This window comes from Triturus cristatus, chromosome 8 (genome assembly GCF_964204655.1).
Source record: "Triturus cristatus chromosome 8, aTriCri1.1, whole genome shotgun sequence".
Classification (NCBI taxonomy): domain Eukaryota; kingdom Metazoa; phylum Chordata; class Amphibia; order Caudata; family Salamandridae; genus Triturus; species Triturus cristatus.
The window spans coordinates 242838626-243992058 of record NC_140591.1 but is presented as its reverse complement, the minus strand read 5'-3'; the positions used below and the strand labels follow the sequence as shown (position 1 = coordinate 243992058).

General features: G+C 43.9%; 1 protein-coding gene across 1 annotated transcript; it reads left to right on the top strand.

Annotated features, from left to right (window-relative positions):
* Nucleotides 1–222801: 222801 nt before the first annotated feature.
* TRPC6 (transient receptor potential cation channel subfamily C member 6) lies at nt 222802–1056175 on the top strand. The gene is made up of 12 exons (XM_085624063.1): nt 222802–222969; nt 688551–689325; nt 752199–752387; nt 772098–772262; nt 824051–824267; nt 863838–864065; nt 877863–878127; nt 887776–887971; nt 899891–900094; nt 1014472–1014555; nt 1052735–1052810; nt 1054554–1056175. The coding sequence occupies exons 1-12, from the start codon at nt 222839–222841 to the stop codon at nt 1054703–1054705; spliced, it is 2682 nt and encodes an 893-aa protein (XP_085480189.1). The 5' UTR covers nt 222802–222838; the 3' UTR covers nt 1054706–1056175.
* Nucleotides 1056176–1153433: the final 97258 nt, after the last annotated feature.

Sequence of the window (1153433 nt, the reverse complement as noted above, 5' to 3'; positions counted from 1 at the left end):
TCAAAGAGTGGTTTTAAAGTGCTCCAGTATATCTTTTAATGCAGTTCTGTCTGCAAGGCTATCTGCAGGTGGGAGGGGGCAGTTGGTCTTTTGATTGTGGTTAGACCACTACCCTTTGAAGTGTAAGTCTGAGCCCTTTCCTACCTTCTGCCCAGGAAGGGCCATCAGAATGCTGATGTAATTAGATGGCCACTCAGCCACATCTAGCCTTCCTGTGTTTGTTTCTGTCTGGGGGAATGCATAAAGGGGACCTGTCACCCAGCCCAGATGTTATTGGAGACAGGCTGCAAGACACACACAGCTGTAAGAGCAGAGACATGTCCACGTTCTAAAAGTGGCATTTATATAATAGTAATGTAAAACTGACTTTACCAGTAAAGAGAATGTATCATTACCATTATAAAGATTTGAAACAGGAAATAGCTTTTCCTTTCTGATCGGGAATTACAGCTTAGAGGTATTTTAAGGAATTCGCAATGTTAACCTATGAGAGAAATAGGCCTTGCAGCAGTGAAAAACAAATTTGGCTGTTTGTCACTACCAGGAAATGTTAAACATAAAAGTACATCTCTTACATTTTACTTACACTAGCACCCTGCCCTCTGGGTTACCAAGGGCCTTCCTTAGGCGTGACTTATATGTAATAAAAGGGAAATTTAAGGCTTTGCAAGTAGTTTTAATGCCAAGTCGAAGCCTACTTTTGTAGGTGGCACAGTTAGTGATGCAAGCACACTAGTAGCATTTAATTTTCAGGCCCTGGGCACATGTAGTGCAATTTACTAGGGACATTCTGGCACATGCATCAAAGCTTTTTGAGGTCGCAAACGGTGCGATTCGCAAAAATCGGTCATTTGCGATCGTAAAATTAGCTTTTGCGATGCATCAAGGTTCAAGGCCCTCGCAATTTGAGAATTCACAATTAATTGCGAGCTCTCAAATTGCAATTGCATTTAAGGAATCGTATTTTGCGATTCCTTAAATGCAATGCACAAACCACTTTGAAGTAGCTATTTCGCTACTAGGGTGCGCAAGTAAAGTGCATTTTTCAAAGTTGTAGGTTACACACACACATGTCCTTGGAACATGTGTGTGCGCAACATTTTTGCACAGATCAATTTCAGGGGTGCAACAGGGTGTCCTTTTGACACCCTTGCACCCTTGAAATTGCATGAGCAATTTGCGAGTACCACTTGGTACTCCAAATTGCTCATGCATTTCCCATTCATTCCTATGGGCCTGTAGGCCCATAGGAATCAATTGGAAGCCATTCCTTAGTTGCGAATCACAATCTGCAACTCGCAAATAAGAAATGTGTAGGAATCGCTATTTTTATAGCGATTCCTACATAGTCATTAAGTGCGATTCCTTAATAATCGCAATTAAGAACTCACAAAATATTACCTTGATGCATGTGCCTGTAGAAGTTAATTAAATATGCCACTTGGGTATGAGCCAACGTTATCATGTTTAGGGGAGAGAGCACAGGCACTTTAGCACTGGTTAGCAGTGGTAAAGTGTGCAAAGTCCTAAAGCCAGCAAAAACAAGTGCAGAAAAATGGAGGAAGGCAGGAAAAAAGTTTGAGGAAGACCACCCTAAGGCTGTCAGTTCTAACAGATGGCATACCTAATCAGTTGGAGTTCTGTGCTGAAGCTATTATTTCTGAAAGAAAGTTACCAACCAGAAAACCAATTTAAATGTCGTACCCCGCAAGCAAATCTTCAATTACAGCATTCATTTGTGCCCTCATCACCTGAGTTCTTCTGAATGTGTTTTCAAATAAATCTATAAATGTTGCTAGTTGATTAAAAAGCTGCTTTAGACACTCTTTTCCTTGTCCATCCCCAGAGAAGTCTTTGTATACATTGATCAACCATAAATGCTTGCCAAAGTTGACCACATGCTTTCAATCAGCAGCTATAAAGGGTAGGATTGGTAATGGTGACTGAAGACATATTTACCTGACCACCAACACAGCCAGTGTTACTGCCACCCCTCACGGGAACTTCAATCTGTAACCACATTTTATATTGTGGCTAGTCTCCTGTTAGACAAGGAGCCTTGATACTTGAGCGTGCTTCTGGCATATATGGAGTTAAAGAACCAAGACTAATGAGGATCTGGACAATGTATTCCACCATAGAGAACCACTTGCAACAAGCCCACCTAACCCTACAGTAAGTCCAGTCACTCATGTGTGAGTCAAAGCAGTGTGCTGATGAGGCCAGTGACAGTGACCCTTATTATAATGTCGAGCAGACCGCCACTGACAGGCCTACATACAGGGCATCAGTCTGACCACCGCTTTACGATGCAGGTGGTCGTACCATTCACGGATTGGGGACAGAGCGCCACCTCCGATAGGATCTACTGATCCTGATGGAGCAGTGGTCGGCATAGTGATCCTGAATGGAGGCGGTGCCTGTGCAGGCACAGCCATCAGGATTACGATGCCCCTTTCTGACTGCCTTTTCAGGGCAATCTGACCTCCACGAAAAGGCAGCCGGAAAGGGACTTTGGGGGCCCCAAGAAGGGGCCTCATCCCCCATAGGTCACTGTAACGTAGCCCTGGGTGCACATTTAGTGCCTCCCCACACATTCATGCACCGTGTGACAGGCACAACATGCCACACCTAAGTGCTTTTTCTAATGCAGCCTGTACTGCGGCCCTTTTCCTGAGATGTAGCACAAGCCGCTGTGGAAAAAAACACTTTTCTGCCCACCAGCCCAGTGGGCACATCGTAATAGGATGGTCGGACCGCCGCCTGCCTGTTGGTCAGTCTCCTGACCGAACTGATAGCGGGCGGTGGTCCGAACACCAGACATCATAATGAGGCCAGTGGGGATCTGAAAGGGGATTCCTTGTGATGACTAGTCATACAGTGAACATGTCAAGCATCATTATTATAATTATAATTATGATGCTGATGATAATAATATTAATAAAAATGTGTATCTTATGTGGAACATAATACCACAAGTACATCCTAGTAAGGACTAAAATAGCAGGTGTTACTATTATCCAAATCAACTGTACATAATTTACCATTGACAGAAAGATGGAAGACTAACCTGCAGATCAACACATTTCTCAGGAGAGAACAATTGCATCCCAAAACTACTCTGCTAGCATGAAATATAGGGCCTCATTCTAAGTGGCATTTCAATTTAATAAGATTGTTAAGAAGAGTTACCAGCCTCAATGTAATTATGAGACCCACAGTAACTCTGCAGATCTCCTGTTTTCAGCTAAAAAATCCATCAGTTAAAGCGCGTGGAGTCTCCAGCTCAAATACAGGGAGACAATAAGGAATCACTAGTAAAATAGAGTTCAGGGAGATATGGATGGAAATTAGTGATTTCTCTCTAATTTCTCATCACTTTGGGGCCCTCAGGTTTCCACTAGTAATTTACTGATAAACTCCCATCCAGAGTTACTGGTACCCCTGATACTAGCTGCTCTGGAGGGTGGAGCTCCAGCTACATCACTGGAGCAATCGTATGAAGACCCCCATTCGAACCAGCTATCATCAGAGTGGCTGAACAGCTATTTCGTGTAGGCAATCAAATGATCTGGTAGGTATTTGTAGAAGTCATTGCTTGAGCCATAAAAAACTGAACATTGAACCTAAATCTGCACTGCAAAAAACATGAAGTCAAGTTTTTATAAATTCATTGTTGTTTGGATTCCAGGAATAATATCTACAAGAGACCAACTTTCATACGTCGTGTGTGGCAACTAAAAAAGGGACTAAGGTGGGCGATGCTAGGGAGTTGGAGGGCTGCTGGAATCAATAAAAAAAAGTGATGCAATGTTTGTTTAAATGTTTTTAAGTTGGCTAGCATGCAATAATTCTTTACATTTTAGTGGGATATATTAGCTGGGAAAAATTCTGGAACTATACAGTTGAAAAGAGTGGATGATCAAAAATTGTTGCCCAGGCTAACTTCTACAATATTAAGAACACAGCTGTGAAACACGACTTTTAGTTTGGTTACGATTGTTTAAAGATGAATGCTACAGGAAGATGTCTCTATCATTTGTCAAAGTGACATGAGGACCAGGAAACCTTTCAGATGGTGGTGAATTTAGATTTTTAGGGCCCCTTGCATCAAACTAAAAACCGGTCGCATATGGGCAGATTCTCAGAATCCGCCCCTTTGCATCCGGTGTTTTTGCATTTGGGATGCATCATCCCAAATGCAAAAATCGGAAATTGCAATTGCATTTAGGGAATCGCAAATTGCGATTCCTTAAATGCAATGCTAGAAGCAATTTAAAATAGCGATTTTGCTATTAGGGGTCACAAATTACCGAAAAATAAAACAGGTTGGTAATTTGCAAAAACTTTGAAAAATGCACTAAAGTGCATTTTTCAAAGTTACATGTTACACACACACATGCCCTTGGGGCATGTGTGTGCGCAACATGGGTGCACATTCAAATTTCAGGGGTGCAACAGGGTGTCCCTTTAACACCCTTGCACCCTTAAAATTGCATGTACAATTTGCGAGTATCTAATGGGTACTTGAAAATTGCGCATGCAATTCCCATTCATCCCTATAGGCCTGTAGGCCCATAGGCATGAATGGAAAGCTATTCCTTAATTGCAACTCGCAATTTGTGAGTCACAATTAAGGAATGTTTAGGAATCGCTATTTTTTCTATAGCGATTCCTACAGGCATAAGCTTTTGCGATTCCTTAATTGCGATTCCATCATAATCGCAATTAAGGAATCAGAAAAGCCTATCTTTATGCATGTGCCAGTATGTTCCTTAGATCTTTTTATATCAATTGATAAAATACCGATTTTAAGATTAATAAAGTTCGTATCATATTGTTCCAAAGAATATCTAGAAAATCTCTCCATGATTTCCCCAGGATTTTCAGAGGGAACATACAGCCCTGTGATATGAAATTTCCATATGCCACAGTTTTATCATGTCCAATTTTAATATTTTTAAGAATAACAGCTGTTAGACCTAGCATTCGTATGGTGGTCTTCCCCTGGACTTCTAGCCTTTTGCTTGCATATTTTGCTGATTGATTTTGTGGGGCTTAGGACCCTGAACACCTTACCACTGCTAACCAGTGCTAAAGTGCATGTGCTTCTCCCCTAAACATGATGGCATTGGTTTATACCTGATTAGTATATTTGTTGTACTGGTAAGTCCCTCTTAAAGTTATATATGATATACCCAGGCTCTGTACTTTAAATGCCACTAGTGGGCTGCAGCACTGATAATGCCACCCACAGAAGTAGCCTTTCACACCTGTGTCAGTCCTGTCACTGCAGTTCCTTTGTGTGCAGTTTGCTGCCACTATGACTTGGCATTTGAAACTACTTGCCAAAGGCCGAGTGCCATGTAATTAAAAGGTAGGACATGTACTTGTATGTTTTATATGTCCTGATAGTGATAAACAGTCCATTTTGTTGTTCACTACTGTGAGGCCTATCCCTCTCATAGGCCAGCATTGGGAGTTCCTTAATGCGCTTTTAAGCTGTAATTCCTGATCAGAAAGGAGTAGCTTTTTCATATTTCATATGTTTGGAATGGTAATGATAACTCCTCCTTAATGGTGAACGTGGATTTAACATTACTATTTTAGAAATTCCACTTTTAGAAAGTGGACATATCACTGCTCTTATCTCTTTTGTGCCTTTCATTCTGTCTCTAATACATGTTTGGGTTGGGTGACAGCTAAACTTTGTGCATTCCCTCTAGACAGCAACAGAAACAGGAAGGTGAGGCTCATCTGCATTTTGAAGTCTCATCTGCATTCTGATGGGTCTTCCTGGTCGGGGAGAAATTGAAGGGGCTGACACTTATACTTCAATAGGTAGTGCCCTGTCCATACACTAAGCACTGATTTCCCCCCAACATGTAGCCTAGCAAACAGGAATGGGTTGAAAGGGATCCTTGTGCACTTCAGAATATTGCTTTGAAGTCACCCCCTACATCAAAGGCACGTTTGACCCCCTGAAAGCAGACACTTCTGGATCTATAATTGAACTCCAGTCAGAAGGACCGCTGTGCTGCTTAAATGATTCAACTAGACTGCTTTTCTGGAAGGACTAATTTTCTGCTGGTTGCCCTGCTTCCTACTGCTCCCTGACTTTGCTGACTGATAGCTGGACTCTGCCTTCCCTCCAAGTGATCTACAATGACTTGCTGACTTGCTTCTTGTTCTCTGAAGTCTCAGGGGCGCAAAGGACTTCCTACAATTCTGCTGGTGCTGCTGGCCTCTGCCGTCTGTGAGTCCTACCCATGCCTGAGGTGCCCTGTTCAAGTTCTTGGCCTCAGAAGGGGGATCAGCAGCTGTTTTCTTCAAAACTAACACATTGTCACCACTGCGCCTATTGGAACCGACGCATTGATCTTTGACACTGATTCAAAGGCAGTGGTTCTACAACCTGTGCAGCCCGCAAATGACGCTCTGCGTGGCTCAACGACAATGCAATGCCTTCACTTCAGCAAAGCTTGATGACGACGCTGCGACCCGACTGCACAGAAAATATCAACACATCGGGCCCTCAGCATCAATCCTTTGCTCCATCCAAGTTACTTTTCAGCGGGCCCTCCATGGGTCCTGTAGCCAGCCTGCCCTCTATTGTGTTTGGTCTGAACTTTGGATTTGCACCGGTCCCTTGTGACCTCAAGTAACTTTTTGACCACAAGTGACTTTTGTTGTTTTGCTCTTGTTTTACTCAGATAAATATTATTTATTTGTCTAAAGGTATGTGGAGTCTTTTTGTGGTGTATTCATTGTGTTACTGTGTGTTGCACAAATACTTTACACATTGCCTCTTTAGATAAGCCTAATTGCTCTGTGCCAAGCTACCAACGGGTGGGCACAGGTTATCCTTTAGTGTGTATCTAACTTACCCTGACTAGAGTGGTGGTGCCTGCCTGGCCTAAGTCCATACCTCAGCCAGCCAGGAACTCCATTTCTAACAACAATTAAAACCAGTAGCCACATATTCATTGAGATTTAAAAATGTTGTGGTTCTTTGATGTCAGTAGGTGTTAAATTATTAGAATAGATCAGTGGTTCTTAACCTTTTTAGTTCTGTTGACCCCCATTAATCATTACTAGAACTCGAAGACCCCCACTGAATCATTAATGAAACACGGGGACCCCCACTGAGCCATTACTGGAAGACAGGGAGACCATCCTCCACATTTTTCGATGATTTGAATCACAAAACAATACACAAAAAATACAGAAACAAACATTCATCAATCAATTACACAAACAATGACATTTTTTATTTAGTTCACAAACAATTGTGAAAGAATTGTAATTTTAATGGGAAGTTTAGAGCTTTTTTAAATTCAATTGAGGTCACTTATCGTCCATATAATATTCTGTTTGATGCACTTGCACTGTTCCCACAAATCAGTCTGAGGATACTCAGTTAATTTGTTTTTCAAAGTCCTTCATGTTTCCATAATGCTTTGAAATATTCAATTATGCATTTTGCTTCTTTATTTATAAACATTCTATTATTCTATTAATGTTATTTTAATTGTCTAAGCTGTCCTAGACCCTGAGTAGGACCACAGGTTAAGAACCACTGGAATATACAATAGAACTGAGGACAAGATTGGTAGGCGCCACATGCATATTGTGTAAAGTGTAAGGGAATGTGGTCCCAGTAGTAGAGTCACAGAAATAAAAAAAAGCTTAAATGACCTGCACTGTTATATCTGTCATTGCTGGATATAGTGCCTGATTTGTTTGGACTGAGCATTTGGTTTGCATTATTTTCAAATGAGTCATCATTATAAATAATTTGAAGATTTCAAGGAACATGGAAGGAACAGCCAGTACACCATGACAAAATTAGCTGAGACTGTTTATCACATCAATTATATCCAAACGTGGGTATATGTTTCACCTTAATGCGTTCACACAGAATATTGTTTTTATCATGAGAGAGGAAGAATGTTAATGTGTTTTCTTTATGTTATTAAAATGTATGTTCTCATTTTAGCTGTTTTCTGTTTCAATAATCTTTTATGAGAAAAAAATTGTCAATTGGGCCAGCTATTATGTAGTAAGATTTTGTTTAAGAAATCTGAGCTTTTTTTCGATGATGCGCTTTAATCTACAGAATTCATATGGTAAGATCCTTGGCCCTGTTTTACCAGTATTTCATACAATGCTCAACAGCACACACATTTGATGCACTGCATTAGGCAAGGGTGAAAATGAGGGGTGACTGTATGACAGAATATCACTGATAAAAGTATTACAATACAAAATATTGGCAAAAAAATGTGTGTAATAAAAATAAATATGTAATATCTGTAAAAATATATTCAATTAAAATGAAGTTAAACTTGGAGAGGTCACGTTCACTATTCCCACTCCAACCTGAGCAGAAGTAGGCAAAGTTTTGAACTTTGGAGGATTTCTATTTACTATTCCCACTCCAACACCAGCAACAGTAGTGAATATGTTTAAGTTTGGGAGGCTTACTATTCCCACTCCTAAATTAAAATGAAAAAAACTAAATAGAGATGTAAAATAAACATAAAATATATAAATTAATAATCAAAATAATACATTCAAAGTTATAAATTATAAACTATTCATGAACAATTAAAACATACATTAAAATGATTGCACCCTATTACCCTACAAACCCAACAACCTGCTTAAATTTGTTTAACCCCTTCAGTGCCCATGACGAGCTGGACTCGTCATGGGCTGCGGTGGCGCTATGCCCATGACGAGTCCAGCTCGTCATGAACTCCGCCCGCTAATAAAAAGCGCGGCACTGGGCGGGGAAAGGGGCGGGCATGCAAGGGGTTAAAATATAAATAAAATAACAAGTCTTTATATATAGCACCATAAAAATACAAGAAACTATACTAAAAATAATTACACGTGCTAAAAATTAAAGTTAAAATAACGTTTAGCATAAAATGTAATCAAACAAAACGAAATAATAGTGTTAAACAATCTACACTAAACACTGTAAAAAATAATATTCTTACCGACAATATTTTGTTTCTTGATATTCTTAATAATACAATATTTTTGACATTCAGGCCTTCATTACGATGTCAGTTTGTCGGAGCCGCCATCCTATCGGGCAGGTGACCGCCCAAAAATGAGTTGGTGGTCCCACCTGGCCTATTACAATCAGACTGCTGTGCAGCTTGTGGTGCGGCACAGGAAAAGGGCCGCAGTGAAAGCTGCAGTAGAAAAAGGCACTTTGTGATCATCCATGAACTGTATGCCAGGCACCCAATGGTGCATGGATGTGTAGGGAGGGGGGTACAACATGTATCCCCAGGGCCACTTAGCAATGGCCGCACAGAATGGGCCCTGCTTGGGGCCCCCAAAGTCAGTTTCTGTTGACTTTTCGTGGCGGTGGGACTGCCATGAAAAGGCAGTTGGAAAGAGACATCCTAATCCCTATAGTGGTCTTTGCACAGGCACCGCGTCAATTGTAGGAATAGGATTCTGACCACCGCCCCACTGGTATCTTGGATCCTGTTGGAGGTGGCGTTCTTCCCCCAACCTCTGCGGTCAGACTGGCTGCATCAAAATGCGGCAGTCGGACCGATGCTCTGGATGACGGGTGGAACACCACTGATGGCGGTCTGCCCAACATCCTAATGAGGGCCTAACTTAGTTTCAAACCATATTTTTGCAATGATAATAAGGTCAAATGCCTGTTGCATAGCACCATATGTATAAAGAATGACATACTGCTGGTATCATCCACTGTGCTGGCTAACAAACAAAAAAGCATATCTTTTCTGTGCAATTTCCTAAGCCTAGACAAATTCAGTTTCCTAAGCATTGGATGTGTGCTGCATCTTGCAGCACACATGCAATATGTCAGTTTCTTGGAGAAACACAATCCCTTGTATTTTGATTGACCTATTTGCTCTACAACATGATATTTTTAAAAGACAGGCAATAACATGTCTGTTTCTTCTGGCTACCTGCAGATAATTATTTTAATATAATTTACTTATTCCAGTGACTGGAAGATGGAGTTGTTTTGTAACTTTAGCCCAAGTACACTTGTACTGGGGTAGAGGAGAGTGTGAAAGGTGAAGAAGGCAGCAGTATGCAATATTTTATAGCACCTATGTAATTAAAAAATATCTGCTTGGTTTGCAAACTAAGCTTCTCCAGGATTTAAAAAAATAACCATCCAGTTTCTCACCTTGAAATGAGTAAGGAATAATGTTATGTTATTTGGTTCTTGGTATAGAGTAACGACTCAGCCCCAAAGGGACATCTCAGCGCTGTGACCAGGAGATAGGTGAAGAGGCAGCAGATTAGAACACCCGGGTTTTGAGATGTTATTTAAAGCCAGAGAAACTGGATTATCCATGTATGAACAGAGAGAGCCTGCTCCAGTGGTTCGGGGAAAGATAAGAGAAAGCCTGGCCACCAAATACTAATGTTCAAACACACTGAGGCCTAAAAGAAGTTGATTTTTAGATTTTAGATTTCTATCAGGATGGGATAGAATGTGTCTGTCCTGTAAGTATTTTGGTCTTATACCTGACAAAGATTAGTAGGTCAGGCAGAGCAATTTGAACAATGCTCTTTTTCTAAGGGGGAGCCAATGAAGGACTCTAAGTGCGGAGCTGACGGTGACAGTGGAGGCAAATTGTTTACCAGGCGAGCAGTGGTGTGTAGAACCACCTGTATTTTGGATAAGAGTGATTCATTATGAGAGAAGTAGGGCATTGCCATAATCCAGGTGACTAATGATTAATGCCTAGGTGAGTGTCTTCCTAAAGCTCATAGGAAGGCACCGATAGATTCTCCTAAGAAGGTGACGTTTGCCAAATCAAGGGGGAGCCAATGAAGGACTCTAAGTGCGGAGCTGACGGTGTCAGTGGAGGCAAATTGTTTACCAGGCGAGCAGTGGTGTGTAGAACCACCTGTATTTTGGATAAGAGTGATTCATTATGAGAGAAGTAGGGCATTGCCATAATCCAGGTGACTAATGATTAATGCCTAGGTGAGTGTCTTCCTAAAGCTCATAGGAAGGCACCGATAGATTCTCCTAAGAAGGCGAGGTTTGCCAAATCAAGTGCCGCTGGTGGAAGTAACGTGGTCTTTCATTTATAGCTGGTCATCTAAAAGTATACCCAGATTCCTGGCTTTTCTGCTGGGCAAAGGGGTACAGCCACACTCAGCCGGCCACCAGTCATCCTTCCAGTAGAGCTGGGCTCTGCCAAACAGAAGGATCTCTGTTTTGTCTCCATTTCCTTGGAGACAGTTGAGGGACATTCACATGGCAAATTTCCTCATGCAGGCAACGATTTGTTATTTGACGTTCTCAATGCTCTGCCCAAATGAGATGACTAGTTGGGTGTCGTCTGCATAAGAAAGTATTTCAAACCTGCAGGACTTGACTAACTGGACTAGGGGGGGGGGGCTACATAAATGTTGAAAAGTTTAGGGCTCAAGAAGGAACCCTGAGGGAGCCCTTGTCCAGGGAAAGAGTTTTGGACTGCTAAGTGCCCATGGAAACAGTTTGGATCCTATCTTTGAGGAAATCTTTGAACCAGTCGCAGGCAGTGGCCTGGACATCTATCTGGTAGAGACGCTGTATTAGAATTAAATGAGAGATGGTATTAAATGTCGCAGACAGGTCAAGCAGGACCAGCATGGTGGTATTTCCGGCATCCAGGGATAACCTTGTTGTATCTGCTACCACTAGTAGGAGAGTTTTGGTGCTGTGGAAAGGTCTGAAGCCCGATTGAGAGGTGTTCAGCAAACTAGGATTCTCCAAACAGGAACAGAGCTATTCGTTGATATAGGACTCTAGAACTCTGCCCAACAGAGGGAGGAAATATATATGGGGTGATAGCTGGTTCCGAGGAGTCTACATTGGGTTTTGTCAGGGTTGGTGCAACGTGCTGCTTTCCATAACCATGAAATGGTGGCTAGGGTCAGAGACTGGTCATACAGTGATGTAATAACAGGTACAAGAAGAAAGGATAGGGTAGCGATGATATGTGGAGGACAGAGATTGGAAGGGGATTCATATTTGACTTTAGCTTGCAAGTCAAGAATTTGATATTGAGAGATAGGCTTGAACCTTTCAAATACTACGAAAGCAATGTTTCGGGGAAGATCGATATGGGTTGAAGGACTAGTCGGGGAGGGAAAGCTACTGTAGATGTTGTGGATTTTAGTTTGTGAGTGGCTAGCTAAGGTTTTGCAAAGAGCCTGGGAGGCGGGAATAATAGAGGAGCAAGCTTGGGGTTTGGTAAAGTCATTTAAGAATTTAAATAGTTCCTTCATGGAGTTGCCTGTTGATATATCCTTTTGACAATGTAATGCCTTAGTGCTGTCCATATTTTGTGGTGATACGTACTTAGTGCTGGTTTGTGTAATTTTCAGTGCTAGTTTAATATGTAATAAGATGTAATAACTCCTTGTTCAAGCTACAAAATTCAGAATCTTATAGTATGGTATATCACCATACATATTCTGCTAGATTTTACGTGAGGAAATATGTGCTGGAAAAAAGTGCAATATTTTCACACAAATTGGAATCCCAATCAAGCGCACATTTCAGAACAATAACCAAAGCTCCACGTTTTTTTCCTAACTTGTTAACATGTACTCTACAGTACAATTGAACTTCACACTCCCTCCTCCTTCCACAAAAGTAATCCGTCATGAATTGCACTCTTTCTTCTAGTAATGTTAAGATTTTTCACAACTCTAGGGGGGATATTTACAAAGAAGTGGCGGAGTGGAGAATTAGCTGTCATGGCTTAACGCCTCACTCCGTCATTTTAGAAACAAAAGGCTGCACCATCTTTACAAGGATATGATGCAGCCTTGCATTTCCCTCTGCTCTGGCGCTACACTTAGCAATGTAGCACCAACGCAGGCACCCATACAGCATAGTGCAAGGGTGTCTGCGTGCAGGGAAAGATTGTCCCTTCCTGCACATAAACAATCTTTAAATGCAGTTTTGTCACTTCTATGTGTGCTGCTTAATCCAGCACACATGGAAGTTACAAAATGTCTTTTCTTTTAAGGATTGTTTATGTGCAGGAAGAGATATCTGCCTACAATAAACAATCTAAGGCATTTTACTTCTTTCATATGCGCTGCACAAGGCAACACACATGCAAAAAGGAAAAACGAGGAGAAATAAAGCATTTCTCCTCGTTTCGTCAAGTTAAGACTAGGTTTTCACTGGTCTTAATTATGGCGCTGCCTCCTATTTACGCTGCACTTGGAAATAGGGGGCAACATCAAAATCAATGGGTTTTGTAGTGGAAGGCCGCCTCAACACCCACTGCCCACCCCTTTCGTGCTAAGCATAGCGTGAAAGAGGGCCTTATTTACAAGGCAGCATGAAGCCACATTAAGTGGCTTAACGCTGCCTTGTAAATAAGGTAAAGGCCCTATCGCCATGGACACGTCACAAAAATTGACGTTCCCGTGTCGATAGGGGCTTGTACATATGCCCCTCTGTCTTTAGTGAATTGATGACACTGACAATTAGTCTCACTCTCAAAACCGTTCCGGCACCATTGACGATGTGAGACACCATTCTGCAGCCTTATAAATGAGGCTTGAAACATTTGCTGAATTGTCCAACATCTAAACAGTGACATGTTATGACTATATTTAATATGACTAAGGCACTGAAACAACTATGTGCCTGCCGCTATGCAGTTAAAACGTTTTATCATTCCGAAGTACTGTTTACACGGTCTCCTGGGCTTGCAGAACTACAAATCTCAGTTAAAGCAATCCATTTTGTAGCTTCGATTGACAAAGTGCTTCTACTGCACAAAACTTGCCTCCTTATCTCATTTGTGTGCCTGCCAACTTCTGGGAAGCAGCAGTAGGAATCATTTCGGCTGTGCAGCCTTGTTCTTCTTCGTTCTTAGCTGCAGCAGCATGTCTCTCTTCATAAGCGGCCCCCTCCTTTTTGACTTTCCTAGACATGAAAAAGGTACAACCCCTCTATATTGCCTTTAATTCACGTTGCGAGTAGCTTCAATAAACATTCGATGATGAGAAATAGAGCACTTGGTGCAAAAAGCCAATCACAGCAAATAGTTGACAATACAAGCAGAACTTTGATTACCCTTGGTCGATGCGCAAGTAACATATGTCATATGTAATACTATTTGATCAGATCGTTGCCATATTATGCTTCATTATGTGATTAGAACTACTTATGGGTGGAAAACATGTGCCTTATAGTGGACAGCAGAGAAAGGCAATTGCAATGATTCCAAGATGCTTCGATGGCAAGGTTCACAACACAATGAAGAGATGTGAGAACATTTACTTGGGCTTGCAGCACGTTCAGCTTTATTACAAATTATCTACCACAGCTCATGAAACATGAGCCCCTTTGACTTCAGCTCAGTTGACCTGATTCATTCTTTGGTTGGGTAAGCTGTTGTAATCCTTACACACATGGAAGCTTTATAACATCTGAGAGCAATGATGAAATTGCACCACATCGCTGGAGCTTTGGAAAGAGGTTCATTGTAGCAAATGAGCAAACACATAATAATGAATGGTAAATTGATCATAGCATGTGTAAGAAGTTAAGAATATGTCAAGCATTTCCAAATATCACGCTTTGATTTTCTCCTGTGCTGCAGGAGAGGATGTGGTTCTTTTTCAGTTTCTGTTTGGGGGGGTGGGGGTTTATGTAGGGCAAATTAGACCGGTGGTTATCAGAGCACTTTACATGAGCACCGTTGTGTTACAGATGGGCAGATTCATTTTTGTTAGGCACAGGGAGATTAAGTGATTTGCCCAGAATCTCAGGATGTTGAGTGTCCCTGCCGCAGCCCGAACCCGGTTCCCCACCTCCACGGTCGACCACGTTAGCCGTTAGACCACATCCTCTCCCCAATTTGAGTACATTGGCCAACGAAGGAATATAAGTAGGTCTCAATAATACATTGGTGGAGATACAATGGCAAAGACACAGTGGTCATCTGCAGAAATCCCCCTCCAGAGATGCCCTGTCAGTCACCTATGCATACATCAGGGACAGCGAGTTATCCCATGACGTTATTGTTGATGGATCTCTTTCCAATGTTCTGAAAACAGAGCCTTGCTTATTAGGGGAGTGTCTCTTCTTGTTTGAGAGTTTGCGTATTGCTGGTAGTGAACTCTGAAGCACTCAAAGGTCAAAATCATGTTCTATATGTTACTTGCTTGGTTATTTATTGTGCAGGGACAGTACATGTCATTTAATAAAGACAGCATTGTGCCAAGTAACCCTGCAACTACTCATGCAGATTTGGTAATACGTCCTGGTAGAAATATGATGAGCTCTGCAGAGAGGTAGCTCGTCCACCATTATCTGTAGGAAACCATTGTGCTCTACAAGAGGAACCATTGAATGCCCAATTGAAGCACAATAGGGATTCTTGATTTTACCTTTAGTACAGGCTATGAAATTGGGAGTTAAGAGCGGTGGAATGCTGACTCAAATAAGAAACACATTCCTTGTAAGGGTGTACCACAAAAGTCACTAAATAAACCGGTGCTTAAACCTGTAGTAGCTTGGCACAAAAAAGCAGGCTTAACTTAGAGGCAATGTGTAAAGTATTTATGAGGCACTCAGATAGTAATAACGTGAAAAAAGAAACAAAGAAAAATACAAATCAATTTAGAAAAATATTTCAATCTATAAAATGACACAAAGGCAACCAAAATCAAATCATTAGATCCAGAGATCTGAGTTTTTACATTTTTAGTTAAAAGTAGAATCCCACTAGCAATTATCTGGTTTAGCTAGACCGGGGTAAAGTAACATGGCCACTATGCGGTCGCAAGAAGCCCAGACTATCTGCATCTTCACGTTGAGTTCAGGAGGATTACACTCTGATGCCACTCACGGGTCCAGGATCTGAGAGGGCACCTCTTGAGAATCAGGGCTTCCTCCAACAGAGGCAAGCAGCAGGGCTTAGGCAGATCTAGGCAGGTCCAGTTGGTGCTGGTTAGCTGGGAAGTTGCTAGGAGGCCTCGGGAAGTTTATTCTGACCCTGATTGTTCAAACTGGAAGTCAGCCAACTGACCCTTGGAGTCTCTTCGGGGGGCATAGTTCAATCTTCCTTCTTCAGACAGAATCTGCTGCAGGTCCAAAGTGTTCTGAAGAGAGGTCTGCACCTATGTGGCACTTTTATCCCCTTTGTCTAACTTTTGACCATTTTTCACAAAACAATACACGAAAAATACAGAAACAAACATTCATTAATCAATTACACAAACAATGAAATATTTTATTTAGTTCACAAGCAATTGTGAAAAAATAAAAATTTTAATTTTAATGGGAAGGTTAGAGCTTTTTTAAATTCATTTGAGGTCACTTACCGTCCATACAATATTCTGTCTGATGCACTTGCACTGTTCCCACAAGTCCGCGCCGACACCCACGGACCATGCACGCAACCTGGGATTCATCCTGGACTCCTCCCTCACGATGACCAAGCAAGTCAACGCCGTCTCGTCATCTTGCTTCAACAACCTGCACATGCTCCGAAAAAGCTTCCGATGGATCCCCACCGAAACCAGAAAAACCGTCACCCAGGCCCTCGTCAACAGCCGACTGGACTATGGAAACGCCCTATACGCAGGAACCACAGCCAAACTTCAGACACGACTTCAACGCATACAGAACGCCTCCGCACGACTCCTCCTCGACATCCCTCGCCACAGCCACATATCCGCCCACCTGAGAAACCTGCACTGGCTCCCCGTCTGCAAGAGGATCACGTTCAGGCTCCTCACCCACACACACCAAGCGCTACACGACAAGGGCCCCAAATACCTCAACAACCGCCTCTCTTTCTACATCCCCACCCGCCAGCTCCGCTCCGCCAGCCTCGCCCTCGCCACCATCCCACGAATTCGCAGAACCACCACCAGAGGAAGATCGTTCTCCTACCTGGCAGCCAAAACATGGAACTCCCTCCCTGCGCACCTATGACTGACCCAGGACCATCTCACCTTCAGAAAACACCTCAAGACCTGGCTATTCGAGCAGTAGCAACACCCCCCCCGCCCTTCAGCGCCTTGAGACCCTCACGGGTGAGTAGCGCGCTCTATAAATGTGTTGATTGATTGAATCAGTCTGAGGATACTAACTTATTTTGTTTTTCAAAGTCCTTCATGTTTACATGATGCTTTAAAATGTTCAATTGTACATTTTGCTTCTTTATGTATAAACATTCTATTACTCTTGTAATGTTATTTAATTGTCTAAGCTGTCCCAGACCCCCTGAGTAGGACCATAGGTTAGGAATCACTGGAGTATATAATAGAACTGAGGACAAGTCTGGTACACGCCACATGCTTATTGTGTAAGGGAATGTGGTCCCAGTAGTAGAGTCACAAAAATAAAAAAAAAGCTTAAATGGGCTGCACTGTTATGTCAGTCATTGCTGGATATAGTGCCTGATTTGTTTGGACTGAACATTTGGTTTGCATTATTTGCAAATGACTCATCGTTATAAATAATCTGAAGATTTCAAGGAACAGGGTAGTGAGAACAGCCAGTACACTATGACAAAATTAGCTGACACTGTTTATCACATCAATTATTTCCAAATGTCGGTATATGTTTCACCTTAATGTGTTCACACAAAATATTGTTTTTATCATGATAGAGGAAGAATGTTAATGTGTTTTGTTTATGCTAATAAAATGTATGATCTCCTTTTAGCTGTTTTCAGTTTCAATTATCTTTTATGAGAAAAAATTGTCAATTGGGCTAGCTATCATGTAGTAAGATTTTGTTTAGGAAATCTGAGCTTTCTTTCCATGATGCGCGTTACTCTACAGAATTCATATGGTAAGATCCTTGGCCCTGTTTTACCAGTATTTCATACAATGCTCAACAGCACACACATTTGATGCACTGCATTAGGCAAGGGTGAAAATACGGGGTGACTGTGTGACAGAATATCACTGATAAATGTATTACAATACAAAATATTGGCAACAAAATGTGTGTAATAAAAATAAATATGTAATATCTGTAAAATTATATTCAACTAAAATGAAGTTAAACTTGGAGAGGTCACGTTCACTATTCCCACTCTAACCTGAGCAGAAGTAGGCAAAGTTTTGAACTTTGGAGGATTTCTATTTACTATACTGACTCCAACACAAGCAACAGTAGTGAATATGTTTAAGTTTGGGAGGCTTACTATTCCCACTCCTAGATTAAAATGAAAAAACTGAATAGAGATGAAAAATAAACATAAAATATATTTCAACAAATATATACCAAATATGTATTTTTTTTAACAATGTTTAATTTAGGTAGATAAACAATTTGAATTACTACATTACCAAATAAGATTCTGAAAAAATGTATCTTCGTAATTAGGTACCAGTTAAAAACATTAAAAATATATATATTTAAAACATTTGTCATCCTTCTACCATGATAATCCAACACTCAAAAAGGAAATAATGCTAAAAATAAATTAATTCGCATTAATATTACCCCAAAATTAACTATCAAATAAAAACAATAAAACATTCATGGATATACCAATTATTACAACTAATTAATAATTCACAATATCGATAATCTAATTAACCCATTCCATTTAAAACTAATTAATTTTTTATAAAATTCTATAATAAATAATTCTACAATAAAATAATTTACATAATTAATAATCAAAATAATACATTCAAAGTTATAAATTATGAACTATTCATGAACAATCAAAACATACATTAAAATAATCGCACCTTATTACCCTACAAAGCCAACAACCTGCTTAAATTTGTTTTAAAATATAAATAAAATAACAAGTCTTTATACATAGCACCATAAAAATACAAGAAACTATACTAAAAATATTTACAGATGCTAAAAATTAAAGTTAAAATAATGTTTAGCATAAAATGTAATCAAACAAAACAAAATAATAGTGTTAAACAATCTACACTAAACACAGTAAAAAATAATATTCTTACCAACAATATTTTGTTTCTTGATATTCTTAATAATACAATATTTTTGACATTAAGGTCTTCATTACGTTGGCAGTTTGTCGGAGCCGCCATCCTATCGGGCAGGTGACCGCCCAAAAATGAGTTGGTGGTCCCACCTGGCCTATTACAATCAGACTGCTGTGAAGCTTGTGGTGCGGCACAGGAAAAGGGCCGCAGTGAAAGCTGCAGTAGAAAAAGGCACTTTGTGCACATCCATGAACCGTGTGCCAGACATCCAATGGTGCATGGATGTGTGGGGGGATACAACATGTGTCCCCAGGGCCACTAAGCAATGGCCGCACAGAATGGGGCCCTGCTTGGGGCCCCCAAAGTCCGTTTCCATTGATGTTTTGTGGTGGTGGGACTGCCATGAAAAGGCAGTTGGAAAGAGACATCCTAATCCCTATAGTGGTGTCTGCACAGGCACCGCGTCAATTGTAGGAATAGGATTCTGACCACCGCCCCGCTGGTATCTTGGATCCTGTTTGAGGTGGCGTTCTTCCCCCAACCTCTGCGGTCAGACTGGCTGCATCAAAATGCGGCAGTCGGACCGATGCTCTGGATGTCGGGTGGACCACCACTGATGGCGGTCTGCCCAACATCCTAATGAGGGCCTAAATTAGTTTCAAACCATATTTTTGCAATGATAATAAGGTCAAATGCTTGTTGCATAGCACCATATGTATAAAGAATGACATGCTGCTGGTATCATCCACTGTGCTGGCTCACAAACAAAAAGGCATATCCTTTCTGTACAATTTCCTAAGCCTAGAAAAATTCAGTTTCCTAAGCATTGGATGTGTGCTGCATCTTGCAGCACACATGCAATATGTCAGTTTCTTGGAGAAATTAACACAATCCCTTGTATTTGATTGACCTATTTGTTCTACAACATGATATGTTTAAAAGACAGGCAATAACATGTCTGTTTCTTCTGACTACCTGCAGATAATTCTTTTAATATAATGTACTTATTCCAGTGACTGGAAGATGGAGTTGTTTTGTAACTTTAGCCCAAGTACACTTGTACTGGGGTGGAGGAGAGTGTGAAAGGTGAAGGAGGCAGCAGTATGCAATATTTTATAGCACCTATGTAATTAAAAGATATCTGCTTGGTTTGCAAACTAAGCTTCTCCAGGATTTACAAAAATAACCATCCAGTTCCTCATCTTGAAATGAGGAAGGAATAATGTTCTTGGTATAGAGTAACGACTCAGCCCCAAAGGGACATCTCAGCGCTGTGACCAGGAGATAGGTGAAGAGGCAGCAGATTAGAACACCCAGGTTTTGAGATGTTTTTTAAAGCTAGAGAAACTGGATCATCCATGTATAAACAGAGAGAGCCTGCTCCAGTGGTTCGGGGAAAGGTAAGAGAAAGCATGGCCACCAAATACTAATGTTCGAATACACTGAGGGCGTAAAAGAAGTTGATTTTTAGATCTTAGATTTCTATCAGGATGGTATAGAATGTGTCTGTCCTGTAAGTATTTTGGTCCTATACCTGACAGAGATTAGTAGGTCAGGCAGAGCAATTTGAGCAATGCTCTTTTTCCAAGGGGGAGCCAATGAAGGACTCTAAGTGCGGAGCTGACGGTGTCAGTGGAGGCAAGTTGTTAACCAGGCGAGCAGTGGTGTGTAGAACCACCTGCATTTTGGATAAGAGTGATTCATTATGAGAGAAGTAGAGCATTGCCATAATCCAGGTGACTAAAGATTAATGCCTAGGTGAGTGTCTTCCTAAAGCTGATAGGAAGGCACCGATAGATTCTCCTATGTAGGCGAGGTTTGCCAAATCAAGTGCCGTAGGTGGAAGTAACGTGGTCTTTCATTTATAGCTGGTCATCTAAAAGTATACCCAGATTACTGGCTTTTCTGCTGGGCAAAGGGGTACAGCCACACTCAGCCGGCCACCAGTCATCCTTCCAGTAGAGCTGGGCTCTGCCAAACAGAAGGATCTCTGTTTTGTCTCCATTTCCTGGAGATAATTGAGGGACATTCACATGGCAATTTTCCTCATGTAGGCAATGATTCGTTATTTGACGTTCTCAATGCTCTGCCCAAATGAGATGACTAGTTGGGTGTCGTCTGCATAAGAAAGTATTTCAAACCTGCAGTACTTGACTAACTGGACTAGGGGGGGCTACATAAATGTTGAAAAGCTTAGGGCTCAAGAAGGAACCCTGAGGGACCCCTTGTCCAGGGAAAGAGTTTTGGACTGCTAAGTGCCCATGGAAACAGTTTGGATCCTATCTTTGAGGAAATCTTTGAACCAGTCGCAGGCAGTGCCCTGGACATCTATCTGGTAGAGACGCTATATTAGGATTAAATGAGAGATGGTATTAAATGTCGCAGACAGGTCAAGCAGGACCAGCATGGTGGTATTTCCAGCATGCAGGGATAACCTTGTTGTATCTGCTACCACTAGTAGGAGAGTTTTGGTGCTGTGGAAAGGTCTGAAGCCCAATTGAGAGTTGTTCAGCAAACTAGTATTCTCCAAACAGGAACAGAGCTATTCGTTGATGTAGGACTCTAGAACGTTGCCCAACAGAGGGAGGAGATATATGGGGTGATAGCTGGTTCCTCGGGGTCTACATTGGGTTTTGTCAGGGTTGGTGCGACATGCTGCTTTCCATAACCATGAAATGGTGGCTAGGGTCAGAGACTGGTTAAACAGTGATGTAATAACAGGTACAAGAAGAAAGGATAGGGTAGCGATGATATGTGGAGGACAGAGATTGGAAGGGGAATCAGATTTGACTTTAGCTTGCAAGTCGAGAATTTGATATTGAGAGATAGGCTTGAACCTTTCAAATACTACGAAAGCAATGTTTCGGGGAAGATCGATATGGGTTGAAGGTCTAGTCGGGAAAGCTACTGTAGATGTTGTGGATTTTAGTTTGTGAGTGGCTAGCCAAGGTTTTGCAAAGAGCCTGGGAGGCGGGAATAATAGAGGAGCAAGCTTGGGGTTTGGTAAAGTCATTTAAGACTTTAAATAGTTCCTTCATGGAGTTGCCTGTTGATATATCCTTTTGACAATGTAATGCCTTCGTGCTGTCCATATTTTGTGGTGAGACGTACTTAGTGCTGGTTTGTGTAATTTTCAGTGCTAGTTTAAGATGTCATAAGATGTAATATACCCTTGTTCAAGCTACAAAACTCAGAATCTTATGGTATATCACCATACATATTCTGCTAGATTTTACATGAGGAAATATGTGCTGGAAAAAAGTGCAATATTTTCACACAAATTGGAACCCAATCAAGCGCACATTTCAGAAAATTAACCAAAGCTCCACGTTTTTTTCCTAACTTGTTACCATGTACTCTACAGTACAATTGCACTTCACACTCCCTCCTCCTTCCACAAAAGGAATCCGTCATGAAGTGCACTCTTTCTTCTAGTAATATTAAGATTTTTCACAACTCTAGGGGGATATTTACAAAGAAGTGGCGGGCTGGAGCATTAGCTGTCATGGCTTAACGCCTCGGTGCGTCATTTTAGAAACAAAAGGCTGCACCATCTTTACAAGGATATGATGCAGCCTTGCATTTCCCTCTGCTCTGGCGCTACACTTAGCAATGTAGCACCAACGCAGGCACCCATACAGCATAGTGCAAGGGTGTCTGCGTGCAGGGGAAGATTGTCCCTTCCTGCACATAAATAATCTTTAAATGCAGTTTTGTCACTTCTATGTGTGCTGCTTAATCCAGCACACATGGAAGTTACAAAATGTCTTTTCTTTTAAGGATTGTTTATGTGCAGGAAGAGATATCTTCCTACAATAAACAATCTAAGGTATTTTGCTTCTTTCATATGTGCTGCACAAGGCAACACACATGGAAAAAGGAAAAACGAGGAGAAATAAAGCATTTCTCCTCGTTTCGCCAAGTTAAGATTAGGTTTTCACTGGTTTTAATTATGGCGCTGCCTCCTATTTACGCTGCACTTGGAAATAGTGGGTAACATCAAAATCAATGGCTGTTGTAGTGGAAAGCCCACCGCAACACCCACTGCCCACCCCTTTCGTGCTAAGCATAGCGTGAAAGAGGGCCTTATTTACAAGGCAGCATTAAGCCACATTAAGTGGCTTAACGCTGCCTTGTAAATAAGGTAAAGGCCCTATCGCCATGGACACGTCAGAAAAATTGACGTTCCGTGGCGATAGGGGCTTGTACATATGCCCCTCTGTCTTTAGTGACTTTATGACACTGGCAAGCAGTCTCACTCTCAAAACCGATCCGGCACCATTGACGATGTGAGACACCATTCTGCAGCCTTATAAATGAGGCTTGAAACATTTGCTGAATTGTCCAACATCTAAACAGTAACATGTTATGACTATATTTAATATGACTAAGGCACTGAAACAACTATGTGCCTGCCGCTATGCAGTTAAAACGTTTTATCATTCCAAAGTACTGTTTACACGGTCTCCTGGGCTTGCACAACTACAAATCTCAGTTAAAGCAATCCATTTTGTAGCTTCGATTGACAAAGTGCTTCTACTGCACAAAACTTGCCTCCTTATCTCATTTGTGTGCCTGCCAACTTCTGGGAAGCAGCAGCAGGAATCATTTCGGCTGTGCAGCCTTGTTCTTCTTCTTTCTTAGCTGCAGCAGCATGTCTCTCTTCATAAGCGGCCCCCTCCTTTTTGACTTTCCTAGACATGAAAAAGGTACAACCCCTCTATATTGCCTTTAATGCACGTTGCGAGTAGCTTCAATAAACATTCGATGATGAGAAATAGAGCACTTGGTGCAAAAAGCCAATCACAGCCAATAGTTAACAATACAAGCAGAACTTTGATTACCCTTGGTCGATGTGCAAGTAACATATGTCATATGTAATACTATTTGATCAGATCGTTTCCTATGTTGCCATATTATGCTTCATTATGTGATTAGAACTACTTATGGGTGGAAAACATGTGCCTTATAGTGGACAGCAGAGAAAGGCAATTGCAATGATTCCAAGATGCTTCGATGGCAAGGTTCACAACACAATGAAGAGATGTGAGAACATTTACTTGGGCTTGCAGCACGTTCAGCTTTATTACAAATTATCTACCACAGCTCATGAAACATGAGCCCCTTTGACTTCAGCTCAGTTGACCTGATTCATTCTTTGGTTGGGTAAGCTCTTGTAATCCTTACACACATGGAAGCTTCATAACATCTGAGAGCAATGATGAAATTGCACCACGTCGCTGGAGCTTTGGAAAGAGGTTCATTGTAGCAAATGAGCAAACACATAATAATGAATGGTAAATTGATCATAGCATTTGTAAGAAGTTAAGAATATGTCAAGCATTTCCAAATATTGCTCTTTGATTTTCTCCTGTGCTGCAGGAGAGGATGTGGTTCTTTTTCACTTTCTGTTTGGGGGGTGGGGGTTTATGTAGGGCAAATTAGACCAGTGGTTATCAGAGCACTTTACATGAGCACCGTTGCGTTACAGATGGCCACATTCATTTTTGTTAGGCACAGGGAGATTAAGTGATTTGCCCAGAATCTCAGGATGTTGAGCGTCCCTGCCGCAGCCCGAACCCGGTTTCCCACCTCCACGGTTGACCACGTTAGCCGTTAGACCACATCCTCTCCCCAATTTGAGTACATTGGCCAACGAAGGAATATAAGTAGGTCGCAATAATGCATTGGTGGAGATACAATGGCAAGACACAGTGGTCATCTGCAGAAATCCACCTCCAGAGATGCCCTGTCAGTCACCTATGCATACATCAGGGACAGCAAGTTATCCCATGACGTTATTGTCGATGGATCTCTTTCCGATGTTCTGAAAACAGAGCCTTGCTTATTAGGGGAGTATCTCTTATTGTTTGAAATTTGCATATTGCTGGTAGTAAACTCTGAAGCACTCAAATGTCAAAATCAATTCAATTCAATTAAGCTTTATTCGGTTCAAATTAATGACCATAAAAGCACAAAAGGATACACATTATAGAAGTACAAAAGGGGGAGTTATAGTAAACATTGGCAACATTTTTAAAAAACACAATAAATTGGTTAAAACACAAAAACACAGTTTGTTAAAACACATACTTTTCCTGGAATTGATGCATTTGTTTAAAAAAGTTGCAGTAAAAAAACAGATGTCCGCAGACTGCAAATTAAATATTAATTTCATTGCATGCTCGACTGTACGTATTCCATTTTTAACAAACATTGGTTTAAGAAAAGCAATACGAAAATTAGTGTACAGTTTACAGAACAAGATAAAGTGCAGTGTGCTTTGTGTGGAGGTCCCATCACATCTACAGGGCCCAAATGAATGTTTCCTCGCAGTCGGATGGGCCACCAAATGGTGTGCCATTCCAAATCTGAGTCTTGTTAACACAAATTTATGCGAGGGCCTTGTAACCAAGGTTAGATAGACAGGAAATCCTTCCATAGATAGGTACCTGTTGTAAAACACAACAGTGGACAAAGTTCCGTCTGCAACTGCCCTCTTTCTCCCTGCAAAATCCAGAAAAGCCCTTTTTAGTTCAGCTTTAGGGATCGATACAACTGCTTTAGGATCTTTTACAATATTCAGGTTAAAAATATCTGAAAAACATACAATAATGTATTTGATCCAGGGTATTGCTACAAATTTGTCTAATCGCAGACAGTCCTGAATAATAGATCTAGTAAAAGACTTCTCATCCTTCAGCCAGATAGACCGCCAGGTCATCAAAGGCCTAAGGGATAAAAAGTCAAGTAGGTAGTTAACAGATAATTCACGGTGACTCAGAGCATTAGAGGCCGAGGTAGGCAAGCATAGAAGTTTTTTGAGAAAAAGATTTTCTTCCAGCTGTAAATTGTGGGCACAACAGTAGCCGCAAACTCCTGCCCCGTACAATGCAATAGTTACACATCTGGCCTGATAAATCTTAAGCATGTCCCCGGTCCTACGGTCCCCGATTTTAGCGGCAAATCTGAAGATGCCGTGGGCATTTCTAGCCATTTTATTACGTATATTATTAAATTCATTGATCCACTTCTTATCACAAGAAAAGGTAATACCTAGGTAGCAGACCTTATCCACTTGTTGCACCTTTTCCTTATCAATAAAATAACCTTTAATAGTATGTTTTAAATTCTTTGAACCACAGGTCATGGTGTATGTTTTTCCTTTGTTAATAACTAGTTTCCTATCTTTAATAAAGGAGGAAAAACTATCCATCAGCCGCTGCAGTCCCACAGAGGTTCTAGATAACAAACAGCGTCATCGGCGTATAATAACACCGGCACTGGAACACCATTGATCATGGGAGCATCTGCGTTAACTTCCTTTAAAATAGCATCAATTCCAATAATAAATAAAATAAATAAAAGAGGAGCTAAAACACAACCCTGCCTTATACCACGTTTGACGCTAAAGTTTGGGGTACATTCTCCCTTATTACCAAAGCGCACACAAGTTTTTAATTTCTCGTACATTCTGGCAAGAAAGAATATTATACCCTCTGGTGCTCCCATTTTCAGCAAGGTTGGCCACAGAATCGAGTGGTCTACCATGTCGAAAGCGCTGCTCAGGTCTGCGAAGCACTGGTACACAAGGCCTGGTTTTGCATCAGTGTACTTCCCGATCAGCAGTTCTAAATTGACACACTGATCAAGCGTACCTCTTCCTTTCCTAAATCCGTACTGGCTGTCTGCCAGAATACAATCCTGTTCCACCCATTCCTCCAATCTTACAAGCATGACTCTACTCATGACCTTTATAGAGGAGTCCAATAGAGAAACAGGGCGGTAATTCTTTGCATCAGACCTGCTTCCCTTTTTACAAATTGGGACAATAATAGACTCCCCCCAGGTTGGAGGGGGCTCAGTACAAACAGCAGCATTAAAAACGACGGCCAACAAGGGTCCCCAGACGTCAGGTGCAGCTGTATAAACATCAATCGGCACCCCATCCGGACCTTGGGCTTTCCCTCCCTTACTCGCCCGAATGCCACTTTCGACCTCCCTAACAGAGATATCAAGTGGCAAAATAGGCCAACTGGAGGAACAAGCATCAATAATTTTACCAGAGTCAAAAATAATCGAAAAGTGGGTAATCCACCCTTCGCTGGAGACATTTGCAGTTATCTCGGGTACATTGGCCTCTCTAAGAAATGGTGAGTTAACCGTCGCCCAGAACAATGTGCAATTAGATAATTCTGCAGCTTGGTTAGTGGAAGCACTCAAAGGTCAAAATCATGTTCTATATGTTACTTGCTTGGTTATTTATTGTGCAGGGACAGTACATGCCATTTAATAAAGACAGCATTGTGCCAAGTAACCCTGCAACTACTCATGCAGATTTGGTAATACGTCCAGGCAGAAATATGATGAGCTCTGCAGAGAGGTAGCTCATCCACCATTATATGTAGGAAACCATTGTGCTCTACAAGAGAAACCATCGAATTCCCAATTGAAGCAGTGATTCTTGATTTTACCTTTAGTACAGGCTATGAAATTGGGAGTTGAGAGGGGTGGAAGGCCGACACAAATAATAAACACAATCCTTGTAAGGGTGTACCACAAAAGTCACAAAATAAACCGGTGCTTAAACCTGTAGTAACTTGGCACAAAAAAGCAGGCTTAACTTAGAGGCAATGTGTAAAGTATTTATGAGTCACTCAGATAGTAATAACGTAAAAATAGAAACCCTCATTGACCTTTTGACTTTGTTTTCTACACTCCCTTACAAGATCATTGGGGGTGATTTTAATTGCCATTTCAAACCCCTGGTTGGCATACCCTCCATTACCTCTGAGGTAGATTTATCCTGAAACATACAGGATTGTCTTATGTACCCTGCTTTGCGTCTTACACCTCTGGCTATTGAGATTAACAAGCTCGTAGTATCTCATTGTATGCGAGCCTGTAATGGCAGACTTGCTCCAGATGCCCCTGGGAAGCATAATTATAACAGACTGGGTAAAAGCTCAACCATTGATTACATCTTGGTAACCATGGAGTTCTGGTCCCATCTTAAATCTCTTACCATAATGGTCAGGGCCGATAGTGATCATAATCTCCTCAGTCTGGAATTTTTACATCATTTGGACCCAGCACGAGTCCCAGGGACTTCGGTCCAATCTGCAGTACCCAACCTAATAGCAGTGGCTGGCGGACGTCGTATTAGGTGGGCTAAGTTTTTGTCTACCCCAAACAAAATTGCGGCTTTATATTCACATGTGGTCACCCATCTGGCCGAAGTATCGGTTCTCATGGAGGCCAGACAGGGTTTATCATATTTTGAAGCTCTAGAGATTATCCACACCAAACTTTTTTCAATGGGCTCTAGTTTTTTCTATATCAGGGTAAAACCTAAGCTAAATGGGGTGAGGAAACAAGCCAATAGGTACAATTCTAGCTGTAGGGATGCTAAACGGGCACTCTTATGGGAGGTGATAAATGGTACTCCTCACAGTATCAGAGGAGTAAGATCCTTGTATAAATCTGTTATATCTGAATCTAAAAAAGATTGGGAGGTTGCTAGGTGGGCTAATATAAAGGATGCCCTGGATAGCCATGATTCCAGGACTTTCTGGAATTTAGTCAGGTGTAGTAGAAGTGAGGGATCCCCAGCTATAACACCTGGCTTCAGTGAGGTGGTCTGGTTGAAGCATTTTAAGCCTCTTTTTAGTGTTCCGACAAGTGACACTGTGGTTGAATCATTACCATCGTTAACTAATATATCTCCCCAAGTCCCTATTGAAGTAGGGGTCTCCGATCCATTATTCTGTACCTCTTCTGAAATTCAGGCTGCCCTATTGAGTCTCTCCTCTGGTAAAGCCCCTGGTCTAGATAGGATCCCGGGGATCTATTCAAAAGCGAATCATCGGTTTGGGTACCATACCTATTGATATATTATAATGCAATATTTTCTGGTATGGCTATCCCTTATACTTGGAAGGGTGCAGTAATCATCCCCATCCATAAAAAGGCCTCCCCAATAGATCCAGCAAATTATCGGCCTATCAGCCTCATTGACGTTCTCCAGAAGGTGTTTGCCCGAATTCTATTAACTAGGCTTGAAAGTTGGATGGAAGAATTTCATATTCTATCGCCCTTTCAAGCAGGCTTTCGCCCTAGAGTCTCAACAATTGACCAACTGTTTAGGTTGCAGCTGGTACACTGGAAAACCGTGTTTCTGGGGAAGGGTTCTCTCTACCTGATCTTTGTGGATCTTAGATCCGCCTTTGATCTGGTACAGAGGGATAAACTCTGGTTAATCCTACTTGAGATGGGCGCTCCCTCATACCTCTGTGACCTCTTCAAGCATCACCACTCTGGAAAATTTGCAAGGGTTCGCTATGGTATGAATGGTGAGCTCTCTGCGCCCTTCCCGGTAGACATGGGTGTTAGGCAGGGGTGTGTGTTGGCCCCTACCTTATTTACCCTATTTATCAATGGTTTGATCTCACATCTTTTGGGGGTCAAGGAACTTGATTCTCCGACTCTAGCAGCATGCAGAATACAGGCCCTAATGTTCGCTGATGACACCCTTCTACTTTCAAAATCCCCAATGGTTGCCCAGCGAACCTTGGAGGCCTTTTGTTCTTTCTGCTCCTCTAGAAATTTGGAGATAAATCTTTCTAAAACCAAATATATGGTTTTTAATTCCAAACCATCAACTTACCCCCATCCACACCTGGAGGGATGTTCCCTTGAGAAAGTTTCTACATTTGATTATCTGGGAGTCACCCTGAATGATAGGATGGAGTGGGACTCCCATATGGTCAAGGCTAATCTCAAGTTGATTCAATCATCAGGTGGAATCCTAAAGGTTTTTAATGAATGTTCTTATAAACCTTTGGGTCCCCCAGGGGAAATTTACAGGGCACAGGCTAGGGGAGCGGCATTATACGGCGTAGAGCTTTGGGGCCATGTGAACGCCAGCTCTATGTCCATTATTGAAAACAATTTCATTAGACGTCTTCTAAACCTCCCTAAGAGTACTCCTTTGATCCCCTTAACCCCTTCGCTGCCAGGCCTTATCCCCCTCCTGTGCCAAGCCTTTTTTTTGGCTATTTGGGGTAGCCCCCTGTAACTTTTTGACCACATAAGGTATCCACGCCAAATTTGCGTCCTTTTCTTCCAACAACATGGGGATTCTAAAGGTACTCAGGGTTTGTGGATTCTCCTAGAGTGGTCACAGAAATGAGCCAAAATACAGCAAAATTTTGTTTTTTTTAGGAAAAATGGGAAAAACGGGCTGCAAATGAAAGCATCTGGGTTTTTCCCTGCAAATGTTATCAAAAAAAGGTTTGTGGGGTTGAAATCACCATTTTCCCAGCTTTTCAGGGATACCAGACTTTTGTCAGAAACCCAACATTTTTTACACAGTTTTGGCATTTTTCTGGGACATAGCCGATTTTTGCTATTTTTTGTGCTTTTGACCTCCTTCCAGTTAATGGCAAAAATGGGTACAAAAGCAATAATGGATCCTGGAAAGCTATACATTTTCGAGAAGAAGACAATATTCTGAATTCAGCAAGGGGTCATTTGTGTAGATCCATCAAGGTTTTTTTATAGAGACAAACAGTTAAATATAGGATGAATTGAAAATTAGTTGAAAAAAACAGCCTTTTGTGTCAACGTTTTCACCTGTAACTTCTTCTAATTATGACAGCTCTTTGAAAGCAATATACCGTTGCATCCACTGGACATTACTGGTTGTGGGGATATATAGGACTTGTAGGTTCACCAAGAACACAACGAACCCAGAGCCAAAAACTGAGCGGCAACTTGCAATGGTTTTTTATTATGTACCGGGTATATAGTAATTATTCTGTAAAAATGTGTACATGGAAAAATCGGTATGAAAGACACCTATGTATTTCTGAAATGGGAACAAAATATAGAGTTTAGAAACAGTAGATATTTGCACATTTCTGAAATTGGGAATACTCATACTAGCATGAGAATTATCAGTCATTTTTTAGAATGACTTCTTTTTTACACAATATCTTTCATTTGGAAGGCAGAAATGCATTGAAAGTCAATAGATAATAACAGTTCCTTTACAAATCTGAATTACCCTAAGTCTCCCGATAAAAATGGTACCTCACTTGTGTGGGTAGGCATAGTGCCCATGACAGGAACCGGCGCAAAACGCAACGTGCTCACAACTCAATATCGCAGTGAAAATGTACCCTTTTTTTGCAAAGTGCCTAGTTCTAGTTTTTCAACCCTAGCTCTGCGGGCACCTTGGGAAACCTAGCAAACCTATACATTTTTGAAAACTAGACAACCAGGGGAATCCAGGATGGGGTGACTTGACTGCTTCCCACCAGGGTCTGTTACCCAGAATCCCTTGCAAACCTAAAAAATTGTCAAAAAAAACACATTTTCCCCACATTTCCGTCGTGGAAAGTTCTGGAATCTGCATGGATCCACAAATTTCCACCCACCCCGCGTTCCCCAAAGCCTTACGAGAAAAACGGTACCTCACTTGTCTGGGTCGGCCTAGAGCCCGCGACAGGAAACGGCGCAAAACACAACGTGGTCACACCTCAATTTCGCAGTGAAAAATTACCCTTTTTTGGCAAAATAACTAGCTGTAGTTTTGTAACCCTAGCTCTGCGGGCACCTTGGGAAACCTAGCAAACCTATACATTTTTGAAAACTAGACACGCAGGGGAATCCAGGATGGGGTGACTTGACTGCCTCCCACCAGGGTCTGTTACCCAGAATCCCTTGCAAACCTAAAAAATTGTCCAAAAAAACACATTTTCCCCACATTTCTGTCGTAGAAAGTTCCGGAATCTACGTGGATCCACAAATTTCCACCCACCCCGCGTTCCCCATAGTCTTACGAGAAAAACGGTACCTCACTTGTGTGGGTCGGCCTAGTGCCTGCGACAGGAAACGGCGCAAAACGCAACATGGTCACACCTCAATTTCTCAGTGAAAAATGACCATTTTTTGGCAAAATGACTAGCTGTAGTTTTTGAACCCTAGCTCTGCGGGCACCTTGGGAAACCTAGCAAACCTATACATTTTTGAAAACTAGACACCCAGGGGAATCCAGGATGGGGTGACTTGACTGCGTCCCACCAGGGTCTGTTACCCAGAATCCCTTGCAAACCTAAAAAATTGTAAAAAAACCCACATTTCCCCACATTTATGTCGTGGAAAGTTCCGGAATCTGCGTGGATCCACAAATACGTAGTGATGCGACATCAACATTGCCTATCCCAAATGTCGCATCACTACGTTTTGGTCCCTTGCCTGTCGCGGGTACTTAGGCCTCCCACACAAGTGAGGCACCATTTTTACCGGGAGACCCAGTGGAACGCTGGGCGGTGGGGAATTTGAGTGAGCCCGGTGATGCCACAACTTTCCCACACAAAAATGTGTGAAAAAGTGATTTTTTTCAGCTAAAATTGAGGTTTGCAGGGGATTCTGGGTAAGGAAACGTTGGGGGATCCACGCAAGCCATACCTCCCTGGAAGCCCCCGGGTGTCTAGTTTTCAGAAATGTATGGGTTTGGTAGGTTTCCCTAGATGGCCGCCGAGCACCGGGCCAAAAACCCAGGTGACCCCCTTTGCAAAACCAGGTGGTTTTGAGATAGGCAATTTTGATGTCACCACACTACGTTTTGGGCCCTTGCCTGTCGCGGGTACTTGGGCCTCCCACACATGTGAGGCACCATTTTTACCAGGAGACCCAGGGGAACGCTGGGAGGTGGGAAATTTGAGTGAGCACGGTGATGCCACAACTATCCCACACAAAAAAGTGTGAAAAACGTGATTTTTCAGCTAAAATTGAGGTTTGGAGGGGATTCTGGGTAAGGAAACGTTGGGGGATTCACGCAAGCCATACCTCCCTGGAAGCCCCCGGGTGTCTAGTTTTCAGAAATGTATGGGTTTGGTAGGTTTCCCTAGATGGCCGCCGAGCACCGGGCCAAAGACCCAGGTGACCACCCTTGCAAAACCAGGTGGTTTTGAGATAGGCAATTTTGATGTCACCACACTACGTTTTGGGCCCTTGCCTGTCGCGGGTACTTGGGCCTCCCACACAAGTGAGGCACCATTTTTACCGGGAGACCCAGGGGAATGCTGGGAGGAGGTAAATTTGAGTGAGCCCGGTGATGCCACAACTTTCCCACACAAAAAAGTGTGAAAAAAGTGATTTATCAGCTAAAATTGAGGTTTGCAGGGGATTCTGGGTAAGGAAACGTTGGGGGATCCACGCAAGCCATACCTCCCTGGAAGCCCCCGGGTGTCTAGTTTTCTGAAATGTATGGGTTTGGTAGGTTTCCCTAGATGGCCGCCGAGCACCGTGCCAAAAAGACAGTTGACCCCCTTGCAAAACCAGATCGTTTTGACATTGTTTCTACAGCGTGAGAATTTCGGCACAATATTGCATGGAAAATGTGACAGACATTTTGAGGTTTGCAGGACATTGTGGATAAAATAACTTTTGGGAATTCACAAGAGAGACATCACTATGAACTCCCGTGGGTTTACAAAATTCACAAAAGGGACAAGGTACACCCTGCTTCAGAAAGGCAAATATTACGGCACAGCCATCTAATCCTCATGCACACACACATACTGGTTGGATTTGGCACGAGGATGAGTGATGGTTCAGTATATACAATTGTATTAGCAAGTGATTTCACAAAAATGAAATGCACTGTTAATAATTGAAAGGGCGAGAAACTGAACCATTGACTCACAGCTCATGAGCTGTAAAGCCACGACAAGGCACCAACCTCTTTACAGGCCATTCATACACCTTTCATACATGTGAGACATACAAAACCATTCACACTGCCAGCCGCAGGCCCATCACATAACAAAACTCACACCAGCACACAGCGCCATTCAAGGGTCCATCACTTTCACACGCCCACATTCCTGACACAGCAACTACACAAGCTGATGGATTGCGTGGAGTGGCACTCAGCTAGCAGTGTGTGTAGTGACCAGCAGCAAGTCACTACTCACACACAGCCAGCCGAGCGCCAGCCCACGCACACCGCTAGCCGAGCGCCAGTCCACGCACACCGCTAGCTAAACACCAGTCCACGCACACCGCTAGCCAAGCGCCAGTCCAGGCACACCGCCAGCCAATCGCCAGTCCAGGCACACCGGCAGCCAAGTACCAGTCCACGCACACCGCCAACCAAGTGCCAGTCCACACACACCGCCAACACATTTAGGATTTTTTTTAGACAAAAATAAAAACACAAACAAATCGCAAATAGATACAAATCTACAAACACAAAATCAGAAACTAAACACATTGCACTAACGCCAACCTTGAAACAGAATCAAATTTTTCAAAGTATACAGACCAGGCAGTTCACTTTACCACTCATGAATGCTCCCAAAAATTATTTTGCGTGTGGTACGCTCTAAAACAAGCAGGGACACACAGCCCAGGTTTAGATGGACAGTCGGGGCAGTACATACGAATCTCCTTCCGCGTACCTCTTCGCCAACAGACTCTGCATCTCCTAGTGGGAAAATCTTTTGCCGGTGTGGGAGGGATGAAATCAGGAAAGTGGCGATCTTTCAATCGAACCACATCCTCCACCACTCCAAATCTAGGAACACTTGCCTGTTCCACAACAACAAGGCTAGCTATCACAGAGTGCTGAAACTGAAGAAATGTCAACTTTGACGCAGGAGAACACTCCTTGAACACAATAAAAGCATTGAAAATTGTTAATTCGAAGAAATGGATGGCCAACTTCTTATACCAAACATAAGCCTTCCGAATAGCAGAGTAAGGTTCCAACCTCTGATCTACTCTGTCAACACCACCCATGTGCTTATTGTAGTCTAGAATGCACACAGGTTTGCGCACTTCAGCAACCTGACCCCAAACAGCCACAGGTGAAGTACTCTCATCATGGATGGTAGTCAGCATGTACACATCCCTCCTGTCCACAAATTTTACAGCTAGTAGTTCATCACTACGCAAGGAACTGCACTGCCCCCTCTGAAGTTTTTTGCAAACAAGCTCTTTCAGATAACCTTTACGGTTAGAGCGGATTGTGCCACATGCAAAAGTGTCCACTTTATACAATTCCTTAAATAATTGCACAGCAGTATAGAAGTTATCAAGGTACAAATGGTGGCCTCTGTTAAACAGTCTTCTAGCAAGATCCCACACAATTTTCTCTGAAACTCCAAAAGTGGACGGGTCAACCTGGGGGGTCAATAGTAGAATCTCTACCAGTGTACACACGAAAATTTAAAACATATCCTGTCCTACTCTCAGACAACATATACAGCTTAATTCCATAGCGTGCCCTCTTGCTAGGGATGTACTGCCTAAAAACCAAACGGCCCTTGAACAAGACCAAAGACTCATCAATAGATATTTCTTTCCCTGGAATATAGATCTCAGAAAATCGATCTACAAAGTGATCAAGAACGGGCCGAATCTTAAAAAGACGGTCACAGTCAGGGTGATCTTGTGGCAACGCCATAGAATTATCAACAAAATGCAGCATACGTAGCAAAAGTAAATACCGATTACGAGTCATAACTGCAGGAAATATGGCAGTTGCCAACAAGGGGCTAGTAGACCAATATGAAGCCAAGGTTGGCTTCCTTACCACACCCATCAATAAAGTCAAACCCAAAAACTTCTTAATCTCTTCCAGGTATGTGTGAGTCCACCGGGTAGCTCTAGACTGTGGCCTAAGTTTGTCGCTGTTGTCCCTCAAAGACTGTTCAGCATACAAATTTGTCTGCTCAACAATCTCACCCAAAAATACATCATCCATAGACAACTGAAAAAACTGTATAGGCAAAAAGTTTTCACAAACCACTGTACACCCTGCATCACCGCTAAAGGCAGGCAACACCGGCTGCACCATGTTTGGATCAACCCAAAGTCCAGCACTTCCAGTAGGAAGCCTAGCAGCCTCAGACTGCAATCCAGATGCCTCTTGCACCATCGGCACAGCAGTTTCCTCCTCTAAGACAGGCACTTCATCCGCACTGAGAGTTGCTTCATCCACACCAAGAGTACCTTCATCTGCACTGAGAGTACCTTCATCATCCGATGATTCCATGTTGAGTGAAAACTCACTGCCAGAATCTTCCCCTCCCTCCTCTCCCTCAGACGCACTGTCAGTCTCATAATCATGCTCGGAGGAAGATTCAAGAAGCATACCGACCACCTGTTGAGCAGTCATTCTACGGCTAGCCATATTGCTTACTAATAAAGGTAACTTGTCAAACAAGTCAACAACAACAAACACTTTGTAAAATAAGTAATAAACAAAAAGCACCTTTATCAAAAACTCATATATACTCCAAAACAATACCACTCACTTGCCAGAGGCAGCTAAACTACTCACCACCACCTACTCTGTACAGACACAGTATGGATCAACAATATCCCACTAAAAAAGAAAGAGAAAAGCAATTACACATAAGACTGTGCAAAACACATCGCAAAGAATGTCATGCTCAAACCACTAACTAAATATGCCACCATTATGACATCACTTACAAAAAAATTCATTCAGACATTATAATATTACTCATTTGGAGTAAATACAACAAAAAAAAATGCAACTACACAAAACTGCAGAACAACCACTGTCGAAAAGCTTTAGACTAGAATAAAAAGGAGAAAAAAACTTTATTGTCACATATGCATATAATGCTCTAGACCAACACGTACTGCGCCAAATGTATTACTAGAACCTCCCACTTTCAAGAAGGAAAGATCGATGGCCCAATCCTTTACAAGCAACGCGGCAAGAATCTGGAACTGAGCCTCAGCTCCGGACCACCCCCTCCCTCTTCCCAGTCCTTCAAAACTGACCTCAAAGTTCTCCTCCTGCAAAGACACTTCCAAACTTAATTCACACCCTCTCTATTGTCTGAAGGAAGTCTTTACATTATAGGAAATTCTGTTCTCCATGCCCGTAGAAGTGCCTTCCCAGTGTGTTCCTGTGTTTTGCGTGTCTGCCATTTATTGCACTTTTATACCTCTACTTGTACTTTGTACTCTTTTGTAACTTGCACACATGTCACTTTTCCTCTTGTATCGTATTGTTTGCTACCTCTTGTATTTTGTTTGCTTTTGATACATGCACAATTACCACCATTGCCTCATGTAACATAACGTTTGCTCTTGTTTTCAGAGTGTCTGCCATTTATTGCAGAATTTTACCTCACGTGACATCCATCAGAGAGCTGCGTGAATAATTACCTGGTAATCCCCTCATCACAATGCAAACACCCACCCGAAATAGGTACCCAGTGAGGTCACACCAATCGCATCGCCCTAACCTGCTCAAGGTTCATGTGACCTCAGTGACAGTCACAGCGACTGGATCACTGTTGCTCTAGGGAGTGCTGCTTCGTAGGACTGCCCGCAACACTGGAGATAAACTTCAGTATGGATTGTGGTGGACAGGCCTTCAAGGATAACCCTCAATTGACACCACTACAGTACACCTGCTTGTGCTAAGACATCAAGCCTTCTAAGGTCTAGTGGGGCCTTCTACGGTCTAGCATGGGAATGTGCTCCCTCAGTGCAGTGGTGTGGTGGACTGGTCATGAATGCTGAACCCGGTTCCAAAGTTCAAAATTCGACAGCTCTGGCCATAGTGCCACATCCCCACTGAACGCCATACTTGCCCACTGAGAGAAACTCGCACTGACTTCAGCTATAACCTAATTGTGCCCGCTATAAACACTTGGATATGGCTCAATTCAAATTATGCACTTGATAAGAGTAATACGCTGCCTAAAAAAAAAAAAAAAGCAACCACTCATAGGGAATGCAAAGCATGTGAAATGTAAGCAGAAACAACATGGTTACCTAAACCATCTCTCACTAACTATTCAGAAATCAGCGAGTGGTTTCACCTGAAAAGTTATGGACATGACTAGAGGGCCCTGAAGGGAACCGTTTCACTGTCCATTGCTTACATCCTTACAAAACATAAGCAGTATGGTAGACCACATCCATAAAAACAGAGCCATGGTGCACATTGTGTTTTCCAATTCACCCATCAACCAGGTATTGCAGTACCTCCAGGAATGGTACACTCTCCCACCCTGGAAACAACAATGCTGTTCAAAGGAAGACGAGAAAACGAAAGTAGCACTTCACTGGCAAACTCTGTGATGCTGGTGTATTTGGATGCAAATAAAAGCAATCTGGCCACTTTGCAACCCCTCTGTCTTACTTTATTTCGCCCCCACACCCCCCATCCCACGCTAGCAGCACCCCTCGGAGAGAAAACGAGAGAAAAAGGGCATCTCTCGAAAGCGTGTGTTTCTTTTTTGGATCCATTTCACATGCAAGTAACTGCAATTAGGACTAACCAAGCGCACGAACAAAGCGGAGCCTAAAATAAAACATTTCTACTCCCCCCAAAATTGTGCCCCCACCCTACCTAACCCACCGATCGCAAAAATCCCCCCTGCTCAGCCCCAAAACTCACCTTTACTCTCCGTGCTGACATCATTGATGACGCGGGGGAGGGGGGCAGGGGGAGGCAGGGGAAGGTCTTTCCCTGCCTTCCCAGTAAAGATCTACCACTCCGGGGGGAGCGCCAGCGCTTCCCCCGTGGGTGGGTGCCATGACGAGCTGGACTCGTCATGGGCACAGCGCGACTGTGCTCCATGACGAGCCCAGCTCGTCATGGGCACAGAACGGGTTAAGACTGGATTTGGGATATTTCCCTATCCAGATGACTATTTTTCATCGACCTTTGTTTTACTGGAGGAGACTTTGGTCTACTCCGGAGTTGTTTAGTTATAAGGAGGAGCTAGTCGACCTGTTGTCTATTAGGGGATCGGGTAAAATTCTGTGGCTCAAACATGTCAAACAACTTTGCTACGATATATATAGGGAGGATTTGTGGACCTCGCCAGAGACATCTTGCCCTCTGATTAGCAAGAGGACGCTGGGGGGTATTCGCAAACAGCATCACCTGAATCTCTGTGATCTGGATTCTAACTTGGGCAGGCTGTCTCTTAAATTTTTGGAGGTGAAGGATCATTATGTCTTTGAAAAGTTTTTGGATGACATCCAGCCCTCGCTAGCAAAAAAACTCTATCTTCAATTCAGACACGGATCTTTACCATTGCGGGCTTTGACAAATAAATGGATGCCCTCCTCTTCTAGGTGGTGCCCTTGCCCTGGTTGCGAGCATGTAGAGGAGACCGATTCGCATGTTTTGCTTTTTTGTCCCTCTTATACCAGGGCACGATTTAAATGGATAATTTCCCTTTGTAAATCAAGAGGTTTTAGGGATTATAGGTACGTTTTTGGACTATTAAAACATGATACGACCCCTGTATTTGTCTTTGCCACTTCGAGATTTCTCCTCTCCATGTGGTATGCAAGAAATGTAATAATTAAGGCAAATCATGTGTAGTATTATGATATTTTACTTATTGCTTTATTGTTCCTTTTCTTGGTCATTAATTGTTCCATTGCTTGATTTATTTTTAGTATTTTTTAACTATTTTATTCAATGTACTATGGTTTAGTATGTTCTATGAATTTTTATCAATATGTTTCTGTATTATATATTTGTGCTTTTATGGATTTTTAACCGAAATAAAGCTATATGAAAATAGAAACAAGGAAAAATCCAAATCAATTCAGAAAAATATTTCAATCTATAAAATGACACAAAGGCAACCAAAATCAAATCATTAGATCCAGAGATCTGAGTTTTTAAATTTTTAGTTAAAAATAGAATAACACTAGCAGTTATCTGGTTTTGCTGGGCCGGGGTAAAGTAACATGGCCACTATGCGGTCGCAAGAAGCCCAGACTATCTGCATCTTCACGTTGAGTTCAGGAGGATTACACTCTGATGCCACTCACAGTTCCAGGATCTGGGAGGGCACCTCTTGAGAAGCGGGGCTCCCTCCAACAGAGACAAGCAGCAGGGATTAGGCAGATCCAGGCAGGTCCAGTTGGTGCTGGTTAGCTGGGAAGTTGCCAGGAGGCCTCGGGAAGTTTGTTCTGACCCTGTATGTTCAAACTGGAAGCCAGCCAACTGACCCTCGGAGTCTCTTCGGGGGGCATAGGTTCATTCTTCCTTCTTCAGACAGAATCTGCTGCAGGTCCAAAGTGTTCTGAAGAGAGGTCTGCACCTATGTGCCACTTTTATCCCCTTTGTCTAACCTTTCCCCATTTTTCACAAAAAAATACACGAAAAATTCAGAAACAAACATTCATTAATCAATTACACAAACAATGAAATATTTTATTTAGTTCACAAGCAATTGTGAAAAAATCAAAATTTTAATTTTAATGGGAAGGTTAGAGCTTTTTAAAATTCATTTGAGGTCACTTACCGTCCATACAATATTCTGTCTGATGCACTTGCACTGTTCCCACAAATCAGTCTGAGGATACTAACCTAATTTGTTTTTCAAAGTCCTTCATGTTTACATGATGCTTTAAAATGTTCAATTGTACATTTTGCTTCTTTATGTATAAACATTCGATTACTCTTGTAATGTTATTTAATTGTCTAAGCTGTCCTAGACCCCCTGAGTAGGACCACAGGTTAGGAACCACTGGAGTATATAATAGAACTGAGGACAAGTCTGGTAGACGCCATATGCTTATTGTGTAAGGGAATGTGGTCCCAGTAGTAGAGTCACAGAAATAAAAGAAAAGCTTAAATGGGCTGCACTGTTATGTCAGTCATTGCTGGATATAGTGCCTGATTTGTTTGGACTGAGCATTTGGTTTGCATTATTTGCAAATGACTCCTCGTTATAAATAATCTGAAGATTTCAAGGAACAGGGTAGTGACACTGTTTATCACATCAATTATTTCCAAACGTCGGTATATGTTTCACCTTAATGTGTTCACACAAAATATTGTTTTTATCATGATAGAGGAAGAATGTTAATGTGTTTTGTTTATGCTAATAAAATGTATGATCTCCTTTTAGCCATTTTCAGTTTCAATTATCTTTTATGAGAAAAAATTGTCAATTGGGCTAGCTATCATGTAGTAAGATTTTGTTTAAGAAATCTGAGCTTTCTTTCCATGATGCGCGTTACTCTACAGAATTCATATGGTAAGATCCTTGGCCCTGTTTTACCAGTATTTCATACAATGCTCAATAGCACACACATTTGATGCACTGCATTAGGCAAGGGTGAAAATGCGGGGTGACTTTGTGACAGAATATCACTGATAAATGTATTACAATACAAAATATTGGCAAAACAATGTGTGTAATAAAAGTAAATATGTAATATCTGTAAAAATATATTCAACTAAAATGAGGTTAATCTTGGAGAGGTCACCTTCACTATTCCCACTCCAACCTGAGCAGAAGTAGGCAAAGTTTTGAACTTTGGAGGTATTTCAATTTACTATTCCCACTCCAAAACAAGCAACAGTAGTGAATATGTTTAAGTTTGGGAAGCTTACTATTCCCACTCCTAAATTAAAATGAAAAACCTAAATAGAGATGAAAAATAAACATAAAATATATTTCAACAAAAATATATACAAAATATGTATTTTTTTTAACAATGTTTAATTTAGGTAGATAAACAATTTGAATTACTACATTACCAATTAAGATTCTGAAAAAATGTATATTCGTAATTAGGTACCAGTGAAAAACATGAAAAATATATATATTTAAAACATTTGTCATCCTTACCATGATAATCCAACACTCAAAAAGGAAATAATGCTAAACATAAATTAATTTGCATTAATATTACCCCAAAATTACCTATCAAATAAAAACAATAAAACATTCATGGATATACCAATTATTACAAATTATTAATAATTCACAATATCGATAATCTAATTAACCCATTCCATTTAAAACGAATTCATTTTTTTAAAATTCTATAATAAATAATTCTACAATAAAATAATTTACATAATTAATAATCAAAATAATACATTCAAAGTTACAAATTATGAACTATTCATGAACAATCAAAACATACATTAAAATAATCGCACCCTATTACCCTACAAACCCAACAACCTGCTTAAATTTGTTTTAAAATATAAATAAAATAACAAGTCTTTATATATAGCACCATAAAAATACAAGAAACTATACTAAAAATAATTACACATGCTAAAAATTCAAGTTAAAGTAACGTTTAGCATCAAATGTAATCAAACAAAACGAAATAATAGTGTTAAACAATCTACACTAAACACTGTAAAAAATAATATTCTGACCGACAATATTTTGTTTCTTGAAATTCTTAATAATACAATATTTTTTACATTAAGGCCTTCATTACGATGGCAGTTTGTCGGAGCCGCCATCCTATCGGGCAGGTGACCGCCCAAAAATGAGTTGGTGGTCCCACCCGGCCTATTACAATCAGACTGCTGTGCAGCTTGTGGTGCGGCCCAGGAAAAGGGCCGCAGTGAAAGCTGCAGTAGAAAAAGGCACTTTATGATCATCCATGAACCGTGTGCCAGGCACCCAATGGTGCATGGATGTGTAGGGGGGGGTACAACGTGTGTCCCCAGGGTCACTTAGCAATGGCTGCACAGATTGGGGCCCTGCTTGGGGACCTCAAAGTCCATTTCCGTTGACATTTCGTGGCGGTGGGACTGCCATGAAAAGGCAGTTGGAAAGAGACATCCTAATCCCTATAGTGGTGTCTGCACAGGCACCGCGTCAATTGTAGGAATAGGATTCTGACCACCGCTCCGCTGGTATCTTGGATCCTGTTGGAGGTGGCGTTCTTCCCCCAACCTCTGCGGTCAGACTGGCTGCATCAAAATGCGGCAGTCGGACCGATGCTCTGGATGTCGGGTGGACCACCAAGTATGGCGGTCTGCCCAACATCCTAATGAGGGCCTAAATTAGTTTCAAACCATATTTTTGCAATGATAATAAGGTGAAATGCCTGTTGCATAGCACCATATGTATAAGGAATGACATGCTGCTGGTATCAGCCACTGTGCTGGCTCACAAACAAAAAGGCATATTCTTTCTGTACAATTTACTAAGCCTAGACAAATTCAGTTTCCTAAGCATTGGATGTGTGCTGCATCTTGCAGCACACATGCAATATGTCAGTTTCCTGGAGAAATTAACACAATCCCTTGTATTTGATTGACCTATTTGTTCTACAACATGATATTTTTAAAAGACAGGCAATAACATGTCTGTTTCTTCTGACTACCTGCAGATCATTCTTTTAATATAATGTACTTATTCCAGTGACTGGATGATGGAGTTGCTTTGTAACTTTAGCCCAAGTACACTTGTACTGGGGTAGAGGAGAGTGTGAAAGGTGAAGAAGGCAGCAGTATGCAATATTCTATAGCACTTATGTAATTAAAAAACATCTGCTTGGTTTGCAAACTAACAGGCACATGCATCAAAGTAAAAACCGGTCGCAAACTGGCAGATTCTCAGAATCTGCCTCTTTGCGAACTGTATTTTTGCATTTGGGATGCATCATCCCAAATGCAAAAATCTCAATTTAAGGAATCTCTAAATTGCGATTCCTTAAATTGCGATTGCATTTAAGGAATCCCAAATTGAGATTCCTTAAATGTAGTGCATTAAAGTTAAAAAAAATAGCGATTTCGCTAATAGGGGGAGCAAATTACCATGAAGTTGAACTTCATGGTAATTTGCAAAAACTTTGAAAAATGTACTTTTGTGCATTTTTCAAAGTTACCATGTTGCGCACACACATGCCCTTAGAGCATGTGTGTGTGCAACATATGTGCACGGATCAATTTCAGGGGTGCAATAGGGTGTCATTTTGACACCCTTGCACCCGTGAAATTGCATGAGCAATTTGCGAGTACCTACTGGTACTCGCAAATTGCTCATGCAATCTCCAATTCTTTCCTATGGGGCTGGAGGCCCATAGGAATGAATGGGACGGCATTCCTTAATTGCGACTCGCAATTTGCGAGTCGCAATTAAGGAATTTGTAGGAATCGCTATATTTATAGCGATTCCTACATGCATAGGCTTTTGCAATTCCTTAATTGCGATTCCTTAAAAATCGCAATTAAGGAATCGCAAAAGTATTTGTTGATGCATGTGCCAGTAAGCTTCTCCAGGATTTAAAAAAATAACCATCCAGCTCCTCACCTTGAAATGAGGAAGGAATAATGTTATGTTATTTGGTTCTTGGTATAGAGTAACGACTCAGCCCCAAAGGGACATCGCAGCGCTGTGACCAGGAGATAGGTGAAGAGGCAGCAGATTAGAACACCCGGGTTTTGAGATGTTTTTTAAAGCCAGAGAAACTGGAGCATCCATGTATGAACAGAGAGAGCCTGCTCCAGTGGTTCGGGGAAAGATAAGAGAAAGCCTGGCCAGCAAATACTAATGTTCAAATACACTGAGGGCGTAAAAGAAGTTGATTTTTAGATCTTAGATTTCTATCAGTCCTGTAAGTATTTTGGTCCTATACCTGACAAAGATTAGTAGGTCAGGCCGAGCAATTTGAACAATGCTCTTTTTCTAAGGGGGAGCCAATGAAGGACTCTAAGTGCGGAGCTGACGGTGTCAGTGGAGGCAAGTTGTTAACCAGGCGAGCAGTGGTGTGTAGAACCACCTGCATTTTGGATAAGAGTGATTCATTATGAGAGAAGTAGAGCATTGCCATAATCCAGGTGACTAATGATTAATTCCTAGGTGAGTGTCTTCCTAAAGCTCATAGGAAGGCACCGATAGATTCTCCTAAGAAGGCGAGGTTTGCCAAATCAAGTGCCGGAGGTGGAAGTAACGTGTCTTTCATTTATAGCTGGTCATCTAAAAGTATACCCAGATTCCTGGCTTTTCTGCTGGGCAAATGGGTATAGCCACACTCAGCCGGCCACCAGTTATCCTTCCAGTAGAGCTGGGTTCTGCCAAACAGAAGGATCTCTGTTTTGTCTCCATTTCCTTGGAGACAGTTGAGGGACATTCACATGGCAATTTTCCTCATGCAGGCAACGAGTCGTTATTTGACGTTCTCAATGCTCTGCCCAAATGAGATGACTAGTTGTGTGTCGTCTGCATAAGAAAGTATTTCAAACCTGCAGGACTTGACTAACTGGACTAGGGGGGGCTACATAAATGTTGAAAAGCTTAGGGCTCAAGAAGGAACCCTGAGGGACCCCATGTCCAGGGAAAGAGTTTTGGACTGCTAAGTGCCCTTGGAAACAGTTTGGAACCTATCTTTGAGGAAATCTTTGAACCAGTTGCAGGCAGTGCCCTGGACATCTATCTGGTAGAGACGCTGTATTAGGATTAAATGAGAGATGGTATTAATTGTCGCAGACCGGTAAAGCAGGACCTGCATAGTGGTATTTCCGGTATCCAGGGATAACCTTGTTGTATCTGCTACCACTAGTAGGAGAGTTTTGGTGCTGTGGAAAGGTCTGAAGCCCGATTGAGAGGTGTTCAGTAAACTAGGATTCTCCAAACAGGAACAGAGCTATTCGTTGATGTAGGACTCTAGAACTTTGCCCAACAGAGGGAGGAGATATATGGGGTGATAGCTGGTTCCTAGGGGTCTACATTGGGTTTTTTCAGGGTTGGTACGACATGCTGCTTTCCATAACCATGAAATGGTGGCTAGGGTCAGAGACTGGTTATACAGTGATGTAATGACAGGTACAAGAAGAAAGGATAGGGTAGCGATGATATGTGGAGGACAGAGATTGGAAGGGGAATCAGATTTGACTTTAGCTTGCAAGTCGAGAATTTGATATTGAGAGATAGGCTTGAACTTTTCAAATCAATCAATCAATCAATAATAATACTTGTATAGCGCACTACTCACCCAGAAGGGTCTTAAGGAGCTTGGGGGAAGGGGGATGCTACTGCTCGAACAGCCAGGTCTTGAGTTGTCTCCTGAAGGCGAGGTGGTCCTGGGTCAGCCGAAGGTGGATGGGGAGGGAGTTCCATGTCTTGGCCGCCAGGTAGGAGAAGGATCTGCCTCCGGCGGTGGCTCTTCGGATGCGGGGTACGGTGGCGAGGGCGAGGCTAGCGGACCGTAGCTGGCGGGTGGGCGTGTGGAAGGTCAGGCGGTCATTGAGGTACTTGGGGCCCAGGTTGTGGAGAGACTTGTGTGCGTGGGTGAGGAGCCTGAACGTGATCCTCTTGTTGACGGGGAGGCAGTGCAGGTTCCTCAGGTGGCTGGAGATGTGGCTGCGTCGAGGGATGTCCAGGATGAGTCGGGCGGAGGCGTTCTGGATGCGTTGTAGTCTTTTCTGTAGCTTGGCTGTGGTTCCGGCGTAGAGGGTGTTTCCGTATTCCAGCCGGCTGGTGACGAGGGCCTGGGTGACCGTCTTCCTGGTTTCGATCGGGATCCATCGGAAGATCTTGCGGAGCATGCGGAGGGTGTGAAAGCATGAAGAGGAGACGGCGTTGACTTGTCTGGTGATCAATAGGGAGGAGTCCAGGATGAAGCCCAGGTTGCGTGCGTGGTCTGTCGGCTTGGGGGCGGTGCCCAGGGCTGGGGGCCACCAGGAGTCGTCCCAGGCGGAGGGTGATGGTCCAAGGATGAGGACTTCCGTCTTGTCTGAGTTTAGTTTCAAGCGGCTGTTCTTCATCCACTCGGCGACGTCTTTCATCCCTTCGTGGAGGCTGGTTCTGGCGGTGTCGGGGTCTCTGGTGAGGGAGAGGATCAGCTGGGTGTCATCGGCGTAGGAGATGATGTTGAGGTTGTGTTGGCGTGCGATGGCTGCGAGAGGTCTCATGTAGACGTTGAAGAGGGTGGGGCTGAGCGATGATCCTTGCGGGACGCCGCAGATGACTTCGGTGGCCTCGGAACGACACAGGGGGAGGCGGACTCTCTGTGTTCTTCCAGCGAGGAACGAGATGATCCACTTCAGTGCCTTCTCTTGGATGCCGGTGTTGCTGAGGCGTTGGACTAGGGTGCGGTGGCAGACAGTGTCGAACGCGGCGGAGAGGTCCAGGAGGATGAGTGCCGCTGTTTCCCCGTTGTCGAGAAGGGCTCGGATGTCGTCGGTGGCTGCGATGAGGGCGGTCTCGGTGCTGTGGTTGGCTCTGAAGCCGGACTGCGAGGGGTCGAGGGATCCATTCGTCTCAAGGAAGGCGGCAAGTTGTCTGTTGGCGATCTTCTCGATGACTTTGGCAGGAAAAGGGAGGAGCGAGATGGGGCGGAAGTTTTTGAGGTCGGAGGGGTCCGCTGTAGGTTTCTTCAGTAGGGCGCTGAGCTCGGCATGCTTCCAGCTCTCCGGGAAGGTGGCGGTGTCGAAGGAGGTGTTGATGACGTCTCTGAGTTGGGGTGCAATGGTGGAGTCGGCCTTGTTGAAGACGTGGTGGGGGCAGGGGTCAGTCGGAGATCCGGAGTGGATGGTGTTCATCGTGCGGGCTGTGTCTTCGGTGGTCACTGCGGTCCATGTGCGGAGGGTGGCGGTGGGGTGCGTTGGTTCGACGGTTGGGTGTGAGGATGGTGCGCCGAAGCTGTTGTGGATGTCGGTAATCTTGCGGTGGAAGAACGAGGCGAGGGAGTCGCAGAGATCTTGTGTGGGGGTGATGTCGTTGTTGCCGGTGCTGGGGTTGGAGAACTCCTTGATGATGCTGAAGAGTTCCTTGCTGTCGTGGGCGTTGTTGTCCAGTCGATCCTTCAGTGATTTCTTCTTGGTGGTGCGGATGAGCTGGTGGTGCTTGCGGGTCACGTGTTTGAGGGCGGTCATGTTGTCATTGGTCCGGTCGAGGAGCCAGGCTTTCTCGAGGGTGCGGCAGGTTTTCTTGGAGTCCTTGAGTTCGTTGGTGAACCAGGGAGCCTTCTTGCTTCTGGGTTTGCTGGGGGGATTCTTCAGTGGTGCGAGGTCGTCGGTGCAGGCGGTCAGCCACTGTGTGAAGTTGCGGGCTGCTTCGTTGGGGTCCGGTGTGCTGGCAGGTGGGTTCTGGCTTAGGGAGGTGGTGAGCTGGTCAGCGGTCAAATACTATGAAAGCAATGTTTCGGGGAAGATCGATATGCGTTGAAGGTCTAGTCGGGGAGGGAAAGCTACTGTAGATGTTGTGGATTTTAGTTTGTGAGTGGCTAGCTAAGGTTTTGCAAATAGCCTGGGAGGTGGGAATAATAGAGGAGCAAGCTTGGGGTTTGGTAAAGTCATTTAAGACTTTAAATAGTTCCTTCATGGAGTTGCCTGATGATATATCCTTTTGACAATGTAATGCCTACGTGCTGTCCATATTTTGTGGTGATACGTACTGAGTGCTGGTTTGTGTAATTTTCAGTGCTAGTTTGAGATGTAATAAGATGTAATAACCCCTTGTTCAAGCTACAATACTCAGAATCATATGGTATATCACCATACATATTCTGCTAGATTTTACGTGACGAAATATGTGCTGGAAAAAAGTGAAATATTTTCACACAAATTGGAATGCCAATCAAGCGCACATTTCAGAACAATAACCTAAGCTCCACGTTTTATTCCTAACTTGTTAACATGTACTCTACAGTACAATTGCACTTTACACTCCCTCTCCTTCCACATAAGGAATCCGTCATGAAGTGCACTCTTTCTTCTAGTAATATTAGGATTTTTCACAACTCTGGGGGGGAAATTTACAAAGAAGTGGCGGAGTGGACCATTATCTGTCATGGCTTAACGCCTCACTCCGTCATTTCAGAAAAAAAAGGCTGCACCATCTTTACAAAGATATGATGCAGCCTTGCATTTCCCTCTGCACTGGCGCTACACTTAGCAATGCAGCACCAACGCAAGCACCCATATACAACAGTGCAAGGTTGTCTGCGTGCAGGGGAAGATTGTCCCTTCCTGCACATACACAATCTTTAAATGCAGTTTTGTCACTTCTATGTGTGCTGCTTAATCCAGCACACATGGAAGTTACAAAATGTCTTTTCTTTTAAGGATTGTTTATGTGCAGGAAGAGATATCTTCCTACAATAAACAATCTAAGGCATTTTACTTCTTTCATATGTGCTGCACAAGGCAACACACATGGAAAAAGGAAAAACAAGGAGAAATAAAGCATTTCTCCTCGTTTCGCCAAGTTAAAACTAGGTTTTCACTGGTCTTAATTATGGCGCTGCCTCCTATTTACGCTGCACTTGGAAATAGGGGGCAACATCAAAATCAATGGGTGTTGTAGTGGAAAGCCCACCGCACCACCCACTGCCCACCCCTTTCGCGCTAAGCATAGCGTGAAAGAGGGCCTTATTTACAAGGCAGCATTAAGCCACATTAAGTGGCTTAACGCTGCCTTGTAAATAAGGTAAAGGCCCTATCGCCATGGACACGTCACAAAAATGGACGTTCCCGTGGCGATAGGGGCTTGTACATATGCCCCTCTGTCTTTAGTGACTTGATGACACTGGCAAGCAGTCTCACTCTCAAAACCGGTCCGGCACCATTGACGATATGAGACACCATTCTTCAGCCTTATAAATGAGGCTTGAAACTTTGCTGCAAAACTTACTGAATTGTCCAACATCTAAACAGTAACATGTTATGACTATATTTAATATGACTAAGGCACTGAAACAACTATGTGCCTGCCGCTATGCAGTTAAAACGTTTTATCATTCCAAAGTACTGTTTACACGGTCTCCTGGGCTTGCACAACTACAAATCTCAGATAAAGCAATTCATTTTGTAGCTTCGATTGACAAAGTGCTTCTACTGCACAAAACTTGCCTCCTTATCTCATTTGTGTGCCTGCCAACTTCTGGGAAGCAGCAGTAGGAATCATTTCGGCTGTGCAGCCTTGTTCTGGTATGTTAGTAAGGTTGGTCAAGTTAGTGGAGATGGAGTGCGCAGACCATGTCTGCTGCATGGTCACTAGTGCTTGTTCTGAGGTTTGACTATATGAGGATTGAAGGTTGTATAAGAAGTTATGTATGAAGGTAATGTAAGGCGCTTGCCAAAGAAGGCCATAATCACACTTTTGTTGGCCTTAGTCTGAAACCGTATTGTCAGTTGCAGGAGTTCATCTGTGAAGTTAGAATGATGGCCCGGAATATTGTAAAGTGCTACCAGAAAAAGAGAGCAGTTAGGACTAATGGATCGACTGGCATCTGTGCATTCAGAAGAGGAAGTGACAGTCCCAGGACGGAGGAGGTCAAGGCAGTGGTGTGGGATATGGATACTCCTCCCCTTCTCTTTCCTTCTCCCTTCAAAAATATGTACCTCAAGTGGAGGAGATTGTTTAAAGTGGTGGTCGAGCTTGCTTTGGCCCACCATGTTCCAGTTAAGCTGCCTAGGTGATCTTTTGAATTTAAAAACAGGTTATGGGTATCCAGTGTTCGTTTCAGAGCTGTGTGATGCCATCCTGTACAAATAAGGTATGAAAATAAATCAGGCTTATCTAAATCAATCATGGTGCTCAGAGGGGGGGCTTTTTCTGATGTGTCAGTCTGGGATTTGTCACAAGGTTGGAGGTTGATTTGGAGTTTTTGAGACACTCAAATATTGTTTGAATGAAAGGAGGTTGAGATCATTGGTATGAATTATGATGGGTCTGTTGTTCTTCGGGTTGATGGTGAGATTTTTGAGCATACATTGAGTGATGGCCAAGGCCGGCGCTAAGCATGGGCAGTGTTGACAGCTGCCCAGGGCCTCGCACTCAGTCCACCAGCATGGGGCCCGCACTGGTGCAACACACCACCAGTCCTCTTGTATCCCTGCCGATCCAACTGAAGGAAAGGTGTCTCCTTACAATTAGTGTCCATGGGGGGGCCCTCCCTACATGGGCCTCTCACGGATGGTGTGGGGAGACCTAGGGGAGGGAGACACTTCATCTTGTCCCAATTGCAAGGAGACACATTTTGCAGGTTTGTTTTGCAATTAGGCCTCCTGTCCGGCTGCTCATTCAGAGACTGCGGGACGCCCATTGTCCAGCATTTTAGCACCCCCACAATTTGAACTTTCAGCCCACAAGCAATTCTCACAACTTCAGACCGATAGATGTAAACGAGGTGCTTGTGGTAGGAGCTGCAGCTCAGGAGGAGTCTGCACAAAGCAGCTTCCGGAGCACTGAATGTCTGACTTATATAAATTAGAGGGGCCTCGCACATTTCCTTTTGGCCCGGGGCCCCAAAAATCCTAGAACTGGCCCTGGTGATGGCAGTATCAATTCTGTACCCTTGTAAATGTGTGAAGTCTTACTCCTGGTGAGATTGTCTGCAATGTACATTCCCAGGCATCACAGCGGTGTGAGACGAAGACAAGGCCTGTCTAAGTAATCATTTTGAAGCTTGTGGAGATGCAATGGTTTCAGATTATGCTCTCCTGATAGCATGTATAGTCCATTGTACTCTTCAACACTAACGTAGAAGCATATATATTGGTGAAGCTCCTAGAGCTGGCTATGGGTGCTACTTATATGGCATTTTTTTAGCTATCCATACTGTGTGAGCAATGCATTTCATTTCCTTTCTTTTCAGAACATGATGCTAATCCTTCAACAAATTATGGTGACTGCAACAAGATGAAATGTATGCTTGCTTACATTGCTGTGACTGTATTTACATCCGAAGGCAACATTGCATGATAACCTGGAGATATTTGGAAGATGATTCACAGGAATGGGTCCTGAGATTTGGAAGACAAAAACAATGAATCCTGAGCAAATTTCCATTCTTTGTTGTTTTATAAAAGGAAGAGGTTAATACTGCCAAATGGAAAGCCAAAGGGTATCATAAAGAGCTCTTGGCTCACCTCTGTCACTGAATATCTACGCTTGGATATTTTGAAAGTGTGTGTAGAGCATGTTATGCGTCTAATTTTTCTACTCTCTTTATCCTTCTAGAAACTTCTTCACTCTTAGTCTTTTTCTGTCATATTATTGTATCTCGTAAGTCTACAGGAAAGCATGTTGCTGCATTCTGAATTATTTAGAACTTTTGAGACATCTTTCTTGGAAGTCTTCCTTAAGAGGATGTTAAATGTTAGACAGTGATTTAAAGCAATCATATACACTGCCAACTTTCATAGTAATTAAACCATGATTTTTTTTCCACTTTCCTCATTGGGGATCGCTCACACGTACCTAGGAGTACATGACACTCCTAGAATTGAAAATCACTCACACACTGATGCTGACTGACAAATTTGCCAGTTATAAACAGGAGAGTTTCCCTTACTAGAAGATGTTGTTTCTAACCCAAGCATAATTGTGACAGTTTTAGTATTTTTGTCTGTAACTAAAGCTTCTAGATACATCCCTGCATGTTGTCCAAGCAGATCTTAAACTTTTTAAAATTCGCTCCATCAACATTACTGACTTTAGGTCTAGGGCAATAGCCTAGCAACCATCTATATTTCAAGATCTGGTCCAAAGTTTTTATGAAGTGGACTAGTGTAGTCAAATATATACTAAAAGTGACATTCACATATAAAAGTGATTAGTCTGACTCTGAAAGCTGGGTATCTTCTTCCTGCAATCTACATCAATACGTGTTACTACCGGTTCAACATGTGATTTCCACTTATCTGCAGCTTTTTGCATGGTTCTAAGAAGTGCCCTTGATTATGCATCACTCTCAGGAGTGCTATTTGTAGAAAGCTAACCTAGTTACCCATAAAAGAAATCCCTACCAACTTGATCAGCCATTGCGATCAAGTCCAAATTGGGCCTGTAGTTTAAATTGCACCTGCGGAATTCACAGAATTTTGAGAATTTCACCTTATGGTTGTTACACAAAATTCCCAAAATGATCCGTATTCACAGTAAAAAAAATTATACTGGATACATGGAAACAAAAGAATGTGAGTGACTGATGTTTGCACAGCTTTTCTGGCACTTTTTTTGTGCGAAATGTAGCATCATGTCGAGATTTGATGCGAAGACACATTTCGAGTTAATATAGAGCATGAAACGACAGATTTGCATTTTGCATCATTAGACACAATTTCACTTCATTGCCTGATTAATTAAAAGCAAATTTTGCAGAGTTACACACCAGTTGTTCAAATGACTACTGATATGTCACAGTGCAACTCTTTCATAATCTGTATATATTCTTTGATGCACAATATTGTGCTGAGTACTCATGCGAACTAGGAAACTACAATTGGGGTCTGACCTTTCTGGAACACATTCACCAAGGCCATGCAAAACAAGAGAAGGTCCTCTCCGCTCTTGACCATGCACAGTTAATGAAGTTTGGTTTTGATAGAGAGTGAGTGTTTGTTAATGCTGACAAAAGAAGGTGATGTTTCATTGGTAGAGGGGAACAATTCAGGTAACATTTCTTACCTTGTGGCAAATGTGGAGCATCTGTTTAGTTCCTGGTCATCACAGATATTCTTTTCCAATGAGGAACAGGAATGGCAATAAAACGAAGTCCTTCTTTGGAGCCCAGTCTGGAAACTCTCCTCCTTGTCTCCAATTTCCAAATATAGCTCAGTAGATGAATATATCTCTTCAGTGGCAATAAAATCAGGCCCACAAGACTCGGTTAACTTTAACAAAGAAACAGAGCCACGCATCACGCTTTCACAAATACACAAAAATACTCAGGTGGTGATTGTAAAGAATGGGTGGTCATTTCTGCTTTCATGTTCGGGGGGTTGTAAATCTTGTCTGAGTTACTCAGACTAAAACAGGATATAGTAGTTCTGCCTAGACTGCTGATTTGCATTTGGCTGGGTCAAAACTGGAATGGTGGATTAAACCCAGATCTGTGAATGTTTGACAATGTTCACCATTCCGTTCATCGTCTTTTTGTTTTGCGACTTTTAGAAGGCTGATATTATTCTGCCTAAACCAAGTCTGCCTTTCTGCCAGTGTCCGGGGTCACATGACTGTTAATGGTTCTCCCGTGGTGTAATGTCTATTCCTTCCTGCCAGGGGCCAAAAGGACCGTGGGTGTGGGCAGGGTGTTCCTCTCCTGAGCAGGTTGGACAGGGTGGTTGTACTCAGCCCTTCCTGAGTTTCAAAGGGTAACCTGAGGGCGGTGCCCACCCCCTTCCTGATTTCTGACGCTGCCTGCCCTATCACTGACAAATGCAGCCCACCCCTGGAACAGCCTGCCTGTGTCACTCCAGGCAGAATGGAGCCAAAACCAGGCAAAATGGAATGCACTGTCCAGAACTAGTTTTGGAGAAGGCCAGGGATTGACCCCACACACAGATTGACACTGGGTATAAAAGTGGCATCCTCAGAACCTAGAATAAATACCCTCCAGGATCAGTGGAAGATTCAGAAGAAGGACTTCTTGGCTGGCTATAGAAGGATGACTGAACCTGTTTGCCATGAACCCAGGATCCCTATATTGACTTCAAGAGTCAGTTGGCTGACCTCGTATTTGAGCTACTTAGACACAACAAGCTTCCAGCTGACCTCTCTGTACCTACCCAACTGTCCAGCAACAACTAGACCTGCCTGGATCCTGCTGCTGCCCTCTGATGGAGTGACTCCTGACCCTTAAGACGTGCCTCTTCAGGACCTGGGCCCTTGGCTGGTGTCACATTGTACTCCTCCAATCTGCAAACTGCAAGAACTGGAATCTAGGTGAAAATATGGAGTTTCTGCACTCTTCGCGATGCTCTGACTGTGACCTGCTTGATGCGTCAGCAATGCGTGCTCGCGTCTCCCGCCAGTACAGAGCTCCGACAGCAACCTGCTCTTCATGCTTATAACGATCTCCTGGCATCCCCAGCCAATGTGAAACTCTGGATGAAGCTCCTCATGTGGAACTGGACTGAGTCAGAAGGTAACTCTCCCCCAGGACAAGCCTAGTCGCGGAACCCTGCCCAAACTCTAGCACTGTTGGCCTAACTTTTTGGCAATGACCCTCCCCAGCATGACCAGATAACCACATTAGCGATTTGTGCTTCGTGGTGCTATTTTCACCTGAAACTTTGAAAAGTTAACTGGGCTTCTACTTATTGGATTTTTTAAATTTTGTTGTCATTTTATGTATTCAAATATTCTAAATTTTTCTAAATTGGTTTGGGAGTTTTCTTCTGTTGTCACTTTATTACTGTTTGAGTGCTGCATACATTCTTTACACATTACCTTTAAGTTAAACCTGACTGTGTTTGTGCCATGCTACCAGAGAGTTTAGCACAGGCTTATTTATTGTCTTTTGAGGTTCACCCTAACATGGATTTTGTTTATAAATTGAGTGAGGCTCTCACCCTTCTCACCCCGATCAACTAATAACCCAAGTTCTTACAATCACATGACAGCAGAAAATCGTGTTGTATTGACAGAAGATTTCTCCCAGTCACCCTCCCAACTATCAAGGTTGGTTGGTTGGTAAGGCTATTGGTCCATTTTTAGGTTGTGGGGGGCATTATGAAAGCACAGTTTAGGAGACAAGAGTGAGAGCAGAGCTGGGACTGGGACTGGTATCCTTGCATTGCGAGGAATTTGGATTTTGGCAGGGGCGGCTCCTCTGCTTTTCAGCAGTGAGAAACATGAAATGACAATAACTTGTCATTTTATGCTTCGTGTCCTGCTGCTTTGTGGCGGGCAGGGCTGCTCTGCTTTCTGAGCAGGGGAGGAGTGGTGTGCCCACTCCAAAGTGTGCAATGACTGTTTGGTCGGCATTACAGCCTGCATGGAGAACATGCCCACCCCTTCAGTCCCTTACAAAGCACTGTGTCACAGTGCTCTGAACAGTCACAACGCTGCACTGCGGCATTGTGATTGGCTTAGGGGAGGGAGCCTGGCTGCCTGCTTCCTGTTCCTGTCAGAGAGCAGGAGCAGAGAGGACGCGAGAACCGGCCTCGAGGTAAGTTTAAAAAAATGATTTCTGATCCCCCTGACACCCGCTCCCCCACCCCCCCTCCACCCTCAACCCAGTACCCAACACCCTCCCCGCCACCCGCGAGCTTTGCTGTCCGCGACTAGGTTTTGGGCATCTTGGGCAGCTAGGGATGTTTAGAGGAAAGGCTGGGCACGCAATAAAGGAATTCCATACTCCAATTGGTGCAGCTTGCGCACCATGTGACAATGTGTATGTATGACCTGCCGCCCCACAGTCTGAAACTTCTGTTGCACTTGAAATGGATTTCTGTGAATCTAACTTGCAGTCCCCTTTGTCAGTTATGAACAAATCTCTATCCTTTATTAGAAAAAGATCAGTACCCTCATACATTTTCTGTAGGTAGATTGCACCAAAACATTCAATGCTGTTTTTTCATACTAAAGATTGCTTGTGGGGAAGTTGATTTAAGATGTGACAAGTGAAAATATCTGTGATAACTATCATTGTGTAAGGAAAATGTCAGTTTGGCAAATTTATGTCGCTAATGTAAATACAGTTTGATAGGGGAGTAGGTGTCAGCTGACCCCAGATCCTTCTGGCGTTGCAGAGAATGAGTAGCCTTCTTAAAAGTAAATCAGGTTAGTGACATTCCATTTCAAGGTTTTTGAAGCGATATCAAGACCCTTTTAGCACGTCTCCTACCAATATTAAAATACTCTTTTAGTTCAGTAGTACCATAAATACTCAGGTATGCTGTTATCTTGTTTAATGTGGGAAACGTCAGAGTGTCAGAGTAGGAAGGGCTGGGTTGTGTGTAACCATGATATAGAAATACACACCATGGTATATCTACCAACAATAAACATATATTTGATTTGTTGTATCATACGCCAAAGCATGCACAAAGCTAACTATCCACAGGGACTACCGACGGTGATGCAGGTTCAGTGGCACCGGGGCCCAGGAGTCTGAGGGCCTTCTGTATCCTGATTATTGAGGTATTGTATACCCAAACAGCAGTCAGAATGCCCCCTTTTCATTGCATGCACTAGGGCCCATGGTACCCTTCCTACTCTACTGGATATCTATGTAAACCATGACAGTTCCTTCCTTCCTATAAATATGTACAAAATATAATATGGCGTTTTATTCATTGGCAGTCCAGGACTGTACACTTATCTCTGGAAATATTGTATTTCTTTGGAGATCTGTCAGCCAGCTTGTTTTCTATTGCAATGACATGATGTGACATAGGTGTCAAGGTGGCAAGGACCCCTGTCTCATTTGTGCATTCACAGGAAAGGATTTTCTGTTTTCAAGTGTCTTCCTACGTGAGTTGCTCCCCATAAGGTCAAGTCAAGTCAAGTCAATAAACTTTATTCGGTTGTGCGAATTGACAACCATAAAAGCATTTACACTACATTTAAAAAGAACACATTAATACATAAAGATAAAATACAGTTGTAAGATAAGCAGGTGAAGACAAATATACAACAAGCATTCAGAGTATTTTGTGGAGTCCATTATAAAAAAGAGGTAATAGCAATTCATATATTATTTTTATCCTTCCAAACTATTTCTAAATTTTACTGCCAATTTTAAAAAACTACATAGATACAAGGTATATTCACAACTTAATAGCTGTAGAAAGTGCAGTGCAGGACGATATTGTATAAAATTTAGTTTTTTCAGACAGGGTTTTAAATATAGATTCCTCGGTACAGTATAAAAGGGACAAAAGAAAAGAAAGTGTGCCAGGTCTTGCGGAGACATATCGTCGCAGCCGCAAGCCGGCAACACTTGTCCACGATGAGATCCCCTAGGTACAGCCAGCAGAAAATGAAACAGATTAAACCTGAACCTGATCAGTAAGAAACGGTCATAACTGGACAATTGCCAGGATAAATAGGGTTCCATGAGCAAGGTGCTTTTTACTAATACATGATTACGAACACTTTCTTTTTTTAGCTCACGTGATTCCCTATCTTGGATTCTAAGATCAATAAAAGCTTTCTTGACCGTTATAACATCCTGTTTAGTGATCGATTCAGGGGATAAAAAGAGTTCAGGGCGACCTAGATCAGCAAAGCACTTAAAAAGATACTTTAACCAGGGAACCTTCATCCTGTTGTCCCATGTGAGTGACTCTCTTAAAATAAGCTGGGTTAGTGGAATGTTATCATTTAACCAACAATTCATCCAGCATAACATGGGATTAACAGCAATCTTGTCACTTACGAAGGAAACCCCCAGTTCCTCGTGCACGGAGAAGTTGGCCGTGCCCCTGGGAACCCTTAATACTAATTTCAAGAAGTTATTTTCAACAGTCTGTAAGGGATCCGGAGGAACATAACCCCAAATTTCACTTCCATAGCACGCTGTGGAGACACTTTTTGCTTGGTAAAGTTGGAGCAAGGCGGCAACTGGACTATTGCCCACTTTCTTAGAAAAGTCCATTATTGCCGCGTTTACCCTAGTGACTTCTCCCTTCTTTTTTTCAATCACGGGTCCCCAATTTAATTGACTGTCAAAGAGGACCCCGAGATAGGAAAATGTATGTGTAGTAGGAATACGTACACCATTTACATTTAGGCAGTTTACTTTTTTATTTCCCTGTCCGACCTTCATTATGTATGATTTAGAGTTATTAATGCTTAACTCTCTTGAGGTCATGAAAGAATGGAAGGAGTCTAGTAAGATTTGTAGTCCGTTTGCTGTTCTTGATAGGAGAACTGCGTCATCCGCATATAAAAGGACTGGCAGCCCCCTACGGCCTATGTACGGATAATCCGTATTGGTGCTTAAAAGATGCTCTTCCAGATCATTTATGTATAAGTTAAAAAGGAATGGGGCCAGGATGCAGCCTTGTCGGACACCACGATGCACCCCAAAGTCTTTGGTCACATTCAGGTCTTGGGTGAATCTGACATTTGCATTGGTGTCCGAGTGCATATCATCTAACAAATCAACTAAGTTTGGATCCACACCCATTTTTAGCATGGCGTCCCAGAGCTTCCCCCGGCTCACACAATCGAAAGCCGAGGAAAGATCCATGAACGCCATATGGATCGTTCCTCTTCGAGCCTTAGTATACTTCGCGATGATGAGGTATAAGTTTAAACATTGTGAAATCGTAGAATGACCAGGCCTGAATCCATACTGGATTGAAGATATTATATTATTTTCTTCTGACCATCTGACCAATCTGTTCAAAATTACTCCTCCCACAACTTTAACCACGGAGTTTATTAAAGATATTGGTCGATAGCAGGCAGGGCTACTGCGGTCTCCTTTTTTAAAAATAGGCACAATAGTGGATACCCCCCATGATTTTGGGCATCCACAAAGCACAGCAGCATTAAGTACAGCTGTAAGGACCGGTGCCCAGAGTGTTATACAAGATTTAAAAAGATCAGGAGGGAGACCGTCAGGTCCTGGGGCCTTGTTGTTTGATAGGCCTTCTATGCCCTTTATTACCTCATCAGTTGTGAAGAACAGGGATTTTTCACTAATTTCTTTTAGACTGCATTGTACCTGGGAACCATTACCTTTAAAAATGGAACTGAAGTGGTTAATCCAAACTTCTTCTGGGATTTTGGTGCCTGTACTTGAAATACTGGGATGATCAAATAAGGGCTTGTTAATGATCTCCCAGAACTTAGAGCTATTTTTTAGTATCTCTGGATCTAACAAGGACTCCCAAACGCTTTTCTTAATAGCACGTTTGCGAATGGCAAGAGACTTTTTGTACTCAGCCCGCAACACCCTGATGGTTGAAGGATCTCTCTGGTTTGTTTTTAATGCTTTCTTGAGCTCGCGACTGGCCTTCGAACAGTTGCTGTCAAACCATTTTGGATTATTGGATGAGTTAGCTATCCTCTTAGCAGGTAACGTTAAAAGTGACTCCACCTTTTTAGCAATCTCATTAAAAGACGTCAGAATTTGTAATGGTGCTGAAGCAGTAGATGTACATGTTATCAGATCATGATGGCATACATTGTTGATAGAAAAATAAAATTGCTTACAGTCCACCATTGACCACTTTAAGCGTCGCTTACCATTAATACATTTAGTGGTACCACAGTCCTCTCGAGGGTTATGTTTTTCGAGTAAGTTCACACCCATAGTAATACATAAAGGATTGTGATCGCTAAAAATGCTTGAAATAATCGAAAAATCCCCAACAAAATTAACAAATTCTGCCGATAATAGAATATGGTCTATATATGACCCTGTTGCGTGACCTTTAAAAGTAGGGGTTGAAAATACAGTTTGTTCCTCAACTATTGACATAGCAGTGAAAAGGTTATATTCATTCATTAAGTCATTTAAACATGAACCCCTTCGCGAGTGATCAAAGTGTATTCCTTCCAGATTGTTACAACCCAAATGACCAACAGGACTCAGGCTAGGATTCCCACATAAATGAGTGTTGAAATCACCCGCTATTATCTTAAGGCGGGGAAGGGAATCATCTTTGGCCCTTAGGAATTCACGCAATGACTCCATATTGCAATCGCCAGACTGACTCACTGCGTTATAAAAGTTGATCAGAGCAAAACTTGTACTGCCCCTCTTAAATTCGACAACCTGAATATTATTATTGCCAGAGTGATGTACAGTTTTAAGGCATATTAGTGATAAGTTAACAAAGATTGCCAAACCCCCTTTAGCTCTACCACTAGGTGAAGGAACTGCCGAAGTTATAAAACTCTCATAACCGTCAATGTGTATATTTTTCCCCACTGCCCAGGTTTCTTGGAGGCATATAACGGGGTAATTTTTAACAAAGGATAACCAATCTATATTAAACAATTTATCCTGCAGTCCAGCTATATTCCAGGATAATAGCCCCTCCTTATATTTAATTGGTTCATGTTGTATTATAGCCACATTTCCACATACAATTTGAGTGATAGGTGTTAAGCCTGTACAGCAGCGTACCCCATCTGTCCCGGGATTAGCCGAAGAACAAGCTTGAGGACAGGCTGGGTTTATATCAGTGGGTAAACCTGGTATATCTATTTGATTCCAGCCAACCAAACCCCCATCCATACTGCCTTGCGGTTCTAACCCTTGTAGAATATCTCCAAAGTCTGTAACTTCTGGCAATCGGTCGGTGGGGAGGAGGTTAGAAGATGTGTCAGGTAGTCATTCCACCCCATCCAGTCCCCCCTCATCTGAGAAGATGCCATACCTATTGGAGATGGGGATGTTAAAGTGATTATTAAAATGAGTAGAGTAATATTGATCTGGAGGGGGTGGTCGTATTGGACGTTCCCTTCTATCCTGACTATACCCCCAGTTATTAGTTGGTACCTCAAAACCCCAGCCATTAGATGTCGCTGGCCATATAGGCCTGGTGAAATTATGGGTAGGCTTAGGATAGGACATGCTCCGCTGTTTTTTGCCGAAAAATTCTAGGGTGAGAGGAATGATGGTACCTCTTCTGCGCTGCGGCGGCAAAATATTTGGCAGGATGTTTGGTAAAACTGTAGAATTGGCAAAATTTATAATAATGCAGTCACCCTTGAATTTTTTAGGGTTTTGACCTATCCATGGGACCCTTCTGGCTGACTTAATGTCACCAGCTAGCTGTTGTTTCCCCCACGGGGCCAGCTGCATATTGCCTGATAACCAGTGCAGGGCCTTACTTGTTACTGCCGGGGGGGATTCTGATTGGTCTGGGGCTAGTGGGGGGACGTTAGCCAATACCAGTACTAATGGAGCCGCATCTTCCAGAAACTGTACCATAACTTCTTCTGTAGTAGGTGCAGGTATTACAGGTGGAATTGGGGGTAATGTATCTCCTGGCAGTAAATGATGTGTCGCTGTAGTTGAGGACTGTTCCTGTAGATTTGCGTGTATAGTGTTTGAGGTAGTGCCTCCCTCAGATGAAGGAAAAAGAGCCTCTTTTACGGGTAGAGCTAGGCTGGTAACTGTGTCTGATATATTAGACACAGCTTCTACTAACTTTTTTTGATCTGCACCTAGTTTCTTTATATCAGCAGTTAGCGTGTCCAATTTGGTCACTACTGGTTTAATTAAGATTTTAAGTTTAGTGTCAATTAAATCAGCTAATCTTGATAATAACTCCTCATCCACATTATACTTCTCGGGTTCTTCTACTTTCCCCCTGCTTTTGTCCCTACTTCTCACGGGTGACGCAACCCTCTTCTTCCCTAAAAGAACTCCACCACGGTATAATTGAGTTTTTCTACATTTTCTGATGGCACGTGGCGCATGATCTAGAACTGGGGGATCAGCTTCATTATTTGGCTGCTCACTCTCCTGCACAATTTGATCTTGGTCTTGATCAGTGTCAACTACCTGACATTCCGAGTCATTAGCCCGAGCTATGTCTTGACCCTGTGTTGTACGAGTACTCAGGTTTGAAATGCCATGTTCTAAGGTATCAGAGTCTAAAACTGCACTTCCCTCGACCTGAGAAGGTTTATCAATCCAGGGTGAATCAGGTGAAGGGCTTAGGGGAGATAAGTTAGGGGACAGGCTAAGACCTAAGGATTCGCGCCTCTCGTTGTTAATCTTAGAGACTACTTGTATCATATAGTTTTCTATTGAGTTACCTCCCGCCGCTAAATTCTTTTTAGGCATTCTTCTTGAACTAGTAATAATAACCAAATAACAACAGTGTTATAATGGATGACGGTATATCCAAGAAGTAGAAACAAGTATGAATAGTCTTACTGCAAACCACGCAAAACGAAGACAGTAAGGGCTGAGTAGCGTGTCCAGTCCAGTCTCAGCCTGTCTCGGACTGTCTAAGACTGTCCGCCCTTTGTCCGGGCTTCGTCCGGCGTCCCGCACACGCGTCCCGCTATGCGTCAGGGGCACGATTTTATAGGAGGAGCAGGGGGCGGGAAGAGACTCCAGGTGCGCTGCGTTGATCCTGCGCGGAACCCTGGGTCTCGCAGTCCCGGCCCCTGTTGAAAGCGCCTCACACTCTCCTCGGCCACGGTAAAATGACCAAAGCTCCACTCCACCACTTCTGTAGGCAAACGAACAGGGTGTTAAGGTCAAAGTCACGAACTCTGCACACAGCTGCGAGCGGCTCCCGCGAAGCGGGGGCCGCGAGCTGTTATGAAGGGGCAAGCCAGGCAAGGCAAACGGGGAGGAGCAGGGGGCGGGAAGAGACTCCAGGTGCGCTGCGTTGATCCTGCGCGGAACCCTGGGTCTCGCAGTCCCGGCCCCTGTTGAAAGCGCCTCACACTCTCCTCGGCCACGGTAAAATGACCAAAGCTCCACTCCACCACTTCTGTAGGCAAACGAACAGGGTGTTAAGGTCAAAGTCACGAACTCTGCACACAGCTGCGAGCGGATGAAGCAGTAGCAAGGCACACTTTCTCATCTTCCTCATGAGTAACCGCTTCTTTCTCAGCTTTTATGATGGCACAAGCTCCTTGGGCAAATGGTGTTCTAGTTACAGGGGCTGCTGCAACAACAGCTCCAGCAGGAGGTGGGCGGGTCCTCAGGAGTCTTCCAGTCGGTGAACTACAACAGTCCACGGTGGCGCTTTCACGAGGCCCAGCTGCTGCGCCTCATAAAATATCTTCTCAGGCCCTCTCTGCTGGCGCTGGAAATAATGCTCAAAACAGAATACACACGAGGCGCAGGAGCATGCGCCGTGTAACTGTTGAGAGCATGTGAAAGGCGAGCCAACCAGGTAATGATGGAAGAGTAGGAAGGGCTGGGTTGTGTGTAACCATGATATAGAAATACACACCATGGTATATCTACCAACAATAAACATATATTTGATTTGTTGTATCATACGCCAAAGCATGCACAAAGCTAACTATCCACAGGGACTACCGACGGTGATGCAGGTTCAGTGGCACCGGGGCCCAGGAGTCTGAGGGCCTTCTGTATCCTGATTATTGAGGTATTGTATACCCAAACAGCAGTCAGAATGCCCCCTTTTCATTGCATGCACTAGGGCCCATGGTACCCTTCCTACTCTACTGGATATCTATGTAAACCATGACAGTTCCTTCCTTCCTATAAATATGTACAAAATATAATATGGCGTTTTATTCATTGGCAGTCCAGGACTGTACACTTATCTCTGGAAATATTGTATTTCTTTGGAGATCTGTCAGCCAGCTTGTTTTCTATTGCAATGACATGATGTGACATAGGTGTCAAGGTGGCAAGGACCCCTGTCTCATTTGTGCATTCACAGGAAAGGATTTTCTGTTTTCAAGTGTCTTCCTACGTGAGTTGCTCCCCATAAGGGCAATGGCGTCATATTTATAGACTGTTATTATAAAGTAGTTTTCTTTACTGATTTATGGAGTTTTCATTTTTTCCTATTCCTTTTCCATTTTTAAACGTCATAAAGAAATATGTCTGGCAAGTATCAACTGAAGCATCGTAGTTTTTTCTTTTTTCAAACAGATGCAGGACACACTTTTTTCCCAATGTAGATACACAACACGCACTGCATACGTCTTACACGTTATTTTACTAATGTAAGCCATGATAACATCAGGGATAAGATTAAACATACCGTGTAGGACTGGTAGCTTATCTCGATGTTTGCAGGAAGGTGATTTCAACTGAGACCCAGGAGAAGAGCTTCATTGATTAAAAAAAGAAATGAGCAAGTGTAAGTTGTTTTTAGGTGCCCATGGCAGCATGTTGTCAAATACCAAATTCACACTATACTTCCTATCGCTTTACCTCACTCCTTTCGGTTCCTTTGCATCCCTTTTATCCCTTTGTGACTGATTTATTTTCCCTTCTCCTCCTCTTTCTTTCCCTCTTTTCTGCCTTTCTGTCTGTTGCTCTAGGACAAAGTCTGCCAAAAAACGAATGCAGGTGTCCAACACCTGCAAACCCTCTGCCCTATTGAGCATTGCCAGGTGGCTAAAAACACCAGAAAATGTACTGAGGGTCTCACCACAAATACCTACTAGGTATGGCAGGTGTGGAAACTGTACCTGAAGAATGGTAACAGCCATGGCTGTGTCTAAATTCTATCAGGGAATAATCTAATCAAATTGCATCAGTTGTTGATGAGTTCATGAGTAGATTGATTGCAATCTACCATTACTGGCTTGTATTCAATGTGTGGTTCATTCTCACTATTGCATACCACAGGATAAAGTCTGATCCCATCATGTTGACCACTACTAGAATTTAGGTAAGATTAGCTTTTGAATATAAAGGTTATTATAATTGTAAACTGCTAATACAATTCATGCTGAGAACTGTGAGCAGTTCAATACAAGGCACGGGCACCCTACGTACATTTAGGTAGGCCCTGGTGAAGAACTTAGAAAACTTTGTGAGTTTTGTTTTGTAGGCCGCAAAATTATGGAACTCTTGCCCCACAAATTTAAGGAAGTGGCCAGATCTCTTGTCTTTTCGAAAAATCCTGAGGACTTGGGGGCATAATATCAAGAAACGGCGTTAAGATTATCGCCACTTTAGCGGCAGAAAACCACCGCTAAAGCGGTGATATTGGGCTTGATAATGAGCTCCTTGAGAATTCCCATAGAAGCCCATGTTCTGGTGTCAACATGGGCTTCTATGGGAATTCTCTGCGGCATATTATCAAGCCCATTATCGCCGCTTTAGCAGCAGTTTTCTGCTGCTAATGAGGCGATAATTTTAACGCCGTGCTTGATAATATGCCCCATGGCTTTTTAATCAGTAGAGCAGCTTTTTCTGGTTTCATCTTCCTTCTAATTGGTTATGAGAGCAGCAGCGCCAAGACGCCTCAGGGCATTCTAGTGCTATATACAATTATAAATCAAATCAAACCGAGATCCCAGCCATCACACTCACCAGATTCACATGCATGTCTTTTGCAGTTCATTACAGTTGAGGTCCTACTCAAGGCTTGGTACATCAATAGAAATGGTCAACATCTACAACAATGCTTTCAAAACTACTTAAGAAAGGAGGCATGATTGTGAGTTCTTCTAGAGGAATGAAACACCATACAGCAAAATACCACGCTTGGCAGCCGGCTGGAGCTAGCAAGAGTCTTGCTTTCTCCCCCGATTCAAAGCCTGTTCTCCTGACTTTTTCCAACAGCACCGAGTGCCTTCCTGTCTGACTCGCTCCTCTTAGATCCTATTGATTACCCGTTAAGAATCCTGCCAGGTGCCAAGACCCTTACCAAATATATTACCATTCATATCAAATACCATTTCCACACTAGCTTCACCACTTACCTTAGGTCAGTCAACAGTCATTAGCACTGAGATCAAATGGATAAAAACCTGTTTCTAACAATAATAATCATAAAAATAATTATGAGAAGAAGAATTTAACCCATGGACTTATATCCACGTCTGGTGTTTTACAGTCACGTTAGAGTGACTATATATTTGCAGGTGCACTGCTGTAAAGACCCAAGGGGGTTACAACAAACAAATGATGGACGGAATGCTGACAATGCAGACATTCTCCCCCAGTCAAGAGATCTGGGTTAAATCCATCATTCTTTAGCCCACTACGCCACCCCAGTTCAGACATGGCCATATGCAAATCAGTCTTGACCCTGTGCCTCATGGGAACAGTCCAGCCCGAACTTCCAAGCCATGTCTTCCCTGGACCGGAATCAAGCATCCTAGGACCGGTTTCTGGCTATCAGCCGTCATCAGCCAGGATAGCTTGACTTCAGTGGCGTAGTGAGCACGGGTCCCACGTCTGGGAATACCCATCCCACTTAGGGCGAAAAGCGTTACAACAAACAAATGATGGACGGAATGCTGACAATGCAGACATTCTCCCCCAGTCAAGAGATCTGGGTTAAATCCATCGTTCTTTTGCCCACTACGCCACCCCAGTTCAGACATGGCCATATGCAAATCAGTCTTGACCCTGTGCCTCATGGGAACAGTCCAGCCCGAACTGCCAAGCCATGTCTTCCCTGGACCGGAATCAAGCATCCTAGGACCGGTTTCTGGCTATCAGCCGTCATCAGCCAGGATAGCTTGACTCCAGTGGCATAGTGAGCAAGGGGCACATGTATGAAATAGCCGTTTTGCGAGTCCATAATAGCGATTTTTTGCTAATCGCTTCTATGGACTCCCAAAATGCTATGTATGTAGGAATCACAATAATAATTGCGATTCCTACATATTCCTTATTGCGAAACGCAAATTGCGATTTGCAATTAAGGAATACCTTCCTATTCATTCCAATGGGCCTAGAGACCCATAGGAATGAATGGGAAGACATCAGCAATTTGCGAGTACCCATTAGGTACTCGCATATTGCGCATGCAATTTCAAGGGTGCAAGGGTGTCAAAAGGACACCCTGTTGCACCCCTGAAATATGTATGTGTGCACATGTGGCGCACATACATGCCCTAAGGGTATGTATGTGCATCACATGGCACTTTGAAAAATGCAAGAATTTGCATTTTTCAAAGAAATCGCTAATTGCCACCAACCTGAAGTTGGTGGTAATTTGCGATTTCTTAAACCAAAATTGCTTAACTTGGGTGCTCCCTACATTGCAGTTAAGGAATCGCAATTTGCGATTTCTTAAATGCATTCGCAAAATAGGGAATCGCAAATTTTGTGATTCTCTATTTTGCGAGGGCATTTTGGGATGATACATCCCAAAAGGCTTTTTCCACTTCGCAAACGGCCCAATTCTGAGAATCGGCCCGTGAGCAAACGGGAAAAGGGCTTGATACATATTCCCCCAAAAGTCATAGCTACCCAGGCGTATCTCTGTAACTCTTTTGTAATCTAAGATTCTCACATGCAAACGTTTGCATTATCCAAACATGTAAAAAGTGAACATTTGGAACGTGTAAATAACTCTGGATCCTGATTTACTCCTGCCTTTGACAGGAATGAATGTAAGACTGTATCCAGGGTATGCAGAGCATTAGCTTGTAAATACTCACTGATGCACCGTCTTTCCAATGTACACCTTTAAATGCATGCAGATGTAGTTTAGAATTTGAATTCACGTTTGTAGAAGGAAAACTTGGATTAACATTCATAAAAACAAGTATGTTAAATTAATCAGAAAATTAAGCCTTAAGCGTTATTATTCCTTCGAAAACTGCCTCTGATGTCTAGTTTGTAGTTTTAGTCACATCATCCTACCACTAATTTGAAATCTCCAATGTATCTCCCCGAAGGATTGCTTATAATTATAGAAATTAACATGAGATCAGTCTGCTTCTTGCTGCAAAGCCACCGACTCTTCAATCCCAAAGTGTTTCAGAATACAGATGCCACACTAGTTGTCATAAAAACTCTCATGGATAATAGCTTTTCATCCCTTAAACCGAAATTGCGACTTCAGCCAATGCATGAGTCACTTTCAAGATGATGCGCCTCATCACAGATGCAAAATGCATTAATGATGGAAATGAACAGTCGGGAGCATGACCTGGCGGCTGGAAGTGGAAATGAACATTGTAGGTTGTGGCGACACATCCGGACGGAATACTACCAGCTTTTTTGCTTAACTTTAGCAAATCGGTGCAAATGTTTGGGCTGCGTTGGCTCGCATTAGTAATTTCATTAACTCCTTTGCTCCCTGTTGTTCCTGTGCCCCTCTGCTGTTTCCTTATTGCTTGAATGAGCCATCACTTTATTACTCTCTAGCATTATTGCACATAAAATGACAGTGAGTGATTGGGCGGAAGCTGCTCCCTGCTGGGGGAGGCGGGGTCAAGATATTTTATTTCCAGTGTAAGTTGTCTCCTAAATACTCAAGATAGCCCTACTTTCTAAATTTTACATCAGTGCTGGAAGAACCCTTCTGGCATCCAGAAATATAAATTTTAAAAACAATAGAGCAAGAAATAGAACTATAGACGCTAATAATTTAACTGCATAAATGAAATGTAGGTGGGTGAAGTAAAGTGCCAAATCACTATACTGAATAAAAGGGGACTGCCAACATGTCACAGAAAAAAAACACTTTAAAATTCAACTCTGAAAATAACAAAGAACACAAATAATGGATATCTGTTAGTAGTTGCTAAAAATAAAAACATCTTTGAATAACAAACATAAAATAAGAAAAATGTTTCGGAACTTACACATAAACAGAGATGGTCACTGGAACACAAAGCCTTATGTAAATATGGATGCTTTAAAAAGGAAAGTAATACTCAAAGGAAAAGAGAGATGATGCAAAATTCAAGGGAAATTGGAACTGAACAATGTCATTCCCACAAAGACATAGACGGAAAATGTATTAAATTAGAAGCAAGTTTGTAGGTGTCATAGAAAATGTAACTGTACTCAGCACAATGTGTAAGCAGATGATGATCACCATGTTAACCCAAGCATAGTATTTGAAATTATCAATAAAGACCACGACTGGGTAAGAGGCCAATAGCTACGTATGCCCAAGAAGACATGGGTGAGAAATGGGGCAACAAAGGAAGCAACGAGCTGAGTTGAACAACCAAATATATGTGCCCAGTTGGCATCAGAGACGCTGTACATGAGCATACTGCAGGTGACAATGGCTGTGTTTTAAGTATGCCTAGGCAGAATTTTGATTACGACAGAGTAATCGGAGTAATTTAGGTAATTCTGTGTTACTCTTTGACATGGAATTACTGATAATTATGATTTTACTCATGCTCAAATAATTAAGAGTAATTTAGGGGAAATAATTCTAACGCGAGAATACATTTGGCGAGTGCGATCACCAGCTTGCACTCACTATTCATGTTCTGCTACATTTAGCACTGTTTCCTTAGCTCTAAATGCATCCTTGCATCTATTTTAGGCGCGCAGGTGCATTTTGTGCTAAATAAATAGAGTTAATGCTGGTTGTAATTTGGGTGAAAATCTTACCCAAGGAGAAAATTTAGCGAGCACCCATCAAAAGGTGTTATTCATGGGAGAGAAGCACCTTACAGTAGCGAATAACGAATGTAGACAATTTTTCACTTTTTTGTGCTCTCCTGTGGAGCTGTACTGTTTACTCGTCTGTATATATACTCTCCTTTAGGACCCGCAGATTCTATGTTGTTATAGATGCATGGTTAGGGGATTGATCCGCACAGGTCTGTAAACTTCCCTCAGACCCTTCTTCTCACCTGGTATTATATTATTATTCTTATTGACAATTTTTCACCACCAGGACAAGTTCAACTTAAAAACACTTGTACTACACAGGTCCTACACATGTCCTATGGGGTGTTTATGGCCAGCCTTATGAATGACCTATATGTTTGAAAAAGGAAGGTTTAGGCTTGGCAAAAAGTTTATTTTGCTAGGTCGAATTTGCAGTTTAAGACTGCACTACAGGCTGCAATAGCAGAACTGAGAAGTGTTAAGGAGCCACTTAATTGGGCGCCACACTGAATGCTGCAGGTCCACTGGTAACCTTTAATTTACAGGCCCTGGATACATGTAGTACCATATATTAGTGACTTAAAAGTAAATTAAGTATGCCCATTAACTGTAGGCCAATTGTACCATTCATTAGGGAAATAGCACAAGCACTTTAGCAGTGGTAGGCCTCGCTTCCGGACTTGGGGCTAGCAAGGAGTTTTCTAACTGCACTCGAAGGTTATCTGACCACTGAGCTTTCTCAGATTTGGGAGGAGAAGGCAGAAAACAGTCCCAGGTATTAGGCACCCTTCTCCACTCTAATTCCCACCAGTCAAGGGATGGTAGGCTGAGACTGGTTCTCCAGCCCAGGATCTGTACCATGAGGCTGAACAGGGAACAAGGATAAGCCATTCCACCCCTTACCCTTCCATATGGGCACCAAACCTTCCATTTGGGAGTGGTACCCCAAGCAACATGAGCTTTCAGGGTGCCCTGTGTGGCTGTCCCTTCCAGATCTTTCAGCACTGATGACAACTAATTTCCCAGAATGCAGTCAATGGGCATCTGGGGACTGACTATGGCCCTCCTCTTGGTCACTTCACCACCCCATTCCATTCCAGAGCCATGGAGCGGAATAAGTTCTGCCCATGAGCCTGAGTTATCCTACTCACCTGTGCGTTATACTGATCTGGGGAAACCAGCCTTTCCGCTACCATGGACCGGCTGGCACCAGTATCTCTCAGAGTGATGACAGGAATCCCTATTCCAATGACCTGGTGAAAGTGATTACTCCCGTCTTCAGGGATCAAAAGCTCACCCCCTGAGTCTAACTCCCAACTAAGGGAGACTAGGGAATGCTCTACCACCTGCTCCTAGGGACTACTTCCCCATAAGTTTACATTGGCCATTCCCGTAGAGTTCCCACCAGTAGGTGGTTTGTTAGGACAGACAGAGTTCCCCTGCTTGTGACCGAACTGGCAACGCTCAAGCAGCGGATTTGGAAATGGGGCCCCTTGGGCCAACACTACCAGAATCTCCCCCTGTTTCTAAGAAGGGGCATGGAAACCCTTTCCCCCAACTTACTCTGGGACTTGTCTGTGTGAACTGGGACCGCCCCCTCACTCTCCTGGGGGGACCTGAACCACCCTTCTTGGGGTCACTTGTAAATACGTTTATGTGGAACGTAGTGCTGAGCAAGCAGTCCGCCTTCTATAGCAAGGAATAATGAGCTTGCTATGTATTAGGTGTTGGTAAAGCTTGGTAAACAATTGCTGACCACGTGCTCTCAAATTGTACAGCCCCTCATAAGTACTCACATCACTGTCCTTCACCCAAACATCCATTGCCTTACAAAAGTGATCTGCAAAATCTACCCAGGGCAGTTGGGGCAGCTTCAGACTGTTGCAAATATTTGCCTATACTGCTCAGGGGTGAGACCATACATCCTGCCAAGGTTGTACTTCATGAAGGTGCACCTCATTATGTCTTTCTTTCCAAGGGCCAACAGTGCATCTCTCCCTTCACTGGGAATGTGCCTCAGGAGACTAGCTCCCTAGTCCTCCTCAAGGACCTTGTGTATCTCCCAGGCAACCTCATAGGCCTTAAAACACTTTTCAATATCATTCCCCCAACACAAAGTTAGGCACCAGGTCTTTGGAGATGCGAACCCCCCTGTTTCCGCTGGGCACTAGAGTATCACTGCCACCATTGTTGCTGGACTCTGATGCTTATTTTGCTTTAAGGTCCAGCTCCTTCAGAGTCACTTTATGAGGCAATATCAATTTTCTTTCAGCCAAGGTCCTCCCAGCCTCAGCTTTCTCCTTGGCTAGGACTATCACTGCCTCAGCTCTCCTTGCCTTTCTGGCACTCCTGACTGCAGCCTTTTATTCAGCCCTCCTTGCAGCAGGCTCCTCCTTATTGCCTGCCTCTATTTTTAGTTTGGCTAGCTGCAGCCTGGACTCCATTTCAGCCTACCTGTCCTCCAGTTCATCAGGGGTCAGGTTGCGGGAAGTTATGCTGCTGCCTGTTCTGTGACCTTGCTCCTGTGGGTCCTCCTCTTTCCTTTGGGGTCATGATCACAAGACTTTCTCTCTTCTCCTCTTCACACCCCTCGCTCACCATCTCCTTATACTCCTGAGCTGTGGCTTGTAATTGATGGACCTCTTCCCTGACCTAGAGTGCCTTCTGGAACTCCTGCTTCTTGGAGCTCTTGGTTGCTGGATGCCCCCTCTCCTTGCACAATCTCTTGAGCTCAGCAACAGTATAGCTGTCCAGGTTGTTGAGCTCAAATTCCATGCTTGCATACAGAGTCACAGATTAACAAAGTCAGTTATATGGAAGACGTATCTATTTGGAAACAGAAAAAGTGGCTGGTCAAGAAGAATTTGAAAATAGATGGCATCTGATGTCAGATCATTGTTTTAGGATTTTAGTGTTGCTCAAAATCACTGAGGGCACTGCACAAACACATGTACTGGGTCTCAAGACCAAGCACCAGGAAGTTGGGTTATTGATTATGCAGGGGAGGCAGGGTGAAAACCATACTTAAGGAACAACAGTCCCTTTTAAGGTGAACCACAAAAGGCACTAAATTAATCTGTGTTTAACCCTGTGATATCTTGGCATAAAAGCAGTCAGGCTACACTAGATATACTGTGTAAAGTATTAATGCAGCACACAAACAATAACAAAACAATAATAAAGTGAAAACACAACACAAGAAAAATCCCAACCCGACTTAGAAAACTAGAGATAATTTTAATAAATAAAATAAGACCAAAATGATAAAAAAAATACAAATATTTGAACTGGAGACAGGCAATTTCAAAGTTTAGGTAAGCATAGTGCCTAAAAACACAAAGCGCCACTCATTGTCATCTGGTCGTGCTAGACCGGGCGAATGTCACAAGTCCAGGCTGACCACAAAGGAGTGTGTGGCGGATACAGAGACTAGGTTAGAACTGCTGAAAAAGTTACCTTCTCAAAGTCTGGCACGAAGAGCCCAGAACGTCAGGATTTCTCCTTTTCTTGTAGAGGAGTGCACTCTGATCCAATTGTAGCAGGTCAGCTGGGCAGTTGCAGGGAGGCTTCTGGAGCTTGTTATGTCCCTGCTGCTCAGAACAGGAGGTCAGCCAACTGACCCTTGGAGTCACTCAAGAAGGCTGGGATGAAGGGAGTCTTCCTTCACATAGAGCAGGGCAGACCTCAAGCAGCAGGGCAGTCCTCTGGGGAACAACGCAAGCCTCAAGCAGCAGGGCAGTCCTTCCTCTGTAATGTTCGCAGGTCCAGGAGCATAATTATTATTTGGTTCAGTAGTTTGGATACTTATACTTAGTGTCCGTTTTTGAAGTAGGGAGGGGTGACATCCTGGCTACCTTACACACAAAAACAAAGTTAGAACGGATCCTCCTTCTATTTTTGTTTTGGTTACTCAAGTCTAGTCCCTCAGTTTCTTTTTGGCGTTTTATACAAACTTGGAAAGCACAGGGTGTTTAAAAAGAACCCTCACTCATCTACCTAGTAGGTGACATGCTTCATCATTGGATTCCCATCCTGGTTGCCGAATGCCCCCAGGGTGTGCTGCAACGTCTGATTACAGCGGAGTTGGTTCTTTTTGGGTAAACCAGTGATTGTGATGTGATGTATTAAAATTTTCTCAGGAATCCCTCTGATCCGAAGTATTTGAATTTATTTGTTTATTTGGGGTTCCCGGTCAATGTTAAAAAAAAGTGGTGGATATATATGGGATAGATATTTGGTCCCATGTATCCTCAATATAATCATCCTGGGAATGGTGTACATGTTTCAGCCGCCATTAATAGCCGAAATGGGTCAACATGGTATTCTTCAGGACCAGGTTTATTTTGTCCTTGCACACTTACTAAGGCATGCAAGGCGAGGGTGTTTGTAGTGGGTACTCACAGGGTCCCCGTGTTTTCCGATCACAATACGTCTTGTATTGTATAATTATTGTATATGGAGTCATTCTTCCTAGGACACTGCTCAGCAGCTACCAAGACCACAATAGGTGATATGGACAGTGAGGCTGTACAACGAACATTTTGATGAAAAAGCCCAAATCTGAGCAGTGTCCCAGGAAGAATTACTCCATATACAATAACGATACAATACAAGACATATTAGGTAGGTGAGTGAGGATTCTTTATAAACACCCTGTGGGTTCCAAGTCTCTAGAAAACGTCAAAAAGAGACTGAAGGAGTAGACTTGAGTACCCAAAACAAAAAAAGGTGGAGAATCCGTTCTAACTTTGTTTTTTGTATGTTTGGACTGTGAAGACTAACTGGCCACAACTTCTCCCTCTATTGATGTTTATGATATCCTGGCTACTCCCACATTTGGTTCTGGAAAGTTCTTCCCTTTGCCGGCCAAGGCTTCAAGTTATCTGGGATAACAAAATACTGGTGTTAGGTCCATTTGTGTATGTATTGGAGGCAGCCCTTCAAAATGTAAGTGGGGTGAGGAACAGTTCCACTCTACACATCCTTGCAGGATGGCCCATCCTGACAACTTCTAGCTCACCTTGCCTCACAAAGGCCAACAGTTAAGCTATTCACAGTTGTGTGACACAGACAGCATGCACCCAATTGTTAGGACAAGAAAATGGCAATTTCAACAAGTAGCATTTTCAGAATTGCGACCTGAAATCCGACTTCGTCATTAAGGAGGGTTTTAAATCACAATTCATTTGAGTCCAAACTTGACATTCCTATCTTTTCTCAATAAAGAAGTAGCACATATTAAATGGAATACGATTACCCAATGTTATTCAAAGGGAGGATAGGCCTTCCAGTAGTGAAAAATGAACTGAGGAGTTTTTCACTACTAGATCATTTAAAACGTACAAACACATGTCCCCACGTCCTACTTTTTAAATACAATACACATTGTCCTATGAGTTGTTTAGGGGTTGCCTTAGGGATGACTTATATGTTTTAAAAATGAAGACTGAGGCCAGGCAAAAGCTTTATTTTGCCAGGTTGAATTGGCAGATTAAAACCACACTACTTGGTGCAATGGCAGGACTGAGACATGCTTTAAAGGGCTACTTAAATGGGTTGCACAATGAACGGTGCAGTAGCAAATAATTTACTGGCCCTAAGTATATGTATTACAATATACTAGGACTTACAAGTAAATTAATTATGCCAAGCAGGTGTACTTTAATTGCACCTTATCTTAGGGAGAGATCACAAGCACTTTAACAATGATTAGCAGTGGTAAAGTGCACAGAGTCCTAATGCCAACAAAAACAAATTCAGAAAACAGGACGGGTGGAAGCAAAATGTTTGGGGGTGATCCTACAGTGAGGGCCAAGTCCAATAGTGTGTATTAAAGTGTGTATGCATACTTACAGTGTAATTGTTAGTGAATACAAGCATAATGTGTATTGTGTCATAGTGGTGCAGAAAATGGGTACGTGAATTTTTAAGATAATCTTCTGAATATTGCATGAATAGCAGTTTAGTATTAGTAGACAACAAAGCTGAAAATGATTCTCAAGCCCTATTGACTTAGATGGATACTGTATCGCTGCTATCTGATGGTCTCATATAGCATTACTTGAGTGTTTGACCTGCTTTACAGCGGTATTAATGCAATATATGTATTTAGCTCTATATGTGGTAGATAGCTGTCCTCATTGCTTGGTGCTTGTCACTTGTAAGGGAATTTGTTAATGGTGTCTACATCAAGGCAAACTGTTCCCATGAGACAGCCAACAACAGACACCTAGTGCACATAGAGCAAAGCTCAGTTAATAAACTTGAAACCCCACATTTAATCGTGTTACTCACTTGATGCATCACTTCCTTTCCTTGGAAAGCTGAGGATGTACATTCAATGATGCACGTCATTAGGTTTGTAAAATGGCAAATATGTTTTGTATCCCTCTCAAGCGACTCCTCCAAAACCAGATAGGGATGCTATCACACACTCAATTAGTTGAGGTGAATGATAGAGTCATACCCAAAGACATGCACACACAGAAGGTGAGCTTTAATGACTGACAAACGGACAGGATGTACTCAAATGCACAATTTATTAACACATTGTGTTGTGCATCAACCAGTGTCATACAATCTGAAAGAAGACGTTGTATGTTGCTAGTGAGGAATAGTGGTTGAGCACATTAGTGAGATTATTAAAATATTGCGATTGCTTAAATATTTAGGGGAGTGGTCAAGACAACTTGCCAGTCCGCCCAATGTGAAAAGACTAGTGTCACACTATGCAAAATGTAATCTGTGTCATCATTCACTAAAAGCTGGCTGAAATCTGTTAAGGATACCAAGATCAATGTTTGTGGCATTGTTTTTAAGACACGCCAATATGGCCACACCACTGGAGTAGGACACCCTTGTCTCATTGCACAAGGAGGAATTTGAGTGAGCAATGGTGTTAATGGAAGGTAAAGTTGGTGTTGAAGGTGGCTGTAACACAGTTCCATCTCCACATAAGCTTTTAGTGTGAGTGGCTTCAAGCACACTCACAGCAAATGGTCCACTACAAGGGAGTGGAGGGGCGTATGAGCAGTTGATGGGTCAGAAAATGGCACTGTGGCCCAAGATGAAACCCTGCTGCAGAAAGTGCCTTGCAGCTTCAATATGTCGGCCTGCCACTCCATGTCAAAAGTCTGCTGCATGGCCAAGCTGATGTTTATTCAACTGTGTGTTGGGAGTGTGGCCAGGTCTACTCCTGCCTTAGCAGTTTCTGCCATGGAGAATTTGGCCAAGAGAGACTAATACTGTGGGACACTCTGCTGTGTGTACATTGCGTCCTTGTTTTGAGCCACCCAGAAAGTCCCCATAATGCTGACCTGCCCTTCCTGGAATAGCATCCTGAAATACTTGAACTCTTCTTTGCAATAGGACTCTGTGGCCTTCCAGACACTTATCCTGCTCCGCTGCTGCCTTGTTCTGTGGGGGGCCAGGAACACCAGGTACATCAAGCCCCAGGCTGCACCGCGGCACGGATGCCGCCAACGAGATTTTCTCATGCCAGAAGGCGCTTATAACATCGCCAGCGCTCCTGCAGCGTGGGAGACAGAACCACTGCTTCCTTTTTCTGTGGGTTGCCAGGCACACCAGGGACATCAAGCCCCAGCCTGCACCGTGCCGCGGACGCCGCCGACGAGCTTTCCTCGCGCCAGAAGGCGCTTATAACTTCGCCAGCGCTCCCGCAGTGTGTCTGCGCCCGTTAGAGACAGACAGAGGCAGGACAGGGCCCCCCTTTGGTAGCTGCAGAGAATTGCACCCATCACAACCCACATTGAATTAGGGTAAGAACTATCTTCATTCATTCACTTATATGGAACTTTGTGAACTGCATGTGATTGTACCCTTTAACTGACCCACCGGCTTAATTGTGATATTACTTTTCGAACTATAACTTCTGACTTAAGTTGCATCCACATCAAATGTTTTGGAAGACCTCCTTTGCCTGGCAGAACATTGTTTTTATTTTCATAAAGATTTAAGAACTTGACTCATTAAGATAGGCACAAACAACTGACTTTTTTTTTCTTCTAGCGAATATTCTAGTGTACTTCCTCCCTTTTACAATTTTCTTGTGGATATTGCTAAAGCTTGATAGTTTCCCCGCTATTGGAGTTAAAAACCCTGCCACCAAGTTTGAGCCACTTGCTGGTAGAAAAATGGGGAAAAGGAAGGCATTAGAGTCAGTAACAAGAAGGAAGAAGATGGCTAAGTTTAGCAAATCAGCGACCTCAGCAGCAGACAACCGCACCTTAGCAGCTATTGACGAGTTGATTGAGGAGGTTGAAACTATGCTAGCAAATGGGGATGAAGCGGCACCTAAAGGCCCTAAGAAAATCTCTACATACTTTAGTAAGCAAGGTAAAGCAATTTCCAGTAAACAAACCCCAAAGCAATTAAGTCCTCTAGTAACTGTGCATTGTGCCCAAGAGTCCCCCTGAGCGACACAAGTTATACCCTCTCAAGAAGACTCACCCAGACGAGTCACCACAGATCAAGAAGAGGCTAGTGCCCCAACTAGGGACTTTATAAACTTAGAATGCTCTAATAGATATTTAATTTTAGCAGATGGTAATGAAGAAAATATTGAGAGCCAAGTGGAGATGACTTGGAGTATAACACAGCTTGCAGCCGGCTCAAGAGAAGTAGGGACCCAAACAGAACTAGAGGACACCAATGAGGCACTGAGGGATCTATGCCTAAAGCGGAATTCTATACAAGAGGAGATTGTAGGACTTAAGAGAATGCTATCGGACTTGTTAAAAAGTCTTCCTATAGCTCCCCAAAAAAAAAGTTACTTGATAAATTGCTCTTTGACTCTGGTGAAAAGCCATATTTGACCAACAGGGCAAGCAAGAGACCAATAAACCCGTCTGGGGCACTCAGTAAAAATTCAACAGACCAGAACATGCAGCCAACTAGTACAGCTCTTCATTCATTAAGACCAAATGTGCATAGGACTTACTCGAATAAAACAACTGAGCCAAGTAATCCCTTGAGTAGCGAGGGACGCACTATAGCCCCCCAGGTGCCCTAAAATGTACACAGGTTGATCATGAGTCAGGCCCAAACTCAAAAAGCGTCCGGGAGGGGGAGGGCTATCATTATCTGCAGAACACCCACCCATCAACACAGCACTCAACTAAGTATAAGCCCAACATGTACAACATCTTTTGACAAATGCACCAAGATTTAACCGGGGTGCCAGAGAAGATGAGGACTCCCTGATTAATAAAGCGATCCACTGGATCAGATATAAATGCCAGTGTCTCTCTCTAGTAAGATCTGATATCGTAAGAGTTGAAAGGATCCAGCAGAAAGGGGGGAGTTTGGACGATATAAAGCTATCGTTCCAGTCAAGGTTTATAGCAGATAGCTTGATTGAAATGAACCTCCGGTCAAATACTCTTTTTGATTAATTGATTAGCATCAAACTAAACATTTCTGAGCCAACCATCTGCATTAACCCATTCCAAGACACGCAGGAGATAAAGAACTTAGACTCTGTAGATTGACTGGCAACACAAGATAGGTTGAACAATTTGGCAAAGAGAGCCCCCCTGAGCAAGACACGAACCCCACCAGCCCCAGTCCTTGTTCTAGTCCTCAACTAAGTCTTGATACCAATTTCTATGCTTCACAGCTTGAAGCCAAGAAAGATAACATCTGTTCAATAGGGGTAGGTAATACCTGCCTTGTACTTAGTGACATGTCGACTACCCATATACTCCTGTCCCCCAAATTGATAAAGATAATTTCTTGGAACATAGCTGGGCTCAAGCAAAAAATTAAGTAACTGTATTGGCAGAGCTATGTAGAGGACTTCGATCTCTGTCTATTTCAGGAGATATGGGCCAGGGAACCACAGCACAAACTAGGATATAGAACCTTTAGTATAGAGGCTTTGCAATCAAAAAAAGGGAGGGCATCGGGAGGACTGATAATATGGCTAAAATTAGTCTAAATATTACCATAGAAACTGTAGTTACAGGTTCATTGGACATCCTGGGCCTGAAAGTGAAGTTTTCTAATGCTATACTGCTGTATCTTTTTAATATATATGTAATTTCAAGGGAATGGTCAAAAGAAGCACTCTTGCTAGAACACTTCAAGCAGGTCTTGGGATCCATCGACTCAAAAGACACCATCATTATAGGGGGCGACTTCCATTGCTGCTATGTACCTATGGTGGGACTTGACATAGTGTTTGAAGAGGAAAACCAACTTAGAGGGATCCCCCTCCTTCAAACCAAAAGCACAGCGAGGTGTACCACCTCTGCTATTCAAATGTTCCGTTGCTTGAGAAAACACCTTCTGAAGAGGAACCTCTAGGTCGAGAATAGATTACACACTTATCTCAACATCACATTGGGCATATGCATAGGATTTTAAAGTCGATAAGAGATCAGAGAGCGACCACTTCCTGCGATGTTTAACTTTAGATGGGAAATACTTCCCAACCCATGCATTACCAGAATCCGACCCAAGAGTTGAACTAAGGCAGCCTCTGGTAATTCATAATCGAAGGTCAGTCAGATGGCCTGCTGTACTAGACCAATCCCTTACCAGCATTTACAACACCTTTAGTGACATTGTAGGACCTTATCTGGATCAAGACCCCGAAACCAGCAAGATAACAGACATCCACCAAAAATTGGTAGAGTAAATACAAGTTCACTTTACTAAACCACGGACAAAAATGGGTATTCCAAAGGCTGGGGCCCAGTCATCTCACCCTTGGTATGATAAGGAATGTAGGATGGCAAAATCCCGACTTATTAATGCCCTCAAAAATAAAAATCCACTCGAACAAGATACAAGAGAACTCAATGGTTAGCCCAAAGAAATCGGGAAGATAGTATTTGGGAAGAGCTCATATTATTGCAAATAATGCGGATCAAGTCATGTTTTGGAAATTAATGACCCATGGAACGAAACATGACGTGACGGTCTCTGACCATTACTTAGATCCCACCACCTGGGAGAGGCACTTCACAAACCTATATGATATCGCTGTTAATTCAGACCCAGTTAACCATTCTGAAATCAATTCTTGGGTCCCTTTGACTACAAGCCAAATACCACCTTTAAAGCTCAGCATGGAGGATACAGCGCTTGCTTTAGCAGCTATTAAGCCATTAAAGACACCAGGCCCTGATAAAATACCGGGGGGTTTATTCAAACAATGCCAGGAAGTGTGGGTACCATACATAAATGAACTAACAAACGCAATAGCTAAGGGGCAGCCGGTGCCAGCATCCTGGAAGGGAGCGGAGATAGTCCCCATTTATATAAAGGGCAGCAGGGAAGAGCCTGCAAACTATAGGCCTATAAGCCTGATAGATGTCCTACACAAGGTCTATGCCAAACAAATTGTAACTAGGCTTACTGATTGGATCGCAGCAGAGAATATACTATCATCATGCCAGGTAGGCTTTAGGCAGAAAACAAGCACAATAGACCAAGTGTTTAGACTCCTGATTTTAGGCTGGAAATATACTAGATTAAGATCTAGCCATTTATATGTCACCTTTATTGATTTAAAGGCTGCATTTTATTCCATCCCAAGGGCCCAGCTGTGGGAAACTTTACACCAGCAGGGTGTGCCTGACGAGATCCTAATTCAAATTATTAGGCTACATCAAGACAACTACGCTAAGGTACGATGGGGTAAAAGTGGAGAGCTTACTGATGAAATCCCAATTAAGAGGGGAGTGCGCCAGGGCTGCGTCCTGGAGCAGACTCTGTTGCTCCTGTATGTAAATGATCTGGTTGAACACCTCCAAAATTGTGTCCATGATTTGCCAAAACTAGGGGTAATTACATCTGTGCCATAACATTTGCGGATGATACTATTCTGCTGTCCCAAACACCTAGTGGCCTGCAGAATTTGCTCCACAGCCTTAATAAATACTGCAACGCAAAAGTCCTAGAGGTGAATTCAACAAAAACAAAATACATGACGACAAGACCACGCAGAAGTTTTAAGAACAAAATATACCTGAATGGCACAGAACTGGAACGTGTATCAAATTTTGTATATTTAGGAGTCACCTTAGACTTGAAACTTTCCTGGGCTACACAGACAGAGAAGTCGAAGGCCATTTTAATGCAAAATTCTATTCCCATTGTAAAAGAAACAAGCTGCAACATCCTCAAAAGCCATCACCCCCACTTTGGAAGTGTACAAGTCCAGAGCCCAATCAGCTGCTCTGTACAGTGCAGAGATTTTGGAAAGTGGCAACCTCAAATCTCTAAGCATCACTGAAAATAAAATCCTGAGAAGGCTTGTTGCCCTTCCTCAACATACTCCATTGATCCCCCTGACCTATTAAACGTTTGGAGTGCTTAGCAATTTGGAGAACCCTGTCATTTTGGATTAGAACTTGGACAACACTGGAATTAGCGGCATATAGAGAATCAATCACTGAATTGTTGGCACTTGACACCCAAGTTTCCTTTCCTTGGTCAATCCATATTAGAAGATGGCTCTTTGATCTAGGTCTGAGCAGATGCTGGTTGAATCCAGATCTGCTGACTCCTAAATCAAAATGTGAGATCAAGCTGTTATTTTGGGACTTTATCAGAGATAGGGTAAACTCAAGCAGCACACAGGGCAGGCTCACAGTACAATTCCTCCAGCACAAAATGACCCATTGTTTCGAGTTATTCCTTAATGAGATAGAACCACAACTGGCAAAGTGTTTATACCTGAAATTCAGATACGGTAGATTGCAAATAAACAGTTTTGTTGCCAAATGCTCAATCCTGCAACTTAAGGAGGGGGAGTCCCTCTGTACTGTATGCTAGATGGGGGTTGATGAAGACTTTCCGCATGTTCTGTTCTGCCCAGCATATAAATCCGTGAGAAGGAAGTGGATAAAACCGATAGGTAGGTGCCTTAGTGTCAGGAGAATGAAGTGAGTTTGAGAAACAAAGATCATTATTATTTAGTAACATGTCCTTTAGTAATATGTTTAGTCCTTATGAAGCATTGACTCAGGGAAAATGAACTGAATGAAATATGATTTTTAGTAGAAGCTAATTCTTAGAAACTGAGAGCATTGCTAAGTCCACTTCTTAACACTCAATGCTAGGGCTATATTCTGCAATTGGACATTCCAAACAGAAGTAATAAGTGAGGCATATTTGTCATGTAATTTCTGCTTTGCACAGGCAATCGGTGAACATATCAAATCACTTATTGCATTGATGAATGAATGCACAACCTCACATAAAATGACTTGGATTGCGTTGGATAGCAGAAGTGGTAGGGCAACTCTTGCGAATACAAGTCCCGTTGGAACCCTTCTTATCCCCACAAGGATAATTATACTTTTCCACGTGTGATTCAAAGTGAATATGGGATAATCTGATAAATCTTATCCACAGTGCACAAAGTTTTAGCTGTGAGCTTTCAATTCACATAACAATGCCTTTTTTTGACCCTGCAGAGTGTGCAAGAACTTTCTTTCTTCTGCAACATTAACATTATCTTACCTTTGTCAAAACCACCTTCATGCTGTCTAGAAGAACAATGCCATGGTCCAGGGACAGCAGACCATCCCACCTTGTAAGAATATCGTCCTGTCTGGTAAATGAGAGAGACAGAGATCAGTCTGTGCATGATGACACAGTGCACCTCAGACTCCTCTTTCTGGGGTTCTACTTTGATTATCATGTCATCCGTTACCTGCAGCTGGGAGTCTGCATCTTTCAATGTTCTTGCTCTCATGAACATTTTGGATTTCTTGCACTTCTCGCAGATTTCTATGTTTGGTGAGCCCGGTGCGAACAATTATAGATTTCTTTTTTCTCCCCTTCTCTTTTTTCTTTATCCATCAATTCTTTGTTTTCCGTTCTTACTTTGTTCACGGTTGATGTACTTTAAACCAGCCTGTTTGCCGCATTCATTTGGATACCTATTGACTGTACTCATATAAGTATGCATGTATGTCTTATTTGTATAGTGCAAATCTAGCCAAAACGCAGTCAAGAGCTGCACAGGGTCAAAGAGAAGGATACAGTCAACAAGTGATTGGAGAGGTAGCTTATTTCTGGGAGCAGAAGCGCACAGTTACTGCATCGTGATATGATGTTCTTTAAAGAGGTGGTGCTGGAGCGGGTAATGCAAAATTTTGTATACCCTCCCCAAATTTGCATGTCCATACTAATTAGAATAATCAATTAATTATAACCGTATAAAGTGTTTGAAGTGAATTATTAATCAATCTTACTAATATATGAATTACACGTGGGATTTGCATTTGCATGGCCTAATTAATACGTAAACTAAAAATATGTACGCATACTAATATTAGAGAAATTAGAATATTGCATGTTATATGTTGCTTTTGTGATGTAATTGTAAGTTGCATTAAATTGTGAGTATAAATGCTTTGAATGTTGCTATCATGCTAGATAATTACATACACATAGGGGAATTAGTGAGGGTTTAACAATGTATTAGCTATTTCCATGTATTAATTACGTTTTGTTTTAGTTTTGTTTAAGTTGACCATTCGGGCCTGCACAAAGATGGCCACCCCCTTGACACGACGCATAGGACGATACTCCACGAGGCTCTGAATGAAGTGCGCCTGCGCCAAAATGAGCAACAGTGGCCTCGTCCTGACCCCAGGCAAGCTGTACCCACCAAGGACGTACCGGGAAAGATGCCAACCCGGCAGACAAAAGACTTTCTTTAAAACCGGAACCAGCAAATGTGATGACTTAATAAACTGAAATATGTGAGAACTTTACCGGATGACCCTAAACCCTCCAATCAGGATGGTCGAAAACCAATATTTGTTACTTTTTGACAGTGATTCTATTATAAAAAGCTGTTAGAATAGTGAGGTGCGCGCTCTTTTTGTTTTTCTGACGTTATGCTGACGGAGAGGACGTGACGCTGCAGGACAGCTGTTTCCCTGAATCTTTGACAGACTGAATTGCTGCCCAATTTCCTGATGAACTTTTCCTGATGAACTGAGATCAAATTAAATGGGCATAGATTGACTGGCACGCGCTTATGGTCTCAACCCAATCTATGGGACTGTAGCGTGCTGCAGGACAACCTGATTGACTTAGAGGACGACAATTAGCCAGAATAGGTAAATATGGTGATCTGCGGTTTGAATAACAAATGGTTTAATTTGCATTAATTAAAGATAGAGCCTGATATTGATCATTGACAAATGAGTTGGGTTGTTTCTTCATAGGGAATGCTTAAATTCAAATGTAAATTAGAGAATTAGAAGATCATCTTACCAGCAACTAACACAGATCCATCGAGTCACATGGAAGGGATATCTAAAAGTAAGATTTAGGATATGTTGGACTATGAATATGTTGAATAGGGTTATGTAAATTTATTGTTCTTTGGATTAAAGGTATTTCCTTTCATGTCAGCGTTCGGAACCATCATCTCTCAGAAAGACAGATCAATGAAGTATGAATGTTGGTGTTATGGGCCCCACCAGTGAATGTATTGATTGAATGTGTTTGTGAGATATTTGGGGAGGATTTTGGATTCCACGCTGGAACAATGGCCCTTAGCTCTTTTCTTGATACTTATCACTGGATGCTGTTTCTTTTTTGTTGAATTACACCTGCTTCCATGGCTGTTACTTTCCTGTATTTTTTAAAACATCTCATACAAATAAAGTTTTTTATGACATAACTATTGGCGATGCTTAATTTGAGCAGGTGGTTGCCGGGGGGCCACCAGCACGCATTTTTGGAGACCGGCACTTATTTTCACTCACCAGACATTTTCCATGAACAAGAGAGGGAAAAACAAACAAAGGGGAAAATAGAAGGAGGGGAAGGTGGAAAAACATTCACAAAGAGAGAAAGTGGGAACTTGCAGGAACTGTCAGGGAGTTAAAGAGGTCTGAGGTGGAATCAAGACGAAGCAACCTTGATATTTAGCCTCGAGCTTCTCATCAGAGCTCTAAGCATCCCATTCCCCCTTTTACACATTAAGCCCTGATTGGTAACTCTTCTGATACTGTTTGTGCGACTGTTATCGGTAATTCGGCAGGGGATGTTACTAGTCTAATCTTGTCCAAATGAAAGTAGATCAGGATGTTCATTCATCATAACAACTCTATACCAAATCCGTGCCGAAGGGTCACTCTTTCGATAACTATATAAGAACAGTCATACTTTGATCAAAAGAGCCTTTTTTCCAAAATGCCCCAAAAATGTATCACTACTGCATGATTTTTCATGAAAAGCAACCAAAGCCACCACAAACTGAAATGAAATAAAAGGCAATAGACAATTAATATCCTTACTAGATCCACGATGTAGTTTCAAATCTACAGGCAGCGTAGGTAATCCTGCCCTAGTCAAGGGCAGATGAAAATACTATAAGTACCGAACACAAAAAGACCTTGACAATCTGGCATCAGTGGTTTGGCTGAAATAACATTTCAGGAATAGAAGCTTTTGTGAGCTGTGATTGTACAAAAAACAGTACATTTTTATAACTATAACTCGTAGGCTGCCAACATAATATCCAACCACATTCTAAAAATTAGTTTTCAATACACAGGCTTTTTTTTATTGTTATGATGCTGAATTCAAGTTTAGTTTGTGAAGCTTTAAAATTAGCTGTATGAAGCTCTCAGCTTCAAGAGCATCCTTTTTTAATGTATTTTGTAGTTAAACTATTACCAATTATTGTGAAAGAAACATGACTGCATTTCTCTCCTTTCCAGAGCTTGTTTACTAAAAATAATCCAGTAATGTCACCATATATTTCTAGCTAAACACATACACGCCGGCAGGAAACACTGAGTGGTTTTCTTTCGACCGCACTCAAAGCAGTAACACGTACATTATTGAACAGCTATGTATGTTTTCTGCATTGCATGCGACACATTTTGTCTAGGTGTGAGTCAAGACCACATTTGCAGGCAGTAGTCCACATAGAGGACGCTTTATGGTGAAGAAATTCATAGATGTTGCAGTTTGAGACAGAATTAATGCATGGCAGCACAGAAGTGTAAGAAATAAAGTACAATAAATGAGGTGCAAAAACTTGACCTTTTGACATGAACCATGGATGAGTGAGTACGCTGCAGAGTGTGTTTACTGTGAACTCTCTACGAATGCTGTGAGATAAATGCACAGTATAGAATTAAAAGGTGTGAAAAAGTGAGAACATCAGAAGAAAAGGACCTGGAAGTGGAGTATGACTTTCCTGGGTACCAAAATGAGTGCATGAATTTCACACATAAAACATACTTAAATTGATATTCAATAATGTCATTCTATTTTCTGGTACAATTATGTTTACAAGAACGTACACCTTTCACTTTGGCACTGTTAGCCTAGATCACCACCTGAGTAGACACCCAGGCCCTCTCAAAGGCATCGAATCCATGAGAACCAGAGTACAAACAAGCTGGTATATGGAAGAGTTCAGACTCACCAAATGCCACAGCAAGCAACTTGAACGCAGATGGTGACAAATTCATGAGACAACCCCAACACACGTACCTACAATCCTCCCTCTGACAGTACCATCACCAAATTAGAGTTACCAAAGGCCTCCTGCTTACCAACCTCATTGAAAGCAGCCCCAACAGTGACAAACAAATCTTCACTATAGTAAAACAACTCACCACTCCAGCGCCAGTTCCACCAGTAAAACCCCTCTCATGATCTCTGCACCCAGCTGCCCCGATTCTTCAGCAACAAGATCACCTATATTTACAACAACTTCAAACCCCGATCGGACCCTTCCACACTTGCAGCCCTTCCTCTTATTTCAACCAACACCCAGAGAACCAACCTGACCAGCCGGCCCACCTTCAACACTGGAATTGCAACAACCATGTAGTATATACACTCTGCAGCACCCTCACATCTCTGCCTTAACTGCATCATCACCAAAGGACTGGACCCCATCTGTGCAGTCCTCACCCTTAGCCTGAACGACGCAACTATCACATCCAACTGCCTGGATGCATGGAAACATGCCACAGTACCCCCCTTCTCAAGGAACCCTCAGCAGAGCCAAAGACGCTAGCCATCTACCGGCCTATCTCTCAGCCACTCAATTCGGATTCTGGCCCAACCACAGTACAGAGACCACTCTCAGCGCTGCCGCAGATGAAATTCGAGTGTTCATGGAAAGGGGTGACACAATGGCCCTCATCCAAATTGTCCCTTTGCAGCCATCAAAACTGTTTCCCGTCCCATCCTTATTCAACAACTGCACTGCACTGGTTTTGATCCCTCCTGCCACACCCAGTTGGTCAACATAGCCTCCTTCATCTCGGACGCCACCAACCTCATATTCAAAATTACTCACTCAGCCACACTCGCTTCAAAGCCTACATGACCCCACTCAAAATCATATCCTACTCTGAGGACACCCAGTTCATACTCTTCCTCTCCCTGAAGACGCCAAACACCTAGACCAATTCCTCCTCTTGAATGCATGTTGTAGTTACACTACTGCCAATTATTGTGAAAGAAATGTGAATACATTTTTTTCCTTTGTAGACCTTGTTTATTAAAAATAACATGGCAGTAATGTCACCATATATTTCTATTGAAATACATTGTCACACCTGGACTACTAGAGCCGCCATTTTGGGTTAGCACTCTAGTTGTCAAGTGCGGCCTAGATATGTAATGGTCTCCAAGTCATGGATGCGCTAATAACACCGCTACTCAGTTCTCTTCTTGCACTTCAATAACCCAGTGGACAACTTACACACGGTCCTACAGGAGATTCTAAAATACAGAGGGCTGTTGGGTATTCAGATAAACTGGGCAAAATCAATCTTGTTCCCACTGACCGATGACACAAAATACTTCTTGTTGGAATCTCCCCTCAAATGGACGGAAGGCCCGGTATGTTATTTGGGGACCTGGCTAAGCCGGAATGTACAAGAACCTTGGAGCTTGAATTCCGGAAGGGCTATAGCTTGGCTCGAGGGTAAGGTCAGCACCTGCTCTAAATTACCATTGTCCCTGGCGGGACGAATTGCGGTAGCAAAAATTATCATATCACCCAAATTCCAATACATGCTCATAAATCTTCTTCTCTCACTTACCCAAGCCTTTTTTAAAACAGTGCACTACCATATGCGCTTGTTGGTGTGGGCAGGGAAACAGGCCAGCGTATCGTGGGAACTCCTGACTCTCCCACTGGCGCTGGGTGGGCTGGGAGCTCAGGATATCCTGATCTATGCATATTGCACGCAATTGGAAGCAGACAAGGCACACCGATTCCCCTTCAAGTAGCACTGTATCAGCTGTATAGACGCCCCCGTAATGAAATAAACATGACTGAGGCATTGCGCCAGGCTTGGGAGGGTCTGAAGAGCAGAGCTCACCTGGAGATACTGTATCCCCACTCTGTGCCGCTGGCATATAATCCGCATGCCCTCCACTAGCAGATGGAGGGAACGTAGCCCTGGCATAACAGTTAGGTATGAATACCTTTGCAGACCTCTATCCAGTGCAGTGCAGGAGGGGGCCGCACCAAACATTTCCGAGACGTTCCTGTATCATCGTATACAAGTGTCTTGCCGCCAGCTACATAGCACTTTTCCCAGTCTCCTGTCGACGCTGCAGGCCCTTGAACATATAATAGGGGACCCTCACCACATAGGCTAATAACACGACTGTACAGGGCTATGCAGAACACGCTCCCCATTCAAAAGCCGAAAGCACTGATCAACTGGAATGTAGAAATGAACCAGCGAATCACAGATGTACAGGGGAGGTTCTGTTGTGGCAAATTGCAGAGGTTGTCCCCAAATTGCAAGCTAATGCTGATCTATTTTAAAATTTTGCACCGATTTCATAGAACCCCTACCCATCTACATCGTATGGGACTACGAACAGATACGAGATGCTGGAGATGCAACACTACACCCGCAACATTCCTGCATTTGTCTAAGAGCGGCCCTCCCATTGCGACATACTGGATAGCCATTAGCAACCGGATTCACGATGTTTTGAGGGTGCAAGCTGAACCCCCACCACTATTTGGGATACGTGAAAGATACCCCGGCGGGTGTTCGGAAACTTCATACTATGCTAATATTATTGGCAAAGAGCAGGGTAGCCATGCATTGGGGTAAATCACATGCCCCATCAGTTAAAACCTGGTTACAAGATGTCACCTTCCGTCAGACCCAGCTTTCTATATTATGGGAAATAATGCCAATCACCTCCAGACCCAAGGACATCTGGGTCCAGTCCTGGCATGGTTACGCACTCTCCAGCATGACGCGGCTAGCATACCCAGGCCTACAGCCTGCAGATGCAAGTCCCTAGCTCATTATTATATCCTTAGCCAGCCATGTAACACGTAGTAGATCACAGAGAATTGCTGTAAAGAAGGCCCATGAGTAAGTCTGATTTGTACTAGGCTAGTTCATGACTATACTGTAGCTGGGAAAATGTCTTGGTATTATTGAGTAATTATGTGCTGGATAATCTGACCTCTGTTTACTCTGTTATGGTTGTTAAGTTACAATTGTAATATGCGACACTTGCAGATGTCGGCCATGATTAAGCAATATGACAATGTTTGTATGGTGTTTAAAATGCCAATAAACACATATATTTAAAAAATAGCCATTGTAGCATGCTGTACGGTCTTTTTAAGTGTGCTCATAAAGCGTTTGACAATGCCACTTGCTTGTGGCCGTAGAGGTGGGCTTTTCTGATGTTTCACATTGAGATGATTATCAAAGTCTCTGAAGTCATGACTGGTGAATGGTGGGCTATTGTCAGACTTTAGAATTGTTGAAAAAATGTCATCTTTCCTGTGATGACTCTTTCTTGAGTGGTCAATGAAAGATCTTCTACCGGTGGAAAAATGGAAGTATTTATCGAAGATCACCATCAGTTAATGTCCTTAATAAAGAGGACCAAAGAAATCAACAGCGATTCTCTCCCATACATGTTTTGGGAAATAAGACATTTTGAGGCATGTTGTGTGGTTAGGGGTTGCACAAATGACAAATCCTAAACTCTCTTTCGACTCTCTTGTCAAGATAAGAAAACCAAAGTTGATCTGAGAGAGCTCATTTTGTGGCAACAATTTCATGATGTCCTTCATGAGCCACTTCAATTATTTGTTGTTGCAAACTCTCTGGTATGACAATTCTTTAACCTTGTAAAACAATACCTTCTTGAGTAATGGATAGCTCCTTCACTGTCCTTTTTGACCTCTACCACTATGGGCAAAACCCATGGAGTTGGACCAGTAGGATGCTCAATAATATTACATTTAGCAATGCCTCAAGCTCTTTCTCAACAGCTTCTTGTAGTAAATGAAATCCATATATATCTTTGAGCAACAGAACGAATGTCCTCATTGATATGCAGTTGCACTTTCCTGGTCTTAAATTTTCCTAATCCATGAAACAACGTAGGGAACTGACTTACTATTTCGGGATGAGCATTCATGTTGTAGTTCACAGATATCAGTCCCATAACAGCAGCAGTATTCAAACAGGCACTTGACGTAGTACCTTGAAGTGCATTAATGGGTGCTTGCACTTTTGCCTTTTTGTGTTTCATGGCGTCCACAAATTAACTTTGACTTTTTAAGGGTGTGGATGCAGCCCAGGTGTACACTTTAGTCTTTGACAGTGTGAGAAAGGGCAGTGGAGATATTTCATTGTATTTCTCCTCAGGCATAAAGTTTATAGACGGACCACTGTTGATAATAAAAGGTATGGAGCCACCGTTTTATTGTGGTTGACATTTTTGAATTACTTTTGTTATTTTACTCGTCCACTTTTTTTTTACACTTATCTTTCTCTACATGCAGCTGGTCCGACATGCGCTCATTTTTCTCAGGTAAACATTGACATCACACATCCATCTTCCTCACTGTCGCTTGACATTAAAACTGGAGAACTCTTGGCTGAAGATTAAGCTGATGATTGACTTTCTTTAGAGTTGATTTGCCTCAGCAGATGTTGCCGCTTGGCCTTGTGGGTGTGCATAGAATGACACTTCTGGATAGCTCAGGTGTCCATTTTGTTTTCTCATCATGACACACTTAGCTTTTCCTTTGCTTTGCAAAACATTACAAATTTGCTCTCTTTCCCACGGCATTTGCATACTTGTACAATGATGGGCATTTACCTTTGTATCGAACTGAAAATCCACATCTAAAGCACAGTTTCTTTTCTTTAGAGACACCACTTTGTGTCCTTCAGCTTTGTGTTTCTGCTTACTTTTCACATTCATGACTGTCTCATTCATGGAACACACTGCACCTGCTTCCTCCTTGACAGTCAATGCTGGTTTTGTTTCTTGTACCTGTTCTTCACCCTTCTACATGGTAACTGGTTTTCAGTGCCTTCAGCGCATTTGTGTATGTGGGTATTTGTGCTGCAAGCAATTTCTCACCCTTTTCTGTTGCTGCTTCTAGCGCTTTTCTGTACCTGGTTGTTTCCACCTTGTAACGTGTAATGATTACATAAGATTTATAGCGCAGTGTTGCGTTGTGGGGCATTACCTCTTTTACGACCTTAGGAGCAGATTTCTGGCCAATAATGAGTAAACTTCTCAGTGAGACTTTCATTATCATCAAATGCTTCACAGTGGCTGGATTTGCGCTTTGACTCCATACACTGTAAATGTCAACCTTCACTTCAACTGAGACACATGGGGAATGCATGAGCAGTTTGCAAACTCTCTGGGACAGGACTGTCCATCTTTGGGTTACGTATCCCCTATTTCATTGCCAATTGTAGCATCCTCCCCTGCCCAGATACTCATAAATGAACACTCCACACACGGAGCTTAGTACTGCACACCTTTATTCCTGTGCGTATAACTGAGAACTCAACGTTCTAACATGAACTCTATTCCTCACACCGAACACTTACGTCATAGTCCTAAGGAGTCAATCAGGAACCAGAAGTGTCCCATCATCCCTATCTCATCAAACTCATCTAAAGAGTTATTTAAGCTGGTGAATAGCCTCATCAAGATGGCTAGAAGTCAACCAGGTCCCCCTCCCTCCCTCAGATACATGTTGTCATATGTTTGCCAAATCATTTATTGGAAAATTAAATAATAACCTTTATTCCCTGCCAGGGAACTCTGTTCCTAGTAAGACACCTTGTGCAGTAAGTCTGGGTAAGGATAAGTAGCTGGCATTTCCTGCGATCAGCATAGAGACCACTGAAGAGATTAAATCAGGGTCCCCATTGGACCCAACCCCACCAGACATATTCAGGAAAGGGGGAAATATAATTCTATCCAGTTGGAAAGACATTTTTAAATACCTCCTGGAAGCTGGGAGCATCCCCTCCGCATGGAAACACACTGTTGTGAGACCCGTGCTGAAAACAATACCTCTGCTGATCCTTTACATGCTGAAAATTACAGACCAATTTCCATCCTTCCAGGGGCCAGGAAAGCCTTGGAGAAGTATGTGAACAAGCACTTGTGCTCATTTCTAGATACACATGCTATTCTACATCTAACTCAATCAGGATTTAGACTGGGAAGCGAAACCAAAACTGCCCTACTTACAGCCACAGAAGAATTGAGAGCACTTTTGAATCATGGCGGATCAACTGTGTGCAGCCTTCGACACCATGTCCTATTTTGATCTAATATGAAGGATGGAAGAAGCAGAAATCTCTGCAGCCACACTCAAATGGCTTGCCACTAGAGGATGGCCCCAGGACGCAGAGCGATGGTTCCGGTGATCCTAGAGCCATCCCAAATCACAGAGTACATTTCAACACCTCAGAAGGAGGAGACTTGCCGGAGCCAGTGCCCACAGGGAGACGTCGCCGGTGGAGGGAAGCGTTCGCGTCTGTGGCAGCGGGGGAAGCCGATTCAGTGCTTTGGGGTCCGAGAAGTGGTGTGTGAGAGGCCCTGACTGGACCACGTGTGCATGAGAGCGAGTGGTCCAGGAGCACCAGACTGGCTCCATCGTCCTCCAAGGTAGAGAGACAGAGCGGAATGCGGCGGGTAGGGTTGCCAGACCTCAACATGGCAGCCCCATGAGGCAGCAGTGGCGGATGGTGGGGACGCCAGGTAGTGACCCCTTGCTGAAGTCTGAGAAGGAAGTAGGGCCACATGGGGCAATTTAGTAAGAGAGAGAGGGGCTGATCCAGCACGGTAGCCCAACACAAGTAGCTTCACCCTACCTGACCTTAGTATTGTGATCACCACCTGAGGTATTTATGAAGACACAGTGAAAGAAAGGCCTTCCTCCTCAAACAGGTGACAACTTCTCCTTTAAGGACATCTGACTCTATACTTTCCTCAGAGATCTCAAGGATTCAGAACTAAGGGAAAGGCAGCCTCCTGAGGAAAAAGGGCATACCTGACCTCTCGATTGTGGGGGGACGGCAGACCACATCTATGCCACCAATAAAAACCTCAAAAAGAGTAACCAGTTATTTTACTCTCACTGAGAAAAGGGATTCACAGGAACCAGGAGATTCAAAGACAGACATGGTGCTCACTGATGAGGACCTGTTGGGCTCTCTGAGGGAGTTCAAGACTGAACTGCACATAGAGCTCAAGATGGATATGACTGCCTCATTAGAACAACTTAAAGCAGGCCTCACAGAGTGCATGACCTCCATCCAACAAGAGGTAGATTCCATGGGCACTTGGTTACTAGAGGTAGAGGCCCAATCACAAGATCTCGTCAAACTCGTAATGGATACTCACGACAAGGTGCAGGATCTCCATAGGGGTGGGCGGAATTTGCGTAGTCGCGCTACACAAAGCTCTGCGAAACAGTAAAAAATCTCAGCGAGCACGCAGAAAGTCCGCGAACATGCAGAATTGCTAGTTCGCAATGCTTTTTTCCTGTTCACGAATGCTGTTTGTCGGAGGTAAATATCTCACAAACACACATTTTGAGAACGCAAACAAGCAAAAAAATTCCGTGAAGCCGCAGAATGCAGAATTTTGGGCAATTCTGCGTTCTCCGCAGAACACGGCATTACCCAAATTCCGCGAGCGGAACCGAATTTACAGCCCAGGCCTAATCTCCTTGCACAATTATACCAGGCTCTGCTGAAGAGTGAGGATTTGGAATATGGATCCAGAAGAGATAACATTAGAATTCCAGATCTAGAGGAAGGGACAGAGGGGACTGATCTAGAGGCCTTCATCGAGGGCCTATTTGTGGAGGTGTTAGGGACACATCAGCCAAAAACTTTATTTGAAAGGCCCCACCGGGTTGGTCACCAGGCACCTGGACAACAACAACGCACCTACGATACCCTTGTCAAGGTCCATTCATCCAAGGTAAAGGAGGCCATGCCTCAGAAGGCCAGGAAGAGGGACACTGTAGCCGGTCAGAACTTTACATCCAAGATCTGGCGCAGTCAACCCTTCAACGATGCTTACAATTTAGGCCAGTGACTGAAAAACTGCGACAGGACAACATCAGATATCACTGGACCTACCCGTTTGGGCTGACTTTCGAACTCAACATGTTACAGACCTGGGGGAGGCCCTGGATTTCTTGGGGCTACCACGCCCTGAATCAGCAGGCATCCAGACCCCCTCAAAAGGGAATGAGACAAAGCTGAACAAGAACTTCCAATGGTGGACCCAGCGTAGAGGATGGCACTCAAAGAAATAAAGTAAAAAAGAGGGGACATCTTACACTTTGTCTTGGCTCTGCCAGAATGGACATTTGGGAGAATAGTCTCTTGAAAAACTGAATGCTTTGAAAGGGATAAGAGGGGCCCGGGCTCTGACCGGTAGGGTCGTATTGGACTATCTAACGCTCCATGACGGTTGGTTGAACCATTTGAACTCGTACTTGGTGGAGGAGAGGGGAAGCGCTTCAAATTATTACTGCTAAAAGATGGCCGTGGTGGCGGGCCTTTATCAAGACCCCTGCTAACATTCCTTTTTTTCTTGTCCAAATAGTTACTGGGGGTCAGGAGACTCCAAAGTTGTCGAGTAGCTATGTTTTTGGTTTCAAAGTTTTAAGGGTGTTTCTAAGGTCCTAAACCCACTACCTGCTCTTCTTTTTCTCTGAGGAGACTCAAAGGATGAAACTTGTAAGGAAAATATTAGTGGGAGGACAAGGAGGAGCATCATAAACACCGAATGGGGACTGAAATTTAAAACAAGAATAAAGTTTGAAAAACGGAAAGGGTGAGATAGAACCTGACATGAATAGCTACATTAATTTACAGGTGATTAATCTATCAGATAGGGAGCTTGGTCAGGATGAATTGAAAGTTCTTAAACAGGGTCTCTCCCTTCGTCCAGACACATCATGTAATTTCACTGATCTCCACATTGATTTGTTTAAGTTTGCGAGACAACTGGAATTGAAAAGTCTTTTTGAAACCATGAATAAATGTGATGTAACACAGAAAAGCACAATAAAAAGATCTGAGCTAACAATTGCTCACATGCAAGACGTACAGTTGCTTTTTTCGTTATCAGAAAATGAGAATTTGGAGGTGGAGGATTTATCAGAATTGTTGGATGTTCAAACAGATTATGGCTGTACCAGTGGCCTTACCCTTACTTCCAAGTTTGTACTGTAGGGGTATCAATTTGTAGCCATAAATCTTTTTGTAAAAAGATCCATAGAGGAATTACACAGAAAAGAGGATCAAATGTCTGGGACAGGAATGCGACGTCACTGGGGGAGCTAATATCTCAAGAGAAGAAAAGAAGGCACTCAGAGTTTGGGGAGTGATCAAACCATACTGAGAAGAGAAGCAGACAAAGGGGGCAATATTGTTGTAAAGCGGAGAGTGGATTATGTCAAGGAGATCAGAACACAACTCAGTGATAACACATGTTACATAAAACTAACTAGCAACCCATAAGAGAAGCAGGTAGATTGAAAGACTTTTCAATTGGAAGGAATTGGGATTGTTAGATGAGAAGGAATTTGAGTACTTACATAATACATGCCCTAGGTTACCAGATCATTTACACACTGCCCAGAATTCATAAATCAATAGAGAACCCCCAGGCAGGCCGATTGTTCCCAGTATAGGAAGTTTAACTGAACATCTCTCAGAATTTGTGAATTAATTTTTTAAACCTCATGTGGTTAATTTACTGTCTTATATTTGTGATACCATAGACATGCTGAATAAACTGCAGGACAGGGTTTGGTATCAGACCATGAGCTTTATCACACTCGATGTGGTAGGATTGTACACTTGCATTGAAAATGATCAAGGACAATGGGCATTGAAACAATTTTTAAGTAGTAGGAGTGCTAGCTTACAGGAGCACTCAACAATGTTGGAGATGAGTGACTTGATATTGAATTTAAAAAAAAAATCCTTTTTGAGGGAGAGTGCTATAATAAATTTAGAGGAACAGCTATGGGGTCCAGGTTTGCTCCCTCTTACGCAAACCTCTTTATGGGGCTGTTTGAGAGGGACCATGCCTGGTCCAGGAATGCTGGTAGATGAATGGATCTTATCCTTTTTTGGGGACGTTTTATTGATGATATTCTCGTTATTTGGAGAAGAACTAAGATGGAGTTGTTGGAATATGTTGATTATCTTAACAACAATAGCCACAATGTGCCATGACTAAAACAAGATAGATTTCTTGAATGTGCCGTTATATATGGGATATAATGAAAAACAAAGTAGACTATTTCGAAAAGAAACAGCAACAAATAATATTCTTAGAGCAGACAGTGCCCACCCGGCTGCAGTTATTAGAGACATCCCATATGGGGAGACAATACGAACCCGCAGAAACTGCAGCAGTGAGGAAGATTTTGAAACCAGCCTTACAGACTTGAAAATGAGATTGTTAGCATGTGGCTATTCAGAATGTAGTTTGGAGAATGCAGAGACCAGTGTGCACAGAGGTAACAGAGACAAAACATTGGTTCAGAAACCAAAAAGGCAATCACAGGGGAGATTAGCCTTCATCTCCAACTACAGTCCAGATCATAGCAAGATTTTTAAGGTGCTGAACAAGAATTGTAATCTCCTAAAGGGGGTATCAGGTTTAACCGACAGCATCACCGACAAACCATTGGTAACACACAAAATGTCCCACGATAGGTAACATGATTACAAGGAACTATTTGGAACCCAAGAAAAATATTGGACCGAGCTGGTTGCCTGGCCAACTGAAGGGCTTCTACACATATTCCTCTTGCACTATGTGCAGATTTGGACTGAACTACTAGAAAGATTTCAAACATAGCACGGATAGATCTTGCTGTGTGCAAGAATGTATCAATTGTAACAGCTGTGGTGTTATATATGTCATCAAATGCGAGTGTGGGAAGTTTTATATCGGGAGTACCAAGAGGACATTGAGAATTAGAATCCAGGAACATCAGCGATCTATAGTTAATACTGGTAGCAAGTCCTCAATTTCACAACATATGAAGGAAAATCACCCGGACATGACCAGTATAAAATTTCATGGGATACAAAGAATAGTCCGAGAAAATAGAAGGAGAAACTGGGAATTGAGACTCAGGCAGGAGGAGGCTAAATGGATAAGTAGATCGAGGACAGTGCAACGGGGCCTCAACATAGATAATGAGTTTCATTACTTTCTGTGAAAAGCCACAGCAGTTATGACATATGGATGGATGGCAGAGGCTTTCTTGAGACTCTTGCACCTGCACGAGAGAAGATTCTATTAGATTAATCGGGTGGTACATGGAGGGATACGTGAGAAGGTGCAGTAATTATGCAACAGGGAAATAAAGGTGGCACTGGATTTTCTGAGGGCACACTGGTACAGGAAAATGTGGCAAATTGTATTGCTTTTGAATCAATGAAGAGTCAAAATATTATAATTAATATTAATTGGATGGTGATGATATTACACTTTTTTTAGGATTAACCCGAAATAGACCGACATTGACATACCGCTCAAGTGGGGTGCAAAGCGCATGAAAGGGCATCCACCGGGGTTGGCAGAATTGGTCAGATGGGTCCGCACCTAACTCCTTTCAAAGAATGCTAGCTACACACTGCAAAGCCCTACTTGTATCATTCATAGATATACTATAAAAGGAATATAGCTACCAGAACCTCAGGCAAAAATAAACAACCAACCCTAAATAACAGGGCAATTCACCTTAAAATGTAGGTATTGCCTAGTATATATTTTTATTTACATGCTTTCTTTTTTAAATCAATAAGAATTTATCCTCATATGCAACAAAAAAAATCATACTCAATAAAATGTAACCCGAAAAATATTAATTGAACTTATACTGATCTGATGACACCACACACACCAAAACATAACATAACATAGCATAATTAGTATCCACATATAGGATGAAATATATTAGATAGTTCAACATTACAAGAAATATTTCAACATTTAACAAACATTTAAATGATTACATACAACGTTATACCAGTGTAGCATTAAACAAACAACATCAAATACTCTAAAAAATAACCCCTTTTTAGTTAACTCCACCAACAGCAATTCCACATAAAATAATTAAAGAAATGCATACAGTTCTGTATTTGTTGATAATCTTTATGAAGGAGTCATCTGCATTGCAGATATGCCAAAATATAACCCCCTCTAAATAAATCAAAATTCTAACTATCCCGAAAAAGTTACCCAAACAGAAGTTTCCACAGTTAATGTAAATCCCAAAACATCAAAATACCAACTGTTAAAAAAATTACTCCAACTAGAAGCTTCCATAATTGATCGGTCAAACCCCTAAAAAAATCACAGAAGAAAAAAAGTAATGAAAAAAGTGCTGAATAAACAGTTGGAAATTTGAAAAATTAAGCCTATTTTCCTTTCAACAAAACAATTAAATGCAATGAAAAATAAAGTATATCCTTACCCCTCACCCCATAACACTCAGAACTCAAAAAATTGCCACCTCCAATAATTAAGCTTACTGAATAATTTCAAAACGTTTACATTTGAATGAATAGATACTGACTACAAATCTCCATGTTATACATACACGTAAAAACCAAGCACTATGAAATATTACTCGTACCTGGAAGTCTCCGGTCCCCCTATCATTGAGGGAGTGGAAGGAGGGTGTGGACTGGTGTGCTTGCCAGGAATTACCTAGTTCTGAAGCATGAGGCTGCCCGCAGAAGAATGACAAGCTTTGGGGCAGATGGTGGGAACATCATGGGCTGGATGTATGATCCAGGTGTGTGACATCCTATGCTGTATTTACCTCATAGACATGCAGAACTGTTTACTGTATCTTTTTTATGTTTTCTCTGAAACCAAATAATAACATTGGGTTATTAAAATAAAAAGAACAAGCACACACTTAACAGACATGTCAAAGGCCAACCGAACACACTTAAAGTGCATTACCTACACCCACCAAGCCAATACGTATTAAAACTGCAGACACTTTAAGTTTCCTTCCTTGACCTAAAGTATCGAGAACCTGCCTCCCAATGGGCATGTGTGCACTACATGGCATTTTGAAAAAGTAATTTTTTAGTGCGTTTTCAAAAATTACACATGGTTACCATCTTCTTGGAGTCCATGGCAATAGCATTTTCTAAATGCTCATTTTGCTCGGAACATGTGCTTAGGGAATCGCAAATAGCTATTTCTTATTACCAGTCACAATTTTAGATAATCTCAAACAATTGTGTTTATCTGAAAGCACTGTAAAAGCCTTTCATACTTCTTGAAAGGCTATTTTGCATTCGCAAATGGTCACATTTAGCGATTCACACCATTTGTGAATGCAAATTAGGTTGATACATGTGGCCCTTGTTCTTCTTCTAACATTTTAGTAGTGGCCTCTAGGAAACTAGTGCTTGCCTCTTTTAAATATAGTATAAGTACATGCCATGCATATATCTCTGTTCAATTTGGTGGTAGTTGTGCTCTCTAACATACATTTTTCATGGTAACCCTCCCATAACAAACATTTGCTTTGCATAATATTTAGTACATTTTTAATTCACGTTTTATGTGATTTTGCTTTCCAGGTTGTATGAGTTCCCTGTATGTGAAAGCAACTGTTTTCCTTTCTGTGACATGATATGTTTGGCTCATTCTACCATTCCATCTAAAACATACTTATTAATACTTTTGTAAAATTAAATGTATTATGCTTGCTGATGTTATTCAAAGCAAAACCAAAGGGGTTGATGGACGGATCGTTGAACAATGCAAGCACTCACCCCCAGGCAACTGATCTGGGTTTAATCCATGATCATTCTTTAGCTCACTCCGCCACCCCAGTTCAGACATGGCCATATGCAAATCAGTCTGACTCTGTGCCTCATGGGAACAGTCCACCCCGAACTGCCAAGCCATGTCTGCCCTGGACCGGAAACAAGCATCCTGGGACCGGTTTCTGGCTAATCAGCCGTCATCAGCCAGGCTAGCTTGAATCCAGTGGCAAAGTGTGCAAGGGACCCACGTCTGGGCATACCCTGCCAATTTAGGGAGAACAAAGCAAAACCAAAGGGGATGATGGACGGAGCGTTGAACAATGTAAGCACTCACCCCCAGTCAACTGATCTGGGTTTAATTGATCATCATTCTTTAGCTCACTCCGCCGCCCCAGTTCAGACATGGCCATATGCAAATCAGTCTGACCCTGTGCCTCATGGGGACAGTCCAGCCCGAACTACCAAGCCATGTCTTTGCTGGACCGGAAACAAGCATCCTGGGACCGATTTCTGGCTAATCAGCTCCCATGAACTGTCAATGAAGCTGATTAGCCGATAATTAGATAGAAGGCCCTTTTTCTAGATTGGGATGATCTCAGTCCCTGCCCACGTATTGGGCATTGATAGGCCATCCATTAGACTGTTGAAATACAAGCCAAAATAGGTGCTGCATATCTATTTCTCAGCTTTGAACAAATCCCGCTGAATCCTGTTCACTCTGGCGCCTTCTCTTGGGTGATCCAATCAATTGCATCAGCAACTTCACTCACACTGATAGGGTAACGAACACTAGATGAGCCACCATCCACTATTGTTTCAACTATTTCAGCCATGGCGCCTACATGGCATGACATAACTGCAACCTTATGCCACTGGTGTCAAGCTGGTCTGGCTGATGAGGGGTGACACAACGAAACAGGTCCCAAGATGCTTGTTTCTGGTCGAGGAAGGACCTGACCTTCCAGTTTGGGCTGGACTGTTCCCATGGGAAACAGGGTCAAAAATGATTTGCATATGGCTGGGAACAAACTGGAATGGCATGGTGAGCAAATAAAACAATGGGTTTAGGCTCAGATCTCTGTACTGGGGTGAATGTTTGACATTGTTCAGCATTCTGTCCATCAATTGTTCTTTTTGCATTGGTTACCCCAAGTGGGACGGGTATGCCCAGATGTGGGCCCCGTGCCTCACATGCCACTGGAGTCAAGTTAGCCTGAGTGATGAAGGGTAACACCCCAAAGCCGACACAGGATGCTTGTTTCCGGTCCAGGGATGACCTATCCTGGCAGTTCGGGCTAGACTGTTCCTATGGGGAGCTGGGTCAAGACTGATTTGCATATGGCTGAAAACAAACTGAAATGAGATGGTGAGCAAAGAAAACGATGGATTTAGGCCCATATCTCTGTACTGGGAGTGAACGTTTGACACTGTTTAACATTCCTACCATCAATTGTTCTTTTTGCATTAGTCACCAAGTGGGACAGGTATACCCAGACGTGGGTCCCTTACTCTCTATGCCACTGGAGTCCAGCTAGCCTAGCTGATGAGGATTGATACCTTGAAACTGGTCCCAGGATGCTTGTTTCTAGTCCAGAGAGGGCCTGGTCTGGTAGTTCGGGTTGGACTGTGCCTATGGAGAGCAAGGTCAAGACAGATTCGCATATGGCTGGGAACAAACTGAAATGGCATGGTGAGCAAACAAAATAATGGATTTAGGCCCATATTTCTTTACTGGGGGTGAATGTTTGACATTGTTCAGCATTCTGTCCAACAGTTGTTCTTTTTGCATTAGTCACCCCAAGTGGGACGGGTGTACCCAGACATGGGTCCTGTCACTCCATGCCACTGAAGTCAAACTAGACTGGCTGATGATACCCCGAAACCGGTCCCAGTAGGCTTGTTTTCGGTCCAGGAAGGACCTGGCCTGGCAGTTCAGGCTGGACTGTTCCTATGGGAAACAAGGTCAAGGCTGATTTCTATATGGCTGTGAAAAAACTGAATGGCATGGTGAGCAAACAAAAAGATGGACATAGGCCCAGATCTCTGTACTGGGTTGATTGTTTGACACTGTTCAGCATTCCATCCATTCATTGTTCTTTTTGCACAACTGCAACTTTCGGCACCCCACAAAATGTACTTGCAGCTATTCCTGTGACTACCAATTTATCCAACTCATTTCACCACATGCCACAGGTTTAAACACCTGTGAAATGGACCCAAGCAGCAGCAGTTATATCACAAGTTAGAGACACATCAGGATCTGGGCCCGATCATCTAAAATCTGCCAATAAGAGCAGTGACCTTTACCTTTTACTGCCTAGAGCAGTAAATCCCATTTAGCCAGTTCAAACTCCTGTTTTGCCTTGACTGTTGCGGCCTTATAGGAGGCCTTAGCTTAATGAATTAGAAATCTGTCCCCATTTTTAATAGCAGCCGTCAAGGTAAGCCTTGCTAACCTGCAATCCATAGCATACCATTGGGCCACTTTGGCCTATTTAGGGAGAGACCTAAACTCCATCCTTAATAGCTCCTTCAAGGAGAAAAACAAGGCATTAATGGATAGGATTATAAACCTCACAAGAGGCAGCTGTAAGAGAATTCCCTGCTCAGGCCAGCACTGCTTCCAGGATAATGGCGAGTACCTCGTTCATGTGTTGCTGGATGGTTGTAGAGGCAGGAATAGCACCCCATTTGAGCCTACAGCAACTGCTACCAGGACAAAGCCTCATATCAGATGGTTCATAATCAATGGGCTCAAGGAAAGATCCAGGGCACTTTGGTCACTATCCTGCCATGACCCCACCTCCATATATACCATTTGCGGCCATAACCTAATGTCTATCAGTATGCAATCAATAGTCCCTCCTTTTTGATTAAAGCTATCCTTCCCTTTCCTATCTGATAGTGTTCTCCCATTGCAGGTCCTCAGGCCATTACAAAGGGCAAAATCATTTACTTGCTAGGCAGCAGCAGACCATGTTTTAACAGGTGCAAGAGAAGGCCCAGGGACAGCCCACTCTTCATCCTCATCTCGACTAAATATGCCGATGCTGGTAAGGTTCAAAATTGCAATTAAGATCACCCGCTGCAATTCTGTAAAAGCCAACCAAAAGAGATGAAAGATAATCATTAATTATATTAATGGCAGATAGATTGGACTTATTACCTTCATATTTGCAGTAGACATTAAACAAACATAATGAGACCCCAGCAGCAAATTGAAAAATTACACACAATACATCTGGAGTGCCTAAAGCGATTACTTTGTTAGTACAGACCAAGGTTTTAATCCATATTGCAAAGCCCCACAATGGCCAGCCTTTGCCAGAGTAAAATGCAGGTCAGTCAAAGCTAGCTAACCCAGGCTGAAAATGTGGCTTGACAACCCAAGTTTCGCGGAACATGCTTATATCAAAACGGTCCACAAAGTTATACCAGTCTGTGTACTCCAGTTTATTCTTAATGTCAGCAAGGTTCCAGGAGACAACCTTAAAAAGAGATTCAACATTAAACAAGGACACAATGCTAGAGGGCATGCAAGGGGCAACAACAACAGGAGAATGCTGACCATCAGCTGCAGGCGACTGAAACATATTATCTGGGGGAGCTTCAGCCATCAAGGACTGGATATCAGAGAGAATCAATTTCAATATGCCTAGATGCTTTGGAGCTACTTTCTCCTATCATATCTCTCATTATACCAGACACCCTCTCTTGGTACGGGGTTTGAGAGAGTCAACTTATTAGCATCCAATTCTGATAGCGGCAAGAATAAGTTGCAGTTAGGGATGGTAAAAGCACCAAATGTGTCTGCTTGTAGGCGTCTCGCTCCTGGCTGTAGAAAAAGCCAGGGGCACTAGGTCTATAGAAATAACCCAATGGAACAATACTTGGAGATATATGCACATTGCCAAATCTGCAACCAGTTCTGACCAGGCGATGCGCCATAGACGGATTGACAATGATTTGGCTGAGTAGCCAATCCACCCAACTATTTTAACCATTAGAATGTCATCATTCTCGGAAATGGCAAAGTCAGTGTTCAGTGAAAGCCAATAAAATACTTTATTTTCAAGTTTCAAATATGATTCCTCCCCACTGGAAGGATAAGACGGGCAGCATTCAGGGGCAAAATTCAAATGTGAATGGATGTGCGAATGATGCAGCCGGCCAGGTGATCTATTTGCATTGGTCGCCCCAACAGCCCTTTTTTCCCTATGGTAAATTGTGCTACAACTTGGTGCAGACCTGGGCCCTGCCCCCGGTGCATTAGCAGGCATATTTTTAATTGGAACAGCAATTTCCAGGGGGGACGAGAGACTCTGAACATTGCAATTTGAGATGTTGATACTGTCCCCCTCTTTGGAAGGTACTTGACCATGTGGTTGAGTGGGGTCCCTGAGTTGCAGTAAATGGCTCAGTTTGGAGGACAATTTCTAGATATCCCCTTCCAAAGTATAACATCTATCCACAACGGGAGCAATCAAGGAGGCCGCAATAGATTTAACTTGGTCCAAAATGTTTACCCAAAACATTCTAGGCCCCCCATCACTTACATCAATTTTAATAACAAGAGGCAAGTCACCCTGAGAAAGGCGTGGAGCTGCAAATTTCCATGAACTACTAAAGCTGTCAATAGGCCTCTGCTTCTTAGGTTGGACAAGAGCTGCAATAAAAGATGCCCTAACCCACCGGATCAAGACCAGCGCCAACCAAGCCAAGGAACTCTTCGCCATTGTCAGAGAGTTCACCTGCCCGTCAGCCACCGGAAACTCAATCCACTCCGCACAGGAACACTGTGATGCCCTCGCCAACCAGTTCCACAAGGTAGCAGCCATCTATAAAAACTTCGATCCCGACCCCACTGACCTCCTCAGCATCCCATAGACTACCCCAGCCGACCACCTGCTTACTGCATGGGAAAAACTCAGCACATCGTACACAACTACTCTTATGAACTCCATCCACCTGGGAGCACCCACGACCCTGCCCCCACCAGTTTTTGAACCTCAGATAAGATGGGATCACCTGCCATCTCACCACTATCCTCAACATTTCGATAACCACAGCCACCTTTCCCAGCACCTGGAAACACGTGGAGGTCAGACTCCTCCTCAAGAAATCCTCTGCAGACCCCAGCAAGCTCCAGACCTACCATCCCATCTTACTGCTTCTGTTCTCTTCCAAAGGCCTGGAGAAGGACATCAACATCCAACTCACAGAACACCCAGAGAGAAATAGCCTACTGGACCATTCCCAATCAGGCTTTAGAGCCAACCACAGCAGTGGGACAGCTCTTATCGCTGCAACGGATGGCATCCGCACCCTACTCAACAGAGGTGAATCAGCCACCCTGATCCTGCTTGACCTCTCCCCAGTCTTTGACACCTTCTCCCACTACAAACTCATCGGTCGACTAGTACAGATTGAAATCACAGACGATACACTTAGATAGATAGCATCCTTTCTCATGGGTGCACCCAGAGAGTCAGCCTCTCTCCCTTCAACTCGCAAGCCAAACACACCATCTGCGGTGTCCCCCAAGGCTTATCCCTCACCCCAACCCTTTCTACATCTACATGACACCACTTGCAGACATCGTCAGATCGCATAATATCAACATCATCTCCTATGCCGATGACAAAGTTTGTCCTCTCGCTCTCGCTCTCAGTGGACACCACCTTAATGAAGGACAACTGCCTGAAGCTCAACACTGACAAAACTGAAGTTCTGATATTCATCAGACACACTGTCCTCTGTAATAACTCCTGGGGGGTGAATGAAACTTGGGCCCACCCCCATGCCGAAAGACCACGTCTGCAACCTCTGCATCATCCTTGACAGCGAACTCTTCATGAAAATCAGGTCAATGCCGTCTCCTCAGTCTGCTTGCACGTGCTCTGCAAAGTTTTCAAGTGGCTTCCCATGAGCACCAGGAAATGGTGACGTAGGCCCTCGTCACCATCGCACTGGACTACAGCAACACACTCTATGCAGGCACCACCACCGAACTCAGGCAAAGGCTCCAGATGATCCAGAACGCAGCTAACAGACTGATCCTCAACCTGATGGACCTCCACTGGCTCCTGGTCTAGAAGAGATGCCAATACAAGCTCCTGACTAACGCCTACAAAGCCCTCTGTGACCAAGGACCTGCCTACATGAACCATGCCTGCATTTCTACTGACTTCCCAGTAACCTCCGCTTCTCACACCTCACCCACGGACAGATACCTTGCGTATGCCACTGCCGCTCCAAGGACTCTCCTTCTCCTATCTCACAGCCAAAGCCTGGAACGCCCTCCACCTCCACACCGCACCATCACTGACCCACTTCAGGAAGGGGCTCAAGACCTGGCTCCCTCTTGGATGACTTTCCACGCTTTACAATTACAACTAGATCATTGATTGTAGCTAAAGTAATTGTTATTTTTAATTTTAACATTTAAATAAAAAAATAATACTATTAAAATAAAAAAATATATATCCCAGGCAGTCAAAAAAGCATGTATTCTTCTATTCTTCCTTCAGCGTTAGTCCTTGCCTATGAGAGTGTGTTGCAGTATTAGTCCTTTGCCATGGGCGGTGCATGACGTACTCCCAGGTTTGGCTGTAACTTGATTCTTTTTTTACTAGTACAACTGAAGTGGATGTAGATGTAACATTTGTGAATAGTAATTGTCCTATTTTTTGGGTGTAATTTTGTATTTGTGCTTGTGACTCCTTGAACCCCTACTTAAATTTCCCTTACCCCCACCTATTTAGTTTTAGATATTCCTTTTCTTCCAACAACCTCTCTTGTCACTCCCATATTTATTTACTATAAAAACATATACGCCTGTGTGCAGAGATCTCAGCACATGTGATGGAGAACACTGACTGAATATAAGTGAAAGGGCAGGCATTGGTGGCGATCTCCTCCTTAGAACAGAATTTTGTGAGTAAGTATAGTAGTAGTAGTGGAATATTCAAAAATGCTTTTCTGAACAGGCGCCATTTTCTAAACAGTAAACTGCACTAATTGATTTGTTGTGTATTGCGTTCCGAATCTGGTTATTCAGTATAAAGATGCAGTGTTATATTGGTGGTTCTTACTGCTGATTTTAGTGCTTTCCAAGGAGGCCTATTTACGGTATCCTGGTACTACTCTTGGTGGAGGGATAGGGTGACTTGATGGGCTTATCAATCTTTTTCTCAATTAACCTAAACTTCAATGAGCATTATGTGAATCAGTAAAAGACTTTAAACAATAAATAGAGGTTCCAATGAGGTCACCAATCATGCTCTGAGATGCAAGGTCCTGCTTCGAGTAGCATTGTGCTATGTCAGTGCTGGGGAAAACCACAGTTGAGGCACGAGGAGCACACTCTTATGCCAGCCAAAGGTCTAGAACCTAGAGTGGGCACCACTTATGAATCAGGACTCATGTCAGCGCAGCAGGGCACAGGCAAGTCTAGTTGAGTCTGGGAAGCTGGGAAGATGCAGGGCAGGTCTCTGGAGCTTGTTATGTCCTTGTAGCTCAGAACATGAGGCCAGTCAGCTAGCCCTTGAAGTAACTCTGTTGGCAGGTCCAGTCTTTCTTCCTCAGGCAGTAGGCCGGCAGGGCACTCCTTCTTGCAACAGGGCAGCAGTGCAGTCCTTCCATCAGCAAAGCAGTAAAGCAGTCTTTATTTGAATAGTCCACAGGTCCAGAAGTGATCTAAAGAATTCTAAAGTCCAGTGTTTTTACCTGGTGCCAGCCTTGAAGAAGGAGAACGAAACACCTGTTGCAAAATAGTTTTTCAGAGATACTAAAAGAGAAGGACTACATGAGCTGGGAATGCAAGCTTCAGGAACATACCTTTTTAAAACAAGTAATATGTTATATATTGTACTTGTACAAGAACCTTTAGCATTCTGATCTTCACTCTAAAACCCTGTCTAAAGAAGTGAAAGTCTGGAAATGTGTCAAAATGCTAATTCTTAAATATGAGGCAAATAAAGATTCACATAAAAGGCTTCTTTGCATTTTGAGATGGTATAAGATGACATATTTATGGCAACATGGAAAGAAAATATCTTGCTATGCTAAAAAGCATTAAGTGGCTATCTAAAGTTCAAACACATAGCCTTTATGAAAAGAGGACATAAAACACTCATATTTAAAACAGATAACGGGTGTACCAGACAATACCAAGATTAATGTTATATTTAATTTAACTTCTACAGGTGTTGCACCACATGGCAACATTTTATTCCTGTGCAAAAACAGGGACGTTTCACTTTCAGCTTGAGATGGTTACACATGTGAAGGCCATGAGTAAGGTAGTAGAGATTCTTAGAAGTAGAAATGTGTGTATTATCAATTGTCAATTACTATCTGAGACTAAATCAGACAAATCGCTTCCTGTTAGGTGAGACATGTTGGTAGCAACTGACTGGCATATGGAAATGCAGCAATCATTCAATCAACGTAAATAAATGAATCCATGGGAACATTTCTGTCCAGTATCCCTGCTCCTAAATGTGATCATTATTAGTTATTCTCTATGGAAAAGGGGATAAATATGTGGACCAGTTTTTTGTGGATCAAATTCTACATGGAATTTCTAATTCCATCTGTTGATCAAGCCTTCCATTTACCACCTGTAGGGGTGGGGCGAATGGGTAGGAATGGTGGAACGGGGCAGGGCATCCTAGATGCTGGCAGGGAAGAGTTCCATGCTCCCCATGTTGTAGGAAGGGTATGGTAGGGTCTAAGGACCAGGGCAAGCCTAGGCTGCTAAGGCAGCCCAAATTTAATGTGATTTTACTTGCCAAATGTTCCGGCCAGTCTAATTTGGCTTAACGTTCCTACACCCACAAATTCCAGGGGCTCTATTTGTATTCAGGCAAAGCTGTATCCAACTGAGGGATACTGCTCCACCTAACAAATAATCAGGGCCTGAGATAAAGGTGAGTCACTGCCTAAGCAAGCACAGAAATGATTGCCTTGAATGCGTCCTCCCTTGGTGCTTAGTCGGTTGTGCAGTATTGCCACCAAGGGAAGGTGCAGGGGAAAAAGGTGAGTACATTATTACTGTACAGAACCAAGAGAGGAACCATACTTTACTGCGTTCTAGATATTATTAAGTGTACATTTATTATGTCTGGTGTACATAGTTTTTTGTAGCCAGTTATTCTGAAAATGTAAGGCACTGTGACTGCAAAACCTCAGTCCCAATGTACTAAAGGTAAATTTTGAGTAATTCACACTGGAACTCATTTTTAAATGTTAGGATCAGGGGGGCATGAAATTACAGTCCCCATTTCCTAGTGATTTGCAGTGCAGTGTATCAATTGTTTGCAATAACAGTTGTGACCACACATCCTTGAATGAATACCAACATCTCAAAGAGGGTGGTACTGCATTATAGATAGCTCCAGCTTTGTCAACATGAGCTGTGGGCATCCTGCTTAAGAGGTCCAAGTGGCCACTACATACTCCCATGGAAGCCAATACGCATAATTACTTTTTATAACATTGCAGGCAATTCAATGCACAAGTCTCTGCAATCTTGACACTTTGCAAATGCCAGTACATGAGTGGAGATCTGTTGTTCCTCAGGCCATTTGGTAGGATTATCAGAGGGAATTTGTCTTCTAAATGACTATGAGGAAGGATTTTTCAAAATCCTACTATAAGCGAGTTTTTACTAATTACATATATTGCTTAATTTAAAGATGGTTCAGCTAGCACGACTGCTGCCTAGTCAGCTTGCATTGACAGCTATTCTTATTTGCATAATAATAGTGCATGTTTATTTTATGAGAGCAGGCCTTGTTCTCTCTGTGTGCTTGTAAGTTTTTCCATTTCAGGAAAGCCATTAAAAAGAAGCTTCATTCTGAAGTGCTGTAATTTAATATTTGTGTTCTGTTAAAGAAGCAATGCACAGGATGTTTCTTTATATTGTAGCTTTCCAAGGTTTCCTGTCGACGTTCTGTGTATGTCATTCATTAGCTGAACAAACCATTGAATTGCTGTTACATAAAATGTCTATTTGTTTCCTTAATTAGTTATGCATAGCCTAACCAACAGAATGCATTAGGAAGTAGGTGTTCCTAGAAGTATCTTGTTTTCCAGAATATTCATTATTAAGTTTACGAGTTTGAAACACTGCTAGCATGCCATAATGTATGCTGAAATCACATAAAACCTGTTTTATTTTGGAGATGAGGCAGCATTTTGGCCTATTTCGTGTGGTGTCAGTCTCTGTGCTCATCTGTTTATTCACTTATATGTACACTTTCTTTTGCTTTTTAAATGAAAGACTCTATGTCAGTCTGTATACTTGATTTAAATTTAGGGCCTGATTTAGATATTGATGGACGGATTACTCCACAGCAACATGAACAGATATCCCGTCCGCCGAAATCTAAATATCCTATGGGGCTTAGATTACAGCAGATGGGATTTCCGTCACTGTTGTGACGAAGTAAACTGTCCGCCGATATCTAAATCAGGCCCTTAGTTTTTCCTTGGGCTTTCTTCAGAGACTGACCTTATGTTAATCCTCTTACAGAATTATTATTTGGTTAGTTTGTTTAATGCTAATTCCTAAATGACAATCTAATTACTTTGTGGTTCCTGTAATTATTCCATTTTTTATTATGAGGCTTAAACCTGGAATATTTGCCTTGTGCAGGTTCGTTCATTAGCCTTGGACTACATCTAACAAAGACTTACAGGGACTTACATAGACTCAGGCAGTCCCAATCTTGTGCATCAACCATTTTATTTAGTTAATTGCAACGTCAACACCACCGAATGACAGGATTCACTCCATGGAAAACTGATCTTTCTTTCTGTTTTTCTTGTCTGAGCATATTCTTATATTCTCAGCATACTCTTATATTTTGTCTCAGTATACTCTTATATTGCACTAAACAACAACTCAGGAAGGGGCAATTGGAACACAAGATTAATTGTAATTGTAATAGGCAGAGGTATGTCCTGTTAAAATGACCACATTCACTCCAGAAGAGATAGCAGCAGTATATCATTCAGAAATATACACAAAGAGAAAGGATAAATGCAATAACAAACTCGACCTATACAGATATTAAGATGTATCTTAGGTGTATCACAGAGATATCTAGAGCTGTCTTGCAAGCCTTATGTAATCAGACTCATTTGAAATGGGATCAGAAAGCTTTCTCACTGTCAAATTACAAAGTGCTACCTGACGTACCGGTGTCGGACTGAGAACAAAAAGCAGATTAGACTCAAATCTAACCCATGTGCCAGAAGCAGCCTATGAGAAATTAGAGTATTGGTTGTGGGTGGTGAAACTCTTCTCAAGCAACAAACACAATCTCTTTCACGGTGAACCACAAAAAGTCACTAAATTAACCTCTGCTTAATCCTCTGGCTGCTGGGTAGAGAAGTAGTCAGGCTTTACTTAGAGGCAATATGTAAAGTATTTATAGAGTACTCAAATAGTAACAAAGTGAAAACACAACAAAAGGAAAATCCCACACCAATCTAGAAAACTAGAGTAACTGATACCAGAACAACAAAAATGCAATCAGTAGAAATGTTGATATGCAATTTCAAATTCCTAGGGAAAAGTAGCACCAAAAATCACACAGCACCAACTGTGGTTATCTGGTTGCACCGGACCAGGACATAGTCACAAACTTAGGCTGACCTCGATGGACTGTGAGCCATACACAGTTGGCCCTGGAGGAGTAAATTCTGATGCCAGCCAAGGGTTTAGGACCAAGGTGGCACCTCTTGAGGATTAGTACTCACTCTAGCAGAGGCCAGCAGCAGTGCACAGGCATGTCTAGTTGAGTCTGGGCAGCTGGCTATATGCAGGGCAGGCCTCTGGAGCTGGTTATGTCCTTGTAGCTCAGAATAGGAGTCCAGTCAGCTCGCACTTGAAGTCACTCTTGGGGTTCTGTGTTCAAAGAACAGGTCCAGTCTTTCTTCTACAGGCAGCAGGCCAGCAGGTTTTATTTCCTAGCAGCAGGGCAGCCACTCCAACAGCAGTGCAGCAGACCAGTCCTTTTTCTGAAGGGTCCACTAGTCCAGAAGTAATGTGAACAATGGGTCTGAAGATCCAATATGTATACCTGGTCACAGCTTTGAAATGGATGCTTCCCCACAGAAATGTCTGTAACTTCTTGCCTCCCTGTCCTAGTACCATGATGTCCAGAGTTAAAAAAAGCTCTAGTTTGAATTTCTTTGGGTCTGTCCTGAGGTAGCTCCTTTGAACTGCAAGTGTAATAAGTGACAGCCCCACCCATCTCAAGTCAGGATGGCCCCTACTCCCAACACACAGTCCCCCTTTTGTGATATTGTGAGAGGAATACACAAAGGCCAACTACCCCTAATTATTTGACCCTGGAACAGGCTGCAGGAGGCACCCAATGGTTAAGACAAGTAAATGTAGACTTTCTAAAAGTGGCATTTCATTTTCAGGACTGTAACTTATAATCTGACTTTACCATGAAAAAGGTTTTTAAATTCCAATTCTTTAGGCACAAAACATGGCTTTACTACCTACCTCCAAACGTAAGTTACCATTTATTAAATGTAATAAATTAACCCAGTGTTATCCTATGGGAGAGGTAGGCATCACTGTAGTGTAAAAGGAATTTGAGAGTGTTTCACTACCAGCACATGTGAAACTTAAACAACATTTCCAACTTTCAAATACACTACACCCTGCCCTAAGAGCCGTTTATGGCCTACCATGGGTAACCTATATGTATTATTAAAAAAGGAGTTTTAGTCCTGACAATGTGTTTAGTTTGCCAGGTGGAGTTGGCAGTTTAAAACAGCACACAGGCTGCAATAACAAGCCTAAGGCATGTTTTAAGGGGGTACGTAAGTGGGTGATACAACCAGTGCTGCAGGCGCATTAGTTGCACTTAATCTACCATCCCTGAGTATATGGTAACCACTTCACTAAGGACCAAGAAGTATATTAAATATGCCAATCAGATGTAAGCCAATTTTACCATTTTGGGGGGGGAGGGGGACTGAGCACAAGCACTTTAGCACTGGTTAGCTGTGGAAAAGTGCACAGAGTCCTAAGGCAACAAAAACAAATTCATTAAAACAGGAGGGGTGAAGGTAATAGATTTGGGGGACTACCACCCAAGGGTGTCAGGTCCGACATGCCCTTTGTGCCAGGTGCACGCTAGTAACTATATCTGCATTAGCACTACATGACGGATGTAATCAGAGCACTCTTGTCTCCCCATATGTTAATGCTATAGGCTTCCTGCTAGAAGCAGTACCTATTTTGAGTTCAGCAAATTTGGTGAATAAATTAAGATAAAAGAATCTCCACCTGTTGACAACCCAAAAAACCTCCTTATATAAGTACTGAGTTCAAAACAACACTGGCCTCAAGAGAAAACAAATACTACTATCAACCATGGACGGCATTTGGAGTCACCAGTGGTACAGCCCTTTCCAGACCTTTGCCTATCAGGCCTGGCTAGATCATAAATCCTTTCTCTGGCTAAAAAATTATGCAGACAGATTAAAATGGCGCGAGGTCTATTATCAGTCTGACCCAAACGATGCTTTGGTTTGAAGGGGAAACGGTGGGCACGCTGGATCTCCAGCTGCCAGTCCCATTCCTTCACCTCTGGAAATGCTTCCGTAAATAAGTCGATGACAAACTGGCGGATGTCTGAACCTTCCATGCCCTCGGGAACCCCCAAAATTCTTAGATTGTTTCTTTGTGCCCGATTTTCCATGTCGACCAGTTTCCCTTGAATGTCAACCCTCTGCGACGGAATTGCATCAATGGTGGATTTGTGAGTCACTAAGTCATCTTCAAGCGTAGAGATCCGAGTTTCTGCTTCAGTGACCCTAGATGCAATATCCGTACAGGTCTTGATTACTCTGCGCAGAGAGGTTTGGACCCTGCAACACGCCCCTTGCGCGCAGGCTCTCTCCTGTCGCGTCTCCTCGCGGTGGGCCATTATTGTTTGATAAATTATAGCCAAAGACATTTCACTGGGAGGGGAGCCGGATTTGGATTCCAGAGGGTGGGGCGCTGGATCTTGAGAAGTGCCTTGGGGAACTGACTGTACAGAAAAAGAATAGTCCCATGCCAATGAACCAATATTTGAGCCAGGATCTATAGAAGCCTTGCGAACTGTGGGGGGACTCTAAAGGTGCCAATGGAATTCAAGGCATCGTTGGTTCGCCAGTCGCCCATATCGCTGCCCTCATCCTCTGTCCAGTGTTTGTCCAATCCAATGTCCTCACCCGATGAGCCCATATGTTCAGATAGTGAGAAAAAATTATCACCATCTATATCAACATCAGCAGCTGCAGAGGGAACAGGAATCTGCGACAAAGCAGTGTGAGGAACATGGGAACCAGCCATTTGTGAGCTGGGTACAAGGGCTGATGGAACTACATCTGCCAGCATCCCCTGTGATGGTACGTCCAAACCCGGACCCAGGGCGGCCTCTGAGCAAGGAGCCAACGACACCAGAGTGCCAACCGGTTGCTCTGCTTCACTATGGAGAACCGTGGCCGAAGATGTACCCCCTTCAACGCAGCCACATGTCACAATGGGAGAGGAAGAAGCAGCGGCTGAAGAACTGGTTGCAGGAGGAGCAGGAGGAAAACCAGAGGATCCCGCCGCAGCAGCAGGGCTCGGATTGCCCCCGCCGGCCAAACTCACCCGCAACTTGAAGATTGCAGGAACCGGGGCCAAAGGCTTGGAGATTCTGCTGGCTGTAATGGAAGCCGCCTGAGTTTTTCTGGGGACATCTGCAGCCGGCGCTGACACTGGAGGTGAAGGGTGAGCCGCAACTGGCACCTGTGCCCTTGCTGCGGACCTCGCAGTGGCCCGCGCAGGGACCCGCGAGTGACTTTTTGGGGGCATCCCAGGAGACGAACCAGGCTGATGAGGCTGGGGGCGCCGCACAAGGCAGTACGTAAACAAACTAACACCGGGAGAGCGGTGCAACGAGATCCAAGACTGAAGATCGCGGTGTAAACTCCAAAGCCGCCAAAGCAACATCCGTCAGGTAAGGACTTCGCGGTATAGAAACATCAAGATTGGCAGCTCCTGATGGGGGGAGGGAACGCTAGCACCGGCTCACTCGGCCAAAGGAGTGGCCGCCATCTTGCCCCCGCTTCCAAAGAGAAATACGATCATAAATATTTCCAGTACAATTATGCTAGAAAAACTAAATTGACAAGCAATATTACATAAGCACTTCAGGAGAATCCAAGGTGTTTTAAGGCCATTTCTAGACCATTACATTGTAGGAACAGCTGCAATATGATATTAATATGATTACCTATGGAAAGCTGCTGTGTTCTACTCACCAGAGAGTCTCAAAGTGTCACACAAAGGGGATTGAAAAGTCACACACAAGCGAACTGAACACATGGAAATGTCACACATAGACAACCTGGAAAATTGGCAGGTGCAGGTGTGGGATAGGGACTACACATCTCCCTTTGGTCCTACAACTGGGAGAACAGTGTTGATTGCTGCATGTTAAGACTCAGGAGTATAATAGAACTGCCTTAGGGTCCCAGCAATAGCAGATCAATGGGCAGGAAGTGGGGTACATTCTAGAGCTAGTGGGGCATCCCCATCTGGGTAGAAAAGTTCATTATTGTTACATGCAAGCAATGAGTTATATGGATGTGCTTCCCATTTCTGGAAGAGCAGAGTTGTACAATAATTGCTTGGAGGTATGGTTGCATGTGGGTTCCTGTCCTCAAAGACAAGTGGTGTATGCTTGTAAGTCATGACTTAAGTGTATGACATCATGCCCCAGTACCGAAGTACAGAAGTATTCGAGTTCAGTGCTGCAGGTCAGATTTCAGGTGCCAGTACCTCATATGAGGCTTAAGCTATAACAGCTGACCTGTATGTTGGTGCATGTATTGGTATGGAATGAGGTGAATGTAAAGCTGCCTCTGGTTGTTGCTTCGGGTCGGAAGGCACATGGAAGACCTGTACATAGGTGCCAAACCTGGAACAGTAGTAGGTGGGGCTAGAGGCCAGGAGGTGAATGTCAAAGCTGCATGTAGATTCCACTACTCCAGCAGTGCCTGTGTGAAAAAGGCAACTACAGATGCATTTCATTGCAAGAAATTCTTATTGATTAACATCTGTACCCAGCTTGTTTCCATTTTATTATTCTAAGTATATCTGTCAGGAGAGTCTGAATGGGTATTAAATAAATATGTTTGCATTCTGTATTACTAGCTCTGAGAGACAGAAAGATATTGTCCATTCTGCTTCTACCTCTGTTTCATCGGAGTACACAGTCTGTACATTATATAGAATTAGATTGCTGCATGCATACTGCACAGCGTCCCTGCCCCCTCTTTATTTGATCACCGGCAGCAGTGGCAAAGAGTCTCTGATTCGACTACTGTGGTGAATCCCTTCAGGCTAGCAATGCACATGTTGCTGGCATGCACATCTTACAAATTAGAGCAGTATTTATCGACATCTTTGAATATTAATTTTGAGTTTAGCGTTATTTGTTAGCATTTTGATGTGATTTGGGTTAATTATAGTTAACAGTGTTTTTACGGGGCGTTTGCAGGATCTCCAAATCAAAACTCAAGGGGGCATAGTTATCAAAAAAACGTTTTGCCAGTCCTTAATAGCGAAATTTACCAAATCGCTATTAACAACTCACAAAATGCAGTGTATGTACGTTTCGCCTTAATAATTGCAATTCCTACTTATTCCTTAATTGTGAATCGCAAATTGCAATTCTGCAATTAAGGAATACCATCCCATTCATTCCTATGGGCCTAGAGGCCCATAGAAATGAATGAGAAGACATTCGCAATTTGCGTATATCCATTAGGTACTCGCAAATTGCAATTGCAATTTGAAGGGTGCAAGGGTGTCAAAAGGACACCCTGTTGCACCTCTGAAATATGCATGTGTGCACATGTGGCGCACGTACATGCCCTCAGGGCATATATGTGCGCCACATGGCACTTTGAAAAATGCAAAAAAGTTAATTTTTCTAGGAAATAGCAAATTACCACCAACTTGAAGTTGGTGGTAATTTGCGATTCCTTAAGGGCAAATCGCTAATTTCTGGTGCTTCCAGAATAACATTTTAGGAATCGCAATTTGCAATTCCTTAAATGCATTCGCAAAATAGAGAATTGCAAATTTTGAGATTCCCTATTTTGCTATGGCCTTTTGGGATGATACATCCCAATAGGCTTTTTCCCATTCGCAAACGGGCTGATTCTGAGAATCGGCCCGTTTGCGAACGGGAATAAGGCTTGATACATATGCCCCAAACTGTTTTAATTAATTTAGCAAAATACTTAACTACCATGTCACCTTCTGCAATGTCCCGTGTGGAGTCAAAGGGCACATGATGTCACTTACTGAGCTGTCATTAGGGTAAGTGATAACACTTCCTACATGTCACAGAGCATCAAAGGACACATGATGTCACTTCCTCTACTCCTGGCATTAAGATGAATCGACGCCCATGTCATAAACTACAAATTATGAACGTGGCGTTACATTTTCTTCATCGAGGTGGCAGAATACTTCTAAACAATGCCCATCAAAGTAAATTAATTCCAGTTATCACATGATATCGGTTATATTACTTGAAGCCCGTTAAAGGGTATATAAACCTAGTTATCAAAAATGTTAGTGTTTTTCGTGACCACAACAGTATGTAATACTTGGATTAAAATGTTGTTTTGATATACCTATTTTGTTTGCAGTACATTACTTTATTGCTACAGTTGCTTCATATAAAAAATGCTATATGAATAAAACATAGACAGATTGGGTACTGTTCTTTTTGGCATGAGGTGCATTTAACCTTGTTCAAAATGTGGAGGGATCAGAAAAGCCGCCCACCCCTGGAGACACGGAGCCCAGCACTCTGGCAACATAGTGTTGTTGAACAGAGGCAGTAACTGGAGAGCAGGAAAATATATGTTTTAATGAGTAATATGGGAAATGAGGAAAATTGAGCATGAATTCAATACTGCAGAATTAAGTGAATGCGGAAAACACAGAAATGCGTAGGAGCAACCAGTAGCTACCCGCATACAGAAATACAAACAGCGCTAATCATTATTGTAAACATATATGACCGTCTTTCAAACTCCATATCCAGATAGAGCACGCTGTTTCTCATTTCGCTTCTATCCACTCCAAAGTTAAGTGCTGCTAAATGTGTCACGATAATTGCATCCATGTTCTCAGCACGAAGAAGGCCAAAGCATTTCCTGGGTTATCTATAAAATAAACCCACACTCTCCCACTAAGCTGAACAGATGGAGTAGCATGCGGCGCACCCACCCAAAGTGCTTTAGTTGTGCTTGAGGCCTATAATGCGCTCTATAAATGCAACTAAAGTACGATAAGTCAGCTTTCTCTGATTCAGTTCATTGAGAAGGTTTCTTTTTTCCAATAACAGATTCCTGCTCTTTGTTGAGTGAGTTGACATTTCTCAGTGAATTTCTGTCTTCTGTGTTTGGTGAAGTTAATCGATATATTCGGGTTCAATTTATAACCATTTGTGGCAAATGAAAAAACCACTGTCCGTTATATTTCGAAACAAAAATACCTATGAACCCCGAGTCCTCACCTCCAGTCGTGGCCTGTGCAGGTAAGAGCGGTGGGGCCGGGTTGGCGGTTTGGGGGTGATTTCAACATTTACAGAATAAAAAAACTTGAATCCAGCCCAACAGTCTAGCTTTAGAAAAGGCAAAGGGACAGAGGCAGCCATCATATTCATTTGGGATGATGTATGGCTCACAGTACACAAGAACGGAGTTGCATTTGGATTAAGCAGCTACATTTGACATTGTCCACAACGACGCACTACTACAAAAACCTCCATACTCTCAGAATAAGTGAAAATGTTCTTAAATGGATGGCTTATTACCTCTGAGGCAGAAATATTTTGGTTTACCTACCACCTTTCATAGCTCCTTACACCCAACAAGGTGGCGTCCTTCAGGGGTCCATCATATTCCTTTTAATATTCAACATCTACCTAACCCCTTAGCAAACCTGACTAAATCATGCAACCTCACCTGTTACAACTGGGTAGAGGACATGTAAATAATTCAAAAAATGAATGGCCTCGAAGAGCTCTACAACTCAAAACTTGACAACTGCCCTCAAGCCATAAATACGCATGTCAACCTTAAGCTCAACACCTCAAAGACAGAGAACATAACCAGTGGACAATGGCAAAAATGTAATCCTACTGGCGTATGGCACAAAGAACTTGAGGCAGGCCCCTACCATTACATTAAGGGAAGTTAGGGTCAGATGTACTTAGATTTTTCCAGGTTGCAAACAGCCAGATTCACAGAATTGGGCTGTTTGAGACCGGAAAAATGCCTTTTTCTATGTACCAAATCCTTTTTGCGATTTGGTAAGCTATTACCGAATCCCAAATTGGGTCAGCGGTTCGGCATTAGAAAGGGGTGTGTTAAGGGCTTCCCTTCCTAATAGTGACTCGCAGTGGTATGTGTGAATGTTTTGCGACTGAAATACAGTTGCAAAACATTTGCATTTGACCTCCTACTTAAAGTAGGTGGTAACCTATTCGCAAAATGGAAGGGGTCCCCAAGGGACCCCTTCCCCCTTGTGAATGGTTGTGAAAAATATTTTTAAGAGCAGCTCTTAAAAAGGAAAAGAAAACTTTTTTTTAATCACATCGCTTTTTCCTTTACGGAAAACGAGTTGCATTAAAAAAAAACATTGCTTTATTTAAAAGCAAACACAGACATGGCAGTCTGCTGTTCTGTGTTTTAAGTGATTCCCAATGGGTCCAAATTGTGACCTACTTCATAAATATTATTGAGGTATGTCAATTGCGATCCACTGCGAATTACAGACTGTGTAAAACACACAGTTGTACATAGCTGTTTGTGGTTTCCTAGTGACGAATTGCAAAAAGTTGCTATTAGGAAATCGCAAATGGAAGTCTAAGCTCATCTGGCCCTTGGAAATCTAGGGATAACCATGGATTCAGACCTATCCTTGGTATCACATGGCAACATCGTCATAGAGCATCTTCGATACAAAAAAAATCATTGTACCACTTCTACCCATATGTTGGATACCAACAAAAACTGAAAGCAATCCTCACACTCGTCATTTCAAAATGTGACTATTACCCAGCCTGTACCTTTGTGCACGAAGATTCATCATAAGCAAAATACAACTAATACAAAATGCTGCCACAAGACTCCTTCTCCACTTTCACTCAAGAGAACGCATGAATCTAGCCCTACACTCACTCAACTGGCTACCTAAAACTAGAATGGCAATGATCTAGTCCCTCTGCATTGTCCATAGAGTCTCTCAAGGAAAAGGACAACTATACGTACAAGGTAAATTCGAGCATTGCAACCTCTCCAGGCTCGCACCACAATCATCATCCACCTTACCATAAGAAATCCAAAGGAAGCAAAGCTTTCTCAGTGCACACTGCCAAACTCTGGAGCTTGATACTAGCCAAGATAAGAAGCATTGAAGGGAACATATGTGTCAGTAGACAGCTAAAAACATGGCTATTTCCAAGAATGGAACATCATTCCACAACCATGGAAGAGAAGCCAGAAATGTAATTGCACGTTCAAGTACATTCTACAGTTTAAAGCCCACAGATATGAAACATCCCAACCAACACACTACTCCCTATATCCAGATAAGCTAAGGGCTGATGTATATTAGCGTAAGTATTATATAGTAGCATTATATATAACCCTTTTGGCCCACACTAATACCACTACACTCAGTGGGCAGCACCAACTATAGCTTAATCCTCTTACACTGAAATAATACACATTGGCTATGGGTCTTGTACATCACCCAGTACTAACCCAGGCAATAAATCATCCATCAACAACTGAACAGGCATGGAATAATTGAAGAAATCAGTCACATACTGCTCCCCAAATGGAGAACTTTAATCTAGTCCACTACTGCAGGTCCCAACTATCTACACTCTATGGGCCTGATTCACAAAGGTAAACTTAGACCAAAAGTCTAAGTTTAGACCTAAAGTCTAAGTTTAGACTGAAAGTCTAACTTTAGTAGTGGTAAAGTTCGACTTTTTGTTCAAAGTTCGACTTTTGGTCTAAACTTAGTCCAAAAGTCTAACTTCAGAAGTAGTACAGTTACGGCCCGATTCACAGAACTAACTTAAGACAAAATCCTAAACGTACTACTTTTGGTATTCACAGAAGGCATTTAGTAGTAGTAAAGTTAGGATTTTGTCTTAAGTTTGACTTAAGACAGACTTAAGACAGAATTAAGACAGTCTTAAGGCAAACTTAAGACAAACTTAGGACAGACTTAAGACAGACTTAAGACAGACTTAAGACAGACTTAAGACAGTCTTAAGACAAACTTAAGGCAAACTTAGGACAGACTTAAGACAGACTTAAGACAGACTTAAGGCAAAATCCTAACTTTACTACGACTAAATGCCTTCTGTGAATAACACAAGTAGTAAGTTTAGGATTGTGTCTTAGTTAGTTCTGTGAATCGGGCCCTTAGACTTTTGGTCTAAGTTAGACTTTTGGTCTAAACTTAGACCAAAAGTCTAACTTTACTACTACTAAAGTTAGACTTTAGGTCTAACCTTAGCCTTCAGGTCTAAACTTAGACTTTTGGTCTAAGTTTACCTTTGTGAATCAGGACCTATGACTTCATCTTAAGACCTCAAAATGGCATTCATATATGGGATGATAGTAGCAAACCCGTTCCCAGCTTTTCTCCCGGTACTTCTCTCTCCCACTATGCCTGCTCAAGACTAAAACATTTTAAGCAAAATATCAGGTTGGAAAACCCAGTGCGGTAACAAGCTTAGGAGACTATGATCATATGAAATACTGTAAAGGGGCCTCCAGAGCTGCCAGCATATTGAAAACCATAAACTGTACATCTATCTCTCGCACCTCTTCATCCACCATACAGGGCCTTTCAAGCCATATAATATGCTGCATAGCCGTACAGCAGGTGAGCTTCTTTTACTCCAACGGCAAGCCCTTCTGCACCTGGTACAAACTGACCTTTCACCTGCAAAGCACAGCACCTGGCATGCTGGCCATTCTTCCCCACAAACCATCTCAAGGCACTATGGGAGATATACATAGGAGGACCTTTCTAAATCATGCGTGTAATGGCTTGGCCTGATACATTTTTAGGGAGTCTTAAAACTCCTTATGTTTCAAACATAGACAGAACACTCATAGTCAGAAGAATAGACAATTCATGTGACAAAGCTAAACTAGCACTAGAATTTATTGCGGATTCCTTGTTACCTGCCCATTAAGTAAACACATGACTAGTAGGGACAGTGCAGCTCCAAACTCTAAATCTGATATTTGGGCTGAGTAGCAGGGTCAGTAACTTCCCACAGAAGGCCTTCAATGTGGCTTAATTAATGTTCGGTCTGCTGCTAAACATGCAAATGAACTCTAAGAACTGTGAGAGCATGGATCATTGGATGTCATGTTTATTATGGCAACATGGCTCACCAACGCTGGTGGTCCTACTATAGTAGCAATGTGTCCCACAGGCTTTATCATGCTTCACTGCCCTCGCCTTCTATGATGGGAAGGCAGGTGGTGGTATTTGTTAATTCTAAGTATTTGATTAGGGAACTTGCAATACCAGACTTTTCTCAGGCCAAGGCTCTAGGATCCTCAGCCTTGGTGTTATGTAGGATTGTTTGTTTTTTCCTCCTGTGCCCAGCTGATTCCCTTATTGACCCATTTGTAGATCTAGTATTTCTACTATCCCTATTGCATGTCAACTTCATACTAGTTGGTGACTTCAACATTTGGACGGATCCCTCGTTAAGTCCCTTGGCCAATAACGTTATTAGTAGCGTTGCTGTTCTGGAGCTCAATAGGAAAGTTCAGTGTCCTTTGCACTCTAAAGCTCATGTGTTGGATTTAATTTTAGGGGTACTAGAATAAACACACTGTTTAGAAATCTTCTATTTGCTGTGGTTTGGATCACTATTTAGTTCTATTCTACTTCAATCATACCTTTGAACCTTCATAGAAGGGTAGATTACCACAGAGCACTTAAAAGAAACACCACTGGTCTAAACTAGCGCTTAGAATGAGGGTAACCAATACTTTGAGTAATTCTGTTTCAACAGCAGATGGTTATGAGACATACACCTAGTGACTTGAGTCAGCAATAGCTGGAGCGCTACCCCTAAAGGAATCTAATACTAAACACTCTACACCCACTGCCTTGTGGTGCAGGCTATAACAAATTGGAAAGAATTTGTTGGTGGAACTAATCTATCTCCACCCTGCTGGCATTAAAAAAAGTCTTAAATGAATATAAAAAGCATATTTTCTTGACAAAGGGCATATTTTAAGGCTACAAAATCCTGATAGCTGACAATAAATCCAAAGATATTTTTCAAATAATAAAATCATTCTCCTATCCTAGGTGTGCTGTGGCATCAATTGAGAATGCACAAGACTTGGGAGACAAATGATCCAATTTTTTTATAAGACAAAATCTCTGCCATCTGTAACTCTGTTCCCTTTTCCACAGAGAATGTTGGTCTTGGCCCTTTCTGCAGAGTTATCCTAAAACCTTTTGCCTTCACCCTCCTGTTTTTGGAACCCCTTTTTGTTGGCTTTTAGGACTCTGCATACTTTTACCGCTGCTTATCAGTGCAAAAGTGTTTAAACATGGTACGATTGGCGTATACCATATTGGCATATTTAATTTACTTATATGTCCTAGTAAAAGTGACATTAACTGTGCCCATGGCCTGATAAATAAATGCTACTGGTGGGCCTGCAGCACTGATTGTGCTACTCACTTAAGTAGCACTTTAAACATGCCTCAGGTCTGCCATTGCAGCCTGTGTGTGCAGTTTAAACTACCATCCTGACTTGGCAAAATAAACTTTTTGCCAGCCCCAAACCTTCCTTTTTAATACATGTAATTCAACCGTAGGGTGGACCCTGGACATCCCATAGGAAAAGGTGCAATGTATGTAAAAAGTAGGGCTTGTATGCTTAAGTTTTACATGTCCTACTGCAAGGTCTATCTCTCCCATAAGATGACTTTAGAGTTACCTTTTTACAGTTTGTAGGTGTAATTTACAAAAGGGAACAGGAACGCCGTTCATGTTTGATGTCTCTGGAGTTGTAATGAAAAATCCTAATTTATGGTAAAGTTGGATTTTTAATTTCAAATTTGAAAATGCCCCTTATAGAAAGTTTCTCTCCAAAATTTGGGCAACCCAATCTACCCTTGTGGGCTTGGGTATTGAAGATTATCAGGCAAAGGTGCCAACAAGGGAATTTTTACTTCATACACAAATATAAATTTACAAATTCTTGGGATGCTCTACTGTGGCATCATAAATTAATTTTCATAAACATATTTTATTATTCAAAAAAGAAATCAATCTCAGCACAGCCGGGTGTATTTCTTAGTTTTATATTTATAACCTTTTGCATAAGATTTTAGGGTACAGATGTTTCTTCAAGCACATTGGTAACAGATGTCTCACCTTCGTATATGATACATATTTCTAGTCAGCAATGTGCAAAACCCATTTCTCTAACAAATCAGAAAACTGGCCCATACATAGTGCCCAGATTTCTTCCATCAACAATTCTTGGACATTAATTAAATATAAAATGATTTTATGCATTGACGTTTCGGTCTTTTATGCGGTGAATCTATAGGACTGTCTTCAGGACAGAACAATCGTTTGAAGATTAACGACCCTTCTCTAAAGAAAATATTTGCAATTAATTTGTCAGCTAATAGCTCATCAAATAAAGCCAAGAAGAATACATACCTGGGAAAACTGAAGAAATCCTTAAAAAGTTTTCTGGACAAACCTTTAAGTACAAGTTCCACCATAGTAAAAGTAAGACGATGCCTGGACTGATGCTTAAAGAGAATAAAATGCACCTTCACCAATTTAAAAAAAAGCATTAAATATCAAAACTTGAAAATCTTACTTGCAAGTAATAATAATTTCTTTTTTCATTCTGATGGAAAAACATTCATAAAAGATACAATAATACATTCATACAATGTAAAAGTCATTACAAACAGATAAAACAACACAACTGTTTAAAACAAAACAGGTTATTAAAACCCCACAGATCTGAGGCTATGTACCTCATCACACCGACAATGACCTCATGAATACGAAACAATGGGATATCAATGAATTCTTGATAGCCTAGATCTGTGAGCTGCCCGTAAAAAACATATCACTGGGTGAAGGGTATAGAGGTTTGGTAACAGCTGCAGGTGCAACAGTCCAACTTTAGCCTGCCTACACTTCAAACTCTGTAGTAAAGGCTGGAGGAATCGTTTTCTTGGCACAGAGAACAATTTACACAATAAAACAAAATGAAGTGTGTCCTTTGGAGATCTGAGATCGCAACGACATCGGCCTCTTTGAGTTAAAGGAATAAATCCAGCCAGAGATGCTAAAAGATGGTGACATTGATTAAATCTAAAGTGCGTAATTAAAACTCTATCGTGGGCGCTGGAGAGTGCAAAAAGATATGGTTTCAGGCCCGACACGGACTTCAACATTACATAAGCCCTCGCTGTGGGTTTACCGAGCTCGATATTTTCACGCTGGACATTGGCAAGTTTATGATGTAACTCTTTTGTAATATTAAAATCCCCGGAGCTTAAAGTGTCACATGCAAAAAAGAGCTCTGGATAACGTGTCCACGGGATTTTATTACCATGTTCCAGGGACAGAAAATCTGCTAATATCAAGCGGTTTAAACCCTTATTTTCACATGTCCATATCTTCATCCAGCAAAGTAAGGGTTTAATTGCCACTTGATCCCCCAGATATTCACCCCCTAACTCTTGGTGCACAGACCAAGCTGGCGTGCCTTGGGGGACTCGCAGGATTCGACGCACACACCTATTTTCCACCACCTGTAATCTATGAGAAGGGATGTACCCCTAGACCTCACTGCCATATAAAACTTTTGCATTGGCCTTGGATTTGTACAGTTTTAAAATGACCTCCAGTGCCCACGAGCCCAGTCTGCTTGCAATGACCCTCGCAGATTTATTCAACTTGCTAAGCCTCCCATCTAAGAGGGTTCTCCACTGTAATCGGTCGTTGAATAACACACCAAGACAGGGAAAGACCAGAACCTTGGTGAGAATGTGATGACCAGCTTTAAAACTTTTTGTTCAAGGCCCCCGATGACCACCAACTAATACATATCACTAAGTAAAATTAACAGACAGGTCCAGCCTGTCCATAAAAGAGACAAAGCCTTCTATTAAAATCTGCAAGCCCCAGGTCGTACAAACCATAAGCAACGTGTTATCGACGTAGAGTAAAACTGGCAAGGCTCTCCTCCCCACTCTAGGGGAATCCGACTGAAATGCCATTAAGGCTGCATCGAGACCATTAAGGTAAACAGAAAATGAAAAAAGGAGCTAAAATACAGCCTTGGCGCACCCCCTTGTACAGTTAAAAGTATTTGTAAGTACCCCCTCATGTGTGTATCTCACTGCCGCTGTCGTCTGGGCATGGAGTGATGTAAGTAGATGGACAATAGAAGGGACCACTCCCAAGGAAATTAAAATGTCCCACAGCTTAGTCAGATTAACTCGATCAAATGCGGACATAAGGTCCATGAAGGCTTAATTCCAGACACCCGGTTGTATCAGTGTGTATTTGGCAGTCAAAAGATGAAGATTGAGGCATTGATCTGTAGTTGACATGCCTTCACGGAAACCAAATTGAACGTCCGATAAGATTTGATTGTCTATGGCCCACACAGACGATCTAGATAAGAGGATCTGACCCAGAACCTTTACTACAGCATCAATAAGGGAGATCGGGTGATAAGATTGCGGATTGTCCTTGTCCCCTTTTTTGTAAATTACTCGCAAACAGATCAGTATGATAAAAATCTAAGATCTTGTCAAGAATAAATGAGTAAATCTTTAGATACCTACACTTAAAGATAGTTATTGCCTTAATTAATGTTCATCTAATTGCACTAATCAGTCTAGTTAATGATCAACATGTCTTACATATGGTGTTTTCTTTACAACTAGAAATTGATATAGTGGAATACAGGGAACCTTAATTCCCTCAATGTTATATAAAGTTTAAAAAGAACATTTTAGGACTTTCGGAAACTTTGTGGCAATTGAATTATTGTTCCATGTGGAAGAACACAAAAAGAAAGAAAGCAGCAAATATATTCCCAATCCCACAAAGGTAAAATCTCTTGTCAGTGAAACATAAAACCAATCTATATGTTTGCTACTTCCTGGAGTTTACAACCATTACTGAAATCTAGATTTCTTCCATTTACAAGGATGTTAGAAGAACTGCCACAAACGCTGTGCCGATAGTATTTTTGGCAGATTGTTAACAGGCTATATTAAGAAGCCTATGAGAGAATATATGTTTGTTACTGCATTATAGGTTATGAAGACATTATGTTACTGCCTTATCACTGTAAGTACTGTGGCCATATCTCAAGGGTATTGAAACTGTCTAAGTCCAGATAGCCCAGCTACACAAACCTATGTATTTTTATCATCAACTTATGTAAATGCTATATGTTTCGGAGCGTGATCCTTCACACGGTACGCAATAGTGAATAAATCTGTGCAGTAAAATGTAAACAATGGGTATTAGATAGTAATTTTTTGAGCCTGTACACATTTTGAACATCAAGTATGGAAACAAACTTACTTAAAAGCTTGTCCAAATGCTGTCATTATCGGCAACCCTGCATAGCGTTTTCTATCAACGGTGAAGATCGTACGCTTCGCAGGAAGTGATACTGTTATATATCAGATTATTGATAAGGTAAAACTGTGGCAGCCATCTTGTGAAGGGTTATATTTACTTGTTTAGTACATTAAACGTGAAAAACTGAAGGCTATTAAAAAAAATAATTCACTGTTATTTATGGTTCACGACGAGTCCACAACTTTTACTAGTTACAGATCGCACACCTACTCTCCAATATATCTAGTGCAGTACAATCCATTACAACATCATGGACAGGATGTATTTTGAAACACTGCTAAATGCATTAAATTCATTACAGTGATCAGAATATTAGTAACATATAATGTTGCAATGCATATTGTGTTGCTGTTAAATAACATCATTGTATATATCACAGTGTAATCAATCAAAATAAGCTTTATTCGAAATCACAGAGTGAATCATAAAAGCTACAAAAATACATCCTTGACAAAATTTAAAAACCAGAATACAAGTTTAAAAAGATACAAAAAGTTATTCTATATAAAAACATATAAAACAATCATCAATTGCGTGATCGCTCGGTTTTTATTTACAGCTGCTTGCTGTAACTAATAACGGCTAGCAGAAATCGTGACATTACTACACATTTGTATAAATTCAGTAACCTTTGCAAATAAATAAAAGCTAGGCGACATTGTGTAAAACCCAGCTGTAATAACAATGGTTGGATGAATTTCTTTCTCAACGCTGAAATGCGTTTGCAAAAACACAGTGTGCATGGTGTTCTGTAGTGAGATCTCATCACACGAGCAATTCCCCAGGTCAGGTGACCAGTTGTTAACAATAGGAAAACTAGTTAAACGGTGGAAGATATCCAACCGAAAGTGGGTCAACACAAACCTGTGGCATGGATTATACACATTGGCTGAATATGGTTGCATATAGTAGCTAGTCAGAATCATTTGATTCCTCAACACAGAGGGTTTCCAAATTTCAGAAGATAATCTTGTTTCCTCCCATAAAGAAATGCATTACAATTTCAGGGCTTTTCTTTGGACACTGACCATACTCTTGGGAAGATTGAAGTATTCAGGATGGCCGAGGTCTGTCAGGAATTTATGAACACATTTAAGCCAAGGGATGTTAAAGACATGTGAGCATTTTAAACAGTCAGCAATTAAAGCTCTATTAAGAGTAGTATGTTCAGATGACCAAATTTTTTGCCAGAGTAGAACTGGCTGGATCCTGATTAAATCTGCTATGTAAGGGGCTCCTAGCTCAGAGTGACATACAAAGGTTGGACTACTTTTTGGAAGAGCTAGGAGAGTCCTTAAAAAAACATTTTCTTCAAGCTGAATTGTATCAATCTTTCCATGCCCCCAGAGCTCAGCCCCGTACATAGCAGTGGATCTGCATTTGGCCTTATAAATTGTCATCAGTTCCTTCGGGTGTTTAATGTCAAGCTGTCTAGCAAATTTAAGTGGAGCCATTATCGTTTTGACAAAATGGAGACACCTTGATTTAATTTCCCCTTGCCAGTTCCCAGATTGACTAAATATAATACCCAGATATGACAATGATGCTGTGAACTCAATTTTGGAACCCTCAATAAAACTGTCACGACAGCGGGTGGCCTTCTTCCCAATCTTCATGGCAAAGGTTTTGCTAATATACATTTTTAGCCGAAGATTTTGCATGAACTGGGCAAATTCGTCGACTAAACACTGGAGGCCGATAGGAGTACGGGCCATTAATACCGCGTCATCAGCGTACAAAAGAGCTGGTATAGGCCGATGTCCCACCTGAGGTAGATCCGCACATTTGTTTGCCAGTGTATCCCCTACGCTATTAAGATAGATATTGAATAGGAAGGGGGCCAGTACGCATCCCTAGCAAACCCCTCTTCCTATTTTAAAAGGCCCAGTACAATTACCATTGATGCTATATTGAACTCTACCCCTGCCTTGGGCGTACAGATCTCTGAGAAAGTTCACGATAGTGCAGTCCACGCCCATATTGGCCATGATTGACCATAACACAGAGATCAGGGATTGCCATTCTACCGCCAGATTTAAACCCTTGGTCACATTGTCAGTTTTACAAATCCAACGATTTTCTTTGATTGTCCAAACATGAAGCCACCAAATCATGTTTTTTTAATGAGGGTTTCTGCTCCATATAGTGGTCCACCAGAGGGGCATGTTCCACCTTACACTTTCAGTACTTCTTGTTGGGTAATGTGGTATAGAGACTTTCAATATCCATACTGTAGTTAGCCTGGAGCCAGGGCCAGGAAGGCTCTGTACTTCAAAGGCATGGCTCTAGAAGCTTCTCCCCACTTCAAAGGTACAAATGAGTATCAATACTGGACCTCGGTTACCAACTCTTCAGTTCACTTCCGGGCCTGTGGATACCCTGCCAGGAAGAAGGAGTGCTGTGCTGCTACAAGGACTGCCACAGTGCTGGATTGCTGCTCTGAAGGACTGCTGCCATGCCATGCTGCTGCGCTCTTGCCTGGTGACTACGACTCGACCAGCACCTCTTGAAAGCAGAACACAGACTGACTACAAGGGCTAGTTGGCTGGCCTCCTGATCTGAATCCTCTGCGACATAACAGGCTTCCAACAACCTTGTATCTGCACCTGGATGCTGCCATCTGTGAGTCTACCCTTCCAAGTGGTGCCCTAAACCTTTGGAAGTAGGCCTAAGGGGTTCTGTCAGCCTGTGGACCAGCATAACCAACTCATCTCCTTTGCTGCGCCACACAAACTTTGCCAAAACCAACGCATCTCTGTTGCGGCATTGATTGGACCCGTGGCAAAGACCTGCATCACCTCTGCAGCCTCATTGGAACCACCACAGCGCAATGCCTCCTTGGTACAGGTGCTCACATTCCTCATCAAAGGCATCTTTGATGACGATACCAGGTGCTGCATTGCTGCCTTGCAGCTCTTGGGAACCAATGCACCACCTCAAATGTGCACCGCATCCTTGACTCTTGACTCTGCATCGCAAGCCATGACGATGGGATGCTCAAGGACGATGCAGACCCTTGCATTGCAGCCTCACCTTATCTCAGAACCCACACATCACTTCTGCTGTGCAACGCATCTTCGATGCGGATCCTCGCAATTCTCGACACACCAGGATTGAATGTACTCTGTGCAGTGGGCCTAAGTGGGTCCCAGTGGCTGGCCCACGATCTATTGCGTCGGCATGTACTTATGAATTTGTCCTGGTCCAGCATGACCAGATACCCCCAGTTGGCGCTTTGTGCTTTTTCGTGCTATTTTCCCTAACATCTTTAAAAGTAAATGCCTCCAGTTCTACTGATTGGATTGTTGTCATTTTGGTTGTGTTTTATTTATAGAAAAAAGCTCTATTTTTCTAACTCAGTGTGGGATCCTTTTTGTGTGGTGTTTTACTTTATTACTTTTTGAAGTTTTGCACAAATACTTTACACATTGCCTAGAATTTAAGCCTGACTACTTTTTGCCACGCTACCAGAGGGTTGAGAATAAGTTAATTTAGGTTTGGCTTGTGCCTCACCCTCACAAGGATTGTTGTTGCTGCATGACTAGGGCTTACACCCCAGTCAACCAATAACCCACTTTTTTACAGATAACACCAAACTTCATGAAACCCCATATAATTTTCAACCAATATCTCGCTTGCCCTTTGTGGTCAAGATTTTGGAGACACATGAAAAGAAACTCCTATCTGAATTCTTAGATCAAATCAGATCTTAGATTCTATTCAGTCAGAGCTGAACATAATGGAGACGGCTCCACTGTCTGTGGTTGATGGTTTGTGTTTGCTAGCATGTAGGTCAAAGTGGACAGCACTTATACCGTTGGACCTGCCTCCAGCATTCAGCATGGTATCTCATATGATTCTACTAGCCACACTGAAAGAGATGAATAGGACACGTTACAATGCAAACTTTTACAATGCATGGCTTTACAACTCAGTTTTTACATCGTGACATCCATTACAACGCATGATTTTACAACCCATGCCTTCACAACGAATTTTTACAACGCATTCCATTACAATGTATACCATTACAATGCATAATACTTTAAGGGCAACAGTAGTGTAAGTGTTGGATAGTGTAGGGGTCAAAATTACTATTCCCACTCCAGTGAGTGCAACAGTAGGGTAAGTGTTGGATAGCGTAGGGGTAAAAATTACTATTCCCACTTCGGTGAGTGCAACAGTAGGGTAAGTGTTGGATAGTGTAGGGGTAAAAATACTATTTCCCTTTACTTACCTTAAAATGTGTTGTAATGGCATGTGTTGTAGTGGCATGCATTGTAATGGCATGCCTTGTAGTGACATGTGTTGTAATGGCTGCTTTGTCATGGCATACAATGTAAAGGATATTGCGTTGTAATGACTGCGTTGTAAAGGTATTGCATTGTAATGACTGCGTTGTAATGGTTGTTTCCTCTGGAGATTGGTATCGTGAGAAGGCTCTCCAGCGGTGCAAGTCCTTTTTGGAGTATAGGCTGTCTATTTACCCCATTTGTGTCAGAGTATAAGTCACTGAATCAAGACATACTTCAGGGGTTGGCTCTAAGCCCTGCTCTTTTTAATATCTATATCTGTCCACTGACATAACTGATAAAATCATTTGGTCTCAAATGTAAGAACTATGTAGATGACACCCAATTAATTATTGCCATATACCAGTCTGGTGCTAACCCGTTAAACTTTCCCATCAGTGTATGTCTGCTGTATCATCTTGGTCTAACAAAACATAAGTGCTCTGCAGGGGTGGCTCCTTTGGAGCGGAGCGTCACCCCACTTAAATGCCCCCTAAAACTCCAAAGGTGAAAAATAAAATGGTAATTTATGAACATTAACATTCAAAACATCAATTTCCTTCTGGCGATGAGACATTCCATGCGATGAGGTGAGGTCCAATTTTGCTCTCGTCTTCCTTGGGGGCGGGGGTTGAGTGTTATCTCTGGGCCTTGCGCCCCTTCTTAACCCCCCAGCCGCTTGCAGCTTGCTGCCTAGCTCCCTGATTGGGGAACCAGTGGCTACCTTAGGGCGACTAATCCTGATCACCCCCTCTTTCGCGGGCTTCCGCGACGGGGAGATGGCTTCCCACCTCCGGGCGGCATTTGCCCCGGGCCCCCATCGGGTCCAGCTGCACCTCCCCAGCCACCTATACGGATAGAACTTTGACAATGCAGGTTCTCTGAACTTTGAAGTGCAAAGTGTAGATTGGTAATTTTTGTGTTGTACCTGCGATGACTTGTATTTCTAATCTAACTCTAAAGTGTATAAGAGCAGCGATATACAACTCTATAAATCGGTGAAATCCTATCCTCAAATGAGGGGATCCTCACTTCTTTGTTTTTATAAGCTCTGTCCGCTATTACTGAAGGTAAAATAGAATGATTCCACAAACTAACAGTTGGCATTTTCTCACTACCTATCTCAGTGCACTGTGATTTGCCTCCTTGGCCTTTTGAATCTTGTCTGATGTATCCTTTGAGCTGAGAGACACAGGACAAAGAGGCAAATGGGTAATCTAGCACTGTTAGTGTATCCCCTGGACTCGGGTCATGCTTCACTATGCACTTACTTGAAGGCGGCCAAGAGGGAGCTGAACATGGAGGCTAGAATGGGGTTCCGTCAGTGTGCTGGTGGAGAGGCACTGTTGCAACAGATACAGATGCAGGGCAGCTTGTCAACATATGCATAGAATCGCGAGGCACCATTTTTGGGGTGGGACATCCTGTTTACAGGGCCTGGTCCATTTTGATGCTCTCCCATATTATTCTATGGAATCTGCCCAATCCAATATGGATTCTTCCACTTTCAGAACACATAGTCTAATTTCCAGTGCATGGGTAGACAATACATGGGTAAAGCAATACTTCTGGGTACTTTTTTGTGCAGTGCACAGTGTGTTATTAACCTCTTACTATATTTTTTGCCCCTTTTTAGTTGCCCTGGCGGATTCTTCAACTAATGCTAGTTATCCTCCGCACACTCTTGGCAGCTTTCCCTCAGATATCTCGGTGCATCCAAGTTTTAATGAGTAAATATCTTTTTTTAGTTTTTCCATCAAACGTATTAAACCTTATTTGGAATGTTCTGCTAAGTAAGCCTTCTGTGAAATTTAGCAGGGTTTGGGGGATGTATTGACTTAAGCCATTTGGTTTAAGAATTTTGCTGCATGAACGACATGGGTGTACAAACTCTCTTAACATTATTTTGTTGAGGTCTAAAAAAGGCGATTAAGTGTAAATTATTAATGCATATAGGGCCATATGTACGACTGGTAATTGCGCTCAATTGCGACTCGCAATTTGCGAATCACTAAATGCCATTTACAACAGTGTCAGAGACACTGTTGTTTGCGATTCCCAATGGGGCCGCAAATTGCATGCCTCCTCAATATTCATGAGGCACTCGCAATTTACAACCCCATTGGGAATGGCTGGCCCTCCAAGGTATGATGGCATGCTGGGATCAGCAGACCTTCATGTCTGGGACGGCTTTTAAATGAAGCATTTTTTTAAAAAATGCAGCTTGTTTTCCTTAAAGGAAAACGGGATACCTTTAAAAAAAGATTTTTTTTTTTAAAGGCAGGTAGTGGTCCCTGGGACCACTGCCTACCCCTACAAAATATTTTCCCTGAGGACCCCTTCCCATTTGCGAGTGTTTTACCACCCTCTTGAAGAGGGTGGTAATTTGAGAGTGTTTTGTGACCGCAATTGCGGTGGCAAAACATTCATACATAGGGTTGCGAGTCGCTATTAGGAAGCAACGCCCTTGGAACACCTCTTCCTAATAGCGAGCCGCAATTCCTATTTAGCGAGTCGCAAATAAATTGCGACTCACTAAACAGTTTTTGTACATGGCCCAGGTATTTTGCATGTGCAAACGGGTCGCAAACCTGCTTGTGCATGCAATTTAGGGTTGTACATCTGGCCCATTCTGCGTCCTACATCTACCCCTCAAGAACTTGATTCAGGTCTAGGCATAGAGCTATGAAAGAAGGAAGGAGAAGCAAGGTGGTCAGATCTCTCATTCTTCCTTTATCCCTAGGTCTAGTCCTTCACATAGAGTGGAGACACCAGTCTCGATTTCCAGTTCAGAAGAAACTGTGCATATAGGATTTACTCGTTGTCCTTTAACTGAAGAAAAGGGACTATGGCCTGTGCAGGTATTGAGGAGAGAGCGGTCATGTGATATGGCAATGCTGGTCTGACCTACCAAACCGGAACCAAACAGATCCAGCCTTTTGAGGAAGGAAGAGTTGGTTAGGTTGTCACATCTTCAGGTGATTCCATTGTTACCTGTCAGTTGCACTGAAAGTGGTTATTTGCTCTTATTATTTGTAACCGCACACTTGCATATGTCTGATGGACCTATTGGACTGTGGAGTCGTTAAAGTTTTTATAGGTAAAGACTGGCTTTAAAAATAATGTACCCAAACAAATATAAATAAAGATTAACATTGTGCAGAAAGTCGATGGAACTTCATTTGTGTCTGGAATAGTTAGCAATGTACTCCTCCTCCTATGGTAATTTGATTCAATCACCATTAAATGCTGTCACTTGACATAATTTCCTCTCACAATCATATTGTGATATTTGGTACCCTTGCTTGTGCTGCATAATCCACATTTAAACTAGACCTCAAGAACAAAATCCTTAAATTTCAAATTCTATAATAAACATTGGGCCACATGTGCGATCGTCAGTTTTTTTTGCAAATTGCAATTTTTAGCGACTCGCAATTTGCGATATGCAAAACCCGATGTACAACAGTGTCTGAAACACTGCTTGCGATTCCCAAATGGGTTGCCTCGTTATTATTCATGAAGCAGGTCGCAATTTGCAACCCATTGGGAATGGCTGGCACTCATAGGGATGGTGGCTTGCTGGGGTCAGCAGACCACCATGTCTCTGACTGCTTTTAAAATAAAGCTGTTTCTTAAAAAAAAATATGCAGCCCATTTTCCTTAACGGAACACGGGCTGTATTTGAAAATGAAAAATTATACTTTTCATTTCAGGTTTTAAGAGCAGGTAGTGGTCCGTGAGCACCTGCACTCTAGCACTGGTCAGCCGTGGTAAAGTGCGCACAGTCCTAAGGCCAAGACAAATTAGATCAACAAAAAAGGGAGGAGGAAGGCAAAAGATTTGGGGGAAGGCCACCCTAAATCTGACAGGTCTAACATTCACATAAACCCACTAAATTAGAACTAGCCCACTACGTGAATATAGATTGGCCCCTTCTGGACTAATATCATCAGAAGTAACTCAGTGATATTAAACTAATACAAGTAGTATGAAGGTAATTACATTGCCTGGCTCTTGACAGTGCTAGATTGCAAAGGTGCTGGCTGTTCTTCGCAGTGGGATATACACCGATGCTTTACATTGCGTGCTGCAAGGAGTCAGGAATAGAGGGTATTTCCTATTTTTTAATCTGTGGCTGGGGGCTCTTAAACAAGAGAAATGGGCAAAATTATCAGTGGTTTCACCCAAGCCTATATATAATACTTTCAGCACACTTAGAGCCACATTATGAATACCCTTGCATCAAGCCCTGGAGTTACTGATACCAGTGGCATAGACAGTAAGTACTCCAGGGGGCAAGGACTTTTGCAATCCCAGCAAAATCAGAAGTACCTGAACATTTAGAATGAAGCTATGAGTGTAGCAGTACTACCTCTTGGTGCACTTTCACTGCTTCATGGACAAGGTTAAACTGCATAACAGCACTCAATCTTATGCAATCTCTAACTATCACTTTGCTATGTGGGAGTACCACTGTGTTTTGTTAAACTATGTGATCTTGGACATTTTATTGTGTCAGATATGTTATTACTCATGAACCTTTGATACTGTGTTTTTCCGTTTCTTTGAGATTTTGTGAAGTCTGCCAAGCACATTTTGTAATCCTCTGAATTCCTATAATACAAATTGTTCTACAACTTCTACCTAAGAGTGTGTTTCTGTTCCTTCAATAGTGTGTGTTATTTCTTTTAAAAGTGGTATCAGAAATATTATGCTGCTTGAACTCCACGAACTATTGGACGTTAGGAATACCTAAGAAATATATATCTCTATTTTCTAATAATTCGTTTTAAAAAATTTAAGAAGTTTTCTTGGAGGGCGTGGCTGGCCGAGCAGCAAGATGGCCACTCACTGAGAGGGCTCCGACAGACGCAATCATAATCCTACATAATCCTCTATAACCAAGAGCACAACGCGACTAAAAAAATCGGAGGCGTGGATCGACTGCCACGTCAAGTGAAGTTAACAACCGGTGAAACTAGCTGTGGCCCGGCTGAGAACCTGTGCAAGGGCCGGCGCCTAACAGTGAAGTTGTAAACTGGGTGCTTACTGGAAGATCGGCCCGGCGAGACAGGGCTCCGAGGCATGCCCGTAGCTGCTGTGAACACAGCCAGTGTTTGAGTGCCCTGCAGCTTTTAATAAAAAGAACACTGGTGGAAAGGCAGAGTGAAGCAGTGTGAGGTTGCTTACCGTGGGACTGGTGGGCGGTCGAGCGTTGGCACAGGTGAGAAGCGGCCTGGACTACATCCCGTGGCTGCCACTGCTGCGGGCAAAGGCGTTAAGGACTGCGGTGGTGGCACAGTGCAGACCGAGTACTGAGCATGCCGTGACCCACAAACAACGAGCCACCGGCGGTCCGCGGGAATGTGGCGGATGGGCCTGCAGCAAACACACAGCCGCCGTCTTGGATCGGGCGCATTGATGAAGAAGGTGAGGCCTGCGCTGGGCATCGGACGCAGCCGAGACACGTAGGGCGCATGTGGAGTGGTCCTGCCTGACACGGGAGGGCCTCTGGGCTGTGATGCCGAATCCCTGTGCTGGGGTTGCCCCTCCTGACCGCCTACTGTGGGGACTCCTCTGGCTGCCTGACCACCCTTGGAGGTTGCTGCGACAGTCGAGTCCAGTTGTGGAACTGGGCCCGAGGGTGCAGAGTGGCCCTCTGAGTACCGTGTGGTGGCAGGGAGTTGGCTGCGGTGAATACAGCTTTGTGCCCAGGTGAAAGCAACTGTAAGTGTGGAGCAACTGGACCTGCCAAGGGGAAAAGCTGTGTTGGAGGTGAGTCGAACTTCCTGCACCTCTGGTGATTCAAACTAATGGCTGCCTAGGGGACCCAGTCGGGTAGGCCCGTAAAAAACGTATAACCGCCATTTCAAGTACCGCGAGCTGTCCAGCCGGTGTGCTCTGCAGGCGGGCGAGACAGTACAGAGGAGAGGCAACCGCATGAAGTGGGTTGATGTCTGCTGACTGGATGTGGCTCTAAGCTGGGAGTGTAGTAGCTAACTTTGGTGGGGTGCTGTGGTGAAACAAGAACCAGTGGGCACGCTGTGCATTGTGGTGAGCACCCCTCATCGGCTCCAGGCCTGTGGCATATAAATAGGGCCCTGTTTGCACCGTGGTGTCAGTGAGAGCCAATTGCCCGCACCCTGGAAAATGGCGCGTGTGCTCTGAGAGCCCCAAGAGTGTACCTGGAGCCCAGTGAAGTGCAGTGGCTACCTGGTTTGTGGGTAAGAGGAGTACATGGACTCACAGATTACGTGTGGCATGTCTGTGTGTTATCAGTCCACTTCCTTGCACCAGAGCCTGCCCTGAGACAGGCGACTCGCCCCCTGGTGCAGTCCAGGCGGTGAGCTGTAAGGTCGCTGTAAAACACTAATGCAGGACTAGTGTGGGTATCTGCTCGTAATATATATCAGGTGACCACTGGTACCCAGCTGTGCCTTTCGCTGTCTACAGGGTCGAGATGGGCAAACACGACACTAAGCAATTGAAACTCCATTTTGAAAGCAAGCGGCAAACCAGACACACTGAAAATGAGGCAGACACAGATTCAGAATCTGGTGCACGAGATGGAGCTGTGGGAGGTGGTGATGACCTCCGTGCAGTGCTCCTAGACATGCAGTGTAGCCTAAAAACTATAGCCACTGAACTAGACATTCTAACCTCCCAACTTGATCAAGTGAAAAAGCAAGTGGATACACATGACAACCGTTACACTGAAATGCATGAATTCCAAGTAGAGACTAAAGAGCAGTTGCTCCAAATGAATAAGGTGCTAAACATTATAATGGCCAAGAATGACGACTTAGAAGCCCAGTCACGAAGGAATAACCTCTGAATCACAGGTATTTCCGAAACCACTGCCATTGACAAAATGGAAACTTTCATTGAGGAGTTGGTTCCAACCTGTCAACAATGTTTATTGTTGAAAGAGCGCATCGCATGCTGGGCCCTAGGCCTTCTGTGGGAACAACGCCGAGACCCATTCTCGCACCCATACTAAACTACAGAGACCGGGACACTATCCTGCGGCCCGCCAGAGAGAGGGAAAGCATTAACTTCAAGGGAAACAACATCTCCATGTTCCCGGATTTTACCCCCATGGTCCAGGCAGCCAGGTGTGACTGCGTGCTGGTCAAGCAATTTCTCAGACAATCGGAAACTCCATATGCTTTATTATATCCAGCCAAGCTGAATGTGTAGTTTGAGGGCTATGAAATTCACAAAAGATATTGGGGGTGAGAGGAAAAAAACGGCCCTGGGGTCTGCAGAAACCCTCTCGGACACCAAACTGAGTGATGTAGAATAATGTAACCAGCCAAGCACTAAATATCACTGTTGTGTGATCATACATTGTTAATGGAAGCAACCTGTGCACTCTAGGCCCTAAATGAAAATGCGGTTGTAAACTGTCTTGAGTAGCGACACCGACGTCTCACTTAATGTCCTGCAGGTGAACAATAAGTCTCGTGGCTCACTCACTCAGAAGCGACCACTATGTCACCGGGCAGGGTTGTACGCCGGTAAAGTCATGCCCCAGGGAGAGCTCCCTATTCATGTCTCCACGCAAAAGTCATGGGTCTACTTTTGTGGTTTTTAAGGGGGGGAGGGACTTATGCACAACCTGATTGGGGGGTTGGTGAGGAAGGGAGAGGGAAGGGATTTTCAATTAATTGAACACGTCAGTGTTGAGACATGTAAGTCAGTACCAGCAGTTAGCATTTTTCACATAGTCTGTACTTTGACTTGGAGCATTAGGTTACGAAGACCTCAGTAGTACGTGTGCATTAGTAAGACACTGTCCCCAGGTGCCCTATTGACTCTCATCCAGCCATTCCCAGACGCGAACAACACAATGGTACAATATGACCTCCTATATTATACTAACATGGAACATAAGGGGGCTGAGTAATTATCGCAAGACTAGACTTTTACATTCTTATTTAGCCAGACACAGCACCGATATCTGTTTCCTTCAAGAGACTCAATTAAATACCACTTCACATGTTAAATTGCACAACAAAAGATGGGAACTAATTAACTCCTTTATATATTCAAATTATTCCAGAGGGGTGTCAATACTGATTAGAAAAGAGTTGGGGTGGACTACTAGTGAGTCGCATGTGGACCCAGAGGGCAGGTATATCAGTTCATGAAGCTTTATTCGGTTCATAACATGTGATGACCATAAAAGCACACGGCAAAATGCAGAAATACAAAAAATACAGACGAAATAAAAACACATTTAAAAAGTCATACTTCTCCTGTAATCAATAGATTTACAGATAAAACTGGCAGTATGAAAACGTATATCTGGAGAGTTCATATTAAAAAGCAACCTCATTGCATCTTCCATATTAGAAACACCATATTTTAAACACATGGGTTTTAAAAATGTAATCCTTACATTCAAGAAGAGAGTGCAGATAAGCATAAAGTGCATGCTGCTTTGTTTTGAATGACCATCGCACGGGCAAGGGCCGACAGGGTACCTTTTTTGTTGGGGGAAGGCCACCAAGACATGTACCATTCCTAACCTTAATCTGGTTAAGACAAATCTGTGAACTGGTCGGGTTACCATGTTCAGAGAGTGCTGGAAAACCCTCACTTACAGTGTATTTGTTATAAAGTTGAACAGTAGTGAGGGGACCAGTCCCAGCTAAACGTTTTTGGGTTCTAAACAACATAAAAGATTTTTTCATATCATGTTTGACAAGAACTCAGGGGGGACAAGAATCTAGCAACAAGTTCAACCCGAAAATAGCCTGGTAGCTCTCAACAACATACTTGAGCCATGGGATTTTCATACAATTATCTAATTTGAGGCAATCCTTAATAACAAGTTGGTTGAACTCGGTCTCTTCCTTGTGCCAAATTGCTTGGTAAAGCGACAAAGGCCTAAGTGAAGCAAGGTCACTCAAATAGGCGACCCCAACCTCTTTATGAATCAACTCTGTTGGGGCAGAAGCAGCTAGACACATTAGTTTCTTGAGGAAGATGTTTTCTTCCCTCTGTAAGCAACCAACATTAGAGTAACCCCACAACCCTGCCCCATATAGGGCAATGGAGACACTTTTAGCCTTGTATATCTCCATCATGTCTCTGATTCGCCTATCCCCTATCTTTGCGGCGAATTTAAATATGCCATAGGAACTTTTGACCATTTTGGTCCTAACACTTATTAAGTCCTGGGCCCAACTACCATCACTCGAAAAAGTGACACCCAAATAGCAAAAATTATTTACTTGCTGCACTTTCACACCTTCTATAAAAAAAGCATGATTCTTGCTAGTCTTGGCCCCGCAAATCATGGTGTGGGTTTTGCTTTTGTTTATCAGCAACTTCCTCTCCCCTATACATTCAGAAAACTGGTCCATCAGGCGCTGCAAACCAAAAGGTGTCCGAGATAGGAGCACAGCATCATCCGCGTAAAGCAGAACTGGCACACTAATCCCGGCAACCTGAGGTGCATCAGCCTTAACTGTTTTCAGGACGGTTTCCACCCCATTAATAAATAAAGTAAACAACAAGGGGGCGAGGACACAGCCCTGTCTTATTCCGCGTTTCACACTGAAATTCGGGGTACACTCCCCGTTGACCCCATATCAAACACACGCTTGCATCTTATTGTTTAATCTAGCAAGGAAGAAAATGATTTCCTTGGGGGCGCCTACTTCTAACAAAACTGACCAAAGGAGCGAATGGTTAACTAGATCAAAAGCGCTACTTAGATCGGCAAAGCAAAGATACAAATTACCATGCATAGCCTTAGTAAACTTGCCGATTAATAATTCTAAATTCAAGCACTGATCTAGGGTCCCACAGCCCTTTCTAAAGCCATATTGGGAGTTGGCAAGAATCCCATTCTCCTCAGCCCACGTTTCCAATCTAGACAACAGCACCCTGCTCATAATTTTCACCGATGAGTCCAGCAGACTAATCGGCCGATAGTCACAGGCTGATGCCTTGTCCCCCTTTTTGTAAATAGGGACAATAATTGAATCTCCCCATGTGGGTGGAATCAAAGTGGTTACCGCTGCATTGAGGACCAAAGTAAGTATCGGTCCCCAAATCAGTGGTTGGGCCTTATAAACATCGATAGGGACTCCGTCGGGCCCCTGTGCCTTTTCCCCCTTGCTAGCTTTAATACTACATTCCACCTCACCTAAGGAGATGTCTAGTGAAACCATGGGCCATTGCCTTTGCTCGTTGTCAGTCGGGGCACTATCTTGGAAAATGGCTGAGAAATGGGACACCCAAGCCTCACTCCCCACATTGGAAGAAAGTTGGGGGATTTAATCATCTTGTAGGAAGGGGGAATGGATGTATGACGTTACAACGCATACTTTTACAACGCATGCACTTACAACGCAATTTTTACAACGCAACATCCACTACAACGCATTCCATTACATCGCATGACACTACAACGCATTTTTAAAAACTACCTTTACAACGCATTCCATTACGTCGCATACTACCTTTACAACGCATACCATTACAACGCATAATGTTAAATTGCATTTAAGGTAAGTGTTGGATAGTATAGGAGTAAAAATTACTATTCTAACTCCAGGGGGTGCAACAGTAGGGTAAGTGTTGGATGGTATGCATTGTAATGGTATGCGTTGTAATGGTATGCGTTGTAAAGCCTGCGTTGTAGTGACATGCGATGTAGTGTCTGCGTTGTAATGGTATGCGTTGTAATGGTATGCGTTGTAGTGTCATGCGTTGTAAAGGATGTTGCGTTGTAATGCCTGCGTTGTAAGTGTAGTGCGATGTAATACTTGCGTTGTAAAGGTTGTTTCCCAGGGGGAATAAATGGTAGACCAGAATAAGCGGCTGTCCAAGGTTTCTGCCGCCTGTGTTAAATTATCCCAAGCTTCCTGCTGTAGTTCCTTCTTCCTTCTAATAAGTGCCATTTTATAATCGTATCGCAGAAGTGTGACTTGATTCTTATCCCTTGGTATAAGGGCTAAAGCTTGTTTAAGTTGGGAAAGAAGGGCTGTGCAAGCATGGTCAAACCAACCCTTGCCCTTGCCTCTCGTACCCGGCTTGTTTCCCGTAAATATGTTATTAATGGTCATATTAATATTAATAAAATTAGTCACAACAAAGGTAGACGAACACCCTAGTGTTAAAATAGCGATAATGTCTACCAAGTTTTTAGATATGATTATGGGCACTACTACTGCATATTTTTCCCCTTTCCACCTTAGCCTAGTCCCGTTTACTCTATGCGGCTCGATGTTAGCTAAAATTCTTGGCGCCGGCTGGTCTCTATACTTCCATGATTCGATTCGCATAGTAATACAGTTATGATCGCTCAAATTAGAGGCATCCCTTATCTTGATCAGACAAATGGGCACTAAACTAGATGAGACCAAAATGTGGTCGATGCTAGAGCTAGCGTTCCTCCCAGTGAATGTGGGAATAGAATAACCCCTGGCCTCTACATCAGGCCTCACCAGCTCTAAATCATAAATTGCCATTACACTATTAATAGCCTCCCCATAGGCGTTATGTGGGAAATGGGGCGTGTTCTCACCACTGTTATTTTGTACCCCGCAAGCCCTAGAGGAGGACAAACCACAGGTTGTGGAATTAAAATCACCTAACCAAATGAAAGTAAAAATAAATTTTGCTTCTGCTACAAGCTTCATGAGGGCACTATCAAGCTCATCAATCACTTTGTGCCGAGAATTATTAAAAATATTATTATAAAGGTTTATTAAAAGCACCTCTATGCCTTCTGGTAGTCGCACCCAGAGAATTTGGGAATGGGTTCCGACTGACAGATGTTTTACAACCGTCAGCTTTAGGTCTACTGATATAAGAAAAAGCAGTCCCCCCTTGGCTCTTCCATGTCTGGACTCTGAAGCTTCTAGGCTATAACATACATAACCATCGAAACTTGGTTTAACAGTACACCAAGTTTCTTGGAGACATAGAATGTCGTATGATCTAATCAAAGCCTCCCATCCCAGTTTGTTTCCCTTAGAGGCCCAACCGGCTATATTCCAGCTGGCGACGGAGATACCCCCAAAGGAACAGCTATTGGGCTCATCTTGGGCAGTGTTGGAGTTATCTCCATCACCACGTAGTTCAATCACAGTCACACCCAAACTCCCGTCTACATCATTAATCAATTCCTGGTTACTCTCAGTGACATTTGCTACTGTTGACCCGCTGTTAATAGTTTCCAGGTTGTCATTAACCTGAAGACCCGCAATGGCTAACCTTGTCACACTAGATTGATTAGACAGGGCACTCAGGGTAGTGGCCAACTGGGGTCCAGATGCCTTCTGATGTCAATCATTCTGATCTAGGGAACTCAGGGATTGATATCTGTTCTGGACAGGGATTTCGAAAACTGATCCGTAATTGGGGAGAAATGATCTATCTCTAGTGGTGGCATGATTAGGAGGGAAGGCTCTATCTCTGTTAATAGCATGAGGCGTCTTGCTAAGATGATTGTAAAAGTATCCCAAAGGTCGTACAATTACATCAGTCTCATTCTGTGTTATGGAGGCTGCTCTTAACAAGATCGTCGCAACATGCTGGGTGTGTTGGAAATTAACGATGACACAGTCACCCCTACAGGACTTTCTTGTATTACCGATCCAACTAACCCTTCTGGTTGATATAATTTGGTCAGAGAACTTAACCGGGAACCCACAGTGCCTGTTTAGCCAGAAAATCGTTTTGTTTTTTAATGAGTCCTGCGACTCTAGAATAGTTCTGGTCTGGCTAAGATCTAGAGAGGGGACATTGGATAGAACAACAACATAGGGTACACACTCAGGTGGAAGGTCTACGGATCGATTGTTGTTGGGTGCAGCTTCCCTTACTGGTCTTGCAGTCACTACAGACACCTGCACGGTTCTACTTGTCTTACAAGTCGACACTCCACTCAAACTTGCTGGTGCTGCTTGGGCCTGCATCGCCCGACTACCTGCTTGTGAGCCTAATGTAGCTGCTTTCACAAAGCAGGCACTTCCATTAACTAGCTTAGGGGCAGATTCAACTCCTGGACCATCCCTCACTGGGGGCCTAGGATTAACCATCTTAATCGTATGCTCATCTAGAACACTCCCTAGTCTAGATACTTCAGCTGTTAATTGATCTATTTTAGTAATTAATGGTTTGACAATCAGCTCAAGTTTACTCTCTATAATACCAACTAGCAGGTCAAATTGCTTGGTGTTAATAGTAACTGTATTGTCCTTAGTCAAGGTCCCCTTGTCACAAACGGAATTCTTAGGTGCAGGTTCTGCTTTTCTTCGGGTAATATTTCCTCCCCGTTTAGTAGTCACTTTTCTGCATGCCCTCACTAAACGCGGAACCGGCGGGCATTGCTGTGGAATATCCTCCGGGGCTACTAGTAGATCTTCAATCGGGGCGCAGACATCTAAAACTACTGTGGATAAAACTTCGGAATTACAACCGGTGACCACAGACTCAGCAGTGTCAATAGTATCCTCTTTGGAAAGTCCCAGGGGCAGGTCAGATAGATTATCTCGTCCTAAGGATTTTCTCCTGTCGCTGTTAATCTTGCTTACGACTTTAACTAGGTAATTGTCCATGATTGACTTTTGTTTAGTCATTATGGGATTAACAGTTGCCACAGCTACTTAAGGGTGTACTTAAGGGTGTACGGGCTGTAGGTCTCAGGGGGTACTGATCGAAAGTACTCAATGTCCCAAATGCATGGGAAACACACTAGCTCCCACAGACTTACACACAGTCACGGAACACTTACTGAAATCTGGGTGCAGCAACCAAGGGGAATGGCCCAGCCCGGCCTCGTTCGGCCCTCGAAGGGCCACAGAGGGCCCGCCTTTTGCCCGGGCTTCGCCCGGCTCATCCCACGCGCGTCCCGCATGGCGGGAGGTCCAGGTCAAATATATCCGTCAGGTGATTGGTTGAAGCTTCCAGGTGGTGGTGGGAGGGGCGGATTCACACTCACAGCCCCCGCGGCAGCCTGGTCGCTGTAGGCGCCGCTTGTCCTTCTCCCCTCAGTGCTGCGTCTGCACCGCAGACTCCACTGTTTTCTGGGCGCTCTGAAGGCATCCAAAGCACGGGTCCACTGGAAGACGCAGGAACGACGTTCAAAGGCTTCACGCTGGAATCCGGCGGGGAGCACCATCCGCCATGTTGGTTAATGTCCAAAACGATTGGCAGGTATATCATTTTGGCGGGCATGCTGGGCATGGTGAACATCACTCTAGAGTCAGTATATGGGCCGAATGTAGACACCCTTGATTTCTTTTGCACCGTATGGGCCAAGATCAAAACTGTGGGCAATGAAACCTTGATATGTGGTGGGGACTTCAATGCACTAATGGATGATCTTGAAAACCTTGCTGTTTATATCTGCATAGGCCTCCATCAACCATAATGCACCATTCCTGTCCACACACCCAGCGCCAAGATGCTGTGGCATTCGAGCACTATATAAGCATATAAACATAAACATGATGACTGAGATAATAACGGGGGCACCCGTAGATGACACCCCAGAGCTGGTGCAGCGCTTAACGCCATTGCCCTGGAGGGCATCTCATAGATATCTGGAGGAAATGACACCCAGACAGAAGAGAGGGCACCTGCATAACAGCTCAACATAATGCCTGGTCGCGTTTGGATTTTTGGTTTGTATCTCGGGACATTGCGGCCTGGACTAGATCAGATCACGCACCGGTCCAACTCTGGATATGCCTGCCGGACGGTCCTAGATGTATGTTCAGCTGGCGGCTTCCAACACACACCCTCACTGACACAGTGTTCCACGAAGAAATTAGGGGGGACATAGTTGACTATTTTGACACTGCACGGGATCAGTCACAACTCAAGCCATGCTGTGGGAGGACTTTAAGGCTGTGATTTGCAGGAAGTGAATAGCCTGGCAAGCCGGGGTGTTAAAGTCTATAAGAGGATCTCTGGGGAAACTCGAGACAGACATCAGAACGCTCGAGCTGCAGTACTTTGGATCAGAGGAACACAACCGGTTGGGCGACATTAGAGCCAAGATCTCAGAGTACGAAGAAGAGGTGCAGAGAGAAGTCTAATTCTTAGGGAAATATAGACGGGCCAGGAAGTATGGGGAAGGTGATAGACCGGGTAAGACATTAGCCAACTTGCTGCGCACACCTAGAAAGGACACTTACATCACAGAAATATAACAATTGGCAGCCTGAGCAAAAACACTAGAGTAAGAGCACATATAAACATTCGACTCTTAGTCCGTAATTGTTTTATTCCATGGTTATATATCTATTTGTCAATCTTCTTAACATCTGTTGTCCAAGCCACAAACCATGCCAACACGTGTTTCGTCTATACGGCATTCAGCCATAGACTTAGTGAACCAGACAATCTAAAAATCTTGTCAATGATTAATGATACATGTTGCAACAAGAAAATTAGAGAGGTAACAACAAGGACGAAATTTTCGATTTTTTTTTATTATATAAAAATAATCCTGATGGAGAAAATTAAAACAACAAGAATGTCGTGTTTAGATTAAGAGCGCGTAAGACAACAAACTGTATGGGATAAGCAAACTATAATACCGCTTACAACTAGATGACACTATAAGATGGCCGCCAAGACGATAGCGAGATCAGGGAGGTCCATTCGGTGCATAATTAACATGCGGTTCTAATTAGGTAATTAGTAACCAATTAGACCGGGGATAAAAGGGAACAGGAAGGAAGCTAACATCCAGATCCAGTCTGGAATGCTAGCAAGACGGACGTTTGCTCGAATTATCTCACCGCGGTGGCCATCTTTGAATGGGTCTGATTTTGTTATTCCCAAAGACTCAGAGGCTTAAGGCGCATGTCTGAACCTCTCTGTATTACCATTTTACAGCGCTTCCGTATCCCTCACATCGACGGCCATCTTTTAGTAGGTATGTCAGGATCTTGCCCTCTCCATATCGCGATCGCGTTTTTATCTCACCGCGGCAGCCATCTTTGAATGGGTCTAATTTTATTGTTCCAAAAGACTCAGGGGCTTAAGGCGCATGTCTAAACCGCTCTATATTGCCATTGTACTGCGCTTACATATCCCTCACATCGGCAGCCATCTTTTAGTAAGTTTGCCTGGTATGCATATTCTGAAAATTCTATCGCAATCATTAGTTATTTATCAAGTAGCATCTAATTTATTTGCACCCTTTGCGCTGCTGTGACTCTTATAATATATTATGCGGTTACGAAATTGCAGACCATATATAAGTGCGGTGATCCAAAATAACGTCACTATTTTTTAATATACTAGGTTAATGAACATGGGGGTTGACGTTTATTATTCACAGCGATGTCTCTTTTCTAATTGCCTGATCCTACTATTTTTTATTTTTCAATTTTAGATAATATTTTTAAAAAACTTTCGAAACTGCACAATTATTATCCAAAACAAATATTTTCCTATTGTGACTGATGAAAGAGAAATCAATCGGATGCTTAAATGATTCTCTCCCATTCTTCCCTACTGTTCAATCCGCATTTATATGTGTTAAATTTCGACATATAATACTGCTCTCTCTTTTTACGTTTCGCTGTTAAGTCACCTCCTCTGGTGTTTATTGTTACTGCCTCCATAATGCACCATTTTAGTTTGTCTATATGGTGTTTCTTATCTTCCCAGTGTTCTACTAGCGGTGCATTTTGCCGCTTGGTTCGAATAGCAGATTTATGTTCATTAAGCTTCACTCGTATTTCTCTTGAGGTTTCTCCAATATATCCTTTCTCGCAAGGGCATATTATTAAGTAAATGACGTTTTTGGTTCTACAGTTTACCAAATTCTTCTGGTGATGGAATATTCCATTATATGTGATTAGGGTTCCCTTTATGATGGAAGTACAGTTTTTACAGGAACCACATAGGAAATTCCCTGCGGATGATATACCATCAATGGTACTGATTTGATTCCTATTTTTTGTCTGTGGATATGTATGTAATAAATGATTTCTTTTTGTTTTATTTCTTCTAAATGCAAAAATAGGTTTAGGTAATTGAATTGAGCTCGCATTGTTAAGTAAATTCCAATTTCTATTTATAAGGTTTTTAATTTTGCTGCTTATGTTTGTAAAGTTCGTAGCACAGACAAGTTGTTGCTTAGCTCTATTATTTTGCGATTTGGGCTCAAAGAGACTGTCCCTATTGTAATATTTCGCACGTTTATATGCTTTTTTTACCATTTGTTTAGGGTAACCTCTGTCCATGAATTTCCTAGTTAGAACTTTGGCATGCTGTTCAAAATCTCGCATATTGGTGCAATTTCTTCTTACCCTGAGGAACTGTCCAAAGGGAATGTTATTTTTCTGGCTTGCAGGATGATAGCTCTCGAAATACAACACAGTGTTGCGGTCTGTTGACTTTGTAAAGAGTTCTACAGATAAAGTGCCATCTGTGCTTTTGATTTTTATATCTAAAAATTCACACGTTTCATTACTATAAGATGATGTAAATCTTACATTTTCATCCCCTAAGTTGAGACATTGTATAAATGATAATACATTTTCTTCACTGCCCTGCCAAATGAAAAATACATAATTTATAAATCGTGACCAGTTACTCACGTTTTCATAGTATGGAGCCAATTCATTAAAAATATGTTTCTCTTCAAAGGCAGATACATACAGACAGGCCAGACTGGGAGCACACGTGGCTCCCATGCTGTTCCCCTTAATTTGCCTGTAAAAGTTCTCTTTGAATAAGAAAATATTATTTTTTAGAATTATTTCGACACAATCTACTATAAAGGTAGAATGACGTGAAAGATTGTCTTCTCCATTTTTTAAGAGCCCCTGAATCATAAGGATTGTGTCATCTTCTGGAATATTGGTATAAAGTGCCTCTATATCTATGGTCACTAACCACTCATTCTGTGTGTTGAATGGTATGTGTTCTATTTTACGAATCATATCGGTTGTATCCTTGATATAGGCACATTGTTGGATTACTAACAGTTGCATGAATTTATACTGGAGACTATTGGTCGCATGGGAGGATCTTCCATGCTTTTATGTACTTTAGGGAGCCCGTATATGGCTGGTATTGTTGGGTTCTCATTATTCATATAGTTATATTCTTCCTGGCTGATGACTTCATCTTCTGTAGCTAATATAAGAAGATCTCGTAATTGTTTTCCTAAGTTTGACCATTCTTGTCTGTTAGAAGGTGAATAATGTAATGGATTAGTAAGAAGATTGTTAATTCTATTTTCATAATCGATGCTATCCATGATGACAATACTGCCACCCTTGTCACCTGGTTTAATGGTCATTTCCTTGCATTGTTCTAAGGCTTGAAGCGCATCTCTTTGTGTCTTTGTTAAGTTATTTTGTGTCCAGATCTTTTGGCTTAAGATGTTCTCTAACCCTTTTTCTATAACCTTTTCAAAGGTTTCTATATCTTTGCTAATCATTGGACCCGTTGGGGTCCACAATGATTTTGGTCTAAGATCAGATTTATTTTCACTGGATACTCTCTCTTTTCCCTCAAAGAATTTAGTTAATCTAACTTTTCTGAGGAAACTATGGAGGTCTCTTTCAAGGTTAAATTTGTCTGGAGGACCCGAGATAGCATGTCCTAATCCTTTTTCTAGTACAGATATTTCCTCACTGGTTAACTTTCTGATTGATAGATTGATCATAGGAGCTTTTAAGTTTAGTCCCAGAGTTTTTGGCTCCTTGTTCTCATATATGGACGTTGTTGGCCTTGGTTCTGGGAGTGAAATCCTCTTCCCCTCCCTCTGCTCCATGTATTTGGGTTGTGATTCGACTTGCGTCATTCTAAAAAAGAGAAACTTTCTCTGCTAGAATTGGAGGGAGTTTCCCTTTCCATTCCTATATGGTTTTCTTGGATTGTCTCATTTTCCGAGTCTGTACTTGTGTAAGAAGAGTCTGAGAATGTCACTACCTTTTTTGGTCCATTTCTTTTGTTTGATCGCCAATTATTGCTATATGAAAATTCTTCCTTTTGTTTTTCATAATAATCTTTTTGAAGATACGAGTATACTAATTCAGGTTTATATCTACCTTTATCTTTTGTAAATGTGTTGCTTTTTTATTGACAATATATTCTTTATAACCATTAAGGTCTCCCTGAATTTCTTCCAATTTTCTTTTTGCATCTTCAAGTGATGTGTTTTCTCTCAGTTTTAACTCCATTTCATCAATCTCACGCTTTTATATTATTAGAGTTTCATGTGCTGTTTCAATTATTAAAAGTAGCCAATCTCTACTACATCTATTTGCAATGATTGTCCATGTCTCAATAAATTTCTTGTTTTTTATAAACAGGCCAGGTTAATTTTTAACATGTAACCTTTCGGTATAATTCCTTTTTTGCAATATTCGACTAAAAAGTCGGCATGAAATTCCGTTCTGATAACTTTTTTCTTTAGATTCCATAGTTCATTCCATTGCTCTTCATTACCATCTGTCATTGTTATTGTATTGATAGTCTTGGCTGAACCATTTATAATTTTATTAAAATGATCTTCTGAAAAACCGAAGATCTTAAATGTATCCATAATGAATTAGGATTCTAATGATACCCTCACTGATCTAGTGAGATAGAGAAAGACTCCCCAGTTTACAAACTGTGCTCAAACAATCCAAAAGGTAATATAGGAGGTACCCTTATTTTGGAAAGGGAATGGGTATTGACATTGAAACAAAAAACAAACTTCCTTTTTCCTTTTATTCTAGAGGGGAAAAGATCGGTATCTTCAACCCCAATTACCTGTCCAGCTAGATCTGGATCACCATAAATTGTTTAAAAACAAGCTTTAACAAGATCTAATCTTGCCAGGTTGCCAAATTTACATATTAGTTTGGACACAATACCCCAAGGTTAAAGACAATACAAGTTCAACGGAATGTTCTATTTATCTATTTTATTAGTCAGCAAATTATTTCATCCAAATATTTTAACACAAGCTATTAAAAACACTGATCGTCAACTTTTATTTAAAACATACATTATACAAAATAAAATTAAGAAACAACTGTCAACGCGGCGTGTCGGTGTTGGAAAGGATCGTCACCTTCTTCAGAACAATGATTTTCTTCTATTTCACAACCTAGGCCGTATTCTCAGAGCAGTATACTATATATAATTACTCCCATTTCTCTTTTCAAAATCTCTTTATATACAATGATACATTTACAGGATCATCTCAATTGTTTTATAAATACATTCTTATTGTACTTATAGCATCATGGGCTGTGTAATTCAATAAGAGGCATTCTGTCATATTACTAGTCTTGGGTTCATGTCATAAACTGGTCGCTTTTTTAATTATACATTTATCCATAAAACTGTAATATTTTTATCCATTATTATTGTTTCTTTTAAACTTAAAACCTCTGCATGATTGGACCCGATTAACATTGGTAATACGTTGTTTATATTACATTTATCCTTATTGTATTTGATAACTTGCAGATAAGTCCTTAAACAATATTCCTATAATAATTGTATAACAATCTATTCCCTTCCCTTGCTCTAACTGCAACATAAAAACATGTCAAATGTCAGTGGATATCATGACATACCTGAATAAATTCTATATAGGCCTTTCTTAATTGGCTTCAATAGTTGAATAAATCCTTCAAAAATGCTCGATAAAAAGGTACAGGTCGATACTGCAATGAAGAAGAAGAATTTCTTTTATTTTTCTTAAATATTCCTATTAATTTTTTGTGCCTTTGGAAAACATTATTCTATTTAAAGATAATTTGCTGCACCCATACTTGATACCTGATTTTATATTCTAGCTCATCAACTGATAAATAACCTTTTTTAGAGGAACATTTTTAATCTATTTCAAAGAGTATTTTTGGTTTATTTACTCATTCTCAACACTGATTTGTTACTTTTAATCAAATATACCTTAATGATAAGTTCGTCTTTATGATGCAATTTCATTTAATTCTCAGTTTCTTGCTTGCGTCATCAATCCATTCAAATATACTGTGAGGAGATTTAATAAATAAATCTAATGTAGAAAGAGACTCTTGTACTTTAAAAAAAAAAATTATTTTACATATTTTAAAAAAAATATTGGGGGGGATATCTTGACTCAGGGTTACTTCTGATCACTGTTATTTTTTCTCATGCATCAGTATTCAATTTTATGATGATCCAGATCTAGCTGGACAGATAATTGGGGTTGAAGATTTACCAACCTACCATATGGGCAGCTACTTCGAGTCAGGCGCAATTGCACACGATCAGAAGATTATTTCATCCATGCAGAAGCTTTCAAGTCCAATTGAGAAATCGTGTGTACCTAAAAAAATATTGAAACATGCAATTAAACAAGCCTATCACACTCCACGAGAATCCCTTCTAACAAAAAAAGAACACAGACCAAATGAAAAACTTGTTTGTGTCTCCACTTTTGGCCCACATACAAATAAATTCCGACAGATCATCCTTAGAAATTGGCATCTGCTAAAAAATATGGAATATCCTCTTCAACCACCTCTATTTGTTATGCTTAAAAACACCAGCATCGGCCAGCAAATTGTCTTTGCGGAAATCCCTGCTTTAAAGAAAAAAAGAGACCTACTGTCCCAATGGAATATGAAACCAATCACAGGACATCATAAATGCAGACATTGTACCGCATACAACACTACAATGGAAGGCACAGAATTTTCACATACAAACATCAAATGGATTCAAAAAGAATTCTCGAATTGCAAAACCAAACACGTGATCTACGCAATTGTTTGCCCCCGTCCAAACTTATATATTGGCAAAACCAGCCAGGAGGTTAGACAAAGACTTGCGCAACACAAATCCTGAATCAGGACAAAAGTCATTACCGCCCCTATGGAAATAAACCATACTGAACGTGATTTCAAATGGACAGTGTTAAGGGTAATTAAGAACAATGCAAGAGGAGGTGACATTGAAATGGCAATTTTAAGGAAGGAGGCTTACTTAATCTCCAAATTCAATTGCATTCTTTATGGACTCAATGAATTTTCTGAAATTTGGCAAAATTGAAATATTCACGACTGCTACATTGAATGGAACTTCCAGCTACCACCTATCTATGAATTGCCTTCAAATGGTAAAGTCACTTCAAATCCCAGAATGCACTTAAAATCACAGCTTGGCTCTCTATACAACCGAATATCCTGTTCACAGCTCAAAACTTTCATCACTACTCGTATGGGACGAGGGCTCTCGCTAGTGAAGTTGAAACCGGCTACTAATCAGGTAAAGAAACCTCCCTGATATTTCTGGTAATTTTCGTTCTTAACAAAGCTTTCCCTTCTGTTTAAGCACGTCTGATAATTGCCTAGGAGCTACAAAATTGGCAACTTAATTTTTTTCGGATTTAATTCCGCATTTTTTTGTCCACACTTCAGACGGAGAATCACTTTATCTGAAATGACGTAAGTGCGTGTAATTCAGTACGCACGCCTTTGAACTATTCCCTAAATAAGATACCAGACTATTATAAACTGTGTCTTTCTTTGCAGAATCCGGCTTAACTAAACACATTATGAGGCGTTCTGAAAATAAGCTAACATCGCCGCCATTCTTCCGTTGTGCCGGAAAGTAAGTTTAAATGCTTTATGTTCATGAACTGATAAAAATGACGCTTCTAGCATCCAGCAGTCCTTCTCAATAAATTCCTTTTTCATTCGTAGAAATCCCTTCCGGTCTCAAACAAGACTTAAACTCAGGTATTCTTTTACTCTTTATGAGCTATGCATAGTATCATTTGCTCTCACAGCGTTGTTGCAGGCATCTAATGAAATAATCTGGAATGTCTTTATTTTTGTAGATCTTCCAGTCACAAGCCCTGGAGCCAGCCCTCAAAATGTGACAGGGACTCGAAACGTGGCGGCGTTTAACTCCTACTGGGTTCTTTAAGTGATTAATGTCTATGCGGAGCATTGTGCCCTTAATGTTTTATGTCCGCTACATCCGCAAATGTGTGCCCAGTAGGTTTACAGCCTTTGTAGTCTGTTTTGAAAAAAGTATGTATTCATGTTGACACAATCGGTTGTTATGTTATGAATTGTTTTGACTGGTTTACAAGTTTGCCTTCAGAATGTTCATTGCGTCATTTGTTTGTCTTGTGTCTATAATGAATGTTTTATGTTCAAAAAAATTATTGCATTTATAACACAGTGTATCTTTTTGAGGTGGCATGGTCTCACACTGTTTCATGGATTAGAATGGTTTCCCTGTATAAAAAGTAAATAAATTGCATAGACCATTCGAATGAGATAAAGGTCTTAGACTGTTTTATTTCTTAAAACAGCACTATCGAATAACAGGTCAGGTTCTTCTTTTTGTCTAATATTTTAACAACGCAGCATAACCTGGGAGCACCTAGAGCAAACCTTAAGGTTGACATATATATAACTATAGTAGCTTAAGACTTTGGAAGTACTTTTAATTCCAAAGGTGAATTTTAAAAGCAACCTACAAATCACGAATGGCTTTAAAATTACAGCGGCGCCACAGCAGTGCACTCTTAAGTGCACTAAATCCACTGGGCCTCTAAACCTACATGGCCTACCATATAATAGGGACTTCCGGGTAGGTTGTCAGTACCAATTGTAATTGCACCTAATTACCATATACCTTTTAAACAGTGCACTGGCCCTGGGCCTGTTAGCAGACAGAGTCAGGAAACCAGCATCTAAGTAGTCCAAATGGGGCAAAAAGTGGTGGGACATCTGCAAAAAGCTCTATTTTCTCACACATATGCCCCCCACCCTCTCCCCAACACATCCAACACACCTAGGAGTCTCAGCCCAACTCTGGAACAGCTTTCTTGGCATATTAGGCAATGAAGAAACTAAAGATAGCAGGCTATTCTTTTACAGAGCCTACTCTGCCTCGCATCCTCCTGCTAAGCCCACTCCCTCTGGGAAGTTGACCCATCTCCATAATAACAGGACCCATCTTAAACTGAACCTACACTCCAGCTGTTTCATTTTCCTCTTTTCCTTTAGGTAGTGAGGTTCTATCCATAACGTTGCTTAGGCAACACCTAGCTTACACACAGAGGTTACCCAACATTTGAGCAATCCCATCATGACCAACAGGGTCAGGAGGCTAACTTGATTTTCGCTTTGGGGTCTGCCTCCCATGCCAAGCAGAGTGCTGCCAGGAAGGCCTGCACCCAGCAGAGGCTACCAACATCTGTCAGAATCCAAAACCACACCCAAATCTCTCCACTGACATGTGGATGAGCTGCTTTAGGGGCAACTGTGGGTTCTTGGAACCTCTTAAGGCTATTTACAGTGGGGGGGCTTCCACATCCTGTGACAGTCACCCTTCTACCACTCTCCCTTCTGTCATGGGGGATATCCTGCTTCTTGGCAGCTGCCTGTCTGCTCAGGACTTCCTTGTGGTCCGGTAAAGCCTTACCAGTGCCAACTCTGGCTTCCCCCTTACTGGGTCAAAAGGCCCTTGGCTCTCTGTGTCTCTATTTAAGAGTTGTCTCCCTTTCCTTTTCTTTTTTCCCATTGTTTTGGAACCCCAGTCTCCTAACTGTTAGGACTGGCTCCCCAGAATCTTTGGGGTTGCGACTGCACCATCTGGGATCAGACCAACCTATGGGAGGTCATTGCCTAGGATACAATCTAAGGGGAGGTCAGCACTGACTACCAGCTTATACCAGCAAAGGGTACCTTTCCTGGGGCACTATGGCTACAGGTGTGGTTGTAACCTCACCTGGGGCTACCCGTACTCTCCTTGGTTCTTCTGGCACATTCAGGTCTGAGGACACCAACCAGTCACTCACTATGGTGTGACTGGTGTGTGTGTGTCTCTCATGCCAGTGGCAGGTATCTCATTCACCTGAATGGGGTGGGAGTGCCATCAGGGTTCACCAGCTTACCATCTGGACCAGTCTCCCAGCAAAATGCTAAGAGGGCCTCCTCATCGATGAGTCTTCCCCTAGGGATACACTGGTTAGCCCAGTGCTAGCCACCTTCTTGGAACAAGCCGTATCACCCCTGAAGTGACCTGACTGCTGACAGTCAAAACAAACCGTATAACCAAGTATCTTTTTAGCCCTGAGTCCCCCTGCCTCTGCTTGTCAGAGATGGGGTGGGATTTGTCTCCTTCTTTTTAGGGTTTTGGGGTACTGAGGGAATCTCCTTTTTGGGCTTACCATCCCCCTTTTTTGGTTTTTGTGGACTTAACCCCCCTCTCTTAGAGTCAACCTCCTGGGACTTCTATCACTGTGTCCCCCAGTTCCCTGGGACCAGACAGCTTAGAGTCAACTACATGTTGTTATAACTTGTCTGAGGTACAATTACACAAAATGTGCTCCTTCATGAACAGGTATAGAGCCCCTCATAGGTTCTTACCTTGTTACTCTGTATCCAGCCCTCTAGTGCCTTTACAGGGATTGTCAGCAAAGTCCAATCAAGATTGGATGCTGACTTTCTGGCTGACCCTGAACTTCTTTCTGTACTGCTCTGAGGCGAGACCAAACTTTCTGATCTGACACTGTTCCATGTGGGAGTAAGATTCTGTTGCTTCCCCCTCGAGGATCAGGAGCCTATCACTCCCAGCTACTGGGATCAACACCCCAGTATTGAAACCTAACCCTCTTCATTCTGAGAGCCCACTCAAATACTGTCAAACAGTTGTCAATGTCAACACCCTCTTGTCACTTAGGGACAACCCCTTTTGGGCAGCCTTGGGTCAAGCTCACCACCCCTTGACAACTCGAGCTCTGTCGTGTTGCCACCATCTCTCTTTTCTTCACCTGCCCACTTCTATTTACTCAGGGCCAACATATATGCCTCTAAAGCTAAATAGGTTTACTGGACCTCAAGCCTCATTCCCTGAGGGACAGACCTACTCCTCCTGTGGTGGATCCTCTCCCCCAAAAACCTCTAGGCAGGGCTCTTGTTATTGTGTGAGTGGACAGGGATTCTGCTTCATCTTCGCTGAGATCTAAGGGGTCTTCCTCTCCCTGGAGGTTGGAGGGATCATCCTCCTCTTAGAGGCTGGACAGGCCATCTTCCCCCTAACCTTCTATCTCAGGAGCTTCCTCTGTTTCCACTAGCACTGCCCAGGCCTCAATGGATGCTCTGCATCAGAAGAGGACTGCACTCATATGGACTGCACCTGCTGCACACCTTGGGGTTCATAAAAAAGGACTTTGCCTTTCTTCAAAAGGACTAAGAGTGGACCCCCTGAAAGCAAAAGGTACACAAGAGCTTCAAGAAGTCACCTGCATCAACTCCATCAAGATAATCCCTACTGGCCAGCTTCACCTGGGCTTTACAGGATTTGACCAGGTGTACTGTGGGAATTGTAGTCCCAAACCTCCAAGAGGCATTTCAGAGCTTCTAGACCTTTGGCTGGTGTTATGTACCCTCAAAGACCCAAAGAAACATCTGTAGAAGACATACTGCCCTGTTGGACCCTAGGACTGCACAAGTGAGGTCTGCACTAATAAGGACTGCACCTGATGCACTCACAAGGCTTCACAACAAAAGGAATTTGCCTGATAATGATAAGGATTGGAGTCCCTGATCAGCAGCAGGTATACAAGTGCTGGAAGGACTAACTGCAACACGGACAACTGCAGCTGACAAGCTTCACATAGATTTTACTTGGAATGGCCATGTGCATTGTGGGAGTTGTAGTCTTAGATCCCAAGATGTAAACCAGACCTTCTAAACACCTGGCTAGTGTTTCTGAATACGAGTTTAGGTGTTGGATCGTAGGTGCCAGAAATACATTCAAATGTTGTGAGGTTTTTTTTCAAATAGAGAATCGATGTTGGACACAATATACCTTCCCAGTGAATGTTTTGCATCTTTGTGTACCTTAGGGAGGAAATATATGTTAGGCCTATTTATATACACACATTACCTTGTGGCTACCTATAGTTAGGTCAGCATTTCAATAGAAAATGCCCTTTTTATTTTGCTTCTAACTTTGGCACCATTTTATGACTCTTTATGAAGCATTCCCAAAAAAGTGTTCTTTGTTGCCGAGTTTGTGCACAGAAAGTTTTGGGGTGCTCCATCAAGCGGGGGCCAATAACAGAAATGCAAAATCACCACACATTTTCCACATACTTTTGTCAGAAATGTTTTTGCAAAAAATACAGATTGTGCTTTTTGCAATTTGGTGTAAACACGTTCAGTGGTTTTTAAGAAATTAAGGTTAAAAAATAATTGTATATCTAGATGGTTGGGTACAAGGGACTTTCACGAGAGTCCCTCAAACCTAATTTAAAAAAATATAGTGTTCTGATTGGCTCAGGGAGTTTCTTTTCCCTTGGGCCAATTCTCTCCTGCAGGAGACAGTTCCCTGTCCTGAAGTGATTTATGAAAATAAATATAAGGGGACAGAGCAGGGATAACCTATTCCCCTACACCATTTAGGGTGGACCCAGAGAAACCCCCTGGGGTCAAAATTGAAAAACAATTATCTATTTTTGATCCTGCCCGGTTTCCGTGATTGGATTACTTACTCTGTGAGCCCACTTCCGGAACACAATAGTTTCCCTGCCTGCCCACCACAGGCAGGGAAATTTGTTTGCTCTCGTCTGGTGCAAGCAATTTTAAATCTTCAGCAAAACAGAAGCAAACACTACGGGCCTAATCACAAGTCCTCTGACCACAAAACTCGTGGGTACACGGCGTTGGCAGTCCAGCCACTGCCGCACCCGTGGTCCGACCTCCCAATTACAACTTTGGCGGTTGGACCACCTTTGCACCGCCACAGCTGCCAGAGAACCACTGTTCCCTGGTGGTGGTGCAGCAATCAGGTGCTCAGCAATATGCTGGTGGTGCCACTATTACGAGTTTCAGGACTGCCAGAGGTGTCATGGTGGTGGTCCTGAAACAAAGGGGGCCCTACAGGGCCCCCTGTTCCCCATGTACATGGGTTGCATGCAGGGGGGCACAACATGTGCCCCTGTGTGCATGCACCACAGTTCTTGCACTGCAGGGACTTACAATCCCTGCCATGCAGGAACTGTTTTTGGAATTCCCATTACAGTGCCCATTTACAGAGGCACAGCTGTGGGACTGGCAAAAAAAGCCCATAAGACACGAGGAAACTTGTAATCTGGTAGGCGGTGCGCACACAGTTTAGCGGTGCGGGAGCTGGATTTTAAAATGCTCCAGATGGCTGGGAGCAGACTTGTGTTCTGTTGTCATGCCTGCACAGATGAAGCAGGGAAACAAAAAACATGAATAAATGACTGCTCCTTCTTGGCAGGAGCAATTCTGTACCATACCATGCAGGGAGCTGGTTGGGGCACAGGGGCCCTGGGGCTCCCCCTGCAGCCTGGAACATGTGCATCGTGGGTGCCTGGGTGGGCAAAAGGGCATCTACCTATTTATTATGCAAGCCTCAGGGAATGTGGTCTTTGGGGCCAAAATAGGCTCAGGGAGGCGGACTTCCCCTTTTAAAAAATGAAGGGAGGCTGCTGGCCCCTAATCCCTTGAAATATATGTTTTGGCCCTGGGGAATGGGGTCCCCGGGGCCCGAAGGCCATACTATCCTGTCTACGCCAAAGGTTGTGGCCTCTGGGCTTGGTGACAAGCCAAGCCCTGTGGCTAACCTCCTGCTGCGAATGGACAAAGGGGAGAGGATGTGGCGTAATGGCCACAGCTGCAGAGCTTACAACTAGGGAAACGGGTTTGAGTCTCCCCATTGGCTCAATATCCCTTGATTCTGGGCAAATAACTTAATCTCCTTGTGCCTACAAAAAAATGAATGTGTCTCTGTCTAATGTAACTGGTATAAAGCACTCCAATAACTTTAGGTCGAAGTTGTGCTATATAAAATTGCAAAATAAAAAAAAGGGCGTGCACAGTGTGGGGTTGGCTGACCACGGCCAGTCCCTGTGGCCAACCTCCTGCTGTGCACTACCTTTGGCTGTACCCAATGTGGTATTGGCTGACTGTGGGGAGGGGGTGGCCACAAGGCCTGGCAAGGCAAGCCTGTGGTCAATCTCACAGAGTGAAGTTGGCTGCCTGCAGAGCGTTTGCCATGCCCTAAGTTAACCCAAATATTACAACACTCATGACATCTTCTATGACATCATTGATTAAATCACTACAACATTTGCTTTTAAATTATTTATGCAGAAACTGTCCATGGCGGGGGCGCAAGTTATTCTTACCTTAAGGCATGAGTGATTACTTGAGATAACTATACCTTGTGAATTTCTGTGTTTTGTTAAGAATAAAACATAACGTTGTTACTGAACATTTCAATTAACTATAACGTTACTTAAGCCTTTGTTTTTTTCAGTGAATGTATGTATATATTTATGAGATCAAAGTAACGGCTGTTACCGAAATGCGTTATGACTACTTGAACGTGAAATAAACAACAACAATTGCGTACCTAAAAGTGGAGTTCGTGCCCTTCTATTGAGACCGCACTGAGGAGGAGATGAAGGAGGGGCGCTGTTTGGTGTTATTGATATACATATATATATATTACCTACTGGCGGTCACCAGCAGGTAGTTATAGTTAGAACCTAGTTTCCATAGGAAAAGCATTTTTTGATTTGCTGATAACTTTGGCATCGTTTGACGAATCTTTGTGAAATTCTCAAAAAAACAAGTCTATCCAGGTCAGCTCCTATCCCGAAAGTTTGTGGGTGATTCATGAAGCGGGGGCTGAGAAAAAAGGGGCGTCCCAAAACGTGTTTTCCCGATGTTAATTTCAATATGAAATTTTGCAATGAGCTACAGCCCGAACTGCTGAACAGAATTACCCCAAATTTGGCAGAAAGGTAGAGCTTGGTTCAGAAAGCAACCTTTTTTTTTTTAAATGGTGTAAATCCGTTCAGTAGTTTTTGAGAAATTAAAAAAATAAGAGTCAAAAAATCAATTTCCCATAGAAAACTTTGTACAAGGTTACAGCTGAAATTACTGAACAGAATTACCCCAAATGTGGCATAAAGGTAGTGCATGGGTTAGAAAGCGACCTTTTTTTTAAATGGTGTAAATCCGTTTGGTAGTTGCTGAGAAATTAGAAAAATAAAAGTTTTGCTATCTGGGCGGAGCCTAAGTGCCGTGCACGAGCTTCACTGTGATTGGCTGCAAACACTCCAAACCAGGAAGTGTTGGCAGCCGTCTTGTCGGTAGAAGCGAGTCACCACAAAACAGAGAAACAAAGGTAGAAAACAAGAGAAGGCGGCAGGGTAGAACCACCCTGATCCCCTAAGCCTGCTCAGGAGGTCCCAGAAGGGCTCCCAGGGACAAAAAAAAGAAAGAAAAAAAAGATCGGCGCAATTCGTTCGTACTGGGGTCGCGGGTTCCTGCGTTTTATTTTAATGAGACAACGGGGTGGGCTAGGTTCCGGGGGAATTTTTTAGTAAAAAATAGCGGGGGCTCGCTGGGGCTGCGGGGGCCCGCTGGAGTCTGCGCTGTCCCAGGGCTCGCTGGGGTCCCCGCTGTCCCGGGGCTTTACCCATGTTGGGAGGGGTGTTGCGCGGCTCCTCTCCTGGAACCCTCCATGTTTGTATAACTTTTCGCAGGTTCCTGTGTTTTATTTTCATGAGATCCCGGGGTGGGCTAGGTCTTGGGGGAATTTTTTTGAAAAAAATTGCAGGGGCTCGCTGGGGCTGTGTGGCCCCGCTGGAGTCCCTGCAGACTTGGGGCTTTACTCATGTTGGGAGGGGTGTTGCACTGGCCCTCTCCTGGAGCTCTCCATGTGCATATAACTTTGGCGTCGTTTGACGAATGTTTATGAAATTTTGCAAAATGTTTCTCTTTTTTGATCAGCTCCTATCTTGAAAGTTTAGGCGTGATTGGTCAAGGGGGAGTTGAGAAAAAAAGGGGGGTCCCAAAACGTGTTTTCTCAATGCATTTTCCATACGAAAGTTTAGACAAGGCTACAGGTGAAACTGCTGAACGGAATTACGCCAAATTTGGCAGGGGGAAATGTCTTGGTCCAGAAAGTGCGCTTTTGTAGAAATGGTGTAAATCTGTTCAGAAGGGTTTTGAGATATTAAAGGAAAAAAATATATATATCTGGTCGGTGCCTAACTGCTGAGCACGAGCTTGCGTCTGATTAGATGCTGACACTTCAAACCAGGAAGTGTTAGCATCAATCCTTTGCCTCGCATCGAGTGAAAATATAAAAGAAAGTTTCCGGGGGCAATTTAAGATAGCAGAGCTCTGTGTAATGATGATTTGGACGCAGTTAAGGGTTAAGATTTATTAACAATAAAGGAGATACAGGTGAGCGCCAGGCAATACAACTTCCACTCCAGGACAGCAGTAGGAAGATAACCGTTTGACGCTTCTTGTGCCCCACATCACCACTTCGCAGCTATGCCGTTAGAAGCCAGTCTGTCAGCTCACAGCTCTCTACCTTTGCGAGCTAGTACGCTGCCGTGCCTGTACCTCTGCGAGCTTCTACGCTGCTGTTCCTTTGGGAGCGAATGGCTCGTAGTTCTGCATCTGTGAGTCGAGCTGACGGGCCGCAGTTGTCCCTCTGCGAGCCTGGGTGCGAACTGTTCATAAGTCACACTACATAAGCATTGAAAAGCCATTTTGTGATTCAGTCCATCAGCTGGCATCTGTCCGAGGCATTTCTGAAGACATACCGGAGTTCTTTCTGTGAGAGATACCCCTTTCACACTGCCTCTCCCCACATCGGCAGATAACACACCCTCTTCCCACATTACCAATATACCCCCAACAACCTTCTTGGGCCTGGAAGTGTCCCTGTGCGGTTGTACAAACAAGAATGTTAGTCATGTATAGATTTACATATAAAACATTTTTTTAAAACAAAACAACAACAAATAAAACTATGTACAGCCTTGGCGTGTCATCGCTGGTCCATTTGTGATTCACAGCCTGCAAGACAAAAAGAAAGATAAGATGGTGTGTCATGTGTCCAGCAAAGGAGATAGAGAGAGAGAGAGAGAGAGAGAGAGAGAAAGAGTAAGAGAGAGAGGGAGAGGAAGAGAAAGAGAGAAAGAGTGAGAGAGGAAGTTAGAGAAAGAGAGAAAGAGTGAGAGAGAGAAAGAGTAAGATACAAGGAAGAGAGTAAGAGAAACAGTGTGAGAGAGAGGAACACAGAGAGAGAAAGAGTGAAATAGAAGAAGAGAGAAAGAGTGAGCTACAAGGAAGAGAGAAACAGTGTGAGAGAGGGGAAGATAGAGAAATAGAGAGAAAGAGAGAAAGAATGAGATAAGAGGAAGAGAGAAAGAGAGAATCAGTGTGAGAGAGAGGAAGAGAGAGAGAAAGAGTGAAAGAGAAGAAGAGAGAAAGCGTGAGCTACAAGGAAGAGAGAAACCATGTGAGACTGAGGAAGATAGAGAAAGAGAGAGAAACAGAAAAAGAATGAGATACAAGGAAGAGAGAAAGAGAATCAGTGTGAGAGAGAGGAAGAGAGAGAGAGAGGAAGAGAGAGAAGAGTGAGACAGGAAGACAGAGAGAGAAAGAGTGAGAGAGAAGAAGAGAGAGCTACAAGGAAGAGAGAAACAGTGTGAGAGAGAGGAAGACAGGGAAAGAGAGAGCAAGAGTGAGATATGAGGAAGAGAGAAAGAGAGAATCAGTGAGAGAGAGGAAGAGAGAGAGAAAGAGTGAGAGAGGAAGAGAGAGAGAAAGAGTGAGAGAGAGGAAGAGAGAGAGAGAGAGTGAGAGAGAGGAAGAGAGAGAGAGGAAGAGTGAGAGAGGAAGAGAGAAAGAGTAAGAGTAAGAGAGAAAGCGTAAGAGAGAGGAAGAGAGAAAGCGTGAGAGAGAGAAAGAGAGAGAGTGAGAGAGGAAGAGAGAAAGAGTGAGAGAGAGGAAGACAGGAAAAGAGAGAAAGAGTGAGACAGAGAGGAAGACGAGAGAAACAGTGTGAGAGAGAGAGGAGGAGAGATAGAAAGAATGAGACAGAGAAAAAGGGAAAGTATGAGAGAGTTAGAAAGGAACAGATGGAGAGGGAGTGTTGAGACTGGAAAAATCTTTGCAGCTCACCTTTGTGCCACCGGTGTGTCTCCAACCACGTGACGGGAGATAGTGCAGACCTCAAGTTTAGTGATCTGAAAGATAAAGATAGAAAGAGTGAGAGAGAGAAAGAGGAAGAAACGGGGAAGAGAGAGAGAAACAGTGTGAGAGAGAGGAAGACAGAGAGAGAAAGAGAGAGGAAGAGAGAAAGAGAGAGCTACAAGGAAGAGAGAAACAGTGTGAGAGAGGAAGACAGGTAAAGAGAGAGAAAGAGTGAGATACGAGGAAGAGAGAATCAGTGTGAGAGAGGAAGAGAGAGAAAGAGTGAGAGAGAGGAAGAGAGAGAGAAAGAGTAAGAGAGGGAGAGAGAGAGAAAGAGTGAGAGAGGAAGAGCGAACGAGTGAGAGAGGGAGAGAGAAAGAGAGAGAGAGGAAACCAGCCAAAGAGAGAAAGAGTGAAAGAGAGAGGAAGAAAATGAGAGAAACAGTGTGAGAGATAGGAAGAGAGAGATAAAGAGAGAAACAGTGTGAGGGAGAGATAAAGAGTGAGAGAGAGGAGGAGAGAAAGAAGGAATGAGACAGAGAAAAAGAGAAAGTGTGATAGAGAGAAAGGGACAGATGGAGAGGGAGTGTTGAGACGGGAAAAATCTTTGCAGCTCACCTTTGTGCCACTGGTGTGTCTCCAACCACGTGATGGGAGATAGTGCAGCCCTCAAGTTTAGTGATCTGAAAGATAGTATAGAATTAGAAATTGCAGAGTGCATACAACTGCACATGCGTAATTCTATTTTTCGGTAATACGCAATAAGGGTGGTGCACCTCATCCACTCCCACTGCTTGGAGGTGTCTGTGCGCTCTTGTGCGCACAGAATCCGCACACTATCCACTCCCACCACCCAGAGGTGACTGCTGCTGCTGCGGAAAGAAGTCTCTCTGCTCACCTTCTGCCACCGGCATGTGTGTAAGAGGGTCCACCACGTGCCGAAGTAACCTCCTCAGCCGTTGCGTACACACAGTCCAGCTGAACTCACAATTCAGATTGGGTGTTGATTGTCAGGATGGCGACGCATCATCACAGATTTTTCATGCGTTCAGCTCTGGTGGTGTTGGGGGGTGAACATTGATTTGTGATTCACAGCCTGTTAGATAAAAAGCAAGATAAGATTGTGTGTCATTCGTCCATGAAAGGAGAGAGGAAGAGAGAGAGAAATAGTGAGAGGAAGAGAGAGAGAAAATAAAGAAAGTGAGAGGAACACAGAGAGAAAGAGTGAGAAAGACGAAGAGAGAGAGAAACAGTGAGAGAGAGAGAGAGAGAAAAATAGTGAGAGAGAGAGGAAGAGAGAGAGAAAGAGGGAAACAGTGTGAGACAGAGGAACAGAGAAAGAGAGGAAGAGTGAGAGAGAAACAGAGCGAGAGGAAGAGAGAGAGAAAGAGACAAACAGTGAAAGAGGGAGATAGAATGTGAGGGAGAGAAATGAAGAGATGAGGATGGATACAGAGTACGCACACTGTGTACAAAATCGGCACAGCTCACTTTTTACGCCACTCCTGTGTCTTCAACCATGTGCCGCGACCTAGTGGTATTCTCAAGCTCCCAGGATGGTACAGAATTAATAATGGGAGGATCGGTTTAGGATTAAAAAAATGGCCCACATTTGCATATTACCTTTCCTCAAAACACTGCTTTGGAGAAATTTTATTTAAAAAATGGGGGGGTTGGGGGGGGGGGTACAAAAAAATGCACACATTCCGTTCAGTAGTTTCGGCTGTAGCCTTGCACAAAGTTTCCTACAGGAAATTGATTTTCTTACTCTTATTTTTTGATTTTCTCAAAAACTGCTTAATAGATTTACACCATTTAAAAAAAAGGTCGCTTTCTGAACCAAGCTCTACCTTTCTGCCAAATTTGGGGTAATTCTGTTCAACAGTTGGGGCTGTGGCTCGTCGCAAAATTTCCTATGCAAATTACCATGGGGAAAACCTGTTTTGGGACCCACCTTTTTTCTCAGCCCCCGCTTGACGAATCACCCCCAAACTTTTGGGATAGGAGCTGACCTGGATAGACTTTTTTTGGGAGAATTTTGCAAAGATTTGTCAAACGACGCTAAAGTTATTAGCAAATCTAAGAATGCTTTTCCTATGGAAACTAGGTTGTAACTATAACTATAGTCTCTTACACAATTTGCATCGGTACGAGTCTTGAATTGTGAGCCCTGCTGACCACAGTGTAGGCCAGAGGCAGCGGTCAGGATGGGCCCATAGCCACGTGGCGTTGAGTTGAGGTGCACAGTTAGTGGCAACAGAAGCATTGAGGGTGTATGAGCCTGTGATGATGCGTGGTCCCTGAGCCATGTCTCTTGTCTACTGGACTGTGTCATCTGTAATCATGACTCTATCTGAATTGTGAGCCCTGCTGATTGCAGTGTAGGCCAGAGGTAGCGGTGAGCAAGGGCCCACAGCCAAGTGCATAGGTTGGTGGCCCCCACCGGCTCGTGTAGTTCATGTTCAATGGCACCACATGTCGCCTTCCATATGCAAATAAGCATTACTAATTGAAGGAAGTCTGGTGCTGTGGTCGCTGCCACGAAGTTGGGGTCACTGCCATTCAGGACTCTGGACACAGTTCCACATGTGGGATTGGCTTGTGTTGAACAGGGTTAGTGGCACCACGTGTTGCGCCTTGTGTTGTACAGGGTTAGTGGCACCACATGTCGCCGTTCTTGCATATGGAAATATGCCTCACTGATCAAAGGGAATCTGGTGCTGTGGTCGCTGCCACGAAGTTGGGGTCACTGTCATTCAGGACTCTGGACACAGTTCCACATGTGGGATTGGCTTGTGTTGAACAGGGTTAGTGGCACCACATGTCACCGGCTTGTGTTGAACAGGGTTAGTGGCACCACGTGTCGCGGCTTGTGTTGAACAGGGTTAGTGGCACCATGTGTCCAAAATTCAAATTGCGAGCTCTGCTGCCCGCAGTGTAGACTGCTATTGAGTGTTCGCTTGCACTTGAAGATGAATTTGGTGATTGTACTAAAGCTATAACTGATATAAAAAAAGTTCTTGAAGCAAGAATACTAAAAGGATATGATGTAGGTTTTAGTCCTGTGATAGTTACTTGCCTAGTGGACTCTGTAATTGATGAATCAAGATTTCATTTTAATTGTGAGCCCTACTGACCCCAGTGTAGGCGTATCATGGAAAGATGAAATATGTATAGAATACAGTGTCGAAGTGTTGTATTTTCTGAGTACAATCTTGTTGTTAAAAATTAGCATTTAAAATTCGAATTGCAAGCTCTGCTGACCGCAATGTAGACTGCTATTGAGTGTTCGTTTGCACTTGAAGATGAATTTGGTCATTGTACTAAAGCTATAACTGATATAAAAAAGTTATTGAAGCAAGGATACTAAAAGGATATTATGTAGGGTTTAGGACTGTGATAATTACTTGCCTACTGGACTCTGTAATTAATGAATCAAGACTTAATTTTAATTGTGAGCCCTGATGACCGCAGTGTAGGCCAGAGGGAGCGGTCAGCAAGGGCCCATAGCCACGTGGTGTTGAGTTGAGGTGCACACTTAGTAGCACCAGAAGCATTGAGAGTGTATGAGCCAGTGATGATGCTTGGTGGTACGGGGCACACAGGAGCAATGTGTCCTGTCTACTGGACTGCGTCATCTGCAATCGCGACTCTTTCTGAATTGTGAGCCCTGCTGACCACGGTGTAGGCCAGAGGTAGCGGTGAGCAAGGGCCCACAGCCACGTGCATAGGTTGGTGGCCCCACCGTCTTGCGTAGTTCAGGTTCAGTGGCACCACATGTCGCCGGCCTTCCGTATGCAAATACGCTTCACTAATCGAAGAGAGTCTGGTGCTGTGGTCGCTGCCACGAAGTTGGAGTCACTGCCATTCAGGACTCAGGACACAGTTCCACATGTGGGATCGGCTTGTGTTGAACAGGGTTCGTGGCACCACGTGTTGCTGGCTTCTGTTGAACAGGGTTAGTGGCACCACGTGTCACTGGCTTGTGTTGAACAGGGTTAGTGGCACCACGTGTCACAGCTTGTGTTGAACAGGGTTAGTGGCACCACGTGTCACTGGCTTGTGTTGAACAGGGTTAGTGGCACCATGTGTTGCGGCTTGCATCGAATACTGCCTCAATAAGGCCACATGGCGATGACTTGTGGTGCAGTGAGTTAGTAGTACCTTTGGCATTGAGGGTGTACGTACCCTGCAATGATGCGTTGTCTCGGGGAGCCGCACTCAGACCAATGTCTTTTGTCTATTGAATTCTGTCTCAATAAGGGCAAGTGGCGATGACTTGTGGTGCACTGAGTTAGTGGCACCTGAAGCACTCAGTGTGTGTGCACCCTGCGATGATGCGTGTTCCGAGAGGGACGCACTGGGAGCAATGTATCTTGCATACTGGACTGCGTCATCTGCAGTCGCTACTCCATGTGAATTGTGATGCCTGCTGTCCACAGTGTAGATTGAAGGCAGTAGTCTGTACAGACCTAAGTCTGTGGTGCTGTGCCGCTGGGTTCGCAGGGGGCCTGTGTTGAGGAGATCTGCAGTCATGGCATCAGCCTCCTGGAAGGGTGAGGCCCGCCACTCTGGCATAGTCGTTGGTTTTCACAGTTCACAAGCGAACCACGCCCAGAGCTCCGGCCTATTTATTCACACTCCTACGCTGAAGTGGCATACATCGGACCAGCCCACTCCGGTTACGCTTATGCTTACAGGGGGGGACGACACAGCTACTTGACTGAGATCTTCCCTAGTGTTTAACGTAACTTGGTTGGGTCAACTGTCCAAAGCACCAGTAGTATTTGTGCACATGGAGAGGTGTGTGTTCTGCATACTGAGATGTGTCCAGCACATCACCCCTACACTTTGCATTGTGTGCATTGTTATTCATGGGTGAATTGCTTCCTTCACATATAGTTTGTTCACACCTGTCCCAATATTCAGCTATTGTGTGGCTGAGGGACCATGCCGTTTTCTCAAAGTTCGCTGTCTTCTTCTGCGCTGCCTCGGTGGTAGAGGGGGGTCCTGGGGGTGGTGGTGGGTGTTGTGGCGTTCTTGGGAGTCGGAGCTGCTTGATCAGTAGGTCTATGACATGTGTTGGTCTTCAGATTTGGCTCTGGGCTGGGCTCCCTTTCATACTGTATGTAGTTGTTTAATATTTAAAAAACAAGAAGACATTATATAGTTTAAATCACAAATAAAAAAATTACAAAAACTATTTTTAGGATATTAAAGTTACAAAATATCATTTTATTTTCAAAATGACTGAGAAAAACATAGGTTTTATGAACATTATAATTAGAATTAGTATTTAAATAACCTTTGAAATTCACAAAAAAGCATAGGTCTCAGGAACATTAAACTTAGAAATTAGTATTTAAAAAAAACATTCAAATTTACAGAAAAAACGATTGCCACATTTTCCAACATTGAGCTATTATATGGCTGAGGGACCATACAGTTTTTGGAGGGTTTGCTGTCCTGTTCTGCATTGTCTTGGTGGTAGTAGGGAGAGGAGGGGTGGTACGGGGGGAGGTCCTGAGGGTTGTGGCAGTGGGTGTTGTCCTTCTTGGGTGTCAGAAAAAACTGTAGGTTAAATGAACATTAAAATTAGAAGTTAGTATTAAAATTTTTTTTTTTTAATTCACTGAAAAAAACATAGGTTTTAAGCACGTTATAGATAGAAATTTGCATTTAAAAAACCTTTGAAATTCACTGAAAAAACTATAGGTTTCAGGCATGATATAGTTAGAAATTAGCATTTAAAAAGTCTTAAAAATTCACTGAAAAAACCATAGGTTTCAGGCATGTTATAGTTAGAAATTAGCATTTAAAAAGTCTTAAAAATTCACTGAAAAAAACATAGGTTTCAGGCATGTTATAGTTAGAAATTAGCATTTAAAAAACCTTAGAAATTCACTGAAAAAACCATAGGTTTGGCATCATGTAAGCCACCCCTATGGTAGGGTGCATTTTATGTGTAAGGTAGGAGATGCTCTGATGTGTGTAGCATGTCCTGGTAGTGAATTACACCCAATTTCGTTTTTCACTACTGTAAGGCTACCTGTTCTCCATAGGCCAGTATAGGAGGTTTTGGCTATTACATTCTATAGTCCTAACTGACCCATAGAACATGGTAGAAAAACGAATTTAGTATGCCTGAGCTCAGAATATTAAAATACATCTTTTAGTGAAGGTTATTTTTATATTCTGTGTTTGAAAATACCACTTTTAGAATGTAGGTACTTTCTTGCCTAAGCCTTCCAGTGTGCTCTGCTGTTATGTGTATTGGCCGTCTGGTTTTGGAGGGACAGGGCAGGCTGAGTCAGACCTAGGTTGAATAGAGAGAGGGGTAGCTCCTGCACTTGAATAGGGCTGTGCCTGGCAAGGTGAATGCTGGCTCCACCTCCCACTGTGCGTCGGAGGTAGACCCCCTCTTTCTGAAAGGAAGGATGCAGCCTGGTAAACAAAGTGCTCCAGGGCTGGGCAGAACTGGTTCTGGCTGGGTTCAGTGACTTGTGACTCTTTAGAGCAAAGACTTTTGGGGTATAAATATCTGTGCTGAACCCCCTACAATTTGTATTGCCCCAAGATTTCAAGACCAACCTCTGTCCGTGGAACTGAAGAAAGCTGCAGGAGAGGACTGTCCTGGTGTTGTGTGCTGTTTCCTGGATTGGCCTGCAGTAGTTTTCATTGGACTGGAAAAAGGAGGGAAAAGGAGCTGTAAGAGAACTTTTAATCTTGACCCTGCAATCACCCAAGGGCTAGAGAGAGAACTAGCCTCCTGACTGAAGTCTCAGGACCAGTAGACTTCATTTTCGTCGCTATGGCCTGTTAGCGAGCCGCCACAGCCGAGGAGCGTGAAGAAAATTGTCGCTACACCTACAGAGCATAAAGAAAATCATCGCATCGCTGCCGCTGAAGGTTCGCTGGCCTGATCTTCGCCCCGCACGTTTGCGGCCAGAAAATCATCGCTACAGCTGCTGAGCGTAAAGAAAATTTTCGCATCGCTGCCGCTGAGGGCCCGCTGGCCTGATCATCGCCCCGCACGTTTGCGGCCCAAAAATCAGCGCTACAGCTGCTGAGCGTCCGTAAAATCGTCGCATCGCTGGGGGCCCGCTGTCCTGATCATCGCCCGCATGCTTGCGGCCCGAAAATCATCGCTACAGCTGCTGAGCGTCCAGAAAATCGTGCTGACCCCCGTTAGCGAGCGGCCGTGACCAGAGCGTGAGGAAAAACATCGCTAACCCACCAGAGCGACGTTTCTTGTGGATTATTTGCCAACATCTCAGAACTGTGAGTAGAGGGGTCGCAGAGACCACTGTCCTGAACTGAACTTTACCTTACCCATTGCAACAATTTTTGCAGCATCCAGAGAGAGCTATTTTTGTACAATATTGTGGTTTCCTCGTTATTTGGTCTTGTGATAAGTCTCTATATATATAACTATTTTCTTTGATAACTACCTGTGTTGTGTCCCTTTGTAGTGTTCCTCCCTGTATTTACTGTGTATGATCATCAACGCTTTACACACTGCCTCTGAGATTAGCCTAACTGCTCGTGCTACATTACCACAGGGTGGAGCAGGGGTTGTCAAGGGGGTGCAGCCCTTCACTCTGACTTAGAAAGAAGGGTCCCTGCTTGGACAGTGGCTATCCACTGCCAACCAGGGACCCCCATTTCTAACACCATGTGCTCCAACAATTATGCCCATAAGTTTCATGCGCTACAACCATGATTATGCCCATATGTCTTAAACAAAACTGTTGATTTTATTTTGCCTTTTTATTTAAAGACATTTAAATGAGCATTTGGTGGATAATTTTTTACAATAACATTTGCATAATAGTTTATGATCTTTGAATTCTGAACTCTTTGGCAATCTCTACAGAAACCATGAACCCTTGAGTGGTTTATAGGTAATTTTTGGAACTATTGACCAACTATAATTTTTGGAACTATTGACAAACTATTGACTAACTAGGGAATTAAAGACCTTGTTATTAGCAGTTCATCTCTTGTATAAAGTTGCGTGGCAGGTCCCACATGAAAACCGCATGTCATTGTTTATGGAACCAGATGACAAAGTCTTAAAGGAATAAGACTGTTGGTGGGTATAGTTTTTTTCATCAAATTAACTTGCTAAGACATAATTGAGTATTCCAGACACATGTGTGACCATTAACATTTCTCATATGTTCTATTTATAGTGCTCTCATTCCCAATCTCTCCAGGCTAAGCAATAGGGAAGATGCAGGTGAATACACTAAACCAATAGTAAGATTTTATTAGGGTTTAGTAGAAGGTCAGTCTGTTTAACACATACTACATTTCTATTCATAGATCTCCTTCCCTGCTGTTCCTACCCCAACACCCTTTCCCCCGCCTGGCCACGCTAATGCTCTGTGTCATAACGACAATCAGACTTGGAGCTGCCTGGAGGTGCACCCTTCTTGCATCGTGCAAGCCCTGAGGAAAGTCGCCCTTGTCAGAATAACAAGCCCACGGATTACTTTCCTCCCCGCTTACTCGATTTCAGAATGGCCACCCTAGATGACATCCTTAAAGCTTTAGGGCACGTGCAATAAGAGTTGACAGACTCTAAAGCACGTACTACAGCATTAGCAAATAGCCTCTCACATTTGCAACTCAGAATAGAAAGTAGGGGAAAAGCTGAACGTAATCCTTTTGATGTTCCTTTGGGTAAATTTCCGAGTGTTCATTCCGTAGGTCACGGAACTGCTGGTGGAGGTGTAAATCCTACGTCTATATCTGTGACGGTTCCTCCCCAAATACCATTAGCGGAACCAGAACGTTTTTCTGGGGATCCTGCTAAAATCCAGATCTTCCTCACCCAAATAGAATTACATTTTACTTGTAGGACCACATCCTTCCCAGATGCACAGTCCAAAGTAGCATTCCTCATCTCTTACTTAATCGGTGACGCAGCTTCTTGGGCTGTCCCATTAGTCCTTGAGGATAATGCCATTTTGTATAACTTGAAAGCCTTTGTCCGAGAGTTTGAGAAAGTGTTTCACAGGAGGGCAGCACCACTATCGGCAGATAGAGAACTGTTGGAATTGCGTCAAGGTAATCGAGATCTGGTCACGTATTTGACACATTTCAATCATTTGGTATCAGAAACAAAATGGCCTGAGGAAAAAAGAGCTGCAATCTATTACCATGGGTTACGTGACAAATTGAAAGACGTCCTCGCGCAAATAGACCCGCAACCTCATGGATGCACTGAAGTTATTAATCTAACCTTGCGTTTAGACCATAGATTAACTGAACGAAAAGGACATCGTCCTGAGCGTAGAGGTTATTGCTTTGAACGTAGTTAACCAATGCTTCGTACCCCATCACAGGACACTCACAGTAAACCCATGAAAATAGGATCAGTCCGCCCGGCTCTAACTTAAGATGAGAAAGAGTCATGTAGGAAGAATGGATTGTGTCTGTACTGTGGCAAAAAGGGCCACTTCAATAAAGAATGTCCTACCAAACCACGAAACGAAAGCTTTCAACCAGCCGTTAAGACAAAAAGTACAGCTGTAATCCCGACAGAAAATTAATCTACTCAAAAGATGAACAGGGGGATCTTTTGAGTGCTTGGCAAATCCCCTCCATAAATTCTTCAACAGTAAAAGAGTTGTACATCTGACACTAGAAATGATTTTAGAAATCACATCAACAATCAGACATTCAATCACTGTGCTCCTTGATTCTGGAGCAACAGGTAATTTCGTGGATTCAGCATTGGCACAACAATTACTGTTACCATGTGAACCTAAGACAAAAAAGGAAATAGTGCAGACCGTAGATTGGCGTGTTTTAACCTCTGGGTCCATTACTAAACAAACCAAGGCTTTACAACTGGAATTTACAGTAGCAACTATGCGACATACTGAAACCATTTTCCTTTAATCTCATTAGCGCTCCTCAATATGGATTTATCCTTGGACTGCCATGGTTACAAACCCATAATCCCCAGACTGGGCCCAACGAAAAATAACTCACCTTTCAGACTTTTGTAAACAACATTGTGTTGTGTGTTCATGTAACCCAAGGAGACTTGACCAAGTGCAAGATCATACTGTAGCTACGGCTGAAGAGAAAGAAACCACATTACCCCCATAATGTGATAAATAGTGTGAATTATTTTTTTTTTTTTTAAATCTTTTTATTAGATATTTTGACATTTTATATACAGGGCACAGTGCGTTATTACAAAAGAAAAAAAGAAAAAAGAGAAGAAACGGCAGTAAGACATCCGGTCAACAATAAATACAAGTAGGGCAAAAGAAAGATACATTCATTAATTGCCATACATAATATCCCCCGCTCTAACGAAATACAAACTGTACAGCTTCTAGGCATCGAGGAAAAAGTGTATAGATTGGCAGGCCTATTTAATTCATTAAACTGAATTAGAAGTTCCCTTCTTTCCATCTAGTAATAGGATCCCAAATTTTCCTGCCCAATTTCCTCCCACTTTTACCTTTCCTAGCATATATCTCTTTCTCAAGATGATACACAAAGAGCAGTTTAGCAAGCCATTGATGATATGTAGGCGGTAGAGGATTGAGCCATGCAGTGGCTAAGCACAATCTGAGAACTGCAACCGCTACAAACAAAAACTCTCCCCCTGACTGCATCCCTCCTTACTCCTCATTTATGCCTAATAGAATAATTGGGGGAGTTAACGAGAAGGTATTTATTCCTAGTACAGTCTTTATGAAATTCCCAATGTCTTTCTTCAGCATATCTAGGTGAGGGCACGTAGCAAACACATGTTCTAAATCTGCTACATCGCTTCCACATCTGAAACATTTTGTTCCTAAAGTTCCTCCCCATTGAGCTATTTTAAATGGGGTATAGTACAAGCGGTATAGCGTTTTATAGTGCTGTGCCTGCAATGATGCAGAACACAGGAGTCTATGCCCCTCTTCCAGGGATAATTCAAAACAACCCTGACTAACACTCAGACTATCCTTCCACTTATCACTCCACTTTACTAAATCATCCTGCTTTCCCTTCATTAATTCGTAATAAAATCGTTTAATCGTACACTCTTTCCCTATCCGTATCAATTCCATTACCGAATCCTTATCAAACCCCAGAGATCCACCTGCTTTATTCATCAAGAAGCTCCTAATTTGCAAAAACTTAAAAAAATGATTATTTTGCAGATTGTACCTATTCTGGATTTCAAAGAATTGGCAAATACATGAGTCCCCCATAACGTCCCATATGCTCCTCACCCCCTTAGCTACCCACTCTGTAAACACCGAATCCGCGAAGATCTCTTCAGGGATATTAGGATTATCTTTAAGTCTAGTATAGCGGTTGAACCTCCCCAAGCCTGCCCTTTTCCGAAATGCTTTCCAGACTGCAAATGCTGCCATGAGAGTCTTAAATTTTGTGCGCTTATAGTAGCTGGCCTCCGTGAATTTTAATAACACATTTTCTACCTCCATGCCCAGAACCAAACCGTATATTGCAACCGTACCTAGATCGCTACCCCCTTCAGCCTCAGCACCCCCCACCAGCCCTAACATGTTTTGGAACGTTGCAGCCCAGTAATACAATTTCAAGTCGGGCACTGCCCACCCTCCCCTTTCCTTTGGCAATGTCATAAATCTAAGTGCCCTTCTTGTCTTCCCTTTCCCCCAGATGAATCTATTAAGCATGTGTTCTATTTTTTTGAACCACCTAGCATCGAACAGTAGGGGGATTGCCCTAAATAAATATAAGAATTTAGGGAGAATTAGCATTTTGATTATATTTGTCCTCCCCACTAAGCTCAGATGCAAGTTCTCCAGTCTGTCCAGGTCTTTTTCTATTTCACCCATTAATGGAGCAATATTCATTTCCACTAAGGAATCCAAATCAGCCGATATTGAAATTCCTAAATATGTTCCTGAGCGAGTGACACGATTATCAGTACAGATAGCAAATCTATTTTTAATTATTTGTGTTTTTCCCACGTTCAACTTATACCCCGATATATAGCCAAATTTTGTGGCCTCAAATTCAATTTGGTTAATAGACTCCGTTGGTGTTGGTGTAACCACTGCCACATCATCAGCATAAGCTAACACTTTACACTGTCCAGTTAAAGTAGGGAGAGCGCTGACCAACCCACATGCCTCAATTCGCCGAATAAATGGATCCATGTAAATGGCAAACAACAATGGCGAGCAGGGACACCCATGCCTTGTTCCGCGACTTATTTGAAATTGACTAGTACACCCTGCATTAACCCGAATGAAAGCAACAGGATTCAGATACAAGGCCTTAATTGATTTGATGAATCCCTGTTTTACACCGGACCTTTCCAAAGCCCCCCATAAATAGCCCCAGGAGACCCGATCAAATGCCTTTTCCGCATCCAAAAGCATAACAGCCATCGGGTCTCCTGCAACTTCCATCGCGTCAAATAGCGTGATCACTTTACGAATATGGTGAGTTGTCCCCCTTTCTGGAATAAAACCATGCTGCATTCTACTCACAATATCCGTAATCACTCCTGCTAGTCTTGTAGCCAATACCTTAGAGAACACTTTTGCGTCGGAGTTCATTAAAGTGATTGGTCTGTAAGACCCAGGCTCCTCCGGAGGTTTCCCTTTTTTAAGTATTAACACGATTGCCGCACCCCCCCATGATGCAGGGATTGAGGATCCTGTTTGCGCCTGTTGCATTATGTCTATTATAACCTCCTTTAGTGCCCCCCAAAAGACCCGATAAAATTCTACAGGGATTTGATCCGGTCCTGCTGCCTTGCCCGCCGGCAATTTCCAGACTGCCTCTTTTATGTCTTCTAATTGCAACGTCCCCTCTAAGCGCTCCGAAGCCTCCTCCTCCAGTGCTGCCCCAGGCATCCCTTCAAAATACTCATTAAAAGCCCGATTATCAAATTCCCCGAGATTCTCGGTATATAGCTTTTCATAAAAACTCCTGAATACGTCCCGAATTTCCTCTGGATCCGTATGTAACCTACCCGCAGTGTCCCTTATCTCCCTTATTGTACCCTCAGACTCTTGTTGTCTTGCCCGCACAGCAAGGTGCCTGCCTACGGCTTCACTACACTCATAACACTTCTCCCTTTTTGATGTGAGCAACTCTGCTGCTTTAATAGCCACATCCCTTTCAGCCTCCCCTTTCACTTTCAGTAGCTCATTCCATGCATTATCAATTTGGATACCATTCAGGAGACAACCTTCTAGTTCTGCCTCAGCCAGAATCACCTTTCCCCTTACCTCCTCGCCCCTCAAGCGTTCTTGCTTCTGTTTATAAGAACTAAAACTCATTGTCTCGCCTCGGACTCCTGCCTTAAAGGCATCCCAGACCACTCCCCCTGCCGCACTACCTCTGGTAATCAGAAAGAAATCTTTAATCCACCTAGTCATATGCTCTACATAGCCCTCATTTTTTAACAATCTCCTCTCGAACGTCCAATTAGTGCGCTGTCTCTCATTTGTTTTATTTAAAAAAGTAAGTATTAATGGGTTGTGGTCGCTGAATAGCCTTGGTAATTTATCTATCTGTACATTCGACACGTCTGAGCTAGGGATCAAAAAATAATCCAGCCTAACACACACTTGATGCGGGGCCGAATAGTACGTGTACCCCTTGTCAGCCACCCGATCGGCGAGAGGCAGAGGCAGAAAGATAGCTCCTTTCGACAGTCAACACTGTATGAGTCTTTTACCTTGGTTCATCCGGAGTTAACCTCAGCAACTGCTCCTGTCAATGTCAACGTCAACGCACTTTCAGAGGGGGATGTTTCAGGAGAAATGCCGGCAGTAGCAGCGGTAACGGCAGTTCATCTGGAGACGCCAAAAGCAACTGTAGCGGTGGTGGAAGGTATGCTGGTGTCAGCAGCTGCTCCACTACTGACAGAAGTTACAGAGCTGGTCAGTAACACCCCTCTCATAGGAGTAGGCGGAGGTGACGTGAGCGACGCGCGAGCTGTCAGCGCGCTGTCAGATTGGATGGAGATACCGGCGCTGAGACCAACAGATGCAGCGGTTGTCAGGGCTGCAGGAGAATCGCCTGGCGAGGTCAACCTTCTAGATGCAACTAAGACTTCGGAGCTGGAATTGAGCTTGTCGGAGGGTGGCCTCAGGCAAGTAAACTCAAGTGAAGGAAGGAACGAGGAGGCGGAGACGGAGACGGAGACAGAGGGCTGGAAGGAGGGTGCACCCGTCATAAATATCAACCAGCCTGGATATGTAGAGAAGGGGGCAGCACCTAAAAGTCAAGACACATTGCTTACTTCTTACGAGAAGCGAAGGGGAGAGGATGATGATAAAAACGGTAAAAATGGCAAAGACGGTGGGAAAAATTGCGCTATGGTGACAGTACAAGGAGAGGTTCTAGCGGTACAAGCTGTGAGTAGTTCTGCATTTCATGATAATTTGAATAATGGAGATTGCGTGGTTAATCTAACACAGCCAGCTACAAGGGGCAAGACTATGACCATGAGAGATACATATACAGGAAAGAAAGGCAGCAGAGATACTCAGCTGAGATCCACGGGCTCACCTAGCGACGAGTGCTTCTATACAGGGGTTGATGAAAAGGATGGGGGGGCTAGAGGACACAAGCTCTAGTTCTGATTCATCCACAGATTTTTCAGTGGAGAGCTGTTCAGAGGAGCTGGAATCTGAGGCCTCGGAGTTGTCAGAGATGTCAGAGGCAATGGCGGGAAAGGTCTCTGCTTCAGGGAAAGTTCAAGCAGCAAAATCGAAGTTAAAGGCAATTCCCAACAGATCAAGGGGTGGGCCACGAAGGAGAGCAAAAAAGTCAGGATACCTGCCACAAGGAGGTACCGCAAAGAGGCTAGTGTGGGAGGCACCAACCACCTCGCATCCAATGTGTGAGGGTGCCTCAGGAGGGAACCAACTGCACCCAACCCAGGAAAAAGCCGGAGGGCAATCTGCTGGACAAATGGAGGGGCATACAGATACAGATAAGTTTGAGCTGTTATTTACAACTTTGAAACAGATTCAGGGCGAGGCTCGTCTGGAGAGCAAAAGGGCAAAGCACGCGAATAAAAAAATCCAGTCTTCACTTTGTAAAGTTGACAAGTTATATGAAGAAGTAGCTAAAAGACTTGATGAGGTTGAAGAGAGAACGTGCAAGGTGGAGGAGGAGGTGGTGATGCTGCAAGAGTTTAGACAAAAGCAGGAGAAAACAGCATTGGATGTCCTCTGGAAGCTAGAAGATATCGAGAATAGGCAGAGGCGAAATAATATAAGAATCCTTGGTGTGGAAGAAGGAAGAGAAGAAGGAGATATGCGGGCGTTCGTGGTGGAGTTGTTGAAAGGTGCATTCCCGGAGATGGGTAATTGGGATTGGGACAAGGAGGTACAGCGTGCGCACAGATTCCCGCTGGTTCAGAGGAAGAACAATCTAGGAGCCAAATCAAGAGCCATATTAGTTTACGTGGGGAGCTACCTGCTGAGGGAAGAGATAATCATGAAAGCTAAACCAATGAAGAAGCGAACATATAAAGATATTTCTTTCTTTGCTCACCCAGATTTTTGCCCCAAAACAGTGGAGAGAAGATGGCAAATGAGGCAACTTATTACACCGTTTCAGAACATTGGGTGTGAAGCGTATTTGATGTTCCCATCACGTCTCAAGGTTATCATCAATGGACAGACTAGAGGGTTCTACTCGGAAATTGTGGCACAGGAATATTTAACTTTTCTGAAGGAAGAGAAGGGGCGAAGAGGGGAAAGGGAAAAAAGCAGGCAAAACGATCGAGGTGTAGCTATTAGAAACACAGAACGCCTAACATAGTGTCATTATCTACAGTATTGTAATTACTCCCTAAAGGGGGGTGTGAAGAGTAAAAAGAAATGAAACAAAATGGAAAGAGGGAAGATTAGATTTGGCCAAAAAAAGGTGGGTTCACCGCATCAGCAAAATGAAGATTTAAGAGGCATGGGCACGGGCAGGCTGGGGGTGCTTCCATGGAGGGCCAGTTGTCACATTTAGGTCGGGATCGACCTAATTGCCGGTAAGGGGGGGGGAGGAGGGGGAGGGGAGAGTGGGCTGGGGCACTCAGGGGGGGACAAGGCACGGTGCGTATTGGACAGGTAGAGCTAGAGAAAGTGAGGCAAAACGGGCAAGGAGGATTTAATGAGAGGGTAAGAAAGGTGGTACTAGGTTTAGTAGGCTCAAGTAACTGGGAAAAGGCGGGTGTTTGTGTACAGAGGGAAGCTGATCTAAGGGAGGCAAGTCAGGAAGCAAAAAAAGATAATTCAAGGAAAAAGAAAGAAATGGGAGAAGCTGTGAGCAACGATATTTATGGGTTCTTATGGGTTTTAGGTGCGTAACGTGGAATGTGTGTGGATTAAATGACGCACAAAAAAGAATGAGAATCTCTATTGCTTTAAGGCAAATGAATGTTGATTTGGTTTTTATACAGGAGACACATATAATGGATACGCAGGTATATTTGTTGAACCAGCTGGGTTTCCACTTATTGGTGAGTTCCAAACAGGGGGTGAAGAAGAGAGGTGTAGCTATTCTTGCTAGAAATAGGACTATTGTGGTAAGGAAGAAAGCGCAGGATCAGTGGGGAAGGTGGGCTATGGTAGAGTGTCTTTTGGATGGGGTTTGGACCACTCTCATATCGGTGTACGGTTCAACGGAAGATGATCCGGAAATCTTTCAATTTTTAGATGTGGAGATGGCTACTTGGGCCCCTAGAGTTATTATAGCAGGAGATTTCAATATTAATGGGGCAGATGGGCTAGGGCAAGGTTCTTTTGGTAAATATAAAGGAAGAAAGAAAAGAGTGAGTCGGGCATTGGAAAATCTAATCGTTAATAATGCCTTAATAGACGTTTGGGGGATTAAACGGGTGAAATTTTTAACGAGAGACAAACAGAAAGTTTTCCTCCTCACCGGGCATATGATTGCCAAATAGACTTAATACCTGATTTACTGGTTAAAATTGTCGTATTTATGCTCTAGCTGAAAAAGAAAACAAGCACTTAAGAGAATACCTAGATAAATATCTAGCCAATGGTTTCATTCGACCATCCAAGTCCCCTGCCACCTCTCCACTATTTTTCGAACCAAAAGCAAGCTCCATCGCTGTATTGACTATAGAGCACTGAACAAAATCACAGTAAAAAATAAATATCCACTCTCGCTCATCCCTGTTCTCTTAGACCAAGTAAAAGCAGCTGTGGTGTACACAAAATTAGATCTAAAAGGTGCATATCATTTGGTATGCATGAGAACAGGAGATGAGTGGAAAATGGCATTTAAAACCAGGTACGGACTTTTTGAATATACCTTGATGCCGTTTGGGCTTTGTAATGCCCCAGCAGCATTTCAATTGTTCCTGAATGATATCTTGCAAGACTTCCTAGATAGATACGTCATTGAGTACATAGACGATATTTTAATCTGCTCTACTTCCAACGACCTGCACGAACACCATGTTTTGACCATTCTGGAACAATTACAGAAACATGGCCTATACTGCAAATTGAGCAAATGTGACTTCAATGTCACCGAAGTCGAATTCCTAAGCCTCATATTAACTCCTGGAGGCTTTCAAATGGCACAAAGAAAAATTCAAGCAGTACTCAATTGGCCAGGGCCAAGTCCAACATCAGTAAGTGATGTCCATCGTTTTCTGGGCTTTGCACATTTTTATAGACTCTGAGGCTCAAAAGGCATATGATCAGCTTAAACTAGCTTTTACTTCTGCTCCTGTTCTAGTTCATCCCAACCCTGAACAACCTTTCATCGTGGAAGCTGACGCCTCTGATATAGCAATTGGTGCTATCCTATCACAAGGAAGTCCACTCACAGGTCAGCTGCATCCTGTAGCTTTTATGTCTAAAAAACTCTCTTCAACAGAAAGGAACTGTACAATTGCCGAGAAAGAACTATTAGCAATAAAAGAGGCATTCAAGGAATGGAGACACCATTTACTAGGAGTGCAACATCCCATCATTGTGTTCACCGACCATCGCAATTTACAGTTTATGAAAACAGCTTGAGTATTGACTCCACGTCAATTGCGGTGGATGCTCTTTTTCTCTGAATATAATTTTCTGGTCACATTCTGCCCAGGTTTAGAAAATAAAAAAGCTGATGCACAACTCGCCAAGATTCAACGCAAATCCCTTAAACTGAGAAACCACAAGCCATAATTGATCCGGATAAGATTATTTGCATTGTTTCCACTGAGGACTTTCTGGATTCAGTACGAGATCATTTCCTTGTTCAAATGTGGAAAAGCTAATAGAAAGATCATTCAGGACTTACCGTTTCATGAAACAGCCTTGCTTCTACCCACAGAACAGTTGCAAAAACAGTATTCGATTTGCACCACAACCATCCCTGTTCCAGCCATCCCGGTAGACTGAAAACAATAACAGCAATTCAACAAAATGTCTGATGGCCCACATTGACTCAAGATATCATATCACAAAATGGGTAGCTAATTGTGAAATGTGTGCTCGAAACAAAAGAGGTTTGCTATTATCCTTACAAGCCCCACAGAGACCATGGGAACATTGCTCTATAGACTTCATTACAGATCTTCCAAATGACCAAGGTCACACATGTATCCTTGTAGTAGTGGACAGTTTCTCCAAATTGGGGCACTTCATAGCATGCAAGAAAGTACCAACATCTAGTGAATTAGCTAATCTGCTCCTCTTTCATGTTGTCTGTTTGCATGGAATTCCGAAGAAGATTATTTCTGATCGTGAAACCCAATTTACTGCCACATTCTGTTCCCAATGGTGTGAAGCCTTACAAATCTCTCCTGCTCTTTCGACAAGTTACCATCCTCAGACCGATGGTCAGACTGAGAGACTCAACCAGACCCTAAGCAATACTTACGTTGTTATGTTACCTCCACAAATAACTCATGGGTTCAATTGCTTTGGTTAGCGGAAATCGCTTACAATGCAGCTCATAGCAAGGCAGGGGCCGGCATCAGACATGCTGCATCTATGGCGGCCTTGCCGTCCCCTGATGACGTCACAGGGAGGCGTGCCCGTCGCGCGCAACAGTGACGCGGTGGGCGCGCCTTACTCTAGATTGGTCTGCCGGCTCACGCCCCGGAAGTGATAGTAATCACTTCCGGAGCGCTCGTCGGCCAAATGCTGGGGGCCGGTTAGAACCAGCTCCCGGCTGAGTTAATGCCAATAAAAGGCTGGGGAGCATCGTAAACGGCCTCTTTGTTTGCCGCCCCCACAGCCTGCACAAAGAGAACTTTAGCAGCCTCGCTAGGAGGCTGCACTTCATTTCTCTGTTTTATTTTCACAGGTTGAAACCATCGGGAATCGGGAGCTTTGGCGGGACCGGGGGCACTCTTTGAATTTTACTCGGCGGAGAGCACGTGAGCTGTGGCGCCGATCGGGGGGTAATTTAGCAGTAATTGGCAGCCAGGAGCATCGTGGGCAGGTGCCCCCACATTTTCGCAAGCTTACCAGCCTCGATCGGAGGCTTAATTCAATTGCTGTGTTTGTTTTTTCAGATTGGCACGTGGCAAGCAGCAGAGGGAGCTGCAGCTCTGATTTGAGGGGCATTTACATTATTCTGTGGTGATTTTCACAAGGCTACCAGCCTCGATAGAAGGCTTAATTCAATTTCTGAATTTTGTTTTTCAGATCGGCGCGTGGCGAACAGCAGTGGGAGCTGCAGCGCCGATTTGAGGGGCATTTCTAGTATTCGGCGGCCAAGGGCAGCGTTTGCAGCTGCTCCCCTTTCAGTGAACATAGGAAGCGGTCTCAGCCTCGCTAGGAGGCTTAACATAATTTCTGTTTCATCTTTCAGGTCGGCGCTTGGTCATCTTTAAACAGGAGGGGCAGTGCTGATTTGGGGGCATTGTTTCCTCTTGGTCACCAGCTGGAGGTCCCAGAAGAGGGTGATCTTCCGTGTTTTTTACTACTCAGGTTGTCGGACAGAGGATTACCAGACACCAGGCAACTGGAATCAGTGTACTGTAGCTGGTCTTGAAAAGCAGAGAGCAGCATTGTGGGTGATGTTTGCTTGAAGGTCCTTCAGGGAGGTCCAGCACTCGTTTGGATTTCAAGGGGACACGGACAGGCCTGCATTCCAGCGCTTCCGGGAGCCACGCGGGTTGGAGAATACTCACCTGACCCACTGGATTAGCTGGTGGGCGTGGCTCTGGTTGCGTGGGTGCTTGTGGCCAGTCGTGTACCCCTTATGATTGCGAGGTAAGGGTCGGGGAAGAGTCCCAGGCCGTGTGCTACTGTGCGGAGTGTGCTTTGTGACTAGTATTGGGCTGTGCAATCTGCTCTAAGGCATTTTTAGCCTTTTGGGGGGCAGTATTAAGCAGGGGTAGTTGTTGTCACATATCATCTCTGTGTATTAGACAAGTTGGTTTTTAGTTACAATGGCCCCTAAGGCAAAGCGGAGCGAGCAGCGCACTCGCATGGAGAATTTGATGGAAGCAATGACGAGAAAAATGGTGGATATGGAGGGCAGACTGAAAAAAGTTGATGAAATGGGGCAAGCCATTGCGGACCTTAGAGATAAAATGGATGGGCACGAAGATGTAGAAGACAGGCCCAGACGGACAGGTGGCTCCCAAGGCAGTATTCACTCCCTTGCCCAAAAGGAGTAGATCTAAGAAAGGGGGGGCACCGAGGAGTGAGGGATCGAGTGGTCCCATTGAGCCAGTGGCCCCTGTGCCAGTCCCGCAGACAATTGGAGGGGAGCCAGGGCCATCTGGTGGGAGTGATCCATGAAGCAGTGGTGGGGATGACACTCCAGCAGGTACAGGAGGGCAACCGGGAACAGCAAGTATGGGTGGGGCCCCAGCGGGGGTCCCTAGTTCCTCAGGATTTGGTATCCAGTTTAGCAGTGGTCCTCCCTTGGTTAGGAAAGGTTGGGGAGGACTTACTTGATATGGCCAGGCAGATAGTGGCTCAGTTGGATGGGTCATCGGGGGGTAAGCCAGGGGAAGGGCAGGGTGCTTCAACCCCTGTCACTCCAGTGGGTGGGGCAACCCCTCCTGGGGCCAGCAATGAATTGCCGGCAAGCAGCTCAGGTGTGGTCCCAGCAAAGGAGAAGCCAGCAGAACCAGTTGGGGCAGCCGCATCAGGTAAGCGGCAGACTTTGCCTGTGTTAGGGGTGGGGGAAGCGCGCACCCCTAGGGAACAGCTGGCAAGACATGTCACGCAGGAAGTGAAAGAGAAAATTTGGAAAGGGAGTTATATCAGTATGTTCTCTTTGCTGCTTGATGAAACTGTACGGGAGGAGGCTAAGAGAAAAAAGGATTGGATGCCCCCGAGGGAGTGAGCAAGTGAATTGCAGAAATATAGGATTGAGGACTCTTTGATTAACTGGGCTAGGGGTTTCTCAGTTTACATGGCGGTTATGGCAGAACGTTTCCCAAATCTAGCGGCAGAAATGGCATGCTATCAGGGCAGGATCACTGGGGCACATGACAAGTATGGTGGGGTAGGATGGAAGGAATATGATAGAAACTTCAGAAGAGCTAAGGCTTCAGATCCATCCTCACACGGGACCAAATTGATATGATTTCATGGTTAGATCAATTTGGTTGTGTGTCGCAAGACAGTGCCAAGAGCCAGTCCTTTCAGTCTTTTCAGTCATTTCCCCCCGCTAGTTCCAGCAGTTGGGGAGGTAAAAAAGGGGCGTGTTGGGATTTCAACAGGCGCACATGCACTAGGGCTGCAGGCACATGTAAGTTCAAGCATTCATGCTCTTTTTGTGGCAATACATCACATCCCGAATCCAAGTGTTTTAAGAAATCAAAGGATAGAGGAAGAAAGAAGCAGGATTGATGGTATTTCACTGACTAAAGCATGCTCTCCCATAATAACAAATGCATTGATTCCTTGGTTAAATAGATATAATGTCCCTTCATCTGCCACTTTGTTACTAGACAGTTTCAGATATGGTTTTAAGATTCCCGCTCCAGATTATGTGGGGACACCCGAGTGCAAGAACCAGCTCTTGGTGAGGGCCAACCCAGAGGTGGCTGCAGCAAAAATAGAGCGAGAACTGCACCTGGGAAGAGTTGCAGGCCCATTTGACAGCGGCACAGTAAAACATTTTGTCTATTCTCCTCTGGGGGTGGTCCCTAAAAAAGAATCTGGGGAGTTTACGTTAATTCATAACCTGTCTGCACCTAGGGGGCAATCCTTGAATGATGCTATTAATGATGAGCTGTGCACCGTCAAATACTCATCCTTTGATCAGGCTGTTGAGATGCTCAGGGGTTTGGGCCCTGGCGCATTGCTGGCAAAGTCAGACATGGAGTCAGCGTTCCGCTTGTTGCCAGTCCATCCTTTAGATTTTCATCTTCTGGGTTTCCAATTCCAGGGGAAGTTCTACATGAATAAGTGCATGCCTATAGGTTGCTCGGTCTCATGTGCTTATTCACTTCATATTTAGAATGGGTTTTTAGGCAGGTGACGGGGCACCAGTATGTCTTGCACTGCCTTGATGACTTCGTTTTCCTTGGGGCACCAGGCTCCCAGGAGTGTGGGAGGGCACTGCAGGAATTTTGCATGCTCATGCCGACTTTTGAGGTCTCATTGGCACAAGTGAAGATGGTCGGACCATCCACAATGATTGAGTTCTTGGGCGTAGAGTTGGATTTGGCCCAGGGTTGCTCTCGGCTACCCAAAAAGAAGATCGCTAAGTTCAGGTCGGCATTGCAGCAGTTCTTGGCAAAGGAGAAGGATACGCTGCATCAGCTGCAGCAGACAGTGGGTCAGTTGAACTTTGCATTACGGGTCATCCCTATGTCACGACCTTCCCCAGATCCATTTCGCAAGCCATGTCAGGTCTCAAAGAGAAACACCATCACACCAGGCTGTCTGACGAGGTTAAGCAGGATATGCTGATTTGGATGGCATTCCTGCGTGACTTCAACGGCACGGTAGTATGGCCCGGTCCGCCCACATCTTCTGCAGAGTTAGGTCTAATGACTGACTCTGCGGGAAGTGAACGATTTGGAGCTATACTAGGCACTGAGTGGGTGGAACAGCGGTGGCCGGCATGGTGGGTGCAAAATGGTTTAACAGGCAACATTGGGTTTTTGGAGCTGTTCCCCATCTTTGTGGCACTGACGGTGTGGCCTGAGCAATTAAGGAATCAATCAGTGGTTTTCTGGTCGGATAACATGACTGTAGTTGAATGCATCAATCAGCAAGCGGCAAGGTCTAAGATGATTCTTCGTCTGTTGAAAGAAATAATTTTGTTATGCATGAATCTAAATATGCAGTTCAGGACTAAGCATGTCCCAGGGGTGTTGAATCATGCGGCTGATGCACTCTCTCACTTCAAGACGCAGGTATTCAGGGCACATCTCCCAGCAGTGGCAGAGAACCCGACACCCTTCCCAGAACGACTTTGGCAGATTGGTGCCCCCAACTTCCGGACCTCGTGGCAGGTAGCCTAGCACCCAGGACCAGGAGGGCATATGAAGGTGCGTTTTAGGCATACTGTACTTTTTGGGAAGCAGTGGGGGGAGAGGTGGCAGAACATGACGGCTGTTCTCTCTTACCTGGGAGCTTTGAAAGAGGAGGGGTGCTCAGTGGCAGCAGCAAAATGGCATATATCTCTTTCTTCGCGCAAGCAGAGGGCAGGGGGGACCCCACTAATATTTTCACAGTCAAGAAAGCTCTGAAAGGGTGGCAGCGCCTTCAAGGGTTGCTACGGGACCCAAGGCGGCCTATAGGGGTTAATATCCTGGCATCAATACTTGGGGCCCTTAACCAGGTTTGCAACACCGAGGCAGAAGGGCTTTTGTTCAGTGCTGCTTTTTCACTGGCTTTCTACAGCGCCTTTAGGATTGGGGAACTGGTGTCAAAAAACAAACAAGATGAGCAGGGTGGACTGCAGTTTAGCCATGTCGGGATCCAAGGCGACTCCTTGTTCATATCAATCCTGAGATCTAAGACAGATCAGGAGGCCAGCGGCGAATGGGTGGTGCTGCGCTGGGCACAGGGGAACCTTTGCTGCCCTATCCCCAACCTAGAAACCTTTTTGAGGCACAGGCCCAGAAGGACAGGGGGGGCATTCTTAATTCATGCTGATGGTACCCCACTCACGAGGTTTCAATTTAAAAGGGTCATGGATATGGCAGTACAGAAGGCAGGTCTGGACCCCAGCAGTTGTGTAACACATTCATTCAGGATAGGGGCTGCCACCTAAGCAGCAGCAAAAGGTTCCACCAAGAATGAAGTGCAGAGGATTGGCAGGTGGTCCTCTAATTGTTAGAAGCGCTATGTGCGGCTGCATATGCTATAAGAATTGCAGTCGGTTTTTCTGATGCTGGGTTCTTCTTCTGTTCATTTTACAGTTTCTCAAGGCTGTCACGCAGGGGGGAAACTGGTGGCTGCGCAGCAGCAATCTGGATCAACACAAGAGCGTGTGCACGCCCGGGACCAGAGAACACACGTCGTGTGGGTTATTGGTCATTCATATGTGAGACGCTTAAGTACATTTTGTCTTTCAGGCAATTATGAGACGAGAGCAAGGCAGGCCGGTTTTAGGTTATCATTCGATGGGCAGGGTGGACTGCGCTTTAACCATTTCAGGGGACTAGCGTTAGATCTGCTAGACAGGGAAAGGGCTCGCCCTATGGTTATTATCCTTCATTGGGGAGGGAACGATCTGGTACATCTGGGTAGACGGGGGCTGGTGGAAACACTGATCACTGAAGTGGCTATGTACGGGGTCCATCCTAGTTTGGTCACAGATGGTCCCGAGATTCCAATGGCGGGGGGGAGAGTCTGTGAGGGCTTTGAACCACTCAGTAAAAAGGATTAACAACAAAATGGAGAGGTTATTTAGGGCTCCACATTTACAGACGATCGCCCATGGGTGCATCAGGGGAGAGAAATGCTTCCTAAGCAAACTGGATAATGAAATCTTTATGGAGAACATTCTGGCTTGGTTGATTGGGTTTAGAAATAGAAAATGACCTTTCATTAAGGTCCTTAGAGGGCGGCGCCATTCTTCAATGGGGTCTCCCAAGGGGGAGGGACAAGTGGTCTCCCATAGAACTCTAGGGGCAGTTACAGCCGGTTGGCTGGAAGGGTGCGGGGGAGGGGAGCTACGCTTTTCAGTAGGCTGATTGGCCACCCCGCACGCGCACAAGGGCGCATGTAAACTGCGCATAACTGCAAAAGCCTCTTAAGGAGATAATCTGCAGGGTGTATGGGGTGCTCAGGGGGGAAGTACCCTCCCTGTGAACGGGTCCCTCCTGCGCATGTGCACTCCGGTTGGAGTGCGGGCCTAGTTTGATCAGGATTTGGCGCTAGTCATTGACCTTGCCGTAGGCTCAAAATAGGAATACGCAGAAAGATAAACGTTATTTGATTATGGAATGTTTAGATTCGGATAGGAATGTCTATGTATTAGAGATATGTTAAGGTTAGCATCATGACATGTGCACCTATCAATGTATTCACTGTAATACAATGGACTTTCTGTGTATTGTGTATATAATGTACATAAAAAATGTTTTGATTATTAATTTGTAATAAATGCGGCCGGGGTTTAACGACCCCTAATCCAAAAATCCCTTGTGATAAAAGATTTGCCGCATTGTGGGGTCAATGGGAGGCGGGCAATTTCTGGCACAAGTAAAAGGGGCCATGCGGTAGGGGCTATATTCATAGGAAGAAGGGGTCTAGGCCGTACCTGGCCATATCATACATCCTTACAGACCTCCCCGCTCTATTCCACATATTTATTTGCCAGTGGTTCTTCCCAAAAGCCAAAGTCTGGTTCCATCAATCACCATTTCAATTAAACAGATCCAGAAAGTACATTCTCAAATCATGCAATGACTAAACCTGGCAAAAGACACCTACAAAAAACAGCAGAGAAACATCGCTGGCCTGGTCCTCAATACGCAGTGGGTGACAAGGTCTGGCTTTCCACCAAAAACATCACATTCAAAAACAAAAAGGCATTTCACTCCAAGTTCATTGGTCAAACAGGTTAACTCTGTCACCTACAAGCTTCAGCTTCCACCTCAGCTGAAGATCCACCCTGTTTTCACACCCTGCTACTAAAGCCCGCACCCCAGATGTGCTCATCTCCACCTGGTCCTCTGCTACTGGAGGATCACGCCAAATTTAAGGACTGTCGTATTTTGGATTCTCGTAGGCGTGGTTCGTGCTTGTGGTATCTAATCTCTTCGAACAGCTTTGGTCCAGAACATGACTCTTGGGAACCTGCAGAGAACTTGCATGCACCTCGGCTGGTGCAACGCTTCCATGACTCCTGCTCTTGTAAACCTGCCCCTAGAGACTCTGATACTAAGTACAGTTATGGGTGTCAGTATTGTGAGACTTTAATGTACTTGCAGTTATGGGCGCAAGTTGTGTGTTTGTATGCATACCATGTGCTCCAACAATTATGCCCATAAGTTTCATGTGCTACAACCATGAATATGCCCATATGTTTGAAACAAAACTGTTTTCCTTTTATTTTGCCTTTTTATTTAAAGACATTGTTCCTTTAACGATGCTGTGTCCAATTCAGTATTGCCGAGCTCTCTGTGCAGGTAAATATGTTGCCACACCCCCTCCCGGGACGTACTGCAGCATGGAATCCATCTTGGGCGGGTCACTTCAATAAAAAGGGACCAGGCCCTTCTACTCACGCTCGTCATTCTCTCCCCCTTCCCGCTTTCCATTACAACGTAGCGGCTGACCTGGAACATCTTCGGCTCTGCAGCGCGAGGGATTTCTAAACTGTGAGGCACAGAGAATACCCAGCAGATTGGAAGGGCAGATGCTCGGCTGAGTCGGGGTAAGAGCATTCCTTTCATTTCTTTTGGAACCTCGATTGGATTACTACCATATGAGCGTTTCGTTGATAATTTTTGAACAACAACATTTGCATAATAGTTTATGATCTTTGAATCCTGAACTCTTCGGCAATCTCTACAGAAACCATTAACTCTTGAGTGGTTTATAGGTAATTTTTTGAACTATTGACAAACTATTGACTAACCATGGAATTAAAGACCTTGTTATTAGCAGTTCATCTCTTGTTTAAAGTTGCGTGGCAGGTCCCGCATAAAAGCCGCATATCATCGTTTATGGAACCAGATGACAAAGTCTTAAAGGAATAAGACTGTTGGTGGGTATCGTTTCTTTCATCCAATTAACTTGCTAAGACATAATTGAGTATTCCAGACACATGTGTGACCATTAACATTTCTCATATGTTCTATTTGTAGTGTTCTCATTCCCAATCTCTCTAAGCTAAGCAGTAGGGAAGATACAGGTGAATACCCTAAACCAATAGTAAGATTTTATTGGTGTTTAGTAGAAAGTCAGTCTGTTTAACACATGCTTCATTTCTATTCATAGATCTCCTTCCCTGCTGTTCCTACCCCAACACCCTTTCCCCCACCTGGCCACTCTAATGCTCTGTGTCATAACGACAATCAGACTTGGAGCTGCATGGAGGTGGATACTTCTAGCGTTGTGCAAGCCCTGAGGAACTTCACCCTTGACAGATGGCAGCCAATCAGATCTCAGCTTGACATTTGTTGTGATCCACGAAGGCTTCGCATCCCTAGAAATACAACTTTTTTGAGCATTAGGTGCTCAAAAACTACTGAATGAATATACACCAAAATACAAAATGCACTCTTTCCAAACCAAGATCTAGCTTTCTGCCAAATTTGGTATGAATCCTTTCAGCGGTTTAAGCTGTAGTTGTGTTTAAAGTTCCTGTGGGAAAATGAATTTGGAAACGCACTTTGGGAGCCCACTTTTTTCTCGACCCCAGCTTCATGGATCACCCCGAACACTTTCAAGGCGCAAACTAGTCAAAAAGTGGCACTTTTTTGGAATGTTGTGTAGAGATTCATCAAACGGCGCCATAGTTATTAGCAACATCAGAAATGCATTTCCTATGGAAACACAATCCTAACTATAACTGCCATTGATATATATATATTACCTACTGGCGAATCTTCGCAACATTTTCAAAACTAATGGGGCAGTTATGTCAGCTGCTGTCTTGAAATTTTGGAGTGATACATCAAGCGGGAGCCAAGAAAAAGGGGGGGATCCCAAATGCTTTTTTTCCATGTTGATTTCCATAGGAAACTTTAGACATAGCTACAGCCCTGAACTGCTGAACGGAATTACACCAAATTTGACAGAAAGGTAGCTCTTGGTTGAGAAAGCAGTCTTTTTGTTAAATTGTGGAAATCAGTCCAGTAGTTCCTGAGAAATGTAAAGATTTCTCAGAGATACCACTGTGGCCACGGTGGATCCGCAAACCCTCTCGATCTTGTTCCTGAGATCTGATTGACTGCCAACACTTCAAACCAGCCATCTTGTGACTCGGTTGAACCGAGTCAGAAGCAAACATGTTAAAAAAAGAAAAGGGGGCAGGGTAGAAACACCCTGATCCCCTAAGCCTGTTCAGGGGGTCACACATGGCCAAAAATAAACATTTAAAAGAAGAAAAAAAAATGAAGTGCGGGCTCCTGCGCTTTGTTTAATTTAGGCCCCTGGGTGGGCCAGGTCCTGGGGGCAATTAAAAACAAAGATGTGGGTTCGCACAAGGGCCCCGGCACCCCACGTACCGCCACCTCCCTGGGGCTATTTGAATAAAATGCATGGCGGGATCCAGCCCCCATCACATAGCCCAGGGGACCGCCACCTTCCCAGGGCTAATTTTGTGAAATGTGGGGGGGGGGGGCACATGACCCCCTGCATCCCTGGGGACCACCACATCCCTGGGGCTATATTCATATAAGATGCGTGGGAGGCTCCAGCCCCCATACAGCCCAGGGGACTGCCACCTCCCCATGGCTAGTGTTCTAATATGAGGGGTGCCATGATCTCTCCGCTACCACAGGAACCACCACCTCCCCGGGCTATTTTCAAAAAGCGAGTAGGCGGCACGGCCCCCCACCTGGAACCATAAATGGCCCTGGTGACCACCACCCCCCAGGGCTGGCTCCAGCAATGCCCAGGTGTGCCCACGCCCAGGACATTGCAGTTTGGTTTGGGATGGCCGGAGCAGTGCTCCCACCATCCCATAGCAAACAGTATGCTCTGCTTTAAACAAGTGAGAGCATTATGCTCTCACTTGTTCAAAGCGGAACACACTTTGCTTTGTACACCCAGGGATCTGCATGTTAGCAGGTCACTGGGTATAAAAAGCAATGCTGGCTCCCGCAAAAGTCAAGAGCCGGCCGGGACCGCAGGGGCCTCAGGAACCCCCGCAGTCCCCAAGGAGATGGCCATGCCCTGGGGGATGGGGTCCCCGGGGCTGAAAATGGCCCGGGAGGGGACCGCGCCCCCCTCCCTTTTAAAAAGAAACAAAGAAATGGCCCTGCACTGGGGGATGGGGTCCCCAGGACCGAATTCAGCCTGGGGAGGGGGCCGCGCATCCCCACTCCCTTTTAAACAAAAAATGAAATGGTGTCTACGACAATCCTTTTCCAGATATGCATATTTTCATACATATTGTAATGCAACTTGTCTGAAACTCGTAATGCAACTGAGTTCTATCTTGCACACCTTGAGGTTATATTAAACATTCAGTTCCACCACAATTAACATGATTATTTAATAAATTAAGACAGAAATTGACATCTATGATTGTGGTCTGTAGAGAGCTGAATTGGTACTGATTGTGCTTTAGACTTGATGATATCTTAAGCCAGCAAGTTACTCTCCCTTAATATTTATATGATATGCAAGATCTTTTGAAATGATCTTATAATTGTGGGAATCATTTATTTTAGGCATGTGAAGACTCTATATGAATTTCTGCCTTCATTTTTTTAATAATCATGTTAATATTGGTAGAATTTAATGTATGATATACCCTTCAGATGTGCAAGATAGAACTCAGTTGCATTACGAGTCTCAGACGAGTTGCATTACAATATGTATGAAAATCTACATACCTGGATAAGGATTGTAGAAGACAGCATCAATAGAGAACATATGGTGGGGCAATGAGTTGTCTATGCAGCAATATATGTAAGACAATATTTTGGCTACTTTGCCCATACAGGGCAATATTTAATTATGAGCTGTGACTGTATTAGCTTGTGAATACCAGAACGCATAAGGGTAATTTATGAAGTAATCAAGTATAAACTTTATACAATTAATGTAATCCCATACAGGGCGTGATACTGCACTTAGCACTTTCAACTTTATGGAATTGATGTTGAATATATGAAAATCATGAATTGTTGCCAAATATTATATATGATTACACTTGTGAATACAAAGGTAATACATTCCAAGATGACGCTTGTCGTTACACAGGGAATCGAATATTGTAATACATGCCGTTGTTGATTTCTAAGGAAATAACGTATGTGATGACATATATAATGATGTTGCTATCGGCGCGCCTGTTAGGATTGAGAAAGGCGGCAGCTGAAACGCATTTGCTGCACATTTCCCATTAAAAGATTTAGATTAATTCATCCCCAATTATTTGTGAATACAGGAGCGGTGATATTACCTACTGGCGGTCGCCAGTAGGTAGTTATAGTTAGGACCTATTTTCCATAGGAAATCCGCAACATTTCCCAATAAGTCTCGTGCCGGTTGACGAATATTTGTGAAATTTTTGAAACTTTTGGCCAGCTCCGGTCCACTCCTTTCCTGAAAGTTTTGTGGTGATTCGTCAAGCGTGGGCCGAGAAAAAAGGGGGGTCCCAAAACGCGTTTTCCCCATGCATTTTCCCATAGGACCTGTTGACGCAGCTACAGTCCGAACTGCTGAACGGAATTACACCAAATTTGGCAAAGAGGTAGTCCTCAGTTCAGACTCGTGCCTTTTGCTCAAATGGTGTAAATCCGTTCAGAAGTTCCTGAGAAAATTAGAGTTAAAAGTACATATATATCTATGGCCTCGGAGGATCCGCGCACCGTATCCGCACCGTAAGCACACCCTCCTCGAACCAAGCGCGAACCCTCCCGATCACACGCTGAATGCTAATTGGCTGTCGAGTGTCTGTCTACATTCGAAACCAGGAACTGTTGGCAGCCATTTTGTGAATCGGTAGAAGCGAGGCTGAAGAAGTAAGGGGAATAAGTGTTTAAAACATATAAAGGGGGCAGGGTAGAAATACTCTGACCCTCTAGTGTTGCTCAGAGGGTCCCAGAAGGACCCACTGGGGCCACCTTTTTTTAAAAAAAAAAAAAATCAGCGAAATGCGTGCAGGATGAGCGGATCCGGACGAAAAAATAAAAAAAACCCGAAGCGCAGGCTTCTGCGCTTTGTTAATAATTAGCCCCCGGGTGGGCCAATTGTTTATATATTAATAGGGGAGGGGGGCTGCATGGCCCCCCTCCTGGAACCCTCGAGGACCCTGGGGAACACCACCCCCCAGGGCCGGCTCCTACAGTGTCCTGGGGTGCCCACCCCCAGAACACTGTTTTTTGCTATGAGAGGGCGGGAGTCTCCCGCCCTCCCATAGCAAACTTCGTTAGGATTTTGAAAGAGAGAGCAGGTCCTGCTTTTTCTTTCAAAATCCAAACGATATTGCTTTTCCACAGAGGGAGCTGCATGTCAGCAGCTCCCCATGTGGAAAAGCAATGCCGGCTCCCGAAGGACGCGGGGAGCCGGCTGGGAGCGTGGGGGCGTTGGGGTACCCCCCACGGTCTCCAATGTTTTTTTATAAGCCCCGGGGGATGGGGTCCCCAGGGATTATAAAAATTAGTGATAGGGGCTATTTTTTTTTACGGTAAAATTAGGAGTCGCGCATTCGAGGGAAAAAAACTGAAATTTTTGGGAGATAAACATCTAGCTTAAGTGTTTTGTTCTTTAGTGGCTCTAAAAAGAGCCATTGTGTTCATTGAGAGTTTTTGGTACTTATAAGTAATTACCTATACAGAGTCTAAAGTTGTTGAGGAATACTCTGTTTCCTTCATCAGTAAAGTGTACTCCATATCTCCTATACATCTCTTGCATATTAAAGCGCAGATTGTTATTGTAAATGGACCCCATTCTATAGTCTCGGAGAAATGCAGAAACAGATTTATTCAAATGTTTCCTAGCTTTCTCAATCTGTGGACAAACATGATTGGACCAGTTCCACTTCTGCCTTTGGCATATGTTAGAATACACAAAGGCAGTTTTGGTAAAAAGTGAAAACAATTCTGCAAAGGTGTCCTTCATAAGCATTTCCAGACCTACCCCAGTCAAAGTGCCTAGGTCATTGCCACCACAGTGCACTATTATGAGGTCAGCATGTTGGATATGCATTAAGGTTTTTACCAATGGCATCAATTGGTTCCACTTTAACCCTCTCTGTCCAATCCATTTAATGTCTACATTTGGCAAACCTAGGTCTTTGTGAATGTCTTTGTTTTCTGCATACCTTTGGCTCCAGAAAATATAGCTGTGTCCCACAATCCACACTCTAAGCATCTTGAAGGGAGGTCTGGATGCACTCAGATGGTCTCTGTAAATGAAATGGCAGTTTGAAAAGTAAGATTTTTCTAAAATGGTGACTAAGATGCAGTTTTGAAAAAAAACAAGAAATCATTGGTTGTTTGACAACCTTCTACCCTGAAAGGTAGGGTGCATGTTTCTGTTTTTTAAATGCATGATTCTTATTGGTTAACAAAAAGTGTGTGAAAGGAACATTATATATGCTAAGCTGATATGTTGGAAAGTCAAGCACACTTACTGTTTTGATTAGCAACATTGTGTGCTGAACTTGTGACCTGTGTGCTCAGTTCAGTGTTCCATGACCTGTTTCTATGGTAACAGGCAGAAGGCAGAATGGGGGTAGGGTTCAAATTTCTGTCTTTTGGAAAGGGTTGAAATGTTTACCAATAGAAATGTGTGTTTGCTTTTCAATTTATGTGGGAAGGAATGTGATTTGATGTTTACATGTATATGTGTGGAAAATGAGAAGGAAACTTTGCCATACTTTGGTTTTGCTGACAGGTGCACAGTGCAGAGATTCTGTATAAGAAAATCTGGTGTGTGACTGATATCTGGTGTGTGACTGATATACTTCTTAATCTACAAAACAACTTGAAAGGTGAGTTATTTAATTGTGAGTGGATGTATGTAGACTATTTTGATTTTAATCAGACTAATGTATTTCTCCTGCTAAAGTGTAGGGAGTACTTTTTTTGTCTACAATCTTATTGACAGTGTGTGTGCATGTAGAAACCATTCTGTGATACGCATTTGTGTTTTTCATGTGTTTGCAGACAGATAACTGTGCTGTTTTTATATTTTGGTACAATTAGAAACCAGTCATTGTTTATAAATTTGCAAAATGAGTCATGTTTGAACACTAAAATGAAGTACTCGTAGATTAAGAAATGTGTTTTGGTAAACTTCTAGGGATAGTGTTGCTTGTATAGAATCACACTATGAGTCTGTGTGCATTTGGAAACCGCTGTGAGAGAAGCATTTGGGAACATCATGTATTTGTGAACAGATAACTGTTTTAAAACCTGCCATGTTGTCAAGTTTTAGTATAGAAGCTAGTCTTTGCTTATGCTTTGATAAAATGAGTTAGGCTTTGACACTAAAGTGCAGTACTTAAATATGTAGATTGTGTGTAGTCCCCTTACCCCTTGCACAGTAGTGAATGAGTTTTGGTACACTCCTAGGAATAGTGTTGCTTGTCTAGAATCACACTGTGAGTCTGTGTGCATTTGGGAACCACTGTGAGAGAAGCATTTGGTAACATCATGTATTTGCTGACAGATAACTGTTTTAAAACCTGTCATGTTGTTCAAGTTTTAGTAGCATTAGAAGCCAGTCATGGCTTCTGCTTTGATTAAATGAGTCAGGCATTGACACTAAAGTGGAGTCCTGAAATATGTAGATTGTGTGCAGTCCCCTTACCCTTTCCATAGTAGTGAATGAGTTTTGGTAAACTCCTAGGGATAGTGTTGCTTGTATAGAATCACACTATGAGTCTGTGTGCATTTGGAAACCGCTGTGAGAGAAGCATTTGGGAACATTGTGTATTTGCAAACAGATAACTGTTTTAAAACCTGCCATGTAGTCAAGTTTTAGTAGCATTAAAAGCTAGTCTTTGCTTATGGTTTGATAAAATGAGTTAGGCTTTGACACTAAAGTGCAGTACTTAAATATGTAGATTGTGTGTAGTCCCCTTACCCCTTGCACATGTGGTGAATGAGTTTTGGTACACTCCTAGGAATAGTGTTGCTTGTCTAGAATCACACTGTGAGTCTGTGTGCATTTGGGAACCCCTGTGAGAGAAGCATTTGGTAACATCATGTATTTGCTGACAGATAACTGTTTTAAAACCTGTCATGTTGTCAAGTTTTAGTAGCATTAGAAGCCAGTGTTTGCTAATGGATTGATAAAATGAGTCAGGCTTTGACACTAAAGTGCAGTACTTAAATATGTAGATTGTGTACAGTACTCTTACGCCTTCTACACTACTGAATGAGTTTTGGTAAACTCCTATGACAGTGTTGCTTGCCTAAAATCACACTGTGAGTCTGTGTGCATTTGGGTAAGGATTGTGAGACAAGGATTTTGTAATATCATGTATTTGCTGACAGATAACTGTTTTAAAACCTGTCATGTTGCCAAGTTTTAGTAGCATTAGAAGCCAGTCTTTGCTTATGCTTTGATTAAATGAGTCAGGCATTGACACTAAAGTGGAGTCCTGAAATATGTAGATTGTGTGCAGTCCCCTTACCCCTTCCATAGTAGTGAATGAGTTTTGGTAAACTCCTAGGGATAGTGTTGCTTGTATAGAATAACACTGTGAGTCTGTGTGCATTTGGGAACTACTGTGAGAGAAGCATTTGGGAACATCATGTATTTGCTGACAGATAACTGTTTTAAAACCTGCCATGTTGTCAAGTTTTAGTAGCATTAGAAGCCAGTCTTTGCTTATGCTTTGATAAAATGAGTTAGGCTTTGACACTAAACTGGAGTCGTGAAATATGTAGATTGTGTGCAGTCCCTTTACTCTTTGCACAGTAGTGAAAGAGTTTTGGTAAATTCCTAGGGATAGTGTTGCTTGTCTAGAATCACACTGTGAGTCTGTGTGCATTTGGGAACCACTGTGAGAGAAGCATTTGGGAACATCATGTATTTGCTGACAGATAACTGTTTTAAAACCTGTCATGTTGTCAAGTTTTAGTAGCATTAGAAGCCAGTCATTGCTTATGCATTGATAAAATGAGACAGGCATTGACAGTAAAGTGTAGTCCTGAAATATGTAGGTTGGGTACAGTACCCTTACCCCTTACACAGTAGTGAATGAGTTTTGGTAAACTCCTAGAGATAGTGTTGCTCGTCTAGAATCACACTGTGAGTCTGTGTGCATTTGGGAACCACTGTGAAAGAAGCATTTGGGTAATTCATATGTTTGAATATGCATAACTGCTTAAATACTTTCCTGTTCTCAAGTTTTGTTAGAATTAGAAGGCAGTTATTGCTTATGTAATCACCCAGGAAGTGTCCTTGCAATACTGTAAACATTCAGTTAATATTCAAGTAGTAACTAAGTGAGGCAGGCCTTAGCACATGCATTGATTCAAATGCTTATCCACTATGCATGCAGTCCTCTAACCATCTACACAGTTCTCTTTCACACCTTTAATTCCACAGTCAGTATTCATACACTTCAAGCAAACACTCTGCTACTCCCCGTGTACTCCTCTAGTGATCCATTCAGTAGCATAAACTAAACCATTCACTTTGCCAAAACCCAAACACTTATAAATTCACTCAGGCACTCTCTTTTTAGTACTCTTATCATTCAGTCAGTATCCAAGTGCTCCTGCGGTGAGCCAGACCTTACAACATGGACTGTTTGAAACCCCCTATGCAGTATGCATACAAGCCTCTAGTCACCTACACATTTGTCTTTCACTTCTTTAATTAACTAGTCAGTTTCTATATACTTCAATAAACATCTTGTCACTCATCTTGCACTCATCCAGTGACTGATCCAGTACCATGTACTAATCTTTTTACTGTGCCAAAACTGAAAAACTTAACAGTTTTACCCAGGCACTCTTCTAGCAGTTGTCTAATGATTCAGTCAGTTTCCAGGTACTCGTGTAGTGAACCATGCATTACCACAGAGGGCTACAAATGTCTATGCAGTATGCATGCAGTCTTCTAACATACTATACACTTGTCCTTAACAGCTTCAATTCCCCAGTCAGTATCCATGTACTTTCAGCAAACATCCTGTCACTCCCCTTGCAGTGTTCCAGTGACTTATTCAGCACCATGTAGTAATGCATTCATTGCACCTAAACTGAAACACTTCTAAATTCACCCAGGTGCGCTTCTTGCAATAGTCTAATCATTCAGTCAGTACCTAAGTACTAATGGAGTGAGGCAGGCCTTAGCACATGGATTGATTCAAATGTGTTTCCGGTATGCATGGAGGCCTGAAAGTACCAACACAATTGCCTTTGAGACGTTCAATTTCTCTGTCAGTATCTATAAACTGCAATAAACACTCTATCACTTTAATTGCACACCTCCACTGACTCATTTGGCAGTAAGTACTAACCTATTCACTGCACTAGAATCCAAAATCTTAAAAAGATTCACTGAGTCACTTTTTTTGTAGTATTCTAATGATTCAGTCAGTAGTCAAGTAGTTTTGCAGTGATCCAAGTGTTACTCTATGGACTGTTTCAAACGTCTATCCATTATGGATGTAGGTCTCTAGCCACCTACATATTTGTCTTTCACACCTCAATATCCCAGACAGTATTCATACAGTTCTTGCAAATACTCTCTCACTCTCCTTATACTACTCCTGTGACCCATTCAGCACAGTGTACTAATCTATTCAGTGCGCCAAAACCCAAACACTTATAAATTCACCCAGGCACTCTCTTTGCAGTACTCTAATCATTCAGTCAGTACCCTAGTACTCATGCAGTGAGCCAGGCCTTAGTTCATGAATTGCTTCAAATGCCTATCCACTATGCATGCAGTCCTCTAACCACCTACATACTTGTGTTTTACACCTTCAATTCCCCAGTCAGTATTCATACACTTCTAGCAAATACTCTGTCACTCCTCTTGGAGTCCTCTAGTGACCCATTCAGCACCATGGAGTAATCCATTCAGTGTGCCAAAACCCGAACACTTATAAACTCGCCCAGGCATTCTTCTTGCAGTACTCTAATCATATAATCAGTATCCAAATAGTATTGGAGTGAGACAGGCCTTAACATATGAATGGATTGAAACATGTGTCCAGTATGCATTTAGGTCTCTAATCACCTTCACACTTGTCTTTCACACCATTAATAATCAAGTAAATATTCATACACTTCTAGGAAATGCCCTGTCACACACCCAGTTTGTTTCCAAATAGTATTGTAATCATTCAGTCAGTTAGCATGTACTCTTTTAGGGCCATATGTAGGTAGCCTCACATTTACCGATTCATAAATACCGAATTTTACCGATTCGGTATTTATGAATCGGTAAATGTGATGTAGGTAATGATTCGGTAAAGTTTACCGAATCGGAAAAATTCCGTAATTATGAATCGGTATTTACCGATTCGGTAATGAGGCATACCTTCCCATTGATTCCTATGGGCCTGGAGGCCCATAGGAATCAATGGGAAGGTATGCCTCATTACCGATTCGGTAAATAACGATTCGGTAATGGGGGGAGCATATTCAAGGGTGGCAGGGTGTCACATTGACACCCTGTTGCACCCCTGAATCTTGCATGTGTGCACATGTGGCGCACATACATGCCCTAAGGGCATGTATGTCTGCCACATGGCACTCTTAAATCTGCAAAATATTGCTTTTTGCAAGGTATTCGTTATTTATCACCAACCTGTATTTGGTGGTAAATAACGAATTTCTAATACTCATTTTCACTCTTTAGAGTGCTCCCTACATCTGATTTCTGGATTCGGTATTTTACCGATTTCTTAATTTCCCATTCGGTAAATACCGAATCCAGAAATCAGCCCCCTACATAGCAAATGCCTAAATACCGGTCGGTAATGGGATATGTACCGAATTTCGGCCGTTACCGACCGGTATTTGGCTTCCTACATGAAGCCCTTAGTGAGGTAGGCTTTAGGGCATAAACTGTTTCAAAGTAGTATGCGCTATGCTTGTAGTGTTTTAACCATCGTCACACTTGTGCTTCATGGCTATAGTGTCTTAGTCAGTTTTTATATAAAATGTGTTTTTACAGTAATAGAATAGTATGAATTTGAAAGTTATTAATATACTTTTATTTGTGATTCTTTTTTACAGATACTGTTTTTCGACGTTAAAATAGAGAAATCATGCCTGAAAAAAAAAGAAAAACAAAAGAACAGAGACGGGAGAATTACTTGAAGAAAAGTCAACCACAAGTATTGAATGTACAAGATAATGTGGCTAAAAAGAAAAAAAAAATCTTCTGGTAAGATCACAAAGCAATTTATTAAAAATGTTTGTAGGAGGAAACAGAATGTACAGAACGCTGAATCCACTGTGAATGTTTCAACTAGAAAAAAAAATTCATAATAAAAGGAAAAGCAAAAAAACAAATATTTAGTCAAAGGAGACAAACTGTGCTAAAAGAAGGCAAAATCAGTATAAGGAATTACGAAAAAAAATATTTTACAAGAGAGTAGTACATAATTTGCTGAAAGATGTGAAGAAATATAAAAAGAGAGCTCTGTTTTATAAAAAGAAGAAGCATATTGAAAACATTGTTGAAAAGGCTTTAGAAGTAAAAAGGAAACTATTCATTTTAGTATTGATCAGATTTCGATCACTAGATAAACCAATCAATTTAATGAAGGCCAAAAGTAGGAGGAAAAGAGTAATTAATAGAAAAAAAAATTGTGATTTTTTTTGGGAGAATGGAAACACAGTTCCAGTTCAGAGCCTTTCTTTAATGAAGAGAGAGTTATTTACAGAGCAAAAAATTGCTGTTTGCAGTTGACACCAGTGGTAGAGGTTACGAAGTTAGAGATGGTTGTTCAATTGAGAAAGAGAAAAATGGTTGAAAGAAATGCAGAAGAAGTGATAGCTGATGAAGTTCTAGGGAGACGTCCTAAACACCCTGTGTATAAATGGGATTGCAGTAGTATTTGTAGTGTACGACAGGAATCTATTGATCAATTAGGTAGTTTTTTACGAGCATATACTAAAAAAAGTGTTAAACCAAAGATTAAGGTGTTGCAAGGACTAGACCCTTGCAGAGTGAGAAAAAATACTGGTTTGCAAGGTCATTCTCTGGCTTGTCTTTCTAGGAAAGTTTGTGAAAGTGTTTTTCACCATTTCAGGATGCTGGCAGTACATCATACTCAAATGCGGAAGTTAGTGAGAAGATTGTATTATGCGAAAAGTCCAGCACTAAAGTTAAATGAGTTGAGCAGTGCTCTTTTACGTGGCTCAGTATCAGATGTGAAGAAGGTTTATGAGGATATTGAGTTTTGTTACTTTGGTCCTCAGCAAGAGAGTGGAGAAACTGTGACATTAGTAGAAGAAAATGTTGAAGACAATGTAGAACCTGTGATTACAAAAACTTTTGAGTATGAAATCACAAAGTTTAAGGTAATTTCAGGTGAAAGACCAAATGTTTCTTGCATTTGTTGTCGGCGAACTCACTATAAAAATCAGACTAGGGGTGTCAATCTGTATTTAAAAAGTGAAATAGAAGATAATGATAAGTGGATGGAATTTGCAACTTATTTGCTGGTAGAGGATTGTTTTGATTTGGGATCTGAGCAGCGTATTTGCAAATATTGTTATAACAAATTAGATGAGAATAAAATGCCTGCTAGAGCAGTTCACAATAATCTAGAGTTGGTTGCTATTCCTCCAGAGCTGATAGATTTAAATACGTATGAGTCTATTCTCATTCAATGTGTTCACCCGTTTCAGGCTATTGTTCGTATGGAGCCTAAAACAGGTAAATTACCTCCATCAGAGTTGCAAAGAGGATTGAAAGGAAGAGTTGTGTATTTACCGGTAGACTTAAGGAAAAATATTGAAACTATTGGTGTAGACCATGCAGAAAATGAGCCACTAGTCATTCTAGTTAATGGTGTTCCTACTAAGAATAAGAAAATCTGGCAAGAGTTAGTGGATGTTAGAAAAGTGCAAAAGGCATCATTGTATCTGTTAAAAAATAATGAGTACTATAGAAATGTGCTTGTAGGAGAAGAAGAAATAGATTTAGCAGAAGATACTGAAACATTAAGTGGACAAATTGAAAAAGTAGACATGTCCAGATGTGAAGAAATCTATGAACATTACAGTGTACATCCACTTCATTCTAAAGAGGTGATGGGGAATACGATTGAGTTGTTCCAAATGAAAAAAGCAACAGGAAGTCCCATGAGTGCATGGGAAGAGAGTTTGGAAGCTCGTTGTTTCCCGCAGTTGTTTCCAACAGGAAAAGGTGGACGATATGATGAACGTCCTGTGCAGATTCCTGCATCTGAATATCGGACAACAAGATTATATGCAGAAGATCCAAGATTTCGACAATGTATCCCTTATATGTTTCATCTTCTGTTTGAAAGTGACTTGTCTGGACTTTCATATGCAGTAAATCACATTTTAAAAACTGGTATGCATCTGCAAAATGTAACTGCTAAGGATTTTATGGATAAAGTGCATCAGAGAGATGATCATTTGGAATCTCAGTTGATTAATCTGATGGCATGTCAGCGAGGGACTAATGAATATTGGTACCGTCGTCATGGAGAACTGAAATGTATGCTACGTAACTTGGGAACTCCTACATGGTTTGTTACACTAAGCTGTGCTGAGTATGCTTGGGATGATTTACTTGAATTTCTTCGAGAGGCAAATTGCAATATAAAAAATATTGAAAACAAGACACCTGGAGAATTGTGCTCATTGGATCCTGTTAATGTATGCAGATATTTCAATCATAGATTTGAAGCTATGATGTCTTTCATCTGCAATAAAAAGAATCCTCCTTATTTAGTTATTTATTTATTTAAGCAATTTATAGAGCGCGCAAATACCCGTGGGTGTCTCAGCGCTGGAAAAGTTGTGGATTTCTTTTGGAGAAAGGAGTATCAAGCAAGAGGTGCTCCTCATATACATATGTTGTTATGGATCAAGGACGCCCCCAAATTTGGAACAAATTCAGATGAAACTGTTTTGTCTTTCATTGAAGATTATGCCACATGTGATGTACCCAATAGCAAAGAACATAAAAACTTAAAACAACAAGTCTTACGACTCCAAAGCCATCGATGTGGAAAATACTGTCGACGAAAGTACAAGTCAAAGGATAAGTTCTATACCAAATGTCGTTTTGGATTTCCACGTCCTGTATTATCCAAAGGAAGAGTGAACAGTTTTATGTCAGCTGTGCAACATACTATCACAAGAAAGTCTCCGAAAAATACCTACAACTTAAAAAGAAGTGAAGAATCAAAATACATAAATGACTACAATCCAGTTATTTTATCCATATGGAATGCTAACATGGATATTCAGTATTTTGCGGACAATTTCATTGCTGTCGCTCTGTATGCAGCGTCCTACATTACTAAATCGGAAAAGACAGAATTGAAAGAAATGTGGGAAGAGATTTCTCACGAGAAGACTCTAAGTAAGAAATTATACAGTTTCAGTTTGAAGATGTTATCGCATTGTGAAATTGGATCATATGAATGTTCAGATCGGTTATCATCTGCAAGTCTATATTCAAAAAGTAGAAGAATCATTTGGGTGAGTCTAGGTCTTGCAGGAATGCGAAATCGGGTACTGAAATATGTTCAAGAAATTGAATATTTAGCAGAAAAAGAATCAGAAAGTATGGATATTTTGAAAATGAATATGTTGGACACATATTACCCGAACAGAAGTCATCATCTTGAGAGCATGTGTCTCTTTGAAGTGCTGCAAAACTACACTTTGAAACGGAATACTACAGAGAAAATCAATGATGGAAAATATGCAGTTATTGGTTCTGAAGGATGTCTGATGAAACAAAGGAAAGGAAATTTAATTAATCACAGGAAACTGAGTTGCGAGACTGCTGATAAAAGGGAATTTTACTATTTAGCCCTTTTGCAAATGTTCAAACCATGGCGTTCAGAACTGGAATTACTTGGAGATTTTCAGATCTATGAAAATTCATTTAATGCTTGTAAAGATAGCATACAATGCAGTGCTTTTGCAAATTATGTGAAAATGTTGAATGCTGAAATTGATCAAGAAGCTACAATTGCAGCTGAGATTGCTAGAGACAGTTCTCAAGACAGTCACAGTTCTGCTGCACTGAGTCAAGATCCACTAGGACAACCAATTGTTGAAAATGAAGCAGCAACTGCCATGAAGGAGGTGGAAACAGCAATGTATCAAGCTCAAGAAGATGTAGTACAGTTAGGAAACTTGGAAGAACAACTAAATGTTGAACAGAAACAAATATATCAACAAGTGAAAGAGCAGATTGACCATGGATTACTTCACGAAAAGAAAGGGTGCTCATGTACATCATTTCAACCTATCCGAATGTATGTGAGTGGTCAAGCTGGAACAGGAAAAAGTTTCTTAATTAAAGTAATTACAAGTTATCTGCAAAAAACAACTGAGGCGCCTTTGTCTTGTGTTGTCACTGCTCCAACTGGGTTGGCAGCACATAACATTAAAGGAATTACTTTACATCGTTTACTAATGCTACCAGTAGAGCATGAGAACAAATTGGAATACCACAAGCTATCTGGAGAAGCTTGTTGTGAAGTTTCAAGAGTCTTGAAGAAAATTAAACTTCTCATTCTTGATGAGGTGAGCATGGTCTCTAACTTGATGCTTGCCTTTGTGCATTTAAGAATGCAACAAATTCTTAAAACAGAGTATGACGTGTTATTTGGAGGAAAACACGTCATAGTTTTTGGATATCTATTGCAACTTACTCCGGTAAAAGGACAACCGGTTTTTAAAACACTTGCACATGAAGATACCAGAAAGTCTCTTGGTAGTGTTGGTAATGTGAACATTTGGACTAATTTTGAATACAAAGAACTGACAACAAATATGCGACAGGCAAATGATGCTGAATATGGAAGTATTCTTCAAGATATAAGAATTGGAATTCTTACAAAACATGGCAAACAAGCTTTGGAAAGTCGATTACTTTGCAATGTCTTTCCAAATGAAAATGTACTTCCTGCAAAAGTGTTCATGAAATTTGCAGAAAATAAATCAGTGATCTGTTTAATGCCAACACTGCGAGAGTGTTCCATATTCAACGAAGAACTATTGAAACTGGAAAATGAAGAAATTATAAAAATGGAAGCAACCGATAAAATAGAGCATGAAGGAATTACTATTATTTTGACAGGAAAGTTGAAAACAAAACTGGATTCTTTGGAAAAAAAAATATCGAAAACTGCTGGTTTAGAAAAGACACTGTATGCGTGTGTAAACTGTCGGGTAATTTTAAGGCGAAATTTGGATGTAGAAAAAGGGTTAGTTAATGGCGCAATGGGTAAAGTGGTAGATTTTGTTAATTATCAGAAAAAAGAAGGAATTGAATTTTTAAAAATTAAATTTGATCAGATTGAAGAAGTTAAAGAAATTGGTCGTTGTTCAGTTCATTTTTTGCTTGTTAAAGATTTAAATGTCCGTAGGAAACAATTTCCATTTTCTCTGGCATATGCAGTGACTATTCATAAATCTCAAGGATTAAGTGTAGACAGTGCATTGGTGAACATTGGATCTACTGTATTTAAAGAGGGTATGGCATATGTTGCTTTGTCGCGAGTCAGAACATTAATTGGTTTGTTTTTGATTGATTTTGATTAAACAAAGGTTACTGCAGATGCAAACTGTGTAAAAGAGTATAATAGGTTAAGAAGGGTGTATGCTCCAAATTTAGGTCAATATCCTGTATTTGAAAAGCGTGTGGTTGGTCGAAAAAGAAGGTTTGACAGTATCTGTTCTGATGGTGTTGAGAAGGGAATAGCACAAGATAATGTTGTGATTGCAAGTAAAATGAAATTGGACACTGTCGAAGAGGTTGTTGGTTATCAGTTTGAAAAAGGTTCAGGTGTCAACTGCTATGCTAATGTAGTGGTCAATGTTGTTTTTTATCTTGAAGGTTTGCAAGAACAAATTATGCAGAATCGGCAACAAAGATTTTGTTCTCTGTTGCATTCTGTTTTTGAAAAATTGACAACAGACACAAGTAAAATACAATCTGTTTCAGATGTTCGTAATCTTTTGGATGTGTGTTTTGGTTTTACACAATTTTCACAAAATATCCAACAAGATGCTCAGGAATTTTTAATGTATATGCTTACCATTTTTGAAAATGAAGGTGTAGAAATAGAAAATATTTTTGGCCTTTCTTACAAATGGGAACATTATTGTGAAAATTGCATGTATACATGTAGCTCCAATGTAGACACTGAGAGATTTCTGTATTTAACATTACCAGACTGTAAATCAGTGTCTTTCAATAAATTAGTTTAAGGTGAAAATCAAAACATGGAGTGTAGCCAATGTAAATCAGAAATGTTATCCACATTATTTTTAACAAAATATGGCAAATACATAATTTTAATGATGCAACGTTTTACAGCTGACGGAAGAAAATTGGATACTTTAATAAAGCAATTTGTAGCAGCACAACTATCAATATCAGGAAGGACTTTTGTAGCAATTGCTATAATTTTCCATGATGGTCCTTCCACTACATCTGGACATTACACTACCTATCTAAAATGTGACAAAGGCTGGACACTTTGTAATGATGCCCAGTTGGTTTTCAAACAACGTTTGCCTAGTGAATTACCAAATTCCTACCTAATATTTTTAAAGCCAAAGTTTTCAGAAGATAATTCACTCTCTGAGAAATTTATTATTATAATTTAATAGGATTACCATTGGACAATTTAGATAGAAAAGGAGTGCAAAAATACCATTTGGCCTCAAGGAAAGGTATATGTTTGAATTATGGACTTTTTGGTGGTCATTGATTTGGTGAATATTTTAAAGCAGCAACATTTACAGTTTTTATAAGTTAAACTTATATAATTTTGTTAGCCGTAAGCATTTCATATATGTGTGATTTGTATTTTCTGGTATTTTACTGAGAATAGCATGTTGTTTTTTTTTAACAATCTTTCTGATTGTTTTTTTTTTGCCCGCTGTTAAGTGATGAGTACGATTGAAATCACTATTTCTAGTGAAATTCAATATATTCTGAGAACAGCAAAAAATGCAAACAAATTACTTTGTGGAAATTATGCTGTGTTGTAAAAAATGTATTATTACATGTTATACCTATTTTTTTTTCTTTCACAGATCCTAATTTTAAAATAAGTAATTTACATCAATTTAGATTGCAAAGAAAATCTGAAAAAATGTATACCATTTTTTATTTCTATTACTGTGAAGGTAAGTTTAACTAAGTATCAATATGCAGACTAGAGAGATCTGCAAGAAGCTACAAAGTTTAAACACGTTTTTAAAAACACTCTGGTTATACCTATGTAGTTTTGAAATCTGAACGTAATCAGATATCATGTGACCTGCAAAAAAAGAGATTTGAGGGGTTCATAATATTTCCCATTGTACCTATTGAAGGACCGCAATCATTTGAATCATTCTTCTTTGAACATCTTTGCAGACAAAACTCTGTGCTTACCTTCTATCATTCGCAAGCAATTTTAAAAACAGAAATATGTCACTTTTTGTAACATGGTTATTGCGCAAGACACTCTTTCATATTTACAAAGAGAGTAAAAGGCACTCTGTGCACTTTTTCTACTCCATGTAAATACAACCTCATCATACACACCACTTTGCGTTGAAAGGGTGTTCTATAAGTGTTGTTGTGCATGATTGCACTGAATACTCATAGAACAAGACACATCTCTAGATTTATCAGAAATCATAAATCTCGATATGTGTGTGAATGCTGCACCATTCTAAAATTGGTGTAGGAAAGCACAACAAGGAGAATTGTTTTCATTTCTCCACATTTTTATATCTTCAAAGCATACTACAATGCTCAGCATACATTGAAGGAGAAAAATGCCTTTACTGATTGTTTTTGTGCCGGAACGTGTGTCTTCCTGCACAAAAAGAAACAGCACATGACACAGATATCCTTGCACTATGGTGCAAGGGTGCCTGTGTCACCACATGGCTGCAGTTTAAGCAGCCGTGCAGAGAGAAGCATAGATTTGCAACATGTTTATGTACATATGTTGCATCCCTGTGCTTCGGAAGTACTACAGCATGCTGCAGTTAAAGAGGTTACTGTGTGATGCTGCAGCACTTCCTCATAGTTCTGCACTTATACATTCACCATACGCTACTAAAGCATTCATTCAGTAAATTACGTACTACACATACATTCATCTGAACTTTCACACACAAACAAACAAATATAGCTCTTTTTTTAAACCAGGAAAGTTAGTTCTTACAAGAACTTTTTTTTTTTCTTCTTTCTTCTTTTATATTTTTTGGGGGGTTTTCTTAACAATTTTTACATTTTTTTGGTTTTTCTGCAAAAAAAGGAAAAAACAGAACAGGAGGAAAAAAACAATGAACTTCAGGGGAAACAAAACCCAAACAAACTAGCAATGGTGACTTTCTTGCCTACGGCAGATCAGCTCGATAGACTGCTCTCCGTAGCATAAAGTCGCATTGCATTTAGTGCAGAGCACTTTCAAAAATTGGAATTGTGGACGGATATCCAAATTTTGTGCTGAAGGATGCACTCTTGAAGTGCTCGGCTGCAATGAGTCGGAAGGAGCAGGAGCGACTCTCATCCTTCGGCATTCCTCCCGAGCAAGATTTACCAGATGAAGGGTCCTCAGGTGCTTCATCATACTCGCCGTTCCGCAAAAATACTTCTTATTTAGATCCCCACGAGACAGCACTCTCTGGCAGATCTTGCAAAGTGACCAAGGTGGCATTTGTCTTTGTTTGCCCCTCTGGATAAGTAAAAAATTTCCACAACACAGATGAAAAACGTGGTGTGCGTGGCTGCTCTTCCACAAAATCATCCTCAGATGTATGAGGAGATGCAGGAGATGCCTGCTGCCCTGAAGCCATTGTACGTTCTGAAAAAAAGTTTGAGCTAAGTAAAAACTTAGTCAAAAAAAGCTTCTTCTCTGTAGAGATGCTCTTCCAAAGAAGGTCAAAGAAGAATGATTGAAATGGGTGGGGTCTTTCAATAGTTAGAACAGGAAGTGTAATCAACCAATCAAATCTCTTTTTTTTGCAGGTCACATGGGATCCGCGCACCCTGCGCTTACGCAGCACGCACCCAGCGCGCATCCGCGAAATTTAATTTAAAAGGAATATAGGATTAGATGTATAAATATATTACTTTTAACAGTAGTTTAGAGTTTCTCTTCAATTAATATTCACATGAAATATATATATATATATATGTTTTTTAAAATGTTCAATATTTCGCGGGATCCGCGCACCCACCGCGTCATACACGAATGTGACGCATCGCGTAAGCACATAAGCGTTGCGTTACGTAATTGTACGTGTCGCGTATAGGCTTGGAGTCGCGTACCGGTCGCATTGGAATCGCGCATTAAACACGTACCCAACACATACCGTGCGCGGATGCTATCGCGTAGGGATCGAGAACGGTGCGCATAGGGTGCGCGGATCCCAAAAAAATAGAAAAATAAATAAATAAAAATAACGTTTTGAAAATATAGTTTAAAAAATATTTTTAAAAATATAAAAAAATATTTTTAAAAACCCAATAAAAACAAATAATATTTTTTACTTTTTAAAAGAATTAATTAAAAAAATACGTTAAAAAAATGGGGATAAAAAATGTATTTTAAAAAAAGATAATTCATGAAATTCACATACTGAAATTGAAAAATATAGAAATCCAATGAAAATCATTAAACATGATATCTTTAGAGATAAGTTATAGATAGGAATTAGCATTTACAAACCTTTGAAATTCACTGAAAAAACTATAGGTTTCATGCACGTTATAGTTAGGAATTGGCATTTAAAAAACCTTTGAAATTCACTAAAAAAAACATAGGTTTCAGGGGCATTATAGTTAGGAATTGGCATTTTAAAAACCTTAGAAATTCACTGAAAAAAACATAGGTTTCAGGGGCGTTATAGTTAGCTGGACATTTCCCTCATACAAAACCCTAGAAATTCCCCCGTTATAGTTAGTTCAGCTAACTATAACTTGCGCCCCCGCAATGCACTGCTGATGACATCACATATTACATCACTCATGACATGGTCAGTGACATCACTGATGACATCACTGATGACATCACTGATGACGTTATCCAGTTACTGTGTGTTTTTGTAAAGTTTAAATATGTTTAATATATATAGGGAAAGGCCTATGGAAGAATGAGTGGGTGTATAAGTGTGTGAATGGATGATTTAGTAGGTGTGTGACTGACTCTATAAGTGAGTCATTAAACGTATGTTACTGCAGACTAGTGACTAAACTGTGTGAATGTCTGTATCTGTCTGTCTGTTGCTGTGTAAGCGGCTGTATGGTTCTGAATAGTTACATGAGTGTCTATATGGGTTATTGATTGGTTGTCTGAGTATCTGTATGGGTGTCTGAGTGTTTGTGTGCGTGGTCTGTTTGTGACTCTGTGCATTTATGTGTGAGTGGGTGATTCTATGGGTGCATGGTTTTAAGAGTGCATCTGTGATAGACTGTATGGTTAGGTGAGTGTATGTATGGGTGTGTTAGTGATTGAATGTATATCTCAGTGGTACATGTGTGAGTAACTACATCTGTGACAGCCAGTATATATGTGTGTAAGAGTATATAAGTGCGTATATGTGAGAGTGTGTGATTGTGAGAGTGGCTGTATGGATGAGTGTGTGCTTGTATCAGTGATTGTATAAGAGCATAAGAATGTGGTAGTATTTTTATGAGTAAGTGAACTTGTGTGAGTATAACTGGATAGATGAGTAAATGGGAGTGTGATTAATTATTTGCATGACTGACTAGGTGTGTGAGTACCTCTATGGATGATTGGTGGTGTGTGAGTGTCTATATAGGTGTATAAATTCATATGATAGTCCTGTACTGAGTGACTGTAAGTATGAGTGACTGTACAGGTGAGTGACTGGATGTGTGTGTAGACCTAAGAGTCAATCAGTGGGTATGTAGTGATTGGTATTGGAGTATCTATGGTTTTGAGAATGTACGTCTGAAATTTTCATTGGGTATATCAAAGGGTGTGAGAAGATGCACTAATTTATCACATGGATGACGTCATCAGTGAGGTCATCAGTGATGTCATTTGAGATGTCATCAGTGATGTCATCAGTAATGTCACTGACCATGTCATGAGTGATGGAATATGTGACGCCATCAGCAGTGCATTGCGGGGGCGTGAGTTATAGTTAGCTGAACTAATTTTAACCAGGGGAATTTCTAGGGTTTTGTATGAGGGAAATGTCCAGCTAACTATAACGCCCCTGAAACCTATGGTTTTTTCCGTGAATTTCTAAGGTTTATAAAATGCCAATTCCTAACACTAACGCCCCTGAAACCTATGTTTTTTTCAGTGAATATATATATATATATATATATATATATATATATATATATATATATATATATATATATATATATATATATATATATATTCCAACAACAATGAGGTCAATGGCGCCAGATCGCTCAGCAGCGGGTGCAGACTGCGGGCCGGACCCAAGGCCAGAAATCAATTTTATCACAAAGTTCGGTCGCACACACCAATCCTTGTTTCTCCGCTTTTGATTACACGAACAGAGCCAGTCTGTCAACCGACGCGTTTCGGCTTTGCAGCCTTTCTCACGGTAGGGAGACACTACTATCGTCATCTATTTATAACACTCTATGGTTAAAAACAACCCCATTGCCTTCTGGGAGTTGTAGTGTTTTACACCTGATATCCCAATGACAGAAATAACATTTAGTCTAATGCATTAACCATTTGAATTAATCATTGCATTTCTGGTATATTATTTGCATGTTGACACGGCCAATTATAATGGTATAGTACACCAATACAACGATAGATATATAAGTATATACGTATATAAGTATATAAGTAATTTGCACATATCTAAAGTATCTCAAGTGAAAACTTTAGCATTTTAGTACCACGGTGTTTCTAATTATTCTATCTGCTGCTAGTATTAGATTAGTATCTATTCGCTCTTTGTTTTTCACGGCTCTAATATGTTCAAGTATACGCTTTTTAAGCATGCATGTGGTACTCCCAATGTATTTTTTGCTTAAAAAGCGTATACTTGAACATATTAGAGCCGTGAAAAACAAAGATATGAATTATGCGATAGCGAAACATCTCGCAAAGTGCCAAGACAACGATTGGAGGAAGATGGAATACTTTGGATTGGACACAATACCATTAAATGAAAGAGCAGGAGACAGGAAAAGGAAATTGCGGCAGTTGGAGTCAAAGTACATAATACGATTACGAACGAAGACTCCAAAAGGCTTGAACAACGATGAAGAAATGTACACTCATCTCTGAAGCAGTAATTGAAACAATTATACCAATTGAACAATCATATGAAATGTCAACTAAACCAGCAGTAATTGTATCTGTATATTATCTGGATATGAGCGAATAGATACTAATCTAATACTAGCAGCAGATAGAATAATTAGAAACACTGTGGTACTAAAATGCTAAAGTTTTCACTTGAAATACTTTAGATATGTGCAAACTACTTATATACTTATATACATATATACTTATATATCTATCGTTGTATTGGTGTACTATACCATTATAATTGGCCGTGTCAACATGCAAATAATATACCAGAAATGCAATGATTAATTCAAATGGTTAATGCATTAGACTAAATGTTATTTCTGTCATTGGGATATCAGGTGTAAAACACTACAACTCCCAGAAGGCAATGGGGTTGTTTTTAACCATAGAGTGTTATAAACAGATGACGATAGTAGTGTCTCCCTACCGTGAGAAAGGCTGCAAAGCCGAAACGCGTCGGTTGACAGACTGGCTCTGTTCGTGTAATAAAAAGCGGAGAAACAAGGATTGGTGTGTGCGACTGAACTTTGTGATAAAAAAAAATAAAAAAATAAAAAGAAATATATATATATATATATATATATATATATATATATATATACACACACTTAATGGCGCAAGCCTTCTCAGGTGATGCGACTATAATTTGGAACACGCTACCTCCAAACCTTCGCACCACCGCCTCATTACGGATTTTCAAAACAGATCTTAAAACTCTTCTCTTCCAAAGACACTTTGATCAATAACTCTCCTCACGAAGTTCCCCACCATGCACACACCCCCTCATCCCAGGTCCTGTCCCTGTTTGTTCATGACACTCACGAGAGCTACTACAACCCTCTGTCTTAATTTTGTAAATATGTAGTATATATTTGTGTAACCCTAATCGGTCCACCTTTCCTTAGTATGTAACCTTGAGTGAATCACAAGAGCTACTACGACCTTCTGTCTCAAATTTGTAAATGTGTATTATATATTTGTGTAACCTTCATCACTCCACCTTTTCTTATTATGTAACCTTGAGCGAATTTGTAACCTATTAATCTTAAACTCTCACCATGAGCAACTGTTGGACATATTAGTAGTGTTACCTACTACCATATCCCTCTCGTTCCTTAAGTAATTCTCTTTGCTATATTGAAAGGAGCTCTGTCACCTCTGGGTAAAGTACGCACTATATAAAATCACATAAATAAATAAATATTAATTACAGAGTGGTGGTAGCCACTCTGTAGTCATAGTTAGGGTAACCAGAGAGGAATTCCGCAGATTTTTCACAATTAATAACTTGGTGCCCGTTTGACAAATTTCCATAAACTTTCCAGACATATTGCTTTTTCTATATTGGCAGGAGAATGAAAGTTTTGCGGTGATTGGCCAAGGCGAAGCAAAGATGACAGGGAAGTCCTAAAACGCATTTAGGCACCAATTAATTTTTCCATAGACTTAGTGTACTCATGTGTAGTGGCCAAATGCCTAGTCAGATTTCCATTATATTTGTCACAATTATGCATTATAGATATGCAGGTATATTTTATGTTAAAAGAATTTTTAACTTAGTGATATCTGTTGTAGCAGTACTTTCATGAATGTTCACAGTATTTCATGAATGTACCACAGTACATAGTGATGAAAAGGCCTTATGTGATTGGCTAATGACTGCCTTTACAAAAGTTTTAAATCTAATACTTTATGCAACATTTGGGTTCAAAGTAACCCTTTAAGCGTTGGAAAAACTAATATACACAACAAGAGCAGAGGCCCACAAGTGATAGATTATAAGTCCTGAGTAATCAACAACAGTTTCTTAATTACTATTGGAATCCAAACAAAACTTTGCCTGTGACTTCAAAATGTTATGTTAAAAACTACTCAAGAAAATAAAATAGTGTCTACCTCTAACACATTCACAAAAATTCAATTATTACATGATTCATCACATTCAGATACACAGAAAATGTTTAGCTATTACAGGAATTTATACAGTCTTTCCTCATATATTTTTTGAATAGCACTAATAGCCTATGTCTTTTTTGTAAGCGCTGTGTTCATTTTACAGGTAGTCCACATATGTAGACAATTTTCATGCAAAAATAAAAATGTCAAGATAACTCGGTGATTAATGTTCTTCCTCACGAGAGAAGGAGTTCTGTCAAGTGAAAGTTTTAACTCATGTTATGGTAGCACAGAGGGTTAATGTGCCTGCTGCAAAGAATGTGTACCGTGAAGATCACAAACTGCATATAGTTTCAATCCGTCAATGCTTTTGTTGGAGAGATCCTTTTGTTACTAGCAGTGTAAAATCCTAACATGGAGCAGTGAGCTAATAACTTTCATCAAACAGCTGCAGGCAACCTGCAAGGTATAGATTAGAGCATTATGATGTTTTCCTCCATCTTTCATTATTCTAATGTTTCAAAAAGGGTTCATTTTGGTAAAAAAATAAATAATCCTTATTATTAAATTTAACCCCCAACCATGGGGTTTTGTTTTAAATTCTGAGTCTGTGCTTCTCCAGACCAAGCACTCTTACACTATACTGTCTACCGGTATGGATAACATGCAACTCCTACGCCTTGTAGTCCTCTGTATTATGTAACATTTCCTATACACTGATTTACACACCTATGATTGATTGTCTCTGTGTAGTGTTTGTGATGTACAGTGCTCTGACACCACACACTGTTATAGGTGGCGCTATTAAATACATCTGAGAGAGAGTGGTTATGGAGACTTGAGGGGGAGCTGTTAAAGGGTAGTAGTGAGGGAGTCTGCGGGGAGCGCCCGCCGGGGGGCACCAACAAACATTGTCGCACAGGGCGCCACCAGCGCTAAAGCCGGCCCTGACAGACAATATCCTCCCCCGCACATTTCCAGGTACCAACTATGATTGAATGGCAGTCGGGGCAATTAGGCAGTTGTACTTCAGAGCCTCTGGGCAGCTACTACTTGTGCACGTATTTGGAAATGTTAGGGGTTGCTTATATAGACAGACAACTATAGGTTGAGTCGTTGGCTTTCATCTAAAAATAACTGCATTCTGTTTTCTTCACTAATAAAAAAAAAATGGTACAAATTCTTTGCAAAATGAAAGTACTGAAAACTTGAACCCATGTGTATCAATGTGATCTACAGTTGTAATGTTTTCAGTGTGACATTGAAAACTTTAAATCGCACTGTAGGACATGAAGCAGGCGGCAAACCCAGGGGCTGCTGGTTGCCTCCTCTCAATATCCTTTTCACAAGATGACACTATATTTGCCAATCCCCATCCCGCCATGTCACCATGAAGTGTTAAATCCCTCCCACTAGAGAGCATGCATGACTTTAGGTCATTGGACTCTGCTGCCTTGAAAGTGGCCTCTGGCATAACGGTTTGATGTTCTTCCTTGGACCAGTATTCTGAGAAGCACAGCTTGAAGATACATTATGGACTGGTATGCTTTCATTTCAGAGCAGCCCTGTGTGTAATTACTTTTAGATCCATAGTAGCATGTATGATGCTAGCATGTATGTGGGAAATAGGCCTTGCACTTTTTTTTGCACAGGGACTCTTCTTCATGGCCGCCGCTTTTCCTGGCATCATAGTTGGTTTAAACATTATTTCTGCTCTTTCTGATTGTTTCAGAATGAAACAACTTCTGAAATTATACAAAGTGGATACAAAACGTTTTTAATTAGAATTCAAAAGTTTCGGAGCTGCAGAGAACGTAAAATTACCTTAGTTGCTGTTGGAAAATGTGCAGCATTAACTTATTTAGCGAGGGCAATACTAGAAGTGTTCTCATTTCAGAACTTGGAACTATTACACCTCCCTCGAAGGATTGTGCAAATGTTTCCCCACAATCATTGGAACAATACCAAGTGCCCCCCCCCCCCCCTCCTCTCATTTCTGCTACTTTTGGTATGCTTTGTAGTCAGAGGAAAGGAACATTTCACATATGATGGCGAGAGGGCGTATGTATATGAAAGTCTACGTTTTATGCAGGAGCAACAAAATGTAGGGGGGGTCAGGAGGCATTTGGGAATTGGCCTTTGGATAGAAGAGTTATCACTTCCCTCCTGAACATTTCGACAAATATGATTTCACTTATAGGGGGGAAATTATAGTAGGCTCACACCGTTACAATCCTTAATGAGAAACCAGAGTCTCGCGATGGCCTTTGAATCAGACCATTGCACGTTGTGGAAATCAATTAAGGCCTTGGTTTCCTCAAATAAAACTGTGGTTCAGTGTTTTTTCCTTTTGATTTATTTCAGCAAATAGTTGATTTATGTGGTGACTTAGATCTGTATAGGTGGCAATACCCTCGGACACCACCGTTGGTGTTATGTTGTAAAAATATACTAATTAAGCCCCCTCCCGGATGGTTCCGTCCAATCCCTCTTCTGAATGGGTCCGCCTCATTCAAGCAGCCCCTGGATTTTCCGCAGTCCCCATGAGTTTAACGTGGTGCTAGTCATCGCCAGCCTCCTCATTCGGATAGCTTTTCTAGCACAGCTATTTGTGATGAAATTCTGCCAACCTCTGTTTTCCCAGGTAGCGAAATTTTCTCCTGCTACCATGCAATATCTCTCAGTACGAGAAATGTGCAGCGTAGATGAAGTTCACCATTACTATATCTGTGTGTTTGGGCCTGATCGGGTTTCTGATACGTGTTTGGGTATTGAGTATATTCAATGGAATGCTGCGTCACTTTCTGTAATGGAATGCTGCGTCACTTTCTGTGACATATTGCTGTCTCACTGTTTGTAACGGGAGGCTACGTCACTTTCTGTGTTGGAATGCTACGTCATGCCCCTGCTTCTTATTCATAGATCTGAAGGCGGAAGTCCGAATACATGGCATGTGCTATGTTTAAAGAAAGCCCCTTTCCGAAAGTAACCGGGGGAATGCACGGAGCATGGAAAAGAGTTGGCTGCGCTGTGAAGTTTCCGTTTATCCAGTGTCGATCTAGAGGTCATGCACCATTTTTATTGGAAAGTTAACAGATACCATAGACATGCTGCACGAGTCTGCTACAGTATTTGGGGGCATATTCGCAAGGGCTGGCGATATAATTATCGCCGCTTTAGCGTCCGTTTTTGGGTGAAAAGCGGCGATAATTATATCGCAATATCATCAAGGACACGCTAGCGCGTGTTTCCTAGATGTAGAGCCCGTTTTTTCACAGCCTCGTATCGCTAATGAGATGCAAAAGAGGCGTGGCTGTGAAAACAACACATGTTAATATCGTGAAGGCAGCTTCGCGATATTAACAAGGAGGTGCAGCGATAAAAAAAATTGCGCTACTTCAGCCTTATCTCAGGAATTTAACGTCTGTTAAATTCCTGACTAAGGCATACTTTTAATGGGAGATGGATTATGCTGATAGGACCACAGGGTCCTATCAGCAATGTTATCGCTGTTTTCAATGGAACATCGCTGGAAAACCAGCGATGTTCCATTGAAAACACCGCTATCGCTGAAATATTATCGCCATAGCGCTATGCGTTGTAAATATAGCATTATCATGGCGATAATATTCAGCGATAGCTGGCGATAATTTTTCTATCGCTATGAACGGCCAGCGATAATTATCGCTGGCCGTTGATAATATGCCCCTTAATTATTTAGAGCAAAAATTTCCGAGGTATATGTAGAAATATTTTATTAAACTATGGGGCATATTATCAAGACAGGCGATAAAATTATCGCCGCTTTAGCGGCAGAAAACTGCAGCTAAAACGGCGATAATGGGCTTGATAATATGCTCTATGGAAATCCAATTGAAGCCCATGTTAAATGTGAAGGACGTCCATCATGGGCTTCAATTGGAATTCCAAAGAGCAGCCGCGGCCCGTGGAGGGAGTTCCGTGGGGCGGTAAGGCGGGGCGGGGTTCTAAAAACCAGAATATGGATAATTACAGGTAAGTAAACAATTAATTAAATAAAACGAATTTCGTAGCGTGCGCTGCATCGCATTTTGCGATGCGCTACGAAATTTGTTTTATTTATTTAATTGTTTACTTACCTGCAATTATCCATATTCCGGTTTTTAGAACCACCCCACCCTGCCCCTCCCCCGCCCCGCCTTACCGCCCCACGGAACTCCCTCCACGGGCTGCGGCTGCCATAGAGCATATTATCAAGCCCAAGCTAAAGCGGCGATAATTTTATCGCCTGGCTTGATAATTTGCCCCTAAATTCGCTATTGAGTTATTGTACTTTCTCGCAGGTAGGGGCTTATTTGTAAGCCCCTTGCGCCACCCGTACGTCACTTTTCCCATGTTAAAAAATGATGCAAAAGTGGCGCAAGAGGCTTGCAAATAAGCCCCTTAGTATTTTCTAGCGTGATTCTTGATGTTTTGCATGCGCCGATTCCAGATGTGATCTGTATTCCTTCAGCAGCCCGCGCGCTCGCTGTCAGTGAGAGAAAAACAACGTGGGTAGGGGAATTAAAGTTGGCCAATCAGAGCGCATCCTCCCGTGACCAATAGGCAGCCGCCTGGGTGAAAGTGGTTTACAGCTTGAGTTGTTCTGCAAGGAAATATTCCCGGTGCCTTTCCGCGAGCTGCCTGCTGACAGACTCCCAGCCTTGGACTCTTCCCTGGGAGCCGCAGCCGCGCCGAGGAGCCGCGCCAGCATGAATCAAACGCAGCCCTATGGAGCTCGGAATAATAGCTGCCCTCTGAGTGTTGTTAGACATGAGAGCCAGGACTTCCTGCTGGAGGCTGCGGTGGACAACTCTCTCCATCCATACGGATACTACCCGTCGTGAGTACCATTCCAGGTTCAATTTTTAATGATGCTCTGGGAGAAAATGCACAGATGAATGTTGCGTTTTAATTTCACAGTTTTATCAAAAAGGATTAATATGATTTTAGCAACAGGTACACTTTAATTGCTAAAACAGCTGCAAGCAAATTGCATGTGTTTTTGGTGGCACAATTGTAGGTGACTGGTGGTGGCGAGTGCTGCCTCTAAATTCATGCAGTGCTATTTCACTGTTTAAGCTGATGCTGAACACATGATGACACCATGCTTCAATGGACAGAGTTTTGCGTTTCAGGGTAATGTAATATGTTAGTAGTGATAGAAAAGCAGATTGCAACAGTTAAGGGACGAACTATATCAAAACAAGGCCTGTCATGCACACGCTTTTCAGAGATGTACATTACACTGCTGGGTAAAAAGCTGCAAAGTCAGTTATGACAGTTCCACCCACTGAGCTCCCCCGCAAGTACAACACTACATCACCATTAGAGTACAGTGTTCGATGAAGTACTTTTATATTGCAAACTACTTTCACTTATATCACGCTTGAAATGTGTGCATTCTCAGGCTATGGATATACGTGTGAAAATCGATCACACGAATTGCAACGGGAGGACAATTAGTCTATTTAGTAACAAACATAAGAACAGATGCTTTAGAAAGGACTTGAACATCTGTTTGCTCTTTACCTGGTCACAATGTAACCTTTGGATCAAGCATGTTCTAGGTGTTGCTCTGTCCTTAATGGCCTGCTCGTTTCTCTGCCCCTGTACTCATGGAAACTGGCACTTTTGAGCCACGGCAATTATGTGACAGAGGAGGGCCAAATTATGCGGCATGGTTGACAAATAATGTGGCATGAAAAGGCAGGCTATGCAGTGTAATACAGCACATTTTGTGATGGTATAACTTCATTATTTTAATTTTGACTGTTATCACTGTCTGGGCAAAGCATTAGTATCAGTTTGAAACCCAAATTTGACAATAAGCAACTGAAAGGTCACCAGTCAACCTTTGCACAGGGCTTCCCACCCCGCCGCACGATGTATAGTCACGTTTTTAGAAAGTTTGATCAGCTATCCTAGAAACAATTTGAAAACTATGCAGCAAATGATAGATTATGTGGTACATTCGGCAAATCCGTTATTTTGCGGAAAACGCACATGCCGCAGTGCCACATACTTCCAGTGACGCTGCTGCTTTCGAGCTATATTATATTATATTGACGAGGCGAGTTGTGCAGCTGTATAAAGGTGTCGGACTCGGGGACTTTACTTTGGGATTGTAAACTGAATATGAGGCATGCACTGTGTTGGACGCACCAAGCCCCCCAGAACCGAGACAACTGTTTCTAATACAAAACACGCTCTTTGTTTAGATGTATAGCCGGTTTGCAGTTGCTGCTTGGTGTCAAACAGAGGATCTTGATATATGATATATATATATATATAGATAGATTGGTATATATACATATGTATGTATGTATGTATATATATATATATATATATATATATATATATAACATGTCAAAAATATCAAAAATATCGAAAGTTATGTACGTATAGATGTTCTACACCTAAATCTACATATATGTGTCTTTACTACATATATGTCTTAAAGGCATGTAGATGCAGAGGTAGGAATAGTAAATCTTCACTTCCTCTACGTGCATTTACCTATTCGATATGTTGATCTTCTGTATGTTTTCCACGATAATCCTGAACCGCGATATTCATGGCCTCCATATCTGCGGTCTAATCTTATATCACCCATCTCAACCACTCATTACTGCTCGTTGGTTAAGCCACACCTGTTGCTTTCTGGCGAGATTTCTCTGTAAGTATTTGAAAACATGCCTCTTCTAGTGAGATCAAGCAACGCATTTGTTTTCAAGCGGTAGGTGGATGTAAAATCGGACTCTTGTATTTCCAAGATTTGCTGCCAGGAAGATTTCCTAAATGTTAATTGATTTATTGTGGCAGTAAAAGGCCATTAGTAGAAAACAGCTGGCCATTTAATGAAATCAGAGGCGCGACGTGCATTGTAAATATGATGCACTGCAGAGCGCATCTCACCGGAGAGTATTTGTCCACACAAGCTCGTGCTGTGTTATGAATTTCCCGTGGGTATGATAACATCCCCAGCAGATGTCACTCTCCCAGCCGCAGGAGCAATGTTTTCCGGACTCCCCCGAGCTTCAAAGAGAGATGCACCATATAAGGCTAAAATAATGCTGTGCGTCAGATGCTTGTGAATTCCGCGCGCATTGAAGTCATCTCGTGAGATTATGACAGCTTTAAAGTTGAGCTGAGAACTTAACTGTTCGTGTGTGAGAGTGCACGCGCTGGGCAGGGGTGCAGAGCTGTAATGTGGATTAGGCAGGCAGGGATGAGTGGAGGCGTGATTTCACGGATGTACATCCTCCAGAAATGATCACTACGTTAAATGTACACATTTATATCAGGCTCTTCCTTGATATAACTAGTACCACGGCGTCGGGGGCTGTGCGCATAGAGCACATACATTATCTGAACATTGATTGTGATAGAGAGAAGAAACTGTCAGTGCATGGGAAACTGAAGCGATATTGTGAGGCTCTTATGTAAAAACAATAAGCTGCTTTTATCTAGCGCTTTACACCATCCTTCTAGTGTTTCTATGCGATGTAAAAGATGTTCATTTTAAACGCAGCAAAAAAAATGTTCGGATTACCCTATTTAATGGTACTCGATATACCAACCTTGGAAACATTATTGTTGCGATTCAAGTCTTTGACGTGCAGATCAAACGAGATGTCATTAGCAAATGTTTCACTAACCGAGCCGGCTTGCTGGCGTAAAGAATTACAGGTTGTTTGTAATTTCTTTGCCTGCATCGAGCATTAGGAGGAAGGCAGATTTCATTTCAAAGGCTCCGAGGTGACTTGCAATATCGTTTTTTAATACACAGGATAGGAGATATTTTATTCCTTATAATATATGTATCACACCATCAGTTTCCCTCCACCTTTTCCTGCATGTGTCAATATAACGATTAAAGCTGGGTCTGATGGCCCAGTGGGTAATGCATCCATCATAGGGCCTGTAATTGATTCCTGGTTACAGGTCCGAATCCCCGCAGGTCTACTTAGCCTTTTCTCGTCCGGAGATCAACACCATGAGCAGGAATGCCCCGGTTAATTACTGGTAATCTTCATTACTCCGAGTCCTGGTCTTCCATAAGTATCTCATGCGTAAGGACTGCATCCAGGAAGACGGACAGGGAGGTGATGAGTTAGGGGTGGCTCCTGCCCTAGGGTGGAGGAGCATCGCCCCACTGCTTTCTTGCAGTGCAAGAAACAGAAACATAAAATGGTAAAACTACCATTTTATGTTTCTGTTTCTTGCACTGCCAGAAAGCAGAAGTGCTTGGTTGCAGGCGGGTGGGCAGGGCTGCTCTACGAGCAGGGCTGGGCAGGGGAGGAGTGGTGTGCCCACTCCTGAGTGAGTATGACTGGTTTGGTCGGCTCTCTGGGGCCACCCAAACCAGTCATGCACACTCTGCCCTTTCTCCATGCAGGCTGCAATGCAGCCTGCATGAAGAAAAAAAGGCCTCCCCATAGGCGCCCGGCTAGGAGGCGTCCCCACCAATCACAAAGCTGCCATTGCAGCATTGTGATTGGCTTAGGGGAGGCTAAGGAGGCTGCCTGCTTCCTGCCGGAGGCAGGAGAGCAGGTGCAGGAGCCCAGAAAATGCAGGACGCAGCCTGCCTGCAGACAGGTAATTTTATTATTAATGATTAATTTTACCCCCACCACTCTCCCAGCGCGACCCCCGCCCGCGATTAATGCCAGCCGCAACTGTAATGAGTGGGGTAACAATAAACATCTGTTATATAAAGACTGAAAAACCTTTGATGTGAAGGTGTGCTTAGAATTACTTAATGTAAGGAGCTTTAAAACAGGTATGTCCTATAAGTAATATGCAGAGAGAATGGTGCTTTCTCTCGTGCCATTTCCTGCACAAAAACAATCATTGATGGCATTATCCTCTTTCTATGCAGCATGCATAGAAAGTGGGAAAAAAGAAGAGAAATAGAAATATTTCTCCTCTCTGCACCACTCCTACGCCTCCCTTGCAGAGGCGTGGGATTCTGACGCATTCCCAGCTTCACAAAACATTGTAAATCTTGAAATGTGTGAGGTTCCATGGATGTTGCGTGGTAACAACCACATGAACATCCATGAAACGCCACTTTCATGCAGAGTGATGCGTGAAAGAGGCCTATATTTACAGGGCCATATAAAGTCACTCAAGGTGTGTTTGCGTGGACTTGCAAATGTGGGCAAGCCCATTGCGCCGTAGGTGCAATACAAAATGTGACGCACCAGAAACGCAATGGGCTTGTAAATTGGGCCCTCAGGCTGCAGGAGCAGGCCAGATGACAAGCTTTGTATTGTTACTTTAGTGGTGGCCCAACAGGTGCTTCACTTCACTAGTGACATTTAACTTACAGGCCCTGTATACACTGAGCACCATATACTAGTGACTTATAGGTAAGTTAAATGTGCCAAACAGCGTTTTAAGCAATCCATCCAGGTTTCAAGGGTCAAAGGACATATACTGAGCACTGGACGGCAGCACTCCAGTGATCAGAGTCCATGCATCTGCAATAAGGTCAATCAAAAAGTGTGGGAGAACCGCACAAAAGGGCATTATCTTACTCTGTACATGCAGATGTCCTTGTGAAGGGAGTCCCTGGTTTTCTGATAATGCCTATTAAAAACGTCACTCGCCATTAATGGCAATCTCTGCGTTGCAGCCGAACTGGAATGTGCACTCATCTTCTACCATGGTCGACTGATAGTTAATCCAGAACATACAAAGGTAGTGTGGCTGCTGTTCGCAGTGTAGCAGAGAAGTGACTCACGGTTGCCATGGAGAAATAAAAGTTTTAACAAGTTGCTTGTCAAAAGAGGAACACTTTTCTTTGATAAAGATTTGACACTGTTTTTTTTCAGAGTAACACTGCGCGGTGTTAAAAAAAGGCCTTGTGAAAATCTCAACTCAAGATGCCTGCCCTTGGGCTCAGCAGACACCGGTGGCTGCCCCAGGATGGGTCCTGGAAATAAATTGTGCTTTTATACTTACAAACCACCATTAAAATGAATGGTACACACCACTGGTTGAGTATTTAACCAATTTATGGGAATAAACAGACCGAACTGTGACAGAAAGTGATTCACAACGGAGAGAATGAGTTCAGTCTCTATTGTCAGTGCCCTAGAGAATTACAACGCATGCCTTTAGTTCAAGAGCTCTCTCTCTTGCCCCCCCCCAACCAGGATCCATTCCCACTTACAATGGCACGTTATGTTGTTACTGTCAGATAGGTTTATGTTCTGACACATCTGTACCTGTCATGCAGGCGGTAGGGTGAGGCATGTTCAAGAGGAAATGCATATACCAGTTATAAGCCAAAGAAGGTAGATTCTGGGTGTCATATGATATGCTTTGGGCATTTAAACCTCAGACATTTGAACGGTAAGAAAGGACATATACAAATGTAAACATATCGAAAAGTGTGTCATAATATTTATGTTAGCAGTGTATAAGGACCAGCTTGATGCACAACATTTTGCATTACTGTTAGACCTGGCACCATTGGGTGGTAGTCCCCAAATTGTTTTGCCTTTACCTTCCTGTTTTGCTGAATTTGGTTTTGTTGGCTTTAGGGTTCTGGGTACTTTACCAGTACTAAAGTGCTTGTGTCTCTCCCTAAAACATGGTAAAATTGGCCAACACCTAATTGGAATATTTAATTTACTTATAAGTCCCTGGTAAATGGTAATCCATGTGCCCAGGGTCCAGTAAATCAAATGCTACTAGTAGGCCTGCAACACTCATTGTGCCTCCCACCAAAGAAGCTTTTTAAGACCTGTCCAATTCAACCTGGCAAAATAAATCTTTTACCAGGTCTAAACCGTTTTTATACATATATGTCACCCCAAATGTAGGCCATAAGGGCTTATAGGACAGGGTACATTTTATTTAAAAAGTAGGACATGTGCGTTTCAGTTTGATATGTCCCGGTAAAGTCATTTTTCACTATTGCAAGTCCTATCTCTCCCATAGGAAAGCACTGGGTTTCCTTATTACACTTAATAAGTGATAACTTAAGTTTGGGAACAGATAGGAAAATTATGTTGATATTTAAATGAATTGTAATTTAAAACCCTTTTAAAAGGTACAATTGGATTTTAAGTCACAGTTCTTAAAGAGCCCATTTTAGAAAGTTTTTTCCTCCTAACCATTTTTTCCTTCTGCCAGTATCATGCGTCAGATGGCTGTGATTTGCATAGCTGTTGGCCTTTGTGTATTTATCTCAGACACAGGCAAAGGGGGAGTAGGTGTTGGCAGGATGAGCCATCCTGTCATGTTGATTGGGGGTGGAGTTCTTCCCTGCCGCATTTACATTTCAAAGGACTGCCTCCAGCACACACAAACACCCACACAAACGTGACACCAGTCTTTTTGTCACCCTAGAATACTTGGAGACTTGACAGGGATAGGAAGAACTTTCAGGGACCAGTGGGGGGTAGTGTACCGAGACCCACCTCTTCAAAGGTACGCATCAGATGTAAATATCGGACCTCTTGAGCCACTGATTAGATCACTTCTGGACCTGTTAAAGACTCACAAGGCTCTGCTGCCTTGCTGATGGAAAGACAACCCTGCTGTCTGAGGAAGGAAGCCCGGACATGCTTCTTGAACCCAGAACCACCAGAGTGATTCCAAGTGCTAGCTAGAATGGCCTCCTGTTCTGAGGTATAGGGACACAACATGCTCCAGAGGCTTCTCTCCAACTGTCCAGCTGATCTGCTGCACTGTACCTGCCTGAACCTGCAAGTAGACCTGTCTAACTCCTGCTGGTCTCTGCTGGAGTGAGTCTCTGATTCCCAGAAGGTACCACCCCAGGTCCTAAACCCTTGGCTGGCATCAGAGAGAACGACTCCTCGCCTAACTGAATCTTCCATCAAATACGATGGATAGCCTCACTGCACACCTGAAAGCTTCATCAGAATCAAAATGGAGGGACGCAAAGCCCCTCCAAAGCCTCACTGCACAGCTGCAAGCATCATTGGAACCGAAGCAGGGCGGCGCAAAGCCCCACAAATTCTCATGCACAGCTGCACGCTTCATCAGAACTGACAGCAAGCGATGCAAAGCACCACAAAGCCTCTCCGCACAGTTTCCAGCTTCATTGTAACCAATGCCGAAGCAATACAGTGACGCAAAGCACTCCAAAACCTCGCTAGACAGCTGCAAGCATCCTTGAACTTGAAGCCTCTCAAAGCAGCATCAGGCAGGCCTCGCACCAAAGACATAAAGTACCATACTCTGTGGGCCAAACTTGGTACTGTGCCTGACCTGCTTTCCATTGTGGGTGGCCTCAACGTGTCTTTGTCATTGTCCAGCACAGCCAGGTAACTCCAATTAGTGTTTTCGCTTTTTGGAGCTAATTTCACTTAAACCTTTAACATTCTATATCTCCAATTCGGATTGGATTTTTGTCGTTCTGATATAATTTGTTTTTTATAAGTTACTGTATTTTTCTAGATTGGTGTGGGATTTTTCTTGTGTTGTGTTTTCACTTTCTGTTTCTGTGCTGCATACATTATTTACACATTGCCTCTTAGTCAAGACTGATTGCTTTTGTTCCAAACTACCAGAGGGTTAACCACTGGCTATTTTAGTGATTTGTTAGTGGTTCACCCTGACCAGGATTGTGGTTACTGCTTGAGAAGGAATTCACCCCCTCAACCAATAATCCAATTTTTCACAATTACCAAATGCAGGTCGTGAAATTATTAGCTGCCTATTCACGCAGTCAGCATTGTTGTTAAAACATTATTCATATCTGGTAAGGATCTTTTTGCGATGTTTAGTAATCTGGTTAGATTGTGGGCTTGGTTTGATATTGCTATGGGCACCCAATACTACGTTACTGACAGTTTTGGGTCAATTGCTGAACCAATTCCTGTGCACCCTTAAGGTGTTTTTAAAGATTCCATCCAGAATAGAGAAAAAACAGTTCTTTTTATCCAGCCTTGTATCACTTCAATCACCTGCAGTAGTCTTTCAAGAATGTTGCTTTGTTTGATTATGTCAGCTTGGGTTTTCAGATCTGTGACATAATTCAATGGATGGCCCCTTTAAACATTTAGGGCCTTATTTTTGAAAGGTTGGTGAATGCGGGACATCCGTAAAAAAGGCACATTTCCAGGTCACCCAATTCAAGGTGTGTACCGCCTCCATGAACTCTACATAGAGCGAATAGGTCATCCGCCAATTTTGTTTGCATATCCAGCTCCGCCAAATTTACATAAGGCCTATAATGGTTGATGGTTCCCATTTAGTTTTGGGGCATTTGTTTTAAGTCAATATGCATTAAAGGTGTAGTCTAAAATTGTTTTCCTCAAAAAACCAGTGCTCGGTGTAGGCAAGGAATAGCAACTAAGGTCATGTAATATTTATTTTATCACCTACTGTACAGACAAGCAGGGTTAAAGCACTGCAGATAACAGGTTGATTGCCATCCCAATGAGAGGTGGGCAAGCCAGCAAAGTCATAGAGACCCAACCCAGAGCCGAGCTGGTGGTCTGGCTTACCACCAAGAGCCAAAGCACGGCGTAAGTCTTCGAAACATTTGGCATCTGAATCAAGCACCGAACGTCATAGGATTAATACTCTGAAAAAGCTTATTTCTCAAATATTTGTAAGTATTTCAATGAACTAGAGTAGATTATATGACTCCATGGTTTGCCATTAATTTAAGTGTAATAGTCTCTAAACATGATCTTAGAAACATAACATTCAAAATATATGTTAGTACCCTAACAATGTTGTCACAAGTTAATCAATACAAATATCAGGTTATTATGTGCAGTGTATATGCAGCCTACACAGCTGATGTCGATATGTTATTGTGTTAATAAACACTTTCACCCATTAAACCTATCGAACCCTATAGGAGTGACGCTTTTGTCCTAAATACATAACCTGAATTATTTCAAGAGAACCGAATTACTTCAAGCTGCTCTCAAACGATTTGCCAAGGATCTCTCAATTTGTCCAAGTGGGGAATATGGGATTTGAACCTAAATTCCCAAGTAACCATTTTTACAATCCAGCCTGCAAATAAAAGAATGACTTCTTCGATCCCCCAGAGGAGAGCGCTTAGCTTTCATCTAATCAGGTCGTTCATGAGTTAAATGTATACACTATGTTCAATACATTCATATTACAGTAAATCGCTGACATTATACGTATACAAATGCAAAATCTTTCCAAACAGTGCTACTTTAAACGTCAAGGAAACCAGGGCACTTTATTTTTGTGTTAATTTCCCTTGCTTCCTCTAGCTTAGGAAAAACAGAAAGATTTCAGTGCCTCGATGATGGCGATTAGAAAATTAAAAACCACAAGTGGCGACGGAGATTCCACAGATGGAGCTCTCGGGCTGCAGTTCCTCGCGAGACACAAGCAAAGTGCAGCAGACAAGAACAGACCTTCATTTGCATATTCTAGTTTTAGTTGAAACAGAAAATCACCATTTTAGTTTTTAAATATCCGTTGAGCTGCTCAACGTTTAACAGTTTTTGAGCTGCAAAAAGTGCATTAGGGAGGGTGAGGGGTAGTGCCAGTGGTGCTTGGCCAGGCTCTGTTTTTACTCAGCACTTGTATTCCCAATTCATTGTTGTTCATTGTTTCACCCTCAGAGGAGAGATGAGTAGACCTTGCCTGCAAATTGAGATGTGCACACAGATCCCAGAAGTAGATATTTATTTCACTGCGAGCTTTCAGCAGCATTTTGAATGCACTGTACATTTAGTATAATGCTACCAAGTACGCTCAAAGTTTCACACCAATCATATGCTAACATCTAAAGGTTACAGTCATTTGTGATTTCTGCTAGAAACCTTTATAGTCTCTTTCTGAAAGTGTGTGTCGTTTGTGAGCACCAGTGAAGGTGAGATGGGTAACAAGGCATCAAACCAATCAAGAAGTCCAAGTCCTGTGGGCCTGAGACTCAGGGTTATGTTCTGCTGATGAATAAGTAGGATAAAGATGCATACTTTAAAAAAACATAATTTGCCGGATAATTCATCATAATATCTGAAACAACAGTCCATTGTGCCATGTTGTATGAGTTATAGGTTTAACATAAGCCCAGACACATATGAGAGCAGACTGGAGAGCATTCATTTTTTGAAGACTGTGAGCAAAGTAACGTGGTTTCATTTAAAATATGTATATATAATATATAACAATCAATGCGATCTTTATTTCGATTATACACAATAATCACAAAAGATAAAAGTCATGTGTTAAAAACAAGAAGAAAGAAGAAACACAATGGTACTTGTTATAAAAGAGCACAAAAGACATTTAAAACCTTTTTTAAGCACATACCAATTAAATTCATCCAATTTAAAATATACATACACTCATAAAATCCTGATTAAAATAAGGACCCCGGCCTACTATGCGCATTATTATTACTAAGCACACAGTATTTTATTCCAAAATAGGGCACCTTTTAAATAGCCGATGACTGCCCTCATCACCAATGATCCTGTAAAAGTTGTAAGAATAAAAAAGCGGGGCTATGTTGGGTGAAGCCCCTCACTTTTAAAAGTGATAACAAACATCTTCTGCGAGAAACTCGTAGTATTTGCATGATATGACCAGATGTATTTGGGTCTGGGGGAACAGTCGTCATAAAGGCTGCGTTACTCCTGAGGCGGAAGCCGGGAGTCTGTATCTAAGCTAAATATTTTTAAAACTTGTGTATTGTGTTTTTAAAACTGCTGATTTGCACATTGTTCTTTCTGGCACTCACCCTGATCGCGCCGTGCAGCTGATCACTAGCTGATACTGCCTGTCCCCCATAACGCTGCTTTCTGGGCGCCATTGGCACGCCGAGGGAGACTTCTGCCACGCCCTCCCATTGCTGGCCACGCCCCCTCCACCGAATCATTTAAAGCGCGCAAAGCACTAGCGTCGCTTCAAGGCTGCGTTACTCCTGAGGCGGAAGCCGGGAGTCTGTATCTAAGCTAAATATTTTTAAAACTTGTGTATTGTGTTTTTAAAACTGCTGATTTGCACATTGTTCTTTCTGGCACTCACCCTGATCGCGCCGTGCAGCTGATCACTAGCTGACACTGCCTGTCCCCCATAACGCTGCTTTCTGGGCGCCATTGGCACGCCGAGGGAGACTTCTGCCACGCCCTCCCATTGCTGGCCACGCCCCCTCCACCGAATCATTTAAAGCGCGCCAAGCACTAGCGTCGCTTCAAGGCTGCGTTACTCCTGAGGCGGAAGCCGGGAGTCTGTATCTAAGCTAAATATTTTTAAAACTTGTGTATTGTGTTTTTAAAACTGCTGATTTGCACATTGTTCTTTCTGGCACTCACCCTGATCGCGCCGTGCAGCTGATCACTAGCTGACACTGCCTGTCCCCCATAACGCTGCTTTCTGGGCACCATTGGCACGCCGAGGGAGACTTCTGCCACGCCCTCCCATTGCTGGCCACGCCCCCTCCACCGAATCATTTAAAGCGCGCCAAGCACTAGCGTCGCTTCAAGGCTGCGTTACTCCTGAGGCGGAAGCCGGGAGTCTGTATCTAAGCTAAATATTTTTAAAACTTGTGTATTGTGTTTTTAAAACTGCTGATTTGCACATTGTTCTTTCTGGCACTCACCCTGATCGCGCCGTGCAGCTGATCACTAGCTGACACTGCCTGTCCCCCATAACGCTGCTTTCTGGGTGCCATTGGCACGCCGAGGGAGACTTCTGCCACGCCCTCCCATTGCTGGCCACGCCCCCTCCCATGTCATCAGTCGCCACTATAAACCATGTGTCAATATCGGAAGCGCAGCGGGCGCGCCGGTTGCGCGCCGAAGGCGCGCATAAGGCAAGCTCGTCTGCGCTCGTCCGTGCCGAGACCGGGCAAAGGGCCACCCCCTCTGATCCACCACCCCCCCATCCCGCCTCCAGCTCCGTACCAATAACCTACACCTCGGAACAACTCCTCATCATTAACCAAACAATAAGGTCTCCTCACTCCTTACCCAACTTCAACTATAACAATCCTAGGATCGGACCACTCAAGTGTCCCACTTGTATCGTTATTCCATCTACTCCTCTCCCTACACCTCCCCCACTAGTGAGAACAGCACTTATAAATGTAAGATCCCTGCCGAAACACAAATTTGAAATCGCCGATTTCATAGACTCGCAACAGATAGATATTTTATTTATCACCGAGACATGGGGAGACGAGGCCTCTGGCCCGGACTTCAGAGATGCCACACCTAACAATTACTGTGTGTGTAAGTTAGACAGACCGATAAGGAAGGGTGGAGGAGTAGCGATTATTTACAAAAACCACCTCAAAATAACTACAGCAGACACAACCTACCCTGAATGCGAGGCCCTCCTATTCTCGATAGGCCTATCCAGTAAAGCAACATTCAAAGGTATGTTGATCTACCGCCCCCCAGGATCCAGAGCCAAATTCCTAGCACGCTTGGATCAAATAATCGAGACATCAATTGGATCACCACAGTTTACCATCTTAGGTGATTTCAATTTTCACCTCGAAGTTTTAGAAGACCCAGACACCATAACGCTACTGGGAGATTTAGAGACAGCCGGTCTTACACAAATTGTTAAAAAACCCACGCACAAAGCAGGACATACGTTGGATGGATTATTCACCAACAACCCTGAAATCTCCATCACCGAGATCATTCCTTTAATCTGGACAGATCATTCTGCAATATGCTTCTCTATTCCCACCAAACCCACTTCCCCTCGCTTGTCTCTTCCCCCTCCCACCAAATTCAGAGACTGGAAAAACTTAAATCTTGAACATCTCACTCAGATGATACAGGACAGTCCATTACCTAACGCGCATGATCCCATAGCAGCCTCAGATACCTACACGGAGAATCTGATCGAAGCTTGCAACAAATTAGCACCGTCCAAAACCGCCCATCGGAGTAGAAAACTCCCTTCAGCCCCTTGGTTCTCCGAGTTGCTTAGACTTCAGCGCCAGCACTGCAGAAACCTTGAACGACAGTGGCGCCGTAACTTCAATACGCCTGCCAAAATCATTTACAAAAGCGCTCTCTCCAACTATAAAAAACTCATAAAAACAGAGAAAACCACGTATTACACTAACCAAATTAATCAGGCTAAAAACTCCTCAGGGAAACTATTCCAAGTAGTAACATACCTGTCTAACCCACCTGCTCCTCAGTCAGAAGGATCTCAAGCCCTTTCTGATGCATTAGCCAACTTCTTCGAGGACAAGGTCAGAACCATCTTCAATACGTTCACACCCGACGTTGCGCCCATTCCCTCTGACTCTAGCGTTGATACTGGCCCCACATTCGCAGCTTTCGAACCTACCACCTGTGAATTCATCCAACCCCTGATCGCTCGAACCAAATCTGGTTCACCTCTAGATCCTTGCCCCCCTAGCATCCTCAACCTCATCCCGGAAGTTATTGCTCCACCTCTAACCACCATCTGCAATGCAATGTTTGCATCTGGTGTTTACCCCCCGGTATGGAAAAAAGCAATAATTAAACCACTACTCAAAAAACCCAGCCTAGATCCTCTCCTTCCTGCTAGCTACAGGCCCATCGCCTGCCTCCCATTCCCCGCAAAGATCTTTGAAAAGATCATGAATATCCAGCTGTCAAACTATATTCACCACAACAATCTACTGGATGACACCCAATTTGGGTTTCGACAGGGCCACGGAACAGAGACGGCACTGCTAAAAGCAGCAGATGAGATTAGATACACGATGGATAACGGAGGAGCCGCAGTCCTGATACTCTTGGACCTATCTGCGGCCTTCGACACGGTCGACCATGCCACCTTGATCGACCGTGTCGAGGCCATAGGAGTTACAGACAAAGCAAAAAACCTCCTGGCCTCATTTCTGTCAAACCGTCCGCAAACTGTGAAACTAGGCAATTTCACATCCCAGACCTTCTCCCTGCCATGTGGAGTACCGCAGGGATCCTCGCTAAGTCCGACACTATTCAACATCTATGGGTCGGACCTGGCGAGGGTCATAAAATCCTGCGGAATCTCCCTCACTACCTACGCCGACGACACCCAACTGGTGCTGTCGATATACAATGATGGAATCTCAGTGGCAGCCAATTTCCAAACGGGAATGAAGGCAATAAGCTCCTGGATGTCATCCAACTGTCTTAAACTCAATTCTGATAGGACAGAAGTGATGACATTCGGGAGGCTTCAACTCACCTGGTCCCCACAATGGTGGCCCCACCAGATGGGACAACCCCCAGAACCTGTAACGAAGGTACGCAACCTGGGTGTTATCTTCGATAACAAGCTGTCATTCCAGCAACATGCCAATTCAGTGGTTTCCTCTTCCTTTTACATACTAAAAAGGATAAAAAAATTAATTCCATACCTTCCTCCACATGCAGGCAAAACCCTGGTCAGTACATTAGTATTCTCCAAAACTGACTACTGCAATGCATTGCTACTCAATGCACAACAGAAGGTCCTCAATAAACTGCAAACAGTGCAGAATGCAGCAGCTAGGACTCTGCTTTCCATCCCTAAATTTGCATCTATCTCACCCTACATCCGACAGCTACATTGGCTACCGGTGAGGAGCCGTATCAAATTCAAAGCTTTATGCATAGCATATAAGGCTATTCACGATCACGGACCGCTATTCCTAAGAAGAGCCTTTCGACCGCTTAAACACACAAGAGCCTTGCGCTCATCCTCTGCGCATCTACTCATGGTCCCCCGTACAAGAAGGGCCAATTGGGGTGACAAACGCTTCTCCGTGGCTACAGCCATACTATGGAATACACTTCCTCTATACATCAAGTGTGCTCCGACCCTTCTCAACTTTAGAAAAAAACTAAAGACATGGTTGTTCCCTGCCTAATCCTCCCTTCCTCCTGAGAGTTCCGCAACCACAGCGCCGAGACACCCTTGGGTATTTGCGCGCTCTAAAAATCGCCAAATAAATAAATAAATAAATAAGGGCAAATTAAAAGAGCATGAGGATCATACTGGCAGCAAATCATCGTACGGATAGTACCCAAATAAAATTTGGTAAGTAAGGATTTATCCGTAGGGTGCTTAACTGTCGTGAGATAAGAAAAGATCGAGTTGAGTCTTTCATCAGCACCCTAGCTTCCCTTTCCTCATTGACTTCATTAAGAAATGATTCCATTAAAGCTCTGCGATCTCCCTTTTTGATGAGATGTGGCTTATCGAAGATGTCCATGCGATTGAGGGAGTGGGCGACCCTTTTATATAATTAATCCATGTTATCTTAAGCCCATAGGTGCAATCCATGCAGTCCTCAATCACACTCCTATTGAACCACAGACTCTCATTAGTCCAAACAGAGATCCATAATAACAGTGGAGTCAGTTTTTCCTGGTCCTTCACATAGATTAGGTCCAATTCCTCATGAATGACAAATGAGGAGCTGTTTGGGCCCACCCCCAGGAGCTTCCTACAAAATCGGTTCTCTTCCAGCTGGATTTCTTTACTCTTACGGTACACCCAAAAAGCAGCTCCATAAGTCAGAACTGGGAGACACTTCATTTTGAAAATTTGTACCAGGGGCAGTACGAGCTTGTTGCCTACTGTCATTGAGAATCTAAATAGGGCAGAGCAGGCTTGGGTGAATTTAGAACAGCGGCTAGATATACAGGGGAGCCAATTGTTCTGGTGGTCAAAAGAAATCCCCAGGTAGGGGAATATGGAAACCCTAGTAATGTGTTGCCCTTTGATGACAATGGACCTCGTCTTAGCTGCCCTCCTCCCACAAACCATGTAGTGCATCTTAGAAATGTTAGTGTTCAGGTCCAGGTCATCCATGAACTTCACAAACAGATCCACCAGGAGTTTTAGCCCTTTAGCCATTCGGGCCATCAGTACGGCATCGTTGGCGTATAAAAAAGACGGGACCATACTTGTCTTTACCCTTGGCAGATCAACACTATGTGTGTGCTCAGACATGCATCTCGGCTGTTATTATGTAATAAAAACAGTAGTGGGGCCAGCACGCATCCCTGCCTGACGTCTCGTGGAAGGCCTAAAGGTTCAGTTGTTTCCCCTTCAATGCCGTATCTAACACAAGCATTTACATCCCTGTGCAGGGCTCTGAGAAAATTAACCAGGTCGACAGGCAGCCCCAGCACCCCAAGGATGTCTCAGAGCTTGGACCTATTCACCGGATCACAAGAGCTGCTAAGGTCCATAAATGCAAGGAAAAGAGATCCCTGCTTTGCTACGACATACTTCCCTATAATAAGGTTGAGGTTCAAGCATTGTTCAATAGTGCCCATCCGTTCCCTGAATCCATATTGGATGGGGCAAATTATGTTTTTAGCCTGAGCCCACACTTCCACTCGCTGGAGAACAATACGCCCTACCACCTTTACCACTGAGCATAATAGGGAAATTGGTCTGTAGCAGGTGAGGTCTGACCGATTCTCCTTCTTAAATACAGGGACTATAGTAGCTGTTTTCCAAATAGACGGAAGACCAAGTTGTGTTGCAGCGTTGAGAACATTAACCAACACTGATGCCCAGAGATGAGGTTCATTCTTGTTAAGGTCCATGGGATTCCATCTGGCCCAGGTGCTTTATTGGATGGATTGCCCATGATTGCCTTATAAACCTCGTCAAACTCAAACCTGATCTCCAAAGGGTGCAAATTATCCACATCGCCCTGATTAAAAAGAAGGTCTTTCTCCAGCGCATAGACCTTTTGATAGTGTGTAACCCAGGTGGCTGGGGGGATGGAAGAACATATGTCATCTTGCACGGCCACATTGAGCTGCCTACCATTAACCACTGCCCAAAAACCCCTAAAGCCTCTAGAGGCACAAGTTAAAACTAACTGATCCCATGAAGCTTCTCTAAGCTTTGCATTCCTCTTCGCTAGGGCGGTTTTATAAGCCCTCCTAGCCTCCTTAATATTGTCTTGATTTTGAGGTAAGGTGTTTAGAACTTCTCGCCGATAGTTGGCCGCCAACGGGCATGACTTGTTGAACCAGCCCGGATTGTTGCCCGTTGGTTTACTCGCCATGTCCCTTATGGTGTTGGCAATAGATTTGTTTAACTGGGCAAAGGCTTCAACCGTTGGGGCAGGAGGTATATCCAGGGTTAGCAAAGGCTCCATAATAATAGCGATGTTCTGTGAAACCACTTGCTTGTTCACTTTGGCCATTGAGAGCTTACGCCACTTAACCCTCAGACCTCTGTCCCTTGTGGTTAAGCCAGTCAGGCCAGGGTCAGGAGTTACACCCAGACCTACTTCAGTTCTTAGCCCAATCTCTATGGAATTATGGTCACTAAAAGTGGTTTCATGGACCACTCTTGGGTTGACCAAGCTATCGAGGGATATTGAGATAAAGATATAATCTATAATGGACCCTTTTCCCCAACCCACAAAGGTAGGCAATTCCCTGGAGAGACTGGAACCCCCGGGCATTACATTTCTCAGTCCAGCCTGGGCTAGGGCTTCCGAGAGCTTCTGACCCCTGTGGTCTGACTCAGAATCACTAGTCTCATGGTCTTCTAGGACAAAGGGATTACCCTCATAGTGATAGTGACCCAATTTAGTATTAAATTCCCCACCTAGAGTTATCCTAAAGGACTTAAGATAAGTGAAAGATCTGAGCTCAAGACAAGAAACAGCTTCAAAGAGCGCCTTAATCTGGCCCCCAGGATCCCCAACAGAATTATAAAAATTCACAAGAAACAAATTAAACTCTTTAGAACTAAAAACCCAAAGGATCTGAATGCCACAATGCTTGACAAGGATGGAAATATTTTCAGTTTTGCAGCAAATCTTACCAGGATTATTAGGCCCCCACAAAGCGTTGGCAAGGGGAAGGAGTTGCTGCTACAGAAAAGCTTTCATAACTGTCTTGTCCAATTGGATCAAGTGCCCAGGTCTCTTGTAACAAAATATTATCAAACTCCGAAGTAAAGTTAAGCCAATTAGGGTGTGCTATCTTATCTCTGATTCCTGCTGTGTTCTAACTTAAAAATTTTAACACCGGAGGCCAATTACAGTTAATTAAAGAGCATGTAGGGGACTGTAGCAGAGCACACTTATTTTCGGCTACTTGCATGGCCTCAGAGGAAGGAGAAAGAAGGTCTCCGAAACGCGTCAGGCCAACAGATTCAGACGGGATGGGAAGCTGTCTGTTTGGCTTTAAATAAAGGTTGTCCTTACCTGTCTACGGGTTGCGGCCTCAATTGCTGGGCAATTTTGGTTATATATATATTATCTACTGGCGGTCGCCAGCAGATAGTTATAGTTAGGACCGAGTTTCCATAGTAAATCTGAAAATTCTATTTTGAATAACTTTGGCGCCGGTTGACCAATCCTCGCGAAATTTTCAAAACTAATGGGGCGCTCCGCTCAGCTCCTACCCTGAAAGTCTCGGGGTGATTCGTCAAGCGGGGGCCGAGAAAAAGGGGGGGTCCCAAAACGCGTTTTCCCCATGCATTTTTCCATAGGACCTTTAGTCGCAGCTACAGCCCGAACGGCTGAACAGAATTACGTGAAATTTGGCAGAGAGGTAGCCATAAGGTCAAGGAAGTGCCTTTTGCAGGTCTGGTGTAAATCTGTTCAGTATTTCCTGAGAAAATAGCATTTAAAAGCATATCAATATCTATACGCGCACACTGCTCGCGCACTGTGCGCGCACCCTGCCGTGCGCGAGCGCAATTCTGATTGGTTGTGAGATGTCGGTAAACATTCGAATCGGTCGAAACCAGGAAGTGTCGGCCACCATTTTGTCTCTCGCAGTCTGAGGGGGTGAAAAACAAAGGTGGAGAACGTAAAAAAAGGGTGCAGGGTGGACAGTTCCTGACCCCCTAGCCTTTGTCACGGGGTCACAGAAGGACCCCCTAGGGCGAAAAAACATTTATATTTTTTTTAAAAATTTCGCGGGGTGCGCGAACGGTGCGCGCACGCCGGACAGTGGGTGCTCGGTGCGCGAAGCGCACCGAGTGCCCACAGAGCGTGCACGGTGCGCGCACAGTGTAAACCCTAAAAAAAATAATAATTTATAAATACATAATTTAGCATTTAAAAAACCGTACAAATTCACTTAAAAAACCATAGGTTTTACACACGTTATAGTTAGGAATTAGCATTTAAAAAACCTTGCAAATTCACTTAAAAAACCATAGGTTTCACACATGTTATAGTTAGCTGGACATTTCACTCGTAAAAAAACAATGAAATTCCCCCGTTATAGTTAGTGCAGGCAACTATAACTCACGCGACCGCAATCCTCTGCTGATGACGTCAGATATTGCATCACTGATGACATATGTGTCTTTCTGAAAAATAAATATTTGTAATATATGTATAGCTAAACAATAATGGAAGAAGACATGGGTAAATAAGTGTCTAAATACAGTGATGTAATATTTGACGTCATCAGCAGAGGATTGCGGTTGCGTGAGTTATAGTTGCCTGCACTAACTATAACGGGGGAATTTCATTGGTTTTTTACGAGTGAAATGTCCAGCTAACTATAACATGTGTGAAACCTATGGTTTTTTAAGTGAATATATATATATATATATATATATATATATATATACACACATACACATACCTATTTTAAATAAAAAACAATGTATATATATATATATACACCAATGGTTAAAGTAACGTTATATTTAGGTGAAATGTTCGGCAACAACGTAATGTTTTAAAATCTAAAACCACAGAAATTCACCAGTTATAGTTGTCTCAAGTAACTAATACTCATACTCTAATGTAACTATAACTCGCGCCCCACCATGCATAGTTTTGTCATCAATAATTTCCCCGCAAATGTTGCAGTGATATTATCAATGATGTCACTGAAAATGTCATGAGTTGTTAGACCTGGCCCTTTTGACAGATTGATCCCCAAAACATTTGTCTTTTGCTTCCTGTTTTTTTACCCTGTTTTCATTGGCTATAGGATTCTGGGCACTTTACCACTGCTGATCAGTGCTAAAGTGCATATGCTCTCTGTATAAATTGTGATTGGTTATCCATGATTTGCATATTTGATTAACTGGTAAGTCCCTAGTAAAGTGCACGGTGTGTGCCAGGGCCCGTAAATTAAATGCTACTAGTGTGCTTACAGCACTGGGGTTGTGCAACCCACATGAGTAGCCCTGTAAATGTATTTCAGTTCTACCACTGAAGTGTCTGCAGGTGCAGATGTAAACTGCCATGTTGTCCTGACAAGTGCACCCACTTGCCAGGGCCAAACCTTCCCTTTCCTTACATGTTAGGCACCCCTAAGGTAGGCACAAGGTACCCCCCATGGGCAGGGTGCAGTGTATGTGAAAGGTAGGACATGTACTAGAGTGTGTGACATGTCCTGACAGTGAAATAGTATGCAATGCATTTTTCATTGTTGAAAGGCTATCTGTCTCCTAGGCCTATCATTGAGGTTGCACTGTACCATGTATACATGTGTAACTTGCAATAGGGACAAGATAGGAAAACTAAGTTTGAACTCTCTGAACTCAGAATTTATTAGGACACCTTTTGGTGAAGGTTGTTTTTAAATCCTGTGTTTGGAAATGCCACTTTTAGAAAGTGGGCATAATCTGCCTTCACCATTCTGTGTGCCTCTGGCTGTTTGTGTATGCAGCGTCTGGTGTGTGACTGACAGGAGCTGAGACGTGCATTCACTCTAGACAGTCACTGTGAGGTTCGAGGTATGCCCTGCCTTGCCTGGGTGACTCATCACAGGCCTGAATAGACCTGGTCTGCATTTAGCGTAGTGGGAGGAGTTGTGATTACACCTGAATGTCTCCTGTGCACAATGCTGTCTCCGCCCCTTGTGGTCATGCTGCACCAGTGAGGTGCAGAACTGGTTTGGACTGGGTTCAGAGACCCTTGTCACAAAACAGAACAAAGACATTTTGGGGTATAAGTATTGCACCTAAAACCCCAAGACTTCAGATTACTTTAATGAACAAGAGGACCCTGCAAATGAGAATAGCTGAAGACCTATAAGGAGGCGTGCTGCCCCTTTGCTGTGTGCTGTGTGGGGTTGGCCTGCAGTTGCTGCTTCTGTCTGTGGTGGAGAAAAAGGACTGACTCTTTTGGCCCTGCTGTGGCATCCTGCTTGTGAAGGGAATATCCAAGGGCCTGTGTGTGCTGGCCTCCTTTTGTGGAAGACTCAGGTACATCAAAGTCTTCCCAGTGCTGTCCTTCATGGAAACTACTTTGTGTTTTACTTATTTGGTGTTTCTTTGTGCTGTACCTATTGGGAATTGTTTTTGCTGGGATTTCCTAGTGCTGTTAAACTTTACTGGAACCTCTGGTGCTTTGCTGGAAAGTTCTGGTGCCCTATGTGCTGGAAATATTCTCTGGGCTTGTTACTTGGCACGGAAGCCTCCTTGCGCTTGTGCACTGGGAAGCTTCCTTGAGGTGTCTTCCAACTATGGCGTGTAGCAGCTTAAATACCGCCCGCCATGCGTGCTGTGAGGTCCCCGAGCTTGGGCAGACTTCCCGGTTAAATTTCTGAGAAACCGTGCGTGGTGAGCATCTCAATATTCCCTTCGTATTGCCCCAGTAACTGGCGCCGGTTGCACCGCAGGGAGCCAACTCTTTCAACGGCAGCAGCCCGGAGCTGAGGGAAGAAGGCGGGGCCTGTTTAGAAGAGAGAGGAAGTCTCGGGCGGGAGCTTATCCTGCGTTGTTGAATCACAAGGAGTTGGGGCCCAATCTCCATAGGTTGCTGGAGCCTCGCGGGCTCCCACCAGCAGCCTGCACCATGTGGTAGTGGGCAGCTACCCTGAGGAAACCAGGTGATTCTGGTCTGACGAGGGGGACCCTGTGAGGTCGCCCCATCCCCTCTCTGACTCCTTTCTACTTTTGGGGCACTTGAGGAGTGGGTAGTGTGGCAGGGCAAGACCTCGACAGAGGCCCCTGCTGGGGAGGGCTACCGCACCATTCCCGGTGGGCGCACAGGTGCTCCTGTGGCCTACGAGGTCTAACTACATAGTGGGATAATATGGTATACAACGTAATGATGTTAGTGTTAGGGAGGATGTTTGCATGATAATGTTTGCCTGACCTGTGCCACTTGTGAGGATTTACGGCATTACACGAATGGTGTAAGCAGGATGTTTTCATGATAGTTTTCATGACCTGTGCTACTTGACAAGTTTTAAGTACTTGCTTTATCGCACCAAATGTAGTATAATGACTATTACCTAGTTGGCAAAGTGATTTATGTGATCTGTGGTCCAATTGTGTTTTACATGCTACTAAGTGAGTTATGGCATAGCGAGGGCGTGAGTAATAGTTCCGTTAGAGCACAAGATATAGTTACTTGAGATAACTGTGTTTTTGGAGTTTATAACGTTATGTTGTTACAACATTTTTAATCTAATTATAACGTTACTTTAGCCTTTGGATTTTTCAATGACCTGCTAAGGTGTTTTTAACATAAAATAATATTTGATTACCATACGTTAATCCAACCCCCTGCTGGGCTACAACCTTCGCATGTGCGCTGTGGGGGCTTCTCTGCAGGGCCTGGCCTGTGGCCAGACACTGTAAAGGCAGCCATCCTCGCACTGTGCAGGGCTTTCAGCTGTGCACGGTGAGGGTTTGGCTTCAGGGTCTGGCCACAGGCCAGGCCCTGCACCCAGCTCCCTGCATGTAGTCAACTCCACACTGTACACAGTCTTTGGAAGTGCATAGCAGGAAGTTGGCTACACTACACACAGCCTTTGTTTGTTCCTGCACACTGGGGGGGTTGGCTGCAGGAACTGCAGCCAGTTACTGCAGAAACCCTCTCATGCAGCTGACCCCATGCTACGTATGGTGGGGAATTGGCCACAAGGCCTTGACTGCAGCTAGGCCCTGTTGCCAGTCCCTCCAAAGACAGCCAACCCAAAACTGCACATAGTCTTCGGCCATGCCTGGCATGGTGCAGAGTTGCTCACAGGGCCTGGCCTTGGGGACCCCATCCCCGTAGCCTTCCTACCAGAGCCTCATTAGACCCTAGGGACCCCAGCCATCAGGGCTGTTGTTTTTTATTAAAGGGGAGGGGGGAAAATTGGGCCCCATCCCTGAGACCTGTTAGGCCATGGAGACCCCATGCCCCAGGACCTCTCCTTTTAATAAAGGGGAGCAGGGCCACTCAGCCCCCCTCCCTGAGCCGTTTTCGGCCCACAGATCCCACCCAGGGCACCCACCATATAGTTGTTGAGGGCTGTGAGTGAGCCCCAAAGCCCCCAAGGCCCCAGCCATCTCCCTACATCCACAGGGTGCCAGCATTGATCCCGCCCAGAGGGAGCAGCTACTAATGCTGCTCCCTTTGGGCAGAGGCAATATTTTGATGTGATTCGCTGCCCGCATTATGAAACAGATCAAAAGTTTGCTCCCAGCAGGCTGGAGCATTTTCACAGCTCACACCCGCTGGGAGCAGACTTTGTGATTGCTCCCACTTGGTGGGAGTTTTGAAAATGCTACTGCCAAGTGATAGCAAGCACATGTGTCACTGCTCGCACCAATGCAGGCACAGATACTGCTATGTCCTAGAGGTGGGTTTCCTGGGACAAACCTTGTGAGCTGGTCCCCAGGGCCATTAATGGCTCAGGGAGGAGGCCCATTCCCTTTCACTTAGTTGTAGGGCCCAAGGTGATGAGGTCCCCGGAGCCTTTAGAGGCATGGTGAGGAGCCCGCCTGGCCCCCTTCCCTTCAAAAATATATTGTGCCTCAGGGATGGGGTTCCTGGGGCCAAAAACAGCCGGGAGAAGGTTTGAGTACCCCCTCCCCCGAGAAGCATGCTGGGCCCAAGTGGTGGGGTCCTCAGGACTGAAATTGCCCCCCCTGGAGTGGGGCTTAGTGCCCCCTCCCACTAAACAAGATGCAAGGCTTTGGGGGATGGGGTCCCAGGGGCCAAAATTGACCCAGTGAGGGAGGATCTGTGCCCCCTCCCCATGACAAATATCATGAACCCTGCGGATCACTGGGCTGAAAAAGGCCCGGGAAGGCGGGCCACTTGTCCCCCTTCTCCGAAACAAGACGTCAGGTCCTGGGAGGCTAAAGTTGGCCTGGGGAGGGGGCCACACATGCCTCACCTCTTCCCAAAATGTGAAAAAAAGGTTTTTTGCCCCAGGCAGGATCCTCATCCTGACCCCTTATGTTTTTTAAAACTTATTTTAGGACTCTGGACTGGGTCCCGAGTTTTAAGAAGACTACCACAACTTCTTGGTTGAGGTGGTGGCAGCCAATCAGATCTCCATTCGAGATCTGTTGTGATCAGCACCGGGTCCGCATCCCTACAAAGGTTTTGAGTATTAATTGCTCAAAAACTACTGAATGGATTTACACAAAAAGCACTCTTTCTGGACCAAGATCTAGCTTTCCGCCAAGGTTGATGTAAATCCCTCTTTTCTCTTAGCCCCCCTTGACGGATGAGCCCCAAGCATTCCATATATAAACTAGGCAAAAAAGAACACTTTTTTTGAAAGTTTTGTGGAGATTTGTAAACGGCACCAAAGTTATTAGCAACACAGCAAATGCATTTCCTATGGAAACACAATTCTAACTATAACTACCCAGTAGCGACTGCCAATGGATAATATAATATATATCTGAAGCCATCAGTGATGCCACTGACCATGTCATGAGTGATATAATATGTGAGGTTATAAGCAGTGCATTGCAGGGGCGTAAGTTATAGTTAGCTCAGGTATCTGGTGAATTTCACTGGTTTTATATGAGTGAAATCTGAGCCTAACTATAACGTCCCTGTAACCTTTGTTTTTTTCAGTACATTTCTAAGGTGTTTTTTTAAAACATATTTCCTAACTATAATGGCCCTGTAACCTTTGTTTTTTTTACTGAAGTTCTAAGTTTTTTTAATTGTATTTCCTAACTATAATGTCCCTGTAACCTTTGTTTTTCCAGTGAATTCCTACGGTTTAAAAAACATTATATTTCCTAACTGCAAACAGGCCTCCTGGTGCATTACTGGTTGGGGAATGAACTCCCCTTAGCTGCTGAGAGTCGTGGGGGGACAAGAACCACTACTTTTGCTACAAGTAAGTCCCCCAATGCGGGATTGTTGAGACATCATCGGAGGCCCCGCTCCTTTTCTCATCCACTCTGCAAACGCACCTCCTGGTGCACTACTGTTTGGGGGATGATGTTCCCGTGGCTACTGAGCATCCTTTGGGAAAAGAACCCCTATTGTTGTCACCAGTAAGTCCCCCAAAGCAGGATTGCTGAGACCTTGTTGAAGGCCCGCCCCTTTCTTCACCACTCTCCAAAGGGGCCTCCTGGTGCACAACTGGTCAGTGTATGACGTCCGCTTGGATGATGAGTGTCTTTGGGGCCTTCTTTTGCCTAATTCTGACCTCTATTTTGCCTCTTTCTGCTCATTGCTGACCTTTATTCTGTCTGTTTCTGCTCATTTCTGACCTTTATTTTGCCTCTTCCTCCTCTTTTTCCTCTGGGACTGCAGGGAGAGCCTCAAGGCTTCCTCGGTCCCTGCCAGCACCCCACCTCCTGCGGGAGCCAGCATTGCTCTTACATGCAGGGAGCTGCTGGAAATGCAGCTCCCTGTGTGCGAGAGCAATATTTTCATCTGTTTCCTGCACACATATGTGTGTGCAGGGAAACAAATGAAAAGTCTACTTTGTGCGAGCAGGAACTGTTTGACACCTCCTGCTTGCAGAAAGCAGAGTTATGTTTGCTTTTGCAATTCCCACAAAGAAAAAGCAAATAGCTACCTCCCGAAGGTGGGCACCGTGGTATGTAGCAGGAGCCGGTTCTGGGGTGTGGCAATCCCCAGGGCCAGCCATGGCTCCAGGGGGCGGGCCATACACCTCCCTTCATTGCAGTAGTTAGCCCCAGGGAGGTGGTGGTCCCCGGGGCTGCAGGTAACTCTGCAGAACTCAATGAAGTGAAACTCCGTGAGTTCCACCCACCCCTAACTACCACATCCCACCTCCCTTAGGACTCTATTCTATTATAAATATATAACACCTCACATCCTTCCACCATTATAAGTTAAACTCACCCCCTCCCCCCAATTGCACTGTGTTCTGCTCTTTAGAGGAAAGCAGAGAACATACATTGAGTCGTATACCATCTATTTCAAATTAACTGACTTTGAAATTACTAATTTATAGAAATTGTATATAATGGGGGTTGTAGGGTTTACTTTGTTCATCAGCCTCAAGGAGACAATCATGTGTAAAAAGAGGTGTCCCCTGTGTTATATTTGATTTCCTATTCTAACGGCCAATCATATTTTCAGGTACCTTTCTTTTTTTTTTGTGAAAACACATTTTATTGTGTCAAAAAGTCATATACAGTGCAGTGCTCCTTCACCCAAGAAACATCTGCCATATCAAGCATTGCAATTTATTAAATTTGACAGATGATTTACATAATTTTATCAACAGTATCAAGAGATACAATATAACATGAACACCGTAATCCCCCCCCCATTTCACCTGCACACAGCTACACTTCGGTTATTACCACAAATCCTATCTTCAGCAACACCATCCCACCATTACATTTCCAGTCCCCTACTCTAGTAACCACAAATTAGGGCAGATATAGATGCATCCACCGGGGGTATTTGGTCTATTTCTAGGCCCCGGTAGTCTGCCCATCGTTTCCAAATTTTGGGGTGGTTTTGCGGGCAGCCCCTGGCCTTAAATATCAGGATCTCCAACCCCATGCTAAAATCCAACCCAATAATCCATGCCGAATGCGAGGGTGGGGTCGCCGCCTTCCACAGCCTTGCTATTTGTCTCTTAGCTAAAGTCAATCCCAGCAACAGTAAGTGCCTCTTATAAATGTTACCCCCTATATCCTCCATAATGTGCAGAATCGTCGGTGAGGTGGGGAGTTCCCACCCTAGTACCTCCGCCAAGCAGGCCAACACCCCTCTCCCAAAGAGGGGTGTTGTAAGTGCTGTACAGTGCCAGATGGTGTGAATAAAGGACCCCTCTTCTCATCCACATCTCAGGCACAGCAGGGATGCTACCAGACCAGCTCTCCACAGCCTGAGCCTTGTGTAATAGACCCGGTGAAGGTATTTTAATCGAATGAGAAGTAGGCTCATCGATTTCGCTGCTGCTCTAGGAGAGGCCAGCGCGTCCGTCCAGCCATCCCCATCCAATTGGCCCGCATCCCCCTCCTAGGCCACTGAGTTTATCTAGCGTAGTGGAGCTGTGAGTCACCAGAGATTGATAAATCTTTAAAATCTTAAGGTATTGTAAATCCCCCATGAATACATTGGCCTCAATCGGACTGAATTCAGGAAGCGCCTCCAACCCTGAAATTCTCGGGGAGATAGCATGCGGAAACTGGAGTTATTTATAGAATTGAGTTTTTGGCATATGGTGCTCTCGTTGAAGGACAGTGCAACGCATTACATCCCCCAATGTGGAGATACCAATGTTGTCCCAACCTTTGAATCCAGCTAGTGCTGCTAGCTGCGGTAGCCGGCCATTATGTCACAGCGGGGTCTCCCTAGTTAGTTTATTCCACCATCCCATCCTACAAAGGGATTGCTTCAACACTCGGAACACCACCCGGATGGCAGACAGTAGAGAATTGCGCAGCAATGCAGAATATAGAACAGTATGCACGGTGGACTCGCGTATAAGCCTCAGTTCCACTTCATAGGCGGGGTTCTCTCGAGTACCATACCACCATTCATTTCATACCAGTAGCTGTTAGGCCATATAATATGACTGAATATCAGAAGTGGCCAGCCCCCCACAGTACGTGGACTGAAAGCAGGTCGGCAGCGCCACCCTAGAAGCCCCCTCCTGCCCACAGAAACTGTCCCAGCGTCGCATTTACCTGACGAAACCACGAGGGGAGCACCGCATATGAATGATTCTGCAGTTGATATAGCAGGCAAGGCAAGGACACCATTTAGAAAATTGCCAATCTGTCATATAGCAGGACCACGTCAAGAATTTTATGCTGGGCAACACGTGCCACTAACCAACAGGATGTCAAGAGACAGATCATAGACCCTGATGCAATCATTCACAACAGTCATGATCTGAGATGAGACAATGATGAAGAGAACACTGCAAGAACGAGATTAGGACATGTTCATAACAAGAAAGCGACTGATTTCATGAAAATCGAAGGTACCCAGCGTCTTCCCCAAAAAACGTCGAACACTGATCACGTGGTGCACCTACGGCTCCATTCTAGAGACGCGGCACGACATAGTAACAGCCAGAGCCAAGCTGATTTTCGATGAGAGGAATTTATATGGACTAAAATTACAACTAGTGGGCTTCATCATCGCATTATTGATATAGAACAGATAATCAGGCCCCCACCCTTGCCCGTGATTAAAACACGTAGCAACAGGTCCTGAGGAAGGTGGCATTCGAAGAATATTAGGCCACCGAAACGTGCGTCGACCGGCTTGTATGAAACACCCCAACGTCTAGCTATACATCAGAGGATCTCGGGGCTTGCCCTAAGCTCGGACGAGCATTGTACACGCTGTTCCTCTCCTTTGGGGTGTAGTATGAATGGTGTTGTATGAAAGTGATATGCATGGAGTAATTTTAGAGGTGTGATAGGTGTGGGGATATCCTTTGAACTATTGTTGCGATCTGTATGTTTTTTATAATAATCAAATCTTTTCTGATTTTGCACTTCACAAAAAAAGACATAACCATTTGTGTATAGTTTGCATTTTTTTTAAAAAGATGAATTGTATTGTATGAGATAACAATGTATAGAAGAAACAAAACAAGTAAAAAATAAATAATTGCAAAAAATGTATAAAACATGAATAAAATAGATATAAAATTGCATACATAGTTGTGGTATTTATCTCCATGTACAAAATAAGTAAAACAATTTAGGTCTAGAGGGATACCGTTCAGTATAGTCCCAACCTTTGAATCCAGCTAGTGCTGCTAGCTGCGGTAGCCGGCCATTATGTCACAGCGGGGTCTCCCTAGTTAGTTTATTCCACCATCCCATCCTACGAAGGGATTGCTTCAACACTCGGAACACCACCCGGGTGGCAGACAGTAGAGAATTGCGCAGCAATGCAGAATATAGAACAGTATGCACGGTGGACTCGCGTATAAGCCTCAGTTCCACTTCATAGGCGGGGTCTCTCGAGTACCATACTACCATTCATTTCATACCAGTAGCTGTTAGGCCATATAATATGACTGAATATCAGAAGTGGCCAGCCCCCCACAGTACGTGGACTGAAAGCAGGTCGGCAGCGCCACCCTAGAAGCCCCCTCCTGCCCACAGAAACTGTCCCAGCGCCACATTTACCTGACGAAACCACGAGGGGAGCACCGCATATGGATGATTCTGCAGTTGATATAGCAGGCAAGGCAAGGACACCATTTAGAAAATTGCCAATCTGTCATATATGGAAAGGGGCATATGAGACCAGGTTTTTATCTCCTCCCTTGTTCGTGCCTAGATTGGAACTATATTCCTATCCCATGCTACTCTCGGTGAGTCTGATAAAAAGACTCCCAGGTATTTCATGCCATCCAATGACACTCGCACCGCCGTGGCCCAAGACCCCAAGTCTATCGCCTCCCCAAGCACCCACAGCATGGATTTGCTCGGGTTCATGTATAGTCCCGATGCTTCTCCGAAAATTTGCATGAGGCGGAGAAGCTGTGGCCCGTCCTGTTTGTCTGTTAGAAAAAGTAGGACATCGTCTGCGTCTGCGTAAAGAGCAATACGATCTGAAAGCCCATGATCCCACATAAACCCCATCACCTACGCGTCTAGTCGCACCCACGCCCCTAGCGGCTCCATTGCCAGCGCGAAGATATATGGCGACAGAGGACACCCCTGAAGAGTGCCCTTGCCTACGGAAAATGTAGAGGATTCAGATCCCATCACCCGCACTGATGCCGTGAGGTCCACATAGAGCAGTTTGAGGTATGTCAAAAATCGAGGCCCCATGTTGAGATGATCCAGGAGAGCAAATATATATACCCAACTGAGGGAACTGAACGCCCTATCCATGTCTGCCAGCAGCATGGCAGCCGGGACTCCCCTACCCTGGATGGCACCAATCGCATTGAAACTGGTCCTAGGATGCTTGGTTCCAGTCCAGGGAGGACCTGGCTTGGCGGTTCGGGCTGGACTGTTCCCATGAGGCACAGGGTCAAGACTGATTTGCATATGGCTGGGTTCAAACTGGAATGGCATGGTGAGCAAAAAAACGATGGATTTAGGCCCAGATCTCTGTACTGGGGTGAATGTATGACATTGTTCTGCATTCTGTCCATCAACTTGTTTTTGCACCCGACGGATATTATGGCGCGTGGCCCGCTGAGGCATAAAGCCCGCCTGATCCGGATGAATCCATGTAGTTATGTGGGGTTACAGACGATTGGCCAACAGTTTGGCCAGAATCTTAGCCTCAACATTTAAGAGTGAAATGGGGCAATAGGAGGCATGCTGGTCCAGAGGCCAGTCCGGCTTATTAAATACAACTACTTCCGCATGTCGACAGTCCCTCGGCAGACAACCCTAGTCTCTGGCTTCCCCGAGAACTTGGAGGTAGTGCGACCCGAGCTGGGAAATATATTTCTTAAAGAATTCAGTGCTTTACCAGAATTCAATTCTCCCAGTACTATGCAAATCTCCTCCACGGTAAACGGCAATTCCAAGTCCGTTTGTGCGTCCTCAGAAAGGGTGCGGGCGGTATATCCTCTATAAAGCGATGAATCGCATCCTCCCGCAGGAGCTCTCTCGGAGATATCGTTCCACAAAGTACTCCCCGAAGCTCTCAGCTATAAGGGCGGGATCACTCAGAATCCGTCCATCAGGACCTAGTATACTAGGTAGAGCATGAGGCTGCAAGGTACCCTGACACAGTCTATGCAACAATTGGCTGGACTTGTCCCCCCACTGGTAGATTCTGCTGCGGGCTGCAAGTCATGCGAGGCGGGCCTCCTCCATCAGGGTGTCAGAATAGATTTGTCCTGCCAGTACCAAATGTCGGCTCATCAGACAACCTCCCTTCCCCATGCTGCATTGCTCAAGTTGCAATAATTGGGCCTCAGACCGCAGCAGAGCCTCCCTCTGAGTGCGATGTGCAGCCACGCAGAAGGAAATGTCCACTCCACTCAGAGTGGGTTTCATGGCCTCCCACACTGTTGCAACCTCGGCCACCATCCCCATATTGGTTTCCAAATATTGTTCAATCGCCTGGCCCATATGCTCCCGGTATTTCTCATCTTGGAGGTGACATGGGGCGAGACGCCATCTAAAGGGGGTTTTCTCAGGACCCAGCTGCACCAGCAGAACCATCTGGGAATGGTCGTAGATACCCCGTGGGAGCATCTCCACTGCCTTCACCCTCCAACTGCTCGTAGGGGCACAAAGAAATAATCAATACAGGAGTTTGAGTCATGGGAGGTCGAATAGTATGTGTGCCTGAGTTCCGTTCCGTGCAACCGATGCTAAACATCCACCCATCCCAATCCCGTCACTAAGGAGTTCAGTTTAGTACTGTGAGGGGTGACGGTCTGTCTCCGGGTCTCCACCTGTCTACCGCCAAGTCCATTACATCATTCCAGTCTCCCTCTATGATAGCCAACACTTCCGGAATGTTAGCCCACAGAGTTGTGAGGCGCTCAACAAAGGCCCATTGCAAAGGCGGGGGCGTACAAACAACCCAAGACCACCTGTTCCTCATATATGGTACCCTCGAGGAATACCTATCTCCCCAGTGGATCCGCTCGTGTTTTAATATGTTTGTAAGGGACTCTGCGATGCAGCAGAATCGCGACTCCTCGCGCCCCCTTAGTGAACCCAGAGAGAAACACCTGGACATACCCATAACGAAGTAGACACAGTGCTTTGGTGGCCAGGAGGTGCATCTCCTGGAGCATCAGAACATCTGCCCATATCGTTTGGCCTGGTGAAGTATAGCCCCTCTCTTAACCTTGTCTAGGGCACCTCTAACATTCCAGCTCACTATTCATTGGTCACCCGCATGGGGTCGCTCACTATCCCTCGGGTTCGCCATTCAGGAATATGTGAGCCTTGTAATGTGGAACAGCCATAAGTCAGTGCGCCAGTATGGTGTGTGCGTGCCGAGAACAAAGTGCAAACATAAAACAAACAATCCCCAATATCCCCCAACCCCCCCTATACCTCAAAACAACTGAAGTATATGTCGCGGCGAAGGTGGCTTGCGGACCTCAACGGGAGCCCCCCGCCCTCCCTCCCCAATGGATCCCCAAAAACCTGCCCATACTCAGTGGCCAGTCCCCTGAGCAATAAGAGTTCAAGCAGAGGTACTAGCCCCTGCTCACGTTTCGTCAGTAAATTTTTAAGACACATAATGTCCCCCAGCCAAGAAAGTCATGATACTGTGACGATGTTGAGGACCCCTGCCGGGTCACAGATGTAGATCTACCAGGATCACTGCAGGACTTGGAAAGTCTCCTCGAGCTCAATCTCCTGGATCCTTTAATCTTGGGCTTAGGTGGTTTGCAAGCAACCTCGCTGGACGAGGAATCAGACTCCAGCCTGGGTGGTGTGCGACGCCTAATCTTTACAGTTTTGTCCGTCCAGTTGAAGACCTCCTCTGGCGACTCAAAGAAGAGAGTACGGGACTGATATACCACCCACAGCTTGGCTGGGTGCAACAGAGCATAGGGGAGTTTCAGCTCACGGAGACTGGCCTGGGCTGCCATAAAATATTGTCGTTTCTGCTGGACTAGTCTGGTATAGTCCGGGAATATAAGGATACGAGTATTTTCATACATTAGAGGTTCCATGAGTCTGGCCTGTTTTAATATCACATCCCTGTCCAGGTAGTTCAGATTCTTAGCAATATCAGGCCTTGGCCGGGCACCCAGGGGCGGCTTCTGCATCAGGGCCCTATGAGCTCTTTCAATAACATAACACCCCAACAGAGACTCCGGAGGGAGCCAGCCCACCAAGCACTTAGTGAGGAACTGTTCGATATTCCCCTCCTTCACAGTCTTCAGGGAACCTAACAGCGTGGAGGTTATTCCTTCTGGCCCTGCCCTCTGCCTCCTCCACCCGTGAGGCCAAACCTCTGGTGATCGACTCAAGCATTGTGACCCGTGTCTGCAGTGTGGCAACTGAATCCTCGACCCCAGAGACTCTGGTTTCGACCTCAGTGATGCGTTCTACCACATTTCGAAGATCTTGCTTCAGGCATGTGACGTCCCAACCCACCTCTCCAATCTTTGCCTCAAGTGCGGCCCTTGACTGTGCAATAGCTGCCATAAGCGCGGCATTATCGGGGATACCTCCTTGTGTTCCTCCCTGGTCTGTGGTAGAGGCCCATGACCAGTAAAGTAATCTATTGTACTCTGCTTGGCGGGGCCCGCAGCTGGTTTATCCTTTGTCATGGCTGCAGCCCGATAACTATCTCCTACAATGGCAGTACTTCTGTTCCCCATGCAGACACCCGCCACACAGCACCCAGACCCCGTACAGCGCCGGGCAGGCTACACTCACACGACTCCAAGCAAGGATAGCTGGCACAGTGGCAGGATTCTTGGCAAGTGAGACCCGGGTGGAACACTTCCGCCCACAAGCCGCACCAGGCACTAACCCGGACGCCTCTGCAGATGGTTGTGCCCCTCCTAATTGCTGTCTCTCAGCCGCTTAGGGGATTACCTCTAGGCCACCCAGGTGGCCAGTCCGACTCCCACTCCGGCCTTCACTGTTTTTGCAATGTGACAGCCCAGCTCCTTGGTGCAAAGGACGCTTAGGCATTGTCCAATCAGCTCATGCTGGGCCCCCAATGATAGTCCTGCCAGCTCCCTTGCACAAGGACCCTGTGATGTGTGGGTATGGGCTCCACTCCACTGCGCCGATCTCAGCCCTGCTTGCTAGGCGCACATCCACCCTGGCCTACTCTGAGCGCTGCCTCTCTGTCGTCACCACCAAGTATGGCGGGCAAATCCCAGGGCTAATTGTGAAAATAGGCTGGCCCTATGGAATCCCAATGCAGGGCTGCTGTTCGGCCCACGGGGCAGCCGTGCAAGACTCACGCAAATCGCCTCAGCAAGCTCTCCCTCTCCAAGGGCTCTGATCACCGCCATCCAGGATATCAGGCCACAGGCATCAGCCCACAATGAGGTCTTCTGCAAGGCTGCAGCACCTCAGCCCCAGTCCTGCAGAGTGCCACCCAGGCCCCGAGAGGCCCCGCCAGCAAGTCCGTATAACAGGAGCCTGTCAGTCACCCCCCATCGCGGACCGATCTGGTTGCCAATTGCCGTAGCAGAGGTAGGAGAAAGAGGGGGGGTGAATCCGTAGCGGGGGCACTCACCAGACTTCTAACTCGGGCCCGCTGATCACGCTGTTGCCTCTGCAACCACCGCCTGCTCACCAATCCTGCCACCGGGGATCTGCTGCGATGACCGCCAATCTTCACCGGACCCCCCCCCAGCAATCCAGCTCCACCGCTTATGTCGTCACTCGTGGCCGCTCCCAGGACTCCGCTGCGGGTCCGCCCACGAGGCCTCTCCGCTGCACCTCTCAATGGGCACTTCAAGCTGCTCAAATATCGACGCGCCTGGTCCAGTTATTGCCACACAGGTCCCGGACCCCGTGTGGGGCAACAGCATGAAAATCCAATGAAGCAGGATAATTAAAGGATTTTAAGGTTGGGCTGAGCGGAGCTCACCTAACTCGCGTCCACCATACTGGATCGCTAGGCTACGCCCCCTTCAGGTTCCTTGTTTTAGACAGGTTTTTTCATGTTTCATTTCGTTAAATTATCTTTCATGTTGATTGTACTGAATTGCAGATGATCAGGTGGCATTGGATGGCTGGCTAATTGTAAAATACACTTCATGGGTTTGGGTGTCATGTTATCAACTGGCTTCATAGTAAGGCTGATTAATAGTGGTTTTCTTTTGTCTGTTGATGGGAAGAGAATCTTAGCAATGGAGGACACTGATGGTTGAAAGAATTGGTAGCCTGAAAATGACAGTACAGGAACTTAAAATTGCTTGAATCGTGTGATGATCCAAATCCTGACTGGGTCTCTGTAACAGTGTGTTGAACTTTGAGAACTTGAAAATGTGGGCTTTTCTGTGCAGTGTCCAAAGGTTATTGAGTGCTTCGCAAAGGAAAAGAAAGACCTGTATTCTTGTAATCCTTTCAGAAACAAAATCATAAATAGTATGCTACAGGGATATCCAATGTTTTCTGTAATAAGAGCTACTTATTTTTAATGAAAATCACGCAGAGCAACTAATATTATTAGTGTTGTAAGGGTGACCATATCAGACATTTTCATCTCAAATAGACACGTTTAATATTCATGATGCCGAAAAATAGAATCCTATTAAAATGTAAATCAGTCTTAAAACATGTATGAGACATCAGGACCTGTTAGCAGTGTCCCCCCACTTTTGGCCCCATTTTGACTACTAGGTGCTGGTTTTCTGAGTCTAATTATGCACTGGGCTCTGCTAACCAGAACCAGGGCCTGTGCTCTGATTAAAAGTACATGGTTAGGTATAATTATAATTGACAATCACATACCTGTGTAAGTCCCTAGTATGTAATAGGGCAAGGGGGGTTTAAACTACCTATACGTGCCCAATATACAATAGGGCAGGGAGGTTTAGAGGCCCAGTAGATTTATTGCACTAAAGTGTGCACTGCTGAGTTACCTGCTGTCATTTTAAAAACCAGCCCTGCTTTGCAGGCTGCTTTTAAATTATAATTATATGCAAATTCAACTTTGGAATTAAAGGTACTTCTAAAGTAGTAATCTACCTTACTTTTACATATGTCACCCCTAAGGTCTCTCCTGGGTGACCCAGGGGTAGGGTGTCATGTAACTGTAAGCAGGTACATTATAAAATATGTTTTATAAGCCCTGGTGTGGAAAAAAAAAACAATTTCATTTTCCTCATTGTAAATAATGAACTCCATAGGCTAATATTGGAATATTTTATTTAAGTACCAAATGTTGACAGGAGCCACATAAAAGTATACTTCAAGGTCTCTAATTAATAGTTAAGATAAATCCAAGAACTTGCCACTGTTAGATTTATAATAACTATTATAGAAAGTAAGTTATTAAACTGTCATTTCCGTGATATAAAATCCAGCTTTCCAGCTCCCCTCTCCTGATTGGCCTGCCTTCCCTAGGCTGAACCAGAGATGCTTGATGAGGTGTGAAGTATTGAGTAGACAATGAATTTTCTGTGGGTGGAGAACTTTAGCTGCAGAAGCCGACTGGCAGGAAGAGGGTGGGGGAGCCATACTGATCTTCAAAGCGAGAATGAGAGCTTGGGACCAGCGCAGGCTGACGCCCACATCCTGCACCCCCAGTCACACAGGAGCCTCAGTAATTAGGTCCGCAAGGGGTTGGAAGGGGTGTGTTAGTGAAACCTAGCCATACCAGTGGGTTGGCTTAGCCAGACTTGACCCCAAATAAGAGACATTTCCCATGTTGAATTTTGTGAGAATACTGCTTTCTTGGACAAGAATATGCCACACTTTGGAGGAAGTGGTCATGCCTAAGGGTGGCATGCTGCAACCCATTGGTCAAGGGTACCTGCTTGACACCCAGGAACAGTGAAAACAAATGGGAGAGCTGCCTAGCTTCTCGGATCTGCTACCTGAATCAACAAGGAGAAGAAGGACTGCCCTGCTGGAGCCCTGATCTGTACCCCAAAGGACTGCACCTGCTGCACAATCTGGTACTACAGGACTTTGACCGGCTTCACAAGGATTAAGGAGTGGACTTCCTGCAAGCCACAGGTTAACAGAGCCCACCTGCATCATCTCCACCAAGAAGTCCCCATTCTGGAGTGCGTTGAGTGGATTTTTAAGGATTTGGCCAGGTGCATTGTGGAAATTATAGTCCCAACATTGCAAGGACCATCTCAGATATTCTAGACTTCTAGATTGGTGTTGTGGACACTTTGAACCCTCCAAGAGACCTTCTCTAAGAAGTTCCAGAAGCTTAGAGAAGTTTTGAGCAATTTTTGCAAAAAGCTCCACAAGCTGACTAGGTGCATTTTGGGAGTTGTAGTACCAGACCCAAGAGGCAAACCAGAGCATCTGAACCCTTGGTTGTTGCTGTGGACTACTTTCCTGCATCAAGAAACACTTCTGGAAGTAAGTGTAAAGAGCATACTTTGTCCTGGTCCAGCATGACCTGTTTTAACCCTTTGCACGTTATTTGCTATAAAGCGTTAGTTTAACTTTCAATCTTTAAAAAATCATATCCATGGTTCCCTACTTTGGATTTTCGTCATTTTAGTGTCTATTCGTTCATAAAAATGTATACATTAGAGTGGGATTTTCATTGTGTGTTGTGTCTTATTAACTTAATGTATTGGTATTGCCTCAGTTAAGCCTGCCTGCTTGTTGCCAGCTACCAAGGGTTGAGGAGGGATTCATTTATTGAGACCCTGACTGAACCTTTTATTGTGTTTGAGGCCTTATCACTAGTGGTAAGGCACTACTCATCCCTACTAATAATCCACTTCCCAACAGAGACCATCATTATCAGGTAATTGTGTTGCATTTTGGGTATACCACACTTCTCCAATTAAAAATCACATAAGAACACTATAGTCAACCGTTTCTATATTCAGTGATTTCATTATTTTTAGCGTTGTAGTAATATCCAAAGTATGTACAGCACTTCATCCACATTATTGCTATTTCACAGCACTGCAAATAACAGATGTTATTATTACCTAGTGTAATAGTACTCAATTGACCGACCGTGGATGGATATGAAAGCTGAGTTTGTCTCTTCAAGATTCAAAGTTATCATTAGAGCTTTGCAAAGTTGCAAAACCGTCGACCTCTCAACTACAGAAATTATTTTCTTTATTATGTTCTTTATTAAAATTGTTTTTCTGTGATGTCACAGACATCTGCTTTACCTGTTGAATAATCAAACAACTGACTTTCTGCAACCTATTTATGATATAACGTGACACCATCTTAATTTACTAAAGGGAAAAGAAATAACCTCCTCACTTTTGAGCCAGCACAGTGTGCGGAAAAAAGGGGCAAAATAAACCACCTGTTAAAATAAACAATTTTTCATGTTATTGCGAATATACAATAATAATTTATAACGCACATATATAATACAATAATCTTAACATGATTTGTACATAGGTAATAAGAATTCAGTAAAAAAGATATACGCAAACATGTATTGCTACTGAAACGACTCCCAGACCAACACATAAATCAAAATAATATTTATGAAAACCCCGCAAGTACAAAATTATAAGTAGTGACCACACTCATAATTCATTCATACAGTCACATGGACAAAACACCTAAAATACTGGTCCACTAAATGTAAACCACAAGACAATAACACATATACAATCAAAAAGGAAAAAATAAAAATAATAAACTTTATCCTATTGCAGAGCAATAAAGGTGTCAATACATGTGATATCCTAATTTCATAAAATGATTGCATACACATTCTTTAAAAGAAAGCTTTATGTTCCATAAGGTATCCAAATTTAATACAGAAATAACACCAGTCATGTGAAGAAAATGTGCCAACGCGCGTTTCGGTGTGGAGACCAAGATGCATGGGTCACACCATCGTCAGGGTGCTATACTGGTAGCGAGGGGTGCATCATAAACCTAGAGTCTGTAGTCAGAAATTATAAATCGTCCAACAACTCCTGAAGATTGAAACTTCTATGAAGATCAGGATCCACCAGGGGAAAAAGATGCACTAAGAATAAAAGATATGTGGAATACAAATCTCCAGAACTGATATGGAAGTTGGAGCCCAAGGCTCTCAGGGCTCTCAGGGCGACATTCAAGGCACAGGTGTCCTCATAGGATAAAGTATTATATCAAGCTGTGGAAATCAAGGAGCCATCAGCGGAGCACAGGGATCTAATCGGATCAGATCCTAGCTCCCTCGGCAGACCCTCAGCAGCAAACGACGAGGGCCTGGCGGCATATGATAACCAAAGTTGGAAAATCGTCGACCTTCAATTTCTGAAATTATTTTCTTTATTTATTCTGTTCTTTATTAAAATAGTTTTTCAGTGATGTCACAGACATCAGCTTTACCTGTTGACAGAAGTCGCAGGAAATTCCCCGGCATTGAGGAAAGGTGATGACATGTAGGCTGAATCTAGAGAAACCTTGAGTGAAAGTGCGGGATTTAGAACATCTCCCCTTCAGTGGGTGCATTTTATCCCATTTCGGTGATTATGATATAGCTTGATAGTCAGCCGTAGCGGGGTATACCAGTCATTAAAGGCCTGCTCCAGCGTTAAAGACCTGAGCCAAAGGTGAGGGCCTTTAACAAGGTAGCAGGCCATTAATGACCGGTATAGGCCAGCTACGGCGGGCTATAAAGGTATTCGAACATTCCGCCCCATGAAGGCAGAATGTTGTAATTAGATAAACAAACTCTCAGAGCCCAATGGGGTTGAAATTCCCCTGGGCTCCAATACCTTTGTTTACAGCTCTTGCTTGGCTGAACTGCTTTTTAGGTCTCGCCTAGGCAGTGCTTGCACTGTCTCGTTGAGACATGCAGTATATACTATAGCAGGGGAGCTTTGTTTAAGCTCCGCCCCCTTTCTGTCCATTGGCTCACATCCTAAATGCTGCATTCTGATTGTATTTTTGCTTGTTTGTCCCTCCCCATGAGTCATTTGTGTCCTTCCATGGCTATCAGCCCCTTTACTTCAGACTACTTTCTTCCTGTCTTTCCCCCTGTAGTCCTGACTTCTTGGCGTCCCCCGCTCCCCCTCTACCGGGTGTGCTCCTGTCACTACGGGCCCAGCCGTTGTCTTGTATTTCCATATTTTGATCGGCTCTGCAGAGCACATGGTTCCGTCATCGAATGGCTTTGAGCCAAGGTGTGGCTAGGTAGGCGATCCCCTAATGTTTGTGTGCATATGACAGTCTTTTCACAAATATGCAAAATAAAAAGCTACCTCTTCCAATGATAGCGCAGGAAGTATTCACCGTAGCTGCGTACATTCTGTAATCAACTGATGTTCTTATGTGGGCTGGAACGTGTTTTGGACGTTTTGCAGAAGCATTTGTCTCGTTATTTGTGTGGGCTTGGGCCTTGAACATTTATAACCCCTCTAGTGTGGGGACCCCGGCGTGCGGGCCGCATTATTTCCGGCGCACAGAGGGTTGGGGGAGGTACTTATACCTTCTCCAGCCTTTCTGGGGCCCTCTTTGCGCGGAAATGCCGTCTCTTTGGAGGCCAGCAGCAGAGAAATTTGGGACGCGTCATTGTCGGGTCCGGAGGCAGCGTTCGGCGTAGTCAGGGCGAGTTTGGCCCCTCACCAGCCTCCCTGGCATGAGTCATTCACTTATGTTTTGTGGCATTTTCCTATCAGCCTTCTTGCCTTAAGAGAGTGGAGGCGACCTGACACCCTCAGATACCCGCGTGGCACTTGTCACGACGATGACAGAGCTGTTAGTGGCGACAGTAGCAGGGGTAAGGTGGATGTGCTGTCTTCCGAGGGAGCCGCGTGCACCGTTAGGCAGGTTGCGCTTGCTGGTCATTGAGACTTGGACCTCCCCACAGTCAAGCGCTGTGGTGAATTTTTGGCCTGGCCTCTGTCTAGGAGAGAATAAGCTTCAGCACCCTTTGTGCCGGGGACAGACGAGAGGCTGCAAGTTTCTGTGGACAAAAGACGCACGCTTGCAAGCTGGACTTGAAAGCTTGTGCACAGGCAGTACACACAACACCTGGAAATTCGCTGTGGGTGATGCCCATACTCGCTACCAGTGAGCGCTGGGGGGCAGGGTTATTCCGATAACTAATAATAAGGATAGGCATGTTCCTAAGACAATAGCGCCACAGAGCCAACGGTAATACGGGCCTCAGCAGTAGACATTATTTTTCAGGATAGTGGAAATTGTTGTAACCGGCCAAAAGGTGACAAAGAGGCGCGGTGTCTGAGATGCAAATAATACAGTATACGTGGGGGCAAGCCCATCAGGAGCATTTGGGAACTTTTGTTGTTGGGGTGCTACTTCATTTGATCAGCTATCGCGGGCAAGGGAACTTTCGGGGCATAACTGTTACCCTAGGGGGGTAATGGTTTATTTGGATGCGAGTTGTCTTAAGTGTCACAGCTGCTAACCGGGAGCCTGGCTCCAGTCTCTCCCTTGGATAAACATCCTGTGATGCTGGGTGGATCACCTATTCTAAAAAATAAAACAAATAAAAAATATATATATTTATATATGGAATGTCAAGGAGAAAACAGCACCAGATCTCACAGTAGGTATAGGTGGCTCACGGGCCCAACAGCCCCTTTTAGAATGAGGGACCAGGTTCGAGTCCCAGCGCCTGATCGTGACTCTTTTATCCTGAGCACTTCAACTAATGGGTCCCTGGGCTGAGTCAATCTCCCTCCCGCTGGGGTTTGGGTCCTGTGGATGGATACTTTGGTTTGTCATCGAAAGTCAATGCAACCCAATTTTTTTTTATGCTGAGGCGTCAGGGGAGGTTAATTGGGTTCATTAACTTCACTGTGCCAGCCACAAGGTTACAGCAGTAGATTACGAAAAAAGTGGTTAGTCTGATTTCTGTCTGAATGTTGCTAGGGTAAGGATGGGTCTGTTGACCAATGTGGGGTCAATTAAAAGCACGTCACTTCACTATGCGGAATGCTAAATGATTTCATGGATACTTGCATCTACCGGAGCAAACACGACCAAGACTCTCACAACGTAGAACAATGCATTCCAAGGATTATGTAGGCAGTGAGTATATAATTACTGATCTCTGACGTGGCACGGAGCTCCTCTTTCCAGGGCAGAATAGGTAGAGCAGGGTACTCGGAGACCGGGTAACCAAGGTCGACTCCCGGTGTCGACGGTACAAAGTGATCGATCCCTGGCAGGTCTTAAAATCCCTCGGGAATAAATAAATGAAATATATTCAGCAAAACAATAAAAAAATCCCAATGCCTCAAAGTTATCTTTTCGAGACATTCCACAGCCTGATGTCCAGGTTAAGAATAGAGTGGCAGCAACCAGACCTGAGGGAAGCCTTGCTACTGTCAAGTAATGAGCCAGATAGGGTGCAGTGACCACTAAGCCCATGATCCTGTACATGCCGCAACACATTTGCGTTTGGATGGCTACGCCTGGATCCGCAAGCGTAGCGCATTTCCACTAATGGCGATGCATTCACTGAGGCAGTACAGGCCAGGTTTTTTTTTTTTTTTTTTTAATGCAGATTAATATAGTGCGAACTCGACCCGAAGGTATTGGAGCGCTATACATGGGCACCGGTTACGTTACACAAGGACACATTCAGGCACGTGGAGATTAAGTGATTTGCCCATAATCACAGGATGTGGACGGGACCCAGAGGCTCAAACCTTGGTTTCCTGCACCAAAGTCAGAATCTAGCCGTCAGGCCACATTCTCTCTTAAATGGCTGGTGAACCCCGAGGTGAGCTCAGTCATTGAGCACCCCTTTGACCTACTCAAGTACAATGGTGACAGGCAACACCATGAAGGACAATGCAGTGGCATACAATTGGCAAGGCCTTCGGACACTGTAATTCTACTTTCCGTTAGGAATGCAGGATACTGGGCGGAACTGTTTCCAGTGCCACCGCAGCACCGTGAGGGTCACACAAGGAACGGGCGAGCGAAAAATGTGAAGGGCAGCTGAATCTAGGGAAACTGCTTGTGTTGTTAGCAAACGAGTCCTCTGCAATTTGTTTACACTTCCAGCTTCATAAAACGTTAATGCAAAGCAGAAGAGCTTCTGTTTCAAGAGCTCATGGGTCCGGGCGATTCCAAGTCAACATACTTGGAGTTTTAGATATTTCTGATGAATATAACATGTAACGCCTATTGAATAGGTTCTTTTAATAACCGCTGTGTTTTTTCTTTGTGCGAATAAATGAAATTCCACTGGCCATTAAAAGGTCCTGGACACAGCTTCTTTGGTGCAGGCAGAGACGCTGTCACTCAAGTACTGCAGTCTGGTATTTAAGCCACTCGACAAGCCTAAATGGTGCGTGATCACATTGTAGTCTGTTTTCCAATGCTTGTTTTTATTTTCAGCGTTAGAACTAAGGGCAAACCCAATAATCACTGGGACCTGGGTAACAAACAGTGGAATAGAAGTGGTCCCAGAGTATACATAGAGATTGAGAAAGATCAACAAAAAGAAAAATTGCAACAATTTTAAGACAAAACCATAGTGTTATTTAATCACACTAGGAACAGGCATATAAATGCATAAAGTAAATCACACTATTTACAAATGTGCAGGGTGCCACGGGGAAGGGGAGGGAGTGAAGAAATGGGTAGGGTAGTAGAATAAGTGACTTAGACAAGTTCAAAGCAATGGTACAAATCAATTGTTAGGCACCTTAGTGTCGTGCCAAATATTCAAGAGTCATTCATTGACAAAATCAAATATTATTGCCAGGAGGCCATATACAAGTGAAAGTTCACAGTGCTCGACGCACTATTGAGGGTACTGGATGCTTTGAACTTGTCTAAGTCACTTATTCTACTACCCTACCCATTTCTTCACTCCCTCCCCTTCCCCGTGGCACCCTGCACATTTGTAAATAGTGTGATTTACTTTATGCATTTATATGCCTGTTCCTAGTGTGATTAAATAACACTATGGTTTTGTCTTAAAATTGTTGCAATTTTTCTTTTTGTTGATCTTTCTCAATCTCTATGTATACTCTGGGACCACTTCTATTCCACTGTTTTTATTTTCAGTCCTTAGTTTCATTCCAAAAGACTAGGAGGTGCACACGGCTACCACAGGCCCCATTCTAGGCCTTTTCCGTTGTGTTTTCAGAGTTGACCTGTGCATTTCCCCTCTTCCTGTTTTTGCAGGGATGCTTTTTAGGTCTCGCCTGACCCAGCGCATGCGCTGGTCTGGCGAGACTTATTGAGAGGGCTCCAAAAAGTGCTACCAGGCCAGGCTAGAGCTACAGTGCATGTGCGTGGGTGCGCGCACTGCGCTTTACCGCGATTACTTTCACTTTCGCGGCCGCACGGCCGCTTTGATGTTTGATCGAGATCGCGATCACTTTCACTTTCACGGCCGCTTGGCATAGCCAATAGGTCTCGCTTTTGGGACCTTATAAGTATTTAGTTATGCAACTGTTGCATGGCTAAACACTTATAAGGTCCCAAAGGCGAGACCTATTAGCTATGCCAATGCTTGTTAAAACCTGGGTTGAGGACAAGGAGTGTGGGAGGAAGAGTGGAGGAAAGAGAGCCCCTCAGGCCCTTTGATAAACAGAAGGCTCTACAGTCATTAATAGGAGCTGGTGCTGTGCTCCCCGGGCGTGGGTCCGACAGAACTGGCCCACATAGCTCCTCTCACAGCCCAAACATCAGGGCTGCAAACATCAGTAAACTGACAATGAAACGGCAGTTACTTCACCAGCTCTTTATTAAATAAACACCGCCTGCGCTGTACCCGTCTGCCCTGCAGAAATGTGTATAAGCCTCTAACTATTAAGCAAACCGTGTCAGCCACAGATTCGAGAGTCATGAGCAGCGCACACATTCCAGCATCCCGGCGTGGTGAGGAGGCCCCGGGCCCTCCTCGTCTACACTTCCGTTCCCCATCCTACTTTACCCCGGTCTCTGTCCACTACTGAATCATCACTGTACACCCTCCTCTACTGCAGTTTCTGTGCTGTTCAGCGCATCCATTCTGCAGGGCGTCACCTTCAATGCTTTCCACCTAGCTGTCTTCTTTTGTTTCTGCCCTGATTTGCTGCGTTTTCTGCTAAGATTCCCCTCCAAGAACCCTCTTTTAGTCTGTGTTGTAAGACCCCTGCTTCCCACTGCTGCCATCTCTTTTTAGGTCTCGCCTGAGCCAGCGCTTTAGCGCTGCCCTGGCGAGAGCTATAGAAAGCGGGATTTGGAAGTGGAAACGAGTGCTTTTTAGGCCGCCAACTACAGTGCATGTGCGCCGGGCGCGCGCACCATTTGGCGGCCGCTTTGATGTTCTCAGTGAGCCGCACGGCCACTGAGAACATCAAAGCGGCCACGAAAGTGCTCACCATATGCCAGCCTTCCCTGTGTTGCTTTAGCACTCACGCCCCCCCCCCTTCCATGCTCTTTTGTGTCTGCAGTTACTTTTGAAGCTGGAAGCGCTGTAGTGCCTATGCTTGCTAACGGAGCAGTGCTCTTCCACCCTTAGAATCTTCAACTGTAGTGCCTCTATAAACAAGCATTGGCATAGCCAATAGGTCTCGCTTTTGGGACCTTATAAGTATTTAGTTATGCAACTGTTGCATGGATAAACACTTATAAGGTCCCAAAAGCGAAACCTATTGGCTATGCCAATGCTTGTTTTTCCCAATTCTTGTATTTTCAGTGATATGACCATGGAAGGCCCTGTTTTTATATTAAAAACAGAGCTTTGGACTATCACATTTCCCACTGAAAAGCAATATTTCTCTACATGTGTTCCCATACCTGGCGTGTCACGCAGTTTGGTGCTTACTTTCCCTCCATGTTAAAGGACAGTAGATGTTTCAGCACCCAGGCTAATTAATGTGCTGTATAGCTAAATATATATAAGGTCCCAAAGGCGAGACCGATGCATTGCAAATGCTTGTTGTAGTTTAGTCAAGCCAGAGAAACCCAAGAGCTGTACAGCATTCATCACTCCCTTCTCTTGAAGCCCTAGTGACACTTAACAACGGGAGGAGGGAAGGATGAAGGTAGCGTGCATCCTCCTGCATTACCTCTGCATTTTGTTTTCCTCTGCCTAATAATATATTTTCAAAAGGTAGAGACTGTGTATTAGGACATTGAAATGTTGAGAGCCTGCGGCCTATACCAGTCATATAGGCCGCCTCTGCTCCATGTCTTCACTGGGGCTCTGAACATTCCAATGTTCTTATAGTTGTTCAATGCCCTGTCCCTCATTAAAGGCCAGAGTCATTCAGGTTCAAGGCCTTTAAAACTGGTACAGCCCTCTGCGGCAGGCTATAATTCTATGTTAATGGCCTCTTTAAAGGTTCTTAGGGGCATATCAACAACAACCGGCGATAATTATCGCTGAGCGCACTTAGTGCTAGGATAATTATCGCCGGCTAGCGCCGATTTTTATCGCTGAGACAGCGTGCTATTAGCAACACTGATCTCATCAGCGATAAAAATCCTAGCGCTAACTGGCTAACGTGAGATTATCGCTGGAAACCCAGCGATAATCTCACGTTAGCTAGTTGATAGGGACTAAGAACTTAGCCATGATATCCACCTTCCATAGGATATCATGGCTAAGTCAGTCCTGAAGCAGGCGTAAGGAAAGTAGCGATAACAGGGGTTATCGCTACTTTTCCTGACGCTATGCTTCATAGCATTAGGCTTGCTGATAGGAGAAATGTCGCTTAGCGACATTTCTCCTGTCATGCCAGGTCAGGAACGCCCACTTTGCATCTCATTAGAGATGCAAAGCTGGGCGTTACGAATCCTGACGCTAAAGCAAGGTTTCACGCGTTAGCGTGACCTTGCTAATTAGGCGATAACATTATCACCGCTTTTCGGCGATAATTTTTTATCGCCTGATTGTTGATATGCCCCTTAATTCTTGTTTCCTGCCCCACAATTACAGGCCCGAGCTAAAGCTGAGGGTACATAATTAGAGTTAAGACATTGAGCTACACTTACTTGCTAACATCATGTGGACAGTAAAGCTATTGACACTTGTTGCCTGATCTCTCCAAACCAGGCCAACTATCTCTGTCTGCTTTATGTCACTGCTTCTCACTTTTAATGACGCTAGAATGATGGAATTTAACAATTGTTAGGGCCAAAATTCCAAGGGTGTGCATGGTGAAGCAAAGCTCAACAACCAATACAGGGTGCTAATGTAATTTATTGTCATTGTCGTTAACATCATAAAAGAGGTTTGCCTCACTAAGAATGTTGAGCATTTTCTAAAATTATTATGTTCAACCACTGTTGACTTGCATGCTCTCAAACTAGTTACGCCCTAACAATGGTGCTTGCACCATTAAGGAGAACATTTTCATTCTGCACCTACCTTGGCAGTTATTTGTGGATATATGACAAAAAACATTTTCTAATGCAGAAAATCAAGAAACTTCAGGAACATTACATTCATAAACATAACTTTTGTTGAAGGGCTGTGATAGGCACTGAACTTCCATTAATATGAGATATTCGAAAACTAAATGAATACATTATAAAGGTGTGAACACCAGGCAAGCGCAAATATGCTATAAAACAACAGTTACGTTGTAATAATGAGAAAGAAACACATTAAAATACGTTTTTGAAATGCAAAAAAAGAACCTCTGCAAAAACGCTGAGTAAAATCACTTCTTTGTCACAGGGCCAAACTGACTGTGAGGTGCACAGCACAGTGGGCCTCTTCCACGCAACGCTAAGAAACCTGTGCAGTCCATAGTACGCATCATGAACACAGTAAATTGCAGTGCACGAGGGTGCTCTGTGCAAAAACACTTAGGGGCATATCAGCAACGAGGCGAAAGAAAATTATCGACGCTTTTGCGGCTGTTTTCGGCCGAAAAGTGGCGATAATTTTATCGCCTAATTAGCAAGGTCACGCTAACGCGTGAAACCTTGCTTCAGCGCACAAAATCTTAACGCCCAGCTTTACATCTCTAATGAGATGCAAAGTGGGCGTTCCTGACCTAACATGACAGGAGAAATGTCGCTAAGCGACATTTCTCCTATCATCAAGCCCCATGCTATGAAGCATAGCGGCAAGAAAAGTAGCGATAACACCTGTTATCGCTACTTTCCTTACGCCTGCTTCAGGACTGACTTAGCCATGATATCCTATGGAGGGTGGATATCATGGCTAAGTTTGTGAGGCCCTATCAACAAGCTAACGCCACATTTCGTGAGATTATCGCTGGGTTTCCAGCGATAATCTCACGTTAGGCAGTTAGCGCTAGGAGTTTTATCGCTTTTTAGATAAGCGTTGCTAATAGCACGCTATCTCAGCGATAAAAATCCACGCTAGCCGGAGATAATTATCATAGCGCTAAGTGCGCTTCGTGATAATTATCGCCGGTTGTTGTTGATATGCCCCTTATAAAGTCAGAGGAAAGTAACTGCAGAGTTGGAGAGTGCTAGATGAGAGAACAGGACCTCCCGAAATGTCTTAATAAGGCAACCAGTAGCACACAGGGCCCCAGGTAACAGGAGAAAGAGGAATATAAAGTTTAGAGATGAGGACGTGGAAATCCTCATCAATGAGGTCAGCAGGCACCAAGACAAACCGTTTGTGTCATGTACATTTGTGCCTTTGAAAAAGGCTGGGAAGAAATCCTCAGAAAGAAAAGAAAACCATTGGCAAGTCATGGAGTGCCACACCTAAGAGAAGTTGGTCAAACGAGGAAGGTAGAAGAGGCAACAGTTAGGGGGCAAGACAACCACCAACACCTTGCTGCATCGGACATGCAGGTGGCATTTGTCATTGTGGCATAATTGGTCAGCGAACTTCAAAGCCAGGAAATAGCTGACTTGAGGAATGGCAACCCCCAGATAAGCACATCAACATACACCCACAGTTAACTAAGACTGGTCAGATCCTCATGCTTGATCGCCAGTCCATGTCGCAGTGCTCACCCTCTCACATGAAGAGCCATTTTCAATCTGATGGTCATGCTATTATTTTCTCCCTACGTTTAAATATATGGTATACCTTTAGGGGTGCAAAGGTAAGGAATCCTGTGCGCGTGCTGCAGCCATAGAAAAAGCACAGTCTCTAAAATTGACTTCAGGTTAATGGCACATGAAGTAGTGCATTTTGGTAAGGATGTAATGTTTGGCCTGAGCTGTTCCAGCTGAACTTATATTATATGAAAGTTTCCTCTTTTACATAGCCAGTTCAAGGAGCATTGACCATAGATTTGAAAAATATTCTACTGTGTACTAGAAGTAGCTAGGGAGAATGGGGTAAATTGTGTTGGATTAACATTAACATTATTTCAGGTGAGCTGCCTCGTTTTGTATCAGAGGGAGCTTGCATAGTCATTTTTCCAGAGCTGACAGGTAAATTGCACTGCCATAGTCCAGCGAGCCCTGGACAAGGGCACCTGGATTGTGTACCCTGAAGCTTATATTATGAGTCAATATGGGATATTAAGAGTGATGCATTTTTCATAAGCATGAATAGAGCCTTGTTGAATGCTCTGGTGTTCAGTGAATAGAAACAGGATTTCAGTGTGGAGATGGCTTCACACCTGAACACCCCTGGGCACCATCTTTCTATTAGGGCAGCAGTCCACCTTACCCTCACAGCAGAAATGCCAGCGATTCAAGAGCTTCCTCTGTAGGTTATGACCCTGGGGAATACTTAAGGTAAAATGTCTGTGACATTTCGGTATCCATTTGGAAGAATGAATAGCTTAAGAAAGCAGAGGATTCAGAAAAGAACCATGCCACTGCTTCTCGAATTGGTAAGACAGAGTGTAACGCAGAGGTGGGCAGGCCAGGACATTTAGGAGAAGAATCGAGCCCAGGTCAGGTGCACCGAGAGGTGTGTAGCCACTTCAACGTCAATAACTGCTGAGGAAAAGTATTTTCCCTTAGCTAACCAGATTTTTTTATTTAATTAAATGGGATGAATTTAGCTGGCAAGAAATTAATACTATAACTGTTATGTCCTATCTACTGTCAAAGTTCTAATTGAATACAATAGTAAATAATCTTTTAGCTGGGCGGTATTAAAACACTTTATTTGAAGTATTCACATGGCTGATGGAATCTATCTGAAAATATTTGCATAAAATATCCTTTAAATCGGGCATTATCTGAAACACCTTACTATGGCGAGGAAATGTATCTTCTACCCCCCTTTTTCAGTGTGATTTCACAAAAATGATCAGGTCTGGTTCTAAGCGATGCCCACACTTACATCCAAATGCGACAGAGGCTGGCAAGGCAGGCACCCAGCTGCTATTTTGATCTCGAGTTGTTCTCTTGGTGGCTGATAGAAATCCTGTAAATCTTTGTGGGATCTGAAAGGGATAGCTTAGTGGTGGCAGAACCAATCAGACCTGTGATGGCTTGTCAAGGAGAGGCACCCCATATGGACGTTTTAATTATGGATTAGTGCGTTACTTGATTTGAGCGAGTTCCTTGAGTGATATTGATGCATGTCTATCAGGACTGACTAAAATCATTATTCGCAACTTGATTAAGCACATTAACTTTGGACTCAGTTCTGCTTTGATGGCTGAAGTGAAAGCAATCACCGGATACTAATTTGTGAGTGAAGGATACAGAAAGAAATGTGATCTAAGAGTGGATGGCCAATGACAATTGTAAATAGAATAGTCAATAGTTCCACAGAATGAGTATTAGAAACAGTGATGGTAAATGCAACAAAATAAAAAACGCATATGAGAAGCAGTCCCATGTGGAAAGACGTTCAGTTCAGTTATCTGGTTTACAATTTAAATTGAACTCTATGCATGCTTCTACTGATTACTTGTATAGCTTATCACAAGAGCCATCAAACCATTTGGAGATTGATTAAAGAATCAACACTCTTCTAGGATTTACAAGATGGAATCTTGCAGGGTTGGAGGTTACAAATGGGTTCTGCTCATTTCCTACACCGGGATTCTTTGCTTTGGAATTTGCATTTTTACCGCCTAAGTCTGACTTTTAAGATAAGGCTGCAGAGACGCAGCTAGTGTATAGAGCACTGGGCTGGTTACATGTGAACACATGTGCACGCATGTGTGCACAAGCGTGCTTTCTGCTTGTAAGTGACTTCGGTTGTGCACAGCCTAGTAGCTACAGGTAGGTAGAGAAATACTTTTCCCACTCATTTGAATTGTAATTTCGACTCATTTAACGGTAAGGTCGGATTTTAAATTATTATTTTTGAATTGCCACTTTTAGAGAGCTGGAATTTTCCTGCCTAAGATTTTGGGGGGCTTTCTGGGAGTTTCCAGCTGCCTGTGCTGGTGATGCCTCTCCCACTGGAAAATGTGTTTTGCGGCCAGACGGTGCACAAAAGGACCTGGTTGAAGCTTGGAGTAGACCTCGCTGACAGGATGGCTGGGGAAAGGTTGCGCCCTGCCCTGACTAAACATCAAAAGAACTTTCCTAAGCATACACAAAGACATCAGCCATTTGTGTCACTAGCTAGGCTGGAGCCACACCCAGGAAAGAGGGGAGAAATTACCAGAACCAGTTTTAGGGTTAGGCAAAGGGGTGTCCCCCACCGACAGGCTAGATTGGGCATAAATGTGGCATGCACAGAACATGAAGTAGAGAAAGACCCTGCACCTGGATTGTGATGGAGGCACCACCATGCACAGCTGGGAGGACAAGCCCCGAAGCCCTGATAGACTGAGGGCTCTGTCCGTAGCTGTCCTCAGGCCTAGTGGGTATCTCCAGGGCCAGTGAGGCCTGCTGAACATGTTCCAGTTGCAGGGCAGTAGTAAAATGAACCCAAGATCGTTGGAATTTGTGCAACAGGGCTAGAGATATTCACCTTCAAATATTTTTACTTTTGACCCCTTGAGAGAAGAAAAAGGGTCCCAGGGGTTGGTCCAAGGATCTTGTACTATTATAGAGGGAGAGGGGCATACGTGGAGCTCCCCTCCTCTGAGGATCTTCAGTCTCAGGACCCCATTCCCCTGGAGCTTGCAATACAGAAAAAGCAGCAGGGGGCCTAGGACCCCATCACAGGGTTGAATGTAAGGAGGCCATGTACTGGTGCTGCCTCTCACTACCCATGACTGGGGCAAATGGGTAGGCCAGCGCCAGCACCAGCACCAGCAGTAGCCTGCCTGCATGGATGCAGGCGGAGAAATATACACACCTGCTCCCACGAAAAAGTGCAGATAGGCCCTGGAAGCCAGCAGGGGCAGCCGGGTGTGGGCTCCCTGCCATGCCACCAGCTTGGACCTGGCCCAGGAGGAAAAAGAAAAAGAAAACCCATGTGCGCACAGCAGGAGAACATGCTGCTATAATATTCACTACTTCTCAGGCTGGAGCACCCCAATATGCCCTGCAAGGACTTTGTTTAGAGATTTCTCTGGCTCTGTGGTGCACATTCTTGGCAGGGGCACTACCAACGGGTTGGCAAAGTATTGTTGGGGAGTGCAGGAGTTGCAGCAGCCCCCAAGAAAGGATTTAAGTATTTACCCATCAGTCTCCTGGGTCATGGAATTCATGAACTCAGGAGAATTTTTCACAGTTTTCAAAGCCCTTCTAAGGGTAGAATGTTTGTACTAAATCCTGGACGTGCAGGGATATCTAGTGGTTGGTTCTATGGCTGCATTTTATGTGGCCTAAATGTGTGAAAGAAAGACTGAGACACATGATAAGTTGATTTGAAATGCTTTATATAATTCTGATGGTGGTTCATGATTAACACTGCAATGCTTTATTGACAATAATGATTGCATTTAAACATGGTTACCAATGTCAATGGAATTGTGATGAATATTAACATGTGGTTATTGGGCTTTTAATGTGATGCCTCTTTGAAAAAGCCATTAGGCTTTCCTTATATCTTGATGTGACAACTGCTTGACAAAGCCAATAGGCTTCCCTTATATTATTATTGTGATGACCCCTTGACAAAGCTAATAGGCTAGCCTTTTATATTGGTGTGATGATAAAACCAAAGGATCTACTTTATTTAAAATGATACCCCACCCCGTATTGTGATATTCTATCTAGTATAGGTGTGGGGGTGCTGTGCTGTTGGGAGTCATGACCAATTAGGGGTAAAATGTCATTTCAGAATGTCACTAAAGGTAATTTCATCTGACTACATATCTGTAAAATATTGTGTACTATTTAGTAGTGTGTGTAGGCCTTGCCATCATCTTCAAGGAAACCATCAGATGCATCATCACCAACAACAACCCCATGCCTCTAATGGAACACTTCAACTTCCTACTAAAACTGACACGAAGGCCACGGTAACAGGCTCTTTCACCCACAGACCCCCGGGACCCCAATCAACATTCTGCGACGCCATCCCAAACCCCATTGTCCCCCTAGCAATCGACTCTCAGCACTACATCCTACTCGGCGACCTCAACTTCCACATCAATGACCCCAACAACACCAACTCAACCTCCTTTCTGGAGTACCTGACCAACATCGGACTCACCCAACTGGTCACTAAACCCACGCGCATAGCTGGACCCACACTTGACCCCATTTTCGCTTCCAACGACAGAATCAAATTCAGCCGTACCACAGAACTCACCTGGCCTGACCACATCATTGTACACTTCACCATTACCAATGCCAAGCACATCATCACCAGGCATCAGATATCCTCCTACCACAGTTAGAACAAGGTCACCAAAACTCATTGGTCACAGGTCCTCACCACCTCCCAACCTGAGGATGCAACAGACCTCAAGCAGGTTGTCCAGAACTTTGCCACCTGGATCACAGACATCGCTGTCAGAGTCGCCCCACTGAAACCTACAAAATCCAACAATACCTCCAAACATGCCAGCTGGTACATCCCAGAACTCAGAGCTGCCAGTAACTGGAGAAACAATGTCTTGCTACCAAGAACCCCACCGATGGAGCAGCTCACAAAACATCCCTCAGCAACTATCATCAGCACATCAAAGAAGCCAAGAATTCTCCAATCCTACAGCCATAGAGAACACCATCCACCCCTCCCAAGAACTCTGCAACACATTCTCAGAATACTTCCACAACAGATCATCAACATCTACAACAATATGAAACCTCCAACCCGCCACCCTCAACCCCAACGACCTCAACCAACCGCGCAAACATCAGCCAAAACTTTACCACCTGGTTTCTGCTCACCGCCCTGACCACCTCAGCCATCATGTCTTCCATCCAGCCCGGGGTGCCCACAGACGCCTGCCCCCATGAACTCTACAACCTCACAACTAATCCAATCAGCATGCAACCCACCAGCATCCTCAACACCTCCAACTCCACTGCAGCCTTCCCAAAAAGATGAAAAACCGCAGACATCAGACGCCTCCTCAAGAAAGCCTCCGCCGACCCCTAGTGATCTACAAAATGACCATCCAATCTTTCTGCTTCCTTACCCAGCCAAAATACTTGAGAGAGCCATCAACCAATAACTCATCGAATTCCTGGAGCAAAACCACCTACTGGATGCCTCACAATCAGGATTCCTTGCCAACCACAGCACTGAGACTACGCTGATCACCGCCACAGACAACATTAGAACACTCCTCGTCCATGGATAAACTGCAGTCCTGATCCTCCTCAACTCCTCCATGGCATTCGACACCGTCTTCCACAACAACCTCATCAACAGACTCTAAACCATAGGCATACAGCAGGATGCCCTCAAGTGGATTGCCTCCTTCCATACAGAAAAACACACTGAGCATCCGATTGCCTCCCTTCACCTCTGCACCCAAAGACATCATATGCAACATACCACAAGGAATATCCCTCAGCTCCACCTTGTACAACTTTTACATGAACCTCCTCACAGACGTCGTCAGATCCTGCGGACTCAACATTGTATTCTACATAGATGACATTCAACTGATCCTCTCGGTCATCGAAGACCCCACAAATGACAAATCAAATTTTTGCAATGCCATGACCAACGTAGCCAAGTGGATGAGAGACAACTGCCTTCAACTCAATTCTGACAAAACCGAAGTACTGAACTTCATAAAGTCCACCTCTGCATGGGACCACAGGTAGTGACCTGCAGAACTCGTACCAACATCCACACTGACCAACATGCACACAACCTCGGCATCATCCACGACAGCCAACTGACTATGAAATGACAAGTCAGCGCAGTTGCCTCCTCCTGCTGCCACAAACTTCTCATGCTCCACAAAATCTGCAGATGGATCCCAAACAACATCAGAAAGACTGTCAATCAGGGCCATGTCACCAACCGCCTCGACTATTGCAACACCCTCTACGCCGGCATCTCCACCCAGCTCCTCAGAACTCCAGACCATATAGAATGCTGCAGCTAAACTCATATTCAACCTTCCGAAATTAACATACATCACCGCCCACCTGAGAGACCTCCACTTGCTCCCCATCCAGAAGAAATGCCAGTTCAAGATCCTCATGCATGCCTACAAAGCTTTCCATGATCTAAGATCTGCCTACCATTGACTGAACCTTCACCAACCCTCTAGATACCTGCACTCCTCTTCACTTGCCCTCGCACACATACACCCTGCATTCATCGCAGTCTTCTCCTACATTCAATTTTCCAAATCAATAAAGCAGTTCAGAACAAAATGTTAGACTCACCTGCTCTAACCACATGCATCCATCCACCATATAGTCTGACTATTTATACATCCTAATAAGCCTTGACACAACTGCCCAACTTCGACTCCGGATGGTCAAGGTTTGGATTGTTGTAGCCACAGTTGGACAAGTTCACAAGTTTGACTGGCCTTGCTGACTGGAAATTGTCAGTGTAACCCAAACCGAAAAGTATGGTACCAATCAAATATAAATTATTTCGCTCTGTATGACGATTTCATACTCTCTCGCTTAGGAGCAATTGAGTTTGCATAGTGCACAACATAAGTAAAATAATTATAAATATATGGTTTGTTGCCTAACTTCATATATGGCAGGCAAAACATCAAAATTAATCTGTATACCTCTGCCAATACAAGAATGAGGATGAAACTATTAGAATATTTTTATTTAGTTATTTTTGGGGGAATTACTTTTAGTATCAGTAGGAGGGTGTACTAGTAAAATAAGTCATTGTAGCAGTGGTATATGCAGTAGTAGTAGTAGCGGTAGTAGTAGGATAATATTATAAGTTGCAGCCACCTACAAAGATCGTGGCCAGCAGGTTGCAAGTTCAAATCCTACCAAAGCTGGCTCAGTCTTCCATGCTTCTGAGGTCAAGTAATTAGAATATCAGTCGTTACTACCCACACTTTACAACATGGTACATTACAATGCATATAATACAATGCATTGACCTTTAAAACTCACTGTATTATATTGTTACACATGTGTGATGTACTATTTGAGGTCATAAGCTGTGCATAATGGAGGCACAAGTATTAGTTAGCTCACTGAACTAAAACTGATGACTTTCAGGAGTTTTTCAGTTTTTAAACGTTAGTTCTTGTGTAAACTTTTCACCAAAGTATAATGCCGCTCTAACCTATGTTTTTTCTTGTGAATTTACACTTTTTTGTTTATATAACTGAAGGTCTTAATTTCAAAACTAACTATAATGCAACATTAACCTTTGTGTTTTTTACAGTCAATTTCTGGGTGTTTTGATCAGATTCTATATGTAGCATGTTTAACTCCTTCTTCAGGTGGGGAGCCCCACTTCTTCAGGTGAGGAGCAAAAGGCCTCGTGTATAATCAGACATTGTGCCCAACTTTCTAAAACCATCCAATCTCACCCACTCTGTAAGAACCTCTGGCTATGTGCTAGGAGAATGGATGTAGCGTTTTTTCATCTGGATATTTTTTATGTGTTGATTTTGAACACTTCTTTTTACACCTTTGAGCTGCTGTTCTTTTTTCACTTTTCATTTGATGTTTTTTTACCATTATTATCAAGTCTTTGCATTCTTTGTTAAAATAATCTTCCATAGCCTTGGAAGATATTCTTTTATTTGTTTCTCCAGAGGCCGCAACATTTTGGTAGTGCATGCAATATGCAGCAAAATGCTGTATCTTGTTGTCATTTTCTTCTCAAAGTTCACACAGCACTTTCTCTGGGCCTGTCTGTTGTCTGTCTGCCACTTGAATTCTGTCCATCTCAGCACGAGCTATGTTGTTTGAAAGAAGTCCCTCTGCTGTTTCCACATCCCATGTGTTCCTACGGGCTAATGGCAAGCTAAAAACAAATATAATATAAAACATGCTTGATTAGAACCACTTTTATTGGTTCAAATACAGAAAAAAAAATATATGATTTATCTCTAAGGACCTGTTTTATTGGTTTCTGAATGAGGCACAGTCTACCTGGATGGCAGATGACATTACTACTGCAAGTCCTAAAATGGCTGCCATCACATCTTTTTTGATGTGATGGGCACCAAATAAGGCAAAACCAAAGGGGATGATGGACGGAGTGTTGAACATTGCAACATTGCAAGCACTCACCCCTAGTCAACTGATCTGGGTTTAATCCATCATCGTTCTTTAGCTCACTCCGCCACCCCAGTTCAGACATTGCCATATGCAAATCAGTCTGATCCTGTGCCTCATGGGAACAGTCCAGCCCGAACTGCCAAGCCATGTCTTCCCAGGACCGGAAACAAGCATCCTGGGAACAGGATCATATGATTGTCTGCAGCATGAAATATACAATTATTTCAAACCATTCATCTCTTTTTTGTTTACTTCAATGCAACACCCTAATTGATACGGATATGCCCAGACATGGATTCCAACTGATAAACCCTAATAAGTGTGAAACCGGTTTTGGGTTGCTTGAGTTCCAGCTCAGGGAGGACCTGGCCTGGCAGGTAGGGCTGGATTGTTCCTGTTGGAGCAGAATCAGGACAAATTTTCATATGGCTGAGTCCAAACTTAGAAATGACATGGTGCGCAAAGTAATGATGGACTGGGATGCGCCCAAGTAATTGCTAGCGACTAAGATTAATTCAATCATTTCATCCCTCACCTTTTTGTATACTTCAGTGCAGTGCCCTAAGTGGGATGGCATGCGCAGACCAGAGCTTAATTTGGGTGTCTTCACTTATTTATCTGCACTAGACGTTTACCAAGAGCAAGGAATAGAAAATTAAAAAGCGGAAAAACAGAGGAAGAGAGAGACACGAACACAGTCACAAAGAGACAAAGCAGAAACCTGCAGAAGTGAGATACAGGCGAATAGGGTGTCTTCAAGCGAATTTAAGATGAATTAGTTGGATTTAGGAATGCAGTCTCTAGGAATTCCATGTGCACACATTTAATTGCATCATCCTCATGTTTCAGAGCAGAGCTTTGAACCCTGCACTATTTCATCTATAAATTAAGCACTGGAGCAGACGTAGGTCCTATGCACATTGTGCTACTAGAACTGAGCTATACCCGAGTGATAACCCCTAGTTAGGGTGAAACTGGCATGCGTTGACATTTAACATGCAGGCCCTGGGTACACTTTGTACCATATACTAAGGGAAAATAGGCAACATAAATATTCCAATTAGGAGTATACCCATTTTCAACATATTATAGAGGTAATGGTGCATGCACTGGAGTTTGGTTAGCAGAGTCTCAGTGTATAAACCATCTGCCAGTATACATGCAATTCCATACAAGATCCATATGTCAGTGATCATATGTTTCTAGGTTATGGATCATTTGTTAAAATAAGCAGGGTAAACATAATAGTAACATAGTACCAGTCTATTTAAAGTAATCAATTTTGTATATTAGACATCCTGCCACAATCTTGTGTTTCTATATTACTATTAGCAATAGGTCTTATTGCTAAATGCATTGATGCTTGTGTGACCGATTGAGGCAGACTGACCACACATGTCTACAAGAGATGCGTGAGATCCCAGATGTTGTTCCATTGTCTCAATAATAGAGAGGCACATATTACTTTGAAGATTTCACTTCTACCGCATCAATATATTACATTTCTACTTGGGTAACTATTTCCTCTCCAGGTGCTTAATTGTTTTTAATTGGTGTAGTTGCAAAATCTCTAGAGGTGTATACTGAGAGTTTTTGTGTTGAAAAAAAAGCGTATACAGCACATCTGCAGGTATAAATGCTCCTTATATCAAACAAATGAAAGCGAGGAGTGCCTTATGGGGCATGGAAAATGAATAAAGAGCAAGCTAACTACACAGACTAATGTCCAAGCAAAAAAAGAATACTGTCAGGTGGAAGGTGATAAACATCTAGTTGGTTTGTAATGGTTGAAATGGAAAGCAAGTATTAGAGGTTCAGGAATGGCATCAACAGGTCTTGAGTTGTTTGCTTGCGGACTCTGACAGAGAGTTCCAAGCTGATACAGATGTTTGAGAGTGGTATTGCATACTCACGATGTCCATCTTCAACTTGCACTTCCATGAGAAATGAGTCTCTCCTTCTCAGTCCCCTTGAACCGTCTGAGAACGTGAGCAATTCTGGAAGATATGGTAGGATCTTGGTATGCAGCGCCTTGTGATCGCCGAAGTAATACTGACACATAGTTTTAATTTGGATAAGGAGCCGCTGAACGTCATTAAGAAGAGGCATGCAATCATTTCAGCTTGATGTATTAGTCTAACTTCTGAATAGGATACAATAAAAGGACGACATGCATCAAAACTTTTATTACCAAAATATGATCTACTGACAAGGACATTAATGGCTATTTTGCGTAGTTTGGTAGTAGTAAGATGCCTTATTTATTTATTTATTTATTTATTTATTTATTATTATGGAAGTGTGTGTGTTTCATTATTCTGTGATGCAGTGTAAGCATGGTAAGAAATTAGTTTATTCACTTACTCTCATTTACTCCTCTAACCATACTGGGCCCTTTACGATTAGACAACTAGATCAAATTAATTTATCAAAGAGGCAATGATCCTCTGATAAATCTTTCTCCACTGATAGGAGGGGTATAAATTAGGGTGCCTAAACTCCCCATTAGCTGTCCAATGAGGACCATTAATAGACGGCCAAACTCACAGCTTAGAAATCAATTTAGATACACCACTTTTAAGACCATACTGTAGAAATAAGGAATAGCAACAGAAAGTGCCAACCCCCTGAAGAAGTTAAGGCGAGTAAGAATAATAGAAAACAATAGCTCTGCAATTGCTATGTAGAACAGAAGAAGTAACACTTGGTGTTCTGTCAGAGATCGCTGATTCTCCCTACAATGCATTTAAATCATTTATCACAGTCAAATGGAAGAATCAACAGGACTCAATAATAAACTCAGACAGTAAGTTGAATAATTTGGTTATTGTATTAGAGATGCAAAATTCATCATAACCGGCAATTGCTCAAGGAGTTCAGTCAAAATTATAACAGTTTACATAGCAATGCCAACCATTTGAGCAGGATTCCAAATCAGCGATAGCAGCAGAAATTAGAGAGTCCTACCACCATATAGGCGGCGGATAGTTCTCGTCTAACAGCTCAGATTCAGTTCAGGGGATGGGAAGGGTTCAGCTTAGAGACCATTCAGGCGAGTCCGTTAGCATAAAAAGAATTAAAGAAATGGGAAAATAGTGCGGCAAAGAAGGCTCAGTCTATCTGCTACTGTCTGTAGCATAGACCAGTCAGCCCAACGTTAGAAAAGTTAGAAAATTAAACAGCATACCATACGGGTCTCAAGCAAGGCAAATCAGAATAGTGGTGGTCAAGAGGCAAAAATCAATGGTGTTACCCCACCTTTGGGGTTTCTTCTTTTATAGGTTCTTAGGTAAAGTCCAGTGGCGTGGTACCACACCACCATCGAAAAACCATCACATGGCTATGGTCACATCATGTCACCTAAGACGGTTGAAACATCAAGCTGGTTTCCCATTCTAGTCATGGGAAATGAAACTTTGAAACTTTGCAAGTCCACACAGGCTGTAAACTTGACAGAAAAGAAATACAAAGTTGCAATTTATAGCCATAGTGAAAATCCTATTCCCACAGGAATATTTTAGTGTGAATGCTGAAAATAATATTGAAAATATGTCAGGGGACAGAAGTGTACAGGACAAACAAGTTATTTTTCATTTCCAAAAGAGAGATCCATTGTGTTAAATCAGGGGAAAGGTCAACAACAGAGAAAAAGCATTTCGAAGTAGGCCTCTAAGTTAACATCACACATTTATATGAACTAAGCTTTGACTTTACTTCAGATATAATGAAATTAAATCAGTTCACATAAAGAATGTATGAAATCTCACCAAATATTATTACACGAAAATAACTAACGCTAGAAATACCCTACTACCACAGACTTTCACGTTATTCATCTAAATGCATGCTTTTCCAAAAACATATTTCCAATATCATTTGGAGAGTTTTATATACTATAATGTCTCTAGTACTATTCTATAAAATATCAAACTTGTACTTCAGTGCTTGCACATTTTTGCACCATCATTTCTAACTGGTGCTCATCAGCAAATAGCATCAAATCACTAGGTCACTTCACTTAACATAAAACTTTGTCACTGTAAATTAATAAGCAACATGTGCATAAGTAAATCATTAGTGCAACTTTGTTTATGTGTTTTAATATGTGTGTTTTCCTCATCTCATATTAAAGTGCGCTTTTACAGTGCTTTTACTACAGTTGCCCCAGTTTTTAATGTATCACTGTTTCTATCGCAAGGCAACGTGTATGTTCAACCTTTCATGTTCTCTATGTATAAATGTGTTGCATATTATGATTTTTAAAATCCCACTGGATCACTGGTAATGTGTGGCAGGAAAGAAAGTAGTGAGTGAAATGTAAGCCTAGAAATGTAGTGAACTGTACTGGAGATATGGAGAAGCGGGTTGGATTTAGCGAGTTTAGATGCACGGTGTTGATTTTTCATGCTAAAATGGACAGTGGAAAAAAAACTTGTTGTTCTCCGGATTTATTCTTTTATTCATCCAACTTTTTACATGCATTCACCCTTCCTGATTCACTGCATCATGAGTTGGAGAATTCTGGGGCAAATTATCAAGCACGGCGTTAAAATTATCGCCGCTTTAGCTGCAGAAAACTGCCGCTAAAGCGGCGATAATGGGCTTGATGATATGCTGCAGAGAATTCCAATAGAAGCCCATGTTGACACCAGAACATGGGCTTCTATGGGAATTCTCCGGAGCATATTATCAAGCCCATTATCGCCGCTTTAGCGGCAGTTTACTGCCGCTAAAGCGGCGATAATTTTAACACAGTTTCTTGATAATATGCCCCTCTATGTTCAATAATTTCTACCTGCGTTGTGGAAAAATGCACAAGTATCCCAGTTTTTCACTGTTATTAATGAATTGTTAGAAGCTGGAAATGTCAATGTCGGCTGAAAACTGCAATCAGAATTCTAGCGCACTTTCGTGACTATTTGCAAACCTTTTTCCAAGTAGAACCCCACCTCTACAATGCTCATACATTTGCTGCTGTCAGGAAAACCAGGGGCCACCACTGCCTTTTCCAAAGGAGAAAAGAGTTGTTATTAGCCAAAGCATTTACTGATGCAGATTTTCAGTGTAGGTCAACTAAATGTGGGGTAGTAATCCCAAAGTGGACATTGATGCAAGGGATGGAACGTTTACAGGAAGTCCAGGTTTTTTTTCATGCATGCGAGACGTCCGGGTGAAATACGATGCAAAACATGCTGACCCTCCCCGCCCCCAGCTATGGATGCTCATGGTTTCAGTAATAAGGGGGGCATAGACAGGTCACTTTCCAGACTGCTTCTAAGGGGACACCTAGTTGAAATCCCCGAATTAATGTACCAAATACTCCTTAAAGATTTTTCTTTAACCCTATCTTGTGAATAGGGTACTAAATGTACATATAAAGAAGTCAACAAGTAATGGTTCACCTTCTGCTACAAATATGGATTCACAGAGCACTGTGTGATCTGCGTCAAATTTTATAACTATGCTTCAATAGCCAATGCTTTAAAGAAACGGACTGAACAAGTATTTTAAGGGAAATCAAGGGACATATGTACAAGCGCCTATTGCCACTACAACATCACTTTTACCGACGTTGTGGTGGCTAAAAGGGCTGCACCTTATGTACAAGGCAGCGTTAAGCCACTTAACGTGGCTTAACGCTGCCTTGTACATAAGGCCCCTTTCAAGCTGTGGTTAGCGTGAAAGGGGTAGGCAGTAGGTGTTGAGGTGGGTGTTCAACCACAACACCAATTCATTTTGTTGCTGCCCCTATGTACAAGGGTGGTGTACATAGGAGGCAGCGCCAAAATTAAAACCAGGAAAATCCTGGTCTTAAGTTGCTGAAATGAGGCAAAATGCATTATTTCTCCTACTTTTTGCTTTTTCCATGTGTGCTGCCTGGACAGCACATATGGAAAAAGCAAAATGCCATGGTTTGTTTATGTACAGGAAGGTGTCCCTTCCTGTACATAAACAAACCTTACAAAACGCAACACCCACTGCCCAATTAAAAAAGAAAAAGCAATTTTGCTACTTTCATGTGTGCTGCTTGAAGCAGCACGCATGAAAGTGACAGAATGGCATTTTAGGATTGTTTATGTGCAGGTAGGGACACCTTCCTACACAAAATCAATTCTCTCCTACACGCAGACACCCTTGCACTATGGTGAAAGGGTCCCTGCGTTGGGGCTACGTTGCTAAACTTAGCGCCATCGCAGGGGGAAACGCAAGGCTGCACCACATTCTTGTAAGTATGGTCCGGAAATCCCTCAGTACTCCCCCGACCGAGGGAGTACGATGGCAGTTTTTCACTGCCTTTTCGTGCCGGTCTTTCCGGCATGAAAAGGCATTCGGAAACTGTCTTTGGGGGCCCCCAGTAGGGCCCCCATAGGTGCGAGGTTGCCGAATGGAGGCCTGGGGGCACTTGTGGATCTCTGCACCCGGTGGCAGGCACCTTGGGGTGCCAGCCACAGGGTGCAGGGATGAACTGCACCCCTGCTTTTCACAATGCAAGCATGCATTCCGCTCGGAATCCATGCTTGCATTGTGAAGTATACGAGTGCGACCGAACACTGTTCGATCACATCGTACTTGCAGGGCCGTAACCGACGACAGCAGGTCGGTCGGTTACGGCTCCGGACCGATGTCGGACGGACCTGAGTCCGTCCGACATCGGAATCGGCCCCTACTGTATATAATCTGAACACAACAAATTATCACAGCACGCCCGAATAAGCTCGCATTTGAGACTTAGCTAAAGCGTCATAGACCACCAAACATGCTTAATTCACAAGAGCCGGTCTTCAAATTCTCAAGAAGAAATGATTTTCTCTAAATAGGTCGCAAGTATTTATGGATGTCCCGTACTCTTAAAAGGCGACTAGACATTTTTTACCTATACATTAAACAGATTTTTCGTAAATCGTTCTTCGATTAGCATTGTGCCACAACATCAATCAAAATGTATTGCAGGTCCACGGCTAATACATTTTATTTTTCTGAAATAACCTTCTAATTGACGATAAGCAGCACTTGCACAACCTAGACAACCTAGACAAAATCTCAATTTTTGGAAAATATGCAAGATCTTCATGAAAATTAGGCATATTTGGAAACATTTCCCTAGTTCTAAATCTCGCTTGAAAATTGAACACCAGAGCATGCCTAGGATTTATAATCCACGAGATACCTGCAGGTAACTGTTGTGAGATAAAATGCATATTGCCGCAGATTTCTGTTCTTGTAAGCAGTGATGTAAAGCAAAATGATGCCTCCTACAGAATGAGATGAGGGCCCCTAAGTCTCAGGAAACTGTTTCATGAAACTGGAGCAGTGGCAGTGCAATCTTTATTTCTGGATCTTTCAGGTTTTCACTGAGGAGATGAGGAGATTTAAATTATGGTAGGGATTGGATCTCTGGAAAGTGTAGGACTGATTTTTTGTCATGCAGGTTAGTTTTTGGCATGGGGCTTTTCAGACAAGAAGTTTGGTATATGACTGATGACTTTCAAGAGGAGCCAGAACATGGCTGTTGTGTGATCAATATTCCTGTTTCCATAGGTTAGGAAGTCAGTATATTTTGGAGTGGCTTGCAGTGGAAAGGGGAGAAGTATGGGAAAACCTATTAATATGACATTGCTTTTTTGTCATATTGACATTATTTGGCTAGGATCTATTAGTAATGTGTAGGATTTTATATTTCAGGCAAAGGTGTGTATTAGTGAGAGACCGAATGCTTTGTCTCCAGAAAACAAAGCAGTGCCATGTGAATTGTTGATATTCTTTGGTTGGGAGGACGATATTGGGTTTATTGTTCTGCTATAACTTACTAAGTTAAGAATGAGATGGAATGGGATAGTGCAAGCCATTCAGTTTTAAAAATGAGACAAAAAAGACCATATGATTCTTATCTTTTTAATGGTGAATGTAGACACTGTGGGGCATATTTACGAGAGAATGGCGGAGCGCGACATTGAGCCAAAATTCCTAACAACATGCTCCTCCGTTCTGAGAACACAGGGATGCACCGTATTTACTATGATACGATGCACCTCTCAGTTTTCCTTAGCGCTGGTGCTAAATTCAGCTGCCTAGCATCAACGCAGGCACCCTTGCACCATAGTGCAAGGGTGCTGACATTGAGGGACTGATTGTTTATGTGCAAGAAGGTGTCCCTTCCTGCACATAAACAACCATTGATGGCGATTTGTGACTCCTATGTGCGCTGCACTGAAGTTGCAAATCGTAATTTTTTGGTGATTGTTTATGGGCAGGAAGCGACACCTTCCTTCACATAAACAATCATTCATGGCGATTTGCTGTTTCTATGTGTGCTGTACAATGCAGCACAAATAGAAACATGTTAAGATCAGGTTTCTTTTGGTCTTAATTTTTGCGCTGCCCCATATTTACACCACCCTTGTAAATAGGGGGTAACATAAAAAACAAATGGGTGTTGCGGCGTGACACCCACCACAACACCCATTGACCAACCCTTTCACGCTAAGTGCTGCATGAAAGGGGGCTTTATTCACAAGGCGGCATTAAGCCATGTTAAGTGGCTTAAAGTCGCCTTGTAAATAAGGCAAAGGGTTTCTCGCCACAGGAACATCACAAAAAGTGGCGTTCTTATGGCGGTAAACTCTTGGAAATATGTCCCTATGTCCAGGGGTTTCAGGATGTGGGAGAGATAACTGACTTCCAGTGGTCCCTGCTGTGCACAGCCAAAGCTGAGAGTGCTTCCTGGTGGAATGTGGATGTATAGTAATCTATTTAGTTAGAACACCTTCATCCTCTGGAAATGAAGTGTGCCCAACTGATGTAAGAAGAATGGATACCAAGAAAAAACTAATAATTTAATAGCAGCTTCTGCTGTGTCTGATGTTAGTGTTGTGAAGATCATTGTTTTAACTATTGGTAAATAAGGGCCTGAGTATGGAAGTCGGTAACCATTGTTTGAAATGTACGAAGCCTCGCTAAAGGGTGTTTGTTAAAAAGCACATCACACTGAATTAATTGCGATTTAATTTTAGCAATTTTAGCAATACAAAATAATGAATCACTAAATGTGATTTGCAAATAGCGACTCACTTTTTTGATGTAAAAATCATTCCCTATTAGGAAAGTAGTCAAAACGCAGCATTTTGCATGTGCAAAATACCATCGATTTAAAACAAGAGGTCACCAGGTGCAAAGTATGAAAGGGTCCCAGAATGCCTTGCAATTTTTCACAATCCCTGCACATAATGCTGAAGTGAGGAGGATGAGATTTTGTAGAGCTCAACAAATCAGGAGAAGGGGGAGGAGGAGGAGGAGGAGAAGAGAAATGATATTCAGAAGACAGACGGAGACTGTGTTTGGCCAAACATATGAGGAGGTTTACGCCAGATACAGGTTTACACAAATTCTTAGGTTCATTAATGAGTTGGGCACTGTATTAGGCAGGCCTAGCCGAAGCAGTATAGTAATACCTACACTTATGCAGGTGTTGTGAAGCTAACACCTGCTAGCTTCTGGTAGCTACGAACACACTGTGATTACTGCAGGAGGGATATCACAAAGTGCAATTTAGCAGACTGTCAGATGCAATGTTGGCTACAATACTTTACCCCCCTTCGTTTCCACGCACCCCTGCAGAGTTAGAAAATACAAAATACTAAAATATCATTATAATTATATGTAATAGCCTATTTTCCACAAATTCTTGGGTATGTCTACGGTACACATTTTTTAATTTGTCCTCCCTTTGAAACAGTTTGTCTAGTGTGACACAAAGATCCAACATTCCTTAAACATATGTATGTAATGGCAAATGTCTGATTACAGACCGAGTTGCACGATACCCTGGGAGCACTCATGACTCCTACATATTTAGAAACTGTGGACTGGATGAGCAGTCATTTAGAAGAGAGTTTAGAGACAGCTGGTTGTTAGGTAATTTTAGGTCACATTTAAAAATATTTTTTACATTTGTATATTTATTTTTAAAACAAAACCAGCTTTTTTCATTTTCAGGTGCCAGAGCATATTCATTAAGGCCATGGATTATGACTCCCTACTTTCAGCCTAGAACCCCTAGACAAAGGACAGTTATTGAGAGACCTTTTGGCCTCCTTAAGGGCAGATTCAGATATCTCTACTGTATTGCTTCAAGCAAAATAATGGATTTTTTGTCCTGAATAAGGTGTGGCTATCATTCGGTGCAGGTGCTAGATTCACAAATTGCGATTCACACCATATTGCAATTTCTGATCTAGGGCCTGATTTAGATGTTGGCGGGACCACTTTGGCTGTCTTCCTGCCAACAACCTGGCAGTTTCCCGCCCTATTTAGATGTTGGCTGGTAATAGGAGAGAAGACCGCTGCGGTTCCACTGACTCCGCCAGAAATCCGTTCTCCGTCCATACAGCGAGATGGACTGAAGCAGGCAGCTGAGAGACTCCAGCTGGTATTCCTGCCCTCCAGATTTGTATCTGGGTTGTTTCTAGAGGAATCCCAGTGGGAATCCATCCTACTTCGAGTCGGCAGAAAGGTAAGAAAAGGAGTCTATACTCACCTTTCCCAGGGATACGCAATGCATTTTTCTCCTCTCGCTATTGTCCCGCTCCCCCCCTGTCCTGCAGCACCCTGACAGCGATGGGCCGGCACCCCGTGATAATGGAATTGAAGGTAGATGTTGGTGGTGTGTGTGAGTATACATTGGCATTTAAAGCTACAAAATACCTAATCTGACTTAATAACTATGCCCATAGAACAAACTGAAGTTACTGTGATCATTGACAGGAAACAACTGCTCAAAGACACCAAAAGAACAGAAGAAGAAAGAGACAACAAAGGTGTCATGTCAAGACAACAAACCAAACAAGATAGGAACAAGAATTGAATATAGTATTGAATTTATCAGATCATAGCCTATCTTCAGAACAACTATATGTTCTCAATAAATGGTTGAACGTTGTTTCGTCCCATATTGGTTTTTTTAGCGTCAAAGTGTATTTGCTGAAATATGTATGGACATTAAAATAGAATTTGTGTTTTGAGGTGATTCCACATAAACATCTCCTGAGAGCATGTCATATTGCTCACTCCACACATTCAATCAGAGATTTGGAGGGCATCCAAACTTAGTATCATTATCAATCAATATAAACTTTATTCGGATAAAAGTACATATCCATAAAAGTACAAAAACATAAAATCAATTACGACATCCATTAGAATTAAAATTCGGCCTCCAGTAATACAGTGCACAGTCTCATAATGAGACAATCAATAAAAGCACATAACAGTTCAGATTTAAAAACATAAAATAAAGTAAAGTAAAGTAAAGTAAAGTAAAATATTAGTATCATTATCTAAGTCTAGTCCCGCTATCTTGGAAGAAATAGTGACAGGTTTGAATATTGAATTCAATATACAAATAGAGAGGGGCTTAAAGCCAAAATCAACCTTTTTTCCTAAGTTTGGTAATGCGGTCAATATTGATATATGCGAGAGATGTGTACCACAAAACTTAGGTGATTTAAAGTTTGATCGTAAAGCATTAAACTTAACTAAAACACAACAGTCAGCACTTGTGTCTGTGCAGGAAAATAAAGAGATTGTTGTTAAGGCAGACAAAGGTGGTTTCATTGTAGTTCTAAACTATTCAAATTACAATAAAGAGGCTGTAAAATGTCTGTCTTACTGTTTATGCTATACACCCTCTACTACTTCGGTCAAGAATGCAGAAAAAAGAGCTTATTAAGTTTCTAGTTCAACGGAGTGATTTAGGTCTATTGAGTGATGAAGAATATAGGGCCTCATTACGATGATGGTCGGCCCTACATCTGGCCGCCATCATATCAGAGACCGCCCCCCCCCCCAACTTGCTGTTGGCAGTCCCGCCAGTGGCATGGCAATGCGACCACCTTCAAGGCACATTACGCAGTATTAAACTTACACTTTTAGCATATCCGTGCACTATGTGGCTGGCACCATGCTGGAAGGTTCACACAGGTTTTAACTCCTTCAATGCGTGCGTCTGCCAATGGCCGTCGCGAGCACTACCTCCGTAGTGCTGCGCACGTCCGTTGGCCGACGCGGCCCGCCCGCGCAAGATTTCACCCGCACCGCGGCAGATTTTACGCCGCGGTTAACGGGTTAAAACTAAACTTCGGGAATAGGACACAGAACAGGTAAAACCCTGTGATACATCTGGCACATAGTTCAGCACCTTTGCTATGGCGGCACTGGAAACATTTATGAAGTGGGGGTGCTGACATCAATATTGCATCACTGAAGTTATAGGGATTGTGAAAAAGCCTAGCTTCACACAAAGTGTAGCAAATGTATTCAGCAAGAAAGTGGTAAGAATGTTGTATGTAGCTTGAGGTGCATTTTGTAGCACACTGTAGCATAGCAAATATATCACTAAAGCATTGTGTGGTAGCGCATTGTCATTTACAGACAGCAATTTCCATTGAAATGTCCATTAGATTTGCACAGACATACAGTTTTATTGATAAAACTAGTACGCAAATGATAATGTGGGAAATCTGGTTTCACTGAATATTTATCATGGGCATTACCAAGTAAAGTCTCTTGAGTTATTTTGATACTGTCATTTTCTCTGTTTCCATTGCGCTCCACTAAAAATGTGCTTCAGTTTTGCTTTTCTAGCTGCTGATATATTCTTAAATATGTGTACAGTTCCTTTACAGGTATTTACATTTTGTTGTGTGTTACAAAAAATATGTCCTACACCTTTTCCTTTCACTCTCCCTTTCCCCAGAAAGATAGTTAAATAGCTCACTTTAAAAACTCCTTTCACTTTGCAGTCAGAGAAAGAAAAGTAAACACCAATCCCCAAGTTAAAAGAATAAATAGCAATTTGTCAGCTATAGCCTGACATTGGACCTCTGTCTTTGAAGCACAGCAAATGTGACAAGATATAATGAAAATGTAAACGCATCTTTATTTATTGCTTTGTCTGTGCATTGGGGAAATGCAGGGTGTAGGGGTTGTAAGTTGTAAGATATTCCCAGTACTAAGGCTGGTGCAGTTTTTCAAACTCAAGCCTGAAAATGCTTGTGAATTTCAAAAAGTAATAATTCTGCACCCATTTGTTGGAGTACGTATAATCTCTGCAGATGTACTACTATGTTTGCAAATTGCCGCCATTGACTTGATGCTACTTTACCATCTTTCCAACAAGTAACTTGATTATTCCATCATGTCACATTCACCAAACATTTCAAAACTATCATCTCATGTGCACATGATAAATATCAGTTATGAATGTGCTAATAATTACAATCACTAATACATGTAAATTTTTTTCTTCAATAATGTTGTAACACACAAATATTTGTAACCAAATCGTATCATTTTGAAAGAGCATACTTATTAGCAATGTAATTTAGTGTGTCTGTAGGTTTGTTGACTTATAGAGTACAAACTTAGCTGTAAAGCCATGCTGAACTGTACATTCCATTGGTTTATTGCAACTAGGAGGAACAAGCTATTGCAGTGCGAGGAGGCAGAAGTGGATGGATTTTTCATTTGTGCCCTATCAGACTTAAAAAGAGCACACACTATTTTGATAGTCCCTTGTTGATACATTTTTCGATTTTAACTACTCCAATCTCTTGCTATGAAAATACATTCTTAGAGAACTTTAATTCAGATAAGTGATATTAGACCTGTCAGTCTTAGGGTGATCTTCCCCAAAACCTTTTGCCTGCTTGCATCCAATTTTGCTGAATTTGTTTTTGTTGGCCTTAGGACGCTGTAACCTTTACCACTGCTAACCAATGCTAAAGTGCTTCTGCTCACTCCCATAAACATGGTTTGATTGATATGTACCTAATTGGCATATTTGATATACCTAATTGGCATATTTGATTTACTTGTAGAGTGGTAAACCATATACCCAGGGCCTAATGCAAAAAGTAGGCCCGCAGCACTGATTGCGCCACGCAACTTGTAGCCCTTTAAACCATGTCCCAGGCCTGTCACTGCAGCCTGAATGCAGTGTTACACTGCCACGTTGACTTGGCATTAAAAATGCCTTGCCAAGCCTTAAACCCCTCTTTTATTACATATGACTCGACCCTAAGGTAGGCCCAAGAAAGCCTATAGGGCAGGGTGCTATGTAATTAAAAGGTAGGATATATGCTTTTAAGTTTGAAATGTTCTGGTAGTGATAAACTTCCAAACTCGTTTTTCACTACTGTGAGGCCTGCCCATCTCATAAGATAACATTGGGAATTCTGTACTACATTAAGTAAACTATAATTTCTAATTGAGAGGAGATTGAAATGTTATGTTTAGTGCTTATGGAATGGTAATGATAAATCCTCTTTAATGGCAACGTCAGATTTATTGCTACTATTTTGAAAGTGCCACTTTTATAAAGTTATGCATGTTCCAGCTCTGCTGCCTGTCTCTCACCACTTGCCTGGGGAGTATGACAGCTGAGCTTTGTGTATTCCCTCTAGACAGCCACACGCAATGAAAACTTAGATGTGACTTGATGGGCCATTCGGGGAGGTTGAGAGGGAGGAGCTGGGCACAGCCTCACACTTATACCTGAATAGGCCTGTCCTGTCCCCTCACAAAGGGCTGCATATCCTCACTGTAGTGAGTCTGGAGCCAATGAAGGAAGGGAGGACCTTTGTGCACTTCAAAGACTCTTTTCTGAAGTCTCTCCCACTTCAAAGGCACAACTGGATAGAAGTACTAGACCTCTGACAGCACCACTTAAGTACACTTCTGGACCTGTAACAACTTTGCTAGGAAGATTTGCTGTGCTAAAGGACTGCCATTCTGCTGGACTGCTTCTCTGGACGAATTTCTGCCTTGCTGTGTTGGCCTGCTGGCTACTGCTCTCTCTTGCCTAGGTGATAAAACTGGCCCTACATCACTTGAACCCAGAGTGACTCCAAGGGCTAGTGGACTGACCACCTGACCTGAAGTCTCATGGACATTAAAGACTTCCAGCCACCCTGCTCATGCACCTGGGCCATTGGAAGTGGGTCTAAGTTGCTTGCTCCAGCAGAACTGACAAGAATCCTCTTTTGTGTTACATTGCAGCTGTTGCCGGACGAGGACTAGAGCATTGCCCGCGGAACCAGTGCATCGTCTTCGGAAAAAAATGCATCGCTGCCACTGTGTGGAAAAGATCGACTCATCGCCTATACTGCATGGAGAAACCAGGCACATCGCCTTTGGAACCATCGCATCTTGAAACCGGTGCATCACCTTCAGACCCAATGCATCGCTGCTATTGCTTGGAGGAAATCAATGCATCACCTCAACTGCGTGGGGAAAAGCGACGCATTACCTCTGCTGAGGGATCAAAAACAATGCATAGATAAGCTGCAATCTGCATCTTCGTCAACACAACCAGGATGAAGGTACTTTTGTTCAGCAGGCTAGTCTGGGTCCCTTTATGTGGCCCGCGTTCCATCATGGTCAGCCTGAACATTTGAATTTGTCCTGGTCTGCAACGACCCGATATCCCAATTAAGTGCTTATTGCTTCGAAGCGCTATTTTACTGTTTCTTTCAAAATTCGTATTTCAAGTTCTACTTTTTGGATTTGTGTAGTTCTGGTCTTGTTTTGTGTATTAGATGAAGAGTTATTTTTCTAACTTGATGTGGAAGCTTTTTGTGTGGTGTTTTCACTGTTTTGCTGTTTGAGATGTACTTTACACATTGCCTCCTAAGTTAAGCCTGACTGCTCTATGCCAGGAGACCAGAGGGTGAGCACAGGTTAGTTTAGGTTGTGTTTGTGACCTACCCTGACTAGGATTGTGGTTACTGTTTGACCAAGACTTCCACCCCAGTCAACTAGGAACCCAATTTCTAACAATTCCTAATAAAACTGGTCGTTCCTTCATTTTTTTATTTTTTTTTAAAACCGTTTTTATTGCAGAAACACAGGAGAATCGTCGTACATGCAAAGCGGCCCTGCACCGCTAGCGCTAGTGCAGGTCCTTGCTAGGCCACAAGGCTTCGATACACAGCTTATTAGCCCACATCCCTGAGGCCGGGCAGCGACAACATGTGGGACAATTTACACAACCTGCGTCACCCAATAGTGTTGTTTGTGTCCACAGAGGATGTCTACATTCCGCTTTGAAGTTTTCTTGACGTCCCCTGTCCCTCCACCCCGTCCTATCCCCTCCCCAATCCCTATTCTCCACCTCCCACCATCCCCTCCCAACAGTGCTCTCGTCTACGACCGGTCCCGGCCTGAGGATGCTGTTCTGGGTATGTATCAGAAGTACATGACTGTCTACTGTATGTGTGTGGCCGGCTCTGCTCGGGGGCTATCCCCCCTGTCCACTTCTTCCTCAACCGCACTGTCGCGCAGGGCCTGCACTCCCACGCCGCAGCCGCCTCCAGTGCCCTCTCATCCTCCCTGCGGCTCGCCAGCTGGTACCTAAGTGTGCTTTCACACGCCGCCCATTTCTGCAGCTCCTTGAGCCATCTCTTATGCGTAGGCCCCACCTTCGACTTCCAAAGTCTCGTCACTTCCCTTTTCGCCAAAAGGAGGCCCATATCTATGAACCTGCTCGTGGTCTTGTTCTTGGGCGTGTGTGGGAACCAGTGCAGAACGCAGACCGCTTTGCTATATTGCAAATCCCTGTCCGTTACCTCGGTCAGTGTCTCGCCCACTTCCCTCCAATAGTCGCGCAGGTGAGGGCAGTCCCATAACATATGGCCTAGCTCCGCTCCGACCGTGCCGCACCTAGGGCACGCCGCCTCCTCCGCTCCGAAATATATCCTAAGTTTACCTGGCGTGAGGTAAGCCCTGTGGAGGATATAAAAGTGTATCAATTGGAAGCGTGCGTTCCTAGTGCACTTCCTGGCCCTCCTAACCAATCCCGCCCATGTGGTGTCGGGTATTTCTGTTTGTAGTTCCAATTCCCACTTTTCTTTCAGAGCCGTCATCGGCTGTAAGGTTTCGCTCATCAGTCTGGAGTACAGACAGGTCACCGCTTTGCGGGTGCCCGCCGACATCATAGCGTATTGACAAGTCGCAGAGGTGGGAGGCTCGCAGAGCCCCCTCCCCCAGTTTTCCCGCATCACCCCAGTCACTGCCGCGTGCATCAGGTAATCCCCCCTCGGAAGGTCGAACCGCTCTTGGAGGGTTTGATATGAGAGCATCGCCCCCTCCTCATACAAATCGCCCAGCATTTGGAGGCCCGCCGCCTCCCACACCTGCAGTCCCGACCAATCTCCTCCGTGCGGGAGCGCCGTCACCATACCCAACGGTATCTCTGGCGCATATGGGCGCCGCACCCCCGCCCGACGGTGCGATCGGTTCCAGCACTGCCTAAACGTCTGTTCCTCCAGAGACAAGTCCCTGACCACCAAACGCTGCTGCAGTGTGATATATGCCAGCACATGTCGGGGGGTGCCCCTCTCTCTGTCCTGCTCTGGGCCCCGGTATACTCTGGCAACCTCCTGCGTAAAGATCTGTATCTGTGCCGCCAAATAATAAAACTCGAAGTCCGGGACCGCCAGGCCCCCCTCGTCCTTTGGCCGGGTCAGAGTTGCCAACGCTATTCTGCGCCTTCCCGTTCCCCACAGGAACGACACCAAGAGCGAGCGCAGCTGCCGGAAAACAGAACTCGGAATCCACACCGGGAGTGTGCGGAAGTAGTATAAGAGGTGCGGTAAGGCTATCATTTTCAATAAGGAGATGCGCCCCGTCACCGAAAGCAGGAGAGTGGCCCAAAAGGTCATACTACCCTTCAGTGCTCCTATACAGCGACCCACGTTGCCCTCTAGCATATCTAGAGCGGAGTGATATTTATGCACCCATAAATATTTGAGGCAGCTAGGCTCCCAATGAAGCATTGGTCGGATGTCCGGTCTCGGTTCTCCCTGGCGCAGCGGGAATAAGCAGGTCTTGGACCAGTTTACGTGCAATACCGACATCTTGCCAAATTTCGCGAGAAGCCTCTCCGCGCCAGTCAGCGCGCCTGCAGCGTCCTCCAGGAACATTAGCAGGTCATCTGCGTATAAGGAGATGAACTGAGGGGTCCCTCTGTAGACCAGCCCCCCATAGTAATGTCCTGTTCTGGCCTCGGCCGCAAGGGGCTCTATTGCCAGCGCAAACAGCAGCGGGGAAAGCGCGCACCCCTGTCTGGTGCCCCGCCCCACCCGATATCGGTCCGAGACGAGGGAGCCCAACCGCACTCTCGCCACTGCTGAGGCATATAGGACCCTCGTCCAGCCTATGTATCCCTCACCAAGACCAAAACTCCGCATGACTCTGTACAGGTAGTCCCACTCCAGGCTATCGAAAGCCTTTTCTATGTCGATCGATAAAACGAGTGGCAGGCGGACTCCCTCCATCGGGTCTCCCAGCAACTGGATCAGACGACGAATATTAGCGGTGGTGTTTCTTGCAGGGGTGAACCCCGACTGGTCGCTGTGAACCAGCCGCGGCATATGCTGCAGCAACCTGGTCGCAAATATGGTACTCAGGATTTTGTAGTCCGTCGTCAGCATCGACAGCGGTCCATAGGAAGCCGGATCGGTACCCTCTCTTCCCTGCTTCAGCAACGGGATCATCAGTGCTTCGCGCATGAACCGCGGCAATCTCCCTCTAATCTTGGCCTCCTGGTATACCTCCTGGAGCCGCGGGGCCAGCTGGTCCAGGTACCTACTATAAAATTCAATGGGCAATCCGTCCAGGCCCGGGGTTTTGTTCCGCGCCATTCGTGCCACCGCCCCCTTGACTTCCGCTAGGTCTATGTCTTTGCCTAACGCCTCCGCCTCCTCTTGGTCAAGCTGCGGCAGCTGCAGCCCCTCCAGAAAGGCCTCCGTGTCCTCCCCCTGCCCCTCCAGCGCGCTCTCGTAGAGTGTCTCATAGTACGAACGGAAACTGTCTAGAATGTCCCCCTGGGCTGTGACCATGCCTTTTCCTCTACTCTCAATGGCCAAAATCGGTTGGCTGCGTCTAGTGGGATTGGCTAGCCAAGCCAGCAGAGCACCCGCCTTATCCCCCTCTGCGTGCGCCCTCACTAAGTAATTCTTGTAGTCGTAGCTCCGGAGCCTCTCCACTTCGACCGCCAATGCCTCCCTAGCCTCGCACACTGCCTCCTGGAGCTCAGGACGGCCAGGCCGCGCCCTCTCAGCCTCCCGTAATTTCCCTTCTGCCGTGTCCAGACCTCACACCAGGGTCCTGCGCACACCGGCGTACTTCCCTATACAATGTCCTCTAACCACTATCTTGAACGCGTCCCACTCCAGCGCTCTGGCCGACGTGGATCCGCTATTCTCAGTAAAATAATGAGTGATCCTCTCTCTCAATGCCTCCCTGTATGGTGGATCATCCAGTGTGTCCGGCCGTAATTGCCATAGTGGGACCCGCGGGGTCTCAACCATCCATTCTAGGGTCATTAATAAAGGGTTGTGGTCAGATATCGTGCGACTTAAATACTCTGTGTGTGCCACAGTTTGAAGCACCGCCGGGGAGCACAAGAAAGCGTCCAGTCTGACATGCAGGTCGTGCAGAGGCGAGTAATATGAGTAGTCCCTCGCAGTTGGGTGTTGCGCCCTCCAAGCATCCGCCAATCCCCACCGCCCCTGCCACTCGAGCCTGCGCTTCGCTAGTCTGTGTACTGGGGACGTCCCCAACGGTGGGTGGGATCTATCAAGTGCAGGGTCTGCGATGGAGTTAAAATCCCCTCCCATCATAACAGGGCCTGTCAAGTACCTGGCTAGCGCTCCGGACAATTTCGTGAAATAGGGCCCCTGGTCCATATTAGGTGCATACACACTACAGAGCACTATATCCCGACCCCTGAGTTTGCCCTCAACCGCAACATACCTGCCCTCCGGATCTATTGTGTGCCCCACCACTTGAAAGGGGGTGCCCGCTCTTATCCAAATCAGAGTCCCCCTCGCAAACGCAGAGTATGCAGTGCTAAATACCTGCCCTTGCCACCTACGCTGCAGCGCAATGCCCTCTTGCTTCGTTAAATGCGTTTCCTGCAGAAGCGCGATCTGAACACCCCTGCGCACCAGGTAAGCGTGAATCTTATGCCTCCTTGCCATGGTGTGGAGTCCCCGCACATTCCATGTCATACACTTCACCATCCCCGCATTAGCGATAGTCCCATGACAGAGGCCACGGCGTAGCACTCTTCCATGTCCAGTCGCGTTCGATGGCACTGTCCCACCCCTCCCCAAAAGAAACGCTTCCCCCCCCTCCATCCCCTCCGCCTCGAGCCCCCCCAACTACTCTCGGCCCCTCCCCCCCAGAACAGGACCTAACTTCGAAGAAGCAGCCCCCATCCAAACTAAAGAAGAGCAAACCCACTCAACCAATCACCTAAACCGCAGTCTGCACTGCAGTGGCCTTACGGGCCTCTAGGGTGTAGCTCGGTACCGAAGGAGGCTATCACAATCCTGTCCCCCCGCCCCCCAACCCCCCAGTGTCACTCACGAAAATCTGAGCAGCTCCACTGCACACGTCATCCCCTGCAGGAGTCGGCTCCCCAGCCCCCTTACGTTGGCCCACTGGCGGGACTGCTTCATCAGCCTTCAATAATTTCCCCCGATGTCTGCGGGGTCACCACTGGTCCTTTGGCTCCAGTAGAGTCAGAGCGGTCCGTCTCCGAGCTCGTGACATGACTGTCTGAGCCCGATCCACGGGATGACTGGGTCGCAACCTTCCCGGACAGATCCACTACTGCTTGCAGCGCCGCTCTCCTCTCTTCCTCCGTTTGCGATTCCGTGGGTTTTCCAGCTCTCTGCCTTCTCTGCCGGAGCCTCCGCGATTTCCGCACTGGCCTCAGGTCCCGCCCTTCAGCAGTCCGAGCCCTTGTCCCGTCCGTTCTTGCCTTGTAAGTGTCCCACCACGTCCAGGCGTCCGCCGCAGTTGAGAAGAAGAGCGTCCTGCCGTCCACGACAATACGCAGCTTGGCCGGGAAAAGGAGCGAGTATTGTATGCCCTCTGTTCGCAGTTCACACTTAAGTGATAAGAAGGAGGCTCGCAGTTTCTGGGTTTCGAATGTGTAATCCGGGAACATTGTGACGTTACTGTTGTCCACTCGAAACGGTCCCGCTTCTCTGGCTCGCTGCAACAGCCAGTCCCTGTCCTTGTAGTGCAGTAACTTTATCACCACCGGGCGCGGGGGCTGGCCAGGTTTGGGGGGCCTCGCCGGAACTCGGTGCGCTTGCTCCAATGTAAAGAAGGGCGAGAGACCCTCCGGGGCCACTTCAGACCGCAGCCAGGCATCCAGGTATCCCACCATGTCGTCCCCTTCTTTTTGCTCCGGCAAACCCACCAAGCGGACGTTGTTGTGTCGGCTTCGGTTTTCGGCATCCTCCGCTCGCCTCTCCAGGACCTGGATACGTTCCAACGCCTCTGCCAGACGCCCGTCCTGGGATGTATGCACCGGCAGTATGCCCTGCAGCGTGTCTTCCACCGTTTTGACTCTGTGTTTTAGTTTCGCGTGGTCCGCCCGCAGAATCCCCAATCCCGATGCTACTTGTGCAATATCCTGCTGCAATGCGTCCTTCGTGGCCGCTATGGCCTCCAGGATACAGTCACGTAGCTGTTGCAAGTCCGCGGGACTTTGGGCGGCCCCGTCTTGCGTCTCCGCGCCGGGTGCCACTTCCCCGCCTTTAACCCTGGGCTTGCCCATCTTGTCGCCTCCACTGACAATCGCGGTCGAGTCCCCACCCGGGTTCGAGCTCCACCAGCCACTTCTCCATTGATGAGGCGCTACTGTGCCGTCTCCGAAGCCGGGAGGGCGTGGGGGTCCCGATACTCCGGTCCACGGGTGAGCTGGCATCGCCGCCTGTACTCTTGCTCCTTATTCCACGCTCCGGCGTGCTCACCCGGCGGCCCGATCCTCCTTGCCGCCCGCGCTAGGGCACCATCAAGCCTCACGCGCCGCTCTGCAGGCCCGTCCCACGTCGCGGCTGCTCCGAGCCCCCAGGCAGCGAGTACTCCAGTCACTCTTCCCCTGGGCACCCCCGGCGCGTCAGCCTCGGTGCTCCAGCCCCCCGTCCACTCCACAGCCAGGGCACACTCCTGCAATTCGGCCAGTCCCCCACTCGCGATCCTCCACGCCAGCGACCTCCAGGGGCTCCGCCTCCCGTTGTAAGCGCGGTCCGGCGCTCTCTCGCCTGTCGCTGCCCACTCCGGGCTCCGCAGTGCCGCCAGAGCCTCCAGTCGCGTCCCCCTCTCCAATTCCCTGCGTTTGAGACTCCCTGCGGTCCGTGCAGGTACTCCGAGGGGTGCGGGTCGTCTCCCCGGGGGCCCCCCCGAGCCGCTCACCACTCTGCCGCCTCCGGTGTCGCCGCAGGTCTCCTTGGGCCCATCGCCAGCTCCCCTAGGCCGCGGGGCTCATTCCTCGGCACCCGGGCGGCGGCGGCAAGTCCCCCCCTCTGCTCCACGCCCGGGCCCGCCAATCGCCGCTCTTCTGGTCTGGCTTCTCACCTCCGCGTCCCTTAACGCCGGCAGTCGAGGGGCCACAGGGCAGGCGCCGGCGCAGTTCCCGGTATCCGGCGGCTGGTCGTCCGCCCGTACAGTTCCTGCCCGCGGTGTTCCAGGCTCAGCGCGATTCACCGCCCGCAGTCAGGGCGCTCTCCACGGGGCTCGTCTCTTCCCCTGTCGTGTCCCCGCAGTCTCCACTGTCCAGGCCTCCTTCAACGGCGCTGGTATTCCGCCTCAGCCGCGATTTTAAATCGCTTTAAGCCGCGTTCCGCTCTGGGCCTTCGGCTCTCATCAGCGTCTCAATTCTCCCGGGAGCCGTCTCAGTGGTCGTCCCCAGAGGTGCCGCCATGCAGTCCGCTTCCGACGCCGTTGCAGTGGCGCCGCTCGCGGTAGATTTCGTACAGTTAATCCGGATTTTCGCGGGGATCGCGGAGCTCCGAGCTCACGCCGCCATTCCCCTCGGCATCCAAGCCACGCCCCCCTGGTCGTTCCTTCATTGTATTTAATCTGTGTTGTAGTGCCTTGAGCATGCTTCGAATTGCGAAAATAATTAAGTAAATGAAAAAATGTTTAAAGGAACAGAAATTTGTAATAGCTTATGAACTCACCTGCATTTTGTAATACAAATTTAACAAGCTGGTTAGAGGCGGTTGTGACATGCTGTATACAATGATAATAGAAAACCTTGACGAATCAACCATGTTCATGAACAATTCAGTCTTTACCCAAAAAAACATGAAAATGACAGTTTCCATAGTGAGCCATTTACATTAAACAGCTTCCGCCATCTGTTTCAGCATATAATTGCAGTCAGAGAAGGGATGTAATTGCATCATAATGAGATGCAGTGCATGATTTCAATGGTGGGGTTATTATGCACTCAAATGCATTTTATATGTGAACATTTTCATGCTGCCATTGCTGTTAGATTTAAGGCTTCCTGAGATTTATTACAGGGTCATGGCCCTTTGTCCATATTATGACGTGGAACACTGCTTTGGGGCTTCTTAAATATTCTCATTCTTAAAGGCAAGGTTTTGTCATTTGTCTTTATCGTTTGTCAAAGCATTCAGAAAACACTCCGCTACTCCGTTTCCAAAATTCTTATTTTTGAGAATATTTACTTCAGTATTTCACCCTAAGAGGACTTTGGATTTTTTGTATTTGAATGTGGACCAGTAAGTAGTTCACTTTACTCTTACATGGCATTATGAAAACCAAAAGCTCAATTCCTAATATGGACTGCATAATAGACACCATCAATACTCACTTTATTATCCTGAGAAGGATGATAGGCGGAGTCGGTTTTGCTGAGATGTGAATCTGCAGGCTATGCGTCTCTAGGCATGCGCTCTGACCCTGTGCAGCAAACTAATTTCAGAGACAAATGAACAACAGAAAATTAAAGAACCAACGGAAACAACAATATCTATCTACATCATTTTGAGTAAATTGAATTTACCAAGAAATACTTAATTAGAAGGATCTTGGCCCTAAGAGAGAATGACATGTCCTACAGAGGAACACTAACACTCTAGCTGCAAAGTCACCTTATGTCACGTGCCACACCTTCAGTCTGTCCTGGTGTCACCCAACCCATTACTGATAGACTACTAGTTCAATGAAAGACTGTGGAGACTACCAAAATGCTAATTTGCCTCCTATTTGTACTACCAGCTGAGAAATGTACATAAAATACTCCAGATGGTACATACACAAATCTGTAAAGATCTATAAACATACTGACACTAACCAACAGAGCTCTTAACAACCACAAATATACACACTAGGTCAACCGCACCAGTGGTACTGATGGGTCTCCTCAAAAAGTAAACAGATTCTTGTGTGTGATGAAATCCTCAAGACCCGGCTGTTAAGATACCAGAATTCAACAGTGCTTTAATGTTATAGTAATGGCAATACTCTACTATATACAGCACACTTGAATTGATGTAACATAGCAAATTCACACCATATGCTCGCTTTTGAGCCACTATATAAAAGGCTCTATTCACAAAGGAATTTTCAGGTGGAAATGTAGTTACTGTAAAAAAAATACCTCAATTTACTCCTAAAAGAAATTTAGAAACGGATTGTCTGCAGGCATTTCAATAAATTTTCTATGGCAGATTTCTCCATAACGACTGCATAGAAATCAGTAGGTGTCCACTCTAGGGGCAGGAAGGGGTTGTGCCAAAGTATGGAACACCCATAAGCATGTATGTGTGCATGGACATTTCACCCTCCAAGATGACAGCCCAGGGCTATAGGAACTTCTCTTCCAGGATGAGACGGGGAACAGATCAACACTACATATATTTGCGCAGGGGATCTTATCCCCCTTCTGCTGATTTCTGCACTATCTATAATTCTGCACGTATGAACAGTACCCCACATATTATGTTGCATGACATTCCAAGGAGTATTCCTGGAAATCTATGTCTGGTGCAGCTTTTGATGCCTACTTATGGAAATTGACTCAAATAAAAAACTAATTAAAGGTTTGCTCAGGTAGAGGTGTAAATCTTTTACTATTATTTTGTGAAGAGCACCCACAATGTTTAAACTACAACTACTATAAATTCCAGAATACAAAGTGCTGCTGGCTGAAAGCGTTACATATGGCATACATTCACTTAGCAATGATCTACCAGGCATGACTTTTTACAGAGTGCACACAAGGTCATTTACTTAGGTCTGAACTTTAATGATTGCTCTAAGAAAATAGGGTTATTAGTTGCAGAGGATGAGGATCCTTCCCAAGTAATTAGTTCAAACTGTGTAGGGCCCAACAAACAAATGCAGTAAATAAGTCTAGAGGGGGATGGAGGATTATGCCTTCTCGAATTATATGTCTTTAGGTGGAATGATTTCCAATCGTTCTTTGGTGATTTTCAAATGCGTAATATTTATTTATATTCTTATACATGGAACAGGAACAAAAATAAAGAAACAGCCGACACGTGTTTCACCCATATGGTCCATCGGCCGAGGGCTTTTTCAAGGCAGGGGTTCGTTAGTAATGGTCGTATTCCTTTAAATAGAGGTGAGTAGGTCTCTGCGGGGAAGGGAATAAGTTTATGCGGTCCCAGAAACAATTCAGTAAACAAACCTGGGCTCAACCTCTGGTAGCTATGGCACAGCACAGGCAGGCTTAACTTCAGAAAAAGTGTGTGAAGTATTGAGCAGAACCAAAACAAGAAGCCAAAACACAACACATTTGAAATTCGACACACATTTCTAAAAAATTCAATTAGCAAAATGACACACAGTTATCCGGATTACTTAAGGCAACCAGAGATATGAATTTATAACATTTTAGGGCAAAACGTGCCATATCAGACATCAATGTTCTTTGTTGATCAAGACCTCGGCCCGATTTCAGGCTGGCTGCTCGGGCTGTCCTGGTAAAGACTTTTGGCTTAGTCTCTGAAATCAAAGTCAAAATCATCCAGCAGGGCAAGGTTGAAGATGTATGCAGCGAAATTGTCTTGAAGCCGGATAGCTATTTAATGCGGTCCTGCTAAAGTCATTGGTTTTCAGTGCAAAAGCTACGACAGGGAAAATTCAAAACTGCAACTGATCAGCTGATCACTCCAGGAAAAAGGGCCTCTTGCAATTTGCTGTGCCTTTGTAGGCACACGGGAGGTTTTCCTACTGCCTCTGGAGTCCACTTCTTAGTCCTGGGTCAAGTGTGAGCAGGTCCAGCCCCTCAGGTCTCTACACAGATCACAGACAGCAGGTCTCGTCAGTTCTTCTGTTGTTTCAAAAAGTGTTCTGATGAGCTGAGGTGAGGCCTCGGGGCCTGAATGATTCATGAGCACTCACTAACCAATTTGCCCTACTTCAGCCTATTCCACAGTACAGTATTCTGAGTTAAATACAATATGGCGGAACCCCTCTCCCCTTGAAGGTCAATGGCGTCCGAAAAAAGGGTTATGTCTTAAGAAGTGAGCAGTCCCCTCCCAACCACACCAAGCTGGTTCTGGGCTGGTAACACTTTACCATGGGATCAAAGGGATTCTCTTCCCCAAGTTCCCCTTTACACTTAATTGTGAAATGAGAGGCCTCAACCTCGTCCCTTTCAAGTTACTGAAGTTCCTCAACCCCCCACTTCCTGAGCTCAGAGCAGTTTTATTTCTCACTCCTAGACCATTGTTTCTAGAGTGGTAGTGATTTTTACACCTCATTAAGAGGAAAGCACTAATAGGAGCAGCTGCTGGCAGGCTTATACTTGTTAGCCTACAGGAGCATCAGGCAAGTAGGGACGGATTTACTAACATTTCACGCAGGGCTGGCTTAAGCACTGGTGGCATCCAGTGCAACAGACTTTTTTGGAGCCACCCCCATAACCACCTCCTCCACAACTCCCTCACTACCACTCTCCAACAGTGCTCTTCATCTCTCCATAGCTCCTCTCTGACATACATTTTTTAAAAGCACTACTCATAATGACCTCACACTCCGTTCTATGATCTACATGGTACACATTCTTTGCAGTAGGCACAATATCCATCTGCACTAATTTATGAAGAGTCAGAACTGCCACAAGACAAAATTCCAATCTCTCACGAGCAATATGATTAATCACCAGAGTTATCTTGACATTTTTATTGTTGCCTGAAAACTGCTGGATGCACAAGAGAGTTTTCATGTTTTAAATCCGTAAGTTATTTTTAAACACAAAAACACCCACCAAAGTCAGCGCCAGCTGCAGCTGCAATGGTCACACCACCCTAAAGCCAGTCCTGATTTCACGCAACGCAGCTCAGCAAAGCAACTGCGTGAAAGGGAGACCTCAGAAATTAGCCATATTTACAAAGATATGACACATTTCTGCTGTCTCCTTGTGCTGGTGCACTGTGTGCTGCCTAGCGCAAATGCAGGCACCCTTGCTCCATAGTGCAATGGTGCCTGTGATACAAGCAGGATTGCTTATGCGCAGGAAGGGACACTTTCCTGCACAAAAACAATACTTAAAGGCATTTTATTTTTTCTATGTGTGATGTGGCATGCATCACACATAGAAAAAGGAACTAACAAAAAGAAATGAAGATATTTCTCGTTGTTACACCTGGGTCTTGAAGCCTACCATTTTGATGCATTACCCGGTTTGCAACTCTTTGTAAATCTGGGAATGTGCTAAAATCCATTGGTGGGTGCTTGGGCACGGCCACACTCAACCCATGAAAAGCCTCCCTGCCGCAAGTTAACGCAATGCAGTGAAATGAACTGCCTTGCTTTACCTTGGATTTAATAACCCACGCAGAAACATGCAAGGTGGCTTTGCATGTTATAGTAAATCACAGGTAAGGGATTGTGTTGCCTTGCGTTGGCATGATTGAGACAAGTGCAACGCCAGCCCTTAGTAAATCTGCTCGGTAATGACTAACTTTTTAAAAGTTTATTTTCCAGAATATGTATCCAAGATCCAACTTCACTATTGAATTGTATTTTTAATGAATATTACAACAGTGGTTGCATCACTGCTGTAGATTATCCCAAACCAAGGCTATAAAATTAGCACTTTTATTTTTCTCATGGGATCAGCTGCATCCCTTTAATGTGAAAATGTCTTGTGTGGGCTAGTCACTGTAGGAACATGACAACATAAAACTGTTACATGTTCCAATTTTAAATACTAGTCACCCTACCTTGTGGGCATACAAAGCCCATGTTGGCGTGACAGTTAATATTTAAAAGTAGGGTTGATTCCTGTTAAAATGGTTATTTTGAAACATTCATGATGTCATTGGGGATTTGACAGCAGTAACAGTGTAAAGAGTTTAAGAAATCAGCAAATAAATCGAGGTCATCATACAAAAAGAGGGCGTTTCTCACAATTGCAGTATCTTTTGTGGATGGCGAATTCAGGGTGTGCACCATTCCACAGATCATTAGCCACCCTGTCTCCAGTTCTGGATTTTCCACCTGAAAAATAGGTATGTTGGTCAACTTAGTTCAATGGGAGTCAAACATGACTACAACAGTCAGAATTCATTAGATGATGAGACACAATTTGAAGACTTGAAAGAATGTCGATAATGACCTGGAGGGAGCTGGTAACCATATGTCAGGAGATAGAATGGCAGGAGGGGTAGAAGGTGTGGTTTAGACTAGTGGAGTGCTGTCTTGCCGGGTGGTAGCATGCCAACAGTCAGATGCAGTAATGCAGAACAGATGTATGTTTTTGACCTATCATCAATTACTCTAAAGTGAGTGGGAGTCTGAGATGCAAGGAAAGCTGAATCCAAGGAATAGCTGGACAGGCAGGTAGAAAGGAAGACGGCGCTGTGAGTTAGTTGTGATCCACAGGCCACATGTTGAAATTCCAAGAATGACAACTCGGCCTTGTATCCTTCCAGAGTTGGTAGTTTGAGAATCATTGACCTAGGTATTTTAATACTAGTGATTTACAGCACTTTGAAATATCAGAATGGTGATATGTAACTCCATATAGAAACTAAATCGATACTATTAAACATAGCTTATACTTTTCCTACATGTGTCTTCTGAATACCCTGTCTTGCAAAGACAGAGCTGAAGGCGTTGGAGAGCATGGAGGATATATCTGTTTAGTTAGTAAAACACATTTAGTTTCTGTGTCCAAATCACTATAATTCATAGACTAAATTCTGAATTTAATTTCTGTGGCGAGGAGTAACCAACTCTGTGTTTTTTAGGGTGGAGGTTGTGTGGTGACTTTTATTGGTTATTGATGAGGCAAGCTGATCAGTAGGGCTTCAGTGGCATCCACATGCAACAGAATAAGGCAAGGACAGTGTCCTGAAAGTTGTTTGAAGGGATCAAGAGCTAGATTCTGTTTTTTCAGGAAGCTGATGAGTAGGGCGTTAGTGGCATCCATATGCAGCACAATAAGGCAAGGACAGTGTCCTGAAAGTTGTTTGGAGGGATGAAGGGTTAATTCTGGTTTTTGAGGAAGGTCATGAGTAGGGCGTTAGTGGCATCCACATGCAACAGAATAAGGCAAGGACAGTGTCCTGAAAGTTGTTTGAAGGGATCAAGAGCTAGATTCTGTTTGTTGAGGAAGCTGATGAGTAGGGCGTTAGTGGCATCCATATGCAGCACAATAAGGCAAGGACAGTGTCCTGAAAATTGTTTGGAGGGATGAAGGGTTAGATTCTGGTTTTTGAGGAAGCTGATGAGTAGGGCGTTAGTGGCATCCATATGCAGAACAATAAGGCAAGGACAGTGTCCTGAAAGTTGTTTGGAGGGATGAAGGGTTAGATTCTGGTTTTTTTACAAACAACTTTTTATTGTTTGCAAAGTCAACACTACACAGCTATTCGCCTACAACCACACTGGCCGGCAGCAAAAGTTGTAGCAGCATAAGATAGATACTGTAGGACCATGAAGACCGTCTGAACCGCACGTATGCATACCTTATACTGCATTAGGAAACACAACAACTAGCAGGCAGTGCTCGACAATGCAGTGTTGCTACAGCGGAATCGCAGTACCCATCCGCTATCTTTCCCAAGGCAAGGTGTGATAAGAAGGAAAAACAACCATTAGGTAGGGTATCGAGGCAGAAGGAGAGGAGAGGAAGAGTGTGAAGGGGGAAGGGAACAAATCTGGCGGGGGGCGAGGTACGTAGGGCTCAGCTACCCATATCTAGCCTCCCTTTCCTACTCCAGAGGTACCACCCCAAGGGAACCCCTACTGCCGTGGTGGCGGTGTACAAGGTGTATCAAAAGGCAACAGTCTTAGTGTGTCCAACTGAGGTTAGCGGCCCTCCAACTGTGAAGGTGGCTGCCCTGTGGGCCCTCAGAGTCCCCCCGGATCAGTAGGGCACAACACGTCGTCAAACAACTTTAAGGCCCGGAGCCGTGGCGGTTGTAACCGAGCATGCTCCATCCTCCCCAGGTGATCCACCAGGGGTTTCCATAATTTCCTGTACTTAGTATCCCTGAATTGAAGGCGTGCCGTGAGCAGCTCCATCGCCACCACATGCCACAAGCGGGTGAACCACACATTTATGGAAGGTGTCTCTGCCTTCTTCCAATACAATGCTATCGTCTGCTTTGTGGCACCCAACATGTGGAGGCTCAGGTGCCAATCCCGGCCCGTCATAGCTCGCCTGGTCACTGGCCTAAGACCCAAAATGATCGTGAGCGGGTCCTCCGGCAAGGGATATCCCAGCACCCTTTTAATATGGCTGAGGACCTCTTTCCAATAGGTAGCCAGGAGGGGACACGCCCACCAAACATGTATGAAGTCTCCCAGTGCTTGAGCACAGCGCCAACAGAGAGGAGAAACCTTGGGAAACATCTTTGGAAGTTGGACAGGGGTGTAGTACCATTGGGTCATCACCTTGTAGGCTGATTCCTGTTTGGGTATGCTACGGAAGGTTCTGGGGATGTCACCCCAAAGCCACGTCCACTGGGCAGGGGTAACACCTGAGCCGGAGAGGTTCTGCCACCGCAGTTGATAAGGGTGAGGATCCAGACACTGCGCATGCTGGAGCACTTTGTATATGCGAGAGATTAAACCCTTATAGGTGCCAAATGTGCGCGCCAACCGCTCGAACGGAGTGAGGGGCTGCGTGGCCGCCTGCGCGAGAGAGAAACCCTGTATCCAGTGCCGAAGTTGTATGTATTGGAATTTGTCCTTCTCCGTTAAGCCAAGTTCCTGCTTGCATTGGGGAAAGGTTTTAAAGTCCCCCCAGAAATAGATCCCGTATTGTCCTACACCCAGATTCGGTCCAATTCTCAAAATAGGGCGGGCGACACGCTGGCGGGAACTGCGGGTTACGAGCAATAGGTGTGTGGGGAGAGGGGAAGGTAGTGAAGCCCCTACGAACTGCCACCTTGTCCCAGATCTCGAGGACCGTTTTAGTGGGGACAGCCATATACGCACTGCGGTGGTATGCCTCCCGAGGCAGCCAAGCATGGTCCCAGAGCGGGCGACACGTAACTGCCCTATCCATGTGAAACCACACTTTTTCGCTCTCCCATGCCCCCCATTCGAGAATGAAGCGGAGATGTGACGCCCAATAATAATCTAGCAGATGGCCACCCCTGTCCCGGGGGAGCTGCAAGATTTTATTAGAGAATTGCGGCTTCTTACCTCCCCATATGAACGTGGTCAGTTCGTGTTGCAACCCTTGAATGTGGTGCTCCGGTATAGGGGTCGGCAAGGTTTGAAAAAGGTAGAGGATCGTTGGCAAGATGGACATCTTAATTGCGTTAAGGCGGCCCAACCAAGAAAGCGGCAAGGCTTTCCACGTGCGCAAATCATCAAGGACTGAGCGCTTACAGTCCTTCCAATTGGCCTGCGTCCAAGTAGCCAGGTCCGGGGTCAAATTGAGGCCAAGGTATCTCACCGATCTGCTCGCCCACTGATAAGGAACGCAGGCCTGCAATGCCGTGATCTCTTCTTCTGGGATCGTGATGTTAAGCGCCCAGGACTTCGAGTGATTAATTTTAAGTCCAGAGGCGCCTTCATAGGCTTGGAGCAACGAGTGCACCGCCGGGAGCGAGCGGAGCGGGTCGGACAACGTGAGAAGGAGATCGTCAGCAAAGAGGGCAATCTTGTTTCTCTACCCCCCTAAGGGAGATACCCCTAATATCAGGGGACTGGCGGATCAGGATGGCCAGTGGCTCTACCACGAGGGCGAACAGTAGGGGCGACAAGGGGCAACCCTGCCGGGTGCCCCTGCAGATAGAGAAGGGCCGCGTGAGCTGACCATTCACCCACACCCTAGCCACTGGCGAGATGTAAGGAGCCATAATACGCGCCACCATCTTAGGCCCTAGTCCTACCTTCTGCAGAACTGCACGGAGGAACGCCCAGTCCACCCATTCGAACGCTTTTTCAGCGTCGAGCGACAGAAGGCAGGCCGGTATCCCCCAGTGCTTGGCCTTCCCTACAATATGGGCTATGCGGCATACATTGTCCGCGATTTGACGTTGGTGTATAAACCCCACCTGGTCCGGGTCAATGAGGTTGGGTAGATGGGTACTGAGCCGTTTAGCAAGGAGTTTGGTATACAGCTTGAGATCAGTATTCAACAAGGCTATGGGCCGATAGGAAGAGCAGAGGGTGTGGTCCTTCCCGGGCTTCGGGATGAGGGCTATTTCAGCCATCGCCATATCCGAAGAAGGGCCGACAGACTCCGCAAAAGAGTTGAAGAGACGCAGGAGATATGGCTGTAACTGCGATAGGAAGGCACGAAAAAACAATACCGGAAGCCCATCGGGTCCAGGCGTTTTACCCAATGGGAGATCGTTCAGGGCGCCTGCTATTTCCTCTAGACGCCTCCAGGAGCTCTGAGTGATGCTTGCTCAGCGGCTCCCAGTCGCACGCTCCTAGGGCAGCGATATCAAATCCGGCTCCGGTGGATCCCCCGTGTAGAGAGATGAGTAGTAGTTGTGAAAGGCTTGGAGCTTCGCTGATTCCGTGGTAGCCCAAGCTCCATCTGCCCCCTGCAGTTTTGCAATGTGGGCCTTTGCCGCCCGTGTACGCAAGCGTCGTGCGAGGACAGTGCCGACCTTGTCACCACCTACATAGAAGCGCTGCCGGAGCGCGAGTAGCGCATGCTCTGCCTTATTCGTTCTATGCACCCGGAGCTGGCCCCGAAGGACTGCTAGACGTCACTTGTGAGCCGCCAAAGGCCGCTCCTGGTCCAACTTTTCCAGCGTCCTGATTTCGCGCGCCAGCTTGTTTTCATAGAGTTGGGTTTCTCGCGCCCTAGCAACAGCTAGAGCAGTGAGGGTGCCCCTTATCGTAGCTTTGAAGGCATCCCACAGGAGAGGGAGGGGAGTCCCCGGTAAATTGTTATTTTCGAAGTACGCCCGGATAGCTGCCTGAATTTCCTCTCTATCCGCCGGATCCCGCAGGAGATGGTCCGGAAACCGCCAACGACGCGACCAGGGCGAGCGGGTGAGGCGCTCATGGAGTAGCAGCTCCACATGTGCATGATCAGAGACCGAGATACTCGAGTGAGACGCCGACAAGGCATCTTTGAGCAGAGAGTGGGACACAAAAAGAATATCTATGCGGGAATAGGAGCGATGCGCATGGGAATAATATGTGTAGTCTCTCTGCCCCGGGGAGTGGTAACGCCAAATATCCACCAGGTTTAAAGCAGTAAGGGACTTTTTCACTGTTGCAGACATGGCCCCGACCCCGTGGAAGGCTCCCCCGCAGCGATCTAGATCCGCATCCCATACCAAGTTGAAATCACCTCCAACAATGAGGTCTGAGTTCACCGGCTCGAGGTGTTCCCTTATTATCCTGCGCAGGAAGGCATCTTGACCCTGATTGGGGGCATATATATTGCAAAGCCTGAGTGCGCGGCGCCCTCTCATAAACTCCACCCGCACAAGCCGACCCTCAGTGTCCCTAAACACCTTCGTGTCCCCCTGCAGAAAACCTACCCTGCAGAAAATGGCTACCCCTGCTGTCTTGGTGGTTGCTGAAGACCAAAACTGGTGAGGGAATCGTGGGTGGGCCATGCGAGCTATGTCGGACTTGAGGAGATGTGTCTCCTGTAGGAAAATTATATCGGGACTCTGTTGCAGTAAATATCTCCAGATTTGGAGCCGTTTGCTAGGTGAGTTAAGTCCTTTCACATCAAGGGAGATAACCTTCCAGTAAGGTACAGTGGTCATTGACACTGGTCATCTGGTGGGGCTAACCCCGCGTAGCTCCCCCGCAAGCCCTCATGTCCCCCCCGCCAGGAGGTTGGGAAGGGAAAAGGAAAAGAGGAGAGAGGGTAAGGTCGGGGAAACAAACTGAAACTCTGATACGGCCAACATGGCCAAAAATGCCTATTCCAGTCCAGGGAATGGCCAGGCACAGTGGCACAGGCTTTCCCGGAGAAGTCACTCTCCCAGGAATAGGAGTGGGGGTCAATCATCACCATCTCTACAGATCCAGGTCACCGGGTTTCAGCTCTGGGTCACCGCCCGAGAAGTGGAGTTGCAGTGTCCAGAAGTGGGCGTCGCGTACGCCCCAGTGCAAAGTACGCAAGGCGTTGGACTGGGACCCAGCACAGCCGCTGGGTATTCAGATGAAGAGTCGTCTCCCCTCCACTTCCCGCGGCAAGCACATCGCTGGGTTACATTAAGTTCATTTGACGAGCCACCTTCCAGAGATCTGATATGCTGTATAATGTCTTGTTTTTCCCTCGATGACCTGCTCGCAGCCGGAGAGAGGGGGCACCCAGATCGACGCACCTTGGACCAACTAGGCTGGAGTGGGGCCCAAGGTCCGGCAGGGCGACGCGAGGGACTGACCGGCGGGGAATCAGGGATCTGTAGCAACTGCGCTGCCATTCTGTATGATCGCAGCACCCGACGCCTAGATTCCCATTGGAATATGAGGGCAAAGGGATGGCCCCATTGGTAGCGGATGTTGAGGGCCCACAGTTTGTCCATGATGGGTCGAAAATCCCTCCGGCGTCGGAGGGTGGTGGGGGCCCAGTCCTGAAAGAGTTGGATCGGGGTGCCTCTGTACAAGATTTCAGGCTTGCCCCTAGCCGCTTTAAGGATGGCTTCCTTTTCGACGAAGAAATGGACCCGTGTCAGGATATCAGGGATAAGCCCAGGTCTCCCAGGCGGCCCGAGACCCTATGCGCACGGTCCAGGGTTGGCAGCGAGGTGTCATCGTCTCCCCGTATGTCATGTAGCAGATCCGCCACAAAAGCCATGACATCCGAACCTTCCGCTCCAATCGGAACACCCCGTATGCGTATGTTGTTGCGGTGCCCCCTATTCTGCAAGTCCTCCTGCCGAATCTGGAGCTCAACATGCTGTTCCTCCAGGGTTGCAATTCGCTGCCAAAGATGTTCCTGATCTTCAGTGCGAGCGTCCAGGGTCTTCTCCATATCGTCAACGCGGTCCCCTAGCTCTCCCACATCCCTCCGGAGCTCCTTAACACATGCCTGAACTTCCGTGCGAAGCGATCCAATTTCAGACTTGAGATCTTGCATAAATTGCGCCATGAAGGACTGCGTCACCGGCTCTGCGGAGCCTCCAGCACTCGACTGCGAAGCGCCCCCCGGCGCCGCACCGGGCTTGTTCCACAAATCCATAACGGTGGTGTCGTTGGAGGCCGCCGGCGGCTCTTTTCCTGGTTTATTGCGAGTCATGGTTCGGCAGAATCGTTAGTTAGCCGCACAATGAGATGAAAGGACGATCACACCACCTCCGCACCCCGGCCCAGAGCAGCACCGGCGCGGCCAAACCGGAGGGCAGAGCAAGGACGTCCCCCCCAAGCCGCCGTGAGGGCCCGTCACAGCAGCTCGGAAGTTCTCTACCTGCGATGTCCGCGGTGGAGGTATCCAAGGTCAACTTCAGCTGGCCGAGACCAGGGCCCCCAGATCTCCCCGAGCCGCCAGCCCTCTCACTCCTCAGCTGCCGCCTCCAGATAGGATCAGGTGGGGACCCCAGCCAGTCCGATGTATCTACGCCCGGTCCAATGTCCAATCACCGTCCCTAGCCTGTGGGTCAGCAACCAAGGCGGCACAGGGCTGGTGCAGCCGGGCAAGCGGGCAACCAGGCCCCGGGGCACAGGCAGGTACCGGGCTGCGTATGAACTGCGGACCCCTCCCACAGGGCCCCGCCACCAGGCCTCACTCGCTCAGCCATGACCGGTGCTGGAAAGTCCCAAAACGGCGGTGGGCACCCCTCTGCCAGCACCCACCTAACTCAGTCATCTGGCGCCGTCGAGGAAAGGCTCCTGCCCCGATCTATCCACGTTGCGTAGCCCGTGGTCAGTGCCACCCCTCCGGCCGGTAGCTGCGTCCCCGTGCCCCCAGGGATCGTCCGCTCACCCGTCCAGGCACCAGGGGGCCGAGACCAGGGCAGACTGGGCGGTAGACTCCAGGCCCTCCCGGGTCCACAGTGCAGGCCCCCGCCCCAGTCCACTCTCAGATCACAGGCGGGTCAAGGGACATCCCCCCAGTCCGTTCAAAGGCAGTAAAGCGCCAGCGGCAAATCCCCAAGGGCAACAGTGCTCCGCCGCCCCGCAGCTCACCAGGTTCACTCAGAGTCGGGGGCCGCAGCGGCAGCAGTGGTGCAGCGACAGCAGGGCTCAGTCCCCCCAGCAAAGCGCCAGCGGCAAGTCCCCAAGGGCAACAGCGCTCCGCAGCCCCGCAGCTCACCAGGTCCACTCAGTCGGGGGCCGCAGCGGCAGCAGTGATGCAGCGACAGCAGGGCTCAGTCCCACCAGCAAAGCTCCTCCCAAGCATTAGCAGCGGCGGGCCCCAGACCCGGTACCTCAGCAGGGCCGACTACCGCTGCGGCACCGTCAGCTCCGAAGTCGGGGACTCTCTGCAGGCCACCGGGCGGCAGTCACAAAATGGCGGTCGCGATCCCCTCCTCGCCGAGGCCCAGGCTCCACCACCGTCAAGCCCGCCGGGCAGGAAGAACAGGGCGCCAGCAGCCCCCACCAATCACTACACTCGCGAGGCCGCCCGAGGCACGCCACCAGCAGCCCCCACCGCAGGAGCGCAGGGCTCGTCCCCTCCGGGATGCGCCGGGCCGGAGCACACAAGATGGCGGGCTCGCTCCCTCCGGCCGGAGTTTCCTCAACCCCACGGCGTTTCTCCTCAACCACACAGTGCCGGGGCCCCCAAGCCGCCAGGCAGTCGCTTCCTCCTCTCCGTCAGGCTTTCGCCCCCGAGCAGGGCGCCCCTTCTGCTTCTGCACCGCTCATGATTGCCGATTGCACCGGCGGCGCCCGGAGCCCCAGCAACGCGCGTTTCACTCCATTGATGGCGAGACCACGCCCCTCTAGATTCTGGTTTTTGAGGAAGGTCATGAGTAGGGCGTTAGTGGCATCCACATGTAACAGAATAAGGCAAGGACAGTGTCCTGAAAGTTTTTTGAAGGGATCAAGAGTTAGATTCTGGTTTTTGAGGAAGCTGATGAGTAGGGCGTTAGTGGCATCCATATGCAACACAATAAGGCAAGGACAGTGTCCTGAAAGTTGTTTGGAGGGATGAAGGGTTAGATTCTGTGTAAAAGCCACTATGGGAACCAGGCTGTTCTCCTTTGTCAATATAAATGGTAACTCACTGTATCCGTCATAATACTTATTCAGTTGCCACATTTCAGCAAAAATGTATGTACTATACACAGAATGTGTATTTAGATGATGGTTTTAAACTTTTTTATTATTTCAAAAATATTTAACAATTTGGCAATATGTAATATTTCTTCTGATTATTGCTAAACAGAAATACACTATAAGGATGACTTTAGGTTTAGTGGTACAGCTTACGTTTGGGACTTATCAGCTTGGATATCTGTGCAGGAGCCGTTTCCCGAACAAAATAACTTAAGGTGGCACGGTCTAAGTGAGCAAGTTAAAGTTCAGGACAACTACTAGACATAGAAACCCTGTAAAATATTTCATCGGCATTTGGAGGAGAAATATCAAGAAAAAGCAAACACTTCTATTTTGCTTCCTTTCTTCTGAATCTGACCATGTATGAAATGAAATCCATTAGAGTTCCTCCACTGCACAGAGCCAGCCTCTGGAAGTATGTGGTAAAGGGCCTGGGAGGGAGACAGAAACTAGAGACAGACAAATGATTTAGACAGTCTGGCGCAGGGGTCTAGGTACACAGGACTTCTTCAAGCACACTCTTGTAACCACCGAGAATCATTTATTATCCAATAACACGCTGTGGATCACAAACAGCCAGCTTTTCAAGAAGGACTGTGCGATACATGATTCTCCTACAGATGTTGTGTTGCTTTACATCAATTAACATATTACTGTAAAGGCAATTCAGTGTTGAGATATTGGACCTTATATAACATTACTCTGTATATTTATAAATAAGTATTTTTTCCTTTTTTTGTAAACACGTTTATTCCACGAAAATCTGAAGCTACAACTAACACTAACATGCCTATATTTAGGGGTTTCCACTGTAGTTTTTTGGACTTCACTGTGCTGACTAGGAGGCTTTCTGTGAATATAATGTCTGCATAGTTTCACATTTCCAGTTTTTCTCCTTGTTAGGTCTCACCACAGACTGTAGCTGTTTGTTGTGAGAGCTCTTGTCATCAGTACATTATGAAGAAGTATAGAGAGTAAGCTTTGAGTCAGTGGTCTATCTATTGCTTTTCATATGTTTTTCATTGGCTGTTCTTAACTGCCATGGCATTTTGATTATTGTTGTGTTTTCTGTTTTTTGCTCTCATTATCTTTTGGTAATAGGATCAATCAGTCCTTTTGTTAAATGATAGAGGCAACATGATGTGTAGCTTGAAATTGAGACTAGGACTGCATGAAATGTAGTTACTCCGGCATAACTGGCGTAATTTTGGTAATTTCGTGTAATAAAATGTACACGTAATTACTGGGATTATGCCACATTCCATAACAATCTGGGAAAAATAATAGAGTGAGATGCATGGAAATAATGGGATTGGCATTAAAGTGAGAGCCATTTCCCCAAAGCAGAGGCAGTTCTTTAACCCGGAAGGTAAACAAAATATATGGTTGATGTTATTTACCAGGTGGAATGCTCAGGTACTTTTTGAGCGCTAACCTACAATTCCGAAGGTGAGCATCAGTTCTTTCAATATAACTTGAAAGTACATTTTTTAGTTGAATTTTTACATGAATGGACAGTTTGGGTAATTTTTGGACCACTAAACACAAACGAATGGCAATAGAAACTGAGAGACTTCTGTCCATACATGTGAAACCACCTATCCCTGTCCTGAAGATTCCTTTCACTGCTTTGTTCAGCCATTGGTCATTTTGGATTTAGATTTTGAAAGAATCACTTTCTTCTTGTCTGAAATCTTTGCTGCATACACATCCTTGCAAGTTTTACTTTTTAGGAAGAATCATGCAAATTCAGTGCATTACTTGGCAAGACATTTGTTTGAGGAAGGACAGGCACCATTATTTGTGTTCCTTTTTTGAATTTTAGTTTGTTTATTGTTGGATGGTCTGAAGTTAAGAGTGGGGTACCTTTGCTGATTAAGGTGTTTTAAGGGATAATATTTGCACATTTCAGGGATGGTATACGCCTGGGACTATATATTTTCTCCATTTCCTTGTGTTTGTGAATTTTGTGCAGATTTATTCATCAAGTTCCTGTGTTGTTTTACCGTTTGTGGCCTTGTCTGCCCAGCAGTAGGCTTTGGTTGTATTTTCAATGTATTTTTCACGTTTTCACTGTTGCCGTGCTACATTTTTTACCCATTTTGGAGGCTTGTGGATGGGTTGTATTAAGAGATTGGATATTAGTTAATGGAACATCACCATGCCAACCTATGCTTCACTTCTGACAGTGACTACTCATAAAGATTGCTTAACTTGACTGTCCAATATTGTCATTTTCTTTTTGCATTCCATAGATCTTCTGGTATGCAAGAAACCTTAATGGTGCTTCTGCTTAGCGATTTAGCCAAGCCTACACCTGGGGCAAACAATGCCAGAAGAATGCACATACACAGTCCATTTGTATACAGTATATGTTGTCTTCGATTATAAATATATTTTGAACTGTGCAGGCCTCATATTTTGCATTTTTCAAAAATAGGAAAAAAATAGCTATCTATGGAGTCTGGGGGCTGCTTTAGAAAAACAGTTTGAATTTGGTAACTGAGCTGTCATCTTCCATCCACAAAGGTTTTGATGTCATGTATTGCTCATGGACTTGATGAATGTTGTGTTTGTATGTCTCTCGCCTTTTCATGGGTCCCCCTATTATCCATCCATTCATAAAACCCATTGCCCTCTTTCCCCATGTTGTGTGGTCTGTTGTACTGTTAATTTCCACTATCAAAAGATCTCACTCTTGTTGGGTTAGATGTACATTAAAGCTATACTGGGAGGACACCAAAAATTGAAACTTTGATGACACCACTGCTCCTAATTTCTACCCAGGCAAGAACCAAAGCATAGTGGCCATAATAAATTACCAAATGGTTGTGCAAGGATAGGTAGTTACTTAATTTTGTTATCAGCAAGTATTATTCTGAAGAAACCTTTCCTGGGTCTTAAAACTTGAGGGCTTCAGTATGATTACATTAGTAGATAATGTACACCTAGTTGCTAGTTGTTATTTTATCATGATCGTTGCTGTCTTAAATTTTCTACTTACTCTGTATTTTCATTTACTTTAGTTGTATGTGTTGCGGAATTCAAATTCTTTGGCTGGTTCACCGGCATCGTTCAGAATAAGAAGAACCTTGTGTTTCCTGTAATGTTTACCCAGTTAAGGGTGAGCTACCCACCACCATCATTAAGGAGACCCTTTGGGAAACCCTGATTTAAGGTATTAGGATGATTGGAGCAGGTAGCAGACATCACATTTTTAATCATTTAAGGAAAAGGGTTCTCAGACGTGAAAAAGGGGTTGTTGTTTTTGCCTCTGTGTTGATAAACACCATTAGTGATCAATAGTTACAGAGGGTATGGCAAGGGCAGTAAGTATACAGCTATTATTGATGGGAACTGTTCAGCCTGATCAGAATATTAAAGGGTGGTGGGTATAGGTACAGTCAGTTTTTAAATGCTTATTGCAGGGGGAGACTGGGAGAGGTACGGTAAGTAAAACTACCTAATATGGAAAGGGAGCTCATATAGGGAGGGACAAAGAAAGGGACAAAGAGCGAGGACATAGTCGGATATTGCTTTGCAATGGGCCATGTGCGGGGCTCAGCCTTTGTCATCAATATTGTGGTGGTGTTTCCTGTTTAATGGTGATGCTACACTAACCAGTGGTACCTAGTAGTAAATTAAAAAAGTACAAAGATACATATTGAAGAAAAAAAGACCCAGGTATTAATAAAAAAAAATGTTAACTCCCACCCTCACCTCCCACAACATGCACCCATGTCTACACCCTAAATAAAAGGAAAAAACCTCAACTGTCCTTCCCCCGTCACCTCCCGCAAAAGGTTTCTAAAGCCTTAAATCCATGCCCCCAACTGTCCACCCCACACTCTCCTCCCACAACAGGCCTACCCCACCAAAAAAATCCCTCTGTGACCATCAACCTCCTCAAAATGTCCTGCTGGTTTTCTTCCAGTTTTCACTAGCCCTCCTTGACTTCCCCCAGGCCTTTAATCAGTTGCCTTGTGGAGGGCATCTGTGGTTGGGAGGGGGCCTTCAGACCTTAGCTGTCTCTAGTGGCAGCGATGGCGTGGTTCAGATCCCTGTGGCTGATGAGCTTATGCAGTGGTGGAGGCTTTTCCTCTTCCTCCTCCAGGACCATCAGCTGTTAGTACTTTGCTGCAACTCTAGTGCAATGGCCTCCATCTTCTGGAGGTGCATCTAAGTGGCTATCTACTGATGGGACTCTGGTGCATGGCCAATAGCAGGAGCAGCTGTTTGATCCACGGTAAGAATAAAAGGGCATGAATTGTAATCTTCAATGCAAACACTTGTTTATTTAGGCCTTATTATGAGTACTGTGGTCCTCAGAACCGCCATACTCACAGTAGCGATCTGACCACCCCCTGTGAGTCCACCCGCCATATTTGGAGTGTGACGTTCCTACCGCCACGAGACTGCCAGCTTCGCTGGGATCAAGCATTTTATGATCTACATATCCACCACCCTTTTCATAGTGGTGAGCCCGCCATGAAAAGATTGTTGGACATGCAGAAAAGGGGGCCGTAAACAGGGGCCTGTACAGATCTGGGCAACAAGTTGTGCCACCCTGGAATTGCTTCCCCGTTCCTGCACAGACTCGGTCGGAAATGCCAAGCTGAATGCACCATCCCCCAACACACACGGTGTATAACGTCACGCGGGCACTTTAAAGAAACCTCCCCTGTGGTATAGAACAACCGTTTCCACATGATAACCATCCTATGGACTGTGTTTTTATCAAGAATCAAAAGAGGCATAAATCCATCGTCCATTGGCCTCCACACCTGTAGTGAACCACGCAGTAAACCTACAACTACCTAATACTATCCCAGGACGGCACTGTGACGTCCACTCTGAAAGCAAGATGCCTGTTTCGATGCTTTTCTACATTTGGTCCGGCCGGAGAATCATAGATAGTACCTGTATCTGAGGTGGCTTTTCCTGAAGAAGGCATTTTTATGCCGAAACGCGTGTAAAGAAACCACCTGGGAATTGCAGTCGCTTCACGACACAGATACACGTTTTATATCAAAAGTCTCAAAATAAGGTCCAGTCTTGAAAAATGTTAAAAATAAGCAAGTTTTTTTATTAAAAAAAAAAATGCATCAGGTCATGTACATACTATGTTGACAAACAAGGTTTCATAAATTGAAGATACCTGTACATGTATATATTTTGAATGTGGAGTGCGTATGATTTGATGAGTGTGACGTGCATGTAGATTGTCGATATTTTATACTGGAGAAAAAGAATGTACCATTATCAATAAATAATATTTTTGTATTTTTTCCATCACATTTGTCTCTCCCTATGTTTATTTGTTGGCTCAGGGCACAATAGTTGTTGAAGTTGCCCTAGGAATTTACAGTATGCAGTGTGGCATGCATGAAATGGTGCATGCCACATCATGCAGGAATGTGTTGTAGGTGCCATCACATTGGCGGTCTCCTGTTAAGGCTCTTTTATGAGCCTTACACAGAAGGTGCCATGAGACCGCTACAGCACCGCCCGCCCGCCCTGGATTACACTCAGAATCCGGTGGGCAGGTGCACGATGGGCTTGGCAGCCATCCTGTCAGCACGGCAGTTCCATAGGAGGTCTACCAAACTCATAATAAGGCCATTAGTCAGACAGCAACACTGATGGTTCTGTAGGGTCACTTGGATTGTTTATGTGATTCTTTATCACAGGGACTTTTTCTCCCATGCATAATTCACATAATGTACTATTTGGTATGAATGAATCCATAACTCCAGCCATAATCCAAAACAGATTATTTTCTAAAATGTATAAAAAATTCAAAATAATTCAGGGGGTGACAGTTACATTTACTGCACACTTAATGTATTATTAAAACATGACTCGAATGCAAAATATAAATTTATATTGCAATTGAAAAATATGGCACATTGAACTTGCACAATTTGACTAAATTTATAAATATTGTGCATCATTAATGGAGTTCATCTTGCAGGGCAGCATATTTTCTTTTTGAGACAACTAAGTGTGTCATAAATTCCCACAGCCCTACTCTCTTTTAAATCCTGCACATATCCTACTCCCTCCTGAGTTCTGTCCTGAGCTTAGACTTAGAGGCTGATTTATATGTTGGTAGAAAGGGTTCTCCATCTCAATGGTGATGGAGTACCCTTTCCGGCAACATAATGGTCCACCTGTCCGATTTAAATGCAGGCAGATCTTTGGTGTAGCGCTGTCAGAGACTTCTCCGCCTCTGCCGTGGTTAGACACACCTCCAACAGCCCATTGAAGTAAGGACAGCCGCAGGTTGACCTGTTTGTATGCCCGACTAATTTGGATGCAAGGATGTACATGTGAGTTTTCACTGCCCACCACTGCCAGGAAAACACTTGTTTTTTTGAAGAAGAGCAAGTTGTGTCTATATGATCTTCATTAAGGGCTTAAGGCACTGCAGCCAATTACAGGAAACACTTCATTCTAACACAAGGGACCTCTAGTTATGGCCTAAGGTACTACAGCCCTTATTGGGAAAGCTCTAAGTACACCTTTTGAAGGGCACGAAAATGTGAATGGCATTGTTTTTCTTAAATAGGGAGACATTAGTTTTTTCAGTGCTTGTTAAAATCAAACGCAGGAAGAAACTCAACTTTCTTTCTATAAATACCTGTGTTTAATCATGAAAGTTGAAAGCTAGAGCCTTAGATATACCATCTTAAATTGAATGGTACTGTCAAGACTGTTATTTGTCTGTGCAAAACATTTCACTCAAGAAAAGGTATCTTTCAAATCTGTTACACCTCCTCAGACACGTGTATGAGTCTTGTTTCTTTGAAGCTTCTTTCTATACCAGACATAGAGAAATCTTCAAGGCATTTCCCTCCAGTAACCTAAGTAATGCAAACACCGAGTCAGCTAGTTCAATTGATTTGTGTTCATACTACGTCTAGACAGCTGACTGCACAGCCCTCTGAGAGTTTGTAATAGGCAGTCTCTTGGACTCAAAAGGCAACTGTACTTTGTTGGACTCAAAGTACCACATACGCACAATATATGATTACAAAGTACAGTCTTCAGAACATCAATGCTGCACTGAGGCGCTCCAGATTACATCACTCGCATTCATTCCTCCGATCATCAAAATAACTATCTCCTGCATGTGGAGAAGGTGTATCAGTGTGTCTTCTTTACTCCCAAGAGGAAGGACTAAGTGAGGCTGCCACGAAACCTACTCACTGCTAACGTTTGTCTGGCTGACACACACCCACTCCATAACCAGATGGCAATAATGATAATTTTGACAATGCAGTGAATACAGTGATAAGATGGGAGAGGTTTGGGGCTAAGGCTTGTGATAAATTAATGTATTCTCAAGTAATAAGATGAATTGAAATCTGTGAATATATCATTCAATATTTATTTATGGATCGCATACTGCAAAATCTGGTTATATACATATGGAACAGATAGTCTGGAAAGTGCTCTGAAGCGTCAACAGGAAGGAAAGAGGCAAAGATAAGCTTCAATACAATATTATACAAGACAATACAGCAAAATACAATACAATTCAATAAAAAACATACAATACAGTACAGGACAATACAATACAATATTGTACAATGCAATACAATACATTACAATGCAATAAAATACAGTGATATGTGGCCCCCCAGAGAACACAAATACAACTCTAGAAAACCACGTAACTATTCCAAATGAATAGTAGTTTTGAGGCAATACAAGCAGAGCTTTGAGTCAATGAAAATTGTAGATTGTCTCATAAATACACTCAATGGTTCTGAAAGCGTCTGTACTAAAACCCACTCCTTCTCAAGCTTTGCTCTGGAGGTACAGAGCGACATCTTTAAGTGGCAGACATAACTCATATTTTTCAAACATTCCTCCAAAAAATCACCTTCTTCATATCTACGTGTTAATTTCTGCACCTTTCACATTCATCTAATGAAGGGGCCGCCGCTGCTTACACCTATACTTCAAGGTATCGGACGTCCTTACTTCTAGACGCAAGTATTTAATTCTGCTGTCCTGTGCAACAGACAGTGCCATATGTACTAATTTTGGTGAGCCCTAAGAGGGGAGAGGCCAATTGGTCTCCACAACATTTGCCCTGTTGGGATAGCTCCCCTGTATCCCTTTCACCAAGCCCTGGCAATGTAATTCAAAGTGTAATTTTTGAGGTGACCAAGTGCACCCAGAGGAGCTGCCTATGAGCTTGTAGTGTAAATTGAAGTCCTGTGATTCAGGCAACGATATCCCTTCATGCTTACTAAATATATTTATTTTTACTAAATATAACGCTTGTCAACATTATTTTCAGTTATCACATATATGACCCTTCATGATATTTAATGTCTTTGAATTATGATTAAAGATCACGAATACTACACATATACCTATGAGAGGGTCACCTAAAAAAAATCACTAATGTTTTGTCATAATGTATGAATGATGCATTCAAGATATTCCAGCCACTATTAAAGGGGTGTTGTTGGGATTGCTACCCACCCCAAAAGCCCAAACATTCACTAGGAAATGTATACAACCGGGCCTAGTCTTAGCAAAAAGGCATATCGCAATCCATTGGCTGAGTCCAGATCCTCCCACCCTTGAGAGGTGGACTAGGGATCTGATAGAGTGGGCTAACGCAGAATTAGTTCAGGTGAAAAAAGTCAGGAGGGATGGCAAACTTGAGGAAGATGCAAGGGCTTGGTACCTAATGATTATAGATCTAACCAAAGAAAAAGACCCTAAAAGAAAGAGGTGGTCTCATTACACTCCACTCAGGAAAGGAATGCTACGTCGACCATAACCGAGGTCCCCCCTGAGCCAGATAATAGCTTAGATAAGTGAGGTACGCGATAGGATAGATGGCTTTCCAGCCCCCAGATGAACAGAGCAACCCATGATCGGGGGGGGGGGGGTAAGTTCACAGTTATTGTTATTCATGGATGAAAATGTGATAATGACATATGCGATTTGTGTGATACTGATCTGAGTTAAGAAAAGAAATGACCAATAGTCTATGTTAAGTGATCATAGATCCTTGTTGACGGCAAACAAGAATACTGAATCTGTTGTGATATGCTTGTTTTGGAAATCTACTGTTATCACGCCAATGACAATAAAAATATTAAAAAAATTATCCATTCAAGGACAAGTGCCTGCCACAGAGGACAACCCCACCTACCAATTTTTGTTCCTGCTTTTCCCTTCGGTTCTCTGTATTTCAAATCATCTGGAGGAATATGCAAGCTTTGTTACCAGAGAAGTCCCTTGGGTTCACTTGAACCACTCACTGTGCTCCAGCTCAAACTTTGTGACTATAACTGGGAACTGCCCTGCAGCTATCAGAACTCTTCCTGGAATTGGTCCTGCATGGTCACTTGTTGCTAAACCCTATCCAAAGTGTAAAGACTGAGGGGGTGTATTTACTACATTCTCATGCAATGCAGTGCAGCAGCAAAAAAGTTGTGCCCTGCTTTGTGAGAGACTTCCCTAGCGCCGAAGCACAATTAGGCTGCAGTGCACCATACTTACACCTTTGCACCATAGTGCAAAGGTATCTGCGTAAGTGTAGTATAGATTTTGTACTGTATGGGTAGCCTTCCAGTACAAAATACTATGCTTAGACTAATGTTAAAACTTTATCTACTTCGTATGTGTGATGTACAGTGCAGCACACATGCAAAGCTAGAAAACAAAGGAGAAATGAAAGCATTTCTCCTTATTATTTTTTGATGCAAAACCCTGTCTATTTCTTTTTAGTCTATAGGGTTTTGCGTCAAAAACCATGAGTGGTGGCATGAGAACATCCAAGCACCACCCATGATAAGCCCCCTTGGCACTAATAAATGCAGTGCTAGATGCTGCTTTCTGCTACTTTCAGATGAATTTCCACGTAACAATTAGCTTTGTGCTGGAAAGTAAATTGGAAAAAAAAGATTTTGCGGCGATTTGCATCACTTGTGAGATGCAAACATGGCACTAAATATACCCTGAGTGTTAGTCACTTACCTGTAGCTGTGATCAAGCCTAGATCAATCATAGCTTGCCTGTTCTGCTGCTGCTATTGCCCACTGATGAATTCTTCACTCTGTGGCAAGGAGTCCTTTACAGAGAGCCTGCTGTACCCATCATCATGAGATGTAGGGTGGCTGCAGAGAATTACGTTTTGTCAGACACCGATTTTTATGCACATCTGCTAAGTCCCTTGAATGCCCCAAAGGCAAAGGAGATGAGCTGCCCAAGTTATCAACCGAACATGTGTATTTGAGATGGTGGTAAATTCGTATTACGAATACTACACTTTATAAATAGTAATTTAAAATAGTTTTGATAAGCTGATGAAAACAAAAATTAATTTAGAGAAATATATAATTGTATAAACTTACAATTTATTGGTCAAGGGCACCTATTTTTTATACATTATAATTTTAATGTGAGTCATAAATGAAATTGACCTCCAGCATATATAAGGAAACAAAGACAAAAAAGAATAAACTTCTGCCGAGCCTAAACAGTCCCAAAACAAAATTGCGGAAGATCTTCCATCAATACAGTCATTGATTGATCCTTTTAGATGCATTAAGAGAAATCATCTTTATGCTGCCTTACGTACTATGAAAGAGCTAGTACCCCCCCTTTAAGGAACCACTATGACTTACCGGGAAACGAAAGCATGCATTTTCATAGGAGGGAGTAGGCTTCAGTGTAAATTTCGACAAATAATATTGCTGTCTACCATGAATATGTAGTAAAAGATTCACAGTTCGTTGTGCTAATAGTTCCCAAGAACAAAGGCTTAATTCAAGGCGAACTGCTTTGAAAATACAGTATTTTGATAGCAATACAAAGGTCAATACATGCTTCTATGCCTCTTCCAAGATACTTGGAACCACTGAGAACTAGTAACTCACTACCATAAAGAATTAAAGAAATAATAATCCAACAGTTGAGTTAGAAATTAAATACCACCATACAAAGCATTAAGATGAAGCAGCCCCTGTGCTATGCTTTTTATGTTTAAAGAGCTTTATTGAGAATATTAGAAACATGGGTACAATATATGCACGGCTTATATAAAAAATAGCATTAGATTAACAGACTGAATAGATGATTTGATGGAATAAATGACAAATAGAAATCTATCTTAGATAAACAAAAATTCCAATAAAAAGGAAAGCATTAATAAAAGTATTGCACCTAAAGACAAAATAGCATTTTACATTTTTGAATTTTGGGCAGAAAAAGGGAAGAACTAGAAAAGAGGAGAAGGAAGAAGGAAGAAAAAGGAAAAGAAAAGAAAAAAGAAGAGAGGTAGATGAGAAAGAAAACTGAGAAGGGGGAAAGAAAGAAAAATAAAAGAGAAAAAGGGAGAACAAAGACACAGCAGTATCTTCAACTGTTAGGATATTGAAACATTAAAATCATATAAATCATATTGTATCCCAAAAAGAAATAAAAGATAATTGTACAATACTTATGGTGGTTGAAAAATGAATGAGCTATCTTGATTATGAAGTGCAGAAGCAGATAAATAATTGGTAAGCGGAGACCAGATGGCTTCTTTACGAATAAGTTGTTGAGAAGTTTTGGAAGAAGCTCTGTCCAGTCTGTGATGATAACAAAGAAGGTTCAACCAAACAGAAAAAGAGACCTTAGAAGCATCCTTCCAGTTAGAAGTAATTACCTGAAAGGCAATAGCAATTAACAAATTTGCCAACCTTGCGAGAACCCAACCAGTTAGTGGAATTACTACCCAGAAAAATGGAGTATATGTCAAAGGGAAATTTAATATTGCAAATAGAGGATATTGCTTCACAAACCTTAGTCCAAAAACGTACAATAATAGGACAAAGAAAAAAGGAATGCATAAATGAGCTAGGAGTAGTAGGACCTACCCAGCAAATCGGGATAAGTTTGGACTAAACTTGGAGAGTGCTACTGGAGTTAAAAATAGTCTGTGGCAAAAATAAGAAAGAGTCTGAGTAATGCTTGGGTTACATGAGGTTTGATGGATGCGTGTCCAGATGGAGGTCCATATTTGAACAGAAAGAATATGTTGTAGCTCAGATTCCCATAAGAGCTCAATTTTACTTTTAGGGCGATTAGGAGAAGATAAGTGCACATATTTGTAGACAAGAGAGGCTCTAATAAAAGGGGAAGTGGATCAAGGCTCAATCAGAGGATCTGGAAAAGGAAGTGGAGAACTAGAGAGTAGAGAAAGTTGATCCATGAGAAGCGTTCGTAAAGACTCATATTTCCGTAATGAGGAAGGAGGTAGATCAAATGTTGACTGAACTTCTTGTAGGGAAAGACAACGAGAATCCTGTATTAGTTGATTAACCTGAAAGATCCCTTTGAAGGCGCATGTTCTCCAAAAAATGGTGCGGTTGGAAATTTTTATACTCTTGTTATGGCAAAGAGGGGAGTCCAAAAATATCTGTAAAGGACAATGAGATTTACACTTAATAGAATGAAAAGTTGAGATGAATTTTGAGATTGTTGGGTGGTTAAGAGAACGAGGGGGATGAATGAAGCAAGCTAATAGGGGAAAAGGGAAAGGAGAGATCAGAGATTTCTCCAGTCTATACCATACAGAAGTAGAAGCCCCTCCCAAAGTAGATATATAAGGTAACATTTGGCGAATTAAAAAAGAGGAATGATACTGTCGAAAGTTGGGAAAATGAACACCACCCTGTAGTGGAGACGGAGGTCCAGGTACACACATTGCTATGTTAGCATAAGCGTCTTAGAAGTTAAAACGCCATCTTGCCACTTTTGCTGCTTTTGCACACGACACTGTAGATAGATGTTATTATATGAAAACTGCTTGCTTGCCTTTTCTTCACATGAGAACGGTCTGTTGTTCACATCCCTAGACGTGCACCGCGACCTTGGTCTGAACATTGTGTGCAGAAACAGTCAGGGCCAACAAACAATGTATGCTTTTAAATTCAGGTTGATTGGCCCACGCTCTAGCCATAACACGCACACAGCTGCAAATATCTGAAACTCGAGCGCCTTTAATATTGCAGTTTGCATGCATGAGATACACACTTTGGAGAATACTTTTTCCAGACACAGAGCAAAGCTGATCCTGTGATGTGATTCACCTAAGCTGATATTAACGGTATGGGGTTCCCCATTCAAACCTAGAGACCTTCTATTAGTCTAATAATACTAGCTTACTAGCGAAGGGAGGGTGGCTGTATTCCACTATCATTTGAAACATGATTTCTCCCTTTATTTTCTATGGTATTGTAACAATGCTGATGGTTTTATTCTTAATCATTTGTCTGCTTATGTTAACCAAAGTACTGCCTCTTAGGACACGTAGTTTATAAAATAAACATTTTAAACTTTACTGTGTCTCTGATTACTCTTGTTGTGGACTGATATGAGAATAATAACAAACAGGTATTTCTAATTCCCACCATTCCTGAGAGTACTCTAAGTCGCTTGTTCTGGGTTGTCTAATCATTCATAGCTTCAAGATGATACGGAGAATGAATGAGACACTGATGCTAGTCGGATAGGGGTTCTGGGTACTGAAGTGAGTTTTTGGTACACCGCAATTCACTGAGGTCCTGGTTTCCTGCGCATAGTTCTGTGCATGAGCAGAATCCCTGCAACAACCCCGATCTTTATGGGCAGAGCGAAGCGCAAAGGAATTGCGAGTCTTCCTACCGTTCCATAGAAATTTACTCAGAATTGCATTAAGGGTTTCAAAAAATGTCAGCGGTATTTTAATCGGTAACATGGATAAATAGAAGTTAATAACAGGAAGCATCATCATTTTGATGGAGTCCAGTCTACCCCACCATGACAGAAAAGGGGGAGACCGCTTATCAGCCATGTTGTGTACTTTTGATAAAACCTCATCCAGATTAACCTGAATCGTTTTTGAAAGGGTAGAAGAGTATTTAATTCCTATGTAGGTTACACCAGTAGTATTCCATTTAAAATCAATACCTTCGAACATGCTCTTTAAACAAAATGTATTTAAGGGAAGTACTTCAGATTTGGAGAAGTTTAATTTAAAGCCTGACAAGGTCGCATTAAGAAGAAAGAAGTTCGGTAAAAGCAGGCATAGAAGAAGAAGGATCAGAGACATATAACATAATATCATCTGCATAGACCGTAAACGTAATTTCAACAGATTTATGTTTAAAGCCTCGTAAAGTTGGGGAATGCCGTAGAGAATGGAGAAAGGGCTCAAGAGAGAGGATAAAAAGTAACGGGGAAAGAGGACATCCTTGACGAGTGCCCCTTTGTAGAGGGAAATAAGAAGATTGAGAACCATTAACAAAAACTGAAGTGGACGGTGAGGAGTATATTAAATTTATAAGGGACAAAATAGAACGACCAATACCATGCCATTTAAGGGAACACTTCATAAAAAGCCAATGAACGTGGTCAAACGCCTTTTCGGCGTCCAATGTTATGGCAGCTATAGGGGAAGAGCTCTTAGAGGCAAGATGAATGATGTTTAGGAAAGTTCTAGAATTATCAGAAATATTCCTTCCATTTATAAAAACCAGTTTGTTCGGAACCAATTAAATCGGGAAGGACCAGATTGACACGAAGGGCTAATACCTTGGCTAATAACTTGCAATCAAGATTAATCAAAGATATAGGACGAAAGTTGGAACATCGGGAGGGGTCTCTATATTTTTGGGGAATGAGACAGATCATAGCCTCAAGAAAAGAACCTCGGGCTTCACCATTAAGAACAAAATATTGAAAAAGAGATAGAAGATGAGGCAAAAGAACAGAAGAAAAACAAGAATAAAATTCTGCAGTGAGACCGTCAGGGCCAGGGGCCTTGTCTTTAGGTAACAAAGACAGAGCAGATTTAATCTATGAGAGAGATATGCCTTGTTCCAAAAAAAGAAAAATCAGGAAGAGGGGAAGATCGGGGAGGTAATGAGTTAAAATAAGAATCCAAATCTCCTTCTGAAGAAGAAGACTCAGGGGTGTAGAGGGTCTTATAAAAGTCTGTAAAGCACTTTAATATTTCTTCAACTTTAATGCGGGGAATGTCGTGATCATGAATAATCTTAATGATTCTGGACCTTTGCGATTTAATCTTTAAATAGTTCGCCAATAATTTACCAGCACGATTGCGACCACTATAAAATTTAGAGTTAATTTTTAATAGAGTCCCCGAGGCTTCTTCCATAGATTCCTGTTAAAATCAAGCTTTGCTTGAATTAGAGTCTTAAGGGTGTCTACAGATTTAGAGGAAAAATAGGCATGCTCCAATTTTTTAATGGAGGAAAGCAAAGTAACGGACTCCTTGCGATACTGTTTTCGTTTACGAGCGACATAATCTATAATAAAGCCTCTAACTGTTGCTTTGAAAGAATCCCAGACAGTATGAAAGGGCATGTCCGGACTAATGTTAAGGGTAAAGAATTCAGAAATGAAACCTTTGAACTGCTCAAGAAAGGAAGGATCTTTAAGGAGATAATTATTAAAACGCCAGCGACGAGACTTAGAGGATACAGAAGGAAGGTCTAAACTAATTAGAACAGGGGCGTGGTCAGAAATAAGAATTGAGCCAATCTCCGCATGTAATAGATCGGGAAGAAGGTTTGGACTTACATTTTTTTGTCAATTCTAGAGGTAGAGTTATGAGTGGGGGGAGTAAAACGTATATTCCAAGCTATCAGGGTTAAACACTCTCCACGCAACGACTAAGACCCTTGTATGCATGGTCCTAGCAAATGTTTTTTGCATTTTATTTGGAATATACCTGGAGGAGGATTTCCTATCTATAAAAGGATCCAAAATCTGATTGCAGTCACCACCCACTATGCGATTAGAGCCACAGAATGCATGAAGGGTATGCGACATGGAATGCCAGAAATGTGAATCGATACCTGTGGGGCCATAAATGTTAAGCAGGGAGATATGAGATCTATTAATGGTAGTGTGAAGAAGAAGCTAACAACCAACATCATCTCTCTCCTCTTTATCTATTATCTTTATCTATTGTGAGGGATAAGGATTTATGAAATAATATGACTACTCAATTTTTCCTATCTTTCGAGGGGGAACTATAAACATGACCGACCCATTGTTTTTTAAGGGAATTTACATCATTCTCATTAAGATGCGTTTTCTTGTAGCATTGCTATTTTACATTGGAGCTTAGAGAGGTGAGTGAGAACCCGTTGTATTTTAATGCAGTCCCTTGACATTACATGAGATAATTCAAACATTTTCAGTCATTGCAAAGCAAAGAAAAGCATTGATACTGATAAATCATCATCATCATACAATTTAGCAAAAATATAATATCATTTAAAGATAACCAAAAATATTAGAATTAATGCATGTAAAGAGAAAAGGATGCAAAAAGGTAATTTTGAAAGGGAAAAAAAGAATAAGAAGCAGTGAAGATACAAACAAATAATCAAATACAGAAAACAGAAGCAAAGAAAAACAAGTAAAACAGAGGATAGGAAAGAGAGAGTAAAAGAGAGAATAAAAAGAAAAAAAGAGCAGAGAAGGGAAAAAAGAAAAGAATGAAGGGAGAAGTGGAATAGAAGATAGAAAAAGAACAGTTGACTAGAAGCCGAGAGACTTCAGTCAAAAAGAGTGGAATAAATATCCAGGGTAAGATAAATGACATCGGGAACGGGGAGTTGCAGAAGAGGACAGAGGGCAAAACCACACCGAAGACCGTATGAGTTTTCAGTAAATGTTGTTTTCTTCAGGCAGAGGAAAACTGCTTTTTGCGATGGTTGCTAAGCACACCGCCGCCCACTCCTAATTTCATTACCCACTTTAAGTTAAACCAGAATTTTATTGAGGATAAGATTCAGCTGGCGCCACTTTTATTATGGGTTAGTATTTGGTTGAACCCCGGTGCTAAACTCTGCAAGGACACTATGTATGATTGCCTGACGCTGGATAAAGCATGCGCCATACCCTGGCTGAGGTATATATGGGATACTCTTGGTTTCCTCTGTATATCCTGGTGGTTCACGGAGCCTAGTTGAATCCCCAAAAATTGCAAGATGGAGGTGAAAACATTATTTAAGGACTACCGTGCAAATACTAGGCTAAAACATGACTTATCCAAGCCCTTGGTGTTGCACTATTATAGTCTTTTCTACACAGATGATTCCCCTTTGTATTTGTCGCTGGACCTGTCAAAATGGGAGTGGTCACTTCTTTTTCGCTTTAGAGCAGGGACAATTTATTGGTCTCTATTTTTCAAACACTTTCTAGAACCTGAGGGGAACATAGTCTCCTATTGCCCCTGTGATAATCATTCTGCTCAATCACAAATGCACTTTATGTTCTTCTGCAAATTGCACAGTCTAGCACCAAAACACTTTCTGAGACCCTTGTTACGAAGGATGGGCCTCCGTCGCTGTAGGCCAGCTCTCCTTCACTTACAATCTCAGTGTTCACCTGAAATCGTTTTCATTGTCTGTGCCTTCCTGAAAGCAGCACTTAGGGCTAGATACACCATGATGGGCTAGTCTGTCAGAACTTTATGCGCACCGTGGCTCAGTATATAGAATTGGCAGCGATGTTGGGTTTACTTTTGGGTGATAGTAGGAGCGCATGACGGACCCAATTCGAGGTTTTTGTTCTCTCTGTCCCATCTCATGCTCTCTCAACTATCCACTGCCTTTTTGTGGTATTGGTGGGGGACTGTGTTGTCACTAAAATATCTAATTCATACTGCAGAGAATTGTATTTGTTATGCTGTTGGAAATGCAAATAAAAAGAATTAAAAAAAAAAAAACTATCCACTGCCTTTAATACTGTAATGGAGCACTGATATCTGACTTCGACTTGCACTTTCCTGATTACTTTATGTATTTTTTTTTTGCTGTATTATTTGTCGTGTTGTTAAACCCTAAAGTCCTTCATGCACTTATTTTTTAACTGTTTTAAATGTACGATCTTTTTTTAACTTTTATGTCTGATTACACTTATGTGCAGTACTTTTATGTACTTTTATGGCCTATTGTTTTTAGACGGAATAATGTTATATTGAATTGAATCATCTTTTACCACAAATCATTACTTATGTCTTTGAAACATTTATCATAGCTGCTTAAGTGCATATTAAGTCTCTAGGGCTCAATTAAGGCTCTGAATGGCAACAGGCTATACATCTAAAAGCAACAGATCTTCCACAAAAAGTAAGCAGCTTAAATGCCTAGAGCCCATCTTAGGGGAAAATGTGTTGATAGCTTTAATAAAGGTCAGTAGATGAGCAACAACAAGAGAAAACAGTAAAGTGGCCAAGGAAAACCCCTGGTTCGACCCATTTTTAATCAGATTTTCACCTGAAAGTTTTTCACATGTGCATAATTCTCCCCATGCAAGACAAAAGACCTGGACTAATTAACATTGATGGGTACAAGTATGAAGGACCACAAATTACAACTCAATTTGTTAGTCTTCATTTATTGTAGACAGCAGGGGTCCCATGTATGTATGTGAGAAATTGTGAGTTCCTAATTGCGATGCAATGCAAATCGCAATTAGGAAATCGCAATTTCAAATGTATGAAACTCTATTGAGTTTAAGTTGGGATTACTAGTGGGTCGCAAATTGGCATACCTCATTAGTATTCATGAGGTAGGTTGCAATTTGTGACCCATTGGGAATCGCTAGAAACACAGGGATGGTGGCCTGCTGGGGACAGCAGAAAACCATGTCTGTGTTTGCTTTTAAATAAAGCAACGTTTAAAAAAAATGCAGCCTGCTTTCTTTAAAGGAAAACTGGCTACATTTCAAAAAGAAAGATCAAACGTTTTATTTTAATTTTTTAAGTGCAGACAGTGGTCTCTTGGACCACTGACTACACTTAAAAAACATTTTTGCAACCATTCACAAATGAGAAGGGGTCTCCTGGAGACCCCCTCCCCTTTGCGGCTGGGTTGCCACCTACTTGAAGGAGGTGGTAAAATGCAAATAATTTGCAATCGCATTTGGATCACAAAACATTTGTACATGGAACCGCGAATCGCTAAAAGGAAGGGACGCCCTTTACATTCCTCTTCCTAATACTGAATCGCAAAACCCAAATCTTTTTTACCAAATTGCTATTTGGGCTTTGTACTTGCCAAAAAGCCTTTTTGTGTTCGCAAATGGCTGATTCTTCAGCAATAAGGTTTGTACATATGGCCCTAGAAGTCTATGATTGTTGTATGTGTGCATCTCTTCTTGGAAGGACCCTCATTCCCAGCAAATTCAAACCATGTATGGCAGAAATTGGGTAGTTGGTTGAAGGGGCAACAGCTACAGTTCACAAGACGGTGAACTTCCAAAAAGTTCTAAATTAACCTGTGCTTAACACTCAAGCTTGGCACAAAAGCAGTGAGGCTTAACTTAAAGGCAATGTGTAAAGTATTAATGCAGCACACAAATAGTAATAAAGTAAAAACACAATGGAAAAAAATCCCACACCATTTTAGAAACATAAAGTCAAATTTAATAACTAATTTGACACCAAAATTAAAAGATCTAATCAGTAGAACCGGAGTTATGAATTTTTTAAGCTTTTAGTAAAATCTAGCACTTAAAAGTTCAAAGCGCAAACCGCAGACAACTAGTAGCATGAGACTGGGTCAAAGTAAAAAAATATGGCGATGGAGCACAAGCTGAATACAAAGAGTGGATTGGGCCCGATCAGCGCTTACCTTAGAAATTTTTTAGAAAATGTTCTGAGAAAGTAAAATTCAGCGGGTCAAGGCTGCATTCGGTGTCCGAGGAGGGAGCATCATTTTCATGGAGCTGCTGGATGAAGTCACAATGAATTACGTTCACTTTTTTGTGAGTCGAAAATCTTCAGTGGGTCGAAGCTGGAAGCTATAGCCAATAAGTCTTCCAAGCGGCCGGATACCCCTTCACTGAGGGGCCGCTGGACAGGATTTGCTGCTGTGGAGAAGAACGTAGCAGGAGCTGCAGAAAACTCAGGCCAACCGGTGATGCACCTTGGGCAGATGGATGAGCAATTTGGTTGTGGCCTCACCTCGGATCTCAGAGCAGTTTTTTGCCAAAAATGTTTCAAGTCCCAAGTTTTGGATTTTGCCTATCTGGGCACCAGAACAAAGGGTCCAGGACTGGAGGGGCATCACTTGAGAGTTAAAAGGTCCTTAAGGCTGGGTCCAGGTGCAGGTTCGAGGCTCTGATCAGGAGTCCAGCAAACTAGTCCTTGAAGTCACTCTGGTAGTCGGGTTGAAATAAATAAGCAAGGGTCAAGTAGCAGGGCAGGCCTCTGAGGATTTAAGTCATGCTCCAGGTAGCAGCGCAGTCTTTCCGGGTGCAGCAAAACAGTCTTGTATAGTACACAGCAAGCTACAGCAGCAGGCAGTCCTTTGAAAGTCCTTCTAAAATTCCAGAAAGTGAGCTGAAGAGTGGGTCTGTGGGTCCCTTTTTATACAACGTATCTTCTTTGAAGAAGGAGAGGTTTCTAAAGAATTCCCTTTGTAGTGCTTGAGGTTTCCTGACTCCTCTGCCGTGGCTCCAAGCTGGCTACATGAACAATGAAGGAGTGACAAGTCCTATGTGTGAAGGCAGAGCACAGCCTATTCAATAGCAAATGGGGCTGTGCCCAGCTCCACCCCATCCTGCCAGTTGATGGGCCATCCAAACACACCTAATCCTATACCCAGTCATGCGACACAGGGAGGCTGCAGGCACAAAATAGTTTAGGGCAGGAAAATGCCAATGCACAAATACTGTCAAAAGCCACCCTGCAATAGTACATGAACACCTGACAGTAAATCACCACTGGTGGTACATATAATACCATGGGCTATTCAATTACTGAAAATATGACCATCAAGAGTGCTAGGTTTAACTATGTGTAGTTCCCACTAATACGTAGGACCTGCACATTTGTGGACTATATAAACTTTGGGTGAGATGCCTATACTGATTCCATGCACCCTCATAGTATATGTTGGCCTGGAGACCAGCTGGCTCACAGTGCCAACATAAGCCCCCCTAACCCGAACAGGGAGTGAATGGTCTATGTCTACCACTGAACATGACAACCCAGAACCCTCAGGGATCATGGTAACAGATCATAACCTTTTTGCTCAGTCACTTGTGCACTCTTGCTCTCAGAGAAATATACAGAGAATACAGAGTGGGACGTTACCAATATATTTATTGACCCATCATTATTGTCGTATATGAAACATGTGCTGCAATAATCTGTAGGCAGAAACAAATGAAAGTGATTACAACACCTAAAGAATAAATAACACATATAGTTCCACCATGGTGCTAAGACAGTGTGTATATGCAGGCATATAATATAAGGTAGTAATGAGGCGTACTCCTGTTATGCAGTCCCTATGCTGTGCATGTCTAGAGTGTGTGTAGGTGTAGAGCCAAGAATCACCCCACAAGATGATCCAACCCCATTACCTGATGGGAAAGAATGTAGGACCCAGTCTTGGTCACAAATTGGACACCCCTCACTGAGATGGCGAAGCTATAGCATTCACGACCTTTCGATCTCAGCGGAAGTGTCTGCTCTGCCAACCGCCGGGAATGCTTCTTTATTTATAATAAAAAGCATCCTTGCGATGTATAAGCAGATTAGAATTGTTATGGATATGAAGATAGCCGTGTCACCCCATGGATGAAGATAGAACGACATTTGTACATTGTGCGTAAAAGGCCTTGTACTCAGTGTTCGAGGCATCATGATAATGTTGCGCACAGCCAGATGTATAAGCAAAGCAGTTTCAGAGAAACTAATCCAATATTGTCACGTACGTAAATATGTGTAAAAGGTCACAGCAATAATGTAGAAAGAGGACAATGTAAGAAAATGTGCATCGTTGCTTCATGGGCTCATAACAGCTTGTTTGAACTAAAGTCAAAATTACGTATTAAACATAATCATAATACAAATCGGAACGAATTGTCCAGAGTAGGAAATTAAAGTTTATAAATATAACAACATAATAAAAGTTCTGAAGTCAATACATTTTGCTTTGATAATCAGAGAACAGTGACCTCCAAAACACTTCAAAATGATCAAAGAGACTTACAAAACGTAGATGTGCAAAATGCCATATTTTTCATTATCATTTAAAAGTTTATTTTGGTTTCTCATAATCCATAAAACTTCAAGATAAAAAAATTATACAACTTGTACAATGAATGGAACATTAAAAAAAAAGACAATTAGAAAGTTAGTGTGGCCTAGTTTTAATCGAGTATGAATAAATAAATAGGACCATACAGAATTTGTTCCAAGAAAAAACCAAATACAAGTTAACCATACCAGACTTAAAGACTTTACAAACAAATTAATTTAATCAATATTGTACAATAATATGCTTTATAATGCTAAGTGGCATAATCCAGAGCCTACCCACTGGCAAGCTGATCAAAGGAATATGGAGAGAGAGAAGAGCAACAAAAGCTGTGCAAAAGTGCCCAATGTGGCTCTCTTTTAACAATTGTACAATGGAGACCGTGGGTGGGGGGGGGGGGTCCTCACAAAACTTGTAAAAAGGAAATGCATTCCTATTTGCATAGATAAGTTGTCATTGGGTCAAAGATCATCTATGTCCATTACAAACTGAGTAATAGTTAGCGAAAGGAGATGGTGGACCAGACCACACCTCAAGCTGCTTAAACGTAACACCCATGTACGTTGTCTACCAACAAGAACTAAGACTCCATGTCAGGCTTTATATATAGTTTGAACATTAGCTTAAACCAGCTAATCTCAGTAGTTAAACCTAGCACTTTTGATGGTCTTATTTCTAGCAATGGGATAGCCCATGGTGTCATATGTACTACCAGTAGTGAATTCATGTCAGGTGTTCATGTACTACTTAAGGGATGCTTTTGACAGTATTTCCCTATTCTGGAAAATTTACCATGAGCTGTAAGAATATCTGCTTCTGAATAGAGGTCCTATGTCACCTAATGTAGGTGTGGCTTTGAAACTACACTTAACTCCTACTAGGGGGATACAACTGGTTCTAGGAATCATCTTAGCCTAAGTCTCAGATATCCCTGTAATGAGCGGAGGATTACAGATTAGGTGTTTCCTTTCTTTAACAATTAGACATAAACTACCAAGTAAAATTCAGATATATGTTGTATGCCTAAAGTTATTTCACCTGTGATGGGGAACTCAACACTAAGACTACATTCAAGAATAGACTCCATAGTGTCCGTTGTTATCCTTATTAATGAAAGCGTATGCTGTAGATTGGGACTGTTTTTGACTGAATCAGGTGGTGTTCTACATATTAAAGCATTATATTGCGTTATTTTTTTTTAACTGTGCAATAAGTGTTTGCTCTGATGTCTACAATAGTATTTCTTTGGAAGTTTCATATTATCCCACATTTTCAGCCATAATCTAACAGACAGACACATCAATATCTACTTTTATATAGATAGGTGTATTGTTAAGCATTAACCTATCACTTCACAGCCACTTCAGTGCTGCTAAAACCTCTCATCTGACAAGCTTTATGGAGCACTGCACATCTTAGCCCCATTACTGACATCAAATTATGAGGTACAGCTTGTAAAATCACTGATTGGTCGATTAACTGTTATCTGGAGTTGTTGGAATAAACATGTATTCAGAGATGGCGCTGTAGTATTCCTTGAACAAGAACTTGTCACTTGATGATTATGTTTCCAGTGTGACCAATTTAAGTTGAAAAGCACATCCTTTACAATAAAAGTCTACTTCGGATTTTAGAACCTGTCTTCCACTCTGTGCATTTATTGACTGTAGTTTAGCATTTGATCCTGCACAGCGCTATGCTGCCTTTTGGTTAGGTGCGTGCTTTCCAATTACCAAGTAGATTCATCCATACCTTTAATTGTGCAGTAGGCCATAAGAATCCTAGGTTTCTGTATGGGGAGTAGACTACAGTGACTACTAGTAGCAGAGTGACTATTGTACCCCATACAATAGGTGAGAATAATGTAAGTTTACATATACTTAAAATGGGAAAGAAAGCTGTTACATAAACGAATAAGGGCATGTTTTGAACACAATACCATGTAATGACATGTTATGTCGTCACCATTTGTGTTGTTTCATACTGCTTTCATAAACCAGAATGTCTATGCAAGTGCGTCTGGGACTCACTGAACAGGTAAATGTGGTTAATTGTCATTGTGTTTGATTACTGAAGATCAGTGGCATTTACATTATCTTATCAAACACAAGGAGATGATGGACGGAGCGTTGAAACATATCAGACACTCACCCCCCGTCACAGATCAGGGTTGAATCCATCATCATTCTTTAGCTCACTTCACCACCTCAGTTCAGACCCAGCTATATGCAAATCAGTCTTGACCCTGTACCTTATGGGAACAGTCCAGCCCGAACTGCCAAGCCAGGTCTTCCCTGAACCGGAAACAAGCATCCTGGGACTGGTTTCTGGATAACACCCTTCATCAGCCAGGCTAGCTTGACTCGAGGTGCAAAGTGAGCAAGGGACCCACGTCTGGGCATACCCTGCCAACTTAGGGCAAACAAAGCAAACACAATGAGATGATGGACGGAGCATTGAATCTTATCGGACACTCACCCCCAGTCACAGATCTGTGTTGAATCCATCATCATTCTTTAGCTCACTTCGCCACCTCAGTTCAGACCCAACTATATGCAAATCAGTCTTGACCCTGTGCCTCATGGGAACAGTCCAGCCCGAACTGGCAAGCCAGGTCTTCCCTGAACCGGAAACAAGCATCTTGGGACCGGTTTCTGGGTAACACCCTTCATCAGCCAGGCTAGCTTGAATCCAGTGGCAAAGTGAGCAAGGGACCCAGGTATGGGCATTATCTTGACACATTTAACATTGGCTATGACTATTTTGGATTTTCAATTATGTTACCTAGACCTGGCTCAACAGCCCAAATTACTGTCACTGGCGCTTGAATAATCCATCTGCAAAATCAAATTTATGTCAAGTCTAGGTAAAGCTCAAAACACTGTAATTGATGTTAAATTCATAAGACATTAGCTATTAGAACGCACTTTATAGAGCACTCATTATGTTTTTGTAAATAACAAATCATCCTACTACACACATTATGTTACTCTATTTGCCAACCTCGATAAAAGGGATACTGTCCATAAATTTCTCTTACAGAAATATGCAGAAAAGGCATGTTTATTGCCAAAATCTGAGGTTTTCAGGGCACTGAGTGTAAGGAAAGGTAGTGGGATCCACAAAAGCAGACCACCCTGAACTCCTCTGGATGTATAGTTTTCAGAAATGTCTGGGCGTGGTAGGTTTCTTTGGGTGGTGATTGACCTTAGGATCGAAATCGATATCAACTGATATCTCAAAAAAGGACTGAATTTTATTTGGAAAATCTGATTTCTCTGTATTGCATTTTGGGGACTTTCCCTTCGCGAGTGCTAGACCCGTCCACACAAGTGGGGTTCCATTTTTATCAGGAGAAGTGTGGAAATCCTGGGTGGCAGGATTTGTTTGGATCCCTTTGGAGTCCTGAGCTGAAATGTGAGCAAAATATGAATTTTACGCAAAGATTGCAAGGCACTGCTAGGGACCAATTTTGATTGAGAAAATTGGATTTTTCACATTACATTTCGGGGACCGTCCTGTTGCGGGCACTAGGCCCAGCCAAACAAGTGTGTACCACCTGAGAAATGTGAGAACACTGGATGGCAGGAATTTTGTGGACTCCCATAGATTCTGCCACTGTGAGGAAAATGTGCGTTTCAGCAAATGTTTGAGGATTGCAAGGCAATGTGTGTAGGAAACGGTAGTGGGTTCCCTGAAAGCCAGACCACCCTTGACTTCCTTGGATGTCTATTTTTCAGAAATGTGTGGGTTTGGTTGGTTCCTCTTACTTGCACCCAAGCTCAGGCACAACATCCACAGCTTTCCATATCACTCAAAAAGGGTTGATTATGATCTGAATAATGTGATCTTTCCATGTTGCCTTTGGGGCCTTTCCTGTAGCAGGTGCCAAACCCATCTACACAAATGGGGTACTGCTTTTATTGAGAGAAGTCTGGGAATGCTGGGTGGATCCTCTCTGGAACTTTCTCCTACAGATATATGACAAAAAGTTTTTAGCCAATAAAATAAGGATAGCAGGGCATTATGGGTAAGACATGGTAGCAGGATCCACACAGGCCAGTCCACCCTGGACTCCTACAAGTGTCTAGTTTTCTTAAATGTCAGGGTTTGATAGGTTTTCTTGGGTGATGGAGGAGCACAGGCCCATGTTGGGTTTTGGGACTTTTCCAGTCACAGGCGCTAGGTCCACTTGCACAAGTGGGTACCATTTTATTAAGGAGAAGTGAGGGAACATTGGGTAGTAGGAATTTTGTGGAACTCCAAAGATTCCAGTGCATTTACTTACAGAAATGTGAGGAAAATGTGTGTTTTTAGCTGCCACTTGAGATTTGCAAGGCACTGTGTGAAGAAAAAGTAGTCCAATACATGCAAGCCAGATCACTGTGGACTTTCCTGGGTGTCTAGTTCTCCGAAATGTCTGGGTATTATAGGTTTGCCTGTGTGGCTGCCGATCCCGGGCCACAATCCTACAGCCACTCACGTTGCCAAAATAGTTGCATTTGATGGAGAAAATTTGATGTCGCCACAAAAACTTTTAAGGCCTTTTCTGTTGCAGGACCTATGCCAAAATACACAATTAGGATACCATTTTGCTGTGAGATATGTAGAAACACAGAATATTAGAAGATTTCTTATTACCAATTGTATTTCTTTCCATTCTGGCATCAAAATATATAATTTAATACGCAAAAAAAATCTCATATTTCAAAATGCCCTCTGAATGACATGACAGTATGGGTTACCCGAATTTCAGAGTAATAAGAAGACCCAGAGCCTAAACTAAGTGTCTCGTGCACATTTCACAAACACACAGGTTTCCACCATTCCCATTTTTAGTTCATTATATTTTACATATGAATTGCTGAATGGTTGGTACACAATGAAAGATCATTATTGGCTGCAGCTCAGTTGTTGCCTGTGGGTACTGCATGTTTTTGGACAACCAACAAACACTATGGGGCAGATTTACAAGCCCCTTGCAACACTTTTACGCCGCCGTTGCGTCACTTTTGTGACGCAGTGGTGGCATAAACCATGCACCACGTTGCGACTTATTTACAATGTGACACATCTAGACAGATGCGGCACGTTGTAAAGCCCTGCGCCACATGAAACCTGCGTCAGGTTTCATGTGGGCGTTCTGTCGCAGGGTGGGCGTTCCCTCGCAGGAAATCCCCCTAAAACTGACGCAGTGAAATCTGCAAGATTTCACTGAGTCAGTTTTACGACGCTGCTGCGTCAAATACTTACGCCTGCTTCAAGCAGGCTTACGGAGTGACGCACCACATTAAGTATGGGTGGCCCCTGTGCATTGCAGGAGTTGCGTCGCGCTTGCGATGCGACTCCAGCAATGTGCCACCCGTACGCCACAAGATGCGTCACGCATCTTCCCTTCCTTGCACCATGGTGCGCCGCATTGTAAATGCGACGCATCTGTGGTGGCGCAAGGGGGGTATTACGTGACGCATCTGTTCTGGCGCATCCCTGCTGATTTGCAGAGATGCGCCAGAAGTTGTAAATCTGCCCCAAAATATCTCTGATGGACCTAACGATTTGTCACTTTTGTAAAATGAACAGATGAAAACACTGTCACCTTTTCCTATTTATTCTTTCTTTCTAATTAAATTTTTATCAAGAGTTAGTTTACTTGGGAATCCCATACACAGGGCTAGCTACGCCACTGCACAAATGACATATTGTTTAATTCTAAATGTTGTCCAGTATTCAGAATTGCATAGCTTTCCAGGCTCACCCATGGGTTTTACATCTGTTTGTTTTCACCACACACTGCATGTAGACAGAAACTACAAACACAGGAAGAATGGGCTACCAATTAGAAAAATTCAAAAACTGTGAGAAGAAAATGTTATTTTTCAACTGTTCTTGTTCCTGAAAGCTGGAAAGAAGGTGATGTTATCACTGCAAACCTTTAGTTAATGCCATTTTCAGAAAGAAATATGCTTCAGTGCACCGCACGTTTTCACTTTTGTCCACAAAAGCCCCCTCGTTTGGCTATATTTTGGCTAGTTTCTCGGTTGTCTCTAGAGGAATCCAAAATTGTGGATGCATTTAGAATCCCCAAGGTGTGGGAATAAAGAACACTAATTTGGCTTTTTTATAAGAAAAGGTTACAAATGTGTACGTGCAGACTGACCCAAAACCTCTAAGTACCAGGGGTGGATAGCATTAGTAGTTAAGTGATTTATGAAACATCACATATGAGGACAAGCACTCAAAAATGTTATTTACGTTTGTTGCATGCACAAATATTACTGATGGCATTAAAGGCTGCCATCCATTGGCTTTGTCAATGCTTGGGGTACGAAGGAAAAAGGATTGTTTTCTGCATAGAATGGATATTAAAGACAAATAATTAAATTTGACAAACAGTCTGATAATTGAGTGTACTTTTTAAATGTAAAATAGCCCCTCAGACATTCCAAAGGTAGCATTCCATGGAAGGTGGGATGGTACACAAAATATCCAGCAGCTTGGGGTGAGAAGGCATACTCCTCTGCAAGGAGGGAAAGCACTCTCTATACGTGTTTTAAAGAATTAGTAACAGTCGGTCCTGCAGAAAGTTGCCCTTTGTAAGTCAGACGTAAAAATACATTTTTCTCATGGAACTTCTCATACCAGAATTAGTTGTATTGGTTTTGTGCGTATCCACATGAAGGCTTCGTGTTTTTCAAACACATGATTACTGTCTGCCACCACGCAAAACAAACACATTATTTCACAGTATGCCTATCCGTCCAGTGAGTCATGTTTTGCATCGTGCTATGCCCTGTGAACCTTTCGAAAAATGCGAAATCCAGAAGCTGTGAAAATATACCAGGTTCTAAATGCATAGTTACTGTGCATAATCACGGACTAGGAGGAAAAGAAAGATGAGCGAAACTGTTAGCAAACTAATGAGGCCCTGAGGTGAGTGGGAATATCACACAAGTAAGCCACTGGAAATGTATTCCACATATCAAGACATTTCAAAGTCACTGTGAAAGGTGTTGCTGAACTGCAATGCATCTTAATTGAAATAGTCAAATATTATTTAAATATACCCGCTTCTGTCAAAACATTTCTCTCTTCTCGTTTGTCTGAGTAAAATACATAAAACATAAAAAGGCATTTCATAATTGTGTATGCATGTCTTTCTCCTGACAGCAATCGCTCTTTTAAAGGCATCTTTACGTGTATATACTTGCAGCCCGTGTGGCTTTGAGCTAGTTTGTGTTCTCTTGTTTCTCCAGTCTTACTGTTAACCTTTGCCCATGTAAGTAAAACGGTGGTAACGTGGCACTAATCACTGATGTGCATTCTCCTTATTTTTAGGTCTCGCCTACGCAGTGCGCATGCGATGCGTAGGCAAAAATACCTTTAGCAATCGCTTTGGCTTTTCAGCCAAAAGCGGGCACGTGTTCCATTGCCTTCAATGGCAACGCGTGCACGTGTGGCGAGTCACTTGCAGTAGCACGCGGCGCCATATGGTAGCAATTATCGCTCCTGGCGCTGCTCGCTCTCGCAAGTGAAACGCTTTCAAGTGAGGCCCGGGTCCCCGGGGGTACATCATGGTACGTCATGTGTGCGCACGCGCTTGTTCTTGCAAGGAGGCAGAAAGCTAGTTTTAGAGTGGCAAGCCTATCACGTCATGCACGGAGGACGGCTACCTCATCAGCAAGCAGCATGCAGATTTGCAATGTGCGACCTCTGAACCCCGCGTGACGTTTTGCTTCCTATATCATGAAAAGTCCCTGGCTGCCGGGCACATGAAGGGTTAAAGTCCCAACGAGCACAGTATGATTACTCTGCAATCACCGCAGACTTCCGCCCCGAACAGCTTGTAACACAACCTCCTGGAAGCTGGCCCGCTGCCCAGGCCCCCACATCCCTGCGAGCCAAGCAGCGCCGACACTTACCAACTCCACCTGCGGCCCCACTCCTTCCAGTATCCTGTGGGCGGCTTGAGCCTTCTTCTGCTGAGAAAAAAAAACAAAAAAAGAAGCCTGCGCAGCGTCACACTTCTGATGCTGCGCTGGAAGAAAGACAAGCGCTGCGCTGCTACACATGCTGGCGTTTTCCGCACGCTCGGGTACTCATCTATCTATAGGAAGGTTAATTTGCCAGGAGCGTTTGCCAAACTACAAATGAAGGACGCGCAAAGCGTTTGAGCGTCTCGTCGGAGTAGTAAGCGCTACCTACATTCAATTATATTACAATGCTTGTTCATGAATTGCAGCAGAGCTAAACGTGGAATTAAAAGCAATGTAGTCATCTGGCACGAGACGTGATTTGAAAGGCCATACAGCCACGGTCCATAAGAAGCCCCCCTGCACCCCATTTGTTCACGGCAGAGCATGCGTTTCCGCCCCTTAGGTGACGGATTCATTCCCCCCTTTCATTTTTCAACCCACAGCGTGTTTTTTCAATTACCAGGGCAGGAGAGCATTCACAGCGAGAAAGTGAGCAATCGCCTCCGTGGGCTCTAGCGCCTTGCGTGTTCAAATGACTGCTGTGCTTCAAGCTGCCCTTGACTCACTCCCTCTCTCTCCCCCACCTCCCACCCTAAGCTTATGACACAAAACAGGAACACGTGTCATAAACAGGCTCTGTGGTTACTAATTAAACAGTCTGGGCAGGGGCTGGTCTTAATTCAATGTATGGTGCATTGTAAAGCGCCATGTGGTGCCAAAGGCGGAGGCACGGGAGTGCATCGGTACAGTAAGTAGTAAATACATTTTCAACAGAGGGCATCCTGCCTTTGAGTGTCGGGTAAATGTTGGTACAAGCAGATCAGTAAATTTAAATTAACCAGTCTTTGAAAACGTAAGGTGCCAGGGGCCCAAAAGAGGCACTTTGCCCATGCTTAGTCTCAAATCCGAGTAAGAATAATAGTAACAATAGTGATAAAAATAATATAATGCATTATGTCACACTTTATCATTTGCATATCTGCGTGCTACAATAATAACCCTCTGTTTACACAAATCAACAACACTCCTTTCATCACCTCAGAAGGTTCAAAAGCAAGAAATGTGGTACAGCGGCCAGAGCGGCCAACTCCGGAGCGCAGGGCTCACGGTTCCATCCCCGGCGTCACCTCAGCACCTTGTGTCTCTGGGCAATAACTTGCTTAGTCCCCCTGTAGGCCCACAGCGCCTTGAGACCCCTCTGGGTGATTACTTTGCGCTTTACAAATACCCGATACATGCAGATACAAGAACCCTGCCATATGACCAAACGCTAACAGCGCTGCTTCACCCAATGAGAGACAATCATTGTTTTTACACTTTGTAACACCGGGCATTGATTGCACCTCATTAGTACTAGTTTAACACCCAAATATAGCATTAAGCAACAGAAAGGCGACCAGTCCCATTTTGTAAAGGGCCTTCCACTGAGCTGCAACACATCTCGCTGCAATTTTAGTAACTTTTGAACCCTCTGAGCTATTTTTGTTAAAAACTGCAGTGGCAGATGATGGATTTTGTGGCAAATGCGGCAAATCTATAATTATGCGAAAATCGCCGCAGCCACACAATCGCATAATTCCAGTTGCCCTGACTATGGTGCTATGATGGTAGCATGCATAAAGCAAGCTGCAAGTTGCATGTTTTATGGACTGTGGTGCTACTATGACAGTAGCATGCATGAAGCAAGTAGCAATTTTTATGGACTGTGTTCCTATGCTGGTTCTGCGCATGCCAGGGGGCGCTGGGATCCCGCAGGAGATCCACAAGGATCTCGCAGGTTGAGAGGGTAGTGTCTCTGGCGTTAGGGTGACACACTATCAATGGGTTGACCAGTTTTCACCGTGGTGGGTGTGCGGAAATGAGACAACATTTCGAAATGATAACCTGTCCACGTTTAGTAGGCGTGAAGGTGATAGAAGCAGTATCCACATTTATTAGTGAATGCGACTCTCTAGTGCCGGAGACGCGGTGCCTTGGCTCAGCTTGGCACTGATGGTGAGTGACATGCTGCCATCTGTGCAGCCTTTCCTGTGTGTGGCTGCATTACAGCAAGGTGTTCTTGTTTTAAGTGGGTTGTGTCGCATGGGTGTCTGCAATGTGGGGTTGTTTGCAAGTATGGAAGGATCCAGTGAGGTAGAGGGAGAGGGAGGAACCACCCTGTCTGACAGACTAGATAGGCAGATGCTGTGTCACTGACTGATGCCTTATTACAATGACCGCTCCTATTTCACAGAATAATAGACCAAGGGGGAGAAGCTAGGATAGTCTTGTCATGAGGACCAAGCCGTAAGGAAGAAGGGGAGAAAGGAGGTAACCATGGGGCGTCAATTTTTTTTTGTTGTTGCATGAAATCACAGAAGAAAATGTGCCCAACAAAAGTAATAGAGAAGTAGCACCTCCCCAAACATAGCTTTGACAATCAATGACAGACCTCTCTCACATCAAGGCAAACCACTACATCTCTTGAACAACTTCAACAAACCCTTCACCCTGTTTGTGACTTTTCAGTGCCATGCAACGGAACAAGCTTTCCAGGGTTTGAAGATGGAGCCTCCTAACTTAAATAAGCATTGGCATAGCCAATAGGTCTCGCCTTTGGGACATTATAAGTGTTTAGCCATGCAACAGTTGATGTTGCACCAAGAATATTGTGTTGCATAGTTAAATACTTATACGGTCCTAAAGGCGAGACCTATTGGCTATGCCAATGCTTGTTTAACATGCTTTCAGTTGTGGCTTGTGTCGGGGAAAGTGGTGCGGTGGGAGGAAGGGAGGACAAAACAAAAACAAATTAAAAAAATATATACCTTAATCCCACAGCATCGCCCCTCTTCTGGCTTCCCTGCAGGCAAGGGTTCACAGACTGCCGTGCGGCAAATCCTAATGCTGCTCTCACAGCATGAGTGCAATATCAGGATTGGCCTAAGCGCCCTCGATTTGTGCTGCCAGGTAGACTGGAAGCATGTGCCTGCTGCTATCTCCAACCCAGCAATGCAGCTTGGGTTGGGGACAGCTTCATTGCACATGACGGTAGGCAAAACCGTCAATTGCACTGACAACAGTGCAAGTACCACTCCCTCGCCTGCCTATCATTCCCAGTGGTTGCGCACCCTAGACTCCACAGTAGGAGAAAAATAGAACTAATATAAACATGCTTTATTTTTCAAGTTTTGAAGCTGCTGCGGCTGGCGGGGGTGAGGGGGCGCTCCTCCGCCATAGCGGAGGAGCCGCCGATACGTGACGCTTTGATGCAGCATTTAGTTTGAAGAATTTAAAACAACAAAACATTGTAGAAAGTGAAATTGTATGAACAGTTTGTATGTGTAACTCAATTATATACCAGTGACCTTTGTCTGGTCACCTTTCTCAAAGTCGTTTTGGGGTCGTGAGTCAGCAGCTCCATCTACCTTAATAGGTTCTGTAGACATCCGCACTGTCAAGCCTGATCGGAAAAAATAATAAATAAAGCTCCATCAACGAGATCAGCTAAAGGCATCCTTTCAAGTGAAATAAACGTAGGAAAATTCCTGAAATATATGTGGGGTAATCCATGAAAACGCCATGTCGAGCAATAACTGTCTTTTCTTGAAGTTCCTTCATTGTTCAGCCAATGCATGTTTTGCCCTCCACTTGGCGCTTAACACATGGGACTTTTTCAAGTCTTGTTTATGTACACATGTTCCCTAATAGAGTGGTCTCCTTACTTTAGATGTAGGTTCTAACACATAAAGTGGTCTTTAATTCTATGATGATTCCTAAAATGTAACTAATGGAATTAGAAACGCCTTCACATCATGAAGGTCCAATGTACATAGCGTATAAAAGTTGAAATATACTGGAGGTACTTTTGCTGCATAGCTCCTGTATGTTTTCTCCTGGCAGGCAAGGCCCCCTATGTGCTCAAAGCAGATGATTGTGTGATGTCCAACAAATGCCAGATAAAAGCTGAGTGAACCAGGGTTGAACCCCGTCAGGTGCAATAGTGAGCGTCATGGAGTAGATATCGGTACGGCTGCCTTTACATTGCGGTCGGATAATGTTAGGCAACAGGAGACACAGATCAGCTACAAAGACATCATATGGTGGACAAGGCCATTCTCATTCTTCCAAATGTATATCATGGGCCCATGCGTAATAAACATTTTCGTACTTGCATGGTAAGGAAACAAACTCACACGTTTCAATTCAGACATGCAGGCTCTTTCAGAGCCTGGCTGGAGGTCTACCAGTCAGCTGAATCAGTGGAAGCCATGGCTTCTGCATCATTAGCGGAACACTTCTCATCATAGTTAGAGATCCCGACTAGCCTTCCAGGGTTTGCTAAAACCTTAATTGCAAACCAAAGTGCAGTGGTTGCAGTGAACCGTGTACATTTTGTTGATTGTGTGTCATGTTTGTTTGGTTTTCTGTGCAAAGTATTTTGTTTTCCAGAACCAACCCTTCAAAGTGGGAGCTTTTTGTTAGAAAAGAAAACTTGATGGCTCTAATACGCAGGGTGTTTTCTCCCTAGGCTTCGGCGGCACTAAATGACTCATTGCATGGTGGGGCCAGGCAGGGTAATCTAGTGATGGCTGCACCACCATTTACAGGAAGAAGTGCCACCACATTGTCCCAGCAGCAGTGGATAAATCATTGGGTCAAAAGCTTGCATGGTGGGGCCAGATAAGTCTCAGCCACTGCAATGCTGGTGCTTCTGGTGCTTCTTGCATCTCTAAATGGGCAGAGGTACAGAAGAACAATGGGTTTGGTGGGAGTAGAGTGGGTCCTCTTTGCCAAACCCTGCATTATCCCCAAAGTCTCGGCCATATTCTACAAAATGGACCAAACAAATTTCACACGATTTTTGCTTCTTTAGAAAAAAAACACAAAGGACAGCTTTTACCCATAATTGAGCTTTTCAAGATCTGAATGGAGAAAACAAAGTAACGTGTTCAACATTATTGTTACTTCTTACATAATGGGAAATTTGTAAAATACATTGTTATCTATATTTCAGATCCATATTTCAGAACTTCAAGGAAGGATATATCTGTGACAAAATCATTGTACTCCATAATGTTCCCAGAAAACATAGTTCAAAATAATTATCTTCAATTTTCCTAGGTGTAAGATAATGAATTATACATTGGGGTGGATGGAAGACCATCACAAGTAATAAAGTCACTAATCTGTTAGGTCGATTCAAAGGTTTCAATAATTTAAACCTGAGCATAATTACTGGTAGCTATGGCACATACCAGGCAGACTAAATGGCTTAAGTTTTCAGAGACAGGCTTAGCTTCAAGAAAATGTCTAAAGCATTTAAAAGTTACAAAATGGAAGGAAAACAACAAAAAACAATAAGAGAACGCAGAGATATTCATTTTTTTAAGATTTAAGTCGAAAAAGATCCAAGAAAAATAAAGCACCCAATGTAGGTCAATAGTCACAGTAGACCGGGCCCACAGGAGTCCACCTTGAGAGGATATTTCTCCACAAAACTTGACAAAGTCCATTTTTGCATTGGAACTTAGAAGAAAGTCCTTTTCTGAAATGGGTCTTTGAATTCTTTTTTACTTTTTGATTCCCTGACTTTAATTGAGACCAATCCACTTTATGTGTCAGACCTTGGCTTAATCACTGTTCCCCGAAATTGCACCTTGGTCTCAGTCTCAGTCTACAGCAACCATGCACTTGCATTGGTCTTTTTTATTTTTCTGGTTCTTTTCTTCATATCCCTGGCTCCCCTTAATACATTTGGGTCATTTTGTTTATTACATTTGTTTCACTTTTTTAAAATCAGAGTAGGATGCTTATTGTGTTGCATCTTTTACTTTTTAACTCTATTGGTATTTCTAAATGCTCTATGCAATTTCTCTAAGTTAGGCCTGTCTGCTCTGTGCTATAGCTATAAGGGGTTGAGCTCAGGTTTAAATTATTGAAATCTTAGACTAGACCTAAAAGGCCAGTGACTTTATTATTTAAGGGATATTATTCTCCACACCAATTGATAATTCTCTTTCTTAAACCAATTGAATAATCTTTATATATATGGCACTTCATAAGGATCTGTAAAATCTTCTACTCTCTACCAAATAACTCCATAAAAGTTCAATTCCACCTGCCCCACAGGCTGATCAAACCTCAAGCCTCACGGAAATGTAATTGTAATAATTGCATAATGTTAACATAAGTAAACCACTTCTAAATTTCTTGCACCTTCAGGATTATTTGCCACGCCCATCTCACCCCAACAGTAACACTGCTAGACCTGACACATCCTTGGTGTGGTCTTCCCCCAAATGTTTTGCCTCCACCCTCCTGCTTTCTGAATTAGTTTCTGCTGGCATCAGCCTTCTGTGCACTTTAGCACCACTGACGAGTGCTAACATGCTTGTGCTCTCTTCCTAAAATATGGTAAAATAGGCCTATCTCCTAATTGGCACATTCATTAACTTATAAGTCCCTAGTATATGGTACTATATGGAACCCAGGGCTATAAATTACATGCTACTAGTGGACCTGCAGCACTCATTGTGCCACCCACTAAAGTAGCACTTTAAAATCTGCGTCAGGGCTGCCACTGCAGCTTGTAGTGTAGTTTTAAACTGCAAATTAGTCCTAGCTAAATAAACCTTTTGCTAGGCTTAAACCTTCCCTTTTAGGCACCCATAAAGTCGGCCCTAAACACTGATAGGTCAGGGTGCATTGTTTTTTAAAAGTATGACATGTGGTTTATGTTTTAAATGTCCAAGTAGTGAAAAACTCTTTAATTTGTTTTTCACCACTGTAAGGCCTATTTGTCTCATGGGATAACATTGGGTTACCTTATTACATTTAATAAGTGCTAACTTTTGATCAGGAACAGATGGGAATGCCATGCTTAGACTCCAATGAATTGTAATATAAAATCCTCTTTAATGGTAAAGATGGATTAAAAGTCGCAATCATGGAAATGCCACTTTTTTCAAAGTTGGCATTTTCTTATCTAAACCATTTGTGCCTTGTGCCAATATCCTTGGTGTTGAACATGGCCCTGCTCAGGGGGAGTGCCTGAAAAAAATAGCTTTTTGTCCTCCTGGTTTTTGCTGACTCTCTTTTCATGGCCTTAGGACTCTGGGTGCTTTCCCACTGTACTACAGTGGGAAGGTGCATGTGCCCTTCCTACACATGCCAGAAAGGAATGCTTAATTGATTGGTTTAGGTGTTGTACCTCTGAGTGCCCTGTGTTAGAAATGGGATTTTTGGTAGGCTATGGCATGTTCCAAAGGCAGCCAGAAACCATCACTCTAGTCAGGATAAGGGAGTTACACTCCTAAAATAACCCCTGCTCACCCCCTTGGTAGCTTTGCATGAGCAGTCAGGCTTATCTTAAAGGCAGTGTGTAAAGCATTTGCACATAACCAACAGTAACACAGTGTAAGCACTACAAAAGGTCACCTCACCAGTTTAGAAAAATATCCAATATTTTTATATAGTTAAGACAAGACCAAATACGATAAAAATCCACAATACAGTACTTAAAAATCTTCGGTTATCAAAATATGCTTGAAAAACAGTTCCTTGATGTTGATAGCTCCGTCCGGGGCTATCACGGCATCATGAACAAACAAATCCAAACAGTTCTGGCTGACCGCGGCATCGCGGGCCAGCTATGGTGTTGGGAAGACCCGCAAACATTACCTTTTGGAAATGCAGAGCGTCGGTGACCTCTTGTTGGGCTTCCGATAGCACGGTGTCCGCAGGTGTCGGTTCCGGAGATCGGTTCCGGAGTCGTTGGGGCCCTCAAAGTCACATGTGTTGCAGATCGAACTCCTCTCTGTCGGAGTCAGGAGCACTGGCATCGGCAGGTGTCAGGTGCTGCGGGGCGAAGTGCAGCGGTGCGGTGTGTGGTGCCCTCAAGTCGCGGTGGAGCAGCAGTTCAGTGGTGGCGTCAGATGGCGTCATCAGTGAGACCAGGGTCCTGGTGCGAAGTGAATACGGTGCTCGTGGCGGTGCGGGCAGATCGCGGTGCAAGCAGCATCGTCGTCGCTGCTGGAGCGCTGTCGTCTGGAGTCGATGGTGCCGGCATCGGTAGGCCAAGGCTGCGGTGTGAGATGAGGGCAGTGCGTCATGTAACTTTACGAGCGGTGCCTTCGAACCACGGTGCAAGCAATGGCATCGATTTCGGCATGGAGTGTCGTCGTCTGTGAGGGTCCAGGCATCGTCGTGAAGGGAGGCAGTGCGGAGTTTGGTGCCAACAGGTCGTGGTGTGAGCAGCGGCTCGGTGGCGGCGTCAGCAGGAGTCGTCGGTGAAACCAGGGTCATGGTGCGGTATTGCGGCATTGCGGCAGTGCCCTGTGCGGTGCCTTCAGGAAACGGAGTTGGCAGCGGCGTCGTAGATGGCGTCGGGTTGCTTTTTTCTCTGTTGCAGCACAAAACACACAGTCCTCAGTGCTGAGGGCAGAAGAGCTTGAAGTCGTTGCTGTTCCTGAGACTTCTTGAACAGGAGGCAAGCTCTACCTCAAGCCCGTGGAGAAACTCACAAAAGTAGATTGCAGAAAGTTCAGCCAAGTCCTTTCACTGCCGAAGACAGAAGCAGTCACTGCAGACCAACACAGCAAAGCACACAGCAAAGTGGTAATTCCTCCTCACAGCTTCTCCAGCTCTTCTTCTTGGCAGTCTTCTTGATCCAAAAGACTTCTAAAGTTCAGGGGTCAGGGCCCCAATATTTATATCCCAAAATCCTTTGATCTCTTAGGCAGAGAGTGTCTGTGCCCAGCCAGAACCAGTTCTGACTTCTCTGGTGTGACTTCCTGGCAGGAGGTGGAGACGGCATGGTCCGAGGCAGACCAGGCCCTTTGAGGTGCAAGGAAATCTCATTCCCCTTCCCCCATTGCAGCCCAGGTTCAGCCCTTTGCTGACCCACCTAGACTATCTGGAGCCACTCCTGCTCCGCAGCCTTCTGTCATCCACAACCCAGACAGGCAATCCACATTCCAGCAGAGGCCCATGAGATGACTGAGCAAGAAAATGCCTACTTTCTAAAAGTGGTATTTTCAAACACAGAATGTAAAAATCACCTTCACTAAAAGATGCATCTTTAGATTCTGAGTTCAAGCATACTAAACTTTATTTTCCTACCTAATTCCCGGGCGAGTTATGTTTATAAGATATTATAAACAAACTCCCCATTCTGTCCTATGGGGAACAGGTAGCCTTGCAGTAGCTAAAACCAAAATTGGCACTAATTCACTATTAGGACATGCCACACACACCAGGGCATGTCCTACCTTTCACATACACTGCACCCTGCCCACAGGGGTACCTTGGGCCTACCTTAGGGGTTACTGACATGTAAGAAAAGAGAAGGTGAGGGACTGGCTAGTGTGTGCACTGGCCAAGTCGACATGGCACTTGCAGCCTGCACGCAGACTCCGCAATGGTGGTTCTGAGGTACCTTTTCCGGGCTACTCATGTGGGTGGCACAATCAGTAATGCAGGCCCACAAGTAGCATTTGATTTACAGGCCCTGGCACACTCAGGGACTAACAAGCAAATCAAATATCCAATCATGGAAACACCAATCCATAACACAATTTACCACAGGAGCCCTTGCACTTTACCAATGATCAGCAGTGAGAAAAGTGCGCAGAAACACTACGCCAGCAAAAACAGAGTCAAAACAGGGAGGTCAGAAAGCAAAAACTCAGGGGAAACACGCCAAAAGATGTCAAGTCTAACACCTTGTATAAAGGTACACCATATACACAGGGCAGGTACTCCACTGGCTAGTAGTGGGATGCAGCACTGATTGTGCCACCCACCAGAATAGCCTGTCAAACATGTATCATGCTCAGGGTGGCCTTTCACACTCAGCCAACTCTTAGGGGGCCTTTCACTACCACCAGAGTACACATAGGGTAAGTCCCGAGGGGTGAACTCGGGGTAGAAGAGCAGCAGGGTAGGTACACATGTGTGTTCTCTGCCCGGGTAGTGAAGAACCCTCATGTGGGTTTTCCCTATCTAAGGGATCTGCTTTTCCTTTGGGCCACCTCCTGGGTGTTGCTGATTCTCTTCTGGTGCCCTTGGGGCCCGGGGCACTTTCCCACTGTGAATGCATGTTAAGGAAGTGGTGCTTACCTGATGTTTGTAAATCATGTCACCAGCCTGCCATTGCAGGCCAGTGTAGGAGCATTTGCGCTTTTGGTGGTTTTAAACATGTGTCCTGCCTGCCATTGCAGGTCTGTGTATGTGCATTGCGATTATGCTCAAGCTGGTCTTTCTAAATCACTAGCCAATCCCAGAGAGGACCTTTCACTACCACTAGAGCACCCCTAGGATACGTCTTAAGTGGTGAATCGAGTGGTAGGTAAAAGGCCAGGCAGGTACACCTGCATTCTCTGCCCAAGTAGTCAGGAATATCCATGTGTTTTCACTACCTATGAGGTTTCCTGTTCCCATAGGCTAACATGGTGAAGTGGTGGCAATCACTTCAGGCTGCAACAGAGGATTATAGTGAAGCAGCCTCATAATGTTTCCTAGCATTGGATTTGCAATGACAAACCCTTTCCTGTCATAAAGGTGGGTGGTTTTGTCATTGCTAGCTTAGAAAGGTCACTTCTATAAATGGAGCAATTCTCTGCTCCTAAACTATTTGTGTGCCTTTTAGTTTGACTCCATCCGACAGTGGAGCTGTGGGAGCACATCTGGTCATTCCCCAGTGACAGCTATAAAACATTGGACATGCAGCTGGAACGACAGACCTCTACCATTTGAGGGCCTGGCTGGATAGATTGGAGGAAGAGATTTTGACACTTGGCCTCTAGGATCCAGATCATGGCCCTACTAAAGATTAAGATCTGGATACCGTGGACTCATGGCAGACAGCACTGAAATTTAGGGGAGACATCTATGGTTCAAAGGGAGACCCTCTGAACCACCCCCACTTCAAAGGCGAACTACAGCATAACTACTGGTGCCATACTACAGCAGGGCAGAGATACACTTGTGGGGATGTGGGACCAGAGAAGCAGGAACTGTGTGGTGCACACTGCCAGACACATCTGTTGCGTAAATGGACGATTATTGCCATTGAAAGGGACCGTGCACCCTTTCTGAATAGTAGCTGGCTTGGGCTGACTACCTGCTGCTGCGTGGCTGCCTGAACTGTGCTCTCCAAGTGCTCGTTGGTTTGCCCTCTGTTCTTTTGAAGGTCTCAGGGATATCAAAGATCTCCTACGAGGGACCCACACTGTCTACTTGTTACACCTGGAGAGCGACGCCCTCTTAAGTGCAGCTGGATCCCAACTGGTAGTGCGGCATTAGCATTGAACCATGAATTGTGTCTGGAGACTGGATTGCCTTGTGTAGAGCCCCAGTAGTCTTACCTGCATCTAAGGTATGCGGGCCCTGTATCGTGGGGACCTCGATACTCCTGAGCGTCATGTTGGTGAGTGAGCAGATTCACTAGTTGCGGGATCCAGCATGGCCCACTTCATTGATCATGCCACAATGGGGCGTAACCATAGTACTTTGTGTGGCATTGCTAAACTTGCGCCTTTGTGTGGGACCGAAATTGCCTGGTGCGACCAGTATCAATGCGCTCCAGGTGTTGTGGCTCATTTCCAGGGAGGCACAGGCTTTGCGACTCTTTGGTTTCTGTGACCGGGATTGTCTGGTGAGACCCATATCAACGCACACCACATGTCATGGCTTCTTTCCAGGGAGGTATGGAATCTGTAACTCTTGTGTGTGACCGGATCAGCCTGGTACAATCCAAATCTACGTTCACCAGCCGCTATGCCTCCTTTCCAAGGAGGTACTGAGAGTGCAACCATTCACTGTTGGAAGTAGGAATAGTCTAGTGCGACTCTTATCACTGTGCACCAGACGTTGTGCCTGGATGGCCTGGATGCGACTCTGATTGACATGTACCTGAGGGGGTGCCTCTTTCTTCCGAGGGGCTCCCCATTCAATGATTGGTCCCTTTTTGGCCCTTAGTACGGCGGACTAATTGCCCTCTCCTCACCCGGCCCCGACAACATTGTGTTGCCAGGTCGTTTTGCCCGGCTCAGGCCTGGGTAGTGAAACTGATTGACTTGGCTGAAGGAACGCTTCGAGAACGATCGGAAGTGGGTTACGAGACTGCGTGACCCCGTGCTTCGCAGAACTGGGCTGGTGCTGGAAGGCAGTTGTGGAACCCTTTTGAGTGAATGACTATTGCCCTCAGCCCATTTCTGCTCTGCTCTGCATCCTATGGGTGAACTTCCCGAGAGTTGGCCAAACCCCCATTTAAGGACTGCCTCCTAATTAGTCACGCTATCTACCCCCACCTGCTTCCCTGGGACCCTGACTAAGTCTGACATCGACCACGTGCGGCCTAGTATCTGGGGGAGGGCTGGTTAGCTCCAATCTGTGGGCATAGGGTAGTCGGGTGAGATGGAGGGTAGAGGGGGGCTTGAGCCACAGGGTTTGCAGTGTGCTATCAATTGGCCTGCTGGGTAGCAGTTGCACAGCATTTCGGTGCTGTGCACGTATGTGGGTGAGGGTGCTCCATACACACTGCCTGATATCCATTGCACCGTGTATCGGTGCTCAGTGTGTGTGTGTGTGTGTGTGTGTGAGAGTGACCATCTGCAGACCGCCTGTGAGTAACAACACTGGTGGTGTTACCTTGTTTTTTTGCCAGAAGAACACTACATTTGACATTGGTTTTACCCATGGGGCCTCGGCTCATGATGCTGCTAAAAAGTGGTATAATTCTCTGTTTGTAAATATTTCTGATATAGTTGTGACCTGGAGTGCACCCTATAACTCTGTGGTATTGACTTATAAGAATTGCCAGGCAGGCCTAGGTTTGACAACGTGTTGCACCGCAAAAGGTTGCTGGGGGGATGGGGGGTTAGGATAGGCTCTTTCCCAAATGTGAATACTACTGGTGTCCTCTCAACCTGTGTGGTTGCACCTAGTACTGCTAATAATATTTCCAAGTGTGACTTATGTCCAGAAATGCATGATGTTCATGTGGTGTTGATTACTGTCTGTTGAATACAAATGTTATTTACATACATCATGTTTGAAGTCTCCTTTGTGATGCACAGTGTATTTATTGTGAGTAAATGCTGTGCTAATGCTTTACACATTGCCTCTGTGATAAGCCTGACTGCTCAGTTCCAAGTTACCCAAGGGTGAACGCAGGTTATACAGTGAGTTTAATCACCCATCCCTGACTGGAGTGGTAGGTTCTGCCTGGCTAGATCCTTCCCTCAGCCAGTTAGAAAGCTCCAGTTCCAATACTGGGTCACTTGACTGTGAATGGATCTGCTGTTGGGCTTTGTGTATTCCTCCTACACAGTGATACAAAGGGGATTAAGTGTGGACAAGTTGGGCCATCCTGCTGGGACGACTGGGGACAGTGCTCTTACTTGCCCCACTTGCACTTCAACAGGGCTTGCCTGCAGCACACACAAATTCATTTGACAAATGTCTTTTGTCACCCCATACATCTTGGTACCATGAGAGAGAATGGGAAGAACTTTCCACAACCAGATGTGATGGTAGAATAGGGACGCCCCCTACTTCAAAGGCTGGCACGAGGTATGACCCTCAGAACACCTCATCAGTAAACTCTTGGACCTATAGAAGACTTCAGAAGAACTGCCTTGACCCCCAAAGGATTGCCCACCTGCTATTAGAGGACTGTCCTGCTGCTTGAAGTGCTGCCTTGCTGCTTGAAGGAGAACTGGATCATCTTATTGAACCCAGGACCACCAGAGGTGATTCCAAGGGCTAGTTGGCTGGCCTCCTGTGTAAACTACGGGGACATAACAACCTCCTGAGGCCTTGAACCCTACAACTGGCCTCTGCCGTAGTGCATCCTACCCCCCCACCCAAGCAGTGCCCCCCAGGTCCTTGACCCTTGAAAGTGATATTAGAGATGCTTCTCCTGCCTAACCCCTAAAACCAGGGACTTGAAACATTTTTTACCGAAAAGTGCCATGAGAACCGACTGAAGACCTGGGTGGATCAGCTGATCCACCCAAGGTGCATTTCTGGCTGGCCTAACTTCACGGTATCACCTGCTACGTTTTTCTCTGCAGCAGGAAATCCTATTCAGCAGGACCTTTCAGCGAAGGTGTCTGGCCTCACGGAACCCTCATCATCTACAACCTGCAGTTTCATTCTGCAAAAGATTTTTGACTTCAAAACAGAGACAAAGTCCGAAGGAAAAAATCAACACTGCAATCTCATCCAGCGGCTCCCCAACAATGAGGCTGAACCACGGACCCTGCCGTCTGCCTTGCCCTGCAGAACTCTTACCTTCTCAGGAACTTTTTAAAACAATTTCTTCTAAGTTCAAAGGTAAGCCGAGACTGGGCCAAATCCACCTTGTGTTTACGACCCACGCTCCATCACAGTCGGCCTTATCATTTGATTTTTCCCCAGTCTTGTGTGGCCAAATACCCGTGGTTGGTGCTTTGCTCTCTTAGACACTATTTTGCACTAAAAAATTAACAAAATCATAACTTCGATTCAACTGATTAGATTTAATTTGTTTTGGGGTCATTTTCTTTAATAAAATGTACTCTAGTTTTCAAAAAATGTTTTGGGGATTTTTACTTGTACTGTATTTTTACTTTAATAATGATTGAGTACTGTAAAAAAACTTTACATATTGTCTCTAACTCAAGCTAGACCTCTTTTGTGCCAAGCTACCAGAAGGTTTACCACAGGTTAATCTAGTGACTTTTGTGATTCACAATGACATGGTCAATCAATAATCTAATTTCTTACAAATACCATTTACTCTAATTCATGTATTATTAATCTTATTGCAAATACTTTCACCAAACTAAGAAATGTGTCTTGAAATGGATATAGCGTATGCAAAATGTACAGATAACTTGAAACTTAAATGTTAAATGCTGCACTCTGTAATTTTTCAAGGGGAAAACATCAGTTCCTTAGTTTGATGACAAAGTGGAATTATGAGAACAAATTGTCTTCATCAAAATTATCATTATGTGGTTGGTGCCATTAGCATGCTTCTTGCACCCACTCCAGCATGCATTATGGAGCAATGCATTAGACCACTTCAGCCATTGGCTGACTTCACTATGAGTTAAAGCATGCTGCCCTTTCACAAGGAACACATCCACACATAAAGTAGTTACCTTCAGTGCCAAGGACCAGGGAGTGCTATGATAATGTGTGATTATTCTTAGACCAAAAACACTTTTTTGCATGTAGCTAATTATTTTTATATTTAGTCTGATGAGGGTCCGGCATATTCCCGAACAATAAAGATTTACAAAGACCATGACAAAACTAAACAATAATTGCCAGAAGGCTGGCAGACAACACCAGACCTATTGACTTTGCCAGTATTTTAACATCTGTGTGGAAGGCGGGCATGGCAGGGAGGCAATGTCTTTTTTGTGCAAGACTCCAGGACTAGTATCTTTGCTGTATAAATAAAAAACAGACTGTTTACCATGGACACAGTGAATAGACTATGGTCCACACCACAGCAGAAGGCTTTTTGCTTTAGCCTTGTTGCTTTTAGCAATGCAATGCAATGTCTACTGCTGTTTCAATAAATTCACTTATATGAATCATATGTGAGGGTGAGTTAACATATCCATCATTTCCCCTTAGTGGATTTAAAATTTGCTAATAAACAAAGTTGTTTTCAGGTTGGACAGTCCTACACGCAGACCAAAAAACGTTTGCACGTATGCTTGAAAGCCTTGTTGCTTAGTGAAAGAAACTGTCTAGTAAATGTTTTTCTCTCCCAGACCTAACGAGAAATCCCAGCATTCATCCATGTCTTCAGTCCCAGGCTCATTCTATTTAGGACGAACACACAAGAACAGTGTGTGTACGGTCTTAACTTCAATGGATGCTCTGAAGCTCAGACACACTGAGCTCTCTCTGAAGCTCTGAAATAACTACGTAAATCTGCTGAGATTTGGATTCCATTTCTTGCTTTGTCGCATGCCAGAGGTTACAGGTTACAGCCTCCTGAGCCTTCCATTAAATCAACAGCTTTCTTCTGCCAGACAGAATTCTGTTTTATGTGGTAGTGTTCGGATCTCTACAGCAGGGCTAACAAATGCTGCCTCAAAATTTCTTTTGAAAGGAATATAACTCCACAATGTAGGTCATTTTGAGAGTTCCCAGGGGTTAAATAATTTCCTTCTGCCGCTTTTAATGCTGGAGAATGGGAAAGTAAAACTGACTGGGTGACTCTATTACAATACCACTGTCCTCAAAAGATCGACTTAAATCTATTTAACTGGTGATCTGGGATCTATGTAACAATACTTTCTGCTCTTTAGTTTAATTTGAGGCAGACCCTGATTCAGATAGTTAGAAGCTGGTGGTATGTTTGCCTACAGATGGAATTTCCTGCAACTTAAAAGCCACCATAAACAGCCTGTTTGGCAGTGCTAGGTTTAAATTGTATCTGGGACATGGGTGTTCCTGGCATAAATACCTACAACGATGCAACTTAAGAGGTGGAGAGACATACTTTAGGATGAACCACAAATCCAGTTGTGCAGTGAGACCTATGGGCTTGTCTGACAAGTCAGTGTACAGACCACTTTTTTGTCTGTTTGTGGGTGTGATTTCTGGTCTGCTGGGACTGTTTTAATATTGGTTTCACTGATAATAAAACACACATTGCCTGCAGCAAGCTCTAACCCATGCAGCTTCCAGTCCTTGCAAAACACCTATGGAGCTCGTCTTTACAAGTTCAAAACTGCCCCAAATTTACCAAACAAAGGCCACCTTTTTAGCTAATGGGGCCATTTTTAGGTCTCGCCTGCGTTGCAGCTCATGCGCTGCTTCGCCTTGGCGAGACCTATTGTCGATGCTTTTGTGTCCCGCTTCCCCTGGAAGCGGGGTTGGTGTCCGCCCTGTCTCCATTACGCCCCACCCACCCTGACTGCATATTTTGCTAGACTTGCTTGGGCTTTTCAGGAAGCATGCTTGGCGTTTGTTGGTGTTTGCCCTGTCTCCATTAGGCCCCACCCCCCGCTGCTTTGTCTGCGTAGAATGCTTTTTCTCGGAGACTCTGGGCGGCGAACGGCAGTTTTGCAACCACCACAGCAAACGCCAGTACACACAAAATGAGCAGTTTGTTTAGAAAATGTAGATTGTGTTTAAGACGTGACCGTGTTCAGCGGCTGGTTATAAATCAGGTTGGCGTCAGAGCAACGCTCGGGATTTGGGTTAAATTAGATCAGGGTGAGGGGAGGGAGCGGGGCTCCGGACCAGCAGGGAGGGAAATTATTGTTTTTCACTTTACCATAAAGAATTACGAATTTCCTTAAAATGGATGACCTCACGTTGACAAATTTCGGGCAGGATGTAGTTCCTGTCTGTACTTTAAATCACTCCCAGCAGTGCTCTCCGTCTCGGCTTTTATTGCCTCGGACGGTGCCAGCCCAGTTACAATCTGCTCTAATTGAAGGAAAACAGAGAACTAGGAGCGCTCCGTAGGGGAGAGGGGGGATGGACGGGGCACCCAATGTGTACTTTGCACCATCGGAACAATGAATCCTTCTAAATTCACACGAAATAGGAGTCAAAATTTACTCCAAAGTCTGCACATTCGTGACATTTTCGGTGAGTGCAGACAGTGTTCCTCTGTGATCCTCTGTAAGTTTATCAGCGGAAATGTCGGTGGCTTTTAAAATGTGGGGGGCGGGTGCAAAAGGTCTCAGAGAGTCTGAAGACAGGGTCAGTGTATGGGGAGCCACGGAGGGCCCTCCAAAGGAACATTATTCGCCCCTAATCAATCAATCAATCATTTGTAAAGCACACTACATACCCAGGAGGGTCTCAAGACGCTGGGGGGGGCGCTACTGATCGAACAGCCAGGTCTTGAGCATCCTCCTGAAGGTAAGCAGGTCTTGGGTCTGTTGTAGGATCAGTGGGAGGGTGTTCCATGTCTTGGCAGCGAGGAGGGAGAAGGATCTCCCGCCGGTGGTTGGTCTTCGGATGCGCAGGACGGTGGCTAGTGAGAGGTCGGCGGAGCGTAACTGGCGGTTGGAGATGTAGAAAGAGAGACGTCTGTTGAGGTAGGCTGTGCCGGTCTTGTGGAGTGCCTTGTGTGCGTGGATGAGGAGCTTGAAGGATATCATCTTGCTGACGGGAAGCCAGTGCAGGTCCCTCAGGTGGGGGGTGATGTGGCCGTGGCATGGTACGTCGAGGATCAGTCGTACCGAGGTGTTTTGGATGCGTTGTAGTCATTTGATGAGCTTGGTCGGGGCTCCCACGTAGAGAGCGTTTCCGTAGTCAAGTCTGCTGCTGACGAGGGCCTGAGTGACTGTCTTTCTTGTGTCTGTTGGGATCCATCTGTAGATCTTGCGGAGCTTGCGGAGGGTGTTGAAGCAGGAGGAGGAGACGGCGTTGCCCTGCTTGGTAATTGAGAGCGTTGAGTCAAGGCTGATTCCCAGGTTGCATGCGTGGTCGGTGGGTGTCGGGGCTGCTCCCAGTGCTGTCGGTCACCAGGAGTCGTCCCAGTCTGAAGGGTTGGTGCCGAGGATGAGGACCTCCGTCTTGTCCGAGTTCAGCTTCAGACAGCTGGTTTTCATCCAGTCGGCGACGGCCTTCATTCCTTCGTGGAGGTTGGCTTTGATGGGGTCCTTGGTGAGGGAGAGGATCAGTTGAGTGTCGTCGGCGTAGCATATTATGTTGAGGTCGTGCTGTCGGGCGACGTGTGCGAGTGGGGCCATGTAAATGTTGAACAGTGTCAGGCTGAGGAAGGATCCTTGGGGTACGCCGCAGATGATCTGGGAGGCTTTGGACCGGAATGGGGGGAGGCGGACGCTCTGGGTTCTGCTGGAGTGGAAGGAGGTGGTCCATTCCAGAGCCTTGTCTCGGATCCTTGCGGCGTGGAGGCGTGCGCGTAGTGTGTGGTGGCAGATGGTGTTGAAGGCGGCGGAGAGGTCTAGGAGGATGAGTGCTGCGGTCTCGCCATTGTCAAGCAGGGTCCTGATGTCGTCGGTGGTGGCGATGAGGGCAGTCTCGGTGCTGTGGTTGCTGTGGAACCTTGACTGGGAAGGGTCCAGGATTCTGTTTTCTTCGAGGTATCGGGTTAGCTGTCTGTTGACGATTTTCTCGATGACCTTGGCCGGGAAGGGGAGCAGAGAGATGGGCCGGAATTTCTTGAGGTCTCTTGGGTCTGCCTTGTTTTTTTTTAGTAGGGCGTTGATCTCTGCGTGTTTCCAGCTCTCTGGGAAGGTCACGGTCTCAAGGGAGAGATTGATGACGTTGCGCAGGTGGGGTGTGATGGAGCTGCTTGCTCTGTTGAAGACGTGGTGCGAGAAGGGATCTGACGGGGAGCCGGAGTGGATTGTGCTCATGGTCTTGATGGTGTCATCGATGCTCACGCTGGTCCAGGCTAGCAGGGGGTCGTGGTCGATGGTGTGTGGAGGGTCTGTTGTCTTGCTGTTTGTTGGGGCTGTCTGAGTGTTGAAGGTGTCGTGGGTCTGCTATCTTGCGGTGGAAGAAGGTGGCGAGGGAGTCGCACAGGACTTGCGACGGCGGGATGTCGTTGGTGTTGGAGCTGGGGTTGGCGAGTTCCTTCACGATGTTGAAGAGCTCCTTGCTATTGTGTGCATTGTTGTCGAGGCGGTCTTTGAACGAGGTTCTCTTGGCAGCCCTGATGAGGTGGTGGTGGTTGCGGATGGCGTCCTTGTGTGCTGCGCTGTTGTCCGGAGTTTGTTCGCTGTGCCATTTCTTCTCTAGTTTCCGGCAGACTTGCTTGGAGGCTAGGAGTTCTGGGGTGAACCAGCTGGCCCTCTTGCTGGTGTCTCTGTGGGTTTTTTTTTTCAGTGGGGCGAGGGTGTTGGCGCAGTCCTCGATCCAGCATTTGAGACTGTGGGCAGCGTTGTCGGCATTGGAGGGTTCGGTGGGTGGGCTGAGAGCGAGGTTTGTATGTAGTTGGTCTTCGGTGATTTTGCTCCAGCATCGGCGGGGGATCTGTTGGGTGCGGTGGTGTGTGGTGGGTTTCTGGAAGGTAAAATGGATGCAGCGGTGGTCGGTCCAGAGGAGTTTGGTGGTGTGGCTGACGGAGACATGCAGGCTTGAGGAGAAGACGGGGTCGGCGGAGTGGGTGGGCGTTGTTACGAGTTGCTTCAGTCCGAGGTTGGCGAGGTTATTGATTAGGGTTGTGGAGTTGTTGTCGTTGTTGTTCTCGAGGTGGAAGTTCAGGTCTCCGAGGAGGATGTAGTCGGTGGAGGTCAGGGTGTGCGTGCTGATGAAGTCGGTGATGGAGTCGCTGAACTGGGGGCAGGGTCCGGGGGTCAGTAGACGAGGGTGCCTCTGAGGGTGGAGTTGGGGTCTGTGTGGATCTGGAAGTGCATGTGTTCGGGGGTGCAGAGAGCGTCGTCGGTGCTAGTCGCGACCCTGATATTGTTCTTGAGGACAAAGGCAATTCCTCTTCCGACTCCGTTGGGGCGGTCTCTGCGGGTGATCTTGTAGCCGTTTGGGATGGCTATGGCGATGTCGGGTGCGGAGGAGTCGTTCAACCAGGTCTCTGTCAGGAAGGCGACGTCCGGGGATGTTGTTTTGAGCAAGTCCCAGAGCTCGACGGCGTGTTTGCATGCGGAGCGGGTGTTCAGTAGCATGCATCGCAGGTGAGTGCAGTCTTTCTTGGCAGGTGGTTTGTCGCGCTCTGAGGCTGGTGTATGCGCAGTTCCGGCAGGTGAAGGGACCGTGTGTGTGTTTCGGGGCGGCCTTGCAACAGGTGAGGGTCCGTCCAGGGTTGAGAGTGTGGAGTGTGCTGGCATCGTAGCGGCGGCGGTTGTCGTGGTGGGAACGGGGGCCAGGGGTTCTGGCGTTGGGCGCGGTCCAAGTGCGGACGGGCGCAGACAGGGTTGCCTTCTGCGCGGCTGCGCAGCGGCCGGCATATATGGGGAGGTGGGAGGGAGGAGTAGCTGGGAGGCGGGAGGCGGGGGCAGCGAATGGGCAGTCAGGGGGGCGGGGCCGCAGGGGACACAGCGGCAGGGGGAGGAGAGGGATGACGAAGGGAACAGAGGGAAGGGCACAAGATTGAGTGGAAAAGAGGGTGTTACAGAAGGGAAAGGGCACAGAAGTACAAGGGAAACGAGTGGTACAGAAGGCAAAAGGGCTAAAAAAACGGGTGTTATAGAAGGCAAAAGGACTCAGAAAACGAGAGGGACACGATGGAACAGAAGGCAGGAGGGCACAGAAATACAGGGGCAGCTAGGAGACAGAAGGCAGAAACGGGCAGAGAGGCACGGGGCAGCGAGGGGAACAGAGGTAAAAATGGCACTGATCAAGTACAGGCAGCGGGGAAAGACGGGGAACAGCAGTCAAAGGCACAGTAATGAAGACAACGGCAATACAGAAAATACAGTGAAAACAATACACTACAATACAATAACTAGCGGAAAATAGCGGAGATGAACAAACCTACGGTCTACCACTGGCCACCAGGGATGAGGCGCAGATGGTAGCCTGCGGGTGGAGGAGTTCCTCGAACTTGCTCAGCAGCGGCAGCTGGGGCAGGGACACATAGGCGGTGCTGTGCGGAGGGGGAGCGACCTACCCTGGTAGAAGTGTTCGGATGGGGAGGGCCAAAGCACGGAAATTGGTCCCCCATTGGGGTCGCGAAGCCCTGTCCCCCATAGTGGACGCGAAGTATAAGACAGCAATAATTTTGATGCTTTACATCCCTCGACATTCCAGGACCCAGGTGCCACTGCACTTGTTGCACTACTCAAAGCTATGTCCCATTCCGTTAAACAGCATCTGGGAGAGACTCTGGAATAGTTAGGCTACAATCTTTAATGAGGTTTATTTAAAAGTTTTCAGCACGTGGTTCAGACTTCCAAACAGAATGGCCGCCTTATGTCTCTTTCTGTAAACTCTCTACTGGATGGTATCATGACTGGGTCTTTGAGAATAAGGCTTATTGGGTGGACAGAGGAAGTTGGTCAGCACCAGCCTTAGATGGAGGTTTGTATCAGTATCTAGATATGAGATGCTGAGGTAGGCTGGCAAGGTGAGGACACGGTGTAATGGCAAAGAATAGTGCTGGCCTGAGGGCATTGTCTATCATGGAGACAAAGCAATGCCCAGCATGTTGCAGAGGGTGTTGAGTGTCTTGTTAAGGCGGAGGGAAAGGTGATGCCAGATAACATGGGCTGCACAAACATGAATTTGAGTGGAGACTTGTGAGACTTCTTTATGATGCGATTGTTTGAAAATCTGAATCCAAGAGAATTAATAGAGGTAGGATGCAGCAGTATAACCCCTAGCCTGGGGTGGCATCAGCATGATAGGCATGTGCCAGGTGGTTGTAGTGGCACTACCTACACCAGGGTAACCTAAAAACAAGCATTTGCAATGCAATAGGTCTCGCATTTATGCGAGTTTGAGCTATTGATATTGTTTTTAAAAAATCGGGAAACTATGGAAACCCAGACATTTCCAAAAACCATAGGTCTTACTTTCAAACCTATTGTCTTTGCGTTTTTCCTAGATGGTCACTGTGCATGCATGCACATTTGTAATGACCAGTTTTGAATACATTTTCTTGCTTAAAGTTAACCATTCCAAGATTTCCGACGTGCAAGAGGCCATGGTTCAAAGATGGTAAGTAACTATGAGTGCATGCACATCCTCAGTGGGCATCTTTGAATTGATTTTCCTAAAGCATAAGAAAAGCCATTAAATCATGGCCACCATGCCTGTGCATGCATCGGTAGTGACCATCCTTTAAATGTAAGGATGGCCGCCAGTGATGCACATGCTTTGGCAGCGGTCATCTTTGAATGAATTTTCTTAAAGAACAAACAGAGCTGCCGACCAAAAGATTCAAGACTTTCAGGTCATTGTGTGCGGAAGGCATTCACGAATAGCAGAAAGGTTAAGAGGAATGCTAGCAACTAGAATAAACTGAACACCTCAACTAGCAATGTAAAAACAAGCAGGTTTCCATGCCCTAAGCTTAGCCTTAGCATTAATGGGTACATACAGGCTTGCCGTCGGTCAAGAGATTTGCTTTAGGAGGAACCACAAGTCCAATTGTCATGTGTGACATAGACCGCTAAGCTTTTGAAGCCACGGGCAGTGCTTCCCAAAACGTTTTAGAATCACAACCCACGTTTTTGAACTTCACACTTTCACGACCCACCTAGCTTTAATGTACATGAGGTGGGCGTTTTTTAAATGCAGCTAAAGCATTGAGTGGGAGTGCACTGTCATTGACAGACAGCACTTTCTGGATTGGAAATTGCCACTAAATGTGCACAGACCTACAGATTTAGTGATAAAAGGATATGGTACCCAAATGATAATATGTGGAAATACGGTTTTAGTAAATATTGATAATTTGTGCATCACCAAGTAAAGTGTCTGATTTGGTTTGATCCTATTAAAATCTTTCCTTCAGTCACACTTCAGAATTACAAAACAACATGCTTGTTTTTTGCTTTCCTGCATGTGGAAATTGTACAGTTCGTTTACAGGTATTTACATTGTGTTATGTGTTGCATAACATGACATCCTGCAGCCTTTCCTAGACACCATTGTCACTTTATTCACTTTAATTTTCATTCTCTGACTGCAAAGTTAGAGAAGTTTGGAATCAAAAAATCCCTATGTTACAAAATGAGCAGCAAATTGTCAGAAGACACAGCCTGACATTTGACCTCTGTCTTCAAAGAGCAGCACACTCGGCAAGATAAATACAGATTGTAAAGGCATCTTTTTTTATTGCTTCCACTTCCACTTTCACAACCGACCCATGACTAGTAATAAGCAGCACATTTTCAGAAGACACAGCCTGACATTTGACCTCTGTCTTCACAGAGCAGCACACTCGGCAAGATAAATACAGATTGTAAAGGCAGCTTCATTTACTGCTGCCACTTCCACAACCCATGATTGGCGCCTGACCCACAGGTGGGTCGGGGACCACTGTTTAAACAAACTGGGATTAGTAACACAAAGAACCAAAAGGGAAATGAAGTAATAAAATGAAACTGAGCGCAACTAAAGTGAGAGGAGGCCTGTGCCATGTACCCAAAATCAAGCTAAACAAGCGTTGGCAAAGCCCATTTGTGATGCATATATCACAAAATAAAGTATAAAAACATGTGCAGCTATCAATACGTGGCTGCCATAGTCTTACAACAAAGATTTTTAAATTATTGAACATTCACTGACATATACACTTTAATAGTGATGTTTTTAATTATCGAACATGTCGGTTGTGCCATGGGTTTTATTATTACTATTATTTTCAGGACAAGAACAAATCGCCACCACACCAAGTACCCAAATTGCAGGCAGCTACAATGATACCATGTCTAATTGCACACCCAACATGCAGGCAAAATAAATTTTTGAAATATAAAGCTAATATAAAAAAAACAAAAAAAAAATACTTTAAGTCAGTGTTGTCACTGAAGAGAAAGGAAGTATATTTACGTGTATTTTGACAATGTGCACAGGCTCTCTGCAGTTGCTCAAAGGCAAGGAAACTAATGGATAAAGTTGGCTGAACTATTGCCCCCAGTAGGTGGAAGCAAAATGTAAAAGGCAATTTAACAAAACAATGGATATAGCCAACTGACCAATGGCCCACCCCTCAGTATGTATATTACAAATGTTGAAGACACAAAGCCCGGCAAGACCGCTAAAGCTGCCTGAAAAGCCAGACCTAAAAAGGGTTATATGGGCAACAGAAAGGTAAGAATTAATCCTCAGATTGCAAACCTGCAAATCTCTTACTGCCAATATTATGGCTGAATATCTCACTAGAGATCAGGGAAATTGCTGGAAATATCACTTGAGTTATATTAATCCCCAGTTGAAACGCATTTCAAAGTAATGTTTGAGTAACATGATTTAAGCACTATAGAAACAATAATAGACATAAGTAAAATAGAAATTGAAAGAAATTTAATTTTACTCATCCCAGGAATCACTGCAGCTCAATATTTGAAATTGAAATAAAATGAAGTGAATCTACTCCTTATCCCAGAGTTGACAAGTGCTGGCACTGCCCATTAAAAACATTATAGCACAGCTGAGATGCCCCAATACTCTCTTCCAAATTGAAAAAAACAGGTACTTAGTACCTAATAGTACCTGCCCATTTAAAACACTGCTGAAGCTGCATGATTGCTAGGCGCAAGTTAGTCAGATGATCACCTTTTAGGAAATATTAGTGGCGTTTTTTTGTAATCAGGTGCCCTGCCTGCTGTCGTGGCATTTGACAGCAATACATATTTTTTCCAAGACATAGCCCTGTTTTTTTACCTACCAGACTGTTCCATCAATTGTATTGTATCCTGCCTTGTTGCCCTTTCACTTTATAAGCTAAGTATAGTAAAAGCCGGTAGCCATTTACCTACATTCACTACAAAGTGTGCTCAAACTCGGCCTAGAGTAGAGCTAAGGATGTGCACAATTCAGAGGACTGAAATTAAGTTTATGAATCTGTTCTGTGAGATTGAACATACATCTTTCTATTTCCTATGAATGTAAATAGGGAGATTTTGATGTCAATGTCAATCTACAATTCACACAGACATTAGATAAAGCTGAATGGTTCTGAGATCTACTATACTACCATACTACTATCTCCAATAAGCTCTCTGCTCACTTTGTCACATCAAGGTCTGGAGACTGCTATGAACCTTGCACCTGCAATAATTGCTCTGAAGACACCCACCACACCTGGTCTCACCACTTGCAGCCTATTATTTTCACTTTGTCCCACTGGAGTAGTAATCAAGAAAAACATTTTGAAATCTGAAAAAGAACTACTTCATTTTATTCCTGGAAAAAAATGATAGAATAAAGGCTTCGGAATCAAAGGTACCTATAAAAATCCAAATAGACCGTGGAAGGAATTTCCGAAAGATTATTCCACAGAGCAAAGCTGTGTTGTCATCAGTGTCTCCATGATGTATATCAGTATCCATTCTTTAGAAGTATTAGAGGGTCCAAAGAAGTTAGACGATTGTTAGTGAGTTTTGAATTACTTTAGGCGGTCCATTCACCCTGTCACATCCTGATGATACATCAGCTGCATCAGGAGGAGGGATGTGGGCTATACCAAGTATACACCTTCTCTATGTGAATTAAACTTGACAACTTAAGATCTCTGCCTTATTGAGCACCACTCTTATGGTATGGTCTATAAGAGTCTTTTTGATTTTTTAGAAGATTGGGAGCCTCACTATAATTTGGCAGGGCAATCATCCCCATAACCTCAAGTTTGGTCCATCTTATTTTGAGATGGATCAAGGGTTTCCACCGGCCGAGCCTCAGTTGACTCTGCTGGTGGAAAACCTTGACATGGTGACTCGTCCACCACTTGATCAACAGAGCGTTGTAGTGGTCAACTCACCCTATTAAGGGTAGGGCGAAGATGAGGTCTGGACAGATAAATCCATCATCAGCCCCCCATGCAGAAAGGAAACACCGTGCATGTCGGGCCATTGAGTGATTTGTATAACACAAACAATCTTCAGCTTTGTGAGTTTGTTTGTGTAAACAATGCCAAGTAAGATGAAAACAACATAGAAAATACTCTACATTTCAATTAGCCTGCCTGGGAACTTGGCTACATTGAAGGCTTAGAGATTCCCATAAGACAGGTGAGAATCACTATAATGGGGAGGTTGTTCTTGACCTGGAAGAAGAGACCGTGACCTCCGTTCACCTAGCAGTCCATCTGCCTTCCTGCCATAGACTACATGCCCATTTAAATCCAAAAGTATTGGACGAAGGGGGAGTACCATAGCTTATGATACAGCATTTGGACCCTAAAGAGTGGCAATATAGTAGCTGACTATGATCCACGAATTACTGTCCATGGTCAAGCCATACTAAGATATGAGATCAAGTTTGAAAAGAACTAAAGTAAAATGTTTACCCAGACTTTACTGTTCACTTTTGTAAGTTTGTCTTGGCACTTAATTTAGTCGTGAATATGTAATTGAAACTTTGTTGCCAAACCTTGATGATAAAACACCACAGAAATAATTATATAATATAAAGTTACTGTAAAGACAGTAAAACATCAACTACAGAATGTGTTCCTGGCAGTGCTAATAAATGCAAATTAAAAACACCTCTCTAAGCAAAGTTTCAAACACACTTGATCAACACCACATTAATGAAAGTGAAAATCATAAAGTTTTAACTTCCATGAAACAATGTTCTCATTTTAAAAGCAGCTCCTTTATCGTAAACTCTGAGATCCACCTCTATGTGTCACAACATAAGTACATGCATATGTTAGATGTTGCACGATAAACAACATGTACATTCCACCTGTTTTAGCCTTCAGTGGATGCATCCGGTGTAGACTGTTGTCATGTACCCAACTTGCAAGAAATACTCTCTCCGCCGAGCATGCACTGGCTAGGAAGGTCAGCTCACACTAGAGAGAGAGAGCAGCACAGACACATGAAGTAGCACCCCAAACCATCACCTGTTTTTCTCTGCAGGAGGGGTCCTTGACCTGTGATGGTGAGTGGGTTGCATACTGCATCCACCCTTGTAATGACCTTCTGGGTGCCCTACAGAGGACAGAATCCAAAATCCAACATGGGTAGACACTGACATTGCGGGTTTTGCTCTTCAGCCAGGATAGCTTGATTCCAGTGTCACAGTGAGCCCAGGACCCACGTCTGGGCATACTTGGCGCACTTAGGGCTAGAAAGCAAAAGACAAACAATTAATGGACTGAATGCAGAACAAATCAAAACATTCACCCCCAGTCAAGAGATCTGGGTTAAGTCCATCATTCTTTTGCTCACCATGCCACCCCAGTTTAGACCTGGCCATATGCAAATCAGTCTTGACCCTGTGCCTCATGGGAACAGTCCAGCCCGAACTGCCAAGCCAGGTCCTCCCTGGACCGGAAACAAGCATCCTAGGACCGGTTTCGGGGTTTCATCTGCATCACTTGAAAAAAATCAAACACAGCCTTATCAAACATGTATCTTGAAAGGTTTCCTTCTTTTCTGTCATCTTAAATTCATAGCACAGACGTAATTGTGCTATTTACACCTGAAGGCATCATCATCATCATAACCAATCAACTGGCAATAGTCCTGCATAGCTTGTGTTCTTTTATGAAAACAAGCACTGTTTTATCACTTGAGTACCAGCGATTATTTAAATCATTACAGATTCAATGGGTGATGAGAAACTATTCCTTACTTCACTCTTTCTGTCTCAGAACACAGAACTAATGGAAATACCATTTGTAAGCTCTAAGTCAATGTGCATACATTATCCTTTCTTTATACTTAATCGCATAAATCAGGACTTTAGTGCAATTATCTATTCAACCTTCTCTTTAAATTACATTACAAACTCAAATTACTTTCTTACATCACATAATTTCATGAATCATGCTTGCATGTTTCATTCATTAAACACGTATTTCAGAATTATATTAATGTAAATATACTGTTTTCATTCAAGCATAAAAATATTTCCTTACTAAAATAATTCTTTGTCTCTTCTCTTACCCATGAAATGGGAGGCAATCTCTAAGCTATAAGTGAATATCAGGGCCCAGATTTATTAAGAGTTCATGCATCGTAGGGCAGCAAACAAAGTTGCTTCACTGAATTGGGTGAACAGGAGAGACCATGGCTGTGCCATATTTACAAGAAGCTGGGGCCATATTACAGAAAATGCCCCAGTTGCACAACCAGCACTTCCGGGGCACTTTGGTATTGCAGAAGGGGCTGCAGCGATATCATGAGAGGGCATTCCCTCATTTGCTGGGGCCTTATTTAAGAGGCAGCGTTAAACCACTTAATGTGGCTTAACGCTACTGTGTAAATAATGCCCCCTTTCGCTCTATGCTTAGCGTGAAAGGGGAGGGCAATGGGTGTTGCCGTCTGTGTTCCACGGCAACACCCATGGATTCTGAGGCTGCCCCTATTTACAGGGGAGGCGTAAATAGGAGGCAGCGCCAGAATTAAGACCAGAGTAAACCTTGGCTTACCCTGGCGCAATGAGGAGAAATGTTTAATTTCGTTTTTGCTGTTTTCGTGTGTGCTACATTGTGCAGCACACATAGAAACAGCAAACGGCCAATGATTGTTTATGTGCAGGATGGTCCCCCTTCCTGCACATAAACAATAATTTTTCTAAAATGCTGTTTTGCAACTTCTATGTGTGCTGCATTAAGCAGCACACATAGAAGTTACAAAACCACATTTAAAGATTGTTTATGTGCAGGAAGGGGGACCTTTCTGCACATAAACAATCTTCTCCTGCACGCAGACACCCTTGCACTATGGTGCAAGCCTGCGTTGGTGCTAGGCTGCTAAGTGTAGGGCCAGCGCAGGGTGAAACTCAGGGCTGCAGTTCAGGGCAGGGCCATATCCTTGCAAATATGGTGCAACCCTGCGTTTCTGAAGTGGCAGAGTGAGGCGTTAAACCAGGAAGGCTAATGCCTCACTCTGCCACTTCCCTTGTAAATATGCCCCCAGGTTGTCAGATGTTTTATTGCTTATTTTCAATTTATTCTTGCCTGAGTGTATTTTTCCCTGAGTGATTTTATTGAGGTGCAATAATTACCTGGTTCGAAGCACTGCTCACTTTATGCTGTTTTGTTATGGCACTGTTTTTATACCTGAAATGTTCTTTTCTAGTTATTTATTGTGGATTGATAGCTTCTGAGTCTGATCTGATCTGCTCCCCAAATCACACCCGCTGAAGTACCTAACTACCAAAAGAAAGAAACATGGAGCATTAAAGGACACTTATATGTTCTTTTAAAGCTTTCAGATAGATGATTTTCTAATCATTACAAATGTATTTTATTCATTAAGGCGCCCTGATACTGTAATGTAATTTTAAATCCTCACATTAGTTACTATATGTATTTGTACTTGCAAAACCTTTTACGAAATGTTTCACGCTTTTATGGCTATTTTTAGCCAGATAAAGATTATTTGACTGACTGAGTCACATTTTTCATGATTTTCTTGTTCTCAAATATATCCTTTTTGACTCTCCTTTAATGAACCTGCTCTCAAGCTTCCAAGATTCCCTGGGGCAAAATACTTCACTACAAGCAGTATTAACACTATATCTCCAACCACGTTCACCTAATGAATAGGCTACAGAACAGCATGCTCATATTGTCAACAGTGTACCCTTGTCGAACTGCAATTTTATAATTTGGGCATTTGATATCTCTCACCACGCACTGACAGCGCCATTGATAACCTGCCACTATTGCAGGCCTATTACCAGGCTCATCCATCTTCACCAAGCATATCGATCACTCAGGAATCATTGTAGGGAAACAGAAATGCCAGTACGTTTGCATATGCTCTAAATGGTCTCCCATAGTGGCCATATTCGAGTCAGGCATGTCTGTTTTTCTCAATTCAAGCAATTACAGTTGTGCCTGAAAATAGCATGGCTGCGGTCTGAACATGAAGTTCTGTAAAGTGGTGCACCAATAAAATTAGCTAAACTTTATACAAGGCACTCATTTTCAAGCACCAATCTAAAGAAAAAGAAATACATATTGCATTTGTATTCCCGAGTAACCCTTGTTGTTTTGTTTTCAGCAATAACAAGACCTCATCAGAGAACTGAAGGTCTATTTACATAAAGGGCAAATTAATTAAGTCCAAACATGTATCTACTATGCAGGACACCATTTGATAATGCCTGCCACAGGCAATGTCTTCTTGACTGAACTATGCGTCATACTGTGGGCCCAAAGGGCGAACACCGGCTGAAATGAAGCACTGCATATGGCAAGCGATAGAATTATTACTATCCCTCTCCTTTTTTCAAGTTACAGTAAAAGGCTAATGAGTATTCAATAGGTTCCACAGGCCAATCGTAAGCATGTTTAGAGCAATGTATTTATTTATAAAGTTTAATACAGCGTGAACATGACCCAAAGAGGGTGTCAGAGCGCTTTACAAGAGGTCAAGAATGTTAGACAATTTGCATATTATCAAGCACTCTGTTAAAATTATCGCCGCTTTAGCGGCAGAAAACTGCTGCTAAAGCGATAATGGGCTTGATAATATGCCCTTGAGAATTCCCATAGAAGCCCATGTTCTGCAGTCAACATGGGCTTCTATTGGAATTCTCTGCGGCATATTATCAAGCCCATTATCGCCGTTTCTTGATAATATGCCCCTAAAAAAAAAGTGGACTGTAGATCATGGGGCTTGTAATATAATTTCGTACAATGTATGTGACAAAATCCCCTTAGAATATAGCATGGACAGATTTCTACTTTTGTTATGTCGTTTAACTGAATCGGTATTTTCGTGTTAAATCATTAAAGGGTTTTTTACGATATGGGTGCCAATAGGAGTCATTGATTCTTTGTTTTAATGATTCAAAAGGATCATTTAAAAAATAAATGCTATTTATTTAGAAATGCGTTCCGTGTCCCGTTAAATATCAATCTAGCGCATTCATTGTGCAGTGTTTGTCTCCTAGAGCAAGATGTGATTGCACCTTCCAATGCATTACATGTTTCAGGCCCACAAGAGACATCCCTGCCTTGCAAATCATCTCAAGTGTCTCAGACGTTTATTTTTAGATTGGGAATCGGAGTATTTGAGCTTCTTTTCCCTAGAAAAAAAGGAACATCGCAAAATAATAGAATGGCCATAGCCGTGTCCGGGTGCATACACTTGAGAATGCAGTTGCACGACACAGCAGCCGCCCGGCCTCTAAAAGATATTTAAGATTGTTAATAGTTAGGCAAACAAGGACAAAAGGAGTTTGTCAATTTCCTGTTTTTGCTTTGCACATAGTAATGGTCAATTATGGTTTATTTTCATTCCAACCTCGACATCTCACTCAATAAAAAATCGTTAAAGCTGTGAAATCATTTTGATATACAATGCACAATTTTAGCATTAATTATCCGATACCGCACACTATAAGTCTTCGAAGCGGGCTAGTAAATTACATATCCAGACTGCCAGTATTTAATGTGCATAGGAAATGATTGACTATCTTGGAAGATTACTGGGAACAGGTGGATCATTTTAGATTGGTAATGAATGCGTAAGGGGCCTGAGGGAACATATTCTGTTTTGACCATATTTAGTTGCAGCAAGCTCTGGATGACTTTACGTTTTTTATATTCAGCATCTGATCAATTGCAGGATTAGTCAAATCAGATAAGACTGCAGGACCATGCGCCATATGTTAAAACCCAGGCAGTGGACACAAACGCCTTCATCCTTACACCTTACATCCTTACACTAGGTTATATAATTCCATCTGTTTTTGGTCAATCTGCAACCACTTACCTTTTTTCTACCCTGGTTTTTGACTCCATTGAGGTGTGAGGCCTAGGTTCTGTCTGAAGTGCAGAAAACGTGATGGATGAAATATTTGAATCAATGTCATCCACTGGCAATTACTCAGCGCAACGTCCCATTCCATCATTATTTTGCACACCATGCTACATCAGTTAGCAACCATCAATATGCAAATCAGTCTTGACCCTGCCACAGTAGGAATAGTCCAGTCTGAACTGCCAGGCCTGGTCCTCCCTGGATATGGAACACAAGTGACCCAAGACTGGTTTCGTCCTTACTAGGGCTCGTCAGTTGGGTGCACCTTGACTCCAGAGACACAATGAGCACAAGACCCACATCTGGACATAACCCAACATGCCTAGGGCATCGCACTGCAGTAAAAAAAAAAGATGAATGGAATGCTTGAATAAATCTCAGCCACTAGTATTTACTTGGGCCGCATCAAAGTCAATCCATTTTTATGCCCACCACACCACCTCAGATTAGATCTAGCCATATGCAAATCAGCCTTGGTCCTCCTCTAAGAGGAGTAGTCTAGCTTAACCAGAACACAAGCAACCAAAGATTGGTTGTGTCCTTGTTGGGGTTGTTCAGTCAGATGTAGCTTGGTTCCAATGGCACAGTGGGCATTGAACCCACATCTGGGCACACCTGTCAACACTTTAGGTGTCACACTGAAATTAACAAAAGCATAAAGGATGAAATGCTTGAATTAATCTTAGCCACTGAAAATTACCCAGAACGGCATTCCAGTCTATCATTTTTTTGCCCACCGTGCCATTTAAGATTTTGTTTACAGATACACAAGGCATAAATAATATATGGGGGACATTTGTTTGCAATATGATCAGGAGTTCAGTTTGAAAATACAAACATGGGCTACTCTGGAGTGGGACTATGGAGATGTGTCTGGGTACATGTGAAAGATAGTTGCTGCAAAGGAATGGATTAACACCAGATCAACCCTTTTCAGGGCTACAGCAAACAAAGAGCCCCATGGTTCAGAACTGGCAGAACAGATTACAGGACATCGTGCTTCTTCACCACTCCTGTGCCAATAATGGGTCATGGCGAACCAAAACATTGGAAGCACCAGTTTGACAACTATAAACCTTCCGGCCTCCCTCTTCTGTATCAGACTCAGAGGAGGGCCCACCTGAGGTGGGCCCTGATATAGCGCTGGAGGTTGCTGCAGCAATCATGGTAGAGCTCTGTGCTGGCTATAAGTCAATCACCACCTGAAGCTTGAAAGTGATTCTTTTGTTGAAAGGTAGCCAGTGAAGGTCTCTCAGGTGGCTGGTGATGTGGTTGTGGCATGGGATGTTCAGGATGAGTCTCGTGGGGGCGTACTGGAAAGTATGCAGTTTCTTTTGCAGTTTCTAGGTGGTGCCCGCATAGAGTATGTTGCCATAGTCAAGTCTGCTGTTGACAAGCGCATGGGTGCCCTTTTTCCTGGACTCATGGGAATCCACGCGTAGATCTTATGAAGGAGACAAAGCATGTGGAAGTAGGAGGATGAACCAGCATTAATTGAGCAGTTCATGGAGATGACCAAGAGACATCCCAGGCAGAGGGGGAAGGAGCCCAGTATGAGGACTTTGGTCTTGTCTGAGATAAGCTTGACGCAGCTCTCCTTCATCCAGGTGGCAACTGCCTTCATCCCTTTGTGGAAGTTACTCTAGGTGGGGGTGGGTTCCTCTGTGAGGTAGAGAATTAGCTAGGTGTCGTAGGAGACGATGTTGAGTCCCTGGCTTCTGATGATAGCTTCAAGCCTGGTCATGTAGATGTTAAACAGCGTGGGGCTCAAGGATGAGCCCTGAGGTACTCTGCAGCTGATCTTTGTGGGTTTGATGCCCTCACCTACTGTCTGGATGGCTGGATCGACACACCGAATGGCTCGATGCGACTAAAAAGCACATCTCAGATATAGAACCCAGTCAACACTGGCCATGAAAAGGCTGGAAAATGTCAAAAAGTTGCTAAAGGCAACGGTTGCTAAAAATGAAGATCTTGAAGCACGCTCCTGCCCGAACAATCTCCAAATTCTGGGTGTGGTGGAATCCATGGATATTGGACATCCTGGCCTCTTTGTTGAGTGCCTTCTGTTAGAATTCCTAGGCAGATCGAGCTTCACAGATAGCTTTGTGGTGAAGCGAGCCCACAGATCGCTGGGTCCCTGCCCCCTCCTCCCAATGCTCTGACATGTGCACTTAGAGCACTTCTGCTCAATTTCCACAGTTGCTATGTGATGTTACGCCTTTCCTGGAACTGGGGCCCACTGTCACACCAGGGCTGTGCCATCACCATTTCCCCTGACTTCACGCTAGCAGTGCAGTAGGCCCATCACAGATTTGCAGAGGTGAAGAACACACTTCGCAAGCATGGGCTCAAGTACAGCATCTTCTGCCCAGCGCTGCTAAAGAAAAAAATGGATGTCAGGTTCAGGACCTTCACCACACCTACATAGGCGATGGACTTTTACGAGCATAATTGCTGTCACATTACTACCCCGGACACTGACATGCTTATTTGCAATTTTTTCTAACTGGGGCATGCTCTACCAGGGCAAATTATTGACTTTTGGTATCTGTTTCTGTTATGCAGGGATTCACTGGATTCCTTAAATTCTAGTTTGGGTGGGGGTTGGAAAGTTTTGTCTCAGTTTTCCTGTTTTGTGTTTGTTTAAAAGTTGTATGGCCCTTACACCATTCATTCAGGTGCACCACCCAGTTGCCACTCTTTGTTACTAAGTCCTAGTGACATCTGATAGGAAGGCAGAGGCGATCAACCTGGTAGGCATGTCCTGGCCATTTGCAGCCTCAATAATCCTTGCAAGGGGAAACAGATCCTCTTTTACCTAACGTGTCACGGTGTCAAATGGGGTTTCTTTAGGAGACCCACCTTTCACCACAGGACACTTGTTCCTTTGCCTCGATTTGGGGGGACCATTGATATTTCTATACTACAGCTCTTATTCAAGAGGGGTATGCACGCTTATTCATAGGAGTGTTTTGTTTGTGTGCAAGGTTAGATTTATAGATAATAGTGGTAGATATGTGATATTGGTGGGGGCGTTGGCCTGCCAAAATGTAATGCTGGTTAACGTTCATGCACCCAATGTTGACGCTCCTGACTTTTATCATCAGGTTTCTGCCCAGATAGGCTAAGTGGGGACAGATTTCATACTGTGGGGTGGGGGATTTTTAAATGGTGCTCAAATGCTTGGTCAACACAATGGGGTCACAGGTGGGTGGCAAGCCGCACTTCCTGCTAGTCTTCCGCTATATCCTAGACATGTTCGGGCTCTCTTGCGCCTGGCGCCTCGGTTGGTGCTTATACCTTCTAACCTGCACCCCACAATGTTTCTGCCCGGATAGATTTCTAGTTTCTTTCCACCAGAGATGCACATTGGATCTAGGATGTGCACTCTTTCTAACCATGCACCAGTGAGATTAGCTCTGCTGGTGTCAGCGATACGATGTATACCACAGCAGTGGTGCTTTTCCAGTGACGCTTTGTTTGACCAGGTTTTCCAGTTGGAGCTCCTCGATTCAATTTTAGATTACTTCGCTCTTACTGCTGGCGCCATGGATAACCAGGCCACACTGTGGGAGGCCTTCAAGGCCTAATGTAGGGAGTTATCACTTCCAAACATTCAGGGGTTCTGTGTGACATCCTAATCTATCTCCTTGCAAGCGACTCACAGCACTGCTGAGCGGTCCTGATGGCCGAATTCTGTGAGCTTGTGGTGAGGGAGGTGGCTTTCCTCAGTAAATATATGCAAGCTAGGCGATATGGGGCGGGGGAGAGACTTAGTCGTACACTAGCTTGGCTCCTGCGCCGCAATAAACAGGTTGGGTATATCCCAGAGCTCCTGAATGCAGGGGGCGGCCACTGCTTGACAATTACAGTATACAGCAGGAGCTGGTGTGCTACCATGAGCAGTTGCACACTGTATGGCTGGCTGCTGCTGATGCTCAGACAGTGGAATATCTGGCAGAGGTGGCGAAGGTGTGGCTGACTGATCGGCAGGGAAGACATGGCTTGGCAGTTCGGGCTGGACTGTTCCCATGAGGCACAGGGTCAAGACTGATTTGCATATGGCCATGTCTGAACTGGGGTGGTGTGGTGAGCAAAATAACGATGGATTAAACCCAGATCTGTGACTGGGGGTGAATGTTTTGCCATTGTGCAACATTCCGTCCATCATCTTGTGTGTTTTGCTGTTCACCCTATGTGGGAAGGGTATGCCCAGACGTGGGTCCCGTGCTCACTATGCCACTGGAGTCAAGCTATCCTGGCTGATGACAGCTGATAGCCAGAAACCGGTCCTAGGATGCTTGATTCCGGTCCAGGGAAGACATGGCTTGGCAGTTCGGGCTGGACTGTTCCCATGAGGCACAGGGTCAAGACTGATTTGCATATGGCCATGTCTGAACTGGGGTGGCGTGGTGAGCAAAATAACGATGGATTAAACCCAGATCTGTGACTGGGGGTGAATGTTTTGCCATTGTGCAACATTCCGTCCATCATCTTGTGTGTTTTGCTGTTCACCCTATGTGGGAAGGGTATGCCCAGACGTGGGTCCTGTGCTCACTACGCCACTGGAGTCAAGCTATCCTGGCTGATGACGGCTGATAGCCAGAAACCGGTCCTAGGATGCTTGATTCCGGTCCAGGGAAGACATGGCTTGGCAGTTCGGGCTGGACTGTTCCCATGAGGCACAGGGTCAAGACTGATTTGTATATGGCCATGTCTGAACTGGGGTGGCGTGGTGAGCAAAATAACGATGGATTAAACCCAGATCTGTGACTGGGGGTGAATGTTTTGCCATTGTGCAACATTCCGTCCATCAGCTTGTGTGTTTTGCTGTTCACCCTATGTGGGAAGGGTATGCCCAGACGTGGGTCCCGTGCTCACTGCCACTGGAGTCAAGCTATCCTGGCTGATGACGGCTGATAGCCAGAAACCGGTCCTAGGATGCTTGATTCCGGTCCAGGGAAGACATGGCTTGGCAGTTCGGGCTGGACTGTTCCCATGAGACACAGGGTCAAGACTGATTTGCATATGGCCATGTCTGAACTGGGGTGGCGTGGTGAGCAAAATAACGATGGATTAAACCCAGATCTGTGACTGGGGGTGAATGTTTTGCCATTGTGCAACATTCCGTCCATCATCTTGTGTGTTTTGCTGTTCACCCTATGTGGGAAGGGTATGCCCAGACGTGGGTCCCGTGCTCACTACGCCACTGGAGTCAAGCTATCCTGGCTGATGACGGCTGATAGCCAGAAACCGGTCCTAGGATGCTTGATTCCGGTCCAGGGAAGACATGGCTTGGCAGTTCGGGCTGGACTGTTCCCATGAGACACAGGGTCAAGACTGATTTGCATATGGCCATGTCTGAACTGGGGTGGCGTGGTGAGCAAAATAACGATGGATTAAACCCAGATCTGTGACTGGGGGTGAATGTTTTGCCATTGTGCAACATTCCGTCCATCATCTTGTGTGTTTTGCTGTTCACCCTATGTGGGAAGGGTATGCCCAGACGTGGGTCCCGTGCTCACTACGCCACTGGAGTCAAGCTATCCTGGCTGATGACGGCTGATAGCCAGAAACCGGTCCTAGGATGCTTGATTCCGGTCCAGGGAAGACATGGCTTGGCAGTTCGGGCTGGACTGTTCCCATGAGGCACAGGGTCAAGACTGATTTGTATATGGCCATGTCTGAACTGGGGTGGCGTGGTGAGCAAAATAACGATGGATTAAACCCAGATCTGTGACTGGGGGTGAATGTTTTGCCATTGTGCAACATTCCTTCCATCATCTTGTGTGTTTGACTGATCGGCAGCAGCAGTTCCTTAGTGAGCCCGTCGCTAGCGACAACATTATCCAGGCCATTGATGCCCTGGATGGTTCGAAGGCCCTGGACTCAACTGCCTTACAGGTAGATTTTATAAGGCTTATAAACATATACTTGCCGCCCACCTTTTGGAAGCATATGCCAAGTAGTTGGGGTCCTTCCCCCTCCGTGTTTACGGAGGTTGTCATTACGTTGCTACTGAAACATAATACAGCATCTAATTTGTGTGCATCCTACTGGTCGTTGTCTCTTCTAAACCATGACTACAAAATCCTGGCTAAGGTTATCTCTACCCACCCTGCTGATGAAGCAAATCATATTGCCAATACAAACTAGCTTTGTTCCACACAGGTCCAATGCTCTTCATCTATGTACCCTTTTTGCGCTGATAAATCAGATTTGCTGGCCGCAGTGGCCCTCTTAGATGCTGAAAATGCCTATGATTCTCTGGAATGGCCATTTTTGCAGGTCATAAAGATGGCCCTGCCGTTCCAGGATTACGCCACTGAAGCTCCAACAATGCTTCTTCTGATGGGGGAATCATCTCCAAATAGGATAGCTCTTCTGTAGATGGCCTATCTTTATTTTCTAGAGGGCCCTGAAGTGAAGAGAAAATCACCCAAATGAAAATCAGTGTGAGTCCTAACAGTCTTTCTATTTGTCTCAGAGTTATCTGATTCCGCAAACTGGGTTTATATGTTCTTCTTTATCAAAAAAGCCCTCACTTTCAGAAAATGGAGTGCAGCCATGGTGGAACTGATTGAGAAACCTAAGATATCCATCACAGAATCCCACTTCGGAATGTTGATAGAAACAGCTAGAAAAGCAGATGTTAAGTGACCAGGAGACCTTCTTTAGGGAGCCATAGAATTCCATTTAAAGTCCCTGGATTGTTTGAAGAACCCATTGTGATGTTTTTGTTCGACCTCTAAATGTAATACTTTCTGATGCACTCAAGATTACCCCTAAATCCAGATTGAAATGTGTTTCCTCCTCTTTAGTTGCCTTAGATTCAGCCTCACCTTTGAAGGGTATTCCTCCAAGTCATTTGACCTTTATACGCCATCCTCTTCTGAGGAATACAACTGGTCATTGTCCTGGGAGTGATCCTCAAAGGAGGACACAAGCTTTAAAATCATAAGTTTTAGCTGGAAAGACAGTCTTTAAAAGCATGCCTCTAGGAGGATTTGTTAGCTTTCCACTTGGTTTTGATTTGGGGGGCCTTTCTGTTGCATTTGGTGTGCTTTCCGGAACCTTCTTTTTTTCTTCTTGGTGGAACCCTCGGGGTCAATCAGTGGCATTTTGATGAGTTTGTTAGTTTTTGAAGGAATTGGTTGAATCATCAACGCCATGGTATTTTCTACTGTGTCATGAACCATTTTGCCAATCATTGGGTATATATTTTCTCCCAGTGTAATAGTGGCCACATATTTCTCTGCTGTGTTAGGGGGAACCTTCCTGAAGTAAAATATGTAGATAGTCTACCAAGTCTTATCCTGATCGGCAGAGCTGACTGACACGTTATTACTACCTCTTTCTGGTTACTCAGAACTTTGTTTGGGGCATGATTCACAGGCACATGAGATTAAATGGAAGGGACAAGTCTTTTGAACTGTACATGGTTCCTATGGTGCACAATGCCGTGATATCTAAAATGGGAGCTGCGCTCCTGATAAAGAAAGAGGTCTGTGAGCCCAACCCTCACCATGCTGGAATTGACAGAATGGAGACCTGCATTGAAATGTTAGCTATATGCGTTCCAAGACATATGCTGTAGCGCATAAGGTGTAAGGGCCTAATTAACTACAAAACGACGCAGCATGCTATTTGCTGGTGCCGAGTTGTGTCATTTTAAAAGCACTGGAATGCATCGTATTAAGAACAATAAAATGCATCTGTGTGCTTTCCCCTGCGCTGGCGCACAACTGGCTGCCATATGCCAGCGCAAGCACCCTTGTATCATGTTTCAAGGGTGCCTGCGTTGTCCGGATAATTGTTTTTGTGCATTAAGAGAAACCTTTCTGCACAAAAACAATCTTTCAATGCATTATGCAGAATGCAGTATGCATAGAAAGAGGAAAACATTTGTTGAAATAAAAGTATGTCTCCTTGTTGCGCCACTCCTATGCCTCCCCTGGGAAGGAGTAGGATTCTGATGCATTCCCACCTTCGCTAAACATTGTCAATCTAGGAACGTGTCAGGTTGTATGGATGTTGCCTGGAAACACCCACAGCAACACCCATGGGACGTCCTTTTCACACAGACTAATGCATGAAACGAGTCCATATTTACAAGGCCATGAAAAGTGAAGCAGGGTGACTTTACAAGGCCGGTGCATTAGAAAAAGTGGCGCACCAGCAGCGCAATGGGCTTGTAAATGAGGCTTTAAACCTGCACGACTGTGAAAGATATCAAAATAGTGTAGTAGATTTCCTAATGGAGACAAACAAAGATTACTTCTCTGATAGCCTCAGCTGGAAAGAAAGAAGCTAAAATGGCCACTGACTGTGATGCTATGGACTATAATGTACGAAATTCGTTATGAATGTCATGCGTTTAATTCCTTTATATCAATTGGAAGAACAGCCATTGCTATTGTTTTTGTCTAGGGACTTGCAGGTTTGTTTTATTACCTTTCGTGTGTACTGCTGTATCATTAAAGCAATGGAACAGAGGCCTAGCACTCACTTCTGGGTTCTGGCATTGATGGGATTAGCATTAGCACTGGAGCCACATTTCCTCTGTCGAAGAAAACACATTTTGGAAATGTAATCCCGAACATTGATTTAGCAACAGCTGTCGGCATGATGTGCTTTGGGTCTTCCAAACAGAGGGGCATCTTGCCACAGTTAAGTAGGGTAAGTAGGTAAGTGACATGGCATGCCCCTGAAACGTACATGCATTGCATTGAGAAGCACGTTTTGCAGCAGCATAAAAATTTCACTTTTTACTTCCTGCAGGGCATTTTGTGAAATTGGTTAATTTGATTAAAAAAATACATTATGCTGCACCACCAGCCTGTTTCTGAAAAGAAAATGGAACTGTTACACAGTGCTAATTACATTTGCTAACAATGCTTCAACAGAATACTAAATTCAATCTGTTCACAAAGACTGCAGTAGGAGTATGTGCGTTTTACTCTGCAGTACCCCAGAGGGGCATATTTACAAGTCCCTATCACCACCACAACGTCACTTTTAGTGATGGTGTGGTGGCGATGGGGGCTTCGCCTTATTCACAAGGCAGCCTTAAGATACTTAACGTGGCTTAATGCTGACTCGTAAATAAGGCACCCTTTCACGCTGTACTTAGCGTGAAAGGGGAGAGCAATGGGTGTTGCGGTGAGCATTCCACTGCAACACCCATTGATTCTGATGCTGCAAGGGTGGCATAAATAGGAGGCAGCACCATAATTAAGACCAGGGAAAACCTATATATGCAGGAAGGTCACCATTCCTGCACATAAACAATCCCCCTAAAAAAATCGTTTTGCAACTTTGCATTAAGCAGCGGACATAGAAGTGACAAAACGCCATTTAAAGATTGCGTATGTGCAGGAAGGAAGACCTTCCTGCATATAAACAATCATTTCCCCCAACGCAGACACCCAGTGCCACCAAGGGTGCCTGCGTTGGCGCTAGGCAGCTGAACTCAGCGCCAGCGCCAGGGAAAAGGCAGGGGTGTGCCGCATTCATGTGAATACGGCGCATACCTGCATTTTCAGAATGGAGAATAATAATAATAAATAATAATAATAATAATAAAAAACTTTTAAAGCGCACGGCTACCTCCTACGGAGTTGTCCCGGCGCTGATAGTGCTATTGATCTAACTATGTGGTAGATGCTTAAGGAATTAGGGAAGAGTAAAGAGCCATGTTTTTAATGCTCTCCTGAAAATTTGTTCAAAATCAATCTTACTTAGGTAATCCGGCATGTGGAGAAGTGTGGCGTTAGCAATGTGGGCCTAGCTGGCCTACTCCTGGAATTTAGCAGGACTGCAAAAGTAAGTCCAGCAATATAGCTGTCAGTTGAGCCCAATGTATTTTCATAGAGAGGGCCGTATTGATGTGGTTATTGGATGCAAACGTTGATAAGTCTAATTTCATTGACGGTTTTTTGTAAAATATTATTTTACGGCATTGTATGTGAGAGTAGCTAGCTACTCCCAGTTATTCTTTTAAACATTTTATTAGGCTTGTCAATAAACAAAAATACATTAACAAATGTATAGGAAGGATGAGAAGGGAAACCATTACAGCAAGATTTCCATTTAGCATCTTGGAGACCACCCTCAGAAAGTAAGGTCCTCATTTATGAAAAGTGTTGCATCGCTGCAGGAAAACAGCGATGCAACACTTTTCCCTTACGACACCATGTATGCACCATGTTTACTGTACAGTGCTCCATGTCGCAAGGATTTGCAGATAAGTCAGTATTTCTGATGTATCTGTAGGCGCAAAATTGGAGCCTTGCCGGAATGTGTCTGGAAACAGACGCAACTCCAGCAATGATTCATTTCATATGGGGCACCCCCATGTGAAAAGCCCTGCTTCACTCCTTATGCCTGCTTCAAGCAGGTGTAAGGATTTGACGCAGTGACGCCCTAGAAGTGGCACAGTGAAATCTCATAGATTTAGCTGCGTCACTTCTACGTGGCTTTGCTGCGACGAAACACCCACCCTGCATACTTTATACCTGACGTAGGTATAATGTAGCACAGGGGTTTACAAAGAGATGCATCTGTGAGAGAAATTAAATGAGCAGGTTGAGACATTTGCAATCATTTCTTGCACTATTCCAGCGATCCCGAGGGGGATTTACTTCTCATGGAAAAAGGATGTAAGAAGAAAAGAGAGCAAAGAAGTTTTAATGGCTGACTTCTTTATGATGGACTAGCTATGTTTATCAAAACATTATGGTTGTTCAACTTACTACTACCAGAGAAATTCCTGTCTACTACAAACTATCTTTAAAATATTTTGATTGCTTGCCTTGGCCTTCTAAAGGATTTGAGCAAACATGGAGTAATTTCGGATTCAGGTGTGAGTTGCTTGTCCAGACCAGTGTTTGAGGTTTGTTCTAAGACTTTCACAGCCTGTTGAGAGCTGTTGTAAATATAATAACAATAGTCATCATCCGCAATATACATACAGACTGGCTGTCACAATCTCCATTTACTCAAGTGCTCGGTTTTAGTGTGAATGAATAGGCAAACTCACTTGCTCACACCACTATGTACAACCATTACAACCAAGACCAAGAAACATCTCTATGGTTACTAACGTTAGAATGTGCCTGTCCCCAAATTTGACAGACAGCACAGAGAACCACACCCTGACAGGCGTTCTCTCTATGATCATGGCAATGTCCCCAATCTTCGCGATGGCTATAAGATGGCTCAAAGAATACACGTGGCCCGCTTTTGTCCAGCTAAGCATCTTTATGCGTTGACATGTAGCCTCTCGGCATTGCATAGAGCCAGCCAGACCTGCATGCAGTACACAGACACAAATCCATCCAAACCCTGAAGGTAAACTGGTGCCTTTAGACTCAAGATGACCCGGCGACAGCTGTCTGACATGCCTGAAAAGCCAGGGGAAGATGGCTGTCCCTATAATTTTTCCTGTACTTATGGACGGTAAGAACGAAGGACTTCCGGTATTTTGTTGTCTTGGTCATTTGGTGACTAGACTTGGAAAGCAGTGTCGTAGCTTAAGGGGGGTGTTTGGTGTGCCCCACCAATAAATGTATTATTTAATACATAGTTGGGTACAGGAGCTTTCACTCTGGTATAATAAGGTGTCTGTCGAATTTCGTCTGGGATTTTTAAATGCTTACTCAGACAAACACACACACACACATGCACTCTTGTCGGTTTTGAAGGTCTTAAAACATGGTTATTTTACAAAAAGCAGTTTTAGGCACCCCTCACAATCAGCACTCTTTCTCTTGCCACTGGCCCTTAAGCCCCCCTCATACACTGCTTGCCATATAATAATTAACATGATTTGGCAGCGTGATTGTCGGAAAATCTGAAGCTCACAAGTCTTATTCACCAAGCTACGCCCCTGTTGGAAAGAAAGAAGTGTATGTGATGCCTACTTTTTGTTCATGGTACCAAGTTCCTCTGGTCATAGCAGGAGTGTAAAAACCAAGAAGCAGGTATCTCTTGTGCAAAACCACCAAATTCCACCGCTGACTTACATAAGTAAAAACACACTCAGTGGAAAGCCTGCGACATCATGACTCTATGTCACTTGATGTTTATGCAATGCAAAACTGTGGACAAACCATTACTAGGAGGCTTAGGAGAGTTTGGCTGCCTGTTTCCAGACCAGTCTGCATTTGGCAAAGTCCCAGGATAACCTAAACAAAATTAATATCAGCCTAGGAGTGTCTACTCAAATTAGACGTTCATTTATTATTTTGCATGATATTACTGACAGCATTGATGCCTTGAACCATCAACTGTTTGTTCTTAGAAGCACCTGCTCACCTGCTAAATAAGACGAATTAACAGTTTTGTCAGAGATAGTTTACAAACAACTGTAAATTAAACTATTCCTGTGTTAAAATCACAATGGAATAATTTACTGAAGGGCATAACCAAAAATCCTCAAAAATGAAGGGTTCTCCTTCTGCTGCTGTGGCTCTCTGGTCTGCCACGTGAGAGCCTTGCTCATAGTGAGAGCGCAGCCACTGGCGGCCCATTGGTCTTCATCATCGGATGAAGCGGGTGCTCTGCTAACTCTGGCACAGATGTTGGCAGTCTTGCTGCTCTCATCTGCAGTGCCAGATCCACCAGCATATTTTGATAAGTCAGTTCCCTGAAAGGTCTTGATGGCATGGAAATTATGAGAAATGTATACACAGTCCAACTCTTAACCTACGACAGTGATCTCCAACTCCGCTCCAACTCTGTGTCCCAGTCTACAGCTCTTTGCCACCATGTTAGAATGGAGCACAACTTAAATACATTAACTTACAAGATTTTAAAGTTCAGTCAATGATAAGAGGTTCGGTGAAATTTTTAAAACTTTATTTCTCATTTAAGAGATTAGTAATTGTTATTGTTTCTTTTATTCGGGTTAGATAAGTCTGTTTACAGAAATATCAAGAAACAATTGATTAAAGATAAGGCAAGAAAACCCAGTGTGTTCCATAAAGGAAAGAGCCCCTCTCTTAATCTAAAAGACCTAAACCTACCTCCCAAGAGCACATGAAGAGTTCTTTCCTGAAAAGAGCAAGATTCTCTGAGGCAACAAGCTAAAAGCTATAAAAGATCGAGCTACCCATAAACAGCAGTTCTGGAAACTCAGCCAAGTTCCTCAGCAGCTGCAGTAGCAACTGTTAAATCAGGAAAAAGGAAATATTCACAGCAGTAGCTATGATCAGCATAGGGAGAGAGTCTCCTAATAAAATTATCAAAAAACAGAAAATCACTGTTAGCGGTAGCTTACAGTTATTCGGGCAAGAATAACACAGTCACGTGCTAGATGGTATGGAAGGAAAAGGCGCATAGAATGCCTTCCTTCTCTAGCTAGGAACACGTACCATATAAAGACATGAAAACATATGCTACAAACTCCGGGTGTTAGATCCCATCGAGCCAATGGTGAAGGACCTGCCGATGGTCTGTCGTCTCTCCTCTCGATTCCCACGGTCAACGCTTGAGTCGACATGGTGTTATCTGTAGTTTATACAGCTGCTACATTAGAGAAGGTTCTCACGAGAACCTTTGCAAACCTACTCTGTGTGCTGCTGAGTGTTCCATTGTGCGTTCGTTCCATGTGGACTAGTCTGATAAATGAAACATTTTCTATCTGTAACTTCCTGGTTGAATCATGACAATTATAAGCACATAGTAAATGCATTTGTCTTAAAAAGATTAAATCATATGGTGTGAGAAATAAATAAATACATTTTCCTAAATACAGCACTTTTCTCAACATTTCGAAGTTCTGCAGTCAAATACTAGCAGTAAATCAGCTTTAACCCGTGCGTTCATTGTATTTAAAGGGGAAAGGGAAGAAATTAAGAAGGAAAATGAGGCCTAGCCGTGAAAAGTCGGTAGAAATTAGAGATTTTCTGCAAATTAATATCCTGCACGATAATTATTAGCATGTTTAAGAAAGCACATTTTCTCTGCAATTCACTTTGATATGCATTCCCTACGTTAATGTCAGGTCAAATTTTTTCATTAATGTAAGGTTATTTTCGTCTAAAATGTTCATCTTTCTCAGTCTCAATGGAAAGGGTGCCAAACTTTCACAAAAAACATGTATATCGTGCCCCTAGCATTTTGGGAATCACTCCTAGCATGTTAGGGAGGCATGACATTGGCACTGATAAAGTTCCCTCAATTTGTTCCACTTCAATTGCGCTCTGCAAACATTCGACAATCAGTTACAAGCATTTGCAGAATTTCCATTAGAGTTGCCCCCCCCTCCACAATTGGCCCCTCCCATTGTGGAGACAGTCACTTTGATAGAGAGCTGCCTTGGTTGTGGTAGATTTTCCTCCTCATGCATTGCAAGAGGGCTCACCAACTACAAAGGCAGATGGAAATTAACCTACATGTTTTCCTACAAATGTCCATAGTAACCCCCTTTTATTTTTACATTTAAATATCTGTATATTCTGTATTAAAACCTTCAATTTAGAGTATTACTTAGCACAGATGAGATTCTGATTTATACACTTAACACTAGCAAGAAGGAAAACTTTGACCTATTGGTCAAGTGTCTTTTTTCTTTTGAAGCCTAGATGTAGAATAATTTGTCTGCAGGGTACTTTGTTCAGCCAAAACAACTAGACATTTGTCTTTGATGTCTTACTTTCATCTCTTTTTAGACATCCAGTGTTTTACATGATATATCAACAGACCATTCCAGCCCCAAAAGAGTATTTTTTGTGTGTAATGTCTAACATAGATATGTTTTGCTCTTTTCAGTATGATTCCAATTACAAAAGAAAGAACACTCACAAATGGGGATACAGAGGCCCACGCCTTCATTTCCAACATTTCTGAAATTCAGAAAGATTTCTGCAAGTTTTTCTGAATACGTGTAGAACTGGAAGCTTTCCAAGAGTATGAAAAAGTAGAACATTTACTCGTAAAGAAATGTACATGTTTACCCTGTTGCATGAAACAGGTCACTATAAAATAAATGTACACTGTGTAACTTGTTTGTCTCTCTCCAAGGAGAGATTTCTTCCCCCCTACACCAACACTAATTCTGGGGTTTCCTACCCATCCAACACTCAAATCCGATTTAGTCTTGCACTTGAACAACAAGGTTGTGAAACTACCTGCAAAGCTTTAGTAAATACTCACAAATTGCGGAGTGTGTGGGTATTCACCAACTTTTGCATGTGGGCCTACTCTGCAACTGTGTGTGTATTTTATCACAGATCCATTTCGATAGATGTTATCATTCTTCTAAATCCCTTTTACTTGTGCATATACTTACCATCCCAGATTCTCTTAATTGACACTGGTAAATAAAGTTATGGAACATCCAAGTGACACAAAGATGTGCAAAGACTAGTTCAACATGGTTTCTTGAAATGTCTATCTCACTGAAAAGTTGCTGCTTCCTGTCGTGCCTTGGAATGTCAATGTCTGGGTGGATGACTTGGCGAGTGGTTTTGGTTCTATTTTTCTGAACAGCAGGATGTCTATGAGGTTTACTTAGTTATTACATGGTGCTCTCCAAAAGTTACCTTTGCTCAGGATAATCAGAGCATTAGATTATTTCATAATTCCCAAATTAGGCAGATTATAAACAAAAGGAACACAGCAGCCACAAGGATTATGAAACAGCAAAAGAAGCAGTCAGTGTAACATAGCTTTCATAACTTTCTCCCTTGTATCACCACAGTGTTTTACTATCCACTAGTGAAGCTAGTGTTAACTGTAATAAATTATTTTATTAGTTGCGAAGGATGTGAGTCCTTCACAAGTAATACGTTCACAAGTCTCTTTGCTGAGATCTAAGTGCTAGAATCTAGTCTTGCAGGGTAGAGAAGCAGGACAGTCCATGGCCTACTCAGGGGAAGAAGTGTGGGCTAGTAACACTAGCTCACTGGTATGCAACAACAGCAACACGGAATAAATGATTGCTCAGTCACTTTTTTTACCCGCAGTACCACTACATACTGCATATTAATTGCTAATATATACAACCAGGTAGATGAAAAAAACCTTTGGTGGCACTCTAATATCATGTTATACCCCTAGGAGTCCTGAACCCTATAACCACAATCCCCCACAACTTATACTGGATGAAATATCACAATACATGGGAGCTTCATTATCAGTAGGGCAGGCCTGTGGCTTTGGCAGGGTGTCACCAAATTAGTAAAAGCAGAGAAAATGTTATACTTCACCATTGCAATGACCATGAACACAATGACTACTGTGCCAATATGAAATTCATGTTATAATCTACCACTGAAGTCACTGGGGGTCGTGCCAACATTCGATAGCATTTATTATGCAGTAAAACCTTGCATTGTCAGCCATCAGCATTGTCAATAAAGCATCACATTTAAAGCCAGATGTCCGAGAGCCTTATTTCTGCCTTTACTATGTTGCTACTACAGCTTTGGAACAACAATACAGAAACCCCAGCTTCAGAGCTTACAAGCAAAAGCTTCAACACCAGAAATGCTTCAATCAAGCAAAACCTCTCCCAGGGTCAAGGATTTAATCCTGGTGAGATTTAGTGCGACTTTGGTGAAAACATTTCCAGCGGCTACTGTACTCTGCAGACCACCAAATACATCCAAGTAATGTTAGTGATGCCGCTGCCCCTTTGGGGGCACCACAAAATCACATGTGCAAACGTGCAAACTTTTATACCTGCCCTGGGGCTTATGTGGCGCTCCTTCACTCTGAGGACTGAATAAGTCATTAATGGCTTTTCTACTTTGAAAATAATGTTTTTCCTTTGTTTTACTCTGCAGACTTGAGCCACAATCCTTCTGATGTAGAGTGCCCATGCCCACTCAGGCTCCCAGTTGTCGGTGGGTGTTGGGAGCATGGGCAGCATGGGAGCCCACTTGTGCGCGGCCGGTTCTCACCATCCAATGCCAGTGAAGGAGTTCATGTGCTCATCATCCTCCTGGTTGGGCTACACCAAGGCTGTGCCTCCATCGCCTGCCTAATTATGGGCGCAAGGGATAAAGTGGCAGAGCAACTATCATATTGAAGAGCATTGGCACTCAGCTCTTCTTTCCTGCCCCAGGGAGATGGGGTTGCTAATCTGTAATCTATCTAATCACACATTGAAAACATTAAAATTGCAGATTTGTGTTTTTTCACACATCTGGAATAATTCTTGTAGGAGACTGGCTCAGTACATGGTGCACACTTAAACGAGTGATGCACCTTGCACTAATCGAGGCAACCCTTATGGGGATTTTAGTGGTCTTTGATGACCTTAAAATCTCTCAAAGGGGTGGCTGTGGAGAGCAGCCTTCAAGGTTATCCTGAAGGAGTGTAACTCAATTAATCAATCAAACAACATTTGTAGAGTGCACTACATACCCATGAGGGTCTCAAGGCGCTGGGGGGGGGGTGCTACTGATCGAACAGCCAGGTCTTCAGTAGCCTCCTGAAGGTCAGCAGGCCTTGAGTCTGTCGTAGGTTCAGTGGGAGGGTGTTCCAGGTCTTGGCGGCGAGGTGAGAGAAGGACCTCCCACCAGTGGTTGTTCTTCGGATGCGTGGGACGGTGGCGAGTGGGAGGTCGGCGGAGCGGAGCTGGTGGTTGGGGGTGTAGAAGGAAAGTAGTTTGTTGAAGTAGGCTGGGCCGGTCTTGTGGAGTGCCTCGTGTGCGTGGATGAGGAGCTTGAAGGATATCCTCTTGTTGACGGGCAGCCAGTGCAGGTTTCTCAGGTGGGGGGTGATGTGGCCGTGGCATGGTACGTCGAGGATCAGTCATGCCGAGGCATTTTGGATGCGTTGCAGTCGTTTGAAGAGCTTGGTTGGGGCTCCCGCGTAGAGGGCGTTTCCGTAGTCGAGTCTGCTGCTGACGAGGGCCTGGGTGACTGTTCTTCTTGTATCTGTCGGGATCCACCTGTAGATCTTGCAGAGCATGCGGAGGGTGTTGAAGCAGGAGGAGGAGATGGCGTTGACTTGCTTGGTCATGGAGAGCGTTGAGTCGAGGATGAATCCCAGGTTGCGTGCGTGGTCGGTGGGTGTCGGGGCTGCCCCCAGTGCCGTCGGCCACCAGGAGTCGTCCCAGGCTGAAGGGTTAGAGGCGAGGATGAGGACCTCTGTTTTGTCCGTGTTCAGCTTCAGTCGGCTGGTCTTCATCCAGTCGGCGACGACCTTCATTCCTTCGTGGAGGTTGGCTTTGGCGGTGATGGGGTCCTTGGTGAGGGAGAGGATCAGTTGAGTGTCGTCCGTGTAGGAGATTATGTTGAGGTCGTGCTGTCTGGCGACGTGTGCGAGCGGGGCCAGGTAAATGTTGAACAGTGTCGGGCTGAGGGAGTAACCCTGGAGTACGCCGCAGATGATTTCGGAGGCTTCGGATCGGAATGCGGGGAGGCGGACGCTCTGGGTTCTGCCGGAGAGGAAGGAGGTGGTCCATTCCCGGGCTGTAAAGTAGCTTACTTTACCACATTTAATCAAGAATGTAGATTAGGTGACAGAGAACCACACAGTGTTTATGAAATAAAGTCTATTTATCACACAACACAATCACTATCACTTGGTATATCTCCTCTCCGGAGATATCAACAATACACTTAAGAATACTTCAAAGAAATCAGGTAAGTAGCACATATATGCACTGGTTTCCAGGGGTAGACCAAACCATATACTAAATAAGTGGAATGCGGACTGCAAAGGAGAACAGTACTTCGACCAAAGGACTTAGAAGAGCTTGGAGAACCAGGAACCACCCATGGTAAGTACCTAGGAACCTCAAGGAGGATGTGCAGAGGAGAAACACAGCAGCGTGTCCAATAGATGTCAATGAAAACATGCAGTTATATTTTTAAATACAAAAGGCCCTTCCCAGAGGACCCCAAAGAAACCCTTTGGAGGACATGGATGCCCCAGGAGCCAGGTTATCTGCACCAGGGAAACGAGGTGCATAGGGTTAAAGTGTACGTCGGAATTTCTCGAAGACAACAATGGGTGACTCAGGAAGGAAGGCCTCTAAAGAAGTCAGTGAAGAAGTCCGGTGGAATCCAAGGGTGGATTCTTGAAGAGGAGAACCTGCAAGCAGAGGGGACACAGTCTATGCTACTCGGAGGTGCCCAGGAGGCATGGAAGTGCAATGCCCAACCCTTGGTAGGAAATTCTGAAGTCAGGAAAGGACCTTATCGCTGCAGCTGTGAGGACCAGGCGATGCTGAGAAAGACCAGGAGCCATACACAAGCTGCCCCACATCGAATGTTGGAGTCCAGGTGGTCAGTGTCCGGCAGGGGCACCAACAAGCCTTGGTAGCTGCAACTGGTGTGGAAGATGAAAAGATGCAATTGTTGGGACCAGCAAAGTCAGAGGGACTCACCACATGCAGGAGAGTCAGAGCAGGCCCTGAGCAAACAGGGGAGCCCACCAAAGCAAAATAAGACAATCAAAAGGGCCCAGAGGCCGAAGGCACAGGGGTCACAAGAGAACCCCAGGCAGCTCACCAAAGATGGAAGCCCACAATTCAAGGGATGCTGGGAGGATGCTGATCTTTCAGGGGAAATATGCTGGAGGCTGGATCTTCTTGTAGTCCAAAGATCTCTGGAGAGCAGAGCCAAAAAGTCTTTGCAATGGCAATTTGACGCGGAGCACAGAGATTTGGACCCAGCGGCTCCAACGAGGGATACTGTCCTCTAAATTGTAGAAAAGACAGGTCAGGCCTTCAGGGAGCCACAGATCCACTACCTGTGTTGCTGAGCTTTGGGAAGTCCATAGGATGACAGGAGCAGCAGACTTGTCAGCTTCAAAGCAGTGCCTGCAGATGCAGGGGTGTGACTTACTTTGGATGTCCTTGATACCCACAGGTCCCTAGAGAGCCTGAGAGAAGCACAGCCACAGGCGAGGCAGAATACTTTCAGAACAGCGAGACCAGGAGAAGCAGGAATCTTACTTGATGCAGTCTCGGTTCCAGGCAAAGTCCAAGTGTCCAGAAGGTCGAAGAGTGTCTTGGACACTTGGACACAGAGGTGAGGCACGTTCCATGACTAATCTGAGGACCCACCCATTAGCTCTTAAAGGGTTGGAACGACTCAGGGATCGCTCCCAGAGAAGGTGCTGGACAGAGGGGAGGATAATCCCCTGCCTTTTGTCCAGTTTCACGCCAGAGTGGGAACCAAGAGTTCCTGAACTGGCTCAATCCGGTGTATGCAAGGAGGGCACCAAATGTGCCCTTCTATGCAGTCTGGTGGTGCTGGGAAGCGTCCCACCCCAGGCCAATACACTAAGCCTTGTCTGGGAGGTGCTCACACCTTCCGGTGACTGGAAACCTATTGTTCTACCTTCCCCAGCTTGAGCTCAGCTCAGCAGCAGGAGGGCAGAACAGTGTCTGTGGCTTGCAGCAGCACCAGCTTGCTGGCAGACCCTGAAAGGCTGTTACCAGGAATACAGGGGGCTCCCCCAGAATCGTTGTTGGGTTATGATTCTAACATGTTTGATACCAAACATGACCAAGTTTGGCACAGCCAATATTTAGTTAGACATCTCGTAATCTCTATATGCCGTAAAATGGCTGACCGCACTTACAAAGCATGGAAAATTGACTACGGGGTTTTTAGGTGTGTCCTGCTCATGCAGGGTTACCCTCACGCTTATAACCATTCACCTTGCCCTCAGGACTGAAGGGCCTACTATATGGGTGACTTATAGGTTTTAAGTGCAGTTACCTCAGATATAAGGACAATTATATCTATTGTGAGAGGTGGTGCAAGCACCATCTCACAAAGGCTGCAATGGCAGGTCTGTAGTCAGAGTTTAAGTAGATTTCCATGGGCGGCACAATACATGCGGCAGACTATGGGAGCCCCCTGGTGTACCTATTCCCTGGATACCTTAGTACCATATACTAGGGACTTATAAGGGTACACCAGTAGCCAATTGTGGAGGTACAGAAGTACTTACCAAAGCCATTTTAGGAGAGAGAGTACAGATGCTTGGGTCCTGATTAGCAGGATCTCAGCAAACTACAGTCAAAACATAGTGACACCTGGCAAAAAGTGGAGGTTACCATAAAAGAGAGATCTTACTTTCCTACAATCCTATTTTTCAGAACAAGAGGCCTGCAATACTTTTTATTGAAACATGAAACTGAACCCCAATTGAAGGCAACTGGTCTACATGGTGCCTTTATATTGTTTCCTCCATCTAACACTGTGTCAAATGAAATATTGATACTTGAGAATGTCATACTGTCCGAATTCCATGTTCTATTTGGAAAAAATGAATATATAAAATCTAATTGTCTAAACCCTACTATGAAGCATTGCAAATCCTGTCTCCCATGAATGACCCCACTAAACTCATTCACAAGGAAATTCACAATTTGATGCAAATAGGTCCTGGCTCAGTGAAAAAGAATTTGCTAATCTCTGCAAATTCTATTCCTGCTTTCTACACTGTACCCAAAATACATATAAGTGTTTCAAAGCACCCTGGTAGACCAATCGTAGCAGGTTATCAATCCATTCTATGACAGCTTGCTGAGTATGTTGACCTCCCCACCTGATTTGTGTAACATAATTTGGCACTGCTATGTTATGTGTAATTGTATAGAGCACAAGGAGGGTATCCTGGCTCTGAAGCAGCAGATGGATGGGCTAAGCCAGGGTCAGTGCCACATCTAGAGTCAGGTCTTCAGTTTCTTCCAGACTTCAAGACCTAAAGAGGAGGCTCTAATTTTAAGAGGCAGTTTGTTCCAGGTTTGAGGAGCGAAGTAGGAAAAGGCACAGCCCCTTAATCTGGATCTGGTTATGCTGGGGTGTGTGTACTAGTAGGAGTCCAGTTGAACAGATATGACCGGAAGGTTTGTGGAAGTGTATGCAGTTCTTGAGGTACGTGAGGCAATGTGTAAGGCTTTGTATGTGTACATGTGGAGTTTGAAGAGTGCTCCTTTGATGACTGGGAGTCAGTGGAGCTCTTTGAGGTGCAGTGTGATATGAGTGACTGTTAGAGGTTGAGAGTGAGACTTGCAGCTGAGTTTTGTGTGGTTTGGAGTTCTCTGGTCAGTTGATCATTGATTTCAGTATAGAGTCTGTTGCGTTATTCCAGCTGATAGATGATAAGTATATAGGTGATGGCTCTGCAAGTGTTGCTGGGAAGCCATTTGAAGAATACAATGATATCAAGAAAATTGTTCAAACCCAATGTCATTTTGTAAATAATTATACTTTTGTACTAGAAAGACTACTTTTTGTATTCTAACAAGGCCAAAACCTCTGAGACAGGCTAGTATAAGCTCACAAAAAAGCCTATAGGGTTTAGAACCTATCTCAGACAAACATAATTTTGTAAATTGCCTAGTCTGCAATATTATGAAAGGTGATGTAGGAGGTACCCTTATTTTAGAAAGGGAATGGGTATTCACATGTAAACAAAACAAACTTCCCTTTTCCTTTAACTCTAGAGGGAAAAGATCAATATCTTCAACCCCAATTATCTGTCCAGTTATATCTGGATCACCCTGGAACCTTTATGAACAAGCTTTTACACAAGGTCTAATCACACCAAGTTACCAAATTTACATTTTGATTTGTACACAATGCCCCATAGTTAAACACAAAACAAGTTCAAAAGGAATGTTCTGTTTATCTATTTTATTAATCAGCAGAGTATTTCATCAAAATATTTTAGCACAAGTTATTAAAAACATTATTCATCACTTTTTATTAAAAACATGCATTGTACATAATAAAATTAAGAAAATTAAGAAAAAATCTGTCGACGCAGCGTTTCGGTGTAAGAAAAGATCGTCACCTTCTTCAGGACAATAATTATTCAAGATTAAAACACAGTATAAATAAAAACATAAACATTGTACTAATAACCAATCTATAGATACATTCCTGTATTTTTTTACATTTTCTTTTAATTTAACAACTTAGGCATTATTCTCAGGGCAGTGTGCTCTATCTGATGTAGTTACTTACACCTTTCTTATTCAACGTCTATTTCTATGCATTTATACATTTATAAAATCTTTCCAATTGTTTTAATAAAAATAGTCTTGTTGTATTTATGACATCTTAGGCTGTATAATTGCAAGAGAAAGGGGGACATTTCTACATGTTACTAGTCTTGGGATCCTATCATGCATTCGTCACTTTATTCATCAAACATATATACATAAGGCCTAATTTCTTTTTAGGCTGAAAGCCTCTACGTTATTTAACAGAAATAACATTAGCAATGCGTTATTTGCATTCCATTTATCCTTATTGTATTTGGTAACGTGCAGATAAGTCCTTAGGCTGGAATATAGTAATCTATTCCCTTCTTTTAACTATAGTGTGAAAACACAACGAATGTCAGTAAATATCATGACATACCTTAATGAATTCTATACAGGCGTTTCTTAATTGGCTTCAATGGAAGAATGAATTCTTCAGAATCACTCGATAGAAAGATACAGGTCAATACTGCAATGAAGAGGTAATTTCTTTTATTTTTCTTGAATAGGGCTTTGGGCACTTTTCCACTGTAAATAGAGTGTGAGAGTGGGAGTGCACATGCCCTTCCTACGTTTGTTAGAAAGAGCTACTTAAATGATGGCCATTGCAAGCCTGTGTGTGCGCAATTGCACTTCTGCTAAGGTTGGCCTTTCTAAACCGCTGGCCCATCCTGAGGGGACCTTTCACTACCATTAGAGCTCCCCTGGGGTAAGTCCTGAGGGATGACGCAAGTGGTAGGTGAAAGGCAGGGCAGGTACACAGGTGTGTTCCCTGCTCAGGTAGGGAAGAATACCCATGTGTGTTTTCCCTACCTATGAGGTTTGCTCTTCCCATAGGTTAACATGGGGGAATGGTTGAAATTACTTCAGGCTGTGATAGTGGATGCAGTGAAGCAGTCTCATAATGTCTCCTAATCTTGAATCACAATGACAAACCCTCTCCTGTGGTAAAGGTGGTTTTGTCATTAATACCTTAGAAATGCCACTTCTAGAAAGTGGGCATTTCTCTGCTCTAAAACTCGTTGTGTGCCTTTTAGTTTGACTCCATCTCAAACTGGAGGCTGGGGGAGCACATATGCACATTCCCCAGCTACAGCTACAAACATTGGGCATGCAACTAGAATGACAGACCTCTGTCATTTTAGGGCTTGGCTGGATAGATTGGAGGGAAAGATTTTAACACTTGGCCTCTGGGAGCAAGATCATGGCCCAACTAAAGATTAAGATCTGTATTCCATGGCCTCATGGCAATCAGGACTGAAATTTAGGGGAGACATCTCTGGTTCAAAGGGAAACCATCTGAACCACCCCCAACTTTTAAGGCACACTGCAGTATAACGACTGGTGCCATCCATCAGCAAGGTAGAGATACACTTGTGGGGACGTGGGACCAGAGATCCTTGACCAGAAGAATCTGTTGCACACAAGGAGGATTACTGCCATTTAGAGGGACCATGCACCCTTCCTCAATAGTGGCTGGCCTGGGCTGACTACCTGATGCTGTGTAACACCCTGAAGTGTGCTCTCCAAGGGCTTGTTCACTTGCTCCCAGGTCTCTTGTAGAAGTCTCAGAGGCATCAAAGACTTGCTGCAAGGGACCCACACCATCTACTTGTGCCATCTTAATTGCCCACATCGTCTGCTGGATCCCAACTGGTAGCCCAGCATGAGCGTTGAATTAAGAATTGTGCCTGGGAACCGGATTGCCTGGTGCTGAGCCCCAAACATATTGCCTGCATTCAAGGAATGTGGCCCCAGCATTGTGGGGACCTCAAAACGAACAAGTGTCTTGTTGGAGGTGAGCGGATTCACTGGCTGCAGGATCCAGCGTGGCCCGCTTCGTCGATCATGTCGCATCTCTCTCGTACGGTATGCCGACTGCATGCTCATTGCACATGGTGTCCAATTTACAGGTTGCGATCTTCGGAGGGAGGGTGGGTGTGCCCTTAGTAGTGCCTCATTCTACCTCGTGCGGCACTGCTAAACTTGTGTCTGTTTGTGCGACTAGAATTGTTTGGTGTGACCCGTAACAATTCCACCAGGTGTTGTGCCTCATTTCCAGGGAGGTACTAAGTTTGGGGTTCTTTATTGTGTGTGACTGGAACTGTCTGGTGCAACTTTGATCAACATGCACCAGACGTTGTGCCATTTCCATAGAGGTACTTAGAGTGCAACTCTTCATTGTATGTGACCGGAGTTGTCTGGTGTGACTTGTATCAATGGGCACCCGACGTTGTGCCTGGATTGCTTGGGTGTTACTTTTATCGACTTGTGTCTGACGGGGTACCGCCTTCTTCTGAGAGGCTCCCCTATTTCATTCCCAATTCATTGATTGTTCCTCTTGTGCCCTCGGTGCGGCGGAACAACTTCCCTCTCCTCACCAGGCCTGACAACTTTGTGTTGCCAGGTAGTATTGTCCGGATCAGGCCTGGGTGGTGAGAGTGATTGGCTGGGTTGAGGAACGCTTCAGAGAGCGATTTGGAGCTGTTCAAGAGACTGCATGACTCCCCCTGGTTACTTCACACAACTGGACTGGTACCGTAAGGTACATTGTGGAATCCTTTGAGTGAACGACTATCGCGCTCAGCCAGCTTCTGCTCCACACCCTGTGGGTGAACTTTCCGAGGGGTGGCCAAACCCCCATTTGTCGACTGCCTTCTAATAGCCCTGCTACCTACCCCCACCTTCTTCCCTGGGACCCTGACTAACTATGACTCAGGCAGCAATCGGCCTGGTATCAGGGGGAGGGTTCTCAATCTCCAAACTGTGGGTGTAGGGTAGGCGAGGTTAGCTAGAAGGTGATGCAGGGCTTGGTCCACAGGATCTGCATTGTACATCAACTGACTTGCCAAATATCAGTAGCATTGCATGCCAGTGCAGTGTGTGTGTGTGTGTGTGTGTGTGTGTGTATGTGTGTGTGTGTGTGTGTGTGTGTGTGTGTGTGTGTGTGTGCGTGTGTGTGTGTGTGTTCGAGTGCACTCCATGTGGACCTGCCTGATATCCGTGGCACCACCTATCAGTGCTGAGTGAGTGTGTGGGAGTGCCTGCATAAGGACCGCCTATCATTAATTACATTGTCCAGTGGTGTTGCTTTACAAGTTGATTCCTTGCCAAAAGAATACTATGTCTGACGTTTTTTACCCATGTGGCCTGGGTCCATGGTGTTTCTTAATAGTGTTGTAATTATCTGTGTGTACACAGATGGCGCAGTGCACGGCACACACTGATGCATACCCGGCTGGGGACATGGAGTCATTCTCCACCCTAAAATTAAAGTAACTGATCCTGAAGGAAAACAAAGCGAGCAAAGAAAATATAGATAGGGTGGCAACCATAGTAGCAGTACTGTACCAAGACATGGACAAAATGAGTGACCACTTGAAACAATTGAGCACTAGAGCAGATGACACAGAAGACATTTTGGGGTCCCACTCCTGACAGCTCGCAGAGCATGCGAGGTGCTTGCAGTAGCAGGAAAATAAACTAGCAGACCTGGAAGACAGGTCAAGATGAGGTAATGTGTGTATACTGGGACTGATGGAAAGGACTGAGACCTCACCCATGGAACAATATGCAGAGAACTGGTTGCCCACTGTTTTGCCACATTTCGAAGGGCTGGAGGGCATGCAGGTGGACAGAGCACATATGACACTGGGAAAGAGATTGCTGCTGGATGCGCCACCAAGTACGATCATAGCTAGAATGCTGAAAAACAAGATGCAGATTTTGACAGCAGCCCGCCAGCAAGATACAGTAGAGTATAATGGAAATAGAATATCCTTCTATCTGACCTATGGCATTGCGACTCAGAAGAAAAGGTAGACATTTGTAGAGGTGAATACGAAATTGAGGGATCGTGGTCTAGCCTATGCGTTATTACCTCAGACACACCTCCGGATAGATATACAGGGGAAGCAACACTGCTTTGATCACACAGAGGATGCTATGCAGTTTGTGGAAAGAAACTGAACAGAGCGCTTGAAGGGGGCACTCAAATATTTGTTTAATTGCATTGCATGACAATTTAGAGGGTGGTGGTGCTAATGATATGAACATATGAGCAGCAACCTGAGAGGGGTAATTACCAGAAGGACTGAGAATACTCCGATTGCCGGTTTTGGTAAGAGAGGGTTTTGTCAAAACTTGAGTTCATTTATCCTCCTGTATGTAGGTTCTAGTGGTAGCGGTCTCTGGGGTGCCCCTCACTGGGAGCCACAGAAGCTGCCCAGTAGGTGGGGCATTAACAAGTGTATCATGTTGGGGAATGAATGACACCAATTGTGTCAATTGTGGAGGCCAGGTTGGGACTGGCCACATAGGAGGGGGTGGGTTGGGGCACAGTTTATAGTTCGGGTAAGAGCTACTAAAATGGAGCACCGCATATCAGAGATAAGCAGGCAGGCCCCACACACAGCAGAGATATTGGAGGCACGCCAGCACCTGATGGACTTGCGGAAGCGAGGGACATGCTGGGGAAGCACGATTACAGAACATAGATCAAACTATTACATGAACAGGGGTACAAAGCAGGACACTTACTGGCATGGCTCGTTAACCGGGATAAGGGAAGTAATACTCTGGTAACCATTAAGGACATTAAAGGGGAGGTCCTCACGGCACACTGGGATATCCTACAGAGGTATGTGGAATTTTACTCTGCACTGAACTCATAGCAGGAGCAGGGTGACGAAGCGGGCATCGAGAGGGTACTAGATGAGGCGCATCTGCCCAAGGTTGATAAGGATGCACTTCCACTATTAAATATCCAGATAGACGAGACTGATATCAAATGGGTGATCAAGAATATGAGCATGGGGAGGCCACCCGTACAAGATAGATTACCAGTAGACCTCTACCAGACTTGCTTGGACCTCTTGTGTGCCCCCTTGTTAGCAATATACAAAGAAGCAATGGAGACGATAATTTTGACGGACTCACCATGGGAGGTGTATATAGTGGTGCCGGGGAGGGATCCATTGGACTGTGAATCATATCGGCCATGGTCCATGATTAATGTAGATACAAAGATCCTGGGAAAGATCCTGGACCACCAGTTAGAGAAGGCAGCGGAGGTGATTATACACCCAGAGCAGGCTGGGTTTGTAGGAGGCTGCACAACATCAACTAATATCCACAAGGTGTTCTTCGTTCTAGGGCAGGCCACAGAAGGAGGCAAACAGTGTGCCCTAGCCAGCTTGGAAACCCACAAGGCATTTATTGCGGTGGATTGGCTCTGCATGAAAAGTGGATTACTACAATATGACCTGGGGGTGGACTACCGGAAATGGGTGGGACTCCTCAATACAGGCAGTAAAGCTAGAGTGAATGTGGGTCATAGATTATCAGATAGCTGGGCAGTGGAAAGAGGAATGTGGCAGGGCTGCCCCCTATCTCCAGTGATATTTGCCTTAGTGATGAGCCACTGGCACAGGGGATACGCTCCAGCCACGGGGAAGACAGCATACTAGTGTGTACCAGGCATGAGATCATATCCTTGTATGCTGATGACATACTTCTAACAGTCAGAGACCCAGGGGACACGCTGAAGGAAGTGGAACATATGATACAAGAAGTTGGATGCAACTTGAGCTTCCGGCTGAATGCGGATAAGTCAGTCCTGTACCCTATAACTAATGGTTATGTGCTAGAAGAGGGTCTTCCTAAAAAGGCTCCAGACAACGCCGGTCAAGTGCTTGGGTATATACCTGATCTTGTGCATGGCGGAAGTGTACGATTTGAATGTGGACACACTCCTTACCAGCCTGAAGCATAGTATTCACAGATGGTTTAGGTTCCCGATGTCGCTTATGGGGCATATAGCGATCAGTAAAATGATAATACTACCTACAGTACTATATATATTGCAACATATGCCAAAGAGCATACCGGAGGCATGCTTCCACAGGCTAGATGGCTTGGTTAGACAACTATACTTGGGCACCGGAAGGGCCAGGATTAACCTAGATGTCTTGCAGCACTTGTGGGATGACGGGTGTACAGGCACCATACTTTAAAGTATATTTCTGGGCTGCCCATCTTCGGAATGTTTTCCTGCAGTTCGAGGAGAGGGGAGTATAGATCCGGTATAGGTCTGGTAGTGCAGATTCTGAGATGCCTCACACATCCTATACAGTTACTGGTGATCCCATTGGTGGCTCGGAAGAAAAGGGGTACTCTGCCATTGTAGATCCAGATGATCATAGAGGTTTGTGATCAAGCGTGCAAAGAAGACGGAGGCTACTACAGATATATATTTATATACACCAATTGGTCCCCTGGAGTACGGGGATTTGTCCTGAAACACACTTCTTTCTAAGAAACAGAGCTGGGGATGCAACCCCCCAGAGCTTGGGAGATCTGTATTAAGATGGCATAATGTTTGGGTGCGTGGCCTTTTGCAACAGGTGGGGAGTGGCCAGCAGATGCTTCCTGGCATGCGCTGGATTGGCGGCAGCATAACGGACGGCATGGCCAGGATTCCTACAGGAACCGGACACTCAATTCTTGAACCAGGCACTGCTGGATATGCTTGGCAACACAAAACTAATATCACAGGAATCTGTGCCCTGCTCTAACACACTAAAGTCATGGTGCTGGCTAAGAAATGCATTGCATTGAAGAGTATTTTGAGTAGCTTGTCCACTAAAAGGCAATGGGTGAGAGAACTAGCCCGCTGGGTCCTGGCAGTGTGTGGTGTATGTCATGAACTGACTTACAGGAACTCTGGTCAGGAAGGTCTTATGGAATGGAACATGGTGGATATTAGCATACAAAGGGAAATAGAGGACCCTGTTGAGGAAACTGACACGCAATACGATGTGGAACAGACTGCTTGAGGGACACATAGAGATCTCTTGATATGCTGAGCCCATGTAAAAAAGACATTCTACCTGTATGGTGATATCTGCGATACCAGTGGCCTACTGCCATTTATATAATGGTGATTGTGAGCTTACATGGTGGGTTGGGGGTGTTCAAGAGGGATGCTGTGGTTTTGTTTAAAACAAGAAAGAGAATTACAAAAAAAGATAGGCAGTCATAAAGATACTACTCGTACAGTAGCTTTGTAAATTGCAAAAATCGTACCTTACACAAAAGTGCAAGTTTAACTTTGTGAATCAGGCCCTCTATTTTTATGCCTGACAGTGAGTATGCGTTATTATGAGCACATGTTTACATTTATAATTGTTTGTGGAATGTTGACTGTTAGAAATGGGATTTCTGATTGGCTAGGGCAAGCGCCTATGCCAGGCAGAAACCACCACTCTAGTGAGGGCAAGGGAGTTACACGCTGAAGATAACCCCTGCTCACCCCCTTGGTAGCTTGGCAGAGCAGCCAGGCTTATCCCGGAGGCAATGTGTAAAACATTTGCGCAACACACTCACAGAGCAGCGACACACTAGGCACACCACAAAAGAAACTCCACACAAGGTTATATAAAAAATAGCCTTTGATTTACTCATAAAACACGTTAGAACGCAATCACATATATACACTGTGCCACATGGCACTAGGTATTACTTTACAGGGATTTTATACACTTACAGGGCCAACTGGGCCACTGTCAGAACCTCACAATTCACAGGTAGTGAAAACAGCCAATAACTACTGGTAACCTTGTACGTAGCACAAATGCATTAGGCACACATTACCACCATAGCATAAACCATTATGCAGACATCATAGTATTACTTAGCATATGATGAAAAATATAATCAGCAGAAAGGCAGTTTTTCATAACAACACATCATGCCCACCATCCTCAGTGCTCCCACTAGAAAACACTTGAAAGGGGTGCACCCATCCTGGCCCCTCTTAGGCAGAAACTGCACAATAGGTCAATGTTACACCACACAATCTAATCACATTAGGCCACACCTAAACATAGGGGCGACCATCAGGCTGGCTGGCCTTAACCTCGGGGGCCAGTCTTGGGCTTCCCCACAATGCCCTTTGTCCCACAAAGTCAGGGCTCTCTCTTAGTATGAGGCCTTCCAACAGACCACCTAGTTGCTGATGCAGCAGAGTAATAGCCCCAAAAGGCCCGTACTAAAATGGGGGCGGGTGTGCTACTCACCCTTGTCTCTCCATAGACACAAAATGCCCCCAACGTTGCAGCTGCCTGCAATCTGGCAGCGCAGCTGTGAGAATACACCGGCACACACAGTGTGCCTTCTAAGCCCCACTCACCGGGGTCTCTCCTCTCCTCTTTAACCCCTTCGCTGCCAGGCCTTTTCCCCCTCCTGTGCCACGCCCTTTTTTGGCTATTTATGGTAGTGCGCGCTGAGGCCCCTGTAACTTTTTGACCACATAAGGTATCCACGCCAAATTTGCGTCCTTTTCTTCCAACATCATGGGGATTCTGAAGGTACTCAGGGTTTGTGGATTCCCCTGGAGGGGTCACAGAAATGAGCCAAAATACAGCAAAATATCGTTTTTTTTTGTGAAAATGGGAAAAACGGGCTGCAAATGAAAGCATATGTGTTATCAAAAAAGGGTTTGTGGGGCTGAAATCACCATTTTCCCAGCTTTTAGGGGATACCAGACTTTTGTCAGAAACCCCACATTTTTTACACAGTTTTGGCATTTTTCTGGGACATAGCCTATTTTTGCTATTTTTTGTGCTTTCGACCTCCTTCCAGTTAATGGTAGAAATGGGTACAAAAGCAATAATGGATCCTGGAAAGCTATACATTTTAAAGAAGTAGATAAAATTCTGAATTCAGCAAGGGGTCATTTGCGTAGATCCATCAAGGTTTCTTTATAGAAACTAACAGTTAAATATAGGATAAATTGAAAACTTGTTGAAAAAAAGCGCCTTTTGTGTCAACGTTTTCACCTGTAACTTCTTCTAATTATGACAGCTCTTTGAAAGCTATATACCGTTACATCCGCTGGACATTACTGGTTGTGGGGATATATAGGACTTGTAGGTTCACCAAGAACCCGATTAACCCAGAGCCAAAAACTGAGCAGCAACTTGCAATGGTTTTTTATTATGTACTGGGTATATAGTAATTATTCTGTAAAAATGTGTACATGGAAAAATCGGTATGAAAGACACCTATGTATTTCTGAAATGGGAACAAAATATAGAGTTTAGAAACAGTAGATATTTGCACATTTCCGAATTTGGGAATACTCATACTAGCATGAGAATTATCAGTCATTTTTTAGAATGACTTCTTTTTTACACAATGTCTTTCATTTGGAAGGCAGAAATGCATAGAAAGTCAATAGGTAATAACAGTTCCTTTACAAATCTGAATTACCCTAAGTCTCACGATAAAAATGGTATCTCACTTGTAGGGGTAGGAATAGTGCCCACGACAGGAAATTGCTCAAAACCCAACGTGAACACACCACATTTTCACAATGCAAAATTACCCTTTTTAAGCAAAGTGCCTAGCTGTAGTTTTTTAACCCTAACACTTTTTCCCCATATTTATCTGGTGGAAAGTTCTGGAATCTGCGTGGATCCACAAATTTCCACCCACCCCACATTCCCCAAAGTCTTCAGAGAAAAATGGTACCTCACTTGTGTGGGTCAGCCTAGTGCCCGCGACAGGAAACGGCGCAAAACGTAACATGGACACACCTCAATTTCGTAGCGAAAAATTACCCTTTTTTGGCTAAGTGCCTAGCTGTAGTTTTTGAACCATACGCAGCATTTGTTACCACTATTCCAAACATACCAAACTTGGCCATGCTACTCCACTCATGTCAGGAATTACCACTGAAGCACATATCAGGGAATCCCCAATGCATTCCTATGAGAGGGCAGACTCACAGTAGTGAGAAACCAAAATGGCTGTTTGTCACTACCAGGACATGCCATACAGTTAAGGCACATGTCCTACCTTTTACCTACATTGCACCCTGTCCATAGAGCTAGCTAGGGCCTACCTTAGAGGTGACTGATATGTAGTAAAAGGGGAGTCACAGATGTGGCAATCACTTCATGTGCCATGTCACAGCGGCAGTAAACTGCGCGCACAGGCCCTGCGATGGCAGAGGCCTGAGACAGGTTTGAAAGGCTACTTTGGTGGGTGGTGCAAGCAGTGCTGCATGCCCACCAGTAGCATTTAATTTTCTGGCCCTGGGATCTGTACTTGCACTAGCACTTGTAAATACACTGTACTTGCACTAGCACTTGTGAAGAGGAGCGCCTGGCAAAGGGCTCCGGCTTTCCTTCATTTGTGTATTTCTCGCGCCGTGGTCTTAACACTTATCCTGTACTGTACTTTTTAAAATAATGATTTGTCTTCTGCTAACACGTTTTTAACCATTCCTTCGTTTCCCCTTACCTGCACTGTGTCCCCGGTCCACCGCCAATTGTTTGGATTGAGTGGAGGGACGATTAGTGCAACAGGAAGTGATTTACGACTTCCGGGTCACCCACCTATCAGAAGCTCCACTTCTAAATATTCTGCTTAAATTTAGATGCCTCACGCAACGCGCAGCGGACGCGCTTGACGGGTGGCAGTTTCTGCTAGTCTTTGGCTCTGATGAGCGCCTGGTAAAGGGCTCCGTTTTTCGCTGCTATTACTGTCTGAAATTTGCTTCTGCTCCATTTTAACAATCTGTACTTGCACTAGCACTTGTAAATACACTGTACTTGCACTAGCACTTGTGAAGAGGAGCGCCTGGCAAAGGGCTCCGGCTTTCCTTCATTTGTGTATTTCTCGCGCCGTGGTCTTAACACTTATCCTGTACTGTACTTTTTAAAATAATGATTTGTCTTCTGCTAACACGTTTTTAACCATTCCTTCGTTTCCCCTTACCTGCACTGTGTCCCCGGTCCACCGCCAATTGTTTGGATTGAGTGGAGGGACGATTAGTGCAACAGGAAGTGATTTACGACTTCCGGGTCACCCACCTATCAGAAGCTCCACTTCTAAATATTCTGCTTAAATTTAGATGCCTCACGCAACGCGCAGCGGACGCGCTTGACGGGTGGCAGTTTCTGCTAGTCTTTGGCTCTGATGAGCGCCTGGTAAAGGGCTCCGTTTTTCGCTGCTATTACTGTCTGAAATTTGCTTCTGCTCCATTTTAACAATCTGTACTTGCACTAGCACTTGTAAATACACTGTACTTGCACTAGCACTTGTGAAGAGGAGCGCCTGGCAAAGGGCTCCGGCTTTCCTTCATTTGTGTATTTCTCGCGCCGTGGTCTTAACACTTATCCTGTATTGTACTTTTTAAAATAATGATTTGTCTTCTGCTAACACGTTTTTAACCATTCCTTCGTTTCCCCTTACCTGCACTGTGTCCCCGGTCCACCGCCAATTGTTTGGATTGAGTGGAGGGACGATTAGTGCAACAGGAAGTGATTTACGACTTCCGGGTCACCCACCTATCAGAAGCTCCACTTCTAAATATTCTGCTTAAATTTAGATGCCTCACGCAACGCGCAGCGGACGCGCGCAGCGGGCGCGCCGCTGGCGCGCCGAAGGCGCGCCTAAGGCAAGCCCGTCTGCGCCCGTCCGCGGCCTGACGGGGCCTGGGGCCAAGATCTCTGTCCAAATTTCCGCTGCCCAGATTTGTAATAATCTCCTGGCCCTTCGGCCTGCCCCCAACCCCCGCTGCTTACTCCTCATCCCGGACACAGCCCCTTACAGCTGTCCTTGCTGTAGTTTTACCCTTCAACCAGCCCTCTACCTGAGCCCCCCCTGCCATGAGTCTAGTCGAATTCCTTCCTCGACCTTCAGGAATAACGTATCCCTCGCTCCCTTCACCTTTTTTAGCTTGAACTGCCGCTCACTCCCTAAACACAAGGGTGATATTCTGAATATTCTCACGGACTTTCAACCTGATGCCCTTTTTCTAACTGAAACCTGGCTCAATGAGAGTTCCGGACCTGACATGGCATATGCTCTTCCCCCCAACTATACCTACTTTGGAAAAAATCGCATTGACCGAACTGGCGGGGGAATAGCTATTATTTTTAAAACAGTCTACACATGTAAATGGGAAGACTTGGATTTTAAAGATTGTGAAGCCGGGTTGTTCAAACTCCTGCTATCACCCAATTTTACTCTCTCCGGGGCCCTTCTTTACCGCCCCCCTGGCCCCGCTGGACCTTGGGCATCGTCCTTTCCTGACCTCATTGCTCCCCTTCTATTAGAAACCACCAACTTTTTGATCTTAGGTGATCTGAATTTACACTTCAATGATACTTCCTGCACTACGAGCGCTACTCTCTTAGCTAATTTAGCAGCACTAAATGTTTTTTTACAAAATTCAGGCCCTACGCATAAGGCAGGTCACTTACTGGACCCGATTCTTTCTAACCTTGCTATCATTTCCTGTAAACAAGCCATTCCCATCCCATGGTCTGATCATTTTCTTGTGGAATTTATGGTTGAACAGAAACAAGGTCCGATTCCCCCCGCCCCTCTCGCCAAATCCACTACTCATAGAAACTGGAAAAATATAGATATTAACACTCTGAACTCAACGCTGGAAAAAACTATGCCGTTGCTCACGAGTTTAAAAGATGACGGGGTCATCCATAACTGGCTTACCTCTGCCATTGATGAATGTCTTCCTATATCAAACAAAAAGAATAAACAGGGCTACCAGCACCCCCCAGCCCCCTGGTTTTCTGAAACACTTAAAATAGAAAAAACCAAATGTAAAAATTTGGAAAGAAAATGGCGGAAACATTATGAGGCAGATAGGAAATCTTCTTACAAACTTGCCCTTCTTAACTATCACCGATTGTGTAACACCGCGCGAGCCAAATATGCCACCCAGATTATTTTACAGTCTCAAAACTGCCCTAAAGTGCTGTTTGAAGTGGTAAAGGAGCTCTCAGGTGACACCTGCTTACCCAAGCCCCCTGACCTTAACTCTAAAAAATGCAACGATCTGGCCATTTTTTTTGTGGAGAAGATAGACAAAATCTATTCTGAATTCCACAACTACTCTAATCATCCCAACGCCAGTACTAAACCACAATCTACCCATTCCATACCTCCTCTTACCACTCAAGAAATGACCCAAGCTAATAGCACTAATCTAATTAATGAATGGCTTCCCATGGATACCGCTTCTTTTCATAATATCCTTACTAGCATTAAGTCCGGTTCCCCGCAAGATCTTATCCCCACTACTGTACTCCAAAAACCTGACCCCCACATACTTCTCCCCATCATGCAGCTTCTCAATATGTCACTCACGGAAGCTTGTGTTCCTGCAGCGTGGAAGCACGCTATGGTCCTTCCTTTATTGAAAAAAGCTAATTCCGATCCTGAAATTCTTTCTAACTTCCGCCCAATCTCTCTCCTTCCCATTTTTTCCAAGATTTTGGAAAAACATGGTAACCTTCAACTGACCCAGTTTGTGGAAACCGGCAACATCCTCCACTCCTCTCAATCTGGTTTTCGTGCCGGTTTTTCAACTGAGTCGACCTTACTGGGTGTGACCGAAAATATCCGCCAACAAGTTGACAAAGGAGAAACGGTAGCTCTTATCCTTTTGGACTTAAGCGCAGCTTTTGATACCGTGTCTCATTCTTTTCTCCTAAAAATTCTTAACATTAAGGGCATCGGCGGCAAGGCCCTCCTGTGGCTGTCCAGCTTTTTATCTAATAGGACGTTCCAGGTCTTTTCCCCCACAGCTCTTTCCTTGACTCATGCATCCCCTTATGGAGTCCCTCAGGGCTCCATTCTCAGTCCCCTACTTTTTAATATATATGTTAGTCCGTTGGCAAGTATAGCAGAACAAGCGGGTCTGACCATCTATTCCTACGCGGATGACACTCAACTTATTTTTTCACTCTCCCACAAAGAAACCTCCAACCCTCCCTCCCTGCAAGCAGGACTATCTAAGATAGCAGACTGGATGCACAAAAACAAACTCAAGTTAAATGGTGGCAAGACCGAACTCCTCATTTTTGGAAATAATAAACCACTCTGGGGCCCCCAACATTGGCCCTCTGAGATGGGTGATCCCCCCATCCCATCTCTTTCAGCACGGAACCTGGGCATCATTATCGATGACCAACTGACTATGAAACAACAGGTGATCAGAGTAGCCTCTACCTGTTTTTTAATTCTGAAGTGGCTCCGAAAAATTCTCCGGATGCTTCCAGCGGCCTCCCAAAGAACTGTTGTACAGGCGCTGGTCATTTCCAGATTGGACTACGGAAACGTGCTCTATCTGGGTGCAAATAAAGAAGTGCTTCACAAACTTCAAGTAGTCCAGAATTCTGCGGTCAGGCTTCTCTGCCAACTCCCCAGAACTGCCCCGACCTCGGGTGCTCTTCGTGAACTTCATTGGCTGAGAATTGAGAGCCGCTCCAAATTCAAAGCCCTATGCTATATGCATAGAATCAATACGGGCTCAGCTCCCAAGTACCTTAGAAATTTGGTCCAACGCTATCAACCCTCACGATCTCTCCGATCCTCCAATCAACAAAAATTCCAGGTGCCCAGAATCAAACGTGCCAAAATGGGGGGACGTTCTTTTGCCTTCCTGGCTCCCTCCCTCTGGAACTCTCTTCCTACTTACTTACGTCATGAAAAGGTGTTTATTAGATTTCGCAAGGAACTTAAAACATGGCTCTTTAACCAGTAACTCTTCTAGGTTGACTTCTTGATCCTGCCTGTTTTGCTTTGTCCTAGGCGCCGGGAAACCTCCGGGTAGCTGTGCGCCATATATAAATTCAATAAATAAATAAATAAATAAATAAATAAATAAATATATGAGACACCACTTTACAAGGGACTGATTGGTAAATTAAATACGCCAAATAGGTGTAGACCAATCTTACCACGTTTACCATAGAGAGCACATGCACTTTAACACTGGACAGCAGTGATAAAGTGCCCAGAACCCTAAAACCACCAACATCAGGTCAGAAATACCAGGAGGAAGGCAAAAAGTTCAGGATGACCTTGCAAAAAGGGCCAAGTCTAATTTTTTTAAGTCGGATTTGTTTGACACCATCCAATTAGCTTTATTCCAATATACTCTTTCAATTTACACCTTCACCACTCCTCGTGTATACTTATATGTTCATATCCATTCCCTGGGGACTTTAGTGGTTGAACATCCAATACCAGCACAGTAGCATATGTTCCGTCTCCTACCTCTGTCCTAACAGGCAGACTACTGCTCCCTCAAGTCACAGGCACGGGGAATGAGAAACAGTACTGCAAACATTTTGGAGCATAGTTGCGCTCAGCTCTTGTCTCCGGTACTGTAGAGAAGGGGTCCCCTTAGACAGTTTCTTTTTGGAGGATGGGGTCCCCAGGGCAGCGCAATAGTTCAGGGATAGGGGTCCCATGAAATCCCCTCCCCAATAAATTGAGTATGCTCCGACCCCTGGGACCTTGGCCATTGGTAAAATGTAGATCAGCAGCGGAGCACTACTTGCTCTGTTTTGCACTTTATGCTCCCCGAGGCACCAAGTGGTGATATCCCCCACCATGTAGGGCTGATTTTGCTGCTCTTGAGCTAGTTTGCTCCGGGTGGTGAGTCTCAGTGACAGGAGAATTTTCTTCAGTCATCATGACCTCTCAAGAGTACTGTTGCTGGGAGCTTGATTTTCTGGCTTCCTCCTCCAGACTCGTTGTCTGCTTGGGTTTGTGGTCCACTCTCCTGCTTGGGGAGCATCTTCCACAACCCCACCACAGTCAGCAAGCAGAACACCCTCAATACCAAATTCTCCTGCTGTCCACAGTTTGTAGCTTCTTGAAGGGCACCTGTGTGTCCACGGAGTGAAGGGCCAGCCCTCGGGAACCATCCAGGATCTCTCAGCAGGTCCGATCCCCCAACTGTTCCCCAGGGGGAATACGGGTGACAGTGCCACAGGTCCTAGAGAGGCCCATCTAGCTCTTAAGTGCCAGCTAGATAGGACTTATTATGTCATGCTGCTGCAGTAGCTGAAGGCACCTGCAGGGACTGGAAGCTCTATTATTATTGTTATTGATTCTTTTCAACCCCACAGTTCAGTACCACTACCTCTTATCTTTAAAGTACATGAAATGGATTTTGGAACTCATTGAATGCTATGCTATCTATAAGGTGATGCAAGAAAGAGGCAAACATGCGGAGATATAAAGATATTGCTCCTAGTTAACCCTCTCCTAGGGAGGCATACAGTTTTGAAGCATTTACAGACCCTAGTAAATCTGGGAATTTGTCTAAACCCATGGGTGTGGGGTAGGAATACCCACCGCAATGCCCATGGAATGCCTCCTTGATGCATTGTAAGGCAGCTCAGCAACTTGCGCTGTATTGCCTTCCACTATATCTACGAGGCCATGAAAACCCATGTAATTTGACTCTGCATGGTCTCATAGATAAGAGGCTGCACTCTGCGCCGCTGGGGCGACATAAAAAATGATGCATCTGGGGCGCATGGAGCTTGTAATAAGCCCCTGTGTGTGTAATTTGTTTTTCCACACAATCTTCGGTATGCGTCTTTTCACATAAAGATTTGAAGGACAGCCTTGTGATATAAAATGATTTAAGCAGAGAATCACGTAGAACAATGTCACTGAAAAGGCTGAATGATTTGGATGCAACACTCCAATTTACCGCTGCCAAAAAGCGAAATAGGTTAATAGGTAAACAATTTGAATGGGATAATTGTATAGGGCTAAATACAGATTTCACATTGCCATGGGGCTTCTGGTAATGGGTCACACTTAGGGGTGGGCGGAATTTGCGAAATTCACTTTTGCAAATTATCGCGAAAATGTTAAAAATCTCCGCAAACACGCGGAAATATCGCGAAGATGCGGAAGTTTTTACCCGCCCGTTCGCGGTATTTTCTGCGTGCTCGCGGCTCGCCAACTTACCCATGCGGTTGCTCTCGGGCGCGGCCGTCTTGTTTTCACTTGTCTCGCGGTGCATGATCGCGAGAAGAAAGACGTGATCGCGCGACGCATGACGGTACTGTGGGCGCGAACTGTTGCAAGACAGCGCAAATGGCTACCAACAATCCAATATCTCGTGGAGAACGCAACCGGATCTGGAAAACTTGTCGGCGAACGCGGGGATTCAGGTAAGGCGATCGCGCGCACGCGAGAATGTATTATTTTACAGCGCGAGCAAGAAACAAATTATCGCTAAGCTGCGGAATGCGGAAATTTTGACATTTTCGCGCTTTCCGCGGAACGCGAAAATGCCAAATTATCGCAATTTCCCCGAACGGAACGGAATTTTGGCCCAGGCCTAGTCACACTGCATGACTCAATGGCTGTTGCATAGCAAAGCCCACTATTTTGCATGGCTTTGAGTGGCTCCAGAAATATGGAGTAACTCAGCGCATATCACTGCCTCGCGTTACTCTGCCCTGGGTAGGCACTCCATGGGCATTGTGTGGGTGTTTCCATGCATCTCTCATGGTTTTTGGTGCATTCTCAGTTTTACAAGACCTTGTAAACCTGGAAATGTGCCAAAAATATACGCCTCCTGCAGCACACATAGAAAGAAGAAAAATCCTCTCAGGGTTGCTTTTGTGAAGGAAGGTACTCCTTCACGCACATATACAATCTTGCGCACAACACAGGCACACTTGCACTATGGTGCAAGGGTGGTTGAGTTGGTGCTAGGCAGCCAAAACAGCACAAGGAAAAAGGGCAGGAATGCATCATGTTGTTTAAAGATGACTCACTCCTTCCATTTCCATGTGAAGCAGGGCTGTGCGGCAAGGTGACTTGCTGCACAGCAAGGTGACTTGCTGCTCTACCCTGCTCAACTCTGAGAGAACTGAGGGAGCTGAGTGTGGCGCTCTGATGGCCACTTCTCCCCTGGATTAGCAATTCAGTCTGAGGCTACTGGTGTGCATAGTGCAAGTAATGGTAAAGAAGTGCTTTAAGTTGCCCCTCCATGTAACCACAAGGCAAATCACAGTGAGAAGACGTTTCAAAATAAAAACGTTCAAGTAGCCTCTCCAATAAGCCGAATGAATGACACTTGCAAAAAACACTGGTGGGTTTCCACAACCAGCTAATCTCTGCTAAGGAGGGAAAAGCGGACAGTTCTCACAATAAAGTGCCTGTGGCCCGGCACCTACAGATGAATGCTGGTTTTAATGAACCATCTGCAGTTCAACCTAAGGGTAGCGCTCTGCAGCAGTGGGTTGCCTCCAAAAAAAGAAAGCTTTTGGCCCACAGGCTGCTGTTGGCAATCGGGGGGGGGTGGGTTAGCTCAGCCAGTTGCAGGGTATTGGCACCAGTCTGAAAGGGCATGAGGCGCTCTCCTATAGCAATGATTTGGCTTAATTCAGCAACATCTCTGACCCACAAGCAGGTCATTTGGAAACCCCCGCTGCTTTAAGTGGCTGCATCGGCAGCCACTGAGTTAAAAAGTAACTCAGAGCTCCTTCAATTTTGTATTGGTTTAGTAGTGGGTGTAACTGTGTGGTCAACTGTTGCAAATACGGACACTGCAATCTCTGCAACCTCTACCTTACCAGCAGCCTCTGAGCCCTCATTGACTACCATCATTCAATGTATGCAGGTTCGCCGTTTCGAGGCACTTCAACAGTACTCTCAGGTTAGAACAGAAAATATGCAGCTGAAAACATAATGCACTTTTATTTTAATGTCCGTCAGCGCTAGTGTGACACAACCATGCATGCCTTAACAACGCAGGCTTTACAATGACCGCGTCTTTGCCAAGCTTGCCTTTACCATGCATGCCTTCACAACAAATTTGTTGCAAAGGCATGTTTGGTACAGGTGTAGGCGTGGTAAAGATCCCACCCCAGCCCTCCTGCCCTGAGCCCTAAAATCAGGCCCTCCTGCTTATATTCTATCCTCCCTGGCACATTTAGCATCCCTGACTCCCTACCCTGAGTCCTAAAACCCTGTCCCCAGCCCAAAAAACTAGCCTGACCTCAACACCCCGACCCTGAGACCTAAAAACTGCTCCTTGCCCTGAAAATTGCCCCTTCCCCCTGCTCTGAACCCTAAAACTCTGCCCTAAAACTACCCTGCCCCCAGCCCCTTGCCCTCAGCCCTAAAAGCGGCCCATCCCCTAACACCTACCCCCCACCCAGCCCCAGCCCAACTTACCAGCCACATCCTGGTCCTCCCTAAAGCGATCCTTCCGGTTTTTCTCCCCACCCGCTTAGACAGCTAGAACACCGACTGCCTTAATTACGCATATGCGCGGTTAAGGCATATGCGCGGTTAAGGCAAGCATTGTTTGGCGTGCGGGGAAATGGCACGTATGCTTAAGGCCGCGTTGTCAAAGCTGTTTCCCCTAACAGCAGTCTTCAGCATTTCCCTGCGCAGTTAAACAGGAGCTCTCCTTCTACAGAGATAGGTTATTGAGTACAATTGATTTCGACAATTTCCTTCCTTTTCGTATTCATGCTCAGTATTTGTACAATGGCAGCTGTTCAAAAGCTAAATAGTCATTTTTGATTCACCACACAGCTTGAAAATCCATTAGATTTTGAATTATTTTCATGTTCTCCAACAAACTGCTGCAGTTTTCACAAAGGTTACTTTTTCATTTTCATTCCATACATCACATTTTGATAATGGAATGATTGAAATCCTGTTTCTGATGAGACTAGTTAATTGATATGTTGTTTGAACATTGCTTTATCAGACTGTACAGAAACTAAGGACAACATGTCCTAGTTATTCTAAAAAATATACTGACAAGCATAGCCGAGCGTCAGATGAGAATATATTTATTAAAAACACTTCACTATTAGATTTCTCTGCAGAACATAATATAATGCAATCTTTTACTGGTACGTCATTTGATAGGACTCTGGCCTTGGAGGCTAGCATCCCTAGGAACAGTTTGTAATTACCTCTAGTTCATTGGAGAGCTCCAAGTGTCCTGCAAATCCTTTCCCATGATACCCCTCGCCATAACAGTTGCTGAAAGTACCTCATCGTATTGCCATGACCTCAGACCACAGAACTTGTTTCTGTCTTTAAAGGTGTTGTTCAACTGGGAATAGAACACTATTTAAAGGCCTCTACATAGTAACTATGGATTTGGGCACATTGTTTCCCAGATAGGTACAGATAAATAGTATTTCTTCGGTACTGAATTATCATATTCCAATTTAATAAATGATTCCCAAGCTCAATGCAGCCGGTTGTAGGTTTATTTGGAGCAGAGCGGGTACGGTGGAGAGGGTGTGAGGTGCAAGATTACAGCCTCAGTGTCAAATATGAGTCCATTCAGCGTCACCACCAGGTTGGAGTGTTTTCCCATTAAAGTTTACTAAGGCATCAGGGCTTGAATTGTTTCCACCCTGTTAGTGTTTTTTGAGTCATCTTCTTGTGTGGGTTTTACTGTGCTGCATCCAAAGCAGTTCTGCAATAGTTGCCACTTCCACCACCTTGGGCCGGTGCACAACTACCATCTGCTATCCAAAAGTGACGCGTTTTGGCTTCCACCAGCCTTAGTCAGAATGACGCTACAATGCTCAACTACACATTAACATTTTATCTTCTCTCTATCACATAAAATCCTTTTCATCTAATGCATGTCACATATAATGTGTGCATATTTAATGATCTTAAATGTGTTAATTTCATATTTTTTTTTAAATGGATCAGTTTCCCATTTATTAATCTGCCCCATGTTTCTCAAACTAAACATAAAAACAGGATTTCTTCAACAACTTTCCTCTAAGGGAAACACATTGTATGATTTCGTGTGACAAAATAAAAGTTAAACATGGAGAATGTGATCATAAATGTTTTCTAAATAAGTATAATTCATGGATAACAGTAAAGGTTACTTAAGCATTGCAATTTGTTGTCTGTACAACATCGGTAGCCATGAGAATATATAACAAGCATTTGCAATGCAATAGGTCTCGCATTTGCGACATTTTAAGCTATTGGCATTGCAAATGCCAATGCCTTTTATTTATCTGTTTTCAAAACCAACACATAGATAAAAGGTTTGTCATTTTACAATGCCAGTAGCTCAAATACTCACAAATGCGAGACCTATTGCATTGCAAATGCTTGTTTAAAGGGGGCCTCGAAACAGGTCTCTATCGGGCTCTGTTGTGTGCCCTGGGACAGGCGGGCCGTTTCTTTCCGGACTGCGGTGACAGCAGGCACATGCATGTACACTGCTCACACTGCTCACTAGTGGAAAAGTTATGGCATGAAGTCATGCAAGGTGAGGTTGTAGGGGGAAGGGAAATCCTTTAAAGAGAGTTATATTCTCTCTGAATTTCCCTTGTCTTTTTTAAACTCAGGAGCATTGCTGTGGTGTCACCAGGGCTTTAAGTGGGAGCTTTTTCAATAATTTATACAAGCCATAATTGCTGCTTATTTATCTTATGCAAGTAACAAACATTCACAAACCCAATAGTTCTGACTTGTTGTAGGTATGATGTTAGTTGTTGTATCATATCTGGATGCAAGGACAGAAACAGCAAACTACAAGTCGGGCGGTACACTATGCTTAGCACAGATTTTTAGCTTAAGTGTTTTTAAGCCACGCCCTAATTGCATTGGCCACGCCCCTTTGAGACATCCCACAGTTTTTTCATCCCACTTAAAGCCCTGAGTATACCTGTGAGTGCGAGCTGAGAGTTCCCTGTAGGAAAGGAGTACGTTAATGAGCGTGAGCATATCCTGTAGGAAAGGACAAACTGCATGTGCTACTGCTGCGTACAGGATATTGAGCGTGGGCAGTAAATATGTTGTGGGAGAAACCACAACAAGCTGACATGGGAAACATCACTTTGTTAAATCTGCGCATATAAACAGCGCAGGACGTTATAAACAAAAGAGGGGAGAAAGTGGCGTAATGGCCAGAGCTACCATAGTTGGAACCGGATTCGAGCCTCGGCAACATCCTGCGTTTTTGGGCAAATCACTTCATCTCCCTGCGCCTACCAATAAAATAACGAGCTTGCGCTATAAAAACAGCAAACATAAATAAACAGACGGTCAGCAACACGCCCACACCCTTGTAAACCTGGCACCCACGCTTTGAGTGAAAGGACACATCCAGGGCTCTGTGCCACACCCACAGGCGTGTAACAGATTGGTAAATCACACAAGAACCAATGGAGCACAGGAGGAGCCAGGCCCAGTCACAAACGTAATAGACGGAAGTGACACGCCCCCAGCCGAGAAAACACAAGCAGAGCACACCTACCCCTCACAATATACAAGATACAGAACTTGGAGGTGCCTACAGGTCCCCGGACAGGAATCACACCTGTGGAGCCAGCGCGTCCCCCTGGCGCTGCAAGCATTCCCCCGTGCGCCGGCCACCCCCGCTCTCTCATACACGGGCCATAAACCCTCTCCTTCTGCGCGACCCTGCCATGGAACCACATCCCACGCCTGACCGACATCCCATACATGGTCATGCATCTCTTTGATAACCCCCTTCCTCTGCGCCCCATTGTCCGAACCGATCCCAGGCCATCACCTAGCCCTGCGGATGCAGTTTATTGCCCCTACTGTAAGGGAAACACCCCACATCAAAGGGATTACAGTAGATCAAGGCCCCCCACCCCCTGAGACCCGACCGGTCGCACACACCCCCGGGAATTGGCGGAATGTCCAGCTGTGTGATAGCCATCTCCTACTGTGGGTGGGGTGGGGACTTCCACTGTAGATATGTGTGGGAACGAGCTTGAAGTGGGGATTCTGAGGATGTTCCATGTATGATAAACCTGCAATAAAGTCATAAACCTGTGTATAAGAGGCCAGGCCTCAGAGATGCAGTTAGAGCACCTCGTGACGATACCTCGCTGTCTGATCTGATGTGTTCCACTCCGACGGAATAAAACTTTGTTTCCTGCCTTCCAGTCTCCGGCGCCTGCCTCTTTATTGGTTTAGCATCGAATGGTATAAGAGGCGATTACCGCCGGGCAATACTTGAAAGGTTATCGACTACGACTGCCGCTACCATTTAACAATTGGCGTCCCAAGCATGGGGCCCATCAGCGACACGTGGATCCAGTGGGAGAGGTCCCGACGACAGAGTGAACGACTGCAACGATCGGGAGAGCTCCTGCCCGATAGACCCTCGTCTGGCAGCCGATCATCCGAACTTCACTGGTTCCGAGCAGACCTGTCTCGAGTGATCTACGGTCCTGACTGGGAACCATCAGGAGTGCCGCGGCAAATACGGAGAGTAGAGGACGATCGGGCGCTGGAGGCGGGTAAGGTCGTGAAACACGACAAATTGCGAAACGATTGATTGATTGATTGAAAATACTAGTATTGCTTATTGATTGTTCTCTTTGAGATATTCGCTGACTACAAACGGAGAAAAGTAGAAATACTCTCTCTTCCTTTGCAGATAGTGAAGGGTAGGTAACGCAGACTTTTGTCCCCATTGTAACCCGTCGTGCCTATCTTTATCTCCCCATTGATTGATTGTCCGAACATTGATCGTTTTGAAGAATAGTGCTCTTTTGAGATATTCTCTGTTTGCAAATAACGGAGAATAGAAATATTCTGTCTAGTCTTTGCAAATAGTGAAGGGTAGGTAACGCAGACTTTTGTCCCCATTGTAACCCGTCGTGCCTATCTTTATCTCCCCATTGATTGATTGATTGTCCGAACACCAGTTGTTCGATATTGGTTCTTTGGAGGTATTCTCTGCTTACAAATAACGAGGAATAGAGATATTCTATCTAGTCTTTGCAAGCAGTGAAAAGATAGGTAGTGCTGACTTTTGTCCCCGTTGTAACCCGTCATGCCTATCTTCTCCCCACTGATTGGTAGTTGGTTCTGCCCGGACCGCTTATTAGAGTTGGACCACCCGGCTCCACTGGAGGGCACCCCTAATAAGGACATGTTCACTAAATATGGACTAGTCGCCGTAGCTTATAGCAAGCTATGGCATAAATATACATAGAAGGACCCCGAGAGTCAGTGGCCACTGATGGGATCCTTCGACGACCATGAAATAGAAATGCTAGAAATAGCTCTGCGTAGTAATAAAACGACGCCTACTATGCTTGACAGTGTCGGCATGTGGCGCAAAGAAGCAACACAACGGAAAAAGAGGGAAGAAGTAAAAGCAGAAAAGGAATTACGAAAGGCAGCTCACCTTGCCGCTAGAAAGTTAGAAGAAGAAATAAAGGAGAGAAGGGAAGCTAAACTAAGACAGGAGTCTGAAACATCAGGCCAGTACCCTGTTAGGACCCCCTCTATGCTCTACCCTGAGTTGTCTTCTAAGCAACGAACGAATGACGAATTGCTATTAGGTCCCCCGATCATTTACATGCCCCATCCATACGCACCCTCCCAACCGGTAGTGCAACACCCACAACCCCCAAACACAAGCGAAAGCAGTACAGGGGCCTCGGTCCTCACGGCCTCCACGCCGGCCGAGCCTCTTGTACTGAACACAACGTTGGCCATAACGTTGGATGACCCTGAGATGAGAAAGAAAGATCCCACCAGAATGAATCGACTAACAAAGGATGAACGAGCAGGAATCGACAAGATAGTAAGGACACTGGTGGAGCGAAAGGAAAGTGAGGAGTATATAACAGACGTGTATAACTCGTATGCCGACAACCGCAGACGACACTTTGTCGTATGACTTTGTTATCACGCCCTGAATACATATGAGGATAGGTACCACGATAAAGGTCCCGAAGGCTTAGCGGCCCTATATAGGAAGGTAGACATTGGGGAAGAAGGAGAGGGCGATGTGACGGACCTCTTCACTCGTACACTCGAGGTCTACCGGCACCTTAAAGAGCACAGACAGACAACCAAAGCAGAAACCCCCATAGCGACTAAGCCCCAGGCAGGAAGGGCTGATACCATGATGCCCATCAAAGAGGCCGCCCCCTACTGGGTCCCCCCACGAGGTCAGGGAACACATGACGACATCAACCACCAAGATGCGAAGGGAAGGGTCGTATATAATTGGGTCTACCAGCCATGGGACCGACAAGACATTTTGACCTTTAGAAAAACCCTACCCGACTTAAGAAAGAACCCGACTGCCTTCTACACCGAACTAGGTACAGCCTTAGGTTCAACAATAATGACCTTAGCAGATATCGACTTCGGGTTATGTCTGCCGGCTGATGTGTGGAAGCAAATCCGGAAAGTTGACCACGCTGAGCCGTTCGGATATACTTGGGTACAACTTGATACCATAGACAAACAGCGAGAACCGGGACAGAAACCCCCGAAAGCCATATTGGAGCTCCCAGACAAGATTGTACAGAAGTTGAAGACTCTAATCCCAGAAAGAAAGGTAGACTGGTCGATAGTGACGGCTTGTCGCCAGAAACCCCAGGAGGATGTGTCTGAATACTTCTCTCGATTCGAGACCGTGTTTTCCGATTATAGTGGCCAGGACATGACCACCGCAACCGGACATCACCTCTTTGTCCAGAATTATGTGAAGGGTCTGTCACAAGAAGTCTCCCAGAAGCTACAGACCAGCGAGAGTAGTTGGGCAGCCTCCAAACCCGCAGCAATCCTCCAGATGGCCCAATACTACAAAAACCAAAAGAATGAGAACGATAGGGCATCAGAGAGGAAGAAAAAGGAACTGAAGGAGAGGGTAATGATAGCACAGTTGCAAGGGGTGACCATAGGAAGGGAACCCCCAAAAGGGAATTACCAACCAACCGCCTCTAGAAAGCTACCCCCTAGAGACCATACACCTGCACCCTACAACGGACGGAGAGACTTAGATGGGAACCAATGTGCGTTCTGTAGAGGGTTCGGACACTGGAAATCCCAGTGCCCGGTCCTTCTGGAAATGAACAAAAATAGGGACCCCAGAGACACAGCATATGACCCCAGAAATAGAGGACAGGGACGAGGGTACAAGAACGACGCCATCAACGACAGGCCAGGCAGACCAAACACCTTTGATCGCCCCCGACAAAACCAGTGTCAGCAGTCCGACTACGAAAGCACCCATGACTTCGCATAGGACCGCCAGGGGCAAGGGAGGGATCCAGTCGAACTCCGTGTTGACCAGCAAGGTCCTTACGTCACTGCTAAGGTCTTGGGCACAAAGTCTCCATTCCTGGTAGATACTGGGGCGACACGTAGTGCGTTATCTAAACGACTGATTCCTAGGGCACCCTTGTCTGGCTCACACGTAACCTCAATAGGCTTCGATGGAACGCCCTCCACTAACCCCTTATCAGCACCAATCTCCTTTGACTTAGAAGATAACGCCACTGACACGACCTTTCTGCTCTCCTCCAACACCCCCGATGCCCCCGATGCTATTATGGGACTCGATTTGCTAAAACATTTCCGAGCTACCATCAGATGTTCCCCAGACGGAGTTCGAGTCATCCTGCACGATAACCCAGATCTGTTCAGACCTTGTCACACACGACGTATGCTCTCTATAACTGATGCTAACCTGTCCCTACTCGACACGTTACCCTCACATCTATGGGCTAAAACCGACTCAGATGTAGGGCGCATGGTGATCGACCCAGTACACATAACCGTCCGACCGGACGCAGTGCTACCAAAGCTTCCACAGTATCGAATATCGCCCGAAGGTGAGAAGGCATTGGTGGAAATCATCCAGTCCCTAGTCAATGCAGGAGTAGTAGAAGAAGTAGTCAGTAATGTTTGCAACAGCCCTATCCTACCCATTGTAAAGAAGCAAGGCGAGGGAGATGAGAAAGCATGCCGCTTCATTGTTGACTTACTAGAAGTTAACAAAGTAGTCATACCTCAGTACCCCGTGGTCTCAGACATCACCACCATCCTCACCATAATTCCGTCCACTGCCACCACCTTTACTGTTATTGATCTCAAGAACGCATTCCTCTCCATCCCCATCCACCCAGACAGCCGCTACCTGTTCGGCTTCACTTTGAAAGCCCGGTCGTACAGATTCTGTAGGGCACCCCAAGGCTACACTGAGAGTCCCAGCATTTATAGCCAAGCCCTCAAGAGACAACTAGATACAGTCCAATTACCCGATGAAGTGGTGTTAATACAGTACGTCGATGACATTCTTTTGGCGGCCGACACCACCCCACTTGCTGTCACGGCCACCCTTCACCTCCTCCACTTCCTCGCGGAGAATGGTCACAAGGTCTCCAGGAAGAAGTTACAGTTCTGCCAACCCCAAGTGACCTACCTAGGCCACCTCCTATCCAAGGATGGGAGGAAACTTACCCCTGACCGAATTCAGACCATCCTAGAAACCCCTGTCCCCAAAACTCAGAAGCAAGTGCGGTCTCTAGTAGGCCTCACCTCCTTTTGTCGACAATGGTTGCCAAACTTCAGTCTTATTGTAAAACCTCTGCTTTCCCTGTTGGCTAAAGATTTCCCCTTCCCCCTCCCCTGGACACCCGAATGCCAATCCTCCTTCAAAGAATTACGAGACGCCCTCTGCTCGGCCCCAGTCCTAGGAACCCCAGACTACACTAAACCTTTCTCCCTCTACACCCACGAAAGGGAGGGATGCGTGTTGTCTGTCCGACTCCTAACCCAGTCCATAGGCCCTAAACAACGCCCTTGTGCCTACTTCTCTGCCACTCTTGACCCTGTAGCCAGAGCATTGCCCGCCTGCCTTCGAGCAGTAGCCGCCGCTGCTGTCTCTATCCGGCAAAGTGAGGGGATCGTGCTCTCGAACCCCCTCACTGTATTGGTACCCCATGCGGTTGACACCCTCCTGAACCAGACCAAGACTCAACACCTGACTAGCGCACGACTGACTGGCTATGAACTGACTCTGCTTGCACCCCACATCACATTGAAACGATGCACCACTCTGAATCCAGCCACTCTACTACCTCTCCCTGACACTGACCCCAATGCGCCCCCCATACATGACTGCGTGACTCTCACCGACGAACAGACCAAGAGTGGGGTTGACCTCCGAGATACTGCCTTCCCGGACCCTGACAGAGAACTATGGGTGGATGGCTCATGCATCAAGCTCCCCGATGGCACCACTTCCGCTGCCTATGCAGTCACCACAGCCCGAACAGTTGTTGAGACAGCCCGCATCACACAGCGATCCGCACAGGCGGCTGAACTGATTGCTCTCACACGAGCATGCATCCTGGCAGCAGGGACAACCGCAAACATTTACACAGACAGCCAATACGCCTTCGGGGTAGTTCACCACTTTGGGCTCCTTTGGAAGGAGAGGGGATTCTTGACTTCCCATGGCACACCCATCCTGCATGGAGATCTAGTCTCTGCCCTGACCGAAGCAGTCCTCCTCCCTCTCGAGCGCGAGGCGCGCCACGGACACGCCCACTCTGTTGGCCACGCCCCTTTCTACTCCCCGCCTCACGACCATAAATATGTGTCTTGGTAGGAAGCGCAGCGGACGAGCGCAGCGGGCGCGACGATTGCGCGCCGAAGGCGCGCCTAAGGCAAGCCCGTCTGCGCCCGTCCGCGACTGGCCGGGACTAGGGGCCTTACACTCTGCCCCACCCATCACCTATAGCCCGGACCTACTTCGCAGCTACCAGGGCCCCTGGCCTATCACGACCAGTACCAGCTCTCGCATTTCTGCTCTCGGTATTGCCTCCCTCTCTTCCTCTCACCCCCCTCCTATTCTGGACCCCCCGCCTACGTCCTGTAGGGCTGCTCCTTCGCCAAACCCTAAAACCATCACAGCCCTCTACCTCAACACCCGTTCTGCTGTTGCCCACTCGCACGAACTCTCGGTCCTATTGGACTTACAGGCCCCTGATCTCCTTTTCCTAACTGAGACCTGGTTCTGCGATGACTCCCTCCCCGCACTCCTATCCACTCTTCCTGCCTCCTACTACGCCCTCAGGGCTGACCGCCCTTCGGGCAGAGCCGGGGGCGGCGTGGCAGTCATCGCACGCACCGACTTCCCTTTCCAAATTCTCCCTCTACCTAACATTGCCACCACCGATTTCTTGGTGATCCGCACGGTGTCCACCTCCCCTCCTCTTACCTGTTTCCTTACCTATCGTCCTCCCCAGTCCCCCGTGCAGTTTCTCCCAGATTTTTTGGAGGTCCTGACTACCATTGCAATCAACAACTCCTCCATCCTGCTCCTTGGCGACTTTAATTTTTGGCCTTCCGATCCTGCCGAATGTCTGTCATCTAAGGATTTCTCTGAAACCCTCCACTCCCTCAATTTCACTCCCCACGTTCACACCCCCACTCACATCAAGGGTCACCAGCTTGACCAAATCTGGTCCCTAAACTGTCCTGTGGAATCCTTATCTATCTCCCCTTGCACTTGGTCCGACCATCATTTGATTTCATTTCTCCTTCCTATCCTCCCCCCTGCTATGCCCCCCCGACCCAAAAACATCTGGGTCCGATCATGGGGCCGAGTCAACCTTGAGAATCTCTCCTCTCTCCTTGCTGGCTCTCTCCCGCCTCTTCAGGGCCTCACCACCGTCTCCCAGGCTGATGCTATAGACCAGTGGCTCTCCCGCAGCTGCGACTCCGTTGCCCCGCTCAAACGCATTACCTCTAAACGCGACAAAGACGCCAACCGGTGGTTTACCCAAGAACTTAAAGCCACCAAACTTATTGTTCGCCGCGCAGAGCGGGCGTGGAGAAGAAATTACTGCCCCACTTTGAAACTGGAATATATCAATATTCTTAACCAGTACAAACAAAACATCCTGGAGGCCAAAACAGCTTATTTTTCCTCCAAAATCTTAGCAGCGGAGAACCAGTCCAAGGAGATCTTTTCCATCGTTCACAATCTGGCATTCTCGGACAGAACTACGCTTAAACCTGCCCCGTCAAATGACCTCTGTCTCTCTCTTAATAATTATTTCACCCAGAAAATTATCACCATCAAGGCCAACATCCCCCCACCCCCCCCCTCTTTTGTTGATCCCCAATGTCCCCCTCCCAAAGGCAAACTAACCACCTTTCCCCCTATCACTCGGGAAAACTTGACTTCACTGGTGCCTCTGATCAAATCTGGCTCCCCTCTAGATCCTTGTCCTGCCCATATCCTCCGCCACATCTTTGTCTCCTGTCCAGATCCCCCCATTCACCTCCTCAACAGCTCCCTCGCGCAAGGCATAGTTCCTAGTTCCATGAAGTCTGCGGTAATTGTGCCCATCCTGAAAAAACCTGGGGCAGACCCCTCTGTCCCTGCCAATTTCCGCCCCATCTCCCTTCTGCCATTTCTAGCTAAGGTGCTCGAGCGCCACGTCACCTGCGCTCTGAGCTCCTTTGTGGAGAAACATGGAGCCCTTGCCCCCCGCCAAGCTGGTTTCCGCCCCGCACACTCCACGGAGTCTGTGGTCATGTCGGTCCTCGACACCCTCAGGGAGGGCATGGACACCAATCATCACCAGGCCCTTGTGCTCCTCGACCTCTCAGCCGCCTTTGACACGGTGGATCACAACATCTTACTCTCCCGTGTCAGGGCGGCGGGGATCGATGGGACTGCCCTGGTCTGGTTGTCCTCCTTCCTGAGCGACCGCACCCAGGCTGTTCGCCTGGGTGACTTCACAGCGGACTTCCAGAAAGTCCAGTGCGGGGTTCCTCAAGGCTCATCTCTTTCCCCTCTTTTGTTCAATCTATATATCGCCCCACTTATTTTTTCTCTCCAACAGATGGAGGTCGCCGTATTTAATTACGCGGATGACCTCCAGCTGGTCTTTGATCTTTCCTCTCCTTCTTCTGTCCTCAACTTCCACACTGTCATGTTTCACATCAGGGACTGGATGAGCCATAATCACCTCAAACTTAACCCGGACAAAACCGAGCTGGTATTGACGGGCGGCTCTTCCAGCCCCTGGTCCCCCCTTTGCTGGCCTCCCTCTCTTGGTCCCCCTCCTGTCCCCTCCTCCTCTGTCAAAACTCTAGGCATTAAGCTCAATTCTCAACTTACCCTTCACTCCCAGGTTAGCTCTGTGGTATCTTCCTCTTTTCTTTCACTACGTACTATCCGCAAGGTGTCCCGTTTCTTTACTTTTTCCGCTCTTAAACTTATTATCCTGGCCATGGTGGTGTCCCGCCTGGATTACGGGAACGCCCTGTATGCCGGCATCCCTGCATACAGTTTGCGCCGCCTACAACAGATTCAAAACCAGGCGGCCCGCCTAGCCTTCAACCTTCCCAAATTCCATCACTCCACCCCACTTCTAAAATCTCTTCACTGGCTCCCAGTATGGGCCAGAATTCAATTTAAACTCGCATCTATCACTTTTCTGGCCCGATCGGACCTGGCACCTGCCTTCATCTCCTCTGAGATTGTTCCCTATGTCCCCTCCAGGGACCTACGTTCTTCCTCTCAGTCCCTCCTCACCATCCCTCGCTTCCGGAGAAAAAAGTGGGGCGGCTCCAAATTTGCCTTTCTAGCACCAACCCTTTGGAACTCCCTCCCCCTTCACCTTCGTGCCAGCACCCTCTATCCCCAATTCCGTAAAAATCTTAAAACCTACCTTTTCACAAAATCCTTCGAATGAATGCCCAGTCCTTTCCCCCTGTTTCTTAAACCTCAGTCCCCACTAGCTACAGCGCCAAGAAACCGCCGGTATACGTGCGCTTTAAAAGTGCTTTCAAACTCAAACTCAAACTCCCCACACGGCTGGCTGTGATCAAATGCCAGGCACACAAGAAAGTGACAGACATTATAGGACAGGGAAATGCACTAGCTGACATTACTGCCCGAACCACAGCCGAGAATAGGTCCACGACCCGTATGTACGTAACCAGGTCACAAACTGAGAAATGGAAGGATGCTAGGGAAACGATTAGGGACATCCAATTAGCCAGCTCACCACACAAATTAACTGAATGTGCCCGGGTGGGATTGAAGGACGATGACGGTTGCTGGCGAACTAAAGACTCAAACAAATGTTTGCTACCTGACTCATACTTGATCCCCATGCTGACCATGGCACACTCCCCCGCACACATAGGGTCTGCTCCCATGATCGAACTCATCTCCAAAGTCTGGCACAACGACAAAATCTCAGACTCAGCCAAACGTCTGGTCCAACAATGCCTGGTCTGCCTCCAACACAACCCTGGGAAAGGAACTGCTGTACCCCGGGGAGGGTTTGGGGTTCCCAATCACCCCTTTGAAGTCCTACAAATGGACTACGTCCAGTTAGAAAGGTGCCAAGGTTTGAAGTACGTACTTGTCGTTGTGTGCGCCTTCAGCAAGTGGGTGGAAGCCTACCCAACCCGCGACAACACCGCTATGACTACCGCAAAAGTACTACTGAAAGAATTCTTCCCCCGGTACGGCCTTTGTCGAATTTTGTTGAGCGACAACGGCCCCCACTTTGTAGCCGAGGTTATCCAACTCATCTTAAAGGGGCTGGGTGTAAAACAGAAATTCCATGCGGTCTTCCATCCCCAATCTGCAGGCTTGGTTGAGCGACATAATGCCACATTGAAGCTTAAGATAGCAAAAATAGTTGCCACCACAGGACTGAAATGGCCAGACGCTCTCCCGCTAGCATTGCTATCAATGCGTTCCACCCCCACCAAACACCACTTAACCCCCTACGAGGTCGTCTTCGGGCGGCCCATGAACCTTTGGACTGCACCGAAACCAACATCCATCCACGACGTCCCGGATGTCCTCATGTCTGACTATTTGTACAACCTAACTAAAACGTTGTCTGTTATCCATCAGCAGGTGCTGCAAGCCATTCCCGACGTTTCCAGAGGCCCCGGGCACGACATCAAACCGGGTGACTTTGTCTTAGTGCGTAACTTCCAGCGCACCAAGAGTCTGGAGCCCCGGTGGACGGGCCCTCTGCAAGTCCTGATCACCACCCGAACAGCTCTTCGAGTGGAGGGGAAGCGCAATTGGCTGCATGCACACCACTGCAAGAAGGTATCATCGACCCTGACGACCACGGACAACATCACCGCCCAAGAGGAACTACTGGACAAAGACCGACCATCCCTGAGCCACTGCCCGGATACAGAGACACTTGAATTAACGAAATATCCCGATCCCACTGTCCCATCCAAAGAAGGGTATAACCTACGACGAAAGGAGGGAACTTCGGCTAAGCAGACCACAAACTAAGTTGAAATCTCAAGAGCGGTTGCCTAGCCACCTCAAAGGCCACCAGGAGAGAAACTAAACAAAGTCTGTGGTTCTGCCCGCTACCGAGTCCCTTGAAGATGATGGAAGCACCCAAATTTGTTCCTTATGTTCCTAGTCGCTCACTTAGGTCCAGTAACTGTCTTCTTTTGGTGACTCCCCGTGCAAAGAAATCTAGACACGGTAGTAAAGCGCTATCTATCGCAGGCCCTACCCTATGGAATAGACTTCCTCTTCATCTGAGACAGTGCAAAGAGCATCTCACTTTCAGGAAATTCCTGAAGACTGTGTTGTTCAGAAACGAGATCTAGCTCCTATTATTCCTCTGATTCTACCGGCTCCAGAAAGCGCAGAGATACTCCAGCTGGAGTCGATTCTAGCGCTATATAAACCCACAAATAAATAAATAAATAAGATGATGGAAGCAACCGGACGTCCGAAGATCCACTACAAAAACCCAAAGACTGACAAAATGCACAGCTCAAAGACTATTGCACTTTTTATTACCCTTCTCTTTTGCCTTCTCCTCATGGTCACCTTCTGGATCATGGAGGAGAGCGCACCCGCTCATAAGACATTGCTGACCACCGTTCAACCTATCACCATGAAAGAACACCATCTGATCTCACTTTCACCCCAACTCCGAGAAAGGCGTAAGGAGTTCTGGAATAACTCTTTTGTGCAGTTGCTCCACCAACACAATCTTGCCGCCAATGCCACTAATTGCTGGATCTGTGGATTGCTACCACATGCCACTGGACACTCTATCCCTTTCATCCCTTCACCTTTTTCTGTCCATGGTTCCTGCCTCGCCTGGCTAATCTTCCTGCAAGAAAGCTACAAGGACAATGCCACTTCCGGCAGAACTGTGTCACACTTCTACCATGGGTTCTGGCTGAACAAAACTGGAAGAACTTCTGCCCCCTTCTGTCCTCTGAGATCAAACACTTCCTTTCACATGGACATCCCTGCCAAAGAACGAGTTGAAATGCAGGTGTTCAACAACCCAGCCAGACCCACCTTCTCTTACCTCCGGAAACGAACGGCCGCCACCCTAACAGTGGCCCTATCCATCATCAACATCACTGGATTTGTGTGCCTCGAAGGCCTGGGGGCGCAGCTGGTGGGCCACAGCTCCTGCCTCATCACCCGAACATTGGACTCAGTTGATCCACCCTCCTTTGTTGCCTCCCCGAATATGTACTTCGTCTGTGGTACTAAGGCCTACACCTGGCTCCCGAAAGGTTGGGGAGGCACCTGCTACATCGCTTTTGTCCTTCCTCCGACATATGTGGCTCCAGGAAACTATCACCGACAGAAACGTGCCAAAGACATTGCGCAAGCCGACTCCACCGGAGCACAGTTCATGGACGCAGTAAAAGGTCTTGTTCCACTCTGGGGTCCAATGGCAAACAGCCGTGCCATCCGCCACTTAACCCAGGCAGTCGAAACGGCGATGAACATTACGGCTGGCATCCTCGCCAACAACACCGCCGAGCTTCAGGCCGTCCGCCTGGTGGCTCTTCAGAACCGCCTCGTTCTAGATGTGGTTCTGGCTGATCGTGGAGGAGCATGCCGCATCATTGGGTCCAGCTGTTGTACCTACGTACCGGATAACTCACCCTCAGTCTACAAAGCAATTGAACACCTCCACAGACTTTCCGCAGAGGTTCATCAGGAGCAAGAAGAATGGTCACTGGGAAGTTGGTTTTGGGACACTATTAGAAGTTGGGGATGGAGGCTGTTTTCATTTATCCTAATACCAATTGTGATACTATGTGGATGTTGCTTGGGGATTCAGTGTCTGCCACCTTTATGTTCGCTTTTTATGAACTGCATCTGCCCTAAGACTTTGAACTTTGAAGCGGAGCGAATGAAAGCTTTGTATGAGGTGGAAGTTCATAGTATTATGGGGATAGATCCGAACTAAACAAGCTGGCGAGATATGTTAAAAGGGAGGACTGTGGAAATTTAGCTTGCGAACTGAACATTATCTGCGCCATCTTGTCTCTCCCCAGCGCGACACACAGGAAAGCGCACGGCAGCCATTTTAGGCACCTTGGTCTCTCCCTGCCCATTGCCGATCGCCAGCGCGTCCCCCTGGCGCTGCAAGCATTCCCCCACGCGCCGGCCACCCCCGCTCTCTCATACACGGGCCATAAACCCTCTCCTTCTGCGCGACCCTGCCATGGAACCACATCCCACGCCTGACCGACATCCCATACATGGTCATGCATCTCTTTGATAACCCCCTTCCTCTGCGCCCCATTGTCCGAACCAATCCCAGGCCATCACCTAGCCCTGCGGATGCAGTTTATTGCCCCTACTGTAAGGGAAACACCCCACATCAAAGGGATTACAGTAGATCAAGGCCCCCCACCCCCTGAGACCCGACCGGTCGCACACACCCCCGGGAATTGGCGGAATGTCCAGCTGTGTGATAGCCATCTCCTACTGTGGGTGGGGTGGGGACTTCCACTGTAGATATGTGTGGGAACGAGCTTGAAGTGGGGATTCTGAGGATGTTCCATGTATGATAAACCTGCAATAAAGTCATAAACCTGTGTATAAGAGGCCAGGCCTCAGAGATGCAGTTAGAGCACCTCGTGACGATACCTCGCTGTCTGATCTGATGTGTTCCACTCCGACGGAATAAAACTTTGTTTCCTGCCTTCCAGTCTCCGGCGCCTGCCTCTTTATTGGTTTAGCATCGAATGGTATAAGAGGCGATTACCGCCGGGCAATACTTGAAAGGTTATCGACTACGACTGCCGCTACCATTCAACACACCCGCGATCTTCAACACCCCAACAGGTGAACACAGGCACACGCAGATCTACAGGGGACACCCCTGCTCGGGTGTCACGCCCACAAACAGACACGTATCCTTAAAGAGGCGCCCGACCGCTGTGTATTGGAAGCGTTATCTCGTCATTTTGGGCATTTCTATGTTTTGGGCGGGTTTTCGTGGTTGTCTGAAAGGTGAATTGTTTGGCATGGATTTCTCATGTCCCATTACAAGTTCCTACGCTAGTACTGCTTCTGCGTGTCCAGGCGGGTAGGAGAGACCTTCCGGTGACCGAAAAGGCACCAGGGCGTGCGCGTGAGGCACAGCAGTGCCAGCTTCCAGGCGCTGAAGCCTGCTTTCCCTCTGGCCATGAGACGCCCCCGGCCCTCTTCCCAACCTGCACTTTAATCAGAATAATAAAGCAAGCGAAAGTGAAACTGCATGCTGGCTTGCGGGGGAAGGGGAACAGGAGATATGCACGCCGCGTGGCTGTAAGCGCGTACACAGGCTCCAATCCGCCAAAAGCCTGCGCGTGCCCATCTCCTGTCCCACTTCCGAGGCAAGTCAGCAACAATAGATCTCGCTGGCGACAGCAGCGCTTCGCGCTGCGTTCGCCAGGTGAGACCTAAAAACGACACCATTGCATGAATGAACGCAACCACTTTGATACCTTAAAAACCCTGAGTTTGTGCTTCACCAGACCAAGCACTCGGAAAATATACTGCCTACTTTTATTGGACACATGTGATCCCTACACCTTCTAATCTTCATTATCTTACATCACATTTTCTACAGACTGCCCTGCATGATTTAATACATGAGTTATCTGGGCTTCCTACCAAGCATTCATATGGAAAGTTCAACAGAGACATGAAACACTTACTGCTGGATAGCCACGTTCCTGTATAACCAGCTCACAGTTCAGGAAAGTTATCGGTCCAATGTTTTTCACACCCAATATTTACAAGGAGTGATAATGACTATGGGTGGGAGTAACTCATGTAATTTCATGTAGCAACTCAAGTTTATTTACCGAAGAATTCCGCAAGATTATGCTTGATTTATGTGAGATGAGTAATTCTGCTTTAAGCTATATTTCATTGCACAAAAATGCCCGCTTGCGTCAAAAATGAACGCGAGGATGCATTTTGCAATAAACAAATAGCACTAAATGCAACAGAACACAAATAGCGAGCAGCCGCTAACTTTGCTCTTGGGGTAAGATTTTCCACCAATTTTCTACTAGCGTTTAGCACGATTTTCTTAGCGTAAAATGCAGCCTTACGTCCAAAATGCACACAAGGATGCATTTTGCTCTAAGAAACAGTGCTAAATGCATAAGAACATGAATAGCAATGCATAAGAACATGAATAGCGAGCACGAGCACCCACTCACGCTCGCCAAAAGTGCTTTTGCAGTAGGATTTTATTCTATACTTTACTCTTAATTATGCTAGCAAGAGTAAATGCATAATTATCAGTAATGCCTCCTCAAAACATACTCGGAATTTCGGCAATTACTCCGATTACTCCAGTGTTATACATTTAGGACTAATAATGAGCGCACTTTTGGATTTTATCTGAAATAAATTTCGGTTGTTCAAACCTGTCAATATTTAACAGAGGCGAAAAGACCCACTAAACACCAGATTATGAGGATATTGGTATGGCTTATTCTACTTAGCTCAATTTGTGATAGGCTGTATTTATCTCCCTGATGAATGTCCATACCAGGATATCATTACTTGTGCACTTTTACATAGCTTGTATTTACATGTTTTTGAACTGTGTGCCGACACTAGTCTCAGTGCAGGGATCATTGCATCTCGGCCCCCTGGTTGATTAGTCATTGATTCCATATTTCTACAAATCACATAGTGGTTGCCTATTTAGGCCCCACTCCCATTAAAGCTAAGGGCCATATTTATGGCAAAGTCATGCAACGCAGTGCAGCAAGTCACCGTGCTGCAATGCGTGACAGGGATAGGGCAGGAATGTGGGCATATTTAAAATAATACGGCACATTCCTGCCTTTGTCCCTGTGCTGGTACCGTTTAGGCTGCATATTGCCAATGTAGACACCCTTGCACAATGGTGCAAGGGTGCCTGCGTTGTAACGAGGATTGTTTTTGTGCAGGAAGGAGCACCTTCCTGCACAAAAACAATCCCCGAGGCATTTTTCTCTCTCTATATGTACTGCAAAATGGAACACACATAGCAAGAGGATGTAACAAGGCAAAACAAAGATGTTGCTCCTCATTAGGCCTCACCTGGTAAGGCATAGCACTTTGGTGCATTCCCACATCTGATACTTTTGGTAAATCTGGGAATGTGTTCAAATCCATGAATGTTGCGTGGGAACACCTATACAACACCCATGGAACGTCTCCAAGGTGCAGACTAACGCAACGCAGAGATTTGCACTGCGTTGCTTAACTCTGGAGTTATGAAACCACTAAGGGGCACGCAAGGTGGCTTTGCGTTGCTTCATAAATAGCATTTTTGGCTTGCGTGCACATGCACGACATTGCGTGGTGCAAGCGCGACGCAACCTCACTCATGAATATGTTCTTCGATGAGCGCAAACATGCCTGAAAGTAATTGTGCATGATTTTGCCCTGCATACCCTACTCTGGAATGCTGCCAAAAAGGACCCAGTAGGTCACAGTCCCAAACAGGCCAACTTGCTTGACACAATGTCAGTTAGAGTGTAGGGGAGTTACTTAGGCATGCAGCCAGGATTGGGCTGCAAAAGTTCTCTATCCTTCAGGAAACTCTGCAAGTATGCTGGAGGTTCCAGGTCCAAGTCAGCTAGCGGTGAAGACTTATCAGCTACTGAAGTATGCAGCGCTGTTATTTGGCACTAGAAAGTTCAGAACAGGAGATGTGTCTATGTAGGCATAGGCAGGCATCACTAAAGCATGCCCTGCAATGCATCCTCTTGGGGCTAAGCCTCTTGGTGCCTTAGGTCGCATTGTACTCATGGACTGGATTGGCAAACATGCAAAGTGCCCTGCACTGCCTTGGTGAATGCTGAAATTTAGCATGGTGCTACTCACTTAGCACAGAGTAATTGTGCTTGGCTATTCAGTAACGCTTTTTCATCCACACTGCAGGCTCTACAGAGAGATGACTAGCAGGTGGTGATTGTGACTTCTCTTCATTGTGTAATCCAGCGTTTTGTGCATTAAGCTAATTTTAAGATTTCTCTGTCTCGACAACGCAGCTGATACATAATACGGGTAAAGTGTTCTTGAAAGTTTATGTATATTTAATGCTGATTAAAATGGAAAATGGAATAGATATTTTTGTACTGTAAAATTCAGTTATAAGGTTTTTCACAAGTGCATATGAAGCATGGAAAGTAGACATGGAACACAATCTAAATATGGTCCAAGTTAATGTACAAAAGATTAAAATGAACATAAACTAAAATAAAAATGGGAAAGCGCAAATGAAAGAAGCTTCTGTAGTTTAAAGCTACAATAAGAGATGAACTCCTCTGACAGTTCATCCTAACATACTAACAAGCTAAACTGTATTCCATTTATTTCGGTCTTGGAAAAAATGATTTGATAAAAGCTGTATCAAATCAATGAGAGATGAAAGACGTATAACATACTGAACTGTAACATCTGATAAAATAGATTGAACTGAAAACGCACTAGAGTAATAACGCTCTAACGTTATGCAAGAGCAAAACAATCTCAAAAGGTGAAACTCAGTACAAGGGCTGTAGCAGAAAATGCTTCAATATAGTGGATGGGAACAGGCTGCCAGTTGTTTACGGAGATGGTGCAATAAAATATGGGTTCAAAGAGCAGAAATTAATTAAATTAGTAACTTTGGTTTGTTCTACCTACATCTGCAGAATCACTAACTGCCAATATAGAACCGGATTTAAGCTTATTGGAGTAGCTTGTTTTCCTCTTAAATCCGTCTGGCTAGTCCTAAACTCAGCTGCGAAAGGAGGAGGGTTATGCATGGGGCCAGCTACTCCACCATGTAAACAATCCTATGTTCAGAAATGCAAAAAAATGACCAAAAGATATCCCGGCCTTGGGGAGAGAGGATTCTCCTTCACAGAGAGCCATCATACCTTGGGGATAAAATCAGAGATCCTTGGGAGTGAGAAAGACGATCCAACTGCTTTCAACCATGGACCATCACCATCAGGACATGGAACGTGAGAACCATGTATGAGGAAAGCAGATGAGAGGATAAAATAGAAGCTTGCCCTGCTTGGCATCAGCAAAACCAAATGGACACATGTCCAGACAGAAAATACTGGCTCCAGGAGGAATGCTGCTGTATTCTAGACACAAAAATGCCCCAAAACTCAGGAAGTAGCACTGATGCTAACATCAGCAGCCAACAGAGCTTTGATTGAAAGGGAAGTCCATGGTCCTAGAATCATCACACCTACATTCTGCACAAAGAAAAAGAAGATCAACATGAATGTTATGGAGGGCTGTGTGCCTGCAAATGACAGCAAAGAATAGGAAAAATAAGTGTTTTACAACAGACACAAATCCATCCTGGAGAAATGCTTTGAAAGAGACATCACCATACTGATGGGGCAACTCAATGCCAAGATTGGAAGTTACAACACTGGGTACAAAGACGTCATGGGCGACTATGGCCTTGACGACATGAGTGAGAATGGTGAAATTTTCGCAGATCTCTGTACCCTGACGAGTCTATGACAGGCAGTAGTGTATTCCCACACAAAAGAATGCAGAAGGCAATGTGGGTGTCACCAGACCATTCAACAGAGAATCAGATTGACCATGTCTGCATTGATAAGAAGTTCCAGAGGTCCTTGCAGGGTGTGAGAGTGATGAGAGGAGCGGATGCAGTGTCAGACCATCACGTTGTCATAGCCAGGCTAATCTAAAACTGAAGAAAGCATGGATAGAACCGACAAAACAACGCCAGCGATATCCAACTTCCTCAAAGATGCACAGAAAGAGAGTGAAAACTCAGGCTCCCTCAGTAGCAAGTTCCAAAGCCTGCAAGAACTAGAGGATGACTGAGACCCAATAGAAAGTCAGTAGGAGAAGATCAAAGAAACAGTGACATCAACCTGCCAGGAGGTACTCTGTCCCAAGAAACACTAGCATAAAGATTGGATTTTCCACAGGGACTCGGTGAAAAATCCAAGTGAGAAAGGAAAAGAATCATGCAGTCAACACCAGCTGAGCAAGAGCAGAGAAAGCAAACTGTCAAGAAGAATACACCAAACCCAACAAGGAAGCAAAGAGAAGCTTAAGAGCAGACAAGCGAAGATTCATCAATGGTTTTGCCACCAAATCCCAGGAAGCAGCAAGCCAGGGAAACTTGAAAGAACTCTACGATATAAAAAGGAAACTCTCAGGACATTACAGCAAGCCAGAACGACATGTTAAAGGCAAAGCTGGGAAGACAATCCTGGGTAACAAAGGCTAACAACAAAGTTGGGTGGAGCACTTTGGAGAACTGCTGAACCAGGAAGTTGATGAACTTCCTGCGGGATGCCACCAGACTGCCACCATTTTGACAGGTCGGCGGTCTAGACGTGATGTGTCTTCACCAGGAGAATACTTAAACCAAGGCAATGCACAGATGGGCACAGCGGGTGCGCCACAGGTAAGCCAGTCTTTGCCTGTCCATGCCTGAATGATACCTGATGCTAGGACCCCTGCCTTTTTTCAGTTTTCTACTTTCAGTTCCTGTTTAAGCTAGCCATCTCAGCATCATTGCACTCCTCATTGCACTGAAGTCCTTCTCAGAGTTACGTCAAATACGCGCCAACCTCACTAATATCAACAGCCCTTCTTCGTACTGTAGTCAGCGCTTCCCCACTTTAGAGGGTCCCACCTCTTGTAAGAAGTGCAGATTTTCCTGTTCTGTCACTCCCTTGTCAGCTGGGACTATAAAGACCTTGGCTCTCCCTCCCATCTCCGCCAATTTAGCTAAGACAACTCATTTGGAGGTTTCCAACCAGGATACTAGCTCCTCTTCCTCCTTCGCAAACCGTCTCTCCCTTGAGATAGAGGAATTATGCTGCAATATTAGATCCATGGCCAAACACTCAGTAGAAATATGGGATCTCATCACTACCCTCTCCCCTAAGATATGCTTTTTCACTTGGACCTTGCTGAACACCACAGCACTCCCTTGCATTCCACTAGCTATACTTAAAGACTTTTCTTTGGTTAAACTCGACAGATAGGGGAGGCCTGAAGGAGGTGTGGCCATCTCCTTCCATGACTTTCTTCAAGTAAAAAAGGTAGACACTCTACTCTCCAATTAGGTTGAGATTTGAATTTTAAAATTTAAATCTCCGCCACCAAATGATGGAGGGAGAGTTGGTTTATTGCCTTCCTGGTGTGAAGAAAAACTTTAGCCAGTCATTAACCGACTATATCGCACCTCAGAAAATTCTTACTTCTAGGGGGCATTCATTTTCATGGAGACGATTCTTAGCAGACATGGAAACTTTGGGTCTCAAACACAAAGTGGCAGGACCTACACATAAAGCAGGACATACCCATGACCTTATTTTGACTAATGTGGAAGTGACAAATGAATCCCGTTTGCCTATTACATGGTTAGACCATTATACGATTACATTTCACATCCCCCATATTAGAGCATCCACCAAGCCCAGCAAAGAGGCAAGTAGATCAAGGCGCTCTTGAAAGATGGTCTTCTCTGCCTCCTTGTCCTAGATCTACATGATTATATTCATCACTCCACAAACTGACATCAATACGACTTTGGTCACTTACCACAATTCTCTTATACTGACGTTCGACCAAATTGCCCCTTTCGAAAAATCCTCAGCTACCTTCTCTAGACACCAAGCCCCCTGGTATGCAGATAAATTACCCTTAGAAAAATCAAAGTGTAAATGGCTCAAACAAAGATGGTGTACCACTAAATCTCCTACTGATAAAAAAGCTTTTATAGATCACTGCTGAACAATTTTTACAATCAGCTCAAAGTAGCTCGTAACTCCAATATAACAGCTACAATTGATCAATCTGGGAACACCACAATAGAACTTTACAAAACCCTGAGTAAGTTTGCAAAGTGTTGAGCCTGTGCCCGCACTATCCTTGCCTCTCAAAAACTATGTGGGTTTTTGACAGATTTTTTGATGATAAAATTAATATAATCTATAGGAATTTTCCATCAACCAGGAACCTGCCTGAGAAGGAACTCGATATAAACCAACCGCCTCCGAACACTGCTAATGTGCTGGGAAATGTTGAATCATACTCTCGAGAGCAGGTGCAGAAGATGTTCGCTTCAGCCAAATCTGGCTCCCCTCTCGATCTTTGTCCCCCCAGGATAACCTCATGTGTAGCCAATTCCATCGCACCATCTATAACAGTACTCTTTAATCTTTCCATAACCTCAGTAAAACTTCTGACTGAGTGGAAGTGCACCCTAGTATCTCCAATTGTTAGGAAGCCCTCTACCACCCCGGAGATCCGCTCCAACTATCGACCAATTTCTCTGCTAGGAAAACCTTTAGAAAGCAACTTCAATAAACAGCAGGCAACCTTTCCAAAAGGACAGAAGATCTTAGACCTCTCCCAGTCGGGTTTCAGAGTGTTACATATCACAGAGACCGCACAAGTGGCAGTCACTCAAATCATTAGACTATCACAAGAAGCAAATACTCCGGTCATGTTGGTACTACTGGAGCTTTCCCCACCCTTTGATATGGTCCCACACTCAATCCTCATCCGCAGAATATGTGAGGCAGGAATATACAACAGTGCGCTACATTGACAGTCAAACCCAAACTATCTGCTGGGACTCCTTCAAATCAAGATCTATGCCTATCAATGAAAGAGTCTCACTGGGTTTCTGCCTGAGCCCAACACCCTTTAACATCTCTGTAGCACCTCTACCACATATAGTGACAATACCCAACTTCTTATTTCTTTTGGGTCAGATCCAGAACAGTGAGATCTCAGTTTGCAAGCTGCTTAAGAACAATCACAGACTAGATGATCAACAACTGTCTCCAACTAAACAGTGAGAAAACTAAGATAATAATATTTGGTAAAGCACAAGCACAAGCAAATTGTGCAGAATACAGGCGAATTTGTAACTTGCCCTTCCATTCCTCAGTTGCCGCTATTCTAAAGACCTTGCACTGGCTTCCCAACAGGAAACAGGTAATCTTTAAGCAATGTTGCCTAACCCATAATGCACTAAATAAGTCCCTTCCCACCCAGCTGCACTCCAGACTTCATCACTATCAGCCTACCAGACTGCTAAGGTCCACAAATAAAGCCCTTCTTAACATTCCACACATTCGCACCTCCAGGTATGATGGCAGATCCTTCTCTTACTTTTCCCCATTCCACTGGAACAAACAGCCTCTCCACATATGTACCTGTTCTGATTTTGCAATGTTCAAGAAGCTGTTCAAAATGTGGATATTCTAATAAGTCAGCCCCTGTCATGAACAGCAAAGCGCAGAGACACTCCTTCGGGAGTGATCCGTGTCCTATACCAAATGTATGTATCATAACAACATAACATTACCAGCCCATGCCGCAATCGACTGCAGCAGACTAACAAAGGAAGAAATATGGCAAGCCATCAAATGTCTGAGAAATGGGAAGGCAGCAGGACTTGAAAGCATTTCTGCAGGGGCACTGAAGACAAGCATTGCAACATGAGTAGACATGCACTACCCCATGTTTGGATGGATGTGGGAAGAGGAAAATATGTCATCAGTAGGGATATCTGTTCAAGATCCCCAAGAAAGGTGACTTGAGTAACTGCCCAAACTACATTGGGATAACTCTTCTATCAACCCCAGGCAAAGTGCTCAACAGACACATTCAGAATGAAGGAACAAGTCGTGAACAGTTGTGAGACCAGCAAGCTGGCTTTTGCAAAGACAGAGCATGCACAGACCATATTGCAACATTGTGCAACATCATTAAGCAGTAAATGGGATGAAACTCCCCCTTTTATGTCAACTTCATTAACTATGAGAAGGCATTCAACAGCATGGACAGAGAGACCCTTTGGAAACTCCCCCCCCACCACGGAGTGCCAGATAAACTCGTAAGAATCATCAGGAACTTTCATGAGGGAATGACATGCAAGATAGTCCATGAAAGATAATTCCCAGAAGCCTTCAAAGTGAGGATCGAAGTCCGCCAGAGTTGTTTGCACATGCCTTTTCTTTTCCTACTGTTCATAGACTGGATCATGAAGACATCTACAGAAAGGAGTAGAAATGGGATCCATTAGACATCTTGGACACAGCTCGACGACCTGGACTTTGCAGATGACCTGGCCTACTCACCCTATTCCATCAGCAGATGCAAGAGAAGACCAACAAAGTGGCAGCCACATCAACACAACTTGGCCTCAACATCCACAGGGGGAAAACCAAGATCCTAAAGGCTAACACAGCCAGCACAACTGCAGTCACTTTTGCAGGTGATGCCCTGGAAGAGGTTGACACCATCACCTGCCTGGACAGTGTCATAGACAATCAGAGCAGCACAGATGCTAATGTCAAGGCAAGAGCTGTCTTCATTCAGTTAAAGAAGATCTGGCACTCCAAGGACCTAACGTTGCGAATTAACATTAGACTTTTTAACACTAACATAAAATCTGTTCTTCTGTATAGAGCTGCAAGTTAGAGGACAACAGTGACCACCACCAACAAAGTTCAGACCTTCATCAACTCCTGTCCAAAGAAAATCTTCCAAATCTGCTGGCCAAACATCACCAGCAGTGGCGATCTATACCAGCAGACTTTCCAACTCCCGGCTCATGAAGAAATCATGAAATGATTCTTGGGTTGAAAAGGTCACACCCTCTGCAAGCCTGCATAAAACACCACAAAGGAAAGCCCTTCAAGGGAAAAGGAAAAGAAGAAGGTCAAGAAACACCTGGTATCAGGGCCTTGAGGCTGACTGCGAGTAGTTGGTTACACCTGGACTCAGATTAAAAGAAAAGCCCAGGACGCAGATGGCTGGAAAGTCTTGATTGATGTCTTATTCCCCAGGAGGGGTACTAGGCATAAGTAAGTATGCAAGTAAGTTGTTTTCCTGTTCAGAAGGGTCAAAGCCTGACCGTTTAGGCAGATCAATTCATATAGGAGCAGGACCAAAGATGATTTGCATATGGTTGCTCTCTGTAGTCACACATTGGGCAAAAGGACAAGGCACTTGAAGCATTCTAAAGTAATTATGTGTGGCTGGGCTTAATTCATCAATTCTGCCCATCAATGTTTTGTTTTTCTCTGTGATGCTCTGAGTGCAACAAGTATGTCCAGTAGTATTAGGTCCCATAGCTCACTGTGCCTTGGACACAACCTGCACCTCATTGATGAGACCCAAAAAGTCTAATAACAGTTTGAGTCTGCTTGTTTACAATAGGTAGATGATCCATTTTGGGGTGCTATTGAGTCTACAGATTAATTGGGCTAAATATGACATATTCCCACTCATCCCACACCCTTGTCAATGGCAGGGAATATTGCCCTGATAAAGATGTTTAAACTTCATCGATCTCTTTTTTTGTTGATTAATATTCCAATATCACTGTCTCAGGCAGTGTTTAGCACTTTAAGGTTCCTTGTGTCTCAACTGATATGGCAGATAAATAACTGTGATTGCCCACAACAGTTGACACATCCCACCAAACAGACAAATACTGTGGCCTGACTGGTGTGGGTGTGATAAGGAAAAATCAGATGCTCTGAAAAAATATTTTTACACTCACCTGAAATTGTGCTTCTAAACAACTATTCTAACTAGGTGACCAGGGAAAAAATGCATGGTCTAAATTGACCAGATTATGTTCAACCAAAATGAAACAATTGCATCCCGAAGGCAAGTTTCCTCAGATGCTGCACTTTCAGGCACTTGGTGTTATTTCTAGTCTAGATGTTTTCTGGCAGTATAGGCTGAAACACATTGCAGACACAGTGCTCTGCCCATCAGATGAACCAGAGTGCACAAGGGATCCTCACCTGTCTGATTAATACCCCTCAATCCAGGTGCAACATATGCATTCTCTATACTACAGTATTTACCACTATAGCTCCTGCCACAAATGAAACCAGATATAGTTGGGAGCGAGATATAAACCTCCAATTAATAGATGAGCACTTATGATATTGCTGCTCTTGGAGGTGAGGGGTCTTGCTGAATCCATTCATTGGGTGTATGATACACTAATGCGTTTGCACAGATGTGGAATTGTATCAGAGCCGTGTTGCATGTGAAGTCATCATCAGTTAGCTGATTTTTTTGTCGTCTTTCATGGAACTGTTCTACCATCCTTAACATCTGGCAGGAGATCTTCGAAACATTCAGTAACATGATGGCTACTCCACTGAACCCCTCACCTCTACTGGCCTTACTGGGACACAATTCAAGGAATCGTGCTCAGGGCTAGTCGGTTTTGTTGCAATGTCACTTTAGTTCCCCAAGAGAATGGTAGCAATTGGATGGGGGCTTCCACCTACAAAGAAAAGTGGTTCCTGGACATTATACATTATAAGGACATCAACTATTTAGACGAATCACTGAGCGAAGTACCTCTCACTTTAAAGATATCTGAGAGCCTCTTAGACATTACTTTTTAGAAACAGACACTGCACAATAAAAGCAGAGTTAGGCGTTCAGGTTGATTAGATAGAGTGGGGGTGGATACATGGTGTAACTGCAAGTTGAAGACTCTCAGCGCAGGCATACATTACTGAGATGGACAGTGCAGTGCCTCATGGTGAAATGAGGTTGACTAGTCATCATGCAGAACATGGCTGATGAACACAGGTTCCAGGCATGGGATGAGTTCTTGCTTCCAGCATGATGTTGATGGTTATGGGACAGTGTGGTGATATGTGTTTCGATGCTTGACTGAAATGAAGAATATTGAGTTGTGACGTGTTGTAACTTTTGAATATGTTGAACAATTTAAGTAGTCCTGTGAAAAATTGCTTCCATATTGTGTCAGTATTGTCAATTGATGGATTTCATGAATCTTGTGAAATAATAATGAAAATTAAAAATAAAAAAAACCTTAAAAGCGTAAAACTATAAATGGGTACGAGGAGGGTAAAGAACCAGAAAAGCCATAACATCAAAAATTAATTTAACAAATCAACCCCCCTGAGGCAGTAGCAAATCCATTCTACTGATTCACCGACATAGTAAAGTGGGAGAAAGTTCTAATCACAGAGACCATTAAAAAAATCCATTACCCAAAACATAGTCTGGCCTGGGTTCTCTCTTGATGTGTTTTTATGAACGAAACCTGCAGGCCCCTCATCTGGACCTGGTCTGCAGTACTCACAGGCAATTTTCTTTTGTTCTCTGATTCAGTTCCATTTTCTTTACCTTCTGTCTTTTTTTAGTCTATTGTGGGCCATTGTGAGTCATGATAACCCATGCCTAGAGTGACGTGCCTGGGCATCCCACCACAATGATTCGTCCATACACTGAAGACACGCACACACCATTGGTATCCACCAGGTGATAGCACACACAAGCAAGGGGGCTGCATTATTAGGCAATATGTTCCATTAGATGGTGGGGATATTGAAAGAGAAGGCATGAAATCTCAAACTTAACCTGTCTGTGCAGTAATCCCCAAAATTCACAAGGGTAGACTACCTCCCCCTGGACGCCCTATTGTGTCAGGGATTGGCTCTCTCCTGGAACCATTATCTCGGTTCTGTGACCATTTCCTCAAGCCTCTGGTCCAGCAATCATCCACGTATCTTAAGGATACTAAGGACCTGCTTAAATTACTAAACACCATTCAATGTTCTGAGGACACGGTCTTGGTCACACTGGACATCGAGAGCTTATACACTAGTATCCCCCAGGATGAGACCATCCGTGTCCTGGGGGAGTCTCTCAATACCCATCCTTGGGAATATAGGACATCTAAGAACTTCATTGTTCAATGTGCAACCCTTGCCTTGAAAAGGAATTTTTTTGAATATCAGGGACATTTATACCTACAATCCACAGGTACTTCCATGGGGAGTACCTTCGCTCCCAGTGTAGCGGGATTGTATGTGTATGATTTTGAACGAAAATTTATTCTTCCTGATACCAATCCTCATCTATCCTCCATAGGCCTATGGAGACGCTATATAGATGACGTGCTCCTCATCTGGCACGGCGATATCAACGCCCTCAAAACTTTTTTTCAGTGGGTCAACACCTTGGATCCCAACTTAAGATTTACGTACACCTATGATCTCCAGGAAGTCGTATTTCTCGATGTTGTGATCACCAAGAAATTTGGATCTCTTCACACGAAGACACACTATAAACCCACATCCAGAAATAACCTTCTTGATTTTACGAGCTTTCATCCTCGTGCTTTGAGGGAGAATTTGCCTTACGGGCAATTCCTCCGCCTCCGGCGGAACTGTACCTCTTTGGGAGATTTTAAGGCCCAATCCAGTGATCTCACTTCCAAAATGACAGCCAGAGGGTACCCCGTCCCTCTTCTCTCTAAAAGTTACAAACGGGCCAGAAACCAACCTAGAGAAGTCCTTTTAGAGGACTCTGTTAAAGACGTCATGCCCATACCACTCACATGCGTCACGACTTACAGTACCCTGTCAAACGCTATGAAGAAAGTCGTCATGAAACACTGGCGTATTATCAATAGCAACAACCGTAGATGGGAAAAACCTCTATTCTCATTCAAACGAGCACAAAGTCTGCGGAATAGTCTGGTACATACACGCCCTATCATCCAATCAAACACTGCTCAAAGATCCATCACTGAAGCATGGGGTCTTCCCAAGATCTCTGGCCATTTCCCATGCTCGGACTGCAGTATATGTCACTTGACCTGTCACACTACCTGCCTTAACCTGGAACCTGGCAAGGTCTGGACCCAGACAGGACATACCAATTGCAATACATCCAATGTCGTCTACCTGATCACTTGTCCCTGTGGTCTACGCTATGTAGGGATGACCATGAGGAAAGTGAAACTCCGGATCGGTGAACATCGGAGCAACATTAGATGTAAGCGAGTCACTACAAAACTTAGTGAACACTATCTGTCTGCTAACCATACAACTAACGATCTACACTGGACAATAATTGAAGAAATCACGACACGCAGCAATACTCAGAAAATCCTTTTTGAGAAGGAACAAAGATGGGTGTATCGTCTGGGTACTAATCTTGTGGGTCTGAACGATAATATACCTTGGGTTAACATACTTTAAGTATGGACTGAAGATCTCATTACTCACTATGATTGCCAGTCCATGTAAACCCTTCCCCTGCTTTATGACTTTCATCTTGGTCGGTCCCTTCTTTGGTTGTTGCACCGCAGACTTATTTAGTACATAGGTCTTTTTTTGGGCCGTAATATTTCTGACCCCCTGTACACGATTAATAATTCTCCTCTGAAATACACGATTAATAATTCTCCTCTGAAATACCTGTGTTTTGGCTTCTTTGCACAATGTCATCTGTTCCACGAACATTTGATCTCCCATCTTTCGTATTGACACTCTACAACATTGAAGCACTTAGCATGTGCTCGATTACCTCCCTGCTTCCGATTTGCGGATTCAGCATTTTTTCTATTTTCCGAGGCTCAACACGAACGATGTTCGTTTGCCCAATACAACATAAAGTTTTCCCGAATGACAGCGTCTCGGGTTTCTACGGCCGAGCCCTTCTGACGTACTTTGTCTCCCCTCTCTCCATTGGCTGGGGCCCAGCCAATTAGAACACAGCCTCAGGGAATTTGCCCAATCACATTTGGGCTGACTCCCACAACGTTCCTGTTTATACCTGGCTCGCTCCGGGTCTCGTCACTTCCTGGACCCGGCGGATCGAGGCTGCATAGGTACACAACGGGTGCCGAACAGCGAGGGCGTAAGTGAACGTCCCGTTACCTGCTTCTTTTCTATTATTTTATTCTCCTTTGAAGCCACAGTTCTGGTTATTGAGCCGCTCGTGGCCTCGCTCTTTTTCTTCTCTTCTCTCTTCAGGGTGTGCCATATTGTTCGCACCCCCACCCCGGGATCCCTGAGGCGACGAACGGTCTGGCCTCTTAGTAAGAATATTTCTTCACATCTAAGCATCTTTGCCTCCTAGAATTGATGCACGGGCCATGTCCAATGAGTTCCCGGCCCCTCTCTTTGATCTAGATCCTCACGTAGCGTGCAAACTTTCACGATTAGTTCCGATATTGAGTACTAGTCACGTTATTCAGGCGAAGTCTGGTGTACTCCCCTGACACTAGTACCTGGATAAGCGTATAGCACGGATAGCACATCCTTTGTCACTTGAGGTACTGATTATTGGCACAGTCCCATCCTTGCACTATAATAATTTTCGTGCCAGTAGTTACGGCGATTTAGAATGAATTGACCATGCACATTTACAATTCTTTTATGTTTTGTCTTGTGTTTGTTTGTCCTTTTTCATTTTAAGAGTAAACTCGTTTCTCTCCACCTTGATACCACTTGGCGGATTTTGAATTGTTTATTTACTTTTTCACATCAGAGCCCACGGCAGGGTAAACCTTAGTGCGTTTATACCTCCGGGGCTCACACACTCCCACTCTGGTCCTGATGAAAGCCTGTATAACATACCCAAGGCAGAAACATGTTGACCGCCATGGAGTGAATCCGGTCTGTTATTTTTTGACCCTCACTCCTTTTTAATCATTCCCAATTCGCAAAACTATTAAATTATATATTTTTTGACTCAATTGGGTATTTTTAATTCCAAATTCACTATCACCTCACAAAATCCCGCTCCGCAGTAACCTGGCGTTGTAGCACACTGGGATGGCACTCGGTCATACCCAGTGGAGCCCGATGATGAAGCATGTCACCAACCAGGTTGTTGAGTGAGGGCTTTCATACTTAATTTGTATTACCTCCCAAGGTCTGTGCTCCTCCCTATAACGTTTTGGGAAGGTCCCGACTCTGGAGACCCGTGCTTTTCGGATGGTAAGTGCCTTGCAGACACTACACTGACTTTGTTGTTCTGGAACTGTGCAGTAATAATATCAAATGTCTATATCCTAAAGATGAAAAACTCTGCATCATCTTGGGCTCTGCGACGACGGTCAGTGTGATTCTGGCAAATGTTTTGCTAAAGTGCTCTAAATCAAACTGCTTAATTGTATATAGCAGGACGCATGGGCTCTATGATGGCCACCTGTCTCATTTTGAGTCCCTCCCATCCTGTTTCTCTCTAGATTTTATCTGTTTTACTGTTTCTTCCTTCTTGACCTCTTGTAAAGCGCCCTGATACCCCCTTTGAGTCATGTTTGCGCAGTATAAAACTTAATAAACAAGTGTTTTTGTCATCCAAATCAGAAACTGGATAGTACCGCAACATCTACTGTCTGCTTTAAAAACCATTACGCTTCAAACTGGTGGTTAAATTAAATATTTTTTCAGGAAATTGTGGTACAAATCTAAAATACATACTTTCTATCTTTGAAATTATGTGAATAATCCATGCTTTCAGACAAGTCATTTCCCCCCCCCGAATAAGAATAACTGCATCCCCCCACTAACTGCGTATTGATTTAGTGTGATGCCGATCGATTAAACAAGGTTCCTCAACTCTTCACCTGGCCTCACTCCTCTTTATTTTCGTTTTACTCTTTGTTTATCATTGTATTTTAAATAGGCTTGTATTATACTAGTTTCAAATTTTTGTCCAGCTACATCTTCTGTATTTACGTCTAAGGACCCCTGTACTCGTGGTGGTGGTCCGACCACCGCCACAGTGGAGGTCAACCTGCCATATTATGAGTGTGGCGGTCGGACCACCACGAGACTGCCGACTCCGCCGGTATCAAGAATCCCGCAGCGCCGGCGGTCTGGAAATGGCCAGAAATATGCTGGTGGTGCGGCTGCTGTACCGCTGAGCATATTCCGACTTTCAATTCCACCGCCCTTTTCATGGCAGTAAGCCAGTAGTGAAAAGGGTGACAGACATGGAAGTGCCTCTCCTAGGCCTGGGTGTGCATGCAGGGGGGCACATGGTGTGCCCCCTTGGAATTGCAAGCCCCATTCCTGCACAGTGTGGCATGCATGCCACACCATGCAGGAACGTGCTTCAGGCGCTTTCACAGTGGCAGTCTGCTGTAAAGGGTCTCCTATAAGCCTAACAGCTCACCACTGTGACACCACAACAGCCCACCCGCCATGGATTACACTCGTAATCCAGCGGGCGGGCTCACTACAGGCTTGGCGGGCCGACAGGAGGACCACCAAACTCGTAATAAGGCCCTAAGTATTTCTGTCCCACTCCAACCAGAAAGGCTTCCAAGCATCCTCACTTTCAGCAGGCGTCTCAAAAGAGTGCGATAGTTACATAGCAAGGATTCTAGATATTTACAAAAGTAAAGCAGGTTAGTCTTGAGTCTGATGTGTATTGGAAGACTGCTCCCCATATCTGCATCACACATCGAAAGTTTTAGCAATAATTTAAACGCAACATTGCCAGAGGATGCCATAATCAGATACGTTTTTTAGATAACTTTAATATTTTTATATTATATCTCTAATGTAATTGGCAGAACTAATTTTGTCTTTTATGCATAATTGCTTATAGCACAGTTTAAACTATGAAAATTCATAGAATATGTCTCATATCTTTGTAATTCTTTTTTATGAACCGCACAATAAAAATGTACTTTCTTACTTGTTGAAATGTTATTTATTTATTTATTTAGTTATTTACTTGCACATGAACATTTCGAACAGAAACACCTCTGCCACCAATCTGGGCCAACAGCGCAGGCAGCACAGTGAGCTTCATGCTGGGGGGAGGGGGTTGGGAGGATGGGGCAGAATCACGTGGTGGTGTGGTGGCCATAGGAGCGCCCACATAGCATCAGTACCTATGGCGATAAACACACTTCCTGTGCACTCACCACTGAGTGTAAGCAATCCCTTGAGCTCCCACTTTTGTGATGCAATTATCGGAAGTCCTAAATTGGGATGCAGGTGGCAGAAGTTTTACACTTTTAAGGGCAACATCGATTATTCTGCCAGGTTGGCATTGATTTTTGGCACTTCGGTCCATTAGTTGGCTACTATCGCCCCCACAGACCTCAAAATTCAGCGCACCTTCACGATTTTCGGAAGCGGTGGGGCAGCTTCCCTCTTGCATCGATCACTTGGAGATGGTCGAGCCACCCACGGCCGCACCCATTGCTCTGCCTCCACATTCAGAAGGGAGTTTGGCCTACGGTGCGACCCCAAGGCATAGGAGAAGCACAGTTGACCAAAGGTGGGAAGGTGTACTGCAACCCCCCACCTCTGTTGCTCTGTAGAAGGACAGAAACGCCAGTCTTTGGGCAAACAGATATTAGAGGAGGGGTTCTGGATGATCCAGGGCTGAGTAAACAGGAAGGGAAAGAGCAGAGCTAGCTGTCCCCTGTATCGGTCATCACTGGGGCACTCCTTTGGTGGCATCACACAGTAAATCTGGTGTGAGGCTCCCAGTGGGTACCTCCCTAGGGTGAAGGCATCTGGGGAGCCTAGCGAGATGAACATGCCAGTGTGGGGGCCCAACAACAGTCTAGGTCATCATGGTTTTTCTCCCTGGTGGACGAGAGAGTTGCTAATGCTGCTAGTACCACTGAGGATCCCTATGGGAAGTGCTGGGGCTGAGTGGGGGGTCGGGAGCTGGAGACTTTTCAGCACCACTTCTTCAGGACAGGCATTGACAAGTGGTAGATGCAAGGTTCAGGGATGGTGCGGGTGACTGGCAGCAGGCTACGTGGGTCGACATTAGGACAGGGCCCTGGTGACCAGGGAAAGGCTATACAGACCGCAGGTGAGGAGTGGGGAGGCAAATAAGTCTGTACAGGTGATGAAGAACAGGGCTACTCCCAGATCAGTCATAGTAAGGATCATGGAACCGGCAGTGCCTAAAGAGGAGCGTGGCAGGGGAGTGGCAAAGGGCCACAGGATGTTTTATACTATGGATGGGAATCTGTCTGGTGTGGATGGTGATGGCTGGGTAGTTGGGTCCACTCTTAAGAAGGAGAGGTGTTGAATACTGGCCTTGCTCATGCTCAGGACAGCTGTCGTCATACTCTGGGGGGGTAGGTGGAGAATGAGTCCTTTGACAGTAGGAAGGGTAACCTAAGCATGAGAGGTGGATGTCAGGGCCTGAGGAATGCACAGGAATGGCATGAAGTGGATCACCTTTTGGGAAATGGCCAGCAGAGAAGGGCCAGCAGGTGAGTACGATGAGGATTTGGCAGACTCATGGGGGGGAAGGGAGATAGAACAGGGTGTCTGGGTTTGCCAGGTCTGGGGACCTTTCTGGTGAAGGGACTTCGAGAGGATGTAGAAGGCATAGTGGAAATCATGGGTGCGGGTTCTGGTGGCATAGTGAAAAGGAGAAGTGGGGAACCAGGGCATGAGTGCAGGGATCATTGGGTGATGTGGTGCATGGACAGGACTCAACAGAGGGGGGGGGGGATGTGGCTCATTCATAACGGTCGGTGCAGCAAGGGGGATAGGGACAAAGCACATGGAGGATGCCCTAAAAGTGGTGTTGTGTGGGCTGCATCAATGGTAAAGGCGAGTGATGTGGTACTGTCGTATATGGTTATTGGGGACCTCTCAAGGGGTCACTTCATGATGGCAACCATGGTTAAGCTTTGGGCAAATGAGTGATTTGACTTGTTTAAATTGCTGAATTGAGAAACAGTAATCAAAGCAGGCTCTAAAGCAGAAAAGAGGAGCTGGCTAAGAGGCCTATGGTGCCCATTAACTTGGATACCTGGATGATGGCATTCAGTTTATTCACCAGCATCATCCCTCAAAAGTCCCAGAGCAGAGTGTGGCCTTGTTGAAGTATATGGAAGTCATTAGAACAGCAAGTATTAGATTCGGGGGATTTGTGTGATTATATGATGTGCAGAAGTGCACCACACCGGTAAAATCTTGGGGGGCATTGACCCGGAGCTTTTGCCATGATATATGACACCTACGAGACCACTGCAAATAGCACATTTGACAAACTGATTGCCAATACCTTAGCAGCCCTTTACGAGTTGGCCCATCCAGATCAGGGTGGGGTAAGGGCAAGCAGCCCTCCATGGGGGCCCTCAGAAATTTTAACAACAGAACCAGTTATAGCTGCCCCTACAAGTTTTGCCATGACTGTTCCAAGCGAGGCGGCAGGCACTTTCGGATGGATTGCTCCAGGACACGCTTGGGAAGATTGCGAATAGTGGCAATAAAGGGCAGATACTCCAGTTTGATGGGGGTAATGCTACCATGGTTGATGGTGCTGGAGCGGCTTTCTTTATTATGGTAAGACATTCATTTTGGTTTTTGCTATACCTTATCCGAGTGCCCGGGTGGGTTAACATGTAGACAAGTCCTGCAAAGACATGGAGGATCTGCTCAGGAGAAGGTGGGAAAGTAAGTGAGTCAAGGGAGGATGGCGGGTTCATTCCCATTCCTAGCATTGAGAATTTGATGATATCCCCACTAGCGCTGGTACCAAAGAATGCCCTTGCAGAGTGCAGGCTGATATACTGTCTGTCATGGATGGAAGGGGGATCTGTAAAGAACTTCATTGACCAGGTGGGGTGTTCAATGTCATGCTAGCGTAGACACAACCGTTCAGTTAGTGCAAAGGCAAGGGGCTGGTGAAGAAATGAGCAAGACAGATATCAATTTGGCCTTTTGCATTCTGCTGGTATACCTGGATGAATTCCACTTGTTGGGAATACAGTTTGTGGGTGCTGCTTTGTGGATAAGTGCATGCTGTTGGGATGTTTGGTTGTATGTGTGTGTTTGAGAAACTTCTCACCTTCCTAAAATGGGTGTTTTGCACAGTAGTGACATCAGAGCAGGTTCTTCGTTACTTGGATGACGTCTTGCTAGTAAAGTGAGTGTGGGTACGCAGTGGTGAATGTTGTTGTGGCTGCCAAATGACACGTTGAATGTGCTGATTTATTTGCAGCTGTGGTGAAAGAAGTGTGGGCTGCATCTGGCACAAAAGGTGTTGGGTCATTTGCATTTCTCATGTAGAGTAGTGGCCCACATGTGCGCTTTTTGCAGGACTATTGCATATGTGATAAGATTTGTTTATCCAACCAAGTGAGGGATGAATTGTTGGTCTGGGTGCAATTCTGAGGGGGGTATAATGGAGTTACAATGTGGCTGCGAAAGGGCCTAATGAAATGGAAAGTGGAGATTTTTCAGATGCCTTAGGATTGAAGGATTTTGCTGTGTTCTGGGAGAGGTACTTGTGCGCATAGAGCTGACCCCAAGCTAGGTGAGACAAAGGGCCAAGTATTGCCTTTATAGAAACAGGAGAGTGAAGTTTGTGTCGGCTAATGCAGCTGTGATACAGGTAGTGCTTCTGATGCTTGGGTGTTGAAGACACTGAGAGAATCGGTCCTGCCATGCTTGGAGATGAACATCTTGTTTCGAGCTAGACACATCGTGAGTCTGGATAATGGAATGGCCGATGCACTTTGTTGTTCAAAGTGGGAGAAGTTCCATGATTTGGCCTCGTATGCGGCAAAAGAAAGCCTTCGCTTTCTGGAAGAGTTGTGGGACATCGGGCTCTGAAAGAGTACATGCTAGTCGAATATTCACCAGGGGAGTCAACGAGGAGGACATACCGGCAAGATTAGAGGAAGGTTAGAAGAAGTTCATAGCATTGGGTGCCAGATGGTGTGACAACAGCAGGATGGGGTTATGGATGAGAGTAGAGGATGTGCTCGAATTCCTATTGGCACGCATAGAGAATGGGTACCTGTGATTACTGTAAGGGTCCAGCTGGCAGGTATTGCATTCTACAGGAAGACACCATGTGATGGAGAGCTAGGTCAGAGAATGTTAGATGGCTGATCCTGACTACATGGCAAGGTACCTCAGGTAAGGTGCAAAATTTCGATCATAGCCCTGATGACAATAGTGGAGCAGGCACCTGAGTTTTCACCCAAGAGGCACAGCTCTTCAGATTGATATTCTGTCTGATGCTCTTCGGATCCTTCAGCGTTTCGGAGTTAGTAGGTGAGACAAGCAGTGCAGGAATACTGCTGGCAGCCCTGGTGTGGAGGGCAAATGGTTTGGGCATACATTTGAGGAGGTCCAAGACTGATCAGAAGGGAAAGAGGGCAGTGGTGCAACAACACTATTTATGGGAGTCACTGGTATGCCCATAGTTGCAGTTACTGACCTATTTGGAGCTCCATTTTCCTGCACAGGCACCACACTGCAGTAAACTCAGGGCAAGGGCTGGGAGTGTTGAGACGATGCTTACAGGCTTCAGACTTGCCGGCATGGGTCTTTGGCATTGACTCATTCCGGATACTGGCATCTGTGGATGGGGGAGGACAGACTGATGGGTTTGGGGAGATGGAGGACCAATTGAGTATGGAAATATGTTCAGTAAGACCTGAACTAATGTTTTATTGACAGATGCTCCTTGTATGGAGTCTTACTGGGGAATATTGGGATCTGCAAGCATTGTTTGGTAAATTGGGCTGGAGTGCAGGCCAAGAGACAATTTGGAGAAAACCGGCAGGGCTGGAAATAGATGGTGCCAAAGTCAATGGGTATGGCCTTGGTAGGATGCTTTGGGGTCAACTGGTGCAGGCGTCAAAAGAGTACAAGGCAGCATGGGACAAGACCTATGTGTTAAGAATTCACTTGGGGGAGAATACCTTGGTAAAATCCACTAGGTTGGAATTGCTGAAGTCCATTAAGTGGGACTTGGAAATGCTGAAGGTCAGCTGGGTTTCCACGGATGTGTTCTGGAGCAGGCTGTTGCCTAGGAGGGTGTGGAGGTTTAATAAACAGAGCTAGGAAGAAGGTAAATAGGGTATTACTGTTTTTTACAAGATGAGAGGGGACTGGATGAAAGCACACAAGAGCATTCTGTTTGAGATAACGCACTTGTTCAAGCACGATAATGTGCATTTGCCTGAGCAGGGCAATAACCTATATTTTGAAGGGTTGACAAGTCCTTTGAAGGGTTGATGAATGATTGCAAGAAGATCTGAGTTGGTGGGGGGGACAGAAAGGACACCTTGGCAGACGGATTTTGTAGCAGTGGAGGAGGGCCAAGTGTTCAACTAATTTTGAGAATTATAGGGGTAAGAAAAACAATGGAGACAAGATTTGGGGCAAAAACGTGGGCCTGATATAATGAGTGGTTTAGTTCGACAAGATTGTTATTGTGGGTTCTGGTGTGAAAACCACAAGGTGGTTAATATGAGTTCTGGTGCGAGGACCACAAAGTGATTTATGTTAGTTAAGGTGTGAGGACGACAAGGACTTATGACATTTCAAAGGTTGTGTGCAGTACAGAAGTGTTTGGGGTGTGGGATATTGTGGTGAGAATTACTCAAGGGAGGCAGGCTGTTTAGAACTTTGTATTAGACCAGTTGACAGGGAAGACTGTGTGGCTCAGCTGAAGGACTAGGTACAGTGCTTGCGAATTGTAAAAAAAAAGCAGTTTTTTGCACGGCAAGCAAGGAGGTCTGTGTGATCACTTCATCCCAATGGCTCTTAAACTGAGGCCAGTGAGGTCAGAATGGGCCTATCTGATCATTCTCTCTAGGCTGTAGCACTCAAACAGGTTTTTGAGTGGGGGGGACCTGGGTCTAGAATGACCTGTAGACTACATAGCTTCCCTTAAAAGGTTTCTTTACTAACTGGAAACAATTGCAGGTTGTGCAGGGCCGTTGTAATTTGTACAGTGCACAGTGTTCTTGTAGCGCTTTAATGTTATGCCATATGTTTATTATTTCTGAAATAAAAAGAAATGTTTGCATTACGGCAAACATAGAAAAATATTAGAAAAAAGCAAAAAAGGAGTTAATTACTGACTGGAATCTTTACTGTCAGAGTGGGTTCTTCTAAGTGTCCCAGGCACAGATTAAGTAAGTGTGAAGTTTTCTTTGATGTAAGATCAAATGAATACATTGTAACTAAATATAAAAGCACACATATATATTTTACTTTCTGAGCTTCAACAATAATTTGTGCCCGCTAAACATGAGCAAGCCCTACAAAAGGTTCCTATTTGCATTCCACATCTTAAAATCACACTTCATTTCTGCAGACTGAAGGACTCAGCTTGTTACCTCAATGAATACTAAAGAAGCAAAACCAATAGGCCTTGCCTTGTCAAACTGGAGTGGTTCTACCCCATGAGCGTGGCTGCTATATAGTTGCAGTAAAAAAAAAACAAGCATTCACAATGCAATTAGTCTCGCCTTTGGGACCTTATATGTATTTAGCTATGCAGCGCATTAGCCTGGGTGCTGACACATCTACTGTTCTTTAACATGGAGGGAAAGTAAGCACCAAACTGCGTGACACACCAGGTATGGGAAGACATGGAGAGAAATATTTCTTATCAGTGAGAAGTGGTATAGTCCAAAGCTATGTTTTTAATATAAAATCAGGGCCTTCGGTGATCATATCACAGAAAATGCAAGATTTGAAAAAAATATTATTGGCTATGTGTGCTCGAGGAAGACAATTTCTATGGACTGGAATCGAGAGAATGCTAAAGTGATTCTGGTATTTAACTAAACTCTGCTGGTCGTTTTCTATCAAGAAAGTTAAATAGAGGTAGTTGCTAGAAAATTTTAAAAAAGAATCCGTTAGCAGAAAGCAAATCTGGTATTTTACTCATCTCTAGTGGCCGTTTTCTATCAAGAAAGGTAAATAGAGGCAGTTGAACAAGCAGAAAGCAATTTTGGTATTTTACTGACCTCTACTGGTCGTTTTCTATCAAGACAGTTAGAAAGATGCAGTTGAACAGAAAAAAAAGTCCCTAAGCGGAAGCAGACAAGTCCTAGGGCTGATCTCCAGAGCCCACAAAGTACATACACATATATGCAAGAGATCTCGAATGCTTGACCTAAAAATCCATCACATATAGCTGAAATAGAACATTATGGGTGTTTTCAAAATGATGGGCCTTCCAGCAGACCATGATGAGTAGCCACTGAGTCCCCCATATCTCACAATTATACATAGGTCCTGGGCTAAATGGGGGCCCCCGAAAAGGTTGGTGGGCCCTCTGCACCACATGGGCCTCTGTTATGCCCTAGTGTGTTTACTAGAAGGCTGGGGTAGTTTCAAATAAAATAAAAACATAGTTCATGTTGTCAAAAAGAAAAGGATATGTTGGCATGGGCCCACTACAGCTAGAATTGGCATTGGCTCACCAATACAAAGCTGAAGTGCAAACCATTTTAGGTGGCGGTGAACATGTGATCGAGTAAAATGCTGTCACTCATGGTTTCATGGGCTGACCCAGTTGCCTGTGATTTATGCAGCTGTGGGAAAAACGTGAATAGGAGTTGAAAAGACTAATGGATGAAAAAGGCTGTCCCACAGCCCTTCTGTGTCTGTATATATTAATCTATATTTTAGTTATGATTTTTTGTTGGCTACATAAGGTTGCCAATAAAGCTAAAGCTATCTACAAGCCAGACCTAAAAAATGCCAGGATTTGAGCTATCCTTGAAGGATATGTGAGCAAAAAAACGGATATAATGAAGCTTAGTGGGGGTTATTTTAATATTGTTGGTCATGCCACATTTTTCTTTTTGATGGGTTTAGGAGCCTAACCCTACAAATTCATGCAGACTCTTTCCTTTTGACATACACTACGTTGGTCTAGCCTAAAGTTGTAATATTTCAATGGTTTTAGGGTTGTAAGACCCTTTTGCACTGTACTTGTCAACATTCTGTACCTTGGTTTCTCATTCTCATTATGTTTTTTCTGCACGGGAAATTTGAGTCTATTACTGTCATGCTTCATCACTGGGGTTCATCCTCCTCCCTGTAAACCACGATGGGCTCGACCAATTCCCTGGGAGCTCTTTTGATATTTATCTGACTGGGTCTATGGATAAGAATAAAAATACTTGAAGGACAAGCCAGTATCCCTTAAATACTGAGTGCCTTCAGTATAGTTAAAACTTAAACATAGTGGAGGCGGGTGTTCAAGAGGATAAAGTTCCCCTACACCCTGCTATACATTAACATGTTTCAGCTGTCATGGGTAAGCACTATCAGGGGATATCTTGGCCCCATATTCTGCAATGTATTTAGTCTAGTTGTCCTGTCCCTAATAGCTATGCATACTGTAGACAATGGACAACATAAATCATATACACAAGCCTTCTTGCCTGTTGTTTTGAAAAGCATCTATAAATGCCTGAAAAGATAGCTTTCAGAGGTAAAGAATTCAATTGATATAATCGCACCAATCAAAGGTATCCGTATCAGGTAGGTAGGGATGGGACAGAACTTAAGCACTAAACGCTATATATATATATATATATATATATATATATATATATATATATATATATATGTAAAAATTATCTACTGGCGGACGCCAGTAGATAGTTATAGTTAGGACCGAGTTCCCATAGGAAATCTGAAAATTCTATTTTGAATAACTTTGGCACCGGTTGACAAATCCTTGCGAAATTTTCAAAACTAATGGGGCGCTCCACTCAGCTCCTACCCAGAAAGTCTCGGGGTGATTCGTCAAGCGGAGGCTGAGAAAAAAGGGGGTCCCAAAACGCGTTTTCCCCATGCATTTTCCCATAGGACCCTTAGTCGAAGGTACAGCCCGAACGGCTGAACAGAATTACTTGAAATTTGGCAAAGAGGTAGTCCTCAGGTCAGGCATGTGCCTTTTGCATATATGGTGTCAATCAGTTCAGTAGTTCCTGAGAAAATTGCAGTTAAAAGTACATAAATATCTATAGGCGCGCACGGTGCCGTGCGCGAGCGTAATTTTGATTGGTGGTTAGATGTCAGTCAACATTCGAATCGGTCGAAATCAGGAAGTGTCGGACGCCATTTTGTGTGTGGCAGTGAAAAACAAAGGTGGAGAACGTGAAAAGGGGGCAGGGTAGAGAGTTCCTGACCCCCTAGCCTTTGTCAGGGGGTCCCTGAAGGACCCCGAAGGGTTAAAAAAACATTTTATTTTTTTTCAAAAATTCGCGGGGTGCGCGCATGGTGCGCGCACGGTGCGCGCAAGGCGGCAAAAAAATAAAAAAAAATAGAATTAAAAATCAAGTGTAAGTGTTTAGATGTTGGTTGGCTCTCAAAAGAGCCGTTGTGTTCATTGAGTGTTTTTTGGTACCTATAAGTAAGTACCGATGCAGAGTCTTTAGTTCAAGAGGAAGACTCTGTTCCCTTCATCTGTGAAATGTACACCGTCTCCTCTATAAATGCCTTGCCACTCCCCTCACTATTTCTTCTTATTTCCTGGGAAAAGGAGCTGCACAGGTATCAATTTTACTTGAAAATGGCAGAACAGCAGTCTACTTCAGGGAGTGAGGAGGAGATCTGGATGCACTCAGAAGCATTGGTTCATAGTAGTTTCTGTTCCAGAATCTTCAAACACCACACCCACTCCCCTCACTATTTCTTCTTATTTCCTGGGACAAGGAGCTGAACAGCTATCAATTTTACTTGAAAATGGCAGAACAGCAGTCTACTTCAGGGAGTGAGGAGGAGACCTGGATGCACTCCGAAGGTGTCTTTCAGTAGAATGGCAATATGAAAAGAAAGAAAGTTGTAAAATGGAGGCTTACAAACTTTTTTTTAATAAAAAGAACTCATTGGCTGTTTCAGACCATTCAACACTAAAAACTAGGCTGTATGTTTACATTTTTAAAAGCATGTTTTGTATTGGTTCAGAAAAATGTGTTCCCACAGAACATTACTTTGGATTTGCTGTTAGGTTTGAAAAGTCAAGCAATCTTGCTCTTTGGATTAGAAACATTGTGTGCTGAACTTCTGACCTCTCTGCTCACACCAGTGTTCCATGATCTGTTGCTATGCTAGCAGGCAGAAGTCATTTTGGGGGTAGGAATCATTTGGAAAGGGTTGAAATTTGCAACCAATAGAAATGTGTGTTTCCATTTAAAAGAAAGGTGGAGAACGTGAAAAGGGGGCAGGGTAGAGAGTTCCTGACCCTCTAGCCTTTGTCAGGGGGTCCCTGGAGGATCCTGAAGGGTGAATTTTTTTTTAAATTTTTTTTCAAAAATTCGCGGGGTGCGCGCACGGTGCGCGCACGGCGGCAAAAAATTCGTAAAAAAAATAGAATTAAAAATCAAGTGTAAGAGTTTAGATGTTGGTTGGCTCTAAAAAGAGCTGTTGTGTTCATTGAGTGTTTTTTGGTACCTACAAGTAAGTACCGATGCACAGTCTAAAGTTCAAGAGGAAGACTCTGTTTCCTTCATCTGTGAAATGTACACCGTCTCCTCTATAAATGCCTTGCATGTTGTAACGCAAGTTGTTGTGGTATATAGAACCCAAACCATAGTCTCTGAGGAAAGCAGAAACAGACTTATTGACGTGCTTTCTTGCTTTCTCAATCTGCGGACAATATTGGTTGGACCAGTTCCACTTTTGCCTTTGGCATATATTAGAATATACAAAGGTAGTTTGTGGAAAAAGTGACATAAATTGCACAAAGGTGTCCTTAACAAGCATTTCCAGACCTACCCCAGTTAAAGTGCCCAGGTCATTTCCACCACAGTGCACAATTATAAGGTTAGGCTGTGGGAGATGTAGAAAGGATTTCACCAAAGGCATTAATTGGTGCCACTTTAACCCTCTCTGACCAATCCATTTAATGTCTACATTTGGCAAAGCAAGGACTTTCACAATACCTCTTTTTTCTGCACACTTTTCACTCCAGAAGACATAGCTATGACCTACAATCCACACTGTGAACATCTTTCAATGAGATCTGGATGCACTCAGAAGGTGTCTTTCAGTAGAATGGCAATATGAAAAGAAAGATAGTTGTAAAATACTTTTTTTTAAATAAAAAGAAATCATTGGCTGTTTCACACCATTCTACACTAAAAACTAGGCTGTATGTTTACATTTTTACAAGCATGTTTTGTATTGGTTCAGAAAAATGTGTTCCCACAGAACATTACTTTGGATTTGCTGTTAGGTTTGAAAAGTCAAGCACTCTTGCTCTTTGGATTAGAAACATTGTGTGCTGAACTTCTGACCTCTCTGCTCACACCAGTGTTCCATGACCTGTTTCTATGCTAGAAGGCAGAAGTCATTTTGGGGGTAGGAATCATTTGGAAAGGGTTGAAATTTGCAAACAATAGAAATGTGTGCTTCCATTTGAAAAAATGTGGGAAGCAATGTAATTTGAAGTTAACATGTATATGTGTGAAAAAAGAGAGGGAAAGTTTGCCATTTACTGGTTCTGGTGAGAGGTGAACAGGTCAGAGATTCTGGCTCTGATAATCTGCTGTGTGAGTGCCACATTTCTTTCTCAACTAACTACTTTTAAATGTGAGTTATGAATTTGAGAGGGGATGTATGTGGTGCATTTTGATATAAATAATAGAAATGTGTTTCTTCTTTTAAAGTTGTGTTTTACATTTTATGTTTTGGAAGATATTTAACTGCCTTGAACTTGTAAGATATTATGGAGTATGTCTTCACCATAAGTTAAGGTGTACTGGTATCATTCAGGAATACTGTTTTGTGCCTAGAATCACATCATGAGTCTGTGTGCACAAAGGAATTGTTGTCAGAGATTTAATTTGTGTTGCTCTTGTTCTGTAAGACTTGGACTCGCAGGAAAGGGGCAGCTTGTTTTCTTGAACTGTGATGGTTAGCATTCAGCACAAATCAATATCTCACAAATGAGAGGCAAATGCTAACACATTTGAAATCAACATGGTAGATTTTCCTTCCACTCCTGCAATGGGTGAGGTAGTTCCCACATGTTCAAAACTCCAATTAACCATAACCACACATGTACTCTTACAAACATCTCTGCAGTCTTCATGCAGTTGTGCAAGCGTCCATGCAGATCTCTCTTGCACCTGACAATACACAGTCTCCAGAAGCACACTCTTAGCACACAGGCAGCTGATTTTCCTGCACTCCCATGCTTACTATTCAGCACTGTGTGGTATTTCAGATAGCAGTGTGTAACGCTAACACATTCAACGTCACCAAGGCTCATTTCCTTTGCTCTAGTCTAATCACTCACCCAGGTTCCACATGCTCATGGTCTCAAGTAGCTGTTAGGACATGTGCTCTTTTCTGCTTCTATAAACTATAAGGAAAATGTGTCAGGCTGTTACAGTAATTATCACTTGCTCTACCACAGTAGTAAATGTGCTTTGAAATTGCCAATTAAATATCGTTTTCTGCCTAGAATCACACCATGAGTCTGTCTGCACACAGGAATTGTTGTCAGAGATTTAATTTGTGTTGCTCTTGTTCTGTAAGACTTGCACTCGCAGGAAAGGGGCAGCTTGTTTTCTTGAACTGTGATGGCTAGCATTCAGCACACATCACTATCTCACAAATGAGAGGCTAATGCTAACACATTTGAAATCAACATGGTAGATTTTCCTTCCACTCCTGCAATGGGTGAGGTAGTTCCTACATGTTCAAAACTCCAATTAACCCTTACCACACATGTAGTCTTACATACATCTCTGCAGTCTTCATGCAGTTGTGCAAGCGTCCATGCAGATCTCTCTTGAACCTGACAATACAGAGTCTCCAGAAACACACTCTTAGCACACAGCCAGCTGCTTCTCCTGCACTCCCATGCTTACTATGCAGCACTGTGTGGTATTTCAGATAGCAGTGTGTAACGCTAACTCATTCAACTTCACCAAGGCTCATTTCCTTTGCTCTAGTCTAATCACTCACCCAGGTTCCACATGCTCATGGTCTCAAGTAGCTGTTAGGACATGTGCTCTTTTGTGCCTCTCTAAACTATAAGGAAAATGTGTCAGGCTGTTACGGTAATTATCACTTGCTCTACCACAGTAGTAAATGTTCTTTGAAATTGCCAGTCAAATATAGTTTTCTGCCTAGAATCACACCATGAGTCTGTCTGCACACAGGAATTGTTGTCAGAGATTTAATTCGTGTTGCTCTTGTTCTGTAAGACTTGCACTCGCAGGAAAGGGGCAGCTTGTTTTCTTGAACTGTGATGGTTAGCATTCAGCACAATCACTATCTCACAAATGAGAGGCAAATGCTAACACATTTGAAATCAACGTGGTAGATTTTCCTTCCACTCCTGCAATGGGTGAGGTAGTTCCTACATGTTCAAAACTCCAATTAACCCTTACCACACATGTACTCTTACATACATCTCTGCAGTCTTCATGCAGTTGTGCAAGCGTCCATGCAGATCTCTCTTGCACCTGACAATACACAGTCTCCAGAAGCACACTCTTAGCACACAGGCAGCTGATTTTCCTGCACTCCCATGCTTACTATTCAGCACTGTGTGGTATTTCAGATAGCAGTGTGTAACGCTAACACATTCAACGTCACCAAGGCTCATTTCCTTTGCTCTAGTCTAATATCTCACCAAGGTTCCACATGCTCATGGTCTCAAGTAGCTGTTAGGACATGTGCTCTTTTCTGCCTCTCTAAACTATAAGGAAAATGTGTCAGGCTGTTACAGTAATTATCACTTGCTCTACCACAGTAGTAAATGTTCTTTGAAATTGCCAATCAAATATCGTTTTCTGCCTAGAATCACACCATGAGTCTGTCTGCTCACAGGAATTGTTGTCAGAGATGTAATTCGTGTTGCTCTTGTTCTGTAAGACTTCCACTCTCAGGAAAGGGGCAGCTTGTTTTCTTGAACTGTGATGGTTAGCATTCAGCACAATCACTATCTCACAAATGAGAGGCAAATGCTAACACATTTGAAATCAACGTGGTAGATTTTCCTTCCACTCCTGCAATGGGTGAGGTAGTTCCTACATGTTCAAAACTCCAATTAACCCTTACCACACATGTACTCTTACATACATCTCTGCAGTCTTCATGCAGTTGTGCAAGCGTCCGTGCAGATCTCTCTTGCACGTGACAATACACAGTCTCCAGAAACACACTCTTAGCACACAGCCAGCTGCTTCTCCTGCACTCCCATGCTTACCATTCAGCACTGTGTGGTATGTCAGATAGCAGTGTGTAACGCTAACACATTCAACATCACCAAGGCTCATTTCCTTTGCTCTAGTCTAATCACTCACCAAGGTTCCACATGCTCATGGTCTCAAGTAGCTGTTAGGACATGTGCTCCTTACTGCCTCTCTAAACTATAAGGAAAATGTGTCAGGCTGTTACAGTAATTATCACTTGCTCTACCACAGTAGTAAATGTGCTTTGAAATTGCCAATTAAATATCGTTTTCTGCCTAGAATCACACCATGAGTCTGTCTGCACACAGGAATTGTTGTCAGAGATTTAACTTGTGTTGCTCTTGTTCTGTAAGATTTCCACTCACAGGAAAGGGACAGCTTGTTTTCTTGAACTGTGATGGTTAATATTCAGCACAAATCAATATCTCACAAATGAGAGGCAAATGCTAACACATTTGAAATCAACATGGTAGATTTTTCTTCAACTCCTGCAATGGGTGAGGTAGTTCCTACATGTTCAAAACTCGAATTAGCCCTTACCACACATGTACTCTTACATACATCTCTGCAGTCTTCATGCAGTTGTGCAAGCGTCCATGCAGAACTCTCTTGCACCTGACAGTACACAGTCTCCAGAAACAAACTCTTAGCACACAGCCAGCTGCTTCTCCTGCACTCCCATGCTTACTATTCAGCACTGTGTGGTATGTCAGATAGCAGTGTGTAACGCTTACACATTCAACATCACCAAGGCTCATTTCCTTTGCTCTAGTCTAATCACTCACCAAGGTTCCACATGCTGATGGTCTCAAGTAGCTGTTAGGACATGTGCTCCTTACTGCCTCTCTAAACTATAAGGAAAATGTGTCAGGCTGTTACAGTAATTATCACTTGCTCTACCACAGTAGTAAATGTGCTTTGAAATTGCCAATTAAATATCGTTTTCTGCCTAGAACCACACCATGAGTCTGTCTGCACACAGGAATTGTTGTCAGAGATTTAATTTGTGTTGCTCTTGTTCTGTAAGACTTGCACTCGCAGGAAAGGGACAGTTTGTTTTCTTGAACTGTGATGGTTAATATTCAGCACAAATCAATATCTCTCAAATGAGAGGCAAATGCTAACACATTTGAAATCAACATGGTAGATTTTTCTTCAACTCCTGCAATGGGTGAGGTAGTTCCTACATGTTCAAAACTCCAATTAGCCCTTACCACACATGTACTCTTAAATACATCTCTGCAGTCTTCATGCAGTTGTGCAAGCGTCCATGCAGATCTCTCTTGCACCTGACAGTACACAGTCTCCAGAAACACACTCTTAGCACACAGCCAGCTGCTTCTCCTGCACTCCCATGCTTACTATTCAGCACTGTGTGGTATTTCAGATAGCAGTGTGTAACGCTAACACATTCAACGTCACCAAGGCTCATTTCCTTTGCTCTAGTCTAATCACTCACCCAGGTTTCACATGCTCATGGTCTCAAATAGCTGTTAGGACATGTGCTCTTTTCTGCCTCTCTAAACTATAAGGAAAATGTGTCAGGCTGTTACAGTAATTATCACTTGCTCTACCACAGTAGTAAATGTGCTTTGAAATTGCCAATCAAATATCGTTTTCTGCCTAGAATCACACCATGAGTCTGTCTGCCCACAGGAATTGTTGTCAGAGATTTAATTTGTGTTGCTCTTGTTCTGTAAGACTGGCACTCGCAGGAAAGGGGCAGCTTGTTTTCTTGAACTGTGATGGTTAGCATTCAGCACAAACACTATCTCACAAATGAGAGGCAAATGCTAACACATTTGAAATCAACGTGGTAGATTTTCCTTCCACTCCTGCAATGGGTGAGGTAGTTCCTACATGTTCAAAACTCCAATTAACCCTTACCACACATGTACTCTTACATACATCTCTGCAGTCTTCATGCAGTTGTGCAAGCGTCCATGCAGATCTCTCTTGCACCTGACAATACACAGTCTCCAGAAGCACACTCTTAGCACACAGGCAGCTTATTTTCCTGCACTCCCATGCTTACTATTCAGCACTGTGTGGTATTTCAGATAGCAGTGTGTAACGCTAACACATTCAACGTCACCAAGGCTCATTTCCTTTGCTCTAGTCTAATCACTCACCCAGTTTCCACATGCTCATGGTCTCAAGTAGCTGTTAGGACATGTGCTCTTTTCTGCCTCTCTAAACTATAAGGAAAATGTGTCAGGCTGTTACAGTAATTATCACTTGCTCTACCACAGTAGTAAATGTGCTTTGAAATTACCAATCAAATATCGTTTTTCTGCCTAGAATCACACCATGAGTCTGTCTGCCCACAGGAATTGTTGTCAGAGATTTAATTTGTGTTGCTCTTGTTCTGTAAGACTTGCACTCGCAAGAAAGGGGCAGCTTGTTTTCTTGAACTGTGATGGCAGCATTCAGCACAAATCACTATCTCACAAATGAGAGGCAAATGCTAACACATTTGAAATCAACATGGTAGATTTTCCTTCCACTCCTGCAATGGGTGAGGTAGTTCCTACATGTTCAAAACTCCAATTAACCCTTACCACAAATTTACTCTTACATACATCTCTGCAGTCTTCATGCAGTTGTGCAAGCGTCCATGCAGATCTCTCTTGCACCTGACAATACACAGTCTCCAGAAACACATTCTTAGCACACAGGCAGCTGCTTCTCCTGCACTCCCATGCTTACTATTCAGCACTGTGTGGTATTTCAGATAGCAGTGTGTAACGCTAACATATTCAACGTCACCAAGGCTCATTTCCTTTGCTCTAGTCTAATCACTCACCAAGGTTCCACATGCTCATGGTCTCAAGTAGCTGTTAGGACATGTGCTCTTTTCTGCCTCTCTAAACTATAAGGAAAATGTGTCAGGCTGTTACAGTAATTATCACTTGCTCTACCACAGTAGTAAATTTGCTTTGAAATTGCCAATCAAATATCGGTTTCTGCCTAGAATCACACCATGAGTCTGTCTGCACACAGGAATTGTTGTCAGAGATTTAATTCGTGTTGCTCTTGTTCTGTAAGACTTGCACTCGCAGGAAAGGGGCAGCTTGTTTTCTTGAACTGTGATGGTTAGCATTCAGCACAATCACTATCTCACAAATGAGAGGCAAATGCTAACACATTTGAAATCAACGTGGTAGATTTTCCTTCCACTCCTGCAATGGGTGAGGTAGTTCCTACATGTTCAAAACTCCAATTAACCCTTACCACACATGTACTCTTACATACATCTCTGCAGTCTTCATGCAGTTGTGCAAGCGTCCATGCAGATCTCTCTTGCACCTGACAATACACAGTCTCCAGAAGCACACTCTTAGCACACAGGCAGCTGATTTTCCTGCACTCCCATGCTTACTATTCAGCACTGTGTGGTATTTCAGATAACAGTGTGTAACGCTAACACATTCAACGTCACCAAGGCTCATTTCCTTTGCTCTAGTCTAATATCTCACCAAGGTTCCACATGCTCATGGTCTCAAGTAGCTGTTAGGACATGTGCTCTTTTCTGCCTCTCTAAACTATAAGGAAAATGTGTCAGGCTGTTACAGTAATTATCACTTGCTCTACCACAGTAGTAAATGTTCTTTGAAATTGCCAATCAAATATCGTTTTCTGCCTAGAATCACACCATGAGTCTGTCTGCTCACAGGAATTGTTGTCAGAGATGTAATTCGTGTTGCTCTTGTTCTGTAAGACTTCCACTCGCAGGAAAGGGGCAGCTTGTTTTCTTGAACTGTGATGGTTAGCATTCAGCACAATCACTATCTCACAAATGAGAGGCAAATGCTAACACATTTGAAATCAACGTGGTAGATTTTCCTTCCACTCCTGCAATGGGTGAGGTAGTTCCTACATGTTCAAAACTCCAATTAACCCTTACCACACATGTACTCTTACATACATCTCTGCAGTCTTCATGCAGTTGTGCAAGCGTCCGTGCAGATCTCTCTTGCACCTGACAATACACAGTCTCCAGAAGCACACTCTTAGCACACAGGCAGCTTATTTTCCTGCACTCCCATGCTTACTATTCAGCACTGTGTGGTATTTCAGATAGCAGTGTGTAACGCTAACACATTCAACGTCACCAAGGCTCATTTCCTTTGCTCTAGTCTAATCACTCACCCAGTTTCCACATGCTCATGGTCTCAAGTAGCTGTTAGGACATGTGCTCTTTTCTGCCTCTCTAAACTATAAGGAAAATGTGTCAGGCTGTTACAGTAATTATCACTTGCTCTACCACAGTAGTAAATGTGCTTTGAAATTACCAATCAAATATCGTTTTTCTGCCTAGAATCACACCATGAGTCTGTCTGCCCACAGGAATTGTTGTCAGAGATTTAATTTGTGTTGCTCTTGTTCTGTAAGACTGGCACTCGCAGGAAAGGGGCCGCTTGTTTTCTTGAACTGTGATGACTAGCATTCAGCACAAATCACTATCTCACAAATGAGAGACAAATGCTAACACATTTGAAATCAACATGGTAGATTTTCCTTCCACTCCTGCAATGGGTGAGGTAGTTCCTACATGTTCAAAACTCCAATTAACCCTTACCACACATGTATTCTTACATACATCTCTGCAGTCTTCATGCAGTTGTGCAAGCGTTCATGCAGATCTCTCTTGCACCTGACAATACACAGTCTCCAGAAACACACTCTTAGCACACAGGCAGCTGCTTCTCCTGCACTCCCATGCTTACTATTCAGCACTGTGTGGTGTTTCAGATAGCAGTGTGTAACGCTAACACATTCAACGTCACCAAGGCTCATTTCCTTTGCTCTAGTCTAATATCTCACCAAGGTTCCACATGCTCATGGTCTCAAGTAGCTGTTAAGACATGTGCTCTTTTCTGCCTCTCTAAACTATAAGGAAAATGTGTCAGGCTGTTACAGTAATTATCACTTGCTCTACCACAGTAGTAAATGTTCTTTGAAATTGCCAATCAAATATCGTTTTCTGCCTAGAATCACACCATGAGTCTGTCTGCTCACAGGAATTGTTGTCAGAGATGTAATTCGTGGGGCGTGGCTAGCCGAGCAGCGAGATGGCCGCTCTTTGAGTGAGCTCCGCCGGCTACTCATATTAATCCTTTATTAATCCTGGTCCTGGCGACTGCGGAGCCCCCGCTCCTCTGGGGTTCGGCTGCCTACTACCTGAAGATCCTCTGACCCGAATCGGGAGCGCGGGGACGGCTCACACCCGCAGAGGCGGGGGACGGCTTCTTCGCCGGCTGGCTGGCTGGTCCCGACCGACGCCGGAAGTGCCCTCAGAAGGGAGCTGCGAGGCACGAGAGACCGCGGCTGCGGAGGCCCCAGCGAACGGAGCGACACTTGCTGTTGGAGCCCCGCGGCTCCACCCCCATTGCGGCCGAAGGTGACCTTCCCTGGCGGAGGGCTGAGTGTAGATCGAGGTGACCGGGTCGCCTGGTTGGATCAGCCGCGACGCGACGAACTTGCCGCCACTGAGGGCGGCGCTGACTGGTGTGAAGCCCTGGGGAGATCGTGAACGCTGACCTGTGCGGGATGCAACTCGGAGACGACCGTGGATGAGGTGAGAGGGTGCCATTGAGAGACGAGGGACAGACACGATCCTGCCGCTTCACGGCGCCGTCGCGACCTCTCACAGCTCATCGGATAGGCCAGTCTCACTCCTGAGCACCTAGAGGGGTACTTCGTGGCCCTGAACACCCCGAGCCCCGGCGCGCCGCCCCTCTAGTGGAGGGGGCAGATACCCAGGTGCGCTCGAGCTCCGAAGAAGGTCCTCGCTGACCGTTGAGGCTTGCTGAGCTCTCTGGGCGTACACGGAGGCCTCCAGCTTTGCCTGCCCTACCTGCTGCGTGTTGAATAGCGCGCTTGGCGAGCACTTGTGCCGGCTGGCCAGCCACGCACATCCTGGGAACGTGCTAGCGGTGGAAAGAAGGGGTGCTGCCCCATTGCTTGGCCGGTGGTTATCTCTTGCCGGATGCGATGGGGAAAACGGATGCCAAACAACCTAAGCTGACATTTGACGGTAAAAAGACCCCGAAGAACGCGGCAATGGAACCGGAGGCGAACGCATCGACGTCGCAGGGGACGGCCCCTGATATAGATTTTGGGGCCCTTATCATGGAGGTGAGGACGAGCCTGAAGAGTATAGATGCAAAGCTAGACACCATGACGGCGCAACTCGAATCCGTGAAGACTAAGGTGGACACCCACGAGAAGAAACTGGACAGTCTCGAAACTAGGCAAACTGAGTGCTGCGAATTTCAACAACAGGCTAAGCGACACATCACGACGCTGGAGCGCGAACTCGACAATTTGCGCGCCAAGTCGGACGATTTGGAGGCGCGCTCCCGAAGATCCAATATCCGAATTACGGGCGTTCCAGAGACCACCAACACGGGAAAGATGGAATCGTTTGTGTCGTCCCTCCTGCATGACCTGTTCGACCCAGACTTGTCCCCGGTATTCACGGTGGAGAGGGCACACAGATCGCTGGGGAAGAAACCTCCGGTGGGGGCCCCACCGCGTCCGATCCTTGCTAAACTGCTTAACTACCAAGATAGGGACATCATTCTCCGGCTGGCGAGAGAGAAGGGCAAGATCACGCATCAGGGTAATCACATATCCTTCTACCCAGATTTCACCCCGCTGGTGCAGGCGGCCCGGAAGGAATTTCTACCAGCGAAGAAAGTTCTGTTACAAGCTGGCGTGCCCTACTCTCTTTTATACCCGGCTAAGCTGAAGGTTCTCCATGACAACACCTCGCACTTCTTCACTGACGCCAAATCGGCCCTCAAGTTTGCCAAACACATCTGTGCTGGGGCCAGGAAAAAATCGCCAAGACTCGAGGAAGCTTCGGGTCACCTGAGTGACAACGACTGAGGTCACTATCATGTTCACCCTGAAGTGCTGCAAATTTACTTTTTGAGAAACTGTGGACAGCCGGACTGAACTTTTACACAAGCTCGCTCCTTCCGCACTGACCACTTGCGATTGGTAGCTGGGACGCCATCGTACACCGGCTGGAGCTGCCGTCTCCGGGCTCTAACTGTTGCAAAGGTTGGTTGCGGACCGTGAGGTTTGAGGGGTTGGGGCGCTGCCAGAACCCAGGACCACTTAAGTTTGATGGTAGCCACCCCGCAGACATGGGGGTGTTAGCCGAGCGCACCACGCCTCATGGGGTGCCTCCCTTTGTTGCTAATGTTGGGGAATTTTGACGAACTAGGTACATGTTATTGGGTTATGTCACGACCTGATTGGGGGGTTGCTGAGGGAAGGGGGTGGAGGGGGGGTTTTGCTATGTTGCAAGTTTTAGTTCGTATCAGGTGCATTGTACTACTACACATTCCTAGATCTCAGAACGCTGGGTCTACTGATGGAGGGTCTGGGTGCCAGGGTGGTTTCCAGGGGCGGGGTTGGGAGGCAGGGATCTGGGACTGTCCACTGCATTAATGGGAGACATCAAAATCTGGACTTGGAACATTAGAGGCCTTGGTGACTTCCGGAAAGCCCGCTTGCTACATGGCATGTTGTCTAGACATAGTGTCGATATTTGCTTCCTACAGGAAACACACCTGAATGTCACCCCCTCAGCTAGATTGAAAAATTCCAGATGGGCGCATGTTTACTCTTCCATTTACTCGAATTATGCGAGGGGCGTAGCTATACTCGTTCGCAGGGGGCTGGATTGGCGGGAGTATTCTCATGAGAGGGATGCGGAGGGTAGATATGTCCTGCTCCATGGTGCTCTGCAGGGGCGACCCATTGTCCTAGCTGCAATATATGGCCCGAATGTGGACGATCCTGACTTCTTTAGAAATGTTTGGGCGAAAATTGTGTTGCTGGATTGTCGGGCGGTGGTATTGGGGGGAGATTTCAATGTGGTGTTAGATGATGATGCAGATCGCAAGGGTGTGAGTAGACCGCAGCACGCTAGGGCGCGCCAAGCGCTTTCTGACATTATAAGGGAGGGTCAGCTCTCAGATATGTGGCGAGTTAGAAATCCGGGTGTAAAAGTAGGGACCTGCTACACTTCTCACAAGGCTGCTTGGTCGCGACTAGATTTCTGGTTGGTGTCTCCTGAGGTTGCGACATGGGTGTCGAGGGTGGATATAATGGCTCGATCATTATCAGATCATGCTCCATGCATGTTGGTCTTGCGTCCCCCCGACGCTGCACACAGGGCGTTCCAATGGCGACTTCCCCCACACGCGCTCACTGACCCTGTGTTTGTAGAGGAGATAAGAGAGGACATCACTAATTATTTTACTGAGAATGAGGGGTCCGCCACTTCTGATGCCATGGTGTGGGACGCATTTAAAGCTGTCATAAGGGGGCAATGCATTGCCCGGAAAGCAGGGGTCCTTAGCACCATAAGGGCCACGTTAGCTAAACTTGAAGGGGAACTGAAAGACCTGGATGTTGCTTTTAGCTCCGACCCTACGCTGGCGCTAGCGGGCGCACTGAAAACCAAACTGCTGGCATTTAACGAGGAGGCGGAACGTGAGGTGCGGTTTCTAGGGCGGCAGGCAGAGGCGCGCAGGTACGGGGAGGGGGATAGGCCAAGTAGGACTCTTGCCAGACTGATTGCTAGTCGCGCACAGTCCAACTACATACACTCTATCTATGATAGCACTGGCCGTCTGGTGGTGGGCCAGGAGGCGGTGTTGGGCGCCTTCGCAGCCTTCTATGCTGCTCTGTATACCTCGAGACAGCCCGCGGCACCGGCGTCACTACGGGACTTTCTCGACTCCATAGCCCTCGTATGGTTCAACAACAAGCACAGACAATATATGGACCTCACCGTTACAGTGGAAGATATCGCCCAAGTGATTAAAAGCATGCCAGCCAATAAAGCTCCTGGCCCAGATGGCCTGACCACCTCCTTTTATAAAACCTACGTTGCTGAACTAGCGCCGAGACTACACGCCGTGTTTGTCGAGGCTCTTGAGTCGCAATCCCACCCAGACTCAATGCGTGAGGCTCTCATTGTCACGCTCCTCAAGCCAGACAAGGACGATCAACAGCTAGACTCTTACAGACCCCTGTCCCTTATAAACGTAGATGCCAAAATCTACGCCAAAGTAATTGCCGATAGATTGCAACCGTTGTTGCCGATTATAGCGCTTCCTGATCAATCGGGATTCATCCCCGGCCGTGCAACATCACATAATCTCAGGACTATCTTTTCGGTCCTTCACTATCTGCACCCGTCAGTACAGGCGGCGGTGGTGTTTTTAGACGCCACCAAAGCCTTTGACTCTTTGGAATGGCCCTACCTTTTCGCAGTGCTGAGGCGGATGGGATTCAGTCAAAACTTCCTGACCCTTATTAAGCTCCTATATACGTCACCCAGAGCCCGAGTGAGCGTTAACGGTCTTGTCTCCAAACCTTTCGCTGTCTCGAGAGGTACTAGGCAGGGCTGCCCGCTATCCCCGCTCCTCTTTGCGATTGCTATGGAGCCGCTGGCGGCTCGAGTTCGGCAGCACCACACTGCCAGGGGCATCGGATTCAGTGCCAGAAGCTTACTGATCTCGTTATACGCGGACGATGTCACCTTGTACGTTCAGAACCCCAAAGATAACCTGAGCCCACTACTGCGTGAGTTTGTGAGATTTGAGGGTCTGGCAGGGATATCCATTAACTGGTCGAAGTCGGTGGCCTTCCCCCTGACGGAGAGCACTGGTAGACCTGCTCCTGACTACCCCCTCAGATGGGAGACGGAAGCTGTCAAGTATTTGGGCATCTGGATCAGTCGAGATGTACAGGAGTTGTGGTCGCTGAATTTCGGTAGGGCGGTGGACTGGCTGGAAGGAAAGGTCGAAGTCTGGAATAAACTGCCGCTGTCCTTGGTTGCTAGAATTGCACTGGCCAAAATGGTGGTCCTCCCCAAGTTCTTGTACTTGTTCGTCAACGTACCACTACCTATGACGACGCACTTCCACACCCAGGTCCGCTCGCTCCTGCTGAAACTGGTGTGGGCGGGCGGCCAGGCAAGAGTGTCCTGGGACCTACTCACGCTTCCTCTCCGACAGGGAGGATTGGGGGCCCCGGACTTGAAGCTCTATTCACTCTGTGCACAAGCTCAATTCCTGCATTTCTGGGCCTACCCCACCCCCTTCCAGCCGCATGTGGCGGTGGAACTAGCAGTAGTTGCCCCCTCGCCACTGCGGGTGGCGTTGTATGGAGAGGTTATATGCCCATCGCGCGAGGTGGACACGGTGGAAATGGTACGCTGGTCCTGGCGTGAGCTTCGGAAGCGGGCTGGTCTCTCCCTGCTTTATGCGCCGGCGGTTCCTCTTAGGGGCAACCCGATGCTGCCTTGTCTGGCGGCGAGGGGTGACGTCCTCACTATCCGTGGGAGTAGGCTTCTCACTTTCGCGGACCTTTATCCGAATGGCTCATTTTTCGAGATGCCTGCGGATGGGGATGACCAACCCTGCACGTTCGCCGACAAATTACTATATCATTCCCTTCGGGAATCTTGCAAGAAGATAGGACAGGGCTTCCCGGAAGAACCTTGCGCACTAGCCGCTCTGCAGGACTTGCTCTCACGTCCCTCCCCTAAAAAGCTAGTGTCTAGATTATATAATTGCATGCAGGAACAAGCCCCGGTGACAGTAGCCTTGGCCGAGTCCGCTTGGGCTGAGGACCTGGGGGATCAGCTGCCGGATGACGCATGGGAGTATTGCTGCGCTCAACTCACAGCTCTATCACCGAGTTACCGACTGCGGCTTATCCACTTCAAATTCCTACACAGATACTACCGCACTCCGACACTACTACGCCGCATGGGTATCCGTGAGGATGCCGCGTGCTGGAAATGCGGGGGTGACGATGCCACCTTCCTTCATGTGGCTTGGAGCTGCCCCAAGCTGGAGGCATTCTGGTCAGGGGTCTTCAACGCCATAAATCAAATCGTACAGAGACGTGACTCACCGTCTCCACTGCTGGGATTGCTGGGGTACGTTAAGCGCACGGAGCCCTGTGACAGGAAACTGCATGCGTTACTCCTCTTATACGCCAAGCGGCAGATAGCTATACACTGGGGCAGACCGGCCCTCCCCACGCTCGAGAGCTGGATCAGAGATGTGACTTATGGCCACACTCAACTGACACACTACTGGGAGACTATGCCCACCGCTTCCAGACCCACTGACATATGGGGCCCGTTTGTACGGTGGACTACTGAACGTGCGGCCTCTGACCCCGCTGACACCTCCCGCGCTACTAGTGTCTCGGACGACATGGGCTAGGGGGGCGCGCGGTGTGCGGTGATGATAGAGGTCCCGCTGCCCCGCATTTGCGCTGTCGGGAACTGCCCAGACGCAGGATCTATGTTTACTGACTCCACGAACCCGGATAGGGTGAGCTGCTCCCCCCCCTCCCACCCCGTTGGCCCTATTGTGGATAGTTTGCTGCCCCTCCCCCCCTCCCCTCTGCCCCGCCCGTCCCTTGCTCAGGCGCACACAGCTAAGATATCTTCCCCGCACCTGCTCTACACATGGCTGGCCCTCTATCAGGAAAACCTGCGGTGAGCCCGCGCATCCCCTTTGAGACCTGGACTGCGAAATACATGCTGTTTCTAAGTACTTGCACCTATGTTTGAGGTTTTTGGTTTAGTTTGTTGGGGGGAATTGAGGGGGGAAACATGGTGCTGACTGACACATCCTGTCTATAGTCTGCTGCAGCGGTGGGTTGACTGCTGCTTCCCAGGGGGCGGATGCATTGATTTTCACTATCTATCTACGGTCAGCAGCACTGGGTCAAAAGTAAGACCGTTTCCACGCTAGAGATGTACAATACACAATGCAGATTTTATTGTATCTTAAGTTCGCCTCTGACTGATCCTCTGGCCGGACGAGGGCCTTAGAGATGTTAATATATAATCTTTGTACACTTTACCATATAGCGGCCTGCCTCCGGGTTGTTGGCGTGACGCAGTGTAACGCATCTGTTTCATTTGTTCATAATAAATGTCTTACGACAAAAAAAAAAAAAAAAAAAAAAAAGAGATGTAATTCGTGTTGCTCTTGTTCTGTAAGACTTCCACTCTCAGGAAAGGGGCAGCTTGTTTTCTTGAACTGTGATGGTTAGCATTCAGCACAATCACTATCTCACAAATGAGAGGCAAATGCTAACACATTTGAAATCAACGTGGTAGATTTTCCTTCCACTCCTGCAATGGGTGAGGTAGTTCCTACATGTTCAAAACTCCAATTAACCCTTACCACACATGTACTCTTACATACATCTCTGCAGTCTTCATGCAGTTGTGCAAGCGTCCGTGCAGATCTCTCTTGCACCTGACAATACACAGTCTCCAGAAACACACTCTTAGCACACAGCCAGCTGCTTCTCCTGCACTCCCATGCTTACCATTCAGCACTGTGTGGTATGTCAGATAGCAGTGTGTAACGCTAACACATTCAACATCACCAAGGCTCATTTCCTTTGCTCTAGTCTAATCACTCACCAAGGTTCCACATGCTCATGGTCTCAAGTAGCTGTTAGGACATGTGCTCCTTACTGCCTCTCTAAACTATAAGGAAAATGTGTCAGGCTGTTACAGTAATTATCACTTGCTCTACCACAGTAGTAAATGTGCTTTGAAATTGCCAATTAAATATCGTTTTCTGCCTAGAATCACACCATGAGTCTGTCTGCACACAGGAATTGTTGTCAGAGATTTAACTTGTGTTGCTCTTGTTCTGTAAGACTTGCACTCACAGGAAAGGGACAGCTTGTTTTCTTGAACTGTGATGGTTAATATTCAGCACAAATCAATATCTCACAAATGAGAGGCAAATGCTAACACATTTGAAATCAACATGGTAGATTTTTCTTCAACTCCTGCAATGGGTGAGGTAGTTCCTACATGTTCAAAACTCGAATTAGCCCTTACCACACATGTACTCTTACATACATCTCTGCAGTCTTCATGCAGTTGTGCAAGCGTCCATGCAGATCTCTCTTGCACCTGACAGTACACAGTCTCCAGAAACAAACTCTTAGCACACAGCCAGCTGCTTCTCCTGCACTCCCATGCTTACTATTCAGCACTGTGTGGTATGTCAGATAGCAGTGTGTAACGCTTACACATTCAACATCACCAAGGCTCATTTCCTTTGCTCTAGTCTAATCACTCACCAAGGTTCCACATGCTGATGGTCTCAAGTAGCTGTTAGGACATGTGCTCCTTACTGCCTCTCTAAACTATAAGGAAAATGTGTCAGGCTGTTACAGTAATTATCACTTGCTCTACCACAGTAGTAAATGTGCTTTGAAATTGCCAATTAAATATCGTTTTCTGCCTAGAACCACACCATGAGTCTGTCTGCACACAGGAATTGTTGTCAGAGATTTAATTTGTGTTGCTCTTGTTCTGTAAGACTTGCACTCGCAGGAAAGGGACAGCTTGTTTTCTTGAACTGTGATGGTTAATATTCAGCACAAATCAATATCTCTCAAATGAGAGGCAAATGCTAACACATTTGAAATCAACATGGTAGATTTTTCTTCAACTCCTGCAATGGGTGAGGTAGTTCCTACATGTTCAAAACTCCAATTAGCCCTTACCACACATGTACTCTTAAATACATCTCTGCAGTCTTCATGCAGTTGTGCAAGCGTCCATGCAGATCTCTCTTGCACCTGACAGTACACAGTCTCCAGAAACACACTCTTAGCACACAGCCAGCTGCTTCTCCTGCACTCCCATGCTTACTATTCAGCACTGTGTGGTATTTCACATAGCAGTGTGTAACGCTAACACATTCAACGTCACCAAGGCTCATTTCCTTTGCTCTAGTCTAATCACTCACCCAGGTTTCACATGCTCATGGTCTCAAATAGCTGTTAGGACATGTGCTCTTTTCTGCCTCTCTAAACTATAAGGAAAATGTGTCAGGCTGTTACAGTAATTATCACTTGCTCTACCACAGTAGTAAATGTGCTTTGAAATTGCCAATCAAATATCGTTTTCTGCCTAGAATCACACCATGAGTCTGTCTGCCCACAGGAATTGTTGTCAGAGATTTAATTTGTGTTGCTCTTGTTCTGTAAGACTGGCACTCGCAGGAAAGGGACAGCTTGTTTTCTTGAACTGTGATGGTTAGCATTCAGCACAAACACTATCTCACAAATGAGAGGCAAATGCTAACACATGTGAAATCAACGTGGTAGATTTTCCTTCCACTCCTGCAATGGGTGAGGTAGTTCCTACATGTTCAAAACTCCAATTAACCCTTACCACACATGTACTCTTACATACATCTCTGCAGTCTTCATGCAGTTGTGCAAGCGTCCATGCAGATCTCTCTTGCACCTGACAATACACAGTCTCCAGAAGCACACTCTTAGCACACAGGCAGCTGATTTTCCTGCACTCCCATGCTTACTATTCAGCACTGTGTGGTATTTCAGATAGCAGTGTGTAACGCTAACACATTCAACGTCACCAAGGCTCATTTCCTTTGCTCTAGTCTAATCACTCACCCAGTTTCCACATGCTCATGGTCTCAAGTAGCTGTTAGGACATGTGCTCTTTTCTGCCTCTCTAAACTATAAGGAAAATGTGTCAGGCTGTTACAGTAATTATCACTTGCTCTACCACAGTAGTAAATGTGCTTTGAAATTACCAATCAAATATCGTTTTTCTGCCTAGAATCACACCATGAGTCTGTCTGCCCACAGGAATTGTTGTCAGAGATTTAATTTGTGTTGCTCTTGTTCTGTAAGACTTGCACTCGCAGGAAAGGGGCAGCTTGTTTTCTTGAACTGTGATGACTAGCATTCAGCACAAATCACTATCTCACAAATGAGAGACAAATGCTAACACATTTGAAATCAACATGGTAGATTTTCCTTCCACTCCTGCAATGGGTGAGGTAGTTCCTACATGTTCAAAACTCCAATTAACCCTTACCACACATGTATTCTTACATACATCTCTGCAGTCTTCATGCAGTTGTGCAAGCGTCCATGCAGATCTCTCTTGCACCTGACAATACACAGTCTCCAGAAACACACTCTTAGCACACAGGCAGCTGCTTCTCCTGCACTCCCATGCTTACTATTCAGCACTGTGTGGTGTTTCAGATAGCAGTGTGTAACGCTAACACATTCAACGTCACCAAGGCTCATTTCCTTTGCTCTAGTCTAATATCTCACCAAGGTTCCACATGCTCATGGTCTCAAGTAGCTGTTAAGACATGTGCTCTTTTCTGCCTCTCTAAACTATAAGGAAAATGTGTCAGGCTGTTACAGTAATTATCACTTGCTCTACCACAGTAGTAAATGTTCTTTGAAATTGCCAATCAAATATCGTTTTCTGCCTAGAATCACACCATGAGTCTGTCTGCTCACAGGAATTGTTGTCAGAGATGTAATTCGTGTTGCTCTTGTTCTGTAAGACTTCCACTCTCAGGAAAGGGGCAGCTTGTTTTCTTGAACTGTGATGGTTAGCATTCAGCACAATCACTATCTCACAAATGAGAGGCAAATGCTAACACATTTGAAATCAACGTGGTAGATTTTCCTTCCACTCCTGCAATGGGTGAGGTAGTTCCTACATGTTCAAAACTCCAATTAACCCTTACCACACATGTACTCTTACATACATCTCTGCAGTCTTCATGCAGTTGTGCAAGCGTCCGTGCAGATCTCTCTTGCACCTGACAATACACAGTCTCCAGAAACACACTCTTAGCACACAGCCAGCTGCTTCTCCTGCACTCCCATGCTTACCATTCAGCACTGTGTGGTATGTCAGATAGCAGTGTGTAACGCTAACACATTCAACATCACCAAGGCTCATTTCCTTTGCTCTAGTCTAATCACTCACCAAGGTTCCACATGCTCATGGTCTCAAGTAGCTGTTAGGACATGTGCTCCTTACTGCCTCTCTAAACTATAAGGAAAATGTGTCAGGCTGTTACAGTAATTATCACTTGCTCTACCACAGTAGTAAATGTGCTTTGAAATTGCCAATTAAATATCGTTTTCTGCCTAGAATCACACCATGAGTCTGTCTGCACACAGGAATTGTTGTCAGAGATTTAACTTGTGTTGCTCTTGTTCTGTAAGACTTGCACTCACAGGAAAGGGACAGCTTGTTTTCTTGAACTGTGATGGTTAATATTCAGCACAAATCAATATCTCACAAATGAGAGGCAAATGCTAACACATTTGAAATCAACATGGTAGATTTTTCTTCAACTCCTGCAATGGGTGAGGTAGTTCCTACATGTTCAAAACTCGAATTAGCCCTTACCACACATGTACTCTTACATACATCTCTGCAGTCTTCATGCAGTTGTGCAAGCGTCCATGCAGATCTCTCTTGCACCTGACAGTACACAGTCTCCAGAAACAAACTCTTAGCACACAGCCAGCTGCTTCTCCTGCACTCCCATGCTTACTATTCAGCACTGTGTGGTATGTCAGATAGCAGTGTGTAACGCTTACACATTCAACATCACCAAGGCTCATTTCCTTTGCTCTAGTCTAATCACTCACCAAGGTTCCACATGCTGATGGTCTCAAGTAGCTGTTAGGACATGTGCTCCTTACTGCCTCTCTAAACTATAAGGAAAATGTGTCAGGCTGTTACAGTAATTATCACTTGCTCTACCACAGTAGTAAATGTGCTTTGAAATTGCCAATTAAATATCGTTTTCTGCCTAGAACCACACCATGAGTCTGTCTGCACACAGGAATTGTTGTCAGAGATTTAATTTGTGTTGCTCTTGTTCTGTAAGACTTGCATTTGCAGGAAAGGGACAGCTTGTTTTCTTGAACTGTGATGGTTAATATTCAGCACAAATCAATATCTCTCAAATGAGAGGCAAATGCTAACACATTTGAAATCAACATGGTAGATTTTTCTTCAACTCCTGCAATGGGTGAGGTAGTTCCTACATGTTCAAAACTCCAATTAGCCCTTACCACACATGTACTCTTAAATACATCTCTGCAGTCTTCATGCAGTTGTGCAAGCGTCCATGCAGATCTCTCTTGCACCTGACAGTACACAGTCTCCAGAAACACACTCTTAGCACACAGCCAGCTGCTTCTCCTGCACTCCCATGCTTACTATTCAGCACTGTGTGGTATTTCACATAGCAGTGTGTAACGCTAACACATTCAACGTCACCAAGGCTCATTTCCTTTGCTCTAGTCTAATCACTCACCCAGGTTTCACATGCTCATGGTCTCAAATAGCTGTTAGGACATGTGCTCTTTTCTGCCTCTCTAAACTATAAGGAAAATGTGTCAGGCTGTTACAGTAATTATCACTTGCTCTACCACAGTAGTAAATGTGCTTTGAAATTGCCAATCAAATATCGTTTTCTGCCTAGAATCACACCATGAGTCTGTCTGCCCACAGGAATTGTTGTCAGAGATTTAATTTGTGTTGCTCTTGTTCTGTAAGACTGGCACTCGCAGGAAAGGGACAGCTTGTTTTCTTGAACTGTGATGGTTAGCATTCAGCACAAACACTATCTCACAAATGAGAGGCAAATGCTAACACATGTGAAATCAACGTGGTAGATTTTCCTTCCACTCCTGCAATGGGTGAGGTAGTTCCTACATGTTCAAAACTCCAATTAACCCTTACCACACATGTACTCTTACATACATCTCTGCAGTCTTCATGCAGTTGTGCAAGCGTCCATGCAGATCTCTCTTGCACCTGACAATACACAGTCTCCAGAAGCACACTCTTAGCACACAGGCAGCTGATTTTCCTGCACTCCCATGCTTACTATTCAGCACTGTGTGGTATTTCAGATAGCAGTGTGTAACGCTAACACATTCAACGTCACCAAGGCTCATTTCCTTTGCTCTAGTCTAATCACTCACCCAGTTTCCACATGCTCATGGTCTCAAGTAGCTGTTAGGACATGTGCTCTTTTCTGCCTCTCTAAACTATAAGGAAAATGTGTCAGGCTGTTACAGTAATTATCACTTGCTCTACCACAGTAGTAAATGTGCTTTGAAATTACCAATCAAATATCGTTTTTCTGCCTAGAATCACACCATGAGTCTGTCTGCCCACAGGAATTGTTGTCAGAGATTTAATTTGTGTTGCTCTTGTTCTGTAAGACTTCCACTCTCAGGAAAGGGGCAGCTTGTTTTCTTGAACTGTGATGACTAGCATTCAGCACAATCACTATCTCACAAATGAGAGGCAAATGCTAACACATTTGAAATCAACGTGGTAGATTTTCCTTCCACTCCTGCAATGGGTGAGGTAGTTCCTACATGTTCAAAACTCCAATTAACCCTTACCACACATGTACTCTTACATACATCTCTGCAGTCTTCATGCAGTTGTGCAAGCGTCCGTGCAGATCTCTCTTGCACCTGACAATACACAGTCTCCAGAAACACACTCTTAGCACACAGCCAGCTGCTTCTCCTGCACTCCCATGCTTACCATTCAGCACTGTGTGGTATGTCAGATAGCAGTGTGTAACGCTAACACATTCAACATCACCAAGGCTCATTTCCTTTGCTCTAGTCTAATCACTCACCAAGGTTCCACATGCTCATGGTCTCAAGTAGCTGTTAGGACATGTGCTCCTTACTGCCTCTCTAAACTATAAGGAAAATGTGTCAGGCTGTTACAGTAATTATCACTTGCTCTACCACAGTAGTAAATGTGCTTTGAAATTGCCAATTAAATATCGTTTTCTGCCTAGAATCACACCATGAGTCTGTCTGCACACAGGAATTGTTGTCAGAGATTTAACTTGTGTTGCTCTTGTTCTGTAAGACTTGCACTCACAGGAAAGGGACAGCTTGTTTTCTTGAACTGTGATGGTTAATATTCAGCACAAATCAATATCTCACAAATGAGAGGCAAATGCTAACACATTTGAAATCAACATGGTAGATTTTTCTTCAACTCCTGCAATGGGTGAGGTAGTTCCTACATGTTCAAAACTCGAATTAGCCCTTACCACACATGTACTCTTACATACATCTCTGCAGTCTTCATGCAGTTGTGCAAGCGTCCATGCAGATCTCTCTTGCACCTGACAGTACACAGTCTCCAGAAACAAACTCTTAGCACACAGCCAGCTGCTTCTCCTGCACTCCCATGCTTACTATTCAGCACTGTGTGGTATGTCAGATAGCAGTGTGTAACGCTTACACATTCAACATCACCAAGGCTCATTTCCTTTGCTCTAGTCTAATCACTCACCAAGGTTCCACATGCTGATGGTCTCAAGTAGCTGTTAGGACATGTGCTCCTTACTGCCTCTCTAAACTATAAGGAAAATGTGTCAGGCTGTTACAGTAATTATCACTTGCTCTACCACAGTAGTAAATGTGCTTTGAAATTGCCAATTAAATATCGTTTTCTGCCTAGAACCACACCATGAGTCTGTCTGCACACAGGAATTGTTGTCAGAGATTTAATTTGTGTTGCTCTTGTTCTGTAAGACTTGCACTCGCAGGAAAGAGACAGCTTGTTTTCTTGAACTGTGATGGTTAATATTCAGCACAAATCAATATCTCTCAAATGAGAGGCAAATGCTAACACATTTGAAATCAACATGGTAGATTTGTCTTCAACTCCTGCAATGGGTGAGGTAGTTCCTACATGTTCAAAACTCCAATTAGCCCTTACCACACATGTACTCTTAAATACATCTCTGCAGTCTTCATGCAGTTGTGCAAGCGTCCATGCAGATCTCTCTTGCACCTGACAGTACACAGTCTCCAGAAACACACTCTTAGCACACAGCCAGCTGCTTCTCCTGCACTCCCATGCTTACTATTCAGCACTGTGTGGTATTTCACATAGCAGTGTGTAACGCTAACACATTCAACGTCACCAAGGCTCATTTCCTTTGCTCTAGTCTAATCACTCACCCAGGTTTCACATGCTCATGGTCTCAAATAGCTGTTAGGACATGTGCTCTTTTCTGCCTCTCTAAACTATAAGGAAAATGTGTCAGGCTGTTACAGTAATTATCACTTGCTCTACCACAGTAGTAAATGTGCTTTGAAATTGCCAATCAAATATCGTTTTCTGCCTAGAATCACACCATGAGTCTGTCTGCCCACAGGAATTGTTGTCAGAGATTTAATTTGTGTTGCTCTTGTTCTGTAAGACTGGCACTCGCAGGAAAGGGACAGCTTGTTTTCTTGAACTGTGATGGTTAGCATTCAGCACAAACACTATCTCACAAATGAGAGGCAAATGCTAACACATGTGAAATCAACGTGGTAGATTTTCCTTCCACTCCTGAATGGGTGAGGTAGTTCCTACATGTTCAAAACTCCAATTAACCCTTACCACACATGTACTCTTACATACATCTCTGCAGTCTTCATGCAGTTGTGCAAGCGTCCATGCAGATCTCTCTTGCACCTGACAATACACAGTCTCCAGAAGCACACTCTTAGCACACAGGCAGCTGATTTTCCTGCACTCCAATGCTTACTATTCAGCACTGTGTGGTATTTCAGATAGCAGTGTGTAACGCTAACACATTCAACGTCACCAAGGCTCATTTCCTTTGCTCTAGTCTAATCACTCACCCAGTTTCCACATGCTCATGGTCTCAAGTAGCTGTTAGGACATGTGCTCTTTTCTGCCTCTCTAAACTATAAGGAAAATGTGTCAGGCTGTTACAGTAATTATCACTTGCTCTACCACAGTAGTAAATGTGCTTTGAAATTACCAATCAAATATCGTTTTTCTGCCTAGAATCACACCATGAGTCTGTCTGCCCACAGGAATTGTTGTCAGAGATTTAATTTGTGTTGCTCTTGTTCTGTAAGACTTGCACTCGCAGGAAAGGGGCAGCTTGTTTTCTTGAACTGTGATGGCTAGCATTCAGCACAAATCACTATCTCACAAATGAGAGGCAAATGCTAACACATTTGAAATCAACATGGTAGATTTTCCTTCCACTCCTGCAATGGGTGAGGTAGTTCCTACATGTTCAAAACTCCAATTAACCCTTACCACAAATTTACTCTTACATACATCTCTGCAGTCTTCATGCAGTTGTGCAAGCGTCCATGCAGATCTCTCTTGCACCTGACAATACACAGTCTCCAGAAACACATTCTTAGCACACAGGCAGCTGCTTCTCCTGCACTCCCATGCTTACTATTCAGCACTGTGTGGTATTTCAGATAGCAGTGTGTAACGCTAACATATTCAACGTCACCAAGGCTCATTTCCTTTGCTCTAGTCTAATCACTCACCAAGGTTCCACATGCTCATGGTCTCAAGTAGCTGTTAGGACATGTGCTCTTTTCTGCCTCTCTAAACTATAAGGAAAATGTGTCAGGCTGTTACAGTAATTATCACTTGCTCTACCACAGTAGTAAATTTGCTTTGAAATTGCCAATCAAATATCGGTTTCTGCCTAGAATCACACCATGAGTCTGTCTGCACACAGGAATTGTTGTCAGAGATTTAATTCGTGTTGCTCTTGTTCTGTAAGACTTGCACTCGCAGGAAAGGGGCAGCTTGTTTTCTTGAACTGTGATGGTTAGCATTCAGCACAATCACTATCTCACAAATGAGAGGCAAATGCTAACACATTTGAAATCAACGTGGTAGATTTTCCTTCCACTCCTGCAATGGGTGAGGTAGTTCCTACATGTTCAAAACTCCAATTAACCCTTACCACACATGTACTCTTACATACATCTCTGCAGTCTTCATGCAGTTGTGCAAGCGTCCATGCAGATCTCTCTTGCACCTGACAATACACAGTCTCCAGAAGCACACTCTTAGCACACAGGCAGCTGATTTTCCTGCACTCCCATGCTTACTATTCAGCACTGTGTGGTATTTCAGATAGCAGTGTGTAACGCTAACACATTCAACGTCACCAAGGCTCATTTCCTTTGCTCTAGTCTAATATCTCACCAAGGTTCCACATGCTCATGGTCTCAAGTAGCTGTTAGGACATGTGCTCTTTTCTGCCTCTCTAAACTATAAGGAAAATGTGTCAGGCTGTTACAGTAATTATCACTTGCTCTACCACAGTAGTAAATGTTCTTTGAAATTGCCAATCAAATATCGTTTTCTGCCTAGAATCACACCATGAGTCTGTCTGCTCACAGGAATTGTTGTCAGAGATGTAATTCGTGTTGCTCTTGTTCTGTAAGACTTCCACTCGCAGGAAAGGGGCAGCTTGTTTTCTTGAACTGTGATGGTTAGCATTCAGCACAATCACTATCTCACAAATGAGAGGCAAATGCTAACACATTTGAAATCAACGTGGTAGATTTTCCTTCCACTCCTGCAATGGGTGAGGTAGTTCCTACATGTTCAAAACTCCAATTAACCCTTACCACACATGTACTCTTACATACATCTCTGCAGTCTTCATGCAGTTGTGCAAGCGTCCGTGCAGATCTCTCTTGCACCTGACAATACACAGTCTCCAGAAGCACACTCTTAGCACACAGGCAGCTTATTTTCCTGCACTCCCATGCTTACTATTCAGCACTGTGTGGTATTTCAGATAGCAGTGTGTAACGCTAACACATTCAACGTCACCAAGGCTCATTTCCTTTGCTCTAGTCTAATCACTCACCCAGTTTCCACATGCTCATGGTCTCAAGTAGCTGTTAGGACATGTGCTCTTTTCTGCCTCTCTAAACTATAAGGAAAATGTGTCAGGCTGTTACAGTAATTATCACTTGCTCTACCACAGTAGTAAATGTGCTTTGAAATTACCAATCAAATATCGTTTTTCTGCCTAGAATCACACCATGAGTCTGTCTGCCCACAGGAATTGTTGTCAGAGATTTAATTTGTGTTGCTCTTGTTCTGTAAGACTGGCACTCGCAGGAAAGGGGCCGCTTGTTTTCTTGAACTGTGATGACTAGCATTCAGCACAAATCACTATCTCACAAATGAGAGACAAATGCTAACACATTTGAAATCAACATGGTAGATTTTCCTTCCACTCCTGCAATGGGTGAGGTAGTTCCTACATGTTCAAAACTCCAATTAACCCTTACCACACATGTATTCTTACATACATCTCTGCAGTCTTCATGCAGTTGTGCAAGCGTCCATGCAGATCTCTCTTGCACCTGACAATACACAGTCTCCAGAAACACACTCTTAGCACACAGGCAGCTGCTTCTCCTGCACTCCCATGCTTACTATTCAGCACTGTTTGGTGTTTCAGATAGCAGTGTGTAACGCTAACACATTCAACGTCACCAAGGCTCATTTCCTTTGCTCTAGTCTAATCACTCACCAAGGTTCCACATGCTCATGGTCTCAAGCAGCTGTTAGGACATGTGCTCTTTTCTGCCTCTCTAAACTATAAGGAAAATGTGTCAGGCTGTTACAGTAATTATCACTTGCTCTACCACAGTAGTAAATTTGCTTTGAAATTGCCAATCAAATATCGGTTTCTGCCTAGAATCACACCATGAGTCTGTCTGCACACAGGAATTGTTGTCAGAGATTTAATTTGTGTTGCTCTTGTTCTGTAAGACTTGCACTCGCAGGAAAGGGCAGCTTGTTTTCTTGAACTGTGATGGTTAGCATTCAGCACAAATCACTATCTCACAAATGAGAGGCAAATGCTAACACATCTGATATCACCATGGTAGATTTTCCTTCCACTCCTGCAATGGGTGAGGTAGTTCCTACATGTTCAAAACTCCAATTAACCCTTACCACACATGTACTCTTACATACATCTCTGCAGTCTTCATGCAGTTGTGCAAGCGTCCATGCAGATCTCTCTTGCACCTGACAATACACAGTCTCCAGAAACACACTCTTAGCACACAGCCAGCTGCTTCTCCTGCACTCCCATGTTTACTATTCAGCACTGTGTGGTATGTCAGATAGCAGTGTGTAACGCTAACACATTCAACATCACCAAGGCTCATTTCCTTTGCTCTAGTCTAATCACTCACCAAGGTTCCACATGCTCATGGTCTCAAGTAGCTGTTAGGACATGTGCTCCTTACTGCCTCGCTAAACTATAAGGAAAATGTGTCAGGCTGTTACAGTAATTATCACTTGCTCTACCACAGTAGTAAATGTGCTTTGAAATTGCCAATTAAATATCGTTTTCTGCCTAGAATCACACCATGAGTCTGTCTGCACACAGGAATTGTTGTCAGAGATTTAACTTGTGTTGCTCTTGTTCTGTAAGACTTGCACTCGCAGGAAAGGGACAGCTTGTTTTCTTGAACTGTGATGGTTAATATTCAGCACAAATCAATATCTCACAAATGAGAGGCAAATGCTAACACATTTGAAATCAACATGGTAGATTTTTCTTCAACTCCTGCAATGGGTGAGGTAGTTCCTACATGTTCAAAACTCGAATTAGCCCTTACCACACATGTACTCTTACATACATCTCTGCAGTCTTCATGCAGTTGTGCAAGCGTCCATGCAGATCTCTCTTGCACCTGACAGTACACAGTCTCCAGAAACAAACTCTTAGCACACAGCCAGCTGCTTCTCCTGCACTCCCATGCTTACTATTCAGCACTGTGTGGTATGTCAGATAGCAGTGTGTAACGCTTACACATTCAACATCACCAAGGCTCATTTCCTTTGCTCTAGTCTAATCACTCACCAAGGTTCCACATGCTGATGGTCTCAAGTAGCTGTTAGGACATGTGCTCCTTACTGCCTCTCTAAACTATAAGGAAAATGTGTCAGGCTGTTACAGTAATTATCACTTGCTCTACCACAGTAGTAAATGTGCTTTAAAATTGCCAATTAAATATCGTTTTCTGCCTAGAACCACACCATGAGTCTGTCTGCACACAGGAATTGTTGTCAGAGATTTAATTTGTGTTGCTCTTGTTCTGTAAGACTTGCACTCGCAGGAAAGGGACAGCTTGTTTTCTTGAACTGTGATGGTTAATATTCAGCACAAATCAATATCTCACAAATGAGAGGCAAATGCTAACACATTTGAAATCAACATGGTAGATTTTTCTTCAACTCCTGCAATGGGTGAGGTAGTTCCTACATGTTCAAAACTCCAATTAGCCCTTACTACACATGTACTCTTACATACATCTCTGCAGTCTTCATGCAGTTGTGCAAGCGTCCATGCAGATCTCTCTTGCACCTGACAGTACACAGTCTCCAGAAACACACTCTTAGCACACAGCCAGCTGCTTTTCCTGCACTCCCATGCTTACTATTCAGCACTGTGTGGTATTTCAGATAGCAGTGTGTAACGCTAACATATTCAACGTCACCAAGGCTCATTTCCTTTGCTCTAGTCTAATCACTCACCCAGGTTTCACATGCTCATGGTCTCAAATAGCTGTTAGGACATGTGCTCTTTTCTGCCTCTCTAAACTATAAGGAAAATGTGTCAGGCTGTTACAGTAATTATCACTTGCTCTACCACAGTAGTAAATGTGCTTTGAAATTACCAATCAAATATCGTTTTTCTGCCTAGAATCACACCATGAGTCTGTCTGCCCACAGGAATTGTTGTCAGAGATTTAATTCGTGTTGCTCTTGTTCTGTAAGACTTGCACTCGCAGGAAAGGGGCAGCTTGTTTTCTTGAACTGTGATGGTTAGCATTCAGCACACATCACTATCTCACAAATGCGAGGCAAATGCTAACACATTTGATATCAACATGGTAGATTTTCCTTCCATTCCTGCAATGGGTGAGGTAGTTCCTACATGTTCAAAACTCCAATTAACCCTTACCACAAATTTACTCTTACATACATCTCTGCAGTCTTCATGCAGTTGTGCAAGCGTCCATGCAGATCTCTCTTGCACCTGACAAAACACAGTCTCCAGAAACACATTCTTATCACACAGGCAGCTGCTTCTCCTGCACTCCCATGCTTACTATTCAGCACTGTGTGGTATTTCAGATAGCAGTGTGTAACACTAACATATTCAACGTCACCAAGGCTCATTTCCTTTGCTCTAGTCTAATCACTCACCAAGGTTCCACATGCTCATGGTCTCAAGTAGCTGTTAGGACATGTGCTCTTTTCTGCCTCTCTAAACTATAAGGAAAATGTGTCAGGCTGTTACAGTAATTATCACTTGCTCTACCACAGTAGTACATTTGCTTTGAAATTGCCAATCAAATATCGGTTTCTGCCTAGAATCACACCATGAGTCTGTCTGCACACAGGAATTGTTGTCAGAGATTTAATTCGTGTTGCTCTTGTTCTGTAAGACTTGCACTCGCAGGAAAGGGGCAGCTTGTTTTCTTGAACTGTGATGGTTAGCATTCAGCACACATCACTATCTCACAAATGCGAGGCAAATGCTAACACATTTGATATCAACATGGTAGATTTTCCTTCCACTCCTGCAATGGGTGAGGTAGTTCCTACATGTTCAAAACTCCAATTAACCCTTACCACACATGTACTCTTACATACATCTCTGCAGTCTTCATGCAGTTGTGCAAGCGTCCATGCAGATCTCTCTTGCACCTGACAATACACAGTCTCCAGAAACACACTCTTAGCACACAGCCAGCTGCTTCTCCTGCACTCCCATGCTTACTATTCAGCACTGTGTGGTATGTCAGATAGCAGTGTGTAACGCTAACACATTCAACATCACCAAGGCTCATTTCATTTGCTCTAGTCTAATCACTCACCAAGGTTCCACACGCTCATGGTCTCAAGTAGCTGTTAGGACATGTGCTCCTTTCTGCCTCTCTAAACTATAAGGAAAATTTGTCAGGCTGTTACAGTAATTACCACTTGCTCTACCACAGTAGTAAATGTGCTTTGAAATTGCCAATTAAATATCGTTTTCTGCCTAGAATCACACCATGAGTCTGTCTGCACACAGGAATTGTTGTCAGAGATTTAATTCGTGTTGCTCTTGTTCTGTATGACTTGCACTCGCAGGAAAGGGGCAGCTTGTTTTCTTGAACTGTGATGGTTAGCATTCAGCACACATCACTATCTCACAAATGCGAGGCAAATGCTAACACATTTGATATCAACATGGTAGATTTTCCTTCCACTCCTGCAATGGGTGAGGTAGTTCCTACATGTTCAAAACTCCAATTAACCCTTACCACACATGTACTCTTACATACATCTCTGCAGTCTTCATGCAGTTGTGCAAGCGTCCATGCAGATCTCTCTTGCACCTGACAATACACAGTCTCCAGAAACAAACTCTTAGCACACAGCCAGCTGCTTCTCCTGCACTCCCATGGTTACTATTCAGCACTGTGTGGTATGTCAGATAGCAGTGTGTAACGCTTACACATTCAACATCACCAAGGCTCATTTCCTTTGCTCTAGTCTAATCACTCCCAAAGGTTCCACATGCTGATGGTCTCAAGTAGCTGTTAGGACATGTGCTCCTTACTGCCTCTCTAAACTATAAGGAAAATGTGTCAGGCTGTTACAGTAATTATCACTTGCTCTACCACAGTAGTAAATGTGCTTTGAAATTGCCAATTAAATATCGTTTTCTGCCTAGAATCACACCATGAGTCTGTCTGCACACAGGAATTGTTGTCAGAGATTTAATTTGTGTTGCTCTTGTTCTGTAAGACTTGCACTCGCAGGAAAGGGACAGCTTGTTTTCTTGAACTGTGATGGTTAATATTCAGCACAAATCAATATCTCACAAATGAGAGGCAAATGCTAACACATTTGAAATCAACATGGTAGATTTTTCTTCAACTCCTGCAATGGGTGAGGTAGTTCCTACATGTTCAAAACTCCAATTAGCCCTTACCACACATGTACTCTTAAATACATCTCTGCAGTCTTCATGCAGTTGTGCAAGCGTCCATGCAGATCTCTCTTGCACCTGACAGTACACAGTCTCCAGAAACACACTCTTAGCACACAGCCAGCTGCTTCTCCTGCACTCCCATGCTTACTATTCAGCACTGTGTGGTATTTCAGATAGCAGTGTGTAACGCTAACACATTCAACGTCACCAAGGCTCATTTCCTTTGCTCTAGTCTAATCACTCACCCAGGTTTCACATGCTCATGGTCTCAAATAGCTGTTAGGACATGTGCTCTTTTCTGCCTCTCTAAACTATAAGGAAAATGTGTCAGGCTGTTACAGTAATTATCACTTGCTCTACCACAGTAGTAAATGTGCTTTGAAATTGCCAATCAAATATCGTTTTCTGCCTAGAATCACACCATGAGTCTGTGTGCACACAGGAATTGTTGTCAGAGATTTAATTTGTGTTGCTCTTATTGTGTAAGACTTGCACTCGTAGGAAAGGAGCAGCTCATATGATAGGATTTGAAAAGCTCAAAAAAAATTTAAATTACATAAAGGTATTTTTTTTTAGGTATTGCTGAACAACACTGAAATAAATTAAACATGCCTATAAAATCAAGAAAGAGAAAAGAACAGCAAAAACATCTATATTTGAAGACAACTGGACAACACAAATTAGTTGAAGAACCTCATGTTGGAAAAAAGAAAAAATCTTCTGGTAAGCAGACTAAGGATTTTTTTAAAAAAGATCCTCAAACATAGAAAAAATGTAAAAAATATATCCACTGCAAATAGTGTCTCAAGTAGAAAACAACAACACAATAGAAAGAAAATAGTAAATGCTAATGTACAATCAGAAGCAAGAAAGAATGACTTAAAAAGAAAAGCAGAATTTCAAAACATTCGTAGAAAAATGTTTCAGAGAAGAGTGATGTTCAATTTGCTAAAGGATGTGAAAAAATATAGGAAGAAAGCAAAATTTTATAAGCAAAAGAAACATATTGAATCAATTGTTGCAAAGGCTTTCGAATTAAAATGAAACCTATTCATTTTAATTTTGAACAGGATCCGTACATTAGATAAAATAGTCAATGTAATGAAGTCAAAAAGCAAAAGTAAAAGAGTAGTGAAAAAAAATAACTTTTGTAAAGTGTTCTTAGGAGAATGGAAGCATAGTTCAAGTACTGAACCATTTTTTAATGAAGAGAGTTATCTTCAAAGTAATAGTTTGCTACATGCAGTTGACACCAGTGGTCGAGCTTATGAAGTTAAAGATGGTTGTGTAATGGAAAAGGAGAAAATGGTTCCAAGAAATGAGGAAGAAGTGTTAGCTGATGAGGTTATGGGGAAACGTCCTAAAGCCCCAGTGTACAAATTGTAGTAGTATTTGTACTGTACGACAAGAATCTATTGATAAATTACGTGACTTTCTAAGAGAATATAGCAAAAAAAGTGTTAAACAGAAGATTAAGGTGCTTCAAAGACTAGATCCATGCAGAGTGAGAAAGAATACTGGTTTGCAAGGACATTCTCTGGCTTGTCTTAGGAAAGTTTGTCAGCTGTGCGACATACCATTACAAGAAAATCTCCGAATAATACCTACAACCTAAGAAGAAAAGAAGAGTCAAAATATATAAATTACTACAACCCAGTCATTTTATCCATGTGGAATGCTAACATGGATATTCAGTATGTAGCTGACAATTCTATTGCTGTTGCTCGGTATGTCACATCTTACATCACTAAATCTGAGAAAACGGAATTGAAAGAAATGTGGGAAGAGATTTCTCACGGGAAGACTGTCAGTAAAAAGCTATACAGTTTCAGTTTAAAGAAGTTATCGCATCGAGAAATTGGGTCATACGAATGCTCAGATAGGTTATCATCTGCAAGTCTGTACTCCAAATCCAGAAGAATAATTTGGGTAAGTTTAGGCCTTGCAGGAATGCGAAATCGGGTACTGAAATCTATTTGAGAAATTGAATGTTTAGCAGAGAACGAACCATAAAGTACAGACATTTTGAAAACAAACATGTTGGACACATATTACCCAAACAGAAGTCATCATCTTGAGAACATGTGTCTCTATGAAGTGCTGCAGAACTACATTTTTAAACGGAATGCCACAGAAGACATCAACAATGGAAAATATAAAGTCATTGGTGAGGAAGGATGTTTGGTGAAACAAACAAAAGGAAATTTGATTAATCACAGGAAGCTGAGTTGCGACGCTACTGACAAAAAGGAATTTTACTACTTAGCACTTTTACAGCTGTTTAAACCATGGCGTTCAGAGGATGAATTACTTGGAGATTTTCAGAGCTATGAAGATTCCTTTAATGCATGCAAAGATAACATAGAATGCAGTACTTTCTCAAATAATGTACAAATGTTAAATGAAGAAATTGAAGAAGAAGCTACAATTGCAGCTGAAGTAGCTAGAGACAGTTCTCAAGACAGTCAAAGTTCTGGTACGCTTAGTCAAGATCCCCTAGGACAACCAATCATAGAAAATGAAGCTGCAATATCCATGACTGAAGTGGAAACAGCTATGAATCAAGCTCAGGAAGATTTAATAAACTTACCAAATTTGGAACAACAACTGAATGATGAACAACAACAAATTTATGAAGAAGTCACAAAACAAATTGATCATGGATTACTACATGAAAATAAAGAGTGCTCATGCACATCATTTGAACCAATCAGAAGGTATGTGAGTGGACAAGCTGGAACTGGAAAAGGTTTCTTTATTAAAGTAATTAGAAGCTACCTACAGAAAAAAACTGATTCAACTTTGTCTTGTGTTGTTACTGCTCCAACTGGGTTAGCAGCATATAACATAAAAGGAATTACCTTACATGGTTTGCTAATGTTACCAGTAGAGCATGAGAACAAAATAGAATATCACAAGCTAACAGGAGAAGCATGTTTTGAAGTTTCAAGAGTGTTGAAGAGAATGAAAGTTCTCATTATTGATGAGGTAAGCATGGTATCAAACTTAATGCTTGCCTTTGTGCATTTAAGAATGCAGCAAATTCTAAAGACAGACTATGACGTGTTATTTGGAGGAAAACATGTTATAGTTTTTGGGGATCTACTGCAGCTCACTCCAGTTAAAGGACAACCAGTATTTAATACTCTTACACATGAAGACACGAAAAAGTCGTTAGGAAGCATAGGTAATGTGAATATTTGGTCATACTTTGAGTACAAAGAACTCATTACCAATATGCGGCAAGCAAATGATGATGATTATGCAAGTATTCTCAAAGACATCAGAATTGGACTACTCACAGAACATGGCAGAAAAGCTTTACAGAGTCGATTGCTATGTAATTTGTTTCCAACAGAACAAATAGTTCCAGAGAAATTATACAAGAAAATTGCAGAAAAAAATACTGTAATCTGCTTAGTGCCAACACTACATGAATGCTCTATATTCAATGAAGAACTTTTGAAATTGGAAAATGAAGAGATTATAAAAATGGAAGCCGTGGATAAAATACAGCATGAAGGAATAACTATTATATTGACAGGCAAATTGAAAACTAAATTGGATTCTCTAGAGAAAAACATATCAAAAACAGCTGGTTTAGAAAAGAATCTTTATGTATGTATGAACTGTTGAGTAATTTTAAGACGTAATTTGAATGTAGAAAAAGGTTTAGTGAATGGAGCTATGGGTAAAGTTGTGGGTTTTGTTAATTACCAGAAAAAAGATGGAATTGAATTTTTAAAAATAAAATTTGATCATATTGAAGATGTTAAAGACATTAGTCGTTGTTCAGTTCGTTTTTTGCTTGTGAAAGGCTTATATGTACGTAGGAATCAGTTTCCGTTTTCTCTAGCATATGCTGTAACTATTCACAAATCTCAAGGATTAACTGTAGATAGTGCTTTTGTAAACATTGGATCTAGTGTGTTTAAAGGAGGTATGGCATATGTTGCTTTGTCACGAGTGAACAAATTATCTGGTTTATTCATGATAGACTTTGATGACTCAAAAGTTAGTGCTGATGCACATTGTGTAAAGGAGTATAATAGATTAAGAAGAAGCTATGCTCCTCATTTAGGTCAGTATCCTGTGTTTGAAAAACGTGTTGTTTGTCGGAAAAGGAGAATTGAGAATATCTGTAATGAGGATGTACAGAAGAGAAAACAAAAGGAGAGTGATGTGATTGCAAGCAAAAAGAAAAAGGACCATGTTGAAGAGGTTGTTGGTTGTCATTTTGAAAATAGCTCTGGTGTCAACTGCTACGCTAATGTAGTGCTGAATGTTGTATTTTACCTTGAAAGTTTGCAAGAGCAGATAATACTAAATCAATAATGAGTAATGATAAAACTAAAATAGAAAGTGCTTCTGATGTTAGAAATCTTTTAGATGTATGTTCTGGATGTACACAGTTTACTCAAAATGTCCAGCAAGATGCACAGGAATTCTTAATGTATATGCTTATGGTACTGGAAGATGAAGGGGTAGAAATAGAAAATATGTTTGGTCTCTCTTATAAATGGGAACATTGTTGTGAAAACTGTATGAACACATGCAGCACTAATGTTGATTCTGAAAGGTTCATACATTTAACATTACCAGAGAGTAAATCAGTGACTTTTAGTAAATTAGTTAAAGATGCAAATCACAACATGGAATGTTCTCAATGTAAATCAGAAATGTTATCAACGTTATTTTTAAAGAAATATGGACAGTATATAATTTTAATGATGCAACGTTGTAGAACTGATGGAACAAAATTGGACACTTTTATAAAGAAGCTTGTAGGAAATCAATTATCAATATCAGGAAAGACTTTTGTTGCAGTTGCAATAATTTTCCATGATGGACCTTCTATAACTTCTGGTCATTACACAGTTTATCTAAAATGTGAAAAGGCTGGACACTGTGTAATGATTCTCAATTGATTTTCAAGCAACATTTGCCTGCAGAATTACCAAATTCCTACTTAATTTTTCTAAAACCAAAATTTTAGATACAAATTGCAGCATCTGAAGAAACCATTATTTCGATTTTATTGGATATTTCACCAAAAAAGGGTTTAAAAATTACCATTTGGCCTCATGGAAAGGTAAATGTTTCTATTGTGGACTTCTTTGACAGATAATATTTTGGTGTATGTGCTTAAGCAACAAGATATCACTATTTTCAGTGAAATTCAATATATTCTGAAAACAGCAAAACAGGGCAAAAAAATACTTTGTTAAATATGAAAATATGTGTACTGTATTCTAAAATGTATTGTTAAATATTACTACTTTTTTTCTTTTTTTTCAGATCAAGAAAGAAAATTTAGGAAATTAAATCCATTTTTCTTGCAATTAAAAACAACCATTTATTTCTAATTAAGTTATTTTGTTGGTCAGGTAAGTTTGAAATATCTGTATTTCTCACCCCTTCACTTTCATGCTCCCTTTTCTTCACTTCTCCTCACTCTGCTTTTCTCATTCCCCTTCTCTCTCTCTTCTTCCTTTACTGCTCTTTCGTAACTCCCTCACTCCTTCTCTACTACTCCCCTAGGTTTACTGCCTCCATCACTATTTTTTTAACAATGTTTCTCTCCCTGTCTCCATATGTCTCAGTCATTCTAACTGCCTTACTCCTTCTCAGTTACTTGCTCTCTGTCTCTGTTTCTGTCTCTCTCCCTTTGTCTGTCTTACCCTTAACTTCCTTAACATCTCTGGGGCAGATTTACAAGCCCCCTGCGCCACCACTACGTCACTTTTCATGACATACTGGACGCGCAGAGGGCTCCTCCATATTTACAAGGAGAGGAAAAGCCACCCTGCGTGACTTTTCCTCCCCTCGTAAATACAGCCACTTCACACGCAGCACTGTGCGTTGAAGGGGCGTTCCATGGGTGTTGTTGTGGGTGTTCCCACGCAACACCCATTGAACTAGACACATCTCCAGATTTACGAGAAATCATAAATCTGGAGATGCGTGTGAATGCTACGCCACCCTAGAGGTGGCGTAGCGAGGCACAACGAGGATAAATGTTTTCATTTCTCCTCGTTTTTTCCTCTTTCAGTGCGTGCTGCATGCTACAGCACGCATTGAAAGAGGAAAAAGCCTCTTGTGATTGTTTTTGTGCAGGAAGGTGTCCCTTCCTGCAGAAGAACAATCTCCCCACCACGCAGGCATCCTTGCAGCATGGTGCAAGGGAGCCTGCACCGGCGCATGGCTGCAGTTTGTGTGCCAGCGCAGGGGAAGCATAGAGATGCGACATATTCTTGTAAATATGTCGCATGTCTGTGCTTTGAAACTAACGCAGCACGGCGCAGCAAAATTACTTGCTGCACCGTGCTGCGTTAGTTTGTTATAAATCTGCCCCTCTGTTTCTACCACTCCTCCTCTCTCCATCACTCATTTTCCATCTATGTTAATTTTTTAACCTTCTCCGTCATTCTCCTTCCCTCACCTTCCCTAACTGTCACTATCCTTTACTCATAGTCACTCCTATTCTCCTACTTCACTTCCTCCTGTCTGTATCTCACACCCCTTCACCTTTTCGCATTCTTTCCTTCACTCTCCCTCACTCTGCTTTGCTCATTGAAATCCTGACTCCCTTTCTCTCACTCCAGTTTCCTAAATCCCTCCATCCCCTCACTCCCCATCTCTCACTTTCTCTTACCCCCTTTTTTAATCTTCATACCTGTTATCTCACCATCACTCCACTTCTCTTACTTTCAATCCCTTTACGCTGCTGTACTTCATCCGCTTCATCTGTTACTCCCTTTTCCTATCTCCGTCCTTTACTCCCCTTTTCTCACTCCCCCCTCCCTCTCTCTCCATTACTTACTGCCATTCCCTTACTCATTCACTCTTCTTACCTGTATCCTCTACCCTTAGTCCTTTTGTTGCAGTCAGTCTTTCACTTCCCTTTCATGACTGATTATACTTTCCTTTTCTCACTCATTCTGTCAGTCCTTTCCTCCTCTTCACTCAGTCATTTCAATCATTTCAATCATTCATGTATACACTACACATTCATGCAATAAAATTACAACACAGTATATTAGGAATATAGCTCTTCTTGGAGAAGTGAAGTGAGTTCTGAAAAGAACTGTTTTTTTTGTCTTTTTTGTTTTGTGTTTTTTTTTTAGTTTTTTAACAATTTTGTATTTTTTTTTATTTTTTTAGAGCAGCAAAAAAACCAAGGAAAAAAAACTGTTCAACAGGAACAAAAAGAAAAAATGAAAAAAATCATGGGGTGGAGCATGTGTGCTGCTGTATTTTGTTCTCTATTAAGTTAACCTTTTCGGTGCTCATGACGGAACGGTTCCGTCATGAGCGTCGGTTGAGCTGTGCTCATGACGGAACCGTTCCGTCATGACCCCGCCCGCGCAAGAAACGGTCAGCGCTGAGCGGGAATCGGCGCCGCATCGAAGAGGTTAATGCTGCTCTCACCATAACAGAGAACAACATTGCACACATTGCACCGTATATGAACCTTCTGGAACAGAGGGTGGATATCCAGAGGTCTTGAAGCAGGTGAATCTGCGGCTGCAGATGATGTGCTCGGCTGAGCAGCTGGAGGGTTGTCTCTTGTGGCTTTTCTAGACTCACGAGCATAAGCCACAGCATGCACTGTTTGGAAGTGCCTCAACATAGAATGAATACTAAAGGAGTATTTTTTTTTTGGATCTCCTCTAGATAAGACAACTCCACAAACAGTGCATGTGACTTTTGGGGCATTCACCTTCTTCTGGCCCTCTGGAAAAGTAAAGAACTTCCATATGAATGAGTCCTTTTGTTTTCTCTGCCTTGGTGGCACAAAGGTCTCCTCTTCACTCCCTGAAGAAGACTGCTGTTCTGCCATTTTCACGTACTGGAAAAGCTGTTCAGCTCCTTCTCCCAGGAAATAAGAAGAAATAATGAGGGGAGTGGGTCTGGTGTTTGAAGATTCTGGAACTGAAACTACTATGAACCAATGAAAAGTGTTGTTTCGTAATCACATGACTTGCCGTGTGCGCACCGGAGCACGCACGCATGCGCACACGGAGCACGCACGGAGCACGCACGCATGCGCACACGGAGCATGCACGGAGCACGCACACATGCGCACATGGAGACAGTGCGTTCACCGTGCGTGCACCGTGCACGCACCGTGCGCACACCGGGAAAAACCCTAAAAAAACCAAAAAACTGTTTATAAGTTTATGGAAGATATTAACTATGCTGTTCAACTTTATCCAAATTAAAAAAAAAAGAGCTGAGCCATTCCATATTACAGGATACAGTCAATTTATAACTATATATATAGGTAGTTTATTGTAAAATAAATATATATAAAATATAAAAATACATACATAAATTAGCATTTAAAAAAACTTGCAAATTCAGTAAAAAAAAACATAGGTTTCACACACGTTATAGTTAGGAATTAGCATTTAAAAAACCTTTGAAATTCACTAAAAAAACCATAGGTTTCACACACGTTATAGTTAGGAATTAGCATTTAAAAAATCTTGCAAATTCACTGAAAAAACCATAGGTTTCACACACGTTATAGTTAGGAATTAGCATTTAAAAAACTTTGGAAATTCACTGAAAAAACCATAGGTTTCACACATGTTATAGTTAGCTGGACATTTCACTCGTACAAAACCATTGAAATTCCCCCGTTATAGTTAGTTCAGCTAACTATAACTCGCGCGCCCGCAATCCACTGCTGATGACGTCATATATTACATCACTCATGACATGGTCAGTGGCATCACTCATTGACATCACTGATGACATCATCCTTGTGATAGAGTGGCGGTCGCGCGAGTTATAGTTATCTGAAGTAACTATAACGGGGGAATTTCATTGGTTTTTTACAAGTGAAATATCCACCTAACTATAACATGTGTGAAACCTATGGTTTTTTAAGTGAATTTGTATGGTTTTTTAAATGCTAAGATATGTATGTATTTTTTTTTTTATATATATTTATTTTTCAATAAACTACGTATTAAATATATATATATTTTTTAATGGTTTTTCACCATGCGCGCACGGTGCGAGCACGGTGCGCGCACCCCTGCGATTTAAAAAAAAAAAAAATTAAATGTTTTTTTCTGCCTTCGGGGTCCTTCAGGGACCCCCTGACAAAGGCTAGGGGGTCAGGAACTCTCTACCCTGCCCCCTTTTCACGTTCGCCACCTTCCTTTTCCACTCTCGCACTGAAAACAAACAAAATGGCGGCCGACACTTCCTGATTTCGACCGATTCGAACGTTGACTGACATGTAACAACCAATCAGAATTACGCTCGCGCACGTTAGGGTGCGCGCACGGTGCACGCACTGTGCGTGGCTATAGATATGTATGTGCTTTTAAATGCAATTTTCTCTGGAAATACTGAACAGATTGACTCCATATATGCAAAAGGCACTTCCCTGACCTGAGGACTACCTCTCTCCCAAATTTCAAGTAATTCTGTTCAGCCGTTCGGGCTGTACCTTCGACTAAAGGTCCTACGGGAAAATGCATGGGGAAAACGCATTTTGGGACCCCCTTTTTTCTCGGCCCCCGCTTGACGAATCCCCCCGAGACTTTCAGGGTAGGAGCTGAGCGGAGCGCCCCATTAGTTTTGAAAATTTCGCGAAGATTCGTCAACCGGCGCCAAAGTTATTCAAAATAGAATTTTGAGATTTCCTATGGAAACACGGTCCTAACTATAGCTATCTACTGGCGACCACCAGTAGATAATATTATATATATATATATATATATATATATATATATATAAACATACAAACACACACACACACCACACACCTCCGTTTAGGGAAAGATCCCGGAGTCTTACCCTGGCTCAGTATCTAATAATACGTCAGGCGGGGGCACACCTCTACACTCACACACTGTATGAACACACATTGCTCACTCTGACCATGAAATATAGTGATCAGCACTTGAAGCCTTGAGAGTCATTATGTTTCTGTGCAGACCGCCCCACTGTTTCCCCTACAAATGAGTGCAGATAGAGTGTGAAAGATGCCTCAGCACGTTCACGTATCCCTGAAAAGAGATGCTGAGAAAGAGTGGGATCATGAAGGGCCATGTGCATGACAGACCACAATAGTGATTTACACCCAAAGTCTTCCTCAAGCTACTAACAATGGCTCCTTAACACAAGGATAGCCTCAAATATTTGATTAAAATAAGAAGAACCCTGCTTGAACATCACGTGAGTGACATATGTACCAGATGAGACATGCACTGTGCCACTCTCCACCCTCAAAGGATAACCCACGACTATTAACAACTCACTACCATCTGAAGGAAAAAGTCCAAAGAGGATGCACAACAAATTATTAAATTTTCTTTCGCCCTGAAAAGCAGGCATATAAATAGAAGAGCATATGCGAGCAAAATAAAACACCTCTGCAGGTGTTATTAGTACGGAATAAATACCAAAAATGACATCAAGATTTACAGCTGTTGCATTTTTGAACAACAGTGCTTAAGAGATTATGCATGTATTTACTGTATCAATAAAACACGGAAGAGATAGGCAATGTAAATGTTAGGAAACGTTTCAAATTGCCTTCATATTTGCATAGCTTCATCAAATCACCCCAGAACATCTGGTGAATTTGTTGTGCTCTGTCCATAATAGATGTCCATCACAATTAGAAACGCATCGTTACAGCTCTCACTTTCTTTTTGCAACGCATGTAAATAGTACTTACATTTGCCAGTAAATGACATGGAAATAAAATATTCTCATCTCATGAATATAACTTATCGTTTAATATGCACGATGACGGGAGACATTTCTAGGTTCGAGTGCTCTCGCTTAGAGGCAGCAGTTTCGCGTTTAAATCAGTGTGTGATATAGGTTTATCCTTGGAATTAAAGGAAGCTTCAGGCACAGCACATGGCCTTCAGATTTGATTTCATGGTTACAATCTGCAACTCTGTGACACAGTATGTTAGTAAATCATATGTTCTGCAATTTCTTGTTATAAAAAGGTTTTAATTAAACATATAAGCGCACATGTAGGTTTCTTAACACTGGTAGTTTTCCTGCCTGGTCCCTCGATAGTTCTTTTTAGCTTTAGGACCTCAGGCCCCTGGTACCTGATTGATTTCGGTATTGTAGGAATTGCTGTTTTAAAGAAGTTGACACGTTTGTATTCAGTTATTAAACATCATCTTTTTGTGAATTTCGACCAGAAAGAATGGTGCTGTGTGATCTAGTTGCACTCGTAAATGGAGCATGCCAGCATGTGAGCTGAGTGGCGTCTGCAATATATGAATCCTTTAGCAATTTCCCTAATCCTCAATTGTGCCATTGATTGACAGATGCCAGTCAATAGCTCTCCTCGATGTCCCTAGGGACAGAGACAGGGTTTGAGAAATATGGGAGTAATGGCATCACTCCTCGCACAGATGAGCCATTAGGGATTTTCATGCAGCCGAACACTGGCTGCAAGCGCCGCCTTCCGTCACAGCATTGCCCTCAGTGAAGGAGGTAAAAGCAATGAGCTCGGTCATTGACTGCTGATTCTGGTGTTTTCTATGCCACAAGCAAGAAAAACGAGCGAAGTAACAACAGTGGGAGCTGATAAGCCGCAAAGGAGAAGAACTCAAAACAAGAGATGTGCCTGCAAAACCTTAAATAATGAGTTCCACATAGGCACATGGAAACAGTACATGGTCCCTGGAAAACTAATAAGAGAAGCACATGAGGAAAACAAGGAGGAACAACATAAAACAGTATGCTACAGCCAACAGAAACTGAGGAAAATTAAGGGGCAAGCACGTACGTACGTGAGTGTCTTTTGCTGGACTATAGGAACTGCTGTATCTTGTGTGTGCTACCAACATACTCTGCTTAGTCTACATCATCTGCGCCCATGATCGGTACTGAGACTATCTACCTCCTGTGGTGATTTTATCTAGCTCACTCCCTGATAGTGCGAGATCTGACAGCGCCCTGTGCTGTATTTATAGTGCACACCACTTAAGGAAATGATGAAACGGGGAAAGAAAGCTAACACCAAATCTCCCGTCACACGGTCACATACTAGATCACTGACCGCTGAACCCCAGCCCCTACCAACTTTGACTGCTATAGATAAAATGTTACAGCAGACCATTGGGGCTGTGGCTAGCGCTATTGAGAATACAGAGAGAAGGCTCTCTATTACTCCATCTTTATGTATTCCAGCACAGGAAATACATTATTCTATTACTATGACTGAAGCGCTAGAGGCCAGCTCATGCATGACATCATCATATATAGATTTGCCCTGTAGTCAGTTGCCCGCAGAAAATGCCAAAGATCCTCATAGTGGATCCACTCCTATGACCCCTTCCGCTCCAGTAGAGAAAAAGCTAGACACATGCAAACCTTGTCCCAGAAATAAGAAAAAACATACTTCAAGTAAACAAAGCAAACACATCCTCGCAAACCACGATCTGGTGACCCCAGCTAATAATTCCTCTGAGTTTATCCCAGGGATACCTTGCTGGGTTGCTAACATGGTCACGGATTTACAAACGTCCCTAGAGAGGATAATAATCGCACAACTTAAGCCCCTGGTGTCAAAACTCGACAAACTCATTTCGGCGATGAATACCAGAGGGGGAGGTAAATCAGAGGTATCCAATCCTCAAAAAACTACGGGACCCCTCAATGTGGAAGTCGATTCACGTAAAGCCTTCTGTAATCCAATGGGCGGAAATAATAACTCCCCAACACAGAATAGTGATATGGGTCCAAGCACAGACACCCAAAGACTAACTTCTGTTTCACGCCAAGCTTTACCAAATACTGGTCCCCAGAGTAAGAGCTCCCATCCCACAGCAAATCTGCAGAGTATAGCTAATAAAGCTGTGACTAACACGAAGGAAGATAACCAGGGGCCCAAAATCATTAAACCCACGGAAAATATCATGACGACAAGAGCTAGCTCCTACCAGCTGCCAACAATAAATTTACCCCCAGAAGCCCAGCCATTTGTTGTAGTACTTGTGGGAGTACCACCCCTAAGCGAGGGAAAAAGAGAAAGGGAGGATGAGCTGAAAAATAAGTGTATCCAATGGCTCACGGTTAATAGGCCCCTACCAGGAAATATCTCAGGCGAAATCATTCTTGCTAGAAGAGTGGGTTGGATCGGGAGGAACCCAAAGACCATAGCCGGGGATGTGATAATCCTAAATTTTAGGGATGCTAGTGCGGTGCAACATATATGTAGCACTGATACTTATAGACAAAATACTCAAATATTTGCACTACACCTTTCACACTTTTATCCTACTCCTAGCCTGGAACCATACTGGCAAAGAGTTAGGCCTGCAAGCAGGGGGTATCACCGTCTACCTCACACCCCGGAAAACAGAGGGTCATATAGGGAAAGTAGGCCAATTTTCCCCTCTTTCTTCCCGCTACAACCACACTGGAATAGATTCAGCGTATTGGAGGAGGTGGATTGACTCAGCTCAGATGAAAACCTAAACCCGCAAATTAACAACGAGACCCCTAGCTGGATCGAGGTTCTAGAAGAGAAAACCCCGCCAAGAGACTTTATAGTCAACTTATCACCTGAACAGATACTCACGGCGGGGACAAATAATGCTACCACTGGGGTCATCAGGGGTTTTGAAGGTGTGAAACAAGCCTGTATAAAACTAGTCTCATGGAATATAGCCGGCTTAAAAAACAAATTGTCTACCCCAGAATGGGCTGCATTTATGGCTAAATTTGACATCTGCCTAATGCAGGAGACCTGGGCACTAGAAAATAGCGCTAGTACGACCTTTGCCACTTTTGACATCTTGGCGTTATCCCCAGGCAAAGGCAGGCCTTCCGGTGGATTATCAATTTGGATAGCTACGCACTTGGGAATCCAGGCTATGCAAATACCAACAAAATCCCTGGATCTCCAGTGCGTTTTATTAAAACCTCCAGGTAATCCCCCTGTAGCAATAATAAATGTATACTCGAGACCCACTAAAAGCGGTAAAGAATCAACCGTATTCGGTGACCTGGCCTCATTTATTTGTGACCTTGACCCCTCTACTGCCATAGTCATCGGAGGGGATTTTAACTGTCAGTTTGAACCGCTGGGTGAAGCTGAGTTGGGTGACCTGGATGAAGTAGATGAGCTGTGGCATATCCCAACTCCTGACATCGCACCTGTAAGAGCCTGGACACCCTTGGCACTGCAAATAAAATCTCTCTCTCTTGCAATGTCTCTGCGGGCATGCAATGGGAGATTGGATTCTGATCGCCCAGCAATTGGAACATTTAATCGAACCAACAGGGTGTCTATTATTGACTACGTAATGATTGAGGCTAAAAATTGGGACAAACTGCTGGACTTCAGAATAGAGAAAAGACAGGACAGTGACCATAACGCACTGATCCTAACCCTGAAGCCAGGGTCCTTTGGCCTGGAAAATAGTGAGGCTAAATTAACTCTAGTAACACCCCCCCTCGTATTAACCAATAATAGAAGGCGGGTGAAATGGCCACACCTGGCAAAGTCACCCCTACAGCTTGCAAAAATCTACCAAATAGCGATACATTTTATAGCCCAGATAGCTGAAGGAAATGGGCACGCACAAATACTGGATATACACAAACAGCTAGTCACGGCACTGGCTGATGTTTTCCACCCTGTAATTCATGCCAAGAGGCGTGCACCGAAAAGTCACCCCTGGTATAATACCGTCTGTAGGGAATTGAGAAAGGAACTCCTAACAGCAATACAGCTAAAAAATAAGCCGAACATTAGAGTCCTTAGGAAGGTATATAAGGAGGAACTACGTAGGAGTCGGATGGAATGGGAAGAGGACACATGGGAAAAATTGAGGGATGCCCTGATGTTAAAGGATGCTAAACTTTTTTGGGCATTAGTGAATAGCACCACGAGAGACAGTGAGGAACCGTTTTTGCCAAACATTGCTCCCCCTGTGTGGGAAGCACATTTTGCAACACTGTACAGCTCTCCCTTGGGGGTAACTTTGGTGTACCCAGATGGTGAGAGGGTACCCCAACTAGACGGCTCTTCCCGTATGACACTGGACTTGGATCACCCGTGTGAGTGTAGAACACGATGGCCCACGGACTACGGGGATCACATAGACCATCCAGGCACCAGGGCTCGGCCGGTTCTTGAAACCATTGAAAGCGCCCTGAGGATAACAACTAAGGAAGTAGAGCACGCTATCGCCAGGCAGCCCTATAACAAAGCACCTGGTCTGGACAAAGTGCCCGGTGATCTTTTTCACTCCCAACCTAGAATCTGGGCACCCTATTTAGCTGCACTGTTTAATGCAGTGTTAATGGGAACTAACATCCCAGATACATGGGCCGGGGCCGAAATTGTCCCTATTTTTTTAAAAAAAGGTTCCCCCTTAGCTCCTTCAAATTACAGACCGATAAGTCTTCTGGATACCACACAGAAACTTATGGGCCGGATTATCCTGGATAGAATACTAGGATGGGTAGAAGAAAATAAAATATTAACTACCTTTCAGGCTGGGTTTAGAGCAGGGATTTCGACCCTAGATAAGCTCTTTAGATTACAGGTTTTGTTCTGGAAGACTGTAACCTTGGAGGGTGGTAGCTTATACCTGGTATTCGTAGATCTACGGGCCGCCTTTGATCTTGTGCCCAGGGAAAACCTATGGAGGGTACTGGAAGATCTAAAGCTCCCACCATACCTACTCGAAGTTTTAAAGCGTTTTCATAAAGGGAACTACGCCCAGGTACGCTGTGGCAAGAACGGCGATTTATCGGACCCTTTTTCCGTCACCAGAGGAGTACGCCAGGGTTGCGCCCTGGCGCCTACGCTTTTCAGCCTCTATATAAATGGCTTGGTGGGTGATTTGGATGCTGTCAGAAACAACGATGCCCCTCGGCTGTCATCTGGGCGGGTGCCTGCTCTGATGTTCGCGGATGACACTCTGTTGTTATCGCGAACATCAACAGGCATCCAGAGGGTCCTGGATGGATTTGTAACATTCTGCGCTTTGAGGGGACTCGAGATCAACCTAGATAAGACGAAGTACATGATCTTCGCCCCACCAAAACGCACCCGTCCCTGCCCATCTTTGAATGGCATCCCGCTTGAAAGGGTTAGAACTTTTGTTTACCTGGGTGTTACCCTGACCGAAGATTTCGGCTGGGGCCCGCAGGTAGTCAAATCTGCCCTTAGGCTCACGCAGATAGCGGGTGGTATCAACAAGTTCCACAGGAATACACAATTTAAACCAGTCTCCCCAGCTCTTGAAATGTACAGGGTTCAAGCTAGACCTGCTGTCATATATGGCGCAGAACTTTGGGGCCATACCCGTGTATCGACCCTTTCAAAGGTCGAACATACATTTACTAGAAATCTGTTAGGGCTTCCCCAGAGTACACCGCTCACACCTATGAGACTAGACCTAGACTTGGAACCTATTTCTGAACTTCTATCGAACCGACCCCTTACGTACTGGAGAAGGCTATGGACAGTCCCCGAGCTCAATGACTATAGAGCTGAATTTTCAGCAATTTGGAACCAACTGAAGGCTAAAAACATACCTTGGCTATCACATATCAAAGCCGTAGCATACCAGATAGGCTTGCCACAAATTTGGGAGACTACAGCGGAAAGCTGTATAGCGGTACAAAAAAAGGAATTACAAGTACTACTTAGACAGCACAAACTAGCTCTCCTATACCGCTCACAGTCTATGGGTAGGATGACCACAGACTTCTTGCAAGTAAAGCTGGCACCTAGCAGGGAGGAGTTTTTAGATCTGATTCAGCCCCCTATGGCAAAAAAGTTATATATCCAGTTAAGGTATGGCTGCCTTCCAATCGGGGAACTGACATGCAAATGGGTAGGGAGAGGTGAGGGAGTTTGCCCTTGTTGCAATGAATCTAAAGAAGATCTAGCCCACATTTTATTTTTCTGTCCCGCTTATAAGGAAATACGTAGATCCTGGCTCGTGCCACTATGTAGAAATCTGGGTTTAAAACATTGTGCGCAAGCATGCAGGATATTACGATATGACACTTCCGCCCCTATTGTGTTTACTGTTTCCCGCTTTTTACATAGTATGTGGCGAAGGAGGTCTGCCCTTATTAATCAATCATAAAATAGATAATTTTTTAACGATGTGCAAAAATTCTATCTTTGATAACCGTTGTTTAATAACTTTTTAATATGTATGTATAATTATTTATGTTTTATTTCGTATGTACATATTTTATCTGTGCTTTTATGGTCAATGACCGAAATAAAGCTATCAAAGAAGTAAATGTTGGGAAACGTTTCAAATTGCCTTCATATTTGCATAGCTTCATCAAATCACCCCAGAACATCTGGTGAATTTGTTGTGCTCTGTCCATAATAGATGTCCATCACAATTAGAAACGCATCGTTACAGCTCTCACTTTCTTTTGGGAATGCATGTAAATAGTACTTACATTTGCCAGTAAATGACATGGAAATAAAATATTCTCATCTCATGAATATAACTTATCGTTTAATATGCACGATGACGGGAGACATTTCTAGGTTCGAGTGCTCTCGCTTAGAGGCAGCAGTTTCGCGTTTAAATCAGTGTGTGATATAGGTTTATCCTTGGAATTAAAGGAAGCTTCAGGCACAGCACATGGCCTTCAGATTTGATTTCATGGTTACAATCTGCAACTCTGTGACACAGTATGTTAGTAAATCATATGTTCTGCAATTTCTTGTTATAAAAAGGTTTTAATTAAACATATAAGCGCACATGTAGGTTTCTTAACACTGGTAGTTTTCCTGCCTGGTCCCTCGATAGTTCTTTTTAGCTTTAGGACCTCAGGCCCCTGGTACCTGATTGATTTCGGTATTGTAGGAATTGCTGTTTTAAAGAAGTTGACACGTTTGTATTCAGTTATTAAACATCATCTTTTTGTGAATTTCGACCAGAAAGAATGGTGCTGTGTGATCTAGTTGCACTCATAAATGGAGCGTGCCAGCATGTGTGCTGAGTGGCGTCTGCAATGTATGAATCCTTTAGCAATTTCCCTAATCCTCAATTGTGCCATTGATTGACAGATGCCAGTCAACAGCTCTCCGCGATGTCCCTAGGGACAGAGACAGGGTTTGAGAAATATGGGAGTAATGGCATCCTCACACAGATGAGCCATTAGGGATTTTCATGCAGCCGAACACTGGCTGCAAGCGCCGCCTTCCGTCACAGCAGTGCCCTCAGTGAAGGAGGTAAGAGCAATGAGCTCGGTCATTGACTGCTGATTCCGGTGTTTTCTATGCCACAAGCAAGAAAAACGAGCGAAGTAACAACAGTGGGAGCTGATAAGCCGCAAAGGAGAAGAACTCAAAATAAGAGATGTGCCTGCAAAACCTTAAATAATGAGTTCCACATAGGCACATGGAAACAGTACATGGTCCCTGGAAAACTAATAAGAGAAGCACATGAGGAAAACAAGGAGGAACAACATGAAACAGTATGCTACAGCCAACAGAAACTGAGGAAAATTAAGGGGCAAGCACATGAACCAATGGAAAGCAAGAAAAGAAAGGGGGCGTTATGTAAGCCATTTTTAAGATGCATATCTAATATAATAGATTTCATAAGCACAGCACTGTGCAGAGGAAACCTAAAAATGTTTGATACATTATTTGACTAACAAATCTAAATTAAACCAATGACAGGGCTGGGCTATGTGAAGATGTGTTTTGTACTTCACAAGTTCAAACAAGATTAAAGTACATGAATATTCCGTGAAAGTATATTAGAATACAGGGGTAAGATACACTCTAATCAATTACAATTTGATAATAAATATGATACTGCAGCAGCCTTTAAGCTACACCCAGGTAGTAACATCGCAGTAAGCAGTAGTTCAACTTCCCCCCACACAAAGAGTTGAAATGCACACACAAACCCAAACACACACGCCAAATACATGAAAGTACACATGTACACACACACACACAATCACATCGGCATCAGCAGAGCAAGCTTTCCATGAACACATAAAGTGGGATTGCGGGTGAGCAGACAGCTAAAGTGCAAGCTACTGTAAGACACACAACGAAAAGATGCAGGGAAAGTGCTGATGATGGGGTACAATCAGGGAGCCATTAGGAGCAGATGAGTAGCACATGCCATTCAGGTGACCCTTAGAGTGCACAAGGAGCTTCCACCCTAGACACCACCTGGTGACGAGCTCCTATGTTCTAAAAGCCTCAGGTCATGGGGCTTTAACTGCATGCAGCCATCCATTTACCCTTACATTTACATGTTCAATCGCGTTGCTTCAGGTGGATTAGAGGGCTCATCAACCATGGCAGTAACAGAAAGAGTCCTGGTGCTTAACATAAGTGATGGAGAGGCTCACCAGCACCCACCTGCACAAACAGGGCCCTTGTAATGTGCATCCACCTATATCATATATTTCCAGAGTATGGACCTAGAACCTTGAGATCACTTTGCAAGCATGTACTTACATTTAGGCGAGTTTAAGGGGTGGAAAACAGGTGCAGATCAACAGCCCCTTCCTTGACTAATACACAGACCTATAACACATGAAAAGATCAAATAAACCGAGATGACTATGGATAAGTAATGTTAAAGACAATAGCTTTAGATAGCAATGATAACAATCACAAAAGACTGATGCTTAGAAGTGAGCAACCGTTGGCGACAAATAGAATATTAAGCAGCAGCAAGAGATGCAGGATCTCGTTAGAGCCTGGCCTCAGCCTTCCAGGTTAACAAAGACTATGATCTCCGCTTCCCTGCAGAAGATCCCTGCCACATTTAGAGATCCCCACTGACCAACAGAGATCCCAGGTCATTCAGTGCGCTTACCCCTCCTTTGGTTCCACTGAAGGCACTGATCCTTGGCCAAGTGCCAGCTCCAAAGTATTTTCGTTTTCAGTAAGAACAAACTCCCATAGTGAGAGCTTTCTTCCTGCACATGGTGACCATTGTGCGATATCCTTGCATAGCGGTCTCGGCAAACACCTCATGGCTGCCCTTCCCTAAATTACATGACTCCATCATAACTCTGGTCTAACACTCCTGAGGGAGACCGAGGCTTTTCTGGATGTAGCCCTCCAGTTTGCCACTTGTAAATGGGTTTATGGGAACCACTAGTGTGGGGGAAGGCGTATTCCCCTTTATGGCAAAATCACCCAACAGGCAGGCACAGTTCCACCAAACTCTCAATGATTTCCTAAGCATGGTCTTCACATTTTTTTATAAACAGGATAGACAGAAAGCATGGTATTAGACACAACCTGTTATACGACCTATCGTTATTTTCACAATGGTAATTACTCATAAAGATGACATTTCCCCATAAACAAATCATTCGTCACATATAGTTATTACTTTTAGATTTTTTGTTTTTCTATCACAAATTATTTATTTATTGTACATATTAAAAAGTACTTTTTCTCAATTTTTTGTTTATATAGTCATAGAACATTATTTACACATTTTTTCCGGCATTAGCATATCCAGACAGACGCTCGGGACCTAGGAGGTAAGGATGGAAACTCCAGGACCGAATCGCAAATGAACTATAAGAATATTTATCATTAAGCATGGAGAACAAGTGTGCTATGAAAAATTGATCAAGCCTTAACTTTATGAATATCTAGAAAATACCTCCATAATTGAACACAGATGCTGAATTGTCAAATATCTGAATAGATGGATTATTCCATGGCCTGATTTCCCAAACTCGCTAAGTGGAAAGCACTGTACAATGGGGATAGAGAGAGATTTATCTCTGATGAATACATTCTTTTGATGATTCCAAATCAACGGAGACAGTCGATTAAGAACAGGATATAATTCCACGTTTAACACCTCATTGAACCCCTAGTCCACAACATAGAGTCAAGGGATTGGTATTGGTCCTGAATAAGGTGATTCTAATTTGTCTATCACCAAAACGTATGTAGACCATAGACTACACATCGGGGAATCCTACTCAAAGAATCATATGAAGAGACAATCAAGAAGAAATAATGAGAATAAACTGAGTTGCCTTTGTTAAATCTATTAGGCATATGTAGCCAGTAGGATCCCGACCTGAATGTTCATTTTATTTTATTTTATTTCTCATTTTCTGGTGTGGTTATTTGAGAGTATGTTTGATGGGAATGAGAGTTGTGAATACATGGTTTGATGGTCTCGTTTAGGGGTTTTCTTCAAATCAATATCCTAATTTATGGTAAATGTTTTATTGATGTGTAAATAATGTTTCTATGACTATATAAACAAAACATCGAGAAATAGTAATTTTTAATATGTACAATAAATAACTAATTTGGGATAGAAAAATAAAAAATCTAAAAGTAATAACTATATGTGACGAATTGTTTGTTCATGGGGAAATGTCATATTTATGAGTAATTACCATTGTGAAAATAATGATAGGTCGGATAAGAGGTTGTGTCTAATACTGTTTTTCCTTCCCCCTCCTCTTGTACCTTGAAGTAACTGGGGGATACCTTTTCCTTATATTGTAGACAGAAAGCATGGAACATGTGACACATTTCTGCTGTCTCTTTATTTCTGCCCTTTTGTGCTTCAGAAATGTAATACTCACCTGATATTGATTTAATTGACTTTTATTTACTTTTACACACTTTATATGCGTTTCTGATACTGACCACCTTCTCTAGTATGATTTCACTGCTCATTTTCACTGATTCTGGAAAGTTAAGTGACTAAAAGGAGTTTCTTGGTTTTCCATTGAGGCTAAACCATATTAGTGTCCCTTTAATATCACCCATAGATGACAAGACTCTTACAAGATACTGCCCATTAGACTCAGTTCCCCAATGTTATAAATGAGTGTATCTAGTTCTCAGTGGCTTGCACCCTGTTAAAGTAGGGACCCTTATTCGAGTCAGGGTAAGGGGATTACACAGCTAAAATAACCCCTGCTTATGCTTACCCGCTTCGTAGGTGGGCATGAACAGTTAGGCTTATTTTAGAGGCAATGTGTTAAACATTTGTACAAACACACATAGTAACACAGTGAAAACACCACAAAAGGACACCACACCAGTTTAGACAAATAACAAATATTTATCCGAATTAAACACAAAAATCCAACATTTACAGCTAAAGATCTCACTTTTCAAAATAGTGTAGTCCATATGAAACTATGGATGCGTCACTTTTTATCACAAGTCAAAATATATCACAGGTATAAGTCAAAATCAAAGACGAAAACAGGCGCAGTAGAGGTGGGGTGCTGGAAAAGCAAAGAGATGCGTTGGTTCCTTAATCCCAGGGGAGGTTGTGCATCAGTTCTTTACTGCCAGGGGAGGTGATGCATCAGTTCCTTTCTGATGCGCAGGGGAGGTGACGTGTCGGTTCCTCATTGCCAGGGAAGGTGATGTGTCAGTTCCTTACCGCAGCACAGGGGAGGTGATGTGTTGGTTCCTCAATGTCGGGAGGTGATGGGTCGATCTCCGTACTCACTGCCTTGGTTCATTCCTGCTGGGCAACGTCTGTGAAGAACTTGCCGCACAGGTGTGATGCATCGAAAATCTGGATGCGCTGGATTATTACAATGGTAGTAAACAGGCTCTGCACCGATTTCCCAGATGCGAAGTAGCTGATGCGTCAATTTCTTCAGCCACACAGCAGGGCCTGCATTGGAGTCGGAGCGGGTGCCGTGGACGCTGATGACACGGGTCTCAGGACTTGGGTTGTGGCAATCTTTTTACCACACAGCAGGTACAGTGCCGATTCTTCGGCCACACCACGGTTAGGCGTTGGTTTTTCAACTACACAGTGATCAGGAATAACAGGTGCTGGAAGTCAATGCATGGATTTTCTTAGTACTTTGTAGGAAAACCCACCTCCAAGGTCCCAGAACTGGAATTGGCACCACTTGGTAGGTCAGAACTCCCAGAAGAGAAGTTCAGGGGCTGCAGATGAAACCTTTGATTGCTCTGAGACTTCTTAACAGGAGCAGGCACACACAAGCCCTTAGAGAACCTTGGCAAGCAGGATGTAGAAAGCAAAGTCCAGTCCTGTCATTGCTCAAGAAGCAGCAAGCAGTAGGCCAGCACAGCAAAGCAACACGTAGAGTGGTGGTTCCCCTCCTATGGCATTCAGCTCTTCTTCTTTGCAGAAACACCTCTTAGTCCAGAAGGGTTCTGAAGTTATGGTGTCACAGCTCCAGTACCAGTTTCTGCCTTTGAAGTGGGCAAATTTCAAAGGAAAGTCTTTGCCGTCCACAAGACCCTGCCTTACCCTGACCTGGCTCCAGCTTTACTCCTGCTTCACCAACTTGGAACTCAGTTTAGTTTAGTAGTTGTACTGGTGTGAGTCCTTGATAAAAAATAAAATAACTTCTGGCACCTAACTGCAGGCCCACTAGTAGCATTTGATTTACAGGCACTGGGCACACCTGGTTCACTTTATTAGGGACTTACTAGTATGTCAAATATGCCAATCATGGATAAATCAATCATGAATCCAATTTACACAGAAAGCATAGGCACTTTAGCACTGGTTAGCAGTGGTAAAGAGCCCAGAGACTGAAAACAGGTCAGAAAAAATAGGAGGAAGAAAGAAAAGGTTGTACTAACCCTGCACAAAAGGCCAGGTCCAACACCCAAGAAAAGGCGTAACACCCACTTTGTCCCACACTTGCAATTGGTATTGTAGAAGGGTTGCACAATGTTTGTCGCCTGACTGGTAATACCAACGTGCCCAGGAAATACGCTTCTAGATGACTGTTGCTGTATTTGACCATAGACAATTAAGAGGTTCTACTTGGGATATCAACAGGAAGCTCAAACTGTTTTGCAAAGGGGATGAAAACATTGTACACAAAGCTGGTGACGTTATTTCAAGTTGTGGTCGAAGGTCACTGTCAGAGAGTAGTAAAATGTAGGTATTACCTTCAAACAGAGGAAACAATAAAGCAATGCCATAGTGAAACAGCTAATCTTCATGCACTTAGACCTCTGTTCCAAAAAACATGTGCTTGTTAAGTCAACATTTTCATGCCTTTTGTCGCAATGAGCATTTACGAATGTTCCCATTCATGCAAAGTTTGTGTTATTTCTGGGTGTACACTGCCATTTGCATTCAACCACTTGAGTTCTAAATTGGAAATATGTCTTTGTTGTCAGGAAGCAAATATTTAAAAGCAATCTGCATCAGAATGTCATGTTGCGGAAGACTTTTGACATCTAAAAGTGTGAAATGCAATTTTTAACTGATGTTCACTGAAACCCACCATTACTCAAGTGCACCCCACAGTACCAACATATTCAAAAATACATAAGTGTAAACTGGTTCCAGGTTTAAAACAGTCAGTGATTTCTGGTTTTCAGTCAATCAACATCACCAGACATTTGGAACTTCAAAATTCCTTTATGTGTTCCCAAAAGTCCCAGCACGGTTAGTGCTGTTCACGAAACAACCAGGCCATGCAGAAAGTCATTGTTCTGGCACTGCATCGGTACACAGCTATGTGTATTAGCCAATAGGTGAGTAGCATGACAAATATAGGTCTTCCTTAGAATAAACAGAACAATTGTAAAGGACCAACCTTTTAAGATGAACACCAAAAGCCACAATAAGTGAGTTGGGTGCACCACATTATCTGTGTTATTGTCATGTAAATGGTCATTGTAAGGTATTGAATAATTGTAGGGGTTGGCACACAGACAGGCTCAACATTCTATATCTGCACTGCCCCTGCATGCAAGCATAGTAAACAAGGCGCAGCCTGTGCGTCTGTGTGGTCAACTAATCAAAGGCTATTAGGGTATGTCTTGATATACATGCTAGAGAGCCCATTCTAAATCTACGCAATGGTGCACTCCAGGCAAACTTTCCAGGGGTTTGTTCTGGTCTCATGGCAGGGACCTAACACTTTGTAAGCTACCTTAGACCACATTTGGGATTATCAGAATTCGTAATGTTGATAGTGTCTGGACTGTGTCATTCCGTATCAGCTTCACTATGTTATGTTATGTCATGATCTGTATGTGTTATGAGGGGCTTGTTCACTTGAAGGTCTCTTGGAGCTAGGAAGGATCGTTGCTGAGGCAGATGCAACCTTGAACATATGGGGCTTAGGTTTTTTTACCAAAGGAAAAATGACGGATCTTGGGGTTACTGTGTAGCAGAAGAGCATTCCAAGCAAATGAGAAGGAGCAACTACTGGCCCAGGATTTAGAGAACCAAAGAATCTTTTGTGCAAGGAGATTGGAGGAATATAATTCCCTTCGAAGAGTATAAATATGAAAATGTTTGCCTAAAAAGGTGGGAGATCTTTGGAGTAAGTCAAACATCACACACGGTCAATCACTCCTGTTGCAACACACTCTCATAGAAATAAATGGAGGCAGAAATAACACTAACACAACAGGAAAAATTGTCAAATAAAAAGAAAATGATTTTTCAATGACTAAAAACACTACACATTTACACAAATAAAAACACTATTAACTTTAGCTTCAATTTATATAGAACAGACATCCCAGCACAGCTTCAAAGACATGCAAAACACCAGCTACTTGAAGAGGCTGTGGAAGTGAAAACTGAGGACTCTTTCACATCCATCACCAGGTGAAATAACATCTACCACTCACACACAGAGTGCCCACATAACAAGACAAGTACCTTGTTAGCGAATATCTTTGTTACCTTGCCACTAATTGTGTGCATCAATGATTTAAGGAGGATAGAAAGGATTTACAGGCAGAGGACCAACATCTTTGGCACATCCATGAAAGCAATCACTGCTTGACATCTGATGTAATCCTTGACATAGTTGCAGACTGGGAGCAGTAAATCAGTTCACTAACAGCCCACCCTCAGGCCATACTGCAGATGTCAAAATAATGGCTGCACACCACTATTTGATCACAGGATTTTTTTATCGGGTCAGTTGAGACACTGTGACCATCACACAGGAACGCTAATCAAGATGCTTGTGACAGATACTGAGATACAATAATAGCCAAGTGCACCAGTTGATCTCCCTACAACAGACAATAGCACTCTTGTTCTAGCTGTTGCTTTCAAATTCCTGGAAATTGGAACTGGATGTCATATAGTTAAAGTGTGTTGAGAAAACGTTACCAGTTACTCTCTGTAAAGGGAAATGTTAGAGGTTGCTTATGAGGGACATATATGCTACGTCTACCTATGTGTGAAAGGCAGAAAAAAGGTCAGAATGGTATTAGTAGTGATACAAAAACTCATCTGAAGAGAGGGGTGTGAAGCACTTACCTGGCCTTAGACTGGGGAGGGGGCTCCTTGGAACAGGCATTTCATAAAGCAGGTTAGAGTTAATGGTGGTGTAACCTCACTCTTTGAGGGGAGTGAGGTGTAGAAGGAATGTAGGTCTATCTGTCATCAGTAACTAGGAAAGGGTCTTCTTCCCTGCCTAGGGAGATGTCAGCAGTGGTGAACGTTCAAGACCTGAAATAATCTTCAGGGTGAGGGTGACTTGAAACAATGTTAACTAGACAAGCACATGGCCCAATGATAGAGCTAAATGGGCTGTAGAAGTGGTTTTGGACCCCCTGGCTTGCACTTGTGTTCCTGTGACACCTCTTGCCTGGTGCTAAATATGATCAGAATATTTGCTTGCAGTAATTAATTGTATTTCAGAACTAAAATATATCACAATTCCTTTCGCCTGACTTAATTGAAGGGCACAGGAAGGAGCATAACACAGAAGGACAGATTTATCAAGGCTTTTAGCTGCCGCAAAGTCCTACAAACTGACATAAATTGGTGCAGAGTCTTGATTTGCTTTCAAGTGCAAATCCTTGTTGCACTGGAAAGCTGTCCTTTTTGTAGTGCCAATAGCATGCTGTGCGCTCCACTCAGTCAAAGGGGAGTTCAAGAAGTAGCACTTCGGCATTCCAACCCTAACACCCATGGTTTTTACCCCTAAGCCAGATTTACAAAGATTGCCAGACTTTCTTTGTAAAATAAAATAACATCTCATTGAGGGAGGCATATTAAAGAACACATATTTTGTATCTATCCTAACATTTCACATATTGCATGTGTGGTGCACTGGAGAGTACACATCAAATGTGTGGAATGTTAAAGAAAATGTTCTAAACATAGCATTTTTGGACAGGAAGGGTATCCTTCCAATACAAAAGCTATGCTGTACAGTGCAGCACAATTGCAAAGTTTGAAACTTTGAAGAACAAAACGCAAATCTACTTTGCACCTTCCTCAAGAAGGAGTAATTTCTGGGTGCAAAGCACTGTGCTGCATTGCTAGTTGATAGGGCTTTTCATCAAAAACCATGGGGCATATTCTCAAGAACATGTGATAACCATCGCAAAAGTAACTTAACGCAACTTCCAACATCGCAGTCTATCTCGGCAAAATTATGCCGTGTTAACGAAGCATTCTCAACACGGCGGTACCATGCGATAGTCACCAGATAATGCGTCAACTGACCGCGTTAAAATCAATGCCACGCCGCAAAAATGCAAAACGCGAAAGCAATAAATCCTGCAATGAGGCCAATCGCAGTACAAAAAGCACTGAAAACCAGCGACCAGCCTGCAAATCCCACGTGTCTGGCAGGATATTGCACCAAGCAGAGTAAATAAACGGTGAGATGACAATGTGCGAGCACAACCCCACAGCTGTGACGGAGAACAAATGACCAGTGTCCAAATCAGATAGGCATTTCCCCACAAACAGCCACAATGCACATTGACATGCATTCAGTATGTAACCTGCGCCAATGCGGAAACAAAAATGGTACAATCTGTGAAACCGCATCTCCCCCTCACATTGCAGAGGGACAAACAACACCCGCTGCACACCGACGTGCCATGTCCATGACCAAACAAGAATGAAAGCACGGACTAATATAGGGGCAGTGACTCCCCCTTGCGTACATCTTGCCGATGTCGAGGGATTTGAGTCACAGGGTGAATCCCTGCATCATGGCGGCACATATCAGAGCACAAAAGAAATCCCTGTTGTCACTTGTAGGCCACAAATGACAGCCAAAATGGAGTGAGTTGGGACACATGTGAAATGCCGAAGAGTGGGATACCGTAACAACACAGAACTGGTAGTTCGAATACGTGAAACCATAAAGAGCCTCACTGCACAGAGGTGACACACCCACCATCCATCAACAAATGCCATAATTGGCAGCACACATGACGCACCCACACCTTTCTGAGAGAAGTGCCTGTACAGATGAGTGACATGCACGCAGGGAATGTGTATCGGAATGCTTTAATTAGCACTTGTAGTGCCTGTGGCAGTCAACGTTCCGTGCAATTACTGCGAAGGACCCACACAATGTGACGTCAACCAGAGAAGAAATTGTCAATGATGTAGTCCCTACGGGCTATTCCTGCTGCGGCTGAAGTGGGGTGTGGTCCACCTGCCTCATCTTCATCATCATCGTCCGGTGCATCTGGCACTTGTATCCATGGGGCTTTGTTGCGTTCACATATGTTTTGCAACACACAACATGCAACGATCATCTTGCACACGAGGTCTGGGCTGTACAGCAGCTTACCACCTGTGACGTCCAGGCACCTGAAATGTGACTTCAACACGCCAAATGTGCGCTCCACGATGCCCCTGGTGCGTTTGTGGGCCATATTGTACTGCCTCTGGGCATGTGTGTTCAGGGCTCGGAGGAGTGTCATCATCCAAACGCAGAGTACATATCCTTGGTCACCTGTGACAGAGCAGAGAGACATGAGTCACGACTACATACTGCATGATGTGTTGGCAGACTCACTAGTTCATTGGTGTGTGATATGTGTGACTAAGTGATTCCTGTATGACATGTACTGTGTGTTGCAAATGAGCTGCATCACTGTGTACAACGTAGCCTCACTGCTGCACCTCCCCCCGAGCACATTCACTAGTGTGCGCAGCGGGATTACATTGACATGCCTGTCTGTGCATGAGTACAACACAGTGATAATGCTGCGCAGAATGTGGACGGCCACGTGTGTGTAGGCCCATTGGAAGGACAGGTGTGGAAATATGGATTTTTCTGGTCAGATATGTCCCCTATCTTGGACCCCAACGGTTCTATGTGCATGTTACAAGTACATGTATGTTCCCTCCAGTTCCAGTTATGAAGACGCAAACACATGTGCGTCCACCGTCAACATGTCCTCTGTCAGATCCGCCATGAATAGGCCGGATATTCCATTCCTAAGTATGAAAGGCCACCGGCTTTATATGGTTCACCTATGCCATTTTACAGTCCAGGCAAGTAGGCCCTGATTCTGTCGTCAAACTCTTCTTGCCTTCTGCCTCTGAAAACTCCAGTCTGAGCCTGCATCTGTGACCATGAACTTTGTCTCATTCTCTGCGCGGCTCACGAAGCCTGACATCAGCCTATTCTCTGCCAAGAACTGTATTTCACCTTCGAGTTATCTGCTTCACCCCTTAGCCGATGCATTCCTGTCTAGTAGTTTAAGTAAACATTCTTCCAGCTACCGAGCAAAAGGCCCGGCTTCTCTGTCTTTATGCAAGTAATTCATAGTCCTGTTACCATGGAATATTCCTACCCCCCTCGCATTTAGTGTAGACACTTAGACGCTTGTACACGCACGCACAGTCAGTATAGAATAGATTCTGTCCGAGAGTCCTTCTTTTGTGGATAACATAGTTCTTTAAACATAGGATGTTAGATATGATTTGGGATTAGGTTGACTTGACCCCCCAGACTTTTCGTCTCCACATGTAGAGCTAAATGTCAAGTCCCCTCCACCCCCTAGTTGCACGTCAATCACACGTCATGCTGCTGCGCGCGCATCTATGCCAAGTATTATCTTACAGATCCACCTATATATGACATCATAACCAATTATGTTCCTTTTTACTCCTTATTACACCCATTTTCGGTTACGCATATGAATCGTCATTTTCCTTATCAATTGTTACGCCTGCTGCATTCGCTTCATTGTAATGTATGTACTATAAAAGTCATTTCTTGTCAATAAAGTATGTACTTCACTTCCTGAACCTCCGTGGTGATGGAACTTGGAGCAACCGATTATAATCGATCATTGGAATAAAGCCCATTCCGAACCTCTAGTACCACGGATTCTGCCTCTCATTTTACTGAGCTATTTTATTATGTTTCTGTATCAAATTAAGTCCCGGTAATGAATTTTATTTACCACATGAATGGCGCCCGAATAGGGACACTTTCTCATCTCACGCGCCGGCGGTGAGTTGCAGGCCCGGTCTCCTGCCACAGCTGGACGGACAATAACGCGTACCAGCAGGATTTCCTGTATCTCCCTCCGGTCAAGCGGGGGCGACTGAGGCTGCGATCAACACCCAGACGAGGCGGTGAGAAGTGCGAAGTATCCCGACCAGAGCCTAGCTGAGAGAGCAAGATCCGAGGTATACAGAGGCCCACCAGTTCGAAGTCGAGTCCAGTTTCCGACGAGTCGAGTCGAGTCCAGTCCGGTCCAAGTTCAGTCTCCGAGGCCTTCCGTTTCCGAAGCTACCCGGTGAGTACCATTACTGGGGAGGCATTTCTGACGTGCACATAGGTTGTGCCGGTCAAGACGGGTTTGGGTACACAAATCCGGTCTGCACTGTTTTAGCAGTGTATATGTACTGTTTAGCAGTATATCAAGTATTCCGAAGTATCTAGTTATGGTCAAAGAATTAGGCTTGGTGATTAGTTATGCAGACGATCATCATTGTTGGTTATTTTAAAGGTTAAAAAAATGTTTAATGTTTAATGTTTGATGTGTTAAACGTCCTGCATATTGTGGTATGAATGGTTGTTCATTATTGTGCTTTTGTACTAAGTGTGTTCAAAATCAAGTATCAGATCAGTTCTCAATATGCCGCTCTTTTCGAAATTAAGACAGATCACTACAAGAAAAGGGGTACTCGAAGAAGCCGTTCCTATTCCTCCTAGGGACACTCCAGGGTACTTCATGTATCATAAACATGGCTTAGACGCTATATTATTTCTTGATTTATGGGTAGACTACACCAAGGAATTACCAGAAAGTCAGAGGTGGCCCACAGCGGGGACCTGGGATGCAGAGTGCATCATGAAAGTCGAGGAAGAGTTATGGAAAAGGAAAGTCAGACAGTCACAGAAGGACGCCATTGAGTTATGGCGTAAAGAATCTCATAGACGTACAGAAAAAGCACTCCGACAGGAAGAAAAGAATAAAGAGAGTTCAAATAAAGTTCGAGAAAATTTATTAATTGAAGAAGGTATCCGAGTGAAATCAGAACAGGTAGACAGACAAAGAAATGCCCTTATGAATGGTATGTATCCCCTTCTGGCGGAAGGATTACCTAAAGCTACTCCAGAAATACCGAAAGACTTGCCGCCCCCATTATTCCCAATAAAGGTACATCCTAAGGGGCATCCTAAAACCGCAGAAGATGTCTTTCTCTCCTCATATTTAGACGACGCAGCTCCCGAATATGCTAATTCCGCCCCACATAGACCGCATACCAGGGAGGTTCAACGCCAAGATCCAGTACCCGTATCCCTACAGCAACAGATCGTGTCACAAGTTCCGGCAAGCACATCTGTTTCTACATCTGTTCCTACAGCTGCTTCTATAGCTGTGTCCACACCTATAGTTGCTGTGTCACGTTCAACGAATCCTTTCTCACCCGACACCCCAGATGGGGCTACGGGAGGTGCTAGTAACATTTTTTCTACGCCACCCAGAATAAATAAACTTACTTTTCAAGAGTCAGCACATTGACGTACCGCCAAACTCATAAATGCCCGTACGCTTAAGGAACCTCTTATAGATTGCAGATATGACCCTGTGCCCGGCAAAGAGGACGAAATGATCATGGCATCACTGCGTATCAGACGAGCCGCAGTGTACTTAGGGAAGTTACCAGGAATGACTGCGCATCTAGATAAAATATACCATTTTGTCCAAACAGGGCGAGATCCAGAATGTATTAACAGAGCTATGGAATACCAGAAAGTGGAGATACAGGGGGAACTGTTACGTTTCCTCATAAATTGTGTGATCAGAAATGAAGACCGACCGGGGGTAGACCCGGAAGCAATGCAAATTCTTACCAGATGGAGCCAGAATATATCAGAAGGTAGACATGATAAACAAAATTGTATAATAGCCATGTGCCGAAAGATCCGTAAAGAAATAGAACGCCTACACGAAGAAAGATTAGCGGTAGACGAGTTCGAACAAAACGAGGAGGAAGGGTCAGGTCTGCCCGCAGGACAGTCAGACACCATAGCCTATGTAGGTAAAGGAAGATCTTGTAATAGTAATAGATGTCCTATTGACCCGATACGTCCGATATGTCCAGATAATAACAGGAATTTCCAAATACCTATAATTAACATCAGGTCTAACGAGCATTCGTTCCAAGCCGCCGACAAACTACTCCGAGAACGAAGGGGTTATCATTTCCTCGATTCTATGGGTGAACAAGATTTAGCTAGGGCAGCTGTCCATTGGGTGGACAGTCCCGGAAAATATAGTGATGATACAGTAGCACGCGCATTTTTGAATCTCACCCCAGATGAACAGCGGTTAGCTGGGATTTATATGATTCAACAACTCATTATACTATATCAGAGTCAGCATTCGGACCCTGGTCCCTTACCTGACATATTGACTGAATTGCTTATGAATAGATGGAGAGGTTCAGGTACTAAATTAATTAAAGAAATTCTAGAATCAAGAAAGCAGTATATTCTTTTTGTATGTTCAGACCGTGTCTCATTGCCCATCAAGGAAAGAACCACGTATTACATGGATAGACAGAATCCCTTACGAGAAGTGCACCCAATAAAGGGCGAGGACAACGAGTTTAAGCGCGTATTTGTATATACGCCCATATCGAAAATAGAATTGTTAGAAATGAAGAAAGTGGTACCCAGTCATGACAAAGATCCAGCGGGTTTTCACCGAGAAATTAAAGACATGTTACTCATGGGAGAGTATACCTATCCCGACATTATGACAATATTGAAGGTATTGATGCCTGCTGGCATTTATGAGAAACTCAGAGAAAAGGAGTGGGAGGTAGGAGACCAAAAGATAGAATGGTCAGTATTAGAAGCGGAAGAAAAGGCCCGAACTGCAGGAGCAGGACTTGGGGATAAAACTAAAGCACTACCAGGTTTATTAGTACAGGTACTGCCACGTTTATTAACTACGAAAAAGGAAGACTGGGGTACAATTTCAGCCTGTAAACAGAAGCAAGATGAAGACACTAGTGATTACTATGCCCGATTTGAAAAGTGTTTTGGTATAAATAGTGGCCTAAAAGCAAGTAGCGAATCATACCCACATCTGTTTGTAACAAAATTAGTAGTAAATGCTCTGCCCCAAGTAAAGAATAGAGTATTAAAATTCGAGAGTACCTGGCAAGGTAACACTCCATCACAAATGTTACAAATGTTACAGTACCATCACAATAGAATTAGAGAGGAACAAGAACATGAACACAGACGCATGAAAGACACGAAAATGAAAATGTTAGTTTCTCAGACAGTTCCAGCTGAAGGACATAAAAAGGGTATGACACATTCCGGTGATTCAGCAGGACCTGTAAAAGGGACATGCAATTATTGTAAAAAGCCAGGTCATTACGTACACGATTGTCCAGTTTTGAAACATAATATCACCATAGGTAAAACACAAGAAAGACCACGGCCACCTAGACAGGACCAGAATGAACAAGGAGCTCCGCAGCATGCACAGTCCATGCCAGCTTCACAACAGTCTATACAGTTTGTGCCAGCTGCACCAGCACTGCCTGTTGCTGCCACACAAACCACGACACGACAACTGTACCAGACCGCACAGTATGACTATCCTGATTATCAACGATACGCATGAACCAGCCTAGAGAGGGAAGTTGACTTACCCCTTATCGAGATCCCTGTAGATCAAGAAGGACCTTATGTACATAGTGAATTATTAGGCCAAGACAGAAAATTTTTACTCGATACAGGGGCAAGTCGAACAACCATAAAACGTAGTGAAGTTCCAGGGGCACCCCTCTCAGGCTCACAGAATATTTCCCTTGGTTTTTCAGGAAAACCTATTGTTAATGAAGTGTCACAGCCTCTCCCACTTACGATAGGACCTTTGACCCGAACTACAGATTTATTGCTTACTAAATCATGTCCAGAAAATCTGTTAGGAATAAAAACACTGAAAGCTCTAGGAGCTATAATATGTTGTTCTCCGGAAGGAGTAAGGTTGTTTTTACGTGATTTTAAAGGTCACTATGTGTCTAGAGACATGGATCCCCGACTGCAGACTTTACCTACACACCTATGGGCACAAGGCCCTACTGATGTTGGTTGCATGAATATTACACCATATCGAGTCACATTAAAGGCAGGAGTGGTGCTACCACGAATGCGACAATACAAGTTACCACCAGATGCTGTAGTGGCTTTACTACAAATCATTGACGAGCTCATTACCCAAGGAGTAGTTGTAGAAACAGACTCCAATGTATGTAATTCACCGATAATTCCGATTCTTAAACGAACAGATCCAAAGGCCCCGCCAGTATATCGATTGGTTATTGATCTGCGCGAATTAAACAAATGCATTGTGCCACAATTTCCTGTGGTCCCAGATATCTCGTCACTACTGACAGCTATTGATTCCGAAGCGACATTCTTTACTGTAATCGATCTCAAGAATGCCTTTTTCAGCGTCCCAATAGATCCGGAAAGCCAATATTTGTTCGGATTTAGTTTAAATGGGCGTAGCTTTAAATTCTCACGCGCACCTGAAGGATTTACAGAAAGCCCCAGCATCTATAGCCAAGCACTGAAACGAGAACTCGACAGTATCCACATGCCAGTTAACACTGCTCTGCTTCAATACGTCGATGATCTGCTGATCACCGCGAGAAGCGAACCGGAATGTGAAAAAGCATCACTGACAGTTTTACAATTTCTAGCAGAAAAGGGGCACAAGGTGTCCCCTTCTAAGCTGCAATTCTGTGTCCAGCGAGTTATTTATCTTGGACACTCGCTGTCCAAGGAGGGAAGGCAGCTTACACCCGACCGCATTCAGTTAATAGCTAACATGCCAATACCCAAGACACAAAAGGAGGTGCGGGCTTTCATAGGCCTCACGTCATATTGCAGGCAGTGGATCCCTCAGTACGCATTTCTAGCAAAACCACTCATTCAGTTGACAACACAGGAGGCAGCCACATCGACTGTTCTCCCTTGGACTCAGGAACATACACAAGCTTTTGAAAGCCTAAAGAAAGCTTTATGTCAAGCACCTGTTTTAGCAACGCCATGTTACAGAAAACAGTTTACACTCTTTGTTACAGAACGCGAAGGTACTGCCTTGTCAGTACTCACAAAGGAACAAGCAGGAGCACACAAACCATGTGCTTATTTTTCTAGTACATTAGATCCCGTAGCTCAGGCTTTGCCTGCATGCCTAAAATCAGTGGCAGCGACAGCTTTAGCAATCAGACAAAGCGATGCCATAGTGTTAGGACATCCATTGACAGTTCAAGTACCACATGCAGTAGAGGTTCTTGTAAATAGAACGCAAACACAACACTTGACTATAGCGCGACTTACAGGGTACGAACTTACATTGTTTCAGCCACATATAGAAATCAGACGCTGTAACACATTGAATCCTGCCACACTTTTGCCAGTAACCGGAACAGACCCACTAGCCCATGACTGTATTGAAGTTATTACAATAACGACGAAACCTAGACAAGACTTAACCGATGTCCCATTGTCAGACCCAGACCTGACATTGTATGTAGATGGTTCATGTATGAGAACAAATACAGGAGAGTTGGTGGCTGCTTACGCAGTCACAACAGACACTGAAATAATTGAAACTGATCGCATAAATATCTTGTCAGCTCAAGCCGCAGAGCTTATCGCTCTGACACAAGCCTGTATTCAAGCCACAAATAAAAAAGTCAACATATACACTGATTCACGTTATGCATTCGGAGTTGTACATGACTTCGGCGTGCTATGGCGAGAGAGAGGTTATTTAACTTCCCACGGTGCCCACATTCAGCACGGACCCCTCATTCATGCCTTATTAGATGCAATACATCTACCTACTGCAATATCAATTATGAAATGTAAGGCTCATACGAAGGTTACTGATATCATTTCTCAAGGCAATGATCTAGCCGACAGAACAGCTAAACAGACTGCTCAAACCCAAACATCCGACATGACAAAGACAATAGTCCCGATGCCGACACATTGTATGACAGTTAAAGATCCTACCCTTGACGTAATTGACATACAGACACATGCTACACCAAACGAAATAAAGAAATGGACTGAATTAGGAGGGATCCAAACGGACCAAGGATGGATGATGAAGGAAAAGTCTGTGTGGTTCCTTCCTGATTCAATGGTCCAAGTTATAGTTAACACTATACATAGTCCAGCACATCTAGGAGAAAAAGCTATGCTAGACAGCATTCAACACATTTGGTTCAATAAACATTTACGAGCAGCAGCCAAACAAAAGGTCCGTACCTGTATGATCTGTTGCCAGTTCAACCCAGGAAAAAGTGTTCCCGTAGAACAAGATGGATTTCATCCTCCTAATCACCCTTTTGAAGTACTCCAGATGGATTATATCCAGATGGAACGATGTCGAGGATTCAAATATGTTCTCGTAGTTGTCTGCGCTCTGTCCCGTTGGACGGAAGCATACCCGGTTTCAGATTACACTGCCCCGACTACTGCCAAACAGTTAGTTCGAGAATTCTTCCCACGATACGGTTTACCACGTGTTGTTCACTCAGATAACGGCCAGCCGTTCTCATCCGAACTAATGAAACATGTTTCACTTCTGTTAGGTTATCAGTGGAAATTTCACTGTGTCCGACACCCCGAAGCAGCAGGTCTCGTAGAAAGACATAATCAGATACTGAAAATCAGATTGTCCAAAATATGCAGAGAGAAAGGTGTCGACTGGGTAGTAGCGTTACCAGTTGCACTCTTCTACATGAGAATGGTAGCACACTCTCGAACAGGGCTATCCCCGTATGAGGTGATCTTCGGCAGACCACCAAATATGTGGGGGACGCCTATACCACGCAAAATAACTGATATTGACTGTAATATGCTGACAGATTACTTGGCTTCCTTGATGTCTGCACTACAATCTTGTCGTTCACAGGTAGCTGCAGCCTTTCCCGACAACACTGAGGTGAAACCCCATGACGTAGTTCCGGGGGACCTTGTGCTTGTGAGAAATTTCGACCGAAAGACTCAGCTGGAGCCCAGGTGGAAGACACCCAAGTTGGTCCTGCTGACCACAAGGACAGCCGTGAAGATCGAGGGCAGGAAAGGATGGGTGCATTCAAGTCATATCAAGAAATTTCATGGACTTCCTTCAGATGTAAACAGCCCACCTCGTGTGTCCTCACCAATTGACTCAAAACTACCTCTGGCTGAGGACGACAGTAAAGAACTCTATAAACTAAAATTAAGGCCTAGGCCGTCGGACGATTTGATTGTTTAAGTCCTCTCCTAGGTGAAGCGGTTGAATCTGTCTCCGACATGTATCCCCTAGACCTGAATCATGGACAGTCGCAAAAAATGATGAAACGACAGGCGTATTGTAAATCACTGCGTAGCCATTGCATAGTGACATTATTAATCTTGTTTTTCTTAAGTCTTTTAATAATTACTGCAAGTATATTGTTGCACATATATTACCCTATTGCCAGAAACGTTTACAATGTTACTGCCGAACATTCTTTTAGTGACTTACCCCCGCATGAATTGTCTTATAGACTTGCGCTGCGCAATAACACTTTCATTAGTATGTTACATCATTCCCATCAGACTAGTAATGCAACTAATTGTTGGGTGTGTGGCCGGCTCCCTCCCTATCAGAATTATGAAGGAGTCCTGCCTTTCTTTCCACATCCGTTTACACATAATGGCTCCTGTAGAGCATGGTTTAGTTTAATCAATTCCATTGACTCAGATACAGCCGTTTATCAAGACCATTGGGTATGGGGAAATCTGAACCTAGTTTTATTCAAAGTCTGTTACCCTGACAAGGAGGGTCGCCCCAAAGGAACAGGAACTGATCTAGAAAATGAAGTATATGGATTAGGTAACTTTACTCCTAATCTCATGGTTCTAAATGTCGAATCCGAAGTTGAACTAGTTTTACCAACCATGTCAGTATTCCCAGCGAAGGGCGAATTATGTGTAAGAAAGGTTGGTTCCATACATATGGGCCATAGTAAATGCACTACTATAGTAGAATTCAGTGATCAAGGCAAATCTTCATTTAGAGCTTATCGCCACTCCTACTTTATATGTGGTCAGACTGCATATATGCGTCTACCTCTAGATTGGGATGGTACCTGCTACATTGCATTCCTTTTGCCACCTGTTTTCCTAGCTCCTCCTGATTATTATAGAAATATTCATTTAGTACACAACAGAGAGCGGAGAGATCTCCCAATTGTCGATTATACTGAGACGGCATGGGACAAGTACGTAGATTTTAATAAAGGCATCTTTCCCTATATAGGTACTGTTACTAATAGTAAGCTGATACGTAGATTAACTAGAACCCTTGAAGCAGTAGTGAATGAAACTATTTCCGCCTTAGGCAATTTAACAGAAGAGCAGTCTGCTATGCGGATTGTTGTGCTTCAAAATCGTCTTGTCCTTGACGTCATCCTGGCTGATAGGGGCGGAGCTTGTAGGGTCATCGGATCAAGCTGCTGCGTATTCATACCAGAAAATTCGCCATCTGTATATAAAGCTATAACTCGCCTTCATAAGATTGTAAGCCAGATACACCAGAACCCAGGCACTTGGACTTGGTCCGGTTGGTTTTGGAGTGTGATATCAGCCTGGGGATGGAGAGTTCTATCATTCCTAGGTATTGGCCTTCTCATACTATTCAGTTGCTGTCTATGTCTACAATGTGGACCAGCGATCTGTGGTCTGTGTGCCACATCGTGTATTCCACCACCAAGATTTCATTCGTCACGGAAGAAGAAAGAAGAACAAATGATGTTATATGAACAGATCAATGGATTAATGAAGATTGATATCTCTTGACGGGCAAGTAGGGGACAAGGAGGGAATGTGGAAATATGGATTTTTCTGGTCAGATATGTCCCCTATCTTGGACCCCAACGGTTCTATGTGCATGTTACAAGTACATGTATGTTCCCTCCAGTTCCAGTTATGAAGACGCAAACACATGTGCGTCCACCGTCAACATGTCCTCTGTCAGATCCGCCATGAATAGGCCGGATATTCCATTCCTAAGTATGAAAGGCCACCGGCTTTATATGGTTCACCTATGCCATTTTACAGTCCAGGCAAGTAGGCCCTGATTCTGTCGTCAAACTCTTCTTGCCTTCTGCCTCTGAAAACTCCAGTCTGAGCCTGCATCTGTGACCATGAACTTTGTCTCATTCTCTGCGCGGCTCACGAAGCCTGACATCAGCCTATTCTCTGCCAAGAACTGTATTTCACCTTCGAGTTATCTGCTTCACCCCTTAGCCGATGCATTCCTGTCTAGTAGTTTAAGTAAACATTCTTCCAGCTACCGAGCAAAAGGCCCGGCTTCTCTGTCTTTATGCAAGTAATTCATAGTCCTGTTACCATGGAATATTCCTACCCCCCTCGCATTTAGTGTAGACACTTAGACGCTTGTACACGCACGCACAGTCAGTATAGAATAGATTCTGTCCGAGAGTCCTTCTTTTGTGGATAACATAGTTCTTTAAACATAGGATGTTAGATATGATTTGGGATTAGGTTGACTTGACCCCCCAGACTTTTCGTCTCCACATGTAGAGCTAAATGTCAAGTCCCCTCCACCCCCTAGTTGCACGTCAATCACACGTCATGCTGCTGCGCGCGCATCTATGCCAAGTATTATCTTACAGATCCACCTATATATGACATCATAACCAATTATGTTCCTTTTTACTCCTTATTACACCCATTTTCGGTTACGCATATGAATCGTCATTTTCCTTATCAATTGTTACGCCTGCTGCATTCGCTTCATTGTAATGTATGTACTATAAAAGTCATTTCTTGTCAATAAAGTATGTACTTCACTTCCTGAACCTCCGTGGTGATGGAACTTGGAGCAACCGATTATAATCGATCATTGGAATAAAGCCCATTCCGAACCTCTAGTACCACGGATTCTGCCTCTCATTTTACTGAGCTATTTTATTATGTTTCTGTATCAAATTAAGTCCCGGTAATGAATTTTATTTACCACACAGGACTGACACAAATGTAGAGCACCTGCCTGGCTGAACTCGACATTCAGTTGAGGGTAATCTTTGGCCAATGCTGCACTAATAGCGACACACACAACAGTTGGCATGTGTGTCCCTGACCCGGAGCGGGCATGCCCTCCCCCATGTACCCCTTTGGCTGACCACGCACACCGGGGACATGCCACATAGCAACATTGATGATTGCGTGACGGGTGGCGCAAACACTACAACAGAGACACACACATCAGCCACATCCTTGGCAAGGCCCACACTCAACCACACCCAGATCCACGTGTGGAGGAGCCATACCTCTGCGCAGTACTGTCATACGCCTGTCTACCTCGCTTACTCTTACAGGGGGATGTAACAAGCTACATTTCCGCGATCTTCCCCACTGGCTGGGGTGACATGGTTGCATCCACTGTCCACTACACTCCATACACCAGCGGTGTATGTCGACATGGCTATGTCTGTGGTCTGCATACTGCAGTCTGGCCAGTACATCCACGCCACACTTGGCATTGTGTACATGCTTATTAATGGGTCACTTGCCTCCTTCGCACATGCCTGGTTCCCAACTCTCCCCACAATCTGCTATTGTGTGGCTGAGGTGCCATGCCGTTGATGGCTTGTGTACATGGCTAGCCCAGGTTACCACAGTAAATTGTGCTGTCGTGTCTGGTAGGTGGGCATGTTGTTTGGCATGTTGTATGTGAGTTTGTAATGTGTGCATCGCCAGAGTTGTGAGTTGCATGATTGTGGAGTTGAGGTGTGTGGTGTGTTAATTTGGTACTTACCAATGAGCAGAGCATTTCCGTAGGTGCCATCCTGGAAGCGCCGGTTGATGATGGACTGTCGGAAGATGTATGAGTCATGCACACTGCCTGGGTAGTTGGCGACAACATTGGTGAAGAGTCCACAGTGGTCCACTATTGCCTGCACATTGAAGAAATGCGTGTGCTTTCTGTTGAGGTAATTGTGTGCAGTGTCGGCAGGGGGCACAAGTAGGACATGTGTGCAGTCGATTGCCCCAACACATGCGGGAATGCAGCTTTGGCGTAGAAGCCTTGATTGGTCTCCAGTTGTTCCTGCGCAGTGTGGGGAAGTATGGATACTGGGGTACCAAGCTGATGATGGCATCCAGGACAGGTTTGAGGAACTTTGATAGGGCTGGCTGTGAGAACCCCTCCGACTCTGGCGGTTGTTGGTTGGAAGGTACCAGAGTCCAACAGGTGCAGCCACTGCCAGCAGCTTTGTCTGAGGTGGAATGTTGGTTATCCTCTGTGTTGGTACCATCAGCCTGTGGGCAATGATGTTCAGGATGCGGAGGATGGTTGTCCTTTTGAGCCTGTAGTGGGCAATGACATTCTCTGGTGTTAGGTCTGTAAGGCTGATGCGTTTTCTGAAGGTCCGCGGTCTGTGTCTGCGCAGCCACTGTGGTGGTCCGGGGGGGGCGGTGGGGGTTCAGGAGGTGGTGGCGATGGGTGTTGTGGCCCTGTTGGGGCTCCAAGCTGCATGTAAATGTAAATGTTAATGTACAGATATTTATATAGCGCAAATCACCAACCGGTCTCTAAGCGCTTGCTTAGGGAACCCGTCCTGGTATTCCCCTGTGAGATAACCCAGCAGGGCAACCACAAGGTGAAAGCCAGGCATCCCGCCGCGAGGGGCCATTGTGGAGATTAAGCAAGCTATTGCCCAGAGTCGCAGAGTGTGAACCCATGAATCGAGTATGCACTGGAGTGAGAATTATCGAGTCCATGGACAATTTTATGGACTCAAGACCCAGCCGAGCTGGGAATTGAACCCTGGTCCCGGGCTGACCTCTGCTTCCAGGTCTGCCTACTCTAACCAGTGAGCCACACTTCTCCACGATCAGTAGCTCCATGGCATCTGTTCTTCTTCAGGTGTGGCTTTGGGCTGGGCTCCCTTTTCTGGTGCCTTCTGCCGTCCGACCTTACACCAGGTCAGAGCAGGTGTTAATTTCCTTCTGCTAACATGCCTTATCGCATGTTTTGTGGTCGTATCACCGATCTGGCTGGGTCGTTGAGAATGTTGCGAAGTGGTGTTGTCACAGCTTTTTGCTCGGGAACGCCTACTCTGCATCTCATTAGGGATATTTGCGGGGGTCATCTGTGGCGATGTTTTTTGTGGCTGCTATCGCAGGTGAACTGATGCTATGGGCTGTTAGCATCAGCTTGTGAATGGGGCGATGAATTTATTGTGACTTTGGCTGCGATAAAGTGCTGTTAACTCGGCGATAGCTCCTTGAGAATATGCCCCCGTGACTAATAGTATGAGGATGCCATGTGCCACCCACGGGACACTCCCTTGATGCAAAGTAAACCAAAGGAGTGCAAAGCACTACTTTGCATTCCTTTAGTCAACTTTCCAGAACACAAAACATTTTGCCCCAGAAATCAGCACTTTGCCCCAATTTATGTCTCTTCTGGAGTGTTAATAAATCTGCCCTGAAGTGCCTGGGCGCTTCTGCAGAACAGCCCACTAATAGGAATGCTGTATTCTGCTGCCCTACCTTCCACAGAAATCCTCCACAGATCCACAGCTTGTCAGGACCAGGTATGAAAAGCTTCTTGGTGTAGAACTTTAAAGGCTGTCTGTGCTATGTATGCTGTTGTAACTGGTGAGGTAGCTTGCGTACCGATACGTGTGCCACCTGGGCCAAATACTAGCAGCTCTCACTCACTTCATTAAGAGGGTAAGGTGTTGACTTAGATGAAACAATGTGCATTCAATCCCAGCTCTCTCCTTTCTATGAATTTTGGCAAAGGATTTCACCTAGCTGAGCCTCACTGCTGCAGTTTAGCAAAAGTTAAGTCACTGACACAAGGGCTAAAGGTACGTATAAAAAGTGGCAATTTAGATGTTATATGCAAATACTGACTATGTGGAGCGCTTGGAGGAACGATTACATAACTCTGTTATGATTTTGTATCCTATGTGCTTTTTAACCCTCAGCAAGGGTAGAGCGAGCTAGAGATACGGAGAAAGACATTTAGAGAGAGGTGTTGGGTATGCAGATGGATGAGGTACAGAGAGAGGCAAGAAAGAAAGACATGAGAGATGCAAGGTAGAGAATGTTGCTGAAGGGGGTCAATATGAGATGTGTGGTATAGAAAGACATGTCAGGGAAACAGAGGTGTAAGGCAGACAGGAAGGTAGAGGGAGATAGGGTGAAAGATACAAGGATATAGAAAAAAGAAGTGAGAGAGACGTAAAGCAAGAGGGGTGAGATAGAAGGCGTAAGGTGGACTATGTAGAAAGGCATGAGGAAGAAATACAGACAAGGAAGAGAAAGAGAGATGGCCCAGTTCTGCACTCTCCATGAGCTATCTCAATTTCAGCAGCCTTGCACCAAAACAGGCCCCCATGCACTAAAGTGCAAAGGTGTCAACGTTATGGTCAGCATAGTTTTGAGCGGAAGAAGCCCCTTCCTGCACAAAAACTATGCTTTGAGGGAATTTTCATTTTGAGTGCAAAGAAGAGAAAACAAGGAGAAATAATAATATTTCTCCTTGTTACACCAGCCTTAGCAGGGCCGGACTGAATTCAAAATTCAAAAAAGTACTTTATTCGGTTAAAAATCAATAACCATAAAAGCAACAAATAATAAATTTACAATTAAAATGGCTCAATACACAGTTATTATAACAAGGGCGAAGCAGAACATTTTCTATAAGAACAGTTAAAAATGTTATCCATCCATTGATTTTCGGAGTTTAAAAACATATTTAAAAAATTCTGACAATGATGCAACAATAAATACAGTGTCCATTCTTTGCAATTCGAAAAACGCTGGGCGGCATCCATTTACCTTCATCTCTTTTAGGATTGGGACAATAAATTTCCTACGGGGTAAAGTGTCAAATCTACAAAAAAACAACACGTGAATATCGGATTGAAGAGATAATTCATCACATGGGCATAATCACCGTACATTAGACCAGGAGTTCATTACTGGGAATGTTAGTAATCTAAAAACAATGTTAAATCTAAAACGTGTAAGACAAAATCTATCGTAATTTGACATAGGGAGGCATAAGTATGGTTGTAATTTAGCTCCGCTTAATATCAACTGATGGGAGCAAACCGTCTTTTTCTTTATTTCCTCTAACAATCTTTTTTCCCTGAGGTGTTCCATATACAGTTTTCTCAATAATTTTCTGGATATATGTGCCATTAAAAGTGGATCCTCATAGTATTGTTGACAATGAATTTCTGTCAAGAAGGATTTCACATAATTTAACCATTTAAAAACATTGGCATTTTCGAGTTGTAGCACATCCTGAAGTATGGCACGGTTTACTACACACTCATTGACAGTCCATACCCTATGCCACAATAAGATGGGCTGAATTCTTATTATATCTGAGATATACGACTGCCCCAGCTCCTCGTGACAATTAAGGGTTGCAATACTATCGGGTACAGACAACATGTACCGCATGAACTTATTTTCAGTTAATTGCATTGCGTTTATGTTAGCATACCCCCAGAGTCCTGATCCATACAAAGCCACCGATATACACGTTGCATTATAAATAGTTAAAATTTCCCTAATGGGTTTCTTTCCCAACTTTTGTATAAAGCTCTTTAGGGCCATTATTGTCTTTGAAAACAAGAGAGTTCTTGCCCTTATAGCGCTTGTCCATGAACCAGTCTCGTGAAACAGGGTGCCTAAGTAAGGGAAGGTGGGCGTGTTTTCTAAGGGAGCATTATTTATAAACATAGTTTTTGTTAGCTTCTTAGATCGTGTTCCACAGTTCATAGTAAAGGTTTTACTACAGTTGATTTTCAAATCTAAACTGGACATGAACTTATTAAAGGATGCTATCAGGTTTTGGAGGGCAATAGGTGTTCGCGCCATTAAAACAGCATCGTCCGCATCCAAGAGCGCAGGGATAAACCTATTACCAACAATTGGCACATCCCTGCACTCCTGCAGTAGACGACGCTCCAACCCGTTTATGTAGATCAGGAATAGAAAAGGCGCCAGGACGCATCCCTGGCGTACTCCGGGCCCTATCCCAAATGATCTACTACATTCCCCCCCTCTTCCATAACGGACAGTAGCTGTAGCCCCGGAATACAGCTCCCTCAAGAAGCGAATAATCAGATCTTCCACGCCCATCCTTTGCATCAGCTCCCATAATTTGTTGTGGGACACACAGTCAAAAGCCGAAGTAAGGTCGACAAACGCAAAATATAGGTGCTCCCTTTTTATCGATATGTACTTCTGCTGGACAAAAAATAAATTTAAGCACTGCTCGATTGTTCCTATGCCCCTTTGAAAGCCAAACTGTAGATCACTTATTACCCCATTATCCTCCGCCCAGTTTTGTAATTTAGCTAAAATAACTCTACCGAGGATTTTTATAGACGAGTCGAGTAGGGATATTGGCCTATAACATGCACAGTTTTGCCTATCTCCCTTCTTGTAGATAGAAACAATAATAGATGTAAACCATGACGGACTTAGACCCCTCGCTAAAGCGGCATTAAAAAGCTGTACCAGAATAGGGCCCCAGATGTCACTGTTAGCTTTATACAGATCAGCTGGGATCCCTTCTGGACCTGCTGCCTTTCCACTCTTCGTAGCTTTCAAACTCAATAGGACCTCAGGCAGGGTAACCACTACTTTTTCGGCATCCCCCCCTTTCTCGCATAGGACCTCAGGCTGAGTAACCACTACTTTTTGGACATCCACCCCTTTCCCACATATCAAGTGAGAAACTTTTTGGGGGCTTTGTTCTAAGTGCATGTAGAGGGTGGAGAAATGTGTGACCCAGTCATCTTCACTAATCGCAATTTCCATGCGAGCCTTGGTGTTATCAAAAACGAAGGGGGCATTTACCAGCCTCCAAAATGCAGATGTATCTTTGGACTATGAGGCATCACATAGTTCTTCCCAAGCCACCCTCTTTATGGCATTTCTCCTCTGTTTCAGTGCCAGATTGTAACGATTCCTTAAGTCTCTTATTAAGGAGGGGTCCCGGGGTTCCCGGTGGATGGCATATTTAAGCTCAGTGAGGGCCTTAGTGCATGTATTGTCAAACCATCTTCTACCGTTCTTTGGTCTGTTCCTAGAAACCGCCCTCAGGCTGTCTTTAATGGTGGCTGCTATAATATTAAAATGCTCTATTATATTTTCACTCTCACAGTTTTCATCCAGGCAAATTCTAAAGCTATCTGTACAGGTGTTAACCAGTTTGGCTAAGAATTCATCCGGGACCACCTTGCTCGACTTAAGCGTATACCCATTTTGTCTCCCCAGCAAAACGTCCGGGGCTGCCTGCATTTGCAACTTATCATTTTGGCATGCCGTAAATGGGATATCGATTTCAAGTACTTGTGGAAAATGATCACTCATTAGTGACTCATGGATCTTAAAACTAGAGATCCTGTATCCATAATTATTTGAACAAATACTAAAATCAATGGTAGTGGATGCTCCCCTACCAATAAAGGTCGGGACAAATGGTGTTGGGACTGTGGTGGCGACTGCAGGATTAGTAAGGTGTAGTGGGTTGTTGGGGAGTGTGGTTTGGATGGGAACTAGATGGTGCTATTTGGGTCCTGTTCTGGGGAGGGTGGATGGGGAGTTGATTAATACTTGGGTTGTTCAGTTTTGTTTGGGGACAATGGCCGCCATCAGTGCTATGAGGATCGATGTCCTTTTATGGTTGGGACCCAGCTGGGGAGACTTTGCGAGACTGAAATGGGACAATGGCTGAGATTGCCAATCTGAAATGTGTTACTTGGAACGTACGGGGGCTTCACACAATGTCCAGGCGTCACAAGGTCCACGCTTATTTAGTGCGTAGGGGATACAAATGGCGCTGCTGCAGGAAACCCATCTGAACAAGGCGGAAGGGGCGGCGCTACAGCGTAGATGGAGGGGGCAGGTCTTTTGCACCTCGTACTCCGCGTATGCTAGAGGGGCGCTGATCTGGGTTAGAGCTGGGGTCCCCTTCCAGGTCACGAACACAGTGATAGATCCAGAGGGGCGCTATGTGGCCATTTCGGGGACCTTGGGAGGGAGAGACCTAAACGTTTGCTGTGTGTATGCTCCTAATGTCGACCAGACTGCCTTCCTTTCCAGGTTATCGGGCTCGCTGGCCCACTGCCTCTCCGGGCCCATCCTGCTGGGTGGAGATTTCAATTCCGTAGTGGATGTAGACAATGACCGCTCGCACCCACCCCTCCCTGATTCTCCGGTTCGTCGGTTGGCTAGGGACCGTCGGGACTGGCAGACTCACTGGGGCCTAACGGACATTTGGAGGGCGCAACACCCCACAACTAGGGACTACTCCTACTTCTCGAGCCTCCATGAATTGCACGTTCGATTGGACGGCTTTCTTGGGTCGCCCGAATTGGTTTCGGCGGCGGTCCGGTCTGAATATTTGACCAGAACCATTTCTGATCATAACCCCTTCCTGTTGGACCTTCGCTGGTTTCCTGGGGTGCCGGCGGTGCCCACCTGGAAATTACGTCCCGAGACCCTTGAGGACAGTGTCTTCAAGGCGGACCTGGGTGACACGATCTCGGAGTACTTCGCGTCCAACGGTGGCACCGCGAGCACGAGAGCGCTAGAGTGGGACGCTTTTAAGGTGGTGGTGAGAGGGTACTGCATATCTAAACAGGTCGGTGTGCGGCGAGGTCTCCTTGCGGACCTGGAGACAGCGGATCGGAAACTCCGCGAGTTGGAATTACGCCGCCCAGGGCACCCAGACTTACAGGCGCGCACGGCGGAGGCGAGGGAGGCGGTGGCAGCAGAGGTCGAACGGCTCCGCTGTTTTGACTATAAAGCCTATACGGTTCGGTCCATCGCGGAGGGGGATAGGTCGGGCGCGCTGTTAGCGTGGCTGGCCAACCCTGCGCGGCAGACTTCACTGACGACGTCCATGCGTAGGGCAGACGGAACCCAGGTGTATACTCAGCCTGCGATTTTGAGCTGCTACCGGCAATACTATGAGCGCTTGTACCGCAGTCGCTCTGTCCGAGACCCTGCCCTGCTAGATAATTATTTGCGGCCCCTAGAGATTCCAGCAATGGAGCAGGAGGTGGCTAAAACCTTGGGGGCCGACATAGAACTGGGAGAGATCCGTAGCGCCATTAAAAGGATGGCGAGAAATAAGACCCCGGGCCTGGACGGGCTTCCTGTAGAGTTCTATGCGGCTTATGCCGATCTCCTAGCCCCTAGGTTGTTGGTGGTATATAGAGAGGTGAGGAGGCTGGGGCGCCTTCCAGGCTCGATGTGTGAGGCATTGGTGGTCCCGCTCCTCAAGCCCGGCAGGGACTCATCCGATCCGGGCTCCTACCGTCCCTTATCGATGCTGACGGTGGATTATAAAATACTGAGCAGCATCTTGGCCACGAGGCTGCTTGGGCACATGAGTTCCTTAGTGCATGAGGACCAGGCTGGCTTTATCCCCAGGCGTAACACGACCATGAACATTCGTAGGTTGTGCCGCTTGCTTGGGGAACCGCTTGTGGACGCCCCATGCCCGGTTGTCCTCTCAGTGGACTTAGAGAAGGCCTTTGATAGCCTGGAATGGGACTACCTCTGCACTGTGTTGCGGAGGTTCGGCCTCGGGGAGGGTTTCGTCAGCTGGACCAGGGTGCTGTACGCCTCGGCGTCAGCCAGGGTTCGGGCGGGACCGCTGATTTCCTCACGATACCCGGTGGAACGGGGCACGAGGCAGGGCTGCTCGCTCTCCCCACTGCTCTTTGCGCTGGCGGTGGAGCCTCTTGCGTTGCATCTCCGGTCGGGAGCCCATTACGCGGGCCTATGGACCCTGTCGGGCCCGCACTACGTCTCGCTATACGCAGACGACCTGTTGCTCTTCCTAGAAGACCCGCTTGCTGCCCTACGTGGAGCTGCGACGGCGCTCACGGAGTTTGGGGAGGTCTCGGGCCTTCGAGTGAATTGGACTAAGACTTGTCTTTTCCCGATTCGCAGGGGCACCCCTACACCTGCCTTAAGTAGGGAGATTAGATGGGAACCCGACTGCTTCAAATATCTAGGGGTGTATGTCTACCACGAACCTTCTGGCCTCCTTGATGGGAACATTGCCCGGGGCATCCGAGCACTACGAGGCAGTATGGGCTTTTGGGCCACGCTGCCGCTCTCGGTGGCAGGGCGGATAGCTCTGCTTAAAATGGTGGCGCTCCCCCGGCTGTTATATTATTTCCGGACACTACCGATCTGGATCCCACCGACCACGTTTCGGCTATTACGGTCCATGATAGTCGGATTCCTTTGGGGCTCGGGCCGCCGGCGGGTGGCCCTCAAGACCCTGATGAGGCCGAAGGAGGAGGGTGGGCTTGCGGCGCCGGACTTCGAAAAATATTACTTAGCGGCGCAGCTCCAGACCTTCACCCAGGAGATCGCTCGGGAGTTCCGGGGCCCCGAGGACAGGAGGGGAACGGGTATGGCCAGGCATGTTCTCTCCTTCATAGTGATGAGGCAACGATTGGCCTTGCAGGACTTGTCCATGGAGGAGCGGACTGTTCGCCTGTGCTGGAACCGGGCTCACGCCCAGGGCCACCAGCGAACACCGTATGCACCCGAAATACCGCTGGGGATGCTAACGGCTTTGCCCCATGGGGGTGATTGGTCGCGGCTGGCGACCTGGGAGGACGCCGGCCTGCAGCTCATCGGTGATCTCTATGAGGACGGGACGCTCTTGCCATTCCAGGAGCTCATTGATCGCTTCGGGATTCCCCGCGGCGACTTTTTGCTGCACTCGGCCCTTGTTCGAGCGATCCAGGCGCACTGGAGGTCCGGGCAGGCAGAACCCCTTTTATCCCCAGTGTGCCAATACGTGATGATGTCCGCGGGCACGGTACGGGCGGTCACATGCCTTTACGGTAGACTGCTCAAGGAGGGGCTGGCTCCCCTCACCACCCTGAGAAACCGATGGGAGGAGGACATTGGCAAGGAGATCCCAGAGACGACCTGGGCTCAGCTGGTGCGGCGTGCCTGGAAGGGCACACGCCACGCCCGCTTTCAATTAGTCCACTATTATGTGCTCCATAGAGCATATTTGACCCCGGCGAAAATCAGGCGATATTTTGCGGCGGCCTCAGCAGAGTGCCCCAGGTGCCCGGCCCAGGAGGCGGACCTTCTCCACATGCTGTGGGCCTGCCCGGGATTGTCGGCCTATTGGGAGGAAGTGGGGAAGACCCTGGAGGAAACGACGGGGAGATCCCTTTCGTTGGATGCGGCGGTGGGTCTCCTGCATTGGTTCCCTCATACCCCCAAGAATAAAACATCTAGTAAATTCATCGATTTGGGGCTGCTCCTTGCTAAACGGGAGGTGACCAGGAATTGGAAGGCACGGACCGGCCCGACGGGGAGCCGATGGCACAGCGAATTTTTGAAGTGGGCGGCGGGGGAGAGTACGCTTAGATACCAGCTAGCTTGGAGGCAGCGTAACGAGAAGGCCGAGGAGACAGCGCTGGAGTGGGAGATGCTCGTGCAGGCCCTTAGGGAGTATTGCGCCCCCGGCGATGCCGAACGAGAGGAAGCGGCGCGCCCTGAGTCCCGTTAGACGGTTGCACTGCTCAGCTTTATTGCTTTCCCCATGGGTCCCCAAGAAGATCCGGTTGCGGTTGATGCCGCGCGCTGATGGCGGGGGGGGAGGGTTTTTCTGGGATTGGGGGGTTTTAAGGGTGGGGGGGTGTTTTTGGAGTTATAGGGTTGTTTAGAAAAGCAGATGAAGGACAACGAATCCTCCGGGCCGACCTCGACAACCTCCTGAGCCCCCACGGACTTTCGCCGCCCGACCCCAGGGTTGTGGGCTGAACGGCTGTGTAAGCAATTGCCGGAGGGGATCGGAGGGTTGGGTTTCAACGCTCCGGCTTGAGATGTAATGCTGGCCGATTATGTAAAGATTTACTAATTCCTGCAATAAAAATAATTTAAAAAAAAAAAAAAAAAAAAAAAATGGTGTTGGTCGCATGGCCAGTTCATTTACATATCCCAAATCACAATTAAATAGTATCTCATTTAACAAATCCCCAGTTAAAGTATGATCAAAATGTGTGAGGTTAATGTCTTGCTCTAGGATTAGACCGCAAATTCCTTTTTGACCCTTATTGCAAAGATGACAGTTAAAATCCCCCCCCCCATAGAATCATTATTTCCCTCTCCTTGCTATCTATTTCGCCTTGTAGATCATCATTTAACCTTTTCACAATATCCTGAATTGCGCTACTTGGGATATTGTTATAGAAGTTAACAATAATGAAACTAGTCCCAGTCTTAGTATCTATCACTACTTTGTGATAGAAACTACACTCTGAGTAGGAACGAACCCTCTCATATGGTATACAATTTGAGAGGTACGTAATTAGACCGCCCTGAGGTCTCCCATGTGTTCCTCCTACTGCAGAAGTGCAGTAAGTTTTATAACCAATTAAATGTATGGGCTCAATGGACCAGGTTTCTTGCAAGGCCACAATATCCATACTATCTATGACAGTTTCCCAAGAGGGATTAGAAATGATCTGCTTTAAGCCTGCCACATTCCAAAACATCACGGTACAGGTTTCTTTATGACTAGCTATTACTGTCTCATCCATGACCACATAACCCCTATCAATCCCATTTATTTCAAATGTAGTTTTACCCAGAATTTCTATTGGCCCAGAGATCTGATTTTGGCTACTTTTAAGGCGTGATCCCTTTTTACATTTAACATACTCCTTCGCCACCATTTTGGTCGAATTAGCCAATTTGTTACTTACTGGCGACGTCTTATTACTCACACTCCTAATAATCGTGTCAGACATTTCCTGTGATAAACTATTCACTAATGAATTTAAAGGAATGTTTACGGATGACAACGGGTCAAGAGATTCTTCATGCTCCGGGCGTCAGTCAACCATCTCCAATGGGCTGAACATATAACATGGGTAGAAGGGTGGAACAAACTGTACGCCTGGCCATTCTCCGCAATGCTGCCGACCTCCCTTTTGGTTGCTCCCGGCCCTCCGCTGTATTAGGGTCCATCTATCATCCCCCCTCCCTCCCTTCCCTGGGAGGATAGGGATTTGGATCCCTATACATATCAGGCCTCCTCCCTTCCCTGGGACAATTCATGTCCCTAGTCCAACTCCATCTGTCATCTGGCTGTTCAGCTGGCGTATAAAAGTAAGACAGAGGTCTAGCCATGATCGACAAACCCTGATTTCTAGGAACCCCCCGACAGATGTAATCTACTGTTTGCGAGCTTTCAAAGGTTATGACCACACAGTCCCCCTGTGATCTTTTCCTATTATAACCCACCCAAGGTACCCTTTGAACCCTTAAGATGTTACTGGCTAATGATGAAGGTAGAGGGTAATTAGAATTTAACCAATGTATCACCTTATTTCTGAGTGCCCCCAAGGGTTCCGTAGTTTGAGGAACCAATTCCGGGACCCCTGTTAAGATTACCACGTAGGGGCATGCATCTGGTGGTAAATTGATGCTTCTACGTTTATCGGGCTTCTCATGTTGGACTTTATCGGGGTTATGAGTGGGTGCATTGGGGGTAACTGTTGTACATATAATTGCTTCGGTAGCCGGGGTTGGTTTGAGACCATCTATAGTTACTACTGAGCAGGTGGTATTTTGCATGGGTTTAGGGAGGGGGGTTTTAGGGGTTCTTTGTTTCCCTTCCACCCGTTTATTATTGATTGTCGGCGGTTTGTCCACCGATACGATTTCATGATTTACCCTTTTTTCCTGGCTACTATACTGTGCTTTTATGTCTTTCTGCAACGCCTGGAATTGCTTCTCTATGCCATGAAGCCTCTCTTCTAAAGGAGTAAGTAAGGATTTAATTAACGTTGTCAAGGTACATATTAAGGGGTCCTCCCTTTCTTCTCGTACGCCTGTACTATTAGCTGTAATACTCTTAGAAAAAATATCAGCTAATGTATCATCTAGTGTCTAAAATAGACAGGGGCATTGTCTTGTACCCGCCCTTTTCTTTCTCGGAGTCAGGCCCATTTATTTCCCCCGCAGCCTCTTTACTACTCTCCTCTCTAATACCACCCACCTTAGCTACTTTGATTTTTACTTTCTTGCCAATTCATTTATTATTTTTAACACACTTATTTTTTGGGATTGCCCCCTGTCTTTTTCCTCTCATTTGCCTATTTAAAGTCTCAGCCTGAGTGTCTAAATATACCCCTGTCGTGGTATTTTCCATGGGATATAATAGTTGAGGACCAAAAGGGATCGGGTTTTGGAAAGCCGGCTGAGTACCGGCGATATTTTGTACCTCCGCATGTGTCTGCAGGGGGACGGATTCAGATAAAGCATTTTCAGGGCTACGTGCCACAGCTATGTTACCCAACGATGACCTCTTGGCAAATGCTAGATCTTGGGATACCCTTCTCTCCATTAGTACTATCCCCTGATCTATCAGGGAGTTTGTGCGTACTATGAAGTCATCGAGTGTTCCCGCCAACTTTACCCCCTCAACCGCAGCCTTACTTCTAGTTTCCCGTGTGGTCATTTTATATGGACTGTTTTCAAGCATATACAAAACAGGAGCTATCCTAACTAAAGGTGATGAAATACTAATATTGACTAATACAAATTCAAAGCATACGAGTGAAGCCACGGGTTATGACTGACAAGATATAATGTCAGACAATATCAAGGGGTCCCCAGAAAGAAAAACAATAAAAGACCAAAGCGATGAATAGTATAATGGGCTTACAGTTCCTTAGTCTTTCGTATGGTAATGGTCCAGGGTCACTGGCCCAGCCCAGTCTCCTCGGGCCTCTGAGGGCCACAGAGGGCCCGCCCTTTGCCCGGGCTTAGCCCGGCGCTACCCGCGCGCGATCCCGCGACGCAGGGGCTGGAGTGCTCTCTTATGCACCTCCGGGCCCCGGAAACGGCATCGGCGGCTCTCCTGCCGCTAGGTTGCCTGGGTAATGTAGTCCCCGCCTCCACTCCGCGGCCGCGTTGAATGGAACTGCGGCGGCGGGAGGCGGGAACGTGCAAAGGGATCTGCGGCACAGGATTCAGTAAGTTTCCTTTGGAGAATAATTATCTCTCCCACAAAGATGTCTGGAGCCCGCTCTGCCAGGGCTGGAGTGCTCTCTTATGCGCCTCCGGGCGCGGAAACGGCGTCGGCGGCTCTCCTGCCGCTAGGATGCCTGGGTAATGTAGTCCCCGCCTCCACTCCGCGGGCGCGTTGAATGGAACTGCGGCGGCGGGAGGCGGGAATGTGCAAAGGGATCTGCGGCACAGGATTCAGTAAGTTTCCTTTGGAGAATAATTATCTCTCCCACAAAGATGTCTGGAGCCCGCTCTGCCGGGGCTGGAGTGCTCTCTTATGCGCCTCCGGGTGCGGAAACGGCGTCTGCGGCTCTCCTGTCGCTAGGATGCCTGGGTAATGTAGTCCCCGCCTCCACTCCGCGGCCGCGTTGAATGGAACTGCGGCGGCGGGAGGCGGGAACGTGCAAAGGGATCTGCGGCACAGGATTTAGTAAGTTTCCTTTGGAGAATAATTATCTCTCCCACAAAGATGTCTGGAGCCCCAGGGCCGGACTGACTACCGGGCATTTTGGGATGCTGCTGAGCTGGGGGCTCATTTCGTTGATGGGGACCTGCGTGTACTGAACAAAATTCGTTTTGCTTTAGTTATTTCGAAGTACACGCAGGTCTCCATGAACGAAATCAGCCCCCACCGCAGTGAAATCAGCCCCCTGCTCGGCAGAATTCCAAAACGCCCGGTAGTCAGTCCGGACCTGAGCCTTAGGGAGGTGCAGGATTTTTGCAAAAATTCCCATCTACAATTGTTTGTAGATATGGATTTGCATCAAAATCCATACGTGGATACACTGGACCAATCATTGAACACACCCTTGACCCAAAGTAACACAACGCAGCACATAGCTTCCCGTTGTGTTAATTCTGGTTACAAACCAGCTCAAATCGCCATTTGCATTGGTTTTGTAAATACTAACCTGAATATGTGGGGCGTTTTCTATAAAACTGTATTTTATTCTAAATTTAAATACAATTTTACCAATAATAATATTCACATTTCTGCATAGAGTAATGTGGATGCCATCTAGTGTGGCTCTGAATGATCCATACAGTACAATATGGACTAGTGCAGAAATTGTTTGCAAGTTGTTGAGGAGTGAAAACAATATGCTTCCATCCGGTAAATACACCCGGAAATATGAAAATGTTCTGAATATATAACGGGAAGTGCTGCAGAAATGTAATAGATGCTGCAGCATTTGAACGTTATTAAAGGCAAATAACAAAAAGGCAGAAAAGCATGTTTACAGGAGAAAATGAGACGCCAATATATTAAGAAATAATTAATCTAGCATGGGGATAGGGTAATAGACAAACGTAAATGCTCCAACCAGATCTGACACCCTAAATCACCCCTTTAAAAAAAAAAATACCTTGTTTGTAAACCTGTCTCGCTTTTCCGAGAGATAATAATACAATACTTTACATTGCTATGAATGAGCTTATACCCGTCTATGCTTTCCTTCTCTATACCCGGTGCATGCATTCTCATAATTGAAAAAGTAGTACATAAACATAAGGTTTGGAATGTAGAATGCAGAAATACAACGCAATAATAAAGTAAAATAATATTCTATTATTCAAAATTATGGAAACTGCGAGCACGAGGTGAACATGTTCAATAGAATGCAGTCATCATAATTTTAGAGAGTATCTGACATTTGTCACACAAAGGATAATATCTCTGAATATTTGTTACTAATATTTGTTATTGCCATACTGCTTTTGGAATCTTTCAATAACAACCTGTTTTACAAAACCCTTTTGATCTACTGTACAATTTACACTAAAAAAAGGCCCTTGAGTGTGTGCGAAATGTGACAATATTTTTCAACAGCTTTTCAAGATTCAACACATTTTCATCCATCCACTTTATTAAACATCTCCTCCAGGACTCTTCTGGAATCATAATTTCATACACAAAAGTTATGTCTTAGCTTCATTTTACTAAAATCACATTATGAAAAGTGAACAATTTAAAACACACCAAAGCACCGCATTTTCAACCTTGGTGTAATCCTTGCAAATGCCCATGCTTTATATTGCATTGATTTAGGAAAGTGAACAGAAAAAACAATGTTCACATAGAGGTAATCAGAGAAGTACATTTTGCTATTGGATGATTCAGGAGAATTTGCAGGAGAAACTGTGAGAATAATGTAGTGACTTTGGAATGCTCTACATGCTAACATATATTTAGCAACAATGGGGCCTATTTTCATATGCCATTAATGACTATCCAAATTAGTACTCAGTAGTACTAATTCCCATACTCATCAATGATATTAACAAAGCTCCGGCCGGAAATCTCCCCTTCCCTTCTTCAACACAGCATACAGAGATCTCTGGATGAGTGGGGGAATCTCTGCTCATGGACGTCTCAGTGTTAGCAGTCTTAATAATAAATGAGGGAGGGGCAATGGGGTGGTTGGAATGTGGGCAATAATTACCTCAGAAGGGACGGATTTAGGGAAATTCAAGAAAGGGTTTAGGAAGGGACTTGCAAATACAAAAACACCCACAAATGAATAAGACAAATGAAATTCACAAAATTTACTTCAGCATCAACTATGGTGGTACTACTGACATAATAGGCTCGAAGCTATCATGTCCCAGCCTTGGAGTACGTGACACCCTGCACAAGCAGGGCTTTCTCACCCCCATCAAACCTGAAAGTCATTGCAACATATGTGCTCTTTTGAGGTTATTTTGAGGTAGCGAGGTAGGATGCATTTGAGATGCTAGAGCTAGTATTTTGTGGCCTGATAATGAGTCAGTGCTAGGGGAAGCATAGGCACTGGAAGCAGGGGTGCAGGGGAGTGTTGACATCCCCTTAATAAACATTGCAGAGTTGAGTAGGTGAATAATAGCAATAAAGATACATTTGCATTTTGGTTTTATCTTGCCACATTTGCTATGGTTAAAAGACAGGGGTTAAATGTCAGGATTCTTCTTCTTACTTGTAGATTGGTGTTTAATGTTCTTTCTCTGAGTGTGGAGTTAGAAGTGTTTGTAAGGTGACCCATCTGACAGTGTGTCTAGGATACAGGAGTTGTGAGAGGAAAGGCTGTAGGATGTACGTTTTTCTAACATACACCTGTAAATGAATTGTACAAATATTTCAAAAGGAAGCAGTGAAGAAAGCACACATGAAGCACCTTTTTCTGTAATTCTGAACACTGATGGAAACAAAGATTTTAATAGGATCAAAAGAAATCACCACACTCTACTTGGCGATGTGCAAATGATAGTATTTGCTGAAACTCAATTTTTATGCATTATTATGTGTGGTATTTAGTTTTATCAGTAGAAGTACTTGTCAGTGATAATTTTGTAGCCACTTCAATGGAAAATGTGCTGTTTGAAATGACTTTGCGCTACTATAGGACTTGGCCTTTTTTGGTTAAAGTTCCCTAAACGTTTTGCTTTCCCCCTAGACCTTTTTTCTGACATAGAGGCTTTGGGCGCTTTGCCACTGCTGATCAGTGTCAAAGTGCAAGTGCTCCCTGTATAAAGTATAATGGTAATTGGTTGTCCATGATTGGCCAATTCAAGTCAAAAATACTTTATTGATTCTTAAAAATCGTAAAAGGATGGCAAACTATCATAAAACGCAAAACATTAAATGAAAATTTTTTTTTTAAACATCAGAGCCATCACCACAGTTAAAAAGCTTACAAATAGTACTATATGTTAAAGAAAAGTCAGCCAGCAGGTTATTTGTTAACTACTTGGCTTGAATCCATTTTTTCCAGTTCCTTTGCGGCTATTTTCCAGAATTTTATGGCACTGCAATAGAGGGGAATCGAAAGCCCTCCAAGACACCTGATGACTGCAGCTCTACATGTTCTTATCTGTTCATTCCTTAAAATCTCCCGAAGAATGGATTTGCGGGTTTTCAGTAAAAAAGGGCATGTACATGGTAAATGTAGTAGTGACTCCTCCCCTTGACAACAGAGGGGGCATTCCTAAGATGGCCATGTACATTTCCACTTTGGGGTCAAATCCTTTTAGGGGAATGATCCCATTCATAGCAACATCAGGTAATGCTTTTTATGGTAGGAAAGGTGTTCAATCAGATACTGTTGCGGCTTAAGCCTCTGGTAGGCCTGTATCACAGCCCAGGAGTGATGTTTTTTTGCGAAGATCATTTTATCAGTTATCAAAGAGATCCGCTTGATTGCGGTATTCACCACGCTTTTGAATCTAAAGTACGTTAATGATGTACACCAGGCCTCCTCTAGCTGTAATGCTGACAAAGATTCTTTCGGAATTGTCGTGGTCGAGTTGGCTAGACTTGCTTGATTTTCAATCTCAACCCAACAGCGGTGGGCTAGAGTGTTATCTCCTGCCTCCCTCATCCTCCAATAATACTTTACTAAGGCGCCTTGTCTGGCCATGATCTGATTTTTTAGTCCAAATTCTAAACAAATTTGTTCTTGTGAAGTGTGTAACGGTATTAAAAACAGTCTTTTGAAGAATGTAGATTGTGCTGTATTTAATGTTATAGCATCTTTACTGTTCAGGATTTCTGAGCCATATGAGATGGAGGGTAAAAATATTGTGACGATCACTTTTAGCAGATGACCGGTAGAGCAGCCTATGAGCTTTTTTGTTCAGGATTTTGAAGGCAAATAACAATTGTTTTGCTTTTGTGCATCCTTGTTCCACCTGTTGCTTAAAGTAAAGCTTGCAATATAGCAAGAAACCTAGATATTTATAGGAATCAACGCAGGCCAGTGATTGTTCGCCCAATTTCCAGGAAAAGGTGTGCCTGTTCAGTGTTTTAATATGTTTAGAAAAACGCATGACTTTTGTCTTTTGATGATTAATCATAAATTGGTTTAAAGTGGTGTAGGCTCCTAATCCCGTGATCAATTTCTGCAGGCCAACTGGTGTTTGTGCTAGCAACACAATGTCATCTGCATATTGGAGGAACGGTGTCGGTGTTTTGCCCAATTTTGGGGGGTCAGCTGGAATTGACTGAAGGCACTTGTCGAGATCTGGCGTGGAAATGTTACACAGACAAACCTTGTTTTAGCCCATTTAATGTTGGAATCTTACCGGTTACGCTGGACCCGTCTCCATTCTTGATTTGGACCCACGTATGAGAGTACAGATTGATAATGGTGTCCAGGACTCTGGATATGGGATATGGGATATCTGGATAGTTATGATTAGTGCTGAAGAAAGAAAATTAGGGCACATTTTGAGTGACTTCTCAAATCCTCTTCTATTTCATTAAAACATTCTGACATGCAGACTGAAACATGCACTTTTAATACCAGCAGCAGACTTCCATGGTGAGCAGTAGCTTTACTACAGTGATCTAATAAGCAACTAGAGTGCTAACATTCAGAATTTATGGCAAATGTGTGACAAATCTGAATACCTTCTTGATGGAATCAAAGTAAAAAACTGAAAGCATTTCCTACTGAGGAGACTGCAGTAAATGAGGAAATTAGGAAACTTCATAACAAATAAATCTCCCAAGATGGCCACCAGAGAAAAAAGAGCCCAAATGCAGCACAAATATCACCCAGATGTAACCAACATGTAGCCCAATGACAGAAGTGTGCAAAACACTTATTTTTTGTGTTTTTGCAGTTTTATATAGTGCAGACTTGTCAGGTATTGGAGTGCTTTACATGAGCATTGGTTACATCACACAAGATCAAATTCATTTTGGTTGTAGACAAGGGGAGATTAAGTGATTTGACCACAATCACAGAATGCTGAGCTGAAGCAGAAACTCCAACCTGGTTCCCCAGTTGCAAAGTCAGCAGCTCTGGAAGTACCACCACATCCTCTCCCCTAAGTGCAACATTTAATCAAGTGGTCAACTGGATAAAAAAACATAAAGATAACAAATAACTTAAAAGTGCTTTGTCGCTATTTGAAAACTCAGAAAATATGTCCTCATTTTAGTTTTTTAGAGCACTAACCATAATTTTGATGAAAATAAGACCCTCTCATATATGTAATTTCTAAAGGAAATGCTCTAGGTATTACAGTTTTGATTACATCAAGATGATGTCAGGCATTCCACACTGTTGTAATAAATATAGAATGTTAGCAATCTAGTTGTTCATTAGGATACTGTTGAGAGGCAGAGGACAGGGGCACGGACTCCGAAAATTGAAGGCAGGTAGGAGGGTGCAGAGGCAACAATTTGACCACACTGGGCAGGCAGGAAGGGCAGTGGCAGCACAACAGACTATGGAGGGCAGTGGAAAGGGGGGCAGGTGCAACAAACCAACAATACAGGACTGTCAATAGAGGCTGTGGCAATATAATAGACCATTGTGGGCAGAAGGTAGAGGCAGTGGTAGTACAACCATACATGTCAACAGACCCGATTCAGCCAGGAAGCGTCCAATGTTTTTAAGCTCAAATGGGCTTTATTTGATCTGTCTCCTGTCTACAATCTCCTCTTTTTCAATGTAACTCAAAGGGGAAAATCAATACCCCAGTTTTTTTCCCAAAATCTCCCTCTTACCAAGTTCAAAATGTTCGCAAGTATGGTACATTGGATCATGGAAGGCAGGAGGAATTGGGGTAGGGACATGGACTCGGATAACAGAGGACAGGAGAGACATGGAGAGGTGCACCAAACTGACCCTACAGGGCAGGCATCAGGGTTTGCAGCAGCACAATACACCACACAGGGCATGCGGGACGGGAGTGCAGCACAACAATCCATAGAAAGCAATAGGGAGGGTACAGGATCATGCACATGGACAACAGAGAACAGAGGGGAAAGAGGCAATGGTAGCTAGCTGACCATAATGGACAGACAGGAGAGAAAGCTGCAGCATAACAGACCATAAAGGGCAGGAGGGATGGATCAGGGGCATTACAATGGAACAGACATGCCAGGAGGGAGGGACTAGGGGTCTGCACATGGAAACAGAGGGCTGGGGCAAGGGGGCAGGGCAAGAGACACACCATGGAGAGCAACAGTGAGACTATGATGGCATACACACAGACCATGGAGGGAAGGTGGGAGGGGGTCAGGGGCAGCTAGCTGACCACACAGGGAAGGTGGGAGGGGCCATGGCAGCACAAAAGACCATGCATGGCAAGCGGGATGGTTAGTGGCAGCACAATGGCTATGATGGGCAAGAAGGAGGGTGCAGGGGCATGCACAAAGGACAATGGAGGATAAAAGGGAGGGTCAGGACCTGGGCACATACAAGAGAGTTCAGGGGAAGGGGCCTCACAACAGACGGCGCGGGGCAGGCAGGAGGAGCAGTTGCAGCACAACAGACCAGGGAGGGCAGAAGGGTGTGGCAGTAAAATGGACCATGGAGGACAGGAGGAAGGGGAGAGGGGCATGGCATCTGGACAGGCAGGGTGGAGGTGGCAGGGACAGGTTACAGTCATTTGACAATGCTAGGCAGGTAGGAGGGGAGTGGCAGCTCAACAGAACACTCAGAGTAGATAGGAGTGGCAGGTTCATGGAACATGGTGGGCAAAAAGGATGGAGCAGGGGCATGCACAAAGACATCGGAGGGCAGGGGGAAGGAGAATAGGGGCAGCAAGCTAAGCACAGAGGCTAAGCAGGAGGTCAATGATGGGGCTTAGAATTGGGCAATGGAGGGCAGGAGGAGTGGACTAGTACATCATGCTAAATGGAGGGCAGTGGCAGCACATCAGACCATGCATGGCAGGAGGGAGGAGGCTAGTCCATGGATTCAGACAACAGAGGATAGGGAGGAGGTGGATGGGGCAGCAAGCTAACAGTTCCGAGAAGGTGGGTATTAGGAACTTTATTGTTTTTAAAATGTGTGTCTGTGCGAACTACTTAAGATATAAACAAGTGTGCAGCATAATCTCACTTTTATTCAGGAAGAAGAGGAAGTTTGTGACTGTGACTCTGGGCTCACTTGGCAGAAACACCCCCTGACCCTCCACCCCCCATCGCAAAATGTAATGCCCGTGAAAAGGGTAGGTGAACGCAGTGTTATATAGAACATATTCATGAGAGCACGATTGAAAATGAAAACTAGATATAGTGTAGGGTATAAACTATGCAGCAAAAAATGTGATATAAGATGAACCGGGGCATGAAATATAATATGCAATACATTGTGTGCAATGACAGATTCATTGGAGAGCACGAGATAGCACAGGCACTAGCGCGTGCTATGCGCCTTGGAGTGTAATATGCACAGGGCAGTGCTGTGTAAGCTAACTAGTCTCTAAAGTTGTAATATAAAATATGTGCTGGGGAGTGTAACGTTGCATATGCACTGTGACAAAGATATGGATCCCAGATTGTAATATGTATGGCATAGCGCTGTGCGTTATAACATAGGCATCGAGGAAGGCACGTTAGATGGGGCAATATAACCCGTCCGAAGGCAAGTGTGGCATGACATATTCACGGCGTGGTGTTACAGTGCACATGGGCTAGAGAGTGTCATAGCATACGCACTAGCTGGTGGAATACAACACAGAGGTGTGTGGCACTCGGCGGGCACTGGTGGGTGTAACACAGCATTGGGCTCAGCCAGGAGCGCGCTGTGACTCTCAAGTGAGGTTCGTCTCCTTTCCAGAGAGTAAAATAAAAAGTATTACACATCCGGCAGTGGATCTGTGTTTTATTAACCGTGAGGGGGGTTTCTTGCATAGTTTTGGTCAAATTTTTTGTCCTTTGAATGGCTTGGTGTGCGTGTGTATTAAATGTGCCCGTCAATAGCTACCCATGTTTGTATAAATAAACAACAAGGGTGTCTACTTGGAGAGTACCCACCGGCTGGGGCGCCGGGATTAGGCACGGTAGGGCGTCAGACACGTCAGAGCTTCACTAGCGGTGTAAATACATTCCACGTGGAGTCATTGCATGCATAGTCGCCTTTTATTGAATATCACGCAAATCGTCATAGTAATAGGTACATACGGTTTGTCCAGCATGTCCTCGGTGTTTCTATAAATATATTAAAAAAATAATAATAAAAAAACAAAGGTCGACCCCGGGGGATGGGGTCCCCGGGGCATAAGTGGCCTGAGGAGGGGGGCAACGCAGCCCCCTCCTAAAGATTTTTTTTTAAAAAAGGCCATGCCCCGGGGGTTGGGTTCCCCAGGGCCGATTAAGGCCTTGGGAGGGGGGCCACGTGACCCCCTTCCAAATTTCTTTTTTTCAATGGGGTCCCAGGGCCAATAAATTAGAAAAAAAATAAAAATAAAATAAATAAAAGACCGGCATCGCGCTGGAGGCCACGCCCCCTCCTTGCAGCACTCTGCAAATGCGCCCCCTGGCCAGTTGTAAGTTGGGGAATTAATTCCCCTTCAATACTGAGGGTCCCTGAGGGCCAACTAGCCCAACAGGTATCTCCAGTATGCGCCAGAGAGCTGCGTTGCAGATAGGTGTTCTGAGGCCACGCCGCTTTTTACACCTCTCTGCAACGCAGCTCTGTGGCGCTTACTGGAGGTACCTAGTGGGCTAGTGTGACCCTAGGGACCCTTAGGATTCAAGGGGACTTAATCTCTCAACTTAGAACAGGCCACAGGGCGCGGTTAAGTTGGGGAAATAATTCCCTTTCAATCCTGAGGGACCCTGGGGGCCAACTAGCCCACCAGGTGCTCTGGATGGAGCTAACTAAATGGTGGGAAAAGAAAAGATTGGAGAAATATAAAGAAGTTGGAAGGGTGCCTCGGGGGATCAGAGTACTCATTGCTCCATCATTTGTGAAGCTGAACCCGCTCATGTTAAAAGAGTGAGCAACGAACAATTTAGAAGCCTCGATGAATGTGGTATCTATCTTAATTAAATATGCTGAAATTGACAGATTGGAAATTGTTAAAGAAATTGACAAAATGAATGCGTTATTGGATGGTCATGAACAGAAGGAGCTTGTTAAAAAAGGTTGTGATGATATTGACATCAGATTAAAGAAACACGAGGAAATAATTAAGGCCCGTAAAATATGGAAGTTTGCTCGTGACAAAAAGGATTACGAGACTGGCAGAGTATTTACTTTCTCCAGGAAATTTGACAATGCCAAGAGACAGGCCTTAGTCTCTAAAACATCTGACAGTAGTACAGTAGCCCAAATGGGCAACGAATCATCCAATACGGAGGCTAGCTCTGTAAGTAGTAATTATGAGTCTGATGACAGCAGTATCAATAACCAACTAACAAAGCTTCCCACTGATTATACACCTTCAGAGGAACTGGGTTTTCTAATAGAGGACCGCCGTCAAACACCTCGGCTTGGGAAAGTGCATACCAAGCAGATCGAAGAGGAGAATAACAGGCCTATGGAGCCAATCACTGGAGGGACTCTCATTTGAATTTTGGAGTTAAGGGACCAGGGAGCTATAGCAGCCAGACACACAACACACTGTCACTGTATTGGAATGACCCAAAATGATGTGCAGGAGTGTTGGGGCAAACGTGGATTGATGATGTGTTATCTTAGGAATGGTCAGAGGTGCCTACCTTCTAAAACTGTCAACCCCCACTTAAACACCTGTTTAAAGCAGAAAAGGAAGAGAGATGATGGATTTTGCAGAACCCTGAAGGAGATCGGAGCCTTGTCTGGGGTGTTGTAGCACACTGGACTTTGACTGGATGGATATCTATGGCACTATCTCTCTAAGGCCAGTGGCACTGACCCACTTACATCTTCAGAAGTAAAGCAGAGGGATGGACCTCCTAGGGGTCCCTGGAGGAGAAGGGGCAGCAGATGGGTTACCCTCATCATAAGGCTACCCCCTGACTTCTTCCCCACAAGGCCACCCTGAAAGGATGCTGTGGGACCTGAAGAATGCAGGCAGGGAAGCTGGTCTGTCATGAGGGCTTCGGGTGCTGCTAGAATTGACGCTGGTCTCAGGAGTACATCAGGAGCAGTATGGAGCTAAAGGGCAGGAGGCAGGGCCTGATCTCTCCTCCATCAGAAGGAGAGCAGTCAAGAAATACACCTCCAAGAACTCCTGAAGTTTTATAGACCAGGAGATTAGATGCTACCACCAGAAAAAACAAACTTAAGGTGTTGGTAAAACAGGCCAAACATGGTTAGGGAAATGGGGATAATACTTTGGTACCAACTGGGGACTGTCAGCAATAGGGCATGCATGGTCCCCTCCTGTGTTTTTCTTCACATATCCCCTGCTGTTCCCATCTCTCTAGGGACCAAGCAGAAGAAATTGGCCTTTGGGGCACATGAATCCCCATTTTCCCTGAAACTTACACAGAAAACCGAGGACATACAAAGAAAATGGGCGCTGTCTGCTTAAGCAGAAACTTCCCTGGGGTCACCCAATTGCCCAGGCATCTCAGAGAGTTGAGTCGAGTACAGTTCTTACTCCCCATGTCTGTTTGGAGTTCAGGCATACCCAGCAACAAACCTTCCACATCTGGCCAGCAACTAGGCCATATGGGCTTGAGGTGGTTACATGGTCCAACAAAAGTGAAGACAGGTGCCTGACAGGTAAACCATTCCTTGTGGATTGAGGTGTATGGTGTGAGACTACCAAGCTAATATTTAGTCTAGTAAAGTAGTGACCCAGTATTCTCTGCAGCTGCAGGAAAAAAAGTATATTCTCTCTCCATGGTGTCCCAGTAAGGATAGGAAGACCACCATATTTTTTAATAGTCGCCGTGGGAGAGGAGTTTCCCTAGAAGAGTGCCCCCTCCTCCCCACAAGACTGCCCCAAAGATATTGAAATTTCACCCTAAGGCTCCTAGTGTGTCGAATTGATTACCTGAAAGAGATTGTCAGAACATTCAAACATTCCTGGAGCTGATCCTTTTAGTCTGATGATTGGGGAAGATGGACGTCATTGCTACGCTCTAAGTCGGATTTGCAGCATGATTGAAAGTAGAAAAAGACTCGTGCACACAGTACATTGAATATTGAAATCTTTGTTGACAATGACAAAGTTAACAGTGAATCGTACATTGTATGTATGAAGATGATACCATTCATAGTGGTTTTAATGGTGTTTCATTATTTTGACTATGACATATTTCTACTGTTATTCTTGTAGCGACACCTTGGCAAAGCCAATTGGCCTGATGTTTGCAATTTACACCCTCCTGTATTATGTGGGGTGTATTGTAGTTTTAGGGTGTTCCAAGAATTTGCTCCTGCTATCATTTATATATTAATAAATTAATGTGTAGTGTTGAGAAGTGTGTGTATATTAAAGTACTTTTTCTTTGTTATAAGCAAGAGCCTAAGAGAGTCAACCGCTACAAAGGTGCACCTGGTTCTCAGTAAACGGAAGCTTGCAGAATTATTACTTTTGAAGGATTCCTATCCTTCCCAACTAATAACCGACTTTCTCACCACAACCTATACACTAGCCGTAAAACATCGCCCTCAGCCTGAAAACCTTAAAAACTACCCCCTAAACATTGTCCCCACCCTAAAACCCGGAGCACTATTATTCTGCATGCTATGCACAGTTCTTTGGACTAAATAATAATATTAGGTGCCATTTATTGCTAAATTCCGATCTTTGGAGTATTGGTTTTTGACTGGTACAATAGGTGTTGCCTTGTCCTCTCTTCCAGGATACTCACAATCAAGGCATTATATTAGATCCTGATTAGGGTTCGCTTCAAACTCTACTATATTTCTTCCCATTTTGTCATGAACTCCAAAACAGAAATCCAAATGATTTTTGCCACAAATCATATGGGGGCACATGCATCAAAATTGTAAATTGCAAATACCTAATTGAGAATTCCAAAGAATCACAATTAGGTAATTGCAATTTACAATGCACGAAACCAAAGAGTTTCAGATTGTGATTCCTAAGGGGTCGCAAATCGCTCTGCCTCCTTAATATTAATGTGGTAGATCGCAATTTGCAACCCCTTAGGAATTGCAAAAATCATGGGGATGGTGACCTGCTGAGGATAGCAGACCACCATGTCCGTGATTGCTTTTAAATAACGCAATCTTTTTTTTGTAACACAGCCGTTTTCCTTAAAGGGTTACCACCTACTTGATGTAGGTGGTAATATGTGAATTTTTTGCGACAGTTTTTACGGTCACAAAGCATTCATGCATACCGTTAGGATTCAGTATTTGGAAGGGACACCCTAAACACGCCCCTTCCAAATCCTGAATCGCAAACCCATTTTGTGATTCAGTAACAGGTTATTGAATCGCAAATTGGGGTTTGCTGCATCTTAAAAGCGTTTTTTGAGTTTGCAAATCGACCGATTCTGCCAATCGGCCTGTTTGTGAAGGCAAAAATGCTTGATGCATGTGCTCCATGGTTCATTGCTCAGGGAAAGCTTAGATCACATTTTGTGCCTGCAAGTAAATGACTAGTTGTCCGAGTAAAACTTAAAAATTGGCCTTTCGACCCAATATTTTCGCTGCTGACTACAATGTGACCAAGCATCTACTTCCCTTGCACAGGAACCAGAAGAGGTGTTGAACAGTGGCACCAGCCCAAAGCAGTTCTTAAAGTGAGACCACCTACACATCCCGCTTCCAAGGAAGATATCATTTTTTATCATCCAGTGTGATTTCCAAAATCAAATGTGTCTGTGGTATCCATAGGAGTTGCATTATTTGAACTCTACAATTGTCTACCAATTGCAGCGAAGCACAACATTTACCACAGCTTCTATAAGTGCCTTGAGTTGCCAGTTAGGTAACATGCTCAGCATTATAAAAATAAATGACAGACTCACCAGTATATATTGGCTTTAGGTGGCAATGAATGGCAATGCCAGATGTCTATTTGTGATTTTTTGGATTGCATTCAGGGGCTCGCTTTTACTAAGGCATGGCTCTGGCACAACACTTTGCAATTTCAAAAACCCTGTTTATACTAATGAGGCACATTTCCTTGACTTCTTTTCTGTGCTCAACGTCTTCAGAGATGCTGCACAGGTCTCATAGTAATGAATATGTGCTGATTGAAATCACGCATCATTTCCAGAGACAACTATGCAATCACTCAGGTTGATATGCTGCTGAGATGGTTGTCTGGGTAGAAGGCTTACTACTTCCAAATGTGAAGATCTGAGGGTGGAGAGATCCAATCTTAGCTGTCCATTCTTCTAAGGTTGGTGTTATTATGACAATAAATTGTGTATTTGTAGCATTTAATTTTTACAGCCCTTTGAAATGACAGAAGCGTGGTATGTAGCACTGTATAAGGTCATTATTGTTCAACAACTATCTTGAAAACAAATACTCTGTGGCTGCTTGCATTCCTACTCAGAGAGGACCGGGTCCTGCATTGCTTGAATTAAAGCAGGACCAGGGCTGATTTGTACATGGCTGGTTCCTGTCCAGGATGTCATGGTGAGCAGAAAAAACAATGGTCTGGTTTGAAGCCATGATAAAAGATAGCTATTGAGCATCTACCATCACTTTTGTGTTCTCTTCAGTGAAACATGTGAGGTACAACATACAGATTTCAAATAGGCATTTTTTAAATTCAGAAATATTTTTTAATTTTAAGGGCAATACACAACAAACACATTACAAAAAATATTACGTAACTTACATCAATATATTGAACCATATCAATACTCAGATATATATACAAAAGAAATGAAAAAAAGAAGTGGCTACAATAAAAATCATATTAGATAAAAGAACATACATTCTATAATGAGTGAAATGTATTAATATGTGAGTCCAAAGTACACCACATATTAGGCCGAATAACAGAACAGTCTTTATAAGTATGTTTTAAAGAGTATTGTTTAGGTCTCAGGAAAATAATCTATTCCTACTAAGCCTTAACTGATAATAATTTAGCATCTTTCCAATTTGAAGTAATTGAGTTAACCACAGTAGAAATAACAACATCAAAAAGTTTACAATCAAGAGGAGACAATACAGTTTTAAAAGAATAAGATGTCTAGATTAATATAGGAAACGCTAAAGGCACTTGTTTTTTAAATAACTGGGTAATCTTCAGACCATGATTTAAAAATGATTGGACAATTATAAATAATATGTTGTAAATCTCCAGTGGCAGCTTTACACTGCCAACAGTTTGGTGAATCTAAGAGTTTAAGAATAATCTAACTGGGGATAAAAAAATTATTTAATAGGTAAAACCTAATTTGTATAAGAGTGGCCTGAAGGTAATTAGCGATATTAGATAGCCAAATAGATTTCCATTGTACATCTGAAGATTGTATAATTATGTCGGAGGACCATTTTAGATTTAGAGCCATAAAAGGTGAAGGATAAGCAAAACGTTTTTTATAATCTTTAGAAGCTATATGTCCTGTCCAGCTAATCAGGCAGAGAGAAAACTCTACATTAGATAACTTAGCAGAAGGTAGCAAATTAGAATATGTATTAAGGATAGTATTACAGAATAACTCATATTTAAGAAATTCTAATTGAGGTAAATGGTTCTTGCTGCTTAATTCATCAAATGAATGTAACATATTTTCTTGACAAATATCAGCAATATAAAAAATACCAGCGTTAATCTGTGAGCTCTAGATAGAAATATGCTCAGTCAATTTAAGTTTGGGGTTAAACCATAGGGAAACGTTTTTAGATGATTTAATGTTAAAAGGGAATCTTTCATCAAAAGGTCAAAGGGCATTTTTAGAGGTTGCAACAGTGGGTGAAATTTTACCAAATTTACTGTTTGTAATGGTTAGGAGAGCAGGTAGCGGGTACATTTTTACTAAGTCTTTCTATAATGTAAGCCACTTGGGGAAGTAAAAAAGATAGATATTTTGGAACCATAACAAGCGTTGTGCAACAAGAAAAGATATGTGGTATTTCTTAAAATCTGATAGGCCAACTCCTTCTTCACTTTTGGGAATTTGTAAAGTTTTAGGACTAAGGCAAGCAGGCTTATTGTTCCAAATAAACTTAATAAGCAGTTTATATACATTGGTAAAGAAAGTAGAAGGGAGACCTAAGGGTAGCTTAGATAAAATGTAAGGAATGTGTGGTGTGTTGGTCATTTTGAGTGCTTCAATACGTCCCTAAAAATTTAAATGAAGGTTTGACTATTTGTCAAGTTTTGCTTTTGTCGTGTTTAGTATTTTAGAGCAATTGAATCCAATTGGATTTTTAATGGAGTCAGCAAAAGTCATTCCCTAATACTTTAATGGCGCTGGTAACCACAAGATGTTGGTATTTGCTATCATTGTAGAATTACATCAAATATTTAATGGAAAGAATTCAGTTTTTTGACATTTAAAGAATAGCCGGAGATATCTGCATACTTTTGAATAATATCAAGAATAACAGGTTCATTTACATATTATGGCAGATGCCAATTTTGTGGAATAATTTGGGCTAGGAACTAAATCGGAGTTCATTCTCCATCTTTTATTGGCTGGGTCCAAATCTGATAGGGAAAGTGAGAAGGAGATTAAAGGGTGATCAGATATTTTAATAGGCTGTATAATATGCGGCATAAGTTACATGAGGCCAAGAGGTAGTCAATCCTCAAGAGAGTGGAGTGCGTGTTAAAAAAGAAGGTCAATTCTTTGTCCGTAGAATGTGCTAATCTCTAAAAATCAATTCATTTAGTAGCAAAGAAAAATGAATGGGCCGGAATTTGAAGTCAGAGGAACGATCCAATAGAGGATCCCATATAAGATTTAAATCACCTCCCATAACAAGGCGTGCATTGTCTAATTTTATTATTTCAGTTGTAATATTTTTCCAAAAAGAAGCATCATCTAATATGGGAGCATAGATGTTAACAACATTTAAAATGTGCATGTACACTTTAACTTGTGCATAAACATATCTACCTTCTGAATCATATTGGTGAGTTTGTATTTGTGTACGAGCTTTGCATGAGAAAAGTAGCTACACCATTTTTGTGTTTTGCAGCAGGACATGAAACTATTTCATCTACCTATCCCTTAGAGAGTGAATGCTGAATTTTATCATCTACGTGAGGTTCTTGTAAAAAATGTACATCAGCATTACATTTTTTTAAAAATATTTCAAAAAATTTCGACACATGACAGGATGCCTTAAACCTTTAACATTCAAAGAAACAACAATAAGCTTTTGTTGCTGAGCCATATCAAGAAAACCTGAGAAAGAAAAAGGACAGTTAGAAGGTAGTAGCACATATAAAGGAGACAAAACATGATAAACAACATATTTGGAGGTCATCAACCAAGACCTGATATTGACTGGAACACTAGAGATGAAATAACGAAGCAAGACTAGACTCCCTGCATATGACTGCTATGATCGCAATATAACATCTGATACAACGAGGAAACAACTTTAGCCAGAAGATACCAAAGGTTGGGACTCCACGACAAGATCATGCTGGTCTAAGAATTGTATCAAGTCTGAAGATGAGGAGAAGGGCTTAGAAGCAGCTTTTTTCCATATGCTCATTATAGAAGGGTCCAAAAGGCCATATGTATATCCAGCATCTGGTAGTCTAGTTAGCAAGCCTGAGAGTTGTTGACAAATTTTCACGGCCTCTTTTGCAAAATCCCTGGTGAATATAGACTTTATTTCCCTCAATCAGAAGATTTGGGATTTCTGTGCAGCCTTTCTATTGAGAAGAGGATGATGGTGCCCAAGACTTTAAAGATAATTTGTTGTGGTTAAGTTTGATAAGGTTTGCGATGAGATAGAATACGATGAGCCTTGTCAATTTTGAATCGTTCCGGAAATGTAATATTTAGGAACTTTTGTAATGTAGATTCTAAGAAGAGACAACAACTTTGACCCTCAATATTCTCTGGAACATGAAAAATGTGTAGATTGTATTGTCTATTTCTGTTTTCTAAATCAAGTAAGGCAGCCTGAAGAAGAGTAATCTGATGAACAAATGGAGTCATAGTTGCAATGCCTTTGGCATTGCCACGTATTTTAATCTCATTGTTGGCTACCTTCATAGAAAGGGAGGCAATGTCTTGCTGAATATTTTTGATATCCGAGGAGATGTCATCTGTGTTCATATGAATAGTCTGGATTTTCAAAATCTTATTTAGTGTGGAATTTTGAGAGTCTATGTCCTTAGATTCTAGGGTGGTAGTGAGGCAGCTTGCTTCCATTTGTTTGGGTGAGCTGATGCTGTTTTTGATTCCATTTGCAGCTTGTGAAAAGCAACCAATTATATATATGAAAGCTTAAAAAAGTGCTAAAATAGGATGTAAAATATTGTCAATATGTGTGTTTCAATTAGCAGTGCTTTTTTGCCAAAAGATGTGGAACAGATACATGAAGTACAGTTATAGCTGCAATAATTGAAGGATGCTGCACCAAGGTCTGACAGAAGCAGAAAAACCCTTTAAATTTGAGAATAGAAAGATTCCAGTCAAGAGCAGAGAACCAGAAATCCCTTTAAGGGGGCAGGAAGCAAGCTGGAGAAAGGGAGGTGGTTACAATGAAAAAGCCCGCCTCCTCACTACTCCTCTCAGGCAGACAGGCTTAAATAAGACTCGATAAGGAGAACCTGCAGAGGAGTGCGCTCCGCACCACTCGCTTCAAGAAACCTCGCCCCAAAGACCACTTGTCATAGAGAGGATATAGCTGGGGCAATAAAGCTGCAATATGTCCCTGTTTGGCGGTAATTAGTCGTCGATTGACAGGTACGTGACAACAGCTAATGTGCAATGCCCACCTTGGCTCACGCGCCCTGCCATCTCCTCCTTCAAAGCAGGCATTTTTGAGTGACATTATTTTCAATGTATTGTAACATACGTTGTTTGCAAGGTACTTTTCATGAGAAAATAAAGCTATTTAATTTTATTTTTTGGGGGGGCGTCTTTATCTAATTGAAATATTATTATTCATTGAGTAGTAATTTAATGGCCTGTAATTGTATGTTAATCCCCCATTATTGGCTTTCGCCAGCCATTGTAAAAGCATAGCAGTGTTTGCTGTATCAGGAAGCCTGACATGCAGTCAGTCTGACTACAATACACTTCCTATTAATACTGCCATGTGATTACACTTTCCTTCATTCTACTTTTGTTTATTTTCCAATGCAAGCTGTCAATCTTATAAGTATCATCCATAATGTAAAACTCTCATATAGATTAATCAGGATTTACCCTACATTTACTTTCAGAGACATTGCACTCGACATATTAAACAGAACTAAATCCTTACAGTGATCCATACATAGTGCATTCAATTTGTGTCTGCAACCTTTAGTTTTAATGCCACAGTCCTGAGTCCAAGCTAACATGTGAGTTACTGGACTACCTAAAACGTAGCAAAACAAAGCTGAAAAACGAGTACCATGGGTTTCTGTATTCTTCTTCACAAGAAAAAGCAGAGGGTGGTTTCCTATATCGCTACTGGAGCAACAATTGATGATTATTGTCCAATGAACACTGGGCAGAGTTATCTCAAATAGGAGGCTCAGTTGCACCAGGGCTTACGAGTGCCGGGAGACCTCTTTACCCCAAATGTGGCTCTCTTGCACTACCCACTTTAGGGACCTACAGTGCAGTTTCTTGCCTGCATGAGAGTCCATGGAACACTTGCTAGGCTACTGTAATGAGCAATAGGCGCCCAGCAGGATAATCAAAGATTATTAAATTGAAATACAATTTCCTTAATTATCTACGGTTTAAATTACTGGTTCAACTTTGTACTAGATGGAATCTGCAAGATTATTCATGGAAATTGTTTATAAGCAGGTCTATTTAAAAATATATATATATATATTTTGAAGCATCATATTTTTGTCAGACATTTTTCATTATGCATCTAAACAATATAATTTCTAGTTGGGCTCAAATAATCAAATAATGAAAGCATCACTTGGATGTGATCTTTTCAATTGAAAATCATTCTTTTTAAGATGAATGTGCTCACATATCGGTCATTGAAATAGTGAAATAGATGCCAAAGATGGCTCGCTGCATACAGTGACGTTAGTTCTCTGCAGTTATTTTGGAGAAGCAGACATGTTGTCCGTAGCAGATGAATTGCCAATGCAATAACCTTGATAATATCCAGGGCCTGGCCTACATATGTCCCCTTCTGAGTACATATAATATGACAGATTGCTAGTGAGAAAACATGCAGTTTTACACAGCAAAGGACAAAAGAAAGTTAGGGAACAGAAAAAAAACAGTAAAACTCGATCATGAGAAGTTAATTCAAATGTGTTAAATTCAGAAACAAACAGTTTCGTAGACTGTATGTTTAAATCACAACATATCAGTATCTCATTAAAAAAATGAGCTTGGAATCTAACATAAACAGGTGACTTGTCAGTTCCTCAATAGCAAAAAGAGAGGGCCCGATTTACAAAGGGCCTTCGCACTCATGCAAGCTTGTTTTTCACTGCTTTGACTGGCTTGTGGGGTTTGCAAAGAATATGTAAGAATATAACAAGGGGTCAATAATTATGCACAGGCAGTTCAAGGCGCTTGATGCTGGACTTCATTTTCTTTTTCCATGGCTAACCACAGAGCAAGGGATGGCATCAAACATATATTTCTTTCTAATGTATTAACAGTGACCAAGGTCTTAGTCATAGTCCTTTGCCAAGGGAATATTTTCTTTCAATCTACAAGTTGACCTGTCCAGACTGGATTTAGCCAATGAGGTGGCTACAAAGGTTCCTTCCCGGTGTGAATGTCAATTTGTGAACCTAAACCAGAAGCAGAACTGCCTGGCTACAATGAAGTACAGAGGCATTGAGCAATGCAGAGCCATGAAGGGGTGCATGGTAGACACTATTTATTTTATTTGTTTTCGCACACATTACATTGTCTTTAGGCTCATAATCACATTTAAAATTAAACAATCATTTTATCAAATTACAGTGTCTCATAGCTACTCAACTAAGCTGAGCAAAGCCTTAAAAGCTGAACAGAACAGTTTAAAAATGCTTTTCTGAATCTATAAAGTGGCAGACTGTTCCATATTTCTATACCCAAAACAGGTAACCAGTGTCTTACTTTTAATAAAGTTTAGTTCTTGTTATTCCAAGGGTCATCTGACAGGAAATGGCATTAACACCGCTATCAGAACCACGCACGCCATTACAACACAAGCGTTACCGCGATTGCCTTTACCACGCATATGCCTTTACCACGCATATTCCTTTACTACGCAAGCCTTTACAATGATTTCCATTGTAAAGGCATATACATGGTAAAGGCAGTCAGCTCTCTAGAAGAAAGAGTACTGGGTGGATGGTGGGAGGTGTTGGAGGAGGTGTTGGCCTGGATGAGATTGGGAGGAACGGGAAGGATAGGGCATGGCGAGTAGTTTTCTATTTTAAGAGAGGGTGTTGGGGTAGTTTCCAGAGGTGGGGGCCGGTTTTAGGGCTCAGGACAGGGGGCTGGGGTGTTGTTAGAGCTGGGATAGCTGTTAGGGCTAGGGCGGTTTTAGGACTCAGGCCCCCTGCTGGGTAGTTGTTCGGGTGGTGGTTGAGGTAGTTTTCAGGGCTGGAGGCCAGGTTTTAGGGCTCAGTGAGGGGGTTGGGGTAGTGTTTAGGGCTGGTGCCGGTTTTAGGGCTCAGGGCAGGAGGCTGGATTGTTTTTAGGGTCGGGGTCGTTTTTAGGGCTGGGGCTAGTTTTAGGGCTCGGGTGGGGGGCTGCGGACGTTATCAACGCAGGGGTAAAGACCGCTTTGTTAATGCATGCAATGCAATTGCATGCATTGTTCCGTCATACACCTCATCTGACTACCCACCCTCAATGAGTGTGTTAGTCAGGTTCAGGTTTTTGCCAATTTATTCTGCTGATAAACTGTGAAATTTCCTCTGTGGCATTTAAGCACCAAACATGCCAGTTTGAGTATGCTTCGTTTGGCAACTGGTAACCAGTGAAGGGAGCAAAGACCAGCTCTGATACTGTCAAACCTGTTTCAGTTTGAGGCTAATGTGTCTGCCATGTTTTGGATGGGCCAATCACTTCCACAATTTAGTGTACTGTTGTCTCTGGTAGGAGAATTGGACTAAATCCTCTGCATTCTGCTAATTGAAGTGAAGTGTCTCTGCTACAACATTAGGTGAGAAAAATTGTAGTCTCCCCTTGTTTAATGATAGGGGTTCTCTAAACATTTTTACAGTTTTCCTACAATGTCTGATAAATTTGTTGTGAGTAGGTATTATGTCAAATCTATAGTTTTACATTACACAAGGTTAGGTTGACCTTAGCTTTCAGGTAACTAAGGTAAGCAAGGACTAGCTGATGTGAAAAATTGTATTCAGAGTAGGCCCAGCGTTATCATCAGGATACTCCCCATTAGCCAGTGAGATTCTGGTTTGGGGTTGGTTTCAGAGCTTGATGTGCTGTTATGACTTTTTCTAAACTAGTCCATGCCCCCATTCTAGCTGCAGCCTCTGCCAGTAGGAGCACATCCTCTAAACCAGCCTTTCACTGATATGTGTTTCCCGGCTAGAAAAGCAGGTGACTGCAAAACAGTACCGAAAGCGTCTGTAGAAGGCTTCCCCCATGGGTGAGTGAACCATAAGGTTCTAAGCACCATGCACTTATCACAAAGGAAGAAGAAAAGTAGCTTTCATTCTCTCTGACACAGTGGCCCATATGGGCAGTATGCTTTGTTTTTATTTTCCTGTAGCTGAGACACGGAATAGGCCTTGCATGCATCTTATACTAGAGCCATGGAGGAATTGGAATTGTCAGTCACTCTTCAATTGTGTGTTCAATTGCAGATTAGGACACTAGTACAACCTGTAAAGCCCTAGTCATAGGGTTTGTTATTTAGAACCTATTGACAAACCAACAAAGAAAGGTTAAATACAGAAACCCCTGAAATAGGCTTCAGAGCACCGGCATTCTGGCCAGTCACAAGTGGACCTTACCTGCAGTTCCAAGTGCTTGCAGCCCAGCATGGCCGCTGCCGGTGCTCAGCCAGTAGTAACAGGAGGATAGAACGGGGTGAAAGAGGGAATTCGAGTTGGGCTGATTATTATGTTGACAGTGGTGCATGCATGGACCTGGGACCTTGCAGACCTGGATATTTGCTTTCTGGCATGCCATTGGGGTGGTACAAATCTGTGTGAAGTGGACCCACCTTGACAGTAGTGTTATTAGTACCTGGGCAGTGGGGTTCCCTGCAGTGCTATGGTGCTTTACCAACAACTGGTGAGGCTTTGTTTCTAAAGGGACAGAAGTACTATCCATACCTGGGCATTGCCAAATTTTGCACGATTGTGGTAAGTCAGGACCTGGAGGGATATAGAAACTGACATTTTAAGTGGCGGTTTTCACAGGGGGCAGAGGGGGCAGTGTGAACATTGGCACCACAGACTTACCTCTCACTTAAATGGATGGCTCTAGTGTGTAAAACCTGAGTCTCCTTTATGAGTCATCTGCACCAATGCTATAAGCTTGAACAACAACCATAACACCCAGAGCAGCACCCTGGCCCAATGAGTCCATGTCACAATGAGCAGCATTGAGCTTTTTGAACATGAGTGATCAATCATGATCGACTGCCTTTTTGAGAAGTAAGTTGGATACTTGAACGTCACTTCTGTCAGACTGCCATGTTTTGCATCACATTGTTAAGTGTTCCAGGAAAAGTGAGAGTAATTATGTCATGACACAATTTAAAACTGCTATTTTAGCAATTGATTTGTATGGGTGTTCATTGATTTTAACACCCATCATCAGGTAGGCCCTGTCTCCCCTTTGGCAGAAACATGTGCCTTCTCTGCAGTCAGTAATATCCACCTTGACACATCATTTATTTAGTGGCACCTAGATAATTCTCTGCTTTAGAGAAATTGTGGGCCAGATGTACTATTTTGCTTGTCTCAAAAAGCGTTTGCAAATTGTGCACTGCCTTTTTGTGACCAGTAATTTATTTTGCTAATTGTACAATAGGTCAATCTCCAAAGTAAGGAATCAGTAGTAGTTCAGAATGACATGCCTAATCAGTATTCATCAGGCCCTTCACAAATTGAGACTCCATCCAATTGGCTGCCTTCACAGGGATGGCGGCCAGCAAGGGACAGCACAACCATGCCATTGGATATATTTAAAAATAAATTTTTTAAAGCATCCCAAGTTTTCATTAAAGGCAACAAGGTTCCTTTAAAAAAAAACAACAATTTAGAATAGCTTCAGTGAGAGCAGGCTCAGGTCTCCTTGACCACTACCTACTTCGGTATCTAGTCAATGGTTCGCGATCAGAATTATGGTTGCAAACCATTGATGCATGGGTCACTGATCCACAGTTTGGAAGATATGGCCCTAAAACGCCCCCTTCCAAATTGTGAATCTGTAATAATTTCTTTTTTTTGTTTAAGAAGTTTTTATTGAATTTTCAGAGAAAAAGAAAAAGAAAAACAGATGATACAATAAACAAAAATTCCAATATAGTGCCATAAAGAAATAATATATAAACGAAATTGGATTACAATAACTAGGCAGACAAAAAAGGATCAATAATAGGGTAATTTAAGGAAAAGGCACTGGTAAATGGGATGGGAGGAAAAGGGGGGGAAGAAAAGAGGAAAGACCAAAGAGAAGAGGGGGAAAGAGAAAAGAGAAAGCCAGAGAGAGAAGAAAATGAAAAGAAAATGAATTATCACATGGGAGGGTGCGAGGAAAGATAAGTAGTAAAAGGGAGCCAAAGAAGATCAGCTTTGATTTTTTGGGAAACAGAAGAGGAGGAAACGGAAGCAATCCTATGTTCGTCACAAATAAAATTCCACCAAGTAATTGACGACAATTTAGAATTGTCTTTCCATGCAGACAGGATCACTTTAAAAGCTAATGCAATAAAAAGATCAAATAACCTAGAACTAGGTAAAACAGTTTCCATATCAGGAGCTAAAGAACCTAAAAAGATATTTACAAAAGTTAAGGTTGCATTAAAGTTGAAAACTGACATGCATACATTCCAAATTGAATTCCAAAAAGATAGAACAGATGCACATTCATATAGCTGATGAACTAATGTACCAGTTTCGGTAAAACAGGACCAGCAAAGAGGAGAGGATGTAGGGGAAAATTTACAAATAGCAACAGGAGTAATAATGGCTCTATGATACAGAAAAAACAGAGATTGGGTTATCCTGGCTGCAGCCGAAACTTTAAATAATTTCGACCATAATTTGTCCCAACTATCAATAGAAAGAGAGATGGATAGGTCCATTTCCCATGCACTCTCAATGTTGGATTTAGAACGAACATTGGCATTAGATAACAATAACTTATAAACAGTGGCAGCTTTAAGTTTATGCGCCGGGAATAGAGAGTATAATGGTGAAGAGGGTATTAAAGGAGGTGAAACTGATGGAAGATAGTAAGTAGCTAATTGGGTTTGTATAGCATTAGAGATAATAATGTATTCCTTGTAAAAGGAGTCAGGGAGCTGATATCGTGTCTGTAGTTCTTGGAAGGAGATGATAGAAAACCCATTCAAAAGCTGATGCACAAAAAAGATCTCCTTTTCCTTCCAGTATTTGTAATAGAAAGATCTACCTTTATATTTAAGAAATTTGTTATACCATAGGGTGGAGATTAAAAAACATTGGATAGGGGATAGATCTTTAAGAAATGTATTGTAGAGCAATTCACGGGAGTATTTTAATACAGGGCTTTTAGACAAAAAGGTGCAGTTGGACATAAATGTAACATGCTGAAACTGAAACTCTTTTAGAAGCGACCGCTCAAAGATAATCCAACGAGGAGTAGGCGTATCCCCGAAATCGAAGGCCAATGAGAAAGATTGTTTAATCAAGAAAGCAGAGTGGTATACTTTAAAATTAGGGAAGCGCACTCCCCCCTCTTCTTTGGGGCGAATGAGTTTGTTCAAAGCAATGCGGGAGTGCTTATTGTTCCATAAAAATTTAATACATAGAGAGTTTAATTGGGAAAAGAATGCGTTAGGGATTTTGATAGGGAGCATAGAAACCGTGTAAAGGATATGAGGAGTGACCATCATCTTAATAGTATCTAGTCTACCCCACCATGATAAAAACAAGGGGGACCACACGAGGAGAAGAGATTTCAATTTATTCATTAGTGCATTAAAAGTAAATTTGATAGTATCCGCTATATTAGAGGCAAACCAAATGCCAAGGTATTTAATTTTGGAGGGACACCATGCAAAGGCAGTATCCGCAAACATAAATTGATAACATATCGAGTTTAAAGGGAGAACCTCTGTTTTAGATAGGTTAAGTTTGTACCCAGAAATGGAAGAGTAAAGGCAGACTTCCTCTAAAAAAGGGGGAAGGGATTCACTGGGATTGGACATGTATACCAATATATCATCCGCGTAGGCAGATAATTTAGTTTCAACAGAAGCAGAGGCAAAACCTTTAATTTTGGGATTGGTTCTAATACGCTCAAGGAAGGGTTCCAAACACAGGATAAAAAGTAATGGGGAGAGAGGACAACCTTGTCTGGTGCCTCTAGATAGGGGAAAAAATTGAGAAAATTGGTTATTAACAAAAATACTAGCCCTCGGACAAGAGTATAACAGTTTGATAAAAGAGATAAAATTAGGGCCAAAACCAAAACATTGTAGTGTATGAAACATAAACTGCCAATTTATACGATCGAATGCTTTTTCAGCGTCCAGAGACAAAGCAGCCAGAGGATCTTTATAGTTTTTACCATGGGACAGGATGTTCATGAAGATTCTAGCGTTATCGGAAGCCAATCTACCTTTGACAAAACCCACCTGGTCAGTCTTGATCAGAAGGGGTATGATAGAATCAAGCCGAGACGCAATAATCTTAGCGAAGATCTTGCAGTCGTAATTGATTAGGAAGATTGGGCGAAAATTTTTACAAAAAGAGTGGTCCTTATCAGGCTTAGGGATAATGACGATCAAGGCATCCATAAAGGAGCCAGATGCTTTCGCATCAGTAATGAAGGAATTAAACAGCTGCAATAATTTAGGGGCAAACAAAGATTTGAAAGTACAATAAAACTCCACCGGTAATCCGTCCGGACCAGGGGCTTTTGACTTCTTTAAAGCTTGTAGGGCAATAAGTATCTCTTGTAAAGTAATATCCGCCTCTAAAGCGGAAAACTCAGCATTCAGAGACGGGGGAGCAGGGAGTCCAGAAAAAAACTTATCAAGGTTGTGAGAGGAGGGGAATGTGTCATCTGAATAAAGAGATCGATAATAGTCATGAAAGACCGCTGCAATTTCTTCATCAGAGGACACCAGATTATTGGTGGATTCATCCATGATCGGACCAATGGTCTTACGTTCAGAGCGAATTTTTAAGTAATTCGCTAGCATTTTACCTGCTTTATTTTGCCCTCCATGAAATTTAGACTTAATTCTAAGTAAAACATTGCAGGCATCAACAGTCGCAATTTTGTTAAGGTTGGTTTTGGCTGTAATTAAATTCTTAAGTGAGTCAGCATTTTTGGAGGAGAAATAGTCATGCTCTAATTTTTTAAGCTGTTGTAATTGGTCCTCATACTTTTTCACATTGGCCTTCTTTTTCCGGGACACAAAGGAAATAGTGAAAGCACGGAGAGCCGCCTTAAAAGCATCCCAGTTGTTAGGAATGGAAGTGTCTGATGGGTTGTTAAAGGTAAAAAATTCATTAATAAAGGAGGTGGCTTCTGTAAGATAAGCTGTATCCGATAACAGGTGAGTGTTAAACTTCCAGCGATTAAATTTGGTGGAGGTAAGTGAAAGGTCAAAAACAGCATAGACAGGGGCATGATCAGAGATAAAGATAGAGCCAATTTCAGATTTTTGGATAGATGGAAGAAGGGATTTGCTAACCAAGATATAATCAATTCTGGATCGGGTTTGGTGTACATTAGAAAAGAACGTATATTCCAACAAATCAGGGTTACAGGTTCTCCAGACATCATACATTGGGCGAGAGGCAATGGCCGATTGAAAGGATTTATGGGTCTTATCCGGTTGAAATTTGTACTTTGATAAGCGATCCGAAAAAGGATCCAACCACTGATTAAAGTCGCCTGCTACAATAATATTAGGACAATCAGCAGTGGAGAGGAGAATTTTGATATCATTCCAGAATTTTGGGTCCGGTTTCACAGGGCCATAAATGTTTAACAAAACTAGCGTTTTATTGTATAAAACAATCTTGGCCATTACCCATCGACCTGCATCATCATTTTGAGAGGAAATAATTTGCACAGGTAAAGTTTTGTGGAACAGTATGGCAACCCCCCCTTTTTTGTTAACAGCAGGAGAAAAAACAACTTGGCCTACCCACTGCCTTTTTAATTTCAGCGACTCGACATCATTACAATGAGTTTCTTGAAGAAAGGAAATTTGAGAATTGAGTTTAGATAAATGAGAAATTACCTTTTGTCTTTTAACAGGATTTCCAAGACCACGGACGTTCCACGTAACAAAATTACACATACGCGAGGTTCAGGGGAATGAGATACACATGGTGAGGAAAAACTTCAAAGACAAAACGACACTGGAAGACAAAATGCGCATAGAGGTTACAAAAGGAAGCTACAAAACATAAAATCACATTACTAAGAAAAATCAACAAGCCTTTGGCAATGTAATAAATAAAGAGAGGTCTGAAAGCGCCACAGTCAAGGAGAAATGAGGGGAAAAAAGCAAAGAGGAAACATGGGAAATCTCGAAAGAGGAAAAGATTGACGCACCAACCAAAGGAAGGCTGAAGTAAGAAAGTGTGAGAAAGAGCAGGGGAAGTAAAGAGGGTAAGCAGACGTAGAGAGTATAGGAAAGCAGAGAGGGAAAACAGGTCAAGGAAAAGAGTCCAGACCTGAAAGACAACAATAAAAAAGTGAAGTTGGAGCGTGATGAGACCGGAGAGAAGGCAGCGGTATATACCACATGGATAAAATCGGAAGCAGGAATAAACCTGGTAATTGTAGGAAAGGAGCAAAGAAAAAAAAAAACAGCGATATGAGGGAAAGAAGAAAGAATTGAACAGGTAAGAGCCAATATCGAAGAAGAAAAAACGTGTTTAACAAACATGCAATAAGCAATAGAGCATACAGAAAACTATATATACGAAGTATCTAAGGTAACCAGAAAAAAGCTGTTAAGAACACCACACTAAAGCAGCAGTAAGAAGAAGCACTCAGTGATTTGTGTCCATATTCCGAGAAGAGATGTTATTAAGAAACAGTTTCAATTTTCCCGGATCATCAAAGGACCTTGTCTGGCCGTCGTGGGTGATCTTGCAGATGGAGGGATGAAGTATGCCATACTGGACGTTCAAGTGTCTCATTTGTGGACGCAGTGCAAGGAATTCTTTGCGTCGAGCGTTGGTCGCATTAGAGACATCTTGTGAGATAAAGATATTGTGTCCAGACCACGATAGGTGGCGTTTAAGTTTAGCTGCTTTAAGTACAGTCATAAGTTCTGTGAACTCCAGAAAAAGCATGATAATACCACGAGGTTTGGAGGAATTCGGTTGAAGGCGACCTAAGCGTTGAGCTCTCTGTATATTCAAGGGTGTAGATGACTGAAGGCCCAAGAGATCATGAAGGAATTTTCGAAGGAAAAGCAACATATCAGGGCCCTCAATATTCTCTGGCAAGCCATAAAGACGGAGGTTATTCCTTCGATTACGATTCTCCAAGTCCTCAGTATGGAGCTTTAGTTTGTGAATCTCTTGTTCCAATAGCGGTATTTTTGTGGCAACATCTTGAACGTCACTGACGCGCTGTTCTAACTCAGTCACCCTACCTTCCATGACAATCCATCGGTCCTCTATTTGTTGCAATTTTTCGTTAGTGGCGACCATAAAGGGTTGAAGACCACGCACTTCCTCTAGTATACTATCTAGAACTGAGCTTTGTGACGAAAGAATGTGTGAAGGCGGGTCATTCTTCTGCCTTTTGGGCTTTGCGCCAGAAAAAGACGGTTTACTTGGAGGATGGGAGTCACTAGACATCTTGGCAATTTGACTAGACACCTTCTTGGCGGGGAAAAGTATGCGGAATTCTCTCATACGTTATAAAATTTGACGAAAAGTCTCATAAAGCCATTACAGCATCACCTTAGAACAAAAAGCATACATAAAGCTGTACCGCATCCAGCCTGTATCTCTGAAAATACCGGAACATAGGGGTTAATCACGGCTCCTCTGAAGAAAAGACAGAATTATAAAACCTTCTCCTGAGAGAAAAACGGTACAGAACAAGCATGGCCAGAGGATAGTGGCAGCTGTTGAGCTTAGAACAAAGTCCCTCTCGGAGAAAAATGAAGCAGTAAAGCATCAAAGCATGACTGGATCCAGGAAAGGCGTGCGCGGCGCTGCAGGAATAAGATACGGGCGCCTCGATACAAAATGGCTGCCGTCGAGTATTACCTCAGGAAATCAAACTGCCACGTCTCCGGGTGATAGGAATGATAAAAACAGCCGACAAAGGGCAATTCCGGATCACGACATGTTCCGCTGGTAGATTCTTCTGGAGACAGCAACCGCAGCTCGCTGGGAAGCCTTCCACACAGCTACATAGCACCGCGTCCAAGCGGAGCTAACGGAAATCCGCCATCTTCCCTCGGCGTCCAAGCCACGCCCCATCTGTAATAATTTCTAAACTCATTTAGCGGTTCAGAAAAATGGTTCTGAATCATTAAATGGGATTTGTACATTAGGAAACATTTTTTTAACACTCGCAAACCCTTAGATTTATCGGAGGGTTTGTATCTGGAAAAACCTATGTACATTTGGACACTTGTTCCAGGTTACACACTCAGACCATAACGTTTTAAAATATTTCAATAATACTTCTTCAGAACTGTCTGTGAGTGTGCATTGTTTAGCAAATGTATGTGAAACTGTACTATACAATACACAGTTTTTGCAAATTATTCTGCACTGTTCTTTGAGGGTAAACACATAACTTGCACGCTGCAACTTGGGGCTTACTAAAATTATTTCCAAGGATTTTATGGAACCCAATGCAGAGATTTTCCCAAGTGAAAAACAGGGGGAGAGCCATGAGATGGCCTTTAATGTAAACAGGTTTTAGTTTTACGAGCCTTAGAAAGATAAAAATGTCGCAGATAAACTAGTAAATAACTAGGCCTGTTCCTCTCCATCCCCCACCTATTGTGTATGCCCATGTGAATCTGAAATTGCGGTATAGGGTAATTGAAATGTGTGGCTAGATTGAAACCCTTTATTTACAAGTGTCAAAGTTTCATTAGTTTACTTTAGCTTTCTCAGTTGCACAATAGCCCTCAACTAAAAATGTGATTGCTTTTAATCTTATATGGCCAACTTATATGGCCAACTTATCTATATTTTTTGATTCTAATAACAATAGTGTTGTTATTTTCTGAGATTCAAATTAAAAATATATATATTTTGTCATGGCTTTGTAAGCTGCATGGCAATCTTGAATTGCTAGGAAAGTTGTCTGTTCCCCTTTTAAGTAACTGTTGCAAATTCGGCATGTCAAGAGGCTGGCACCTTTACTCGTAGGTTAGGATAGGATAGTTTTGAACATTTTATTATTCGCTCATATCACTGTGAGGCCTGGCAAGCAGGCATGACAGTCCCACAGGGGCTATAATAGGATGAGAGATGTGCATTGTTTTAGCAACACAAATAAGGATAAGCCTGGTTTATGATTTCTCTGACCTCTTGCTAGAAAATCAGGATGCCAGAGGTTCAAATTAAGAAACACATACACATCTATTATTATTATTATTATTATTATTATTATTATTATTATTATTAATAATAATATTATAATCGTTGCTGTTGTTTGTTTGTTGTTTTGTTTAATTGTTACTGTAATGTTCATGATGGTTAAATTAATAACTCTGGTACTAGCAGTATTGATTGTGATAGCAGTCGTAGTCCCACTATTAGTTTCAGAGTATGTGACACTCTAAAGATTGTTTACAAATCCTTCACTTTAATGGAGTGTTGTATGGTTCATAATATTTCAGTAACACTGTGCGTTTGGACAACATAAACTTCAAAACTATGCAGGACTGAGTCCGAGCATACAATCAGGATATGTTGACCTTAGTTCTGGCTAGCACACAGTGCACCATCTGGACCCGTAAACTCTACAAGATACCGGATGGCATGTGCAACCTCAGAACATGACAACCCTGACTCCCCAAAGAAATGTGGAAACAGATCTAATCTTTTGTTAGTACCTCAGGCATGGCCAAAGGGAAGCACAAGAAATACTCAAATTAACAATTAGCTTTACAACAATGGTATAGAAAAAAAAAAGTTAAATCATTGTATTATATTTATACTCCTACCAAGAGCTTCCTATCCTAATATGCATAGGGTGTGTGGATCTGCCAGAATCCCTTACTAACTCACCAATTTACCAGAGCGTATGTGTCATCTGGAAGCCCATCGTTGGTATAGAGTAGGCCACCGTCCTTCTCAGGATGGTAGCAGGATTCAGCTGGGCTGGAATTTCGGCCTGGGGCGACCTTGACAGTGCCAGCGAAATGCTCTTCTGTCTGACTAAAAGGATTGATGTATCTTATATAATATAACTTCACGCATGTTACCATGCTGGAGCTCCAGTCAGGCCGTCATTATTGACTCTACCTTTGTAGAGCTGTCGCCGAGCGGACAACAAAAAATATCAACACTTTGCATAGTGAGCTTAGTCCTGGAACAGAATGTTCAAGGCCCTGATAATATGCCTACAAGGAAGTGTAAATGTAAACAAATCCATTTAAAAGAATATTAACCCATATGGCCGCGCAAGCAAATGTGTGTCAAGAGTCATTGTTTATGAAAGATGTCAACTTTAAACGTGATCATGTACAAATGATGGTGTTCTCTGCCCGAGGCCTATGTAACCACACTACAGGAGCTAACATTTTAATGCACCCACTAGAGACATCAATCATAGACCCACATGGATAATGGTTTTTTTAATCTTGAGAACAACTCTCAATCATTAGACTTGTTACAGAGCGTCTTTTGAATGGTGTCACAGCGGAATATCTGCTGAAGCAATTATTCACTCTCATTATATTTTAATTGGACTTATTTATATTAGAACATCGAATTTGTTTCTGAATTCCAAATCAGATTGCTAATTATTTTGCTTACAAGAAGGAAACCTTGCCCCATTACTCAGTTATATGCTCAAGTTTTATTCTTTTTTCTCCATGCTATCACTGTTTCCATTTTTCTAATCTCCTTTGTTGCTGGTGTGCATGTGAAGGGCATTTAGTTGTCTCATGAAGGATGTAAAACGTCTGCGATCTGTGACACCTTAAGGTTTTTAATTTTAAACAACTTCACATACTTTGGGAACTTTATGACATGGGCTATGCTTTTTAAAATCCATGAGTGAATCTGCTGACTAATGTTTTTGTGAAAGAAGCCTGTCTGTAGCATGAGAGCTTTATGCAAAACACTTTCCTGCTATGTTTTTTTTTTTAAATCTATGAGCGTATCTGCTGAATAATTGTTTTGTGAAACAAACCTGCCTGTAGCAAGAGAACTTTATGTAAAACACTTTCCTGCATGGAAATTCTACTACAAATAAGGATTGTGAAGACAATTCTCCACAGCTTTCAAAGGTGCTCTTCACTAATGTATTTGGTGACATGGATCAACATAAAAAATTTCAGTATAAGAGTTAAAACCATTAAATAACAAAACAATTAAGAACCAAATGAGTCAAAGGTGCATATTTACTAAACTTCAGCATGGGTGCTCGTGCGATGAAAAGTAGTGCTTCCTAATGCAAAATGGTGCAAATGCCAGGGTAATTCCATGTGAATCCATATCACCTACATTAGTGCAACCTTGCTTTTCAATGTATTGTATTGTCAAATGAAACTGGGTGCATACAGTGGGCAAGCTGAATGTCATGTGAAATTACAGCATGATCACGCATATTACATAGCAAACACTTTGGTGATTGTCTGGACAAATACATGTGTATTGTAGTGTGTGCCTCGAATACAAATCTCACTTGCTTTCCTTTGCGCCGTGGTATGAGCCTTTAGCATCTTGCTAACATGGCATTTTTTAGCATGGCCAAGTACATCATTGGTGAGTTAATCTTGGTAAATACAGTGCTGATATCTTTTTCCATTCGCACAATCAACTCTGTTTATTTTCTTGCAGCATTGTGCTGCCAGAGTTTTATTAAAACTTGGTGAAAAATTGCTATGCTCACCATAGCGTGCACTGCTTTATTCACTCAGCATATTTTATTGAAGGGGCCTGATGTACTGAATATCTTGGTGGTGGTCTTTTATCAATGTAATCAAACCTAGGTGCTCCTTTTTTTTGCAAGGGCACATTCCACAGTTACAACATGCATGTCCCATTGTGTAACATAGCAAGTGATGCAGATTTCATACCACTCAAGCAGAGGTGCCTGAAAAAGGATCATTTAGAAAGGGTAACTCGGAGATTCAATTTCATACTTTTTAGAAAATGTATTGGTTCTATGCATACAACTCATCATTCCAAAATCACTCCCCATCTTGCTATCACACTCCCTCTTCGAACTCAGTTAGTCAGGTGTTTTCCATCAGGAGAACCAGTAGATTTAAATGTTTCCACTATTAGGCTGTCTGACATTATTGTGGCCCCAAGCTGATCAGCAGATGGCAGCATGCTCTTTCAATCCTTCTTCGAACTTGTAATAAGTAGGATTACACAATGGTGATGAGTTGAAGATGGCTTCTTTATTTTCTGTAAGTAAGAAACTGCGTCCCAGCCACAAGAGGTTCCTCCGCAACTGTCGATCACGGAACCCTCCAGCTAGGCACCTTCCACATTCTAGATCTCACCTCACCCAGAAGTATCTCGTGAATCATCAAATGAAAGAAGCGAAGAGAGTTCTCCACGGGTTTCTGTCTTCTTGAGTGATCCCATCCTCGTCGCCAGTGTAATAAGTAGGATTACACAATGGTGAAGAGTTGAAGATGGCTTCCTTATTTTCTGTAAGTAAGAAACAGCGTCCCAGTCACAAGAGGTTGATCCGCAACTGTCGATCACGGAACCCTCCAGCTAGGCACCTTCCACATTCTACATTCTAGATCACGCACCAAGGAAAGGGACAATTATATATTGAATACAGGAACCACAGAACTGTTGCCAAATATTGACCTTAGGGCAGGGGCGCTACAGTGCCCATGGAAAGATGGCCGCACTTTAGTGCAGCTCTGCCGGCATTAGTAATCCGACAGGAATCTGCGATGTGGACACTAATCAGTGGTATTATATCACAGTACCTAGAAGTGCGGCAGAGAAGAGGAAGGGCAACTCAAAATCTGGTACCAAAAGCGTAAAACAATGGAGAATAGCGGGGTTGCATGGCGCTAAGCAATACCTCACAGTGAAGCAAGATGGCAGCCCCGAGTAGCATCTGCGGAGACTGAGTGGTTGTGTCCTGCATGCTTGATAGCCTAGCTTTAACACCTCGGGCACAAGCTCTGAACTGTAACTGAGCGTTGGCTTTAAGTGGGATCTCCAGTATCCCGAGGTAGGAAAAAAGCAGCATTGGTGCGGAGTGCACACATGCGACTGGAGAAGCTGCTGCTGACCTATGGCACACATCGGATGGGCGAGCATTGAGAGAGGAGTGACTGAGCAGTGGCATCCCTGATTGTAGTACTAGTTCAGGATGTGGTGACACGGTGAGGAAAGGCAGCGAAGTGGGTTTTGCTGTTCTCCCCATAATTCCAGTGCAAGTGACGAGCGATCAATCGGATCAGTGAACTCACTCGCCTTGGAGAGCGATCCGCCTGGAGAAGATGCGCAGGTGACTAGATATGGAGCTGTGGGACCTGGTAAGGCCTTTGGTTGGGCCTGTGGCTGCTGGAAATTTCAATCTGGGTGGTTGAGAAGTGCCCTGTGTGTGGCACATGAAATTGTTGCTGTAGACTCCATTCTTCCTAAACGGCCTGAGGGTAATCGGCACGGAGGTGCCCCACATCAGTGACTCTACAAGTGACGGCGGTGCACGAAACTGCGTAGAGGCCTCGGTGCGGCTATGGAGTGATGGCGCAAGGCCTAGGTTACATGGAGGTCCCCCCACCCATAACAGGTGAAGGCGTTCAGCGCTTGGTGGAAATAATGGTGATTGTACTGCGACATTTGTAGAGAGAGGCAGCTGATACGAGCAAGGATGAAGGTGGGCCTGTGAACCCGGACCATTGCCAAAGTGACAAAAGGGGCGTGAGAGTGCTTGGTGGAGTAGGGGATTTCTGAGTGCATCAAGAGAGGCGCTGCCTTCACCAGTATGTCTGCTTGTTCATTGGGGGCTAAACCCAGGATAATATATCCCGGCAGTAGTTTTACAGAATAACCCCCCGCATCTAGAACTGTTCGGACTGCAAACATGGGCAAGACTGATAAGCAACAGTCAAGATTACCTTTTGAGTCTCGCCGTTCGGCGCACCCCTCAACAGCATATTCAGACACAGAAATGGAGGCCAGACAGTCGGATACGCCCCTATTAGAGACCACATTGCTGGTAATGCAGCAGAGTCTTCAGGCCATATACCACAAGATAGATACACTAACATTGCCAATGGATAACATGGCTGCCAAGATGGATAAATAAGCGGCACATCTCACCACAGCAGAGTAAAATGCCAAATGTAGACTTTATACATCTGGCATGGAACTGTGAAAGAGTGCAAGAATGTTGGGTACTGTTCACCTCGGCGCTATCTGATATGGTGCTGGAAATGGTGGTTTGTACTCCGCAATGTGTCTGTTGGGACACTTAAAACCACAGAATCGGAGACTAGTGGCGATTGCACTCCAGTTAGAAAAAAGGAAAGTGGCCCAAAACTGGGGCCGTATTAGTGCCCCAAAATTGCAACAATGGTTAATGGATATTACATATTGTAAGAGATCAGTTGACCCAATATGCGGAGGAACTTCCAGTACCGTCAAGACCTAAAGACATTTGGGACCCGTTCACTGCATACCTGCTGACAAACCAGTGTGAAAATTCACCTGATAACCTCTCAGATGGTTGACTTTCTCATCTCTTCCCTGTTCACCTGTATGAATATATTATGCCGTATAAACAATGATGCGATATGCAAATGCCTGGAGTACAGTAAGAGCAATGTGATTGTACTTTTGTATGTTTTAACATTAACATTGAATAAAAGTTTAATAAAAAATGTATAAATGTTTACTTAAGAAGAAGATCAGAAAAACTTGCCAGAGAGAATGTATGCTTAATGGCGGTGGGTGCCGTCTCCACTCACACTTCTTAATCTATCAATATAGGTTAATGGGTAGCCTCTCCCTGACCAAGTACAAAGTTGCAAATCTTCGCGGTTCCAGTCGAGGGTAGTCTCAGTTTTTCCACTTCAAAAGGAGAATTTAGACTCAAATAACTAGTGGGCTTGGTTCCACTGTAGTTTATGATGTGTTTTTGGCCATACATTCAAAATCTCCTCATACACCTGGATAAGCTGACAAGTGATAAGCCGCACTTTACAAATGCTGATTGATTGATTGACAAATTATAGAAATAATTCCAAAATGCTCGATTTACAAGAGCAACGCCTTTCCTGCAGACAATGTTACAGGCACTCACAGTTGTCCTTGCTAAAGATGCCCCCTTGCTGGTATACAGAGTTAGGGCCTAATTAAAAAGTCTGGCGGTCCGAAGATCGCCAGACTCACGAGGCGCACTAGCAGTTCGACTGCCCAATAACAAATTGGGCCGTTGTATCGCCATTGCACTGCTTCAACCACTAGGAAACCACTGTTCCCTGGTGGTGGCGCTGTAGTCAGGGGCCCAGCAATACATTGGTGGTGCCACTGCGGAACACCACCATGCCTATTAAGAGTTTCAGTACCACCAGCGGTGTCATGGAGGACTTTACTCCACGAATAGGCTGGCAGTCCTGAAGGGCCCCCTATTGTACATGTACATGGGGATGCATGCAGGGTGGCACAATATGTGCCTCCCTGTGTGCTTGCACCCCAGATCCTTAACGGCACAGACTGCAAAGTCCATGCCGCGCAGGAACTGTTTTTGGTGTTTCATTGCGGTGCCCATTTTCATAAGCACCACTGTGGGTCCACAAAAAAAACCTGGCAAATATGAGGAAACTCATAATCTGGCAGGCAGTATGCACACGGGCTTGGTGGAATGCCAAGTTCGTAATCGGGCCCATAGTCTCTGCCGCAGGATTCAAGACTTTCACTTTAAAGGGGAACTAAATTGGCACTCACAACATGTGCTTCTTTCAGTCTGCAGCACTCCCCCACCAGATTCAAATTGATATAGTTCACAAATAGGGGGGAAACTACACTCTTTGTGTATGTCCACACTCTATTACGAATTAATAAAAGTTATGCATAGACTGAATTTAAGTTCATTTTCCAATAAAAAAGTAAAGTTACATTTTTTTTTAATCACAAAATAGTTTTTTTTATTTTTTATGTATATATATATATATATATATATATATAGATATATATATTTTTCTTTTCCAAAATGCCCAAAAGCAATTGAGAGCGCACTCAGAATGGAGGAAACCGAAGGTTTATTCAGGAAAGAAACGAGCAGCAGCATTCATCATTAATGTTCCTTCCGACGCGTTTCGAGGCTCCTGCCTCTTAGTCATGGATGATTGTGTAGTGCGCACAGCAGATGGCTCTGATCCTTCACAGCATGGCTCCTTAAATACCCTCAGTGGGTTTTACCTCCCCAATGCATGCTGGAACACATAGTTCGTGTCAGAGAATGTAACACCCTCCAGTGGGCTCCGCTGTGAGCACATTTCTTTAATCAGATTATTGCCCTTCAGTGGGCTCTGAAGCTGAGGCAAGTTTCGTTTTTAACCTCCTCCATAGTGCTACGGTGAGTCATGGCAAAGTTCTGACTCACAGCCTCTTGAAATAAAAGACGGTGCAGCTCTCCACGGCAGGGCTGCCGTGTCATTAATTTTCTTTTCCAAAATGCCCAAAAGCAATTGAGAGTGCACTCAGAATGGAGGAAACCGAAGGTTTATTCAGGAAAGAAACGAGCAGCAGCATTCATCATTAATGTTCCTTCCGACGCGTTTCGAGGCTCCTGCCTCTTAGTCATGGATGATTGTGTAGTGCGCACAGCGGATGGCTCTGATCCTTCACAGCATGGCTCCTTAAATACCCTCAGTGGGTTTTGCTTCGTGCATAGATTGTCTTTACCTCCCCAATGCATGCTGGAACATGCTTTTGGGCATTTTGGAAAAGAAAATATATAGATATATATATATCTTGCTCTGACCATGATTGATACTACAAAGTGCATTATGACCTCTTGCAACAAACAACATTACATATGCACTCTATTTATAACAACACCTAGCTGGTTCGTTAAAGCTGCAATAATGAATTTTCCACCTTCAGTTGTACACACTAATATTGAGGGTCTCCTCTACTAGGTTTAACATTTCTTAATAACAGCAAGAGCGGGCTGCTATAAATCCACAATGTATGTGAGGACGGCAGCGCACACAGTGAATATGATGAACTGTAGAACTCTATCTACCAAGATGCAGTTGTTACACACTCCCACTGGGCAGAACATTTCAAATCATGCAGGTGCGTGAAAAAAACCTTGATTCTGGACTTCATTTGCCTCAGTCAGTGAGCAAGGGCTATGTGAGCCCTAAATGCGTTTGGCAAAGTTTGTTATCGTAAAGGAAATGCTGGATATTAATCGACACTATGGAATCCTGTGCAGTCTGCCAACAATAAAGGAATATTATGCACGCCGTGTGGGCGCCTCATGCTTTGGATCAAATTCTTGTGGATATATATATATATATATATATATATATATATTACCTACTGGCGGTCGCCAGTAGGTAGTTATAGTTAGGACCTATTTTCCATAGGAAATCTGCAACATTCTATTCCCAATAAGTCTGGCGCCGGTGGACGAATCTTCGCGAAATTTTCCAAACTTTTGGCCAGCTTCGGTCCGCTCCTATCCTGAAAGTTTCGTGGTACTTCGTCAAGCGGGGGCTGAGAAAAAAGGGGGGTCCCAAAACACGTTTTCCCCATGCAATTTCCCATAGGACCTGTTGACGCAGCTACAGCCCGAACTGCTGAACGGAATTACACCAAATTTGGCAAAGAGGTAGTCCTCAGTTCAAACTCGTACCTCTTGCATAGATGGTGTAGATCCATTCAGTAGTTCCTGAGAAAATTTGTGTAAAAAAGATAGATATATCTATAGCCTCGGAGGATCCGCGCACCCTATGCGCACCCAAAGCGCACCCTCTGCGAACCGAGCGCGCACTCTCCCGATCATGCGCTGAATGCTAATTGGCTGTCAAGTGTCTGTTTACATTCAAAACCAGGAACTGTTGGCAGCCATTTTGTGCCTCGGTAGAAGCGAGGCTGATTAGGTAAGGGAAATGAGTGTCTGAAAGATGTAAAGGGGGCAGGGTAGAAATACTCTGACCCTCTAGTGTTGCTTAGAGGGTCCCAGAAGGACCCCCTGGGGCCCCCTTTTTAAAAAAAATATGGTGAAATGCGTGCAGGGTGCGCGGATCCGGCCGGAAAAGAAAAAAACCCGAACCGCGAGCTTCCGCGCTTCATTAATAATTAGCCCCCGGGTGAGCCAAATCCCAGGCGCAAAATCTTTATAAATTAATGGGGGAAGGGGGCTGTGTGGCCCCCCTCCTGGAGCCCTCGAGGGCCCTGGGGACAGCCACCCCCCAGGGCTGGCTCCTACTGTGTCCTGGGGTGCCCACCCCCAGGACAGTTGTTTGCTATTAGAGGGCGGGAGTCTCCCGCCCTCCCATAGCAAACTTTCTTAGGATTTTGAAAGAGAGAGCAGGGAAACCTGCTCTCTCTTACAAAATCCATACGATATTGCTTTTCCACACGGGGAGCTGCATGTCAGCAACTCCCCATGTGGAAAAGCAATGCCGGCTCGCGAAGGACGCGGGGAGCCGGCTGGGAACGTGGGGGCGTTGGGGCTCCCCCCACGGTCTCCAATGTTTATTTATAAGCCCCGTGGGATGGGGTCCCCGGGGATATTAAAAATTAGTGATGGGGCTATTTTTTTTTTAAGGTAAAGTTAGGAGTCGGGCATCCTAACACGTTGGGTGCACGATTTCTCTCGCGTTGGGTGCGCGGTTCTTAACGCGTTGGGTGCGCGAATCCAAAAAAAATTTTTAAAAAAAGTTTTGAAAATATAGTTTAACAAATATTTTACAAAATATTTAAATACATTTTTTTTTAAATTATTTTTTTTTTTTTAAAACAATAAAAACAAATAATATTTTTTATTTTTTAAAAGAATTAATTGAAAAAATAAGTTTAAAAAATGGTGATAAAAAATATTTTAAAAAAACATAATTAAAGGAATTGACACACTGAAATAGAAAAATTTAGAAATCCAATGAAAATCATTAAACATCATAACTTTAGAGATAAGTTATAGATAGGAATTAGCATGTAAAAAAGCTTTGAAATTCACTGAAAAAACCATAGGTTTCATGCACGTTATAGTTAGGAATTGGCATTTAAAAAACCTTTGAAATTCACTGAAAAAACCATAGGTTTCATGCACATTATAGTTAGGAATTGGCATTTAAAAAACCTTAGAAATTCACTAAAAAAACATAGGTTTCAGGGGCGTTATAGTTAGCTGGACATTTCCCTCGTACAAAACCCTAGAAATTCCCCCGTTATAGTTAGTTCAGCTAACTATACCTCGCGCCCCTGCAATGCACTGTTGATGACGTCACATATTACATCACTCATGGTCAGTGACATCACTGATGACATCTCAAATGACATCACTGATGACATCACTGATGACGTCATCCAGTGAGTCTGTGTTTCTGTAAAGTTTAAATATGTTTAATATATATAGGGAAAGACCTATGGAAGAATGAGTGGGTGTATAAGTGTGTGAATGGATGATTTTGTAAGTGCGTGACTAACTCTATAAGTGAGTCATTAAACGTATCTTACTGCAGACTAGTGACTAATCTGTGTTTGTTGGTGTATAAGTGGCTGCATGGTTTTGTGAATAGCTATATGAGGGTCTATATGGGATATTGATTGGCTGTCTGAGTATCTGTATGGGTGCCTGAGTGTTTGTGTGGGTGGGGTGTGTGTGACTCTGTGCATAGATGTGTGAGTGGGTGATTCTATGGGTGCATCTGTAATGGACTGTATGGTTGGGTGAGTGTATGTATGGGTGTGTTAGTGATTGAATGTATATCTCAGTGGTACATGTGTGAGTAACTACATATGTGAAAGGCAGTATATATGTGTGTAAGAGTATATAACTGGCTATATGTGAGAGTGTGTGATTGTGAGAGTGACTGTATGGATGAGTGTGTGCTTGTATCAGTAATTGTATAAGAGAGTAAGAATGTGGTACTATTTTTATGAGTAAGTGAACTTGTGTGTGTTTAATTGTATAGATGAGTAAATGGTAGTGTGAATAATTATTTGCATGACTGACTACATGTGTGAGTACCTCTATGGATGATTAGCGGTGTGTGTGTTTATATCGGTGTATAAATGCAAATGATAGTCCTGTACTAAGTGACTGTAAGTATGAGTGACTGTACTGGTGAGTGAGTGGATGTGTGTTTAGACCTAATAGTCAATGAGTGGGTATGTAGTTATTGGTATTGGAGTATCTATGGTTTTGAGAATGGCCGTCTGCAATTTTGAGTCGGTGTATCAAAGGTTATATTAGGGTGTGAGAAGATGCACTCATTTCTCACATGGATGATGTCATCAGTGATGTCATCAGTCATGTCATTTGAGATGTCATCAGTGATGTCATCAGTGATGTCACTGACCATGTCATGAGTGATGTAATATGTGACATCACCAGCAGTGCATTGCGGGGGCACGAGTTATAGTTAGCTGAACTAACTATAGCGGGGGAATTTCTAGGGTTTTGTACGAGGGAAATGTCCAGCTAACTATAACGCCCCTAAAACCTATGTTTTTTTTGTGAATTTCTAAGGTTTTTTAAATGCCAATTCCTGACTATAACGTGTGTATATATATATATATTCACTGAAAAAACCATAGGTTTCACACACGTTATAGTTAGGAATTAGCATTTAAAAACCTTGCAAATTCACTTAAAAAACCATAGGTTTCACACATGTTATAGTTAGGTGGATATTTCACTCGTAAAAAACCAATGAAATTCCCCCGTTATAGTTAGTTCAGATAACTATAACTTGCGCGACCGCCACTCTATCACAAGGATGATGTCATCAGTGATGTCAAGAGTGATGCCACTGACCATGTCATGAGTGATGTAATATGTGACGTCATGAGCAGAGGATTGCGGGCGCGCGAGTTATAGTTATCTGAACTAACTATAACGGGGGAATTTCATTGATTTTTTACGAGTGAAATATCCACCTAACTATAACATGTGTGAAACCTATGGTATTTTAAGTGAATTTGCAAGGTTTTTTAAATGCTAATTCCTAACTATAACGTGTGTGAAACCTATGGTTTTTTCAGTGAATATATATATATATATATATATATATATATATATATATATATATATATTCACTGAAAAAACCATAGGTTTCAGGGGTGTTATAGTTAGCTGGACTTTTCACTTGTACAAAACCATTGAAATTCCCCCGTTATAGTTAGTTCAGCTAACTATAACTCGCGCGCCCGCAATGCACTGCTGATGACGTCACATGTTACATCACTCATGACATGGTCAGTGACATCACTCATGACATCACTGATGACATCTCAAATGACATCACTGATGACATCACTGATGACATCATCCAGTGAATGTCTGTTTTTCTGAAAATTAAATATGTTTTATATATGTATATCTAAACAATGATGGAAGAATAAATGGGTATATAAGTGTCTAAATGGATGATTTGTTTTTGAAAAATTGATTGTGTAACTGACTGATTAAGTGTATCATAGTGAATACATGGCTTAGTGAGTAATGTTTAAATATGTAAATATCTGTATCAGTCTCTCACTTTGTGTATAAGTGGCTGCATGGGTTGGTGAGTAGCTACATGGGTGTCTATATAGGTTATTAGTTGGCTTTTTGAGTATCAGTCTGAGTGTCTGCATGGTTCGGTGGGGGGTATTACGTAGTGCATAGGTGCATGAATGAGTGACTCACTGTTTGTATGTGTTGAAGACAGCATGTGGGCAGGACTGTATGGGTGGATGAGTGTGTGTATGGGTGTGTTAGTGAGTGAATGACTGTCTCAATAGTGTCTTTATGAGTAACTACATATGTTTTAAACTAGTATATGTGACTATTGGTGTATATAAGTGAGTATATGTGAGAGTGAGAGATTGAAAGAGTTCCTGTATGAATAAGTATGTGTTTCTATAAGTGATTGTTTAAAAGACTAAGTATGTGTAAGTTTCCATAGAAGTAAGTGTGGTGGTGTGTGTATAACTGTATATGCAAGTAAATGTATGTTTGATTCTTTATTAGCATGAGTGACTATGTGTGTGAGTAACTCTATGGATGAGTGGCATTGTGTAACAGGATGTATAGGTGTATGAGTACATATGAGGAGTGAGTACATGTATGAGTGACTGTATAGGACTGTTGGTGAATGAGTGGATGTGTATGTGGATCTTAGAATTACTGAAGAGGTTGTTGTAACTGGTATTGGTATGTCCATTGTTTTGAAAATTTTAGTCTCTATTTTTGAATGTGTGTATCAAAGGTTATATTAGGGTGAGAGGAGGTCTGCCACTCTATCACAAGGATGATGTCATCAGTGATGTCATCAGTGATGTCATTTGAGATGTCATCAGTGATGTCATGAGTGATGTCACTGACCATGTCATGAGTGATGTAATATGTGACGTCATTAGCAGTGCATTGCGGGCGCGCTAGTTATAGTTAGCTGAACTAACTATAACGTGGGAATTTCAATGGTTTTGTACAAGTGAAAAGTCCAGCTAACTATAACACCCCTGAAACCTATGGTTTTTTCAGTGAATTTCTGAGGTTTTTAAAATGCTAATTCCTAACTATAACGTGCCTGAAACCTATGTTTTTTTCTGTGAATTTCAAAGGTTTTTTAAATGCTAATTTCTAACTATGCCTACAGAGATAGGACATGTGAAGAAAGAAGACAAAATGCAGAGAAAGAAAGAAAAGAAGTGCAGAAAGAAGCAACAGAAGTCCTCAAAGATGAAGAAAAGTGCAGGAAGAAGGATAAAGTGCAGAAAGAACAAAAAGAAGAGCAGAAAGAATCCTTGTTGCAAAATCATCCTGTACCCTCAACTTTTTCAGACGGATACTGGTGGTAACTGAGTCTGACTAGCCAGTGCTATGTTAAAAGACACTTAGAATACAGTGAAAACACCTACATACACTAGGGAACATTATGCGTGTGATTAGCATGACCTCCTCTGTAAGCCCCTAGTATATAATAGGGCAGGGCGGTTAAAACTACCTCTTAAAACAGGCCACAGGGCGTTTTTGCACACGTTAACTCAGGCCCCGTCCCCTCCCTTCACCACTGTGTAAACACGCCCTGTGTCCGTTTTTAGTTGGGAGATTAAGTTCATTTGAATCCTGAGGGTCCCTAGGGTCCAACTAGCCCACTAGGTACCTCCAGTAAGTGCCACAGAGCTGCGTTGCAGAGAGGTGTAAAAAGTGGCACGGCCTGGACCACCTCTCTGCAATGCAACTCAGTGGCGCTTACTGGAAGCACTTGATGGGCTAGTTAGCCCCCAGGGGCCCTCAATATTGAATGGAAATTATATCCCCAATTTAAAACGTGCCATAGTGCGTGTTTGCACACGTCACCTCAGGCCCCGTCCCCTCCCTTCACCACTGTGTAAATGCGCCATGTGGCTGTTCTAAGTTGAGTGATTAAGTCCCCTTGAATCCTAAGGGTCCCTAGGGTCAAACTAGACCACTAGGTACCTCCAGTAAGCGCCACAGAGCTGCGTTGCAGAGATGTGTAAAAAGGGGCTTGGCCTCAGAACACCTGTCTGCAGCGCAGCTCCCTGGCGCATACTGGAGATGCCTGTTGGGCTAGTTGGCCCTCAGGGACCCTCAGTATTGAAGAGGAATTATTTCCCCAACTTACAACTCGCCAGGGGGAGCGTTTGCAGAGTGCTGCAAGGAGGGGGCGTGGCCTCCGGCATGATGCCAGTCTTTTATTTATTTTAATTTTTTAAGAAGGGGGGCTGTGTGGTTCCCCTTCTTATTCTAATTTATTGGCCCTGATGACCCCATCCCCCAGGGCCTGTCTCCTAATTATATTTTTTTTACCCCAATCCACAGGGCCGGCCACTGTTTTTTATTATTTAAAAAAAAAATATATTATATACACACCTAGGCGATGCTGGACAAACCGTACGTAGCTATCACCATGACGATTTGCGTGATATTGCGTGATATTCATTAAAAGGCGACTATGCATACAATGAATCCACGTGGAATGTATTTACACCACTAGTGAAGGTCTGACATGTCTGATGCCCTACAGTGCCTAATCCCGGTAGACACCATTGTCGTTTATTTATACAAACATGGGTAGCTATTGACGGGCACATTTAATACACATGCACACCAAGCCATTCAAAGGGGATTTGACAAAAATTCGACCAAAACTTTGCAAGAAACCCCCTTCACGGTTAATAAAACACACATCCACTGCCGGATGTGTAATACTTTTTATTTTACTCTCTGGAAAGGGGACGAACATCACTTGAGAGTCACAGCGCGCTCCTGGCAGAGCCCAATGCTGTGTTACACCCACCATTGCCTGCCGAGTGCCACACACCTCTGTGTTGTATTCCACTAGCTAGTGCATATGCTATGACACTCTCTAGCCCATGTGCACTGTAACACCACCCCGTGAATATGTCATGCCACACTTGTCTTCGCACGGGTTATATTGCCCCATCTAACGTGCCTTCCTCGATGCCTATGTTATAACGCACAGTGCTATGCCATACATATTACAATCTGGGATCCATATCTTTGTCACAGTGCATTTGCAACGTTGCACTCCCCATATTTTATATTACAACTTTAGAGACTAGTTAGGTTACACAGCACTGCCCTGTGCATATTACACTCCAAGGGGCATATCGCATAGCACGCGCTAGTGCCTGTGCTATCTCGCGCTCTCCAATGAATCTGTCATTGCGCACAATGTATTGCATATTATATTTCACGCCCGGTTCATCTTATATCACACTTTTTGGTGCATAGTTTATACCATACACTATATCTAGTTTTCATTTTCAATCGTGCTCTCAGGACTATGTTCTATATAACACTGTGTTCACCTACCCTTTTCATGGGCATTACATTTTGCGATAGGGGGTGGAGGGTCAGGGGGTGTTTCTGCCAAGTGAGCCCGGAGTCACAGTCACAAACGTCCTCTTCTTCCTGAATAAAAGTGAGATTATGCTGCATACTTGTTCATATTTTAAGTAGTTCGCACAGACACACGTTTTAAAAACAATAAAGTTCCTAATACCCGCCTTCTCTGAACAGTTAGCTTGCTGCCCCATCCCCCTCCTCCCTATCCTCTGTTGTGTGAATCCATGGACTAGCCTCCTCCCTCCTGCCATGCATGGTCTGATGTGCTGCCACTGCCCTCAATTTAGTATGATGTACCAGTCCACTCCTCCTGCCCTCCATTGCCCAATTCTATGCCTCATCATTGACCTCCTGCTTAAACTCTGTGCTTAGCTTGCTGCCCCTATTCTCCTTCCCCCTGCCCTCCGATGTCTTTGTGCATGCCCCTGCTCCATCCTTTTTGCCCACCATGTTCCATGGACCTGCCACTCCTATCTACTCTGAGTGTTCTGTTGAGCTGCCACTCCCCTCCCACCTGTCTAGCATTGTCAGATGACTGTAACCTGTCCCTGCCACCTCCACCCTGCCTGTCCACATGCCATGCCCCTATCCTCTTCCTCCTGTCCTACATGGTCCATTGTACTGCCACACCGTTCTGCCCTCCCTGGTCTGTTGTGCTGCAACTGCTCCACCTGCCTGCCCCGTGCGGTCTGTTGTGAGGCCCCTTCCCCTGAACTTTCTTGTCTGTGCACAGGTCCTGACCCTCTCTTCTATCCTCCATCGTCCTTTGTGCATGCCCCTGCACCCTCCTTCTTGCCCATCATAGCCATTGTGCTGCCACTAACCCTCCCACTTGCCATGCATGGTCTTCTGTGCTGCCATGGCCCCTCCCACCTTCCCTGTGTGGTCAGTTAGCTGCCCCTGACCCCCTCCCACCTTCCCTCCATGGTCTGTGTGTATGCCATCACAGTCTCACTGTTGCTCTTCATGGTGTGTCTTGCTTCTAGTGCCCATCCTGCCTGACCTACATGGCTATCTTGCTGCTCCTGCCCTGTCCCCTTACCCCCAGCCCTCCGTTTACATGTGCAGACCCCTACTCCTTCCCTCCTGGCTTGTCTGTTCCATTGTAATGCCCCTGATCCGTCCCTCCTGCCCTTTATGGTCTGTTATGCTGCAGCTTTCTCTCCTGTCTGTCCATTATGGTCAGCTAGCTACCATTGCCTCTTGCCCCTCTGTTCTCTGTTGTCCATGTGCATAGTCCTGTCCCCTCCCTCTTGCTTTCTATGGATTGTTGTGCTGCACTCCCGTCCCGCATGCCCTGTGTGGTGTATTGTGCTGCTGCAAACCCTGATGCCTGCCCTGCAGGGTCAGTTTGGTGCACCTCTCCATGTCCCGCCTGTCCTCTGTTATCCAACTCCATGTCCCTACCCCATTTCCTTCCATGATCCAATGTTCCATACTTGCGAACATTTTGAGCTTGGTAAGAGGGAGATTTTGAAAAAACAACTGGGGTATTGATTTTCCCCTTTGAGTTACATTGAAAAAGAGGAGATTGTAGACAGGAGACAGATCAAATAAAGCCCATTTGAGCTTAAAAACATTGGACGTTTCCTGGCTGAATCGGGTCTGTTGGCATGTATGGTTGTACTACCATTGCCTCTTCCTTCTGCCCACAATGGTCTATTACATTGCCACAGCCTCTCTTGCAAGTCCTGTATTGTTGGTTTGTTTCCCCTGCCCCCCTTTCCACTGCCCTCCATAGTCTGTTGTGCTGCCACGGCCCTTCCTGCCTGCTCAGTGTGGTTAAATTGTTGCCTTTGCACCCTCCTACCTGCCTTCAATTTTCAGAGTCCGTGCCCCTGGCCTCTGCCTCTCAACAGTATCCTAATGAACAACTTGATTGCTAACATTCTATATTTATTACAAAAGTGTGGAACGCCTGACGTCATCTTGATGTAATCAAAACTGTATTACCTAGAGCATTTCCTTTAGAAATTACATATATGAGAGGGTCTTATTGGCATCAAAATAATGGTTAGTGCTCTAAAAGACTAAAATAAGGACATATTTTCTGAGTTTTCAAATAGCGACAAAGCACTTTAAAATTATTTGTTATCTTTATGTTTTTTTATCCAGTTGACCACTTGATTAAATGTTGCACTTAGGGGAGAGGATGTGGTGTTACTTCAAGAACTGCAGACTTTGCAACTGGGGAACCAGGTTGGAGTTTCTGCTTCAGCTCGACATTCCGTGATTCTGGTCAAATCACTTAGTCTCCCCATGTCTACAACCAAAATGAATTTGTTCTTGTGTGATGTAACCAATGCTCATGTAAAGCACTCCAATACCTGACAAGTCTGCACTATATAACACTGCAAAAACACAAAATAATAAGTGTTTTGCACACTTCTGTCATTGGGCTATATTTGGGCTACATCTGGGTGATTTTGGGCTACATTTGGGCTCTTTTGTCTCCGGTGGCCATCTTGGGAGATTTATTTGTTATGAAGTTTCCTAATTTCCTCATGTACTGCAGTCTCCTCAGTAGGAAATGCTTTCAGTTTTTTACTTTGATTCCATCATGAAGGTATTCAGATATGTCACACATTTGCCATAAATTCTGAAAGTTAGCACTCTAGTTGCTCATTAGACCACTGCAGTAAAACTACTGTTCACCATGGAAGTCTGCTCCTGGTATTAAAAGTGCATGTTTCAGTCTGCATGTCAGAATTTTTTTAATGAAATAGAAGAGGATTTGAGAAGTCACTCAAAATGTGCCCTCATTTTCTTTCTTCAGCATTAATCATACTTTCTATGGCAAAATGAACCCACTCATTGTGTTCCTTTTTAAATTAAATGTTTTAAGTGTTACCAGTTTATTCCAATCAAGATGGCTTCAGGTGTGCCATACTTTTGTCATAATGAAGACAGTAAGCGCTCTAGTTGTTTTTAAGAACACTCTGGGACATTCTGTCATTGGGCTATACTTGGGCTACATCTGGGTGATATTTGGGCTACATTTGGGCTCTTTTGTCTCTGGTGGCCATCTTGGGAGACTTATTTGTTATGAAGTTTCCTAATTTCCTCATTTACTGCAGTCTCCTCAGTAGGAAATACTTGTGTCACACATTTGCCATAAATTCAGAATGTTAGCACTCTTTTTGCTCATTAGATCACTGTAGTAAAGCTACTGCTCACCAGGGAAAACTGCTGCTGGTATTGAAAGTGCATGTTTCAGTCTGCATGTCAGAATTTTTTAATGAAATAGAAGAGGATTTGAGAAGTCACTCAAAATGTGCCCTAATTTTTCTTTCTTCAGCACTAATCATACTTTTTATGGAAAAATGAACCCCCTCATTTTGTTCCTTTTTAAATTAAATGTTTTAAGAGTTACCACTTTAATCCAAGCAAGATGGCTTCAGGTGTGCCATACGTTTATCATAAGTAGGACTGTTAGCGCTCTAGTTGTTCTTTGGAACACTCTGGGAAGCTGCAGTAGAACACAAAGGAATCAACTGACAGTCTCTGCCCTTGTTGGATGTACATGTTTTACTGAGAATGTCAGACTTCATTCTCACATGACTGAGAAAGATAATGTGAATTTACAGAAAATAAGCTCTCAGTTTAGCTTATAGATCACCTTCCAAACCTCTGTGGGAAAAGCATGAGAAAATATTTTTCTCTCAATCATGATATCCCAGCAGAAGGCTTTTTCACATGGTGAAATCACCTTAGAACATACCACAATTCCTAAAATGAGTATGGTACCATCAACAAATGATTTATAATGTAACTAAGGTCTTAAAACCTTCTATTAACTGCAATGCTTTTTAATGAGGTGCTATCATGTATATTGGTCCCAAGATGGCTGCCAACACTTCTTGGATGAAGTGCTGACAGCCAATCAGATCTCAGGATGAGATGTGTGGTTAGGCTCTGCCCACATATATATATGATTTTACTTTTGATTTTCTCAGGAACTACTGAACAGATTGACACCAGACCTGCAAAAGGCACTTCCCTTAGCTGAGGACTACCTCTCTGCCAAATTTCAAGTAATTCTGTTCAGCCGTTCAAGCTGTACCTTGGACTAAAGGTCCCTATGGAAAATTGCATGGGGAAAACGCGTTTTGGGACCCCCTTTTTTCTCAGCCCCCGCTTGAGGAATCCCCCCGAAACTTTCAGGGTAGGAGCGGAGCGGAGCGCCCCACCTATTTTGAAAATTTTGCGAGGATTCGTCAACCGGCGCCAAAGTTATTCCAAATAGAATGTTGCGGATTTCCTATGGAAACACGGTCCTAACTATAACTATCTACTGCCGACCGGTGCTGGATGTACTACAGATCTGAGTTGGAGTATATGTACTGCTGTTTTGAATCGGTTTTGACAAAAGTAACTTTACACACGTAAAGCTGGCCCTACCTCCTGCTTCAGGGGTTGGAGACATGTAATTCTACGCTTTGTAGTAAATTTACACTTGGAAATATAGTTACTAGCTAAAAGCAGTACATTTACTACAAGGTTCAAGATAAAGATACACATGTAGATTTACTAATTTGTAAATGTGCTTTTGTAAATAGACTGCCATTGTTCTCTTTCCTCATCTTGAGCAAATAATGATAATCTTTCCCTGAAAAACATTTAGACGGGGAACAAACGCTCGTCATTCATTTCACCTTCTAATTTTTATTCAATACACTTTTATCATATTTTTGTAGTGCTCTGCTTATTGTTATATTTTTTTATTTTTGTTTGGGAATTTTCAATCTGTTGTTATGTTCTTTGTCTGACAAAGAATGTCAATGTGCATTAAAATTTTATAGAAATGCGTATCTCTTTGGCCCATCTTTACATAAAAGTAGATATTCATAATTGTGCTTTATTTTCCAAGATGAGTGCACCGAAGAATGTGAATACAAAAGCTCGTCTGTTTCCTTGGAAATGTTGACATTCAGATTCTTCAAGTAGAAAAATGGCAAAGAGTGATGTACCTAACAAACCATGACATTTCCTATCTGCACTTTTTGTTCTACAACACAAAGAAGGAATTGAAACAAATAGGAATATTAAAATTCTTCCTATGGTATGCCACTGCATTACATTTTTTCAGTATTTAATTTTCATTCACTGCAGATACATTAGTCTGACTTTGGCTGAATCACAAGCATAAGGATAATACAATGTTGACATAAAGGCAAATAATGCTCTTAAACAATGGCTGAAGGAAAGTGGGATCTACTTTAATGGTTACCCTCACTTTTTGCCTGGTGCTATGTTGTTTCTGACTAGTCTGACTGGGATTCTGCATATCAGGCTCCCAGTCTCTCTGCTTTCTCCCCTAAATTGTTATGGTAAGTACTTAGGTACATCCTAGATTGGATACCGGGGGACCCTTATGGGTCCCTAGTATATGGTACTAAGGTACACAGGGCACAGGTACTCCAGGGGTCCCCCATTGGCTGAAGCATTTATTAGGCCACCTATGGGAGACCATTCAAACTGTCACTGCAGGCCTGCCAATGCAGCCTGTGTAAGCTGGTTCTAACACCACTTACGACAGATATAGGTTCCTTATATCTAGGGTCACTGTACTTAAAACCTATAAGTCACCCCTACAGCAGGCCTTTTCAATCCTATAGGCAGGGTGCTCGGTTCTAAGTGTGAGGGTGCCCCTGCATGAGCAGGGCAACCCCACAGCCTTTGGAGTCCATTCTCTCAGGTTGTGAGTGATACAGCCATATAAAATATAGAGGGGCACTGTGTTATAATCTGGCTGTAACGAATCCTGTTATATATGGTATCAAAAATGTTGGAATCATACCCCACACTGTAAGCGGTGTGGGAGGTATGATTCCAAGCACTGTAAAGGCCCTCTGTTAGGCCCTCAGGGCTCCCGTAATTAGTCTGCTAGAACCGGACAGCACAACATGGCTCCTGCCGACCAGAGACACTATTCTGCCTTCTGCTGCTGAGCCATGCCCAAGCAGGGGAAGGCAGAACAATAGGTATCCTATCACAGGGAGGTGTGGGTTTTAGTGTATTTAGGCGGGTGGGAGCTCTTGCCTGTGCCACTCAGTCAGCTTGAAGGGCACATTTGGTGCCATCCTTGCATAGTCCAGTTCAAACCAGCTCAGGGAGCCATTGGCTCCCGCTCTGGCGCGAAACTGGACAAAGGACATGGGAGTATCGTCCCCACTATCCAACCTCTCTCCTAGCAAGGAACCCTAAATCATCCCAACCCTTTCCTTAAGGTACTTAATGACTTACCTGAGGATGGATCCCTAGATTCGTCATGGGACACGATTCAATTCAGACACCACTTCACCTTCGACCATCTGGGCACTCTGGACTTCGCTGGACTTCGCTCTGGGCATCAAGGCTGCGACTGGGAAAACTCCTGCTGCACCTGATCTCTTAGCCCTGCTCGTCTGCTGAAACGTCCCTGCTTGCGCTCCATACAGGTACCCTTCCAAGGCCTGTGGGCATCCAAGTCACCTAAAGGAATCTCTGCTGGCACCGCAACTAAGCCAACCGGTCTGCTGACCTGGGCTCCAACGGACTCCAAAAGGCTCAGCAACACAGGTGGTGGTTCTTCACATCCATCAAGGCCTGCGCTGTCCTCTCATCAAGTTTGAGGCCAGTATCCCTCGTCGAAGCGGTAGGAACTGAACCGCTGTGCACAGCATCGACTTGCTGTTGCAAAGGCTTGTTGGCACTCTTCCATCAAGATCTTCAGGCTCCAAGTAGCCCCAGCCTCAAGCATCACCAGTGACCAGAATCTTCAACCACCCCGCATAGCTTGCACCAACAGCCTGATTCTTTTGTGAGCTGCTCAAGGTCCTCTTGCGACTCCTGTGCCTCTAGCCTTTGGGTCCTGTTAAGGGTCACCTTTGAATTCCTTGGACTCCTCTGATTGCTCAGGCTCACCCTGACTTCCTTTCTTGTGGTGAGTCCCCTGGACCTTGCTGGTCCTGACACTGCACCTTCTTCGCTTTCCACATTGGTTGCAGTTGCCAAGGCTTGTTGGTGCTCCCGACGGACAACGACCCCTCAACTTTCGACATCCAGCGTGGGACAGCTCGTGAACAGCTCCTGGTCTGCCACAGCATTGCCTGGTCCTCACAGCTGCAGCTCCTATGTCACCGTCATCTTTCCTGCAACACCCGACATTGGTGGGCACTCATCTTCTGTGCCCCCTAGTCACCCCCAAGTGACCTAGAATCTGTCCCCTCTGCTTGCAGGTACTTTCCACCTTGAATCCACCTTTGGGTTCCACCAGGCACTTTCACCATCTCCAACAGCAGCATCTTCCTGAAATCTCCCATTGAGTTCAACAACGGTTTCTGACTTCACACCTATGCACTCGGCTTCCCTGGTACAGGTAACCTGGTTCCAAGGATATCCATGGGTGGGGTGGCTCTCCAACCTCTTGTCTTCCACAGGGTTTCTTCAGGGTCCACTGGGAAGGCTCCTCTTTCTTTAAAATTGCAACCGCAACTTACACGTTGATTCGTACGGAGAACACTGTTGTGTTCCTACACTGCACACGGCCTCCGTGGGGCTCCTAGATACTCACCTTGGGTAGTTCCTTGGGTCTCCGGCACTTCTACCTACTCTGATATTGTCTTGGTTCGCATACCACTATTTTAGTATATAGTTTGGTCTCCCCCTGGGGACCACTGTGTATTCTGTGCTACTTACCTGTTTCTATGCAAAGTATTGTGTGCATTGTGTATATCTCCGGCAAGGAGATCTCTGTATGTGTTAGTTAGTGTCTTATAATGAATAAATATTTTTATAAATACACAGTGTGGTTCTTTTTCACTAAATTTATACCGCTAAGATTATGTTCTGGTAAAACAAGCTGCATTACACTCCTGCTGGACTAAGCCTGAAGATTGATCTCCACAGCTACCACTTACAGAGCTTTCTAAGGTTGCCTAATACCACTAAAATCCCCATTAGGGTTGTCTGGATCAGTGCAAGGTGTCCACTTACCTAAGTGTACATCATATACTGAGCCAGCCTCTCACAATGACAAACTGAAATAGAAAAACAAGCATTCACAATGCCAATAGGTCTCGCTTTAAATGAACTTTGTATGGTTATGTGAAACATTAGAAGTAAATAGCATGGGAATATATATGTATTTATGTGGAAGCAGAGAACTGTAGAATAATATCAGTTGACAGTTGTGCTGTCAATCCAAACCTATAATCCCACATAGATTAATGACTACCCTCCTCCCAGCTGTACTGGTAGGGATAAACAATAAATTATCTGGTTATCTAAGACACTTTAAAAGCATTTCTATGTGTGGCCTGAAAGTTCAACCTCACGCACCTGGAAAATCAAACAAAATGATCACGGCTGCTTGGAGGGCAGGTACTGTTTTTTGTGAAAGCACACAACGTCTGCCTAATCACAACATGTATCTAGCTCCCAAAATGTGGGCGTAGCAAAAGATCTTCTCCAGTCATGCTCACATAATTGTATGGCAATAGCTGCGCTGTCAAGCCAGACCATGAAAAGCAAAACTATAGGCAAAATCAAGTTGAGTTTTTTACTGATAGCAGTAGAGGTACATTTGGGTAACTGCCAGTCAACATTGCCCCTCATCCTTTGATTTTATTTTCACACAAAATAACACATATGTTTTGTTTTACTTTACAACACTGCAAAGTACCTAAGCACACATATGACATACTTTAGTGTGACATTAATATTTTACAAGATACCCTACAAGTAATTCAAAATGCGTATTTGTTTTGTTTGTTTAAAACTCCCCAGTTTTCAAACCTGTTCAAGCAAGTCGGGCACATTTGAGTTTTCTAGGCACCACCTTTATGCAATTGTTATCTGTATACAAACATTTACTAGAGAAACAGATTAATTATTGTTTGGAAAGAATTGCGAGAGAAAGCAAAATGAATTGGTTATACCAGCTGAGTTTAATCCAGCGCTTTATGACAAAAGTTGCATAGATGAACGTCTTGAAGAACAATGGATCTATTGTTGGTTCTAATGATCTGGTGTGCTTAACATTACTTTCATTTGGTAGCACTAATTATATCTCCCCTAAAAACTGCAAACTCTTTGTTCAATTTAATATTGTTTTACCTAATGCGGACAGTATTACTGTGTGAAAAACCTGATTTTGCGAGGATTCTCTCCTTGAGTCACACTTACGGTTCACTTCCCAGGACCACCGCGGGTGCCAAAGGCGCGCCAAAGGCAAGCCCGTCTGTGCCCGTCCGCGGCTGGCCGGGGCCAGGGGCCACAACCTCTGCCCATTTCTCCACTTACATCAGGAGTTACAACCGCACCACTCTTCTGAAACTAAGAGGAACAACCCCCGCCATATGCCATCTATCTTGGAATCTATTAAACCCGCACACAACATGTTCACACTGTGGTTTCCAGTTCCATCCTGCCCCACTAACCAAAAAAACCCAGCAAAACATTTACCTCCTGAATTGTAGGTCATTCAACAGTCTACGGAAATTTCTATGCTCCTAGAAGAGCTTCACCTAGATGTCTTATACCTGATAGAGACCTGGCTCAACTCAGGTTCAGAACCCGACCTTGTCCAGTCTCTCCCCAATGATTCCAAATATTACGTGAAGACCAAAAAGCGGAAAAAGGAGGTGGCCTAGCGGTCATCTACAAGGATTGTTATAAGTGCCGCAGTTCTCCCAGCCCAATACCAGACTGTGAAAGTCTCTCCTTTGCCATAGACTACTCCCCCACCAGCACTTTTTCTGGAATAGTTATATATCGCAAACCCGGAACATTAGGACAATTTCACAATACCCTTCCCCCCATCATAGCCAGCTTAGTATGTAGCCCATCTAATTGTACACTATTATGGGATCTTAACATCCATTTTGACAACACCTCGGACCGCCCTACAAATCACCGCAAGTCTCTCCGCACTACAACTGAAACAACTAGTACTTAAACTGACCCACAACAAGGGCCATCTACTTGACCCTGTCTTTAGCAACAATGCAGATCTCACAGTGGGAACCCCCTCTCCCCTTCCGTGGTCAGCCCACTTCCTGATCCCCCTCTCCTGGGTCACTCCTGACTCCCACCCTCCCTCCAATACTGGCACACATAGGGAACAAAACTGGTCAAAACTCCCCCTAGAGGGCTGGCTGGCAGCCCTTGAAACCTCCAGACCACCCTACAACCCAGACCCTACTCTAGCTAATGAGGATTACAACAGTCGGATCTCTAAATCTCTAGACTCTGTACTCCCCATGAAATGCACCAAATCGAAGCGCAGCACAAAGACTGCCCCTTGGCATTCCACTGGACTACGGGAAATGAAACGTCATTGCAAAAAATTAGAAAGGAAATGGCGACTGGACTATTCCCCCTCCAGAAAAACTGCATACAGACAAGCGATTAGGACCTATAAAACGAAATTAAAATCACACAATCGACCTTCTTCGAGGAAAAAATTAATGCAGCTGCTTCTAGGCCCAAAGAAATGTATCGCTTTGCGAAAACCCTCCTTAAGCTCCCAGAAAAACCACTAAACCCCATTGATGCACAAACTCGTTGCAATAATCTGGCAGAGTTCTTCCTTCAAAAAATTTAAACCATCTATACCTCTTTTTCCCCCACTCAGATTGACCTTCCACTGATCAAACCTCCTAAACTAGGGACCCAGCCCTGGCCCACACTCAAATCCTTCCCCCCTCTTAATTCCACTGTGCTAGAATCCATTTTGAACCAGGTGAAATCCGGCTCCCCCAATTATCCGGCACCCCCGCGTACCCTGCTGTCAGCTACCGGCAATGTCCTTCCCACCATACTTAACTTGCTCAATTCTTCTTTATCCACAGGCTCAGTCCCGCTTCCTTGGATGCGTGCTATGGTTAAGGCCCCCCTTAAAAAACCCAATTTAGACCAAGACAACCCCAGTAACTATCGACCGATATCCTTATCCTTGCTGCCCTGGCTGAGCAAGATCATGGAAAAACATGCCAGTACAGTGCTGACTGAGTTCCTCGAGACCAACCACCTACTGCACCCCTCCCAGACGGGATTCCGGTCCATGCATGGGACCAAAACCGCTCTGGTTGCAGTAACAGAGGAGACCAGGAAGATTCTGGAAGAGGGAGGATCGGCGGCAATGATCCTTCTCGACCTAAGTGCCGCCTTCGACACTGTAAACCATAGCATCCTACTACATCGACTCACCAGTATAGGAGTCTCAGGAAAAGCAATTGCCTGGTTTGAATCCTTTCTCTCAGACCGCTCCTTTCAAGTTTTTGAGGGCGACATCACCTCCCCCAGCAAGCCTCTTGGCTGCGGTGTGCCACAGGGCTCTTCTTTGAGCCCTACGCTATTTAATATATACATGAGCCCCCTAGCTGAGATTGTCCGTCCGACGACACTCAGCCAGTGGTGGCTCTTAATCAGTCATACACTGCACACAACAGTCTGAGGGACTGCTTAGAAAAAGTGACCAAATGGATGACTTTGTCGTGTCTCAAACTTAACGGAGACAAAACTGAGCTGAAGATGTTAGGCAACCCCCCCACGCTCCTGATCAACTCATCGTGGCCTACCTGTCTTGGTCCTGCCCCCACACCTAAGGATACAATCAAGAGCCTGGGCATCTGCTTGGATAAGTCCCTTAATTTTAACTGCCAAGCAGCCAAACTATCAGCCACCTGCTTCGGTCTACTCAGGCTCCTGCGGAAGATTCTCCCCTTACTACCTTTCCAAGCGAGACAAATTATGGTTCAGGGTCTCATTCTGTCCCGTCAGGATTTTGGAAACACCCTCAATTTAGGGGCCCCTCAAACTACCTTGCGCAAGCTTCATATTACACATAACTGCGCCGCCCGAACACTGCTTCAAGTCCCCCGCCGACTCCCAGTCAAACCCGGCTTAAAGACCCTCCACTGGCTCCCAGTCAGGGAAAGAATCGAATTTAAGACCCTATGCATCGCCCACGAGCCTTCTGGAGAATGGGTGCTATTATCAATCACTCACTGATCACACCCTATAACCCGACCAGACAGCTCAGATCAGCATCCTCTCTCCTTGCTACAGTACCCAGGATCAAAAGAGCCAGATGTGAGTGCTGTCTTGTGTTTGGGTGATTCCTCTGGAAATCCTCTCCTCTTCCGTTTCTCCTCTCTGTCTCTCCTTTTCTTTCTTCTTCTCTTTCCTACTCTTTCCGTCTTTTCTTTCTTCCTTTCTTCTCTTCCCTCTTTTCCCTAATTTGCCATCTGTGGGTGATACTTTTGATATATTTCTTTGCCAGATATCATTTTGGGTCTTCCCTCCTTAAGTAATTTATTTATCTGATGTCTGCAGATTAATGAATGACATTGATTTGTTCTCCTATTAATTGATTTTATTTTAATGTATTTATTACCTTATTGTCCGATATCAATTGTATCACTTTGGCCTGTATCTTATGTTTCATATTTGCGCTTTTAAAATAATAAAATTCTTTTGAAATGAAAAAAAAAAAAGAGCCAGATGTGGGGGCCGGTCGTTCTCTTATAATTCGGCCATACTGTGGAACTCCCTCCCCTTTCATCTGCGATCAGAGCCTAACTTACTTCTGTTTCGTAAACAATTAAAAACCCTGCTTTTTAATAGGCCTGAATAATCCCCAATTGTCCTACCTTCACTTGTTGTCCGTAGCGCCAGGACGCCTCAGGGCAGCTCTCGCGATCAATAAATGGTATTTTCATTTCATTCATTCATTTCATGCATGGCTGTTGTCCTCCAATATGCTTGCAAATTATTACTCTTTGTTTTGCATATCATATCACGTGAAATGAACAGGAGTGTTCTAGCTTCTGAAAGTTTTTCAACTGCAATAAGTATTTGTTTAAACTTCTCAAACTTTGTGAACGTCCAACAATTTGTGAAGTTTCAAAATAAAACAAACTAGGACAGAACGTTTGCTACACGTAGGTTTGCAGGAGGACAACTTGGCAAAAACTCACTTTTTGCGAAAGACTGCTCTTGCTTCGCTAGAGAAGAATAAAAAATGTATTAAACTCGTCATACTACGTAATTATGTTTAAGTACAACGTTGCCCACATTTGTCCAACTCTTAAGGTGAATATTGAAACTTCATGGTCTCCTAGAGCGAGCACCTATTTCAAAAAGAAAAATATGTTTAATAATATGTAAAACCGAAATTAGAAAGGAAATTAGTGATCTAAAGGTTGGAGGTGATGGTTTGCCGACACTTACCACTTAGGGCCTCATTACGATGGCGCAGCTCCACCTACCAGAGTAGGATGTGACTGCCGTTCAGGCAGCCAGAATCATGCCTTTTACTATTGCAGCTTGTGCTCCGGTCCAAGGGAAGGGGGCATTTGGAAGAGGCATATTTAGGGCATTTGTTTCAAATCCTGAATTTCAGGGTCATGTTTTAATGTTTTGTAACCGGAATATGATTGCAAATCAATGTTTTACCAGCTGCTGAAATGTAATGGTAAGGCATTCGCAATAGGAAAGAGGTCACCAAGGAATCGCTACCCCTTTGTGAATGTTGACAAAAATATTTTTTAGAAGTAGGCACTGCTTTCCTTAAAATGTTAGTTAAACTTTTTTTTTTTGGGAAATGCATCCTGTTTTCTTTTAAGTAAAACAGGCTGCATTGCCTTTTTTTTTTTTTTTTTTTTAAATGAATGCTTTATATAAAAGCAGTCTTAGACTTGGTAGCCTGCTGACCCCACCAGGCAACCATCCCTGTGATGGTAGTGATTCATAGGGGCTAGCAATTTGCGACCCATCTCATTAATATTCAGGAAGCAGGTCAAATCGTGACCTACTATAATTCCGGTTTTTTCATGCCGACCTATAAGTGCATAGATCGGGTCTCAAAAACAGAATGACTTTGTTTAACCTCAGTGCTCAACACTGTCTCTATTTTTTGTACATCAGGTCCTACTTTCCTTGTGTAGTCAAAGAGCCTTACCAACTAAATTGTTTGGAATTGTTGCTGCATTTCAACAGGATTTATTAAAGTTATTTTATAATTATTGGTGGATCTGCAAATGTGCTTATAACTCCAGATATTTAAGCAAATATTAAGGATGAAGGATAAACTTTTCAGATTACCTCTTACTTATTTAGTTGGCAAACCTTTTAGCATAATAATATAATTAATGGTAAGATTGATATTGTTTTATTACGTTTTTTATGCAGTTCACTTGAATGTGTTTTTAAATTCTTCTAATCTGCTTTGAATATATGTGTTCCATTATTATACTATATATATAGAAATATTCTCACTTTGCAGACTTCACTTTAGTCAGCTGAAGTCAGCTTAAGATCAGGTACACATGTGATTTATAATATATTATATTGTTGGAAGTTATTTTGAACACCAAATATTAATTGTAATAAAAAGGAATTCCAGATGTATTCAAATATACATGTTCCACCCTCCTAAGCTAAATGTACTCTCTCCAGAGTGAGTTCATCATTAGTTTTCCATTTTCTCTGAATTTGTTTCTTGAACACCATGGTCACATTGTGGAGCCAAATCTTTATTTTGGGGTAGCATTTTATAATTTGATATATTACCTGTGTCAATAAAATAATATTTTTTATAACATCTAAATATTAACATTTGTAATCATACTGTGATTTTCCAAAACTGGGTTCCAAAAGTGGAATATTGCAAAACATTTAATTACCTGTGTTTGTACTGCCAAATTGATGACTGCCATTGTCTATAGTGTCCAGTGTAATCTATATCACAATTTCTGCTGTGACAAATCTTGCAGACATTTCAATTTGATGTTTTTCTCTTGGTGAGAGAGCTTTTTTCTTTCATCAACACATTTTAAAGCTAAGTTCTTCTGCCCAATGCAGTCTACACTTGGAAAATAATTGCATTGGTGAATTAGAACCAGTTGTATGCTTAATTGCGACTAGCAAAACGACATGTACAACAGTATCAGAGACACTGTTTGTGATTCTCAATGGGGTCGCAGATTGCATGCCCCATCAATATTCATGAGGCACTCGCAATTTGTGAGCCCATTGAGAATGGCTGCCCCTCCCGGGTATGGTGGCCAGCTGGGCTCAGCTGACCTCCATGTCTGGAGCTGCTTTTAAATAAAGCAGTTTTTTTTAAAATGCATCCCATTTTCCTTAAAGGAAAATAGGATGCATTTAAAAAGTAAAACAAATTAAACTTTTCTTTAATTTTTTAAGGGCTGGTAGTGGTCCCTTGGACCACTGCCTGCCCCTAAAAAGATTTTCCCCTGCATTTGCAAGGGAGAACAGGTCCCCTGGAGACCGCTTCCCTTTTGCGAATGCATTACCACCCTCTTGAAGAGGGCAGTAAATTGTGAGTGTTTTCAAACCATTCGTACATGGCTATGGAGTTGATATTAAGAAGAGAACGCTCCTTCCTAATAACGAGTCGCTAAACACTATTTTGTGAGTCGCAATTTATTTGTGACTCGCAAAATAGTGTTAGTACATTGCCCGCAAACCCGTTCGTGCATGCAAAATACCGTCGAATATCTGGCCCTTACTTTCTCCCCATAAACATAAAATTGAGCAGAGATCATATTTCTAGTTAAGGGGTCGATTAAAATGTTGGTCGTAGGTGCCTCTGACCGACACCGCAATTACATGGTGCGGTCGCATACTTCCATTTCTCAATGGGAGCTTGTGCTGAGGCCTAAAGCAGTCATAGCACAAGCTCCCATTGAGAAATAGAAGAGTTTGTTAATCAATGCACTGCGTGGCAGGCATCTTGAGGTGCCTGCCACATGGTGCATGGATTAACAGGCACCTCAGCCCCCAACCGGAGGGCACAGGGAGAGAAGGGCCCTGCTATGGGCCCCAAACTCGCTTTCTGTCAGGCTTTCCATGTCGGAAAGTCAGGCATGGAAAGCCTGTCGGAAACTGAGCATTGTAATCCCAATGGCATGTACGCTGTCCAGTGGGATTACGTACTGGTCTCTAACTCACCTCCGGGCTCCTTGAGCCCATCGGAAGCCAGTCAGAATGACCGACCAGTTTCATTTTCGACCACACGCATTGTAATGTGGCAGTCGGCAATAAGGCTCAGAAAGCCTCCGACTGCAGGCCCTAAATATTCTATCCAGTAACCTTTCTCCTGTTTTCCATCAGTTCCACTCATCTTGATTCCAAGTATTGTGCTAGTATGTTCTTTAAATATACTTTTCCCCTTCCCGAGGAGGCACCAACATTTTGATACAAAGTCTAAAAATACTGTATTCTGGTCCAGTTGTGCATTTGTCCACTCTTTCTGCTGCTGATTCTATCCACCTTTCCCTTATTAAGCATTTGAGATTAATTGGAAGCTCTGGATTGTTACTAATTGGTGCCCTCTCAAAATACCCCAATCTGTTAAATCAGTCAAGTAAAAACGGCTTGCTTCTGTGGTAGCAATAATTATTTTATCATAGAAGAATGATTCAAGAAGAATTTTATGCATTTGTTGCCTCTTCGGCATCACCCATAAATGGGTCTGTAGATCTTCCCTGTTAAACATTCGACATGCCTTATGTAATATGAAACATTCATGATACTTCTTCAGATTAGGCATGCCTAACCCATCATTTTCAATGACATTTTAACTAACTACAACATCATCAACATCTTCCCATTACATAATAGCTTCAATTATACTTACAGACTTTTCCTGACCAAGCAATCACCAGGTTGTTACATATGTAAACGTCAGGAGCACAAATGTAGTTGTCTCTGCTTATCAATTTACTCCTTAAATTTGTTCAGCAGTGGTTCAATCTTCTCTTTGTCAAAATAATATTTTGAATCCACAAAATGTAATCTTGCTGTTTTACTTGATGTACTATAGTACTGACACCCAAAACTTTCTAAGGGCCCTATGTAGGTAAACCCGAAATACCGAGTCCTTAATAGCGATTTTTACCGAATCGCTATTAAGAACTCGCTATTGCCGATGTAGGAAAAAAATCGATAAAATTCACAAATACCGATTCGGTAATTAGAGATTCCGGGAGTTTGAAAAATCGCAACTACAAGATTCAGCCAATCCTCTGCCTCCTGATGATATCACAACCAGGAAGTGGACACACCCATGCAGCTGCACTGATCCTGAAGCTGTTGGAGAGGCAGGGAGCAGGAACAAGAGCACTGGGGCTGCCGAGCTACCACCTAGCAAACACAGAGGAACTGCATCATGGCCTCACAGGAGAAGGGGAAGGATGCTGGCGACAGAAAGCGCAAGCACAAGTTTAGTGAGAGGGAGTTGGAGATCCTCATAGAGGAGGTAGTCAAAGATCACGATCAGCTCTTTAGCAAGAAATCTCTTCACCATCCCTGAGGCACAAAAAAGAAGGATTTGGCTGGGGATCCAGCAGAAGATCAATGCCATTGGTGTCACACATCGCTCAACAGATGAGCTTAAGAAGCGATGGTGAGGGAGGAGCCTAGCGCTTGACCAAGATGGCGGCGTGAGCTCTGAGCTCCCGAGACCCTCGCGCCCTCCGTCGACTATCCTGTCTCTAATCCTGTCGGTATGCATGGCATCGTGTGGATGACCTGTCAGGGAGGCGATTGATGCTACCCGCGGTCGGATCGCCCACCGGGAACCGGACTTATGCCTGGCGGAAGATTGCGGCCTATCTCCGAGGGATGCCAGGGGCTAGAGTTGGCAGGATGCCCGACTTCTAGTTGAACAACAACGGCCAGGCGAGGTGTGAAGTGTCGGACGGAGGTCCCCGTCCTTTCACTTTCGCTTTCTCTCCCTTTGTCAGCCCTGCCCCTGGAGAGCTCTTGGTGGCTTTATTACCCTATGGACGCTCTGCAGGCTACTCTGGTGGCCCACTGCAGAACTGATCACCCCTGATTCCTTTCATTGAGAGGGACCCGTCTTATCTGAACCGACCTGCTTGGTATCAACCATGTCGGGCAAAGCAGAGGTGGATCGGCTGAAGGCTAAGTCTACCAGGCGGGGAGCCTATACCCAAGTCAATAGTATGGACCGCTATGCTCTGCAGAAGGGATCACCGAGTGGGTCGAGCCAGTCGCCGGATACCCAGAAGGCGGCCTCGCCTTTGGCCCCGGAGCTCTCACTACAGGATGTCATGGGCGCGCTCGAAGGGATGCAGACCTCGATTGGGAGACAGTTTGATGCCCTGGCGCATAAGGTGGATGCCATCTTGGTGGATGTTAACCTGATCCGTGCGGACTTGGGCAAAACGAATGAACGGGTTAGGACCCTGGACCTCAAGACTACGGGCCTCACCGATGATGTCACGGAACTGCAGATCGAGGTTCGTAAGCTGAGGACCGAGAGTGATCTCGCCGCCCGCCGGCTGGAGGATTTTGAGAGCCGGGCCAGGCGCAACAACGTGCGCGTCATCGGGGTCCCGGAGTCCTCGGATGAGGCTTCGGTTGACCTGCTTGTCGAGGACTTGGTGCTTAATCATCTGCAGCCTAAGGGTCTTGGAAAGTTCTTTGCGGTTGAAAGGGCCCATAGAGTGCCGGGTGGGAGGCCCAAGGTGGGTGCCCCACCGAGGCCGATCGTTGCTCGGCTCTTTCATTTTCGAGATCGGGACGCTATCCTGCAAGCATCGAGGGTGACGGGCCCGGTCCCCTTCCAGAACGCGTCGGTGAATTTCTATCCGGACTTCACCCAGCAGGTGCAGAGGCAGAGACAGGGCTTTCTGGGGGTGAAGAGGCGGCTCCGGGAGAGGGATCTGAAGTATGCCATGCTCTTTTCTGCCAGACTACGTGTGGTGCACGAAGATCGGACATTCTTCTTTGACTCTCCTGTTATGGCCGATGAATGGCTGGACGCTTTGCCCCGGCGACGGATGGGGGAGGACATTGCCGAGGATGGGGACAGTGGCCGGGATGGGCAGGGCTGATTTTTCGGAGCCGGTCTGACTCGATTTGGCTATATTTGAAGACTTGAATAGAGTGCAGTCAATGCGGAGGGCGGCGGGAGGACGAGGGGTGCTCTTTTCCTCCCTTAGGGTATTTTTTGTAGATTTTTGGGGTTTTTGTAGGGCGACAGGCACACTGCAAGTTGGGGGGGCTTTGTAAGCTGCCGCAGGGGTGCAGGGTGGGGGGGGTTTCTGGGATTTTGGGTTTGTTGTTGGGGGGTTTATTTCTGCAAGGCATGGTGATTCTTTCCAGGACTGTTCCATGGTGGCTCTTCGGGAGTGGGGTGGGCCTCTTTACGTTTGAGGATGGGGGGTAGGGGTTTAAGTGTTATAAGCTGGAATGTTAATGGTTTGGGGGATCGCATTAAGCGTGGGATTGTGTTGCAATTCTTGAAACGGTCAATGCCGGATGTTGCCTTGCTGCAGGAGACGCATCTTATAGGTAATACGTGCTATGCTCTGAATAGGAAGGGTTATAAATTCATAGCACATTCGGGATTCTCCTCTGGGTCCAGGGGTGTGGGCATCCTAGTCAGAGCCTCGCTACCATTTGAGGTGGACTCCACCATTGTTGATGATAGGGGGAGGTTTGTGGCGGTGGCGGGGCGGTGGGAAGGAAGAACTTTGGTTTTAGTTTCGGTTTATGTCCCGCCGGCCCTGCAGGCCTCCATGTTCACAGATCTGGGTAGGGCCCTGCTGGATCTCCCGGGGGGTATGCTTGTGGTGGGAGGTGATTTCAACGCTGTTGGCTCCGGCCTGCTGGATAGATACCCGCCCAGAGACACAGGGGGGGCTCAGAAGTGGCTCCCAGACTTCCTAAACACGCTTGGCCTGATAGACTGCTGGAGGCTCCGGCACCCCACACAGAGCCAATACACGTTCCACTCCGGGGCACATGGTAGTCTTTCCAGGATTGATTACCTACTCACTCTGGCTGCGCATGCCTCATTGGTCTCCGAGGCGAGGCACATGGCGCGTGGTATATCTGACCATTCGCCAGTGTGGATCCGGCTGGATCTAGGTCGGGAGGGAGGAGGAAGGGTGGCCCCTATCAACCCGTGGTATTTCCGAGACCCCAAGATGCGCAGCGCGCTGGTAAAGAAAGTAGATAATGTTTTCAAGGATAATCAGGGATCCGTGGACTCGGCAGTGTCGCTGTGGGAAGCATTTAAGACCGTGCTCCGAGGGGAAGCCCTCTCCCTAGTAGTAGCTGCCAAGCGGCGGAGAGATGGCGAGGTTCTGCAGGTTGAGGAGGAGATCGCGGCTCTGGAGGGAGCGCTGGAGGAGGAGGTTACAGAGTCCTCACTGCATGAGCTTTGCTTGAAGCAAGCTGAGTATAAGGACCTGGTGACGAACGCCGCTAAGACCCTCAGTAGGGAACAGCAGGGCCGATTGTATGATGTTGGTGACAAGGCAGGGAAACTCCTGGCTTGGCTGGACAAAAAAGAACGGGTCAATAGAGTTGTGCCAGAGTTGACGGGAGAGAGGGGAGAGGCGATTGTGGAACCTGAGAGGATTGTACAGTGTTTCTCGGACTATTTCTGTAGGGTTTATGCCTCAGTGTCGGATAGGCCGCCCGAGGACTCGTCTGACCTCCTCCGTGATATCGAGTTGCCCTGTCTCTCCGATATAGATAGGGACGATCTAGATGGTGACATTACGGTTGACGAGGTGGCGGGGGCTATCCGCGCGTTAAACTCGGGCAAGGCCTCGGGACCGAACGGCTTGCCGGTCGACCTGTACAAGCTATTTCCGGATAGGGTCGCCCCTCACCTGCGCGCCACGTTTGTGGAGGCGCGGGGGAGTGGGACCCTCCCGTTGGACCAGCGACTGGCGACGATCGTGGTTATACACAAAGAGGGCAAACCCCGAGATAAGTGCGCCTCATATAGGCCTATCCCACTTCTTAACGCAGAGCCGAAAATTCTGGCTAAAATCCTGGCGACCCGATTGATTAGGGTACTCGGTGACTTGGTCCACCCGGATCAATCCGGCTTCATCCCGCACCGAAACACAGCGTTAAATCTTCGGCGCCTTCATGGTGTAATCGCCAGGGCGGGCACACTGCGTGAACCAGCTATTGTGGCTTCTCTTGACGCCACGATGGCATTTGACACGGTGGAATGGGCATATTTGTGGGCCGTGCTGACCAAGTTCGGCTTTGGCCACGGTTTTGTGAGTTGGGTGAGGTTGCTGTATGAGGGGCCACTTGCGAGTGTGGTGGTGAATGGTCGGGCGTCGACTCCGTTTCAGCTTGGGAGGGGTACTCGGCAGGGTTGTCCCCTGTCGCCTTTGTTGTTCGCCCTCGCCCTTGAGCCGCTGGCTGCGTGGATACGTTGGCACCCGGATATACGGGGCCTTAGATGGTAGCCTGAACACGAGGACCGTATTTCGCTCTATGCCGATGATATCCTGCTGTATCTTGCCTCACCCAAGAAATCACTTATAGTGGTCTGTGACGTACTCACATCTTTTGGTAGGAACTCGGGTCTTGTTATCAACTGGAGTAAATCGTATTTGTATGTCCTTAGTGGCGAGGTTCCACCGATCCCTAGAACATGTTCGATACAGGTCGCTCAGCAGGGTTTCGTGTATTTGGGGATTTTTATCTCCATGGACTCTGCTGTGCGATATGAGAAGAACCTGCTCCCCCCCCTGGCACGCCTGAGGCGGGATGTTGAAGGCTGGCGGAGGCTGCCGCTCTCCCTCGTTGGGCGTGCGGCCCTGTTCAAAATGATGTCGCTTCCCCGCTTCCTCTACGCACTGCAGAATACTTTGGACTGGGTTCCGGCCAAATACTTTCGGGAGGTCGAAGGCCTCCAACGAACGTTGCTTTGGGATGGGCGGCCGCGAATAGCTATTGCAAAGTTGACGCTTCCATGGTACGACGGGGGCATTGCGCTCCCAGACATCCGACGGTACTATTGGGCCACCCAGCTGAGTGCGATTAATCATGGGTTTTATGGCCCTGCCCTCAGCCCTGGGTATGCCATGGACAGGTGGTTGCTGCGTGGTGGTAACTATTACAGGGCGTTGTATTCGCGGTCCCTGGACTCGTCCCTCACGGGGCCCACTGGTGTGGCGGTGCGAGTGTGGAAGATGGCAACTGACTCGCTGGGCTGGAAGGATAGGCTCACCCTCGCTACCCCGCTGTTTGAATCTGAGAGACTGGGTAGGCTTTGGCACACAAAAGGCTTTGACAAATGGGACTTGATCGGCATCTCCAGGGTCGGAGATGTCCTGATTAAGGGGAGGGTGAAGTCCTTTGAAGAGTTGCAGAAGGAGTATGAGCTGGGGCCATCTGAGTTTTTCCGCTATATTCAGGTGCGTCACGCCCTCCGATCAGTCCTCATAGAGGGTGAGAAGGTGCCTGAGTCCTCTCCTTTGGAGGACCGGGTCCTGGATGGCCATATGCCCGAGAGCACGATTTTGCTCATCTATAAGAAACTGATCAACGTCCGGGCGGATATGCTTCTGGGGTTGAGGGACCAGTGGTCTAGGGATGGCCTCGAGTTGGATGACGAGGATTGGCAGTCTGCTGTTTCCTCTCCTAAGGAGGTTGCGATCCCGTCGCGTCTGAGGCTGGTGCAGCTTAAAATACTGCATCGAGTGTATGTGACGGGGCCAAGGCTGGTTCACATGGGATTCTCGGAAGACGGCCTATGCAGGAGGGGATGTGGTATGGTGGGTACTTTCCTGCATATCATTTGGGAATGTGGTGTCATCACGGAATTCTGGAGGAGAGTCCATGCAGTGATGGGGGAGGTGACGGGCATTGCTATGCAGCCGGAAGCGCGGTGTTGTCTCCTGAATGTCTGGGGGCCCACTGATCCTAATGCGGCGCAGACCCAATGGGTGACTCTGGGCAACATGGTCGCTAAGAGAGATATCGCGCGATTGTGGGGCTCCGCGGGGCCCCCCACATTGACCGCGTGGAAAGAAATTATAGACTGGAGTATGTTAAGGGAGAAGACGGTCTATTGCGCTAGAGGCCGCCCCCGGAAGTGGCACGCCATCTGGGGGCGGTGGAATCAATACAGGGGGGGAATATGTCTTGCCCCGGATCTGGATCCTCCCGAGGAACAGCTTTCCTCCTAACCTTCTTTCCAGCTCAGTATGGTTTATGGACTTTTTTGGCCTCTGCTGTCCCCCTTCTTCCTCTTTACACTGTACTGTAACTGGTAGATGAGTGGGGTCCGGCCTCCCCTGGGGGGCTTCACCATGGGCTTTCAGTGTTCTTGCCTTGCTGGGGTTTGTTGTGTGTTTTTGTGTTTACTTAAAATTGAACCTTTGCACTTCTCCTTTCACGGTACTGGGGACGCATCTCTGTTTCTATATATCGATGCTGCCGAACCTCCGGGTTGTCGGCTGAATAGCTGTGTCCTGACTTTTGAAAATAAAGGTTTAAAAAAAAAAAAAAAAAAAAAAGAAGCGATGGTATGATCTGAGGAAACGTGCAAAGGAGAGGGTGGCTGACCGGCTGAAACAAGCCATCGGCAACGCTGAAATTCTGCTAATTTCAGTGTTACTGATCGCTAATTGGCCACCTACATCTGGCCCTAAATCATATATAATTAGCAGTTTTAACTATTTTTTAGGATTTTAAGAATGTATGCCATTTTGCTTTATTTCCTTTTCTTTTACTTTCTTCCCGAGCCTTCTTTACTTCTCCTTTCCCTTGTTTTACTCTTGGATGTATTTCTACGTACTAAAGGATATATATCTATTTATAGTTTAATGGGATTTCTGGTTTATACATCTTTGTATTTAAGAAGGAACACTTTTCGATGATGACTGATTTTGTCTCTTTACATGTTTTAATCATTCATCTAAATTTGTGATTGATTACCATTTTACTCTATTAACTTTACATTATAATAAAAATTAGTAAAGTAAACAGACTTTATAAATTCTGAAATCTTAGTTTTGCACTTGTGAAAGGTGTTGTAAACAAATAGGCATGTCTACCATGGAGAATGGATTTTCTAGTATAGAATGGCCCGGAAGTATTGGCAGATCCAAAAATTAAGTATCTGAGTTACATAACTGATTTTACCCTGAACTTATCACTCATCTATTTCTGTAAAATGGCTAGAACATCCCACAAAAACAGTTGGGGTGAATGGGAAGGCATTCCTAAACAAGAATGTTCTCCATAGAGTAAGCAAAATGTATTAAGCTAATGTTATGAAGTGTGTTTGCAGGGGTTGTGTATTTGGTTAGATGCAAGAATATGCATGTGTATATGCCAGTATTCACAATTTTTTTTTAGCAAATCTGTAACTGGTCTAGGTTTCAATGTGTACTTTACTAAAGTTGGGTGCCCATGATACCTCTCCTGATCCCTTCAATTTTCACCCAAAAGCTGTTTACGGTTTTTCTGCCCACTGGCTCTTCTACATGTTGATTCATATAGTGTGGGTGTTCTTTAGAATGGAATAACAGGAAGCAATTTTGAAGACAAATAGATTGCACTGGTGTTGAGCTTAAAAGAATTCTGTATTGCAATGTAAAAAGATTGATCTTTAATGTATAGTGATGTGCATTTCTCTGCTTTTTAGAAATTGTATACCATTAATAATTTTGTCCTGAAGAAGGTGGTGTTCCACTAAAATGCTGTGTCAGTGTATTAGTGTTTCATAGGACTTTTTAGAGAAAAAAGGGCTTTTAATAAATTAGAAAAGTTGAACATGGAATAGTTTTGTTATGTGTAATTCTACACTATGTAGAACACATGAATATTATGGATGAGAATAAAATGAAATATTATTTTTAAATGAATATATATATTGATGGAGATCATTTATACATGTTTTATTAAAACCGACAGTGCTTGTCCATTTGCTTCACAAGAGAAGTTATAGGGTTCCATATATAAAGGGTGCACAGAAGGGAGTATTACTGTTTGAGTAGTATACTACCCTGTCCCTTTTGACTTTTACAGGTATCTCTCCTTGTATTTGGACTTGAAGACATGTGGGGACTACAAACTATATCACAGGGTTTGTAAGCTTGTTAAAGATCTGTGACATGGCTGTTGTATAATCTTCTTCACTGAGCACTTTGGGATACAAATCCAGCTTGCTCCTGCTTTTTCCTAATCCCAGACATGGAAAAAAAAGTTGGGGGCATTTTGGGCTGCTTTCAAGTAATGACCAGGCACCTTTTAATTGCAGAAGAATTCAAAGAGGTTAATGGCAGTGTTTAATCCATAGCCTGTGGTCCAAGGCCAAAGAAGTGGCAATAGTAGGCTGCTATACAGTCAAAGTTTATTCAGCTTATTTTCAACATTTTAAGCAGTCCCATGCAAAGGCTGAGAAACCAAGGCAGTCAATTCCATCTGTCTTATGCCCTCCGGAAATTGTATATGCGCGTGGGGTATTTGTATAATGTGAAAATAGCAGCAACGGGCATTACAGGGTCAAGGCAGAGAGTAATTCTGGGGCAGTAGTGATTTCTTGGCGCAGAGTGGTCTATGTACCCTATCATCACCGTTTTTTTTTTATAAAGGTGTGTCTTCTGCTCTTACCTGAATTAAAGAAGGCAGTGCCGACTGACACAAGTATGTCATTCCTGATCCTGGATGCATAGATGTTGAACTATACCACCTAGTTTATTCCTTTGTGTACATCTTTTCCTCCATTCGCAGGGAACAGTGGCTGCAGGTGTTCTGTAAACTACTTGAGGTTTGTCAACCAGATAGGCATGGGAGTTTTAATGTCTTTGTAGTTGACACAGCTATCCATGAAGGTGCAGAATACCAAATGTGTAGCCCTTAGACGTTCATTAAGGTGGGGGTTATGTGGTCATATTTCTTAGGTCCTTCATGAGGTGTGCTGTTCTGTTGTGTGAATGATGCCCTTAGGGGGATGTGCCAACTCTGCGAGGCCACAGAGCAGGGTAATGCCAACTTCCAGAGGTGAAAATACGAGGACCTGAAAGGCAGTTCTGAAGTTGCTTTCATTGAGTAATTATTTCACTTTCTTTAGTAGAGCCACGCAACACCAATACATCTTAGTTTTAATGATGATGTGTTACCTGAAGGTATGGTCAGTGTCAATTGTAAAATTAAGTAACAAAGCATCATTGGTCGACAGCTAGAGTTCAAATCCATCAAGGGAACTTCCCCCGGACAGGTTTTGGCTAGTTGTTTCTTGTGGTTGTTTGCAAGTAGGATGAATTCACATTTGGTGGGATTCAATTTCAGGTAGGTCTCGGATTGCCAGGTCTGGGTGAGGTGCAAGCCATGCTTGTTGTGTTTTCTATATAGAGCAGAGGAACTTTTTATGTAAAGATTTCAGTTCTGATGGTTTGATGGATTTTAATGATGTTATTAGTAAGCAGTGTTTCCATGGGCCACCATTGAGATGTTGAAGATTATAGAGGAAAAGATTGATGTTTATCAGACTATGCAAGTATGCTGAGCTCCTTGAATCTGAAGGAACCCTTTGGTTGGAGAATTAAGAGGAGACTCTGCAGGGGAGTGATTCTTATTTCTGTGTGAAAGAGGTGGGATGGTTGAATATGTGTTGAACCAATTTTATTGGCTATAAAGATTATGGGCCTGGTTGCGCCGAACTCATGGTGGTTGTCTGACCATCGCCACACTGCTGGTCTGTCCGCAGCATTTTGAGTGTGACAGTCGGATCACCATGAGACCATCAGCTTCACAGGTATCAAGGATCCCATGCAGCAGAGGCGGTGGTGAGAGTGGCAGCAATATGCAGGCGGTGCTGCGGTGGCACCCCCAAGCATATTAGAAGTTGGCTTGCCACCACTTCCTTTATGGCGGTGAGCCTGCCATGAAAAGGGTGGCAGAGAGGCAACTGCCACTCCTGCGCCTGCACCTCCAGTTCCTGCCCAGTGTGGCATGCATGCAGGGTGGTGAAGTCTGTGCTCTGATTGCGGCGGTCTGCATTTTAGACTCTTCTATGAGCCTAACAGCAGCTGCCTTCAGACCGCCACAGGACCACCAGCCAGACCACGATTTAACTCCTAATCTGGTGGGCAATCAGACCATGGCTTTAGTGGTCTCACAGCAGGCAGCGCATTGTAGGCTGCTATACGATGTAGGACCGCCAAAGTTGTAATCATGCCTGTTATCTGTTTGTTAGTATTAAAACAGTGTGATGGGTTATTGTGACTTACTAATAATGTTTGTAAAGAATGCTACCACAGATATAACCCTCTTGAGTCACTCCTGCAGAAAAGGCGAGAGTTAGATCATGATCCAGTTGAATTAAATATTATTCAGTAGTCTACAAAGATTGAGATGAGTGCTTTAGAACTGCAAGTCAATTGGGGTTGGATTGCACTGAATGGCAATTTGCACCCTACTACTTTTCTTCCTAGTGATCACTATTACAAATTTAAAGTACTGCTATGAAAAATGTAAGGGCGGAGTTTCATATGAATTCAAGATAAAAGACTAGCTCTCGGACAACAGGAGCTAGTAAATGTTCCTCAAGCACAGGGCACAAATATCTCTTTACCTTAGTCCTACAGTAAATCTGCTTTAGCATTGGAACTTAAATGGCTTTTGAGTGATAGGTTGCTGTCTGCCCAAAACCGCAGATAGTGAATTATCTCTTACCACTTTTCACTATTTCCCTCACATACAGATGTTCTTCTGCTGCACCATCCATATAGTCACCCTGTAACAAAGAATATGATGAGCCCAAACATAAGTGACAAAACATGATGGACAGAAGGAATCCCTTTGGAATCAAACTGCTCAACACCATGAGAGCAATTTAAATAAGCCTTAATTCTGTTGAATGACATTGGGTCGCCGGAATGATCGAGATCAAGCTCAGTGTTTCAGTAAAGACTTAGGGCCAGATGTATAAAACTATTTTGGGTTCTCAAATGGCGTGAATCACAAAATTCGACCATTTGCAAATGCAAAACGGCCTTTCCTTATGTATGAAAGGCTTTGTATTCGCAATTTAGGTCATCGCAATGTTTAGTGATTACTTGAATTGCAATGCAAATAGGGAATTGCATTTTGCAAATCCGTAATGCACGTGAAGGAATCCTTTCCTTAATGCGAACTGTGCATTTAGGAAGCACTAATTACCATCAACTTACAGTTGATGGTAACCATGTGCAAACTTTGAATATGCCCAAAACAGAATTTTTCAAAGAGCCATATAGCCAACACATGCATGTGTGTGCTTTACATGTGCGCTCTTCCTTCCAATTGTCAGATAGATAGGGTTAGATTATGCATCAGACCCTTGTATCTCTGGTGGTTAACTGTTACCGGTGCTGTCAAATTTCCATTTCAGTCACCCGGGCATCCATTTTACCTATGGCAAACAATGCTCAATAATAGCCCAACAAGATGAACTTTTGCCGCTGCAACATGCAGCCCATGAGTTTGAATCCTACCAAGTCTAATTCAGACGTCCATTGTTTTGAGGTTGGTATAATGAGTACCATTAGATTTGGTAATTCAAATATCTACTATTTACAGTGCATAGAAATGGCTGGGATATGGTATAAAGTGTTATATTATAAAAGCAATTGTTAAATGATACTACACTTGAAGCAAGCACCTTCGATATATTTTCCCAAACACAAACTACCTGGGTATGTTGAGATGCAGCACAAAGTTGATTGTAGACTTGTGTAAGAGTGAAATGGAGAAAGAAAATGAAAGTAAAAAGCAGAGATGATTGAAAGTGGTTTTGAAGAGAGTGGGAAGCAAGGTGGAGTGGGCGGATATAATCCGGAGATGAGAACTAGAGACAACACGTTCCTAGCAGAAATGAATGGCAATGTTCACGTTCCTGGGATGTTATTAGCTTCCTTTAGGTACAATTATGATTGCAGTGTTATTTAATCATACAAACTCGTTTGGAAAACATGAAAACATTTAGCATTGGATAGTAATTGATTGGTCGTGTTTAGGATGCTGCAGCCAAGAGACGGCGCCTGTTAATGATAGATAGCTATTTGTTCCACCAAGGTTAAGAGCAAGTTATGGTTTTCATGCTGCACTCTGAGAAAATTTTTAATTATGGACCTTGACATTTACGCCAACTCTCCAATTGGTACTGAGGGGTATCAAGCACGGCGTTAAAATTATCGCCGCTTTAGCGGCAGAAAAAGCGGCGATAATGGGCTTGATAATATGCCCGTGAGAATTCCAATAGACGCCCATGTTGACACCAGAACATGGGCTTCTATTGGAATTCTCTGCGGCATATTATCAAGCTCATTATCGCCGCTTTAGCAGCAGTTTTCTGCCGCTAAAGCAGCGATAATTTTATCTATCGTCGTTTCTTGATAATATGCCCCTTAGCCTGATAGGGAATTCCCCTCACAGACATCGGGTAGGTTGCACAAACTGGAAAGTGGTTTTCACGCAAACGTCCTGTAGTTTTGCCAGAAACTACATTAACTACCTGTATTTCTCAAAGTTTCTGCATGTGTACTTTCACATTAGAATTGGGACGTTTTTTGCCATTTTAATGTATTGCACACAAAAAAAGATTAACATCCATCGAGATTAAGAGCCACGGTAAAATATTTAATTGGCAAGAAAATGGCACAACTATTTTCATTATGTTCATCTCTAACTAGCACTTAAACGGGAAATATTGGCATGCAGAAAGGAAGTTTGCCAGTCTGTGGTGACAAACTGCACTAGTGCCTATACGCAGGAAACGTGGGAAGCGCCAATAACTATGGGGCATATTATCAAGCCAGGCGATAAAATAATCACCTCTTGATAATGGGCTTGATAATCTGCTCTACGGAATTCCAATTGAAGCCCATGTTAGATGTGAAGGACATCTAACCTGGGCTTCAATTGGAATTCCGTAGAGCAGATTATCAAGCCCATTATCGCCGTTTTAGCGGCAGTTTTCTGCTGCTAAAGCGGAGATAATTTTATCGCCTGTCTTGATAATATGCCCCTATGTGTGGGCCTGCAATAGGGGGAAAAGTGAACGTTCGAGTAATTATACAGATTACCAGGAACAGGTTACCTGAACCTACTGACTGAGTACTGTAACCTAAATACTGCACAGATAATATAAAATGCAGAAAGCGAAAGGAAGGTGGAGTCTTCTTATCTTTCAATCAAATCTTCATGGTAAACAAATTAGCTGTATTGTCTAAATTTAGACAGAATACCAGTAAAAAAAAAGAAAGCAGGCATGTATTAATTTTAACTTCATTCTCCTTTTGGGAAATATTTTTATGTGAACTAAAAGTCGTTTTTTAACTGGCTGCCAGTTATGTTTCTATGTGAGATCACTTGTCAGGTCTGCTTTGACAGCGCAGATGTTGCCAGACATTATGTGATCAACCTAAAAAATATGGGTTTAGGCAGCAGTTCCAGGAGAGGTGCTTTGCTTCTACTTGTATGTTGGTAGTGCAGGATCACATGCTTTGATAGGGCAGAAGTTGTGTGATTCCACAAAAATAGTGCTTACCCTTCATGCAGCTGTGATCATTGTGCTTATTTAGCCAGCTGCCTGGGCTTGAAATTTCAAAACATTGTAATACTAATAAAGTGCCTTAGATAACCAGGATTTTTAAAGTGGTTGCTTTTCTCTACTGGCAGCATGCATGGGAGAAGGACAGACATTACCTTTGGGCTTCAGATTGCAGTTTTATGTTTGAGAGCCCAGAGCTATACTGAGCTACAGGGAATTGTAGGTGTGGCTGAACAGTGCAACTGTTGCTTACCTTATGTGATCAACAAAAAAATAGCTTACAGAGTTCTAATGAGAGAGGGGCTTAGGCGCCACCATGTTGGTTTCCCAACTACAAGATTTGATTTGGCTGAATTTGTGAGCTTCCACTAAAAATACTGCTTCTGATGTACTTTTTGGCTTGTGGTAAAGTTTATGTTTGATAGAGCTGGACTGAGTTTGTTATGGCGATAAGTCAATGAACATGAAACATTGTACATGGTGTTTTCACAACTGCAATTTTGGCATGTTTACTGCACATTACTGCTTTTCAAATATTTGAAACACTGTTTCACGTGTGTCATATACCAAAGATTAATGTTTTACGTCCTTGTACACTGTGTAGTGAACGTAAAACAGCCACTTTAGGCACTTTCGGCAGCTATGGGCAGTGTGGTGCCGAATCTTTTGAACCTTGTTTTTCAAAGTCTGCTGCTTTCGGCATGTTCCTGATGGTTGTTGCACCATCTCTCCCTCTACACAGGGTGGATCCTCTTTCCTGGATTGCAACAGGTGCAGTAAAACTGTTCTGGATTGCTTACCTGCAAGTATCTGTTGGTTCCAATTCGTAGAAGGGTAGGTACTGTTACCTGGTCCTGGAGAAATGCCACTGACCCTCCTGGTACCTAGGCATGAAACATGTTGACCTTTTAGCTACCTCAGCACATTATTGCAACAAATAGTCCCACTGGTTTTACTGTGTCAAGGGGGCCATCAAATGAAAGCCTTCCTTGGTCTCCCTTAGACTATTTTAATCATTTGAGCAGCACCCTACACCAATAGCCTTTGCTTGCATTCACCGTATGGCTAGATAAAAATATATCTGCTAAAGAACCCCCACTGAGGGGCCCATCGAGCATTGAAGTGCCGACTCGGTGAGGAGCACCCTATTAAGAAGCATGACACCATCCTGGGTGTGTGAGGGAATGCAGATCTGATCACCGGGTCCCCCCTCCGAGTCCTTCTGATCATGTCTTTGGATCCATGCCCTCTTTTCCTCCCCCTGTACCCACCCCAAGGGAACTGCACCCCTCTTTTTTGTTGAATTGTCCTTAGGAGGGTGGGTTCTGGATCTCTCAAACAGCACCTTGTCCCTCTCTTGATTAACATAGGGGGAAGAACCTTTGAATGGTTTGCCTATTTTTTCACAATCGCTCATTCCAGGTGATTCAGAAGCTGCACACCTCGGAAATCATCCCCTTGCAGCAGGGAGTGCCGCAGGGGTTGGCTTTGAGCCCAACCCTGAACAGCCTGTATCTCTGTCCTTTGGTGGATGTGACCGAATGCCATGGGGTGAGGATCTTGTCCAATGCTGACGATAATCAATTGATCATTACAACGGTGCAAGATGATGGTAGTCATACAGCAAATTTCAAGTCCTATATGATGGACCTTGCAGCGTGGATGTATTCCAGCTGCCTGAGACTGAATACAGGCAGGACAGAGGTTGTGGTGAATGGGAAACAGCCCTCGATATGGTCCTCCACTTAGTGGCCTTGTGAATTCAGCCCCACTCCGGTCCTTAAAATAAAAGTTATAAATCTTGGGATCACCTTAAATGCGTCTCTATCCTTTGATAATCAGATTGCTGCCACAGTTGGTACATGTTTGGGAGTACTAAAGATGTTACGAAAGATTCTGGGGCTCCTACTAGAAGAGCTAAGAAGATGGAAATACAAGCTGTGCTGGTATCCCATCTAAATTATTGAAATGTACTCTATTTGGGGGTCTCCAAGGGCAGGCTGGGGATGCTTCAAAGGGCACAAAATTCTGCAGCCTGGCTGCTTCTACAAATTTTAATACAGTCCTCCAAAAGCCTGGAACTTGCAGAACTACATTGGATCCCCATTGAGCACAGAGTGCTTTGTTTTGCGCATAGGATTCCTAATCAGAGGGGCCCAATATGTGTATCCTCTGATTCAAGTCTATTCTTCTACCAGACACCTCTGGTCCTATGGGACTGTGCTAACTGTAGTCCCTAGAGTGAACAGAATGTGCTTGGGGGGCAGTTCCTTCAGACTACTTGCAGCAAATAACTCTGGAACTTCATGCCACTGGACCTGAGATTGGAGCCATCAGAAGTGAGGTTTCGGAAAAATCTCAACACCTGGTTATTCAGGCAAAGAACGTGTGGCTCCTGTAGATGAACCGGACATAGGGCTTTATTTGTGCCGGTGATTTCCGGTCCTTAGCACCGGCACTTAATTATCAGTGCCGGGTCTAGACGCATTTAGTGCATGTAAATGATTTGATAGTAATTAGCAGCACAGAGTGAGTGCTGGTCTACCGTAAGTGGTACTGTTACTGTTAGAGAGTGTTAAGTACTGTTGTGTTGATGTTGAACTTATTTCTGACTCTGATTCTTCAAGTTGTTTTTCACGTATTCAAGTTCTTCTCATTCTCAATCTAAATGTTGTTGATGCAGTGGCACTGTCGGCCCAGCGGCCGTGGCTTAGTATTGCTGGAGGTAACATCGGCCCAGTGGGCGGGACACTGAGTTGGGCAGTGCTGGATTTTGATCTTCTGCGGGGGCTGGGGCTGTGCATGGCAGCAGGCAGCGTGGGCAGATTTTTCAGCTTGCGCGCGCATTTGCTGCTATGCCACGCCCCAGCATACCCGCACGGCCGCACCTCACCACCGGCACCAAGTCATCGTGGTTCAACGGCCGCCGCCATTCAAAGTCAGTCTGAGAGCACGACATGGACGACGTTGGCGTTGAGGCGAGCCTTGAGGAGTAAACTTAGTTACAACAGTTTGAACAGCAACAGCACCAGTCGAGTCAGGGCATGGTAGGCCTAATTGTTCATTGTTTTCATGCCTCTTGTTTGTATACCTCTCTGCTATCTACTTCTTTTTCGAATTCTGTGCTAAAATGTGCATAAAGTTTCAAATGCTAACAAATGCACACATTTCTTCCCAGTCGATTAAAAAAATGTTTTTTAACCTATTCACGGCCGTTTCCTATTTCATTCCTGCCTTTCAGGCAATCCAGATAAGTTAATTTTTCATACATTCAGTGTAACGGAACTAATTCATAGCTTGCATTTATTTGCGTGTCACATCCTGATACAAGCGTCACTTTTTTTCGTATTTGGGATGCAGGCAGGCGTCTGACCTTTCTACTACAAAACGTTTGTGGGCGTGAAAGCATGAACTGGCTCTGCTGATAGTGCTACCTGTAGACATGGGTAACTAGGTAGCAGAGGCGCAACTAGAGCCAAATTACGGGGGGGGGGGGGGGGGGGGGGCAAGAAAAAAATTGGGGGGGAGGCTGAATCTTTAGCAATAGACAGAGTGGAGCTGATTTCGGTGGGGGGGGGGCTGAATCTTTAAGCAATAAGCAGATTGGAGCTTCAGGGGCTCTTAGAAGGGGTGAAACAACAGCGAGGCCTCATTAACATGCAAATGGTCTTTTAAAGACCTGTGAAGTGCTTGGGTGCGGCTGTGTGTGCCCGGGAAGCTGTCTCATCCCGGGCTGCCACACACGACGGAGGAGGGGGGGGGGCTGAAGCCCTTTGAGTCCAATGGGTGTTGCGCGCCTGCTAGGTAGATATTGGAGAATTTAAATATTTCTCTGGCTGGAGGATATTTTGCAAGGTTAACGCGGTGGGGTTGGTTGGGTGTAGTCTTCAAAGATGCGGCGCAATGGAAAACTAATCCCTGTGGAGTCCTGGGGGACTCGCCACAACGAGGGTGCAGCCAGCACATTTCAAGCGTAGACCATTGAAACATTACCTCTTTTCAGCCACCCCAGAATCTGGCAAATGTCCTATTTTTGCACCTTCGGAGCGTCGTTTGTTAAAACTGGAGTTTTGTTACAGTTTGATGTTTTGTGGCATGCTAAGGCCTACATATGAACAAATCTGCCTGGTTGAATGCAATGCCTTCTCTCGTTAATGTACTGGACCTAGGAAAATCTCCCTGTACCCCTATCCCGAGTGGTACTTTGATTTTTTAAAGTTGTATTTGAAGGCACCACCTGGCCTTTTCCCGGTAATCTGGATGTGCCAGTCGCCAAGGAGAATTCATAATAAAGTAAGGTCGCTACCCACCCTTTCCTGCAGCGTTTTGGGATGTGACTTGACCTCCATAGATTGGGCCTGGCCTGTCGTTTATGGTGTTGCAGGGATAATTTGAAATTGGACAAAACATCTGAGAGCACTCCAGGGACAGGATGGCAGATGCATGAAATGGAATAGTGTGGGTATGTATTATTCCAGAGTACCTTCTTGCTGCAGAGAAGTGCTGGTGCTCTCCAATTAAACGTATTAGACTTCTGCTGAGAAGTGCAGGTACTGTCACTTGAAAATGAAAGAAGTGCAGGTACTCGGTCCCTGAAACTACCAGCCCATTTAAAGTACTGATTATTATTACAGTAGCTTTACAGAAATACACACACATTTGTCATTGTGCACAGTTACCCATTTGTTAACATATAAGAAAATAGGGTTCACACGTAACTTTTTCTAACTGATTTTCCCTTAGACAATACCCTTCTCCTACACCTCATGAATGTTGAGATTATTCCCACTGCACTGCGTCCTTGCGAAAGCAATTTACTTTTCCCTCAACAAGAATGAATCAACTTTAAATGTACCTTTATGAATGCCTGCAAACTTGCAAGTTTGTGGGTCTTCACATCGTTTGCAAGGCACTCTAGCAATTAAAGAGCCACTCTCCAGGCTTCTCCCCCAGATTCGGGGAGAGGATGTGGCATAACAGCAAGCGCTGCCTAATTTGGAACTGGGGAACCAAGTTCTGGTCTGGGCATCGGCTCACCATCCTGTGAGTCTGGGCAAATCACTTAATCTCCCAGTGCCTAACATAATAAATGTGTCTTTGTGTAATGTAACTGGTGCTCATGTAAAGCGTTCCAATACCTTTGAGTCGAGGTTGCGCTATATAAAACTGCAAAAAAACAAAAAAGAGCAGATTCACTCACAAATCATATTATAGGTGCTATTAATATTACTAGTCAATGTTTGAAGAAATAATTTAAGGGCATATTATCAAGAAACTGCGTTAAAATTATCGCCGCTTTAGCGGCAGAAAACTGCCGCTAAAGCGGCAATAATGGGCATGATAATATGCCCGTGAGAATTCCCATAGAAGCCCATGTTCTGGTGTCAACATGGGCTTCTATGGGAATTCTCTGCAGCATATTATCAAGCCCATTATCGCCGCTTTAGCGGCAGGTTTCCACCGCTAAAGCGGCTATAATTTTAACGCCGTGCTTGATAATATGCCCCTTAGATTTTCTTTCTAGAAGTGATATTGATACTGTGTTATTGTTTGTCAGTGTGAGTTTTATGTGCTGCTGACGTTGAGACTTGTTGGTGCTTGTTTTGTCCGTGAAGTACTGTTGTTGGTCAATTTATATGTATAGTGAGGAATTTTGGCTATGAGGGCCGTTAGGGAGTACATGACAGCCTCTGCAGTAGCATTGAGAATCAAGTTCAGAGTATGGTCTCACTTTGCCACAGTGACATAAACTTGCCACATACTGGGCTACTTTGAGTATCACAAGGTTTTATGGTCCTAGGGCGTTCCTTCAGTTCTTTTAAATCTTAAGGATTAGCAATGGGGAGTATCTGTCTTTGGTGTTCAAGATGCTTGATTCACAATAGGCCATCACCCCATCTTTTGTTTAGCCAGCATGGTGGCTTGTATAACACTACTAGAACTCTTTAGGGGCACGTTACTTTTTCTAAATATCAGATGATGGATTACAGAGTCACATATTGACACAAGATTAATCTGTTTTGTGTAGAAAAGAAGACTGGTGACTTGGATGCATATAGGCCCAAAAATCCTCAGGATATGTGTTCAAATGTATTACTTGTGGATCTTGGGCAAGGTCCAGAAACAGATTGTTTAAAATGGAGTTCTTCAGTTTAATCAAGCTGGCTGTTGACAGGGATTCTGTACCAAACGAGAAGAGAAGCAAAATCTACATCTTTATTTTGATTCCTTGAGCTTGCCCAGGATTTAGATTTAGATAGTGACTCAAAACAACTGTTGTCAAAATATGGAAAAGTTGGGTGTTGACAAGGGTTTGATATCTTTAATTGGGAATTTGTACAATCATACATCAATAACTGTACACCTGGCCTGAGAGGGGCTTTAGTTATTCTCAATATGACAAGGAAGGGGGTGATAGTGCTGCTTGTGGGCTTCTGTTCTATTTTTTCTCTGCATCACCGAATTTTCATATGGGGAGAAAGACTGGGTTAAGGATGTGTCCATGTAAAGTAAAAGTGATGCCCTAGTCCATGCAGAGTATACAGCCCAGGGTCTGCATTATGGATATGGTGCACTGTTCTATTCTATGCCACCATGAACAATTACATCTATATTCAGAACAGGACAGATTCAGAAGAGGCACATTTCTACAGTGGGTAACATTGTGAGGTGTGTGAGATGTAGGCAGAGAGGATTTAAAGCTGTACTATATTATTATACATTATTCCGTTGTAATATTGTTTCTGAAAATATCTTTCAGGCTTGATGGGTACCTCAATAGCTGTTCTACGCCAGTTGAGGATGTGGGTGGAGCCATTAGAGTGAATGGGTGGGGACAGTGGAGGAAGTGGGTGGAGTCGGGGTAAGTGGGTGTGACTTCCTACATAAATGTTAACACCGGGACTTAATATTTTACAAATTAAGCACTGACCGGACATGTCAGGACAACAGATTTTAGTGCTGCAACTCCAGGGCGGGGGCACTCCTTGGGGGTAACCAGGTGCTTTATAAACCTCATAACATATCATACATAACATAATAAGCCAATGATCATGGCCATAGCCCTGCTCTGTTTATTATAAAATGGTATGATAAAGACAAGTATTGTATTGTTATTACTTGTTTATTAAGCCTACATATAGGTATTTGGTTCCATAAAATTTCATGGATTAACATAGTAGCCTATGATTTTGATGTGGTCTAATCTGTGTGACATACCGTTGACATAGGTTTGCGCTGTGAGAATTCTTGTTAAGCCAGTTTAGTAGTTTTCTTAGCTAACTGTAATTTTGTATACCTTTCTGCCTAAATGACTGTGAGTTGTTATGGTGACAATGTTTAGGCCTAATTGGTGCACTGATAAACATTATGTCCAATGCCATAGGTCTGGTCTTCTTAGGTTGAAATGTTAAGGCAAAGACAGCTGCTATAGCTTAATAATTGTGATAAAAACATATGTTAAAGCTATTAAGGCTTTAACAGTTGGTTGTTATCACATTGTGTTACAGGCTATAGACAGATTTTGTTATATGTAATCTCACAGATTACCATAAAGGCTTTGTTGTTGGCAAGTCGCTCGGAAAAAGGCTGAGGGTATTCACTGTCATGATTGGTTTTAGGGCTTGTTGAGAGTGATTGTATATTACTTTGAAGTTATATTTTACACATATTTGTCATTTTATCACTGTATGGATGATGGTTGCAAGTTTATGGGCACTTGAATTGGCCGGTGTTGGGTAAGGTGCAAAGCCGCTGGTAAAGGCTAAAGTCTTCATTAGTTCTATCTGAAAAGTCAATGACAAATGCCCAAGTTTTGACCTGTTTATTATGCAATGTTATGACAAAGCCAGTAGGCCATATTTACATATTGTGAAACGCATATATTAAAGACAATATGGTATTAAGCATGAATGGTTTTTACACTGTGCTAAACCTGTAGGCAGGTATTTTGTTAAATGGAAATATCACAGATTACTGTAGTAGGCAAGGAATTGGTGTTGAAGCTCCACCCAAACAATTAATGGGCATAGAAGATATGCACTACAATAATCCTTGTTGAGCTGTTGTAGGAGAGATAGTGTTTGGCTTATTCCACTGTATTTTTGTATACATTTGTACTTGTATGACTGTATGCTGGAGAGTTTCTCTGTGGAAAGCATGTGCTCAGTACAGTAGGTTTTGGTTAGTTATGGTGCGATCCCAACGATAAAGGTTATATGCCTGATTGTTTTTAAGAAACGTTTTATGATAAAGGCAATAGACCTGATATATAGGTTGTGGAAAGCATATTTTCAAGGCAATAGGCATTGAAGCGTAGGTTGTTATTACTCTGTATTAACACCCACAAACAGGTACTTTGCTACATGGGATCTCTCAGATTACCATAGTAGCCAAGGGTTTTGATGCTGGTTACCTCCTCTGACAAACCGTGGATTATGGATATAGAAAATTTGCATCAGGAAAACATAAGCTCAGTAACCATTTCCTCAGTTGTTTATGGTGACAAGCCAATTATAACAGCTAGAGGCCTAATTGGTTAACTAGAAAAGGTATTTCTGATGTCATAGGTCTGATCTGTTTAATATGAAAGGTTGTGACAAACACAATAGGCCTGACATATTAATTGTGAAACTCTTATGTTAAAGTTAGTGGAATTTTTATTTTTCTGCATTAGGGTCTTCAAATAGGTATTTTGTTACATGAAATGTCCCCGATTACCTTTGTAAGCAAGGGTTTGGGGTTGTTTACTGTCTCTGACAAACCCTAGGTGCAGGTGATTTGCATTGTAATACATCTTGCCAGTATCTCTTTTAGCTGTCCAGAATTTAGTAATAAAAATCTTTAAAGAATATATACATCTATACTGTTAAAATATATATCCATTTCGGTCAGCGCTGTTCTGTTAATGTTTTGCATGAGTGCCACTTACACTCTGCTTCATACATGAGAGGGAACTACATCGGGTAGTAGGTCCGTCTGCATCTGTCATTGACTTTCTTGCCCCTGTGAATGGCAGCATTCTCTAATCAATTGTGCATACACATTTGAAAATTAGAGTGCTTCAATGTCAGGGCTTGTCGGCCCATCACTTAATTTAGAATTTTCTCCTTTTGTAGTTCTCCTTTCATTTCTTGGCCTCTCTTTTTAGTTTAATGTTTCTTATGAGGATACCACAGTTCTCCATGTGGCCACTTCTTCTAAGCAAAGATACCAGTATCGAAGGCCGTTGTCTATAGTGTATCATTGTTTTTCCATTCCAAGCTGGCCAACGTGTTGATTCTAAATGTTGTGGCCATGCTTGAACTTTGAAACAGTGATAGACTTTTTATAATACCTTTGCAAAAAAACACGGTATGCTCCACTTTGTTTTCGTATTGCAAGCATACGCTTGCTTTGTTTAGATGATTCAAGCAAGCCTGGCTGAAGACGGCTGAAATGCCAGAAACCGGTCCTAGGAAGCTTGTTTCCGGTCCAGGGAAGGCTTGGCTTGGCAGTTCGGGCTGGACTGTTCCCATGAGGCACAGGGTCAGACTGATTTGCATATGGCCATGTCTGAACTGGGGTGGCAGAGTGGGCTAAAGAACGGTGATGGATCAAACCCAGATATGTTGACTGGGTGTGAGTGTTTGATTGGTTCTGATGCTCCGTCCATCAAAACCCCCTTTTGTACCACTTTGTTCGCCATAAGTTGGCAGGGTATGCTCAGACGTGAGTCCCTTGCACACTTTGCCACTGGATTCAAGCAAGCCTGGCTGAAAACGGCTGAAATGCTAGAAACCGGTCCTAGGAAGCTTGTTTCCGGTGCAGGGAAGGCATGGCTTGGCAGTTCGGGCTGGACTGTTCCCATGAGGCACAGGGTCAGACCGATTTGCATATGGCCATATCTGAACTGGGGTGGTAGAGTGGGCTAAAAAACGGTGATGGATCAAACCCAGATCTGTTGACTGGGTGTGAGTGTTTGATTGGTTCTGATGCTCCGTCCATCAAAACCCCCTTTTGTACCACTTTGTTCGCCATAAGTTGGCAGGGTATGCTCAGATGTGAGTTCCTTGCTCACTTTGCCACTGGATTCAAGCAAGCCTGGCTGAAGACGGCTGAAATGCCAGAAACCGGTCCTGGGAAGCTTGTTTCTGGTCCAGGGAAGGCATGGCTTGGCAGTTCGGGCTGGACTGTTCCCATGAGGCACAGGGTAAGACTGATTTGCATATGGCCATGTCTGAACTGGGGTAGCAGAGTGGGCTAAAGAACGGTGATGGATCAAACCCAGATCTGTTGACTGGGTGTGAGTGTTTGATTGGTTCTGATGCTCCGTCCATCAAAACCCCCTTTTGTACCACTTTGTTCGCCATAAGTTGGCAGGGTATGCTCAGACGTGAGTCCCTTGCTCACTTTGCCACTGGATTCAAGCAAGCCTGACTGAAGACGGCTGAAATGCCAGAAACCGGTCCTAGGAAGCTTGTTTCCGGTCCAGGGAAGGCATGGCTTGGCAGTTCGAGCTGGACTGTTCCCATGAGGCACAGGGTCAGACTGATTTGCATATGGCCATGTCTGAACTGGGGTGGCAGAGTGGGCTAAAGAACGGTGATGGATCAAACCCAGATCTGTTGACTGGGTGTGAGTGTTTGATTGGTTCTGATGCTCCGTCCATCAAAACCCCCTTTTGTACCACTTTGTTTGCCATAAGTTGGCAGGGTATGCTCAGACGTGAGTCCCTTGCTCACTTTGCCACTGGATTCAAGCAAGCCTGGCTGAAGACGGCTGAAATGCCAGAAACCAGTCCTAGGAAGCTTGTTTCCGGTCCAGGGAAGGCATGGCTTGGCAGTTCGGGCTGGACTGTTCCCATGAGGCACAGGGTCAGACCGATTTGCATATGGCCATGTCTGAACTGGGGTGGCAGAGTGGGCTAAAGAACGGTGATGGATCAAACCCAGATCTGTTGACTGGGTGTGAGTGTTTGATTGGTTCTGATGCTCCGTCCATCAAAACCCCCTTTTGTACCACTTTGTTCGCCATAAGTTGGCAGGGTATGCTCAGACGTGAGTCCCTTGCTCACTTTGCCACTGGATTCAAGCAAGCCTGGCTGAAGACGGCTGAAATGCCAGAAACCGGTCCTAGGAAGCTTGTTTCCGGTCCAGGGAAGGCATGGCTTGGCAGTTCGGGCTGGACTGTTCCCATGAGGCACAGGGTCAGACTGATTTGCATATGTCCATGTCTGAACTGGGGTGGCAGAGTGGGCTAAAGAATGGTGATGGATCAAACCCAGATCTGTTGACTGGGTGTGAGTGTTTGATTGGTTCTGATGCTCCGTCCATCAAAACCCCCTTTTGTACCACTTTGTTCGCCATAAGTTGGCAGGGTATGCTCAGACGTGAGTCCCTTGCTCACTTTGCCACTGGATTCAAGCAAGCCTGGCTGAAGACGGCTGAAATGCCAGAAACCGGTCCTAGGAAGCTTGTTTCCGGTCCAGGGAAGGCATGGCTTGGCAGTTCGGGCTGGACTGTTCCCATGAGGCACAGGGTCAGACTGATTTGCATATGGCCATGTCTGAACTGGGGTGGCAGAGTGGGCTAACGAACAGTGGTGGATCAAACCCAGATCTGTTGACTGGGTGTGAGTGTTTGATTGGTTCTGATGCTCCGTCCATCAAAACGCCCTTTTGTACCACTTTGTTCGCCATAAGTTGGCAGGGTATGCTCAGACGTGAGTCCCTTGCTCACTTTGCCACTGGATTCAAGCAAGCCTGGCTGAAGATGGCTGAAATGCCAGAAACCGGTCCTAGGAATCTTGTTTCCGGTCCAGGGAAGGCATGGCTTGGCAGTTCGGGCTGGACTGTTCCCATGAGGCACAGGGTCAGACTGATTTGCATATGGCCATGTCTGAACTGGGGTGGCAGAGTGGGCTAAAGAACGGTGATGGATCAAACCCAGATCTGTTGACTGGGTGTGAGTGTTTGATTGGTTCTGATGCTCCGTCCATCAAAACCCCCTTTTGTACCCCTTTGTTTGCCATAAGTTGGCAGGGTATGCTCAGACGTGAGTCCCTTGCTCACTTTGCCACTGGATTCAAGCAAGCCTGGCTGAAGATGGCTGAAATGCCAGAAACCGGTCCTAGGAAGCTTGTTTTCGGTCCAGGGAAGGCATGGCTTGGCAGTTCGGGCTGGACTGTTCCCATGAGGCACAGGATCAGACTGATTTGCATATGGCCATGTCTGAACTGGGGTGGCAGAGTGGGCTAAAGAACGGTGATGGATCAAACCCAGATCTGTTGACTGGGTGTGAGTGTTTGATTGGTTCTGATGCTCCGTCCATCAAAACCCCCTTTTTTGTACCACTTTGTTCGCCATAAGTTGGCAGGGTATGCTCAGACGTGAGTCCCTTGCTCACTTTGCCACTGGATTCAAGGAAGCCTGGCTGAAGACGGCTGAAATGCCAGAAACCGGTCCTAGGAAGCTTGTTTCCGGTCCAGGGAAGGCATGGCTTGGCAGTTCGGGCTGGACTGTTCCCATGAGGCACAGGGTAAGACTGATTTGCATATGGCCATGTCTGAACTGGGGTGGCAGAGTGGGCTAAAGAACGGTGATGGATCAAACCCAGATCTGTTGACTGGGTGTGAGTGTTTGATTGGTTCTGATGCTCCATCCATCAAAAACCCCCTTTTGTACCACTTTGTTTAGATGACAGCATGTTTCTTTTTAGGTACGGCATTATCCAAGACCTTTTCTTTTTTAAGAAAATATATGTACAATGTACTTATTTAAAGAGGCTTATCAGCCAGCTTTCTTTGACCATTTGTCTGTTGGTGTGTCATTCGCATTTTTCTTCCGTCTGGTACAACATACCGCATGGGTAGGGGGTCAGCCCACTTCAGACACTGGATAACTTCAATCTGACTGCATTTAACTCTTTTACAAGTTCCCTTATGTGCCAATGTGTTTTTTTATGTCTTTAATGTTGCCTTTGTATTCAAAGTCTGATGTGACTATAGAACACTTTACAAGATGTCAGCACAGGCTACCTTCCACGTGTTCAACCTGATACTTGTCAGGTAGCGCTTCCCTAAACTTTTTGCTTTTTCCAACTGTGTTTTGCTGACTCTTTTGTGTGGCCTCTAGGCTCTGGGCACTTTCCCATTGTAAATGCAGTGTGAAATTGTGTGCACCTTTCCTATCCATGTTGGGAAGTGGATTTGATTCGGTTTTCCTTAACAAGGGCCATTCTGCCTTCCCAGACTGGTGTGTGCGCACTGGCATTTATAATAAATGAACTCATGAGCAGCCGGTCCGTGCAGGCTGCTGTGTGAGTGCACCCGCACCAATGGTGCCCCTGATTGCATGTGCCGGCTGCCATTGCAGGCCGTGCATGCATGCTAACCCCCATGTTAGTTAAGGCCGTGTCCAGTCTGCCATTGCATGGTATGGGAGCACTTGCATCTCTGGTGCTTGGGACTACGTGTCCAACCCGCCATTACATGTAAGTGTGCGAAATAGCGCGCACGCGGCCAGGTAGTGAGGAATATCTGTGTGTGTTTTCACTACCTATGAGGCTTGCTCTTCCCTTAAATTAACGGGGGAAGTGGTTGACACTACTTCAGGCTGCAATAGTGGTTTGCAGTGGAGCAGCCTCATGATCTTTTCTATCAATGGATTAGCTGTGCCAAACCCTTTCCAGTGGTAAAGGTGATATTGGCATAACTCGCTTAGAAATGCCACTTATGGAATATGTGCTACAGCAACAAATGATGGACGGAATGCTGAATAAATCAAACATTTTCCCCCAGTCAAGAGCTCTGGGTTAAATCCATCCTTTTTCTTACTACGGCACCCCAGTTTAGACCCAGCCATATGCACAACAGTCTTGACCCTGCTCCTCATGGGAACAGTCCAGCCCAAACTGTCAAGCAGGGTCCTCTTTGGACCGGAATCAAGCATCCTGGACCAGTTTCAGGGTATATCACCCCTCATCAGCCAGGCTAGCTTGAATCCAGTGGCACAGCTGCAAGGAATCCATGTATGTGTATATCCATCCTCCTTAGGGTGAAAAGTCCTGCGGCAACAAATGATGGGTGGAATGCTAAATAAATAAAAATTCTACCAATGTCAAGATATCTGGGTTAAATACATTGTTCTTTTTCCCAGTATGCCACCCCAGTCTGGACCCTAGACAGAATATGGGCATTTATATGCTCTCAAAGTCTTGTGTGCTGTGGTGCCTGGCTCCAGTGGAAACTAGGGGTCAGGGAAGCACATCCGTTCATTACCCAGCAACAGCCATAAACCATGGACAGCAATTGGAACAACGGACGTCTCCTATTTGAGGGTCGGATAGAATAGATAGGAAAGAGAGGTTCTGACACTTAGCCTCTGTTGTTCAAAGGAAAAACCCTACAACACTACCTGACTTCAAAGGCACATGATAGTATACCTATGTATGGCATCCTTCAGCAAGGGGGAGATATGCTTGTGGGAACGGGGGACCAGAGAACTGGACTGCATGGTGCACATTGCCGGAGAACTCTGTTGTGCACACGGAGGATTACTGCCTTTGAAGGGGACAGTGTGCCCTTTCTGAATAGTGGCTGGCCTAGGCCAAGACCTGCTGAAGAGTGGCACCCTTAAGTGTACTCTCAAAGGGTCTGTCAGTGGTCCCCTGTTCTCTCTGGGATCTCAAGGGCATCAAAGGTCTCAGGCGAGGGACCTACACCATCTACCTTACATCTGGAGAGCGGTGCCCTCTCAAGTACACACATTGGCTTCTAACTTCCAACAGGTAGCGTGTTGTGAATGTGAAACTAAGACTTGGGCCTGGAGATCGGATTGTCTAGTGCAGAGCCAGAAATCTAGCCCTCATCTAAGATGTGTGGCTCCCAAAATGCAGGAACCCAAACACTCATACGCATCGGTTGGTGGTGAGGTGATTCACCAGTTGTGGGATCCAAAGTGACCTGCTGCATCTATCATGCTGCATCTCTCTCGTGCAACACTTGACTGCGTGCTCGTTGTGTGTGGTGTCCCATTCACAGGGTGCTACTCCGAAGATGAGGATCTACCCGTAGTAGTGCGGCATTCTACCTCATGTGGCTCTGCTGAACTTTCACATGTGTGTGTTCCGGACTGGTCTGGTGCAACCTGATCATGCACTGGACGTCGTGCTTACTGTCCATGGAGGTATGGAATTTGCAACTCTGTGACTGGAATTGCCTGGCACAACCCATATCAAGTGCACCGTTCATAGTGCATTATTTTCAGAGAGGTAAGGAATTTGCAACTCCTCTCATTTGAGATCTGAAGTGTCTGGTGTGACTCATACCAACGCGCTCCAGACACTGTGTTCAGATGCCTGGGCACAACTCTGATTATCGTTTACCTGTCGGGTGCCTCTTCCTATCTAGAAGATTCAATTGCATAGCTCCACATTCATTGGTTGTTACCTTTCTGACCCTCATTGCGGTGCACCAACAGCCCTCTCCACACCTGGCCCCTCACAAAGACATCTTGGCGCCAGGTAGTAACGAGAGAGCTTGACTGGGTTGAAGGAATGCTGCCAAGACAGTTTGCAGCTGGTCAAGAGATTGTGTGACTCCATTGTGTTTTAAGACCTGTAGGTGAACTTCCTGACTGGCTGCTAAACTTCCCTTGTGTATATCTACCTCCTAATTAAAGCTGTTACATATTCCAATCTGCTTCCCGAGAACCCAGACTAAGCGACTTTGGCAACTTGCGGCCTTGTGTCTGGGAGGCGGGGTTGGTTATTTGCCATCCAGTGGGATGGGACAATCGGGGTCAACTAGAGGTAGGAGGGAAGCTGGGGTTACAGAGTCTGCAGAGTATGCTATCCACTGGCCTGCTGGGTACCAGTGGCACCACATGATGGTGCTGAGTGCCTCGGTGTGCAAGAGCGTGATAGTGTGCAGACCACCTTTGATTCACGACACTGGCCGTTGGTGCCGCGTTATACATTGATTTTGTGCCAAAAGCACAATACAACTGGCATTGGGTTTTACTGCATGGCTCTGGCCTGTGGTGTTTCTAAAAAGTGTTCTCATTTCATGTATGTGCATATTGTTGATAGCATTGTGTCCCGGAGTGTACCATATAATTGTGTTAGGACTGTATTATCAGGATTTCCAGGGTAGGCCTGGGGTAGACAACTTGTGGCACTACATAAGGGTGCTGCCTCTTTTGGGGAGGTTAGATTAGGAATTGTCCCCACATACTTGCTATTGATATCATAATCATACGAGTGGACCTAGTATTGCTAGTAATAATTCCACATGAATTTAATGCGCAAAAGTACATGATGCTCATGTTATAAAGATTGGTTATGTGTATTTAATACAAACATTTTTACATACATCCTGTGTGAAGTTTCTTTTGTGACATTCAGTGTATTTTATCGGAAGTGCCTGTGGTGCCTTTGCTTTTCACATTGCCTCTTTATTAAGCGTGACATTTTTCTGGAACCGACTCAAGCATGCATCAAGGTGTAAAGCATCAACCTTCTTCAGCCATTGGCTGACTTCACTATGAGTTTCCGCACGCTGCCCTTTCACAAGGAGAACATCCACACACAAAATAGTTCCCTTGAGTGCCAGAGAGGACCATGGTAATGTATGCTTCTTTGAGACCAAAAATACATTTTTGCCTGTAGTCAATGTAATGTTTTGATTGACAAACTCCAGGCAGTTTCTCAAAAATGTTTTGCAAAAGCCATGACAAAACAAAACAAGAATTAGCAAATGGCTGGCAAATGACGCCGGACCTATTGACTTTGCGAATGCTTGTTTCTACTTGCATCTTTTTAGTTCATCTTGTATATATTGCTTGAGTTTGTGCGTTTGTTACTGTGGTTGTGTTAGAGGGTAAATACAAGATTGACTTAGTGGATGATGAATGGAGCACTAGTGCAAAGATGAGTGACAGAGTGAATGTCTGATGAGTTTTTGAGTGCCTAAACCAACCAGTGACACAGAATTAACTTACATTCATAAGCTAGACCTAATGCATTGTCCAATTAAAATGATCTCCACTGCCTTCCCCTAGAACAGCAGTTCTTAAACGTTTGGCTTCCATGGACCCCGACTGAATCACTACTGGAAGTCGGAGACCAGAAACTATGAAATGTCTACAATTTGAACCACAAAACAATAAACACAAATCTAGAAACAAGTGTAGATCAAACATATATGCAAATTATGAAATAATTTATTTCACAGTCAAAAATATATACAAAATCGAAATTTTAATTTCAATGACAAGGATGGAACTTTTCAAAATGTGCTTTTATTTCTAAAGGATGAAGTGATAAGATACGCTAATGTCTACCATATCACTAACTCACATCGGGGCATATTATCAAGGGCCTCATCTCCATTAGCGCATGTTAGCAGCCTTTTACCCGACGCCTCCCTTTGCATCTCTAATGAGATGCAAAGTGGGCGTCACTGGGCAGAACAACCTTGTAAATATCGCTGATGTGCACATCGCGATATTTACAAGGAGGCCCAGGCATTTTTGCAGACGTTAGTTTTTGGCAAAAACCGCAGTTTTCGCCAAAACTAACGTCTGCAAAAATGCTGACAAACCTATACTTTACATTGGAGGTGGATTATGCTGATACGACCACAGGGTCGTATCAGCAAGGTTATCGCCGTTTTCAATGGAACATCGCTGGTTTTCCAGCGATGTTCCATGGAAAACAACGCTATTGCAGGAATAATTATCGCCATTGTGCTATGCGTTGTTAATACAGCGCTAGCATGGCGATAATTATCTGCGATAGCCGGCGATAACAATTCTCATGCACAGAACGGCTAGCGATAATTATCGCTGGCCGTTGATAATATGCCCCATCGTCTTTTTTGCTGTGAATGGGGTCTCCATTGTTTGTCAATGACTACCACTGCTTCAGTTGAGGCGCAAAGCAGCTAAACTACATTATGTTTAATGTACCTGTACTGCTCCCACGAATCAAGCAACTATACCAAATCAATAATTTTTAACATCCAATTTCAAACTCCCTCACGTTCACGTAGTTTTAAAACTTGTAATTTTACATTTTGTATTTTTTTAATGTATATATACTTTATTCATCTTCTAATATTATTTAACTTTGTAAACAGTTGCAAACCCCTGGGGTTTCACATACCATTGCAAAATTCAAAATGGAATTTCCAGTGGCAAAATCAACCTCAGAAACTTAAATGGAAATAGTTTCAGACTCAAAACAAAAAAACAACAGAACACAGACGTCTGATTTTAATATTTCCTTTAAACAATCGCCTTCCTCTAGAACTCTCTCCCAGTTGATTGACGTTGCCAAAACGACCTTCGCCTTCATGGACGTCATTTAAGGGTCAGGGTCACCAGAGGTTGCCACTGCAACCCCTGCGTTAGAGATCGCAAGGTCAATGCCAGGGGAACGAATGATTTAAGTGAATCATTGCTTAGTTATTCTTATACATGATGGATATTTGATTTATTTCCAGAAAACATTGGAATGTTACTTGTTGCTCTCTTAGAGGCACGATACTTCCTTTAGTTGATTCTCAGCAATGCATGATAAAAGACAAAGAGGAGATGAAAGTAAATTATCCTCCATCCCAAGAAGAATTGACATGGCTGGAGACACAAACTCCTTAGGTTTCAGAGGCGTAGCTATCAAAGGTGCAACAGGTGCAGTACCACTGGGTTCCAGAGGCGACAGAGGCCCACTGAACCCTGATTAATGCTGTTCAGGGGCTTACTTCTTTACTTGCACTTTGGCCTCTCATACCATTGCTACGCCACTGGTTGGTTTGTATCCTCTACCAGGCATTTCACAAGGAAAAAGAGCTGCTCCACCTGGAGAGGTGGGTGTGGTTCATCATGGTGCGACGGAACGTGTTTTATAGTTCATAAACAATGGTTGGTAAACTGTAAACAACAGCCTCTTAACCTCTTCTGTGCCCGGTTGCGCTGTGCCCATGACGAGACTATCTCGTCGTGAACCCCGCCCGCTAATGTAACGGCCGGCACAGGAGGGGGAAAGGGCGGGGCACTGAAGGGGTTAATGCTTAGCAGTTGTGTAGGCTTTTGCTTATGTTTGTGTAAATCACATCTATTTCTGAGCACAACAGTAATAAAAAAAACCTCTGGGGCATATTAACAAGACAGGCGATAAAATTATCGCCGCTTTAGCGGCAGAAAACTGCTGCTAAAACTGCGATAATGGGCTTGATAATATGCCGCAGAGAATTCCAATAGAAGCCCATGTTAGATGTGAAGGACATCTAAGCTGAGCTTCAATTGGAATTCCATATATCATATCCCTCCCCCATCACATGTTGTGAATTCAACCTGTCCTCTGACTCCCTTCAACCCAAGTAATTTGGCTCTTCGCTTCATCACTCTTACTCCTACATGGCGGTCACCCGCAGTGGACCTGTTGGATCAGACATAGGTTATGGAAATGTACCCAGAAAGATAGGGTTTATTTTCAGGACCACATTCAAAATATATTTGGGATATTATGTCAGAGTAAATCTCCTCACTTGAAGTAAACAGGCACCCAGAAACCTGCAAGTTTTTGACTATTCCAAAAACATTGCAGGGCACATTTCCACCATGTATACAGATTGTATTTACTTCTGCCAAGGGCAAGACTAAATCAGTATGCAGATTGATATGGGGTGGTGCACCCTCCACAATCGTTGGAGTGTATGCGAAACGGGTGTCTCCGAGAGAAAAAAAATTCCCAGTGGAGAAAGAAAGATAAAGTTTTAAAACTGGAATTCAGTCTATCGAACTAATTCTATTTGTGTAAATGTACATTTACTCAAGCTTAAATGCTTGCCTATTCATGGCAATACCCACTATTTCGCATAAGAAATACTGACATTTCTGAAGATATACACTTCCCTGAGTGACATCCATTTGTCCCAGCCAGTGACATCAGCAGACAGTGCCCAGGAGATGTCTGGATGTGAAATCAGTCTGGTAGTTTGACTGCACTGTATGCTGGCTTGTCCAGACGGATCTGCATATTGAAGCCTTAGCCTGCCAAAGAAAATGTCAAGCAGGATCACAAGACCTCTTCAACTTGAGTTTGTTTATCTGAATAACATTATTTTCCATCATGTTAGATTTATGGAGAGCTGTTTCTTGCTTGCTTCGTTTTACTCATCCCTCAGACATGCACAGCAATGCAAACACAGCACCTGTCTGTCAGCTGACAAGCCCCAGATACTGTGTTCCACACAGCGCAGTAAAATCTGCGACAGGGACCCGAATCACAAACTCTTGGTAAAAAGTGAGAAATAAATGCACCAAAGATTATTGCCTATTATTTTCTTAGAACTCCAATTTCAATCATAATAAATAATAAATAGATAGTTAGAACTCCAACTTTTTGGGGATTGCAAAATCCCCGTGACGTCTTCGCGAATCACATATTTCCATGCCTAATTCTAGCCAATGAATGTAGACCTGCAGTTCCTCTTCACAGCAGATAATCAGCAGAAGTATGTGCAGTGGATGTGTGCATTTGCAACCACTGTTTTTTTTGTTTCTCCAAAAGGAAACACATGGAAATATTTTCCATGTAGACAACTCATTCCCTAAGCGTTTATCAAATATGGGAGGTTAGGCTGTCCGAGCATTGTAAAAATCCTTACTTTTGCAGGCTTCGTTTTATGGATGTATTAAAAATACGACAGTACTAGTGGTTTGTCTGTAGTACTAATATCAGGTCGTGAGCGTGAATTATCTAGACAGTGGCAGCCTCCACATACAAAAGTTAGTGGGATGGGTGAGGGGGTGGGGGTTGTGGAGGAAGAATTTAAAAAGAGGAAAAAACCTACTTTAAGTTGATGGCAGCGTCTCACGTCGCGCCGGGTGCTTCTTCTTGCATGTTCCAGCAGGCACTGGGGCTACATCAGACTCCATGTCCAATCCAAGGGCAGTGATTGGCCTGAGCAGGCAAGAAAGATGCCCTGCTCAGACCAGGGAGACTGCTCAATGCTGCCAGGCTGGAGAAACCTAAGTGCGCCTGAGACGGCCGGCCAAACACACATGTGCACTTAGAGAGTGCACATAGCACTCCTCCTACCCCCTCCCATGCCCAGCCCGACCCTGCACACGTTGGCTGAGCCAGCTGCTTAAAAATAAAATGATAATCAAATATCGTTTTATTTTTTACCTGCTGGCTCTGCCAGTGGGGCGACGCTACTCCGCCATTGATATGTGGGAATTGGGGCTACTCATGCAGTGTTGTCTGATGTGGTCACTATTACAACTTAGTAGCTCTGGGTTCTGTTAATTGAACATATGTAGCTCTTATTACTGAAAGTGTTGGAGACCCTAGTTAAGACACTACCAGACACCTAGTCCAAACAGACCTACAAGCACTTTAACAGTTGAAAACTAGCTCAGATGTCTACCTTTCACTGCTTTGTCCTCTATACAAAGTAGTCCTTCAGTCTGCAGTTATCCCATACACTCGGAGGGGCTCCATCTTAAACCCAATCTTTAAAAAATGCAATATTAAGGACCCAGAAGACTATCATCCTATTGCTCTTGCAAATGCTGAAGCTCAAGCTTATGCCAAACTGTTATTGAACGACCTCAAATAGAGGGTCACAGAATAAATCTTCTACCGCTGCACTAGACTCAGTTTCGCTCTATATGTTGCCCTATGGGCAGCTTATTGACTGTGTATATTCTTGCCCACCACCTTGCCCACTTCAGTGAATCCAAGCTGTACGGCTCTTTTATCAACAACAGAGTGGCTTTTGATGCAGTAAATAAAGGATTAATGTGGTCCAAAATGTTGGCCCAGGATATTAGTAAAATTTTGCTCAGAGTAATTCAGTTTTTTCATAGTGATATATTGGTAAAAATAAAGTGAGGGAGTGTAAGCAGATTTTCTGGTCACATTTTGACCAATAAGAGCACACCGATGGGACTGTATTTTTTCCATGTGTTTCCTGAAAACTAGGGTCAGGGAACTTTTGATAAAAATATCATCACCAACACCTAATGCAGCATGTGGGTGACACTTCAGTACCCGGCCGCACAACCATCAACCTCAAAAGATGACACAACTCCCTTCATACTTACAACAGAGCTAACTAATTAGTCCTGAGATGCAATAAAAAAGGTTCTCGTTTTAATTTAAGAAAATCAAAGAAAGGGGCACTGAACTGGTGCATCAGCCATGAAGTGGTCCAAGCAACATGGATCACAGACCTCATGACCTCTCGCACCATTCAGCAAAGATAAAGACAAGAAGCTCCCCAGTGACCAATGCTTTAAATCGATTAAATATGAATCTTGAGCGTCCTACTGTGACCTTTGTTTTTAATTAACATTAAAGCTACATTTCTCCTTTCATTCACATATGGACTCAAAGCTTTTTATGGAAGGTTAGATACATAACTTGATATAGGACAGTGGAACTGCTGTGGAAAAATCTTTGACATACCGAAAGCTATGAGCTAATCTCAGGTTATCTTCTATTGTTTGCTCTAGAGCAGTGGGCTACATAGAATGGTAACCCCTTGCCTTAGTTCCTCTTTTGAAGCCAGGATGAGAGAAGGATACATGGTAAGCAATTGAAGCCAAGGAAGGAGATAAAATATGAGATTACTTCGTTTTTTGTTAATTTCCATCACTGACTTTACAAACTATTGTAGATTTCGCCTGAAGTGTTGCAAAGAGTTAACACATATATGTATTGGTGTAGGCATCATATGTACATATTGGGATACACAGCTATCCGGAAAATTAAATGTAGATCTCAATAGTTAATCCACTGTGTAGTAAAATATTTGAAGATATTGCTAAGCATTTTAAGTAGTTCATATGATGATTTGATTTAAGATTGATGAATGACTGTATATTTTGTTTTAATATGCGTATTATTTTTAATTGAATATCTTTTTCAATATCAAGAAGTGGTGGTGAGAGGCATCAGCCTCCTTGTCTTAACGCCTCTCACATGCAGCACACATGGAAAAAGCAAAAACGAGGAGAAATAAAGCTTTTCTCCTCGTTTAGCCACCTTAAGGCCTGATTTTTCTAGGTCTTAGGTTTGGCGCTGTTGCGGTGCTGCGCCCACCGCATCACCAACTGCACGCCCCCTTTCACGCTAAGTTTAGCGTGAAAGGGGCCCTATTCTCAAGGCAGCGTTAAGCCACTTAACGTGGCTTTACGCCACGTTAAGTGGGTTAACGCTGCCTTGAAAATAGCGCTCTGGCCGTATCGCTACGGGAACGTCAAAAAAAGTGACGTTCCCGTGGTATTAAGGGCTTGTGACAATGCCCCTGTGTACCTTACCACTACTAACCAGTGCTCAAGTGTGTGTGCTCTCTCCTTTAAACATGGTGACATTGGCTTACACCCAATTGGCACATTTAACTTCCTTGTAGGTTCCTAGTAAAGTGATTCTACATGAACCTCTGGCCTATAAATTAAATACTTCTAGTGGACCTGCAGTACTTATTGTGCCACCCAAGTAGCCCTTTAAAACATGTCTTGGGCCTGCCATTGTGTGTGCAGTTTTACACTGCCAATTCCACTTGGCAAAATAAGCCTTGTGCTAAGCCTAAATCTCTTTTTTGAATGCAAGTAAGTCAACCCTAGGGTATGCACTAAACAGCCCGTGGGGCAGGTTGCACTGTGTTTAAAATTGTAAAGTCAGATTTTAAACCACAATTCTAAAAAAATTCACTTTTAGAAACTTGCAATTTTTTTGTCCTAACCATCTGACACCTGCAGCGTGTTTCCTAGATTACATGACTAGGTGTAGCTGGCAGTTGGCCTTGTGTATTCCTCTCAGACAATCACAGACTGGAGGGCCTTTATGTTGGAAGGATGGAAAATAATGTGAGTCCCTAATTTATTTAGCGTTCTTATTTGCTGGAAGAACGAATGGGAATATAATCCTCCGTGGTGTATTAATTGATAAAAGAGACCTTGTTATTAAGAGTCATTTAATAAGGGTTATGGCCATTGGAGCCACCGGTGATAAATCCCTCGGGATGAGTATTAAAACATGAGTACCATATCTAAACTGATACATCCAAAGGCGATCAGATGTGCCGTGACTAAGAATTTAGATTTTTTCGGATATCTGAATTCTTTCCACTTTTTTAATTGATAGTGATGTACTGATAGGGTTGCTGTGAGAATAATGCAACAGAAGAAAGTTTAAAATCTTGTAAAAATACTTCGGCCTCCCTGCTCGCAACGAACAGCTTCCAGGTCAATGTATCTTATTATGTTGGTAGGATGGGCCATACAAGGCAGGATGGGTTGGGCAGAGGTGCGCACAGCCTAACTTGCACTTCAAAGACACTGCCTCAGCTCATACACAAAGAACTTTGCACTAGCCTATTGTGCCTGCGGACAGAGTGGGAGAAGGACAGGGAGGCAGGAAATTCCAAACACCTCTGAAGGGGAAACCACAACAGCTTAAGTTAGCACCAGGTATACAAATGAAACCCTCAGACCCATTCTTCAGTACACTCCTGCCCCTGTGGATACTACAGAAGAACTGCCCTGATGCTTGAGGCCTGCCCTAATGTCTAAAAAAGAAGACTGGACCTGCACCCTACATCCAAGGCTAAAGAGACTCCAAGGTTCAGCTGTGGGCCTCCTGTTCTGAGCTACAAGGACACAACAAGTTCCAGAAGCCTCTCTGCAACTGTCCAGCTGACTTGCTGTACTAGACCTGCCAGGACCTGCAACTAGACCTGCCTTGGCCCTGATGACCTTTGCTGGAGTAAGGCCTGATCCCCAATAGGTGTCTCCCAGGTCTAAGTCCCTTGGTGTGGCATTATTTGAGCTACTACTAGAGGAAAAGGAGAAATCCTGAAGTTCTGGGCTCTTAACAACAACGAATGAGCCCGTTCATGCCGCCCACCAACGCGATGCTCCAGTGCACCAGAATCTTCTTGCTACAACAACTGCCAGCAATGACTGTCAACGTAAGATCTGCACTTCACACTACAGCATCAAAAGCCCGTGCTGACCACCAAAGCGACGCTCTAACAATGACCATCTGTGACACCCGACGTGATCTTCACCGTACTGCAAAGACCGTCCACGATGCCCAGCCTGCTCTTTGCGTGACTGCGTTGACCATTTGTGGCGCTTTTCCTGCTCCTTGCGACCTTCACCACCATGAATGGAACTTGGCATCCTGGACTTTCTAAGGTAACTTTTTACAGTGGGACTAACCTGGTCCCTGTATCTGGCACTCCATCACAGTCAGCCGAAACTTGTGACTATCACTTGGCCTCGCATAACCAGATAAGCGTAAGTGGTGCTTTGTGCTTTTAGACGCTATACTTAAAGTAAATCTATAAAATTACAAATAATCAGTTCTACTGATTGGATTTTTGTTGTTTTTGCGTCAAATAATTTATTACATTTTACTCTATTTTTCTAAATTGGTGTGGGATTTTTCTTGTGTTGTCACTTTATTGCTGTTTGTGTGCTCAAAAAATACTTTACACATTGCCTCTTAGTTAAGCCTGACTGTTAGTTTAGTGAAATTTTGCTGTACATTTAGACAGAGATTATGGCTGCTGCTTAAGAAGGGATCACACTCCCCTCAGCCAGCAACTCACATTCTCACATTAGATATATGAGTAGCATCATGCAATAAACTTTACACTACTAGAATGTTGAATCCTGTGCTATGTTTCATATGTATCTGTACGCAAATAGCTTGCATGGTGGAATACAGCCACATTCCTCACCTCTTGGATACCCCAATAAAAGAAATTAATACAAATTGTATCTTGGTTCCTTCTAGTTTCACCTCCACTTTGTCCATAGTTCTCCCAACTCCGAACACTGAAACAAACCACTTACAAAAAGCAATCTAAGAAAAATACTTGTTTTTCTGCCTTTTCCATGCCCTCCAAGCGCATCCGCCTCCCCTCATCATATCCTTAGCTTTCTAATCTTATTTTAACTGTAATTCATACTCAGTAAACTTCTGTGAAGATCACCTCATCTTTGAGATGCCAAAGAAAGAATACATTGTTCTCTGTATATTCACTATTTCTGAGATCCAGTTCAGCTGTACTCTAAAGGTCTAAAATACATCAAAACAGGGACAAATATTGTTGCAAACTACCAGCACTCTCTTTAATCTAGCACTCCTGACACCCAGATTATCTTGTGAAACATATAGGGTAATTCAATCAACACCTAGATGTGCTACGTTTCTTCTCTTCACTAGGAACCTTTGCTGCAGCAGGCAGAGATCACACAAACCATTGGCTTTCAGTTAAAGGCTGCAAAAAGGTCATTGTACACTACTCTGATGCAATAGTGATGTACAATTAAGAATATCACTTTCAGATCCTATATCCTATTAAATATAGCACTTGCACTTTAGGTTTCTCATGTAATAGTGCAGGCCACATGGCTCAATCATCTGTGTAGGTATAGAGACAAAAGACAGTGATTGAAACACTGTAGATTCAATAGTTCTGTTTGTGGATGTTTTACAGGTTTAAAAAAAAAAAAGAGGAATACATTCCCAAGAAAATGATTGTCGTTCAATCGTAGTGCAACTTTTCAGGATCACTAAAGACATTGAACTTGTCTTTTTTTTGTGACCACTGAATGACATAGTTTTGGTAAGGCATTTAAGGGTACACTTCTTCCTGGTGTTGAATATGGGCAGCAATTATCGGCAGAGCGGCATGGAGCATCGGCTCTGGAGGTTTGAGAGCATCGCTGCCTGGGTGTACTCTGCTGCGGCGCAGTGGAGACTTGTGGCAGCATAGGACACCTAGATGGAATCAGGCAGTGACATTGCAGCTGGGACACTGCTTCCGGGTGAGCAAGGTGAGGAATCCTTGCCCAAATGAGGCATTGGCATTACCGACAGCTGGGGATCGATGATTCTCTGCCATAAGGCCGGTAAGGCCATGTATTGGACAATTTTCATGTATTTTGATGGAATCATGGCAGCTGGCAATTGGTGGTTATGAGACATACTGTTCTGGGGGCTGTCATTGGTGTATTTACAGTACTATGTTTGTCATTGGAAAAATGAGGGATACTGTTAGTAGCTAAGGATATTATCTATGGGGGAGGAATGTTATCATTCCTAACTTCATTGCATGACAGAACAATGTCTGGGAAGCGTGCTGTAAGGAAAAAGCATGTCATATATTATTATTCTCCCTCAGAGGAGGAAGGCCAGATTCCAACAAAGGTGCTACTCTGCTAGCAGGGCAAGCGGGGCTAAGGCAGACCCTTTACCTCTGTTACTATCACAGTCAGAGGTGCAGGAAATGATTGAGGCTGATGTGGCCAAGGCTTTGGCTTATTCCAATAACAATAAAAAGAAGGGTAAACCCTCTCATGCGTCTTTGCATTCCTCGTCTTCAGACTCGGAGTGGCCCTGTATGCCTTCAGGCCAATATCTGCAGAGAGGGGAGATGTAGGACATTTTGTCTCGGGTGCTCCGAAATCTAGTGTTTCCTACTTTTCGAATGGGTGATGAGGAGGAAGCTTTATTTACGCAGTACTCTAAACCTTGTGCCATGGCGAGGCCTTTTCATGGCACAATCAAGGAGATGGTGATTTTTTTGGGTTTTTTTTCAATTTTATTGTTATTTGAAAGAGATAACACGTTGGTAATATAATGCAATAATATATAGCATTAGATAATAAATAGCAATAAAAAACAAAAGGGAGTACAAATCAAAAACAGATTTCATAGCAACAAGTAATGAACTGGGGTAGAAAAAGGATTAACATATCTCATTAAAATCGAGGGAAATCCACGATATAAATAAAGATGGCAAATGTGATATGTTATGATAGAGAACATACAGTGTAATATAACCCAGATATACAGGATACAACAGAAATACCATTATAAAAACATGTGAAATTCATACACCTGTCCAATTGCTGGTAAAATAAAGAGCAGAGAATGAAAGAGAAAAAGCAGAAAGAAAAAAGAGTGGATGGAAAAAGTAAACGAGAGAAGAGAAAGAAGAAAGAAAAAGAAAGAAAGAGATGGGAACACCTGCCTTGATTGTAAAAACAAACTAATGAGTAGAGTCAAAAGGATATTGAGCTATTAATCCCTGAGAGGACACATTTATGTAATTATCCAGTGAATGCCATACATTACTAGAAATAACAGGGGAATAACATTTCTCTTCAACAAAAGTATGAGCACTACGAAGATAAGATTCCCATACCCACCAAGTATGATAGGATAAGAGATGAAAAGATTTCCATTCCTTTAAGATAACTTTAACAGCAAAGGATATAAGTAAGTCCAGTAACTGTATATCCGTCTGGTCAAGGGGTAAAGGAGACTTTGAAGCCCAAGGACACAATAAGATCAAAGGTAAAGAAAGCTCCAATGATATATTAAAAATGAGTGATACATGTTTCTGTGATAAATCCCAATAGTATTGTAATAAAGTGCTTTAAAAAAACATTTGTTGATAAGTACCTCGTTGTAAATTACAGTTCCAACAAAGATCAGTATCCCTTAGTTTCAATTTATGTAAATGAGCAGGGGTCCAATGAAGGAGATTTAAAGTAAACAATTTCGATTGGATAAAAGAAGGGGCAATTTTATTATGTAGGGATAACTTCCCAATGATTTGCCAACTCTCTTGTGAGATATGTTCAAAAATGTCAGGATCAAAATGATGAGACAATTTATCATAAGTAATTGTGGACTGTGAAGGAAGTGGAGCAGAAAGAAATTTATATATTCGTGAAGCAGTATGACCTGAATGATACAACATAGAAAGAAGTGAGATCGTAATCGAATCTATGGAAAAGGATAATTTAGAAAGAGCAACCTTCAACTTAAAAAATGAATAAAGATCCAAATTAGTAAGGTTAAATTTTGTGGCAAGAAAAGAAAAGGGGAGTGGGTCATTATTGGAGTTATAAAGATCCTTGACCAAACTAATACCACGGGCAACCCAAGAGAAAACCGTAGTAGGGTCAATGTCAGTAGGAATTTTAGAATTAGACCACCTCGATTTATGGATGGGTGTAGCTATTTTTTTGTCTATATGTTCTAAGGCAGTAATTGTGTCCAAACTAATGCACTGGGAATGACCACGAATTAGTTTAGTAGCAGTAATTAAAGAAGAAGTAGAAAGAGGTGAACACAGGTCTCGTTCAATATACATCCATAGAGGTGTATGTGGAGAATCTGGCAAGAACCAAAGAATACCCTGCGAGGCCAAGAATGCAGTTTGATATAACTTCCAATCCGGCAAATTGCAGCCACCTAAATCAGAGGACTTCCTAAGGCATTTATAAGCGATTCTACCACGCTTACCACTCCACAAAAATGTGGATGTAATTAAATCAATCTCATGAAAGAAGGAAGAAGACAACTTCACAGTTAACACAGAAGATAGGAAACGTATAATTGGTGTTCTCATCATTTTAAGAGTTTGAATTCTTCCCCACCAGGAAATGAATTTAGGGGACCAGGAGGACAAAAGATCTTTCATTTTAGTTATAATATGAGATTCATTATAGGAAAGAGTACCTGAAAGGTCTTTACAAAACCAAATTCCTAAATATTTGATACGAGTCGATTGCTATTTAAATCCTGCATCATCCAAATGAGAGGGAAAAAGGACGAATTAATGGGAAACATTTCTGTTTTCTCTTTGTTCAGAGAATAACCAGAAACAAGCGAAAATTCATTTATGATATTAGAAATAACAGGAATCGCTGTAGCAATATCCTCTGAAAAGATGAGTACATCCTCCGCATAAGCGGCCGTTTTAAGTGTACATGAACCAAATTGAAATCCTTTGATACCTTGGTTCAGGTTAAGTAGACGAAGAAGTGGGTCAATAGATAGTAAAAAAAGAAGAGGTGATAAAGGGCACCCTTGCCTAGTGCCCTGACGAAGATTAAAAAAGGAAGATGTAGCCCCATTAATATGAATGTTTGCTTTTGGCTGTGCATAAAGAGACATTACTATATGAATAAAAGAGTCCCCGAGATTATGAGCTTGTAAGACTGCTTGTAAAAAAGGCCAAGAGACTTTATCAAAAGCCTTCTCTGCATTAAGCGCGATCGCCGCCGAAGGTAATGATGAAAGTTTGGCTTTCTCTAAGATATGACAAAAAGTTTGAATATTATCTCTGGCCAGTCTTCCTTTAACAAAACCAGTTTGAGAAGCATGGATAAGGCTAGGGATATGATCTTCTAAACGTTTGGCCAGAATTTTGGTAAAAATCTTAGCTTCCATATTCAATAAAGAAATCAGACGATAATTTTTAGGATCAGAATGGTCCTTGTCATCTTTCGAGATTACAACAATAGTAGCCTCGGCTGCGGAGCCAGAAACTTCACCTGAAAGGACAAAAGTATCAAAAACATACTTGAGATATTGCATGATTGAGGAGGGAAAAGTTTTTTAAAAAGCTATAGGAAATCCATCAGGCCCTGGGGCCTTTCCTGACCAAGTAGCCTTAATAGCCTGGATTATTTCATCAGTCTCAATTGGTTTTCCCAGATCAAGTATATCAGAATGGGAGACCGTATTTGTCGGAATCGGCTTTAGGAATTTTTGACATGCGGAGATGTTACATGGTTCCTTAGGAGTATACATTTTTCATAAAAATAGACGGAAGACTTCAAGAATTTCATGGGTATGAAATTTTTTAGAGCCATTTTTATCAGTAATAGAAGAAATCTGGGTGGTTTTAATATTATTATTTAGAAATTTTAAGGTAGGAGCTAGCAGTTTGCCAGCTCTATTTTGTAAAAATAAACAGCAAGATATTTTAGCTTGCACACTAAGATAATCTCGTTTAGCAACTATAGAATTAAAAGAATATTTGAGGTTCTTGATATCCTGTAAAAGAGACTTATCATTAGAGCGTCTCTATAAGATCTCCTTACTTTTGATCTCATCTCCCAGAGATTTCAACGATTTCCTAATATCTCCATTCCGTTTAGACATGTGTTTTATAATATGACCCCGAATGGTACATTTAAATGCATCTCACAAAACTATTGGGGAATTAACCGAAAGTTCATTTTCTTTGAAGAAATTGAATTTCTTCATTAAGCATCTTGACTTCATCTTTGTCATCCAAAATTTCCGTATTCAGGCGCCAAGTGCGAGGGCCTCGCGTATCCGTAAGATTAAGGATAGTCAAGGAAACTGCAGCATGGTCAGAGACGACTATTGGATGGATCATAACATTTATGGTATGTTTTAAAAGCGCAGCATCAACTAAAAGATAGTCAGTACGAGAAAAACTAGAATGTGGAGATGAGAAAAAGGTGAAATCGCTACCCGTAGGATTATGCAATCTCCATGCATCAAACAGATGATGAGAAGAGCACATGTTGAGCAGTTGCTTATGCACCCTAGGGGGACGAAACTGAACAGCCGAATGTGTATCTAAAATAGGATCTAAGGGCAGATTAAAATCACCACCCACAATTGTTCTAGCATCTTGTGGGATATCAGAACGTTTTTTAATGATAAAACGCCAAAAAAGAGGGTCGTTAATATTGGGGGCGTATAAATTCATGATATATAAATCATCTGAACCATTGGACAAGCGTGTTAATAACCATCTGCCATTTGCATCATGCTCTGCAGTTACAATAGATAAACCAGAGTGTTTAGAAATCAAGGTCACAACTCCATTCTTTTTACCAGAAGCTTCAGAACAAGAGACATCAAGCACCCCATCCTTCCGTAAAAGCAAAGCTTCATTAAAAGTTATCTTAGTCTCCTGCAGCAAAACAACATCACCAGACAAACTTTTACAATAGTCTAGGATCTTGGCCCGTTTGACAGGATGATTCAACCCACGAACATTAAGTGAGACAATATTTAGACCTGCCATAAGAAGTCATAAAACAATACAAATGAATGAAACCAGTTAGAGAAAAGAGAGAGATAGACAAAATAACTCAGCAATAGGAGAGGAAAGAAAACAAATGAAAACCCAGAAAAAATATACCAAAGCAGATGTCCCCAGAGGAAGAGAGAAAGCTAGAAAGAAGGAAAGAAAGACTAAAAGTACTCCAAAGAAAAAAGGAGCATAAAAAGAAAAAACCCCACCAGGGGATGTCTGTAAGAGACAATTTGAATGGGGGAAATAACGTGGAAGAGCAACCACAGAGGCCAACTAGTACAATGCAGAATGCTCAACACTAAAGAAAAAAAAGAAAAAATTCATTAAGCGATGAAACAAATGTAAAAAGATAGTTGTTACAAATCAATTAGTAATCTATCAATAAGAATAATTAATATAAGATCCAAAAAGTAGAACCCAATTAATCAGTGAGCAACAAAACATCTATGCTAAATGCAAAGCGAGACGAATAATATCAGATAAATAGTAAAAGAGGACCTAATAAATATTATCATCAACAAAATTAATAACAATCTGAGACAGAATAAATACATGATATGCTAAATAAGAAGTTAGGCAATATAGATAACAATATATAACAGCATAAATTGCATATTGTAACAAGCACAACTATACAAATTGATAGCAACAATAATAAATACATATGGTATAGAAAATAAAAAATAAAAAAAACAAGTACTACATAAGAAGCAATTCATGAAATAAATACAAGTAGAGTGCATGGAGAAATACGAAAGAGTCAGAACAAGGAATAAAAGACGGAATGTAATAAATACGAAGAGGGCATGTAGAAAAGAAAAGCGAGCAAAGAAAGAAAAGTGAGTGGAAAATAGATTTACTAAGACATAAGAATAATAAAAAAAGATAAAATGCAAAAAATGTAACATATTGATGAGCATACAACAAATTACCATATCCGTGATATAAAGACAAACATTATAAGGTAATAAAAAATCAAATAGAAAATAATAAGAGGTGCTATTAGGTATTGTAAGTATCAGCCTAAGGCATAGTAAATACTAGTAAATAATGCAGGAAGTGGCAAACCAAGATAACATAAATATCAATAAGGAGCCATATAAAAACTGAAAACAAGAACAAAGTAAACATACCAGAATGGAAGATATCCCAAAAACTTAGTACTAGAATATAGAGCCACAATTATAGAATGTAACACATAACTTGAAGACATAATCAAAGGAGGACAATTAAGACAACAAATAAAGAAAATGCATAGAGGAATATGCATACAAAACATATATATCTATAAGAGAAAAACTAGAGTAAAGAAGAATACAAAGAAATAGGAAGCAAAAATAAGAAATTCGAAGAAAGAAGAAAAAAAACACACAAGCAAAGAAAGAAAAGGAAGATGGAATATATAAAATAGAAAAAGAAACCAGGATCAAGGATGGAAAAAGTCAGAGAACACGGGGAAATAAAAGAGAGAAAAAGAAAAGAGGGAAAAGAGAGACAAAAGCACAGCAGATAAATAACAGGATAGCACCAAGATAGAACGAACATATTGAGTAGAAAATCTCAAGGAGCCATCATAAGAGTATGATAGACGATAAATCCTGAAAAGGAAGAAGTTAGTAAAAAAAGAAAAATCACCACAAAACTATAAACCTTGACCTTGCATAGTTATCATGTACCAATAACCCAGAGGAGAAATATTAACCAGTTACTAGTGGTAAAGCACAGAGAACTTGAAGCCAAATTGTCAGGCGATGAAAGATGTTACGGATGAGAGATATCAGGAAGAGACTCAGCGTCCATCAATGATTCCGACTGATTATCCAGAAAAGTTGGGAGTTCCAAGGGTTCATAGAAAATCTGTGAACGTCCTTTTAAAGTTATTTTAAATCATGAAGGACATGCAAAGGAAAATGGGATATGCATATCTATAAGCCTTTTATGTAGATTTAAGAACCCTTTACAACGTATTACGGTGTCTCTGGCAAAGTCCTGTGAAATTGATATTCTGTGACCTTCCCATTGTAGCATTTTATTCTTCCTCATTTGGGCCAGGATTTGTTCAGTGTGTTGATGACTTAAAGGCTTAAAGATCAGCGGTCTTGGATAAGAAAGAGTTTTAGGTTTGAAGGTGGGCACTCTATGAGCACGTTCTATTTCAAAGACTTTTTGAAATGAAATATTCAATACAGAAGGGATCCAGGTAAGCAAAAAATCTAATGCTGAAGGAGCAGATTTCTCGCAGTCTTCCGGTAAACCAAAAATTCGAAGGTTACTTCTATGATTTCTGTCCTCTTGTTCAGTCAGGTCTCTCCTCAAAGAGGCCAAGGAGCGTTCCATACCTTGAACATATATAGCTTGCTTATTCGTGAAGTCTTCAACAGTGCTTATTCTCGCTTCTGCATTGGAAACGCGTAGTGAGAGATTTTTGAGATCATTTCGAATTGCCGCCACCTCAACCTGAAGCAAGTCAGTGTTTGTTTTAGTGCTCTGTGCTATGTCATGTCCGCATTAAGTTTAGATAAAATAGTCTCCAAGGTCGAAGCAGAATCCATATTGGCCTTCGCTAAAATATCTGGGGTGGGATAATTTTGTTTAGACCTTTTCAAATTCCCCTTAGAGTCTGTGTCTTTTGAAGTGACACCCATGCCCTCTGCCATTGGAATGAACCACAAAAGGCACACAAAGTGACTGCAGAAAAAACTTAGGTGTAGCGCCCAACAAAATAATGTAAGAGCACAGATATCAAGCGTATTATATAGGCCACCCTCAAAGGGAAATATTACCAGGAACCAAGTTCCGTTGTTAAAATACGTGAGCAGACCAGTGACACACTGAGAAATAACGGGGACTCCTCAAACTCAGGAAGTGAAGATGAATAGAATCTGCGCAATTGGCAATAATCAATATAATCGCTCCAAATTAGAGCCACAGATGAGAGAAAGCACCCCCACCGAAGAATAATCGACTATATAATGAGGCTGGCAATTAGGCACAATATCTTCAAGTAATGATGTAAGCAGCCGCCATCTTGTGCTCAAGCTCTCTCAGTAGCGTCTCCTCAAAAGTTCAACATTCAAATAAAGAGGTATAACAACAACAAAAATACTTCACAATACCTCATTTATGCCAGAAATGCGCACGGAGTCCAAAGATAGGAACATGCGAGTTCCGTATGCGGTCTCCATATCGGCAAAACTTTGAAACAGCCACCATTTCCTGACCTGGTGTGAGGAGAAAATCGACGTGAAGAAAGCTCTTGGAAAAAGCGAACCAAAACCCTCAAACGTCGTCCCCAAGTCTTCAGAGTTGTTCCGTCGCCCGTTGCTGTTCCGTGATGAACGAAATCTTCTGAACAGCATGTTAAGAAAGAGCATCCGCATCGGAGGAAAGACGGAGCTCCGAAGAGTGCAACCATCTTGATTGCGCGCTAAGCCACGCCCCCCCAAGGAGATGGTGATGTTTGAATGGAAGGAGGTGGATAAGGTTTCAGTTCCACTATTAATGCAGAAACTTTATATGTTGAAGGGTGATGAGGTCCTTCCCCATAATTTGAAGGTTGACTCTATTTTCGCTACTCGGATTGGCAAGACCACCATTAATCCTGAAGACTGTACTCCGACTGACCCTTCAGATAAAAATATTGACGGATGATTGAAGAAGGCGTTTGTGGCAGAAAATCTGGGTCTGAAGGCTAGCCTGTATGCAGTGTATACTGAGCACAACAGTCCAAAGGTGGAGTCTTGGTTCAGGGTACACGAAAACATGGTGTCTACGATCTTCCTGGTTCTATGGGCACACTTTGTTCTTCACAAGTAGGTTTCTTGGATTTTGGACAGTTGTGATCCAAGGTCTCAGGATTTGGAGAGTTTAATTCCGATGTCTCAGCGGGAGTAGACGGATCTAGCATGGTGGTTTGAGTCAGCAAATTTGTTGCACAGGGTCCAGCTAGATGCGCCCGATCCTGTGACACTTGGCACAGATGCCTGTTTGTTAAGCTGAGGCACTTGGGGAATAAATTTGCAGGCACAAGGTTGCTGGACTCGTTCAGTTCACAGTTGCAGGGAAGGGCGGTGCTGGCGAGAATGGAAAATGTCACCGCAAAGGCTTATTGAACAAACAGGGAGTACTCGGTTCAGCAGTCTGGGCAAAATTTTTCACAAGATGTTTTTATGTGCTAAGGAGTCTCTGCTCTCTCTAAGAAACATTCACATTCAGGAGTGAGCCAATGTGATGGCCGATTTGCTCAACAAGAATATCCCCTCATCGGGGGAATTGTCTCTGGATCAGAGAGTGTTTTCTTAATTGGGGATTTCGGTGGTGGATTCTTTGCTTCCCGGAGCAATGCCAAAGTTTAGAAATTCTGTGCCAAGGACAGAGAGGTTTGAACATAGGAGATCAATGTGCTGTCATGTCACTGGCCAGTGGGTCTGCTGTATGCCTTTCCTACATTTCCTCTCATGAGGCTCTTGTTGGTGAGAGTGTGGAAAATGAGAGCCAAGGTGATTCTGGTGGCTTCCTGCTGGCCGCGGGCCAGTTGGTTTCCCCTGTTGCTGAAGACGCTGGGAGCTCAGAAGTGGGTTCATCCAATGGTTTCGCCCCCTCTGGAGTTACCCATTTTGAGGATGGATAGTCTAAGGAGGCTCTGTTTATGTTGAAGGGTGATGAGGTCCTTCCCCATAATTTGAAGGTTGACTCTATTTTCGCTACTCGGATTGGCAAGACCACCATTAATCCTGAAGACTGTACTCCGACTGACCCTTCAGATAAAAATATTGACGGATGATTGAAGAAGGCGTTTGTGGCAGAAAATCTGGGTCTGAAGGCTAGCCTGTATGCAGTGTATACTGAGCACAACAGTCCAAAGGTGGAGTCTTGGTTCAGGGTACACAAAAACATGGTGTCTACGATCTTCCTGGTTCTATGGGCACACTTTGTTCTTCACAAGTAGGTTTCTTGGATTTTGGACAGTTGTGATCCAAGGTCTCAGGATTTGGAGAGTTTAATTCCGATGTCTCAGCGGGAGTAGACGGATCTAGCATGGTGGTTTGAGTCAGCAAACTTGTTGCACAGTGTCCAGCTAGATGCGCCCGATCCTGTGACACTTGGCACAGATGCCTGTTTGTTAAGCTGAGAAAAGAATAGACAGCTGGCGTGCACTCAAATTTTTTGAATTAGTCTCAAATTTAAAACAATGTTCAAAGATTTAAATTATACTTGGTGTGCTGACCCTGAGGTGGTTCCACCCGCCACCTTAATTCAAAAGCGTAAGAAACTAGATGCGAGATGCACTAGACAGGGACTGCACTACTCTTGAGACTCAAAACTGAGTAAAGAACAAGTTAAGCATCATTTATCAATTTAACAAAACATTGAAATGTGTTCATCATCAATCCGCCAATGATCATTTATAAATGAAAGTGACGATTCATCGTTTCTTCTTGTCAAAGTGTTGTTTTATTCACACTTTTACCAAGGTCAAAGCGTACCAAAAAATCATGTTTATACAATACTATAATACATATAATGTAGCTTGATCTTCCCAATGCATTTCGGGCGCAGTATTCGCCCTTCTTCAGGGGTATCTGGAAGTGAAACATCAGTCAATCATATGCAAAATCATTAAAGGATTCACAACGCTAATAGTATTAGGAAGGCAATTCTGGCGTCACACGGGTGTTAAGACAAGATGAAAAGTTAAAAGTTGAAGCCACAAAGTTACATCACCACCGAGTTGGTGGGGGTTCTGGTAAGTATATACAGAGAGGAGGGGTGGTCCCAAGCAGAAGAGCAACATGATTAGAAGCGAAGGGGAGAGTGCAACACCGTGTGCAGATGAGCATGATCACTCGTAAAAAATGTGGAAAAAATATGGAAAAAATATAAACCGTCACCAAACCAGAAAGGCAAATAGTTACCTGAAAAAGCTAATGTTACTGAAAGCTATCCGGAATTGTAAGCATTACAGGAAGCAATCTAAAGAGAGTGAAACCTGTGTCTTAAAGATAATCAGAATGAAATATGAATCTTTCTAAGGCGTAAAACAAACTTAAGGGGGCTTACCAAAAGTTCTATCAACTCTAACGGACACTAGACAACAGTCGGTGACTGTGTTTACAAACGCGAAGATGCGGCACAGTGTTGGAAAAATCAAGAGCCTGCGAATGGTAGATACGGGAAGTTAAATTCAACACTATATTCACTAAACGCGACTATTAAATGCTTTAACAAAAGTCGCCCATGTTACCTTAAGGTTTCTGTCCGTGTCTGTAAAAGGAGTCCGTACGTTCGTCAAACAGCGAGAAGTTTTCCCTCGTGAATTCGGTGTGACGAAGGTGCACGAGTGGGAATCACAGTATGAGAAAGCGAAGAGGGGTTTATCACGCGCGGGGCCGGGAGAGGCCATATTGGGTTGGGAGATGTGTTCAATTAAACAGGGAACGAATCGGAGAGTGAAAGAGGCCAGTGTTCGAAGGCGTAATTGAAAAAAATGAAAAAGAGTAAAAAAACAGAGTGAAAGACACACCTGTGATATGAAATATCCACATAAAAAGTGCATGTACAAATTTTGAAAACAGTGAGCGTAATCCTACCTATTTACAATCTAATGAAAGATAACAAATGATAATCCCTGAAGTAACATCCAACTTGTTTGTAATGTGCATCAACAAGAGGTGCCAACAATATCTCTAACAATAAGAACATTTCTAGTAGCAACCTGCCTGTTTACAATCTAAATGAGAATAGAAATTCTAACAATATGTCTAACGAGTGACACCATCACACATGTGAAGTGTGGTAAATGCATGGGTGAATACAAAAATCTTTATTGACAATTGAAGAAGTGAGATTGACAAGTCTCTAAATACAACGTTATGTGTCCTAACTGTTGCAATAAACGTGTGAATGTATGGAGAAAAAAGTGGAGTATACTGTGTGTAGTTCAAAGTCCGCAAATGTGTGAAGGGAAAGAGGGAACCAAACTCCATGATGTAAAAAAAATAAAAAAATAAAAAAAAAAAATAATAATTAAGAATGTATAAGTGCTCTAATGCAAAATAGGGACTACTGTGTCCCTTCCCCTTTTTTTTGAAATTACAAGACGGAAGTACTTACAGGAAGCATGCAAATTCAATTTTATCATTGAGACCCTTGGGACTCAAGGTATTCAGATACCGAATCCAGAAGGACTCCCTTTGGACAATGAATTTGCTCATATCTCGGTCATTACAGCATTTGATGACTTCGATCACACTGAATTTGAGTTGAGCAATCGTGTGATGTGAATCGCACCAATGACTCGCCAATGGTGAAGATGTAGATTTAGTACGGATGCGACTTTTGTGCTCCGTGATGCGAGTACGTAAAGATCTCTCAGTTTTGCCTACATAATATAGGCCACAAGGGCATCGAATAATGTATATGATATTTGGGGTGTTACAATTGGCAGTGAAGTTAAATTTAACCGGCTTGCCCGACCAGGGGTGAGCCATAGACACACCTGTAATGACATTATTACAGTGTGAGCAATTGTAACATCTAGACATCCCTTTAGGTGCCACATCAGTGATGGGTTCTCGTTTTTTAAGAAGTTCCTTCAGATTATTAGAACGTTTGTATGCAAAAAGCGGTGGATTTGTAAACAGGTTCCCAAAGTCTGGTTCGGTCTGCAATATATCCCATCTGGTGAGGATCGTTCTTTTGATAGCAGGGGAGAGGGTCGAGAACTTGGATACATAAACTTCCCTAGTTTGGGTAGGTTTGATGCGTTTCTCCAGGAGTGTTTGTCGAGACACCTGATTCACGCGTTGAACTGAAGATTCAATGAGTTTTTGGGGGTAACCACGTGCCAAGAACTGAGTTTTAGTCTCTTCAAGGGTAGTGTGGAATTGTAAGTCATCAGAGGTGATACGTTTAATTCTCAAAAATTGAGAATAAGGAAGATGTCTTTTCAGCGATTGCGGGTGAAAACTGTCATACTGTCATACAGTAGCGTGTTGTTGCGGTCTGTAGGTTTTTTGAACATGTACAAGATACCACACACTTTTTGAAAATACTTAATGACCTCAATCTTCAGAGTTTTGATGACATATGGTTACTTACAGTTGATGTTGTTGCCTTATACACTTCGATCCCACACTCTGAGGGCATTGAAGCTATTGAATGGGCACTTCTCCAAATGGACACCATTCATGCTAACAAAATTTTTCTTTTGGAACTCTTACATTTTTGTTTATTTCACAGTTACTTCAAATGGAAAAATAAATTTTTCCTCCAAACCCACGGAACATCTATGGGTTTTGCGGGAGCTCCCAGCTACGCAAACATCTATATGATGAAATTTGAACAGGAGAACATCCTTAATGACAGTGAATGGACAGATAATCTCGTCATTTATCGCAGATATATTGACAATATCTTCATTATGTGGCAAGGCAACAGACAGGTATTGGAATCAAAACTTTCAGCTCTAAATGATTTTAATCCTAGAATCCAGTTTACACACACACTGGAAAAACATTCAATTTCGTACCTTGATGTACACATAGAATTATCATCCAACCATTTGGTTACCTCTGTGTTCAAAAAACCTACAGACCGCAACAACACGCTACTGTATGACAGTTTTCACCCGCAATCGCTGAAAAGACATCTTCCTTATTCTCAATTTTTGAGAATTAAACGTATCACCTCTGATGACTTACAATTCCACACTACCCTTGAAGAGACTAAAACTCAGTTCTTGGCACGTGGTTACCCCAAAAAACTCATTGAATCTTCAGTTCAACGCGTGAATCAGGTGTCTCGACAAACACTCCTGGAGAAACGCATCAAACCTACCCAAACTAGGGAAGTTTATGTATCCAAGTTCTCGACCCTCTCCCCTGCTATCAAAAGAACGATCCTCACCAGATGGGATATATTGCAGACCGAACCAGACTTTGGGAACCTGTTTACAAATCCACCGCTTTTTGCATACAAACGTTCTAATAATCTGAAGGAACTTCTTAAAAAACGAGAACCCATCACTGATGTGGCACCTAAAGGGATGTCTAGATGTTACAATTGCTCACACTGTAATAATGTCATTACAGGTGTGTCTATGGCTCACCCCTGGTCGGGCAAGCCGGTTAAATTTAACTTCACTGCCAATTGTAACACCCCAAATGTCATATACATTATTCGATGCCCTTGTGGCCTATATTATGTAGGCAAAACTGAGAGATCTTTACGTACTGGCATCACGGAGCACAAAAGTCGCATCCGTACTAAATCTACATCTTCACCATTGGCGAGTCATTGGTGCGATTCACATCACACGATTGCTCAACTCAAATTCAGTGTGATCGAAGTCATCAAATGCTGTAATGACCGAGATATGAGCAAATTCATTGTCCAAAGGGAGTCCTTCTGGATTCGGTATCTGAATACCTTGAGTCCCAAGGGTCTCAATGATAAAATTGAATTTGCATGCTTCCTGTAAGTACTTCCGTCTTGTAATTTCAAAAAAAAAGGGGAAGGGACACAGTAGTCCCTATTTTGCATTAGAGCACTTATACATTCTTAATTTTTTTTTTTTTTTTTTTACATCATGGAGTTTGGTTCCCTCTTTCCCTTCACACATTTGCGGACTTTGCACTACACACAGTATACTCCACTTTTTTCTCCATACATTCACACGTTTATTGCAACAGTTAGGACACATAACGTTGTATTTAGAGACTTGTCAATCTCACTTCTTCAATTGTCAATAAAGATTTTTGTATTCACCCATGCATTTACCACACTTCACATGTGTGATGGTGTCACTCGTTAGACATATTGTTAGAATTTCTATTCTCATTTAGATTGTAAACAGGCAGGTTGCTACTAGAAATGTTCTTATTGTTAGAGATATTGTTGGCACCTCTTGTTGATGCACATTACAAACAAGTTGGATGTTACTTCAGGGATTATCATTTGTTATCTTTCATTAGATTGTAAATAGGTAGGATTACGCTCACTGTTTTCAAAATTTGTACATGCACTTTTTATGTGGATATTTCAAATCACAGGTGTGTCTTTCACTCTGTTTTTTTACTCTTTTTCATTTTTTTCAATTACGCCTTCGAACACTGGCCTCTTTCACTCTCCGATTCGTTCCCTGTTTAATTGAACACATCTCCCAACCCAATATGGCCTCTCCCGGCCCCGCGCGTTATAAACCCCTCTTCGCTTTCTCATACTGTGATTCCCACTCGTGCACCTTCGTCACACCGAATTCACGAGGGAAAACTTCTCGCTGTTTGACGAACGCACGGACTCCTTTTACAGACACGGACAGAAACCTTAAGGTAAAATGGGCGACTTTTGTTAAAGCATTTAATAGTCGCGTTTAGTGAATATAGTGTTGAATTTAACTTCCCGTATCTACCATTCGCAGGCTCTTGATTTTTCCAACACTGTGCCGCATCTTCGCGTTTGTAAACACAGTCACCGACTTTTGTCTAGTGTCCGTTAGAGTTGATAGAACTTTTGGTAAGCCCCCTTAAGTTTGTTTTACGCCTTAGAAAGCTTCATATTTCATTCTGATTATCTTTAAGACACAGGTTTCACTCTCTTTAGATTGCTTCCTGTAATGCTTACAATTTCGGATAGCTTTCAGTAACATTAGCTTTTTCAGGTAACTATTTGCCTTTCTGGTTTGGTGACGGTTTATATTTTTTCCACATTTTTTACGAGTGATCATGCTCATCTGCACACGGTGTTGCACTCTCCCCTTCGCTTCTAATCATGTTGCTCTTCTGCTTGGGACCACCCCTCCTCTCTGTATATACTTACCAGAACCCCCACCAACTCGGTGGTGATGTAACTTTGTGGCTTCAACTTTTAACTTTTCATCTTGTCTTAACACCTGTGTGACGCCAGAATTGCCTTCCTAATACTATTAGCGTTGTGAATCCTTTAATGATTTTGCATATGATTGACTGATGTTTCACTTCCAGATACCCCTGAAGAAGGGCGAATACTGCGCCCGAAATGCATTGGGAAGATCAAGCTACATTATATGTATTATAGTATTGTTTAAACATGATTTTTTGGTACGCTTTGACCTTGGTAAAAGTGTGAATAAAACAACACTTTGACAAGAAGAAACGATGAATCGTCACTTTCATTTATAAATGATCATTGGCGGATTGATGATGAACACATTTCAATGTTTTGTTAAATTGATAAATGATGCTTAACTTGTTCTTTACTCAGTTTTGAGTCTCAAGAGTAGTGCAGTCCCTGTCTAGTGCATCTCGCATCTAGTTTCTTACGTGTTTGTTAAGCTGAGGCACTTGGGGAATAAATTTGCAGGCACAAGGTTGCTGGACTCGTCAGTTCACAGTTGCAGGGAAGGGCGGTGCTGGCGAGAATGGAAAATGTCACCGCAAAGGCTTATTGAACAAACAGGGAGTACTCGGTTCAGCAGTCTGGGCAACATTTTTCACAAGATGTTTTTATGTGCTAAGGAGTCTCTGCTCTCTCTAAGAAACATTCACATTCAGGAGTGAGCCAATGTGATGGCCGATTTGCTCAACAAGAATATCCCCTCATCGGGGGAATTGTCTCTGGATCAGAGAGTGTTTTCTTAATTGGGGATTTCGGTGGTGGATTCTTTGCTTCCCGGAGCAATGCCAAAGTTTAGAAATTCTGTGCCAAGGACAGAGAGGTTTGAACATAGGAGATCAATGTGCTGTCATGTCACTGGCCAGTGGGTCTGCTGTATGCCTTTCCTACATTTCCTCTCATGAGGCTCTTGTTGGTGAGAGTGTGGAAAATGAGAGCCAAGGTGATTCTGGTGGCTTCCTGGTGGCCGCGGGCCAGTTGGTTTCCCCTGTTGCTGAAGACGCTGGGAGCTCAGAAGTGGGTTCATCGAATGGTTTCGCCCCCTCTGGAGTTACCCATTTTGAGGATGGATAGTCTAAGGAGGCTCTGTTTGACAGCCTGGAGGTTGAATGGAGGGGGTTAAAAGACAAGGGGGTATCAGAAGCCTTGTTGGCTACTTTCCAGGCATTTAGTAAATGGCATACTCAATGATCTTATAAGCGCCATTGGAAGTCTTTTTCCAAATAGTGCAGGGTCAAGGGTTTTGTCCTACTTATGTGAGTTTACTAATGGTGATGGAATTCTTGCAGGACCGTTCCCAGTTGAGTTTGAATGTGGTCACATTGAGAGTACAGTGAGAAGCGATCCAATCATTCAGGGGCATTCAGGGGTTCATGGAAGAATTTGTTGGAGGAGGACGACTTGGTGCCATGTCTTTTGTAGGGGTTGTCCAATTCCTGTCCAAGATCAGCTATGTCCATCCCCTCTTGGGGTTTGTCAGTGGTATTGGAGTCCTTAATGTCTGATCTGTTTGAGCCATTGGAGGAAATTGATTTGCAATTCCTTACCCATAAAACACTCTTTCTGGTGGCTATTACATCAGCTAGGAGGTATGGGGAGTTGAGGGCTTCGTCCTTTAAGTTTCCATTTTGCAGGATGTTTCCTGACAGAGTGGTGTTGGTGCCAGTGCCAGGGCTTACCCCAAAGGTCAACTCTTCTTTTCATTTCCAACAGGAAGTGATTCTTCCTGAGTTTTTCCCTTCCCCTGGTTTGCAGGAGGAGAAGTTGCTAGGTTCTGGTCTATTTACAGAGGGTTCAGCCCTTGCATAAGGTGGAGTCATTGTTTGTGATCTTTGGCTCAGCCAGGAAAGGGGAGAAGTCTGCGACAGCTACAGTGAGCAGATGGGTCAGGTTGTTGGTCTCTAAGGCTTATCAGGTTCAGGGTCAAGTGCCTCCTTTTTCAATTCAAGATAGGTCTACCCAGAGTATGGCTTTGACTGTGGCAGAGATGCAGGGTGCATCTATTGGGGAAATTTACCGGGCAGTGACCTGGGCTGATTTTTCTAAATTTGCTAAGTATAGACTTGCTGATGTACAATATCTCACTGATGTATTTGGTCAACAGCTACAGTCTTCTATGCAGAAAAGAGATGAGTCCTGGTGATATGTGTCTTAATAAATATGTGTGTTCAGCAGGCGTTGTCAGTTCTGATTTTAGTGCTTGTTATGTCTCACATGTAATAGCTGCAAGTGTGGGAATGGACTCCGAGGTAATATCTTCACTGCTTACCGGTAATTGCATTACTCCGAGTCCTATCCCTTTGTTTGCAGCCACAGCCCCACCCGCCCTGTGCTACAATTGACACTTGATGGCTGGTGCTTGTTACTAACAGGAGATGTGGGGGTGGGGAGGGCCTTTTATTCAATTGCAATTAGTGGGATTGGTGTCTGGGGAGGTGGGAGGCCCCACCTATAATGGTCGCAAACGAGGAAAGAGGACTCAGGAGTAATGCAATTACCAGTAAGTAATTAAGACATTAGGAATGTCACCAGAATCACGACCTAGCGCGAACCTCAAAAGACCTTTTTTTCCTAACTGCAGTTGCCTCTCGCATTGACTAAGCATTTACTGCACTCTGCCAGTAAAAATAAAAGTCAGGCTCCAACAGCATCAAAACAACGTTGTACATCTTATACACGACCTGAGTGTAAGTATCCAGTTGAAAACCACTCTCGTGTTCATGCACTACTTCACAATTATGAATATGATAAATTTCAAAACCCTCTGCCTCAAACAGAAAGCACTGCGTGGTGACGTATCGAGCTACGTTCATCACTCTGACGCTGCGCTGTGAGCTGGCAAGATACCTACAGTCAGACTCCTTCAACAGAATCTCACTTCTCTCAGTGCGAGGCGTATGATTTGGGAAAATGAGCCTACACTGATACGTCTAATGTCCCGGGAACCTGCTCTGTTGTCTGACAAAGTTGAAGAAGACTCTGTGAAATAATGTAAAGAGCTGAACATTGACCCTTACTGTCAGTGATACAGTATGAATTTACTTGCACTCCAAAATCTGCTTCACATGTTTTTTGTGTGCCCCTGTTAAAATACCTCTGGAGGAGCCGAAAAACACTGTGAGCACAATGTAGAAATGATACAAAAAAGCATCAAAGGTAAACAAGCATTTGCAATGCAATAGGTCGCACATTTACGTGAGTTTGAGCTATTGGCACTGTAAATGACAATGCCTTTATGTTTTGTTTTCTAAAACATAAAAAAGTGCATTGTCATTTACAATGCCAATAGCTTAAACTTGTGTAAATGCATAACCTATTGCATTGCAAATGCTTGTTTCTTTTCTGGTTGATTCCTTCTCTGGCTGATTACCGTGACAGGCATTAAAGTGGCCAACATTAAAGTGAAGTCACACATTTATAGCACCTCCATAACTGTCCAGGGTGCTCGCAGCACTGTGTGCCTGAGCAAACTGATGGCAGCACGTGGTTTGCACTGCAGGTTCAGGGGCATGCTCAGCTGAGCTTGCAGTGCCACAATGTAGCCAATTTACCCGACACACCAGTGGCACCAGCACTGACATTAGGCAGGTCATTCTGATTTTGCCCAATCACACAAGCACAGACTAGTGTGTAACACAGAGAGACCCTAATTGCTGCGCTAGTGGGTGGGGCACTGTAGTGCAACAGTTTTCAAACAGCAAGCAGCTCCCGCCGCAGCTCACGTTGTGCCTTCTATTGCACCCACCAGCACCCACGAGTAGTGTGCCTCAATTGATACTGAGGCTGCACTGAAGTCAGGCAGCCAGTGTAGTGCCATTATGCCACAGTGAGTCAATAGTTCTGGACTGTGTACAGGGGGAAGTCAGTCATGCAGCTGGCCGGCCTGTTCATCGAGCTCCACAGACCAGTAAGTGTCGCTGTGAAATGTGTGCGCAGCTCCTGCCTCAGCCTCAGAGTCTCTCAACTGAGGCATGGCTTGCTCTGTGCTCCAGTCAGTCCTAATTTAATTTACATTCGTTGTGTGTGCACTGCAGCCAGCAGCCCTGCACCTTTGACTTTGAAATACAAGGTGAGGAGGTGCCCATTGTGGTGCGGAATGTGAAAGGGCTCCTCCTCTTAGGAGTGCCTGTTAATGGGACCTCCCGGGGCGTGCTGATGATAGTGCCATGCTGTGTTGAATTGGGTTTGAAGTGCCGAGGGGTAATCAGGAAGGGCAATTGGCCTCAGGATGACTATCAGCGATTTTTATTTAACCCTTTCGCTGCGGCGGGAATTCCGCCGCAGCGCTGGGGGTGTGGGGGGCAGCGCGGTGGCGCTGTGCTCATGACGGAGCCACACCGTCATGAGCCACAGTTGAGCTGTGCTCATGACGGAGCGGTTCCGTCATGACTCCGCCCAGTTGCGTTGTCCCCCCGCACAGGCGGGGAAACAGCGCCGCGTGGGCGGAGCGGCCGCCAACGGTCGTGGCATGACGGAACCGCACCGTCATGAGCACACGGCAACCGTGGCACATGACGGAGCGGTTCCGTCATGAGCGGGGAAGGGGTTAAAGAACCCTCCCAGCCAGGCACACCGCTGTAATAAACCAATCTAGAAGTGAACCCCACTGTTATTACAGCTGTAGGCCCCATAAAAAGTGCACTTGCCCACGTGTTAACTGTCATTACATATACACAGCCCAAATTGGAAACAGCCTGTCCCCAAGTGACATTAAACCTGAGAGGTCCCACACTTAAAAGCCGAGGATTTCAACTGTTGTTAAAACTAAGGCCTTAGACACTTGCAAAAATGCTAGACGCTCCTTCTCACTAAACTGAGCGTTGCAGCCAAGAATTCAAATGAAGTTAAAGATGAATTTATTAGTACATTGTGTTTAAAGACACGGTATTTGCCATTGTAGCTGTTATATGTACCGCCACTATTACTCAGTATGATGTTACTCATTGTATTTAACTCAGAAGGATACAAGCTTTGGCAAAGGCTTGTCAAACTATTGGCTTGGCCAATACTGTAGAGCAGCAGCAAAAAAAAATGCAAAGACAGCGTGATGACGTGTAATCATCAAGGTTGCTGTGGCGGGCCAGTGTGATGACGTATGCACATGTATGCCTTGCCTTTTTTTTTTTATTGTTTACGATTTCAAGATGTCGAATGTCACCTGAAGCAGTCAAACTATTTTTGAAAAATACATGTAATTTCTGATGTTTATGTTTCCCTCGTCTTCATTCTGCTTGCGACAAAGTGTCACCCATAATCGCTGAATGCCACTCAGAATTAAAGTGAAGTTATGAAAATGTCACACACAAGCAATATGAAACCTTTTCATCTCTGCCTCTCTGCTGATGCTGTCTGAAGAAGGCGTGGGGTGGTGGGGGGGGTGTGCAGGAGAGGGTTAGGCTGTTGCGGCCTCTCTGCTGATGCTGCCCGAAGGCGGGGTGGGAGGCAGAAGAAAGCTGGGCTGCGAGGCCTCTCTGCTGATGCTGTCCGAAGGCGGTGGTTGGGGGGACAGAAGAGGGCTGGGCTGCATGGCCTCTCTGCTGATACTATCCGAAGGCAGCATGGGAGGGGGGCAGAAGGCTGATGCTCCGTGGAGAGGAAGGATGGGCCGGGCTACCAAGGCCTCTCAGCCGATGCCATCTGGGAGGGGGAGGCTGACTCTGGACTGTTGTGGCCTCTCTGCTCACCATGTGCTGTACTTTGAAAATACCTATATGGCCTATTATACTTCTCTATAACCCCACTGCAAATGGTGCCTAAAGTGCACCTATGTCACGGGAAGTTACATGTAATATGTGGGCTGCAGTCTGTAGTTACAGCATCTATAAATATGAAACAAATATGTCTGCCAGGAGCACTACTGTGATCTGGTTGGGCTGCTGTTTAAATGCACAGCAGTGGCACACGACAGATAGTAAAACCTTTCTATGTAGAAAAACCATATTCATATATTCATAAGGCAGCCCTAATGTGTGGCTTGTAAGCCCACAGGGCACACAGCATATTGGGGTTAGTGTGCCCTCACAGTGAGATAAAAGCCAGAAATATTTTACTGTGTAGACCCTTTATACTTCCCCTAAATGAGTTTAGATGGGAGTAAATTCTTAATTTCCTGTCACCACTTAGGGAAAGTCTTAAAAAACATCTCAAAGTTATTTCCTGCTCTGTGTTCAGTACCTGTTTATAGTGAAATCAGATCTTTCTTAACTTAAGCAGAGAAATATATTTGTGAAAAATGTACTTTAGGTTGCTTGAACCAGTACTAACTTAAAACCAGCTCTTAAACATCATAAAGGGGAGAGAAGTCTATCGCTGGTTAATCCTTCCTACCGTAATACACAAACACAAATAAGGGATAGAGGTAAAACAGAATAATGATAGATAGTTTATTTTGTGTGCTAAGGAAGGTTCTCAAGGGAAGCTTCACAAGCCTCACAGTTGATTCCTTTTCTTGTAAGATGAAAAATCTCGCCCACATTTTGTGCAATGCTAAAGTATACAAAAAACTCATGGATGAAATTCTTGAATTAATCTCAGTGACTGGTATTTTCTCAGGTCCACATCCCAATCTATTTTTATCTTGCACACCAGGCAACCGCAATTTGGGCCCAGCGATATCCAAATGAGTCTTACATGTGCTCCAATGGGAACAGTCCAGCTCAAACTGCCAAGCAAGGTACTCCGTGAACCGGAATAAAAGCACCCCAGTTAGGCCCCATCAGCCAGACATAGCTTGGTTCAAGTGACACAGTGTATATGGGTCACATGTCTGGGCATACCCATACCACATATGGCAACACACTAAAGTATACAAAACAATTGATATATGGAATGATTGAATTATTCCTCAGCCACTGTTAATTTCTCCGGCTGCGTCCCATTCATCGTTATTTTGCACACCACGAGCCTCAGTTTGGACGCAGCTCTATGCAAATCAGTATTAACTTTGCTCCAATGAGAGCAGTCCGGCCAGAAGTGCAAAGCATGGTCTTCTCATGAAGCAGAACATAAGCAACCAGGACCGGTTTCACCCTACTTAGGGCTCATCAGCCAGGTATAGTTTGTTTCCAGTGACACAGTGTGCATGGGACCCACGTCTGGGCATACCCATCCCACATAGGGTGACGCACTAAAGTATACAAAAATTGAAAGTTTCATGAGCCTCTCATTGGGTCCCTTTTCTTTTAAGATAAAGAATCTCATCCACATTTTGTGCAATGATGAAGTATACAAAAAAGTGAATGATGGAATGCTTGAATAATCTCAGCCACTGGTAATTACTCGGGCCCTATTGCAAACTGTTGTTATTTTGCACACCATGCACTCTCAGTGTTGACCCAGTTATAAGTAAATCAGTATTTGCCCTGCTCCGATGTGAATTGTCCACCTGTTGCTTCATCAAAGGACAATTTATTTTGTCCTGAACAATTATTGGTGGGAAAAGAATCTATTTGTATCATACATTTGAATTAAATCTACTCTGGCACTCGCACCTAAAATTGTCTACTGTCTAACTCAAACCCTAATTTATTTGGTGTGGGTCTGACAAAACTTAAATTGAATCGCAGATGTTCTGGGATTTGTTAGTTTTCTTACATCCATATAGTATTGATTTTTAGTGTTGACATGTTTCAGCCACACATCAAAAACCTCAGGGTCTATATTTTTCATCAGGAAACAAAAAGGAAATAGATAGTAATCTCTATGTTAAGAACCAATTTGGATGGGGGCATGAAACAGTTAGCACATGTGATAATATTCTTGCATGGAATGGTATGCAATCTTTTGCCCTGTCATAATTGACAGTAACTATCTTGAGGAGAGACAGAAGGTGGTCATTCCCTGTAGTCACACATTCATCAAGGGTTCATTCCTGCTATACACCTAACCTAATAGTTTTTCAAACCAGTTCTGCCAATCATCACACTGCCAGAGCTAGAGTACATATCCTAGGCTGGGAGAGTTGACACCCTGGATAAAGCACAATGTCATGCTTCTGACCTTTTGATTACTCAGCAATAATTAGCTATCTTTGAGTGTGCAGGGATGGTTGGCAGAACAAAGGGCACATTTAGCAGTAACTTTTTTGACTTGGAGAAGGCACAAAGGGCTTCTCTTATTCCTTTCTAGGACCCCTTTGACTGTGAGCTGAGAGGAGAGCTAATCTCAATATAGGAATGGTTTAGGGGGTACCTGATTGCAGCTGGAATTCACTATCTTGAAACAATGTAATTTTATAGTAAAACAATGAGGAAGTGCTGTAAAAGGAGCTTGGGGAGCTGCAAGAAAATAGTTAGGATTAGGCGGTAGAATTTCTCCATTCACTGTCGAATGCACAGGATAATTTGACATCTCTACCACCATTTCCTCAGTAGATTCCTGAACCTGTCTAGGCTCACCTAAAGAAGAAAGTACTGTTAAAAGAAGTATCCAGACCCTGGACTCCTGACTCTGAATTGAAGAGGACTTGTACAAGGACTAATTGACACCTAACCTCCGCAGGAACCCTGGGACTGAGACTATTCTCCAAGAGTCAAGCAGTTGGCTTCTAAGACCCTGCAAGAGACCTGTTTCTGGCAATAGAGCGACCTTGTGGATATTCTGGGGGGCTGCAGGACTGCAGGACTGATGAGGAAGGCTTTTCTCAGAACTTTCGAAAAGTGGAGACTTAGTCAAATCTACCATCTCCAGAGGACCAGGACTAGGTGCTAAATTGCGCCCAGGGAGGTTGCACACAAGGCAGATAAGATAATCAAGATTATCCAGCTTGAAGCTTTTTGTCACACTCAACATTGGTTCAGCAGGGTCTTTTGCTGAAGCTATCCAGCATCACAGAGGCTTTTCAGGAATGGCTTCCACTCTTGCCTATCAGGAGGATTTCGAGACCCAAAAATGTCCTAAGGTCAAACTTGTCATGGGAAAGGTGGAAAACCCACTCGACCTGCAAAACAACCTCATTGGCAGTGGAATCCAGGTTTGCCCCACTCAGACTTTGTCACCAAAACCAATGGCTTTAGCTAGAGCTCAACAATTATGTATCTGACTTTGAGGGATCGTCCCAGCCTCGAACCTTGGCCCACTGGAAGATTTTATCTTCCATAAAAACAACCTAAGTCAGAAGGTACGGGATGAACCACTGGTGCATCCAACCTACACTGCATCAAGGTCAACCAAGAAAACACAACTAGGTCTTGATCAACCGTGAACAGTGACTTTCGAATGCTGCTGTACCTTTCCTTGGCAAAATTTCATATCTCATGTTACCTTAACCTATTCTGATTATGTTGGTGTCTTTTTTTTAAATTTATTATACGGGGATCTATTTTTGTAAATTGGTTTGCGATTTTTGATTGTGCTGCGTTTTTTACTCTACAAGTATTGGTACTGCTTCTCTGGGGATTGTCTACTGTTTGTGCTATAGCTCCACTTGTTGAGCAGAACTGTGCTATGACCCAATGAGTTTATTGAGTTGGTTGGGGACCGTTCTCCCAAATTAATAATCTAATTTCTGGCCATACAATGTAAATTGTACTTTTTTTTTACCTCACTGCTGTTTATTGTTCATGTCCATCCAGACCTTCACCTAACACTCTGCGGGTGACCAAACACTCCTCAGGTAGCCAACATCCCTTACTTGCAACCTTCAGCTGTATGCATTGGAAGTTGATTTTGGGACCTTGTCTCTGGTCAGGCCCTTCACAATACCCTCTGTATGTGACCAACCCCAGATTCAAAAAGCCTTTCGCTGAGCTCAGTGGGGGTTGGCCAAAAGACCTGGCCTGCAGCCAGGCCCTATGCCCAACCCTCTGTGCACACCCATCCCCCACTTTGAACCGCCTGCAGCCATTCATAGCAGGCATTAATTCTATATAGCATGGCCTATGTCGAGGTCAGATATTGCACCCTCCACGATCAGCCAACCCTTCATAGACGGCCAACACTCTGTGATTGGCAAATCTCCTCTGCTGTGGGGGTTGCCCCATGGGCTGCCAATCATACAATGGGTGACCAATCCCTGCTGCACTTAGCCAAATCCAGAAACCTACCTTTTATTTTTTGGGGGGTTCGAGGAGCAAGTTTCCCTATCATGGTGCTGTAGTACTGTGCAAGCTTTCTTCACTGGTGCTGTATCAGTAGTACAAGGACCCATACAGCCAATCCAGCATCATGAAAGGGAAGCTTGTATGAGACAGCAGAACCATGGCACGCAAGCTAGCTCTCGTCAGACCACAGTAGTACCATGGAACTGCACGGGTGGGCTCAGTTATTGCTAACTTTTTTGCAGGATTACCGCTTTATGCCCGCTCTGAGCATCTTTTTAAATGCTAATTCCTAAAACTTACTGAATGGATTGCCATCAAATAAAAAAGCATGCTTTCTGAGTAAAGTTCTAACTTTGTGCCAAATTCGGTTTCATTCTGTTCAGCTGTTTTTTCTCTGTCTGTGTGTGTGTGTGGGAATAAAATGTGTGAATCACACTTTTGAGACACTGCCTTTTCCTTGGCTACTGCTTGAAGGATCTGTGTGAAACTTACTGTGAATGACCCAACCTGGATGACCATTTTCTTTGCAAGGTTTAGTTCAGATTGACAAAACAATTTCAAAGTTATGAAGAAAACAAAATATGCATTTCCTATGGACTCTCAGACCTATCTGTAATTTCACAGGTGCTATTGATGCGAGTGTGTGTGTATGTGTGATGTGTGTGTGTGGTTTTATATATATATATATATATATTACCTACTGGCGGTCGCCAGTAGGTAGTTATAGTTAGGACCCCTTTTCCATAGGAAAACCTCAACATTCTATTTTGAATAACTTTGGCGCCGGTCGATGAATCCTCGCGAATTTCTCAAAATAGGTGGGGCGCTACGCTCCGCTCCTACCCTGAAAGTCTCGGGGGGATCCGTCAAGCGGGGGCTGAGATAAAAGGGGGGTCCCAAAACGCGTTTTCCCCATGCATTTTTCCATAGGACCTTTAGAACGAGCTACAGCCCGAACGGCTGAACAGAATTACTCGAAATTTGGCAGAGAGGTAGTCCCTAGGTCAAGGAAGTGCCTTTTGTAGGTTTGGTGTAAATCTGTTCAGTAGATTCTGAGAAAATAGCCTTTAAATCAATATATATATCTGAGCCCGCTTACGGTACGCTTACTGTACGCTTACCGTAAGCGTACGGTGGCGTGCGCGAGCGCGATTCTGATTGGCTCTTAGATCTTAGTAAACATTCGAATCGGCCGAAACCAGGAAGCGGCGGCCGCCATTTTGTGTATTTCACTCAGAAAAAAAAGAGTGAAAACAAGAAAAGGGGGCAATGAGGAGAGTTACAGACCCCCTTACATTTGTGAGGGGGTCAAAGAAGGACTGTAAAGTACAAAGAAAACATTTATTGATTTTAAAAAAAATCACGGGGTACGCGTACGGTAAGCTTACGGTAAGCGTACGGTAGAAAAAAAAAAAAAAAAAAAATGAAAATCAGATTTAAGTGTTTAGATATTAGGGGGCTCTAAAAAGAGCCGTTGTGTTTATGAAATGATTTTTTAGTGGTACCTACAAGTAAGTACCGATGCAGAGTCTAAGGTTCAAGAGGAAGACTCTGTTCCCTTCATCATTGAAGTGCACACCATCTCCTCTATAAATGTCTTGCATGTCATAACGCAAGTTGTTGTGGTAAATGGCACCCATACCATAGTCACGGAGGAAAGCAGAAACAGATTTGTTGACGTGCTTTCTTGCTTTGTCATCGCACCGCGTGCCCACCGTGCGTGCACGGCACTAACTGCGTAAAGTGGGCGCGCGGTGCGCGAAGCGCACCGCGTGCTCACTGTGCGCGCACGGTGCGCGAAGCGCACCGTGCGCGCACGGAACGAACTGCGTTAAGTGGGCGCGCACGCCACGAATGGCGTAAAGTAACTTAGCATTTAAAAAACCGTACAAATTCACTGAAAAAACCATAGGTTTCACACACGTTATAGTTAGGAATTAGCATTTAAAAAACCTTGCAAATTCACTGAAAAAACCATAGGTTTCACACATGTTAAAGTTAGCGGAAATTTTACTGATAAAAAACCAATGAAATTCCCCCGTTATAGTTAGTGCAGGCAACTATAACTCACGCGACCGCAATCTTCTGCTGATGACATATGTGTCTTTATGAAAAAAAAATATTTGTAATATATGTATAGCTAAAAATGTATGGAAGAAGACATGGGCAAATAAGTGTCTAAATACAGTATTAGCATCAGCAGAGGATTGCGGTCGCGTGAGTTATAGTTGCCTGCACTAACTATAACGGGGGAATTTCATTGGTTTTTTATCAGTAAAATTTCCGCTAACTTTAACATGTGTGAAACCTATGGTTTTTTCAGTGGATATCTATATATATATATATATATATATATATATATGTATATATATGCATATATATATATATATTTTTTTTTTTTTTTTTTTTTTTTTTTTTCCGCAAAACGGCCCACTTTGGAATTCCAGGCGCTCTATGGCGGTGCGGATGAGGTACGGCAGGGCCAAGCCGTTTGTAATTTCACCTTCGTTTCCCCAAAGGGGATTCCCCACGCACTCACGGACAGAAGCCAAACTTAGCCAGTAAAGTTTTCAGTTGTATTCCATTTAATCCATTAATTCACAGCGTGCCAATTCAAGTAAAAGGACTCTACGCGTTTCACCTCCCCTGAGGCTTGTTCACGAGATTTACCAATGATACACAGGCTTTTTTTCTTTTTAAATGCATGAAAAAAAAAAAACATAAAAAAACGTGAAGTGACATCACATCCTGTTTTGGTGCAGCAAGGGATTATGGTCTTAGTAGTTTGTAATCCTATTTGTCACATGTTTAACTAACAGTGTATCCACACAATTTATAAACACAATTAACGCAAACAATTCGCAATTGAAGTTGATCAGGTTGACTTTGATTTAGTCGTGCAGTCAATTGTTGGACTCTTAAGGTTTTACAATAATTATAACCCTCCAGTGGGTCAATATAAATCAAAACCATGGATTATGTTCACAATTGTTATATATGGGGCCCTCCAGTGTGCCTGACCTGAATCTAATATTTTGATATGTCGGAATGCAATTATGTGGCAATCAAACCTTGAATTCATTTTACGATGTGACGTGCTGCCTAGTGACACCCCAAATTAACAAAAACCAATTAGGTGAAAGTAATCATCAAAAAAGGATTACAAACTACTAAGACCATAATCCCTTGCTGAACAAGCCTCAGGGGAGGTGAAACGCGTAGAGTCCTTTTACTTGAATTGGCACGCTGTGAATTAATGGATTAAATGGAATACAACTGAAAACTTTACTGGCTAAGTTTGGCTTCTGTCCGTGAGTGCGTGGGGAATCCCCTTTGGGGAAACGAAGGTGAAATATGCATATATATATATATATATATATATATATATATATATACAAACACACAATATATATAGTATTGCTAATGTCTTGACACCATTTGACGAATCTCCACAAACTATCTAAAAAAGTGCTGTTTTTTTTCTAGTTTATGCATGGAAAGTTCAGAGTGAACCGTCAAGCGGGGTGCCAATAATGAAGGGGGTCTCAAACCGAAAAATGCCCATGCATTTTCCATAGACTTATTTTAGAAGTGCTACCCCAAAAACCTCTGAATGGAATTATAGCAAATTTGCCAGTGAACTAGATTTTGGTCCGCAGATTTTGCTTTGGTGATTTAGTGTAAATCCCTTCAGTAGTTTTTGAGAAATTAAGGTTTGAAAATATTTGCATATCTGGACGGTTGGGTTTGTGAGAGGCTCTCAAGAGTCTTGCAGGAGTGGCAATTTAAAAATAGAGTGTTCTTATAGGAGCTTTTTTTTTACTTTGGGCCAACTCAATTCCTTTGGAGTCAGAATCCTGCAAGCACTCTCTGATTGGCTGCCATGCAACATGAGAAAATGCATCTTGCAGCCATTACTGGACTGGGGGGATTTAGTCCCCTGCCCTGAACATTAAAAAAAAATATATGAAGGGGGAGGGTAGGGATACCCTAGCCCCCTATGCCCTATGGGGAGACCCAGAGGGACCCCCTTAGAGCCAAACGTTTATGCTGTCCCTCTCCTGGAGCCTTTAATGGCCCTCTGGACCCTATCTCCAGGGGCCGGCTCACTTACTGTGTCCCAGGGAGCCACTTCCTGGGATACAGTAGTTTCCCTGCCCACACTACCGTCACCAGGGAAGAAGCTGAAGAAGGAGATAAGGATAGGGGACTCCCACCTAGCCAGGCGACACCACAACTCACAAGATATTCCCTTCCTTTCCTCCTGAAACAAAGAACAAAAATGAATTAAACACCAAAAAGAGGTTAAACATATTTACAACATTTTGAACATGACCAAAGCAGGGCACAAAGCAGTTACTCTCACAGGTGTACTTTATGTTCTTCCTCCATATTTCACAAATCCAGTATTTTAGTTTCCAAATTAATAATATATTCAGATTCTCTTTTTCTATGTCAAGATGCTAATTAAAATTCTTCCAACTTTTTAATTATGAATTTAAAATGTGTATTTGCTACTGATATGGAACCTGTAGTATATGTCTTCCCCCTATAGGCAATTGATACATTGGGAGGTCCCGTGATTTGCTCACAATCACACAGCCTTGCCAATTGCCAATACAGGAATAGCACAACACCACCAGACAAATTATCCGCCCTAACTGCAATCAAATATTATATCCATATGATCAGTTTACGCAAAGGATTCCAAATGCAAACTATTGAAAAATATATTTCCTGAAAATGGGACTACAGCCTATCTATGTAACAATTATAGAAATTAAGTTTTTCAGACTACAAAAATCGTTTTAATATTTCAGTTATAAGAATATAGGGGCAGATTTACAAGCCCCTTGTGTCACTTTTAACATGGGACAAGTGACGCACAAGTGGCGCAAGGGGCTTGGAAATTCTGCCCCATAGATTCTTTCTAGAACGTAAACTACCGTTTGCTTTGTTAGTTGTATAAACCTCACCATTGTTTTAATTAGGAACATTTAATTCCTATTTCCTGAAACTGTCCTGTATTAAAGTAAATTTTGTCCAAAAAACTGACAGAAATTTGTGGGCAACACTGCATGGCAAAAAATATGGACAGCCCTATTTTTGTTCTGCAAGGTGTAAGAGAAAAGCTTACTTTAACTTCAGAGCTTTGGAGAGTTTGTGCTCACCAAATAAAAAAAATAAGCTCCCCTCAAGTCTAGCAAATATTTCTGACTGTGCCTCAAAGACAAACTTGGTTGTAAGAGGATGTATTAGCTAATTTAGTGATGTACACAATGTTGGGTTTTATGTATTAATGTTGGCTATATTCCAATACAGGCGAAGTCCTGAGAATAGACTAACAAACTGCCGGCAGACAATACACCGGGAGAAGGGAAGGAGGCAAGCCAATCGAGGGCCAGCGTACATGTTCAGTGACCGCTCGACTAGTCTTTCTTTGGACGAAGAACGTTTCTTGGATGCAGCAGAATATGGAAATATTCCTGTAGTGAGAAAAATGATTGAAGAATGCCTCTCACTGAATGTTAACTGTGTTGACTATATGGGGCAGAATGCTTTGCAGTTAGCTGTTGCCAATGAACATCTTGAAATTACAGAACTTCTCCTGAAGAAGGAGAATCTGGCACGCGTCGGAGATGCACTGCTCCTGGCAATAAGTAAAGGTTATGTCCGAATAGTGGAAGCAATCCTGGGCCATCCTTCTTTCGCTGAAGCCAAGAGACTTACAACAAGCCCCAGCCAATCAGAACTCCAGCACGATGATTTCTATGCATATGATGAGGATGGAACAAGGTTCTCGCATGATGTTACACCAATCATCCTGGCTGCCCACTGCCAGGAATATGAAATAGTGCACACCCTTTTACGTAAAGGAGCTCGCATAGAAAGACCCCATGACTATTTCTGCAAGTGCAATGAATGCAACGAGAAACAGAAACATGACTCTTTCAGCCATTCCAGATCCAGAATCAATGCTTACAAAGGACTAGCAAGCCCCGCCTACCTCTCCTTATCCAGTGAAGACCCTGTAATGACTGCCTTAGAACTCAGCAATGAGCTGGCTGTGCTGGCGAACATTGAAAAAGAATTTAAGGTAGGTGCCTTTTCAGCACATGCTTTTAGTATATCTTCACATTGTATGTGATTTCTGCTCAATCAAGCCTCTTGGCCTTCTCTGTGTTGTATAAGTATTAGAGCTGTGATAGAATGAATGAGGCACCAATTAAATAAAAACAGCAAGCCAGACCTAAGACAGCCATATAGCATGCATAGACGTGGAATTGCCTTGGTATCTTTTCAGGTATATATGTAGGGCTGTTCTACAATTTCTCAATTCTGGAGACGTCAGTGTAATGCAAAGTGGAAGGATAAACTGCATGAGCAGCACGTATGATGACTGTAAAAACAATGTGAGCACAATCCCTTAACATCTAATTATAATTTGATGGATGATTGAATTTGTATCCAGTGAGATCGCATGTATGTGCATGTATGTGTGCACATGGTCAGAAATCCAAATATAATTTGTAGCAGGGTTTGTCCAGAAATGCAACAGATCTTAAATGGGGATTCACACTTGCAAAGTTTTGCAGCAAGAATCACATGTAAGCACACGGTTTACTTCTGACCAGGCTAGACGTTTGTTGGTCGCTCATGATTGAGTCGAGTAGAGTGACATACATTTAGCACTGGTGCTGGAAAATCCTATCTTTTGGTCTTTCGTGAAGTTTTAGACATTTTTCAGTACCACAACCTAGCTGCATTCACTCCTAATATAGCCAACATTTCTAGGAATTTTGAGGTTGAAATGTATACTATGGATGTGAACTGAGTGGATATATTGGTGTTGTTTCCAAATACCTTAAAATCCCATCACCTTTCTACAATTTACTTAATCAAAGTTTGGACTTAGGGCCAACAGATCAGTATTTAATTCTTTATACATCATAAACCTTCAGGTTCACAACAGGATATCACCCTTAAATTTGAGTTGTGTGTGTGTCCTTGAAATGTGGGGTTTAGGTAGGCACAGCAACTTTTATCACAAATTAATTGAATCCATAGCTTCATCGTATAATTGTTTCTTGAAAATGTGCATTAATCATTAACCAGCATGCTAAGTTGTTAATTCTTGTTCATTGGGTTATTTAAGAGGAACTCACACTTGCAGGAATGTGCTCTTTTGACCGGGTACAGAAATAGAGTATAGCTCACCTTTAGCTAAATCTCAAAATGGGTAGTGTATTCTATAACTATTCTATCTCAATGGAAGTAGGACAACTACTTCAACCTAACACACATAGACACAAAACTATATCACTTAGAAAGTAATCTAAGCATAGCCCTATCTCTGTTCTCCCACATTTCAGTGTCTGGGGCTCCTGCCTTCGGCTCCAGCAAAGCAGGCAATACATACCCTCTGTCTCAGGAACTGTATCTCATCTTCCATTTTGTGCTATATCAAATCTTCTACCATCCATACCTTACACTCACACTCACCATGCACATAGGATGTCAGCAAAAAGGTCTTGGTTTCACATATAAGCATCTGGCTTGGAATTAAAATCAAATAAAGCAGCCCTGTTGGCTATGTGAGAAAGTGGATTATTAGTTGAGGTGGATTGAGGTCCACCACTGGTAATAAAGTTTCTATCTGCTTTGGTCTAGTTAAAGGTTTCAGTTATTTAAACCTGCGCTCAACCCCTGGTAGCACAGAGCAGATAGGCTTAACTTATAAAAAATGGGTGAAGCATTTAAGAATACCAAAGCAGTTGAAAAGTCAAAAACACAACTCATTAAAAGTCCCACTCCAATCTAGAAAAACAGGGTATAATTTAATAAACAAAATGACTTCAAAATAAGAAAAACCCATGAATTTTGGAAGATTTAAGTAACCAGCATTTGCAATGCAATAGGTCTCACATTTACGCGAGTTTAAGCTATAGGCAATGTAAATGACAATGCCTTTTATTTATGTTCTGAAAACCAAAACATAAATAAAAGGCATTGCCATTAATAAGGCCAATAGCCTGAACTTGCGTAAATGTGAGACCTATTGCATTGCAAATGCTTGTTCACTATTTTTTACAAATCTGTGCCTTATGCAGAAGATGCTGGATTATGCTCATATCACTGGCTAACTCTTGTGGATTGAAAGAGAACATTAAATGTTTGTTTATTTCCTCAATACTGACCTAAAGCTCGATAACTGTATATTATATAATGACTGGCGCCCTCTGGGATCTTTATATTTTGTCTACTGGGCACCTATGTTATCTTTTACTATTTACCTCTTTTGTAAGTAATTATGAATAACAAATGCGTGTATACTACCTCATTTCGTATGTCTTTATAACTATATACTGTAAAGCGCTGTGATACCCTCGGGGGTCACGTTCGCGCTATATAAAACCTTATAAATAAATAAATGTAACAAGTGCAGCAAATCTGTAATTTGGAGGAAAACTCCACAGCAGCAGAATTGCACATTTCTAGTGGTTTTTGACGATAAATAAATCAATTAATTTACAATTATCTTTAAAGGAACATTTTTTCCTTGGTGGTGTTTTCCTCACGTGTGGTGGAAGCAGTCACTGTAACAAAAAATGATGCCAGCAGCAGCATACATAATAAGAAATAAGTCCACATGAAGGAAAAGGTGCAGTACCACAGGCTGTTACTAGGTGTCCCTGGTATGGCACCATTTCCTTAAGACATAATACAGGAATTCCATTACCATGAGGCATAAGAAACGAGCGCAAGCATTTTAATCTTTTGTACACCTAGTAACAGCCTGTGGAACTGCACCCTTTCCTTAACTGCTTGCTTGCTCATGACGAGCCCAGCTCGTCATAACGGTCCCTGCCTGTGCGGGAGAATCAATCAGTGGGCGGGGTCGTGACGAGATCAGCTCATCATGAGCACAGCTCCACTGTGCCTCATGACGAGCTGGGCTCGTCACGAGCACCGCGGCCCCTCCCCCCCGCACCGTGGGGGAATTACCCAAGCGGCAAAGGGGTTAAGACCTAATATTGGAATTCTATTACCATGAGGCTTAAGGTTAAGGAACTAGCGCAAGCTTTTTTTCCTTAAGATGTGCAATTTCTGTTCTTATTACAAAGGCTACAAAAGGCACAAAGAAATGCACAGAAATGCTCATGCTTGTTCCTTAAGCCTTGTGGTAATGGAATTCCCATAATAGGTTTTAAGGAGAGGGTGCAGTACCACAGGCTGTTACTAGGTGTCTGTGGGACACCTTGTAACAGCCTGTGGTACTGCACCCTTTCCTTAAGACATAATATTTGAATGCAATTATCATGAGGCTTAAGAAATGAGCGTGAGCATTTAAATCTGTTTTAGCCTCAAAGAATGCTCACGCTCGTTCCTTGAGCCACATAGTATTGGAATTCTTATATTATGTCTTAAGGAAAGGGTGCAGTAAAACAGGCTGTTACTAGGGACACCTAGTAACGACCTGTGGTACTGCACCCTTTCCTTAAGACATAATATTTACATTCAATTATGCAGATGGAGTGGGCTATGCTAATGAAGCCCAGGAGCAAGAGAGTGCTGCAGGAAGGAAACAGTGGCTGCAGGGGCGGGGCGAGAGAGCACCAGAAAGAGGCTTTTCTCAAGTGAAACTGCCCTGGAAGGAAGCAGCACTGGTTACAATGGGGATTGGCACGAGTAGCCGAGGATGAGGCAGCATTGGAACAAGGTTTAACAGTGTCTGCAGTGCATAAAAAATTGTAGCTGCAGTATGGAGTAACATAAATGCAGGCTAAACTTAGAAGCATGGTGGCTATGATGATAAGTGAAATCTGTGCAGCATGACAATCACATGAGGATTGTTAAAGGGGCAATCTTTCATTGAATAGCAAAACAGCTTCAATCAGAGCACAACAGATGGTCTGTATGGCCAGGAAAGCGACAAGATAGTAGTCACACCGTGCTGTGTGGTAGGAAACGAAAGTCAAAAATGAGGGACAATAGGAATGACTGACCAATAGCAACAGAGGATTTTTAAAGGACACTCAAACATGCAAATGAGAAGCAGTGGGTGGACTGTACCCCTAGAAGAAGATACAATAGTTCCCGAAAGCTCGACCTAAAAATAGCACTAAAAAGCACAAAGCTCCAATGATAGTCTGTGGTCATGGTAGACCAGGACCTAGGGGCTATTTCACACCGACCAAAGGAACGCACGGGTCAGTTACACAAACCAGGATCAATCCAGTTGGAAGTTTTACCTTTACCTTTATAATAGAAGTCACAATCCTTCAGTAGGGTACTGCTACAGGTATGCGAAGAAGTCTTCACAAAGTTGAATGGGCTTTGGATGAGGTCCTGCTGAAGCCACTGACTTTGATGCGACAAGCTCTGAGTCGGAAAAATCTGAAATTCCAGGGTAGTCCTCATACTGGATGAATACTTTTGGCACCTTTGCCCAGACACGACTTTTACCTTTAGATTTAAGGCCTGGTTTATAGCTTGGCTGTATGTATTCTCTGTCGCAACTGCGATGGAGTACGTATGGCCAAAATAATGGTCTCACAACCAAATTTAAAAGTGAGTGGACTTTAGGTTTAATCACGGCAGAGACTACTCTGTCTCCAACTTGATTAGGGGCCATCAGAGGCAGACCTCTAATTCTGCCCACCTAATTTAGTTGAGACGGAATTAGAGGTCAGCTTTCACTACTTGTCACCATTGGGAAAACCCTGGCAGTAATGAGCATTGAAACTAAATGCTCCGATGACCATGGAAGAGGACTTCCATGGCGAGGGGAGCATTTTCTTTTCAAAACCAAAATTCTACTTATAATTTAGAAATCAATTTGCTGCCAGGCTTCGTCATATTGACAGAGCCTTGCATCAAACTGAAAACAGCATTGACAGGCACCGCTATGATGGCAGTTCATGCCAGTGCTTGAGAAATGACCGCCAGCTTGTTGGTCATCTCATAATTAGGCAGGTGGCACCTCTGTCAGGATGGCAGAGTAATTTATTCAGATCTTGGAATCTTCTAGCAGGTCTAGGCTTTGGCTGTGTCCAACGAGAGTGCCAGGGGATGCCACATTATTGCCTGGCAGAAGCTAGTGGGTGGGTGGGGTGACTCCTGGTCCCTCCATAACCAATAAGATAAATGTTCTCACGTCTAACCCTCCTCATTTATGCAGCAGTTCCTGTTTCTCCTGAAGCAAACAATCCCACTGTGCCCAATACTCTGAAACTCTAAGATGGAGAAACCCTTCTCGTCTTGTGTAACGCTTGTGAGCCCTCCAAAGGTATGTCCAGTTTAATGAGCAGCCCCCTCTTCCTTGGTCACTTCAAACCAATTCTGGGTCAGCTTTCTCCCCCCCCCCCCCCACCCCCCCCGGGGTTGGTGCCTGCCTGACTAGGAGGACAGAAGTTTGGGCCTTTCAAGATGTCACCAAAACGGATGCTTGTGATGGCAAAGGCCCCTCTGAAGGAAATGAAGTACCCTGGGCAAACCCTCAAACCCTAGCAGAGTTCAATATTAGTGGACTAGAGACAGCATTAGACTAGAAAAATAGGGCCTGATATATATTTTGGCAGTATGTATACTCCATCTCATTGGTGCTGGAGTATACATAACACCATGATAATGATTCACCTACTCCATCTCCAATGCGATTAAACCCCTCTGATAACCCGGTGGAGTTAGGGCTGCTAGAAGCAGACATCTAATTCCACCTACCTTATTTAGATGGGTGGAATTAGAGGTCAGTTTTTACTGCCCCTCACCTCCGGTAAGGGGCAGAGAAAACTGCTAAACAGTATTGACAGGAACCAACGTGATCGGTGGACGGCACCTCCATCAGTGTGGGTGAGTAATTTACTCCATCGTCCTGACGAGAGACACAGGCCACCTGCCATTATATGAGTCAGGCCCATAATTCCTATCTATCGCCTTCTTTTAATGCAAATCTTATTGTTAGACAATAAAAGATGCATGAAATGTGAATATTACATGTTTTAATGCTCCAAGTGGGCTACAGGTTATGATCAAACCTAAGTCCAGTGCAAGTTGCAAGTGTTTAGTTCATAGTGCTACGCTGCATGAACCATGGCTGTAGGCACTGATTTGTTGCTATTTTGTGTATTTGTGTTTAAGTTCTAGTTCTCATCTGCGAGGAGGAAGTGGGTAGCTACGTGCCCAGCAGTAGATTCTGAATGGGAACTGCCCCCATCAGCTCCATTGAGATACTGTGGAATTTAGGAAATATAATATCCTCTTGGAAGAAAAGTGCATATCCCATTTTTTAGAAAGCTTTATCCTTCTTCTTCGTTATTTAATTTGGAATAGTTAGGTATTCCAAACATCAAATATTCTTCAAAAACTGTGCTCATTATATATATATGTGCTTTCTATCTACAATCATTGGTTTTACAAGTGCTTGTTTTAATCGGGAGGTAAAGAAAAACTCGAACCCAAAATTAACTTTTAAATTAACTTTTTATAGTTATGCAATTTTCGCTTCGTACCCTTGAGCACTGTCCAAACTTAAGAAAAATTCACCATGTAACAAATCCACACAGTAAACAAAACGTCTGTCGAAATGTTGTGTGCCCTCCGTTTATAACATCCACACAGTGGAGTTCCACGGAAATGCTAAATGTGATGGCATCTTTATAGAATTCAATTATTTGCTGTACAGTGTGCACGTTTTGCAATCAAAAAAATTTGCATGATATGATATATGTAAATATATGTAAGTAATATGATATGATATATGTATGTCTATTTCCTCTCTCTGTCGTCTAAAATACTTCACGCACGAGCACCTCTTCACGTATTTCTTTGGAACAGCCATATGTGTATATAATGTATTTATATTCTGTGTTTTTAGAAATACAGAATAATTGATACATTTAAATGTCTTTTTTTGTGTGTGGTGCTACGTTTACAGCAATTTTACAAATTCTCCCTCACAGTCAGAAACTGCCCCTACTCCCATCTTTGGGTTGTATTCAATAATACCTTATCCGTTTAGTGGATCTCACTGAGTGGACCACTGTTGTAATGTATCCCTAATTACCCAGGTCCTACGGATTATTACTGGGTTTCCCCATTATGTAAAAGCCTCTAATCAAGCAGGTGGCTAGCCTTTTTAAAAGTGAAATGCTGCAGCTTTGCTTCTGGGAGAAATAGGGTGTTGACTGAGGGGTGCTGTGAACCCTTCTTAAGCAACAGCCACATTTTTTGCAGGGTTTACCACTAAATTAACTTGTGCTTAACCCCCTGGTAGTGTGGCACAAAAACAGTCAGGCTTAACTTAGAAGCAATGCCTAAAGTATTTATGCAGCACTCAGAAAGTAATAAAGCCAAAGCACAACACAAGAGAGATCCCAGACCAATTTAGACAAATTTAGTCAAATGTAATCAATTATTTGATACCAAAATCATAAAAATCAATTTAGCAGAACCAGAGATATCCAATTTTAAAGTATAGCGCCTAAAAGCACAAAGCACCAAGCAACACTCTTGGTTATTTGGTCATGCAAGACCCAGTGAAAGTCACAAGTTAATGCCAACTGAGATGGAACACAGGCCAGATACAGGAACCAAGTTAATTCTTCTGAAAAAGTTACAGTCTAAAGTACAAGGTGAAGATTTAAGTTTGTGGTGGAGGAGGCCACAAGGAGCAGGAAAAGCGTGCAAAGAGCAGGCCGGGCATCCTGAATGATCATTGCTGTACCGTGAAGATCCAGTCAGGTGTCTTGAGCAATCGTTGCTGAAATTTCGCGTTGGCGGTCACTGCAGCCTGTCAATGCTGTAGCACAAAGTGCAGATCCCGTGTTACCGGTCGTCGCTGGCGGCGGTCACTGTTGTGTGAAGAGTCGGGTCCATCAGAGCTCCTCGTTGGTGGTCAGCAAGGGTGGAAAGATTATGGCATGAACTGGCTTGTTCATAGTCGCAAAGAGCCTAAAACTTCAGGACTTCTCCTTTTCTTTATAGAGAAGCTCAACTGATACCCCACCAAGGGTCCAGGACCTGAGGTGTTCTTTGTGGACATCAGGAACTCACTACAGCAGAACCCAGCACGGCTCAGGCAAGTCCAGTTGCAGGTCCAGGCAGGTCCAGTGGAGCAGGTCAGCTGGGCAGTTGCAGGAGGTTTCCTGGAGCTTTTTGTATCCTGAAGTTCAGAAATAGGAGGGGTGAAGTCAAAAGGTTTGGTAATGACCCTGCAGAGAGGGCCAAGACCAACATGACCCCACTCCAGCCAAAAGCCAAAGGAGACAAATCAATACCTAGATGGGCTTCCCTACATAAGTGATAGAACATAGACAATGGCCCTCTAGTGCAGAGGCACTTTTCAGTTATACTCCCCTCTGAACTCATTTGTATCCCTCTGTCTACACCCTCCTTAGCCACTGGACGACCCATGGGGAACTCTTCTCATCATCTGTATACCCCATCCGTGAAGCTCCTAACCGTAACCTTCTCACAGATGCATCCCAGGAGGCTTACAGCACAAAGAAGTGTGGCCCATTCGCCCCTTGGAACGGACTTCTGTCCCCAACCCAAGGAAAACTTTGCCCATAAGAACACAACCAACAGAGATCACTGATAGGTGTTAGTGCCAAGAGCCAGGCCCTGGGCCATCCACTGGAAGTTGAAAGCTCAAGCGGTGGCCTTGGGCAGGCCTTCCTCTCAGTCTTGGGGCCGGCAAGGAGTTCCCTAAAGGCTCCTGAGGGTTCTCTGATCTCTGAGGTGTCCAGCTCCAGTTGTTAGGCACCTTCTTTCACTCTCTTTCCCAACAGTCCAGGGGTGGTAGACTGAAACAGGCCAGTCCACATTCCACAGGGTCTGTATCCTGAGGCTGCACAGGTGCCTGACAAACCAGGATGTCCAGGGTGGAACAACCACCCCGCTCAAGGGTGGCACCGTTTGTGTCCTGCAGGTCTCCAGCCCTCTGTCGCTGTGACTGTGCAGGGAGCACCTCCAGGTCAGACGTGGCCTCACCAGAGTCATTCTCGGGATGCTCTGTTTTCAGAGCTGGCAACACCTGATCCACTGGTCCTCCTACAGTGGACTCTTGCACTTCATGCCTCTCCATCTGGGCAATTGTACTCTCCCTATGAGAGTAGTACCACTATACATTCCAGCTTTCAGGGTACCTTGTGTGGCCGCCTCTCCCACCTCTCTTACTACAGATGGTAACTAATTTCCAAGAATGCAGTCAATGGGCATCTGGGGACTAACTATGACCCTCCTCAAGACCACTTCCCCACTACCCCATTCTAGAGGTACCAGAGTAATCAGGCAGACACAGTCCTGCTCAAGAGCCTGACTCACTCTACACACCTGTCCAGTGAACTGACCTGGGTATACCAATCTTTCCACCACTGTGACCCGGCTGGTACCGGTATTGCTCAGAGCAGTGACAGGGATCCCATTCACAGTAAATGGATGAAAGTGATGACTTCCACCCTCCGGGATCACAGGCCTACCCTGTGAGTCTATCTCCCAGCTAAGGGAGATTAGGACATGTTCTACCACCTTCCCCTTGGGACTACTTTACATTAATGCCACATTGGCCACTCCTTAGAGTTCTCACCAGTTGGTGGTTTCTTGAGACAGACAGAGTCCCCCTGTTTGAGCCCTAACTGGGAACACTCAAAGCAGCTGTGGTTGGAAATAGGGTGTCCTGGGCCACTGCCCCCCAAAACCTCCTCTCTGTTTCTCAGAAGGGGCATGGGAACCCTTTCCCCCAGCTTACTCTGGGACCTGTCTATGTCTCCCTGGACCTCCCCTTCACTCTGCTGAGGGAATCTGAACCACCCTTAATGGAGTGCTCCCAGCTACCTTGTTGGGGACCATTGTGCTGAGCCATTGGTCTTCCTCTTCAACAAGCTCCCTAGGGCCAGTAAGCTTATTATTCATTAGTGTTGATCTAGTTCTAGAAAACAATTGCTGAACATGTGCTCTCCAGCAAACAAATTGCACAGCCCCTTATAATCACTCACTTCACTGTCCTTCCCCCAACCATCCAGTGCCTTGCAAAAGTAATTAATAAAATCCACCCAGGACTGCTGGGGCAACTTCTGTCTGTCTCTAAGCTTCTGCCTATACTTTTCTTTGATAAGTCCACACTTCCTGATGAAAGTGTCCAGCATGAGATGATAACTCATACTGTTCGCTTTCCCTAGAGATAACAGGGCATCCCTCCCTTCATTGGTGATGTGACTTCAGAGACCGGCACCCGAATCCTTCCTTTTTTTCTCCGCTAGACACTGTGGTATTGCTGCCACCATTGCTGCTGTGCTCTGCCTGCCTGGCCCTGATATCCAGCTCTTTGGAGTTCCTTTATGGAACCAGTCACTCTAAGGCCAGTTTCCCCTCCATTGCGAGTTTTTTTCAGACACAGCCTTCTCAGATTGTCTCTACTGTGCTTCCAATTTTAAGTTGCCCAGGTATAGTTTGAGCTCCCTCTCAGTCTTTCTGTCCTCCAGCTCTGCTGGGGGCAGATCACAGGAATACACACTGCCCTCTTCTGTTATAATGAGTTCTACTTCTGAAGTTGAGTTGTCCTTCAACTCCAAGTGCTGCAGCTCAGATCCTGTGCCAATGTCCTCCTCTTGCCGTTCCCTACCTTCCTCCTTATCATGGTCCCCTCTGGTTGCCAGCAACTGGTGAGCTTCTGCCCAGGTCCTCTGAGCCTTCTGGAGCTCCAGCTTCTTGGTGCTGTTCTTGGTTGTGAGCCCCCTTTGCTTATAGAACTCCTTGAGTTAAGCCACAGTGTAGCTGTCTAGATTGATGAGCTCATATTCCATTCTTAGAGGTACTGTCACAGGCACAGTCAGTCAGGTGGATTGAGTGTAAATTTGGAGAGCCAATTAAAGAAACCTTTACAAAAATCGAATCACTATCAAATTATTCATATGTGATTTTAGTGTTACACAAATTCACTGAACGGCACTGCACTAACACAAGTACTGAATCCCACCACTGAACATCAATGTGAGAAATTGGGTTGCTGGTTGGTGGGGGAGTGAACCCTTCCTAATCAACAGCCACAATCCTTGTCATGGGAGATCCACAAACAGTCAGTAATTTAACCTGTGTGTAACCCAGTGCTTTAAATGGGCATGTACTGCCCGGTACTGAGTACCTGCACTTTCCTAATTTGAAAGGAAGAGGACCTGCACTTCTCAGCACTGTTGCCATTCATTTAATGGGAGAGCACTGACACTACCCAGGAACAATCAGGTACTCTACATATGAGTACCTGCACTTCTACATTTCCATTTAAAGCACTGGCTTAAGCCGCTGGTAGCTTGGCAAAAAAGCAGCCAGGCTGAACTTAGAGACAGTGTGTAACGTATTTATGCAGCACTCAAACCTTAATAGAGTGGAAACACAACACAAGAGAGATACAATCCAATTTAGGAAAATAATGTAAAATGTAATACGTTGTTTGACACCATAACAATGAAAATCTAATACGTAGAACTGGAAATATGCAATTTTAAAGATTTAATTTATTTATTTTTATTTATTTTAAAGGTTTTATAGAGCGCTGGCTAGACCCGGAGGTATCAGAGCGCTTTACATGAGTATCAGACCTTAGTTGCAGGTTACATCGTTACAAAGGTTACACAGTTATTAGAGCATGGCAACATAGTTACATGTAACGTCGAGACAAACAAGGACATATACGTAAGGGAAAAATTAGGCAAGGGGAGAGATTCAGGGGAGTGTGTTAGGAGCAGGGAAAGTAGACAGAGAATGGAGGAGGGAAAGAGGAGGGGAGGGTGAGAGACACAGCATGGAAAGAGGAGGGGAGGGTGACTGGACACAAACCGGTGGACGAGTCAAAGCTGCGTCCAAAGTCCGGTAAACTGTGGTCCCAGGGGAAGTGGTATCTGTAGTATCCTCAGGTCATGTTATTATGTTCCCTTCATTCTGTACCTAGCTGCTCAGCCAGTGTCAGTGTTCCGCGTAGAATGTTAGTGTGGGTGGAATGCTTGGATACTGTGTGGGACTGCGGCAGTTGGGAAGATGGGCTGAGCAGCTAGGATGCTGCTCCTGGTGGGGCTTATGCTGGGGCCTATTGTGGAGCCTGATCTGGGGCCTGTTCTGGGTTTACTACTTCTACACCTAAGATCTCAATAAACTTCATCTACTCCTACCTGGCCACGTCTACAGTGTCTACTTGTACCTCCTACACACGTGGGGCTGGACCACTACAGTATCATTTCCCCATCTCTGTTGCGAGAGGTTCCCTATACGCAGTGGACTCTCTCAGAGGGGTCTCTGAGACTCCAAGGCCTACATACTGGATCCTTCCCCAAAAAGGGGAGAGGGAGTGCTTTGGCAAGGGGTGTCATACTATACCTCAACTGTGAGTGGCTCCCTTGGTGCTGTGGACTCTCTCAGCGGGTTCGCTGAGACTCCAGAGTATAAATATTGGATCTTTCCCCAACAAGGGGAGAAGGAGTGCTTAGGCACAGGGCACAAAAGGGCAGGGGGCTAGGCGGTGTAGCAGGCAAGGGGAGAGATTCAGGGGAGAAGGGATGGGAGCAAAGGAAGTAGACAAAGAAAGAGAGAGTACTAAATGGGAACAAACAACATTAATTTGGGGGACAGACTATTTTCTCTCTGTGGCCATGAGTTTGCCGCATCTCTAAGGTAAAAGCCTAGCACAGGCCATTCCAGAAGCTTTGCCATCCAGGACATAAAGCACACAGTTAGTAAATTGAATTATTTTTTCACGATTCACAGTTTATAGTACGCTGCACATCAGCAATCCTGATGTTATCATATTAAGTTTAAGTTTAAATTTAAGGTAAGTATAGCATGTAAAAGCACAAAGTGCCACATCCATTTATCTGGTCATGTAAGACCAGGTGAAAGTCAAAAGTTCAGGCTCTAAAAAAGTTACCTTTTAAAGTCTAGCGTGAAGAGTTCCATTCATGGTGAATAAGCAAGGAACGCACTGTGGATGCCATTGCTGCAGAGCAGGCCGGGCGTCGTTGACATTTGTTGAGATTCACATCGGCGGTAACACCAAGCTGTCGATGCTGTAGCGCAGAGTGCAGATCTCGCTTTACTGGTCGTTGCTCGCAGTCACTATACTGTGAAGAGTCAGGCTCACTGGAGCTTCACACTAGCGGCCAGCATAGGCGGCAAGATTTTGGCATGAACCGGCCCATCTGAGGTCGCCAAGATCTGAAAACTTCAGGATTTTCTTCAGGCAGGAGCTCAACAGATGCCATAGAAAAGCTTTAAGTCCTGAGGGGCACTTCTTGGGGATCAGGAACTGATTTTGGCAGAAGCCAGCAGGGCACAGGCAGGTCCAGTTGCAGGTCCAGCCAGATCCAGAGCAGCAGGTCAGCTGGGGCGCTGCAGGGAGTCCTCTGGAGCTTGTTGTGTCAATATTGATCAAAACAGGTGGTCAGTCAGCTGAACCTTTGTAGGAAGCTGGCTTTCTATAAACTATACCAAAATGAGGATAGTGTGCAGAGTGTCCTGTGGATCCCCAGAGACTTTACAAAGGCTAAAGTAGATAATACAAATGCTCTTGTGTGTGGCAGTGTGTTAAGCATTTGTTGTATACAGAGTGGCAATAAATGAGACACGCACTCAATTAATGAATCCAAGACAAATTTATAAAAATAATACTTGGTTATATTTATTTTGCAGTACCACAGAATTTTGTCAGAGGAAATACGTTTTTCAATAAAAATACTTTCCAGCCTAAAAAACAGACACAGTGTAATTTTTGAGACTTTGCAATGCTAACCTATTGGATAAAGAAAACATTCAGCATACATAGGGATAATATTGTCTTACAAGACCAGTCTTCGGAAGTTGAAGTCAGTATTGAGCAAGGTTCAGTTCTGCACCAACAGTGCGCTACCAGTGCCACCTGGGCAGCCGGGGCAGGGTGCAAATTTGAGGTCAGGAGCCCGGTGCAACTTTATGGGGATTGGGTGCATTTCGACAGAGGCTGCTTACAGGTAACTAGTAACAACCTGGGGGCCAGTCTCTTGGTATGGAAGCAAGCCCTGGATGGGCCAAAAGCAGCAATAACACTACACTACCAGGGGCATGGGCAGCTGGGTGCAAGGGCACCAACACAGCGTCGGGTGCTCAAGGCAATGGAGAACGGCCAAATCGAAAAAGATCTGCAGGCTCAGGATAGGTGGCTGGTTGAAGGAAACCAACAGCTGAGCAGGTAGGTTATGATGCTCGGCACGAAGGAGCACCTTTATTCCTCTTCACCAATGTCTAGGGTGGACGGGTGCAGGGGTGCCTATTGGTGTCAGAAACGGCTTACCCGAGCAGGTCGTGTTTGGGGGGGTCTCTTGCAGAGGCTGCAGGCGACTTTGAGGAGTACAGGGGAAGTCAGCTCATAATGGACTGTGGCACTAGAGTGCTGGGGAACCTTGCTGAACCACTAGGCCACTTGGACTCGGGCCGAAGGCGTGGGTTGCAGAGGTGGAACTGGGGCAGGTTTTGCGGTTCTTCACGTAACAGTGTCCTTAATTTAAAGATGGTTGCTTGGTGATCAGGTCTACTGTTCTCAGGATTCTTGATCTTTATTGAGGGAAGTCAGTCCTCCCAGGGTTCTGGAGGTCGCTGGAATGCAGGACGAGTCCTCTTTTGCTGCAGGATCGCCAAGGGCTACAGACGGACCAGTAGGGATGGGGAAAGTAATTGGTCTCTGCAGTCTTTCTTCCACTGCTGGTGTGGCTCTGTAGTGTCTGGCTCTTCTTAGGTCATCAGGAACTGAAGTTCAGGGCTCAGGGGGGCTACCTAAATAAGCACCTGAGGATTGGAGTTGGCAGTGAGTTGCACAGCCCTCATTCTTTCTACGTTTTCCCACCTGTCCTCCTGCCAAAAAGGGAGTGGAGACAAGAAGGGGCCTGCTCCCTCTAACAGGATAGTCTGGGGCACATTACAGTGGTGGCAAGGCCTTTGAAGTTTCCCACCATAGATGTCTCTTCTGACCAGGGGGAGGTGTGAATACCTCCACCCAGGAAAGGCATTGTACTTGGCCTCAGAGTGTGCATTCACTCTCCCTATGAGGTCAGAACACTGTTGGGTGGTAGCAGGCTGGCTCAGGCCAGTCGGTGGCCACACTAAGGATTAGTAAGTTTCAGGGGACCACTCTAAAGGGTCCTCGTTGTGCATTGTTTAATGAATTTGACCATTGAATCAGTGCAGGTTTATTATGCCGAGATGTTTGGTACCAAACCTCCCATATTTTTGGGAAGCCATCATGGAGCTAGGGAACTTGTCACAGGGGTGTGTACCATGTTGACTCTTCAGTTTTGTCTGCACCAACATACGTCGGCTGCAGTGGCAGTGTGCATGTGCTTGGTAAGGGGTCCCTTAGTGTGGCACAAATTGTGCTGCAGCCTCTAGGGACCCTCGTTAACCACAAATCCCATGGTACCACAGGTACATTTTACTAGGGACTTATATGTGATGTAAAGGGGTGCCAAATATTGAAACAGAAGGTACAGTTTTAGGGAAGGAGATCTGGCGCAGGGAACCTGTTTGGAAGGGACCCTGTGCACTTACAGTCAAAACTACATCATTTTCCAGTCAAAAAGTGGGGGCTAACCATATCCAAAAGAAGCACTATCCTACACATTTGGAGTCACGTTACCCTGGGATGAAGTGCACAGGTCCAGTCTTCCTTCTTAGCAAATAGGACAGGCCTTAAAAGCAGGGCAGAGGAGTGTCCTTCGGTAGTATCCACAGGCACAGAAGAGTACTGATGAATGGGTCTGAGGGTCCTCTTCTTATGCCTGGTGCCCACTTCAAAGTGAGAGAAGCTTCTGGTGTTTTTCCCTACAGGGGTGTCTAGAATTTCCTGACTCCCTGCACTTGTCACTGTCTGTCTGGGGAAATTAGACTAGTGTGAAGTCGTTTGTGTGTGAACTGAGCCAGTGCCTTTGAAGTGAAAGTGTAGTAGGTGACAGTCTATCCATCAGGTCAAGGAGAGGTCCAGTGCCCAGACCCTCCTTTGTCATTCTGTCTGGAAGGAATAGGAAAAGGCCAACTACACCTAGTCATGTTACCCAGGGACAGGATGGAAGCATCAGGACAAGAAAATGTCGACTTACTAGATGTGGGTCCTGTGATCTCCATGCCAGTGAAGTCAAGCTGGCCTGGCTGATGAGGGGTGAAACCCCGAAACGGGTCCCAGGATGCATGTTTCCGGTCCAGGGAGGACTGGCCTGTAAGTTCGGGCTGGACTATTCTCATGAGGAGCAAGGTCAAGACTGATTTCCATATATTTATTTATTTATTTATTTATTTATTTATTTATTTATTTATTTATTTATGTGTTTTATAGAGCGCGAACTTGACCCGTTAGGGTATCAGAGCGCTTTACAGGGGAGCAAAGCAATATACAGACAGATTTAGAGTCGATCAGTTACAGCTCAAGTAGCAGTATAGTGCAGGAATATATATACACAAAGCATGTATTTACATTTTACATAACCGATTAGAAAGAGCGACAAACCATATTTACAGAGTACATTTTCAATAATTCTGACCCGGTCCCAAGATTCTGGTGTTTCGGGAGACCCGGTAGTTAGGGGGGAGGTAGTGGGCCGTCATAGGCTATGCCAAAGAAGTAGTTGAGGTAGTGTTAGGGTTAAAACTGGGATGGCATGGGGAGCAACACAATGATGGATTTAGGCCCAGCTCTCAGTACTGGGTAAATGTTTGACATTGCTCAACACTCTGTCAATAAATTGTTCTTTTCACAACTTTCTAAAAGTGTCATTTTTGAGAATTGTGACTTAAAATCTCACTTTACCATCAACGTGGATTTTAAATTACAATTTACCAGACACTAAACATGACTTTCCTATTAGCCCCTCATCCAAAGTTATCACTTATTAAATGTAATATGATATCCAAATGTTATCCCTTGGAAGAAGTAAGCCTCCCAATAGTGAAAAACGAATTTGTGAATTTTCCACTGCTAGGACATGTAAAACGTCCCTCATAATAGATGTAATATAATTGTAATGGTGGAGCCAGCACTGGTGAATGTAACCATTATTCAATGATGTAAATAATCTCTCAGACTGCTGTGAATGGTGTACTGGTTGCTGAGTTGGGCACTTAGCGATTAGCATACCAGTATTATTGTGCCAAAAGTAATTATGATCGCTGGGAGTGCCAGTGAATACTTGTCTGTATGTCTTCAATGTATAAGGGGGTAAAAGGGAAAAGGAGGTCCTCTGTAAGTTACTTTTAGGTCCAAGAGGAGGGAGGAATGAAAAGACCAATGAAAGTATAAACCTCTATTCTGACCTATTTAATTTATCAAGCGACCAAACAAGGTTCCAAGTTACCAAAACCCTCTGCAGATCATATATTTACATGAAAGCCACAATTATTTATTGAAAAACATATTATTTTGCAATTGATCTTTTTTTGAAATTCTTTTTTTATTTTGTTCTATATAAATCTACGTACATATCTCAAAAATTTCACACAGTTGCAAATTGTTGTAGCACATGTAATATTTTCAATTTTCACAATATTTCTTTTGTGATGATTTACAACAATGTTATATAAAATAAGACATCCCACATACATACAAAATATGTAGAATACTAACTCTCATCATTCATTCATTACCACTGTCATACTGCCATATACTCTCTTTCATACGTCACAACTTCAACAACATACTATAAAAAAAGAGGTTTTAGGACCCTGTGATGGATCTCAAAATGTTTGCAGGTGGACTTATACAATTGTTCTCAAAACCACCAATTACAGGAGATGAAAATCTCCAGGACCACCTTTCTGAAGACAGTTCATGGTCTATGCGCATTTCAGTGGAAAGCCACCTTCCTCATGACCAGGTTTTCTGAAGATTCATTTAAAAAAATCAAGGTATATCTGCGAATAAAGAACAGAGGCATTAACTAGCAGAAGGTCTTAACAAAATAATTTCAGTTGAGGAAACCTTCTAATATCTTAGTCGTATTTGGAATAATTTAACTCTTTGCTCATCTTGGTGCTCAATTATCTGTGAATGAAAAAAGTTTATGTGGTGCATGCAAGGTTTGATTTTCCATGCAAAAGATAAAAAAGGGGGTGACCAAAGTCCCAGCTGTTAGAAAGTAAATAGAGCTGGTGAGCAGAAAAAAATAGTACATAGTGTGCCGACCAACCGTGACATAAAATTGCTGTCTAAGGTGGATACCATAAGATATAGCTGTTCAAGCCTAGTTATACTGAAGGGTTTGGCTGACCTTAGAAAAGTTTATGGTGGCGGTCCTCTCTCAATGCTGGACCTTCTATATTGTATCCATTAGGTTCAAAGTTCTGTAAAAGAACAGTTATCAATTTGAGAAACGGGTCTATGCCAGACAGTGTGAGGTCTGATTAATAAAAAAATATGGGCTATACCTCCAAATTGCAATCACAGGCAGACTATTTAAATAGTTGTCAGGCTGCAGTTCAGCAGGTCAATTGCAGAAAACTGCAAATATAATGGTATAAGTTTAAAATACACGAAGGCATGGGTTCAAATTATCAATAACGTTATTTTCCTTATCTTTAGTTTTGTTGGTAAACTTTATTTAACCTTTATAGAAATGAAGCCTCATTTCTTAGGGTAGATCTAACGAGGTGAGTCTCTCTTCATTAGTCCTTGTTCTCAGATTAACAATGTATATTCACAATCTTCTTTTTAATATGTTCACTTGTCCAGGTATCTGCTGCTGAGGAAGACAAGTAAGTATGTTCAGAAAAAAGTATTGATCGTATTCTAGTAAGCAAGCATTCATGCGGTGGACTCTATACGAGCTAACAGCTCTGTTCTTATCTGTCCTCCGACGCATACATGATATATGATCGTGTTTGTGTGCGGTGTCAAAATGGTTTAAAAATTATATTGCCGCATACGGTCGCTAAGTGTTGAGCCCAGTTGTAAGGTGGATTAGACTTATCTGTATAGAGACGTATCCTGCCGGAAGATTTTTCAAAATGCATATATCTCCAAGGATGGAAAGGGTATTCTGAGCTCCCGCGTTGTTTTAAAGGGATTCCAACAAACGCGATCTTAATCTCGCGATATTTGCTGTTAGAGGGCAAACGAGCTTCCAACCCTAGTCGCCATATTAGAATGGATAAGTTACCTATGGAATATCTCGAAATGAAAAGGGCAGTCTAAGCTCCCGCGTTGTTTTAAGAGGGGGATTTCAATACTCGTGTTCTTAATCTCGCGATATTTTCTGTCAAGGGGCTAATAATTTTTCAACTGCAGCCCCCATATTGGAATGGGTAAAATACCTTAATGAATATATAAGTAATAGCCATACAGTTTTTCTGTATGAATACTGGATTGTAATTACCGACCATGCACCATGAAATGGAAATCAATTTAGTATTGTTGTTTATATAGGAGAAGAAAAGTATTATCACAATGCGTATGTGCCATATAGTATTACACCAGAAGGAGAGTTACATTTTGTTTATCTATTCTGTAAGTCAGAATAGATCCTACACATGTGTATTACAATACTTATTGTGTTACAAATAAGAGAGAGGAAAGAACCTCTAGAGAGGGAGCCCGTCCTAGAAGAGGACAAGTTGGAACATAAGAGGGCTCTCAAATCTACATAATAGAGTTAAATAATAGTAAGGAAAGACTGTATATTTATTTGGTGCAATGCTATCTAAATAGTTGTCTAATTTCAATTAGCAAATAATATACATTTCTATTTGCAAAGAGACTGTAAGTGATATTTGATTCTATGTGCTACAGATAGAGGTTATTGGTCATGGGTAAAGGTGGAAAGTACACGATCATGTCCCAAAGTAAGTAGTTTCTAAAAATTCATACAAGGCTATAATGTCACATGCCAGGGTCTCTTACATATCAATCAGGACCCACATCAAAAAGGTGTGGGTTAGTTTGAAAAATGGACATAGGTGTATATTCTTTCTGTCTATCTGTTCATGTAGTGATCCATGTAATTTCTTCGATAAGGCCACTACGCACTGTGTCACAATGAGAGATCCAAAAAGTCTCCCTATTTTTTCTCACCTTTTCTGAGTCCTGGCCCAGTTTCTAGTTCACTTTTTCTAAAATGAGCCATTTGAGGTCATGCTCACTGTGATTATGGTCTATGTAATGTTTTACCATCGAGCTTTGTATTTTTTGCGTTCTAATGGCAGATTTGTGCTCTGATAGTCTCAAGCGAAATTCTCTGCCAGTTTCACCTATATATCCAAGGCCACAAGGGCAGAGGATATGGTAGATTATATTATAGCTTCTGCAGTTTGGATGACTTTTAAGCCTGCCTCTTTTTGTGCCATAGGACCATTCTTCTGTGGTGATAGCTGTTGGACATGCATGGCAGGACCCACATCTGTGGTTGCCTAGGATCGGTGGGAGTCCATCAATTGTGCTTTGTTCCCTAGTCTTTGTAGATGGTTTCATTCTACTGTGTACTAATTTATCTCTTAAATTAGAGTCTCTTCTGAAAGCTACAATCGGTTTCATGAGTGCCATGCTGTTTTCATTAGTATTTAGAATCTTCCAATTTTTATGTAGAATCTGTTGTATCTTATTATTATAGCATATGTGATTAACTACACACACTAGCCTTTCCAAAGGTTGTGTTACCTTTCCAGTGATCAAGCTGTCTCGATTATAATATTTAGCGCGCTTCATGGGTTGTTTAATCAGACATTTAGGATAGCCCATAAGTAGTAATCTCCTTTTCAATTGTTCTGCATGTCTCATAAAGTCATGCATATTGGTACAGTTCCGCCGGATTCTAAGAAATTCCCCGAAGGGAATTGAATCTTATTGGCATGAGGGGTGATAGCTAGTATGTTGTAGGACTGTATTCTTAGCTGTAGGTTTTCTACACAGACTAACCTCAATGCCTTCTTCTCCACACATAATCCAAACAGCCAGGAATTCGACTTTATCTTGTGAATATTTAGCAGTAAACTTGAGATTACAATTACTTCAATGAACTGGTTTAGGCTCACTTCATCACCTGTCCAGACAAAAAATATATTGTCTATAAATATGTGCCATGTTGTTATATTCTCATAAAAGGGAGCCATTTCATTAAAAATGTGCTTACGCTCAAATTCTCCCATGTAGGTATTAGCTACATTCGGTGCACATGAAGCACCCATGCTGGTACCTTGTATTTGTTTATATAACTTACCCTTAAATTCAAAATAGTTATGATGTAAAACTATATCTAGACATTCTAAGATGAAATCATTAGGTCTCTCCCCAGGAACTCTAACAAGGAGGGCTGCCACTGCCTCCATAGCTAGGTCCTGGGATATGTTCGTGTAAAGAGATTCTATGTCTAGAGTTACAAGGAATTGGGTTTCTCGGTTGAAAGGTACTTGTTCAACAGTTGCTATCATGTGCCCTGTATCTCTGATGTATGATTTGTACAGTTTAGTAAGGGGACATAGAAATGAGTCCACATATTGTGAGAGTGGCTCAGTGCAGGAATTGATGGACGATATAATAGGACGCATTGGCGGGTCTTGTGTATTTTTTGGCATTTTTGAAACTCCATAGAGGGCGGGAGTTACTGTATTATTTTTGTTCAGAAATTCTAGTTCCTTCTGACAGATGTAGCCCTCCATGAATGCTTTCGCTGTGCTAGCTTCAATTTTACTTTTGAGGTCTACCAAAGCTGATCTACGAACTGGTTGATAATGCTCAGGGACTGATAACATATTTTCCATTTTCTGTGAGTATTTGTCACTATCCATAACCACTATTCCACCAGCTTTATCACTTGGCTTAATACTGATGTGTTTGTTATTCTCTAGATTTTTTAGTGCATTTATTTCCAAGCTGGTAAGATTGGGAAGCGGTTTACGGATGTACTTACTGATCTTTTCTAGTTCTTTTATCACTGTTTTTTCAAAGACTGCAACTTCAGGGCCTACCATCTCCAAAGTTGGTGTGAACTTTGATGGCGGCCTACATCCTGAATAGTTAACATCTTCTTCTGTAGGCATTTTTTCAGACATGTTTTTTTGTAGACAAATTTTTCGAAAAAACGAAAATAAGTCTTTATTCATAGTAAAGATGTCAGGAAGTGTACTTGGGACAAAGGACAATCCCTTACTAAGTAAGGTGATCTCTCCTGACGCCAGTTGATAGCTGGAGAGATTGAAGATAGGGATACTATCTCCATCTGAAGGGTTCCCATCTAAGATTTCCAATATTGATGGTTCCTTGTTCTCATATATGGCTGTGGATAACCTTGCTCTGTCTGATGGTAATTGTTCCTGTCTTGCCTCTGAAATCTCGCCCGACCCCTGCCCCTGCCTTGCTCTCAAAAAGGCGATTGGCCAAATTGCTGTTGGTCAGAAGCTTGTCCTCTGCGATTTCTTGGATTATATCCAGCCCTTTGTTTGTAGTAGGGACGTCATAATCCGAGTCTGAGGAATTAGTATCTGAGAAGGTCAGGGTTTTCTGTCTTTTTTGGGGATAGGTGTTTGTCTGTCCTCCCTCATAACGTTCTTCTTGATAAAAGTTGCTTTGAAGGTAAGGATACATTTTTCTTGTGAGAACCAGCGTATATCTTTTTTTAATTTTTCTGTTTTATTCTTGAAGAGAGGGTTTTGGGATAGGTGTTTGTCTGTCCTCCCTCATGACATTCTTCTTGATAAAAGTTGCTTTGAAGATAAGGATAAAATTTCTATTGTGAGAACCAGCGTATATCTTTTTGTAATTTTTCTGTTTTTTTCGTGAAGAGAGGGTCTTGGTAACTTAGAACCTTGTTTGGTCGCTTGATAAATTAAATAGGTCAGTATAGAGGTTTATACTTTCATTATGTCATCAATGTATAACCTGGACCTTTTTGATATTTTATCCTCCTTCTTTTCTTTTTTGTATCCTGTGTGATGATTTACATAAAATGCCAATAAAAATATCTTAGCTAGGACATGTAAATATTAAATGTACATGTCCAACTTTTTAAATGTAATGGAGCCTGCCCTATGGCTGTTTAAGGCTTTACCTAGGGGTGACATGTGTATTAGAAAAGAAGGTTTAGGCTCGGCAAAAGGTTTATTTTGATAGGATGAAATGGCAATGGCAAGCCGGGGCAAGTGGGTGGCACAATAGGTACTGCAAGCCCACTAGTAGCATTTAATTTACAAGCCCTGAGTAACTGTAGTACCACTTTACTAGGGGACGTATAAGCAAATTAAATGTGCTGATTGGGTGTAAGTCAATGTCACCATGTCTAAATGAGAGAGCACAAGCACTTTAGCACTGGGTAGCAGTGGTAAAGTGCAGAGAGGCCTAAAAGCCAACAAAAACGAGTTCAGAAACAGTAAGGGTGAATGAAAATCGTTTGGAGGTGACCCTGCAGAGAGGTCCAAGTCTAACAGCTTCCCATTTCAACAAGCAAGGCAGTTTCTACTGCCTCTGCTTTGGTTTGACTCTGACCAACCAGAGGCAAGAACAAGCAATCACAATTGATGTCCCCTGTTGGCTGTCATTTGAACTGCAGCCTTTACATAGTATTGCCCTTAGAGCTTCCTTGCAGTATAAGTGATAGGTAAGCAAGACATCTGCATACCAATAATCATGTGTTCTGCATTTCAATACTCACACAGTTCTCCATTCATTTTAATTCCTGGTAACCTGTTGAATTTATATTTATATATGCAAAGTGGGCGTACCCTGCTAAACTAACGTGGAGAATGTCGCTAACAGACATTACTCCAATTATCAAGCTAATCGTTAACCTGTGTAGCGACGGGAAAAGTAGCACTAACCGCGCTTATCGCAGGTTTGCTTACACCTGCTTTTGAACTGACTAAGTCATTATAGTCTAGGGTGGTGGATCATAATGATCAACGTATCGCCTATCGCTGTGCGATTATCGCTGGATTTCCAGCGATAAGCACACATTTTGCAGCTGTCGCTGGATTTATTATCGCATTGGAGATAAGCGTTGCTGATAGCGCGCTATCTCTGCGATAAAATCCAGCGATAGCCGGCGATAATTATCCTTGTGCTAAGTGCGCTTAGAGATAATTATCGCCGGCTGTTGCTGATATGCCCCTCAATTCCATTCCAGTAGGAACAATCAGCTAATTCACCAAATGTATTGGGGTGGGATGCAGGGAAACATTGGGGGGCATACAGTTTGAGCCACAAAAGCAGCACAGTGGAGCATGCTTAATCCCCCGTGGGTTGAATGAATTTGTTAATACATAGCGTTGTATAGTGTGGTGGGCAGCTCTCTCAATCAGGGCCATGTGACCCATATAAAATGATGCAATTGAACTAACGACAAACATATCATCCGACCTGATACAAAGCGCCAATGCCAATTAGACACATCTAACCTCCTGAATTTTAAAAAGAGGCAGTAGCTATCGCCACCGTGCGGAGTCAAATTTTTTACTGAGCAAAAGAAAATGGGTTAAGTTGTCTAACCCTCCAAGACCTGATACTCCTACTCCTCAACAAATACTTTAACTCCAAGTCTACGGATCTTTGTAAAGTATCGCTTGATCAGACCTAGATCCTCTGTCTGTAGCAGCAGTTCTCTCTTTCTTTTTGTGCTTCTCTGAGTTTTAGATCCTCTCTAATTGTGTTTCTAGTGTTGGTCACTCAACTTGCACCTTTGATGGGTACCATTTGTCTGTTGAACTGTCTCATATGCTCATTGCATGCCTGCATTACTGTTTGCTTTCATAACTATGTAAAACGCTCTGACACCTACGGGTTTAGCTAGTGCTATATAAAACTTATAAATAAATAAATAAAATAAGACTGCAATCGCAGTAGTCAATGCCAGCAGCGAGTCTGTGAATATGAATTAAGTAACCCGTCATCGGCAAGACACCCAGCCTATATTTTATATACAGTGTTTGCTTGAGTTCGGGATAGATCACATCCAGATACCCGGTACACAGCAGCCCACAGGCGGTGCTGAAATAGTTACACATGATGGATCCTGGCCTCAGCGCCTGGTATTTTCTTGTCTGCACATATTCAGAATAGCGATCTGCTGTGTCCTGCCTTAAGCTACTGGAATCTGCCCACAAGGTCTCTATTTGCAGCTTGTATAGAATATGCTGTACATGACATGACCATGAATTCCCCCCTCATTCGCCACTAAGGGCGACGTCTTCGAGGGATTTCAAATGTATTGCTGCCTTAGGAATTCTTATCAGCCTAATCCATTAAAGGACTGTCCAGAGGGCAGCTACGTCCGATACAGGGGTAAAATTGATCTCTGCATAGAGAGCCAGTAAAGGAGTGCCTTGTCCCAACCCCATCAAGGCTCTCAGAAAGTTTTTTTCTGCCACTTGGAGAGATTGTACCTTTGCATATCCCCAGAGCTCCACCCCATAGAGTGTGGCCGCCACTGCCCTTTGCGTGTATATTGCAGGGTAACACTAAAGCATTTAGCACCAGTCTTATGTACAACCTTCAGGGCTCCCCAGCCAGTTGTTTCAAAACGATGGTTGCCTTCAGTATGTGACTACCCTAATGTAGGTTCTCTAAGAATCGAATACCCAGGTAATCAAAACGCTTAACAAATTCTAGGGGCATACCATAGATCGTGGGCTTCCACTTAAAATTGGGGACTTCCTCAGGACCATGCTCTTCGTTTTTCTACCGTTGATGGTCAATAAATTCTTTGCACAGTATTCCTCGAAGCAGCCTATGAGTGGTGTTTTCTGTTCACACCATTAACACTGCAACATGCGCATATAATAATATCAGCATCCTCTTTATAGCTATGATGAGAATGTCTAAGGAATCTTCTACCAGGTAGTCTGCTACTTCATTAAAAAAAAGTCTAAAAAGAAAAGGTGCCAGCACGCAGCCTCGCCGAATACACTTTTCAACTGAGTAAAGATCTGTGCACTCCTCACTAGGGCCATACCTAAGTCTAGCCATGTTACTAGCGTGAAGGGCTTTTATACCCATTGCCAGGAAACATCGACTCCTAAATCAACCAGGGATCTTCACGGCTTCTCTTTGTCAACTAAATCAAAAGATGCTTTAAGGTCAACAAATGTTACATAGAGAGATTACTTGCTATCAACTTTAAATTTATATGACATCATATACAAGCTGAGAGCCTGGTCGATTGTCCCTATTCACGCCCTGAAGCGGGCCTGCACTTCTGCCTTAATGCTATGTGTGTACACCCAACCCAGGAGATGGTTGAGCAGAACTCTCCTCAGGACTTTGCCTGCCCCACCCAAGACCGAGATTGGGCAATATTTGGAGGGGCTACCTGATCAACCTTTTTGTGGATTGGTACTATAATGGCAAAGCGGCATGAGTGGGGTATGGCATTACCAGCAAGTGCCAAATTAAACACTTAAGCAAACATGCTGGCCCGTAAGTGTGGCTCCTCACAGTAAATATCTACAGGCGCAAGGTCTGGGCCTGGTGCCTTGTATTTCTTCATAGCGTTTAGCTCTGGTACTAAGATGTCAATTGCACACGACACTGTACAAACATCTTCTTGCTCCGGTTGGGTGCTATATGGGCCTATGGAGTTAACTTTGTATAGGGTACTAAAGTGACTGTTCCACGTAGGTGTGCCAATATCAACTGTCCCCTTTTCCACCCGTGTTGTCAGTTCCCAGAATCTTCTGGTATTTTTGCCTTGCAAGGCCTCCTTCAGTTCTGCCCATATTGCTAATTGATGTAGTGACTTTTTAGAGTTTAGAAGGTATTTATACTCGCCCCTGCGCTCTTTGAATAATTGTTCACTCTGGGGGCTACAGTGTTTTCATGCTAGGGCGAATGAGACAGTTCTCCTCATTCTAGAACATTCTTCATTATACCAGATGACCCCGCACTCCGTTTCCCTCCATTAGAGCTGATGGTTTTGGGACCAGAGGACTTAGACTACCGAACCTTAAACTCTTTAACCACACCATCATAAACTGCTAAGATTTCCCCATCATCAGACAGCGGGTTCAGGATTATGGCTCCATACTTTGCCATTATGCATTCTAGTGGGTGGAGTTTGGATAAGTACTTCTCCCTGCTCCACCTTATTCTCCTCGTGGTATTAGTTGGGGTGATCATATGCTCATACACCCCACCCTTGGATTTTGTACATTGATACACCAGTTTGAGCACAGCGTCAGACACAGTGCCACAGGGTCATGATTGCTCTCCACTCTTTTTACAACTGTCATGTCATGAACACATTCCCACCCCTCCTTGTTGACTGTAATATAGTCAATTGGTGACTGGCTTCTTCCGCTGTCAAAAGTTACCATAGCAGTACTATCTGAGGGGGGTGTGACCATTAACAAAGCACAGCTGGTAGTTAATCAGAAGGTCAGAGAATGCATCACCTTTTTGGTTTTTGTAAAACTACTCATGGCTGTTTCTTGTATACCTTGGCAACAATTTTCTAGTAGGACCTTGCTATTATTGATATTATCAGATGTCTGTGTACTGAAATCCCTGCAAATCAATAGCAGGTACTTCCCCCCATTACTCTTCTCTAATGATTTACAGTATGCCACATCCTCTCTGACAAAGTTTGCCCATATTAGCTGGACCTCTGGGGACCACCCCAGTGGAATGCATACATTCAGGATATTGAATACACCTCCTTTGGGACCCATAAATCATATCCTCTCACGTTGGACATTGGAGGACAGATTTACTACCTCAAGTTGCTCTATCCTGCAGTTCAATTTACAAGACAGTCAGCTTTCCCACTGGGCGCTCCTTCCTGGGCTGGACGGCCCGAGTACTAATATCAAGAAACCCATTTACACTGATTCCCTCGAGTGCCCATGTTTCTTGGAAGCAACATATAACATATTGCTCTATGAACTTCAGCCAATCCTCATCCTGTTTTGTTGACCAACCCCAAAATATTCTGGGATAAAAAGTACAAATAATCATTACCAGTTCTGTCCACTACACTGGCCATGTGTACCCCCATTGAAGTCTTGTCAGCAAGCGCAGGGGGCAGGTACTTCCATACTCATTCGGACTCTCCTCTGGTGGACTTCCTAGGGCAGGAAGCCAATGCTATCCATGACCAATCTTTGCAGTCCGTATTGGCCTCTTTTACCACAGGGTTTGGGAGCTTAATTGTCGTACTATTCGCTACTCGCTGCGATACGCAGGGTTTCAGTGGCCACTCCATTGATGATCGATAGGTCACACTTCAACGCCCCCACAGATGATCTATGGATTGAGAGGTGCTCAGATCTGGGAGGCACTGTGTAGGGCCAAAGCTGTCATGATAAAACAGCTTCTTCTTGGGTAGAACCTGGGCATGGCAAAACATCGACCCCCATAATGTGAAAGTTGTCTATATGACTGAGCACCAGTCTAGTGATGCCAGGCAATGTAAATTCAACCTTCGATGATTGAACATTGTTCCCTCTTGAACCTGGCCCATATTGCTGGGTAATCAGTCTCACTATCTTCATATCACCTGAAGAAACCACTCTTAGCTCAGGAATTGCATAGAAAAGTTCTAACAGTCTTCTCCTGTTTAGGGGCTTCGCAGAGTCAAAATCTGGGAAGAGATCAATAAACTCCAGGCAGCAAGCGGCAGCTTTCCGATCAACCAATGTAGTGTTTTCTGGAGCTTGCACTAGATGCTTTTTCATTCACTTCGAGAAGGGTGTTCCACGGTCATCGTCACACTGTAAGGAAATATCTTTTTTATAATCTCAGAAGCCATGAACGCCTCAGCAGGGTCTTGTCCTCAATACTCTCGCTTCTAGAGAAGACACTTGGTGGGTCCGGCCACATAGGATTAATAGTGACCATGCCATAGTCCCTGAAGGCAGAAACTAAGATGCAGCCTCTCAGACGGAAACCCAAAATGAGCAAGGAAGATTATCAGTGCAGAAGGCATCCTCTGCCTTCCACCATGGCACAATGGTTGACATCTAATCAGCCTGCAAAGACATATTTAACACATCTGCCTTTAACATTGAAAGTAGGGGCCAATGAGTGGAAAGTACTCATAATGAGGAAAATGTTGAGATTTCACCAAGGGAAGAAGCCCCGGGGGCGGGGGGGGGAGGAGTTGGGGGAGTTCTGGTATTGCACTTGGTAACCAAGGGTGCTCCGCACTGCAAACTTATAATGTCAAAAGTACAAGTACCATCACAGAGCCCATGAACACTGGGAAGATGGGCAAATCCCCCAAAAAGAAAAAAAAGGTCTGATCTTACCTTCCCACTGTATTCACTGAAGTAGGTATTTTTGTTAATTCTAAGAGGCATAGCAATGGTCTGGCCCATAGTGGTACCTCAGCAAGCCCAGACATAACAGAGAGTACAACTGCCTCAGAACTGCACAGCCACTTGTTATTACATTTATTAAAAATAAATGGTGGTGCTTTGCGTTATATTATTCACTTTGCTTCATCAAACTTTTTCTGTTTCTCCAAAATATTTGTAAATGACGCTGCTTGAATAGTAAACATGATATAGTGGCTGTTCGTTCACTTATTATAAATTTGCATTATCTGTTTCACAACATCAGTGCTTGTATGTCACTTTTTCAAATGGAGGCGGCTTCTGTTTCCATTCACCACTTTTCTTGATTTTTCCAACCTCAGAAGTGTTATTGTGTTCCATGCCCTCATAGAGCCGCTGCAGTTTCAATGATGATGGCACGCACCGCAGTTGTGAGGTGCAGCAGTGGATCACACAACCTTTTTTATATTGGCAGTAACGTTGAAAATGGTAATTGCAACTTCTGTAGCTGTGAATAGAGTTTTTAGTATTTGATGTAAATGCAAAATATATCTATAGAATGCAAATTACATATTGATGCAACTGAGAAAAACATAAAATACTGCATTTAGTTTTGGTAATAGTTTAACATCTCATGGATCCAGTTAAGCTATGGTTTTTCCTTTCTTGAGATCCCTGTGGTATATTGAGAATGATGGAGCACCTTTTAATAATGCAAAGCAACGCAACGAAGTCTAGCAAAATACACTTCGGGGCAGATTTACAACTTCTGGCGCATCTCTGCTAATCAGCAGGGATACGCCAGAAGAGTTGCGACTCATCTTCCCACCCGTGCGCCACCACTGATGCGCCACATTTACAATGCGGCGCACCGTGGCGCACGGATGGGCAGATGCGTGTCGCATCCCCTGGCAGAAAGGCGGCGCATTGCTGGAGTCGCGTCGCAAGCGCGACGCAGCTCCAGCAAGGCTCGGGTGCCCCTATTCCTAACATGCTGCGTCAATCCTTACGCCTGCTTTAAGCAGGCGCAGGGTTGTGACGCAGCATGGACGTAAAAGTGACTGAGTGACATCTTGTAGATGTCACTCAGCCACTTTTCGTAGGCTTTCCTGCGCCAGAACGCCCCCCCATGTGCCGGAACGCCCACATGTGGCGCAGGGCTTTACAACGTGACGCATCTCCCTAGATGCGTCACGTTATAAATACCCCGCAGCATGGCGCTGGCTTTGCGCCACCGCTGCGTCACAAAAGTGACGCAACGGCGGCGCAAATGTGGCATACGGGGCTTGTAAATCTGCCCCTTCATGTCTAGAAAAAGAGTTTAGGGGCATATTATCTAGGACAGCATTAAAAATTATCGCCGGTTTAGCAGCAGAAAACTGCCACTAAAGCGGCAATAGTGGGCTTGATAATATGCAGCAGAGAATTCCAATAGAAGCCCATGTTCTGGTGTAAACATGGGCTTCTATTGGAATTCTCCAGGGCATATTATCAAACCCATTATCGCAGTTTTCTGCCGCTAAACCGGCGATAATTTTAACGCCGTCCTTGATAATATGCCCCTTAGTTGTCAACTTTTTTCATCCCATTTCTGCGCCATTTAGATACCTTGGTTTGAAATGAAAATGAAATACATGAGTTCAAGACCATCAGTTTAGTCAGAAAAGGCAGCGTAACTGCTTCCGATCTGTATCTCGAGAGGTCTGTCATACAGCATTCTGCAACAGCCACTTAATCACCACCCAATATATATGTGCAAAGACATCGAGGTACATGGACTCGGCGCCCTTGAGTTATATGAAGGATTCAGCAAGGTGAAAACAGTTAATGAAGTGTTTAGATGTTATCACTACACCTTGCAATGTTAAATAAATTCCACAGAAAATGTCACCGGCTTTGCAATTCAAAGACAAATGCTGATCAAAGTAAAGATGTAGACAGTACAGTCTCTGATTTATGAGCACATCACGTCTCTATTCCAGGAGAAAAGTGTTCATTAATATTTCCCCCTTTGTTATCTGATTTACTTTATTCTTTTACTACCAAAGTGTGTGTGACAATTATGTTTCCTCGTCCCTTAATATATCAATAAAACCAACATATTGAGCAGAAATTAAATGATGGTGGAATAATTCAACAAATTGAGTTAATAAGGAAAGATGCATTTAATCAAACTGCCGAGAGAATGTGTGAGAGGGCAGTTCCTTGATTTAGATGAAGTGCTAAAAGCTTGAAGGCTTAAAGCGTTGTTGGCAAAAGGCTATGGAAATGCATCACTTCTGCTGGCACAAAAGAATGCTCACTGGAAATACAATTAGTCAGTTTACCAAAGGCGTAAGTGTACACCGGCAAATTGGTCGGGCATTGCCTCTTTCCTTTCAGCAATAGTTGACGTCCTGGTGGTGCTCACCACAGAAAACACACCACAACAGCAAGTGATCCACATTGTGAAGTTGCTCATAAGTGTGTCATAAGTATGAGTGGAAGGCAGGTGCTACAGCAGATTACAGCCTCCCACTCCAAGGCTCTCCAGAGCGGAGCCTTCCTCGTCCCCCCAGCGCCTTGAGACCCTTGTGGGTGAGTAGCTGCACTTTACAAACCCCTAATTGATTGATTGATTGATTGAACATTTCAACAGCTGATGTATCCATCTCCTGCTGCTGCACCACAGAACACTTCGAAATAAGGTAGTGGATATGTTAGGCTGAGACACAAGTAATTCCCTGTCCACATAAGCAGTAGCCAACCACACCAGTGAGGAATGATAGCTTATTGCCTACAAACCCCTCTAGGCAGAAATACTTGTCCTGCAGACATTGGCAGAGAAGTAGTTAGCTGGGGTGTTTAAGGTCAACATGATGGAGTTGGTAAGGGGAGTCAAGGCTGTGTGCCAACATTCACTATATTGTGGTAGGTTCTTCATTATGCAGGGTGCCTTTTCTGTACAGAATCGGGCGATGCTGTGTATAAGTTATTTGTATGTTCATGCTCTAGGTTCATGTTTATCAGACATGAGTGATTTCCTGCTGAACCTTTGTAATGGTGGTGAACTATATCTAACACCTTGGCCAAGCCAGGCTTAAACCTCCCATCTTAATACTTATGTGTCACCCCTAAAGTAGGCCCTGGAGGGTCATAGCAAAGGTGCATAGCATTTAAAACATAGGATATGTGTGTTTAAGTTTTACATGTCCTGACAGAGAAAAACTCCTAAAGTCATTTTCCATTATTGTAAGGCCTATATCTCCTATTTACTAACATTGTGTTACTGCACTAAACTTAATAAGTACCAACTTTGGCTAGGGAGCAGATAGGAGTATACTGTTCACACTTTAATTGTGAAGTCAGACTTTAATTTACAATTAAGGAAATGCCACTTTTAGAAAGCTGGGACTTTCTTGTCCCACCCAATCGTGCTTTCTGCCGGTGTCTTGGGTCACATGACTGTGAATGGCTTTGTTGTTGGGGTTGGAGTATTACTTCCAGACAGTGATATAAAGAGGGCTTAGGTGTGAACAGGAAGGGACATCCTGGCTTGATGACTAGGAAGGGCCTGTACCTAGCCCTGCTTACACTTCTTAGGGGTTTGCCTCCTACCCACGTCAAGGAATCTGACACCAGTTCTCACATGCCTTTTGTCACCCCCAGATAGTTTGGAACCTTGACAGGGGAAGTGACGTGCTTTCCAGAACCAGTGTGGGGGTAGGACAGGGAGTCCCCCACACAAAGGCTGGCACCAGTTATAAATATTGGACCTCCAGCCACTCCTGGACTTGTGAAAGTTACTAAAGAAGGACTGTCTTGCTGTCAGAGGACTGCCCTGCTGCTTGAAGGACTGCCTTGCTGTATGTGAAGGAAGACTGAACCTGGTTACCTTCATCCCAGGCTAACCCGAATGACTTCAAGGATCAGTTAGCTGACCTCCTATGTGACCCACAGAGGCACAATAAGCTTCAGAGGCCTCCCTGCACCTGCTGCAACTAGACCTGCGTGGATCTGCAACTGGACCTCCCTGAGCCCTGCTGGACTCTGCTGCAATGAGTCCCAGATCCCCTAAAGGTGCCTCCCTAGGTCCTGAACCCTTGGCTGGTTTCAGAGTATACTACACCTTAGGAGAAGATGAAATACTGACGTTTGGATTCCTCTCGACCGCAAACGTGCCTGTTTGTACCACAACTCTGCCACCTCTGGCAATGCGAAGTTCCGTTGAGACCTGTCCTTCTCGCCAACAGCGACTGCAAACAACAACCAGCAACGCAAGACCTGCACTTCATGCCACAGCAACAACAGTCCGCGATGACTGCCAACAAGAAGCTACAGCAATGACCATCCATGACGCTTGATTGAATCTTTACATTACAGTGATGACCATCGACTGTGCCAGACCTGCTCTTTGTATTACAGTGACAACAATTTATGATGCTCAGCCTCCTCCTCACCGCCTCCTCTAACTCAAAGGGAAGTCTTCAAGCCGGACTTTGAAGGTAACTTATCAACAAGACTAACCTGGTCCCTGTATCTGATCCACACTCCTTCATGGTTGGCCAGAACCTGTGACTTTTATCCGGTCCAGCTCAACCAGATGCCAGTGAGTGTCGATTTTTGTTTTAGGTGCTATTTTCACTTAAAACTATAAAACTACATATCTCCAGTTCTACAATTGGATTTTTGTCATTCTGGTATCATTTTATTTATTAAAATGTATTATATTTTTCCAAATTGATTTAGAATTTTCTTGTGTTGTTCTTTCACTTTATTACCGTTTTTATGCTGCATAGATACTTTACACATTGCCTCTAAGTAAAGCCTGACTGCTTTTATGTCATGCTACCAGAGGGTGAAGATACATTAATTTAGTGACATTTGTGGTTCGCTCTGACATGGATTGTGTTGGCTGTCTGAGTGGGGCTTCCACCCCCCTCATCCAATAATCCAATTTCTTACACCTCTGATTTATACAAATTATGAACCTAGTCTGTTGGTTAATGACCCACTGTCACCTCCACAGACATATGCAGATTTCATTGATGGTAAATGGTGTATCTTTCGGCGCTTGGCTTGAGCAACAAGGCTAAGTAAAAGGTAATTTCTGCAGTTCACAAAGTATATTAACAATACAACTGTACAATCAGAAATAAAAGCATACAATGTTCCAACTATGTTTAATTAAAATGCTAAAAACACAGTGAGGAAAATAAAGCAAATCTAACAAAGGGTCATCTGATGTCACAAAAACATAATTTACTGAGAATAAGAGAAAAAAACAGAAATCAGGCAAAATGGACTAGAAGTAAATCATTCACCAGTAGAGGATAAATATCATGAAATCTGTTTAAATTGAAAGTAGAAAGCCAAAGCTGATCAAAGTTATTGTAAAGTATGACACCCGTAATTTGTTCACTTAAAAGGTAAGTGTGATGGATTCAAATATTCAGTACTAAGAAATATTTGTATTAGCAACCACACTTTGAGTGCAGATGCACAATAAGAGCTTTCACTAGGGAACTTCAGCCAAAGGCTACTCAGAAGTTGGAACGTTTGTGGCAGATCCAATTATATTGACACACATTGTTCCATTATGGGGATGTTTTTGTGTATTTCAAGTATTTTCATCAAGAATCTTCAATAGGGCTCTCCATTATTCCGTTACAGAAAAAGTTGTAAGGGTGTCATATACAGGAGGTCAGGTTCCATAGGAATATCTCAATATGCACAACTGGTTACAGTGCACCTTACTATTCTCTTAAACAGTTAGAAATGTGGTAAGTGAAATGATTAAAGTAATCTGAGACACTGGCAATTAACTTGAGCCCAGGAGTCCCAATTGTTTGGACATCCAGCACAGTTCAACAGTATTATCTGGTTATGGAGGCCCTTCTCCAAGACACAATTCACAAGTCTTCCAAGACATCTAACTTTCTAAGCAGACTTGATGTTGATAACCACGGAGGGATTACTGCCATAACATTGATGCATACAATATCGAAACCCGAAAACACCGGAAAATGAGTATTGTTAACTATAATTACTCCTTCCTATACTTAACTTATAAAAAACACAAATATCAAGGACACACATTTCCTTGTTAAAAATATACATTTTTACTTACATTAAAACACAAATATCAGAAAGCAAAATATTGTTACCTTTAAATAAATATATAATATATCAAAAATATTGATTCCTACAATATTGACTACAATAATATCACCACACTAATCACATTATATATAAAAAAGCACTTTTTACATAAAACAATTATTTAAAATAAACATAATACATGTTTTATACATGTTTAAATAAAAAAATACAAATAAATATATTATGTTAGTCCTAACATTCTTGGCATGGTTCCCCTGACCTTTTGCCTTCAGCCCACCCATTTTTGTTGTCTTCGTTTTTTGCTGCCTTTAGGACTCAAGGCACTTCATCAGTGCTAAACCACCTGTGCTCTCTACTTTAAACAAGGCAACATCAGCTGTTCCACAGTTGGCTCATTTAATTTACTTTTAAGTCCCTAGTAAAGTGCACTGCATGTGCTCAGGGCCAGTAAATTAAATACTACTAGTGGGCCTGCAGCACTAATTGTGCCACCCACTTCAGTAGCCCTTTAAACATGTCTCAGGCCTGCCATTGCAGAGCCTGTGTGTTCAGTTCTAAACTGCCTGATGAGGGATGATACCCTGAAACCGGTCCCAGAATGCTTGTTTCCCGCCCTGGCCTGGCAGTTCGGGCTGGACTGCTCCCATGGGCCAAGAGGTATTTGCATATGGTTGGGTCCAACTGGAATGGCATGGTGACCAAAAAAATGATGGATTTAAGCCCAGATTTTTTTACTGGGGTTGAATGTTTGACAATGTTCAACATTCTGTCCATCATCTTTTTGTGTTGCTGTAGCTCTAAACTGCCATATTGACCTGGCAAGGTAACCCTCTTGCCCGATCCAAACATTCCTTTTTATGCATATAAGGCATGCCCTGGACAGCCCATGGGCAAAGTGCAGTGTGCTTAAAAAGTAGGACATGTATTTCCAAGTTTTACATGTCCTAGCAGTGAAAAACTCTTACATTCGTTTTTCACTACTGAAAGGCCTATCTCTCCCATAGTTTAACATTGGCATTACCTTATTACATATTATAAGTGAAATTTCCTATTGGGAAGAGATGGGACCCCCAAGTTTGGTGTCTCTGGAATCACAATTTAAAATCCAAACTTATGGGGCAGTTAGATTTTAAATTGTAATTTTGGCCCCATTCGGATTGCCTGCTTTGAAGGTGCTTTTTATTGCAGTGCTTCGTGATATCAGGTTCACCGAGACCGCCACTGTAAGCCCACAAGAAGCATAACCGCGGACGCGGTTCGCCTCTTTCCAGTTTAATCCTAACTGGAATACGGTATTCCACCTCGCTCCAATCAGATCCATCGCTGATCCCTCCACGCTATGTAACTGCAGACGCGGTTCACAACTTTTCCAGTCCATTCTCCACTGGAAATCAGCAATTTTTACTCAGTCATGTAAATACTATGTCCTGATAATGATCCCATTATTGTTTAAATGGGATCAACACGTCGTCGACTATATGTATACCGTAAACGCTTTCCTAACCAATATTACCCATGTGTAACAGTGTCCCACCACATCTTTGCTTGTACTAATTGAATGTAAAATATATAAGCAAGTCGCTCTGCCTGAGCCTTCCTGATTTTTTTGTCTGTTTTTTGTATATACTGTATGTATGTTTAGTAGGAAGCAGGCTTGTGTCCCACTTTATTATTTTCGTGTCAATTTTACAAATGACAAGCATTTTTGTCCGGCTAGACAGCTTCAAATATAGTACTGACTCTGGTTCTATATTCATTCTTTAAAGTTCATCGTCCTTGTTTAGGGACCACTGTGTTTAAAACTCGTAACTACCCAAGGTCCCTGACCAACCAAATTGGTTTCCTTGTCCTTTATATCACACACTTTTAGAAAGTTGCTATTTTCTTACTTTACCATTTTGTGCCTTCTGCCTGTCCCTGAATACATGTCTGGGGTCAGTGACAGCTTGGCTTTGTGCATTCCCTTTAGTCAGCCACATACAAATGAAGCCTTAGTGTGATTAATGGGCCATCCACATCTTGATGGGCCATCCTGAGCAGGATGGTGGGGGGGGTAGGAGCTGACACGTGCACCTGAATAGCCTGTGTCCTGTACCCACACAAAGGGCTGCATCCCCCATGTTGTGAAGCTGGAACCAGGGCAGGTAGGACAGGCACTTTGCATACTTCAAAGGCCTCTCTTTGAAGTCTCCCTCATTTCAAAGGCACAACTGGGTATACGTATTGGGCCTCTAACACCATTAACTCAGTACACTTCTGAACCTGTGGACACTTTGCCAGGAAGAAGGACTGCTGTGCTGCTGAAAGGACTGCCACTCTGCTGCACTCCTGCTCTGCTGCCCTGCTGTCGGCATCTCCTTGCCTGGGAGTGATATGGACTGGACCTGCATCTCTCCAACCCAGAACCAAAGTGACTCCAAGGGCTTGCTCCTGATTGAAGTCTCAGGGACATAAAAAACTTCTAACTGACTTGCTTCTACACCTGGACTCTGCCATTTGAGAGTCTTGCTCTGACAAGTCATGCCCAACCAGCCCTGGGCCCTTGGAAGTGGGTATAAAGTGCTGCAACTACCAAAAACCACATATCGCCATTGTTGTGCCACTCAGAACTGGCTCATCTTCATTGAGGCTTGTGCATCCCCGCTGCTGTAAGGATTGGGGACATCGCATCACCGAGAATGTGGCGCATAACCCTCCAGTCCCGATGCATCTCCGTCTTTGCGCAGCTCTAAGCCGATGCATTGCCTACATACTAAAGAACGATGCAGATGCATTGCCTCCTTTGCCCCTCACATCTTGTCCTTGTTGTCGACACAACTGCGAACCAAGGTACTCTTTCAGCAGGCCAAGGCTGTCCTTGTATCCAACCCGCACACCATTGCGGTCAGCCTGAACTTTTGGATTTGACCCAGTCTAACACGACCAAATAACCCCGGTTGGTGCTTTTTGCTTTTAAGTACTGATTTCAGTTTATTCTTCAAAAATGTATACCTCCAGTTATACTTGATAGATTTTTCTTTTCTTTTTAGTATTGTTTTGTTCAATAAATTAAGCTCTATGTTTCTAACCAGATGTGGTATCTTTTTGTGTGTATTTTTCATTGTTTTACAGTGTGAAGTGTTGCACAAATAATTTGCACATTGCCTCTAAAGTTAAGTCTGACTGCTCTGTGCCAATCTACCAGAGGGTGAGCACAGGATAATATTGGCTGTGTAGCTGACTTACCCCGATTATATACATAAACTGGTTTTATGGAGATGCTTTTACCAGCCTAATCACTAGATGACAGAAAACTACTCAGTGTCTAACTGTTACAGGTTCATGCTATGAAAATGAAAGCTTTAGGGTTAGAAGTCTGTACATCTGTACAAGGAGTATATTTAGGATTAGGTTCACTAAGAGGGCAATGGTAAGGGGCAATTTTAGAGTTACATTTGATGGCACTGTGTAGGCTGATGTATAAATACCCTTTGGCTCACCTTGTTGGTTCTACAGCCTAAACACTTGTTTCTCTGTTCAAGAATTCCTCCTTCGACCTATTTAAACATTTCACCATTAGTTTGAAGAAGCACATGTTTCCTACTACCCTTCCAGCAGTTACACTCACAGTGCATGATACGAGGGAGATACATACTAGAAATGTTTTTTATACTATTAAACACATTAGTTAATTCAATGTTACACTATTATGTTGCCCATCATTCTGTCTACTTCAAACCTTCTCTCATGTATTGAAACATCTGAATTAATCCCATCCAGTAAATCACTCATACATCATCCTGCCTAATGTACAATATCCTTCTTGGCCACATCATCCTACCACTTGTCCAAACTCACAGCACCCCTTCTAGGCCCTCATCGTCCATCTTGCCCTCACGCTGATGATCCTTTGAGGTTCCTCGTCAGCCTACCTCCCTTTCAAGACTTAAATACTACTCTGGCACCTCATCCATCTTCTTCCATATGCATATAAGAATGTCCTTCTAGGGTCATCTACTTCTTTCCCAGATAGGCAGCATCTCTCTACCACACTGACTAGTGCAGTCATTATTAGGCCTGGGCAGTAAATTCCGTTCCGCTCGCGGAATTTGCGGGAAACTTGGGTAATTTCGCGTTCCATGGAGAACGCGGAATCGCCAAAAATTCTGCGTTCCACGGCTTCGCGGAATTTTTTGCATTCTCAAAATGCGTATTCACAAGATATTTCCCCTGAGCACGCAAACAGCGTTCGCGAACAGGAATAAAGCATCGCGAACAAGCAATCCCTCGTGTTCCCGGAATTTCTGTGTGCTGGCGGAGATTTATTACCATTTCGCGGAGCTTTGAGTAGCGCGAATACACAAATTCCACCCACCCCTATTATGACATTTGTCATTAGTGTCCAAGAGATGGCCTATCGTACATCTGTTACACAGAAATGCCATATGTGTTTCATATGTAGATTAGCAGTGTGAGGTATCGGAACCCTGGCATAGGACACATACTGGGTATGCACCCCTCCATCAACATTCCAAAAGCGGGAAAGGAAAAAAGTAAGAAATAACCCCCCAACACACACTTCAGCGTACAGTCAAAAAAGGACACTGTATCTTTAAACGGGATTAAGATCTCTGCCAACCAGGGCAAGACGGGGAGGAGGAAAGAGTCAGAGTGCATTCGGCAGGAGAGGACAGAAGTGGCGCAGAAACGGAACGGAAAGACGCCAAAGCAGGAGAAAGCAAAGATTCGGAAGAGAGGAAAAGCGTTGACAGCCCAGAGGATCAACACTCTCCAAAGGACGGAACTCTCTGTTATCAGGGAGAAGAACTCTCGCATCCACAAAAGCAGAACGAGTCGAGCAAGAACCTGACAAATCTGACCACAACATCTGGGTGATGGCTCCAGAGGATGCCAGTCTGCCGCTGCAACTCAGGAGAGTTGCTGCATAGCACGGTGAGTGATCCAGGGCTAAAATAAGTCGCATAAATGTTAAGGTTTCTTGTGGGGCATTACATCTTCTAATTTTTGTTTTGGGCTTTGTGTGATATGGGTGGGTACAGGGTGGTGGCACGACACAGGAACCGCGTTGATGACAGGGTTTCACAAAAACGCCTTACTTGGCCCACTACAACTCTCAGAAAAAATTGAGCTGGGGAGGTAATCCTGAAACCTTCAAGGGAGACACATACCCTTATCTTTCTACTTCAGCCTTTACTTAATTAATATTTGTTACTTGCCCGTACTGTAAAAAAAGCCAATGACAACTATTGGGCTTCTCACGTGTAGATGCTTGTTATACATACTGCTGCACATAGAGAGAGAGTACGGTACTTACTATAACCATAGATCGACTTAATCTTGTAATTATTTATTTTTCTTTTAACCACCTGATGACTTGGTGATAGAACTTATACCAATTTATAGTTAGGACAATACTCTTACCGTTGTTTCTCTCTTCTGACTGAGATCCCGGTGACCAGCTCCACTTCGGACCGTTGAAGAACCCTAGAGGAAAGAAAAGAACATCAATATAACACCCAGCAGTCCTCTGTACCTCTCTCTCTCTCTATATATATATATATCTATATATATATATATATATATATATATATATATAGTCACAACTTACAATAAAGGCATCATTTCGAACTATATTAAGCCACCTCATCTATGCATCCAACCCCACCTACCACAGGTGGTGTCAGAAGTGGGATCGGGAAGTCTGGAGGACCTTGTTAACAAGATGGCTGAAAGCCAGGAAAAATTGCAACAAGCAATGGAAATGTTCCTCACGGCTGCAGCAGAAGACCGTGAGGCCTTAAATGAAAGCCCTTACCTCTCAATCCACCACCCACAAGACCACACTTAGGCGATTACCAGACTCTCTGGGACAACAGTGGGGACATTCCTCCTTGCCCTCAGTAGTGCTACAAAAGTATGTAAGCGGAGAGGATCCTGATTTCTTTTTCAATTACTTTGATGCAAGCGGCTACATGGCCTGTTGGGGTCAATATTTGGGACCTTTATTAACAGGACAATTGCAGTCTGCATATCAGGCTTCCAATCCCCAGTGGACTACTCCTTACAGTGAAATTAAGAGGGCCATTCTGGAACGGTTGGGAGTGGGTGACAAGCCATCCAGAATAAGGTTACGCCAACTTAAAGAAAGGGCTCAAGAAACTTCCAGAGTGCTGTACTACAGAGTAAAAGGTATGACTGATAGATGGTTAAAGCCACACACCATGATTAAGGAAGAGATTATGGTGAAAATACATCTAGAACAATATTTAACGTCTCTTCATCCACCCATACAAAAATGGGTCCAACAACACAGCAACTTAACATTAGACCAAGCGGTCGAGATAGCCTGCTCAGGAACTGCAAAAAGGATGAGAAGAGACAAATTGGATAGCCAGTGCTTTTATCCGTGCTCAGGAACTGCAAAAAGGAACAGAGACAAATTGGAAAAGATCCAATCACTTACCCCCTCGTCATCCCACCCCTGCTCAGAAGAAACCTGAACCAGTGACTTTATTACCTGGTCCCACTATAAGGCCTTCTCCGTCCGGGCCTCGGTGTTTTCAGTGTGGAGGGATAGGACACATAGCTCAGTTCGGCCCGCAAAGGGAAGAGCCCATGGAGATAGGCATGTTGCGTGTATTATATAACAAGACAACAGGGAAGACTCCATCCTATCATTGTGAGGTCTTGGTAGACAATGTGCTGGTCAATGCTCTAGTAGACACTGGATCTGCACAGAGTGTAATCCAGTCATAGATCGTGCCTCCATAATCACTCCCAACACCTGAAACAATAAACATTCAGTGTGTGCTTTAAGATAATTAAAGATACCCTTTAACCAAGGTCCGAGTCAAGCATCGAGATCTACCTGTTGTCCTCCTCAAAGTGGGGCATATCCCCAAATTGCCAGAACCTTTGATCTTAGGAAATGATTACCCTCATCTTAATACACTGGTGGAGGAAACTTGGAAAGAAGGAGAGGATTGGTGGAGAACTGCTCCCTTCTCACAAGTGGATAGTCAGGAATGGCCACCTGTGAAGCCCAGGAAGAGCCGAAGACAATGAGGGGAAGAAAAAGGGAGATATCCATCACAAGTGCTATGTTCTGAATCTGAAGAGTTTGTATGGGACAGTGATTAAAACTTTAAAGCAGCACAAAGAGAAGACACCTCGCTTTACGAGGCATGGCGTGTGGCATCCAACCAAGTGGTTCCAACTAGTGTAGTTCTCCAATTCTATAAGCAGAACAGACTGTTGTATCGGAAAGGGGGTCCCAACGCACCTGCCCAGCTCTTAGTACCAACCCCTTTCAGAGATAAGGTCCTCTTTTTAGCACATAGTCATGTTTTAGGAGATCACTTTGGGAAGGAGAAGACAGAAAGGACTATTTTGTATAAGTTCAATTGACCAGGAGTATTCCAACAGATACAAAAGTACTGTAAGAAATTCTCCATTTGTCAAAAGTACATTGGGCATTGACCACCAGAAGTTTCCTTACGTCCCTTACCAGTAATAGATGTCCCTTTTACTAGAGTTGGGATGGTTATTATAGGACCACTCAGTCCCTCAAAAGGAGGGTATCGGTATGTTTTGGTGTTAGTCGATTATGCCACCTGCTTCCTTGCCGCCATAGCCTTGCGTAATCCTTATACACTCAGTGTGGCTAAAGCCCTAATAGACGTATTTGCACAAGTTATTTTTTCCGAAGATCATAACAGATCTGGGGAAACCCTTCATGTCAAAAATTATGCAACAAGTAGGTCACATGTTGGGAGTCACTCACATTTGCACCTCAGCCTACCACCTCCAAACCGGTCTGCTCGAGTGATATAAGGCCACCTTTAAAACAAACCACCCTATAGAAGCTTCTAAATTTAGAAACCATACACAGGGAAGAAATGTTGCCTTTGGCTATATTCGCCATAAGAAGCAAAGCACAAAAAAGCACTGTATTCTCCCCTTTTGAGCACTTGTATGGTCGTCAACCACGCTCATTAATTGACATGGCCAAAGAAAAATGGGAGAATTAAGAAAATGAAACCCAATCCCTACCTGAGTATATAACCAGACTCAAACCCATGTGAGCCAGATATGTAGTATAGTAAAAGAAAATCTAGAACAAGCCCAGTCCCAACAAATAGAACATTATGATTAAAAGGGCAAAGAAAGAACGCTAAAGGTAGGGGACTGTGTACTACTTATGATACCTTCATCGGATCACAAGCTATTAGATCAGTAGCAGGGACCCTGGAAAGTAGAAGCCAAGGTACGCCTGTTACATACCAGATAGAGGTAGATTCCTGTAAAAAGAATAACCAAATATATCACAATAATCTTCTTAAAAAGTGGGAGGGACCTCTACCAGTGATGTTAGGTAAAGGAACAGATGACCTACTCTGTGTATAAAGTATTGAGTGAGACTTTAACCTTCCTCTTAGACATGAGTTCATAAAGCTCATAAAAAAGCTACCCGGAGTTTTTTCGTTAACTACAGGACGGACTACTGCAGTCGAACATGTTACCTGCCCCTCCTCCCAGGAAGATAGTCAGGGTAAAACCCTACCGTATACCAGAAGCCCCTAGGAAAGTCATACATGATTATGTTCAACAAATTTTGCAAATGGGTATTATTGAACCCTCCACCAGTGAGTGGAGATCACCCATTGGGCTAGTCCCAAAGCCGGATGGATAAGTCTGGTTCTGCATAGATTTTAGGGAAGTGAATAAAATATCCCAATTTGACACCTATTCCCTTCCTAGGACAGATGAGATGATTGAACGCCTAGGTGATGCACATAATATCAGTACTCTTGATCTATGCAAAGGGTACTGGCAGATACCCCTTAGATTCCAAGGTAGGGAGGAAACATCTTTCGCCTCCCTAGACGGCCTATTCCAATTCAAAGTGATGCCCTATGGGTTGCATGATGCACCCGCCACCTTCCAAAGGCTAAGAGATATTCTCCTTATATTGATGACATCATTATATACAGTCACACCTGGGAACAACATTTAAAACATCTTCATGCTGTTCGTGCTACCCTTGATGAGAGTGGCCTGAAAATCAACCCCAAAAAAGTTTGTTAGCAGTGGCCTCCGTGAAATACTTGGAATACTTCCTAAGAGGAGGGCATATCAAACCTCAAGCTGAAAAGATCACAGCTATTTCCAATATCACCATGCTGAAGACAAAACGAGATCTAGGGGCTTTCTTGGAGCTATTATGGGCGCTTTATACCCAATTTTTTGCAAATAGCTTTTCCACTAACTGACTTATTAAAGAAATCCAGAAAAAATGAGGCAGGATTCTGACAGCCCAGCCCTTATTAAAGCCTTTGAAACACTAAAATACGCTCTATTATCTGAACCAGTCCACTTGAGTCCTGAATATAATTGGCCATTCATTGTCCAGACAGATGCCTCAAATGCCGGGTTGGGAGCAGTTTTATCACAACAGGACGAACAAGGGGAAGGATGCCCAATCACTTACATTAGTAGGAAACTCATCCCCGGAGGGAAACAGTGCTCTGCCATTGAGAAAAAGGCCCTTATTTATTTATTAGGCACACAAATCATACCTGAAGGGATTTCTAGGCTCCATAGCAGTGATGGGCAGATTGCAGTACAATGGCAAGGTTAGAGGTTAAACAGCCATGTTTACAGAGGTTTTTTAAAGAGAGTGAAATCTGGACAAGCGCGGAAGGACATGGGCAGCTGATTTCAGTGATGCGAAGCGAGAAATGAAAAGGAGCGACTCTCAAATCTGATAGTAACAGTAATAGATCGCTGCATCTAAGCTGGCGAATGGAATATGTGGCTGTAGTTTATTTTTAAGGTAACATAGTCCCTTGCCATGCAGAGTTTTGCAGACTAGACAAAGAAGTTTGAAAAAGAGCACGTTTTTTGAATGGCAACCAATGGAGAGAGCGCAAAGTGGTTTCTGATGGGAAGAGAGGAGGGAGATTCAGGATAAGGCGTGCAGCTGTGTTCTGCGCCACCTGGAGGCTAGCAAAAAGGCATTTATTCCAAGCAATAGGGCATTTCCGTAGTCAAGGCAACTTACTATCAGAGCTTGGACTACAGTTTTCCTGGCCTTTAGAGGTGTCCACTTAAACACTTTCTTAAGCATGCGCATGAGGCCAAAACAGGTTCCAGAGATGCTTTTAACGTGCTCGTCCATGGAGAGATTTTCATCAAAGAGGACACCTAAATTCTTTACATATTTATTAGGTGTAGATGGTAAACCCAGCGCTGATGGCCCCCTGTCTGCCGTCCGGACTGAGTGGGATTTCCCAAATAAAAGGATCTCCGTCTTATCCATATTAAGCTCCAAAAAGTTTGCAGTCATCCATGAGGCAGTTTTTAGCATAGCATCCTTTAATTTTACAGAGAGTCGAGTTAGAATCCATAATGATGACCAGTGACCAGGCCCTTGCTATTAAGTGGGCCACTAATGCCTGTAGATATTACCTAGAAGGTAGGCAATTTACCCTCTTTAGCGATCAATCTCCTGTATGGTAATAATGACTGCATTATGAGATGGTTCCTAGCTTCACAACCTTTCCACTTCTGTACTCTCCTTAGAAAAGGTAGTAATCAGAGTCATCAGGCCAATGCAGACAATTTGTCCTGATACCCCAAGGATGAGTTTCTTGATAACAAGAAAGGAAGGGAGAGAGATGTGAGGTATAGGAACCCTGACATAGGACACATACCGGTCATGAACCCCTCCGTCAGCATTCCAAAACCGTGAAAGGAAAAAAGGAAAAAATTACCCCAGTACACACACCTCAGCGTACAGTCAAAAATAGAAAAGAAACAGAGCGCATTCGGTGGGGGAGGACAGAAGTGGAAACAGAAGAACGTGAAAAGACAGAAGCAGGAGAAAGCGAAGACGTGGAAGAGAGGAAAAGCGTTGACAGCTCAGAGAATCAACACTCTCCGAAGGACGGAATCCTCCGTTATCAGGGAGTAGCCACTCTCGCTTCCACCGAATCAGAAGAACCTGGAGCCAAACAAAAACCTGACGAACCCAACCACGTCATCTGGTGGATGGCATGGGAGGGTGCCAGTCAGCCGCCTCAACTCAGGAGAGTTGCGACATAGCGGGATGAGTTACCCGGGGCCCAAACAATAGTCAAAGAAATTTTAAGATTTCTTTTGGGGCACTTCATCTTTTGATTTTTGTTTTGGCTTTATGTGATTCGGGCGGGTAGAGAGTGGTGGCACGACACATGAACGGTGTTGGTGACGGGATTCAAAAGCACCTTACTTGGCCATCTTACTACAACCCAGAAAACCCTGTGCCCGGGAGGTAATCCTGAACCTTTAAGGGAGACAGATACCCTTAAAAGAAAACATTATACTTTTATTTATTTTTCCTTATCTTTCTCCTTCAGCCATTACTTAATTATTCTATGTTGTTTGCCCGAACTGAAAGAAAAGGCCACAGCAACTATAGGGTCCTCTCAGGTGTAGGCGCTCATTATCCATACCGCTGCATATATCAGTCAATCAATCAGGGGGTTTATAAAGCGTGCTACTCACCCGTGAGGGTCTCAAGGTGCTGGGGGGCGGCTCCAGCTCAGTTGAAGAGCCAGGTCTTGAGGTCCTTCCTGAATGTGTACAGGGTGGGGGGGCATCTGATGTTCAAAGGGAGCTCGTTCCAGGTCAAGGCTGCAATGAAGGAGAAAGCTCTACCACCAGTTCTGTTTCTTCGGATGCTGGTGACCTCTGCCAGGGCGAGGTCGGCGGCTGGAGGTTCCTCTTGGGTACGTGGAAGGATACTCTCTCGTTGAGGTATTTGGGTCTGATGTTGTTGAGGGATTTGTAGGCTTGGGTGCGGAGTTTAAAGGTGACCCTCTTCTCAATGAGGAGCCAGTGGAGGGTTCGAAGGTGTTGGGTCATGTGTTTGTGGCGCGGTGTCCCGAGGACGAGTCTGGCTGTAGCGTTCTGAATGGTCTGGAGTTTGTATAGAAGAGTTCTGTTGATCACGGCGTAAAGGGCGTTGCCGTAGTCCAGTCTTCTGGTTATGAGTGTGAAGGTGACAGTCTTTCTACAGTCGGGGGGATCCATTTGAAGGTCTTACAGAGGATGCGAAGGCAGTTGAAACTAGTCGAAGCAATGGCATTGACCTGGTGGTTCATGGAGAGCAAGGAGTCAAGGATGATGCTGAGGTTACGAGCGTGGTCTGTAGGGATGGGAAGGTTCCCGAGGGTGGAGAGCCACCAGGTGTTGTCCCAGGCAGAGGAGCAGGGTCCGAGGAAGACGACCTCGGTCTTCTCAGCGTTGAGCTTCAAGCAGCTGTTCTTCATCCATGCTGCCACATTCTGCATTATTTCCTGGAAGCGGAGTCTGATGTTATCGGGATTCTTCGTGAGTGAGAGGATCAGCTGGGTGTCGTCGGCGTAGAATATGATGTTGAGCCCATGCTGTCTGACGATGGCAGCGAGGGGGGCCATGTAGATGTTGAAGAGCGTGGGGCTGAGTGAGGTTACATGAGGTTACATGAGGTACTCCGCAGTTGATTTCTGTGGGTTCGCGGAGGAAGGGAGGGAGTCGAATCCTCTGGGTACTGCCGGAGAGGAAGGATTGGATCCCGTCGAGGGCGGCTTCTTGTACCCCTGTGTCGTGAAGTCTGGCTGTGAGTGTGCGATCTGAAACGGTATCAAAGGCTGCGGAGAGGTCTAGAAGGATGAGGGCTGCAGTTTGTCCCTGGTCTAGCAGTATGCGGATGCAGTCAGTGGCGGTGAGGAGGGCGGTCTCGGTGCTGTGGTTGCTGAGGAAACCGGACTGGAAGGCGTCTAGGATGGAGTTGTCTTCGATGAAGGCTGTCAGCTGGGGGTTTACAAGAGAAAGTATGTGGCGGTACTAACTATAACCACAGATCAACTTTCTTGTGATAAATATTTATTTTTCTTTTAACTAACTGAGGGTTTGGTGACAGGACTGCTACCTATTACTGGTTAGGACAATAAACTTACACCTTTTTCTCTCTTCTAACCGAGATCCTGTGGACCAGCTCCACTCCAGACCATTAGAGAACCCTAGAGGAAAGAAAAGTATGAAGAAAAGAACATCAATATATACTCAGTAGTCCTCTGTACCAATAAAAACATTGTTGCGAACTATATTAAGCCTCCTCGTCTGTGCATCCGACCCCGCCTACCACAGGCAGCAAAAAACAGTATGCCTTCTGACATTAATTGCATGTCATAGTGTTTGCTGGTAGAGTAAGCGTGCTGGAGAGGGACATCAGTGGAACCAGTATGTGAAGTTAACGCCATTCAACATTGCATTTTGATCATCACACCTGAATAAAAACTTGATAAGAAGGTGGCCTTCCTCCTAATTAGAGTATATCCTTTTTAAGGGGTATGCTGTCTTGTACATGTATGAGCCCATTGGTCTATAGCACTTTGAATGGTTGTTACTGATGCTGGTGTGGTGCATTTATAGTTATTGATGTTCCCAGTCCGGATGTGTAAGGTTTACATTCCTATGTACCTTGCTTGTTGATGCTGCACTTTGGATCAGTTGTGAGCTGGTGCTGCTGAGATTAACATTGACATTTGTAATGGCATGGGAGTGGTGACTGGGCCAAAAGGTACCTCCACACATTTACAAACTGATATTAAGCAGGAAATGTTGGGATGGCAAGTTCACCAATGTGCATATGCTGCAGTAAACAGGATAATACAGTTACTGGTGTGACATTCACAAGCATCACCTTGTGTTTTTTTAGTATAGGGCATCTTTATAAGTGTTAACAGGCAAGGTGTTGAAAGTATTGAGTATTGTGGTACAATATCATTAATGGTACTGCCTTGTTTAAGGAGTACTGGTTGCCCTGGTATCCCTGGTTATGTGTCATGGCTTTTTTGGTACCTATCACTAATTATGATCAAGCACTAACTGTAAAATAATATGCATAGTTCTGCATGAACAATAGTTGGCCTGTAACTTTGTAACCTATGCCATGACTTTACAGTGTTGAACTTTGATGACGTATTCCTTGCAATATGTGGGTGTTGATAGAGAGAATTGTCATGTAGGCAAAGAGCCTGAACTGTTTCCATGACAGTTAGTATATGTCATTGAATTTTGCTGCTTAGCACAAAGCTGTTGGCATCATGAATAAAGGACATAAGCAGGTGACAGGGTGGGAAGAGCACATGTAGAGAAATCTGTAAGTGGGTTTAGTTGCAGGTGATTTATCATAATTAGGCCCCGATTATGAGTTTGGTGGTTTGACCACTGGGCCACCATTATAGCAGTCAGGAGATCACCACCAAATGCTGCATTACGACCTTACAGTCGGGCTAGTGTTGTTACAGTGGCAGTGCCATGGCGGCCACATGCTTCAGCTCATAGAAAGAGCCTGAAAACACATGCAGCCACAGTGCAGCCACTTGCACGTCGTGTGCACTGTGTACCATGCAGCATGTCATGCATGGCACACAGTGCACGCCCAACAGTGAAAATAAAGGGGGGCACAACATGCCCCCATGCACAATCCCAAATGGTCAAAATTGCTCTATGGCCCTGTTAGGGGCCCCTTCCCTTCCTTTCTGCTGACCTTTCCATGGTGGGGTCCCCTCCATAAAAAGGTCAGCAGAAAGGCAGGGGCCAAGAAGACCAAGCCACACTGGCAAAATTAGCCAGTACCAGAATGGACAAAACATAACAAGGCAAGTGACTTACTAGATCAATGTAGATTACACATTGTTGGATAGAAGTGTTTGTGTTTAAGTCACAAGGAGTGCACAGGTCATTGTAGGGTACCCAGGAAATGCCATTATGCTAATGGGTGGTGATGGTTTTTTGGTACTGCTGGGGTAGAAACATAGATTAATGGCCTTATAACGAGTACGGCGATCCGACCACTACCACCGTGGCAGGTCCACCCACCGTATTACGATGGTGCAGGTGGGACCATCACAAGACCACTGCCTCTGCTGGGATCCAGGATCCCACAGTGGTGGCGGGGTAGAAAAGGGCAGTAGATGCTAGTGGTGCAGATGTCGGCACAGCAGAGTATATTACAACCTTCTTTTCCACTGCCCATTTCATAACGGGCTCCGGTGCCAGAAATGCTGGTAAGGGGGGCCCCAGATATGTCTGGGCATCGAGGTGTGTGTGGGGCCCGCACACATTGTGCCCCCCTGTAAATGCACCTTCGTTTGTGCACAGTGTGTCATGCACGACATACCACACCGTACAGGAACGTGCAGTAGGCACTGTCACGGTGGCAGTCTGCTGTTTAGGCTCTCCTATGAACCTAACAGACCACTGCCAAGACACCGCTGCCACACCAACTCGGAATCTGATGGGTACCACAGGTTTGACAGTTTTCCTCTGGCGGTCCCAGATGAAGACCTTGTGTGTGTGTGTATATATATATATATATATAATATATATATATATATATATATATATATATATATATATATATATATACATAAGGTCTTCATCTGGGACCGCCACCGTGGCGGTCAGAGGAAAACTATATATATTTGTATGTGTGTGTGACTTTACTGCTCATAAATGCCCTTTGTGAATACCGAAAGTCATTAAGTTAGACTTTTGTCTCAGTTTAGCTTTGTGAAATCGTCCCTAAATCTATCCCTTATCGTATCCTGGCCCTAAATGTAGCACTTACCCACTCACTGACCATAAACCTTTCATTTACCCTATCTTACCTTTATTCTTGCTCTGACCTTATCCTTTAACTTTGACCTTGCCCTTTTACTAACCGTTTCATCTTACCTTAACCCCTTGACTGCCCTATTAATGCATGTATTACGTGTGTATATATGTTTATATATATCATGAGCATAAGGCACAGATGTCAAGGGAGAGGCCCATCCAATGTTTGTACAAGGTCACACGTTGGAGAAGGTGTCTAGAATAGGAGTGTGCAGATACCCTGCTAATTAAGAGGTACATTTAATTAGTGTTAGGTACCACTAGTGACAAGGAAATGGTATAGATGTGGGAGGTACATATCAAAGTGAAGGTGATTTTGCAATAATATTTATAAGTCATTTACCTGAGGTAAAAGCGAACCCATTTTACCAAACCATGAAATGCACACCACATGATCTTAATTGTAAAGTGTTTGGCCCCAGAAAAATATAAATTTTGATTCTGCTATGTTACATGACTGGAAGTTATCTACAGTCAATGTAAGAAACCGAAAATGTCACCAATCAATATAGATCACAAGGCTTTAAAGAAATAAGGACTGGGTCTGCTGCCAGTGCCAAACACATACTTGCCAGTATTAATGCAAAGAGATGTTGTGTGCATTAAAGTAGAACGGTATCAGGACACATCCTTGCCCAAATCGGTGGTAGATCCATTCACCATGTGTGCCTCATCCAGCAGTTCTAATGAAGTTCATTATTTATTTATGCAGCTAAAATATAAGGTGAGGAAGACCTAGTTCCACATCCATATCTGCTAAGATTTGCAGTGAAAAGGATAGACTAGCTCCAGGATCCGTGTTGCTATTGTTTTGCCTATCTGTGCTGTGGTTTAGCTATGTTAAGTTTGTTTTGCCCCTCTGTGTCGTGGTATTATCTCCTCTGCTGCTTCTCACACTATGGTCAAGATGATTTCAGATAGGAACCTATGCATGATGTGGACATACTCCTTTAACATCCCAAAAATGTTGTCCCTGAGCATAAGTGTTTTGTCACTCTCTGCAGACTCCTTTCCAGACAGATTACACTTTTGTAGAAAATTAACAGGTGTTATTCATTTTGATGATTTTCTTCTTCCTGATTATATTATTTAGACTACAATTTGCTCTCAGTCTTTATTTTGTCTTCTTAGTGGTTTATTACCAAGTGATCAGGAGCACATGTCATTTCTGATCAATTACACTGTTTCAGTTCCCTATCTTAATGTGCTACTTTGTTTCAATTCTCTCTCCTGTTCTAAGTGGATATTTACTGTCATTCAGTTTTCCATTTGAATTTGTGCCCTCTGGGGATAATACTACCCCACGTCTATTTATTGGGCATAATTCAACCCTCTGTTAATGAGATTCCAGAGAGGCGGCGAAATTTCTTTACTCGCTGACTGACATCTTAACACCCATTGCATAATGAGGGCCATTGTGGTTACTAAGAACCTTCTACCCCTTGGAAATTTATGATAGGCTTCTGCTATTAAAAATGCACATAAGATAAATGATGCACCAAAGCCAAGACATGCTTCCATTATTAACTGACCCTGATATTTCTGGACAGGAACATAAGCTTTGCTTCTCCAAACACGTCTTCTTGGATATATCTTGTAGTTTTATTGAGCAGGGACTAGACCAGTTCAAGTGTCAGTGTCAGACGGAGGTCGGAACTCAGTCGACGGTCTGTCAGCGGTCGGTCGGAGTACACGATGCATGCATCCTAATCCGGCAGTTGAACCGATCGATTTAGATGAGACCACGGCGGTCTGATTGCCTCCGACAGGACCGTGGAAGCCGGTCCAACCAGCATCATAATGAGGGCCTAATTCTTAGGTGCAGCAACTGGTTGCTCCAGAGTATTTGCCCTCTGCAGGAAGAGTGTGTTGATTTTCTAAAAAATCATAGCACCACAAAGGGAAAGGGTGTGGGAGAGGCTACTTTCTAGGATGCTAGGAAAATTATAAAGAGGCAGGTTTTGAAATCTTTCTGGAAGTGGAGGGAGGGGTTCTTAGTTGCAGTAGGTGGCGGCTCCAGAGATTTTCTTAAAGTCATTTGGATTTGAGGACTAACGTGGAACCATAGCTGGTAACTTGTCCAGTTGAGGTTTTTCTTTATATCCTGGGACTTGGAGTCCTTGTTTTATAATTGGATAACACCCCATAATCCCTGGAGTTCAAAGAAAAACCCAGATTGGTTAAGCTAGGCATGCAAGATCCTGAGAAACTTGGCAGAGCTGCAGGGAGGTGCTCCTGGCAGTGTGGTGATGGTGGATATAAGGCTTTTAGAGACAAGATACTGATTGGTGCTATATAGAAGAGAGAATGTACCTTGAATCGAATTCTGGCAAAGAGAGAGTTAGCCAATGCAGTTGTTCCAAGGAAGGGAAAATGTGTCTCTGTAATCTTAGATTGATGATTAGTTGCCCAGTTATGTGTTTCATCAATGTTGGGAAATATCTAATTTATTGTTCCTCGTCATATATTCATATGCAGGGTTTTTGTAGAGTTTCTTTCCAGTAACAGTAGTGCAGTAACATAGATGTAATCCATTACAGGCACAGCCAACACGTTTTTCACCCTCAATAGGCTCGCTGGCCTGGGGTGTTTTCAAGACTAGTAATTTGGTTTGACTATGTTCAATATAAAAACACTGTAAAAGAAGGAAGCACATATGAGAAAACAATAAGACAAGATAAAGTAAGACCATAATGCTCGATGATTCTATCTTTACTTTGCTAAAGACTAATAAAGAATTTGAAGAAATCATATAGCAATGGGTGGCCTACAAATGTGACTTTGTGAAAAAAGCTAAAAAGTCTCTTCACATCGCTGTGAAATTAATTGTATATATCTGTGCATTAACTTTAAATGCCAGAAAAATTACAGAACCAAGTTATTTGACAATGTAGAGTACCTGTATGAATTTTTTAGATTGTCTGGTGAAATTAACTTAAGAGTTCAGCTTCCATTTTGATTGACCACCATTGAAGGCTAGGTGGTGGATACATTTTTAATTACACCTTTGTCGGTGGTTGGATTCACTAACAATTTCTCTGCGGCCAGTGTAGATAAATTCACCCATTTTCTGTGGCCAATTATACCTTCAAATAAATGCAGCATTTGATGCATCAGGTGTTTTTCTTACCTTGGTATCACCTTATTGCCTGATGGGTAGCCCAATAACAGCCTGCCAGCCATACTGTATCCATTCCAGGCACTTGGATAACCCATCCTAGATGTTTTGGGAATCGGAAAGGAGAAAGAGCGTGGATGCTGCAAAAACAAGCTTTTGCAATGCAATCGGACTCGCCTTTGGGACCTTATATGTATTTAGCTAGCAGCACATTAGCCTGGTTTGCTGAAACAACTACTGTTCTTTAACATGGAGTGAAAGTAAGCAGCAAACTGCATGACACGACAGGTATGGGAACACATGGAGAGAAATATTGCCTTTCTGCAGGAAATGGTACAGTCCAAAGCTCTGTTTTTAATATAAAATCAGGGTCTTCTGTGGTCATATCACTGAAAATACAAGATTTGGAAAAAATATTATTGTCTACGGGTGCTCGTGGAAGACAATTTCTATGGACTGGAATCTAGAGAATGCTAAAGTGATTCTGGTATTTTACTGACCTTCTCTGGTTGTTTTCTATCAAGAAAGTTAAATAGAGGCAGTTGCCAAAAAAAGAAAAAAAGTAAAGTCTCTCATCAGAAAGCAATTCTGGTATTTTACTTACCTCTGCTGGTCGTTTTCTATCAAGACAGTTAAATAGAGGCAGTTGAACAGAAAAGAAAGTCCCTAAGAGGATGCAGACAAGTACTAGGGCTGATCTCCAGAGCCCACAAAGTACATACACATATAAGTATTTAATAAGTATATACTAAAGTATATGCAAGTGGTCTCGAATGCTCGATCTAATTATTTAAGAATCCGTAGCTTCTGGCCCTTCAAGCACAGGATCTCTTTTCTCAGATTTTCATTTTTTAATTTCTCAAGGTTGCTTTTAACAAGCTATTTGAAAAGAAAGTATGTAGAGTTGCCAGTTGTCATGCTTTGCAACTTCGTACACATGGTAGTCATGTGTGAAAATGTTTCCCCACTGATGTTTGAGCAGAATAATTTACACTGCATTCAAGAAGCAGGTGAAATATCTCATATATATTTTCCAGACAAGCAATGACTTAGTACAAAGGCACTTAAATGTGGTAGGATACATAAAGAGAAAAATATCTATTCTTTCACTTTTAATTTCACTTTAACTATGGCTGTTTTTCTAACACTACCGCAGCGGACTCAACTCTTTCTGGGCAATACGCGTGTATAGGGTTTATATTTGTAAGATCTATGGGGCATATTAACAAGGAACAAGGAAAATTAACGCTAAGGGCGCTTAGCGTTAATTTTTTTAGCGCCCGCTATCGCTGGATAATATTGCCTGGTTATCGCGTTATTAACAACGCTAACTGCATAGGCGATAAAAAATCCAGCGATAGCGGCATTTTGGGAGGTTATCGCTGATAATGCAGCGATAAAACTACAAGGGTAGGGATATCCTTGTTGATTGCCCATGGTGAATTTAACAATGTAATCCACCTCCCATTGGATTACATGGCTAAATCTGAAAATTAGCAGACGTAAAAAAGCAGCGTTAACCGTGGTTAGCGCGGCTTTTTTTGTCTCTAACAGGGTTAGCGTGAAGCTTGATAATAGGAGAAATGACGCTTTGCGACATTTCTCCTTTTATTTTGCTCTGGAACGCCCACTTTGCATCTCATTAGAGATGCAAAGGGAAGCATAGTGAAAAAGGGTGCTGACATGCGATTTTGCATGTTAGCACACTGTTGTTGATAGGGCGATATTTTTATCTCCGCTTCTTTGGCTTTTAAAGCCAAAAAAGCGGAGATAAAGTCCTAGTTAATATGCCCCTATGTTTTATGTTTATTGACTTTTTCATTTACATGAATGTTTCCCTTAAATTCGCCCCTTCCTACACTACTCCCAGTAATAATACTTTACTAAAGGGATGCAAAGTGTAAAAAAAGTATAGGAACATCCTAGGCAACAACATATCAGCAGTGGAAACAATTGGACAATGTTAGGGATAGGGCATGATTAAATGGTCCTTTAAAGAGTAAAATGAGTCCTGTTTTGCATTCCATCCCATAATATCCACAGGAACCCATCACTTTTTTGTGATCTTTCACATTCATGCTCATTGTGGCTATCGAGAGAACCAATTCAAGTTCACTGTTCAGTCATCAACAGGTTTGCCCATATATAAGGCATACCTGCCAGCATACTTAGGGCACTTGTTCGGGTTTAACTCTGAATGGGCCCTACTCACAAAGATGATTTCAGTCGTAAATATAAATTTAGAGTGAAATTTATATTTTATTACACCTTGCAGAACTCTACAAAAGAATTTCAGCAGGCATACGTCTGCAGATTTCTCTACCTCAAGCATCGAGAAGTTTACAGCAGGAAACCCTACTCAAGGGCAGGAGTGTCCCGTGCAGGTAAGAGCAATGGGGCGGTGGGGATGGGTTGGGGGGGATTCAACAGATGACCACGGGGAAAATTAAATAAATAAATTAGGTTCCCTTGTCATCGTCTGTCGAAATACCCCCCCCCCCCAACTCGGCCCCACTTCCCCACTGATCTTACCTGCAAAGAGGAGTTGGGGGGGGAATGCAAGGCGCTGCAAGTTGTGGTTTGCGTTGGAAGTGCAGGAACGCCCACAAACATGTACATTTATTGGCATGCCCAAACTCCTCTCCGACATCTTTCCACCATGAAAATGGTCGGAGATGTACTATTTACTACAGCCAAGGGCTGGTAATTTGCCTTCCAAGATTGAAAGGGGAAAAGAGTGTCTCCTCAGACTTGCTGTGAATGTAGAGCAATGGATTTTTCAACAGTGAAACATTTTTCCCTGCTGAGAAAAAACAATGTGCATTTGTACAGAAGGCTCCATTTCCCCTGTGTGGAGTTCGCTTCTATGGAGAACTCAACACTGGGGGAATGGGAGCCTTTAACAAAAGTCACATGACATTCCAAGTACGCTTGGACACCTGCACCTTTCACACTTTTTCAGGCGTACTTCTGGAAGTGCTTTGTGAATAGGAAAACTCGTAAAAGTATGCTACCGTGGAGTTCTTTCAAGAACAGTCCCTAATCGTTTTCATCATTTCGGGAAACATTGGGCAGTTTACACTAAATGCATTTTCATCTAATAGGGCAGCTTTGTCTAACTTTGTCCCTTTCTACCACAGACTTTATGGTATCAGGATGGGTTCTTAAATGAATTCCTTATAGGAGTGTTCTGTTGAGAGATATATTTTTCTAAAAAGTAACCCTATTATGCGAAGGGAGGCATGAAAACTTTATTTGAACTGGGGTTATGTAGTTAGAACACCTATGTTAAAACGATTTCTTACTTAATAATGAACAAAAAAGTAATTTCTATTACTAACTAACACGAATGTATCCATAATTCACACAACATTGGCATTGAATGGATCAAGATCTAATTAATTACAAATTCGTTTTTGCTAACACGTGAAACCTTTGTGCAGGGTGCCTCCAGATATATTTTTTCTATTTGTGGCAAAAATGAGCGTGTTTGATTTTTGGTAACCTCTTATACTCTTGAAAAGCCTTCCTTGCCTCCCCCTACTGCAAGTCCACTCCTGCCGCCCCAGGTTGCCATAACACTGCCAAAGCTAACAATAAATTGTTCAGGGTCACAATAAAGTGATAACGCCATAGATTACCGGAAAGAGCACTTCTGATAATAACAAATTGGCCTTGCCTCGGAACAGATTAATCCTAAACTGCTCCAACGAGAACAGGCTGACATTGCCATTGGCTGCAAAAATAGGGCTGCTTTAAAATCCCATGCATACTCTTGGACAACCTAAATGGATGCATAAGCAAACTAAGGCTATTAAATTTGAATCGATAAAAATGTGTCATATTCTAAAACAAAACACCGTCATTGTAAATGGGGTTGCAGTGTATAATATTGTCCTGTTGGAAATTGCATGTGTCAAGTGAAAGAAGTGAATCCAAGAAAGCCGCCTCTTTGAATGTCACATTTTTCTTTCTGTTGAGAATAGTTTGTGTCTCATAACTAGCAGAACTAGGTCAAGATATAAAGAAAAAAGCTGATTTTACTTCTTTGTCAAGAAAAGTTAATTATGCTGTTCTACTCTATAATTTAATCTGAATTAACTAGACTAACCTGATGAATTAACTAGATGAAATAACTATGGATTTTGCCATTCATAACAAGTATTAGCAGAGGCAATAGGTCTTCCCTTTTGGCTGTCAACACTGACCTACTTGCTTTGTCAAATCTTTTGGCAATACTGTTCAGCATTGTATAAAAATTGTAAGAACACAAAGCTGTTCATGCCTCATGACACATGCAAATTTACCATCATTATGTTAATATGGATATTGATACATTTATCAACAAAAATAAACTATCATCCTTATTAATAGAATCCACTTTCTAAAACTCCATGTCTGCCTCGACACATAAGTATTTAGTCAGGCAGGCCCTGCAACCTAAGCACGGTATTACTGAATGATTGGCCACAGGTGGGAGGGTGCATAGCTGGCAGGCAGGAAACTCTTGATCAATCCCACAGATAGATGCAACAACATCACAGTGGTCAGTGAAGATTGCCCCCAATAACGCACACATGTCCCAAGGGGGTACACACGCTTAAGAAACACCATAAAGTCAGATGCCACATGAGTTAGGAACATAGTTAATCAGGACCTGGCACACATAGTGATCACGCGCTCCCAACGTCGGACATCTGGACACATTCACTACAGGCCACATTGTATTCACGCAAGGTCGAGACCACCTATAGTAATGTTTGACCATTCATTTATGACTCCAAGGCAGCAACCAACATTCCTCAACCTTATATGGTATTCTGGATACGTTTATGGCTTGATGTAAAAATGGATAAAAGACTAAATGTACATTAAGACATCCTCAGACCTTGTGTCTGTGACTGTGTTCCCGGACAAATTGTTTAATCAAACAAAACTGTTTCTGTTTTTCCAAATGCCTCTTGCCTTCTGTTTTTACTAAGGAATTCAAAGCCAAGTACCAACCACAATATAAACTTTATTTCGGGTCACACAACCGTAAAAGAGTACATAAAACCATAAAAGCATTTAAAAATTAGCAGCTCGTAAAAGAGCAAAGATGGGATAGTGTCACTACTAAATCAGTCCAACATTTTGGCATAATGGAATTATCACAATAGCGTACTGAGACAGGTGAGTGCTAAATAAAACATTTAATCATTTATAGATGTGCATAGCTGAAAACAGTCATAAAGTGCAATAGATTTCATCTAAAATGCAGAATAACCCTTCTCTGAGCAGCAAGCAGCACATCTAAAGGCTCTCCAGCAAGTGACATAAGAGGAGTAAAACAAAAAAAAATACATCCCATTAGAATTAGCTCATTGAGTTTGACTTATAGACCAACTCCAATGTAATAATTTGGCAATGCCAAAGGAGACTGAGTCTTTGGTGTTTGCTTCCTCTGACGCTCATGACCTGGACAAAAAATAGATAGTGTTGTACTGTTTCATCCGCCTATAGGATACTGGGAACACATTGCTTAGGTTGGAAGTATCTATCCATTTGGTGTGAAAACAATTGACATGAAGATTACCACACCGAAACTTGATATACAATTGTCTAGTTGTTGGGACCATAATAAAATCAAGAAGGTCTTGGAGCACACAATCATTTTTAAGAATCTGAAGCGAGGGTTCCTAGGTGCTTACTGCTTACTTCCAGTCCCCAGTTATGGGCCCAGCATAGGTCTTTTACACACTCTCTGGTTAGGGTTTCTGTTGGACCTCACTTCCACGATATTCATTTAAGCCCAGTTGTAGCAGGAATGCCTTTAAGTTGGTTAACCATTTTATCCACATGGTGCATGACACACATTGCATGGGCATGCAGATGCCGCTGCTCCACAGTGGCATCTGCGGCAGCTTTAGTTTTTGGCCAAACTATGCCGCCACAGTAGCACCATCGGGCTGGCAGTCCAGTCGTAATGCAGCGGTGTGAAGCCAACTATAGAGCTAACTATAACTCACGCCCCGCAATGCACTGCTGATGACGTCACATATTACATCACCGATGACATGCTCAGTGACATCACTGATGACATCACTGATGACATCATCCAGTGACTGAGTGTTTCTAAGAAGTTCAAGAACATTATATCTATATATGCCAAGGTATATTGAAGAATGATTGGTTGTCTGAGAACCTGTGTGGGTGCCTGAGTGTCTGAGTGGGTTGGGGGTGTGTGACTCCCTGCATGATTGTGTGAGTTGGTGATTCACTGGGTGTATGCGTTTATGAGTGCGTGTGTTCGGTAGTGTATCGGTGAGTGAGTGTACGTATAGCTGTGTTGGTGAGTGAATGGATGTGATAGTGGTAAATGTGTAAGTAACTACATATGTGAAAGGCAGTATTTGTGAGTTTTGGAGTATATAAGTGAGTATATGTAACAGTCAGTGATTGTGACAGTGGCTGCATGGATAAGTGTGTGCTTATGTCAGTAATTGTTGAAGACAGTACGTGTCTGTATGAATAAGTGATGCGGTGTGTGTATAACTGTATAGGTGAGTAAATGGCAGTGTAAATAATTCTTTGGGTGACTGACAAGGTTTTTGATTAACTCTTTGGGTGAGTGGCAGTGTGTGCGTGTCTATATGGGTGCATGAGTGGATATATCAGTGGCTGTATTGATGAATGACTCCATGTATGAGTGACTGTATGGGTTAGTGGGTAAATGTGTGTGGAGGCGTAAGAATCACAGAGTGGGTATTTACTAACTGCTATTGGTGTATCTATGGTTTAGATATTGGTAGTCTGTATTTTAGAGTGGGTGTATAATAGATTTTATTAGGATGTGCATCAGATGATCATGTGGATGATGTCATCAATGATGTCACAAGTGATGTCATTTGAGATTTCATCTGTGATGTCATGAGTGATGTCACTGAGCATGTCATGAGTGATGTAATATGTGACATCATCAGCAGTGCATTGCGGGTGCGCAAGTTATAGTTAGCTGAACTAACTATAACAGGGGAATTTCTATGGTTTTCTATGAGAGAAATCTCCAACTAACTATAACGTCCCTGAAATCTATGGTTTTTTCAGTGAATTTCTAAAAAAATTTAAATGCTAATTTCTAACTATAACATGCCTGAAACCTGTGTTTTTTTCTGTGAATTTCAAAGGTTTTTTAAATGCTAATTCCTAACTATAACGTCCCTGAAACCTAGGTTTTTTTCAGTGAATTTCAAAGGTTTTTTAAATTCTAATTTCTAACTATATCATAGCAGTAGTGTTTGCAGAGTGGTGGAGAAAGGTGAATGGTCTCCGAACATCTCTTAGCAATCCCACTGTGTGGGATTTACTGGAGGTAACAGGAGGGGTAGTAACCCGTCAACCTTGGGGGTCAACTACCCCTCCTATTACCTCCAATAAGTCCCACACAGCAGGATTTCTAACTTCTCATACCACGCCACGCCCCCTTTCTCCACCAGTCTGCAAATGTGCCCACTGGTGCATTGTAAGTTGGGGAATTAATTCTCCTTGAATACTGAGGAACCCTGGGGGCCAACTAGCCCACCGGGTACCTCCAGTAAGTGCCAAAGAGCTGGATTGCAGAGAGGTGGTCCGAGGCCATGCCCCTTTTTACACCACTCTGCAAATGCGGCTCCTGGTGCACTGCTGCTCGGAGGATGAAGTCCACTTGTGTCCTGAGGACCTCAGGACACAAGAGGACCTTATCGCTCTACCAGCAGTGCACCAAGAGATGCGTTTGCAGAGTGGTGTAGAAAGGGGCGTGGACTCGGAACACCTCTCTGCAATCCAGCCTTGTGGTGCATACTAGAGGTACCTGGTGGGCTAGTTGGCCCCCAGGGACCCTCAGTATTCAAGGGGACTTAATTCCCCAACTTAGAACACGCCAGGGGGTGCGTTTGCATATATATATCCCAGCACAGCTGTATTAATCCTCATTACCGATATACCACAAAAATAAATACAGAGCTGACACTCTTTTCCAGAAAGTGTATGTTTTATTCACACACGGCAACCATCGTAAAACCCAATGTGTTTTGGAGTTCACGCACTCCTTGATCACGGGTTAGGCAAATGTTGACTTCCTGCCATATTTAAAGTGGCAGACAGTGCGTTTCAATACAATTGACATAAAGAAAATACTTTGCATTGTTTTGTCAATAACACCAAAGAAATATATATATATATATGTGAATATGTATATATTTATAAGTTACAATGCTATTTATTTCTTTAATTGATCATGAACTCAGCTTATGGGTGAAAATGTGTGTGTGTGTGTGTGCATGTGTATGTTGCATGCGGAATAGTGGTTAGCCGGCCCCTCTGAGTTCCCAGTAGCCGTGGCAACAGTTGTTTAGTGAAAGGAGGACCTTTTCTTGGAAATGGTGGACTTCTGTGATGTTTAGCGTGAAGTTTGACAGCTGGCACTCTTTTGCTCCTCAAGACACCGGGCTGACAACTAATTGTATGAGACGTGTGCATATTGGTAATGCTCAACTTGAAAGGTTGAGCTACACTTTATAGGGCCACTGTTTGAGATCCTCAAAATTTTATATACTAGTAAACGTAATTGTCAACTATATAATTGATAGTAATTTGCCTATTTCAAATTTCAGCTGTACAATAGTGACAAATCACTGGTACAAAAAATAACGTGTTGTGGGTGGGGAGGTTAATTAATCTGGACAGCCTCTCATTTATTTGAAGTATGTAAGAAAACGGATGTCAAAAGTTGTATTGTTGAGCTGACAAGTATATTTTACTTTTTTCAGAACGACTACAAAAAATTGTCTATGCAATGTAAGGACTTTGTTGTTGGGCTCCTTGACCTGTGCAGGAACACAGAAGAAGTAGAAGCCATTTTGAACGGGGATGTGGAATCCAACCGCACTAACATTGAACCTGGGGGACGGCCAAGTCTAAGTCGCTTAAAACTTGCCATTAAGTATGAAGTTAAAAAGGTAATTGTATTCATTATAAAAATGAAAGGTAGCATAATGATTTTAAAATGTTCCTTTGAATATAAATGATAATTCAAAGAAAATGAAATAGTTACTTGTGCATAAGTCCTGAAGAAAATTACCACCAATCAAACTATAGGTGGTGAGCTTTAAAATATGCTTCTGAAAATGCGTGCGTTACGTTTGTAAAGAAATGATAAGTAAAATGTTTGACTTAATTTTACCCACCAGTAAATATTCTGGATCACTTTCCTGACTATCACTGTTATGTTCACTGTGCCACTACAGATAGTACCTAACCTTATGCAAATTAATGCTGGTCCTGTTCCAATGGGACAGAGCAGCTGGAGTCTCATCCCCAATGACGGGACTAAAAGGAATCAGTGAGGTGCTATTGGACTTGGCCCTCTCTGCAGGGACACCCAAAACGTTTTGCCTTCACCCCTTCTATTTTTCTAAATTCGTTTTTGTTGGCCTACCAGTGCAAAAGCGCTTGTGCTCGCGCCATAAAACATGGTAATATTGGCTTACACCTGATTGCCATATTTAATTTACTTCTAAGTCACTAGTAAAGTGGTATACGTCTGTTTTTTAAGTCAATTCTGTTCTGGAAGAATTTTGTTTCCTTGTAAAACATGATCGTCATTTTTAGTAGGTGCCTGGCTCCAAACGAACACCTCAGAAAACAGGCTTCACCCGCTTATTTTAATAGTATGATTTTCTTTTGCCTGTTTATTTAGTTTGTCTTTACTTCCCAGTATTCATCTGGTTCAGGGTAGCCTGAACCAGGAGTTGTGGGTTGCTGAACTCTGGTTTGCTCCTTTATTTCGCCCAATTGTTTTAAACTTCGAGCTCGGCTATTGACAGCGCCCCATGCCGGCCTTGAAATTGGATTGCAGAGTGCGTTCGTACAGCAGGCGCCCCAAAGGCAAGCCTGTCTGTGGTCTCACTGTGCTCTGCATCAGAAACCCTAGCCACATTTTGAGATATACAAAGGAAATGCCCTTCCATTTTAATGAGGCAGATAAGCAATCACTGTGTAATTATCTAAACCTTAACTTGATAGAGGATTTTGTTTGTGATAGCTGCTATTACACATGCCTCACTGAACTGTTACCCACACTGGGTGTGCTTAAGTTGGACCCCCCCTCACTCTTACCCCATAACTCCAACTATCCACTCTAAATTGAATTGTATCCTCATGAACACTTGCTCTGCCATTAACACAAATACAAGCTTTTTGATTATTTAGACTTGCACACCCCGACGTTGCCTTTCAAACAGAAATGTAGGAGGATAAGTTCTCTGACCCAGATTTATCTGCAGCATTACCAGCAGGCTATGCTATATCTAAACTAGATCGAGATGGCAAACAAGTTGGAGGATTAGTGATAGTTTACCAAGACAACCTTGATATTACATGTGAGCCTACTAAAATACTGTAAAGCTCTTTCCTTCAAATATAAATTTAATAAAAAAACTCCATGTTCTATGGCCTATTGATTCACAGACGTCTGCCCCCAAAGTGAAATTCCTGGAAGCTTTAAGTGATTTCTTAGAATCAAGTATTCAATATGTAAACCACACCATAATAGGTGAATTCAACTTCCATTTGGAAGATTTATATAACAAAAGATTCTAAATCTATCATTGACAATATGAGTGGATTCAATCTTACTATTTGTGAATACCTCAAACCATATAGTGGCTCGTACCCTATAGGGTGTATCTTCTTAATACATCCAGACTTACAGCTAGAAGACATCCTCCATGATCACATTGCAGTTGGTTTTAGTATCAAAATACAATCTAGCAACCTGTAGTTAACAACACAGTGCAGGTTAAATCAATTCCGGCGTGAAAACAATTAATATGAGGGAACTGATTGAGGCCTTGTAGTCTACCCAACCATCTTTAATGGGTGAAGCCAATGAAGCCGCAGTTAGCTACCCTTAGTGGATAAATGTGGAGGCCAACAAGATGGCCCATTTAAATATGTTAAAAATCACAGAATCAGCCCGACAGCACCATGGTTCTTCCCCAAGGTTAGGGCAATAAAAAAGACAAGAGAAAGATTGTTGGAGCAACTATTCCACAGAAAAAAGGATGAGGTAAAAACAACTCATTCTGGACTATAAAATGATGTCTAAAGTGGAGCAAACAGACTACTTTACAGATAAAATCAAGTAGTTGAAAAACTCTTCTGGGAGCTTTTTAAAACAGTACAGGTGCGCTATTGCCCATCCAATGTCAACACTGATTCCTAGCCACATTTTATGCTATAACTTAGCTGAGTAGGGTTTCACTCCCTCAAGAAACAATCCAATTTCTGACAGGTGTCAATGGCACAGGGAGGATTGGCCCACATCTAGTAATATCCTTTCAGCATTACGTTAAGGAGTCTCTGGAAACCACAAAAATTTAATTAAAACCAATTGCTATACACATACTAATTTTATATGAAGCACCAACTGCCGTTTACCAATCGCACTGGACCGGACAAAGTCAAAGGTTCAGGCCGACTCGAATGGAGCGTGTGAAGAGCTGGGGCAGTGCCTTTGAAGTGCAAGTGTGGTTGACGACAGCTCCGCCCCCCCCATCCTTCCAGAGATAGTTCAACCTACCAATTCCCAGACCCTGTACTGTGATCATGTCTGGGAGGAATACACAAAGGCCAACTGCCGACTAAACCTATTCCTGTGACCGAGAAACAGGCGGCAGGCACCAAATGGCTAGGACAACTTTCTAAAAGAGGCATTTTCAGAATTCTGACTAAAAATCCAACTTTACCATTGAAGAGGGTTTTAAATTAGAATTTCTTAGATATTCCTACCTGCTCCCCCTCAAAAGGTATCACTTATCAAATGTAATAAGGTAACCCAATGTTATCCTATGGGAGAGTAGGCCTCACAGTAGTGACAAATGAATTTGTGAGTTTTCACTACCAGCACATGTAAAACTTAAAAGTACATGGCCAACTTTTTAATTACAATGCACCCTGCCCAATAGGCTATCTGAGTCCTACTTTAGGGGTGACATATGTAATAAAGAGGGAGTTTAAGGTTTGGCAAGGCGGTTATTTTGGCAAGTCGAGTTGGCAGTTGGAAATTACCAACAGGCTGAAATGGCAGGGTTAAGATATGTTTTCACAGGGCTTCTTAAGTGGGTGGCATTTAATTTACCAGTCCTGTGTATATGGGATATTATTTGATATTTGATATTTTGTATTTGTAAAGCACAGAGTATGCCCAAGGGCATCTTGGTGCTAACATATGCGAGAAACTGTACTGCAAAGACCAAGAACAGGAAACTAAAGAGGGGTTGAAAAGAGCCAGGTTTAAAGGTGTTTTAAAAAAATCAGCAGATTTTACTGGTATCTAGGATGCCAAGGCATCTGATTCCAGAGTTGCGAGGTGGAGTTGACAAAGCTTCTGCTACCCCAGAAAACCTTGGGAATTGAGGGTACCACCACTGTTTTAGAAGCTGCAGATCGAAACATCTTTTTGGAGAATACTAAGAGAATTTTCTCTTTAGATTTTCTGACACTGTATGGTGGAGAGCACTATGTACTGTGCACAGTGCTTTGAAGGCCCCTCTCTTTTTCACAGGGAGCCAGTGCAGCTCCTCTAATGCTTTCGATCCAGATTCAAACTTCCTAATGTTTTTGAGGAGGCATGCAGCGGCATTCATCACCATCTGAAGTTTCATTAGAGAGCCTTGCTGCATGCCCTGGTAATGAGCATTGCAGTACTCTAACCTCAACAGGACCAAAGAGATGGTGACTGTTTTCTCTCATTCAAAGGGAATGAAAGGCAGAACTTTCTTCTAAGTTTTTAACAGAAAAAAGACAAGAGAAAATAAGCTTGTTAGTTTGGTCCATAAAGGAGAGTTTGGAGTCAAAAATAACTCCAAGATTTCTCACTTCATGTACCAGTGTGGGAAACGGGTTCAAGGTCTGTGGCCAACAAGAGCAGTTTCAAAATGAGAAATCCTTTCCAAAGAGGAGCACCTCTGTTTTGTATGAGTTTAGTTTGAGGCAGTGACTACTCATGACGCTAACAACAGATCCCAAACAGTTGTTGAAGTGATGCAGCTCCTCCTCCATGCTGCTGGTGATAGACACTACGATTTAAGTGTTGTCAGCATAGGGGATGGTTGAGAGGTTGGTTGCTAGGTGGCCCACATATATATTGAATAGAGTGGGGCTCAGTGATCACCCTAGTGGGGCACCACAGGACAGGGAGAAAGGTTAGGAGGTAAAAGCTCCAAAGGTGAGCGACTGCTCTCTACCTGTACGAAAGAAGCATAGGAGATTATAGGCTAAACCACCAATTCCTATCTCCACTAAGCGTTGCTTCATGGCAGAGTGACTCATAGGGTCAAAGGCTGTAGATAGATCCAGAAGGACCACCGAAGCTTTACATCCACTGTCCATGATGTACCCTATCTCTTTGGAGGCCACTACCAGTGCTGACTCTGTACTATGGGCTTTTCTGAAGCCATACGGTGCTCCATCCAGAATCTTATTTAGATCTAAATATTCAGAGAGAGCGAATGCTCAAATGCCTCTCTAAAATATTTACTGGTGTGGGAAGGCATGAAATATTACTATAGTTATTTTCTTCGTTTGGGTTAGGCAAAGATTTTTTTAGCAAAGGGAGGTTGGAAGTCTTTTTTCAGTCCATGGGGAAAGTTACCACATTGATGATGCAATTCAATAGTGTGATTAGAGGAATAGCTATTGTGCCTGCTATCTCTTGAAGGACTTTTGGCGGGTGCTCTCTCTGTATTAAGGGGCAGGAAATCCAGATGATTGGAATCTAAAGGGTCGTTCACTAAAGTAGGGAGATTAGTGATCCGACTTGCATTGAACCTTGGGGCATATCAGCAACAACCAGCAATAATTATCGCTAAGCGCACTTAGCGCTAGGATAATTATCGCCGGCTAGCGTGGATTTTTATCGCTGAGATAGCGTGCTATTAGCAACGCTTATCTCAAAAGCGATAAAAATCCTAGCGCTAACTGCCTAACCTGAGATTATCGCTGGAAACCCAGCGATAATCTCACGAAATGTGGCGTTAGCTTGTTGATAGGGCCTCACAAATTTAGTCATGATATCCACCTTCCATAGGATATCAAGGCTAAGTCAGTCCTGAAGCAGGCATAAGGAAAGTAGCGATAACAGGGGTTATCGCTACTTTTCCTGCCGCTATGCTTCATAGCGTGGGGCTTGATGATAGGAGAAATGTCGCTTAGCGACATTTCTCCTGTCATGTTAGGTCAGGAACGCCCACTTTGCATCTCATTAGAGATGCAAAGCTGGGCGTTAAGATTTTGTGCGCCAAAGCAAGGTTTCACGCGTTAGCGTGACCTTGCTAATTAGGCGATAAAATTATCGCCGCTTTTCGGCCGAAAACGGGCAAGACAGAACCTGTACTGTTTTAAAAAGCTCCCTAGAAGAGTTTTTCAACTACTTGATTTTTTCTGTAAAGTAGTTCGTTTCCTCCACTTTAGACATCATTGTATAGTCCAGAATGAGTTGTTTAAAGCTCATCCTTTCTTCTGTGGAATAGTTGCTCCGACAAACTGAAGAATTGGTTTTGCTGAAAGTTGTAAAATGTATCCAAGGAAACGGTCAGGATAAATTACCTGTAAAGTATCTCATTGCTGTAAAGGTTGCATCAGATGTTCTGGCAAAAATTGCAAGGTGCATAATAAAGCACAGAAATGTCGTGATAATCAGCAGACAAAAAAGTATACGATTCTGTGTTTTGCCTGCACCCAATGATACAAATATATTTGACCTCCCAGTTACTCACTGCACAGGATTTTGCTTGCAAAATCAAGAACATATTAAACAGAACAACATGGACTTTAGGGTAGCCAGAGGTAAAAGTTGCTGCCTTTGGCTTGCACTTTGCTACAATTAGAAATTCTCTTTTGACCCATTACCTCAAGAGCAGTAACAGCTCGTTTCTTTCTGTAAATATGCATTCCTTGTCTATCACGAGGCTCTCACACAGCAAATAAGAGGATGTTAAAGGGTTATGGGTGGGTTGTTATCGCCAGTCAAAAAGTATGTGATGCCATTTTCAGAACACCTGGACCCAAATGGATTCATTTTTAATACAGAGCAGCATCTAGACTTGCTGCTCTGCATTGCAAGGGGAGAAACACACAGAAACGTCATACCTATAAAGATGGGCCTGGTTCTGGAGCCATCTGCTGCCCCGATGCACAAAGGCCTTCCTTGCACAGTGCACAGCCAGGTGTCATGGTGCAAATGAAAGTGTGCACAGCCTTGCATGGGTTTATAAATGAAGCATACCTTTCTCGTAAAAATGCCTTTGCTTAGACAACTGCAGAAGAGGCAGACACACGGGCTGCATACAGTGCAGAACAGTATTTGCAATTCATGAGTTTCTGGCGAAAATAGACATTACACATTTTATGCACCTTCTGCCACAAGTCATTAGTATTTGATGCAAAGTCTGATCCGTAAACTTTCAGGCTTTCAGGCTTTGCTTCAAAACCTATGAGTGTATGCACTGATCCGCCCCCTCAGAAATGCATTCATGAAAAAAACAAAAGTAGATTTGGTACTGTGAAAACTGCAGCATTCCAGCACAAAATACCTGCTTTAAAGTGAATCAGAGCTGCTGCTTTGCACCAGTCTGTGTCACACTAGCACCAGTGCAAATAAATAGGAAATCTGGGTCCTAGTATTATTTAACTCAAGTCCATGCAGAATGCAAAGACAAGGAGAGTGGTCTTACCTTATGTGGGAAACAACAAAGGAGACACATGCAATGAAAACATCAGAAATAGCATTTGATAGAATTCACAGAGCAGTCCTGCAACGCTAAGTTTTGCAGCTGGATCTTTTGATTTTCAGCATCTTTTTTTATTATCTCCACTTATGACCGATGGCCTCAATATTTACCTCAGCCCCTGTGCTTCTGATTGTGGGGCATCAATGTTCAGCTCTGTAAAAGGAACACTGTTATGAGGAGTGAAGCTTCATGGTAAGTACTCTTGCTGATAAATGTAGGGCAGCATCACTTTTCCTTTAAGTACACCTTAAAGTTCAGTACTTCAGTGCCAAACATTGTTACTTTTAAATGGCATAGAGAAGTGTCCGTGTTCCCTCTATGTGCTTTATATGCCTTTGATAAAAAGCTTTATGATTAAATAATAACAATTTTTTTCGAAAGACGGCTCCAACAACAGTACTTAAAAGTGTAGATATGGAGGTACAAAAAGTGCAAACACAGTTTCAGGAAGATCCTTGGTTGCTGGGATGACAAAACTCTCTATGGGAGTCTTGTCATATTGCAGAAGACTTCTAATAGGCTCTAGTTTTCCTAAGGCAACTGGAGAAATTAAGAAAAAATGTTAGTTGAAGAACTTTATGTTTAAAAGCAAAAATAATTGGCTTTTAGGTACCTATTATGATGTCGGGCTCGACCTTCCGTCGGCGGTCCCATCCGCCAGATTAGGATGAGACCCGTTCCAACATTTCCCTATGGGAGCATGTGTTACGGCCGTAAACGGGCCGTAGTACATGCTCCCATAGGGAAATGAGAGGTGGTGTTACCTCAAGTTGCCTGCCATGGGGTGCAGGGATTAACAGGGGCTGCCCCTTCGGCCACCAACCGGATGCCGCAAAGGCAAGGGGGCCTGCTAGGGGCCCCCATACTCGCTCTCTGACAGGCTTTCCATGTCGGAAAGCCTGGCATGGAAAGAACACCGAAGACCAGGCATCGTAATCCGAAGGGCGGAAAGGTCCCCCTTTTGGATTACGTTGCGGCCTCCAACTGGCCAACAGGCAGAAGCCAGCTGGAATGACTAGCCGGTTGCAATTCCGACAAGCTGATTCATAATTAGCCGGGCGGAATTAAAACCGACAATGGCAGTTGGAAAGCCTTTGACCGATGGTTGGAAACTTTCTAGCCGCCATCGTAATAAGCTCCTTAATGTAGGGTTCTATTTCTTTTAACAGAAGGGCCCTAATTACAGGGCATCTTAATTCCGATGGGAATTACCAAACCCACCAGAATTTTAGGTTTTGTACTTTCAGGTGGAGATTTAGGCATCTTGTCCCTTTAGCTGGCTCTTTGTGACCGCAAAAAAAGTTTAGCTCACTATACGCTATAGTCAACTCTTAACTGAGCATTAAAAAACAGATATAACAGGCTGCACAAACATGCCACTTTGCCATCAGGCTTCTCTAGAAAATATAAGGGTTTCTTCAGTAGAATGGGCAGCAACTTGCGAACAGCAACTAAAACACCAAAATCTGCAGCTCGAACAGCAGGAGGAAGCACCAAATTATTCCATGCCTCTCATTTTGACTCAGTTTCTGTATTTCTTTCCAGAACACGGCCCAAATAAATGTTTGGAGACCCTCTGGTACTTAGGACTCAAAATACATACCTGAGTCAAAACAAAACGGGTAGACTGCAACCACCTCACAACCCGTTGAGCATTACTTGCGGGTGATGCATTCTAGGTAGCAATCAGTCTTATGAGATTTCACGGGGGTTCACTTACAAAATATCAAAACCACAAATAGGGTGGGACATAAATATCCTGTCAAAAATATTGAGCACAATAATATAGTTATCCTATACTTATAATGTTAATAACAAAAATATTTAAAAAAATATCGTTATACACAAATATAGAACACCATTTTTTTTAAATTAATATAATGTAAATGAAATATATTTGAAATTGTTTAAATTATACACACATTGTATATGTATTGATAAAACTCAGATATATGTGTGTGTTTATTTAAACATATATAATTTAAAACTATTATTACAATAATAATTATAATTTATGTTAAAATTTACAAATTGTTTAACTTTAAAAAATAACATTATAAATATATAAAAACAATAAATTACAAGCTGTAACTTTCAATAAATAACATTATAAATACATATATATACACATATATCCAAGGGCACAGTCCAATAACGCATGCTCTCAGGAAAAAAGCCAGGACACCAGTCTATAGTCCAGGTGTCCTGCCTTTTTTCCTGAGAGCGTACGTTATTGGACTGTGCCCTTGGAGATTGTTTGTCGGTACGCTCTGCCGGCGTGTACGACACCCTTCTTGGGTCCCTGCACTCCAGAAGGTGCGATTTGGTTTTGAATATACACATATATATATATATATATATATCTAAATTACCACTCAATGGTGCAATCCGGCACTAAGATGAGAAACTGACAACTCTAATGCGCTGATTCTGCTTGTCAACAATTTCGTTTTATTTTCCAAGTTTTAAAGATGCAATGCGGTCATGACGCGTTTCGGCCAACGCAGTGGCCTTGATCACATGAGCGCATGACGGGTTATATATATATATATATATATATATATATATATATATATATATATATATATATATGTGCAGCAAACTTCCAACCACAAAGTGTTCACCAGAAAGGAACGGCACTCGACAGGGCTTGCAGTAATCCACATATTTTATATTCCATCAAGAAAAAGCAAAATCGATGCTAGAGCATAGTTACTGGGATTATTTGCATGAATGCACAAATTGTTCGACTAATGTTGCGGCCATATTATAACAAAAAATGCTTAGTCAAAAGTAACCTCCAAGCATATACAGAGCAAATATTAACAGTGGGTGAACATAGGTATGTCAACTGCAATAAAATTATTATGCACATTATTGTGTTAATATCCAACTGGTTCGCCCGAAAAAAATAAAAACAATAGAACAATAATATACATATGATTTCAGTGAATCAATAAATTAAGTATATACAAGATATTATCGCAGTCATTACCAATTAAAGGAAAAATTGCCATACAATTCTCAAATTCGCATTAATTGATTTGGCATTTGAACATATTGTCCCATTGGACAAATGAAAACTTATAGCAAAAATACATTTGAAAGAAAATAGAAGGAAAAGGGAGATGAGGGAAACAAAGGGGAAAGACAAAAGACAGAAAGATCATGCCCAATTTGGCAGTCCCCCTGAGCCCAGGAAGGCTTTTGTATATGATATGCAAAAAGATGCAAACACGTTTATAATAACCCATTGGGTCTATACATTTGCAGATAAATTCCAACTTTGTATAAGGTATGCGTATGACACATTGATATACTGCGAACAAACAACACCTCCCAAAATATAATATAATGATATGGGAGACAGCATAAATAATGATATGTCCTTTTCATAGGAATAAATAAAAAGGGAAAAGAAAATGTAGATATTTAGCACTTTGGCTTCGCACTCATAGAACTGGAATTCTGATTCATGTGAGACAGTGACTTCTGACCAGGCCCTGATAAGTGAAAAATAAAAAAGAATGTATCAGACCAACCACATAAAAGTTTGTGTTATACATTGCAATCTACCCCTGCTAAAGTAGCTAATGTAGTTTAAAAACATGATAAAATGACGAATATATAGAAACAGGTTGCAAGTTATTTGACCTTACATGTAGGTGTATATTTCTTCGTCTACGTTGAGGCCAACTGGTTCTTTTGTATTTAGTCTAAGGATATATCTGCACTCTAGCGGTCTAAGTGCTCTTTCCCTGTCAACGGCTCTTTTTGATTTTTCTATTTGCTCAATCACTGAGTTTTTCAGCTGTGTTGAATTACAATTATGGGGCTGCTTGAAATGCCTGGCCACAGGATACGCTTCATCTACATTTTTGATAGCACACAGATGTTGCAATACCCTCTTATGCACTTGTAATGTGGTACTGCCTACGTACTTCTTCATGCTTGTTTCAAGGTTATCTCGTCATATCCCCTAGCTTTCAATCTCATTGTCATCTCTCTCACAGTTGCTTCAAAGGCCTTATCGGTGTTACAGATTCGCTCAGCTCTTAGTACTTCTCCATACGGGATTCTCCTTTTGAGAGCACCCGGGTGTGAGCTAGAAGTGTGTGAGGTTGAGTTACAAGAGGTCGCTTTCCTGAAAACTCTGGTTGTGATTCTGTCACCAATTACTTCAAACATGATGTCAAGAAAGTAAATGCTTTTGTTGCTAATTCGACAGGTGAAGGACAGATTCAGATTATTAACATTTATCATTTGTACAAATTGTTCGACTGATGTTATATCCCCTCTCCATAATATGAAGATGACCAATAATATACCTCCATGTTATGGAGCACCTGCTCCTCCTACCAGCCCATGTGTAAATTTGCATAGCTGGGGGCGAAGCAGGTGCCCATCGCTGTCCCTTGTACCTGTTGAAAAATCACGTTAAGTGAGAGCACATTAATCAAAAAATCAGTGCTGTCCTGTATGTATGAGGGGAGTGCACAAACAAAGGGTTGTAGGAAGTAATCTACATATTTCTATATGTTCTCTATAAAGTTTCAATGGCTGAAATAATAGGTCTGCCAGGAGGGCAGACACTACTTTTGTGCACCTTCGGTGGAAGGAACAGAATTGGCAGGCATAGATGTTTGACATGTAAAATGTCAAATTCTTCCTTGTTAATCAGGTTGTTTTCCCGCCACCCCTTTAGGTCTTTGAGGAATGATTCTTGCAGTACCTCGTACTCTCTTTGAGTGATCTTCTTGTGACACTGTTGATTATTTAGTTAGCTGTAAGCTTCTTGTAAGTACATGTCCCTGAGCCAAATCACTATGTTACCTCCTTTACCTGAGGCACGTAACACACAATTATCATTTTTGGACCATTTAGTCAGTACTTTTTTAGTCTGAAATCAGTTCTTCCTTTAGGACCTCAGTTATTCTGTGTTCTAAGTTTCTTCAGATAATGTAACACGCTCTCATTGAAAGTGTCCAGATTGTCATGGGGTATGGGATGATAGAAGAGGGATTTTGGTCTAAATTGAGTAACGCTTCTTTCACTACTGTGACATTCTAAAGTTGCACGTGTTGTACTGGAATTTGCCTGTACATGGGTGCCTTCTTGATTCAAACTAATCAAGTAATTCAATAGATCAGCACATTTTGGTCAGGAGGTAATGATATCTCTATAGCTGGTCTGTCCTTTTCCTTAAATAATTTTCTCAATTTCAACTTTCTACTAAACATGTACAGGTCGATACGACTTTTAACATAATCAAAAGGAGTATGTAAACAATATTAGAGAACCAATTCTAGTATCTGTTTATCTTCAATGGTTAGAGTCTCATTTGATAGATTAATTACCATCTTACCATATTTGAGTCTACTACTTCTTGGTGTGGCTCCTCGACAGTACTCCCAATGCGTTTGCATTGTCTTTTTCCTTGTCCTTCCTGTGTCTGCCTCCTCTTACTCTTCCTCTTTTTCCTCCCCTTTGGGTTTGTGGTTTGTGATTTGTCAGTCTGCCCAGCCTTAAAAAACGAAACTCATCGCATACTGATGTTGTGGGTCCGCTTTTATCTACAGCAGAGTCTCGATCAGATTCTGACCCTGTGTCAGAACTCAAGTCACTTAAAGTATTATATATATATATAAACATTATATATAATATATATATATATATATATATATATATATATATATATATATAAACAATACATTACAATAAATATAAACTGGATTTTTTTTAAACTTAGCCATTTAATTACACATAAAAAAGATTTTTTTTTACTACAAATATTAAATATTACAAACATTAATAAATAAAAATTATTTATCTTCAATATATAGAAACATCCTAATAATATAAATATAAGCAATATAAACAAAACTATAAAATTGGAGGAATAATACATATAGTATTCCCACTCCAATCTCTGCAATGGTAAGGAAAAATGGTGGACTAAGGAGGGTAAAATCTACTATTCCTACTCCAGTCTGTGCAACAATAGAGAAAGCATTGGACTCAGGAGGGGTACAAATTACTATTTCCACACCAGTCACTGCAAAAGTAGGGAAAGTGATGGATTGATGAGTGGTCAAATTTACTATTCCCTCTCCAGTCAGTGCAACAGTAGGGAAAGTGTTGGATTTCGGAGGGGTAAAATGTACTTTTCCCACTGCAGTCCGTGCAACAGTAGGGAAAGTGTTGGATTGCGGAGGGGTAACATTCACTATTCCCACTCCAGTCACTACAATTGTAGGGAAAGTGTTGCGAAGGGGTTACATTTACTATTCCTACTCCAGTCTGTGCAACAGTAGGGAAAGAGTTGAACTCAGGATTAGTAAAATGTACTATTCCCACTCTGATCTGTTCAACAGTAGGGAAAGCGTTGTACTCAGGAGTGTTAAAATGTTCTATTCCCACTCCACTCTGTGCAACAGTAGAGAAGGTGAACGATTGCAGAGGGGTAAAATGTACTATTAATCAATCAATCAATCAGGGGTTTGTAAAGCACGCTACTCACCCGTGAGGGTCTCAAGGCGCTGGGGGGGCGGCTCCGGATCAGTTGAAGAGCCAGATCTTGAGGTCCTTCCTGTCTGTGCATCAGTAGGGAAAGTGTTGGATTGCGGAGGGGTAAAATTTACTATCCCCACTCCAGTCTGTGGAACAGTAGGGAAAGAGTTAGATTCAGAAGGGATAAACTTTACTATTCCCACTCCAGTCTTGGCAACAGTAGAGAAAGCATTGGATTGCAGAGGGGTAATATTTACTATTCCCTCTCCAGTCTGTGCGAACAGTAGATGGAGAGTAGATCTTTCACACAAATAAAAAATATATAATTTTTTTTTTATAACTAACTTTATTGAAGTGTTATAGCATGACAGCTCATCACACAGTGGACAATGCGAGAAAAATACATAAGTGACATTGTGGGGGGGATGGGTACATGAGATGTACAACAGTGCCATTTCAAATCGGTAGGCCATAGTAATTAAACTATTTGCCCCATACCTGTGCATGCTTCTGGTGACAGCCACAAGCTTCAAAAGCAGGCTTTTTTTGATGGACGCACCAGTCCACCCCTGCCCGTCACATCCAATCGTTAGCGGCCGTTCCTATTTCCATGTACGTGTCACATCCCACTTATTAACTAAACAGGCCACCCTCAAGAATGCACGTTCAGCTCTGGGGCCCACAACCTCCTCCATCGGCCCAAGCAAGGCCACACGAGGGGTGAACTCCAGAGGGCGGCCTAGGACAACGGAGAGTATACAACCTACCTCTTCCCAAAACAGTCTCAGTTCCGGGCATTCCCAGGACAAATGGTATAAGTTTGCCCTCGGAAGGGCGCATCACACACATGATTCATGGGTATCCAAAGGCATGCTTTGCAACCGTTCTGGTGTGAGATATGTTGCATGCAAATAATTGAATTGAATCATATGCAGCCATGTCAAGATCACAGATTCCTTAGGTACCGTGCAAGCCTCTCTCCAGTCTTCCTCATCCAACACACAAACCCAGGCTTCCCATTGCTGCCGAGCCCTGTCAAGGCCACCAGCAGCGGGAATCACTAGCGACCGATAAATTATAAACATGATCCCTTTACCCAGTTTCCTTTGAAATATCTTCGCCTCCACCGGACTGACCTCAGGTAAAGAGTCCTCCGGAAGGTCATGGGCTAACAGAGCATGGCATAGCTGAAGGTACCTGAAATATTGTGAGTTGTGCAAACAGAACTTGCTTCTCAATTCCTGAAAGGATATAATATTCCACTTTTTATAAACATCCCCAAGATAGGAAATCCCAAGTCGGTCCCAGTGCAAGAAGCCCTCCAGAGCCGAAACCTCTTTAGCCATGTTCCATGCTATAGGGGAGTCATCCCAGTGAGGCGGCGATACCAACCAGTGAGGTGAAGAGCCGCCTTCCAGCAAGCAAGGGATGCCTGTGTACAGGAAGACAAGATGGTCGATGTGCGTGCTCCATATAAGAGGTCAAGCATGCAATCTATTCCCAATGCATGGACCTCCACTCGATATGCCGAGTCGTCCCACGCCCCGGTGAGCCACTCGTTGATTGGGACCAAATGTGCCACCAAGTAAGCAAAGAAAATATTTTAACAACTTCATTAAATAAAAATAACCATAAATATTGAAATCTACAATATGTATTGCATTTTTCTAAAATTTAAAAAATACATATATATTAAAAATTTTAATAACGATTTTAAGGTAAACCAAATAATATTGATAATATAATCGAAATAGTAAACTATATTTTCACAATTATAACAACCAACAAATATAATGTTATTTACAATTAAAAAGCATAACACAATTAACACATAACCTAATAAGTAACTATTTTTACATCTATTATTACTTAAATAGGTTTCTGTCCTATACCTCTACAAAGTAAACAACAGAAACCTGAAACAAATCTTAAAATCATGATCATTTTAAAATATATCTTAAATATAGCTTAAAATGATAATAATTAAACATTTTACATAACTATTTATCAATTAAATAATTAATAGTAATTAATTAATAATAAAATATTTATATTTAATTAACTTACCGCCCTTCATCCCTACAGACTCAACAATGTGCACTTAGTATATATTTAAAAAAATCTAAATTACATAATTTACATAATTAATTATCAATTATACAATTAATAGTAATTAACTAATAATAAATTAATGATATTTAATTAACTTCCCACCCCGATCTTTTTCAATGAACTTCCCACCCTTTACCCCTCCAAACGCAACAACCCGCACCTCATGTATGACTTAAAACATTTCTTAATTACACCATTTACATAATTATTTATCCTTTAAATAATTAATGATTAACATTAATTATTATAATTAATCCCTTCACACCCTTTACCCCTACAAAAAACACAACATACGCCAAAAATATTGATAAAAGAATAAATGAATTATACAATTTACATAATAAATAATCAATTAAATAGGTAATAATAATTATAAAATAATTATAATTCAATTACTTCCCACCCTATACCTTACAAACCCCACAACCCGCACTGAAAACTTAACATAAAATAAAAAATATTACACAAATAACATAATTAATTATCAATTAAATAATATCAACTAATAATTAATTATTAATTATAGCTAATTTACTTCCCGCCCTGTACCCATATAAACTCCACAACCCGCTACAGCACTAAAAATACAAAGAACTATTCAACTAAATTTAAAATCAACTACAAATCTACAAACTATATTAAAAAACATTAACAATAACTATACAAACAATATAAAACAAATACAATTAAAATATACACTAAAGTACATAAAAATAATTTTAAAATGCTATTGTTAACAATATTTTTGTAAATGATATTAACACCATAGATATTTTAACATTAATATTAACAACATAGATATTTTTAACATCTAGATTACTTACCTTAAAATCTATATTCTTGTCCACTATATATTTTCACATGATATTTGTGCATCACAATATTTAAAACTCGATATTTCTGCTCCTTGATATTTATTTTGGGATATTTTGTCTGATTACCTTTCACAGGGTAAACTAACGGAACCCAACTCCTCTTTCATCATGGAATAACACAATCAAAACAATAGGAAAATGTGTACCTATGTATTAGATTTATTAAAATCAAAATCCTAAACAAGTGTACACAATATGAATTGTAACTTATATAAAATGAAATAAAATAGTGGCAACAATAGTTACCAGGAGAGTGAATAATAAGAAAAATTGTAACAGCAAGATTGTACTGGAAAGCTTCCTTACATCAATATCCCAAGCCCTTCCATTTCAGCTAACTAAGCTAAACATAGCACCAAAAAGTGTCTGAGTTACTTAGAGAGATTTCTTAACAATAGAACAAATATTCAGAAAGGAACAGGAAAAGTTGCATCTGCAGCTCAAAGTCTGCTGATAAGCCGAGCAAAATCTAGATGTGTCCTCCCCATAACATCAGCAAGGAAAGGATAATGCAGCTCTGTGTGACTCTCAGTTTCACAGATCTAATATGAGGTTTCTCTCTATATCATACCACCTGGTTCTAGTATATATATTATGTCTGAACCTTGTTGAATGTTTTCAGAATAAATAATTTGTAGTAGCTTGAACCTCAAAAATACTTTACTTAGGGTTACCCCAAACAATAAATATGGAATTTCGTAGGCACCGACTGGCCCTCCTTCCATGCACCCAGAACCTCCCACCCTGGCAGAGGGTGATGACCCAAACATCTTGCAGTTTGTGTGGCACAGGAACAGGAGACTGCATTAAATCTGCACCTGCAAGGAGCTACTGCAAGAAAGGAAACAGCTGTTAAATGTGCCTTTCATACAGAGAGGAATTCGCTCTAGAAGGCAAGTGGTGCTGGCATGCTTTGATCCGGGGACCACACAACTGTACTGCTGAGTGGTAAAATATCTTATGCTGGCCGATCAAAAAATGCCACAAGCCTCAGACCACAGAGACGGCCAGGCTATCAGTTGAAGATACACCAGAAGCTCACTGTGCAGTGTGCATAGACAAAGAACTCGGCACCGGGCCCTCTTGCAGAGACTCTTACTTTTAAACAAAAAACATCATGTCTGCAACTTCATCGAAGCAAGAACCGGGTTCCTGGAAATTTTCAAAGGGAAACCGTCACGCATATAACAACATTATATCCACACGTGAGGCTTCGACGAATAATCTAAAAAACAGTGGAAGCCTGATTTTCTCCACAGTACAGCGTGACAGGGATGCAAACCTGGAAGGCCTTTAATCTTTCTCTTCTCCCTCTTCCTTCTTCTCCCTCTCTTTATTTTCTTGAACTGTGGGCACCAGGCTAACGACCTGGCATCAGGCTGAATGAGAAGATCCTGGCTTTTCAAACAAAATGTTGCTCCTTTCAAAACTATTTTTCTGCAACAACAAAATGAGTCAAAATGAGCTATATCCTGGCACCCACGCCTCTCAGGTTTTACCTTTAAATATGTATTTGTTGCACTGCACCTTATTGCGGGTATCAAGTCGAAGAAACTCTCATAATCTGACAACGTCACCAGACATGTTGGTGTGGCAAGGCATTTCGTGGTGTGTATTATTGGTTTTAAACGATGTGTTCAATGTTTTTACTGATTGTTTTAATGCACTGTAATGGTTTTTAGTGACTATGCAAATAAAAATAAACTGAAACCTACCAATCCTCACTAACTTTCTGCAAAATCGTGTTTATTGTGTAAAAACAATAAATGAGAAGTCAAGCCATCAGTTTCTATGAAGCTTTGTTTGTTATTGAAAAACAATCACTGAAAAGACAATTCAAAACCGTACAGAAACAAGCATGAATATATATATTCAAGAAGACTGAATTATTACATTGGAATGAATAACGATATTAATAAAACTAAATTAAACTTGGATCATACACTTGAAGAAATGAACATATATAATTCAAAAACTTGGAAACTTAAAAGAGGAAATATATGATAGTTCAAAATAGCAGTAATGGTCCGCGAGAGCCTTTGCGACCTTTTGCCCAAGATCTTTCAGCAGAAGAGCATGCTTCAACATCCCATTACATAATCTATGGTCTGCGTCAGAGTATCTGATGGAAATATAATGATACTCTAATGCAACCACTGGAGGGCTGGAATTTGCCATACCTGGTCCCAACATATGGAATTGCCTTCAACCCTTCAACTGAGCAGGATCCAACTTCTAGCAAATCAGAAAAAACATAGTCCCATCTTTTTCCAGATCAACAGAGAAAAGTTGAATTTCTGCTCTCTCGTTGATCACCAACAGTCCTCTTCATATGAGATACATTATCAGAATGTTACCCAACACCTCTACTATAGAAAACCCTACGAGGTATGAACTGTGTGAGGTATGCACTTAGCATCAAATGAAATGTGTCCATCCATCTAAATTCAAATATAACAACTTGAAGTAGGAAGCTTTTCAGTAAAAGCATACAAATGTAAAACGTACGTATGTACACCATACAAACATCCATAAAAGTGCGTTTCTATAGAAGAATGCGCACACCAGCGTGATTTATACAATGCATGACTTTTGCACTACTTGCACTCTATTACGGCAACAACAGAAAACTCAGGGGTATATTATCAAGAAACGTCGTTAAAATTATCGCCGCTTTAACGGCAGAAAACTGCAGCTAAAGCGGCGATAATGGGCTTGATAATATGCCGCAGAGAATTCCCATAGAAGCCCATGTTCTGGTGTCAACATGGGCTTCTATTGGAATTCTCTGCTGCATATTATCAAGCCCATTATCTGCCGCTAAAGCGGCGATCATTTTAACGCCGTGCTTGATAATATACCCCTCAGTCCCTGGATTGTAGACAGCACCACTCCCCATCTGCATCAAAGAAGAGCTCTGGCACCATCGTCTCTTACTGAGAAATGTCACCCTGTGGCTCATAGTGCGAAAATGGAAGCAGCTGTCCAAAATATAAATGACTGCTTTAACCTACATTAGATGTTTTTAAATTCAGGACATGTTATTCATCCTTGTATATGGTGCATCTTTCACTCTACAGTGCGTGCATGTGCATTAATGGGTGGTGTGTCAAAATAGGCTACAGAAGCATTGTATATCAAAATATCGGGGGGGGGGGGGGAAATATCCACAAGGTAAGATGCATAGCAAGATTTTGACCAGGAAGTTTGGGTAGCACGGTACTCTGGAGTGGGTGTGATATGTGCAGGTGGAGCGCTGCATTAATGAAGTTCTTATGATGTTCTTTTAGAAATGCTGCTTTCATTTTATGCCATGCACTACTGCTTTGCAAATGATTCCTGGTCGTGTGATTCGTCTTGTTTCATTTCTCACTTGCAGTTTGTAGCGCATCCGAACTGCCAGCAGCAACTCCTTTCTATCTGGTACGAGAACCTCTCGGGCCTCCGCCAGCAGACCATCGCCGTGAAATGCCTCGTCGTGCTGGCCGTGGCTGTGGGACTGCCCTTCCTCTCCGTGGTGTACTGGGTGGCGCCGTGCAGCAAGGTTAGTGTGCAGTGCTACTGTCTGCCCGTCGGATGTGCTGTTCTGCCTGTACCTCTCCAGCAACCAGAGGGGGGGCGTGTTGTTGTTTACCAATTAGGAGGCAGTGACTCACTTCTGAAAGGTTGAGCAGCTCATCTGTTTATGCGTAATTACTCTACAATTATCACTATGGGCAACACGAGATTTCATTAATGGAATAGAATGAACAGTTTACCGACACCCTGCCAGGGGTTCTGTTGTTTGTTTAGTTCTTCTGTCACTTCTTGTAGTTTGGCTTCTCGGTAGGAGTTTCTGCAGTCTGGAGCATTCCGTTCGATTCTCATTAACCGTAAGTACTTTATCAAGAAGCTTGCGTACAGTCTGTGCTCCCGCCAGTTTCCACTTCACCCTGACCTTTCTCCCACATCGAGCAGACAATTGTGGGCTGCTGGAATAATCAAGAAGGCGGCAAATGTCAGTGTGCCGCTTCCTGTGTGTTACAGTCATGCCCGGGGTAATTTCAGACATCTAGATGTGAGCAGCATCACACAGCTGACAATCCAGATATGGCGTGGCATTTAGAGCTTGGCAGATGCAGAGCGCCCTCCAAATGTGGGAGATGCTAAGTGTTGGCAAGGGTGGTCCCACCCACATCGGAATGAGCCCCTTCATTTTATTACATCTATCCCAAACCAGAGTATGATACGATCAGTCTTACAAATAACTACTCGTGTTATCCCTGTAACTGTGAACCCTGTCCCAGAAAATCATTCACATGAGAGACTTGACTCCCTGGGCTGACCATAAAGCAAGCCCCAGACCACAAACTTAATTCACAAAATGAAACCAAAACAAGTAGCCTTGAGGCACTGTTCCGGATGTGGTTACACCACACACTGATCATTGGATACATATGTTACAAAATCTAAACCTGACTTCGTTTGTACCATATCCACCAAAATTTGACCCCCTAACAAGACATGTGTGCAAAAAAGCCTTTCACCATATTTAAAATGTGATCTATTAATCATATGAGGTTGGGATTACATCCGGGCAACTCCTCAAATGTCAATGTGAGAAAATACCTTTTTTTGCTAGATGTGGTGCTAATTTAATACCATTGAACACTGAGACGCTGATACCCAGTGCACACTGTATATGCTCTGACCCTTAAAGTATATGTGGATTGGCTAATACCTGATTGGCATATTTAACTTACCTAAAGGGCCCAAGTATATGGTCTTCTCTGTATCCAGGGCCTGTAAGGTAAATGTCACTAGTGGACTGCAGCACTGATTGTGCCACCACTACAGGGACAAAGTGCAAACCTTACTCTAGGCCTACCACCACAGCTTAGCATAGCAGTTTTAAAACTGCAAATTCAACCTGGCAAAATACACCTTTTTACGTAATTTTTACCGATTCGGTAATTACCGAATTGTAACGAATCGGTAAAAATTACCGACTCATTACCTACATACGAGTTACCACTTCTTAAATACCGATTCGGTAACGTTCGGTATTTTAGAAGTGGTAACTGGTATGCTACCTACATGAGGCCCTTAGTGTTTAAAATCCATCACTTTGGGGTGTTGCCAAGATGATGGAGTGAGCGGACGTGCCTCGCTCAAGCTCCATTCCCGCCGGGCCTGCAGCACTACTACTGTAGCCTCCAGCGCTACGATACTCCTCCGGTGGTGGGGGGCCTTCTCAGCGATCCTGGCAAAGTGAGGGAGGAGATCCGCCAACCCATCCGAGAGGGCGGATACGCTTGCCCGACTCCCAGTGTGACCTGCGGTACAGCAAGGTGAGGGTGCGGTGCATTGGGCCCCGGGGGTCATTCGGACCCATGCTCGGCTTACTGCTGCCCCTACGAGGAGCTCTTCGGCAGCAATGAGCACCCGTTGAGTCTTTTTGAGGCACCACAAGCAGCACTCCAGAGTTTCCTGTAGCGAGGCGGATTGCCTCTGGGCCTGGTGGTGTGGCACAGTGCGGCAGAGGGTACTCCCGGCGGCCCTGCCGGTCCTTCGCTGGGCCCTCCACCCTCTGCCGGACTGGATCCCCGAGCGAGGCTGCGCCATCCACGAAGCCTGCTGCCCCCGGGGGGTCCATCAACCTGCTGAGCTCAGACCTGGCTGCGGTGGTGTGGATTGAGGGCGGACTCAGAGGGTACTGTGAGGCCATACCCGAGCCCGTGGCGTGCGACTTGGAGGCCTGTGTGGGCCTAGCACCAGAGGTGGGACTCTCAGAAGGACGAGTAAATAAATATAGAAGTATGCAGTTCCTCAAGAGAGGTAATGGTGAGAAGAAAAATGTATGAGTCCACAACGTCAGGAGGAGAATCCTCCTTAAGGAAAAATACCCTCACACATCCGGCAGACTGGCTGTCATATATCGTCAGCACGTGGCCCAGATGTCAAGTTTCATCATCAGGTCTGCTCCGAATCGGGGCGGCGCTGCAATCCCCGATCGGCGACCTTAGTGGCGCCTTTTAGTGGAGATCTTTATTCCTTAAATGCCGGTAGGTGAGTGCAGGTGAGGGCCCTAAAGTGAAAAAGTGTGTGGTGGAAGAGGTGTGTTACAAGTAAGTAGTGGGAATCCTAAGTAACAAGGTTTATTAAATGAAAGGGGACCCACTCTTAATTAAAAACAATAACGTGCGTAATACTGCAGTTAAGATGACTGTTTTACTCTATAGTAATGTGTGGTCAACATGTTTCTTGCATTGGTTAAAAGTAACCGCAATTCTTCAGGACCAGGTGATTCACACACTTATTGGTAGTGGTAGCGACTAGTGGGGCACTTACCACACGTACAGCACCCTAATAAGTGGTTACTAGTGAAGGTGAGGTACAACGCCCTACGGTGCAGGGTTACGATTTCCAACAAGCTGGCGCTGGATATTGACACCGAATAGTACAGTGTCGGCGCAGACCTAGGGTAGGTGGGAAGGCGTCCCGATCTGCGGACTTCTGACACTGTACTATTCGGTGTCAATATCCAGCGCCAGCTCGTTGGAAATCGTAACCCTGCACCGTAGGGCGTTGTACCTCACCTTCACTAGTAACCACTTATTAGGGTGCTGTAAGTGTGGTAAGTGCCCCACTAGTCGCTACCACTACCAATAAGTGTGTGAATCACCTGGTCCTGAAGAATTGCGGTTACTTTTAACCAATGCAAGAAACATGTTGACCACACATTACTATAGCGTAAAACAGTCATCTTAACTGCAGTATTACGCACGTTATTGTTTTTAATTAGGAGTGGATCCCCTTTCATTTAATAAACCTTGTTACTTAGGATTACCACTACTTACTTTTAACACACCTCTTCCACCACACACTTTTTCACTTTAGGGCCCTCACCTGCACTCACCTACCGGCATTTAAGGAATAAAGATCTCCACTAAAAGGTGCCACTAAGGTCGCCGATCGGGGATTGCAGCGCCGCCCCGATTCGGAGCAGACCTGATGATGAAACTTGACATCTGGGCCACGTGCTGACGATATATGACAGCCAGTCTGCCGGATGTGTGAGGGTCTTTTTCCTTAAGGAGGATTCTCCTCCTGACGTTGTGGACTCATACATTTTTCTTCTCACCATTACCTCTCTTGAGGAACTGCATACTTCTATATTTATTTACTCGTACCCGGGCTATGTATGCTGGACCTATTGTAAACAGCCCCTGTTCCTTCCTTTTGATTCACTCTCAGAAGGACGCCATGGTGCGATCAAACCTCGTCCGATTGGACGCCCTGGGCCATCGAAGGCAGCCGGTCGCCGCCTGTGGGGGTGAGTGCCGTTCGCTGCACTTCCCCTGCCCCCCGGGGCAAGCGGAGGTTCTATACTGGGCATGCTGGAGCAGCTGCCTTGGCACATCCCTCACTATAGAGGCTCAGAGGAGTTGCAGGCCGGCTGGGAGGGCCCAGCTTCAGGGGCAGAGTGCACCTGCATTGGTGCTTCCACAAGGCAGCTGGGTCACAGGACCAAACCTCTTGTGGCGAAGGAGCGCTTTAGACTGAACCGGCTCAGTGGTTTAGTGAGGTGGTTCCGTGACCACTTGGGGGCTCAGCTCGGTCCCCGTACACCCTATGATTTCGACGCTGCTCCTTGGCATGCCACGACATACCTATGGCGATGGCCAAAGGTAAAAAATTTCGCTCTGTGCAGGACCTCCTTCTGAAATCGGCTGGGGATGCACAGAATGCAGGCTCGGCTGCTGGAGGAGAGGGCTCTAAAGGGGCTGTCACACGGGAATTTCTAGAGTCCCTGTTTGCCTCTCAACGTGAAGACATCATGGCCATTAAAACTTACCTGCAGGCGGATCTGGGCGAAGTCAGAAGAGACGTGGATGCAGTAGGGCAGAGAGTGGCCGCGCTGGAGGACTCGACGACAGCCAGGGACGAAGAAATTGCCGCTCTCCAGCAAGAAATTATACGTCTTAGAGACCAGCAGCTAGACCTTCAAGCACACTCAGAGAAATTGGAGAATAGGTCTCAGCGGAATAATTTCCGTATCCGTGTGGTCCCTACTGGGGCGGAAGTTGAGGAACTGGAGGGGTAAGTCCAAGCACTCTTCCGAGAAATCCTGAATACGTCCGAGGGGTCCACAGTCAAAGTTGTCCGATGTCACCGAGTGGGTCCCCCTCGTCAACCTAATCGCCCCCATGCAGACGTTCTCATGCGTGTACATGATTTCAGGGTGAAGGAGGAAATTCTCAAGGCGGCCAGGTCTTGTCAGCCCTTACGCTTCAGAGATCACACGCCACAACTCTTTCAGGACCTCGCGGCAATCACCCTTGAAAAGCAGAGAGACTTCCATCCAGTAACTAATCACCTTAGATCAACAGGAATAACTTACTCCTGGGGCCACCCGTTTCGCCTCATCTTCCGTTTTGATGGGAAGCTTCATCAACTCCGTTCACTGACCAAGGCCTGTAAGCTGCTGAATCTGTATATTGATGAACTGCCCTCTCTGCCTGCCGTCTCCGGGTCGGGGACCCCCATGAGACCCAGGCGTGTCCCTCGCGCTGGCTTGCGGCTGGACTCCCTTCGCACTGACTCCACCAGGATGGTCAAAGAACATTCTGCAGTACTGCGGTCTTTAGCTGGAGCAGAGGGGGGATCCCTGGACACTAACGATTGAGGCAGCGTGTGAGGGTGGGTTTGGTTTTCTCACATCTGTGCCTAGCGGGAAAGGGGGAGCTTTCCTTTACAGATTGAAAAAGTCCCTTGCTCTTTGGGTTGCTCCTATTACTACAGGCCCCCTTTCGGTATGGACGATATTTGCTATTTCACACAGTTTGTTTATTGTTTTTTGATTGGTTTGTACTGTTTCTGGGCTGGGTGGATCTCCTCTCCGGAGCTCTTTTTAATAGAGGTTTCTCAGGGCGGGTTTGTCATGACATTCATATTTGCATCACATCTCCCTTGGTCTGTCTGATCTTTATGGTTTCATTGCCTAATGGGCATAGAACTTCCATCTTTTTGGGGCAGATGGAGGTTAAGACAGTCAGTTTTAATGTCCGCGGCCTCAATAACCCCACCAAGTGTAAGGCAATTCTTTCCGTACTCAAGCATGCTGAAGGGGATATATGTTTACTTCAAGAAACCCACCTGCTAGCTAAAGACACACATAGGATGCAATCTAGGTAGTTCCCTCTTCAATTCTGGGCCTCAGAAAAGGGCAAGAAGGGTGGGGTGGCCATACTGTTTTCCAAGCGCTTCAGGGGTTCCATACTGGGCTCAGTGACAGAAATCAAGGGGTGCCTGTTGGCGATGAGACTTCGGTCTGGTCCTACTAATTACACAGTAGCTTCCATCTACTCCCCAAATGAGCATCAGGAAAGGATTTTGATTGAGGCTATGGCTTAGGTTCTCCAGACACCCACCCCAATGGTAGTGGTGGGCGGGGATTTGAACCTAGTGATGGACCCGGGGCTAGGTCACTCTAGCACTAGGACGGGAGGAGCGGGTTCACTTTCTGCAGTGGGTAAGGACTGAATGGAGGAATGTGGGGTAAGGGATGCTTGGCGGGGCCTACACCCCGGTGAAAAGGACTATACGCACTACACAGCTGCCCATAAGTCATACGTACGCTTGGATCACTTCATTGTCACCCATGCAGCTTGGGAACGCTCCCAGGCCTCATCCATTGAAGCTCGTTCTCTTTCAGATCATACACACATCACTCTAACACTGCATTTACCGTCCCCGGCCTCCTCTCCTTTGCAGTGGTGCTTTAGGGATTCTCTGCTGTCGTCGCCCTCAGTGGTGGATGGCGTAAGACGAACATTGACTGATGTTGCGCTGAATGATGATGGCTCCACAGCACTGGATTCAGTCTGGGAAGCTCTGAAATTGGTTTCTCAAGGGGCGTTAATCGCGAAAGCGGCATCCGACAATAAGACCCGAAAGGCCAGGAGTGAGGAGCTAGAGTCCAAAGTTAAGGAACTTGAGGCAATTCACAAACGCACGGAAGCTCCCTGGGTTTGGTGCCAACTGGAAAAGGAAGAGCTCTTGCTAAGGCGCCTTGATTTGGATAGGGCGGAGCTTGCGGTGCTTTGCCTGAAGCATAAGTACAAAAAGGGAAGGTTGTATGCTCGCTCACCTCACTGTCTACGCAGTAAGAAACATGCGCAGATGGTAAAATCACTGATCACTGACGATCCGGGTATAGCGTAGGCTTCTCAGGTCTTCTATTGGGACCTCTATTCTGCTGAGTTCCTCCCCTTATCTGACCCCCATGACTACGTGAATGGGGCAACAATCACCCCTCTTTCCTGTATTGAGGCAGAGGGTCTGGATGCACCTATACGATAAGAGGAGGTGTTTCCGCTACAGCCCGCATGAAACACCTGAAAGCACCAGGCCCAGATGGATTCAGCTCGCATTTTTATAAGACTTTCTGCACTGAGCTAGCCTCCTTGCTCACCCGGTTGTTTAATTTGTTCTCTAAAACAGGCACCCTCATTATTACGATGTTGCAGGCATCGGTTACAGTAATACCTAAACCCGGGAATGACCCCTTGTCTTGCAGCTCGTTACACCCGATTTCTTTGTTAAACGTGGATGCCAAACTTTTCTCTAATATCTTGGCGCACAGATTGAATCCTTTGATGCCCGGTTTGGTTGATCCGGGCCAGGCAGGGTTCATTCCGAGCTGACAATGTTGGGATAATACGTGGCGGATCTGCCACCTCATCGATAAAGTCCAGCGCTCCAAGGAGGAGGCATTGCTGTTGTCGATCGATGCTGAAAAGGCATTCGATCGGGTCCATTGGCCGTACATGTTTACCACATTAGAACATTTTGGCCTGGGTATATGGTTTCGCAGATGGATAGCGAGTATGTAAAGCTCACCAAGTGGTGTGGTTTAGGTGAACGAAGTACGCTCAGACGGTTTTGCGGTTGGGAGAGGGACTAGGCAGGGTTGCCCCCCCTCCCCTTTGCTCTTTGCTCTTTATATGGAGCCTCTGACTCAAAGGCTCCATGATAATCCTGAAGGATGTGACCCTCTAGGGCCATGCGGGTACTTGTGACCACCTGCTATGCCTTTCCATATGAATAGCCGGTCAGACAGTAGAGAATACAAACAATCATTTATTACCATTACTCTGCAGAGGAGTCTATCATACATGCACCCTGGAATGGCCGGAGAGGGACTGCACTCTCCACATTTGCTAATAGATAATAAACCCTTCAGGAGACTTCAGCCACGGTCCCTCTGGAAAAGTACTGGCCTGAACCGGACACGAACAAAGAAGACACAGAGAGATGAACTAACACCTGCCACATGGGCATGCTATCAGTGGCCCAAGGCCGCTGTGCTGTGTCTCATGATCTCTTAACGTTGGAGCAGGAATACACGTATACAATGGAATGCAAAACAAAATACCCATCTTTGTTAGTTAGTCGAGTCACAGCCTTGAACTTGAACAGAAAATATAACAGAATAAATGTTCTGCTGAGGCGAGCAATTCTACATCCTAAGGCCTAACATGAGCTCGGCACTGGCAGTTTAATAAGGGTTACGAAATACAAGATGGAGGCACATTTGCTCGTGAGGCCTCCATACTATGAGAAATACTACACGGGCTACAGAATGCGAGCATTAGTGTATGTAATTTAGCCACACACTGCTAACTTAATACAGCACAACAGAAGCAATATGGGAAAGGGAATTTTAAATCTAACAATCCCAACGCGCAGGGCATTCCATTTGGGGACGATCGCCATCTGATCAGCCTTTATGCCGATGATGTTATATTTTCGTTGGCTCATCCCTTCACCTCCATGCCGGCTGTAGTCGAGGACCTGAGGGCCTTTGGTCAAGTTTCTGGATTCAAAATGAATCTGCAGAAGTCGCAAGTACTAAATCTGACTACTATTCAGTCAACGATGAACACTTTATGGGCGTGGTTCGAGTTTGACTGGGTGTCCGACGGCATCTCATATTTGGGGCAGGTCCTCCATAAGAACCTCAGCAAAACATCTGAGGCAAACTACTCCGCCTTACTTTCTCATATCTGCAAGGACCTATTCCAGTGGCAGCGTCTGCCCCTGTCTTGGCTGGGCAGGTTAGCAGCTGTCAAAATGAATGTCCTACCACGTGCACTTTACATCTTCCAAACCCTCTCCCTGACGCCGACCCCCGGTATGCTCCCCAACATTCAAAAAGTGATAGAGCGCTTTGTCGGGGGTCCGGTCTCTCCTAAGTTACAGAAGACCGTTTTACTACGTCCCAAACTGGAGGGTGGCCTAGCTCTGCCGAATACCATTCGCTATTTCCAGGCTTCTTTATTACGCTACCTGGTGGAATGGAAGTGTCCGTTGACGGAGAAGCAGTGGGTATTCATGAATCAGACTGTTGCTGGGGTCATATTTGGAGGGAGGCATGGCTACCGAGGGCCTTGTGCTCATGGGACAGGGTGTCCTCGTCAGCAGAGATCACAATGTTTCCCTCGCCCTTGTCCCCTCTCTTCTCAAACCCGGACTTTACTCCAGGTGTGGTATAGGGAGTGGGCCAGTGCTGGGTTTCCATGTTGTGTAAGCGAGTGAGTCATCTGTTTGACCTCAAAGGCCACACTTCCTTTGATCAACTTGCAGTCGATTATAACCTTGCCCGGTCGTACCGCTTCCTCCATGTACAAATGGTGCACTGGGTGCCGGGCTCTCGTGTTCGCCCAATGGCAAGTAGGTCCATGCATCCATTCGAAAAATGGCTCCTACTGAATAAGGACGACCACAAACTCATCTCTGAAATGTACGCAATTCTCTCTCGGGGTATCGGCAGGGCAGAAACGATGGGAGGTGGGAATTGGGCGCACACTTTTGGACAAGGAGTGGGAGGATGTTTTTTATAGGACTCACCACACTGCACACTCCATGGGTCACACAGAAACATCATACAAAATTATATCCTACTGGTACTACACACCGGCACGCCTAGCTAAATGGAACTCTCAGTTCGATGGTCTCTGTTAGTGGGGATGCGGGAGTGCTGGTACCCTGCTCCACCTGCTGTGAAACTGTCCGAAACTTACTAGATATTGGGAAAGAATCCTCAATGAGATATACAGGGCCTTCGATACCACTATTCCCAGATTACCCGCATACAATATATTAGAAGTGCCCAATGCTTTGACCTTTCCTTTGCGTTCTTTGAGGGGTAGGCAAATGGCCTTGGCCTTAAATGCTGCTCATCGAGTGATCCTAATGGGTTGGAAAACAGATAAGGTACCGGACCATACACAATGGCTTCACCAGCTGTGGTCTCTCCTAGGTATGGAAAGGTTGCCCATGGCTGCCCTGGGGGATAAATCTGACTACGCGTAGATATGGGCCCCCTTTATCTCCATTCTTTCTATGGAGTTCCGAGAGTTGACATGCCCTTCTTACCTACATATTCTGAAATTGATACCGGCCCACTAGGATGGGGGTAGGGACGGGTGGTTCTTAATGAGTCTCCTCCAGTATTTTTCTCTTTCTGTCATACGGCCCCCATGCTGGGCCACACCTAGCCTATGTACGTAGTAAGCGGTTCTCCCAGAGAGGGGTTGGGAGGGAGGGGAGGAGGGATGGGTTGTTGGTCCTTCTATTCTGGAACCTTTACATGTTTTCTTTTTTTGCTTGTTGTGCTGTAATTGTTTGTTTTGGAAAAGGCGGACTAAGCTGCCCCGGCCTTGCTGTAAAGGCGCTGGGTCTCTCTCTCATGCATAAATATGCGTAACGCTCGGCAGGTCTCTTTTATTGCCAATATAAGTTCGACCTTGGCAGTCTTCTGCTTTCCTTCCCCTTATTGACGCAGCCAGCCCAGGTTGGGTTGTAGGTGACTTGCAGTGTTCTTAACATATAGTGATGTACTGCACTTTACAGGTTCTTTTTCCCTGTAATGACCCTTATGTAGCCGGCCCATTGGGTTGTAGGCAACAATGCAATGTAATGACTTGCTATGTGTTCTGCTAAAAAAAATTGACTTAATTCTAAAATCCATCGCCTTTAGAAAGGTGGCAATTTCCTGTCTATTGTAGCCCTTTCAGGGATAATCCCCAACTGTCACATGCAGCCTGCTGGAAGGTGTGAATTGCTCTCAGGAAAGGGATCAAAAGTAGGCCTGGACTTTAAACTCTGCTCCGCGGGTGGAGTTTGCAAATACTCCAAGCTCTGATTGGAGCGTGAAGTTCTGGAAAAACTCTGCAATCCATCTCATAGCGGAGTTTATATTCAGCTGCCACCCACCTGTATCCCCATAAGCCATGAATCCTCAAATGACACGTGCTTCACCCTGTGAGGGGTGCCAGGGAAACAAAAGGCTAGTCAACGGAAACGTCATTCACATTTCCTACCCCTTCTTGTACTTTCTGATCAGCATTACGTAGGCTTCCTTGCCCCCACAACGTAAACGCCCCACTTCCTGCCCTGCCTGTTAGGGTCACAGATCACCGGCACTTTATCATGTTTTTCAGTATGAGACGAGAGCTGATCTGACATCCTTTAACTCTGCCACAGGGTGTGGAGAGGGAGGAGATTTCAGTTTTCCCACCTAATGAGCTAATGGAGGGGCCGTTGGGCGGACAAACTAAGACTGTTGGCAACATTTAGAATCATATAGCACTACTGGATTTGTTGGAAGTAAAGCACTGCGGGTTCGTTGATATTGAGTGCTGCATGCCTGCTCTGTACTCACACTCTCTGGCTGGTCTCCCGATGTACTTTACTGTGGTGTAAACTTTATCTTTAATTGTCTCTGTCTCAAGCTTGTTTGCATATACTTCCACATCTACATCACCATCCTGTCCACCTGCAAACTGGGATTTAGTATTTGCAGTCAATCCTCCTGCACCCACAAGCTCCATTTCCGCTCCCAGTGAGACTGAACAGGGTTCAGTGAAGTAATGTAGGTACAGTTCGTCATTGTATAGCACATGTGTCTGTTCCTGAAGTAACACTGCCCAGACATTGTGTGATAGTGATCTCAGATCACTTCGCTTCCTTTACCCCACGATCACAGAGCATCATTATTCACAACTGAAGTCAGTGTAACTAACATCGAACAAGGCATTGTGACTAGTTGGAATGTGCACTTGTTGACATGCTTTAACAAGCATTCGCAATGCAAATAGGTCTCGCATTTGTGAGTTAGAGCTATTGACGTTGTAAATGGCAATGCTTTTTACCTACATGTTTTATTTTTGGAATGAATGTAAGTAGTGTGCAAAATCCCTTGGAAAGGTCCTGCATTCCGTAATAAAGATATTGAAAAAGACGCAAAGTGTGGATTGTGTCAACAATTGCTTGGCACGTACCTCAGGGGTGAAGTATCACCACAGATGCACACCGTGGTGCTTTACTTATGCGAAACTCATTAAGAAAAGTAGTGCTTACAGACTAACCAACGCGATTGGGATAGGAGCATGGGACCGAATCCCGGTTTCTCTTTCATTTTCTAGACTATTTGACTCACTCTCCTGCGTCTTGGTTATCCCCCAAACACTGGGAGGTAATGAAGTTTGCCAAGGGGGCGGGGCGAGGGGTCTTCAGGGGTACATGAAAATGTATTCATTGCCTAGCTGTCAAAGGTCGCCCGATGCTATTAGTTAAAAGTGTACAGATTTCATTAAGATATTAAGAGTACTCTTCTTGCATCTATGAGAAAATCGACATTAACTAAACAAAATGCCAGAATGCGTGTCAGTTTTCACAGTGTTTTAGACAGTACTGTTTGCTTAGTTTAATTGCGTTAATGTTTGTATTTACTCTTTTACACAGCATCCAAAGTAGGTTACCTAACCCCAATGCCCGAGTTGTTAAATGATCCACAGAAGGGAGTGTTTTACAGTTGAGCAAATGTGTCCAAATATAATTTTGGTGGTGCCATGGAATGATCAGCCAATGAGGTACTCGATGAGCAGGTATTTAACTACACTTTCAAAACGTACAGTATTTTTTCTTTTTTTTTTTTTAGTCCTCATAAGCCTCTTTATTAGGAAGAAAAAACGAACAACCGTTCTTCACAATTGCACATCCTGATGGGCACCTGAGCCACTGCCCTTTTATGCGTTTAGCAGTATGGGTAGGTATAGATAAGAATATAAGACAGGGGGGGGAAGGAATCAATCAATCAATCATAGCATTTGTATAGCGCGCTACCCACCCGGAAGGGTCTCAAGGCTCTGGGGGAGAGGGGTCCGTTACTGCTCGAAGAGCCATGTCTTGAGTTGCTTCCTGAATGAGAGATGGCCCTGGGTCAGTCAAAGGTGGATGGGGAGGGAGTTCCAAGTCTTGGCTGCCAGGTAGGAGAAGGATCTTCCTCCGGCGGTGGCTCTGCGGATGCGTGGTACGGCGGCGAGGGCGAGGCTGGACGATCGTAGCTGGTGGGTGGGCGTGTAGAAGGTCAGGCGGTTGTTGAGGTACTTGGGGCCCAGGTCGTGAAGAGCCTTGTGTGCGTGGGTGAGGAGCCTGAACGTGATCCTCTTGCTGACAGGGAGCCAGTGCAGGTCTCTCAGGTGGCCGGAGATGTGGCTGTGTTGGGGGAGGTCCAGGACGAGTCGTGTGGAGGCGTTCTGGATGCGTTGGAGTCTTTTCTGAAGTTTGGCTGTGGTTCCAGCGTAGAGGGTGTTCCCGTAGTCCAGTCGGCTGGTGACGAGTGCCTGGGTGACCGTCTTCCTGGTTTCGGTGGGGATCCATCGGAAGATCTTACGGAGCATGCGCAGGGTGTTGAAGCATGATGATGAGACAGCGTTGACTTGTCTGGTCATCGAGAGGGAGGAGTCCAGGATGAAGCCCAGGTTGCGTGCGTGGTCCGTTGGCTTGGGAGTGGCGCCCAGGGCAGGGGGCCACCAGGAGTCGTCCCAAGCAGAGGGCGATGATCCCAGGATGAGGACTTCTGTCTTGTCTGAGTTCTGTTTCAGGCGGCTGGTCTTCATCCATTCGGCGACGTCTTTCATCCCTTCCTGGAGGCTGGTTCTGGCGGTGGCGGGGTCGTTGGTGAGGGAGAGGATCAGCTGGGTGTCGTCGGCGTAGGAGATGATGTTGTGTTGGCGTGCGATGGCTGCGAGGGGGCTCATGTAGACGTTGAAGAGGGTTGGGCTGAGTGATGATCCTTGTGGTACGCCGCAGATGACTTCGGTGGCCTCGGATCTGAACGGGGGGAGGCGGACTCTCTGAGTTCTTCTGGCGAGGAACGAGATGATCCACTTCAGTGCCTTCTCTTGGATCCCGATGTTGCCGAGGCGCTGTACTAGGGTGCAGTGGCAGACAGTGTCGAACACTGCAGAGAGGTCCAGGAGGATGAGGGCCGCTGTTTCCCCGTTGTCGAGCAAGGATCTGATGTCATCGGTGGCTGCGATCAGTGCGGTCTCGGTGCTGTGGTTGGCTCGAAAGCCAGACTGCGAGGGGTCGAGGGATCGGTTCGTCTCGAGGAAGACGAGCTGTCTGTTGACGGTCTTCTTGATGACTTTGGCAGGAAAAGGGAGGAGCGAGATGGGGCGGAAGTTCTTGAGGTCGGTGGGGTCCGCTGTTGGTTTCTTCAGGAGGGCGCTGAGCTCGGCGTGCTTCCAGCTCTCCGGGAAGGTGGCGGTGTGGAAGGAGGTGTTGATGATGTCCCGGAGTTGGGGTGCGATGATGGAGTCGGCCTTGTTGAAGACGTGGTGGGGGCAGGGGTCGGTTGGTGATCCGGAGTGGATGGTATTCATTGTGCGGGTGGTGTCTTCGGTGCTGACCGCAGTCCAGGCGCAGAGGGGGGTGGTGGGGGGTGTTGGTTTGGCGGTTGGGTGCGTGGTTGGTGCGCTGAAGCTGTTGTGTATGTCAGTGATCTTGCGGTGGAAGAACGAGGCGAGTGAGTCGCAGAGGTCTTGTGAAGGAGTGATGTCGTTGTTTCCGGCGCTGGGGTTGGAGAGCTCTTTGACGATGTTGAAGAGTTCCTTGCTGTTGTGGGCGTTGTTGTCCAGTCTTTCTTTGAATGCTGTCTTCTTGGTGGTGCGGATCAGCTGGTGGTGCTTGCGGGTGGCGTGCTTGAGGGCGGTCATGTTGTCTGTGGTCTGGTCGTGGCGCCAGGCTTTCTCGAGGGTTCGGCAGTTCTTCTTGGAGTCCTTGAGTTCGTCGGTGAACCAGGGGGCTTTCTTGTTGCCGAGTCTGCTGGGAGGGTTCTTCAGTGGTGCGAGGTCGTCGGCGCAGGCGGTCAGCCACTGTGTGAGGTTGCTGGCTGCCTCGTTGGGATCCGTTGTGCTGGCGGGGGGGTTCTGGCTGAGGGAGGTGGTGAGCTGCTCGGCGGTGATCTTGCTCCAGCTCCGGCGAGGAACCTGTTGCGGGTGGTGGTGGGTCGTGGTTCTTCTGAAGCTGAAGTGGACGCAGCTGTGGTCAGTCCAATGAAGTACGGTGGAGTGGCTGAAGGAGATGTGCTTGCTGGATGAGAAGACGGGGTCAAGCGTGCGGCCGGCGTAGTGGGTGGGGGTGTTCACCAGTTGCTTGAGTCCAAGGTTGGCGAGGTTGTCCAGCAGGATGGTGGTGTTGCAGTCCTTGTTGTTCTCCAGGTGGAAGTTGAGGTCCCCTAGGAGGATGTAGTCAGCTGAGGGGAGGGCGTGCGGGCTGATGAAGTCGCTGAATTGTGTGCGTGGTCCCGGGGGTCTGTAGATGAGGGTGCCTCTGAGGGTCGTCTTGGGGTCGGTGTGTATCTGGAAGTGGAGGTGTTCGGCGGCGGTGAAGGTGTCGTCGGAGTTGGTCGTGATGCGGATGGTGTTCTTGTGTATGATGGCGATGCCTCCTCCAGTCTGGTTGACGCGGTCCCTCCGGGTGATCTTGTATCCATCCGGGATGGCTGTGGCGATGTCGGGCGCTGAGGAGGCGTTCATCCAGGTTTCTGTGAGGAAGGCGACGTCTGGCGATGTTGTGTCGAGGAGGTTCCAGAGTTCGACGGCGTGTCTGTGGACGGAGCGGGTGTTGAGCAGGATGCACTTGAGGTGGTTGTTGCTGGTGTTAGGCATGGCTGGTGCGGTGCGGGTCCGGAGGCGGGTGAACTTGCAGGTTTGGCAGGTGAAGGGTCCGTGGGTGTGTTTCGGGGTGGCTTGGTAGCAGGCGGGGTTCCGTCCGGCATTGAGTGCGTTGAGGGTGGCGGCGTTGTAAGTCCGTCGTGTGGGCTGGCATCTTCGGGGGCCAGGGGTCCTGGCGCTGGGCGCGGGCCAGGCGCAGACGGGCTTGCCTTAGGCGCGCCTGCGGCGTTGTGCGGCCTCCATATGAGGGCCTGTGGGAGGGCGGAGCAGCTGGGAGGCGGGAGCGGGGTGGCGAATGGGACAGCGGGGGCGGGGCCGCAGGGACGCAGCGGCGGGAATGGACACCGAGGCGAGCGGGGAAGGGGTACAGAATGCAAAACGGGGGGCGGGATACGGGGCACAAAAGGTCAAACAAGGCAACAATGAGGGGTACAGAATGCAAAAATGGGGAGCGGGATACGGGACACAAAAGGTCAAACAAGGCAACAATGAGGGGTACAGAATGCAAAAACTGGGAGCGGGATACGGGGCACAAAAGGTCAAACAAGGCAACAATGAGGGGTACAGAATGCAAAAACGGGGAGCGGGATACGGGGCACAAAAGGTCAAACAAGGCAACAATGAGGGGTACAGAATGCAAAAACGGGGGGCGGGATACGGGACTCAAAGGGCAGAGCCGGTGGCGGACTTGCTGGCAAGCAGGAGCAGGTGGTCTAGCCAGCGATCAGCGAGGGCAGCGTCACGGGAGGACCGTGTAGCGGCTGGGGGGCGACCTACCTGAGGACAGGGTCAAAGGTCGCTGTGACTTTGTCTGCGTTCTTTTCTCTCACGTTCCACCAAGCAGAACCAAATCACATATACCAAAACCCATATGCTTAGCGAGGCTGATAAGGCATAATCATCGGACCATGAAAAAGACTACCTACTATAATTTAAATTATTGCACCATTCAGTTTCCCATTCAGTGAAAGGGAGCCAAAATTGTACATCCCTCGTACTCTTCCCCTCTAGGGTAACTATATACTTGACTCAATTTAACAAATCCTCTAGATTTGGGGAAGACACCCATAATTTACAGATTTCTGGAAGAAGTAACTTGATTAAAATGATAATCCTTCCAAAATTTACTTTTCTGTTCGATGCAATACCTCTACCTTTTAAAGCGATTTGGCTGAAGAAATTACAAGGGGATCTGAGTTCGTTTATATGGGCAAGTAAAGGGCCAAGAATAGCTTGGAAGAAGCTACGAAGAAGGATTGAGAAAGGTGGAATTGCCTTACCAGACCTCCTCTTTTATTCATGGACCTTTCTCTTAAAGAATGGAAAGAATCTCTTTAGCTCGCCAAATCCCTCAATTGCAGGAGGCTTGTGGTCCACATTAGCGAATTTAGAGCCAGGAGGCAAGGAGGGGTTTATTTTTAAGTATGCTGACCCCAAATTCGTTAAAAAGGTTAGGTTGAAGATTCTGAGGGGGCTAGCAGAGACTTGGTACAATGTGAGAAGAACTTTGAAAATCCCTTACCACAGTTTTCTAGCTCCCATCTGGGATAGCCCCGGCTCTCCAGAGTGGACAAAAGATAGCTTGGCTAAACCTCTATTAGAGGTAGGCTTTAGACAATGGGACCAGTTAATATATGATGGAAGACTTATCTCTTGGGAGAGTTGTAGCCAGCTTACAAACTTTCGACTCTCCAATTTTAAATATATGCAAATTCAGAGCTGGTTCGCTGACCCACTAGCACAAATAGGGGAACAAAATGAGCTAGAATTTAGAATGAAGCAACAATTGCGGCGAGGAAAGGAGGTGGCGATGATCTATTGGTTATTGGTAGAAACAGAAGATGGAGATTTTACGCTTCCAGTAGAGTTGCGGGGAAAATACTTGCCAGAATCATCGCTGGAAAAGTACTGGCAAGTATCTATGGCTATGCTATTTAAAACAGTTAAGCCTGCACATTTGAGAAGAAACCATCTCTTTTCCATCCATAGAGCATATTGGTCACCTAGGACGCTGTCGAAGTTTGGGTGAGAGGCAAAGTTCCTTGCCCGAAGTGTGGTAAGATGAAGGCGGATGATATTCACATGTTTTAAGAATGTGTAGAATTGCAAAGATATTGGAATGAAGTGATTGGGGTGTTATCCCAAATACTTTTTTTTTTAAGTTTGAGTTTATTAAGCAATGACAAAAATTAGCTATATAACAACAAGAGAAAAAACAATAAATCTAGAATACAATCATAGCAGATAATTTGTTATATGTATAATGAAGGGAAAAGGAGGGGGAGGATGTAGGGGGGAAACAGGAAAAGGAGAATGCATTATAATATTATAACTGTAAAAATAGAAGATAACACAAGGAAAATAATCACTGTAAGCATAAAGAGCAATTCAAAGATAAGAATAAAATCATACCAGAGCAGGAAATGTAACAAAAAGGAGCATAAAACAGGATCATAGTTTACAACAAAGGAATTATGACGGTTTCCGAACTTCGTCGGACGTATTAACTTGAGAAGTAGCAGTCGAGGCAATGCATGTTAAATATGTAGAGAGAGGGAGCCATAAAAGATCCCTTTTAATGGATAAAGAAACGGGAGAGACATGGTTAGTGTCAAGTCTGTGATGAAAACAGACAGCATTCCAAAATGCTCTAAAAGTAACTTTATCAGCTTGTTTCCAATTGGAAGTTATTAAATGAAAGGCGATTGCTAATAATAAATCTATTAGTTTAAAGTTAGAAGGAGTCTGAGGCCAGAAAGGTGACAAGGAGCCTAAGAAAATGTTAGCGAGGGAGAATGATATATTAGTGTGAAATATTTTATTAATTTGGGACCATACTGATTTCCAAAAGTGAGAAATGGAAAGACATTCAAAGAGCATGTGTTTTAAATCAGCATGTGTACATGAACAAGACCAGCAGGTGGGGGGAGAATTCGTAGAAAAAGAGGCTAATTTTGCTGGGGTAAATAAAAGACGTTGATAAACAAAATAAAGGGTTTGAGAAGTATTAGCCGCTCTAGAAGTTTTGTGAATTTTAAGCCATAGCCTATCCCAGAGCAGAATTGGCCAACAATCTATTAAATCTTTTTCCCAAGCCAATTCAGCCTTCGGTTTGTTCCTGTCAGAGGAAAAAAATAGATACTTATATAAATGGGAGGCTGAAGGAGAAGTGGATAATAAAGGAAAGATAGTAGAACACCTGGAAGAAGGAGAAGAAGTCGGCGGTAAAGTGAGAAGATATTGGGAAAGGGCGAAGAGTAGTAGGTCATATTGAGCTTTACAAGAAGAAGGTAAGGAAAATTTCATTTGGAGAGCAGAAACAGATAAAGGGGTATCAGTGAGTAAAAGTTGCGAAATCCAAAGTAATCCCTTGAGTCTCCAGGATCTCCAATAAAACGCGTGATTCTTAATTCGTAATACATTATTATGCCAAATGGGCTGTTGATCTAACGAGGAAGAGGAAGGATATGAGGAGGGTAAAAGAGGGGAGAGAATTTTACGTGTGTGGGAAATAACCGGATGTCAAAAGGAGGAGATATTTTTAGTAAAAGCAAGTGCTTCTTGAAAATTAAAAAGAGAGACAAAGTTCCTCTCTAGAGGTATCCAAATAGGAGGATGAATACAATGATCGGGGGAAAGCCAACGAGAAGATTGTTTTAGAGAGAACGCATAATGATATGACTTGAAGTCAGGGAACTTAAGCCCACCAGATGTTTTGTCTGCTTTCAAAGTAGATAGGGCTATCCGGGGAGACTTGTTTTTCCAGAGGAATCTTGTTAGAAGAGAATCAATTTTCTTAAAATAAAATCCAGGAATATGTACAGGCATCATGGAAAGAATGTACAAAACTAAAGGAGAAAGCATCATCTTGATGGAATCTAAACGTCCCCACCAAGAAAGCAAAAGAGGATGCCAGCGATCAATGGAGTCGGTTAGAGTTCTAAGAATAGAGTCAAAATTCAGCTTTAGTGTATCTGGGATGTTTGAGGAAAACCAAAGCCCCAAATATTTTATCTTAGAGGGTTGCCAAGAAAAACCAGTAGCATGGAAGTCGTGTTTGAGGCAAAGTACATTAAGAGGAAGAATTTCACATTTGTCCGAGTTAAGGCGATAGCCGGATATTTGAGAGAAACTATCAACTTGGGAAAGAACAGAAGGAATAGATAAGGAGGGGTTGGAACAATATAGAAGAATGTCATCCGCATACACAGACATTTTGACATGGGAAGTGCCAAGCTGAAAGCCAGTAAATTGAGTATCTTGCCTAATTTTTGTTAAAAAAGGTTCTAATGCTACTATAAATAAAAGAGGAGACAAGGGACAGACTTGACGTACTCCCCTATAAAGAGGAAAGTAGTCAGAGATTTTGCCATTAACAAAAATAGAAGCTCTAGGACCTGAATATAATAAAGAAATGAGAGATATTAATTTTGAAGGGAACCCTATCCATTTTAAAGCCTGAAACATAAAGTCCCAACCAATCCTGTCAAATGCTTTTTCAGCGTCTAATGCTATAGCTGCAATGGGATAATCAAGAGAACAAGCTTTACTAAGAATGTTAAAAAAAGACTCTGGAGTTATCAGAAGACAATCTACCTTTTACAAAACCGGACTGTTCAGGACCAATAAGATTAGGTAAAATAGGATCAATACGGAGAGGAAGAATTTTCGCAAAGATTTTATAGTCTAGGTAACTAAGGAGATTGGGCGATAATTTTTGCAGAGAGAGGGATCTTTATTTTCTTTGGGAATTAAACAAATCATAGCTTCTTGAAAGGTTCCAGAAGAATAACCATCTGTGATAAACGATTTAAAGAGTAATGAAAGATTTGGAAGGAGTAGGTTAGCAAAATGTGAATAAAATTCGATAGTAAAACCATCTGGGCCTGGGGCTTTTCCTCTTTTCAATACGGAAACTGCATGCGTAATTTCGGATAGAGAAATATCTGTTTCCAAAGAGGCAAAATCAGTAGTGTGGGAAAGGGGGGGTTCAGCAGACTGCAAATAAGAAGATATAGTATTCAAGGATGGGTGTTGTTCAGGGGTATATAAATTCTTGTAAAAGGAAACACATTAATCCAGAATATCTTTGTCTTTAAAAAGAGAAGTGCCGGTAGTACTTCGTCAAGATTCTATTCTAGTCCGTTCACGTCTTATTTTCAGATAATTGGCTAGTAATTTTCCCATTTTATTTTGGCCCCCATAATAACGGGAACTACTTTTTAAAAGATAAGAGGAAGCATTTTCAGTAGATATTTTATTAAAAGTAAATTTTGTGTCAATAAGATTTTTTAACGAAGATTCAGAATTTGAACGATAATAAACATATTCAAGTTGCTTAATTTTGGCAAGTAGTTGTGCATTTTGAGCGGCAAGAGATTTCTTCTTTTGAGAGACAACATTTATAATAAAACCTCTGGCAGCAGCTTTGAAGGAATCCCAGATCATTACAGGAGAAGAGTTTGGATTAGAATTGAGAGAAAAGAATTCAGAAGCAAAGGAAGTGAATTGGCTTGAAAAATTAGGATCAGATAATAAAGTATTATTAAAACGCCATCTACCCGCTTAAGGAGTATAAGGTAATAACTCAAAATCAACAAATACTGGGGCATGATCTGATATCAAAATAGAGCCAATTTCAGAGTGGGAGACCTGTTGAGAAAGGGATTTACTAAAAAAGAGATAATCAATTCGGGATTGAGAGTGGTGTGGAGGGGAGTAAAAACTATATTCTTGAGTATCTGGATTACAAAGTCCCCAAATGTCTACTAAAGCTTTAAGGCGTATAGTGGATGTAAATTGTGCATCTTGGTTTTTGAGAATTTAACAGAAGAATGTCTGTCCAATATGGGGTCAAAAACTTGATTACAATCACCGCCAAAAACAATATATTCATCATCAAACAAAAGAAGCCTACAGATATAAGGGTCCAAAACACATTATCAATCTGAACTGGTGCATAAACATTAAAAAGAACTAAAGGTATCTGATTAATGAGGAGTTTAACAATTACCCAGCGACCCTCTGAGTCTGATTCTTGATGAACAACTGAAATCTGATATTTCTTGTGACAAAGAATTGAGACACCATTCTTCTTACCTAGAGCTGGAGAAGAAAAAACATTACCCACCCAACAGCGTTTCAATTTAGACGCTTCAGCATCAGATAAGTGAGTTTCTTGAATCAATGCAATATCAGTATTTAATCTAGCTAGGTGTGTTAATACCCGTTGTCTTTTTATAGGGTTATTTACTCCTTTAACGTTCCATGTAATAACCCTGAATGTTACCAATAAACTTTAATATGAACAGTTATTTTGCAAACAGTGAAAAATTCAAAATTATTTTGAAAAGATTGAAAAAAGATAGATAAATGGAAAGTAAGGTGTATTTTGAGAATGAAAAAGAGGAAAGGTAAGGAAGTGAAAAAACTATCATTAAATATAAGAATGAAAAAGAGAGAATAAGAAAAAAAGGAGAAAAGAAGAAAAAGAAGGAAGAAGGGAGAAACAGAACAAGGAACATACATACAATACAAATCAAACAATCGCCAATAGAGAAAAAAAACAAAAAGACATACCACAAAAAGACAATGAAAATGAGGTTGGTGGAGCCACATAAGGGAGGTAGCACATTGGACAGGATACTCCAGGAGAGAGCGGAACGGGGAGCAACTTCCAAGAAGAAAGCAAAGGGAACATAGATTAAGGGACCACAGAACCGCACCTGGGAAAAGAAAAGAGAGAATATTAACTGAAGGATTCACAATATAACAAAGAGCAATAAGAAAAAATTATATATATAAATGACGGCAGACACATTAAGGTAATCAGGAGAATTATGATCTAGAAACGTCCATGGATTCATTTCTGCAGGTATCCAAAAAGTGTTGAAGGAGCGCCGGATCTTCATACGTTGTTGTTTTATTATTGTAAGTCACCTTGAAGAGGCATGGGTGAAATAAGCCATATCGAGCATTCAGGGTACGCAGAGAAGCTCTCATGTCCAGAAATTGTTTCCGACGGTCAGCAGTAACTTTAGCGTAGTCCTGGGCAAAGAAGAGGTTAGAGCCATTCCAAATGATTTTCCCTTTCTGCTTGGCAGCTTGAATAACTTTAAGTAGATCTGTGTACTCTAGGAAGTACAGTATAACACCTCTGGGTTTCGTGGAAGAAGACGAAGCACTTGAAGAGCGAGAAATCTGGCCTAATCGATGAGCCTTCTGGATATTCAATGCAGGAGAATCTGGAAGACCAAGAAGAGTAGGCAGAAAGGATTGGAAAAAGGATATAGGGTTGGAACCTTCTAGACCTTCCGCAAGGCCATAAATGCGTAAATTATTACGCCTATTGCGATTTTCCAAATTTTCAACCTGCTGTTAAGATGATGTATTTCTCTGTGCAATCCCGGGACTTGATCAGTGACAGTTTGAACTGAAGCAACTTGTCGTTCAATATTTCCAACTCTCAGTTAAGTGTGAGACCAATTATCCTCAAGATTCTGAAGTCGGATGTTTGTTTCTGCCATATTCGGTTTAAGTGAGCGGATTTCATCAAGCAAAAGTTCTATAGAAATTGAAGAGGAGGAACTAGGAGGAGAAGGAGGGTGCGGCTTAACTCGTTTGCCTGATGCATTTGTAGAAACTGAAGGTATTTTGGAGTTAACCTTTGAGCCTGAGCGTAAAGTACTAGAAGAAGGAGTTTTTGTTCATGCAGGGTCATTAACAGCTTCTTCCTAATTATCTTGTAGGACGCTAAAAGGATTGTTTTCCTCCAAAGATGCACAAGTAGTGCCAAGGTGCTGGGCGTTACTACGATTAGTACGTGTTGCAGCCATTGGAGAAATGAAAGGAAAAAGTGCTAATGAGAAAACAATAGATCTTAAAATGGCAGTCAGAGAGTAAGACTTGTGAGGCAAACTGAAGGGTCAAAATAGTAAATCCCAATTCATGAATTTATTTTAATTAGCAAGATGGAGAAAGTACTGAAATATCTGCACTGTAACCTGGCAGAACAGCACACTGTGTTAGGACATCGAGTAGGATGCAGTAAACGAAGCAAAATGGCGGTCAAAAAGTAAGACTTGTGAGACAAACTGAACAATCAAAAAATAGTTCCACCAAGAAGCAAAGCCCAAGTCAGGAATTAAGTTGAAGCAGCAAATTGAAGAAAGTGCTGATTTATCTGCACTATATCATGACAGGACAGCACATTGTGCTAGAACATCGAGCGGAGTGCAGCAAAAGAGAACAAAATGGCGGCCGCGATTCAGTCGCGGGCCGCTCGTAACGAGAAAATTAAAATAAACATCTTCTCTCTCACCGCATAACCTCGCAGATATTACAATGCAGGCAGAACATGTTCCGACATAAATTTCGGTATTTGCGAACGTCGCGCAACCGAAAATAAGGGCTGGAAGGCTCCCGGTGTCTCGCCCTCACACGGAGCTCCTAAGCCCCGCGGCCATCTTCCTCGGCGCCAAAACCACGCCCCCATTATCCCAAATACTTAAGCTGCAAGTTAAGGTAAGCGTTCTATTTGTTATTTTTGGGCCGTTGGAGCCTGAAGTAAAATTAACTGAAGACCAAGCGAGACTAAGCTTCTATATTGTATTGCTTGCACGAAGAGAAATCTGTAAATTATGGGTGTCTCCTCTCACCCCAAAACGTACAGTATTGTGGCTGTTGTTTATTTGTACACAACCACCTCTCTGAATGTGTTTATTAACACAGAGCTCCATCTACCAGACAGTGCTCACAGAGGGGCGACTAAAGCACAGAACAAAATGTATTCATTTATCCTGAGTGTGAAGGCACCCGGAAGGCCTAGGTGCCCACCCGGAGAGGCTAGGGATCCCAGCGCTTCTACAGACTCTGCCGTGCTCCTCTGCACCAGCAGGGTACAGCTCAGAATCTGCCGCTTCTGCTATGAATAGGTGAGGGGGATGAGGTTGGGGCATGCAGGAGTTGCCGGCAGATATCCAGGTTATTGAAAGTGATGATTCTGACATGATGCAATGGAGACTGACTTTGTCTGTCTGCACCAGTCTATTTCTTTACCATCTACCGGGCTCACTGTCATGTATTCATTCATCTCTCTTTGTTAGAGGTGCGCAGGACAATATATTAACTAGCAGGAATAGCCAGCCGGAGACGAGCCAAGCGTATACGAGCCAGTGGGTGAGCTCTGAAAACGATCGGCATGCTAATCATACAGTAAACATGATGTAAATGTGCAATAATGTCTCTTCAGAATTGAAAAAAGGGCATTTCTTTGGCACTTCACCTCAGTACACAAGATTATAGCACTGAATTGAAAGGAAGTTATTAAAAGTGCTTGTTTTAAGCTTAAGTTAAAACATTGCTACTCCTCCCGCCCGACAACAACGCCATTTGTGAACTAAGAGGCGTCAGTTGCCATGCATACCCCGAATGTTGCCTAGAGTCTTATTATATTTAGAGTAACATTAAAATCTAGTTCATTAAACACGAGAAGTTTTTGTACAGCACGCATCTTGAACTCGCATATTTCAAGGTGGCAATATTAAAGATGAAAACGGAAGTGCCAGCAGGCAAGAAAACACGAACGGGAGTGGGGGGGCGGGGGAGGATGAGAAGTTTCAGTTTCAGTTTATTTTATTTTGCAGAGTTACTTAAAACCATTGCAACACGTGCAAAAAATAAAACCATGTATAAAAGTTTAGTTCACAGTGATAAAATTTCAACTTAATTAACTATAAAAACACTTCAATTGCTGGCAGGTTAAAAAATATCAATTAAACGTGCCAGTTAAAGTAGCCCAGTCATTTCAGCAATTGTTACTCTCTCTAAGAAATAAAAATAAATTGTCCAATGGGCCCTTTGCCCCCCAAAAAAAGCTTTAGTGACAGTTTGGCATTTTTGCCCTGACCGCTTCAAGAAATCTGACTAATATGGAGTTCAGTTGTGGTAATACTGGATTGAAGCAAGCCAGCACTGCTTGCCTCCTTGTCCGAATTCCCCTTTGGTTGAAGGGTTTTTTTAACAGTTGCCTCCTTTCCTAAAGCATCTCCGTTCAAGAATATATGGTATGGTTAATGTCGCCCTGACCATTTTTGCACAAACTGCATGCTGTAAAAGTCTGCACCCTTTTCCATGGTGGAAGATGCTGCATGCATGGTATCACTCAAAGTCGTAGCTTTAGGAATTTTAATTTCTGTGCTTTTGGATAGCCCATGTTGGGGGGCTAAAATCTTGTAAGAATTCAGAGTCATCCAGGCATGTGCTCTAGCTGAAAAAGCTGCTTTATCCTCCACCAGTAACTGTTTTTCAGTGACTTCCAGACTAATTTCTTCAAAGTTGAGTGGTGGCACTGTGTGTTCCACTAGGGCGATAAGCCTGTGTTTGCCACTGCCTCCTGAAGATACATTCTTGCGGGCGAATGCTCCCTCTGTTGAAGATCTTGCCACAGAAGGTGGTTTCGTGAGTTTAGTGAGTTAGGGGTTGATGTTCTAATTTTATTCCAGCAGTTGATGTATGCTCCATACCTGTCCCAGGTTTGCTTTAACAGGCCAAACTCCAGTCTAAGTTGCGCCGGGGAGGTATAGTTCGGGAGGCTGAACATAGTTCTGTATGCTTTTACTAGTGTTTTATCCAAGAGTTTGGCATCTCTCCCTCTCAAAGCTTCGCTACCCTAGGTGATTGTAGGTAGAATTTTAGCTTGTGCTACCATTAGCAGAGGACTCAGCGTTGGTCCCAATAGTTTGTCTGATAAACTTTTCAAAGTTAAGGCAAGGATCATCCCTTTTCATTTGATCTCTTCTTGTTGACGGGTAAATGATCCTTCTTTGTCTAAGTAGACACCCAGATATTTATAAGCCTCTGCTGATTCAATGTGTGTGCCCTCCAGATGCCAGAGATGCCTTTTTCTTTGTTTTTGTTAATTGTCATGGTCCTGGTTTTGTTTAAGTTGATTAAAAGGCTATTTTCTACTGCATATTCCTGCAGACCGTTAAGGAGATGTTGCAGGCAGTCCAACTACCGTATGGCTGAGCAGGACAACGTCGTCCGCGTATAGTAAGTTGGACAGGGTCGTACCTCCCAGTCTGGGCGCATGGGAGTTACAGATGTTGAGTGTCTGTGTTAAGTCTGCCATGAATAAGTTAAATAAGGTAGGAGCCAGCACGCACCCCTGTTTGAGTCCTTTCGTAGTTGTTACTTTCCTTAATAGATGAGATCCTGATCCTAATTTCACCTGTACCCAGGTGTCGGTATGTAAAAGCAGTAGCATAGATAAAAGAGCGTTTGGAATGCCCCATCTGGCTAACTTGGTCCACAGTTTAGACCTCTCCACATTATCAAATGCTGCGCTAAAGACGATAAAACAGACGTGGAGCTGTGTTTTCCTCCTTATTGTTCTGTCCAAAATCAGTGAGATTGCCAGGATGTTGGATATCGTGCCCGAATTTTTCCGAAAACCTGTCTGATTTAGTGGGATTATTTCATTGTTTTCTGCCCAGGTTGTAAGTTCATCTATCAGTGTACCCTCAAAATATTTGGCCTCATTATCGATTAATGCCACTAACCGATAATTGGCTGGCAGAGCCTTACTGCCACTTTTGTGGATTGGGATGATCGTTGAGCCTTTCCAGGAGACTGGAATGATGCCCAGTAATCTTACTTCCTTGAATAGTGGATGGAGTATTTTTGCCCATTCTTCCGGCCGATGTTTGAATACTGCAGGCGGGATTCCATTCGGGCCCGGCGCTCCTTCCTTTCTTCCCTTCCTGATCTGTTTCCTGATTGTTAGATGCTCAGTGGCCGGTGGCCCTTTCTCCTGCTGGTGGGTTAAAACAGGAGATTTGGATATTTCTCTTGCCATTGGTCCGGAGACAACAGGGCAGTCAAGGAAATTATTGGTGTCTCTTTCCCTTATTCCAATATTGATATGGTGTTCGTCCAAATCTGCTCTACTCTGTTCTAGTTTAGGCAGACTATTGGTTTGACTGTTGAAGTGGGAATTTAAGTAGCTTGCCCAGGTTTCCTCCAAAATATAGGAAGAGAGTCCCCCATGATGCGAGTGGATGATTGTATTTACTGATTTCCAGAAGCGATCGCTGGCATTATGCTTTATATTGTGCAGTAGTTTTGCCCAGAAGTCTTGTTCGTAATTATTGTTAATGTTCCATTTCAGTTTCTTTAGTTTAGTTCTTTGTTGCCGCAGGGATGAAAGGAGCGATTTGTTCCCTGGTAGAGCCATTTTTCATTTTCTTAAGGGTTTTTATTTGCGCTCTTTGAGCCTTAATTATCTTTTCCTCTTGTACGGGCACCATAAGACTCCTCATTTTTATTTTTGTAGTCTTTAGATTGCTAAGGTTAGTGGTGAAACATTCCCAGGTTTGTATCAGATCTATTTCAAGTGCTTGTGCGAGTAAAAGGTTGATTGCTGTGTCTGTTAAGGACGCTATACTTTCTGCCGTGTACTTGATCCTCTTGTAGTTTGTCGTGTAGCTTGAGCCTAGGTTTCGGGCAGGGTGAATGCCAGACGGGGCGGTTGCCGCTAAAGTAGTCTCTTGTGGACGATGATCACTATCCCCCTTATCGCCCATTCTGAAGCCTGTTACGTATGAGAACAGCGAAAGACTAACAAACGTATAATCTAAAAGCGAGCTTGTTCGTTCAGTGTACTAGCTTGCCACTGGAGGAGAGTCGTCGGCTGATCTTCCGTTAAGGGCCCTGAGATTAAGATTTTCTAATTCTTCCAAGAGGAATCTATATTCCCTATTAGGCCTCCCATACGTAAAGGACCCTGGTAATAGTATGTTGTAGTTTGAGGATTGGAGGCAAACTTCATTTGCTTTGGATGACCCCATTAAATATTGATTCAAGTCCCCAGATAGTATAAGGTTTGGAATTTCGGCGGTGCCAAGATAAGTGGTTATTTGATCAATTAACTTTGCCGAGTCGGTTGCTGTCCGTTTTGGATGGGTATATACATTGAAAAGTGGTACTTCATTTTGTACCCCTGCCAGAGAAAAAATGATTTTAACTGCTAGAGTTACATCTGTTTCCGGGCCAGTTTCCACAGCTGTTGGTTTGGAAGTTGTTGAGATATAGGTTGCCAGACCCCCTCAGGAATTACCTGTTTTACTACCTCTAACGGCTGGACGATCAAAGCAAAGAAACCTGTGTATGAGTAGTGGTTCCATAAGCCATGTTTCCTGTAGCATAATAACGTCAAAGTTGTTAAGATATTGCAGGAATTCTGGATCAGGAATTTTTTAGGCTAGGCCATTAATGTTCCATGAGCAGAGACGAATCACAGGTTCTTTTTGTCTGATCTTGCCGGGATTTGGGTGGCTATGATGTCATTGAGTTGCTGCGGCAAGATTTATAGTTCTTATAATTGGGTCAGCATACCGAGAACTGCCTCCTCGTGACGTTTCAGCCCTAGGAGATCCGTATTGTGCACCTTGGTTGAGAATCCTTCGTGGCACGGAGTGGCCCAGTGCCCCTATTAACACGGAGGTTGTAGGCCTTGAGCATTCCTTGAGACCTAACCTTGGGCTCGAGATTGAGAGTGGCGCTGGGTAAGCTGGAGGATGATATGGGGAGACTTGTATGCCCCAGTTCTTAAAGATGAGGTGCTGGTTTAATACTCTCTGGGCTATTGTGGCTGTTTTCCACAATGCCCTTGTTATTTCTGGCATAGCTGGGTTTTCTGGTGAAAGAAACTCTATTGCAAGTATTTCTGTTGTGTTCAGGTCTGCTAGGATAGGTATGGCCCGAAGTAATTTCAGAACGCTGCTCCTGTTCAGCGTGTCATGACGCCCTTTTGAACTGAGCAGTGCGTATCTCAAGGCAGATGGCAAATCGTTTGGGGAATAGGGAGTCATTTCGAGAGACCCCGTCCGTTTAGCAGCAAGGTTTTGTTTTGTTAGTTGGGGAGGCTCATTCTGATCTAATAGCGCATCTGCTCGGCTGGAGTTAAAATCTGTTTCCGTGTTTATTCTTAAGATTGAAGTTCCGAATTGACTCTGTTGTTGCCAGGGATGAGAAGCCTGGGGAAGTTGGTTCAGGGCTATCCTCACTTGCTTCACTTCGATTGGCATTCCCGCAGACTGGTTTGTCGAGTTCATTTGCGTTGTTGTTTGGTTATTGCCAACAAGACGGGCGGTGGAAGCTTGCCTGGTTACATACGAGCTGGACTCCTGATTACATTCCTTTGCTAGGACCATCATTTTTTGATTTTCATCAAGCCCTGCAGGCCAGTTTGAGTTGGTTATTGAGATTTGTAGCGGATGTTCGAAAGCTGGACTGGTGGCGACTTTGTCACTTTCAAACCCAGGAGCCACCCTGACTTGCTTCGAGATCCTGTCTCCTGTGCCTGCTGGAGGCCCTCAAATGTTATTAGAGCAGTAGGATGCTACAGATTTTGGAAGGCGGCGGTCGGGTGGGGAGACAGGGAAGAAAACAGTGTTAGGAGTAAAGGGGCCAATAGCCGTGGGAGGATACGAATGATGAATGAGGAGGGACTAACAAGCCTCAAACCAATCGGAAGGCCGCATTTAAGACAAAAGCCAATGGGCAGAGAGTGGGCGGAGCTTCCACGAAGCTTCCACACTACAGTATACACTGCATGCCTCTCAAAGTGATGGCAGCGCATTTGGGCTGCAACGCTAGGCGAGACCTAAAAGAAAATAGTGTTAGGAGTAAATGGGCCAATAGCTGTGGAAGGATACAAATGATGAATGAGGAGGGACTAACAACCCACAAACCAATCGAAAGTCAGCATCTAAGACAAAAGCCAATGGGCAGAGAGTGGGCGGAGCTTCCACAAAGCTTCCACACTACAGTATATACTGCATGCCTCGCAAAGCAACGCAGCGCATTCGTGCTGCAATGCTAGGCGAGACCTAAAAATGTCGGTCTGCATCTACCCTTTAATATCTCGTCTAGGTTTAAAGTTTAACGCATGTGATCTTGTTCTTGTTCCATCCCATAACACTATCTGAAGCAGAAAACAGTTATTCGTGAGCAGTCAGGGCCTGTGAGGTGCTGGGGGGGTTGAATGTCCTATTTCAGGGCATGGTGAGTGGTGACACTGTCTGCCTGTTACTGGCCACCTCTCCTTTTCACCCTCCCTAACTCAGACACGGTCTCAATCCACCCACTCTTTTCCTGCCCATGTCATGCCTGTCACTGCCCACATCTCCTGAACCAGGGTGCAGGGGCACCTGAGTGCAGTGTGGATGGTGTGTGTTGTTGGCCGATCACAAAGGTGTCAGAAAAACAACCTGCACCCTCTAATTATACAGCGATGGTAGTGAAAAACAAAACACCTGTTATCTGCGTGAAGAAGCTCGGTGCCACTGTTTCTGCTACACCATGGGGTACGACCCTCCTTTCCTTGCTTTGGCCAGACCAAGAGGATGGATGGTGTAACGCCCAGGGCACTGGGGTCCGCTAGGGGTGGGGGCATAAGGTGCTGTTCCCAGAGGCTCCTTTCATCACCTGTTGGGCAGGTATTGCAGTTTTAAAGGTTCTTTGTAGTAGCTAGAATGGCCACTTAGAGGTCCGTCTTGCTATGTCTTCCCATCCTGCAAGCCCGCAAGGACAAGGAGCTGGCAAAACCCCTTATGTAAGGTACAAGGACCCACCCAGAGGGGATGAAGGGTACATGATGGCCAGTAGAGCCTCGATCAGTAATCATCGGAAGATCATCAGCCAAACGGGAGGGAAGATAATATTTCATGGGGCGAGAATGAGATGTCCTGCCTGTCACTGCCCACTTCTCCTTGAACTCTCTCTGTCTCATTGTAATTGTGAACTGAAGAGGAAAAGCAATCAATGGCCTAGTCAAACCGAAAAAGCTTGTTGATAATATTTAATTTTCAGTTTCTCTATTAATAAATAGCGACTTTTTTAAAGGGATAGCATTTATCATAAACTGGTATATTCTGCCATCTAGTGGCAGAAGATTTACTTGCTAATAAAAATGCCTCTTTTCTTTATAAAGGGCTCTATTATTTGGGTGGCCATCAGCCAGGCAATATGCTCCGCTGCTCACGGAACTCCGTGGAACTTGCCAGAATTGTTCGGTAACTCTGCAGAGTTCTGCAGAGTGTGAACTCCTCCTGACAGGATGGCCTAGGCGATGTGACCAGCAAATGCACTATCTTCAAAGAGGCAGTCCCTGTCACAGGCAGATATAATTCACACCCATGCCTGCCCTTATCATTGTTCAAGTGACCAGAGTGCCACCAGTGCTGTGGGGGGAAGCCCTGTCCCAGAACTGGTTATGCAAGGAGAGTTTGCCCTTTCCCTAGACACACCTCAGGGGTGTGCCCATAGCTATGTCCTAGAGAAGGAAGATTCTCACGTCATGGATTTGGATAGAGAGGTGACCTGTTGGATTATTCAGGTTACATTTCCAGGAAGTAATATAACAAAGAAGAGCCCAGCTGAACAATCCCAACTGGTTTTTACCTGGAACCTAGCAGGGACGTTTTTTCCATTAGGGCGGAGGAGCGTCACCCCACTGCTTTCTCGCAGTGCGAGAAGCAGAAACATAAAATAGTATTTTAAATACCATTTTATGTTTCTGTGTATGACTGGTTGGAGGCGGGTTGGGGAGGAGTTTCTTGCCCAATGCTGTGGGCCCTGACTGTTTGGTTGGCCCACTGGGGCCAACCAAACCAGTCATGCACACTCTGCCTTTTCTCTATGTAGACTGTATGCAGCCTACATAGAGAAAATGGCCTCCCAATAGGCACCTGGCTGGGCACCATCCTCACCAATCACAACACTGCCATTGCAGCACTGTGATTGGCTTAAGGGAGGGGAGGGAGGCTGCCTGTGGCTGCTCCCTGTTGGGTAAACACGGGACCCGGCCAGAAGTTGAGGCGGAGCGGAACCCGGTAAGGTATGTTTTTCGAAATTTTAATTAACCCACCACCGCCTCCTCCCCGCAAACCCGCATGACCCCCCGCGTGACCCCCCCACCTGACCCCAACCCGAGAGTCCTGACAGCCGCGACTGGAACCTACTGGTGGCTTCTGGGCGATTTAGTCCTAACTTATCAAGTGGTGACCAGAAGATCCCGGACCCTTGGCTAGTGTTAGAGTGTACTCTCTCCCCCTCAAGATTGCAAAAGTGGACATAACAACTTTTCCTGAACTTTTCCACAAAATAAGCAGAGGCTACCAAGGGACTGCTGCCAAACTGCAGCCGCCCACATGACATCTCCAGTTGGACCCAAATTGCTGGTTTGCTCTGCAGAAAACTTCTTGCTTTTCAGACAAGTTTGCAAGTCCCATCGTGGAGGATGTTCACGGAACCAACACCAAGCAGCACCCCCCTTCCTTCGAATTCAGTCTGCATTCTGCCCCGCCGATGAGAAAAGTCCTCCTGAAATAAAACTAATTCAGAAGATAAATTATCACTGGGATGCGTCTGGTCCCCATATCTGCCCTGTGCTCCATCGCGGTCAGCCTTAGCTTTTGACTTTGACCTGGCGTACCGCAACCAGATACACAAGGTTGAGGCTTTGCACTTTTTGATATTATAAATCCCTAAAACTGCTACAAATCATATCTCCAGTTCCCTGGTCCAATTTTTTTCTTTTGGTCTCTATCGGCTCAGTGAAATTTATAAAAATGTTTATAAATTGGAGCAGTTTTTTTTATTGTGTTGTGTTTTCGTCTTATTTACTGTGTTGGTATGGATAAATGCTTTACATTTGTTCCTCTAAGCTAAGCCTGACTGTTCTGTACCTAAGCTACCCAGGACTGAGGTAAGGTTTAAATTAAAGTAATCTAACTGGACCTAATACAGAATAGTTACATTATTTAATGAGATCTCACAACCACTCCAACTATTAATCCACATTCTCACAGTCACAATAAAAATGTCAACACCATACCTGAAAACTGCTGCAGAAATTGCCAGCACTTAGTTTAATCAATAAATTGTTGCCCTAAAAAGGATTGACTATAATTCGAAGAATAAATGACACAAAATCAAATCAGAGGGTGTGCAGCAGAATTCTCAGAACAACTGAGTGGGCGAAAAAGTAATTATGCCTACCCAACCAATGAGTGGGAAAGTCCAACTGACAAATCGTTCAATATATATCTACCTTCAAATACTGGACCATGTACATTTGTCAATGGCATTTCCCATACCTGTAAAGTTTGTGGTCCCCAAAGCTGTGTGAGTCTCCAAACCTGTGTGCAATAGGGAACATTTATGTATCAGAGACTACATCCTTCCATTGACAGAACATATTTTTGTACCTGTGTCAGCTAGATAATTGAAACTAGCAAAATAGCTCAGCATTACCAGTAAACATGTCAAGATGTTCATTAAAGCAATTTTAATGTATTCTAATCAGCACCAGAAATACAAATAGAAACAAATGCATGGAATATCTTAAACTAAGTAGGTTAAATATTAAGTCCAGATCAAATATGATGGCCTTTCAATGCATTTAAAAAATCCTCTCAAGCATGAGTAGGCATCTGCACTCTTGAAAACATAAGCATTTTTTAATGTCATCTAAGAGAGAGTATAGTAATTCTCCGTCACGGGATTTTAGAGTAAAATGGTCATTTTTAGGGAACTTATGCCAATCGTTTTGGGTAAAATACTGCAATGAGTGGTTGTTATTGATAGGTTATCTCAGCTGTAATGATCAGTGTTTTTTTCATGCTACAACATGTACTCTTGCATTTTCCACTCTAATAATGTTCTGCAAGCTCCCATCATACAAAGAGTTGTTGTATAAAAGTCCAAGGCAAGACATTTGACAACTCAATTTGGAAATTAATATCTTGAACCTGTTTAATAGTAGGAGCCTGGTATGAAGTCTTTAAAGAAGACAACTTAGCCTCAACAAAACTTGTGGTGGTTTAGTCGGGGAAAAACCTGGCAGAAGGGGTTCAAGTTTTCGCCCCCTGGAGATTTTTGGCATCGATCGCATCTTTTTTAATGGTGGTGCTGACAAAAGTGCACTTGGGAACGGAGAAGGGCTCTGCGTCAACAGATTCTGGCATTGAGAGAAGAATGTAGCAGGAGCTACGGCGACATAAGGCCAGTGGCGATGCACACTCTTGGGTAACCTGGGCCAGTTGGACGTGGTCTCCCGATGCTTCTCCAGGTAAAAAGCTTGTACAACGTTTCTGAGTCCCAAATGTTAGGGTTAGGCAGCCCTCACTGCAACAGAAGCCACCAGCATTGTCCAGAGCAGGACCATTTTAAACTGGTAAGCTGGGCTCTTTCAGGAAAATGGGCTGGAGCTTTGGTGTCCCTGTAAATTTATAGGAGGTCAGCCAACTGACCCCTGGAGTCCACCTCTCTGTCCTGGGCACAAGTCGGAGCAGAACCAGTCTTTCAGCCTTCTCAAAGGTCTCAACAGCAGGGGCAGTACTTCGTCTGTTTACCACAGGTCCAGTGGTGTTGTCTGGAAGGGTGCCCAGGGGTGCCTGGCACTAGCCTGTGGGTGGATGTGACTCCTGGCCCTTCCCTAATCAATAGAGAAAATGTTCCTAGTGCTAGCCCTACCCACTTTTGCAGTAGTGCCTTTTTGCCCTTCGGCAAACAATCCCAGAGTGTACCTCTCTACCTAATTCCAATATATCAGAAAATTCCTTCCCCTGTGCAGAGCTCCTGTGCCTATCCTAGAGGTGTGGTCAGGGAAATAAAGAGTACCTAATCTGTAGTCACCCAAAACTGGTTCTGGGGGCAGATCCTCCCCACTGGGATTGGTACATGGCTGACTAGGAAACAAAGAAAGGGACAACCCCAGGCGTTAGCTACATGTGCCTTTGCTGCCATAGCCTTCTTTGAAGTTAGGATTCATGGGCACAGCCCAGATGGTCATCCTTTCAGAGGAACAGACCACTTCCCCACACCCAAGGCCTTTCTCATCAAGACGCTATTCAGCTCCAGGGTGACAGTTGAAGGCTCATGCAAATGGGCTTGTTGAGGCATTAGGCAGGTATAAGGTGGCTTTTTAAAGTACCTTTTGCAAAATATTTAGTACAAATCTGACCAATGAATTGGGCTTGTGATAAATATTTTTAAAAAGTCCAAGAATAAACTTGGTCGCTATTTCGTAAGTGGAGATAACATTAGTTAACCCCTTCAGTGCCCATGACGAGCTGGACTCGTCATGGCCCGCGGTGGTGCTGTGCCCATGACGAGTCCAGCTCGTCATAGACCCCGCCCGCTAATGCAACGGCCGGCACTGGGCGGGGAAAGGGGCGGGCACTGAAGGGGTTAACTTTGATACTATATCTCAATGCTTTCTTAGGGAACATCTCACCCTGCAAGAGTAAAAATAGTTCTTGGGGGCCTTGTCACTATAAGGACATATATTACATTTAACCTTTTCATGTCCTACTTTAAAATACCATGCACCCTGCCTTATTGAAATTACCTGTCTAACAAGGGGTGACTGTTTTATATTTAAAAGGAGGGTTTAGACATGCTAACAGAATTAATCTTACAGATCGAAATTGTAGTTTTAAAACTGCACAGACTGGCTAGAGCAGTAGGCCTGCAGTCATGTTTTGCATTGTCACTCTAGTGGTGGCACACTATGTGCTGCAGTCCACTGGTGGCATTTAACCTACAGGCCCTGGGTACACTTCGTAGCAAATGCTAGGGACTTTCAGGTAAGTTAAAATGCCAATTAGGAGTCTATCGAATCTCAAAATGTTTTAGGGATCAGAGCATATGCACTTGAGCCTTGGTAGCAGAGTCCCAGTGGACCGAGACAAAAAACTAGTAGCATCAGCCCAAAACAATGGGGGTAAGCATGAAAAAAGAGGATTTCCCTACAGTAAGTACTTCTCTTCAGGCTACAACATCAGACATGCAGTTTAGAATTGGACTCTCAGCATGACCACCCAGGAACATTGCAAGTTCCTAGAAGATTAATGCTATTCAAAACACTGTTCAGGAAGCCTTTATAAAACTCTATTAACATTCCCTTGTGAATTAGCCTTATGTGATTGAGTCATTTGTATAGATGCTATAGTCGTACACAGTTCTCCCAGACTCTGTAAATATTAAAGACAGATGCATTTTTCCTTGTATTATAATCTTCAGATACATATTTTTTGCAAATACACATGCCTGTAACATTTTTGGAGTTTCCATTTAGCGAGTAAGTAATGTGTGTGTCCTAACAAGATCAACAGTGGGTTTGAAAAACATTATGACTTTTCATTTCAAACGTGGAGGAATGTTAAAACATTTTTGGCGACACATAATTCTGGCTAATCCAAACGTTATGAATATATTTATTCAAGTGATTCCTGCACAAGTGGTGTATTCAAGCCTATTCTTTCCTTTTATTTGGAGAAATATGAACTACCTCCAAATTGTATTTTTCTAAATCTCATATTAAAATCATGATCAATATCCAGGATGTTAGGGTGGGATACCTTTTTCCAAGGCAAACACCTGTGTTTTCTTGAGCAGAGAACATATATTTCTAATAATGACTTTGACAGTGTATTATATAAATCTTTAGTTTGCATTTAACGACACTCTCGTTGAATACAATAAGCACACTTTGAGGCCTAGTCACAAAAAGGTGTTTTGGGCTATAACATATCTTTATGGCCAATAATATCTGATTTACACCTGCCAGGAATATCCAGAAGAATATTTGGCTAAAATAAATGAATTTAACACCATGGATTTGTTTGCCACATGGTGTTCAGAAACTTTAATCTGACGTTTTCTTACCCTAGAAATGGTTGGAAAGAAAATGGGTGTAATGGGGAATGGATCACCTCCACATTGTAACTTTTAAATATATTCCCAAACATAAGTAACAGTGTTTCTGAGGGTCCTTTGGTATGAATCCTCAACACACACACTCCTGAAAAAGAGGATGGGGCTCTACAGAGAGATCTATTTTATTGGCTAGGTCAATGGCTTGAGGAGTATAAAAATATTTTTTTCTTATTAATTGATAAGCTGCACGCCTGAGCGTATGAATATTTTCTGAACACGAGACATGGAATGAACATCTCTGAGGTTCCTATTCTTCTGTCACGTTGTATGCTATTAGGAAAGCCAGGATATACTTTATAAATAATAAGATAATAAATTCTGTCAATTCAGCTAAAGAACTCTTTGAAATTGCAAAGTCACTCATGAAGCCTCCGATTTCATCAGCAGGCCCAACACCGTTGGACGTTAGATGCAATATGTTTGCCAATTGTTTCTTGAAGAAAGTTAATAAAATGTGAGCAACTCTGCCAGGAACAGCATCTCAAATTCCCAATGATAACCCACCCTCCCAGATGGAGAAAGTGAAGATGCATTTATCTTTCTTCCTAAAAATTGATACAGGAGATTTTGAAGGTTTACTGACATCAATTATATCAGGGTCCCCTCTGGATTCTGCACCCCCCCATTATTCTTCTGAAAGGTGGAAAGGCAATATGTCTGGTCCTGATGAATATAATTAATCAATCTTTTGATAGAGGTGAAGTGCCGTGAGCATGGAGCATGCCAAGCTCAAGCCACTTTTTTTGAAAAAAAAACCTCAAAAGATCCATCAATCCCAGAAAGCTACAGACTAATTTCCCTTCTTCCAGCTAGCAGTAAACTTGCTGAAAAATGTTAGTTGTAAGCAAAAGTGTGGATCCTGTTCGAAGGGCGGCCGCATCAGAGGCAGGACCCAATACGTGTTTGGCACTTACTCCTCAAGGAGCTGCACCCATGAGCTCCTGATTCAACATGTTTGCCGGGGTTTTTTTGAGCAGGAAAAATGCACTCATATTTGCGGTGTTACAAATGATGTCGTCAAGCGAGAATGTTTTTGATTTGTAATCCTTTTATTTAGTGCAGGTGATTAAGTTCACAGACAGGAAGAAAAGCAAAACAGTCAACACGTGTTTCGCCCGTGGCACCTAATAGGCTGAGGGCTTTCTCAAAGCTGTACATGATACATATCTGATCAACCCAAAGCCACATGTGCCATGATTATGAGGAAAAGGGGGTTAAAAGTTAGGGCAAATGCCCAAGTGCAATGAAATCAGATTTGTGTGAGGGAGATAGATAAGAAAGAGGGACAAAGAATGGAAGAGTCAGAGTGAAAGCAAAAGCAGAGAGAGAAAAACAGAAAGGAAAAACCAAAAGAGAAGAGGTAAAGCATGCCAAAATTGGTGTAAAAACGCTGCATAATGAGGAAAAAGCTAAATATGCTAGAGTAATACGTGAAGACAAAGCATAAGTAATGCTCTAAATCACAGCATACACGCAGACTAACCTATAGGCAATGTCGCGTTCAGCGATTAGTCTCCATGCCAGATCAGTGGAAGGAGCGAGCAAATACTAATAGGGACACACACAGTAGTTAGTACAAGCTATTCAAATTAATTAAGGTGTTGGTAATAACAAATATGGGCTGTGACTAATTACCAAATAAAGGTAAAAATATACTCAAACCGGTACACTTACATCATCATAAAGCCAACACAGTCTCATAGTGTAGGGTATACACAAACCTATAAGATACAATGATACACTCACCAATGATTTGTCCACATTTTACATATCCTATAAGGGGATAGAGGGAAAAAAGGGACAGGAGTCTCAAAAAAAAAAACGTAAAGAAAAAGCCAAAAATAACAGGGCAAGACATTGTCAAAGAGGAACAAGGAAGAGGTTGAAATATGGGGGTCCCGCCTAAATGCCTGCAGTCAAGGCAAACGTAATTTGAAAGCGAGAAAAGGATAAAGGGCAGAATGTGGATGTTAGACCTGTCAGCCCATTGGCAGTTCCCTCCTCATGTTATTATTTTTGTCCCTTGTCCCCTTCTCATTTTTTCTGTCTAACTAAACTTTTTTTTGGGTACTGATGTAGAGGTTCTGGGCGCCTTTTTCCCCTTACAAAGGCGCAAGGTGCTCCACTGAGGTAAATAAAGGAGGAGGGTAGGATTCACAAAATGGTGGCTCCAACTGTCACCTCAGCACCCGGGCCATGACTGCCATGGGAGCTTCCAGAACCTTCTGGACCCCTCTGGCAAGTCCAGCCCAAGGTGATAAATAGAGGTGGCAGGAGGGCGGCCATTTTAGAATCAAGCTGGGCTGTGGAGTAGGCAGGAGTGAGGCACCTGAGTGGTGAGGTGATTGCGCGGGAAGGGGAGAGGACAGACCCTAGGGTCTGCGCGAACCCCCCTACCTAGTTGACATCACCCTCTATCATTTGACCGATCCCTGCACTCAGCCATCGACCCTGGGAGGCATTGTGTTCTGGTTAAGGATCCCTAACGTAACCTGGAGGCCTGAAGAGGGATACCGGGTGGGAATTGCAATTGGAACTGCCTAGACCTCCCTGGATGACATTTGGGAATCCAAAACTTCCCCCCAGTGGTGACAGCGACAGCGCCCCATCGTGGACTTCAAGGCAGGGAGCTGGGCTAAATATACCCCGGGCTAATGGTCCTGCCCATCTGAACTGCTGTGAACCAAGCCCCTTAAATCATTGCCTGCCCGCCTGGCTGAACTAAGTTCCTCACCTTCGTGTATGTGAGGCGTGGGCCTATCTGTGAGATCCCGGTGGAGTCCTGAGGGATCAGTGAAGGCTGGCGGGGTGCTTGGACTCTCTGATGGGGCATCACGCGCATCAGCTGAGTGTAGAGCTGATATCGCGACGATCAATCGTTTGAAGCGGCGGCCAGGAAACTGACGGGCTGTGAAGCCACCCCCCCGGGTCACGTGTGCCGGACCAACAGACAAGCGCCGCCCTTCCAGCAGCAGGGTGATGAGGCCGCACCCCCCCACAAGTTGTGCAGCGAGTGGGAGAGCCTGACGAAATCAAGCCGCGCCCCCCGCAGGTCGCGCTGCAGTCGGCAGCGGCGGGAGCGCTTGTCGAGTGAGAGAGCCTGACGGAGTCAGGGCCGCGCCCCCGCAGATCGCGCTGCAGTCGGCAGTGGCGGGTGCGCTTGTCAAGTGTAAAAAGCAGGAAGCGTTGAGGGACGGCCCGTGGCCTCAGAGGACCTCCGCTGTAAGCGCCGGGTGAGGTATTTCAGCGGGGAGGTGCCTAGGGAGACGCCCCCTAACCGGATGACAGGAATTCCTCTTCAGTTGTAAGGACAGCCATCTGGGAACTGGTTCCTCTTGTGCAGGATTGTGCCCTACTACGCGCAGGTCGATCAGCGCGACTACAGTAAGCCGGGTATCCCGGGAGGGGGGAGGTCAATTCCTGGGGGACACCAGCACTCGGACTGGCACGAAGAAGGTGGCTGGGACTAACTATTGGGGAATACAGTCCTGTGCTCAGTGTGGGGAGGGGAAGTCTCTCAGCCAGCAATAATTGGGGATTGTATCTCTTTCTCTTGCTAACTGTGGTGGGATAAGCTAAAAAGGGCGACTCCAAGATTACAGTATTGTTTGGAGTGAATTGTTATTTCCTCTGCAAGTTTAAGTTACATTAAGGACATGTGGAATTGAGTAAGATAAGTTTACCTAGAACCGTAACGTACAGGTTTGACCTTAGACATTAGAGAGAGGTCCTTAAGCAAATGAAATGAACTGGTTCCAATTGTAATGTCAAAGTGAAAATTGAATCCTGAACAGAAAAGAAATGTTATAAAGTACAGTAACTTTTGTGAAAAAAAATCGGTGTAGTGTTCTTTTTGAGTGATGTGGCGCAGGATTGCGAGTTGAGTGGGATGCAGGCCTGAAAAAGCCAAATGGAGTGTTGAGCCAAGTGACCTGAGCCAAGCTACCCCCTTAGACGTAGGTCTAACAAATTGGTGCTCAGCGGTGGGATTCGTTATTCAGTGCTTGCATCCGCTTGGTAGCAGTTTTGCGCGCATCACCACCTACACTGGATTGTTTTGACTGGAGTTTTCTCCAGATTGTTTTCTAATTGGAGGATTTTTGAAATTGTCCTGTGTATATTCCCTTTCTTGAGAAAAGTTCTTGTTAACTGTGTTGGGGTCCCATCTGGCAGGATGGAATTCGAATTGGGTAGGCTGGAGGAGTATACAGTGGCCCAATTGAAGGAGTTCTGCCAGGAACGGGGGGTATTCTTTAAGCAAGGGGCAAAGAAGAGAGAGCTCCAGGCAAGCTTAAGAGCCTGGGTTATGGCCCACCCTAGCGGGAAACGGGAGGAAGAACCAGGACTAGATCTCCTAGAAGAACCGGAAGTCCTTCTTCCCCCTGGGAGCGGTAATATGGACGTTGGGTCCAGGGCCCCATCAAGAGTGGGAAGTAGCGCCTCAGGGGGGAGCCTGTCCTCTGCTGACCTAGTTGATCGAAGGGAAGAGAGACAGCTGAGAATGGATCTGGCCCGGTTAGAAAAGGAGAGGGAGGAGAGGAGGTTCCTCCATGAGCTTCACTTAAAAGAGTTAGAGCTCAAAGCCCTCCAACTTGGAACCCCCAGCAGTCCTAATGGTGGCAGCATACCGAGAGAAGTCCCGAGAGAGTCCAGGCCCTACCTGCCCAAAGATGTGGTTGCTAGCTATGGTATAGGGGATGACATTGTAAAATGGCTGGCTGCCTATGAGGTTTCTCTAAGAGCCCATGGGGTCCCCGAAGCCCAGTGGGGGGGTGGCCTGTATAGGTATATGCCTCCGGTGGGGAGGGATGCCTTGTTGGCGCTAGAACAGCCAGATCAGACCAGGTACCCCGTCATGAAGGTAGCCCTAGTAAGGAAATTTGGACTGACCCCTGAAAAATTCAGGCAGAGGTTTCGGGGCAGTCAGAAGTTGTCCACTCAGAATTGGGTGGACTTCTTGGACTATGCCAGGAAGGCCTTAGAGGGCTGGGTGCAGGGTAGTGATGTCAAGGACTATGAGGGACTGTACAGTTTAATTTTAAAGGAGCACCTCCTAGAGAAAAGTTTTCCAGAGCTGCGTCAGCACCTAGTAGACAGCAAGCTCACTAATCCCAGGAAGCTTGCAGAGGAGGCGGATATCTGGGCGAGTACCCGGGTATCCTCAAAAGGGACTGGAGGGAATTTCCAAGGGGCTGGACAGGGCGCCCCCCAGAAGAAAGAGGGGGGAGACAAAAAGAGGGAGTTCTCTAAAGGCCCCCAAAAGAGTTCACCAGGGAAGGGAGTAGGATTCCCTCCTAAGGTTGTTCCCCACAAACCCCCTTATCCTGACCGTGGTCAGCAGCCTAGGGTTGTCCGATGTTACGAGTGTGGTGAGGTTGGGCACTATAAGGGGGATGCCAAGTGTCCCAAGAGACCACACCCTCCCATTGGAGGAAAGACCCCTGGGGTGGCGAGTGTAGTGCTCGGGGAGGAGTTGCCCCTAGATAAGGGAGGTGAGTGGACAGGGCTAACCTTAGTGTCCTTAGGGGATTGTGAGATGGTTCCTAAGACCCAGATGCCCTCGAATACTACTAAGTACAGGCAATGGGTCACCATCAATGCCCAGAGGGTGGAGGCTCTGAGGGACACAGGAGCCAGCATGACTATGGTAAGGAGTCAGCTGGTGTCCCCAGAGCAGGTGGTCCCCAATGTAGTCTACCCGGTTGTGATGGCTGACAACCGAGAGGGTCACTATCCGGTGGCCCAGGTTCCCTTTGAGTGGGGAGGGGTTGCGGGTCCTCTACGAGTTGCGATCAGCCCTGCCATGCCGGTCGACTGCCTGTTGGGAAATGACCTTGAACACTCGGCGTGGAAGGAGGTTGAGTTCAGGGCCCACATGGAAATGTTGGGGACCCCTGAGTGGACGTGTGCCCACACTCGGTCCGTGACCACCCGAAGAGGGGATTCACAGAGATTGGAGCCTGGGACAAAGGCCCAACCAGCTGCCGGAAAGGGTAGACGGGGACGGGGAAAGCCTGCCCCGGCATCTGACCCTCCAAAGGTGGTCCCGGAGTCTACGGAGGGGGATGTAACGTCCCTGGAGGGCTTGCCTACCCATGCAGACTGGCAGGTGGAGGGAGGGCCTACTAGGGAAGAGTTTTGTCGGGCCCAGAAGGAGTGCCCTACCCTTGAGGGTTTACGGCGGCAGGCCGAAGCCCAGGCAGCGGGTAACGATTCGGGGAACTTCCACATATACTGGGAAGATGGACTCCTGTATAGCGAACCCAAGGCTCCGGTGCATGGTTCATCCCGGGCCTTGGTAGTTCCCCAGCGTTACCGAGCCTTCCTATTAGGACTGGCTCACGAAATACCCTTGGCAGGACACTTGGGACAAGACAAGACCTTTGCTCGACTTGTCCCTCATTTTTACTGGCCTCAGATGAGGATTACGTCCGATACTTTTTGTAGGACGTGTGTAACCTGCCAAGCTAGTGGGAAGACAGGGGTGAAGCTGAAAGCTCCCCTGGAACCACTGCCTGTCGTTGGTACCCCCTTTGAAAGGGTGGGCATCGACATTGTCGGGCCATTGGATCCACCAACATCGGCCGGTCACAGGTTTATCCTGGTTCTGGTGGATCATGCCACACGGTACCCAGAGGCTATCCCTCTGAGGACCATTACTGCACCTGCGGTGGCACGGGCCCTTATGGGAATTTTTACCCGGATGGGATTCCCCAAGGAAGTGGTGTCGGACAGAGGTACCAACTTCATGTCGGCATACATGCGGGCTATGTGGAAAGAGTGTGGAGTTACCTACCGGTTCTCCACTCCTTATCACCCCCAGACTAATGGTCTGGTGGAAAGGTTTAACAAAACCTTAAAGGGCATGATCCGGAGTCTGCCCGAGAGCCTGCGGAGGAAATGGGACGTCCTCCTACCTTGTTTGCTGTTTTCGTACAGGGAGGTACCACAGAAGGGAGTGGGCTTCAGCCCCTTCGAGTTGTTGTACGGGCACCCTGTGCGTGAACCCCTCAGCCTGGTGAAGGAAGGATGGGAAAAGACTCCCAGAAAACTTCCCCCGGATGTGGTGAGCTACATGCTGGCCTTTCGTAGCCAAATGGCTAGGTTGTGGAAGCAAGCTTCTGAAAACCTAGAAGCCAGCCAAACGGTCATGAAGGAATGGTATGACCGAAACGCTCACCCGGTGGAGCTGGAGCCTGGCCAGAAGGTGTGGGTGATGGAACCTGGAGAGCTTAGCGCCCTCCAGGATCGCTGGTCAGGTCCCTTTGAGGTGGTTGAGAAAAAGGGCAAGGTTACCTACGTGGTAGATCTTAAGACCCCCAGGCAGCCCCATCGGGTGCTCCATGTCAACCGCCTCAAGCCTCACCAAGAGAGACCCGAGGTCACGTTAATGATGGTGACTGATGGGTCAGAGGAAGAGGACAGTGAACCTCTTCCCGATCTGTTTGCGTCCCGAGAGAAGGATGGATCGGTGGAGGGAGTGATCCTTTCACCGTCACTAACTCCTGAACAACGGAAGGACTGTCGCCAGGTACTGGAGCAGTTTGCTTCCTTGTTCTCCCTTATTCCGGGAAGGACTCATCTGTGTACCCATGATGTGGACACAGGGGACAGCCCACCTGTGAAGTCCAAGTCCTACCGACTGTCGGATAAGGTGAAGGCTAGCATCCATGAGGAAGTTACCAAGATGCTAGAGCTAGGAGTAATTGAGCCTTCAGGAAGTCCTTGGTCCAGTCCGGTGGTACTGGTACCCAAAGCTGCCCCACCGGGCACTACCCCAGAACTCCGGTTCTGTGTGGATTACAGAGGACTGAATTCAGTGACAAAGACAGATGCTCATCCTATCCCGAGAGCGGATGAGCTCATTGACCGGTTGGGAGCTGCCCAATATCTCAGTACCTTTGACCTCACATCTGGGTACTGGCAGATTTCCCTAACGGATGGAGCCAAGGAAAGGTCAGCCTTCTCCACACCCGAGGGTCACTACCAGTTCTGTGTGATGCCCTTCGGGCTCAAGAACGCCCCTGCTACGTTCCAGCGATTGGTGAACCAGGTCCTCTCTGGAATGGAAGCCTTTTCAGTTGCGTACCTGGATGACATTGCTGTCTTCAGCCGCGACTGGGAGGACCATCTGAGTCACCTTCAGGCCGTTCTTCAGGCTTTGCAGCAGGCAGGTCTGACGATCAAGGCCAGTAAGTGCCAGATCGGGCAGGGGTCGGTAGTGTACCTCGGTCACTTGGTGGGTCGGGGCAAGGTGCAACCCCTCCAGGCCAAGATCGAAACCATCATGGCCTGGGAACCCCCCAAGACTCAGACAGAGGTTCGGGCCTTCTTGGGCCTCACTGGTTACTACCGACGCTTTGTCAAGGGATACGGTACCATCGTAGCCCCCTTGACTGAGCTCACTTCCAAAAAGCACCCTCGACGGGTGATCTGGACCGAGGGATGTCAACAAGCTTTTGACACCTTGAAAAAGGCCATGTGTGCGGCACCTGTTCTCAAGGCCCCTGACTTTGCTAAGGAGTTCATCGTCCAGACGGACGCGTCGGAGCACGGTATTGGAGCAGTGCTGTCGCAACTTAATGATGAGGGTCTAGACCAACCGGTGGTTTTCCTATCTAGGAGACTACTCCCCCGGGAGCAGAGGTGGAGTGCAATTGAGAGGGAAGCTTTTGCGGTGGTGTGGGCTCTGAAGAAGCTGCGGCCATACCTGTTTGGCTCGCACTTCCTGGTTCAAACCGACCACCGGCCCCTCAGGTGGCTGATGCAAATGAGGGGCGAGAATCCCAAGCTGTTGAGGTGGTCCATTTCCCTACAGGGGATGGACTTTAGGGTGGAACATCGCCCAGGAGTGGACCACGCCAATGCTGACGGTCTCTCCAGGTATTTCCGCCTTAGTGAAGAGGACTCCCAAGGGGTTGGGTAGCTCTCCCCACTTTCAGCTGGGGGGGACGCGTGTTAGACCTGTCAGCCCATTGGCAGTTCCCTCCTCATGTTATTATTTTTGTCCCTTGTCCCCTTCTCATTTTTTCTGTCTACTAAACTTTTTTTTGGGTACTGATGTAGAGGTTCTGGGCGCCTTTTTCCCCTTACAAAGGGGCAAGGTGCTCCACTGAGGTAAATAAAGGAGAAGGGTAGGATTCACAAAATGGTGGCTCCAACTGTCACCTCAGCACCCGGGCCATGACTGCCATGGGAGCTTCCAGAACCTTCTGGACCCCTCTGGCAAGTCCAGCCCAAGGTGATAAATAGAGGTGGCAGGAGGGCGGCCATTTTAGAATCAAGCTGGGCTGTGGAGTAGGCAGGAGTGAGGCACCTGAGTGGTGAGGTGATTGCGCGGGAAGGGGAGAGGACAGACCCTAGGGTCTGCGCGAACCCCCCTACCTAGTTGACATCACACTCTATCATTTGACCGATCCCTGCACTCAGCCATCGACCCTGGGAGGCATTGTGTTCTGGTTAAGGATCCCTAACGTAACCTGGAGGCCTGAAGAGGGATACCGGGTGGGAATTGCAATTGGAACTGCCTAGACCTCCCTGGATGACATTTGGGAATCCAAAACTTCCCCCCAGTGGTGACAGCGACAGCGCCCCATCGTGGACTTCAAGGCAGGGAGCTGGGCTAAATATACCCCGGGCTAATGGTCCTGCCCATCTGAACTGCTGTGAACCAAGCCCCTTAAATCATTGCCTGCCCGCCTGGCTGAACTAAGTTCCTCACCTTCGTGTATGTGAGGCATGGGCCTATCTGTGAGATCCCGGTGGAGTCCTGAGGGATCAGTGAAGGCTGGCGGGGTGCTTGGACTCTCTGATGGGGCATCACGCGCATCAGCTGAGTGTAGAGCTGATATCGCGACGATCAATCGTTTGAAGCGGCGGCCAGGAAACTGACGGGCTGTGAAGCCACCCCCCCGGGTCACGTGTGCCGGACCAACAGACAAGCGCCGCCCTTCCAGCAGCAGGGTGATGAGGCCGCACCCCCCCACGAGTTGTGCAGCGAGTGGGAGAGCCTGACGAAATCAGGGCCGCGCCCCCCGCAGGTCGCGCTGCAGTCGGCAGCGGCGGGAGCGCTTGTCGAGTGAGAGAGCCTGACGGAGTCAGGGCCGCGCCCCCGCAGATCGCGCTGCAGTCGGCAGTGGCGGGTGCGCTTGTCAAGTGTAAAAAGCAGGAAGCGTCGAGGGACGGCCCGTGGCCTCAGAGGACCTCCGCTGTAAGCGCCGGGTGAGGTATTTCAGCGGGGAGGTGCCTAGGGAGACGCCCCCTAACCGGATGACAGCAATTCCTCTTCAGTTGTAAGGACAGCCATCTGGGAACTGGTTCCTCTTGTGCAGGATTGTGCCCTACTACGCGCAGGTCGATCAGCGCGACTACAGTAAGCCGGGTATCCCGGGAGGGGGGAGGTCAATTCCTGGGGGACACCAGCACTCGGACTGGCACGAAGAAGGTGGCTGGAACTAACTATTGGGGAATACAGTCCTGTGCTCAGTGTGGGGAGGGGAAGTCTCTCAGCCAGCAATAATTGGGGATTGTATCTCTTTCTCTTGCTAATTGTGGTGGGATAAGCTAAAAAGGGCGACTCCAAGATTACAGTATTGTTTGGAGTGAATTGTTATTTCCTCTGCAAGTTTAAGTTACATTAAGGACATGTGGAATTGAGTAAGATAAGTTTACCTAGAACCGTAACGTACAGGTTTGACCTTAGACATTAGAGAGAGGTCCTTAAGCAAATGAAATGAACTGGTTCCAATTGTAACGTCAAAGTGAAAATTGAATCCTGAACAGAAAAGAAATGTTATAAAGTACAGTAACTTTTGTGAAAAAAAATCGGTGTAGTGTTCTTTTTGAGTGATGTGGCGCAGGATTGCGAGTTGAGTGGGATGCAGGCCTGAAAAAGCCAAATGGAGTGTTGAGCCAAGTGACCTGAGCCAAGCTACCCCCTTAGACGTAGGTCTAACAGTGGATCAGCGTGTACACTGAGCATCATCCCCTTTAAATCAACTGCTAGAATGTTCCTTAAAAGTGCCAAAAGATCGAAGGTACGACTGATAAAACGTAGACAAAAAGAGTACAGCCTGAGCGTAATCCACACTAAATAAAATGGTGCCACAAGTCGTCTGCAGTTCCAAATGACTAATCATGCGACGGTAAACTGTGTAACGAGTCAGCAGCTTCCTGAAAGTAGAATAGTCATAAAATAAGGCATGTTACGCGCAAAGGGGAAGTTAAGGTCACCCCAAGAGTTCTCGGCGACAATGTATGCAATTGCATTGTTCGCGCAGTGAGGGGATAATCGTGAGGGCAAATGAAACACCAGAACTAATCTGAAGGCCGAATCTACAAAAACCACATAGTACTCACACAGTCTAAAATATGTCCACTCTCGTCTCTGCGGTCCCAATAAATGATGCTAAAGCAGACGTCTCTCTCAATGTAAATAAAGGCCCTGGTGACGTCAAGGTGTCATCACTGTGCCGGAAGTGAAATGGAAAAAGGCTTGCAAGTGAAGAGACAAAATGTGTTTGAACGCTGAACGGGACCGTCTGATAAATGCTAGGCCAAGAGTGCAAAGAACATGTAATAAACTAAAATTCAATCTCTTCGTGTGAGGTCATCTAATCTCGAATTTAAGTCTACCTCTGTGTATCATTGAAGAGACCCTTTCGATGTATACTGTGCAGACCTTAAAATTATTGACCAAGGGGTCGGGGAATCTCACAAGATCCATCTATGTCCTGAAGATGGCCTCATTGATACATTCCAACGGAGACCGAAACATCGACGTATAACCCATTCTTCCTTTTAGTTATTGTCAAATTAAATTACTTTGAGTCTTGAATCCTATGTCTAGGATTGATTCAATTTCTGATTCCTTGGAGATGGGTATTTCTATATTGATGGCTAGTATATTTCCATTGTTGATTCCTCTCTGATTTCTGTAATCAATGTATGTGAGAATTGTTTGCTTTTGAACCCGTTTTTGGCATTTTGAATATAAATCAAATTATTTTTGGTACACCTGATTACTGTAATTAATATACTGAATAAATCTTGTGAGTTTCGATGTAATTATTATATGGTGTCATAGCTTGTCATTTTATTGGAGATACACTGAAGGATTTAAGAAAAACACCTTTTGAATGAATCCCTTCTAGGCAGCTTTACTTGTTTAACTTTTAGAAAGTGGGCATTCCTCTTTACTTACTGCTCTTTGTGCCTGACAGCCTGTCTCCAATACACCTCTGGGTTGGGTGACAGCTACATTTCGTTCATACCCCTAAACAGCCTAAAACATAGGAAGGGCTGGGTAAGACTGAGAACTCATCTGCATGTATATGAATTCTGATAGCCTTCCTGGGCAGGAAGGGGGAGAGGTGGCTCACACTTACATCTGAATAAGCTGTCTCCAGTCCTCACACAAAGCACTGATTTACCCTCCAGGGTTCGCCTGGCAGACAGGACTGGGTTGAAAGTGATTCTTGCGCACTTCAGCGAGTTTCTATAAAGTCACCCCTTACACCGCAGGCACTTTTGAGTATAAGTACTCGGTCTCTGACCCCCTAAATTCCGTCACTTCTGGATCTTGAACTGAACCTTTGTCAGAAGGACTCCTGTGCTGCTTAAAGGGCTAAACTAGACTCTTTTTCTGGAAGGACTGCTTTCCTGTTTGTTGCCCTGTTGCCTGCTGCTCCTTGCTTTTACTGGAAGTGGAGCTGGCCTCTGCTTTCCCTCCAAGTGGCATGCCATCTGTTTTCTGAAGTCTCAGGAACACAAAAAACGTCCTGCAATTCTGCTGGTGTTGCTGGAATTTGCCTTCTGCGAGTCCTTCACTTGCCTGAGGTGCCCTCTCTGAGCACTGGTCCTCAGAAGTGGGTTCTGCAGCTGCTTTCATCACCTACGCTCCTCGACCCCTGAAATCAAGCTTTTGGGCTTTTCGTGACCGCAAACAAGCTTGTTTGCACTGGGACTGTGCCGCTCGCTTGGACGATATCCAACCCGGACTCTATTGCAGTTGGCCTCAACTTTGGATTTACCCTGGTCTAGGGCAGCCTAAAGTAATCTTTTGGCACTATTGACTTCTAACCACTGTTTTTAGATAATTCTTTAAAAATTCTTAACTTCGGTTCGACTTATGGGATTTTTGTTGTGTTTTGCTCTTGTTTTATTGATGAAAATATAATTTATATTTTTAAACCCGTGTGGGGTCATTTTGTGGTGTATTGATTGTGTTACTGTGTGCGTGTGTTGCACACATACTTTACACATTGCATTTGTAGATCAGCCTGACTGCTCTGTGCCACGCTACCAGAAGGTGAGTAAAGGTTATCTTATTATGCATCGAGCTTACCCTGACTAGAGTTGTGGTTCCTGCCTGTCATGGGTGCATACCTCAGCCAACCAGGAATCCCATTTGTAACATTCCCCCTTCAAAGTGCAGATGGCATGCCGTCTGCACTGTAAAACATGGAGCTACTTTTAAGCAGCCACTCCAAATTTCACTTGAATGCACTGACCCGAGGGCAGTGCGAGCTAGCGGCAGACCCGGGGACTGCACATTCTCTGTAATAGAGGGCACTGTCCCTGTTTGTGCCCGGCACACCTTTTGGAACGTGTGCTGTTGAGCAAACAGGAAAAATGCACCATATAACATTACTTGCTTCCAGCACAAGCGCTACCAAGTTTTTACCTGTAATAATTTGTGACCCATACTACTTGGCAGATTGTTCTAGTTACGGATATGAAATACAAAAATATAAAGAACCCTAGCATACTGGTATTACAGGACATTATCTGACTCCAGCACTCCGAGTAAAAACACGACACAGCCAGATACTCGCCATGTTGTTGGTTGTTGATTGGTATGTGTGAAAGATCTTCCTTGGCGACTTGAATATCATCACAACTTTCTTGACAGCTTTCTGCCACTTGCACCACATCCATGCCAGCTTTTCTGGACATCAACATGGGATTAATGTACATACCATGAATCTAAATGGGAATCCTTTACTCGAATGTAAGTGGCTCAAACTTTGACGCATGAACTATAGGTTGACTGGCACCAAATGACCTTTTCTACCATTGCACTTTACTCCTGCTCAAACGTCTGTCTGGAACCATCTTTAGCTACTTTGCCACCCCTTAGACCCCGCCACAGAACTGTGTCATGGTGTCACCTGTTTTTTCAGTGTTATTAGCTTCTGTTTCTGTCGTCCCACACGTAAGTCACATTTTAAAGTTAAGAAGAAGCATAAAAAAACGTTTTAAACTGTTCATTTACACCCTCGTTCAAGCTGGTATGGCCGGTGCTTCACTGCACCCTTACTGATAAGCATCTTTTTATGTTAACTAAATTCTGAGATGTCCTTTTAGTGGGGAGCCCAGCCATTATCAGAACAATAAGCACATGTGTGCATTACAGCGCCTTTTTAAGACTTACCATCTTTTGGCGCATGTCGAATAAACATTCACCTGATTTTGTAGCCTGTTTAAGCAGCTTGTTTACTTCACATCTTCCTCTGCTTTGTGGCCTTTCTTGCAGCTGGGGAAGATCTTGCGAGGCCCATTCATGAAGTTCGTGGCCCACGCCGCCTCCTTCACCATTTTCCTCGGTTTGCTGGTCATGAACGCAGCTGACAGATTCGAAGGCACCAAACTACGGCCTAATGAAACTAACAACGACAACTCCAAACAGCTGTTCAGGATGAAAACCTCCAGCTTCTCGTGGATGGAGCTGCTCATCATCTCCTGGGTAATAGGTAAAGGCTGCCCTTCTGCTAGCATTTGCTCCTCAGCCGTCTGTGATGACTGTCACTCCTCCTGCACGCTTGACTGCACGCAGAACACTTTATAATGGGCGCCGGTCCTCTTATGTGTTTGTTCGCCGCACATTGAGAACATCGAAAACAATCAAATAGCTGTTTCACACACTCCACAGTACACAAGAAATTAGCATGAATGAATGGAAAGAGATTCTTTTCACACGAGGAAGATTGCCTTCTTGTTATATATAATTCTCGTCTGCGCTCTGTTTTTTTGCAATTTGCAGCAGTTTGCAGCTGCAGGCAATTAGTGACTCGACGTTGCATCTGACTAAAACAGAAATAGTTTCTTATTAGACACGTCTTAAAATACCATGCGGTTTCTCACCTGTTCTCTTTCATTTTTTTTAACACGTCTGTTTACAGCAGGTGACACGCTGCTGTCTCTCACAGAAGCTTCTGAGAAAGGGCACGTTTTGGGCTAGTGTATTTTTCGCTGTATAGGTTTAGTAATTTGTCATTTGTGTACATGCAACGGACTAAGCACAGAAGAGGACATATTTTAAGCATGGTAGTTGGTGGCAAGGCCGTTATTAGCATTACAGGCCCCCGAGCAAAGCAGCGCACTGGGCCCTGCCTACACAACCACTCACAGGAATAAAAATGTTTTACGGAAAATGAGTGTTACATTCTGTTCTGCATGGGGCCCCTATGCTCGTGGGGCCATCTGGTCTGCATGGGGCCCCCATATGATCGCAGGGCCACTGGGCAAATGCCCAGCGTGCCCATGCAATAAGATGCCACTGGTTGGTGGCGTGTTTTACATCCAAATCTCTCAGTATACCACCCAATTTCCTTTCTCACGTTGTCCAGCTCCCTCCTTTATTCACAGGCACACTTCTATGGCTTGCTGGATGTTGACTTGGCTGCCAGTGCTACATTTGTGCATGCATTGCCACTGATAGGCCAACGTTTTGTGTTGTCAGACTTTGACCAAGAGCAGGAGAGAGAAGGCAGAAAAGTGATAAAGAAGGAGTAAGATAGAAACAGAGTGAATAAGGAAATGAGGGAGTATTAAAAAGAACCTTCAGGATTGAGGTAAAAAGACAAGCAATGTATGGTGGGGGAAGAAAGAGGCATGGGGTGGAATACATACACGGCTACCTTAGAATTCACCAGCACCAGTGGCGCTCTCCTAAGAAAAATTGGACCCTTAAGTACAGTTGATAGTGGCAGTCCCACTCTGCAAGGAGGAAATGTGCCTAGTTGCTTGGGACAGAGGTAGGAAATTGCTGCTTGGTGTAGAGATGTAAAATCGCTCCCTTTTTACTACCCATCCATTGGCTCATCTTCAGCTAATCAAATATCTCTGTCTGGGACAGAGTGTTAGGTGAGCTTTTGGCTTTCTGGTGCCTGGTGTCTTAGCCGGTGTTGTGGCTTGGTTGACTAATACGTCCTTGTAGGGGCCACAGGTTCAAGTCCTGGGGTCCACTCAGCCTTTCATCCTTCGGAGGCCGATAAAATGAGTACCGTTGAGTTGGTCAACAAGAAACATCTGTTATTCAGCAGCCAAGATGCATACGGGTAAATGTACACTTTATAAATACATGATATGGTGTGACCCTCTTTCTAAACTGAATTTCTGACATATTTATCTCGGTAGGAAGATTAATCACCATTAAAGACTGTGGGGCGTACTTAGAATGGGGTTGTCGGTGTACTCTTAAAACGTGGCCGATATCTACTGTTGAAGGCAAAATAGCTCCTATGATGGAAATGAATGTATAGGAATTACCAGGGGAACTCTCTCAAGTTTCTTTTCCACATCTGATGTGAATTCGATTTAAGCGAACAAGGCGCATTTCATTTATATTCTCCCTGTTTAGGGTTAAATGAGGGACAAGGGGGAGGAGGGGGGGGGGGGGGGTTCCCGTTCATTTTGTCACATGTGAAAATCCCTTTGCCTGTTTTCTTATTTTTTATATTGCACTTTACATTTTACCTGCAACAGTAAATTTCATGATACATGGTACAGTTTGATAACTTCCAAACTAGCGAGGCAAGCCACAGAGAGCTGCGTGGAAATGTACACACTGAGCGCCCCGCCAGTAGTGCAGATGCCTTCCTGGTCAATCCACTGATTCCAGCTGACCACCCAGAAGCCGTCGGTCACCGGCAGGCACAAAGCTTTTCACGGGAAACAGTTCTCTAATGAAGATTTATTGAAGAAAGCCAGTCTCAGAGCTGCCAAGGTTTGAGATTGTGTATGTGTAACATTTTTATGGTTTCAGTGAACTTATGAGTGACATTCAACGACCAGGTTTGTGACACTTAGAGTGACACTTTCACGTGAGCAAAATCAAACAGTGAAGTCCATTGCACATCCTTCTCACATCATTGCACATGATTTTACACCTCATGTGACCACCACAGCTGAGTACCTTGCAGTACCACGGACAATGTATAACATTCAATCGTTTCTCCGAGCAGTCAGTGTAAAATTGCCGGGCCATTGTAACTTGGCTACATAAACACCTTTTATCACAACTTAATAGTTGGAATTCCAACTCCTGACCACCATCTATACAGTACTAGCACATTAGTATGCTTTCAGTCTCAAACGTCACAATGACAGGCATCCCTGGATCACTCACTCAGGGCCGGCATTAGCACAGGTGGCCCCCGGCACTACAATGACCACCTTCCCCACAGGTTCCCTCACTATCACTCTCCACCAGTTCCCCTTATCGCTCTACCGCCACCCTCTCGCATCCATTTCATTTGCTTTTACAGCACTACCCATACTGCGCAATTTACTTCACACACACATTATGCAGATGCAATGAATCATCTATGAGTAAATCAGTCTAGGAAATGATACTCAACACAAAGAGGATTGCAAGATGTAGGAATCACATCATCCATACTAGAGGCCATATGCTAGGAGTGTTTGACTGGAGAAGCACAAACGCAGGATTTAATACCAGCCAAAGTCATCAGGAATCGATTGGCTTTGCAAATAGGAATGCATTCCTGCACAAAGAAACCCATTTTAGCAAGATTAGAATGATGAAAGACTGGGGAACAACAGAACATTCTAACCTAAACCATGCAGTTTGCATGCATCTGATGAAAGTTTATAGGTCACTGTGTTAATAGCTGATTGCAACTTATGAACTGCAAGTATCAAAAGGACCTCTGTGACAAAAGCAGTAACCCACTGCGCTAGCTGCATAAAATACAGTTCCATCTGCATAGTAATCTGCAGTAGGCATTTAATGAACCTGTCTGTGCTAGTTTAGTCAAAACTGCCACTAAAACTCTGATCTCTCTTCAGTAGGAAAATGAATCACTACTGTTAGCTCATTCCTGCGTGGACATTTCTATTGTTTCCTGAAAACTGCTGGACATACAACTCTGCGGAGTGATTTCCACAGTGGCACCCAAGAGCTCAGCGCCAGGTGCAGCTGCAAACTATCCTCATATATGATCGCCCTAAAAGTCGACCCATCCACAGCATTAGTAGTGCTGCCTTGCCCCACGGTCGGCGCTCTGCAGTATGAACTACTCTCTGTCCAGTTAAGTTGACTGACTGCAGTGACACTTCCATAAGCACTTAGCAACATTAAACTGCACCAGTGAGAGAGATTCTGGTGCTCGGCCCCAGCCCCCATTTAACCCCACCTTCTGTGTACATTCAAGTCATTTCTGCCTGAGAGAGAGCTCCGATGCCTTCAGAGAGCCAGTGCTGTCACGATGCGTCCGTGTGTGCCTTTTGAGCAGCAGGCTGCAGCTCACCCGCTCCACAGGCAGCATAATACAGAGCATGTCAACACTGACACACCAGTGGGGTGGGGCTGCCCGCCAGATACACCTATGGCACCGCCGCCAGAGGGGAAACAGCGTTTATAATACTGTTTCCACAACTCGATACCATTACCATGCGGTCGTTAGAATGACCACGTTGTTACCACGCATACAATTACATCACAAGTAATTTCAACGACTTGCTGTGGGTGATGCACTGGTATTGGATTTAAAATCCAACACCTTCCCTGCTGTTGCACAAACTGGCGTAGGAAAAGTAAATAATACTATTCCTAAGTCCAGCCCGCCCCTACAGCAAGTCGTTGTAATGACTTGCGATGTAATGGAATGCGTTCTAACAACGCGGTCGTTGTAACAACTGCATTGTAATGGCATCCATCTAAAAATCTTATTATTATAGGTGATACTAAATTCCGATAGGACATACGATTTTAATGGCCTAAAGAGCCTTTTAATGCCATATTTATAGGAATTTTAAAAGTGATTCAATCATTGTTCTTAATGTATCTCATATAGTATTTTACGAAATTGCATGTTTGTATTTGTGTCTTTTATGATTGCAAAACATCGAATAAAGACTATTTTGATGATGATGATGGTAATGGCATGCAATGTATTTGCATGAGTTGTAAACAGCCATATTCTCGTCAGAGCTCCTGAAGGTGCTGCTCAGGGGAGTGTTTGGGGGTGTTACACCCCACTAAAAAGATATTGTGTAGAAAATAGTTGGATGCAAGTGCTTTCAGTTGGGCACAATCAAGTGTCTGTCAGAATTCACCTGGGATTTTTAAATGCTCACACTGACAAAAATACACACATACACTCTCTGTCTCTGTTGTGAAGGCCTTGAAAATGATAATTCGTTTAAAAAAGTTTGTGTTTTAAACGCTCCTAACAATCCGCCTTTCTCTCACTTTCCACTGTCCCTTAGGCCCCCTAAGGTCCTTGCTTCCAATATAATGTGTTTCAACAAGATATCCCAGCGTTATTGGTGGGTAATCTGAAGCTCACACCTCCTCCCCCCTAGTCGTATTGACCAAGCTACACCCCTGGTGCTGCTTGTATGAAACCCAAAGAGTTCATAATGTTCTGGAGCCAAGACCCAAAAAGTTTCGGACAAGCTTACTAGGTCTCCGCTATATAAACCGTCTCCTAATCTTTACCCTGAACTAACTCCACCATTACAGCCACAAACAAGGTATAATGGTAGTCCTGCAGGCTACACAACCCCCTGGGATCCCCACCTAGACCTCTCTACAAACAGCACTCACAGTCCAAAGAATAAATACCCATGACCCAAACCATCCTCCAGATAAAGAACAGGACAAAGAAACAACAACTCAGACAGGTCCTGAAAATGTTCAAACATTCTCACAGAATGATAATGTAGTTTGTCAGTGCCCAACACAAAATCCCCCGCAAATCATATCAACGACCACTTGCATTTACTCAGGAAAATATAGATTGGGTATCGAAGAAAGTCACCACATTCCTACTCACCCTTTGGGAAGATGTACACACCCACTACAAAGTGCACAAACTACCCAGCCAGCAGAAAACCCATCTATAACAACAGAATCATAACTCCCCGAGACAATAAGCTTCACAGGCCGAGAAGATCAAACAATCACCTCTCAGAACATTCTGCTATGATACTATCAGGACGCACAGAAAGCCTCACATCTTGCACTATTGCAGATCAGCTACAAAACACGCGGTGGATATAGCAGATGTGATCTTAACACATGATCTAGGCATTCTATTGAACTGAAACAGGGCTAAACCCAGTGGCAGCCCAAATTCTAGACATTCTCATTTCCCACAAATGTTGACATCTTACTTCTAGATCGCACACTGCAGCAGGGGGGAGGTCACGCTATAATCCTAAGAAACTCCCTAACCCTAAACTCACTGTCACTAGTAATCACATCATTGTTTGAGCTTTTGGGTGCTGAAATCAAGCTTGAAAAGAAACTGCTGGTAAAAACACTCCTGTTATACCATCCACTGGGGAACAACACAGTCTTCCTGGAGCAATTCATGGAGACTATCACAACCAACGCTACCTCAGACTTGAATACAACAATATTAGGAGATTTCAACCTGCATTAGAACAACGACAATGACCTGACAGTGTTTGCACGCAGTAACCTGCTCCAGGATCTCAACATGATTCAAGCATGAAACGGACCAACTCACAACAAAGGTACCACACTTGACCTCATCATTGCCAAACTGGTATCAGTAAATCTGATAGATATAACCCCAACTGACTGGTCTGCCCACCATCAACTTGTTTTCCAGATGTATACACAAGAAACTAAAATCAAGGTTCAAACGAGAAGGGAGAAAACCTAGATGAGGGACCGCAGCCTCATAAACAGAACTGAAATGGTAGGACTGTGCCAATCCTCTTTAGAACCTAGGACTGATCAAACATCAGTCATGAACCGACGCACCACTACAACAGCAGTATGACCGACATAGTCCTGAAGGCTGCTCTGTTACATCTAAAAAGTCAAAGGAAAAAATATGCAGTACCATGGTTCAACCGAAACATAAACAATGAAAGAAGAAAATTAAGACATTTGGAAAGACCTTGGAGGAAGGATTAAACACCACCCATCTTGAACAGTTGAGAAGGCACACAAGAAGGCTATCTTGAATGCCAAAGCATCAGTGATCAGATCTCAACTAGACAGAGCGAAGACCAGGCCCAAAAATCTTTTTGACATAATAAAATAACAACCAAGAAAACTAGAAGAAGCCAAAACTGCTAACAACTCAATGGACATCTGCAACAATTTCTCCACTTTCTTCAAAGAAAAACTAACGTCCATAAGCAACTCTATTCACAGCCAAGCTGGTACCTAACCTAGAGAATCCATAAACCCCACTCTCACAGCATACAACAAGAATTCTGTCCAACACTCACCAACGGTCCTAGGTAAAAACAGAAAATTCTGGAACAGCTTCAGATCTCTATCTGAGGAGGAAATCCAGAGAACAATGCTGTTAATGAATCCTACCGCACATTTTGATGACCTCATTCCCTCCCACCTACTGAAAGAGATACTCCAATCACCAGTCACTCCCTCATGCACAAAAATCGTAAACACATCTATCCAATAAGGATCCCTTTCAGAATGCCTGAAGATGGGCCAAGTATTCTCTCTTGGGATTGTTAGGAGCCGTCCTTAACTGGTTCACCTCCTTCTTGCAGAACCGTCAACAGAGAGTCAAAATCTGCACCACAATATCTGATGTAGGATACATCGACAGGAGCGTTCCACAAGGATCTACAATCTCACCAACACTCTTCAATTTATACATGTATGTTCATGATACTCAGCTATACATCAAAATCTCCTCTCATGAGAATATCCAGAGACTGGATGACACCATGAAGAAAACACTGGATTGGCTGGCACACAACCTGCTAAAACTCAACCAGACAAAAAGTCATTTTTCTTCTCCCCTCTCCTTAAATCTCCTCAACCACAACATTGCTCTCTTAATCTCAAATCGCTAAACTATACCCCAACCACCTGCGACTCCATAAAATCACTAGGCATCACACTAGACTCTAATTTAAACATGTAAGCCCACATACAAGCTGCAACAGGAAGTGTCAACCTACATCTGCTCCTGCTAAGAAAACTAAAACCCTCATACCGCTAGGTTCAATCAAAAGTGCTCTCAAGACTGGATTATGGGAACGCCTCACTCATAGGTCTACCGAAAGCCAGCCTAGCTCCAATGAAGGCAACAATAGATGCAGCAGCAAGATTGTAAACAGGTATACATTGGAATGACCACATCTCTCCATCACTCAGAACCCTCAACTGGCTCCCAGTTGATGCCAGGGTCCAACTGAAGGTGGCTTGCATAACACACCAAGCTCTTCATAACTCCAGTCTTCAATACATGGCGAATAGGATCAAGCTTTCAGGAGGTGAAAGGTATTTGAGAAGTGCAGTCCCTAATACTGGAATCACACAGATTCAAAATAAAGGAAAACACAAGGACACATTTTTAATGAATCTGCTCCAAAAATATGGAACTCTCTACCACCCTCAACAAGAGTAATTACCTCACTCAGGCTTTTCAAGAGGGAAGTTAACCCCTTCCCTGCAGGGGTAATTCCCCCACGGTGCGGGGGGGGGGCCCGCGGCGCCGCTGTGCTCGTGGCGAGCTAAGCTCGTCATGAGTCACAGTGGAGCTGTGCTCATGATGAGCTGAGCTCGTCACGACCCCGCCCACTGATTAATTCTCCCGCACAGGCAGGGAAGTAATCGTGCGTGGGCGGGCCGCGGCCGTTATGACGAGCTCAGCTCATCATGAGCACAGTTCCACTGTGACTCATGACGAGCTGAGCTCGTCATGAGAACGGAAGGGGTTAAAGCCATGCTACTAGAAAAACATGGACCTGAAGCGAACGGTTTTGAAACTGTTATTTGCCATATTTTACACTGCTTACTATTGTTCTATACTTTGCCATATGAACGCTACTTACATCATTCCTTATTTCATATTTTTATCCTATTGTTTTATACTTGCAACACGAATTTTGTACAGAATATCATATGTGACAGCTGTTTTAATGTACTGCAACTCTCTTTAGCTCGCTTGTTGTACAGCTCTCTGATACCACGATGTTCATGTTTGAGCTTTATAAAACATAATAAATAAAATAAATAAAAAGGATGGAAGAAAACAATAATACTTCTGGGACCGTACCACAGGCTGCTGAGTGTGTAAATGTATATAAGAATGGAGGAATAGCGATTCTTATTTGTCTTAACAACTTTCTGGCCAGAGAGAAGCTCTACGACCCGGCCAGGCCGGATAGAAAGAGGGCTGCTAAGGGTTGCCAGTTCTTCGTGCGCCCCGATCTCTGCCCCACTACTGTCGAGCGAAGGTGGCACCTTCACCAACTAATCACCCCATTTCAGTCAAAAGGGGCTCAGGCCTTTTTACTTTTTCCTTCAAAGCTTAAGGTTATATTTCAGGGCCAAGTTAAATATTTTCAATCTGAAGTTAAAGCCAAGGACTACCTGCACTCATTATAAGGGAGTGCATAGTTACACATGGGGTGAGGTTTAGGTGTTTTACAATGCAATGTAACAATTCATGGCCCTCTATCTGTTTTTTTTTTTTTTTTTTTTTTTTTACTGGGGGACTTTCTCCCTGTTTCTTCTTGGGTTGCCCTGGGTTGTCCTGGCTTTTTATAGCTTTCTTCTTAAAGTCCGATAAGCCTTTGTGTCTGTATTTCTTATACGCCCCTTTATTGGTTTTGCAAACTGTGTTTATGGCTTAAAAGAAAGGGGGGAAAAGTAGTCAGAAGCCAGAAAAGAAAGTAATCTATTTGGTTCCCCCCCCCCCCTTTTTTTTTTTTTTTTCCGGTGTGGCGATGGCCTTCAGGAGCTTGAGTCTTACCCGGATCCTCCATCACAAGGGCCTAGGCCCTGTTGCCCTATGTAGGGGTTGGAAGGGTTGGGGGTGGTGGGGTGGGGGGGGTAGCTCATCGTTGGGCCCTGGTGGGTGTTTTACTTGGGTGGGGGGACGTTTGGGTGGAGGAGCATTAAAAAAAGCTTGTGGTTCAACCTATTTGTTTGTAGTTTAGTAATTTATGCTGGATTTAATACAGGTAAAATATGTGTTTGTAGTGCTTTGAAGTTAGATGTTTATTACCATAGTGTAGGTATTTGTATTTATACTGAATGGCACAAGCAAAGATTAGGATAGCTTCCTGGAATATCTGCGGGCTAAATAATGGGAGGAAAAGGGCTCTATTTTCGAAGATGATTGCGGCCTTGCGGCTCGACCTGATATGTATTCAAGAGTCCCATCTTGCCTGGAACGAGCGGGGTATGCTTCGGATACCTGGATTCGAATTAATCTGCTGTTCGCGCCAAACATCCAAGATCAGGGGGGTGGCGGTCTTGTCACGACAGGGCCTTTGTACTTGTAGAAGGTCGAGTCATGATCGTGGAGGCAGGTGGGTGATTGCTGAGGTAACTTTAAGCGCCAGGTCTTACACAGTTTGTACGGTTTATGGGGCAAATTTAGATGACCCGGCTGTCCTGCACCATCTGAATACTGAGTTAGCTTTGTACCCATACCCTACTTTCTTTTTGTGGAGATTTGAATATCAATTTAGCTGCTAATTTTAATTTATCTGTGGACCAACCTTATTTTGGGAAAAAGCCTAGGGTGTTCCAGGCCCTACAAGTTTTGGTGCAAGAACATTCCTTGATAGATTGTTGGTATTTTCATAATCAATCATTAGATGGATTTACATACTATTCGGCTCCACACAATAAATTGTCCCGTTTAGATTACTTTTTTCTGTCCGATCAGCTGGTTATGTCATCGTCCATCTCACTTTACCCAAGGGTATTATCGGATCATAATCTACTTATTCTAGAATACATTCTGCCTCAGAAGGTCCCAGAATTTAGGGCCTGGACGTTTGAAAGGAAACTGCTGACAGAACAAGCTTACATAGATCATATGAGTTGCTGGATTAGGGAGTTTTTTGATTTCAATGTTGGTACAGCTTCTGAAAACATGGTATGGGATACATTTAAGGCGGCCATGAGGGGCGAGACGAAGAGTTTTTCTTTTTTTCGTCGAAAATTAGCCCAGCAACAAATTTATGAGCGCCTGGCAGAGCTAAGTACAGCAGAGACAGCATTGATTGAAGCTGTAAGAGCAGGAAAGGATATTACGCAAACCCAGGTAAAAATAGCTAAGACAAGGGCCTCTCTGTTGGAGTTTTTCGGCCAGGATCTAGCGGCCAAGTTTTTGCAATATCGCTCTGAGATGTTTGGTGAACGATCAGGCAGGGTTCTGGCAAAGAGGCTTCAGCAGAAGGGGCGGGCCAATCGTGTTACTAAGATACAGAACTCTCAGGGTCAGCTTCTTGAAACTCCGGAAGGGATCTTGGAAGTTTTCCATCAGTTTTATAAAAACTTATATAATGAAGCCAGCAATGATGTACTACATTCAGGCCAGCAGGCTGCAGCCTACCTAGCTAGCATACCAACCGCTCAACTTACAGACCATCAGAAGAGTACTCTTTCGGCCCCCATAGAATGGGAGGAGGTCGTGGCAGCAATTAGAGCACTGGCTAATGGTAAGGCAGCAGGTCCTGATGCAGTCCCTCTGGAGTTTTATAAACAGTTTATTCAGGAGATTCGTCGGGCCCTTCTCCCAGTTCTTAGGGCAGCACAATCAGGAAGTATTCCTGAGTCCTGGACCCTGACTAACATTATTCTGTTTAAGAATAAAGATAAACCCGAAATGGATCCCGCCTCATTCAGGCCTATCTCACTCATAAACTCTGACAATAAAATCTTTGCCAAGATCTTGTCATCCAGATTAGCAGCTATGATCACCCCCCTGGTCTCGCTACGACAGCATGGATTTATTCCAGGCAGAGATACAGTAAATCATGTATCCCGAGTAGTCGCGCTACTGGATTGGGCCCAGGCAACATCATCACCTGTAGGGGCGATCCTTTTGGAAGCTGAAAAAGTGTTCGACAGGGTCGCCTGGCCATTTCTCTGGGCGGTTCTTGATTGGAAGGGTCTAGGCCCTGAATTTATCCATGCAGTCCAATCTTTGTATATTTCCCCTAAAGCCACAGTTTCAGTTTCTGTGCTAGTATCCAAGTCATTTACAGTAGGAAGGGGCACTCATCAGGGCTGCCCCTGTTCTCCCTTGCTCTTTGCGCTTTATATAGAACCTTTTTTAAATTTAATTGAGAAAGCGCAGGACATTCATCCAGTCACGATCCACTCAACTGATTATAAGGTACTAGCTTATGCTGACGACATTGTCGTTGTGACCTCTGATGTTTCGTCTGCCTATACGGCTGTGAAATTTGAAATTTATAGCAGATCAGTACGGGGCCTATTCGGGTTACAAACTTAATGCTGCTAAGACTCAAGTGATTCAATCTGCAGCTATGTGGCCCTCAGATGTCCCGATAGTGCATTCTGCAAAATATCTGGGGGTATATATTACAGCGCATGTCAATAGTATTCCTGATCTAAATATTCTGCCAATAATCAACTCAGTTAAAACAACACTGACAAGGCTGGATAATCTCCATCTTTCCCTTTATGGCAGATGTAACGTTCTTAAAAGGCTGATACTGCCTAAATTCCTATATTTATTTAGAACAGTCCCCTTGGAGGTGCCCCAATCTAGCTTAGCTCTGGCAGACAGAATTTGCAGTAGGTTTCTTTGGGGTTATAAGCAGCCTAGGAGGGCGGCTAAATGGATGCTTTTGCCTTGCTCACGTGGTGGCTGGGGAGTTCCTAGCTTATTACTATATTCTTGGTCCTCGATGATTCAACATTTTGGCTTACCACTGCTGGGAGATGCCGCAGGCCCCTCTTTGGCTTGTAGGCCTTCAATTTTTGAAATCGGGCTGGGAGTAGATGCCAAACGAGTCTTAGTTCGGGTCCTAGAACCAAGCTATTATAAAAGAACTAGGTTTAAGGTTATTTGGTCCATGTTCTCGGTATGGCGCAAGGTTCGCCGGAAATTTTTAGTTCCTCATATTAATTTCTATACACCTCTCTCTGCAGCCCGGCTTCTGCCATTAGTTTTCCAGGACCAAGTCACTTTTAACTGGTCTGCCTTAGGAATAACAGTGCTCGGTAACCTTGGACATGAAGGGAGGTTGGCCTCTTTTACATGTCTAAAGGAGAGGCACATGCTTAATACATTTGATTTTTTCAAATACCAACAGTTACGAAGTTTTATAGAGAAAAGTAAATTGAAGCCTGAAGCATTATTTGGGAAGATAATTTTGTTTGAACTTATTGCAATGCGCTCCTAAATTGGGGTGATTTATCGGCATTTACTTTCAAGGCTCCCAGAGGACATTACTGCTTCTACGTTAAAACTAGAAGCCAAATTCGGTGTAACAGGGATAGACATAGTTACGTCCTTGGAATTAGCAAGCAGAGTTCTCATTTTTGGTAGCCTACGATCTCAGTGCTACATGGCTATGTTCGATCTATATTATACGCCGGCCAAGATTTCCAAGTGGGCGGGTCGTGGGGGGCATAGCTGCCCAAGGTGTGGGTTAATGGCGGTGGATGATGTACACATGTTTTTTGGATGCCAAAAGCTGAAGCCTTTTTTGAAGGAGGTAGAGCAGTTTCTTAATGCTAATCTTCGGATTCCTGCTGTTCTCTTCCCCGAGTTAGTCATCTGTGGGTATCAAAGCGACATTGAGCATATCAGGCCCCGCGATTCCTCAGCGTTTTTGTTAATAGCCATGGCCATGGTTCGCCTTTATATTACCTCAGAGTGGATAAATCCTGGGTCACCAACCTTTATTGACTGGAGAGGGAGGATCCTAGCATTATATAATCTGGAGTCTGCAGTTTGGGCTAGATGGGGGAGAGTCAGACGTGACTTTGGTAAAAAGATCTGGGCCCCACTTGAAGCTTGGATAGGCTAATAGTCGATGTCCTACTTAGATTAAGCATCAAGCCTCTTAGGAATATGCCATAATTCTAGCTGCTATTACTAATGTATACTGTGCTGTAATCTGTTTAGAAAATTCTGCGGTAGGAAAGCAAATGCTTATAATTGTTTTGTATCTTTTTACTTGTTTGAATTTTGGCCTTTCTAACCTTTTTTCTTTGCTGTAACCATAAGCTTAATAACAAATAAAAAAATAAAAAATAAAAAAAAGAATGGAGGAATAACGACTGTGAATGCCATTCCAGAACAAACTGAAAGTGAATCCTGACAACAACTCCATTCCTATTTCAGGTAAATGTTGTAATGTTCCCCATATCCAACGCCGCAACGGTCCAACGGAATTAGCTCTGCCATATCCCTATCCTCTGCAAAAATACTGATTTCATCGGTTGCAAGAAACAAACCCTACTCTTTGTCTCTATCCAGGTATCAGGAGTCTAACACCTTGGTTTCTTCAAGGAAGGTAGATAGTTGTCTGGCCATCAGCTTTTCATGCACTTTAGTTAGTGCTGCCTAGACCATGATTGTCAAGTATTGGTTTGTTGCAGTATAAGGTAGCCTTTTTCAGATCATAAAAAATAATGTTTTCACAAGTCTGGAAATCGTCCAAAATGATCGGCCTTATTTTAGCTTTTTACTGAAGTCATCAGGGGGCAGGGATTCTTTGTGGATCCAAATTTGATATTCAGTCACAAGTCACAATTCTCTGTGCTGAGACCAAACGTTTTCCAGAGGGGACCGATAGTGGTGTGGGTAACAGGCATAGGACCGGATCCCCTTGGGGGTGACCACCTTTGTGACAAAGTAAAGCGGCAGCCCATCACACACGCCTAGAAGGCAGGTGTAGCGATTGACGAACAGGGCAGAATAATAGAGTGTAGAGCGGATTTATACCACTATTTTGACTGAAAGGTGGCCGGAAATAAATTATGGGTTCCTTGAATGTTTTAAATCTAGGAATACCTTTTTGATAAATTATTCCAACATATTAACACTTATCACTCATATAACGTTTTATTGAGCTAGTCTGATTTCAGTAATTATTGTTCACCTTTTTCATTACACGTTAAGACCAAATGGCTGCACATTTCGTTACATCACCTGATGTATCCCAAAAAAACGGGTTTACTTATGATCAACACATTGCAAATTACATTGCCATTTGTAATGCCCTACTTTACTAATCACTGTGCCACTAAACAGTGGCACAGTGTTTAGTGTACTCTAACAAGTGTGTTTACCCTGACACCACTTTATTAAGGTTGTCACATATGGTGACAAAGTGAATCCTAAAATGAACACAAGAGTTAGCCTAGCATCAGATGCATAACCAGTCATTCCTCCTAAAATGGAGCTGCGGGCTTACATTTTGCAAATATCGTAAGGCGGCTAGCTGTGCATACACCAGCTCTCAAATCTCTTTGAGCCACTGCATGTTTTAAGTCATGCAACCAATCCAATATGTTGGAGTAAACGCTTTTTATAAATCTCTTCCAGTAAGCCCTTAATTAGATAATTTTTTTAATGTCTTTTTCTTTTCTATTGAAACATTATTACTAATTTGACTCATTTATTTTTCACAGCCTTGTTTTTATGGAGTTATTAAAACATCGTACGATAATAACTGCTCGAGAATTGCAATCAGTCAGTCATTAGTCATGACAGGAAGACAGACACCCTGCTAGCCTTTTACATTTCACAAAAATGTTAGTCCCAAACTTGACTCGAGGGCATAAATACATGGCCCTTCACCCGGCCTCATGTTTGTTTCCTAGGGGATGTCCCTGCACTAGAAACTGGATGCTGCTTTGCATTTAGCTCTGTTCTCTTTCTTGTAAGATCCAGTGATAGCTAAGAATGTTTAATTTTATTACATTTACATAAATATACCTACTTATAGTGACTTTAAATTAATTGAACAATGCTTTCAGCCAGCCCCCTTCATTCACTGGTCTGTTGTTGGTTCATTCATATTTTTCTTTAGCCCGTTACAGTATCCAGCAGGGGGCACTGGGTCTGCCCACTCCAGACATTGGCGAACCTCTTTGTGAATAATGATATTGGGCTTTTTTACCAGGAGAACATAAACACTCTCAGCAGTTATGTTCACCTCCATAGACTACTACAATGTTGGCTTTTGAGATAGAAATATATTATTATTGCTTTTCAACAATGTTTTCAATTTTTAGATTGATGCGAATCCGAGAGCTCCCCCATAAATAAGGTTTTGCAAAAACCGTCTTATAACAAACACTGGCACAGCCAACATCAGATCTATTGACTTTGCCAATGCTTGTTTTGTTTTGTGTAGCAAGCTTGATGTGCTTCGAATGTGCTGCATAGAGGTGCTGCTTCTGCAGTCCTGTTTGCTCGCTTGCAGAAACCAACTGTGATTCTTTATTCTTTGTTTATAAATTTGGACTTAGCCATCCAGGCCGATGTACTCGGACCTCGAACTCCCTTGTAGTTCTTTTTGTCACATATGCGGTCTTTGGGTCCTATGCACTGTGTCATCTGAGGTTATCACAGATTCCAAGTGCTCCCTTAAAACGTGTTATCTTTCCTTTCTGTGTCAAGAGCTGCAAGGGTCCTGCAATGTAGGGTGCCTATCTGTTCTTTTTCTTCCTACCTTCACCTTCATTGATACTATCACTTTTTTGTGGCTGTAGAGGGAGGGAAGCTGATGTGCAGCTGTAGTCTAAACCATTTTGACAGTATACAAGGCCAGGGTTATGTATATTTGTGTTAAACAAAATAGGAGCCATAGCCAGCTGTGTAGTTTTAGGCACCCACCACCTCCCCTCTTACCTTCTTGGTCAGTGGTTAATTTGAGCCGGCAGGTGACAGTCGGGGGCACCAGCACTTATTTTTGGGGACTGGCACCTATTTTTCCACATGAGATATTTCCCAAGTGCAAGAGAAGGAAAAACACACAAACTGGAAAGAAGGAGGAAGAGAAAGTCAGGTAAACCATCACAAAGGGAGACAACAGGAACATGCAAGAGCTAGAAAAGAGGCAGGGACAAGGGGCACAGGCACTCTCTCTTTCACAAATTAAGCACTGTTCTTGGTAGTACCATTTACTGGATTTGGCTGCCGCAGAACCAATCACAGAATCTGCCTGAGCATGTGCAGTGAGTAAAGACGTCGCTACGCAGATTTACCACAAAAGGCACACTTGCCTGATGCATCCCCTGGGTTTTGTTATGCAAGGCTCAGAACTTGATGGAAGCTAAATGTTCTAATATCATTCACAGGATTAAAACTTCAATCGAGTCTTGGAGCTACTCTTACTTGTCCTAGTCAAGAGATACTTTCAGGAATTGTAATTACATGACATTCAGTCAGCCAAGTGACTGTGACTTTGCGTACAGTCACTGCGACCTACTGCGAGGTCTAATTGTTGCTCTGCTAATGATAGTTTTATTCATTTATTTCATTTATTTGTGTAATTTATTGTATTTTGTGAAGCACAGCATACACTTAGGTAAGAGTTTCTTGGCAAAGAAAGAATATCATTTACACACGTACCCTTGGGACACTGATCATGTCATACTGTTGGACTTGGCCCTTCTGGCAGGTTCACCCCTGAACTTTTTTTGCTTTTTACTGATGACTTGGTGTGGTAATTGTTTGGTCTCTGCGCACTTTCCCTGTGTCCCAGGGTAAAGTGCGTGCGTGCTCTGAGTGCATGTGGTGAGATAGGCCTGCCCTCCCATAGGAATGCATGGGGAATGTATGTGTCCCTAGTAGTTCCTGATGCGTGGGGTGTGCAGGCCCGAGTTTGGTATGTGCGGACTCGTGGGAGTGAATGCTGCGCGATGATGTGTGCGGCGTGCATGTACCTAGTGTGGAAGTGCCACTTCTAGAAGTGGGCACTTCTGTGTGCAGTGTGTCTGTCGCGTGATTGGCTGGTCGTGTCATGTGACGGGCTAGGGATTCCCCAGAGTCAGGATGAGTCACCCAGTGGTGAATGGGGAGATCAACAGCTAGATGGGTGGGAGGAGTACACCTGGGTCCTGAATAGGACAGGGTTTTCCACACACAATGCTGGCCCCGCCCCCTGCGGTGCGACTGACGACCCTAGCCCTGCCAATGAATAGAGTGAGGGGCTGAGCACATCAAGGGTGCTCCCCAACCAGCTGCGACTGGTTTTCCCCCTCACCCTGAACCCAGAACAAAGGGATTTGGTGTATAAAAAGGGGCTGTGTCCCCTTACAAAATGTTCTTGTTCTGCACTTGAATCTACCAGGGGCGTGCTGCTGCTGGGGCCCAGGGGAAGGCTTGCCTCCCTGGGCCCTGCCCAGCCCCTGGATGCCCTGGACGCCGGGGGACTTCTGGGACCGTTCTTTTTGGCCCTTGCCCCTTACTTTCTAGGGGCCTCTTTGCTGGGAGCTGCTGTGCTCCAGTTTCTTGATGCCTCCAGGACTGCTGGGACCTTTGGCTCTTTTTGTTTTATTGCTTTTGCCCAGGGCTTTGCTATAGTCCTCCTGCGCCTGAGCGCTGTATTCTGCTTTTTAAACTGGCCCAGCGGAGGGAGAGCGTGGGCTTCACAGCGCCGAGCTACAGCCCCTGTCGGAGGGAACCCCCGTGGTAGGGATTCCCCATGATACGAGACCAAGCGGGAGCCCACTCCGCTGGTTATGCTGCCAATTACTTTTTATTAATTAGCAGGTGCCCACCCTGCTTTATATTCCAATTCCGAGGGAGCCTACCCCTCATAGTGCCTGTTCGATGTTGTTTCGGGTGCCCACCCCGCTCGTGGCTTGATTTGCGGGTCCACCCCGCTTCCGTTGTTCACTTGGCGGGTGCCCACCCCGCATTGTATTGCCTGTGATGGAGGGAGCCTACCCCTCTGTGCTGCCAAAGTTTGCCGCTGCCGCCCGCGGCCCGCCTGGTTGTGGGCGGGGCCGCGGGACGGAAGCGGAAGTGCCGCCATTTGCCCCGGAGCCTCGCAGGCTCCACCAGTGAAGTCCCGGTCCCGAGATGGGGGACCGGGCGAAGGCCGGCGCATCCAGGGACGGGGCTCTCATGAGGTGAGAGAGCCCCGCCAGTACAGAGAAGAAGAGAGTTCCCGCCCAGAGGCCCGGTGAGTGAGGGCTGAAGGGGGGGCGAGAAAGAGGCACCAGTGCCGGTGCCGACAACCTGGGCGGCCCCGTCGAGCAGCGGGCCGCCCCAACAAGGGGGCATGTTTATTTTAGAGCGCTCCTGCGCTCCAACGACGGGGGCACATTGTCCTAGAGCCTAGAAGGCTCCAACGGAGGGCGCATGTATGTCGTGTTACAGAGCCTACGTGGCTCCAACGCTGGGTGCCAGTTCCTCGTGTGGGAACATGATTATTCTAGAGCCCAGAGAGGCTCCAACTTGGGGACATGGTGTGTGTCGAGCCTAGGTGGCTCCAACGTTGTGGATATTGTTTCAGGGGCGATTAGGAGCCCCTGCTTCATTTGCCTTCCCAGCTGCGCAGCACTTAGTGCCAGCTGCAGCGTTTAGGCCCTGTGCTTGTCCCCAGCTGCCCAGCAAGTAGTGGGCAGCTGCTACGTTTAGGTTCTGGCGCCACCTGGACTATAATGCGATTTTGGTGCTAGGAATTGTACGGTGTAGTATGTTTTGCGCACCCTGTGTTCATGCTTTTGGTGCTAGGAAATGTACTGTATATAGCATGTTTTGCGCACCCTGTGTTGTGTACCTCTAAATGTGGTCTTTTCTGCCTAGGAGGTTGTTTTACCTGCGTAGGTTGATGGTAGGGAGAATGTACTTCCCTGTGTTATGTACGCCCCTAGTGTAGGTGTACTTAGGTGGCTAGGTCTAAGGCGTTAGACTTGCGAGAATTGCATAATGTGATTTATGCCCCTGTGATGGATGCAGGATAGGTTTTATACCTGATGCTAGTGTGATGACGCTGAGGTCATTATTGCGCCAGTAGATACTGGTTATGTTCTACATGTACACTTGGTAATTTGTGTTATGTTCTAAGTGCTAATTCCTGACAGTGGTCCATGTGGCCCTGTCCCCTGTATATATAATCCCTTGTAAATTCTGCCCGTGCCTGTTGGCACATTGTAGAGTGTGTGTTTTTATCTAATGTGTTGTGTATAATACAAAGGCTATTTTTATAGAATACCTTGTGTGGAGTTTCCTTTGTGGTGGGCCTTGGGTGTTGTTGCTGGGTGCGCGCGCAAACGCTTTACACATCGCCTCAGGGATAAGCCTGTCTGCTCGTGCCAAGCTACCAAGGGGGTGAGCAGGGGTTATCTTTGGCGTGTAACTCCCCAGCCCTGACTAGAGTGGTGGTTTCTGCCTGGCTTTGGCGCAAGCCCTAGCCAACCAGAAATCCCATTTCTAACATTGGTGATCAGCGGTGGGATTTGGACTTGCGTTTGCGCTGTACCGCAGCGGCAACTGGCCGCACTACAAAACTCTGCATTTAGATAAATCACATGGTATAGGGATTATTGTTCTAAGTTTGTTTTTAAATGTCATTTCTTTGGAAATGTGTTCTTGTGCACTGTGATTTAGGTGTCCCTAGCTCGGGAGGGTAGATCATCCCCCTTAGTGCATTGTGTTTTCTGGATTCACCAGAGGGTGGGATCCAGTGGTGGCAGCAGATGTGTGTCCAGTGCATGTATTCCCATTCCCAGTTCCAGGGGTAGTGGTACCTGTGTCACGTGGTGGTCAGGTTGAGAAATCAGGGGCGGTAGAAACTGTCTTACCAGTCTTGGGAGGGGTTTGGGGATGAATGTGTAATGCGCTGGATGAATGTGAATGTCCCATTCCCAGTTCCCAGAGTAATAGTACCTGTGTCACGTGGTGGTCAGGTTGAGAAATCAGGGGCGGTAGAAACTGTCTTACTAGTCTGGGGGGTGTGAGTGTGGATGAATGGTGTGAGTTCTCGGAAATAAGGAGCTTGCTGGTTGATTGGGTGTGAGTTCTCTGGGATAGAGAACTTGCATTGGGGAGTGATTCCAAAAGTAGTGGCTGAGGTGTCTTCCAGCCCAGCGTGGTGGAAGGGGTTCAGAGTAGCCCAGCTAGGTCTCGGTGTAGGGGCTCACGGCCTGTCTCTGCGGAGAAGGAGTGGGTGGGACTGCGTGTCTCCAGGTGCCCGAAACCCAGTGTCAGGGCCTGGATGGTTTCTTTAGGGAACATCAGGTCGGGGGCCTAGGCTGTACCAATAGGTCATTTGAGGAGGATCTCCCAGTGTCTAGAGGGCGTGGAGCGTCTGTAATCAGAGCTCCAGTAGTCCTGGTGTCTGGCGGTACCGCTCCAGTTGGGAGGGTGCGGAAGTCCAGAGGGAGGGGTGAGAGGGGGAGGGATTCCCCAGTGGGAACCAGTAGGTCGGGGACCAGCCGGGAGGGCTGTGTCGCCACTGAGTGACCGTGGTGTCGCCACTTCTGTCCTGGGGGGTCTGCACGCACTGTCAGATGGACAGGAGGTCGTGAGATCAGCGCCAGGCAGACTGTCACACGACCCATTAGGTATGTGTCACCCTCGTTAAGTCCTGGTTCGCCAGGCATCTGACCAAAGGGTACGTCCCTCGGTTGGGGAGCCAGTAGTCGGTGTTTCCGGATCTGGACGTAAGGGCAGCTGTAGTCCTGAGGGCAGGTGGGGCTCATCTTAGGTGAAGAGACCCTGCTCTACAGTGGAAGGGGGTGCAGAGGGAGGGAGTCCTCGCCTCTGACCCCTTGGATGGTGGTAGACCAGTTGGTGGAGAGAGGTCCTAAACTGGTGGGAGAGTTGTGTTCTGGTGGGTGCTTCCCTGGGAGGGTGCGGAACCCCAGAAGTAGAGGTAGGGTGGGGCATTCTTGCCCGTGACCTCTGGTCAGCCTGAGGGTGCGGACCCTAGGTTGAAGGATCAGTGGTAGTTGGGAACTACACTGAGAGGGAGAGTGGAGAATGGCTTGTATGCCAGGGGTTACTACCCCCCACTCTGGGTTTGGCAAGGACCAGTGGTATCTGGGTGGCCTAGGGCCTGGTCCTGGCCGTGGACAACTAGGTAGTACCAGTGGGGTAGCCTAGTTGGGCCTGAGTTCTTTTCGGTTGTGTTTTTTTCAGATGGAACCATGTTGATTGAGAATGGCGTAGAACCGGAGAGTGTCCCTGCAGTGCGGGCCTGCGTCCGTGTTCTATCGCCCCAAGCAGGGAAGACCATCACGGTGGTGATTGGTCTGCCCTGCGTTTTGGCTGGAAGGGGGTTGTGTTGGACTTGGCCCTTCTGGCAGGTTCACCCCTGAAATTTTTTTGCTTTTTACTGATGACTTGGTGTGGTAATTGTTTGGTCTCTGCACACTTTCCCTGTGTCCCAGGGTAAAGTGTGTGCGTGCTCTGAGTGCATGTGGTGAGATAGGCCTGCCCTCCCATAGGAATGCATGGGGAATGTATGTGTCCCTAGTAGTTCCTGATGCGTGGGGTGTGCAGGCCCGAGTTTGGTATGTGCGGACTCGTGGGAGTGAATGCTGCGCGATGATGTGTGCGGCGTGCATGTACCTAGTGTGGAAGTGCCACTTCTAGAAGTGGGCACTTCTGTGTGCAGTGTGTCTGTCGCGTGATTGGCTGGTCGTGTCATGTGACGGGCTAGGGATTCCCCAGAGTCAGGATGAGTCACCCAGTGGTGAATGGGGAGATCAACAGCTAGATGGGTGGGAGGAGTACACCTGGGTCCTGAATAGGACAGGGTTTTCCACACACAATGCTGGCCCCGCCCCCTGTGGTGCGACTGACGACCCTAGCCCTGCCAATGAATAGAGTGAGGGGCTGAGCACATCAAGGGTGCTCCCCAACCAGCTGCGACTGGTTTTCCCCCTCACCCTGAACCCAGAACAAAGGGATTTGGTGTATAAAAAGGGGCTGTGTCCCCTTACAAAATGTTCTTGTTCTGCACTTGAATCTACCAGGGGCGTGCTGCTGCTGGGGCCCAGGGGAAGGCTTGCCTCCCTGGGCCCTGCCCAGCCCCTGGATGCCCTGGACGCCGGGGGACTTCTGGGACCGTTCTTTTTGGCCCTTGCCCCTTACTTTCTAGGGGCCTCTTTGCTGGGAGCTGCTGTGCTCCAGTTTCTTGATGCCTCCAGGACTGCTGGGACCTTTGGCTCTTTTTGTTTTATTGCTTTTGCCCAGGGCTTTGCTATAGTCCTCCTGCGCCTGAGCGCTGTATTCTGCTTTTTAAACTGGCCCAGCGGAGGGAGAGCGTGGGCTTCGCAGCGCCGAGCTACAGCCCCTGTCGGAGGGAACCCCCGTGGTAGGGATTTCCCATGATACGAGACCAAGCGGGAGCCCACTCCGCTGGTTATGCTGCCAATTACTTTTTATTAATTAGCAGGTGCCCACCCTGCTTTATATTCCAATTCCGAGGGAGCCTACCCCTCATAGTGCCTGTTCGATGTTGTTTCGGGTGCCCACCCCGCTCGTGGCTTGATTTGCGGGTCCACCCCGCTTCCGTTGTTCACTTGGCGGGTGCCCACCCCGCATTGTATTGCCTGTGATGGAGGGAGCCTACCCCTCTGTGCTGCCAAAGTTTGCCGCTGCCGCCCGCGGCCCGCCTGGTTGTGGGCGGGGCCGCGGGACGGAAGCGGAAGTGCCGCCATTTGCCCCGGAGCCTCGCAGGCTTCACCAGTGAAGTCCCGGTCCCGAGATGGGGGACCGGGCGAAGGCCGGCGCATCCAGGGACGGGGCTCTCATGAGGTGAGAGAGCCCCGCCAGTACAGAGAAGAAGAGAGTTCCCGCCCAGAGGCCCGGTGAGTGAGGGCTGAAGGGGGGGCGAGAAAGAGGCACCAGTGCCGGTGCCGAAAACCTGGGCGGCCCCGTCGAGCAGCGTGCCGCCCCAACAAGGGGGCATGTTTATTTTAGAGCGCTCCTGCGCTCCAACGACGGGGGCACATTGTCCTAGAGCCTAGAAGGCTCCAACGGAGGGCGCATGTATGTCGTGTTACAGAGCCTACGTGGCTCCAACGCTGGGTGCCAGTTCCTCGTGTGGGAACATGATTATTCTAGAGCCCAGAGAGGCTCCAACTTGGGGACATGGTGTGTGTCGAGCCTAGGTGGCTCCAACGTTGTGGATATTGTTTCAGGGGCGATTGAGAGCCCCTGCTTAATTTGCCTTCCCAGCTGCGCAGCACTTAGTGCCAGCTGCAGCGTTTAGGCCCTGTGCTTGTCCCCAGCTGCCCAGCAAGTAGTGGGCAGCTGCTACGTTTAGGTTCTGGCGCCACCTGGACTATAATGCGATTTTGGTGCTAGGAATTGTACGGTGTAGTATGTTTTGCGCACCCTGTGTTCATGCTTTTGGTGCTAGGAAATGTACTGTATATAGCATGTTTTGCGCACCCTGTGTTGTGTACCTCTAAATGTGGTCTTTTCTGCCTAGGAGGTTGTTTTACCTGCGTAGGTTGATGGTAGGGAGAATGTACTTCCCTGTGTTATGTACGCCCCTAGTGTAGGTGTACTTAGGTGGCTAGGTCTAACGCGTTAGACTTGCGAGAATTGCATAATGTGATTTATGCCCCTGTGATGGATGCAGGATAGGTTTTATACCTGATGCTAGTGTGATGACGCTGAGGTCATTATTGCGCCAGTAGATACTGGTTATGTTCTACATGTACACTTGGTAATTTGTGTTATGTTCTAAGTGCTAATTCCTGACAGTGGTCCATGTGGCCCTGTCCCCTGTATATATAATCCCTTGTAAATTCTGCCCGTGCCTGTTGGCACATTGTAGAGTGTGTGTTTTTATCTAATGTGTTGTGTATAATACAAAGGCTATTTTTATAGAATACCTTGTGTGGAGTTTCCTTTGTGGTGGGCCTTGGGTGTTGTTTCTGGATGCGCGCGCAAACGCTTTACACATCGCCTCAGGGATAAGCCTGTCTGCTCGTGCCAAGCTACCAAGGGGGTGAGCAGGGGTTATCTTTGGCGTGTAATTCCCCAGCCCTGACTAGAGTGGTGGTTTCTGCCTGGCTTTGGCGCAAGCCCTAGCCAACCAGAAATCCCATTTCTAACACATACTTTCCCAAAACTCATGTTTTTAGAGATGTTCTGAATTTAAGCAGGAATGGTTCTTTATAAATTACGAAAGGTAGGCAGTTCCAAAGTATTATACTTTGAGTTCTAAATGTTCTAGCCCCCCCCTCCATTTGATGTACTTGGTCTGGGGATGTTGGCCTTATTTTGTGACCAAATGTTGTGTGAGGAAAATAGGTCTTACACTTATCTCTGAGAAACTGTAGTATTTGATTGTGAAATACTTTGTACAAGATGCATACAGATTTAAAGGGAATACATTTATCTGCAGGATGCCACTGGAGGTGTATTAAATGATCTGAGACAGTGTCAATTTCTTTCAGATTGAATACATTTCTTACTAAGGTGTTTTGTATGAAGAATGCCTGTCCTAGGCAGAGCTAGGTGAACTAAGATCACATAGTCAATTCCAGATTAAATAAAAGCATTTCCTTCCATAATTCTAGGGGAGAATGATACAAAGTAAAGATGTGTCTAACAGCTCTAACATAAAAATGAGAGGCTTTAATGAATGCCAAGATTTGTGCCTCCAAGTTTATATATGTCTCTAACAGAGAAGACCAGGTTGGGACCAACCCCTAAGGAAGGCAGTTCAGGTGAAAAAATTGCAGACGGAAGAAGGTCTGACATGGCTAGGTTCAATTTTAGTTGATTCTGCTGCATACAGTTGTTGCAGGGATTCTGCTCAGGAACAGAACTTTGCTTGATACCATAAAAAATCAGCATGTATGGAATGAGTCACCTACCACATCAGTATCTATGGACCTGAATCCGACTAGCTCTAGTGACTCACTTACCCTCCTAACATTTCCAGAGAAACAAGTGAATTGGCACCCTAGAACACAACACTCTTGACCCTCTCAGGGATTGCAGTACCAGGACGCACCCTTTCACTCTCTCACTCATACTTGTCCACAATCAGATAAACAAGAGAGACAAAGGAAGTTTATAATATTTATGCAAACTACCATGCTCCAAGATGCAGTATTTGCGCCACAATTAGAAAACAATGCATACCAAAAATATCATCAGCATGGTTAACAAACCATATACCATAAAAAGCCTTGTCATGTTATAAGACAGATTAGCCTAAACCCCGCCCCCTACTGAAGCTAAATTATTATATATCAATGATCTCTTAGATTAGTTGCCGACCCAGTACCGTAGCATACCTAGATGTATGTTTTACATCTCAGCTTATGCAGCATTCTTGCTACAGGACCTGAGTTTAGTGTGTGCTTTTAGAACTCTGTCCTCAGTTATCTGACAAGGCATGTTTGCTCACAAACAGCAGCTGCATTTCGTGTTATGTCTAGGTGCTGGTGCCTGACCAGAGAGAATAACACGGGGCATTGTTGCTTGACCTTGTCTATAGTGTTCAGACTAAATCCCAGGAAAATACCAGAACATGAAAACATATGTAGTTTCTGTGTGAAAATACAATGTGGTACAACGTGAGCATGTTCATATAGTTACTTGTGCAAAAGAAATGAGGTCTACAACATGCACATGTAGGCTAAAATAGGGAAACGACAGTGGACCATGCAGGGAACACACACAACACAGTTACTAGTCCTAATCTAGGTGGAAGTCAGACCCATAATGGGCCATCTTTTAGAATTAACATCAACTGGATGTTGTTGGTGTAAAGATATGTTATTACATTAAAATTATGCAATAACAATGCTAAAAGCTGAATGTAGAGATTAAATAAGGGTTTGCGCAGAACCCTGAGGGCTTCCCAACTAAAAAGAACGGCATATGAGGTGAAGGCGCTGAGCTGGACCTGTTAGATTCTGCCTCAGATGAGTGACACTGAAGGGTGATGCCATTTTTAGAGTGATGTTCAATTCATCAAATGCAGCAGTTAGATCCAGGAGTATAGCAAGTCCAGTGCCTCCTCTATCCACCATCATTCTGAGATGGTCAACAACTTGGGTGCTCACTAACTCATTCCCACGTCCTGGCCTGAAATCAGCATCTTGTGGGTGACTCTCCATCCGGTCTTTCACGAATTTCAGGCCAACAAATGAACAGATAGAAAGCTTAGGGAGTTAACTAACAGAATGAGATTTCCACATTGTAACATATATTTGTGGTACAAACCTAATATTTTACTTGTGAGCATAGTGATTGGTTATTTGGCTGCTTAATTTTCTAAAAAAAACAACAGTCATCAAAGTATGAGTGTATGCTTATCAGTTCAATACATGTGGAAATGTATAATCTTGTGACTTCACTTTCAAAATGCAAAATAAATGTGGAGAAATACCAAAACATTGGCCCAAAATGCCTATTGATAAATACAGATGGAAATGTTAAAAATAAATACCATACACCCAGGAGCCCTTATCATAGGATCTCTTGTCTATGCAGATCGCAGCAGCTTTATGCCTGGTCATTCCATCTTTCATAAAATTAGGCAGTTCCATACAGTGTTGGCCTTGGTTCAGTGCCTTCAATACTGTGGGTAATTGCTGGAAAGTCTCTTGACTTTGTCCACTGCACCTACATTTATAGCCTCCTGGCCAGACTGGGACTTGGACCCTGATTTCTGGGATGAATTTGCCTGATATACATTAATCCGATAGCATGGGTTGGGGTTAACGGATTACTCTCCACACTGTTCCTTGTTTTACATGATATCAGTCAGGGGTGCACAGAGAGGGAGTGGAAGTGGCTGGCTATTGGTGCATGCTCCCAAAAACAAAGTTCAAATCCCAAGAGTACTAATGCATGTAAGGTGAAATGAGGTATTATCTAATTTACTTTCTTGTGCTTCAGACTATTGCATAGAGGATAGCGCTCAATGGAGGAATATATACCCATTTTCTCCTCTGTAACTTCAACTGGCGAGTGGACCAACAGAGAGGGTCATATCAAGGGTTTTCAGTGGGTCCCAAGGTTTGAGGACAAGGTCTCAGTGTATACAGTTTAACAATTTCTTTACATCAGATACCCATAATCCTTAGGCCCTTGCTTGATGGCCCTCTTTAATAAGTATGGTCTCTATTGCTGCACACGTATGAATTAGTCAGAATCTATAGCTGTCCTTGTCTTTGGCAGGATAGGTAGTGTGGTTTCGGTACCTAACGTGTATTTTGGATAGCTCAGTGTGTCATGAACAACAAGTTTGTGAGAATTGGATGAATGGGTTGTATAAATGTACCTGTTATGCTTCCAATAAGACAAAAAGCGATGGAGCAGTGAATCTGATATTGTTTATTACTGATACCTAATTATTATGATGATGTTATTCGGAATTATGCTGTGTAGTACTCCCATGCAAATGTACTTATGTTATATATATATATATACCTGAAAAAAAACTTCAATAAAAAAAAGCTGCCTCAGTGTGTCCATTGCCAGGAGCGCTGCTCAGAGCTGGATGAATAAATAATGTCGCAATATCTCAGGAGTGACCAGGGGAGTTGCTCTCATCTCCCTCTTTCTACATTGGACAGTACTGCTCTGAACAACATGTTTTTCCTCCCTGAGCGTTTCAGTCCTTTATATGGAAATGGTCACAAGTATGTTTTTGTTACAATGTCTTCATCTGGCACTGATTACAAATTATTTAATTATCTCTTGTGCCATATGTTCCTCTAGTCTTTATGTAAAAGTACATTTTTATTATTTTACTGCCATCTTGTACTTCATTGCACAAACAACAATAAAGTTGTTAATGAAAAAGATAAGTAAATGTGAAGTTACGAAAAGCACATGTATGCTTCCTGCATATGCTTGCATTGAAGATATGTTGTTTATCGATATTGTGGAATCGATATATGTGGAAGTATATAATATTGACCTGAATGATGAGATATCCACTGAAAATACGAGTTTTGGTCCCCCGTACTCAATGGGTTGAAACTGATGAAGGTCAAAGGAACTGAACCTCAATCCCGATGGTTGAGTTCTCTCTGCTTTGAGCCCTTCATATTTACAATCTTTGTTGCAGATTTACAATAACTGGCGCATCAAAGCATGTCAGCAGGGATGCGCCAGTTATTGTGCGTCACGGCTCCGCCACCATGGATGCGCCGCATTTACAATGCGGCGCACCATGGGGCAAAAACGGACAGATGCGTGACGCATGTCTGCCGAAAAGGCGGCGCATTGCTGGAGTTGCGTCGCAAACGCGACGCAGCTCCAGCTAGGCTCTGAGGTGCCCTATCTTAACAATGATGCGTCAATCCTTACGCCTGCTTCAAGCAGGCGCAGGGTTTTGATGAAGCACAGGCTCAAAAGTGACTGAGTGAAATCTTGTAGATTACACTCAGCCACTTTTGGGAGGCGTTCCTGCGACGGAACGCCCCCCCCCCCCGCGCAGCAACGCCTACTTCTGGTGCAGGGCTTTACAACGTGACGCATCTCCCAGATGCGTCACGTTGTAAATACCCCGCAGCATGGCGCTGGTTTTGCGCTGCCGCTGCGTCACAAAAGTGATGCAACGGCGGCATAAAAGAGGCGCAACGGGCTTGTAAATCTGCCCCTTTAAATGTCTAGCTGCCCAAAACCAGCTATCTCAGAGTTTACCTCCAGTGTTTCCCTTTTTAATGCTGATGCCTCCACAGTTAAAAATACAACAGTGTAAGCATGTAAACACACGCCACATTCACTCCTATTGGCTGCTCACCTTTTCTGTATGCCTGTTCACTTTATCAGGGGCATGCTCGCTTAGAATTAGGTGAAATGTATGCCCAGTTGTACCAATCCAAGGAAAGGATAGTAATTATAATACTTACAGTTTGGACGAGAGATCAACTGTAGTTATACTGAGGGGACATGGATGTAAACCTATAAAGTGCGTTGGTTCAACTTTCAATGCCATACAGGTGTTTAAATATGCTTATAAATAGCATCACAACGCCAATGTGTGAACTGGGGTAAAAACGGAGAGCACGATTTTGCAGGATGTAACTCTCATTAAATTATGTTAAATTGAACAGAATCTTGGCACAGTAGACCTACAGGGCTCGATAGACCAAAGCAGAACTGTAGGATCTAAAAGTGGAATTGGCTCTGGTCTTGCTCAATCGGAAACTCTTAATTGAGTTGTTACAGTCCAGATCCTAAAATTAAAAGTACCCATGAATCGTGAGGCTGATAACTTACACAAGCACTGAGAGCCGCGTGCCAAGTGGAAATCAAGCAGCTTCTGAAAGAATTATTTGCTAGGCAGCAGCAAACACACAAACATCTATAATTGCTGCCTTATCGAACTCCCCTACAGATCTTTAAAATGGGTCTGAGAACAGATGCAAACTGCAGTGTGTTACCCAAGGCGGACAATCCCTTGCAACGGTTGAGAGTGTTCTTAGAGCACCACACAGCTGCCTGCATAGAATTGTGCTTTTGCACATATGCATTAGTGGTGACGCAAAGCCCTCATCATATATTTGCGCTTAATATAATTTTAACTTGTAACACACATCATCATTAATTACATGTGTGCACACATTACTTTACACTTTGATTCGGTGAAACAAGTGATTTTAAAATGTTTCTATTAACTATAGTTAGAACATGTGCATCCTAAAATTGACTTGTGTTGACATAGGCCTTAGGTCCTTGACTCCATCTTAAAATAAAATATTTCATTTCTGCTTGCTGTGCATAACTCTCTTTTGGTTTCAGGCACCAGAGTCACCACGTTGTCTTCAAATGCATTATTTTATGTTCGTTTATTGTGTGAAGAGCATCTTTGTTGCAATTAGTCAGTTGGTCAATGATTCTCAGCACCTGCACAGGATGGGAGTCTGAGGAGGTGAATACTCTGTTGTGAGATATTGTGAACGCCATTTGGCTTTGTATCATCAGTGAGAAAGAGGTCGACACCAAGTACAGCAGGAACACTGATTTTTGTTTGGTTTCCATATGTGGGAATTTATGCAATGTATCAATTTCACCTAATTTCAAGTTTTAAATGTGTGAAGCTGAATAGGTTAGTCAGAGCACATGGCCCTGCCCACCCATCCATGCATGTTCCCTCCCTCTCTTGAGACCCAAAGATCCTTATATTTCTGCTGATAGACCTTCTTTCTAGAGCATTTTCTTTTCTCCTTTCCTTGATTGGCACATTTATTTGGTTCAACGTTCAATGCTATATTTGCTGATACCGGCTTCTTTAAGAGTTTACGACTTACCCACGTCTGCTTAGCATTAGGGAGTTTCCCTTTATAGAAATAGAATTTTATTTATTAACGTGTACTTGCAATTACTGATTTGAATTGCTTGCAATATATTTGGATTATATTCATGCATATTGTATTCAGTGACTATTAATTTATGTTTAATTGATTTAATTTGAGATTGTAAATATATTAATTTGTTAATAAACCATTATGGTTGCCAAATTACCCTTCTTTGTTGTTCCTGTGTGGCAAATTCTGCTTCACTGTCATTCATATATTTTGGAATTTATGGTTTTAACCACAGCTTTAGATAAAGGTCCATCCCAGTGTAGACAGCGATTTGAATTTGTGTGATACAAATACCATCCTTATCTCTCACTCTATCATCAGCAAAGCTTATAGGTCTGGCTTTAAGGAAGTTGTATAGTAATGTGTAGCATTAAAATAGCATGGAAATGAATATGTATTTATATGTATTTATGAAAAAGCAAAAAGCCAGACGTTCATGCGGCTGCAGTAGAAAAACAACATAAATTATCCAGTTATCTAAGACATTTTAATAGCATTGCAATGTCCCTCATGTACCCCTGACAGTCCAAGCTAAGGTAGCTGGAAAAGTAAACAAAAAGCACAAAATAAACAAATTGATCATAGCTGCATGGGGGGCAAGCACTTTTTGTGGAAGCACAGAACTTCTGACTAATCAAAACATGTACTCCTGGCTCCCAACATATGGGAGGAATGAAAGCAACTCTCCTGGTAATTCTCTACCTGTCTTGTGACAGCTGTGCTGTCAAGCCAGACATTAAAAAGATACTATAAAAACTCAAAAGGAGGTGGATCGGGCGGTAAATAAATTAAAACAGTATTTGAATGTGTGTAGAGCCATATTCTTTCAGGAGAAACATCACTCTGGAAATTGAGCATACAGAAAAAGAATGTTGGGATGAATATTTGATAGAGTTTTTGTATAGAAAGCTTCACCATTGCAGGTCATGCCAATAGACCTCAATGCTGTTAAATACAGTTGCTTAAAATTAAATTGTTTTATTACAGGGGCATCCAGGAGGGCTGCATCCATGCCAAATCTTTAGGTTAACTTTTTCTATGTACTGTACATAAATGTGTCTTATGTGGCTATATTGATAACAAGGCTCCAATCGGGCCCTCCAGGGCATACACCACCTACACCTGCTGCACCAAGTCCAGACATCCTGATCCATGAGGTTCTGTACTCAGGAAGCATTCTACATGCAGTTTTTCCAAACTGGTCTCTCCCTATACTCCTATGAAGGAAACCATGTAATGGCCCCCAAAATTTAACAGAGGGTGAAAACTTTACCTTACCCGTGAAAAACTGGATGTGATAAACATTGCACCATTTACAACTGTGATCCCTGTTCAAATAGGTCCTTCGCACTGATGTTAGTTTTGTGGGCCAGTTAGCATCAGACCCTTGGTGAGTGAAAGGTTTCTGCTTAGAATATACTAAAACATTATATAGGAGATGTGACGTGCTAATGGGGTGATCTATGTAAGGACTTGAAAGGTTACATACTTTATCTGAGGTACTGAATAGGATAATTGTGTTCCAAATTGTCACTCAGTCCAAAAGTGTTAGGTGGCCCCTGAGATTACCTTCTGAACAAATGCACATGATTTATCTTTGCAAATGACCAGGCTTACAATTTCATAATAAAAATGGTGTGCATGATACCAAGCATCCCCACACCAACTCTGGGCGGAGACCTCCGATCCGCCCTCGGAGTGTGCGGAGATTGTACCTCTCTGCATTCTGCGGAGAACGTGGAGAAGGCAAATCTACACAAACAGCGAAGCGGAGTTGGCTAGCCCCCGCCTCCACCCCCCAATTATAAAAAGTAATTAAACATGATTAAAAAATAAATTAGAAACCACTTACCTGCCATGCGGCGTCCCTGGGCTGCCCTCCTCCTCTTCTTCGCCCTATCAGTAATCCTTGTGAAAACTGCGCAAGCTTATGCCCCGCGCATGCGCATTTCTCATAAGTAAACGCTTTTTTCAGTATCCTGTAATAATCTTTTTTCCTGATCCATTCTTCTACTCCTATCCTTCCATCATGATTGCCAGAGATTCCAGCTACAAAATAGTCCAAGTCCTTTATCACCTTGACAATCATTTTCCCCTTTTATTTTTCAATCCTGGCAGATATTCAACATCCCACACACAAAATAATAGAACCTTTGTGTAAACACTGAAAAGGACCTCTTAAAGTCCCTCAATGCCCTGACGAAAATACTATTGTGAATTCTCCTACTGTCCCTTTCTGCATTACAACTGCTTCTAACCATGTATTGCTCATGTCAAACGTCATGCAAAAACTCTTTGCGGATTATAAATACAGACTATGGGAGTTTCATGTAAATCTTTTCAAACACAGTCAAAAGGCCAAGTCCTGTTGCTTGTCACATCGAGATACTTCAGTCTTTTTCAACAGCCTTGTTAAAGGTTCAATCTTAATGGCAAGATTACAGACACATTTCAAATAGAGCTCACATAGACCTAGAAATGACATCACTTCTATTTTTACCTGTTTCTTTCTGCACACAAGCTATCCCTCTTAACAAACTCTCATTTGGTCTGATGCCATCTGATGTCAATTTATGACTGAAATATTCCACTTGCTGTACTGCAAAAATGCACTTCTCTCCCCTTCATCCGAAGCAATTATCACAGAATCCACAGGGCTTCTCTCCCTCTACTGTCATGCTCCAGTCTGTCTGCCCCATGAATCAGGATATCATCTTGTAAATCTAGAATCCCTTTTACACCCTTAAATAGGCAGAAAAACTGCTGCCGCATAGGCTATACCAAAAGGCAGCCTGTGGAACTAAAATAATTATTCTGGCATGACACATGAGGACCTACCATGTAGGATGTACTCCACAGTTAAGACTCAACTGGTCTGAATGTATGATGTTACTATGCATACTAGTACCACACATGCCATTACAACACGTGTATTACTATGCTAGTATGCTTACAACGACCTACCATTACAACACATTCATTTACCACGCATGCCATTACAATGGAAAGGAATGCGTGGTAAAGTGTGTAAGGTAAGTAGCCTTACCCTGCCCTACCCTAAACCCTAAATCACTACCCCTGCACTACCTCCGATCCCAGCCCTTACTCTTTCCGAAATTCCTACCCCTGCACAAGACCCGTCCCCAAACCCTTTCCCTACCCTAAACCTTAAATCACTACCCCTGCACAACCCCCCTGACCCCTTATCTTTACCTTACCATAAACCCTAAATCACTACCCCTGCATGACCTCCGACCCCAATCCTCTCCCTACCCTAAATGCTAAAACACCACCCCTGCGTGACCCTCCTGACCTCCAGTTCTCTCCCTACACTAAACCCTAAAATACTACCCCTGCATGACCCCCAACCCCCAGTCCTCTCCTTACCCTAAACCCTAACACACTATCACAGCATGACCCTCCCTGACCCCCAGTCATCTCCCTAACCTAAAACACTACCCTGCATGACCCCTCCAAACCCCAATCCTTTCCCTACCCTAAACCCTAAATCACTACCCCTGCATGACCCCCGTGACCTCCAGTCCTCTCCCTACCCTAAACCCTAAAACACTACTTTTGCCCAACCCCCTGACCCCAGTCCTCTTCCTACCTTAACCCTAAAACACTACCCCTGCACGATCCTCTAATCCCTGAACCCCAGTCCTCTCCCTACCCTAAACCCTAAAATACTTCCCCTGCACGACCATCCCCTAACCCCCAGTTCTACCCTAAAACACTACCCTGCTTGACCCCCGTGGTAACACTTGCATTGTAATGGCATGTGGGGTAACAGCAGCAATGTAATGGCTGTGCCCCACTGGTTCTATCACTTTCCCTTTACACATTGACACATTTTATCTGAATATTGAGGCAGGCTCTGCCTGATGCTCAATGGATCTGACCTTAATTTGTGCCTGACTGGCACTGTCTTATTTTACGTTATTAGTTTGCTCTGACCCCCTTAGCTCTCCTAGTTCTTCATTGACCACATCCAGAAAATCAACTACCACATTGTCCATAGGTCCTGGATAGCGCTCAAAAGCAGATTCAAAATTACTTTCTTCCACATTTTCTAATGTGCCTCCAGGAACTCCACTGTGATATACACCACTTTACTTTGTCCCAGCACCTATTATAACATACCCTAGTGCATCAAACCCAAACTGTCTTGGCCCTTTTCGTCACAAACACTTTACATCTAATTGCATGTACTCAATGTATGCCCAAAAGTACTCATCCAGATCAAACTGTTTATTTGTATATGCTGTCGCAATTACATGGGATGTTTCTAGCACGTGGCCACCTTATGCTGCATTGTAGTATCTTGCTTATGTTACTATCATGCCATTATCGTTGCTGGAGTGGCGATTTTCGCCAGACGTTCAAAGGAAACTCTCATTTCTACTTTGGTCATTGATAACTCCTTCACATTTTGTGCACTAGGTCTTTACAGAACTTTGTCTGTCAACCAGTACGCTAGGAAGTCTATGTATTGTCAAATTGTTTGGAATAGTTTTAAATGGGTCTCCTCGGCATTGTTACCTTCATTTTTATAATGTCTTTGTGGACGTTATCCTTACAGTATATTTTTGTCCTGGCAAAACATAGCTACATAGCATGATACTTATCTTACATGCGATGGTTTTATGGGTATTGTTTGGCCGTTTTCATATGTTTCATGTTCTTATACAACATGAGGGAACTGTATTTACATTGTTTTATTGAGAGAACGCTTTGGGTTAGCTTGTACAGTAAGTGACCTCTACATGGGGGTTGTCTTAGCAGGTCTAGTTCCCATTTACATATTTTTAGGGTTTTAACCCTTACACAGGGTATCTTTGTATGGGTCTTAGTCTCATTTACATTAGCTGCCCACCCCTTTGTCTGGGGTAGGTCTTGGGTGTTATTCACATTTACATGTACTAGCTGTACATTATTATCCCTACACAGGGTAGGTCTTATAGGTCATGTCCCATTCAAATTAGGTTACACCCTTTTGAGAGGGATGGGTTATGGGTGTTAGCCCCATCTACACATTTTCTTGAAATCCCAACACAGGGTGTGTTCTTATGGGTGTCTGTCCGATATACGCGGTTTCGTCATGAATCCTTACATGAGGGATGATTTCTTCGGGTTTCAGATGCGAGTGGTTTACCCTTACATGAGGGGTGTCACAATGGGTTTCTTAGTCCCATTTTTTAGTGTGTACTTCATGTTCCAATCGTTAGGGATCCTGTTGACACTTTTTGCTCCCTTGTAGTTGGGATCATAGTCTTGGGGTGCCTTTCACCTTTTGCTACATGTCACATTTTATCCCTTGACTGTTTTACATCTTAACATGAAATGGGGAGGATGTGATACTTTTTTGTATTTTTATTCATCCTCTCTGTTTACGTGCTTGTTCAGTTCTCCTCATGATGTGTTATTTTCTTTGCATCCTTGGATTATGGACTATATTGGGTATTTGGACGTTCGTTGTCTATAGTTGTTCCCACAGTGTATTGTGAATTTATTTTACAATACATAGTAGGGGGCAGTTCCTATGTTATTTTGTATGTCGGGTTATAAGGCAACCGGTTAGTTCTTGTTGTGCTGTGTCATGCCTTGTTCCATGCCTCTGTGGTCAGCGGGTGTGTGTGGGGGGTAACTTTAGGTGCACTTATGTCAATCTTCTAATATGTTGGTTCTTATGCCTATTAATTTTAGTCCTCTCTTTTGAAAATTATTGAAGGGAAGGATGGGTTTCATCTATTGTTTGTATCTAATCTATTGCTCCCTCCTCATTCATCTTTTCACTCTTTCCTATTTGTTCATTTTTTTGCATTCATTCAGCTGCATTTGTGTACCATACATTAATTCCTTTTTATGTTCACTCTTGTTAATACTTCTTTCAGGTTACCATATTTATGCTTCTGTTATATAAGAAAGGGGGATATGTAGTATCTTGCTTATGTTACTATCATGCCATTATCTCTCTACCTGCCCATCCCAGTGTGAATGTGCTGTGTGCCTCGTGGAATGTTGGTGTGATGATGCGGGACAGAATAAGTGGGTGCCTGTGAGGTGAAGTATCCCAGTGGGACCATGGGCTGAGCAGCAGGCAGGCTGCTCCTGGTGGGGCTGCTTCATAGGGACATAACAACCTGCAACTGAACCTAATACATCCACTGAAACTGCATCTTGCCTGCTGGACCTCATTACAACATGCATTCACTGTTTCTTTCTACATAAACATTATTTTATCCCCTGAATCATCCAAGAAATTTAGGGCATGCCATCAATCACTACATCAGCTATGATATCCTTCACAGACCCAAAAACATTCTGCTCCTTGATTTTATATACCCTCACGTATAGAACTAGCCAATTAACACTCTCAAGTTTCACCGTCACTTCCACTGTGCACACATCTATTTTCTCCCCCACATTTGTAGGCGCTCTGGAAAAATGTCCTATTGCTCCACATTTGATATATGTCTTAATAATGGCAGAACATAGTTTACTCTTGGCAATGTGCTTTGTAGATCCACATCTAAAGGAAGTGCTGATATTGCAGACAGACAGTATAACAACCTCCATGTCCTGTTGTTCTTTGTGAAGATTTGATTGCCATCACTGACAGGTTGACACAGTGATTGATTTCATTAACTTCTCCTTGGCAATAATGTATGCTATTGGCAATGTCAACGGCTTCCTAAAGTAACATGTCCATGCTTGGCACGGGCCTTTCCTGGATTTTCTTGTTGTAACATTTTGAAACAATTTGTACCCTGATAATAGATTCCTCTAGCTCCGTAAACTCACATTTCGCTGCTAGACCTCTCAGTGTAGTTATGTATGAGCCCACAGATTTTCCAGCAAATTGTTCACTTGAAAAAATTGTAAAGCGCATATAGACAAGGCTTTTTGGGGTAACAATTTGTTTTTCAAGTGACTTCATTACCTCCTCATACTCACCCAGTACTTCACCATTAAATGCCAACATTTCAGGAGGACGTGCGAACACTCTTTGTCCTTCAAATCCCAAACAGTGCTCCAAAATGTAACTGTTTTCTACTGGCTCTAAAATGATGGCCATGTAGAGCCCCAAATGCACACTGAATTAATGGTACCACTCCTTGTAGGGTCTTTGCGGTACACCATGGACTTTAAGGAAGGTGGTGGTAACATGGCATCCATTTCCTCTATCCTTGTGACTGTTCCAGATTATAAAGAAATTAAAGAAATAGGGTGCTGATTCCTAACACAGTGCAATGTCGGAGAATAAGATTCATGGTTATTTTAAAGCAGATCTGAATAGTTCTGTTACTTCTAATGCAAAATGTATGATAAAAACCCAATGTTGTTATGAAATTGGATACTGCAAGTTTCGAAAATAAAAGTGTGCCACTTACTGCATTCACGATCTAGTTCCCAAGGCGCCAATGTTGCATAAAACAGGGCCACTCACCACCTGGTTCGGACATGCTCATCACTGAGGAGAACAGTTATAAATGGGACTACATAGCCCATATAAATGTGTTACCAAAGCTGTCAAATGAAAGCTTGTGGAATATGACTGTTTCTGCCAAGTGCCTTTTTGGCCGCGTTGTTTTATTGTCATTGAGCGCCTTACCAATGGCCCAGTAAGGTTTTGGAGTGGAGGCCTAGTTTTCTTGATGTGGAAGGCACAGGATTAAAAGCATGTTGGTCAGTGAGCCCACACTTAAGCAATACTTCACAGAGCGGCTCTACTCTTGAAGTCGCAAGCGCAGGAGAAGTTTCTCCACAGCTGTTGTGCACCGGACAGCGGTAAAACTCTATGCTTCTGTTTGGCAAGTGAGATGATTAAGTGCAGCAGTTCTCTCTGATTAGAAAGTGTGGCTGGTGTAAGTTCAGGTATTCATCCCCATTATTAAGGAGAAGTATGGAAGCCATTCTAGACCTGCATGGCCTGTCACAACCTAGCTCTTGGCTCGCTCTCCATTTGACACCAACACCTACAGAACTACGGGGCATATTATCAAGAAACGGCGTTAAAATTATCGCCGCTTTAGTGGCAGAAAACTGCTGCTAAAGCGGCGATAATGACCTTGATAATATGCCCTTGAGAATTTCCATAGTAGCCCATGTTCTGGTGTCAACATGGGCTTCTATTGGAACTCTCTGCGGCATATTATCAAGCCCATTATCGCCGCTTTAGTGGCAGTTTTCTACCGCTAAAGTGGCGATAATTTTAACGCCGTGCTTGATAATATGCCCCTACTTCCCATAAAGTGAGAGTCACACATTCTGCAAAAAACATGCAGCGTGGGGTAACATAGCACGAGACAGATGCACAACACCTCTCCCAAGAGATGGAACATACTAGATACAACAAGCAGATTAGCAAGTATCAGACCACAGCTGTGGTCCGAACCATGAAAACTTGGTTGCACAACATTATAGGTAGAACATAACTAGCTATACATATTGTTGATTGATATGAATATGGTTTGTACAATTCATTCAATTCAGTTTGAATAGTGTACAGCCCAGCAAACAACTCAGACCGGCATTGACTTACCTACTAAAAACATACAAATTCATAGAGGTTACATGGGGTGAGGATAAATTATAAAGGAACTAGGATTTAGTAAACAGAATATAAGGTGTAACAGCAGACTGACCTTTCCGAAAGCACACTTCAGTCTTTTTCTGTAGAGAGTGCTTCCAGTTTAGCTTTAAAAGTGTGGGGTAGCAAAAGTTCATCACTAGATTAAACCATGTTTGTCAGTGTTTTTAAACATAAAAACATAGTGGCAATTAGGTTAAGTAGCTCAAAAACAAAAGTAGCGCATTCTTTCATATACTCTCTTTAAAGAAAATTGTGTTTTGTCTGCTTGTGGAGGGAGTTTAGGCACTGGAGATTATTTGTGTCCGACATCACGGAGTGAATGTCAAATGAATAAAGATACCTGTATTACAGTTTACTATTCATGTTAAAATATCAAAGGAACATTTTTCTTATTTGCCTTTTCTGTATTTTTTCCAGGTATGATATGGTCAGAGTGCAAGGAAATCTGGTCTCAAGGCCCGCGGGAATATATGTTTGAGTTATGGAATATTCTTGATTTCGGAATGTTAGCAATTTTTGCAGCATCATTCATTGCAAGGTTCATGGCATTTTGGCATGCCTCCAGAGCTCAGAACTATGTTGATGAGACCATCAAGGACTGGGCCAATGCAACCCTGCCTCCTGAAATAGAATACTACACTTTTGGTGAGTCAGTACACAGTGAAAACATCTGTCAGCAGCTCACTTTGTTTCCATATAAGTAGATTTTAATTGATTTTCAAACAAATAGTTCTTATCATGGCTAATAGTTGCTCATCCAGACCACCTCTTTTATTTTTCATAAAATGAAAATGTAGTGAACCTTGCACCCTCTTTCAAAATGTTTGTTTCATTGAACTCATTGTGAACAAACGTTATGTAAAACACAGCTATAGAAATAGCTGTAATCATTCAGTATTGTTCCTTTCTCACATATCAGATTTTCCGGATAATGTTATGCCTCATTCTAACTAAAAACAGTAATAATTATAATGAGCGACTAACATCACACGCCTGTCATGTGTTACTGCATTCTAGCCCGGTTTAACAATCTGTAATCATCCTGTGTATGAGGAATTCAGTCTGCCAAAAATATTCCTGTTTTTTTTTTTTAACCTCTGGAGTTGCTCGTCTGTAATGGCATGTGGTCTGCTAATCATGCATACAACACATATATATTTGTGCTGTTAGGTTTGAAACGACAGCTTACTAATGGGACTAACAACAGATGGTTGTTGCCGGTGTTAATGTTTAGAGAGGCTTAGCATTTTGAGCTGAGCCATCCATTTTAAGGTAGGGCCAAGAAAGATCTAAATTTAGTTGGTCACTGTATATGATGGCACAGCAATCAAAAATGTTGGACTGGAATCCGGCCACAAATCATTACCAGAGGATAAGAATCATTCAGTTAATCCATTCATTATGCTTTGTGTCTCTGTTAAAATGATACACACTTACTTGTGGGTATAGCTACAGCGGGACAAATGTGATATTTTATATATATATACGAAAAGCAAATGCTGTCTGTTGCAGCGCGCTCGCTCAGGCCGGTGCTCACATCGGAGATTGACCCATCTCCGAGATATGTATCCAATTAAGGAAGAACGTTGCACTCCAGTGAATAATGCACTTCACAGCAATTTATTTAGCCAAACAATCGTGTCCATGCCACACACCAACGCGTTTCCACACAGCGAGTCCTTTTTCGATTACAACTTTTATGCAACTTTTGCTCTCTCTTTAAAATCCCTTTGAAATTCACTGAAAAAAACATAGTTTTCAGGGACATTATAGATCAAAATTACCATTTAAAAAATCTTTGAAATTCACTGAAAAACCATAGGTTTTACAGGCATTATAGTTAGAAATTAGCATTTAAAAAACCATTGAAATTCACTGAAAAAAACATAGGTTTAAGGGATGTTATGCTTAGTTGGACATTTCCCTCGTACAAAACCAGAGAAATTCCACAGTTAAAGTCAGTTCAGCTAACTATAACTCGCGCCCCCGTAATGCACTGCCGATGACATCACATATTACATCATTCATTACATGGTCAGTGACATCTTAAATGGCATCACTGATGACATCACTGATGGCATCATACACGTGAAAAGCTGATGCACCTCCTCACACCTGAGTATAACCTTTGATACACCCACTCTAAAATACAGACTACCATTTTCGGAAAAATAGACACATCAATACCAGTTACTAAATATGCACTGACTTGTTCTGAGGTCTACACACACATCCACTCATTCACCCATACAGTCACTCATACATGCAGTCACTCATCAATACAACACTATCATATGCACTAATACCCCTATACAGACACTCACACACTGCCACATATTCAGAGTTACTGACACAGCTAGTCAGTCATGCAATGAATCAATCATACTTCCATTTACTCACCTATACAGTTATGCAGACACCAGCTCACTTATTCATACGATACTAACACATAATTACTCTTATAGAATCACTGATACAAATACACACTCATCCATGCAGCCACTCTCACAATTACTGACTCTCACATATAGTTATTTATATACACCATCACTCACATATTCTGAATTTTACATATGTAGTTACTTTCACATGTACCACTGAAACATCCATTCACTCACCAACACACTCTTAGACACACTCACCCACCCATACAGCTGTTTCCACATGCACTCTTGAGCCCATGCACCCAGTGAATCAACCACTCACACACCTCCCACCCACACACACAGACACTCAGGCAGCCATACAAATACTCAGGCAAGCAATCAATAACTCATATAGACAATCATGCAGCTACTCACCAACCTATGCAGCAGCTTACACAACAACAGACAGACTGATACAGACTTTCACACAGTTTAGTCACTAACCCATGCATTCAGTAAGACACATTTAATCACTCACTTATACAGTCAGTCACACACCTACTAGATCCTCCATACAGACACTTATACAACCACTCATTCTTCAATACAGCTTGGCATATATATAAAACAAATGTAAACTTTACAGAAACACACAGTCACTGTATGATGTAATCAGTGATGTCATCGGTGATGTCATTTGAGATGTCATCAATGATGTCACTGACCATGTCATGAATGATGTAATATGTGACGTCATTAGCAGTGCATTACGGGGGTGCGAGTTATAGTTAGCTGAACTAACTATAACGGTGGAATTTCTCTGGCTTTGTACGAGGGAAATTTCCAACTAACTATAAGGCCCCTGAAACATATGGTTTTTTCAGTGAATTTCTAAGGTTTTTAAAATGCTAATTTCTAACTATAATGTGCCTGAAACCTTTAGTTTATTCAGTGATTATATATATATATATATAATAAAATAACCTACTAACTATATATACATATGTTACCTTCTGTCTCTCACCAGTAGGTAGTTATAGTTAGGACCATGTTTCCATAGGAAAAGTGTTTTTTGACTTCCCTATATCTTTGGGGCCGTTTGACGAAGCTTCACAAAATTGAAGTTTGCCGGTGATTCTTGTTGCTGCATTGAAAGTTTTGAGGCATTCCATCAAGCGTGGGCGGAGAAAAAGGGGGACGCTAAAAAAAGTGTTTTGCCAATGTTAATTTCCATTGAGATTTCAGATACGACTACAGCCTGAACCGCTGGACGAAATTACACCAAATTTGGCACAAAGGTAGCTCTTGGTCCAGAAATAACCCTTTTTGTTATTTGGTGTAATTCCAATAAGTAATTTTTGGGATATTAACTGAAATCCAAATTTGAATATAGACCTGGATCCTCCTCAGATCCTCCTTGAATTCTCAAATCCACGTGCTAACAGAAATGCTGTGATTGGCTGGCCGCACCCCGCGAGGAAAGTTGCACACACCATTTGGTTCATTGCAGCTCTGTTCCAAGGGGGCAAAATAAAGTTCAAAAGTGATAAAAGGGGTCACGGTAGAGGTACCCTGACCCCATAGGACATGGGGTGAGTGAGGGATCCCTCATGGGCAAGAAATTGTTCCCAAAACTTTTTTTTTTTTTTTTTACCATGTCAGGATTCTTCGGGTGGATCTGTGGATCCGTGGATCCAGGCCCTAATTAAAAATACATACACATTCACAGATCCGCACACCTACTCACAAACCCACTTACATGCCCAACCAACCACTCACACACCCTCAAAACTACTTACACACCCTCACAGCCACTCACACACCTAGTCACACTGCCACACAGCCACTGCCACACCCACTCACAGACCCACACAGCCAGTCACACACGCACTCACACACCCACTAACACACCCAGTTTGAAGGAACGTTATAGGTATGAAATAGCATTAAAAAAACATAGACATTCAGTGAAAAAAACAAAGGTTACAGGGATGTCATAGTTAGGAATTTTTTTTTTTAACAAACCATAGAAACTCACTAAAAACACACAAAACCATAGAAATTCAGCAGTTATAATATGGTTATCTCAAATAACTATCACTCGTGCCCGAAGGTAACTCTAATTCACACCCTCCCCATGCACTGTTCATTACCTCACATATTACATCACTCAGGAGATCTTCTATGACATCACTGATAATATCACTGCAACATTTGAAATGAAATTATTGATGAGAAAACTGTATATGGCGGGGGCGAGAGTTATAGTTTACTCAGGGCACAAAATATTGTAATTTTGTAAAAGAATGATATTCATTATAAAAAAATACACATTTAAAAAAAATCTAAAAATGAATAAATTATTTAGTTACTAAACAAAATTGAAAAATATATTTTTTAAAGTAAATTGTTATGTGATATCTGATGATAAATTATTAATATTCCTTTGTAAAAAAAAATGATATGTACAAAAAGTTTAGAACATTTAAAAACAATTGTAATTCTTTTTTTAATGTTGTAAAAATGGTAAAAAATATTGAAAAACTTAAGTGAAATTGTAGTGGGAATAGTAAATATTGCCCCTTTAGTGTCCAACATCTTCCATGACTTAATTTATGTTGTAGTGGGTAAATTAAATGTAACCCTTTTGGGGGCTGATTATGATGCAGTTTGGAAGGCCTCCTAACGGCATTTGCCCCATTCAAATCGGATCGGGAACATGTCTTTCCAATCGTATCGGAAAGGTTTCCGACAAAGAGATTAGGATGCGAGTTAGGCATTAGGAATATCCTAATCCGAACCTGACGGCATTCAGAATGAGAGAGCCGTACGGAGCAGACTAGTAAATTTCTACGGGCTGCATTTCAGAACGACCGATTACAATGCTGGATTCGGCCAGCCTTTCCGAATCATGCAGTCCGAATTGAATCAGCAGTCGTAATCCAACTTTGGGGGCCCGTAGCAGGCCCCTTGCACCCGGAGCCTTCCCAATCGGTCCCACGGGAGTACCCGTGAGTCCCCCCTTACCAGCCATGCACAGTGTGGCAGGTACCAGGGGGAGCCCACCACAGGGTGTCCAATTTCCCCCTGCCACCATTTCTTCAATGGGAGCCTATGCATTCGGTCGGAACATAGGCTCCTATTGAAGTCAATGAGAGTTCGACCGAATCGTATCTGGAAGCACCCGCATGCATCATAATCGGTCGGTCGGAAACCATTCCCAAACCGATTCGGTCAGAATTATTTCCAAACCGCATCGTAATCGGGACGTTAGTGTCCATAAACTTCCTTGAGATCGGTTTTTCTTCAGTGGGAGTTGTTAATGTTGTCTCTTTAGTGTCCAGCACCTTCCCTGACTTAAATCATATTGGAATGGAAATAGTAAATGCTGCCCCTTTTAGTGTTCAAAACAATCTCTGAGAAAAGTTGTATTGCAGGGGAAATGGTTCATGTTGTCTCTTTATTGTCCAGCACCTTCCCTTTGTTAAGTTACATTGGAGTGTGAAAAATAATTGCTGCCCTTTTAGTGTCGAACACCTTCCCTGACTTATTTTCTCTGGGAGTGAGAACAGTCTATTTAAAAACATCACAAAATAAAATGATGGCCGAAGTGTTGAAACTTTTCAAACACTTACCCCCAGACACAGATCTGGGTTTAATCCATCGTTATTTTGCTCGCCAGATCACCCCAGTTTGGACCGAGCCATATTCAAATCAGTCTTGACCCTGCTTCTCATGGGAACAGTACAGCCTGAACTGCCAAGCCAGGTCCTCCCTGGACGGTAAACAAGTCTCCTGGGACCGGTTTCAGAGTATCACTGCTCATTAGCTAGGCTAGCCTGAATCCATTGGCACAGGAAGCAAGGGTCCCACGTCTGGGAATACCCATGCCACTTTAGGTGGTACATACAAACACACAAAAGGTGATGGGAAGAAAGCTTGCAATTGGTCTAACTACTGGCGATCACTCGGGGTAGCATCCCAACCCATTGTTCTTTTGCTCACCATGCCACCTCAGTGTAAGCCCAGCCATATGCAAATCAGTCATGACCCTGACCTGACCTATTTTCTCTTGGAGTAGGAATAGTATTTCTAACCCTGTAGTGTCCAAAACCTTCTTTGAGGTAAGGTGTATTGCAGTGGGAATGGTTAGTTTTGCATTTTTAGTGTACCACACCTTCCCTGACTTTAGTGACATTGGAGTGGGAATAGTAAATCTTGCCTCTTTGGTGTCCAGACCCTTCACTGAGTTAAGTTAGATTGCAGTGGCAATAGTAAATATAGCCCCTTTTAGTGTCCAAAACCTTCCCTGAGATAAGCTGCATTGTAGTTGCAATGGTTCTTGTTGCCTTTTTAGTGTCCAGCACCTTTCCTGTGCTAAGTTCCATTGGAGTGGGAAAAGTAATTGTTGCCCCTTTGGTGTCCAACACCTTCCCTGACTTATTTTATCTTGGAGTGGGAATAATATATTTAACCCTTTTAATGTCCATAGCCTTCCTTGAGTTAAGTTGTATTGCACTGGAAACGTTTAATGGTGTCTCTTTAGTGTCCAGCACCTTCCCTGGTTAAGTGATATTGGAGTTGGAATAGTAAATATTGCACCTTTAGTGTCCGGACCCTTCTCTGAGTTAAGTTAGATTGTCATGAAAATAGTAAATGTTACCCATGTTAGTGTCCAAAATCTACCTGGAGATACGTTTTATTGCATTGGGAAGGTTCATGTTGCCTCTTTAGTGTCCAGCACCTTACCTGTGTTAAGATACATTGGAATAGGAATAGTAATTGTTGCCCCTCTAGTGCCCAACACCATCCCTGACTTATTTTATCTTGGAGTGGGAATGGTATATGTAACCCTTTTAGTGTCCATAACCTTCCTAGGGATGTTTTATTGCAGTGGGAATGGTTAATGTTGCTTTTTTAGTGTCCAGCACCTTCCTTTAGTTAAGTGATATTGAAGTGGAAATAGTGAATGATACCCCTTTAGTGTCTAGACCCTTTCCTGAGCTAAGTTATGCTGCAGTGAGAATAGTAAATGTTGCCCCTTTGAGTGTCCTAAACCTTTCCTGAGATATGTTTTATTGCAGTGGGAATGGTTCATGTTGCCTTTTTAGTGTCCAACACCTTCCCTGTGTTATGTTACATTGGAGTGGGATGGGAATAGTAATTGTCGCCTCTTTAGGGTCCAACACCTTCCCTGACTTACTTTATCTTGGAGTGGGAATAGTATATTTAACCCTTTTAGTGTCTAAAACCATCCCTCAGACAAGTTGAATAGCTGTGGGAATGTTTAATGTTGCCTCTTTAGTGTCCAGCACATTTCCTGTGTTCAGTTACATTGAAGTTGGAATAGTAATTGTTACCCTTTTAGTGTCCAACACCTTCCCTGACTTATTTTTTTATGGAGTGGGAAAGGTATATTTAACCCTTTTAGTGTACAGAACCTTCTTTGAGGCAAGTTTTATTGCAGTGGGAATGGTCCAGTGAGGGGCCTAATACGATGTCAGGTAGACGTCTCGGTGTGAGAAATGACCAACCATAGGTGGGCGGTTCTGCACCCCCATAACGATGCGACCACATATGGTGCAGTCGCAGACTTCCCTTTCTCTATAGGAACTTGTGCTGTAGTTGGAAATCGGCTGCAGCACAAGCTTTCATAGAGAAATGCGAGTTTCTGTGAATCCCTGTACCGTGTCGCAGGCACCTCAAGGTGCCTGCTCCACGGTGCAGGCATTTACTGGGGGGACCATTGGTTCCCCCTCCAAGCTCCCAACTGGAGTACACTGAGAGATAGGGGCCCTGCTAGGGGCCCCCTAAGTCGCTTTCCGACAGGCTTTCCATATTGAAAAGCCCGACATGGAAAGCCTCTCTGAAACTGCCATCTTAATCCTGATAGCAAAACGCCATCCGTAAGGGATTGTGTTGCGGTTTCTGATGGGCCAACATTCTAGTTAGGCCCTAAATGTTGTTCCTTTAATGTCCAGACCCTTGCCTGAGTTAAGGTAGATTGCAGTGGGTTAAGTAAATTTTGAACCCTTTAGTGTTCAAAACCTTCCCTGAGATAAGTTTTATTGAGTGGGAATGCTTCATATTGCCTCTTTAGTGTCCAGCACCTTCCCTGCATTGTTATATTGGAGTGGGAATTGTAATTGTTGACCCTTTAGTATCCAACACCCTCCCGGACATATTTTGTGTTTCAGTGAGTGTTCGAAAGCTTCTTTGAGGTAAGTTGTATTGCAGTGGGAACCGATAATTTGAAGTATTTGGTGCTATGGATAAGTGTTTAGTTTGTTTGTAGTGAAGTGGGAGTAGTATGTGTTATGTCTGCACTGGTATAGTAAAAAAGTGTAGTGTTTGCAATTCATTATTATTTTAACATGAATAATTATTAGAAGAAAACAATACATATGTAATTTTTTTTATTTTGAAGAAAAAAACGGTTATTGCAACTTTTTATATTTTTGATATATATTTATTCAAAATAAATTGTCAGTTTTGACTTTAATATAATAATTGTTAAACAAATGCAAAAGAAATGTTTATGAATACATTTTCAGATTTATACATTTTCATATTTTGTAATAAAACATTGTGCAGTTTTTCATATTTTTTACAAACATATTTTACATACATTTTTATGCTGTTATTTAACATAATTATTTTTATATTATTTTTTTATATGTTATGTTATTTAATATATATTTTAAAAATGTATTCATTTTTAAACATTGTTGTACATGTGTTTTATATTTTCAACATTTGTAAACATTTTAATATACATGTTTATAACATTTGTGCTATTTTTACAATTGACTCCTATTAGGGGATATTCTTTTTTCAACTTTTATTAGGCAGCCATTTTTTTCTACCGTTAACTCAATTTGGTAGTCTACTGGTGTCATTGTTGGGTGGTTCATGGAGGGCAGAAATCACGGTTGGGTGCTGCTCTTTGTCGGTAAAGGTAGGTTTCTTTCTACCTATTTGTATGGTATTTCTTAGGTGGGGAGGTAAGATAGTTATGTATGTGATATGTCTGTTGTTATTTGTGAGTTTATTGTGTGTTTTATTGTTTTTTTGGATGCTATTTGCCATTGCGTTGGTATATTGTATGTTGTATGAATTAAAGTCTTTTTCAATGTAATTTATGTGTGCTTTGCTGACTATTTTTGTGTATAGTTATATTATGTATGTATATTTTTGGTAATGTAGTGTTTTGTGTGGGAGAGTGTTTTGTCTATTTTTTTGCAGGTTTTATTTTTTCTTGCCTGCTCAATTGGAAGTCGGACATCCCGTTTATTTTTGGTTTTGTTTAGGGAAATCTGAATTAGTTTATTATAATCTATTTCTTATAATGTAGATTTCCTTGTTTTTCATGTTTCCTGGAGTGGTTCTTTTTTTTAAACTCTTTGTCTTGTTTTTATGGAACTACTGTTTAAACAACTTTTTGGTGGATTGCTTTTTGGGACTATGCGCATTTGTAAAGAGATCTGAAACAATAAAATGGTAGGTTAATTTTATTAATTTACTATGGCTGGGAAATGTCATGTTATGCTGATATATGTACTATGATGTTTTGTTGAAACTATGTGATGTATTTTTAAAATTATGTGTAGGTAGTTTATTACTTTGTTTTATGTATTAAATAATTTTAAATATTTTTTAAACTAATGTATTATTATTTTTCTTTTCTAAGTGAGTAATGCAAAATTAAAACTATTTTGCCACTGGTATAATAATAATATATTATTAGTTTTAAAAAATCTGCTTCAGTTATTTTGGTGTAATATGTTGTGATTTCTTAGATTCCTAGTACATTTTATATTGCTTTAGAGGATGGATTTGGCTTTTTCTTCTAAATCAGCTAGTCCTTTGTTGTTTATAAATAGTCTTACTTTGACTTATAGATGTTCATACATTTTTTTAGCTTGTTTGGTTTAGGTTAGCTTTGCTCTTTTTGTAAGGCATCTAGCAATTTGTGCAGGGTAGGTTGAGTTCTTCCTATTTGGATTGGAAGGCATTATGCCATCCGTCCACTGTGGTGTTTGTTTTTGCCTCCTGTGCCAAGGAGCTGTTATAGATATTCCATCATTGCATGTGCAACTTTGGCTGTGTCTGTGTCCTGACCTATGTAGTCTGCCTAGCCATGGGTCCTCACAGTAGTCCATTAGGGGAGCTGGTTTGTCTTCATTATTTTGGTAATGGGGACTTTCTATTCGGAGTTTGTAATGATTGGCTACTTCAGTCACAGGGACGTAGGCTAGTGCAATATTTGTTTTGATTTCAAAGGCAAATTGGCTGCTTGTGGCGTGTTCCACACAGTGCAGAATTCTGTAGGTGACGTCAAATACTTTTATCAAAATAATAGTAACATTCCTGTATGGCTGTGTGGAGGTATACTTTTAGTATAGATTGGGTCATAGCTTGCTCAAAGTCAGTAATACTTTTTTGGGGGATAATAGTTTGTCTGTTGCTGAATCTGGTTTAACTTTTCCCTTGGATGGTGTATAGTTGTTGGAATGGTTTGGGACACATTTTAAATGTGTCATCCATCATCCATGTTTGACATTGTGCTGGTTTTAGTAAGTTTGTAAAGGTAGCAAATATAAGTATACGTTTGCCATGGCTTTTATTGTCATAAAAAAGGGAATTGCTTCTCCCTGTGGATCATTGTAAGCTGTGGTGGGATGTCTATATCTCTGAATGTTTGCCAGGGCTTTTATTGTCATAAAATAGGAATTGCTTCTACATATGGGTCGTTGTAAGCTGTGATGGGATGTCTATATCTCTGAATGTTTTAGGAGCAGGTGTGGTTTTGCTGGTGGAGCTTTTAGTTCGAGTTATAAGGCATTTTAAAGTGCGTATTGATGGTAACTGTCCTGTTATATGTTCTGGTATGTGGGGTAGTATATCTTTAAGTTTTTTTGCTGTAGGTTCTTAGGATCTAGTGCCTTTTCTAATACTTCTTTCTCTGCTCCATTGAAAGGGTGGTTATGCTCTTTTACATTAATCACTACAGTTTCTCTGGTAGTTGTCCTCCCATAACATTCATTAGAATAATATTTAGTACATTTCCAATGAATACGTTGAGCAGAAGCATTTTCCTGACTGTGCGTGCATCCCATGTAACACAGTAAAAATGTCCCCTTCTGTGATGTTATAAATATTGCACCTTTGATCATCATGTCTTTATTTGATGTAATAACATGTATATAGAAAAATTGTTATTAGAAAAAAAATTATTAGTATACAGTTAAATAGACATTTTCCTTTGTTTTTAAATTACTTGTATCTTGTTTAGCAAAGTTTTCTCTAGTTTTAAACTTTTTCTTTGTCAAACTTCTTCTTGAAACAGGTACTTTTTTTCTGTTGGAAGAGAAAATGTAGTTTTATTTTTTTCACTTATGTTTTTGATGTTTAAGGTCATTTAGGTTATTCAGACTTTTAAATGTTACTTTTTTAGTATGTTTAAAGTAATTTTTTAGATATACTTACTTTTTTGTGGTCATTGTTGTGTGCTTGTGGATGAAGTTTCCTTAAAGCTTGAATAATATTTAGGAAAGAATAAACGGTAACAAGTGTGTTAGTAATTGTTTATTAAGAATTGTTGTTTAAAGCTAAAGTTATTGAACTTCCTATTTTAAGTATAATTGTTATTTACTTGAAGAAGTGGATGCATATGTTGAAGCCTTCTGTCTTGCAGGGAAAATCCAACAGTTTCCTCCTCTTCACGTGCTTGGAGTCTTTGAGCTACTGTTTTAGTTAAATTACTATGGCTTTTATTTGGTTGTTTAATTGGTTAAGCTATTTTATTGGTTATACTTTTGAATAGTTTTGTTTTATTGATTGTTTTAGCTTCCTTTTAATTATATTTGATCTACTACCCAAATTTGGAAAATTGCAATTAATGTTTTTTTTATTTTTTTATTCGAGATTACTTATTTCATTTAATATTATATGTATTTATTTTGACTAAAATAAATTATATTTTTTTGAAAATATAAATATGTGGTGTATGTAATTGGGATTTAAAATGTGTAATTTCTAATTTAGAGTAGTTTTACGTTGACATATTTTAAATGTATTATTCTGGTTAAGTAAAATAATTACTTTATTCAAAAAGTGTAGTTATTGTGGGATATATTTTTTGTTGGTTGTTTGTTTAAATATTGTTTTTTTGTATTTTCTACAGCTACTTGTTTTATTGAAATTTATGTAGTCAATACTGTTGATCTTAATATTTTTGACATAGTCTATTGGTTAGTTATAAGCCACGATATTTTTGTTTCTGATATTTTTGTTTTTAATATATGTTAAATTAGATATTTTTGATGTTAATATTTTGTTTCTGATAATTATGACTATTTTAATAAAGTATAGGGTCTCGCCATTTTTGTTATTGTTATTTAAGTTTTGATAATTCTGTAATTCGATATTTGTGGTCTCGATATAATGTCAGAGAACCATCATGAAGGACTAAACAGACGAAGACCCCACCATATAAATGCAGGTCCTGCATCTGATATTCTTATATTGGGTGTCAGCCATCTGAAATCTGAAATCCTGCTCTGCGTTTATTCGTCAGTTATACAGAGATCAATGAGGGTCCTCAGCATGAATAGGTGAGCCCAAGGAGTCCTCTTTAAATCCGACATTCACCGTTGTCTAGCAGGGCATGTTTCCATTCCAAAATTTGCTTTAAGATTGAACATAAAAGGTGCGACCATGACAAACGCCTGCTTCACCCCAAGCCTGTACACATGCAGGTTGACCTCCCTTGTTGCCTAGGTCTCGGTTAGTGCCCCAATAGACATTAGGTTGTTTTTCAGTCATATCTATATTGTCTATTGGGTTTAATGCAAACTTTTTTCAATTTTAATATTGTTCCGTTTTTGTTCACTCTTCTTCCATTTGTCCTTTTTATCTCTACTTTTTGTATCATGTTTTTCTTTCTCTGTGATAGAAAAAGACAACATGAGACATATTTTACTTGTCATACACTAGAACATCTTAACTCAGGTAATATAATTCCGCAAACAGCGTACATGGTACTATATTGTGATAGATGACATCTTCCATTGTCAAACCAATGACCTGACAGTGTTAGTAATGTCCCACGTTAACAGTACCTGCACTGAGAATGAAAGGAAACATTTTAAATGGATATATACTCGCTGAGGAGGAGAGAAGTGGTAATAATTTGACTTCCAGAGCAAAAAAGTGGGGTAACCACTAGGGCAAATGTAATTCCTTTAACACGTTTGTGTAGAGGAGCGTGTCCTGCTTTTTTAGTGTCAAATGTTCAGGAGATAACAGTTTTCAAAGTTCAAGAGACCACATTGACTAATGGCAGACTGACTGAAAGTTTCTCTTCTGTGGTCATGAATGGGCTTTTGTTCTGCCACTGGTGAAGTTAGGGGGTAGTATGCCTCCGAAACACATCTCGACCATAATTTAAATTATTTATATTTTGTATTAATTATTAAGCCTTTTAATACTTGAAACTGTACTGCTTGACTTACATATCAGGGATGATTTCATGCTTTGAGTTTGAAGGTACAAGGCTTTCTGTTTCCCTACTACCACTTTCCCAATTCATAGATATGTCAGACCAGCAAAAAGGAAATGTCAGTTAAAAAAATAAAATACGAAAAATTGTTTACCTCACAATATAGTCCTATGTGTGTTTTGTGTAAATTTACAATGCCAGCTCTAACCTAATAAAACAAGACTGCTATTTAAAGCATAAGGAGAACTCTAATTGAATTAAAGCAATTAGCATAACCAGCTATAGACTATTATTCTCTAAATTGAAACAAACTGAAAATTAGGCGAACCGGCTTTTCTGCCAGTGGGTGTTCATCAGTCTTCAAATGGTGCAAACATTTCTCATGTTTAAGTAAGCATGTGGCATTGTGAACTTATTTATGTGTATTAGTTTAATGTAATGTGAAATTTAAAATAGGGCTTCAGGTAGTAGCACGGGGTCTAAAAAGTCTAAAAGCTTAAATACATCATATTGTTTGCACACAAACAGTAGTTTGCATTTAGCCTTCAGTAACTTCAACTGTTTTTTTTCTAGCCAGAATAAAATGGTTGCCGTCTGATCCTCAAATAATTTCGGAAGGCCTCTATGCAATTGCTGTGGTTTTAAGTTTCTCCCGAATTGCCTACATCCTGCCGGCCAATGAAAGCTTTGGACCACTGCAAATATCACTTGGCAGAACTGTGAAGGATATTTTCAAGTTCATGGTAATATTTATCATGGTGTTCGTGGCTTTCATGATAGGAATGTTCAATCTCTATTCACATTACCTTGGAGCAAAACAAAATGATGCCTTTACAACGTGAGTATTGTTTTTAACAGCCATTTTTTTTTTTTCTTTTTCTTTTTGTGGGTAAAAAAGCTTTATTGTGCAGAGAAAAAGGGTACAAGCACGGGCCTACAACCTCCTGGGCCGGCCGCTAGTATTCAGAGATGTTCAAGCAGTCCAAAAAACAATGACTGGCCCACAGGGGCTCCGCTAAATTACAGGAGATCAGACTGCACATAAGGGACGTCAGGATACACCCTTTTTAAAAAAAAAAAAATTAAATAAAAAACTAAAAAGCAAGGCGAGAAACATTGAAAGGGCGTCTAACCACAGCAGAGGAACTCCACACCCGACCACCATAGGGTGGTCAATCAAAAGGGGGTCTGAGAGGGAGGGGGGGGCCACGGGAAAACCAAACCTATACACAGATGAACAAATTAAGCAAGGAACCCTCAAGGATCAGGGGGACAAGGCAACCTCAGACGCATCCACCAGGGGGGGAGAACAGATAGTCCCTCGATACACATTCCACTGACCCCAGATTCTACCCCATGCCCCCGGTTTACCACGAGCCACATACACCGTCTTCTCCCTGAACATGCACCAGTCCATGTTCTCCTTCCATACGGACACGGTGGGAGGCCGTTGGGAACCCCAAAGCTGCACAATATCTCTCTTTGCAATCATGTTCCCATGGGCCGCCCACCGAGCCTGGGCCGCATTATAGTCATTGGGCTCCCACACATTCAGAACACATCGGCGCACCTCCGGCAGCAGAGCGACCCCAGTGACTCGTTTCATAACATCATGCAACTGGCGCCAATATTCCGCCACCTCGCGGCACTCCCAGAGGATGTGGAGAAAGGTGGCACTGAGCCCGCAGCCACGCTTACAGAGCCCGTCGTCAGAATACCCCATCGAGACCAAACGGGGACCCGTCACATAGACACGATGGAGAATCTTAAGCTGGACCAGACGGGGACGGGCCGGGATGGCAACCTCCTTAGGGGATGACAGCGCAGACTGCCAGTCCTCGTCATCCAACTCAACCCCATCCCCCGTCCACGCCTCCCGAAGACGCACCAAGAGATCAGCCCGAGTATTTATTAGTTTTTTATAAATCAGAGAGATAGTACTGTCGGGCACGTGTCTGTCGAGTATACGGTCCTCGAGAGGCGAAGCAACAGGGACCGTGGTCCCCTCCCCAAAGACATAGAGTAGGGCGTGCCGAACCTGGGCATAGCGGAAGAACTCCCTTTCACTAAGCTCGTACTCGCTCTGAAGCGCCGCGAAGGATTTAACCGCGCCTTTAACCCATAGGTCCCCCACTCTGCTAATGCCGATCGTATCCCAGTGCTCAAAGCCTTTCGTTGTCCAGAGGCTTCCCAAGCGCTCTGAGGCGAACAAACGAGTAGCACACGTTAAACGCTCACTCCAGCCCACAGCTACATTCGCCGCCTTCCACACACGTACCGCAATCCTAGTAGGGCCCGTGAGGGTCCTCCCGGCAGATCGAGAGTAAAGCGCTCTGTTATAGTTACCGCCGGGAAGCAGGAATTTATCCATCTCATATGCCGGGTTCGAACCAGGAGCGTACGTAGCATGGTTAATGGCAGACAGCTGGGAGGCCCAATAGTACCTTCTAATGTCAGGAAGCGCGATGCCCCCGTCATACCAGGGAAGAGTCAGCTTTGCCAAAGCGATACGCGCCCGACTGTCCCAAACCAGTCTCCTCTGCAAACTCTCCACTTCCCTAAAGTAGGCCGCCGGAATGATATCGAAGGAGTTCTGGAGTGCGTAAAGAAATCTGGGGAGGGACATCATTTTAAACAGTGCTGCACGACCAAGTGGAGACAAGGGCAACTTACACCACCGAGCCGTATCCACCCTCAAACGCCGGAGGGAAGACAGGAGATTCTGCTCGTAGCGGACCGCCGGATCCAACGAAACGTACACCCCCAAGTATTTAAAGCCGGATTGAGATGTTTGAATCGGAAGCCGAGGCGGTAAGAGAGGAAGGCCACCGGAGATAGGATACACGCAAGATTTGGACCAGTTAATTATCAACCCTGAATTCCTCCCGAAGGAAGTAAGGACATCAAAAAGCACATTGAGCGACTTCCGCGGCGAGGTGAGGTACAAAAGAATGTTGTCCGCGTACAACGAGACCCGATCCTCGAAGCCCGGGGCCCACCGGATCCCTCTGATCGAGGGCTCCCAGCGGAGCCAGGCAGCGAGCGGTTCCAAGGCGAGAGCAAAGAGCAGAGGGGACAACGGACACCCCTGCCTAGTACCCCTCCCGAGAGCGAAGGGCCGAGAAACCCGCCCATTGACAACAACCTGAGCCATTGGTCCAGCATAGAGGAGCTTAACCCAACTAATAAATCCCTCCCCAAAGCCAAACTTCGCCAAGACGGCCCAAAGGAATGGCCACTCGATGGTATCAAAGGCCATCGTGGCGTCTAAGGAAACCAATATGGCCGGTTCAGAGAGGTACTCCGCCCTAGCGAGGACGCCGTGTAGACGCCGCAAGTTGAGAGCGGTATTCCGATGAGGGATAAAGCCGCATTGATCCGGATTATCAAATCACATATAACTCTCAGCAAGCGATTAGCGAGGACCTTGGCGAGGATTTTCGGTTCGGCATTTAGTAGGGAAATAGGCCTATATGAGGCACAGCGGTCTCGTGGCTTACCGTCCTTGGTAATCACAACTATAGTAGCCAGACGCTGGTCGTCGGGGAGGGAACCCCGCTCGAGCGACTCCAGAAACATACGACGGAGGAAGGGCGCGATTTTATCCGGGCGTAGTTTATACAGTTCAATCGGCAGTCCGTTGGGGCCCATAGCCTTGCCCGAGCGAAGGGAACGAATCGCGGTAGCAATCTCGTCGACAGACAGCGAGGCCTCCATCTGCTCACGGTCCTCGACGGATAAGCCGGGCAAGGCAATATCCCGCAGCAAGAGACGAGAGTCATCCTCATCTCTATCAGACACCGGGGAGTACACCGCCCGGAGGTGGTTCGCAAAACACTCCACAATCTCACCAGGGTCAGTCACACACACTCCATCCAAACTCCGAAGCTCCGGGACCACACGATTCACTCTCTCCTTCTTATCCAACCAAGCAATCAGTTTACCCGCCTTGTCCCCGGCATCATACAACCTACCCTGCTGCTCCCTATACATGGTCTTGGCAGCGTCCATAACAAGAGACTTATATTCAAACTGCTTCAAGCTGAGGGCATGAAGCCCATCCTGAGTGACACCCGTCTCCAAAGCTGCCTCCAGCCCCGATATTTCGATCTCCAGCTTTACCACCGCCTCATTCTTGACCTTCTTAGCCTCCACTATCTGGGATAGGGCATGCCCGCGGAGCACTGCTTTAAAGGCTTCCCACAGGGACACTGAGGACAACACCGACCCCTCATTCTCGAGAAAATACTGATCAATCGACTTAACCAGGCTATCACGAATCTTGGGGTCTCGTAAGTACCAAGGGTTAATAGGGGCGATCCGCCCAGCGGACCGCGTCCCGGTGTCGAAAAGCAACCACAGTGGGGAATGATCAGAGATACCCCGGGCCAGGTGCTTAACCTCTCGAATCCGGGCAGTCTGGGCCGCGGGCATAAGAAAATAATCCAATCTGGAGAGACTCCCATGGGCCCAAGAATGAAATGTGTACTGACACTGTGTCGGATGCATTAACCTCCAACAATCCACCAGACCGAAGGTATCCAAGAGCCCGCCGAGCCACGCCTGGGCAGCAGGGAGGGCCCTGGGCGGGTGGCGATCCAGATCACCCGAAACAACCGAATTAAAATCCCCACCCATAAGCAAAAGACTGTCAGGAAGCTCAAGCAGCATACGACCCAAGTCTGAGAAAGTGGAGTTCTGGAGGCCCGGGGGAACATAAACCGAAACCAAGGAAAGGGACTGTCCCTCCCACCTCCCAGTCAGGGCCGCATAGCGCCCTCTATCGTCTAGGACAACCCTGGTGATCTCTAGCGGAAGTGAAGATCGTAGGAGAATGCCCACCCCTCTAGAGCCGGTGGTGAAACCGGAATGGGCCACAAGTCGGTAGCCCCCCCTGTTCATGGCATGACAGACATTACCAACCAAATGCGTCTCCTGTAAGAATACCACATCAGGAGTCAAACGACGCAAATATTGCAGCACAACCCCCCGTTTGATACGATCCCCCAATCCGTTGACGTTCCAAGACATCAATCTCAACCCGTCCCCCCCCATCCCCCCAGTAGATCAAGAGTCCCCCAGCAAATAGCGCGACACCTGAAACTGAAACAGAGCCAATACCTCGCCTTGAAAACAAAAAACACAAATCCAAACAACCCCTCCCACCCACCAACCCCCCCCCAAATTCAACTCCCCCCACCCTGCACCCCTGCGGTCCAAAAAACCACCCCAACTTGCAGTGTGCCTGTCGCCCTACAAACCCCATTCTACGAAAAGACCCCGGAGGAGGAGAGGGACCCGTCCCTGCCCGCCCCCAACACAGATCATAATTAAACAAAATGTACAAAAGAAGTAGAACCCCGCCGAACAAAACAAAATGTCAAAGTCAAGGACCAAAAGTCACTCCAAAGGAGGCCCGCCACTCTCGGTACCACCAGAAGGCCCAGGCCGGTCACCCTGGTCCGGCAGAGAATCCAACCAGTCACTCACAGTCGCAGGACAGTCAAGAAAGGTAGTCCGGTCTTCGTATTCCACTCGGAGCCTAGCAGGAAAAAGCATGGAGTACTTAAAACCCAGGTCCCGGAGACGGCGCTTCACCCCCTGGAAGCCCATCCGCTGTTTCTGGACAAGTTGGGTGAAGTCCGGGAAAAAGTTAACGGATGAGTTCTCATATCGGACCGGGCCATGTACCCGTGAGGCCTGCAGAATCGCATCTCGGTCTCTGTAGTGAAAAAGTTTTGCAACAATAGGCCTCGGGGGAGCTCCCGGTCGCGGCCGACCGCCTGGGACTCGATGGGCCCGCTCCACGGCAAAGAACTTACTCAGGCCAGCGGGGGCAAGCTGGTTGAGGATGAGATCTTCAACCATAAGATCAACCGGGCGATTGTCGAAGGTCTCTGGAACACCTATGACGCGGATGTTATTGCGTCGAGCCCGTCCCTCGAAGTCCTCCAGCCGCCGGGCCATCAGGTTGTTGGCCGACTTGAGGTCGCCAAGAGCAGCCTGCAGGTCCGACACATCCGTACCAAGGGTGGACGTCCGCAAATCCAGCGATTGAACCCTCTCATTGGTCTTAGAGAGATCCGCCCGAATTAGCGTAACATCGATGGCCACCGTGTCGATTTTACGGGCCAAGGCCTCGTACTGCTTAGCGATGGTCTCCTTGATGCCGTTAATGACGCCCATGATGTCCTGCAATGACAAATCCGGAGGGACGGACGGAACACCACCAGCGTCATCCGTGAGAACACTGGCCGTCCCAGGGGACCCTTTACCCTGAGTGTAGCGGTCCATGTTGTTAGTCTGGACCGGTCCCCCACGTAGGGATGTCTTGGTCTTACGCCTCTCGGGATCCCCCTTGCCACCCATGTTGAACCACGCTCACCGAAGGGGACCACCGAGCGAGCGTCGAAAGGGCACAGGCGAAGCAGACACGAGCCGTACCAGAGACCGCAATGTGGCAGTGCGAGAGGATCAAAGTCAATGGGCACACTGGTATCAGACGGAGGCAAAGGCACCAAGCGAAGGCCGAGTGAAAACCCAGCCGCACAAAGCAACTCCACGGTCCAGCCACTCAGAGATCCAAAAGTGAAACCGAAAGTGATGGGACGGCCGCTGGCACAGCCCCGATGCCGTTGTTGTTCAACTATGCCCCGGCTCCACAGTTCACCTTCGCACCGGGCACAGCCATCAGTTGGGCCTCAAAAGTTCAAACCACCATAGATCAGGTCTCCCAGGTCCGATTTGGTTTCTGAAAAGAGTTTAGGGTTCAGCCAACGTTCATCTTCCAGAATCCGTCAACCAAGTCAGGATAAAGTCAGGATAAGTTCCGAGGAGCAGCGAGGGTCCGGGGAGCCCTGTGCTCACGCGACCATCATGGATGCGCGCTAGGCTCCTCCTCCTTAACAGCCATTTTTAGAACTGTACACGTTGTCGATGTAGTAGTGACAAGTAAACATGCAAGTAATATTTAATATGTTTTTCTTTCTTCTACTAACATTTTTTCCCAATAGTCTGTTACATTGGTTGACGAAATCATCTTATGATTGAAATTTGCTGAATCTCCATGAATGTTTATAGCCTCTGTTATTTTACGTCTTTATCAATGCCTCTCCAGACTGAATATTGACTGTGGTGGTTGTTGGAAGTTGTTGGAAGTTTCCATTTGTTTTTTCTGACGACCATCACGCATTTCTGAAAAACAAACACTATGAAAAATAAAAAAAGTTTGCAAATTCCTGTCAGTTGGACTTTCACGTGAAAATGATTGCATCATTAGGTACCCATGTGGCCACCATTTTACATGAGGGTATAGTCCTCACAATGATAACTGCTACTGTTGTTTTTGCTGAGTCAGTAAAGAATACCTGTGCAATGCCTAATGGTCCTCTGTATGTCTTTATGCAATGCTAAGGGGTCTATTAGGATGGCGGGTGGAAAATCTCCCCGACTGCCATGGTAGCGGGAAAAGACCGCCCGCAAGAACCACGGCATTACTGCCAGTCCAATTAGGATGCTATACAGACGAAATCCTACAACGGCGGTCGGATTCTGATGATTAACATTGCGGCGGGTGCTGCACCACCGCGGTGTGAAAAAGAGCGTGTCATGCGTGTCACTGCACTGCGTGGCAGGCACTGTACAGTGCCTTCCACCCGGTACAGGGACATGTAGGGGTACCCAGTGCACCTACACCCCACCAACACATTGGAGGCCCCAATGGGCCCCCTGAGACATTGTCCACATGCCTTTCCATGGCGGTTCCACCGCCGTGGAAATGCTGACTACCCCCGGCATTATAATCATGCCGGCGGAGCCTAGCCCTGCACCGGCATAATTGTGGTGGTCCCGTTCCGCCCACTAGGCATGCGTGCGGACTGGTACCGGCGGAAAAGTGCCGGATGGAGATTCTCACCACCGTGGTCGTCACCGCAATGCTAATGGGACGGTTTTCAGGGTTGCGATCGCAGGCGGATGTCCGCCGCCGGTCCAGCGGTTGCCACTGGCGGCGGCCATCTGCCCGCCATCCTAATAGACCCCTAAGTGTCTACGGGCCATATTTATGAAAGGGCTGCATCACTTTTGCACCAGCAATGGGGTACATGCGCAACAATACTCTTAAGTGTAATTTATCAAGCCATCCAAGGCCACCTTGCGGGGCCCTGAGTGGCTTGATAAATCCAGAGTAATTCAACGCAGCACCAATCCCAGGGGAGGCTTTCCATTGGTGGTGTGTGAATGTTCCCACAACAAATCCATGGAATTTGAGGGATTTCCAGATTTACCCTAAGTGGTAGACCTGGAAATGCGCCAAAACTGCTGCACCTCCCCAGGTGAGGCTTAACAAGGATGAATATGTTTATTTTTCCTCTTTTTTTCCTCTTTCTAGGTGTACTGCATTCTGCAGCTTACCTAGAAAGAGGAAGATGATTTGTTTTTGTGCAGGAAAGTGTCCCTTCCTGAACAAAAACAATCCTGCTTACAACGCAGGCACCCTTGCACCATGGTGCAAGAATACCTGCGTTGACACTAAGCTGCACATTGTTCGCCAGCGCTGGGAAAAAGCAGACATGCATATTGTGTTAAATACAGCGTATTCCTCCCCTTTCCCTGTCACGTAGCACAGCATAGTAAGGTGTCGTGCTGCACTGTGCTGTGTGACTAAAGGATAAATAAGCCCCTATGTGTCAAACACCTTGTGTGTGCAAATCCGATCCTCGTTCAGAAGTTGCAGTCACACTGTGGATCTGTTTTCTGACTCATGACCAAGCACTCATCACCAACCCCCTCAATGAAAACTAAAATGGAATAGTGTGAACATATGCGAAATCTCTAGGGCTGGTTCAAGACTCAGAATCCTAGCAGAGTTACCCTGTACAGGCATTGTTAAAAGAATGGGCTTTAGCAATATTTCTCCCCTTCCATCAGCCTGCCCTCATTACCGCTGGGGTGTGCTGGACAGAACGGTAAACCCTTTTAAAAGACACTATATAGAGTCTGAGGCTGGCAGGGATTACATTCCAGATTATCAGAAAGCAACATTTCTAAAATAGCCCCACAGCATACAGAAATCCCTTCCCATTTATTCTCCACCCCAAGAACAAAGAGAGAGCAGGTGGAGGTGAAAGCATGGTCTTAGGCTGAATTTTGGGTTAGCCTGGACTGGAGTGCCAGTGTTCCATTTTGGGCAATTAGAAAGTGGTGCACATTTAGTTCAGGTCATGCCCCATTCCAGGCACTGTTCACGTTATTCATCCTCTGCTTTGATTTTTTTATCCCCAGATGTTGTTACTGGATCAGAATTAAGCTTCCATGATTGCTCAAATCATAACAAAAATAGTGCCTGGGTGATTCATGTAATGTTTGTATGCAACATGTGAAAGGCTGATATTTTCAGCGTGAGTATTTACCTCCTAGCTTTAGTTTAGTCTCTTCCGACATCACCTGAAGGACTGACAAAGGGTTCTTTACTTTTCAAGTTTAGATTTTGAACTGGATTTTTGACGTGTATAACACACCGAATCCAATATGCACATCCTTATACTACTCAATAGTTATGCAAAGCAATGCCTATCTCTGTGCATTCTGCAGCAAAGCCGAATTGGATTTGCAAACCGTGAACAATTTAATCACCACAAAATGACAAATCCTCCTATTTGCAAAGGCCCCTGAAATCATGAGCCTGTGCAGGAATATTAGTTGTTATATTGAAAGCGACTTTTCACATCACCTCTCAAATGATCAAAAGACCAGGCGCAGCAGTGAAATCTAATATTCCATTAAATATACAGGCTTATAATTAGTCACAGCCGAGTGAGCATAAACAGAAAATGTCGCTATTAAGATAATATTAATTTTTCAGAGCATAATTTGCAGTCATCAATGTGTAATTTGGAAGTGTAATGAATGAAATTAGAGTACCCACTGCCAATGTTAAATACAGGCTTCTCTAATGGTGCTCCTGCCTTATCAAAATGGTCCATAAACGCTCCATCAATTCCATTAATAACCCGGCAATGATAATATATCAGTTAGGGTAGGCAATAAAAGCAACCCGTGGCTATATTGATAAAAAGGATTTGCAATTTTTGGATCAGGATGAGGAAAATGTGCATGACTGTTGGTGCCCACACCAACACATATCCACTACTTAAAAGTGTTATTTCAAGGCCCTGGGCACTCAGTGCCCTTCACCCAAGCTTTGAGTATCAGCAATTAATAGGCTCAACTAAAATAAAGTCTACAATTACCATGACTGGTGGATGAAGATTTGTCATATTCAAATTACATGGCCGTATCTTGTGAATTAACAATAAAAAAAAATACATAAATATGCATGGCGAATGTAAACGTGTGTGAAAATGCCTTCTATTGACAAAAAGCTTAATTGCCCTGCTGTGTCTTTTATTTATAGTGCTTTTTTTGAAGGTGCAATGATTGTAATGATTGAAATGCATTGTTTTTAATGCCATGCGTTTTCTTCTAGAGTTGAAGAAAGTTTTAAAACCCTATTTTGGGCAATATTCGGACTTTCTGAAGTGAAGTCGGTGATTATTAATTATGGGCACAAGTTTATTGAAAACATTGGATACGTATTGTATGGGGTGTACAACGTGACCATGGTGATTGTTCTTCTCAACATGCTAATTGCAATGATCAACAGCTCGTTCCAGGAAATAGAGGTAAAAATACTTTTTAAATATACTTGAGACTAATAACTCGTGTTTTAGCCAATGGCTTGAAGTTTTTATAAGGTTAGCAAGACAGATGCACTTTTCAATACCCACTTTACCCCTTCATATATCCATTTATAGGAATAAGATAAGGACAATGTGTAAAGTATACTTTCACCCCATAGGGCTTCTTGGTGCTGTAGGACAGATGTTCATTTTAAAAAATATGCCCAACTCAATGTTAGTTATTTAATCAACTTCGGAGGATGAAAGCCAGAGTGTATCAGCTTTAATTCAAGCCTGTACCCATGGAATTAAGCACAGATCCCTGGCGGTGAGATGCCTTAGCCAAGTTGTTATTAATTACCATGTGGTCCGGGGACCCCTGGGGGTCTGCAATACTTAGTCATGGGTCCACAACTAATTAGACAATTATATAATATTACAAGATTAATAAAGTGTATATAAATAAAGTAGCAAATGTAAAATTGAACATTGTAAAACGTTCTGTAAATGTCAAGGAATTTAAAATTGGAGGCTAATAATGTAGTGTGCATCCTCAGATGGAGTCTTGGGAGCAGTGCAAGTGCACCAAACAGAATATAAAATGAGCAGAGGGTGGCTCTTTCTGATTATAATTCTATGTGAATTAGAGAAAACATTTCATCATTTGTGTTTGTGATGTAGGCTTGTTTCTGTACTTTTGTGTATTGATTTGCGGTTCAAATCAATGAAACTGCTTAGGGGTCCTCGGATTCCAATAATGACTCAGAGGGGGTTACTGAACTACAATATTCAGTGTGGTGTCCTCGGATTCTACTAATGATTAAGTGGGGATCCACTAAATTCAAGAGGTTAAGAACCACTGCTTTGGTCCACTGAACCATCAAAGACATGTATGTATTACTGACTGCAAACTATAAACATTTATGCTATTATGCTGTGTGTTGCAGGGACAGGTGACATATTAGCCAACAAATACATTTTTGTTTCATTTTTTGCCGTACATTACTGCCATTAGTGGTGGGCAAAATATATTTTTTCAATTTTCAGGAAGTAGACACAAAACTGCCTGTAATTCTCCCCTTTCCTGTATTCACCTCCACCTACCCTGACTTGAATAAAAGACGGAATGCAGCCAAAATGTCCAGCAGAACAAGAATTTCTCATTCCGCGAAATGAATAATATACGGAACAAGGCAGTCAGGGGTATGACAATGTAAGTACCTTAAATCCAATTCGGTTATGTCAATTACATTTGCAGGCTCCTGACAGTGCTCTTAAAAAAAAAAAAATGTTTCCTGCAGGGAAACTTGTGTGTCCCTGCTACAGTGCCCGGAGGACTCTGCAGGAAGGCATTGCCTACTGATGAATTTTCTTTGAAATACACTGGCAGGATACCAGGCAATGTGCTTACCCTAATGCAAATAGCAAAATGGAAAATAAATTGCCCTTAATGCACTAAGATTTAGGGCAGGGTGCTTCATGGGTAAAATGTAGGACATGTATAATTTATGTTTTACATGTCCTGGAAGTGAAAACCCGCGAAAGTGGTGTTTCACTCTTTTAAGGCAGGCTCTACCATAGGTTAACACTGGTTTACATTACTACCTTTATTAAGTGCTAAAATCTGTTTGAGAGTTGGTAGAAAAATGGTTCAAGGGTTCCTTTATTAGTAATTTAAAACCCAACGTAATGGTCAAGTCATAGTTTATATTACTATTTTTGGAAATGACACTTTTGGAAAGTTCTTGTTTCCCTGCCTAAAACCAATATGCTTTCCTGCCAGTGTCCAGCTGTCACCTGACCCCTGATGGCTCCCCTGTAGTGCGATGTTTATTGCTCCCAGACAGTGGACAAAGGGCTTTGGGAGTGGGGAGGGAGACTCCTCCCTTGATATGATGGTCTGGAGAGCTGTGCTCAGTCCCTTCCTGAGCTACAAAGGATGCCTTAGCCACTAGCAGATGAAGCTCACACCTAAGCCTGCCTCCCTTTTGTCTCTCTAGTCAGTCTATTGCCAAACCCAGTACGTGTAGAGGAACTGACCAGAACTAGTTTAAGGGATTTATAAAGGCCTGCCCTCCACCAACAGGCTGGCACTGGTCATAGAAGTGGACCCCACAAACCTCTCCTCATAAAACAATTTGACAAAAAGAGGCTGGCGGTGTGGGCTTAGAACATGGAAGCACTGATGTATAATCAAGAAGATTTAGTAACTCGAACTTCCACGCTCAACTTTATGTGGTCCCACTGCCCCTGGGCAACGTCAATACTGAGTTAAAATTTAGAAGAAAAGGAGCATGTATAAATTAATCCATAATTTGGAGAAATTATGGATTGATTTATACACGCTTCTTTTCTCCTCATAAAACCCCTGGATTTATGGAGAATCAGAAGGACTGCCCTGCTGTCTGAAGAACATAAAGGAAGGTTGAACATGCTTTACTTGAACCCAGGACCACAAAGTTACTCCAAGGATCAGTTGGCTGACCTCCTGTTTGAGCTATAGGGACAAAATAAGCTTCTGGAGGCCTATCTCCCTGCAACTGATAAGCTGACAATTCCAACTGAACCTCTCTTGCACTCTGCTGCTGCCCTCTGTTGGAGTGAGTCCTAAGCCCCAAATGGTACCCTGCAGGTCCTGGATATCCTTGGATAGTGATAGAGTGCACTCTGCCTGTCTGCACTGCAAAAGCAGGGACTTTTGCCTACTTTCTGTCTGGAGAACCGAGCAGAAACCGGGTTCGCCATCAAAGCCGCAGCCTTTGAAGTCTAATTCACAGTCAGACACAGCTTGCTGGTTTCCTCTGCTGAAGTAGGTATGACTTCCAGAAAAGTTTCTAAGTCTGAATGTAGGGGGCTTCATTGGGATCGATGCTCAGCAGCAACCTGTCAATGTCAAAGCGTTCCTGGGTACAGACTCTGGGCTTCACCCCCTCAGAGCTTTGCTTTTTCGTTGATGACAGCACAGGGATCCCAATGTCATCGAACTACATGACAGTTCCAGCTTGCAGCCTGCCCCGCTGACGACTATTTGACTATCACTTTTTCTTCAAAAACATTTCTACGTGTGAAAATACAATTTCCACCAGCATGAACCCTGTCTCTGTATCTGACCCGCACTCTGTCACAGTCCAGTTTAACTCTTGACTTTGACCTGTTCAAGGTCAACCAGACACAATTGGCACTTTGTGGTGTTTCTTTGCTATGTTTAATTAAATCCCTAAAAAATAATATCTCTGGTTCTACTTATTGAATTTCTGTAGCTGTGATGTCATTTTATTTATTAAAAAATCCTCAATTTTTCTGAATTGGTTTGGGATTTGTCTAATGTTTTGTTTTCTCCTTGTCACTGTTTGAGTACTGCATAACTACTTTACAAGGTAAGCCTGAAGCTTTGTGTCAAGCTATCAGAGGGTCAAGGGCAGGTGTATTTAGTGACTTTAGTGGTTCACACTGACAAGGGTTGCGATTGCTATTTACTGTAGGCTCTCACCTCCCTCAATAATACTCCAATTTCTTACACACATGTGTTATTTTATAAGAGTTCTCTTCTTTCCTCAGTGACCCTGACAAATGTTTGGGTGAATGACGCCTCTAGCTTTAATATAGAACTTCATCCAAGATGGTCATTCTCATACTTTCATTATAAGATTCACAACCAAAAAATGGAGGCTCAGATCAGTCTCAGCTGTGTCTCAGCAGCCATAGTTCCTGGCTTCCTATGAGCTCTCATGGAGTTGTCTTTGTTCATGCTTTTGCCATTCATTGACTCTTCTTCCTTTGAGGATACCTTTATCTGTTTTCAGACCTTTTGTTCAATGTTTTGCTCCTCAAACTGGTTATCTGTTTTCTGTTTGTTTCCTTCCTTCCTGGTTAATTGTTTCAATTTGTGAACAAGTCTGGCAGAAGCCAGCAATTGTCATCTCCCAATAAAGAAGTAGATGTTTTTCTTGTTTCTAGAGCGATTGACACTTCTTTCATTATGAGAAAAAAAAAATCAAAAGCTTTGCTTTTTAGTGCATTCGCAGAATCTGAAATCATTCTTATGCCCATGGGAGTCATTCTAGTTAGAAATTCCAAATAGGGTCAGCATTTTGCAACAACAGATATCTTTTGACACAGACAATTTTCCATGAAAACATACAAACGTACCATATTTGTTCGAAAGAAATGTTTCATTACCCATGCATAGTTGGGAAGAGTATCATGAAGGTAGTGGTCATACATTTGCCTATTTCATCAAGTAATTTAGTCCTCCACAAATAGATTTCAGGGAACATCCTTCAATAAAGGGGACTGCCAATCTTCTTTTTTCTAAAGTCCCTAGAGTGTCTACTGTTATCTCCCTTACCTCTTTCTTTATGACCCCTGCTCAAAACTATAATGATGGATATTCTTACCTCATCCACGCTATTCATAAACCTGTTCCGGTCCTCCCCAGTTAATGCCTTGTTGTAGAAGCAGTACAAGTTAGTCCTTAAGCAGTACAAGTTAGTCCTTACTTACAGTGTTTGTGGTCTTGATGTGTAGCCAGTGTTGATAAGCCTTTGACATCAGTGTCTTATTTTTGTGAACTCACCAGAAAGGCAGACATTTTTTGTTGGGGGAACATATTCTGCTGCTCTGTCTGTATAGATAACTGCCTATCAGCTCACAGAGGCCTACTCTATGCCCTTGTGGCAGGTGGTGCTTGGCTACCTGGTCTAGGAGTTAGCACATGTGGGCACTTATCAGCATGAATTGAGGAGTAGGTCGTGTTCCATCTCCAACCAAAACTTTCTTACCTCTTGATGAGTTCACAAGAATGAAACACTTGTGGGAACGTCTTTACAAAGCTGCCTGCAAATCAAGGCTCACCCATAACACTGTGAGTAAGTACTATCTTGATGGGCATGTAGCACTATGTATTGCCTTTGCAGTACTGGAAAAGGATTGCGAGGGAGTCCTCTGGCAGCAGGGTAGTGCTTCTTCTGTAGTATCCATATGTCCAGGGGTGTACTGAAGAGTGGGTCTAAGGGTCCTATTTTTATAGGTGCCAGCTTTGAAGTGGAATAAACGTCTGGAGTTTTCCCTCACTGATGGTTATAGAATGCCCTGCCTCCCTGTCCAGGCTCCACATGGTCTGGGGTGACAAAAGGCAGCTTCTTTGAATTGTAAATTGGTCTGCACTGTACACAGCTCCACCCACCCCCCTCCATCCTGCCAGGATGGCCCATCGTGCCAACACTTAGTAGCCCTTAATGTTAATGTCTGGAAGGAATACACAAAGGCCGACTACACCTAGCCATGTGACCCAGGAAAAAGGCAGCAGGCACCAAATGGTTTGGGCAAGAAAATGCAAACTTTCTAGAAAGGCCATTTTCAGGATGTGACTTAAAATCTGACTTTACCATTAAAGAGGATTTAAAATTACAATTCATTAGAGACCAACCATATATTTTCTTCCTGTTCCCAAGCAAAGCTTATCATTTAATAAATGTAATAAGATAACACAATGTTATCCTATGAGAGAGGTAGGCCTTGCAGTAGCGAAAAGCAAATGTTAAGAGTTTCTTTACTACCAGGACATGTAAAACCTAAAGGTACATGTAAATACAATCCACCCACACTATGGAATGTTTAGCGCCTACCCTGAGGTGACATTTATTGTAAGGAAACAGGCATTTTGCAGGCTCCCCTCACCACTCTTTGTACCATTTGAACCTCCGCTGATGTTTTTTGAAAGTACACTGGAGCCTGCTAACCACTCCCCACTGTCAGTGCACTTTCCCTAAAATGTGATAAATGTGTATTGGTAACTCCAATTGGTAAGGACTTTAACCTCTCTGTAAGTCCCTGGTAAATGGTACCAGTGGTACCCAGGGCATGGGAGTTAAAGTGGTCACCAGGGCCTGCAGCACTGATTGAGTCACCTTGAGTGACCCAAATAAAAAGATGACAGCAGGTCTGCCATTGAAGACTGCAGGGGCAGTGCAAACTGCTCAAACTCGAATTTGCCCTCACCATGAGTGGCAAGGTCACATCACTATTTTTAATATATGCCAGTCACCTCTAAGGTGGGCCTCATGTGCTCAGGAGGCTAGGCCCATTATATAAAAGGCGTGGACATATACGTTTAAGTTTACAGGTCCATAATAATAGCCTCCTTTCATTAGGGGCAACTATGGGTGTTTAGCCGGTAATAGGATGACATGGGCTTTGATCCGTCCAAGTTGGCAGCACCACTATGGTCCCACTGAAAAGTGTTGTGTTTGGTATCAAACAACTTGTCTCACCAAACCCGACCGCTTTCTAAAGTCAGAGTTAATGTGACATGCGCCCAGGTGGCTACCTTAGAGGTTGCCCACCTGGCTGCCTCAGTCTTTCCTGTGCCCTGGCTGACAGCCTGCAGCCGCTGCAACCAAGTCAGGAATCTGACCCCCTGCCAAGAGGTGTGAACACTCTCAGGAGGCATAAACAATGGCCTGCCTGGGCGGTAGGTGTCTCCTCTCTCCCTGGCAGGATGACTAGTGAAGTGGCAGTTAGTTTCAATGCTATCACCGCCTCTGATATGCAGCCAGGCTTACTCTTATAGGCGGAAAAAGACAGCCCCATACACCAGGCAAATTTGTTACCTGGGCAACTGGGAAAAGGAGGTAGTCAGGAGGCGTACACCCCCAGAAGGCTATACACACCCCTAAAGTGGGCTACCTGGTCTGTACAGTCGAAGAAGGGTTCTGCCATTTTTAAAAGTGGCAGAATAGAGGCTTATCGGTAGAAAAGATGCCACCCTCCATAGAAAGTGGTCACATCAGGGGCAGATTAGCCGCTGGAGCTAGTAGCACATTATCTACCAGCACCCACACCCCTAATGCCCCTAAATCTAGGATTCAAGTGGCTCCCATGGCACCAGAACCTCTGATCGGATTCAGCTTGCAACAATGGACAAAGAAGAGACCTAAGTCAGTGACTTCAGGACCTGCACAAAGCAATGGCACAATACCCTGCACTTGTGGCGACCACCCTGCAACTGCACAACTGCAACACGTCTCTGACCAAAGATCAGTTCCAAAGGAAAGAGGAACCACTCCGAAACCCAAAGGAAACACTGGAGCTCCCTTGTACTAGAGGCACTAGTCCCCTGCAGCCCACAAGTAAAACACACTACCAAAACTAAAGAATAACAGGCCCGCCAAGGGATCACCCAAAAGAAAATGGTCCAGTGCATTGTGGAAAACATAGTCTGACCTTAAGCAAGTTTCACAAAGCTACTGTGCTCCCCCAGAATCCAGGACGTCAAAATAACTCAAGGCTGAGGTTGCTGCTGCCAAGACTAGTCGGTGGCAGTCTGGATACCACTACCTTTCTTCGACGCTGTGCCTCGAGGGAACCCCACAGCACCTTCAACCTGCCTCTTCAGTGGCCCGTTGTTGAGTTTTTGCACCCCTTTCTTTGCCAGCACTGTGTAGTCGTAAAACCAAAAAACCAGGAAAACCTGCAGCGCCCTCGTCAGCACCAGGGGCAGCCAGGACAACTTTGCATCTGTGCCCTACGAGCCAGGTAAAATTCAACTAACTGTCGGACCCTATTCCTGGAACCCACATCACCTTACCACCCAGTGGTTTCCACTGAACTCAACCTGCAAGTGACCGATCGCCACTGGTAATTTTTCCCATTGACAGCAACATTAAAGTTTGATTTATTTTTCCTTTAAAAATCCATAATTCTGGGTATACTCATCCGATTGTCTTTCTTTTAGTGTTTAAAGTCATAAAAATCTGCTTCATTTTTATAAATTTCTGTCAAATTTCTTTAGAGTCCTGGCACATACTTATCGTCCATGTTGATACTCTGAAATGTTTAATAATACATCTTCCTCTAGTACAGCCTGTCTGCTCTGTTCCACACTACCAGGACTGAGCTAGGGATTCCAAAGGATCTATGTGGGGTCATATAAAAGTATTGCATAGTGAAGCCTAACTAGCCTCACTGCCTGATACCCCACTTTCCTACATGCTTTAAAAAGGGAGGTTTCTATGCAAAAGGTCAGTTTTGCAAGGTAGGAATGGCAGTTTAAAATTGCACACATGCTGCAACGGCAGGGCTGATGCTTGTTTTTAAAAGGGCTACTTAAGTGGGGGGGCACAAAAAGTGCTTCAGGTCCACTAGTAGTATTTAATTTACATACCCTGGGCACATGCAACATCACATTATTAGAAACTTACAAGAATATTAAGGGCCTTATTGCGAGTTAGGCGGTTCATTGGTCCCATGGTGGCAGCCCGGGGACCGGCAGACTGGTGTACAGCCCGTTGCATTAGGGCTGTGGCGGTTGGACCACCACAGGACTGCTGCTGCAGCCAGGGAGGTTAGTGCAGCTGTCTGAGGCCCCTAATATGCTAGAGGTGCTGTTGCAGCACCGCCATGCATATTAGGACTTTCCTCACCACCGCACTTTTCATGGGAGTGCAACCGGCATGAGAAGTGTGGCATGAAGAAACAAAGAGGGCTCTGCAGGTCCCCTTGTGCCTCTGCCCCATGGGGTGCATGCACGGGGACAGGTGGTGTGCCCCCCTGTCTGCATGCACCCCCATGTTCCTGCACATAACGAAATACATTATGCGCATTTCGGTCCGAGCAGGAACATGCTTTGACGTTCCCATTGTGGTGCCTTTTTCAAAGGCACCCCTATGGGACCACCAAAGAACTGCCCACCAGAGTACAAAAGAGTTGCACTCTGGCGTGTGTTTTTTCATTGCTTTGGCAGTGCGGGCAGGAAGGCAGGTTGGTGGCCCTATTCCCACACAGCAAAAGTCTTAATAAGGTCCTTTATGAGCCAATTCGGTGTAAGCCAATTTAATCAAATTTAAGGGGTAGCGCACAATAGCTATGAAACTGGGCATGTGGATAAGAATATGGATGCAGAACAAGTACCATCACACCAAGGTGTCCACCATTATACTATAGAGAGGCACAGGGCAGGGTTCCCTCCTGCCTCCCATGTTATTTGTACTGGAGACAGAAGCACTGTCTTTACTGTACAAACAAAGACATGGACACTGGGGAATCAGAAGGGGTGGCCTATCTAACTTCATGTCATTGTACGCTGACAAGGTCATGCTCCCAGTCACTGAGTCATGCATACCCGCATTACCTTGCAATTCTTTGGGTAATCACTACATATATCTCTATCCCGGGATTTGAGTTTATCTGATGAATTCAGTGATATTCCTCATTATTCAATATTTGTGGGTAAATCCTATTGGCTCAGGATTGTTTGCACTACCTGGAAATACCTACTGCACACACATAGGTGGTTTTTCATATCCATACTCTGAAGCATATCATCTAGGGGATCCTTGACAGATTAATAACATGGAAAAAGTTCCCACTTCTAGTTATGCGAAGAATGTGATTGCCAAAAACATACATTTACCTAAACTCCTATATGTATTCTAAAACTCCCGATATTGTATCCACCGGTAAACATTCAAATGCATTGGCTCATTAGAAGGTAGGAGCATCTTGTAAGACAAGACCCGTAAGATATACATTAATTCAGTAGACATGCATAAGGAGGGGTGCTCTCAATGCTCAACAACCTGCACTTTTACATGCACCTTCAGCTGCATTGGTGGTGTGCTAGAGCATACAAATATGCATCATTTACCATTAAGGAAAGGGGGGTGGGATGCTGAAGCAATACAAAAATTGTACATGTGAACCACAACTATTAGTTACTCTGCTGTTTAGCATACTCTTGCCAGTTCTACAACTACTGAAATGGATTATTGAATAATACTAGATTAACTTACTTTATTATCTGGGAGAACTATATTGTGCTGTTTGTGGTTATTCTGGTGGCGAGGAGGATTTAATGGTAAACTCATTCCAGCTAAACACTTCGGAGCCACCGCCCACTCCTGCACCACTGAACCTCACCTCCGCCCGCCAGATTATGAGTAAACTAGTAGTCTGGCAATAGGGCGGCCTGGCGATCCTGCAGTGGTGCAGCTTAAAGGCTCATATGTGAGCCTTGAACAGCATAAGTCTGGCAGTCCACAAACTGCCAGACTCACGGTGGCACAGCGGTGGCATTCACGCCACCCCCACACTGGCGGTCCAATGGCTGGTGTAGAACTTAGCCGGTCAGACTGCCATAGCACCGCCGCAACTGCCAGGGATCAGAAAATCCTGGCGGGGGCCCGGCGGTCTGAGGACCGCAATATACTTGGTGGTGCCTTGCAGCACAGCTAATCATTTTACAACTTTCCCCACTGCCAGCGGTCTCATGGAGGTTCTTACTCCATGAAACTGCTGGCGGTGAAGAAAGAAAAGGGGCCCTACAGGGCCCCCTTTTGCCCCTATGCCATTGGGGGGTTTGCAGGGGGACACATGTTGTTCCTCCATTTGTGCATGCACCCCATTCCTGCACGGCTTGGACTGCGCAGTCCATGCTGTGCAGGAACTTGCACTGGTGGTCCCACTTTGGTGCAGTTTAAAGCTTACATATGAGCCTTTAAACTGCATCGCGGCGAGACCACCACACCGCCTCCCCCCACCAGACTATTTCTCATAATCTGGCAGGTGGTGGTGAGGTTTGGGGGTGCAGGAGTGGGTCAGTGGCGTGCCGCCAACTCCTACACTGCCAAAACTCATAATCAGCCCGTAAGTGTCCGATTTAGAATTTGATAGATGGATCGCCCCATTTCGAATGTGAACAATATGCAGTCCACCTTATTGTAAGGACCATAGAACATAATGCACCTGTAATAAGCCGGACAATATATCCATTAAGTTTCTGACATACCACCCATCTGCCAGACTCTAAGTCAAGCCCTAAATTTGTCTGTCTGTGTACTTTTCCTCCCAACAGCATTGTTCAAATACCATTCATGTATCAAATTCATTGTTAACATTGAAAGGACAACCAATGTCATTTTATTAAACTTTTAATGCATTCTGTGCATTTCACAGAGGATTAGTTATACAATGCAAAATAAAGATGACATTATGATATATTTTAGCAGACTAGAACCTGTATAGTATAGCACATTCCTATTTCTTAGAGCCTGTTAGTTCCATGTTCATATGAGTGACCTAAGAGTATAAGGCTCCAATGGATATACACTTGTTTGTATTACACTGAAACTCAAGCGGAAATTTTCTTGCGATGATTAAGAGAACTGGAGGGCATATTAGCAAGAACCTCGTTAAAATTATCGCCGTTTTAGCGGCAGTTTCCTGCCGCTAAAACGGCGATAATTTTAACGAGGTTCTTGCTAATATGCCCCTACATTCCCATATCTGCAAATTGTTCACTAAACGAAGGAAGTATGGTGCGCCTCGATTCCGCAGGCACTTATGTACACTATATGACCAGTGCTTAATTTGAGGCCGTTTTTGCAGGTAGGGCCCACCAGCACTACTTTTTTGAGGACTGCCATTTATTTTTACTCAACATTGTTTGATCCAGAGCTAGAGAGCGAAACACAGAAAAAAGGGAACGAAGGAAAAAGAGAAGGACAGAAAAATAGTGACAAAGAGAAACCTGCAAGAGTGATGTAAAGGGGTGGGGAGTGTTGGGTGGTACATTAAAGAGACATGAGGTGGAAGACAGACTTATCAGCCTTGGTATTCATCACCCTGACCTCCTATACTGCTGGCCGCAGACTTCTGAGGAACAATTTTGGGCAAATGGCCAATTTATTTGGAAATTAAGCACTGTATACAACTATATATACACTGCACAACTATAATACACTTAACATGTATTTGCCTTTAAGCATAATATTTTGTAGGTGAACGTGAATATTTCCATCTTTGTATATTTGACATTCACTTAACTTTAAAGAGTTTTAGATTTGGAACCTAAATGGTGGTTACTGATATATTGAATGATTCATGATGATCTGCAATTTTCAACGATTTTTTTTATGTTTTCAGGATGATTCTGATGTGGAATGGAAATTTGCAAGAGCTAAATTGTGGTTTTCCTATTTTGAAGAGGGAAGGACTCTTCCAGTGCCCTTTAATCTCGTACCAAGCCCTAAATCCTTAATTTGTATTTTACTAAGAATACGAGAATGCCTTTCCAGATTGCTCTCCTGTCATAAGAAGGCATATCGGGAAGATTCAGAGATGAACAAGGTAGGTTTTATTACCAACACATTTTGTACTGGTTGTACTGGATGCAAATGTTAGCGGAAAACTCAGCAAAATGGAATTGAGAAATGTATGTACAAGCAGCAAAAATTGTGATTCACATTTTTTGAATTAGAACAATTGGCTAGTTAGGAATTGCAAACCTGCGTGTGCCTGTAACATATAGAGATTCAAAATGAGCTGATTCTTAAAAATATGAAATCAGAAGCAACAATCTGGAACAATCCTCAAAGAGTAACCATCGCATCAGCAGTTGCTGAAGATATCACAGAACTACAAAGCGTGTCAGCAGTCATAGTCAGCAATCCAGGAGTGGACAGGAGAGGAGGTCAGGGTATTAAACAAGCATTTGCAATGCAATCGGTCTCGCCATTTGGACCTTATAAGCAGTGCTTAGTTTGTGCCGGTGGTTTCCGATGCTGAGCACCGGCACTTAATCATTAACACAGGCGCTTGAGCATCAGTTAAGTTAAGGAGACATTCATTTTTGGTAGGCAGAGGTCGATTAAGTGATTCACCCAGAATCACAGGATGTTGAGCCGAAGCAGAGTCTCAAACCTGGTTCTCAAGCGCCGAGGTCAGCAGCTCTGGCCAGTATGCACCGTCCTCTCCCCACTTGTATGGTTTGTTGTTTCTGTGGAGAAAAGGGCTGGTCAAAGCTCCCTCCTCACGAGAGCCCCGGCACTTATTTTTACAAATTAACCACTGCTTATAAGTGTTAAGCCATTTAACAAATATAACATTTTACGAACAACGTACTTATTTTTAAAATACGCATTGAATTGCTGCTGCAATCAGCTACTAAAATACAATATTTTAACACTTTCAACCAAGCAGCATCATAGAATCTGGATTGGATAACTGGGAGTCTGTAACTTATATGTTACAAGCTACAAATTGTAAGTGTCCGAGATGCGACCATCTGCAACAAAGTGTGTTACATTCTTGCTTCACTTTTCCTTTGTATCCCTCCCTTGGTCTTCTCTGCCTGGAACATGGAACACTGTACCTGCGTTGTACGTTTGATGTTCCATGTTCCAGGGTTGGCAGTTGAACTGGTAATCCCTGGCTTTTGATCGTGCTGTGCCTATTTTCAATACTACCAATAAACTAACCTATTCCACCTACGTGTTTATGCCTTTCACTCAACAATTTGGCGACGACTGGCTGAAGACTTCACCTACCACGTTTCGATGAGGCACAGGTCAATTGGAGTTTTCCGGACCCGATCTCTACATCGGTGAGAGCCGCTGGTTGCTGTGTTATTCCCCGCTTTGCTCGCTGTGCCAGCCTGGTGAAACCCCGATATTCTGCTCGTTTTCTTCAACATTTCACAGAATTTTGTCTCATTTCCAGAGTTTACAGAGTCCACCAATATTTCTGAAAACATCATCACCTTGCCACCGATGTTGCTAGGATACCGGCTGTGACGCTTCCCATCCGTCAGCACAGCGGTTCCGTCAGACGCTCGTCACTACTCTACGTCTCTTCCTCTGATTTGCTGCGCCATGCGTCATCACACCGACGGCCATCTTAGTTAAGATCAGAAGCTACTATTATTTAAACTGTGCTCGGCGGCAGCGGCGGTGAATTCAACTTTACTGCGGTCTTCATTTGCCGTTCAAATGGAACATAGCGGCAGCGGAAAAATGTACAATCTCACTCTATACAGTGGTAAAATTGTATTTATGTGATGCCTTTAAGTTATAACGAATTTTACCATTATATCACAGGGTGATGTGCACACCTATTTGATTACGCTGTTTATGTTTGTGCACTCCTTAATAAGTTCAGCAATTGCACACGATAATGTGCACATCCCTCTTGAATATTTCATGACAAATTAGTTTATTTTACCATATTTTCACATGGTGTTGTGTACATCTAAAGTATATTAGCCTACTGTACTTCATGCTAGTTCTTGTGGCACATATAAGTTAAAGGTATAGTGACAATTTTTATGTATTACATTTACATATTACAGTATATGTACCGGTTTGCATTTTGCAAAGAGATAAGCCTGTTCTTTTCGGTGACAGGCACACCCGGACTATCAGTATCATACTATATACTTTTCTAGATTAACTTTTATTATTCTTTTGTTTTAACTTGATATTTTGAGTCTTTATCACAATGCAATTTGATCCACCATCTAAATTTTTACAATCGAAAGGAGAACCACCTATCCCTTGGACTAGAGTGAAAGAGGAGTTTTTCACATTTCTTAAAGCTATAGATGGAGAACGTATGTCAGCCGAGAGAAAAACAAATATTTTTCTCCATTCCCTAGGTTCAGAAGGACAATTAGTGTACAGGACTCTCCCTCCTGTCAGGTCTGGTGATGACTACAATGTATATGATGAGGCTGTTTTGCGCATAGAGGGTAGATTTAAACCTACTACTAGTGTAGCACTCAATAGATTCAAATTTTACACTAGAGCTCAAGACGAAAATGAAAGGTTTGATGAATTTCTCACTGCTCTTCGTGCATTGTCTCTACATTGCAATTTCGGTTTGATGACAGACGAAATGATCAGAGACCAGATCATTGTCCACATCAAAAGCAAAAAGGTTCAAGAACCGTTGTGGATTTTGGGTGAGCCCAATTTGGAATTAACCATCAGTACAGCCAAGGCTTTAGAGCAATCCGATAAATGGATTAAATCTCTTAACAAAGAAACCAAACCCATTACATCTAGCGAGGTTAGTGCTGTTAACCCTAGTACATCAAAATTAAATTACAATTACAAAAGTAGCAATAAATCTAAACAGTTCTATTGTTATAGATGTGGTAACCCTGATCATATAGCTTCTTTTCCCCATTGTCCTGCAATTGGTAGAGAATGTAACAAATGTGGGCGTACAGGACATTTTTCGAAGATGTGTAAGAATGTACCTAAATTTAGTTCAGATAAAAATCTTCCGTCTTCCTCCTCCATTGCAGGTAAAGGTAAAGTTTCTTGTGTTTCTCATAATATCTCTACAGAGGATCAGTCTCAGGGTGACATAGAGTCTGGCATTGTAGTTTCACTTCAAGATACCCTTGATGAATCAGAAACTGACAAGATCTGTTCCCCCAAATGCATTGTGTATATCATGGAAAAAGAGTTGGAACTTATGGCAGACTCCGGATCCCCTTGGACCATAATTACACAGGATTATTGTTCAGAATGCCTAGGAGAACTGATCAAATTCAATTCCCTCTGCAAACCAGATATTATTGCATTCAATTTTGACGGTTCCAAAATTGATTTTATTGGATTCAAAGTTGTACCTATCAAATTTAAAGGCAATTCAGCTGTCATCAAACTATATATAGCTCTCAAAGGTGTCAATGTTTTAGGTTGGCGTGACCAAGCTAAGTTGGGCATTGTCTTAAATCCTAGAAGCAAAGAACCTGTTTCTGTACTTGCATTATCACTATCTTGTACAGAGGTTATGGACTTATTTCCTCAGGTGTTCTCTGATGAGTTAGGTAAACTCAAAGGTTTTAGCCATAGGATCAAAGTCAAAGCAAATTCTGTTCCAGTAAAACAAAAGTTAAGAGGAGTCCCTATCAGTATTAGGGCAGAGTTAAAGGACATATTGGACACCATAATTAAAGATGATATTATTGGCCCGTAAGCCAGACGAAAGTATTCAGCTATGTGTTGATTTGAGGGCGTTAAATGCTAATTTAGTTACCGACTGTCATCCTCTTCCCAATATCAAGTCAAGTCAAGTCAAATCAGCTTTATTCGGTGCATGTAAAAGAGAACACCATAAAAGCACGCTAATACACAATGAAATGATATGTATGTTAGATGGTGCTTGTGTCTTTTCTACCCTGGACCTTCGGCCTGCTTATCACCAAATTGAGCTCACCAATAATTCCAAACACTACACGACATTTATCACACCTCATGGGTTGTTTCAATTTAAAAGGATGCCTTTTGGCTTAGCTGCGGCCGCATCTGTGTTTCAGAGAGCGTTGTATCATATTTTCAAAGATGTGAGCATGTTTGTTAAGTGTTTCCAAGATGATATTCTCATCTTTTCTAAAAATGTTCTAGATTGAGTAAAAGTGGATTAACGCTTAAAGCTACCAAATGTAAATTCTTTTGCAAATCTGTAAAATACTTAGGTCATACTCTCTCTGGTGATGGTGTAGTACCAAAAAAAGCGTTAGTGGATGCCATCATAAATGCACCGGCTCCTGACAATAAGGAGAAACTTCTTTCTTTTGCTGGTTTATGTGAATATTATAGTAAATGTATACAGAACTTTGCTACTAAAATGGAGCCTCTCAGAGAGTAACTAGAAAATCATCTGAGTTTATTTGGTCAGAAATGGCTTTCAGGGAAATCAAAAAAGAGATTGTTAATGCACCTACACTTAAGTCCTTTTGTCTTAATAAGAAATGTATCATCACAGTGGATGCCAGCCTTTACGGACTGGGAGGAGTTCTTAGCCAATGTTCTGGGAGAGACGAGTGGTGTGTAGCTTTTGCTTCAAGGACTCTTTCTGTAACTGAAAGGAGATATGCTGTAATTGACAGGGAATTACTAGCATGTATTTGGGCTATCGAACATTTCCATAATTACGTCTGGGGAAGTAGATTCACACTCAGAACTGATCATAAGCCCCTTGTTGGAATATTATCCCCTGGGGGTGGTTGGAACTCTACTGCCCGCATAGCCCGCCTCACATCTAGTTTACAGGAATATGACTTTGAAGTTGTATATGTCCCAGGCAGGAGCAATATCACTGCTGATTTTCTTTCTACATTACCATGCTCAGATGAATGTGTGTCCACGGTTATACAGCATGTGGATATTATTGCCACTATAAAGGATTTTGTTTCTCATGAGTTTACGAACCTGTCTGAAAGTGAGTGGACAAGGGAAATGAATGATGATGTTTTGTGTCAGCAGATTTTCCAGTATATAAAAAAAGGGTGGCCCAAGGAAAGACTTGCTTCTGCTGAAATTGCTCCTTTTTGTCGTATATCTTCTGAGATTGAAGAAATTGGTGGTCTACTTTTCAAAGGGGTTAAGCTATTCCTCCTGTCAGTAAGCAAAAAAAGATTTTGTCACATTCACACCAAGGACACTTGGGTATGTCGCTAATTTTTGGTGGCCTGGGCTTGACAAGATGGTAGATAAGACGGTCAGGGAGTGTCCAGAATGCATTAGCAGCGACAAAATGCTCCAAGTTTCTTCTGCTCCTCTCAATCCTGTCTCCTGGCCAGTTTACCCTTGGCAAAAAGTGGCTTTTGATATATCAGGTCCTTTCAAACAATTGCCTTTGAATGCTCGCTTTGCTTTAGTCATAGTGGATTACCACTCTAAGTGGCCGGAGGTTAAATTTGTAGCAAATGCTTCATCTCAAGTGATTATTACCTTTTTCAAGGAAGAATTTTCTCGTGAAGGTGCACCAGAGGTGATTGTAACAGATAATGGTATTCAACTCACGTCACAGGAAATGAAAGATGTTTTTCACTTGTGTAATATTAAACACCATACCACGTCATTATACGAACCAAGAGAAAACGGTCAGGTAGAACGTTTTAATTGTGTTCTTAAAGATGGTATTCAGTCAGCTAATGTATCTACTGAGCCCTGGATGGATGTAGTAAGGAGAAAGTTATGGGTGTATCGCATCACTCCACATTCCGTAACAGGCTAAAGTCCTTTTAGACTATTGAAAGGTAGAGAACCCTCTTCTGACATCTGTCCATGGTGGATAAAGAAGATTATTGTGAACAATGACACTCTTGATGTTAACCAAACGTGTGGAAGAAAAACAAAACAAAATGAAATAGTCATTTGATTAAAAAATGAAATTCAAAGTTCATGATTTCGAGGTAGGAAAGTGGGTCAGAATCAAGACACCTGTTTTTTTGGTAGAAGGCTACTTCAAATTCTATCATCCCATTAGGATTGTGAAAGTTTGTAAGAACAGTGTCACTACCCAGGATGGTAGAGTATGGAATGTGAGAAGGGTTGCTAAATGTAAAACTTTACACAATGCTGATTCATCTCTCTTACGCAATTCAGATAATGTTTCCTGTGATACTTCTCAGTCTACACAATCTGTAGCATCAAGAGTCAAAAACAATGTTCGTCCCCAAAAAATTACCTGGTAGTTATTTAACTTGATCTTTATGTTTTGCTTTGCTTTGTGTTAGAGGTGAGATGTGTCACATTCTTGCTTCACTTTTCCTTGGTATCCCTCCCTCCCTTGGTCTTCTCTGCCTGGAACATGGAACACTGTACCTGCATTGTACGTTTGATGTTCCATGTTCCAGGGTCAGCAGTTGAACTGGTAATCCCTGGCTTTTGATCGTGCTGTGCCTCTTTTCAATACTAGCAATAAACTAACCTATTCCACCTACGTGTTTTCACTCAACAAAGTGCTGTAGCAGTTTAAGAGTCATTTTCAGCATCCATTCTTTTCACGAGGCATGCTTACATTCATTCATACTCACACAAGTACTGCCAGTGACACGAGAAACCCCTGCTGCAGGACCTAATGCGTTTAGCCTGATCGTGTTATTAAACACATGGCCATTGAAAGTCGAGAAGTTGCACACAAAAAAATTGAAAAAAGCTGTGACTCAAATCAGTCTACTGATATGAAAAAAAATTGTTTCATTTTGCCAACAATACACTTTTGGAAATACTAATATAATGAAATGTTCACAACTCGCAGGGTGTATATTTGTCTTTTTTCCAGGACTGAAACTTTGTGACAAAAAGTTGGAGCGAATGGGGTGGGTGGTGGGAGCCCTTCGTTTGCCGCTTCCTGTTCTCACCCCAGCACAAGGGAATGTCAGGAGTTTTTTGCTAATTGCCAGACTGCTCCCTTCACGTCACCAGCACACAGCAAGGCTCATTCAGGTGAAGCAAGACGGAGAGCCTGGACATTCAAAGGTTCTTCAGGGGGATTTTCACCAAGGCGTGGACAGCTGAGCTCTGTCATGCTATGGACGCCCGACCTTTCAGGAATAAATGATTGCGAGAATAGTGACACCTGCGTTACCCCATTGCGTTGAATCAATCCGCACTATGGGGCAGATTTACAAGACCCTTGCGCCACTTTTGCGTCACTTTTAACATGGAAAAAGTGATGCAAAAGTGGCGCAAGGGGCTTGTAAATCTACCCCTTTGTTTAGACGGGTTAACGCAAAGTGCCCTAACCTTTCAGTTGAGGTCAATAAAATAAAAGAACTATAAGAGGTTCAAGCTACATGTAAGTAGGTCCCCGTGTCTAGGTGAAGGCTGAGCGAGGGAAATTAATGTAAAATTGACGAACATGAAAGAGAACGGTATTTCCTAAATTAATTATGCATCCAACACAAAATACACTACATACTGAACGGGCGCACCCATTCATTGTTAGTCACGAGTTATTTGCCCAGAGTCCTTGCCGAGATTCGAACCGGTTCCCCAGATTCAAGGTGGGCTGCCCTAGCCGTAAGGATACATCCTCTAAGAACGATATCAGTATATGTACAAAACTCAACACCCCCCGAATTCCGCATTGGCCGCAGTGTAAATAAAACCGAAAGCACAATATATGCCGATTTGAAGGAAAAGTGGGGAAGGTTCAAAACATTCTTTGAAAGTCCGACTGCCAAGTCTGAGAGTCACTGCAGGGGATGGTACTGGTCCCACAAGAGGGCAGACAGACACTGCACGCATTTGCACCAATGGTGTATAGTTAAAGTGAGTACCCAGTTACTATCAATGCTAACAATGGTAATTCGTGTGAATTTAACAGCTCTGGATGAATGACCAAACATCTCAAAGTGAGCGCCCTGTGAACAAGGGAAAATAGTTATGATTACAGTAGGCCCGGTTTCAGGATTTTATTTTTGGGTGGGCCAAGGATGCATTTGGTTGGGCCACTGTGGGCCCAATTCGTTGCTTCTTGTGGTAGCCTACAAGCCCTAGATTACATCATATCTACTTGCAAACAGTCACCATGATACAACCGATCGATTCTGTGTGTACACAGAGCATGTGGAGAGTTATTTGAAAGTAAGAGCAATGTCTGGACCTAAGTGCAAACCCTCCAGTATATTTCCTGCTATAATCAATGTTTTAAGTTTGAAGGTGATTTTACTATTATTTTTTATGGGAAAACGGCAAGTGAAGCTGGATGGTGGCTGATATGGGGCTGGGGCCCAAGGTCAGCTATGAGATAAGGTGCCCCAGCCCCATATCAGCCACCATCCAGCTCCACTTGCTGTTTTCCCAAAACAATAGTAAAATCACCTTCAAATTTAAAACATTGATTATAGCAGTAAATATAATTAGCACACACTTGAATATGTTCCACAGTTACCCTAATGACCTGATTGCTAATTAAATAAAACCAGAAAGGCCATGACAGGGCCGGCTTTAGGGCTAGTGCGAAAGTCATTTTTGGCACCCCACCAATTACCTCTTTCTCCACAGATACCATTACTACCACCCTCCAACAGTGCCATTCATCTCTCCGTAGCCTCTCTCATATGTATTTCATTTGTTGTATAGCGCTACTTATATCAGTGTAGGGTGTCACAGTACTTTACACCACATAACCTTAATGTTAATGTTACTGTGATTTATAAAGCGTACGTATACCCGGAGGTGTCTTGGCGCATAAGCCAATGAGGATTACAAGGTGTAGGAATCACGTCATCCATACTGGTGGGCAGTATATTTTAAGAGGGTTTGGGCTGGGGAAGCCCAAACTCAGGATTTAAAGCATACCCCAGTGGTTGGGGGTTGGCTTTCCTAATAAAAATGTATATCGGCCCAAGCTCTTTTTACACAAGAATCTCTGTGACAAAGGCAGTAACCCACAAGCTATCCACATAAAATACAGCCTTTTTGTATTTCAAACTACCAACAGGCAGAGGATTGCTCTCCCCCAGGATCCTTAATCACCAGTTATCTGGACATTTTTATTCTTGTCTTGCATCCATGGCCATGATAATGATAAAAACTATTTAAATGAAGCATACACAAAGTATGTGCCTTGCTGGGCCGTTGAAGATTTAAAAAATAAAAACAAAAAGTAACACATTCTCTTACCTACTCCATTAGTCAAAGTTTGTGTCACAGCCTGATCTGATATGCAGCTGCAGGGGTCAGGAAAGGTGATTAGGAATAAACAAACTAATTTTCTCCAGCGCAGAACAGCAGGATGGTAGACAAGAGTTACTCGGTGCTAAATAAAGAATTCGTCCCCTTCACCATGCCCCTATTGTTCCTGCAGGACACAGCAGACCTTTCTAAAAGGAGTTGAGTGAGTGGTGATGGCTGTAAGAAAGAGCCCAGGCCACATCACTCAACTCGCAGAACAAGAAGGAAAACAACGTTAGCAATAACATTTTAAATTAAAGATGACATTTTGTATTGGTCTTTGCGCTGTCACTGCGAGGGCCAAGGCTCACGTTTGGGTGGGACAGGCTCATGTTTGGGTGGGCCTGGCCCACCCGGGCCCCCTCTAGAACCGGGCCTGGATTACAGCATATTTATGCAAAGGGAAGCACTTCACGATCACACCATGTGCGTCTCCGTGTGCGCGCTTCACAGGAAGAACAAATTCAGCACCTTTACATGCTATATAAAAACAAAACCCCTCACTTTAAAATAATACTATAATGACGAGAGGTACATTAAAACCACAATGGAGCCTGACCAGTTTATGGCAGATGAAAGCCCTCTGAAGTTGAGGCGTAGGCGTGGCTTCCCTGCTAGCACTGGACCAGTGACGTATGAAAACTAAGGTACAGTCTGGGTGGCTGAAGTCAGTCTGATGCACCAAACACTGCTTGCTAGAGCCACCTCGAACGTACCCGGCGCCGTGGAACATAGAATAAATCCGGTACATTACCCATAAGTGTGCACCTTTTAGGGAGGCAGATTAGTTATTTTCAGAGTTATTGAGCTGAAGCCTCCGGCATGCTGATCCCTCATTAAGAACAACAAGAGTCCTGCGCTGTAAACAGACACCTTCAAAGCCCCCAGCCATCGCCTCCTGATCTGTCCCGTATGTAATTGTCCAGCTGCCTTGAAGGTGGACGTGGCCGCTGAATGATGCATGTCCTCATGCTCGAGTTCGAAGAAACTCAATAAAGAAAATAGAACAGGTCCGGTGCAACAACCTAGTAAAGGGGCCAATAGCCTTGAGAGGAATGAAATGTCGGCATGGACGTACTAAGGAGGGGCTAACAAGCCTCATAATGAATCAACAGCAAGCATTTACACACAAGCCAATAAAAAAGATGGGCGGGGTTGTGGGCGGAGCTTCCCCCACTATACTGTATACAGCATCTCTCGACGAGACAGCGCATGCGCTGCCTAGCCGAGACCTAAAAATCACTGATGCACTTTAACAAGTATGAGGCAGACAGAAGGAGTGAGAGAATGGTCAGTCACACTAAGTTAGAGATACTAGTGGGAGAATGTCTGAACGAAACTAAAGAGCGTAGTGGTACTGGCTCCCTATCTCAGAAACAACAAAATGTCAAATATCGTCATCCATGCAGAAGAGGATCAATACTAAAGGAGTAGAAAACCATACCATGGATGAGGTTTATGTAAGGTGGTACAATTGACAGTCCTGTACAAGAGTGAGGCTAGACATTAGCTGGTATGTGCCAAGACCAAGCACTAACCCGCCACACCCCTCCCCCGAGTAGGAATTCACAAAGAGCACATTCCAACCCAAGGCAGTGACAAGACCAATCCTCATCAAAACATCTGCTTCTTAAAACACTCTGCTAGGTGAAGCACCCTTAATTATTGCAAATCCATATATGTGGAAAGATAAGTACCATACACTACACTTCAAGGATAAGTGCCAAACTGAATGTTACACCACACAGGAAGCACTTACATTGACCAGATACCAGCAAATCTGTTCATATATACATATCAGTCATACACATTGTACAGTACTTTACCGCTCCTCACTTAAAGTAGTTATGGGTCAATTAACCCATCCATGTTCACACGGTGTGACCTCTGTGTACACATGTAACAGTTCTGTAATTTCACATACAAGCATTCATTGTATGGCAACAAATGAGATCTTGTAGGGCAGCTCTGTATCATCAGAACATATTCAAAGTGTAAATATGCATGGCACAGTACACCACCCTCTGATATGCCCCTAGGCTCCTTCCTTATAGAACCAACCAGCGTACAAGCCTAAGAAGATGTTGCTGCACTATATAGCGAAGAGGAGAACAATCAAACAGCATAGACAACTGTGACTCCAGGAGTGTAGAAATCAATACAACCATCCTCAGTAAAAGCAGCAATACAGCAATACAACACCATCAGCAATCACACCAATGCAACACACCACCACCAATAGTGCACACTCATCTATACCACAATACACCACCCACACTAGTTCCACCACCAATACACCACCACAAATGGAAATATCATGACTAGCATCATGACCAATACCACCACCATTAAAAAACACAGTCTCCAATCACACTTTTTCATGTTCAGTTCTTTATCTTATGCATACAATACCACTATAAACACCTCTGATACCACCAATGCCACCACCACAAATACAAATATCATCAATACCACCACCACCAATCTCACCGCAAATATTACCATCACAAATTACACTTATAAAACATACTACAACCATCTGTGCCTCCACCTGTACCACTATCATCACCAATCCAATAACCAACAATACCATGACCAAACCCACCGCCATGACAATACCAGTGCCACCAATATTACCAACAGTATAAATATCAACACCATCTATACCACCGCCATAAATACCAACAACAATACCAAATTACCCAAAACCATTAGAACCATCACCATCAATAGCAAAGCCACAATACCACCATCATAAATACTGTCAATTAAACCATCAATGCCACCACTGACATCACCAACACCACTACGAAAACCATACTAGATACAGTACCATTTCCATCATAAGCACCACATTACCATGCCAACAACAATATCTTACACCCAAATTTACACAGTCACCAATACTACGCCACCACCAACACCCTGCCACCAATAACACACCACCATAAAAGCCACAGCCACCAATACCACACCACCACCAATATTAATATCACCAACAAAGGCCTCCAATATCATACCAATACCACCACCAACAATCCCAATATCACTGTGCGGAATGAGCCAGGATTCCCCATAAAAGCATACCCTCTACCTGGCTTATCCATCAGAGGTAACAGATGAAAAATGGATGCCCGAGAGAGAGAGGACTTGGCTGGATGCCTTGGAAACAGGGATGTGGTAGCTCTGGAGTAATACTAAGACTTTCAAGTTTGTACATAACTCCTTCAAGATTACACATAACTACTTCTGGGTGAATCATAAGTAGCTTCAACACAAAAGGTTGTCTACTCGATACTCAGTGTCTGGAAACTCATCGCATGGCTGCTTTGGCTTTTTTGGTGAAGATTCTAGTTCACAATTGATGTTTTGTTCCCCATGATTTGTTGTATTTCCTTATCCAAGCCCCTGGTTTAGGGCCCCTCCTACTTGGACCTCGTTTCCCTCCTATCTTATTCGGTAGTGCTTCTGTACTTGATTTTCTTTCTCTGGATCAGCTGCTCGTCATGCTGCTTTTGCGGTATTGGGTAGGCTCCTGGTATTTCTGATATTCACTAGAGTGGTACTTGCTATGGAGAGTAGTTAGATTGATTTCTGTTACCTGTTTGTGGTTTCCGACAATGTCTAAGATTTTGTATTGGTCTGTCATACTCTCCTACTGTGTAGCAACCAGCTACTGTCTGAGGTGTAGTCTTGCTTGGCCTAAGAGATGCTGCTGTGTTAACCTGAACAACGTCTGCAAGTACGTTTGTGTGTAGAGGGCATGAGAGACGACGAGATATGGCCGTCTTTGGTAGTGGTCTTCTGTCCTACCGGAATAAAGTCTTGAGGGAGATTTGGATTCTCACTGACTTCACTATTTGTTTTCTAAATCCTGGTAACCACTAATACCACCACCAGCAATGATACCACCTCTAATACCACCACCGCTATTATCACACCATCACTGTTACCAATAACACCACCACAATGCCACCATAATACTACCAACAGAACCCATACCACACAAGCAAAACCACCCTCACCACACTAAAAATATCACACTTTCCACAACTATCACCAAAGTCAAAGTGTCTGGGCTTTTATGAGCTATTGCATGGAAATATGTTGGTGCATGTCTGTGTTTGCAAACATTGTCACATTAACGTCAGACCTATTGGCTTTGCTAATGCTAGTGTTCCTTTGTCCCTGGTATGGGTATATTTGTCCATTATATGTAGCATGGGCAATGTGAACGGACGCAGGTGGGGGGCTGTATGCTGACAACCACATTGCCAGGAAGAGGCAGAAACAAGATTACTAATAAACACAAATGATTTCCTTCTCATCGTTGATCAGTGATGCAGCGGTAGAACTGCAAATACAATTTTCCACATCTGGCAGCGTAAGAGGCAGCTGCTGAAGCGATGTCAAAGAAGGACCTCAAAATGGGAAGTGGATGTCCACATGTTTCAATCATTATTTACAGCAGATAAACAGAATTAAATGGCATGATGAAGGGGATTCTGCAAAAGTGGGTGGTGAGCCAAGATACACTTATCTCCATCGGAAATGCAGCACCATGAAAGCTAAATCAGGAATTGACGACCATGGGGCTCTGAGGATATTTATCACACATTTTAGCTGCGACAGGATCATTAAGGCTTTTAAGCATCGGAGAACTTTGAAACAAATCTTTGTTGGGACGCAGACAGTGAAAGGACAACCTAAAATGTCAAATACAGTAATATTTAGAAATGCCACATGCAGTGTTGCATTTAGAGCAGCCAAATATCAATGCATCTCAAACTTTGGGACACTGACATGGAGTTTGGTCTCATAATCGAGAATAAATATTTTAAAGAGCCCTAAAGTGACATGGTAAATGAATATGTCATGCTTATAGCCAATTAATATGAAACATGAGCCTTTCTCTACTGTCGAATCTAGGCATCTCTAGACTCGTCTGAATTTCACCAAAACCTACATTACAAGCTTAAATTGCAAAGGTTGAGCCAGTCTGATTGAAGATGCCACTTGGTCCGTAGCAGCATTTTTTTTACGGCATTCAAATGAATATTAAATAATAAATATCAAATATGGGCAGAAGGAATTATGAAAGGTATTGAGTTGCCTGTATGTTTCCATCTTGCGTCTATATTTCACATAATTTACTCTGACTCCGACTCCGGTCTGTTTCAGTTACAGTTTTCCATATATTTACAATACTTTGTTTGCATCATTTGATACTGCTGTTAGCCTATGTAAAAAGCATTGGCAAAGCCAATAGGTCATTGTTCTTTTAATGAAAACTCCTTCCAAGATTGCCCTCGAAGCATGCACACGCTTCATGATAGATGGCCCTCGAAGCATGCACATACTTCATGATGCATGGCAGTCATTTTTAACTTACCAGTCAAAGATGGCAGACTGGCATGTTAAACATGTTGATTAAAAATGAAGGAAAATCGTTTCACCTTAACACTCTCAAAGGCTTCGGGTTTGCAGATGAATTTATTACTATGCTTCAGGCCAACTATGTCCAACCTTGCTCCAGAGTGCAACTCAACGGGATACAATCAGCCCCTTTTCTCCACACTAGGGGCACCCATCAGGGGTGCCCTCTCTCGCCCCTACTATTCGCCCTTAGCATTGAACCTCTGGCGCTGGCTATCAGGGCTAATCCAGAGATTCGGAGAATCACCTTTAGTGGTGAGTCACACAAAATCACGCTTTTTGAGGATGATGTCCTCTTGTCTCTCTCCGAACCAGCTCGATCTTTCCCACCTTTGCAAATGGAGCTCGGGAGAGTCGAAGCAGTGGCGGGTTTTAAGATCAATCTTGGCAAGTCATACATACTTAATCTCACTCTGCCGCAGGCAGATGTGCGTGGCCTACAACCTCGTACCCCTTTCCGGTGGGCCACTTTCTCTATACAATATTTGGGGGTTCAGTTAACATCCAGAGTAGAGGACCTCTTTAGGGCTAACTTCCCCCCCTGCTCTCATCCGCATTCAGACAGATCTGGCGAGATGGACACCTCTTTTCCTTTCCTGGCTGGGTCGTGTACACGCCATTAAAATGACCCTCCCTCCCAAGCTTCTATATCTATTTCAGGCCTTACCCATTGAATTAGAACTGGACTTTCTTCGCAGAGTTAAATCCATGATCCTCCATTTCATCTGGCAGGGAGGGCGTGCCCGTTTTTCTTTTGCCATTTTACGCCGGCCGCGATCAGAGGGTGGAGTGGGCCTACCCGATCTCGCGTTGTACTATAAGGCTGCCCAGCTGAGAGTGTTGGTGGAATGGTCCAAGCTGGAGTCTAAAAAACACTGGTTACACAGGGACCGATGTGTGGCGGGAAGGTCCATCTGGGACTTGGCTTGGCGACCCAAGAAAGATAGACCCAAGAATGTATACCATAGCACCGCCACAAACACCACCCTGAGAGTGTGGGACTCGTTAGCGGGCGACGAGCGGTGGGCTTCATTCCCTTTCCTAGTCACGCCTCTTCATTTTAACCCGGCCTTTCCTCCGGCCATGCACGAGGGCCCTTTTGATGCTTGGAGGGAGGGTGGTTACTTGGCCCTGATGCACCTTTTTCACAATGCGGACCGCCTGACATTTGAGAGTTGTAAACGAGATTGTGGTCTGGAGAACATAGAATGATACCACTACACACAGCTGCTACACTGGGCTCTCACTCCACGGGTAAGGGAGGCGGCACCCGCCTGCCCACGAGCTTTGAATCCTTCCTTGCAAAAGTCACCACTATGAAAGGTGTAATCACGTTCATATATTCTCACCTACTTTCCACTGTGCTTTCTCCACGTCCAAGGTACATGAGCATGTGGGAGGGCCTACTGCAGCGAGACATCTCGGATGGGGAATGGTCACGTTTATGGACTGACATCACGAGATTCAACCACTCTACAGAACTCCAAGAAGCCCATCTCAAAACCATGATGGATTGGTATCTCCATCCTTCCAAACTCAAACAGATTTTCCCTAATACCTCGGATAGATGCTGGAGGGGGTGCGGACTCCTTAGAGACTTCCAACACATATGGTGGGATTGCCCTATTCTACGACCCTTTTGGGAAGAAATACTATCAAACATTAAAGAAATGTTAGGCTACCCTATCCCGACTTCCAAGGGAGAAACCCTCCTAGGGCTTAGTGACCCAACACTCGAACACCAGTCCCGAGCAGACAAGGCAATCATGTGGTTAAATATAGGAGCGGCCAAGGTGACCATAGCCGCCTCTTGGAAACGTAGAGAAGCACCGGTGATCTCCCTCTGGCACTCTCATCTGTGGAGGCTACTCAGCCTCGAAAGAATGGCTGATATCTTCCGAGATAACTATAAGAACTTTGAATATAAATGGGGTGCGCTGGTTGCTTTTGTTTCACGTGGCTTGCCCATTGCTGCTTGTCCTTCTGCTATCAGAACATTGCATCTCTTTCAATTTTGACCCACCTTAAGCTTACTTAACATTGAACACATCACATAACTGAGCCGCCGTCATAATGGGGGGGGGGAGGAGGGTTTGTTATTCTTTTTTGGACTAGAGTTCTCTTTTCAGTGTTTTTATCTACTGCATATTGCTCCTTCCCATTGGAAGGGTCTATTTGAAACCCATCACAAAAGAAAGATGGGTGGGACAGCTAAATGTGTGCCCTACTTGTCTATCATGGAAGCTAGATCGTGGAGGAGTGTGGCTCAATGGTTAGAGCGGCAGACCCTGAAGCAGAGTTCTGGCCAGGGACCAGGGTTCGATTCCCGCCTCGGTGGGGCTCGGGCTCAATTTCCTCGGACCTGTCTATTCTCGCCACGGTGCCTATTCTAATCACGGGCCCCACGCTGCAACTCTGGGCAATAGCTTGCTTAGCCTCCACACCGGCCCCAACAGCGCTAAGGATGCCTGGCTTCACCCTGGGTGTGCCCAGGAGTGTACACTTCACAGGGAAAGCCAGGAGGGGTTCCGCAGCGGTATGAGTATCAGCGCCAGGAAACCGCAAAGGCGACGCCGCAAGGTGTCCGACTGGTGACAGTGCACTCTATAAGTACCTTAACATTTACATTTACATCATGGTCTGAACCCTTATGATATCAGGAACTGTACCCCTCAGATTTGCATCCCCTACACAATGGGGGTCGGGACACTGGCCGGGCAACATGTTATGGCTTCAACATTTATTCAGAGTTCTAAAGCAGAAACTCACTGCGTTGAGCGAGATGATTGGTATTTTTTTGAGCTGTATTGGAAAATCTTTTCAATAAAAATACGTTTGACAAAAAAAAAAGGAAAATAATATATATTTAAAAAAGTGTGTGTGGGTGCATAAAATGGAGCGAGTGCCCTGACAGCACTTTGCAGATGCTGGACTCTTTTATACATATATATAAACATATAAATGAAAATAAAAGTATAAACTAGAGCGGAGTAAGACTTGGGACGTGTAGCGGGAGGGGAGTAAAAATTGAGTGTGTGGTTTGGGGCACAATTTTTTTTTATTATTTTATTCAGGAGCGCAACTAATGCAAGCAAGTACCCTGGCAGAACTTTGCATCTGCCAGTCACTCATAAAATACAAAACAAATAAATGTATACAAAAATAAAATGTAAATTAGAACCAGGGTGCAGGCATGGGCAGGGAGCACTTGGTAGCCCGGGGAGGGGAAGGAGAGTAAAAACAGAGCCCAGCGGTAAAAGTACAGAAACAAACGGAGGAGAGCATATTAACACATGCTCTCTCATGTAGTACTAAATGCAAACTACATTAAAGAGTCCCATGAAGTCAGCAGAGGAAGGATAGAGCCCATCCAACCAAAAAAAAAACAAAACAAAAATGGTCTGGGTGGGACAAAGACAAGAACATAGAGGAAAGCTATTGAATCAAAAGCAGACAGCTGAAATAGACTACAAAGCCCAAAGCATCCAATCACGAGCAAGAGGCTAACTCAAAGCTCCCTCTATCGGGCTTATTTATGAGCTCCTTGTGGCTCTTTTACTCCGCCGGTCCGTCACTTTTTTGATGCACTGGTGGCATAAATAATACACCACGTTATGCCATATTTACAAAGTGACACATCTAGGCAGATGCGTCACTTTGTAAACGTCTGCGCTACATTATACCTGCATCAGGTATAATGTATGCAGGGTGGGTGTTCCCCCACAAGAAATCATCGTAGAAGTGGCTCAGTGAATTTTATCAGATTTCAATGCACCATTTCTAGGACGCCACTGCGTCAAACCCTTACGCCTGCCTCACAGCAGGCTTGAGGGTGACGCAGTGCAATAGGTATAGGCCTCCCCCATGCATTGCTGGAGTTGCGTCATGCTTGTGACACAACTCCAGCAATGCGTGGGATTTGCGCGGATGAATACGTCAGGATTCCTGACGTATCTGTCAATCCTTGCGACATGGAGCACCGTACAGTAAATACGGTGCATCCATGGCGTCGCAAGGAGGGCGCACTGAAAAGTGTTGCATCGCTGTTTTTACGCAGCGACGCAACACTTTTCATAAATGAGGCCCTATGTATATGTTATGTTATGCATTGGAAAAATTAAGCCTTGCCTAAATCTGAACCCAGACCTAAACCTGGGTTAATTCATAAATTATTTAATCTTTTATGATTATAATAAACAGTACTTAAGCAGCAAAAGAAATGGCCATAGTTGAAGAGGATTTTATTGCCAACAATTTAAGCACATGGTACAGCTCACGCAATGAGGCGTCAAAGAATTATTTTATCACAAACAAAGAATACTGAAAAGAATCATTTGTATATGGGAACTTCAGGAACAAGAGTCACTTTTCCCTTAAGCCCGTTATGTCAAGCGCTCTGATGGACAACAGTGGTTGTCATGAAAATGGATTTCAGGCCCTGTCAGAGCACTGCTGTGGTGGTGAGCCTTATATATTTAGACAGTGCAAACCCAGGCAGCCACAAAACCTGATGCGCCCACGCCCATAGAGTGAACGTGGCTTGGTGGGGCGTGTACCGCCTGTTGCCCTTTCAAGGGTTCTGTTTATAGAGAGCGAGCATAAAATATTGGTCAAAATCACGTTTTGCAATTTACTGCAAGAGATGGTGAAGACTTTCAGGACTACACTTGCAAAATAGTTCGAACTTATAAACGCAATTATTTTCATATAAAGGAAAAGGGGGTCGATATAGAAACTAGATCAGCCATGCGGCGTCTGCAGGCGAGTCTCGGGAGTCAACAATAATGATGGAGTGTTTATTCGTGGGTCATTCATCCTTTATTCATGCACGGAACAGACCTGCCCTAGCCAGGGGAGTAGCATAGTTCCCTCCAGCGCCTGCGGTGCTAGGGGTGTGGGGGGAAAGGGCAGCAAGCCTTCAGGGGACCCCCAATCCTTGGGGCGTCCATTCAGCCCAAGATCAATGAATATCTGTAGGATATGGGAGACCCAAGGACCCCTCTTCTCGTTCTGCAGAAGGCCCCGTCATTTGGCTTTAAGGCGCTGCTACTGCCTCAGCATCTTTCCCCAGCATCCTTTCCCACATCACGCTGGCTTCTGTGAGAGCCATCTCCGCCCGTGCTCCGCGGTGCCACGCGGCATTCATGAGGGGCGCCGACGGAGCTTCATTTCAGTCCGAGATTCTCTCGGCAGTATCACTGGGAGAGAAATACCATTACTCCACTATTGATTTCGTTTCTCCTTTCGGCAAGCCGGTGTTACTTAATCTTCAAGGTCAGAGGCTCTTCCCTGATGCAGCGAGACAGGGTCTCGCCTTGGGTGACCTGCGAGTACCTGTTTCATTGTTTTCTGAAATCAAAAGGCCAAGTCAATTTATCTTTGGGTCAAGAAGACTGTAGAAGGTGCCTTTAGTTCACTGGCTGTATTCAGCGCGTGAATCCTCGCAGCATCCGTGGCTTCGATGTTCAGTCCACAGTGCCTCTGCGGCGCGAGACATCAGTACTACAAGGAAATGACATTCTCTGAGGCAGATTTACAAGCCCCTTGCGCCACTTTTGCGTCATTTTAACATGGGAAAAGTGAGGTAAGGGTGGCGCAAGGGGCTTGTGCTTACCAGTGCCCACGAGCCCATTCTCAAAGGTTCTCTGTGCAAGAGTTTCCAGTCTTGATAATGACTCAGTTGTATAACGACAGGGGCGGCTGCTTGCTCCTTCTTTTTTAGCAGTTTTATATAGCGCGAACTCAACCCGAAGGTATCAGAGCGCTTTATATGAGCACCAGTTGCGTTACAGACACATTCAACTTTTTTTTTTTTAGGCAATGTGAGATTAAGTGATTTGCCCTAAATCACAGGATGTTGGAGCCTCCCGCCAGACTCGAACCTGGGGAGATATTACCAAGAAATTGCGATAATGATCGCAAAGCGCGCTTAGCGCTGTTTTCTTTATCGCCGGCTATCGCTGGATTTCATCGTGGAGATAACGCGTTATTATCAACGCTTTTCTCCAAGGCGATAGAAAATCCAGCGATAACGGCGAAACCCAGCAATAGCGCGAGAAATCCAGCGAGAAATCCAACGCGCTAATGAAAGGCTTGCTAATAGGCAGGTGAGGACTTAACCTTACAATCCACCTCCCATTGACTACAATGGTTAAGTCAGGTTTTTAGCAGGTGTTAGATTCCAGCGATATTTGCGGTTAGCGTACATTTTTTTATCGCTTCGCGGTCATTGCTAATAGGGGGAAGCTGGGTTTGAGACTGTTTTCAGTCGCTTTAAGTTGGGAACGCTTACTTTGCATGTCATTAGCGATATATATCGCTGACATGCAAAGCGGCACCAAAACGGTCGCTTTCGCCATAAAACTGTCGCTAACAGCTGTTAGCGACAGTTTGCTAATAGGGCGGTAGAAATATAGCCGCTTTAGCGGCAAAAAGTGTGCTAAAGCAGCGATAAGGCCCTTGCTAATATCCCCCATGTTCTGCAGCATCAAAGTCAGCCCCTCTGGCCGTTAAGCCACTCGTTTAACTCTGCCTCACACCTGCACATAATCAGGTTAATTTTCTATATCCCTCTTTTTCATTCAACATCATTCATTAATCATATGCAATACAGCCTATTTCCTTCTCTGGAGCAGTCTGCAGGTGGTATCCTGAGCCCAGTCCTTTCTCAGATGCACTCATGTGATGCACATTGCACACACACAGTTCACTTCCATAAGAGACATCTGCAGTTACCTCGCCCATCCCGTGTCACTACTAGAAAACACATTTTAAATTCTGCCTCACAAACACCCTGGTGTGTGGATTACCATTTCTGAACTTTTTGGAAGACTGGAACTATTATCTCTTAAATAGATTGATAGTAGTTTACTACCGCTAATGATGCTGGTCCCAAACGCATGTTTAATCCTATTTTCAGAGATGCGCATGCACTTACCACAAAAGTAGTGACGAAACCTCTTGTGTAGTGCAGAGTGTGGCGGCTCACGTGGTGGACTCATGCTGCGGCTTGACACATTAACACCAGTCAATCGTTGTTGTGCTTTTTCTCTGCATTGTTTTGCTTCTTGTGCTGTGTGTATGGAGAAGGACACATGCTGCCCGGTGAAGATGGATAATGCTGGATGGCGGGACACGACATGGCCGGCTTCAATGTGTCCCACTTGTGAAACCCTCCCTTTTGGGGGTCAGATCCTATAGGAGTTCCTTGGCCCCCAGATGCAACTTCTTCCTCTTTGCACCGGCTCCTCTGAGTTGTATTTAAAGGAGTAAGGGTGTGTTTATAATTTGCAGGGTAAATATAATGGGACCCCACCTTGAACCCTCAGAGTAACAATTAATATGAATATTCAGTGTTAATAAAAATGGTTGTACGTCCAACTGTCGACCACAGAAGTACCAAGTGGCACATATATCGAGGAGCACTATATCATCAAGGTAAGAATAAAAGTACAGAATTATTATTCTAACTTTACATCTATTTACTGTGATGATACAGTGAAAATCGATGCAAATGTGCAGGTCGATATTCAAGACTTGATATTTTGAGAGCACACTGAATGAAATATGAATCCCATACTCTGTAAATAACACGTAACAAACCAGCTCATCTAAAACTCCCTGTTTGTCGTCCGACATCACATCGTCATTAAAACTGCTGCTAAATCATGTTCTACCCATGCATAGCTGCAGATCAGAGGGTCCTTGGGGAAGTGTCCTGTGCGGCAGCACGCCTCACAGTAATTGGTTTCACTCTCTGTCCCTGTATGTGGAGAGGGTTTATATTCCATTATATCCTACAACATTGTCACAATGATGTCTTAAAGACTCTATTGCACTCCTTTTTCGCTCATAAGCTACTAGTGGTGCATATAAAATCCACGCGAAAATAACCCTGTGTGTCCCTACATAACAGTGCCTCAATTATCCACAGTGGTTTGAGTCGATCACCAATACTTCGATCCAGATGAACAAACATTTACATAACAGAGTGATTTATAAACTGGAACTTGAGTACCAAGTGTCAATTTCCCCTTAGTCCTATCATGTCAAGCGCTCTGATAGACACCAAGGGTGTAACGGAGGCCCCCGCAACCCCTGCAGTGCCAGGGGGTCCCCACATGGTTCACCTCAAAGGGGGCCCACTCTGGCTGGCCAGCTGCAAACAAATAAAACACGCAGAAGCAGCGAAGCAGTCAGAGAATGGGCCCCCTGAGGTTTTGTTACACCCCTGGATGAGCTGCTCTGTGTGTGTGGCACTCGGCAGCCCTATTGTGCACCAGCGCTAAAGAGAGAGGACAAGATTGTGCCGCATCTTTGTAGAAATGGTGCTTCCCTGCTCTTTCCCTCTCAAAACTCAGTGCAGCAACTTTAGAGGCCTCTAAAACTGAAAGTCAGAGATAGGGTGCAACAAATTGAAACATTGCTAAAGGAGCTCCACGGATAGTGCAACGCGGATGCAGGAACTCACAGAATACGATTCTGTGAAGGCCGGGCAGAAAACGCGCTGGATCGGGCCAAGCAAAACAATCTGCAGATAGTAGGTTTGGCTGAGATTTGGAAGGTCCCAACGCAACATTGAACACCGAGGTCTGGCTCCAGGAATAGGTTTCCTGGCAGGACCTATTGCCTAGTTTGCCAGTGGAGCCCACCAAGAAAGAAGCGATCACCCCTGAGAGCACCAGCCAGGCCAATGGCAGTGAAGACTCTAAACTATTGTGACTCCAACCTCATACTGTAGGAGGCCTGGTCCAGGAGCCCACTGATGATGCTCCCTCTAGAGTGATAATCCTTCTGGATATCACACTGGCCAGCCAGCACTGCAGAGCCGCATTTCTGAGTGTGACAGAGTCAGAGAGCACTTCTTCCTACCAGACTGAGGATTGTAGCATCAACAGATCCACTTTTGTGCTGAGCCAGAGACGCCTGGAACTGGTTGGAACAATATCAGGTTAAGGAAGAAGAACAACTGCAATGCAGAACAGCAGTGATGGAGCAGTTTTTGAAGTTTATTTATTAATGCTCATCTAATTAAAGTCATTGCAAAATGATAAAACATATTAAAAAAAACACAGCTAGGTGTAGTGCCAGTCACTTTCATATCATGCAGTTCAGTGAGATTTAAAAATGATTACAAATAAATATCACGAATGAAATAGCGTGATTGCAGTAAAAAAAAAGGTGCCAGATACTGTCGTAGCACCAGTTGTAGGGTCATTTAAAATGTCAGTCATCATTATTATAAAATAATTAATTCTACATGATATCAAGATATTGCCCAAGTCTTCTTTGTAACACTAGTATGTGATGCTGGTGGCTGGTTCCAAACATTGAATCTAATATGTAAGTTAGTAAAAATGTGTGTTTAATTAAAATCTCAGTCACTGCCATGGCACCCGATGTGGTGTGTCTTAAAATACAATACATTCCACAATGACAACATTTTTCCCAGGTCCTCCTTGAGATGTTGATGTAAAGTGCTGGTGTCTAGCTCCTAAGATTCAGATGGTAGTGAGCGCGTTGGTGAGCATGCATGTTTAATTACGGGTGGATCAGTGCTTCGTGCATTTATGATTAGTCAAAAGTGCAGATGAGAGATGATAGTATGCATGCACTGATTCTTAAAATAGAGAAGCATGTAGAAAAGAGAAGAGTGAGTAACAGTTTATGTCCCACAAGTAACTGGTGAAGTGAAGGCTCTTAGCATTTTGTCGGCTTTGCTCAGGAACTTGACCAGGCCACAAATAGCTTGAGGATGAGAATCGTTGAACAGGAGGTCAACGGCTGCTTCAATTGTTCGGGACCCTTGTTTAATCCATACTTGATGAAGGAATTTCTTGCGGTCGTCAGTTAGGGCTAGGTGGACGCAGAGAAGATGAGATAATCTCTCCAGAGGTTGACCACATAACCGACACTCGGACGCTGACTGGGCACGTCAACCACGTCGGTAAAAGATCCAGTGATGTGAACCTTCCCATCCTAATGAAGCAACACTTGATTTTGTAATGCACAGAAAAGTGTCTGTAAGATATTTTTGGATCTCTCTTTTGTGGTCGCTTCTCCGTATAAGATGTGCATGCTTTTGGGCCATAAGGGTCCGGTGATCCTGTATGAATGGTTCTTTTTAAATTGCTCGGTTTAACACTCTTTTAAAAGTTTGGTGTGGGTAGTTTTGGTTGCAAAGAGCAGTGGCTATTTTGAGATTCAGTGCATCATGAAAGGCGACAGTCCAAGGGTTTTGAGGGACTGGATTGTTCATTACGGAAGCATCTTGCCAAATTAGATTTTGCAGCGCTCCTATTTTAGCAACACGCGTACCGTGTAGATATTTAAGAGTGCAGGCCTTTTGTGCCAGGACTTGATCGCATTACAGGAATTTCAGTCGAATCTGAGTGACTGCAGAATGGTTTGGGAGTTTAAATGATGATCTAAACATCTGTGGAATTTGTTCAGAAAAGAGACCAGTTTCCCGGAGAAGGCTTCCCAGCCGTGTGCCAACGTGGGGATTAGTTTGGCTTTTACTATCTTCAGCAGAGGTTCTAAAGTACTTTGCTTGGTGTGTTTGAAGATGGTTTGAAATGCAGCTTGTAGTGACGCAGCCTCTGATTTAAGGGAATTCTCGTGGGTTAAGTGTCCCCCCTTATCATCTAGCCAGCATCCAAGGTATTTGTATCTGTAGGCTCTAGACAGACGGTGTTTGTTGAAGTACCATGCCTCCAAATTTGCTCTTTTTTCATCCGAAGATCACGTTTGTCTCCTCGAAGTTCACTGTCATGCCGTTTGTGGGGCTGTGTGCACATAAGATGTCGAGCAGCCTTTGTAATCCCTTTGCTGTTTGGCTCAGGAGAACGTCATCATCAGAGTAAAGAAGGGATGTGATGTGACAATGTCCCTGTTTTGGCGCATCACTGACGACCGCATCCAGGGCAGGGACCAAGTCGCTCATCAGCAGGTTAAATAGGGCTGGGCCAAAACACACTCATGTTTGACTACTGGCTCTATCCTGATCTTGTTGGAGACTGTTGAGTTATTTTCGAGTTTGGCTCTGGCCCATGTTTTGGAATAGAGCAGTTGTATGGCTCGGAGCAGCAGTTCGGGGGTATCCCAATTTTTGAGTTTTGCCCAGAGGAGTTCTCGTTGGACATGATCGAAGGCCTTGCTGTAATCTACAAAACATCTGCAGAGGAGTTGTTTTTCCCGTGTCTGTTTTGTCACTATCATCCTGATTAGGTTTTCACTGGTGCCCAACATGGGCCTGAATCCGGTTTGGTGATGGAGCAGTGCATCATAAACCCAAAGTGTTGAACAAGGAAGAATAAATACAAGACTGTACGACATGCTTCCTCCCGATCATAGGCCCAAGAGGTACCTAAAGGCAGTCATTGAAATGGCAGCCACTGTGCAAGATGTCAGCAGGGAATATGCCTCCTTATTACTCATGCCTTCACTCCGCATGCAATTACAACACGACCGCGTTGTAACAACGCATACCATTACCCCGCAAGTCGTGACAACGACTTGCGTAGGGGGGTGCTGGATGTTGGAATAGTATAATTTACTATTCCAACTCCAGTCTGTGAGGACAGTAGGGAAGGTGTTGCATTTTGAATCCAACACCTTCTCCGCCCTTCGCAAGTCGTTGTTACGACTTGCAGGGTAATGGTATGTGTTTTTACAAAGCGGTTGTTGTAAGAGCTGTTTACCGTCAACAGGTACCCATCCTATGGAGAGACTACAGGGTCAGGCTCAAGCGACAGTTCAAATTGCCTTCCAATGCCATATTAAACAGTCAATGACCATCTTTAACATTGCAAAGAGTGTGTAAGGCCCACAAATAACTGTTTCTCTTTCTTTGATTTGTGTGAACATTATTGCTCCGTATTTGCCAAACAATGCACTACTAATACAGGTGAAACATAGGGCCAGGTAAAAACAAGGCTATTCAGGCTTTCATATGTCGCATGGGTTGGTACTGCTACAAGAAGAGAGATGACTTTCTAAGACTTGTAAGAAAAACATATCTTAATGTAGCATATTTCTTTTAAATGCAGTCGCTGTGAAATAAATGGGTAGCTCCAGGTGGTTAGTCTGTTGAGATCCCCCAGCAATTTATCAGATCTTATAAGTTACTAAGGGCCATATGTAGGAAGCCCAATACCGGTCGGTAACGGCCAATTTTCTGTAAATATCCCGTTACCGACCGGTATTCAGGCTTTTGGTATGTAGGGGGCACATTTCAGGATTCGGTAATTTACCGAATCGGTAAAATTACCGATTCGGTAATTTTACCGATTCGTTAAATACCGAATCCTGAAATGATATGTAGGGGGAGTGTGTGGTTGTTGTGGGGATTCGTTATTTACCACCAACTAAAAGTTGGTGGTAAATGACGAATAGCTGTAAAAAAGCATTTTTTTGCACTTTGAAGTGTGCAATGTGGCAGACATACATGCCCTTAGGGCATGTATGTGTGCCACATGTGCACACATGCAGGAATCAGGGGTGCAACAGGGTGTCACTGTGACAGCCTGCCACCCTTGATTGTGCTCCCCCCATTACCGAATCGGTATTTACCGATTCGGTAATGGTAACTGGCTTCCCATTGATTCCTATGGGCCTCCTGGCCCATAGGAATCAATGGGAAGCCAGTTACCATTACCGAATCGGTAAATACCGATTCTAAATTACCGACCCATTCCGAATCGGTAAATATTACCGATGGATTACCTACATATCATTTACCACTTCATAAATACCGAATCGGTAAAATTCGATATTTATGAAGTGGTAAATGTTAGGCTACCTACATATGGCCCATAATGAGCTATATTCTTGTCCCACAATGGAAACAAGGTTAGGAACTGGTGTGTTAATTCCCCCAGCTACAGCCTATGTTATGTAATTGCAATTCCAAGTTAACCTGTTTGCAGTTATCTAATTGGATGACAGCTCCATTTCTCACTAGGAATTTTAAGGTTGTGGTAATGCTACCTAGGATAGGTCAGTCCGAAATATCTGGATGAATGCTGACAAACCTTTACAAAAACAAGTAACACAACCGACGCATATAAAATGTAGATACACTGAGACACACACCACGGGGACAAAGGGTAGATACATATTTATAACAGGGAATATTTGGGGCATGGGGTCAACAAGCAAATGATACAAGACACAAGTCCACTTAATATATGAGGAGACTATATTGTGTCCCTCCAAGAAACGCATTTGACTAACATGGTGGGATGCAAAGTAAAACATAGAAGGGGTTATTCCGCACAACATACTCGGCATACACCAAAAGAGCAGCAATTTGGCTGTGACCATGATTGCCATTTGGGGCAGAGGAGATACACCCCAACCTAGATGGAGAGTAAATGCTGGTTAGAGGTCACCTAGATGGGTATGCACCTAATGCATATCTGTCCTGCTTCCTAGCAACTTTATCATTGAAACTGGCCGACTGGGTGGATACATCTAAACCAAAAGACCTGAAGAAAGGTCCCGCTGGGGCCTTTATCGCAGGAAGGGAAGAGAGACCTTGAAACTGTTGTGTGTTTTCTTCTAGGCCATTGTGGTTTTTCCTATGTTAGCCTAACTGAACAGGTTGTAGGCCTTATTTTTCCGTTGCACAATTTACTATATAAACACACTTACTTTTGTAACCACATTGTACTTTCAGACGGAACCTGCATATGTTTTTGCATTTTGTTCTTTTGCTGGGATTTAGTCTAAACACCACAGACAAGGTCAAGCAACAATGTCTCCTGTTATTCTTTCTGGTCAGGCAATAGCACCTAGACATAACACAAGACATGTATGCATATAAACAACGTGCTGCTGTTGTTTATATGCATACAGGTCATGTCATATAGATTAGTACATCAGACCAAAACACACACATGGAAAGAGAATTCAGGGACAAGAGCACTGTATCTGCTGAGATGTAGAATGTCCATCGGTGTATGCTAAAGTACAGGGTCTGTCAGTAATCTCAGTGAGCCTTCATATATAATCATATAGCTTTAATAGCAGGGGAGGGGGGTTAGGCTACTCTGTCCGATAAAATGACAGGGCTTTTTATGGTGTATGGTTTGTTAACTATACTAACAGCATTTTGGGTATGCATTTGTAAGGATGTTAGTTTACATGAATATTCTGAAGTACCTTCATGCCTCCTGGTTATTTTATTGTAGACAAGTACAAGTGAGAAAGCAAAAGGGTGTGTCCTTTTACCGCGATCCCTGAGAGGGTCAAAAGTGTTGTGTTCTGGGGGTGCAATTCACTTGTTACTCTGGTAAGGTTAGGAGGGCAAGTGAGGCACTACAGCTAGTCGGACTCTGACTCATTGACACTGAGGCGGTATGGTAACTCAGTCCCTACATACTGATGTTCTATGATTTCAAGCACAGTTCTGTTCCAGAGCAAAATCCCTGCAACAATGCAACAAGCCAAAGGATACACTATCCCTACTTAAACCAGAAAAAAATACAAATGGGTATCCCCTGCCTGAATATAAGGCTTTCCTTGTAAACTGTATCCTGTCAGTATCAGAGAAGAGGAAAAGATTAATTTTCTTTTTTTAGACATTCACCCACTCTAGTAGTGGCATGCTTCATCGTTTGGTCTCAGCCTGGTCCCTAAAAACCAGGATGGGCTCGACCATATTTCAGGCAGCACTTAAAATATTTCCATTGCCGAGGTACCTAAAGAGATAAAAATACCTCAAACCAGTCTCGGTGTTTGTTTATCAATTGCTGTTTGGGTGTGCTTAAAAAAATCTCAAAGAGGGGTAAGAATGTTATGGTCCTACGACCTTAATAAATTGTCGACATGTTTCAGCCCCTACACTAAGGCCACTTGGCTCCAGGTCTTTCATCAGGACATCACACACACTGCCCCAGATACAGAATCAATTCACTCAGAAGGCATGCATTACTCTCTTGCATGCAAGGTGAGTTTTTACTCGCCTTTTAGCCGCCTTATTAGGTCTTAAATCCTAGTAAAAAACTGCTATATTGTCAGCAACAAGGTATCTTAGAGGAAAGCAGAGCATCATATTTGTTTGTGACTGTACACCCTTGGTGGTGGTCAAACATGCCATCTCACTCTGTGCCATTTCTCTGAAACACATATTATTCATGCAGTCATGCTAAATCCATGCAAATATCAGACTGTGAATACTAGATACAGTCACACTATGTGTGCTTTACTAGTCACTGCCTTCAAAACATACTGCATATCCTGTTCAGTGTTACAAGTGTTGCGTTGTGCTGCAATCTCACTTATTCAATAGCACTTACCCTACACTGCAATCTCACAAAGCTACATGGGAGGAGGGGGTCAGCATTGCCCTGAAATCAAACACTATGAAAGTTTTGCAACATCGGTAGGAGGATGTCATGGAACTCCCATGTTAAGAGGAGTACAAAGAAAATGGAATAGACATTAGGATAGAGTAATTTAGAACAAGAGAAAGCCATCCCCCAAATGTAGGGTTGCTGCACTTACTTCGCCATGGATAGCATGCTGTTTTTTTACCTACTCTGAAGGCCCGATCTCCACCCAGCTCGTCGCACCCGTGTGACAGAGACCCGGTGTAAATGGCTACCTGGCTGCATCTGTGGGCGTGCCATGAAGCATACGCAATGAAGTGGTGACGTTCGCTGCATGATAGGAATCATGGGACATTTAGTCTTGTGCCCCTCTGTCGTGGGATGTCAAGTCGTGCCATGTAAAAAAACAAGAAGAGGTACACCGGAAGGCTCATAAGAGGCAAAGTCCTGATTAATAAAATAATTCATAGGTTGAAAGAACCTTTATGACAGCTCACAGGTAACATTATGGGAAGAAAAACAGGTTGATATGTAGAAGATGCTGCAAGCAAAGCCCAAAGTTGTAATATATGTTAACTGTCAAAACAATTAGTATCAATGATAATATGGTGACAACAATTATTGGAGCTATCAATGTTAATTGACTTGTTAGTTGATATTCAAATTATCAATACATTCATATACTAGATGGATCTTATAGTCAACGGACCGTATAAGTTATATATAACCAATACTTGGTTATTTTAGACACCCAGGATTCTGGCACTGGACAGGATAAACTATGCATGTGTTTATTATAAAGTTATGTTCCTCCTCTATTAAATATAGGAATCAATGTCTCAAATAACATGAATGCACCACAGGCGACCCCGTGGGATAGTAAGGTATAAGTACAGGACTACATATTTGTCTTGCTAACAATGGGCACATATCTTCTTGTGTGTTCTGGTGTCTATAAGTGCTCAGAAGTCTGATATAGGGAATTCAGTGGATTCCACAGAATCTCATCATTAAGGTCTTCTGTATGGGTTTTTAACCTATAGGACCATCGCTGTTCTTTCTCTCACAGTGTCCAAGTCATGTTATCCATGTGTGTCAAATTTTCCATTATGGTCCCAGTCTTTATGTTCTTTTTCAAAGCAATTTGCTATCAATCTAGTTGATGTCTTTTTGCAACGGATGGTGCTGCAGTGTTCCATGATTCTGATCTTAATTCTTCTCATGGTCATTCAGACGTACTGGAATTTACAGGGACACTCAATCCGATAGACAACATTTATGATTTACAGTTAGTTTGGGAACGTTGTCCCTGGGTGTTAATAGGCATACGCCCAAAGTCTTTGAGTGATGAGTGAGAGGACAGGCTGTACATTGGCCACAGAGATAATGGCCTGTAATGGCAGGGAGATTCCAGAGAGTGTTTTGTCTAGGCAGGTTCCCTCTAAAGCTCTGGTGTGGACCATGACGTCCCTAATGCTCCTATTCCTCTTGAATGAAAACAAAGTTTTTTTCGAAGGATAGTTGGTTGGATATCAGGATGTGCCAGTGTTTGTTTATGATTTTTTTCACTTGATTGGAGGAATTGTTATATGTGCTGATGAAGATTAAAGTGTTCTTCTCGTTTTTATTGCTATTTTGTAATAGGGCCTCTCACTGATTAATCTGTTCTCCTTTCTTAGCCCTCTTAGTATATTCATGTTCCAGTAGTTTCACTAAGAGGTTTTCTGCTTTCTTCTTGAAGTCATTGAATTCCAAGCAGTTTCTCCTAAATCGAAGGAACTGACCTACAGGGAGATTCTCCCTCAAGGCCTGAGGGTGTGCATTTTTAATATGCAAAAGGCTGTTTTTATCCGTTGGTTTATGTATTATGTTTTGTTTCACACCATGAGACATGGAAGAAAACTGAACATGTGGCTATAAAAGTACACCAAACAATACACCGGGGTGACCCACCACCTTTTTAGAGATGGGAGACAAAAGGAGGTTGACAAAAAATGGTAGACGGTGCTAGAATACCCGCATAAGATTTCCCCAAAAGACTTCATTAAAGAAATACAGTTGAACATACTGCATAGGTCATAACTCACTCTGCGCAAAATCAATAGGATTTGCTGTGGAGTGAAATCTGAATGTCCGTTGTGTCATAGTAATCTAGGATTTTTGTCCTTTAGGTATTCTTTTATTTATTACATTTTACTCTATTTTTCTAACTTGCTGTGGGATCCATTTTGTGTGGTGCTTCTCACTTTATTATTGCTTGAAGTGTTGATCATATACTTTACACATTGCCTCTAAGTTAAGCCTGACTGCTCTGTACCAAGCTACCAGATAGTACAGGTTAACATAGGGTTGGCCTGTGCCTCACCTTGACAAGGATTGTGGTTACTGCTAGACCAGGACTCATACCCTAGTCAACCAACATCTCAATTTTTCACTGCTGGTTATGTACTTTTAACGATATACTTTACCTTTTGTATATATACACAGCATTAGCCAATAAAGGCAATTTTAGGCATGAAGGAAGAGAGTAGATCTGCAAATTCTATAGGACATAATGAAATGGTAATGGACATGATGGGGCTATATTATGCACAATCATTTTCTAGTGAACTAAACCTGCTACCTTCAGATATGGAATACCTAAATCGGGTCTTGCTTTGCACACTTCTATGCAGACCTACAACCTGGTTGGTGGAAACAAGAAATTGCTTGGTCAGAGAGGAACTAGGAGTGTCTGAGGGTGTCCCCCGCCCACAGGCAGGCAAACCTTACAAAGCAATACCCTCACTCAGCCTTCCACAGAACACTGCTGGACTTGCAAAAGGATACCAGATGGACTGATGCTGTGGTCATGGTCGACCATACCCGTAGTGTGAAGGCAAAGCTACGGGTATGGTCGACCATGACCACAGCGCCAATCGAAACGCTGCAGTATTGAAGTATTCATTGCTGAACCTACATATATACGTACACGTTTGTGTTCTAAATCTATACAATTTGATGCCCTGATGAAGTTCCATCAATTGGAACGGAACGCGTTGGCTGTTGTCCTGTGTATATCTACCAATATTTGAAGATGAATAAAGGATTTTCTAGAAAAATGATGACCTTTTCGGATGTGTGACTTCATTCCTGGTGCCGCCTCTACTTTTCTTCAAAAGTTTACTTCTGGGTTTTCCAGTGAGACCTTTCTGCAGCAGGTCTTGGAGACGCTTGGCACGGGACTCTTTGATTTGTGGGACCTTGGTATTGATGTGCTCAACACTAGTCGGCTGTGGGGACCTTTTTTTCTATACCAGATGGACTGAACCTGCTACACATAGCATGTGTGACCTTTGAGAAGGACCTAATGAGGTGGAGCCCGTTCCAAATGAAATGCAATGACAGAAAGATCTCCAAGGATCATAAATCTGATCCCCTTGGTGGCTCAAGGAAGATTAAAAAGCTAAAGAGGAGGGGGCATGGCTGGACAGCAGACCAAGATGGCTGCGTAGACCCATAGCTCCGCTAAATACCCCGGAACATACGACCAATCCAGCAGCCCCAGACACAGCAGTAACGTGGCAAGGGTTGCACTGGGCTCCTGATGAACTCCGGTCTCCAACGAGCCCCGCCCTTCACCCCCGTGCTCGTGTGCCGCTGCAGCATCATGATGCGTGCTGGGCCTGGTGCGCTCAGCGGAGCTGGGGACTCGAGTTGTTCCTCCTCCCACCGGTGATGAGAGGCGTGCCTCTGGGCACGATGAGATTTGGCAAGTCCTGAGTATAGGACTTAATACCTATGACCTCCAGACTACCACGACATGGAGCCCAGTATTACAATGGTCGGCTTGACGGACAGGAGCGGAGAGACCTGCCCACACAGCACACAGGTAGGCCTGCCCGATACCCCCAGAGGCCCTGTAGAGACAGGGTCCACGGGTAAGCCTCGGGACCGGCCATATTGCTGTGGTTCCCCTCCTTCCTTGGGATCCCGCTCCCACCTCACTGATCTGACCCCCCCTTGACCTTTTCTAAAAAAACAAAAAAAGGAACTGTGCCCAAGGCAGTACGATTGGCGCCCCCGGCCCCCACATCTCATGGCCCGACTCGGCGCTCTAGCGCTGCGCGCCTGTTAGCAGTGGGTAGAAGAGCCCTGGGTACATGTGCTGCACCAGGGGCAACAACTGCAGTGGCTAGGTGTCGCCTATTCCGCAAGCACCACTCCAACTCCAGTGGTAGCCATTGCTGTGCCGAAGACCAGGCCAACTAATCTGCCCCTCTGTTGGCCCTAAGACATCCAGCCACCACCCTCATTCGTGCCAATCCCGGCGCACCTTTGTGCCCCACCCCTCACCTTCCACGGGCATGGAGAAAGTAGACCCGAAACAGTGGAAACTGCCATTCGAGAAGACAGCGGGTGGAAGTGGCCCCATCAGTGGCTCTATGGCTAAGGGGGGTGACTCTGCAGGCCCTCCACAGGCCCCTGGACTGGGTAATGAAGCTCTGATGGTGAAACTCTGGGCTGGATTTAAAGCGCTGGACACACGATTCAATGCCTTAGACAGGAGACTGGACACGATGGGGGCCAGAAGAGGCAAGCATGACACACGGCTGGACACAGCTGAGGGCAGAATTTCGGATTTGGAAGACTGGTCGGCTCAGGCCACCAAACACCTGGAAAGGAGGGAAAAAGTGCTCAAGACCATCACCATTAAGAACAAAGATTTTGAAGCCAGGGGAAGGCGCAATAACATACGAATAATGGGTATTCCAGAATCGACGAACATTGGGTGGCTCGATGGATTAAGTCTTAAGTTAGGATTTTGTATTCAAAATCCTAACTTAAGACAAAATCCTAACATAAGACAAAATAACAACGTAAGACAAAATCCTAACTTAAGACAAAATCCTAACTTAAGACAAAATTCTAATTTAAGACAAACTACTAATTTAAGACAAAATCCTAACTTCAGACAAAATACTAACTGAAGATAAAATACTAATTTAAGACAAAATACTAACTTTACTACTTCTAAATGCCTTCTGGGAATAGCAAAAGTAGTAAGTTTAAGATTTTGTCTCAGATTAGTTCTGTGAATCGGGCCCTCTGACTCTTAAGGGTCAGCTTGGATTATGGTCCTTACGATCTGTTTCTATGAGACTCTTTTCAGGCCCGGGGATTAATTGTAGCATTGCCTCCCCCGTGCTTTGGCACCTCTTTGTGGTTTATTTGTTTTGACTGTTGCAACATTTTCTCATGTATCTAATTGGGAATTGGGTTTCCCCTACGTTAAGGGTATGGGGATGGGTGGGGGGGGTGGGGTTTCTTTAGGTTAATGACTTTTCTTTCCTTTCACGGTCTATTTATCAAGCCTAACACTATGTCTTGTGATACACTGCACAGAATTGTTGAGAATATCATTAATGTCACGTAACACTAGCCGTAATGAGAGAATCACCCTAATGTCCTAGAACGTTCAGGGGTTCAATGATATGCACAAACGTAAGCAGGTGCTTCATTACTTGCAGTGCCATCAGGCGGATATAGCCTTTCTCCAAGAGACGCACCTTCCCCCTTAATCTTCACCGAACTTTGATGCCAGTTGGGGTCCCAACAGGTACTTTTGTGGGTTATAGTACCTATTCGAGGGGGGTCTGAATACTGGTGCATAAGCGTCTTCCGTTTATAAGGGTTGCGGTGCATTCTGACCTGGAAGCAGGTACATATTGGTGAAAGGCTGGCTCCTTGGCCATACGATACTCCTGGTTAACGTCTATGCGCCCAATATAGACAGCCCAGATTTCTTTATTGAGCTCCACTCCCGCATTGACTCATTGGGAGCTGATCACATTTGCATGGGGGCGACCTTAACATTCTCCTAAACCCCAGACTAGATAGCCCTGCCACCTCATCTGATACAAAACCCAGGGCTAGAATAACACTTTCCACACTGATTGATGCTCTTCGGCTAACAGATGCGAGGCTTCATATGCTCTCTGAAGCACCCGCATACACACACTACTCTGCCCCTCACAATACTTGGACCCGCCTGGATTACTGGCTACTTACCCCCAGCGTTGCTATTTGGTTGAGCTCAGTCACCCACCTCCCGTACACACTCTCTGATCACGCTCCTGTGGTGTTTGGGCTGTGGATCCCGGGGGCCGGGGACAGGATGGGGCATTGGCAGTTTCCTGAGATGGCCCTCCGAGACTCAGTCTTTGAGGAAGAGCTGTATGCAGCTGTGGAGGAATACTTTGAACTTAAGTTAAACACTGTGGACTCCAAAGCCACATTGTGGGATGCATTTAACGCCTACATCAGGGGGATATTTCTAAAAGTGATGGTATATTGAACGATCTCCACCGCACACTAGCTGGGATCGAGGCCAAGTTAGCCACCCTGGACGCATCTCATGAGTCTCCCCGTTCCAACCCCGAACTTTGACTTAGAGAGACATTGTTGAAGGAATTTCAGGAGACCGCAGAAAGGGTGGCCCACTTTCTGGGGAAATATGCCATAGCCAGACGGTACAGGGAGCACGAACGCCCTGGACGCACGCTGGCCAGACTGATTCACCCCAATCGTGGACCCTTATAAATTACCAACCTGTGCAGCTCGAATGGTGAGCTGAGTACTGACTGTGCAGGTATCACCAACAGTGTCTTTTCTTATTACCAGAACCTCTATAGAACCATGGTCAATCCTGACCTGGCAGCCAGCAATGCCTAGCTGGACAAGGTGGCCTTGGTCTGGCTGGAACAGATGCACAGTGACTTCCTAGCTGAGCCCTTCACGTTCCGCGAAGTGACTCAAGCAATTGAAGATATGGATGGCTCAAAAGCACCCAGCCTGGATGGGTTCCCCGGCTGTTTCTATAAAGCCTTTAAACAGCATTGATTTGTTTCAGGAAGCTATCTAGATGGGTGAACTATCCCCCACGCTGTGAGAAGCGTTTGTCATGCTCCTTCCAAAAGCCAGCAAAGATCCGAAGGACTGTAAATCCTACTGGCCCCTCTCACTGATGAATTTTGATTATAACATTCTGGCAAAAATGCTAGCTAATAGGCTTTCCCTGATCATTTGAAGTAATCTAATAGTAATCCCAAGGGTCACACTTACCAGTGGCCCGCAATATCAAGTCAATAATAATCAGTTGGCAACGTAGAAGGTTCAAGCGTTTATTGGCCACAACAGAACTCTACATAGAGGAGCCTCATCGAACCTCACCCAGCAGGTGTGCCGAAGAAGACTGCTGGCTCCTTGTTAGAACAACACTTATATACATTACAGATTCAGCATACAAAGCATTGCAAGTGGAAAAGTACCAGTTAGTCCTAGAGCTCCTAAAATGAGCTCATACCATCTGCCCATATAAAGTTACTATCTTGTTCAAAGAAGGTCGGCCGGGTGACTCCCTTTCGTCTCGGGCACAGAGGAATTTAGCTTAGTACTCCCTTCTGCAGATGTGACCTTGGGCCTCAGCCGTAAATACAATTCACCCTGTCTTTAGGCTGGTACAAGCTAAATCATACAGATAGTGTTTACAGGGAGTCACGTGACCTAGGCCTAGTTAGTCGTGATCCAATATGGCTGAACTGTGGCTTTTCGGCCCTTTCTATCATGCAGGATACTATAAAGAATAAGCCATCTTATGAAGCAGTTCTATGTAAATTGAGGGAGACACAACCCTAGATACGTTATGCTAACTTTATATACTGGCCTGAATCCCACAGAACGGCCCTTTTTAGCATAATGTAGCTATTCATGGAGCTATTCTTCGAAAATTCCCTCGTCTATTTGCATTATGTCTTGTATCTCTTTCTGAACTAGTTGAGCATTTATCTTACCAGGGTTTGCTTTAGGAGCAGGTAAGGCAAGGCAGACTTGGGTGGCACAATAGGAACAACCAGCGGGCCCACTTTGGATGCAGATACAACAAGTGAAAAGGAAACCTCCTATTCCTAGAAGGCACATGAAGATCTTCCAACCCCAAGTGGTAAGGAGATCCCTAAACCAGTCTGAAATAGACCAGGTTCCGGTCTCCGTGTGAATCTCGGATGCCAACCGATGTAACTTCTGTATGGCCAGATGGACTGAGGGGGCGGAGTCAGGTATATATACACAGCAGGAGCTGCCAATCACTCTACATGCTCCCCCACGATCGGCTAGAATAACGTCTAAAACAAGGCGGTTCTGAAGCGTCACAAGTCGGGTCGCTTGAAGCTCGACTGTGATATTGGTCAGTATACCAGCAGTGGTATTTATTACTCCCTCTACCACTCGGGACAGTCTTCTAATTTCTTTACTGGTCACAATGGGTCCCCACATAGGCAGAACTCCCTTTATTATATCGACAAAATGTTGGGCAGGGGTATCAGTCTGGTCAGTGGCATCTCCATCAGTTTTTACTGAGTTTAAGCTTCGCCGGTTCAGTGAGTGAGACCGGTGATAATCAGAAGGCGCTATATAAACAGGAGGATATAAGAAGGACAAGTAGCATTTACCTGACCATCCTCTAGGAAGCCAAGTGTAAGCATTTTCTCCACATACAAAATATACATTCGGGGGGGTGAGTATAGGCGGGCTGCTAAAAGTTTGTAATCTATAGCTATAGTTACATCTACTGTAACCAACAACTAAATGGCCAGTACCATGTATGCAAAAGGAGGATGTGCTGTTCAACACAGGGACCGGGATGACTTTTTCATTTGACACATTGCGCTCCTGGAAATATCTAAAATACTCAGTAAAGTTGAAGGACACGAAATCCGATACCTCGTCCCTTAACCAGGTGTCATTCTCATGTTCCGTATATACATTCATACAAGCGGTAGGATCCAGGGTACCGTCCGTACCCTCGGCGTTTGGGGTGAATCCCTGATGTCTTTCTATATAGGCCAGAATCAAATCATAATCCTTCTCTGAAAATCGGTGCCCATCAACAGCATAATGTTCATACATCATTGACAATAATCTAAACCATGCTTCACAACTGCCTAAATATGACAATGGCATTGAAATGAACAGATCATGTTTGTGCATTACTGAGGGGAGGAGCCCACATACCCAGCAGTTTGTGGTATTCGTTGAACTGTGGGTTTGGTGCAACATTTCAATGAAAGCATTGATTACATAGGTCTGGCGGTGTCTTTCTTTATGCGGGGCAAAAGTCTGAAAATGGTGCTCCTCGGGGACGGGGGTGGTAGCTATCAGGGTATGTACAGGATAACGGAATTCTAGATAAATGAACATTCCTAAACATAACATTAATGAAACAATTATTATGACAATAAAAACAATCTTGGCACGCAAGCTCCAAGTAGAAAACATTGGCAAATGCGGATGCAAAGGGCGGTGTACTATGGGACGCTCCTCTTCAGGGACAAAACGGCCAAAAGGGTACATTCTCACTAAAAGTCCAGTTATAAGCTCGGGAAAACAGAAAATCTACAAGCAGTCCAACCTGCAGGAGGGTGCTTCTTTCCTGTGTCCGTTATAGAGCCTCACAGGCAGGCTCCTATTGTTCCATGTAATTTCAAAGAAAGGAAAACTCCACCTGGGCCCCCACCAGTCAACCAATGTCTCTCTCTTCTTTCTGAACAGAGCAATATCAAAAAGTTCCAAGCTCTCAACGGGTTCAGTCCAGTGTTTTTACTTATTCCCAGAGGCTACCCAGATCTCTTGCTCTCATTCTCTAGCCTGAGCCTGGGATCTTTGCTTTTGGTCGGGGCCGCAGGTTATAGCGAACATGACCTTGTGTTTCAGGAATAATGAAAAGAACAGGCACAGTAGGGTCAGGTAAAGGATTGGGTGCGTGACTTCTCTTGTCACCCGTTGTAGCCCCAGATGCCTGATTACCTTTTACAGATGTCGCCGAACTTACGACACCCTCCTCTCGCCCATCCGTTTCTCCTCGGGCATCCGGGCAAGGTGACTCTTCGGCTGACTTGTCGCTTTCGTGTCTCAACACCTCGCTTTGGTCCCGCTGTTCATCCGGCAAGGGAAGGGGGGCCTTCTTGAGGTGAGACACATGGATCCAATGCCGCTTCCCTTCGACCTTCACAGCCGTCCTTTTGGCCAGAAGCACCTGGAAAGGCTTGGTCCAGCGTGGGTCTAGACTCGATTTCCGTTGGTAGTTCCGAACCAGAACCCACTGTCCAGGCTCCACACCGTGTCCGGGACCCTCCGGCAGAGGCTGCAGCACTGCAGTTATCTGTTGATGAATGGAACGAAGATCTTTAGTTAGTGCATAAAGGTAGTCTGCCAACATAGGGTACTCGATGTCTCTAAGGGATTTTGGTCGCGGCACGCCCCATACATTAGCGGGCCTACCAAATATCACCTCATATGGCGATATTCCACTACGGGAGTGAGGAGTGGTCCTTACAGATAGTAAAGCCAGTGGTAAGAGATCGGGCCACTTTAGACCTGTGGTGTCCTGTAGCTTGGCCAACTTTAATTTAAGGGTTCCATTATATTTTTCCACCAATCCTGCTGATTGGGGATGGCGAGCCGCATGAAACTTCTGCTGTATTGCCAGGCCCTTGCAAACATGTTTAACCAGATCAGCATTGAAATGTTTCCCATTGTCACTCCAAATCACCCGGGGTACCCCATAGCGGGGAAAGAACTCTTTTACCAAGGCCTTCGCGGTGGCTAAGGCAGTATTTTCCTTGGTAGGGTACGCCTCCACCCACTTGCTAAACGTACAGACCACCACCAAAACGTACTTAAGATTATTAACCCGTTCAAACTGAATGAAGTCCATTTGTAGTACCTCAAAAGGTAGGGTGGGTGGCGCGAAGCTGCCAGTCAAAACAGGGATGCTACCCCCGGGGTTATGCTGTAGACAAATCATGCAATTCTGAACTAGATGCTTCGCAGTCCTGTGGAGGTTGGTATTATACCACACAGGATCCAGGATTGCGCAAATACCTTGAATTCCCACATGTGCCGGACCGTGTGCCATGGACACAACTGCAGTCACAAAGGCGTTTGGTAGCAGCCACCTACATCTTTCTGACAAATCAATCCAGCATCCATTGTCATCCAGCTTCCCTATCTGCTCTTGCCAGTATTGTAGTTCTTCAGGGGTCGCTTCGGATTGCAAGTCTCTTACACTGTCTATCGTGTTACTGAATGCCTCCGCCTCTATCATCCCGTTATGCGAACTTGTTACAAACATGGAAGTGGTATTGGATTGGGCAGTCTCTTTAGCGATTCTGTCCGCGAAGTAATTACCCTTAACCACATCATCAACTATTGCTTTGTGCGTACTACACTTAACGACTGCTATGGCTTGGGGCAGGGTCAGGGCGGCTAACAACCTCAACACCACTTGACCATTCTGTATCTTTTGCCCATGGGATGTAAGGAAACCTCTCCGCCCACAATCTTCCAAAGCTATGGGCTACGCCGAAGGCATACTGGCTATCGGTGTAGACATTTATCCTCAACCCTTAACCCAATTCACAAGCCCTTAGTAATGCGACTAACTCGGCTGCCTGGGCCGATCGATAAGGTACCTTAGCCGTTTCAACTATTGTTTGCAACGTGGTTATCGCATAAGCAGCAGTCGTAGTGCCATTGGGTAACCGAAAACATGAGCCATCAACGTACAATTCCCCTTGAGGGTCAGATAAGGGAATGTCTGTCAAATCTATCCGCCCCTTTGTTTCCTCTTCTGTCCGAAATATGCAACCATGTATATCTTGACTATGATCCTCCGGGGGAAGGGGTAGTAACGTAGCAGGGTTCAAGGTGACACAACGTTTTATAGTAATGTGTGGTGCAAACAGGGTCAATTCGTACCCCGTAAGACGCGCACTAGTTAAGTGCTGAGTCAGTGTCCTGTTCAATAATATGTCCACAGCGTGGGGCACCATTACTGTCAAGTCCGAATTCAGGACAAGCCCTTCCGATTGTCGGATCGCCACTGCAACCGCAGCCGTGGCTCTCAGACAACTGGGAAGTGCCCTGGCGACATTATCCAATACCGCCGAAAAGTATGCACAAGGTCTTTGCTTACAACCAAATCCTTGTGTTAACACTGAAAGCGAGCAACCGTCCACCTCATGCACATAGAGTACAAAAGGCTTCCGGTAATCTGGGGTGCCAAGCACAGGAGCAGAGCAAAGAGCAGATTTCAGAGCAACAAAAGCATTCTGACATTCAGCTGTCCAAGGTAAAGGTTCATGCACATCTTTAGTCGTTAAATGCAAGAAAGGTTTAGTCAATAGGGAATAGGTAGGGATCCATTGACGACAGTAAGAAGTTATACCAAGCAAAGCACGGACATCACGTTGCGTGCAAGGAACAGGCATGTTAGATATGGTTAGAATACGATCAGGGGTTAGCCGTCGTCCCTCCTTCGACAGGAGATGACCGAGATAGGTCACCTCCGGTCGACAATATTGAAATTTAGACAACAAAACTTTATTACCGTGGTCTGCCAGGTCCTGTAACAAGGCAGACGTCGCCAGTCGGCAACCATGCTCAGTATCAGAGGCCACGAGAAGATCATCCACATACTGCACCAAAACGTTACCGGGTGGCAAGGTTAATGTGTCCAACAATGTTTTAAGCGCTTGGCTATAAATACTAGGACTCTCTGTATAGCCCTGTGGGGCGCGACAAAATCTGAAGCTGCGATCCCCTAAGGAGAATCCGAAAAGATAACGGCTATCTTGATGTATGGGAATACTGAAAAAAGCGTTCTTCAAATCAATGACAGAGAAAAATATAGCCGTCGGGGGAATCATAGTCAGTATAGTAGTGATGTCAGGCACTACAGGATATTGGGGTACAACAATCTTGTTGATTTCTCGCAGGTCGATCACAAAACGATAAGTATCAGCATAATCAGGACTCTGATCTATCGGGGCACGTTTAAGAATAGGAAGAATAGGGCTGTTGCACGTGTTAGAAACTGTCTCTTCCACCACCCCCATGCTGATCAAATAGTGGACAATGGATAGTAATGCCCGCTCCCCTGCGGGGGCAATTTTATACTGTGGAACTCTGGGTAATCGAGCATTTTGCTTCAGAGTGATCGAAATAGGTGGTATGCTCAACAACCCTACATCAGTATCTCCGGTAGCCCAGAGACTCTGTGGAATCTTGGCGAGCTCAGGGGGCAAAGGGTCCGTTTTAGAGAAACATTGTGCAGAGGGAGGTAAGGGTTTCCTAATCGTTAAATAAACACCATCAGGAGAGAAATAGATGCGGGCATACAGCCTCTTCAATATATCCATACCCAAAAGATTCTCACCACATTGTGAAGTCAGAAGGAAAGGTGAGTCAATTGAAATCGGCCCCAAGTCAAAAGAAAGAGGTTGGGAGATGGGGCTTACCACTGGAGTTCCAGAGAAACTGACAGACACATTATTCTGGCCAGACAGAGCAGCCCCAGGGACAAGGGCGTGTGAAACAGAACTATTTATAGCCCCTGTGTCAACTAGAAACTTACCTGATGCATCCATTAAACGAGCATGTACATAAGGTCCGTTTTGATCGATCGGAATTGACACGCGTCCCCCACTCTGTCCTCGGCCCCCCTATGCCTCACTGTAGCCTGCCGAGTCATTACTTACACATCCTTCATTATAGTACTGTTTTCCTCGACCATGGTCAAAACAATTCTGGCTGTCCTCACCTTGCCCAACTCCGTCCTGTCTCGTGTATCCACCTCGACGACTACTGGCGCGGCCTCCTCCTTGACCCCTCGAAACCCCGTTCTGCGCCTGCAGCAACGGACACTGAGCTCGCCAGTGCCCTTCCTGCTTACAGAAGGCACACTGATTTATTCCTAAATCAGTTCGTCCTCCACCCTGTCCGAGCCCCGCCCCTCGTGGGGCGAAATTCTGTGTTCCCCTACCCCTACCGCGTCCCCTCTCAACTTGCTGTAACAAAACCCTAGTTTTCAAGTCCTTCGATCTCTTTTCCGTCTTCTCCTTACTCTCGTTCTCCCGATGCTCATAGTATTGGGCCATGCTCAGAATAGTCGAGGGGGTTGATGTAGTCCAGGTACTCTCCGCAGCCTGAAGTCGGGCCGATATCTCAGGCAACAGGTTAGTTACAAACCTGTTGACAAACAGACGTATGCCACCCTCTTTAGACAGATCTTGCCCACTAAAATCAATAAAAACTCCCTCGAACCTCGTGAAGAAGTCGGACACATTCTCGTCTTTTTTCTGCTTACATGCAGTCAATTTGTCCCAATCCACCTTCCTGGGGGGAATTAGGGAATGCATATAGGTTATTAATTTCTCCGGTAAAGCCAATATCTCACTTCTAGGTTTATCTCCTGGCCTACGATCCCTGTCCCAGTCTCTCAATTGTTCCCATGTTCCTCCGAACTCCGTCACATGATCCTGGTCATGTACCTGCCGCCATATGTCCACCGGTACCAATAAAGCAAAGAATAGCTCAATGTTAGCCAGTGTCATCACCGCCGAGGAGGCGGCTTCTGTCAGTTCCTTATAATATGCGGTAGGGTTCTTCCTGGGGTCAGGCAACTGAGTTTTCAAAGAAAGTACCTCACTACGTTTCCAGGGGGTATATACCCATTGTTCCTGAAAACGGGCGGCTACCCTTGGGCGGGTGACCGCTCCTTGTGCGTCTATTATCTCGGTTACTTCGGGGTGATAGATAGGGTGCACCTCACGCATCGGGAATTGCTGTACCCCTACAGAGCTAGCTGCGGGCAGGCGCAATCTGTAACTGACTAAAGTGTTCACATTCCCATACACCGCTTCTGGACTCAGCTGAGATCTATGGGCCTGAGTGCAAATATCATATAGGATGGCCGGAGCTCTGTCCTCTTTATAGGCTTGTTCCCACAATGAGATGAGGCGTTGGGCCATATGGGCCAACGCGTGTTGCTGCATTACCGGTTCATAATCTCGCATGGTGTTCCATATGTCGGTCAGGGTATAGATGGGTTGCCGCATCCACTGGGATGCCTGGACTGCAATGGCCTCCTTCTCCCCGGTTCCTAAGGCTGATCGAGTGAACAACTTCCTACCATCTAATGAACCGGTCGGATGTACTGGAGTTGAAACAGCTGCGAAAGGGGTTGCACTCACGGAGGAAGAGGTCAGGGCGGAAGGGGAATATATGGCCCCCGGTGACAGCTGTGGAGCTTCAGCTGTCGAGGCCGACAGCAAATTGGGCCATAGGGCCATACTGTCCGAGACAGAGGAGGACAGCCGGGAATGATCAATGACCGGCGCAAGGGAGGGGAGCTGAGGCGCTGACGCGACTGAAGTTGCTGGAGAGGCAACTGGCGCCGGCGCGGGGTCAACAGCCTGTGCTCCGGCCGATACGACAGCAGCTGTTACCTCCGGATACAACCGTTGCGGGACATACGGGGGTGGCGGTCGCATGTCCAGCAGGTCTTCTATCTCATCTTCTGCATTGGGTCGGGCCACATAACTTTTGTCAACTTTTAACCTAAACTCCCGATTCATACAATCGATTCCTTTCTCTACCCTTGCTCTGTCGTAGGCTACAGCTTTCTGAGTTACGGTCTGCCCTGCCTTGGCTCTCGCCAACTTCTCCCCCCTCATCCGTCTTTGCTTGGCCTCTTTCTGCCAGGCGTTTAAAGCATCAAACATAGATTGTCTACTGCGCCTGGAGAATAGTTGCTCCTGTAAGAAGGCAACTTTCTTTTCGTCAAAGGAACCAGTCTACGGCCACTGCAACTCTTCATTACCTTTTGTATACTTGTGCCACAGGGTGTTGAACAATATGGGGGCAATTCCGTGCTTCACATACATGAAATGGCTGGGACTGCCCTCCGGGGGGGCAGGCTGACTCTCGGCCAACCGAGAGTCGCTGGTCCGACAACAACAACCAAAACAATTCAATTTGCTGAAACATGACATGTTGGTTAGTTAGACAAACACAAATACCATATAACAAACTTTACACCACAAATAACATGTATGTCGACATTACTTTCTGCAGTTCACCCTATCAACATTTGATGCATCCAAACAAACGAACAGAGCCCGTCGACTCCCGTTCGTGGAGAATTATTCAAAAAGGATCAACACGATCACAACAGGCCGTACTGGCAGGAGACGGTCAGACAGGGGTAACCACGGACTGGACTACGGACCATCCCATGACCTCCCTGGTTCACCACTGAGACTGTTCTGATGTAGACCAAGTCATACTTCAGATATGTCTCATGGCTACCCAGTGATAGCCACAGGCTTTTCCGAGTGCAATCCGGCCGCGTATTACTCACAGGTAACAACTAGACATCTGATCAGTATCTCGAAATATCACAAAAGATCCGCGGAGTCTCTACAGTCAGTCCCTACCGGACCACCCTGCAAGACCTCCGTAATTCTCCTAGGGTACTCACGACCCCTCAAATCAAATACAGTTAACTGTTCCAGATGCACCGCTCAACAGCGCATGCTTCAAACCAATGCACCGCTCAACAGCGCATGTTTCAAACAAACAAATTACTCACCGGGTGCACCCAGGTACGAATGTTCGTTCTCCGCTGCCAACTTCTTACCACCAATACGGTCAGCTCCTGGGTCAAGCCCGTAGGACCCCGGTGAAGGGTCACTAGCAGCAGAGGGTGCCCCGAGCGGGAGCGCGGAGCGGACGTAGACTCCCCTCCGCCCACCCGGCCAAGACGCCCCCGATCCTCTCACCCGGTTACGGGGAGGGAGAAGACCCTGTCACGGGGTCCCTTCGTGGTTGCCAACTGAAGTAATCTAATAGTAATCCCAAGGGCCACACTTACCAGTGGCCCGCAATATCAAGTCAATAATAATCAGTTGGCAACGTAGAAGGTTCAAGCGTTTATTGGCCACAACAGAACTCTACATAGAGGAGCCTCATCGAACCTCACCCAGCAGGTGTGCCGAAGAAGACTGCTGGCTCCTTGTCAGAACAACACTTATATACATTACAGATTCAGCATACAAAGCATTGCAAGTGGAAAAGTACCAGTTAGTCCTAGAGCTCCTAAAATGAGCTCATACCATCTGCCCATATAAGGTTACTATCTTGTTCAAAGAAGGTCGGCCGGGTGACTCCCTTTCATCTCGGGCACAGAGGAATTTAGCTTAGTACTCCCTTCTGCAGATGTGACCTTGGGCCTCAGCCGTAAATACAATTCACCCTGTCTTTAGGCTGGTACAAGCTAAATCATACAGATAGTGTTTACAGGGAGTCACGTGACCTAGGCCTAGTTAGTCGTGACATTGATAAGATGATTTCGCCCGGGCAGGTGGGCTTTATCCCACACAGCTCCACCGCAATGAATCTGCGCACCTTGTTCGCTACCCTCCACAGAATCAACCCTTCTCTTCTAGCTGCAGCGTTCCTAATGGATGCCTAAAAAGCCTTTGACTCGCTGGAGTGGCCCTTCCTCAAGGCCACGCTGGTACGGCTGGCCAACCCTCCCAGGTTTATTTCTGTGATTTTACTATTATATACGCATTCCACGGCTATAATACGGCTAAACGGCGCACTCTCTCCCTCCTTCAAATGGTCAAGGGGGACCAGACAGGGCTGCCCCCTCTCTCCACTCCTCTTTATAATTGTGATTGACCCGCTTGTCCACCATCTCTTAGATAAACACTCCCACAGGGGCATTCAATTTAATACGGGCCCTCTATTGCTTACACTTAATGCCGATGACATTACCCTCTACGTGAGGAACCCAGACGACAACTTATAGCCGATCCTTCATGAATTTACTCACTTCTGTGCCCTGTCGGGCTTGCAAATGAATTGGGGCAAATCCAATGTTTTTCCTTTGACGGAGGCCCAATGTAACCGTACTTCGGAGTACCCACTTAAGTGGTGTGATGACTCAGTCAAGTATCTGGATACCCACATTCATAGGGACCAATCCCAAATCCTTCAACTCAACTATGGTCCCGCCATGATAAAACTATCTGATAACAATGAACGCTGGTTGAAACTCCATCTGTCGATGGCCGGCAGAATGGCATTAATTAAAATGGTCATTCTCCTGAAATTCTTATACTGTTTTCAGAATATCCCTATACCTTTGTATGGGAGCTTCTTTGTGACTCTTTGCTCACAACTGTTGGGGATGGTGTGTAGGAGTGGTCAACCCAGGATTAGCTGGGATGCCCTGACTCTGCCTTTTGAGCGCGGTGGATTCGGGGACCCAAATATCCTCATTTACTATTTGATTGTGCAATGCAGTTTCTCGCGCAGCTGGTTCCACGCAGACGCTCAGATCCCCTATCTTAGGCCTGAACCGGACCCCATATTGCGCCAGCTACAGAACACACTGAGGTCCACAGTCTGGACATACCCATAGAACCACCCGACTTCCCGCCATTGACACTCCTAATCAAGGACGCCAGCGGAGATCACTTAATGTCTAAAATGTGCAAAGCCACTATCGCACTCCTCCCGTCTAGGGATTTGAAACTAAGGCAGGCGTGGGAGCACGACCTGGGTCAACCCCTCTCAGGCGTGCAATGGCGCTTTTGCTGTGAACAGACCTGCAAAATCTCTTTTAACTACAGGCATACATTGTTACATTTAAAATACCTGCGGCAGGCATATGTTACACCAAGCATGGTCCACCTTATCGAGCCCTCCAGACCCCACACATGTCCCTGATGTAGGACCTCCATGGCTGATTTTGCACACATGGCATGGACTTGCACCAAAGTCTCTTTTTTGGGGGGGAAGGGTATTTGAGGCGCTCTCTTCCATGCTGGATCAACCCCTCCTTCCATCTCCTCTCATGGCCCTACTGGGTTACTTTGGAGATCTCCCCAAGTTCTGAGCAATGTCACTGCTTCTGGCAAAGAGGGAAGTCGCTATGTATTGGGGTAATAAACGCTCCCTGACTCTGAAGGGTTGGATGTACAGCATGACTTACTGCAATACAAACTGCAAGTTGTACGCTCAGCTACAACCTCCCATGTCCCGCCCCCTTGATATTTGGCAGCCTTTCAAAACTTATCTGTTGGCCCAAGCCTTGGTGAGCTCGCAAACTGATCCGGAGCCCACTCCAGAGCTGTAATGTTGTATTTGTTGCATTGAAAATGTCCTACATTGTTATGTGCTTAGGGCTGACATATATAACTGTGGATCTATGATGTACTGACTGTCTTTGAAGGAAAAACTTTAAATAAAGGTTTAAAAAAAAAAAGCTGAAGAGGAAATTCCTGTGAAGAATTCCAGCTGACCAGTAGCAAATGGACCTATAATAGACTTAGCTGTTGCCCTCTGTTTGACATCCTGAAAGTCTCTAAGTGCTCCCCCAGAGGTTGCAGGGGGCCTGGAAGTCTACTCCAGTGGTTGTTTGGGCACCAAAAGAAGGTTGGAACAACTGCAAAAATTTGTTGATTCACATTTCTATGGAATCGGATTGAATTTCAGATTTGTCCTACGCAGTGAAGAGTTTTGCTCAGAAAAACAACAAATGCCCTTTTCATGCTTCCAGGCACTAGTAGGGCCAATCTATTTTGTGTATTCAACCCACGCTCCATCGTGGTTGGGGTCAAAACCTGCCTAGGTCCTGGTCTACCATGACCATAACCCACAAATATGCTATTTGCGCTTTTTTTGCACTATTTTCACTTACAACGTTTTAAAAATTAATATCTTTGGTTCCCATTATTGGATTTTTATTGTTTTGCTTTCATTCTGCTCATACATTTTTGCTAGACTTTTATCAATTGAAGTGGGAATTTATTGTTGTGTGTTTTTGACTGTTTAAGTTTTGTGGGGCTTATAAATGCTTTACACATTTTCTCTCAATTAAGCCTATCTCCTCTATGCCCTAGCTAACAAGGATTTAAATCTGGTTAAAGTACAGGAACTTCTGACGGGACCTAACAGGATATTTACTTTTTTACTTTTGGAGGACAGCAATCCACCCCGATTTACAAAGCACTTTCTCACACCTCCCACTACTAGTCCTAAAACTCCCATAAAAGCCTGTCTTCCTTAAGTCCTTAATTCGCCTTTCCTGCCCCCACCATTTGGAGTACCATCATTTTTAGACGAGTGAAATGTAGCAGCTAGCGCAAAATATCATTCCTGCACCCCAAATATCAATAACTGAGAAATGCCCCTGACCATGAGGCCAATTAGTCTATTTATTTGTTTCTCATAATAGCATTCATTGCCAGTTATTACACTCTCCAGACACTTGTGCTTAAATCTATCCAACAATTACGCTGCCATTGTCCAGCATGTTTGTGAAAGTGGTAAACAAAGAACTCCAGCAACAAACTTGGAGGAGAGAAGCAAATGGATACGTCCTCCTCTAGTAAACACAAATATATCTGTGACCTTCTCAGTGCTCCAGCACCTTGGGCCTCTCTGCAGTTTTACTTTGGCGTATGTCAGCCTTGGTGACCTCAGTCATATCACTTAAAGCAACATGAGCCATCATCCGTGCTTTGACTTCTAATGGTGCCTGTTGGACTTGGCCCTTTTGGCAGGTTCACCCCTAAACTTTTTGCATTTATCCTAGCCTTTTTCCCTATGTAGTGTTAGTGGTTTTAGACCCCTAGGCACTTTAGCACTGTGTCCCAGTGTAAAGTGTGTGCGCTCTGTGTTACATTTAGTGTGACTGACCTGCCCTCCCATTTTAATGCATGGGGGATATGTGTGTCCATGGTAATTCCTGGTGTGAGAGGAGTGCAGGGTCGAGTTTAGTATGTGCGAACTCGTGAGAATAAATGCTGCGCAATGGTGTGCGCAGATTTCTAGTGACTGGTGGAGAAGTGCCACTTTTAGAAGTTGGCATTTCTGTTTGCTGTGTACCTGCCTGCCTGATTGACAGGTCCTGGATGGTGCGGGGAATTCCAGGAGCCAGAGTGAGTCAGCCCAGTGGTGAATAGAGAGATCTGCATGCAGATGGGAGGGAGGAGTTGCACCTGGGACCTGAATAGCACTGTGCCTTCCCTCCACAATGCTGGCTCCGCCCCCTGTGGTGCGTCTGAGCACCTAGCCCCCACCTGACAATGGGGAGAGGAGCTGAGCACAACAAAGGGCTCCAAAGCTCCCCCCAAACCAGTTGCATCTGGTTTTGCCCTAAGCCCTGTGTTGTGACAAAGGGGTATCTGTGTATAAAAGAAGGGGCTGTGACCCTATGAAAATGTTCTCTTTGTGTTCCTGACTTGAGGGAGGCCTGCTGCTGCAGCTGGGCGCCAGGAGGAACCGCCACTAGGGACTGCCTCCCTGCTGGAGGGACCTGTGAGCTGGCCTGCCTGGGACCCAGCCTTTGCCCCCATCATTCCACCTGACTTTCTCTGGACTTTGCACTCAAGCGCCTGGGAAGCGCTATATCTTTGTTGCCTGAGAAGTTCTTTATTTTTAGTTCTGAAAAGCGCTTACTGTCCTGAGGAGCAGCGCTTCTAATTTCAGTGGCAGCACGAAGCTGCGATCCTTTTCAAAAGGGAATCCCCAGCGTGGAGATTTCCCTGCAACTCTAATAATTTACGGTGCGGGAGCCCACCCCGCATCACCTACCGTTTTTTTACACACCAGCGGGTGCCCACCCCGCCAGGGACTTTGTGCTTAAGAACAGGAGCCTACCGTTTCTCGCCCGAGATCACCGCCGCGACCCGGAAGTCTAGAAGAGCGGCCTGGGTGTGGGCGGGGCGCTCCATGAACCAGGAAGCGGACGGGAGACTACCCCGCTCGCCTGTGATCCCCGCAAGCAAAGCCGGAAGCCGACGGGAGCCCACCCCGCGCTCCTGTAAACTGAAGGAGGCCTGTTATGTAATGAATCACAGGAACTTCGTAGTAGTTAGAGTATTTATTCAAGTTCATAGCAAAAAGGCCAACACAGCATCAAGCAGGAACCGCTCCTCTCAACTCCAGTCTCCAACTGATCATTGATGACACCTGGGGATTCCATGTGTCATCAATGATGTAGACTGTGGAATACTTACACACGACTAAGTAATAATAATAAAAGACAGACACAACACATCTTCTCCCCTTAGCTTAAATAATGGAATATTGAAAAATACATTCCCACTAAATAATCATATCTAAAAATAATAGACACTGCAAATAGTGAACACTACATTACAATCATAAACTGAAATAATGATCTAGTATAACACACATCCTCTCTTCCTACAATAACTTATACATACAACCTAAAAAAAAAAAATAAGCACATATTATAAGAACGAAATCATCAATTCATAACAAAATCCGTTAAGTATACCGGTGGCTTAACCACCCTACCAAAACTATTAACATGAGCATCATCATCTTGAGATTGAGGATTGGGTGCACAAACAGAAGGTTCCTCCTGTCCCATCAGCTCCGAAGCATTAGAATGGAGATCAACACCATCAGAACTACCTTCAGAATTATCAAGAAGATCACCATTCTCCACCTCAGTAGAAACAGAAGGAACATCAGCTTGACTTGTAACCTCAATCATACTAGAACCAGAAAGATCCTTCACAACCTGTGCAGATCCCCGGTTACGATCCTCCCCAATATTCTCTTCATCTAACCAATGAAAACTCCTCATGCCACTAGTTCCTTCTCCACTCCCTTCAACAAGTGTACTCTTGCATTTTACAATCCTGGCCATGTGCCAAATTTTCCCATCAGTTAATTGCACAGAATTTTTCCCAAGACTGACTACAGTAAGAGGCTTGGAGAATTTACTTTGCCCTTTCCTTACTTTAAAGGGTAATCTAACTCGTACCTGATCACCAATCTCAAAATTTATTGATTTAACTTTGTTTTTACTATCATAATAGATTTTGTATTTCTTTTGGTGTAGTTCAACATTCCCTTTAACATGTTCAGGTGACCATTCTAACAACCGTGAGTGTTTCATCCAACACTGGTTATCCTTTGTGAACGGAACACGTCCTTTCATAATAGTAAATGGACTATAACCAGTGACAGTAGGCGTTATACGATACATCCAAATCATTTTCTTAACCCCTACTATCCAATCTTGGTTCTTAAGATTCGCTAATTGAATAGATTCTTTAATCACTCGATTGAACCTTTCCACTTCACCATTTCCACTAGGATGATAAATTGACGTAACTCTGTGTTTAATGCCATTACGTTTTAAAAACTCCTCAATGATATGACTTTTAAATTGAACTCCGTTATCAGTTATAATAACTTTAGGCAGTCCTTCTCTTTGAAATAAATCATCTAGAAACACCAGAACCGCAGAGGCATCAGCTTTATCAACAACCTTAATTTCTGGCCACTTGGAGAAATAATCAACTGCAACTAAAATATACTTCAAAGAATCGTCTTTTGTAACAGGCCCCGTGATATCTATACCTAAAGTCTCCCAAGGCATATCTGGACACTCAACCGGACACAAAGGAGGACAGTGTGTTCTTAAAGATTTATCAGAACTATTACATAAAGAACAGTCCCTTACTATTCTCTCAACTTCCGCATCTACTCCTGGCCACCAATACAATTCCCTGATACATTTTTTTGTTTTTACAATGCCAAGATGTCCCTCATGACACAGTTGAATAACCTTAGCTCTCAATGCCCTTGGTGGAATGATTCTATCACCTCTTAAAACGTTACAATCCTTAAGAGACAACTCATCCCTTATCTCCCAAAATTGTTTCATTTCCTCATTTAACAACTTCTTGACAGGCCACCCATTCACAACACAACTTTTGACACTTGTAAGAAGTTCATCATTGCTCATACTCTCTTCCCATTCTTGTGGACTAAGACTGACATTCTCTCTTTTGAGATCAATCCCAGCTACCTGAACATAATCTAGACTATCACTAGACACCTCTAACGGTAACGGCAGTCTACTCAAACAATCAGCCACCTGATTTTTAATACCCGGAATATAATTCACAGAATACATATAATCCAATAACCGAATAGACATCCTTGCTATCCTAGGTGTAGCAGCTAACAGACCATCAGAAGAGAGTACCTTCACCAGGGGTTTATGATCACACCTCACCTCCACATGGTAGCCCCAAATAAAACACCTAAACTGTTCCAGAGCCCATACTACAGCCAGTGCCTCTCTCTCAATAACTGAGTACTTTTCTTCAGCCGGTGACAAGGCTCTAGACGCATATGCCACTGCTACTTCTTTACCATTCTTCTCTTTTTGCGAAAGAACCGCCCCAAGTCCTTTTTGGCTAGCATCAGTAGTAACAATACAAGGTAACATAGGATCAAACCCTACTAGCTCTTTCGCATTACATAACTCATTCTTAAGAACTGTAAAGTCATGTTGCAATGTATGGGACCAAACAAACACAGATCTATTTTTCAACAATTGACGTAAATTGAAAGTTTTCTCTGAAAATTTCCTTACAAATTTGCTGTAAAATTCTATAAGACCTAAGAAAGATCTTAATTCATCCTTATTTGTTGGAGCGGGGGCATCCTGTATAGCTTTCATTAATTTAGACTTGGGTAAAATACCCTTCGCAGAAATTTCATGACCTAAATAATCTAAGGAATCAACACCAAATTTGCATTTTGATAACTCTGCAGTAAGACCCCTCTCCTTTAAAATCCTAAGAACTGAATAGATTCTCTCATCATGTATGGACTTGTTTTCTCCCATTATAAGGATATCATCTTGAAAGAAAAGAATTCCTGGTAAATCATGAAATAATTTAAACATAAGCTTCTGAAACACCGCAGCCGCTGACGCAAGGCCAAACGGCATACGCAAAAACCTATAGCACCCTTGCGGAGTCATGAATGTTGTCAAATCCTTACTATCGTCATGCAATGGAATTTGGTGATATGCTGATGTTAAATCAATCACCGAAAACCATTGCATGCCTTTAGTAAGTGCAATAAGCTCATTGATTTTGGGTAGCGGAAATCTTTCTACCACTATATTCTTGTTTAGTGATCTCAAGTCAATGCATAACCTGACTTTGCCATTGGCCTTGCGTACTACGACCAAAGGCGCCACCCAATTTGAAGCTTCAACCTCCTCAATGATCTTGTCATCCAACAGTCGTTTTAACTCCTTGTCCACCTCTTCACCAGCTGCCCAAGGTATATGTCTGGACTTTTGTATCGTAGGTAGTGCATTTTGCTTCAAAATTATTTTATGTACATAACCATTCAGCAGGCCTACCTTATTATTAAAGACTTCTGGAAATTTAGCTTTAAGATCATTCTGATAGTCAGCATAATGGTCTAGGATCATAACTTGTTCCACCCCATTGGGATTTAACATGATATTGAGATTCCTCTGATCAATCCAGCCTAACACCGGGGGACCCTCTACTGCCACATAAAGTTTCCCAACCGAAGACCTTCCTTTAAATTCAAAAACCAATTCCCTGAAACCTAATAAATCAATCTTTTCCCCAGTAAAGCTCTCCGGGGAAATATCTGGTGAAGCTAAAGTGGATCCTATCTTAGGAACAAACTCTTTTTCCCACTTTTCCTTGTCAATAATAGTATATGGAGACCCCGAATCCGCTACAATGAGTGTCTCCACACCACCAATGGACATCTCACATACCGGTTTGGATTTGCAGTTAATATTCAAAGAATTTACACTGTCAGACACCCCTAAAACACAATCAACATTTTTGGTAGGTATGTCATCACTCGAGGATGAAGACAAGGAACCATCAAAGTCTTCTTTCACTAAACTGACTTTCTTCTTCTTCTTTAAATTACGTCTGCAAGCCTTGGTAAAATGACCAAAGACACCACATTGTAAACACTTTTGTCTCCTGGCTGGACAGTTTTTAAAATTGGCCAAATGGTTTTTACTTCCACATCTATAACATCTTAAAACTGTGGATTTCGTTTGAGTGTCATCAATTTCTTTAGAGGAAGATGACGGTTTCTGGGATTTGCTTTTATTTTTAGATGTTATTTTGTTCACTGTAGATTTTTCATTGTCTTTGGTTGGTTCAGCTATAGCTTTAGCACATTTATTGGTAATTTCTGCCTTCTTAACTAAAGCAACAACATCTGCTAACGCTGCCTCGCCATGAACCCAGAGACGTTCTTGGACATGTTCATTGTTTACAAACATTATAATTTGATCCCAAATAAGTTCTTCCTCCAATGTGCCGAATCTACAAGTTACAGCCAATTTCTTTAAATCTGACACAAAATCTTCGACCGATTCTTGTTTCTCTTGTTTCCTTCCAAAGAATTTATGCCTATCGATAGCAATACACACTGATGTTGAATAATACACATCAAGGTCTTCTAAGGCATGAGTAAATATATTAACATCATCTGTAGCATGTGTTTTCTTGTTCATAGAGTTATAAACTATTAACCCTTGAGGACCAAGTGAGTGGAGTAAAATCTTCTTTTTCCTTGCTTGTGTTAATTCATCCTCTCCATCCTCAAGTGCATCTATATAGTTTAAAAAGTACTCTTTCCATTCTTTCCATTTAATTGGAGGATCACCTTTTGAAGACAGAAAGGCTTGAGGTGGAGTTAATGAAAATGTTTGAGCTGCACACATTTTGTTACTCTATCTTGAACTCACTTGCAATCTTTGCGAAAAACAAAATTGTTGAAGAAAACAAATAATAGCCGTAACGTGTACCACCAGCTATGTGTGTTCTTGCCCCAGTGACTATTTCAATTAAACCGATAGTACTCAACTTCGTACTGAGCTTGTCAAAATGACACACCCACTGTAAGTGAACTTACAAAAAAACAAAAGCTGTTGGAGCAAATTATATTTTGCTTAGGGCATTAATCTTAAGCAAACACTGGAAGCTGGTGTGCTTGTCACCGTAGGGACAAGCTGACAAAATTTGACATAAACGGGATAAAAGACAGTACCTTCCCGTATGCCGCTTCTGACCGCGCTTCTTGTGTGTTGCTAGGTAACTTGCACATAAAAACAATATGGCGGCACGTATTGCGTTGTTACGCACAACGCGAGTTGAAAGTTGAAGGTATGCGCGGCTGACGTCACACGCACAATGGGAGTTCCTGGAACGAACCTCGAGCCAAGAAGCCTCCACGCTCTTCCTCACGCGGTTGCCAGGTACGTTGAAAGAACGTCCAGTAGTTTAAAAGTAACTACCTAATTAATTCACTGCTGGTACCTGTTGCCTTTCGCTGCATTGGCCCCAATCCATAATAAGCGTACTCACACTTGTAATCCAATTAATTCCCGTTCGAAGTAATTCTTCTTTTTTTTTTTTGAAAGTTCGTGTTCAAAGTCCGAGCAGAATTGCTTCTAATCCGTAATGAATCGCCGTAGGTCACGTAGATGTTGTCCTCAAATCGTCGCCACTTTTGTTATGTAATGAATCACAGGAACTTCGTAGTAGTTAGAGTATTTATTCAAGTTCATAGCAAAAAGGCCAACACAGCATCAAGCAGGAACCGCTCCTCTCAACTCCAGTCTCCAACTGATCATTGATAACACCTGGGGATTCCATGTGTCATCAATGATGTAGACTGTGGAATACTTACACACGACTAAGTAATAATAATAAAAGACAGACACAACAAGGCCGCCTGGCAGAGGAGAGAGAGAGCCACCGAGGAGCGGGAGCTCTCCTGTGCTGGCCGTTCTGCCCCAGAGGAGTCCTGCGTGCCTGAAGCCTCGGGGGCTCCACAGGAGAAGCGCAGCCCTCCAAGAGAAGGCGGAGGGGGCACGAGGCACATTGTCGGTGCCTGCCCCCGCCACATGTCAGCCCCGCGCAGTCCGCACCAAGGAGAAGAGACCGGAGGGCAAACGGGAGAGTCCCGGTGTTTTGGGCGGATCACGGGCGGGAGGCTGCATTTGGTGCACGAAGTCCCCGTGTGGCTTGGGGCATTTCTTGGCGCCCTCAGTCTGTGAGTGCCAGTGAAGGCACAGTGCTTGAGCGGCCCCGCCTGCCAGAGGGCCGCTCCAACGTTGGCCTTTGTTTCTAGGGTCCCGGTGGGGGACTCACAGGGCACAGTGGTGCCCGTGCCATCTTCAGCTGCTCTGTGAGCGCGCAGACAGCTGCCACATCTGGGTACATTTATTACATTTACAGTCCCAGAGAGGGCTCAGGAGGCACACTGGTGCCCAGGCTCATTGTCACAGCTGCCCAGCACATAGTGGGCAGCTGCAACATTTAGGTTGCGCCCCTGCGCGCTTTGCTTTCGCTGCTTTGGCAGCCAGCCCTGACACTGTTGGACATAGGGCGTTGGAGCCCTGTGAGAGGCCAGTTGGCCTGGGGACAGTTTCATGTGTTGTGCCCCCGTTTGGGGCACTCTGTGTTTATGCTGGTAATTACCTAATGTAATTGAGGATATGTTTTATACCTAATGCTACTGTGGTAATGCTGAGGTCATTATTGCGCCAGTAATTACTGGTTGTGCCCCACATCTATAATTTGTGCTACAGTTACTATTTGTGCTACATCTACCATTTCTACTAAGTGATAATTCGGACAGTGGTCCATGTGGCCCTGTCAGGTGTATATAATCCCCTGTAAATATTGCCCAGTGCCAGTTGGCACAGTGTATATTATGTGATTATGATCTAATGTGTTTATTATAATACAAAGGCTATTTTCATAAATAACATTGTGTGGAGTTCCTTTTGTGGTGTGCCTGGGGTGTTGTTGCTGTGTGCGTGCGCAAACGCTTTACACATTGTCTCCAGGATAAGCCTGACTGCTCGTGCCAAGCTACCAACGGGGTGAGCAGGGGTTATCTTTGGCGTGTAACTTCCTCGCCCTTACTAGAGTGGTGGTTTCTGCCTGGCTTTGGCGCGAGCCTTAGCCAACCAGAAATTCCATTTCTAACAGTGCCTTAATTCTTTCTTTCCCGTGGGCCATCTTGCAATTTACTGCTGAGTATCTGGCCGTCAGTCTATACTAGTCTAGACACTAAACTTTGAGTAATGCTGTAATGGTCTCAAACTTGCAACATGTCTCATATGATGATCTGTTCACTAAGGATCTCTGGTCTAATGTACTACATCATGTTGTCAGCAATCTTCCTGCATTTTTATGAAGATATATGCTCTGCGTAGAATCTGTGTGGTTTGTTTTCACTGAGAACAGCAACAAATGTGATGAAGCTGAATTAATTCATATATGCCAGCATTGCTAGTAGTAACATTCCATTCCATCATCCTAGTTTCTGCCTGTATCCTTATAGAGAGTGACCAACCATATACTAATCAGTCTTATATCCTTCTCCAAAGGGGTAATCCACCCGGAACTGTTACACCATCTTCTCTCTACAAGGGTTGATTTTAGACCTATTGGACCTGAGAAATATGTTTCAGTCCCTATGTAAGAGCACCATCAAGATCCTTCTCTGGGGATATTCGTGTGAGATACATAAGCTGTCATTTAGAAGAGCCTTTCATAGTTCACAAAATGTGATGGTAGGACTTTCTTTATTAATCATGAAAACTGTCAATGCTCCAGGTAGCATTCCATTCCATCATTCCCTTTGCTCACTTTGTCATCACAAGGAGGGACCATGCAAAAAAGTCATGCTTCCATCCTGAAATTCACAGTGCAACTGCTCTTGCATTTCAGCGATGAACCAGAAAATTAGCTAGGTGAAAACCTGATCCAGCAGCTCGTCTGGGACTGGCCCTGTTGGGACAGGGCCAAGACTGCCTTTCATATGTCTTATATCTGTCTGTAGATGCTCAATGAACCACATATAATGCATTGGAATGTGGCCCAGAGTAGTTACCGGCGGGAATGAATTCACGCTTTACATCCATCACTTTTTATTTCCCTCATCCTTTTGACGCTGCCACCTGCATCTTGATGAACAACCTGCTTGCTTGAGCCTGTAACAATCCATTGAGAGGCGTCCCTGCGGTCATATATATGTCACTTTTGGGTGAACGATGCTCTATCAAGGCCTGTTTTATAGTGAACATGTGGGTGTGCCGCCACATCACGCTGAAATTTACAATGCCCCTTTTGGTCTGAGAATTGCTGTAGCTAAGCAGTTTAAAAAAAAAGAAATGTAAGCATCGTTTCAGTGCTCATATTAATTGCTTACTGCCTGCCAGCATGCTGCTGTCCCCTGGTTTATTTTAGTTAAATGTTCTTCTCTTTGACAAGTACTACAAGTGTGGTGTTTTATTTTTCAGCGCATGCATCTGAGAAGTCTTATGGCGGTGGTTTGTTCCTGTGAAGTGTGCTCTCTTAAGTGAACTTTTCCTGTGTATTGTATTGGCTTTTTCCCTTTAGAGTTTGCCCTTGCGTCATCAGTTGTGAACTGAGCTTTTACCATGTTTTAGGCAGATTTTACTTTGGAGTGTCCGCTTGTCACTTTCTATTTGTATAATCAGATATGGGGGCAGATTTATGAACACTTTGTGCCTGTGCCAAGTCACCAAAAGTGGTGCAAACGAGGCCAAATGTCAAACTATGGGGCATATTATCAAGCCAGGCGATAAAATTATCGCCGCTTTAGCGGCAGAAAATTGCCGCTAAAACGGCGATAATGGGCTTGATAATTGTGTTTAATGTGAAGGACGTCAAACATGAGCTTCAATTGGAATTCCATAGAGCATATTATCAAGCCCATTATCGCCGTTTTAGCGGCAATTTTCTGCCGCTAAAGCGGCGATAATTTTATCGCCTGGCTTGATAATATGCCCCATAGTTTGACACTTGGCCTCGTTTGCACCATATTGCGATATGGGAAGGGAGAGAGAAGAACAGTGCCATACCTACTAAGAATTGACACTGTTTTCCTCTGTACCTACACAGGTGCACTTTAGACTGCCATGCGTCAATGCACACAACCATGCGCCCTAGTGCAAGTGTGTATGTGTTCTAAATGGAAAAGAATTTTGTACTGGAAGGGGACTCTTCCAGTACAAAAACTATACTTTAACGGTTTTCTCTGCTTTCTAGGTGTGCTGAAAAATCGGTCGGTCGGATGTGTTTCCAAGTCGATCGGAAACACGGGTTCCGAATCAGATTAGGACAAACCGAATGCTGTTTGGAACCTTTCCGACCGACATCGTAATCGGCCCCTATGTGTTGATTGAATCACTGTTGACATCATCCCTGGAAACCATGGCTTTAAGTGGGATGAAAAATGTGGAGAGTCTTGAAATGAGGCATTAGTAAATAAATATAACAAGGAAATCTTTCAAAGAGGCAGGTCCTTCATAATTAAGGGTGCATCTTAAAACATGAAAAAGAAAATCCACTGCTTTACAAAGTATGCCATCCAGTCAGTATTTGCTTCTCTGTGAGTAATATGTTATTGCAACCAAATGTGCATGTGCAGAAACACAAACTCGTCAACTCAGTAGCTTAAAGGAGCCTTTACAAACAGAACGAGGGAGGGAGCACACTGCCTCATATACCAGCACTTAATTTGCCCTAGTGCTTCATAGTAAATGCAGTGGATGATAACACTTAATTCAGTAGTAGTCTTTACTTTTTCACCCTTGGCGATGCAGCCTCTGCTGAGTTATTCTAGACACACATTTCTGGATTCATTCCTTCATCAGTAGGGAAAAACACATCATTTTGGGGGTGCAGGGAAAGATGCCCAAAGTCTTCTCAGGTCTCTGTACCTCTCTCTGGGCACAGGTGCATCAACGCAAGCTAATCAGCTCAGTAGCTCAAAGGAGCCTTTTCAAACAAACCTCACCAGAGCAGTTTTGCTCAGTCTGTCAAAGGCTGGCCAATCAGGAGAGGCTGATAGGATGCTGGATTTTAGTTAATCAGAAAAGAACATGTTCTATAACTTCTTTTCTGTTATAATAAATCTAACCTTGGCAAGCTGTTGGATTTATTGTAACTATCATTTCCATACTTTGAAGTATATTTTTAGCTAATTTCTAACAATAGTTATACTTTATTAAAGTATTCCCATGTTTTAATGTCCCTGCTACTTACAAGGCACCCTACCCATGAGGCATCTAGGGGAGACCTTAGCGGTGACATATGTAAAAATAACAACTTGACAGCAGGCAACATAGCAGTGCACACTTAAGTGCCTTAAATCTGCTGGGCCTCTAAACTTACATGCCCAACCATGTACTAGGGACTTACAGGTAGGTTGTCACTACAATTGTAATTACACCTAATTACCATATACTTTTCACACAGAGCACTGGCCCTGGTTCCGGTTAGCAAAGCCCAAGGCACATTCAGAATCAGTTACTTCCAGTGTTATGCAAAATATAAAAACTGGGGGTTTTCAGGGCAAAAATGATGACATTTTCACGCAGCCCCTCCTCACAGACAAAAGGTGATGAGTAACTAACTTACTCCTTGGTAGTCTTCATCAGCTAAGTGGAAACACTGGAAAGTTCATCTGCATTGGCATAGGGAGTCCCAGGTCTGTGTTCTACTGTGAAGCCAATCTCCTGTAGGGAAATGAACCACCTCAACAGTTTAGGATTCTTCCCCCTCGTCTGCATGAGCCATCTGAGAGGTCTGTGGTCAGTTTGAACACCGAAGTGAGTACCAAACAGGTATGGCCCCAGTTTCTTTAGGGACCAGACCACAGCAAAGGCTTCCCTCTAAATGGCACTCCATCTTTGTTCTCTGGGAAGAATTTGCCTCCTAATGAAGCCATCTGGCTTATCTAGGCAATTCTTATTTACTTCTGCCAATACTGCCCCAATCCCTTGTTCTGATGCATCTGTCTGAGCCACAAATTCTTCTGTATTCAGGGTGCTGAACACATGGACACTGGTGCTGAACACATAGCTTCTCTCGGAGTGGCCGAGGCCTTCTGACAATCTGCGGTCCAAATTACATTCTTGGGCGGCTTCTTAGAAGTGAGTTCTATCAGGGGAGTCACAACGGTCCCATAGTTCTAAACAATTTTTCTATAGTACCCAGTCAGACCAAGGAATGCCCGGTCCTGTGTCTGGGTTGTAGAAGCTACCCAATCCAAAATAGTTAGAATTTTGGGTTGGAGATGTTGTACATTGCCTCCGCCTACAAGGTGGCCCGGGTACACCACTGAAATCTTCCCTATCTGGCACTTACTGGCCTTGATAGTCATGCCCGCTTGGTGCAGGGGCTGAAGCACTCCCTTCAGGTGGTCCAGGTGCTTCTCCGAGGTGGAACTGTACATAGCTATATCATACAGATAAGCTGCACTGCACTGCTCCATCCCACACAGGTCCCTGTTCAACAACCTTTCAAAGGTGGCAGGTGCATTCTTTAAGCCAAAGAGCATTACTTTGAACTGGTAATGTCCCTCTGGTGTGGAGAATTCTTGCCTCTCTTTTGCTCCTTCACTGAGGGCGATCTGCCAGTATCCTGGGGTCAAATCAAATGCAGTCAGATACTTTGCAGCCCCTAACCAATCAATGAGGTCATCAGCTCCAGGTATAGGGTAAGCATCAGTCTTAGTAGCTGCAATGGCTCAATCTCTTTCTCTCCCCCTTCATCTCTGACCATCATCATGGTCATGTCTGCCCCGTCTTGGTGGGGTTTCAACCTATAAGCCTGCAGGACCCTGTTGGGGTTCTTGGGGGTGTTAAGGTCTAGGAGGTAGGTAACTTCACCCTTTTTCTCTAGGATTGTGTAGGGCCTAGTCTAAGTGTCCTGGAGGGCCCTGGGAGCCACAGGCTCCAATACCCAGACCAAGTGTCCTGGAGTGCACTCAGGCATAGTAGCTTTTTGGTCATACCAGAGCTTCATGAGCTCTTGGCTGGGCTGCAGTTTTCTGCTTGCTTTGTACATATACTCTGCCATGCAAGATCTCAGACCTAGTACCTAATCCAGCACATTGTCCTTGGCTATCTTGAGAGGATTTTCCAAGACTCTCTCACCAAACACAATGGCCCTTTTACAGGGTGCCCAAACAACAATTCAAAGGGGCTGAATACAACCGCTTTTTGTGGCACAGACAGTAGGCCGAACTCTTGAGTTTGTCAGACAAACCCAGGATCATGCCCTGCAGGGTCTTATTGAACCTTTCCACTAGACCATTAGTCTGGGGATGATATGGAGTGGTGAACTTGTAGGTAACACCACATTCTTTCCACATCTCCTTCAGATAGCCACACATGACATTCGTACCCCTATCTGAAACCCCCTCCTTTGGGAAACCCACTTTGGTGAACACACCAAGTAGCGCCCTAGCGACTGAACGAACAGTGACTTTCCTGAGGAGTACTCCTTCAGGAGATCTTGTGGCACTGGTTCGCTACCACCAGGATATATCTGTTACCTGATGCAGTTGGTGGGTCTAGGGCACCAGCAACGCCCACCCCCACAGTCTCAAAGGGAGACACAACCAAAAGCAGTTGTATCAAGTGGGCTTTTAGCTTGCCCCCTGTCTAGCCACTTGCCTGACAGATTGCAGCGGAGCTGCAAAACTCCTTCACTTTGGCAGACATGTTGGACAACAGAAATCGTTAACCAACTGGTTCCAAGTCTTATTCTGACCCAAATGACCTGCCATGGGGATGTCTTGGCTCAAGGGGAGGAGGAATTCTCTATACTTTTGGGGGACAACCAACCCTCTGGCGGCTCCTTCCTTGAGGTATCTGACCTCAGTATATAGGTCTCTCTCATCCCAGTACACTTTGTAAAATCCACTGGCATCACCCTTTTCTTGCCTGGAGGCGGTCAGGTGGAACACTCTCTCGTTCCCTGACATAACACCTCTCTGGAGAGTCCATCAGCTCCTGTCAATTTTGCCACGTCAGACAGATCCTGCAGGGGTAGAATTCCTCTCTCAGAGGTCAGATCCTAACCCTCAGATCAGATTCCTCCTGCACCTCTGGAATTCTTTGGGTTGACTCACCAGACCCTGCACCCTTTCATTTTTCATTGGACGTTTGGCCCATTCTTCCAGGGTCAAAGTGTCCAGCATTTCTCTTCTGGGCAGATGCTTCAAGATTATTTCCCAGTAGATACTCTACTGGGAGTGCAGGAGACACTACCTTCTTAGGGCCTGGCACACCTCCCGATTCCAAACTCACCATTGCCATGGGATGGAGTTTGGCTTTGCTGTCTGCATATGTTACCTGATGATACACGCCAGGTGCGATCAGTCCTGGAGAAAACAGTTTCTCTATGACCATAGTCACACTGGCTCCGGTATCCCTCAGAACCTCAACCACATTTCCATTGATTTTAGGCCTTTGCCTATACCTCTACATACTGAGAGGGAAGGCAGCTAGGGTTACAATGTCCACCCCATCCAAGGACACTAAAGTTGCCTCTGTGATATCCTTCCCATTCTCTGGGGCAATCGCCAGCTGCACAGCTACACTGAAAACAGTCATAACCCTTTCCCTGCCTTCATATGGTCCAGGAACGGTCCTGCCTTTGCAGGGTCAAACAAAGAACATCCCCTGATACCCCCTCCCCTGTAAAGCGGATTGGTTCGGGGTCCCTCCCTCCTGTGCAGAAGTTTGTTGATATTTAGAGGATTCATTTGCTTTTCATCAAGTTTTCCCTGGGCTTTTGCCTGGGTGGAAACATGCCCTCCTTTCTTCTGATCACCCCCCTGGTGTTCATTGGAAACCCAAGTTCCAAACCACTCATCAGCTGTCTCCCCCAGTTCCTTGGGACCAGATGGCTTAGAGTCCACTAGATGCTGGTGTAGTTTCTCTTATACACAAGATGTCAGGATGCTCTCTTTAAGGAATACATTGTATAGTCCCTCATAAGTACTCACCTGGTTGCCTTAAATCCAGCCTTCTAGTGCCCATACTGATATGTGTACAAAGTCCACCCAGGACTGTGTGTATATTTTCAGGGTGCCCCTGAATTTCACCCTGCACTGCTCTGGGCTGAGACCAAATTTCCTTACTAGACATTTTTTCTTGTGGGAGTAGGATTCTGCCTCTTCCCCCTCTAGGGCCAGGAGCCTAGGATCAGCTCCCACAGGAGTGAACCCCAGTATTTTGAGTAGACCTTACTCATCTTAAGGGCCCTTTCAAATGCAGTCAGCCATTTGTCAATGTTGTCCCACTCCTGGTACTTTGGAACTGTCCCCTTGGGAAGCCTGAGATCAAATTCACCTTCTCTAGACACCTCATCCTCTTCCTCATTTTCGCTGCCACCATTTCTTCTTGCTCTGCCTCTGCCCACTTCTCTCTTGCTAGTTCCAACTTCTCCTTCTCTATAGCTATGGAAGCTAGTTCTGCCTTAAGGTGTCTCTCTACAATGTTTAGTTCTTGTTCTTCTGTGGGGTAGTCTCCCCTCCTTCTACTAGCTGGAAGCCTGAATTTAGTACTAGTAGTTATGGATGAGTTGTCATCCTCCTCCTCCTGGAGGTTGTTGGAGGGGTCCTTTGCCCTCTCGCTGTTATTCCCTGGAGTTGACTCTGCCCAGGCCTTAATGGAACTAACCATCTCTGCCTTTCATATTGGATTAGTAGCTGCTAGCCCCCTAGTCCTAAACTGTACCCTAAGATCACCCACTGTAAGGTTAGGCAATTTAGCCAGATCAAGCTCCATGGTATCCCTAGATTTGGGTCACTAAAAAACGTTTGTGAATAGAGGAGGAACAATTTAGAAAAATGAAAATTGAATTAAAAACAGTTTAGTTCAAATTTCAAAAATTCAAAGATCAATTTGTTTGTTCAAAGTCAATTTACTGTATTTTAAAAGATCTTCATTTAATTACTGCATGGTGTGGTCAAACACAATTATTGTATACACAGCTACCAACAAAGGTTGAAATGTTGTTTATTAGTAGGTGTAGGCAGATGACTACCACTAGCAAGTCAAGGTCTCAATAAATTATTGGCGTTTCAACCCTTCACAGCTGGCTGAGAGCAAGCAGGCTTAACTTAGGAGACAGGTGCGTAAAGAATTTAAAAATACCAATACCTTAACTAGTGAGATACAACACACAAAAATCTGTATAATTAAAATGACACCAAAATGACAAAATTCCAATGTAGGGAACCGTAGATATGGATTTTTAAAGAATAAACACTTTCTCTTACCTAAGAGCCAAATGCGCCAACTTTGGGACATCTTGTCAAAGTTTCAGGGTGACTGCGATGGAGCTGGTTAGATACACTTAGCAGTTCGGCCCGGTCAAGTTTTTACCTTCTGCCTTAGTCACTTTTTAGAGCTTTTTCTGTCACCATCGAGCAAGGCTCCTCATCAGGATGGGTTTCAAGTCAACAACGACAGCTTGCCTCAGCACGATGCCTCGGTCAACTACTGGAACTCCCATTAACGAAGAAAAGCTCCAGAGCATCAGCGGGGCAAATCTGAATCTTAGGCCTGTTGGGGGTTCGACGTTGCCGGTTTGACTCTTGTCGATGGGTCTGTCACCTTATAGAGCTTTTGATACAAATCCTCCAAACTTCTCCAATTCCATTCATTACCTTGGATACAGCTGGATTTCGTGTCTCCCCCTTCCTCAAATCTCCAGGAATGGCGCGCTCTACTGCAGCAACTCTGCAAACACAGCTCTCGCATCTTTTATCTTTTATTGTGGCCCCAGGAGACACATGGGTTAGAGAGCTTAGTTTCTCACCCGACCCGAGTTGTGTTCCAACTGTAGGTACTCGGTGGCAGCTGCGAAGGCTGCATGAGGGAGGAGGAGGTAAGGGGGGGTCTTCATGTTTTTTGATGTTCCATGACTGGACTAGATTGAATGAAAGATGAAAGCAGACCCTCAAAACTCCCTTTTAACTTTGGTTCATAAATGTCAATGTCAATGGCAAATTGCAATGAGGGATCTATATGCACAGCTACTAGTGAGGATGAGCAAAATGAGAAATTTGCATTAAGGGTGTTTTGAGTCAACAGATAGATAGACAAATCCACTTTAATTGGTTAATAAAAATCATAAAAGTGCATGACAAAAAACAATGTTCAGCACCAATATACTAAAATCTTGATTAAAATAATCTTAGGCACCTTAAGATTGAAATATAGTGGCTATAAATCTAGACAAAAATATCTTTATAAAATCTTCTTGGTCAGAAAAAAACAAGCACGCCTAGCAATATATTTTCCTGCTTTTCCTATCCTAAAATGTTACACCACATTTAAAAAATGAAAACATTAAAAACAACTTTTAGCTTAGTTCAGAGAAAACTATAACATTACTATGTGTGACGTGCCTTCTTTTCCTCTCCCTGACAGCGGCAAATAAAAAGCTAGCAATGCTGTATATCTCCCAGGTGTTATTCAGCATATGAAGGTACACCAAAGCTGGCCGGGCCTGTATAAAACCTTTCCCCTTTAAAATTGGCAATAAAATGTTTCCATGAAATTCATAAAAATGATCACAGAACATAATAAAGTGCATAGTGTCTTGTGTTGAAAAGTTGTCGCATGAGCAAGGGCCTAGATCTTTCACCAAGCTTCACCTTTGCGGTTCCGCCAATATACAGTGCAAAAGATTAAGACAAAATCTAGATGGTGTGGTTTTGCCACAACTTTCACATAGGGTTCAGTTGACGATGACGTTTTTAACAAAAAATAAGCTTGTACCATGGGTTTTGTCAACTCTTTAGGCTCTCTTTCATGGTACATAATATTTTAAAAAATGTTTCTTAACCCATGCTAGATTCTCTTTCCTAACATTTTGTGGATTGTCAAAGAGATAGCGGCGCCCTAATATTTTTGTAATCTTCTTTATATACTAGAGCCATAGGACGCAACCGGCTCTATCCAAAGCTAAGCAATCCCGGGTGATCTCTCTGTTCATCAGCAAATAAGGATTTGTCCATATCGATATACAACATACAAGTGGGGCCAGGTCTATCAGATCTGATACAAAGCAGAAGCCTAATTCTTGGTGAATGATATACGAGGGAGTAGATTGCTGGACCGCTAACAAATACCTAAGGAATTTTGTAGGTCCTCTGTCGGCTTTAAGCCCCAGATAGCTGACCCATAGTTAGCAATGGCAATGCTTTTTGATCTATAAATGTTAAGCTTGGCTTTGATTGGCTTGGCCCCGAGCCTCCGTGCGAAGCCAAGGAGGGATACTGTGGATCTTATCATAGCGTGCTTTTTAGCTTTTCGTTGCAACGCCCACAAGCCCTTTTCATCAAACAAGACCCCTAAGTATGTGCATGAGACCACCCTTGTCATTCAGAGCCTTGGCAGTAAAATATTTGATACTTTTTAGGTCTCTTTCCAACCACCATAATATGTGATTTAGGGATATTTACATTCAAGTCCAAGGATCCCATTAAGTCTGCAAAGGAATCCAGGAGTCCCTGGAGCACCACTGCTGTGCGGGCTAATAAAACGTTGGCATCTGCGTATAATAACGGCGGGATTAAGCATGCCCCAGTGCTAGGAATATCCTGAGTTGCCATGCACAATGAGGACTCCAGGTTATTAATATATAGGGTGAAAAGAAGGGGCTCTAAAATACAGCCCTGTCTGATGCCCCTCCCTATACGAAAGTGCTTAGTGTGACTACCTCCAATCATATCTCGCCCTGGCTTGGAGGTCCGTATGCAGCTCGGCCTGGAAATTAACTATACCACGGTCCATGCCCATGTCTAATAATAATACCCACAGTTTCGATCTGTTAACTCGATCGAAAGCCGAAGACAGGTACATGAAGGCCAGATGTAAAGTGCCGTTCTTGTCCGCTGTATATTTCCCAGCAAGCATCAGCAAGTTTATACACTGGTAAAGTGTAATCCTCCCTTTCCTTAAGCCATACTGCAAATTGGACAAATGACTCTTCGCACTACTTTCACCGTGGAGTCTATCAAGGATATTGGCCTATAGCAACCTCCTACCCTTTTTAAACACCGGAATAATAGTGGATTGGGAACAAGACCATGGGAGCCCAGACTGAGTGATGCCATTAAAAACATTTGGTAAGATTTTTACCCAAAATTATACCTTCATTTTATAAAGGTCAGCCGGGACGCTGTCCGGACCAGGGGCCTTATTGCTGGACATTTGCCTAATTGCCAGCCCAACTTCTTCTTCATTAACCAGACTAAGCAAACCCTCCTTAAGAACACACAGAGTAGAAATTCTTTTGTCAGACTGCTCCTCATAAATAAGTTTAAAATGTGTGGCCCACTGATCTTCCGTAATATTGCATTCCAGCGGAGAACTGCAAATGCTAGTGAAAAAGGGATATTCACTACCTACCAAAATCTGGCACTATACTTAAGAACGTCCATGGAGAGTAGCTCAGCCCAGGCATCGTATTTAATTTCATTTGTATGTGTATCTAGAGCACCCTTATACTTTTTTCCTAAAGTGATTATATGGGATTTATCTTGAGGTACTTTCTTTTGGGCAGTAAACAGGTTATGGTGGGCTTCAGTACATTTGGGATCAAACCATTTCGTCACTATAGCCCTGTGTTTTCTACATGGGAGGGTGAGATCCTTAGCCACCCTTTCACAAATCCTCTCAAATGCTGAGAGAATTTCTGCCCCTGTCTTTTAAAGGTCAAGACAGACCCCCCAAGTCTTCGTATGCGTTATCACAGAGGTCTTTGAAAAAGAAATCCGTGACTACCTTGCACCATTTCAGCCTGCGGCCCTGGTCAGATGGCTTTAAACAATTTTCAATAGGGGCTCCCCCAGATTTGCCTGTTAGTCCAGTCCCACCCCCCAGTACGAGGTAAATAGGTTTATGATCACTATAATGGGACCCGAACGCATTGTAAGAAACCACGTGCGGCAACAGGCCAGGGGAAATAAAAATATAATCAATTATAGACTCCCGGCCTCTTGCCCTAAAGGTAGGGATGCTAGGTTCTTCTAACGCTAAACTGGGTTGTACAAGGTCTAGTCGGCCAGAAGGTTCTCAAGACATCCCCTTTGCTTTGTATGCTCGAAATGTGGACTGGAGCAGTCAACTGGACCCGCAAAATCTGTGACATGACAGTTCATTGCACATAAATGAGTATTAAAATCGCCTAAGATTATAATCGAATAGGAGGTGGTTTGTTTCTCCCTATAGTCTTCTAAGAGACGTTTTAAATAACATAAATGTTCATTAGTAAAACTGCTATCATAATAGTTATAAAAATTGACAATAAGAAATTTAAATGTGTTGACTGGATTAACTTCAACCACTAAACAATTGCAGGATTCAGAATCCATCAGACAGTGTGTTCCCGTTAGTTTAAATGAAATAAGAGTTAGTAAGCTCCCCTTTGATCCACGTCTTATTTCCTCAATAAGTCTACCCACTTAGAGTATTTTTTTTTGCTTCTGAAGCCGTCTATATTCCAGCTGAGGATCCTTAGATGTTGGTCCTCACCCTGACCTGTCCTATGTATAATGCTGGAACTGTAGGTAATAAGACTGGGATCATCCAAGCTATGAGTCTGGGACCGGGAAGCAGGGTCCAGTCAATCATTATTATCCAGCTCGCTAATTGCAAAAAATCTATTTGTAGCCACTAAGCTAGATACCCCTGCCTTTTCTCTGGGTAATTCTTAAGACGATAGGTATGATGTGGAGGATGGGTACAGGGATGGTAAAGAAGCAATAGAAGGAGCGAGGCTGGGAGGCTGGTTGTTTCTGAATCTCGGTCTGCACATTTGGCGGTCCCTTACTGGGCCAGATCCCCAGTTCCCTCCCACACTCAGACTATGCCTCTGAGGACCCTCTGTTGGTGGGTAAAAGAAACCAAGCGGTAGGGCCTTAATGTCCTTTGGGCCCCTATTTGGCCCTCCTTGGAACAACTTCCCAGCAATACCAAGTTGGTCAAAATTAATGATAATGCAGTCACCCTCTTCCTGTTTAGGTCTTCTTCCTAACCAGCCCACCCGTCTAGCCATGATAATGTGAGCGGATGCAAAGGCCCCATTGTCTGACAGTTATGAGCACAAAAACTTAATTTTGCGCATAAGCACTTGGGTTGGTTCTATGCATCCCTCTTTGAGTGCGGGAACCCCTATTAATACTGCTACTAGAAGAGTAGCTTCAGGGGGTAAATGTAGTCTATGTTAAATCATTGAGGACATTGTTCTGAGTTGAAGGTGGAGAAACTCACCTGCTCAACGGGGGGATAGAAAGATAAGGAGTAGAATAGAAAACTAGAGAAGAATGAAAAAGAGAGAGGCAGAGGTTTATCCCCGGTATCAAGGATCCAGTCCCGAAGGGGAGGGCCAAGTCTTGCCTCTTAGTTGCCCTCACACACCCCGAAGGATGTCATGTTTCATCATCGGGCTTTTGCTCCTCGTCGGGCCGGCGCTGCAATGCCCGATAGTCCCCTGAAAGGTCACTTTCGCGGAGATCTTTTAAAGAGAAAAGCCGTTAGGTGAGTGCGGGTGTGTGGGGTGGATCCAGGTAAATGGTAGTGGAGTGAGTGCAGTAGTGAATAAAAATACCTATATTCTCTCACTACTGCACGCACTCCTCTCCACTTCCAACTCGGAACAATGTCCTCAATGATTTAACGGTACTTTGTGGAGCACGGACATTGGACCTGAATAGGGTCCTGGTCCCCGCTCTTTTTTGTTGACTTAAATGTAGTCTACACCTACTTGGAATACCATTTTTGCTTTTATTGGTGTCATTCTTTCCATATCTGACTGGGGGAGGGTTAACCAATGGGCTACATTCTCCCATGTTCTTACAATTCCTTTCTGTCTCTCTCTCCCCAGGACAAACCCCCTGCTTGGCTTTACCAAGGGTCCCTGAATCCTTATACCGGATGCTCTTACCCCCTGTCCGCAAAATACCCAATGTCAAACTATTCAGGACCATATTTGACAGAGCAGTAACGACAGGCGTAATAAACTCCACTCCCCTATTGTTCAAGATCATCATTTGGGTTTCTATGTGCACCATCTTACCCACCAGCTCATTGGTCTTTGATTTGCATAAATTAGTAATGACATCAATAAGGGAGGAAAATAGGGATTCCAAGTGTTTTTGAAGCAAGTCTTCCACTAATGTTCTTACTGCTAGGAGGGAAAGATGTCTGTCTTCGTTCCACTGTCTTGGATCAGGGATGATTTAATCGGGGCCTTGCCAAGCCTTGTGCCCCTCTTTTTTCCTCTCTTTTTCACTGGGACCAAAGGTTGGGGCAGTGGTGGTGGAACAGCTGCACACAAGGTTGTACCTTAACATTTTGGGGCCCCCTTGATAAACATATACACCCTCTCCAGAGTCAGCCTGTTTTGAAGTGGTGAGATTAACATCACTTGGCGATACGTTCTGCGGGAGCGCAACTATAGGGACTGTGGGGACTGTAGAGGCGTCCGAAAATAAGTGATCAGCCCTTACCCAACTGTTCCTCCGCATTTTCAATTTCCTTTGATAATGCTCCCACTGCTGATGTTAAATATGAGATCATGGAATGGAGTTTCGGGGGACCTTAGCTTTAGATTTACACTTACCCATGATTACTGGTGAAGGTTGAACGAAAGGAGGGTGGCCCAGCCCAGCCTCTGTCAGTTGCTGATGGGGGCAGACGGGCCCGCCTTTGTCCCTGGCTTCGCCATTGGCCCGGACACGCCCGCTCGCCTCCCACACTGTGTGATTCTTGTCTGCCTTTTGTGCACCTCCGGGCGCAGGAGCATGTCATAGGCGGCGTTCAACCGCTGGGAATGCTGGGATTGGTAGTCCCCGGGGCCCACACGCCAGAGTTCTGCTTTCCCGCGATGCAGGAGCCTTGTCTGCCTTTTGTGCACCTCCGGGCGCAGGAGCATGTTGGTGGCGGCGTTTAGTCGATGGGAATGCAAGGATTGGTAAGACCCCGGGCCCGTCCACCAGAGTTCCACTTCCCAGTGCTGCAGGAGTCTTGTCTGCCTTTTGTGCACCTCCGGGCGACGGAGTACGTCGTTGGGGGCGTTCAGCTGCTGGGAATGCTGAGATTGGTAGACCCCCGGGGCCTCATACCAGAGTTCTGCTTTCCCGCGTTGCAGGAGTCTTGTCTGCCTTTTGTGCGCCTCCGCGCGCAGTAGCACATCGTTGGTGGTGTTCGGCCGCTGAGAATGCCGGGATTGGTAGTCCCCCGGGCCCGCACACCAGAGTTCCGCTTTTCCGCACTGCAGGAGTCTTGTCTGCCTTTTGTGCGCCTATGGGCGCAGGAGCACATTGTTGCCGGTGTTCAGCCACTGGGAATGCCAGGATTGGTAGTCCCCCGTGCCCGAACACCAGAGTTCTGCTTTCCCGTGCTGTGCGAGACTTGCCGCCTTTTGTGCACCTCCGGGCATAGGAGCACGTCGTTTGCGGCGTTCGGCCACTGGGAATGAAGGGATTGGTAGTCCTCTCGGCCCGCACACCAGAGTTCTGCTTTCCCGCGCCGCGGGAGACTTGTCTGCCTTTTGTGTGCCTCTGGCGCAGGAGCACGTTGTTGGCGGCGTTCGGCCCATGGGAATGCCGGGATTGGTAGTCCCCGGGGCCTGCACACCAGAGTTCCGCTTTGCCATGCTGCGGGAGACTTGTCTGCCTTTTGTGTGCCTGCAGGCACAAGAGCACGTCGTTTGTGGCGTTCTACCGCTGTGAATACGGGGATTGGTAGTTCCCCGGGCCCGCACACCAGAGTTCCGAGTCAACAAGTACAACATTAAAGAAAAAACTTCAAATCCTAGAATGCATGTGTTGCTGCCTAACTAGTCTTTCTCAAATGTATAAACCACATGCAATTAATGTTCAAGTCCATTTTGGCTAACACGCCTGAATCCTCGAAGGAAGCTAAGCTCTTTACTGCAGTATAGATTTTTAGTTGTAATTTTTAAAAAGTGCTTTTCCCCTGCTGGTGTCTGTTTACATGTGCCTCTTTGTTTATCTGTAATCTTGATATTTTTTAAACCGGTGCTTTGTTCTACCCATTCCTTTATGAATTTACCTCTTGTCTATATGAAAACTGCTGTTTGTTCTACCTGTAGCTCTATGCATTTCCCTCCTAGTTTTTCAAAACAACCGTATTAATCCTCACCACCCATACAGTTTGCTTGGGAGACTGCTTGATCTACTTTGTGGTTTTAAACTGTGCTCTGAAAGTGTAGGCAGCACTCGTTTTTGGGCTTGAAAAGTGATTAGTTTAAATGCACAAGAAGCAATATTTAAGTGACTTCAAAATTGTCCCTAACCTGAAAAGTAGAATCTGGGAGCTAGTAAGTGTGGATTGCTCCTGTCTTTATCTAAGGAGATTTCAAATAGAGGAGCATCTCCCTGCTACAGCAGTCTGGGCTTAGAGTCACTTGTCTCTCATATATGTTTTCTATGGGTCTTGCATCTGTTGCAGTAATTGGTTGCTACAACTAGTACCTCTATAGGACTAAGGGCCTATGGTTTGAGTTCTGATTGGCTGTTTGGGCTAGGGTTGTGATTGGCTACTAGGACTAGGGTTTCCTTTTGGATTTAAGGATTAGGATTGGGCTTTTATTGGCTGTTAGGACTAGGACTGTGATTGGTTAATAGTGCCAGGTCTCCCATTGGGGTTAGGGTTCTGATTGGCTCGGGTTAGGGCTAGGGTTCCATTGGCCAATAGGGCAATTTTAAGCATAGGGCTCAGGGCACCTTAGCCCAGGCACCAAGGCTAAGGACGGAGAGAACAAGAGCAGTTGCTTGTTTGGGCTGGGTGGAGAGGGCAAGGGCAGCTGCCTGTTTGGGCCTGTTCAGCTCGGGCCTCGGGCAATAGATTCTGCTTAATTTTCACTTGCAAACTACCACCTTTAAGCCCTCCACATCTGCAAACATCCAAACACAATATCAGCAAAGGCATTCTACTCATGCACCACAAACAAACCTCATACAATTTTCAATTTGTATTGAACCACTACACCACCACTACAAAACCACACCTACTTCCAATTCTACTCCAACTACAATACTATGGCACCTGTATTCTCACACAAAACACAACTCTGTCCTTTACCACTTATACATCTACACATCACCAACACAACGCCACATTATACATAACTTTAATGCATCCAGACACTCTCTACCTGTTCGAATAAAACACCAGCTCTATCCTCTACTTGCTCCTAAAAGATCCCCTTTTATTTTGACAAAACCTAAATGCAGCCTTCCATTACACCATCCACCAACACCAACCTCTTCTTTTTACCAATTACACACAACCATACAATCCTTAAACTCCACTCCACCACACACATTACCTATTCCAGTGATCAAATCTCACACAAACACTCATAACTCTTGTCCATCCCCTCTTACGCACCACATACTCTTCACCAAAATACATCACCACCCCTGTACTATTTAAATACCACTCACCACAGTACTGCACATACAAATATTTCACAGAAACCCACCACATCAATATCTCCTCTCACTACTCCACAAAAACAAAACACACAAAACTCAATCTATTATTTTCCTTACACATATATTCCCTTACTATGTAATCATGTACATATATATTTATTATTTTAGTCCTATTGCACAAGAAAATAAATTCTCTCTTGAAAGCTTTACTCTGTCCTACCATCAACCTACACCTCTATCAATGTATCCTCTATCTTCACTCTCGCTCATCTGAAAACCTTTTTTCTACTATGATCCCCAAAATAACCCTCACTAGACTTCTCCTTCCTCTACACCTCCTGGCTCATACCAAACATCAGTTTACTACTATGATCTTCCGAACAACCGTACTCGATTCCCCCTCATGTTATTTGTCCTTTGACTCATCCCAAACCTCATTTTTCTACTCTGATTCTTTCTCCCTAATCCCTTTCTACAGGCTATTCCCTTCTCCATGTCTCCTTTACTCACTGCAGACCTTGACTTACTACTATGATCCCCCAATTAACACTTCTGTTTTTCTTCCCTCTTCGATCCCTCCATTACTCTAATCAATCCAACTAACAGACTCACATGTCCTCTGCTCAAATTAACTCGTACCTCCCTATACTAATACTATACTCATATTTCTCAATACTAAACCACCAATAACCCTTTTGGGTTCCCTAGTAACATGCTGCTAGCCAAAAAGCATTTCAACGCCTCATCAGGAGTAGTAAGCGTACTATAAATACAATTGCAATTACAATTACAAACTTCTGGATTTTTTTCTAGAATGTTCTTTTAGGGTTCCAAAGTGTCCACAACACCAATCCAAAGTTTCAGAAGCTCTGATCTGACTCTTGGGATGTTGGGGCTACTTCTCCCTCAATTCACACGTCCAAATCCTTTAAAGTCCAGCTGAAGGTGGTCTGCTGGCCTCTCATTGCTGGAGATGATGCAGGTGAAGCTCTTTTAACTTTTTGCTTTCAGAGAGTCCGCTCCTTCACATTTTAAAGCAAGCCAAAGTCCTTAGGGTTGTAGTTCCCAAATTATGCAGCAGGTGCAGTCCTCTTGGTGTAGGCCAGGGTAGTCCTTCTTCTTCATTCAGTTTCAGACAGGGATCTGAGCTGCTAGGCAGCTCTCCCATATTTATCTAGTGTTCCTGGGCAACACGCAGGGGGGCACTCCTGACCAATGGGGGGCAGGCTGACACCCAGAAGTATGACACCTGATTCCAAAGTGTGGCATATTCTTGTCCCAGAAAGCACTATTTCTTTACAATCCAGATAGGAGAAACCCTCTCCTGGAGGTTCGGATCTGGCTAAGCAAACCTACTAGCATGGTTAAGTTTCCCTACCACTCTCCTTCCAGCCCCTCTGCTAATTCAATTACTGGGGCTTCTGTCTAGTTGAGAGTGCAGGAAGGGGGGGGGGGCAGAGAGCCTGTGCCCTGTACTAACTGTCATTCCCTCTTTGAAGACCAGTTTGGCTTACTGCCTTTTGTTGTACAGCTTGCAGATCACCTCCCACCAGATGTCCTTTATCTCTATGAAGTTCACTTCACACCTCATCAGAGCAGTTTGGCTCAGTCTGCCAAAGACTGGCCAATCAGGAGAGGCTGCTGGAAGGCTGGATTTTAGTTGATCAGAAAAGAAAGTTCTATAACTTCTTTTCTGTAATAGTTATAATAAATCTAAACTTGGCAAGTTGTTGGATTTATTCTGTCACTTTCATACATTGAAGTATGATTTAGTTCACTTCTACCCATAGTTATACTTTGTTAAAGTATTATTATGACAGAGCCAATGAGCTACAATGGGGAGAACAACAGTTTGTTTCTCACCAGGTCATATAAAACATATTTTATAATGTATCTGCTTATAGCTACAAGGCATCCTACCCCTGGGGCTCCTAGGGGAAACATTAGGAGTGACTTATTTGTAAAAATAAGGTAGTTTAAGAGTTTGGAGTTACCTTTAAATATTAAAGCCGAATTTGCATATATTATACTTCTAAAAGCAGCCTGCAAAGCAGCCTACCTTTAAAATGACAGCAGGCAACGCAGCAGTGCATTCTTACGTGCATTAAATATGCTGGGCCTCTAAATCTACATGCCCTAGTATGTACTGGGGCTTACAGGTAGGTTGTCAGTACCAATTGTAATTACACCAAATTACCAGATACCTTTTAAACAGAGCACTGGTCCTGGGACTGGTTAGAAGGGCCCAGGGCACCATCAGAGTCAGTTGCAACTAGTATCAATCAAGCAATGGGGGTGATCAGAACAAAAGGATGAGTTTCTCATAAGCAGTCTTAAATAAGCAATGTTAATGCTTCCTTTATGGGATACATTAGGTTAATGTTTCTTTTCCCCGCTCTCAAGAGAAAACAGTGTCCACTTGCAACTCATTTACATCATGTTTCATGCTCATGTTTTTCTGTCTTCTCTCACGTCAATCTTTCACATGTAAAATTACGTTTTTTGTGTACATATATCTTTTATACACATAATGCCTCAAAGATCCACTGTACACATTCATGAATGACAGACCCAGCATGTTCAGTAATCCATAGCAAGAGCTGTGAACTATTAATAATGCTGGTTTATTTCGTCAATACCTTTTTTTATGGGCAGAAAATAAGCTTTTGCTGCCACCTTCTGGTTTTAGATGGTTATGCATTACAAGGAGCATGAAGAGCATTATTTTCTTCTTTTTCTTAAAGTACTATACTAATGGTTTTTAACATTTTGACTTCTATGAACCCCCACTTAATTATTACTATAATCCCGAGACCACCATTGAATCATTATTGGAATCTAGGGACCCCCCTACTGAATTAATATTCGAATCTGGGGAACGGGGTCAGAACAATTTCGATGATTTTAACCACAAAACAATTAAAAAAATTAAGGAAAAAAGCATTCATTAAATACAACAAATATTAAATATATTATATTATTTACAAGCAAATATAAAATAGGTCAACATTTTGATATTAATGGGATGTTTGAAGCTTTTCTAAATTCAATTGATGCCACCTATCATGTACACTATATTTAGTTTGATGCACTTTCACTGCTCCGACAAATCGATTTGAGATTACCAATTTAGGGCCTGATTCTCAAAGGTAAATTTACCTTTTGTGTAGGTTTACCATTGTTTTATGTGCACATACTATAAGTTTATTTTTACTAATACTCATTTTACAACTGCAGAGACCCCACACATAAAAAGATAGGTCTTCCCTATTTTTTTATTGTTCGAAGTATTTTGCCGGGAATGCAGACTCTCCGCAGTCGTAACATTACTGTTAGTTTGTGAAAACTAAAAATTGCAAACATACATAAAAGTGTAAGTTTACCTTTGTGAATTAGGCCAACAATTGTTTGCCTTCAACTTTTTTCACATTTACCGTTTATATATCAATAGTATTTTATTTTCTAAGCAGTTGCAGGCCACCTGAGTAGGTGTCGCAGAACCCCAGAGGTCCCACGACCACAGGTTAAGGACCTCTGTGCTATATTGTTGCCTAAAATACCAGGAGGCCCAAGTGCATATCACAAATGTTAATACATTATCTCTCTCTTATGATTCTGTTTCACATTTTTCTGACTGCATGTTGAAATCTAATTTTGCTTTACTATGCACTTAATACACTTTGCTAATACTTTACGTATACAGTTCATTGGTGAAAATACACACTCATGTGTGGGTGGGTGTTGTCTATGTGTGTGTGTGTCTGCACAGCATTACTGCATAGGTAAAATAGGAGAACTGAGGAAGACTTTTCCACAAAAATAATGTCTATACCTGTTTGTGACGTCTGATCACTGACCAAGTTAGGGGCTGATACTCTGCCGATAGACCAGTGTGAGGCAAGTATTTATGATAGACATATTCAGAATATTAGAACATTTTTTATCAAACACTGCTACTCTTGTTGAGGCCATTCCTCCAGAAAGCAGCATCAGAACTACTGTTCAAGGTCTTGTACTCTGTGCTGACTCCACATGACAGCTCACACTATCTTCAAAATGATCTGTGTCTACTAAAAAAACATCATAACCATCAACCCCGTCTATCTGGCCAACAAGCTGAACACCTCCTGTGGTTCTTAGCACACCCACAGCCAGGAAACCATCAAACTGAAGACAAAGAAATGCAAAAAAAAAAATCATTCCAACAGCCCTTCTGCATTTTTTACTAACAGACCTTGGAACAAAATCCAGACTGCCTTGGCCAAGTTTTGTAGTACATGGCTGATAGATATTCATACGATGGAAAGGTGGATTCAGGAGGGGTAAAATGTATTATTGCAACTCCAGTCTGTGCAACAGTAGAGAAAGGTTTGGACTCAGGAGGGTACAAATTACTATTCCCACTCCAGTCGGTGCAACAGTAGGGAAAGTGTTGGATTACAGAGGGTGAAATTTACTATTCACTCTCCAGTAGGAAAAATGTTGGATTGCGAAGGGGCATAATTTACTATTCCCACTCCAGTCTGTGCAAAAGTAGGGAGAGGGTTGGACTCCAGCAGGGTAAGAATTACTATTCCCATTCCAGTCAGTGCAACAGTAGGTAAAGTGTTGGATTACAAAGAGGTAAAATTTACTATTCATACTCCGGTTGGTGCTTCAATAGGCAAAGGGTTGGACTCAGGTGTAGTAACAATTTACTACTCCCACTACAGTCTGTGCAACAGTAGGGAAAGCCTTGGACACAGTAGGGGTAAAATGTACTATTGCCACTCCAGTCTGTGCAATAGTAGAAAAGCCTTGGACTCAGGAGGGGTAAAATGTACTATTGCCACACGAGTCTGTGCAATAGTAGAAAAGCTTTGGATTGCAGAGAGGTAAAGTTTACTATTCCCACTCCAGTCTGTTCCCTTCAAACAAATGCATTACTAATTATTTTAACAACCATAATAAATAAAAAGTAATATGAATATTTAAATATTATATATATATATATATATATACATATACACACGCACACACATATATATATATATATGTTATATTTAAAAAAGTACATATTTTTTTCAATGTTTAATAAATATTTGAAATTAAAACAAATAATGTCAATATAATTTAAATACCACTCTATATTCTCAGAATAATAACAACCAGCAAATATAATGTTTTAATAATTAAAAAGCATGGCAGAGCTAACACATAACATAATAAATGACACAATTTTCAAAGAATGAATAACTATCTTTACGTGTTATTCCTTAAATAACTTCCTACCCTACATCTCTTCAAATTAAACAACACGGACCTAAAATATAGCTTACAAATTCTAAAATTACACATATTACATAATTAATTAACAATTATAAATTAATTATAATTACCTAATAATAAAATCATTATATTTCATTAACTTCCAGCCCTTTATCCCTACAAACCCAACAACCCATACCTAATATATGAATAAAAAAAATCTTAATTACGTGATTTACATAATCAATTCAACAATGTATAATAATTAACTAATAATTAATTAATTATATTTAATGAACTTCCCGCCCTTTACCCCTACAAACTCAACATCCCGCGCCTGATATCTATCAATTAAATAATTATTATTAATTAAACATTTATAAAAATACCGAGGGGCAAGATGGCCGCTGGCTGAGTGCAGCGCATAGTCACAGTTCTCTCTCCCTCCTCTGAGACGCCCTGAGTATGAGACCAGAGGGGATGCGTGATGTTTAAGGCCCCCTACGCGATAGTGACTTCTGTCTGGAGAGTCTGCTCAACACGCTCGTTGCTGCAGGCTATTACGCGGATAGATAGAATTAAATTGGACTTACTTGGTAAAGTTGGTAAAGTTATTCAGATCATGGCGCCGAGGGGACCTAAACAGCCCAAAGAGGATTCAACCCACAAGGATCATCAGGACGCTGATGCTGGTAAAGATCCTTTGCAACGTGGAGCGCAGGTACGGAGAGCTCCGAGGAAACCAGATGACCCGCGAAACGGCACTGGAAGCGTTGGAGCTGCAGCGGGGGGCGGGAAAGACACCAGCGCTCGTAAATCAGTCCTAGCAGGGAAGACGGGACTCGACGGGGGCAAGATTAAATCAACCAAGGATTCCAGGCAGCCTTCCATACGCGAATCGTTCAAGGTAAAGGCACTGGAAACTGATGAGATACAAGCCGGAGGCTCACTCGAGGAAAGAGACGAGGAGTCATCAGCTCCGCTATTCGACGAGGTTGTTGGTGCTAGGCAACCGGATACAATGTTGCAGGTACTCTCTTCGAGCCAGGGGGGAAAATCGATCCCGAGCTTAGTGACTGATGAGACACTGCTGAGTAAGCCTGGTGAGTCTGGTGAGCAAACGGGCGGGGAAAGATCCTTGACTGAAAGTTTGCGTGGTAAAAGCGGGGACTTTGTACAAAATAAGCCAACAGGTCTGACAGAGCCCTCAATGATCCATGAGAAGTCAAGTATTAAAGGGGCAACTGCACAGTCTCAGGGTCATCGTTTGGCTTATAATCAGTCTCAGCTACTGCTATCTAGGCAAGGAATCCCTGGAACCCCAGATGGTGAATGTTTCTTTTCCTTAAATGACGACTCAGACTCTTTCTTGTCTAGTGAAGGAAGTTTGAATAGTAGCTCTGAAAGTGACTCGGCAGTGAGTTCATCGGTTCAGAAGGCACCTACTACATATAAGGTTTCATATAAGAAAAAGACAAAATCTAAACTAAAACATACGCCGAGTCCCCCGGAAGCAGGGGAGAACAGGAAGCTTTGTTGGGATTATTCAGCAACGTCTCAGCTACATCAGGAGGGGCCCGCGTCTAATCCTCAGACAGTTCAGGATGACATTGGCAATGAGCCCCAGGTTATGTCACTGGATCTCCTCTATACTACTCTGAAGCAGATGCAGGGCGAGGCGAGACTTGATAGTCGGAGAGCCAAACAGTCAGCAAAAAAAATCCAGAGCTCTTTGCGAAAAATGAATAAGTTATATGAGGAGATGGCGGACAGGGTCGCTCATGTAGAGGAGAGAACAAGTCAGCTGGAAGACGATGTGAGCAGGTGGCATTCGTTTAAGGAGGCACAGGAGAAATTCTCTGAGGATATACAATGGAAACTCGAGGATTTCGAGAATCGCCAGAGGCGTAACAATATAAGACTTTTGGGGGTGGCGGAAGGGGTTGAGGGGCAGGATACAAGGGCGTTCGTAATTAAATTGTTTAAGGGCGCATTTCCTGAGATGGAGACTTGGGATTGGGAGGCTGAGGTTCAAAGAGCTCATCGCTTCCCGGTCTTTCAGAAAAAAACCCTTAGCTCATCGCAGGCGGCAAGACCCCGGGCCATTCTGGTCTATGTTGGAAACTTCCTCCTTAGGCAAGAGATTATGGAGAAGGCTAAACCTGACTCTAGACGTTCGTTTGATAGAGTTACTTTCTTTGCCCGGCCTGATTTCTGCCATGTTACAGTGGAAAGAAGGTGGAAGATGAGGCAGCTCATTGGTCCTCTTCGGAGCCTTGGGCATGAGGCCTACCTGATGTACCCGGCGAGGCTTAAGGTTATCTTTAAGGGCCAGGTTAAGTTTTTTACATCAGAGAGTAAGGCTCAGCAATACTTGGCGGAAATGAAAGAGCAGAAGGGAGGGTAAAGGCCTTCTCCACTTCCCGATCCTTGGAAAGTGCAAGAGATTCATAGGCTTTATGGATGAGGTATACGGAATATAGGGGGTCAAAGAGTGAGGGGGGGGTGGCTGCTGCATTCATAGCTGCCACACATGGGTCAGGATTGACCCATTTGCCTGTAAACCGGGAGGGTACTGGGGGGGGGGGTTCTTAGGGTAGGGGAGGGGTTGGTGGGGGGTTGGGTACGGGAATGGGGGTTTGTATTGTGTTGCACAGCATTAGAGCTGAGAATTTTTGCTTGGAAAAGGGAGGTTAAGCCACAATCTGAGCAGGTGATGAGGAATGTAATCGGAGCATATATTAAGGGTCTGTTTCTATGGAGGGCCTACAATTATGTTGTAACGTAATGAGTATAAGGATTGGTTAATTAACGTGTGTGGGCTGAACGATCCGCTGAAAAGACAACGTGTCGCGGCTGCTCTAAGATTAACGCGACTGGATTTTGTATGTCTACAGGAGACACATGTAGAAGCCGCAAAGAGTTACCTAATGGAACAGCTCGGGTTCTCATTGTTGGCTTTTTCAAGACAGGGGGTTAGAACTAGGGGGGTGGCTATCTTGTCCAAAAGAAGGGATGTCAAGGTCATCAGAAAGAAGGAGGATCAATGGGGGAGATGGGTCTTGATAGAGTGTTCAATTAATTATCAAATAGTTACCATTGGATCAGTCTATGGTTCTACTGAAGATGACCCGGGTGTCATTCAACATTTAGATTCGGAATTGGCTTTATGGCCGGAACCTATTATTTTGGCGGGGGATTTTAATATAAATGGGATTGGTGGACTAGGTATCGACGAGGGACAGCAATATCGGGGGCGGAAGAAAAAGGTATCCAGAGCAATCATTAGTATGGCTCACCATAACTCTTTAATTGACGCATGGGGGCGCCTGAACCCTTCGGATGATGGTATAACCTATTATTCTGCCCCCCATAGGGTCTGTGTCAGGCTGGATTATTTCTTTATTTCAAATTCTTTACTCTCGAATAGTAAGATTGAAAAACTCCCTCGGCTGGTTTCGGATCATAATCCACTGATTTTAACAGTAAAATTACAAGGAGGTGAAAGGTGTCGGACCTGGACATTTGAGAGGAGGTTACTTAAAGATGAGGATTACGTCAAATATATGAACAAATGGATAAAAACCTTTTGGGAAATAAATAGAGGTAGCACTTCCGCGGGGATGATTTGGGATGCTTTCAAGGCTGGGGTACGGGGAGAGACGTTAAGTTATAGTCTATATAAGCAAAAACTAGAGCAGGGCAGAGTCAACAAATTGGTGAGAGCTCTTGCAGAGGCGGAACACGAGCTGGCCCTTCTGGTTCGAGCTGGGGTCTCCCCGACTTCGGTATTACTTAATATAGTACGTATCAAGGCAGACCTTATCGAGGGGCTCGCTATAAAGGTAGCTGCGACTTTTCTGTCCAAAAAAGAACAATGCTATGAGCTGAGTGAGCGGGTGGGTCGCATACTTGCTATTCGCACTAGACAGAGAACAACGACAGGACGGATTAATGAGATTTCTGACGGTAAAGGAGGCAAAGTCACAGATACCGAGGAAATTAAAGAGGTTTTTAGACAGTTCTATGGTAAATTATATAGTAAAGATCAGCTAGGAGCCTCCTCAGACATCCAGAGGTATTTGTTGGATTTATCTCCTCCGCACCTGTCTGATCAGGACAGGGAGGCACTTGATGTACCTTTTAAAGCTGAGGAAATATTAGTGGCTCTTAACAGTCTCCCCTCTGGTAAGGCTGCGGGGCCTGATTTAATTCCTATTGAGTTTTATAGAATGTTTCAAAAAATTCTAATTCCTGATCTGGTGGATACTATTCTGCAGGCTCAGTCTGGATATTCTGTCCCAGAATCATGGGCAGGGGCAGATATGGTGGTGATTTTAAGAAAAAGGACAAGCCTTCTCTGGAACCAGGCTCATATAGGCCTATCACTCTTATGAATGCGGACGCCAAAATATTCTCAAAGGTAATGGCTATTAGACTCTCCAAGATAATAGCACAGTTGGTCAGTCCTACACAGCACGGGTTTATACCAGGGAGGGGGACGGCGCACCATGTTCGGAAAATAATTACCTTGCTGGACACAACGGAAGTCTCAGGAGACCCCATGTCGGTTATGCTTTTAGACGCAGAGAAGGCATTTGATCAGGTCTCCTGGGACTACCTTTGGGCTGCATTAGCATGGTGTGGTATTGGGGTAGGCTTCATTAAATCAATACAGGCACTTTATCGGTCACCTACAGCTCAGCTTAGAATTAATGGAGAGCATACACTGCCTTTCCAGATTGACAGAGGCACCCGACAGGGGTGTCCATGCTCGCCTTTGCTATTTGCAGTTTATATTGATCCGCTGATCCGCAGGCTTGAATTAAATGAACAAATTGCTCCGATTCATATTCAAGGTCAGGTCTGCAAAACTCTGGTCTATGCAGACGACGTGGCGATAGTGTCTCCCTCCCCAACTAGAACAATGCTGGAAGTAGAAATGGAGGCTGAGGCCTTTGGACGGATTTCTGGATATGCTCTAAATAGCTCTAAGACACAGATTATAAAGAATATACGGACGACCTGTAACGATGGGCGAGTAGTGGATTCAGCGGTCTATTTAGGTATTAACATTTCGGCAGATGTAGGAAAGATCGTGGAACAAAATATTGAGCCAATAATGGTAAAATGCAAGAAAGATCTCGACAGGATCCACAATCTTCATCTCTCTTTGGTGGGTCGATCAAATGTGATTAAAATGCTTATTTTGCCCAAATTTCTTTATTTATTTAGGACAATTACTCTATTATTTGAAGGTAAATGGTTTCTTGCAATTGAACACTTGATTAATAGATTTATTTGGGCAGGAGGGAAAACTAGAAGGGCACTTCGGTTCCTATCTCTATCTAGGGATAGGGGAGGCTGGGCAGTACCGGACTTTAAGTTATATTACTGGGCATCAGCCATACAATATATGAGGGGGCTTATGGGAGGAGATAATTCAGATATCCAGATTAAATCAGACTCAACTGATATTTATGCATTGCTTATAGGGGAAGATGCCGGCAATTGTTTTCTGAAATATACGGACCCTGGGTATTATAAACGAACCAAATTTAAGACACTATCAGTAGGATTTAAAATATGGGCAGATTTAATGCCTACACTAGGATCGAGGGGAATAAATCTCTTCCAGTAGAGATATTTGCGGACGGGATCATGAGTGATTGGGGACGGCGGGGGATCTGCAAATTTGGGGATTTTATGGGAGATCAAGGTTTCCTAGAGTTCTCGGAGCTTCAAGGGAAGTATGGTATTCCTAGGAATAATTTCTTTAAGTTTTTACAAGTTCGGAGTTACCTGCAGAATAAGAAGGGTGGGTCTGCTGGGTTTACTAAAAATAGAGTCTTCGACTTGATTGAGTCTGGAGCAGACTGTTCCATAAAGAAAATTTATGCTGAGTTGTCTTTATTAAAAAGCGATGATTTGGAAAAATATGGAAGGAAATGGGGCGATAAACTTCAGATCGATCAGGACTGCTTCCAGGACTCTCTTGAATTAGGGCGGACCATACTTTGCTCGGCAGCCCTACAGTCTCAGCACTACAAGACGATTTATTCACTATACCATACTCCCGATAGGATTCTTAAATGGGGGGGTACGACGGGAATTATGTGCCCCCGATGTAATAGTAGTGAGGCTGATATTGTTCATATTTTCGCACTGTGTCCCCATCTCATTCTTTTGATTAAGGCTATCGAATCTTTTCTAGACATAAATTTAGGAATTAATGTGGTCCTTACACCAGTATGGATCCTTCTGGGAGTAGGAGGGGCAGAAGAGCAATCTGCCTCATCTCTTTTTCTGTTCGTGGCTATGTCCGTTTACAGAATATGTATTGCATCAGCCTGGTTGGATAAGACAGCTCCAACATTCCATCAATGGTTGGCCAGATTATTGTCAGCATATAATTTGGAAAAAGGGATATACGATAGAAAGGGGAAAAAGGGTAGAGCCTTAGGTAAGCGTATATGGGAACCTGTTAGGAGATGGAAGGAGGCTCCCTGAATATTGTGAGATTGTTTTCGGAATGTAAATTCTTGGGTTTTTGGTTGTCTTCTTTATTAATGTTCCTCCCTTGTATTGTTTAATGCTATGTGCAAATTATTCTGATGTAATGAGTACGGGAAAATTCAATAAAATGGAAAAAATAAAAAATAAACATTTATTATAAATTATTTATAATTAAATCATTTCCCACCCTATACCCCTACAACCCCAACAACCCCCACCTAAAATGTAACTTAAAAAAATAATTAACATTATTTAAAAATGAATTATTAATTAGTTAGAATTGATTTGCTTTCCACCCTCTACCCCGATAAACCATACAACGGCACTACAAATTAGAATAAACTATTAAATTGAAGTTAAAAACACTAAAATGTACAAATTATATTAAAAAAACATTACAACTTATAACATATACAATGAAAATATTTACTAAAATGCATAAAAATAATGTCATGTGAACAATATTTTTGCACACAATATTTGTGTATCACTAAACTTACAACTCAATATTTTTGCATGTTGATATATTTTTTTCGAATTTTTATCCTAATACTGCTTGACCATGCTTCCAACCCAGTAATGACAGGGTCATATCATTCATGCTCTTTGCTAGGATCGTAGGGACAACCACAGGAAATAGAGATGGAGTAAAACTACTGCACCTCACTAAACCAAGGTGTAATGGAGTCACTTGCCAAATAGATGTGAAGAAGACAGTTGAAGCTTTGACTTCTTTGAACCATACCTTTGCATTCACAACACTAGACTTAAATGGTGATCTTTTTATACAAAATTCCAATGTGGAGGAGGCTCACAGATGGATACTGAAGAATGATACAATTGTTCTGATCAATGCTGTCTATGATCCTGGTTACTGGAGGTGAATTAGTGTAACAAAGTTAGTTGCCCCCAAACCCAGCCCCACAAGACGATTTTGGTCATCACTTTTGAAGATGATTTTTTTAAATTAGATTTAGTGAGGATAATGTTGCTTAACAACACTGTAAATATATGTGTCAAGGAACCAATAATGGATAGCACCAGATGGCATGGTGCACCAAGGTGAGAGTACTGGGGGTAAACTTTCAGGAAAACCAGCAACTTTTGCTGTGAAATCTCCACACATCAGAGGAGTTTGGAAACCGTGTAGGCTTTTTGCATGTTTTTTCTTATCTAGCACTGGCCTGCCTTTGTACCACTCCTGTATCTCAACTATTGCTGCTTGTGCAGGCTCACTATTTGTGAATACTAGGCTGTCTTATTCTACCGAGCCCAGACAAGAACACTTTATCAAGACAGCTTTGACTGGCACAGGGCTTTGGTACTCCAAGGAAATTTCAAATGAATGGTTCACATTTGACATTGGATTTGAAGACTAGCCAATTTCTTCTGACTTCAAGCACCTAAAGGACCCGTAAGAGATTGCAATGATATCAGCCCCACATATTTTGTTTCTTAAACCAGAATCCATGAAATATAAACCCATTAATATGCACCAAGTTTCTTTACTATAATACTATGCAAGATGTATCTCATTTTGGTGATCAACAACTAGGTAAAACAAGGCAAAATATTCAGAAATAATTCACCATGCTTAGAACAGGCAAAGATTTAGCTGGCAATGTCATAATGCAAGCAGTACTGCCTTTAAAGTAGGATAATATTCAGATCTTTTGTTGGAATCTTTGAAGATTACATTTGCATCTCCATTGCACAAAGTCCAAAGATATGGGTCCTTAACTAGTAAGCAAGCAAGACATGCAACATGATTGGGTGGGGTAAACTGACCCCCTTGATTGATTGTAATGGACCATGGTGTTTTTCAAAATTTAACGACACCACTTTTTAATAAATGCAAAAGGGAAAAACACTTTTTCACGCTTTTATCATTTCTAGGACTAATGAAAGGATCTTTACAGAATACAAAACACTTGTTTCTTCAACTGGGTACAATGAGAATGCTTTCTCCAAAGATGGATAGGAAAGGCAAGGGGGTGTTTATAAAGTATATTTTATGGTCACTACAGTTCTCGACTGTTTAGGTTGTATTCAAATTACTTACTTCCTGAACAAGGCATCAATATGATAAATAAATCCTTTTTTATTAAAGATACGGTTACGATTTTGTTAGCGTAACATCCCAGGCCTTTTATTTGCAGTTTTTGACATTAATTAATACTTTATCCTAATGAGACAGTTGGTTTTGCTGACAAAATTAAATTTTTGATGTTTGATATAAACCAATTACTGGAATATCAATGCTCCAAAAACATAATCTCTATTTTGTACAGCCACAGGCCAGCATTATGGCAAATCTTACATTAGTATGCAAGGAAAAATATCTTAGCTGTCATTCATGAAAAAAGTAGGAAAATGGAAATATTTGTGCTAGGAAAGTATTTATATAACCAATGTTGGGATGGGAATGTGCCCTGCATGGTAAAAAGGGATGTAACCCTGCCTAGAGTGCCCAACGACAGTGTGTAACAGGTACACTGACCCTTTTTTTGGCCCTGACATCACAATAATCTATTATGTGTGCAGTTTTCCTGTGCCTAGTAAAGTGCGGCTGAGAATCTCTACTGCAAATATGAGAGGCACACAATGGGTGGTTCTCATAGCGGGCATAGGACTACTGCCTATGTCTGGATAAGTCCCATAAAGTGCCAGTGGCAGAGCACCAATTGTTGTGCATCATCAGAATGACCTCAATGTTTTGTGTTTCTAGTAGATTGCATTCTACTGACTCATCTTGTGTAAAGTTCTACTTTTGTATGAATCTTAGATCTTTGCACTTATATCTGCTGTGTCTTGAGTGTATGTATGTGCAGTGATTTTGTGGTGATAGACTGTTTACTGGAACCAGTGGCATCCATTTTGGATGGCCCCTAGTTTTTCATGGTACAAGATGGAGGCTGATACAGCTTCTCCAGACAGTGGAGTTGCATTGACTGCTTTCCTGTGGCTGTAGGGTGGAGTCCCACACACTGGTGTAAGGGAGGATGGTGATAGGGCAGCCCTTCGAAAATCAGTGAGGTCCCTGTTAGCAGCGGGCTGCTATTTAATTCTTCCTAAACCTGAGGGTCTGCCTCAAAGCCTAGCTGCCGGACTGCAGAGATGGAAGGAGTGTGCCTGACTGTGAAAAATTAGGTTGCTGGTTGACTAGGGTGTGAGCCTTGATCAAGCAACCTTCAAAATTCTGTGCAGGGTGACCCACAAAAAGTCACAAAATTAACCTGTGCTCAACTGTGGGTAGCTTGGCATAAAAAGCAGTCAAGCATAACTTAGAGGCAATGTGTATATTATTTATACAGCACACAAACAGTAATAAATTGAAACACAACACTAGAAATTTAGAAGAGTAGAGTTAATTTTCAGAAGTTATTTGACACCAAAATGACAAAACTCCAATCAGTAGAACCAGAGCTATGAATGTTTTAGGTTTTTAGTGAAAAATAGCCCTTAAAAGATTAGAGCGTCAACCGTGGAAATCTCGTCACGCGACACTGGGTCAAAGTCGAAAAATATGGCCAACCGTGAGGGATACAAGAAGTGAATTAGGCCTGGTCAGCACTTGCCTTCGGCCTCAGAAGAAAAAAATGTGCTGAGAAGGTAAAGTTCAGTGGGGCAAGGCTGTAGGTGATGTCTGATGAGAAAGCGTTGTCATTGGGCAGCCGCTGGACAAAGTCGCTGTGAAGATTTCTACATTCGGACTTAATCCCTTTACTGGAAGTTCAAAATATCCGGTGGACAAGTCAGGAAGCTTTAGCTGAAGATAATTCCAGGAGGTCAGATCCCCCCTTTGGCGAAAGACTGCTGAACGGTATTTTCTCCTGTGGAGAAAAACATAGCAGTAGCAGCTGCAAACTCAGACTGACTGGCAATGCACCTTAAGCAGATCGATGAGCAGGTTGGTCATGGTCTACCCTCAAATCTCAGAGCAGTTTTTAGCCCAAAGTTTTCTAAGTACCTAGTTTAGATTTTTGGCTATCTGAGCACATTTAGCACAAAAAACAAGGGTTCAGGACTGGTGGGACACCATGTAGGGGTTCAAGACTTATTCAGGCTGGGACCAGGTGCAGGTTCAAGATGGTGGGAGCCTCTCAAGTACCTTGATTTCCGTGGAAGCAGAATGGAGGATAGTTCCCAATGCCACCCACCGGTACCTTCGTCTGAGATTTCACAACAATTGCACCAAGCAGGGGGGAAAGGGGAATGGGACAAGAAGAGACAACTCTGACCTCCACTGACCCTCTCTGGCTCCAATAGAGTCCTGGTAACCTTCATCTGGTGTAGAGATTATATGTATTCCAGGATGGAGAAGATCTAATGCACAAAGGAAAAGAAAGAGAGAGAGTAAGACAACCCCTCCACTACTATAATATTTAGCACATTACTTAGTTCAATTCTACCCCTCTTCTTACCAGTGTCAGGAGGAGGTATTGCATCCCCTCTATTAAGTAAATGCAGAATAGTAGTACTGAATCCTAGCAGGAGTTAATAAACTAAACACACCACCCACAAGTGAATGGTATTCAAATGCATCTTTTTGTCACTGTTCATTCTTGACTCAGTCACATAAATAGCTGCTGGGAATTCCTGAATGCTACTGTAATACTGACAATAAGAGCACACAAAAAGGAACAGGGGAAGGAACAAAGGAAGGAAAGGATAGGAAACGCGCTTCAGGGAGGCAGAGAATACGCTGTCAGGCTGCTAGTGAAGATGCGCTCCTACTGTAGTCTTGATAGAGTCTTACGAGAAATTCCCTTGACAAAGCTGCTCAGAATAAAGTATTCAATAGCTTACTTGGATGATGAGTCTAGGCGAACCAACTGACAACTGGGTCCAAACCTTTGAACCAGGAAGTCAACGAAGGAATGCGGCTCCTACAGTGTGAATTCCCTTGAAGAATTTCGCTGTGGCTCTGCTCTCACAGACTCGGTGGGAGCAGCTGAAAAATCATTGAAGACTTTCAAGTCTTCTGAAGCAAAAATGAAGTTCAGAGAACCAGGAAGAGGACGAACTAAAACGTTCTCCTGGCCAACTCAAGATGGAGATAAACTCCCAAAGACTGTTTGCCTGATAAGGCAACTGCAACCTCCAACTGAAAGTTTGTGAGGAGGAGCGATAACAAAACGAGTCCTCTCTTCAAAGATTCTGATTGAAGTGTGCAGAGAACAGTGCAAGCGCGTCCCAAGAGGAATCAACGCTCGCGAGAGTTCACTGCTGTAAACTATTGTGAAGTGTTATAATATACAGCGGCCATCTTGGAAAGTGCACTCGCTCCCGATTCAGATATCTTTCCAAACATTTACCAAAGAGGGTTTCACTACAACCTTGTTTCTTTTCTTTGGGCGGATACTCTTATTGTTCCAGCCCAGAGAAATGACACTGATATGATTCCTGACAGTACCCCCTCTCAAAGACCGATTTATCTCTCCAGGTTTGAGAGGATGCTGTAAGTGGAACCTTAGTTGAGGGGAATGCAAATTTTCTATAGGCTCCCATGATATTTCTTCTGGACCATAACCCTCCGAGTCTATCAGATAATGGAGCTTTCCTCAGATTCTTTTGGAATCTAAAATTCCTTTCACTTCATATTCTGAGTGACCATCAATCAAGAGAGGAGCAGGTGGTTTAGATAATCTGATGTTAGGTGCTGTCTTTTTTAAAAGGGATACATGGAAAATGGAATGAACACCTGAATTAGGATGTAATTTCAGTTTGGCAGTAACTGGCCCCAACACTCTCTCAATGGAATAAGGTCCTACAAAACGGGATTGAAATTTGATGTTGCCCTTTAAATGGAGATGACGGGAAGATAACCACACCTGATCTCCCACTTAGTACTCTAGTCTTAACTTTTTGTGTTTATCTGCCTGTTTCTTGTAACTCTCCTTTGCTTTTACTAAATTGCATGTTGCTGACTTATGAATAAGGGTTAGATCCTTCATTAGGTCCCTGACAGCTGGCACCTCCAATTGTCTCTGACAGATAAAAGGGATTGGGCGACATCCATAATTCAAAAAGAAAGGTGAATACCCAGTAGAAACATTTTAGCATTGTTAAATGCAAATTCTGCCATCCATAATATCTCAGACCATTCCCCCCCGATCTAGAAGAAATAATCTGAGATATTGTTCCAACTCCTGATTCACCCTCTCCGTCTGGCTGTCAGTCTCAGGGTGGTAACATGTGGAATTCCGGACTTCTGTCTCCCAACCCGTGCTTGAAGGCCTTCCAAAAATGAGACACAAATTGAGAATCCCTATCGGAAATCACTATTTTAGGAACCCCATGAGCCTTTACAATGTGTTCACTAAAGTGTCTTGCTAACACTTGAGCTGAAGGGACCCCGGTTACAGGGACAAAATGACTCATCTTGGTAAATGTGTCCACAAAAAACAAAATGGTATTAAATCCACGATTTATAGGGAGCTTAACTTTCAGATCCGTAGTGACTGTATGCCAGGGATGAGAAGGGGTGGGCAGAGGCTGTAATAACCCTTGGGGGGGTCTGTCGCGAGGACTTTCCCCAGGCACAGAGTTCACAAGTCTCTACATATTGTTTGACCAGAGAATTAATTTCCGACCACCAACAATATTGCTGAACTATGTCTAAAGTCTTAAGCAGTCCTTTATGCCCCGCTAGAGCTTGGTCATGACACTCCTGTAAAGCCATTTCCTGAATGTGTTTAGTAGGTAAGTATAGAGCCCCATTACAATAAGGCAACTGATTGAAAACTTCTCTACCCTCTCCTGGTGAAGTCCCTGCCAATATTTCCTCAGTGGATATACTATTCCGAAATTCCTCTTCAATATTCTCCAAGGAAACAGTACAAACAATCTTGGACTCTGGGATTATAGATTATGGAACTACTGAATGCTCTTGATTTTCCGTTTGAATTCTAGACAAGGCATCTGCTTTGCCATTTTTATTCCTAGGACGATAAAAGTAATGACAAAGTCGAAGTCAGTGAAATAGAGAGACCAACGAAGTTGTCTAGGAGTCAAAGTCTTTGCAGTTTTCAGAAATGTGGTCAGAATATACTGTCACGGTATGCCTGGCTGCCAATGGATAATGTCTCCATTCATCAAAAGTATCCTTAACTGCCTGTAGTTCCTTTTCAGCAATGGTGTAGTTAATTTCGGCTGGGTTCAATTTCCTAGATCTATAGGCTACTGGATGCAACTGGCCTGTGTTCTTATGGCGCTGTGAAAGCACTCCTCCAATCGCTTGACCTGATGCATCCGCTTCTACGAAGAAGGGCTCAGCAGGGTCTGCATGCAGCAAGATGGGAGCAGAAGTAAAACTCTTTTTTAGATACATAAAGGCTTGTTCTGCCTCCTCAGACCATTGAAACTTTACTCCTTTCTTGAGTAGTCGTGTGATTCGAACAATCTTTTGTGAAAATCCTTGAATGAATCGGCGGTAAAAGTTGGCAAACCCAAGAAACCTTTGAACTTCTTTAACATCTTTTGGAGATGGCCTCTCGACTACTCATTACACCTTTTGACAATCCATAGTGATTCCTTCAGGAGACAGAACAAATCCCAAAAATTCAACTGTCTATACACTGAAGTCACAGTTTTCTAATTTGACGTAAAGTTTTTGGAGGGGTAATCAATCAAGTATCATTCGAACATGTGCTGGGTGTTCCTGAGGATCCTTAGAAAATATCAGGATGTCATCCAGATAGACCACTGCAATTTTATCAATTAAATCTCCTATTATGTCATTGATAAAATGTTGAAAAGCAGCTGGCACATTACAAAGGCCGAATGGCATGACTTGATATTCGAAAAGATTATATTTTGCCCAAAATACGGCCTTCCATTCATGGCCTTCTTTCATTCGAATGAGATGATAGGCCCCACGAAGATCCAATTTGGTGAAAATCTGGGCCTCCTTGATCTGGTCCAAGAGCACTGAAATTAAGGGCAGGGGATACTGGTTTTTAATGATGATTCGGTTCAAGGCTCTATAGTCTATACATGTCCTCAAGGAACCTTCCTTCCTCGGTATGTAGAATAATGGAGAAGAGACTGGGGATTGTGATGGTCTAATGAATCCGTTGGCAAGGTAGCGATCAAGATATTCCTTAAGATAAATATTTTCAGCTTCAGTCAACGCTACAGGGAAGAACTGCTCCTGCTTCCAAATCAATTGTACAATCATACGAACAATGAGGAGGCAATTTCTCAGCTTTTTGTTTACAAAAAACCTCTTGAAAATCTTGGTATTCAGTAGGAATTTCGGTGGAATTGATTACACCAATTGATTCTCTTCCGAACGACAACAGAGATGTTTGAGAGCGTTCGGAACATTCATTTTGGTCCTGAGAACAATGTGCAGAAAAATATGTAGATTTCATCTCGACGGTTCTATTCTCCCAATCGATTGCAGGATGGTGTACAGACAACCAGGGAAGACCCAAAATTATTTGAAATTGTGGGACATCGATAAGGTTGAATTGAATGCATTCATGATGACCATCAGACTGAATTAATTCCAGAGGTTCCGTGGGACGAGTAATGGGCCCATCTACTGCTCGAACAGGTTTGCTTTTTTATTTTAGAATGCCCTTTACTCCAATTCTTTGGGCATATTTGATGTCACAAAAATTGCCCGTGGTCCCGGAGTCAATCATGATGGCTACCCCCTTAATTTCATGATCACAGAACCTTACAGTCATATGCAAGATTAAATGAGGAGCCAAGGTCTGTAGAGTGTTGATTATTTGATGAGAGTCTGGAGTTGCTTTATCTTCTTTTGCCATCAGGACAACTCCATCTACTGATGGTTTAGAGCGTTTCTTTTATCCGAAAACTTGGGTCTGTTAGGACATTCTTTTCCAAAGTGCCCAGAATTTCTACAGTACAGGCACAATTTGTTGATGCGATGTTGTTCAATGTCTTCTTTACTCAACGGCCCACGTAGTGTACCAATCTGCATAGGCTCCAGGGCCGAAGGAGTTCCTGTAGTTTTTCCACTTTCAGTTCTAACTCGGTCAAAGCGAGGGATGTTCATTCTGATATCTTTTCTCTTCTCCCCTTTTCGCTCCGACCAACGGAAATCAATCTCTAAAACTAAATCCACCAAAGCAGATAACTCAGTAGGACAATTGGGAATCTGGGGTAAAGTATCCTTGATTTCGTCACGTAATCCTCTATAGAAAAGGGCTGCCCTTTTTTCTTCTGGCCAGTTCGTTTCAACAATTGGTTTATTAAATTGGGTCAGTAATTAAGTCTCTAGAACCCTGAAGTAATTCTAACAATTCATTATCAGTGGCCTGGGAAATCTTTCTTCTGTCGAACATCTTTAAGAACTTATCCCTAGATACCAAGGGCATCGCCCAGTTGGCAGCATCCCTGCTAAAATAAGACAAAATACAAGTCACTCTGGACTGAGCATCCGGGTATAAGGTGGAGCGGCACATAAAGTGTAAAGAGGATTGTGTCAGAAAAGTTGGGCCTTTTGTGAATCCCCACTAAACTTTTCTGGGGGAACTAAGGGAATAAGTGGAGAAACTGAATGAACTACCTGAGTTACAGAGCGGGGGTTAGGTTCAAGTGTAGAACTAACTGAAGGAGATGGGGAAACTGGAGAAGTTCCCGGGGCCAACCCATTTACCTTTTGTGAGAACAACATGGTTTCCTGACAGGAAGCTATGATATCTTGTTTCAAATTTTGTTTTTCCTCTCTAACTGCCCCTAACTCCTGCTGAATTACCTCTAAAATTTCTCCCAAGGATTTTAAACTAAACCCCTCTGCCATTCTGCTCAGGCAGATGAAAATTGTGGGCACTTCAATCTGTCAAGTACCTTGATCTCCGCTAAAACAGAATGGTGAATAGTTCCCTAGCCCACCCGCCAGTACCTTCGTCTGAGATTTCACAACGATTGCACCATGCAGGGGGGAAAGGGGAATGGGACAAGAAGAGACAACTCCGACCTCCGCTGACCCTCTCTGGCTCCAATAGAGTCCTGGTATCGTCCTTCTGGTGTAGAGAGTATATGGATTCCAGGATGGAGAAGATCTAATGCACAAAGGAAAAGAAAGAGAGAGAGAGAAAGACTAAATCACCCCTCCCTTACAATAACATTTAGCACATTGCTTAGTTCAATTCTACCCCTCTTCTTACCAGTGTCAGGAGGAGTTATTGCATCTCTTCTATTAAGTAAATACAGAATAGTAGTACTGAATCCTAGCAGGATTTAATAAACTAAACCCACCACCCACAAGTTAATGGTATTCAAATGTATCTTTGTCCCTGTTCTTTCTTGACTCAGTCACATAAATAGCTGCTGGGAATTCCTGAAAGCTTCTGTAGTACTGACAATAAGAGCACACAAAAAGGAACAGGGGAAGAAACAAAGGAAGGAGAGGGTAGGAAAAGTGCTTCAGGGCGGCAGAGAGTACGCTGTCAGGCTGCTAGTGAAGATGCGCTCCTACTGTAGTCTTGATAGGGCCTTGCGAGAAATTCCCTTCACTAAGCTGCTCAGAATTAAGTATTCAATAGCTTACTTGGATGATGAGTCTATTGCAAACCAACTGAAAACTGAGTCCAAACATTTGAACCAGGAAGTCAACGAAGGAATGCGGCTCCTACCGCACTCTGAATTGCTATGAAGAATTTTGCTGCGGCTCTGCTCTCACGGACTCGGTGGGAACAGCTGAAAAATCATTGCAGACGTTCAAGTCTTCCGAAGCAAAAATTAAGTTCAGAGAACCAGGAAGAGGACGAACTAAAATGTTCTCCTAGCCAACTCAAGATGGAGATAAACTCCCAAAGACTGTTTGGCTGACGAAGCAACCGCAACCTCCAACTGAAAGTCTGTGAGGAGGACCGGTAAAAAAACAAGTCCTCTCTTCAATGATTCTAATAAAAGTGCACAGAGAACAGCGCAAGCGCGTCCCAAGAGGAATCACTGCTCGAGGGAGTTCACCGCGGTAAACTATGGTGAAGTGTTGTAAAATACGTCGCCCTTCTTGTAACGTGCACTCTTTCCCGATTCCGATATCTTTCCAAACATTTACCAAAGAGGATTTCACTACAACCTTGTGTCTTCTCTTCGGGTGGATACTCGTATTGTTCGGGCCTGTAGAAGTGACACTGATATGATTCCTGACAGAGTCTTTTATGTCAGGATGCTGGAAAATCAGACCTTGGATTCACACTGGTTGTCCTGGGTTCAGGTGAAGATGCAGGGCTTAAACAGCAGGACTGGCCTCTGATAGTTCAAAACCTGTTCCAGGCAGCAAAGAGATTCATTCATGTGCAGCAAAGCAGACATGTGGAGTACACAGTAGGCCACAGCAGTGGGCAGTCCTCTGGGAGTCTTTCCAAATTTCCAGAAAGTGAACTGAAGTGCATGTGAGGGGCCTATTGTTATACCTGGTGCCTTCTTTGAAGTTGGGAGAAGTTTGTAAAGCTTTCTCTTTGAAGTGCTTGGAATTTTCTCTCTCTCCTGCCCAGGCTCCAAGCTTTCTCCAGAAAATATGTGGCGATGAAAAACCTTTTGTGAGATGGCAGAACACTGCCTACTCAGTTGAAAGAGGGATTGTGCCCTGCTCCATCTACCCACCCTGCCAACGGATGGCCCATTCAGGCACACCTAATTCTTCTATTGAGCGACTGTCTGGGAGGAATTCACAATGTCTAACTGTCAGTTGCATACAGTCATATGACCCAAGGGAGGCTGCAGGCACCAAATGGCTAGGGGCTGGAAAATGGTAACTTTCTAAAAGAGGCATTTTCAAAATTGTAATTTAAAATCTGACTTAACTATTAAAGATGATTTTAATTACAATTTCATAGATACCAAACATGAATCTGTCTTCAATAAAATGTTAGCACTTATTAAATGTAATAAGGAAACCCAATGTTATCCTATGGGACAGATAGGCCTCACAGTAGTGAAAAACAAATTAAAACGTTTTTCAGTACTGAGACATGAAAAACTTGAGAGTACATGTCCAAACTTTTAATTACAATTCATCCAGCACTCTGGGATACCTAGGGCCTACCTTAGGGATGACATGTGCAATAAAAGAGGAGTTTAAGGCTTGACAAGGGGGTTATAGTACCAAGTCGAATTGGTAGTTTAACACTACACTCAGGCTGCAATGGCAGGCCTGGGACATGTGTTAAGGGCTAATTAAGTGAGTGTGCAATCAGTGTTGCAGGCCCACTAGTAGCATTTAATTTACAGGCCCTGGGTATGTGGTATACCAAACTACAAGGAACCTATAAGTTATATATGCTATGCCAAACAGGTGTATGCCAATCTTACCATGTGTATTGGAGAGAGAACAAGCACTTAAGCTCTTGTTAGCAGTGGTCAAGTGCAAAGAGTTCAAAGGCCAACACAATGAATTCAGCAAAAAGTGGAGGGATGCCCCATGTGTTCCTGGTATAAGGAAAAAACAAAGAAAGCAGACAACTAAAAGTGGGTGAAGCCAGAAGCAACCCACGTTGTGGTGTGGTCCCCCAGTTTTCCTAAGCAGATCTTGCTGTGAACTGTGCCTAGACTGTGAAGTGCCCAGAATCCTTGTGTCTTTCAGCATTCTCCAGGGTGCCAGAGACACTGCTGATTCTGCTGCTGACTTCAAAGTTGGAGATTTCTCATCATCATCAAAGCAGAAGCCCTGATCATACCCGTGGACGCACATGCCAAAAGCGCCCACATGCAGAAGACCAGCCTGAATGCTCCATCCAACCACCCGTCTTTACCCAGGTTGAGAGGACACTGCTGCCGAAGATGAGTGTCAATGTGTCAGCCTGCCTTGCTGATACCCTCAGCTGTCGATGTTTACTGAGGTTGTCACTGTAGCCCCTACAATACAACAGTAGAAACTATGGAGTGCTCCCGCCCACACCACCAGAACTGCAAATACTGTGATGCAAGTAGCAGTTGGCCCAAAATGTGTGTGGATGGAGAGACTGAGAGGGTAGAAGGATTCTGCTGTAGGAACTTATAACTTTTGCCAAGTGAACTTGAATTAGTGATAGCAAACTAAACTGATTTGTGCATATAGACTGTTATACTTTTAAATGAACTGCACCTGTGCCTTATCCATGCCAGTACCCAGGCTTTACACTGGGAGCTGTAGACTTTAAGAAGCTATGATAGTGAGAGGGGGTCACCAAACAGGTGTAGTGCCTCGCAGAAGATCACAGCCAGAGTTACAGCCCTGTAACTGAGACCCTAGCTGCCAGTGTAGTATTTCATTTTTATGTGAGATTAACATACCATATTTTACCTAAAAGATAAACACTGGGTTGAACAATACATTATTGTGCCTGCTGGTTGACTGTCGAGTTCTCTGCTTGTGTCCCCCACCCTACGTCTATGAGGAGTCTTTGACTGCTCATCCCTGCTAAGGGTATACCTGACCCAGTTAATACAGCTGTTGTAGAACTAAAAAGTGCAGTTTGTGAATCAAGCCCTGGGTGGTAACTCAGGAGTAAAGACCAAGGCACCTTTAGTGGCACTCCCACTATGGGCTGGTCCATTTGAACAGGTGGACATTGACACTATTCGCCCATTTGAGCCCCCTTTAGCATCCAGCAACAAGAATATATTGGTTGAGGTGGATCATTCCACCAGGTATTCTGAGGTGCTATCTCTGTGGAGCACAGTTGTGAAGGTGGTAGCTAGAGCACTCATATAAATCTTTTTAATGGTTGAATTTCCTAAGAATGTGATTTCCAACCAGAGAGCAAACTTCATCTCATGTATGAGGGAAATGTGTGAGTAAGCTAGTGTGACCTATTACTTCTCCATGGCATACCACCAACAGACCAATTGATAGGTAGAAAGGTTTAACAAGACCTTTAAGGCCATGATGGAAGTTTTGTTGGCATGCCTCAGGAAAAAGTGGGATCTTTTTCCTGCCATGCCTCCTATTAGCCTACAAACTGATTCCACAGAAAGGAGTTGGGTTCAGTCCCTTCTGTCTGTGCACCAAGTACAGGGCCTATAGACCTTGCTCAGAAAAGATTGGTGATTGGGAAGGAACATCAGAGTCACATCAGAAGAATGTAATGGACTATGTGATTGCCCTCAAGAAGTTGATGGTACATTACATGAGTCAGCAAAAGAAAAATATTCAGGCAAGCCAAGAGGTGATGAACAAGTGGTATGACCAGAAAGGGATGATAACTGGGAAGCAGGACGGCAGCAGGAGTTAGTGCTGAAGCCCATATGTCTTAGAGCTTTTGAGGATAAATGGTACAGGCTATATAATAGTGAGTAGAATATTTCTGAGGTGAGCTACTTGGTGGATATTGGTGCCATGTTCCATGTGAACTGACAGAAGTCATATTTCTGGAGATATTTTAAAGTGAACATCCTGTTAATGATAGAGGAAGTTGTGGAGGATACTGAACCACTTCCTAACCTATTGCACAGTGATTAAAAGGTTGGTTCTTTGGATGATTCACAACTTGACCTGGAAATGGCTCCTTAAGAGCAAAAAAGAGCGTAGAGAGGTGCTGCTACTATTTTCCTACCTCTTTTTGCTGACCCCGATGTTGACACTTATTAATGTACATGACATGGATACAGGGGATAACTTACCAGTGAAGACCACGTTTAACAGCAGTGCATCAAAACACAGGTTCAACTTAAGAGTGATTGAACGATCCCCCATGCCTTGGTCCAGTCCAGTATTGTTGTTGACCATGCAAGGATCTGGGGGAATATGTATCAAGTTCCGTTTTTGCAATCGCTATTTGAGAATTGCAAAACGAGATGTAATAAAAAATTCGCAAATGTTTTGCGATTCCTTGGCATTCCTTAATTGCGATTAGCAAATTGCTAATCGCAATTAAGGAAAACCTTCCCATTCATTCATATGGGCTAGGAGGCCCATAGGAATGAATGGGAAGACATTCTCATTTTGCGATTCGCAATTTGAGAATTACAAAATGAGAATGCAATTCCAAGGGTGCGAGGGTGTCAAAAGGACACCCTGTTGCACCCCTGAAATATGTATGTATGCACATGTGGCGCACATACATGCCCTAAGGGCATGTCCGTGCGTCACATGGCACTTTGAAAAATGCCAAAAAGTGCATTTTTCAATGAAATCGCAAATTAACACCAACTTGAAGTTGGTGGTAATTTGCGATTTCTTACGGCCAAATTGCAATTTTTCTAGGTTTCATACATTGCATTTAAGGAATCGCAATTTGCGATTCCTTAAATGCAATCGCAAAACAGAGAATCGCTAATTTTGCAATTCTCTAATTTGCGATGCCCTTTTGGGATGATACATTCTAAAAGGCCTTTTCTCGTTCGCAAACGGGCCGATTCTGAGAATCGGCCCGTTTGCGAACAGGAAAAGGGTTTGATACATATGCCCCCTAATGACTTATATTTTTGACTGGACTGCTGGGCCCTCAATGAGTAGACCAAGACAGATGTCCACTTTATTCCATGAGCTTATGAGCATGTGGACCAGCTAGGTGCTGCTTGCTTCTTGAGTCCCTTTGGTCTAACCAATGACTGTTGACAGTTCACACTAGCACCATGTGCCATGGAGAAGACGGCATTCTCTATGTCAGAGAGAAGACTTTGGGGCATATTATCAAGAAATGGCGTTAAAATTATCGCCGCTTTAGCGGCAGAAAACTGCCGCTAAGGCGACGATAATGGGCTTGATAATATGCCCGTGAGAATTCCCATAGAAGCCCATGTTCTGGTGTCAACATGGGCTTCTATTGGAATTCTCTGCGGCATATTATCAAGCCCATTATCGCCGCTTTAGCGGCAGTTTTCTGCCGCTAAAGCGGTGATAATTTTAACGCCGTGCTTGATAATATACCCCAACTTTCTTTAGAGTTTAGAGTCATGACTTTTGAGCTCAAGAATGCTCCTGTCCATTTTTAGTGTATGTTCTCTCAAGACTAGAATAGTCTAGGTGTGGCCTACCTTGACGACATTGTAATTTTTGAACATTTGTGGGAGGACCACATAAAGCAACCAGAACAGGTGTTGGTCAAGATAAAGGATGCAGAACTGTGTAACAGCGTAACTAAGCACCATGTATGGCAGCCCTCTGTAGGCTACCTTGGGGAATAGACAGGCAACAGGAAGATCTGCCGATTGTGTCGATGTTCAGACTCAGTCTGTGTTTGAGTGGGAGGTTCCCATTACCCAAACTCAGATCAGCGCCCTTTTATAACTTGCTGAAAATTATAGGAACTTTGTGGCCATCTATGGGAGTGTGTCCCTGACATCCAAGAAGTAACCTGACAAAGTGATTTGGACTAAAACGTTTTATAAGGCCTTCAAGGACCTGGAGGCATCACTGTGCAATGGTCCTGTGATGAAGGCATCTGACTATGGTCATTCCTTCATTGTATACACTGACACCTCAGGCACGAGAGTTGGATCAGTATTGGCTCAACTTGATGACAAGGATAGAGAGCATCCAGTGGCATTTATTGCTCACAGACTGCTTCCTATGAAGCAGAACTGTGCTGACATTGCAATAAATTGTTTGGAATAGTGTAGGCCTTGAGAAGATTCTAGCCTTACTTGATTGACACCAGGTTTGTGCTACAGACAGATCACAAACCACTCAGTTGGTTAATGGAATGAATGACTAGAATTCTAAATTGTTAAGATGTACTTTATCAAGGCATGGATTTCATATTGGAGCATAAAGCCAGAATGAAACATCGGAATGCATATAGACTTTCCCAACAGTCTTGCTTAAACTCGAAAACTCAACTTCTCCATCCATGGACTAAGACTCTATCTGTATTCTTGTTCATATAAGCAATGTAGCAAAACATTACTTGATGTAAACAAATGGGGAAAAGTAGCCAAGTGGAGCAGAAGATGCACTCCTTAACACAGACTGTGAAAAAGGACATTGTGGGGGAAGGGCAAGGAACAAGAAAGTCACTCCAACCATGATGATGAATGGCCCTAATTCCTATTTACTGATCAACTACAAGTTCAATTTGGAACCATTTTTTTTCCCACCAAGATAGCTACATGTGTATTATGGTAGACGTAGGGTGGATGAGACAAGAATAGAAGGCCAGATGGGGTCTAAGTCTCTTTGTGCAGTCATACAAACTATGTGCTGGATTCACAAACTGTGTTTTGTAGTACCTAAAGTAATACGACAGGAGTAGTACTGATTTACCACAAAATGCAATTCACAAACCTACAAATGTGATCTCCACCTCCACTGCTCCTATGTTTTCTATGAAGAAATCGGCACACATGGAAGTCTGTTATTTATAGTAACTGGAAAAGAGGGCACACTTACTACTGAACGGAAGAGGGAAGAAAGTAGGGGTTTAGGCAGGGTGAGGGAGGGGTTTAGGGAGAGGTGTAGACCAACCCACAGAAGATAAAGTCCATTACTATTCACAAACTGCCCTTCTAAAGTCACTAGAAACAAAAAGACCCACAACAGTAGCCAATGTACTCCAGTTCAAAGAAGTAGTAAGTCCAGCAGCAATGGAAGGAAGGACTTATAATAATGTTTTATTAAATTAAACTAGGTAAAATATGAACACGTTTTAATTAATATTAAATTCTACAGATAAAACCTATTTATTAATTTATTTTGGAATATTTTAAGAACCTTCTTTTTTTTTTTTTAAAGAAATTTTATTGTTTTCACAACAAATACAACCAAAGGACATGAAAGCAGATCGTATATATAGTTCAGTAGACAAATCACCACACATAGTCACCATTTCTATAAGTAGGCCTGGATCGGACGCCTCGAAACCTTCAGTATCGCCCACCCTCCCCTCCTCCCCCTCAGCTTCCCTAGCCATCTGAGTCAGAAGATTCCCCATCAGAAAGAGGTGGCGGGTCACATATGTTACCCCTATACTTGTTCCATGCTCCCCACACTCTGTCCCACTTTCGAGGACAACCCCGCCTGATAAATACGGAACGCTCAGCAAATATAGCCCCATCCATCTCTTTCTTCCACATTGATAGCAACGGTGTCTCCATCGCTCCCCATTTTTGGGCTATGTTCCGTTTAGCCATCATGTTCCCCAGCGTCACCCAGCCCTGCGCCTGGCGATTAAGATCCGTGGGCTCCCACACATTCAACAGACAGCTTCTGGGTTCCGGCAACAGTAACACCCCGCACACCTGCGACATCGTACGCATCACTCGCCGCCAGAAGAGTTGGAGAACCGGACAGTCCCAGATCAGGTGATAGAAGGTTCCCTCCTCCCCGCAACCCCGCAGGCAGAAGGGATGTGGCGCTCTGCCCAGTTTATGTAACAGGCTTCTGGTGAAATATGAACGATGTAAGATACGAAGCTGCACAAGACGCAGCCTTGAGGGTATACCCGCCTCGCGTGGTGAAGCCAGCGCCTCCCGCCAATCTGGGTCATCGAAATCGCCGACCTCGTCGGCCCATTTCTCCCGCAAGAGCCCCATAGGGTCCGGCAAATTGTTGATCAGTTTACGGTACGTGAAGGACGTGGCCCTCTTGGGCATGTATTCGGTCAACAACCTGTCTTCCAGTGGGGATGCCTCTGGAACCTGCACACCTGGGGTTAACTGTGCCGTCAGGGCATGTTTCATCTGTAGGTATCGAAACCATTCTGAGGGAGCCAGCTCATATTGTTGTTGTAAGCGAGCGAATTGAACAACCTCCCCTTTGTGCCACACGTCGCCTATCACCGAGATCCCGATAGCGTCCCAAGCGTCAAAGCCCTTGCTGTCCCTGAGGCGTCCCAGGCGCTTCGTGTCCCAGAGAGGCGTAAGCTGCGTCAGGACTCCGCGCCAACCCAGCCTGGCCTGTGCCGCATGCCAGATAGACACCGTCTGTCGCAGAGGGCCAATCAGCTGTGGGGTCAACCGGGCATCGTATAATGGGGTTAGCAGACCCCTTTCACCCAGTATATCCCTATCTGCCTTGAACGCGGGATCCGACTGAGGTGCATGGAGCCACTGGTTGATCACCTTAAGCTGCGCCGCCCAATAATATAGCTGGATATCTGGGAGCGCAATTCCCCCATCGTACCACCCACAGACTAGTTTTGCTTGTGCAATGCGCGCTGGTTTGTTGCCCCAGAGTAAGTTAGAGACCTGCGCTGCTACCGCACGGAAGTAGGCCGGCGGCACCGGGTATGGAGTATTTTCCAACACATAGAGAAACCTCGGCAGGGCCATCATTTTAAAGAGCGCCGCTCTCCCCACCAGGGTCAAGGGCAACGTTCCCCAGTGCCGCACATCCTGCTTGAGGCGGTCCAATTGAGGGCTTAAGTTGTGCCTGAAAAAGTCCAGCTGATCCAATGCAACGTGCACCCCTAGGTATTTGAATGACCCCTCCGCCACTTGTATCTGACAGCCCTCGGACAGTCGAGGGGGGGGGCCCCTCAGCAGTTGACCAGTTGATCGTATAGCCGGATGCCCGGCCGAACACCTCGCAAATATTAAGCAATGTGAGGATGGATCGCCTCGGGGAAGATAAGTAAAGCAGTATGTCATCCGCGTATAGGGAGACGCGGTCTTCCCAATTCACCGACCAGCGAAGGCCCCTCATCATAGGCTCCCACCGTAGCCCTGACGCGTACCCCGCCCCAGGGGGAAATCCTCCGACATATGCCCGTTGGCCGCGACATGGGCCAGCGGCTTGGTGTATAGGAGTCGGATCCAGGCACAGAAGTTCGGCCCAAACCCCAGATGAGACAATACTGCGAAGAGAAAGGGCCACTCCACCATATCGAATGCCATGCGGGCATCAAGGGAGAGAATGACAGCGGGTTCCTGCAGTCGGTTCACTCGGGCCAGCACGCTATGTAAGCGCCTCAAATTGAGGGAGGTACTTCTCCCGGGCATAAAGCCCGACTGGTCCGGGTGCACTATGTCAGTCAAATGAGGCGTGAGTCGGAGGGCCAAAAGTTTCGCAAGGATCTTGGCCTCTGAATTAAGCAGTGAGATGGGGCGATAGGAGGCACATTGGTCCGCCGGCTTACCCGGCTTCGGTAGTACCACGATAGTGGCCGTTCGCTGGTCCGCGGGGAGCTCCCCCACCTCCAGGCCGTGTTTGTACATATTCAACAAGTGTGGGGCCAGCATCTCGGGCAGCCGTTGATACAGCTCAATCGGGATGCCGTTAGGACCCAGTGCTTTACCGGGTTGTAATGCAGCAATAGCCACCTGTAGCTCCTCGACCGTAAGTTCGGCCTCCAGGGACTCTCTAGCTTCAGGAGAGAGCTTGGGCATCTGCAGGTCTCTGATATATGTCAACGCCACCTCCACCGACATGGAGGAGTTGGAGGAGTATACCTCACGAAAATGCCCCGCCAGGGTGCGCACTATTTCTCGTGGGTCGGACGTTATCGACCCCTCGGCTGTGGCCAGCTGCGCGATCCATCGGGCTCCGCTGTCGCGCTTGTCTAACCACGCCAGCAGCCTGCCAGTTTTATCGCCTACATCGTAGACCGTGTGCCGTGAGGCCTCAAGTCGTTGTTTGACACGGTCTGCCAGGTGCTCCCTGTGCTTCACCTGAGCCACTCGCAGGTCATGGGAGGTTTCACGGGAGGGGGTTTCGGCCTGATGAGCCTCCGCAGCCCGGAGCTCAAGCTCCAGCGACTGCAACTCAGACATCTGCATGCGCTTATAACCTGTGATGGCAGCCATTGCCTGGCCCCGCAGCACCGTTTTGAACGCCTCCCAAAGAATTGTGGGGGAGTCGACCGAAGCGGCGTTTTTGTGAAAGTAGAGTTTTGACGCCTTTGTGATGGATTTACTAATCTTCGGGAGACGCAGGTAGCGTGGGCGTATCGGGTAAATGCGGCGGCGCATCAGGTGGGGACTATTGTAATGCAGGAGGATCGGGGAATGATCAGAGATGCCCCTGGGTCTAATGTCAATACTTTCAACGTTGTGAAGGCATCCAGGGGAGCCCAGAAAGTGATCAATATGGGTTAGACTGTTGTGCACCCCGGAGTGGAACGTATAGGAGCGTGTCTCCGGGTGGTACCAGCGCCAAAGATCTGTGAACCCTAGCGCCGCCGCGAAGCTTGCAAGTCGCGTTGCGCCGCTGCCCTGCGCCCGAGGCGGGGACCGGTCAATGTGATCATTCATCACTGCATTAAAGTCACCCCCAAGCAGCACCTCCCCCTCCGGTAGGGTGAGGAGAAATTCACTAAGCGCCGGGAGCGCCGCGGCATGCAACCCAGGAGGGATATAGACCGACACTACGTTATAGAGATGTCCTTCCCATTGCACATGAGCCGCGGCGAAGCGCCCGGCTCCGTCCGTTTGTACATCAAGCACGATTAAGCGGGACTGTTTACGCATCAAGATGCCAACCCCCCGGGACCCAGAGGTAAACTCAGAGTGGACCACCATCTTATATCCCCATCTGTCCAGCGCTTTAGTAGCAGTGCCGGTGAGATGAGTCTCCTGAAGCAGGACCAGCGCCGGGGCACACCGTTTAATACTATGCAGAACCAGGCCTCGTTTGATTTTATCTCCTAAACCCCGTACATTCCAGGTCAGTAAAGAGAGGGGTTGCACCGGGGTCAAATCAGTGTCAGGGGCTACTGAAGTAAACAAGTCCGACTTCACGGCGGGTGGGAGATAAAGCAGTAGTCGGATAGAGCATAGTGTGACCCAGGTCATGTACAGAACATGTGCGTGGTGCAAGTCCGAAGGCCGTGTCCTACATAACCAAAACAAAGAAACAAAACCAAAGAACGTACCCCATCCCCCCACCCCCCTCCCTGCCTCCCTGCCACACGGACTCAGAACTGCCCGCCACCCCAACTCAGCAGAGTGCTCAATCCCTTGAACCCCAAACAGTACTTGCGCTTTTTAGGGAGCGTGGAGTCCGAGGGGGACCAGGACATCCCCTGTCCCCAGGTCCCATCCTTCATGTCCCAAAACAGCCAGTATGCGGACACTACATCAGCCGCGGTCCCCAGAGGACAGATCTAAACTATATTTCGGGAAGGATGCGAGCCGCCACGTCAGCCCGTGGGTTCCTCCTCAACCTCTTCAAGGCGCTGTTCATGTCCAATAGGATCGTCCTCACTCCCGGGACGCCGTGTCCCCCGGCTCGAGCGTCTTGCGCCACCAGCCCGGCGCCACCCCTCCAACCAGTCATGAGCCTCCTCCGGTGTATCGAAGAAGAAAGTCTTGCCCTCTGCCGCCACCCGTAGACGTGCCGGGAAGAGCATTGCATATGGAAGTTCTCGGGCCCTTAGTTTCTTCTTGACCTCCACAAAGCTCCGCCGCTGCGCCGCTACCGCAGCCGTATAGTCGGGGAAGAAGGACACCGTGGAGTTCTGAAGCCGGATCGGTGGCGCCACCCGCGCCGCCTGCAGAATGGCATCCCTGTCTCGGAAATTAAACAGGCGGGCCAGGACCGGCCTCGGAGGCGCCCCCACCTTCGGACGCCCTCCCGGTACCCTATGTGCTCGCTCCACCGAGAAGAATGCGGAGAGGCCCCGGGGTTGCAACTTGGATTTAATCAGTTCTTCGACATAGAGGTCCATGGCCGGGTGCCCCTCACTTTCAGGAATCCCAATAATGCGCACGTTATTGCGGCGAGAGCGCCCTTCTTGGTCATCCAGCCGGGCCGCCATGCGTTTGTTCTCCGACTCCAACTGCGACACTCTCTGTAAAAGGCCTTTTGAGTCCTTCGCCAGTGTCTCCGTTGCCTGCTCCACCTCCGCTACCCTGGCGGACATCTTCTGGAAGTCTGCGCGGAGCAGGGACACGTCCGTTGAAATCGACCCCACCGTAGATTGTACCTGTGTTAAGGCCGTCATAATGTCCTCCAGTGTCACCTTCGGCGTGTCGGTGGTCGCCGCCATCTTCCCTGCGTGGGCGCCGCGGTCCGACACCTCGGAGTCCTTGGTGTAGGCAAACTTGTCAAGCTTGCCTTGGTGATGCCCCTTGGTTCCCTTCCCGCTCATGGCGCTAATGATGCCTCCCAAATGTCGCTCCCGCAGATCAGCGGGGAATCGATGCACCAGGGCCCTCTAGGCCGAGCCCGAACCCTCCAGGCAGCCCGGATCAGCAGGGGCGGCCGCACGTCTCAGCGGGGCCCGGCACCGGTCCGGATCTCAGTCCCGGTGGAGCCCCATCGGTGTCAGGCAGCAGCTCTCAGAAGCGCGGGTCAGGCCTTCCGGATAGACATCGGAGCTCGCGCCGCAGCCCTGGCGCCTCTCGCAGGTTCCACGTTGCGGGCCGATGGGGGTCGTCCGGCACCCGCCCCACTCCTGTCCCGGCCTCCTCAGGCTGCGCCGTCGTCAGTGTTCGACGTAGGCGCCCAACCTCCGTTACCGCCTCCGGGCTGACCGGTCCGGGCACGCCTCGCCTGGGGTCACCCCGTCACTCGAGGTCCGGGTCGCACTCGCCGAGGCAGGCCGCAGAGTTCCGGGTCCCGCCGATCTCGTCACAGGCGTCCGAGGGACCCAGGAGCTGGATCGGGGTGCGACGCTGTGTGTCCGCTGCACGTTTCTGGACCTTAGGGATCGGATCGCTGCTCGGATGAGTTACGGATGGAAGGGGAGTTGATCTCTTCCCCGGAGCCCAACTAGGCTGCGGCCATCTTGCTTGGCTGCAAGCCACGCCCCCAAGAACCTTCTTTTTAATTAAAAAATTGATGTAACATTATTTTGTATTACCAATTATTAATACATGATAAAAATAGTTTTTAGTTAGATCTAATTGTTACTGTAATGTAAATTTCAGAAAAATATTTAAATATATTCAGAAAAAGTAATTTTAAATTTAAATTAAGTTAATAGCACTGTTCGCATTTAAACATTTAAAAAATTTTTAGAAAATTAAATTAAATTATTATATAGCATTCAATTAGCTCTACTAATTTTATTTAAGTTTAATAAACATTTTACTTTTTCCTATACTTTACCATAGGGAGATCGCTGCCACGGTGTTGGGCATATAAAAGCATTAATCCCTGCCTGCCTTTTAATATGACGTGCTCCAGTTGTACCCACATTGGCAACAGCTCTGTATGGGGTAGAAAGTATATCAATTGTGACACAACTGCTCCATATATTGTGTATGTATATGCAGAAAACATAGTCCTCCAGTTAAAGTCTGTGCATGAAACTTGCATGGCTTTAGCCTGTTATGGGCGCTATTCCAAACAAATGATTTTATGTCACTGTTGATGCAGGATCAAATGTCATATCAGTAGGGTTGGGATATCGAAGATGCACTTACTCAGGGTGCATTGTTAATCTCCTGGACCCTGACCAAAACTGATAAGACAAACTGGAGGCATCATAATATGTCATTTTGTGGCTTTGATATGAGGGAGTTCACGTTTCGTTGACCATCTTTTCTAGTCCCCTGTTTATTCTGATCCAGACGTATTTTAGTCTCTTCAGCACCCAACCTAAACTAAGGTGTGCCAAACTGGCCGCAGTGCTGACTGTTGACATGTAGAGTGCCTTACAGGTTCCCCAGTTGAATTTGTAACCAGATATCTCAGAGAAAGATTAGATGATTGATATCATAGTGCCAAATGAGGATTCTGGATCGGTAATTGTTAATAAAATGTTATCAGCATAATGAAAGGATTTTACCTGACCATATGCTGTTGAAATTCACTTGATCTCATTGGCATTTGTAGTGCAGCTGATATGGGTTCCATCCTTGCCTTAGTCTGCAGTGAATGGGAAATGGCTTCAATGAGAAACCTCCACATTTGAGAGGAGCTGTTGTGTCTGTGTACAGTCACTGAACTTTGGAAATTAAGTACCATCCCAGTCCTGCACTTTCAAGTGTCCGGAATCAATAGTCCCATTTGATGCATTGAAATGCTTTTACAGACAGTATTTTTCTTTCCCAGCTTTGCAAACTAGCTCTGGGGATGGGTATGCACTGTATTGAGTTGTGAGATCTTGAATGGATGATTCCATGCTCATTTGTCCATGCATGGCGCGATGGTCAACAATTGCTGAATCACACTTCATTGACCCTCTTCATGTTGCTTTTCTGGCTGCCTACTATAGTTGAGTTGAAAAGATTAAATCAGATTTATTGTGCCAGGATGAGCTCTTAAGGTTTTTTTGTCTGCCGTACATTTACATCTATTAGTCGGCTTATGCCACAGTGAGGAGATGGCGAAATGTCGGGCAGGTCCAATTTCAACTATCCAGTGTGTGGTCTGTAATGCCTCATGCATTGATCTTGCATGAAGAAGGACTGGTCGAAGTGACAATCGGGCCAGAACATAGTCCAAGAGAGAGGTTGTACCATGAACACCAGAGGTGAATGTGTAGTCACGATCAGTCAGGTGATACAGTCTCCAGATGTCTAGGAGAATGTGGTCCATCAGCCCTTTCACCTTCACAATGTCTGTCAGGTTGGCCCATCTTATACAGAAGGGAGTCTAATGTCAGGTTCACCATCAATCAGAACTCAGGTGGAACCAAATTCTGTAAGGAGCCTTGAAAGCCGGGAGGAAAAGACGTGCTTGCAGGTGTTGGGAGCATATACCGTGGCAAGGATTGGGATAGTGTTGAGGGTTTTCAACTTTACAACCAGCCTTCGGAAGTAATCCACTGGTTTAATATACTCAGGATCTACTTAGGATTGTGGCTCCACACCTCCAAGTGCCATGGCCCATACTGTCTGACCTGGCTGATGCCTTCTCTGAATAGCTATTACTGGTTACTGTGCCTCCCAAGCTCCTTTTTAGTTTGGCTGATTCTGTTGTACTGAAGTGTGTTTCCTGCAACAAGGGTATGTCTGTGTGCTTTGTGTGTAAGCAGTTAAGGATTTCTTTTCATGTCTGATGAAATATGTCAGAGGAGCTGGAGAAGTAAAGGGAAAGTTAAGAGAGTTATGGCAGAAGATAACTGATGCTAGCAAAGGGGATTTTTTGACATACTTGGACAGGGTGAGCGGGTACAAAGGGTGATGGCAGACAGGGGCATAATGACTGATCATTTTGTTTTGACATTTATGGCAGGAAGGTGAGGGCGCTGCTAGAGAAGGTACAGGAGCATGGCAGTATTCCTGTTTTTTGTACTAGGGAATTTGCTGAGTGTAATTGACTAGGCTGAGGAGAAGAGAGCTTAAGGGGGGGTGTGAGTGGGTTAAGGAAGGGTATTTTGTGTGTGACTCCCACATGTTCCTCCTCCCCTGTACAGCTGTTTCATGGGCTCATTTTACCGAAGGGTGTTGATGGGGGTCAATACACACCATAACATTGTAGAGTTTTTCACATCAATTTACAAGTCACTTCATAGACAATCTAAACTTCACTACCATCTGTTTGATGTTGCTTGATTCCCTTAGTGTAAAACAAACCAATATTAAAAGTAACCCATCTATAATTCTAAACTTTCTTTGTGTTCGTTCCCATTTCGAATATGCCTGGTTCATTACCAGAACGTTGGATTTATGTGACATTGTCAAGTGCCAATGGTATGCCAAATCTGTGCCTTCCCGTATGTAATTTAATGTATTTCATTACATTTTGTGTTTTTTCCGAGGTCCCTTTAATTTGATGCTGTGGGTGGTGAACATCCCAGAAATCCTTATTTTTAATAAATGTCATCACAGAACTAAAAACTACTTTTTTTATATGCCTAATAAAACTTGGTCTTCATTAATGTACTATGTTGATATGTATGCTTTACTTTTTCAGCTCGGCCACAGTAAACATTCAAGTATTCGAAGTTCTGAAGATGGAAATTTAAACAGCATAAACAACAGTCCAACAAAATATCAGGTAAAATACACTTCAGGATGTATTTTTGCCAGGTGTGTGGCATGTGGCATTTAGTAGCATGCAGCTGCCAGCAGTGTGGCATCGCCGCCCTCTAACTACCCAGAGCACTCCTGTGTGGCTGGTTGGAGAAGTGTGTCATTGCAGTGTTAGCCATGTTGAAAGAGTTGGGTGAGGTGTGTGGGGTCCTGACTCACGGTTGTGTGGTGGCAACACCGTGCTAAAGAGTGCATGGTGCCTACCCAGAAGCACTGGTGACAAATTCCAGGAAGATCCACTGACATCTCAGCAAGCAACGTTTATAAACTTAAAAAAAAAAAACGAAATACGAAATATAATGCACTCTCATATGAACTGAGAGATCAAATGTATTGCTAATGTAATTCGCATTTCTTCGATGGTGTCCTGAATGCTGGCAGTGGTTATATATCGCCTCGTGCAATCACCTCCCAGTCAGCCCTGCATTGCTCCCTTTCCCTTCCTGTTCCTAAGAACCCCACTGTGAGGCGCAGAGGCGTTTGTCCCCTCAGTACACCGTGATGTGGGGTTTTGCTGTCATCCAACTTGGCGGTTCCATGCAGCACAGGTTTTGAGATGACAAAAAGACCTGCTGCATAAGAACCATCCTTCGTAAGGCCCGCACTTGAGGTTTTACAGTAAATAATTTCCCTGGGTTCAACAACCTGGAGGGTGCAGCAATTTCATCAAAATACAGTACCTCCACCCCACACTATCTCATCCAGGAAATACCGTAGGCTAAATATACGAAAATATCTAGAGCAGACACCATTCAACAGCAGCTCTCACGCTAATCCTTCTCTGCGTATATATTGTCTGGAATAAAACTTTCCATTTGTTTATGGAACAGGTTGTGCACTTTAATTTGTCCTAGGCTTGAGTGTACCCTGCTACACATACATGTCCTTGGGCACCGAGTGCTTTTTTCTCGTCCTTACTTGAAAGCAGTTCAACTCAGAGCACAGACAATATTTTTGGTTCCTCTGAGAAACTACTGTATTTTTTTCCCAAAAGAAAGTTACAAGATTATGCCGTCTGGACGACCCCAAGTTTGTATATCAACTTCTTTGATAACACCAGGTAGACGATTATGAAATATTGAATATTTGTCATTGATATAGCCTTTCAAAATAAACCATCAACTTTAGTACTATTCCCAATGACTTTGAACAACCGGTTCTGAATGTATGGCTAGCAGCGCTTTGCATTCTGGAAATAGTAGTTTTACTTATTTTATAGTTATAGTCTGAAAGAGCCCATGATAAAGCATGGTACTGGCTTTAGGGCCTATCTCTGAGAGGTTCAGCCTGTTCTGACCGGCTGAAGGTGTCACACCTGGAACGGAGTTGGAAGCTCTAAACGCTGTTTGTTTATCTTGAAGCGTCCGTTTGTCCATGGACTCAAAGTTGGGGAAGCAGCACGTTTGTAGGGACAGTCGAGCCAGAAGTCTGGCTTGTGCCATAGTGGCTAAACACTGGCTGACCCCTCAAGCAAATCACACAGTAGATAATATGTGAAAATACAAAACTACTTTCAATAAACATAGGATTATTAGGATGAGTATCAATACAATAGGTTGCATTGTATTACCTCATTGTGTAGTCATATTAAAAACAAGCATTTGCAAAGCAAATAGGTCTCGCATATGTGAGTTAGAGCTATTGATGTTGTAAATGGCAATGTTTTTTACCTACACGTTTTATTTTTGGAGTGAATGTATGTAGTGTGCAAAATCCCTTGGAAAGGTCCTGCACTTCGTAATAAATATATTGAAAAAGACTCAAAGTGTGGATTGTGTCAACAATTGTTTGGCACGTACCTCATGGGTGAAGTGTCACCACACAAGCACACCGTGATGCTTTACTAATGCGAAACTCATTAATAAAAGTAGTGCTTACAGACTAACCAACGCGATCGGGATCGGAGCATGTGAACCCGAATCTCGGCTTCTCATTCATTTTCTAGACTTTTTGACTTGGTTATCCTCCAAACACTGGGAGGCAATGAAGTTTGCCATGGGGGCGGGGTGCAGGGGGTTTCGGGGGTACATGAAATGTATTCATTGCCTAGTTGCCAAAGGTCGCCCGGTGCTATTAGTTAAAAGTATGCAGTTTTCATTAAGATTTTAAGAGTACTTTACTCGCATCTATGAGAAAATCGACATTAACTAAACAAAATGCCAGAATGCGTGTCAGTTTTCACAGTGTTTTAGACAGTACTGGTTGCTTAGTTTCATTGCATTAATTTTTGTATTTACTCTTTTACACAGCATCCAAAGTAGGGGACCTAACCCCAAAGCCCCTAGTTGTTAAATGAACCATAGAAGGGAGTGTTTTATAGTTGAGCAAATGTGTCCAAATGTAATTTTGGTGGTGCCATGGAATGATCAGCCAATGAGGTACTCGATGAGCAGGCATTTAACTATACGTTCAAAACGTATGGTATTGTGGCTGTTGTTTGTTTGTACACAACAACCTCTCTGAATGTGTTTATTAACACAGAGCTCCATCTACCAGACAGTGTTCACAGAGGGGCGACTAAAGCACAGAACAGAATGTATTCATTTATCCTGAGTGTGAAGGCACCCGGAAGGCTTAGGTGCCCGCCGGGAGAGGCGAGGGATCCCAGCGCTTCTACAGACTCTGCCGTGCTCCTCTGCACCAGCAGGGCAGAGCTCAGAATCTGCCGCTTCTGCTAAGAATAGGTGAGGGGGATGAGGTTGGGGCATGCAGGAGTTGCCAGCAGATTTCCAGGTTATTGAAAGTGATGATTCTGACGTGAGGCAATAGAGACTGACTTTGTCTGTTTGTCTGCACCAGTCTATTTCTGTACCATCTACCGGGCTCACTGTCATGTATCCATTCATCCCTCTTTGTTAGAGGTGCGCGAGCCAATATATTAATTAGCAGGTAGAGTCAGCCGGAGAAGAGCCAAGCGAATACGAGCCAGTGGGCGAGCTGTGAAAATGATCTGCATGTTAATCATACAGTAAACATGATGTAAATGTGCGATCATGTCTCTTCAGAATTCAAAAAAGTGCATTTCTTTAGCACGTCACCTCAGTACACAAGATTATAGCACTGAATTGAGAGGAAGTTATTAAAAGTGCTCGTTTTAAGTATGAGTTAAAACACTTCTGCTCCTCCCGCCCAACAACAATGCCGTTTGTGAACTAAGAGGCGTCAGTTGCCATGCATACCCCGAATGTTGCCTAGAGTCTTATTATATTTAGAGTAACATTAAAATCTAGTTCATTAAACACAAGAAGATTTTGGACAGCACGCATCTTGAACTCGCATATTTCAAGGTGGCAATAATAAAGATGAAAACGGAAGTGCCGGCAGGCAAGAAAACACTAACAGGAGTTGGGGGGGGCGTGGGAGGGTGAGAAGTCGCAGACTGAGGAAGGGGGCGGTGGGGTGGGGAGACAGGGAAGAAAATAGTGTTAGGAGTAAAGGGGCCAATAGCCATGGAAGGATACAAATGATGAATGAGGAGGGACTAACAAGCCTCAAACCAATCGGAAGGCAGCATTTAAGACAAAAGCCAATGGGCAGAGAGTGGGTGGAGCTTCCACGAAACTTCCACACTACAGTATATACTGCATGCCTCGCAAAGCTAGGCGAGACCTAATCACAGGGGTATATTCACAAGAATGTGTGATAACTACCGCAAGAGTAGCTTAACGCAACTCTCAACATCGCTGGAAAATTACGTCATGCCAACCAAGTATTCACAACGCGGAGGTAGCATGCGATAGTCACCAGACAACGCATCAAATGGCCGTGCAAAAAACAATGCCACGCCACTAAAATGTGAAACGCGAACGCAAAAAATCATGCGATGAGGCCAATCGCGGTACAAAAAGTAGCGAAAACCAGCCACAGGTCTGAAAATTCCACGCGTCTGGTGGGAAAATGCACCATAAAAACCACAGAAACAACACACCAGAAACAAGCCAAAGCACGTAGCAACATGGATGCACCCTGACCCAGCACAGAGGCCAACGCGAACCCCACAACCCCCACAGACCACCAGCAAGGAACAACGGGGATGGGGACGGCGGAGGAGAAGAGGGAGAGGAAGACGGGGAGCAGTCCGCAGCAAAACCAGATCAGCGTCATGGAGGTGACAGAACACTACCAGCAACTGACCCACAAGTAGACCACCTGGAATGCAGTCGGAGTGTCGAGGAGGCCAAGAGGCGCTAGCATGATGTGACAACCTAAACCAGGCACAAACCCGCTGCCGACAGGAAGACTGCAACGGTGACAGGAGGTGGCAGTCCTGCGCCACAGGAGGAGCTGGAGGAAACTAAGGCCACAGTCACCATTGTGGAGACGGTGCAAGGAGTAGGGAGTACGGACACAGCTCAAGAGGGCCTGACACAACATCAACAGGGTGAGTAACGACCAGGGACTGGGGGGACGAGGTGAGATGAGCACAATGGCACACATGCACAACGAGGTGTAGCACACTGTACACCCACAATTACCCAGGATCATGTCCCTCATTCCCTTGGCACTCAGCAGCACACACACATAGCAAGAACAGCACACCCACATTGACGACAACATGGTACAATGCGCAAAGCCGACACTGCAGAACACAGGACACAACTGGCTCTGCACATGCACAGAAACATGCCTACTACATCTGACAGAGTTGGAAACTGTGAAATGGAAATGTACGCGTACGACCTCACATCCGTCATGTAGTCCAAATGTACACTGTCCCGCAGAAGAATCCAGCACCTCCCAAACAGTCACAATGTACATTGTCATACAGTCTGCATGTAAACCAGTGCAATGCGCCAACATACATGTCAACACAATGTCAACATGTATCTCCCCTTCACATTGCAGAAGGGCACACAACACCTCCAGCAGAGCACAGAAGACAACACATCTGTAATGCCGGAGAGGACCACCACACCTTCAACACCGACGCCCTACAACAGCCCATGGACATCCCACGCAACCCACCACCAGGACCCGGATAGGCAAGCTACTTAGAGGAGAATACAGAGCCTGCAACAGACTACACAGCAGGAAGCACCTGGAAGCACAGCCGGCTCACGACACTTCACCCACCCACACATGGCACCCCAATGCCATGTGTCAGCACGCCAAAAGGAGGTGGCCCAACAGGTGTGGGTGGGCTCTGAACCCATGGAAGGTGAACTAGATCACATACGTTGGTGTCTATTACCCTTCAGGAACCACCTACACCCCACAAAGGAGACCCACACTGCCATAAAGACACATGCAGAAGCACATTCACAGTACACAACCACGCAGAGGGGCCCGCACATATCAGTCACACACCCACGTTGGCTCTGCGTACTACGGCCCAGGCCACTCCCCTTACAAATTGAGTGGGTGACGACAGAGCTACATGTCCAAGCTCAAACCCGATGCCTGCGGTGACATGCCTGCAACCACTGTATACAGCAAAAGGTAATGTCGTAGGGTCCTGGGCCCCCATGCATACAACAAGACCACAGGGACACACGCAGACATTATGATGAACTGCCTACGGGCACGTGCGCCCGGCCCCTTTATTGGCAGGGCCACATGTACAGTGACGCCTGTGCTGGATGTGTGTGGGGTGGGTGCAAGCCAGCCCTCAGGCAGTTGTTGGTGCTGGCAACAAATACAACAGTTAAACAATGAATATGGAAACAGACAACACCAGCATCACAGGGACAACTGCGGAGCATCATGGAGGTAGCCTGAGCAAGTCCAGACGGCACACAATGAGCAAACCGAAGTGTCCGTGAGTTGCAGCGCACTGAGGTCTGGGCACTCCAGCTGAGCGCGCCCATGTGAAGAAAAAGTCTTGGATTGTGTCCCTTCGAGATATTCCTGATGCAGATGCAGTTGGGTGCGTTACACCTGCATCATCATCCTAATCAACGTCCCAGGTGTCCCAAACTGCTTGAGGTGACATAGCTGCGCAACTGCTCCACAGCACAAAACTAAATCAGTAACGGACGATGGCATGAGGCGCACTGAGTCAGTGGCAGCTGGAGTGCCTAGCAGGGTATCAGTCTGATGATGGCATCCACGACAGGTGTGAGCAACTACGTAAGTCTGTCAGGACCACCGTTTCGACTCTGGCAGATGGCGGTTGGAGGTGGTCCTGGCAGTGGTGACGTGTGCCTCCTGCGGTGATGTGACGTCTGGGCTGGTCAGGACTCGATTTGGTGTGTGAGCCCTGGTGGACCGCAGTTGAGGTCGGAGGCAGCAGACAGCGTAGGGCCACAGACACATGGCGTTGATGATCCTAAGGCCATTGCCTCAGAGGCCATCCAATATCTCAGAAGAAGGGGTCCCAGATCGAACCAGCACAGAGTTAGTGGCCCCGGATACACTGCGGCCGGCACAGGCACCTAGCCACAGTACGGTGACTTGCGGTGAAGTCAGATGGGCCATGCGACCTGAGCAGGTCATCATCAATGTCCGAGGTGCATGTTGCGGAGGGTTGTGGGGGACAGTGGAAGGTGTCCTCCAGGGCATGATGCTGAGGGTGGAAGCTGTCCGGAAGCAGCAAATGGAGGTGTGGAATGCCACGGCCTTGTTTTCGTCACAAAGTCAGTATCACCGCCATGATGGTGACGACAACCCGAAGTCCATGGACTCAGTCACAACCAAAGTCCAACCAGAATGTGTCCATGGGTCTCGGAAAATAGACAAAGTGGCACCGGGGCTGAAAGGGGATGCAGTCTGCGATGAGGCCTGTACAATGACATCAAGTCTGCCATAAATAAATCAAGGCTGAATTTGAAATTGTGTGTGACCTATTTGACCGCAGTGTAGGCCGGGGGCAGCGGTCAGCAAGGGCCCACAGCCACGTGTCGCTATGCACATGGTTGCTGCCAAATGACCAAAGGGAGTACAGTGAAGTAGAATCTTCCTTTTTGTGCGTACACGGAACAATGTATGATCAGGACTCAGTTCCAAATGTGTGACCTACTTGACCGTAGTGTAGGCCGGAGTCGGCAGTAGAGTACGTCAACGAGAAAGGACTAAAGCGCGCCTGTGTCGTGGAGGCCGTGATGGTCTGAGAGGCTACCAAGGTCGTAGGCCTCGGGCTTGGACCTTGCGCAGGCACGTGGTGGGGCCTCCTTGACACATGCCGGTGTCGGAAGGTGATCAGTGTAGCCTTGCTGTGCAGGTGCGGGCCTGACAGCTTCGGGGTCCAGCAGGCCGGGGTATGGCAGGCGCACAGGATTCCAGTTGACTCCGCTAATGAGGACAACGTCAGCCTTGTGGTGTGGTGTGAGGTGCTGCCCTGGAAGAGGACCACGCCCAGGGCTACGTGCTTTTTATTCACACCCCTACACTGGCTTGGTGTACACCGGGCCATCCCACTCCACTCACGCTTACGGGGGGGATGTAACAGGAAACATTTCCGCGACTACCCCGCTGGCTGGGGTGACCTGGTTGCGTCCACTGTCCACTACATTCCATACACCAGCGGTGTATGTTGCCATGGATATTGGTGTGTTCGGCATACTGCGGTCTGTCCAGCACATTTCCGCCACTCTTGGCATTGTGTACTTTCCCAATCATGGTTCTCTTTCATCCTTCATACATGCCGGGTTGCCACCTCTCCCCACATTCGGCAAGTGTGTGGCTGAGGTACCATGCCGTTGATGGCTCATGTTCACGGCTTGCCCAAGTTACCAATGTGAGTTGTTCTGTCTTGTCTGGTGTGTGGGCATGTTGTTTTGCATGTTGATTGTGATTATGTGATGAGTGCATTGCCAGAGTTGTGAGTTGCATGGTTGTGGAGTTGAGGTGTGTGGGGTGTTCATTTGGAACTTGCCAAGGGGTTGTGTATTTCCCTTGGTGCCATCCTGGGAACGCTGGTTGCTGATGGACTGTTGGAGGATGAAGGGACCATGCACACTGGCTGGGTATTTGGAGGTGACATTGGTGGAGGTTCCATGGTGCTCGGTTGTTGCCTGCACATTGATTTGAGATGTGTGCTTTCTGTTGCGGTGAATGTGTGCTGTGTCACCAGGGGGTACAGGTATGACATGTGTGCTGTGGATTGCCCCCAACACGTGCGTGCATCCAGCTATGGCATATGGTCCTTGCTTAGTCTTCAGCGGATCCTGCGCATTGTGTTGGACGTATGAAGACTAGGGTACCAGGCTGAGAGTGATGTCCAGGACAGGTGTGAGGGACTTGGATGTGGCTGGCTGTCTGTCTTCTCCAACTCTGGTGGGTGTTGGTTGGGGTGTACCAGGGGCCAACAGGTGCAGCACAGCCATCAGCTTTGTGTGGGGTGGGATGTTGGTTGTCCGCTGTGTTGGTGCCGTCGGCCTGTTGGGCGTTGTTGGTCAGGATGCATGTGATGGTTGTCCTCTTGAGCCTGTTGTGAGCAATGCCATTGTCAGGTGTTGGGTCTGTGAGGCTGGTGCGTTTCCTGGGGTCCGCTGTCTTTGTCTGCACTGCCTCTGTGGTGGTCTGGGGGGAGGGGTGTTCCGGGTGGGGGTTGGGGTCCTGGAGTGGTGGCGCTGGGTGTTTTGGCCCTCTCGGGTGTCCGGGCCACATTACCAGTGGCTCCGTGGCATCTGTTGCCCTTCCGATGTGGCTGTGGGCTGTGCTCCCGTTTGTAGTGCAGGCTGTGGTCCGACTTTGCACTAGGTCATAGCAGGTGTTATTTTCCTGATGCTAAAGCGCCTTATCACCAGTTTTGTGTTCTTATCACAGCTCTGGCTGGTCATTGTGAATGTTGTGGAGTGCTGTTGTCACGGGTTTTGGCACGGGAATGCCTACTCTGCATCTCATTAGTGATAGTTGCGGGGGTCATCGGGGGCGATGTTTTTTGCGGCTGCTATCGCGGGTAAACTGGTGCTGTGGGCTGTTAACACCAGCTTGTGATTGGGGCGATACATTTATCGCAACTTTGGCTGGGATAAAGGGCTGTTAACTCGGCGATAGATCCTTGTGAATATGCCCCACAGTTTCTAAACATACATTTAGAAAGATCAAAGAAATAAAAGCTGGTGCGACTTTGCTACATGCCTGGTGTAAACTGAAAGAAAGTATCATTTTTGTGATGTATGAATTACACCCACACAAGAAAGATGATTCTTCAATTTTCACCTAGGAAGCTACCAACGTACACCTAACAACAGTTTTACCCATAACACCACTTAAATGGCTTCCACACAAAAGGGGTATTGCCCTGTTTGAATTAGATGTATACCAGTGTGATATCACACACATTCTGTCCATATGTTAAGTAGGACACCAACAAGGAAGTGTGGCATCAAATAACAAGTTCAAGGAAGCTCTGAGGCAACACGAAGACTGGTAGCTGGCGTGGGATGAGTGCAGCTCCACTCGCATGATTGCTGTCCTCATTCTCTCTCATTGACACATTACCTTGCTTTCCCTGTTAGAATTCCCTGTTAGAGTTCTCATTTCTTTAACCTACAGTGGTGTGAGGGACAAGGATTATGTGAATGGTTATTGGGACATGACCACATGATCAACTATCTGTCCACCATTTAGGTACTCAAGAACAATATTTAAACAAGCATTTGCAATGCAATAGGTCTAACATTTGGGAGAGTTAGAGCTATTGGCATTGTAAATGACAATGTATTTTACCTATGTTTTTTGGCTTGAAGAGTAGTGGATGTATGTGGTGTGGAGTGGAATACGGAGGGTTGTATTGGAATTATTATTTGTGGAAGCAAGATGGCAACTGAGTAGAACACCCAGTGAGCTTCTCCCTCCCAGCTGAGCGTTTCTGTTAGAGATACAATGTTTCAGGCCAGGAGAACAGGGAAAACAGTCTAATTTAAGGCAAGTGGAGTCTTTTCTGTCGGAGGAGCCGGTCTACACGTTTAAGCACATGAACGCCTAAGATCCAGGTATTTGTTGCAGCAGTAGCAGTCTCCTCCCAGGTCCTTTGCCGGGCCGGTGGAAGCTATCGGAGGTGTAATTTAGAGAATGGCACTGAGGATGGAAAGCATGCCTCCAAAAGGAACAAGACAGCAGCGGGAATGGGTGGACATCTCTAACCCGATTCCCCCACAATCGACTGGGCATGGCCACACCAAGCTTACCAGCGGCAGGAAAAGACATGACAGTGAGCTGCGAAAGGATCGGGCAGCCCTAGGGTCAAAGGCTGAACCAAGTGATGGAGTCCATAGTGGTGATGCATGGGGCAGACAGTGTGTCACAGTAAAACCGCCACAATCCTCAATGCTGGATTTCATTGCCTTCTCAGAACCAGCACCTAGTCGACTGAGTGTAGAAGGAAATAAGGACTGTGCCGGTGAACATAGGGAGCTGGCCGAGCTCCCAGATGATGGTTACAGTGAAGGTCAAGGCTCTATGGCATTCACAGGCCCTCCTCCCCTGCTTTCACCAAACAGCACTGAAACAGCTCAGGAGACCGCAACAACGGAGTTTACCTAAATTCATCCAGCGCTGGTTGACCCACAAGCAACCTTAATGGTGCAAGTTAGTCTGGGGTCTGCACAAATAAAAGAGAATGTATTGGGGGAGCCTTCCCGGACTGCAATGGTTCTGGGTTGGAGGGAGTTGGCCCAACAAAAACAATATAAATTGGTACTGGGAATGACAGCACTGTCGATACTGTGTATCTATCTTCAGGTGGAACTCTGCAGCACACGGCTACTAACCCAGAAGTGGGCTCAAAAGACACAATAAGTGGGGGCAAAGACATGGTGGTGGGAGCCCTGGATCATGGAGAAAAAATCTTTTCACTCACTGATGAATCATAAACCTATGATACAAATGGTAGTGACTCTAAAACTGATCACCGTTCCTGGGGGTCAGGAAAAAGTTCCTATAGCGCCTGGGATGAGATATTTCAAACTACAAGTAAAGCGCGGCTGCAAAAGAATCGCAAATAAAAGCTACAAAAAGCAGTGGGGTCTGGAGGAAGCCTCCGAGGGAGTACATAACTTAAAGTGGGATCACTCGGCAAGTTTATGTTAAGGAGGGTGATGATCATGGGAAACAACACAGGATAGGATCGCAGTCTTAAGGTGAGGGAAAAGAAGAGAGATAGGAACCCTCACTATGTCTAATCTATCAATCTATAAACAACTACAAGAGGACACTCAGAGGGACAGCTGTAACACATGTTTAACCAACAAGAAATTGGAGGGAGCAATAAGAAAGATGAATAAGAAATGCTCTGATATTGTGGATAGAATTGCTATGGTGGAAGAGTGAGTCACTGCACTAGAGGGGGAGGTTGTAGCAGAGAAAGGTCAGGCAGAAGCCCATGAGTCACAACTGGCAAATATATTGAGGAAAATGGAAGACTTTGACAACAGGCAGCAGAGGAATAACCTGAGACTCCCCAAGGGGGTGACAAAAGGGAGTGATATATGATCTTTAATTTCGAATTTGATAAAGGGTGCTTTTCCGTACCTTTCAATGTGGAATTGGGACATGGAGGCACAGCGAGTACATCGCTTTCCATTTATACTGAAAAAAACATGGGAGGGCTAGTCAGACAGACCCAAAGCCATTTTGATATATTTGGGAAATTATTTACTCCACCAAGCAATCTTACAAAAAGCTTGCCCCAATGCTAGAAGGTCCCTTAATCGTTATGCATTTTTTTTCACCCGACATTTGCAATATTGTGGTAAAAAGAAGATGGTGATTGAGACAGTTAATCAAACCATTCCAACTTCTTGGCTCTGAAGTACATTTAATGAATCCGGGCTGGTTAAAATTCTAGGCAGAGGAAAGACATTTAGATCAGAATAAAAGTCAAGCGGTAACTCCATGAGCTGTCTTCCAAGCCTTTGGCAGCATTAGCTGTGTCATGAGGAAGCTGTTTGAGGGGCATGTTTAAAAAGTCGATTTTTTGTGGTAGACACTGTGCTGGTACTATGGTGGGAGAATGAGTGGATCAAAGGCCAAGATTGAAAGTATGACAAAAAACAAGGAATGACCTGTAGGATTCTCTTTGTCACTGTAATAATGATAATGTATATGACATGTGATTGCACTCCTAAAGAAAGGAAAAACCTAGGAATTATAAATGTATTTTCCTTATAGCTCTGTACGCCAACTGGGAGAGAAGCACCAGGGCGACCTCATATACCATCACTCAGGCCATGTGTGGTCTAACTGCATCATGGTGGTGGTGGGGGAAGGGCTTGGGGGGAAGCGGGTGGTTTGGGAGGGGCCTTGAAAAGGGGGGTTGGTGGAGGGTGAGATACAACAGAGAGAGAGGTATAACTGTGGCGAGGTTGTTAAAGCTATGAAAACATACAATATAAAAATTGAAGAACAATAACGCTGGAAAGTGCTCGGTTCTATCTTGGTCAATTTTACAGATAATTTGTTAGGGGTAAGATTCACATAGCCACACGTGGCCTGATGATCTGGGAACACCGCTTAAAGTATTGAAGGAAGTACAAAATCTTGGAATGACCATGGACTCCAAGCTATCAATGAATGCCCAAGTGGACAAACTTATAAGATCAAGCTTTGTTACTATAAAAACACTGTGACTAATCTTCCCCAATTTGGGATTTCCACACAAGGCCCAGACTACCGTCTCTCTTGTTGTGTCCAAACTTGATTACCCCAATAGCCTTTACCACGGATCACCTTTAACCACAAGACCACATTTCCCCTGCCTTGAAAGCCCTACAGTGGTTACTGGTTACCAGGAGATCCACTTTTAAGCTGCTTTGTATCACCCACAAAGCTATACATGGAACAGGACTGCTCTTCATCAGGAATAAACTCACCAAACACATTCAGCAAAAGAACCTCCACTCTGGAGCATCAAACTATGGAACTCTTTATCCCCAACATAAGATCCACAAATAACCACCTTATCTTCAGAAAACTACTCAAGAATGGGCTCTTCCCCACATAACCACTATACACAAGCAGAAATATACAGCATATCTCTCTGTGTATCAGCATTTATTTGTACTATAGATATGTACCTATATATGTGTATTGCTTAGTTTAAACGTGTAGAATACTTATGTTTACAAAAAATATATATTGATATTCATCAGTTCTGCTTAACAAAAGTACATATTACCAATAGTTACATTATTCTATGTTTTAACATGTATATCAGTGACTGCATAAATAAGTAATTCTTTTATCATAACTATTTATCTACAATTGTTTCACTATTAATTTACAAAACAAATCTATAAATAAATAAGTAATTTTAAGTACAACAACACTTGAAAGCAGGAGTTTATTTAATGTATCTTCAATATACATATACTACCTTCCTTTATGCATCTATATACCTTACATTTACCTCTGATCTATATATTTATTACTTTTCTAATTCAGCATATCCAATGCACTATCCTATTTTATACCCTATACCGCTCTCAACATCTCCTCTACCACAACTCTCTGACTCATCTCAAACCTCTTTCTACTACTCTTTCCAATGCACTACCTTATTTCTCACCCTATACCTCTATTAATTTATCCTCTACCTCCACTCTTTCATTCATCCCAAAGCCCATACCACTACTATGATCCCCAAAACAACCCTTCCTAGACTCTTCCCTACTTGCATCATCTCATACCTCTTTTGCTATTCCGATCCCTTACAACAAGCCTTTCTAAACCCTTCCCTTCTAAACCCTTCCCTCTGATTATTCCCCCCACTTTCCTTTTACTTAGCCCAAGCCTCCCCCTACTGCTATGAGCTCCAAAACAAACAAACAGGATATATATATATATATATATATATATGTATATATATATATATTTTTTATTTTTTTTCTAAATCCTTCCTCTTCTATCCCTCCACTATCCTATTCAATCCAAATAACAGACTAACATTTCCACCACTCCAATTACTTTCATATTTCACTATACTAATTCACCACTAATACCTTATGGGTTTCAGAATAGTGTGCTAATCGCCTAAAAAGTGCATCGACACCTCATCAGGGGAAGCAAGCACTATATAAATGCAAACCTTTTTCCCTCTTCTATCCCTCCGCTATCCTTCTCGATCCAAATAACTGACTAACATATCCACCACTCAAATCACTTTCATATTTCACTATACTAATTCACCACTAATCTTTTTTGGGTTTCTTCGGAAAATCGCTTCAACGCCTCGTCAGGTGTAGTAAGCGCTATATAAAAACAATTTCAATGCAATTCAATTAAATATTAATGGGCTGAACGACAGGGCTAAGAGTCAAAGGGCAGCTGTAGATTTTCAGATATTAAGAGCTGAGATTGTGTGTCATCAGGAAACTAATATGCCTCGTTATCCCGCAGTCTTTTTCCCCGCAGGGAATTACAACACGGTTGTTACAACGACCGCGTTGTAAATCCGCATACCATTACCCCGCAAGTCGTAACAACGACTTGGGGACGGGGGGGCGCTGTATGTTGGAATAGTCTAATTTACTATTCCAACTCCAGTCTGCGCGGACATTAGAGAAGGTGTTGGATTTTAAATCCAACACCTTCTGCCCACTCCGCAAGTCGTTGTTCCGACTTAAGGAGTAATGGTATGCGGAATTAAAACGTGGTTGTTGTAACGACCGCGTTCTAATTCCATGCGGGTAAAAAGTTATGTGCTAAACGTTGTTTACCTCAGGAAACACATATAGAAAGGGGAAAGGAAGAATCTGCTGGAAGTGTTGGGTTATGCCATATTCAGCTCAAAGACTCAAGGGACAAGGACACGAGGGATGGCCATACTAGCATGTAAAAACTGGCTCAGGCTTAAGCAAATCCGTGATAATAGCCTTGGGAGATGGGTGATTACCCAGTGTGGCTATCCAGGAGGGGTTTTTAGATTGTGTTAAGTGTATGGTGTAGTCTTAGATGACCCACGGGTTTTTGATTGGCTGAATAGAGAAATGGCACTATGACCTTGCCCAATCATAGTTTGCAGTAATTTTAATATTCCTTACAGGGTAGTTCATTGAAAGCTGGAATACATTTTTATGGGGGACACAAATTTAAAACTTTATACCAAATAGGGAGAGATCAAGGGTTAACAGACATGTGGAGCACTATGACGCCTCAGGTTCACATACTTCTTGGCTCCGGACAGGAAACATGCCCCCTAGATAATTATTTTATCACTCATGAATTGATACTAAATTGTAAGGTGGAAAAATTTCCTCGGGTCATAACAGACCATAATCCCCTGGTTATAGAAATTACATTTTATGGGAAGGATAGAACAAAACTGAACTGGACATTTGAGAGTGCTTTACTGAGCGAGAAAGATTATGTCAAACTTATGGATAGATGGCTACCGATATTCATGGAAGAAAACTGAGGTAGTGCCCAACCTGGTATAATCCGGGATGCCTATAAGGCAGGTGTGCATGGGGAAAAAATAGGATTTAGTCTGAACTGGCAAAGGAAAGAGAAAACAACAAATGGAGGCACGGTATGAAATCTTGGATGATGCCGACTCCAAACTAAAAAAAACAGCATTAGACAGGGTAGAGTTTGAGGAAGCACATCACAGTTTTGCAATGGCTAAATCTGCCATCATTGAGATTTCTGCAAGAAAGGCTGCTGAGAAGTATACAGTTTGGAAGAAGGATAGCTATGAATATAGTGAACAGGTGGGTCATCTTCTTGCTATCAGAATCCATCAAAAATATCATAGGGAGAGATAAGGGAATTGAGGTCGCTCAAGGGGCACTGCGTCAAAGATGCTGCGAGTATAAAGGAGCTTTTCCGAGGGTACTATCAAGATCTCTACAGTGAAGATATAGAACAGGGGGACAATGAGATGACACAGTATTTGGAGGTGATCCCCTTCTTACAGTGTAATTCCATAGATAAGGCATCCCCAGACACTATCATCATGAGGGAAGAAATCATGATGGTTATTAAAAGTTTACCATCGGGAAAAGCAGTGGGTACTGAGAAGATTCTTATTGGGTTTTAAAAACTGTTTTCAATTCAGTTAGGGGCATTCTTGGCAGATTTCATATGTTGATATTTATGAAGGCTTGACCTGCCACCTTCATTATGGGCAACCACCAATATAGTAGTCTTTCCCCAAAAAATGAATCTCTCCAAGACCCAGGCTCATATAGCCCATTACGCTGATGAACAGCATCACAAACATATATTCAAAAGTACTAGCTCGCCAGCTGTTTTGTAAAATTGGTCTCTGCTGGGCAACACACAGCAATATGGTGAGCAATCTCCCTATTAAATGCTTTGGCAGTTGCAGGAGACCCTATGGCATTTATTTCATTAGATGCTGAAAAAACTATTGATATTATATCTTGGCAATATGTGTGGGTTGTAATTAACAGGTTTGGTATAGGGCCTAGGTACATTAAAGCAGTAAAAGTGTTACATTGTAATCCCACAGCAAACATAGCATTAATGGGAAAGTACTCTGAACAAACAGTGATTCAACGAGTCACAAGGCAGGGGTGTCCACGTTCTCAATTATTATTTGCCTTATGTATCGATGCTATGATATGCAAACTGGAGAATAATATTAGTATCAGGCCAATGCGGTATCAGGTGCGGGACAAAAAAGTATTGACTTATGCTGATGGTTTAGCCATAGTGACTGCAGAACCAGCTATGAGTTTATTTGAAATTGAACAAGAGGCTGGCAACTTTGGGAGGTTGTCAGGGTACTCTTTAAATGGGATAAAACCCAGCTGGTTAAAACAGCAGTGTACAGTTCAGCGACACACAAGTGGTTGGAAAGGCAATGTACCTGGGGGTTAGTATCTCTGCTGAATTGACCAAATAGTGGAGAATAACTTGTCTGCTATGATAGAAAATACAAGTCAAGACTTCTCAAGGATGGATAATCTGTACTTGGCTATAATCGGCAGGAGTAATGTTGCCAAGATGATGTTTCTGCCCAAAGTGTTATTTCTTTTCAGGGCTGTACCACTGGTTTAAATTGATTGAAGAAATGGTAGCTAGATTTATCTGGTCCTACTCTAAAACCAGGAGATCCCTAAAGTTTTTGACTCTTCCCAAAGAAAGAGGGGGGTTGGGGCGTCCTGAATTAAAAAATGTATAACTAGGCTTCTGTGTTGCAATATCTGGTTACCTTAATCCAGGGGATGGGTTATGGAATGGAAGATATTCCGACAGTGTTTGAACTGCTTCGTGGCCCAGAGGCGAGAGGATGTCTACTACAGCAGATAGAACCCAGCTATTTTAACAAAACAAGGTTCTAGGCTGTGCAGGGAGACTATAAAATCTGGGCAGCATTGCAAAGGAAACTTAAGTTGGGCCAATAAAATCTTTACACTCCGGTATCTGACAATCTCTGTCTCCTGGCTATCTTCTGCAATTCTTACATGTTGACTGGTCAAGCAGATGGGGTTTTAAATTCTCTCTCGTAGGATGATGTGGAGAAACAATCTCTGAAATGGCAGGGTAAGCTGGTGGCCACAGAAAGCTTGTTTCTGGAATCACAGGAACTAGGTCATTCAATATTATTGTCAGCCAACTTAAAAAATGACAATTGTTATCCTGTTTTCAAAAGGAGTAAAACGACATCAGCAATGAAATGCTGTGGAGGAAAACACAATTATTCCCACATTCCTATGCCCCCTCTCCCTAATAAACCTTGTGCTCCAGTCACCCGGTAGGTTATCGGGCCGCCTGCCCGTCTACCATAGCGAGTGCTGCAGCTGGAGGAGGGAAAGGGTAGAGCGGAACCTCAATTCCTTCCCACCCGGCTAATTGAGACAAAGAAGGATCAAATGACCCCCAACGGTACCACAATATGGGGGGGGAGGCAGAACTCACACGCCCCCATTCGATCTCCGGCAGTAACAACAAATGACTCATGGGGTGCCCTCCTCTTTCTCCGAGAGGCGCGAGGAGCCATCCCAGTCGTTGGTGTACTGCTGGCTCAGGCATGCGAGCATCTAACAAGGCTCTGGCTTCAGTATTGATGTGCTGGGACACTTAGGCACTGGGTCTCGTGCTGGGCAGGGCCTGGTGCAGGTGCTGCGTGGGCCATGGCGGGTTCTCTAGGTGTTGCTGAGGCAACGCGGGAGACTTCGGGCTGCAGTCTTGGTTGTCAGGCAACGTTGATGACTCCTTCACACTTGCTCAGCTGATAAACAGCTGCTCCTTGGTTTTTAAAGGTCTCTCCCAAACTCGCAGGCCTCATGAGACGGTACTGCATGGCTGTCTCGGGCTTTGCACTCAGCAATTGTGTGGAATTGGCCCAGCAATTTGGTCAAGAATGTTTTCAGTAAATAAAGCACAAGGAAGACTTTGATGTCCCTGAATCTTCCACAAACAGGAGACAAGCGCACACAAGCCATTGGAGATTCTTCACAAGCAGGATACCACAGAAGAGCAAAAAGAGTCATTCCTTTTCCTCTGCCACAGATAGAAGCTGCGACTGTAGGTCAACCCACCCCTCACACAGAAATGGCGGCACTCCTCACAGCTCTTCAGCTCTTCTTCTTGGCAGGGTCCTCTGTTTCCAGAAGTAATCTAAAGTCCTGGGGTTTAAGGTCTCATACTTATACTCAGTTCCTTAGTGTTCTTTTTGTTTCAGAGTCCCTGAGCTCAGTACAAACCAGTTCTGTCCTCCCTGGTCCAGCTTGACCACAAGGGGTGGAGGCAGCATTGTACAAAGGAGACACAGCCTATTCATGTGCTAGTGAAACTCCTCCAACCACTCTAAATGTAGACCAGGTCTATTCAACCCAGCGATGAGTCACCCAGGCAAGTCAGGACACACCTCAACCCCCTTGTGACTGTCTATACTGAATGCACATCCCCAGCTTCTCTCACACCAAAACCAGATGGTGAATACACAAACTGGCACAGAATGGTGAAGCAAGAAAATGCTAACTTTCTCAAAGTGCCATTTTCAAACACACAATTTAAAAACCACCTTCACTAAAAGGTGTGTTATTGAATTCAGAGTTCAGTTCTCTATCTTGTCCCCATGGGACATTACACTTGTATGATGTTACAAGGCAGCTCAGATGGTAACTTATGGGGCAGACAGCCTTTCAACAGTGAAAAACGAAATGCACAGTATTTCAGTATCAGGAACGTCTCACACACACCAGTACATGTTCTACCTTTCACATACACTGCACCCTGCCCACGGGCGTACCTTGGGCCTACCGGAGGGGTGCCTTATATGTACGAAAAGGGAGGGTTTGGGCATGGCAAGTGGTGCATGTCATATTGGGTTTATCCTGCCCTGGCCAGGCTAGGACCTTTGTGACCTCACAACATTCTGTGATGTCGCCCTGGGTTCTGGTGTGGCCATGGTCTGTTGGTGATCATGGGCTTTGCCTGGTTGGGGATGGTTGGATTCTCCTGACTTCTGAGAATTAAACTACTCGACATTACCACTTACGTGGGTGCAAATGCCATTATTACAGTGGACTTGTCAGGTTGACATTGCAGTTTACACCTGCGCAAGCAGACACTGCATGGGCAGGTCTTAGAGACATTTACAGGGCTACTCCTTCAATGGCACAACCAGTGCTGCAAGTCCACTAGTAGCTTTTGATTTACAGGCCCCGGCACACTCAGTGCACTTTACTAGGGACATAACAGTAAATCAAATATACCAATCATGGATAACCATTCATAATCACAATTTACACAGAGTGCATTTGCAAGTGCCCAGGGTCATATAGCCAACAAAAACAGCGTCAGAAAAATAGTAGGCAAAAGGCAAAATGTTTGGTGATAAATCTGCAAAAAGGGCGAGGTCTAATACACTGAAAATATGTGGAAAGTTTAATTGACAGTAAAAGTCAACAAGAATAATAACCTAATTTTAAACAAATAAAATAATACCTTTTATTGAAGATCATTGCAGGATTGATCACAAAGTGTTTCAGGAAGAAATATGCAATCCGAGACCCATTGGCATTGTTACTTTACAGTGGTGGATATGGAGCATGAGGTACTGGCTTGCATCTGCGACTGCAGTGGCTCCAAGGATTACAGTTGTACCTGCAGTTTTAGGTGTATGGTTTGTACTATAGGGCATTGCAGTACTCGATGTTGGACTAACAGTACTGTGTATGTGGACTCCAGTTATTGCTGTTGAGCTTCCACTGACTCATGGAGGGTCCTTTGTGATACTTTGGGCCTGTAATAGAGGATGTGGGGCCTGCAGTAGTTGTGATGAATACCCCATCAGTGCACGTGGTCAGTATGGAGTGGACTGTCAGCGCCCTCTTTGCTAGCTGTTTCAAGCTACCAAGGCTAATCCTACATACATCATTGTAGGAGATCAGTGGCCTTCTTTTCATTCCCTCTGAAACAAAGGATTGCCTTAGTAGACAAATGCCTCTTTAGCATAACTAAAGAATAAATACAATTTAAGAGCTTATTTTTGCATGGCACCTACTGTGCTCCTGCACCTCTCTCCCAGTAAGCTTCATGTGTGCAAATGGCTGTCTCTCAGTAATGCTGGTGAGGTGGATAAATTCAGGGCTTTGAATCTGAGCCAGATTGGCTCCTGCTAGAGCTGCGGATCGCATTCAGTGCACTGGCGGTCAGCACCTCTCTCTGCTATTTCAAAACATTACAGGCATTCGCCTAGAGATTAAGCTACAGATCTCTATGGCACTGGCAACACCAGCCCTTCCCCACTCAACATCTGCCACTGTAGCAGCTAGGCTTCATCAGTGGAAGAGTGAACACTGGGAATAAGGTTATGTAAGGATTTGGAAGAAGTAATTCTTTCAGACAATCACGTTCTTGTCTACACAACGCATTCAGCACTTAAGATGGCTCAGCTGAAACTGGCTCATTGCTATCAGCATTTCAGTAGGGGGTGGTGTTGGGGAGGGCATGAGGAACTAAAGATGAAACAGACAGGAGCATGGCTGGTGAGACATAACAAAAGGGATGGGGTTGTGGAAATGTACCCCCGTAAGGGCAGACTGGTGCAGGGTCACCCTCTCGTCCACGGGTCCGAAGACTAACAAAAGAGAGATCGACACTGGAGTGAAGTAAAACAAACCAAGTTTATTAAATGCTCATGAGCAGGGCTGTGTCCGAACAACACCCTCAAGTGTTGTAGGAGGAAGTATCCCTAATGCAAAAACCATAGTCCTTATATACGGTTTGTTAGAATGCAATCTCATGAGAAGGAAAAATGGAGGGAACAGGTTTAAGCACGGAAATAGCTATAGGCAAACAAGAACAAAGCCTGACCAGATGGTCAGGAGATGAGGAGGGGGAAGAAGGAATGTTTATGGCATCAAAAAGCTATCAATAGATAACCTTTGAGACCAGGTGCACCGGCAGCTGCAACCCCCCAGCACATACACCAGATTGACCATGTCAGAGAGGTCAGCTAAAGTTTAGAGGACACAGGCTGGGTGAAAAGACGAACAGCAGAGAGTAAAATTAACACAACAGAAATGAAATGGACGCAACAGTCAAAATGGCTGCTGCTTATGCTAACGTAAAATGTACACTTTTTCACAGGGTAGTTAGGGGGGAAATGAGGAAATTCGAATGGTGAGCGAGTGGAAGGGGGAAGCAAGTAGAAACACAAACACTCGCATGGAGTGCTTAAACTCAATAAAAAAAGTAGCTCAGATACATATTACCTGCACAAACGCACTCTCACCGAGACTGCTTACTTGACACTCACAGCAGTAACATTCATGCTGAGACGTGTGCCCCACTAGTAGTGCTGGAGTTTAGAAACAAGTAAAAAAGTGTCCACCCCCCCTGCAAAGCATGCTGGGAATTGAGTTCTGCAATCATTTTGGTTAATAATCATACATTAGCAAGCATATGTTAACCCCATTTATATAACTTGCCACGAGTACCCTCAAGTGCTGTCAAAAGTGTGCAAAAGTGATGGTACATAGCGGTTTTACCTCGCGACCACAGTGTATCTCCATCTGTATGTTCAAATAGTCGCTGGTGTGTTGGAGGCCATGGAGATAGAGGTAGGACTCTCATTTGGTCCATACCTGAGTTGTTTAATAAGCGGTCGCCATTGCAGTCTGGCAGTCAGTTAATGTTGAGTAGTTGCTCGGGTAAGAGCAGGTCCCCACACCCCATTAATAGATTAAACGAATACGTTTTAAAATAAAATTAGTGCTCAATCACTGCTTGCTGCGCTCAGGAACTATAGCATAATCATTTGAATGAAATTTGAACAATGGTGTTATGGCAGATACATGCCAATCCTAAACAAAGCACCAAATGCAGACTCAAAATAAGATAAATCCAGGATACCTAAAAAAAAATTCTCGTAAGCATAGTGCATAAGAGTTCTAACCAATTTAAACAATGCTGAAACCAATTTAAATGCCAACCGGAAACAGGAACAGAGCAAGTGAAAGCACATGCGCTATTGTTACGGCCAAAAACCAACGCAAAACATAGTGCCTGAAACTAAGGTACATGGCCAGATGCGAAATTAGACATGGAAGAGTGGCAGTAGCCATGGGAGGGAACAACTGAGCAAAAGGAGGAACAAATGGCAAGTTTTCACCACTGAAAAACAAGGAATTTAGAAAGGCACAGGAAGGAACCAATTAGAAGCAATGGGTGCGCTGAAAGCCCCCAGAGCAGATACAGTATGTCTCGAGAGACAGCGCATGTGCTGCCTAGGCTCGACCGAAAAATTGGGCCAAATCCGGCATATTTCAATGTTCACAAAATTTGCAAGAAAACCGCAACTTCTGAAAGGGCACCCGTGAAAGTTATTATATAAACCTCAGATGCACACCTCAGAGAACATAACCCCTGAAACAGAAATATGGCTGAGATTTTCTAAAGGAGCCCAGTGTTTCAAAGCACTGAGAGAAAGCATTACAGCAGTGTCTGCTAAAGAAGCTGCATAACCATTGTACTATGCAATTTTCATATTGCATGCTTTTCTTCCAACCACTTCTTAAACATACTCCAAACTTTTGGTACTTAATTAGCTACTCGTATACATTATATATGAAGTTTTTACAGCTCTCAGCTAATCAAATACTTTATTTCAGTTTTTAGTCTTGCCAATAGTATACAATAGCCGGTAGAAATTGCTTATCTTACACTATGCAATAATTACTCTGTAGATGCCAAAATTTACTATAGTGGGGCTTACCTTGACATCTTTTTTTTTTTTTTTTTTTTTTTTTAAAACCTTTATTTTCAAAAGTCAGGACACAGCTATTCAGCCGACAACCCGGAGGTTCGGCAGCATCGATATATAGAAACAGAGATGCGTCCCCAGTACCGTGTTACCTTGACATCTTGACCAAGGATAAAACAAATAAGGGGCACATGCATCAAGCCTGCATTTTGCGATTCTTAAATAGCAAATTTTACCGATTTGCTATTTGGGAATCACAAAATGCTATGCATGTAGGAATCACACAAAAATGTGCGATTCCTACACATTCCTTATTTGTGACTCGCAAATTGCGAATCGCAAATAAGGAATGGCTTCTCATTCATTCCAGTAGCTCAAAAGGCCTATAGGAATCAATGGGAATTGGAAGCGCAATTTGCAAGTACCACATATGTACTTGTAAATTGCACATGCAATTTCAAGGGTGCAAGGGTGCCAAAAGTACACCCTGATGCACCCCTGAAAGTGCAATTAAAAAACATGTTGCACACACACATGCCCCAAGCGCATGTGTGTGTGCAACATAGAACTTTGAAAAATGCACTTTTGTAAATTTTTCAAAGTTTTCGCAAATTACCATCAATTTTAAGTTGGTGGTAATTTGCGTTTCTTAAAATCGAAATCGCTCTTTTTTTTGGTGCATTGCAGTTAGGGAATCACAATTTGCGATTCATTAAATGCAAATGCAATTTAAGTAATCGCAAATTTTGCGATTACTTAAATAGCAATTTTTGCCTTTGCGATGATGCATCCCAAATGGAAAAATTGTGGACGCAAATGGACAGATTCTGCGAATCTGCCCCTTTGTGACGGCAAAAAACAATGATGCATGTGCCCCAATGTCTACTCACATCACACCAGTATTTATCAAGGACGCAGCAATTTCCAAGCATATGCCTGTCATCATCAGTATCTGGGGTTTCGCATTTAATACATAAGACAATTGTTCCTTGCCTGAATTTGGACAGATTCTTGAGTGTCTAGGGGATCATGTAGATAGTGAAGAAATAATTCTTCCTACGTGTGGCCTGCTGGACAATAGAGTTTACCATGCTCATTTTTACTTGCAATGTATTCTCGTACTGTAGTCTTGGCAAGCATCTGGCCCACATTTGTGACACAGGACAGAGCGGTGTCCCAGCATCCTCAAGCAGCCTCTTTCACTATTTTCCAACATTGTACCTCTCCTTAGTTACTTGTACGGCCACAGCCTTCTCTAATGTTTTATCAATCAAAAGAATATCTTTCTTGAAAAATGACCTGATTTGTTTGAATTAACAGTATAGCCCCTTTGTGACCGTTGACACTCTCCCCAAACAGCACAAAAACGGAAGCCAAGAATCATATCTTGCAAAGCTTTGTGAATCTTGTGATTAAAAATAAAAAGGTGAAACTGTACATCGCCCTTGGACAGCATCCAAAAGGCATCAGAAAGCATCCCCTACGATAAATGGAGCAGGGTAATCCAATAAATTGCACAAAAGAAAAGGAACAAGGACATTACTATTCAGTATATAGTAAGAAGCCATCTCCAGGTATTACTATATCTATTATTGAGCCTGCTCTAATTAGGATAGAAGCCCTTTTAGCCGTCCTTTCCTTTTTCATAGTATATTTTGTTACTTCTATTTAAATTCCTTTCACTTTTCCATCCTGGCTCTCATTTGTTATCAGTGAGAATCTCCTTTTAAGTGCAGGGTTTCTTTCTGTGCAATTTTCATAATGTCTAAAGCACTATGGGTAATTTAGGTAGCACTACATTGCAATTTCACATGAACTTTCAAAACCTCATAGGTTGCGTCTACATTTTCATATTTCCACCCGGCCCCTCCATGTATATTATTTATCAGTCATTATTAGGACTGGAGCTTTCCAGTCATATGTTATGGCTGAGAATTTCATTAGAAGTAGCAGGTGGAATTTATTTTTAAAATCCATGAACCTCACAATCTATGGTTATGGACTGTGGAGCATGCATGTTGTACAAGCTCCTACATCAGCATACAGAGACCTACCGGTTGATACATTAGAAAAGTTTCACCAAGAATTGAGGCTAGGATCCAAGACCTAAGAATTGGTTTTCTTTAGATATACACAGTAGCAGTCACCACTGTGTAGTTTTGGTTCAGGAGCATTTTCCATTTAAAATTATTTTTTTTTGTTTTATTTGCCTATAACATTTTACCTCATGTACAGATCTGTAAGATATCTGGGAGTCGCTTGACATATTGAAAGAAGGATTGTAATACCAATTTCCGTGCTGATGCATGTGGGGTAAAAAGGTTGAGAGGGTGAAGTGTGTTTCTATTTTACCTTCTATAGGAAACTTTGCTCATGCCTACAGCCAAAACTGCTGGACGGAATCACACCAGACCTGGCATGAAAGGGAAACGTTACTAAGAAAGCATGCTTTTGTTTGTTTTGTTTAATTCCGTTCAGTAGTTTTGAATCATATGCAGTTACCTAGGGAGCTTTAAATGGTTAATACCTTTCTTGGCTGTTTGTGATCCTCAGATCTTCCACAATTGCAGAAATTAAACAAATTAAGGAAATCCATTGGATGAGGAAGCCTTCTCCTCTGTTGTCCATTTCCGAACTATTCTTCCAAAGGTAGAACCCCAGTTTCATGTTATCTGATTGGCTGCTGTGAGAGAAAGATTTTATTGCAGCAGCCTTTTACAGGATGTAGGGCAAGCTTCAAGCACCCTGCACAAAAAAAGGGATAAGGCCATATAAGGAGCATGGTGTGCACTCTGGCTCCCTGGCCAAGTGAAGAGACATTCAAGCAACGGCGGCTCCTCTGCTAGGGCAGCAGAGAGTCGCCACACTGCTCTCTGAGCAGGGTAAAGGAAAAAGAAAATGATAATAACTGAATGTTATTTTCTTTTTTTTTTTTTATGGAGCCAGGCTAGGGCGGGATGGGGCTGGGCTCTCGTCATAGGGAGGAAGAAGAGTGGTGGGCACTCTCTAAGTGTGCATGACGGTTTGGCCGGCTGTCTTGGGCCAGCCAAACGGCCATGCACACTCAGCTTCTCTCCACCTGGCTGTGTTACACAGCTGGGTGGAGAACTGTCCCAGGCACTGTCACAATGCTGCTATCATGCTGATGATAGCAGCATCGTGATTGGCTTCGGGGAGTCAGGGGGCCACTTTTGGAAAAAAACATTTATAAAAAAATAAATGAGTTGCAGATCTGTGGCTCGACTTTCTGGAACCATTGTCCCCTAATAAAATGGCACCTGTAACTTCAAGAAGAACAATGGTACCGCCGGTCTGCCTGCCATTTCAGGTGTTGAGGATCCACAGATTAAGCGCAAGCATGTGGTCAGGTACCGCGAAATTAAGACAAGCTTCATGAACACATTGGCTGTTGAAGCTTTGCTCCGGTTTGCAACACTTGATCAGGAATCTTGATCTGTATATGCAATTTCAATTGATGAACTGTGACTTAACAAATCGAACCATGATGGAGCAGGCGCAGGCCTCTTCCTGTGACAAGCCACCTTTGGACATGTTCAAAGGCTGTGCACAGCGGGTGTTGTCAGCCGGCGGCGGGTGAAACGTGGGTCCTGGGTTGAGACAAACTCCTGTACCAGTGGACAACAGCTGCAGTAAACGTCCAAAGGGCGTGGTCATTGAGGGTTGTCACCCCGGTGAACATCTGGATGCAGGACTTGGGCAAAGGCTAGGCCCTGCAATCAACCTCTGCAGTACAGTCTCTTTAACTCACTTCCTTACTTGCACCAAATCTTTCACTGACTCTCTCATGCAGTCACATGCTCCGCAAGATCTACAAGTGGATCCCCACTGAAACGAGAAGAACGGTCACCCAGGCACTCGTCAGCAGCAGGTTGGACTACGGAAACGCCCTCTACGCAGGAGCCTCGGCTTAACTCCTGAAACGACTTCAACGCATTCAGAACGCCTCTGCACGCCTGATCCTCGACATCCCTTGCTGCAGCCACATCACACCCCACCTTAGAGACCTGCAATGGCTCCCCGTCAATAAGAGGATAACCTTCAAGCTCCTCACCCACGCACACAAGGCACTCCACAACTCCGGACCAGCGTACCTCAACAGACGTCTCAGCTTCTACACCCCCATCCGCCAGTTTTGCTCCGCCAACCTCGCCCTCGCTACAGTCCCCCGAAGAGTGACCTCCGGCGGCAGATCATTCTCCAACCTCGCCGCCAAGACCTGGAACACCCTCCCCATCCACCTACGGCAAACCCAAGACCTGCTGACCTTCAGAAGGCTCCTCAAGACCTGGCTTTTTGAGCAGTAGCAGCATTCCCCCCCAGGCACCTTGAGACCCTCACGGGTAAGTAGTGCGCTTTACAAATGATTGATTGATTGATTGATTGATTGATGCACAATTTTACTCATCCGTCTCCCCTCCTATATGTCACTCCCACTGACTTTCACTGATACGCACTCACACACAAACCAAAAATGTTGGTTTTGAATAGAAACATTTTTTATAAAAACCTTTTCTTGTTTTTCATGTTTAAAAAACTTTAACAGGTACATGCATCAAAGGTTTTTGTGATCGCAAACGGTGCTATTTGCAAAAATCGGCCGTTTGCGATCGCATAATGGGCTTTTGCGATGCATGAATGTTTGGGAAGCTCAATTTAAGAATTCACAATTTTTTGCAAGTTCCTGAATTGGGATTGCATTTAAGGAATCGCAATTTGTGATTCCTTAAATGCAATGCTAGAAGTACTTTGAAATAGCGATTGCGCTATTTGGGACTGCAAATTACGGATAAATCAAACTGGTCTGTAAATTGCAAAAACTTTGAAAAATGCATTTTTCAAAGTTTCAGGTTACAGACACACACATGCCCTTGGAAACATGTGTGTGCACAACATGGGTGCACATCACAATTTCAGGGGTGCAAAAGGGTGTCCTTTTGACACCTTTGCACTCTTGAAATTGCATGCGCAATTTGCGAGTACATATTGGTACTCGCAAATTGCGCATGCAATTCCCCATTCATTCCTGTGGGCCTCTAGGCCCATAGGAATGAATGGGAAGCCATTCCTTAATTGTGACTCGCAATTTGCGAGTCGCAATTAAGGAATGTTTAGAAATTGCTATTTTAATAGCGATTTCTACATCCATAGGCTTTAGAGAGTCCCTAATTGTGATTCCTTAATAAGCGCAATAAGGACTTGCAAAAGCATTTCTTGATGCTGCTGGTGATGAGTGCATGGGTGATGGTCTTTCTGGATTCGAGGGGGATCCATTTGAAGGTCTTGCAGAGTATGCAGAGGGTGCTAAAGCAAGTGGAGGATAAGGCATGGATCTGTCAGGTCATGGTGAGGGAGGAGTTGAGTATGATGCCTAGGTTGTGGGTGTGGTCCGTGGGAGGGATTCCGAGGGGGGCACCAGGTGTCGTCCCATGTGGAGGGGATGGATCCGAGGATGAGGGCTTCCGTTTTGTCGGAGTTGAGCTTTAGGCAGCTGCTGTTCATCCAGGTTGTGAGGTCCTTCATCCCTTCCTGAAAGTTCTGCCTAGCGATGTTGGGTTCCTTGGTGAGGGAGAGGATGAGCTGGGTGTCGTCGGCATAGGAAACTTTTCTGACGATGTTGAAGAGCGTAGGGCTGAGAGAGGATCCTTGGGGTACTCCGCATCTGATCTCTGTGGATTCGGAGTCTAATTCTTCGAGTTCTGCTAGTGAGGAAGGAGTGGATCCAGTTTAGGCAGTTCCCTGTATGCTGGAGTCGTGGAGTCTGGCAGCAATTGTACGGTAGGGGACGTGTCGAAAGCTGCTGAGAAGTCTAGTAGAATGAGGGCTACAGTAAGGCCTTGGTTAAGGAGTGTGCTGATGTCATCTGTGGTGGTGAGGAGGTTGCTCTCGGTACTGAGGGTGCTGCGGAAGCTGACTTGAGATGTGTCGAGGATGTAGTTGGATTTTATGAAGTTCGTTAGCTGGATGTTGATGATCTTCTCTGTAACTTTGGCGGCGAAGGGGTGGAGAGAGATGGGTATGTAGTTGGTGAGGTCTGTTGTGTTTGCGGAGGGCATCTTGAGGAGGGTTGTGACTTCTGCACATTTCCAGTAGTTGAGGAACATGCCTGTTTCAAGGGTGCAGGTGGTTGTCTGTTATAGTTCAGGTGCGGCTCGGTGGAAGATGTGCAGCGGGCAGGGCTCAGTGGGTGCTCCAGAGTGTATGATCCTCATGGTCTTTGCAGTGTGTTCTGTGGTGACAGGGTTCCAGGGGTGAATAGTCAGCTGAGTGGAGTTGCTGGTAGAAGGTTTGGGGTTGGTGCCTTGGTTCTGTTTGCTGAAGTTGTCGTAGAGTGTCCTGGTCTTTTGGTGGAGAAGGAGCCGAGTTTGTTGCAGAGGTCCTGGGAGAGAGGGACGTCAGAGGTTTTGCTGGGGGGTCTGGTGAATTTGTGTATGCTGTTGAAGAGTTTCTTGGAATTGCAGGCTTTGGAGAGGATTTTGTCCTTCGTAGATCTGATGAGTTGTTGGTGCGCTGCAGTGGCGGTCCTGTAGCCGGTGCGTGCTTCCAGGGTTTTGCTGTTCCTCCACGCTTTCTCAAGTCTTTGGCATGAGTGTTTGGAGTCCTGGAGGTCCGTGGTGAACCAGGTGGCTTTCGTGGTGTGTTGTCTGTCAGAGTTCTAAAGGGGTGCGAGCATGTTGGCGCAGTTGGCGATCCATTTGAGGAGTTCGTTGGCTGATGAGTTGGCGTCGGTCATCGTGGGGGGAGGGGAGCAGCTGAGGGCAGAGGCGAGGTGCTCCTCGGTGATCTCACTCCAGTTTCTGCACTGGGGCATGGTGTTGGCTTGTGTGCAGTGGGTTTTTAGAAGGTGAAGAGGACACAGTGGTGGTCCGTCCAGAGGGTTTGCGTGGTGTGGCTGAAGCGAATGTTGATTCCTCCGGCGAAGATGGGGTCAAGGGTGTGTCCTGCTTTGTGGTTGGGGGTGGTGCTTCAATCTGATGTTGGTGAGGTTGTCTAGGAGGGCGATGGAGTTAGGGTTGCGAAGGTTAACAAGTTGGAAATTCAGGTCTCTGAGCAGTATGTATTCTGTGGAGGAGAGGGCGTGTGGTGTGATGTAGTCTGCGATGGTGTTAGTGAATGGGGTGCGGACTACACGAGGTCTGTAGACGAGGGTTCCTCATAGAGTTGTTCTGAGGTTGACCTGGATCTGGAAGTGGATGTGTTCGATAGGGTGTGAGGAGTCGTTTGAGGTGAAGGTCAGTCGGAAGGCTCTTTTGTGGATGATGGCAAGGCTTCCTCCAGGGTGGTTGGGTGGGATTTCCTCTAGATCTTGTACCCATCGGGGATGGCAGTTGCGATGTTAGGTGCAGAGCTGACATTGGTCCAGGTCTCTGTGAGGAATGTGATGTCGGGCAAGAGGGTGTTGCAGAGGTCCCAGATTTCTACAGTGTGTCTGTGCAGCAAGCGTACGTTGAGGAGGATGCATCTCAGGGGTTTGGGTGTGCTGACGTCCGGTAGAGTGGCGGTAGCTGTCGGGGACCCGAGGTATATGAAGGTGCTGCAGCGGCAGGAGAGCGGACCTTGGGTGATGCTCAGCATTGAGAGCTGGCATTTGTTGTTGCGTCCAGGGTTGAGTGCATGGAGGGATGCTGGGTCGTAGCAGCAGGGGGTAGGAGGACCAGGGTTCCTGGCACTGGTCATGGCCGGGTTACAGACGGGCTTGCCTTCAATGCACCAGTGGCACGCATACTGCACGCGGCTATGCAGCAGCCACCATTAAGTAGGGGTCAGGGGAGGGAGAGCAGCTGGGAGGCAGGAGTAGGAATACGCAGGAGGGTAGGGGCTGATGGGGCAGCAGCAGCAGGAAAGAGAGCAAAAATGGCAATCAAGGCAAAACAGTGAAAACAGACAAAAAGACACAAAGAGGCGAAAAGGCACAAAGAGACAGACAGGCACAAACTGCACAAACAGTCAACAAGGCACAGACAGAGACAAAAGCAGGAAAACAAACAGAAAGGCTGACAGAGCGGACTAGCAGAAGAGCAAGTCTCTCCCACTGGACCACCAGGCATGAGGTGCAGGCAGGAGCCTATGGGTAGAGGAGGGCTTAGAACACCTTAACTGAAGACCAGAAGGTGCTGGGGACCAAGACGCAACAACGGAGCTGCCCGAGGGGAGAGCAGTTTCTCTGACCAGGAGGTCAGAGATCTTGCTCACCCTGTCAAAGCAGCTCATTGATCTTTCACACAGCAGACTAAATGAGCACCCAGAAGCATCTGGGGCAATCAAATATTTACATATTTTTATCTGCTGTGCCCAAAGAGGAAAGGGGCACCACCAAAAGCTTTAGAGAGTGTTTGGGGGGGCTGCCATGGATGGAGCAGCCCACCCCCAGATATTATGCCCAGAAAGTTGCCTTAAGTCACCTAGGGGGTGTTAAAATAATGCCCCAGGGAGAAGTGTAACCATGTTTTAAGTATTCAAGGCCCTTATGTTTTTGCATGTAGACTTTGGACTCCTGTTGGTTGGTAGATTGTTCAGAGTAAAAGAAAGACTCTAGCATTTACTGAATTGTATTGATAATACTTTTTATTTACAATGGTTTATGTTTTAATGATGATTATTGAATGATGGTAACATAAATACTGTTTCAATGGTGTTGCATCAGAATATTTGATAAATTCTTGCTTTTTCTAAATGTGCCGACACCCTGAAAAAGCCAATAGACCTTCCTTTTTGATAATGACACCACCTTATGTTCTGTCTAGAATTGGTGGTAGCGTTGGTGGAGGATTGTGATTATAGGTTATAGGGAATGCCGCGAGGCCTCCTTGGGCCCACTTTGGTTCACCATTTTAGTTTTATATTTTATACATTTTAGCAGACATCTTTATAGCACTGTTATTTTTACATGTTTTGCTTGCACAATATTATTCTGAGAAGACACTGTTCATGTTGCTTGTTTTTAGAACGCCTTTCTCGCCATGTAATCTGTACAGTTTGTTCAAGGTTAGGATCACAGAACAAGATATCCTAGTGCTTGCGTTGTCGCTTCAGAGTCAACTTCTAACATCTAGACATATCACTGCAACAGAGTTGTACCTCTAACACAGTGGTGTTTACTATATAAACAGTATACTGCCCTTCAGAAGTCAGAGAGGAGCACTTTGGTCTCAACTGTCCAGGAATTAATCCTGTGTTCGACATGCAGCTCTGCTGATGCTGATCTTCCATTCTGCAGAGAGGGTCCCTGGTCCAGCTATGCAGGTCTGGTGGCTCACACTAACCTAATGGGACGGGCAGAGGGTACAGCCACTATGCTCTCAGAGTGGGGATAGGTAGAAATATATAGAAATCAGACTGCCATGGTTAGACTGTTTATTCTTTCACCTTGTTCATCATGCTGGTTACATTTATCTGCCTAACATTTGCAGTTCTTTCTTTCTACTCAAGATTACGACTGTTTCAATAAATGCATTGAAAACATTATTCGTAGCTTATTTGTATTTACCATGGGCTTGCAGAAGTAAACAACGAAAGAAGAAAGATCTGTTTCCACGATTCCCCTGGGGATCAGAGTGTCATGTTTGAGGTCGCCAAAGCCACCTGCAACCCCACGAAGGTTAGGCATTTGGGTGAGGCACTGTGGAATAGCTAGGCATTGGGCAGACAGTCTTTAAAGGTGTTAATGGTTCCTACATTCTGAATTTCTGTCCTAATACGCAGCCCTATCTTTTCTAGTGGGAACCATATATTCGGTATAGGGTTCAGAGCTAGTTGAGGTTGTGAACTGTTCTAAGTGTGTTGCCAAATTAATTTCCAACTAGATAATTAACATATTTGTAAATAATGAGTAGTAGTAAGTAGTGTGTGCAAAATAAAGTAGTTTTTAAGAAAAAAACACTGACTGGACAATGATTTATTGAGCTTTGTTTGCTGCGTAAAAGCGAACCACCTTCTGTGAGTAGGCTGTGGACAGTTCTGCTTCATAACCCTGAGAGGGACAAGTGCTACAATGGTGTTTGGACAAAATATTAAAGTTAAAAATATCAGGAGACAGAAATATCGAAATTAAATATTGTGACTCACAAATATCGTGATGCACAAATATTGTTGCCAAGAAGTATCGTTTTTGGAGGTAAGTAATATTGTTGTTTTTCATATCATTTTCAATAATATAGTTGTTAAAAATATCATTATTTTATTATTTCAATGTCTTTTAGTTGATATATGTTATGTGCTACTATTGTTTATATAAATGTTAATAATTTTTTCCAAATATAGCTTGCAATTTTGAGTGATTTTGAGTTTTTTATTTAATTTATGATAGTAATTTATAGTGTTGTAGTGGGTTGTTTGGCCTGTAGGGGAATATGATGGGAAGTTGGTTAGGTAATAATTATGTGTTGATTATTTGTTACATCTTATTTAATTATATGATTGATATATATTACGTACATTATGCAATACGGATTAATTTTTTTATATGTTATTTGTGGGCTGTTAGGTTTGTGGGGGTATAGGGTGGAAAGTCAATTAAGTAATAATTAACAATTATTTTGTAATTTTTAACTAATTCATTCATTGATCTTTATTTATATAATTTATGGAATGCTTATTTATTCTACTTATATTGTAGCTGCAGGCTGCAAGGTTTGTAGGGGTGTAGGGTAGGAAGTTAATTAGGTAATAATTCCTAACCAATTTATTAATAATTGTCAATCATTTCATCGTATTTTTAATGATGTAAAATATGGAATACTGATTTCACTTATACTTTAGTTGCGGCTTAATTACTGTTTGCAAATTAATTATTTAATTGAATTTTAAATATATAAATTATGGCAAACTTATTTTTTTAATTATAGTTTAGTTGCGGGCTGCTAGGTGTTTAGGGGTCCAAGCTGGGAAGTTAATTATGTAGTAATTAATTAACAAAAAATTGATAATTGATAATCACTTATTTGATTGATTTGAAATATGGAAATTATGGAATACTACTTTTTTAGTTATATTTTGGGCAGGAACTGCTAGTTTTGTAGGAGACTAGTGTGAAAAGTTAATTAATGATTAAATACCAATGATGTATCACTTGATAATTCATTATTTTAAATTCATTCATTATGTAAATTGATTAATTGTTTTTAGTTCTTTTAATACATATAAATGTTTTCATGTTAATTAATAATTTTTACATTAGAAGCTTAACATTTTCTCTGCATTCATAGTGTTACTTATATATGTAATGCTTTTGATGTGAAGTACATTCCCTACTCTTGTTGAGACTGCAGCAGGAATAGTAAAATTAACCTCTTTGCAGTTCAACACTTTAAATAAAATAAATACATAAGTCAAGTACTTGTATAGCGCACGAATCACCCCTAAGGGGTATCTCGGCGCTGGGGGCCATTGGGAAGATTAAGCGAGCTATTGCCCAGAGTCGCATGGTGCTGGGCAGACCCCTGCGGAACCAGGGATTGAACCGTGATCCCCAGCATCCAGCGTCAGTCGCCCTGGCCGCGGCACCACACCTCTCCCCACTTTCCCTACTATTGCGCTGTTTAGAGTGGAAATAGTAAATATTTCACCCCTCTCAAATTCAACGCTTTCCCTACTGTTGCACAGATTGGAGAGGGAATAGTACATTTTACCCCTCCGAAGTCCAGCACTTTCCCTACTGTTGTACTGTTTGGAGTGGGAATGATAAATGTAACCCATCCGAAGTCCAATGCTTTCCCTACTGTTGTACAGACTAGTGTTGGAATAGTAAGTTTTATCCCTCCGAAATCCAACACTTTCTCTACCATTGCACAGATTGGAGTGGGAATACTAAATTTTACCTATCCGAAGGCCAACACTTTCCCTACTATTGCACTGTTTGGAGTTGGAAAAATAAATGTAACCCATACAAAGTCCAATGCTTTCCCTTCTGTAGTACAGACTGTAGTTGGAATAGTACATTTTACCCCTCATAAATCCAGTGCTTTCTCTACTGTTGTGTTGTTTGGACTGGGAATATTGAATTTAATCCCCAACTCTTTCCCTACTATTGTTTAGACTGAAGTTGGAATAGTAAATTATACCCCTGCAAAGTCCAACGCTTTCCCTACTGTTGCACTGATTGAAGTAGGAATAGTAAATCTAACCCTTTCGAAGTGCAACACTTTTCCAACTATTGTTGTGACTGGAGAAGGAATTGTAACTCTAATTTCTCTGAAGTCCAATCCTTTCCCTAATGTTGCATAAACTAATGTAGGAATAGTATAATTCATATTCTTTGACTCCCATAGTTTTCCATATTATTGGCTTAATAGATTGTAAAGCATTAATTGCTTTAATATACTTTATGCTATTTGCTTCTATTTTTAAATTAATGTTTATAGTATTTTCAGTAAATGTGTTTTGGGGATTTTATATCTTTAACATTTCATTTATTGCCTAAAGCAATTAATATATTTTTGTTATTGAATTGTTTATATGTGTATGGTTTTATTGTCTATGTATTTTACATATATGTGTGTATGTTATCTTAGTAACACATTTAAAATATTTAAATAATTAATATCTTTTAAAATATTTTTTTTAATTATGTTAGACTAGATATATTTATATTAATACAAACACACATATATATATATGTTTGTGTGTTTTACTTTTTTTATTAGTATTTATTTACATTTAATATTAAATATTCATGCAATTTGTTTAATTTACATATATTTAAAATATTCAACATTTACCACTTTAAACACTATTTAGATTTAAAAAATCAATAATTCTGTATATTTTTGGATGATATTAGTATCAACAATATTTTATTTCTGATTTTTTTATTCTTACATTTTATAAGTATAGGACCATGATATTGTGGTAAACAATATTTTTGTCAGCAATATTGTTTACCACTATTGAGTCAGTGATTAACCCCTTCAGTGCCCGCCCCTTTCCCCGCCCTGTGCCGGCCGTTTCATTAGCGGGCGGGGTTTATGACGAGCTGGTCTCGTCATGGGCACAGCGCCACCGCGGCCCATGACGAGACCAGCTCGTCATGGGCATTGAAGAGGTTAACTACAATGGGGTACCTGGTTCCCAGTGAAGGAAAGGTTGATGACTTATTACTTTTGAAGAGTTAACATCCTTCACAACTAATAACCCACTATACTACAGAGTTCCTTTCCTAGACATCCGTTTTTCTTTCTTACTTGAGAAGGGAGCTTCAGGTGTTTATAGTGATGCAGTTGTTCAGCACCTGTGGCATTATGAGACACCACAGACCATTGTACCCATGTGAGCATTCCTAATCGGAGATGCCAAGGAAGTGATGGGAGTAATGTGAGGAAGAAACCCTGCTGCTAGAAATCCTCCAAGCACCAAAAGAAGACTGCAGTTTGAAGATGTTTCCCACGTAATGCAATCATTGCAGGAAGATCATTTGTTTAGGGGAGATGAGGAAAAACGGCATCTTGTGGTCAGTTAGCCAACAGTTGATAAAGCACCACAAGAGTGCTTCCAAAGTTTGAGAAAGTGAAGAACAGCTCTTCCAAATTGTTTAAAAAAGGTTCGGCCGGGACTGTTCCCATGAGGCACAGGGTCCAGACTTATTTGCATACAGCTGGGTCTGAACTGAGGTGGCAAATTGAGCTAAAGAACGATGATGGATTTGACCCAGATCTGTGACTGGGGGTGAGTGCCTGAAAAGTTTCAGCACTCCGTCCATCATCTCCTTGTGTTTGCTTTGTTCGCTCTAAGTGGACAGGGTATGCCCAGACGTGGGTCCCTTGCTCACTTTGCCACTAGATTCAAGCTAGCCTGGCCGATGAGGGGTTTTTACCCCAAAACCGGTCCCAGGATGCTTGTTTCCGGATCAGGGAAGACCTGGCTTATCAGTTCAGGCTGGACTGTTCTCATGAGGCACAGGGTCAAGACTGATTTACATATGGCAGGGACTGAACTGAGGTGGCGAAGTGAGCTAAAGAACGATGATGGATTCAACCCAGATCTGTGACGGGGGGTTAATATCTGAAAAGTTTCAGCGCTCCGTCCATCATCTCCTTGTGTTTGCTTTAAAAAAGGGTCAACATGAAAAACACCGAAAAAGGTTCTTTGTACAAACAACAAAAAATAAACAAGCATGGACAATGCTAATAAATCTGGATTTAAAGGAATGTTGTATGGTAATATGAAGCATTACGAGTACATAGTATGGGAATAGAGCTATAGAATAATATTGGTGTTGGTTAAAAGGTTAGGCGACAGTTGCACTGTCAAACCAGACCTCAAAGTCCATGTAGGTTAATGACTGTCCTCCTCCCATCTGTACTGCTGTCAGAGAAAAACTACATCAATGGTCTAATTATCTAAGACACTTTAATAGCATTCCAATGCTGTGTGTGCCTCTGAAAGTTCAAGCATATGTAGCTGTATAAATAAACAAAATGACCACAGCTTCTAGAGGGCAAGCAATTTTTTGTGGAAACACACATCCTCATTCCCAATCAAAACATGTACTCCTGGCTCCCAACACGTGGGGAGAGCCAAAGTGCCTCTCTAGACATGATCACATTGTTATCCAGTGAGACAGGCCATAAAAAGAGGGTTGCTCACCCATGGTGGTTTGGATGCAAATCATTAAAGAATGAATATATTGCTCCAAACATACTCAGATTGTCTCGGTGTAATGTTGCCTAAATAATGGTAGTTTTTATTGAGCATTTTGATGTGTGCTGTTAATCTTTTTTCTTCTTGGTCATATCAGACCTATTTAAAGAAAAGGTACCAATTGTTCCCTGTCCTGTTTGCTTTGGAGTGTTTTTTTTATTTTTTATTTACCTGTATGTTCTTGTTCAAAAGCAGCACCTAGGCTATAGAAGTGTGGGGCTGAAAATGAATACAGAGAATAGGGCAACAAAAATTGGACCTGATTAACAAAGATTAGTATGTGAGAAATGTGACTTATTGTTGCAGTACTCCGGGCCTACTCATGGTTTTCACAATTTATCGTTAAGCTAAAGCAAACTCTTTATCAACCAGGGTCATTGAGAGCAACCTGAAAGTTAAATGTTATTTCTTTCTTCTCTATCTTTAGAAAATCATGAAAAGACTCATAAAACGATATGTGCTAAAAGCTCAAATTGATAAGGAAAGTGATGAAGTCAACGAAGGTAAGTTTTGAATATTGGTTCTAATGACAGAATAGTAGGAGTGCTTTAGTATAGCTCGAGTGCTTTGATATTGGTACTTTTAGTACGGCAGCAATGTGATGCATACTAATAATAACCATTATCGATGAAAGCCTTACTTCTGATCCAAGCCATCCTACATATTCTTAATTATCACAATAATGCAAATATATAAATCCCAATCTTAATTCTATTTCAAAGTCTAAATTTAATATAAAAAACGGACATCATGTTGTCTGTTTTGTAAATGATTTAAATTAGTTGTTTACTCCAGAAATGAACAAGCATTGTTCCTTTTCTATGCAACATAAAATAGTTTGGGGTATTTTTGCAGTTCAAATTGCTGTGGTTGGAGCAGTTGATTGGACAACATGCAAGGTATTTTAAATATTGGAATAACCTAGGTGTACCTAATGTCTTAGAAGACTTTCAAAATATAAGGCAGATAATGTATGTATGTGACGCAAGCCTGGCATCTGAGCACCGTAGTGGAGTATACAAGAGGAAGGGAGTGAGGAGAAGGAAAGGTGTGCAGCTTCATGGGCAGGGGATTATAGTGGGAAAGGAAAGATTACTGGAGTGAGACTTCAGAAGGTATTAGTTCTGATAGAAATAGGAAATAAATCTGTATCGAGTTTCCAGAGTGCAGAGTGCATTAGGTTCTGTGCTTTATCTCTCCTCTTTTGTTAACTCATGTTATGGCTTCCTGTATCATGCTATAAGAAATTGAATTTCCAACACGAAAACATTAAGAAGTGATATTAAGTAGCTTTACAACGGTTGGAGGCTTTCCGACTGACATCCATGGTTTAAAGTCTGACCGCCTACATTGTAATTAGGCGGTCGGAGTTTAAACCGGTCATTCGGACTGACTAGCTTCCGACGGGCTCAAGGAGCCAGTCGACCAGTAGGAGGCTGTACATATTCCCTTACGTTTCCGCCATCTGGATTAGGATGTCGTTTTCTGACAATCTTTTCATGTCAGGCTTTCTGACATGAAAAGCCTGTTGGAAAGCAACTTTATATTTATATTCAAATACTACTTATTTTTACTAGAGAGATACTATTTCAAACTACATTTCTAGACACCTAGCAGTAAAATGCTTATATATGTTTATAATGTAAGCACTATCTTAATGAATGATTCTCCGATGAAAGTCTCTAGAGATGACTCATATAAAAGTTTCCTTTTCATGTAAAAGCTGTATGCATATATTTACTTTTTCGGCTACCCAGGGACATATAGAAAACACGTGCATGCTCGTTAATATTCCTGTGACGCTTTGTGAACCACAATAAAGTCAGACATAAGCTCTAAAATAGTATTTTCATGGGGTCAAATTTCGAATTTTGTTAGTTAAGATTTTGTGATTCAGACCTAACATCTGTATTGGGGATTTGCAATTACACAGTCCTCTAAGTTTTACTTAACTTTGAGCTGAGAGAGTGCTCGGGTAAGGGATGGCTCTGTGTGGGCACCTTGAGACATTGTAACACTGTTTGGTGCTTACATATCACATGGAACTTGGGTAGTTTTTCTCTCCTCTCACTTCCTAGCAGTAACGTTATAGTGCCTTGATAAAAAGAGGAGCTTTTTTATTTCAATTAATATTATTAATAGTACTGGCGTTGTCTACATGCAATGCAGCATATGCTGATCCCTCTTCTGTAGATAGGAAATTGTTCTCTTCAATTTTTGTGACTGTTTTCTTTAATACCTTTCAGGTGAACTGAAAGAAATCAAACAAGATATATCAAGTCTTCGTTATGAACTTCTGGAAGAAAAATCACACAATACTGAAGACCTTGCAGAACTTATAAGAAAGCTGGGGGAGAAACTTGAAATGACGACTGAACATCTAGAAAGCAACAGATAACCCAGACTTATTTCTATTTCAACCAAATCTAATGAACCAAAGCCATAATCTCTCCTACAACAGAAGGCATATTGTACATATCCGCTGTAGATTTTATATTTAACCCACTTCAGTCATTCTCCAATTGTACAAGCTATCGCACAGTGGCATGTACATACATTACTTGCTGTACAACTCAAACATAAACCAATATATTTTTACTGTACAAGGCAAAAATACTGTATTTAGTCATAATATTGCATTCCATTTACCGTCAGAAAAAAATCCATTTGTTTGAAAAACACAGCATCGTAGATTTGCTGAAATGCGACTATCCGAATGAAAGTTGCCTCTCTTTGTTATAAACATTTGCAAATGTGCAGCTCATGTTATCAGGTATAACCTAATAATTTCACGGAGCCTGGAGTTTATGAAATATATGGGTATATGTTTGAGTGGGCCATATGGGTGGGCTACTTGACACCCACACACTATAAATGGTCTACCATGATGCCCAATTTTAACATTTCATTTACTATTGCTCAAGGATGGTGTGAGATGAGTGATGCAGATGCAATCAAAACATAATTGTTCACTGACAACCATGCACCTTATTTGAGAACAACTGTGACCCACCATGTTTGCGCCGATGCAGGATCTGCGACGATCAAGATTGCCCTTCAAGGTTCACTGTCATCCCCGGAACCAAAGCACAAGTATAAGCGGTCTGCAGTATTGTGAAGGCATATGCTTTTGCACGGTATTTGCGCCAATGTATATACAGGGTTTGCTCACATATTGTCAGAAGAGGCTAACATGGAAATGTGTGCATTGGAAAGTCCGAGTCCCTAAACTATGCAAGATACCCTTAATAAGTCAGTCAGGGGCATATTCCTCAAACTGATTGGCCTTGGTGACTGCTGGTGGACCGTGTCTGGAATGCCTACTCACATGTTTTCGACTCTGTTACTACCACCTCTTGGGTCTCTGTAATTGAATACTTTACAACCATAATTGCAGTCTAGAGTGGTTGATACAGTGCATACCGACTCACAAAGGAGTGGGGATTCCCATTGCATGCCCTCTTTCTTTTGTGAGTCTGTCTGGGTTGTAAAAGACTCTTTGGGAGTCGACAAATACTTTTCCACCTCACAATGGGTCTTGAATCTCTTGCAAGGCCTGTGAGATTGTAAATTGTAAGTTTGTGAGCACGAAGCAGTTTCAGACCTGATGCCAATAGTTCTATTATAACGGAATCCGAATATAATAAAAGGCTAAATGAGTCATTCTATGATTCACCAAGGCTAAATTACACTATGGCTTTCGGTTTGTAAGTAATTCCCAAGCAGATTATAAAAGTGAGACAATATTAATTACGCAGAGTTGGCTTGTGAATGTCATTGCAATGCATCATGACCTTTAATGATGAAGTTTTACCATTAAAACCAGCCTACTTCTGTCTTTAAGTGTGGTCTGAAAAGATATTCTATTTGATAAACAACTCAAGATGTATATTTTATACTCCAACACAAGAACGCCCCCCCCCCCCCCCGTTGCACAATATGGAACTGTGACCTATGGTATGTAGTAATCAGTCAGTGCTTAATTTGTAAATCAAGAAGTGCGGGTGCCCAAAGCTCACCTCTGAAACACACAGGTGATGCAATTAATACAGAATAACACAGAATAGTGAGGCAGCATAATTCTAAAGCCGTCTCAGACTTCTTTATTCTATTTACAGCCACTCCTTGCCTCTTCAGCTCACTCTTGCAGCTTTCTGTCTTTATGGCGCTTTTCTATCTTTCTCTTCCGCCGTCTTTCCCATATGTGTCTTTTGCTCGCAGTAAATGCCTGATGCAGAAAAATAAGTGCCGGCCCCCCCAAAAATGCGCTGGTGCCCCCCATCGGAAACCACTGTCTCAAATTAAGCACTGAGTAATTCTTCATCAATATTAATCACTTCAGGATTTGACAATCTTGCAGGCAAATCAAATTGCAATCATTTTTCTACTTTTAACAGTTGTGTCATGTGACAATCAAATGAGGGATAGTTAATTAAGGGATAAACAATGTATTATTTCTACTGTTGTTCCAAAAATGTTATATAAACATATGAAATCTAATTGATATTTGAGAAAGGGAGCACAAAAGAAAAATTTATTCCTGAAGAGAATTTTGATAAAAAATATAGATATGTGCACATTCAAGGTTTAATTTCCGATTCATAAATCAAGAGTAAGTGTTATTAAGTTATTAAGGGCCTAATTTAGAGTTTGCCCGACAGGTTACTACCAGTGCTTAATTTGTAAAACAACAAGTGCCAGGGCTCTCATCAGGACGCCACTGCAGCTTGCACCACACATTGCCCCTGTCGTGCTGCCAACGATAGTAACAACACAGCTACTTACCATCACACTCCTACAAGAATGACAATTGGAACTATTTCAGACTCTTAAAGCTATCAAAATGATTTGGGCGTCAGGTAATAGTAATTTTTATTGTATACTGAATTTAATTATTAACTGTTGTAATGGTCATCCCTAAAGGAGCCAGACAGCACAACCTTGTGGCAGACTGTCACAAGTGCCGGGTTTGACCATTAAGTGCTGGTGCTGAGCACCAAAAACCACCAGCCCAAATTAAGCACTGGTTACTCCATCACAAACGTGACGGATATCTCGTCCACCCTATTACAAGCACCTATGGATATAAAGCACGTGTTACACAGCGGACAAGATATTCCTCACATTTGTGATGGAGTACTCGTTCGCTAAACTTGAAATCGGGCCCAGGTTTCATGCAGTATTTCCTCAACAAAACTAGCAAAGGTAAAAAGCAAAAATGATTGTGTAATTGAAAAACACAAGTACAAGAGTTTATGTCGAGACAAAAATCAACCTATAGCATAAACATTTTCAGTATTATTTTAACAATAGTACTAGAACTTGAAATCTAGCAGCAGAAAGAACTAAACAACATGTATTAATAACAATTCCGTTGGGGCTCTTCCAACTACTTTGAACCAACACATTTTGACCAATATCATAAATAAGTGTGAAGTGCCACGGATGTGCTTGTTCATCCTTGATACATTTTCTGTTCAGTTAATGTCAGAATTGCCCACATTTAGAAGTTCGGTGCACATAAATTTGTGATTTATCCAATAAGAGTGAATGGTTTTCAGGGACTGAAGGTGTGCAGTTAGGAGATAAATGAAATAAGTAATGGAGGCTGTAGTATTATTTTGTGGCGTTGTGTTCTGGTAGCTGAGCGGTCTTTGTGTTGGTATCTTTGAGGTTTTGTACCTCAGCTTGAATTTACTTTACTATTTTTGGGGAGGTGTTTTCATTTGTTCTAACCTCATGGGCCTATCCTTTGTATCATTTCTTGTTCTGAGATGCCACACTTTTCCGCACCATGCTTCTTTCTAAAGGATGAGCCTGAAGCCATCAGATATCAGAAGCCTTGACGGGCCCCATAGTGGGGATCCTATTGGTGATGCTTTTAATTAACATGCTTTGTTAAAAGAAAATGAGCAGAAGTCGTGTGCAATCAAGGCCTTTGTTACATTTCCGTATGCTTAGTGCATCCTCTTTCATGGTCATTGTATAGTGTCTGTTTTTCAAGGTTGGTATTAGCAAACTCAATGGGGTCGCCACTGCAGTCACACACAGTCGGCCATTTGCTGTCACGGGGCCTGGGAGCATTCTGTGATGGGCAAGAAATCATAGATACAATTCTTAATTTTCAAAAGGCAACAATCATTTGTCGAAATATCTGGAGGTAAAAAATACTCTTCCAGTGAAGGAGTAGAAACAGTGGGAGCAAGAGGATTGGTCCTCAGAGCACACATCAGTAGAACAACATCAGTAGCATGCTGCTTAGTCCTGCAGGATGAACCGGGCAGAGTCAGGCATGGCGAGATATTGGGGACTGTTCACTGTTCACCGCAATAATCAATGAGCCAGGAAAGCAGCGCAGGGCTTGTACTAATTGAATAAAACATTTTTTCCTTACCACCCACAGCAGAATTACCCTGTCATAAACACAGCTAATGCACAGAACTCATGGGAGGAATTTAGCAGGAACCACATTCATAGATCTAGTAACAACTTGTGGAACAAGCAAAAACAGTGACTGTAGAATTGTCTTCTAATTCAGGAACAATACTTCAGAGAACCATTGTATTGTGTAGGAGAATCATAGAAGATTGAAGCTGAGTCATTGAACCTTAGGTTTGAGAACACCTTTGAACTGAGTGATGCAGTGAATCCAAATAAAGCCAGATTGTAATACCAAACTGCATCCTGGTGCCCCATCACCCACACACCCTCTGTAATTTACATGCACTGGCTGTGAACATTAGATTTCATCCTTGACGAGGAGTGTGTCACAGGATGTGGTCATATAAGTTGAAGTGTGAGGCTGCTGTCAGAGGTAACTCACTTGTATGGAAATTTAACATGGAAAACAGCATCTGTCTCTACCTTGTGATAAATGAAAGCCAGCAAGATAAAACTGTGAAGCGAAATAATAGGCTGCAAGTGGGATTTTATACACCAATCAAATGTATTTTGCTACATATTAAAGTGACACTCACATTGCTACACAGTGCATTGTGGCACTAAAATAAATCTGAATGCCTTTGGGTGGATATGTACCGGAGTTGTAGAATTAATCGGACCTGCTTTAAATTAAATGTGTGCCTAACAATATCTCTTGTTATATAGTCAATAAAGAGAGAGAAAGGCTGAGGTGACTCTGATGGGTAAGAATCCCTGACATGCAAGTTACCCATATTAGCAGCAGGGTTATTAACTCACCAATCTATCTAAGCGGCTAGCGGGAATACCACTAATGATGCCCATCAGCATACTCAAGGGCGTTTCACCGGGTCTAGTTTACACAAGACAAAGAAGAAAAAAAAGATGGTGCTCAAACAGCATCAATGTTTGCCCAGCCAGTAAAAATTTAAAAACAGCACCTGAATCTGGTTCGGCATGTGCTGAGACAGAGGGAGGGGTGCTTTGCTTCAGTGATGCAGAACAGCCAGGCGAAAACAGTGAGGGAAAGAAGTCGTCCTTCCAAAACAGTAGATGGGAGTAGAAGATGGGGAGGATTGAGCAAATGCACAAGCCCTTGTGAGTGGGAAAAAGAAATCACAGTATGGGCGGAAGACTTAAAACAATGGGGGGATTTCGATAACTGGGTTGGAAAGCCCATTATAAATGCTAACAAAACCCTGCCCTCGGAAGTTCATTCAGATGGTCAGAAGGTGAAAAACACACCGGAAAAATATCTGGCGAATAAGGTAATTCAGAGAAATCCTTCAGAAACACAGTGGGGAATACAACCGAGCATAGGCGGATTTCCATGAATAAGAGGGATTAATTGCATGAGGAGGTTAAGAACATCATAAGCCCACATAACTATGGCGTGTAACACAACCGTGCATTGTTGGGTCTGTGGGTTGCATAAAGAGAAAAGCACTGAATGCATGTGGGGTTAAAGACATAAAGAGCCAGCCTTGCAGGTGGTGACCAATCCCAATTGGTACGTAGGGCACATAAACAATTAAGCATAGCCGAAGGGGCAGGGAAAGAGAGCAGTTTGTAAAATTCAAAACGTAGTCATTGGGTAGCGTGAGTATTAATGCAATAGTGAGTCTGCTGTCCCATGGTGTGACCCCTGGCAAATTAAAGTGGGAGCGTGGGGCGCAAGGACAGATGTGCAAAAACCAGGAGCTCAGGGGACAGTAGCGGAACGCCAAAAGCATAACCGCTATGGAGGCCTGGAAGGAAAAATTAACCGAGGCCTGCGTACAAATTGAAAAAGCAGTTGAGGTCCGGAATAGACTCACCTGAAGCACTGAGGTGGCGTTTCTGAGTGAATCAAGAAGAGACGCCGGCCACCACAAAGGTGAGCATTATATGGCTGATGTGCTGAAGCAAGCGTGAGGCAGAACCCATAGAAAAATATGTGTGTAAAGGAACATAAATTAAAAACAGTGTAAGACCACATGTAGCAGGGTCAGTCTGCTGTGGAGGTCCGAAACACCATAAGGCGGGACTAATTAAGCATGCTGACCAAACAAAAATATGCATTTATGGATGGCACGGACAGGAACAAATGGAAAAGATGGGAGGTGCTTCAAGCCACAGTCTAGATTACAGCATACCTCGCAGAGCAGTGCATGCACTGCCCAGGCTCGACTTAAAAATAGGTAGATCTTGAATCCTCTAAAACTGAATAATGGCCTAATTTGTCACTGTGTGGCCAGCAGTTCTTGGGGTGGGCATACTCACCTTCTGTGTCCGCTACTTTTGGGCAGCGATCCGATCAAGGGTGGGAGAATTAAATGTTTTCTCAGCCTACGAAAAACAGAAAAAACAAAGAAAACATGAGCTATGGAAGAAAATCATCTTTATTCCAATGAAGGGTAAACAATATAGATTTTAACAAGAATACAAACAGAGCCCCTCGATGGAGGGGTAATTCATACAGGTCTCTTGAATACACTGTTCCCTTGTCTGAGGATGACGGATCATAAGTACTTCTAGCAGTACTTTCAGACAATCTGTCAGTTTAAACTATTGCCTTAGCTCTCTTTTACACAGAGATATAGACCAGGTCCATAACTAGTTAATTCACTTCAAGAATTATTAGTCATTTAAAATATTTGTAGATCAGGGTCCTCGTTATGTTTATCAAGGAATTAGTTGCACAGATACCCAGGGTCACAAGCCTATAATTCAAGGTGGTATCAGCACACCAAATTCTGGTGATTACAACTTTTTTTCCTGCAATGGAGAATAACTGTTTGGACCCGGTAATACCAAGTAGTTTTCTGAGCAGTTTTCTGATTCTGCTTTGAGCTGCTAGGTGTAGGCTAAAGGGCCAGTTGTGGGCCAGGGAGTAAGTTGTGTGGATAGTTGTGAAGTGCAGGCTTGTGCCTGTCGGATGGGGGCATTGTCTGCCTCCATCCCCCATACTGCTGCAGTGGTCGGGCAAGGACCAGTCTGTGGTGCTGCTGCTGCCCTTAGAGAAGTAAAGACTGCCCTGGTGTCTCCGGGGCCAGAATGATCAGGTCTGTAGTCCTATGAGAATTGCAAGACGTGGAATTATCACTTCAGGTCAAAGGCCAAAACTCGTAATGAGGGTCCAGGTCAGGAAGTCACACATACAGCCCTTTGATACTGGCTCTCCGCTGCCATCCACAAATTAATAATATCACACACGTGAATTATCCTTATGTAATCCATCCCAACGGTGCATAGGAACACTGCAACCTCATTGAAGTTCCCAGTGCCCATGTGCAATGTACAAAGAACTTAAATATTATAGGGACCTATCCATACTGCGCAAATTGAAAAAATATAGCAATATCCTCAAGCATTCAACATGGGTTAAATGTAACCATCGCAATGCCCGGCTACAAATCTAACCATCGCAAATGCCTCAGATACAATACTTACCTTGTATTGGAGATGCCTCGGAAAGCCTCTTTTGTGGCATTTTTTCCAAGTTTCATCTGTAAATACATTTAAAAAAAAGCATTGGTATGAAGCTGTATATGATCATGTTATGCAGCTGTAGGCTTGCAGATTAGAATATACATAATAATATCCATAAATGATAAGAAAAAGAAATACGCCACAGGTGGAGACTAACTGGAGTATATTTACTTCTGGGGTGGTGGGCAGGGTCAAACGCAGGTGCTAAAATAAAATTGGCCCCCATTTAGTGAGTTGGATTGCTGAAGAAGTGGCACATGTTTGCAAATTGGGGCTGTGTTGAACTTGTAAAGTCATGCTGCATAAGTGTTTTGCAAGGTATGAAAGACTGCATTGATTTGAGGTTCATGGAGGCAAAGTTTGCTTTAATATCAGGGAAATTAACAGTAAAAAAAGCAGACGATAAAATAGACCCAAGAACAGTCAGAAACCTGCCCAAATACTGACTTATCAGACCAGCCGCTCAGGCACTGCCTGGATGCCTTACAGGCGAGTCCGACCCTTTTGGTTTCTAGAAATTCTAAGGGAATTTGAGGTGTTCTGTCTTTGAGTCCAAGGTATTTTATTTCATTAGGGTGTTTTTAGGGTTTTGTTATTGCTGCACCCAATACACTGTGACTGTTTTTTCCAAACCGTGAAGGTGAATCTTTTGGCCACTTCACATTTGCTTAATGATTTTATAAGGAATGACCAACATCACCTTGGCTCTTTGCTGGTGCATTAATAATAGCACACTCATTGTCAGATGAGTAAAGCATTCATATTTCAGATAAATAAAATATTCACAATTTAAATACCCTGCTAATGCGGGAAAAGAAAACAAAATGGTGTGTATCTGGGGGAGCGGGAACTTCCGCAAGTCCATAAGGCAAATTCAAAAAGATCTGCCTGATCTTTCAATAGTTTACAATGTGTTTTACCTGATTAAAAATATTTTTAGAACTTTCCATTATCGTTCATGATACTGAAATTTAATAATGAATGCTAGCAACAATATGACCTTCTCTACAGTAAGCATTGGCATTTTTGCAGTCTTTTCTTTCATATCTACAGAACACATTAGTATTTCTGAATCCTGGCCGAATCCTCCTGTATTCCAAGTTTTTCACTACACATGGTACTTCTCAAGGAAGCGCTTGTCATGATTGTATTCTTCGTATTCCATAACGACATCTTTAACTAACATAAGCCCCCCCCACCACTGTCATTTCTGTTACCCAAAGTATTAAAATGTGCACTAAAATTAGTTGTTGTAATTGTGGCAATTAGAAATCATGCCCTTTATAAATCAAAACAGTCTCTGCATTTTTTCAAAGTCATTAATGTACCATGAAAACGTACAATGTACCATATGTTATTTATTTTGTACACATAGTTTGAAGTAAATTGGGATTACTTTGCATCTTAGAAATGCTTTATATTTCCGAACTTTAACAAAGGTGCACTTCTATAGTTGTCTCAAAGAATGTGTTGATTTGCCAAAGTGAGATATAAAGTATTTCCCCAAAAACAAGTAAACATTGTGAAAATACAACATGTCATCATTTGGCTAAACTGTTGAACTTTGAATTTTCACATGCATTTGAATTTTTACCAAACAAAATGCTTTCCTTGCAAGCTGCCGAATTAAATTAGGATTTTATATTTGACATGTTTATATATTGATATTATTTTTCTGACATGAAAGATGGTCAGTTCTACATTAGCAGATTATAGTATTTACCTGAGATAGCAATGATTGGTTTCCGAGCAGTCAGATAGCTCTGTTCTCTCTCCACCACCTGTTTAGTAACCTTGATGCTACATGTTTCAAACGGTTGTTTTCATAGGATGCCCTTTCCAAAAATACCATTTGCTCTTGAGGAAGAGCTTGAGCAGATCAGATTAGAACAATATGTTCCCTACATTTTCATTCTGATTCCCTAGCCTTTGAAAGAAAATGTTAATCTATTAAATGTTCATAAAAGATAAAGTCGTATTAATGTATACAAATGTGCCATTCATGAAAACAAAAAGTATTTAACAATTTTAGATATTTAGCTAAATACATTGTCATTTTTTAATACATAAAAATGATTGAAGCACCAATACTACAAAGAAAGCTAAAATGCTTCTCCGAATAAATACATAATTCTGTTAAAATATATCTATTTCTATTTATGTGTACACTAACACTAAAATTTTGAGGAATCCAATTCTAAAAGAATATGCAGGTTTTTTTCAGTGACATCATGCATCTCTCTCTCTCTGTTGTTCGTTTTATGTTTTTTCTCCTCGATGGTTCATTTTTGGAGCAACAATAGAGAAGAAATATAATACAAGCATCTGTGCCAGAACAAGATAGAATTAGGTGAAAAAAGTACTGTCGAGTCAAATTCCTCATTCATACATCTCTGTTAAGTGGAAGTCTTTTCTCAGATAGAAATGCCACAATATACCAGATTAAAGCGGAAAATAAAGAAAATCTGAGTTTCGGAAGAACACAAGGTAATTTATGCAATCGATCATTTTATATCTCTTAGTAGTATTGTGGCTGTGTAAACAACTAGGAGAGACTATGGCTTAAATTTACCAAACACAATGTGGCACGTTGCATAAACTGTTTTAACATTTTGTTTAAATTTTAAGTTACCAGCAAACTGTTATAAATGATTTACTGATTTTAGAAGATTTATATATACAGTGCACCATAGACTATATTCCTTCTGAGTTTTAAGCCAAAGTGTCTATATTTAATGAAAATGGGTATGTAAATATATGAATTATAGTTTTCTTTTCATTAAAACCAATATTTTACCAGTCATGTGTGTTTCTTGTTAGTACTTATGTTCTGGAGTAAGTGCATCAAACAGATGATCTCATCGTATTCGAAATTAAAAATGCAATATTGTTAAGAGAATACACTTAGAGTTACTTTGTACACATATGGCTAGATTAACAAAACGCATTCAGTAATTTAAACATCGGTGGGAGTCGAAGAATTCATCCAGTGATCAGAAGTCTTTGCTTCAACCATCTTATGGAATTGTCCACCCTATGTGGAGGTACCGTTCCGCCTGGTGGTGTATTCACTGCTGTGACCCGACGTTCTGTCTGTAGGGGTCACCGAGTTAAGGATTCTAATGACAGACCTAGTTGAGGATCCACCATTGAAAAGGAGGCAGTTCCCCTACTCCTACCTCTCAACAGTGGCGGCTGCCCCACAACGAAAGTGGGAGGGTTGGGAGGTGAAAGGGGGTGGTGGATTGGAGGGTAAAAGTAATATTTTTTTAAAACGTACCTCTCGTTGCTTCTACGCCGACGGCCTCCTCCGTACTTCCCTCCCAGCAGTCTCTGGAAAGGCACAGGCTCCCCAGCCAATACAGAGGCTGCTCTCATGCTATGAGAGCAGTGGCAGCATTGGTCTGAGTTGCCTGGCCTGCCGCTCAGACACTGCTTGTGAGCCTGCAGCTTTTATCCAACCAGGCTGTGAATACAGCTGGGTTGGAGAAATAGAAGCGCACATGTCCGACAATCGGCCAAACAGACATGCGCACTTCTAAGTGGCCACCCCTCCTGACTCTCATGGCCCTGTCCACGTGCTAGCCAGAGTAGCTCACAGAAAAATAAAATTACATTATTGTTTTAATATCATTTTATTTTTCAGTGACGTACTGTGACCAGTGGGGCGGCGCTCCTCCGTAATTACAGAGGACCCACCCCTGCCTCGGAATGAGAGCCCCAAATTTGGCAGGGTGAGAGCCCTGCCGATTTGCAGCAGGACTCCCACTCATCCAAACCCTAAACACTTTCTTACGTCCCATGTTGAGTTGCAGAGCCTTCCAAAAACAACAGACACAAACACACCAGGTTTTGCTCCAACTCCACTATGACTCTTGTGGCCTATAGGAATGGTTCACTGAGTCGAGCGTTCTGACAGTGGCTCTGGCTGTGGCTCCACCCTTTGAATCAACGACAGTTCTATCACCTCTACATAAGGCGGGAGACCCCTGGGTGTGGTAGGAAGGAAGCTCTTCAAACAACAAGGTAACAGTTCCTATAGCGGGCAGTCCCAGTAAGGTATACTGCCTAAAAGGGTGGAGAAAGAGTGGTCGTGGAGGTTCGTGGTGATGTCTAAGATGTAGGCCAGATACTCCTGGGTGGTGTTCCAAGTGCCCTCACACACCCTTGCGGGTGCAAAGCATCATCATAGGGCGTTGCTCCTCGTGGGGGTGGCGCTGCAGTCCCTCACGGGCCCTTCAAGAGTGCTCTCTGTCGGAGATCTTTTTGTTGGAGTAGCCGTAGTTGTGCGTGCGGGTGTGTGGGGATGGTGGGTGACGTGGTGAGACTAAAAAGACCCTCAGGTACCCCAAACGGTTTATTAGTGAGTCCGTAGGGTCTGGTTAAAATCTAACGGGGAGTGGTGCCTGAATAGCACTCTAAAGAGTAGGGGAAAGGTAGGTTGTTCTGCTACTCTCAACCCGTGTGTGAAAAAATTAGAGTGAGAGTAAGAACGTGGGGTGGGTGGTCTACATGTTTCGCGCTGCCCGTGGTCCCTAATGGATCCGTTGTGCTTCGTCAGGACCAAAAGTGAGAAATTATAAAAAGGTTACAAAAACTGAGATATAGGAGCAAGTGTATTCTATAGTCCCATCTTAGAAGGAACACGTATTGTTCGTGTCCCAAGGAGCGAACCTAAAGGGAAAGGGGGGAGAAAAGAGACAAAAAGAGGCAAAATAAGGTGGGCAGCGTCATGTCCAGAGTGCGTAATATAAGTCACCGGTGTAAAAGCGAACCGGTGCGGAGATATACTCGGATAATGGTTGTGCCACATGCCAGAGAAAATAGGGGGGGGGGGAGGGAGGGAAGGTGTAAAAACAAGCCCTCAATAGGGCAGGTGCAAGAGAGACTCGTAGCTCTATAAATTCTATGGGTATCTTGATCATGCAAGTCCGTTTGGTGCAGAACATGTGAATGATGGACAGCACAGGGCTTCGCAGTGATATGGTCATGCACGGTTTGTAAGGGAATATTGAAAACAACTGTTAAATAAGTATATTTAGACAAACTTATGTCGAGTTAAACTGGGTGTATCGACATGCCTAATGTTCGACCGTGGATAGTGGTGGAGATGGACAAGTGGGCCAAAAATATAACAATATTCCGTGACCGTGTGCAGGCTCCACTATAATGCTAAAGACGTGTGAAGCTGGTGAAAAAACGATAAACCTACCCAATATTAAGTGGGTCCAGGCTGTACCGGATAGAGATCAGCTGGGGCGGGGGCGCCAGCTAGAAAGAGACAACCAGCGTTTGTGAGGCTGGGTGAAGGGCTCATACTTCGAGAGGAGGAGAAAGGCAGTTGAACTGTCGATAGCAGAGCAAAAGTAATCGTCAGTTCACAAAGAAGTGAGTCAAAAAATAGCAGCAGGTACTTACTTCAGCCCCGGGTAAACTATTCCGAAAACCTACGTGCCTCCAGGATCGCCGGTAGTTGAAGCGGTGTAGAGGTTCAATATATACCTGAAGTTGATTGGATGTTCATCCTGGATGTCGGTCAGCTGTATGTGTGGTAGAGACTGAGGAGGGACTGATTATTCATGGCCCTGCGGATGGCGGCCATGTTGGACAGGTCCGCAACACACTGAGGGGTGTCATAGTGTGTAAGTCTCCGTGTGCCGGGGCTGCGTAGATTCATGGAGGGGTATTGTAGGGGTGGTTCGTATAGTAAAGACATATGTACCGGTCCCAGGTAGTCGGACGGAAGAGTAGTGTCCTTATACCCCCACTAGCCTGGATGGTATAAGCGTCGGCCATGATGTTACGGGTCCATGGCCATGTAAACGTGTGTGTCGACAGGTTTTCTAATCGTGTCTTGGTCAAACACAGGGGCTGGATTTGAATCTCGTAATGCCTGATGGCAATGTGATTTGGGGAAACAGCGAGGTATGTTGGTATCATAGTGTGCTCAGAGAAAGTGACCATTGGTGAGCTGGAAATGTTCACTAAAGGTGTATGCACACATATTGTAAGGGTCTGCACTCGTGAAGAGTTTACGTAGTGTCAGGTTCTGGTATGGTGTGTGGAACTACCTCAATAGGTATGTATCTTAATATGTTAGGTACATGTGACTTTAGGTAAACTGGTAATGTTTACTGCAAATGTCTGTACGTAAACTATAAGGGGTCCACAAAATTACTGCAAATGTCTGCATGCAGACTGTGAGGGACCCGCAGTGTCGGTCCTGAGGCTGGAAACAAGGGTAGCACCTTGGTCATATCAAAAGATGTATTCAGTGGAAAACATGATGGGGATGTTCTGCCGGATGTTATGGATTAAGGGAACTCCATGGGATGTCGTCGTTAAGACCGGTGACATCAGAACGGAGTCTGAAGACCCAACGTTGTTCAGTTTTGAACAGATTGGTTGGTGTCCAAGAAGGATTGTGATCAATCACAGTCCAATTAAGACTGTCAGGAGGATGGTTGTGTTCCAGGAAATGGTTCTGCAGTTTGGTCTGTGTTTTCTTGCACCGTATTGTACTCTTATGTTCCCCAATGCGGGTTTTGACAGGTCTCGTAGTCATGCCTATGTATCGGAGTCCGCAAGCGATATGCGATATGCGATACTACCAACCTATCAACGTGGACCCCACGAAACGCTTGGTGACCAAAATACAGAACATGACCACCGAAGCCGAAGCAGAAGCAGAAGATTGGATTTCACATGATGAAGCAGTATTTCTTAACCAAACCAATCCACGGACACCATTATTCTACTGCCTCCCTAAAATCCATAAGGGTATCAACCCCCCCCCCCCCGGGCCGCCCTATTGTGTCAGGGATCAACTCTGCATTAGAACCACTAAGCAAATTCTGCGATTTCTTCTTACGACCACTCGTGGAAAAAACCCCTACCTACTTGAGACACCATGGAAGTTCTTAATCTGATACAACAGTTTAGTTCCCCTGACACTATCGATCTTCTAGTTACCCTAGATGTAGTAGCATTATATACTAATATACCCCAGGACGACACTTTGATGGTCCTGGAAGATGCTCTACACAGTCTAGATCCATGGCCATTTGTCACTCCCATACCTTTCATCTGCGAATGTGCCCAACTCGCACTCAAAGAAAACTTTTTTGAGTTCAATAACAAACTTTACCATCAAACACAGGGCACATGCATGGGGAGCACATTTGCGCCGAGCCTGACCTGTCTCTATATGGCCAAACTGGAGGAAGACAAAATCCAAAATCCATCTAACCCCTTCCAAGATAACATCCTTTTGTGGCGCCGATACATCGACGACATTCTTGTCTTCTGGAGGGGAAGTACAGATGAGTGTGCAGCGTTCTTTGCCTGGATGAACACGATTAACCCCTTCCTCAAATTCACAGGTACCCACTCACAAGAGTCGATTCCCTTCCTGGACCTCTCTATATCCCTGAAAGATGGCTGTTTACTTACAACGAACTACAGAAAACCAACTGATAGGAACAGTCTCCTACTCTATCAGAGCCACCACCCGAAAGCATTGAGGGACAATCTCCCTGTGGGACAGTTCCTGAGACTGAGAAGGAATTGCAATACCCTCACTGAGTTCGAAGCTCAAGCGGCCATCCTCAAAAAGAACCTTATTACCAGGAAATACCCTACCAACATCATTAAAAAAGCACATAAAAGGGCTAGGAACAACCATCGTGATGCGTTGCTGGAAACCAAGGCCAAATCAGAGAACACGGCACTAACGTGCGTGACGTCTTTCACCCCTCTCTCTAACAACATTCAGAGGATAGTGAGACGACACTGGAAAATACTGAAAATGGGGTCTTTTGACCCTGGTCCTTCCCCCCTGTTTGCATTTAAACGCACTCAGAACCTAAGAGATATTCTAGTACATACCCGCCCTAGAAAGAATATGAAACCACGGGAAACCCTTTGGGCTCTACCTCCAGTTGTAGGCCATTTCCCATGTGGCTCCTGTACCGCTTGTCCCCAAACCAAACCTATGAAAGAGTTGGACCTAGGACTACCCAGACCATGGCAATTGAGACGCCACACTAACTGCAATACTAAAAACTGCATTTACCTTCTCACCTGCCCTTGCGGACTCCGATACATAGGCATGACTACGAGACCTGTCAAAACCCGCATTGGGGAACATAAGAGTACAATACGGTGCAAGAAAACACAGACCAAACTGCAGAACCATTTCCTGGAACACAACCATCCTCCTGACAGTCTTAAATGGACTGTGATTGATCACAATCCTTCTTGGACACCAACCAATTTGTTCAAAACTGAACAACGTTGGGTCTTCAGACTCCGTTCTGATGTCACCGGTCTTAACGACGACATCCCATGGAGTTCCCTTAATCCATAACATCCGGCAGAACATCCCCATCATGTTTTCCACTGAATACTTGACACCATCTTTTGATATGACCAAGGTGCTACCCTTGTTTCCAGCCTCAGGACCGACACTGCGGGTCCCTCACAGTCTGCATGCAGACATTTGCAGTAATTTTGTGGACCCCTTATAGTTTACGTACAGACATTTGCAGTAAACATTACCAGTTTACCTAAAGTCACATGTACCTAACATATTAAGATACATACCTATTGAGGTAGTTCCACACACCATACCAGAACCTGACACTACGTAAACTCTTCACGAGTGCAGACCCTTACAATATGTGTGCATACACCTTTAGTGAACATTTCCAGCTCACCAATGGTCACTTTCTCTGAGCACACTATGATACCAACATACCTCGCTGGTTCCCCAAATCACATTGCCATCAGGCATTACGAGATTCAAATCCAGCCCCTGTGTTTGACCAAGACACGATTAGAAAACCTGTCGACACACACATTTACATGGCCATGGACCCGTTCAATCATGGCCGACGCTTATACCATCCAGGCTAGTGGGGGTATAAGGACACTACACTTCCGTCCGACTACCTGGGACCGGTACATATGTCTTTACTATACGAACCACCCATACAATACCCCTCCATGAATCTCCCCAGCCCCGGGACACGGAGACTTCCACACTATGACACCCCTCAGTGTGTTGCGGACCTGTCCAACATGGCCGCCATCCGCAGGGCCACGAATAATCAGTCCCTCCTCAGTCTCTACCACACATACAGCTGACCGACATCCAGGATGAACATCCAATCAACTCCAGGTATATATTGAACCTCTACACCGCTTCAACTACCGGCGATCCTGGAGGCACGTAGGTTTTCGGAATAGTTTACCCGGGGCTGAAGTAAGTACCTGCTGCTATTTTTTGACTCACTTCTTTGTGAACTGACGATTACTTTTGCTCTGCTATCGACAGTTCAACTGCCTTTCTCCTCCTCTCGAAGTATGAGCCCTTCACCCAGCCTCACAAACGCTGGCTGTCTCTTTCTAGCTGGCGCCCCCGCCCCAGCTGATCTCTATCCGGTACAGCCTGGACCCACTTAATATTGGGTAGGTTGAGTCTACTTAGTCCCCGTCCTGACCTTTTTCCCCCCTCGATACTCCTATGGACTAGTGGGGTCCCCCTCCTCGGGGAGCACATGATGCTGTTTCCGATTGTGGGTTGCCTTGTGGATTTGTTTTTTGTTGTTATTTATATTAAAAAGAAACCGTTATGTGGGGTTCGGATGGTGTGGCTGCCAACGCTTCTTCCAACTCCTGTGACTTTCCCTCTGCCGCGGCATGCGTGCTATTGTCTGTATCACATGCTCCTTCTGTTTGCTAGCGGCCGGCCTGAAGGTTGTAGGCCCATCTTTGTATATTTTTTGGATTCTGTAATAAACGGTTTAAAAAAAAAAATAAAAAAATATATTGGGTAGGTTTATCGTTTTTTCACCAGCTTCACACGTCTTTAGCATTATAGTGGAGCCTGCACACGGTCACGGAATATTGTTATATTTTTGGCCCACTTGTCCATCTCCACCACTATCCTATCCACGGTCGAACATTCGGCATGTCGATACACCCAGTTTAACTCGGCATAAGTCGGTCTAAATATACTTATTTAACAGTTGTTTTCAATATTCCCTTACAAACCGTGCATGACTATATCACTGCGAAGCCCTGTGCTGTCCATCATTCACATGTTCTCCACCAAACGGACTTGCATGATCAAGATACCCATAGAATTTATAGAGCTACGAGTCTCTCTTGCACCTGCCCCATTGAGGGCTTGTTTTTACACCTTCCCTCCATCCCCCCCTATTTTCTCTGGCATGTGGCACAACCATTATCCGAGTATATCTCCGCACCGGTTCGCTTTTACAACGGTGACTTATATTACGCACTCTGGATATGACGCTGACCACCTTATTTTGCCTCTTTTTGTCTCTTTTCTCCCCCCTTTCCCTTTAGGTTCGCTCCTTGGGACACGAACAATACGTGTTCCTTCTAAGATGGGACTATAGGATACACTTGCTCCTATATCTCAGTTTTTGTAACCTTTTTATAATTTCTCACTTTTGGTCCTGACGAAGCGCTACGGATCCATTAGGGACCACGGGCAGCGCAAAACATGTTGACCACCCACCCCACGTTCTTACTCTCACTCTAATTTTTTCACACACGGGTTGAGAGTAGCAGAACAACCTACCTTTCCCCAACTCTTTAGAGTGCTATTCAGGCACCACTCCCCGTTAGATTTTAACCAGACCCTACGGACTCACTAATAAACCGTTTGGGGTACCTGAGGGTCTTTTTAGTCTCACCACGTCACCCACCATCCCCACACACCCGCACGCACAACTACGGCTACTCCAACAAAAAGATCTCCGACAGAGAGCCCTCTTGAGGGACTGCAGCGCCACCCCCACGAGGAGCAACGCCCTATGATGATGCTTTGCACCCGCAAGGGTGTGTGAGGGCACTTGGAACACCACCCAGGAGTATCTGGCCTACATCTTAGACATCACCACGAACCTCCGCGACCACTCTTTCTCCACCCTTTTAGGCAGTATACCTTACTGGGACTGCCCGCTATAGGAACTGTTACCTTGTTGTTTGAATAGCTTACTTAGGAGCGTTGGTACAGGACCTTTTCTTTAACCCATGCTCCTGGTCCCCCTCTCAGTGTGTTTACTAGGAAGGAAGCTCTGCCAATTTACGGTGGTACTCCCGGTCAATCAAACCCTAAATGACTCCCTGGTACCGATTTTGCACGCTGCAGAGCTTTCTAAATCTAGCAACACAAAGAAACTGGATTTGGCTTTAATTGGAGTTACGTGAAATTAAATGCAGCAATAGCACAATGTAGGCTTGTTCTACAGATGGCAGCAAAACAGAGGCCAAGGTACAACTTTGCATGAATTAGCTGCAATGCATAAAAGTGATAAGCAGAGCATACCTGAAGAGATCATCAAGGTCAGGCAGGTGAGGGCATTGATTGGACAGGATCACTCGTGAAAGAGAGCACAGCAATGCAATCCAGTCTGAGAGGGCCTAATGTGCAGACCACATTGGAAGAAGAAGGAGTGTGAAGAGAGGCGGTCCACTACTAGGCTTGCGTCTCTAGTCCTATCATGCAATGAAGCAGGTGGCTGTGAACCCAGGAGCAAGAGCAAGGCACGTGCCAGCTATCTTCACCATGGCACAGGAAAATATATCCGAAATCAGTGGGAGAGAGACATCGTGACCCTGCAGAGATTTATAAACACAAATGAGTGCAGAAGGGAACTACTTGGAATTAGTGATATCAATGCAATGAGCACAATGTTTTTCTTATTTAATTAGTCTGAGTACAGTAATATATGTATATTTATTGGGAGTGCATTCAAGTCAAGATTCTGTTTGTTTTCTGTATGTGAGTTCAGCGTGTGAGTGTTTCTATTCAGAGAATGTTCTAGTGCCAGCCAGAGCTGACGCACTGGTGATGTCAGCATGCAATGTTGGGCGGGTGCCTAGACCCAACTAAGGAACCAAAAGCAGTCCTGGCAAACATGTTCTAATCAGCCCCACACTCTTCCTCTCGTGGCTTCCTTGCTGTATATCTCTAAGGTCCATTCTCTCTCCTACTCTCCTCTCTTCTCCCTCTCTTCTTTTCTCCTCCTTCTCTCTCCAGAAGCCGGAGAAATGAACAGAGGCAGATGTAAAATATGATGGGTATGGGTTTCTAACGCAGATTTACAGAATTCAACTTATCTTGTAAAACAGATGTCTTAGCACACTGACAGAGTACAGGTATTTATCATGTCACCACTTATGAGATGAGTTTGATTTAACCCCAAACCGGATTCAACATGGAGTTTTGCAGTATTGAGGGAAAAAACGCTGTTATCACCTAAATTGTATGGCTTGCAACAATATTTTTATGGTAAGGATGTCTTTGGGATTCACAGAATGACAATATGTTTATATGTCAAAACTGTTTTTTTTTTTAAATAGTCTTCAAGTTGGAATTGTGTGCATGATAAGTTGTGGGGCTGAATGAGTTTCACCCATTAGTAACTCCTTGTATAAAAGTCACCTATCACTGTAACGGGAAAGGGAAGCATTATTAAGCACACACTTGTGAACTCGCTTTGCTTGTCCAATAACACATGGGCAAAGTGCCATGTTGAGTGATATACAGTGATTTTGTGTGAACAGATTATGCTAATGTGCTTGACTGCTCTTGCCTCTGATATGCCAGGCCTCGTTTCCATGCTTAGCACTGCGAAGAATTTTTAACTGCTCTACTACAGCATCTGATATCTCCATTGCTGTATGTTTTCTTAAGGTACATTTTGTGTTCTTTTCAAACAAGCACCTGTTGGTATGGTTATTTAAAGTTTTGGTTTCTGTGACATGTATGCTGCTTCAACTGCCTATATGCAGAACTCCAGGACCTGCAGACCTCCAGAGTGTGGAGTGTGGAGTCACTAGCCTTTTGTTACCCTAGACTTCTTAGAACCTTGGCAGGGGAAGGGAAAAACTTTCCAAGACCAGATGTGGGCTTAGCCCAAATGATTCCCCTACTTCAAAGGCTGGTGTCAGGTATACATATTGGACCATCAGAACACTTCAGTATACTCCTGGAGATGTGGAAGACTTCAGCAGGACTGCTGAGGGCCCTAGAGAATGCCCTGCTGCTTGAGGCCTGCCTTTCTCCCGAGAGGACTGACCTGCTACTTGAGGTCGGCCTTCCGGACTCTAAGGGCTAGTTGGCTAGCCTCCTGTGTGAGCTACAGGGAAATAACAATGTCCAGAGACCTTCAACCCTGGTCCAGATACCACTGCCAGGAGGTCCAGCTGAAAAGGATTTGCTGCTGTGGAGATGAAGCAACAGGACTATCCTTCTGACAGCGGGACAGTCCTTCTGAGTTTTCCAAAGGTCCAAGAGTGCATTGAAGATTGGTTTTGGGAGTCCTAAATGTATACCTTTTACCAACCTTTTTCTGTCTGGGGACATCCTGCCCTACCCTCACTTCTGGTACTAGAAACATATTACCTTCTTCTGTCAAGGCTCCGAACTGTCTGGGGGAACACAAGGCTTGCGTCAAGTTCCTTTGTGTTTTCTGGAGGCAAGCCTTTTGAAGTGTAAGGTGGGCAGAGCTGTGCCCCCAACCATCCTGGCAGGATGGACCCTCCTGCCTCCACCTAGTCCCCTTTATGTCACTGTCTGGAAGAAATACACAAGCCTCAACAACAGAGCCACTCACAGTCATTTGTCCCAGGACACTGGCAGAAGGCACAAATGTTTAGGACAAGAAATTGCAAACTTCCTAAAAATAAAAAACACTTTTAAAATTGTTTCTCAAACCCTTAACTGCTCAGCCTTCGAGGCCCAGTGCTGAGTCCTTTTTTTGGCTATTTGGAGTAGTTTGTGCTTATGCCTCCATAACATTTTGTCCACATGAGGTATCCCTAGGATTCTAATGGTTCCCAGGGTTTGTGGATTGTCCTGACGGGGGACCAGGAAATTACCCAAGATAAAGCTAGATTTTGAGTTTTGGGGGAAAGATTGGAAAAAGTGCACTGGATAAAAGTGACAGTTTCTTTCTCATAAAAAAAGCATCAACAGTTTGCTATGCTAAAATCACCATTGTCCCAGCTTTCAGGAACATGCAGAGCTGAATCAAAAAACCTAACTGTTTACCACAGTTTTGAAATGTTTCAAAGAGGTGGCCCATTTTTCCTACTGTTTGTGCTTTCAACCTACTTCCAGTTTGTTAAACCCGTTATGTAATCCAGGTAAGCTAGATTTTCCTTAAAAGTAGATACTCTTCTGAATTCAACAAGGGGTCATATGTGAACATACCTCAACGTTTTTCCAAAGAAACTAACTGTTGCAAATATGAAATATTGAAAATGAGCAGCAAAAAACAGCCAATTGTGACAATGTTTTGTCAGGTTGGTTGGCTTACAAAAGCAATGTACCTTTACACCTGCTAGACTCTTTTGGTTGTGGGAATATATGGTGTTTGTAGGTTCTCTAAGAATCTGAGGTACCCAGAGCCAACAACTGGGCTTCACTGTACAATGTTTTTATTTTGTGTACTGAGTATAGACCAATTCATATGGTGAAATATGTAGAGTGAATATAGATATCAATGTAACCTACGTATTTCTGAAATAGGCACAAGATATGAAGTTTAGGAGCAGTGGTTGTTTGTATATCTCTGAATTTGTGGGTAGCTATACGAGCATATGATTTAGAGGATATTTTTCAAAATGTTTTCTTTCTTACACACTGACTTACATTTGAAAGGCACCAATGCAGTGAAATTCAATTGGCAATCGCAAATATCCTATCATTCTATGCTCCCACATGTCTTCTGATAAAAATAATACCGCACTAGTGCTGGTAGGACTAGTTCCTGCAAAAGAAAAACATCCCAAAATGCAATAAGGAAGCATCACATTTTCCACTCAAAACGGACCCATTTTTTGCAAAGCTGGTAGCTGTGGATTTTGGGGCCTAGCTCAGGGGGCACCTGGGGAAACTAGTCGCACCTGTTTCAAAACCAGACACCTGGGGGAATCCAGGGTGGGATGACTTGTGTGGCTCTCAGCAGGTTGTTTTATCCAGAATCACTTGGAAACCTCAAACTTTGACTAAAAAAATAATTTTCCTCACTATTCTTTGATGGAAAATTCTGAAATATTTGGGGAGCTGCAAACCTCCTCCATCCAACATTCCCCTGAGTCTTCAGGGACCCATGGGGGAGGGGTAGAAAGTCTGTTTCCCAATTTACTTGGGTGGGAGTATGGCCATGCCCATGGAGAGCAGTCCCATCCCCTATTTCCTATATAATTAAAAAACACTGGTATCCAGTGGACTTTCTGCGCAGGGGGACTGTAATATAAAAATTGGCAAGACAGAGCACAAGCACTTGTCAAAGGGACCGCTGCCCCTTTCCCTGGTAGCTAGTGCATCGATCCCTGCTTGGGGATTGCTCTCCTCTGGCGATCCACAAGCAGGGATCCACTGGGCAGCGGTACCTGTGGAAAGGGGAGGTTCTCCCCTTTCTAATGATACCTCTCTAGTGAGAATCAGGGCACAGGACCTGAAATATACCCCATGAACTGTTTCATTGAAAGTATAATATGCCTATTGACTTGTTTTACTTTCACTTACTGCAGTGAGGTCAGTGCACCCTGCGTGACAATCGGCATTGGAGTAAAAAATAAAAATTCAGGCTGCTCAGTAAGCTCTTGCCGAGCAGTCCATATAAGAAAAAAAAGACCTCCCCAATGTTGTCCGACACACACACTGGGGAGGTAGTGCGGGTGTCGGATATTGTCGATTTTATTTTAATTACATAACAGTTACAAAACATTGCAATCACCGTATCATCACGACTAGGGCATTGTAAACCTGCCACATATGTCCTCATCCATTACAGGTGTCCACATTTTACAATACATCACCATGGTGTACCAACACAGAACATTCATATTGTCATAGGTTAGTCCTAGTAGCTGCCGACATAAGATATGATGTAAACGGTGCCCATATATTATTGGGTCTTGATTCCACCGGTAACAGCTTTGCATAAATATCTAGTTGTTTTTACAGTATGCCACATCAGCCAACCATTGACTGCCTCCTTCCTGGACCTCTAAATACCTCCCAACTATGATATCATTAGGTTGGACAGACCCTGCGGGCAAGGTGGAGGCACCGCATGTTTACATCACAGCAATCTTACAGTGAAGGTACAACAGACTGACCTACTGCCGTCCTGTGAATACCTATGCATTGAAGTGACTGGCGACAACAATCACTCCTGCACACCGCACACGTTTAACCCCCCCCCCCTTGCGACAACTTTCCCTTCACAGAACAGATCATGGACATTATCTCAGCCAATGCAGGCTTCCATGGCTCTCAGATCTTCCTGGGAGATTTCAGCCTCCATTGGAATGTTGTAAACGACGTGGTGGTCAACAGCCTTAAATCCTTCCTTCTTGACCTCAACCTAATCTAAATCTGTGGCAGCCCCACGCATATCAAAGGAGCTACCTTAGATCTAGTCATTGGTAAGCACAACTCCATCCTCCTGGATTCGATCCTCCCATGTGATTGGACAGATCATTATTACTCCTTCTAGTGTTTATATTACCATTTACATAGGGGAATAGGAGTATCCCTTATTGTTATAACCCTTTCTCTTTTTTTGTTGGAAACAGATCATTATTGTATAAGCCCAGCCCAAGAAACCAAAACAGTTGAAAAGATGCCTACGGAACATCAACCCCCATGATCTAGCTCCTCTCTGTGATAACATCCTGCCCCCCCCCCCACTGAACATGTTGGATGTCCACGACCTTACGGCCCACTATCATGCAATGCTGAACGTACTAGACTCGGTCGCTCCACTACAGCTTAAAAGAATCTTCTCTAAACTCTCCAAACCATGGTTTACTGAAATCTTAATTCGGAAAGAAGAAACCTAAGACTTGCTGAAAGGTTGTGGCGGTCCTATCCCTCCATGCAGCATCTTTACCACCTAAGATCCCTGAGGAGCATATATGATAAACACATCAGATGCTCGAAGGCCACCTTTTTCAGAACTCAGCTCGACCAAGCAAAAAAAGTCCCAAAAAACAGTTTGAACTCAAGTCCCAAGCCAATAGTCATCCGAACTCCGCATCACTGGGTCAAGGGACATTGCCTTATTGAGAAGAATTCACAGATTTCTTCACAGATAAGACCAGTAAGATTGAAACTGAACTACGATCGGCACGTGACCACCTATCGATCAGTCCACTGACCTCCCTATGTTCACCTGGTAGGGATTTCACGGTCCCAGTGCAACCACACCTTCCCAAAAACAATGCATCCTGGAGTCTCTTCCAAACCTTGGGTGAATGAGCTATACGCAAAACGTTGTTGACTCTGTAGCCTTCCAACCACTACAACGACCTGCTGCCCTAGAACCTTTTCCCAGAAGTTAGATCCTCCATACTAACATTGTGGACTACGATTATCAATGCATCACTTCGGCAAGGTGCTATTCGAGATTGCCTAAAAATCGTGTCAAGTCACCCTGATTTTAAAGAAACCTACTGCTGATCCCACGACCTTCATAACTTCCGACCAATCTCCAACATCCCCTTAGCAAAGCTCCCGGAGAAATGTGTGCTTGCCCAACTCTGCAACCATATCGGCTATTTCCAACTCCTGGACCAATGCCAATTTGGTTTCCGATCGGGCCATAGCACAGAGTCGGCTCTAAGGCACATTGTCGATGATGCGTTAAGAATGCTGGACCACAATGAGTCATGCCTACTGATCCGTCTTGACCTTTAGTCAGCATTTGACACTGTCAAAGACGATAACCTAATTGACCTCCTGGAACACAGGATGGGGTTGTCTGGGCCTGTGCCTAATTGGTTCTCTTTGTTTCTCCTGAATAGAGCCCAACGCTTCAAGGTGAACCAATCCCTGTCCCATCATGCACCGGTTTTGCTGGGGTATCCCCAAGGTTCAGCACTCTCTCCCACGCTCTTTACCATGTTCATGAAGCCTCTAACAGAAATGCTGAAATCATCCAGCATTCACTATCGCATGTATGCGGACGATACTCAACTATACCTGAAAATCGCCTCTCCTAAGGACATTCAGTCCCTCAACTCAATCCTGCTGGAAACACAAAGCTGGCTGACATGTAACCACCTGAAACTAAATGCTCTAAAACAGAATTCCTCCATCGAACAATGGTTGAATCAGCTTACTGCTCTTAAATGCAGACCTCACCTCGTGCACTCGGCATCCTCTCTTGGTATTATACTAGACAATAGTCTGAACATGCGAAAGCACATCAGTTCCCTCACCAAAGGAGCGGACTTCCAACTCAGCATCCTAAGGAAGCTCAAACGCTATCTCCCTGCTCATGACCTAAAGGTTACAGCGCAAGCATTGGTGATCGCAAAGCTGGACTATGGCAGTGCACCGCCGTGTGGCTTACCCAGAGTGAAAACGACTCCCCTTAGGGTGGCCTTCAATGCTGCGGCTAAGCTCCTAACGGGCACAAAAAATTCAACCACATCTCTCCGGACCTGCTAGCCCTGAAATGGCTCCCATATGAAGCTCGGATACAGCTGAAAATTGCATGCATGACACACAAAGCCATCCACCTCAAGACCCCGATGTACCTCGCTCAGAAACTGGAGCTCTCATGTGGTTCAAGAGCCTCCAGAAGTGACAGCACCCTCCTACTCAAACCACAAAAATTCAAGAAAAAAAAAAGACCCATATTCGAGCATTGGCGCCAAGGATCTGGAATTCTCTTCCCCCCTGAAGTCAGGGTGATCCCTTCCACTGTCCTCTTCAAAATAGAAGTTAAAGGGCTCTTGATGAAGAAATATCTGCCTCAGTCTGCCTTCCCCACTTGACTCCCGGGCTATCGATGCTGTTTTGTGTCCTAGAGGCTAGGCTCACAAGAATATTGGACATTTTAAGTCTATGTACTTTTCGCTATGTTAAATATTTGTGTTTTGCATGTACAAGTCCTACTGCACAACCTGAAAGCGCTCTGATACCCTCAGTGGTCATGTTCTCGCTATATAAAACTTTCTAAATAAATTGATTGAACTTGGAGGCTGCCTTTTTCCCGCAGTGTATGTGTAGTAGTCTTACATGATGTTTTATTCCCTATGTTTCTCTACTCTAGCTGCTCAGCCTGTGTGTGTGTCTTCTGCATGGAATGTTGGTGAGTGGACCTTGAGTAGAATGCCTGGGTGACTGGATGAGGAGTGACAGTTGGTGAGAGGGGCTGAGCAGCTAGCAGGCTGCTCCTGGTGGGGCTGTTATTTACCACCTACAGAACTTATATACTTGTTAATGATGACCTACCTGTTGATAACGACTTGCTGATACTACCTGTGAATAAACCTACTTGGATTACAAGTTATAGCGTGTCATCATTACTACAGTATGGTCTACAAATATATGGCTGAAGGGGTTTGACAAGTCCCAAAAGGCATATTTGTATGTTGCAGTCTACTTTTTCCATTACCATATCAGATAAGGTGTGAGTCATTTGAATCAAAATCAGTATATTATTTCACAAGAGCAAGCCAGGTGCATGAAACCTGCATCAGGAGTGTCACATCGCACACATTGGGCATGAGTACACAAACCAAATGTATTCAATTGGAGAAGAGTGTAGTATATCTGTTGCAGGTACTTCAAATGTATTATTCGTAGATTATATTTAGCTGTAAGTCAGCTTGTAAGTGCACAGCAGTACCCTGAGTCCTCTCAAAGCAGTGTTGCATCTAACATAGCATTTCACCTGTCCAAGGGCTTCACCTGATCAGTAAGTGCATCTCTTTGGTGACACCCATTCTTAAAAGCTTAAAATCTGACTTTACAATTATAAAGGATTTTAAATTACAGTTAATTTGAGACTAAACAGCATTTCTCTATCTGCATCCAAACCAAAGTTTGCATTTATTAACTGTAAAAAGGTACCCTAGTTTTAGACAATGAGAGAAATAACCCTTACAGTAGCAGGACATGTAAAATGTAAACCCACATGTTCTACTTTTTAAATACCATGTACCAGGTCCTGTGAGCCTTTAGGAATTGCTATGTAGGTGACTTATGAGCATTAAAAAGGAAGGCCTGGCAAAAGGTTTATTTCAAAACTGCACTAGTGGCATCAATGGCAGGTCAGAGACATGTTTTAAAGTGCTACTGTCAAAACCCCTTTCAGAAGACCACAGGGCAGACAGGGGCTACTGGGCTCAACTCTGGGTGTTGAGGCCTTTTGCTCCAGATGTCCCGGGACCAAACTAGTATTGCTCATGAATAACTTAGCCAAGCAGCCCTTCTCCACTTGACTTTCAGGACAGCATGGTGCAAGCAGTCTAGGACTCCCTTCGGAAGGAGGTGGAGACAGCATAGTGAGCACACTCTCACAACTCAAAATGTGCGCAGCAATACATTATTATCCAGCCAAATATCCACTCTTATGAAAAAGAGAAGTATTTTATTTCTACAACATAAAGGAAATATATAACCTTCACAAACACCTACACAGTCCTCCCGTGAGGTTGGGGCTCCAGAGTTTCTTTGGCAGTTTCCTGTCCCACTCAGTCCTCGCATTTAGCAATCGTGGTTATTCCCAATTCACTATTGGTAACATCGAGGGTATGCCCCACTAGTAGTACAAGTCGCAAGACTTCAATATTGTGTTCCAGCACCATTGTACTAATTTAGCAACAAGTTCCTCCGGGGCTGACTGGCCTAAATCCAGTTTTGCCTGCACCAACAGTTGTATAGACTTATGGGTCCCTGAACGCGCTTCTTGCATAGGTGCTAGAAGTGGGTACAGCTTAGTTCAGGTGAGTTAGCTACACGCGGCCCAGGAGGCTGCACTCAGCGGGAGCAGAGCCTCTCACTCATGGTCTGGCTCCTGAAGTGACTGGAGCTCCTCCTATGGGGTAGTAAATGTACAGTTTGTCTCCTAGTGGGGGGGTGGCTGCAACCATCCTGACCGGGGTCCCTCGCCTGGGTGGTGATGTGCAGGTGCTCCCACATTGTCCTCACTTCTCCTGCAGGGGCAGAACAGGTGGCAGTCATTCATGCTCCTGGTGACCCCACTGACATACTGGGTCACCGTAACTCACAGTCCACCAGCTTATGCCTGATCAACACGGCGAAATTCTTCACAGTGGCTCCTCCTGACATGCAGGGTCATTGACCGCTACCGCAAAAGACTCCACCAGCAGCACTTGGTCAGGACTATTAGGGTCTAACATGATCCCCAGTTCTTTCTGATGTCTCCATGCTGAAATGAGCCTTTTTCGGGGCCCATCGGTGCAGGGGTTCACCCTTATCTGCCCACTTGTTCTTAAACCAACAAAGTAGAGATTGGCACGGAAGCTGGAATATCAAAATAACAAGTTTTATTAATCTCACATGAGTGGACTATGTCAGTACTATACCCTCGGGCCACTGTAGGAGGCAGTCCATAGAATACAGAAGCCAAGGGTGTTATATACTCTGTTTACAGCTGAGTTAGCATGGAGCCTCAAATGGGAGGTATAGGCATATACAGGAATAGTTATTGACTAACATGGGCATACTGAAATTGCTTGGTCAACAAAGTGGGAGGGGAGATGTACTGCTTACTTCAGTTGGAATAGCCTGACAGTTACAGTCTAAGACAGGTGCATTCTAGCAGCTACAGGCCTTTCTGAGCATGCGCAGTGCTCTGGCTCAGTACTGAAGGAGTTAACTATAGTTGATGACCCAAGCAGAATAGAAAAGCAGGCAACAGTGAAGACGAAGAAGCACATGGCTAACACATGGCTAACGAAAATGGATGCAACAAACAAAATGGCTTCAGCTTATGCTAACGGTAATTTCTGCGATTTCCACAGATGGTCCTTTCAGCATTAGCTGAAGACATTCGCTATGCAATAGAGGAAACATGAAAGTTATCTCCTATATTCACTAACATCAGTTGACTAATCTCTTGATTAGTGACTAGTCGGGCATTTACATTTTTGGTATTTGGTTTGACTAGGATACATGAGGTAGCAGCACAAAGGGAACAAAGCATTGGGCCACATTGTATACAAAGGTAGCGGGGAAAAAAGGATCGCAACAATTATATATAGGGCTGATAATAATTTCCATCCCCAGACGGAAAACAGTGTCCGAAGCCAACCAGTCCTAGTCCATGTCCCTGAGTTCTGTAAACAACTTTTGTTTTGGGGGACCAGGAGGACCAAACGGGGCCATGGGAATTAGAACTAGGAGCCGCAAAGGGCTGCAAAGGGCTGCTCCTCCTCAAAAATGAGATGACCTAGGGGAAACATTGCTAACAAAAGAAATACTGGGGGAATCGAAGCCGCTGTACAACCAGCCAGAGGGGAGTCTTCTTCCTATGTCTGTTCACATCTCCCACGGTGGAGCTCCACAACTTGCAACCCAGAAAAACAATCACGGCCCAGGCTTAAAGGAAAAAGACTCTTTCAGGATAGGGCAATCACCCTCAGGGGCAAATACCCTCAATGATCCTGTCCAGTGTCTCAGGCAGTGCACCAGTATTCTCCACTCTAATTTAACATGCACCAAAGGCACAGCATCTGTACCCTGAAATCAAGTCCTACCCTGTGTTGTTATGCTGGCGCACTGCTCTTTCGTCAGGGCCGCAGATTGTACCTAGTGTGCACAGGCACCTCTTGATCAACAAACAAAGGTGCAGGCTCACTTCCAGTTGCGGACCGGAACTCAGAGGCCAGATGCTGGAGTATCTGAAGCAACCCTTGTTTCAGAGGGGGTCACCTCAAGCAAAACCTCCTTGCAGTCCTTGTCAGTCTGTGCCTCTCTCAGCTGAAAATCAGGAAAAGAGGAACAGCTCTCTGTCCTGACCCCGTCTTTCACCCAAGACAGTGGTAGGGGCACACGCTTCTTCCAGTCTTCCACCTTCACCGCTGTTATAGTTGCCAGCAATGCCTGTGCTGGTTCCCTTTACCTCGGCTCCAAGCTGGACTGGCGCTGACTCCCCAGGCTGGATCTGATGTCCGGGTCCCTCTGGCAATGGTTGTAAGGCAGCAGATATCTGTTGGTGAATAGAACGGAGATCTTTAGACAAGGCATACAAATAATCAATCAAAAGAGCGTATTCAATCTCAGAAAAGTGCCTAGGTCTCGGGACGCCCCATACATTAACTGGGCATCCAAAGACTACTTCATATGGCGATAATCCGGTCCTAAAGTGTACCGTCACCCTTATGGACCTATTAGCGAGTATAAAATTAACTTTTAGTGAACTGGCAAGGGTAAACTTAATTTTACTCTCCCAATCCCAAGTAGCCGGGAAAGTCTGTATTCATTTACTAAACATACTCTGAATCCTTACAAAACAACTATTTTTGGGTATTTCTTGTGTTAGCAAGCTTGTGTTCCATAAATCATATAGCTCACAACACTTCTACTTGTGATTTTTTCACTACTGTACAGGACTGTGGACACTTCTAGAATTATTTTCCTTACGTAAGAACAACTATATGTCTCGCATATGACCATGCTCTCATGTTATAGATGTAACAGGAAACTAAAACTGTGAACGTAACAGAGATCTGTATTGCATGAATAACTGACACATTAATCCTAACATGGTAAGTACATAAATCTCTCCAGCAGAACTTGTTGTGGCAAACAAACTCCTATAAGGCTACATTGTTCTTCAAAATGTTTGCTAAGGATCACACGGGCATTGCTCCTAGCATTGTGAACCATGTGTATACTACCTTTCATGATCTGGATCATGTAACATTTTATCCAGGGGAAAAAAAAACTATTCGCCAGCTCTAATAAGGGCTGTCAGCTCTATTACAAGGACTAACTGATAAAGGTCTCATGATGCCTTTGCTACTTTGTGTAGTGCTGAATTAACATAAACAATAATGGTGTTGCCACCTGGGAATTTTGGAACAAAAACTACCCACATATATTTCCCCTTAAAGGTCATATAAGAGAACATCAGTCTATGCTACCCATCCTTTCATTCTTATCTAATTCCATATTACATCAGTTTACAGACAGGATGGGCAGTAACATGGCATATTTATTTATTCATTTTGTTAATTCTAACAATTTGTTCAAACAGTATTACTTAATGGCCAATTAGACTTGTACTGGTGAGGTGCTTTGTCTCTATGTATTTAAGAACATATGCACAGCATCTTGTGCAATAAATGGCTAAAGCTAGCCCAACCAATTGTCTCATGGCCATTCCTAGACAACTTAGATAGGCTCGAAAGAGAGAGAGAGAGAGAGAGAGAGAGAGAGAGAGAGAGAGAACACAACAACAAGCTGCCCTGCGTACTTTCCATGCAGAATAGTTCACAATAATACACATAATAGGCACATAAACCAAGGAAAAAGGACAATGTGTTACTTAATTTTGCTTACCCTTAATTTGTCCAGGAGCTAGTTCCTACGCTAGTCTCCTACCCCCCCTTGACAGTAGGTCACCTAAATAGGTGACCTCCTGTCGACAATATTTACCCCCTTTCTGGCAGCTGGACACAAACAGACTTGTAGGAGGTAAATAGATATGGATTCCCCTATCAAGGAGGCCATATCCAATACTTTGGACTGTACCACTTAGTACATTTTGGTGTATAAGCACATTGAGCTAACTAGAAAACATTGATCCCAAACCATCTTCCAATTCCTGTAGCTTTTGTACTGTTTTAACATGATGGCGCATGAATACAAGCTTAATTTCATGGCCTTTTTATCTGGCCCTAGCACAACAATTTTAATTTAAAAACCATTATTCTGTATACATGGCAGAGCTGCTTTCTGTGTCAGGAACTGGTAATGGCCCACAGACGCTGCTGCCCCTTGATAATGTTATTCAGTAGTCTCAAGAAAACAGTGTTATCCCCATCTACTCCTAACAGAATATACAATATTTCCTTTAGCTAATGTTACCTAAAACAGATCTGTGGTGTCCAATCTTGTTCCAGGAACTCTTAATCAAGGCCATAAGTTCATTGAAACAACTAAGTAAATTCTTCCATTTCTTAAATGTAATTAAATGACTAATGACGATATCCTAAATATTATTAACATGAATTGAGAATTAATTTGACCCTAATTTTCCTAGGCACATTAAAGCCTCAGACATCATTAGAGCAAAGTTTACATTACCTGTAGTGTTTTATACTACAATGTTAGAATTGGGAAATGTAATTAATACAAAGGAATTAATTTGTTAAACTACTCTTCAACATTACAAGCAGGTATTATATCTATGTTTTTCCTATTTAGAAGAAGTGGCACTGAAGTGTGCATTTGCTTAACATGTGTTATTTGCTGTAGACCAAAACAGAAGCAAACCTGCTGAAAAGGAATATGTTCCCCATTCAATCAAATACAGCCCTGTTTATTTATTTATTTGTATTATTACTACAAGGGATATAGACTAAATGTACAACTTGCATTTACACAATTATATATGTACATGTACACACCAGGAAACGTTGTGATGCTTTCATAGTGTACTGTAGACCCCTAAAAGTGGAAATCACACACTGTCACAGTGGCTAACCTCAGATAAAAAAAATGCTACAAATACTCCCTGCGTGGACATTTCGCTTTCAGTAGTGCTGGTCAGTTCTAAATACAGAACTTGGCATTTGACCCTTAAACCTGTTATCCCCTGTTTTAGCAAGGCTATTCCCTTGTGGGCAGCACAGCTCAAAGTAACTGTCGAGAAGCATGACTGAGGGGCTGACTCCGGTGGTGATATTTTAAAGGTAGTATGTAACTTTTGCTGTCTTATTTTTTTTTTATTCTTGTGCACTGCACTTTTCTAGCACCTAAAAAACTGGCTCAAAATTTTAGTTTTCAGAATGCCATAATTCGCCCAGAACTAGTGTGCATTAAGGCGTGCAATGTAATTCACATGTCTCTAGAGCTACTCTTTTTTTTATATAACTTTTAATTGTATTTGAGACTGCAGCCATTAGGCCATACTAGAAATCATATTTTAAATTTGTCAATAAGATACAATAATATTGTCATTGCTAGATAAACTAATATTCACCCTTCTTAATTTTGGTGCACAATATATTTAACCATTTAAACATTGAAATCTTAACGCACACTTTGCACAGGGTAATTTTCTACATTGCTAAATATTATTGAATTTTCACAATTGTGTTTTTAGACATTATTAAGATCATAATAATGCAAAAACGATTTTAGTGCAATGACTTTTAATCATTTTTTTCATGTAGTCATTTTTTGAATAATGATCACTAACCCTTTTTTTGTTTCTACATATGAAAAGCAAGCCTCATTCCTTCCCTTTTGTCTTTAAATGCATTTATTTAGAACACTTTACAAAACTTCTTTTGAACCTAAGCACAGAAGCTTTACTGAAACAGAGAAAGTTTGTTTCACTTTGTCTTTTTAAAAAGCAGTAATTATTTACCACCAGAACCACAGATGTGCTTCTTAGAAAAGCAACAAGAACGAAAGTCCAAACTTTTTTATTTCCTTTCTCTTTTATCCACAATAATGAAGCTGTATTTCTAACTTTCAAAATTAGTAGTCTTTAACGCATGTGCTTGTGCCTGGGAAAAGCCTGTTTTATTTATTCAGCTGTGTTTTATGGCCAGCAGGCGTTAGCTTCTACACTTTTTTCAGGTGAGAACGCCTTGTGCTCTAGGACTGATAAATCCTGTCTGACATTTAATGGCACAGGGCCCCTTATAACACCAAGTGTTTCACTATGACAACAATGTGCTGTACTCTAATGTCCTCACAGAAACCCCAAAAAGTTGATAAACCATTCAGTACCTCCCTTTGCTCTGACAGACAACTTCCTTCAGACAGACAGCGTGAGCAGCTGTTAAGAGCTCTCTTTCTGGTGCTAGGAATGAGCACGGTTCATTCTATTTAAAACCCAGGGATTCCAAGTCAGTCAAAATCTATCGTTGGCAGTGTGGTAAAAGTAGGACACTTTTATTTTAGCAGCAACCAATTACTCAGATAATGTGAATACCTTTTAATATTTAATATATCTAAGGATAATTCTGTAACATTTTGGATTGAGTCCTAGTTGTGTAAAACACACAAATTGTTTTTTTCTTCTGTGAGGCCTACTTTTTTCCTATTGAGTTTTAATTCAAATTCTTTTACCATTGTGGCAATATAATCATTGAATGTTCAAACATCTATACTTTGTAACTGCTTTACTTCTAATAGTAGCGTGCAGCTACTTAACATATTTTATATAATTCATTCTTTGAATTTTAAAGTGTAATTCTTCCAATGGTATCTGCAGAACACAATGACGACAACAAACCAAATTGAGCTAATTCCCGACATTTTCAAGAAGGGGGCCACACACTCATAACACAGCTTGCAAAGGTAAGGCTACTCACTCAAACAAGTACTTTACAAGCATCAATCACCACCCGTGCCAGTCCACAAACCTCAGAGACACTCAAAAATACAAGCAAACCACAAATCAACACCAGGACAAAAACAAGAGACACCCCACAAACTGTACTCAAACCAAACCAATTGTAAATCACATTTACAAACAAAAGAGCTCTCAAAAGCAGTCCAGAGACTGAACCAAGACAAGTAAACAGCCCAAAGACTGTTCCATATTCAAGAAGACAGACTCTAGCCCCAGACCTTTTCCAAAATACGCCAAATTACCAATTGACCTGGCGGAACACTCAAAAGCGCTCCGTATCACCACTTGCGAATTTTAATAAGTACGTAGATCAGGATCCTTTTCAGGACCCTTTTACATATATTTGTTCCACAGTGTACTAAACATTTTGGAAAAAATACCATATATACATAAACCTATTAGGTGTCCCCTCTAGTGGAGCCAGCTGACTACTTTCTAGATCCATATTGGTACCTACAAGACAGCAACACTTTGTGCTAGGAGCAGGCATGCCAAAAATATTATAGTAAATATAATATTATAACTAAAGTAGTACTTATCCCAAATCTAGTACTTATCCCAAATATGTTAAAATTAGAGACAAAACATCTCCTCATTACCTGCCTTTGTACGTTGCAATATACAAATCAAACAAAACCAGAACCTTGGCCAAGCAAATCCAAAAGAGTGTCGCTTTAGAGACCTTACCAAAGTCTCCAACCTCCACCTGCCAAGCTCTGGGTTGACCTAATGGTCTCTAGAAACATTTTTACAACAAGGGAGATCTCAGTCGGAACCAGCTAACACCCGGAGAGTCAGATCGGGAAAACTGGAAAACAGGTTGGTCTACAAAGACAAAGGGTCTTCTCGTGCAGGGTACCTCCTCAGTAGATTCCTGTCTTCTGTCAAGACCACTCCCTCAGATGGCCGGGTTTCCGATGAGCCCCGCGAGTTGGGGGTCAATTTGCTGAAATGAGCCTTTTTAGGGGCCCACCGGTGCAGGGGTTCACCCTTATCTGTCTACTGGTTCTCAAACCAACAAAGTAGAGATTGGCACGGAAGCTGGAATATCAAAATAACACGTTTTATTAATCTCACATGAGTGGGACTACGTCAATACAAAACCCTCAGGCCACTGTAGGAGGTAGTCCATAGAATACAGAAACCAAGGGTGTGATATACTCTGTTTACAGCTGAGTATGCATGGAGACTCAAATGGGAGGTACAGGCATATATAGGAATAGTTATTGACTAACATGGGCATACAGAAATTGCTTGGTCAACAAAGTGGAAGGGGAGATGTACTGCTTATTTCAGTTGAAATAGCCTGACAGTTACAGTCTAAGACAGGTGCATTCTAGCAGCTACAGGCCTTTGAGCATGTGCAGTGTTCTGGCTCAGTACTGAAGGAGTTAACTATAGTTGATGACCCAAGCAGACTAGAAAAGCAGGCAACAGTGAAGACGAAGAAGCACATGGCTAACACACGGCTAACGAAAATGGATGCCACAAACAAAATGGCTTCAGCTTATGCTAACGGTAATTTCTGCAATTTCCACATCCATTCTAACAAATCTGACCCTTTCAGAGTGGTGTAAATCTTCCGCACAGTGTTCCTACCTATGAAAGCTATCTTCATGGTAGTCATGCCCCACATACATCAACCACTCACTTTTAATATTGACGAGAGTCCCACGAATAAAATCACTACCAAAAATAGGGAATCTCGAGCCAATTTTAATTGTCACTTCACATAGACATAGACACAGTTATTTGATTACTAAAAATAACCAGCTCTGCTGTAGTCAGGTGTCGCAGCACACCCTGGGAGCATTCGGCAACCAGGGTGGGAACCCAATGATGAGGCATGTCACTTACTAGGTAATTGAGTGGAGGTTCTTTTAAAAAAAAAAAGAGATTGAAGGAGTAGGCATGCAGAACTCAGATGAAAATAGGTAGGAAATCTGTTCTAATTTTGTTTAATAAATGACTTGGCTGGGAAGAGAAACAGGTTATTGCTTCTCTCCCTCTCCTTGTTTATCCAGTCTAACTAACTAGTTGACCTGGCATACAAGAGAAAGTTATCTGTGTACTACATCACCAAGATTGTTTAGCTTAGACGCCAGTGGCCTGTGTTTGAGTCTGGCAGGAGGACTGTCACAATCGTGGTGTTGGAAATTGGGTTACTGGTTGAGGGGGTGAAACCTTATTCAGGCATCGACTACAATCTCTGTCAGGATGAAACACAAGCTAACCCCAAATTAACCTGTGCTTAGCCCTCTGGTAGCTTGGCAGAAAGCGGTCAGGCTTAACTTAGAGGTAATCTTTAAAGAATTTATGCAGCACTTCAAACAGTAATGAAGTAAAAGCAGAACACAGGAAAAATCCCACACCACATTAGAGATTACAATTTGATAAATAATTTGGCACTAAAACGACAAAAATCCTATCAGTAAAACTGGAGATTTGCAATTTTTAAGTAACAAGTGTGACAAAAGCATAAAGTAATAACGGTGCTTATCTTGTCATGCTGGACCAGGGCAAAGTCAAAAGTTTAGGCCCAGCATAATGTAGCGCAGTCTGGATAAAGGGACTAAATTAGACCCGCTGAAAAAGTGCCTTAAATTTTAGTTTGCGGAGCATTGCCTGATCCTGCGTCGAGGATGCATCATGCAGCAGATGTTCTGAGGGGCTGCAAGGCTGTGGTGCGGAGTCCTGTGTTGTCGTCAAGGATGACATCAATGAGGGGCTTGCGATGGGAAGGCTTCCATTGATGATGTGTTGCACTGCAGTGGTTCTGAAGCGGAGCTGCAAGGAGATGCATTGTGTAGTATCAGTTCTGCCCACAAGACAACTGGTGGGCTGACAAAGCACATTCAGGCCCACTTCCAAGGCTCCAGGACTTGCGTGGCACCACGTGGGTGGTAGGGCTCAGAGCAGACCGAGTCCAAGTGCTGGGCTCAGGCTGTATGGAGCCTTATCTGTCCCTGAGGCTTGGATCAGGAGGCCAGTCAACTGGCCCTTGGAGTCACTCTTGTGGTTCTGGGTTCAAGATGCAGGTCCAGTCCCTTCACTCAGGTAGCAGTGGAGTAGGTGGCAGGTTAGCAGGGCAAGAGTAGCAGTCCTTCATGCAGATCAGCACAGCCATCCTTCTGAGTCTCCCACAGTTTCAGAGGTGTACTGGAGAGTAGTGTCTGAGGGTCCATTATTTTTACCTGGTGCCAGCTTTGAAAGAGGAGAAGGTTCTGGAGATTTCTAATTAAAGACGTATTTGGAATTTGTTGTCTCCCTGCCCTGCCTAGCGTGTCCAAGGTCATAAAAGACTAGTGTAAAACACTTTGTAAGGATGCTCAGGTGGAACCTTTGTGATGTGCAAGGGTGTTAAGTGACAGCTCCTCACCCTCCTCAAGTCAAAATGGCCCATCCTGCCAACATCTATTGCCATTAGTCTTACTGTCCAGGAGCAATGCACAAAGACCAACTGCCAGCTACACCTAGTCATGTTACCCAGGTTGCAGGCACCAAATGGTTAGGGCAAGAAAATGCCAGCTTTCTAATAGTGGCATTTTCAGAATAGTGAGTTAAAATTTGACTTTACCATTAAAGGGGACTTTAAATTATAATTTGTTAGACACCAAACTGGACATTGCCACCTGCTCCCAATTGAAAGATATCATTTATTAAATGTAATGGGGTAACCCAATGCTATCCTATCGGAGAGAAAGGCCTTGCAGGATTGAAGATGAAATTTGAGAGTTAAAAGTTAAAAGTAAATGTCCTACTTTTTAAATTCACTGCAACCTCTCCTATGGACGGTTTAGGGCCTGCCCTACGGTGACTTATATGTATTAAAAAGGAAGGTTTCGGCCTAGCACAAGGTTTATTTTGCCAGGTTGACATGGCAGTTTAAAACTGCACTCACAGGCCCTGGCCTGGCAGTTCAGGCTGGACTGTTCTGATGAGTAACAGGATCAAAACTGATTTGCATTTGGCTCAGTTCAAGCTGAGGACGCATGGCAGGTGTAAAACTATAGATTGGGATGTGCCCCGAGCAATTGCTAGTGACTGAGATTAATTCAAGCATGTTTCCCTTTAAAAAAGTTGGCCTTTTTGTTGTCCCAACCATACGTGCCTTCTGCCAGTGTCCTGGGTCATATGACTGTGAAATGCTTTGCTGCTGAAGATTGTGTACTGGCCCAGACAAAAGGGACTTAGGTGTGGACAGAACCCAAAGCTTCACTAACACTCTAAAGGCCTTTGCCTCCTTCACATACAAAGGAATCTGACACCAGACCTGCCCTGTTATTGTTACCCCAGACAGTTTGGAGCCTTGACAGGGGAAGGAGATGAACTTTCCAGAACCAGATGTGGGGGTAGGACAGGGAGTTTCCCCACACAAAGGCTGGCACCAGGTATAAATATTGGACCTCCAGAGCCACTCATCAGAATGCTCATGGGGCCAGTGGATATTGCAAGAGGAAGGATTTCCCTGCTGCCGAGGACTGCCTTGCTGCCGAGGACCACCTTGCTGTCTGGAAAGGAAGACTGGTCCTGCTTACCTTCATCCGAGGCTGACTCCAAGGGTTAGTTGGCTGACCTCTTTTTTATGCTACAGGGACATAACCAGCTTGTTAGAAATCGGATTCCTGGTTGGCTGAGGTAACTACCCAGCTAGATACACAATAAGCTAACCTGTGCTCACCCTCTGGTAGATTGGCACAGCCAAATACAATGTATGAAGTATTTGTGCAACACACACACAGTAACACAATAAAAACACCACAAAATGACTCCAGATAGGTTAAGAAAAAAGGTCCAAAACGACAAAAATTCAATCAGTAGAATCAAGATATTCGTTTTTAAAGATTAAATCAAAAATAGTGCTTAGAAGTCACTAGCGGTCAAAAGGTTACTTGACGTCGCGAGGAACAGGAGCATATCCAATGTTGAGGCCAGCTACAGGACCCACACAGGCCCTGCTGAAGAAATACCTTGGCTGGAGTCAGATTCGACGCCGAGAGCCTACTGCGTTGTTGTCGAGCTGCGCAAAGGAGGTCCTGCATCGTCGTCGAGCTCTGTTGAAGTGAACTCAATGCGTTGTCATCGAGCTGCACAGATCATCATTGACCCGTGCAGGCTGTGTATGTGTCATCGAGCAGCCTCTGCATCGGCTTTGAAAGGTGATGCAGCAGAATTTCTCACGCAGTTGATGCAATGCTTGGAGAAGGCTCCTCAGGTAAGGGTAAGAATCACAGAAGGCAAGTCCAACAGCACCAGCAGAATTGTAGGAAGTCTTTTGTGTCTCTGAGACTTCAGAAGACAAGAGGTAAGCTAGCAGGCCCATTGAGATCACTTGGAGGGAGGCAGAGTCCCTCCTGCAGTCAGGGAGCCGCAGACAGCAGGGTAAAAAAAGCAGTCTTTCCAAAAAGCAGTCCAGTTGAGTCCTTTAAGCAGCACAGCAGTCCTTCTGACAAAGATTCAGTTCAAGATATAGATGTCTCTGATTTCAGGGGGTCAGAAATTCAGTACTTATACTGAGAAGTGCCTTTGATGTAGGGGGTGACTTCAAAGGAACTCTCTGAAGTGCACAAGGATCCCTTCCAACTCAGTCCTGCCTGCCAGGCTAACCTGAGGGGGGTGGGGGAATCAGTGCTATGTGTCTGGACTGGTCACTACCTATTGAAGTGTAAGTATCAGCCCCTCCAATTCCTTCCCTGCCCAGGAAGACCCACCAAAATGCAGATGAATGGAGATCAGTGCTCACAATGGAGATGAGCCTAACCTTCTTGAGTTTGTGGATGTCCAGAGGGAATGTACATCCAACCCAGACGTGAATTGGTGACAGGCTTTCAGGCACAAAGAGCAGTAAGTAGAGAGAAATGTCCACTTTCTAAAAATAACATTTCTAAAACAATAGGGTTGAATCCAATAAGGAGGATTCACCAGTAAGGAGGATTTATCATTATCATTCCAAACATTTCAAATGTGAAAAAGCTACTTGTTACACCTGACATTCTTGGTGTGGCTTCCTTAGCCTTTTTGCCTCCTGTATTTTTGACTGAATGATGGAATTTGTTTTTGCTGGGTTGTGTACTCTGGGCACTTTACCACTGCTGATCAGTGCTAAAGTGCAATTTCTCCCTGTGTAATTTATTATTATGATTGGTTAGCCATGATTGGCATATTGGATTTACTGGTAAGTCCCTAGTAAAGTGCACTGTGTGTGTCCAGGGCCTGTAAATTAAATGCTACTGGTGGACCTGCAGCACTGGTTGTGCCTCCCACATGAGTAGCCCTGTAAACATGTCTCAGGCCTGCCATTGTGGTGTCTGTGAGTGCAGTTCTCAACTACCATGTCTACATCTCTACTACATGTGAGGCACCCCTAAGGTAGGCCCAAGGTACCCTCATGGGCAGGGTGCAGAGTTTGTGAAAGGAAGGACATGTACTGGTGTGCTTTACATGTCCTGATAGTGAAATGCTGCCATTTTCGTTTTTCACTATTGCAAGGGCTAGCTCTCCCATAGATTATCATTAGTGCTGCCTTGTTGCATTTTACAAGTGTAATTTTTAATTGGGAAGACCTTGATATTTGGAGTTTGGGGTTCCTGAGCTCAGAATTAAAAAATACATTTTATAGTGAAGTTGGTTTTTAAATTGTGTGTTTGAAAATGCTGCTTTCAGAAAGTGAGCATTTTCTTGCTTTACCATCCCGTGCTTCAGTCTGCCTGTGGAATCAACCTCTGGTTTAGACTGACATCTGGGTTGTTTGTACATTCACTCTAGACAGTCAAACAAAGGGAGCAAAGATGTTCCCTGCATATCCTGATGGCCCATCACCAGGCTGATAGGCCTTCTAAACTAGAGTTCGAGTGGTAGGAGTTGTCTTTGACACCAGAATAGGGCTGTGCTGGCCTCTCACAATGCTTTCTCCATCCCCCTGTAGTGTGTCTGGAGCCCAGCAGGGCAACACAGGATCTTGTGGACAACAAAGACTTTCCTTTAAAGTATGCCTACTTAAAAAGATTAATGGGGTATAAGTATTGGACCTGTACACCAAAATGCTAGAACTCTTCTGGATTGAGAACTCTGCCAAAAAGAAGAGCCGACGATCTGGCAGGAGAAGTACTGTATCTTTCCTATGCGTTACTTTGCTGTGTTTGACTGCAGTTGCTGCTTCTGTCTGTGGGCAGTTACAGAACTGGACTTTGCCTTTGAGAATCCTGCTTTTTCAAGGTTCCCCCGGGGCTTGTGTGTGCTTGCATCCTGTTGGAAGTCTCAGGGCCATCAAAGCTATGCCCTGCTGTGTGGCTGAAAGAATCAACACATCACCCGTCAGTGCCTGATAGAATCGACGCAGTGCCTTTTTGCCACCTCCACCTTGACCTCTAGCATGTCTGGATTTCCACATTGCACATGTGTGTCAGGTTTTCCAAGACATAACCTGCAGACCAGAATCATCTTCGGATTTTGATGTATCGCTTCCCCTTACAGTTCAGAACTGAAACAACACTTCTGCGTGCCGCAGAACTGACGCACCGCTTCCCCAGGGACTCAGGAACCGATGCATCGCTGGGTTTTCCGACGCTTCTCGTCTCTATTTATTTATTTAGTGAATTTGTAGAGCGCATGGCTGCCTGAGGGCTTCTCAGCGCAAAGGATAAGTCTACCAGTGAAGAGCTGGGCCGCCGCATAGTTAGTGGGGAAATAGCCAAGTTTGCAGATTTTTTCTGAAAAAGGTTTAGTTTGAGGCAGCTCGGATATCCAGTGAGACAGCATTCCACAACTTAGGTATCAGAGGGGCGAAAGATCTGCCGCCCAATCTAACCCTTTTAATTCTGGTTATCTTGAGGAGCTGTTGCTGGGAGGATCTAAGATGTCTAGTTGGGGTGTACCTAGATATCAGATTCCTCCGTTTTTCGAGCCCAGTGTTATGAACAGCTCTACAAGCTATGCAAAGAGTTTTAAACTTGAATCTAGCTTTGATAGGCAGCCAGTTGAGCTGGTTATGTGCTTCCTTTTGCAGAGATGCGGTTGGGAATTTTTAACAGGAGTCTAGCTGCAACATTCTGTACCACTTGGAGTCTCCTTATGACATAGTTAGGTGAACCCAGATACAGAAAGTTTCCATAATCCAGTCATGAGATGAGGAGGGATTGAATCACCATTTTCCTCAGGTACTCAGGGATCACATCATTGATTTTCCTTAACATTTTAAGAAGGGCGAAACATGTCTGTGAGAGCTTTTTGGATTGACAATCCAGCGTGAAGGAATCCTCCAGACAAATTCCAAGGTTTTTTATGGGTGGTTTAGGAATAGGTGGATTTCCCATACCTTTGGTCCAGTGTGTCAGGGGTGAGTGGATGCCCAGATTTCCAAGCAGCATGAGCTCCGTTTTCCCACAATTCAGCTTCAAACAGCTGTTGGACATCCAAAAGACCACTTTCTCCAGACAAGTGGGCAGCTGTCGAACATAGATATTAAATAAGGTCGGGCTACGGGACGAGCCCTGCGGAACACCACATGTGATAGGGAGGTGCTCTGAGACACAGTCCCCTTCCATCTCCTGAAAGGTTCTGTTCTCCAGGAAGGAGGCAAGCCAATCCAAGGCTTTTCCCTGAATGGCAACTTCCCCATATCTCCCTTTTAGAATGGTATGATCTAAGGTGGCGCTGAGGTCCAGCAAGAGGATGGCGGCAGACCAACCCTCATCAAGTATTGATTTTAGCTCCTCAGTGACTGTTAGTAGTGCCGACTCAGTACTGTATGTGGCTCGAAAGCACATCTGGGTGGGATGGAAGGTGCCATTAGACTCCCAAAAATTGGACAGAGAAAAGTTGCCCAGGTATAGTAAGAGGGAGATGAGACGGAGAATATTTGAAATGGTAGGGTCGAGTTTTGGTTTCTTTTGTAGAGGCTTAATGATTGCGTGCTTCCACAATTTAGGGACTAGGGCCAAATCTAGGGAGAGATTGAGAAGTTCAGTCACCCATGGTAGAAGGATCTCCAGAGCATCCGCTAGGAGACGTGGGGGGGCTGGGTCCATCGGAGAGCCAGATTTGGTGGTCGTGATTAAATGTCGGACCTTTTCTTCCTCCAATTTGGGGAAATGAGCTATGAAGCGGTTGAGGGTATCTTACCCATTATTGCTGTAACGTGTTGTCTGTTTTTCGGGAACCGATCGTATAGTTCTATCACCTTGTTAGAGAAATAAGCTGCAATGTTGTTGCATCTTTTAATAGATGTAGGGGGGGCATTGGTATTTTCATGTGGGTTGGTCAATGTTTTTACTACTTTAAATAGCTTCTTAGGAGAGTTTGCTACCAGAGCTATTTGGCCTTTGTAAAATTTGGATTGGGCTATCTTCACTTCATTATTGTACGATCTGATTAACAACTTGTAATCAGACTTAAGGGAGGGGTCATAATTTTCCTCCTACATCTCTCTAATTTTTTGCATTGTTTTGTCAGAGCAGAGAGCTGTTCATTATACTATGGGGTACTTTTGGAGTGAAGTTTGCTGTTAAAAGTTCTTTTTGGAGCACAGATGTCGGCTGATTGGGTAATCCACTATTTCCACTGCTGATATTTCTCGTCTATATTTCCGGAAAAGATAGGAGAATTTTCCTTCAGGGTTGTCTGCCATGTTTTAGGGTCCAATTTGGACCAGATCCTAGTACTGGGGTACTAGGGTTTTTTCTGGTTGCAGCGGCTTAGGTAGACTGAAGATGATTAAAGAGTGGTCTGACCAGGGTACTGGAGTAGGTTTAGAAAATATAAGCTGTGGGTCGATAGAAAAAATGAGATTAAGAATATGCTCTTTCTCGTGCGTGAAGTTATGAGTTGGGTTAATTGCAATGCTTCCATGTCACCTTGCAACTGTCTGATGTGATGGGAGTCGTGTTTATCAACATGCAGATTAAAGTCGCTGAGAATTGTCACTCGGGCCTTTTCCATCATGAGGCTGTATATATAGTCGGGTAATGCCTCTAAAAATCTGCTGCTAGTGCCTGGGGGCCTGTAAATATGTACTCCTGAGAATGTGTGGGTGGGAGATAAGGCTATACAAAACTGGGCGCTTTCACACTTAGTTAGCGCGAAATTGGATATAGTGCATTTGAATGTATCTATTAAGATGATAGCAATGCTTCCCCCAATACTGTCAGAACGATCTAACCTGTGTAGCTGATAGCCAAGGGGAAGGGTGAGATGGATATCTGGGCCTGAGCTAGTATTAAGCCAAGTTTCAGTTACGAACGGTATGTCTACAGGCTCTTCCTCTAGCATGATTCTACTGCCTGATAAATGTTTTGGAATAGAGCGGGCATTAATGAGTCCCATCTTCCAAATGTCCTCTTTAAATGTATTTGCCCAAACCTGACTTGTCGGATCGGTAATTGTCCTATATCCACATGTTTGACAGGGAGCCATGGGAAAGGGTGTATTGGATTGCGCAGGCATGATGTGGCTGTGGCCTGATATCTAGTAGCTGCTCAGTAGAGGAGCTATATTTACCTGCGTTGGGTGGGCCAGGGATTCTGGCGCGCCTGCTGCACACGTCCGCTGCGCACCCGGTCCGCAGTGGTCAATTAAAGAAGAGGTGGAGTCGGCAGCTAGACCGCCGACTTCCCGCTTCAGTTAAAAACACTATGGTGAGCGTGTCACGCTCGCGCTCTATAATCCCTAAATGGGGAAGTGCAAAATACCCCGTAATAACGGTTCAGGACAGATTCATACAGTTTCCAATTCAATTCAGTTAAGAGGAAGTGTACACAGATTAATATCAATCACAATTTAAAATAAGAATAGCGAGTAACAGATGCACGAGGCAGAGCTTCACTGGCAAAAGCTCTGCGGCTGTTTCTCCTTTTGGATTTTGACGCATCCAAGGTACATTGTGTAAAATCACCGCATCCATTGAGTTCTAAGGACTGAATTGCTTAAACATTTTAAAAGAGATATTTTGAGTCATGTATGATGGATTTTTAGGTTGTGCATTCGAGACCTCTTGTATATACTTTAGTACATACTTACATGTTTATGTACTTTGTGGGCTCTGGAGATCAGCCCTGGGACTCGTCTGCTTCCGCTTAGGGACTTTTTTTCGGTTCAACTGCCTCTATTTAACTGCCTTGATAGAAAACGACCAGAAGAGGTCAGTAAAATACCAGAATTGCTTTCTGCTAAGGGACTTTCTTATTTTTATTTTTCTGGCAACTGCCTTTATTTACCTTTCTTGAGAGAAAACAACCAGCAGAGGTCAGTAAAATACCAGAATCACTTTAGCATTCCCTAGATTCCAGTCCATCGAAATTGTCTTCCACGAGCACCTGTAGACAATAATATTTTTTTCAAATCTTGGATTTTTAGTGAAATGACCACCGAAAGCCCTGATTTAATATTAAAAACAGAGCTTTGGACTATACCATTTCCCACTGAAAGGCAATATTTCTCTCCATGTGTTCCCATACCTGGCGTGTCACGCAGTTTGGTGCTTACTTTCCCTCCATGTCAAAGAACAGTAGATGTTTCAGCCTCCAGCCTAATGTGCTGCATAGCTAAATACATATAAGGTCCCAAAGGCGAGACCGATTGCATTGCAAGTGCTTGTTGTTGTTTTGGTTTTGTTTTGCTAAAGATTGCTTATTTTTCTAAACTGGTGTGTCCATGTGTGTGTTTTCACTGTGTCACTGTGTGTGTTACGCACAAATACTTCACATATTGACTCGGCGCAGGGCTTATCTTGGGTGTGTAACTCCCATGTTCTGACTAGAAGGATGGGTCCCTATTTGGATAGAGTGTATAACACTGCTAACTAGAGACCCCCATTTCTAACACTACCCCTCTCTGTTTAGGAATTACAGCTTAAAAGTATATTAAGGAATTCCCGATGCTGGCCTGTGATAGGGGTAGGGCTCACAGTAGTGAAAAACAAAATTATCTGTTTGTCAGTACCAGGACATGCAGAACATAAAGATACAGGTCCTACCTTTTACTCACATAGCACCCTGTTCTTTAGATTACTTAGGGCCTACATTAGGGCCGATCGATATGTGGTTAAAGGGGAGTTTAAGGCTTAGCAAATAGTTTTAAATGCCAATTGTAAAGTGGCAATAAACTGCACACACAGGCATTGCAGTGGCAGGCCTGTGACCGGTTTGAAGGGCTACTTCTGTGTGTGGCATAATCAGTAGAGCAGGCCACTAGTAGCATTTGAAGTACATGCCCTGGGTATATGGTAGACCACTTTACAAGGCACGTATGAGTACAACGAATATGCCAACCAGGTATACACCAATGTCTTCATGTTTACGGGAGAACCACATGCACTACAGCACGAGTTAGCAGTGGTTGGGTCCTCAGAGCCCTAAGATTAACAAAAAGAGTTCAGCAAAAAGAGGAGAACGGGAAAAACCTTTGGGGTGACCCTTCAGAGAGGGCCATTTTTTAACATGACCCCCTCCTCCTAGCCTAAAGCCAGGTTACCCTAATCAATACCTTGATGAACTTCTCTGGTTAGGCGATAGACCATGGACAATGGCACACTACAGCAGGGGCACTTGCCAGTTCTTTGCCTTTTTGAACACAGTTATATCCCTCAGTCTATGCTCTCTGGGGCCACTGAACTGACCCTTGGGGAACTCTTCTCCTCAGCTGTGGACCCCCTCTGTGCAGCACCTAACTTAAATCTGCTCACAGATGCATATCAGGAGGCACATAGTACCACCATGGTCAACAAAGTGATGTGGCCCATTTCAACACCCTGGTTATGACTTCTGCTCCCAACCCAAAGAAAACTCTGTCCATAAGGCCAGCAACCAACAGAGGCCACTGACAGCTGTCAGTGTCAAGAGCTAGGCCACAGGGTCCTATGACCTCTGAAGTTTTTCAGAGTGGAGGGCAGTAGCTCCAGGTGACTTGCACCCTTTTCCCACTCTCTCTCACACCAGTTCAAGGGTGAAGTTCTGAACCTTGTCCTTCAACCGAGGGTTTGTACCGTTAGGTTGAACATGTGCCTGACAGGTACAACTACCCCCACAGGGGAAACATATTCTGCTTGTGTTGTGCAAGAGTCTGTCTGGTGAGGGTCTCCAGGCCTCTGTTCCTGTGACAGTTCATGGAGCCCCCAGGCCAGAAGTGACCCCGCCAGGGTCAGTCTTGGGGTGCTCTGCTCTCAGAGCTGGCAACCCCTGGCCCACTGGTTCTCCCCCAGTGTACTGTTTCCACTTCCTGCCACTATCTGTGGGCCTATGCACCCTCCACTGTGGGATGGTAGCCCCAGAAAGCAGAACTGGTAGGGTGCTTCCGGCAGCCGCCCCGGTCTCAGCTCTCCTGATACTGTGAAGCTCCCATCAGTGCATGGTCTCTTGGTACAGACCAGGCTTCCCTGCTTGTTCTCCATCTGGGAACATTCCAAGCGCTGGGGCTGGAAATAGGGCACCCTGGGCCTATGTCCACCCCACCTCTCCTCTTACTCTTAGAAGGGCCTTGAACTCCTTCTTCCGCCCCCCCCCCCACTATACCAGGACTTGTCTGGGTAACTGCAAACCTTCCTCTCACTCTGGTAAGGGGAACCTGAGGCAATCCCTTTAGAATCATTCCCAAGTCCTTTTTAAGACTGGTACTCACCCAGAGGTCTACCACGTTTGCAAGTTTAAAGGGGTCAGAGAAATTACAATGAAACAAGTGTTGGCATAGCTCTGGAAAACAGTAAGTGACCATTTGCTCCGTGGAAATCAAATTGTACAGCCCCTCCAAAGTGTTTACCATGCAACCCTTTCCTCAACCATCCAGTGCCTTGGAAAAGTACCCCACAAAATCCTCCTAGGACTGGTGAGACAGTGTCCAAATTGACCCTGAATCTCAACCTGCACTCTTCTGGGATGAATCCATACTTTTTAACAAGCTTCTCCTTCATGGTGGGATACCTCAGCCTTTACCCTTTCTCTGGGGCCAGTAGGGCGTTCATCCCATTACCAGAAATATGACTCTATATGCCAGCTCCCTAATCCTGTGTACCTCCCGAGCTACCTCATATCCTTGAAACCACCTGTCTATGTCATCCCCCTCTTTAAAGTCAGGCACCAAGTCCCTGGATATGCGGACTCTTTCTTACACACTGGACACCGTAGATTTGCTGCCACCATCTCTCTAGACTCTGCCAGCTGTTTGGCTTTCAATTCCAGGTCCCTGAGACCTCATGAGCCAGCAAGATCCTTTTCTTCCATGGCTCTCTCAGCCTCTGCTGCCTCCATGGCAAGTGTTTCTCTGGCTAGGGCCCTTATAGCCTCCATTCTTCTCTTCTCTGCACCTGTAGCCCCAGGTTCCTCTCAGCCTGTCTGTCCTCGAGCTACTCAATGGACAAGCATTAAGAGGAGACACTGAGTCCTGCAATTAATCCAGCAGGGGACTCCCTCTCTGTGGGATCCCCTCTCTCCATTGGAGATTTTTCCTAGTCCTTTTTCCTCTCCTTTTTCTCAGGACTACTTCCCTCTTGGGCCTCTGCCTTGGGATCCTCTAGGTAGTACCAGGGCTTTGCATTCTTTGGAATTTCAAAGGGGCCCTCCTCCTCCTCCTCAACAGTTCTCTGTTGTTGTTCCACCCTAACGTGTGAGTTCCAATGCATGTAGGCCAGCTTTAGGTACAGACTAGTGGATTCTTACTTCACAGGTAAAACTCTCGCCTTGAAGGAACCCCTCAACTTCCTCATACTATAAGACAACAGGCATTTGAGACCCATTTCTATCCTGACAAGGCAGGTGTGACAACAAAACAGAGTCCCAAGTTGTTGAATATAAGCTGGAGATACATTTTGAAAAATGACCAATTGAGAGAAACCAGAGAATTTTAAACTCGTAATGGTCTTTAGTATAGAGTTGTAGTGAAAAATGAGTTACTATATGGTATTGAACAAACACACGTCCTATCCCACCGCTGATCACCAATATTAGAAAATGGGTCTCTAATTGGCAGAGGTATGCACACTGTCCAAGTAGGGACCACAATCCTAGTCAGGGTATGCTAGATACACACTAAATGAAAACCTGTGCTCACACTCTGGCAGCTTGGCACTGAGCAGGCAGGCTTATCTAAAGAGGCAATGTGTAAAGTATTTGTGTAACACATACACACAGAAACACAATGAAAACACCATAAAAATACTCCACACAGGCTTAGAAAAAAAGACAATATTTTTATGAGAAAACAAAATCGGCTGTTTGTCACTACCAGGACATGCAGAACATAAAGCTACATGTCCTACCTTTTATTTACATAGCACCCTGCTCTTAGGGTTACTTAGGGCCTATATTAGGGGTGATTGATATGTGAACAGAAGGGGAGTTTAAGGCGTGGCAAGTAGTTTTGCATGCCAATTTCAAAGCACACACAGACACTGCAATGGAAGGCCTGTGACATGTTTGAAAACCTACTTCTGTGGGTGGCACAATCAGTGCTGCAGCCCACTTGTAGCATGTACAGGCCCTGGGTATATGGTATACCACTTTATAAGGCATGTACGAGTACAACAAATATGCCAATCAGGTGTACACCAATGTGATCATGTTTACGGGATAACCACATGCACTACAGCAAAGGTTAGCAGTGGTAAAGTGCTTAGGGGCATATTATCAAGCCAGGCGATAAAATTATTGCCGCTTTAGCGGCAGAAAACTACCGCTAAAACGGCGATAATGAGCTTGATAATATGCCCTTGTGAATTCCCATAGAAGCCCATGTTAGATGTCCTTCACATTTGACATGGGCTTCAATTGGAATTCCATAGAGCATATTATCAAGCCCATTATCGTCGTTTTAGCGGCAGTTATCTGCCGCTAAAGCGGTGATAATTTTATCGCCTGGCTTGATAATATGCCCCTCAGAGTCTTAAGAGCACTTGGAAAATCAAGACCAAAATGACAAAAATCCAATATGTAGAACCGAAGTGATGAATTTCTAAAGAATAAACCAAAAATCGTTCTTAGAAGTCAGCAGCACTCAGGGGTTACTGGAGGTCGCGCTACACTGGTGTAAATACAAAGTTCCACCCCACTGCGATGGAAAGCAGGCCAGCTACAAGACGCAGACAGGTTCCACTGAAAAGTACCTTGGATGGAGCAAGCATTGACATTGAAAACTCGATGTGAGGCGCTGGTACATGCAGTCGATGAAGGCTTCGGCATCGGACCCCTTTACGATGAAGGCACAGTGTTGCTGTTGAGCTGCACTGTCCGTCATTTTCGAGCCATGCAGTCCGTCCATGTGATGTCATCGATCATCTCCTGCATCTGTGTCGAAGGGCAATGAATCGGTTCTGATAGTCACAAAGTAATCACTGTGTCGATTGTGAAGCAAAAACAACTGCAGGACCCACTTCTGAGGCCCAGGACAGGATTAGCACCTCAAACAAGGGAGGACTCACAGATGACAGAGTCCAGCAGCAGGGTTGTAGGAAGTCTTTGATGGCCCTGAGACTTCACAACAGATGGCAAGCCAGCAATCCCTTCGAGTCACTCTTTGTTCAAGTGAGATGGATTCAGACCTTGTCCTCAGCAGGGCAAAGATTAGCTGGCAGCAGGGCAGCTCAGCAAAGAAGTCAAGCAGAGCGGCAATCTTGTAGCACAGCAGTCTTTGCTCCTGGCAGAGTTCTTCACAGGCCCAGTAGTGTACTGTCTTGGTAGGGGCAGAGCCCCAATACTTATACCCCAAAGTGCCTTTGATTGAAGGTGACTTCCAAGCATGCTCATGAAGTGCACAGGACCTCTTTCATTCCAGCCCCATCTGGCAGGCTATCTGTGAGGGGTAATCAGCCCTTTCTGTGGGGCACAGGATACTGCCTATTCAGATGTAAGCGTCAACTCCCTCTCCCTCTTCTCTCCCAGGAAGAGCTGTCAGAATGTAAATGAATGCAGATGAGTTCTCTGTCACACCCACCCTTCCTGTTTGTGGCTGTCTCATGGGAATGCACAAATTGTAGCTGTTACCCACCCTAGACGTGTATTGGAGACAGGCTACAAGCTACACAGAGTAGTAGCAGCAGAGAAGTATCCAATTTCTAAAAGTGGCATTTCAAAATCAGTAATGTTAAATCCACCTTTACCGTTAAGGGGGATTTAGCATTACCGTTCCAAAGATATGAAACATGAGGCAGCTACTCCTTTCTAATCAGGAATTACAGCTTAAAAGTGTTTTAAGGCATTCCCAATGTTAGCCTACGAGAGTAGTAGGCCTCACAGTAGTGAAAAACAAATGTAGCTTTTGTCATTTCTAGGAAATGCAAAACGTAAAAGTACATGTCCTACCTTTTACTTACACAGCACTCTGTCCGTAGGGGTGACTTAGGTGTAATAAAAGTAGTTTTAAGACTTGGCAAGTAGTTTTAAATGGCAAGTCGAAGTGGCAGCAAACTGCACACACAGATCTTGCAATGGCAGGCCTGAGACTGGTCTAAATGGCTACTTGTGTAGATGACACAACCAGTGCTGCAGGCCCACTAGTAGCATTTAGATTATGGGCCCTGGGTATATGGTATACCACTTAACAAGGGACGTCTCAGTAAACTAAATATGTCAATTGTGTATATACCAATGTAACCATGTTTAGGGGAGAAGGACACACTTTAGCACTGGTTAGCAGAGGTAAAGTGTTCAGAGTCCTAAAACCACCAAAAACAAAGTGAAGGTCATTTAAAGAGGAGGAGGAAGGCAAAAGGTTTGGGGTAACCCTTCAGAGGGGGCCACTTTCCAAGAGTGCCCCATTCAGAGAGATGACAAAGAAGAATATTCCCTTCCAGTGGTCCTCTAAATGTGACCGAAGTTTCAAGAACATCAAACTCTCAATTGAAAATGCAACTGAAATTACCTAATTTGATCCAAATTCACATACTGAGATCATAGAAGACTCAAACCCGGTGGGGTTGGGCGTGATCCTTGCTAAACTCAATGGACATCCAAATGCTCAGAAAACACATTGTGGCCTATGCTAGCAGAAGTCTATCTCACACTGAACGTACATATTCTCAGCCGCCAGAAAACACAGCCTGGCTGTAGTATTGGGCATATTCATGTGTTTCTGTACGAAAAGCATTTCACCTTTATCACTGACCACAAGGCGTTGCTCACCATTTTCGGAAATCCGAAAGTCAAGATGCCCCTTCGCATCGAGAGGTGGGGGTTGTGATAGCAAGAGTATGATTACACAATCGTGCATAAGCCGGGGAAGGATCGAAAACCAGCAGATTACTTCTCACGAGTGCTGTTACAGCGTCACAGTGCAATGTCTAAAGCGGATGATGAGTATATCAATTTCATAGTTAAACATAGCACCCCTGCATCTCTATGGAGAAAACATACTCAACCTCTCACAGATGACATTAAATATCAAAAATTCCAAAATGTGCAGGAAGAACTTTCCATCACTCAAGAAGATATTATACAAAGAGGGTTGAGAAATGTCATACCGGAGAGCCTGAGGCAACAAGTCATTGAACTAGCACACAAAGACATTAGAGCCACCAAGGGAGCCCTCAGAGACCAAGTATGGTTTTCTCGCCTGGATGAATGAGTAGAGAAGGAACTGAAAGCATGTCACCTGTGTAACTGCTTGTCTCCCAAGACAACACAGCAGCCTCTAAATATGTCTGAAATTCCTAAACAAGCGTGGGAGAAAATTGCAGTTGATTTCTTTGGACCCTTAAACAATGGGCATCGTATCATGGTAGTTATTGATAAGGACTCATGTTTTCCCTTTGTGGACCACCCATGACAAAGTCATTGAGAGTCTGGGTGATATTTTCGCAGCATGGGATGTTTCCTCCCTTCTCATTTCTCACAACCGTCCAACCTTCAATAGCAGAGAGCTTAAGGACTTTCTTAGTTGCTTGAACGTCAAGCATCAAATTAACACTCGTCTCTGGCCACAGTCAAATGGTGTTGTTGAACGATTTATGGGCACCCTGAAAAAAGTGGTTCTGTGCAGTGCGCTCAAAGGAAATAATCTCAAATCAGCCTTCTGTCCAGCCCTTTGTGCCTATCAGTCAACTCCCCATTCTACAACAGATGAAAGCCCTGCTACCTTGCTGTTTGGAAGAGCCATTGGGATAATGGATCACAAGTCGAGTAATAGACACTGATGAAATTGTGTGTTACGGACACTTGTCACAAAAGCAAGATGAAGGCCTATGCAGATAAACGCAGAGGTACTAGGGACACGGTTTTCGAAGAAGGAGACCGGGTCCTGGTCAATCAAAAAGAGAAACGCAAGACTGATGCTCCTTCCGATGCTGATCCATTGAGAGTCGAGACAAGTATGTGGTGACCGCTCAACATCCTGAAATGTCTATTACGAGAGCCTCATTACATTGCAAGCATCTGCCTCACTGTTCGTCAGCTCCAGACATCAAAAGTTAGACAAAGCCACCCAAGTCAAGCATCTGAGTCTACATCTATGAAGCCAGATGACAGTGCAACTCCTTCACCTCGTACAACTTGATCTGGAAGATAGGTGAGAGCACCTCGACAACTCATTGAGGAACTCTAATGTATATATATTGTTCGTACTTTTTATTTAACAAAGAGGAAGATGTAGTGTTGTGTGATCATGTGCTGTAGGACCCTTGCGGTCCTCAGCGGACTTCTTAAAAAATTACGTAATCAGTTGGGAGGTATTTGGGTATGGTTATTGAAGTTTATGATGTAGTAAATTCAGTTAACGGTTGCCTGCCAAAGAATAAAGATGAGTGTCATGAAGCTCTGTATGTGATGTGTTAATTAACGTGCACCAGAGCTTGGGTGAACGCTATGCTAGGCATTTCCATGGTAGCTGGGATTTCTGCTGGTGCGCTTGGGGCATTTAGGACAACTCCAGTGGAAGCTTGTACTGCCTCTGCATCTCCCCCTCGACCAAATTGAGCATTAGTTTCAGTTCGTTCTGCTGAACTGTCTGTACATGGAGGAAGTCTAGAACACAATAGTTCCTTGAAAAATGTATTGTAATCATATTCAGAGTCTTTATCTCCTTTTTTTCTACTGTCTTATCTGTGTTTGGCTGCTCTATCTCTGTTCCTACTCTGTTCTAAGCTACCTAATCTCCATGCTTTGTCTTCTCCATCAGTTATAGCTCCTGACACTTCTGTCAAGGTCTCACCTGGTTCAATCACCTGTTTTAGCATCATCCATGCCTCTATATGCATATTGACCTATGGAGCACTAATTAGTGTTTCTTTATAGAAACTGGAACAAACACCAAGTAGGTGTATGGTTTATATCTAGCAGACACAGGCATGATTGTATAGCTATTTACGTTTATACCAAAATAAAGTAAGGAGTAAATAAAGTAAGAAGTGATCTCAGGGAGTGAGACGCATGGTCCCTGACGGAAGCCACAGGGAAGGGTGGCAGAAACATGTAGACCAAGCGCAAGAAGGAAGATAGTGTCATGAAACCCCATGTAAACTTTTGTATTATCTTTCCCATATTTTAATCATACCAACAGGAGGATTTAATAAAACCAGATTTCCTACCAGCACAAGTTAGAACTTTACTACTCCTACACTGCGAAAAATCCGAACTTTAAGACTTTCGGTATTCACAGAAGGCATTTAGGAGTCCTAAAGTTAGGACTCCTAACTTCTGTGAATACCAAAATGAGTAAGTGCCTTCTGTGAATACCAAAATGGTAGTAAGTTTATGATTTCATCTTAAGTTAGTTCTGTGAATCGGGCCCTTTGTGCCACATTCTTCTCCTTCCTTTTTGCGAGGGGGGGTGAATGTGCTTAACTCGGGCTGTTGGCCCCTTTTTATCCTCCCCCTCGCCCCCTGATTTGGGGGGGGACCAAACTTGTTTGAGGAGGCCATTCCTGGACCCCACTGGCCTAGCCGGCATGCAAATAGGGGGTGGGGGAGGGCCTCGCAAAAAGGAAGAAGAAGAATCCTGGGGCACCGTAGTCTTCCTGCTGAGGAGCATTGTCCCAGGAGGAAAAGTCACCGAGGACACCAGGACAACCGATGGCAGGAAGGAGGTCCAACTCGCTCCAGAGACCGCCATGATTCTGGCCGAAATGAAGAAGCTGCGTGCCGGGTAACGGCTGAAAACCAGTTACAACCGGCGAGGATGGCTCCGATTGGACCAGGAGGGCTGGCCTCGCAGGGAGCCCAGGGCGGACACTAGTCTGAACAGAACGGGCACAGGATAGCTGGGTAGCATGCCTGGAGTACCCACTTAACAATGGTAGGGCCGGGCCACAAGTCACCGGTGGTCGGTGCGGGTGGCGGTGCCCCCGAGACCGGGGTTCGATGATCGATAAAGAAGGTAAGCGCAGAAACAGATCCGGCTGTGCAAGTAGTTGCTTTATGGCTGTAGTGGTCGGTCGGGAGACCTGATGTCCGTCTATTGATTGAGCTAGACTGTTTAAATGATATATATCTTAGAACATTATATTTTGGCCCAAACTCGCCGTTCCTGTCCCCTATAGACGCCTTCGCCTCCAGCACTGGCGACGCTCTGATCATAATCCTTTGCGCCTGCTTGTTGCACAGCACAGGGGCTTCCGGGTTGTAAAGCCGTAACATAGTACGGATCCTGCTGGCTTTTCAGGTAGTGCGCCAAGCGAGTCCCTGCTCTGCCTTCAGAGCTGCTAAATAAGTATTAAGTCCCGCCATGTGGTTCTCGTTCACTGGCTAGTCGTATGCTTCCATGGGAAGAATTAGGGTGAAGCACAGTGGGTGTGTCACCTTAGGAAAACAAGCCTGTCTGCGTGATGTGGGGTTAAACCGCCGCGGTTGCAAACGTAAGCATCACGGTCCAGGGTGGGGGTCTAGTGGGATATACAGACGGCTGGGCCGTAAAGGCAAAGATACGAAGCAGGGGATAGGCGGGTGCTGATCGGTTAGAACCGGCGTAGACAAAGGAGAATTAAGAAGTCACCCCGTTGCAGAAGGTCCTTTTTATTCAGATCGAGGGCCCAGGAAGTGGGTTTATGGTCAGAGATGCCGAATATAGAACCAGAGAAAACAGGTTCGAGTCACGGCATGGTGTAACAAGCCTGTGATTATAGGAAAATCACGTAATCGCCGTATTGATATAAACAAAGCGCACAACTCGGTGTGAGGGAACTGGCACTCTTAGCGCTCCAGGGTTTTCAGGTCGAGTTCACACTATATTGCCGAAAATAATTTCTGAGTGGCTGTGACCGGTAATTTTCCAAGACCGCTATCTTCAACCCTATATGCATTTGGTATACGCCCGCACACTTAAGATCACAGGCTTCGGGCTTACAGGGAGGTTAATTGCCCAGGGACCAAAGTCAGGGCCAAGAGGTTGGTCCGTTATCACGATTAGAGATTGATCGGCTCATGCTATTTAATTTGTAAGGGACTCCAGGGCTTTGGCTGCCGTTAACATCCACACGTGCTCATGCTACATACTGCAGGTAGTAGGAGTTTTTACTTTTACGCTGGAAAGTTTTTATCCATGGCAAGCAGCGCCGAGGGTTTAATATGCCTGCTGCAAAGAATATGTAACATGCAGATCACAAAGGGAAAGTAATGTCGACAGGTCAGTGGGTTACCGCTTTTGTCAGAGTCTTCCTTTTGTTGGCGGCAGTATACAGTGAGCTATTAACTGTCAAAGTACTGCGTGCAGATTTCAAGGTGTAGATTGGAGCATATGTATTTTCCCCCAGACTGTCATTATTCTAATGTTGCAAACGGGTATATGTTACACACTTTACAATGGATTTCTGGAAACATTAATATAAGCAATCAAGTTGATTGTGAGATTACAATGGCAAATTCTGATTTTCCACAGGCAGGGTGGCAAGAAAATCATGATTTTATTAAAGACATGGAGGCTGATAGTATGCATGTCTCTTTAATTGCCAACTCACAGCAGGAACAGCAAACAATGTAAAAGAACTTAGAATAGTAAGCTTAAAACATTCTAGAGTCCATATAATCCAGTGTGAGGCAGCCATCTTCATTCTTTCTGCTGCGAAAAAGCTTTAAAGTTTGTTCCAAGTCGATTGAACTGATACCAAAAAGTTATACTCAAGGTACCAAAGATCCTTTCTTCCTTCAAATTTACTTATTGTTGTCTCTTACTGAAAAGAATCATAAACAACTATTAATGGGTGGGAAACCAAAGGGAGCCTCCATGTCTTTAATAAAATCATGATTTTCTACCCACCCTGGCTGTGGAAAATCTGAATTTCATGGCAAGGTACGGACGCCAATATTATGCATGTTTAAAGCCTTGACATAAGATTTCCTACTGGACAATCCACAGGCTTAAAAAAATAATTCTTGAAAACAGAGTCAGAAGACCAATCAGCCACTGCCAAAATAGCTGATAACCCCCCCACCCAGGATAAAAGCCTTAGAAGCCATGGCCCCTCTAACAGAGTAGCGTTAAATCTAGTTAAATCAATCTCTGTCCTATTCATGACCTTCTTGACCCAACGAGCCAAGGTAGGAGCGGAGACAGCCTTGTGTGGGGTTCTGTAAGAAACTATCAACTGTTAATCCACACTGTCTCTCAGACATTTAGTCCTTCTCTCATACTCACGTGAACATCTCACCACGCAAAGCTTCCTACAGTCATCAAAGTTAGGGTAGAAATTCGTTCTTGACATAGTCTTTGTTCTTTTGGAAATACAGAAACAAACACCCTCTGGTACAAATCTACACCCATTTATTTCGAAAGCCTTAACATCCGAAACCCTCCTGGAAGAAATCAGACACAACAACATAACCAATTTCAAAGAAAGATCCCTGAGACTTAGAAACTCGTTCTCGCTGTAACTCATCAGCTCTTTCAAAACAGATTCCACATCCCAAATGGAGGAATACTTAGCTCCCGGAGGAACATTAATTCTCACACTTCTCAAGAGTCTCCTGATTACGTCATGTTGACCGATAGGTATGCTATCCACTAAATCATGACCTGCTGAAATAGCCGACCTTCCAATATTAACAGTGCTATAGGATTTTCCATCATGAAAAACCTCAGTTAAGTAATTTACCACTTCCACTATAGGAGCTGATACCGGATCCAGACTCCTCGAAGCACACCAACGAACCCATCACCCCAAGGCCAACCTATATGCCTTTGAGGTCCCTGGTGCCCATGACTCCTTAATGAGCTTTGAAGCGTCCAAAGATAAGCCCAACATTTGCCAGGCTCTCCCGAAATCAACCAAGCCATAAGCCTTAAATGACCTTGAAGAACTAAGTCGTGAAAATCTCCTGAAGCATTGGTGAGCAACTCCGGCACATTCGGCAGAAGTACCGGGTCCGCAATCAACATTTCCAAAACATCTGGATACCAAACTTGAAATATCCAAAATGGGGTTACTAAGACTATCTCTGCCCTTTCCTTTTTCACCTTCAACAAAACCCTCTGAATCAGAGCAAAGGGAGGGAACGCGTAACAACGAGATCTGTTCCAAACCTGCAGAAAAGCGTCCACTGCCCCTGCAGCTGGGTCCGGCCTCCAGCTGTAACATCTGCGAATTTGAGCATTTACTCTGTTCGCAAAAAGATCCAACACAAAATGACATCATTTCCTGTCCGACGATAAGAACATTTCCCTGTTTTAGTCTCCAATCGCAGAAGTCCCTCAGTTGCCTTGAGTTCCAATCCGCAATGGAATTGCTCATCCCCGGCAAGTATTGAGCTAAAATCATAATGTTACTGCTCAGACAAAAATGCCAAAACTCTCTTGCCAAGTCTGCTAAAGCCTTCGAACGAGGACCCCCTAATTTGTTTACATACCTCACTGCTGAAATGTTGTCCATCTTTAAGAGAACACAATATTTGACCTGATCCCTTGCAAAACTCTTCACCGCAAAGGAACCTGCCAACAACTCCAGGTAGTTGATATGCATCTTTCTCTCCTGACCCGTCCACTTCCCTCCAGTAGTCAGTGAGCCACACCTGGCTCCCAACCCTGAAGGCTGGCATCTTATTCTATAATCATGTCTGGGCATGGTCCAAAGATTGCCCTTTCATTCCATGCCTCGAGATTTTCTAACCACCACGTTAGCTCCTCCTGCACCTCTGCATCTATCCGAGCTCTCTGAGAGTAGCTTACCCCTTTGTGCAGATAGAAGGCCCTCAGTCTCTGAAGTGCTCGATAATGTAAGGGAGCTGGGAAAACTGCCTGAATGGAAGCTTTAAGAAGTCCTATAACTCTCGCTACCTGTCTCAAAGCAACCCATTCGCTCCCTAGAACCTTTCGCACTTCCATGCGAATTTTCCCGACCTTCTTCATCGGTAACCTCAAGACACAATCCAAGGTCCAAATCTGAAAGCCTAGGAAAACAGTCTCCTGACTGGGAACTAAACAAGACTTCTTCCTGTTCACTACAAGGCCCAAATCCTCTATCACACTGACCGCTAAACGTGTATGTTCCTGAGCTTGTTCCCTGCTCTCCGATATTATAAGAATGTCGTCCAAATAAATGATCAACCTTATCCCCCTTCATCGTAACCATGTCGCTATGGGACGCATCACCTTGGTGAAACACCAAGGGGCAGATGTCAAACCGAAGGGGAGACTCTTGAATCTCCACATGGTCCCTTGCCATTGAAATTTTAGAAGGTCTCTTTGTTCTACACTAACAGGAATAGTCAAGTAAGCATCTTTCAAATCCGGGTGAGTCAACCAATCTCCCTTCCTCAGAATGTCTCTCAGCATATGAATACCTTCCATCTTGAAATGGTTGCATTCTACCCAATTGTTCAGATCCTTCAGATTTATCACTGGCCTCATAGTCTTGTCTTTCTTTTCCATGAGAAAAAGATTGCTCACAAACCCAATGCAAGAATTGTCTGCTTTCTCTATGGCACCTTTATTTTCCAACTCTAGAACCTCCTGACTTACCAAATCCTCTTGCTCTTTCCCGAATCTTAGAAGAGGTGGCCTTCTTACCTGAATCGGATTACAAAGTCTATATTGTAACCAGATATTGTTTGTAATACCCAAGGGTATGATGTGATTTCTCTCCACCAGTCTAAAAAGAGTGAGAGCCTGCCACCCACCTTTACTTGAATAAACATACCTTGAAACCTTGTTCTTCTCACTCCTCTATAGCGACCTCTTTCCCCTCTTTGTCTCTGAGGGTAGAGTCCTGGAGAGTAGGATCCTGCTTGAAATCCTGCAGATCTGAAACCACCTCTGGGGGAGGAGCCTCAGGAAATTCCAATACCGCGGCCGGGGAATCAGCCCTGCATTCTCCCAGCCGTTCCAAAAACCTTTCTTATGTCCTGTTGGACTTTTTGAAAAGAGTTAAATGCCCCTGCATATCTAGCCATCTCCTTAACAAACTCTTCACCAAAAAGCATACCATTTGCCTGGTGACCTGACTCTTTACAAGCAAGCTCTGCCAACTTAGGGTCAATTTTCATTAGCAAGCTTTTTCTTCTTTCAGTACACAAGGAAAGCGTTGGCATTGCCCAACAAACATACAGCCCTTTGAATCCACTGCCGCAGTTCCTCAGTATTTATAACACCTTCTTTCAAGTATGCTTCCTTGCAGAAGTCAAAAATCTTGGTCAACGGACCAAACACGTCAAGGAGGCGGTCTTGGCACCCCTTTAACCCTTTATCTAGACCCCTTCTCGGGTCTCAAAAAAATTTATTTAGGAAGGTCAACATTTTAGCATCAAGCTCTGGCGTAAACGCAACCTTATTTGCCAGAGAAGTTCTAGGGCACTCTGACCTCAGTCTGGTCCTGGCCGCATTTCCTTCCTGATCCAAAATTCAACATATTGAGCAACATGTTTTGCAGGTACCCACTGCGGAGAGAGTGGGTGCTGAATTGTATTCGGGTCAAACATGAGCTCCCCTAATGGATCCATAACCTGATCCAATAAACCTTCCTCTGTCTCTTTTTTAATCTTCTTTCTTTTAATCTCCTCTTCGTCAGAGGATTCAAAATCTGAGGAACATGAAATAATGATATCCCCACTGCTTGAGGACTCATCGAGACAATAACTCTGCAATCCCCTTTAGTGGCCTTTACAGCCTTTTCCTCTAACTCCTTACGAGTTGTTTTCACTTTGCTTTCAACATAAAGACCCCTTTTCCTTTTCTCTCCTTTTCTATTGCCAGATGTTTTCTCTTCTGGCTAACCTTCATACTACTTCCACAAGCTGTGGACTCATCAATTATCTCTTCAACAGATCAGAACTGTTCCTCATTACTTTTACTCTTATTAAATCTGCCCTCTAACTTATCTATACAGTCACCCAACTTCTTACCAAGTTGAGATGCCAGGGCAGATACTGCCTTATCTACAAAGTACTTAACCTTGATCTCAAATGCATCTCCATTTCCATTATCCTGCTCCATAATACAATAGAAAAGCAATTCAAATTAAGATACAACCCCTGACAAGCTTTAAATCACACCACCAAAAACACCCTTCTAAATTCACCAATAATCACCTAAATTCTCAAGATAGCTTTAGATGAACTCCAGATGAAAGTTGCCCTGATCACCTCCTCAGTGTGACTAGAAAAAACAGACTTCTGCCTCTTTTGCTTGTCCAAAAGATGGCTGCTAATTCTCCATAATCAAATCATTGCTTAGCCCAATACTGAGGGCCCGATTCACAGAACTAACTTAAGACAAAATCCTAAACTTACTACCATTTTGGTATTCACAGAAGGCACTTACTCATTTTGGTATTCACAGAAGGCACTTACTCATTTCGGTATTCACAGAAGTTAGGAGTCCTAACTTTAGGACTCCTAAATGCCTTCTGTGAATACCGAAAGTCTTAAAATTAGGATTTTCTCAGTTTAGTAGTAGTATAGTTAGGACTCCTAACTTTAGGACTCCTAAATGCCTTCTGTGAATACCGAAAGTCTTAAAATTAGGACTACTAAATTGAGAAAAATCCTAATTTTAAGACTTTCGGTATTCACAGAAGGCATTTAGGAGTCCTAAAGTTAGGAGTCCTAACTATACTACTACTAAACTGAGAAAAATCCTAATTTTAAGACTTTCGGTATTCACAGAAGGCATTTAGGAGTCCTAAAGTTAGGAGTCCTAAACTTAGGACTACTAAATTGAGAAAAATCCTAATTTTAAGACTTCCGGTATTCACAGAAGGCATTTAGGAGTCCTAAAGTTAGGAGTCCTAACTATACTACTACTAAACTGAGAAAAATCCTAATTTTAAGACTTTCGGTATTCACAGAAGGCATTTAGGAGTCCTAAAGTTAGGACTCCTAACTTCTGTGAATACCGAAATGAGTAAGTGCCTTCTGTGAATACCAAAATGAGTAAGTGCCTTCTGTGAATACCAAAATGGTAGTAAGTTTAGGATTTTGTCTTAAGTTAGTTCTGTGAATCGGGCCCTAAATGGCCAACGCATCATGTGATGCAAGTACGGTGTCCCTTAGATATCAAAACTTCCCTTCGTGAAGCATAGAAATAGAAGTGAGTAATTGAGCTAACATTTCTTATCCCCGAATCTGTTTTATATCACATTCAATAATTTCCCTTACTCGATTTCGTTTAAAATCACCCCGAAAAACTCTAGACAAAACACATCAGGCCGAGGGAAGTTTCCCTTCAGGCGCCCGATGCTAACCAGTCACCGCGCAGCGAGAGGTAACTGTTTCCTCAATCACCCAATGTTACACCGATCAGCGCGCGACGGGAGGTGACTGTTTTCCTCACGCGCACCGCTGAATCGGTCCGAAAAGCTGAATATTGCTTAAATAAAAACCTAGTTTGCGAGTAAAGCTGTCCTGCATCTGCACAACCTTAAACCTAATCTTAAATCTACTCGCACAAGTTGCATTATTAATGAAACGCAATGACCGCGAGCGACGAGCAACGGTCAAGCCCGCGCTTCCATTATAAGAGCTTTATAATTGTATCAAATTCCTTCCTCGAAAGATTACGCTAAAAACGCGCATCATAGAAGATTAAGGTAACATCTCTAAAGCTAAAGTTCTCATGAAAACAAACAAAGCATTTGAATATAATTATGAGTCAAACATAAACAATTTTACAATACAAACAATTATGTTAAAACACATTAGAATCCAAACCCATTCACACAGATTAGATCATTTCAACTTCATTCACACAGAAAAGTAAGCGCAAAAAGGGCAAACTTATCTCAGCTGTGTGAGCAGCAACAAAAGAAGGAAGATTTCTGCCTCACACTCGATTATATAAACCATTGAATGTTTAAAGCGTACTATTCTAAGTTCTTTTACATTGTTTGTTGTTGCTGCTGTGACTTGGCAATTAAAAAGACATGCATAATATTGGCCTCCGTGCCTTGCCATAAAGTTTGACTTTATATATCTGCAAAACAAGTATGTGTTCAATCCAATGCATAGATGATTCGCAATGCCATATGTGAGTGAATGCAGTGATGCCACCCCTTCGAATTCTATGTTCCCTAATTTATCCTTCTAGTTTATCATTCAGGTGTCCCAATACTTTAATCAACTGATTGTAATACTTGTTCTATGAATTCAATCTCGAATATCAAAAGATCACACGCTTAGTGGCAATTTTATGTGAACAATACACCTTCAATGGACATATATGTAATATCACACAAAAAGGGATGGAATTGTGGCATCTGTAATGTATAAATATAAATGTTTTGGTAAAGTCAAGAAAGTTGGAAAAACACAGCATAAATAATCTTTAAAAATTAAAAAGGGAGCCCAAAAAATAACCTGAACAAATATAGCTGAACCTTTGCCAACATGGGAAATAACATCAGATCTGAAATGTCTTTTTAATGTTTTTATTCATCCTTCAACACCTTAGAATATTTTATTTGTCTGAACAATGCATTAACAAGATGGCCTTGGGGTTATGTGAAGTGAGGGACACCGGAGAGTGAGGGGTAATACAGAAGCAATGTAATAACTTCAAGGATTGCCAACGATCTGGACAGACTGGTCAGCTCAGGAACTCAACCTCAACTGGCAGTTGTCACCCTTGAGCCCCCAACCACCGATCCATTCCAGAACACGAATGCCAGGAACAAATAAACATAGAAACAAGAGTGCCACTGACAACGTATAATAATTAATAAGTGCACTATAACACTGTTCTCCAGCAAGCAAGACACCCAAGATGGCCGCGGTGAATTACCTAGGCGTAAAGGCGGTTACCTCTCCAGCAGAGCGAGACATTGACGATGTGACTGCCATGTGAATAGAAATGCCACAGACACATAGAGCGGACAGAGAAAGAGACTCAGAGCTACCGGGGAAGAAGACGCCGGGAAGAGGAAACAACGAGGAGGACGAGCGCGAGGAACTCGAGACAAGGAGCCCGAAGGAGAAAGTATGAGCGGAGACCAGCGTGAGCAAGACACGACTGAGAACAAGAACCCCAGCTGAAGCAGTTGAGGGGCAACAGCCTAGAAGCATCTTACGCCAGTCCAACTGTCCCGAGGAGAGAGAGGATGCCTGGACTCCTCCCGCCACGACCCAGGAGGGCCGTGGCTATAGGCAAGTACCTCTCCTCCATTATTTTGCCATAGGGAGGTGGTGGGGACTGTAAAACTGCACCAAAAAACTTACTTCCACCCCTGTGCGGCTGCCAATTAAGACCAGGAGAAGAGGGAAGCAGGTCCTGTCATACCTGGACGTAGAAAGGAGCAGACGGAGGAAGACTACTTCCCATGACTGTGGACTTTCCCAAAAGAACCTCAGTTTTTTTTCCCTTAATTCGATGCTTTGGGGCCAGTAATCCCATTCATTTGTGTATTTTGCCACATAATAAAATAACTGCTAGTACGATAGAACAATATTTTCTTTTTTTGTGTCCCTTATTCTCCCAGTGAGTGATTACAAACACCTGCCCCCCAAAGAACAAAAAAACAACAACAAAAATAATAATGATATCATGGCATAACAGTAAAAGGAAATAAAGATTCAATACAATAAATAGTCATTGAATTAAGCAGGTTTCTAATTATACGAGAAGTATGATACACATCATTGCTAAGAGTGATGTAACTGTTGTCTTTACACACCGCCACACTAGAACTTTGCATAGGATTGGCATTAACACGTGTTTCCAAAACATTTTCACTTGCTGTCAGATGCAGCCAAATAGGCCAATTTAGATATGGCACACCTGACTCACTAATGTTTCTTTTGGTTTCTTTGATAGGGGAAGCCTACTGGGGAGTGATCTTGACCAACTGTCTTCTGTTCCACCCTCCCTTACAATCCAACAATACCACCCCTTTACTGACTCTCATCACTGGGACTGGCAATGAAAATCTAGATTCCCCTTTCTTCACCATAACAGGTTTTTTGATCAAAACTCTATCACCGGTTCTGATAAGTACCCCTTTAAGATTATGTTTTGGATCAAAATATTTCTTCACTGCTGACTGTTTACTAGCCACGTTGAACACCAACTCATTGTGACTACAAACATCCTTGTGCATGCTTATAGCTTAGAAAAGAAAGCAGCTAGGTTATATACGAGTGCACAGCCTAGACCTGTCACCATGCAGTAGTGCTAGTATTGCCCACCTCAAATGGCCTGCTGCTTGAAAGACCACAAATACAACATGTTTTAAAGAAATATGAGAGGCAACACAAAAGAAAGCTGTATGGAAGTAATACAACTCAAGCACAAATTTTCAGTTCACACGAAAAGTTTGCAGTATTCAGATGTTCTTTATTCCAAGACGTAGTGCAACAATGTTCACAGCCAACGCGTTTCGCCCAAACATGGGCTTTTTCAAGGCACGCAATATTAAACGTAGATGCACAGAGTATGTTCCACAGGTATCGTAGCATACAGTGTAGGTAGAGTCAAAATGAAGAGTAACACGCAAATGCTCGTAAGTCATAAAGGAAAGTACGTCAGGGATGAGAGTTCTCAAGGAGTCCTAGTAGCGTTAGGTTTCGAGTAGAGTATTCCAAGGTGTACCTTAGGGGGGTCAGTAACGCCGTAACCGTTCTGACACGACGGCCTCTCATATTTCTTTAAAACAATCCTTGTGCATGCCCTTAATGCATTTAGGGGTATATTCACAAAAACGTGTTATAACTACCGCAAGAGTAGCTTAACGCAACTCTCAACATCGCAGCCTATCGCGGGTAAATTACGCTGTGCCAACCAAGTATTCACAACGCGGCGGTAGCATGAGATAGTTACCAGATAACGCGTCAAATGTCCGCGCACAAATCAATGCCACACCGCAAAAATGCGAAACGCAAACGCAAAATATCATGTGATGAGGCCAATCGCGGTACAAAAAGTAGCGAATACCAGCTACAGGCTTGCAAATCCCATGCGTCTGGCGGGAAAATGCACCTTAAAAACCACAGAGACAACACACCAGGAACAAGCCAAAGCACATAGCAACATGGATGCACCCTGACCCAGTGCAGAGGCCAATGCGAACCCCACAACGCCCATAGACCACCAGCAAGGAACAACAGGGATGGTGACGGCCGAGGAGAAGAGGGAGAGGAAGACAGGGTGCAGTCCGCAGCAAAACCAGATCAGCGTCACGGAGGTGACAGAACACTATCAGCAACTTACCCACAAGTAGACCACCTGGAATGCAGTCGGAGTGCTGAGGAGGCCAATCGAGGAGGCCAAGATGCGCTGGCATGATGTGACAACCTAAACCAGGCACAAACCCACTGCCAACAGGAAGGCTGCAACAGCGACAGGAGGTGGCAGTCCTGGGCCACAAGAGGAGCAGGAGGAAACCGAGGCCACAGTCATCAGTGTGGAGATGGTGCAAGGAGTAGGGAGTACGGACACAGCTCGATAGGACCTGACACAACATCAACAGGGTGAGTAACAAACAGGGACTGGGGAGACGGGGGGAGATGGGCACAATGACACACATGCACAACGAGGTGTAGCACAATGCACACCCGCAATTACCCAGGATCATGTCCCTCATCCCCTTGGCACACTGCAGTACATACACATAGCAAGAACAGCATACCCACATTGACGACAACGTGGTACAATGCGCAAAGCCGACACTGCAGAACTGAGGACACAACTGGCTCCACACATGCACAGAAACATGCCTACTACATCTGACAGAGATGGAAACTGTGAAATGGAAATGTACGCGTACAACCTCACATCGGTCATGTAGTCCAAATGTACACTGTCCCGCAGAAGAATCCAGCACCTCCGAAACAGTCACAATGTACATTGTCATACAGTCTGCGCCAATATACATGTCAACACAATGTCAACATGCATCTCCCCTCCACATTGCAGAGGGGCACACAACACCTCCAGTAGAGCACAGAAGACAACACATCTGTGATGCCGAAGAGGGCCACCACATCTCCGACACCGACGCCCAACAACAGCTCATGGATATCCCACGCAACACACCACCAGGACACAGGCAGCCAAGCTACTCAGAGGAGAACACAGAGCCTACAACAGACCACACAGCAGGAAGCACCCGCAAGCACAGCCGGCTCGCGACACTTCACCCACCCACACATGGCACCCCAATGCCATGTGTCAGCACGCCAAAAGGAGGTGGGCCAACAGGTGTGGGTGGGCTCCGAACCCATGGAAGGCGAACTAGATCACATACTTTGGTGTCTGTTACCCTTCAGGGACCACCTACACCCCACAAAGGAGACCCACACTGCCATAGAGACACATGCAGATGCACATTCACAGTACACAACCACGCTCAGGGACCCGCACATATCAGTCACACACCCATGTTGGCTCTGCGTACCACGGCCCAGGCCACTCCCCTTACGAATTGAGTGGGTGACTACAAAGCTACATGTCCAAGCTCAAACCCAATGCCTGCGGTGACATGTCTGCATCCGCTGTACACAGCACAAGGTAATGTCGTAGGGCCCTGGGCCCCCGTGCATACAAGACCACAGGAACCCATGCAGATATTATGTTGAACTGGCCACGGGCATGTGCGCCTGGCCCCTTTATTGGCAGGGTCACATGTACAGTGACGCCTGTGCTGGATGTGTGTGGGGTGGGTGCAGGCCAGCCCTCAGGGAGTTGTTGGTGCTGGCAACAAATACAACAGTTAACACAATGAATACGTAAGCCAACAACACCAGCATCACAGGGAAAACTGCGGTTCATCATGGAGGTAGCCTGAGCAAGTCCAGAGGGCATACAATGAGCAAACAGAAGTGTCCATGAGTTGCAGCGCACTGAGGTCTGGGCACTACAGCTGAGCACACCCATGTGAAGAAAAAGTCTCGGATTGTGTCCCTTCGAGATATTCCAGATGCAGATGCAGTGGGGTGTGTTAGACCTGCATCATCTTCCTCATCAACGTCCCAGGTCTCCCACACTGCTTGAGGTGACATCGCTGCGCAACCTCTCCACAGCACTAAACTCAATCAGTGACGGACGATGGCTTGCGGTGCACTGAGTCAGTGGCACCTGGAGTGCCGAGCAGGGTATCAGCCTGATGATGGCATCCACAACAGGTGTGAACAACTCCATAAGTCTGTCAGAACCACTGTTTTGACTCTGGCAGATGGCAGTGGTGGCGTGTGCCTCCTGCGGTGATGCAATGTCCCGGCCGGTCAGGACTCGATTTGGTGTGTGAGGCCTGGTGGACCGCAGTTGAGGCCAGAGGCAGCAGACAGCACAGGGCCAGACACATGGCGTTGATGACCCTAAGGCCATCGCCTCAAAGGCCATCCTATATCTCAGAAGAAGGGGTCCTGGAACTGACCAGAACAGAGTTAGTGGCCCCGGATCAGGCACCCTGCCATGGGACGGTGACTTCCGGTGCACTGAGGTAGGTCCACGTGCAGTGAGCGGGTCCTCATCGATGTCGAAGGTGAATGTGGTGGAGTCTTGCGGGGGTCAGAGGAAGGTGTCCTCCAGGGCATGATGCAGGAGGTCTGATGTTATCCGGAAGCAGAAAATGGTGGAGTGGAAAGCGACAGCCTCGTTTTCACCACCAATTCGGTATCAGCTACATGAGGATGAAAATTAGCCTCTAGTCCATAGACTCAGACTCCCCAAATGTACGACCAGAGAGTGTCCATGAATGTCGGGGAACAGACTTAGTGGTACCGATGCTGAGAGGGGATGCAGTCTGCGATGATGCCGGTACACTGATATGAACTCCGCCATCGCTAAATCAAGACTCTGTGAGCTACTGGACCGCAGTGTAGGCCGGAGGCAGCGGTCAGCAGTGGCCCACACCCAACTGTCGTTGGTATGCTATGCACAGACTGGGTGGCACCACATCGAAGGGAGTATAGTGACATGAACTCTGCCTTAAATAATGTCCTATGCAATGGTGTAATCAAGACTCAGTTCTAAATGTGTGACCTACTTGACCGTGGTGTAGGCCGGAGTCGACAGTAGAGTACGTCAACGAGAAAGGAGTAAAGCGGGCCTGTGTCGTAGAGGCCATGATGGTCTGAGAGGCTGTCAAGGTCGCGGGCCTCAAGCTTGGAGCTTGCGAAGGCACGTGGTGGGCCCTCCTTGACACATGCCAGTGTCAGAAGGTGATCAGTGGCCTGGCTGTGCAGGGGCAGGCCTGACGGGTTCGGGGTCCAGCGGCCCAGGTTACGGCAGGCGCACAGGAACGCAGGCAACTCCGCTCACGAGGACGGCGTCGGCCTGGTGGTGTGGTGAGAGGCGCCACACTGGCAGAGATGTTGGGCTTTCCGGAAGAGGACCACACCCAGGGCTACGTTTTTTTTATTCACACCCCAACGCTGGCCTGGCATACGCCAGGCCATCCCACTCCGCGCATGCTTACGGGGGGACGTAACAGGCAACATTTCCGTGAACTCCCCCACTGGCTGGGGCAACATGGTTGCATCCACTGTCCACTACACTCCATACACCAGAGGTGTATGTCGCCATGGATATGGGTGTGTTCGGCATACTGAGGTCTGTCCTGCATATCTCCCCCACTCTTGGCATTGTTTACTTTCCTAATCATGGTTCTCCTGCATCCTTCACACATGCCTGGTTGCCACCTCTCCCCACATTCGGCTAGTGTGTGGCTGAGGTGCCATGCCATTGATGGCTCATGTTCACGCTTGCCCAGGTTACCATTGTGAGTTGTTCTGTTGTGTCTGGTGGGTGGACATGCTGTTTTGGATTTTGGTTGTGATTTTGTGATGTGTGCATTGCCAGGGTTGTGAGTTGCATGGTTGTGGAGTTGAGGTGAGTGGGGTGTTCATTTGGAACTTGCCAAGGGGCTGTACATATTCCTTGGGGCCATCCTGGGAACGCTGGTTGCTGCTGGACTGTCGGAGGATGAAGGGAACATGCACACTGGCTCGGTATTTGGAGGCGAGATTGGTGGAGGTTCCACGGTGTTCGGATGTTGCCTGCACATTGATGTGAGATGTGTGCTTTCTGTTGCAGTGATTGTGTGCTGTGTCACCAGGGGGCACAGGTAGGACATGTGTGCTGTGACTTGCCCCCTACACGTGCGTGCTTCCAGCTATGGTGTATGGGCCTTGCTTGGTCTCCAGCGGATCCTGCACATTGTGTTGGACGTATAGGGATTAGGGTACCAGGCTGATGGTGATGTCCATGACAGGTGTGAGGGACTTGGATGTGGCTGGCTGTGAGACTCATCCGACTCTGGTGGGTGTTGGTTGGGGGGGGTAGCAAGGACCAACAGGTGCAGCACAGCCAGCAGCTTTGTGTGGGGTGGGTTGTTGATTGTTCGCTTTGTTGTTGCCGTCGGCCTGTTGGGCGATGTTGGTCAGGATGCGTAGGATGGTTGTCCTTTTGTGCCTGTAGTGGGCAATGGCATTGTCAGGTGTTGGGTCTGTGAGGCTGGTGCATTTCCTGGGGGTCCGCTGTCTTTGTCGGCGCAGCCTCTGTGGTGGTCCAGGGGGGGTGTTCTTGGTGGGTGTTGGGGTCCTGGGGTGGTGGCGGTGGGTGTTGTGGCCCTCTTGGGTTTCCGGGTCGCATGACCAGTGACTCCCTGGCATCTGTTGCCCTTCCGATATGGCTGAGGGCTGGGCTCCCTTTTGTTGTGCAGGCTGTCGTCCGACTTTGCACCAGGTCAGAGCAGGTGTTATTTTCCTGCTGCAAATGCGTCTTATCGTCTGTTTTGTGTTCTTATCGCAGCTCTGGCGTGTCTTTATGAAAGTTGTGGAGTGGTGTTGTCACGGCGTTTGGCACGGGAACGCCTACTCTGCATTTCATTAGCGATAGTTGCGGGGGTCTTCTGTGGCAATGTTTTTTGTGGCTGCTATCGCAGGTATACTGGTGCTGTGGGCTGTTAACACAAGCTTGTAAATGGGGCGATAAATTTATCGCAACTTTGGCTGCGATGAAGTGCCGTTAACTCGACGACAGATCCTTGAAAATATGCCCCTTACATTCCAGCCAACCACAAAATAAATTAGTATGAGAAGCTCTACCTCTCAATAATGCGAAAAGGGATACACCTGTGATGCACTGTGGTGCAGCATTGTAACTCCACAGTTTGGTCTTCAAAAACTTGATTACATCAGCACCTAAAATGACTGAAGTCTGTATACCTTCTTTCAATACTACTTTGTTTGTCCTTTCCACCAAACTGTTTGATATCATTCTTTTTGAGAAATGCACACATGCTTTCAGAAACAAATTGTGTGCCATTATCTGCGACAGTTTCCTTTGGAGACCCTTCCAGACTGAAAATATTTTCTAAATAATTTACAGCAGCATCAGGGCTAATGGAATGCAGAAAAGCATATTATATCAATTTTGAAAAGTAATCAACCAGTACTATCGAATAATGTATATTAACTGGTAAAATTACAAAAGGTCCCCAAAAATCCATTGCTACCTTCTCCCAAGCCATCTCAGGAAAAGCTACAGGATGAAAGATGCTTCTCCAGTTTTCCAATGCTGATCAGAGACAAGACACTGAGCACATTTGTCTACAAAATGTTTTACTTGACTTTCAAGGGAAAGCCACCAATAAAATTGCTTGCTTCCAATAAAATTGCTTCAGATTTGTACATGTTTTATTAATGCACAAATGCTCTTGATGAGCCAATGCAATAAGATAATTTCTTAAACCTTTAGGTGCTGTAAAGAAGTTATCTCTCATGACCATGTCATTAGCAACAGATAGCTGATCCGATACCTGACAAAGATTTTCAGGTCACTACTAAGACACCTAAGATCTGGCCATCCTCCTTCATAACATATTGCTTAACCTTTTGCAAAGTTGCATTCTCCGTGTAGGCCGTCCTCCACTGCTCTTCTGAGATGACTTGTTTGCATTCACCCACAGCATCCATGGTAGTCAACACACATTTCAATTCATCTAGTAACTCCTCATCATCAGTAATGTTAAGAGGCATGCGGGAAAGACAATTCACATGAAAATTCCTGCCTCCAGCCAGGTGTTTTATAGTAATATTATATTCCTGAAGCTTAGATAATATTCTGATAAACCTGAATGATATGTTATTAGTTTTCCTGTCACCTAACATGTACACTAAAGGTTTACGATCAGTAACTAAGTCAAAATCACATCCTCATATATACATCCTGAATTTCTGAACAGCCCAGTTGCAGGCTAGTGTCTCTAGTAGCTTTTCTCACAGCCACTGAGCACCTTGGAATCAAAACACACAGCTTGTTCCTTGTAACCAACCCACTGACTGAGTACAGCTCCTAAGCCACACAAACTGGCATCAACGGTAATCATACATTTGCTGCCTTCTATAAAAGCATGCAAAGCAGAAGCCTCTTCAACCATTTATTCTCCTTCACAAACACAGAATTTACATCATTTAACCAAAGAAATTTGGCGCCTTTTCTCAACAATGTCCTCATAGGTTCCACCAGATTTGCGTACCCTTGAACAAACCGAGCATAATACTTGTCAAGGGCCAAAAAGCATCTCTAATGGATCCTATGAGGCACATTTTGGGTTAGACTCCCTACGGAGTGGTTGTGTGACCTACATAGTCTAATTAATCCATTCAAAATGTTTACTTGTCTTTTCTAATGGTCATACCAGTTCAGAACAAAAGAGACAGAACTACTGTGAGAATGTCATTATACTTGTTTACATTTTCTGCAAAGATCAAAATGTCATCTTGATAAGCTTGTACTATTACTACATCCCCAAACAGGGGATATTAGTATCTGGAAGACACTGGTTGAGGATGCAAGCCCAAATGGTAATCTCAGGTATCGGTATGCCCCAAAAGGTGTGACAAACGTCATTAACTCTTTAGAATCAAAAGAAAGTGCAATTTGGTGATACATAAAATGCAAATTGAGGACAGAAAAATATTTGAGCCTCATTTACAAAAAAGATGCAGCGCGGCGCCGCAAGCCATTGTGCTACGCTGAGGTACGTCATTTTTAAAACGCAGGGATGTGTCGTATTAACAACAATACTATGCATCCATGTCAGGCACCAGCGCATGCACCCTTGAGTCATGTTGCAAGGGTGCCTGCATTGTGGGAATGATTGTGATGCCATTTTTCTCTTTCTATGCATGCTGTTGGAAGCAGCATAAATAGAAAGAGGAAAAAACTAGGACAAATAATAGTATTTCTCCTCATTGTGCAACTTCTTTGCCCCCCATGGGAAGGTGTAGGATTTTGACGCATTCCCAGCTTTACAAAACCTTGTAAATCTGGTAATGTGTCAGGTTGCATGGATGTTGCATGGGTACACCTACAGCAACACCCATGGAATATGCCTTTCACGCAGAGTAATGCGTGAAAGTAGACATAGACTTACAAGGCCATGAAAAGTCATGCAGAGTGTCTTTACGTGGCCTTGTAAACATGGGCAAGCACACTGTGCCACAGGTGCATCTAAGAAAGTGATGCACCAGCGGTGCAATGACCTTGTAAATGAGGCCCTTGGCATCACCTAGATAAGACAAAAGTATCTGAATCTTAGGCATGGGGTGACAATCCACTAGTATATTCCTGTTGAGTGTTCTGAGATCCACACATAGACGGATCTCTCCTGACTTTTCCCTTGCAACAAAAAGCTGCAAGTCTCGATGATGACTCCATGCATACATTTTTGAGCATTTCTTTCAACTATTCCCTGATACTAAGAGGACAGGGGAGAACTTTACGAACAATTAGTTTTGCTGAGGGTTTTAACCTCATTTGATGTTCGAATCCTCTCATGCTACCCATATGTTCATGAAAAAGATCCTTAAAAACGGAATGTTATTACTATCACTGTTGTAAAGTCCAATTAAAATTTATGCAATGGGTTCTTCACCAACAACCACAGGATTGTCTGTGCCCAGTTTGAGATACAAACCTAACTTCCCTAAATCCTGCCAACCCATGATATTCTTTCCTTTAACAGTCACATATATTTTGGCTTCAGTACTCCTCCCCAAACGCTCCAAAGAAGAAACAAAATACCCCAACATGTCTAGATCTTTTTCTCCAAAGCCTTTTGTATTGATGACAGTATGCAAAAGTAATATGGAACAACCCTAAAGATCGTGAAATGTGCTATCCCTAAGAATCGTAACAGGTAAGCTGGAATCAGCCATGGCCTGTTTATGATACACTACCATTTTTTCCTCGCAAAGTGGTCCTTTGAGTGAACCATCCTTGCAAACAGAATTGCACTCAACAGTGAATACATTACTCAGTCTCTCAGAGACTGCATCATGCTGGATATCGATGCTATAACCTCTAAAGGAACTCCAATTGACAGCTCTACATTCATTTTTGAAATGCCCAATTTTCTTGAATGCTAAACAGCATTTACCATTGGCAGGCCAACTAGGTTTATTGCCAATGTGGGATTTCGATGCACACCTTTAACAAATATAAGCTGGCCTCTCCTGGTAAATTTGTTTCCCTTTAACTCTTACACTAACAAGAGATACCACATCCAGCCCTTGTTTTGAAACGGAATTAGAAACAGCAATGATGGAGTCATTAGAATGTATGGCCTTGGAAGATATCATTAACCTTTCAATACTCTTAGCAGCATCTATTATTTCTTGTAAGGTAGGATTTTTGTAACTTGACAACTTTTCATGGACTTTTTTCAAATAGTAGTTTAAAACAAGGTAATTACAAATAAACATTTCAACATTTACCCAGAAGTCATTAGTTTCAGCCAATGAGTTGTTTCCTTTTATGAAAGGTGTGCCTCTCTAACAGGACGATGGGTTCTTCTGAATATTGTTTAGTAAGTCGCTGAATAGCCTCTTTATAAACATCCCAGTCATTGTCACCCGAATCTCCTTGTAGAGCTGGAATGGGTGGCAAATTGACGAAAACCTCTTGCGCTGCATGGTCCAAACAACCAAATAATAAAGCCAACTTGCGCGCAGGGGGAACATGAGCGTGCCATTGACAATGTTTATTAATAAGTACACTACAGGTTTTCCCATTGCTCTGCTAGTGGCCCAGCATATAACCAACTATATTCTAGTTGGCAAATTAATAAATAGCTGACTCACTCCCAAAAAAATGATAATCAAATCAAGTTTTTTTTACCTGTGATTACATTAAAAAAATTACCGTAACCGTGACCAGAATGAAGATAAAATCAGGCAAAGTGTACAAGATAGAAATTTGGTTCCTTGCTTCTGGGACACAATGCACTGAAACTGGATAGATTTTAATAAGTTTCTTTGACATATAATAAGCATGATGATTCAATATCTAATGTTGTCGACAATACTGGATACTATAAAAGGTTTTATGGATAAAAGCTTTAATGCCACTCACGTTATGGGAAAACACCAGTTCTGAGCAGATCTCTGCTCAACCCCTGGCATGCAAAGCCCCACAGAAGTGAGTGCTAAGTATTTAAAGCAAAACACACAACACGATAAAATTAAAAATCCAAAAGTTTGATTAACACAAACACATCAAGATCACCAAAATAGGTTAAGGGGAACTGAAAACATAAATTTTTAAATATTTACCACAAAAAAGCACCTTGCAAAAGTGAAGCAATAATAGTGTGTGGTGAACCCATACTAAGGCCAAATTTTGGGCTGACCTCAAATAAAGGGGAGTTCGGATACACCAGAGTGTAACTTCAGACTTCAACTGACCGGAAAGCTTATTGTGGTCAGTCCTGCAACACCTAGCTTCTCAATCTGGTTTCTGGGCACCAGCTTTCTCAATAGCCAAGCCTCCTGCAGGGTCTATTCCTCTTTAGACAACTGAGCCCTCTTGGAGTCAAGAGTCCTGCTTTTTGTGTCCTTGGAACAGGTAAACTGGAGGCCAAACACTTAATCCTTGTAGAGCAGTACCAATCCCTGTGTGCCAGTAGTATTCAGGGGTCACTGTGTCCTGGTGCAAGTCCTCTCTCTAGCAGAAGCCATTAGTCAGAAGTTAGGATATTTTGTCCAGCAGGCCCTTCTTCTTCAGAGGGAGTCTTCACAGGTCCAGGAATGTTCTGAGAAGGTGGAAGCTGAGGTGGCAGATTTATCCTGTGCACTAGCCAAGGATTGGTGGAATTCTACTGCCTAATCCTAACAACTTTCTCAAAATCCACCCACTTCTTTCAGTGTTCTCGGCGGTTCGACCGCCATATCACAAGATGCGGGAATCGGCTTTGCATAGACTGGCACTGGACCACCCCACCACCAGCAGACTGCTGACGCCAAGTTCATGAACGGGGGAAAATAGGGTTTTACAGGGGAGCTGCACTTGCTGCACTGCTGCGCGTCTTTCCAGTTGCCTGTTCTACGAGCGGACCACAGCAGTCCCACTGCCTGCTTAAAGGTGGTGGTGATGAAGAATTTGGGGTGTGTTCTCATCCCTTTTTTTGTACTCCCAGGAAGATTCAAACATGGATCCCTTTCTGCCATTCCACCCTTCACAGCAGGATTTTCATCCCAAGGATTAAGGACCTGTGTGCGGTGATCAACAGGTGAATTATTTTCGTACCATATACCCATTGCCAGGACTGCCCACATATGGGCCAAACCCCAGTAATGGATATATGACATTATCCCATATATATCAGGCATATGTGTGCATCCAACACATATGCAGTTGAAATGCCCCACAAGCATCAATATATTTGGTAATAGAACTCACCACCACGGCAAGATACCTGTCTCCACACTGCCGACCCCATGGTCGACTCATAATGCAGTTTTCTTTGGACCTCCAGCACCGTGGGCAGCTGGCGGATGCAGTCCTGCAGACCGCCAAATTCGTAATAAGGCCCAGAGGCTCGATCAGTCGTGTAATAGTCTCCTCTCAAAGCCCCAGATCTTGCTCTGCATTTTCATCCATTCACACCTGCCATCATCAGTAGGCCTGGGCGAAAATTTAGTTCCGTTCGCGGAAATTGCGATAATTTGACATTTTCGCGTTCCGCGGAGAGCGCGAAAATGTCAACATTTCTGCATTCCGCAGCTTGGCGATAATTTGTTTCTTGCTCGCGATGTAAAATAATACATTCCCGAGCGCGCGATCACCTTACCTGAATCCCTGCGTTCGCCGACAAGTTTTCTTGATCCGGTCGCTTTCTCCATGAGATGTTGTATTGTTTTTAGCCATTTGCGCTGTCTCGCGACAGTTCGCGCCCGCAGTGACGTCCTGCGTCGCGCGATCACGTCTTTCTTCTCGCGATCATGCACCGCGAGACAACTGAAAACAAGATGGCCGCGCCCGCGAGCAACCACATGGGTAAGTTGGCGAGCCGCAACCATGCAGAAAATCTCGCGAACATGCGGGAAAAAAACTTGCGCATCTTCGCGATATTTCTGCGTGTTTGCGATAATTTTTAACATTTTTGCGATAATTTGCGAAAGTGGATTTAGCAAATTCCGCCCACCCCTAATCATCAGCGTTCTTCTGCCATTTCCCATTCATGCATACCAGCACTTCAGCTGCAAGAGCCATGTCTTCCCACTTAAGGTGACAAAAGGGTTCCTTTTGCCGCCCTAAGTAGGAAGAGGGGTATGCCCAGACTTTGGTCCCGTGCTCACTGCACCACAGGATGCAAGCTAGCCGGGTTTATGAGGGGTGATACTCCGAAACCTGTCCCAGGATGCTTGTTTCCGGGCCAGGAAGGACCGGGCTTGGCAGTTTGGGCTGGACTGTTCCCATGAGGATCAGGGTCAAGACCGATTTTCATCTGGCTTGGTATAAAATGGGGTGGTGTGGTGAGCAAAAGAACAATGGATTAAACCCCAATCATTGTAACTGGGGGTGAATGTTTCCATTGTTCAGCATTCCGTCCATCATTTGTTCCTTTCGCTTTTGTCGCTCTAAATCGGAAGGGTATGCACAGACGTAAGTCCCGTGCTCATTACTTCAGTGGATTTAAGCTAGCCTGGTTGATAAGGGGTGATGTCCCAAAACCGGTCCCAGGATGCTTGTTTCTGGTCCAAGGAGGACCTGGCATGGCAGTTCGGGCTGGACTGTTTCCATTAGGAACAGGTTCAAGACTGATTTGCGTATGGCTGAGTCCAAACTGGGGTGGCGTAGTGAGCAAAAGAACAATGGATTAAACCCAGATCTTTGTGAGTGGAGATGAATGTTTGCATTGTTCAGTATTCCGTCCATCATTTGTTCCATTTGCTTTTGTCGCCCTAAGTGGGAAGGGTATGCCCAGATGTGGGTCCAGTGCTCTATGCGCCAGTGGATTCAAGCTAGCTTGGTTAATGAGGGGTGATACCCCAAAAGCGGTTCCAGGATGCTTGTTTCCAGTAAAGGGAGGGCCTGGCTTGACAGTTTGGGCTGTATTGTTCCCATGAGGAACAGGGTCAAGAAGACTAATTTGCATATGGCTGGGTCCAAACTGGAGTAGCGTGGTGAGCAAAAGAACAATGGATTAAACCCAGATCTTTGTGAGTGGGGCTGAATGTTTGCATTGTTCAGCATTCCATTCTTCATTTGTTCCTTTAGCTTTAGGAAACTGGGCACCTTACAACTGATAATCAGTGCTAAAGTGCATGTGCCTGTTACCTAAAACATGGTAAAATTGGTTTATCCACAATTGGCATATTTGATTTACTGATAAGTCTCTAATAAAGAGCACTACATGTGCCCAGGGCCTGTTAATCAAATGCTACCAGTGGGCCTGCTGCACTGATTGTGCCACCCACTTAAGGAGTCCTCTAAACATGTCTCAGGCCTACCATTACAGAGCCTGTGTGTGCAGTTTTAAAGTGCCATGTCGACCTGGCAAGTTAACCTACTTTGCCAGGCCAAACCTTCCTTTTTAGTACATATAGGTCACCACTAAGGTAGGCCCTGGGCAGCCAAAGAGCAGGGTGCAATGTATTTAAAAAGTAGGAACTGTACTTTTATGTTTTACTTGTCCTGGTAGTGAAATACTCCTAAATTCGTGTTTCACTACTGCAAGGCCTATCTCACCCATAGGATAACATTGGGATTGCCTTATTATATTTTATGAGTGTCATTTCCAATTGGGAAGAGATGGGACCCCTACATTTGGTGTCTCTGGAATCACAGTTTAAAAACACAAGTCATGTTGATTTTTACATTGCAATCCTAAAAATGCCACTTTTAGATAGTTGTCAAAAAAGGAGGGGTTTAGCCCAAAGGATTAGAGGGTAGGTAGGGCTAGTTATACTATATAAGAATTTTTTTTACCTATGCCTCTGGTGACTTCAACACTTATTCGTATGAAGTAAGATAAACGAAAATTAATACGTTTATCCAAGCAATGATTTATGCCTTTTATTTATTTTATTTTTTAAATGAATAGCTTTGATCACAAAAAGAACACATAATAAACTACACGAAATACCACATTGATATTTACACAATGAAAGTGAACAACGTGAAAAATGTGTTTTGACATACAATTATAAATAAACTCATAATAGTCAAACATTGAAACCATCAAATGCAATGTCACAAAAAACAATCATTATATAAACAATACGAAATACAAAGTTGTCAAACAAATTGATAGATTGGACAATAACTTGTGCTTATTTGTCACGTTTTAAACTTATTTAAACAGACACCGCGAATGTGCGTGTAACATTTCTCTTGCAGAATTAAAGATCTGCGGTTTAAAAATCGTGTTGGCCCCGCAATATTGAAAATCAGTTTGGCAACCACTGTGTGTTATACATTGCTGATGGTTACATGCAACCGGCATAATGCAGGTATGTGACCACCAACTTGTACAGACAGAAAAACAATTAGGGCTTTGGGAAGCGCCCTTTTTTTAATAAAAATTCTAATTCTTTTTTTCATCCCTCCCTTTTTTGTCACAATCAGTCTGTTTGTGAGAAAGATTAATCCAGCCCTGATGAGAGTGCGGCAATTGATTTAACCGGCACTCGAAACGCGTCGGCAGATAAAGGAATTCAACTCCTTGGTTAAATATTACAAGGCAGACAAATGAATCTAACCTCTTGGTTAAATATCACAAATATACTCCCTTGTGTCCCTGATATGTAGGGGATTTGATTGATTCCAAATATAAGGGTGTTAGTTGTCCAATCTATCAATTTGATTGACAACTTTGCATTTCGTATTGTTTATATAATGATTGTTTTTTGTGGCATTGCATTTGATGGTTTCAATGTTTGACTATTATGAGTTTATTTATAATTGTATGTCAAAACACATTTTTCACGTTGTTCACTTTCATTGTGTAAATATCAATGTGGTATTTCGTGTAGTTTATTATGTGTTCTTTTTGTGATCAAAGATATTAATTTAAAAAATAAAATAAATAAAAGGCATAAATCATTGCTTGGATAAACGTATTAATTTTCGTTTATCTTACTTCATACGAATAAGTGTTAAAGTCACCAGAGGCATAGGTAAAAAATGTTCTTATATACTTTTAGATAGTTGGCATTTTCTCACTGTAACCATTTGGTGCCGACTGCCTGTCTTTGAAATACATGTCTGGGGTGCGTGACAGCTGGCTTCCTGCATTCCCTCTAGAAAGCCATACACAAAGGAAGGTAGGTGTGACTGAGTGGCCACCTGCATGCTGATGGGTCATCCTGAGCAGGATGGAAGGAAAGACCTGGCACTTACACCTGAAAGGGCTGTGACCTGTCCTGTCCCCACACAAAGGGTTGCATACTCCCCTGTAGTGAGTCTGGGACAAGGGCAGGGAACAAATGGACTCTGTGCACTTCAAAGCACCTCTTTAAAGTCTCCCCCACTTCAAAGGCCAAACTGGGTGTGAGTATTGCACCTCTGACACCATGAACTCAGAACAATTCTGGAACTGAGGATATTCTAACAGGAAGAAGGACTACTGTGCTGCTGGACGGACTGACACTTTGCTGAGCTGCTTTGCTGTGTTGGCCTGCTGCCTGCTGCTTCTTGCCTGAGAGTGAGAAGGACTAGACCTGCATTTCTCCATCCCAGAACCTCCAAGAGCGTGTTGGCTTGCCTTCTGTTTCTGAAGACACAGGGATTTCAAAGACTTCTCTCGTCAAACCCACAAAAGCACCTGGACTTCGTCTGCTGTGAGTCCTGCTCTGCTAAGTGGTGCCAATCCAGTCCTGGGCCCTTGGAAGTGAGCTCAAAGTGCTGTATCTGCCAGATCCCATTAATCAGCTTTGTTGCACCGATTGGAACTGATGCATCCTCGCCATTGCGGGAACCAGATCAACGCATTGTCCTTGGGACCGCTACATCGCCTACGAAACTGCCATATCAGAACTAACGCATTGCCGCCGCTGCGTGGAGAAGATCAATGCATAGCCGGAACAAACATAGAGAATCCCAGTGCATTGAATTCGGAACGTCTGCACCTCCTAACTTGTGCATCGCACACGGACCAGACGCATCACCGCCGTCGCGTAAAGAAATACGGGGCATCACTCCAACTGCATGGGGATCACAGATGCATCTTGTTACTTGCGACCAAGATCAAGGTACTTTTGCTCAACGGGTCCTGCTTGGGTCCTGTATCCAGCCCACAGTTCATCATGGTCAGCCTAAACTGCTGACTTTGTCCCAGTCCAGTTTGACCAATTAACTCTTTAAACGCTTACTGCTTATAAGTCCTATTTTTTCATTTACTCTTTAGAAATTCATATCTCTGATTGGATTTTTGGTATTTTGGTGTTGCCTTCTTTATGTTATGTTATGTTATATGATCTTATAAGACGCAAAGCTACTCCAAGGAGTGTTCTGGAGCGAACCAGAGGAGGAGAAGCCTGGTGCCTTTACACAAACAGAAGAGTCTTCAGGTTTTTCTTAAAAAGACGGAAGTCTTAATTGCTATGGAGAGCGGGAGTAAGTGAGTTCCAGGCAGAGGCAGCTCTATTGTAAGAGAACAACCCCCCATTCTTGAGAGCCGAAAGCGAGGTATATGGGCCAAAAGCTGGGAGGAGGACCGGAGATGCCTGGTGGGGGTGTAAAACTGGAAGCGCTTCCGTAGATAAAGGTGACCACAGGCATGAAGAGCACGGTGGGCCAGGGTCAGGGCTTTAAACTTCACTCGCTGAGCCAATGGAGTGAGCGCAAATGCTGTCTGATGCTAGTTCCTGTTGGAATATTAAAAAAACAGTCATGCGGCAGCATTCTGAACAACCTGTAGTTTGTTGAGGAGGTATCCCGGAAGACCAACATACAAGGCGTTTGCATAATCTATCCGAGAAAGTACCAAGGCCCGGCTCACCGTTTCCTTGGCAATTCTGGGAAGAATTTCCTCAGGGTTTTAGGTATTCTGGAGCAGTTCCCCACTAACTTCTTTATCTGGGTGGAGAAAAAAAGGTTCTCCGCAAACCAGATGCCAAGATTTTTGGCGGGGAGCCCCGTTGAGGCTGGCAAGGGGAATCAGTTGGCCATAAGGATTCCCTGAACTGGGGAGGGGGGGAGGTTCCATAGAGAAGGATTTCTGACTTGTCCTCATTGCACTTGAGTTGGGCTGAGGACAGCCATTGAAAAACAGCTGATACTCATTTTCTGGCTTGAGATGGAGAGCACTCTGATGTACCCCAGGTAAACAGGAGCTGGGTATCATCAGCTTATGCTATAAGTTTCGCTCCTAACTCTTTAGCCAAATAAATAAGGGGGGTGACATAAAGATTACAAAGAAGGGGGCTCAGGGAGGACCCTTGAGGTACCCCTGTAGACACCTCCCGAGGAGCCGAGGAGAACGGGGGAAGCCACTTCTGTTAAGTACGCCCTTACAAAAAGGATTTGAGCCAGCTCAGGGCAGCACCGGCAATCCCCATGTCTGCCAGATGGGTAAGCAGCAAAGCATGGGGGACTGTATCAAAAGCTGCAGAAAGGTCTAGCATAATAAGAGCAGCCCCACCCCCCGAATCCAGGCACTCCCGAATAGCCTCTGAGACTTCCACCAAGGCTGACTCGGTACTATAGGAGGCTCTGAAGCCAGATTGAGCTGGGTGGAGAAGACCTGCCCCTTCGATGTAGTCGGTAAGTTGCTTGTTGACCACTTTTTCGCAGGCTTTCGCTTTAGCCGGAAGAAGGGAGATGGGGCGATAAGTGACTGGAATCAGTGGATTCAACAACATTTTTTTTAGGAGTGGCAACATTTTTGCCTGTTTCCAAACTGTAGGAACATAGTCTTCTTGAAGAGATAGATTAATCAATCTGTTCACTTCAGGGTTAACAGTTTCAGCGACCGAGGGCAAAAGTCTGGCAGCACAGGGATCAGATGGAGAGCCTGATTTTAAGGCCTTGAGCACACTCAATGACTCTGGAAGATCGATGGGAGAGAAAGCCATCAAAGAGGATGCTGTGGTGGGCAACTACTCCTGGGGCAAGGGCCTGATCGATGCATAATTGCCTAGTGTAAAGGACACCTGGATGGAACGAATTTTGTCAGTAAAAAAATTTGACAAATCCTCACACCAAGCGTTGGAAGAATGAATAGGGATGGATTCTGCAGGGGGGAGCCATAAAACTCCGGACGATCGAGAACATTTCTAAAGCATTATTTCTAGCTAGATCAATCCGATCTGCAAAGTAAAGGCTCTTGGCCTGGGATATAGAGGAATAATACACCTTCTGTGCTAACCTAAGATTCCTCTTTGCCAGGGGGCAATAGTCCAGCCGCCACCTCCATTCCAGTTTTTTGCAGAGCTGTTTAAGCATCTTGAGCTCCTGCGTAAACCACGGCTTTGAAGGGGAATCTCTACAGAGTTTAGGAAGGGACATAGGACATAGATGTCCCACCGACCTCTTAATCCAGCAGGAAAAGCTGTCCAGAGCATTATCCAACACATTAAGGGGGGTGGTCTAGACTCAGCTAAAACGTGACTAAAGGACGCTGGGTCAATTTTAACAAAGGCCGGGCTTTGCGCAACACAGCTTAGGGGAATGTTACCGACCAGGGACCAGGAAAAATAGGATAAAAGGTGGTCTGACCAAAGCACCGGAAGAGGATCGTCCATCTTAATGGAAAAATTGGAGCAAATAGGGTCCAGGATATGGGCACCTGAATGCGTCGGGCCTCGACCCATTGAGTGAGCTGGGCCATGCTAAGGCAGTCTAGAAATTCTCTAGTTTCCCTAGCTTCATTATTATCTAAATGGATGTTGAGGTACCCCAGGAAAAGATACAGTGTATAACATTATTCTCTATTTTTCTAAACTGGTGTGGAGTCTTTTTGTGGTGTTTTCACTATGTTACTATTTGATGGGTTGTACAAATACTTTACACATTGCATCTTAAGTTAAGCCTGACTGCTCTGTGCCAAGCTACCAGAGAGTGAGCACAGATTCATTTAAAGTGTGTTACTGACTTACCCTAAGATTGTGGTTCCTGCTTGGACAGGATGCATACCTATTCCTAACAATAATTAATTGCATACTTTAACTGGAAGGGTCAGTAACATGGCTTCATAATTTTCTATATTGATTTTATACCCACAGATTCTTCTAAACACCACAAGAGTGTCCATAACTTACGATCACTTGATCATATATATTACAACTAAGAAGTTATCAACATTTTTTTTTCTTTCGGCTGTGACACCCCCAATATATAATCATATATACATATATTTTGGCATAATGCCAGGATTGCTCCTAAAAATGTCAAATGAAATTTGAATAATGGAAGACCAACCCACAGGTATTTCCATTATACAAAGACTTTTTCTGCATCTGCAAAATAGCTAGCACTGGTTTGGTTATAGTATTGGCAGAATCCATTCAAAGTAGTAGTTCTCTTGTGTTTTACTAAGACTTCAACCCAAAATAAAGTCCTGTTGGTCTGCATTAATGATATTTGAAAGTCTAGCCCTTTCATTTTAGGTTCAACGCTAAGAAGAGGGATAGGTGGTAAGAAGAGAATTCAGTTGCATCTAAATTTCATTTGAAATATTCTAATGTTTTGTCTCATAACAAAGAAAGAATTTCCAGATCAGTCATTCATGATCTATTAAATGTTCTGGGTGTCAATTTAGCGACGGTAGGGTATTTTTATGCATCATGTGATCATAGCATGATTAGCTAAGTGTTATGTTATGGATTGATATGTTATGATAAGAGGATGTTATGATATTGTCACCTTATTAGAACATTCTGCAGAACTGAGGGAGAAATCAATCCAAGAAAACAATTACATTGTGCCAAATGGAAGATATATCCTGATTTCAGGAGCTAACTTTCCATACAAATCATACAAATCAAAAATTGCTTTAAAACTTTAACATTATCCTTCAATTTTGGATGGGAAATTAGAGTTCATTCAATGGACCTGTCAAATTGTGCTAAGGATATATTCCAGTCTCCACCAGAAATATCAGGAGCACTTAATATGACAATTTACATTTACATCACTAGAATTGTAATGATTGCCAGTATTCTGGCCATGAACACTTACAGTTGTAATATTATCCTTCCTAAGTGTCTTCTTGTAATTGTGAAGCAATCCCTTGACATTCTATGCTCTTACAGAAATGGATGTAGCAATTTCTTTTAGAGTGAAATCTGATTGGTACTATGATTACTCAAGATTTTTGTTACCCTTTATCTCCCAGGCGCTACTCCATCAACTTCCTATACCTCCATCACCACCCCTTCCAAAGTCTGTGTTGTATGGTTTAAACAATCACGTGTCTCTTCCTGCTGAGAAAACTAGCCTACGCTCTGACCAATTGTGTGGTCCGGGGAAAGTCAAAGGGTCTGATTCCCAAAGATAAACTTAGACCAAAAGTCTGAGTTTACGATTTGCGGTATTCATAAAGGTAAGTTACAAGTTGAATATTTATGTCCACACTCGGGCGGAGTTTCTGCCAACGAGTTCGGAGATTCTGCCCTGAGTGTGGAGATTCCACCCTGAGTGCAGACGTAAAGATACTACTCGTAACTTACCTTTGTGAAAATAAGAAAGTAATACATTTGGTCTAAACTTAGACCAAAAGTCTAACTTTACCTTTGTGAATCAGAGCAAAAACCTTCAAACCATCTCGAATCACACAATCTGCTAGACAATGTGCAATGTTCATTTCTGCTGAGAGGGCTGACAGCTTTTCTGGATACAGGAAAATGTTTATTTAAGGTGCCAGCTCATGGCAAAGAAGCTTTACTTGTGGTATTAGGTTTGTCCATCAACTTCGATAAAGTAGATGAAAACATTTTGCCTGATGGATAAATAATGAGGTGGGTGCCCAGCATCAAACTTTGAACTGGCTTGTATCTTTTTTTTGGAAGTTAGAATATTCTGAGTTAAATGCCACAAAATATTGGCCTCACTGTGCTTGTGGTGTTGTAGGTCCCTTAATCATCCCTGATCCTTGTCTGTTTTAACATCTAGGTGAAACTCTGACATGGCCTGTTTCTCTCAAGTCGTATCAAATATCAAGTTTCTACAGATGCTACCCAGGTGGGTAGCTGCCTCAATCATAACATTCAGCAAGATTGGCAGAATTTAAGTGACATTGCTATTGCACAAACTTGAATGTTATATAAGTGGCTAACCATAAAGCAGAGGAAACTGAGAAGCTACCAGCAGGATCTGAGCACCCCATCGACAAATTAAGGCCTAACATTTGGCATTATTCATCAGCAATGCATGGAATCCTGCATTTTGCAAGCTTTAAACATTGGGGTACTCATTTAGGGTTTAGTGAAATTGGGACAACAGATGTAAACCTCTCATGTAGCAGCAGGGCCGGATTTCACTGGCGAAGCCTCACTTAGGGGCATATTATCAACGGCCAGCAATAATTATCGCTGGCCGTTCATAGCGATAGAAAAATTATCACCAGCTATCGCTGAATATTATCGCCATGATAACGCTATATTTACAACGCATAGCGCTATGGCGATAATATTTCAGCGATAGCGGTGTTTTCAATGGAACATCGCTGGTTTTCCAGCGATGTTCCATTGAAAACAGCGATAACATTGCTGATAGGACCCTGTGGTCCTATCAGCATAATCCATACCCCATTAAAAGTGGGGTAACAGGTGTTAAATTCCTGAGTTAAGGCTGAGGTAGCGCGATTTTTTTTATCGCTGCAACTCTTTGTTAATATCGCGAAGCTGCCTTCACGATATTAACATGTGTTGTTTTCACAGCCACTCCTCTTTTGCATCTCATTAGCGATGCGAGGCGAGGCGAGGCTGTGAAAAAACGGGCTCTACATCAAGGAAACACGCGCTAGCGTGTCCTTGATGATATTGCGATATAATTATCGCCGCTTTTCGCCCAAAAACAGACGCTAAAGCGGCGATAATTTTATCGCCAGCCCTTGCTAATATGCCCCTTGGTTCTTTCATTTGAAACCTCTAGCCTGCGGCCCATCGAACACAGCGCTGCTGTCACTGGAAGACTGGAAGGCACAGGCAGGAAAAGTCACCACATACCAGCACCGACGCTCAATAAATCAACTCCCTGCACACCAGGGCCACAGCTTTTCTGGTTTTCCTTACCAATGACCACAGACACTATATGTACTTTTGTTACGAGCTGTATTCTCTGACTTCTGGCCCGGTCCCCGTCCCTGCTCTAACTAACCCGCCTCCGGCTGTAACCCCGCCTCTTCCTCCTGGCCCCCTTGGCTCCGCCCCCACAACTACTATACCGCTCACTGCTACATCTCCCCCTTTGTTAACAGAACAAAATAACTGACTTGTTCATAGTTCTTCAATTAGTCGTTTTGGCCGTCGAATGTCCCGTCGAGGTCGGAGAAGTACGCTTCCCGATTCAGACTCAGGCTCTCCGTGAGTATCATGTTGCTGAACCACGACTGGCGGCTCAGGCCGCTCTATCTCCTCACTCTCTGGTCGTCCCATCATCTTCTGGAGCGACTCTCTCATGCCTGGGGTGCATTTTTGAAAATGTGATACATTCCTGGTGATTCTCTTGCAGTCAGACTCTGCAGTCATCATGGTACCCTTTTGCTGGGTAACCGTCAAGGGCTCAGCTCTGAACTTGCAGTCCGTTTTCCTTTGCTGCTCCTGTTTAACTATGACGCAGTCCCCTTCATGTATGGATGGTGATTTTGCTCTCCGTCTGGCGTCCGCATATGACTTCATTTTGTCTTTTCCAATTTGGTCAGCTGTTGCTACCTCCTGATGAACCCGGGCAGGTGAGACCGCTCTCAGCGCATCTTCCCAGGTAGGTATCCGAGTTCTGATTGGTCGCCCAAGCATTAATGTGGCAGGGCACTTTCCTGTGGTGGCATGAGGTGTTTTTCTGTAAGCCCATAGAACTTCGTTGAGAGCCACTTGAAGATCCCTTTTCTCGACTGTAGCCTGCTGAAAGGTCTTTTTGAGAGTGGCCATGAACCTTTCAATAGTCCCATTGGCCTGCGGCCACAAGGGCGTGACTTTACGGTGCCTGAAATTCAGATGCTTTGCGAATTCACTGAATTCATGTCCATTAAAAGGAGGGCCATTATCCGTCTTGAGTTCTTTGGGAATACCCCATGCCGCAAACACTTCGTCTAACACCGCAATGGTGCTTGATGCACTGGTGGATGATACGAACTGGGCGAGTGGAAATCTTGAATATTCATCCATTATTGCCAGGACATATTTTCACGACTGAAGAGGTCCATAAAAGTCCATGGCAAGTTCTTGCCACACTCCACTGGGCAGTTTTGTCATTTGCAGAGGAGCTGGGGAAGCTCCTTGACTGACAAGTTGACACTGGGGACAGTCTTTGAGGGTGAGTTCCACCATTTGACACAAAAGCGGAAACCACACACGCTCCCGGAGAGCTCTTTTTGTCGCGACCACTCCCCGGTGACCTTCATGGGCGAGATTGATGATGCCCTGGCGCAATTGTGTCGGAATGACGATCCGTTGGTATCTCAGCAACAGACCTTCCAAGGTGGCAGAGAGTTCATCACTCACATGTCGGAATGCTTGCATTTCTTGTCGAATTGTGGGATCATTCCCTTCTTCTTCACTTACATGTCTCCACCGATTAGCCTGCACTCGGCGTAATACTTTCTACAGGACGACGTCTTGCGCAGTGGCTTCTTGAATGGCTTCCAGAGGAACTGCGGGCGGCCGAGCTTGGCCCACCACAAAGTGGATGTATTCCTCGGCCATCGATGGTCGTGATGCCGGTGATGATAGAGGGTGTCGTGACATGTAGTCAGCCGGATTTGCTGACTTTCCCGGCTTGTGCAGTATTGTGTAGGTATATTCCTGTAGACGCAAACCCCACCGCTCAATCCGAGGTGGCATCTTTGACCTGGGGTTTCCAAAGATGGTGACAAGCTCTTGATAATCAGTCACCATGGTAAAATGTTTGCCATAGATAAAGACATGGAAATGTTCGCAGGCCCATACAACTGCCAGACATTCCTTCTCTGGTTGAGAATACGCCTTCTCCGTGTCCGACAAACTGCGACTGGCATAGGCCACAATGTGCCGTTGATCAATGTCATTGTCATACTGAGCCAGAATCGCACCCAGGCCCACAGGGCTAGCATCCACGGTTATCTCCGTCTTTCATTTAGGACTGAAATAAGCTAAGTTGTCGGCAGACTCAACTGCACGTTTGATGTCTTGAAACGCCCGCTCACACTGAGAAGTCCAGACAAAAGGCTGTCCTTGCTTCGTAAGTGTTCGGAGGGGATGACTAATTGTGGCATAGTCCTTTATGTATCTGGCACAATAACTGGCCATGCCCAGAAACGATCGAATGTCACTGACATTCTGGGGACTCTTGGTGTCATTGAGCGCCATCACTTTTTCAGGGTCAGGTTTCATCCCAGCTCCAGAGAACACATGTCCAAAGATTTTGAGAGTGGTTTGATGAAATTCACACTTGTCCTTGTTTAGGGTTAGATTAGCCTCCAAAAGAGCATGACATACCCGATCTAGAGCCTTATCATGTTCCTGAACATTTGACCCATACACGAGAATATCATCGCTGTAGTTCGTGTTGGGTATATGGTGTATAGCCTGACGGATTGCCTCTTGAAAGATCTCCGCAGCCGAGGAAATACCAAAACTTAACCGTTTGTATCCGAACAGCCCCAAGTGAGTTGCAAATGTTGTTATGTATCTCGACTTTTCATGCAACTCCAGCTGATGGTATCCCTTATTCAAGTCGAGTTTCGAAAATACCCTGGCACCATTTAATGCAGAGATCATGTCACTCAGATGGGGCCCGGGGTGACGTTCCCTTTCGATGGCAGTGTTAGAAAGCCGCATGTCAACACATAGGCACACCTTCCCTGGAGTGCCTTTCTTCGGCACGATAACTACCGGCGATACCCATGGTGTGGGACCGTCGGTCCGTTCAATGATGTCAGTTGCTAATAATTCCTGAAGTTCATCCTCCACTGCTTGCTGAAGGTGGACCGGCACTCGCCTGGGATGTTGTGCTACCGGTCTTATCTGTTCATTAATGTGAAGTCGAATTTGACATCTGTTTATCTTTCCCAGCCCGGTGAATAGCTTGGGGAATTTGTGTAAAATGTCCGGGTCATCACTAACCCTATACAGAATCTCAACTAGACGAAGGCGCTCTGCAGTGGGTAGGCTGAGAAGGCTATCAGCCTCCGGGCCATCAATTACATGTATGAATGCCGGCACAGACATGGTCTGGTGCCTGAGTGTTGTGGGGAATTTTCCCAAACAGGGAAGAGGCTTCTTCGACATCCAGGTAAATACCTTGACGTGTGCTGGACTCAAAGGCGGCGGTGGCTTCATCTTCTTGTATACCGTCACGGGGATATAGTTCAGTGACGCTCCACTGTCCAGAACAAATTTTGTGGCGTGATTCCCTACACTTATATTTAGTCTTGGGTATTTCTTGAGCTGGTCAGGATCCGCGACCATACTTGCATATTCCATAGTGTATTCCGATTCCCGCGACCCTGATCGGGAAACCCTGGACAATGACCTCCTCGACCATTGGGATCTCTTTGATTCTCTGCTGGAATGCGAAGAGCCAGAGGACGACTCCGGTCGATCTTGTACGTCTTTCGCATGGTGTCGTCTGGTGTCAGAGCGGGTAGGCCTTGTCCTTTCACTCCTTCTTTCCCTACGATAGTCTCCACACATTGCCTCAAAATGATTCGTCCGTCCACATTTCCTACATTGCTGGCCCATGGCATCCCTGTGCGGGAAGTTGTGCCCGCACCGATAACATTTCCTCGAGCTGTTTTGTTTCTTGTCTCTCCAGCCTGACTCATGACTTCTACGCTCAGTGAATCGCTGGCAAGAGGACGGTCGCGATCTGTGTTGTCGCTCTTTCGAGTGCCAGCGACTGCGACTGGCCTGCACTCGGCATACCTGCTCCCTTCTAACTGTGCGCCGGTCTCCATGCTCTTGGCGTGTTCCTCTGCTTGATCGTAAACTCGGGTCATTTCCTCAATCTCCTCCAGATTATGACTCTTTCTTAATAGTCTTCTCCTAAGCGTCTCGGTTTGACAGCCATCAATTATTTGTGATTTGATGGCATCATTTGTTGAGAACGCGTCAAATTCACAGTACCTGGACAGTCGACATAGTCTCGTTATGAATGTGCTCATCACTTCTTCCTTCCCTTGACGGGCTTGATGAAAAGCATATCTCTCGTAATCCACATTTCTCTTAGGTAGGAACTTTTTATTCAGAGCTTCTCGCACCTTATCATAAGTTCCGGTCTCTGCCGTCGGCAGTTCTTTGATTACCTTGCTAATTTCTTTACCCACGAGATTTCTCAGTGCAATCACTTTGTCTTCATCCTCTGTCACTTTTGATCCCTTTATGTAATCCTCAAAGTCCTCGAGCCATTCCTGCCATCGGGGACCCATGCTCCCTCCAGTCGTCAGCGTAAGGGGTTCTGGGGGACGCAGGTGTGACACCCCCGTCAGGAGTGGTTTGACTTCATTTCTTTGTGGAGAGTTGTGGTTCGACATCTTGACAGTACGCTTTCGTTTCTCTCTTGTCTATGCACGTGCTTGTTTGTTGCTTCCCGTTTGCTTTGTCTCGGGTTTATTTGTTATTTCCCTTTTGCATTAGCTTGTGCTTGTTTACTTGTTCAGGCCTTTTCTTCAGTCAATGCTTGTTTGTTTGGCCTTGCCTGACTTCAAAATGGCCCCCCATGAACTTCATAGGGGTGTCTTTCAAGGACGCCTGACTCCAAGATGGCCGCCAAACAGAAACTCTCACACCCCTGTGATTTTGGTTGCAGTCTTTCTTCAGACTCACCAAGCTTCATTTGACACTCACCCGCAGCCACTTCCACAGGTGCCAGGACATCAGCAGTGTCTCACACAGTTGTTGGGCACTTCACCCATCCAGATAGGCTCGGGGTAGGCTCCCGACTTTTCTTTGCGCACGTGCCGTTCCTCACGCATCGGGGGTGAGCTTTTCTTTTTGTTTTGGCACGTGATACAGATCAGGGTATCAGAAATATGCCCGCTACCACAGATAGAGTAATTTCACAGTTACACGCACATACATTCATCATACGCTAGGGCCCATTTCACTAACATACACTCCAATACTCTACCAGCAGCAAACCTGTGGGAAGAAAACTCCTAGAGCACCCTGCATCTATATCTAGGCGATAGGACCAGTTTAGTGGTTATCTAACATAATATAAACAATCTATAAACAATGATCAAAAATACTCAATAATTGACAAGGAAAGAAATATTCAACACCATGTTTAAAAGTTATATTGCTTTATCTAAAATTAGTCAAAGTCAAATCAGAATAAATCATTTCTCATAGTTACCTATTCTAACTAGTGTCAGAACGGGTCAGGACCAGTCTCTTGGTAAAGTCTTTCAGGATAAGGTCCTCAGCATCAGTCCTCAGCAACGCAAGTTCACGCAGCAAGGCGACGAAAGAAAGTGTGGGGAGAGCCCTCCCTAAGCTAACATTTTATAATACAAAATACAATGAAAACCCACATGAATTCAACAAGTAAAATTGTAGCACTGAGCAGAACGAGAAGGAAGGGATGTAACTTTGCAACATCTTGAAATCTCCGCTCAGGAAAAGTCATAATACGCAAACCTCGGAACAGGAACCAAAGATTAGAAACTATTAAAGTTCATTTCCCTCGGCAAACCGGCTTTAGCACAGAGTTCTTTCTGAGGCTCTTTGTTTACCAAGGACAAATCATTTCTTTTGGAGATCCTCCAAACTTGCTGATGTCCTCCCGGAAATTTCCATATAAGGACTACGGTCAGTTGTCTGTAACCGAATTCCAGCAGAGGTCTCCCTTGTCACATCACAGATTTCGCCTGCACCAGAGCTCAGCCAGGCTTCAAATTATTCTTAGTTATTTTCATGAAGGCCTCCATAGGCCATAATAGACCATCTTTAATTAAAGAGACAAAATAAAGATTACTACATCATAATGATTAGACAGTGTTAACCCCACTAACACCCTTATGTGTATGCATTTATCTAGCTTTGCGACATATATAGCATTAATTCAGACAGCGTTTTGTGCTTAAAATAAATAGCACACAGCAACGTTTAAACATGAAAACTTGCACGTTATTGTAAATACATAAACAGCACACACATGCTAACCCTCGTGTAACCTTCTCTTGTGTTAGGACAAACAGGTTGATTAATAGAATGCACTTGCACAAGACAAATAATTAGTTGTTAATTATTAATAAATTAATAAAACGCATAGACATGCCAGAGCTTCAAAAGCCCCAGAATTTTCGAACAGAAAACTCTGCTCCAGCAATCCCCCCTTTGGTGATTTTATCACCAAATAAACCCAAAAAAAAAATTAGTGAAAATTTAGTCCCATTTTAGGAGAAATCAGAAATGTCTTTTCCCCTTACACAACATTAAACACCAGTCACTCTTTCATCATCTCTCTTAGTCTCTAAATAAACACTCTCCCTTAATTCTTCTAATTCAATCTCTTCTGGTTCTCTTTTCGAATTTTTCGAATTCTTATTTTTCTTTTCATTTTTCAATTTCTCTTTCCCTCTCCTGTTTTTACAACACACACACACTAATCTCAGTATCAGCACAGCAACAATTATACAAGACAAAGGAAACAATATTCTACCTACGATAGTACTACCTATTTTTGCAATAAAATCTTTAACAGCTATCATCTTATTAGCTAGTTTAGTCCATAAACTCCCAGTTTCAAGTGGTACTAAATCTTCATGCAAATCAGTAATATTTTTGATATAGACCTTCAGGTCTTTACTTTCATCAGGAATGTAAGTGCAACAATGTTGAACTTTCAAAATTCCACAAACTCCACCCTCCTTAGCCAAAAGAATATCAAGGGCAAGTCGATTTTGCATAGACATGGCACGTACGGCACTTAACTCCGTATTTACCAAAAGAAATCCTCCTGCGGTATTTGTCGATAAACGATCAACCACTGTGGACAATTTCCGAATTCCATAAGCATTTAAAGAAATTCCCACTGCTGGAATCAAAACCCCAAAAATATCACCCACAATTTCAGACCAAGTTTCTCTCTTAAAACGTTTTAATAGGTTAATATCTTCTACATCACTTATTTTATCTGTATGAAAAATCTTAGGAAAAACCAAACCCACATAACATGTGCCATACCAATGGTCAGGCAACTTGTAATAAGCCTTGTTCCCACACACATAGTACACTCCTGGAAAAATAGTATCTTCTCCACCTCTGAAACCCCAACCAGTCGCAACGAAGTATGTATCATGGCACTCACTAGTCCCCACAAAATATGTATCATATTGGGATTTCCTTCTGGTAATGCATAGTTTACCTTTCTGCGGTGCATCTAGAGCCAAAGTTGGACTAGCCCCATTTCTCAACTCTTTTCCCATTTCAATGTCCCAAATTGTCTCACTCACTTCATATTTCCCTGCTTTCTCATGCATGTTCACTCTCCTTTCCTCTACCATATCTAGGAAAGCTTTCTCCTCTTCTTTCAAACTGCAAGTTAAATTATTCTTAAAAATGTAATCTAATGTTAGTCCTTTTTCTTCAATAAAAATTTCACCAAAAGTGTTAGCTTCTTTAGCTGGATTCAGCTCTTTGTTCATTGGCAAATGCCCAAAAATACTATCTCTGTTAGACATCTTATAATCTATTTTCCCTAACAAATAAAAAACACTACTTAAAATACTACAAGAAATACCATATGTAGCTGGTAAATGATGATAAGTAACACCTTCTGAAACAGATGCAGGCAATTGCATGCAGACATAGCAATCCCTTATTTCCATTGTCTTCACATATTCATATAACAGTTTAGAAAAAACATTACTAGAAAAATTGTTAATTGACCTGTCTTTGTGTATGTAACTACTACTTCTAATTGGAACTACTTTTTGTGAATGCTTCTCTATATTAGTCATGTTCTCTGTATCCATCCCAAATTCAACCTTAAAAGTAACTAATAAAACTAAAACACCCCATAGAAGCATTAATATTCCAGTACAACAGCAGCACATCTTGCACCACCTTTTAAAGAAGGCACATCCATTTTGATTATTCTCTATGTTAGCCATTCTGCTTTAACTTCTACTACTCCACTACTGCAATTAGATCTTTTCAATTCTTCAACGTTGGTTCCAAACTTTTCAACTTTTCAAATGAATCTTCCTGTTCACTCAGACCAAGTGAATCCTTCTTTTACTCAGTTTGGATACTCATCATTTTTCACTCCAATTTCTTCAACATCAAATTGTATCAGATCTCCAACATTCAAATCCTCAGTACCTGACTCTTCTCCAATGTCAGTCAAGAATACTTTCAGGATTTCACCAGTATCTTCCTCAACCACTTCTCTCAAGACCACTTCCGGATTATCTTGAGTCACTGTTTCTTCTTTTCCTTCTTCAGACAGTGTCACATAAGACCATTCCGGTGATCTGTACTTTTGGTTGGGTCTTTTAACTCTTTTTATTTCTACTGGCTCTTTTGTTTTCTTTGATTCTTCTTCTTCAGCTTTCTCAGTTTGACTGGATACCTCATTCACTTGTTCAGCTTCCGATGTATTTGCTCTTATTATCCTGTATCTCAGTCTTTTCACTCTGTTGTTAGGCCAACGATCTCCTTTCACAACCTTTTTCGGCTTTTCTTTAACACTCCTTTCTCCAATCGAAGTTCTCTTTCTCAGAACTCGACCTTCTGTTTGTTCATTCTCATCATCCGATTCTGTTTCAATTGCCTTTTGCTTTCGTTTCTTAGCAGTTTTCTTTTCTTCCACAGATTCTTTCACCACTGTTTGAGACTTCCCTACTTCTATCCCTCCTCGGGTCTCCGACACGCAATCTTCTTGCTGTCTACTTATCCCTTCACCTAGCTCCTCATCAATGTTCCCTACACCTCCTCGGGGGTCTTCCGCAATCTGTCCCTCTCTATCTTTTTCTGACCCTGTTTCTTCAAGAATAATCTCAAGTGGTTCTTCAATTTCCTCCTCTTCCGATTCAGGAGTAGTCTCTGTGTGTTTTCTCTTTTCTTTTCTTTTTCCTCCACTGCTACCCGAAACTTCAGGCTCTTTTACAGAATCTGATCTTCCCTCTGATACTCGCAGTGAATCTCTTGAAGCTCTCTCTGCTTCTTTTCTCACTGATTCCGTATCTTCAGGATCTTCACCATCACTGGAATCTGATTCTTCATAATACTCTTCACCAGTTCCCTCTCTCGGGCTTGGAATTCTCAGAGTATGACTTGCATGTACCCAGTGTCTTACTCCAGCACACTTTACTGCAGTCGTTGTAGTCAGAATAACTTGTCTTGGCCTTCCCCACCTTGGAATCAAGCAATTTCTTCTTCTGTGCACCTTAATCCTCACCCAGTCACCTGGACTCAGATCATGGGCTTGCTTCTTCTCAAGTGTGGTAGCTTCTTCTCCAACCTGGTGAAACACAGAATGAACTGCGTCAGCCAGGCCTTTACAGTAATCCAAAATCATGTCATCAGTTATTGTCATCAATTTATTCACAGGCACGAATGCATGGCGCATTGCACGTCCCATAATGATTTCATGCGGACTCAATCCTGTAGTCCTGTCTGGAGTAGATCTCATAGTCATTAAGACTAGAGGCAGAACATCTGGCCATTTCATGCCAGTGGCTAAGCACATTTTTCCAATTCTGTTTTTGATTGTGCCATTAATCTGCTCAACCACACCAGAAGCCTCTGGTCGGTATGCACAATGTAGCTTCTGCTGTATTTTTAATGCTTCACAAATCAAACCAATGAGTTCATTTTGAAAGTGTCTACCTCTGTCAGATTCAACTGTAACTGGAAACCCAAACCTAGGAATCAACTCCCTCAACAGTAATTTTGCCACTGTCAATCCATCATTCCTCCTTGTCGGGTAAGCTTCCACCCACCTTGAAAACAAACAGACTACCACTAGGACATACCTCAGTCTGTTCACTTGGGGCATTTCAATGAAATCAATTTGCATCCTTGTGAAAGGACCTCCTTCTCTGCCAATTGTCCCTAAACTCACCACTGTCTTTTTCCCAGTGTTAAACTGCTGACAAATTAAACATCTTTGACAGATGCTTTCCGCAAT

Bases quoted from the DNA above. Each gene is read 5' to 3' on its own strand.
- TRPC6 (XM_085624063.1), top strand. From the start codon at position 222,839: ATGAATCAAACGCAGCCCTATGGAGCTCGGAATAATAGCTGCCCTCTG. The intron at 222,970-688,550 runs GTGAGTACCATT...ATTCCAATACAG, and splicing joins CCATACGGATACTACCCGTC to GCGAAGTCCTGAGAATAGAC. The intron at 824,268-863,837 runs GTAAAGGCTGCC...TATTTTTTCCAG, and splicing joins CATCATCTCCTGGGTAATAG to GTATGATATGGTCAGAGTGC.